Consider the following 1,153,433-nt stretch of genomic DNA (forward strand, 5'->3'; position numbering starts at 1 on the left):
ATCTTTTGGGACAGTTATTAGTTGGCTACAGTGTGTTGGACTTATGTGGGAAATTTCCCAGTCTTAAGAATCCTAGGGACTAAAAGGAGGGAAGGAGGGATTCATTCATGAAGTCATCAGATATTTATTAACTATATACCCAGTGTCAGAGTCTTGGAGATAGAACATTGAATAACGTAGGCATGACTCCTGCTTTGTGGTGCTTACGGTCTGTTGGGAATTTTAAAAAGTGACCAAGGTTCGCATAATTTCAGAACTGGCAGTCTCGGTGCACTGTAGACAGTGGGCGAATGCTTTTGCCATATAGCAGTGCAGGTTTAACTGGCAGATGGCTCTGCATTATCTTTGTTAGTACCCTGGAAAGCCCAGGGTTCTTTACCAACAGGACTCCGAGAGCGATTTTGGTAACTGTTTTCACGTTCACATTTATCGAATTCTCTTACAAGCATTCATTAAGTGATTGTGTTAAAACTAGTGTTGGAAAGCACGTTTAGGTGCTTTTTGGGACAGAAATTAATTACGATAAAGAGCCAAAAAACCCCACCAGGATGAGTGAGATCTCTTTGAAATACTAGAAATAACACTGAGATAAGAAAATGCAGTCTCTAAAGAAAAAAAATACTTAACAGCAGGTGTAGACTTAAGCTCTCCAACCATTTTATCCTCCCTATTTTCACATCTGCTCTTCTGGGAAAATTAGTTGTGAAGTATGATGTCCTACAGTACATTTCTCCTAAAATGTGACTGCCCTATTGGCCCTGGAGAATTTGATTTGCTAATAGATTATTTACGAAAATTGCATTTTTACTAAGTAAGTTTAGTCTCTTGGGCTTTTGTTCTTCTTCTTCTTCTTTTTTTTTTTTAATTAGGCTCCACATCTAGATCTAGGGTGGAGCCCAAACACAGGGCTGAACTCAACAACCCTGAGGTCAAGACCTGAGCTGAGATCAAGAGTGGTGTGCTCACCCGACCGAGTCACCTAGGTGCCCCAGTCCAATTTTTGACATGGGGATTTTGCTAGCTGTGTAAAGACGAATAGGATAACTACATATATTTTTCTTTCATCAAGCAGTTATGTTATTGGAGTGATTTGTTCCATTGAAGATTGAAGGATTGCGCTTAAGAAACTTCTGATCTGAGAGCCTTTTTGGGAAGTAATTTCTTGCTAACAGTTTCTTCTGTGACTATGTTACCTCTTTTTAAATGGAAGTATCTTTAAATTTGATTTTAAAATTTTGTTTTAAAAAATTTTGTTTTAAAATGTATTTCTCCTTTTGTGTTTGTTATTTGCTAAATTTAAGTAATTTATACTTTTCCAGAAAACTTAATTTGGTTGAAATTTAAGACATTTATTTGTAGAGGATTTTAATAGAGAGTAAGAAATCTCATATTAAGTCTGTTACTGGTAAGTTAAAGAAATTGACCTTAGTTTTACCATTTCCTGTTTTTTTCCTTGATTTGACTTGCTAAAGGTAATCTTTTTTCTCTTCAGAAAAAACCCTGGTGTTTGGATTTATCACTTGTCGTTTGTTTTAAAATATATTAATTTTTCATTTTATGTGTATTTCTTTTGTTTTGTGTAGAGTTTCTTGCCCTGTTTGAGTCTGATGTTTTTGTTCGTATTTGTATACAAATGAAGGGTTTTGGTTATCTCTAATTTCAGATATCCCAGCTACTGTTGTGTCTTGTTTTCTAAGTAGTTTATTATTATTGTCTTAAATTTTTGGTTAAATGAGAATATTAAAAAATTTCTGTGTGGTTGGCTTTTTTTTTTTTTTAATTGTTGCTACTTATAGCATTTTTACCTTGTAGCAAGGAAATATGGCTTATGTAGTTTCTGCTTTTTAGAATTGAGGTTTTGTGGGCTCCTGGGTGGCTCGTTCGGTTAAGCGGCTGCCTTCAGCTCAGGTTCTGACTGAGTCCTGCATCAGGCTCCCTGTTCAGCGGGGAGCCTGCTTTTCCCTCTCTCTCCGTGTGCTGCTCTGCCTACTTGGACTGTCTATCTCTCTGTCAAATAAATAAATGAAATCTTTCAAAAAAAAATTGAGGTTTTTGGGGCCCAGCATTTTAAAAACAGTTCTATGAATGTTTTAAGTGAAGCTTTATGCAGTTTGTATGCGACAGAGGTGAATGAACAGTATTCAGGCACTCTAATTATATTATTCAAACTTTATTTTCTTATCTTGTATAAGTGTCTTAAAATTTTAGATCTTTTTCTCAATTTCAGCTTGTCTTTCAAGCTTTTGTTTCATACATTTTGATATTGTTGTTTAGTATGTAAATTCTTGTGTCTGTTGGGGTCATTCATAAAAGACTTGCTAGTCTATAAAGTTACTCTTTCTCTCCTTTATACTTCTGCTTTGAAATTTACCTCTTTGAGATTGGAATATTCTTTTTTTGTTATTTATATTTGTTTGATTAGTTGTCTTTTTTTAAACTTCTATATATATAATAGTTTTCTGTCTCTAAATAGGATGTTTTGTTGGATTTTATATTTCATCCCATTTGGAGAATTTTTGCAGTTTAATAGGGGAGACTAATCCATTTGCTTTTATGTTAATTACTGACTCTGGTCTTCTGTGATCATGTTTTATGCTTTCTCTGTGATCATGTTTTATGCTTTCTCACTGAAACCCTCTCATTTCCTAAATGGACTGTAATGTCTTGGGCTTTAATTTTCTTAGTGATTTAGGAAATATGCATTCTCTTTTACGTTTTACAGATAATGATGGTATCATTTCGGGTTCAGGATCCATTCAAGAGAAAGAAACCATGGGGTCCCTGGGTGGCTCAGTCGCTAAGCATCTGCTTTCAGCTCAGGTCATGATCCCAGGGTCTTGGGATTGAGCCCTGAAATCGGGCTCCCTGCTCTGCAGGAAGCCTGCTTCTTCCTCTCCCACTCCCTCTCTTTGTGTTCCCTCTCACTGTGTCTCTCTCTGTCAAATAGTAAAATCTTTAAAAAAAAAAAAGGTAAAAGAGAAATAAACCATACCAGTAATTTGAGCAGGGAAATTTAATGTGAAGAGTTACTAGTAACAGGAGGTTAACCACGAAGATGGGCAAAGACAACTTTAAAAGAAACACAGAGCTAGCAGATGCAGAGAGGAGCCACTACTGGTAGATTGAGAGTACTCAAGTAGGGAACATTATTTTTTATGCTGAATAATATTCTATGTGTCTGTGTATATGTGTATGTGTATCACATTCTTATTAGATAAAAAGAATTCATTGGTATTCATTGGTAGATTATCTGGGTTGTTTCCATATCTTGGCTACTGAATGGTGCAATGAATATGAGGGTGCAGATGGTTTTTTTTTTTTTTTTAATTTTTTTAATTTTTTTATTTGAGAGAGAGAGACAGTGAGAGAGAGCATGAGCGAGGAGAAGGTCAGAGAGCAAAGCAGACTTTCCATGGAGCTGGGAGCCTGATGTGGGACTCGATCCCGGGACTCCAGGATCACGCCCTGAGCCGGAGGCAGTCGTCCAACCAACTGAGCCACCCAGGCGGCCCGTGCAGATGGTTTTTGGAGTCAGTGTTTTCATTTTCTTTGAATAAATACCCAGAAGTGGAACTGCTGAATCATATGGTAGTTCTATTTTTAATATTTTGATGAGGCTCCATACTGTTTTTTATAGTGGTTGCACCAGTTTACATTCCCACAAACCGTGCATGGGGGTTCCTTTTCTCCACATCCTCACCAACACTTAATATTTCTTGTATTTTTGATACTGGCCATTCTGACAGGTGTGAGGTGATGTGTTATTGCAATTTTGATTTGCATTTTCCTGATGATGAATGATGATGAGCATCTTTTCATGTGTCCTTTGGCCATCTGTATGTCTTTGGAAAAATGTCTCTTTAGGGCCTCTGCCCATTTTTAATCAAATTTTTTTTTCTGTTGGGTTGTATGAGTTCTTTATTTATTTTAGATATTACTCCCTTACCAGATACATGATTTGCGAATGTTTTCTCGCATCCAATAGCTTGTTTTTTCATTTTGTTGTTGGTTTCATTTGCTGGGCAGAGGATTTTAAGTTTGATGTAGCCCCACTTGTATATTTTTACTTTTGTTGCTTTTGGTGTCATATTTTAAAAAAAAATCACCAAGACCTACGTCAGGGAGCTTACTGCCTGTGTTTCTTCTTGGAGCTGTATGGTTACAGGGCTTATATTTAAGTCTTTAATCCACTTTGAGTTAATTTTTATGTGTGGTGTAAGTCGAGGTTCCACTTTCACTCTTTTGCCTATGGCTGTCCAGTTCTCCCAGCACCATTTGTTGCAACTGTTCTTTCCCCAGTATATATTCTTGGCTCCTTTGTTGTAAATTAATTGGCCGCATATGCATGGGTTTATTTCTGTGCCATGGGTTCTATTCCGTGGATCTTTGTGCCTGTTTTTATGCCAACACCATACTGTTTTACTTACTGTAACTTCCTAACGTAGTTAGAAATCAGAGAGTGTGATAGATATGACTTACATAAAAGATTTTTGGGGTCATCAGTTTTTGAAAGTGTAAAGGAATCCTGAGATGCCCCAAAATTGAGATCTGCCAGTTTAGATTAAACTGGCTGGGTATATGGAATATCTGCTCAGGATATCGGCAGCCCTCTTGGTCTTTGATCAGAAGTGTGGTGCTGAGAGAGAGGTGGGTGGTGGCTGTGTCCTGTGTGTGCGATGTGGCACTGTCCTGTCCTTACTCTCATTCTTGGATTCTGAGGCTTTTCAATTTAAATAGCAGCAGAAGTGACTAGATTTTGTTGTTTTTTATTCTTCTTCGTATCTTGATAATAGAGAGGTGAACACAACAGCAATTAGTGCAGTAAAAATCTCCTTTTCAGATGGGGTGACTGAAATCTCATGAGGGGAGTGGATTGCCCAAATAGTGAAATTGATGTTCAGACTAAATGTTTTTCCACTGTAGCCAGCCATCATGGGATCTGAAATCTCAAACACAGTGAATCCAAGGACACTTCTTTGTTTTAAAACAACCCCTTATACTGTATCTGATAAACTTGAGAGACTCCTCTCCCTGAACACTGGCATAAACAGAAGTTTTAAAGAAATCCATCTTTTTGAATAATTTGAATAATGCACCTGTCATGAATAGTCACAAATAATTATGGAGGTTCTTTCTTTCTTTTTTTTTTTTTTTAAAGATTTTATTTATTTATTAGAGAGAGGGAGGGAGAGCAAGCACAGGGAGACAGAATGGCAGGCAAAGGGAGAGGGAGAAGCAGGCTCCCTGCCGAGCAAGGAGCCCGATGTGGGACTCGATCCCAGGACGCTGGGATTATGACCTGAGCCGAAAGCAGCTGCTTAACCAACTGAGCCACCCAGGCGTCCCATGGAGGTTCTTTCTTTATCTTGGGAGTGTGTCTTGTGCTGATTCCCCTTGAAACTGATTTCATGGAAAAGCATTTGTTATCCTTTCCCACCACCATCACTTGATGTTCTGCCCCCATGTCCCTCCTTGCACAACGTTTGGTGGAATGTACTTGAAGATTGTCCCAGTGTATAGTGAAGTGGCCAGAAAACAGAAATTGGACCAGATTTTAGAAGTAATGCATATGGCTTGCCTCTAGGAGGCATATTATGGGTTAATTGGAAGATTAAACATGTAATATACTCTCTGCTTCCAGAATAGCCCTTGCAGGGAAACTTAATTTTCTTTTCTTTTCTTTTTTTTTTTTTTTAAGATTTTATTGATTTGTCAGAGCATAAGCAGAGGGGAGTGACAGGCAGAGGGAGAAGCGGGCTCCGTGCTGAGCAAGGACCCTGAGATCATGACCTGAGCCGAAGGCAGCCGCTTAACCAGCTGAGCCACCCAGGCATCCTTGAAACTTAATATTTGACAGAGAGTAGAACTGTTCAAAATATGTGGGTAATGGTTATTTCATTACTTCCAAGGAGAACTCCCTACTCCCCAACAAAAAAGGCTAGGTCTGCTAACTATAGTTTTAAATTTAAAATTCTTGAGGAAGGAGATGTCAAGAAAACTTGTCCAGATTGAGGATTTGCTTGCTTGAGGAATCTTTAAGCTTTTTTTTTTTTTTTTTTTTAAAGATTTTATTTATTTATTTGACAGACAGAGATCACAAGTAGGCAGAGAAGCAGGCAGATAGAGAGGAAGGGAAGCAGGCCCCCTGCTGAGCAGAGAGCCCGATGTGGGACTCGATCCCAGGACCCTGAGATCATGACCTGAGCCGAAGGCAGCGGCTTAACCCACTGAGCCACCCAGGGAATCTTTAAGTTTTTAACATCTGTGGAAGTGTCCAGTGTCTGCCCTTCAAAGTTCAGAATTGGTCCACAAAATCTGGTAGAGGAAGAAGAAAGGGGATGGCAGCCATGTTTTAATATGGTGTTTGGTTATGAGAACTGAGGCCCAGCAGTGAGCCAGTTCATCTGACCTGAGACTTCACGCTCTCCCTCAATGGACTGAGCTCTTCGTGCCTCACTATCTAGCCCTAGTAGGGGTTCCCCGAGTGTGGACGAGGCAGTGAAGGTCTGTACTTACTTCCAGTAGTGCTGCTGGTGCTTAAAAAACAAAAACAAAAGCAAAAACAGGTCTTTGGAACTGCTTCTTGGAATTGTTTTGCATTTCTTTTTCTTTCTTTTTAAAGATTTTATTTACTTACATGTTGGAGAAAGAGAGTGAGCACACAAGCACACAAGCACATAAGGAGTGGCAGGCAGAGGGAGAACAGACTACCTGCTGAGCAAGGAACCTGATGCTGGGCTTGATCCCCGGATCCTGGGTTCATGACCCGAGCGGAAGGCAGACTCTTAACCAACCGAGCCTCCCAGGCGCCTTTGTTCTGCGTTTTTTCAGTGGTGCTCAGGAAAGCCTGACTTGGAGGCCGTTTCTGTCATGGGGTTGGGAAGGAGAGAGATGGAGGCAGAAAGACTGGTGAGAAGTTCTTGGAGGAGCTCAAGGTTGGGTCACCCCAAGGTGATGAGGGTGGAGACAAAGAAGACAAGCATCCAAGGGGTTTTCTGAAGGTAGAATTAAAAAGTGATGGGACCTGGGGCGCCTGGGTGGCTCAGTGGGTTAAGCCGCTGCCTTCGGCTCAGGTCATGATCTCAGGGTCCTGGGATTGAGTCCCGCATCAGGCTCTCTGCTCAGCAGGGAGCCTGCTTCCCTCTCTCTCTGCCTGCCTCTCCATCTACTTGTGATTTCTCTCTGTCAAATAAATACATAAAATCTTTAAAAAAAAAAAAAAAGTGATGGGACCTGGATATGGAAGCAGAAAGATAGCGCTGGTTAGTCCTCTCTGACAGAGGATGGTGAGGGGAACTGATTTTGGAGAAAAGATAAAATGTTTGCTTCTAGTGGAACTACCAAGCAGGCCTTGGGTCTGGAGGTCAAAAGGACTGTCATCCCCAGAGACTGTACTGATTCATGAAACAAACACTGTAAAGTGCTTATAATAACAGCTTGCATTTAGTAAGCACCTGTCATGAGAGGGATAGTGCTAAATCCCTGTGTAGTAACTTAATCCTCACAAAACCGAGAAGTGTAGGCGCTCTCATATCCTCATTTGATAGATGGAGGGAAAGTAGTTCCAGAGGGCAAATTATACCCATTTCTCCCCCAGTTAAGACTGAATTAAGTGAGAGAGAGTAGGAAACAAGAAGTAGTAAATGAAAATATCACTGTTATTACAGATTAAACAGGACTGGAAAATAGGGCATAGATCTGTGCTAACAGTGGCTTCCTAGTACTTTCCTCCACTCAGCACAGCCCCCTATGAGCCAGGGCGAGTTTGTAGAGGAGATGCCTTCACTCAGACTGCTGCCTCTCTGGCAGAGACACTGGTCTCTGAGGGCTTTGGTCCTCTGTGTTTGAACGGGTCTGGCAACTTCACGAAATTCTGTTGATTGCTGATGGCCGCAGGTCCGTTTATAAAGCAGGGCTGATTTCCTAGAAGACAGGCTTCAGGATGATCATTTCGAGAGAACCTAGCCTTCAGGAGGCAGAGGGGGCTGGGGGTCATGGCACTGGAACCACTGCTGCCTCTTCTCGGTGGAATGTCACCATGGACTTCGGGAGCATCGTGGTCTTAGGCGTCACTACACCAAGGGTGGCCTCTGCGCCAGTGGCTTTAGTATCACTGGTCCCACTGGATGGGAATCTGCATTTTAACATGGTTCCCCAGATAGTGTGCATGCACACTGAAGTTTGGGAAACTGCTGAAACTGTACCCAGGAGCTGCCTTATCCCTGAAGGAGAAGTTTGTTTTTCTCCTGCTTGCTCTCCACTCTCAGGAAGCCTTGATTAATATTCACCTCCCTGCAGAGGCCTTCCTGCTCTGAAGGCTGCCGACCACCCCTTCCTTCGATCATCATTATATCAACAATTTGTCCGTTATTTGGGAGCAGTGAAAAAAGCCTTCTCAAAACATGCCCTGAAGCTCATGGGGCTTATGTGATAACTTACTCAAACCAACCTGATACTTGCTTCATTTCCCTGCATAGTCCACTCCAAAGAGTTTTTAAAAAGCAATTTTCTGAAACCTTTGGATAGGCCATTTGTTTCAGTATAAGACTTTTCCCCAGAGGGATTTGTGATTATAACTGGAGTGAGAAAACTCTGTTATTAGAAATAATATTTGGTCTTAGAAAACTCTAGAGATCTTGGGTTGAAGGGAGGGTGGTAGAAAGGGCAGGTGGAGTCAGGGGTGAGGATGGGGAGAACAAGGACTCTTGCTGTATCCATAAGTTGCCATTTTTGTACTTTTAACAAAGAGGCAGAGAAATCCAGGGAAAATAAAGGTTCAGAAAGGTGCTGGTTCTAGAGCTACACTGTCCAGTATGGACATCAGCTCCATATATTAGTTAAATTTAATAAAATTATGTTCAGTCATCCTAGCCACATTTCAAGTGCTCAGTAGCCATATTTCCACCATCAAGGACGTTCTTTTGGGCAGTGCTGTTCTAGAAAGTCCTAGAAGGTTGACATACTGACTGCTGGCATGTAGTAGTAGTTTTTTCTTTTTAAGATTTTATTTATTTGAGAAAGAGCACAAATAGGGGGAGGGGCAGAGGCAGAGCAAAAAGGACAGGGAGACTCCCCACTGACTTAGGGTTTGAAGTTGATGGCCAAGAAAGCACTTTTGAGACATCTTTGGTACAAAAAGGGTGGTTTTGTGAAAGCACAGGGACAAGACCTTTAGGCAGAAAGAGCTGCACCGGGGTCATGAGGAGTGGCCCATTATATACCCCCAAGTTGGGAGGGGGTTAGGGATAGTATAAGTCTCTAAGGAATTTGGAAGCAAGGTTTCCAGGACCTTGAGGGGGCTGGCTACTGTTGGGAAAATGTCATTTATTACCATCTAATAAAGTTTTGGTCACGAGACCCTTCAGATGTATATTGGTGGGCCATATATGCTTGGTGGATGATTGCCAACACATATATTGGGGGGCTTAGAGATACAGGAAATTTCTAAAGGAATTTTTGTATGTTAAAGTAGACTTACATGATCCTGTCCAGGAGCAGGAGGCCCAGTGGTTTGGGCTAGGATTGCCTTTTGCCCTTAGCAAAGTATTGACATTGAGGCAGTTGAGTCCCTAAAGGAATGTCACTCTGCCTGTTTCAAGGACTTGCCAATGGGCAGTAGGTAGTAAGGAAATTTAATAATTTCTCTTTGGCCTTTGTTTCTCATATCAAGGACCTGAGCTGATGTCAGACGCTTAATCAGCTGAGCTGCCCAGCCCCCTAGTAGTCACTTATTTCTAACTCAAAACGGAATTGTACAAGAGGAGATCTGAAGGTCTGCATGGTCTTCCCTCGACATGGTGGGCTAAGTGTGCCTTTCAGCTCTGTGATTCTTAGAAGACAAAACAAGAGCATCTGTGCTCATTTCGTTGAAGTGATAGGGAGCTGTGGGCCTTGTACTGAGCTCAAAGACCTGGTTTCATTGTCTTCTGTCACACTGTGTGTCGCACACACACAATAGGGAATGCTAGTGGTCTCATTATGTAAGGACAGTCACTGACTGGGAAGTGTGCTTGGGCACTGGAGAGAGGGAGAGAGAGATGGTGTGGTTCTGGATTAGGCACAGGGCTTAGAAGTTTAAAACTCAGGCATCCTTACTCAGTTAAATGCAGCAGCAGCAACAAAAGCAAAGACCACAATAACAAAAAATGCGCTCTTGTCTCCCTGCACTTTCAATAACTTGCATATTATTCTCTCTAGAAGAAAACTGGCATGGTGAGCAAGGCAGAGGTGAGTGCGTGACTGACTTATTTATTTTAGCAAGCACGTACAAGGCAGGGAAGAGGAGGAGAGATAAGCAGACTCAGCGCTAAGCTTGGAGCACAGTGCGGGGCTCGATCCCACCATCCTGAGATCATGACCTGAGCTGAAATCAGGAGTCTGACACCTAGCCAGCCAAGCCCCCCAGGTGCCCCAGAAGTGAGCTCTCTAAACTGTATTAGAATATGAAGCTGTCCAAGTTTAGCATTGCTTTTGAGGTTCAATTTTAACAGGTTAGAAACTAATCTTGAGGTAGGCTGATTTACATAACAAAACCTTAGTCTGGCCTCTCAGCAAAATGGGATTTTCAAATATGGAGGTATTCCCTTTCTTCTAGAGCTCAACATTTTATGTAGGGGTTTGCACATATAAAATGTGTCTGTACATTGCCTGCCTAAAATGCAAAGAGCCTTGTCTTTGCAGTTTTTCTCCTCTGTCGCTAAGCTTTTTTCTTTTGACTCATTTCGTAGCCCTGTTGGTTGGTTCTCCTCGCACATAAGTACAACAGCATCCCAGAATTCACTCTGTGCACGGGGCTTTGATAGCCTTTTTCAGTGTAATTCAAACTCTGTTGAGATCAAATGGACTCGGTGTGATCCCAGGTGCAAACCCGCTTACTCAGCAATACTGAAGTGGATGGAAGAGAAGGAATGCCCAAGTCAGGCTCCGCAGCTGAAGACGAGATTAGGGTGAGGACAAGGGTTATGGGGCCTTCACAGTGCAGCCTACTTGTCATTCTCATGTCTGCTTGGCCATCTCAGGCCTGGGGACATGGAGATTGCTGCCAGAGGACCGTTTTCAAGCGAGCCCAGCAAACGCCAATCCATCCGACAACCTGGGTATTTCCCCACAGCGCATCAAAGGGCGAGTGATTGTTCTCTGTATTTGAGAGTCTGTGTGGGGCATGCAGACCTGTCTAGGCCCTCTAGGACGTTTGAAAAGGGCAAAAGAAGCTCGTAGACCTTAATTTCTACATTTCCTCAACTACACGATCAGGGTACATACCGTGTCGCAAAGCTGGAAAGCAGCAGGAGGGCAGTTCAGGGGCTGTCTCAGCACTGGCAGAAAAACAACACCCAGTCCTGCAGTGCGGAGTGGGGTAAGCATGCCCACACGCTGCTCTTTGAGGGAGCAATCCGACAGCTCTAAGATTAACCGCCTAGGGCTGCAGCCACAGCACGGGGGAGGTTCCGCGCAGTGCTGTGTCCCGGGGCCGGCCGAGATGTCCACAAAGGGATTCCAGTCATCACAGCAACACTCACACCATGGAACACTGTGTGGGCCTCTGTCCTGCCCTCTCACCTCTGTTTCGGTTTGGTCTTGACTTTGTCCTCTCGCTGGGCCCCATTCAAGTCCAGCAAGGCCAGTTTCGGCTTGCCCTCCTCCACTCAGCCCTCCTCTGTCCTCCGCAGTGCTGACACGTATTTGGTTTCATGTATTCTCGACCTCCTTTCTGCCCCTGCCTCATCTTAGCTCCTCAGCTAGATCAGGAGCTTCTTTGAACCACGTCTTCACAGGGATCTCCTGGGAAAGATTCGTGTGTATCTAAGTATCTTGCTCACTCTTTTTCTTTGGATCTGACTCTGTTTCTCTGACTCTGTGGGTCTCTTTCCCTTCTCCCTCTTGTCTCCTGGCCCTTCTGACCCATCGACACCAGATCCCCTTGGCAGTCCCCGCTCCTGACCCCCACGCCAGCAGATGAGCCTTAAGTCTGGAAGTCACCAATGACTTCCACTGCGCTGAACAGAAGGGGAGGGGAAGGGGGAGTCATTGAGGAGAAATTTCCTGGGAATGAGAATAAGCTGTATCCTAGAGTCTCAAGTCCTGGCTTGGAGTCCTGCCTCTGTATATTGTCAGGCTGTGTGATGTGGGGCAAATGACTTGATGTCTCTGAACTTCTCTGTGTGAGAGGCAGCTGTTCTGCTCTTGTGGATTGTCTGGAGAGTCTGGTTAGTGTGGCTTCTGAGCTCCTGAGCACCCACAGCAGCAAGATGCCTTATCACCCATGCTCTTCACGACTTCTTGATCATGGTTCACGGAGAAAGACACTGGAGAAAGCCTCATGCCATGTTCAGGGCCCAAATATTGTTCTGTGGAGGAAAAGAGGCCTGGGGAGGGGGCGGTGGCGGGGACTGTGGGGGAGGGCCTGCAGATTCGTCATTCCACAGTGTCTTGACTCAGAAGTCCTTGGCATTGGTTTATATCTGAGTGAGTGGATGTGCTGACTAGCTGTCCTTGGTGAACCAAAATACGTTCCTTTGTGGGATTTAAACAAATTAACAGGAAGAGCAGTGTGGGGGATGAGTGTGGAAACACATTTCAGTTTGTGTTTTCAACCCTTCACACGTATGTTCTGAAAGTCACGCTCCAAAAACGTGCCCCTGTCAACCGCACGGTTAGCTGGGTGGTGACCTTCCTCCGTTATGCTGATGGGGGAGATAAGAGGGAGATGTCTCCCCCCCCCCCCCCCCCCCCCGAGGGGCAGGCCCGCAGAGCTGGAAGGGCTTTGGATTCCTGCTGCCTCTACCACCAAGCAGCTGGGTGACCTTGGGCAAGTGACCTACCTTCTCTGAGCATAAGTCTCTTGTCTTGTTGAGTGGGGGCCTCCTGTGAAGATAAAATGTGAAGTGTCGGGGCCCCTGCAGGTGCGGAGCAGGCCTCCGATCCCTGGTAGGTATTATCGTCAGTTACCACGCCCAGAAACAGGAAATGGAACCAAACCGCTGTTACTTCGGGGGTTTTTCTCTTATAGCTGAACTTAATCCCGACTAATACACTTACTTCACAAATAGATTCCACACCTTTCTTAGGATAGGCATCCAAAGTTAAAAGTCCCAAACTGCCTACACGTGGCCTAGCCTTTAAGCCTGTTTTGTATTTTTCCAAAATAACTCCCACTTTCTCAGTGAACAGTTCCAGCGGGAAGTTTTCAAGTCCACGTATCAAAGACCTATCAGTCTCGGGCCTGTGGGACTCATAACAGAAATGGAGGTGAGAGACAAGTTCTTTTTATTTATTTATTTCACAGAGAGAGATACAGTGAGAGAGGGAACACAAGCAGGGGGAGTGAGAGAGGGAGAAGCAGGCTTCCCGCTGAGCAGGGCGCCTGAGACAGGGCTTGATCCCAGGACCCGGGGATCATGACCTGAGCTGAAGGCAGACGCTTAACAACTGAGCCACCCAGGCACCCCAAGAGAGACATGTTCTTAAAAAGAGGTCATGTGTCCCTCTTCCCTGTTTACCCACTGTTTTTACTCACAGCCCTTAGGACACCAAACGTACGGGTTTGGTTTCCCACACCAACCGACTCCCTGGTTCTCTGCAATTTCAGTGTATGTGCTGCGGAAGCGAGCACTCCCTGGTTCTCTCGACACCAACTGGGTGTCTGGCAATTCAGTTCAGCTCTGACACTACCGATCGGGGTCGGCGTCCGATCCTGTGGGGTGAGGGCTCTGCCGCATGAGACCGCCATCACCTGATGCCAGTCACAAGTGCCGGGCTGTCACCTGCCCTTCTGACCCACCTGGCTACACATCGGGGGTTCCCCTGGCCTCCTGTTTTGACAGTTTGCTAGAATGGCTCACACAACTCAAGAAAGCACTTCCCTTATCATTAATGGTTTATTATGAAGGGTATGATAAAGGCTACAAGTGGACGGCCAGAAAAAGAGGTACGTAGGGTGAAATCTGGAAGGGTCCCAAGCCCAGGAGCTTCTGCCCCTGAAGGGTTGGGGTACCCCACCTTCCCAGCATGTGGATGCATTCACAATCTGGGAGCTTTGCAAATCCTGTCATTTAGGAGTTTTTACGGATGTGATTGGTGTGATTGATTTGATCATAACTGATTGCATTCAACCTCCAGCCCTTGCCCCTCGCTGGAGTGGGGGGGGTGGGCTGAAAGGTCCACTCTTCTAATCACATGGCTGGGTCCTCTGGCAGCCAGCTGTCCACCCTGAAGCTATCTGGGGGACCACCAAGAGTCACCTCATTAGCATAGACTCACATATGGTCTAAAGGGGTTTGCTATGAATAACAGAAGACGCTTGTATCACCACTACCACTCAGGAAGTCCTAAAAGGTCTTAGGTATGTGTGCCAGGACAGGGCACAGTCGCCACCGTGCCGCAAGGAGCTGGTGAGCAGGGAAGCCGGGCTGGCAGAGAACAAAATAAGAGGCTACTAGGTCCCCAACACCAGAGAAGGCTACGTTAGTCCTCATTTGACCCCCTCTGGACTTCCTGAACATGCAGAGATAGCCTTAAAGAAGCTGATGATGTCTCCCAACGTACTACTGAGGAGGTCTGTAGGTATAACCAGGCTTCAGCGCCCGATAAGGGTGGGCCAGCTGTGAATGAGCGAGAGAAACAGGAAGAGGAAGTAAGACTTATGGGCCAAATGTATACGGTCCACAAGATGAGGCCGGGTAGTGGAATTTCTGATGTGGGTCCCATACACCAGTGGCCTCAGTATAATTCTAACTGCGGGGATTGTGTTGAGTTGTGCATTTGGGGGCAACTGGCCATCAGCCAGAAGAGACTCAAACACTGCAGATAGAACAGCCAGTGGAGGAAAGAGCTGGTCGGATGGGACAAAATGAGGCAATAGCCTTGTGTTAGTTTCCTAGGGCTGCCAAAGCCAAGTTCTGGCCCAGTGGAAATGAATTGTTGCACGGTTCTAGAGGCTAGAAAGCCAAGACTGAGGTGTTGGTAGGATTGGCTCCTTCTTCGGTGCCTCTCTCTTCACCTCTGATGATCTACCAGTGATCTTCGGCATTCTTTGGCTTGTAGACACATCAGCCCTATCTCTGTTTTTATCTTCATGTGGTGTTCTCACTGTGTCCAAATCTCCCCCCTTGATGAGGACACAGCCACACTAAATTAGGGCCCACTCCACAGTGACCCCATTTTACTTGCTCATCCGCAAATTCCCAGTAAGATATTCACCAAATAAGATATTCCCAAATAAGATATTTACAGATACTAGGGGTTTGGACTTTAGCATCTTTTTTGAGGGGGAATACAATTCAACCCATAACACGTTGTCTTCTAATACTTTGAGGGTTGTCACGTGAAAGAGGCTTTTCTCCCCCATGACCTCAAAGGGCAGGAAGCAGGCCGGGGTGGCTGTTCCACAGAGACAGATGACAGAGGCGCTGGGCTGTGCCTCAGGGGTTCTGTGCCTCTGGCTGTTTTCTGTGTAGCTCCATGCTTCCCTCTGCTCCCGCTGGTACCCGAGGGCCATTTTCTTCCCCCACCCTGGCCCCATCTAAGCAAAAACAAAGATGCAAATAAATTATTGGCCAAATAATGTATCATCTGAACTGGAACATTACTGAGTAAGATGGTAGTGTGCGTTGTGGGAGCAGTCGGCAAGGAGGTACACTGACTCAAGTATGAAAGTATCAACAGCAACAACAAAAGCAAATAAAGACCGGCTTTTCACGATCCCCGTGCACATCGGTAATAAGTAATTCCAAACCATGGCAGTGATAACCTATTCCTTGAAAAAATGTTTTGTTGGCTTAAGTCATAAACAATTGCTAGGTTACTACTGTTGTAACATACACATAAGCTTCAAATTAGCTTGTCTTAATTTTTATCCTTTATTGTCTTTTTAAGATTTTATTTATTTGAAAGAGAGAGAGAGAACAAGCATGAGGGTCAGTAGGGGTAGCAGACTCCCCGCTGAGCAGGGAGCCTGATGTGGGACTTGATCCCAGGACCCTGAGATCATGACTTGAGCCAAAGGCAGACACTTAACCAACTGAGCCACCCAGGTGCCCTAATTTCTTCTCCTTTAAGAAGTAAGTATTATATTCTACCTGGAAGTTAATTTGGAGAGCATCCTGTTCTAAGGTTGGCCTCCGACCCATGGGGAGTCAGTGTACACATTCATTTGGAGAAGTTTGCAACTACTCAGAATCATTCAGGCTTGGTGAGCCGTTCATGTCTCCAGCCCCTGGGTGAGTCCTGCTTTTATTTATTTATTTATTATTATTTTATTTTTTAAAGATTTTATTTATTTATTTGACAGAGACAGAGATCACAAGTAGGCAGAGAGGCAGGCAGAGAGAGGAAGGGAAGCAGGCACCCTGCCGAGCAGAGAGCCCGATGTGGGGCTCAATCTCAGGACCCTGAGATCATGACCTGAGGTGAAGGCAGAGGCTTTAACCCACTGAGCCACCCAGGTTCCCCTATTATTATTATTTTTTAAAGATTTTATTTATCTATTTGACAGAGAGAGAAATCACAAGTAGGCAGAGAGGCAGGCAGAGAGAGAGGGAAACAGACTCCCTGAGTGAGCAGAGAGCCCGATGTGGGGCTCAATCCCAGGACCCTGAGATCATGACCTGAGCCGAAGGCAGAGGCCTAACCCACTGAGCCTCCGAGGCCCCGTCCTCCTGCTTTTAAACAATAGATTTGAAATGGACAATGATAGTGTGATGATTATAAAGACAAAGAAACAGAACTTGAGTCACTTTAAGTCTGCCATTCTTCAGAATGACAGAATAAACTAAAACATCTACTCTCTTTGATTCATTTGTAGAACAAATGGTTCATCAAACACATCTGATAATTTCCAAATTACCTGTTCACATTTAGGAACTGTTAGTGTGGGCTTGTGTTCATTGTGGCCGACCCTCTTGAGGTGATGCTCCTGTCTGGGCCATGATTTGATGCAGGAAATGGCATCAAGCTCTTCCAGCAATCTGCAATCTCCCTATTAAGCTCCCTAAATTAGGTAACTTGTAGCCTCCATAAGTGAAAAATCTTTCTGAATGTCTGTGATATCATAAATGATGCTGATCTCTTCTCAGATACTGCTAACCTAACAGCAATTAAACATTTTCCAGGCCTTATAAAATTATCTGAGCTTTCTATATATTCCATACCTTTAATTATTGACAACATCATTGAAAATCGTTCCTTGGAAGGTCGTGTTTAGTTAGGTCAAGTCCAGTGTTGCAGGCAGATGAGAAGTTGGGGGCGACATGCTTGGCTGAGAGCGTGGGCTCTGTTGTCAGACTGCTAAGTGTAAACTCTTATTTCTATTAATTAAATTAAGATTACTCATCCCAGTGATGGGCTGGGGCTTAAGGAGTTTTAATACATGTTCCATTCAAAGGAGGTGAAATTCACTAGGGACTATGGAAGGAGGGACCTACACCTATGTCATCTCTGCCTTCCTCATGGCTGCCCACTTCTCCTGTCTCTCACTGTCGGTCCCTTGGAGCCTGCAGTTCCTCCATGTGGCCATGGGAGGGCAACTCCAGATCCTTGGCAGTGGGCAAGGGCAGCTAGCTACAGCCTCTGGGAGTGGGACTGGGGGCTGGTAGTTTCCATGCGGGATGGAAACCCCACTGACACAGAGTTCAGGCTGCTGTGGCCGAGGAGGCAGATGGGGATGGCATCGTGCACCGGGGAGCTCCAGAGAGCTGACAGAACAGGAACCTAGATTCCCCGGGCCCTGGGCTTTGCCCAGTGCTGAGTCTTCAGGTGCTGGGCTGTGGACAGGTGCAGGAGTCCCAGGTAAGAGCCCAGGGCAAGGGGTATTTGCCAACCGCTATACAAGAACTTCAGCTTTCTGCCAACCAGTACAGTTGGGAACTGCCCAAATACAGATCCCTGTCATAAATCTCTAAGCAAAGCCCAACAGGCACGATCATCATGGTTCATAGCTCACAGTTATGTTCCCTAGAAAAGGAACAGTCCATTTCAGTGTGCTGTGAATATGACTGCTTGGTATTGTTCTCTCTAATCTTTTGTACTGAATGAAAAAAATTCCCAGAAAGAGAAAAGTTAGACCATCTGAAACATTTCTGGAAGATTCGATTGTGTGACATCTTTTTAAAAAACAGAAAAAACAAGTACACCTGCTAAGGGGTCATTTGGCACCGGTGGGTTTTTTAGAAAAATTGCAAATTAGGTAAATTTTATTTTCAAAATTCCTCATTCCAGCTTCTTTTCCCTGTTACCTCTGTCCCCGTGGTCATTCTGTTCCCCACTGTCTGCCCTTGACCACCCCTGACCTTCTGTACAACATGGCAGGTGATGGGCAGGTGTGCTTTGTTTCTTCCTCTTAAACCCAGACTTTGGCTATCTTATTTTTACTTTGAATTGTTCCTTCCTTGTTCCTTGAAGGAACAATTTTCCTTGAAGATATCTGAAGGACAGGAATAGCCAAAGTTTTGCTCTGTGATGGCCAAGATTTCTTCTTTTGCTATGAATTTAGTGGCTTTTCAGAAATGGACAAAAGTCAACACACTACATTCATAAAGGCTCAGCAGCTTGTAGCTCTGCTTTTCACACACCACGAAGTAAAAAATGGAATTCAATGAGCATCTTTGTTGTTACTTTCTGACCAAATTATATGTTGAAATTGACTATATCCAACTTACATGGAGTAACGAATTTATACATTGCCTGAGTCCAAAACTGATCCGAGAAAATAATACCGAATGAGATGATTCAGTGAGCAAAATAAAACGCACACTAGGGTCGTAAATAAAAGTGTTTCGGCTCTCTGTCTCCATGCTGCCTGTGAATCACACAGCCCATCTCCCTTTCTCCCAGCTCTTTTTCTTTCTTTCTTTTTTTTTTTTCCCAGCTCTTTTTCTCCTTTTACTCCTCATCTTATCTCCTAGATGGGCTGCTTTGTGGCTTGGTTCCTCTGATGTGCCTTCTTTGGCCCCCTCTGCCTGACACAACCACCTCCTTTCCTCTTCCTGTTAGGCTCCTGGAAACCCTCCAACGTTATCCCTTCCTGGAGTATTTATATTATAAAAGGAGACAGTGAGGCAGCTGGAGAGGGCAACGTTCCAAAGAAGTGAGCACCTCCTGGGTGTTGGGGTGCAAGCATCACCTCATTTCATCTCCACAACAAATGGGTTTACTTCCCCATTTAACAGGTAGGGAAGCGGAGGTTTGGGGGCTAGAGCAGGTACAGTTACTGGGTCGAGGACACAGAGCTGACGGTTCTCTGGTGGGGCTGCTCTTAAAAGCACATTTGGTAGGATCTCAAGCCCTGGCCCGTTCTCAAGACCGTGCCCCTTCCTCTCCCCTCCTCTCTCTCCCTCCACCTGGGAGCCAGACCCCTCGTCCCTTGCCCACGTTGCCCGGGCTGCGGTGGGCGGCAGAGGAAGGGCTCCCCGGGCCCTGCTGCCCATCTGTGGCTTGAACAGGAAAGAGACAAAGGTCCCATTTGAGGGCTGCTGTCTGTTTCCATGTCTAGTTGCTGAGCCACCAGGAGGAAAAGCATTTGAGGTATTTCCACGGGAAATGGTAGCCAACAAAAGCGCCGTTGGGTGGTATTCTAGTTAATTGCAGGAAGGCGGGCAGCCCTCCAGGATATTACCTTTCTTGGGCTGGAAAGTGTTTCTTTGAAAAACGTTTTGGTTCAGCCGAGGCCTCCTAAGTTTTCGCAGATTTGCTTGTTCATAACTACGAAGAGAGTCACCAAGTCGGTCCTTCGGGGGCTGGGAGGGGGTCCAGTGGGAGGCAGAACTGGGCGGGAGAAAACCACTCTGATGACAACTTTCTGCTAAATGATGGCTGGAAAACACTGGATTATATTTCCCAGCCGGTATCAATTCCTAAAGGGGGCCCATTCCCCTGAGGTCCGCCTCCCCCAGACGGAAACAGAATCAGCGACCCTGAATGAAATGTCTCATGGCCCCGTGAAGGAGAGAGGGCAGGAAATGAAGAGAAGCCATCACTCTTCTTATACACAGTTTAAAAAAAAAAAAAAAAAAATATATATATATATATATATAAAATGAAATGAAATGAAAAGCATTTGCAAAGGTGCATGAATCCAAATGTGTTACTCCTGACAACATTGGGTTTCCGTGTGCTTTTTGCCTTTTTGGAGGAATGCTTCAGTTCATAGCAGCCCCGGGAAATGAGCAAGGCCTCCATCCATTTCTGCACCCAAGAGATGAGGATGCCTCGTGACTCACGGTGCTGGTCGCCTGCACATTCCATCAGTCTGTCATGACTGCACCCTCCTTCTCTGTGCCCCGCTCTGGGCTGCTGGCAAGGACTTTGAGGTGGCTGCTCCTCGCTTAAGTGGAATAGTCCAGGACAGCCCAAGATGAGCTGGAGTCCACGTGGCGCTCTGAGAAGGGAGGGCTGAACGTGGCTGAAGTGGGAAGCCTGGCAGGACCTCTTGTAGGAGGTGACCCTCCTTCCCCCATGGGGCTCTTTCCATCAGAGGTCACTGAAGTCTAAGGACTGTTCCCAAAATGGAATACATGCATTCTTGTCAGCAAGTGTACCTTTCCTCTACGCTACTTGTTATCAATTCCAAAGTGAAGGCATAGAAGTAAAAGGTCAACATGTCATTTCCTCCACTGCGGGCAGTTCTGGTCCCCCGCCCCAAGATGAACACTCAGCATTTCAGGACGTTGCTTTGTATCGTTTGGGACATTTTTATCTGTACACAACCTGCCTGATGTCTTCCCTAAACACTCCTCCAGGTGTGTGCCTCTCCTCCACCCTGCTGTGCCTCTCTCTGCCCCTGCAGGGCACCGTGAGTGCGGGGTATTCACTCCCTGGCTAGCTACCGCTCTGCCAGGTGTCTCTGCTCCGGCTCACAGCTCCTGTGGGCTGCTTCCCCAATTCTCTGCATTCTCACCAGGCCTCTTCCCTTTACCTTAGAGAAGAGTGCCCATGCGCTCACCCTGGGCGCATCCTCGTGCCTTGCAGGTTCCCTCAGCCCTATAAAGAACCCTTTTTATGAAATGCTCCTCAGATCACCCCGCTTCAGGTTTTGTAGGACCTTGACTGACAGTAGGGACGTATATTGTTTTGCAGCCTGCATATACAGATGGATATGGATGGGCGTGCGTGGGCAAAACGTAGCAGGGTATTTCTCTGTGTAGCTGTCCCTCCTACTTTTTAAGGTGAGCACAGTATTCCACTGAGTGGAGGGGCACTGTTTATGCCATCAGTTCCCCCACTGATAAACATTTAGGGTTGTGCTCAGTTTCTCTCTGGTATCATGGCATCCCCAAATATGTATAAGACTTCTTCCAGGAGCCTAAAGCTTGGCAGAGTCACTCCACTTCTCGGCGCCTCCGTTTCCCCATCGGTCCATCGGGGACAGCCTGCTGTATGGATCCTTGGCCCTGCAGGTAGGCGATGGCTGGCGATCTTGTGGCCTCATCTTCCGCGTAGCTGCTGTTGCGAGCGAGGCTGCGGGGGGGTTGGGGGAGGGAGGGAGGGCAGGCGGTGGCAGCTCCCCACAATGCTCATTCCTTGCGAAAATAGTACTTTCTGGAAGAAGCCCCGAAGAGAGAACCAGCTCTAGAACTGAAACAGAGACGAAATGAAGATGCAGAGAACTGGATGAGTCTCACAGTTCGGAAGTGTTCTGGGGGAAAGGACGTGTTCTTGGGGAATCTGGGGCGCTCCGAAGGGCGACGGGGTCGTCGGGGAGGGGGTGTGGGCGGACCAAGGCCCCGCGCTGGGTCCCGGCCAGCAGTTTTCGCGCTTCCGGGCTGGGGGAGGCCGCGCCTGCCCGCCCCAGGGCCTGCGATCGGGGGCGGGCGAGGGCGCCACGGGGGCTGGGCGGGGATCGCTGCGGCGGCAACGGCGGCTGCAGCGGCCCCGGCGAACTGCTGCCCGGGGCCCCAGCGAAGCGCGGCCCCAGCGGCCCCGACCAGCAGGTGTCGCTGCTGCCCCAGCGGACGGCCGCGCGCACCGCCCAACCGCTCGGCTCCCGCTTGGCGGGCTCTGCCGTCGGCAGGCACAGGGTCAGAAGCCGGTTCGCTCCCACGCCCAGACTGCCGCCTGCTAAGAGGAGTGGCAGCCCTCTTCCTCCTCCCCGCCAAGAGGCTGGGAAGGTGCTCTCAGAAGAGAATTCCGTGCAGGTCGGCTGCGTGCTGCGGTATCCCTCGCCCACTGGCCAGGGCCTGTTCAGCACGCGGGGCCCCAGGGCACCGCTGCTGCCGGGCTCTGCATGGAGCCGTCGGGGTGCTCAGATGAAGGGTGTTATCGATTGCAGAATCCAGCGGGGGGATGGACAACTTGAAGGGGAATTTGCAAGTGTAACAAAGAGGGACCTAGCCTGGGTCCAACAAGCCCAGTCCATTTCCTTCCTAGCCGTTTTTTCTTGACTCCAGAGGCTGTACTAAGTAAGAGTCTGTTCTAGGTTTTCAGTTTTTCCTTGAATAATAGGAGAATAGGAGAAAAGGAAGTAGCTCACCTGAATGGGGTTAGAGGGTGACTGACAGTATCGTTTCCTCAGCACTTGGGAGGCTGGTGGGATGCACTACTTTGGTGCTAAGCCCTAGGGATCCCTAGGCGTCTGAGAACACCTTGGTCATCCTAATTGGGTACCAGCCAATGTTCAGGCTTTATCTCATTTAGTCCACATCGGTGGTAGTATGGTCTTCTCCATTGTTCAGAAGAAGAAACCAAGGATCAGAGAGGCTCCACAAGCTGGCCAGTGTCTCCAAATGGGGAGTGAAGAGCTGACATTTGAATAAAAGTCCCTTTAACTGGTGTTCTTTCCATGGCACTCCATGGTCTCCTGGATGCCTCCGAAGTTGGGAGTTGAGAAGTGACTTTCAAAAGCAAATCTGGGAGGCCCAAACAGTAGGCAGCTGTGGGTCGTGGGCACAGATAATTATAACCTGTACTGTGGTGGTTGCCTGAGCCGGGGCAGCAGCCCAGGAGCTCCTCAAGGACTTGGAGTTGTGAGGAAAGCAACATGCTGGAAAGTGGGGGGAGATGGGGACTTGTCAGCGAGTGTGCAGGCGGCAGAAAGGTGTGTGGTGGGCCAGGCCAAGGGCGCACTTCTGGGGCTGCTGGGGCTGCTGGGGCTTGAGGAGGAGATAAGACCAGGTTATGTCAGCTGGAGAGGGGGCAGACCACACCACCAAGAAGCCCTTGGTAACTTCATCTATGTCCTTAGTAGCCCAGACAGTTTTTGGAAATATCTTTTAGTATAAGAACAAAAGCCCCAAGCCTGGTGGGCTCATGACTTCTGTGTGCTGAGCTGGGCAGGACCAGGGGGCAGAAGCAGATCCTGAAGGAAGGTCACCATCCTCTTCCTTGTGAGGCTGGTTACCTCCATAGCTCATCATGAAATGATGTCGGGTTCTGACAGAGAAGCTGGGAAAACACTCGAGCTCGCATGAAAACCCAAATGAAATGATCCATAGGGTCCTGGGTCTATCTGGTAAAAGCAACTCTTGTCAACCCAGGCTGAGTGCTGTGCTCAGGACCAGTGTTACAGACAGCAGCCCCAGCTTTCCCGTCTCTGTCTTTGAGAGCTCCCAGTCCTACAGCTGACAGACTCCACAGCAAGGCACTGCAAGCAGGATGAGTGATGAAGGAAAAATGCACCAGAGCATAGCTCTCAGCAGCACTGCTTTGCAAGTTCAGACCCCACAAGCCCCCTCAGCTGGGTGCCTTTGTGCAGTGTATAAACTGCACAACTGTGCATGGCTGTCTTGCAGATGGAACCCTGTTTGCATCAGGGACTGAGAAGCCCTTTGGGAGAGAAAGCATCAAGAAGAAGGAGAGTGACAGGCAGGAGTGGCTTCAGGAGTGAAACTGGAGTGTGCTCAGAGTGGTCACCTCTGCCTGGGAAGCGCCCAGGAGAAGTTACTCAGGAAGACAGGGAGGAGGTGCCTCCTGGGCAAAAGGAATAGCATGTGGAGAGGCACAGAGGCATGAAATCTCCAGGCTACCTGGAGTGCAAGGTGGGGATGGTGGGCGACGAAATGAGCCAGGGCCAGATGGCAGAGGCCTGGGTTCTGTAGTTGAGGATGGGGTGGGCCGGACTGCAGAGAAGGGGGCAGCAAGGTGGGCGGCAGGGTGGGGAGGAAACGCTTTTCCATAGGTTCCCTTCGTATTTAATCACATCCCACATAAATGCTATGCCCAGAAACCTCCAGCCGTAGCTCTGAGCTCCACCTTCTGCCCATTGTGCCTGCTCCTACTGGGAGTCTTGGGAATAAAAGCTGGGAACCTGACTCTCAAAAGTAATGCCACGTCCGAGGAAAAGAGTTCTGATACCACCCGTGTGTCTGCTGGGAGTAACGGGGGGCAAAGAGTGTCGGGCAGGGGTTGGTGCTTGGAAGGAGCCCGCCCGGTGCTAGGGCTGGTCTGGAAGGACTCCTCATACCGGACCACGGCTTGTGTAGATCTGGCTGTGGGCACAGTCTCTACCCCTGTGGAGGGCCTCGGGTTCCCCCCACCTGCAGAACAGCCCAGCGGCTCGCACTCTCCCCATGGCCAAGGCATACGCTTTCCAGATGTCGTAATTATTTACCCTTCCTCCTGGTGGGCAGCTGTATCTCGAGGACCCACTCCTGCCACTTGCCCACGTGCATACCAGCTTGGACCTAAGTTTGGTTTTCTGTAGCCAGAGAATTTAGCAATTTTCTTTTTTCTCTTGTGTTCTGGTTTCTCTTTTGGAAGGCATAAGAAAGAGGCTGGAAAGGACCCCTTTGCCTGATGCAGATCTGGAAGGGCTGAAAGTATGCTGACAATGGTTGGTGGGCCAGGCTGCCTATGCTGGGCTGCTCTAATAAGAACTTGAACGGAGGGGCACCTGGGTGGCTCAGTTGGTTAAGCCACTGCCTTCAGCTCCGGTCATGATCCCAGAGTCCTGGGATCGAGTCCTGTATCAGGCTCCCAGTTCTGAGGGGCATATGCTTCTCCCTCTAATGTTCTCCCAATTCATGCTCTCTCATTCTCTCTCTCCCTCAAGTAAATAAATAAAATCTTAAAAAAAAAAAAGAAAAAAAAAAAGAACTTGAACTGAACTGAACCATGACCCCCAAATTGGAAAACACTGCCCTGATTCACTGAACCCAAAACCGAATCCAAATATTATTATTTTTTGACTGAACTCTGAATTGAACTGTTTTTTTTCTTAAATACCTACCCAGCCAGTTTGAACTAGACACAAACATGTGTGTTTTCTGAAACTATTGAACCTGAACTTCAAAATAATCTCCTATCCGAGGGCGAAGTGAGACTTATTTGCTTGAGAGTGTCCTGTTCCCAGCAGGCCAGCAGAGTTTCCCTTATGGCAAGAGTCGCACTCATTTGTTCAGCATTTTAATCTTATTCCTCAACTTTAAATGTAGTGGAACATACAGATCTTAAATGTGCAGCCTGATTGGTTCTGACAGATGCGAGGACCTGGACCTGGAGGACTGGTACCCCGGTCAAGATCTGGAGTGTTTGCGTCTGCCCAGAGATTTCCCTTTGCCCCTTCCTGGTCCATCCCACCCCTATCAAACAACCTCTGTTCTCATTCCTGTCTCCTGCTTTTCATTTGAGGCTTAGAAACATCCTCCAGTCCCCGCCATCCTCACCATCCTGGAAAGACGGAAAACAAGTAAGATAATACCCATTTTATGGATAAGAGAACCGAGGCTCAGAGAAATGCAAATGGCTTGCTTGAGCTCACGGAGCTAGGTGGTGGCAGAATTCAAATGACCCACGTTTCCGGTTTCCCAGCCGAGTGCCCCCCCTCTTCTGTTTCTAAACAGCTGCTGAACTGAGAAGTGGCTTTGGTGTCTCCGTGGGCTCCTAGGGCCTCTGGCTTCCAGGTCACGGTGGGAATTGCTTGCCTCACAAATAGAGTGGTCTCACCTATTTTCAAAGATCTCTTGGCAAAGAGGGCCCAGTGTGTCTCGGCCCGGGGTTGGGCCGCCCCTGCACATAGGACCTACTCGTGGGTCTTCTGTATCCCCCCGCGGCGGCAGCGTGCACTGGGGTGCCTGTTCCCTGTCTCCAGCCTGCCTGTGTGTGGCTGTCTGTTGGTGTCTCTGGCCGCGGGTGTGTAGACGAGCTATATCTGACCCCTGAGGAGCGGTGTCTGTCTCCTCCAGCCGTGGAGCTGGAGAACATTGACCAGGTTCCCAGGCTGGTTTTCCTGGGGAAACATTTTCCAGAGCCTACAACAATGTTGCATTTGATTTGATTCTTTCCCCCCTTTGCAGGCCGATTGTGTGGTTTGGGGTGTTTTGCTCCTAGTTATAATCCAATAAAGAGCAGCTGCTGAGATTTTTCCAAGAGGGCTGCTTTCAACCGCCCTCGTTGAAAATGCTCTAATTTATTTCAGTCGCTTGTGGGAAAAGCAGGCTCAGCTCAAAACAAAGGCGTCCTGTGCTGATGTAATTGCCCCGTGAGTCTCTCGTCAGGGCTCCAGGCCTGCTGATGGTCACTGAAGTGGTCCAGGGAGAAGTCTCCTTTCTAGATGGTGGCCGTTATCTAAAAGAACCTCTCTTCCGAGCCCTTCGGGGGGTGCGGACCCCCGATCCCAGAGAAAGGCAGGAACCAAGGTGTTTTCCGTGGCTCGCCCACGTCCTGTGGCTCACAGGGGTCCATTTGCGGGTCCCTCACACCTTCATGTGAATTAATTGGATCATTTTTCTTTCTGCTTAATATGCAGTCAAGCCTGCCCACCAAGGGGCTTTCTCTTGGGAGAAAGAACAGATTGAGAGAGAGAATTTCAGCTAAACAGACCTGTAGGGGGGGCCCAGATGGTGGCACCTGTGGGAGGGCATTTTAGGCACTGGTGTGTGATGGGGAGGGAAGAAATGCCAAGGGCAGGGAGTCGACTTCAGGGGTCCACCTTTTCTCAGCTCTCCGAGCTGGTCTGTTCTGTCTCCCATTCTGTCCAGGCACTACCAGACCCCTGGCTAAGATGATTATAGGTCACCTACTCACTGACTCGGTCCGACTGTGTGTGGATTTCTTCTTGTGAAGCCCAGGGGCCTCCTGGACTCTAAAGGCCAAAATGGCGGCCCCCATGGCGGAGTGATGTGTGAAACATTTGTTGCTTAGTCAGCTCATAGATAAGACTCTGATTGAATTACACGGGGTTGTGCCACCTGTTTGGTGATAACTGTGTTTCCAAGGGAGGGACTCTGGGTGCGTGCTGCGGGGCTGGCTGACTCAAGGGCCCTGTTTTCCATTTTGTTTGCAAAGTGATTTCCATAGAGCCACAGAGCTCTGTTTTCTTCAAGTTAGAGGAAGTCACATGCTGGTGAGCATTTGCCTGGGAGGTGACCTTCCTCCCCGATGGGGCCCCCTCTCCCCTAAGGCCATTCCTTCCCTAGAACCAGCAGGAAGGGCAGAATGAATCAGGTGGGCGGAGACTTGCGCAGGCAAGCCCTCTTCCCCGCCACGGAATCCCAAACACTCTATAAGTACGGATTTCCAGGTTTCACAGACTTCAGAGATTCTGGTTTAGTCTACCTCATGTGGGACTCAAGCATTTTTATTTTTATTTTAAAAAGTATGTAAGTGTGCATGTTCATTTGAAACCTTTAGAGAATTAAGAAAATATCAAATAAGGTTTCCATCCCCTCCAACAGTCACATCAAACGATTTTGCAAACTTTCCAGTCTTTCTCCTTGTCCATACCGTTTTATCTGGAGAAGTGCCACACCCCCACTTTGGTGTCCTTTCCTTTTTGCGCATCACGAGTATTTTCCTGTGACATTCAGTGTTTTCTGAAAGCATGTTTTGTGCAGGCCATACATAAGGGAATCTTTGTCTGCATGTCTGCTGCTTACTTCCGCAGGCTGGGTTTTGGGTGTGTGACAAAGCTCAAGAGTTTGAAATACTTAGCTTTGCGCATTCCCTTGTGCTGGGTCCCACTCCCCCCAAATCACCCACCACCAATGGGGAGCATTTGCCCATTTATTTTCGTAGTTTTAACATCACAAAAGCAGCGTGTGCTCAAGGAGACCAAGTCCAACAGTATGAAGGTGTGTGAAACCAAACACCCAGTCCTTGGGTTTCCCCCACCGAGCATGTCCTCCTGTGAGGGCCCCTAGGTGAGGGATACATCTCTCATTTTTAGTGTTACTAAGTTCCTTCCCCAGCTGGTTCTACTCCATGGGAAGATGGGGAGCTATCGTGGGGGACAGGGTAGGCTGGGAATCTGAAAACTCAGTTTCTGTCCTGACCCCATCACTCACCAGCCCTGGGGATGCGAGTATGGTAAGAAATCCTGGACCTCACCTTCTTCTTTGCAGTGGAAGGGTGTTGACATCCTTGATGCCTGCCTGCCCAGAGATTGTTCTGGAATTGGATTTAGCCCCACTGAGCAAGCAAACAAGCAAACAAGACAACATAAAACCCAGCAAGAGGCCTAGTTAAATTTGAATTGCAAATGAACCATGAGTAATTGTTCAGGAGAGATATGTATTTCATTTTATTTTCTCTGGCAACCCTACCTGGGCTGGCGCATGTGGAAGTGAGTTGGAGATAGGTTCTGGCAGGATGATTGCTCAGGGCCCCAGCTGGCCCTGTCCTTTTGGGTCAAGAGGGCTCCTTTTTCCCAGGGAGGTCAGGGTGCATCCATCCTTGGACTTGAGACAGCTCCTCTAGCACTGACAAAGGCAGGAGGACAGAAACCCTGGAGCAGCAGGGGTAGGGAGGGCTCCCTCACACAGGACGTACTGTGTGCCAGGCAGGTGGTAAACACTCCAGTCTCCACGTTTACCCCGTTTGTAGGTGTGAGCCCTGCATCTGACTCCCTCGGCCTCCCAGACCTCACCTGCACCCAGACCCCATTTGGGCCTCGTTAGGGAGTATATTTGGAAATAATTCTGGGGCTTCAGCCATTGGCTTTCTATGCTTGTTTTCAGGTAAGCCCTGGGTCAGGAGTGGTTTTCCCCAAAGGCCTTACTTATCCAGCCTCCCCTTGTCTCCTCGGATCCCACCGAGGCTCAATCTTTTGTGCAGGTGTGAGTGGACGGCAGCAGTGCTGCCATTTGAGAAGGCCTTGGACCCCAGTCTTTATCCTCCCTTCTGGGGTGACTCATATAGAACTGACTTTCCTGGGCATCTCCGGGCAGAGGCTGGGGTCTGCCAGGATGCCCTTCCTCTCCTGGGGCCCCTTCCTGGGCTGCCTGGGCATGGCGATCTCCTGCAGTGTTCCTTGACCCCTCCGTAGCCCGCCTGGTATCCCCCAAACACCCCCACAGACCTCCCCCCACCCGCTAGCCACAGCTGTGGGGCTCAGGACATTGTGGAACCCTGTGAGATACAGATATATTCAAGTCAGAATGACAGAGTACCATATAATTCTGCTCTAAACTGGAGCAGAATTCTGCTTTTAACCTGTATGCTCTTAGAGATTGAGGATATTTTAGTAGAAACAAGCTCACAGGGAGGGCAACACTTATATTCAGAAACATTCTACACTCCGAGAGTTATTTCACCAAGGGCAACATACCTGATCCCAGGAATTAAGTCTGAGAACCTCCTGGAGCCTCACACTGTCCCCGTGGCCCCAGTGTCTCCATCCAGTGGAGGTTAGTAATGCAAAGGAGAGAACAACTCTCTGAATGTGTTCTCTCTCCTGGGTAACCACTGCGTTACTTCCATCCCATCAGTACTGATGGTAACAATACTTTAGATTTACACAGCATGGTATATTTTTTCTGATCCATTTTATTTTTTAAAGATTCTATCATTTATTTGGGGGAAAGAGAGCACAGAGGGAGAGGGAGAAGGAGAAGCAGACTCTTCTCTGCTGAACAGGGAGCCTAATGCAGGACTCGATCCCAGAGCCCTGGGATCATGACCTGAGCAGAAGGCAGATGTTTAACCAACTGAGCCACGTAGGCACCCTTTTTTGATCATTTTAATATTTGAAACAACACCGAGGAAGCAAAAGCCTCTTCTCTGCTCCCCGTTCGGTTCCTCTATTTCTCTATTATCCACACAGAGCAGTTTGGGCTATAATTTTCCAGACTTTTCCATCTGTACATAGACATGTCTGGGTGTGTTTTGTTTTTGACCCAGTTTGCATCACACTGCACATATCACAATTCTGCTTTTTTCACTTAGCAAAGAGACAGCGAGCCCATAGACCTCATTTATCCTTCTCCAGGGTCTGTCCTGCCCGGTGTGGCCTCAGCTCTGTTCCCGCAGCGGTCCCCTCCTGGCTGACTCTGGGGGTGCACTCAGCTCTGCTGCTGGCCAGCACCTAACTGGTCACAAGTTGACCTAGAGAAGCTCTTTCCCGTCTGGCATCTGATGGGCGTAGGTAAGACATCATCCCTCTTCTTTACAGACATAAAGCCACAACACAGATGTGCCAAAGTCCTGGGGCCACGTAGCTAGTAAGGCACAGAGCCTGCTGGCCTTGGGTCCCTGCCTGTGGCCCTCTGGCTTGGAACCCTCTTCTCATGCGTCGGTGTGCATATGTATGCCCTGGGGATGGTGTGACTATGGGGAGTCCGATCCACTTGGTCTGGGGAGGGCACCTCTCTCGTAAGCTCCCATGTGGTGCTCACACTACTGGTCTGGACCACTCTTGGAGCAACGAGGCTTTGGTGTAGGGTAGCTTCAGTAGTGTCCAGAAGACATTTGCGGTGTGGGAGCCTTTGCTGACATCCAGTCTGGTGGGCACTTGGACCACAATCACTGTACCCACAGTGTTAGGGCCGGGAGGGCCCCAGGAGACCAGCTAGCCTAGAAGACCGAGGCTCAGGTTGGGGAGCCTGGGCTGAGTCACCTGCCAGGACTCAGGATCCCAGTGGGTCTTTTCTATGCAGGATGCTAGGGACTGGGGACTGGCAGCTGGTGGCTGTGGGATTCCAGTCCCCGTCCCCTGAGTTCCTTCTTCCTATGTCTCACCATTGTGGCAAAGCTTGGTTTGAGGAATTGACCAGGGAAGATGGATTGGTTCTTAGACAGTGAAGGTGTCAGGTGTGGCCCTTCTATGCAGAGAGGTTCTCTACTGGGCTTTTTTTTTTTTTTTTTTTTTTGAAAGATTGGTTTGGCATGTGATGAGCACTGGGTGTTATACGCAACAAATGGATCCTTGAACACTACTTCAAAAACCAATGATGAAGGGCACCTGGGTGGCTCAGTGGGTTAAGCCTCTGCCTTTGGCTCAGGTCATGGTCTCAGGGTCCTGGGATCGAGCCCTGCATCGGGCTCTCTGTTCGGCGGGGAGCCTGCTCCCCCCTCCCACCGCCTGCCTCTCTGCCTACTTGTGATCTCTCTCTCTGTCAGATAAATAAATAAAATCTTAAAAAAAAACCCAATGATGTACTATATAGTGGCTAACTGAACATAATGATAAAAAGACTGATGTGAATTTAATGACAAATATTCCATATTGATTGCTGAACTACTAGAATGCCATCCACTGCTTTTCACTGGGCCTAACTTCCAGGCCTTGTCCATAGGAGAGCTGGCCCCTCTCTGTGTTTGGCAGTCAACGTTCCTTCATCTTGGCTGCACCCTCCCAACCATGGAACCAGCCATCCATCCATTTATCCAAAATATCTTTTGCTTTCCTACCCGTGAGCCAGGAATGATCCTATGCACCATAGGGAGATTCAAAAATGAAAGAATCAGGTCCTCACCCTCAAGAGAGGGAGAGAAGTCAAGCTACAGGTAACCCTAAGAACATTGCTCTCACTGTCCCAGTTTTCAAATCATACTCACGTCCTCCATTTCATTTAGTCTTTAAAATCAGAGTTTGGGCCCTTGGGAGAGAAGGTGGCTGGCTTGGAGCCACCTGCCCCCAGCGGTCACGCCCCCATCCCCTTCTGGGATTTAGTTCTGTGTGGGGAGGCTGCTGAAGGCCCTAAGTGAGGGGGGCCCTTGGAGGGAGGAGGGATGATGGGACAAGGGGACTGGTGTCAAAGGTCCCGTGAAGGGTTCAGGTTCAACATGGAAAGAGGCTCGCAGCCCAGGGGATTCAGGATTCTAGAAACGTGGAGGTCTTTCTATCTGTCCCTGGGCAAGTGGGACTGAAGAAGATACTGGCCCAGGGTCATGTTGCATCCAGAGCAGAGCTGAGGCAGGCCCACTGCTCCCTGCCCCATCCCTGTCCAGCTCCGCCAGCTGCGGAACCAGAAGGTCCCTGCTAGACCCTGGTTGGCAGACCCACGCTGGGCTCGGCAGGCCTCTCCTGGCTGGTATTCCTCCTGCTCCTCCTCCTCTCGATTTAGACTTCAATTGGTTTTTTAAGCCATGACTTTGAGGTGAATCATCTTGAACGAGTCAGGTAAGGGATCAGCCCCTCACTAAGCTGATGGCTACTCCAGTAAAGTCACTGAAGGCTTTGAGGGCGAGAGGGAGACTGACCATTCCATTAAGGTCCACACTGATGTCTGGGCAACCGTGGTCATAAAGACAGGGGCTGGGCATGTTGAAGGGTGGGCAGCTGCTTAAATGGCATGTGCCAGGTGTTGGCAGAGGGTGGTGCTTGCCCCGAGGACATGGGTGTGGTGAAGAGAAGGGGGGTGCCCCAGAGCAAATCCTGCTCTCCTCACATGCACTCCCCGCGGTGGTGCATTCAGGCCTGAGATGGGGGCTTGTCCAGCAGCTTCCGTGGGAGGCGGTAGGGGGTGAAGTGGTTTCTTCGTTGGTGTTGACATCCCACCTCCCACTCCAGCCTGTGGAAGCCCAGGGTGGTGTTGAAAGGGGTCCCCACCTGTGGTGCTGATGGGTTCCAGCTGTGCCCCTGACTCATAGAGCTGCCAGGTGGGGCTGGGGGTCGGGGAGGCCTGGCAGACCTTTGAGTTCTCATGTGCTGTGTAATGAAAACCAACACTCAGCCCATCCCAGAAATTACCCCAGGCCTCCGGCTTCGCGCCTCCGGGGTTCTCAAGGGTCTCTTCAATACGGACGTTTCGCCAGCACCCCCTGGGAGCGCCACCTGCGGTAGGCGCACAAACCCCAGTCCAGGGGCAACACGTACCTCCCCTCGCTGGCTGGTTCCCCAGATGAGGAAGGCGAGGCTGAGGGAAGTCGAGGGCCACGCCGGGTCTGCACGCCTGGAAGAGGCTGGGCACCATGCAGGTCCGCCTGACCCCGCCGCCGCCGATGTTTTCTCCAAGGTGGTCAGATTTCTCGAATTTAGGCTAGTGGGCGGGGCAGGTCGGCGGGGGTGGGGGTGGGGGTGGGATGCGCTCACCGTGATGGTGATGCGCGGTACCGCCGGCGCAGGTTCCTGTCTGGGTGTATGTAGCCATTCTGTAGCCAATGCCCGTAGTCTCTAGGCCTGGGACAGGAGAAGGGAAATGTGGAGTTGGGGTCTCCTGCACCACGTCCCCTCCTGTCTCTCCATTTCCAGCTTCATGGAACCTTGGACTAACTAGAGGGAGAAAAGAAGGGTGACACCCTCCTGCTCCTCGGGTCCTGCTGCTTTTTCACACTGGGGAAACTGGGGCGTGGGAGGGGGTGGTTTGCCCCAAAGCAGCTTTCAGGAGGGTGGTGAGAAGTTCTAGCTCAACGGGAGTCTTGCCTGATAACTATGTATCTGGCCCCAGTCATTCCATGCTGGTTGGGTTATTTGGTTTACTTAATCCGTGTGTGTGTGTGTGTGTGTGTGTGGGTGTGTGTGCATGCGTGTGTGTGTTGACATGGGCATAATTAGTGTACAAGGGTGTATGGCGCCTGAGGACTTGAGCTGTTGATGTATCTTGGAGCAGGTGGGAATCCTTGGGAATGAAGTTTTCTTGAAGGCAGGAACTGAGCTCTGAGTTTCCTATAGCCCTGCATCATGTCTGGACAATGGGCTCACTTGCCTTAGCACAGATGTGCATCTAAAACATGTGTGTGTTATTAGGTTTTCTGAATGCCCGTAACTTAATGCACTCGGGGGAAAAGGGATGGGGTTGGTTCCCCAGCAAAGAGAGAGATCTTTCTGTATTTGGGGCTAACCCTTCTCTAAAGTGACCTCTGCAGGAAACACTTGAAAACTGGACGTCCTAAAATGAGAGGCATCGTGACAATAACAGGGCTTCTTGTCATTACGGGTGCAGTGTGGACTCTGGTGAGGTAGGGGTCCTGGGTTTGGGGCCACGTGAGTTGTGTCACTCTGGGGCTCAGGGCAAGTGTGTCCTCTGAAGTGAGGCAGTGAAGCCCGCACTTCCCAGATTTTCCTATGCATATCAGTTCCCTGGGGATCCTGATGAAACGGAGGCTCTGATTTGGTAGATCTGAAGGGCTTGAGAGCATTTCTAACCAGTGCCAGATGAAGCCACTGCTGCTGCTCCACAGGCTACACTGGGAATGGCAAAGCTCTAGAAAGTTGCCAAGAGTCCTTTCTTCTCTCTTTTTTTCCCCTAGGGAGGGGAGGGGCAGAGGGAGAGGGAGCACCTCAAGCCGGCTCCAGGCTGAGCACGGAGCTGGACTTGGGGCTCCATCTCATGATTCTGAGATCATGATCAGAACCAAAGCTAAGAATCAGACGCTTTGCACTTAACCGACTGAGCTACCCAGGAGCCCCAAGAGTCCTTTCCATGTGAACGTCCAAACTGTGGTTTTGAAGTGGGCAGGCAGAGCTGGGGTCCCCCCATTTCAGAGGTTTTCTCAAGCACACAGCTCTGGACTCAGACGTCACACACACATATTGTAGGAGCAGAGAAAAAGGCAGAAAGGATGGAAAAAACGGGCGGGGGCACCATGTGGCCGGGAGCAGACACAGAGGGGGAGACTTGCGCACAGAGACAGAGAAGGAAGAAAGCCTCGGACAGCACAGGTGCGGAGCGGAGGGAAATGGGGGCATGGGGAGAAGAGGAGGGTCCCAGCTCTGCCTCCTTCAGGGGTGGAGTGTGCTGCTCCAACCTCCTGGTCCCCTGGGGAAGGGGAGGACACTGCTTCCAGCTCTAATCATGGCTGCTCCAAGCCCTGAAGGGGTCCCATTATTTTATTTATCACGTTTATATTTGAAACGAGATTTTCCGTCCCCTGCCTTTCTCCTCCCCATCATCAGACCCCAGCTGCCATCCCAGGCCCAGAAAGGAAGGACGGACGCCCTCCTCCGCTATTAATCAGAGCTGAGGCCAGGGGGGCGGTGGTGAGCACCGGGACTGCAAGCTACTGTCTGACCGAGCTTCAGTCATGCTGCACTGTACGTTCTCTAATGAGAAAATTATTCCAAATTGCCTCGAGGGATGGTTGTGATTAAACTATTTGCCTTGACTTCCTCTGCTAAATTGAATGTGCATGAGTACACACACACACACACACACACTCACAGAGTCACCCCAGTCAGAGCTGCTCACCCAAAGCCTTGGAATAGGGGAGGTATAGCCTCTGAATTCCAGAGGCTTCCGACTCCCAACCTGCTCGCAGCTTGCTTTCTCCTGCTACATTTTGAAGACAGCTAGGCCTGGAGGAGGAAGGGGGAACATTCGTGAGGCCATATCATTACAGCAAGGCCCCAACTGCCCACATTGTGAAGGGGGCTCAGTTTCTCTGGGAGAGCTTCTCCTGGGTGTTAGATGTCTGTCTCTTAAAAGGAGAGTAATTTTTTTTGTGGCGGGGGGCAAGAACCTGGGGCTCTTTTCGGATCCCTCTTTATGTTCTTGACTCTGTAACTCCAATTTTATTTGGAACTCCTTCTGATGCACAAGCTGGGCCAAGCCATTAATATGCAGTCTCTATTTGCTGTTATAGGTTTTTGAAGCATATTTCAAAAGGGAACCAAAATGTACCATTAAATGAGTAATTCATAGGAACTAGAAAGTTTTTATACAGAATTTGTAACATAAAAAATCTCCCCAAGACTATGCGTGGTCTTGGTTATTGGGACACAAACATACTGCTCCGCCAGTTGCTTCCTCTTTAAATCCTGGCCAGATTTCAGGGTTTTGCACAAATGTTCCCTTCTCTGGGGTCCCTCTCTGGCCATCCCCTCAGTTACAGTTGAGCACTTCCAATTCTGGGCTCCTACCATTTTGTCTTTAGTTGAGAGAATTCGATGAACTTTTACTGACTACCAGATAAGTCAGCTTTTGCTAAGTTATAGTGGGTCAACTGACAACCCCAACTTCTCAGTGGTTCATTCTGGGATCCAGGCTGAAGGAACAGGACCAAGAGGGGGAAAAAGAGAGCAACCCTGGGTAGTTCTTAATACTTGTGTTCAGATTGGCACACATGACTTCTGTTCGCCTCCTGTTGGCTGAAGCAGTCATGTGACCAAGCCTGAAGTCAGAGGGATGGGGAGGAAGATTCCGTCACGCCAGGGAGTGCTACCACAAGCATCTCCATTTACGGGTGTGATGTGTCCTGGGTATACCAGGAAAAATTCAGCTCCCTCAGACTTATCTGGAGTAGTTTTGTGTCTGTTCTTAGCATTCTATCAGAATTCCCTCACCATGATTATTATCACATGTAGCGATTCTTTTTTCTCTTTTTTAGACAGGTTGTGTGCTGGCAACATACGATTCTGTCAACCACTCTCCTCTCTCAGCTTCTAGAGGAGTTTTCTCCTGGTTCTTTCCATGCCTCTGGACACCTCATCTCTGTCTCTCTGGACCCATCTCTTCCCCTATCTTTTACAATCCTTGTAGTGTTATGTTCCCTTTGGGTTGGGAAGTCTCTTTCTTGGAGTTGATGCCAACTTCCTCTTCTATCTCTGTGGCCATAAACTCTTTTTCCCTGAGAAAACTTGGTCCTCCTCTTCTGTGGCACATCCAATATGGCCACACCTTCTTTGTAGCTCCTCCTATCAGGAAGTGAAATCTACTTTTCCTCCCCTTGAATCTGGGCTGGCCTTGGGACTTTGTAAGAGTCTGAAGCCGAGGCCTGGGATAAGCCAGCTGCCAGGTGAGGAAGCCAGTCTAGCCTGACAGAGGGTGCGAGGTGCGGGAGAACCGAAGTGCCCCAGCTGACAGCCAGTGCCAACCACCAGGCTCAGGGGTGAGGCCAGCTTGGACTTTCCAGCCTAGAACCTCTTCCAGCTCATTATGGCTGAATGAGTAGCTCAGACAAAGCCAGCAGAAGATGCATCCAGCTAACCCCCAAATCACGAGCAACTGTAAATCTTTGCTGCTTTAAGTCCCTAAGTTTTGGGTGTCTGTTATGAGCAGTAGATAAGTGAAGTATCCTACACCCCTAGATTGGGTGGTGGCAGTGCCACCCAACCAGCCTTTAACCTTAAAACTTGGGAGTCATCCTGTCATGTCCCATCTTGCTCAACTCCACATCCAGTAGGTCAATAAGCCCTACAAAAGTGATCTGGGTCAGGGGATGGGAGTTGTTCAATGAGTACAGAGTTTTAATTTTGCAAGATGAGAAAGTTCTGGAGATAGCGTGCAGAACTATGTGAATATGCCTAATCTATTGAATTGTACACTTGAAAATGGTTAAGATGGTAAACCTTATATGTATGTATTTTGCCACAACTTAAAACAGTGATTTTTAAGCATCTTCGGGTCTGCCCCTCTTCTCAATCCCCACTCTCTGTGCTGCCTTCTTCCTGAGATATGGCTCCAGCCCTGACACTTTATTTTTCATTTTTTTCCTTTTAATACCTAGTATATTATTTGTTTCAGGGGTATAGGTCTGTAAATCGTCAGGCTTACACAATTCACCGCACTCACGCTTACACATATCCTCCCCAGTGTCCATCACTCAGTCACCTCATCCTTCTCCGCACTGACCCCCAACAACTCTCAGTTGTTGGGGTTTCCTGAGATTTCCTGAGTTTCCTGAGATTAAGAGTCTTTCATGGTTTGTCTCCCTCCTGATCCCATCTTGTTTCATTTTTTCCTTCCCTACCCCCCATGACCCCCTCACCCTGACTCTCAAATTCCTCATATGAGAGAGATCATATGATGATTATATTTCTCTGATTGACTTATTTCGCTTAGCATGATACCCTCTAGTTCCTTCCATGTCCTCGCAAATGGCAAGATTTTGTTTTTTTGATGACTGCATAATATTCCATTGCATATATAGAGCACATCTTCTTTATTCAGTCATCTGTTGATGGACATCTAAGTTCTTTCCATAGTTTGGCTTTTGTGGACATTGCTGCTATAAACATTTGGGTGCGTGCCTGACACTTACTTTAAAACCCAGTGTCTCCCCCTCTGCCTTCAGGGTAAAATCCACATCTGTACCAGGATATGGAAGATTCCATGTCTGCTCTCATGTCCTTTACCTCCTGCTCCTACTAACATCCTCCTACTGTCTGGGTGTGTTCCAGGCCATTCCTTACCTCCATACCTCCAAGCATTTCCCAAGAAATTCCTTCTATTAACATGTCCTTAGTGGTTTTTATTCAACATTAACAACATCTCTTAGGTCTTCATAGGGTCCCGTTTTTAAATATAAGTGAAGTTACCAATATATTCCAACTCTGATTTTTTTTTTATCCTTTGCCCTAATATTTTTAGTTCTGAAAATCCAACCCATGGAAACAATACCTGTGCCAAACAACGAACAGATACCTTGGGGTGGATGGCTGAGAGTAGATGAGAAGGAAGGGAACTAGAAGCCATGGTTTATCATGACAATCATGTGTTATCACAGGAGATCACATAAACTCATGCTGTCATTTGTAGCATCAGCAGGTGTCCAATGTCTGCCTTGCAATGGTGTCTTGCTGAGCACTTCGAGTCAATATCGCTCACCCTTACCACACCCCCTGAAGGCACGAGGTATTGCTTACTCTCACCATGTTACAGATGAGGAAGTTGAGGCTCAGACAGGAAAGGTAGTCCCCCCCTGGTTTTACTGAGCTGTCATCGACACACAGCACTGTAGAAGTTTAAGGTGTTCAGTAGAATGATCTGAAAAGGTAATTTTGGAAAATAAACACTTTATGGAAATATACATACGGAGAGGTGCACACATAGTCTAGAGAGAAAGCTGTCACGAGAGAAGAGATTGGTTGAGGAATCATATGCCGCCAAGATGTCGAGCATCAGGTAGCACTGCTCGCTCTGTTCTAGAAAAAATAAAAAAGAAGAAGAAGAATTAGATCTGGTGATTGAACACCTTGACAGCATAGTGCAAAGTAAACACATCCATTGGCCACCACCCAGAACAAGACACAACACTGCCAGTGCCGTGGAAAGCTACCCTCTTTCTCCCCTGCTCTCCTTCCCAAAGATAACCATCATCTGACTTCTACCGCACAGGTGAGGTGGTTGCTCCCTGATTGAAGGGACCGGTGTCTTCCTACTGCCTATATAACATGAGCCCTCAAAGCACACAGCATTTCCGTGAGATTGGCAACAGCGTGGAGAGGCCTGACTCACAGCTCTGCCCCGTCCTGGCCTTGAATTTGCTGGATGGAGGCACAGGCATCTCTGTGTCCGGGGAGAAGAAGGGCCTGTCAGGGGAGCAAGTCTCTTTTTATCTGCTCCATCTCGGGGCTTGTCTTTTCGGCATGTGCATGCATGTGTCTGCACACGTGCGCACACACACACACGTGTGCGCGTGCACACGCACACACACACACACACACACAATTCCTGGGGATGTCTATAGTGTGAAGTCTGCTTGCAACTGCAAACCTTCCTGATAAATGTTTGATCTCCCCCAGAAAGCGGTTGTGAACTCCGTGTAAGGAAAGCTTTCATAGTGACCCACCATTTCAGCCTGGAGTCAAAGCCTTGTGTGTTTTCTTTCCTTTTCTTAACTGGAAGGTTATGTGTTTCTTAGCTACTGGTCAGACTGGATGAGACTGCCAAAAAGCTTTCAGGGAATTTCCTCACCGTGTTACAAATTTATGAGTCATATGAAAAACTGGGAAAGGCTTCAACCAGCTGCCTCTCATTGACTCAGAGCCTTTTTTACAACACCTTGGTGCTGGGGACTTGGATGAAGCCAGGAGGAGGGTTTATTATAACTTCAAATGGCCTGACATTGCCTGGAAGGAGGCTGTGTTGAGCTCTCATCTTATCTCCACTCTCCTGTCCTCCCCAGCAGAAAGCTATAAAAGTTCTCTCAAAAGCATCAGACACTGAAAGGCCAACCACAAGGGCTGGGCAGATGGATAGGCGGGTGGCTGGCTGGATGAGGGCAGATCTGGGGACCTTCTCCTTCACTTCTGCCTAGATGATCAATGGGTTACTCAAACTTAACCTGCCTGAAACAGAGTTCTGATCTCCCCCCAACCCATGCTGTCCTCCCCATCTTAAAAAAAATGCTCACTTCCTCTGGGCCAGGCCATATTTGCCAAAGATGGCTTTGAAAATGTCCCCGATGTGCCCACCATGCTCTTCCGTGACGTGACATTGCTGCTCTCTCATCAAGAGATAGAGTTCATTTATCACCCCCTTGAAATAGGCGAGGTTCTGCCACTGTTTTGAATAATAGAGTGTGGTAGAAGTGATGCTGGGCCAGGTTGGAGCATAGCCCTTAAGTAGCCTGGAAGCTTCTCCTTCTTGCCTTGCAGGAGACAGCCACCATGTAAGAGGAGTGGCTACCCAGGGACTGCCATGCTGTGAGAAGAGAAGGAGAGAGAGAAGAAGAAGAAGAAGGAGAATGAGGAGGAGGAGGAGGAGAAGAAGGAGGAGGAGGAGGAGGAGAATGAGGAGCTGCCGCCATTTTGGGGATAGATCGGCAGGCCTGGTCTCCCCAGCTGCTGCCACATGGAGCAGAAACAAACTACCCAGCCAGCTTTTTCCTAAGTCCTGACCCATAAAAACATGGGCAAAACAGATGTCTGTTTCAAACCACTAAGTTCTGGGGTGGCTTGTTCCATAGCGGTGGGTAACTGAAACACCATCTTCCCGGTTGCCAGACCAAAAACTTCCCAGAGCTGTTCTTGACTTTTCTCTCTCTCTCAGACGCATATCCCACCTGGATGCAAATTCTGAGGGGTTCATTTTCAGACTATATCCAGAATCTGGCTACTTTTCATGACTCCTTTGCTGTGTCTCCAGGCCACACTGTCACCTCATTCCCCCCCCCCAATGATTACAGCAGCCTCCGGTCACCCCTCTTCAATATCCTTTGTGCACTGTGGCCTGGAAGGAGCCCATGAAGTCCAACTTAGACTATGTCTCTCCTCTGCTCAGGATCCCCAAGGTCCCCATTGTACTTGGGCTCTGCTCCCTCTGGCTACCTCTCTATCATCATTTCCTATTTCCCTCCCCTTGCTCGCTCTGTTCTAGAAGCACTGGCTTCCTTGTTGCCCCTCCATCCAGCATCAAGCCTTCATTTGTTGTTCCTTTTTACTGGAACACTCTAGTCCAGATGGCTGTGTGACTCACCTGCCCCCTCTATAAAACCCTGCACTGGTTGGCACTTAGGGATGCTCCTCTCTGCCCCCCATCCATCTATATACCCACCACTACTCCTTCCCTGCTGCTCTTTTCTCTATGACATTTGTCACCTGATGGCCGCAGCACTCCAGCTGTTCAGTTCTGTCTCTCTTCTCCATGGGGTGTGAGGTGTTACACCATGGGGGCAGATTTTTGGTTTGTTTGTTCACAGACATTCCCTAGAGCCTAGAACACTGCTGGGCACATTGTAGGAGCTCAAAAACCATTTGCCCAATGCATGAGTTGAATTTCTGTGAGCCTGTGCTTCTTAACTCCAAAATGAGGAAAATTATAGGTGCTTTTAGAGGATTGTGAGGACAAGTGAGGAGGTTAAGCACAGTGCATGGCATTGAGGCTGGGGCAGAACAGTGCTCAGTAAACCTCAGGTCCTTTTACCCACATTCCTACTTATCCCATAGCCAACTGCTTTACTGTTCTATTCTAGAAAGGCTGGGAAGAATTATATGTTTGTAAACTTGTGTCCATTAATAAAAACATATTAATTTGTAAAATATTAATATACTAAAGTATATTTAAGATACATATTATATATGTAAAAAGATATGGGTAAAATCCAAATCTATTTATAGTATATTTAACTTGCTTTGTCTAGCATTATGTTTTTGGTCTTTACTACCTTCTAGAACGATCTCTTCTGTAAGTTAGCAACTATGTGATAGAATGTGTTCTCTGGGATCTGTCAGTCACTGACTCTTGTCAGTGACTCTGGCTGGGTCTTTTGTCTGTGGTTCTGGCTGGAGCGAATATGATTGGTCCAGCTTGTGTCAGTTGTTTGTGCCTGGTCCAATCAAGGGCAGTTGGGGGCAGGGAAGCAGGATTACACACAGAACAGGTCCCATTTAAGCCACCTTCAGCAGATGTTATGGGCGGGGCAGTGCCCAGAGAACAGGGTTTGGGTGGGGAGAGACCTTATGATGTGTCATCTGCACAATGCTTCCCCATAATTGTCACAGGCCTGGGTCCTGCTGATGGGGGCATTTCCCCCAATCTCATATTCTAAGGTCTGGGAACAAGTCTGGTGTCCCCCACTATCTGCCCTTTGTAGGCCACTTCCTGTCTCCTTTCCCCTTCTCCCTCCAGTCTGGGAGGCTCATCTCTTTGGTCTGCCTTTCCCATCGGAGGCCTTTCCCTATATTTCTGCTGGAGACTGGCGGCTCACTAAAAGCAGGACATTTAGAAGAGGGTTTATGGGCAAAAGTGGGGGTTTAGGGGACCCATAAGGGATTGTGCCATCCCCACAGATGGCATAGGCTGAGCTGTTAACACTCTTATGTCCAAGGGAGGCAGGAGGGTTGGTTACTGGTACTTGAAAGGACAGCCATCTAGAGAAGCAGAGGGTTGCAACTAGACCAAGGTGGGGATGCAGGGAGGGAAAGAGGTGCATGGTCATCCCAGCCTCACTCTCTCCTGTCCTCTGGCTCCTGCCAGGGCCCCTCATTGGTTGAAGCCAGAGGACAAGTGAGTCATTGACGTAGTCCCTGGGGGGTTCCTGGGGCATTCCTAGAGCAGGGGGAAGGGTGGGGGTTAGATGGGTTGTCATAAAGGAAGGCCCAGCCACTTCCCTCTGTACTTTCTCTGGCTGTCTCCAAGTGTGAGTTCTTCCCCGTATTGAGTGTTGCAATACTCAGATAATGTTCACCCTTTGGGGCAGAGAACACTCTTGCCGTTATCTTTAGGAATTCTTGAGTCATAACTGATGATTAATTCGTTATGCAAAGCATAGAGTTTGGGTCATTCTTCCCTAAGCATATGCTTATACTTGTTCCACTGAAACTCCAGCTACACACATGTGCCGTGGGACCCCTTCTGTGGTGTTGTCCCAGTCCTGGGAGGTTGTAGGTGGACAGAATGTTGTTGCCAGCAGAGACCTTGGAGCTGATTTCCTGTTAGCCCAAAGGTATCATTCTCCTGGTAAGAAAACCAGAGCCCAGAGAAGGGAGGTGGCCTGCTCTCAGGAAAAACTACTGACTGCACTCGCACTGCTGGTCACCAAATGTGTGGGTGTTTCCCCACACCCACTGACTTTTGGACACCAGATAGGCATGTGACAATTCCAGTCAGTTCTGACGCTGTCTCCCTGGAGTTAGCATCAGGTCCCACAAAAGCTCTGTCCCACAAGACTGCCCCCACTGCAGAAGCCCATCCCAAGCCCCAGGCTGTCATCTATGCTTCTGAGTGACTGGCTTTATATCAGGGATCCCATGATCCCATCTTTGGGTTCAATACTTTGCCCCAACAGCTCAAGGGACTCAGGGAAACACTTCTGTTTGTCAGTTTATTATGTAATAAAGGATGTGCTAAACGCTGATCCAGAGGAACAGCCAGAGGAAGAGACATGAAGTGTGAGCTCCAGTGAGGGGGTACAGAGCTCCTGTGCCCTCTCCGGGTACCCCACTCTCCCAGCACCTCCATGCATACAGCAACCTGGAAGCATTCTGAACCCTATTCTTTTGGGGTGTTTATGGAAGCTTTATCATGTAGGTGTGATTGATCATTGACTCCATTTCTAGCCCCTCTGCATCTCAGAGAATGAGGAGCAGGTCTGGAAGTTTCAACCTTGGGATCATGGTTTGGCCTTCTGGTGACCAGCCCCCTACCCAGGAGCCCAGCAAGAACAAAAGGCGCTCCTATCACTCAGGGAATCACAAGGGTTGTAGGAGCTCTGTGCCAGAAACTGGGAGGAGAGACAAGTTATATTTTTGCTATGATGGCACACCTGCACAAAGCCACACAGCCAGGCTGGTGGCAGAGCTGGGACTTTACTGCAGCCCTCCTCCGTGTCTCTGACTCTTTCTACTTTGCCCAGTTGTGTGGGGATAGAATGCTATTAGATAGGCAGAGGACAGCCAGGGCCATCTTTCCCTTGTCCTCTCTGTTCCTTCCTTGCTCTGTCTCATTTGTTCATCCAGTCTCACTTCCTAGGACCTTGTGGGTGATTGGTATGTGTCACACACTGGTTCAGTTAGGGATTATGGCAACATTACCAGTACCCAAAACAGCCAGTTCTTTTTCCTTCTGGGCTCATGGAAGATTCACTTCCCACTGAGGAGGTATCCAGAAGGGAGGAGCAAGCTTGTATGTGTTAAGGCTGAGAATGGGGGGCTGCTTGGTACCACAGAATAAGCCATGTCAACTGATACACAGCTCGTGTTTGGAAGAGGAGAGAAAGACATTTCTAATAATGGGATAGAATTATGGGATGGTAGAATAATGATGACATGGAGGCAGGAGTGATGGACCCCACACAGTCCATAGAGTAGCCCTAGGCAGCCAGGCCAAGTCAGATGTGTTTCTCGTGAGCAGGACAGTGCTCGGTCTGGACTACAGCCCTAGTTCAACCGCCAGTCTGCTCCATGACCTGGACTGCACCACTTTCCCTCTCTGTGCCTTGTGTATACAATGCTGGGATCAGACAGGATCATCCCTACGGTTCATTACTGCTCAAAATTCTGTGTTTTGGAACAGATCTAGTGAGTCGATTTCCTGACATCTTGGCCTGTGCTTCCTCCCTCCAACTTGCTCGGGACTGTCCCCTTGTGTGTCAGCGGGGTTCACGTTGCCTCATGGGGATGAAGACTGATGGAACAGGATGCAAAGGGAAGGAAATACTTGCTGTTCAGGCTGTTGACTTCCAAAATAATGGTTGTAAAAGCTATAACTAGGGATTTGCTGGCCAAGCTTTGAGGAGAGAAGGAAAGGCTCTTGAAAATCCTCAAGGGGAAGTCCTAAATGACAAGTAGAGAAGCTCTCTCTTTCCTTCCTTTACCTCCTTTTTGCCCTGCACAGGCATTATCCCCACTTCCCTTCTCCAAACCATCCCCACCATTTACTTGCCAGATGAGTTTGAGTAAATGATGGGCTCAGAGGGCCTCAGATTCCTTCTTGGTTAAATGGGGCCATGGTAACTTCCTCCCCACTGGCCCAGGGCATCAAGTGGGGAATGGACACAAAGTACTTGGTCCAGGCATAGTCCACTGTGGGCACTCACCAGCAACAAGTCCAGACCCTGCCCTCCCCCAGGGCGGCCTCCATGGAATTTGGTTCCTGTAGATCACCAGTTCTCCCAGGCCCCAAATATCCCACCTTGGTTCCAGCTACCACTCCCTACAAGCCTTCACCACCCATATATCATTACCACACCCACTGGGACTATGAGGTGCTTGCTTTCAGGGTCACGCAAGTGCACAGCCTGAAAAAGGAGGACCTCTTTACACGTTGTGTCCCTTTGGCCTCACCCTCCACCTGGCTTGTCCAGCCAATGTGTGGCTGGTCTGGGGTAGACAAGAAAGCCTCTAATGCTCTAATTCAGTGGTCAAGCACCTGGAGGGCTGGTTAAAGGGGTTTTGTTAAAGCATAAATTGCCAGTCTGAGCCTCAGAATTACTGATGCAAGAGGTCCATAGTGAGGCCCCAGAATGTGCATTTCTAGCAAGTTCCCAGGTGACACTGAGGTTGCTGGTCCAGGGACCACACTTGGAGAATCTCCAGAATTGCAAAGTGGCACCAAACTCTCTCGAGGCTGCATGGAAAATTCAGGGATGAGCCACTTTCCTCGCCATGTTGATCTAGTCTTTCTGTTCTCTGGATTTGCTGCTCTGGCTGCTGGTCATTCTCCTGCAGCTCCAGAGCCCTGACATGTTTGCCTAATTTATGGGACTTGGCAGACACTCAGAGGCCAAGGGAGGACAGAAAACTCCTAACATACAGCACATCTGACTCTTGTGTTTGGGTGTTTTTTATTGCCCAGTGGGGAAAGCGTACACGTGGAAGGCCTGTTCCCCGGTTTGCCATAAAACTTGGTAATGGAGTGCAACAGGGTGGTTATGAGTTATTCAGGGGGTTGCGCCCTTGCCCACCCTGGAGCAAGCAGGAGGTCCTTCTGGAATCCTTCATCGAGTGCTGGAACTGACACTCGATGGTGATGGGTGGGGATTTGTTTGCTCTGTGGGCTAATTAGTATCATTCGCTTAGAGGGAATGGAAGGCGCACACCTCCTCCTCCTTGCTGGCTGCATCATGGACCTGATGGGAGGCCTTCTTGACCATGTGAGCGGTGGCCACACTCTACAGATGGCAGAACAGCAGATGGCAGGGGCTGAGTCCTGGTGAGCACAGGTGCCACCCCAGCTCAGATTTCTACCTCAGAGAGAAACATACGTCTACCCTGATGTTTAGGCCACTCTTGGTGTGGTCTCTGTCCATTGCAGCCAAGTCTATATCTTAAATAATAGGCCACTTGCTCACAAGGAGCACTGCCTTTCCCTGAGAGTCATTCTTCTTCAATCTCCCCAAGCCATTGGAGCACTGGAGGTTAGATGAAGTCCTCCTCCTTTCCACTGTGTGGACACTCTGAGTATGGATCTGAGGCGCACGTCCAGGTCCTGAGCAGAGCCAGAGCAGTGATTTTCAAACCGAGGCATGCATGAACACACAGAGGTTTGGTTCCTACTCCACATCCAAACTGGACAGGTTAGGATTTTAGGGCACGAGACCCAGAAACTGCATTTTTTTTTAAAGATTTTTTATTCATTTATTTGACAGACAGAGATCACAAGCAGGCAGAGAGGCAGGCAGAGAGAGAGAGAGAGGAGGAAGCAGGCTCCCTGCCAAGCAGGGAACCCGATGCGGGACTTGATCCCAGGACCCCGAGATCATGACCTGAGCCGAAGGCAGCAGCTTAACCCACTGAGCCACCCAGGCGCCCCCAGAAACTGCATTTTAATAAACTCCCCAAGGTGACAATGGCCTCAAGATTTGGAAACTGATTGGTTACGTTTATTTTGCTTCAGGATCTCCTAGCCAGGGTTCCTAATATGGCCTGGCCCACTGTATTTATTCAACAAGTATTTACAGAACACATTCCTATAATATGCTGGGCACTGTCATGGAGCTTACCTTCTAGTATGAGAGACAGACAAAGGACAGCTAAACACACTCACAGGTAATTTCACATAGGGCTACCTGCTTTGAAGTAAAAGAAGACAGGGTAATTAGGAAGATTTAGATTGGTTGAGAGGGAAGGCTTCTCTGACCAAGCGCCATTCAGACCTGCCTGAGCAACAGGAAGAGGTGAACAATATGGACAGTTATAATGTTAGTTATATAATGTTATAATTGTAACTATATAATTATAGTTATATAATGTTAGTTATAAGCTGAGCTGGCATAACAGATAGACTTCCAATGTCAAACAATTTAAAGAGTTGGATATTTCTTGTTTCTCACATAATCCTTCAATGCTGGTATTCAGGCTGGTGGGATGGTGTTCCTTTATATAGTCATTTGGGGACTAAGGCTAATGACTGCTCTGTTATCCTCAAATTTTGACTTTCAAGTTCTTCCTGGTATCACCTTCCCATTTGGAGAGAAGGTCAAAGAGCTTGGGGAAGTGTGTTGGGAGTTTTCTATGGGTCAGTCTGAATGGAACCGGCATTACTTAGGCTCATGTACGACAGGTACAAAGCCGGTCACGTGGTCATGCCCACTGCAAGGGAGCCTAGGAAATGTAGTAAGTTCATGTACTCTGGATCCAGGAGAATATGGATTTTGGGAGACGGCCAGTGGTCTCTGTCAGAGGCAAGGGGAATGGCAAGTACAAAGGCTCAGATCAGGGAGTGAGTTTGGCAAATTCAGGGAACAGCAAGGAAGTCCGTGTAGCTGGATTAGTGAGGTGGGAGGAGGGGGAGAGCAGATAATAGTGGAGACGCAGGCAAGGCCTACTGCCAAGGTGTTCTCCCTCTCCTGCTCACTATAGTGAAGCTTTAAAAATGACAGTCTTTTTGAGCATAGCATTGTTCCAATGTACCCAGAAGTAAAGAGAATCACATAGTAGACCCCCAGGTACTCATCAGCTTATCAGTGTTTGGCCAAACCCACTATAATTTAAAAACAACATACAAATTACTCAGGTGGCAAGAAGAGGGGACAAGTCTCTCACAGTCCTCTATTTACCTCACACAATCTCTCAGGGAAAATTCTGACAGATATTTAGAAGCAATTTGGATCTTAAGAAGAAAAAGAATATGATAATGATCCAATCATTATTGTTATCTTTATTAGAATTTCTATTTTTTTAAAACATTTTTATTTATTTATTTGAGAGAGAGTGAGAGGAAGAGAGATCACAGAAGCAGAGGGAGAGGCAGGCTCCCCGCTGAGCAGAGAGCCTGATATGGGGCTCGATCCCAGGACCCTGAGATCATGACCCGAGCCAAAGGCAGAGGCTTAAACCACTGAGCCACCCAGGCGCCCCTCTAATTTTTAATATCAAACAAATCAGGTATAAATTTTTAAAGGTAGAATTACCTATCTTTACCGTGCCACAAATTACCTCAAAGTGAGTGGCTTAAACTGACCATAGACATTTATTATCTTTCAGAGTTTCTGTGGTCAAGAATACAGGAGTGTCTAGGGTGGGTGGCTCTGATTTGGGGTCTCTTATGAGCATGCTTTCAGGATGCAGATGAGGGCTACAGTCCGATGAAAAACCTGCTCCTAGATGGCTCCCACACACAGCTGACAAGCTGGTGCTGGCTGTTGGCAGTAGGTCTGAATTCTTCACACAAGACTTTCCCTAGAGTTACTTAAGCACCTTCACAAGGTGGCAGCCGGCTTTCTTCAGAGTGAGTGGTCCACGAGGTCAAAGAGAAAACGATAAGGCCTTTTGTAACCTAGCTTCAGAAGGTCCACACCACCCTTTTGAGGTATGCTGGACTCACATGAATCACCTGGTGAAGGGGGAAGTATAGGGTGGTGTGCAGAGTAGGAGGCAAGGACCACTGCAGGCCATCTTGGTCGCTGGTGACCACTGAGGCCTAAGTTAAGTTCTTTCCAATGATCTCTTGAAGACATAACCCTTTCAGTGAGCCCTAGAAGGACCAGTTTTGGAATCAGTGCCTAGATATGAATAAACAGAAAGATTTCTGACAACTAGCTGAATAGAATAGGGGTATTTTCTAGTTAAGAGGGAACTTAGAAGTGATGTATTTCTACACTCCCATTTTACAGAGGAGGAAATTATTTCCAGAGAGACAAAACAGCTTGTTTCAGGCTAGAGGGTGAGATTATGGTTGGATAAAGATTAAAAGATCCAAGCTGTTAACTCCTGGACGTGCAGTGCTTGGGATAGTTAAGGAACCTTTACATTTGGAGTCCAGACGTCTGGCCCAAGGTCTCCACATGGGTGACCGCTTGCCCAGCCTCTGCCCCTGAGCTTGGTCATTGTCTAAACAAAAATGTCATCCTTTTGGGACAATGTTTAGGGACAGTGTCAAATATTCTCAATAAAACTCAACATGCCCTTTAAAACATTGGGTTGGCTGATGTTTTGTATAGCCCTATTCTTTTAATTTATTTTGCCCCAGTCAATGGTGTTGGGGGATTTAAAGCCATATAACTTTATTTAGTCAGCTTCCTGGACCTCTCAGACATGCTGTCCACGAAGCAGCAAACTTGGGGCATCTGTGGAACCCCAGATTTCTCATTTTCTTACGCTTTCCTTTTGCTTTTTAGTTGCATGCAACAGAAACCTCACTGACTAGCTTAAGTCAAGGAAAAAAGCTAATTTGTTTCAAGAGACTAGGGGATACCTCACAAATCAAAGAAAGGCTCGAACAAGTAAGATTGGGAATAAAATGGGGCAGCCCTGAATGGCTCTGTAGCAGGAGCCAGATCATCTTCTTGGTTGCTTCCCACTGACAAAATCCAGCCCCAGAGATTTCCAGCCCCTGTGTGTTGATATGGATGTCAAAGTCCTGGGAACCAGAATATCTCTGACTGACTTTGGGTCATGTGTCCTTGAGGATCAATAAGCTGTGGCTGGTGGCCAGGATCAGGTAAAGTAGATATGGCCTTTGGGGCCCACCTTGAAATGCCTAGCTGTGTCCACTCCTGAAGGGGGAGTTCCAGAGGCTACCAAAGAGGTGTCTAAGGTACTCTGTGAAATTCCACCATGCCACAGGGCTTAACCTTGAATAGTGTACAAAGTCATTCCTACCACTTTATTAGGCAGGAAACCAGCACCCTTAACACCACTATTAACTCACTTGTTTTCACTTATTTTAAGCTCAGAGCTTTGGGACTCAGGCCAATACCCTTTCCTTCTTAGGAGTTAGCTTTTCATCTGTAGTGAGGGTTTGTCCCTTCAAATTCTAGTACAACCTGTTGGCTGTACCACTCAGCAGCCCTTTTCTTCTGCCCTGCTGTTGGAGATTCCCTGGTTGGGCCTCACACTGTGCATGTGAATACGTACAGATCTATGTATGTGAATTAGGTCTCTAAGAGGGGGTCACCCACAACTGTGGAATCAGGTACTCTCTAAACTTCCCTGGTGTATATTCTCTTAATGAGAATGGATCAGCTCTGGGTTGAGATAATCATGTGACAAGGGGGAATTATCTGGATGGATTGTTACATTTTCCAAGCAAGAAATTCAAGGGCTCATGTATCTCTCTTTACAATCTATAATTGTTGGTGTAATTTTGGCTAGAACTGGAATTAGAAGTTTGTCCAGGGTTTGACTGATGAGAACTGCAGCAATAAGTGAGGGATGGGAAGAGGTAAGTGGGTTTGGGGTAGAGGCTGTGGGGGGAGAGAGAGAGAGAGAGATTTCAGTAAGTCTCAGAGGCCACTTAAGTGTTTGCAAGTTCTTGGACTTTAATGAATAATCTTTGACAAACTTATAGGAACCCTCCAATCTTCGACAACTGGGAAAACTCAAATCTACCTTATGGTTCATCCAGGATTGTGGGGGCAGTGATGGAAATGGGGGTGAGGAATGTGTCAATGTAAAGGATCTCCAGCAGGAAAAAACCTATCACCAGACCCCACAACCCGTAACTTTGTCCCCACCCATAACGTGAAGTCCAACTCAAAGATGGGTCCTGAACCATTTCCAACCTTTCCTTGGGATCCCAAGTCAAAATCTTGGAGTTACACAATGATGACCAAACAAGGCTTCAGAGATAATAGCTTGATCCCAGTCAACTTTCTTTTCAAGTTCTCCCAAACCCCCAAAGTCATGTCTTTGGCAGGTCTACACTGGTAGGTAAGTTTCCTCTCTGGGGTCACTAGTTTTTCCACTATGTTAGCTGCTGAGGAGACAAGCATCTCACCCTCACACACCCAGTCACATTCAGGGCTCATCACTTTTATCATGGAAGAAAATATTTCCCAGAAGTCCCCAGCAGAACTTTCTTTTTGTTTAGTTGGTCAGAAGAAGTGGGTCAAAAGTCACTCTAGATTCAATCACTATCAAAGAGTCATTCAATTGCCACTACCAGTTCAGACTTATCCTGATTCGTCCCCTGGGGCCAGAGGTTGGGGTGCAGGCAGCCCTTCTCTAAGCCCATGGCTGTTCCCTACGTGTGTGTACAGTAATATAGTAGGTAGACGTGTGCAAGGTGGGGACACTGGAGTGGGGACAGGACTCTGGTGGCACCCAGCTTGGCCATCTCATCTATATCTGGGTTCTTGAGTGACCTGCCTGTAATTGCAGGTAAATCAGTAATGGAGGGTTTTTAAAATAATTTATTTCTCTCTCTTTCTCTCTTTCTCTGTGTATGTGTGTGTGTAGCACACTTATGCACATGTATGTGACAGAAAGAGAGTTATGACCCAGGGCCTTATAATGTTCCTTCCTTAATTAGACTTGCGGAAATGCACCATTTTGCTTTAAAAGAAGTGTAATGAAGATGGATTATAGTTCAGAGTCTGATTGGAAAGAACTAGGAACTAAGATTAATTAGCAGCAGCATGTGGTTTATTTTCAAGGTCATTTTTACTCAACTTCCGGAAATCCTGGCTGAAAATCTTCAAACTCTCACTGAACTTTTCACGTGCAACGGGGTGAAGGGTTCTGTGTTCTTGTTTGATGCGGAGAGGTATTTGCCTTCCTGGAGCACTCTCTGGGAGTCCAGCCCCTGTTTCTTGCCATGTTGGGATGTCTGTGGATGGCCATCCCAAACTAGACCGACCCCTTCCCATTCCTACCCTGTATGACTTCAATGTGAAATGCTTTCCAGCTGACATTTATCAGAAGGCATGTGGGCGTTGGATCTGGGGGTGGTTTTTAATTGTACAAGCTGTTTAAAATTGCCTAAAATTCCTCAGCATCCTTTTTTTTTTTTAATTAGTGCTTAAAATTCTCAAGGATTTTTCAGAACTGAGAACTTTAAAATAGCCCCATTGTTACAGTTTCTGTGTACTTTGGAAGGTTTAAGAACTTTATGGATAATTCTTTGGTTAGCTTTCAGCCTTTATTTTTTTCCGTGACACCTTTGACTTCTCAAAGTAGAAAGGCTACTTCTCCTTTCTAGCCAGGGACTATCACTACCTCATAAGCCCATTAGTAGATCCCTGTTTCTCTTGGGATAAAAGCTGAACTCTTCACCATGGCTCATAGGGCGGGCCAGCTCTGCCCTCAGCCTCTCCCTTCCTCCCTTTATCCCAGGCACACTGGCTTTCTCTGGATTCCTTAAATAAGTAAATTTTTTTTTTTTCTGCTTCAGAACCTTCACACATGCTGTCCCTTGTGTATGGAACGTGCTTGCCCCTTGATCATGGGACAATTCCCTTTTACCTTCCAGGTCTTGGTTTAAATGTAACCTGCTCACAGTGGCCTTCCTTGACCTTTCCAAAGGAAAACTCTCCTTTAAGTACGGACCACACCATCCTGTTTGGGTCTTCCACAGCACTAATGAGTTTGCCATTACTGTGCCTATTTCTGGGTATACTTGACTGAGGGCAAGATCTCAGCAGCATGTTCACCATTCTACCTGCAGAACAGACCTCTGTGGGCTCTGGGTCAGAGGTGGTTGATCAGTGAGTGAAATCCTGCTGGCCTGGGAAGCTTTCCTGGGGGCACTCATCTGAGGTTGCCCCTTTTACAGGAATGGCTCCTTGCCCGGACTGATCCCTGAGGTCCTTGGAGCCAGTGACCAGGTTTGATATGTCTTTATACTCCTCCATGCCTCCTGTCTCTGCTGTCAACTTAATAAAGAGTTATTGATTGATTAATTAAAAGAACTCTCTTTCCAAGCAAGAGTCATCTGCTTCTGCCAAGCTAACCACTGTGAAATGAAGTAAAAAGTCATCGCTTAGAGATGTAGATTGATTAGGATACTTTTGGCTGCAAGTAATAGAAGTCTTAACTTTTGGTGGTTTAAATAATAAAGATACTTAATAATCTCACATGATCATAGCAAACCTTTATGTCTTACTTACTGCTTGCCAGCCTTTGCGCCATATGCTTTCTTTATATGCTAAGCCCTAATATCCTTCCTAAGAGGAAAATGCTACATGGTATTCATATTACAGGTGAGGCAACTGAGCCTCAGAAAAATTAAGCACCTGGTCCAAGTCCAAGTGAGTGATAGAGCAAGGACTTGACTGCTTCTAAGTCTCTATGGCCCCAGGGTTGACATTTTTCTGCTTTGTCCTGGCAGGTCTTGAGGTCTCGAGGTGTTATGTAGGAGCTCAGGGACATCAGCGTGCTGAGTCAGTGTCTCTGTGATTCCCTTGGTCTTCCTGTCATGGTTCCTACAGCTCTGTGCCTCTCTCTACTAGACAACATTGTCTAGAGCAGGAAGCTGGGGGTAGTGGACACAAGCACTCTTTCTCGTGCTACCCTCACCTGTTGCCAGGGAGGAAAGTCTCTTTCAGAAGTGATTAGAGAGTTCCTTTTGCATCTCATTAGCCAGGACAGAATCTCATGGACTCCCCACACCAACCCTGGCAAAAGGAAATGGAGGGGGGGCGCTGGCTTCAGTTGACTGAGTTTTCATCTCTGAGGACTAAATATGCTGCCACCTGTATAAAATTGGTTCTGTGAGCTGGAAGAAATAGGGGAATGGATGGTGGGTAGACCCCACAAAGCCTAGCCCAGCATGTGTGCTTTACTGAGGGAGTTGGGAAAGGTATTCAGGATCAGGAACCCATCCTTGCCAGAGGCAGGGCTTGGGTGACATCCAAGGATGCCAATTTCCTTTGAATCTTAATCCTCAAGCAATCCCAGTGTTATTTCAGAGACGTGTGCATGTGTTTGTGGGTCTGTTTGTATACATGCAAGGGGGTCCAGGGCCCAGGCAGGGGACCATGGTTGTTGGTGGAGAAGGAGCCCAGCGTGTTCTTCTTTCTTCTCATCTGGGCTTGCTGGATATGCCATCCTGGGATTTCAGACTTCACTGACAGACAGTATATATATATGGATATATATATAATGAGTGGGACATGGTAGGGCCAGCATCTTTCTGCCTAACTCAGGCCCTAAGTACCTGCTTGGGTGACCTGAGAATGCCTATTGTGTCCTTGCTGTGTGTCACTTGTACCCATATCTCAGTTAATCTTCACTACTGCTCTATGAGATCAATGCTGTTATTATCATCCCCAGTTTTCTATCATGAGAAAAATAAAATTCCTTGTTGTCTTTCCTTTTATTTAAAAAAAATTTCAAAAGATTTTATTTATTTATTAGACAGAGCAAGAGAGAGTGAAAGAGAGAGAGCACAGGGAAGGTGGAGGGGGTAGAGAGAGAGGGAGAAGCAGACTCCCGCTGAGCAGGGAGCCTGATGCAGGACTGGATCCCAGGACCTTGGGATCATGACCTGAGGTGAAGGCAGATCCTTAACCGACTGAACCATCCAGGCACCCCTTGTCTTTCTCTTTAAAGAAAAGGCATCCTTTTCTTTAAATCCCAGTGTATTAGTCTGGGAGTGAATTTAGAAAGAATAGCATCATTCTATTCAGAAACAGACACAATCTTCAAGCTCATTTCAACCAAAATTCTTATTTTATGGTGTTGAAACCAAGACCCAGAGAAGGATAGCAGCATGCCCAAGGCCATGCGGCATGCCCAAGGCCATGCGGCATGCCCAAGGTCATGTGGTCAACTTACTCATTAACCATTGGAAGTTCCTATTTGCTACCATGGAGAATGAGAACACACTAGACTTCTTGCTGGGAAGACTTTATAAAAAACCAAATCAATATGCTTAATATCACTTTGTTCATCTCCTTGAAAAATGCAATGTGGCAGTAATGTCCACTGTCAACATTTTTATGAAATCTGTGGAAAATATGATGTTAAAGACTTTTGGTAACCACTTCATTAAATTTGGCTTTTTCTAGGCCACCACAAAAGGTAAATAAACCCTAATGAGTAATACACCCAGTCTGAGATCCTGTAAGCTGTACAAAGAACCAGTGCCTCAAAACACACTCATCTCCCCACCCCACGCCCCAGGGGAGTCTGAGAAAGGTGATCCTAGCCCTGCACTGTGCACCAAGACCTTCAGACAAAGACTTATTAACCCACAAATTAGATACTAACTAAATAAAGCCAGAATTTCCATAGACTGAAAAGAATTGCATAGCATCAGTAATACTGTAAAGTTAGCACTCTGCCAACTGGCCTCCCATCAAAGCAGAATTCCTTGGTAACCAGTACATAGAGATTAATGGGGGCTGCTGGGCCTAACAATGACCCCAGGCCTTACTCTTTCATTCCTCTTGCAAATTCTATGCTAGATGTTGGGGATTCAATAGTGATTAAGACGAAGTCTCAGCCTTCAAGGAACTCATTGTTTTTTGGGAGGAATTGCAGTACAAGGAAACAGACTATAATCCTGGGGTGCAATGAGAACTTGCAGAAGGAGTAACTACTCCATATTGGGGGAGCAGAGCTAAATCACTTCCTTGGACAGACTGGAATGTTGAAGGAAAGAGCTCCTTTATAAAATATGAAGAACTTGGGTGTGTTTATAAGATTATGGGAAGGAGCCACTGGAAAGAGAAAGGATTGAGCTCAGTTATTGGCCTGACATTCCTAAGAAGGTGGAAAGGGATGGAGGCAGGTGGGAAGATGGGCCTTTGGAGGAAGGAGAATCCTCTTTGTGAAGAAGATGAGGAAGGGACAAGGGTGGACACAGATGCAGACAAGAGTGTGGGGGAAATAGGAAATGCATCTGCCTTGACTGAACACCTTATGAGTACATGAGGGTTGCTGGGAAGGTAAAGGGCTTCACAAGAGTGGGAAGTTTAACAAAGCTGCTGGGTAGAACACCAGCATGTCTGATTGTGTTGTAGAAGATGTCTAATAGGTGGTTAGCATTATGAATATAGGAACAGCAAAGGTGGAGCTCAGTCTAGGTTTAGTTTTCTTCCAGGTAGATCTAAGGGAAGGAAAATGGGGCAAAGGGATTAAGAGTTTTCGTGAGACAGGCTGAAATAATTGATCATGGGACTAGAGAAGGGAGTGGAGACAGAAGGAGTTCATATATTGCAAGAAATGAAGAAGTCAAAGGTCTGGAGGTCTCAAAAGGTTAAAAAGAGATGCTGTGAGGTTAGTAGAGGAAAAGTGCTGAAAGATACAGGTGATTGTGATGGAGAATGGACTATGAGAACTCTGCTTCCAGGTAATGGTGAGTTAGTTTAATTAGACTATCCTGCATGCTGGAAACAACCAAGAACTCTGGATAAAATACAGAAAGTCTTAAAAGTGACAAGAGCTGACTAGATAGTAAGGAAACATAAGGCCAGCATTTAAGGGGAAAAAGAAGTCAGAGAGGTAAGTGAGCACAAGAATTGTTTTTGTTTTGAGGGAATTTCACATTTTAACAAATCTGAACTTTTGTTTTGTCTACCAAAATTGAAGTCAAAGACCAGCACAAAGTGCAATGTTGAATAGGAATCTTTCCTCACTATAAACTGGGCTTCCTAAGAAACCTTAAAGCAGGATGAGCTAAATTATTATTATTATTGTTTTTAAAAGACTTTATTTATTTATTTGAAAAAGTGAGAGAGAGAGAGAGAGAGAGAGAACACAAGCAGGGGGAGTGGCTGCCAGAGAAAGAGAGAGAGAGAGAGGGAGAAGCATGCTCTTGGCTAAGTAGGATGAGCTGAGTTAAACCAACTGTGACATGGTCTTATAGTGGATTTGTACCATCTGGGTGATTCAGGAAAACTCAAGCCTCAATTTTGGATTAAATGTTGGTTCTAGACTAAGGTTACCAGACACATATCTCTATAAATAATTTATCAAATATGATGACTAGTACAGTGTCAAAGATAACTATAGCATGGAAATAATAGAACATGTGTAACCTGTAGGTGTAACAGACCCATTGACTTAAGATACCTTTATTATCAGACACATGTTTGAAAAAGCTATGTTTTTTTCTGTTTAAAGAAATACACATTAGCCTAAAAATATCTGCAGGGAATAGGAAACTACAAACAATGACATAGATTGGAAAATCAAACAGAATTATTAAAACTGAAAAATATAATAATCAAAATAGAGAATGTTCTACCTTCTGAGGTAGAGCAGTTACTTGTGTTGACATTGTCCAGAGGGTGACCCTGAGGAGCCTGAGGCTAAGAGGGGAGGAGTTCTTCAGAGGAGTTGATGTGATTGAGGGTCTGAGAGGCAGGGAATTGGGTGGGTCGTTCATGTGACCTGTGAAGTCATCCAAAATTATGGCAGGACTTGGGGTGGAGGAGGGTAGATGCCAAAGATATTATGGGATAAGAAGAAGGTTAGGAGATGACAGAGATGAAGAGAGTTACAGTGGTCTTGCCAGATGAGATTAAAGCATCATGGTACAAGGGATTCTAACAGGAGTTAGAAGAAGTGATCTGGAAGTGGCATCGAGGAGGGCAGAGATGGAGGTCACCTCTCTTTCAAGAACTGTGCAGGAACTGTGCAGGATCTGATAATTTACCAGTCAACCTGACACAGTCTCATATATGCTGGCAGAAGAAAGCCCTGAGTCAGAGGCAAGGGACAGTTTATTACTTACAGCACTTTCATGGATTCTTTGACCTTCAATTCCTACAGAGTGATGCAAAGAGGTTCCGGTGATATATGTGCAGGAAGTAGGTTATATTTCAGGAGAGGAAACCTGAGTTTAGAGACTCTACTCTTTTATAATGGACAGTAAGGTGGCCTGCCTTCTGTTCTGGAGAGAGACACCATCTCTATCGTTCAAGTCCAGTTGCTCTACAAACACTTTGAACAGTAAGTCCAGAATGAAAGTAGTCAATGCATCTGCTGGCAAGATATATTGAAATGTGAAAGACCCTTGGAGATCTGTCAACACCATCAAGCTCCAGGTCCCCTGGATGTGAGGATGAATGGTTTTTACTTAAGAAGTCTCCAAGGAAGTGCTTTCAGTGGCTAGAAGGATTTTAGCTAGGGCTAGGAGATGAAGCATGTTATGAACTTCTTTGAGGAACTAGGGATTTATGGCATTTCTTCTTACCCAGTAAAAAAAAGAACTGCTTATTGGATCATTAAAACTAAAATTTTGAAAAAAAAATGAAATCAAATTTTGTACCGGAATTGTGGGTGGTATATCGTAACATAATACAACATTGTTTTGCAGTGTGATCCATAAAAGTTTCTCTGGGGGAGGGGCGGGCACTGGACCAGGAATGAGGACATGTGGATGGTCCCATGGGAACATTTCCCTCCCTGGTCAACATTTCCTCATCTGAAAACTGAGAAAAAAGGAGCTATTTAATAGTTTGGAGATCCCTTTTTAGCTCTAACAATCTATGATTTCCATACTGCGAAAATTGGGAACCCAAATAATATCACACTTAAAGAAATTCTCAGTTCACTAGAAAACCCTACTTTCCAGCCAGGCTGGGGACAGAGTTTGGTTAAAAAAAAAAAAGATTAAAAAAAAAAAAAAAAAGCATGTGGTGATAAAGGCAGTGATGACAATGACCATGGACTAGAAGATGGAAGATGTGGTCTCCAGGCTAGGGATGAGCTTTACCTGGCTTTGGACGCCAGAAGAATCCATGGATATTACGTTGCCTAAGGCAGTCAATTTGTTTGAACTTTCTGGAGAGGCTGACTGACCAACTCTGATTTCCTAATGCAGGCCTAGACATTTAGAGCCTCAGAGAGGCAGTATGCGTCAGAGAATGAATGTGGGCTTTGGAGCCCAACAGACCCAGGCACCAATCCAGCCTCTTCCACTTACTGGCATGAAACCAGAGTGTGCTACTATTTTGTGGCCCGCCCACACCCTGTCCTTTGGGAGCTGCACACCCACTTTCTGGAGATGGCCCATATCCCAGCTCTATCCACGTGGTTCTGCCCAAGTGGCACAACTCATAGAATTCCGTCTTCTGCCACAGTTGATTGGTTAAGGGGTGGGTGTCTAGCCCAAGCTGAGCCAATCAGAGTCTTTCCCTGGGATTTCTGAAACTGGAACTGAGGAATGGTGTCAGTCCTCCTCTGCCCCAGGGAGGCTGTAGATGCCATCCCAGTGGGCACTCAGGCAGACTCACTGCCTGCCATGTGCAGGTAGCTGGTCTGCAGTGCCAGTGGAGGGACAGAGAGAGAGGTCTGGCAGGATTTGAGCCCCTCTTGCTGGTTGCTCTGAGGCCTGGTTGCTGCTTGCTTTCCTATACATGCTTTGCTTATTTTATTTTAATTTTTATTAACATGTATTGTTTGCTTCCGGGGTCCAGGTCTGTGAATCATCAGTCTTACACAATGCACAGTGCTCACAATAGCACGTACCCTCCCCAATGTCCATCACCCAGCCACCCTCTCTTCCCCCACCCCCCTCCAACATGCTTGGCTTCTTAAACACTGCTGCATCTTGGGAACCCCAGAGTCTCTTCTTGGGTAAGATTGGCTAAGTTGGCTTGAATCCGTTGCAACCAAAAGATGTCTGACTCATGTAGGAATCCTGTGCAAGTGACCTCACGTTTCCTCAGCGTCCTGATTTATAAAATGGCAACCACTGGGACAAGATATACAGTATTGCTGCAGGACTAGCCACGCAGATTAACTGACATAATTTAGGAGAGCAGCCGGTGCCAGGCCTTGCCAGTGGGGGAACTCAATAAATGTTATTTTTCTCCTCTTTGGCCTCAAGGGCAGGTAGGGTGCTATTTTTTTTTAGGCTAACTTTTATGGAGCCCTTACTCTGAGCCGGACAGTGTACCTGGTGCGTAGAAGGATAACCTCCGTTAGCCTCCACAATGATCCCAAGAGGTAGCTACTGTTTATCTCCATCTTACAGATGAGGAAACAATGGTGAAGGGAATGGATCTGGAACAATGAATCCGTTGTTCACTGGAGGTAAGGCCCTCCAGCCCCAGGCAGCCCTGCATTTATTAAACCTCAGAGGGGGTGGATTTGGACCATTGAAATATGGGGGTGAGGGCAAGCGTTTAGAATTTACTACCTTGATGAGAGGTGTAGACTGGAAGCAGAGATAGTTTCAAGAAGGCTTGGCTGAGGTAACCATGAACAGGAGAGCTGGGGCATGCAGGGCCCATGCCTTTCGAGCTTTAACATCCTGGAGGAGACACTTTCCCTCAGCGGATGGAATCCTTGGCTCTCCCTGTGGAGCACGGCAGGTTTTTGGGAGGCCTGCCCACAGCGGGAGGGAGGGAAGGACCTCCATTCAGTTTCCCCTGGTGCTTAAGGCTGCCTTAGGCCTCAAGCGACAGTCACTGAGCTTGGGCCCAGGACAGGTGGGGTGGGGAACCAGGGAGGAGGCTGGAGCAAGTTCCTAGGGAAGATGAGGAGCTGAACTGGGTTAGCCCCCGACTTGGTGACAGGGGGTGGGATGAGAGCTCTTATAAAGATCTGTCTGGGCTTGGTGACCAACTGGACACTGGAGGTGAAAGACAGTGAGAGTCAGTGGGCTTACCTCAGCCTCGAGATGAGGTAATTTCCGTGAAAGACCGAGGAAGATTACTGAATTTTCCTACTGTTAAAAGGGAAGAAAGAAAGAGAAAAACTGTCAAAACAAAATATCAGTTACCGGCACGGGTAAGAAATGGTCGTGCTTTCGGACTTTGGAGGCATGGGCTACGTCCCCATCTCCTACCCGCCGTTTGTCACATCACCTGCACCCACAGCCGGTTCTCTCCAGCTGCTCTGCCATCCCTGCAGACTCCAAGGAAGGAGGGCTGGGAGGTAGGAACAGGGGAGACTGGTAGCAGGAGAGCCGAGTCCTGGGTCCGTGTTCCAGAGGCTCTAGGAGTCGGCTGTGTGAGCGGGAGCAGCCCCTTGCTTCCCCCTGGCCTGTGCGACAGCAGCTTCCCCGCTTCCTAGTGCTGCCACAGGCCTGCTGAGTGGGCCTGGGGCCCTCCCGTCCCCCTCCGCCATAGGCTTTCCCCTCTGTCTGATACCCCAAGGTCTGGAAATAACATTTCTTTCTTTCTTTTCTTCTCTTTTTTTAAAAAACAAGTTTCTTTAAACCAGCGGAGGAGACGACATACTTCAAAGTTCTTCCAGCGCTCACATTTGTGGATTCTCTGACCGTGTCTGGGCCTTGAGGGACTGTGGCAAGAGCTACATGACTTCATCCTGTCCTAAACTGGGGTGCCCCCGTGGGAGGGCAGGTGGGCATCAGCGCCAAGAGGCCCCGGATGCGTTGACCTGGGCAGGCCCGGGATTTCTGTCTGCATCTGGTAACCATTACCTCGGCTCTCGGGGCTACGCACTCCCGGGGAAGCCTCCGCCTGCTGCTAGGAAAGACTCTATTTCGCTTTCAGCATAATAATTTAGACATCATAAGGTTTAGGGTTACCTGAAGGAGTAAAAGGGGAGGAATGTCATTTGAAATCGAGATTCTAATCATCTCTGGTGGGTTTTTGATGTGTTGGTTGGAGCCTGGCTGTTGGCCCAGCCAGAGCCCCTGGGGTCAGGCCCTGCCCAGAGGTGCACAGTGGGGAGAGGCTGCAAGGGGCTTTTACTTGGGCTCCTGGCTGGATTTGGAGACATGGTTCTCTCCAAAGGGGGGTGCCGCTCACTCATCTCTCACAGATGGTTCAGTCCCTCCTTCTTGCCCATTCTGGAGACCTTGGCTTGCACGGTTTGGCATTCTTATGTCGTGGACATGATGAGCTCTCCCCTCCGGGCCACGCCCAGCTTCACTGGCATCGCTGTGTCCTGTCCCACCTCCCCTCAGTGGCTGACCACCCTCCCACCTTGGTCTGTGGCCCCAGAGTGTGGCCATCGCCGGCTCTGCTTGGCCCCTCCTTCAGTGCCCTGGCCCGACTTCTGTGGGAAAGAAAACCACAGGGTCATGGTGTGCCTCCTGTTTCCTAATTCACATGGATGGACAAGCTTGAGGTGAAGCCATCTGGGATCTCAAACGCTAAGGCACCTTTCACAGCAAAGGCACAGATCCATGGCTCAGAGCCTGTTTCTCCTCTGTTTAATCAAAACCTCCAGAAATAGTCCCTCACCATCTCCCCGTTTTCTAATGAATTAAATGCACACCTCTCAGTTTCAAATTCCAGACCCTTTGCAATCTGGTCCCAATCTACTCTGCCAGCCTCTTCCCTCCTCCACCACCACTTTGCTTTGAGACACCCGCAGAACCCTGAGCGTGCCCGCACCCCTGCCCCAGGCTGGCCTTCCCATCGCTCCTGCTGTCTGAGCGGCCACCCTCCCAGCCAAGAAGGGTCAAACACGGACTGTCTTCCGAGTTCCAGAAAAATGACATGAAGAGCCCCTTCATTGCTTCCTGAAAGCTTACTTGGAAATGTCTGGCGTAAATTTCCTTGTTTTCTGTTACAATGAAAATCCCCTAGTTGGAGTAATGATTTAACATTGGTTCTTACGTGCACCTCAGTGAATGGATTGCTCAGGTCTTACCAAGAGCAGGTTGTGTGTGTGTGTGTGTGCGTGTGTGTTTAAGCTTTATTTATTTATTTTTAGAGAGAGAGAGCAGACGGAGGGGCAGAAGGAGAGAATCTCAAGCAGACTCCCACTGATCATGGAGTCCGATGTGGGGTTGATCTCATGACCCTAAGGTCACGACCTGAGCTGAAGTCAAGAGTCTGACTCTTAACTGATTGAGCCACCCAGGCAACTTCAAGAGAAGGTTTTGATAAGGGAAGTGTGTGTGTGTGTGTGTGTGTGTGCACGTGTGCCCTTAGGGACAATGTGGGGACAATGTGGGGAGACTGGGCAGCCTAGGAAGATAAGTTTTGGAGATCTTTCCTTGTACCCCTAACTGGCCTTGACTGGGTCCACACACTCAAACACAGGGTGAAGGGATTCTGAAGTCAGAGATGGCAGACTCTGTTGGTCAAACCCAGCAGCCATCTTCCCTTCCTACTCTAGAACCCCATTTTACTCAAGAATGGGGTGTGGGTGTGGAAGCAAGCTCTGGCAGAGCTCACACCCCATTTTTCCCTGATGAGAAGAGAGGAGACTTCCTTTTTCCTTCCAGCCTGCATCATACATCATCATGTGTTTGGATAGTGATGGCCATCTGTGACCACCAAGAAAAGCCAAGAGACTTACACAGAAAGGCCTGGAGCTCACTGGGGGCGGGGGGTGAAAGAACCCAGACAAGAGCCACCCACCTCTAGATCTTTTGTTAGGAGAGATTATGAATCCTACAATTTAAGCAACTAAGATTTTGTTCCTTGGACCATCTTAATTTTTTTTTTTAAAGGATTTTATTTATTTATTTATTTGAGAGAGAGAAAGAGCACAAGCAGGTGGGAAGTGAAGAGGGAGAGGGAGAAGCAGGCTCTCTGCTGAGCAGGGAGCCCAATGTGGGGCTCTATCCTAGGACCCTGATATCATGACCTGAGCCAAGGGCAGATGCCCAACCTACTGAGCTACCCAGGCACCCCTGGACCATCTTACTTTAAGGCTTGTGCAGGGATTATCGAGTATAGTCCTCACCGAAGGGCCTGGCAGGATGGGAGAAAGAAAGCCCTTGTCCCCAGTCTGTTGGTTCTGGAGGCAACCCAGAGTGGGCAGAACTGGGTGCTCCATGAGGGGGATTGAGTCCTGGGGCTCTAAGCCTGGTTCTCCGTCGGGAGAGCAGAGCCTGAGCTCATCTTAGTCACGTCCCTCTCGCCAACCTCTGTTCCCACTGTGCTCTTACCAGGCTCCTTGAATGGAGCACGGATCATGGTCTTTTCCATGACAGTCTTGCACCTTCCTCCACTGTTCCAGGCCTTCTATGCAAATGGCTTTCACTCTTGTCTAGAATTTCTGGTCTTCGGTCCTGTATCTCGAATTCTAATGAACTGAATTTACATTTGGTTGTACCTGTAGGGGATATGGCTGATGTCTTGCCCACAGCCCCTGGCACCAACCAGGGGCTGACCTGATACAGCCCCTGTGGCTTGTGTCTGATAGTTTGGCTAGAAACACTGGGGATTTTACACTCCAATGAATAGCCCTCCATTGATGCCAGTGGGGTATAAATCCCCCAGCTCCCTTGCTCCTCTGCTGGGACAACTTTGAGGCATATTCTACTCAGATTCTCAGAAGTCCCAGTGGCATTGACCCTCAGATGCCCTCAGTGACAACCTGCTCATTACTACACCCCAGATTGGCCTCCTTCTCTTCCCTGTCTCCCGTCCCTACTCTCTTACTGATGGTTCCTAGGAAGCAAGAAAACCACTTGGTCAAAATCCTTGTCTCAGGCTCTGTTTATAGGAGAATCTGGCCCAAGGAATATCTTTTTCTCACTGCCCATAGATCAAAACCCAAATCTTTCACCTGTCACATCTCAATTCCAGCCTGATAGTTTAGGTCCTTCTGCAAAAGGGCAAACTGGCTAAAAATCGTTTTGTCCTGGCCTCCAGCCTGATAATTGGTCTTGTCTCCCACTTGCCCTGTACCTGGTGTGTGAATGCAAAAATATTTGCCTCACCTTGACCATGAGCTTTTGAGAGACAGGGTCTAGATCCCTAATTCTTTGTGCTCGTTGGAAGCACCTGCTCAGTCAGGGTAGATCAAGGTCCAGAAAATTCCTGTCTGTGATTCAGCAACCTCTTAACAAAGAGGAGACTGATTTCGAGGGGAGGTAGACTCCAGAGAATGAAGACCAGAGTTGTGCAGGAAGGCGGGGTGGGCGAGAGAAGAAACCGAAAAATGTGCAAGTCATCAAGCCATGGGGAGCCCTGCAAGTCATTAGATAATTAACTGAAGTGAAAAATCAGAAAGTCAGCTTGGGACGCCATGCAGGGGTGCAACTGCTTTTGGAGTTGGATTGAATAAAGTATTTTTATTAACTTCACATTTTGCCTCTAATGTCCCCCTGTTCTATCTCATCCTGGACCCCTTGAGTTCCTTGACTCCCAGACGTGGTGATAGGCAGTAGCAGGAGCCGCCCTCCGGCTGGCCCTTCACCCCTCCCACACCCACCCTCCTTCCCCCCCATTCCTCCCCCCAGGCCCCCTTAGCCCTGGCTCTGGTTTGGCTTTCTCTGTGCCCAGAATACCCACAGCCACTCCTCTTCCTATCTTTGCTCCCTTTGGGGCTACAGAGCCGTCCGAAGGCAACTCCTGAAATGTGAAATTTCCCCAACCAAACTGTGTTCAGAACCGTCCAGACCCTGGCCCCCAGCCCAGGCAGTGAATGATGTGTTGTGTGGGGGGCCATCCTGTGGGTAGAGTGGGTAGGCCAGGAGCCTGTTTCCTCAGTCTCTACACTGTCAACCTCACCCTTGTTTCACACGGTCTCAGTTTCTTGGTCAGGAGCCTGGGACGACAAATAGCCGGTGTGTGGAGAGCACAGAAATCAGCAATGAAAGATAGTGCGCCTTTCCTGCATGCCAGACTCTCTGCACCTATTGCTGGGTGTTGTGCTTCTCACCACAGGGCTGCCTGGTAGGCACCGGCTGAAGGGGGAAGGAACGTAGACCAAAGAGATCAGCGGATGTGGGAGTTCATAAACCACCCCGGGGTCCTGTCTCTAAAATCTGACCTGGAGTAGAAACCCTGAAATACTGCAGCCCTGCTCCCCAGCTGCCTCTCTTCAACCCACTTCAGGTCTCCCTCACCCTTCTCTGCCACCTGCATTCCTTCCCCAGAAAACACCCCTGTGTGGATGCTCCTCTGTCCAAATCCCCTTAAAACCTCTCTATTGTCCAAGAACTGAAGTCCAGAGAGGGCTCTTGTGGTCTGGCCCCTCTGCCTGCCTTACTGGAAACATCTCCTCAGTCACCTCATGATCCCCTCTACAGGTTTCCACCAGGTCTCCTTTCTTCGCACATCTGGGAGGATCCTATAACTCGGGGTGAAGACCCCCACCCCATAGCTCTCGCTCCTCTGTGGACTCTTTCTTCTCCTTCCATGCTCAGTGCCATATCTGCTCCTGTGGAAGGGCTCCCTGGAGAGCAGACTCCAGGGCGGGGTTTGGGCGCAGAGTGTTTAGTGGGGAGGGCCTCTGGGGTTGGGGTGGGAGCGAGGGAGCTGGTGTGAGCAGAGGCAGAGGGCGGGCTGCCTTGCTGGCCCATGATAGCCTTGGTGGACTCTACAGGGCTCTGCGGCAAGTGGGGCCCAGTTAGAGTCCAGCCGCCTTTGGTCACGGTAGGTCTCCCCAGGACCTGAGGTTGATGGCTGGACCTGGAGGTGGGCGGCTGGGGGAGAGGACAGCTCTTGGCAGCTGAGGCCTGAGGGGCTGACAGCTGACCACTCCCAGCAGATGTGGGAGCAAGTCCTTCCTTGAAGAGGAGTCGGGGTGATATCCGACAATGTCCTCCAAAGAGAGACCCCAGCACCCCTAGGGGCATGAACTACATCTCCTCTGTTCCTCCATGCTCTGTATTGGCTCGGATTGAAGGGTATATGGCATGGGGTTGGGCCAACCAGCCATTGCTAGAACAGAGAGTGCGAGGACGTGGAGATAGGCTTATCTCCAGCACAGAGCCCAGAAGAGGGTTACTACGTGTGTGCGTGGTCTATCCAGGTGCCTTCAGCCCTGCAGTGTGGGCAGAGCCCTGCCCTTGTGGAGCCCCTGAGCTGCATCATTCTACCGATGTGCACAGCTCTTTCCCCAGTCCTGCCTAGTGTCCTGTGGGCCACTCTGCACTCAGCCCTTGGAGCACTCACATTTTGCCTGCTTATGTGTTAGCTTCTGACCCTGCAATTTCCAGATTTATCATCCTTTCTGGGCCCTTCTGCTGGGTCTTGGGTCCCAGGGAACACCTCCTGGGTTCTAGGAATGGTATAAAGAGGGGATGGAGGGGTTGCTATGGGCACTTGGGCTGGGTGGCACCAGGCGACAGGTGCTGGACAGTAGTGAGGGGGTGGGAGGCTTGACCTTCATCAGAGTTTCCCTCTGCAGTTAATAGGCTGCACACAAAGCAACATCGTCTTGGCTGGGGTTGGCAGGGGGCAGAGGCAAGCCAGAGGGTCCCTTGGCCTCTGCCAGGGGGAGTTGGGGTGGCAACCATGTAGAATGCATTTAGTCCCGAGAAGACATGGTAGGAGCCATGGCAGTGCGGGTCGCTCAGGGCCAGCGTCCGGAGAGACCCTGGTTCTTGTAGGAGAAGCTGTGGAAGCTCTTGGGGTGCCCAAGTCAGAAGAAACCCAGACTGAGTGCTCCTCACATCCCGGCAAAGCCCCAGGTGGGGTGGGAATCCCCGGTCCAAGCCTCCGAGCCTCTCCAGCCTTCCGTTTCCTCTGCCTTCCCTGACCACCCGGCTGTGTGAGGGTCAGTCACACACTCGAGGGATTCCTGTGTTCTGTGACTGCGGTGTCTGAGCCCCAGTCCTGGGACCCATGGCCTGACAGAGACAAATATGCTTTAATTAGGAGTCATGCTGATAAATCAGGGGCTGAAGCTGACGTATCCATGTGGTGTCAACTGAGGAGAACCATGAGGTCCTCCATTCCTTCCTGAGAGCCTTCCAGGCAGGAGGGCGCCCGCTTCACTAAGCCCCAAGGGACACGGATGGGCCAGGTGAGCTAAGAATCGTGGTGTAAGAGGTGAGGTTGGGGGAAGAGAATTCTTTTTTAGACTGGGTTTCTTTGAAAATTTTCTGGGCGAGTTCGAGCCTATGGACCCTTTCAGAGCAATGTTTTCAAAAGTCTAAGTTAAAAAACCAAGGATTACCAAGTAAAGCAATTGCATTGACCTAGTCCTAAAAACCGTGCTGGGGCTGTATGTGCGTGTGTCATTACTCACACACGAGGCAGGGAGATCTAGCCGCAGGTCCTGGCGATGCCATTTTGAAGCTGTGAGCAGTGTGGGCAGTATTTCCAGGTTAATGTTCAGAACCCTCCTGTGGAAATCTTGCTCCAGCACGCAGAGTCCCAGGTGCTGGCTGCGGGCTTGGGGCCCACAATGGAAGGAAACGCTAGACTTCAGGCACAGGTCAGGGAGGAGGAAGCCTGCTTCCGGCCATACGCCAAGCCCAGGTTGAGAGCCTCTGCCTAGTGCCTCGTGTACTTGTTGCTAGCTGGGGACTGAACAGGTGTAAGTCACCTTTCAGAGCCTTTTTTCTCACCCGTAATGTGGGGATGGCCACACTGACAAACTCAGACTTCCGTGAAGGCCAAACGAGATGCCGTGTGAGGAGGCACAAGCTTCTGGATGCTCAGGCCAGAAACCGACTGTCACCCTGGGCTCCCCCTCCCCCGGCCTCCCCAGGGCGCCCCAAACCCTGTTACTTCCACCTCAGCACTGTCTCCGCCAACTCCCTTTCTATTCCCGCTGCAGCAGCTCCATGCAGCAACAGGCCCTCAGGATGCTCACACTGGGTCACTCTCGCTTCAGACCCTCCTGGGCTCCCAGGAGGTTTTGGTGTTGGGCCCAGATGCCACGGGAAGGTTCTCTGGGGTCTGGCCTCCACCTGCCTCCCTGCCTCCTGTGGGCCGCCCCTGCCTGTCCTGTTGGGTCCAACGGCACCGTGCCTCCTCATCTCCAGGACCGCCGCTCGCTGCTCCCTGCCTCAGCACGGAGCCATCCTCCCTTCTCATTAACCCTCCTCTAGCTTCGTCTCAGGTGTTGGCCCCTCTGGGGAAGCCCTCACCAGCCCTGACTCCTGGGGAGTCATCCTGCCAAGGCCTCTTGTGGCATCTGCGAGTATTTTGGTAAAATGGTCACTGCTACATGTGTGCCTTCCTCTGCTCTGCCTCCTACTGTGGGGTAGAGGTGGGTGCTGATGGCTGCAAACCACATTTCTCAGGTTCCTTGCCAGTTCTGGCTTCTGGTTAGGTCTCATCGATGGGAAGCAAGGACAGGCGGTCGGGAGCAGTCAAGATATCTCTCAGCTTCTGGTAGAGCCTTTGGCAGGGTCCCAGGGCCTCAGCTCCCCCTGGCTGGCTCTGGTTCTCGGCTATTGCTAACTGGGATGCCTTGCTATCCTCTGGGGTCTCTGTTTCCCTGACCAGACCCTGATTCACCTGGAATGTTCACTTCTCTCGCCCGCTCCAGACTGTGTATCCCTAACCTCGTAGTCCTCAGCACCAGCCAGTGGAGGCCAAATCCGCGGGAGGCCCCCAGCCTCCTCTCTGTCCCACAAGCACCACACGCCCGTTCCTGCCTTTGTGGTTTCATGTCAACATTTTATGCTCCCCATTCCTCTCTCCTTCCCAGGCCTGTCTGAAGTCTGCCCTTCAAGGCCCCTCTCAAATGCATGAAATGCCCCTTGAAGCCGAAGTCCAGCTTGTACTGGTTCTGGTGAATTCCAGCAAGGAAGAACACACAATTTGCTTTTGTTTCAAGGCATGTTCATCTGTTTCTCTGGAGACTGTAACTCTTGTTGGCAGGAAGAGCATGATAATAGAGACAATAACAGCTAAAGGAAGCCCAGAGACGCTACACAACTTGCCAGAAGTCACACAGCCTCAAAGTGACAGACAGAGCTGAGGCAGAGTTTGAGCTGCCTGACTCTGAAGACTGCAGGCGCACCGCTCTGCTTTCTCCCTGGGCCTCGGCCCCATGGTGCCCTTAGCAGAAAGCACCCTCTGGGTTGCTAAGTTTGGGGAGTTTTCGTGAAGGGGACTGAAGGAGTCTTAAAAGGTGGGCAGAGTGGCTTGTTATGGGTCAAACCTCAGTTTCTCATGCCAAGGTGCTTGGGCAGACCTCATACTCCCTTTTTTCTTTTCTTTTCTTTCTTCCCGTTAACCTGGCACCCTCCAAGAACCGGCTTCATATCTCAGAAGCTCAGCTCAGAAGTCCCTCCAGCCGTTTCTAACAACTTGCTGCTTCACGTGAAACCCCATCCAGGTAATTTTCCACTTCACACTGCAAAGAATAATAGCCAGGGGGCTCTTTTTATAGGAAAAACTCAAAGCTGAGCAGCTTCCACTCCTGGGCAGACAGCAGAAGTCGGCAGGGCGGCGGGGGCCCGAGGAGCTGGAAGACATTACCTCTGCATATAGATTTCCACCCATCCCTCGCTCCGGCTCGCCGTGCTGAGTCTCGATATTTCCTGGCCATCTGAATCCACTTCTGGCTCTTTAATCACAGGTCCCTGCGAGTCTTTGGGCCCTCCTGCCTGGCCTTTCTGGGAACTAGGCATGGGGTGTTCGTGGGGCTCTCCTACCCGCTTGGAGGGATTTAACTCACACCTGCCTGCATGCCGCCTTCCCCTTAAGCCTACTGTGTGTCATGCACGGTGCTCAGTGCTTTTAGATCATCAGTTAAAGTTGTCACCATCTCCGTAACAGGTTGGTTTTTCAGAAGCAGATGCGAGATGGGGTTTGCTGTGCAAGATGTTTATTAGGGGTGAACACCTTGGGAAGGGTTTGGGGAGGAGGCAGGATGCAAGTTAGGAGAGTACAGTGATGTATAACATTTGTTGCTAGAGTGACACTTCAACGTGTTTCCTAGACGACAAGAGAGAGAAAAATCTGTTTTTGATAAGCAGGTAACAGGCAACCTCGGAAAAGTTCTAGACCCCAAATGCCTGGCACGGAGCTTCGCCATTCTGGCACGGTCATGGAGGCACAGGGACTCCAGTGATCTTGGAATTTGTCTAAATGGAGGGGAGGGAAAGGTATTCTAGGGAGCAGGTATAGCGGGGTATAAAAGGAGATCGAAGTCAGAATTGACAGGGCCTGTGTAGGGAGTGTGAGCCAACTGGCTGGGTCTGTGGGGAACAGAAGGAGCCAAAGAAATGAAATGGAAATGGGGAATATGAAATTCAGCTTCATTCTCTTCCATTCCACAGGCTTCTTTTGAGTACCCACGATATGCCAAAGCAGCTCTCAGGCCAGATAGGTCCGGAGGGAACAGGAGGCCTGTCCCCCTCATCTGGCTGACAAGGCCTCAAGCATCAGCCTGTGTGCTGTGTTTTGCAATAGGAACCAAGAGGCCAAGCCGGTGGTGTACATGCCCTGCCTGTGGGCCCGCTGCCGGAAGGCTGGTAAGGTCAGTCCGGCCCGAGGGAACCCCCTCGTCCTGGGGCCAGACAGCCGATCCTTCTTCCCCTTCAGGTGAGAAGCCCGCGGAGGAGGTGATGGAGGAGACCTTCTCTCCACTCTTTACCTGCCATGGGAGTTTGAGGGGCTATTCATGTCCTTCAGGTCCCCAGGGAGGACAACAGTGAGGCCAACACCAGCCCTCCCTCCTGCGAGGTGCCCTCAGGGTGAGGCCTGGCTGGGAGGGGGGTGGTCAAATTGGGGGTCAGGAGGTGGGAGATAAGGACAGGCTGGAGTAGAATGGGCCCCTCATCCCAGGTGACTGGTGCTCTTATGAAAAGATGAAATTTGGACCCAGAGGAAAGGTGAAGGGAAAGACACAGGGGAAAGGACCTGTGAAGGCAGGGGCAGAGATGCGGTTTAAGCCAAGGAAGGCCAAGGATTGCCGGCCCCCACTGGAAGCTGGGAAGAGATGAGGAAGGGTTCTATGCAGAGTCTCACAGGAAGTGGGGTCCTGTGGGCACCTTGGTTTTGGACCCTGAGCCTCCAGAACTGCGAGATGATCAATTTCCGTAGTTTTAAGCCACACAGTTTGTGGTCCTTCATTATGGTCCCGGGAAACAAACACACCCACCATCTAACATCACCCGTGTTTTGGATATTCTGACTCCCAGAGAGGAACTGACAATTTCAGGATACCCTCTGAGTAGAATGCATTTAGCTTTATGCAAGATCTACTCTGGGGATATAGTTCTTCCCTTTTATCTTGGACCAATGATGGACTTAGACTAGCTCCTATTCTGAACTGCTGCTTATGCGCTGCTGCTATGTGAGGAAATGGGTTAGGCTGCAGCCACTGTGGTCCTGGGGGGTCCTCACCTGTCCTCCAGCCTCCATGACCTTGGGGGTTAGTCCCTCCTGTCATTGAGGCTGGTGATCAGCCCTTAGGGATGGCTGTCCAGAGGCTCAGCTGTCTGTAAAATGTTTCTTAATTACTTAATGGCTTGGGAAATGTACATCCAAAGCTATGAGATGTCCCCAGAACTGGGACGCGAAGACTGGATGTATTGAGGACAGCACGAATGATGCTCATCTTCGTAGGACACTCAGAGGACACAGTGAATACTGTATAGGCTGAGACAATGACCACCCTGTCTTCCAGGGCCCAGGGAAGTTTACCATTTTGGCTTTGTGACAGTGTTCAAGTTTGTGTGCCTGCGAAGCATTCAAACAGGTGGCCCACTAGTGCATCTGTGCTGATGTCACTGTGACCTGTGCAATTTTAAACTTCTAGAGCTGTGCTTCTCAAAGTGTATTGTGTGGAATGTGGGCTCATTGTGATGTTAATAGAGGTTAGGCGTAACAATGATTTAGTGGTAATATATTCCTGAGAAATATTGCATCCCACAGCCTTACACAGATTCCTCTCCTGCAGGACATCTCAGAGCCTTCAATATGCTAAAGGACATTGGGCATTGTGCATGCGTTTCCCAAATTCAACTGGTGGTGGAATTTTCTTCCTCTTATACATGGTATATCCCTTGGGACTATTTTCTGAAGAGTATTCCTTGGGGGTTGTTCTTCTAGAAACTATGCTAGTGGTCAGGTGATGTCAATGATGGTGATGATAGTAAAGATGAGGATAGTGGTCATGGTTCTGGTGGTGACATTCCTGTTTAGGACATTGGTAATGCGGGTGGATAGTTTGGTATAACTTTAGTGATCCCCTAAAGGAGAAGGAACTCCCAACTCAGACCTTCTATATATTGATGACATTATTAGGCTTTACAGAGTTAATGACTCAGGCTAGTAGCAAGGAGATGGTGCCCCAGAAGACCAGGAATGTGCAACCCAGGGTGAGTCAAAGGCCCAAAGCTAATAAAGCACTTAGCAACATGGGAAGCCCACTGAGGGTATATACCTTTGTTCCTGGAGCCTCTACTGACATGAATGAATAAGAAGAACATGATTTGTGTGACCACAGGATTCTTAGCATGGTGAGTGGGTGGGGAAACCTGTGAAGACTTGTGAACCCACTAAGCAACGATGCTGAAAAGTGTGTTTGCTTCTTGCAGGCTCTGTCTCTTTGGATGGCCCATTCATAGCTCAATCCTGCTGGAAACTATAAGATGACTTATGACCCCCCAAAGGGGCTGAGGGAATTTTGAAGGCAGCAGTGAAGTGGCTGCAGGAGTTTTTGACTGTGGCAGTGGGGTTATTGACAATGGGAGTAATGGGCTGATGGTAGGAATGATAATGGGGGTGGCAAAGTCATGGTGAAGGTGAGGACCATGCTGATGATGAGGAGAGTGGTCATGGACATGACAGAGGCCATGATGGTAGGGCTATAGTAGGTGGTGGAGGCTATGATAGGGACACCCTGAGTTGTGATATTCATGAGTGTTGGGGGAATCACGGTAAACACCATGCACCAGTTAGACTCTAAGTGACTCTGGGTTCTCCTGCCTCATTTCCTCATGGGTAGGTCAGACTTTGTGAGATGCCACCCAGTCTGAGAAGAACAAGACCTTGCTTCAGGAGGCATTCCATTGTCTTCCGTGTAGAAAGTGGCCCTTCACTTTGTCCATAAATCAGCCTCATAAACTTTCCACTTTGCAATTTGCAGGTTGTCAACCCTACAAACTACTCCTGCCTGGGATACAGAGCTTGAACAAATAAATCACACTTATGATTCATGTCAGCAGCAATGTCATCATTGCATAGGGTCCAGATCCAGGCTGACCTACCCAGGGGACACGGGCGGCCCCCCTCAATATTGTTTAAACCAAGCACACTATGATTCAACACTGAATTTCTAGACAGAGGCCCTTATATCAAAGTGACATTTAATAGCGTACTTCTCCCTCATTGGAGTGGGGCCTCCCAGGGGGTGGTAGACATATAGCATCCCTGGGAGAAGAGGGAATGACTCAGAGGCAGGCTCATGCCCTTTCTTTATGAGAAGACCACTGTTGGGTCCCCAGCCTATAATTCACCCAGCCCGACCGCTGACGTGGTGTTAGTCTATGTAACCAGAGCACAGCTCTGCTCCCCTCTTCTTGCACATGCCCACTGCACCTGATTTTAAGGAGGAAATACGGCTCTGCCGGGGCCTGTGTCAGGGTGGCCCCCTATCTCAGAGGTGGTGAGATGAGTCACAGCTACCTGGAGGTAGATGTTTTGCACCCACATGACACATCCTGGCTAGGGCTGCCCATTGATTTACCTCAGGCTTGCTCTCTGTGGGGCCTTGCTGTTCCCTGAGGGGAGCTCTTAGTCAAGGCCTTGCCCGCCTCTGGGTGGCTAGAGATTTCACAGCCCTCCACCATTTTCCTGGCACGTGTCTGAAGTCGTGGGAACGATTCAATGGAAGCCATTTCCCCTTGTTCCCTCACGTCATTATGCAATGGGGAGAAGTGACAGTGGGGTTGCCCTTTGGCTCTTTTCTGGAAGGAATTATTGGTTTTATTTTATTTTACCTATTTATTTTTGTTCCTTTTCTTTTTTTCCTCTAGGCATGAAATAACATTTCAGCCAGCTCTGGAAAACATCTGAGCTGGTTAGCAGTGTTAAAGCAGGCTGAACATTTCATTTGTAGAGATATCAGATATTTTCCTATGACCTTAAAAGGTTAGAATTCCAATTAGCTGGGGCGTGGGGGTTGGAGAAGAAGCTTCTGTTTTGGCATTCTAGAAAAGAAGGTCTTGGGAGGGGAAATGTCTGTGGTTTAGCAAATTAAAAGTTTTAGAACACACTAGAATTTGATATTTTTAGTTTGGAATATAAATATATAATATATGGAGAATATGTTTTGGGGTCAGAACTTGTGTATATTTGGGATTGCAGTGCTAAGGGGATGCTTGCTATGGTTTCAATGATGCTATAAGGAACAGGTGACTCACAAAACACACAACCATTCTGAGTGATTGAGTTCCAATTTGGCTTTTGCTTTGAAATATTTCTTTTGTTTTTTTTAAGATTTTATTTATGTATTGACAGAGAGAGAGAGACAAGCCAGGGGAGTGTGAGAGAGAGTAGCAGGCTTCCCTCTGAGCAGGGAGCCCAATGTGGGGCTCAATCCCAGGACCCTGGGATCATGACCTGAGCTGAAGGCAGAGGCTTAACTGATTGACCCACCAGGCACCCCATGCTTTGAAATATTTTGAAACGTAGTATTCTGAGAAGTGAAGTTATGACAAGATGATTTTTAAAAGATGTTATTTTATTTATTAGACAGAGAGCAAGTGGGAGGAGGGAGAGGGACAAGCAGGCTCCAAGCTGAGCAAGGACACAGGGCTCGATCCCATGAACCCAAGATCATGACCTAAACCAAAATGAAGAGTTGGATGCTCAACCAACAGAGCCACCCAGGTGTCCTGTGACAAAATTATTTTTCTAAGTTTTGGTTGTAGGAATACTGTGGTTAACTTCCCAGCATCCATTACACCCCAGATGGTTAAGCAGCCTAGGTCAGTCATGCTAATCCCATGCCAGGGATTGATTCAGCCCCAAGAAGGTGTGAGCCAATTTGGGCCAATGAGATTCAATGGCAGAGGTGGGGGTGCTTGCTCGGAGCTCCTGGGAAAGAGCAGCCAGTTCTTCTCCTACCTTTCTGGCTGTGAACAAGCAGCATGGGCTCCAAGAGCTGTTGGCAGCTATTGTGAGGCCATGGTGGTGGGGGGATGGTATTAGGATGAAGCCAGCACAGCTGCTGACAGAGCAGAAAAGTGCATTCTGTGGCTGCCCTACCTCTGGACTTCCTGTTCTGTGGAACAATAGAAGCCATGATTGTTCTAGCAAGGCTGGGAGAGAATTTCTGTTGCCGGAAGAGGTCCACCCTTCTTGTTCTTCAGAGTTCTCAAATATAGGTTAAAGAGGTAAAATGCACAAAGTAAGACATGTAAACTTTTAAAGAAAGATACTCTGTGGCAGGAGTTGGGCAATCCTTCCTGTAAAAGGCCAGGTAGAACATGTTCTGGTCTTTGCAGACCACATGGTCTCTACTGTGGCTACACAAGTCTGCCATTATAGCATAAAAGCAGCATAAGCAATAACTATATGAGAATGAAAAGGACAGATGGCAGCCCAGTTTTGGCCTATGACCTTAGTTTGCTGGCCACTGCTCTGGTGGTTTATAGAAATGAGATATCCATAGGTACCGGGGTCATGGGAGGATTCCTAGAGGATGCTGGATAGATAGAGAATAGATAGAGATAGAGATAGATAGATAGAGATAGGTAGGTAAGACATGGGTCAGCCATATTTCTACGTGTGTACCTTTAATGACCATGCCCTTCTACTGTCTGATGTGATTGTGGAAAAGGAAAGCTAGAGTGCATGTCAAGGGCACACCTGGCAGTATCCTTGGAGATCAAACCACTTCTGCTGTGCCCACTCCCCAGTCCTCAGTGATCAGCCATGAAAAGATCAAATATCAGAGGGCCACACACAGAAAGATGTCCACCCAGGTCTGCCTCCTACCTGGAGAGCCCACAATAGGTCTAGGCATATAGAAGCTCATAGCAAACAGCTTGAGGAGTATAGATGTGAGGCTCTTCAAAGTAGAGTGTTGAGACACCAGTGTCCAGGTACACTTGTGGGTCTCCTGTGACTCATGTAAAGTGAGATTTGGACTTTCCCAAGGTTAGAGGTCTCCTTCCCCCGGAACTCACCTATGGTGGGGGTGGGCAGGTGTAGTTTCTTGGAGAGCCTGGTCCATGATGGCAGGCTGAGAGCACTGCCTGCTAAGGGCGACCCTGAGCCTGGGTAGGAGGGTGACTATATGAGCAGAGGGAGCAAGAAGGAAGAGAGGCTCAGAGAGAGAGGGAAGGCAGGTGATTCTTTAGGACTGAGTGCTAGGCCATCCAGAGAGCCTGGTCCACACTCCAGGGGGTACAGGGAGTGGGTAGCTCATGGGGAAGAAAGGGGTGAGTGGAGGAGGCTGGAGTTCACCAGGGAAGGAGAACCTTTCTGAAATGTAGGAACCCACATACTCCCCACCCTCCAAGGCTACAATTTAGAGACTTAAAAATACTCCCACCATGTTTTCTCACTTTGATGTGTGAACATGAGGCGATCTAGTTGGAGAGAGGAAAAACAGAAACCAACCTGTTGAGTAATATCCTTCTGAAAAGAAATACAGACTTTGAAAAAGAACTGGGACGACTTGTGGAATCTTTCAAAGGGTGTTTTCTTCTTTTATTTCTTTTTATTTTTAAAGCAGGCCCCATCCCCAACATGGGGCTTGAACTCACGGCCCTGGGATCAGGAGTTGGATGCTCTACCAATGGAGCCAGGCGGGCGCCCCTTTTCTTTCCTTATTTTTCAAAGCCCAAGCAAGGGTTTTGGTGAAACCTTTGTCTCAGGCTCCAGAACAACTGAGCATATGCGTAGCTTCAGCTGGTGACTCAGGGAGACAAAGGAAACCCCCAAATGGCCTTCTTTCTAGTAATTGTCCCTAAACACTGTCCAGGGCTGGTTCTTGCCCGCTCCCCTTTGCTTACTAATCACCGCTCTGGTGCTGGCACCTGCCCACCCACCCCGCTGACTGCCCTTCCCCATAGGTGCTGCATTTGCTCCCCAACCCTGCACCCCTGAACCCCTCATCTGTTCCACCATCTTCACACTGCCCTGGCTCTGCCTCTGAAGCTGGGCTTTCAGGCCAACCTTGCATCTGGTTTCTCTTTGCTTCTTTCTCCCTTTGTCTTTCTTTGCTTTTGGGAGGAGATGGTGGTTTTTATGACCTCCCCCCCTTTCCTGCTCCCTCCTGCAATTGTTTTCTGCTCTGATTCAACTGACCTCAGCATTTCGCTACCTTAGTTCCACTGGGCTCCTCACCACCTGCTCCCAGTAGGACCAGCTGCTCCTTCAAGCTCGACTTGAGCCCTCAGAGATGTGTAGCTGCCATTTCTCTGGGGGGAGGTTTTTAATTTGTTTTGTGTTATTTTTTCTTTTTTCCACTTGTGTTTCTCTGTGCAGGATATCAGGTATTCATAAACATCTCCAGAGAGCTTACCTTTGAAATGAGAGCGTTGCTGTGGAATTTTGGGGGCTGCATGCTGAGATAGAACTGTCTTGAAAGGCCTGTTCCCATGAGCAGTAGGCTACATTTCCTCTCCCTCCCTGCCTTGTTGGGTCACCCTCCACGCGGGTCTCCTCCTGGAGAAGAAAGCAAATTCAACAACTGTTTTATCTGTGCAAACTTACTCCCTCAAACCTCCTTCTTTTTAAATTTTTTTATTTTTAAGTAATCTCTGCATCCAATGTGGGGCTCGAACCCACAACTTGAGATCGAGAGTCACATGTTCTACCAACCAAGCCAGCCAGGTGCCCCCAAACCTCCTTCCTTAAACTTAATAAAGAGATACCACAGATGATCAGAACATGGAAGAAATAAATATTCCCAGCTGTGTCACAGACAATTCTTCACCAAGTGATTAAAATATTGCAGTTGTGTGACACAGATTAAAAACATGTATTGCTCTTAAAACTTATTATTAACCCTCTAAATCTTTGCTTTCACAACGTGGTTCCTGGACCAGCAGCATCAGTGTCTCTAGGGAGCTGGTGGAGGGAGGATGCCAGCCTCACTCCAGTCTTACTGAACGAGAGTCTGATTTTTTTAAAAAAAATATTTATTTGAGAAAGAGAGAGAGAGAGGACATGCAAGTGGGGGGAGGGGCAGAGGGAGGGAACGAGAGAGAATCTCAAGTAGACTCCCCACCGAGCGTGGATGGAGCCTGACATAGGACTCCATCCTGGGATCCTGAGATCATGAAATCAAGAGTCCCTTGATTCAATCGACTAAGCCACCCAGTCACTGTTCAGAATCTGTATTTTAAAAAGATCCCCAGGTGATTCCTGTACACATTAGCATTCAAAAACTCCTGCTTTAATAATCTTTAGAAACATTAAATGGCCCATTTTACTGAACAAAACCAACCAAGTACTTAAACAATCACATGATATAGTGTGAAGACCATGGCCAAAGTACCTCCTTTCAGCCTCTGCTCACAGAGAAGCCACTGAGGGGACCTGGCCTCAGTCTTTGATGTGCCGCATGAGATGACAAGAACACCTGCCGGCCCTCTGCACCTATCAGGGTTGGTGTAAGGAGTTTTTGGGTAAAGATTAAGCAAGACCAATGGCTCAACGCATTTTGTCAAGCACCATAAGTGGGCACCAGTAACTCCTGCCTAGGGGACACCTGCAAGTTTTTTGCCTTTGACTAGCATCTGAAGGTCCTTCCCACAACTGGGGAATTTCCTATGGGCCTTGGTTTCTGAAAGTTCCCTGTAATTTGCCGAGATGCCCAATGTCTTCTTGATAAACTGTTTTTTTCTGATGAAATCGCCCTAGTTGGTTTCTGTCACCAGCCACCTAAAAGCCTGAGTGATAGCGCCACACATCTTACTGGCTTGCTGAGAAATAAGGAGACAATACATAGCAGATGGCACTTAGAAATGCCCCGTTGGGGGTGCTTGGGTGGCTCAGGGGGTTAAAGCCTCTGCCTTCGGCTCAGGTCATGATCCCAGGGTTCCTGCTTGGCAGGGAGCCTGCTTCCTCCTCTCTCTATCTGCCTGCCTCTCTGCCTGCTTGTGATCTCTGTCTATCGAATAAAGAAATAAAATCTTAAAAAAGAAAAGAAAAGAAAAGAAATGCCCCGTCGGTGGCAGCAAGAATAAACAGTGCAACCCCAAACCATAAGATACCTAGGAATAAACCTAACCAAAGAGGCTAAGAATCTATACTCAGAAAACTATAAAGTACTCATGAAAGAAATTGAGGAAGACACAAAGAAATGGAAAAATGTTCCATGCTCCTGGATTGGAAGAATAAATATTGTGAAAATGTCTATGCTACCTAAAGCAATCTACACATTTAATGCAATTCCTATCAAAGTACCATCCATCTTTTTCAAAGAAATGGAACAAATACTTTTAAAATTTATATGGAACCAGAAAAGACCTCGAATAGCCAAAGGGATATTGAAAAACAAAGCCAAAGTTGGTGGCATCACAATTCCGGACTTCAAGCTTTATTACAAAGCTGTCATCATCAAGACAGCATGGTACTGGCACAAAAACAGACACATAGACCAATGGAACAGAATAGAGAGCCCAGAAATAGACCCTCAACTCTATGGTCAACTAATCTTCGACAAAGCAGGAAAGAATGTCCAATGGAAAAAAGACAGCCTCTTCAATAAATGGTGTTGGGAAAATTGGACAGCCACGTGCAGAAAAATGAAATTGGACCATTTCCTTACACCACACACAAAAATAGATTCAAAATGGATTAAGGACCTCAATGTGAGAAAGGAATCCATCAAAATCCTTGAGGAGAACACAGGCAGCAACCTCTTCGACCTCAGCCGCAGCAACATCTTCCTAGGAACATCGCCAAAGGCAAGGGAAGCAAAGGCAAAAATGAACTTTTGGGATTTCATCAAAATCAAAAGCTTTTGCACAGCAAAGGAAACAGTTAACAAAACCAAAAGATAACTGACAGAATGGGAGAAGATATTTGCAAACGACATATCAGATAAAGGACTAGTGTCCAAAATCTATAAAGAACTTAACAAACTCAACACCCAAAGAACAAATAATCCAATCAAGAAATGGGCAGAGGACATGAACAGACGTTTCTGCAAAGAAGACATCCAGATGGCCAACAGACACATGAAAAAGTGCTCCATATCACTCGGCATCAGGGAAATACAAATCAAAACCACAATGAGATATCACCTCACACCAGTCAGAATGGCTAAAATCAACAAGTCAGGAAATGACAGATGCTGGTGAGGATGCGGAGAAAGGGGAACCCTCCTACACTGTTGGTGGGAATGCAAGCTGGTGCAACCGCTCTGGAAAACAGCATGGAGGTTCCTCAAAATGTTGAAAATAGAACTGCCCTATGACCCAGCAATTGCACTACTGGGAATTTACCCTAAAGATACAAACGTAGTGATCCAAAGGGGCACGTGCACCCGAATGTTTATAGCAGCAATGTCCACAATAGCCAAACTATGGAAAGAACCTAGATGTCCATCAACAGATGAATGGATCAAGAAGATGTGGTATATATACACAATGGAATACTATGCAGCCATCAAAAGAAACGAAATCTTGCCATTTGCGACAACATGGATGGAACTAGAGCGTATCATGCTTAGCGAAATAAGTCAAGCGGAGAAAGACAAATATCATATGATCTCCCTGATATGAGGAAGTGGTGATGCAACATGGGGGCTTAAGTGGGTAGGAGAAGAATCCATGAAACAAGATGGGATAGGGAGGGAGACAAACCATAATTGACTCTTAATCTCACGAAACAAACTGTGGGTTGCTGGGGGGAGGGGGGTTGGGAGAAGGGGGGTAGGGTTATGGACATTGGGGAGGGTATGTGCTTTTGGGTAAATTGGAAGGGGAGATGAACCATGAGAGACTATGGACTCTGAAAAACAATCTGAGGGGTTTGAAGTGGCGGGGGGGTGGGAGGTTGGGGTACCAGGTGGTGGGTATTATAGAGGGCACAGCTTGCATGGAGCACTGGGTGTGGTGAAAAAATAATGAATACTGTTTTTCTGAAAATAAATAAATTGGAAAAAAAAAGAATAAACAGTGCATCTACTTTTGTTTCAACTTGATAGAGCCCCGTTCTCGGATCAGTGAATTATAAGCTGTGGCTCCTAATTCATGGGGAGCTGGTCATCTTTACCTTCCCGCGGAAAGGAGCCCTGTTCCCTCAATGCTCTTCCTCTGCCCTTGGTCAGAGGCTAACCACGTGTCCTCATCCGCTAAGGTCAGAGCTAAGATCCAGCTCTTTCTTACTAGCAAAACCAAAGGGGACAGGTTCTCAGGCTTCTCCCAAGGTTTTATCCAATTTGCCCATTGGCTATTGACCCCGAAGCTGTTTAGGACTGTCTCAATTTCTTTCTTGATCTCTCAAGAGGTGGGTTCCCAGATCCCCTCTATTATTCCCCCAGATTGAATGTAAAACAAATGAATTCATCAAAGCCACAGTTCCTTGCTTATGGTCAAAGATAACACGAGGGGGTCCTCTTAGGAAACTAGTTGGATAAGTTATGTGATTAGCATTATTCCCGGTTAGCTCATGTCAAAATCTGTCACGAATAACCTTATTTCCCCTGTGCCGTTTATTTCTTTCCAGGGCCATGTGCTGGTGATTACCAGTCTTTGGGGAGCTGAAATATTTTGTCATTATTTCTTTGATTCCAAGGCATGCGTCCCTCTAGCAAAAAAGGAAAAAAAGATCACGGTGTGCCATTTATTTATTTTTAAAAAGGAAGCAAATGAAAATTAACTTTGCATTGGAATCTTCTGAGATGTCAGGTTGTCTCTTGAAAGGATGACAACTTGACATTGAGAAGCACTGCTTTAGAAACTCCAGATTATGTGAGAGAAACAGCTGCTTAGGTCCATCATTTATTTCTTCTTCGTAAATTGGCAGTTTTGTACAAAACATTAATTGATTGATTGATTGATTGATTTGCCTGGTGGTGGGTATTAAGGAGGGCACGTATTGCATGGAGCATGGGGTGTGGTGCATAAACAGTGAATCTTGGAACACTGAAAAAAATAGAATTAAATTAAAAAAAAGAAATAAGAAAATAACAGCAAAAAACCGAAATGTTGATTTAATCTCTGACTTTTTCTTCCTCAGTCAAACCTGTGCCTTGCAGAAGACAAGCATAAAAAGCTGCGATCTTTCTGCCCCTTACCATCTGCTTGCTTTCATTTGCCTTTCCTTTTTTTTTTTAAGTCCTGTAGCCCCAGGGCACCTGGATGGTTCAGTCACTTAAGCATATGGCTTTTGGTTTTGGCTCAGGTTCTGATCTTGGGGTCCTGAGACGGAGCCCTGCGGCAGGTCCCCACTCAGCGGGGAGTCTGCGTGTCCCTTTCCCTTTCTTCTCCCCCCACCCACTCTTCCCCTCCCACCCACTCCATAAATAAATAATCTTTAAAAAAAAATCCTATGTCCCCAACCTTCCTTTGCAAAATGGAAAAATGTCAACCTAACACCTTCTACCTTCTGCTCCTTTTTTCCCTTTTCCCTCTTCCTAAAAAATTTAGCTGTAAGAACCTCCCAACAACTGGTGTCCCAGAGAAACTCCTGAGCATGTCCTCCTGGAAGCCCATACCTGGTGGCACTGTTAGTAATTGCAAGACTGGAAACACCAATGTCCCGCGATAGGAAAATGGACAAAACATTGAGCTCTACCATTCACATGACAGAGGATGACACAATCATGAAAATGAATGAAAACACCGTTGGCTGCCACAGCATGGAGAAATCATACAGACATGGCAGGGAATGAGGAAAGCAGGCTGCAGAGGACTGAAAGGGGCTTGTGCTGCTCTTGGATAGAAGCATTTCATTGCTATGGAGGTGACTTGGGGGAGGCCTCATATCGAGATAGTGGTACCCCAAAAGTCAAAGCATCCTGGACTGGAGTTGCGCCATCAGGTGTCCTGGAGAGCCGGAGGGACCTGACATGGGTTTTGCTTGAGCAGGAAGAAAACCTTTGATGACGTGCTAAGCAGCTGGGATTTTAGACTGCTTTGTGACTTAGCTGGCCCTGGCGCCTGCAGACACACATGAAAGCTGTGTGATAGGTGAGGCGGATAATGACCAACACACAGCTCAGGGTGTGGCTGCTTCTGGGGGAAGCAAATGGGTTGGGAACAGGATAGAGCACACAGGGAGATGAACTTGTGAAAGTGATGTTCTTCAGGCTTTAGAATTTATACATGTTCATGTCAATTCCAAATATGATATAATAGAAAGGTTTAAAGCACTCTAAAATAGTTTAGAAACTCAGCAGCATTAAAGGCAGAATCAATGTGGCAGGTAAATAGGGGATTACCCTGAAATTCTCTCAATTTGCTGTACTCTTTGAAATTTTTCATAATAAAATGTTGGATAAAAGCCCTGACTGGCCAACAGTTACATTAAGAATTTTTGCAAAAAGCTACCCCAACACAACAATATTTTGATTTTTTTCAGCTCTTGTAACTATGCATAGTGTTTTCCTAGATGTGGTTGTAATGGATGTACTATTTTATAGCTTGCTTTTTTATTTAATAGTTTATTATCAACATTTCTCTGGAATTCACGTGTTTTAGTGAGTACATGCATATTTGGGGGAATTCCTTCTATCCCATACAAATGCAGGTATCCCTTTCAGACCCCCATCACACTCCAAAAGCCAAAGATAGTTTTTAATGCAGTGGTAGGTATAATTAGAGCTCAAACATATGCTACTTTGTCTGAAGTTGCCTTAGGAGATGCTGTGTCTATCTGCCAACTGTTGTTTTCTCAAGATGAAGGGAAACAGTTTGAGATTAAGACACATGGGTCTAGTAATAGCATTTCCTCAGTTCATTGTGGCAGGCCTACTATGTGTTAGGCGCTGGCTGGAGAAATCTGTTACCTTTCCTTCTGGACTTCCCTCTTTTAGCCTCTGCTACTTCTGCCCCACCACCCTCTCAAAACAGCAACTTAATTAAGGTCTCCATGGGTAAAAACTTATAACATCCTCAAAATGACAAAAAAACAAAAAAACCAAAAAACCAAACTAACCAAACAACAACAACAACAACAACAAAGAAACCCAAACCCACATATGTTTGGAAGCATACCTCTTTTGTTTTTTCCTGGTTATAAAAGTTATTCATGTTCATGGTAGATAACCTAGAAAATACATGGACATAAAACCCACCAGTCTTTCCACCACCCAGAACTAGATTGCCGCTAGTGTTTAAGTCTTTTAAAGCAATGTACTTTTTAACAGTCTTTCTGCCTGAAGGCGAAGTGTGAAACTACAACTAATCTATTCGTCCCACTTCTACTGTGCACTTGCACAGCCATAACCCAGATGAAATTAACACCAGTGCTGTATGGTCCACCACTTTTTACCCACGCGGTAGCTGTAACAAGAAGTCTTCCCATCATCATTAAGATATGATTTAATATGTCGTCAAGTGTATAAAATCCTCCACTCAGAATAGCAAACAGCTGTTCACCATCTCCGGTGAGCCTGGAGCCAGAAGAAGGAGACTGAGAGGTTGGGGCTCTGGGCAACTTCTGGCCCAACAAGGGAAGGGCAAAAGTTAGTTCCTGGTGGGTCGGGGCCAAACCCTATTTAGTCCCTGTGTCTCCTGAAGTGCCCAGCTACCGGGACTTGGATATTTGGGCTTGAAAGTATAGAACAATTACTTGCTCTTTCTATATCTTTCTGACTTTTCAGGACATCATGGTTGGTGGTTTGTTGTGGGAGGGCTGCGGTTGTCCAATTCTTTCAAAGAAGCCTGTGTTGTCATCTAGAGTCTAAAGTGGGGGGGATTTTGTGACCCGTGGGTGTTCTGTTCACACAGATCTGACTTTGCCATGTCTGCCATCAGCTTCCCTTCCCAGAATTCAGCTCTCTTCTGTTCACCTTCTGCTGGCTGCCATCTTGCCCGCTTGTCCTTGCCAGCTCTCGGCAGGAGGGCTTAATGTCTTTCTCCACCAGCTGGTGGAGTGAATCCAGCGTCTTACTCGGAGCAGTGTGTGTCTGTCCACCAACCTTTAGGAATGCCTGCCATGTGCTCTACATGACTCCAGGGGACCAAGTAGGGGACTCTAAGGCCACTGTAACAGCCTTCTTGATATTATAGATAAAGAAACCAAGGCCAGAGAGGGTACATCACTAGCTAGAAGTCACAGTAAAAGAAATATAAGAAAAGTTACTGCCCTAAGAGATTTTGCCACCTGAATATATATTATGCATGTCTCAGTAGGTTATACTGCATATTTATTGGGAGCTGGAAGATTTTAGAAGCTTACAAGGAAGTGTAGGTAGGAACATCATGTAAATAGAGGCTCAAAGCCATCAGAAACCCATGCAATACTGTGATGAGAAAGATATACATTTACGGAGATATACACTTGCTAGCAGTACCTCATTCATACCCTTTGGTCCTCATTTCAGTCTGCACCAGGAGGATGCTATCACTTTCTTCTACAAGCATGTGCACCTGCGGGGCTGAAGGCTTTTTCTTAACCTGCCTGTGCAGAGGATTGGAAATTTCTAGGAGGTCACATACCCAGGAATATCCTTTAGCCAATGACAGATGGGAGCTGGAGAATAAATACCCCAGCTCCCTCCCTCCTAATGTGCGTGATTGAGGTGCGTTCTATAGTTTCCCCAAATTTCCTGGTGGGATCGCGCCCCTCAGTTGTTACCAGTTGCCTCCTATTGTAACATGTACATTCACACTCCCTTCATTGGCTTTATTCCCTTCTCTGTTTAACTTCCCCACTACCTCATCAGTGTTTACTGGGACGACCCCCCAAATAAACTCTTCACACTTCAACCTTGCTCTGGGTCAGCTTCTTAGGGAACCCAAACTAACTCAGGAGGTATCATCACCCACAGCCTCACTGAGCGTTTGCCCAAGACTGTGCCTCCACAGGAAAAATGGTTGTTAACACACAGAACTCAAAGTGAAAACCTATAGATGATAGTTTGTGTATCTACTCTGAGCCAAAAGAAACTGGGCATGTGCCCACACTCCTGTGTGTAAATGACTTTGTCTTGCAAGGGGGCAGGAGTGAGTGAGTAAGGAAGCATTTACTAAGCACACATTGTATGCCAGGCTATATTAGGCTGCCATATGCATGAGCCCTGTGAGGTGGGTGCACATTTAATCCAATTTTACAGATGGGAAAAGGGAAGTCAAGCAATTTGCTGGGCAGTCACTAAATGGTAGAGCTCACATTTGAATCTAGTGCTATCTGACTCTAAATATGGTGCTTTTTCCAAGCTTTCATGCTGCAGCCTAGAGCTTACAAATATGCCCAGCAGCCATGACCCTGGACTTGGGATGCCCTGCTGCTGGCAGTGGAATTCTTAACCATATCCTCAGCCCATAAACACTGTTCCTCTCCCCATTCCAAGACAAGCCCCCACAGCAGTGACCCTGCACTCTCTCTTCCATGTACACATACCCCAGGCTGCCCTTTTGGGGCTCCATTTTCCTCTCTGTTTCAATTAAACCTCATGGATCCTGTGTGTAGATATTCCATAGCAGGAAATGAGGAGGGCTGGAGGTGAGGAATCCTAAGCTCTCATCAGGGGGGACCTTGGTCATTAGCCTGCCTTTAGTTGCCTCTAGCTGTGCCTGCAGTGTGGTCTGTGGACATGCAGTGGGTTAATGCTGGTTGTGCTGGTCAGGAGGTGGGCTCAATGGCTGTACCTTGGCCAAGCCAGCTCTCCACACGTCTCCCCTGCCATCACTCTATCTTGTTTTAGGCACTGTCACCCGAGTCTCATTTCCCCTCCAGTTCCTGGGGGACAGGAGCTAAGTCTACTTCACTTTTATGCCATCAAAGAATCTGGAACATTCCATTAGTGACAATAGACACCTGAATGAATGGCATGGCTGTTTTCTAGAACCAGGCTTCATGAGCATGTGCCTTTAAAGACTGAGTTTTTGATTGCTCTTAAATTTTGTTGACTATTTTTAAATGAAAATAGTCAAACTATCAGAACCGTGTAATGAATATTTTTGAACATAATTAATAGTGTAATGATGCCTTTATGAACATCAACAAGACGTAGCAAGTAGCATTTGCCATATCTGATGTAGCTCCTAGGAGGCCAGGTCTCTTATCTGCTCCAATGGTGATAATAACCCTATCTTGCACAAAGACATCTTGTTCAGCACTTCACAGAGTGCACACACAGGAACTAAGCCTCAGCACCATCCAAGTTGACTCTTCACCCAATTCCACACCATGAGAGGCCACCATGGGTCAGGCCATGTGGAGGGCACACAGTGACCTCAACTTCTTAGATGAGGAAGCATGGTTCCCAGGCTTGAGACATTCACCAGAGTCTAGAGAGGGCATAGACATGTAAATAGATATTGCATGATGACATGCTAAGTCTAATGCTCCATTTTAGAGAATGACAAACTGAGAACCCAAGAACTCTGCAGTTTCATCTCTAGTGAACCTCACTAGCTCAAAGTGGGGAAGCGGTGGCCAGACTGGGACCTTGAGCTCCAACTTCCTGTTACTTAGCTGTGTGATCCTTACCAAGTTTCTGTCCAACTCTGGACCAGTTTTCTTCTCTTAGAGAGTCAGGCTGGAGTCTTTTGAAGGTCTCCCTTCAGCTTTGAGTTTCTAGAACTTTCCACAGTGAAGTATTTAACCAGGCTTCCTTCTCCTTCTTGTTTGCCTATAACCTTCTCTTTGAGCCAGAGCCTGAAGGGATTTCCAGCTTTGCCTGGATTCCATGATGGGTTCTAATTCCACCCTCTAGTTACCCACGCCAGGACTAATTCTCCCAGTCAGGAACTCCTCTTGTGGAGCTAACCCATGTCCCTATTGCTGCAGTTTCCATTAATTTCCTTTGACCTGTCCTTGGGGGAAGCTCATGATTACTGATAATTCTAGTTAATCCTTTAACTAGGAAAAGGAAACTAACCATCTAATAGGCAGAATGAGGGAATAACTTGGCATGCCATCTGCAAAATATAAACCTAAAATATTCCAGAATGTTCTCTGAGAGGCCACAGCCATTAATGCCTGCAAGCTGGTTACTGCAGGGCCTTGTCTCCCAGTGGTGGGCACACTTGTGAGCTGAGCCAGGAGCGGGCACGGGTGTTGGCAGCTCCTGCTGTTTTCCCTCTCTGCGTGTTTGTGGCATAATAATTTTACTTGCTAAGGCAGAACAACTCCAGCCCTGTAAAGGACTTTCTGACATCTCTCTGAGCAGCTGGCCTTCCCTCATTTCAAAAGATGTCGTGGCTTATTAATTCCTTGCAGAAGAAATAAGAACTGGGTATTGGCTTAATTTGGGGCCAATTTACCGTTATGGTAGAAAAATGGGCCCTGTCTCCTTTGATTCAACACAGGGGTCTATATTCCCTCCCTTAAATCCTCCTGTGCCAGGCTCTCCCCCGACCCACTTTTAACCATGTCACCTTGGGCCCATTATTTACTTTTTCTGGGCCTCAATTTCCTCAATATGGAATTGGGGTAGCTACAGTATGCATTTCACAGGATTGTGTGAGTGGATATTTAGTTATTGAGTTATTTTAGGGTCCCTTCTACCAAGAGTTTCAAATCAAAAGGCTATTTTTGAAAATCTGGCGATTTCACATAAAAAGACAGATTTTCAGTTTTTCATAAATAAGTGGAAGCCATGCCAGCCTTATGTTCACATTCCCAGGGGGAACAACCATCCGGAGCTGAATAGAGGCATCCCCCTTTAGGAAGGATGCCTGGGACATGCTGGGGTCTTTGGGTCTTCTTGCCCCAGTCTACATGGTCAGGGCCAGGGACTTCCTTCATGTCCTGTCTGGCCTTGAGGCCTCATGTCTTTGGCCTGATGGGAATTTGGGGTGGGTTTCCGGGTCTTCCACACATTCTACAGGTAGAGGGCGTAAGGACTCCACGTGGCTCTGTTTTCAGCTGTGTGGTGCTGGTCAGAGTGAGTGATTTTGTCATCTGTGTCACCATGGGGTGCCACGGTGCCTGACACCTGTGAGGCAGTCAGCACAACCACGTGTTTGTTAGCTGAACCATGGAACAGTGATGCTTCCAAAGGGATTGTCTTAATGACATGTTCATAACTTCAACCTACCTTATAATGTACCTGACAGCAAGGAAAGGAATAGAAAGGAGTCTTATGTATCTTAAATGTGAATCCTCTTCTAAAAACATTTTATTATTTCATGCATTACACAAGTGATGAGTATTTACTGTAGAAAAAAACAAATAAGGAAAAAAAAAAGAACATTTCAACAAGGACGTGATGGAACCATGGATCTAAGCAGATCTGGAATGTTTTGGAGCTCTCAGCTCTCTTCCTCTAGCATCAGGCCTCACTTCTGTATTCTGATTCCCATTCCCTGGTTGTTGGCATCATCATCTATGAAGGAGGGAGCGCCAGGAGAACAGTTCCCAGCATTTAATCTTATTATTTCAAACACAGCTCAGGATGGGGGTGCTGAATGCCAGCTGTTTAGCTCAAACGCATCTTCCTGTTTTCTGGAAGAGTGAAACTAATATGTCACGGGAGACCCCTTCATGCCTGGCATGCTCACAGTCATTGTCTGATTCGGTCCTCACCAGCGCTCCCTACCCAGTGGAATCTGGGGCTTGAAAGAACCAAGCAGGTTGGCTGTGAGTCGGGAGTATGCCCAAGCCATCCCAGACACCACCTCCAATCTGTCCTACATCAAGGGCCTTGAGCCACTGGCTCAGAGCAACTTCCATACATTTGTCCCCTGCTGTCTTGCAACATCATGAATGAACAGCCCTGAAATGAAATGAAACGAAACAAAACAAAACAAACAAAACAAAACAAAACATCAAACAAAGCATCACCCAATACTTGGAAGCTTAGCTCTATGTGCCGTGCAGAGCCTGGCAGGAGTGGGTTGGAGGACTGGATTTACCCATTTCCAGCAGTGTGACCTATCATGAAACTGCTTCTCCTCTCCTCGCTGAGCTCTCCCTCAGCAATTCGGGACCGTCCTCTGGCCTTACCTGTTCGTTCTCCAGGACACGGTGCAACCCAAGGGAAGGAGAAATGAGTGAGCTATGCAGGGAAAACAGCATGCAAGAACATTTCCTTTCCATGTGAGTGAGAACTTGACTTAGCTCGGGCTTTTTCTTTCCATCCTTGGCCTTCTGCAACTTGCTTGTGTTTCTCCCCACCCCGGGGCCCCCATTGCGGCTCCCCAACTGCTAATGTTCACTTCTGCGGAAAATGATAGGTGACAGGTTGCTCCCTGAGATACCCACAATCAGATAAGCCAGGAGGGGAAACGAGTTCTTCGGGAAGAGAAGCAGACTGTACTTTGGAAATTAAATATTCCTTAGAGAAGCACAGGAAACTTAAGATTCCAGCCCCAGGTTTCTGAGGACAGCTCAGCAGAACGACTGCTCCCTCCCTGGGGCGAGGGTTGAGAGGGGTGGAAGCGTTGCTCCCCACATCTGCAACTGTCATCTGGGGCCAGGGACTGGGCTCGGCATCCACCCCCACGCAGCCCAGGCGATGGGCCCCTACCCCCCTCCTCACCTACCCCTGCTGGAGCCCGGCCCTGCTTCGCTCACTCAACATTACGCCTTGCGCTTTCCAGTTTCAGTTTTTTGATGCTTACTTGAAGCAGGGATGTGAGAAGCAGCCTGTTACCGCCATTCCCTATGTGGGGAAACTGAGGCACAAAAGGTTGAGCAGGAGCCCAAAGAACAAAAGAGCTGAAGTGTGAGTGACCCTCTGACCAGAGCTCCGAATGTGCTCTCCTACATCCACCCTGAGGGTGCACGTACACACACACACACACACACACACACACACATGCTGAGTTTTACGGCTCTCTAAAATTTATGAGGAAAGTTGAGTACCCAGAGATCTCTTAATTAAGTGGCCTTCCCATAGGAGAAAGGAAATGGGCTTCCATATTCTTAGCACCGACATCGGATTGCATGATTTATTACCCATGGCTTGTGCTTCTCCCCAAATCAACTCTGTACTACAAACATCTATCACTTTGAAGGCGGTTCAGGTGCCACCTTCCTCTCGCCCTCCCCCTTCCCTAGTACCCTCCAGGCATCAGCATTTCCTCTTATCTGCCCCTTTACCTCAAACCTTCAGGGTTAGGCTGGAGTCCCGATCAGACACCCTGGGTCACCAGCCCTGGGAGAGAGGGGAAAGCCCCAAGTCCAGGGCTGGCACAGGGTGGACGGGGGGTGGCTGTGGGCTGCCCTAATCTGTGTGGGGAGGGGGCAAAGGGAGGGTGGGTAGCTGGTGCCTGGTTCTTCCTCATAGCTCACTACGCCTGCTGATGGCCGCCATGAAGATATATGGGTTTAATCAGGCCCCTGACAGGTAAAGACCCTAACAACGAGGACAGTTTGTTCTCCCAAACTGTTGAGTATCTAAGCCCAATGTTTACTTTGGAACTGAATGAATAACATTGTTCTGGGAAAGGAAATTTTAAAAAGAAGGCTTGTAATTTACAGTAGAGAGGAGAGCCGATGTGGAGGTCTTGTTCCCTTCCCCCACATCCCTTCCCAGGCCCAAGGCCCCCTCCCACAAACCATCTCTCTTTTTGCTGTTTTAAACTTCTAAACACACCACAACCAACGAGCTCATCTTCTTAGCCCTGCCAGGAAAGGTCTCAACATTGCCAGACTCCCTAGAGCTGCCAAGAGAACTCAGTGCTTCAAGGCAAAGGTCCTGGACTGCACCCCCCTAACCTTTTTAAAAATTAAAGCAAATGCCACTAAAATTCCAAATGCTGGGAGATGCATTCAAAATGTGGAGTGAAGGGTGAAGATTTGAGGTAGGCCAGAGGTTCGCCTGCCCCCACGTCAGTAAAGGCAGGGCAAGCACCCTGCCAACGCCCACCCCCACCTCTCCCCCGCCTCCAACCCAAGCTAAGCCTCGCAAAATGCACCCCTCTCCTAGGTTTGAGGAATCCCTTCATAAGGAAGGTTGATTTGTTTTTAAAATAAATAAATGGAGAGGGGCGCCTGGGTGACTCAGTGGGTTAAAGCCTCTGCCTTCAGCTCAGGTCATAATCTTAGGGTCCTGAGGTCTGGCTCTCTGCTCAGCAGGGAGCCTGCTTCCTCCTCTCTCTCTGCCTGCCCCTCTGCCTACTTGTGATCTCTGTCTGTCAAATGAATAAATAAAATCTTTATAAATAAATAAATAAATAGATAAATGGAGGGACAGAGGGAGTGAGGGATTGTTCCTTTTTACCCAGCATCTAGAAAACTCTCAGGGACTATTTTTTGAAGAGAGACCAGTGGCACCTCTTGTCTGTGCTGAGGTGTGGGGTGTTGGTTTGCAGCAGTGGACACACTGGTCAGCCAGGGGGTGCTCCAGACCAGCCTGTTTACTTCAAACAGACATCTCATTTCCAGATGATGTATTCCTCGACCCCACAGAGAGCAGCTCAGAGCCCTCCAGCCATCTCTCTTTCTGGAGTGCCCCTCAGTTAAGACAGAAGGAAGGGACCTGTGTGCGCTAGCTGCTGAGCTGGGGGAGGGCGTTTCTCCAGAAGGATCCCAGCTCCCTGGGTCTGGCCTTAAGCTGGGTCCCAGTTTAGCCTCAGACAGGGACACCTCCCTCCCCTCTTCTCTTCTAGAAACCAGGGCCTCGATGCCCGCCTGCCCGCCTACCTACTTCGGATGCCTTGGATTAGCTAATTGATGGGGTAGGGGGGTGCTTTGAACATTTCAAGGCCTGGTCAGGGGCCAAGTCTCATTACTTTGCTTCAAAGTAAGAAACTCCATAAAAAGTTCATTGGTGGAGCTGATTGTTCCAGATTGTCCCAACGGAACTGAACCCACCACAGCACCCCAGGCCTCATGTTTTAATGTGGGGTGAGAACATGTGTGTGGTACTGGGCTATGGCGGGGAGGGGGAGGAGAGTAGGAACCCCCAGACCAGCTTGCATTTTTTTCTCCTTTCAAACACTTAAAAATTACAAAAGAACTATAACCTCATTACCTAAGATTTGGAAAATGGAGAAGAGGAAAAGAAAATATTCCAGAAGCCCACCCCTTAATACAATAATAATATTTCTTTGAGGCATTTTTCGTATGTATAATTTTTATACAGTACAAGTCAGCATATGCATATAAAATGGCCTGGGTTTTTTTTTTTTTGCCCTTTTTCTTTCCTCTAAGCATTAAATCATAAGCATTTCCCCCCACCTCTTCGAAGCCAGTATTTTAAGTGACTGGGTGATATTCTGTTCTGGAATGTGGAATAATTATTATATGTTGAGGTTGTTTATAGTTTTACATTTTTATAAATAACACAAACATCGGCATATTTCCCCCGGGATTGAGTCTTGAATTTTTTTTTTTAAAGTAACATTTTTCTGATTATAAACATCACCCATATTTATTTTTTTTAAAGTGTGGAAAATCTGGGAAAGTATGAAGAAGATAATAAAAATCACCCATAATTGTTGTGCCCAGAGAGAATTGCTGTTAACTTTTGAGTGTATTTCCTTCACACACACACATATATATACATACACACACACACACACACACACACACACATATATATGTATATATATATTAGAAACATGATCGTGCTGCACAGAAGTTTTGTAGGTCCCTGGGGCCGGGAGAATAAAATTGTCAGAGGAAATATTATTTCCAGGAGAGATTCAACGTGTGATATGTGTAGTTTTGAAGCTGGACACATGTTCCTTCAGACTGTGGAGGCTGGGCCAAACCTGTGCCCAGACATGGGGCCGGGAGTGTGCCCCGAGGGCTGCTAGCGGTGCAGCTTTGTCAAGGTCCGTGGCCTCGCTTTGGGGATGAGGTCAACTGCAAGGCCATGGTGGGTGCGAGCAAACGCACTTTCCTCATTTCTTCTGACAAGTGCTGCAGAGCTCCTGATTTATGGCCACACTTCACGGGACACTAGTAAACGTCCCATAGTGTATTTTGTAAGAGTAATGAAGTCACAGTAACCCCAGCCCTCCCCGCAGCCTCTGCTAATAAATTTCCTTCTGGGAGAGGGGTGAGCCTGCCAGGCACTTGGCAGAGTCTTTGGGGCTGTGGATTAGCAGCCCCCTGCCCCAGGGTTGCTGTTGTCCCCCCAATCTCACTCAAAGGAAATGGGGGGCTTCTCCGCACCCCCCCCACCTCCAGCCACCCCTAAAATGCAGAGCTCTCAAAAGGCAGGAGAAAGATGAAAAGTGAGTCAAGGAGCTGCAAGAGGAGGAGGAGAAACCCCAAACCATAATTGCTCCTTTCCTTCTGCAGCTCAGATTACTGGCCAGGGGCTGAGGGGCGGTGGAGGACTGTTTCTTTTTTGACTACTGTTTCCCTTGAGTTGGAAGATGAACTATGGGATGAAAGAAGACGGAGGGGCCATTGAGATGGGCTGAGTGGGGGTGGGGCTTTGCAGGGTTATCACAGAAGGGGGATTAGGGGGATGTGGGCAGAAGTGGGGCTCAGAAGTCGGGTGGGGGAGGTGTAGGGGGCCTGGGAGGGGCCGATAGTACTGACGCCCCACCCCCACCCAACACAGACACTTTAAAGGGCTAGGACAGAAGAAATATTTGTCTCTTCATAGAATAGCTGCCCCCTTGCGCCTCCCCTCCCGTATATTTGGTGTGGATGTTTTTCTTACTCATTATTTGAATTCAACTTTCCATTCAGCCAGAGCCCACCTGGTCCCACATGATGGGTGGGGGGTGGGGTGGGGGTGGCCAGGGACACAAAGATGGGTAGATACAACCCTTGTGAAAGTAACGGGAGTCAGAGCTCGTACTTGGTGAGTGCTTACTGTGTACTAGGCACTGTTCTAAGCCCTTTACATGTATGTATCAATTCATTTACTCCTCACAAAACCCAAAGTTGTAGGCATTTAATTATCATCACTTCTGTGTTACTTAGGGTTGAGCGGCTCTCCTGAGATCTCTCTGGTTTCTAAGTCCAGGATCTCAGGAACCCCTGGAATCATGAGCACCGAGCAGGCAGGCCACCTAGACTTTCTCCCCAATAAGCAGGTTATTCTATAAACTAGGACCCTAAGGCCCAGAGAGGAGAAGTAACTTGCCCAAGGTCACACAGCAAGGTGGCAAGGCAGGGGTGAGAGTCCTACGCAGGACCCCATGGCTGGAGCTCTTGCCACTTGTCCTGCCTGCTGGCCTTTAGCCGTTTGATTTCCCTCATGCATATTCTGAGAAGACAGTGAAGTGCGAATGCTTTTCTGAAGTCTGGAAACTTTCTGTTTGCAGTGAACTACGCTGAAGACCCACCCAATGGACCTGGAAAGAATCACAAAGAAGGCTGGTTAAAGAAAGTTTAGGAACTCCAAACCCACAGGCTGGGGAACATTCTGGTATCAGTGGGGTGGTGAATGAGTTTTGAAAGTTAAAAACTGATGTTTTAGTGACTAGATATTTCCCATGTGTAGAAACTTCCCATATGATATTTACCAATTCTCCCACGAAGACTTGCAGTCCGTGGCATGATTGCCTGGACTAGGGTGCCCCATGTGAACATCCAGAACAGGCAGACGCTGGTGCATAAGGGAGAAATGGCCTGGGAGTGGTCGGCTGGGTATCAGAGCCTGAATGGCCGTGTACATTGGAGACTCTATCATGAGATGATTCTGGTGCCCCCGCAGGAACTCCCAACCCTACCAGCAATTGCCAAGTGCCTGAGACAGACCTTTATGGCAAAGCAAACCTTCTGGGTAAAATCTGCGTTTGGACGCACTGGATTTGGGGAAAAGTAGAACTGGGTGTGAACTGCAGTCTTTCACTGCCCTGGGTTATGTCTCTGTCTCCGTTGGTCGTGGTGGTGGGGTTTGCTTCAGCCACCTCATTTGCAACCAGGGCATCACTGTGAATATCCCTTTAAGTTCTGACCCACCATTCTGTGATTCTCCATTGAGGATGGATTATACTTTAAGAGGAGCCCAGAGTAGGCTGAATGTCATTTGTAGCCCAGTGTCGCTCAGAAAATCAAGCATTCCAATTCATTCTCAAAAAAACATTGCAGGGGCACCTGGGTGGCTCAGTCGGTTAAGCAGGGGCACCTGGGTGGCTCAGTCGGTTAAGCATCTGTGGCTCAGGTCATGATCCCTGAGTCCTGGGATTGAGACCCACATCTGGCTTCCTGCTCAGCGGGGAGTTTCCTTCTCCCTCTCCCTCTCCCTCTGTGCTCGCTCTCAAATAAATAAAACCTTAAAAAAAATGGCAGGCTGGTTTCATAGCAGGACTGGGGAAGGGCCATCAGCTGGGGGGTCAGTGTCACCAGCCAGCAGCGGTTCCTCATGTCTCTGGGAGTGATTTGGATGCAAAATAAGGGCAGAGAGCCATCCTGAAAAGTACAAGGGGAGGTGGGTATGGAACGGCCCCATTATCCTCGATCCTCATGGCATCCCTGGGCAGCACGTGTGTTTATGGCCGTTTACAGATGAACGAGCCAGACACCGAGGGTCTTGGAGACTCACAGTGCTTGGGGGGTAGGTGTGAAATGACACAGACAGAAAAGTAAAGTAGTGCAGAAGACCGCAGCTATAAACTGTCTCCACTAAGTTGTTTAGCACTCTGAGGGCAGACCTGTGTGTCCAATCTGTGTCAGTCCCCTCCCTGTTTCTCCTTCTCTAGGGCAGGGGACAACCAGAGGGGCTACGTGGTGGGGTGATGGAATGCTGGATTGTGAAGTTTTGGGGGGCCTCCGTGCGAGCGCCGGGCCTTGTTCACTGCAGGCTTCAGTGAGTATTTGTTGAATTGAGTTGGGCTCCTGCTGGGCTCCTGGAGATGTTACACCGGCTAGATCACCCGCCCGATCAGATAAACTGGGGAGGATGAAAGCGATTCCTGAATACAGTGGGAGGGCTATTCATCTCCCTCAGAAGGAGAATGGTGAGGACCCCGGAGAGGGGCTCACCCCCTTTTCTACGCTCTTTGCGAGGACACACTGGAGTGGGCAGCATGTCCCCAGAAGAAACAGACACATTTGTGGGATTTCTCAGCCTTTCAAACCTGGACCACCTTCTGATGAGCATTAAAGAATCTCATCCCCTCTCTTGATGCTTTTTTGAAATTTCAAAATAAATGAAATAGTGACTTTAGAAGAAAATCAATGACAGATTCAGAGCATGTTTCCCCCCCCCTCCCCAAACTTCTCATGTCCCTTGGAGAGTCTGATGAACATGAGGCAGGCACTGATATAGGCCATTTTTCACTCCAGGTGGGTGTGGAGATTGAATTTATCAGGCGCTGCCCGGGTTTGAGGTCAGAAAGAACACTCCTCTTTTTGCTGCTCCTCCTTTCACCGTGGGGTTTGCAGGACTGGGTACTGTGAGCGTGGCCTTGACCTGCCCTGGCCAGCAGTCCTTGACCAAGGTGGCAAGGCTCCGTGACAAAATAGAGTGCCACGCAATGTACATTCTTGCTGTCATTAATGATGTGCTTATGATTATTTATGATTCTGGGCTTTTCCACTGTACCACGTGGCCTTTTAATTTTGGCTTCACCTTGTCAGCAGGAGTGAGCCATGAGCAACTTAGAGGGTATCTATTTGCTCATCATTTATTTTTTTCATGGCTTCAGGCTCACCCGTGGCTGTTTTTTCCTCTGTTCGTCACTTTTCGAGCCTGCATTTCTTGGGTGTCCACACGACATGAGAGACGCTCAGAAACATCACCCTCCCCACCCTGAAGGAGCTTAGGCTGGCCTACAGGAAACCAGACGGAGACCCGTTGTAGGTAAATGATTAGGTGTCTATGGTTGAGTGCCTTAAAACGCAGGCTTTCTGTCCAAGGTAACTATTTTTCCAACATTCTCTTCCATTCTCTAAGGCCAGAACAAATCTGGCCTAATTACCAACTCGGGCAATTCCTCTAACCTCTTTGAACATCAGTTGACTTGAAACCAACGTTGAGTGAGATGGTGTTTAGACCCCTTTCCTGGTCTGCCCAGGGTCTGGAGGACTCCTGTCACCACCAGAGTGAGGCCCATTGCCCTCATGATCTGAAGGTCCCCTGTCCCTGAAACCTTCTGGTCCCGCCCTGTCTGACTGCTCTCCAAGGCGCTTCCCTGCTCACTACCTGGCTCCTTTGCTTTTCCGACTCCTCGTCTTTTTTCTTCCATCTTTAAGGAAAAAGTGAAAATAGGAGAGCTGGCATTTCTAGGACATTGTGGGTGGCCTATAGGGGGGATGATGAAGTAGAGGGCTGGGGGGAGGGGCACACAGTTGACTCACCAAATCACTCTGAAGAGCCAGTTCCCATCATCACGACCCTGCTCACTGCCAAGAGACCATCACCATGCTTGTGGTGGGCTCGCTGCCAGCTGACTGGTCCAGGGCCATTGGGAGGCCTCTGAGGAGCCCAGGGTGAGTGGAGACAGCCACTTGGCCAAGAGATGTGAAGACCCTTCATGGGGTAGAGAGCCCCCTGAGGGCTGTGGCTCTCCCCAAGCTGCGGGAAAGTGGCCCAGAGAGCCCTCCTTCCCCTCCTCTCACTCCACCTGGCCCTACAGACTCAAACCCATGTCCCATCCTGGCATGTACTGGGTATGCAGAGTGAGCAGCTGCTGCTTAGCATGGTGCCTGACCGCCTGGCTGGTAGGTGGCCAGTTGAGGTCAGCTTAATGACTGACTGCTTCACACCCACACCATATTAAGCTAAAATAGTTACACAATAGACAAAGGACTTTTTACATGTCACCTATTTTCTTATTAGGATTTAATTAGATTTTCCTGTCCAGCACTCATAGTTTTGAAGACCCAAGGACAATGAGGTACATTTGAACTGGGAACAAGAAAGCCTGGATAAATCCTCCCCCTCCCTGTGCCTCCATCATCAGACTGCCCAGACAGTGGTGAAAACAGCATTTGTAGCCTCACTGGTGGATCAAACCTACTGGTGGAGGGGAAGGACCAGGGGCCATGAGAGGTGGGAGGAGCTGTCACTGAGCTGTTTCATATGTACAATAACCCCTAAGAAGAATGTCTCCCATTCTCTCTGATCACTGGGTCCCAGACTCCACATTCCTGGCATCATCTGGGAAGGCTTTCACCTTACCTAATACTACTGATCTTGCCACAGATGATGTGATGCTGAATGAATGAGGCCAGTTTCCCTAAGCCATCTAAGATGGTGATTTCCTTGGGTTTTCTTCAGGACCTTTGCTTAAATGCTTCCCCGTCATTTTCTTTCTTTTTTTTTTCCCCAATTTATTTATTTTCAGAAAAACAGTATTCATTATTTTTTCACCACACCCAGTGCTCCATGCAAGCCATGCCCTCTATAATACCCACCACCTGGTACCCCAACCTCCCACCCACCCCGCCACTTCAAACCCCTCAGACTGTTTTTCAGAGTCCATAGTCTCTCATGGTTCACCTCCCCTTCCAATTCACCCAAATTCCCTACTCCTCTCTAATGCCCCTTGTCCTCCATGCTATTTGTTATGCTCCACAAATAAGTGAAACCATATGATAATTGACTCTCTCTGCTTGACTTATTTCACTCAGCATAATCTCTTCCAGTCCCGTCCATGTTGCTACAAAAGTTGGGTATTCATCCTTTCTGATGGAGGCATAATACTCCATAGTGTATATGGACCACATCTTCCTTATCCATTCATCCGTTGAAGGGCATCTTGGTTCTTTCCATAGTTTGGCGACTGTGGCCATTGCTGCTATAAACATTGGGGTACAGATGGCCCTTCTTTTCACGACATCTGTATCTTTGGGGTAAATACCCAGGAGTGCAATTGCAGGGTCATAGGGAAGCTCTATTTTTAATTTCTTGAGGAATCTCCACACTGTTCTCCAAAGAGGCTGCACCAACTTGCATTCCCACCAACAGTATAAGAGGGTTCCCCTTTCTCCACATCCTCTCCAACACATGTTGTTTCCTGTTTTGTTAATTTTGGCCATTCTAACTGGTGTAAGGTGATATCTCAATGTGGTTTTAATTTGAATCTCCCTGAGGGCTAATGATGATGAGCATTTTTTCATGTGTCTGATAGCCATTTGTATGTCTTGATTGGAGAAGTGTCTGTTCATATCTTCTGCCCATTTTTTGATGTGTTTGTCTGTTTCGTGTGGGTTGAGTTTGAGGAGTTCATTATAGATCCTGGATATCAACCTTTTGTCTGTACTGTCATTTGCAAATATCTTCTCCCATTCCGTGGCAGGATACAAAGTCAATGTGCAGAAATCAGTGGCTTTCTTATACACTAACAATGAAAATACAGAAAGGGAAATTAGAGAATCGATTCCATTTACTATAGCACCAAGAACCATAAGATAGCTTGGAATAAACCTAACTAAAGAGGTAAAGGATCTGTACTTGAGGAACTACAGAACACTCATGAAAGAAATTGAAGAAGACACAAATAGATGGAAGACCATTCCATGCTCTTGGATAGGAAGAATAAACATTGTTAAAATGTCTATACTGCCTAGAGCAATCTATACTTTTAATGCCATTCCGATCAAAATTCCACCGGCATTCTTCAAAGAGCTGGAGCAAATAATCCAAAAATTTGTATGGAATCAGAAGAGACCCCGAATCGCTAAGGAAATGTTGAAAAACAAAAATAAAGCTGGCGGCATCACCTTACCTGATTTCAAGCTTTATTACAAAGCTGTGATCACCAAGACAGCATGGTACTGGCATAAAAACACATAGACCAGTGGAACAGAGTAGAGAGCCCTGATATGGACCCTCAACTCTATGGTCAATTAATCTTCGACAAAACAGGAAAAAATATACAGTGGAAAAAAGACAGTCTCTTCAATAAATGGTGCTGGGAAAACTGGACAGCTATATGTAGAAGAATGAAACTCGACCATTCTCTTACACCGTACACAAAGATCAACTCAAAATGGATAAAAGACCTCAATGTGAGACAGGAATCCATCAGAATCTTAGAGGAGAACATAGGCAGTAATCTCTTTGATATCAGCCACAGCAACTTCTTTCAAGATACGTCTCCAAAGGCAAAGGAAACAAAAGCGAAAATAAACTTCTGGGACTTCATCAAAATCAAAAGCTTCTGCACAGCAGAGGAAACAGTCAAAAAAACAAAGAGGCAACCCACGGAATGGGAGAAGATATTCCCCATCATTTTCTGAATCAGAATCATCAGAATCCTTTTCCGAAAAGAGTGAAGGGGTGAATGGAGCAAATAGTGTCTGTAGGAAGAGAATTCCAGGCAGAGGGGCTAGCAAGGGACAGTTTGGCTGGGCTGCATGAGTAGGGCAGGCAGGGAGACAGCTCAGATAGTGGCCAGAAGCCAGGGTGCATTGAGTCTTGCAGATCCTGAGGAGGACTTGGGATTTTGTTCTAAGTGCGTTAGAAGTCATTGGTGGGTTTTGAGCAGGGAAGTGGCATGATCTGGGAGGGAGGGAAAGGTGAAGATGGAATTTACTGGCAGACTGAGTGTGGGTGTGCGTAAAGGAGCAATCAATGACAACTTCAAGGTTTTTGGTCTGAGTAACCAGATGAATGGGCAATCCATCCTCTTGGAAGCCATGTCCCAACCACTACATTTCGCAGAATCTCTTGTTCATTCCTTTCTGTTTCCTCTCCTGTTACCTTGTTCAAACTCCCATCACTCCTCACGGGGCTTCCTGTGGTAACCCCTCACTGCTAATCAACAAATGGTTGATTAAGTTTAATTATTTCACTTTCATGCCTGAAAACTGTGAGGGCCACCTGGATTGATTACTGAGTAACAAGTTGCCTGGCAGCTTAAAACAAGTATTTATTATCTCACAGGAATCTAGGTGTATCTTAGCAGGGTCCTCCACCTTAGGGTCACTCAAAGCCACAGTCAAGATGGCAGCCAGGCTGTGGTCTCATCTGAATGTTCAGCTGGAGGAGGACACACTTCTAAGTTCACTCATGTGCCTATTGGCAGGGTTCTGTTCCTCACAGGCAGTTGGACTGAGTGTGTCAGGTCCTTGCTGGCTATTGGCCAGAGACATCAGTTTCTTGACATATGGGTCTCTCCCCAGGGCAAGTCCCAACATGACACTGACTTCCTCAGAGAGAGCCAGTGGGAGAGCAAGGGAGGGAACCCAAGAAGAAAGCTGTAGTTTTTTGTTTTTTTTTAAGATTTTATTTATTTATTTGACAGACAGAGATCACAAGCAGGCAGAGAGGCAGGCAGAGAGAGAGAGGAAGGGAAGCAGGCTCCCCAAGGAGCCGAGAGCCTGATGTGGGGCTCAATCCCAGGACCCTGGGATCATGACCTGAGCCGAAGGCAGAGGCTTTAACCCACTGAGCCACCCAGGTGCCCCAGTCTTTTTTTTTTTTTTTTAAGATTTTATTTCTTTTTTGGTGAGGGGAGGCAGTGCAAGCAGGGGGAGAGGCAGGCAGAGGGTGAAGCAGGTTTCCCACTGAGCAACAGCCTGATGTGGAACTCAGTCCCAGGATCCTGGGATCATGACCTGAGTCAAACAGACGCTTAACCAACTGAGCCACCCAGGCATCCCACCTGTAGTCTTTCTTGCAAATGATTTTGGAAGAGACATCTCATCACTTTTGCCATACTCTCCTTGTTAGAAGTGGGCTTCTAGGTCTAGTCCACACTCAAAGGGAGGAGATTATACGAAGACAGGAATGCCAGGAGGCAGGGATCTTTGGGTGCCATGTTTGAGGCTGCTTACTACTCCTCGCCCCTCTCCTACATCTTCTGCAGCCACCCCTCACTTTGGTCATGTCACCTGACTTGCTGGTCCTGAAAGACCTGTCTGTTTTTCTCCATTTTCTGTGCCATTGCCTTTTTCTGGCCACTGTGCACTTTTTGGCTTGAACTCTTATAGATTTTGTTTTGCTCATTATTTCAGGCCTAGAAGTAATACTTTGGGCCATAACCCCTCTCCACAACTTGTTTATACCTGCTATCATAGTCCATGTTCATATTTGGGCTCTGTGACAGGACTGTGTCTTATTCATTTGTGGGTTCCAATTGCCAAATACGGTATATATAGCACATAGTAAATACTTTTTCAGCTTTTTGTTCAGTATGAGTGATTTTTTAGTTAAAGCAAGAGAAGAAAATTCAGGAAGGTAAGTTTATGCATAGGGTGAATTCAAAGGTTTAAAAAGGCTATAATATGATGACCTGTTTTGGATCATCCGTACCTAGTTTCCTCTCTCCAGTGGGAATTCCTAAAAAGAAACTATTCCATTGTTCCTGCAAGTATTCAAGTTCCCTCACTTTGGGCCTCTCACAAATGTGAGACAGGAAGGCCAGCAATCATTGGACCCATTTTATAGATGCCAATAGAGGCTCGGCATGCTAAGTGTCACGACCACAGCTGGATGGCTAGTACCTGGTTCGGTTCAGTTCAGAACATATTTATCAATGTCTGTTATGTTTCATAGAGAAAATGCCAAAATTTTCATATGGAAAAGTAAGATATAGTCACTGCCCTCAAGGAGCTCACAGGCTCATCATGGAGACTTACATTTAACAGACCATTCCCACTCAGTGGGGAGAGCCCCTAATATGAATTTCCTACCACATGAATTGCCTCTTAAATGATTCAGGTAGTAAAAATGTGACAGTGTAAGGTCAGAACAGTGGACCCAAAACCTGATGGGTCTGTGGAACCATCTAGAGAGCTTTTAAAAAACACAGACTCTGATTTATAGGTCCCAGACGGGACCCAGGAAACCGTGTTATTAAAAACCAGGTAATACTGATGGGCAGGCAGGTATGATCCCCTCTGCGCTAGTGGGCTTGGTCTTAGGAGAACGATCAGATCTGGAAGTATCAAAGTTGGAAGAAGGGGAATTTCCCACTAGCTCAGCCCATGAGAGCTCCAGAGGTATTTCTCTTTCCTGGACAGCCCCACTTTGGAATGGGCTTCTGGCCCTGCCTTTCCCCTGCATGGTCCCTACTTTGCTCCCCTGAGCCCTAGTCACACCCTTTCCTCATATTTCTGGTCACACCTCAGCCCAAAGTCCACCTGACTTAGGCATCTTGTCCAAGTTTCAGGTAATAAAAGTATTCTCTGGGAACAGTTCCAAGATGGCGTGCTCTCCTGCTGGGCCACAGTGGGCTGTATCAGCTTCCTCTTCTGAATTCCCAACACCCTCCCCTCTGGCACTTCACAAGACATTTCCTGTCATAGCCATCTGTAAACAGGCCTCTAAACTCCTGGAAGGCCATCAGTGTGGCGTTTAGGTTTTGACCCTTTATCTCCTTCAAGGCTTGGTCAGATGTTACCTTCTTAGTGAGGCCTTCCTGATCACCCACTGAAACCTGAGTCCTGCTTCTTACACACCCAATCTCCCTGACTGCTCAAATCCCCCCATAGCATCTATCGCCTTCTAATTCACTAAATTATTTATTTATTCTTTTTTCTCCTCACTTTCCTGACAATAGAATATGGATTCCAGGAGAATGGGTCTTTTCCCTCCTCTGCATGGGTAGATCCTCAGAACCCAACACAATATCTCACAAAAAGTAGGTGTACAGAAATATGTGTTGGCTGCATGAATCTTGAGTAATGCCTTTGCATGCAGTGGTGCTCTCTAAATGCTATTCGTTTGTTTGGTTGCTTGGGAAAGCCAGCCAAACTGGGGCAAACCAAACACCTTCTCTTCTAGAAAAGGCCCTGGTCAGACAGCCCAGGCGGTGGGGGGACTCTCATTTCTTGAGGTTGATAGAATGAGCCTTGTTGAGGCTGTCAGGACCTTCCCAGCTGGGCTGAAAAATGTCTTTGGAATCAGATGCCAGGGAGGCAGTAGGCCAACTCCAAGACTTCCCAAGGAGCCGGAGTCAGGGCTGGCTTGACATCCTGTTCGTCAGCCCCAGCACACAGAAGAGAGGCCTTCAGCTGCCAAGGACTTTGTTTTATTGTCACTGCAGTTGGCTCTCCTGTAGACGGGAGCTGCCAGGGTTGCAGCCATCAAGCCCTGGACACTGGGCTGGGGTAGTAATAGCAATTCCATAATTCTCATCAGAGCTGCCGGTGAAAGGAGGAGCTGCTGGAGGGGGCTGAGAAAACAGGAGCCCTGCAGCAGCGGGAGGAGGAAGAGCTGGTACTGGCTGTTCTCTCTCTCACTTCCTTACAGACCTGGACTTGGAACGTGGCTCACGGACCTACTTCCAGCCCAGTCTCAGTTCAGTTTTTCCAAAGCTTGTCACAGAAAGAGGGCCAGGATGTTATTCTTAAGCCATATGGACACAGCAGAGAATTCTCAGGTAGAAAACCTGAGAAAAATTCTCAGGTGATACCATCTTGTAGACCCTTCCATAGATAGACTGCATCCCAGACAAGAGACCTTGCTGCTTGAGATGCATTTGAAATGTTACTTCTGTTATTTGTACCTTCTGGCTTTTTGGAAAGACAGGACATCAGGTTGAGAACTTGTACAAAAGTGTTCTCACTTCTCTGGAGCTGAGAATTCTGCCACGTGTGTGGGATGATAAACCTTTGCACCAAGCAGATCTGAGATAGCCCTAAGTTCTGGCCTTGGAGTAGGCAGGCCTAACTACAATGAGTGGCAGTTTGGGAGTCTCTGAGCTATTGTGTATACTCCTGTTCCTTAGTTAGGAAGAGGAAAGAACTGATGTCCTGGAACCTGTCTCTCAAAGAGCCTCCCCAGGACACCTGGAGGTAAAGCCAGAACTGAGACCCCAGCTTCTCCAGCCTGAGTGTCTACCCAAGGCACTAGGCAAGGAAGTGAAGGTGAGTAGGCACCAGCCTCAGAGAACAAAGCTCATGTCATTATCAGTCTTATAACTGGATGCAGTTTTTCCCTCCAAGACCAGAGTTAAGGCTCAATGACATTCAGTCTCCCCTCTAGCATCTGTTCAGAGCAGCCTTTCGTGAAAACCACTCCCTGGCATATGAAGCCTGGCACATATAGTCTACTGCGAAACAGATCTTGAGGATGAGCTTCTAGAAATACTAAGGTTTGGCTGGACCTACTTGACATCTCGGTCCAGGGTCCCATGGGATTTTCATTTATGTCCCTACAGTCTCCCAGTGAGGCCTCCTGGACTGTTAGGAGAGCACAGGATAGTTTGAGCTCACTATTAGGTTCAGCAGCAGAGCCCTGGAGTCTGGACAGTTAAGCCTCTTAACTGGCTGTTTTTAGATGGTGGAGTGTTTCTACCAATCCTTCAGACTCTAGCAAGTTTAAAATTATATATAGCTTTGGCTTTAGACATCCCCTCCCTCCTCCTCTTTTTACTACTTCCTCTGGCCACCTTCTCTGGTGCTGTGATCTGCCTACCCTGCCAAGACAAAGCAATGGTCTGGTTAATGGGCTTTGTTTCCCCTTCTTTCATCAAAATGTCCCCTCTACCTGAAAGGCAACCGATTGTCAAATCATCCAGTCTTAATAATATGACATTTCCTCCCTACTGTCCTAATCCTATAGCTCAGTGAAATTAAAAAATAATTATCATAATTTACACTCACAAGCACACCTTAATCATTATAGATTTTTCTACATATTATTCATTCAGTGGACTTTATTGAGCATCTATGACAGACTTCATCAATTGTGCCCACGTTCTTTACTGGGTACTGGTAACACTGAAGGTTGAGAAAGAGTCATAAGAAACTAGCTGGAACATCATAGTGTTGTGTTCCTGACTGTGGGGTCAGCAGGAAAGGAGGGTTTGCCTCTCTTGGCCCCGGGGGGCCCAGGCTCATTTAGTTCTCAGGACAATCCTAGAAGTTTGGCAGAATTGGCACAATTAACCTTATTTTTCCACCAAAGAGGTGAGTCCCAGAGAGAGGCAGAGACTTGCCTAAATTCATTTTGGAAACCAGAAACAGGACAGGAAACTGAACTCAACTCTTCTGAGCTCATGTCTCTTCCTTAGCTACTTGGGACATCAGGGCTGTCCTCCTATGTGAAGATGGCTGACTTTTGTGGTAGACATTTTTTTAAACTTCTTTTCTTTAGTTCTTTAATCTAAAATTCTTTTGTAAGTCACCATACAGTACATTATTAGTTTTTGATGTAAAGTTCCATGATACATTGCTTACACATAGCATCCAGTTCTCTATGCAATACATGCCTTCCTTAATATCCATCACTGGGCTAACCCATTCCCCACTCTCCCTCCCCTCTGAAACCTTCAGTTTATTTCCTGGAGTCCACAGTTTCTCATGGTTCATCTCCCCCTCTGATTCCACCCCCCCTTCATTTTTCCCTTGCTTCTCCTAATGTCCTCCATACTATTCCTTATGTTTCACAAATAAGTGAAACCATATGATAATTGACTTTCTCTGCTTGACTTATTTCATTTAGCAAAATCTCCTCCATTTCCATCTGTGTTGATGCAAGAGTTAGGTATTCATCCTTTCTGATGGCTGAGTAATATTCCATTGTGTATATGGACCGCATCTTCTTTATCCATTTGTCTGTTGAAGGGCATCTTGGTTCTTTCCACAGCTTGGCTATTGTGGACATTGCTGCTATGAATATCAGGGTGCATGTGGCCCTTCTTTTCACTACATCTGTATCTTTTGGGTAAATACCCAGTAGTGCAATTGCTGGCTTATAGGGTAGCTCTATTTTTAAAATTTTGAGGAAACTCCACACTGTTTTTCAAAGTGGCTGCACCAACTTGCATTCCCACCAACAGTGTAAGAGGAAAAAGTTCCCCTTTCTCCATAACCTCTCCAACATTTGTTGTTTCTTGTCTTGTCAATTTTTGCTATTCTAACTGGTATAAGTTGGTATTTCAATGTGGTTTTTATTTGAATTTCCCTGATGGCTAATGATGATGAACATTTTTTCATCTATCTGTTAGCCATTTGTATGTCTTCTTTGGAGAAGTGACTGCTCATGTCCTCTGCCTATTTTTTGACTTGATTATTTGTTTCTAGGGTATTGAGTTTGAGAAGTTATTGAGAAGTTTTTGTCTGTAGGGTCATCTGCAAATATCTTTTCCCATTCCGTGGGTTGCCTTTCTGTTTTGTTGACTGGTCCCTTTGCTGTGCAGAAGCTTTTTATTTTGGTGAAATCCCAAAAGTTCATTTTCATTTCAAGACATTTTTTTAGTAGTTTATAAATATACATTCCTAAGCACTGCACTTTAGTTTTGCTCACATCTTTGATATATCTTTTTAAGTCTCTTTTTATATAAAATTTCCTTTCCCCTTTTTGTTCCCTGCTACGTATTTGTTGAAAAGCCAGGGTCATTTTACCTATAGGGCTTTGCACAGACTAGATCTTGCCAATTGCATCCTCATGGTATTGTTTAGCATGTTCTTCCATCTTGTGCATTTTTAAGAAATTAATAGTTGGACCTTGAGGCTTGATCACATTCAGGTTTCATTTTTCTCCCTAGGTGATAGGTAGTAGTGTGCTGTTTCATTAGGAGTCACATAAGGTCTGCTTATCTCCTTTCTTGTGATGTTAGTAGCTGTTGATTCTCAATGCCTAGATTGATTAATAAATCCATGCTTTGTTCTGATATCTCCAGTCTGCTTCAGTGACTTGCATCTCACTTTGCTCCAGCCTCTGGAGAGACATGACTGTTTTTCCAGTTTCCCAGGGCCCTGCCCTTTCAACCGACACATGACACTCAGTCTCCTGTACCAGCTCAGGCTCTCAGAACATCTTGTTGTTGTTTTGTTGCTTTGTGTTATTTATTTATTTATTTTTTACAAAATTTGGGTATTTGCAGAATTCTGGTGGGACCATTTTGAGCTGTTATGTTGCTGTTATGAAAGGAAGGATCCTATTCAGACTCATCTCACTGCTTGGCTTTCAGATATGCCTATGGGCCCCTTTCATTCAGATATACTTGTAATAAACGGCCAGGGAGACCTTTCTGAGCTTGGAGGAAGGATGACAACAGGACAGCTTGGAAGCATCATAAAGATTTTGTCATCATGGAAGCTGAATTCTGCATCTTCATAGTTTCTGAACGGACTGCCAAGTTCTTTGACAAAAAAAACAAAAAAACCAAAAAAAAACCCCAAACATTTCCTGTCTCCTGGCCACAGGAGGCTTTTGTCCCCTTTTTTGAGTAAGATGTGTCCATGTGACTGAGTTCTGGCCAATAAAGTGTAGCTAAATATGTCACTCAGGCCTATCCCATTAACAAAAACTGAGTGATTCCATATCCTTTCCTTATCATCTCCAGGTTGGATGGATAGGGTCCAGCAGAGGACTGAGAGTCTTAAGAGTATGGCAGACAAACAAGATGGAAAAACCCTAGGGCACTGAAAGACCACATGGGAGTCTGCCCACTGGTTTGGAATATGTGCGTTGGACTTTGTGGGAGACAGTAATGAATTTTTATTGAATTAAACTGTTTTAATTTGTGGGGTTGATATAGCAACTAGTGTTATTTGCCCTGGCTTATACAAACTCTTTGGAGAGTGAGGAAGTGGTTCATGATGAAAGTAGAGGAAATGAAAGCAAACCTTGAAGAAGTTAAGGCAAAATATTGGGGCTTGATCACATCTAATTAAGTTCCATGTAGTATGATGTCTTACTCAATGTGGTATCACCTCTACTCTAAAGAAATTATTTTTGAAAGTCGTGGCTGTCTGAGTTACCTGAGTATCCTTCAGGTGTGGGGTGCTGTCTTTGTAGAAGATAATGAAGAGGGAATGAATCAGTAATTGTAGAAGAGGCAATGAATCAGTAATTGAGTAACGCTAGACCTCCTTCTGAGGTTGGAGAGATGTTTGTGGAAAGGTAAGGGCAATAAAATCATGGCCTCTCCACTCTAGGAGCAGAAAGTTGATAGGGACCTTGAGCCAACAATGGGGCAGACTCTGGGCTAAATAATGGCAAGAAATTATTGTACTAACAGTTGTGACAAAGAAAGGAATTTAAGATTTTAGAGGAAGGACTGATAGAAATCATCACAGATCCGAAACCCTAATCTTAATGTTGGCTGACTACATCTGACTCTATATGTTCATTTGGATGTGTCTTGGGCAGAGAACACTAGTAACATCTCAGAGTTGACCAGAAGATGTCTGCTAGTTTAGGCAGCATTTTCTCTTCATGGAGTTTTCTTTCTTCCTTTTTACTTAGGAGACTTTTGTTTTTCAGAACTTTATTAAGATTCCATCTCCTTTCCAATGGCCTTTCAGTCTTTGGAGGTCAGATAGATATTCTGGCCTTGGTCTTACTTCATCATCATTACTCTTTAGACTTTCACACATCTGATGACTTAAGTTCACCAGAGTTTGGCATTGTGGGTCCTTGTTTTGGTTAGTTTCAGCTGCTTTTTATGACACATACACAGAGGCATTCATCTTCCCAAAGTTTTCAGGACAAGAAATTGACTGTGGTAGTCAAGAGAGGCCTCAGGGGTGCCAAGATTATTCAGTGGGAGGGGGAATAGTCTTTTCAACAAATAATGCTGGAACAACTGGCATCCAATGCAAAAGAATAAAGGTGGATTTCTACCTCATAGCATATCAAGACCCAAGTATAAAACCTAAAACTTTAAAGCTCTTAGAACAAAATGTAGGAGCAAATCTTTGTGACATTGACATGGGAAAGTCCTTCTTAGATACTCCATCAAGTGCACGGGCAGTAGAAGCAAACAATAGAAAACTTGGACCTCATGAAAATGAAAACCTTTGTGCTTTGAAGGATACCATCAAAAAAGTGAAAAGATGGCCCACAGAATGGGAGAAATACACTTACTAAGGGACTTGTATTCAGGAGATATAAAGAATCCCTACAACTCAACAATGACAAGACAATCATTTTTCTTAATAGGCAAAACACTTGAATAGACATTTCTCAAAGGAAATACACCAATGACCAACAGGCACAAGCAAAGATGCTCAGCATCATTAGTCATTAGGGAAATGCAAACTGAAACCACAGTGAGATATCACTTCACACTCCCTACGGTGGCTGTAACCAGAACAGTGGGAAATGTAAGTGTTGGTGAGGATGCAGAGAAACTGGATTCTCCATACATTGCTGATGGGAATGTAAAATGGTGCAGCCATAGTCTGGCAGTTCTTCAAAGAGTTCAACATAGAGTTAGCATGTGACTCAGCAATTCCACTCCTAGGTATACCCAAGAGTAAAGAAAATGTAGAGATGTACAAAAACCTGTACACAAATGTTCATAGCAACATTATTCATAGTAGCCAAAAAGTAGAAACAATTCAAATGCCCAGTCAATGGATGAATGGATAAACAAAAAGTGGTATATCTATACAATGAGATGTTATTTGGTTGTGAAAAAGGCATGAAGGTGAAAAAGACACGAGATGCCATCCCTGGATACATGGTACAACATGGGTGGATCTTGAAAACATTATGCTAAGTGAAAAAAAGCCAGTCACATATATTGTATGCTTCCACTTACATGAAATGTCCCAAACAAGTTAATCTATAGAGACAGAAAATAGATTAGTGATTGCCAGGGGCTGGAAGAAGGAGGGAATTGGGAATGTCTACTGACAAATATAGGGTTTTGTTTTTGTTTCAGAGAGGGAGTACAAGAGAGTGCAAGTGGGGTGGGGAGAGGGACAGAGAGAGAGAGAGGAAGAGTCTTAAGCAGTCTCCATCCCCAGTGCAGAGCCTGATGTGAGGCTTGATTCCACAGCTCTGAGATGATGACCTGAACCAAAATCAAGAATTGGATGCCCCACTGATTTAGTCAGCCAGGTGCCGCAATAGGGCTTCTTTCTGAGGTGATTAAAATGTTTTGAAATTAGTGATGATAATTGCAGAACTCTGTGAATACACTAAAACCCATTGGACTATATGCTTTAAGAGAGTTAGTTGTATGATATGAGAGCTGTATTTTAAAGCTGTATTCTTTAAACCTGTTTAAAGAAGAGAGGGAGGTCAGTCTCTGGAGCCAGACTGAGTCAAATCCCAGCTCTTCTGATTACATGTGTGATCTTAGGCTATTCATTTACCCATTCTGTGTCTCAGTTTCCCCATCTGTAAAATGAAGATAATTGTAGTACCTGTCTCATAGGGGTTGTGAGGATTACATGAATTAAGAGAATGGCTTCTGGCACAGAGCAAGGACTCCATAAGAGTTACCCTTTTCTAAAAAAAATTACTGGTGACCTATGTCATCATGTACAATGATGCAGCCATCTGTGCATAAATCAAGGGCTAAAGAAGGCTTCTCAGCAGGGAAGGCCTGGTCCAGGTTGATGGCTACAAGCAGGACCATGGCTTGGAGAACTAGGTAGCTCCCACATTGAAAGAACCACTCACAAAACTTGCAGAGCCCTTAGTACATCCAAACATACATAAATACAGAATCTGGCTCAAGATTTTTGGCCAGAGTCCATTGAGAGTTATGAATCCCTCTTTGGACAATGGCAGCTATTATTAAAATCTCGAGACTTTGAGTTGGATGCTTTCTCTAGCCCAGACACTGATTCAGAGCTGCAACTTCTAAATAGTGAGGCTAGAAATTGATGCCGTTTTTGAGCTGATTTATTGAGAGGTTTCTTGATTTGGGTCAGGTTCCTGCAACATTTGGAAAGTGACGACTATAGCATCATTATTTCCCCCAAATGACCAAAATTATAGCTGGTAACCTGAGGCCAGTAAATTTCCCTGCAGCAGATGTTAAACTCTTTTAAAAGATGATTAACAATGGGAGACTTGGCTCCATGGCAGAGCAACCAATCGGAGGGCGTTGCTGAAGTCAACGTGTGAGGTAAAGGGCACATCCAGAGCCCCACAGCATGGTGGGGAGCCCCGACTGGAGACAGCAAGAGCCCACGTGTTGTGATGTAAATCAAGTCTGTGATGCTGTGTGGCTGGACATGTGGTGCTGTGACAAGAGACCCAGCCTGGTGTTGGATCTTGGGTGTTGGGAGACTGGGGCTCGGGGCTTGTTTCTGCCCACAGTGTGACTCAGGGCAAGCTCTTTCCTTTCTCTGGGATACAGTTTCCCCATCCTTTAGAATAAGTCAGTGGTCTCTAAGGTATTTTGTGATTTTTAGACTGATTTGTTCTATTACTTGAGAAGAATGCAGATACATCATTTGCTAACCTCCAAAGAATCTGTGATTTTTAGGTGAAACAAACACAAGAGAACCACGATAGGTTATCCAATTATAGTGATGCTTGTTTTACATCACTACCACCTCAGAGTACAGGAGTGAAAAGGCACGAGGCTGGATCCAGAGATGCCATCCCTGGGAACCAAACTACATCACCAGGACTAGACATAAATGTTTGCTGGTCGAGGACAAGACTCCATCATAGTCTCCCATGGGAAATGCTTTGCAGCTTTTGCTCATCTTTCTAGGAGTGAAGTTCTTCACCTGTTCATCTCTTCTCCCTTTTCTGAAGGTTTGTCCTCTATTCATGAGATTTGTGAATCAACTACCTAACATATACACTTACATATATGCACATGTACACGTGTGTGTATATAATCATTGGGTGGAGTTGAGTGGTATTCTAATGAACCCCAATGACAGTGTCTTGGGATCCCTTCTCCATCCATTCCAAACTCTTCAAATTTGCTCACAGTGTGAGATCACTGGAGATTGAAAAGTTACCACTGAGGTCCTTTAGAAATTTCCCAGATGGTCTTTGCTTCCCCCCCATCCTCAGAGAGAATTGGTCCAGAATAGAACTTGAATTATTCCAAGATTTTCCTGCCGTATTATTAGTCTCAACACAGGAAACCCCTTAAAGAATCATATATTCATTTATTCAATAAATATTTACTGAGAACTTACTGATTCAGGGTCAATTTTGGCACTAGCTCTGGAGATACAGTGCTGAACCAAGAGAGGAGAGAGCTTAGGATGTTCTGAGAGATGAAAGAGGGTCTATGTGGGGAGGACTTTGGTCCACTCATTCAAGCTGCTGTGATGAAACACCATAGACTGGGTGGCTTATAAACAACAAACACTTATTTCTCTGAATTCTAGAGGCTGAAGCCCAAGATCAGGGTGTCATCATGATTGGGTCAGGGTCCTTTGGGGGGTCACAGACTTTTTGTTCTGTCCTCACATGTTGGAAAACTAGGGAGCTCTGTGAAATTTCTTCTGTAAGAGCATTAATCCCATTCCTGAGGGCTCACCCTCATGCCCCAAGCACCTCTGAAGGCTCCACCTCCGAATACCACCATCTTGTTGGGTATTAGGACTTCAGCACATGAATTGGGGGGCAACAGTCAAGTCACAGCATGGAGCAAGGTAAGTGAGTGGGGAGAATGATGTAGGACAGAACAAGAAAGGCAGGTGGAGATTAGGTCATGCAGGACCTAGGTGACTTGAGAGATCAATTTGTTCATCCACAGCCCTAAGGGAGGTGGCACACAGAGAGACATAGTTAAGGGAGGCCATGTGGAATTGGGGTAACCCATGATATTTCTCAGATCTATCAGATTGAATTCTTAGGTTATTTTTAAACACAATGAAAATTAGCTTTTTAAAGAAGTGAATTATTGAGCATACATGAGAAATGCCTGGAGCAGAAAAGAGAGTGTAGGCTTTAGTTTCAGACCTGAATTTGATTCTGGGCTCTGATGATTGCTGGTTGACTCAGGGCGAGCTATCTAACTTCTTTGACTTGGGTTTCTCTTAATGAAGGCAGCAGTATCTACCTCATGGTCTTCACAGGAAATAATAGATAATGTCATGCCTGCACTATTTACAGTTCCTGGCACATACTTGCTACTCCCTTCTCCACCAAGCTCCATTCTACCATATACACACCTACGTATTATGGGTCTCAGCTGCAAGCAACAGAATCTACTCTGGCTAGCTGAGGCAACAAAGGATTGTACTAAGAGATAGTGACTAACTCCCAGATTTGTTGGAAGAATTGCAGAAACACACTCAGGACTAAAGTTCCAGGAACACTCCCTGACCACACTCCAGAACGAACCCTGTCTGGAAGCTTCTTCCCTCACAGATAACCTAGAATCACTCCATGTCTGCCATCACCCGTACCGGTGAGAATGGAAATCCCCAAGCCACTGGAGTTTCTGGCATTTTCCTGGTGACCCGTTTATTCTGTTCACCCAGCAAGAAAGGCCTAGAGAACCCTTGCTGTTTCTAGCCACACAAACTTGAGTTACCGCTGTTTTCTCTTTCCAAGCTGGGTCATCTGATTCTCCACAAGCTTATTGTGGGTTGGTACATTCTCTGACCAAAAAAATTTATTTTTCTGTACAACTGATTGATGTCAGTCTGTCTCAGAAATCCTAATAATCTTCTTACTTTTTCTAGCCTCTAGCAGGGAACAAAGATTATTCCATTAGGGCTTTTTTTCCCCTCCAAGCAACAGCTCTCTCCACCTGCCTCTCCCCACGTCTTCTGTTTCTCACTCTTTGTTTTTCTGTCTTCTTCTTCATTGCTTTAAAACCAAACAAAATCACACTTATTTTTTTAAGAAACCTTTGAGATCATGGAGTCCAACCCCATATATAGCCCAGAGTGGGGTTGTGTCTCATCTGAGATCTAGTTGAAGCCCCTTGTGACCTGAGGAAGTAGAATCAGGGGCTTGCATTCTTATTTCAGCCCAACCACTAACTCAAGGTGAATGAACCATTGACCGTGCACTTCTTGTTTTAGTCAGGACTTCAGGCTGTAAGTGACAGAAACTCAACTGGAACCAATCTTAGCAAAAAGGGACTTTAATTGTTCAAGCACTCTGGAAATGCAGGGGTAGGTTGGGACTTGGAGTCACTCCCTGTTGCTCTGTGGCTTTTCTCTACTTTCTCCTACCTCAGGTGGGATTTCTATAGGCATTGGAGTCTTGACCGCAGGCTGCTCTTAACTCACATTTCCCAGATTTATCACTGAAAAGGAAAGGACTTCTCTCTTAAGCCCTAGCTCATAAAATCTCAGGAAAGATCTTTGGTCATGTGGTCCACTCTTTGGACCAATCATAGAATCCAGCCAATTGTGATTGGCTGAGTTTGACAATAGCCATGACCATGGAGTCACACAGGTGTGAAGGGAGAGGAAGGAGATGCAGGTCCTCTGAAGAAGTTGATGGAGTGCACAGACATGACTATGGACTCTCACTGCGAGCCATCCAGCACCGTGATTTGTGTGGTCTCCACTTTCTCTCTTTACATTTGCTCTTCTAATCCCTCTGTATAGTACTATGGAAGGAAAATAGGTATAAAGTGGAATGAACAGAATTTTCTTGAAGAGAGATTCCCTTATACACGTTTCCTAGAAAGAAGAACATGTTAATGCTCAGTTGTCCAATGGACACAAGCCCATTCATACTTGTCACCTGTAAGAGCAAGATTCTGAGGAAATGAGACACAGGACTGGTCATTTTCATGGTAGGAAAAGAAATTGGAGTGGTTGTCTTTGGGTGAGGTGGAGTAGTGGGGGCACAAGTCTGTATTTTCTCCTGCTAGCACTATACCCAAACCCAAATCCACCTCCTGGTCCTTGAAGTTCAAACTCATTAAATACATTCTGGCTTGATGATGGCCTCTTTAAGGAAATAACAGCATCAGACTTTTGGCTTTTTGGCTCAAGCATCAGACTTTTGGCCCAAGAGTCTTGTTTTCATTGTTATTTTTGTTATTTAAAGCTTGGTAATGAAAACATAGCTTCAGGGGCCCAAAGTGGTTTTGCTGCATAATCCCTAATCCCTGATTACCTTTCAGGTTTAAGGAAAGGGCTTTGTTTGATTGAATCTTCTGAATAGCTGATTTATAAGCCAACATTTTTTTTTTTAAAGATTTTATTTATTTATTTACAGAGAGAGATACAAGTAGGCAGAGAGGCAAGCAGAGAGAGAGAGGAGGAAGCAGGCTCCCTGCTGAGCAGAGAGCCCGATGTGGGACTCGATCCCAGGACCCTGAGATCATGACCTGAGCCGAAGGCAGCAGCCCAACCCACTGAGCCACCCAGGCGCCCCTAAGCCAACATTTTTGTTTGAAATTCTAGGGATGAAAATCCTGCTAGAAGATATCAGCCCTTGTCCCTATGAAGGGAGTCACCTCCAAAAGCAGCAAATCAGAAGTCAGGTATAAAGCCATTGGCTCGTTCTGAAATTCATCTTTTGTCTATTTTCTTTATAATCTGATCCAACTCTGCCTTTGAAATCTCTATAACTTCACTTTTTTATAAAAGGTAAAACTTTATTATCTTATGAATCACTAGCCATGACGAGTGTTCTCTCTTGGTGGCTCTATGTTGCTTCTAAAGTGTGGTACCTGCCACCACTCTAGCTTTGTTCTGGATCTGTTTCCATAGCTGACTAACAGAGGAGCAACTGTCCCTGCCTGTGAAGAGCCAAAGGCAGGACTCTGCTGAATTCCATCTTGCTGAAGTCTGGCTGTGACCCGATTTCATGTCAGTTGGTCGTCCTCACACATTCAAGACAGTGCATTGTGGGGCAATGGCCCCAGAAAGGAACAGAATTGTGTTTAGTTTATCTTTTCCACAGTATAGAGAACTTTTTCATTGTTTTCCTCAAATAACCGAAAAATGTCTGTTTCAATAGATTTTGCACTTGGACCTTCCCCCAAACACAACATATCTCCTTGAGAGAAGACAAAAATGTAAAGGATATCTATACAGTGTGGTCCATGCAAACCATCCTTCATGAATGATGTGGAGGATGCTGGGTGTGATGGCTGGGTGGTCCCCATCCCCATTCTGGGAGACCTGGGACTGGGTTTATGGAGGTTGGAGTTTTGGGGGAGGGGGAGTTTCTGCTCATACATTTGTCTCATTCATGTTGCAGAAGGTGTGGCCTCTGATAGTGAGCACAATCAATTCTTTGTTTAAAAAGAGTTACTCAGAGCTAGAATTATGAACATAAATAATCACTTAAAGGAATTGTTGAATTTGGGCTGAATGTGAGCTGATCCCAGGGTTTATTCTGGAAGCTGAGCTTTTAAAGAAAGTGCAGATGATTTCTTTCTGAGAGTGTAGACATTGTATGATCTCAAGTTCTGGCTACCTGTGGTTTTCCTATATTGAAACGTTGGAATGAATGGGGGAGGAGAGAATTTGGAGTGCGTTGTTGTACAGCTAGATGCATAGGCACAAGCAAGTGTAGACATGACTAAGACCAGACTTAGTCTTGACAATCTCAGACTCCTTGGGCATGGCCTTCTGCTGACAACCTACCCTTGGTTGCCTTGCGGGATGTTGCATTTCACAATTCACCAGCTGAATACACTACACTATCCATCTGAACCTCAAATACCCATGGAAAAGAACTTCCTTTAGAAAAATCAAATACAGAGAAGTCCTCACATCTCACTCTAGACACAGCACTGTCATGAATCAGGAGGAACTTTTTGCCCCAGGACCAGACTTCTACAAAGCTGGCTTTCATTTCTCCATCAGGCAGAGGGGAGATGACCTCATGTAGATAAACTCAACTCCATGTGTTTTGTGGTACATTAATTTGCTGTTCTGTTTTGGAGGAGAGGGCTACCTTGCATGGTCATAGCATGAGGACTTCTATTGTGCCACCCCCCCCCCCACATCCAGATGTCTTCCCATTACACAGACCTGTTGAATTCTTCCCATTCAGACTGGCCTCCTCTTTGTTCATCAGAATACTAAGCAGAACATTATCAATACTAATGGAGCTTTCTGGGACTCCTCAGCTCCTACATCTGTTTTGTCTGATACTGTTTGTACTTCCAGATTCTTCTGGTTAGTATTTGACTGATGTATCTTTTTCTATATATTTTTTACTTTCAAACTTTCCATGCCTTCATATTTTAGATGTATTTTTATAAGCAGCCTATTGTTGATATTTTAAAAATTCATATCTGATATCCCTGTTTTTTAAGTGATGAATTTAGTTTTTTTACACTTGTGGTTGCAGACATATTTGGGTTTATTTCTGTCATTTTACTTTGTACTTTTATTCATCTTGCTTCTTCTTTTCTCTCCTTTCTTACTTCTTTTTGGATTAAGTTTATTTTCTTATTTTATTCTCTCCATCTTCTCATTAATTTGTATGTGATACATATCTTCTATTCTTTCACTGAAATTTCATGATGCATATTAAACAAATTCAAAGTTAATATTTTAAACCTTTTCCCAGATAAGACAAGAAACTTGCAAGACATTAACTTTTTGTGCACACCTTCCAGACTTATATGCTTTTATGTTTAATTTTTAGTTTTTTTAAAGCCCCAAATAGATATTATCATAATTTCTGCATATAAAATGTTTGGTTAGATTTATATAAATACTTACTAATCTCTTTATTCCTCAATCCTTCCTGCATCTTGGACCTTCCACCTGGAATCATTTTTCTTCTTCAGTTATATTCTTTTGAAGTTGTTATTATTATCATTTTTTACTACTGGCTTATTTGGATGCTCTTTATTTTTATTTTAGAAATTGTCTTTATTTCACCCAAGTTCTAAAAGATAATTTTTTTTTCAGGTACACAAATGTAGATATACAAAGATTTGCTCCAAGCATTTAAAAAATGTTTTTATTAAAATATAATGTATTATTTGTTTCAGGGGTGCAGGTCTGTGAATCATCAGTCTTACACAATTCCAGCACTCACTATAACACATACCATCCCCAATGTCTCCAAGCATTTTGAAGATGATTTCCATATTTGCCCTTGAGAATTATATTTTCTAATTTTTATGTGCTTTTTTGGATGATTGTTCTTTTCTCAGGTTGCTTTAATATCTTCTCTTATTGTTGGTGTCCTGTAGTTTACTATCACATATCCAGGCATATGTATGTGTTTAAATATTTTTGATATATTTTGTGCTTCTACCTGATCTTCCACCATTTCTAGAGAAAGAGATGCCACTTTCTCTTTGACAATTGCCTCTTCTCCATCACCTTTTCTCTTTCCTTCTAGAACTCTTATTAGAAATGTTAGCCCTTCTCCTTCTATCTTCCACATCTCTAAATGCCTCTGGTCTCCATTGGTCTTTCTTTGCTCTACACGCCTATGCAACTTCTAGTTTATGCTGTGACACTGAATGCAGACTTATTTCTTCTGCCATTCCTTGTTTTAGTTCTGTTTCCCTAATGAGACTGGAAGCCCCTTGAGGACTGTGCTCATGTTTCATGTGCTGCTTGTAGTCCCATGACAGTTGGCTCAGTGCTTGATATAATAAGTGCTCAATGAATATTTCATCATACAGGCCCATTATTTCATGGTCCCCAACTACAACGTACCCTGAGGATCACACATGTGAACTCTTAGGAGACTCATGGGTTCCCTGGACCGGGAGCACACCTATTCTTCCTCTATACACCCTTGCAGGGCCTAGTGCTCTGTTCCACTGGCCTCAGTTGACTTCCTTGGATTGTACCTGTTACCTCTTTCAGTCCAGGGGACTCACCTGCATCATTGGAACTCAGTTCTCGTCTTTCTTCTCTATCTGGTCTTTTCACACCATTCCTGTTTGTCTGTCACCCACAGTCTAGAAATGCAATTTCAAGGGCAGGCCTTGAAAATACTTGGGAATGAGTGTTGTTTCTAAACAGCAATTTAGGATTTGATATCTACCTCCACTGGCTGTGTGGGCCTGCGCTCTGAGCTTTAGTTTCTTTACCTATAAAATAGGAATGGTGTGGTAAAATAATTTGAGATAATGAATGTGAAAGTGCTTTCCAAATGTTGGGCATAGTTATTGTCTGCAAAACAATATCAAATGATGGCTGTGACCATAAGATACAGGAAACAGAAAAAAAATCTATGTATTTGTTTTGGAAAAATAAAGTTAAACTCTATTATTCTGTCATTGAAAAGATTAAAAAAAAAACTCTACCAATCTGACTTCAATGAGAAAGTGCTGAAGAGGGGGGGGTGGAAATCCAGATTTTTTTTCTGGACTGCAAAATAAAAAATTATTAAAAAAAGAGAATTGAGTGGTTTATTTAAAACTCTGAGCATCTTGAACCTATTTGAAACCCTGTGTCCCCTTTAAATCACGTTGCTCCTGAGTTAATAGGTAAGATTACAGTCAGGAAGAATAGGGTAACAGGAAATAAGGGACAGGATTTAAAACATAAAAAGTGTCAGGCTTCAGAACTTTAAGAATGCTGAATCCCATCTCATCCCAGCATCCTGCCCCGTAAGGCTTTGGAGAGGCCACTGATTTGCAAGGATCCTCTTGTCTGCAGCAAACCACTGGAAATCAAAGCCACATGTGAGCCTTACACTCCTCCCTCCAGCTCTGCACGCCAGTTCCTGCCCTCTCTGGGACCCAGGGACCCTGGAATCTTGAAGATTTTGTAAGAAGCAACTTCATCCTTGGACACTCTTGTGGCAGCAGAGAGAGAGGGATGTCACTACAGAGTCCCTTGTCGTTTTCTTCTTGGTTGTCTTCTCCTTCTCCCCCTCCCCCCTCTTCTTCTTTTTCTTCTTGTTCTTCTTCTTCTTCTCCTCCTCCTTCTTAGTCTCCTCCTCTTCCTCCTCCACCACCTCCTCCTCCACCTTCTTCTCCTTCTCCTCCTCCTCCTTCTTCTTCTCTTTCTCCTTCCCCTTCTCCCCCTCCCCTACCTTCTTCTTTTTCTTCTTGTTCTCTTTCTCCTCTTCCTCCTTCTCCTTCTCCTCCTCCTCCTCCTCCTCCTTCTTCTCTTTCTCCTTCCCCTCCTCCTCCTCCTTCTTTTTTAAATGAAAAAGACATGTTACAAACATGGATCATTTCTTTTCAACAACCCGGTGCTCTGTGAGATGAATAGGAGAGACCAAATTCACATCTAATAGATGAGAAAACTGAGACTTGCACCAGGTCACAGGGCTTTTAAATGGCTGATATGGTATAACAACCCAGGCCTCTATTATTCTTCTAGGACTGTGTGGGGCTGAGCTAGTGACAGCACCACCATGCATTAGAAATGATCCCAGAATCAGGGGCTTGCCAGCAGTTAAAAAAAAATAAAATGCCTGTTAGAGAAGCCAGCTGTAAATCCCATTTCATCAGCGAGAACACTAAGGGCCACCTACCCATGAGCCTACAGAGGGGTGCATTTCAAACCTGCGTTTTGTGAATTTTATTCCACACTCAAAATGGATTTAGTGTTATGGATTCTGATTCTTTTAAAAAGTGGATATCTGTATTTGCTGTTTATGTTAGCTAGAGGAATTACAGTTGACCCTTGAACCACATGTGTTTGAACAGCATGGGTCTACTTAGATGTGGATTTTTTACAGTATGGTACTCTAAATATATATTTTTCCTTATGAGTTTCTTAATAACATTTCTTATTCTCTAGCTTATTGTAAGAATACAACATATAATACATATAACATCCAATATTTGTGTTAATCAACTGTTTATGTTATCAGTAAGGTTTCAACAGTAGGCTTTCAGTAGTTAAATTTTTGGGGAGTCACAAGTTATATGTGAATTTTCAACTGTGTTGGGGGTGGGTTGGTGTCCCTAGCCCATGTGTTGTTCCAGGGTCAACAAGCTCTAGTGAAACTAGAGCTTTCAGTCACTGAACTTTCTCCATTCCATAAAGTACTTTCACATCCTCTGTCTTATTTGGTCTAGAAACCCCAGTGTCAAGCATGGCAATTAACTAGGACGTTGCCCATCTCCGTGGAAGCTGGTGTTCTCTGGGCATTTCTACAGGCTCTCTCATTTCATGGGTGGAGAAATGGAGTCACAGAAAACTTGACCCAGAAGTAGAGTTGCACACTTGTCACTCTAAATCACCCACAAATTGTGCCACTCGACTCTCCTAGTAGAAACATAGTTGATGAAAAGTTCCTTGCTTTGAGATGCAAGAGACATGGATTAAGTCCTGCTGTTGATGCTAGTTAGCCAAGGGACCTTGGTCAAGCTACTTTCTTTCCTCTAAGCCACTTAAGTTCTCATTTGTAAAATAGGGGGAAATAGTACCCATTTCAAAGAATTTCTGAGAAAATATAATGTGTACCAAGTTCAATGTTTGACACTTAAAATGTGATCAGCAATAAGATACTAGCTTAATTGGAATTCTTCTAGGATTTTGGTTTCTTATCAGTAAAAGAGGGATAATAATCTTTGCCTGCCTTCCTCATAAGGTCATGAAATGTCCAGATGAGATTGTGGATATAAGAAAACTTTCAGAAATAATGTTAAACACTGTTGCAATTTTAAGAATGTTATTAGTTATAACTGTGTGGAAGTTGTTGACATCCCTTTACAAGTAGGATCTAGGTACCCATTGGTTTCTGCTCATGCCCTTCTCAAAACCACAGGGTATGATTAGCCCTGTTTTGTAGGCAGAGTCACTGAGAAGGGATTTGCTGGTATCAGCACAGAATGTGGAAATGGATTTGGACATGCGAGCCTGGCATCATAAATAAGTGCCCAAATAGAGGCACAGGGAGGCAAGAGACTTCGTGTTCTTTACGTCAGAAAGGGCTCACAGAAGGGCAAAATCTGTGTTGGGTTGGGACAGGTGGCTAAGACTGGGGAACATGGAAATAGCAGAAGGCACTATCAGACTCCAGTATACCATTTGGGTATAGAAGGGAGATGGGAAGTCATGGCCGATGCAGGACAGAGTAAGTCCCTTCATTTGGCAGGAGCAAAATGAAGAGGAAAATGGAATTGATCAGAAAGTGCCCAGACCAAGAGTCCAGCCTCTAGACCACCAAGAGAATGGACTAGAAGGTTCTGGCGTGTGATAGGAGAAAAATTCCACTCAATTCCTTGTGGGTGTGGGACGGAAGCCCAGATCAGAGCTTTAGAAGGCATCTCTGCTAAGGGTGAAAACTGGGAAGACATTCATCTGGTTTAACAAAACAGGTGGGTGGGTTTTCCCGTATAATCATTAATTTTTTATTGTGTTATGTTAGTCACCATGTAGCACATCATTAGTTTTTGGTGTCATGTTCCATGATTCATTGTTTGTGTATAACACCCCATGCTCCATGTAATATGTACCCTCCTTCATACCCATCACCGGGAATCAAACTGAAGGTTTTAGAGGGGAGGGGGTGGGGGATGTGTGAGCTTTGTGATGGGTATTAATCATTAATCATTACCATTGGTGGTTAGGTTCAATAATAATTATGTCCAACGATAGTCAGATATAGTAATATTGGTTGCTAATATTTATAGAACATTTCCCATGTGCCAGGCCTGGTTTTAGTAGTTGTATTAATTTCCTAGGGCTACCATAACAAGGACCACCAAGTAAGGACTTAAAAACAAGAGAAGTTTATTCTCTCATAGTTCTGGAGGCTAGAAATCCAAACTCGAGGTGTTGGCAGGGCCCTACTCCCTCGGAAGGCTCTAGAGAAGAATCCTCTTCTGCTTCTTCCAGTTTCTATTTTTTTTTTTTAAAGATTTTATTGATTTATTTGACAGAGAGAGAGAGATCACAAGAAGGCAGAGAGTCAGGCAGAGAGAGAGGGGGAAGCAGGATCCCCACTGAGCAGAGATCCCAATGTGGTCCTCGATCCCAGGACGCTGGGATCATGACCTGAGCCGAAGGCAGACGCTTAATCCACTGAGCCACCCAGGTGCCCCCTTCTTCCAGCTCCATGTTTCCAGGAATTTGGAACCCTTCCGTGGCAGGAAAGAGGAAGGTGGGTAAACGATGTTTAAAGGGAGACAAGGTAAGATGTGGCAAGTGGGACAGGGCTCTGACAGGTAGAACAGATGCAGCCAAGTGGAAAAGGAGGAGGATAGCCCACAGGACTCTGTGTGCGTGTGTGTGTGGTGGCTGGATGGTCCTCTGGAGCCGTGAGGTGTTGTGTGGGTTCCTGGGTTAGGCTGTCTCCCCTTCATCTGCCAAATATAGCAGGCATGGATTCATGGAAGCTTGGGGAAGGGAAGAGGAGCTATGGGATCACACAGGATTGGGGAGAATGGACAGCAACCACAGAAGCAGAGACCTGGAGGATGGACAAGTCCCAGGAATCCCTGGATCTTGGGGTCAAAGGTGCTTACCCACATTTGTGTGGGATGAGTCTGGAACTACTTGGCTGTTAGAGGAGGCCCAGGATGGTCTGCACCCCAGGAGGTTGGAGAGGGTCACCTGGGGCATGGAAGGAGGGCACATTTCCCCTCCGTGGCTAGGAGAAGGTGCGCCCCACCCCCGAAGCATGGGGAGGATGTGCCCACAGGAGGGGAAGCAGTCCCTCACAGCTGGCCATGCTGGGGCAGCGAGCAGCTGCAGGGAGCTCCGCGGAGGACAGAAAGATGCCCCTCTCCACCCATTTTTTCTTCCTCCCCTGTGCTATTCTGGGAGGGAGGAGATGTGAGGACTAGAGTTGGGAGGGCAGAATTTGCCTTGTTTTTCCACCCCGCAGCTCTCTGACTTGCTGTTTTCCTGCTTTTTGACCTCACTGCCATGGTGGCCTCAACATGGAAAAGTGACCTTCACAGAGCAAGGCAGGGATCCCCTAGTGAAGGACCTCCTCCTCCCAAATCTCTCCTGGCTCTCCTGGCTGGGTCCTCCCTGAAGGCTGCCGGAGGCTGTCCCTTTTGTGAGTCCCTTGGAATTTTGTGGGGAAGAGAAAATGAGACGACATGTATGACCGTCCCTTGGGGAACACATGGCCCCACATGAATGGCAAGTGTCGAGGCACCTTCAACAGCTGGATCCACGGAACCATCACCCAGGAAGCTAGCATAGACTGGGGCTGAGGTCACCAGAGTCAGAGGTCAGAGAGACCCAGCTGCTTTTTCTCGTTCTGGTCCCCATGGCGTTGTCCCTGCTGAGCTGGTTCTTGGGGCCATATACCTCCACACATGCCTCCCTGGTGGGGCGTTACCCCAACCGGGGCAAATTAAGGGGCTCATCCAGGCCCTACACTAAGGCATGAGTCTCTGCCACTGCCCTTTCCATCCACACCTCAGCAAGCCTGCCCTGGCTGAAGGCGAGGAGCTCATGTCATCAGAAGGGTTAGTGAACAGGGCAAACTGGAGATTACTTTGGACTTATTCATTATTGACATTGCATGTTCTCATGACTGCTGCTTAGGGCTCAGGACAGAAAATGTGGCAAAGCACAAGGCAAAGCAAATATTCGAGGTGTTCCTGTGTATTCTTCTCAATCTCTTGTGCGGCCGAGGTGGAGTCATGGGGCTCGTTCTGGAGGGTGGTGGGGACAGTGTGCAGAATGATGGGGCTGAGGTGGTTAAACCTGGTGCACCTCTTCCACAACCCCCTCCCCACCCCCGCTTCCCCTGTTGCAGCAACCCTGGAGACCACATGGTCCTGAAGCCTCAACTGCTGGATGGAGCGAGGCTTCCCAACCTGCCCGGGGAATCTTCTGGAACGGGAAATAAGCTTCTAGTATGCTAAGACACTGAGCTCTGGGGGCTTCATGTGGGATGGCTCACATTCATTACTTTGATGAATACAACCCCTTATGTCAATAGAGCCCTTTCAGTTATATACCACAGGCTTTTCCCAGGAAACAGTGTCTCTTCTTATGAGCGAACTGGAGCAGGGACTTGCCCAAGGTCACGCAGCTAGAAAAGAAGCCGATGGGTATGTTGGTAGTTAAGCCAAGTATAAAGAGGGCAGTAAGAGTGAAAAGAAGGGGCTGCCCCTTCCTTGGTTTACAGAACCAGGCAGGAGGCCAGGGCGAGAAGAGGGTAGAAGGAAGGAAAGAGGGAAAGCTTCCAGGAGAGCACACACCCCTTAGCCTCATGGCTGGTGTGGTTGCCGGCAAGGTGGTGCCTTGGCCCTCAGGGCCAGAGAGGCAGAATCATGGAGTTGTGTCTCTGGGGACTCTGCTGCCGGGATGCAGGTATGCTCTGTACGGAGCATGAGTGGTGGTGAGGCCGCGGAGACTTGGCAAGAACGAAATGAACAGGATGGAGATGTCCGATGAGCACTCTGCCCCAAAGCCGCCCCTCGCTCTGAACAGGCTATCATTGCTCAATGCACTTTTGGGCCCCTCTTTGGGGTGTGCCTCTCTCCTCGCCACATCCTTTATAACTAAGCCACCAAAGTGCTGGTTCTGTTTTTCTCTTTCTGGATCATTTTAAATTTATTTTTTGAATAGATAATGTCTATAGGGTTCAAACCCTTGGAAACGTTTAAAGGTCTAGAGTAAACAGATGAACTCCCACCTTGGTCCCCACTATGCCCAGTTCCCAGGCTATCTGACAGGGACTCATTGTAGCTGGTTCATTGTTTCCATTCAGACTTTGTTTTGTAAATTTGCAAGATAATTGTATTGTATTGTATTGTATTATTTTTTAAAAAGATTTTAAAAAATTTATTTATTTGAGAGAGATCACAAGTTAGGCAGAGAGGCAGGCAGAGAGAGAGGGAGAGGAGGAAGCAGTCTTCCTGCTGAGCAGAGAGCCCAATGTGGGACTTGATCCCAGGAGATCATGACCTGAGCCAAAGGCAGAGGCTTAACACACTGAGCCATCTGGGCACCCCTGTATTTTATTTTTAAAGAAGATTTTATTTATTTATTTATTTATTTATTTATTTATTTATTTGAGACAGAGAGAGAGAGAGAGAATGAGCAGGGGGAGTGGCAGGCAGAGGGAGAAGCAGACTCCCCCCTGAGCAGGGAGCCCAACTCCGGGCTCAATTCCAGGATCCTGGGATCATGACCTGAGCCAAAGGCAGATGCTTAGCCACCTGGGTGCTCCAATAATTATATTATTTTTGTCCTTGCTTTTCTCATGAATGATGTCACATTATACTGCATTTTTCTTTTCTTAATACATCCTGGAAGTATTTCCATACCATAATAAAGAGCACAAAGAATCCTCTTTTTTCAACAGATACGTAGTGTTCCAGGAGAGGCTATGAATGATTTAACCAGTTCCCCCACTGCTGTGATAGATAATAAGGCAACATCCTTCACATGTCATTTTGCTAATATTCCAGTTTACCTGAAGGATGAGTTCTTAGAAGTGGAACTGCTGGGTCAAAGGTAAGGTGTATTTTACATTTTGATAGAAGATGTCAAATTGCACTCTGTAGGTGCTGGTCGTGCCAATTTTTATTCCTCTTGGGAATGTACGGGAGCACCATTTTCTGAACAATTTCACCAGCAAAATGTGTGTTCACACTTTTAGAATTTAATCATTTCGATAAAAGAAAAGTGGAATAGTTTTGTGTTATAGTATCAGGGGTGAAGTTGTATATATTTTCAAGTGCTTAAGAGATCGTTATAGTTCTTTTTTAGAAATTATTTGTTCCTACCCCTTGACTATTTGTGTGCTGTGTTGTTGGTCTTTTTCTTATTAATTTGTAGGAGTTTTTTATTTATTATAGAGATCAGCTGTTCCTTACCAAGAATAAGTTGCAAATGTTTCTTCCTAGTTTGTCTCCTAAAGGATTTTTTTTTTTTTTTGCGTAGGATATTTGTTGTTTTTGTGTTTTGCCATGCAGAAGTTTTTGATTTTCGTGTGATCACATCAGCCTTTTATTATATAATATAGATAGTCTGTAATAGTTAGGCAACCCTTCTCTACCACAGGTCTTTAGGGAAATCTTCCAAGTTTTTTTCTAGTACTTTTATCTTTCTATTTAGCTCTTGTCTACATCTTTGATAAATTTTGAGTTTTCTTTGTCTTTCTTTTTTTTTTTTTTAGAGAGATTGCACGTGCACACACGCACCTGACCGTGTGTGGGGAAGGCGCAATGAGGTGAGGCAAAGGGAGAGGGAGAGAGAAAGAATTTTTTTTTTTAAAGATTTTATTTATTTATTTGACAGAGAGAGATCACAAGTAGGCAGAGAGTCAGGCAGAGAGAGAGAGAAGCAGGCTCCCCGCTGAGCAAAAAGCCCGATGCAGGGCTCGATCCCAGGACACTGAAATCATGACCTGAGCCGAAGGCAGCGGCTTAATCCACTGAGCCACCCAGGCGCCCCGAGAAAGAAAGAATCTTAAGCAGGCTCCACATCCAGTGTGGGGATAGAAGGGGGGGTTTGATCTCATGACCCTGAGATCATGACATGAGCCAACATCAAGACTCAGAGGCTTAACTGACTGAGCCACCCTGGGTGCCCCAATTTTGAGTTTTCTGGTTGAGTCCAAGCTTATTTTTATCTAGCTTATTAGCAAGATACTCTAATACTGCTTATTTAGCAATCAATGTTTTTCACCAATGGTTTGAAATAGCACCTTTATCATAACAAAATCCTATATTATTTGGACTAACTTCTGGTCTTTCTATTATGTTTCATCAGTTTATCTATGTCTGTGCCAATATTACCCTTTTAAAAAACATATTAAACATGTTTATATCTGGTAGAATATGACCTTCTTATTTCTCCTCTTTTTCAGAGTTGTCTGGGCTATTTTTTTGTTTGTTCGGTTGTCTTTTCCATACAAAATTTAAAATCATATAATCTGGTTAAAAATTATGTGTTAGTATTTTTATTGGAATTTTGTTAAATCAAAAGAATAACTGAAGAATGGTTGATGGTTTACTTGGACATTGAGTCTTCTTATCCAAGACTGTGATGCAGCTTTTGTTTGTTTGAATCTTTTTGCCTCTCTATCAGTTCTAGTCCTGTTCCCAGATGGGAGATCTTGGGGAGATGCAAACATTTCCAAATCCACAAGCATTAGCTGTCCATAATAGAGCAACAACTAAGCGCTCTGCTTGGTCTTTTTGTATCTCCCTCTGGGCCAAAACTCACTCACTCTGCCGTCACCCTGGTGTTTGGATTGGGGTTTGGGGGAGAGGGGAGGATCTGCCACCAACAGATAGAAAGAGAGACAGGGAAGGGGCACTGGAGCTGGGGAGGGAGACACCATCTGGGTATCCAGAACTGAAAGTTAGCAATCTTGGACAAAGATAGAAAGGGGCAGGCGTGGAGGACTGCGGGTTACCGGTAGGTCTGCAGGAAGGTGGGGAGGAAGAGAAACCAGAGGGTGGGCAAGAGCAAAGTGTGGGGGAAGAGGAGGTGGGGGAGGAGGAGGTGGAGGAGGAGGAGGAGTGGGAGGAAGGGAAGAGAAGGTGGGGGCAAGAAGAGGAGGGTGGGGGAGACATCTGGGCAGGAGCATGGTTCTAGAGAGGCCCTGAAGAGATTGTGACCTCTTCAGGGGCTGGGACAATGTCTTCAGTGTTAACATCTTTTAAAATATGTAACAAATAATATACATATATAAATGAATAAAACATAGGTCCCCTTCTTATTGAATGGCTATGAAGTCAACTCCCTTTCCACCACCACCAGGTCACAAAACAGATTGTTTATCGCACTCCAGAAGCTCACCATCATGTGTCTCCTGGAGCTGACTATTTTCCCAATAGTTTATGATCAGAAGACGATAGCTATTATAATAAAGAAAAAAATTTTGGCAAATTCAAGAACAGGGCTGAAATGCGCTAGAAAGGGGATTAGAACCTAGGCTAGGCAGAGAGACCTAAAGAGTAAATCAGGAAACTGAGGAGACAGTGCAGCTCCAGAGCAGAGGTCTGGGAGCAAGGCCACCACTTAGTGGGGATGTGGACCCCTGGCATCTGCATGGCCCCTGAGCTGCTTGGCTCAAAGCGTGCTGCTTGGGTCGGCCCAGGAGCTGGGCCAGCAGCTAAGGGTACATACATTCAAGGTCTGGGGAGTGGGACAGCGCAAGATTATCTTAGTTTTAAAATTTTAATTAATTTATTTATTTGAGAGAGAGAGAGAGAGAGAGCAGGAGGGAGCAGCAGGGAGAGAGAGAATCTCAAGCAGACTCACACTGAGTTGGATGCAGGGCTCGATCCCATGACCCTGAGACCATGACCTGAGCCAAAATCAAGAGTTGGATGCTTAGCCAGCTGAGCCACCCAGGAACCCCAAGATTATCTTGATTTTATGGAGCAGGAGCTGACTTTAACTAACCCGAGTAAGCAGTGGGGAGCTTGGGCACCTCCCAGCACTGAGGCCAGCTCCTCCCAAGACTCCATTAGGGAAATGAAGAATGCTGATTTCTTGAACTCTCTGTGGGCTACTGATCTCCCTGTTCCCTGCTTCTCTTGGCTTCTTCTCCCCAGCCCCCACCCCCACCTTGGTTTCTCAGGGCACTGTCTCCTCTTGTCCAAGGCCCGAGAGAACCTTTCTTTCTGTACCAAGATATTTTCCAGTTCCTGCTTCCCACGCCTAGCTTTCTGACCCAAAGGAAGAAGTCTAACTGCTCCCCATACGTGGGTCCCACCCTGGGTGGTGCCCTGGGCCCAGGCAGTCCACCTCATTTCTAGGGAGGGCACCATGAGTAGGGCTTTGTGCAAATTGTCTATGTGGCTCTGTGTGGCTGGCCCTTGGTGTTCATGGATAGAACACCTGTAGTTCTGAGGTTTGATTCATCCCTGAAAGGTAATCAGGCAAGTTGCTGAGACTTGAGTCTCATTGGACTCTGCCATAGGGTGTCATGGGGATGAGAGTCATGTGAGCAGGCAGAACCCCCTTCACCCATCAGGGGTGCACCTCAGGACTTTGTTTCTTGGTGACAGGAGACTTTTGCAAGAGAAAATTCCTGGTGATCTAGAAGCTGGTTTTCTTAGAGTGGAAAGATAGATTCGGAAAACTCAGGATTCTCAATGTCTTGGGCCTATACAGACACTTTTGTTTTTTGAAATTGGAGTATTGGTATATGTTAAGAGTGTCTGGGCTTGACTAGTCAGGAGCGAAAAAGGGCATGGCCCACACTAGTTTCTATCATCAGGGAGCATGAACTTGGCAGTGTGCCAGGCCAGGTCAAAGGTCGATGTAACACAGACAGCAGGAAGTTCTGGAAAAAGTGGGTGCCTGGGGTGGGCCACCTGCTTGTGTGTGGCTGGCTTCATGCTACGGGCATTTAGGAACTCTGCTGCGTACTTTTAGATAAGGGAAGCATCAGAGTCATTCAGTCCCTTCATGTTTCCAAACAGACGAGGCACTATGAGCAGACAAGGCCTTTGAGGAATCTTTTTGGGGCCCCTTAGGCCCCCTAACATCTCTCCCTTGCCTTTTTAAGATCTGGAGAAGCCTACCCAAAGGGAAGTCTTTGGCTTGAGAACATTGCTAGAAAGTTTATAACAAATCATGCCTGTGTTCAAAGCACACCTCGGTGAGGTCATCTTGATGACCTATTTATTTATTTATTTATTTATTTAAATTTTACTTAGTTAACATACAGGACAATATTAGCTTCTGGAGTAGAATTCAGTGGTTCTTCACTTACATACAACACCCAGTGCTCATCCAACAAGTGCCCTCCTTAATGTTCATCCCCCAACTAGCCCACCTCCCTCCATCAGCTCTCAGTTTGTTCTCTATTGTTAAGAGTCTCTTATGCTTTATTCACTCTGTCCTTCTCCCTCTTCCCATATGTTCATCGGTTTTCTTTCTTACATTCCACATATGAGTGAAATCATATGGTATATGTCTTTCTTTGGCTGACTTGTTTTACTCAGCATAATATATTCTAGTTCCATCCACATTGTTGCAAATGGCAAAAATGTCATTATTTTTGATGGCTGAGTAATATTCCATTGTTTATCTATACCACATCTTCTTTATCCATTCACTCAGTCAGCACACATATGGGCTCTCTCTATAGTTTGACTATTGTTGGTAATGCTGCTATAAACATTGGGGTGCATGTACCCCTTCAAATCTGTATTTTTGTATCCTTTAAGCAAATACCTAGTAGTGCAAATGCTGGTTTGTAGGGTAGCTCTATTTTTAACTTCTTGAGGAAACTCCATACTGTTTTCCAGAGTGGCTGCACCAGTTTGCATTCCTACCAACAGTGCAAGAGGGTTCCCCTTTCTCTACATCCTTGCCAATATCTGTTGGCAAAGATTTTTGTCTGTTGTGTTCATGGATACAACTCCACTGCTTATAAAAGGTTCTGGCATACAGTGGACACCCAGCACACACCTGTTGAATGAACTGCACATCTATTAACCCCAGGATGCTAAGATGGGGATGGGGGGCTATATAATATTTTATTCTAGGATTCCCAACCTTTTTCAGTGAGAGGTCCTCTTTTAAGCTCAAGCATTTCCTGGAGATATATATGATAATTGCTATACTTGGAGAGTATGAAGTGCTTTGAATTTGTCCTTGAAAGTGAATTTGAACTTTATTAATCTATATACTTTTGAGAAACAGTATGTAATGTTCTCTATTCCTATCCATTTATGCACTATCCCAGCACTGCCTGACACACATATGGATTCACAAACTGCTTGCAGTAACTCTGAGGACACGAGGGCCTGTAGGCAACAGGTCAAACTCCTGTTTACAGAAGGAAAGTGTTTGAATAGTGACAGCAACAACCAAGGGCCCCGCTGGTCTCCATACGTCTCCCTCTGGGCCAGAGATCTCTCATCCCACCCTCACCCTTGTGCTAGTTGGGATTTAGGGGGAGAGGGGAGGATTTGTCACCAATAGATAGAAAGAGAGACAAGGGAGGGGACAGAGGAGCTGGGAGGAAGACGTCATCTGGGTATCCAGAACTGAAAGTCAGTAGTCTTGGACAAAGATAGAAAGGGGCGGGCATTTAAACCATTTAATACCATTTGCAACTATGGAATATTGAGCACTTACTAGTTTATTGGCTTTTTAGTTATCAGAGAGCTAGACTCAAAAGGTTTGGAAAGGCTGACAGCTAAGTTTTGCATCAGGCAGAATAGGAAAGAAGGGACTTAAGATGAATGAGCTTTGGAGCTACGGAGTTGATTTCCAGTTTGTGCTCTGCCCAAGAACATCTGGGTGACCTGAAAGTTACTTTTCTCATTGCATTTGGGCCATGGAGAGGAAATGGAATGGCAATGCCTGGTACTTAGTAGCGTACCTGGAGCATCTGGGTACTCAGCAAATGCTTCTTCCCCCTAAAGTTCTGCGGTAGAGGGCACTGTCATGGGAGCCATGTCCAAAAGGGTCCTGGCATTTGAAGCAAGGACACCAAAGTCGGAATACAGGGCCGGGGTGGCAGGGTGATCTCCTGTGTCAGGGAGTTAGGGCTCTAGGGGGGCTGCCGGTGGACAGTTATTGCTTGGTCCCTGCAAGCATCCCCTTTGGGCGGAGAGGTGGAGGCCCTGGGCCTTTGTAGCAGGTGAGGGGCACTGCCATCCCCGCAAGTGGAAACCATGTGTTCCTTGCTGAGCAGCTGATGAGCTGCATCCCCTAATTAAAGAGAGTCCTGCTTGAGCCTCAAACTGAGACTCTAATTCTAATCAACCTTTTAATTCCAGTACATTTGGCAAAATAAAAACAGCTGTGACGAGAGCCAATGAAAAAGACTAGAGTCCTCATCCTTGCCGTCCAGCCCTCCAGCTTTGGGATACACTTGGCCATTTCAATTGCTTTTCTTCTCCCCCTTCCCTTTTAGACTTCCAGGGAACGTGATACCTGCCAACCGGCATATACTTCCATCTGCTGACCCCCGGAGAAACTGCCTGGGTTCCTGATGAGGGCCGGCCCTCTGTCTCTGCATGGGTGTCTGTCATTTCAACTGGGCTCTGTGGCAGGACCAATCACACAGATGCAAGCCACAAGGATGCCAATGGGTCTATTTTCGAGAGACGGGGCTGTGAGCAACTCACAGACAAAACCAAAGAACACAACCCATTGCCCCAGAGCACCACTTTTCGGCTCCCAATGGGTCTGGCCTCTGTCCTCCCTGTTTTTGTGGGTAAGTCGAGAAGTGTCCACTTACATAGTATGTAATTTTAAGAGCTCCAAGATGCTCAATTCCCTTTTGGCCTGAAATAGAAATGCTCCTCCTAGGAGCATGCCTTCAGGTCAAGAAGGCTCCTGTGGGGACGCCTGGGTGGCGCAGTTGGTTGAACGACTGCCTCCGGCTCAGGGCGTGATCCTGGAGTCCCGGGATCGAGTCCCACATCAGGCTCCCAGCTCCATGGGGAATCTGCTTCGCTCTCTGACCTTCTCCTCGCTCATTCTCTCTCTCACTGTCTCTCTCTCTCAAATAAATAAAATAAAATCTTTAAAAAAAAAAAAAGAAATAGCTAACCCTAGAGGGGGAGCCTCATTTACCCATTAGCAGGCATCTATACGAGAGCAGGCTCCTGGCATTTTGGAGAGGGAGGGTCCATGGTGAAGGGAACATAACATAGGACAAGCACCTTTGATATGGAGGCAAGTACCAGAAAATATCTGTGGCCAGGGCAGGAAGTCTGGGTGGGAGGAACAGTTTGGGGACCTGGCATCCAGGGAAAGTGTAGTGAGAAGAGCAGAGGCCATCAGCCCTGATTTTACTGACTTCAGTCTTGGATGACTGACTGGATTCAGGGACATGCTCTAGGTCCAACAGTTCATGGAACGAACAGTTCATTCATGAGTCTGCCAGCGCTCTCCTTTTATTCTACTATGTTCCACAACGGAAGTGGAGATCCTACTCCCACCTCACCCAGTTCAACCCGAACATCAGGGAAAGCCCTAACAGTCTTCTAGAAATCTCCAAGCTGGAGGACAGGGCCATGGCTTTGTTACTTGAATGCACCTTCAGGGGTGGGGGTGAGTCAGAGGCATGCCCTTTTGTTAAGCTCTATGGTTGATGAGGTAACTTGCAACCTGGTTTTGTTGGGTCTACCAGGAAAATTAACTCAGTGCAGAGAGCTGAAGGTAGTTTAGGTGCAATAAAGTGACAGGCTAAAAATGAAGGTTGTTTCTGTACTTGGTTCAGCTGATAAAAGAGAATTAAATCAATCAAACAAGAAAATATTTAATGTTCTCAATATTTCTGATGTGCCAAGTTCTGTGCTAGCTCCTGAGGGGGAGACAGCAGGAATATAAATTGGGGAACCCCACTTCCTATTTTCTAGGGCAGTCTTGGCTCATTCTGATTTAATTCTTATCAGCTCCCCCCCTTTTAATCTCAGGAGTGCCCTGATATGGACAATACATTATAGATTTATCTTTGGTATAAAAATGTGGCCAGCGGGGAGCCTGGGTGGCTAAGTAGGTTAAGCGTCTGCCTTCAGCTCAGATCATGATCCCTGGGTCCTGGGATGGAGCCCCACACTGGGCTCTTTGCTCAGCGGGGAGTCTGCTTCTCCCTCTGCCTGCTTGTACTTTGCTCGTTCTCTCTCTCTAGCAAATAAATAAATAAACCTTAAAAAAAAATGCTGCCAGGGAGCTTATAGTCGAGGTAGAAAAATCAAGCAGCTCATGTTTTTTGGAATGAGCAACATGAGATAAGACTAGATAGTATTAGGGATCAGCTTATGGGAGTCCATGCATGGTCAAAGGGGAGCCCCAAGTTCACTTCCATTTGCTAGTTTGGTTCTTGTAGTAGCTCCAGGTGGCTTGGCTGTGGGGCATCAGTGCACCCATCCCATGTCGGTAGCACCTTCTGGAGACATCCTTAAGGTCTACAGTGTGAAGGGTTCCCCTTAGAGTTGTGTGTCATAGCTCTGTGGGTCTTGGGTTTGGAAAGGGCCAAGGGATTAATGTCTTATTCCAGTCATTCACTCTCGGCTGGGAGCTTGCCAGCACCCTGAGGCCAATGGTCATGTCTTGTTTGTTTCCTCATGCCTTGGCACAGATTTGTGCAACGGAGTAGTTCTCTAATACATGTGGGCTGAATGGAGTTAGATTTAGCCATTGACACCTAACACAAGCTCTTCAAAGACCTCCACAAAGATGGTCTGACACAGTGGTCCTCAGCCATGACTGGGGAGACACTCAGATGACTTGTGCACCTGAGCCCCTCATAGGTGTATGACATTGGCATCTGAGTGGTGGGGCTTGACATTTGTGGGGTTCTGCTGTGGGGGCTGGGATTAGAATTTCTGGACTCTCCTCTCTTGGATCTGGAGTCTGGGTGGTGACAGGAGGGCAGAACCTCCTAAAGGGCTAGTTCCACATTGGGTGATTCTCACAAGCCTGTGGTTTCATGATACCCATGTTCTGGGTTCCCTTCAGGGGTGCTGACTCTGGTATAGACAATTAATCCAGGCTAACAGCCTTCTTCTGGAGGCAGGTTACAATTCTGGAAGCTGTTAATGTGAGGGGAAGGGTCTGATCTCCAATTAGGAGAAGGGGTGGCTGGGAGCAGGAAGGGGGCAGGGCGTGGTTGTAATGTTCACTGAAGGCCACCATCATCTGATTAAAATGTCCCCACCTTGGACCTCTCCAACAGAGAGGGCTACCACAAAGGCTACCAAGGGAAGGCCAGAGGGAAGAGGTCAGGGAGTCCGGGTCCCCAGACATTGCCTCATACGGGACATCCTGGGGCTTGGTTGCAGCAGCTTAACTTCATGACTGGCAGGGGTCACTGATCAGTTACCTGGGGCAGGGGTGGTAAGAAAAGAAAGAAGGGGAGATAAAGATAAGCATATCTGATCCTACAAAAGGTCTTAGGGACATGAATAAAGGGAGGTTCCTCGTTTAAGGACAAGTGGAATTTGATACAGTGGCCTCATGATCCCCAGCTTCTGCCCAAGGTGACAGGGTTCACCAGGCAGGGGTGGGCAGGGCAGAGAGCAGGCAGGGGACAGCACAAAGGTGCCTGGTTGCAGGCCCAGACTCCCGCTGATGGCAGAGGTATGTCCAGGACACCAGAGTTCTCCCCAGCCAGCTGTGTGCACATAGCTCACGGGGAGCCCCAGGGAGGAATGATGGGTGGGGCAAGAGGGAGACTTCCGGAGCCAGCTCTGATGTTTCAATCAACTTTTTAAAAAACTGATCGCTTTGATTCCCAACGTGCTCCGGGAGTTGTTTCTATTTGCGCTGTATCTTTTTTCAGTTGAGGAGACAAGAAAAAGACAGTGGAAACAGATGAACTTGGACAGAGGGATTTCGGTTCCCTGTAACCTGACCCACAAAAGTGACCCTTGAAGGCTTGTGGCCTGGCTTCTGCTCTTGAGCGAAATAATGAACACTTTGATTCCAGGCCAGTCATTTTTTACCTGGATGGCCTCACCTCCCTGAGCCTTGCTCTTCTTAGCAAGATGAGCTGTGTGAGGGTCAAGACCATGTAGGTATGGGCTGGGTGCCAGCCACATCACCAGTGCTCAAGAGCTAGTGGCTGCTAGTGCTGGTCTGCCTGTGTAACGACAGAAGCTCTTACCCAATGCCTTACCCAGTGCCTTACCCAGTGTGTCAAGAGTCCCACTAAGCACTTGGCACACCCCAGTCCATGTATCCCTTCGGCCCACTTCCTAGATGAGGAAACTGCGTATAGAGGGGCTCCACTAGGATACACTGAGGTTTGATCTCTGGCTAGTATGGTAGAGCTGGGGTTTGAACCCAGGCAGGCAGGCTTCAGAGTTCAGGCTTGTTCTACTGCTGTGGTCCATATCAAGGCCAGAGAGAAACCCTTATCTTCCTTGCCCCAGAAAACTCGTGACATTGACACAGTTCACCATGGAGTCCCTGTCTTCTCTCCCTGGACTGTCCCTTCCCTTTTGTGATGGCCCAGAGACTTAGAGACCTTCAAGTTTTCCATGTTTCCACTTCTAGGCTTTTGTGTGCCCGATGTAGTTTGAGGCACTCGGATCACATCTTCTTATCAACTCCTTCTGGAAGCTCTAAGATCCCAATTTACGGATGGAAAATGGTGCTCCTTGGGTCACCCAATGTGATCCTCCCATCCTCAAGGGTCCTGTTTCCCAGGGGGAGTGTTCCAGGAAGGGAATGGCATGAGCTCTGAGGCACCATGGCCCTTTAGGGAGTCTGCTCACATCTGTGTGGTTGGTGCATGGTAAGAGGAGGACCAGTGAAGAGAGAAGGCTTGGACTATGCTCTCTTTGCTCAGCCTGAGCCTGGAGGGCTGTAATGACCCATTAGTCCTCATACCATCCTCCCAATGGCACCTCATGCTCCTGCCCTGATTACAAAGTCTTCCCATTTACCTCTAGATCTGTATTGAAGGCAGGCTCGGGGATAACAGCGATCCCATGAGTGGTGATAGGAGAGCCTAAGCCTTGTTTTCCAGCCCCTCCTATGGGCTAAGTGGGATCTCTCAACTTCAAGTGACGCCATGTCCTCAGCTATCAAATCGGTGTAGGTGCAAGGGTGGATGTTACTCTGTTTGGTGAGGAGGGCGGCTGAGATAATGGGAAGAGGCTTCTCGGGATGGGGGTGTGTGTCCAAGTAGCTTCCAGGAAGAGGCTGGGCTACCTTGGGGGCAACTTGGAGGCTCCCAGAGATACACTGGGGGAAAAAGAAGTTTTGTTTCTGGGGGGGAGGGGTAGGACTCTGGCAGAGAAAATGGGGTGGTCACAATGCCCTCCTCACTTCTACTCCTGGGTCAACACACTGAGTGAATCCAAACCAGCTGGTTCATCCCACTTAGCTTCTGCCTGAACTTGTCTCTGGCTTTTCCTTTCTGACTTTTCTGAACTTTTTCTTCCTGGCTCTCCAGTGAGAACCTGTGTGGTCATGGTGATACCCTTACCTTCCGATTCTCTGAGAATTTTTGCCTTAGTGAAGCTGGGTCAGTACCATACTCTAGAGTTGTGGTTCATAGACCTGAATTTTCCAGGGGATTTCTGATTGCCAATCCTTTGCTCTGAGGCAGAAAAATCTATAGATTTCACACTTTTCCAAGATGTCCGCAGCCACCCTCCATCTTCCAAGTCCTGAGTGGACATGAGAGCCAGAGGCTGTGACTCCGGTCCTTGTATCTCAGTTGGATGAGGTCTCTGTTCTCAATTCAAAGAGACCCTGGCATTCTGTATCCCAGAATTTCTAAGAAAGTCTTGATTTCCAACAGCCTGCCATGTTGGAAGACCGCATGTCAGGCCAGTGCCAGATGAATGTGTCCTGATTTTTGTTTCAGAAAATATGGTCAGTGTAAGTGGGGAAAGAGAAATTGGAAAGGACGGTAATTGGAGCTTTGTCCTGGGCACGAGATGGAAACCACAGAAAGACTCCATTTCAGTTTGCAGAAGCAACAGTAGCTATCACAGCCTATCAGGTTGGAGGGGCCCTCAATGTCAAGGTTGTCTGGTTCAGCCTCAGTCTTTCCATGAACATGGCCTGGCAGTGTTGAGTGCTGGCACAAAGTCAGATCGATGCAAGTTTGAATCCTGGCTGTGCCACTTCCCAGTTGTAACCTTGGGCTTAACTTCGATCTCTAGTTTGTAAACCTGGAAAAATAATGGTACTTGTGTCCCCAGGTTGTTTTTAGAATTAAGTAAACAAATGAATGGAAACTAATTAGTCCACACTGGCTCTATTGTGGTCATCATCCTCCCAGTCCTCCTCACCATGTGTCTGGCAATGTGCTAGACGTGGGGACACCAGGGTGAACAAGCTGTAGGTCCAGCCTGAGGTAGACACTGCTCGTTGCCTGCTCTTCATCCAATCAGTCTCCTTTCCTCCCTACCTCTCTCTCTTCCTTCTTCCTTTCTTCTTCTGTCCCTCCCTTCCTTCCTTCCATGATGAACCTTGGCTTATTCAGGGTGACAAAGTGTCTCTCTAAAAAATACTGTGTCCCAATTTTTTTTTCTTTTGGCTGATAGAGGTGGTCATGTGATATGATCTGAGCCAACGAAATGTAGGTGAGAGTCATTGGTGGAATCCAGAAGGTTCTTTAAATGGAGATGAAGTTAGATGTGGAGTAGTTGTCATGACAGTATTGGAGCAAGTATGATGACAAAAGTCACATGCTAGATAGAGCAGGGCAGCAAGAGAGAGAAGGAATTAAGTCCTCAATAGCATGGTCAGCAAAGTAGGAGCCATTGGTTAAACACAGCCTGCCATCTGTTTTTGTCAATAAAGCTTTATTGGGGCACAACCATGTCCCTTCCTTTATGCATTACCTGTGGCTCTTTTAATACTACAGTGGAAGAATGGAGTATTTGTGACAGATACTGTGTCCCTCAAAGCCTAAACTATTTCTGGTCTGCTTTTGCAGAAGAAATTTGACAACTCCTGCTTAATGGGATCAGTGTATCCTATACCTACTCTGCAGTGCTTATCCCCAAATGTCTTAGCAATGGTAGCATAAATCTTTGTGTAAATCATTTAATTCTGTGGATGTTTTGCTTTCTGACTCTCTGGAGCAAAACTGAAACATGTATTGCCCTACAACATTATTGGTTCTGCCAAGATGTTGCAAACTTCTGCTGGAAGACTCAGGGAAGGGTGTATCTGTGAGGGGTCATAGGCTGCAAGCAACAGAAACTCCCTCAAAGTGATCAAAGGAGAAAGGAAAGTTTTGGATAGACCATGAAAGGTTTGAGAAGTGATCTGAGGTACTAGGCAGTTTGAGGAGCATCAAAACTCAGTCTCTCCCAGATGGAGCTCTTGGCTATGGGAGAGCGGCACCTCCATGAATAGCTCCTTCAGACAGCCCTGTGGGATAGATGTTCATTCCCAAAAAGGATCAGGGAACTATTGGAGTCAAAATGGTAAGGGTCCAGGCACCAGGGTGGTTCAGTGGGTTAAAGCCTCTGTCTTTGGCTCAGGTCATGATCCCAGGATCCTGGGATCGAGCCCCGCATCAGGCTCTCTGCTCGGCAGGGAGTCTGCTTCCTTTCCTCTCTCTCTGCCTGCCTCTCTGCCTGCTTGTGATCTCTGTCTGTTAAATAAATAATTTTAAAAAATCTTTAAAAAAAATGGTAAGGGTCCATCTCTGAGGGGAAAATTCCTACCTATCTTTTTAAAAGAACAGAGTCATCGCTGTGCAGAGTGTGCTGGTTGCCAGTGCCCAGTATCAGTTCTCCCCTCCAGGGCTCCACCCTGGTAATAGAACCTCCAATTTTTTTAGCAGGTTGCAAATCCAGCCAGAATATCAATGAGTTTCCCAGTGTCCTTTGCAACCAAGTGAGGGCATATCACCATGTTCTTATCATTGGAGTAGGAAAAGAAGTGATGTATGTAATCTCTGGGATGTGAACTTATAGGCTGTGCCCCTACCCCTTCCTGCTCTGGGATGTGGATATGGTGTTTCTCTATCTTGGACCATATGAGTGAGAGTACCAACTTAGAGCAAGCAGCACCTCAAGGGAGAGGGAGCCTGGATCCAGGACATTATGGAGTAGTCAGACTAGTGCTGGATGGTTCCCCTCCTCAGTGTATTTACCAAGACAGAAAAGACACTTCTCTCTTATTTAACCCACTGTTTTGGTCTCTGTTATTCCTAACTGATATAGTCACCACCTTCCAGGAAGCAATTACTCATACTGAGTTGAGTGCTGAGTTCCAGTAGCTTCCACCCAGAAGATCTCCTCTTGGAACCGTATACAACATTTCTGAGGTCTCATCCAACAGACAGTCCATCAAATATTTCCCCTAACCCCACCCAATCTCCACATAGCCACTGTCTTTTCAGCTCTAGTTTCTGCCCTGTTCTCTGTGGGACATGTCAGTCTCCTTTGGAAGTGTCCTGCTTTTCTGATTCAATACACCTCACACCATATATGCTCGGGCCAAGAAGGTAGACTCAGGAAGACTGTCTTTCAGACTCCATTTTCAGATTCTCCATGCCACAGCTTCTCAACCAGCTTTTATAAATGGCCAATGAATCAACATATACTCTGAATGCTATCATTTTAATCTTTTTATTTAGCCCCAGTGAGTTATATAACATATTGTATTAGTCTGTTGTGGCTGCTGTAACAAACTGCCACAAAGACAAATTTAAAAGAACACACATTTATTATATTAAATTTCTGAAGGTCTGAAGTTTGGGATGGGTTTCCCTGGGCTACAAACAAGGTGATGTGGGGCTGTGTTCCCTTCTGGAGGCTCTGGGGGGAAAATCTATTCCTTGCCCCTTCCGGCTTGGCCACATTCCCTGCTGTCCACTTCCCTTGGCTCATGGTCCTCTTCTTCTGTCTTCAAAGGCCAGCAGTATGGAGCCAAGTCTTTTTATGCTGCCGTCTCTCTGGTTCTGACTCTTCTTCTGCCTTCCTCCTCTACCTTGAAGGACACTTGGAATTACATGAGGAGCTGATCCAGGATAATCTCCCTGTTGTAAGGTCAGCTGATTAACAACTTTGATTCCATCTGCAATCTTCTTTTTGCCAGGCACTATAACGTGTTCACAGGTTCCATGGACCTCTTGAGGGAGCCATTATTCTGCCTACCACACATATCGATGATGGAAACTGTGACTACCACTGATTGATGCTTCCTGTAGGCCAGCTGTTGAAGTAAGTACTTCATAGACAGTGTCTTATTTAATCCCATATTAAATTTTGGTGGCAAAATTCTAAGATCGCTCCTAAGAGTTCTGCCCCTGTGTACATATCCTATATAATCCCCTCCTCATGAGTGTGGGCAGGACCTGTGAATATGATGAATGTCACTCCCGTGATTAGGTTACATAATACGGGAAAGATTATGAAATCATTAATCACATAATTAGGTTATATAAGATTTCATTTTAGCAGACAGGGAGAGAGAGAGATTCTCCTGCTGGCCTTGACGAAGTGAGCTGCCATGTTGTGAACTGCCAGTGGAGGCGGCCACATGGCAAGGAGCCGAGGGCAGCCCCAAGGGGCCAAGAGCAGTTCTGTCCAACAGCCGGCAAAAAAATGAAGACCTCAATCATACAGCTGCTAGGAGCTGAATTCTGCCAACACTTGGACGAGCTTGGAAGCAGAATGTTCCCCAGAGCCTTCAGATGAGAAGGCAGACTGGGCTGACACCTTGGGAAATCCTAAAGAGAAGGCCTGCCTAGATTCTGACCTACAGAAACTGTGAGATAATGTCTGGGTTTGTTAAGAACTCTGTTTGTTGTAATTTGTTAGGCAGCAACAGAAAACAAATACATCTCAATGTGAGAGACTGGAGCTCAGAAAATCTAAGAAAACTGCCAAGGTCAGAGAGCTAGTAAGTGGCAGAGCTGGGATTCAAACTAAGGTCTAGCTCCAAATCTGAATTTTTAACCACTACTGCTTCCCAACTGACAAACACGCATAATGGATTTGGTCTTATTTTTTAATTGTTAGTACTTCATTTGTGCTTGGTTGGAAAACAATTTCCTTTATAGTTTTGGGAAATGAACTTATGGCTTTTCTCTTATCTGCAATGAGGTACCTTACTTGTTCTATACCATTTGGGCATGTCAAAGCTTCTGCTGGGCTTCCCATTATAAAATGACGCCCTGGTTTTGAACACAAGGGCACCAAAATTTAAATTCTGAAATAAGTTAAGGTAGAAATTTATTGTTTCTACAATCTACAGTCTTAAGGTAGAAATTTATTGTCTCAACAGAATTTCAAGTTGACAAAAGCTATAGAGCAGTGCCAGTGAGTTCATCAAATGAGCCCACGAAATAAGCAAGCCCATGTTTTAATCTAGACAAGAAAAATATTGATAGTGCTCCTATGTACACAACGGATGTAGGTCATGTTGTGAAGGGAATGAATGCAAATCAATTGAAAAATGCTACTGAATTTTTAATAGTTTTTTTTACTTTGGGAATGTTCTCTATCACAGATGTTAAAGACATCACTCCTATCAACAACTTCTACATTAAAAAGGGGCCCTCCTACTTGAAAGGGGGTCATGGAAACTCACCTCTCCCCACCACGGTCGGTAGCTGTGCAGCAAATTTGTTCTTGTTCTCCTGGGTGCTTCCCTCTGTGGCAGGTGGACTTTGTCAGAGGCCCTTTTGATATGAACACCATCTCACAATTTTCTAGAAGGGAACTTTGAGTGAAGGGATTGGGTCATCCTGAGTGATTTGTGGTTCATCCGTTGGGGTGATTTAGAAGATTGTGGTAGAGCAAAACTCCTTAGCTGCTGACTTTTGAACCCTACTAGGCAATTAGCCTGTGCTCTGGGGAATGGTTAATTAGTAGTTTCCCTCTTAATCTTCTGGGCCCGAGAAAGGGCGGGCCTTGAACAGAGGTAGTTCAGGCCAGCTCTTCTGTTCTATGGTGCAGTCAGCTGCACTACAGCTTAGAATGCTGCCTGCAGGCCGACCAGTATGGGATCAGAAAATCCCTGTGGTCTCTCTCGGACAAGTCAATGTGCCTCACAAGCCCAGTTTTCTGGTGTACAATGTGGATTGCATTTTCCTTACAACTTGTGGGGAGGATCTCATAGAACTAAAGTGTTAAGTTTTCTATTACTGCACAACAAGTCACCACATACTCAGTGGCTTAGAAAAATCTTCTCCTTATCTCCCTTTCTGTGGGCCAGGAGTCTGGGCATGTCTTAGCTGGATCCTCTGCTTCGGGTCTCGCAAGTTTGCGATGAAGGTGTCAGTTGGGGCTTAGTCTCATGAGAGGTTCGTCTGAGGAAGGATCACTTTTGTTAGCAGAATTCAGGTCCTTGCAGCTTTAGGACTGAAGGTGTCACTTTCTTCCTGGAGTCTATCCTTGAGTTATTTGCCACATGGGCCTTCCAACAAAGGCAACCCCTGACATGGCGCCTTGCTTCTTCCAAGCCAGCAAGGGAGTGAGATATTCCACCAAGGTAGATGTTATGATTGTATAGAATCCTATTATCACATACATGTAATTTCACATAATCTGTGACATTTTTCATATTCCACTGGTTAGAAGCAAGTCACAGGTCTCAAGCTCAAGGACTGGGGCTCACACAAGGACATGAACACCAGAAAGCCAGAATCACAAAGGATTCCTTAAAAGCCTCTCTGCCAGAGCTTCTAAACCGCTTCAAACCAAGAAGTTTGTTCAAACACTGAACACCCTTTCTTCCTGCTGAAATCATCAGGCCCCCCAAGGACACAGTCAATAGTCACCATAGCCCATTCATTTGCTTATCCCCTCACTCCACAACTAGTTGAGAACATGCTATGTGCCAGGCAGTGAGTAAGGCACTGACCTTTAAGTCCTTCTTCTTTCCTAAACTAAATGTTGGTTAGAACTGAGGTCAAAGAATTTGGGGACGAGATGAGAAAATGTATCTTCTTATGGCAATAGAAACTACAATATAATGTATGCAATTGTCTATTTTGAGAACAGCCTACCATTAGATATAAATTGAACATTGGGACAACCTGCAAATCTTGAAGGAAGACACAATCTAAAATATGACTATTATAAGATAAACCATAATTGATTGCATACTAAATGGGCTCAAATGAAATGATGAATTTTTTAGAAATGATGAAAATTTACTCGCACTAGATGATCTTTTCGTTCTCTCTTATCTACTCCTTGCCTATAAGAGGACCGTATATCCCTGCCTTTTGCCATGGGATTCACAGTGCTCCCAAGAACATACTTTTTGCTCCTGCTGGGCATGGCCAGGCAACTTGCTTTGGTCAATGGAATGTGATTAGGAAGGAGTGTATACCATATCTGCTTGGAAGCTTTAAAAGCCATGGTGACTTTCCTTCTGCCACAAGAATGGCATGTTCCAGATTGGGGGCGGGTTCCCCTTCACTCTGGGCCCAGAATAAAGACACATGGATCAGAGTCACACCTGCAGGTGCATAAAATGTGAGTGAGAAGTAACCCTTGTTGCTTTAAGCCACTGAGATTTGGGGTTGTTTCAACTACACATACCTCAGTGAAAAATGACAAAATGTAATGCTAAACCAGCCGTGTTTTCTGTACATGTAAGAGGGTGCTCTATGGTGCTGTCCCTGTTGTCTGAGTTTCTGCTGGGACCCTAAAGCAGAGGGGAGGAATGGAAGTTTGAACTAATGAAACACTGAAATTTTGATTTATATTCGCTGGACTTCCTAACCATTTCAACTGAGTCATTTTCAAATGAGACTAAGAGGGTGGAGGGATGGACCAAATAGGTAAAGGGGATTAAGAGGCACTCACTTAAGACACGGGGATGTTTTAAGTGGGGAAAGTGACCAAGCATGGAGCAACTTCATACGGTGACAGATGGTAACTAGACGCATTGTGCATATAAATACCACGTGACTATGTTGTACACCTGAAACTAAGATAATATTGTATGTCGCGTATTCTTCAATGAAAGAAAAAGAAAATGAGGCTGTTACACTTGCTAAAGGGGGTAAGGAAAGCTGTCATCCAGTCTTGGAGAAGTCAGACCCAAGAGCCTGTGATCGAAGGCAACAGTGGTGACTGGAATGGAGCTTTTGCCTGTTGGCACCCTGACAAGCTTGGCCCATTTTGTAAGTCTGCTACTTTATTTTATATGGATCTCCCTCCTGACAGAATGTGAGGCAGCTGTGGTACCCAGGAACAGGTATCTGGTTCTAGAGAGAAGCACTGTTTCCTTTTCTTTATCCTCTGCTCACTTAGACAATTGGGGTTTTACTTTCTAGAGTGGACCTCTAGATGACTACACCAGTTCCCCTGCCATGTAAAGGGCACACGGCATTCCCTTTCACCCTTCCTGTAAGTTAGTGACTATGCCTTGATTCCCCAGGTTCTGTGTGCCCTGAGTGTCCTGACAAAATCGAGGTGTGACCCTGACTGCACCCTCAGCTTGAGGCTCCCCCAGGAAGCAGCTGGCAACACACCCGGAGGAACGGGTCACGGTCCTTAATCCGTTTGGCTCCATTATGTCAGTATTCCAGCTTCTCTGTTTTACTTCCCTAGAATGCTTGCTGTGCCTCCCATAAGGATGCTGGCATGGGAGAAGCAGTGCTGAGACCCAGGCCAACCTAGGTGGATTTTTCTGGAGGACCCCACCCAGATCTCATATGGCAGAAACATCAACGTCTGTGGGTCAGGGAGGACCTGTTGGAAGATCTCTGCCACCACACACAAGCACCCGCAGGAACAGCCACCCTCTGAAATGTCTGATGGTGTCCCCAGAGCGAGGGCTGTAATCATGGTCCTCCCCTCCCCATACCAGCACCACAATTTAGTTGGCTTGCCTGCGGGTTCCTCGATGACATTTCGGTCTCACCGGGACTGAGCATTAGAATATCAGAGGTAGAGAAGCCTTCAAAGAGCATGTCCTCCATTGCCAGATTTCACTCTCAACTGCTTGTTTTAAGCTTTTTGGGGGTAAATCGATAGGAATGAAGACAATGTGTGGAGATTGTTGCCTTTGGTACCTTCTGTCTCTGCATCCGTGTGACTTATCTGTCACTCTTCTTTGCAGGGTGGGCTCGTTTATTTTGAAGCTGTGCATGACTGAGTCCCTGGGCTAAGTCCCCGAGGGGAGGCCGGGGCAGGTTACCAAGGCAGGCCCCAGCAGGAAGCTCTCCTGAATGCATGAGGCATGCAGTAAGTGCTCAATAACCCCCAGCCCGGGGTAGTAACAACAGAGTGGAAAACCCACGTGAAGGCAATAGGTCGCTCCTGCACTTATAATACGGGACGGACATGTTCCTTTGGGACTTAAGGATGCCAGCCATAATTTAGGGACCCAACCCAGCTGACTTCCCTTGACTTTTGGTTCCTCAGTTTAGAAATGCCATGTTTGTGGCTTCAGATACATCAAGAGAATTGAACCTGAAAGATAGGCAATTTGGCCTGGTTTCAAACCCACTGAAAGCTCCAGCTCTAAATTTAGATGTGATCTGGAAACTTGAGTTTCGAGTTCCCCTTGACTTGGACAAAGCCTGAATTTCAAACTACTAGGCATTTGAATGTATCCATTCTCATGTCAATTTCCACAAACTTTCTCTCTTTCCCCCAACTCATCTGGTGGTCCTATCTTTCCTTTGGCCATTGGATGGCTTCTCCTGCACGGTTGTCTGTCACCATGATTCAGACCTTACCGTGCATCTTGGTGCCGTCTTCTCTCCTAGGTCAGACTGTAGCCCCCCTGTGGCTTGGGGCCACTTGCACAGGGTCCAACCTGTCACCAGTCCCAGCTGAAGCCTGAGGTTTGCTCGGTTGTAAAGACAGAAACTGGGCAAAGGTGAGTTCCAACCAGATTTTTCAGAGCCTTGGCTTTCTGATTTGGTTAATTATTCTTTGCAAGTGAACAAGTAAATAAACAGGCATGTTTCTGGAGAACAGTGCTTTGAATTCAGAAGCCTGCACAATTAAAGAAAAGTCTGGAGAAAACCAATCCACGTTACCTGGCAGAATTCAATCAATTGTGAATAGCTTTCCCTCATTCCCTCCATGCGGCTACTGCCTGACTTGTTTGTCTCCATTTTGTTGGGGGAATAAAGGAGTAAGAGGTTAGAACTTGGCACATGGGGCAGAACTAGAGTTCAGAGTACATGCATCATTTCACACCTTCTCTCTTCTTTTTGCAGAAAGAGGCATTATTAGTTTCCAAGGGCTGCCAATGAAATACCACAAACTGGGTGGCTTCAACCACAGAAATTTATTGTCTCCCAGTTCTGGAGGCCAGAAGTCTGATCAAGGTGTTGGCAATGTTGTTTCCTTCTGAAGGGTGTGAGGGGAAACCTATCCCGGGCCTCTCTCCCAGCTTCTGGTGCTCTGTCATCGTTGGTGTTTTCCTGCCCGCGTCCTCACATCGTGCTCACTGTTACATCTGCAGCAACCTTATTTCCAAATAAGGTCACATTCTGAGGTACTGGAGGTTTGGACTTCACTGTCATTTTTTTGTTGAGGGGGCAGGGGACACGATTCAACTCATAACAGAGAACATATTCTTCTAGTTTGAACTTATTGTTCTCGAAATCTGGGTGTACCAATTTGATTCAGTCTGTGCCACACTTGTGAGTTTGGGTGAAAAAACGTCTGGAACAAGTTAGTGAATGGTTTCTTCTGTCTCCATACGGTGATACATCCTTTTATCCATCCGTTGTTCACACACACACACACACACACACACACACACACTTTATAGAGAAAGGACTTTGGAATTTTGTAATTGAAGATCCCTGCCACACCAGGGGCGGTACTTGGAGTCCTATTTGCATGTGTCCTATGAGCTACCTCAGAGGAGGAAGGCCTGGGTTCAGAACCCAGCCCTGTACCTACCAGTTCTGTGATCTTAGTGACTTCTTCCTCTTTGAGCCTTGGGTTCTTCATTTGTAAGGCAACAACCACTGGAGCAGAACCTGCTGCCCATAGATCCTGGAAAATTCTTGGTGGCCATTAACATTATTACTTCTGTGTGGAGAGAGTGGAAGCATGGCCCCCCATTTTCCAGGAGCTCAGCACAAGACATTCCCCCAGATGGATTCCCAGGCTCTGTAACAGACACCCCCTTGTCTGGTTTGTCCTTACAACAGTCCCAGAGCTGTGGTTCTTAACTATTTTGAGACCTGGATCCCTCTGAGACTTGGGCACTCTCTCCCCCACAGAGCAGGTGTATGTGGGCTTTCTACACAGATCGTGTGGAAAGTGTGCTTGTGATTTCAGATAGTATATGGCTCCTCTCCAGGCCACCCACGGAGGCTAAGAACCTTCCCGTAGGAGGTAGCAACCTTAGAAATTCATCTGTTCATTCAGAGACACTGACTGTGTGGCTCCACCTCTGGGTGCTGCGAGAGGGGGCCAGGGAGTAAGGGAAAGTAGAATGGGAGAACTTGCCCTAGGTGCTCACAACCATAGAGAACCATAATCAGAAGCAGAAATGATTCAATCTTATAAGAGAAGTGGAGCAATACTTACATGAGAGTTTAGAGGAGGGATATTGTTTCTACTCCGAAATCATGTGGTTTGGTGGAGGGCAGGACATGGGAGTTGGAAAATGAAGGATGAATGGAAGTCTGACTTCACGTGATACGTTGCCACAGGGGCCCTCCCTGCCAGTCCATACAGGTGTGGAGATGTCAGTCTGTGGGCATTTGCCTTGTTCTGAGTGGAGCCCATGGGTAGATTCCTAAAATGCAACCCTCTGCTAAGAAGCCCCATAGAATTCACATTGTGCTCATCAGATACAGTCTTCCTAACTCAATACCACCTTTGTAACACAAGTACTTGTACAAAACACACAAGACGTCGACATTCTGCCTTCTTCAATCTTCACCTTTGTCAGGGGGTCTCTGGACCTCAAGGGGGTCGTTGTCTTTGAGGCGGGGGAGGACATGGCTCAGGTTTCTGTCCAACCCCATACACATGAGTCTCAAATGCCCTGATGGGGCTTCCAACAGGGAAGGGCCCATCCAGGGGTAATTGACCGCTAACTTCTACTTTCTCTCTACCAGGAGAGAGTTTCTTTCTACCCATACTCCCTCTCTTCTTTGTCCACACCGCACTAATGGCCAAGAGCTGAAACTTCTAGAGGTCAGAGAACATTGTGAGATGCCAGGTTCTGTTCTGCCTCGGCTGCTTTGAAAGCATATCCGTTTGGTTCTGGTTCATAACGCTTCACTAGGAATTTTTCTGCAAGACTTCAGTTCCTTTTGTGGTTCAGTGAAAAGACTGGTGTTTGGGTTGGGTGCAGCATAGGGCTAGGCCAGGGCTGAGGCTCATTCCGGTTGGGGTTTTGTGGGGTGGTCGTTTGAGAGAGACCCTTATCTCAAGCTTTCCCAGCTGGAGTGGGCTGGGAACCTACTTCTGACAGAAGATTCACGAACTGCCCTGAGAACACAGCATGCTCCTGGCTGAGTGCCGGCTTTGAAGAGAAGCTTTAGTTTCCCCCCATCAGACTGTGTCTGGGGTAGCAAGAAGTTGGGAAAGTGATTTCTGGTTCAGGCGTGGGCACAAACTTGCAATGTGATCCCAGGTCAATTAATTCCCCTCTCTGGCACCTGCTTTCCTTATGGGTAAAATAAGGAAATTGGACGAGAAACTAGATGAGGGATAAAGTACCTTTCAGAGCTCTAATGTTAGGATGCTGTAAAAACACCTTGATTTTAAATTAACTGTGTCTCAGAGGAAAAGATGTGATATGTCCCTTCCTCTGTGACCAACCCACTTCTGCCCTCATCACAACCTTTCCCTCCCGGGTTCTACTTCTTTAACACTATGCTTGGGACAGAGCTCACTTAAGGGCATTAGCAGCCTTCCTGACACCATTAACGTGCTCACAGGGGCCTTCGACGTCATTGCAGGAGGCTCCCCCGGTAGCTGGATCTGGGTGGCAGCCCCGGGGGCCTGCAGGTCCAGGACTTCCCTCCCCACCTCGCCCCTTCTTGACTTGCGGTAGACCTGGTGTGGAGTGCTTCTCCTGCACCAAACCCCGTGTTGGGGCAATTTGGGGCACCCTCCACGGAGTCGGGAACACACCACTTTGGGGTGCTTGGGGCACTCCTAGCACACCGAACATGTAATTCCTCAGATCCTCGCCATCCAGCACCACAAGGGGTCCATGTGGGCATTTTCTACGCTTGAAAATCACCTTTAAATAGTCCAAGACTCTCATTCGTGTTGGATACTCTGTAGGAATATGTCTGCTTTTGGATTCTTGCTTCTGGTTTCTTTCTAGCGGTGTGTTATGAACATAATCAAACCTTCATCCTAATGGGTGTCCGTTGACCTCCCGCAGCTTTTCACGGTACAATGAGCAAAAGATACTCTCTCCCATGGCCCATTTGAGACCCAGTGAGTTTGAAAGTAAAGTGCTCGCCTGGAGACGGGTAAAGGCTTTAGCTCAGAGTAACTATTATTGTAGCGGCCAATGATTAGGTGGTGATAGAGTCAAGGAGATCGATTTCTGCAGAGCAGTTTGCCCTTCCAGGAAGTGGCTCCTAAACTGGCAGGCGCTTCCAGTTCTTGCATGTGAATGACATGGTTTCTCTTCCTCTCCCTCATTTCCAGTTCTGTGGCTTGCACCTGCCTGGGGGCGCCTTCTCTCCCTGCCCCACAACCTTCCTTTTCTTTCTCTCTCCCTTCCTCTTTTCTTGTTTCTCTCTCTCAAAGTTCATCGGGAGTTTGTCATTATTGGAGGACTGCACTCTCATTACAGAAAAATTGGAAAAAGCAAGAAACCCCACAAATGTAGTAAGAAAGAGCATGTCCCCGGGATCAGAGAAAAACCGCGTTTTGGTCTCTTCCTACTTTATCTCTTTTTTTCATAGTTTTAAGTCCTGTTTGCTTATTTTACATGTAAAGTCATACCATAGAATTTTGTGCCTTGCTTATTTTTAGCTGTCATTATAACATAAGCATTTCCCTATGTTAATTTAATTTATTTATTTTTCTGATGTTAATTTTAAATTCATCACCAACCTCCTCTACACCGTCTGCTGTAATATGCTGGTGTGGGATGCTCCCTGTAGGGCTGATATTCCCTTCTTTCCAATTAATTGTTCCTAATACACTGTGACTGGAAAAACACCCACCAAGCCTGTTAGAACTGTGAATGAAGTAGAAGTTACTTGGTCCTGTGATCTTACAGGAAGGCATGAGGGGCTTTCCTCAGGAGACTTTGGGTTTGAATTTTGTAACATATTCTTTAGTCCCTCAAAGACCTCCTTTACTTACATTTTCAGTTCTCAATTGAGGCCTGAATGGTTGAGATTGTAAAATATCGACCTCTTTATTTTTTATTTATTATTATTATTTTGAGAGAGAGAGAAGGAGGGAGCATGTGCGTGGGTGGGAAAGGGAGAGGAACAGAGAGAGAATCTTAAGCAGGTTCTGTGCTGAGCCTGGAGCCTGATGCTGGGTTTGATCCCAGGACCTGAGCCAAAATCAAGAGTTGGGATACTTAACTGACTGAGCCACGAGGCACCCCTGACTTTTACATATACTTTTACTAGTACATTAGTAATTTTACTCTACTCTTCGCCCATTAGAGACAATTTCATATTAAAAAGGTAGAATAATATCTTCTCCCATTCTGTGGGTTGCCTCTTTGTTTTTTTGACTGTTTCCTTTGCTGTGCAGAAGCTTTTGAAAGTTTATTTTCGCTTTTGTTTCCTTTGCCTTTGGAGACGTATCTTGAAAGAAGTTGCTGTGGCTGATATCAAAGAGATTACTGCCTATGTTCTCCTCTAAGATTCTGATGGATTCCTGTCTCACGTTGAGGTCTTTTATCCATTTTGAGTTGATCTTTGTGTACGGTGTAAGAGAATGGTCGAGTTTCATTCTTCTACATATAGCTGTCCAGTTTTCCCAGCACCATTTATTGAAGAGACTGTCTTTTTTCCACTGTATATTTTTTCCTGTTTTGTCGAAGATTAATTGGCCATAGAGTTGAGGGTCCATATCAGGGCTCTCTACTCTGTTCCACTGGTCTATGTGTCTGTTTTTATGCCAGTACCATGCTGTCTTGGTGATCACAGCTTTGTAATAAAGCTTGAAATCAGGTAAGGTGATGCCGCCAGCTTTATTTTTGTTTTTCAACATTTCCTTAGCGATTCGGGGTCTCTTCTGATTCCATACAAATTTTTGGATTATTTGCTCCAGCTCTTTGAAGAATGCCGGTGGAATTTTGATCGGAATGGCATTAAAAGTATAGATTGTTCTAGGCAGTATAGACATTTTAACAATGTTTATTCTTCCGATCCAAGAGCATGGAATGGTCTTCCATCTATTTGTGTCTTCTTCAATTTCTTTCATGAGTGTTCTGTAGTTCCTCAAGTACAGATCCTTTACCTCTTTAGTTAGGTTTATTCCCAGGTATCTTATGGTTCTTGGTGCTATAGTAAATGGAATCGATTCTCTAATTTCCCTTTCTGTATTTTCATTGTTAGTGTATAAGAAAGCCACTGATTTCTGCACATTGACTTTGTATCCTGCCACGTTGCTGAATTGCTGTATGAGTTCTAGTAGTTTGGGGGTGGAGTCTTTTGGGTTTTCCATATAAAGAATCATGTCATCTGCGAAGAGAGAGAGTTTGACTTCTTCATTACCAATTTGGATACCTTTTATTTCTCTCTGTTGTCTGATTGCTGTTGCTAGGACTTCTAATACTATGTTGAACAAGAGTGGTGAAAGTGGGCATCCTTGTCTTGTTCCTGATCTCAATGGGAAGGCTGCAAGCTTTTTTCCATTGAGGATGATATTTGCTGTGGGTCTTTCATAGATAGATTTGATGAGGTTCAGGAATGTTCCCTCTATCCCTATACTTTGAAGCATTTTAACAGGAACGGATGCTGGATTTTGTCAAATGCTTTTTCTGCATCAATTGAGAGGACCATGTGGTTCTTCTCTCTTCTCATATTAATTTGTTGTATCACATTGATTAATTTGCGAATGTTGAACCATCCTTGTAGCCCAGGGATGAATCCCACCTGATCATGGTGGATAATCTTTTTAATGTGCTGTTTGCAAATGACAGTACAGACAAAAGGTTGATATCCAGGATCTATAATGAACTCCTCAAACTCAACCCACACGAAACAGACAAACACATCAAAAAATGGGCAGAAGATATGAACAGACACTTCTCCAATCAAGACATACAAATGGCTATCAGACACATGAAAAAATGCTCATCATCATTAGCCCTCAGGGAGATTCAAGTTAAAACCACATTGAGATATCACCTTACACCAGTTAGAATGGCCAAAATTAACAAAACAGTAAACAACATGTGTTGGAGAGGATGTGGAGAAAGGGGAACCCTCTTACACTGTTGGTGGGAATGCAAGTTGGTGCAGCCTCTTTGGAGAACAGTGTGGAGATTCCTCAAGAAATTAAAAATAGAGCTTCCCTATGACCCTGCAATTGCACTCCTGGGTATTTACCCCAAAGACACAGATGTCATGAAAAGAAGGGCCATCTGTACCCCAATGTTTATAGCAGCAATGGCCACAGTCGCCAAACTATGGAAAGAACCAAGATGCCCTTCAACGGATGAATGGATAAGGAAGATGTGGTCCATATACACTATGGAGTATTATGCCTCCATCAGAAAGGATGAATACCCAACTTTTGTAGCAACATGGTTGGGACTGGAAGAGATTATGCTGAGTGAAATAAGTCAAGCAGAGAGAATCAATTATCATATGGTTTCACTTATTTGTGGAGCATAACAAATAGCATGGAGGACAAGGGACGTTAGAGAGGAGTAGGGAATTTGGGTAAATTGGAAGGGGAGGTGAACCATGAGAGACTATGGACTCTGAAAAACAATCTGAGGGGTTCGAAGTGGCGGGGGGTGGGAGGTTGGGGTACCAGGTGGTGGGTATTATAGAGGGCACAGCTTGCATGGAGCACTGGGTGTGGTGAAAAAATAATGAATAATGTTTTTCTGAAAATAAATAAATTGAAAGAAAAAAAAAAGGTAGAATAATACAATTGTAAGGAGCAGCCTGTGTTCGAATCCCAGCCCTCCCCCATCCTTGCTGGGTGACACCAGGCAGTCTCTCTGTGCTTCAGTCCCCCACATAATGGGGTGATGATGGTACCCACCTCACAGGGTTGTTGTGAATGGTAAATGAATGAATCCATGCAGGGGGCTTAGGATAGTGGCCGGCTCTAGTAAGCTCTAGTGACAGTTTGCTGTTATTTGCTGTTGTTGTGGTCTATGTATGTACATTTAAAAATTTCTCTTAAACATTTTGACTACTCTTTAGGCTTTTTTTTTTTTTAGATTTTTAAAATTTATCTATTTGACAGAGAGGTAGAGAGAGCCAGAAAACCTCTCTGGGGAGGGGTTTGGCAGAGGGGAATGGCAGAGGGAGAGGGAAAAGCAGACTCCCCCGAGCAGGGAGCCCCATGTGGGACTTGATCCCAGGATGCTTGGGATCATGACCTGAGGGGAAGATAGAAGCTTAACTGACTGAGCCACTGAGGCACCCTAGGCTTTTTTTTTTCCCCCAACTGGATCAAAACATAAAATGTTAGATTAGTTTCAGGAGTACAACACACTGATTTGACAATTGTACATGTTACTCAATGTTCATCATGTAGTTACCGCCTGTCACCATCCACTGTTAGAATATTACTGACTATATTCCCTATGCTGTACTTTCCATCTCTGTGCTCTATTTATTTTAAACTGGAAGTTTGTACCTTTAAACCCTTTCCCCTATTTCATCCATCCCCTCACCCATCTTCCCTCTGGCAACCGTCAATTTGCTCTATGTATGTAAGAGTCTGTTTCTGTTTGTTTGTGATGAATGGATAAAGAAGATGTGAGACACATATGCTGTGGACTATTACACAGCCATAAAAAGAGCGAGATCTTTTTTTTTGCCATAACATGGATGGACCTGGAGGGTATTATACTAAATGAAAAGAGTTCGATAAAGACAAGTATCATATGATTTCACTTAAGCAGGGAGGCTTTTTGTTTTTCTAAAGAGGTTCAGGAGTGGAAGGAGGAGGCAGATTGGAGGGCAGGGTGTGGACAGAGGAAGAGCAAGGAGGAGGAGGCCTGGGGTACAGGGGAACCAGGCTGACATCTGGGTGCCTCTGCCCCTAGAGCTGGGGAGTGTTCCCCAGTCTCAGGGCCCCTGGGGTATTGCTCAAACTGGGCCAGGAAGTGAGAGTTAGGGCCTAGCAAGGGACGCGGCAGGAGCTGAAAGTCAGAACCTAAAGGAGGAGAGGGACTGGGGTTTGCCCTCCCCAGGGCCACAGCCTTGGAGGCAGGGCAATACAGAGTCTGCAGATAGAGTCTGGAGTCTGGCGGGAGGGGGGAGAATCTAACTATAGAATCTGCAGTTTTCCTTACAAGGGCTACAACGCAGTTGCATTCTGGTAACGGAAGTGAAATTAAAAATATGAGCAGGAAACAAAATTAATTTAAAAATATCTGAAAACATGTATTCTGTGACTCGTCCAACTGGCTGAGCTTGGCTGGCTTGTTTTCCCTCAGACTGACTGATTAATAGGACAGAAATGAGGAGGTGTGAATTTATTTTGGACCCAGGTGGGGAGCCAGGGGGGTTGGCATTAATCCACTTAGGCTAAATCTGTGTTTTTAAGTCCAGGAGAGGTGCCCACATACTGGATGTCCTGGGGGGAGGGGGGAGAGGAGTTGGACGAAAAGTATTTCAGACTGAGCTCCTTCTCAGCAAGCTTCTAGAAGTAGTTTGCATTCTTCCATCTTTTGAAAATATAGCCGGGCAGGCCCAGAGGCAGCCCTGTGACTAGTGGACTCGGGGGCCTGTCCCCGGCCAGGCTGAGACACGAAGCTGCCCCAGGAGAGGAAAGGATGGTGCAGACATCCAGCCCCAAACGCTCTCTGGGACCAGGCGGGAGGACAGGTCGGCATTCAGGGACATAAAATAAAACCCCGCTGGGCTATGTTCCTCACGGAGCATGGAGAATCATTTAACAGCATGAAAGGTGGTTGAGAAGCAATAAATAATCTTCAGATGAGGAAAGGCCACCGTCTGGGAGGTGGAGAAAAAGAGAGAAGCTGATTTCACTGCAGCTCAAGACACGCATAATTAAAAACAAAGACATCCTTAAGACAGATCTAAGTCGGCCTCCCTCGTCGGCTCCCTCACCCTACAAATCCCCCATGTCCACCCCTACCATCTCCTTTTCCCGGAAAAGCTTGGGAACACCCTCAGGGAGGGGGGAAATCATCTTAACGAGAGAAGACACGTTCTTGAAGAAATTTTAACTTACATGTTACAGCTTTGTAAGTATTTCTGTAGAAAGATGTCTCACACTCAGGCACTAAGTCAAGGGCACGTGGATGCCATGCTAGCCTGCTCTTCCGTGGGATGATTTTTACAACATCTGCAATTAAGTGCAGATTTTCTGCTGCCTGAATCTGACTGGCCAAGGGGCTCTGATGCTTCTGGATCTCAGCACACATGCTCAGGCACACGGAGCTGCATGAGGACACACGCTCAAACAGGACATTGCCCCACCCGCCACTCGCACAGACGGAAGCCGCCCCGACGCATACTTCCCCCGGGGAAAAGCTGCCTTTCCCCAAAACTTCTTCATTAGAAACAGATCTGCTCGCTCTCTCTTACTTCATCTTGATAATTGGCATTTTCCTCCAAAGTGTAGGGATAATGACCCTTTAAAAAAAGAAAGATTACTTATTTGAGAGAGAGAGAGAGAGAGTCCCAAACAGACTCCCTGCTGAGCAGAGCCTGGGGCTTGATCTCACCACCCTGAGACCATGACCTGAGCTGAAACCAAGAGTCGATGCTTAACTGAGCCCCCCACATGCCCCAACTTTTTTTTGCAATACTCCAGAAATCTAGAAGATAACATGATTATATAAATGCATATATTTTGATCTTGAGAGAAAATGGTTGTATGTGTGCATAAGCGTGCATATGTGTGTATGTGTGCATGTGTCTGTCTTGGGAGGGTGGGGGTCCAGGGAAGAAGAGGGCAGGAAGAGCTCTGCAGAGACAAGGAGAAGCATGGCGGGTCTGGTGGAAGGTATGAGGAATGCTGGTTGCCATCCCTGAAGGAGGAATGGCAGGAGAAATGTGAAAATCTGGTGGGCTCTAAGAAGCAAGCCCTGTGAACTGACAACTTTGTGGACTTCCTGAAAGTTCCATATTACCTATCTTCTGGGATGGCCAATGCTGTCCAGCACTGATTGGGAGCAATGTGCAGGAAGAGAAAAGACTGATGTTTAGTCCTGCAACTACCAGCCCCTGCCCAAGCCTGCAGAGTATGGGCTCCAGCAAAGGGAGTGGTTCTGTGCTTCCCTAGGTCAGTTTAAGAGGCAGTGAGGGAAGTCAAGAGCCCCCAGTGCATAAGCAGCCAAGCAGGGTAGGAAACAAGCCAGGTGAGTGGCAAGAAGAAGTGGCAAGTCCTACTGGCCAGTTTAAGAGACGTGTGATTCTGAGACCGTTCCTTGACCTCTCTCAGTTTCCACATCTACACATTGGGGCTGATGGTCTCCATGATGTGCAGTTCTTGTGAGGCTGTGAGATTACGTGAGCACAGTGGCTGGTCAGAGGTAGGTGTTCAGGGCTGAGAGGCTCATGCTGCCCTCTCCCACCAAGTCCTCCAGGCTTCTCTTGTAATGGACTTGGCCGAATGAAGGCTATACTTCCTTTTAGGAAGCTGCCCCCCACTCCTACACCCTGACTGCCTCCCTGGCCTTTCCCTCAGCACTTGGAGCTGGAGCCTATCACTCAGCTCCAGGAGGGATCTGGAGAAGGTTTTCTGAAAGGGGAAGGAGGAGGAGCGATAGCTCCATTCAGGCAGGGCACGGAGACCGGAGGAGGTGGGCCAGGCTCAGGAGACAAACTCTCGCCTGCTTCCAGTTTTGCCCGTCTCCAAAACAGCTGGCCCAGATGTCTCCACATTCTTCTGGAAAGCTTCCTCTGGTTAACTCTGAGACTATCTTTGACAACACCAAGCAGTCACCATGGGAATGGTTTTGATGCTGTCCCTTACCAGTTGGCTTTTTTCCTTTTTAAGATTTATTTATTTATTTTGAGAGAGAGAGAGAACACACAGGGAGAAGGGGCAGAGGGAGAAGGTGAGAAAATCTCAGGCAGACTCCGCACTGAGTGTGGAACCTGACATGGGGCTTGGCCCCACGACCCTGAGATCATGCCCTGAGCCAAAATCAAGAGTCAGACACTTAGATACAAACGTAGAGATCCAAAGGGGCACGTGCACCTGAATGTTTATAGCAGCAATGTCCACAATAGCCAAACTATGGAAAGAACCTAGATGTCCATCAACAGATGAACGGATCAAGAAGATGTGGTATATATACACAATGGAATACTATGCAGCCATCAAAAGAAACGAAATCTTGCCATTTGCAACAACATGGATGGAACTAGAGCATATCATGCTTAGCGAAATAAGTCAAGCGGAGAAAGACAACTATCATATGATCTCCCTGATATGAGGGAGTGGTGATGCAACATGGGGGCTTAAGTGGGTGGGAGAAGAATCCATGAAACAAGATGGGATAGGGAGGGAGACAAACCATAAGTGACTCTTAATTTCACGAAACAAACTGTGGGTTGCTGGGGGGAGGGGGGTTGGGAGAAGGGGGGTAGGGTTATGGACATTGGGGAGGGTATGTGCTTTTGGGTAAATTGGAAGGGGAGATGAACCATGAGAGACTATGGACTCTGAAAAACAATCTGAGGGGTTTGAAGTGGCGGGGGGGGGGTGGGAGGTTGGGGTACCAGGTGGTGGGTATTATAGAGGGCACAGTTTGCATGGAGCACTGGGTGTGGTGAAAAAATAATGAATACTGTTTTTCTGAAAATAAATAAATTGGAAAAAAAATGGGAAAAAAAATAAACACTCTGTTAGACCTAGTTGAGTGAATAGATAAGGATCACTTATAATTAATACCCTGTTGGGTAGTTGTAAATGTGTTTGAAAACAATTTGTTCCCTTAAGTAAATTTGAATGCCTCCCAACTCCAAAAAAAAAAAAAAAAAAAAAAAAGGGTCAGACACTTAACTGCCTGAACCACCCAGGCACCTCACCAGTTGGCATTTTCAGATGGGGTCATTTGTTTGTTGCTGGGGTCTCTTAGCATCTTGCCTGATTTCTCCTGGAGCCCCTGGGGGATCCACACGCATACACGGTTGTGGCAGCCCAGTGAGATGGAAGCCAGCAGTAAGAGTCACCACCCCGTAAGCAGGGAGGAAAGTTACACACAGGTATTCAGGTGAGGTCTGTGGGGTTGAGGTCATTGATTTGGAAGCAGAAAACTGGACTTTCAGACACAGACATTTAATCTGTTGTCAGTTTTAAAAAATTCATCTTTTTCCACAGAAAAATAATTGAATATAAATCATCCATCCCACACTTCACCCAGACTTCTCTGAAGTTGGGCCTTGGACATTGATTTTCCCAGCTCAGTATCAAGTATAGCATCACTGAAGATCACCAAACTGCTGTTTAGACATTTTAAAGATGCAATTTGAGTTCCAGGCTGGGGAGAGGGGTGGATAAAAGAGATTAGACGATAATGATATGGCTGTGGAATCCTGTCAAATAAAGTGTATTTTCTCTGGTGGGAAGGCTATTTCTGGAGCTGTGCATGAGTTGTTACAATGAGGGATGTGTTTATCCTAATGGGAAGCAGGACCGAGCTAGGCCACCGCACCCGGCACAGTTTTTAGGGTCTCAAGATACCACAAAGACATTTGTGGTGTCCAGAAGATGCATTTAGTTTGCCCTGGCCCTTTCAGTGTGTGCTGACTTGGCTCTGACAGGCACAAGAGGAAGGCAAGGAGAAGTCTAACAGCTAAAGTGGGGGAAAGTGTGTCTGTCCAGACCTGCCCAGTAGGATGCTTCTGGATATAAGAAAGAGAAAAGGTAATGCAAACTGACTAAAACAATAGGAAGTTTACTATATGAACTAACAAGAATCGAGAACCAGGGGATTCAGGTAGGGTATGATCAGGGTGATAACTCTGTTTTCCTGTAATTCTGTCTCTCTGCCCTCTTCTTTCTTTTCCTTAGGCTGACTTCTTTGTGGCTAAAAGATGGCTGCCACCAGCATCTCTGTCACTTGCTTCTTTGGTCATGTCCAGGGAGAAAGTGAGGGGATGTTTTTGCCCTTTGGTCTGAACCGGTCAACTTAAGCCACCACATGGATTAATAGCAGTCACGAGGCTGACATCCTGGGATGATGGGTCTACACTAGAGTTCTGAACTCAACAAAAGCAAGGAGATTTAAGTCACCCTAACTGTTGGGATCAGGTTCCCCTGAGACACAGGTATTACAGAGTGGGGGGAAGACTTTGCAAGGAAGGCAAGGGAGGGTTAGAAATGAAAGCAGTTCATCAACCAACAGTGTTCCCAGACAGAAATGCAGGAGCCCTGTTTTAGCAGAGCTCTGCTATGGGCTGAGAAACCATCACTCTGTTCTTTCTGTCAAAGAGCCTTTTGGGGACAAGAAAAATAACAGGAAAATAAAATTGTGAAATAAGTATCAAAAGTATATCTATATACTTTATATAGTATACAGTGTAAAGTATAAAATATATGTATATGAGTGCTATTCCTACTGGAACCACGAACTTCACAGATGAACAACCTTATGGCTCAGTTTCCTCTCCTGTAAAATGGACACAATAATACTGGCTATCATCCTTTGCAAAGTGTACCTAAGTTTCAAGTATTAATTCCAGTGCTCTAAGAGATCTGTTCGGTGGACCATATTGGGGCTTGATTTCCCCCAGAGTGGAATAGTGACAACCCAGCCCCTTGGTAGTCTCTCCCTGTTACCCCATCCACCCCAGTCCTGGCTGGTCTTGGCAACATTCCCTCTGGAAAGCATAAAAAACAAACTTCCCCAGAGTTGTCAGTCACTGCCCTGCTTACCACACTGGCGACAGGCCCTCCTGGATCAAAAGTTTGATGGTATCTGATCGCAAGTGGGAGTCCACCTCTTTCTAGTAACCTAGGCATGGCTGGTCAGAGCCAGTCCCAGGGATTAAGGCTCGCTGTGCGCCTGGGGGTGTGGACAGGGACGGGGATGGAGCCTGCTGGCTGGGTCCCACATACAGCGACACTGGAGACAGGGATTGAAGAGGGGTTTTCCAGGGAGTGAGGAGGGGGGTCTGTTGTGGGGTCCCTGAAGACACAGGTGGTCTTCCATGCTCAGACTACGACCCTCTGCCACCGCTGTCATAGGTGGTTCAAGTCTCACCGAGAGCTGAAGTCACAGGAGCAAAGGCTGTGGCGCCTAGTCTTAGGGCAGCCCCTGGGAAATTGGATTGGATCTTCCTGCGCGCCCAGCCTTGATTTTCATGGAACAGAAGCCAGCATTTCTCTCCCCCCATATGTCAGCAGATCAGGATGCTCCTCTGTGCCTCTCCCTCTTCCTCCAGGTCGTGTCTTCTCACAGGAGACAGACACTGAAAAGTGGATCACAAGCGTAAGTAGACACGTAGGCATGCACGCACACATGCACGCATGGGTGCACAGACATGCACGGAGGTGCACGCATGCTCACACAGACAAGCACGGACATGCACGGATGCGCACATTCCCTCCATGGCCTCTCTGGCCTTTTCTGTTCTCTTAGGCCACTGTAATTGAGAGATTGTATTCCACCTTTGGGCATGGAGGGCAAGCGCAGGAAAGACCCTTCCTTACTGAGAGAAACTGCCTGTGGGAACATCTCAAAGGAAGAGCGGCGGGGCCCTGACCGCCTCAGGCCCCTGAGGGGTGCAGTCTCCGCAGCCCTCATGTGGTGATTTGAAGGGAGAAGCCGCTCGGGTAGCTTTCCGGGTTTCCCACAGTGCCTTGTGCAAACAGCGACTGCCTCAGTGGCCCCACAGGGGCTTGTGCTCCAGGACAAGCTGAGATTTCATGGAGGGGAGTCTCGGGCCCAGAAAGGAGCTTCCTCCAGCTGCACTGCCGGTCTCCAGGGGAAGCCGGTCCAGGGCCCTCACTCCGCAGGCTGTGTGGGGCAGCTGAAGCCTGAGGGAGGGACTGCCTTTCCAGAAACATGTGGGAGCTCCCCTAGGAGCTTGTAAGTTGTGAAACGCCTGGCGAAGTCGGGGAGGCTTCGAGGCCCACCTCTGCTCACCACAAGATGGCAACAGAGCTTTGTGCCAGCCCTAGCGTTGGGGTGGTGTCCAGCACTCTCTGAGGACTGGACCTCTCATTTCTAACCCTGATGGTCTGAGTATTCCTTCAGTATCTTCAGGGCAGGCTGAGAATTCGTTGTTTTATTGCCTTGAACTCCGTTGTGGCTGGCATCCTTTGACGAGCTCTGATCCCCGTCCCTTTCAGCCCTTCTGTAAGCTCTGTGGCAGTGTGGGGGGCAGGACACAGTTCTACTCACAGGACTGTAAGGCTAGTGGGAAGACCAGTCAAAGATTGAAAACTCATTAAACAATATGCAAATATGCATCATTTAGTGCCCTGTGCCGTGCTGAATTTACATTTTTTCATTCTAGGAGAAACGTTTCAAGTGGCTCTTCCACCTGGAAGCAATGATGTTTGAATCATGCACCCACTTTCCAGTAGTGCCGGCAGACTCCCTTTTGCCTCTGTGCTCCTTAGTGATCCTTCCCATGGGGCTGTGTCTGGCTGCAGTGGGTCCACTGGGGTGGCTGCTCTGGGAGGAGGTTGGGAGGCTGGTGTGGGAGAGTGGGGAGCTCACAACACCCCCACCCGGGATCCTGTTCATGCTCCCTTCACTACCAGGGGACTCTCATGAGGTAGCCAACCAGGATGTCTGTGGAGGAGCTCATTCCTGACATACTGGTTAAATACTGGTTTTTAACACTCCAGCTGGGTCCTGGAAAGCTGGGATGCCAAGCGAGGAAAGAACAAAACACAGCAAGAAGCTGTGCCTTTCAGCTCTGCCCTGGATTAAGGTGCATGGAGTGAATGCTAGGAGGGCAGAAATGTGTCTACTTTATGCAAGAATGGGGTGAGTAAATGAATGAATGGCGAAATGGAAGTCAAGGTGAGGAGAGGCAAACTCTTTACCACAGGCCTCTGGCAGCCTGACTGTGCTGCCACCGTTCCTGAGTATTGATGATGGCCTTGTGGTCCCCAGAAAGCTGTTCGTGGATCCCTAAGAAGTCAGTTCTTTAACAAAAGGAAATAGCTATAAAACAGCAAACTTATTCTCTGCTTTGTGCTGCCTCTGCTCAGTTGGGGGTGAAAGCTTGGCTTACTTATGTAAAAATGAGCATCTCTACCCATCGCAGGCATGGTTAGAGACTGTCTGCTTGCTGCCTGAAAGATAGACTTGGGGGCAATTCTGTGGTCAAGGGCAAACATCAAACATATGTATTTTTTTAATGTTATGTTAGTCACTATACAGTACATCATTATCAAACATGTTTTTTATTAAGTACCAAAATAATATATTTGTGTATATATCTTTGATCATCATTATTCACCAATTCCATATTTGTGTATTTGTCTGCTCATGAACATTTATCTGTAGCCCACAAATCAATACAGCTGGTGCTTTCACAGCCATTTGTGGACATGGGCAGGGGGGCAAAAATTTGGGATCACCCAAAGGGCATATTCCCCCTCAAGGTCAATGCTTGTTTCAGCTCTAGGACTATAAACCAGAATCCTTGTCCCGATCTATTTAGCACCATGTTTTGCTTTTTTTGTTGGTTTTGGTGATTTTATTGTTTAAAATGTCCCCCAGGTGTAGTGCTGAAAAGCTGTGTGTGTGCCTAAGCCAAAGAAGGCTGTGCTGTGCCTTGCAGAAAAAGTACGTGTGTTAGATGAGATTCACTGGGTATGAGTTGGGGGGCTGTTGGCTGTGAGGCCAATGTTATGAATCAATGATACATATTAAATGAGGTGTCTTTAAACAGAAACACATATAAACCAAGTCTAGATATCGATGGCTTGATGAAAATATGACCAAAGGCTCAAAGGAACCTAACTTTGTGTTTCCGCTAGAAGCAATGGTACAGTGTTGGCTAATTCAGTGTTTGTGGTGACTTTATAGAACATAACTGCTGCAAATAACAAGAATATGCCTTATATGGATATATACATATATTCAGTAAAAAATTAAATACAGGTTGAGTAATAAATCATATAATCTCTCTTTATCCATCCTTCTTTCTCCGGTCCTGCTCCTCTTGCTTAGGGTCAGCAAACTTTGCCTGTCAAAGGCCAGATAATAGTTTTGGTTCTGTGAACCATATGGTCTCTGCGACCATTCTATCAAGAAAGAAGCCACAAGCGATACATAAATGAGTGGGTGTGGCTGTGTTCCAATCAAACTTTATTTGTAAACACTGAAATTTGAATTTTCTCTAATTTTCATGCATCCCCAAATATTACTCTTCTTTTGATTTTATTTCAACCATTTAAAAATGTAAAAACCATTCTTAGCTTGGAGGCATGGCAAACACAGACAGGAGGTTGTTTTGGCTTATGGGATTCAGTTTGCCAAAGCCTGACGTAGATTATATGTTGGAGGTCTCTTCCTGTTAATACATGAGATCTACCTCATTGTTTTAATGGCTGCTCAGTATTCTATTACATGAATTTACCTCAACTTATAGAACTATTTCTTTATTGATGGACTTGAAGATTATTCCCAATATAATAATATACATATCATAGAATATCCTTGTACATAAATCATGCACACACATGAATATTTCTAGGGAGTAGAATTCTAGAACTGGAATTGCTGGGTGAAAGGACTCAAGGCTCTGTGCGCTTTGAATGTTGATGCATTCTGACAAGGCAAATGAAGAATGAGGGAGGATTTCTGGGGCAGGCTGGGACCTTTTTTCTCAGTCTACTCTCTGTCCAAAGAGCTGGGGTGCCTTGGAAAAAGGAAGCAGTCCTTACTCTGTCCCAGATACTCCTAAATACCACTCAAAGAAGTCCCTCTCACATATTGCTCCATGGTTTCCTCATCACAGAGCCAAGCCAGAAGAGCGGCCATAGCATCTAGTCGAATGGAGATGAGTAAGAAGGCTGGAAATGGGCCTGCTTTGCTAAATCGGGATCTGAGGAGTCCTTGGTGGGAGAAGTCACGGGGCCCACTCTCAGGGTTGAGCAGCCCGGAGGAGCCTGCGTCCAGGGCTGCACCAACTGTCAGCCTCCTGGGGAGGGTGGTGGTGGTGGTGGTGTTTGCTACAGGGCCCTGGAAGGCAGAGGAGGACTGTATTAGGAATTCTTGCCCAGTGCTCGCTTTGGCAGCACATATACTAAAATAGGAATTCTTGCCCAGGTTCAAGAGTAAGGTGAGGTCCCAAGTGGCAAGAAAGCTCAGCCAGCGAAGCTGAGGGGATGGGAAGTAAACTAGGATGTCAGGACCGATGCTGGGGACCAAGGGAGGATGTTGTAAGCCATGCCCAACAGGGCTTCAGCTGAACACAAGACAGAGGGCAGACAGTCATGAATGGATCATGACAGAATGCACACAATACATGGGTATCCCCCTGAGATCGTCACCTGTGTGATGGCAAGGAAATGCGGCAATAAATACATAGGACACCAGAGCAAGAGATCTCTTTTGACTGTGTATGGGCTGAAGGGACCAGAGCATCAGGGATGGAGAACAGAAACTTCCAGGAGGGAGATCATCAATAGTACTGATTCATCCAACTAATGCATGAAGGTACAAGGAGCCAAAAAGTGTGCTGGGCTCTGCAAACAAAGGAATGAATGAGATGGGATCCCCAGTGTCTGGGCCTCTCACAGAGTGGGAGCAACTGGGCATGGGAACCAGAGGCTCCACAGACAAGGGGAGGGGCTGGGGAAGCAGATAAGGGCAGGGCAAGCTCTCTGGGAGGAAGTGGCAAAGATGTGTGGAGAAAGCCTTGTTGTTTTTCTTTCTTTCTTTCTTTCTTTTTTTTGATAGACTCTTCTAGACCAGTGTTTAGTTCACAACAAAACTGAAAGGAAGGTACAGAGGTTTTCCATAGATCTCCAGCCCCACGCACGCACAGCCTCTTAAATCTTCCTGCACCAGAGGGATACGGTGGTTACAATGAATGAAGCTGCCTTGACACATGAAGTAGCACCCAGAGACCTGAGTTCACATGAGTGGGGTCACCTGGGTGTTGTACCTTCTACAGGTTTTGACAAATGTGCAATGACACGTTTCTGCCATTACAGTGTGCCATGCATGATAACATGGCTGCCCTGAAACCCCTCTGTGCTCCATCTATACAGCCCTCTCCTCCCTGCAACCCCTGACAACCACTGATCTTCTTTTTTTTTTTTTTTAAGATTATTTATTTATTATTTATTTGACAGAGATCACAAATAGGCAGACAGGCAGGCAGAGAGAGAAAGAATGAGAGAGGAGGAAGCGGGCTCTCTGCTGAGCAGAGAGCCCTATGCGGGGCTCGATCCCAGGACCCTGAGATCATGACTTGAGCTGAAGGCAGAGGCTTAACCCACTGAGCCACCCAGGTGCCCCCAGCATGATCATTTTAAGTAGGAAATAAAACCACCAAAGGACCATCTTAGATGAATAAAAGTATCATATTACCTGCCTTGCCTTGGTTTTAAATGAGGAGGCATAATAAGTTGTTAGGTTACTAAAGAATATACAAAAACAAAATAAAAATTTGGAACTTTTAACGAATCCCATTACCCCCAAGGTTGCAAGGTTAAGATATTGTCTTTTATTGCAGCACACTACTGCTGTTAAAGTTACAACACTTTCAAAGGCAGTTGTGTAGCTGGCCAATTAACTGCTATGGGAAATTGACCTTTCACCAGTTATGCTGAGAATTAATATTATGATGTATAATTTTGCCCAAAAGAATATCAGAGCCACTGATCTTCTTACTGACTCCACCGTTTTGCCTTTTCCAGAATGTCATAACAGTTGGAATCGTACAGTCTGTGGCCTTTTCCAGATTGGTTTCCTTCACTTAGTAACATGCAGTTAGGTTTCCTCCCTATCTTTTCAGGGTTTGATAGGTCATTTTTATTTCATTTATTTTATTTTATTTTTAAAAGATTATTTATTTATTTATATCCAAAGGTTTATTTATTTATTTATTTATTTATTTTTATGAGGGAGAGAGAGTGCCAGTGAGAGAGCATGAGCCGGAGAAGGGGCAGAGGGAGAGGGAAAAGCAGACTCCTCGCTGAGCGGGGAGCCCGACCACAGACATGGGGCTCCATCCCAGGACCCTGAGATTTTGACCTGAGCCAAAGGCAGATGCTTAACCGATTGAGCCACCCAGGCATCCCTTGATAGCTCATTTTTAAAGTACTGAGTAATATTTTCCATTGTCTGGATGCATCACAATTTATTCATTCATCTCTTGAAGGACATCTTGCTTGCTTCCAAGTTCTAGCAATTATGAATAAAGTTGCTGTACATAGCTTTTTCGGTGTGTTTTGTGTGTGGACATAAGTGTTCAAGTCCTTTGGAGAGAGAAAACGGTTTTATGAGGAGCTGCACCTGAAAGGAGCACTGTCTCTTGGCCACCGGGATGAGGGGGATGGGAAAGTCCTACAGGCCCAGGAGACAGTATGAGCCAAGGCACGGGTGGCAGGCAGCTGGGCGCCTGTGACCAGCATGCACAACGGAGTGCAGGGTTACGGGGAGCTTTGTCGTTAGAGGTGCAGGTAGGCCGCAGGCCATGGAAGGCCTTGTTTAACCAGTAAGGGATTTGGACTCTATCTTTATCCCATGAGGAGGCATTGAAGGGTTCAGGGTGACCAACGGTCCTGGCTTACCTGGGGTCTTTCTCGCAACAGTGAAATCCTGTATCTCAGAAACTGCCCCCATCCTGGGCAGACTAGGATAGCTGGTCATCCTAGTTTTGAGCAGAAGAGTGACATGGTCAGATCTGCTTTGAAAAATATTCATACCTTTTTTGTTGTAAGAATAATTTCAGATTCAGAGAAAAATTGTCGAGATCATAGATTGAGTGCAGTATACCCTTCACCCAGCTTCCCTTGGTGCAAACATCTTTACATACATATGGTACATTTGTCGACACTGCGAGATTAACACTGATACATTACTACTCATTGGATTTAAGACTCTGTTTGGATTTCCGCAGGTTTCCTACTCATATCCTTTCTCTGTCCCAGGGTCTATCTGGGATCCCACATTTAGCAGCTTTGTGTTTAGAAAGCTAGACTATGGCTGTGGTATGCAGAGTGGACTGGAGAGGCAGGGTCTGGAGCCCAGGGTATCCGAGGGAGCCCGGTGGCAGGTGCTGAGGTCAGGAATTCCAGCTGTGGCAGGTGGAGGGGGTGGCTAGGCCCTTGAAGTTTAATGGGGTAGACTCAGTGGGACTCGGGATTCATATTTGCTAAAGAATCCCTCTAAGAGAGGGAAGTGGAATGGTACTAGGTATTGCTTGCTCCTACAATTATCCAGTCGCCTACGCAGCAGGGAATCAGGGAGCACCTACCAGGAACTGGTCACTGATGTCCTCTGGGACACATGGCTGTGGGTTTCACCTGTCACACTCCCACATCTCCAGCTCCAGCCTGGCTTTCCCATTTCACAGCGTCCCCCTCTCCTGACTTCCGCTGTCCGTGTGTGCTAAACCCGAACCCTTCTTAAAAGAAAAAGTCCGACTGAAAGAATTTTCACAGCCTGTCCTTATTGCTGCCAAGAATATATATTACCAATTTTTCAGTGGAAGCTCAAACGTCCCTTTGTAATAACCTGGTCTCTGAGCACTAAGTTTGAGGGTCATACAAGCTGGGACTATGCCTCTGGGACCAATGCTGCCCAGTGAGAGGTATGTGCGTGTTGGGGGAAGGGGAGGCAAGCATGAGGTGGTGATGGCGTTTGAGACCCAGGGGATCTGGGTACATACTGCCTTGGGTCACAGCCCAGGGTTAAAAAAATCTGGAGAAATCCTGGTTGGCATGTTTCTAGTCCAGATGGAAGAGAAATAGGACAAACTGCAAAAGTTGCCAAAACCAACACACAAGAAGCCCCCGCTGCCAGCAAATTCGAGGTATGTTGGCACACGCAGCAGAAGAGAAATGTATTCACTCTGTTGGAAAGGGGAAGACAAGAAGACGGACGGCTGTTGAGAGAAAGCAGGTGCTCCTTGCCAACTGCAAAACTCCAGCTCAGGGAAGAACGGCGGCTTCCAAACGACCAAGCAGGATTGGAGCAAGCCAGGGGAAAGGGGCGCAGACAGCCAGGCGACAGGCATCTGGAGAAGCAGGGTTCGTGGCTCGTCAGCCTGGCTCCCCCTGAGCAATTCCCTGGGCCACTAAGCCTGCCTTTCCGCACCAGCAGGGAAGCATCCCATCCCCACATTCTTTCTTGCCCTGGTCCCTCCCTCAGACTGCTCCCTCCTCCATCTTCTGCTTATTCACACTCTTCCCATCTTTAGCAGAAGTGGGGGGCAGTCGTCACCTCGGGGCACATCTCCGCACACTCTCCCTACGTCCGCCGTGAGTCCCGAATGAGAAATTCTGTGTCATGAAGGGTGATGCTAGGAAGCTCACTTCTCCAGCTCCCGTGGGGTATTCTGTATGTGAAGTGTTTGCAGAAGACGTGGTTGGAGGCAGCACACCCATTGGAGGAACAATAAGGGAGTCACAGAGACTTGATTCCCGAGGTTATAGAAGGGGTGGAGCTTCTGGCTTCCAGTACAGAAGGTCCGATGTGCCTAGTGGCTATGGGGTGTTCTCTAGGAAACTCCTTTGTGTGGTTGGGCCCTTTATGGCTAATGGCTTCAGAGTTTGGCTCTCCTGGACATTTGTGTACTCTCCAATAGTCTTGACTAAACTCCCTTCCCCGTGCCTTGAATGAACAAGAATGGGTTCTGTTGTTTGCAACTAAGAATTGCAACTAGGTGATAGGGATTAAGGAAGGCATGTGATGTGATGAGCACTGGGTGTTACATGCAACTAATGAATCATGGGACACTACATCAAAAACCAAAGATGTACTACTATATGTTGGCTAATTGAATTTAAATAATAAAAAAGAAGAATTGTGACTGTCACACTATCTGTCTTAGTCGTCTAGGGCTGCTCTAAGAGGATGCTATCAGCTGAGTGGCTTAACCAACAGGTCCTTACTTCTCAGTTCTGGAGGCTGGGAAGTCTAAGAGTGGGTGCCTGTAGGTCCAGTCTGGGGAAGCACCCTCTTCCTGGTTTGCAGATGACCATCTTCTTATATCCTCCCATGGTGGAGAGAGATCACCTCTGTTCTTACCAGAGTACCAATGCCATTTGTGATGGTTCCATTCCCATGACATAATCACCTGCCAGTGACTCCACCTCCTAACACCATGACAATGGGGATTAGGCTTCAACATACAACTTTGGGGGCACACAAGCATTCAGTCCATAGCACTGTCCTTCAAGAGCAGCTGAAGAAATGACTTCTCTACCACCCTTTCTGGGCCCTTGGATTCTGTGCCTGTTTTTATTGCATCACCCCCTTTAGCCCTGGATTGCTTGTCGTCCTCTAGCATTTGCCGTGGTGGGGTCTGCTTCTTCACTGGGTTGGAAACATCAGTAGGCAGTGAGCCTACCTTTTCTTCTTTTTGTCTTGCTTGCTGCATCCCACAGCTGGAAAAGGATAGGGAGCATCTTGGCCAAGCCCATTTTCCACACAAGGTGGTGCTCATGTCAGAGGCTGGTCATGTGACCACCCAAGTACTGGAGGGGGCAGGAGCAGGAGACCCATGTCACCTCCCACCACGTGGGCTGTTTATGTGGCAGATGCATCAGGACAACAGTGAATTTAAATAGGGCCTTCTGAGGAGTTCAAAAGTCTTCACCAGGGTGCCTGGATGGCTCAGTTGGTTGAGCGGCTGCCTTTGGCTTGGGCCATGATCCTGGAGTCCCCAGATTGAGTCCCACATCAGACTCCATGCTCACTAGGGGGTAGGTTTCTCCCTCTGACCTCCTCCCTCTCATGCTCGTTCTGTCTCATTCTCTCTCTCTCTTTCTCAAATAAATAAATAAAATATTAAAAAAAAAAAAAACGCCTTCACCAACCTCCAGCTTGTATCATTTATACTTCTGGGAAGTCCACAGATAGAAGGAAGGCTTTTCTATTTACAGGAGGTGACACTGGGGTGTCGAGGAGCTGAAGTGACTTGCCCAGGATCAGCATCCAAGTTTGAAGCCTCAAGCTCCTTGGATTCAAGAGTCTGTTTTCAGGAAAACCATAGCACATGGTTCTGGTAATGGAACCACTTCCCAAAATGCATTTGGGGCTGCCCCTTGACTGACGCTGAGTCTTCAGGGGTTCCTTGGAGGGGAAGGGATGGAAAGTGCCTGAATGAGGTATCTATTGCTCTTAACATTTTGACGCAAATCGTAGTGGCTTAAAATGATACAGGTCATTTATTACCTCTCACGGTTTCTGTGCATCAGGAATGTGGAAGGGGCTCAGCTGGGCGGTTATGGCTCTGTGCCCCCCATGATGTGGCCATCATGGGATGTCTGTGACCAGGGTCCTCTTGAAGGCTCCTTCACTGACCTGTCTGGTACTGGGCTGGGAAACTGGAATGACAGGCAGCTCTCTATTTCTCTGTCTCTTTGTGGTCTCTCCGGTAAGGTGGCCTCAGGGTAGCTCAGGGCTTCCAAAGTGTGTGTCCAGAGTGAGAAGCAGGCTTAGTCTCAGAAGCCATGCAACATCACCTCCACCACGCTTCATGCTTCAGTGAGTTAGAAGTGGGTCATTGAGCTGGCTGTGTTCAAACAGAGCAGAACTGGGCAACGCCTCTTCATGGGAAGAATGTAAAGAATTTTCACACATATTTTAAAAATGCCCCAGGTTATATGGCTAATGGCTTAGCATGACCAGGATTGGAAGAAGACCTCCAATAACTCATTGTCTTCTTAACAACCAACACTCAAATATTAAGGAAGAGCCAGTTTAGGGGGTCTGATTTGGGGGGTTTTCCTCAGGGTGCTACCTCATTTTTAAGCTGTTGTAAATCCTTGGGGAAATGAGATACCTGAGAGTAGCTAAACAAAGAAACAAGTAGACAGACAAACCCACCCTTACTGAATCACTACTAGTAATAACTCATGACACCCCTTCTGTTTGCACAATACTTGGTCCAGATCCACACTGAATGACTTGTCGAAGATCAAGTAACAGGTGAGATCAGAAGCAGAAGCAGAACCCAGGTGTCCGTATTCTTGTTTTCCCTTTGCTCTGCCTCATTGGCAGAACTCCCTGGATAACCTGTCTACCACTTTAGGAGAATATTCTCATTTCATCTCTCCTCAAAGTAGCAGCAACTGTATCCATCACTGACTCGTGGACAGGCTAACTACGGGGCAGCATGGCTCTGGCTGTCACTGGGCAGGGCAAGGCTTTGCACAGTTAGCCAAAGTGCAGAGGACTATGGGGATAGTCCCTGATCTCACAGACCCAGAAACTGACATGGGCAGGTGGGTGGGATATTGCTTGGGTTCTTTGACGACTCATTACAAGGCTACCATTTACGTCCAGGTCTCTTAATGTAAAATTGAGTTTGTTCCTAACCCCCAACCTTGGGTTCCTGTGTGTTTCTGAAATGAAAAGAAAACTGGTTTTGAAAAAGTTGCTTGGGATTAATTACCCATTGGTGTGCTCCTTACAGATACCCAGATACTTCAGGAAGATTACCAATTTAATGTGCAATTATCAAGGACTCTGTTTACCCAGCATTGTGCTGGGATGTCACTCAATGTAAAATCTCGGTGCTTATTTACCAAGTTTACAGGGGTGGTTCCTGGCATCAAATAACTTTATGAGCCAAACCCCCACAGAACACGCTATTTAACCAAGTATTGACCACCTAGACAACACAAAAAATCATGAATTCACAGAAATTGCACCTTAACCCATACTTTCTAGGAAAAACAAATAATTAATAGTAGTGTGATTTTATTTAAAAAAATGCACATACATATGACGGCAGAGAACTTAAGCACTATTGGAAAATCTGAGATGTGTGGCAGCCTTCTAATTAAAAAGATTATTTCCTGCAAACTCAGATGGAATAACCTTCCCCTGCTTCTATTTTTTTTCCATAAAACAAACTCTCTGCGAGCAATGTGAAATTTATTATGAGAGGGAACATGCTCACTTTCCAAACATCCCAGTCAGTCTGAGGAAACAAGGCAGCGGTGACTTGGAAGGCACCTTCCTTTACGCACAACCCCTCGGCAGGCTCAGACTGCAGGGGGCATGTCCGGTGAATCAGAGAAATGCCGATTGAAATCACCTACTGGGTCTCCCGCTCCCACCACCAGACTAATCCAAATTCCAGCTTTGTCTTTTGTATGTCCTCCACGACTTTTCCCAGCCAAGGCTTCAATGACTCAAGTTCCACCATGTTCCCTGGAGGGGCGATACTATAGCCAAATAGAACGAATTCACCATTTGGAATTTTTCCCCCTTTATTGGCTCTAATTTTTCCTTCCCTTGTTTTCCTACTGTCATGTTCTTGCTGGATCCCTTTGGACCACCCACGGTGCCTGCTCTTCAAACGTGTGGACTGGAATTTCCCATCATTATTTGCTCTATGACACATTTTTGAATTGTCAGCGGTCATGGCTGTGGCACTGGGGTCCCGTCCCTTAGACTTGGACACGCTGTGGGTCTAGCCTCCGGGCTAACCACACTGTTGATTCTCTCTTTTGTACACATACAAGCATCACCTCTTTGTGCCAGGGTCCCATCATCCCTGCGCTCAACCTCCTGAGTCAAATTTAGCACAGGGCAGCAAGAAAATCCAGGATGTGGCAAAGGAGGGAAAGTATCTTTGAGACCCAGAAGAAGGTTAGCCTGGCCCAGCTGAGGATCCCTGTCAAATAGAAATCTAAAGAAAATGAAACTCTAACCCACTTTCCTTTCTGCCTTAGGCATTTTTACTCTTTCTTATGACATTCTTGCTACTTTAATGTGAATTTCTACAGTTTCCAAAATCCTTTTTCAAAGTGTTAAGCCAAAAGCAGCCGTGTCTGATTACAGGCAAATAGAATCCTTTGGCTGTCTAATTCAGTCATAATATGGGAATACCAGAAATAAGTCTGATAATAATAGTAACCATTATTGATAAGTGTACCCAAACAGAGACCTTCTCCTTGCAGTACACGAGGTGGCACAGAGCCCATCTTTCGGGTGAGAAAACAGAGGCATAGAGATTTTAATTAACTTGTGTCAGTCACAGGCCTGGAATCGGAGCTCGGAGGAGTAGGATCACAGACCCACTTTCCACACTGCCTTCCACTTGCCAAACGCACTCATCTTGGAATGACTGAGGAGGAGGCAGAGATGGAGGGGGTGGGAACTGGACACACACACCCCCCATTTGGCAATGAAGGCTTCTGCCTGCTGTTCCTCATCCCACGTAGAACATGATGAGTCAGACCCATTTGCAGTTCCCAGTGCAGCTGTTATGTCCCTATCCACTGTTCTGTGTGTCACTCCCACCGATGTCACGGTGTAGCCTCAGCCAGGTCTAAGTAATCAGATATAGATGGTCATGGGTGATTAGGACCTTGCTTGAGGGCAAGGCATTGAGGCCCAGGAGAGGCTATTGCACAACAATGTCCTTCTGTGGTTTGCTTTTACTTTTGAAAGTCTCCTCACAGCTGACAGGGATGCCCAAGGCTCCAACCATTGCCAAGGCGGATATGCGAAACACCAGGGGAACCAGAGGATCTGTGTCAGTTACCCAGAGACACCTGCCTCCTCCCCCTACCCCACAGGATCAACAGCAAGAGCTCCAATCCCAGTGCTGCCACTTAATTTCTTTTAGAACTGTTCTCTGTGCCTTGATTCTCTAATCCATATAATGGGTACATACTATCTCTTCTCTCCCTTTCTCAGAAGGATATTGCTCCCAAATGTCAAAGCAGAACTATCCTGCTATTCTTGTTACTTCATCCACAAACAAGGAATGTGTTCCATTGACCTTGACCAGGAGGACAGGCATAGCTCAGTGCTTCTCATATGCCTCATCTCTGAGCATCCAAATTCCATCTTTTCTATGGTCATGACTCAGCTCAAATTCTGAATCCGTGGCTTGGCGTCAGTCAAGTTTCTGGGTTATTCTCAAAAGTTTCTGTGATACCTTCAGATTGCCTCTGTTCCATTTTCTTTTCCCTCAGCTTTTGAAACTAAGATTAGACGGCTCTTGGACCCTTTCATTCTATCTTGTATGACTTTTAATCTATTTTATATTTTCTACCTTTTTATCTCTCAGGGCTACATCCTGGATAATTTCTCCAGTTCTAGCCTTCAATTCCCAAAGTATCTCTTTCCGTGGTATATGGCTTCTATCAAATGTATCCACTGAGTTTTAAAATTTCTGTTTTATTTCCTTATTTTCTAGAAGTTCTGTTTTATTCTTTTACAACCCTGCTTATCCTCTACTCATATTTTAAAGATCCTTTTCCGTTCATTGATTCTGCTGTCATTTCTGCTGGCTCTTACTCTTGGTGCCTTGTTTCCTTAGATCTGTGGGGATTTCCAGCTGTGAGCTTCTCATTTTTCTTAAAAATTGCTGGAAATTCTTCAAGGCCTTGGGAAAGGTGAATTCTTTCAGAGAATTTTTGCTTCTTTGGGTCCCTGTTAAGTCCTCTAGACTGGGATCACTTTAATCTTCCTGTCTGGTTTTTTCAGATGACCCATGTAGACTGAATTTAGGCTATAAATACACAAGATGTCAGGCTTACAATTCTTAGGAGAGATATTCCCCTCTTGTCTCCAGTGCCAAGATTCAAAGTGAGCAATTTTCCTTGCAAGTGTTACTGGCTCCCCAAATCTGGGAAGGAGGGTTGGCTTTATTTTCAGTCCTTCCTTACACTGTCGGGCTCTCTGAGGGTGTGACCCTTGGAGGTTCTAATTTTATGGGACATCTCCTGTGGGAATGTGCACCTTGGACAGACCTGGGTTCGGTCTGCTGCCCACAAACCCTCATAAGGCTCCAACCATGTCCGTTCTCAAGTTCACAAGATCCAGAAAATTCCTTCAAGGAATTCCTTCAAATGCCGGCTTGAGTTCTCTTCTCACTTGACCTCTGCTTTCATTTATTTTTTTGGCTGGTATATTCCCTAATTTTCTTGCTAACTCATGGAAGTATTTAAAGATGATAAAAATATTTCCCCTGCATTTTTAGTTGTTTTGAGCAGGCTGGCAGGTGTGGACATCTAGTTTACCACATTGCTAGAAGCAGACACCTCAGTTTAAATCCTAACTTTTCCACAGCCTCTGCAGCTGACAGAGATTCTTCCTTCTCAGAGGCTCAACACAATGTAACCAAGTTAGTCATTCGGCATTGGAGACATTTTGATGGCTCCCCATCAAAAACTGGGAGCCCATCAGAGCTTGAATTCTTTCCACTTTCTAGCTCATTGGCAACTTAGAGCTGACCAATTGAATGCGATGGTAGGCCTCTCGCTCTCCTTTTTGTTTCCTGTGTGCTATATTTTACAATTCCCTGCCCCTGTGGTTCCACCTGTTTGCTTTCCTCTTAAGTGAGTGACCAACACAATGACTGTCACCAGGCTAACATCAACCCCTCTACTCTATTTGGGTCTCAATGAAATATGAGCCTGAGGAGAGCAGAAGCTCATTTTTCTTAACTGCAGGGAACAGTCTCGGGTAGTATATTTAGATACTCACACAATTATAACACAGGTCAGTGTGGAGACCTCTGCGTTAAAGTACAATGGATGTTTCAAGTTGTAAATGCAAAGAAAGAATAGTTACTTTGACAAATATTAGTCTATGTGACGTGAATCACTGTCTATGTAAAAAGTTGTTATTGGATTAGGAAAATGTAATAGCCTTGCCTGAGATCTTTTCAAGATGGTTAACATTTATTCATTAAAAAAAAAAAATCCATCACGCAGCTACTACAGGCCAGACCCTATGTGAGACACGGTGTCCAGTGGTGAGCGAGACAGGCAAGGTCTTCACATTTGTAGGGTACTCAGAGCATGGGAGTTGGGGCATAAGGCTGGACCTGGATGGTTGGGCAGGTGGTGAGGTGGAGTGCACTGTAGCTGAACCATCAGCAAGAGAAGTGGGCAGCTAATGCTTTCTCAGAAACCTACACCAAGGGGCGCCTGAGTGGCTCAGTGGGTTAAAGCCTCTGCCTTCGGCTCAGATCATGATCCCAGGGTCCTGGAATTGAGCCCTGTGTTGTCGGGCTTTCTGCTCCGTAGGGATCCTGCTTCTTCCTCTCTCTCTCTGCCTGCCTCTCGGCCTACTTGTGATCTGTCTGTCAAATAAATAAATACAATCTTAAAAAAAAGAAAGAAAGAAAGAAAGAAAGAAACCTACACCAAGCCCCACGCCCAGACAAGTTGGATGGCCTGGGAAGAGATTGTCTGGTTGGTTGGTTGGTTTGTCTCATTTTTTATTTTTTTAGATTTTATTTATTTATTTGATAGGGTAGAGTGGTGAGCACAAGCAGGCGAAGAATCCAAATTCCATCCTTTCTGTGGGAGCCCAATGTGGGGATCATGACCCGAGCCAAAGGTAGATGCTTAACGGACTGAATCACCTGGGTGCCCCATGTCTGTTTTTCTTTTAAAGCTCCCAGGTGATTCTAATGACTAGCCAAAATGGGAAAGTACTGCTCTAATCAATAATTTGGGATGGAATTTCCAAAAAGGTGTTCTCAGGCTGGGTTGCACAGTGCAGAGGTCTTGGTCCACCCATCACTCCCTGCTGCACAGGTGTGGGAGGCAGGCAGGGTGCCGGGGCCTATCCCTACCCTGATAAACAACCTCATCTGTCTGCTGCTTGGCCATACGAACATGCTACTTCCCATGTATGCCATAATGTGGGAGATCCTGAATTGGAATATCTGCACCATAGGATTTGGAGGGAATTGGCAGTGTGATTTAGTTTTAAAAAAAAAAAATCAAGGATTCAGAGTCAGATAAACTGAGGTTCATATCCCGGCTTGGCCACGGACTTACTGTGTGAGCCTCAACAAGTTATTCAGCCTCTTTTGACTTTACTTTTCACATGTGTAAAGTGAAAATACCAACTACTTTTCATGGTTCTTATGTGGATTAGACATAATGCCTGTAAAGCACTTAGACCTGGAGTCAGTTCCTACAGGCAGGTGTTTAATAAGTAGTGGCCATGATCATTGATGCGGTTACCATTGTTAGAGAGTTCTGCCCAAATAGCCCCTGGCCCAGAGCCAAAAAATTAAGACAGAAAGAGAAAAATATGGAATTGAGCAGAGACATGGGATATGGTCCCCTAAGGTCTCAGTCTTAGATTGTCTCATGTGTCTCTCTTGAGGGCCTTTGTAGGTTCCAAGACTGATGCGGCAACATCCAATCAAACCCACTGGGAAGTGTTGGTGGAGACATTTCTGCCCACACCTGCTGCTCCCTGCTCTTCCTGGGGCCTCCAAGACTCCTGCATGTTCCTGTTTCCAAGACACTGGAGGAATCTCTGGGCTGAGTCTGGGCCTGTCCTAGAGTCACCTTGGGTCTTCCAGGCCAGGCTTCTCGGGGTCAGGAGAGAATGCACGAGAAACTGGGCAGGAGCTGCAGACCTTGAACAGGGCTTGCTTTTCCTCCCCAGGACATGACAGAAGAAAAAAGAGACACAGCACAGCCCCTGCTCCAGGCCTACTGACAGACTGAGCCTCAGGGTGGCTTCCTGAGGAATGACAGCAGAGGGCCTGCCGACTTCCCTGGCAAGCAGGTCTCCCACCTTGACGCTGACCACAAGTGTCCTCAGGGTGACGATAGCCTGAAAAGTAGAGGTGAGCGTGAACACCAGGACACCTGGCCTGAGCATGAAGGGACAAGATTGTTGTGTCCCAAGAAAGTGAAGTCTGCAGAAGGACTCTCTCCCATCACAATCAGATTGGTTTCAGTGCAGCCCATTGAGAAAGTTATTCATGGGTTGTCTTTGTCCTTCTTCCATCCCTCATGTCCCTCCAATCTCCAAGACCCTCAGTGATCCTCCTGATACATCCTTTACCTATCCCTTGGTCTGTTGCTTAATCTGTAATGGGAGGAAGACCACCCCTATGCAGATGCTAACGCACACCCCATTAATGGCCCAGCTGGGACTCCAGTCCACACTGATGGACCCTGCGACTGTATTCTACCCAGGCCAGACCTTTCTCTTCAAAAAGACAGCCAGATCCTTGAGGGCAGAGACTGTGTCGCCCGTATCCTGTGCAGGTCTGGGACAGTCTCCTGTTGGAAACAGAATCAGCCACAGATATTTCCTATGAGCCTGCTCTTGGCAGGATGCCAAGATGGCATTTGGCCCTTCCCACCTTCACTGAAACCCAAGACTCCTCCTGCCCCTTCTCACAATAAGATTTTTGCTGGGCAGAGGAAGCCCCTTGGGCTGGGGGTGGCCAGGTCGGGTTCCTTCTGTGGAGCACTGCTCAAGAAAGGGAGCCACACCTGGCTGAGTCAAGCTCAGCTCTCCACCACCCCTGCCCCCCCGCACTCAGAAGCATCTTCCTATTTCCATGTCAGCACCTTGGTGGTTTCCAGGAGCTGATCTATGGACAGTGTGTTTGCATCATGGCCTCTTCCTGGCCTTTCTCATCCCTCCTCGTCTTCCTCTTTGATGGGCTGAGTCCCAGGATCCACATATGGTTCATTTTGGTATTTAAAAAAAAAATTTCCTGGCCGGAGGGTTCTGGCTTCCAGGAAGGCTCTCCCATAGCGTGTGGGAGTCGGAAGCTGACCCAGGGGGCCTGGCTGTGGTCAGGCTGTCTGCACTCCCTCCTCCTGGAGGCTGTTTCTCTTTGACTCACCTCTTCTTCCATTGTGACTTATTCTTGCCTTGACCAGCCAGATCACATGGGTAGAAGTCCTGGAGAAGCCCACAGCTTCCATTTGGCTGGAATGGATCCTCAAGAGGACTTGGATGTGACCTTGGCTAAGACTCCCTCCATACCAGGTCTGTCCCCTCACCTACCCAAACCTGAGGGTTGGATGAGGTCTGAGCTTCCACATTGGGTCTGTAAACCATTTTGCCTTCTGATAAGTATTGAAATCCCATGACTTCTGCCATCAAAGGATACTCTGAATGGCTTCACTTAAGAATGATACTTATCTTACATTCTTTTAACTCTGTAGGTAGGGTCTATCTAGGCACCAAGACCACTACCCAAGAAGATTTTGGAGAGCTGGTCTTTCTGCCCCCTAATTTGTGAAAAGAATAAAGAATGTTTTATTCTTCCAATAAGATATCTAACGAGTATGGGTGAAAGGACAGCTGCCCCTGCCTCCCCCTGGAGCCCAGCTTCCTGGAGAAACACTCAGAAGGAGGCCAGGGGAATGGAAGGGAACTGGGAAATGTGACTCTGGGCAGAGAAGAGCCCCATAAGAGAAGCTTATGCCTCCAGCAGGTATGCTGGGAGAGGCCAGCTTGATGGTGAAAAGTCTGGCTGTCCCAGGAGGTCAGCTCATAGGCTCTGAGGCCTGTTAGCCTCTTTCTTCTGCTCCCATTCTGGGACTAATAGGGTCAGAATGAGCAGAGGAGGGCCTGAGCCAAGAGAAGAAAGAGGCGTCCAGGACCCTGGGTGAGAGAGCTAAAGGCTAATGGCAGCAGGAAGCCGCAGAGGGAGAAAAGAGGGCCTGCCATAGCCCTGTGGACTCCTGGGAAAGAGGATAAGGCTCAAGCTTGATGTCAAGACTTGGGTACATTTGGGACTCCCTGCTCAAGCTTACTAACAGGAACAAGGCTGATACACACCTACTTTACGTCACAGTTTGTGATTATATCTTCTCACAACACATTTTGTTCTCTATCCCTCACACGGGGGATTTTAGCATGCCTGTGTCCACCTTCCCCCATCCTACATAAAGTCTATAGTCCCAACAGTCTTCGTTCAACTACCTTTGAGAAAGTCCTGGGTCCCCACAGCGTCATTCTTTCAACCACATCACAGTCTTGTTCTCCCCAAGATACATGCATCTAGGTCTCCTTGTCTGCCTCCTTCACCCTAAAAGTACACCCCCAACCCCCACCTTCTGCATGGGCAGCAGCCTTTGACGCAATCACATGGCCTCTGTTCTTTCTGCTTCCCATGAGCCATGGCCTTCGTGCAGACCAACCGAAACCAAGACCCCAAGCTGGCTCTGTAACTCATGGTTCACCTTCCTGTTCATGCCCAGGATCCACAATCAGCAACCCCCCCACCTCCCCAGTCCAGGGTGTCTCCACTGATGAAAATGAACCGAGTATTTGAGCAACAAAATAAATAACATGGTATTGAATTATAAACCAAACTCTAAAATAAATATCCATGAGTCCATACTTGTATAAATAAATGACCGAATAAATAAATCCAAGAAGGAGAAGAGACAAATATTCCTACAGAAAGACTCCAAATTATATGTAGGTACTCGGTCCTCTGGGAGGAGGAGCTCAGGCTCTCCCCTCCAGGGTTCAGGACTACACATGGCAACTTGCTTCCAGGGAGTGGGGCATGGAATGGGGCAGCACTTGACCATGGAGAAACCTTGGCCAGGTGATCAAATTTGGCCACTAGTGATGTCTCGTGTTGGCAGCACATGCCCCCAGCATGGCACATGGAGGATTTGACCTTTGTGGATTACTTCCAAGCGCAGAACCCCAGTCTAGCCATGTGAAAATGTCAGACTCGAATTAAGTGGCATTTTGCAAAATACCTGGCCAGCACCCTTCACAAGTGTGAAGGTCATAGAACAAAGGACTGAGGGACTGTCACAGCCAGGAGGAGTCTATGGAGACAGGAGGACTAAGTAAATGTGCTTCAGTCTCTTGGCTGGGATCTTGGAACAGAATAAAGGACTTTAGGGAAAAAAATATCTGGTGAAATCTCTATGAAGTCTGGAGTTTAGTTAATCTGAATGAACCAGTGTTTCTTGGTCTTGACCATCGTCCCATGGAAATGTAAGATGATAACATTTGGGGAAACACGCTGGGTGGGAGATGTAAGGGAACACGCTGGACTGTTTTGTAACTTTTTCGGGTGAATCTGTAATTATTCCAAAAGAAAAAGCTTCTTTAAAAAGAGGAGGTGGGCTAAACCAGAGCGTTCTTTCTTTGTTCTCTGTGTTTTAATTCATAGTTAATATATAAGTACAATCTCATTACACAGAATTCTTACGGGCAGAAGCTTACAAACAAAACCTGAAAGTCTCTGTTCTGGCCCCTATCGCAGCCTTCGATCGCCCTCTCCCAGCCCATGGTGTCAAGTGATGGCTCAAAACTGGGAACTGCTTTACAGCCCCTGCCCAAATCCACTCTCTCCACTGAGCCATTGAACTTAATCTCCCTAGCCATCCATTGAGTCAGGCCCTGCCAGTCCTGCTTTAAAGACAGAGAAACTGAGGCGCATGGAAATGAAAGTTGCTGGGCCAGGGTAGGGGAATGGCTGGAGCCAGGTAAGCCAGTACCAAGCCAGTACCAGCATCCACGCTGCAGCCGCTTAGAAAGGTGGCGTCACTCCCACTGTTTGCACACAACCCTCATATGCACGCACACACACGCACACCCCTGTTTGCTGGGACTAACACCCATGTTGTTGGCAACTTACTTTTTATTCTACACAACCTCAGTGTGGCTTCTGAGTCAGTTGTAGGCCTATCACCCCCTTCCCTAGTTGCTCTGTGCTGCTGGTTTTCAATCGGGGCAGTTTTGTCCCTGAGGGGCATCTGGCAAAGTCTGCAGACATTGCAAGTTGTCACAAATGGACAGTGGTGCTGCTGGCCAATAGTGGGTGGAGGCCAGGGAGGCTGCTAAATATCCTGCATTATGTAAGACAGCCCCCAAATTATAATTACTCTGGCCCAGAATTGTCTGGCCCCAAATATCCAGGGTACTGAGGTTGACAAACCGGGCTGTGTGGCTTTCTGTGGCAAAGCCAGAAGATCCTCAGGGGCCCCCAGCTCCCATACGCCTGATGGATGGAACTGCTGTCCGGTCCGGCACTTCCCAGCTCTCTCTGTTCGCTCTTGGACCATCCCTTCCTGCCTGGGGTCCCCCCTTGGCTCTCCTCACAGAACGTGGACATGTCCCCAAACCACACTGTGTGGCTGCTCCCGCGAGACACCTCACTTTTTCCTCCAAGGAATTGCCCGCTCTGACAGAGCAGTAACGGGGTCCATGGGGCCCTGCGCTCAATGTCTGGAAGGGAAGGTCAGACAATTGTGTCTCTCCCGTTCCCAGGGAAGTCTAACTCTTCAAGGCAATATCTCGTCCCACGACCTCCTAGCCCCGACCACACAGTAGAACTAGCTGGGAGCTCTAAGTCAATACTAATGTTCGAGCCCCTTCCCAGATGCCAGCTGAATCACAGTGTCTTGGGATGATACCCCCACATCTGCATTTTTGAAAAGTTTCCTTGGCGATTCTAATGCACAGCCCAGGAAGAGAGCCCCTGGGCTGGCGAGGGAGCCCTGCGGACTGACTTATCACCAACATCTGAGCCGGCTTCTTGCAGTCCTTAAGATAACGCCTGGTGATAAATTCGTGTCAAAGAAGGGGTCACGTCAAGTTTCTGTTCTCTAATCCAGGGCTTTGCAAACTGTTTTGTGCCCATGAATCACCTGGGATCGGGTGAAGGGCAGCCTTGGATTCTGTAGGTCTGGGGTACGTTTCTAGCAAGTTCCCAGGGGATGCTGATGCTGCTAATCCAAGGACCACACTTGGAGTAGTGAGGCTTCACATGTAGTTTCAGCAGCTAAGGGTCTTCAGGCTGCCCCTCTCCCTCCCAGACTTAGGCTCTGAAATCTTTGCTTGTTCCTGGGTCAATCACCCAGTTGCCCTTTCAGAAAACTCCAGTGGAATGGAAACAAAAACTCTGAGGAGGAATGGCAAATGTTTACTGGGAGTTAGAAAATAAAAGCAAGGAGAAAGTGGGAATGTGGCAACTTCCAAAGCTTAAAAAAACAAAAACAAAAACAAACAAAAAGCTCCAACCCAAACCCAGAGCAACTCCACCAGGAACTTCGGGCCTCTTCCTGCTTTAACAGTCCTGACCAGCGTCCATTAGAATGTCAGCTAAGATCCATCAGGAGTGCAATTTCCTCCCGCAGACCAGGGACCTTGCTTTTTGCTGTTCTAGCTGCACTCTGTTCTCCATCAGTGGGATTTACGCATATGGAACCGAGTGTGGAATTGGGCCCATTACATTTAACTTCCTATATCTGACATATTTAATACCTACTTTTCAAATAAATGAAATCCCTGTTTAGTGCTGGCTGGGAAAGGATTAGCTGGCTGAGGGGTTTCTCAGGGGCAGTTCTGTCTGTATGAGGTGGTTCTGTCGGACCCAGCAGCCTCTTGAAGAGCGTACCCAGGGTCTCCCAGAAATTGGGAGACAGAGTTATAAAATAATGAAACAACATTTGTAAGAGATATGCAAATGTGTTTTTTACAAGTCTCTCTAAAAGAAGAGCTGCTTTATGTCAGAATTACAATCACTTACACTTAGAAATGCATGCCTCAGAATTGGGAAGAGAGAAGCCTCCAAAATGCACCAGATCTATGCACCTACTTTTATTGTGTGCCATTCCAGAGAGGTTCACGGGTCCTGAGTTTGTGAAGTGTGATAGTGGGGTCACAAGTTGGCCCAGTTTTGACTGATTTTTCGGTGCCCACGAATGTTCTGAGCTGACCATGAGTGACTTAGGTCAGGGGACTGGGAAGTGGGCAGCCGAGGCTAGAGGTCAGCACCCACCTACACTCTGCCCTTACCAACTGGCTGCCTGGCCAGCATCGAGGGCGTCGAGGCTGACATACCACAGGGGATCTGGGCTGGGACCCTGCTGGTGCTCCAGAAACTGGAGCTTCTGGGGAGAAGAGTAAGGCAGCCCCATTCTCTGCCCACCCCCCCTCCCAAGCAAAGACCCCATGGTAAGAGTTCATTTGCATGGGGTCTCTTGGTTAGGGGCTGATGGGGAAAGTGGCATGTGTACCAGTCAAGGGTTATCCAAGTGGAGAGAAAAATAAGAGAATGAAGGGATGTTGTGTGTTTCCTAGTCTTGGTGGAGAGAAGATGAGAAGCTCTGTTCCAGACCTGTTCTGGGAGCGCACAGGGTCCAAGCACTGCTGCTTTTCAACACGGGGACAGGATGGTGGGGGCAGGGTCAGCCATTCTCCCCTTTCATTTACAAAACCCGACCTTCCTGCCAGTTTTCATCCTGCTGTTGCAGAAAGTATGTTAAGGCACAGACTGTCTTTACACCCAGCCTTGGGGTTTGAGGTCCTGGAAGGGGCCCAGTGGGCATGTGGACTGGCTGGTGTGCCAGCAGGGGGCACTGTGTTTGCCCAGTTCTGTTCTTGGCTTTCTAGTATTCCCTTTCAGCCACTGACCTCAGCCGGGCACAGAAGAGGTCCCAAGAGAACACCGAGAAAATCCACAAAGAGAACCTGGAGAAAAATCCATCCTTGTAGATGTTGTGCTATAAATGTCCTCAACGCTCAGGTCAAGTTCAGGGGTCCACCCACTTGTCATCCAGGCTGGTTCTCCTATCCTCCCACAAGGTTCCAGCATGCCAGACCATGTGCATGTCAATAGTAAGGCCACGTTGGTCCTGTCCTTGTTCCTTGTGTTGCTGTTACTGCAGGAGCCATCTGAGCAGCTCCTGACAGAAGACAGATGGATGCCGCGCTCCTCTCTGCCCCCAGCCCCGCCCCCATCTCAGCCGACACAATAACAAACAGCCCTGTAAAAAGCACTTACATTTATGAACTGTTTATAAATTTACCGACGTTGATTTATGACCCTTGGCTGGACCCGACTTTAAACTCTTTAGGGGTATTTCTTTCTTTTTTCCTTTCTTTTTGGGATTTTTAAAAAAAAAGTGTTAATGTTATGGTTCACATTCTTAATATAGCCACACGCCAGGAACGATGCGGAAGACAGCTGGAAGCCCAACCAATGACCCATGGGCAGGAGCTGAGACTTGATTTATGCCGAAGACTGGGGCTGGTGGAGAAGAGCTCTGCTGATTGGTTCGGGGATGGGCTGTTGCTTCCAATGAGCCCCAAGAGGCCAGCTAGGCTGTGAGGGGCAGTTTGAAGAAGCAGGAGGAAGATACAGTGGACTGAGGGCTGTGTGGACCTCTCCACTTTCTAGATGCGTGACCTTAGGCAAGTGATTGATCTCCCTGAGCCCCAGTTTCCTCATCTGTGCAATGGGGACAGTAATATTGACCTCAAAGTATTGGTTCAAGAGTGCATGAAGTAACACTTGTCACTGTACCTGGCTATGCCTCGGGGATAGGGATTATGACGTATAAACAGATTGGTTTGGGGGCACACTGGGATCTGGAGAACCTTCCAGATGAAGTTTAGTCAACAGTGACTTGCCTTATTACATATGAACCCTTTTGGCGGAAAGTTTGGAGGGAAGTCTGTCACCGGTCTCTTCAAGGATGGTGTGACCCGGGTCTCTGTGCACCTCCTCCCAGCCACGCAAAGACTCCGGAGGGGTTGGGAGGAAAGTGAGAACACAGGAGGTCCCTCAGCCCCTCCACTGCTTTGCCCATCCTTACACGTGCCAGGAAAAACAAATACCAGTCTCCCTGTGTCGTCACACCTTAATTACTACCTGTATCATTATGTACGTCTCCCTAGTCTGCTAAGAAAACAAGGCACTAACAGGTATTGAACACTTTGAGTTGTCAAGATCGCGGCGGGACGTCTCTCCCTGCTCATCCCACACCACCTGCTGCGGTGGGGGTTGTTCTCTCTTTTACAGATAAACTGAGGTTCTGAGAGGTGACAGTCAGTTACTCATGATCACATACCGAGTAAGTAGCTAAGACACCTAAACTATTCATTATCTCCAAATCTTTCTTTCTTTCTCTCTCTCTCTATTGAAAACAAAACAAAATACTGACTGAGGGTCTCTGAGCGCTCCTTGGGACCTGTGAAAACCAGCCCAGAGCACAGCATGTCTCTCAGACCAGGGACCTTCCCAAGTTAGCTTGTGCCCGCCCAGTTGCTGTAATGGACACAGACCCCCACCTTTCACCACTGAGCCTTTCTGGGCCTAAAAAAGAGCAGGAAAAACAAAGGCAAAAGCGAAAGAAAACCTGCACTCTTTCCATTAGGCCAGACCCTCTTCCACTGGCAGTGACCCTCTTGGACACCAGGTGGCGCCCGAGTAAGGCCAAATGGGGAGTGTCAGGCTGGGCGGATTTCAGAGGGGAACGGAGTCCACAAACTGTCAAAGAGAGTAGCTAAGGGGGACTGCCAGAGAAAAGAGAGGTGTCCCGGCTCCAGCTCTGGCAGGGTAGCATTCTGGTGAGAGACTACACGAGGACGCCCTGTGTCAACGCTGAGCCACCCTGGCGGAGCTCCTGCTGTGGTCCAGGCAGAGTGATGAGCAGAGTCTGGCGGCAGGGCCTGCCAGGAAGGCTAGAGGGACAGGACTTGGAAGGTGTGGGTGGGAGGACTCCTGTTTATCTGAGAGGTCCTCCTCCCAGTGTCCTCTCAAAGAGACGTCCGCTGCCCCCCGCCCAGCTCTGCAGGGTACACCGTGGGTACCCTAGGTGGACAAGAGCTGCTGTCAGTAGTTGCATTGGAGTAGTCCTCCACAAACCCCAAGCTTCTAATCGCCGTTGAGAGAGGAAAGGAGAAGAACTCTCGGAGGCAGCAGCTTCCCCTCAGATGCGAGGCTCTTCTGGAGCATCTGGGTGGCTCAGTTTGTTAAACATCTCCCTTCCGCTAGGGTCATGATCTCAGGGTCCTGGGATTGAGCCCCGCTAAGGACTCCTTGATTAGAGGGGAGTCTGCTTCTCCTTCTCCCTCTGCTGGCTGCTCCCCCTGCTTGTGTTCCCTCTCTCTTTTTCTCTATCATGTAAATAAATAAAATCTTAAAAACAAAAAAACAGGCCCTTCTATCCATGACCTTGTCCCCTCTACCATTGCCCACGGAGCCTTGATATTTGATTTCAGGGTGGTACAATGCTAGAGTAAAAATATGGACATTCGGAGTCCAGGGAACGTGAATAGGCCAGAAACCTTAGCAGCATGGCCAAGCGGACAAAGGATGACTTGGTATGTCAATGTCAATCCACAAACCTTCCCAAAGCTACTGAGATGTTCTCAGTCCTTCCAGATCCCAGTTTTCTCATAAATCATTGAAAATGGTCTAGAAAACCCAATATTCAACATGGTATTACCCAAATAGCTTGTCTAAGCCAGATGTGGGTCAGAACTCTGTCAGGCTAACTGTTTTGGGGATTGGTTTGGATGATAAGGTCACCCATGTGCATCTTATCTCTCTAAGGGCTGGGGGCTGTTGGGAAGGGGAGATGGTGCCCACAGAGACAGTCCCCCTGCCATGCAGGCTTCCAGCCTGGAGACCCCTGTATTCATCTCCATCTCTGTGTTGGATTCCAAAGTCCAAATCTGCTAGTTCCATAGAGACTGAGCTCACTCAGCAATTCATTAATTACGTGCCAAGGGAAGGAAAGGAAGAAAAAGCTGACAAAATGTTCATTCAAAGTTAATTGCGGCCCGTAGTCTTCCTAATTGAAGTAGCTCGGTTGGTTTGCCCTTTTGTACCTGTGTTGTGTTTAAAATGGGATATTGCACAGTGTAAACTAAGCCACATCCCAACCTAATGATCTGGAAAATCTTGGTGTAATAAACAAAGCTGGCTTTGAGTTACTCAGGAGAAATGTACATCCGCCTGTGTCCACTGACACATGCACGTGCACAAAAGTGCGTGTGTCCGTGCACACACGCACTTGCAGGCATGCATGAACCCCCCCCACACGTACGCCTACACACACACATGCACCCAAAACATCAGGATCTCAGACCTTCTGTTCGTGTCTTTTCCTCCCTAGTTCAAATTAAACACAGTCTCAGTCTCTTGCTCTCTCTCTTCCTCTCTCTTTCTCTTATTAAATTTATTTTTAACAGCACCTTAAAAAAAATAAACACACTCCTCCATGCCACTCTTATGCCAGGTGCAGCCAGGGGCAAATTTTTACAGCTGAATTACATGACCTGAAAAATACAGAGTACATAATGAGGACATTGAGAGACACCCATCCATAGCGCCGGGCCAGCGCTGGTGTAATAACATTCCTGGAGAGACCAGTAGCCCGAGCAGCAGCAGAGTCAAGGCTGGGGCCCTGACTCAGCATGAGGAATTATATATATCTTGGAACCCTTTCCCGAACCTAAACATTATTGCTAAGGAAGGGATGACCGTGCGAGCGGCCATGGCTCTCCAGCCTGGGTTCACCCACCGCTGCTCTGCCCAGGTCCTGGATGCAGCTGAAGGCCCGGGAAGTTTGGACACAGCAGTGGGGTGGAGCCACGGAAGGAATCCCTTCGCTGGAACCGCTGACTGGCCTCACCCCAAAACCCCCACCTCTCTGGAGCTCAGACTAGAGCCCCCTCAAACTCGGCCAGCGGGGGCCACAGCAAGAACCAGGAGGAGTGGCTCATCCTAGATAAATTTTTCTTTTCGAGGTAAAATTCACACTGAATAAAATGAACCATTAACCATTTTGAATTGTACGATTCCGAGGCAATTAACACATCCACAATGTTGGGCAACCACCACCTCCGGCTGGTTCTAAAACATTTTCATCACCCGGAAAGGAGCCTTCTTTGCCATTAAGTGGTCACTCTCTGCACCTCACCAGCCCTGCCCCACCACCCCCAGCTCCTGGCCAGTTCCAGTCCGTTTTCCGTCTCTTTGGATGTACCCATTCTGGATGTTTCATACACACAGAGTCATAGACTAAGCAGCTTTTTATGTAAGATAGAGATTTTTAAGCTGTTCATATCAATATGCATTTGAACTGTATAGCTTGACCAGCTTTCACAAACAGACCACATCAGTAACCACCGGCCAAATGAAGCCCCAGAACATGGCTGACTCCTGCAAGCCCCCATACCACCTCCCAGTCCGGCTCCTCACAGAAAGCCACTCTCCTGACTTTGGGATCCTGAATGCCTTTTACTTGTTTTCGTCCTGTTGTGTGTGGTTGTAGTTTGTCTGTCTTCATTGCTGTGTCGTATTCCCTTGTGTGACTCTACCACAACTTATGTGTCCACTCAGCCGTCGAGGGACGTTTGAAAAGTTGCTGGCTCCCAAGCTATGTAGTTTGAATTAACATTCAAGTTACACACGTGTTGTGTGGGTTTCTTAGATGAGAGCAGATTCAAGTTCAGACGAGAACATTCAAGTTCAACACACATGTTGTGTGGGTTTCTTAGACAAGAGCAGATTAAAAGCATCAAAATAGAAGAAATGAGTCCTATTGGGTGAGGGGGGTCAGACTGAACAGCCCCTGAGGTTTTCGTGGCTCAGACATCCTATGACTTTAGGCACAGTGAGGGAGGGCAGAGCAGAAGCTAACCACCTCTGCATGTACTCTTCCTGAATAACGTGGGGCCCTTTTGGGGTGAAGGGTCATGGATTCAGAAAAGCTCTGGCCAGTTTTTAAGATTCAGAGTCACCTGTTCTTCGTTCCCCATGTTGGACCCCAGATGAAGAGCTGCTCCCTCTGCCCACAAGGACAGGCCTCAAGGCCAACCTGACTGTCCCTTCCTCTGGAATTCATGTTGTGCAAAGGGAGAAGTTCTGTCTGGAGAGTCGGCCATCTGGCGGCTGCCCCAGCCCGTTTGTTAGGAATCCAGGCTCGCCCAGGGCTCACAGTTCAGGAACCTGGTAAGCTCCAGCTTGCCCCAAAATCTGGCCACTGTGGAGAGATGACACATCTTGAGCCCCAGTGTCCTACTGACCTGGGCCAGACTTAGGAGAAAGATACAGGAAACCTCCAATACACCGCTTTATGGTTTGGCTGAGGCCAATTCTCTAATTACACCTCTTAAGAAGTCAGTAACACATTAAAATGTATTTCCCCTTCCAAATGTTGAATTGTACCTTTTCCTGTTACACTGTCTATCCCCCTTTTCACAGAGCCAAGGCAGGCTTCGTCACCTGGAGAATCGGCCTTGGGTGGCCCCATGCATTTCTGGAATGAAAGTCTGGGGTGACCACTTTGAAAACAAAAGATTCAGGTAAAAGAAATGCAATCATGCAGGCATCCAAACATCTTACCTCCTGCTTTCACGCAGCTAAGCTCAGGGCCTTCCTGATGTTTTCACTTCCATCCTCTGTGTTAAGCACAACCTGTGTTGGGGAATGGATCAAGTTTCCCTCACCGGGAAACTTCCAGATATCCCTTTGGTGGGGAGAAAAGATGTCTTTGAATGTAGATTTCTCCAGCTTCATTTCCTTTCCCATCGTGGATGCTTTGAGAACCCTCGCTGTCTAACCTTCCTGTGGACATTCCATCACTGGGGAGTTGGTTTAGGAATGGGGACATGCTTGGCAAAGAAAATGGTGGAGAGGAATAAGGGGCTCACCTATCAACTCGGTGAGCAGTCCAGAGCAGGGTCCTGTTTCTGGGTGCCCTTGTCTCTTCTTGCTGTTTTGTTTACTCTGCTCATCCTCCAAGGTTCAACTCAAGTCTCCCCTTGCTGTGGAAACCTGTTCCGACCTGCCCTCTTCCTCCATGTCACTCCTACCTCCAGCTCCTGAAGCCCCGCTGTCTGCCATCACCGACCTGGCCCTTGGTGTTGCTCTGTGGTTGGTCCTTCCTCTGTAACTTCCCTTCCCTACCAAACCATAAGCCCCTAAACCGTGGGAGGAGAGGGTTTCATGGCCCACGCCTTCTGCCTGTACCCCAGCCACCACCAACCCTCAGCCATCAGCAGGATCTCCATAACGTTTGGTTGCTAATAACAATGGTACGAAGTACTTTCTTTACCTTTGTCTTTCTCTGTTGATGTATTCTTGATCAGGCTTTTTTTTTTTTTTTTTTTTAACTCAGAATTCTGGGAAATGGAAGACGAGAGGTGATAAGTATGTTTGAGGCAAGCATCCGCTCCCTCTGATAGACTGTGGGTGCCCGGGATCCCCTGCGGAGTGTACCAGGAGGGGCTGGGTGCTCGGATCAATTAGCAGTGTCTGTTGTGGGCAGAGAGTGGCAAGGAGTAGCAAGTGGGCCACAGATTTGCCATGCTTGATCTCCTCCAACTGCTTCGTCTTACAGTGGAGGAGACTGAGGTGCGGAGAGGGGAAGTGACTGTATCCAAGGAAAATCAATTTCCTAAAAGGACTCTGCGCTCCGGGCGATGAGCTAACACGTTGGCACGGTTAGCATGCGGCTGTCTTGAACACGGTCTCCATAAGACCATCTTCCGCTTCCTTTGAGGTGGTGGAGTCTGACACGGGAAGACATATTAGGGAAAGGCATGAGTCAGATCTTCTGAAGCCGCTAAAGAGCATATTAAGCCATCGACAGCTTTTTCTGATTTTCGGTTTCTTACAGTAGTGGAACTGATTTTTTTTTTCTTTTTAATGTAAACAGACTTTCCCCTCTGGAGCCAGCCAAGTCCCCCCTGATGCATCTGTTAGAGTATGGTGACTTTTATGACTTCACGATGGAGAGAGTTGAAAAAAGCAACTGGATGTCATAAGAATTTGTGCTGCTTTTTCTGAGATCAGTCCCCAAGGTTTCGGCGGGGACTTTGCTCTCTTCGTTCCTCAAAATTGGCCATGCCCTGTCACGTCGCTTAGAGTCGACTTAGCATTGACTTCATTCTGAATTAGTTTCCCATCAGCTGTTGAACGTCTCTTGCCCTTGTAGACAGTGGACTTCACAAGGGCAAGGACCATGACTTAATATCACCCCACCCCACCCCCCTCCAGCCTAGCAGACTACCTTGAACATGGCCTACTCGTTAGTTCCTTCATTCCTGTATGCCCACCCACAAAAACCATTTGTCTCCCCAGAACTCATTATGGAAGGCACTGCTTGGGCAAGCTGGGTCATGCAGTCTTGACTATTAAAACTCTCATGGAGCAAGGACTCATCCCAATATGACTTTTCTAGTGTGGTGAACACACTGACACAGGGTTCCAGAAGGGTCTGATGAAAGGGCAGGCTTGAGGGAGCTCGGGAGAAGTTGACAGCAGTCCCCCCAAGAGGAAAAAAAAATATCTCCAGCTTCAGAATCTTACCGACTATTTCCCTTCTTCTATTCCTTTTCTTTCCTTTTACATATTTTTTAATGTGAAAAATTTCAAACATAGGCAGAAGGGCATAATGAACTCTGTGACCCTTACCTTTAACTCAGGCCCAGTCTTGTTCCATTTTTGTTTCTTCCCTGTCCCTGATTACTTTGAAGCGAAGCCCAGAATCCTATGTTCCATTCATATGTCACAACACGTATGGCCCAAAGATAAGGAATTTTTCAAAAGATACTCATAATGCCATCACACGTCTAAAAATGAACAACTCCTTAATAACATCCAATATACAGCTCTGGAACTATCTCATCCATGTTCCTTTTTTGTTTTTAAATGGTTACAAATATACTTGTCTGATTCAGTAGCCAAATAAAGTCCGTGTGTTATGCTTGCTTGCTTCCCAAGCCTCTGTTAATTTCTAGCAGAAATTCTCATCTATGGGGCAGTTGTATTTTGTTTTTGTTTTTTTTTTTAAAGATTTTATTTATTTATTTGACTGAGAGAAGACAGTGAGGACAGGAACACAAGCAGGGGGAGTGGGAGAATGAGAACCAGGCTTCTCGCCAAGCAGGGAGCCTAATGTGGGGCTTGATCCCAGGACCCTGGGATTATGACCTGAGCCAAAGGCTGACGCTTAAAGACTGAGCAACCCAGGCACCCCAATGGGGCAGTTTTGCTCCCCCGGGGCACTCGGCAAGGTCTGGAGACATTTTGTTGCACGTGGGATGGGTGCTGCTGGCATCGAGGGGGCGGAGGCCAGGGACACTGCGGAACATCCCACAGTGCCCAGGGCTTTCCCCATGACAAAGACTAATCTACCCTTCATATCAAAAGATTGACATTGAGAGACCGAGACCCAGAGGTGCCCCCCTGTCTGTTGTTCTTGCATGTTTTGTGTCGAGGATATCAGAGTGACAATGTCACTGCAGAAATCCCCAGCTCTGGATCTTGCTCTTTGTACCTTTATGGTGCGTTCAGCATGGCCCTCTGCATGCTGGACTTCCTGCAGTGTGAAGGTTCCATTTGCCCACATTTCCCCGAGATCTCTCTGATGCCTGGCTGTCCCACATGTACGGGCATTTTCCTCAGCGGGCACACCCTCTGCCTTTAGCTGGGTCCTCATGTCGCTGGCCCACCTGCCTCGCAGACAGTGTGTGCCTGCGGGAAATGCAGCGGGAGCCCTGCTGTCACAGGAGAGGTGTTTCTGGAAGGCACAGACTCTCCTGGGGGCCCCAGTTGGCCTCCCTGGGCAACCTTCCCCCAAGAGGGCTAGTCATCCTCCAACTCAGGAAAAATAGCTATCCTTCCATGGTTTTGAAGCTGATGCTAAGAAACTCGACATTTACACAGATGCAAGCTTTCAAAGCAGGTTCCAGGAATTAAAGTTATTCTTAATCAAATTAGCCCTTAAAAGGATCCGGAAGCTCTGGTTTCGAGCAGCTGGCATGTGGTCTGTCCACATTCCCAAATTTGCACAAGGTATTTCACACACACTCCACATAGTGTCCCCCATCACTTACCCAAAAGCCAGATTCCTGCCTCCCCAGTGGTTCAGGATGAAGCCACAGGCAAAGGTAGGGAACAGGACTCCTGCGTGGTGAGGAAAACAGCTCAGGGCTCTGCAATTTAATTTGTAGGACAGGTGAGCCCTTGCCCAATAATTGTTCATAAACTGAAACATGCAGTCATGTTTTGAAACTATCAAAAGAACAAACAGAAGAACTATTTAAAATAGGGTGGAGAGAAATAGCTTTACTCATGTAGCTCTAGGGTTTTAGTTACTGCTGCCATCCTCAGTCTTGCGGATAGGAAGGCATCATTTCAAGAAAGGAAGGAAGCTGGAGCCTCCGTGATGCAGGGCTGACTGCTCATTGGTGGGTGCTCTGGGTGCCAGGGAGCAAGAGGGAACAGGTACCCAGAGCTCCAGAGGTTCACGGGGCACACAGATGGGGTTTGGGGGTGTGAGGTGGATTCCACGAATGAGGGAACCCAGGGCTGGTCAGGGGTGGACGTGGGAGGCAGGGCTGGCCGAGAGGCTCTGTGTGTTCACAACTGTTCTAGAGCAAGCCGGGGAGAGACATAGTGTGATGTAAATTTTGGAAAGGTTGTTCTGGCCAAAAACGTCAGGAAGAGGAAAAGAGAGGGGCAAAACCAGGTTTCCTTAGTGGTTGGCACTGACCCAGGCAAGCGAGGGAGCGTGTGCCTGAAGGCAGTAGAGACGGAAGGGGATGACAGGATTATCTCATTTAATCCTCCCCACACCCCCTGAGGTCAGAATCATCTCTCTTTGCAAGGCGGCCGACTCCTGGCACTGTCAAGGTCACAGTAAGTAATGCGTCTGGATCTGAACCCCGCTCTGACTTCCAGCTCCCAGCCTGTTCCAGGCCACCAGAGTCATCCTTTAGTTTCTGTCTTCAAGTTAAATGACGTTCAACACAATATGCAGGAAATAGGGTGGGAAAGCCCAATATGCTTGGAAGGGTTTCCATAGAACAATGAAAACATCAAAGAGTGCGTTGTCTGGGGAGAACCTAGTAGCTCAAGAAGCCGGTGTTCCTATGCTAAGTGGAGACTGCAAAAAGCCCAGGGTTAGACACTGGGAACATAGGTTCCCAGAGAGGACCCCTCCTTCCTGGGGGGACTCCAGGGCAATGGGGTGGCCCCCCACAAGGTTACGGCTGACTTGGAGACTCATAGAAAGGTGAAGAACCTTTGAGCGAGGATGGTGTGGGTGGCCTTTGTGGAGAACACAGACCCAGAACTGCTCCCTTGGGCAAAGGGCACCTACTCACATCAGACCCACCTACAGTCTCCAGGGGAGGAGAAGAATGGAATATTTCAGCCCCCCCCCTCCCTTTTGCTTGCTAGCACTCACACACACAATTTTTTAAAATGTAAAGAGTGAGGGGAAAAATGTCTATTTGCACCATCTGGCTTGTTCTTTAAATAGCTCATTCCAAGAAAGAAATATGTTCTCCTTGCCTTAATTTATGTTTCTACCTTTTTCTTCCAATAAGCCTGCAGAAGGAAATGGGGGATTGGGGGTGTGTTGAGGGGGGGGTGATGCAGTTTGGATACCTTGCAAGGATTCGGCCACGACTCCGGTATGCTGCTGCCTACACAGCAGTATTTAACCCAATTACAGGATAATAGGGGCTCAGACAAATTATCTGCAAACAGATATGTCTATATGTAAACCCTTGTATTTGGAACATGCATCTGGAGCCAAAGAAAGTTAAGCGCTTCGCCAGAGAGGGACTGAGCTCACAGCTTTTTTTTCTTTTCTTTTCTTTTTTCCCCCTAGCCCTGTGCTTGGAGATCCTTGAGTTAAATAAATAAGAAATCCCAGGTACGGACTAGATGGTCCTGCTATGCAGCTGTCCAGATGGAGGGCATGGAACTGGGACCAGGCCCATCTAGGGTCTGTGCTTGCCCAGTGACCCAGGGGACACTGAGGGGGCTCTGCCTGGTTGGGTGAGGGTGGGCCTCATGCGACTGCCATCCCCTAGGGGCATGTGCGGCCACCCTCCTCCTACTCCCTCCCAAAACAGCAAGGATTGAGCTCTCTGGAAGAATGCTCACAGGTTGGCCCAAACTGCTTCAAGCCTCATCAGCAAGGCAGGAGGCTGGGCGGGGAGGACAAAAGGGCACAACGGGAAAGGACCAAAGAACCAAAGCTTGCATTTTATCATTCTAAACCACCCAATGCTGACAGGGCTGGTTCACTTTACAGCAGAGGAGGAAACTGAGGGCCAGGGAGAAGGGACTTGCTAAGGCCACCCTGCTGGCTAGTGGGGAAAGCTAAGACAGAATCCAGGTGCCCTAGTTCCTGGCCCAAGCCCCTCTGAAAGGCCAGCGCTATACTCATAACCAGGCTGGTGAAGGAAACGATTCTTGGCCACAGGACTCTTCTCTGAGAACACAGTTTTTTTTTTTTTTTTTTTAAACACTTTATTTATTTATTTGACAGACAGAGATCACAAGCAGATAGAGAGTCAAGCAGAGAGAGAGAGGGGGAAGCAGGCTCCCCGCTGAGCAGAGAGCCTGATGCAGGGTTCAATCCCAGGACCCTCTGATCATGACCTGAGCCGAAGGCAGAGGATTAACCCACTGAACCACCCAGGCGCCCCTCTGAGAATACAGTTTTAAAAGAGAAACTGGAATTCATTTTCTTTTTTTCCCTTGGAGTTTATACCTCGAGGGCGAAAAAAAAACACCTTTAAAATATGAGGTCTATAATGTGTGCAATGAAAGTAGAGATCGTGTGATGCAAAATTCCTTTGTTGCCAGTGTGGGGGTGCACACGTGGGCATGCATTCATGTATGTGTGTGTGTGTGTGTGTGTGTGTGCGTGCGCTCACACGGGAGTGTGATGGGGACCAGCTCTGGGGGTGGGGAGGTGTCCCTCTCTGGCGCAGCACAATAATGTGTTAACCATTCTGGTGACTCAACAGCCACACTGGGAGCACTCCATCTGCCCCACCAAGGCCTGCCATCCACGGCTGTCCTCTCTGTCGTGAGGCCCCGCCACATTGCACAGCAGCTTTCTTTAGAAAAGGTGCTTGCTGTTCTGTTTGGGGCAATGGACACCAGCCTGCGTCTAGGCCTCAGAAAATAATTTTGGTTCCCGGGGACAGGGAGGTGGTTCAACTGCAATTGCTCTCCCAGTGGCTGGGGCAGAGGGGGGTCTCCTGTGAGACCGGCTGAAGCACCTTTAAAGGCAGTCCACCAGCACCCCCCCCATCATTGCCAGGAATGTCTTACATCAGATTGAACATCTGCTGGGCTCTGAGGACTGTCAAGGCAGGGTCCAAGAGAGCCTGTTGGAGGTAAAGGAGGGGGCGAGAAGGGAGAGGGGTGGGGAACAAGGCCCAGGGCCCCGGCTGCAAAGCTCCCTTTTGCAAGATGCCTGTGGTCTGCCCAGGCCTGCTTCTGTCTGCTGCTTCCACCTGTTTTGAGTACCAGGCCTTTCAATCCCTTTCCGTTGCCATGGAGCAGGGGGCAGGGCAGGGAATGGTAGAAAGACCAGGGTGTTGTTTTTGTAGACAGGAGGCCTGGTTTTTGTCGGGCGTGAGGAGATACCCAGGTGTTTTTCTGTAGCCCCTCGTGCAGGGCCTGGCCTGCTGGAGTGGATTTCAATTCTCCTCTGCCAAACTACACTTTCAAGAGGTGTCAGATATCGAAAACCTCTCCCCGGAGCCAAAGCAAGCATTTGGGGAAGGGGAGGGGGAGGAGAGGTCCAGAAGGGGCGAGGGACGGTCCGAGAAGATGCTGGTTAAAAACGGCAAAACAGAAGCAGTAAGAAAAGTTCCTTCACATGGTGTTCCAAGTTGGCTGTTTCTTTTTCAAATAATTGGTTAAAAACCCGTGCGTCAAGCCAGGTAAGTCTGTTCTGCATTGCAAAGGAGCCTGGGCAGAGGCCATTCTTGGCGCAGGTGCGATTTGGGGGGAACAGAGCTTGGTGAGGTGAGGGAAGGGGCTGTGTCCGGTGACCCAAAGTGACCTGTTCCTTAAGGGACACCAGGGAAGAGCAGAAGTGACAAGAAAAGATGTGAGAGGAGTATGGGGAGGAAGGGGAGGGAGGGGAAGACAAAGGAGGAGGGGGAAGTCTAGCATGGGGCAGGGCTCCTCATTCCGGCTCTGGCCGGTGGAGCTCAGGGCCCCACTGGTGTTGTCTCGCGTGGGTCTCCTGTCCCAAAGTATCAACAGCTGTCTTGACCTCTGCCCCTTCCATAGCGTTCAGAATTCTCCTCTCAAATAACTCATGAAAGCATAAAATTAAGATATTCTGGGAAGCCAAAGGAATCTGGTTGAAAATGTGTGTTTGGGGAATGGAAGGCATTAGAAGAATGTTCATGTCTGGACGATTCTGTTGTTTTCGTCCCGTTTTCTCTTCAAATTAATGAATGAGTCACGGTTGTCTTTAGGCCTGTAAAGTGCTCCAGAAGGGGAGGCTGGGAAGGCTGGGGAATCTGACAATCTCATTTTCTCTGGCTTTTTGGACTGTTCAGACTTGTTGGTGTTTCTTTCTTCCTCTTTCTGTCTCCAGAGAAAGGCTCTTTCGCATCAATAAGGACCACAACTTGAGTCCCTTTCTCCTTCCTCCCTCCTCCCACCCAAAGGCAGAGACTGCCCACCTTGAATAAAATCCAGCCCAATTAGGGGGATGTGCAGGCCAGTTTTCCCCAGACCTTCTCCAGCAGTGCCTGGAGCAGGTCAAGTCGGGGCTCTGCCTTCTCATTTCAGATGCAGACCCCAGTGTCTGCCTTGGGTCAGCTCCCAGCCCACGGGCACACCCTCGGCTCGAGGAAAATAAGCCCAACCATCAGAGGGTTAAAGAATAATCCTTTTGCTTCCAGAAAGCATAGAAGACCCCCATTTTGTTTCTGGTGCCTTCCCTCCAGTACTCAATGGACTCAATCTGGAGTCATTGTCTAGTCCCTTCTCCAAGTCTGACCCCTGGCTTGCGGGCATCACCTTGCCACCAGGAATTCCAGAAGTGACCCGCATTCCATAATATTTCTTGAGGGAACCCTTTCTTTCCTCTACCCGGACAAATCACCTCTTCCCCTAGTCCTGTTATGAGGAATTACTCTGGTAGCAGAAGGAGGGGAAGGCGGAGAGTCTGACGTTTGAACAACTCCACAGAGGATGCTCCAAAGGAGCTTTCCCAAAGCCCTGGGCAGTCACTGCTGCCTGATGGAGAAATGATAGCCTGCACCTGCCACCCTGTCTGGTGCCCCTGACCTTGCTTATGGACTTGGATGGCTTCCTAGCTTCCCAGGGGTAGAGAGGAGACAGGGGACCCCAGATGTGTTTCACTGAGTACCTTCCACGCGCCAGGAGTGGTACACCTCTGCCCCACAGACCCTGTGACAGCCTCATGGAGGCCGCTGAGATTGCTGGAGGTTCATAACCGGCCCAAGGCCCCAGGCCAGGTCAGCACCTCGACTTGTCAGCCTACAGGGCAGAAGCCACCTGCCTCCTGGGGCCCCAGAAGCATCTTCCCAAGCCCGGGCTCATTTTTCTTCCGCCAGACGACAGAACTGGCAGCATCCATGGCCCACTGTCCTCAGATCCCCGGCTTGGCATCAGGAGTGCCTCTTGGCTGAAGGCCGGGCAGCCTCCTGTGCCCAGACCAATTGGGGAGGGATGTTGGAGTGGGGAGGATTGGGGCCCCAAACCCGCACCCATTCCTCCCTCTCTCTCCATCCCAGCCGATGTCCAACATGTTTGACGTTGTCTTGCCAAAATTAGGTGAGGAACACGCGTGCCTTATTACCAAGCCACATGGCAACAACTATATAAATGATTAAATATGTATCAGATTCACTTCGCTCTAAGTTTGATTTAATTACAACGCTAAGATTCTACATACATATGTTCTGTTTTTATAGGTTTTTGCTTATTGAGTATGGTCATTTGCTCAAAATAAATTGAGGGAACACTGTTTATATATGCCAGTTTCAGAGCCAGGAGAGAAAAGCTGATGTTTATGCACGATGTGATTATAAAATAATGACTGTGTTTTTTCAGCAAACAGACTAGGACTCCAAAGACATTCCACTGGAAAGCTCCGTCCTCGTCCAGGGAAGCTGCTGTTGCTCAAGGACCTGTGGCTTCTCTTTTGAATTGCCTTCAGAGTCCGTTTGTGTGGGCCACATGGAAACAAAATAAACCACTCCACCCCACCTCGTTATTGACCGAAAAATCCTATTACCCAGTTTGATTACTCACCTAATTCCCTGGGATTGGCCTCAAATGGCTTTCAAATGCTTCTAAATATCAGATCAACCTCCAATGATGAGAACTAGAAACCTCTGAAGAACATTTCCAAGAATGCTGAGCAGGCTCTGGGAGCAATTCCAAAAGAACTGAGATCCAGGGGGGTTGGTGGGTGAGGTGTGTGAAGCGGAGCCTTGAAGGACAGGAAAGCTCAGAGTGATGATATCGAACAACCTACACACTGACCACGGCTTCTCCCACCTATTCTGTCTTTGGAGTCTCCCAACAGGGCAGGCACAATAGAATCTGAAGCCCAGGAGAAAATTATGATGTCCTTGTCACACAGCTAGCAAATAGGTAACAGTGTGAGGACTCAAAGTCAAGGCATTGTACCCCTGTGTGCACAGTGCCCACTGTCCTCCTCCTATGTCCCATAGTATTTCCGAAGGTAGAAGCCAGTCACTGGCCTGCCTGGAGGAGAGGATTCCTATATACAGGAGAGGTGAAAGCCAGGCTGAGTGAGTAGGTTGGGTTGGCTTCTGGGAGACCTTTGGAACAGATAAAGGAGTATGGAGGAGATGATGCTGGGGCTACTGGCCATACTCTGTCACCTGAACCAGCACCTTGGCTGCTTGATGGCTTGCTAAACCCATGCCTCAACCCTCCTTTCTGAGGGCTGACCACTGGTAGCTGGAGACCTGATGATGGCCTGGCTATACCAAGTGATGATCCTATGTGACGTGTGGAATATGAGTGAGCAATGTGAGGTGATGACGTATGGGGGCATGTCAGATCCCCTGTGAGAGGCATTTGCTGACTCTGCAGCCATCCTGACTGGTCCCCAAGATCACAGCTGTGTAGCTGCTGCTGAAATTGTCTTGTGGCTTGGATGGGAGTTTCTCCAAGCTGCATTGTTCCTGGCGTGGTTCCCTGGCCTTCCAAGAAATTTTACTAACTCCCCAGTAGTCTCTAATAATCCCTTTTCATGTAAATTAGTTAAAGTGGATTCTGTTGTCTGCAACTAAGTCCAGCTACACATTCTGGTCAACTCTCCTCCCATCTGTTGCACGGATACTTTCTTCAAACAGTGTATTCGGTGTCAGAACGTGTCAGAATTTGTGCTGTGATGTGCATTTTTCTTATGTCCTATGACAACTGCCTTGTGACAGAATTATACCCACTTAGTGAGAGGTTAAGAAACAACTCAGGCCACACATTTAGAACTAGGGAACATTTTTAATTTTCCCACCACTCCCTGACCTAACACTTTCAGGACATTTCTGCAAGGAAGATGACCTGGAGAAGGGACAAAGGGCATGTGGGTCTTCTAGAGAGAGGAAGCTTGGCATGCTGGTCTGGGGGTATTTTGAGGGGCCCTGGCTCCCTAACTTTTAGAAGGATTAGATGCCAAGGCACTAAGGGAGGTCCCGGGGACAGGCTGATTCAGTTCATTCTCCCAGGGAAATCCTCTGAAGATTTCCTGTCCTTGGCTGTGCCTTGCTTTCCAGCAGTGATGGTTTTTGTAACATGGGGACCAGAGTCCTGTCAACTGACCCCTGGTTTGGAACTTCTTTTTTGTCACGGAAAAAGCCTTTTGCAATTGCACCATTCCCCCACTCTTGGGAATTCCAGATTTTTATAGATGGAGTTTGGGGAAGGTGGGGCCACGTCCCTCCCATGGACCCTCACCAAAGCTCTTCCCAGCACTCTTTGGACAAGAGGCTGAGGCAAGAGAAGTGGGAGCATTTTAATCCTCCAATTTTCCTTCTCCTTGAAGCAGGTGAATTCGGTGGTGTAGTTCTCTGGAACCAGGATCTAGAAAACCCAGGGCTTGCTTCCTCTAATTAAGCGACAAGGAAGTGAAAACATGGAAGGCAAAGATTTACGTCAACGGGAGCAGTGTTCTCAGCCAGGGACCCCTGCCCCAGAGCAGGCAAGGGGTTGGCCAGAGCCAGAGGGGCACTTCCGGCAGCCAGCTGGCCTTGGACAGCCCTTGGGAGGGTGCCTCCCTCATTCCTCCGCTGCCTCCCTTCCTTACCTGCTTCGGTTCCTCGGCCCCTTCCCTCCCCGGCCCCCTCACCTCCCTAGCCCTGCCCTCTCTCATCCCCTTCTTCATTGCTTTACCTTTCTTTCATCCTCCTCCTCCCCCGCCTCCACATCCCTACTCTCTTTCTGTCTCCTATCCCCTCACTCTTCGGATCATTCACTTATTCACCCCCCTCACCCCTCACTCTTCACCTGTTCACAGCCTGCTCCCTATGCTACCCTAAACCTTGGGCCCCCCCATACAGCTCCTTCTCTATTCCAGCTACAATCTTCTATTAGAAGCAGTTGGATTTGGAGAAAACAAACCCAGGCCAACTTCATAGGAGATTCTGGGTGAAGATAGTTTCTATGGCAATTCATAGAAAATCCAGCTCAAAAATGACCTGGGCACTAAGGAAGTACTACGTTAGGAAATGGAATTGGAAATCTAGGACTGCTTCAACCTTCGGGAGTGGTTTGATCAGAGCTATATCTTCATTTCTTTGTGATGTTCTCAGCTCTGCCAGTTTGGGTTGGTGGCCTGGCTTCCTTGCAGCCTGCAGTCCCAGAGAATTATCAGGCCTCACATCAACATACCTTGCCAGTGCCTCCGATTGCAAGAGAGAGAGAGCTCTCCTGCCTCTCTCCCACCACTACTGTGTTCTACAGGAGCTCTCTGCTTCACTCTGATTGGGCTAGCCTGAGCCAATCACCATGGTCAGGAGAAGGCTGCTCACTGATTGGCTGACTGGGCTCGTTCCCATCCCAGAAAAAAATCATTGTGGCGAGGAGGATGAGACTGTGTTGATTGGATCTGGGGGATGGATTAATTTCCCTAAACCAGCACTGGTGCCTCACTGTGGGATGGGACTGGAAGGGAGGCTGGAAGGCTGTCGCGTTGTCCGCTTCCCCCAGGAAGCCGGTCTTTGGTCTTGGATACAGTCTGAGCCCTGGGTCATCTTAGCAGGAGTATGGGCTTCAGGTCCTGAGAGACGCAGTTTGGACCTGTGGTTAGCCACTCTCAGGTCGGAAGCTGTAACAGATTACTTAACCTCAATGAGGCTCAGTTTTCTCAGCTGTAAACTTAGCATAATTCTACAGGTCTTTCAGAGGAGTAATATATGCAGAAGAGTCTGCATGATGTCTGGACACCGCAGACAGCTGATGAATGGTAGCAAGAGCTGTGATGTGAGAAGTTTTTTTTGTTTTTTTTGTTTTTTTTTTTTTTGATGTGAGAAGTTTTAACCCGCTAGCGCAGGAGCAGGCTCTCTGTCCCCCATCCACCCACCGGTGGCCCCTACTGGGAGGAGGAAACCCTTTGCACTGCATCTGAGCCGAGGACAATACAAAGGTCTCAGGTGACTGGAGGAGCCTCTTCCTGGACTCTGTGGCAGTAGGTGAGTCAGGGGCCATGGAGATGCTGCTTATCGCCTCATCCACTGCCCCAGAGAGAGATTATTCCAGATGATATACTAAGGACTGGCAGGCACCAGGCTTTGAAAACCTTGTTTGCTTCCAGAGTACCAAGCAAGATTCTGGGGACAGTACGACAGTGTTGACTGACCCTGGTCATCGGTGTGGAGCTTTAGGGGGTGAGAAGGGCTTTGGAGTCAGACAGCTCTGGTTCGAAGTGCTCCCACTTAGGAGCTGTGTGGTTTGCCCCTCTGAGGAATGATTTCCTCACTGGTAATAAGAAAATGATAATGGGACTAACTTCAAGAGTTTGTTGTGAGGATTGAGTATAGCAAACCCTGTACTCAACCTAAGACTGTGTCAGGGAATAGAGGCTATCAATAAATGTTATTGCCATTATGATCAAATGTCAAAAAAAATATTTGTATTTGAAGAATCTTTTTATTTCGTTTCTAATATTCTGGGATCCTTTGATTGGCCCAAGGGTTCACTAAGATTAATAGGATGCTCATGTTATCCTCTCAGTTAAAGTTGCATCAACCTACTTCAGCCAATATTTACTGAGCACTTAAGTGCCAGGAGCTGCAAATGGGCTGCAGTGTGTGATTGTATATGTTGTGCACTGCACAATTCCAGGTGTCCCGTAACATCCTAACCTTTGAAAATGAACCCCATGCCCTGGAATTATACAGTGCAGCTCCTGCATGACCACACAAAGTGCTCTACCTGCTCTCTACTCAAACCATCCCACTGTTACATAATTGAAAACTTGGATTTGTGTAATGTGGAATGCAGCATGGTGAGATTTTTATCAAAGGAGAGGCTGAAGCAAGGGCCAAACCATGCAGGACCTTATTGGCTGGGTTGAAGATTTGGATTTTTATTCTTGAAGCAATGAGGAGCCACTGGAGGACTTTCAAAGGGGAGCAACACGGCATTTTTAAAATATATCCTCTGACTTCTCTGTAGAGAATAGATTATAGGGGGAAGTGTGGAAGCAGGGCGTCCTCCATGTGGCTTTTATGGGAAAGGAATGGTCATGGCTTGGGCTAGGGTGGCAGGAAGAACCAAAGGAGGAACAAATTCAAGAGTTAACAAGGGCTGAGGTGAGGAGAGGAAGGACTGAATAGCCACTGGTGAGTTTTCGGAGGGGAGGAAGCTCCTGTTTGCTCAGACTTCGTAACAAAATCTGTAAGGCCTTTGTGGTGATTCTTCCATTTCCATGCATTTGGACTCTTAGAGTTTCCACAGCAGCCCCAAGAGTTGAGTTCTAAAGGGCAAGCAGACAAGTCGAGGTGGAGAAAGAGGTTCGGGTGCAGAACCCCAACTCAACAGTCCTGCTTGGAAAGATGCTACAATCTCAGTGAGATGAGAGCCATGTTTTTGTTGCAAGCTGTGCTGGGAGCCTCAAAACAGAGCAGTGAGCCTCACCCGCAGGGGACAGCAAACCCAGCATTTGAATTCCCCAAAGGAATGAGCCTTTATGGAAACCTGCCAGAGACACTGGTATGATGAGTCAATCTCAGGCACCAGAAGTCTGGACGGATTGAACCAGCCTCAGAAGTGTACCTGTTGGAACACCCATTATTAGACTTCTCAACTGCCTTAATCCAACCCACAGAGGTGCGCCCTACCTGTATGTGAATCTTCTCTCCACCCTTAGTCACCCGTGTCTCCTGGCACTGGAGACCCGTGTCTCCAGTCGTAGTCTGCTGCACGGAAATTACCAGGGCAGGCTTGGCACCTCCATGGGCAAATGTCCCACACAGCCCCAACTGTTTTGCTTCTTTACCACAAGATTTGACGGTGGCCACTGCCCTGGGCCTCCTTCTTCTGGAGGACTGCTAGGCCTCAGAGCCCCTGTCTTTCCAAAGTTTCATTATGAAAACCTTGACCCAAAAATAAAATAAAAATAAAAATAATAAAATATTGCCAAAAAAAAAAAAAAAAAGAAAACCTTGACCCAAGCCTAAGAGTTGGGCTCAGGGGTGGGGGACACACTGAGGGCTAGATAACTCAAAGGATGATATTTCCAAAAGGGCCTGCCCTCTGACACCTCTGGAAAAACAAACCACAAACAGCTCCAATAGGTCAAAGCCAGTTTGATCAAGTTCGGGCTCTCAGACAGAATGACAGTGAGATGGAGGCTTTCCACTTAAAGATTCCAAAGGACTTGTCTTTCATTGTGTGCAGCTTCGCAGCATGCTCATCCAGAAAGTGTGAGCTGGGCACCAAGTATGTGCCAGGTGCTGTATTGGACGTGGGGGAGGAGACGTGTGCGGGGGCGGAGGGGGGTGGTCTAAGAGAGCACGAGCGCCACCCACAGGGAGTTTACGGTCTAGTACGCTGGGACCAAGCAGTCCATCTCTGACCAAGATCTGAGAACATGTGCCCGCTGTCTGGCTATGTCCCTGATGCTGTTCCCATCCATGAGAAAAGGTGTATTTTTCTGTTTTAAATAACCAGCACTGCCCCTGAGTATGACAGGGGCACCCTGACATACTCACCCTGACATGACAGCCACCCAGAAGGAACATGGGATATTCTCATCATACCAGGCAAAGAAGAGAACAACCATGATCTCAAGTTCCCATGGCCAGGATTCTAGAAGCATTCTTAAGGTGAGGGCTTTGCCAATGCCTGGAGAAGCAGGTCATAATGAAAATAGCCAGCAGCCGAGCTTCACTGGTTCCTTCAGTCTCATAACCATTGCATGAAATGGGCGCCATGATGAGTCCAACTCTACAACTCCTCTACAGATGAGGGTGTTGAAACAGAAAACGGGTGGCTTGCCTCCCGAGAGCCACACAGCCAGCGGTTCCTGAGGGCCCAGCTCCAGAGTCCATGCCCTGACCCCCCCACACCACAAGTCTTCTCCAGGGAGTGCCTCCTGGAGAGGAGCCTGGTTCACTCGGAGCAAGTATGTTGCTCTGTCCATGTTACCTTCCTTGAAGGGGTTCTAGGATGGGTACACGAAGGAAAGACGGGGAAACTGTTTGGCCAGGACTGAGGACTCTCTGCCCACGGGCCGGCACAATCGGGCAGGAGGCGGACTGAATAAACAACTGTATCCAAGGGGTGCCGTGACTGGCTGGGTGGGTATCGTCCTGGAGGGCACTTTCTGGAGGAGAACCACATTTTCAGAATGTTGGAATCAAACATTCTGGCAAAGTTGCCCTTGAGCTTGTCCTGTTGAGCGTTTTTGTGGGTGACTTGGATGGATGGTGAGCAGCTTGCTGGCAGAGGTGGGCTGGCAGGCCAGCGGGGGCATGCAGAGCTCTGTCTTTTAAGGTGGTGGTCTCCCTGGAGAAGAAGGAGAGGAGGTAGTTAGAGCTCTGACGGGATGACTTCTAGGAAACAAAAACAATCACCACTTAGCAGAAGGAGGAGCTTGCTGGCAGGACAGCCCAGGCTGGATCGGGTGGAGATGTTCGTTTGTGGTCTCCTGTCCCAGTTCTACACACCCTGGAGCCTTGGGTTCAAATCCCATAAGCCCCTCGCTGAGTCAGCACAAAGGGGTCCCTCACTCAGGCTGCTGGTAATTTCCTGGGACTGGATGCCTCAGAAGTGACATCATTTGTGAAAGGTGCAAGCAGAGGCAGAGGAAGGGACAGGAGTCAGGTCTCTTGGCCTGGCCTGCACTGTCACCCCGGGATACTGTGAGTGTCTGGGGTCTCCTATTCAGTCCTTTCCAGGACCTCAGCTAGAAGACATCCCCATCACTGCCACTCACACAGGAGCGGGGATTAGTTCCTTGGTTTCCAAGCCAAGGACCAAGAGGAATAGAACAGAGATCAGATTGCCGTTTCTTCCTATGCGGGAGAGGATAAGGAATGAGCTGGGGACCCAAGATGCCACGCAGGGCCCTGCAAGGCCAGGAGGGAGAATGCATCAGTTCCCATTGCTGCTGTAACAAACCAGAGCCGACCCCAGCCACCCCTCGTCTGTACTACACATGCCTCACTGTTTCAGAGAGATGGGGTAATACAGATACCCTCAGTCTCCTGTGAGCTGGCAGAGTTCTCCTGGCCCAGCCTCCTCCTGGCTTCTTCTCTTGCCTCCATTCCCCTAAGCAGAGGTGAAGGCTCCATTCAGTTCCAGCCCCTACCTATCCAGAGTGGCCCTTCATGCAAACCAGGCATCAAGATGAAGGCTATTCTAAGCAATGAAGTCATTTGATTCCACTTAATGGGATGTGTTGGTTATGAATGGTCATGGCTATACATTATAAGTACATCTGAATTTTTAAAAGCTTTACTCATAAAGAAAATTAGCTTATAGAACAAGAAACCCAGATAGGCAGTCCGAGGGTGTAGTGGCCCAGTGATGTCCTTGAGACTGCTGCTTTTCCCAGCATCACATTCTGCCCTTCTGACCCTGACTGCACTGGGTTTCCTCCACCTTGTCACAGGATGGCAGCCATAGCTCCAGACATCACATCCTCACACAAAGCATTCAAGTCAGATAGGAGGATATGATATATGGACCTTCTTTTCACATGGATTCTGTTTCAGATCTGAGTCTGCTTCAGTCTAAGATCTCCTATCAAGCCCAAACAACCAAAACTATTTGCTACAGTACACAGCCTACGATTCCTTGGGCTCTTTGTTCCTATGTAAAGAGGTTCAGAGCCAAGTTTGGATAAGACCAACTTATCTGCCAAGGAACATCAGTGTTCTCTTTCCTATCTGTTCTCATCAGCCACTCCTGTCCCTTTGCCTCTCACATGCCTATTCCCATGATTCCTCTCTGCCCACATCTCTATTTGGCACTCCTGAAAGTCTACTAATGTCATGCAATGGGTCAGCAGTCCCAGAGCCACACAGGACAGAGGTGGGAGTCAAAGTGACCCTGTTGAATATAAAAAGGATATTTGTGGTTCCTCTGTTTCTTCATTCACTTGTGCCTTTATTCAGTAGTTACACAGTGGCACTGCCTTTGGAACAGACACAATCCTGTCTTCCTGAAGCTTATCATCTGGCAGGGAGGCCGACGGTAACAAAGCACCACCAGTGTATCATCCTGCTTCGTGATAGATGCTCTGCAGGACAGTCCCAGAGTTGCGGGGGCTCTGAGAGCCTCTGAGCTGGTCTGAGGTGGGGCGGGGGAGTGGTGGAAACAGGCCAGGGTTGGAACAGAGGTAGGAGCGAGACAGGCAAACGGGAATACCACAGGCAGCGGCGTGCTGCATCCGACCCACTAGAGCCTCTTGTGCTCGTCTTGTTCCAGCTCTGCTTGGTGGTTGCATATCAGTGGCTTTAAACAAGCCATAGTGGGTATATTTACAGTGTAGAAATTGGCAAGCACTACAAATTAGGGCTTCCTTCCCTGGAGAGCCAGGGACATTCGCCAGCATGCCACTGGGAAGAAGGGTAACTTCTGAGAATCCGCAGACATCAGGTGCCCACAGTCATCATCTAGAGCCATTTTTCCCACGCTCCCGCATGCTTGTGCCAGCAAGGTACACATTCTCTCCTAGTGGATGCACCACTGAACCATTCTGGGTCCCACCACAGTTAGGGCTGTGGGGCTGAGAAAGAGTGAGTCAGCATTTAATACTGATTGGCATGATGATGGTAACAACCCTCCCGGGAGGGTCTTGGACCCACAAGGCACCTTGCTGGTCTCCCCACAACTCTCCTCCAAATCCCATCACATAGTCTCTCCAAGCACATCTCAGGCCATTCTTTTCTTTAGGCCATCTGCTCGAAGTAAAGCAAACCCAATTCCTTCCCTGCTCGACCCTCACCCCCATTCCTGTTCCCCTGCTTCCTCCTTTTGAGACTGGTTCACATCTTCCCAAAATATAGACTTCTCATGTCTCCGACAACTGGGTATATCACATCCTCTAATAGTTCCTTGAAAACCTACCTCCTCCGGGAAGCCTTCCCTGATTGCCCCAGCTCCATCTGGATGCCCTATTGTTTGGTGTACCTTAGCAGCTGGGCTTTCATTTTCTATCTGTGGTGTTGTTTGCTCTGTAACCAGCCTCTAGCAGGCTCGTAGATGTGCCATCAGACTTGCCAATAGAGAATAAACTCATCAAGGTCTCAGTGTTGCTGTTGTTATTATTATTAATAATTATTATTATTATTTAATTTGTAACTCCTAAAAAAAGACTAAAAAGAGACTGGGCCCTTGGAGAAATGACCCAACTGGGTGGTCAATTACTGTAAAGAGGTAACAGTGAGTTCTAGAAAGGACGTAGGAGGGCGGGTGGTGAGAGCTTGCTTGTTACCTTGTCCAGAGTGAGACAGGACACCGGGGGCAGGGCTGTTAAACTAAGGTCAAGTACAGGCTTTCCAGCACCTCCAATGACAGCTGTGTGACCTTGGGCATATTATTCCGATCTCCCTCTGAGCCTTGCTTTCTTCATCCCCAAACCGAGGACAGCGTGCCCACCTCTGGGCGGGGTTTGACAGTTCAGTCAGGAAGCACACAGGAGCCGCACGTGGCCGGGCACACAGCGTGGCAGACTGGCTGTGACTTTGTCCCTGATAGATGGGTCAGAAGGAGTCTGTTTCTTTGAAGCCATAGGATGCCTGGTTGTTTATTCTTGGCCTTCCATCTGTTTTGCTCATTGTTATTTTCCCAACCTCTAGACCAGACTCTGCACGTTTGCTCACAATATCTGTTAAATAGAGAGTCCATTCGTGGCATATCCCCAGTAGCTGTCGGGGATCCGTTATCTATTGTCACACGCCTGGGGAGGTTTTCTGGTAGCTGCCCCCACGCCCTCCCTCTGCTTGCGGTAGTCTATCCAGCCGGGTCCCATCGTCCGTCCTCCCCGTTCGCTCTGTCTCCCCACTAGCCAAGAGTGCAATTACACCCCAGCCCCGCTGACTTCTTGCGCAACCCCACTGTGACAGGCCGCTCTTCTAAGGCTGTGCAGATTCTCGACCCTGCTCTCTAACCCAGCCCTGTGCCTGCAGAGTCACCCTGCGGTTTGCTGAGGGTCAACCCTGATAACTCTAAATTTTCTCAAGCGGAACCCAAAAGTCATCAGCTGAGGGGGCTCATGAAGACAGTGGCCAGTGGATCGCACTCAGAGCTCTGGCTCCCTGCTCCAGCTGGGGCTCACCCCCACCCCACAGATGGACTCGTAGGCACGTAGGGTTGAGGGACCCCCCCCTTTTATTTTTTGCTTCAGCTCAGGTGTATATCAGCCCGTATCTAGATTGGGGAAGGCCGGTTTGGGCCAGCAGACCTGGATCCATTTGCATCCCTTGTTTCCCCAGAAGGGAAATGGGAGCCACTAACAGAGGGGGATCCCTTCCTCACAAACTCTGGGACAACATCCTCGGAGGTGTGCGCAGCTCTGTCCACCCTGAGGATACGCCTGCCGGGAGTTCCTTAGCCAGAAGCCAGTGACCTCCTATCCCCAGCCTCAGGATTCACTGTGGATCTCGGCTTCCCTGTCCACGGGACAGCAGTCACCCTTCTCTGGCCCTAAATAGCCGGCTCCAGGGAGAGAAGCCGGGGCACCGATCCCAGGCTCTACCCAGGTTCCCGAGTGTCACTGCCGACACCTCCTTTGCTTTTTTGTTGTTCCTTCCCTTTCTCTCTCTTGCCTCCCTCATTCCTTCCTGCTCTCTGGCTTCGAGGCTGTCCTACAGCCATACGTCTGTGTGGGGACCTGATGACAACGTAACTGAGGTCAACTCCGGGCAGTTGTGACACCACCCTTGTTCTAAAATCCTCTCTTTGGCTCCTCTGACAAATTCACATCCACTTCAATGTTTGGCTCCGAAGCCACCGGTCTCCCTTACTCCGTATTACTGAGGAAGACCCTTTCATGCTCCCCAGTGCTCCTCAGCTGCTGAGGTTGATGGGGGTTTGGGTAACACGACCATCCCACTGTTCTGGGGGAAAGGACAGGGGCTCGTGATGCTTTTGGCTCCTTAGCGCCCCTCTGTGGAAATCCCTGCAGCCCCTGAGTGTTTCTCAAGTCCCTTCTAAACATGTTCATATTTTCAAAATGTAGAAAGCAACAGTGACCTTCGGCTGCTCTCGCGCCACGTTGGGAGGAAAGAGGCAGAATTCATGCCGTGCCACTTACATCCCTCCTGTCAATGGGACCTGGTCTTCTGCCAGAAGAAGCTCATCATTCTTTAAGTAATAAGGTTCATGCTATCGGATTCTTGGATGCTGAAGTTTGATCCTTGTCTTCAGGGAAGGGGCCAGTAAGGCCACAGGAATAGGAACGAAACAGCATTCCTGCAGCTCAGAACTGGGACAACTCTGCCCCAGACCCCTCTCCCAGCTTCTGCATCACAGTCGTCCTGGACACCCTGTGACATCTTCTTGTGTCGTGGCCACGTGGGTCTCTGGCTCCAAGACTGCTGCTCCAGAGGGAGACTGGTGGTGACCCAGTGGTACTTTCCCTGAGGCTTCTCCTCCTGACGTTGGCCAGTCGTTCCCAGATTGCCTCAGTTTCCAGCACACTCCCATCCCTGTCTCTGAGTGCTCATGGACCAGAGAGCCAGTGAAACACCCTCACCATCCGCCTTCGACAGTCCCAAGGTGACCAGCCTGGATCCCATGACACAGTCATCTTTCTTTCCCAGTCTCTCTTCTTTGGAACTCTAGCCCAGGCCCAGGTAACTTGTGTCAGAGTGCTTTGGCTAAAGGACTGTGCAGAAGGAGAGGATGATCTGTGTTGTACACATTCAAGTTATTTGGAGACAATCCCTGCCCATCTAGAGATAACCCATTGTCCCTCATCAAGCAGAAGCATCTTTAACCTCTCTTTCCTTCAAGAGGTGGCTCTCAAAGGTGGTCAGGTAGTAGGAGCACCTGGGGGGATTTCCAACCCTTCTACACACACACAGATTCTGACGCCTCCAGGCTGCCATGGGTGGAGTAAACACTGCTGGTTGCCTCCTGTGCCGTACTGACAGTAGCTCCTTGCCCCCAGTCAGGCCCACATCTCTTCTGTAATACTGGGGATGAAAGCCTGGGAACTACATTTCCCAGAATCCATTGCTAGCAGGCTCTGATTTAGACTCCCCAGTGAGAACAGGGAGGAAGAAAGGAACCACAGGCCGGATCTTTCCTCCAGCCATGGTGGGCAGACACGTTGCTTTTGGCCAATGTGGGATTTTGCAGTCACCTCTGGTTTTTCCCTCTGTGAATAACCTGCCTCAGGACTATCAGTGGTTCTAGAACTAGCAGCTCTGGAAACAGTGGTGGTTTCCTGCAGTAGTGAGTTCCCGATGTCCTGAAATCTCGCAGTGAATCTCAGAGCTAGCACCAGCCTTCCCTTCTGTTGCCTCCCTTAGTGCTTTCTACGGTCTAGCAAGACTGAAGTCCCTCCTCCGAGACCCTTCCTACTGAAACTACATGAATTGGGTTCTGTTTTTCTGACAGATACACACGGACTACCCTTCATTCTTTCTTCCTTATGAATAGAATCTTGGTTTCAGAAGGCCAGCCATTGGCCCACCTAAAATGTCCAGATGTTGTCACAGGGACTGACAAACCACTGCAGAAGTCTACCAGGGACTTGGAGGAAACGTTGCTTTTGTGATAGCAACATGGCCCCTTCTTTCTTGCTCTTAATTCCTCTTTTCTACTTTCTGGCTGGAATTTGGATGTAGTGGCTAGAAATGCAGCAGTCATATTGTGACCGTGAGGGAAATGCCAAGGAAATTGCAGAGACTTTGGCCTTGGAATTCTTAAACCCCTGAAATAATAATAGGAACTTCCTCTCCTGGACTTCTTCGTTTATAAGGGAAAAAATTCTTAATTTATGTTAAGTACCATTTAGTTATGATTTATGTTACTTTCAGCCAGGAGCAGTCCTAACTAATTCAGTATAGGTGCCCATCCGCCTCACCTCTTTGGGGAATCACTGCCATACCGAGCCACATTACTGCAGGTGTGTTGAGACAGAAAACTCGTTGCAGACTTCTGCATGAAGGATTCCCTCCCAAGGCTCCTTGGCCTCTCATGAGAATACAGTCCACTCCAGCTGCTTCAATAGCTCCCAAACATGTCCAGGCATGTCTGCATCCACAAGATTTCAACAAGATTTAAACATCTTAGGCAAACTTTCCAGCATTAAAGCATGTATGGAATTTATCTAGAATCTCTTAATCAAACAAACTCAGTTCTAAAACATAAACTATCTCTCTCATCTCTATAAAGCCTCCCTAGCAATCACAATGTTATATGTAATGAGGGTCACACATTCACACAAATAGGCCCCATTCCCTCAAAAAACAAAAAACCTCTCAGGTCTCACAACTGGGCTCCACTGGAAAAAGTTGTAAGTGACTGAGGCCATGCCAGGAGTAACAGTGACAGAGAAGGGCGTCTGCTTAGGTGAAGTTAGTGGGTGATGTTTTTGCTTATTAAGGAGGAAAAAAAAGTGAATTTTGTCCTAAAATAAAGAGGTTGATTGTTTCAGATCTTGAAAGAAGACAGTGAGGGTTACAATCTCCATGAAGGTAGGAAGCAGTAGAAGCTTTGTGGAAAGACTTTTATTTGCCTTGAATTATAACACTCGCAAATAATGAGTCTCAAAAAAGGCAGTGAAATGTCAGATGTAAAATTTTCCCAAAGCTGGCTAAGGTTTTATGGTTTATTAATAAGATTTTTAAAAAAGAAACCTATTTAACATTTACTGCCAAATATTATGTTAATGCAAAAGTCAGAATTTGTTTTCTTTCTACTGAAGGAACAAATTATTCAGTCTGCTCTTAACAAATGGTAGTAAAAGATTTTTCTTTATTAGATCACAGAGATTCTATATTTCAGAATGTCTTTCTGTACTTTGTGCCATTTTTTAAAAAATTATTTTTAACATAGAAAACTACAAAACGTTCTTACTTTTAAAAAGGCTAAGATTCTATAAGAGAGTTTTTTCCGCGGTCTTGAGACCATCTTTGAGTTTGCAACAAAACCTAAAGTGGGTTGTAATTGCAGCCAAGGTTTACACCAGAAAAAGAGTATAGAGCAAGACAGCAGGAAAAGGATTATTATTATAAATTTAAGATATTTTATGGGTCCATAAAAATAAGCATAACATGTAGAAAACAGGGTAATGAGTTTTGTCCAGTAACAATGTAAATACATTTTGTTCAGAGGAGATACAATTACCATTGAACCTTGAACAAGGGGGTTCAGGGTGCTGACCTCCCTACCCTCACGCTATATAGTAGAAAATCTGCATATAACTTGTGACTCCCCCCAAACTTAACTACTCATAGCCTACTGTTGATGGGAATCCTCACATAATATAAACAGTGTACATGGATATACATTTTTGAATGTTATGTGTGTTTTATACTGTATTCTGACAATAAAGTAGGACTGCAAGAAGAAAATATCAAGAAAATCATAAAGAAAATTCTTTTTTTAAAAAAGATTTTGTTTATTTATTTGACAGACAGAGATCACAAGTAGGCAGAGAGGCAGGCAGAGAGAGAGAGAGAGAGAGAGAGACAGAGAGGAAGAAGCAGGCTCCCTGCTGAGCAGAGAGCCCCATGCAGGGCTTGATCCCAGGACCCTGGGATCATGACCTGAGGCGAAGGCAGAGGCTTTAACCCCCTGAGCCACCCAGGCGCCCCAAGAGAATACTTTTATAGTATTCTCCTGGATTTATTGAAAAAAGTCTGCATCTAAGTGGATCTGTGCCATTCTAACCCATGTTGTTCAAGGGTTAACTATATTTGTCTAATAGAAAAGATAACTCCAAAGGTTACAGTGTTATCACTCTCTGGGATATTAACTGGTTCTATATGTAAATTAACAATCCTATAAATAGTTCGCTATTTATTTAATCAGTATAGTTGGCGCATTCCAAGTTCCTTTGAATCAGTCTTATCATTATGCTCCTTCCACCACTGATACGTGCTCGCTTAAAAACAAACAAAGCCCTGAACACTCAGAATGAAAAGAACATCATCGTTGAGATCAGTTTCTTAATGTTCCCTTTAAAATATCATGAATGTTAATCTTCTGACTTTGCAGAAAAACAAAGAAGAGATATGATATTAATCATCAACCGTAGCATGCAACATCTTCCAACACCATATGCAACAAACCCAGACAAAATGTCTTATGACTCGGGGGAAGTAGTGGTACAAAACAAAGCCCAAAATGTCTATTTCTGGAATGGAAAACAATTTACAGATTGATAATTTCAACAAAAACATGGACGTGTGGGATGCCAACAGCGTTTAAAAACTCTGTCATTGAGAAAAAAAAAAAAAAACAACAACTCTCATTGAAATTCGAAGTGCCAAATACTTAAATATGTTATCTAAAAGGCAAGCCTGTTTTGGTGAAGTGCATGGTCCAGATAAAGAAAGTTTGCTATCGTCAGTGACTAAAAGATTATCAGGAGTTAAGTTTATATATAAACCAACATTTGAAATCATTGGAATTTATGGGACACCTGGGTGGCTCAGTCGTTAAGCGTCTGCCTTCAGCTCAGGTCATGATCCCAGCGTTCTGAGATCAAGCCCCGTATCAGGGTGCTTGCTCAGCAGGAAGCCTGCTTCTCCCTCTCCCACTCCTCCTGCTTGTATTCCAGCTCTCACTGTGTGTCTCTCTCTGTCAAATAAATAAAATCTTTTTAAAAAGATGAAATCATCAGAATTTCTGAAAATATTGTTCATTAATGTCAATAAAGAAATTAAAAACAATCAGAGTACTATTAGACTTGTAACAATATCAAGTGGTTAGTTAAAAAACAGTATTGTCAGATATGAAATATTTAGTAAACTTCAAAAAACAATAATTTCAATATGGGCATATTATTATAGTCTAGATTTTGTTATAAAGCGTTTACTACAATGTGAAAATTGCTTTCTGGAAAACATACATCTGGGCTATAAAATGTGTACCATTAATACCAAAGCTTGAACTATTTCATATTGAAGTATTGTTAATAATTTACCTGTATGTAAAATTCAAGACTTTGAAGGTAATTTAATAGATTTTTGTTTACCTCATGGAATGAAGTAGTAACATTTGATGTAATCTATTTTAGTTTATCATCAGTGCTTACGAAAAATAATTTTTCACTAAGAAGTGTTTACATGAAAATCTCATTGCACAGAGTACCAGGATAATGCTATGGACAATATCTGAGATTTCAACCAAAATTTTAGAAAACCCTCCAGCTGTTTTAATTTGATGTAGTCTAAGCCATTGTGCTCAGTTGTCTTTGAAAGATGCAATGGAAAGTGTAAACAAAGAAAATCACTTTAAATCTTTCTTCCAAAAATTTTGTATTTACCACCATTCTTCAAATAAAACACTCTTGGGGATTAAATAATACATTTGAAAAGATCAGAATTTAAATAACACCTGGAAGAATATTAAGACCTCACGAGGCAGCCTTCAGTGTAACAGCTACAAAAGCAGGCTGGAAATTGTGTCAAGGTTTGGATATTTGTTTTAACAGAAATAATGAATAGTAATAGTGAAACAGTTTGAAAAATAACTTTTTTTTTTAGAGGTTAGGCTTTAATAAATGATATCCTAACAAAAATATCAGTTTTTTCTTGTAAGAAAAAACATTCTATGAGTGTTAATTTGGGGGATGACGTACAAGACTAAGTCTGGGAAACTACGGAAGAGAAGCAGGAGATGTTATAGAGACAAGGAAATGGAAGGTATCTTCGTATCTTCTGTTGGCCCCTGTGGACCCCCTGTCCTCTTCTCCGTTCTACTCTCTGTCCTGTCGAGGCTGGCTTGTGTGGGCTCATCAAAGGACTCCCTGTACTTGGCCTGCCAAGTGGTTTTAGCGACTAGGAGGATCAGCAAAATGTCCCAGAAAGGAAGGACTCTGAGGTCAAAGTGATTATAGCCAGGCTATAACTCCCTGCTGGGAGTTACTGCCCACCTGCCTCGTGACCCAGGACCTGCGAGGCTGCCTGCCCACAGCTCTCTCTCCAGATTTGGTAGAACTTGCTCCTTCTTGGCTAGGCTGAGTGTGGACTCCCTACTGTTCCTAGCCCTTGGGTGCTGCGCTGTCGCTGGCCAACCTTCCTCTCGTCAAATTACCTAATTTGAGTGTGCCATCTATTTCCTGCTGAGACCTTGACTGATTCATATACCATTTGAAAGAACAAAAAATAGGATCTACTCCAAAAAAAAAACAAAACCCAAAAAAATCCAAAAACAAAAACCCTACTAGCATTAAACAAAAAATGTTTATTGACAATGCTAAAATGAAAAATATAATAAATGTTTATGTTCTTTTAATTTATTGAATCCTTTAGTAAGACAAACAACATTTGGGTTAAAGGTAAACAAAATTAATAAAATTGGGCCAATTAATTAAATCTGACATTTGAACAGATGATTTTGTATGACTTCTTCAATGATGGAGATGTGGGATATATAAAAGACAGTATTTTAATTTGTAATATATAAAAAATGGGTGCGTATTTTTAATGGTGGCCACGACCTCTAGCATAACAGAGGGTGCTCCTAATGGGAATAATGAACAATAGATGGTAGAAACCCATTAAACTAAGGAGAACTTAAATTAAAATAACACAATCCAGACTTTATTATAATTTTTTTTAACAAAGTAACACTCAGATTTCTTTTGGTCATTGTTTGAGGTTGAATCATAACCACAGTTTTTCATAAAACTTAGAAAAGAGTCGAAGGAACAGGACCCCTGATTTTTTGCCAACTTTCCTGGGCAGAGGCCAGGGGAGACAGAAGTGGGCTCCACACCTCAGCCAGGAGCGGAGGCAGACCCTGACTTCCAGTCTGGTGCGCTGCGGTAGTGACAGCAGGTGTCCCTGGGTGGCAGAGAGACGACCCCGGGGAGAACACTTATGGCCTATTCCCTGGGCCTCTGGGAGAGAAAACTGCTCCACAATCAGTATGAATCTGCCTCCCCACCTCACTTCCCCCAAGAGACCCAGACTGCAGGGCTGGGAGTGCAGGCTTTTCCTGAGGGGTCCTGTCTCTGGGGATGGGACTGTGCTTGGTCAGAGGCAGGCCGTCCTCCAGCTGCGGGGAGGTGGCCACCTCTCTGGAGGCAGCTGTTTGTCTCCAGCTCCTAAGCTCTTGTCCGCAGCCCCATCAGACTTGCCAGGGGGCCTTGTCAGCCTGGAGTGAGACCAGCAGGAACGCAGGTCTGCCCCCCCTCTCCCTGGAGACAGGGAAATGTGTCTGCAGTGATCTCTGGAGGCTTGGCTACACCTGTTGGAGCCAAGAAAGTTCCAGAGCAAGAGAGGGGTTCTGACACCCGGAAGCTCCTAACACATGTCCAGCATGGGAGGAGCACAACAGGGGTGGAGGTGAGGCGTGGGAGGACCAGGGCCGGAAAGGAGGATTCTGGGCCAGTGGGCTAAGAGGGGAGGTAGGCACACCCCTGCCAGCTTGTCCCAGCTGTGCTGGCCTTCAGGCCGTGGTGGGCCTGTGAGGCTTGTCTCCAGATGTGCCTTTGCTAATGGTCTCTATTGGACTATGGATTCCTTCATGCTGGGGGATCATGGACTGGAGATTTTGAGAAAGAGAAAAAATGCACGCGGGCCAGGCCCAAGAAGTGGGCAGGAGCCTAAGGAGATTGCACTCCTTGCCTCCACCCTTTCTCCCACTCCTTGAAAACCCACTCTGGGAGGCAGGAGAGATATATTTGGTATATTCTTGGCTTAGAGTCACACACACACATGCACACACACACACACACACACACACACATCAGTCACGCTCCAGTTTTGAAAATGTCACAATTTTTTTTAATGCGGCTGCGATGATGACATCCTTACACACTGGGAAGGGATTCTCCGGGGGCAGAGGCAGCGGGAGGCGGTAATAGGATGGGGGCAGATGGTTATAATCCTCCTGTGACTCTCCAGAGTGCACAGAAGAATCTGTCAGCCATTTAGGAAGCACAGTGTCAGGCTGTGGCTGCCCCAAGAGGAGGCTCTGAGACAGTTCACACCATGGCGGCTGAAGCCCGCGGTTTGGAGATGTGTCTCCGCTAAGCCAGCTGTCGGCACCCAGCCCTGAGCCTCGAACCGCCTCGAAGGTGGGACTGGGGCCACTTGGGATGCTCTTCTCAGGTTGCTAATCTCTGGAAAGAGAGTCAGGTGGGGGCAGCCCGACGTGCAAGCTGCAGCTTCATGGGTGTGGCTCTCCTGGCCACTCGGGGACTCCACCTCTGCAGGGCAGGGAGCTGGGTGGTGGGCGAGGCAGACAGACACCTCCACTTCTGGGGGACAATGAAGAAAATGAATATAGCTGCCTTGTCTAGTGCATGTAGAGGACAAGCATGGAGCAAATAGGAACACCTTCTCTAGCTGTGTCCTCACCAGCCAGGAAAGCTGGCCTTCCTCCTGGTGGCTGTGATAAGTCATCTGTATGTTCTCCCAGGACCATCACATCCTTCCCCACAGTATAAGCCACCATCTTAGTGATGATCACGATTTCCACCAACCACACTGTGAACCACCAGTTTGTGTTTTTCTCTTCTGCCTGGTCTACTCTCACTCTGCCCATTCTATTTACTCAACACCTTTACGAGCTTCCACTATATACCACTCCCAGTGCTAAACCTGGAAATCTCATGAATTCAGAAAGATGTAGGTCCGAATTCCGGTTTGGCCATTTACTAGTTGCATGACCTCAGGTGTCACTTAAACTTCCTGAGCCTCAGATCTTGTAAAAGGGGGACAATTTCACATGCCTTAGAATGCAATTGGCCAGAATTAAATGAGATGATACCTGTAAGGTGCTGAGCACAGTAGCAAGTACCCCAACTCTTCTTCTTAGCTCTGCTTCCCTTCCTTGAAGGTAGAGGTCTTGCTTGGTACTTCCCCAAATGCCCAGTAGCACCTATCACACAGAGAGCACTCCAGAAAGATTGGTTGGGAGACTCCACGTGCTGTCTGGGGGTAAGCCGGGACAGGAGAATCGTCCATGTGCCTCCCGCTGGACGATCCTGCTATGCCCTTCAGCTCTGGTTTACAAGCCTTATGGCTGTAGTTGTCTTAGACACACTATTCCTATCCCGACGGTTTCATTTATTTTTTTTTCTCTCTTTTGTTAGCAAATGAGTGAACGAAGACATGAGAGGTGGCACCTTGCCAATAGGGAAGCTGAGCCGTGGAATGGGGGAGCATGCTGGATGGGGCCAAGAGATCTGGTTCAAATCAGAGCTATGTCATGAACCACATGTGTGCTGCTGTTAAGGCTCTTACGTTCGTAATGTTCAACTCTGCCTCCTCCAAAGTCATGCGGCTCATCCCTGCCCCATCTACTCTGTAAGGTTGCTGGCAGGGACTAGGGCCTCACATAGGCATGATTAAAAGGATATGGAGGATGAACAGAAATTGGGCAATGGGAGCTCTCACTGTTACTGCTCATTAAACCACATATACATTTGTGCTCAGTGAAATTACTGTCATGCTGGACAGAACAGGTGATGGGATTGTTGGAATTTAGGTTTCAAATTTGGACTTAGCTGCTAACTTGTTGTGTGACCTTGAGCATCTCGTTGCCCACTTGGCACATCCAGAGTCTGTGTGAGGTCATCTGTTACTTCCCTCCAGGATCTGAAGGTTGAATACCATGATTAGACACAAATGACTTTGAAAAGTAGCAAGCCCCCTCCAGTTCTCGGTGCTTTGGAGAGTGACGATCTGTTGACAATGCACTAGTTGGCTGCTTGAGGCCAGACTCTCTTGGCGGTCATCCTGGGAAGCAGTACAGGGCGGCCCGGACCATCGCCGCAGCCCACGTGTAAGGCAGCTGTGAGGTTGCAAGCACATATTTGAGAGGAAAATAATTTTCCTTCAACAATAAATTGGGCAGCTGCAGGAGGTGTGGCTCCCCGGCACTGGGGTTTTCCAAGCCCTGTCAGACTTCTGACTCCCACCAAGTGGGCTTTCACCTGAAAGATGCAGGGAGGAAAACCTTTGGATTCATCTACTCCCAGGCCCAGCATTTCTCTGTAACAGGGCTCTTGACACACAGCCAAGCTGAGCCCATCTTTCAGACCTCTTTCCACTGTTTTGTACTGTTTTGTCTCTCCTCTCAGTAGTCCCACATAATATTCCAACCCCGTAGGGAAGAAATGGGGAACCACAGAGCCTCTGTATTGGAAAAATTTCAAGAAAACTTGAAACCTCTTGATGGTCCTCAAATCTTTTCAGTAGTTTTGTCAAGAGAAAATGAAATCACCTGAAGTGGTGCTCTTTAAAGGTCAGTTTAGAAAAAAAAAAAAAAGATTGTATTTATTTATTTGACAGACACAGATCACAGGTAGGCAGAGAGGCAGGCAGACAGAGTGGGTGGGTGGGGGAAGCAGGCTCCCTGTTGAGCAGAGAGCCCGATGTGGGGCTCGATCCCAGGACCCTGGGATCATGACCGGAGCTGAAGACAGAAGCTTAACCCACTGAGCCACCCAGGTGTCCCTAAATTTCAGTTTTAAAACATTATCTTATGATAGAGCCAGTAAATGAGCACAGAGATGCTAGTTTAGATGGACCTCAAAATTGGAAAATTCAGAATTAGGAGTGACAGTTTTAATCACATTAACATTACCAATTTATTTCTGCTTTTGTTGCTGTTGTTGGTCATTAAGAAAATGAATAGCTGCAAATGATAATCATTTTTAACTATTTTGCAATCTTGGGAAATGCTTTAATAAAATAGAGATGGCTAAGAAACATCATTTGAGGTCTGTTTAAAAACAAGCTCACCTGCCCCTTTCTCTGGGAGTTAGGGTGCATTAGCAAGTTTAGAAACCACAGACAAGGTTAGTCAGTGTTACGGAACATGACTTCCGCATCTGTGCACCTCAGTGCCCAGCACAAACTTTGGCTCATAATAAGAACTTGAAAAGTGTTTGTTGAATAAATGAACAAATGGTCAGTTTACTTGATATTTTAATCTTGAGTCTGTCTTCCTGCCAACCCTCTACCATATTCTCAATGAAGATGGATGGATGGGTGGATGGATGGATGGATGGATGGATGGATGGATAGGTAGATAGATGGGGATCTAGGAGTGTCTCAGAGTCATCATAAGAAGAATGAATTCTCATCGTACAGTTCTCTGGATGGATGGCTGATATACCTATACCTATATCTGTATCTATCTGTATCTATCTATATCTATCTTTTTAAAAAGAAGACTCCATGTCCAGCATGGAGCCCAACATGGGCTTGAACTTACAACCTGATATCAAGACCTGAACTGAGATCAAGAGTGGGATACTTAACCAACTGAGCCACTCAGGCACCCCCCACATTTATACTTTCATACAAAAACCTTAATTTCTGTGGTGGCAGACATTCACCTTGCTAATAACCACACTGCTCAGCTTCCCCTAGCAGGTGGGGACAGCTACGTAATTAAGTTCTCACTGGTGGAACGTAAGCATAGTCGAAGTCTGTGATTTCTACATCACTTACAGAAAATACATGAAAATAGACTGCCTCCATTTCTCCTCTACCTTGCTCTCTATGAGTAGGGATGCTGATATGGTAGTGACCCAGCTCTCTAGAGAACACAACTCTCTAGAGGCCAACAGAGAAACAAAATGGAAGGATCTCAGGTGCCAAGTGAAGCAGAACTTCCCTGCAGACTAGGACACTTACCTCCAGGCTATCATGTGACAGAGAAATATCCTTCAGCCTGATTGGGGGTCTCCATTCCAGCTACTTATACAGTCTACATCCTAACCACTACACCAGTCTGGGATTTACTCCTTAATTATAATCACTTTTTGCAGAGGGTGTATTTGGCTGAAACTATAAAAAGTCCAAGGTCAGCATGTTTTATGTATGAGAATCCTTTCCCCCAGCACTCACCTCTTCAGGGACATGTGTAAAGGGACCAATGTGGTGAGACAGCAGCAAAAGAGGGAGAGGTTCTTAGAGATGTTGAGGCAAGACACCAAGGCGGTCTTCCATACCCTCTAGCTCTGACCACTCCTCCTCAGTCCCAACCAAGTTTTAACCTCAGAAGAGTAAGAACAGCCTTTCAAAGAAGCAGTCTTTAAGTCCTTATCATCTCAGGGATCCTATCTGACCAACTTTTCCCTTTTTATGTGGAGTCTGTGTGTGTGCACACGCACGTACACATGCATTTGAATCGTGAGGGTTAGAGAGTGTTGGAGCTGAGAATTTAAATAAGGTCCCCATCTAGAAAGCATGCTCTAAATTCCGTCCTGTGTGTTGTGCCAACTGTCCAACTGGGATGGATCGTGACTCTCGTGCCAGGCTTGGCCTTTTCTCTAGACCTTACAGTACAACCATCGCTGGCTTATGCCCTGTGGGGTGTGGGTCCCCCAGCCCAGGAAACAGCCCCTCCTCGGCCTAGGCCTTCCATCTCTGACTATAGAAAATGCAAGGAGCATTTTCAACTGTGAGCTTGTCTCACTCACAGTTTTGCTTGTGGCTGTTCATTTCCAAGGGCCTCGTCTTTGTCTCTTTTGATCATTCGGAAGCTGACACAAAACCCCAGGACTGCAATAGGACTTTGATCCGAGTAATGGAATCAGGCAGAGGGAGAGACAGCAGCATATGCTGCAAAGCCTTTTCGGCTGGCTTTGGGCTTGGATGTTTAATGAGAGCAAATTCTGGGAAACCCGGGAAATAAAAACTGAAAGATGTAAATAGGGAGAGATTATCGCTGAATTCTTGTAATTGTCTTACAAGACCCTCTGGAGGGGCAGACAGTGACTAAGAAGGGACTCCACCATGGGATGGTGATTAGGGCTTGGCAGTCAGAGGTGCGGTTTAGCGTTGGTCCTGAATGAAGCTAAATGTTCCAATCTGGGTTTTTTCTATCACTGGTTTTGTCAGTTTTCCTCCTCCTTTCCCCACCCAGCAGACTTCTTAGGCATGAGTCAGGAAGAGGATGCCGAGGATCTAGGGAAGTCGATGGTTCCCTCTGGTTTAGTGGATCTCCACTTGGAAGGGCTGGATTGGCCCCAGCTCTGCCCTAACCAGTCACATGAAGGGACAAAATTGTCTTTCACTTCTCTAGGCCTCTGTCTCCTCATTGGAGGTGTGGTTCCATGCATCTCTCACCACTTCTGTCAGCCTGTGCTTTCCTTTACCTGTGTATCCATTTCTTGTGCTGGTCCGCAGCTATGGGGCACAGGGAAGGGGGTACCTCAAAAGGCCAAGCTTCCTGCTGAGGCTATGAGGCTGAAAGTTGCAGGAGTTCACTTCTCTGGAGCTGGCCTGGCTTCAGCTAGCTGGATGAACTTGGACTTGTTACTGAGCTTGTGGTAGACATTGTGCTAGGTAGATAAGCTAGACAAAGACAAATACTGCATGGTATCACTTACATGTGGAATAGTAACAAAAGAAGAGGTCAAACTCCCAGAAATGGAGAGTAAAAAAGTGGTCACTAGGGGCAAGGGCTGGGGGAGATAGAGAGAGGTTGGTAAACAGGGACAAACTCCCAACGGTAAGACGAGCAAGCTCTGAGGAGCTAATGAAGAACATGGTGACGATAGTTGATGATGCTGCATTGTAGACTTGAAATTTGCTAAATGAGAACCTAAATGTTCTCACAAAATATATGCAGATATACACACACACACATATATATATAAGGTGATGGGTGTGCTAATTAACTACACGGGAGGAACCCTTTCATAACATACACATATATTAAGTTACCGTGATGTACATTATAAACAGCTTACAATGTTATTTGTCAGTTAAACCTCAATAAACCTGAGCCAAAAAGAGAGCTGTGGGGGCTAAATCTAATGTTCCACATAAAACGCTCTGCATAATGCTGGGTTCAAAGTGAGTGCACACTTCGTATTTACTGCTACTACTATTATTTTCTGACTTCTCCTTGGGGCAGGACCTTCTTGCCGCAAACTAGACTTGACCTCAGACTCTGAAATGCAGAATCCTGACCTGGGTAAAGACGGTGTGACTCACCCATGGTGAGAGAAGCACATCCTCAAAAGATTTTCCTCCAATCAACAGCTACCAGGCACCGCAATACACGTTTTGTATACTCATTTCCGATTCTTTCAGCGTTCTTTGGTTTTCTTCATTTTACAGAAGAGACTGAGTCTCAGGGAAAGTAAGTGAATTGATCACAGTCACACACTTAGAAAGTGCTGGAGCCAGGATTGTACCATTTGGGTCTGGTGCCAAAGCCCATGAAACACCATCCCTGCCGTGGGTACCAGATGGGCCCTTCCAACTTCACCTTGTCTTCTTATGAGGCTGACTTGGGCCAAGTGAGCAGGAAAGGGGCTGAGGGTTTAAGTGTACACAGTAGGCCAAATACCTGATTCTGGCAGCTAGAGCATCACACTCCAGCCAATGAAGCCAGACTGCAGGCTGGAGCTCCCCTCCCAGGGAACACTTGTGAAAGAAAGAAAGTTCTGGTTGAAGATATCCAGCCATAGACGCACAGAAAGATAATGGAACCCCACTGAGGCAGAATTTTATTTTATTTTCATTAAAAGATTTATTTGAGAGAGAGAAAGAGTATGCACACACACACACAAGTGGCAGGGTGTGAGGGGAGAGAGAATCCCAAGCAGAGTCCCCACTGAGGGTGAGCCCAATATAGGGCTTGATCTCACGACCTTGAGATCATGACCTGAGCCAAAATCAGAAGTCAGACACTCAACTGTCTGAGCCATCCAGGCGCCTTGAGGTTGAATTTTACATTGGACAAGAGCTGGCAATGATTGTGTCTCATTGCTATCTAGGAAGAAAGAACTTGCCAAGTAAATTAATAATGTAAACAGGATTTCCCAGAAGAATCTTTAATCCATGTAATCCTGTCTAATCCAATAAACACTTCCTTAAGGGTGCTGAAGATACAGAACTGAATGACTCTTTCCCTTTCAGAAGAAGCTCCTAGGCTAGCCCAGAAACAAGCATCTAAGTGCTTATACAACAAACAATACAATTTAAAATGAAAAAAAAAAAAAAAAAGTTCAGCATGAGCACAATGATAAGAGGGAGGAACTGGGTTTGCCAAGGTCTAAGAAAGTTTAAGACTCAATCAACTATTTTGGAAAACTACTCCCTTCAGAAATACCTCTAGTTGGAAAGATTAATTTAGTAATTAGTCAATCCCATCAAGTTATTAAAGCAGGATATCAAAGGGATGATTATCACCTCAACTTTGGTAAGTCTAATTGAAACCACTGTATGAGTTTTCAAATAATAAGATTTCCCCCCTTCTAGAGACATTCTAGAATTTAGCTGTACATTTAGTTCAAGTGCATGTTCCTCTCAGTCCAGCTTCTTGGTCCAGTGGGCCATGTGTGGGCAGATTATGTTTTCCATTTCTTAGGGGGCCTCAGAGTGTTTTTGCAAAGAGCATTTTCCAGAAAAATGTGCAGAATAAGGCAGAGTGGGATTCAGAGCCAAGATAAATGGAGAGCACAAAGGATGGTACCAAAGGGATGGGACCTGGACCACAGACTTGGTATTTCAGCAGATTTCTTGGGGAGACATAAGAGGAAGAACGTGGGGAAGGTGTTAGTCAAGAAATGGCAACGTTCAGAGGCAGAACTGGCACGAGGCAAGAACAATGGAATGAGAGGCTTTGGGCCTGAGCCGTCTGCTTTGGAAGGTGGTTGGGAGGCTGTGACCCTCCCTGACAGGAAGTCCGAGCCATGGGAAGTCGACAACAAACAGTGGGCACTCTCATTGGTTGCAGAGCCTGAGCTGGCTCAGCCGCACGCCCCCTCTCTCAGAAACCAACAGCCCTCCTTGAAAACTCACCCAAGTCCGACTACACTGACTCAGCAGGCCCGGGAAGCACCGAGAAACCCTTTGGGGGAAATCCAAAGCCCAGATCTTATTCTGAGAACCTCCCACCACCGGAAGGAAGAAAAGATCATGAAACTCAGCACTTTCCAGCTTGCCATTCCTCTCCACCGTGGTGGCACCGGCCAGGGGCTGGCGGCTCTGCAGCTATTTTTACCCTCAGATTTCCGGAACTGCCTACCGATCCTGGTTAGAGGTCACCACAGTAAACTCAGCTCTGTCCACAGCAGTCACAAGAAGTCTAAGCCACAATGCCCAGCTGTGCACAGCCACACTCATCCATACCCCAGAGACATGGGCCCTAAAACCAGAGTCAAATGCCAGGGCCCATGCTGGACGGCAAAGGGGACAGCTCCCTCCAGTTATCCAAGGATCAGACGTGAGGTGATGCACATTGTGGCCAGCAGCCCCTGGCCCACTGGAGGAGGGCACCCAAGTTCACAGTTTGTGTTTTAATCCTTCGAAGGGCCTCGAAGTTGACTGTTCCTGTGGTTTGTGGTGGACATAGGCGAGAATAGCTCTTTATAGCCGCAGAGAGCTACCATGTGGAGAGCCGTCTTGCTCTGATCCTGTGTTAATGGTCACCAACTTGACCACAGTCTCTCTTCTCTCCCTCGGAACCCCTCACCTGTGAGCCTCTAGGCAGGCTTACATTTTGCTTGCTATCTTCCATGTGTCTTTCAGTCTATAGCCTTCTCTCAGGGGCTTAAATGCTGTGTATTTTAAGAAGGAAATACTTCTTCATCGTAATAAAAATAAATAATGTCAATGCTGGAGAACTATTCTACACCAAGATAGGATCTTCTTGTGCCCAGCATCCGTGTGAACAAAGCCTGTGAACTGTGAAGCCCCACTCCAGGCTTGCTCAGGGGCGCCGTGAGGAGGCTATTGAAAGACAGTGAAAATGACCACTGTGTTCTCTCCTCCAGCGGCAGCCAAGGGCCTTGGGTTTCTCTAGAGTGACAGCTAGAAACTGGGCAATGACAAACGACTTAAAAATTCTTGTTAATAATGGCAATTATCATTGCTGTAATGAAGAGAATGCTGTCTGCAGGCCAAATGCCCCTCAGCCTTCTCCTGGAAGGGGGACTTCACGCTAAAGATTTCTAAGTCTTTGTGATCCAAATGTTGTCAACTGAAAGCAACCAAATGTCCAAACTACCATTTTCTCCTTTTACTGACCAGTTTTTTAGACCTCTAAACACTGAATTTTAAAGGCTTTTCCCATCGGATTTCCCTCAGAAAATTAACTTGGATCAAGAAGGATTCAGTGTGGGTTGGCCTCTAAATCTGCCCAGCTCAGGGAGCTCAGATGTTGGCTCCCCGCCCCTCCTTCACAGGTCCCCGCTTCCGGTGACCGCCCGGCAGGGGATTTGCGGCCCCAGCGATTTCCCATCTCAGTTGTAGGGCTGTGACTCAACAGCTGCAGAGTTGTAAGCCCACCGGCAAGGGCACCACCCGGCTTAGGAGGCCAGGCTGAGGGTGGGGGGTGGGGGCGGAGGAAGGAGAGCTGTGGAGTGGGGGAGGGCAGAGGGAGAGAAAAGAAAATTACAAAATGATGGACTTGCTAGGCCTACAATTTCATCATGCGATATTCAAATATTAGACCCTGGCCCCAAATAGCTGCTCACTTACTGCCTTTTCCCTTTGTGTTGGCTCCAAGAAACACGAAGCAAGAGGTAGCTGAACAAAATGCCCCATTCATGAGAGTCTGGCGGATGCAAGCGAGTTCATGACTTGATAATCCCTGACAGCCCTCATTAAATCAGGGAGCTGCAGGTGTGAAGGCGGCTGGGGGTGGGGGCTGTGATCCGGGCCAGGGGACCGGAGCTCTGTCAGTTGTGGGACCTTGTCAGGGCAGGGCAGCTTTCCAAGTTGATAAGGGAACAGTGCCAACTCAGAATGAATGCTTAACGCAGAAGTCTCTTTTCATGGCAAGAAGTCAGAGGCTGTTCTCTTCATTTGAAGCGTGTTTATAAATGCCTGGTTTCTCCAACAAGATGGAGCACTAGAGAGCTCAAAACCGGCTAAAGGGGTAGAATCTCCCGGTGGTTCCGGAGTTCATCCCTGTCCCGGTCCTGACTCTTGTCCCTCAAAAACGATCTTCCTTTTAGGCATCCATCCTAACTGCTGTTTCCTGCACACGGACTGCAGGAGACAGCCCTTCTCTGCAGCTGCGGCACGCCACGTGACCCCACAGCGCCACCATACTGGGCTTCCCCAGTTTGGTCATGGAGTGTGGCTCTCTGTGGGGAGGGGGGCCTCCCCCGGGGAACTCTCCCTCCTCTTCCACTGGGGCGGTGAGGGCATCGCAGGGCATGTTCCTGACAGAGGAACGGGTGTGGGCCGGGGCAGGATTAGCAGCCGCCATTGTAGTGGGGTTTTAGGAGTGCTTTTGGGAAAGTCTGAGGTAAAACATTTCTCCCATACTGCCTTTCTGTTACTGATCCCTGAAACCCCTCAGCGGAGGAATTTGCTAATTTTAGTAAACATCTTGTTAAATTACAAGGACTGATGACAGTCGCAATGCATAATGCTGTTTCCTGTATCAAAAAGTACCAAGAGGAAACATCAAGAAGTGAAAGACCATAGGTCGTGTCCCCCATGACTCGACCAGCAAACTCCTGAATGGCAAGGCAGAGGCACAATAAAGAAATGACGCGAGGCAGCTCTGGACAGCCTCTTTGATCCTGTTTCTCAATCTGTGTAAATAATGGGAGTGATGGTAGAAACAGCACCTGACTCCCGAGGATTGTTAAGAAAATGTAATGACGTCCAGGAGTCTGTATGAGCACCTTAAGATTATACCAGTCACGTGAAAGCTTCCCATTGTGCTATTTGCCAGAAGATGGGAACCAGGGAAGTGCAACTCTCTTAGATCCTTCCAGGTAGTTTTGCTTATGACCCAGCAGAGGACATGCTCTCCAGGGATGGAGGCCGCGGCATTTACCCCAAAGACTTGGCCTCGTGAGGTCTCAGAGTCAACGCTCACAGAGGAAATTGGAGCCTCTGGGTCTCCCAGTACACAAGCTGTCTTGTATCTGTGGGAGCATCAGGTTTTCAACTTCAGTACGCATAATTAAGCTTAGTGAAAATACCTATTAATAGACTCATTCACCTGGTCACCTAGATAACAACTAGTATTTGAGGAACCGGGAACAAAAACACCAGGAGTCATTCAAAACAATCAAAACCATTGAAATTCAAGCACCATATCAACCAAAACACTTTGCAAGCAGACAAGAAAAATGTGAAACTCAAGCTAGTTCTAATGGCTTTTGCTAAACAAAATAAACCTGGAGGGGAAAATAAAAGTATTTCTTCCAACTGGAGTTTTTACAAGAGGAGAAAAATCAAATGCTTTCCTTAAACTCTACAAAGCAAACAAAACCCTTCAAAAGTCCATGAGAAATGGAGGTATTTAGGTGATTAACTTTGAGTGGACATGCAAGAAATGTTTCTGGAACAGTGTGGGGCAACTGGTCGGGGCAGTGCTTGTCAGAATCATCAGGATTTGACGGTATTATAAATGCAAGCCTGGAGCTACAAACTTGAAACCTGGGACTTGGAAACTGAATCCATACTTAACTTCCCCCCCATCCCCCAAGCTCACCTCCCAGTAGAATAAAACCTCAATGTCTTCTACAAGCTATAGTTGTGGAGGAATAACAGGCAAAATATTTGAAATCATTAACGTTTACGGGGGCCTTCCTTCTGCTTTTCTAATTGGCTTTTCTCTGTGTAGGTTGCTAGGGCTGTCATAACAAAATATGACCAACTGGGTGGCTGAAACAACAGAAATTTATTTCCTCACAGTTCTGGAGGCTGGAAGTCCAAGATCAAGGTGCTGGCAGACCTGGTTTTTCCTGAGATCTCTCTCCTTGGCTTGAGAATGGCCACCTTCTGTGTCTAAACATGGTCATTTTTCTGTGTGTACACATCCCTGGTGTTGCTCTTTGTGTCCAAATCTCCTCTTTGCATAATGACACCAGTCGGATTAGATTGGGGCCCACCCTATCAGCCCCATTTTAACTTAATTACTTCCCTAAAGGCCCCAAATACAGTCCCATTCTGAAGTACTGGGGGTTAGGATTTCAACATAGGAATTTGGGTGAAGGGGGATGTGGCCAAAATTCAGCCCATAATACTGTTCTTAAGCTTTCCATACCTTTGTCCTGGGAAGATTCTGCTGTGGGCTCTTTTGTTTTTAGCTCAGTCTGTCTTTGCTTCCACCCCGGTACCTCTCTTTTCTTTCTGACCCTCTGTATCCACAGTTCCTCTGTGCATCCCGGTCTGGGTATCTGTCTCCCACCCTCACCCCTAGCCCTCTCACCCACTCCATTCTTCTGGTCTTTCTCCAAATACCTAATAAATAATTTCTATGTGCCTGCTATCAATGATGGCAACAGAAAAAGGCTGTCCCTGTCCTTAAGGCACTTTTATTCTAGAAGCTCAGAAGAGATCTGATCTCAAATAACTACATGTAAAGGCGGACTGTGGTAAACCCCCTAGAAGACACAGCCCAAAGCCACAACCTGTTTTCATAAAGTTTTATTGAAACACAGAATGTCATTTACTAATGTACTATTATGTCTGCTTTTACAGAGTTGTGACATAGATCACATAGCCCTCAAAGCCAGAGATGTTTACCATCTGACCCTTTACAGAAAAAATTCACTGACCCCTGAAGTAAAGTCAAATTTTTTACGAGATGAGAGGCAGGAAGAAGCCCATCTGACTGTTATCTTCTGGGATATGTCACTGAGCATGCGTGATTTTAGCTGGGCTTTGAGGGGTAAATAAGAGTTCAGGAGGTGGAAGTGGGTTCCAAGTAACATCAACAGCATGAGCAGACGTGTGAGGTGGTAGGAATTAAAGACACAGTTGGGGCTCTAAGTGAAGGCCCTCAGACGTCAAGATAAGAGCCTGGACCTCAATCAGAGGACTCTGGAGCATCTTGGAGGGCTTTTGCGCAGGAGGTGACGCATAGTTAGCACATTCTATGTGAGAGGCACTACATGGAACGCACAGATGAGTCAGACCCAATTCCTGCCATCAAGGAACCTATGAGTTTATTCAAGGGAATGAGACAAGTACCCAAACAATTACTTTTCAGGGCAGAATAATGCTTCCCTGGGAGAAACTTAAACCAGAACAGTGATCAAAGAGAGGTTCAAGCAAAGTCAACGCTGACAAATGGGTGGAGGATGGATTACTGCTAATAATGATAGTTCAGATTCACTCAGGCTGTGGTGCGAGTCAGGTCCTTGGCTAGGTACGTCACACACATTGCATCTCATTTAATCCCATAACAATCCTGGAAGGAGATACACCTATTATCCCCACTTAACTGATAAGGAAAGGGAGGCTAAGTCTGAGCAGGGTTCAAACCTAAGTTAGATTCTCCCATACTCTATACATCCAAATTAGAGCCTCCATACTCTACAGATCCAAGTTAGAGTCCCCCAGCCTGTTCTCTCTGCTGAGAGGGGAGGCAGGGAGACCTATCAAAAGACATTTGCAAAAGTTTATCATCTGGACAGAAGCAAACAGCAAGATTCGGGATTCATGATTTACAGGTTAGTATTTGAGTTGGTTCTATTTTTTTTTTTTTAAAGATTTCTTATTTATTTATTTGACAGAGAGAGAGATCACAAGTAGGTAGAGAGGCAGGCAGAGAGAGAGAGAGAGGGAAGCAGGCCCCCTGCCAAGCAGAGAGCCCGATGCGGGACTCGATCCCAGGACCCCGAGATCATGACCTGAGCTGAAGGCAGCGTCTTAACCCACTGAGCCAACCAGGCGCCCCTGAGTTGGTTCTAATTTTTAAAAAAATTTCCAAGCGTAGAAGGATAACTGATAAGCCTCAGGATCTGTACTTGGCTCTGAAGTGTGACTTGTGAAGCAATGACCTCTACCTCCGTTTCACAAATGGACCGTGGGCCACAGTGCTTCCCGAGAGATGGGCAGAGAGCAAAAGCTTGTCTATCTAGGAGGGAACTCTAAAGAGGTGTTATTCTCAATTCCAGGCCAATAATGTTCGTTTTACCACACCATAGTATTTTGTACTGACATTTAAATGAGCCATAATAGGGTGCCTGGGTGGCTCAGCGAAGCCGCTGCCTTCGGCTCAGGTCATGATCTCAGGGTCCTGGAATCGAGTCCTGCATCGGGCTCTCTGCTCAGCAGGGAGCCTGCTTCCCTCTCTCTCTCTCTCTCTCTCTGCCTGCCTCTCTGCCTACTTGTGATCTCTGTCTGTCAAGTAAATAAATAAAATCTTAAAAAAAAAAAAAAGAGAGCCATAATAATACTCAGAGAAGCCCTTCTGGGCCCTCCTACCACGCCAGCCACCACTCCGGCTCCTAGAGATGCCTCCTGAGGCCGGGTGCTACTGAGAAGTGTGGCTCAGAACGCAGGAGGGCAGAGGGCCGCATGACCAAGCAGGGAGCCATCCTTCGGGGGTAAAATCGAGGCTGTACAGTCCTGATGACCAGCAGGAAGACAGCAGGGCTCGTTGGCTATGTGGGGATCCTGAAGGGAAAGGTGGGGAGCTGGCCGCAGGATCCAAGGGAGCACAGAGCGGGCTGAACACAGGACCGAGGTAGCTCTCGGGTTCCCCCTCCACCCCCGCCCCGGGCTCCTCACATACCACTTGGTCCTAGATGACAAGCTGCAATTAAGTAAAGTGCTAAAGTTACAAGTTGTTCTAAACACTCTTCAACAAAGACTATTCTGTGAAAAGGAACCCCAGGCGGTTATAAACCTTTTTTTTTTTTTTTTCTGTGTAGAAACCATAAGGTTTGCATCCAAGAATGTGCTGTCTGTTTGAGGCTGGCCTTTATTCTTTCAGTCGGGTGCCAGTGGCATGCATTTCAAATGAGCAGTTGTCTGTGGCCCCATAGTCTGTGGCCGGGGCATATCTAATCAGGTTAAGCAGCCGTTCATCCCAGCTGTCAGCTCTCTGGAAATCAGAACAGTATCTGCAACCACACACAACTCAAATAGAAGGTTGGCACTTGGAGCCCTGAGTCTCCGACTCCTCCCTGACCTTACTGCGGTGGCCCCTGGTTTTTCTTTTCCTATGTGACTCCATACAACAGTAGCAAAGCTATTTTAGGGATTCAAACAGCTAATTGCAGATTTCCATCAAGGCCAGCCACTCCGAACACAGGTTTGGAGAGCACGTTGGTGGTCTCTGCTTGTGGGGATGGTTTTGGCTTGTTTGCCCTGTGAAGTGGCTCATCCACACCCTGGACCCACAAAGCTGTTAATTGGAGGCTCTTCCATGTAGGCCGCTTGGTTCTGGGGGTGAGGGATTTGGTGGAATTTAGTGTGAAAAAGCATGTGATGTTTTCTTGGCCCTAAACGCATGGCTAGAAGGGCGTTTAAAAGTCATCGAGTTGGCCTGCTTGCCGAACAGATGAAGAAACCGCAGTTCAGAGAGTCCCATGGCCACAGAGGCAGAGGTGGGATGAGACTTGGGGCGTCCAGACTTCCTTCCTGGTGCTCTGTGTTCTGAGATGTCTGCACAACTCCATCGTGTTGTTTAAGCTTAAAGGAGGCACTAAAAGAGGCCTAAGGCCAGGTTTAAATCCAGCTCCCCTTCCCCAGCTTTCCAACACATAAGGCCTGCCTATCAGATCCGTCAAGTAATTACACTTGCATAGCTCTTGACACTTTGCAAGTGTCCCCTTGACACTGCTTGATGGGCCTGCTCCTAATTAACAACATGCAGCTCCTTCCACTGAGGGAGGTTCTGCAGACTGTCCCCCTGGGAGGAACTGCACCGAAAGCAGATTTTCATGCAGTGACTACCTCCAGCTTCCTAAGTACTTCCTGGCATTTCTGAGAAACAGTCTCCCTAGGGTTAGTGGGACACAGTCCGGAGAAAGCTGGGGACATAGGGGGATCAGAGAAATTCAGGAGACAGAGATCTGTTATTTTTCATCAAAAGACTATAAAGATCTTATATTACAATGAAAATAAGAACTTTGAATTATGCTTCTCCCTTTTCTTTAGAACAGAGTGGATGTGCAAGTTATCACGGTTGCCTAAAGTGGCTTGCGTGTCTCTATCCCCGACTCTGAAGGTATACTGTCCAGAGCAGCCTGCAAGGGCTCGTGAAGGTCTTTCTTCCTTCCTCCAGGGAAAAGTGTTGCTTTCGTGAGAGAAAGGACAGGCTCCTCCCTTGCTTGCTCTAGCCTCTCCCACTGACCTGGAGATGTTGGGATGGAAAGTTTATCCCTTTGCCCAAGCAAAAACGGCCTTCTAAAATACGTGGGAAAAGTTGGAACTTTGTGGCCATTTTGCCAGATCTTTGAGGAAGATTAAAAGAATGAAGCATGGGGCACCTGGGTGGCTCAGTGGGCTAAAAAGCCTCTGCCTTCGGCTCCAGTCATGATCCCAGGGTTCTGGGATCGAGCCCCTCATCGGGCTCTCTGCTCAGCAGGGAGCCTGCCTCCTCCTCCTCTCTCTCTCTGCCTGCTTCTCTGCCTACTTGTGATCTCTCTGTCAAAAAAATAAATAAAATCTTAAAAAAAACAAACAAATGAAGCACTACATGAAAAGAAATGACAACTGACAGAAAATCATGAGACTGATTATTTAGAGTCAGAGTTGGAAAAAAGAAAATTTGGTGACTTAAAAGATTTTTCTCCCTTTTTCTCTCTTTAACTTTTGTCTTAGTCCATTCAGTCAGCTCTAACAAAAATACCATAGTTTGGATACTTCATAAACATCACATATTTATTTCTCATAGTTCTGGAGTCTGGGAAGTCCAAAACCAAGGCACTGGCAGGTTTGTTGTCTGGTGAGGCCCCACTTCCTGGGTCACAGATGGTCATCTTTTTGTTCTAACCTCATATCTCTTGGGCCTCCTTTATAAGAGCACTAATCTCATTTATGAGGGCTCTACCCTCATGACCTAATCACCCCCAAAAGCCCCACCTCCTAACACTATCAGCGATTAAGATTTCAACATGTGAATTCAGAGTAGAGGGGGGCCGTGAACAATCAGACCATGGCAGGGTTTCTCTCTCAAAGAGAACATTAAGTCCAGTTAATACAGTAAATATCTTTATTTTACTGTAATACTAATGTCCTTTACTAGTCTTAATTCTCTGCCAGATCCTCATCTCTGATTTCTTAAAGCTGAACATGAACCATGACATGTTTTGTGACTTGAAACTCTACTTCCACTATCAATTCTCAAAGAATATGGTCAGCATAGAGGTTAAATTTTTAAAAAATTCTAAATATTAGTCAACCCAATTCAACATTTAACTTTAAAAATGACATCACATAATCCCTATTATGAAGTAACTCATGAAGGAAAGGATGGTTCAAAACCAGAATATCCATCAACATAACTGCTCAGATTCATGGATAAAGGACGAAAGGAATCACATTATCACCTCATCCTAGTTGCAAAAGAAGCACTTTCTAAATGTCAACACTTACGTGTGTTCATAAAATAAAATCTATGCTATAGGCTGAATTGAGTGCCCCTCCTCAAGCCCCAAATTCATATCCTAAAATTTGTATGGAATCAGAAGAGACCCCGAATCGCTAAGGATATGTTGAAAAACAAAAATAAAGCTGGCGGCATCACGTTACCTGATTTCAAGCTTTATTACAAAGCTGTGATCACCAAGACAGCATGGTACTGGCATAAAAACAGACACATAGACCAGTGGAACAGAGTAGAGAGCCCAGATATGGACCCTCAACTCTATGGTCAATAAATCTTTGACAAAACAGGAAAAAATATACAGTGGAAAAAAGACAGTCTCTTCAATAAATGGTGCTGGGAAAACTGGACAGCTATATGTAGAAGAATGAAACTCGACCATTCTCTTACACCGTACACAAAGATAAACTCAAAATGGATAAAAGACCTCAACGTGAGACAGGAATCCATCAGAATCCTAGAGGAGAGCATAGGCATAGGCACAGGCTATATCAGCATAGGCTGATATCTCTTCGATATCAGCCACAGCAACTTCTTTCAAGATACGTCTCCAAAGGCAAAGGAAACAAAAGCGAAAATAAACTTTTGGGACTTCATCAAAATCAAAAGCTTCTGCACAGCCAAGGAAACAGTCAAAAAACCAAAGAGGCAACCCACGGAATGGGAGAAGATATTTGCAAATGACAGTACAGATAAAAGGTTGATATCCAGGATCTATAATGAACTCCTCAAACTCAACACACACAAAACAGGCAAACATTTCAAAAAATGGACAGAAGATATGAACAGACACTTCTCCAATCAAGACATACAAATGGCTATCAGACACATGAAAAAATGTTCATCAGCATTAGCCCTCAGGGAGATTCAAATTAAAACCACATTGAGATATCACCTTACACCAGTTAGAATGGCCAAAATTAACAAAACAGGAAACAGCATGTGTTGGAGAGGATGTGGAGAAAGGGGAACCCTCTTACACTGTTGGTGGGAATGCAAGTTGGTGCAGCCTCTTTGGAGAACTGTGTGGAGATTCCTCAAGAAATTAAAAATAGAGCTTCCCTATGACCCTGCAATTGCACTCCTGGGTATTTACCCCAAAGATACAGATGTCGTGAAAAGAAGGGCCATCTGTACCCCAATGTTTATAGCAGCAATGGCCATGGTCGCCAAACTATGGAAAGAACCAAGATGCCCTTCAACGGATGAATGGATAAGGAAGATGTGGTCCATATACACTATGGAATATTTTGAAATTCTAAACCCCAAGGGGATGGCATTAGGGGGAGGGGTCTTTGGGAGGTGCTTAGGCCACACGGCTCCATCCTCATTAGTGGGATTAGTGCCTTTATGGAAAGGCTCCAGAGTTGTCCCTTGCCCCTTTCATCACTAGAGGACAAAGTGAGAAGTTGGTAGTCTGCAATCTGAAGAAGGCTTTCACCAGAACCTGACCACACTGGCATCCTGATCTTGGACTTCCACTCTCCAAACCTATGAGAAGTAAATTCCTGTTGTTCATTAGCTACCTAGTCAATGGTAATTTGTTAGAATGGCCTAAAAGAACTAAGACAACCTCATTACAAAGAAGAAATAGATGGGTATTTCGTCCACTTAGTAAAGGTCAGCTACATCAAAAGCTATAGTAAACATCATGTTTAAACTTTGGGGATCCCCTTTAATACTGGAACAAAACAAGGATCTCACTATTGCTGCTATTACTTTGCAAATAATTGGTCCTGGCAAAAACTATAAGTAGGCTTTCCTTCCCCCACCTCCCAAAATCCACAATGGAATAAGACAACAATAAGAAAAGGCATGAAAATTAGCAGAGAAGAAATAGCTGTTCTTACATGCAAATAAGAAAATAAAATCAGCAAACTCATAGAACTGATAAGGATATCTGGTAAGGTTGCTAGAGACAAGTTTAACTTATAAAAACATCAACTAATAACATTATTTCTAGGCTGGCAATAGGCAACTAAGGATATAAGAAAAAACAAAATATTATAATTATTAACCAAAAAACAGAAGTATCTAGAATTTCATTTAAAAAATACACCATGGAAGAGGCACCTGGGTGGCTCAGTCACTTAAGCTTTTGACTCTTGATTTTGGCTCAGGTCATGATCTCAGGGTCATGAGATCAAACTGAGCACTGAGTTACTTGGATTTCTCTCTGCCCCTCCTCCTGCTTCCACAAGTGTGCATGTGCATGCATACTCTCTCTCTAAATAAATAAAACCTGAAAAAGAAAAAATGAGGGCAACTGTGTGGCTCAGTCAGTTAAGTGTCTGCCTTCAGCTATGGGATCTAGTCCCCTGTAGGGCTCCCTGCTTAGCAGGGAGTCTGGTTCTCCTTCTGCCTTTCCTCCCGCTAGTTCTCTCAAATAAATAAAATAAAATCTTTTTAAAATTTTTTAAAAAGGGAATACACCATGGAAGAAAATGGAAGTTCATCTAAGAGAAAATTTAAATTTAAAAGAAAAGAAAATTTAAATAACTGGGAAAGATAGTCCATACACTTAGATGGGATTGCAAAACATCACAAGGCTGAAATATCTTTCCTAAATAATCTGTGAATTCAGTACAATCCTACTATAAAAACTCATTGCATATTTTGAGAAACTCAATATATTTATTTTAAAATTTTTATGGAAACACAGAGGTCAACAAATAATTTTGTTAACAAAACACAAGCAAAAAGGAGAAATCTATCTTACCAAACATTAATATATATCAGTAAACTTTACAAATGAAACCCAGATAGGAAAAAAAGGGGCAAAGGATGTGAATGGACAACTTACAGAAAAGGGGACTCAAATGGCTGAGGAAGCCATTGGTCCATGTGGAAATATACTCAAACTCAGCAGAAACCAGAGGAATCCAAATCAAATCAACAGTAATGTATCACTTCACTTCACTGGGATGCCAACATTGAAGGGCTGGATAATGCCAAAGTCGCATGGGTCTGGGGAAATAGGGAATTAGTGTCCCACTAGTGGAAGTGCAGTTAGGTGCACTCATGCTGAAAAGCTACCTGGGAATACTCAGTCAATGAAACGTGTTTCTGCCTCATGTCCCAGCTGTTCCCTCTTTCACCTGTAGCCCAGTGAATTCATCCTCTAGGCCCATAAGGGAGTAGGTAGGAGCATGCTCACCACACATGGTTTGTGGAACTGGAAGGAAGAGGAAATCCTTGTGTAGACAAGGAGGGGAAATCTCGCTATGGAGTGCTGTGTCGCTGAGAAGCATGGTGTGTTGTGATATATCTTAAGAATATGGTGATTAGTCAGGGGAGGGGGTGGAATTTAAGAAAGAGAATAAGGTTCATAGAGCCATGTCATTTATACAAATATTTGCACCCTTAAATATCACACTGATACTTAGAAGTATATATACAAATAAAACACATTAGAGTGCTTTTCAACAGGGAGAGAAGAATGGGGGCAAGAAGTGGGGCACCAGCGGAACCAGGGCTAGGCCCTGCAGACTGACCAGTGACCAAGTGCTGTGAGCAGAACATTGTTCTCTGCAGCTGTAGTCCATGTAAAGGTGTAAGAACAAGAGAAGTCGCCACCTGTAAAAGAAAGTTCTATGCCTCCCATCTATTTTGACATTGTACACATGCAAATTTGGGAGTGATTTATTCTCCCAAAGAGATGTTGGTGCATCTAGGAGGATTTGACACATTAGATCTGACAGATTCTGGCTATGATTACCTATGTCTCCAGCACTTTGCCTGTTTACATTATGTTTTAGGGAGAACTGAGGCCCAAGGTAGTTTGAGAGTTGGTAGTTGGAAAACAATGCTTTGTTAAGCATAAAATTTATAGCAAATGTTGGTCATTTTGAGAGGGTTTAACACCAAACAGGTAAATTGGAAAAAGAAGTAGAAGTCCTCACTTGAAGACTGCTACGAAGGAAAAAGAGATAAAAGAACAATAATAAGAGATATAACACTGGGACGGACAGAAATTTATATTGTTTAAGTTTTACTGATCTTAAAATTTTGCCCTGGAGAAATACTATTTCAAAATTTCTTTCTACATCTTGTTAAGTTCCTTTCCTATAAAAGGAATTATCCTTACACTAATTCATTTCATTCTTTAACAACCCTATGAATGAGATATTGTAAACTTTACAGAAGAAAAAAACCTGAAGCACAGAGAGGTTCAGTTACTTTCCCTGAGTCATGAAGGCAGAAAATAGAGAAGGACTCAACCCAGACATGGTTGGCTCTTTCCAATGCTATATACTAGAAGGTATTTGAGATTAACTATGCTTGTAAAGAGACTTTTGACATTATAGTATGGTATGCAGGGTTCAGTGCAGGAAGACAGAAACTACTCTGTATTTTTAAGTGGAATGGGATTTAATACCATGAAGTTGTTGCTTAGGAAATCTTTGTAAGGCTTGGAGGGGCAAGCTCACAGCTGGATGACCAGAAAGGATTCCCAGAACGCTGTAGAAATGAACTGCCAGTCAGGAAGATGGGAGAAGGTAGATCAGAAGGTCAGAAACCACGTCAATAAGGGAACCAGAAATCAGGAAACCAGATCAGGAAGCTGTTATCATCACCAATATTGCTTGTAAACACCCAAGAATCTAGTTATCAGACAATGGAAAGCTGGTTTCAGCCAGTGAAGTTCTTTGAACGGTTTTCCAAAACCATGTAAATGGAATTGGATTCTGTATCTTTATAATCTTCCTTACTAGCAGAAAACAGCCAAAAGCTTCTGGAAGGAGGCATCTGTCTCATTTCTGCACCCAATGATAGAGCTTAACTGTCATCTAAAACTCTGCCTGAAAGGGAGTCTTGGAAATGAAGTTTTTGGTCCCCCAGACTTTGTAGTATGGGACATCCACTAGAAAGTTGACTTTGCTTGTAAAGAGACTTTTGTTATGGATGGTGAGTCCAGCAAAGGCATAATATTTATTTGAAACTCAGAGGTCATGCCACTAGAAGTAAGAAAGTCAATGAACTAACTTCTTAAACTCAAGAATGTACTCCCTGCCTGAATCCTGTAAAACCATCATCATCTATATCACTTGCTAGCAACATATCAAATAAAATAAACTTTATCAAATAAAATAAAACAGTAACTAAGAAAAAGTCATCCTCAGTGTTGATCCAAGTGGAACCTCTAGAAATAAAAAGTACAGAAGTACAGTCATTAGGGGAAAAAAAAGAACCAAAAATCTAGAACCTCAATGATTGGTTAGACTGCAGATTAGATACCGTTGAAGAAAGAATTGGTGCACTGGGAAACAGGTTGAAGAAATTACTCAGATTGGAGTCCAGAGACACATGGAGTTGGAAAACATGAAAAAGAGATGAAGGGTCATGGAAGCTAGATGCCACATGTAGGAACTGCAGAGAAAGTCAACTCAGAGGATGGGGAAAAATATTTGGAGATAATTGCTAAGTTATTTCTAGAATTTATTAAAGATATACATGTCCAAGTAAGCTAGCTAAAAATAAATCCATTCCCCAGGACACCAAAGACAAAGACAATATAACAAAAATAACTAGAAAGGAAAGATAAATCACTTTTAAAGGAGTAACGGACTGGTGGTAGACTTCTCATCAACAACAATGAAGGTCAGAAAAACATGCATTAATAGTCTAAATGTGTTGAAGGGAAATAACCGCACCAAAAATTCTATTATAAATTATCATTTAAAGAAGAAAACAATAGATTTTTCCATTAATGCACTAAAACTAAGAGAATTTAAAACTCACAGAGCCTCACTCAAAGATTTAAAGGACAGACCCCAGGAAGCAGGAAACTAAATCTATTAAGGAGAGGAGGAGACACAAGAAAAAATGGTACACAGGAAAACCTTTGTTCAATGTGTCACTCAGCAGGTTGAAAGAGTCACAGAGCAGGTAGAGCCCTGAACTCAGCCCTCTGCCTGGCCTGTGGCCACCTCCACGGCCTTCCTCCTCTGGGCCCTGGCTGCCAACTTAGCTCTAGCCTCCGTCAGCTCTCTGAGCTGGGGCTGGGGCTGGGGCTGTCACACTGCCTGCCCTTCTGCATCCCAACTCTGGCTCTGCCTTGCTCTTGCTGGGACCTTTTGCAGTCCCAGAACTTTGAACTTGTCCCTGCCTCCTGTTCAGCTCTGGGAGCAAGACCTGCCCCTGCCTTGCCACAGGCCGCCTGCCATGTCCTGCTGTGTCCAGACAATATCTTCACGTGGCAAGAACTACCACTTATGGAGCATCTGTGAATCATCCTCATGTTAGACATCTTTGGGCAAACTGATGAACCTCTTGGACTTTAGTATTCTTAGCTATAAATGGGGCTAACAATAGCACCAAATTTCTAGTGCTGACCTGGGGCTCAATGAGTTACTCTATGTACACCACATACAACAGTGCCTAGCACAAAGCATGCACAACATAAGTATTGGCTAAACAAGACTTAGTTCTTTTTTTTCATCCTTTTATTTTGATATTTCACTTTTGATTTCACGTTTTCAAGAAATGTTCTGAGAAATTTTGCAATAGTAAAAAGCCACTTATTGTTATGGGGGATATTACCAATTTCTTCTGACTTGTGTCATTCAGAAGTATTAACAAGAGTTAGTTCTTCTTAGCCCCATGTTACAAGGTGGGGAACCAAGGCCTAGAGAGGCTCAGTAACTTGCCTGAGGCCACACAGTGAGTGGGGTGGGCTTGGCACTCTTAGTGGCTAAGGCCTGTGTGCATCCCTCTTCTTCTGCAGTGATGGACACAGTGTCCGTGGCTCCCTATGCCCAAATGTTATCATGCTCAATGAGGCCAGTGCAGACTCCAGCACTCACAAATGGGGCAGTGATCCCAAACACAGCATTGTGCCAGCCTAGGAGGGGGTCTTGTCCCAGGTCCCAGAGTTTTTTGGAGTTTTCTCTATCATGTCCCCGTAACTGACCATGTTTGGTTTTGGGAACAAGCGTGGGCTGAGCCACCACAATGAAATGGCAGAAAAACCAGACAAAGTGCTCCTACCAGACTGGAATGCTCTCTCTGAGAAGTGGGAGGAGGGGGATGTCTACATGAATTTAAGATTCAGTGGGCAGGCGGGCAGGGGGGTACCCTGTGACAGGCAGCAGTCAGTCCAGCAATGAGGTCATTGCTTTGGCTGGAGTCCTGAAGCAGGCTGCCCACCTGGAGAAGGGGCAGTGTCCGCCACCCTGAGCATCCCCTGGGGCCTGGAAGCACCAGCTGGGGATCTCCCCTCAGCCCGTAGGAGCCCCCTCCTCACCCCCTGGCTCATTTCCGTAGGAACTTGACTACTACTAAAGAAGCAGCTTGAGCAAATGAACAAGGTGCATGAAGGTACTCCTCAGACATGCTTTGAGGCCTGGGGGTCGAAGACAGGGTTTGTTTAAATTACCCTCTGCTGGAGAGCCTTCCACAAGGGCCTCTGGGGCCTCCAGAATTGAACCCTGGGCTCTTTGGGCGCTACTCAGGGTCGACCATGCTTGGTTTACAAGTAACACTCTGTGTGAAACATTCTTCATTCACGCCTCACCACTTGGCACTCTGGGCTCACTGACCATACTCAAGTCCTGCTCCTCCCCTCTTCCTGGTAGACTGTCTCAAAGGGCTTTGTGAGGGATCAAACACATAGAAACATGCAGGTGTCCCAGAACTAACAGCTCTTATTATTGGGAGATGGGCAGAATAAAGTAGTGGTGGTTATGAGCCTGTCTTTAGAGCTGGGCAGTCTGAGTTTGAATCCCAGTTTTTAATTCTCAAAAAAAAAAAAAAATCGAATCTCCCAGTGCCTCAGTTTCCTCATCTGTCAAAGGGGGATTAAAAAAAAGTGCCTACCCCCTGAGCTTGTTATGAGGATGAAGTAAGGCAAGGTGAGTAAAGAGCTTAGCACCAAGGTGGCACAGGACAGCCTCTGTACATAGAGGGTACAGTGACAACGGTGATCACGTTCCTTGAGGAAACTGAAGCTTTGGGAGGTAAAGTAACCTGTCCAAGGTCACCTGGCCAGTAAATGGCAGAACTGGGACTGGAACCAGGTTTCCTGGCTCTCTCTTAGGAGCTCTTGCCCAGCTCCTGGCCCTTGCCTTAGAAACCCCTCTACCTCCTCCCATGTCCAATGCCTGAGAGTTTGGTCTTTGTGAGGATAAGATGCAAGAACCTGCCTGGCATCCTGAAGACCTCTTACTCTGAGCCTGTAGAACCCATCCACACCAGGGAGACAGCATCTTGAGGTCGTTTCCGAAGAGTGAACTTCCAGTTGGGGGAAGATACCTTGCAAGAGAATTGGGTCTTTAACGGGGAATATTCTCTTGAAAGGATAATGTGACTAGAAAGAGAAGGGAGCTGCGATGGGGAGAAACAGAGCAAGCCTCTGGGCAAGGTGCTGACTGGTGTGGGGTGGGGAGCGGCTTGAGGAGGAGCTGGAGGAGGCTTCTTGGCCCTGGGGCAGAGGCTGGGTAAGGGGCTCTGTGCTCAGCCCCTGCTCTGAGAGTCTATCTCCTCACTCTGGGAAGCCAGCGGAAAGCTCTACCTGGTCTGTGCTCCTCGGATTGTTTCCAATTGCCATGTGGAACTGCCAACATTTTCCACATTAAGAACAAATCAAAAGAGATTTTTTCACTGAGCATGAGTTAGTGGAAGGGAATGAGAGCAAATCAAATTCATACAAAAATAGAGGAAATTAATTTTTAAAAAGCCCAACCAAACACCCTGTAATTTTCAGTGATTTCCTTTCAGGGAAACTGACCACTGTCACTATAAACAAAGCAGAGAATAAATAAATAAAAAGGAAAAGAAGGTTGTGCTTTTTTCTTTTTGCCTCCCTGATGGATGGTTTATAGAGGCCTCAGGATAAAAGTCAGCCTCTAATTGGTCCCAGATGGCGCCCGCCTCTGCCCCTGCTTCAGTGTTTCCCTGTGCTTCAGTCCAGGCTTGCCAGACATGCTGGTGGTAACGGGAGCTGGACCCTCATCCCCCAGCGGTGGCTGCGGCCAGAGGGAGATGGGCCATAGAAAGTCAGGGTCACAGAAACCTCGTTACCACCGTGGAAATGACAGGCTGCCGGAGCCGGTGCCTGTGTCTGGCCCTAGGACGGGCACGCCTTTCTCTGGAAGTCCCACTGCCAAGGAGAAGGCATGGCTGGGCAGGGAGGGCTGGTCCTTCCGATGCCCCACCGGTACTGTGCAGCTACTGGGAGCGGGCTCCCACCCTTTCTGAAATGACACGGGGGGTTGTCACAGTTACAGCAACCATCTCGTGACATCTCTGTTTCTGTGGGATTGGGGATGACGTCGGCACGGACTGCCCTCAGCTGGCATTGCTGTCTCAGCCGGCAAGACACCCCTCTGCTGCCACCGGCTTCCCGGAGCATGTGACCAGGGCAGGGACTCTGGAAGTGTCTTCCCTCTCCATTCCCCTCCCCCGCCCTCAGCCCAGGAATGAAGCCCAGAATGCCATGGGAGTGGGTCCCCTCCAGAATCCTCGACAACTAGAATTTAGCAAAAATGGGGGCTGGACATGTAGCTAGAATCTAAACCTCTGTTCTCACCATCTTGGCTTCTCTTCTGACTATATTTTAGGGACTCTGGTTTCTTTCTTTCTTTCTTTTTCTTTTTTTTTTGCAAGAGCAGACATTCTATTTGTACATGAGAAGACATAAGTCTTTCTCTACGAAGAATTTGAAAATAACTTTTCATTGCTGAATCTCTCTTGCAAAACAAATATCATGATGAGTTGGGGTAAATGAATCAGAAACAGATGGATAAAATTTATCTGCCATACACAGAATTCCAACCCAGAGGGAAGGGGTGGGGAGGGTAGACTTTGGGGTTTCCATGATCCCAAATACAAGGAATGGGGCTTGAGCCACTTGACTGATCCAACTAGCGAATCTGGGGGCACCCAGTACAGCAGCAAGAGAGACGTGTGTGCACCTCTCCAAGGAGCATGGTTATCAAGAACACAGAGCTGCTATCGAGTTTCTAAAACGTGGCTTCTGAAAATAAGCTGTTCTAATTTACAGTATATCTTCTCCTAACTACTCCCCTGGAGCACATGGCCCCATGGAAGATGGAAATTATTTTGGAGATAACCAGTTGCTGGGTTTGGCATCCATTCTGCAACAGTTACATGTGTGGAAAGAGGCCCTGATTGGTGGGATGGGCGTGTGCTGGGTAGGGGGTTGAGGGGGGAGTGGGGCAGGGGCACACATAAGTGGTTTCAACAAGAATGCAAAAATACTATATTTTGTGACAAAGTTGCTCCAGGGAAAGCAGATTGTTCACAAATCGGTTACAGATTTCCCTGAAATATGTTGGGACTTCCATGCAGAAGAAAGGGAGTTTGGGGACCAAAGGCATTTGGGGTTTTGCTGAGCTCAAAAACGGGCATGGAGCTGGAGACAATGACTGGTCCCAGCAGTGGCCCCCGGGCCAGTCCTCACCCATGCTAGGTCGCATGTCTGCAGGGTGGCTTTGCAGGATTCTCAAGAGAGACCGCTGTCCCCTGTTCCCCAGTCTGCCCTGTGGGGTTGTTAGTCTTTCCATAACCAATCTGAACATGTGAATACCACTGCCATGTAGCTATCTTCATCATTCTAAGGAGGAACCTGCTTTCCAGTTTAGGACATGGTGTTCTGAAAATGACACCAACGTGAAAAGTGACTGGGGATCAGTTTGCCTTGACTTTACTATTCGCCCCAAAATTTCTGATATTCAATCACAGACCCAACTGTGGTACTTCCCAGAAAATCAAAGGCATTAATTAATTTATTAGTTCACCCTTAACACTTCTGAAATGGGATTCTGTTTTTATCTTGATATCCTTAGTTTGGCAAGGGGCAGTGGCATCTACTCAAGCAGGATATCTCAGGTTCCTCCTTGAACGTTCCTTCTTTCTCATTCCTTAAATCTGGTCCAACAGGAGCCCTGGAGGTTTAAGTAGAATCCATATACTGCCACTGTCCACCTCTAGGCCACCAACATCTTCTGTGTGGACAACTTTAATCACCTCCAAGATGATCTTCATCTTGGAGGTGATTTCCACTTACTGTCCCTCCTGTCCTTTCACTCCTCCATCCTCCACACAGGTGTCCCAGGGACCATTTTCTTCTCAAAATGGAATTCAGATCATGATGCATTTTATGCATTTCTCTGCATAAAACTCAGTGACTTCTTACTGTAGTTAAAATTAAATCCAAACTTCTCACCGTGACCTTTAAGACCCTGCACAAGCCAAACTTTGCCTCCCTCAGCTACCTTCCATGTTCCCCTCTGCTCTCTACTCCGTCTTCCCTGGAGTTCAGCTCCACAATCCCCTCTCAGACCCCTGCCCCCATTTCAAGTCCCTCACAGACACATATCACCGGTCCTTTCTATTGCTGCCTTTGAATCTCTCAGCTTAAACGTCTTCTCCTATTTGTTCATAGATAATGGTCCAAAACCCCAAGAGCTTAATGTAAGTTAGCCGTCAATTAAAGTAGCAAATAGAAGAGTTTTCTGGCTCTAGATCTGATATTCAGTCTCTGACCCTTGTTAACACAAGGATGAAGACTGGCATGTGTGAGCACATACATTAACACACAACACATGAATTAACACCTGATCCTGGCAAGGACTTTGCTGATGAAGAAGGGCTGATAGGAACAGGGCTGGAGTTCATGAACAAACCCTACAGTGAAAAAAACCAACTATAACTCTGGACCCTACTAGCCCAGGAAACCCTGCCATAGTGGTCCTGTGAGCAAGGGCCTCTCCCCTCTTTCCTGACAGGAAGATGAGGACCCTGGGACACCTACTGGGCTGGTGATATGTAAATTGGTGAGCAGGAGCATTTCACTGCACCGGGTAGGCAGCACAGTGACAACCAATCCAGACTGATTCTTTGGAGCTAAAAGCACACCAAGAGGAAGGTCTTATTTAGGACACAGGAGGGCAGAGGGGGGCTCTTAGGGCATTTGGGTCTCTCTTCCATTACTTATCCCCATTACACAACAATGCAAGCTCTCCTGGAAACTTTTAGACATTATAGAAAATTTAGATCTAGGAAGAACAAATCTAGAGTGCCCTAATGTAAAGACAACTATTGCTGTATTCTTTAAAGACTGATTTATTTTGGAGAGAGAGAGATTGTGTGTGGGGGAGGGGCAGAGGGAGAGGGAGAGGAGAGAGAGAAAATCTCAAGCAGCCTCCCCACTGAGCATGGAGCCTGAGGCAGGGCTAGGTCTCATGACCCTGAGGTCATGTCCTGGGCCGAAATCAAGAGCTGGACACTCAACTGACTGAGCTACTCAGACACCCCAACTACTGATATATATATATATTTTTTTAAGTTTTCTATTTTTTTTTCCAATTTATTTATTTTCAGAAAAACAGTATTCATTATTTTTTCACCACACCCAGTGCTCCATGCAAGCCGTGCCCTCTATAATACCCACCACCTGGTACCCCAACCTCCCACCCCCCCCACCACTTCAAACCCCTCAGACTGTTTTTCAGAGTCCATAGTCTCTCATGGTTCACCTCCCCTTCCAATTTACCCAAATTCCCTACTCCTCTCTAACGCCCCTTGTCCTGATATTTTGATATTTTTATTCTGGCCTTTTCTCTGTGCAGGTTTTTGGTGGTGGTGGTGGTATACGCTTACACAGCAGTCATCATACTGTTATCTATAGTTTTCTGTCCTGCTTTTTCCATTTAATCTAAACATTTTCAGGTTATTATCTACTCACTGAGAAAATTGTTACTAGAGGAATGGATATACCCAAGATTCAGTTTGTCTTTCCCCTATGAATGGGAATTTATCTGTAATAGTTATTACACATAAAGCAATGACTCACAACTTTTTTTTTTTTTTTTTTTTAAAGATTATTTATTTATTTATTTGAGAGAGAGAGAGAGAGAGAGACAGTGAGAGAGAGCATGAGCGAGGAGAAGGTCAGAGAGCGAAGCAGACTCCCCATGGAGCTGGGAGCCCGATGTGGGACTCGATCCCGGGACTCCAGGATCACGCCCTGAGCCGAAGGCAGTCGTCCAACCAACTGCGCCACCCAGGCGTCCCATACGACTCACAACTTTTGTATGAAAGATTTAGGACAACTTATCAGGATTAGATGGATTCTGTAAGATGGGCTAGCTACTTTAACCTGCAACTTCACTTTATTTAGTTCATCGCGGTCTGTAATATTTTTTAAATCTCTCTTGATCTCCTTTTGTTTTCTCTCAGATTCTCTATCAAGTAACTTCAAATAGTTGCAGGAGTTTTCATCAGTCTGTAAGTGCGATTCCTATCACACTTACAGCAAAATAAATCCTTTCTCCCATTCTTCCTAGGCATACAACCAAATCCATTTCCTGGTTTCCCTTGCTGGGAAGATGTGTCATGGTTGAGTTTTATCCATTGGAATATGAGATGAAGTGAGCCACCCTGCTTCCAGGCCTGGTCATAGTCTCCCATGTATGATCCACCACATTTTTGTCCTTCCAGCAACTGGATGAACAGGCTCTAGAGGTTGACAGAGCCATGAGAGAGTGGGAGCCTGGGTCCCTGAATGACAGGGAGGAGAATCACTCTGCCTTTCTGAACAGCTGCCCAGAATTATTTATGTGGGTAAGAAATAAACTTGTATTGGGTCTATTTTTTACAACAGTTTACTCCATACCCACAAATACAAGGTACAAATACAGCCCCACCAACATTAATATCTCACTTTGTTCCAAGTTCCTAACAGTATGAGTGTAGGACCTCATCTCCCTCGCCCAGGTATTTCTGGAGGTCCTGGGCTTATTTGTGCACAGGAACAGTTCTGCTCACCCCATCCACCAGCCTCACCAAAGAATCCTCTCTCCTTTTGCATGGTGAATAAAGTACAAGAGCTATTGGCCCCCCAGAGGTGTGGCCTTGGAGCTCAGAGTTGGGGACGTTCTCAGAGTTCCGCAGGGCTAGGTATGATCAAAGGCTCCGCCTGGCCGTAGGGTTGAGGCACCTCACCTGAGCTGTCCTCTGGGAGGGGGTCCTGGGCTCAGGTAGAACCCACAGGCAGCTAGATGGAGCTAGAAAGTTCTGAAGGGCATTAGCCAAGGTAAATGCAAGGATAATCAAAGGAGAGATCTCCTTAAGCCTCCTTATGGAGAGATGTGGTATGGAGAGCAATGACAGCCAGAGATAGCTGGCAGGGGCGCAGGGTGAAGCAAAGGTGGAATGGCACATTTTGAATTTCTAGGAGCTCGAGAATAGGGCCTGTGGTCCTGCTCATGGGGTCTTGCAATGTGCCAAGTCTGTTTAAATATGTGCTACAAAATTATAAGGCCTATTTCCTGAGCTACCTAATTAAGGGGGAAAAAAACCCACCCCACATCAATGACTGGGTCATAAAAAAGCTTCCTCTGTGCCACTGTTCTTGTTAAGGAGCCTCTTGCACTGTGATGGTCCCACCTGGATAGCTCCAGTCTGCCTCTGGCACAAGTGGAGGTAGAGGGAAATGGGCACATCCCAGCTCCAGCAGCGCAGCCAATCCAGGGCTAATTCCTCACCTCCCTGGGCCCGCGAGTTCTGCTCTGTGATGGGACAAAAGTGGAACCTGTCTCAGAGGTCCTGGGAGGACTGAATGGATTACCGCCTCAGTTACATATGCTGGAAGATAGCTATTCTTGTAAGATGCAGGCTTTCTCTGGCTGAATTCTGCAGTGCCACATACATAGACTATGACCTTATATTTACCAGACACCTGAACCAAGTACAGCAACTGTCCAATTTGAAGAGCACTTTTATGCTTTATTTTTATTCCATTTCAGGGTTTTCATTTTCATTAAAAAATTTATACAGGTCCAATTATTTTTTTCAAACTAGGACTTTTTTCTTTTTCTTTTTTTCCTGGGCTTTGGGAAACATCTCTGGTTTGGTTTGCGACAAACTTTGAAAACTAGCATTTGGGTTTGGTTTGGCTTTTAGTTGGAGAGAGCAGCTTGGGCTGATTTGGGTGCACAGTTCGGCTCAGTTCAAAGCCTGCCCTGTGGAATTCTGATTCTCTCTCTGCTGCTCACCAGAGCATGCACCAGGGAGGACAGTGGTGCCCTGGGGACCAGCACATCTGCATATCCTGCAAGCTGCTGTGCCTTTGGCTCTGCATCGAAAAGCTACTTGAAAAGAGTGGCACATGAGCATTTTGCAAGGTGACCATTTTAGAGGTCTCAAAACCAAGCACCTCACATCGCAGAACCCTGACAGAGACAGTTTTGTTTTGTTTCATAGGCACTATGTAAGTGCTTTACCCAAAGAACCCAGAGGCACTTGGAAGTGACAGCAGCAGAATCAGGTTTCAACCTCAAAGTTCAGCAGATTTCACGTTAAGTTCACGTTCACTGACGAATGCTAGCTTCCAGCCTCACAGCGTTCGAGCATCACCGAATTTGTAGAAGATGTTGAAGTCATCCCCTGAAAAATTTCTTTTAGATTATTTTCCCAACTACTTTGAACCAGAGAGGTTAAGTGAATCTCCAAGTCACCTGATAGCACATGAGGGAACAAGAAATACCAGTGAGACTCCCGATGTCTGGTGTCCTGCTTTAGCCTCCAGAATTTCCTTATCTTCAAGCGGGTGTCTATGTATCTGAATGGGATCCTTCGGTTCCCTGGTAAGTCCATGGTAATCCAACACTCGAGTGGATAGTGTTTTCTCATTTTGTTTTGGGTGTCTCAATAACTGAGCAGAGATTCAGGTCCATGACACAGAACAACAGTTCGTAAATGAATGTGCTGTGATTTTATTTACATAGCTTCTTCAGGGATAATTATTTCCCCCTGGGAGCCAAGTTTCCCCAAGCTCCAAGTACAGTTAAGAACCCACAACTCGGTGGCTCTTGCTTCTGCCTGTTCAGGGAAGAGCTTGGTCCCCCAAGTTTCTGGGGGTCATCCCCAGAGACACAGCCCATGGTCTGTGGAGAAAGAGCTCCCTCTTGTTTGGGGCTATAAAAGGCCCCTACTGCTATGCTGCCTCTAGATTTTGTTAGCAAGGCATCTTCTGTTTGCCCTCAGCCTTCTACCTTCCTAGGTCCCACCACATAGGAAACCTTGTGCATTTCAGAGGCGGCTGAAATCAGAGTCATAGCTTTCGAGCTCAAACCCTCTTCAGAACCATGGATTCCCTCTGACCCGGAGGAAAGATCCCCTCCTCCCCTAAACTGAGCCAAGCTGGTCCCATGGGACTTTGTTGTCTACAAAGCTGTGCTCTTCCAGGTGTTCCTTGCTCCTTTGGTTGCATGTTTCTGGCAACCCTGTCTGCAAGCTTTCCAAACACATCCCAAGGAGTGCAAATTCCAGTTGAGGCCTCCTCTGCTTGTCTTGATTAAGATAAATGGTGGCTGTGGGTAAACGAAGCTATCATGAACTTAGAGCTTAAGCTATCAGTTTATGAGATAGAGTTAAATCAGCCACATTAAATAAGTAATGAGAAAGCACACTGTAAACTCTAAGTGCTCTGCAGATAACAGACTGATTTGCCAAAAATCAGTTTGCCACATAATCTGCTTGCCGGTGTTTCCCATTTCACTGCAGTCCTTATTTGGAAGGGGTTGGAGGATCTGTGGCCCACTCCTGCCTTTGATCAGGTTGGATTACCTACCAACCAAAATCGTGTTTCTATTAACTACTTATAATGCTGATAATAAGTCACACTGCATGAAATGGTTTCCACAGCCTTTGAGGGTTTTTTTCTTGTTTTCAGTTCTAGTTTTTCTGAGGCTTTCTAAAGCCAATCCCTGAGCTGGCTTATGGGGTTCCAGAGATCCTGCTTTCAGAACAGTGGTATCCTCCCCTGCCCTTCTTCTTGTCCCACAATTGCCCTGTGTCCTGTCCTCAAAAACCCCTGGGAGCAAGTCCTCAACACATCCTCTCACAACATCATGGAACCTGCCAGCTTGGAGTGCAGCTGTCATTTCTGGAAAGTTCCAGGGATAAGATTTATTCTAACTGGGGTAGGCTGTCTGCAAAGTTGACAAATAATTTTTCACAGCCCCTAAGGTAGACTCTATTCTCCCGCCACTTGAATCAGGATTTTGTGGAAGTCATCAGGACGTTCTGGAACTTCTGAGCTCAGGCATTAAGAAAGCTTGCAGCTTCTGCTATCCTGAAATTCATCAGCTACGCCATGTAAGTCAGACTCCTCCAGGGTGAGAGGTTGCATCAGCTCTGGGCTGTTCCAGCAACAGCAACAGAAGGGCCATCCAGCCTCGGTGTAGTCTCCAGACTGTAGAACCAGAAGCAAATAAATGGTTCTTGTTTTAAGCCCCTAAGTTATGGGGTGGCCCATTATATAGCAAAAGATAACTGGTACACCCTCCGCAACAAGCTGATTGATTACTCCGGAAGTCTGCATATGATTGACTTGAAACTTACAGGGAAGATGTGAGCAAATCTGCATAAGGAATTCAGAGGTCTTCTGGGAGAAAATAGAATAAAACCTCTTTTTTTCTTCCCAGAGATTTCAAGTTGTGGACATTAGCCAGGGTGGATCTAAAGCCTGTAAAGACTATAATCCAGTAATATGACAGTACAATAGCCTCCTGGAAAAAACCCAGCAGAGTGGCTGTGATCAGAGCTCAGCATACTCATTAGCAGCCATGGTGCTTCTTGTACTAAGACAGTAGCCTGAGGCAAAGGGACTCTAATACTCTAGACGGATCGTTTCCACTGAGAATAGCCAGAAGGACTTACTGGAATTTCCTTGACCCTTAAGGAGAGGGAGGTGAAGGAAAGGAGGGGCCTCAAGCATTATCCTCTAAGACAATACTGAGGGAGAGGTTATATTTTGACTCCCGGACTGTGAAGATTGACATTCCAGGTGTGCTACTATTATAATTTCCCATCTTGCTTAATTTCCCATCTTAAGATTCTGAGGAGGAAAAATTGTTGGGAAAAAAAACCAGTAACAGAAGTCATAAAGAAATACCCTCCCATTCACAAGCAGTGTCGGTCTTTCCTTCCAAATACATATTGTGTGAGGCAAAACACAAAGAAATAATTTTTAGCATATGAGGAAAATTGTTCATAACATTCCCACAACCTAGTGTTTGAAAATATGTTCTTGCTTTCACTGAAGATATTAATGGTTAAAATATTGATTTCTTTTTTCAAACAAAGGCTCTAAAAGGTAAGTGATTTGGCTTTTTGGGGTTCCCCCCCCAAATCAACAAATCAGAATACACCTCCACCTTGCTGAACTTGAACTCTAAACATGTGCTTAAGGGAGACAGGACTGACAGCCCAGGGACTTAAGGGTCCCATTAGCAGTCGTCCACCCCCATTACCCTGTCTCTCTGGATTTCCTTTCACGCCACGGTTCTAACACTCTTTGCAAAGAGAGCCGGCAGACAGATTCTGAAATTTGCATGCAGATCCTTCTTGATAAAAATGCTTCAAGATGTGGCTGGGAGGGCTGGGTGGTTGACTTCTGGGTTTTGAAAAGCCCTTCCTGGCCTCAGCCTATTTCTCATGGTGGAGTGTACTGACAGCGCTCCAGACAGAGGGACCCCTCACCTCCTCTGCAGCAAGGGGTTCCCAGGGGAGACCATGTGACCCAGAGAGTGACGTTCTTCAGAGCATTTGGAGGTCAAGTCTCACAGAGGTGGGGACGGGCAGTAAGACATTGCAGAAGCCAGAGTGTGCGAACACGATAGTTTTGCAAATCCTGTTCAGTGACTCTCATCATGGCTTGAGTTCATCTAATGACCAAGACTGGACTTGGGGTGAAAAGAAGAAAGTTCACCCACCAGGTCACTGGGATGGTTGGAAGCTGGGCCTGCAAATCTGTCAGACCTTTTCCTTTAACTTCAGCTTGACAGGTTTCTAGGATTCTTCCACCAGACACGTCGCTCTAACACCAGATTTGCTTAACCTGGAGTGATATTTCAAGCTGTCTGTGAGTTAGAGTGAGGAAGAAAATACATTTCTATTTTTATTCACCTCAAACTGAAATTTAGCATTCGTTTTTTATTGAGATATAATTGGCACTTAACATACCAGTTTCCAGTGTACAACGTAATTTCCTATTTGTACATATGGTGAAGTGATTGCCATAGTGAGTCTAGCTAGTATCCATTACCACAACTAGTTTACAAAATCTTTTTTCTTATGATAAGAACTTTGATTTATTTTAAAGATTTGTTTAGTCATTTGAGAGAGAGCAAGAGAGGGCAAGCACAAGCAGGGGGAGGGGTTGGGGGAGGGGCAGAGGGAGAGGGACAGGGAGAGAGAATCTCCAACAGACCCCCTGCTGAGTGTAGAGCCCCATGTGGGGCTTGATCCCATGACCTTGAGATTATGACCTGAGCCAAAACCAAGAGTCAGATGCTTAACCAACTGAGCCACACAGGTGCCCCTCTAATGAAAACTTTTAAGATCTGCTCTTTTAGCAACTTTAGCAACTTTTAGGGGACAATACAGTATATTATTAACTATAGTAACCATGCTATACATTATATTCCCATGACTTACGGATTTTACAACTGGAGGTTTGTACCTTTTGACCACCGTCACCCATTTCACGATCCCTCCTTCCTCTTTAAACAAAAGCTTTATCATCAGTAGAACTCAGATATATAAATATTTTTTATTTATTAGAGAGAGAGAGAGAGCATGGGGGTTGGGGGAGGCGAACAGAAGGAGAGGGAGAAGCAGGCTCCCTGCTGAGAGGCTGAATATCGGGACCCTGGGATCACGACCTGAATCAAAGGCAGATTCCTTACCTATTGAGCCACCCAGGCCCCCCAAAAAATCAGTTATTTTTCCATTTATAGTTGCATACGTAAGAAAATATTACTTAAGCTCATCACTAATTATTATCGCAGTCCTCATATCTACTACTAAAGCTTGTTATTTAACATCTTAAAGGAACACATATAAAACTATATCACATCCTCATACACACTAGGATGGTCCCTATCAAAAACAAACAAACAACAACAACAACAAACCTGCTTGAGGGAACAGCACTGGTTCCTAGATAAATAAGGATGGCCCCTGGAAAATCAGTTTTACTCAAGGGTCACACCTTTCAAACATTTTTATACAAAGCAAAACATGGAAGTATTATAGAGTAGAAAGCAAACTTTCCAGGATGTTTTGGGCCAAAATATGAAATGTTGAATGCATTTTGTGTATGTGTGGCTGGTTGTTAAGATAGGACTTCAGCAATTCTGGGGTTCACAGTGTCCTCCCCCGTGTTAGGGACAGATACGTCCTTTACAAATTTGATATGTGCTTGAGTACCGCGAAGGAGGAAGGCCTCTGGTCCCTCTTTGGCTCAGGTCACTTTAAATTAGGGAGGATGCACAGAATGGTTCAAAGAACAGACATTTTCACAGAAGGTAAACTTGGGCTCAGATATGAGCTCTGCCACTTATTAGCTGTGTGACTCTGGGCACAGTATCCTGGCTCTGCATTTCCCTACCTGTAAAACTAAAACAGCACTACCCATCCCACCACATATATACCTACCCCACCACATATATAAAACACCCGGTCCCTACAAGGGGCTCAATACAATCGAGTTTCAAAAAAGGGCATCCAAGTTCTTTTCGGTCTGTGGACCCACTCTCCTAAGGATTTCGTGGCCCCGGGCCCCAATTTTCATCTCACCTCCAGCACCCCAGGTCCAGTCTGGAGGGATGGATCTAGAAGACAGGCTTAGGTGAACCAAACCTTCTTCCTCTTTCTCAGTCTGCCCCTGGGGGTCTCCAGTCTTTCTGGCTGCCTCAAATGCTTCCACTTTGTCCACAAATCTGAGCGAGCTGATAACAGCTTGGCGAGCTCGTGTAGGGTCGCTGAGTTGAAGCTGGGTTATCCCATAGGCACCTCAGAGAGGCCTGCAATCCCCTGGCTTCCACCCGCACGCCGGGATCCCAGCACCCTAAATCCGCGGCCCTGGTCCCGAGACGACACACGGTCAAAGAGGAGGCTGCCACAGAAGCCCAGAAGAGCACGCAAACCTGTTCCCACCTGGTGCACATGAGGCACGCATGGCGCATGCATAAAGCACGCAGTGTGGCACTCAGAGCGCATGCCCGAGGCACGCAGGGGGCACGCACAGGCAAACAGGCACACATACAGCGCATGCCTGAGGCATGGAGGTGCTACGCACAGGCACGTAGGGGACAGGCACCCGGCAGGCTCTCCTGCTACTTCTGGCTTTCCAGGAGGCTTGCTCCGGGACCGCGGGGTGGTCGGGGATCCAGGAGAGGCGGGAGGAGCCAGGACATTTTTGACAGGTCCCGGAAGGAAGGTTCGGATGGTGGAAGGGAAGCCAACAGCCTGAGCGGGTCTGGAATCCGCTGCATGCCTGGGGCAGTGGTCAGGTCAGGCCAGGGAATTGGGCCAGGTAGGAGCACTGGAGGACAGTAGAGCAAATGGAAGAGCCCCATCTCCTCTCTTTTTCTCTTCAGACCTCTCAAAGTCTGCATTAATGTTGTCCCAGGGCACATCATCTTGCTCCTCACTGTTTCCCTATCGTACTCTCAGCCCTAGACATTCTCCCTTGGAATGGGTCCTCTTCTGGCTTTGTCCCATCCTGGGCTGCAATAGATCATTGACTCCTCAGTTTCCTGCCCAGGAAAATAGGTCTGATTTTATGTCTGCCTGGTGGTAGTGAAAATTGAAAGAGGAAATAGAATCCAAGTCTTTGGACCCTGCAAAGCTGTGTAAAAGCCATTGTCATTTGCTATTTTTTTGCCATTGCCACCATGCCACCCTCTGGGGAGCTTTCATAATCTAGAACAGCCAGTTCCCCACAGTGGCTTTGCTGACTGCCTTGGGCCTTCTGTTGGCAGTCCCCCCACAAATGGGGAGATGGGGAGCACAGTGTTCAGTGCACCAGTCCAGAAAGGCGGAGGCTCAGGCTCTTCCTCACTGAGGTCAAAGGATGGGCTGTAATCAACACATGTTGGATGTTTCTCAAACAGGTTCAGTGACCTAGTGTTATTAATAGTGCAGAGTAAGAGTATAAGCCCTATATTTGTGCTTCCAAGTTTGAAAAGCCTTTTCATCAGTATTATTTAATTCTTACAGCAACATTATGGGGCTAATATTATCCCTATAATATTATTCCCATTTACTGATGTAGAAACTGGGGCACAGAAAGGTTAAGCAACTTACCCAGGTCACTGGATTTTTTTTTTTCCCTGTTCATATTCCTGATTGTAAGAGCCTCTGTAGTTGGATAGGGGTAGGCAGTAAAAGAACAACAACTGTGAATATCACCATAGATAGTGTCTGGTCCAAAAGTGAGGGTGTTCAGTTTCTTCTGAAAGCTTCCCTGGGTGATAAGTGGGTCTAAACTTAATGATACCTGAGTTGCTGGGGCTGGTGTGGAGACCAAGGACCATGTGAGAGACGAGGCTGGGGGCCGGGGGTGTGCTCAGAGGAAGTCCTCAATGGCCCCACACATGTACCACTCTGTCAGCAAACCAGCGTGATGTCCCAGCAAACCCTTCATTGGTGTTTTTGACCCTGTGATACCCAGTATCCCCTACTCCCTGCCTCCTAGAGCCCTGGGAAGAGAGGAGACTCCAGTTCAGCCATTCTGAATAGGGTGGTACAGGGATGCGTTGAGGACTACAACTGGTATTTAGTAAGTGAGCCAATGGATGCCTGACACCTTGTCATTCTGCAGGAGATTGTAGGAGATGGTCTTATAAAATGAGTTGTCCCACAGCCCACACAATTGTCAAATGTCCATCTTTTACAGTAGTTCCTAGAGGTGAAAAGCCTGCTTTTACTAGAACCTAATAAAATTATTTTTGCATGGTTTTATAGTACACTAAATTTTCCCAAGAATGCAACCAATACATAAATTAAGATGGTACTTCAACAAGGTTCATGATTTAGTTAAAATTTGTCCCCACTAGAAATGCTGCCGGTGGTTTTGGAATCCTAGTACTGGCGTAACTGGCACAGGGGTCCATTCACAGGTGCAGCTGTGCTCCCTCGGGGTTTTCAGGAGAGTCATGCCTGGGGATTTGTCTATGGCAATACCCACTAAATTATCATCAGTCACTTCCTTTTGGTTGGAGTTGAGTTGCTGACCTTTAAAAATTTTGTGTGTACATACATAGTACCTTTCCTTTCATTTCAGGATAGTAAAGGAGCATTATGAAATATTTGAAATACAGAGGAGGTGTTGCATTGGAGAAGGTTGAGAATCCCTGCTCTGAGCAAATAGCAGTTTGCTTCTTTTGCTGAGAATCAGTATTTCAGGTTCAGAGACCTTGACGGTCACCTAGTCCCATCCCTGCCTCCACCCAGTGCTCAAATCTGTGCAGTTGGAGTGAGAGCTCAGGACCTTCACACACCTCTGCCTCCTTTCTCCCTTCTGTAGTGTGACCCCTGTGGGGTTCCGGGATGGGGCAGAGCAGAAGATGGGCCTGGAGGACGAAGGACCTAGTGAGCCTTATGGATGTTGGCATGAGGCACTGTAGATGCTAGGGTCCAAGAGCCACTTCATATGACCCCTTAAAGCTCTGGGCACTAGCTCGGTGGGAAAACTTGGACCTGCATTCCAAGTAGAAATACTCTCCTAGCAAAGGCTCAGTCTGTATCAGGGATCCCAGAAATCTGGGCTCCCCCAACTAGTAAACAAACATACCACATCTCAGAACATGTCCTGGTGTTGGAGTTCTGAATGACTCTGTGGGCATCTGATTGTCATGAAGCAGGGGGCTAGGTGGAAATCAGTACATAGAGGCATTGAGGTCAGCATGGAGCTCGAAGAGCACCTAAGCGAAAATGTCTACACTTGGTGGTTTCTTCCAGAGTCCAGGGTCTCTGGCTCCATATTTTAGATAAAGGGATTGTCAGAAGGTTGCTTTAGCCAGGGTTGGCCCATATTTCCACTGAGTGTCCTCAAAGCTGCCTTGACAGAGACAGACAGGAAGTCCAAAACACTGGGATGAACTCCAGCTTTGGCATTTTAACCTGGTTGCTTTGCCGCACGCTGCTACCGCACTCCATCCTTCCCACTGCCCCCTCCACCTCATGAGCTTGCAACTCCCTTGTCCTGTCTTATGCCCTATGCCCTTTCCGCTGGGGGCTGGACAGCCTTACTCCACCTACTTCCCGCCTGCCCCCCATCCCTGGCTGACACAGAGCCCTCTGTCTTCCTGTGGAATGCAGTAGCAATCCTGAGCGTGGTGTTGGACAAGGAGTCCAGCTCCCCCTATAAACTTTTTATAGCTTAGGAAAATAAACATGTGGTTTAAGGTCTTTGCATACGCAGTGCTCACAGAGTGTGAGCTTGCTTTACAGAACGATGAAAGAAAATATTGGTAGAGCTAATAAATTTCTGAGCCAGCCAAGGGACAGTCTTCCAGAAATCTCAGGGCGGCTTTGATGGTTTGGGAGATAAAAAGAGGAGTTACCTTTCCAGCTGCCATGCTGCTCAGAATGGACCCGCCTGTGTGATGCAGCCAGCCTCCTGAGTTCCCCGGGGTGGGGGGCGGGGATAGGCATTTCCCTGCTGCTGGAGGGCTCTTGGAGCTCGTTTTCCAGATGAGGAAGCAGGGTCTAGAGAAAGTGGGGAAAGTGATCCGGGTCACACAGCTCATTAGAGTTGGGGGCCAGGGTGCTTTTCATTTAAATGGCTCTCAGGTGTCTGCTGTGCCCTTGCCGGGGAGATGGGGGGGAAGCAGAGAGCATACGCGGTGGGCAGCGGCATGTGCTGCATGACGCAGGCAGAGGGCAAGGCTTTTAGGGGCCATTTCTGAGGTTTACTTCCTGGGTTTGTGGAGGAGCAGAGACTCTGGGAGGAGGGTGAGTGACTAGAAGGTTTCCAGCTGGAGCACTGGGTAGTAACAATAAAAATGATATTAAGCATCGCTCTTGCTACTGTTTATGAAGCATTTACTCTGTGCCAAGATGGAAGTCAACCCACTGAATCCTTCTAGCTTGGAGAGACTAGAACCACCATCCCTATTCTGCAGCTGAGGAACATTGCATGCCACTTTCCCCCAGTTGCCTGGCAGAGCGGGGAGTCAGACCCAGACTGTGTCACACCTCCCCCGCCTAAGCTCCCCCCACCAGGCTCCCGACACCATACACCTGCTCAGACAGCCTGCAGCAGCAGGTCATGGGAAAGGCAAGAACAGTTGTAGTTCAGGTGAGTTTGAGGACCCCACGGAACTGTCAAGCAGGAGATGGGCATCCGAGGGTGGCCTGTGGATTTGGGCGTCATGTGCTGGAGGGTAGATTCTAAAGCCAGAGGGGTGCTGGAGAGTTGGGTGAAAAACTGGAACACACTAGTGGCTATGACAGATGGGAGCTCCCAGGACACTGACGGTGGCTCTGGCCTGGCTTCTGCCAACCGGAGGACATACCACAGCAGGCTGTCCCCACTCAGAGGGTCATGGCTCTTAAGTGATGAGAGTCCTTGCTCTCCAGTGAGAGAAAGGCTCTCGCATGACCAACAAGGACATGGGAGGGCACGCACATGTCCCTCTGCCGCTGTGCTTCTGGAGGGACTTATTCTTTCCAGACCAGTCCAGCAGTATCTGAATCAAACCATCTTAAAAGGCAGCATGTTTCTGGGTCCAGAATTTCCTCTTTTAGGAACTGATTCTGAGGACATAATCAGGGACATGCACGAACATAGGCATCACAGCATTATTCTTATTTGTGAAAAAGTCACAAATCATATAAATGTCTCACTATAAGAGACCAAACAATGAAATACATGTAGCCAATAAGATGAAATCATCAAATAATATTTATAACCAACAATTTTGACATATTGTTAAATTTTAAGTGACAGGCCACGAACAGTATGAGTAACTCGAGATAATTTCTTCTTTTTTAAAAGATTTTATTTATTTATTTGACAGGGCACAGCGAGAGAGGGAACACAGCAGGAGGAGTGGGAGAGGGAAAGCTCTCCTGCTGAGCTAGTGTGGGGAACTCGATCTCAGGACTCTGGGATCATAACCCGAGCCGAAGGCAGAGGCTTAACGGCTGAGCCACCTAGACGTCCCTCAAGATAATTTCTTGTAAAGAATGGAAGCATATACAGATTTCAGTGCCCATGCCATGTGGTTTGTTGGCTTTTCTTGGATGGTGAGATTGTGGGTGAGTTTTTTCTTTCTCAGATATTGCAAGGTTGTTTTGTTTTTTAATTGGAGTATATATTTTTTTGTATTTTGAAAGAAGTTCTTACTGTAAGGATTCATTATAAGTAATATTAGCAGGGCACCTGGTAGCTCAGTCAGTTAAGAGTCTGCCTTTGGCTCAGGTCATGATCCCAAGGTCCTGGGATCAAGCTCCGAGCATAGGACTCCCTGCTCAGCAGGGAGTCTGCTTCTCCCTCTGCCCCTCCTCCGCACTCATGCTGTCTCTCTTGCTAACTCTCTCTCTCTCTCAAATAAATAAATAAAATCTTTTAAAAAAAAGTAATATTAGCAAAACTTGCCTGGTACTTATTTCATGTCAGGCACTGTTCTAAGTACTTTGCAGAGATTCCAGAATTGAACTCCCAAGAGAATTCAGGTGAAGGAACAGTGGCTCAGGAAGATTGGGCTAGTTGCCCAGGATCACAGAGCTGGTGTGTGGCAGGGCTGGGACCTGAAGCCAAACCATTAGTCAGCAGGGTCCGTGCTCTGACCCCATTCTCTAACCGCTGCCTGACACTATCACTCCCCACTGAGACAAACGGGGTCCCCATGGCCCACAAGGATGTGGAGGACATGCACATGCTGCTGTTGGTAGCAAGGGTCCTTGATACACCTCGATCCCCTGAGTGCCCTTTAATGACAACACTTAGGTGTCATGTTCAGTGAATGAATGAATGAATGAAAAAAGAATGAATGCACACATGCAAATGACAGGCCCCACTTATTCTCCAGAATATGAAAATAAGTTCTCACATGCTTTTTGCTAGATTTGAGCATTACCATAATGGGACTCAAGGAACCTTTCCCCCCGCCTGAGAGCAAGTAGCTTAACTTCTTACTTCTAGGAAATGTCTCTTGATTGCTGAGACACCTGCCCTGTCTTCCAGCATCCTGGGAGAATGAAGTGTGGCTTATGGCTTCATGTCTCTGTCCCCACCATGGGCATTCACCAGCTATCGTAGATTATTGCCTTGGTAGTCTCCAGTGGACCGTGTCTCCCAGAATTCACGCTTTCATGAGTTCCTCCCACATTGACTTGTGTTGTCTGAGTGGCCTGCTTTGGCCACTGAGACAGTAACAAGTGTGAAGCAAGCCAAGTCTTCATAAGTGTTCGCACATCAGGCTTGTCTTCTCAGTATGGCCTCTCTTGGATCCCAGCCACCACGCTGTAAGGAAGTCCAGCCCAGATCAGTGAGTAATATGAGGCCATGGGAGAGAGGCTCTGTGGGGAAGAGGCCATCTTGGACATTCCAGCCCCAACCAAGCTCCCAGGTAAATGCAGCTTCTGAGTGAGCCCAGCCAAACTCCCATCTGAGAACAGTCAACCTGGAGATTCAGGAGAAAGAATCCATGGTGGTTGTTTTAAGCCACTAAGTTTTGTGTTTTGCAGCCATTGGTAACTGAAATAGTGGCCTTACTTACTTACTGGATGGCTCTTGAAACAAATCTGCACACCCTTATTAAGCACTTGCTATGTGCCCGGCACTATGGGCTGATAATGAAAGGTCCCTGATTAAGACTCGTGGACCTGGGGAGATGAGACTATCGCATGCAGTAAGACTGAAGGAGCATCCAGGGCTAAACTTGCTGCATGAAGAGGGAAGACAGCTGACTTCCCCACTGGTTCAGCAGGAGGTAACTGACAGTAGCTTATCTATTTGGTAAGTAGGGATATGTTGACCACTTACTTCATTATAAAACCATCTTTTAAGTCCTCTGGATCCCTGTGTTGCTGCATGACATTCTGGTCACAGATCAAGTGATTCTCTGTGAACCATTTGCATGGGCCCTGGGAACAAAGAGGAGAGATGAGATGGGGAACTGAGTGGTGTGCTCATTTGTGTGTGGACCATGGGCCCATCACTGCTCTTCAGGGGACGCGAGGGGGATATGTTTGTGCTTCTTCTGAGCTCTGGCTGTGACTGGCCTGCTCCAGAGGGACCCACAGCCTATTACATGGGAGCTGGAGAGACTCGGACATTACCTGACCTGATGTTCTCAATGTCCTCACTGTAGACAGGAGGAAACGGAGGCCCAGAGATGGGTAGTGCTTGCTGGAAGGCACACAGGGTTTCTTAGCTCCTCCATCACTGGCCTTCCTGGTAACCAGAGCTTAACTTCCCACCTCCTGCACGCTCCCTCTTCCTGCCCAGCTCCCCACATGCCATCCTATCCCCACCCAGGGCTGGCTTTGGTGGCCAAGCCGAGCTGGGCTGCAGGGGACAGCTTCAAACAGGGCCCAAGAAAGTCCACCCCGTTGAAGCAAAGCCAAACACATTAACCCCCACTTTCAGACAATACACATGAAACTGCACATGTGTGGAGAGAATATCCTGCTTAAAAGAAACCCTTTAAAGGTATTCTGAAGCGAGTCCTTTAGGAAGTGGACAGCCCATCGCTTTGCTCTCTTTCTTAGTGTGATTTTTTTTTTTCTGGGTGCTGCTTGCTGGGAGCCACAGTGTGCCTTGCACGCTGGAAGGAATGCCAGCAGGGCTTGGAGTCCTACATGTTCCCAGGTGTCCCGTTTGCTCCCCACCTGGCCCGAAAGGGGGTAACTTCTTCCTTTGCTTCCTAATTTCTCCCTGGGACCAAGCGAGGAGAGCCAGGACTACGCACAGTTCTGTGACTCAGAGATACATCTGGAATACACGGGAGAGCCAGGGAGGCTAGCCCAGCCCAGGAGGCATCACTGCACAAAGCAGCAATGCAGGCTCTCGGGGTCAGGGGTTTCTCAAGGCCAGGGGCTGCAGGAGCCCGGCCAGGAGGAGACTCTGGGAGAGGCTTCTGGCGGGAGGACAGGATAAGTCAGGCCCTGAGGTGTTTCTCAGGTCAGGATCTTGGCGCCCATGGAGAAAGCCTGGTCCAGGCCCCGGGGAAAGCCTCAGTGGCTGTAGCTTCACTGTGCTTGGATTGGGTGTGGCTGGGAGGTGCGTGGCTGCCGATAAGTGATTTACAGCATGTTCCCTCCTGTGTTACCTTTTCCTCTTTTCATGTCGCAGTCCAGTCTCCAGTAATGGGATCTGCAGAGGCAACGGCTCTCCCCACAGCTTCCTGGAGGAGGGGTCCGAGTGGGGCAGGCAGCCTAGTCCCGGCCACTTGGCCTTGATTTTCACTGTTGCTCTGTCACATCTCCAAACTCTGTATCCCAGAATCTTTGTCATGACCCCCTTGGTAGTCCTCCCTCCCTCCCTTCCCACTCCTGCAACCCCCAGCCTCTTAGAGTGCTGTCTGCAACCACACTGTTCTGGGCTGAGGGTTGGGGAACTTGGATGCCCCAGGAGCCCCAGGTGGGTTTTCCCTTCTCAGCCTCCCGCATGTCACACAAAGCCCCCAGACAAAACCTTTACCACCTGCTGTCTGTCTGAGGATTCCCAGAACCTTTCCACTGGCAGGAATGTCAAGGACATGGCCCCCATGGAAGACTGTTCTGGGGGTCCTCAAAAAGTTAAACACATTTCTGTTATATTGCCCAGGAATTCCACTCCTAGGTGTACAAGAATTGAAAGCAGGGACTCAACAAACACTTGTGTACTCATCTTCACAGCAGCATGATTTCCAATAGCCAAGGGAGGAGAAAAGCGTGCATTGACAGAAGAATGGAGAAACAAATGTCCACACAGTGGAGTATTATACAACCACGGAAAGGAGTGAAGTACCACTAGGTGCTACCACATGGCTGACCGTGGAAATTGTTGTGCTAAGTGAGGGAGGCCAGGCCCTACAGGTATGACATGGATATGAAATGTCAGGATAGATAAATCCGTAGACAGTAGATCAGTGATTGCTGGGAGCAAGAGGAATAAGGAGGGCCTGCTTAGTGGGCACAGGGTTTCACTTTGGGGTGATATAGAAGTCGCAGATGCATAGCCCCATGAATGTAGTAAACGACATTCAACTGTATACTTCCAAATGGTTCAGTTTGTTTTATGGAATCGTACCTTTGAACGTTAATTTTTAATTCAAAAATTAAATTAAAATAAAATTTAAAAATTCAGATAAAAATTTCTTAAATAAAATATTTTTTCCACTGCCTAAAAATCTGCCAGCAGCCTAGCACAAGCCTATGGCGTTCATCTTCTCCACTGCTCGCCCAGGACTCCAGATGCAGGATGTGAGGTGGTTGGTGAGGTTGTCAAGGCAGGAAATTTGGGATTGGTCTCTTGTGGGGCCAGGGATGGGGCCACAAGGACAGGCTCTTGGCCAGGGCTGCACTAGAGGCTGTCCAGGGCAGGCGCCAGCCGTTCCGGGCTCTCCTCTTGCTCCGGGTCCCCAGGTGCGCAGTGATTGCTGTCCCGGGGAGGGAGTCACAATGTATGATAATGGCGGCTGAGAATCCTTTCTGGCATGCTGGGGATTGTTGTGAGATCTGGATCTTTGGGGTGGGCTTCTCGGCTCAACTCTTGGGCCTCATAACCCCCTGAGCATCACTGCCAGCCCTTGGTTAGTCACTGTTAACCCCCCTGCCCCAGAGTCACTCCTACCTCCACACCCTGTGGCCCCCCAGCAGGGTCCTTTCCTCTGCTCTCCTTTATGGGGCACCGCGTCTTCCTCAAACACCACCCCACGACTCTGGCCTCCAGGAGCAGCCCCTCCCCAAACTCCTGAAGTTGCCGTCCGGGCCTCTTACTTCGTGTTCATTCTATCCGGGCGTGGCTGTGGGTCGATCCCATGGCACAGCCGTTTGGCAGTTCCCACACTTCGGTAGGAGCCATACTTTGCCTCTGCTCTTTGAGAAAATTCACGGCATCCTGTGCAACTGTTTTATCTTTCGTGCTGGGTCAGTATTTCATAAATTACAGTTTCCATTTGAATACAGACTGCCGCATAACTCCCTCCAATCTGACACAATGGCTTCCCTGTGGACTTGTCCGATGGGTGATCGGACCTGGGTCTGCCCCGGGACCGATGGAGGCAGGGTCCTCAGTAGGAAAGCATTTGCCTACAGAGTTGTGGTGACAAAGAAGGTGGAGCAGGGATGCTCCCTGTGTTGGGGATGTGGATAGTGGAGGGATGGCAACAGCACCCCAATCCTAGCCTGGGATAAGCCCTTCTGGGCAGAGCTCCCAGTCTTCCGGGCCAGACCCACTCCCAAAAACCCTTGAAGAAAAATTGCTTTCCAGGAGGGCTGAGAGCAGAGGGCCCAGTCCTGGTTTCTTCTCAGCTGCTGTGGAAAGTCCCCACATTTCTCTCTTCAGATTCTTATTTTTTCTTCCCGTGACTTTAGGCTTCAGATTGGCAGAAATAAGGCCCTAGCATAGAAAACAAGCAGGGAGGCAGGTGGGACCCAGCAAAAGATGGCATACCCAGAGCATTAAAATAAGATAATCCCACTGTCTCTTGCAGTGGTTTTGAAATGGTTTTTCTCTTTAGAAGGAAAGTCTTTGTTTCCATTTGAAAAATAACATTGAGGATTCATCTCATCAGGAGAAGGGTTAAGATAGGCAACTATCTTAGCCCTCTTGGGCTCCAATGTTGGGGAAAGGGGGGTTTGCAGCAGGAGAGGGGAGAAGAGGAAGGCGGAAGGGACAGAGACTCTCAGCCCAGGCCTGGAGGCAATCACTAGGCACCCGTGGGGAGAAGACCATGAGGGAGCACAGGACATGGGTTGGCTCAAGAGGAGGGAGACTGAGAACAAAGAAAATGAATACCCACATGGGGAGAAAAAGCAAAAGGATGGGGAGGGGTGATGGGGGTAGAACCCAGAAGGAGGCCTCACACTCTCCCTCCCCCTTCCTCTCCCCTTCCAGACACTGACGTTCTCCGGGCTTCCCTCTCACATATGGGCCTAATTCAGGTAGAGTGAAATCTTGCATCGCTCTGGGTAAAAATTATTGCTTCGGATAATGAAATCTTTGTCATTGGAAACTCCAAAAGAAAAAAAAGTCCCTTCAAGCCATGACTTATGGGCAGTGTGGTGATGGAAATGAATTCATCATCCCATTTTCCCTGCATCGAGCAGGAGGACAGGCTTGATTCATAACTGGGCCATGTGTGGCTGGTCCCCGTGGGCAGGGTGGCGGCTGGGCCTGCTGAGGAACCGACCCGGGAAGCTCCCAGAACGACCGGTGGGGATGTGGAGAGAGATAAGCGGCTCCTTGGCAGGCTCTGGCCTCAGGTTTTCCTGAGGATTTGCCTGAGCTGTCAAAACATTTCAGGGCTGTGCAGAGACTGTCTACTTCTACAGAGAAAATCCCACAATAGCTTTATGAAATGAGCCATTTTTTTCTTCAGACCCTAAACCTCACACCCACATAAACATCTCCCAGACAAAGCCATATGACCTTAATGGGTGAGCAAGATGGCTGAGGATCTCCCTCTGACTGTGGCCCTTCTTGTCTGAGAAGCTCAACGTCCTTCCGATTTCAAATTTCATGGCTGCCCCAGCTTCCCTGCCGCACAGTTCAAGGCAACGAGTGGCTGATCTGTTGGACAGAAGATGAATTTAACTGTGGCCCATGGATGTGGGCCCTGGGGATTTGGGAAGGACAGGACAGATAGGGACCACTCTCTCATGCTGGGGGAGGGGCAGACGGCAAATGATAAATGAATAAATGGATGGTATGCCTAGAAGAAAACTCCATAGGGTGAGGTGATAGAGAGGGTCCCAGGGGGCTTCTTTGGATTGGGGGGTCAGGGAAGCCTCTCCAAGATAGAAGAGTCACTTGAACTGGGTCCCACAGATGAGATGGGACTTGTCATATGGAAAACTGGAGGACAGTACTCCAGAGCAGGGCATGGTCCCCGAGGTAGGAACGGAAGACCCAATTTACCAACAACCCCAGCAGCTGAGTACTTTCCCAGAATTAACATGGCAGAATCTGGACCCTGGTCAGCCAAAGATGTTTACCTCAGGCTGGGAGTCAGCAACTAAGACCTGACTCGGGTTTACCTGTCTGAGGAACCAGGGGCCCAGAACAGACCCCAGGGCCCCTCATCTTTGTTTGGCTCAGGCAATATGGAGAAGAAGAACAATCATAGAACTTGGAGGTAGCCATGACTTATTTGAGTCCTGGCTGCCTGGGGCCCTGAGCAAAATCATCTACCTTATCTGTGAATCTGGGGGGATAACTCCTTTCAGACTTACTGTGTGGATTAGAAATGACATCTATACATGCTTTAGCGCAGCTCCTGGTGCCTGAGGATTGGTAGCTGTTTCAGAGCCTCCCCAACCCTTCCAGACCTTCCTCCTTTTCATTCTCCCTCTACCCTGCTTGGGAGCCAAGGCCCTGCCTTCTGTATCAGCCCCTCACCCCACACTTTGGCCTGGTGGTCTTGTCCCAGCTACAGGCCATAATTCTCAAGATCTCAAGATTGCCTGTTTTCTTCAGACTGCAGGCACTGTTGCTTCTAGAACTATGACTAGGCAGAGGCACGCTTTCCAGACGCCCTCCGATGCAGACCCTCTCTCAGAACCATCTGTTCCTCTGGCTGCAGACCTCTCCTGAAGGCCAAGTTCTCAGCCAATCCTGGAGTCATCCCAGAAGGAGATGAAGATCTGAAGACAGATCTGAGTGAGATCCTACTTCTTCCCAGCTGTGAGACATTAACCAAGCTACTTAGCCTATCCCTGCTCAGAAGTTCTCATCCCTTTAGGATCGTACTTTAAGAGGAAGATACTATCATCACAACCTTATCCATTTCACTTAGGAAAGGAACAACCTTAGTTTAGGAAAATCCAGGAAGGACACTTGGAGAGGGGAGGGGGCCCTTGGGGGAGGCTGGAGGAAGAGGAGGAATAGAGAACCATCAGCCCGCATAATAAGGGCCCCGGAGTTGGCCATGGGGGTAGGGCAGGGGGATTAGCAGAGAGAGGGCTGGAGCAATGGGCACCTGAAGCTAAGTGGGAGGAAACAGTTCAAGGACCCTTTCAGAACTTCAAAGTCCACTGTTTATTTTCTCAGCAGCGTGGAGCGAGATGGATGCCTCCTGCTATTGCCCTGAATCTTCAGAGAATTCCCAACACCCAACTTCTATGTCTGATTGTATGCAGAGCCTTGGGGAGTCAGGAAAAAGGGTCATCTCACTTCTGCATCAGCGCTAAGGAGGTATCATAAAAAAGAACAACAAAAGACAGAGAGGAGGACAACTGAGCAGAAGCCCGGAATCAGGGCCAGAGGAGGCCGGAAAGGATGTAAATCTCAAAGATTTCCCAGAAGTCCTGGGGCGGGCACGAGACATGCCATGGGAGGGGGTTCAAGCCTGTCAGCCTGCGCATCTGTCTTCCTGGGGCTCCAGCCACTGCTCCTGCTGGAGCTATGACTGGACAGAAGCACCCCTCCACCATGCTCTCCCTCAATAGCCCAGGCCAGACCGTGGGGTTCTGGTGATTTCTGCAACGGGGAGCTGTGGGGGCAGCTTCCTCAGAGTGTGGGGGGGCTTGGCTGGTGCCTTAATGGCTTCCGACAGCCCCGTGCCCCCACCGCAGCCTGTGACTGACGGTCAGAGCAACCCTCAGAAAACAAACAGCACACACGGAAGCGATCTCTGCTCCTTTCTGCTCTGAGTCCTGGCACGCTCGGCGGATTGGCCGGTTATCTGAGCGAGGAAGGGCTGCCAAGGAATTCCCTCCTGTCCGAGGGTTTGTGAGGCCGGGTCCTTGTGAGGAGAGGTGGGGAGGAGGGGTAGGAATCCAACTTCTGAGAGCTAGTCGAGTCACCACACCCACTCCTGCTTGTGTGGGGCTCCCCTTCCACCTCGAGGTGGGAAGGTAGGAGTTCAGAACCTTCTTAACACAAAAATCCAGGTTGTAGGCTTGGAGCTAAGAGGGAAGCCAGATGCTCAGGCCTATCCTTGGTCACCCTGGGGGCCACTGAACCCCCGGGAGGTCTCATTTGGTGAGAGCTCCTGTGTGATCTAACCCGGGTTTAGGGGGCAGAGAGGAGAGAAAAGCTTGACCCAGAGACAAAAAGAGATAAGCAGACTGCTGTTGGCATAGAAGAGACATCAAACCACATTGTTTGCTTTCAATCAAATTAAGTCTGGCCCTGAGCTCCCATGGCCACTTGTGGGGACCTTCTCCTGGGATAACGCAAGAGCCAGAAAACAGGGGGAGGCTCACCTTCAGCTCCTCTTGGTGGTGGCTCAGAGCAAGAGGCTCTCACCCTGGGGTCAGCCGAAACCTCTGCCCCACATGCAGTGACCAGCTTGCCCTGGTCTGCCCAAGGTTTTCCCAGGCTAAGCACTGAACATCCTTTTTTCTGGGAACCCCTTCGGTTCTGGGCAAACTGGGATAGTGGCTTACAGTAGATCTTCCCACTTCTCATCACTCAGGTGCCTTGGTGGCCATTTTCTTGAGAGGTCCTGTCCCCTCCATGGGTGGGGGTGCTGCAGCCCTACTGACTTGGGGAAGTCACAAGCTCCTCTGTATAGGGTCCCACCACGCTCTCGTGGCCCTCCCTCCCACCGGGGGACCGCCTTCGGCTTCTCTAGCTTCGGGAAGACGGAGGCCCGGAAGGTGGATTGGTCAGAGCGGCCTGTCCTCTGCAGAGGCTTTGGACCTGCAACAGAGGGACAAGCCCAGCACACACGCGTATCTCGGTGACTTCCCCGCACCAGTCTGTGTAAATCACTTCGTGCGGCTCACACGTCAGGGAGTCAGGGCAAGTCTGTGCTGCCACAAGAAAGCTTTTCCTGGGACCCTCAGGAGCATGGTTCCTTGAATCCAGGGCTTAGACTATAAACGTGTAATCCCAGCGGGCCCCCCCCACCTCCACCCTCGGCTTTTCCCCCTGCAAATGATTCTTGCTCACTCCAGAAAGGCTTCCACTCCTTCCCGGCGGGAAGTTTCCTCCCAAGGGACATGATACTTTCAATTTTCCGAAAATCAAGACCAGGAGCCTCAGACTCCTACATTGGCTGCTGGTCACAGAAAGAGTCCACGATTTAAGAACGTTCCAGGGCAAGGGGCAAAAGCCAGCCTACAGACAACGATGCTTGTTAGCCGGGTAGCACCACGGCTGGTGAGAACCCACAGCCTGTGGGGCGGGGGTGAAAGGTGGGGGTTGAAAGTGGCCATAGTCGGGCCTGCGGCCAGCCCGGAGCTTGCCTGTTTCACTCCCTGCGCACAGAAGCAGAGGGTGGAAAAAAGGACGGGAAAGTGTTTAAGCTACTTAAGAGAACAAATAGCTTTTAAATACTTCAGACATGTCGTTTACGTGTAACCAAATGATGTGCTAATTCCACTCCATTCTTCCCTGTTGCACCAATGAAGAAAGCACTGAGGCATTCTTCCTGCCAGCAGCCCAGGGCGGGTTACTCTCTGTCCTCAGAAGGAACAAACTGTATTTCTTCAGGCTTTATTTGATTTCTTGAGGAGCTGTCTGTAATCAAGAGTTTTTATACACTGCATTTATTTCCAGTTAGCTCACACTCAGTAGGCCCATATGCATTGCCGTCCCGATCCCTCCAGGTCCCTCCTGATTTCCAGCACCAGGGGCAGGCTGAGGGGCAACAGGGCTGGGAGACGTGGTGACATGACCCTCAAGAGGTTGGGGACATTTCTGAGCATCTCTGGGTTCCTGACTCAGGGGCCTCCAGAAGTGGCATGGGTCTTCCAGGAGCTCCTCGACTAGATGAACATGGGCCACACTTCCTCACAGAGGAAGCCACCTTCCTTTTCTTTCGCAGAACTCGCCTCTGCAGACTTACTATGGGGTACTTGTGGGCCGCACACAGTTTGCCTGTCTCCATCTGTGACAGGCACTGTTCCAGACGCTGGCTGCTCCATGAGCTGATGGCCAGAGCGATGACAATACAGAACTCTGGGCCAGCTGAAGGACATGTTTCATAATTAAGGAATCGACCTTTTGTTTTTTGTTGTGGGCCACCGAGGTTTTGGTTTTATTGACCATCACAGCATAATCCAATTCACTCTGACGGGTCCTCTCTACCATGTACACTCCTTTGTTTATTGAACAAATGTTTACTTACTGTGTGCCATCCTGATCGCCAAGGATACAGAAATTAATACAGCTCAGGGCACTGCCTTTAAGGAACTTACCATTCGGTGAAGGAGATGAACAGGGCAAGATTCAAACGACATTTTCCTTTACCTTCCACCTCATATACATATCTGTGTTAGATGTTAGCACTCTTTGGCACTTTTTTTTACTGTATTCTAGTGGTTTCTGCATGTCTTCCCTCCAGCCAGGCTCAAAGCCCCTGGTTTGAAGGGTTGGTTAGAGGATGGAGAGATAGATGATGGGTGGATGGATGGATGGATGGATGGAAACATGGAGAGAAGAATGAATGGCTGGAGGGACAGATAGATGGAGTCAGGTGGAGCTGGTCTGATTGAAGAGACACCTTCCAGGGCCCATCCTGTACCCTTTCCCCACACCATAGGAAGCTCACAGCAAAAAAGACAAGGTATGGTCCTTCCCTGGCTCTCCTTTATTACCAAGACTGATACTGTTGATTCTAAAAACTTACCTGAGTGATAAGAATACTTACATCTTTTTGATGCACCTTTATCAGACACATTCTATAGCCACTGTGCTTTTGAAGGGCCAGAAGTAATTCTCAAACACACAGACCTCAGCTTTGGCCCTTGAACATCTTCCTGCAAGAACCCCCACCAGCCAAACCCCTGTATCCCATATTTCTCTTTTCCATTTCCTGCTGCCACTGATTTATTAGAAATTCAAGGCAATTCCAGGAAGCCTTAAATCGGTCTTCTCTCTATGGTTGCTTAGAATAGGATGGGTAAGTCTTTTAGGTTGGATTAGCTTGTCCCCATGCATTTTTAAATCTTTCATTTGCTTCTGAACATAATTTGAGGCAGTTTACCTGAAGAGTATTGTTCTGCAGGAGACGTTAGACTAAGAACAAAATGCTGAGAGCTCTTGGGAACCCTAGCGGCATAAGGTCAGAGAAAGCTGGTTCGTGGCTAAATTGTGAAGTCAAAATCATGGTCTTCATCTCTGTTTCTGACATCCTTATATCATTTATGTCTTCTGGTCTCCCCAAACCCAGCCTGGGCCCTGGAAAGAACACCAGGCTGGAGGCCAGGATGTCTGAGCTCATCCAGGATCAACCAGGAACCAGCTGGACATGTCATTTCATGTCCCTTGGCCTTGGTCTCCTCTGTAAGAGTCCAGGGTCACACCTGGTGCCCTCTGATGCCGCAGTCATGTCCAGAGCACTCAGGTTTTGTGACTCACACACAAGAGTAACATTTTTATTTCAAATGAAATATTATGTATGGTTGAATAAGTAAAACAACCCTGTGGTTGAGAACATAATACTATGAACAAATGCATAATAAGAAGTCTCATCCTAGCCCACCTCCTTGTATGTCTTCCCCATCAAGAACTGTGAAGGCTCTAAAATTTTATCCCACCTGCAAGCTAACAATGAAGTCTGCCACCTTGTCATGGATACGAGCAGAAGACAGGTAACAGAGACACTGGCAAGCAGCAGGAGCTTGCTGCTCTCATGGGTTCTCCATATCCCCGACTCCCATGGGGAAGGGGGCTCTCTGCGGTGGCCCAGGCGGATGAGGAGCACACACAGTGGGGGGCGGGTTGTCTCACCTTGGAGGAACCAGGAGCTTAGCAACTTGCAATCTTTTCTATGGAGCTGAGAATAAACCTCCCCAAACTGTCCTGAAGGGATAGCAAACAATTAAACAAGCTTGTTTTCTGCACTGGAGGGACCCACTGTAACTATCTTCTAGGGGTATTGCTGTAAAGTCCCCTGGAGAAGGATGGTCTACAGCAAACACAGTCAGGCCTCTGTGCAGAAAATTGCCTCCCAGTTGCAAGCATCCAGGTAGCTAGCTGCTGCACTGTTGGGTAGGCAACTGCTCAGACTTGCCACGTGCTGCTGGAAGCAGATACACACACATTTTCTAACCTTACTGTGTAAGTTGCACAAATGCAAAGCACTATTTTCATCACAATGCACTTCCCTTTTTTAATTTGACAATGTAAGTTTCTCGCTTTTTTTTTTTTCTCTTTCAAAGTTTCCATTGAATGGATAAGCTGGTTTCTTTAGATAGTCCCCTACAGAAAATGGACACTTTCTGCTCTTTCAAACAGTGTTGCAGACAGTGTTGCAGTAGATGATCTGGACCTTGAGGTTGTGCCAAATGGAACAAAGAGGGATTGGGCACCAGGCCGGAGGGTGATGGAATTTACAGTTTAGTTAGACATTGTTAAATTGTTCTCCGATATAAGATAGAACCACAGTCTGGGGGCTTTTACCAACTTCAACCATTCTATCAGTCAAGGGCCAGGGAGATCCTCTCAAGAACAGGGAACAGGCAGGACGTCCACAGGAGGCAAGAGGCAGGAGCTTGCTCCTTCTGAGGCCTCCGACCTTGCAGACCCCTTCTAGCGCCCCCTAAAGGCAGAGTCTCAGAGGAAGCCCCTGGTAAAGCAGAGGCGCTCTTGCAGAGTCCCAGTCCCTGGTGCACAGCTCAGGAGGGACAGGGATGAGTAAGGAGCCCAGGTTACTTAATAGCCAGCACACCTCAAGGGATGCTGTCAAATGTTTGCCTTCTCTCCATGCCACCAGGTGAGAAGTGGCATCCCGCTGGAGTTTCCACGTGCGTTTCTTTAATTAGAAGTGTGTTTCTGTCATTTCTGCATGTGTGTGGCGCCATTTATGTGCTCTTGCTGTGAGCTCACCGCTCATACCCTTTGGCCGTTTTTCATTTGAGCTGTTGGTCTTTCTTGGTAACATCTTAGTCCAAGGAAGCACACTTAGCTGAATGATTCCCCTACACAGAGAATGTTCATGTTCAGCGGAGAGGGGGCTGGAGAACCCAGTGGAATGAAGCTCACGTGGGGTAGTTTCAGACATGGCGAAACCCAGCCTGGGAGATCATGGGGCCTCCAGGGACCCTCACAGCACATCCTCTTAGCTCAAGACTGTATTCCTTATGTCACTCAGGCCCTGACCTTGGAAGCCACCTCTGGCCACCTCAGACTGTGGCTTGGATGCTGTTTGCACATCTGTGGTCTCCATGGTGAGCCCTTCTGGAGACCCATGCCAGATCCTTATTGGTGCCCGAAATCCAGGTGGTCTTTGCCAAGGCCACTTCCTCAACTGACTCATGCAAGGTGGGAAATTCTGTCATAGGGCATTTTTTTTTTCAAAACCTGGAAAGTACAGGAGAGTTTTACTCAGATTCAGGGTATGCGGCTTTGGATGTGAAACGCACTTTCCAAAGGGGAACAGAAACCTGCATAAAATGGTTAAATCATGCAACAAGTTGGGAAACCCCTCAGCTGCTTTCAGCTGAGAACCAGGAAGGAAGCAGAAAATCCTCGAACATCCCAAAGGTCCCTGTACCAAAGACCTTGTGCTTTCCTGACCAGGTTGAGCCCCTCAGGCCTCCATCTGCAGCCTGCCCCCTCTGCTAGCAATGGGGGAGAGAGGCGTTTGGCTTTGATTGTGATAGCCACCATGCACCATGCCCTTGAGTGGCACTGACTTGGCAGGTTTTCTTTCTAATGCCTACAACCACTGGCAACTCAGGGTCACGATCCCCATTTTACAGAGGAGAAACCGAGCAGGTCACTTGTTGTGGGGCATTGGTCTGGAGCCAAGTTTATTTTTTGGGGTGAAGGTGGAGCCATTGAAGAGAGTCCCAAGATAGGGGTGCAGGTGCCCTTAGCCAGCTCTAGAGGATATGGTGGAAGCAGAGACTCCAACCAAGGCAGCCCAGGCAGACCTCCTAAGAAAGGAGGCGAGGCTGGAGCTGGGCTTGGACTGCTGGGAAGGGTCAGGGCAGTAGGGCCCGGCCGGGGCATAGGAATATGGTGGTCCTGGCACAGTGGGATCCTTCTGGCTCAGGCGGGGGCTCACCATCTCTCCCTCTGCAGTGACAGGCAAGGCACCTGCCCACGGGAACTTGGGCTGGACGTGTTCCTGCATTGCCCGAATTAATGCTGTGTGGAAGGGGCTGGGCCTCGACGGTGTGGGAATCAGAATAAGAACTGAGAGGGTACGAGCCCCCCCCACCCCGACCCAGTGCTGACCAGAGCTACAGCTACGGGCAGGACTGGCCCAAAGCCTTCTGGAGGGCAGTCTTCTGGCCATGCAGCAGGAGCAAGGGCCTTTTATCCCCATGTCTTTGGTGGGGAAATGGAGTAAGGTTGTTCAGGTTATATGAATAGGGAGGTTGAGTTCTTAGTCATTTTGCTAGGCTGTCATCTCGTGTATCCCCCTTTGTCCTAACTCACTTTCTCATTTGGCAATATAAGACTTCCGATTTCCTAGATCAGTAAATATTCTTCTATCACACCAGTTTTAAGGTCAGCATGTGGATGCAGAATTTATTAACTAACTTCCTGTATTTGTTTTTCATTTTTTTTTAAGTAAGCAAAGGTGTCACGAGCATTCTTTCAGTCAAATCTCTGTACCCATCTAGGACTATCTCTTTCCTAGTTTATGAATTGTAGGTTTGAACAGTGGTGGTGTTTTAACCGCTTTTGATACAAACTGCCCAAGTGCCCACCAAGTGCTTGCGACAATTTATCTTCCCACCTGCCATAGGACAATGTCTTACTACATAGTGATGCTGGATTTATCATTTCAAAACATCTTTTCTGATCTGATGAAAAGTGAGGACTTGTTTTAATTTGCACTTTTTTTTTTCTATTCCAAGTGAGGCTGGATTTGCCCCTCAGTGTCCCATAGACATGTGGTCCTCACTTTGAAACTCCCTTTGGGTCTCTGTGTTTTCCATTTATGATGAAAAGGTGATGACACCAGATCCCTTCCTGGATCAGCAGGAGACTCTGAGGCCCCCTGTCTCCACCTCTCCCCAAGAAAACTCTCTCCATTTAGGCTCCAAATGAAACAATTGGACCTTTTTTTTCTTTCTCACCTTGGAGGATTTTTTTTTTTTCCCCTTAAATACAAGATGAAACACATTCACTGTTTCTTTTGGGACTTAACCACAAGTTTCACCCAGTGTAGACAGCATCCATTATACACTTTGCTGCAGGAAAGAAGAAGAAAAAGAAAGAGAAAGAGGAAAGCACTCACTCTCCCCCAAACTTGAAGGGGTTCTCAATCCAGGACAATGCATGGGAATCAGTTTGGAAATAGGGCCCCCTCATCCCCCGGAGAGCCAGTCAAAAATTTCCCCCTCTTCTGTGGGGGCGGGAACAGAGCTTAGGATGTGAGGGTCTAGATGGAGTCACAGAAGGAAGAGAAAAGCCAAGTTGTCTCTGAAGGGATCCAGTCTATAGGAAAGGCTGAACTCTGCCTCCCCGGCAGTCCAGATGTGGACAGCTACAGAGACGACCGTTCCTTGGGTACTGCCCAGATGTTTCAGGTTCCCGCCCTTGGCATCATCCAGGGTGATGCCAGAGGCAGGTTTGCACGACAGAGCTGGCTCTGGTGGTAAATTCCTAAAGTGGTGTTAATATCTTCCAGCTGGAAAGCAGGAAGCCCGATGGCACTCTGGGGACAGGTTTCCCCCTGACCTCTGACTTCACCCTGGAGTGTTCAGTGCGTGGTTGGAAGCTTCCACACCAGCATGATTCATATCCAGCACCAGATCCTGGCCAGGGTCCCAGGGCAGCAGGGGTGAGGGCAGCGAACTCCATGGCTTCACACATGTTAATGTTGGGGTGAATCCCGCTCTAGGCACCTGCCCCACTACTAAGCCAGCCGTCTGAAGCAATACAGGAGCTGACAGTTGCTTTTAGTGCAGTGAGTTGACAAATGATTCTATCCAGTAATATTCCTGGCTCAGTGAACAACAGCATTGTTCACTACTCACCTACTATCTGGGAAATCTCAAGTTATTACACATTCAAATTCCCACGTTGCTCACTTGTAAAATATGAATAATCACGATTTCTGAATCATATGGAAGTTGGTCATCTCAGTGAGTGACAATTCCATGCCTCTAGTTTGCTTAGATCAAAACTCCGATGGTCTTCTTGATCCCTCTCTCAGACTCCTTATCCAACCACTCAGCAAGTCTTAGCTCTGCCTGCAAAATATCAAAAGATATGCAGGATCTGAGCCTTTCTCACAACCTCCAGTGCTTGCTTGCTGGTGCAAGCCATGTCATCTCTTGCTCATATCATTTTATGAGCTTCTTAGTAGGTTTCCCACTTCTACTGTTGGTTTCCAGGAAGCGAGCAAAAGCTCGAAGGACATTGACAAGAGCGTCAATGAGAGCCCAGAGTGCCTTGAATAGTCTGGATGCGGAGAAGGCAGCTGGCATGGGTTTAAGGGAACTAAGGAGCCTGTTGTTAGAAACTGAAGGAAGGGGAATCCCTGGTATGCCGTGGCAGCCAGCCTAGCAATAGTGTCATCTATAGTTAATGGAAATAGGAGGTGCCCCCAGTGAAGGCAGTGAGTTAGCTAAGGTTGTTTCAGCCAGAGTGCTAAACGTCTTGCTGCTTGAACTAAAATGCACCAGGAGGGAGATAAGGTAGAGAAGAAGCTGCCAAACAAAAGGGAAACAAGATTTTGCCGATTTAGAATTTCCCAGCCACTTCAGATGCCAAATGATGATAAAATTAAGAAATATCTTTCAACTGAAGTTCAAATCAAGGGCACTGCCAGGAAAGAATAGTCCCCAAATAAAGCTGATGGTGGCTGTCAAAATTCTTTGTTTAAGACCTCAGAAAGATCATAGTGGGTGCCTCAGGGTTCCAGTCAGCCAGATGAAATGCACTCTATAGTGCCGAGGGATGGGGGCGCTTGGGTGGCTTAGTTGGTTAAAGGTCTGACTCTTGATTTCGGCTCAGGTCGTGATCTTAGGGTCATAACATTGAGCCCCGCATCCGTCTCCCTGCACAGTAGGGAGTCTGCTTGTCCCTCTCCCTCTGCTTCTCTCTCCCAGTGCGCACTCACTCACTCATAAATAAATAAATAAATAAATTATAAACTAAAGACTTTAAGGATGTGTCCCACAGTCGTAAACAGTACGGCTTCTGAGAAGCTTAGCATTTAATGTAGGCATTGCAGTAGAATCCCAATGTGGAGAAGAGCTTATCTCAAACAGACGTGTATGTGTGGCCTATGTCTCATGGAGAAAACCCCAATGAATTTCAAAGGAGAACCAAAAAATGTTAAAGATAATTATACACACGCACACAAAATCTCCAGACTGTACTGAAAGGCGCAGAGACAGAACAGGATAAACAGACATTGGGACCTCCAAAACTCAACCGGCAGGAAGCCGACTGAGAAAAAAAAATGTGAAGGACGACTCAGGAGCTGAAAGCAAGAGCCACAGAGGGGAGCACGAAGAGCCTAGAAGGTAGCTTTAAGAGCCATGGAGAATTATTTCTCGGCAGAAATAAGACTGAGTCCTTATCACCGAACTTCCACCATTTTCCCCACTGGATTTCAGAAATCTTGGGGGCCAGTGGCTCCTGTGTGTCTTCCGTTTTCCCCTTTTTGAACAGGAATGACTACAGCAGTTATCCTAGCCATGTCCCAACACCGGATGTTGGGGGCTAACGCATCTGTCTCGCTTGAAGTTCTTCAACTAGAAAGCTACCACATTCAAAGAGCTTCCCTCAGGAGCTACACTGCCTGAGCCTTGTTTGCGTCTAGATCCAACTGAGATGATGAGATTCTAGACTTCATAATGTCCTCTTGTATTCTGTGGAATCTCTACACTATGTGTAGATGTGTTCCTTTTCTCATTCCTAAAATGGTGTGTTTTCATGAACCTCTTTCTTTCTGGATTAATCTTGTAAGAGGGTTGTCTTTTCCAAGAAACAACTTTTGACGTTGCTGATTCTATTATTTTCTGTTTCATAAATTTCTGCCTTAAGTTTTATTATTTCCTTCCTTCTACTTTCTTTGGGTTATTATGTTCTTTTTCTAATTTCTCAAATTTCCTGGCTATCTCCCTAATCATGATGTTTTCTTGTCTTCTGATGTGAACATAGAAAGCTTTAATGGCCTTCTAATTGCTCTTGGGCTGCAGCTCCCAACTTCTTCTTCTTCTTTTTTTTTTTTTTTTGGAGACAGGGAGAGAGAGAGTGGGGGAGGGGCAGAGGGCGAGAGAGAACCTTAAGCAGACTCCTCGCCCAGTGTGGAGGCCGATATGGGGCTCCATCTCACAACCCTGAGGTCATGACCTGGGCCAAAATGAAGAGTCGGACGCTTGACTGATTGAGCGGCCAGGCTTCTGAGAGAGTATCCACATGTTGTCTGAGGATCCATCCACCTCATTTTACTTGCCTGTGCCCCTAGGGATAAACATTTAAGATTTTCCTTAACTCTCCAACACCAAAGTAAGGCCACACGAACCTCCTCATAAACGCCCCTTTACTAAACGATTGCCAGAACTTGGGGAAACGCATACTGAATTGTCTTCCATGGCGCCAGCTGGCCGTCCCAGAAGGCCGTACCCGTTTGTGTCTCTTCAGCAGGTTGTGTGTCCTCACATCTTAGCCCTGGGACATTCAAGCAAGACTAGGTGAGCCTCAGGCGGCGTCAGATTGCTGTGTGCTGTTGTCACTTCGCAGGTTGAGTTGGCGTCTCAGAGGAAATGGTCTCCTCCTGAGTGGAGCCACACGTGAGGGGGGAAGGGAAGAACAACCTTTGAATCCCTGGGGTATAGCTTGAGGTGATGCTTTGTGAAAGGCCTAGAGCCTTGCTTGTGGGTAGAGAGGGCTCTGTCAGGGGTAGAGAGGCAGCCCCAGCAAGAGGCCCCTTTTCCCTCGCTGGGTGCCTCCCAGAGCTCTGTGAAGGGCTCATGGTCCTTCTTACACATCTGGGGACCCTGAACTATGGCCCATCTCGCCCCCACCCCTTCCCCCGTCAGCCTCCTTCCCACTCTGCCATGTCACCCATGACTTGGCACTTGCCCGGGTGCCCACGGTAGGGCTGCTGGAGGCCCAGCGGGGGCAGGGGGATGGCTGAGATGACAGGGTTGCACCAGGGACAGCTTCCTGGAAGACATTTTAAAGACAGAGCCTGACTCCCAACCCCAGCCTCTTGTGATCTTAATTTGTGGCTTTGTCTGATGGGATTCGCTTCCTTCTGCATCTTCCTCTGGCTGTTTATTTGGGTAAAGGATATTCTCCTCCCTTTCATGTCTGAGCGGTTTCCTCCTGTGTGTGTTCACTGTGAGGTCTTCTGCGCGCCTCGGCCCCACAGGGAGGGCCGGGTGCTTCTCCTGAGAAGGGAAGCCTTTGGGGCAGTGAGGGCAGACGGAGCCTCCCTCGGGGCTGCCTCCTGGGGGGCCGCCTCTGCCCTGTGGGCAGAGCCTGAAGAGCGGACTGAAACTCTGGGCAGATTTGCTTGGACTTGGGCTAATAAGATTTTTCCTTTAAAAGGAACTTTCCATTGTTTGTTTTAAAAGTGAAATGAGCATTTTTTCCAACCGCAGGGGCAATGCTGAAGGAGCCTGTAATTTCTAGGATCCAAGACTGGGACTTAAAAACAAGAAGAAAAGGAAAATACAAAAAGCCTTCCAATTAAAATGGTCTCTCTCTTCCTTCCCTCGGGCGTTCTCTTGTCTCCAGCTTTATTCAGAGCCGCAGAGGGGCTCTCGGTTTTGCATTCTACCCCAAGTCTAAAGAGATATGTGCAGCTAAGGAGACGGGAGGCACTGGGCCCAATGGGGAGTGAGCCTTACACTTGGGTACACACCTACCTGGTACCGTCCAGTCTCCGGGCCACGGCCCAGGGTCTGATGGAGACTGGACCCTGCTCCCCGGGAGCCTGGAAGGAAGATGGCCAAGAACACAGGCTCAGCTTTTCTCCTCTGCTAGGGGGGCTGTGATAATCACAGCATGCAGTGATAAGAGGGACAGCTCATGATGGAAAGGAACAAAGGGGCACAAAGAAGGGCCAGAGCAATTCTCCTTTGTTTCTCTTGTTCTCAGCCCCTTCTAGAGCGAACCAGGGGGGTGGGCACCCACAGGGTACTAGGATAAAAAAGACTTCAGCCCCGTTTTCTGGAAACCACAGGCTTGGACAACAGATTCACTCACCTGTCTGGACCGAGGCAGGTCGACCAAGACTAAGTACCCGGTACCACAGTGGTGCTGAGCACAGTGTCACGGAGGCTGAGGAGAGGGAGAGAGGAGTCTTGACCAGGGAAGGGAAGGATTCAGAGGAGACTAGAAGCTGGGAATCCCACAGGCCTTGCGGGGGACAATGTATTCCTCCTGAAGCAAGCCCAAGGGCAAGAGAGTGTGGGCCTAGGGAGGACACAGAGCATGGATGAGTGAGGTTGGCTCAGAGCCTCAGGGTGCACAGCGGGGGTGTGCTGGGGGGGAGCAGTGAGGCCTCTCCCCTCTCCCCAACCGAGTTGGGGGGCAGGCTGCCAGTCACTGTTCAAGAGCTCAGAGCTGACCTGGCCTGAGTGCTCAAGTTCATTACCAGTCTTGATTCCTCCTTCCAGAGTTTGCAGAGTTTGGCTGGAAAGTTTATGAGAACTGGCTTATTCTCTGGTGTCTTGGCACTTTCCCTTCATGTCCTGATTGGAACCAGGGAGGCTGTAAGTGCAAACGTTTTTGTACCTTAGAGTAAATTATATCTGCGTTCCTGGAGAAGGCCGTGGTGAAAGTGTCTCTTGTTTCCAGTGGCCCCACTCTCCCCCCTCAGGAGACCTGAATTCCAAGCCCGCGCTTCTATAAAGTTGATGAATGCATGCCAGGCCCTAATCCAATATGCAATTGCCCTTCTTTCTCCTCTCCTTTCTGCAGGGAAAGGAAGCTGGATTTTTTAATAAGGTAATAGCACCTCTTTTATATTTTCCTTTCATAAATTATAAGGAATTGAAAGCAGAAGAAGGCAGCAGCTTGGCATAATGGAAAGATTACTGAACTGGGTGGGGGTGTAAATTGGTACAACCACTTTTGGAGAGCAAATTGGCAAATATCTAGTAAAACTGGAGCCGTGCCTGTCCCGCGGCCTGGCGATCCCTCTCCTGGGAAGTCCCTAGAGAAACCCTCAGCCACGTGTCTCGGAGATCCGGCAGCTCGGGCCGGGACAGGGACACGCTGGGGAGAAGGAGCGTCCCAACAGGACAGTGGAAAAGTTGCTTCCCCAGACAGAGCTGAGACATTCATCAAGATGAACGTAAAGAAATGATGATAAAGAAAGAAACGAAGGTATCCGAGTAACTAAAAGGATGAACAAGCCCTGCGCTTACCATCACGGCTAAGGCTCAAGAACATAATAGCAAGTTGCAGAAAGGCTTCTAGTGTGTAATGCTGTTTATATCAAGTTTAAAAACATACAAACCAATCCTGTGTACTGTTTATAGACACATACATCTGTTGTGTAAGTATAGAAACAAGTGGGAATGGTGAATGCCAATGTCAGGATGGGCACAACCTCTGGGGAGGAGGAGAGGAGGTGAATGGAATTGGATGAGGGACTTTCCACTGGTCATAATGTTTTATTTAGAAATGAAAACTGGGGGCACCTGGGTGGTTCAGTCATTAAGCACCCGCCTTCGGCTCAGGTCACAATCCTGGGGTCCTGAGGATTGAGCCCCACTTCGGGCTGCCTGCTCTGCGGGAAGCCTGCTTCTCCCTCTCCCACTCCCCCTGCTTGTGCTCTCTCTCTTGCTGTCCAAAATAAATAAAATCTTAAAAAAAAAAGAAAGAAATGAAAACTGTCCCATCTTTGCAAATTGTAAAAATTCAGCAGTGTTGCCGTGTGAGTATATTCACTGTGCTTTTTGTCTTGCAGGGGGCCTGGTTGTACCCCAGCTCTGCCATGAATTCACCACTTCTAACATCTCTTTCATGGCTCAAAGATCTGGTAGGAAGTTGAGGCATAATTACACATTTAGATGCTGTGGGATCAAGGGAAGGGAAGTCAGTACCCAGGGTCTCCTGGGGGAGGGGGCCGAGTGGCACCTTCATAGGCTGCCTGAGTCCTCAAACTGGGTTGCAACCCAAGTATGGAAGGAGAAGTGTTGCCATTCAGAGGACTTATTGCTCCACTTTCCTGAGACCAGGAGTAGGACAGTGTGTAGTATGTGGTCATGAAGGAGCACTGAACTGGGAGTCTGGAGATCCGGACCCGAGACACTCAAATCCTATTAACTGACTGTGTGATTTTGGGAACTCACGTTCCCACTCCTGGCACCCTCATGGGTGAGAACATGAGAAATATGAGGGATCACCCTTGTTCCCCCTAAGGAGGGGGTTTGTGTTGACCACATAAGACAATGCCCAAGACAGGGCTATGGAACAGAAGCTCTGTTACTTTGTCATCGCTCCCTGATGCTCAGATCTGCTTCTTCTTCCATAAACACCCAGCCTACACTAAGGATTTTCTCTGTGCTCCACTCACTCTCGTGTTCTGCATATAAGCCACACTTTCTTCTGGAGCAGAGAGACAGCCCCAGCTACATGTAAGCTTGTGGACCGATATTATTGGGGAGCTTGAATTAGACACCCAAATAAAGACATCCTATAAGCCTCTGGATCTATCAGGGTAAGGCTCCTTGGAGGAGTCAAGGCTAGGGATAGGAGTATAGGATTCCCTGGCGAAGAGATGGTGTTCAGAGTCATCAGACTAGACGTGATCTTCCACAGAGGAGGAAAAGCCAGCAAAGTAGAGCAGGAAGAAATGGACACTGAGGGAAGGGGAAACCAGGCAAGGACAGTGCCACTGATGTCCCAAGAAGAGGATGAAAAGGGACAGAGTGGTTTTCTGTGCCAAATGCTGCTGAAAAGCTCAGTAAAAAAGGAGAGGACTGACAACCAGATTTGGCAGTGTGGGGGTCACACAAATGGCCTCAGCCAGAAGGGGAAGACTTGAAGAACAGGTTTCAGTGGGAATCAGAACACATGTCCCCATAAACTTTAGGGAGGAAGCTGCAAGCCATGTGATTCCAGCCTTGTGGCCACAGACAGGAGACACAAGAGGAAACCCTTTCCCCAAGCTGAGCCGATCAGATCGTCTCTCCCTGGACTGGGGACTCGAGATGCAGTGACTCCCATTGAGTGACCAGTGCCTCTGGCTCTGGAGGGGCTTTTCTTGAGTAAGTATAAGTGGTCAGGGTTTCACCAGTCTCCTTGCTTCAGGAAAGATACTAGGCCATTCAGTCCCATGCAGAGGAGGGTGCTCCATACTCTACCCCCTTCAGCCTATCACTGGTGTTTGGGGAGGTTGTGTCGTTATCATAGATGCATTCAGGATGGGGCTGAGCAGTGTCTCAGGGCAGCACTGATCCCGGAACAATCACCAGGCCACATGTAGACTGCTACCAGAGAGAGATACTTGTTGGTTCACTGTGAGACCCCCTCGCCGGCTCCTGGCTAGAGCTGTGAGTGGTGGGTGACCCAGGAGTCTGAGGGTGCTGATCTGGCAGTCTCTAGAGAGTGAGCCTACTTCTCTCTCGCCACCCTGGACCCTGCCAGTCTCACTTTGTGACATCCCCTCTGTTTGTCCCATCTACTCCCCAGGCTGGGATCTGATGGTATCTTTCCTCTCATAATCATCAAGGCCATCAATCATGGATTAGGGCATTAGAGCTCTTTGGGATTTTGCCTTTTGGGTTTCCATAATCTGGTTTTTAGAATCCAACAGTCTGTTTCCCTTCCTTTCAGATGAACAGCCCCAGACTCTCTGAAAGAATGGATGCCACTTGCCACGATCAGCCCAAGGCAAGCAAAGTGTTCAAGATGTTATCCCACAGCGTAAGTGAGACGACGCTGGTGGGCAGAAGTGACAGAGAGAGAAGTGGCTGTGTTTCCTCTAGGTAGCTAGGTTCCAGTTCTTGTCCCTTATTAGACCTGCCCCACTTAATGCCCTGACTCCTTACTTCAAAGCCCCTGTCCTTGAGCCCATTTGAGAGGATGTTTATTTTTTTCCACCTAAGGCAATGGGAAGGGTCCCTGGGGCTCATCTGGGAGCTCACAAGTACTTTTCATGGGGGTGCGGGTGAGGCAAATGCCGGATGGACACAAATTATCCTTGCTTTCCAAGGTAAGTCAGACCTCACAGTCACTTCTGCCACCAAATGAGTGGGATTTCACTGAAGTTTCAGTGAAGAGCCTTGAGTTCTGCCATCTTTCTGGTTTTTGTTTCTGTTCCTTTCATCAGTGCCAAGCCTTTAGAGCGTGGGACTAGAGTGAGTGATCAGTGCCACAGTAGACACTCAAGAAATGCTCAGTTAAGTGGATTTTTGTTTGTTTGTATGTTTGGTCTTGTTTTCCTAGAGAGAGTCCTTTACTTCTGGTCAGTCCCCACAAAGATCATTCAGCATCTGATTGGTGAGTAGAAGTCATCTCACTAACTCATATGACGTGTCACTTTTGCTGGTCTCTGGTCTGAGACCTGCAGTCTCATGCTGTACCACAAACCGCCCTCCCACCTTGTCCTTCAAACCCTCTCTTTCTCCCCATTCGTTTTTAAAAAATCCTTTTATGGTGGAGAATCTCAAACATAAAAGTAGACAGAATAGTGTGATGAATCTCAAAGTGCCCATCTCTTAATTTCAGTCATTACTGGTATTTTCCCAATATTTCATCCATTCTCCACTGGGGTTTTTTTCTTTCCCTGAAGAATTTTAAAACAGATACCGTATGTATTAGTTTTCTCTTATTGATGTAGAAAATTACCAAAACCTGTGACTTAAAACAACAGAAATTGGTTATTTTTTAGGTGTCTGCAGGGCTGGACTCCTTTTTGGAGGCTCTAGGGAAGAATCCATTTCCTTGCCTTTTCCAGCTCCAAGAGGCTCCCCACCTTCTTTGGGGTCTGGCCTTCTTCCTCTATCTCTTATGTGATTAGATTGGCTCATCCAGATATTCCAGCCTATCCCTCCAGCTGAGGATCCTAATGTAACCACATTTGCAAGGTCCTTTTTGCATGTCAAGTAACATATTCACAGGTTCCAGGAATGTAGACATCTTTGGAGGTCATTATTTTGCCCATCACAAAGGGATATAATTTAATTTTACCCTAAATACCTCAACAGAGTAGGTTTAGAGGGAATCTACCTCAACAGAATGAAGGCCGTATATGAAAAACCTACAATGAACATCATACTCAATGGGGAAAATCAGAGATTTCCCTCTAAGGTCAGGAGAAGACAAGAATATCCACTCTTACCACTTTTATTCAATATAATACTAAAGTCCTAGCCACAGCAATCAGACAACAAAAAGAAATAAAAGGCATCCAAATTGGTAAGGAAAAAGTAAAACTTTCACTATTTGTGGATGACATGATATTACATATAGAAAACCCTAAAGATTCCACCACCAAAAAAAAAAAAAGAGGTACTAGAACTGATAAAGAATTCAGTAAGTTACAGGACACACAATCAATGTGCAGAAATTTGTTGCATTTCTATACACTAATGATGAAGCAGCAGGAAGAGAAATCAATCCCACTTATAATTGCACCCAAAATAATGAGATACCTAAGAATAAACCTAACTAAAGAGGTGAAATACTTGTATTCTAAAAACTATAAAACATGGATGTAAGAAATTGAAGATGACACAAAAAATGGGCTTTTCATGTTCATGGATTCAAAGGACAAATATTTCTAAAATGTCTATACTACCCAAAGCACTCTACAGATTTAACACAATCCCTATCAAATTACTAACAGCATTTTTCACCGAACTAGAACAAACAATCCTAAAATTTATATGGAACCACAAAAGACCCCAAAGAGCCAAAACAATCTTGAAAAAGAGAAGAGAAGCTGGAGGTATCACACTTTCAGACTTCAAGTTCTATTACAAAGCCGTAGTGATCAAGAAAGTATCGTATCTGTACGAAAATAAACATAGATCAATGGAATGAAATAGAAAGCCCAGAAATAAACCCATGATTAACCTTTCAATTAACCTTTGACAATGCAGGGAGAAATATCCAATGGGAAAAAGATATTGGATATTGGGGAAAACTGGCCAGCTACAAGCAAAAGAATGAAACTGGACCACTTTCTTGCACCATACACAAAATAAACTAAAAATGGATTAAAATACCCAAATGGGAGAACTGAAATGATAAAAATCCTAGAAGAGAGCACAGGTAGTGGTATCTCTGACATCGGCTGTAGCAACTTCTTGCTAGATGTATCTCCTGAGGCAAGGGAAACAAAAGCAAAAATAAACTATGGGGATGACATCAAAATAAAAACCTGCACACTGAAGGAAATGGTCAACAAAACCAAAAAGCAACCTACAGAATGGGAAAAGATATTTGCAAATGATATATCTGATAAAGAGTTAGTATCCAAAATATAAATGATAAAGAATTTATCAAACTCAACACCCAGAAAACAAATAATCTGATTAAAAATGGGCAGAAGACATGAACAGACACTTCTCCAAAGAAGACTTTCAGATGGCCAACAGACACATGAGAAGATGCTCAGCATCACTCATCATCAGGGAAATGCAATCCAAACCACAATGGGATAACACCTCACACCCATCAGAATGGCTGAAATAAAAAACACAGGAAACAAGAAGTTTTAGTAAGGATGTAAAGAAAAAGGAACCCTTTTGCACTGCTGGTGGGAACGCAAGCAGGTGCAGCCACTGTGGAAAACAGTATGGAGGTTCCTCAAAAAATTAAAAATAGAACTATCCTAAGGACACTACTGGGTACCCCCAAAATACAAAAACACTAATTCAAAGGGATACATGCACCCCTATGTGTATTGCAGCAGTATTTACCATAGCCAAATTACAGAAGCAACCCAAGGGTCCACTGATAGATGAAGGGATGAAGATGTGGTGTATGTATCCAATGGAATATTGTTCATCCATAAAAAGAAGGAAGTCTTGCCATTTGCAATGACATGAACAGAGCTAGAGAGCATAATGCTAGGTGAAATAAGGCAGTCAGAGAAAGACAATTACTGTATCATTTCACTTGTGTGGAATTTAAGAAACAAACAAAAGGAAGAAGGAGAAGGAGGAGGAGCGAGGAGAGGAGAGAGAGAAACCAAGAAACAGACTTTTACCTACAGAGAACAAACTGAGGGAGGTGAGGGGTGGGGGATGGTTGAACTAGGAGATGGGGATTAAAAAGTGCACTTGTGATGAGCATTGGGTGTTGTATGGAAGTGTTGAATCACTGTATTGTACACTGAAACGAATACAACTCTGTATGTTAGCTACATTGGAATTAACATTTAAAACAATAATTTTACCCATCATAATTAGTGTGCATCTCTAACTATTTAAGTGTATCTCTACGACATTGCCCTATCTTAAAATTTTAAAATTAATTCTTTAATATCAGCAATAGCCAGTCCCTATTCAAAGCTTTCTGATTTTGTCTTCCTGATTTGCTACATTTGTTTGTTCAAATCCTGGCATGTTTATACATTGCATTTGGTTGTTGGATTCCTTATTCTTATTCTTTAAAAACTCTCCCATCCACCATCCCCTGTCTTTTAAATGCCATTGCTTTGGTGGAGAAATCAAGGTGTTTGACCTGTAGGAGATCCCACATTTTTTTATCTGGCTGATTGCTTCCTCTTTCTCTTCTCTGATGGCATTTCAGCGGAAGTGTGCTCCCCTCTGCCAAAGGTTATGAAAAAAAAATCTGGCCAGGAATAGACTCACCCAGGAGACAGGCGAAATACTTTTCTGGAGGAAATCTTCGGGGGAAAAACGAAAAAGAACCGAAAGACAGAGAGGGGATGGAGCATTTGGCTTTTGGTAATTACTGACTATGGTAGGAAAAAGAAATCCTCTGAATCCATGAGAGAGTTTGAGATAATGATGATGACAATGAAAGTGCTGTCCTATGGGGACCCACTTGCCGGGTGCGCTCTTGGCGCTGCCTCAGATCCTGGCTGGGGAGGAATTCTCACCTCCATTTTACGTGGATGAGAGACTGAAGCCCAAAGAGGTCATTGTCATGCCCCAGAGCAGACAGTGGACCAGAACCAGAACCAGAACTCAAAGCCTGGGAGGTTCTTACAAGTTCACAGTGCCTTCAGGTCCAGGAAAGTTCGTCAAGCTGTGTTAGGCGGTGGGGTGGGACACTCCCACAGCTGGCTGGAAATCTGCCCTGAGCTGAGCTTCTCTCCTCTTGACCAAGGAAACACTGTAGAAGTTGCAACCTCCATGGGCTGCTGTGTGGCCCTGGGCTTGGCGAGTTGAGGGCTCAGTGAATGAATGAAGCAAGGCTGTTTCAGAGGGTCCTGGATGATCTGCCGGAAGCTGGAGAGGGTGTCATGTTTGCGCACACAGCCCTGGGAGCCAGGGCTGGGACCAGCGGCCTTGTTGGCTTTATAACGTGGTGGCCAGAGAGCAGTTCATCGTTTCAGAGGAAAGGGTAGAGGTCCAGAGCGAGTCACCTGGAGGCCACTTAGATCCACCCTGGGAGGTATGGTAACACAGGTCACCCTCTTCCCTTCTCCATCCAGGGCAGGTAAAAACGTTAATGTGCCTCCTGGTGTCATCATGTCTGATTTCATGAGAGCTGGACCCATAAGAGAGGGGAAACCTCTCTAGGTTCAGTTTCAGCACAAATTTAAGGCCTCGATTTTCTTCACCATAACTGATAGAGATACAAGCTCTCAGCTGAGCATTTCTAAGACCCTTGGGGAAAGGTCTAGAACCTTGCCCACGTCTTATTATTTCATTGTCTTTTGGCCATCTGAAAGTAGACAGACTTGCTGTGATTAGTTGTTTTAGCTTTGAGTTTTTGCCTCCATAACTGTTTGGAGCCCTGTTTTCTGTCTAGAACCACATAAGGATCTCCAATCCTCTCCTTGGTTCAATTTGTGTGCCCTCAAACCCCTCTACACATCAGATTATCATCTGTAAAAAAGAAGGATTTGATTGGCTGTAAGGATTGAAGGAGAGAGAAACATTTGCATATGTGTGTATATTTCAGATAACGGCATGTGTAATTTCATGAGTCCTTTTAGTTGACTTTCTCTCCCTCATTCTTCACTACATAGAGTTCTGTCCCATTCCCTGATTTCCTTTCTCTTACCATCATCAGAACACAGATGACAGGGATCAGTCAAGACCTGGAACTTCTCGTTCAGAAATCCCGCCTCGAAACCACAATAGGGAGAGACATTTTCCTCTAGTTCCAGAGACAGCAAACAAGAATGATGCCTGCAGGTTGCTGGAGTTTAATTATTAAATAGAATTATGTATTTATTACATGTACATGTTTTTATTACTTTCATTTTGCCCTAGAGGGGAGCAAAGGACTTCATTCTCTTTCCATTCTTTTCCTGATTGGCCTTTGGTGCTCATTGACTTCCCTGCCTGTTTACTGCTTCTAGAATGTCTCTCAGGTGCTGCAAGCTGGGAGCAGAAGGCACAACTCGAGGAGAGCGAGGGCTCCTGTGGGAAGCAACAAGCGGTTGCTAAGGAGGGCTGAAGAGAGCGTATTTGTTCAACATCCTTATTCCTGCCTTGTCGAGTCCAATGGCATGTTATTTCCACTGGGTGGGAGCCAATGCTGAGTTCCTCTCCGTTGTATCCAACCTTGAACATTTCTCAGCGATTATGTTTCATCCAGGGATTAGCAGAATGCAGAGGGGAAAAAAACCTGAGAAGGTGTTTGGCACGGGGGCTTAGTGCTGCGTTAGCACAATCTGTGGGCATTCTCGGCTAATTGGAGAACAGCAACAAACAGAAGGGGCTTGGGAGCTCCCAGGAACGTCTCGTCTTTGGTTACTGGAAATGGTTTATTTATCAAGTGTCAGCTTTTTTGTACGTTTTGTTTGTTTTTTAGAAACACCCCACCCCACCCCCTACCACCACCAAGAATGCTGCAAATAAGCAAAGGGGTCTCACCCCCTCATCCTGCCCACACCATCGCTTTGCTATCAGGAAATCTGGGAGTGGTGAATGAGAGGCTAAGAATTCTTCTTTCAGACCTGCCAAGTCTCATCATTCTTGAGCAAACCTTGAAGAGACTTTTTTTTTTTTTTCTTTCCTTTTATAAGGGGACACCCTTTCACTCAACTGTTAAAAACAGAAGACAGAGCAATTCCCATAAACACTCCACCCATTCCGGTCTTATGGGCAGAGTCGGGCCGGCAGGTAGTGTGTGTGTGAGGCCAAGGGCAGTGTCCAGAGTGACCTCTAAGTGCCTTGCAACCTCTTCTCTTCACCCAAGACCTGGCCTGCCCTGCTGTGTCTTGAGCATACAGTACCTAGTGAAGAGGATAGGCTGTCAGGAGAACAGGAACATGCCAGGGAGGAAGTGGGGGAAGGCTGGCTTGAGGAAGACTGTCCTCTCCAGGCCCAGGAGCTGCTGTGCCACAGTCTGTGTCCAAACCCTCAGAACCCCGACCTTCTGCAATCCTTCTGTGGGACCAGGGGGAAGTGACACCCCAGCAGGCACTGAGCTGCCACCAAGTTGTTCCAGAACCAGGAGCTCCGGGTCAAGTTTCTTATTAAAACTCCAAGGCCAGTGATTGCATTTAAATGGTTTTCAGCACACTTGAGGAATGTGGGAGGTCACCAGCTTATTCTATAAAAACTGGAAGAGGGCCAGTGTCTTGGGAAAGAAGTCAACAAGCCTTAGATGTCAAGAAGACATCCAGAAAACGGGGAGAAGGGATTCGGGGTGTGAGCAGCAGGTCTGAGGTTGGGATATGCAGCCAGATTGGGATATGCAGCCAGAAGTTGAAGCATGACAGCAGAAAATAGACAAAAGAGCTAAGATGGCTCTTAGCTGGAAGACCCAGGTTTAGCAAGAAATCAGAGAATTTGAGTGAGCAAGAGTATTAGAATCAGTCTTTAATGAAGTGTCCAAGAGTGGTGTGTAGAGTACAGTATCTTTCCGGGATTATTTGGCCTGGGGTTTCCAACACTGTGCTAAGGGGACACAGAGACCAGGACCATGGGGTCAGGCTTGATTTGGAACAATGAGCCTCACCCCCAACTCACTATATGTCCACACATTTCTTCCCACACTGTGCAGGAAACTACTTTTATAAATGCATGCCACCAGGCCAAAGGGGATCTTCTGAGTGGAATATTGGAAATGGCTCTGAACTTGCCAGCAGAAAACCTAGATTCTAGTCCTCTGCTGCCACTTACTAGCTCCAGGCAAGGAACTGAACCTGCAAGAGCCTCTGGTTTCCTTAGCTAATGCGTTATGTAAAACAAACAAACAAACAAACAAACAAAAAACCTGAAAGAGATTTAGCATTATAAAGACCTACATTTAGAATCAAGAAAAGAAAAGCTATTTACAAATCTTTGGTAGATTGATGGCACAAAATATGCATAATATGTCACTCTTCCCTGTCCACACCATTTGCAAAGTCACTTTGTAGTTAAAGAAATAGAACTCCCTCCCACCCCCCAACCCTTTGACTCTGGGCAGGTCTTGTGATTTGTTATGGCCAGTAGAAAATGGCAGAAGTGACATGGTACCGGTTCTGAGCCTAGGACTCAAGAGACCTGGTGTGCTTCCTCTCTCTCAGAGATTCCTGCCATCTTTCTATGATCAGCCTAAGGTTGGAGGGCGAGACCATGGAGAAGAGGCCAGTGGTCTCAACCATGGCCATCCTACATCAGATGTAGTCACTTGACTCCCAAGTGTCCAGCCAAGAAGAACACAGCTGCTTACCAACCCACAGCAAACCAGAGATGCATGAAAGAGTCAGTCAAGAGTAGACAACCTCTGGACTCATCAACAAAGTGCTTTACTGGGTTAAGCTGAGTTTGGGAGTGTTTGTTATGTGACAGTAGCTAGTAGATACAGAGCTTGTAGATGACTTAGCCAAAAATTAATTGGTTGGAACTAATCATCAAGGGTAAGCTTGATATCTCAGTCAATGGCAGGGGCACATGCAACTGGTCACCGAGAAGAGCAATATGGCGGCCAGCCCTGAGGGGCTCTTCTCCAGGCCACACTCTTGGGAAGATGGAATGTCACATCAAATGGTGTCTTGTTCAGATCTTAGGTGAGTCTGTAATATAAGAATAATATATTAGTGTGTGAGAGGCAGTCTCCAAAAGGAAAACCAATATTTATTTGAGGTTTATAAAAACATTATTGTAACAAATGAATTCTTTCTGTGGAATCTGTTAAACTAATATACGGCATCATAAATTAATAGTGTGAAGTCAGAATCCCCATTTGTGATTTATAGATTTACCAAATTAACCTGCCAAATTAATATCCTTCTTGCAAAGACAAAGGGTGGGTTCAAATGCCATGTGTCGTTTCTAGTGCAGCCCTTGCTGGGAGGCATCTGGGACTTCGGTGGGGGCTGAAGGGCAGAAAAAAGGAATCAACAGATGCCTGGTGCTGGCTTAGCAAAACTGAAAGGTGGGTAGGGCTGTCTCCACAGGAGATGGGCATTAGTCCGAATTACCATCCAAACAGAGCTCTGGGCTGGGGTATCTGTGCACAAGTCTGAGCTGCTGGAGGGCCCTACCAGGAGCCTCTCTGCAGAGGAAACAATCAGGAGGTTGGCTCCAGGGTACAGTCTTCCACCAAGCTGAAGCTGGATCTCAATCAGAGGGTGAAGAGGGTGGAAACAAGAGTGTCCTGGGGAGAGGGAGTAAGGATTGATAGAATGGGTTCTTGTATCATCTCAGTGAACTAGAAGGGATCCCTGGAAGCCAAGGCAAAAATGCAGAGTCCTTTAGCACTGGTGAGAATGGGTGTCATGTGCTGGCTTGGTTGGGCCCGGGTCAAGGACTGGACTAGTTCCTTTGGAAGCCTCTGGAAATCATGGATGGCCAGTGGAGAGGATCTGAGGCATCAAATCCTTCTCTGTGAATGCTGGACATCACTGGGTCATTGATGGTAGAAAAGCTTTCTCCAAAGCACTTGTGGAAGGAAGTGGAACATCAGTGGGTCTGTGCCCAAGAATCAGAATCCTCTCCCCCCATGAAGATCTAGCGCACCAGAAGTGGGGAAGAATGGATGTAGGGGGAGAAGAAGGGGACTGAGGCCTGTGAGGGACCGTGCCTCAAGTTTGTGGGCCCATCTTGGAAAGTGGCACCTGCACCTTATAGGGCTCTAGGCTTCTTTCTTCTCTAGGCCCCAGTGATCCCGTGGTTTTATGGCAGATTGATGGAGAACAGCTAGGCCAACCAAACTAGTCTCAAATCTGAATAGAACCAGTTCTCTCTGTAGAGACGATTCTGCAGGCTTTAAGCTGAATGACAATGAAAACAGCCTCCTCCTGAAGCTAGGGGTGATCCTGGAACTTTGAGAGTTTCCAGACTTGCTGTCTGGGACAAAGTAACTTCTTCTGTAGCACTTTGTCCCTAGAAGTGATGACACCATTACTACTGATGGCTCACCCGCCAACATGTAAGCAGCAGAACTCTGCCTCCTCTGTATGTTGTGGCCTCATTCCTCCAGGTCCAGTTCCGGGGCGCCTGCGAGCATTCACAGAAACTTGATACATACCAGAAAAACGTATCCTGTCCGGATACAAGAAGTGCCTCCTCCAGGTAAAGAAATGAGAAATGATGTTCCCTCTGAGTGAAGGGACCTCGCTCTTGGCCGACACAGCTGCTGTACCAGGACACAAGGCTTGGCAAGTGAAGCCTGAGCTGGAAGCACGTGCCCCCATGAACCCCCTGACCTGGTACCCCATTCAGCCCACTTGCTGCCCAGAACCAGACTTCCTGACACCTTATTCCGCTAGGTCTAGTGCCCCTTTGGATCTGGAGAGGTAGGAGTCAAATGTTGAGTGGGGCAAGGAAGTCTGGGGAGAGGCGGGGGTGTGAGTGAGGACAGAAGGAAAGGCCGCCTTCAAAGACTCACATTCTCCTGCCCTGCCAGACTTCTTTGAATTTCTTGCCACTTGCTAATTAAGTGACCCAGGGGATTCAGGTGAGTTAGAGGGAACTCCTGTCTTGCTCCAACAGCTGGAACAAGGTGGTTATTTTCTATCACACAAATGCAGGTAATGAACAGAGAAAGAGCCAGCAGGCAGATCAAGTTCCATAAAACAACAACAACAGTAACAAAACAGCAACACAACAACAACAAACTCCCACGTGCAAACAATGCGCCCTTCCATGACGCAGGCTCGCAGAGATGACAAACCAAGTGTGTGAGACGGGTCCCACGCAGGGACGTATGTGGTCCTCGGAGCAGTGGTAAAAGGCATAATTTGGCACAAACCGTCCTCAAGAGCAGTTTCATTTCCCTTCTGGTGTAGCTCTAGACCCTGCCGGCAAATGCGGGATTCTATAATTCCTTGCTTCTCAGCACCAATGACATCACCACTCCATAAGGGAGGGAATCACAGCCACATTTCGAAGAATCATTCAGTTTTCTCATTAAGAATCTATAGGATCTCCCCCCCAACACCCGCCCAGCAACAGCCTTGCCAAAACAATGTTAAAAATAGGCCCGGTAATACTTTTCACATTTGTAGGCAGTCATGAATGTTTAACAGTGTATATGTCCAGCAGACGCACATAACTTTAGAATTAGGCACTGAATTATATAGGACATATATTTGCCAAAAGGATTAAGAAAAATGAAGCAAAGAACAAACCTTGGGTTTGGTTTACTGAGGGGAAGCAAAACCCATACTCAACTTCATTTTCTTGAAGGAGGGTGTTTGTTCAATATGTAGGCTATTTGGGGGTAAGATATATGTGAATAAAAGCCAAAAGAAGTTAAATCTGGATATTTTGACTTCATCAGCTCATGTGGTCAATTCTTCAAATTCAAGGGCCTCAGTGCTGGCTCTCAAGGTATACAATTATTTCCGAGACAGACAGCACCCTATGCTTGTCTGGGCCTGCGCCGCTTAGGAAAGGACACAGTTTGGGTTCAGCCGGAAGGGGTTAGGGTCAGAGGGTCTCTCTGCTGCGAAAGCGTACTCAGTTTGACAGCCTGAAATGTTAAGCAAGATAAGGCATACAGAAAATGAGACGCTACCTAAAAAGAGGTAATGAAGTAAAATATAATTATAATGATTATAAAAGTAAGTACCACGCATGAGTAACTTTATTTGGGGAGTGACCTGAGTGAGTTCTAAATAAATCACTGGCTCCCAGAGAGGAAGGGCTGCAAAACTGGCCCAGTCCCCCTCTAACGAGTCCTTCCGCAGCTGAACCGACTCAGCATTTTGGAAGTATATCAAATGTGCCTCCAAGCATTTGAGGAAGGAGAGGAGGATGTCTCCCAAGGTCTCAGCTCTACTTTTTGTTAGTAGTTAAAACCGATCAACAGATGATAAGGAATCGATGGTTTTATAAATACAGCTCTTAGGTGTAAGCATCATAACTTTCTGACTGGCCTGGGCTAGGACTTCTCCATCTCCAGCAGTACATCTACAAATGGAAGTTTTCTTGCTTTTTGGTCAATCATGGGGTCAATCCTCTTCTGCCCCGAGGCCCCAAAAATTATTTTGACCAAAATGTTTAAGTCAGGGGTTTCATGTAGACACAGCTTAAATGAGTCATTAAGAATTTTATTGGTTAAAGTAGGCATATTTTTTCCCTAGTAGACATAATGACATAACAGTAATAAAAATGTAATATTCAAGTAATTGCTGTAATGTAATTATAGTTTGGTCATAAAGTAAGATTAGGGGTCTGGGATGGCTGTTTTGTGGGTATTTTAATGTCTGAAAGCAGTCTCGGAGGTGCTGCTCCCGTCCCCCTGGAACGCAAGAACCTTCCATCACATAACCAGGTGGCCACGAGCCCAGCTGGACCAGCATTATCTAGGCGGCCTGCTTACCCCGGCTGCCCTCTCTGGACTCCAGCATCCCGCCTGCTGCAGATCCCTAACCATCACTGTAACTGAAAACAGTGTTCAGTTTTCCCAGAGACCACAAAAGGGGAAATAAAGAGGGCCAGACTCCTCACTAGGGGAGCAGATGGAGGTCAGGTGCCATCCGGGAATAGGCCGCTCTCTGCGCCCACAGCCCGGTAGCTCCCATTCTCCCTCTGCTCCCAGGGCTTGGGGTTCTGCTTCTGTCCATCTACACTGTGCCAGCTGCAGAACTAGCCTCTTCTCGCTTTTGGAGGGGAGAACAAGTTCCAGATTGAGTCTAAACAGAAAGAGCTGAATTGGGCATTTACCCAAAGTATGTTTTATCAAAGGATTTGTCATCATTGGACATATTCTTTGAACAGTTATAAATGAATTTCTGTCTGTGTTTCTTATTTAATGGCATGACCTGATGACAGAATTAAGGCGAAAGAAGCGCTTAACCATTTGCGAACCAAAACAATACAACCATATTTTCTTTTTTTTTTTTTAAGATTTACTCATTACTCATTACATTTACTCTCTCTCTAAAATTAGAGAGAGAAAGAAAGAGTGAACATGAGCAGGGGGAGGGGCAGAGGGAGAGGGTGAGAGAGAGAATTCTCAAGCAGGTTCCGTGCTGAGCAGGAGGCCTGTGGAGCTCACTCAATCCCAGGACCCTGACATCACGACCTGATGGGGAATCAAGAGTTGGATGCCCAACCGACTGAGCCATCCTGGTGCTCCAATAAAAACACATTTTATTTTAATATATTTTTAAAAACATTATTTATATATTTACTTAAAAGCAAGAGAGAGAGAGTGTGAGAGCAAGAGAGAGAGAGAGAGAAGGAGCAGGGAGAAGGCACAGAGGGAAAAGCAGACTCCCTGCTGAGTGGGGAGCATGATGTGGGGCTTGATCCCAGGACCCCGGGATTATGACCTGAGCCAAAGACAGATCTTAACTGACTGAGCCACCCATGTGCCCCTAAAAACACATTTTAATTAACAGTATCTGCAATTGGGCAGAAATCTAAGAAGAAACCGGCCCCTCATCCCCAGTAATACGGATACATCACACACCATGTCAGTTACAGTCTGGGAAAATTGTTAAGTTACTTAGACTTTTCTTCCTCCTGGCAAATAGCCCCTGATACCTTTCGATGTCTGCTGAACTGTGGTTCAATCACACAGCGGGAATGTAGAACGTTTTACAAACTGATCTTCTTGCTGGTATCTGTGACTTTAAACACCCGCTGTCTCCTAATGCCCTCTTTTATGCACTTTTATATATCTTGAGTCTGTGGTCTGGATTTCCACAATAGTGAGTGCTGAGTGGAGGCCTCAGGAAGGCGGGAGAGCCAGCTGTGCTGTGAGGGCGGCAGGGCCGGATGGACAAGAGTTCCTCGTCAGCTCCTCCCACTGAAGTCAAGGGAAAACAAAGTGTGGGGTCTGACTGATCCAGGAGGGGTGTTGGCTTTTACTTGGCATCCACACCCTTACTGCTTGAGAAATGTTATTTTTTCCTTAAGCTTCTATCTCATTAATCTTGTGTTAAGAGCGGTCTAACCCTATTAGTTGGGCAGCCTGCTTCTGCTCCAATTAGCATAAATTTCCATAAGTGTTGAGGGGAGAAGGGAATGGAAGAGGCAGAATTTCTAAACTATTGACCCGGAGGGACTTGTACTAAGGTGTGTCTGACATGAGCATAACACAACCAAGAAAGCCCGAGTAAATGGTAAATTATGGTTGGCTCTGATGATTTATGCGAAGCAGAATAAACTATGATGGAAACATAAAATATTTCTAAGCTTACACTTTAGTCACTCAATACACATATAACTCAATTTTCTTCCTTAAAAAATAGATATTTCGAGCACAGAGACTTTCCAGAGGAAATCCGCTTATTTGCTATCTTTGTGTTCACACACGTCACATGTTCCAAGCTTAAAAGTTGAAAATGTTTTGATTTTCCCAAGTGAAAGGGACTGTGTGATGCCCCCACTTAAATATAAATCCCACGATTATATTACTCCTACCATTACATTAAGTGACTTTCCTCTCTACACCCAGTTTGAAGGGGTAATGTCAGAACAAGCCTTCAATAACCAAACTCACTGTTCAAGTATTGACAGGCCAGTCACCTAACCAGAAAATGCAGAAGTCATCCAGGGGAGCTTATTTTGGGGATCAGGTTTGTCCCACCTACCATAGGTAAAACCAGGAGGTAAACAGGAAGTGCTGAGTGGGCTTGGTTTACTCCTACAGGCACGGAGAGAAATAAAATCAGTGTTTACCAAATGGAAAAGCACAAAGTTGGTACAGAGAGCAATGCTATTTTCATGCTTCTAAAAAGGTATTACAAATAACACAAAGTTTCAAACCTATAATTAAAAACTATTTTAAAAAAGCTTTGATTAAATTCCCTTCAAAAATAGACCTTTTAGGCTAAAGCCAATTTCTTAAAGGGTCTGCCTCCCATCTATGCTGCTTTCCCCTAATCCATACTTTATAAATGTCCCTCTTAAATAACAGACTTCAATGGAAAAAGCATGTCTTAGAGTCATCTAGCAGAAGTCCAGCGCTCCTGGGGCACTTGGGTGGCTCAGTTCGGTAAAGCATCCAACTCTCGGTTTCGGCTCAGGCCATGATCTCAGGGTTGTGAGATCAAGCCCCGTGTCAGTCTCTGAGCGGGGCATGGAGGCTGCTTGAGATTTTCTCCCTGTGTCACAGCTTGTGCTCTCTTTTTCTCAAAATAAATAAAATCTTAAAAAAAAAAAAAGTCAATGCTTCCACCTAATTGAAGAATCCAAGGCCCCAAAGTGAATTTATCAAATACCACGTAGCAAGAGGTAGAGCCACCTAGAAGCAGGAAGAATTTAGGATCCAGGCAAAAGTTAGAGATAGACTGAATTTCTTAGTGCCAGACCTAAGGACACAAACCCCGTGGGAAATGGGCTAAATGCATTGTTGGTGTTATTTTGACCAGAAGCTGAAAGGCTGGTCCTATGGGTCCAAACAGGGGAGAGCCCCCCACCGCCCCGAGACCCTCTCAGAATCTCTGGACAAGACCCTTTTTCTTTTGTGTTAATAGCTTCAATGGAAAACCAAGGGGATTTGCAGTTCTAATGTTGTGAATCTAAGAAAAGAAAAGGACTGAAAAAGGTGACGATCCAGGGAAATAAAGAATAAACGAATGGAAATGAAGATAGATTATTTTGGGCAAGAGTAAGTAATAATATTTAAAAACCGGGTAGGGTTGTCTGAGGTCGGTTAAACTTTAATAACCCAGATTTCAGACCAACGTCAACACTCAAACCAAGAATAGCCGAAGAAAAGAATGGGCAAAGTGCAAGATCAGGCAATTCAAAAAAAGAACATGTAGACATGGCCAATAAACATAAAAAATGTTTGGTCTCAATGGTATTCACACATGCAGGGGAAAAAAATCCCTGCAATAATCAGACGTTCCCTGTCTTTAAACTGCTAAAGGCTAAAAAGGGTAATGACACCCAGTGTTGGTGAAGGCGCAGAGAAATTGATTGGTGAGCAAAACCAATGAGAGTGCAACCTGGCAAAACTGAATGGAGGGGCTTTCGGACACGTGTCAAGTTTTTAACATGAATACCCTTGATGCAGCAGTGCCGATTCTAGAAATTTACCTTAGAGGAAATTTCCACGACCGGTTTAGTGGATTGCCTATGGGCACAAATTCTTTGCTGCTCCTCTAAGCAAGAGGGAGAGGGTATTTCCTTTCCCCTTTCATCTGGACTGGCCCTGTGGCTAGCTTTGAGTGCCAAATATAGCAGAGGTGGTATTGTGGGACTTCTGAGCCTTGCCTTAAGAGGTCTGGTGGTTTCTATTTGATCTCTGTTAAATGCCAGTTGCCTTTGAAGTTCAATTACCCTGAAAACTACCATGTTGTGAGGAAGCCAAAGCTCGTCACAAGGGAAAGGGGAGATCACTGAGGCTCAAAATCTCCAAATCTACCAGCAAAGCCTTTTTGATCCTTCTGGCCCAGCTCAGTGGCCTCCAGACGATGCCATGTGCAGTAGTAGGACCACCTACTGAAGGCCTACATGAACCCTTGGCCCCTCAAATCATGAGAAATAATAAATCACTGCTGTTTTAAGCCACTGAGTTTTGGGGTGGTTCATTGCGCAGCAAAAGAGCACTGAAACAGAAATAGGAAGGATCACCCCATCAGGCAAAGCATTCCAGCTCAAGTGTCTACTGATGAGAGCAACAGGAATGGAGATTGGCCAGCAGAAGAAGGAAGTCATAAATACCAGCTATGACCACTGGACCGTTAGAAGTGTTTCTTTCTTACTTTTAGTATAATACAAGGACACCTGGGCGGCTCAGTTAGCTGAGCGTCTGACTCTTGATTTCAGCTCAAGTCATGATCTCGGGGCCATGAGATGGAGCGCTGCATCATGGAAGCCTGCTTAAGATTCTCTGTCTCCTGGGATGCATCGGTGGCTGGGTTCATTAAGCGTCTGCCTTCAGCTCAGGTCATGGATTCCAGGGTCCTGGGATTGAGTCCCGCGTTGAGCTCCTTGCTCAGTGGGGAGCCTGCTTCTCCCTCTGCCTGCTGCTTTCCCTGCTTGTGCTCTCTCTCTCTCTTACAAATAAATAAATAAATAAAATCTTAAAAAAAAAAGATTCTCTCTCCCTCTGCCCCTCCTTCTGTCTCTCTCAAAGCAAAAAACAAACAAACAAACAAAAACAATACAAAACGAAACAAAAAAAACAAAAATCTTTTGTATAAATACAGCATATTTGCTTAGGTATTAAAGACCTCTTTTTCTTTATCTCCACCCCGTGCTCACCTTTCCATTCCCCTGTTAGCTAACATAAGAGGTATTAATAGTGGTTAGTCATGGATCTTTGTATTTAAGTTACAGGATATCAAAGGGGAATTATAATTTAGAGAAAAGAACATTGCCCCCAAATGAATAAATCTTTGTATTCTATTTTTTAAAATAAAATTTTATTTTAGAATAATTTTACATTTACGGAAAAATAGCAACGACAATACAAAGTTCCCACATATGGGCCTACCTCATTTGATTGCATTTCGTTTTATTGAGATTTGCAGATATTGAGGATTTTACAAATTGCTGGTTTGTGGCAACTTTTCATCGAGGAAGTCTACCCACGCTACTTTTCCAACAGCATATGCTCTCTTATCACATATCTCCATGTCACATTTTGGCAATTCTTGCAATATTTCAAGCTTTTTCATTATTATTATATTGGTGATGGTGATATGTGATCACTGATCTTTGATGTTACTATTGTAATTGTTTTGGGACATCATGAACCCTATTCATATAAGATGACAAACTTAATCCGTAAAGGTTGCGTGTGTGATGTTGAATACTCCACTGAGCAGCTGTTCCCCCATCTGTCTCCTTTTTCTTGGGTCTTCCTGTTCCTTGGGACACAGTGATACTGAAATTAAGCCACTAAATTCTATGATGGCCTCAGAGTGTTCAGGTGAAAGGGAAGAGTTGCATGGTCAACTTCAAGTCAAAAGTTAGAAATGATACACTTAGTGAGGAAGACATGTTCAAAGCCCAGATCGGTGGAAAGCTATACCTCTTGTCCAACCAGTTAGCCAAGTTGTGAATACAAAGAAAAAGTTCATGAAGGAAATTCAGTGCTGCTCCAGCGAACACAAGCTTGGTAAAAAAATGAAAGAGCCATACTGCCGAGATGGAGCAAGTCTGAGTGGTCTGGATGGAAGATCAAACCAGCCACAACATTCCCTTAAGCCAAAGCTTGATCCAGAGCAAGGCCATAACTCTCCTGAATTCTGTGAAGGCTGAGAGAGGGGGGGAAACTGCAGAAGAAAAATCTGAAGCTAGCAGAGGTAGGTTCATGAAATCTAAGGAAAGAAGTCATCTCCATTACATCAAAGTGCAAGGGTTAAGCAGTCAGTGCTGGTGTAAGAGCTGCAGCATGTTCTCCTGAAGATCTAGCTAAGATCATCCAAGATGGCAGCTACAGTAAACAACAGATTTTCTGTGTAAACAAAACAGTCTTCTGTTGGAAGAAGATGCCATCTAGTACTTTAACAGACAGAGAGAAGAGTCAGTGCCTGGTTTCAAGGCTTCCGAGGACAGGCTGACTCTTTCATTAGGGGCTAATACAGCTGGTGACCTTAAGTTGAAGCCAATGATCATCTACCATTCTGAAAATTCTAGGACCCTTCAGAAATGCTAAATCTACTTGCCTGTGTTCTCTAAATGGAATAAAGCCTGGATGACAGCACATCTGTTTACAACATGGTTTACCGAATATTTTGAGCCCACTGCTGCAATTTATTTCTCAGAGAAAAACATTCCTTTCAAAATAGTACTGATCATTAACAATGCACCCAGGAGTTCTGATGGAGATGTACAAGATTAATGTTGTTCTCATGACTGCTAACACAACATCCATTCTGCAGCCCATGGATCAAGGAGTAATTAAGACTTTCAAATCTTATTATCTAAGAAACACATTTCATAAGGCTAGAGCTGCCACAGACAGTGATTCCTCTGATGGATCTGGGCAAAGTAAATGGAAACCATTCTCAAAAAAAAATTCACCCTTCTAGAGGCCATTAAGAACATTCATGATTCATGGTTAGAGGTCAGAATATCAACATTAACAGGAGTTTGGAAGAAGTACTTGTGGAGGACTTTGAAGGGATCAAGACTTGAGTGGAGGAAATAATAGCAGAAGTGGTAGAAACAGCAAGAGAACTAGAATCAGAAGTGGAGCCTGAAGATGGGACTGCATTGTTGTGATCTCATGACCAACCTTGCTGAGGAGTTGTTTCTTATGGATGAACAAAGAAGGTGGTTTCTTGAGATGGAATCTACACCTGGTGAAGATGCTGTGAACACTCTTGAAATGACACAAAGGATTTAGAATATTACATAAACTTAGTTGATAAAGCAGTGGCAGGTTTTGGAGGGACTGACTCCAATTTTGAAAGAAGTTCTACTGTGGGTAAAATGGCATCAAATAACATCACCTGCTCCAGAGTAAGCATTCATGACAGGAAGGGTCACTCAATGTGGCAAACCTCATTGTCATCTTCTTTTAAGAAACTGCCACAGCCACCCCAGCCCTCAGCCACCATCACCCTGATCAGTCAGCAGTCATCAACATGGAGTCTAGACCCTCCACCAGCAAAAATACAGCTACTTGCTGAAAGCTCAGATGATAATTAGAATTTTTTTAATAATAAAGTATTTTTAAATTAATGTATGTATATTGCTTTTTAGACAAAACATGATTATACATTTAGTAGACTAAAGAATAGTACACACATAACTTTTATATGCACTGGGAAACCAAAAATATCATTCAACTTGCTTCATTGTGATAATTCACTTTATTGTGGTGACCTGGAACACAACCCATAGTATCTCCGAAGAATGCCATATTCCACAGGGAGTTTCTCCTATTATTATTTTACACTGGCATTGTATATTTATCAGAATGAATGAACCAGTTTTGATACATTACCATTCACCAATGCCCATACTTCATTCAAAGTTCCTTCGTTTTTACTTAATGTCCTTTTCTCTATCAGAATTGCATCTAGGAAACCATAAGTATATGTCACGTCTTCTTAGATTCCTCTTGGCTCTGATAATTCCTCAGACTTTCCTTGTTTTTGATGGCCTTGACAGTTTTGAGGAATACTAGTCAGGTCTTTTGTAGAATGCCTGTCAACTGAGAGTCATTTGATGCTTTTCTCATAATTAGATTGAGCTCCTGGGTTTTGGGGAGGAAGCCCACAAAGGTTAGCATGCAGCATGTTATGTGGAAGTATTTTGCTGTTGTTTTCATTTGGAGGATTTTAAAAATATGGTTAAAAGCGATATGTATGGGTGCCAAATTGACAAAGCATAGACTGTGGTCACCAGTACGACGTCAACTTGGTGAAATGGAAACCCTTTTTCCAGAATCCCTTTCCCTCTATGGTTCTGAGTTAGAATTGGACAAAAAAGAAACTTATGCAAGATTTCGAATATGGAAGTGAAGCAGTTTCTAACCTTTTAAGTTTCTTGTGGTCGGATACAGTTAGAGATGCAGAAGTACTGATAGCTCTAGCATGTTCTCCCTCTCCTCCATTCTGGATGCAGCTCTTCTTGACTGTTGACCAACAGTAGCTCCAAAGTTCCTACCAGACACGTGGTGGTGAACCCACAGGAGTGGTAGTTATACAGAAGCCTGGCTTCCTCCACACCTTCCCAGAAGACATCACTCTGCAGCCACTTTTGGCAGGTGGTTGTGCTTTGCTTCCCAAATTCAGGGGTTGGTGACTTTTTCTCTGATCCTCCAATTTCCTTCCTAGGCTTTTATTTTCCCAGCTCCTTCCACAACTATGTCACATCTGATTTCTATAATAAAATCTTTACCCCATAATGTACATTAGTTCTGATTCTGTGACTGAACTCAGACGGATACATCAAGCTATGGGAGACTAATCCTTGACCTGAGAACAATCATAAAAACTAGCAAAAAAATAGAAAACAATTGTGTAAGAGTCTTACATGCTGCCATTACAAACTGCCACAAAGTTAGTGGCTTAAACAACACAAATGTATTCTGTTGCAGTTCTCCAGGTCAGAAGTCTGGTACGGGCCTCACAGATTAAAATCAAGGTGTTAGGATGCCCGAGTGGTACTGTCGGTTGGGCGACAGATTCTTGGTTTTGGCTCAGGTCATGATCTCAGGGTCGTGGGATTGGGCCCTGCACTGTGCTCCATGCTCAGAGCGGGGTCTGCTTAAGCCCCTCTCTGCCCCTCCCCCTCTCCCACCCTCTCTCTCTCTCTCTCTAAAATAAATAAATCTTTAAAAGAATGACGTCAAGATGTTGGAAGGCTGTGCTCTTTTCTGGAGGCTGTAGGAGAGAAGCAGTTTCCTGCTCATTCAGATTGGTGGGAGTATTCAATTCCTGGGCTGCAGGACTGAGGTGCCAGTTTCCCTGCTGACTATAAACAAAGAGGCGTTTCCCAGACTACCACCTGTCCTGGCTCACAGCAGCCTTACTTCATCTTCAAAGCCAGCCATGTCAAGTCTTTGTCATGTTGCAACTCTCACACCCACTTTTCTGCCTCCCTCTTCTGTTTCTATTTTTATTTATTTCTTAAAAGATTGATTTATTTCAAAGAGAGACAGAGACAGAGACAGAGAGAGAGAGAGAGAGAGAGAGTATTAGTGAGAGGGGCAGAGGGAGAGAGGGAGAGAGATCCCAAGCAGACTCCCTGCTGAGCGTGGAGCCCTACCTGGGGCTTGATCTCATCACCCTGAGATCATGAACTGAGCCGAAACCAAGCATTGGACCCTCAACCAACTGCACCACCCAGGTACCTCTCTCATCTGTTTTTAAAAGCTCATGTGATTAGTTTGGGCCTACCTGGATAATATATGATAAATTTCCTAAGTTAAAATCTGTTGATTAGAAACCTTAATTCTATCTCCAACTTTAATTCGCTTTTGTTATATAATATAATGCATTCATAGGTTCTGGGGATTTGGGTCTGGATACCTTTGACAGGCCACACTCTATCTGTGGCATCAGAAAAAGATAAAACTCATCAGGATTTAAAAGGATGTGAAATTTCCCCCTCTCAGGACATTTGCCACTTAAATGTGAGAGGAAAAAGAGCCACGGAGGAAGCAGAGGTTTAGGGCTTTTCCTAGTTTCACTGAGCCAGAGGATGGAACATGAGGCTGCCAATAGCCGAGGGACCAAGATCTCAGAGAGGAGGAAACTCAGAGAAGTAAACCTATAATTCTACATGAAGTTTCTCCTTGAAATACACGTTAACCCCAAAGTTGCATGTGGGTAGGTTGAGAGCAGGAGCTGGGAGGCTAAGGAGGTAAGCAGAAATTTCATCCATCCTATGGGTGACTGGAGCCAGAAGCTGGATTTCAGAGCTTACCAAGGTTGAAGGGCTTGGCAAATAACACAAAACTTTAGCTGAGGCCCTAGAGATACTTTTCATGAATAGGGGCAAAGCAGAAATAGATCAACCTTGATTTGACTACACCCCCTTCTATCTATCAGAAATGAAATCCTTTTGGGAAGAAATCATCATCCAGAGCTTCTGTACTTTTTCATATACAACGTCTGCCACTCAATAAAAAAATCCTAGTCACAGCAGAGGATACAGAACTAAATGACTGAAAACCGAGGAAAAAAATGCAGACAACAGAAGCAGATCCACAAACAACCCAAACATGAGTGTAATGAGAAAGGGATTTGAACTTTTTCTTTTCTTTTCAAGAATCAAACAGTGATTATATAACTAAAAAATAATAAAGAACTGAAGTTGAAAATTCAATACATGGGCTTATCATCTCCATGACTTATTTATTTTATAACTACAACTCTATACTCCTTAATGCCCTTTATCTGTTTTATTCATTACCCCATCTACTTCCTTTCTGGCAAACACCAGTTTGTTCCTTGTATTTAAGAGTTTTTGTTTGTTTAACAGAATTTCAGATGTAGCAAAAGAGAAGGTTAATAGAGATAAAATGGGTCAGGAAACATTCAAATTGAAGCACAGATAAAAAGACATGGGAAGTACAAAAGACCATAGGAGACATATTGTATGTCATGTAAAGTCTGACATACATGTAATTAAATTCCTAGAAGACAAGAAGAAATATCTGAAGAAAAGTCACTGGGAATGTTAAAAAATTGATGAAAGATATCAAACCACAGATTCAAGAAATTATACAAACTCCAAAAAAGATACTTACAAAGAAAACTACACGTAAGCTAGTCATACTGCAAGGGCTGAAAAATAAAATAAAATCTCAAAAGTACCTAGAGAAAAATAAAATAAAATCTCAAAAGTAGCCAGAGAAAAAGTTCAAATTACTTTCATGGGGGCAACAAAAATGCTGACAATGAAAATGACAGAAGCCAAAGACAAAGGAAAAATTATATGTACAGAAAATAATGTACATTCTATAATGGTAAAACTTTGGGAACATAAATACATCCAACAATAAGACACAATTAATTAATAGTAAATCATCCATAGTATGAAATATTCAGAAGTAAAAAAATTGGTATAGGAAAGCATTATAACAGGCTACAAAGAAGTATGTACTATATGAATGTAATTTGTGAGTGGGTATAATAAAATGTCAAGAATGTTTAATCTCAATGTTAAAGGGCTGTAGATAATTCTCCTTGTATTCTTTTTTTTTTTTTAAGATTTTATTTATTTATTTGAGAGAGAGAGACAGTGAGAGAGAGCACGAGCGAGGAGAAGGTCAGAGAGCGAAGCAGACTCCCCATGGAGCTGGGAGCCTGATGTGGGACTCGATCCCGGGACTCCAGGATCACGCCCTGAGCCAAAGGCAGTCGTCCAACCAACTGAGCCACCCAGGCATCCCTCTCCTTGTATTCTTTATGCTTTCCTGAGTCTTTACGGTTTTTGTTTGTTTGCAAAATGTGTATTCTTTAGGTAATTAAAGAGAATTATAATGAACAAATTAAAGAGTTATAATGGTAAAAATAAGTTAAAATCAAGGAACACAAATTAGTAAGTTGAACAGTTATGATGAGGACAAGACTGTAAATTTAAATGCAAGCATATCAATAATTAAATGTAAGCAGTCTGAACACCTCAGTGAAATGGTAAAGATTATAAAACTAGGTGAAAGACCAACTTAATTATAGACTGTCAATGAGACAGACACTTTAAATATAGAGAAATAGATAAGCTAAAAGTAAGAGAATGTTAGAATATACTCCATATAAACACTAATACAGTGAAGTAAATTTACTAATATCAGACCTAGTACACTTTGGAAGATGAAAAATTGCTAGGGATAAAGTGGACATTATTTGATGCTAAAGGAAACAATTAATCAAGACATGTCATTCCAAACTGTACATGCAACTAAAAACAGAACTTCAGCCTACACTGAACTAAAACTAAGAAGATGTAAAAGAGAAATAGACAAAGTATCAACATTCCTCTCTCAGTCATTGATTTTTTTAAAAAGCAAAAAGCCAGAGAAAGTGGACACTATCAATCAACTTGACCTAATTGACATTTATAGAACACCCAACAACAGCCAAATACATTTTCAAGTGCATATGTACATATTCTGGGCCATAAAACAAACACAAACTAAAAGAACTGTAATTATATAAAGTATGTTCTTCATTATAAAATTAAACTAAAATTTAAAAACAGAAAGATACCTGAAATATTCTCAAAAATTTGAAAACTAATGAACACATTTCTTTTTTTTTTTAATTTTTTTAAAAATTTATTTATTTTCAGAAAAACATTATTCATTATTTTTTCACCACACCCAGTGCTCCATGCAAGCCGTGCCCTCTATAATACCCACCAGCTGGTACCCCAACCTCCCACCCCCCCGCCACTTCAAACCCCTCAGATTGTTTTTCAGAGTCCATAGTCTCTCATGGTTCACCTCCCCTTCCAATTATTTGTGGAGCATAACAAATAGCATGGAGGACAAGGGGCGTTAAAGAGGAGTAGGGAATTTGGGTAATTTGGGTAATGAACACATTTCTAAATAAGTCACAGGTCAAAGACACAAACAGAAAGGAAATTAGGAAATATTCTGAGTTGGATGAAAATGAAAACAAAACACATCAAAGCCTCTGAGATACAGCTAAAGCAGTGCTTAGGGGGAAGCACATGGCATCAAAATGTTTATAGAAAAGAAAGATCTCAAATGAAAAAAAAAAGAAGAGTGAATTAAATTCAAAGCAGCAGAGGGAAGAAAATAAAAGCAAGATAAAAGCAGACTGATATTGAGAACAGGAAAAAAAAGGGAATAATCAGTGAAACCAAAGGCTGTTTTGAAAAATAAGTACAATGGATAACTCTATTCAGATTGATTGAGAAAGGAAGGAGAAACAAATTGCCAATATCAGGAATTAAAAATAGAAGCATCACTACAGATTCCATAGGTTTATAAAGAATAAGGGAATTTCATAAATAACTTTCTGCCAATAAATTTGTTAAGTTAGTGGAAAGACAAATAACCTGGAAAGATATAAACTACCAAAGTTTACATTTATTTATTTATCTTTTCTTGTAATGTCTTTTTTTCTGGTTGTTAGATCAGATGATGCTGTCCTCATAAAATGAGTAGGGAATTACTTTATTTTTTTATTTTCTGGAAAAATTTCTGTGGAATTAGTATTATTTTTTTTTCTTTTCTTTTCTTTCTTTCTTTCTTTCTTTCTTTCTTTCTTTCTTTCTTTTTAAGTTCAGAGGAACTCACCAGTGAGGCTACTGGGAACTGAAGTTTTCTTTGTAGGAAAGTCTTCAGCTATGAATAACCTTATATGTAAAGCTATTGGGGTTATCCTTTTCTTTTTGAAAAATTTTGGTAGTTTATGTCTTTCCAGGTTATTTGTCTTTCCTCTAACTTATTTTATTTCCTATACTTTTTATCCTACAATACTGGTGATCTCACTTATTACCTATAATAGGTTGTTGTTTTGTACTGTATATTCTTTGGAGCTTTCTACATAGATAATCACGTTATTTATAAATAGAAAGTTTTACTTCTTTCTAATCTGTATGCTTTTTATTTCTTCTTGTCTTACTGCAGTGACTAGGATCTCAGGTACAGTGTTGTGTATAAGTGGTGAAAATATCCTTGCCATTTTCCTGATTTTATGGGGGAAATTCAGTTTTTCACTATTAATATAATGCCAATCTCTGGGAAAAACTTGGGCAGTTTCCTTTCTTTTTTCCTGATTTTATGGGTATTCAGTCTTTCACCCTTAAAACATCTGTAAGATTTTCTTAGATGTTCTTTATTACATTGAGGGAAACTTCTTTTTCTGTTCCTAGTTTGCTGAGTTTAGTGAACGGATGTTGAATTTTGTATTATTTTTCTACATCCTTGGATATCTTACAGTTTTTCTTTTTATAATGGTACATTACATGGATTGATTTTTCAATTCATTCATTTCATTCATTCATTTCAATTCATTACTAATTAACTTTTCAATTCATTACTACGATGAATGCCACTTGGTCTTGATGTATTAATCATTACAGGAAAATTCCAGATCAATCTCTTTCATGAACACAGATACAAAAATACTTAACCAAATACTATGAAATCAAACCCAGTAATCTTGCTGGACTTGATTTCATGGTATTTGGTTAAGTATTTTTGTATCTGTGTTCATATATATATATTTTTTTCTTTTTCTTTTTCATATATAGAAACAGATTTTATTGGTATATACTGGCAATGAACCAGAAATTAAAATTTTAAAAAAATCTTAAACCATCAAACATGAAAATCCACAGATAAATCTAACAAAATATGTACTAGATCTATATTCTTAAAATTATAAAACACTGATGAGGGAAACTACAAAAGAACTAAGTAAATGAAGAGCTATACCATATGCGCTGATTAGAAGGCTTAACACCACTGTCAATTTCCCCCAAACTGAGTTACAGATTCAAAGGAGTTCCAATCAAAATCTCAGCACATGAAAGGCACCTGGATGGCTCAGTTGGTTGAGTGTCTGACTCTTGATTTTGGCTCGGGTCATGATCTCAGAATCATGAGATCAAGCCCTGTGTAGGGCTCACGTGCTGGGCATGGGGCCTGCTTAAGATTCTCTCTCTTCCTCTCTCTTTGCCCCTTCTCCCCTTAAAAAAAAATCCCAGTAAATGTTTTGTAGAACTATTGAAAAGCAAAGAAACTAGCATAAAAAAAAAAAAAGGTTTGAAAAAGAAAAAGCTGAAGGATTCATAAGGCCTGATTTCATGATTTAGGAATAAAGACAGTTGGGTACCGGCCTAAGGATAAGCATACACATCAATGGAACAAAAGAGAATACAAAATAGACCCATGTACATATGGTTTTAGATAAATATGTCAAGATAAATAAATGAAGAAAGGATAAATCTTTTCAACAAATAGTTTCGGAACAATCAGACATCCTTATGGAAAAAGGAAAAAGAAAGAACTTCAACCCTCACTTTGCATCATATACAAAAATAAACTCAAAATGAATTGAACACCTAAATGTAAAAGTCAAAATTTAAAATATGAAGATGAAAACATAGGAGAAAACCTTTGTTGGCCTTAAATCAGGATTAGATAAGACAAAAAGTATAAGCCATAAAAGAATAAAAACCCCAAATTGGACCCCTTCAATATAAAAAAAATCAGCTCTTCCAAATATACCTTAAGTCAAGCCCCAGACTCAAAGAAAATACGTGGAAAACATATTTCTGTATAAAGACTATAAAAAGAACTCATATTTTTTAAAAAGATTTTATTTATTTATTTGACAGAGAGAGAGATCACAAGTAGGCAGAGAGAGAGAGATGAGGAGAAGCAGGCTCCCTGCTGAGCAGAGAGCCCAATGTGGGACTCGATCCCAGGCCCCTGGGATCATGACCTGAGCCGAAGGCAGAGGCTTAACTCACTGAGCCACCCAGGCGCCCCAAGAACTCTTATATTTTAATAAGAGAAAACAACTAATTTTTTTAAGTGGACCAAAGATTTGAACACTTCAATAAAGAAAAGCTACAGATGGCAAATGAACATGAAAAATGCTTAGTATCACTAGTCAACAGAGAAAAGCAAAGTAAAAGCACAGTGAGATATTATTATCTATTAGAATGGCTAAAATCAAAACAAAACAAACAACAGAATGAATCATATTCAAATGCTGGCAAAGTTATGGAGTAACTAGAAATGTCACATTTCTGGAGGGAGGGCCCATAGGTTCAGACGCTTTGGAAAACACTTCCTTAGAAAATTAAATATTTACTTACCGTATGACCCAGTTATCCCACACCTAGGTACTTACCTAATAGAAATGAACATGTAAGTCCACAAAAAGCTCTGTCCATCCATGTTCATAGCAGATTTATTCTCAATAGCCAGAAATTGGAAACAATAATAATGTCCACTCAGTTACACAGATAAGCAAACTGTGGTCATCCACAATGGAATATTACTGAGCAATAAAAGGAAGTGAACTACTGATACACGACGACATGCGTGAATCTCAAAAGCATTATGCTAAGTGAGAGAAGTTAGACACAAAAAACCCTTAAATCCAAACTTGTTTAGAACTATTTAAATTTATTTGCTATCATGGAAAAGTTAAAAAAAAAAGAAAGAAATCAGATCAGCGGTTGCCAGGAGTGGTGGGTGGGGAACGATTATGAAGGAACATGAGAAAACTTTTTGGCATTAATGCATCTTGATTGTGTTGGCAGTTATATGACTGTGTTTATTTGTCAGAAGTCATTGACTTGTACTGTATATCTAAAAAGGGGTTATTACTGTATGTAAACGATACTGCATTCAACTAATTTTTTTAAAAAGAAATATATTCTATGTGTCCTGACTAAAAAAACCTACTGCACTCTATGAGGTCATAAATAAATACACCAAAACCATTTGCTAACCTGGAATTTTGGGAAAAAGAAAATTTGAATAAGTAGTGAAATAAATATATCAAAAAGTTTTACAAGACATTAAATGAAAACCTAACCATGTCATAACTCAACTCTTGCTTGTGGTGGCCAAACTTCTCATTCCATTGAAAATGCACTGGGATTTGTAAGTCCTAAAACGTAAAGACCTTTTTTAGAAAGTTGTGCTGACGAACACAGCTGAGGAGGTTCAGAGGACTTGGGAAAGTCAGGGGGAAGGATGGGAGAAAAGGACAGGCCAGGCCAGAAGTGGGAAGGAACAGTGCAAGGCTGGAGGGCAATCCCACAGGTATGGCGTTGCAAGACTTTGCAGAATTAAAGACTGAACGATGATTTGTCCATCTAGTAAAGCATTGACTGGTATGTAGTAGATACTGGGCCTGGTCTAAGTGCTAGAGGCAATGGCAGCAGAGACAATCTGTTCTAGAAGGAGGAGGGAATGAACAAACCACGTGAGTATATGAAATGGTAAGCAGGTGTTAGAGTGACAAAAGGAGGCAGGGAACAGGGGCATGGGGTGCTAGGGCAGAGGTTGGGGTTTCAGTTTGTGAAATGGTGGGCAGAGAAGGCCTTATGGGAAAGTGGTATCTGACAAAAGACCTGAAGAAGGGGACGGAGCCGTGAGGAGAGGTCTAAAAGTGGGTGCTTTCCCACACTGAGGCCTCGTGGCCCTACTTGGCTCACATCCGCCTACTTTGCTGAGATCTGTTTCGCTTCCATAACAAGGATATAAAAAGACACCATTTAATGCAATCACTGGTTAGGATAATTTACAAAAATGATTTATGGAATACATATAGTCTTCATTTCACCTGAACAGGAAACATTTGAAATCTAACTAAAAGAAAACACGCCTCAATTTCTTTTTAAGCGCTACTACCCCTCTTTGAGACCTGTCTCTCTTTTAACATTCATTATACACGATTCTGGAAAAGCTGAATGGCACAGTTAAGTATTAATAAATTTCTGAGTATTATTAACTGGGAAAAGGGGTTGGGAAAAAACAGGAGGAAATAGCCTATCCATATGAAAACAATAATCACATAGTATTTATTGTCTGGGATTGAAATGTTTCAAATACGCAAAGCAATAAAATGTCAGGAAAAGCTAAACTTCCTAATGTTAAAAAGATCATAAATTTTCCCCAAAATAAGACATATTAAAAAAAAAGTTCAGGTGATACTTTATGTCACAGGAAAAATATACACTTAAATCTAAGTTACAGCAGCTCAAAATCTTCAGAAGGCCCAATCCATTCACCACGAAACGGGAGAGCCTGACGAAAGTTACCGAGAGAGCACAGAAAGCAACAGCTTTTTTTTTTTTTTTTTTTTTTTTTGAGCTTGAGAATCACTTTTTAACACAAAGAAATTCACGGACCCACACATTCTATAACTTGTACTTTTGTTAACTCTTGAATGAAAAATCATATGTCATGTCAAAAAGCTACCAGGATTTCAGGATCCCTTTTAAATGAATCAAATTTTATAAAACACATGAGCACATATGTATATATTTAAAACTAGAGTGGCACCTACATGGGCAAAACATGTTTATTTAATCTACAGGTAATTTAATGTAGGTGGCCTCCCAGGCCCCTTTCAAGAATTGCACTCTCGCACAGGTCCCTGGCTCACTGCTTGGGAATTACAGACTTCATGTTGATTTTTCAACTTTCAAGGGTGCTATTTTTTTTCTTTTTTTTTACATGATGGAATGACTGAAGGACTGACTAACTGAATGAATGAATAACAGAGACAAAAAACCCAGATGTTTTCATTGTAAGCTACTCTTGGGTGATAAACTGTTGCTTCCAGTTCACAAAAATCTCATTATTTTCAAGCTAAATAGATCTTCATATTTGCTTTATGTTCAGTGGACATATATTACTGCTGTTACCTTTAGGGAAATGTGATTGTAGAATGGCTCACTGTCTTTAAATAAACCAGTAGGAGAACTGGCACATTTTCAAAGATGTTGCTATATGTAAAAATAGCAAGTATGACTCTAACTCCTTCCCAGGTTTGTACAGATGCAGATGGAACAAAAATGTTCCTAGGTTTAGTAGTACAACTGTGAGTGAGGCAACCTCTCTTTCTGAGGTCACTAACCCCTTCCAATAAGACTGAAGTGACAGTGACCTACTCATACAGGCTCCAAGAAGCCCCATGCCCAGAAGGCTCTGGTTTCTCTGAGACACTGCATTTGTTTTTAAGAAAAAAGCTGTGATCATCTACAGTTCATGAGATTTGAGCCAAACATGCATCAATACAAGATTAAACACATTTAACCAAACAAAAAAAAATAATTCTGTGCTTATGTTTAAATGAATAATTTTGTTTCCACCAACCAACCAACACATGTTTACTGAATACCTAATATGTGCATGTGGGGATTTCAAGGGGGTACATGTTCCAGACTTTGCCCTCAAGAAATTCTTAATCTGGTGCAGGCTACGAGACACACAGAGAGACAATTAGTGACACCAAACAGGAAGTATAAAGAACAAGAGGGCCATAATTAGCTCAGAGGAAGCAGAAGGTAGCATGCATGGAGGCAACCTTTACGGGAAAGAGCTGGGGAAGGAGGCCACCATGAAAACCTAGGAGAGGGGAGGCAGATTTATTTTTCATGTTGGGAACAGCATGTCCTACATACCGTCGGGGAAACACCTTCTTTCGGAAACGAGCGCCAGCTAAGGGACGGCTTGTCATTTAGGCTTGGTGCTGCATGGTAGACCATGGTAGAGTACCCCAACCCTCACATCTGGTGTCATCTGGGCCCCCTCCCTGGAACACAGGATGTTGACACCATGCTGATCTTTCCTGTGTTGCCGCATAACTAACAAACTGCCTAAGTCCGTCTGGGCTCACTGTCTCTTCGCAGGTCAGATCTATGGAAGTATGGCCAGCCAACCCACCAGCCACACACTCCCCGCTGCTTAGGGACACCTTGGCTAAGTGACAAGAAGTGGCCAATGTGCTGGCTGGTGAACTAACTTCTTGAAGTGGTCTGAATGAAGAAGTCAATCCATGCCATTCAGAAAACAATGCTGCAGGTAGGCTGGTCCGTTCCTAGCTAGGAATCCTAAGGGACCTAAGTCAGCAAGTAACTTGAACTGAGGCAGAGCAGACCTGGGGTTGAATTAGGGAAGCTGCTGACTACAGATGAGAGAGGAAAATAATCGTTTCTGATTCATATCATGCTCAGCAAGTTTCTTTCCACTTTGTTCTCTCTCCCTATCTGCCACTCCCCCCAGGCACACACACAGAAATCCCTGGCCAGGAGAAAGAATGACTATGTCATCATTAACAAGTAAACAACTAAAAAGGGCATTTTTACAAAGTTTCAGGGGTTGTCATATGTACCTCTGTATCTGCCACTGCAAACACAAAGTACACAAGATGGGGATTATTTTATAACAGGACAAGCATACCTTGCATGAAAGCATAAAACAGTAGCATAAGTAGTTAGAGCTTTCTGGAGAAATTTGATCTTCATAAAGGAGGCTTTATAAACATGGATCTTGGATCTTTGAGGAAGATTTTCTTATAATTTGTATAGGGATTCTGAGTATGTGCATTGATCATATGTATTTATCTTTAGATTTAAGACATTATAGAGGACTTGGCATCATTCAACGTAACTATAGTCTATGGCACGTGATATGATAAACCCATTATATACCTAGTACTTGGCCTTAGAGAAAGAATATTCAGTTAAAATGAAATTTTCTTGTAACCAGTTTTCTGGTACTGAGAAGTGCTTCTAGGTTCAGAGCAACAATTCTCTTTAATACATTATTGGAAACCTATACTCGAGCATGCTCCATGCGGTGGAACAGTGGCGAAGGATATGGGCTTGGGGGTCAATGCGTTGGGTACAAATGCCAGCTCCACTGGCTTCCTCTCTGCTACCTGTGGGCAATGGAGGGTGGGGTGGGGGGTAACAGTGCGCATCCTGTGAAGGGGCTGTGAGAATCTAATGGAACAATTCGGACAAAGTACTTGGTACACAGGATGGCACATGGAGTGCTGTAATTATTATGTCAAACTTATTCTTAAAACGCTGGTACAACATAGCCTCATTTTGAGAGCAAGCAAAGGATTAACCTGGTTTGAGTAAAATTAATTAAGCAATCATCTTGATTCTTGATTTTTCCCGGTATTTTTTGATTGTCCCAATATCCCAATAAAGAATTGCCAGTAATTTTTTTCCTTTAAAAAAATGGAATAGTGAATATTAGGTGGCGATGAGCAGAAGGAGGAACATGAATATTATGCTCTATACAGAGTTATAGTGGTTTCCAACAATGAAATATTGTATGTAGGTTTTTTGTGACTTTCTAGGAATTGATTGTTTTAAAACATGCTTCAATTGCCAAAGCTCTGATGACTTATGATGGCTTGAATATCTGATATTTTGTTCCAGAAAACAAATGCAAGTCTCGTTCCTTGTGTTGGCTTTTTTTTTTTTTTTTTTTTTAAAAGTGCTACAGTATCACTTCCAACACTGGAGACTTACTTTAAGAGATAGGACTTTTTTTAATATTTGAGTTTTGAAAGGCATCTGGCCCTTATTTGGCCATCACATTCATATCTAATTCCTGCAGGCATGGTTTTGTTGTTTAAGTTTGGCTTGATGCCCTCTGTGGAAAGCCTCTGCTTTAATGAACACAGCTCCTGGAACACTGTTAGAGTCCCGCGCCTACCTTCTCCCCTCTCCCCTTTACTCTAAAAGCACGTAAAGTTTCATCTTGGATTTCGAATAAGGAGATAAAAATAAGAAAAATACATTGCTGGAGAATCAGCTTTCTGTGGGAGCCACTGCCGTGACACAGTCATTCAGCTTGATGCCCTCCTATTATTTGCAGAAGTGTTTATGTACTATGAAATGTTCAGCCAGAGCGTACCGGAAACCATAAAATATTTTATGAGATGTATACATGGTTGAAGGTAGAATTTTAAATGCAACCTGGGAAGGTTCTATCTAAATTCCAGGAGGGTAGAGGAGGGAATATTTCTCTGTAGTGATTCAGTTTTACACAAGGGGTTATATGAACTGGAAAGAAATACCTGATTTGGGAACTATATAACATTTTTTCATAAAATTAAACCTTCTAATTTCTAGACAAGTAAACTTGTCTTCTTTCAGACCAAGAGTCGCCACGTATATGTATTTGTCTTCTATGTGGTAAAAGATTACATGTGGATTGTTTATTATTTTATAGAAACAAAGGACAAACAGCGATAAATGAAGAATTTTCCCCAGGTACAGGAATTATATACACCGTTTAAAAAATATTTGTGCTTCTGATGGTTTTTAAATAAAAACTCTTGGTTCTAAAATTGGAACATTATTTCTGAATCTTAACTATTACAATATGTGAAGGCAGGAAGGTTAATGACATGGCCTCAAATGCCATGTTCGGAACGTCACATTCCCAATTTGTATTTCCCTTACCCTCAAATCTACGAGGCCCTGTCAATTTCCCATAAGAGGGGCTATTTTTACTGATGTGTTGGGTTTTACTTATTTTTTTCAGATTTGATCTCCAAAACACAAGGCTACAAAAATACAGATTATTTTGTGTATTCATTCACATTTGATTTAGAAATGAGCCTGATGTGGTTGTTTTTGTTTCTGATAGCCTCTATCTCATGAAATCATTGTGAAGATCAGTGAAATCCCAGAGGTGAGGTTCCTGACAGAGAGTTGGTGCTCAAAGTACATTAGTTCCCTCTCCCCTGCTTGGAGACCTCTCTTTTTTTTTTTTTTTTTGAAACTGATATATAGGGGCTCCTGGGTGGCTCAGTCAGTTAAGCGTCTCCCTTTGGCTCAGGTCATGATCCCAGGGTCCTAGGATTGAGCCCCATATTGGGTTTCTTGCTCAGCTGGGAGCCTGCTTCTCCCTCTCCCTCTGCTGCTCCCCCTGCCCTTGCTTTCTCTCTGACAAATAAAATCTTTAAAAAACAACAACAAAACAAACCCAAAAAACTGATGATAACTGACATATAATACAGATTATTTAAATATACCATGTCCCTTTGAAGATTTTAATGTAACACTTACGCTTTATAATATGCCCAAACTAGTATCATTTAAAAATAAATGTAGGTTATCATCTAGGATAAACATGCCATAAAATTCCATTGTGACTTGGGAGTATCTTACGCAAATCCAGTATGGTGAAGCAAAATGGTAGCCTGAGAATTAAGGGCCATGGGTGTGGTCTCTGGGCTGTCACTGCCACCGCTGACTGACCTTGGGAAAGTTAACTTCCCTCTCCAGGCTACATACTTTCATTGGGAAAATGAATGGTTGTTTGCAATGATTTCCAAGACTCTCTTCTGCTCTAACATTTTATGATTTTACCGAACATTTTAATCTTGAGAGAGCAATTTATTGAAGTCACATTTTCTGAAATTTTCCTTCTATACATTTTTTTGTATACCCGCTGCTTAAGAAAACTTTATTTCATTTTATTTCACTGAGTTTTATTTCAAATTCAGTGTTGCTGAAAGAGTCAGAGAAAGAAGCTAAGTGTAGAAAAGAAAAAAAGAATTAAAAATATTAATATTGAGCAATTATGGGGACATCTAGGCTGGTTTGGGACAGACATAAATGACCTTGTTTTATTCTAAATTCAGCTCACTGGCTTATGATGAAAAGTGAAAGGTTATTATATGGACTTACTGGGTAAAACCAGATTTTATAAATAATTACCTGTCAGACTGTTCAAGATAGACAAACATACGCCAGACCAACAAAAACACAGACCTGTCATATTTCTGAGAGAAATGTACATTGAGTCTTCCTTCTCTGGGACTATAAGGAGATCAGGTAGAATAAAATGAAGGGGGAAAAAACCTAAACCCTGTGTTTTTTTGCCTTGTGCATACTTTAAAATGTATAATGTGGGAGAGCAGGAATTTTGATGTGAAAAATTAGCCCCTGAAAATTTTATACATCTATAAGCCCGGCAGATCGAAACCAAATACAATAAATGCTGTCGTTTTAAAAGTTAGGCTGTTTACTGCAAGCTTATAATTTTCCATGATTAGGGATGCCAAGAAAAATAAGAATGATGATAAAAAGAAAAGTTTAATCATACATTTCAACAAGCACAGATGGAACATCAAAACCCCTTGGCAATTTTTTGGTATTATATATCTGCGTTTTTTTGTTCTTGACATGAAGATTTTTTCCAGAAGGACCAGCACAGAACAGGTAAATGATAGTTAACAAATGTCAACAGTATGGCACAATCATATTAATGGAGACTCATTTGGTCACAGGAGGAAAATCTTTCATGCTTCTTATTTCTGTTTTTATTAATGCTTTACAAAAGGCTCTTTCGGTTTGTGCAAAAACCATGGTAAAAATAAAATTGCACAGAAGTCCTACCAAATTAAAGAAATAACTTCCTTTTTTGTAATTCAAGTTGAAGCAGGAACTGTACAATTACATCTGCTACATTTTGATTTGTTCTCACAAGTTTGAGTTCCTCATTTAATGGAGAAAAGTACAGAAGGGTAGCTCAGCTGCTACTAGCAAGAAATTACCCAGTCCACAATCCCAGTGTAGCTGTGGGAATGCTTCAGAGGGAGAAAGCAAATCACTCAACTACTCTTAATCAACGGATTCTGATTATTTTGCTTCTAAAAGGCTGTGTGTGTGTGTGTGTGTGTGTGTGATGGGCATGGGGACTGGAGGGACAGGGGATGGAGAGACGTGAAGACAGGGAAGAGGACCTAGAGGAGGGAGAACACGCACAACAGGCAGATCCTCAGGAAGTTTGGGAAGAAGGCATGACAGATAACACGTACGCTGCAAGTGGGGGCAAGGGATGCGAAGATGGGAACAGACAGTTCATCAGATCGATTATGTCTCTGATTAGTGTGAGTTTATAAAATGACTACTGGTCTCTAAAATACGAGTAGGATATATGTAATCAGCAGATGTTGCAAAGTGAAGTTGGTGGGACGGTGCCAGGGGAGAAGTGACTGTCCTTTTAATTTTGTTTCCTTTGTCCCAAACCTGGATTACAAAATGCATCAAATAAAACACAGACTAAACACTGCGGGGGGTGGGGCAGGAGACGGTGGTGGGGACAAGACACTGCTTTTAAGATCTGTGAGCTGAGGGTAGTAAATCCATTCCAAATTAAAATTTCAAAATTGTGTGATCTGCATTCTTGTCCACCTACACACTATCCCAAACATCCTGCCATTAATTAGCTAAGCGGCCCAGCCAGTAAACAAGACGAAGCATTGAGAGGGCTGGAAAAAAGAGCGGCAGTCAGCCAGTTGATAGTCACAACAAACCAACCCACTCCTGAGGATACAGAGAAGGTAAACTTGTATTTTATTTTGTCCAAAGAGGGGAACAGAAATCACCTTAATATAACATTGCCTTTCCTGTTGTTACAGTCACAGTCCCATCAGCAGGCCAGAAAAGCCATCCCATTCCTGCGGTAGGCACTCTGTCAAAGAAAAAGAAATCTGCAATGAATTATCACATCAAGTCAAACCAGGAAAGGAGGCAAAAAAGCAAGCAGGGCTTTCTTCCTGTTTTGGAGACTCTGCTGCCTACACTGTAACTGGGTGCTGGATCTGAACATTTCTGGGGCCATCACTCTGTCTGGTAGAGAGTCAGTGTGGTTAACAAGTGGTTAGCGATTCTATTTTGGGGGGAGTGGGAGATATGCAAACTAAGAGATCCCATTTTGTTAATTGATTGGGTTTGGTTAGGTCAGAGACATGTTGTGTTGAATCTGTTTGTCCTTTATAAACATGTGTTCTCGATTGGATATGCTCAAGAATCACTTCTAATTCACTATCTTAATAGTCTATAAATTACTAACTCGTTAGAGCCTTCCCAGGCCTCATTTATAGTCTCCGTGAAAAGCTTGGAAACAGACACTAGCAGAGGCCTTTCCTCCTCGCTAAAATACAGTGATCTCTAAGGAGTTCTGTACATTGCGGACGTTATGGAAAGCTTGAATCTTACATAATTTTATGTACATACACATGTACATATAGAGTGTGTATGAATAATCATAGTGGGATAAAATAGTACCATAAAAGAAAATGGGAAAATGGATACTAGTGGCAATAATATGATGTACTCCAGGAAATCAAGTAAAACTGCATGATTTTTTCTTCCTGTAAGATACACTCTACAGCTCAGCACTAGAAGAGCTAGACGACACAGGGCCTCTTGTGACTTGCCTTGAGTCTCATAATGAAACCCAGAATGAAACAGAACTAAAATCCAGGACTTAGGAAGAAAATTACCCTTTTCACCACATTTTTCATTATTTAAACTAGAACTAGTCATACCCAGAGAATTCATAACCCTCAATTAGATGGATTTTTTTCTACAATCTGTTTTCAGAAAAGCAGAAAAATGACAAAGTCTCTTATTAAGGATTTTTTTTCCCTTTAGACTAATAACTTTGATGCTAGAGTTTGCATACTTCCAGTCCAATATATTTACCTTCAACAGCCACGTTATAGGAAATACAGAGTAAGTTTTTATGAGTAAGATAATGCTGTGGAGGGGCTGAAGAGTTTACATCTAAAAATGGTTAAATTACATTTAAAATTACACCAAAAGAGAGAAAAGTGGAAGCAAGCTTTTCTGAAAGCCCTCTACCTACATGAGGCGAAACAAAAACGGTTTTCTGCATAACTTCCTGTTCGTCATAAAATTCAATTCCCTTCAAAACCTCTCCTCCAAACATTCAGCTTATTGAGGACGAACTACGGTTGTCAGGCTTTGGGACGCAGGCTGACATTTCAGAGGCTGGTCGTGTGGTTCTTCAGCTCATTCCAGATCAGCATTTCAAGGATGAGAAAAACAGTGGCACTTTCCACGTTTCCTCCCTCAGAGCTCTGTCTAGGAGCTCGCTCATTATCGTCAGACTTTTTGTGCCACTGGATGCTTGGATGGAAGCAAACATTCTAAGAAGGACTAGAAAAGCCCAGCTTTACCTCCTACAAGTGTGCACCGGAGAACAGCATTAGATGAGCTCCTCAGAGAGCCACAAATAAATTGCAGGAATGGATAGAGTGTCTTCCCACAATCACAGGCAGGGGAGCCTCAGGTCTTGAAACAGCACCCCCCTCTGCCCCCCGCCATCCCCTCACCACAGTTGCCTTAGAGAGGCTTATGCCAAAGTCATACTTTCAGGTTCTTGACCTTGATGTTTGAAATTTTACAACCACAGTGACAGCCGTTAACATAATATTGAAAGCAGGGGGATGGTTTACATGGAGATAAATGGACCTGGGAGTCGAGCTGGATTCCTTGTAAAGGTAAATGGTTGAAGTGAGTCCTGCTTGAAAAAGCAGTTTTGGCTCAAGGGAAGACGGAGTTTTGGCTAAGCACACCTGAGAAATTACGAAGTTTCATTTTTCCAGGGTGGGCATGTGAAATGGTTCTGTCGAGTACTGAAGAGGTTACTTTTCAAAGATCAATTCACCTTCACAGATGATTTGTCACTATTGTTTGCAAATGACTACAAGACTAGAGAGACTTCGGGTAGCCACATTTAACAAGAAAGCCAGAGTTTAGACCTGCCCCAGATTTCTGGAATAAGTGCTTCCTATTCCAATTCTAAAATAGAGAAGGGACAAACAAGCATGTGATTAGTGAAGAGCAATTTCGGCAAACCAATCCCCTGGGGTCCTCCAGCCTGAGTCACAGCTTTTTCCTTTTGATGTACAAAGGATGTATGTTGTCTGTGGAGGGTGATTATGGGAACATCCCAAATTTGGCATCCTTTCCCGAGTAAGCAACTTTAAAGGAAGATGGATGAGGACAGCTCATCTTTGTGTCAACTATGAATTTCTCTCTGTTTGTGTTGTGAATGCTGAAACTAAATTTAAACACTGCTTGGTGTGAGGGCCTTCCAGAGGCCACGTTCTCATGAACACTTTGTATCCTGCTTACTCTCTACTGTCAGATTCTATGAGTGACTCCCTGCTTCTGTATCTTTACAGATATTCCTACTTAGTAAAAGCCAGGCCTGGGCAGGGAAATGCTGGGACCACCTCTGCCGCTACTAAAAATTAATCAATAACGCAGTCATCTTCAACCCAACAACCCCGCTTCTGTGTGAAATAAACCACTTAAACTTTCTTATTTAAAAAAGCTCTGTTCTCAACTATGAGTTGCTCCTCTGTGAATTTGTTAAAATCCTTAGACATGCTAGGATCTCTAAAGTTACCAGCAAAGATCATTTTCTTTTTCTTTCAAAGACCAACTGCAGTTCATAGGCTAATTTGAGGATCAAATTAGCTCCCAATTTTACACATTCATATATTCATTCAGTTCCAAATTACGGCCTACTACCAGAATGTCGATCTAACTGGATGAGCTGACACATATTCTCCCTATGGCATTATAGGCACTGATGGGTAGAAATTAACTCATAAGTTTTCACTTTTGAAATATGTTCTTTTTTTCTTATCTGCATATAGACAAGCTAGAGAAAAAATTTAAATCCTAAATGGGTTTGTTGCTTCTTTTTTGGGCCATGATAAATTGTAGATTTTAAGGAATAGAAATCAATATTAAAAAGCAGAGGATTAATATTTAAACAAAAGGTAGACACACTACAAAACACGACCTATGTTATTTGTACCATTAAATTGATTAGTAAAGGTTTAACTGTAGATAAAACTACCCCTTCCATCAGTTTGGATTTATACTTATTCTCCACTACTAGCTTTCCTGATTCTTTTCCACTTTCTCAAACAAATGAAATAAAACAAAGATTTCACTGTAGGGACTGATATTGGCAAGATGGCTGGCTAGGAGGTCCCAAAGCTTGTCTCCCCACAAGAACAGTCAATAAACAACTATAAACAGACAAACCAGCTCTGGGAAAGCTTGAGACTATAAGAAGCAGCAGAAGCCCTGTAGGGCTCAAATACTGAGCACAGCCTCATAGAAAAGTCTAAGAAGCATTTTACCTGCTTCATTCCATCTCCCAGCCCAGAGAAGCTCAGTGCAAAGAGGAACCCCTTTGGAGGGATTAGACCTGATGGGAAAAGGAGAGGAGCATCACTGCCATGGCCATCGGTAGACTTTGCCACTGAGCACTCCCAGTCTGCACCAACACTGAGTGTCTCCTCACTGCTGTGTCTCCTCACCAGGGACTTACTGGAGTTACTGCTGTGGTGAGACTGCTGTGGTGATGCTGTGCCCCACTCTCTGGGACTAGGATGCCACAGCACCTTCACTTCACTTCACTTCACTTCATTTGTGAAACTAGAAGTGCCATTGCTGTCTATGCCCTGCCTTCAGGGTTCTAAGTCATGGCTTTGATCAGCCATCACTGGGGCTGACCTGCTGCTTTTCTGTGACTGATCCCTGGAGTCACAAGCTGTGGCTTTGACCTGCCATTACTAGGTTGTGATGCTGCTGTTGTTGCTCTCTGTTCCACCCTCTGGGTCCTAAGCCATGGCACTGACTTGCCATGAGTGGGTTGTAATGCTACAGCTCTGTGCCATGCCCCTTGTGCCTTGAGTCACAGCTTTGACCCACCATCCCCAGGGCATGCTGCTGCTACACCCCTCATCCTGGGCCCAAGACACTGCTGTATCCTGTCATCCCAGAACCTGTGCCACTGTTGCGTGCCCCCATTGTGGGATCCAAATCACTGTGGTGATCCCCAGAGTCTCTGATTCTGGTTCCTTGGAGATCTGCCCATGCATGCTCATCAGACATTTGAACTACCATCAAAACAAGTGCATCTGGGCCCCAGGACCCCTGGTTTCACTGCTGTACTGGGTGCCGGTTCACCAGACCTGGTACCAAAAGGCATTCCCCTTGGATAGAACTCCCTGCCACAGGGGAAAAAAAAGGAGAATAGGAAGACCCCATCAGTCTCTTCCACCTAGAACCCCAACAGCCCTAGTCACTGTTGCTGCTTATAGGATCTCTGCAGTCTTGGTCAAAGAAGAACCCTATAGTCTTTGTCAATGTTGATCTCAGTTGATGTAGGTGTACAGATTATGCTGTGTGCCCTCTCCAGACCCAGAGACACAGCACCCTATTCAGCCAGAACCCTCAGAGCCACTTTCTGTTGAGTCTTTCCCCACCAAAATCAATCTAAAAGGCTGGAGGAGGTGACTCCTCTCTCAAATGAGCAAACATTAATGCAAAGGCACAGAGATGTGAAATAAGGAAACACAACACCACCAAAGGTGCTTGATAGTTTTCAAGTTATTAACCCCAAAGAAATGGAGATCTGTGAGTTACCTGAAAAAGATTTCAAAACAATTATTTTAAGGAAGGGCAGTGAGATTTGAAAGTACACAGAGAACAATATGAACTTAGGAAAATAATGCAACAATAAAATGAGGGGTTCAAACAAGAGAAATCATAAAAACATTTTGGAGGTGAAGTATACAGTCAATGAAATGAAAAAAAAAATGCAACAGAGAGTTTCATTAACAGGCTCAAACAAGCAGAAGAAAGAATTTGTGAACTTGAAGACAGATCTCTTAATATTATCCATATGGAGCAGAAAAAATAAATAAAAATAAAAAAAAATAAAGCCTGTGTGAATTATGGAACTCCATTAAATAAAACAATATTCATGTTATAGGAGTCCTAGATAGAGAAGAGAGGGGGAAGGGATCAGAAAATGTAAAGAAATAATGGCTGATAACTTCCAAACTCTGGGGAAAGATGGCTAGCCAGATACATGAAACTTAAAGATCCCCAGATTCAACCCAAAGAGATCTTTACTGAGACAACATAATCAAACTCTTGAATATCAAAGATAAAAAGAGAATTCCGAAAGCAGCAAGAGTTTAAAAAAGAATCATCACATACAAGGGAACCCTGGTAAGGCTATCAGATTTCTCAGAAGAAATCATTCAGGATACACTGGGATAATATAATCAAAGTAGTCTGGTTTCACTTATTTGTGGAGCATAACCAATAGCATGGAGGACAAGGGGCGTTAGAGAGGAGTAGGGAATTTGGGTAAATTGGAAGGGGAGGTGAACCATGAGAGACTATGGACTCTGAAAAATAGTCTGAGGGGTTTGAAGTGGCGGGGGGGGTGGGAGGTTGGGGTACCAGGTGGTGGGTATTATGGAGGGCACAGCTTGCATGGAGCACTGTGTGTGGTGAAAAAATAATGAATACTGTTTTTCTGAAAATAAATAAATTGGAAAAAAAAAAAGTAGTCAAAGAAAATAAAATGCCGATCAAGAATACTTAACCCAGGAAAGTAGTTCCTGGGTAGAGTTAAGACTTTTCCAGACAAATAAAAGCTAAAGGAATTGGTCAACACTAGACCTGCTTTACAAGAAATGCTAGAGAGTTCCTTACGATGAACAAATGAGTGCTAATTAGTAACATGGATACATGGAAGTATTAAAATCACTGATGCAGGTGAATATATAGACAAATTCAATATACTCAATATTGCAATGGTGGCATGGAAATCACTAGACAATAGTATATAAATTAAAAGACAAAAGTGTTAAATATAACTATAGCTACAATAATTTGTTAATGGTTTTACAATATGAAGAAATGTAAATTGTGACATCAACATACAACTGGGAGGCAAGCAAATGTGTAGAATTTTTTCAGGCAATGGGAGTTAGGTTGTTTTCAACTTAAAACAGTCTGTTATAAGATTTACTATGAAAGCCTCATGATGATCACAAAGAAAAACCTATACAAAATATACAAATGATGAGAAAAGAATCAAAGCATACCATCTTAAAAAAATAATCAATTTTCAAAGAAAGACCGCAAGAGAGGAAGAAAAGAACCAAAGACTACAAAACAATCAGAAAACACTTAACAAAATGACAACAGTTAAGTCCTTACCTTTCAATAATTACTTTAAATGTAAATGGTTTAAACTTTTCAATCAAAAGACACAGAGTGCTTGAAAAGATTTAAAAAAAAATTCCAACTATATGGTGCCTATAAGAGACTCACTTAAGCTTTAAAGACATTCATGGGCTGAAAATGAAAGAAATGCAAATGGAAAGAAAAAAGGATAGTGGTAACTATTCTTATAACAGAAAAAAATGAACTTTAGGTCAAAGGCTGTAACAGAGATAAGAAAGGTCATTCTGTAGTGGGGGCAATTAATCAAGAGGCTGTAATAATCATAAATGTATATGCACCCAATATCAGAACACCTAAACATATTAAATGATTATTAACAGATCTGGAGGCAAAAACACACTGATGCAAAAATAGTAGGAAATGGACTTCAACATCCCACTTTCACAATGGGCAGATCATCCACACCTAATATCATCAAGGAAAGAGTGGACTTGGCCTACACTTTAGAACAGATGGACTTAACAGACATATATAGAACAGTCCATCAAACAGCAAAACAATACAAAATATTCTCAAGTGCACACAGAACATTCTCCAGGACAGATCATATGTTATGTTATAAACTAAGCTTAAAAATTTTAAGAAGATTGAAATCTTATCAAGTATCTTTTCTGGGCACAATGGTATGAAACCAGAAATCAGTAACAGAAGGATTTGGAAAACTCACAAATAAATAGAAAATAAACAATGCATTTCTGAATAGTCAATGGGTCAAAGAAGAAATCAAAAGGGAAATAAAGTGTCTTGAGACAAACCAAAAAGGAAACATAACATACCAAAACTAATGGAATGTAGCAAATGCAGATCTGATAGAGAAGTTCATAGCAGTAAATGTCTGTACTCAGATAAAAAGAAAGATTCAAAATAAAAAATATAGGGACACCTGGGTGGCTCAGTAGGTTATGCCTTGCCTTCAGCTCAGGTCAGGATCTCAGGGTCTAAGATCTTTTTTTTTTTTTTTTTAACATGACTCCTAATCTTGTGTTGCAGGATTTTTTGCATTCGTTTTTTTTGTTTGTTTGTTTGTTTGTTTGATTTTTAAAGAATTTATTTATTTATTTGACAGAGAGAGACCACAAGTATGCAGAGAGACAGGCAGAGAGAGAGGGGAGGAAGCAGGCTCCCCGCTGAGCAGAGAGCCTGATGCGGGACTCGATCCCAGGATCCTGGGATCATGACCCAAGCCGAAGGCAGTGGCTTAACCCACTGAGCCACCCAGGCGCCCCTCAAATAAATAAATCTCAAAAAATATATATAACCTTATACTTCTTAGAACTAGAGAGAGACGAACAAACTGAGCCCAAAGTTAGAAGAAGGAAGGAAATAATAAAAATAACAGCAGAAATACATGAATAGGAAAACAGTAGATAAGATCAACAACTAAGAGATGGTTTTCTGAAGAAAAAATTAAGAAAATTGACAAACCTTCAGCTAGACTAAAAAAAAAAGTGAGAGGACTCAAATAAAATTACAGATAAAAGAAGAGACATTATAACATATCTCACAGACATTCAAAGGATCATCAGTGACCACTATGAAAATATGCAAACAAATCCGGTAACTCAGAAGACATGGATAAATTCTTAGAAAACTGCTAAAACACTTACCAAGACTGAAAAGCAGCAATGTCCACAATAGCCAAACTATGGAAAGGCTAGACATCCACTGACAGATGAATGGACGAAGAAGATTACACACACACACACACACACACACACACACACACACACACAATCTCTCTCTCACACACAATGAAATATTATTTAGCCATCAAAAATAAGAAATCTTGGGGCACCTGGGTGGCTCAGTGGGTTAAGGCCTCTCCTTCAACTCAGGTCATGATTCCGGGGTCCTGGGATTGAGCCCCACATTGGGCTCTCTGCTCAGCAGGGAGCCTGCTTCCTCCTCTCTCTCTGCCTGCCTCTCTGCCTGCTTGTAAACTCTATCAAATAAATAAATAAAATCTTTAAAAAAAAAAGGAATTTTTTTTATTTGTTTGTTCTTCAGATTTATTTAGGTATAAGTGACAAATTTTTTTTAAATTTAATTTCTTTTCAGTGTAACAGAATTCATTGTTTATGTACCACACCCAGTGCTCCATGCAATACGTGCCCTCCATAATACCCACCACCAGGCTCCCCCAACCTCCCACACCTGCTCCTTCTAAACCCTCAGATTGTTTTTCAGATTCCATAGTCTCTCATGGTTCATCTCCCCCTCCAATTTCCCTCAACTCCCTTCTCTCATCTCCCCCTGTCCTCGGTGTTATTTGTTATGCTCCACAAATAAGTGAAACTATATGATAACTGACTCTCTCTGCTTGACTCTTGCCATTTGCAATAATGTGGATGGAACTAGAGGGTATTATGCTAAGCAAAAAATTCAGAGACAGACAATTATCATACGATCTCACTGACTTGTGGAATTAAAGAAACAAAACAGAGGACCATAGGGGAAGAGAGGAAAACAATAAAACAAGATGAAATCAGAGAGGAGACAAACCATAAGGGACTCTTAAACATAGGAAACAAACTGAGGGTTGCTGGAGGGAAGGTAGGTAGAGAGGGATGGGGTAACTAGGTGATAGACATTAATGACGACACATAACGTAATGAACACTGGGTGTTACGTAAGACTGATAAATCACTGAACTCTATCTCTGAAAGTAATAGTAAATTATATGTTAATTAATTGAATTTAAGTAAAAATTAAAAAATACAAAAAAGATGAATATAAAATTCGAACAGACCAATAAGAGCAGAGAGACTGAATCAGTTATAGAAAATCTTCCAACAAATAAAATCCCAGGACCTTCAGAAGACTTCATTGATGAATTCTACCAAACGTTTAAAAAAGAATTAATACCAATCCTTCTCAAACACCCAAAAATTGAAGAGGAGGAAACACTTTAAAACTCACTTTACAGCCAAGCCTTATCTTGATATGAAAGCCAAACAAGGGCACTATAAGAAAAGAAAATTACAGTCTAAGACTTTGGTCACCAATTCCAATGTGGTTTTTCTTCCACACCAACAAGCAATTCTTGGACACCAATTCAGTGTCCTACAATTCAACTTAATTCTGACAAATCTATCTACAGAGAGCATCAGACCCCACAGGTTAAGGACTCAGTCCTACAAACTGCTGCCTCCCTGCCCCCCACGTGGTAGATGCCAATCATAAGTCCAGGTTACCACCTGTGTTTCTGACTGACCAGCTGTAGACTTGAGGGTCTTAATTTGCCAAAGTGGCTCACAGAACTTAGAGGAACATTTTACTCATAAGATTACTGGTTTATTACAAAAGTATATAATTCAGGAACAGTCAGATGAAACAGATGCAAAGCGCAAGGTACGAGGTTAGGGTGTGGAGCTTCCATGCCTTCTCTGAGTGTGCCACTCACCCTGAATCTCCATGTGTTCACCAACATGGAAGCTCTCTGAACCCCAACTTTTTTTTAAATGGACTTTGTTACATAAACAAGATTGATTAACTCTATGGCCACTGGTGACCAAACTTAATCTCCAGGCTCTCCTCCCTCTTGGGAGGTTGGGGAGAAGGATGGAAAGATCCAACCCCTAATCACATGATTGGCTCCACTGGTAACCAGCCTCCATCCTTAGGTGCACTCTAGAGGTCACCTCACTGACATAACAAGAGATACCTGTACAGCCCATGAGAAATTCCAAAGGCTTTAGGAGCTCTGTCCCCAAAACAGGGATGAAGATCAAATACATATTTCTTTTTTTTAAATTAAATTTATTTATTTTCAGCATAACAGTATTCATTATTTTTTCACCACACCCAGTGCTCCATGCAATCCATGCCCTCTATAATACCCACCACCTGGTACCCCAACCTCCCACCCCCCCGCCACTTCAAACCCCTCAGATTGTTTTTCAGAGTCCATAGTCTCTCATAAATCACAATATCACATGGGCCATGTCCCTGCTAAACACAGATGCAAAAATCCTGAGAAACCTACTAGCAAATCAAATTCAGTAGCACACTAGAAGGATTATACATCAGGATCAAGTGAAGTTTTATCTCTGAGATACAAGGGTGATTAAACATACATAAATCAGTAAACATGGCAAACTACATTAATAGAATAAACAGTAAAAACCATATGATCATTTCAGTAGGTACAGAAAAAAGGATTTGACCAAAGTCAACATCCTTTCATAATAAAAACTCTCAACACATTATGTGTACTAAGAACATGCCTCAACACAATAAAGGCCATTTATGACAAACCCAAAGCTAACGTCATGCTTTATGGTGAAAAGTTAAAAGCCTTTCCTCTAAGATGGGGAACAGACAGTAGTGCAAGTAGCAGAAGTCCTAGCCATAGCATTTAGGCAAGAAAAAAAAATGGCACTTAATTCAGAGAGGAAAAAGTAAAATTATCTGTTTGCAGATGGCATAAACTTAAAAAAAACTAACATATAGTGTATTATTTTTCTTCAGGGGTACAGTCTGTGATTCATGTCTTACACAATTCACAGCATTCACCATAGCACATGCCCTCCCAATGTCCACCACCCAGCTGCCCCATCCCTCACACCCCCTTCCACTCCAGCAACCCTCAGTTTGTTTCCTGAGATTAAGAGTCTCTTACGGTTTGTCTCCCTCTCTGGTTTCATCTTGTTTCATTTTTCCCTCCCTTCCCCTATGATCCTCTGTCTTGTTTCTCAAATTCCTCATATCAGTGAGATCATATGATAATTGTCTTTCTCTGATTGACTTATTTTGCTTAGCATAATACCCTCTAGCTCCATGCATGTCCTTGTAAATGGCAAGATTTTGGTTTTTCTGATGGCTGCATAATATTCTGCAGATGATATAATCTTATACATAGAAAGCCCTAAAGATGTCAGCAAAAAAAAAAAAAATTGTAGAGCTATATATTAATTCACTAACACAGGATATAAAATCAACTGCAAAAATCAGTTGTGTTTCTGTACACAAACCATAAACTATCTCAAAGGGAAACTGAGAAAGCAATCCCATTTACAATAGGATCAAACACAATAAAGTCATTGGGAAAAAATTAACCAAGGAGATGAAAGATATCTACCCTCAAAACCATAAAACATTGGTAAAGAAGTTGAGGAAGACACAAATAAATGGAAAGATATCCTGAATCTGTGGGCTGGGAGAATTAGTATTGTTAAAATGTCTGTTACTACCCCCAAGCAATCTACAGATTCAATCCTATCCTATCATATCCTATTCAAAATTCCAATGCTGCCTTCTTCTTCTTTTTTTTCTTTTACACAAATAGAAAATACAAACCCAAGGATGGAACACAAAAATCCTGAATAACAAAAGCTATCTTGAGACAAAAGAACAAAACTGTATGTATCACATTTTCTGATTTCAAACTATGTTCAAAGCTATAGTAATCAGAACAGTATGGTACTGGCATAAAAACAGATACAGATAAATGGAACAGAATAGAGAACCCTGAAATAAACCTACATGTATATGGTCAATTAATTTTTGACAAAGGAGCCAGAAATATACTCGGGGAAAGGACATTTTTTTCAAATAAATGGACAGCCACATGCAAAAGAATAAAACTAGACCCGTATTTTACACCTTATACAAAATCAGACACAAAAATCAATTCAATCTGGATTAAAAGCGTGAATGTAAGACCTGAAACTGCAAAGGTTCTAGAAGTAAACACAGGGAGTAAGATCCTTGACACTGGTATTGGAAATAATTTCTTGAATCAGACACCAAAAGCAAAGGCAACAAAAACTAAAATAAACAAGCAGACTACATTAAAAGGAAGTTTCCGCATAGCAAAGGAAACAATAAATTGTAAAGGCAACCTACAGAATGGAAGGAAATATTTGCAAATCATATATATGACTAAGAGTTCATAACCAAAATATAAAAAGAACTCATATAATTTAACAGCAAAATAGCAAATAACCCAATTAAAAATAGGCAAAGGACCTGAATAGACATTGTTCAAGGAAAACATACAAATAGCCAAGGGATACATGAAAAGGTACCCAACATCACTAATCATCAGGAAAATGAAAATCATAGATACAATGAAATATTCCCTTTTACCATTTAGGATGGCTATTAACAAAAAGATAAGAGATAAACACTGGTGAGGATGTGGAGAAAAGGGAACCCTTACACACTGTTGGTGTGTATATAATACACTACAGTCATAGAAATCAGTGTGACAGTTGTTCAAAATATTAAAAATAAAATTATGAGAGTCATGACTCAGCAATCCCATTTTTTCCCTATCCCAATTTTGATAGGATATGATAGGATAGGATTTCATTTCCCATATCCTAAGGGAAATGAGATCAGTATCTTTTTTTTTTTTAAGATTTTATTTATTTATTTGACAGAGAGAGATCACAAGTAGTCAGAGAGGCAGGCAAGGGGGGGGGAAGCAGGCTCCCCGCTGAGTGGAGAACCCGATGTGGGGCTCGATCCCAGGACCCTGAGATCATGACCTGAGCCGAAGGCAGCGGCTTAACCCACTGAGCCACCCAGGCGCCCCTGAAATCAGTATCCCCCACCTTTTTTTTAAATAGGACAGAGCAATCCTTTATTTTTAGACATTTTCACAAAGAGGTTTTCAGTAAATGAACTTTCCAGTGGAGAAGAGAGAACATGAAAATCAGCCTCCAGCCATCAGCAGCAGCTCTGCTCAGGACCTAGCGTCCTCCTTGCCCAAGTGGTGAGGTGGAGGTGTGCACTTCCCTTCCTTTATTAGTTTACTCCGCTGCCTTCTGATGTCACTCGGACGTCTCACCGTTTTCTGCCGAAGCAGACATTCTGTGAGATCACCCGATTCTATCTTACACTCTGTCGCCGCTGGGGTAGCACCGATTCCATGCGCACATTCTATCCGATCTTTTTCAAAAGCATGGCATCCAGCTGGAATCTTGTGAGGCTGCTCAGCACTCTGGATTGTCATCCACTGATCTAAGTCCACGCCCAGCCTTTTCTGCACATCAAAGAAAGGCATGGCGTCGTCGCACCGGTGTGCCCTTGTCCCTTCGCTGGATGATCTCTGAAATCAGTATCTGAAAGAGATATCTGTACCTCTATGTTTACGGCAGCATTCTTGACAATAGCTAAGCTACGGAAATAGCTTAAATATTCTCCGATGGATGAATGCTTCAAGAATATATATATACGGTATATATATACATACATACACATATATGTGTGTATATATAAAGAATATATATTATATATACAGATATATTTAAAAAATATAAATTCTTTATATAAAAATATATGTATATACACATACATACAACAGAATGTTATTTAGTCACAAAATAGAAGGATATCCTACCATGTCTGCAAACATGGATGTTTGGAAACTGAAGAACAAAACCCTCTGCTTTTATCTAGAATCAAAGAACAATAGAATTTTGGGATCTCTTCCAATTCCTAATTTAATAGATGAAAAAAACCAATACCGAGAGAGAGAGAGAGAGAGAGAGAGAGAGACAGACAGACTCATCGCTGGTCAGCCCAGGATTCTGGAATCAGTCTAGGGCTCTTTATGGATGGTTCTCATTCTGCCCAAAGCTATGTGTTTAGCTTCTCTGACCCTGATGGGGAAAACAGATGTAGGGAAAGAAATTGTTTTTCCGGATTAAGAACCCTTGGGATCAGAACAAAAGTGAAGGGATTGAAGTGTGTGTGTGTGTGTGTGGGGGGGGGTGCTTAATGATGTCTAAAACAGGACAGCTGAGTAGTTAGAACAAGGCAGGTCATTATGAGCTTTTCACTCTACTTCTGGCTCTTCTGCTATATGATCAGCTCCTCCTTGGAGAATCACTTAATTTCCCTAAGTGCCCCAAAGAATAATTTTGATAAATGGGTGAACTATCAAAATCAGTAAGAAAAACGTGACTGAGAGGTTCCATGGCCAAAGTATGCATCTTTGGGACCTTTGGGGGTGGCAGACGATGTGTTCCCATAGAAATTTTACTAAGGCTCTGCTCAGTGTCTGATTTAAGGCTGAGCAATAATGCGGCCCGCCTGGATCTGTTTGGAGTGGGCCGGTTGGAGTTAACATCCAGTAGTAAAGAGGACAATCAGAAGATTTGGAGTGTATATTTGCCCTTTCCCAAGCTCTTCCTAACTCCCAATTAACTAAGTGTAGGGGAGACTCTTTGCATTTTAGGTGATCTGTAGGCCCCAGGAGTTGCCCTGGTTATCATGGTCCTGGTGGTTTCCTGTGTGTTCTCCTCTACATCACAGGGACAAAGAGGCACAGAAGGCACAGGGGTCCTACAGCCACTAGCTTGGCCCTGCTGGAGGGAAAATGTAGAAAGGGAGTGGAGCAAACAAGAAGTAACAGGCTAACTTGAGTGTTTGCTTTATTAAAAGAGCCAGTTGAGTTGGGACAGGAAAGTAGGTATTTTTCCGAATTTCTTGTATGAATGCTATTTCGCAAGACTGCTAAGTTAGCCCTCCTTTCTGCCCCATCCCACTCCCAAGTTTTACCAGTAAAAACCAGTTTGCTTCCACCTCACCTTTTTCTACCTCTTTACTGGCAGCAACACTGGAGACGGTATCAAGTTGCTGCCAATTCTACTGGCCCCAGGTGCCCCAATTCAACCCTGCCTGTGGTGGGGTCTCTGGATTCAGAGTCCAAGCCCTTTCCCGAAACCTCCATTTCCCTTAGGAGGTGACTGTACCCCAAGAGACATGCTGTTTTGTTTTAATGCTACAAATCTTTGAAGCTCTGGAACTTCATATCAAAGCTATGTAGTAGTTTTTTAAGAGATAAAATATGCCCCCCTTTTCTTGCTCCCCTTGTGTCTGCGTGTGGGCAAGAGATTTAATTACAATGAATAAAACTGAATGGTGGTCCAAGACTCTTAAAATCAAAGTGGTAACCATGACTGAATTTCATTAGCAAACATAAATACAAATAGGCACATCTTGTTTGTACCAATGCCATGTGACTTTTCCCCTTTTGATAATTTCATTCTAACTCTGATATTTAAGAGAATCTAAATTGAACCATATGATGTATAGCGCTGTAACATGCAAAGCTCTTTATTAAACATTTTCCTTTTTTGTACACTTCCCAATGTTATAAATATCCTGTGAAAATCATGGAGGTCAGTTTGTTCAGACAGCAGAGCCCTGATTTAAAGAACAGTGGAGGGAGCCCTGCCCTTCAAATAAGAGGTCTTGTCTGGCTGGCAGAATGGGAAAAAAGACATAACATTAACTCTCATTCTATTCCCAGTAACTGGGAGCCTATAAATCTTGAGGAACTTGTCATTTTATGCATGGTTTTCTCTAAGTGTGTGTCATACTCTTCTTATTACCAAGTCATTTCAGCATTCTGAACACAAACATCTCTGGATTAAAATTTAGTTATTAAAAATGATCATTTCCAGGGGTGCCTGGGTGGCTCAGTGGGTTAAAGCCTCTGCCTTCGGTTCAGGTCATGATCCCAGGGTTCTGGGATCGAGCCCCACATCAGGGTCTCTGCTCAAGCAGGTAAGCCTGCTTCCCTTCCTCTCTCTCTCTGCCTGCCTCTCTGCCTACTTGTGATGTCTGTCAAATAAATAAAATCTTTAAAAAAATTATAATTTCCAACTAAGTCATCCCAATCAAAGTATATGAGTGATGTGTTAATGTTTGATGTTGTTAAGCAAAATAATTAAGTGACTGATACATACAACAATGTATTTCAGAGAAAAGGTTTCTCGTGAATGTCATTTTTAGCAATTTTATGGGACTAAAAGTATGCCATTTCCACATATAAATTATTCTCTCCATGATATTGTGTATACTCAAGTATATCTATGATTAACAGTAACTTTTTAAAAAATTTAATTTTGGGGCACCTGGGTGGCTCAGTGGGTTAAAGCTTCTGCCTTCCACTCAGGTCATGATCCCGGGGTCCTGGGATCAAGCCCTGAATTGGGCTCTCTGCTCAGCAGGGAGCCTCTCTCTCTCTCTTTCTGTCTTTCTGCCTATTTGTGATCTCTGTCCGTCAAACAGATAAATAAAATCTTAAAAATTTTTTTTTAATTTAATTTTTTTTTCAATGTTCCAAAGTTCATTGTTTATGCACCACACCCAGTGCTCCATGCAATACATGCCCTCCTTAATAACCACCACAGGGCGGGTGGGAGGTTGGGTGAGCCTGGTTAATAATAATTTAATGCCAGTAGTAAGTTCTTCTTCAGCTACTTTATATTGCAAACAATCAAAACACAGATGTCTGAAATTATTCCAAGTTGCAAACACACATAAGAATATGTGTAAACAGTGTCATATTGGCAGGAGCTAGTAATCAAAATCTCCATTATGGTGGGGGGGCTCAGATCTGATAACATTTAATTCTCATTTCTCTTGATTGATGTGTAGCCTCTGGAAGGCAGGGAACTTGCTATTTTATTTATCTTTATATGTCTAGGGTATAATCCAGTGAAGAGCCCAATAAATAGATGCTTAATAAATAATCACCTATTGAATGAATGCATTTGACTAGCAAATAGCTTTGCTCTGGACAACAATGAGAAGTGGTAACATGTGTTGACCATCAGAGCAGGAGCTGGGCTATGCTCAGCTCCTAAAAATTAGGCTTAAACCACACATTTATTATTTCACAAGATAACCATCATCAGCAGTTGTTAGAAAAAAAGAAATTAGTGACCTTAAGAATTCAACCATAAGCCATACTGCAAAGCAAATTGTTATTCTGATATTAGTTCTCAGCTCCCACAGGAGCATTTCTGGTCTTCTCATTATTGTTATCTGCCAGGAGTAAAATCTTTTGCACTGATGAAGCCAACTGCCTCGTTTGCCAGAAAAAAGAATCCAAGTCATCTAAAACAATACTGCTAAATTGTTTTGTTGTGTCTAAACATTTCAAGTCCAAATATTCTGTTACTGAAAATTATAATTAAGAGAGAGTTTATAGTAGATAGCAGAAAATAATTTCTTTTTTTTACAATCTTGGTTGTGTGGCAGTGTTACTTAATTGCCTTTTCCAAGTTTTCAACAATGATGCAAGCTAAAAATAAAAAGAAAATACCGCCTCAATGGCCTTTACCACATCAAAAAATACAACACAAGGAGTAAGAGCAAGGATGGCAAGAACTGTTTACCAATAATCAAGACACCAATTTAGAACAGTAAGTACATTATAATTAAGGTTCTTAAGTATTTTTTTGAAGCTGATGAGTAATAAAATTATGACAGAATAATCAGGACACAATAGTTAATAATATCCACCACATATGTTAGCCACCTGAGAAGGCATATTTCTATATAACCCTTCCATCATTTATTTATTTATTCAGCAATACAGAGTGCAAAGTGCAATGGATACAACAGTGATCACAGATGTGGTTCCTCTCCTTCATGCTGAACAGTTTAATGGGGGACATGTACTGAATGAGTAATGAAAGAAGTGATGGGAGTTACAGAAGGAGAATAGGGTGTAATAGGACCATAAGACAAGGTGGTAGGGGTGGATGGTGGTGATCAAGGAGACTTCTTGAAGGAAAAGATATTCAAATGAGACCTGAACTGGAGATGAGAGGGGAATAGGTAGTAAGTGGGTAAGACCCAGAGGAGAGAGAGCTTGACTTACTTTATTCCCAAATGGCAATCTTAAGCTAGGCTTGTCACAATAAATATTAAATCTGATCCACACTACCTACCACTGAAGTTTCTCAAAATTCTGGTAAGAAATGCTTATGTTAAATAAGCATGTAACCAGTTTTTTTTTTTTTCCCTGAATCTCTGCATTAGGGCCTGATATAAACTCTTCATATTAAATTGGAATAATCTGAGGACTTCCAGTTCTGGTCTGGCATGTAATCAGAAGCTTGGAAGTTGCCACTCTGTCCTAACAATAACTAAAAGCTGAACAAATTGGAAAATCAATAAGTGGGGTCACAGGGCAAACCACTTCTCCTACATTCAGAAAGACAGATAGGAGGATACAGGAATCAGAACTTAATGAGAATACAGATTGAATCACAAACCTCCACAGGAACCTGTGCCAGAGTAGAGAAACCTGAACTGTATGTAATGTACAAATTGCTAGAAGTTCGTGTGGACAAATCTGGGAGATAATGCTCTAGGTGGACTCAGTCATGGGGGGACAGGGAAGAGGGCCCGCACTTTTATGAGTTTTACCTCTGGAGCCCTACCAGGTTCTTACAGTGAATATCACTGAAAAATCTCCCATGTTTTGGGCAGAGAGAGGGGAAAACATTTTGAAATATGCCAGAGCATTCTGTTCTTCTCAACAAGATCTACCCTGAGGGAAACTATTTAGCCACAGCCTAACTGCTGGGATTTTATCACAGTCTAACTGACCTGGGAAAAGGGAAATACCCAACTTGTACCCACTGTGGCCATCCTATTCACCTAACAGAGGAGTGGTTGGAAAGGGGAAGACTAAGGAGTACTTGTAAAGTTCATAGTCCAGAGGCACACACTTGCTAAAAGACTAACACCTAATCACACTAGTATAGAATGCTTCCCTGCCCCTGCCCACCCCCTCAACTTCTAACAGCCACATTAATAAATGCCTTTTTATAACAGTTCCTTTTACCCTGTGCATCATGCCTGACTATTAAGACAAAATGGCAAGGCATACTGAAAAGCAAAGAAACAGTTTGAAGGGACAGAACAAACATCAGAACCAGACCCATCTGTGACCGACAAGCTGGAATGAAGAGATCATGAGGTTTAAAGCAACTATGATTAATAAGCTAAGGGCTTTAGTGGACAAAGTAGATAGCATGCAAGAGCAGATCAGGAATGTAAGCAAAGAGATGGAAATTCTAAGAAAGAATAAAAAAATAAATGCTTAAGATAAAAAACCACATAAGAGAAATGAAGAATGCCTTTGATGGGCTTATTAGTAGACAGGATACAGCTAAAGAAAGAAACTCTGAGCCTGAAAAAGAAAGAAACTCCACTGAAAAGTGGAGTTTGATTAGCTCTAAATGTTTATCATGAATTCTAGACCAACAACTAAAACAAGTTTAAAAAAAAGGAATATGCAAAGAAAGAAGAGAAGGTGTAATCACATAAGATGCTCCATTAATATACCAAAGGCAGAAAAAGATTGAAGGACAAAATGGGGACAAAGATTACTACAGATTACTTCATCCAACAACAGATTACCAACTCTTTTTATGCTCACATGGAACATTCAACAAAACAGACCACATTTGGGGCCACAAAACATACTCCAATAAATTTAAGAGAATAGGAATTACACAATGTCTGCTATCAGACCACAACAAAATTAAACCAGATAGTTGGAAAACTCTAAAACACTTGTAAACTAAACAGCATATTTCTAAGTAATATATGGGCTAAAGAAGAAATCTCAGAGAAGTTAAACATATTTTGAACTAAACAGAAATGAAAATACAACTTATCAAGAATTGTGGGATTACATATGGAAGAGAGCCTCTTTTCTCTGTCAAAAGGATTTTCTGTCATTTCCCTACTCTATCCTCTACTTAGTACTGCTGATAAAATGGTATGATGCATTCAGTGGGATGCCTGGGTGGCTCAGTTGGTTGAGTGGCTGCCTTCGCTCAGGTCATGGTCCCGGTGTCCTGGGATTGAGTTCCACGTCAGGCTCCTTGCTCAGCAAGGAGCCTTCTTCTCCCTCTGCCTCTGCCTGCCAGTCTGTCTGCCTGTCCTCACTTTATCTGACAAATAAATAAATAGAATCTTAAAAAAAAGAATATGGCTTTAAAAAATTATGGGATGTGACAAAAGCAGATTAGAAGTAAATACATAACATTGAGTGTCTATATTAGAAAATAAGACAGATGCAAAATCATTCATCTAAGCTTCCATGCTAGGAAACTAAAAAAGAAGAGCAAATTAACATTGAAAATAAGCAAAGAAATAGAAATAATAAAAAATTAGAGCAGAAATCAAATTGAGAACAGGAAATCAATAGGAAAAAAAACCCCCAAAACCAGTTCTTTAGAAAGATCAATATGATCGATAAACCTCTAACCAGGCTAAGAAAAAAAGGAGGACTCATATTACTAATACCAGAAATGAAAGAGTAGACATCACTATCCTTTGGAAATTAATTGGACAATAAAGGAATATTATGAAAAACTTAAACTCAGAAATCTGATTACCTATGTAAATGGACCAGTTCCTTGAAAGATACAATCTGCTAAAAACTCAAACAAGAAGGAACAAACAAGATAGGATCGGGAGGGAGACAAACCATAAGAGACTCTTAATCTCACAAAACAAACTGAGGGTTGCTGGGAGGAGGGGGAGTATGGAGAGGGGGGTTGCATTATGGGCATTTGGGGAGGGTATGTGATATGGTGAGTGCTGGGAAGTGTGTAAGCCTGACGATTCACAGACCTTTACCCCTGGGACAAAAAATATATTATATATTAATAATTAATAAATTAAAAAAGGTGAGGGTGGGAGAATATAGAAGGAAAAAAAAAAAGGAACAAACAATCTGAAGAACCCTGTATCTATTAACGAAGTTGAATTAATAGTTAATAACCTAAAGCAGAAAGCATTAGGTCCAGGCGGGTTCACTGGTGAATTTTAACAAACATTTATGAAAGAAATTATATCACTTCTCTACAGTCTCTTTCAGAAGATACAAGCAGAGGCAGTTAGGTCTTAATTTATTCTATGAGGTCAGCATTGCCCTAATACCAAAAGGAGACAGAGACATTATAAGAAAACTACAGACCAATATCTCTCATAAACACAGGTGCAAAAATCCTCAACAAAATATTAGTAAGTTGAATCTGGAAATGTATAAAAAAATTATATGTCAAGATCAAGTAGGATATAGTCCAGGTACACAAGGCTGGTTGAATATTTGGAAATCAATTAATGTAATCTATCACATCAACAGGCTAAAGAAGAAAAGTCACATGATCATATCAGTGGGTGCAGAAAGAGCATTTGACAAAACCCAAAACCCATTCATAATAAAAACTCTCAGTAAACTAGAAATAGAGGGGAGTTTCTTCAACTTGTCCAAGAATATCTACAGAAGTCCTATTAGCAAGACAGCAAGAATGTTCCCTCTCACCACTGTTTTTCAACATTGTACTGGTAGTACTAACTAATTCAATAAGACAAGAAAAGGAGATAAAAGGGTCATAAATTGGGAAGGAAGAAATCAAACTTTTTGTTTGCAGATGACATGATCATCTATGAATAAAATCTGAAAAGAATCAACAAAAGCATTCCTGGAACTAATAAGTGAATATAGCAGAGTTGCAGGTTACAAGGTTAATATACAGAAATAAACCATTTTCTTATATGCCAGCAATGAACAAGTGGAATTTGAAATTAAAAACACACTGCCGTTTACAATAGCACCCCCACCCCAAAATGAAATGCTTAAGCATAAACTAATAAAATATGTACAAGATCTATGTGAGGGAAACTACAAACCTCTGATGAAAGAAACCAAACAAGAACTAAATAGATGGAGAGATAATCCATGTTCATGGATAGGAAGACTCAATATTGTCAAGATGTCAGTTCTTTCTAACCTGATACACAGTTTCAAAGCAATTTCAATGAAAATCCCAGAAGTCATTCTGTGGATATCAACAAACTGATTCTAAAGTTTATATGGAGAGGTAAGAGACTCAGAAGAGCCAGTATAATAAAGAAGGATGAAAACAAATTTGGATCACGGACACTACACAACCCAAAGACTTACGAAGTTAGAGTAATCAAGACAGTGTGGTATTGGCAAAAGAAGACACAAATAGATCAATGGAATGGAACAGAGATCCCAGAAATAAATCCACATAAATATAGTCTACTGATCCTAGACAAAGAAGCAAAGGCAATAAAATGGAACAAAGAGAGTCTTTTGAACACCTGGTGCTGGAATGACTAGACATACATGTGCAAAAAATGAATCTAGTCACAGATCTTTAACCATTCACAAGAACTAACTGAAAATGGATCATAGACCTAAATGTAAAATGCCAAACTCTGAAACTCCAATAAGATAACAGGAGAAAATCTTGACAATCTTGGGTTTGGTGATGACTTTTTAGATACAACACCAAAGTTCATGAACCATGAAAGGAAAAATTAGGAAGCTGGATTTCATTGAAATTAAAAATTTCTGCTCTGCAAGAGATACTGTCAAGAGAATGAGAAGACAAGCTACAGACTGGGAGAAAATATTTATAAAATATTAAGACTATTATCCAAAACATACAAAGAACTCTTAAAATTCAACAGTAAGAAAACAATCCGACTAAAAAAGGGGCCAATGACCTCAAGAGGGAGATCACCAAAGAGGATCTATGGATGGCAAATAAGCATCTGAAAAGATGCTCCACATTATATGTCCTCAGGGAAATGTAAATTAAAACAGCAAAGAGATATCACCATACACGCATCAGAATGGCCATGATTCCAAACCCAGAAAATGACACATGCTAGGGAAGATGTGGAACAACAGAAACTCTCATTCATTGCTGGTGGGAATGCAAAATGGTACAGCCCCTTTGGAAGGCAGTTTGGCAGTTTCTTACAGAACTAAACGTACTCTTACCATATGATCCAGCAACTGCACTAGGAGTTGAACACTTAGGTCTATACAAAACCTACACATGGATATTTATTCATACTTGCCCAAACTTAGAAGCAATGAAGATGTCCTTTCATAGGTGAATAGATAAATACATAAATAGATAAATAAACTGTGGTACTTTCAGACCATGGATTATTAATCAGTACAAAAAGAAATGAGAAATTAAGCCATAAAAATTCATGGAGGAAGCTTAAATCCATACTACTGAGGGAAAGAAGACAATCTGCAAAGGTTCCATGCTGCAGGGTTCCAAATAGATGGCAAAACTATGGAGCCAGTAAAAGATCGGTGGCTGCCAGGTGACAGGGCTGAAGGGAGAATGAATCAGCAGAAGACAGGATTTTTAGGGTAGTGAAACTATTCTGTATGATAGTGCAGTGATAGATACATGTCACTAGACATTTGTCCAAACCCCTAGCATGTTCAATGGAAGCTTTCCCACTAGAACATTAGAGTGAAACCTAATGCAAACTGTGGACTTTGGGTGACAATGATGTGTCACTGAAGGCTCATGGAATGGAACTAATGACCCATTCTAGTTGGGGATGTGGATCAAGGGGGAGGCTTATGCATGTGTGGAGCAATGGGAACTCTCTGTACCTTCTGCTCAATTTTGCTGTGAAACTAAACCTGTTCTTTAAAATAAGTATTTTTAAAAATGGGGATACTTTCTCTTGACATTTATTTCAAAATTGAACTGCTGTACTCTGACAATGAAAGGCATGCCTCCATGCTTTTCCCTAATTGGGTGTTCTTGAGGTGCTATGGACATATTCTTTTACCTCCTACATATTATACACCTCTCTCTCTCTACCAGTGTTCTATTAATGGAATCTGCCACAGATATTTATGGTTTGCCTTAGCCATTTCAAAAATCTACCTCCAAAATATCCCCAATTACCAAAGTTTGCCCTCCAATGTGAAAGATTAAATTGAATACAGATATCGTATTAAATGACTAAACTCCTGAAGGTATGGGACTACCCCAAGTCAGGTATATTATTGGTACAGTAGTGACAGTTTCATTTTATTGCATATTATTCTAATCAAGCCTAAAAGGCAGACTATTTGGGTCACAGTAACTAGGATGTCCCACACGCTCAGACCACCCCTATCACACGCTATCGTCAAAATCTACCATTTCCTGGTGATATTGTCTCTCAAAACCAGTGAGAAGGTTTAAATTTCACACAGTAAAAAAGTCAGAGGAATAAAGGGTACAGCATAGGGAATATGGTCAATGATGTTGTAACAGTGTTGCACGGTTATAGATGGGAGCTACACTCACAAGCACAGTAACAAAGAGTAATGAATCTGTTATTACCCCAAACCAATGTAACACTGTGTGTCAACTGCACTCCAATTAAAAAAGTTCTTAGTTTCATGTTTAGCAGAAGTCATTACTATTAAAATATTAAAAAAAATACTTTGTTTTATCAGTCACAGCCAAATTTAAAAAATAGATTTTTTGAAGGCCTGTGAAAAATTCAGCACCAATTCTGGCCTAGAGAATTAAGAAAGCAGGTGACATTCTTGTGCCAAACTGGTTGGCAAAAGTTGAGATCAGAGTCATCCTTAGGAAAGAATGTTGTATTTCAGTAACTCCTCCCATGACTTCTTGAGGAAAGGCTGAATGAAGTCTACCTTTATGTATGCTACTCACGTAACACTCCAATGAAATGCAAGCAAGGCAATCTAAAAGTATAGCTTCAGAATGTATAATTTCTGCACTGAAATTAATTCAGTGAATCACTTCACGTAGGCTTTAGGAGAAAGAAAGAAAAGCTATTTTGCAAATGAACCTCTCTCTGCCTGTGTACTCCATGTGGGGGTGGTTGAGATTTGAGCAGGCAGGTCCCATCACTCTCTGGACCGCTGGCTGCCCAAGCGTGTAGCCAGCCTCTTGCTTCCCACAGCCACAGGAGGTGACAGGAGGTAATGTAATGCGTGAGTAGCTACCAGGAGAAAAGATGGGAGGGGAAGACAAGCTAAAGAAATATAGTATTTCAATCAAAGTCTGAAATTTGTAGAAGTGGTTTTGGTCTCCATATAGTAAAAATATTTATCCAAGAAACTCCTACTCGGGTGTGAACATCCTACTTCTAGTGGGATTTTGTTTGGCAAAGGGCTGTGAAAGAGTGGGAGCTAATACAGAACATGTCTATAAACAAATTTATTTAGTTAGTACAGATTGACACAGTCACTAGAGGGTTTCAGCAATTATATGTGTAAAACTATTTCCTCCAGTGGTTTCCTTTTGTGATTTTGCTAATTTATTCAATCTAGGCCATTTTCATGCATTGACTGCTATAAGCCACGTAGCCACCCAGGCTAAAATGAAACATATAGAGACTCTGCCTTCTTTTCAATTCTTCATGTAAATATAATTATATGGAGATATTAAAGAGCCAAACATTAATGAAAGAAAGTCAAGTAAGGTTGTAATACCTTAAAACATGATGCTGTAGTCTAACTTGAGAGAAGAGCGATTTTTGAGGTTTGGCTATGATAATGTACACAGAAATATTCAATAAAAGGCAAACCCATGTCTGAGGGTAAGGTGTTTGGATCTGTATTCAGTATGTATTTTTTTAATTGAAATTCAATTAGCCAACATACAGTACATCATTAGTATCAGATGTAGAGTTCAGTAATTCATCAGTTGCATATAACACCCAGTGCTCATCACATCATGTGCCCTTCTTAGTTCCCATCACACATTTACCCATCCTGCTACACACCTCTCCTCCAGTAACCCTCAGTTTGTTTCCTCCAGTCATAATAACATATGGTCAAATCATATGCTTTTAGAATTTTAACTTTAACAAATATATGTTCGTTAAATTGCATATTCTCAACTCTGGAAGCACTTTGATTATAATTATCTAGTAATATATATTTCTATTTATATATGTTGGTATAACTCAGTATATTAACTAATTAAATTTCTACTTTTTAAACTCTGTTTCAGCCATTATTAGGGCTTCCATGCCTTACAATTATATGCTCAATAAATATTTGGCAAATGAGTAAAGACTATTCAAAGTTTGGCTCGTCCTCATGGAAGAAAACCAATATGGATGAATACTTATGCTTGCAAAATAATTTATTTCACAAATTGAGAATTTATCAAACATATTTTGATATATTTATCAAACATATTATTTTCAATTATATATATATATATATATATATATATATATATATATTTTAAAGATTTTATTTATTTATTTGAGAGAGAGCATGAGAGGCGAGAGGGTCAGAGGGAGAAGCAGACTCCCCATGGAGCCGGGAGCCTGATGCGGAACTCGATCCTGGGACTCCAGGACCGTGATCTGAGCCAAAGGCAGTTGCCTAACCAATTGAGCCACCCAGCGCCCTTCAATTATATTTTTAATTAAGGAAATGAAATGCAGAGTACCTTTTCTTAAAGGATTGTAGAAGTACTATCATGGGAAGGGGGTAATTGTCCATAAAATATATTTATATGAAATAGCGTCCAAGATGACTGGGAATCACTGGCCTTGTTCCAGGGCAAGGGTGGTCTATCCAGATAGGGTATAGTGGGGTCTTGGCATTCAAGGTAAAGGGGACTTGGGAGGGTTGGTCCATTGAGTAGTCTAAGTGACAAGCTACTAAAATCTCCAATATGGAGTCTCAGATCACTAGGCTACCTGAGAGCTCTCTGTGCTGGGTACAGAAAGGAATTCTATTACTTCATTTTTCCAAAGTTAGGTTGTAATTATACTTATAAAAATGTTAAAAATCCTTATTAATAATGGAAAGGTAATGATGGTAATTTTTATTTTTTACTTTTTTACTCCTTAAAGTGCCATGTTGAATTTCTTTTGTTCCTTCCTTTCTTTCTTTGGTCATTTGTTTTGCCACAATAAAGTCAGCAATGTCATTGCTATGGGTCTTACACTGGAGCTAATTTTATTTACAATTACCATCTTGATATAATGGCAATTGGATGGTGTTACTGGTTAAACTGTCCTCTGAAAAGATAAGCTGAAGTCCTAACTCCTGGCATCTGTGACTGTGACCTTACTTGGAAATAGGGCTTTTGCAGATAAAATCAGGTTAAGATGAGGTCATTAAGATGGGCCCTAATCCAATATGACTGAAGCTCTTTGAAAAAGAAGAGAAAGAGACACACAGGGAGAAAACCACATGAAGACAGAAGCAAGGGATTGCAGTGACGTATCTACAAACCAGAGAACACTGGTTATCACCAAAAGCTCAGAGCCCAGAGGGACCCAGCCCTGCCAACACCTTAATCTCAGATTTCTATCCTCTAGTACTGTGAGATAACACATTCTGCTGTTTTACACCATCCAATTTGCAGGACTTTTGTTATAGCAGTCTTAGGAAACTAGAAGGTTGGTAACCCACCTCTCTATAGATCTGTATGGTGTGGAAGAAGCCAGGCTCTAAACAGACAGTCTGGAAACTAAGGCCACTGCTCAAGTCTTTGCAAACCTAAGCAGTCTAGGAAGTAGAAAGGACAACTTCTGTAATCACTCATTTTCCGAGGCAAAGGGGTCAAATGAGATTAGTTCTGCTTCTACCTGCTCAGGAAATTCTTCTTTCTGGGTTTTATAGCAGGTACAGGGGAGTTACCGTGGGCTGAAACAAAGACTGGCCCCAAAGTGTATTTTAAGCAAAGCTTCTTTCTAAATGATAAATCTAGAAGGTGGGAAACTTAGGGTAATATTCTCAAGACTAGCATTTGTAAGTGCTGTGTAAAAACATAAGAAAAAAAGGACTATTAAGGACTGGCCTCGAAAGGAACAAATCTGAGATATTTTAAAAGTCAAGTTGTTGCTAATGACCATCACACCACAGTCCCTTGCTTTAAAGCTAACCTAAGTAGCTAAGATCAAGTTACTTTATTTTTGACCTAGCAAACCTTAGGATCAGTAATTCCCATCTTTTTAATGTATAAGGGAATATTAAAAATATAGTATGGTGAAAAAATCTGTGTACAGGGAAATAGAAAAGTTTAAGAATGCTCACATGGGAGTTGTATTTCTGGTAGCCACCGACTGAGAAAATGTTAATGATCTAAATCCTTTGATGATGCTTTTGAATGAATTCTACTAATCACAACAGTATCTACACAGTGTTGAAAACATACCAAGATGCATCAGTTATCCTCTCTAAACACAATGTTCAATGTGCCGTTGGGTCTGGGGATGTCCCAGCTAACTCTAAGGCTCTTGGAGAATGCAGGCTCACAGATGTGAAAATGGCCCTCTGGCCTGCATTTATTTATTCATTCATTCCCCAGTATTTACTGAATGCTTATGATGGGTCATGCTCTGTACTAAGTGCTGGGAATGCATCACGGATACACTGGCTCTGACTTTGTAGTGGGGTGGGAGAGTCATTAAAGAAATAAGTACACAGTCTACAAGATGACAGTGGTGATAAGTGGTACAGACACTAATAAGCCTCCGTGATGGAACAGAAAGAGGCGGTGTCTGTCTCTCTGTCAAGGTGACATTCAGAGGCCTGAATAAAGTAAGGGAGAGAGCACTGCAGACACCCACGTGTGGATGGCCTCTGAACCCACGAGCAGAGTGTGGGGCATAAATGGAATCACACTTAGAGGAAAACCCTGGTGAGCTCAGGGGAATACCGAAAACATCCTATTTTCCTCCCAACCTTTTCTTGCGTGTACACTGTGTGAAAGGCGCACAGTGCGTTCCAAGGAGCAGTAAAACGGTTATTGGGTTCTTGTTACTAGGAATCTTACATAAGGGTCAGGGGGTAGGGAGAGGGAGGAAGTGATTTGCATGTGTGTGTGTGCGTGCCCATACACACATGTACACAGAAAGCTATCAAAGAACCTTTCCAAGAATGATGGTCATAGCCCTGCTTAGTCCCATGGGAGTGACAGAGCCATAATTTCAATTCAAAAAAGGAAAATTATCTGATTTTCAAAAGTCCATTCTACCACTCACTGGCAAGCGCGGAGTGTGAGCTCTTTACTAAAATATTTGCAAAAAACCCACAAATCATCTCCTAATCAATTTTTCAGTTTTCTTTTTTCATCTCTAAATTCGGTTCAAGCAGTTAAAATATGTTTCCTCAGAGAAGGTTAGATCTTAGTGAGAGTTTCCCTTACAAAGTCCCCTAAAGCAAGCAGTGCTCTGTAGCCTATGAATATCTGTGTGCCAAAAGGGAGAAAGTGCACTGAGCCAGCCCTACTTTGAAGTCATCTGGGAGGAAGAGATGGTGCGTATTTGGGGCACATAATTGCAACACAGCAGCATACGAACTTAAATACAGCAGCATACAAACGTAACTCTGATGAGGAGCTCAAGGTACATCACACATGACACGTGACCTGCCACTTCTTTAGTTCCGAGGTCTTACAGAGAGCTCATTTACCCATTGCCACCAACCCCAACTCTTTCAAGAGACACTGGGAGGTTTTAGTAGCTGCTGAGAATGCTAGGCCATGGATAAAGGCCTATCTACAGTAGCCTGGGCTGAGAAATAAATGGAAAAGTTCTGCTTTCTCTCTAAAAATAGTACCAGTTTAATAACAAACCTACCAGGGCATGAGATCATGAGGCCGGTCAGGGCTGCCCAGTTGCTTTGGGATTATTTCAGTATAAGAGAATGAACAGAAAGAGGGAGAGAGAGACATTACCAGCCACAAATCATTCAAATGTTTTTCATGCATTCATGGATTTATTAAATACATATTAACAACATTTGGATGATCTATAAGGATAAGAAAAATTAATTTTTTAAATGCCAGGGGTAAGGGCAGCTTGATGGTCTGTGCTTTGACATAAGGGGAATATGGCTGCTGTGTGGAGACTGGCTGTTTTGCCAGTCTGCTGTAAGACTGGAGGGCTCATTTATCACATGACTGTACAGCAAGGTGGGGATAGTGACGAGCATGAAAGCTTACATCAGAATGAATCATGTCAAATGTTCAGTGAGGTCACTTGCTTTTGGTGGGCACCAAGACATAGTGCTCGATGAAAAAGACTCAAGTCCACTGACTTTTGAAAAGAAATGTATTGTTATGTAGAAGGGAACTGTTAACCTGGGCACAGTGGCCACCTGGATGACAAAAATCTAAGTGAATGGGTAGATTTTTTTTCAAAAAAAATCTAAGTGAATGGGTAGGTGGATTAGGTAAGAAAGTTTCCAATATTGCTAGAAATTTTAGAAATATTAAAAAATGAAAGTCTAGTTTCAGGACAGATACACTTTGGTGTGCTAACAGAAGACCTTCTTGGTGGCAGAAATTACTTTAAGTGTATCGAATGGTATACGTGAAAAAGCATTAATTCCAAAACGAGGCATACACATATACAGATAAAGATAGGTTAAAGACAATGGTGTTCCTTAATCTGATTAGAGACATGTATGAAAAACCCACAGCTAATATGAATCTTAATTGTGAAAGGCTCAAGACTTGCCCCATATGATCACAAATAAAGCAAGATACCTACTCTCACCATGTCTATTCACCATTAATACCAGTGAAATCAAGAAAACAGAAATAAAAGGCATACAACAAACTGGAAATGTTGAAATAGAGCTGCCTTGATTCACAGACATTTGTCCACCTAGAAAACAACAAAGAAATCTAAAATAGTTAATAGAACTAATGACTTTATCAAGGTTTCAGAATATGAGGACAACATAAAAATCAATTTTATTTATATATTCTAGTAATGAACAAGTAGCAACTGAAATTAAGAAATTATAGAAACATGAAAAAACATGATATACTTAGGGACAATTTTAACAAAATATATGTAAGACCTATACAATGAAAACTACCAAATGTTGATGAGAAAAATTTAAAAAGATCTAAGTGAGGGCGCCTGGGTGGCTCAGTGGGTTAAAGTCTCTGCCTTCAGCTCAGGTCATGACCCCAGGGTCCTGGGATCGAGCCCCACATCGGGCTCTCTGCTCGGCGGGGAGCCTGCTCCCCTCCCCCCACCTGTCTCTCTACCTACTTGTGATCTCTGCCTGTCAAATAAATAAATAAAATCTTCAAAAAAAAAAATCTAAGTGAATGGGTAGGTATACTTGTGTTAATGGATTCAAAGAAAATATTAAGATATTCTCCATAAACTCATCAGTAAATTCAGTGCAATTCCTTTCTAAATCCCACCAAGCTTTTCTGTAAAAAGCAACAGATGGATTCTAGATGAAAATGCAAAGGGCTTGAATAGCCAAATAACTATGAAAAGAATGAAGTTGGAGGATATGTATTACCTGATTTCAAAATTGAGTAGAAAGCTAAAGTAATCAAATCAGTATGGTGATAGCATACAGTCAGAGATGGAGGTCAATGGAATGGATGCCAAAGCACCAAGACAGACTCACATGTACGGGGTACATTTATTTTCAGCAAAGGTGCCAAGATAATTCAGGGGAGGAAAAGACAGTCTTTTCAACAGATGAAGCTGGAACAACTGAATACTCATATGCAAAGAGAAAGAGATAAAAAGGAAACACCCTCAATCCTTACCTCACTCTTTATACAAATATTAAGCAGAAATGAATCACAGACTGAAACATTAGAAATTATAATACTTTTACAGAACAAACAGGAGAAAACCTTTGTGACCTTATGATAAGCAAAGGTTTCTGAGCTAACACACTTACACCCAAAGAAAAAAACTGAGTAATTAGACTTCTTTAAAGTAACAAACTGAAGAGAAATGAAAACATGCCTCACAAAGACTACTATGTGAATGTTTATATATCTTCAACTTTACTCATAATTGCCCCAAACTGGAAATAACCTGAAATGTCCATTAACATACATAGAGAATGAACTATTGATACATGTAACAACACAGATGAATTTCAAATGCATTATGCTAAAAGAAGAAGTCAGACTCAAAGGCGTACATGTGTATGATTCTAGTTATATGATATTCTAAAGGCAAAACGATGAGGTCAGAAAACAGATCAGTGGTTAACAGGACTGCGGTTGGGGAAAGAAGACTATAAAGGGGCATGAAGACTTTTTTTTTTCAGTAATGGAAATGCTCTAAATTGTATCTAAATTGTAATGGTGGCTATAGGACTCTTCGTATTTGTCAAAACGCACCAAACTACACACAAAAATAGTGAGTTCTATCATATATAAATTAAACTTCAGTAAAACAAAACAAAAAGTAGTTAAATGCTTTTCTGGGGATAGTTAGGATTTGTATATCACAGACAGAAAGAATATCTGTACATGAACAGTGCTAGGAAATGAAAAACAACACTTAGTTCCCAAGTTGTTGGTTTTTCACATGGCAGTATACTATGTTTTCATAAGAAAGATCCAGTTGAATAGAAAAACTATATGGCTAGGGGAAAAAATTTTTTTTTGGCTAGGAAGATTTTATTAAACTAAAGTTAGAAGTGTATATATTTATAAAATCAATTCGTCAGATGTTTATTGAATATCCACTATGTGCCAACTTGTCAGACGTTTATTGAATACCCACTATGTGCCAGGCACTGGACAAGGCACCTCAAGGGAAGAGGACAGATAGATCCCTGAGGCATGCAACAGCATCTCCAGGAACTCACGATGTAGTGGATCTAGGCCACCTTTTCACATACCATTGCTGGAAATGATGAGGAATCAGTAAAAGAATTTGAAGTAGCTCTTCCCTGTGAATGCCTGAAATCTAATTCTGGAGAACTGTCCTTTGATAAGCGTGCATACAGTAGCAGACTTTGAGAACTGTTTTGGGACCATCTCTGACCCTTGGTGCCTTTCATCCCTTGGCTTTCCAACGTTGCTACCCTTTTGCACTGTAACTTTAGACTTGACAATCATGAACTTCTCTTCAACTTCATGTGTAAGTCTCATTAAGGACCGAAGTGGAGGGTTCACTCATCTTTTTAAGAGCTGGACTTCTAAATACTCCAACAAGCTAGCCACAGAGGTAGCAACAAGAAGTTCAAGAGTAGTACAGACACCAGAAAGCCTTGCAGGGCAACTTCAGAGCCCTTCACTAAACCACATGCAGCAGACGATAAAAGAAACAAAGAGAGCTTTTAGAAGAGAAAATGCGGGTAAAGGAGGTAAGACAGAGACAGACATGTATATTGCCGGGAAACTGAGAAGGGTCTTTGGAGAGAACATAGGAGGCCTGACCTTTCTGAACATTTTTGTCTTTTTCCCAATTGAAAATATTTTTTGAAGATTAAGAATAACTTTCCACACCAGGAATGGAGTTTTTAGCATTAGAGTTCATATGACTTTCTCGTTTTTTTTTTCTGTGTTTAAAAACAGAACTTGAAAACACAAAAATGTGACTTTTTCTTGGTAACGGACATTAAGGATCGGCTTGAACCCTTGGGCATAAATCAGGACAATGCTCTGGCAGCTGGACCCTGAGTACCACAATGAAAGGCTAATACTCTGTTTCCTGCATTTTATTTTGGGACTGTGCTAAGTACTATATACTTTTCCAATTGCTGATACAGTTATTTCGCCAAGCATAAAATGCCACTGTCTTTCTTGCGGAAAGATTTTTTTGGCGGGGGGTGGGGGGCATTTCTGTAAATGACCTGAGACTACAAGTCTGGTGACAATCAAAGTGTCTGCACATTAAAGGGAACCAGCCATGATTAGTTATAACAACTCAGATTAGCCGTTACATAAATATTTACTGCAGGGAATGAGAATTGTGAAAATAACACTTAATGCTCATGTTTATGTATACCTATTGCCACTTGACTCACCCTACAGCTCTCAGATTACTGGGTGGAAACTCATTTTCAAATGTAAACTCTAACAATTATGGGAAGGAGTTTGTAGCCCCCTCTTTCTTTTCTTCTGCTTTTCTTTTTCACCTGGTGGGATGTCAGCCCAAGCTACTGTAAGACTATCGGAGCCCTGTGGGTGCCACCAATCTTCTCTACATTTATGACCCACATACATCCTTCTACTGTTGCCAGTTATCTCTTTGTGTCCATAAGTTCTATCTTCATCATTAGACTTTTGGAGGTCTTTTTTGATCTTTTTATTTTTCTAAAGGTTTTATTTATTTATTCCAGAGAAAGAGAGCACATAAGCAACAGAGAACATGAGCGGGGGGGGGGGTTGCAGAGGGAGAAGCAGACTCCCCACTGAGCAGAGAGCTCCACAGGAGACTTGATCCCAGGACCCCGAGATTAAGGCTTGAGCCAAAGGCAGATGCTTAACCAACCTGGGCCACCCAGACGTCCCTTTTTTGATTTTTCTAGCATAGCGATTTTTCTCAACAGTGGCTGACTGTCCATTAGAACTACTTGGGAATCTAAAAAATCCCGACACCCAGAAGGCACTCCCAGGTAATTAATTTCTGAAAGTGAGGCTGGGCATCAATCCCTCATTTGTTTTTTGGGGTTATTCTGAGTTTTAAGTCCCCACTGCCTTTCTCCCCTGTGCTAGGAAACATATTACAGTTCTGTTCTGCGTACATGTGCTATGGGGGTGTCTGCAACTGGCCTTCCTACTCAGGGCTTTCTGGTCAGCCAGCTTAGACGTGAACCCTTCCTAGCAGAGACAGAGATATTACAGAAGTCCAAACTGCTTGCTCTTGAGACAGTTCTCTTGATTTACTGTCATCATTTTGCTTCCGTTGGCTGGCATTAGTAACAATCTATTTTGTGCGCATGTTTGCATGGTAGCTTATGGTTGACAAGGATTTCTAGAAGCACTCTCTCATGTGAACCTCACCATAGTTCTAGAAGGCAGGTGGGGTTATTACGCCCACTTTAGAGGAGACAAATGTGGTGCAGGGAGGTTAAATGACTTGTTGACATCTCTCGGAATGCAGTGATAGAGGCCGGACGAGGAGCCAGAACATCCAACACCCGGCACACTCTCCACTCCTTTCTATCCAACTTTCCTCTGAAGGAAAAGAGAGGTGAGACATGGTTCTTGTTACCTTGTGACGATTTCAATTCAAATGTGATGTTAAAGGCTAACCTATAGCTGAAGCCTTAGGTACCCTATATGGAATCAGATTAATGTAATTTAATGATGTTCCTGGAAAATGATATGTAGTCCACAATTATCTGTGGAATGAATGAATATGCAAAATCCTATTTTCTTGTGGCAATATATATGACCCTTCTATGGAGGAGAGCGGGAGTGACTAACACTCCAAATGAACCCCAATTTCTATCCTGGTTTGATCTGCTTATAATGATAAGGGCCCGGAAAAAGGGTCAAAAAAAGTAATTCAGTATTGAGGCTAAATGAGTCTTGGAAGAGCATACAGGCAGATGGACAATAAGACACAAAACATAGTCGTCGATTCTTCCTGTCTGGAAGAATAATCTCAGGAAGTCACTAAATGTGTGCAGGAGAAAATATTAGCTGACAACAGCTTATAAGACCTACATGTTAGATGAAAATCACTGAGCAGGAAAAATACAGGAGAGCACTTCCAGGAGATGAACCAGATGTATGACTTGAACTCCAACTATTGAGGCTGTAAATTTATACATTTAGAAAAGTGAATTCATAGTGTTGGTGATGTATGTAGCTGGGAAGAAGCCAGTTACTATGTATTTGTAATCATGCTCCCAACACACCTGGTCTGAGGACCACCACTGGCTGACATTCGGAGCAAAACACAGACACCACTTCCTCTTTAGACGTTCAAGTCTGTGTAGTTGCAAAGTGGTTCCGAGGCCAAGAATCGGTCAAACACGATGACCAGATTCTGAGAAACAAAAATGCTAGTTAATGGTAGGATGACTTCCAAGAAACCGCATCAGCAAGTTCCAAAAACTCTGAAAGAAGGTACTAATGTTCAGATTATATTTTAATGAGACAAAACTAAACAAGATTTAAAGAGGCCAAAGGGATGATCTCATGGTTGAAAAATAAAAACTTGAACCAAATAAACAAAAAATGGACTCACAGGCTCCACACTCTTTTTTCCCCGCTTCCCTTCAGGTTCCCGAGTCTCTTGATGATTCCCTGGGGGGGCTCTCAAGGGACACACACTTCTTGACATATATTATGCAGGTCAAATCCAGATGTATGTTTTTTGAATTAAGATGGCTTATTTAAAGCAATAAGAAGCTGCCACAGAGTAGCCAAAATTACAGATATTAAGGATGGAAAAGGCCTATTAGATCATCAAGTCTGTCCCTAAGGGCCAGTGCTGGAGAAGCAATCGAAATAAAATGATCCACTTGCTCCAACTGTTCTCTGTGGTTAGCAAGACAAAAACACTCTCAAACAGAAATGAGTCTTGGAAATTTATGACTGAAACGCTGAACTCTCTCTTTTTTTCAGATATTTGGCTCTTTGTCAGTCAGGGTCTGGGGACGTTGGGCTTACTTGGCAATAGTTTCTATATACGGTATGTATATGTGTATGTGTCTATCTTTCTAAATGTACCTGTATTTGCGTGTGCACCAAACACAGATGGATGCTGTGAGGCCACTTATTGTGGCTTGCAGTCACCTTCTGCATAGTCACATTCATATTCATGAGAGGCTCCCGATTCATCTAGAAGCACGGATTTAGATTATACTCAAGATTTGCCAGTGTAGGAATCACACTCACAGACCAAGTCTCTTTTCTGGGAGCTCAAGATGTAATAATGACTCTGTAACCACTGAGAGATGGTGTATGTGGACACTGAATTAAGTTCATGGGATGGAATTCTCGATAGAAGCATTAAGAACTTGAGGAATTTTTGTGTGCAGAGACCAGAGAAAGTGAATAGCTTTTAGCTTTCCTCACTGGAATGGTTTCAATAATTTTGAACAATACCTTTCCATGACATTTTTTAGTATATTTCTTGAATTATTAGTATATAAAATTTACCTAAGTACAGGCATAGGATAAAGCCACATCAGCATGGAAGGAATAAAAGGAGTTTTCCAAACTGGCTGGGATGAATAGAACGTGGGTATACAAAAGATTCTTTTTCAATGGTAAACAGACAGCCTTGGAAAAGACACAGATGTGACTCACAGCAGTGAGCACGCCTGGGTTGGTAACCAATGAAGTTATGACGGGCAGCACAGATAGACTTATAAGGTAATTATGAGGAAAGGAATCCAACCTCAAACTGATCTACCAAAATACTCATTCTCTAAAGCCGTGTTGGCTATGGTGGAATTAGCAATGAGAAAAAGCATGATTTCTTTATCAAAGAGTCATCATTGAGTGGCCCTATGTCTCCTTGAAAAAAATGGGTCAAAATGTTCCCCAAAAAGCCTTGTAAATTTCCACACTAATGTAGACAAATGGTTACCTTCTAGTTTCTTCAGATTAAAATGTGATAGAGAAAAAAAATTTAAGATGGTTCCATAGGGTTAACTATGGCCTTACAGTAAAAATATACAAATGTGTCTTAAGTTATGAAATACTAGTGTACCTTCTTTTATTGATTTCATTGATGAAATCTTGGTACTGAGTTAGTTCTATAAAAAGCTGAGCATCAAACCCTTGGTCATGAATCAACTCCTTAACACGGTTTTTATGGGAAACATCACAATTGATTCACATCATTTTTACTTGTTAGGCCTTTCCCAGGAACTTAACCTGCCAAAGGGGTGAAGATTGACTCCTCGTTTAAAGATGAGGAGCCCCAAAGGTGCTTCCTATATATTTGGGTGCCAAGGGAAATGGAAAACCCAGGATCTTCAGACATTCGAAGACCCATTCATGGGAATGATACCACAGCTTCCATTTTCCAGCTTTGGGAAACCTAAAAGAATTGTGCTCTTAATTTTTATTGTATTCTAGTAAGTAAGGATGGAAGAGGCTTTGAATCAGGTACTTAGAAATATTTATGGCAGAATTAGGAAAAGGGGCACCTAAGATCAAGTCATTATTGGTGACAGTAAACAAACTCCTCATTCTAGTCGCCTTTTCCATTTTGCTTACTCCCACCTTTCAACTAATTCCACTTTTCTGTTTTCCCCCTAATTACGCACTGTGCAGGGCTGTGACAGGCTTACACCTTGCCCAACTTCATTAACTTTGCTGAAAAGCTACATCATGGACCTGTGGACATTTATTGCGGCACTGACCTAAAAATGGGCAACGGCAAATTTCAGCCAGTCTTCCATTTTATGTCTTCTTCATCTTCTTTAAACTGTGTTTTTATAAGGCCATTGAAGGATTTTGTCCTTTGGAAAACCCAGTGCAGAAGGAGCGATCTGTTCTCCCATGCCTCTGCTTCCTTTTCCTACTCCCCTTCCAACCCCACACACAAGAAAGAATATTCACAGGCATTAGAAGAGAGTGGCAATGTTTAAAAACTGTATGCTCTATTTGTCCATTCCTCACTTTGGAGAAGAGACTATTTTCATAGTCCAATAGCTATGGTAAATCATCTATGTTTTGTACCTTTTAGTGGTTTTTCTTTTTTTTTTTTTAAACAAAAGACTATCTGCACACAAACAGTCTTGTTCTCCCCATAAAATTAGCAGTGAATTTGCAAATAATGAACGCTACCTCTTACATACTTGTCTTTGTGAGCTAACCGTCCAGCAAAGGCGGAAGGAAGATGTACTAAAGCAGTAACCAGGCAACTATCTGCTTCCACACTTTGTCTTCAGGAGGTTCCCTTCCACCACCTGCTTCAAAACAATTACAAACTGAACCTTTAAAATGGATGCATTTCTAAATGATGTCCTAGTGGCTGTAGAAAGTATTTTACCTAATGAGTGCCTTGTTCTTTTGCAGATTAAGAGAAATAAGGTTTTGTTTCTTTATGACTATAAAGGCTAACAGATGGTATTGTCTCTGCCGGGCACTGTTCTAAACACCTTACATGCGTGAACACCTTTGATTCTTACAACAATCTATGCGGTGGGTGCTGTTAGGAAGGCTGTGTAATTTGCACACGGTCACATAACTACTAAGCGGTGCAGTCGTGATGGGCCCATGTTCTCAAGCTGTGTATCATCCTGGCCTTGGAATCTCTGATCCCTTTGGGACGCTCTAAAAATCATCACCGGAAACATGCACTCAGTAAAAGTATGCATGTAATAAATGCATGCTAGGTGCCTACTCTCTACCTAACTGTGCTGTGCCCTGGGGATGGAAGCATGAACAACACACAGACATCACCATAATGGCTTGCTGTATTTTAGACAAATGAATAGTTGTACTTTGTTTGGCTCTTGGAAATGCATGTTGAACAAAGTACAAAGGTGGAGAGCCTGGGTGGCTCAGATGGTGGAATGTCTGCCTCTAGATCTGGGCTCGGGTCATGATCCCAGGGTCCTGGGATTGAATCCTGCACCGGGCCCCTTGCTCAGCAGGGAGCCTGCTTCTCCTTCTCCGCTCTGCCTGCCACTCCCCCCCACACTTGTGAACTCTCTCTGATACATAAATAAAATCTTTATAAAAATACTCATATAACAGATAAATAGAAACTATCATTTAGATAATTTTTACCTTCTAAAGATTTTCTAACGGAATCTGGAAACACGAGAGCCGTCTTCAAGTATGAGGAGGTCTATCTCATGAAACAGGATTAACTCTATGCCTGAAGTTCCAAGAGCCAATCCCCCCAACCCGAGATAAGACATAGTATTTCCTTATCTAATAAAACAAAAAGGAGAAAGCACCATGTGTGTTCTGATGGCGTCCCTGTGAGAATGGACACCATTGCAGAGTTCATTCTTTTCCATTCCATTCTGGAAAGTTAAGCTCCTTGGTTATCAAACACCAGTCAGACTTCAAAGAGGAGCCCATGTTTTCTGATTTCAAAGCTTGTCAGGCTCCTTCCAGAGAGAAAGAAATTCCGTCACACAGAACTGTACATAAACATGTTGCACTTTCTAGAGACTCTGCCCCCGTCTGTCAAGGTCTCAGCCCTGAAGAAGGGGGTGCCGAGGGGCTCCCCATCTCTCAGGCTGGCGGCAGATGCTTCTACTGCGACAGCAGGTTCTCATCCCCTCAGCTTTCTGGCCTGCACTGCAACAGATAAGGGGTAGCAGACATCCCACCTCTCATGCCCCCAGAAACAAATGCAAACTAATGCAAAACAGAATCAGAAGGTGCAGTTTTTCTTATTTTGCTCGCCTAATGAAAGGGTCACCTTCAATCCCAGAGCCCTCCATTCCTATCTCGCCGCTGCTCCTGCTGTGCTGACACAGGTACCAACCTGCGATGCACTGTGTGTTTCACCCCTGGTCAATTCCAGTTTCTTGACTACTGCAGGGAATCACAAGTTAGGATACAGCCAAGGCCACTGTAACAGAGGTGGCATGTGCATGGTTTTCTGAGTATGTGTGTGTAATGCATTCATGCATGATGCACATCTGAACACACCTGGTAGATATGGGTTCACAGGTTTTTTTTTTTTTTTTTTTTTTTTTTTTCTGTTTTGGTTCAAGGGCAGCTGCTGGGTTTCCCCCGTCCTCCTCTGAGCAGGGACATTTCTGACTGTCTCAGAGGTGGCCCAGTATTTACGCTACCATTACTCTTATTAAATAGCAGGAAGCCCAAAAAGCCACCACGCCTACTCAAGCTACTGACTGTCTTTTAACAGTTTCAGTGAAAGTTGTGCAAGGAAATGATACTGTACGATCTTGGGTCTCCAGGGAAGGATACAGTCATTCCCGAGGAGAGCGGGCCTTTGCTGAATCTGCTGCTTTAGTAGTAAAACAGGAAGCTCGGGCCTCTTTTATTGTACCTTTCTCATTTCTGAAAAGCCTCTCAAATAGTTCCAAGTAGAACTGAAGCAAAGTTATTAACGTCAAGAAGCCAAGATCTTTCTCCATGGTTTGCTGGCTTGAGGAAGGGAGAAAACTTTGTACTCAGCTGTCCTTTGCTGCTTCTGCGTGAGCCAAAGAAGCAGGAAGGAGAGGGAAGGAATAAGCGAAAAGGGATGGTATTTATCTCTACACAAAATCACAACGTTCTGCACTCAGCTCCGGCAGTCTGATGTGACCCCTGCATCTCTAAGACAGATAGTTCCTTCTGGGAGACACCACGCACACACTAATTATAGTGCTTCTGCCAGAGAGAACTCACACATGCAACCTATTACGGAAAATGTAATTTCTTTGTCTTTAGGAAGACTCAAGATCATTAGACATGGTTTCCTCAATGCTAAAAAATCAGAACAAAAAAAAAAAAAAAAGAAAACAAACAGTTTCAAGTATTTGCAACACAATGCCTGCACGTATTTATGGAAATACAGAAGTGCCCTAAAATGTGGTTTGATGTTTCATGCTGCACTGTTTTTCTATCTTCCCAATTCTCTAACATGTGTCCTCTTACCCTATCTCACTTTAATTTTACTGTATTTCAAACTTCCGCAGAGCAGTAGCCACAGTGATTCCCAAATAGTTGGGCTTTCAGGGAGCTAATGACCCACAGGAAGCAGCCCAGAAGCTTGTTGTAAATTAAACAAACTCCTTGTAAATTAAACATGGTAACATATGAACACAAAGGTAGGGCACGACAACATGACATAACTTTTAAAAACAGCAATTAAATGTAGAGCACTGCTTTCTCTAATGATGTGCTATGCTAATTTAAGGCTAAGGTGATGATTCTGTTGATTTAACAGTTTAACATGGAACTCATAAATGGGAATAAAGTCTGTAATAAAGAAATCATGGGGACTTTAGCATTTATGAGTATAGAATTAGGTATGTTATTATATGGGAGAAAGATACACATTTCAATCCAATCAATTTTCTCTGTCATAAACTAACCCAAGACATTTAGGCTGAACAGTAAGCAGGCTTTTTAGAAATTAGAAGAAAATACATCCTTTCATTAAATATGCAGATTCTGAATGGGATATTAAGTGACAAATTATCTTTTTAATTTCTGCTTCACATTATTGTCTATGTTTTGCTTCTTTCACAAGTTTACCCTTTTAACCTGTTTTTTTTTTGTGGGGGGCAAGAGATTTTGAAGACATAATAGAAATGTAAGCCATCCCTTATAACCCCCCTATCACTCATAAAGTCCTGTAAAGGATGTTCAGGTTCCACTGTAGTAAGAGGACAAAAGCAGAAAGAAAAACATATCCTCTGTACAGGGTTTTGGTGAAGGAAGGGGCTGCTCTGTTTGTTGGGGGGGTCAGCCTCACCGGAAGGAATGTGTGCTGCAATCCTTTGTATTTCCTGGTTTACTTGGCTCTGGGGCAAAACAATCCTCATCAATCAGGTTGATTTCTAATGTTCATGGTTAGCTCAGCACTAACTGGCTTTGTTTTTGAGATAAATTCTGATACACAGGTCATCAGCTTCTACTGTCATATTACTATTGATACTATTGTGTGGCATTATGAACAGATTTCCTTTAAATCCTTTTTTAATTCCAGAGTCCAGATTTTGGGAATCCTTTTTTCCTATCTAGAACCTTTGCCATATAAAAATCCCTTTATAGAGTAGCTACTTCTGCACAGGACAGAACCATTATAGTTAGAACCCCTTGGTCAGCAGCTACCAAGTTATCCGAATTGGCAACTGGCAATACTCACTTGATTATATTGGTGGAAATCACGTGCATTTCTGCTTTAGTGGCAACAGATGAAACCTGCGGATGTTATGGGGTAACAAGTGCAGAGTAGGAGGGAAGTAATGACTTCGCGTTTTGTTCCCTGCTCCCGCCACAGTTAGCCACTTGCAGGTCTTGGAACACACCATGCTCTCCCTTCCTCGGGCCTCTATACTTCACATTCATGCCAATGAGATTGATTTTTCTGGTCCTTTCTCCTTGACTGATTTCATTAGTCCTTTAGGTCTCTGTTTATTTTTAAAGATGTATTTATTTGAGAGAGAGAGAGCACACAGAATGAGAGGTAGAGGGAGAAGCAGACTCCCCATTGAGCAGGGAGCCCAATACGGAACTTGATCCCAGGACACTGGGACCATGACCTGAGCTGAAAGCAGACACTTAACTAACTGAGCCACCCAAATGCCCCCTTTAGGTTTCAGTTTAGATAATACTTCCGCCAAGAAGCCTTGCTTCTATGGTTAAGATAAAGTAAGGCTTCACCTATGTGTGTCCACGGTATCTGTTGAACTCACACCAGCAATGACTATACTACATTATAATTTCCATACACTTCCTTGTAAGCTCCTTAGGGTAGAGAATATAGCTTATTCAGAAATTTGGTGCTAGCACTTGGCACTCAGCCTGCCATACAGTCACATGCCCACAATTACCTGTTGAACAGATTAGTAAGGTGTTGATAATGATGAGAATGCTGGGGGTGCCTGGCTGGCTCAGTCATTAAGAGTCTGCCTTCGGCTCCAGTCATAATCCTGACATCCTGGGACTGAGTCTCATATTGGCCTCCCTGCTCAGTGGGGAGCCTGCTTCTTCTCTCGAATTCCCTCCTGCTTGTGTTTCCTTTCTTGTTATCTCTCTTGTCATAAATAAACAAAAATCTTAAAAAAAAAAAAAGTGATGACAATGCTAATGATGCCTAAATTCACTCATTGTTTATTGTGCACCAAGCACCGTCCTAAGCCTTTACATTTAACCTTCACAACAGCCCTATAAGGCAGGTGCCATTCCCATTCGCATTTTATAGATGAAGAAACTGAGCCACAGAGAACCTTCAGCACCTTTTTGAGTTGCTTCATTTTGAAAATGGCTTGTCAATTTAGGTGAACTTGAGTGAACTGAAGGGTAACTACTAATTGGTAACAGATCCAAGTAATTACTAGGTTGAATCATACGAGACTGTTGATATTCAATTGGTTTTGACTTAAAAATATGGCAATTTCATCCGTTTCGATCTTGTATACTGAGTTCAGTTACAGCTCAGTCTTTACCCTTATTGCCTACCCCATTCACCCACAGCTGGAAAACATACCACAATCCTACATATTGTCATGCTAAAGAGTGACAGGTACATGGATAGGGACCAGAGAAAGCATTTATGCATAGAATTCTTTTTAACTGTGTCAACAGAGCCTTGTTTCTATGGTTGGCTAAGACTTAATGATCTCTTTGCCATATATAAACCTTTTGTGAACAATGACATTGATTGTAATGTGTTCTGCCTATGTAGACCACGTCTAGGGCCCCAGAAGAGGTAAAATCAGTAATAACATGTTTTTCCATAGTTTTAACTCATATATGATGACATAAAGCCAAAGGTAAAAGGAAAAAAGAATTTGGAGTTGAAAATGATTTAAATTTGCCAGTTCCCAGCACTTCTGGAACACTGCCAGGGTTAATTTGGATTGGGCCTTTCAGAGTCTGAACTGCTCTAACCTGATGTAGCCTAAAAAATCTACTTGATATAAAGAGGTAAAAAAAAAAAAATAGTCCACCTAACTCAACACAACTGACAGTCTGTTCTCAGGCTGCCTAGTTCCGCACCAGAATGTTCTATTTATTTCATTCCAGAAGAGGGTGATACTGTGTCTCTTATTGAAAGGTATTTGTGATGAGAATAACTTATAGGCTCATCCAAAGCTACGGAAGGCAAATGCTCACAGGAGGGAACAGGACTTGTTTGCAGGCTGGAAACATTTTTAGCATTCGCTGGAGATTTTCATTTCAAAATCTCCAAATTCAACAATTCTTCAGCCTCTGTAAACTTTCAGATGGAAAGCTCCAATATTTAGCGTAAATAATGTCTAAGCTTCCCCTACCCAGCAAGTTTTCTTTTTCTCCCCTGTCATAAGAGTGTTATATCCTGGCAACTGAAATACAGAAGCCCTTTGTAGTCAAGCTATCATACTATAACCCTCAGAATGTGTTGCTAATGAGGTTATAGCTTACTAGAACCATAGAAGGGCACTGAAAAAAGAAAATACCCTGACAAATGTGTTGACCAAAGGATGCCAACAACTCTCCCAGGGTCCTGTACGAAATTCAAGGATTTAAAAAAAAAAAAAAAAAGTAAAAATGAACTTTAGTGTATGTGAAAAATCATAACATTGAAACATAAGTCCATTTATCTTTTAACTATTTTTCTAGCTCTCTTCCAAAATTTTACTGGTTATTAAAACACTGCTGTGTAAATACAAATGTTCTGCTTTATAACTCACCCCCTATTTCTGGTCCTTACAATATAATAATGTCATTGTTTGTTGTATCACACTTATTCTTAAAGTAATAGGGCTTGATGTGAAGGACTTTACGTAGCAGAGTGAGGAAGGGCTTCTGCACCAACAGGAGATGGAGGAATCAAGTGCAGAACAGGGAGTTCAGAAAAGGACTCTCAAGGGTTTCTCTCGTTCTGAGAGTCCTTAAAGAATTTCTATACCATGATATTCACTGAGCTAAGTCAGCAGCGCTCTTCATAAACATGCTCCTGTTCCTGAAGCAGGCTGTCCAAGACTGGACTGTCCACTGACAAGGTCACAGGGAATGTACTACCAGAATTTCAGCCCATCCATTCGAACTCCCAGACTGGAAGTTTAGGTGCAAATAAATTTCACTAGCATATGCTAATTAGTTTGCTACATTTTATTAGCATACACCCTTTGCCTCGATGAGTAAATGAACAAATGCCCACTTCTCTTTTTGAGAGATTCCCAAACAAGTGCTTCACGTAACCAACCATCTTGAGGGAGGACCACCAGAGCTGAGAACTCTCAGCATCTTTAAAACATCAACACTCTCAAAGATAAGATACCACATGTGCTGTGATGAGAATCACAGACTGTAGGGGCTGGAATGGGCCTTTGAGGTAATTTAGTTCAAACTTCTCATTGTACAGTTGAGCTCGAGTGACTTTTCCGAATGTTATTCAGCCAGCTAATTGCTGGCCTGGGAGTAGAACCGGGTCTCCTGACTTTTATTCCACTGCTTTTGCCATTATAACAGGCGTCAGCCATGATATACTATTTAGACAAGGTCAGTCAACTCAGGCTCTATCAAGACTTGATGGGGACGGAGTCCATTAACAAGAGGCCTTAACAGAAAACTCCCTGTATCTAATTCCTAAAAATTCAAATTGAGGGAAAACTTGGTACTCTCTCAGCATGAAAAGTCAAAGGGAACTATATGAACTAGGATCCAATTCTAATGAGTCTGTTAAAAGAAAAAAAGACCTGCATAAAGAGTTAGCATGTATTAAATGTAGAAAATTTACTCTAACTTGGGCATTTTCTTTCTTCATTTCTTCATTTCATATTGTACCTATAATAGGAATGAAGAATTTCTGTTGTGTGAAATAGCCAATTTTTTCTCCAATGACAGAATGTTACACTGGGGGGGGGGGAAAGCAATAAATTGGGAATCAAGAGGCCTGGTTCTATTCTGGGCTTTGACATTAATTCATTGGGATACTCGAGCTATCTTAGCTAGTTTTCTAGTTCATAAGATGAAAGTTTTATTTTCTAAAAGGCTGCTCAAAAAAGCCAAAGAGGTTTTGTGACGGTGTCCCAGGAGCTGACTAAAGGGCCAGGAGAAGGGCAGGGGAGGCCATGCAGGAAGTTCTGAGTTTTCTACCCCAACCTCAACTGGGTAGTTCTGCTTTGATTTGATTTTGATATCAAGCTAATATGTAAGATTTTGTGTGAACAACAGCTATGTGGTCAAGTTTCAAAACCACCAAAAAGTTGAAAGTGCTAGATTATTCCTTCTACGTCTGATACTCACTTGCCAGCTTACAGGCTCTTGGTCAACAGCCTGTCAAAGAATAAGCTCCTAAACATGGTGTTCTCCATGCCTTAGCCCCCACATCTCCAGGAATTCTGCACCACGTACTTCATGCTTTACTAATCTCCAACTGTTGGCAATGCTGTCCCTCCCTGCAACTCTACTTCTGCTCATGTTCCCTCCACAGCTCTTCCTTCCTTGCTTGGCTAACTTCTTATCCTTCGTAATTCAAAGCCCTCAGGACCCTGGAGTAGGTGAAGTAGCCTTCCCATGCTCCCACTTCCTCCTGTGAAGGACTACCAAAGTAGTTAAAGAGTATAATGAGATTATATAGTTCTCGACTATCTCTTTCAACTGGGCTTTAAGTGTCTTGTGGGCAATGCCTTTCTCTTCCATATTTGTTAAAATACTAGTTTCTGAAAGTTCAATAAACATGTATTGGAAGAGGGAATAAATCAATCAGAATTAGGATCAGAATTAGAATAAATTAGAATAAATAAATCAGAATCAATCAATCAGTCAATCAGAATTAGCATTAAATCAGAATTAGGTCAAGCAAAACTTGACCTAAAAAATTGATTTTAAAAAATTCTCAAAAAGCCCTTGATGATGTACAACTTATTTATTTGAATCTTTTTTCTCTTATTGTCCAAACCTTAATTCCAAGCTGGATTAAGAAATGATTCTTCTCAGCAAGGATTTGCTTGTATCATTTGATATCTATCAAAATGAAGGTGTAGCCAGAAAGAGCAATGCTCCATTTAAGCACTGTTTTTAAAAATACCTGCACAGGAAAAAATCCTGAAAATTCACTGATTAAAAAAAATACCCCAGGGGCACCTGTGTGGCTCAGTGGGTTAAAGCCTCTGCCTTTGGCTCGGGTCATGATCCCAGAGTCCTGGGATGGAGCCCCGCGTCCGGCTCTCTGCTCGGTGGGGAGCCTGCTTCCTCCTCTCTCTCTGCCTGTCTCTCTGCCTACTTGTGATCTCTGTCTGTCAAATAAATTAAAAAAAAAATCTTAAAAAAAAATACCCCAAAGCAACAAAAGAACAAAGTTAACCAGAGAAAGGGTTAGTATATATTTGCAGGATATTTATATATATTTATATCTTTCATCCATTCACTAGTTATTGATCAAGTGCCCACTACTTACTTACCAGCCACTCGCAGAAGTGCTGGGAATGCACCTGTGAGCAAGAGGCAAAGTTGGTGCCCTCAGGCAGTATCTTACACAAATATACCACACAAATAAATACACAGTGTGGCAGGGGTGACAAGTGCTCTGGGAAAAGACAATAGGGACTGTGGAGGGGGGATGGAGTTAGCAGTACAGGTAAGCTGTCAGGGAAGGTCTGTGCACAGAGCTAACACTGGATCAGGAAGACCTCTAGGAAATGAGGCAGTAAGCCATGCAGATTTTTGCAAAAAAAAAAAAAAAAAAGCAAGCAAGCTAGAGAGACCTGCAAGAAGAAATTCCCCAAGGGAGGAGCCTAAATGGAGTATTTGAGGCATAGGAGAAAGGCCATCCTGGCTGCAGCAGGACAAGGTAGAGGGATGAGTCTGGAAAGGTTGTCAGGGGCAGGGACAAGCTGAACGTTAGACAACGTAAAGATGTGCAATACATCATCCATGCGAAGCAGTAGTACGTTCTCCAACATTCTGAGGAATTCTGCTGTCAAAGGGCAGTAATAGTAATAGTAAGCTGAACCATCAAGGACAGGACTCAGGATGGGAGGGGGACCTGAATCTGTTCACATACAGAAAGGAGGGAGAAGGGGGGGGTCAGGCACCTGCCCAACAAAGCCACGAAGACGTCTTCAGAAACAGGTCCAAGAGAGATGAGAAAAGTAAACAACGGGCATTTTGGGGTCAATAAGAAAAGAATTCAGAACGCCTACACTGGCCTTGGATTTTTTCTTTTTTCTTTTTTTTAAGCAAAGTAGACCATCTAGCTGAGAGTCATGGAGCAAAACGTGGGGCTTGGGAAGAGTTAACTGTTTTGCTTTAGTTCCTACAGGGATACTAATGAACCTCCCCACTCCCTGGCTTGAAGGGGAGATGACAAAAAAAGGTCTGCATGAATTGTGTTTTATTGTTCAACTGGGGAGTTGGGAAGAATGTAGAGATTAAAAATGATGAAAGCAGAAGGCTCTTGTAGACGTCGAGTGAGGCTCAGTCCTTTTCTGCACCAGCCGGGGTGACAACTCCTTTTCTGGTCCAGGGCCTGCACTGTTAAGACCTGAAACCATTCACTCAACTCATGTCCTAGAGAAAGCTCTGGCTACACGTATTTATTATTCCCCATTGCCTTCAGTGGCTGCTTAAGTGGAAGTTCTAAATTATTCTTCAGCTGGTAGAACACTGGCTCGCAATAAGACAAGCAGGAAGGAGTGACCAAAAGCAGTATAAACACAAATCATTACTAGGGGCTGTTCTTAAGTCAGAGGAACAGCACACTTAGTTAAGAGCCATTCCTGAATTATAAAGAATACCCAAACCCTAGATAGTCTTAGATACAAGAGAGAGAAAAGCAAAAGGAAGCCTCAGCACTACTTTAACTGCAGTTGTTAAATTAGTAACAACTAGAAAAAAATATCCCATTTCTCCAATGAAATGAACTAAAAACAAGCATTGTAATTCCTGAAATTTGGGTTTCAGGAATGGATAATCCAATCTTCAAAGCACATTTCATATAGTTGCTTGTACAGGAAGATATGACTTATTAATGAAATTCATGTCATATAGAGGGCTACTAAATCGTCGACCTTCAATTCAGAATAACGGAAAGACCTTCTACTACAAATATGATTGGCTAACGTCTAAGGAAGAATCAATTAGTTGGAATCCCAACTTCCCTTGCTGTCTCTTGCAGCAAGTTCTCCTTTTTTTTTTTTTTTCTAAAGCAGTAATAAGCAATCGCACCCAAAATGCTGATTTACAATCACAGCCTGCATGTATAAGCCCATAACAAACATGCCTGACACATGGTAGAATCTCACTGGTTCACACCCCTGCGAAAACCACAACCCCTCCCAACCCCCAGCTTTCAATAAAGCGAAGGCCTCTTTACCTAAGTGCACATTAGCTGCTGGCTTAGCTGGGCTGTGTGACATGGCGGCCTCCCCAGTGGGCAGGCACACCACAGCAAGGCACTCATTAAGCTATAGAGTTTCATTCCAGTAACCGTTCAAATACATTCTTCATTGTACCAGAAAGTATGTTTGTTTGATGCTGGAACTTTGATTCCCCCCCCCACTCCCATTCTCCCTCCATACCCCCTCATCCCCTCACCCCTGTTTTGGTATTTGTTCCCATGCTAACATATTCACAAAAATTCAGTAATTCTCAATGGGTCTCTTGGTCATTAGTGCAAATTAGTGAGGTTTTACTGAATATGGTCAGATTTGATTTGCCAAGTTCTTTTCCCGTTAAGGTTTTAAACCCATGTGTATTTCAAGGGAAATCTAATTTGTAGGTTTCGGATTCATTTACACTCAACTCACAAACGTGGTTCTGTGAGTGCCTCCATAGCTGGTGTACAAGAAGCCACAGGAGCTGGTTTCCCTTCCTTTTAACAAGTTCTTGTTAGAATGTTTGCTTTGAAGTAGGTATTTGGACCGTGCTGGAAGCAAATAGAACTAAACCCCAGGAAAATGTAAAGTAAAATTTAAAAACCAAGTTCAAAACAGTTTTCCTTGCCCCCACAATTATACCTTTTAAAGAAAAAACTCCAACCATGGAACCATCTACTTCAGCCTTTTAAGGATGATGTCACCCACCAGCCCTGCCTACATGAGGCCGTGTCTCATAACACTTTTGTCTTGCAGGATGACAAGAAAATCATCTGTGAGAGCAGGCTTTGTCTGCTGGGCTCCTGCCCTGTCCACTTGGTCATTCCACTCTGTTCAGCTGCTGGGCCACTCACCATTCCTGCCAGGGCCCCACTGTTGGGATTCTTTCAGGTGTCATTTCTGTCCGTGGCTGGTCTCAAACTGATTCGTGCCCATCTCCCCTTCTTTGGAGCTCTTTAGTGTTGCCTGCCTGCCGGTAGGCCTGACTTCACCATGGCAACCACTTCTGGTGTGGCCAGATGTTTGCTCCAACCTCCTGATAAGATGGAGTCTTTGTTACCTCGCCACAGATGCCCAGTGCTACTTTCTAGTGGAGACCCCAGCTGCACACCAATGCAATCTCTGACCTTAATGCTTCTTCCTCCAGGCTGTGCTTCTGTGATGATGACTTCATGGGAACCTCTGCTGGCCCAGGTGAGGACCCACTGCTGATGCTGGCTGCCCTCTCTCACTTTGGATTGCTCTGAGTCAAAGAGGTCAATCTCACTGACGTTCTATTACCCACTGCCACAGTAAGTAAAGTAAGCAATTCTCAGCGCTGAGAATACATTGCTTTGTCTTTCTTCCCCCTCCCAGAATGCCTGCCTGGAAAGACAGATAGTATATCACACCCCAAGGACTGCGGCAATACCAAAAAAGCCCTTCTTTACCAACTGCAGCCTACACAAACAACGCCTTCCAGTGCTTGGGAGGGAAACAGCCATGGATGCTCTGAACGCTGGCATGACTCATGAAGATAGTGGTGAACTCTGAGCGGAGGACAAAGAGCAGAAAAGAAACCTCCAGCTAAGAGCAGAGAAGAAACCACTAAGAGCAGCTAAGGCGCCAACTTTAAACTACAACTACTCGAGAAATCTACGACTAATTCAGGGACGAGTAAAAGAGGCACACTGACCAGTCCCCCTAGTAGGCTCAGACAATGTTGATGTGTCTGTATATATAAATACAATACACACATACACACACACAGAGCTATATTATATAATTATATTTTTATATACTACGTATACAAAGACAAATAAATCTAAACCAGTTATGCACACCTATGCATGAGAAAGCCCTTTTCTGACCTGCCTGGAATTTTCTAACACCTTTAGAGAGAGCTGCACACGATCCATTAGAAGATCTAGTATAATTATCTCATAACCACCACTTAAGGTGTCCCTCCCTATTAAAGGACCGCTGACTGCTAAGGATAGTAATTCATTCATCTGCACTCACCTAGGAATGTTTAACAAGGGAACAAGCATGTGTCAGGAGCCATGTGAGATTCTCTCCAGTTAGCTGAGAAAGGATTTCTGGGGATGACAGCGGAAAGCAGAAACAACATCTTTTTTTTTTTCCATTTGCCCGCCCTCAAACTTGTAAGGCAAAAGTAGAAAGCCAATCACTCATGTGTGTTCATACAAAGTACCCAGAAGCCTATCACAAGTCTTTCCTGATCTTCTGCTATATTTACCTTCTTTAGTTTTTTTCAAATTTGCCTTTTTAAAAAATTTTTATTTATTTTTTTTTGAGAGAGAGTGAGCAAGCGCAGGAGTAGGGGCAGAGGAAGAGAGAGAAACTCAAGCGGGCTCCATGCTCAGCAGTGTGGAGCCCAACACAGGGCTGGATCTCATGACCCTCACTCAGATCATGACCTGAGCCAAAATCAAGAATCGAATGCTCAACCAGCAGAGCCACCAAGGCGTCCCTTCTTCTTTTCTCCTTCTCCTCTTCTTTTCTCCTCCCTCCTCCTCCTCCTCCTTCTTTTTAAAGATTCCAGTATTTCTCTTCATCTCCCCCCTCCTACTTCCCAGCTTTTTCCTTTTTAGTGATTGAAACAATGGTGATTTTAACAACTAGTATTAAGTCATAAATAGCTTCTACTAACGGAACTCTGTCCTTTTCTCAATACTCTTTCCTTTACTACGTATATAGAACAGTAAGATTTAAAATAGTGATCCAAAAGAATTTTATCAGAATGCTACACTTAAGAATTGTGCATTTTATTGTACAAAAATTTTATCTTAAAAGAAGAAAGACTGGACTTCAGCTCAATGCTTAAGTAGTGATGTCTGCAATCTACTTTGAAAGGCCTAAAAAAAGATAGTTGACAGATGAATGGAAGATGGATAGATGTGAAAGAAAACAAGAGTAAAATATTAAGTGAGGATATAGGTGGTAGGTATATGGGTATTTGTTATAAACTTCTACCAATTTTTCTATATGTTTGTGGGCTTTATGTTACAAGTTTCCATAATAAAATATTGTGGAGAAGTTTCATCAAGTTACCATTTCCATTTCTAATCCTTTTACACATTTGTTGATAATGTATTTATTATTTATTTCTCTGATTTTGGAAGCTCAAGAAACTTCAGGTTTCTTCATCTAAAAAAGAGGAAAGTCAGTACTAGCCACTGGAATGAAGAGCTTTCTAGATATTTCTAGAACAAAATATCTAGGAGAGCTGCTCTGTTCTCCCAAACTTCAACTGTTGAAGCCCCAATGCCCAATGTGACTGTATTTGGAGGCAGAGTTTTTAGGGAGTAATTAAACTTAAATGAGATCACAAGGGTAGGGTCCTAATGTGATAGGACTTGGCAGCTTTACAAGAGGGAGATAATGACCTCTCTCTGTCTCTCTCTCCATGTTCTCCCAATGAGAAAAGACCACATGAGGAGAGAGCAAGACAGTGGCCATCTGCAAGCCAGGAAGAGTACTCTCACCAGGGGCTGAGTTGGCCAGCACCTTGATCGGGGATTTCCCAGCCTCCAGAACTATGAGAAAATAAATGTCTGTTGTTTAGGCCACCACGTCTATGGCATTTTGTGACGGCAGCCCAAGCGAATATAAAGCCTGGAAGTTAAACATCTGTCGGTATTTAGGTAGTCTACATGCAAATAACACACAGGGAAAAGAGGATGCGAATCAGTACATTCAGAGTTAGAATAATGAGGGATGTTATAGCTCAAAGGGGTTGTCGTCAAAACTCTCATTTTACAGATGAGCAAACAGAAGCTCACGGGGGTCAAGTGATTTGTCTGATGTCCTTCAGAGAGATTAGTGGCAGAGCCAAGGACTTTTAAGCCCGAGTCTCTTGATTTCTGCTCTTTTCAAAGCCACACCACGCAGCTTCATTAAATCAAACCCCTTGAGCCAAGGGTTAGCAGTCAAAAATCTAATTTCTTTCCCTTTACTGAAATCTCTTTGAATAATTCAGCTCCAAGTTTTTCTGACTCTGTACTTTTCTCTCTACTCAATTTTTTTTTTTTAAATCACAAATCAATTTACCCATACAGGATAAAAACCAAATCAGAGTGTTCTGAACAAATACACAATGTGTGTAAATATACCAAAGGGTTAAGTATAAACACAAAACTTACACTTAAATTTAGACAAATGTTAACTCGATACTCATTTTGGCGTGCACGCCTAAAGACAGCATATGTGCACATAGAAGGCATCTTTCTTCCTAATAGTTGCCTATTAAAACAAATAAAGGCATTCTAGAAAAATAATAAAAATGTATGTTTTCCAAATTAATCATTTATAATCTAATTTAGCAAAATATTACATCTTTATAACATTTAAAATATCCATTTTGATAAAACATTCTCATAAATAGACTAAGAAAACCAGGTTAATAAGCTTGTGTGTTTTATAGGGCAATAAAATAATATATTTTTATAACATTTAAAAATAATATAAAATATAAAAATTGAATATAATTATTGAACATTATTTTGTTAAAACGTGTTCTTATAGAATGTTTTATTTAACTTTTCTACTAGGTAAACTTAGAGTATATGAAGGTAAATATTCTTAATGATGTTGATACAGTGGAAATGTGCCAGTGACATCCAGAAATGGCAATAATCTATTATTACCAGTCAATACTTAGACATTTTTCTTTAACGTTTCTTTAATTTTCTGCATCAGTTTAGCTTCACTATACATAAACGCTGAGGAGCCACAAGACAATCTCTGCCATAATTTTTCTTTTTCTGTCAGTAGTAGTTTGAATCTACAACCATAAAGTGTGTTAGTAAAATAATGTGATTGGTGTGTCACCACTGAGGCTTTTCAAAAGAATGTGTTGCAAGCTCTAAAGATAATTGCTAGAGAGTAATTTTAAAAATATTTTGGGTAAAGGCAGCACTGTTTGGAATTGTACAGACATTCAAGGACATTTTGTTTTGAAATACACAACCTCCGAGAAATGATGTCTGGTTATATTTGAAAACAAAACAAACAATAAGAACAGTAAAAGTAATCAGATCACTTTCCAGGGTCACCTCGCTTTTAAAAATGGCTACAATGATGTTTGCACTGTCTGTGGCCACGGAGCACCCCAGTGTAGTAACTGCACGGGCGACAATGCGATTCTGCTTGTCGTGTGGTCACCTGAAGCGGAATCACGACGAGTGGAGAAGACTGGAGAGCCGGAGGACAGAAAATCTATTTTACTTCATTTTATTTTATTTAGTTGTTAAAGATGTATTTATTTGAGAGAGAGAGAGAGAGAGAGAGAGAGAGAGAAGGAGACAGAGTGTGGGTTGGGGGGGCAGAGGGAGAGAGAGAGAGAGAATCTGAAGCAGAATCCCTGCTGAGCGCCGAGCCACATGCGGAGCTCAATCTCAGAACCCCGAGAGCATGACTTGAGCCAAAATCAAGAGTCAGATGCTCAACCGACTGAGCCACCCAGGCGTCCCCAGAGAATCTATTTTAAATTCATACTATAATCTACTGCTTTAATAGGCTGAACTGTGTACAATGAAATTTGTTCTCTTTCTCTGAATAAGTGAGAATCATCGAGATATGACTAAGGCAGGGTAAAATGAGTGATTACCAGCAGAACTAAGGAAGCCACAAGAGTGCTTGGGAACTAAGTAGAATTCTCTTCCACCCTCCTGGGGGGTGATGCCCTGGTGGAACTTGGTTTTGAAGGAAGCACTGCCATATGTCCCACCAACGGTCAGAATCCTGGGGACAAGTAACACCCCATCTTCCTCTTTCTCTCCTTTTCTGTAAAACAACCTTGGCAGAAAGTGACTGGGTGGTTGGGGGGCTAGCTGTTTAGATGTTGTGATAATCAACTCTGTTTTTCAAGGTTTGAAAGGTGTACGTGCCAATAAGGTGGTTTACTAGAAGAAAGGAACTCAAGTTCCAGCTCTATGATTTCAGAAAATACAGTCAGTTTTCATGGGTCTCAGCCTTCTCGTCTGCAGAGTCATCTGAGCTTGCATTGCTGCCACTGCACTGCTTACCATGTTCCAGGCACTGTTCAAAGGACTAGATGTACTTGAGCTCATTTAATCTTTAACAAGCCCATGAGAAGGCACTATGCTTAGTCACATTTTCTACCTAAGGAAGGTGAATCCCAGAGAGGTTAAGTAACTCACCCGACGATAAACCTTACTCAGGGCTGTTATGAGATCAAATACAAAATCCATGGGATGACTAGCGATGGAAGGGATCTTTAAGATCATCTAGTCTTAAACTCTGACTGCAAGTATGAGGCATCCAGGGTTTGTGAAGGAGCTGGTTACCTGAAGACACTACACTGAACCTCTTCTAGATCTTATTCTAGGGGTCTTTTAAAAGAAACTCTTTCCTATTCTGCTTTTCTTTAATTAAGTTTCATATATTCTTTCACTTATGTGTATAAAATTCCTGGGTAGAAAACTGGGAAAGAGTGGTCTTGCCCAGAAAGAGTGGTCTTGTCCACTTTTGGAAAAAAAAAAAAAAAGGTTAGAAAACACAGGAAACCTCAGAATCAGCATGTGGTACAGCTGAACAGAAACTCAAAGTCAACTGCATGACGGTGGTAGTGACGGCACAATTAGGATGGCTATAAAACTGTTTCATTGCATCCTGATTCTCTTTCTCAAGCACGGTGCCAAAGCATCTTTTCTTTTCTTCCCCCCAAGATTTTCTTTGCTCTTCTTTTCTTTTCTTACTTACTGACTTAATTTATGAGAGAGAGCTCGTGCATATATGTACACAAGGAAGGTGAGAGGCAGAGGGAGAGAGAAAATCTCAAGCAGACTCTGCACTGAGTGTGGAGCCCGACATGTGTTGCAATCTCATGACCCTGAGATCATGACCTGAGCCAGAATCAAGAGTCTGAGTTTAACCACCCAGATGCTGCTCTGCAAAAGCATATTATGGACAATATCGCACTTAATGCTAAATCTACCTTTGAATGTGTAACTTAAAATGTTACTAGTTTTAAAATCAGAGAATGGCTGAGTCTGAGGTTTAAAAAATGCAGACTTTCTGGAGTCAAGATTCCAAATCCCTGTTGTGTTGAGTCAGCCTTAGGTCCTACTAAGAGGATAAAGTGAAGGACAGGTAGATTAGTGAGTGTGGGGTTGGGCTAGACATCGACAAGGGAGGCCATCCCTCTACCAAGAGGACACACACAGGCCCCTCAGTACTTTCTGAGAGTGCGGGTTAACCTCAGCTCTTTCAGCAGAGTCTCGGGTTTATTTGCCAAAATGGATTTTTAAAAACAATGGCTGAATTACCCTACAGTCCTACAGAAATCTAATGTTAGAAAAATGTTCGCTTAAGATTTAGTGGTGGGAAAAGACTGAACTATGTTCAGCAGTTCTTGGCTGTGGTCCTTTATTCAACAGAAATTTCTTCCTTCAAAATTATTAGTTACTGAATGTAATACGGTTTAATCTTCAGCGTTCGTACTTATGGAGAAGAGATGAAACTCTTGACTTCGCACTATGTTTTCTAACTAAGCCCAAACTGATCTTTCCCTAAAGACTATATCCTGCTTGAGCTGCTGTGGTAGCCAGTTTCCAAGCTGGTCCTTGATAATTCTTGCCTCCTGGTACTCATGCCCTGTGCAGCTCCTTCCCACACTGAATCAGGGCTGGTGAAAGTTGACAGTAGGTGGCCTTTGGGGCTAGGGTACAGAAGACACTGTGGTTCCTACCTTACTCTCTCGGATGGCTTGCTCTGGAATAAGCCAGCTGCCGTGCCGTGAGAACACATGTGTAGCCCCATGGAGAATAGGGGTCCCCAGCCAACCGCTCACACTGACCTGCCAGCCATGGAAGTAAACCACCTAAGAAGTGCATCGTTCAGCCTACGCGAACACCTGACTGACACGTAACTGACTGCAACCCTCTTGGGAAAGCATAAGCCCAAACTGGTCAACCATGTTGCTCGAAAATTCCTGGTTCACTGCAGTCATGAGGTAATACGTGATTATGGTTGTTTTAAGACACTACATTCTGAGGGTGCCTGGGTGGCTCAGTGGGTTAAGCCTCTGCCTTTGGCTTAGATCACGGTCTCAAGGCCCACATCAGGCTCTCTGCTCAGTGGGGGGCCTGCTTTCCTCTTTTCCTCTGCCTGCCTCCCTGCCTACTTGTGATCTCTGTCAAATAAATAAAAAATCTGTTAAAAAAAAAAAAAAAAAAGACAGGGGCACCTGGGTGGCTCAGTGGGTTAAAGCCTCTGCCTTCGGCTCAGGTCATGATCCCAGGGTCCTGGGATTGAGCCCCACGTCGGGCTCTCTGCTCCCTGGGGAGCCGGCTTCCTCCTCTCTTTTTGCCTGCCTCTCTGCCTACTTATGATCTCTGTCAAATAAATAAATAAAATATTTTTAAAAAAAGACACTATAATTCCTCAAGAAATTAAAAATAGAGCTTCCCTATGACCCTGCAATTGCACTCCTGGGTATTTACCCCAAAGACACAGATGTCGTGAAAAGAAGGGCCATCTGTACCCCAATGTTTATAGCAGCAATGGCCACGGTCGCCAAACTATGGAAAGAACCAAGATGCCCTTCAACAGATGAATGGATAAGGAAGATGTGGTCCATATACACTATGGAGTATTATGCCTCCATCAGAAAGGACGAATACCCAACTTTTGTAGCAACATGGACGGGACTGGAAGAGATTATGCTGAGTGAAATAAGTCAAGCAGAGAGAGTCAATTATCATATGGTTTCACTTATTTGTGGAGCATAACAAATAGCATGGAGGACAAGGGGCGTTAGAGAGGAGTAGGGAGTTTGGGTAAATTGGAGGGGGAGGTGAACCATGAAAGACTATGGACCCTGAAAAACAATCTAAGGGGTTTGAAGTGGCGGGGGGGGGTGGGAGGTTGGGGTACCAGGGGTGGGTATTGTAGAGGGCACGGCTTGCATGGAGCACTGGGTGTGGTGAAAAAATAATGAATAATGTTTTTCTGAAAATAAATAAATTGAAAAAAAAAAGACACTATATTCTGGGGTTATTTGTTACAGATATGATACCACAGATCAAGAATACTGCTGCCAACCTTAAGAGCATGAAACAGCCTACTGTGATTGTCTTATAATCCATAAGCCATCATCATTCCATCACTTATTACAGAGTATGTACTGTTACTAATGATCACAGTTGGCCCAAAGGCCAGCAGCTAAATCACTGTATCCTGCCTTACATTTCGTTGTTATGGCACGCATTGTTTTGAGAGCTGATTTTTCCAAGCTGATGATAAATACATCAAGGCTGTCTCTGTTTCTTTATGCTGATTTTATGGACTTGCATAATTTCCGATTTGATGAAATTGTTGGCAATATATGTTTAATACATTTCTCCAATGTTAAGTTAAACACAAATACTTGCTTAGTTTACTTTTGGAAGGCGCATTTTGATGTGGCTCTGTCTGTGGTGGAGAAAGGAACTGTGGGGGACCCAAAGAACAAGGAGAATCAGAAAAAGCTGCAAGACACAAATCTCTCCGTTGACATCCACTGCAGTGGCTTTCCAAAGGAAGGCATTTTAACAACTCCCCATGGGTCCAAAAGGCTTCATTTCAACCAGTGCAAAAATGTAACAAGATTTTCAGGGAGATAATTTTTTAAAGCTAGGGAACTGGATCTCAATTCTAAACAGAGAAGAAATGCTACACATGAATTCATGAAATTTGCCTGCTGCCCAAAGTTCGATTTACCCATGCTGGTACTATGGGGGAAAATATTTAAGGGGACTGCCAACCATGCGATCCTGCTTCCTCAATTAGACCCATTTTATAGAAAAGGAAAGTTACCCCATGCTCTGGAAAGCTTTTATGACAAGACAGCTCTGTGCCTAGGACATGCAAGGACTTGCAGGAAGGTGTATTTCTCTAACTCCCAATGTACTAGATACCAAGACACTACAATACCTGAGTGAAAAGTTAAAGCCATCACTCAGATATTTGGTTAACAGAACTTCCCTTGATTCTCGCTTACTTGGAGCTAATATTTTTTTAAAAAGCATAGAAATAGGTGGTATCTGAAATGGGTTTTAAATCCCCAAACTATAGCAGAGAGAGTATTAACCAGTAAAGCTCCCTCTCATGGCTGAACTCATGCATCAACAAACACTTTTACCAGTTTCATACGGGTCCTGCCAGATAACTCTACGTACATACAAGCATATGCAATCATATGCACGTATGTGTTCAGATACACATGTCTTGATAGTCTCATAGTATTGATAGTCATGTATTGATGACCCCTCTTAATATAAATGACAACATAATATAAGTTTCTGTTGTTCCGTATCTTAGTGTTTTTTGTGTGTTTTGGTCACCAATATATTTTGGAGATTATTTTTTTATCTTTATCATATATTACATTCACTATCTATATTTGGGTTTAATTCTGGTCTTTCTAGGCTGCTCAATTAATCTAATTACATAGCAACATTAAACTTTGAGTTACTATAGCTCTGTAACATGTTTTAATATCTGGCCTGGCTACTTAATAGTCCCTCTCCCTGTTTATACTTTTTGAGAATTTTCCTGGCTCTTCTTACATATTTGATTTTCTACATGAACATAAGAATTGCCTATTTAAGTCCTTACCCCCGCCTCAAATTACAACTTTTAAAAACTGGAGTCAGAAGTGATGCACCTTGGCTTTAGTCTCACAAACCCCGCACAGTGGTACTCAGGCTCAGTCTTCCCATAAACTACACTAATAGAATATACTCCAATTAGCTTAAACTTTACGTTTATCTAGAATTTTTATTACGTATGAATGTTCACTTTTATCACATCCTTTAATATTCTTGACCACCTCGGGGCTGAGCAGGACATTCATCAGGGCTCTCACATTTCAGATGGAGAGACTGAGAGGCTCATGGATGTGTCCTCGAGCCTGGCACCAAGAGACAAGGGCTCGGACACTTGGCTCAGGGCTCCCCCCTCCATACCAAAGGCAAAAAGCACTGTGAATCTCTAAGAAATATTTTAAAAACAAAGATTGTTTTCATTTTTTTTTTTGCAATGTACCTTTTAGAAATGCTGGTAAACTATCAAATTATGATACTTTTAATGTATTTCAAAACTTACAGCAACAGTGGCAAAGATACAGTGAAATCTGAACTCCCACAAATTACTGGGGCAGGGAGGGGGAGTAAACTGGCACAGCCCCTTTAGAAAGCATTTGGGCAACACACACCAAGGGTCTGTTTTAGAGGAAGAAGAAAATTGCTGCTGGGATTTCTGGAAAGCCTTCACTTCCCTCCGCTCATGAACTTCCATCCTTTGCCCGGGTTGGGCCGGTTTTCTCACTGTCTTCTGAGTGCCTGTCTGCACCTCCGTCCTCCATCCGCCTCTAGACTCTGAACCCAGAGACCTCACTGAAGGCACCCCCACCCTCTTCTCTTCTCCCATTTCCCACCCTCTTCCCCCATTTCTGCATCAGCTTCTAATCCCCACATGCCACTCTTCCCCCTCACAGTCTGGTAGCTTCTCCCACCCTCTCGGCCACACACCCTGCTGGAGACAAGGTTTACTTCTTACAGGTTACATTTCAAAATTAATAAATATTGCTAAAAATTGAAACTTTCTTGAACAAATCCTATCCCCTCACTCACTTAAGTGAGGGGATAAAAAGTCACTTAAGTGACTTTTCCAGAAACAACAGTGAAAGCAATAAGAGATTCTTAGAAATAGTTCTCTTAGAATAATACACCTTGATTTAGAATGACCAGAAAATATACCCTATAGAGATTAGTTTTAAGACTGTGAAACTTCTTCATAATTAGGCAAATGTTCTCATTTCTTGTTTGAATCTTCCTTTGATTTAGAAAGACTATTTTCTCTTAAACTGAAAGAAAATGTTAACTTCTTTCATAGGCGAAATAGCCAAGCTTAGCTATAGTTTTTTGGGTAAGTTTTTGCTAACATTATTGGTAACAAACAATACTTCATATCAAGTAACTGTGGGGAGCACAATTTAAAATTGATCTCATTTTCCTCCAATGAGCTTGGAAATTTCCAAGCTCAGAAACAACAGAAATTTCTGTTGTTCCTATTTTTTTTTAGTTCATCTTGTATCTTCTCAAAATTTCCAAGCTCAGAAACAACAGAAATTTCTGTTGTTCTATTTTTTTTTAGTTCATCTTGTATCTTCTCAAAATTAAATCTAATCACTTTAACTGTGTCTAGCTAGCATTCCCACCGTGTGTGTGACAGTGGTTGCAAGGGCAAATTTGCTATCTATTTCAGCAAGATGTTCCTTCTTTGGGCAATCCAGAAAATATCATAAATAACCTTCAAATTGTTCCAAAGGATGTCATCACTATTGGCAGAGTTGTGACCACAACTTCTAGTAACAAACTCAAAAGATGATGCATTGCTCAAAGCACAAAAAGTACCTCTTGGAATTTTTGCCAAAATTCTAGCATGTATACCTTTTCCATGGCCAACTGTGTGAGTACTACGATGATGGTTTTGCCTTTGAGATACTTTTAAAAGATTTCAATGAGGCTAAAATTTTATTTTAATTTCACTGAAAATTTAATGTACTCTTATTAAATATTTTTATAAAAAATAAATATTCACAATGCTAATGTCTAATCCCCGTCTAGTTGCCGATTTGTGTACTTTTCATCTAGACCTAAACATACACAACATGATGCGTCACTGCAGGTGGATACTCCTATTTCAGCTCCCATGTGCAACTGTTGTGGGTCCTGGGTTAATTTTTGAGTGTATCTGGAACCTTCACTTGGAACATGAGAAAAAGGGCTGGATGAGCTACACTGCCTTTTGTTTTACTTTAAAGCTTCTCTTGCTCAAACCTTCCCCCTCCTTCTACTCAGGCAGCATCCACCTAAGACTCTGGTTGTAGCACAGCCCGTGCCCCTTTATGGCATTCAACAGCAAATGCCTTCCTTGGGGGTTGGGAGGAGTGTAGAATATATATGAAATTTATATACAAAATGTCTAAAAAATTTTGCAATTTTAACCATTTTTAAATGTATAATCCAGAGGCATTAATTATATTCACAATATTGTGCCACTACCTTTCCAAAAAAATTTTAAGCTTTTTGAACAAATGCTCTGTACCTGTTAAACAATAATTCTCCCTCTTCCCTGCCCCTGGAAACTTCTTACTTGCTGTCTCTCTGAATTTGGCTGTTCCCGATATTTCACATAAGTGAAGCCATACGGTATTTGTCCTTTTGTGACTGGTTCATTTCACGTAGCATGTTGTCTTCAAGGTTCATTCGCACTGCAGTGTGGTGGAACTTCATTCCTTTAGTTAGCTGAATAACCGTCCACTGTATGTGTAGACCACATTTTGTTTATCAGTTCATTAGCCCTTGACTTTTGGTAAAGGCACAGTGTGGAGAAGTGGGGTCTGAGTGGTGTTTGTTATAATAGGGTCCCTGCACAGCGTGGGGTGTAGGACAGGAGTCCTTCCTACGAGGTCTAGGAGAGTGCTGCTGCCTCACAGAATTCACTGCTGGAGATTCTCCATTACTCCAGCCGTTGTGTTTCCCTCTCTCTCTGAATTCCTGAAGCATGCACAGTCGGTGAACTTTAACATTTACCTCTGGTGAACTCCTGTTGCCCTCCCCACAATTAAACTCCTAGTTCCCATTCTGTCTTCAGGTGTCGTGTTGGTGGTTCCAGGGAAGGAAACGAGGAGTGGTGACTGTGCCAGGTGGTGGGGGGCTCAGGAACATTCACAGTTTTCCTTTCTCTCCTTTCCAGTGTCTCACCTGGCACTAACCACATGCCAGGAATTCAAAATGACTGCTGATTAATTATTTGGAAAACGACTTCATCCCAACAAAATAAATGATATGCTCGTGACCTTTGTTCTTCCTTGCCCATCAGGGGAACGTACTTCCTTGTCCAGTGAGAAGAAGTGAACCATATCAGCCCTCAGGAACAAGAGAGAGAGGCCTCAGAGAATTTGGTTTCCTGAAGATACATGGGGCAGGGGCTTTCTTCTCTTTTTCTTTCCCTTTCCTTATTTCCATCTGCCTACGGAGCAGAATCACCATCCTTCCAGCTGACACTGTACATCAGGACACATGTCTGGGCACTGACTTCCCTTTGTCACCCTTCTGAGAATTCTTCTGTGTTTTCCCAAGGAAAGCAGAATCAGCGTCTCTATGATGTCTGCTTGATTTCTCTTACAGCTAGAAAACATGTAAAGCCCAATCTTCAAACTGTAGCTGTCCAGTGATTTTACTTGGCCATATAGCACAGAATACCCTATGTTGGGAAGGTACTTCTTTAATGAAGCGAGAGGGGAGCTCCTCATTGAGAATGAGGACAACTACCATCTGTGTGGGGACCTGATATACGTATTTCATGGCAGTGTGTGAAAGGTGTCAGCTAAGAAGAAAACAGGTCTTCTAAATTTGAAAACAAGATATCTAAACTCTTCCTCACTGATGGCAGGCATAAAAACGTGTCTGAAATGGCACAGGAGCACACCACTAAGAAAGAGACTTCTGTCAGAAAAACTCTTTAGTGTTTATGAGAACACATAAACATTTAACAGATAGACATGTCTCGATATCCAAATAATTTTGTTATTCTGGGTTCCTCAGATCTTGTTTTCCAAGTGGTTATTTCTGGTGCCTAAAAGTCTTTCTGACGAAAGTTTCAGAGTGGATTGTGGTGATTCGGTGCCACCTCTGCCACAGTGTGGTTCCATATTTATAACTGCTATCATTTCAAAACACCTATTAACTATCAACTTTGGTCCTCACTGAATGTTTTCAGTTTGATAGCTCGTAAAACAGCCACACTGACTGGAACCTGACTTTATCGGGTACCATCACAAACAACAATTTTCTATAACAAGGCTACTTCCAGAGCCCAAGAGTTGGATACTGCTCTCCTGGATAAAACAAAAACAAGAACAAAAACATACGCAACAATAACTTGCTATCAAGAGGAATTATGAAAACACGATTATTTCTGTGATAAAGTAAAACTGTGTGGATTCAATGTTTTGTAAATACTATCTAATTTCCTAAATACCACTCTGCAAAATGATCCAAGAGTGATCGAGACAGATCAGCTCTGGAGCCTGCAGCTGATAGCAGAGTTCCTTCTACCAGGTGAGTATGTGGAGCTTTGTTCTCGGTGTTGAAATGCTGAGTGTAAACAAAGGTCAATCAAAGCAACAGGTGCCATGTTAGCTCCAATTAGGGTTTCAGTATGACGCTGGGAGTGGAAATTCATACTTTTCCCAATATGCTAAGATTATACAGTATGTTTGGTACAGAACTCCACACTGAACATACTCACTTTAGGTCAGATACTGCTCATGAGGTGGCTTGGGCATTATTCAGCCTTAGATTATAGAGGAATCAATGATAAATGCTGGTTGGTAATACTTAACCAGCCCATCATTCCCTTTTGCCGCCCTGCAGTGATCTATAAGTTGTTTAATCACAGGAGTGGAGGGTCCATTTACATAGGGTACACCAAGTTTAGGGGACCTAAAACTGATCAAGGAGATTAAAAGTGGAAACTTTGTCCATTGTTAAGTTGTTCTCTCTTAAAGATCATCATCCTGTCCATCTGATCAACCACTCATCCACTTTTATGTTGAACTCCAAATAAGTGAAACAAACAAACAAAACACAAAACAAACCAAAACAAACAAAAAACACTGTATTTTGCTGACGGAGATGCTAAGATGGTTAAACATGGGTCTCACTGCTCTACCTGATGATAGGCCCTCATTAGGTTTGGATCAGACCAGGAAATACAAAGTACCTTAGAGGAAGTGGGTCAAAGTTCAGGACTTGATTCAAAATGAAAAAACAATTCTGAGAAAAGTCAAGGAAGTAAGAAAAGATGGGATCTGGACTCCCACAATGCCCTACATCTCCAGGAACTCCTTGGGCCTACATTTACCTGTTTCTTTCCTAGAAAAAAAGGAATTTTTCCTCTAGACTTTTCCTCAAAAGAAGTATGGGCGTTCCGAAGCTATCTCAAGATTAAAGTGGAGACAGTGACAAAATTTTCCCAAGAAGTATGTAAGAAATACTGTTACTAAAATTAGGAAGGGCCTCAGAGAGTTCATTCATATGACATTGTAATATTTTTCTTTCCACTGAGGAGAAATAAAGAAAAGCATTCAATTTAGGTTGGAAGAAAAATGTTTAACTATGGGATGCTGGAATAACCTGAGACTAGAGATGTCAAGTTAAATTCTTAGGAGATTTTTGGAAACAATAAATTCTCATTTGCCTTGAATAACTGAAGTAAGATCCTGCTCAAATGGACTAAGAGAATGGACCAAAGTTCATACTTTGAGCACCTTAAGGTATCATCATCAAATAATTTTGTTGAATTATGGATCCTTTTACCTAGATATTTGAAATATTACATTTTCTCATGTGTATAAAATAAAAGGACAATGACTGTCCACTAACAGAAGTTTAGGAATCGTTAAAAGTTGGAGTAGGAAATGTTTGTGGGGAAGGGTCCTTCCCTGACCCACGAGTTGGGAACTTATAATTAAAGTCCATCTGCAATGTACTACATCTTTCATTCTTTCCTTTCAACCTAAAGCTTCCAACTTCTCTTAACTCCCATTCCTGGAAAAGCTTTTGGCAGTTACTTTTGCAACCAACAATTTCTGTGGCTTTTCATCTTTTCACCATATACTCTTTTGGCATCTAAGCCTCACTGCCCATATGTGGTCAGTAATGCCACCACCACCGGAAGTAAAGCAGTCCTCAGCTTGGGCCTGTTTGCCCACACAAGGGCAGAAATGTGTGGCAGGAAAGGAGTCTATCATTCATGGATCTCAAGATACTGCGAAACTATAAAGTTACGCATTTTATACATGTGGAAGTGGAAAAAGAGACATTAAGGGATTCTCTGAGGGCTACAAAGATGGTCAGTCAGTGTTTGGGTTTCCATCCCACACTGAGAGGTCAGGTTGAGACTCCTTTTCCAAGGAGTCTTAGTAAACTGGCCTTCCTCTTTACTTTTGAATTCTACTAGGATAATAATGATTTTAAAAGAAAGCATTCTTTGCATTTTTTGGATGATCTTTATATTTTAGCACTGTGCTAGGAGCTTTCAAGTGTTTTTAATAAATATTTACTAAAAATCGTTAATTTTTATAAGTGATTAAAATGTAGCTCAGACAAGTCATCGGACTCAAAACTTTTGAAAAGCCATCAAAGATGGTAGAATGTTAAATGATGCTCTACAGCAAACAGTATCAGTGAAATTTTTGGTTCATTAAAGCCAATCTTTATATTTATTTATTTATTCAGGATATTAACAATATATTAATAATAAATAAATTATTATCTATTCAGGATGCTAACAATGGTACCACCTTCTGGGGTGCTGTAATGATTAAATGATACACATTTAAAACCCTTAGAAATCTTTTTAAAAGGGACCTTATATATGGGTGTGTTTGCATGTACACACACATACAAGTACACACACATGTTATAACTATCTAAAAGATTCTATATGTGTGTGTGTATTATTTTCTCTTTTTAATAAAAGTGCCAACTTAATGCAAATACTGTGCCCACATCTCTGATGCTGACTTTCTCTAACAACAGCAGTCTTACCTGTAATGCTTCCCTGAAAAGCACGTCAGTACCATGACTGTCAACCATTTGAATATGACTGACACATTCCTGAGACACCTTTCACCTTGATGGAACACAGGGAGTTCCAAATCAATTTTGAGGAGTATCAATGAAGTCTGTTGGGATATATACCTCCAGGCTTAGTGGGACCACAGCCAAGCAGTCCAGAAGTTCTTTCCTTTGCTTATAATAGTGTGTGAACTATGATACTGAGATCTGTATGATCATAAGTTGTTTTAAAGGCTTCCACACCATTGCAAGCACAATCACGAAACAGAAAAATGTTCCTCTGCCACCATATAGAACAGAAGAAGAGCAGATCTTTGCAAAGCTGAAGTGAGATATTTAGAGTGTTTAAAAACCTACTTTAAAAACTGTATCAATCATGTCATGCTCTCTGAGCACAACATTGACTTCCTCATTAGCAAATTCACTCTGAGTATTAAGGTTACCCTCGGTGGTGATAACTGGTAGCCTGTTCCACGGCCAGTGCACTCCTAGAAAACGAGTTCAAAACGATGCATCATTTTGTCCAACGCTCTTAAAACTTAGCTCTTCAGAAATATGAAGCCCCTCAAAACCACTACCACAAATAGCCCACATTTGAAATAACTACCAAGCCACCTGCTTTTCTCCAGAAAACACCATAAACCTCACAAATTAGTACAACTATGGAAAACCTACCAAGCCTCTATCTTTGTGATGAGGTTTGCTTGTTTTATTTGAGACTCTATTTCCCCTTTTCTGAGAAATGAAAAGTCCCCACCACAGACTCTGCTCAAGACACAGACTTATTTGCAAGACAAAAAAAAGTCTCGTAGCAGAAGTGGATGCCAAAAACACTTCTTTGTCACTTTGGTCTTGACTTGGCATCGTGTTTCAGGTGGTATTTATTTGGAACAGAGAGATCGATGACATAACATGTCCAATCTTCCCCTCTAAGTGGCTTTACTCGAAGTGGGTAAGGGCGGACAAATATAAATTCATCTGTCCATAGGCAACCAAAAACATACCAACTCATCTTGGAGTAATTTAACCAATAGGATGATTTAGAGGACAGTGCAGTGGCACCATTTTTGGAAGGTAAAAGCTTAGCAGAAGGAACATAAATCAAAGGTGACTGGCAGGTAAGGGATATATGCAGCCTTCAGCCAAACCATGTGCACACTGGCACAGATTCAATAAGATCATTTATAACATTTTCAAGGCAGGAGTACACAAAAGGGGGTCTGGTGCTAACTAAATCCACAGATAGCTTACATGCCACTGAAATAAACACTTCCAGATGCGGTGTACAAAAACCTTTCAGAGAAAGAAATGTTTTCTTTCATAAATCTGAAGGAGGGGCTCTCAAGGAGGAAGGGCTGAAAGTCTGAATTTGAGACTGGGCTGCTTATAGCCTGGAAGTGCTTGCTGAGGTGGAGAAGTGGTATGGGCAAGGCTGGGCTGCACACGACCAGTCTCCACGGAGAAGCATTCTTGTGCCTTCGCCGAGTCTGCGGAAAACACGCCAACAGCGTCCCCCTCCATCAGTCCTCCAAAATCTGGTGTCTGAGTCAGTGTTGCGCTCCTTCCTTATAATTTCTTTTGGGGGTATGTGTGTGTGGTGGTAGAGACAGGTTTCACATGGAGATGAAACCACTCATCAAAGTTTAGAAAAATGATGCTTTGCATCTCACACTAGTGCAAAGCTACTGCGGGCATGGCTTTCATGACGAAAACATTTTTGAAATCTGGTTACAGTCATCCTTCAGGAATGCGTGACCAAATTCATTAATGCTTAGAGAGTCAATTTGTTCATCAAAAAGGCATAATAATATGTGGGACTTCCTGGTCATACTCATATAAAACACTCCCAGAAGTTCAAACAGAAAGCTAGAATTTTTTTTTATTATTTTGTTTTTTAATTTTTAAATATATTTTTTTAAAGTTCAGGTGATCCAAGCATTGAGCTCCCCACCAATATTCCTGAGAATATTTTTGTCTGTTTTTTGCACTGACCTAAGTTATCAGTATGTCATCTTTTATTCTTTCATTCAGGGTCTTGTTCTATTTATTCTTGATTCCAAATATCTCTTAAGTCTATCTTCTCTGGTGTTAATGTCATTGCCTTAGCAGAGATTTTTCTGGATTCTGGCTTATAATACCTAGTTGGCCTCTGTGCCTATTCTACTCCCCAACCCTAGTCCCTCCTCTACGTCATCATTTGAGTTATTTTTCTACTGTATGGATTTGTGCATATCAACCCCTTGCTCCCAAACTTTCAAACAGCCCCTTGGTGATCGTATAAGTTGTTAAAAAGAAATCTTCCAAACAAAATCTTCCTGAGAACCCAATGTATATTTTTATCAGAGATAAAAACTCATCTGCATTATTTAGAGAAAATGCTTTCTTCCTTGTACGACGCCTGCATGATAACCTGGAGTTTCTGCAGAGCACGGTTAGGTAAGTGTTGGCCTACATCATAAAGTCTAGCTAAACCGGCTTGGAATTCAAAGTCCTCAAACTGTCATCACCCTGCCTTTGAGGCTTCATCTCCCTTCAAGGTACTCCAGACTCGGTTCCTCACCTCTGCCTTAACAGACTGCTTTCATACACCTAGCCTCCCCTCACACCCCATTTTATTTCTGTTCTGTTCTTTCTTTCTCTCTCTCTTTCTAAAAAGATTTTACTTATATATTTGAGAGAGAGTAAGAGACAGAGCATGAGCAGGGGTGGGGGAGAAGCAGACTCTCCGCTGAGCAGGGAGCCCGATGCGGAACTCGATCCCAGGCCCCTGAGATTATGACCTGAATCGAAGACAGAGGCTTAACTACTGAGTCACCCCAAGTGTCCCCCTGCTCTTCTTCTACCTGAATTATCTTTTCAGAATTCTTTTTTTTTAAATTTATTTTCAGCACAACAGTATTCATTATTTTTGCACCATCCCAGGGCTGCATGCAATCTGTGCCCTCTATAATACCCACCACCTGGTACCCCAACCTCCCACCCCCCCTTCAAAACCCTCAGATTGTTTTTCAGAGTCCATAGTCTCTCATGGTTCACCTACCCTTCCAATTTCCCCCAGAATTCTTAGTTATTTCCCTTAGCTCTGTTTCATAAGCTCAGTTCAAATGTTAATGGCCCCCCACAGCTTCCCTGACTTCCTCAGGCAGATAGTGCCCTCCTCCTCTATACTTGAAACACTTTACCCAAACTTGGGTTGCAACACCAGTCACATGCGCATCTACTTTGCCTTCATCACATCCAACACCTGTGTTGGAACACCTAGTTATCTCCGAGTTCCGTACCCCCACTTCAACAGATTGCTGACACAATACTTGGGAAGTGTTTATTGAATGAATAAACAGAGATATCAGATCTGTAGGGGTCTGAGGACATGTAAGGATGTTAATACTGGTCCTTCTACTTTCAGTGGTGAGGAGTTCAACTGTACAAACACAAATTTTGCCAAACGGACTGTTTAACTTAGTCCAAACTCAGAGGGCAAGTGCTCTCCTTTGTATGTGAAGTGTGTGGTCACCCTGGCAGCAAGGCATGTGCTCTGAACTGGTTTTCCAGCAATGGTGGGTGACAGATGGACTTGTAGTGGTACAGAGTCTTGCCTTACCTCCTTATTCATTTTTTTTTTTTTTTAAACTTCAACCATTTGTGAGCTGGTTGTGTGTGTGAAAGATATTGCTTGCCACTGAAAACTGAGGGCAGTTTACCCACATGAGGATCAACCCCTATTACTGTTTTCTTCAGACAGTGACTCAGAGAAAAGCACATGGTAGAGCCCAGGCTAGTTTTCCTTTCAAGAGAAGACTCCTCTCTCTCTCTTTCTTGTACACTGTAGGCTTGCTTGGATGAGAAGTGCTTGTCAGCTATAACTTACATATTGGGCTCTTACCTAATTAGTCTAAAATATAGGAATAGGTGTTTTAGGTTAGATCAGGAATGATGAAATAAATCAGAGCCAGAAATGTAATTTCTAACTTCTCTACTGGAAACTATAAAATCTGCACAAGTGTTTGAACTGGAATTGACAGGAACCTGTAGGCCAGGCTGTGAACTTCTGGAGCTGGAGAGTCAACTAAAATCCTCCCTCCCTGGTATTTCCATCAGGGGCACAGCTGCCCAACTGTCACCTTGAATGCACCTGGGCAAATTCAGAGCCCGACACTGGGCTCTGCCCTGGTGACCTCTGCCAACTAATCAGCCAAAATATTTCCAATCTGGAGAGTCTACTCCACATTTTGGGTATATGCCCAGAATGCAAGTGCACTCCAGTCAGGTGGGAGAGTCTATCCAGGTGCCAGGGCAAGAATTAACATCTGACTGACATATGGGCCGTGAATTTTCTCTTCTCACAGCTTGGGGTCATGCAGAGGCAGTGTGTGGGGGTGGAATATTTGATCTGTGCATACATAGCCTAGGGGATTTGGTTTAAATCAAATCATAATTAAAACACCAGTCAGGAAAACAAGGCGTAATTATTTTTTTTTCCTGCATATTTTTCCTACCTTGGATATAGCCTTAAATACACGTTGGGTACAATAAAAGCTAGGTATCCATTTCATTTTGGGCAGGTGTAAATTTTCCACTTAAAACAATCCACTTATTATGTTGTGGGATTAACTCGGCAACTACATCAGTAAATTAAGTGACAGTTCAACGATTATATTTGTAAGACTAAAGTATGTAACACTATTTAAGAAATCATCAAAAAGTAAATCATCTCCAGTTCAGCAGGCTCTCATCATGGCTGTGGGAGGGGAGTTTTGTCACACTATCAATAAAACAGTACACAAATGTTTCACTTAAACAAAACACACTTATGAATGTTAGATGTTTCTGGCAATGGTCAATAAGCAATGTATTTTCATAAAACCAGTGTGCTCCTTTCTAATATTCATCCAGTCAGATATAAAATATTCACTGAAAATTTAAATAGTATTTTTGCTAGGTGAATGTAAACAACTTAATTTACTGGAGCTGTACGTCTAACTCAATATATATATAATTTTTGTATTTATTCACAGACTTAAAAGAAGATTCTTGCCATTTTTAGAGTATAATTTTTAAGTTTAGAAATATGTCAGCTGAGGTTCATTCCTCCCAACTAATCCTTTTGCTGCTTTCATGAATATATGAGTTAAAAGAATCCATGATTTTTTTTTTTTTTTAAAGAAAGGATAATTTCCTTCTGGGAGTCACTCTAAATATTTTCCCACACTCTCTCCATTCAGAAGACTGGAAAACCTTAAAAACTACAGTAACACAGTCAAATCTCAAGATCTTATCCTTTTAGAATATTCTACTCCAGAAGTTTCTCTTTGTTTTCAATCACCGCTCTTTCCTTGCATTCATGTTTGAATTTTTCCTCTATTATTCAAAATATAGCCTGCCTTTTACAATAAATAGAGATATGTTAACATCTTGAACTACTTCAATATTTAAAAATCTTTGAAGGACACAAAGTTGGAGAAAATACACAGGGCTGGTTAGGGCTCTCACCTTTCATTTCTATTTTGAATATGGCCTCCATTAGGGAATACAGGTTTTCGCCTTTTCACGCTATGTTCCTGAAAACTCTAGGATTTTTTGAAGGATTTTCAGGGGCCTCCTGATGTTTGATTTGAACATCCATTTATAATTTCTGTGCTATTCAGAATAAAGGTTCTGTCATCTCATGTTTTATATTTAAACTTCTTATAAATATTTTGTTGATTAGCAAGTTATGTCTTCGAATTTGTGTTTTGTTACTTTATTTTTTGATATTTAAAGTAGACCAGATAAATATTCTCTATACAGCTGTGGAAGTTTGAGTACATCACTTTAAGATCTATACTACATGCCAACCCAAATTCGAGGTCTTTACTACTAACATAGAAGTGAAGGCAGAAAAAAGCAAAATGTATTTGAATAATAACTATTTACTAGAGACAACCTAGTTGTTAATGACAGCAGAATTTTCAAATTGGAACTGGATAAGTTCTTACAAACAAATTCGCTGGCTTCCCCAACTTAAGATATTGCTGTAGATGGACGGGTTCAAATGAGAGAAGATCTTGCTTTCCTCCTCCCCCCTTTCTGTCTGATAATTAAGAAAAATTAACTGAACAGCTTTTACAATATAATGGGGCGGTGCCGCTTTTACCTGGCAATACAAAATTATGATGCTATGTTTATATAGCAGAGACAGTTTCATTAATGAAGTTCACCAAATTTGGATTCAATGGGCAAAGCAAAATAAATTGGACCCTGAAACTTATTAAGTAAATATCTGTCAGAGAAGGGATGTCAGGTGACTGAGATTTTCTTTATGACATTGACTTGCTTATCATATTTTAAGAAATCTTAAAAAATATTTTTCAGAATTCCATGAAGAAGTACCCTGGATTAGAAATCCATATTTTAATTTTTAACATTACCAGTTAAAAAATGTGAGCACTTGTTAGGTATTATTAGTGAAACAACTTTTAAACAAAAACTTCTAACTATTTTTCTTTTGGGCCAAGACTATTGCAGGTCTGTTTAGAACATTAGTAAAAAAAAAAAAAAAAAAAAAGAACATTAGTAAAAACTGCTATATATTTGTGAATCAAAACTTCTCAATACTGAATAAATAAAAGAAAATATAGACACTGTGATGGATATATTACAATGTCACCTGTAAGTTCATTTTTGAAACAGCTTGACTTTTTTTTTTTTTTAAAGATTTTTACTTATTTATTTATTTGACACAGATCACAAGTAGAGCAGCAGACAGAGAGAGAGGGGAAAGCAGGCTCCCTGCTGAGCAGAGAGCCCGATGTGGGGCTCGATCCCAGGACCCTGAGACCATGCCTGAGCCGAAGGCAGAGGCTTTAATCCACTGAGCCACCCAGGCACCCCATACCTTGACTTTTCTTAATGAATGAGATTTTGAGTGGATTGTCTAGATATAACACACAGATTTTTTGAACTATCTTATGAAGAAACCCTTTTCTAGTGGAACACGTTTTAACACCTCTTGGAACACTTGCCTTCGACACAATGCAGTTTAAAAAATATGATCTCATGTTTCCAGGCTAAGACTACTTAAAGAGTTAAGAACAGAGACCATTCTGCAAAGAGGAAGTTTAATGAGTAGGATGAGTGAGACTTCACTGAAGCCCATGGTCCCAGGGAACCACAAAATATTCCTGTCCACAGATAGAGCTCTGGGACTTACTATGTAACTTTAAGCTAGCTACTTAATTTTTCTCTAAATCTCAGTTTTCATACCTAGAAAGTGGGGATAATTAATACTCATCTTGCTGTGTTGTGAGGATAAATAACATAATGGAAGTGAAAAGTTTCTTCTAAAATAGTACGTAAATTATTATTTGATCAACCAACACTTATTTCAGATTTTAATGATCTTCTCTGCCAAACTCTTCCAACTTCTTTATTTCTAAATTTCAAACATTCTCTCCCTAATTTTAAAATGAACACTGTGTTTGTTGAACCATATAAAATTCCTGATATTCAACTGTTTCTCACCTAGAGAAACTGTAATTTCATGAAATTTGACATAATGAATTTCATCACTGAAATCCCCCCACCCTATTTCAAAATTAAAAATTACTACATTAAAAGTTTCACAGAATTTTCCTAGAGAACACTGACTTTAAGGTTATTCTTATATGATAAATACAACACATGTTAATTTATTTCTGAGAATCTGTAGCCCACAACCATAAAATGGTATGTGCCTCCAATCTAGAAGGATAGATTTAGTACTTCCAAAAAATTTATTGAGAAGATTTTTGCTTCCAGTCAAAAACACAAATATTTAAGAATTCTTACCCGATTTATCTTTGGTATTTATTTTAGAAAATAATTCTAATATTTTGTGACATTTCATTTTCCAGGTTGAACAAATAAAATGCCAGCAAATCTAACGTAATTATGACGTAAGAATTTTTGATGAATGTGAAAGTCTAGATCAAAATAGTCAAAGCAATCTGCTATACTGCTTTTGTTTTTAAAAGCTTAATGTGAGGCATTCCTAAAAGAAATATCACATTTTTGATACCTCTGTGTCTACTTTCAACAGTCCTCAAGAACCAAAGAGATGAGAGGATCCCTAGCATCCATAACAGATCTCCCCGCATCAAAGTCAATGGCCAGAGTGGAAGAGCAGTCAATGGAGAGTAGGGAGGCCAGATTCCAGGGTCAGCCCTGCTGCTCCCTTGCAAGGGGCCTCTGGGTACACTGTGAAGTTTCTCTGATGCTGAGGCTCACTGGCTTTTGCAAATCTCAGCTGGCTTTAAAATACTGTGATTCTGTCTGAGAATTTAAGGCAGCTAATGGACACTGAAGCATGACTCGCTTCTAAGGATTTGCTGAAGGTATTTTATAGGTTAATGACCACGCTTAAAAAAAACAACTTTACTGTCTCCCTATTCTAGTGCAATAGAAAATCACCTGATAACAAGCAACCTCAGAGGGTTAACATGTTTTTCTAGGTGAATATCATTCAGGAGGAGCTAAAATAGATTTGGGCATTACACGCTGGATTATGTCATCTCACCCAATGAACACAGTTTCCTTTTTCTGGCTTTCAAAATTATACACCTGATTTTATATCAGCCATTTAGAGCACTTGCCATAGAGAGCTGGATCGTGCTTCAGAGTAAGTAGACCATGGGCACCACTCACTGCTTGTGAACAGCAAGGATCTGGATAAAACACATGTCTGACCTTCTTCTGCATGATAAACAATCAGTATACCGGGTAACTCTTTGGAGTATTATTTTCCCTAAAAAAACACTTCATTCACAAAAATTTTAAATGCTTTTTCCTTCTAAACATGCACAAGGAAATTCTAAGAAGATTTTAAAAAAACCATTACCAAAAGCATTTTAATTTTTAGGCTGAGAAAATAAAGTATTCTTCAAACAATTAAATATCAATTTCTGATAGGACAATTCATTTAAAGGTTTTGCTATACCTTTTATTGGGATGTGCTGATACCCTTCGTAAAGTAAGTTTTATTTGCCCTTCACTATTGTATATTTTCTTAATTTTCTAACATACCAGCACTAATTTCAGTAAATGAAAAAAATTACTAAAGAAATGAAGAAATTGGCACCATGAAAAAAAAATTTAAAAACTGAGGGATGAACAGATATGTCTCCAAAGAAGGCATACAAATGGCTAATAGACACATGAAAAAATGTTCAACATCACTAGGAACATCACTAATTCAATGTCACTATTTCCCATCAGGGAAATACAAATCAAAACCACAATGAGATACCACCAATATCTCATTACAGCAGTCACAATGGCAAAAATTAACAATATAGGAAACAAGTATTGGTGAGGCTGTGGAGAAAAGGGAACTCTCTTACACTGTTGGTGGGAATGCAAGCTGGTTCAGCCACTCTGGAAGTTCCTCAAGAAGTTAAAAATAGAACTACCCTATAACCCAGCCAACTGTACTACTAGGTATTTACCCCAAAGATACAGATGTAGTGAAAGGAAGGGGCATGTGCACCCCAGTGTTCATAGCAGCAATGACCACAATAGCCAAACTGTAGAAGGGCCAAGATGTCCTTCAACAGATGAATGGATAAAGAAGATGGGTTTATATATACAATGGACTATTACTCAGCCATCAAAAAGGATGAATACCCACCATTTGCATCGATATAGATGGAACTGGAAGGTATTATAGTTAGTAAAATAAGTCAAGCAGAGAAAGGTAATTATCATATGGTTTCATTCATACGTGTAACATAGGAATAGTGTGCAAGACTACAGGGGAAGGGAGGGAAAACTGAATGGAAAGAAATCAGAGAGGGAGACAAACCATGAGAGACTCTGGACTTCAGGAAAGAAACTGAGGGTTACAGAAAGGAGGGGGTGGGGGAATGGGGTTAATGGGTGATGGGTATTAAGGAGGGCATGTGTGGTGAGGAGCACTGGGTATTATATTCAACTAATGAATCACTGAACACTACATCAAAAACTAATGATGTACTACTCTATGTTAGCTAACTGATCATAATAAAAAACTAATGATGTACTACTATATGTTAACTAACTGATCATAATAAAAAAAAAAAAGAAAGCTTCTATCAAGCAAGATCTTTCTTCATGAAGATAGAACTGCTTTCCAATGTATGCATGGATGCATAAGGGAATTACCAGATACTGAACTCTGAGAAACATGTCTAGGTAGAAAGCAACTTTCCCCCACTGTCTTCCTTTATGAAAAAGGAAGCGTTTTTTCAAAGGATGAGAGAAAAAATAAAATGAGGAAATAATTTTAAAAAATTACCACCAACTTTAAGATACTCATCAGTCTCTCAAAATTTTTTCAATAACTTACACAAATCTTACATAAGTTGAACTGGATGAAGCTTTATAAATCTGAGACCATGACATTCATTTTTTTCTTCAGATTTCTGTTTTATAAGAGCTAGTATGCAAAATCTAGCTAGTATGCAAAAACAGAGTGACAACTATGCAATTCAGTTCTTGAGACCTTATTTTTATGGTGACAATGTGATTAATGTTCTTCAACCATTACCAATTCCCAAAGTAAAAATAAATACAGTTATTCTCAGGAATAATTATCTTTAAATGGTATTTAAATTTTAATGGTAAAAATGATTAGTCTGATAAGAAATCACATTACTTTTCAAGTTTCGGTTTCTTTTTTTCTTTTTAAAGATTTTATTTATTTATTTGACAGAGATCACAAGTAGGCCGAGAAGCAGGCAGAGAGAGAGGAGGAAGCAGGCTCCCTGCTGAGCAGAAAGCCCAATACGGGGCTCGATCCCAGGACGCTGGGATCATGACCTGAGCCGAAGGCAGAGGCTTAAACCCACTGAGCCACCCAGGCGCCCCTCAAGTTTCGGTTTCTTTGGGCATCACGAAGTGTAGCCTCTGTGTTTTTGTGTGTGTGTTTGTGTGACTGGGTGGTGGGGGGTTGGTTTCTATTTCAGTCTGTTTGTATTCCTATTTCAGACCTTTTAGAAAATATACTATAGCTACTACTACTACTACTACTACTACTACTACCACCACTGCTATTTCCACTATTATTAGTATAATTTATTAAGAGCTTATCACATGTCACCCAAAAAACATATTATCCAGGTAAGAAATGGCAGAAGACATGAACAAACATTTTTCCAAAGAAGATATCCAGATGGCCAACAGACACATGAAAAGATACTCAACATCACTCATCATTAGGGAAATACAAATCAAAACCTCAATGAGATACCAGAATGGCTAAAATCAACACCACAGGAAACAGCAGATGTTGGCAAGGATGCAGAGAAACAGGAACCTTCTTACACTGATGGTGGGAATGCAAACTGGTGCAGCCACTCTGGAAAACATTATGGAGATTCCTCAAAAAGTTAAAAATAGAGCTACCCTATAACACAGCAGTTGCACTACTAGGTTTTTACCCAAAATACAAAAATACTGATTCCAATGGACACATGCACCATGATGTTTACATCACCAGTAACAGCCAAATTAAGAAAAAAGCCCAAATATTAATCAACTGATAAATGGATAAAGATGTGGTACACACACACACACACACACACACACCCTCTGGAGTATTATGCAGCCATCAAAACCCCTCAGAATCTGACCATTTGCAACAACTTGCATAGCACTAGAGTGAATTATCCTAAGTGAACCAAGTCAGTCAGAGAAAGACAAATAGGACAATTATCATGTAATTCCATTCACAGATAGAATTTAAGAAACAAAACAGATGAACATGGCGGCGGGGGGAGGGGGAAGAAAAGGAGCAGAAAACCAGGAAATAGACTATTAACGATAGAGAACAAACAGGGCTGCTGGAGGGCGGGGGGTTGGGTTAAATGGGTGATGGGTTACGTGGGTGATGGGAATTAAGGAGGGCACTTGTTGGGATGAGCACTGGGTGTTGTATGTAAGTGATAAATCACTAAATTCTATTCCTAAAACCAGTATTACACTCTGTGTTAACTAACTAGAATTTAAATAAAAGTTTGAAACAAAAACAAGCAAAAAGAGCTTATCGCACATCAAGTTCACAGTACTCCTTAAATTCTATCATATGTTCTATTATTACATTTGTTTTACAGATGAAACTGAACCATAGAGAGCTTAAGAAACTTCCTTAACGCTACTTAGCTAGCAGGTGGCAGAGGTGGGATCTAAACCACGGCTCTAGGAACAGCAGCCAATCGCTACCCGATATAACTTCTGTAAATACCAGCTACTCTGAGTGCAAGGACAACATAGGATGACGAGCATCAAAGTCACTTAGGACATCTGAGAATGCATACATACTGTAAAGTAATGACTACAAATCACACTTTCTGACGTGATTTTCAGAGTTATAGGAAAAATAGGCAAAAACTAAGATTAGTTTTTAAAACTGTTCTTTACTATGTGTACACAGAAAGTCAGGTATACTGGGGTGGGGACAGCTGGAAAAATGTATTGAGGGAGCAGATTCTGGAGCTGGGAGTTTTAGCCTTGGTTCCATCAGTTAGTCTAATTAATAGTTTAATGTCAGAAAAATTATTTCAATCCTTTAGGTGTGATATTTTCTCTGATCTTCTGCATAGGACTGAGAATGAATGAGAACAGGGAAAAGAAAGCAGTCACCAGCACTGTGAATTGTGGAAGACTGATGAATCACAGACCTCTACCCCCAAAACAAATAATACATTATATGTTAGTGAAAAAATTAATTAATTAATTTTTTTTAAAAAAAAGATTTATTTATTTATTTGTCATAGAGAGAGAAGCGAGAGCGAACACAGGCAGACAGAGTGGCAGGCAGAGGCAGAGGGAGAAGTAGGCTCCCCGCCAAGCAAGGAGCCCGCTGTGGGACTCGATCCCAGGACGCTGGGATCATGACCTGAGCCGAAGGCAGCCGCTTAACCAACTGAGCCACCCAGGCGTCCCGTAATTAATTTTTTTTTTTTTTTAAAAAGAAAGCAATCACCAACTAAAACCAATAAGCTAAACACAGTACTGCTCTAACAGGATGAGTGGAGATGGTGGTTTACAAGTGTCTCTACCACACGCACGCTCACAGCCAGGCTGTTTCAGCTCTCCGCCCCCTTCCTCTCCGTGCCAGCACCTGTGCTCTTCTTCCTCACCTCTACCTAAGAGGGCTTCAATCATTCTTTTCTTCTATCATTCCAACTAATAACCAAGGTGAAGAACTCATAATTCTTTATGCAGTGAACTGCAGTTCTGAAATAGATCAAGTTGGGATTTTGTACAAAATTATATCAACAGTCATTAATATGGTGGAAGACAGGAGGAGGACTCACTAAAAGCAGATTTTTACTGCTCTATTGTTGAAATTGGAATTAAATTTCTGTGTAACCTATTGGTTGTTACTTTAATTCTCTAAATCAATTTCCAATTACTTGGAATTCCTACATACGAATCAAGTTTGGATATTCTAAATTAGATATCACATATATATCTACACTAGACAAGTACTTCAGATTTGGAATGACAAGGAGCATAGACAATCTCTATGTTTCGTATACATAAACGAGTTGTTCATGAGCATTTTAGTTTACACAGGAGGTGTTATGCTGGAGGTGACTGAGCTCAGCCTTGCTGTATGAAAATTTAGGTCTCAACCTAGGGTTACTATAGAGGCAGTCAACATGCCTCCTCTCTTCTTACAAGCTGCAGCTCAAAGCCCAGGTAGCAAAGAGTCCCTAGTGCAGCATGAAGTATTATCTCTGGGAGTGGGCATCAGGGAATGGGACAACAGCATTCCCCAACATCAGAAGCAACTCCTTTGAGAAAGTTGAAGGTATGTGGGAGCCATGGCAGATACAGATACACAGTCTAGGTATAATAAAATCTCTCTCAGTTTAAAGTGAATTTTGAACTAATTTAAAAGGCATATTTATGAGAGGTACACCATGAGGAATATAGTCAATGATATTATAGTAGTGTCATACGGTGACAGATGGTAGCTACACTTGTGGTGAGCAGAGCATGATACATAGGGAGGTGGAATCACTATGCTGTGATTAAGCTTATGTGTGTCAACAATACTTCAATAAAAATAAAGGGCAGATTTATGTATTGTAATGTATACCATGAAACTGTATTTCCCTGATCATATTAATCATGATATAAAATAGAGTAAGCACATTCAGTCCTGCAGCCTGGAAAAATTAGTATGGCCCAAGGTAATGAAGCAGACCTCTCAAGCTGGGTCCTTTCTAGGAGATGATAAACATGCAGGGGCCCCTCTCTGATGATTTTTTTTAACCACTTGCTGTGTTCTGGTAGTGGTTCTATTTTTCCAGATCTATTCAAATTAAGCATTTAAAAACTGTATCATTAACTTAAAAGTCATATTGGTTATATGTTTATTAGATAAAAATTAGCTTAAATTGTATCTGAACTTAGTTTAAAGTACATTTTCTGACCATATGCCACAATTTTAGATTATCAAAGCAACCTTGCACGGGTAACAGGATAGCAGTTAGACATGAGGGAATGAACACACACACACACACACACACACACACAATGGCATCAACCAAGATGGTTAAGTGATCCATCCAGTGTAGTTAAGTATAAAAAAGGTGGAAGAATGAAGGAGCCACCACCACCTCCTTTTGAGGAAATACCAAAGACTATGAATGGAAGATTTTCTCCTTATATTAGATACCTGTTCTGTTATATAATTTTAATCCATTATTTTAGTTACCATTTTAGGTTTTTTTCTCAAAACACCAGCTTCCCCTTGCTACTCTCTAACTCCTTCTACATTATTATCAACACTACCTTCTTTTCCTTCTCTCTCCACTCCAATGCCTCAACCTTTTAGTTATTAGTTATTAGTTGGCTCTTAAATGTGGACTTGGTATGTTTAATTCTTTGTCAAAAGACAGCTGTTTTTAAATTCTATCAATCATCTCCTATTTTGTAAACTTCATCTTTCTTTTGACTCATCACTAAAAGTAGTCTCACCTATCATGGAGAAAAAAATAAAACAAGAGATGCTTGATTTCATTCTGCCCTTTCAATTGTAATCATCTAAAAACACGCATGTAGAAGGATATAGTGCTTTCATCAGCAGTACTGAAATCATGTTCTCATAAGAAAGAAGACAGATTCTAAATACTAAACAAAAGTGAAAATAATACTTATTATTACAAAAAGCTTCTGAAGACACACATAAAGGGCTTCTGATACATGCTTGCTGTAACAGTGAGAATCCATACAATTAACTAATGACAATAAAGAATGGAAAGAAAGCATTCCCTTTAACTAAAAAATGGGAAAAACAGATGATCTAATGAAGAAGAAATCATGATTTCTATCAACAGGTCACAGTAAAATCTAGGAGAAAATTTCTCTCTCAGAAGAAAACATACACTCTGTTACATTTATGTATGTATGTATGTATATATATACATACATATTGTTATATGTATATACTCTGCTTTGGTATAGTAAAGCAGAAGTAAATAAAAAGAAAGCAAACAGACAATAAATTCTGCTGTTACTCAGTCTTAAGTCCAACCTCACTTTCTGAAAATCAAACCAATGCCTCATAAACAAAGACTTGGAGAAAGTTCTATTAACATGAATAAAGGTTTTCTAAAAAGGGCCACAAGATGAGCACCTAATTAAAACACACACACACACACACAATTTCCTTAGGCTATTAAAATATAAAGTCTTTAATTCTCCATTAAAACAACAACAACAACAACAACAAACCCTGATTATAAGCTTTAAAACCATCTGAAGATGTGAAAGAGTATCTGCATTTCAGCCTACTTCAAAGCCAGTGACGAAATCACTTCTTCTTCCAACTCAGAGTAGGTTTAGGAGCAGGACATCTGATAGAAGTGGTATAGCCAATCTAACTGATTTTAAAATATAAAGTGCTTCTAGCAATATTTGGAGACATATAATTTGACAAAAAAGTTTTATAAACCTAAGCTTTGAAAAACAGAAAATATAAGCCGCAGCAAAAAAAAAAAGCATAATTTGTAATTGAAAGAAAATAATATTTTGTAGAAAAAAAATTCGTCCTTCCAAAAAGAGACAAAAATGACTAACTTTTATTTCCCAAGAGAATTATGCCACTTTTATACAACAAAATTACAGCCACCACAAATTGCTTTCAACAATTCCATTGCTTCTTCATTTGACCACTTGAAAATCAAAATTCTTTCAGATTATAAATATAACTTTTTATAACTCTGTTATTACGTACTGTGAATGGGGAAAGGGGGCCAATCTTGTGGCCATAGCGTCGAACGGCCTCTCTGATGTGGCAGGGCTGGATGGCATCGCTGTGAGCCTCAACACCACAGGCCGCGGTGCTCTGCGACAGAAAAACACATAAATTGTTACTAAATCAAAAACACATAACAGAACTACAGTGTATAAAATATGAAAATAAACTTTTATAAAATGGATGCTCTCCTCCCCCCTTCAGGATGCACGTTCCTACTGCGGTACAAAACGTTTAAAAAAAGATTGCGTTAACAAATCAAAGATGACTTTGACGTGACCCTTCCTAGCAGACCTACCAAATGCAATTTTTATGCCCACAATATTTCACCTAGGCCCGCACGTCAAGGTCCAGGAGAATAGAACCACTCGTGCACAGATGAGAATTGTCATGGGGGATTGCTAACAGAACTGCAGGAAGCTGTTTAAAAAAAAAAAACCACTTAAACATTTATTATTATAAATGTTTCTTGGGAGCTTGTTGGGCATATTTCTGAAATAACTTGAGGGTCATCAATTTTAAAATGAAAAATATGAGATTGCTATATATTTATTTATAATACTGGAGCTGTCACAGACAATCATTTTAACTTGGTTTCTAATTTTCTAGGTGTCCTCAGGGCAAAAATAAAATAAAACAAAACCTTTCTATTTTAATCTGTCTCACGTGTAAAAGGCAGGTTTGAAAGTATAAAAAGACACATGGAAGAAAAGGACTATTTGCAAAGAGAGTATGGATACCAGCTTAAGAAATGTATGTAATACGATTTAAATATGATGAGACTGGGTGTTATACTGGACTAATGAATCGCTCAACATTGTACCAAAAACTTATGGTGTACTATACCTTGGCTAATTGAATTTAAATTAAAAAAAATTTAAAACCTCAATAGGAACAAGATAGTCTCATGGCTCACTTGCAGGCTCTGGTTTCCCAAATACCTGATCCAAAGCCTATCCGTTACCAGTTCTGTCAGGTTATATAATATCTCTGCACTTCGGTTTCCTCAACTGTAAAATAGGGATAATAATTATAATTGCTTTCTACTGCAGTGGATAGCAGATGCCAGTCATTAACATTACAGAATCAAGAGAAAGAAATAGTAGTGTGTGTATAACTCTAACTGTATTCTAGAAGTCAGTCATGGTCACATAATCATTACTTGTTTTTCTGATAATTACTGCAATTACCAATTTCATAATTCCTTGTAGGAGTCTAACTAATATGACCTTTATGGATAGTAATTTGGCAAAATCTTACCAAGTGAAAATGTACAACCATTTTGACCCAATTTCATATCTAAGAATTTATCCTACAGATATATTACACAGTTATAAAATTTTATATGTCTATAGGTCTATATCTATATATTTATCAGAGTCACACACACACACACATACACACACACACACTCACTGCAGAACTCACTGTATATATACACTTAGGATTGATGAACTAAATGTTCATCAATGAGAGACACTAAAATAAATTATGGTATATCCATTTAATGAAACAGAAACTATAGTAAGTACCAAAAAGAACAAGGGAGTTCCATATATACTCCAATGTAACTATCTCTACGATGTATGGTGTGAATGTTACACTATGTTACACTATGTTACCACTGATTTTTTAAAAAGACTGAACACTACATAATTATTCAAACAGACCATTTTTTGTAAGGGTATGCCAAAAATCAGGAATAATAATACCTTATCTCTTGGAGTCTAACTGTGTGTTCAAAGGACATGGATCAGAAGAGACATTTTTCACTGTATATCCTTCTGTACTTTTCAAATGTGTTTTCTGTACCTTGTGCATGCTTTTCCTATAACTAGTAATAAAATTTGAAAATTCCGATTAAACGAGAACATTGGCTAATTATCCAAGCTGAACCTAAAATAAGATATGAAATGTAAAACAAAGCAGATCTTGAATATTTTTATTATTTCAACAAGATATTGAAAGAAGTCAAATAGGAATTTACTTTAGAATATCTTTCTCAATTTCATTCCAACAATACCCTAATAACAGATCTGCAATGCCCACAACAACACAAATTGTTAACTTAACCCTTCATTTGGCACTGATAAAAAAGTACACAGGATTTTTTTTTTTTTGAGTGCTTTCTTGGTTCTTATTCCAAGTACTTTGTGTCAGTTGGAAATGCAATTACCAGGTACCTGATAAAGGCACAGGCTCTTCTCTGTGTTCATTTGACCCCAAAAGATGAACAGGACTAATAGAGACTCATTAACGGTTGAGGCATTCTACCCATTTATGGCAATGAATGCAAATATTTAGCTGGATCTAGAGTTAAGTTTCCCAATGGAAATACAGAAGAGAGGTGTCAAGAGGGTCAGTATCCTGCATATTATGTTGGGTGGGAAGTTCCTCTATGGCATCTCCTTTATCCTTGCAACTTAGTTTTGTTTTTTCTTTCTTTCCTCCATGGCCAATGTAAGATTCTACTCTTCCTTACTTTCCTCGATGAAGTTAATTTTTGTCAAAACCATAGAACATTTAGGTCAAAATCTCTCAGAGTCTCTGGCATGGCAATCAAATAGGATTTCAGAACGTGGAAGGAAGCATAAGCTAGAAATTTATAGCTGAATCGTGCTCCTTGACAAAAAGGTGAAGCTAACATAAAAATGGAAATATCCAATTTTGTGGAAAACGTTAGATTTTCTATTTTGCTAACTTCAGGTTTATTTGCTAGAATTAAGTAACAGCAAACAGCATGCAGTTATCATACACACTCCTACACTTTCTTGATTTGCCCACTGAGTTCTTTGAAGGGAACCCTTAAATCTGAAATGATGTATTTCCAGTGTTGTTGCCACCTCAATTGATCTCTTCATATTTCTGCCAACATTCAGGCCTTCACCAAGGTACTTTTAATCCATTCAAATCCAAAATTCATACCAGGTTGAGAATTTTAACTTAGCATTGACTCTAGCATTTTATACAGAAGTTTCAATAGAGCTTTCTTGGACCACAGCTGAGAGTTCAAACTACTGAGACATTTTACTTGGCATCAGCCAGCAAGGATAAGTAGAGCCATGGTGCTCAAATCCAGGAATATGGAGGATTCCATAAGATACTTCACCTTCCTGTACCGAGCATCAGCTTTGGACGAAGAGACATACATAAAGTGGAAGAAAGCAAGAACAGAGTATGAATGCAGGTGAGAGGAAGCGGACCTGACATCTGAGGAAGAACTTTACCAGGCAGCCTGTACTTTGCTCAAGGAAACAGTCTATTTTGGCAGAGATTTCAGCACTCTTTAGACAACAGGACTCAGTATTTTGTTAAATATGTTTCATTTTTGAAAATTTGAACATAAAGGATATCATAAAGTGTTGGCACACTCAGAATGGGAAAGATGAATTGGTAAATCAAATGTGGTCCAAGGAAGCTATATTGAAACTTCTGTCGCTGCTGGATCTCTTACATATGTCTGTACCTGTCCTGACTTTTTAAAAAAATTGTTGCCAAGTTAAATCATCCTGTTCTTTCTCAGCTTTTCCCTTGCCAGGGAAATCCAAATTTAAGAAGGACTTGGAATCTCGATAATTGCCACTTAGTCTTTCCACATAACGGTGGACCAGATCTTTCGTTAAACTTGAAACATTCGTTCTTACAGAGTAACACATATCTCGGATTAGAGCAAATGAAAGGTTAGACTACTATTACTAATAATTTTATTATTCACTGACCACAAAGGTTGATATATAATCTGACTGGCAAGGCAAGTGTCTTCCTTCTATTCACTGTTGTACACATCGCTTTCCCAGAGTTTTATGTTTATGGAGGATGTCTTTTTGGATGAAGATGGGCCATTCTTTGGCCAAAGGTTACAATATTTAGTATAGTTAATTTTAATTTAATTTAATTTAGTTTTAACAGTTAATTTTCTCATTTCAAAGTTTAATTGAGATGTGAATTGTTAAAACTATAGTTCTATATAAGTAGAAAACTCTTTCCTTTAAGGACATTAAAACAAAAAGTACTTAAGGAGAAGACAAGAGAATCAATAATTTTAAGGATTCGTACATTACTAAATCTGGAAGGAATGCAAGGTATTATCTATTCTAAACATTTCCAAGTCCCACCCCATTTTATAGATGAGAAAGTGAAGATAAAGGACTTGCTCAAGATTATAGTGACACTATCAGAATATGGCTATACATCAGATTTCTCGGCTTCTAGGACACACAGTTGTTACATAGAGGCTTTCTTATTTCATGTGGAATGAATCATACCATGTTACCACCGTAGTGGAAGTTTCCAAGGAGTAAAAATGAAAACACAGCAAGAAACTGAATGTAGAAAGATGTGGATGAATGGAGAAATAATTAATAGCTTTAAAGTGGGACATTATTCTGATGTCACGGATTAATGCAATAGCTTTCGACAAGATTAGGAGAGAAATGTTTAAATACGTAGGAGAAAAAATACTTCTTTATATGTCTCTGAGAATTCTTGAAATTTTTATATACAAATGCATGATTATATCAGGTTAATTACAACTTCTTACTTCTTACATACAACTTCAGTCCACTTAAGAGGTCTTTTAGGTAACACTTTGTTAACCTAGTTTTAGTTATTAAGTGAGCTGAAGCACTACAGCCAACATTCTCTAAAGCTACTTTACAATATGCATAAATTCCTTATAGTTCAAATTTCCCCTTAGTAAATAAGCACTGAGCTCTGTTGTTTTGTAAATGGAAGAGGAAACCAGATATGCGGCTAAACTTAAATGTGCTTACTATCATTTTAAAATTATATCTTGGTATGACTCCACTACTTGTAATGGCAAATGGTTCTTACTGTAGCAACTGAGTTTTAGATAAAAAGTATCACGTTAGACAAATTATAAAAAACAAGAACATGAAAGTGATAGAGATTGATCAAAACCAGGCAGAAACTGGAAAGGGGAATGCCTATATTTACAAGAAGAGAAAGGCAGTGGCTTGAGTTTCCTGTTTTTACTCTTTTAGGATAAGGGCAGGCCCCAGTCAGGAAAGGAGGCACACAACCTTAGAGACTCTAAGAAGTATAGGCCAGAGGTCAGGGCATGCACAGTAGGTATAAAGTGAGGAAGAAAATACCAAAAAAAGGCAAAATCAAAGAAGGAGAACCCCAAATTCACCATACAAACTTTACCCAAATCTATTTCTCTGTGGTACTGAATTCAAGAACCAGTTAAAGCTAAATGAACTGAGGAGAGATTCTAAGCTGCTGTCAATGAAGAGGAATTTGGGTTTGAAATTTAGAGTTGATTGTAGAATAGTAAACTGCATGCTTAACACACATGCCCACATCACCACCACTATTAACACCAACAATTCTTCAAAGGAATATAACATAACAAAAAATCTCTACCATATATTACCTGTGATGTCCAAGATATAATTCAAAACTACTAGACATGCAAGAACTGACCAAGAGAGGAGGCATTATTTTGGTCTCCACTGAGCCTAACGAAGTCTCAAAGAAACCGTGACTTATACTCAATGGAGACTAAAATAATCCAGATATTAATTGATCAAAGAAGGGTTTTATTTTATTTCAGGATTTTTATTTATTTATTTGAGACAGAAGGAGAGAGACAGTGAGCACGAGAAGGGGGAGGGTCGGAGGGAGAAACAGACTCCCCGCCGAGTGGGGAGCCTGATATGGACTCCATCCTGGGACCCTGGGATCATGACTGAGCTGAAGACAGACATTCAACTGACTGAGCCACAAAGAAGGATTTTAAAGTAGCTATTATAACTGTGCTCAAGAAGATCAAGGAAAATAAACCTGTAATAAATGAGAAATAAAAAAAACTAGATAAATAAAAACTAAAAAGAATTCAAGTGGAAGTTATGAAAATATAAAATAAAATATCACAAAGGAAAAAATCATTAGACATGAAACAGACTGGAGCTAACAGAGGAGTCTGGAACATAAAGAAATATTAATAGAATTTATCCAACCTGAAGAACAGAGAAAAAAGATTGAAAGAGAAATTAAATAAGTACCTGTGGGACAATATCAAAGTAAATAACAAATAAGCCTTGGAGTCTCTGAAGGGGAGGGGAGACAGTGAATGAAGCAGAAAAAAATATCTGAAGAAGTAATTATTGAATATTTCCCCCAAACAGTTAAAGTCATAAACCAATATTCAAGAAGCTCAATGAACCCTAAGTAGGACAAATACAAAGAAATTCATGTCTGTGGATAGCATGGTCAAACTGCTGAAAACCAAAAATAAAGTTACAATCCTGAAAGCATCCAGAGAAAAATAACACATTACAAACACAGAAACAATAATACAAACTACTGACATATGATTAAAACAATGGATGCCAGAAAACAGTAGAATGATATCATTAAAGTACTAAAATTAAAACTACCAACCCAGAATTCTATGTCCTGTGAAAATATCTTCTAAAAATGAAAGAAAAGGATATTTTCAGAAATATGAAAACTAAGAGAAACCATTACCAGCCAACATGCACCATAACAAATTCTAAAATAAAATTTAGTAGAGCAAAATAGGAAAGTAATACCAGAAGGCAGTCTGAGCATAAAAAAAGAGAGAAAGAGAGAGAGAGAGAATCAGAGAGAGAGAGAAATGAGGAACAGTGGGGATGGTAAAGTTAGTCTATTTTTTCTCTTAGTTTCATTGAGATACATTTGATTCCTTAAGACACAAATAATATTATGGTTTATAACATATGAAAATGTAAGATATAGCATAAAGGAAGGACAAGAGTAAAGTACATCAGTCTTATAAATGTAAGTGTCTCACATTTTATGTAAGTAGTGCAGTAACTCCAAGTACACTGAAAATTTAAGGATATATTATAATCCTTAGCATAACCACTGAAAAAATGATACAAAGAGGTATCACTAAGAATTGAGTAGATGAATTAAAATGAATTTTTTGAATAGTAAACAATCCAAAATTAAGACAAGAAAGACAAACTGAGGATCAAAAATAGACTAAGCAGAAAACAAACAGCAAAATAGTTGAACTATATCTAGCCATGTCAATAAATTCTTTAAATTTCAAGGAAATGCAAACTCAAAGTGTAATGAGTCACCATTAAATATCCATTAGAATGGTTAAAAATAAAAACAATGATAACACCAGGAGTTGATGAACATGTGAACAACTGGAACCTCACATATAGTGAGTGGAAGTATAAAATGACACATCCATTTTTTTTGGGGGAAAAAAAGGTCTTCGAGTTTCTTTAAAAACCAAACACATATACACTCTATGACTCAGTAATTTCATTCCTAGCTATTTACCCAAGAAAAATGAAGGCATCTGCCCCTGAAGACTTGTACAATAATGCTCATAACAGATTTACTTCTAATACCTCACAAACTGGAAACAGCTTAGGTGCCCACCAAAATAAGAATAAATACATTGAGGTATTCATACAATGGCACATTACTCAGCCATAAAGAGGAATAAATTACACTTCTACTGAAAAACAAATTTCAAAAAAACATCCTAAGAGTAAAAGAAATTTCACTCAAAAGAGTATATACTGCATCTTCTTTATATGATTTCTAGGACAGAAAAAACTAATCTATGATGAAAAAAATCAGGACAATGATTGCCTCTCTGTGGTGGCAGGAACTTTCTAAACTGAAGATAATGTTTTATGTCTCAAGGACTAAGAAAACAATAGGTTTATAGGTCTGTCAATACTCATCAAATGGTAACTGAATGGTTCACTGTGTATAAATTTTACCTTAAAAAAACCATAAAAATTATACATAATGAATTATTAAGCCAAGAAGTGTACTAATATCTGTAGCTTACTTTGCAATATAGCAAAAAAAAAAAAAGGAAGAATTGATAGATGGACAAAAGAATAATTAGATATAATGAATGTAAATACATAAATATGTAGATAATACAGCAAATATAGTACAATGTTCACTGTAGAATCTAAATGGAAGATCTATGGTGTTAAGTCTATATTTCTCTTATTATTTTTGTATGTTTGAAAATTTTTATAGTAAAATGTTAGAAAAAAATCAGTATCTTGCTTTATCCAGAAGAAAGCTGTTAAAAGAGCTGGAGTAGAAGACATTAAGTATGGTTAAGCACAAACTGGCTGTTTCTAAAAACTTGAATTATGAGAAAAATGGAGCAGACTTTCCATATCTCTGAAGCACACCCAACTTCATCCATTCTGCACCGGGAAAACAAAAAAAAAGAAAACCAAAACAAGATAAAACTTATCACTGACCTTTTTTCTTTTCCTTTGCTTGGTTTTAGTTGAGTCTTGCCCAGCACTCCCATTCCCTAGGGATCCCGATGTGGTTTTCCCTGAGTGCTGTGATCCAGATGAGGGGGCAGTCGGTGTGGGAGGAGGTGTGTTCTCAGGAGACTCTGGGTAGGACTTCATGCAAGACCCCTGCCCAAAGAGACATGCTTTTGAAATCAAGGGACCGGGACTTCTACTAACATTCAACTTTTGAGATCTCCTGAATTCAATAGTTCTTGAAGCTTACAAATATCAAAACTCAATTCATTATCCAGTCCACAGAAATGATGCCTCATCTTACTCCTATTGGTTTAGATACGTTAATTTTTAATCTGGCGGTCATTAAGATAAAATCAGGATTTCTGAGAGGCAGACTCCAAAATTTCTGCCAATTTTGTCAGATACAGAGATTTCTACTTGCAAGTTTTGTTAGCACGTCAGATTTACATGTCTCAAAAGGCGCCTCTGCATTCCCTGCCAGACTGGATGCCGTCCAGACAGTATTTGCATCAGTGTGGCCAGCCTTCCGTAGTGACTCCAACTCAATGCCTGGGGGTCACTGTGGATACCTCCAGCTCCTTCCATTTCTAGTTCCTTCCTTCTTTCATAACAGCCCTCGTTTCTACCTGGTTTCTTTGGCTACGACTACAAGTCTGTTCTCCTCCATGTGGATGCACTTCAAATATTTGAGGACTGCGATCTTTCTCAGCCCCATTTCTTTTATAGGTCAAGCTGCCTATAAATTGAAATTCTTTCAACCACTTCTTATGAGACATGTTTTCAGGTTTCTTCACCCTCTAATCACTCTCCTTCAGACATTCTCTACTGTGTCAAAGTCCATCCTCTAGGATGGTGCCTAAACACTAAATAAGACAAACAACAACAACAACAAAAAAAACCCCAATCTTTTTCTTATTAGTAACATCACAATATTGGCTCCTAAGAAATTTACAGGCCAATAAAAGTCTGTCAATCTTTTTCATATATGGTATTATTATTATTATTATTATTTTTTAAAGATTTTTATTTATTTATTTGACAGAGAGAGAGAGATCACAAGTAGGCAGAGAGGCAGTCAGAGAGAGAGGGGGGAAGCAGGCTCCCTGCTGAGCAGAGAGCCCGATGCGGGGCTCGATCCCAGAACACTGAGATCATGACCTGAGCTGAAGGCAGCGGCCTAATCCACTGAGCCACCCAGGCGCCCCCATATATGGTATTATTAATCGACATTTTCCTTATCCTACCAACTATACTAAACCATACTACCTGCTGGCCTACACTTCTCTATGATGTATTTGTATTTAAAAAAAAAAAAACTGTGCTAAACTTTGTAAAATATTTGGCTGAAATGCACATATTGGTTTCAAAAGTATATCTGTATGTTGTTCTTTTGGGAACTGTATTATTTATTTAAAGTTAAAAGTGAACATGTTTAAGGGAAGCTGGTAAAAAACATATTGGAACTCTGTAGTATCTCTGCAATGGCTCTGTAAATCTAAAAATTATTTGAAAATAAAATGTTTTTTAAAGGAAAAAAGTATTGCTTTGATTGCCTGCCTAGGAACATTATTAAAAAGAAGAAATAAGGGGGGGTGGGAGGTTGGGGTACCAGGTGGTGGGTATTATAGAGGGCACAGCTTGCATGGAGCACTGGGTGTGGTGAAAAAATAATGAATACTGTTTTTCTGAAAATAAATAAATTGGGGGAAAAAAAAAGAAGAAATAACCCTAATTTGGTATGGATTATTTTTAGAAAAAAACAAGATAATTCCTAGAGATCATGCTTCCTATGCATAAACCATATATTAGAAAAAACCTTTTTTTAATTAACTGCAGTTGGGGCGCCTGGGTGATGGTAGTTGATTAAGCATCTGACTCCTGGTTTTGGCTCACATAGTGATCTTAGGGTCCTGGGATCAAGCCCTGTGTCAGGCTCCACGCCTAGTGTGGAGTCTGCTTGGGATTCTCTCTTTTCCCACCCTTACCACCCTTACCACCATGCATTCTCACTCTTTCTCTCTCTCAAATAAACATATAAATCTTTAACAAAAATTACCTTTAATTAATATTATACCTGCTAATCTGAGAACCCAAGCTTAACTAGCTTGATTTCTCATAAGTTTAGCTCTCAAAAATGACAGTCATTGAAAGAGAATGTATTGTGTATTCTCTATGTATTCTCCATGTCTTGAGAGCTCCTGATTCCAGATCCATTGTACATAGCCCCTTCCTTTGGATCTTCTAAAACATTTGAACTCATCAACCTTTAGAAGCCAAGAAATCTTCAACTCTTCCTTAGGCTCCTTAAGAGCCTAAGGCTCAATTTTCTAATCTGACTGCCTCTTCCTCCTCAACAAAACCTTTGCTTGAATATTTAAATCAGAGTTTTGCTTCTCCTTTGTACAGCTATGCCTATGCTGCCTCTGAAGCCTAGAGAATTCTCTCCACTTTTACCATCTCATCAAAGTCCCGGCTTCCTTCAATGCCAGTGTCCTTACTCAAGTTCTTTGCTGTCGGGGCTTGTTTTTACCTCTGCACTTCTGTTCTATACCACTCATTTGGAAATTAGCATATAAATAATCTTTTTTTTAAAAAAAGATTATTTATTTATTTATTTGACAGAGAGATCACAGGTAGGCAGAGAGGCAGGCAGAGAGAGAGAGAGGAGGAAGCAGGCTCCCTGCTGAGCAGAGAGCCTGATGCGGGACTCGATCCCAGGACCCTGAGATCATGACCTGAGCCGAAGGCAGCGGCTTAACCCACTGAGCCACCCAGGCGCCCGCATATAAATAATCTTGAATTGTCAGTTTTTGGCTTGTTATTTCCTTGTTTTCCAGAATGTTCTATCTCCCTGAATATATCACACCAGTCTTTGGAGTCCCCCGTTTGTACCCAATTTGGTAAGGCCCTTAAAAAGGGCCCTTGACATTGGTTGCTGGTTTGTAATGTCAATTAGTAAGAATCCTACTTTACAGTGGCCATTCCATGTTTTGTCGGGTAGTAAAGGGCAGGAAGATTTCCAGTCCCTCTGAATGTTCATTTTGACCACCAGTCGCATAGGAGGAGGGGTATCTGGAAGGCCAGGGAAACGCTTGTGGCTTTGCTAACATATTTAGTTGGGATGCTTTCCGACACTCCTGTCCCGCCTCCCAGGAGCCCGGGAAACCCAGCACACACAGGCCATTTTTCTTAACTGCTGGGGAGCTGGGAGCTGCAGCTGTGGTTGCTGAGTAGTTGCCCAGGGCAGCTTGGCCACCCTGGAGAACGAAGAAAGGAGGGAATAAAGAGTTTTCCTAGCCATGCAAGCAATTCCTTGAATGTTAAGGGAAAACTAGGCTTGTTATGTTCACTGTAAATTTCTTCAATTAGAAATGTTACAACAAATTTGTCTGATGTTAATGAAAAGCATACTTATACACATATTCATAGGGTGAACATGTACCAAAGATATTTTTAAAGGGTGTTCTTTGACATCGTAATTTGGGTTTGTAACATAAAGAAAACAAAGTGTTTAATCAACTGGGTAAAGCTTTAGGGACTTATAAAGCATGATGACTGATAATGATGTATGATCTTTTCTAGGAAAAAAAATGGATTTTAATGGGCATAAACATTTTAATTTCTACTTGGGTTCCAAGCTAATCTGATTCTCCAAGGGGCACAAAAAGATGTCAAACTTTTGGAAATAAAATATATTGTTTATATCTTTATATATTTTCTAAGTATCCTAGAGTAGAGGTACTTAAATTTGGGGTCCATCCCAGACTGTTTAGATCCAGAGAATGATTTCAGAGGGTCTCTGAACATCCTGAAATTTTTTTTTAAAAGATTTTATTTATTTGACAGAGAGAGATCACAAGTAGGCAGAGAGAGAAGGGGAAGCAGGCTCCCCACTGAGCAGAGAGCCCGATGCGGGGCTTGATCCCAGGACCCTGGGATTATGACATGAGCCAAAGGCAGAGGCTTTAACCCACTGAGCCACCCAGGTGGCCCAACATCCTGAAATTGTATGCAAAATTTGTGAATGTGTTTATGACAGAGGATTTATAGTTTTGGTCAGCTTCTCAAAGGGGCTTGGACATTTTCAGGTTATACATTTTACCCAGCTTGATCTAAAGCTCACCTGACAATTACACATGGAGATGTTAAGCTAACCTCCTTGCTGCCTTCTCGCTGGTTATTAGATGAAATTACATGAAATTGGTAGTTTAAGCCAGGAAAAAAGTCAAATATCAGCAAATTCATTCAACAGGTGATAGTACATTTCTAGTTTGTAGGTACATGCAGCTCACAGACAAGCTCATACTACAAGTGGTACACAGTTATTGCATAATCCCTTAAAGTTGGCAAGATGACTTTATTGCCCCCCACCCCCTGGTGGAAGTCCCAGTAACATAAATGCGATCAGAAAGAATGTGACCCTCACATGATAGGGCCAGTATGGGCACAGAGAATAAATGGAGCCATGCTTTTTTAAACCATGTTTGGAGATGGATCAATAACTGGGAAATAAAATGATGATGATTAATTGTCAGGAGTTATTAGGACATGAATAATAATGATTCTCTTGTCTTTGAGGTACAAAGAAATAAAGACCTATTATCAACACTGAATCAGTTTTTCACCTCCCATGGAAATGAGGCATGCTCTCCAACTATTCCTTTTTTACTGAAGGGCTAGGGAAGCTAAATAAGGTAAGAAATAGGTGAAAAAAAAATAACTGTATTAAGTGGATTGTTAAGGCGTGGAACATAGTCGGTGCTCAGGAAGTATTTGTTTGGATGTTGAGCATGTTAAGACTCCTGATTGAAGGCTATACATTCCTACATCGCCTTTTCCAAAGAACTACTAATGTAAACACCAGACCCAAGAAAAATCCATGGAGGCATCAAAGACAGATTTTCTGCTACTCACCTCAGCAGAGTTGTGATACTGAATGAACGTTGCTGAAATGGCATGGCTGAAGGGGTCTCCTGCCTTGGTTACCATGTCCTGCCTCACAAGAAGAGCCAGGTCCACTAACTAGAAGATCAGAGTAATGGAAATAAAGTCAACAGATCTGGAAATAATCAATTAGCAATGTTACTGAAGTGGCAGAACTAGAAGGAAGACATTCCCAATGTTATTGATGATACAGCCCCTCTGAAAATCTGTGTTGTGGACACGAGCATATGCTTTTGTTGGTAAGCAGACCTTCCCATGAATATAAACAATATATTATGACTTTCTAGGGGAGGGCTTCTCAAAGTTTAATTAGTAACCACTAGTGAAGTGTTTTAAAATATAGGTTTTAGTGCTCTAGACCCCAAGATTCTAATTCGATTGGTATGCTCTGGGTTACATTTTCAACAGGAAGCAAGGAGAAGCTGATGCTTGTGGTCAGAGGACTGTGCCTTGAGACGCTGTCAGAGAGCAGCGATTCTAGACTCGGGTTTCGGTAAGCACTCAGTAGATTGTACATAGCAAGAAAGGTATGTTTCAAAATTCAAAAACAAACTCTAAGCAAGGCAGAGGGGTACTGAGAAGTCAATGTTGAGAAAAAGTATGCGGGGATTCCATTTCTGGTCAGGATTGAGTTGCAAGCAACAGTCACTTTCACGCTAACACCCGCCAGGGCTGAGGATACAAAGAAACATAACTGAATTAAATTCCAGAAAACTTAAGATTGTCATTGGATAAAACTCATGGCTGTCCTCATTCCTGGTAGAGTAGCAGGTGGGGGAATTTTGATCATGGACAGGGGTAAGAAGAAAGGGATGCCTGGGTGGCTCAGGAGGTAAGTGTTTGCTTTCAGTTCAGGTCATGATGCCAGGGTTCTGGGACCGAGTCCCGCATTGGGCTCCTTGCTCAGCGGGGAGCCTGTTTTTTCCCTCTGCCTGCTGCTCCTCTCTGACAAATAAATAAAATCTTTAAAAAAAAGGGAAAGAAAGTGGTCATGTATGGCCTGCTATAACAGATATTATCATTCTTACCTGTGCCACAGTTTCATACGCTAAATATGCTAAAATTTCCATTGCGACAACATTGGGTTTTATCTCCATACTGCTGCAGTCCAACCAGTCTCGAAATTTGGAGGCCTTTTTGGCTAGCCGTCAAAAAAAAAAAACACAAAACACAAATATGGAAAATTTAGTTTTTGGAGTGTTTTAATACTGCATATTACCATCACAAAATGAAAAATAAGTCTCTTGAAAATTGCATTTGAAAAATAATGCATATAAAATGCCATGTTTTTGAAGTTTTATTAGTGTCGAGATATTCAAGCCCCAAGAAATTTCTTACGCACTTGGGTCTTTGATTTTGTATCTGTGCTACATAACATGGTATATACTAAATGACTTAATATTAAGCACTTCTCACTGTATCTGAGTAAGTCACCATTGGCCATAGCTTAGGTTTTAACAATAGTCAGAAGGGTTGGTTGATATAACTTTAATTTATTCTGGTGGAAAGGAATTCCTGCAAGAAAGAACCCATGGTGGAGAAAGAACATACAGAAATTGTATTTGCAATACATTGTCCAATGTGTCTATTGCCAGAATAGGTTCAGAATCACATATTTAGAAAACGATAAGAAAAGCCTAGTCCTGCAGTTATGTTTTCCTGACTACAAAGATGTCCAAATTCCTAAGCCAGACTCTCAGAACCCTCCAGACTGATTTCAACCTGTCTTCCTCAAATTACTGCCTCCTCAAATGCTACCTGGCTTTGAGTCTAGTTCTCTCTTAGTTCACCCCTGCTCCTTGCCCTCCAGAGAATGCCATTCTACCTCTCTTCCTCATTCACAGGAATCCTGCCTGTCCCATGTACTTCCCCACACTAGGCATTCACTGAACTCTTGTATCATCAGATAGCCTTTCATGTCTGCTTATAATTTCTCGAATCATGTTAGAAACACCATGCATTATGTCTCTAACAGTACCAAGCGCACGTGGAATCTTCCGGTATATCTTTCCAAAATGCCACAGTGCTAAACAGAGTCTAACTGCACGGAGGGCCTTTATTAGATACTAATAATCTAACTAGTAATCCACAGGGAAGAGATTGATGGTAAAGATTTTGTCATATCTAAAACATAATAATCTTTTAAAAAATCCACTGATTATTCTTTTGGTTAATCCGGCCCCACGGGTCTATTAAAACACTTCACGGTCACTCAAAGCATGATATTTTGATCCTTATAGATGTGGTCTTCATGGATTCCATGTACAGAAGAGTTTGTTTGTTTTTTTTTTTCTCCCAATGAATCACAGAAGACTTGAAGTCTTGCTATGGAAGTGCATGTCCAAGCTGTCAACTGTGGCAGAATTATGATAATCCTCTTAAAGGTATCTCCCTAAAGTAACCAATCTTCCACATACTCTCTGACAGGCAACATTCCATCTAACTAGTCAGCTGCATTAGCTCACAAACACTTGTTCAACATCTGTGGAATACTTCTGAAGTCAAAGTTAACAGGCAGCAATTTGGCAAGATCAATAAAATGTACCTTATTCACTTCTCCCTTTGACAGGTTGTTAAGAACACAGAAACAAGGTATTTTGTAACTATGCACTAAACGATTTATTTGAAAAGAGAGGGAAAGGATAGTTCTTAGTATTCTGTAGGATCTGTCCACCCAAGCAACAGAACTGGTAGCTCCCTCATGAGATGTTAAGCGCTGAGAATGCAGGATAGGACCAGGTGTCCACCACTGTATCCCCAGCACTTAGAATACTGCCTGCCATCAGCAGTCTCTCAATAAATATTTCCAGAAAAAAAAAAGAATGAATAGATGAATGAAAGCTACTTCTTTAATAAAAGGGTAGGGTCTCAACTATTCAGAAGCAGGAAAGTTATACAGAGGGTCCCATAAAACCACTGTGAATTACTGCTATTCCAGCAACAGGTGAACATTCCCTGAGATAATCCCTGTCACCTGCAGAAAGCCAGCTTCAGAGACAGACCTTCGCACAGTATTGCTCGTTTCAGCAAATAAGGCACAGGTGCTCCTAGTCATGACAGTAGGTTTCCACCGAGACGTAGGGGCACCAGAATGAACGAGTTCCTTCATCTTTACCGCTCTTCTCAATATATCAGGAGGAAGGATAATCGGGGAAATAGATCAACAATTAAAACAATCCTTAACAAAGGTCAGAAGTTCCTAAGATTATCAGCCTTCTGACACTATCTGGTTTTTCAGCTTGTGCTGGGATTAAAACAATTTTGTATAGTAACTTCATATGGGAAATTTCAGGTTACTTAATTCTCATACACATTTATTTTCTCATCATTGACCGTGAGTGAAATCTAAGTTTCTCTCAATATCCAATTCTCACATCTCTGGATACTATCTCACTATGTCTACCTCATCCCTCTCACCCGTCTTTCTATTCCTGGTCCTTCCCTCAGGCCCTCCGTAATGCTCATTCTACTCTGAAGAAATTCTTCCATGACTTCAATCTCTTCAAAATTACTGCTATTTTGATTAATTGCAAATACTCTTTCTCAGAGGGCATGGTTTTCCCTGGAGTTTTTTATTGTAGAGGTTCCTTATTACTTTCCTTCAGTACGTATTTATTGACCAGTCATTGACTGCCAACCTGTTTATTTCCCCATACACCAGAGGGCTTGGGGGTCACATCTTCTTCTCTTAGTTTCTCCCACAAGGAACATACAGGACATGTGGACAGAGACAACAGAGGCTAAAAAACAATGATATCCTGTTTTAACAAATAACTACTAGCCCACAATTTCCTACCCAACTGAACTACCATTTAAGTATGAGGGCAAAATAAAGCATTTTTAAGACAAAAATGAGCGCTTTAAGCACTTACAGAGCCTTGGAAAAAACAAAATTAGGCTGACAAGGCATGTTTACTAATTACCAAGTTAAAAAAATTAAAGTCAAAGACACATATTAAAAAAATTAAGGATAGCAACTAAAATAATAGAACTAAAATATACACTATACAAACTGGTTGAGGAAAAATGGAATGAAGAAAATCCAATTAATCCAACAGAACAATGAAGACGAGGAGGAAAAGCAAATAAAAAAGGCACAGTAAATTTAAAACACCAAGACCAAAAGCTAAAAACAACAACAACAACAACAACAACAAAAAGTCCCGAAAAGACAGCACATTTAAACCAATGTATAAGTAACTGAACAGACATAAATTAAAATCATCAATTAAAATACAAAAAGACTCTCAGATTGACTAAAAAAGAAAATCTATGTATTTGTTTACAAAATCCACATAAAAACAAAAGGCTGAAGGAAAAGGTTTGGAAAAAGATTTAGCAATTTATAACTAAATTTAATCTTTGTGAATTAACATGAATATCAGATTTTTAAAAAGTTTAAGGGAAATGACTAACTTACATAAATATAAAAACAAAAGTCTGGTGAGTTTGATCAGTATCCCAATTCTACAACTTACCTTCAGTCTATAAAGTCACACACTCATAAATTTTAAAATGCATCAGTAGTCCCAATCAGTGAATGCTATGATCAAATATTTAAGAAGATATATACAGCTGGATCGTCATTCCTAGGCCCTCATAATTTATCAGAAGGGGAGAAATGAAAAGAGCCTAACATTCTGACCAGTTACGGGTATTAGTTCTGAATTTGCTGACCCACTTGGATTAAGCATTCCCAACCACAACATTTTGGCATATAAAACAGATTCTGCCACTCGGGTTTCATAATGAGGCACGTATGGGCATCAGACAAAAAAATATTTTTAAATGCCCAAATCTCCCTTCTTTAAAAAAAAAAAGTAAGCATAATATACTGTTTAAACTATAATTATTTTATATAGAAAGGGAAAGTATTAATTTTTAATTTATTACATTTTATTACTAAGTTATAAACAAAAAATTAGTTGTTAAAAATGTGATTTTCGAACACAAGATGTATTAGGACCTTTCAGTGACTATACATTTAGTGTGAAAACAGCACTTCTGTTCCTTTAAGTGAATTACATTTAAAATATGATTTTAAAAAATAGTTGAATAGCACTAAATGTTACTTTATAAACTGGAGATTTATACTTATAAAAGACTTGAATGCCATCTTTAAACCTAAAAATTACAATACAAAAACCTCTCATTTGCTGAAATTGCCATGATCTGAAGTGTCATTTACTTAATGCTTCGCAGATGTACGATGCCAAATTGTTAGTCAGACTGCAAAGTATATTTAGTTAGGAAAAAAGGCTTCCAAAACATGTTTTCCTATATTTTACTGACATTTACATGGGGCACTATTTGAAATGTGTCATTTATTTGCACTTTATGATCTATAAATGAAGCTCTCATTTTCTTTTTTCAAATAAAATACATTGTGATTATGACCACAGAACAGTTTTTCCATTTAAAGACACCATTGTGTCTCTCATCCCTCAGACTAGGGTCATGTGCTTTTCTGTCAGATTTTTCACTGGACTTTTCACCACACTTGCTCTTTGACCTTTCCCCTCGGAGGCTTAGTCATCATTGAACTGTTGTGGTAAGGATGTTCGCTACACAATCGTGCCCACTATTTACCATGAGCCTTTACGCACTTTCAGTAAGCCTCTGTGCAGTGATGGGACAGTCCTAATTTTATCATTAGGTTATTAGTGTTACAAGAGCTGATGAATATTACAGACTGATGAATTTGGCTAACACTGAAAGCTTGTCACAGTAGGGGGTTACAGACAAAAATGGAAGAGACTATTGATACGTTTCCTTGTGGTAATATGAGTATGCATAAATAAATGGAAAGCTTGGTATTTATTAATATTGGGGGTTTCTAAATGTCATGACTGTGCTACTAAAGTCCATTAGGGGTCAAGAATGATCAGCCATACTAGGGTCAACAGGATGAAGAAACTGGAAAATAAAATGAGAATGTTAAAGAAAATAGAAGTATTTGGACTAAAAGTAATGCAAATAATTAACATGGCTCTCTGTGTCTTACTTTAAAACTTCTTTAGACTAGTCATTACAAAATAGTAGAGTGGGGTAAAATCTTTTGTAGAGTTCCCTACAATGTAGGGGCTGTTTCTAACAGTTATAGCTATGCATATGTTAAATTCACCCATTTCTAAGGAACGGAGATTGTGCCATACTTTTGTATATCTGTAACACATGATCTCTTAAACATATAATGAAGCAAAATTAAACATTTACTTACAGAAACTTAATTGTCGACTTTCACAGAATTCTGCATATTGGGCTGAATCCATAATTCGAGTTTGTCTTTCTGCTCTCTGATAGATAAAAAGATACACAAACAATATTTCAGAGCAAGTAGACCATTATCTATGTCTTTGTGACTAAAATGCAGAATTGAAATTCCATTTTCCTTTCCTGACTTTACTAAGTAAACAGTTTCGTACTACCATAAAAATCATGAAACTTGAAATTATGATAAGTAACAGTAGTTTTGCAACTTGAGTCTTTTGGAAGAGAAGTTTAGAATGCCATTTTCTTCTCTGTTATTGTCATTACAGTGAAAAGACTAAAGGATCTTACTTCTTACACTGTGTGCCAAATATTCTTAATGGTACCATCCTTTTAGGGGATAATAACAAATCAAACAGAGAAAACTGTTTATCATTATTGCCCAGGTACTAACTTCAAGTTGGGGATTTTCATTGTTAAAGTCAGAGTCAATGAATGGACTCTATCTACTTTCCCTCAGAACATGAAGCCAGAGCTAACAAGTCCATATTTTAAATGGCAAAGAAAATAAAGAAAAAGGTAAACACAACACAAAACCTTTCATCTGAGTCCACGTATGATTCACAGTTTAGTATAGTTTCACTCGTGGGTTTCTGATTCAGTATAGCAGATGTTTGCTGCTTCATTGTCCCACAGGAGGTAAGATAATTATAATTCACCCATAGTTCGGTGGGAAAGAATATGACCGCTTCCGCTTCCTTGGCAAGGGAAACATTTTGAAATGAGACAGGCTGGTACTTCTTGGAATGAGATTCTGGCCAGGAAAGGAAAAAATTCCCTGAGATTTTAATTTTTCTTTCTGCTTTGAAGGACTTTCGGTAAGTTTTCTTTATCATAGTTGTGGAGTACATAAGTACAACTAACGTCTGGATATTTTTACATTTTTTTAAACTGAAATTATTCTTTCTTCATTTTGTTTGATTTGGGTAGTGGTCAACTTAATTCCGATGATATATCTGTTGATAGAATGAATAATGGTACGCTAGCTGCTGCTTAGTACAGGAAAGATAGATGGGGTGGTGGGAGTTAAGGTAAAATTTACTAACTCCTGTGGTTTCTTCTAAGACCATTGACTATTTTTCCCTTGCTTCTCTTCTTCTACTCTGTTCCTCCCTTCTTTCCCTCCTAATCTCCTCCTCACCCCATAGATACAAACATGCATGTGTGTTGACATAAACCCAGACTTCTTTATTTACCCTCTAGGTTCGAGTGTCCTTTTTGAACATGCATCATCTATGTAATTACATAATATACATACATACACTACATAATACACACATATGTGCATGAGGATCCTCTCTGCAGTGTATCTGAAACATTATGTTTCCTAAAGGGTATATTATTGGGTGAATTTTTATATACTTTGAAGTATTTTTTAAAAGGATTTATTTATTTTAGTGGGGAGGGGCAGAGGGAGAGGGAGAGAGAATCCCAAGCAGACTCCCCAGTGAGCACAGAGCCTGACGTGGGGCTCAACCTCACAACCCTGAGATCAAGACCTGAGCTGAAAACAAGTCAGATGCTTAAATGACTACACCACCCAGGCACTCCTACTTAGAAGTATTTTTTGATACGTGAATGCATTATTTAGTTTTGCCCTTTTAAGTGTATTTGATACATAACTCAGTAAGTGTATTCTAATGGACAGTAGCAGGAGAGAATTTTGAACATCACAAATCAGTTATTGATGTGTTTATTAAAAAAAGGTCTAAGGTTAACAATGTATCATTAATGTGGCTTTGTCTGATTATATCAGGGATCTCTCAGATTTTTTTTCTAGCTCCTAGAGAATTTCTGACACATGGTAAATGAACAATGAACCCTCCGTGGAATGAACAAATGCTACCATTTTAGTCTGCAACCAGGGCGGACTACCATCACTACCCTCACCATAATGTGGCTAGTTCTTGATTATCTATGCATTCCTGTAAGTCTTCTCTGCTGCTCTCTGGCCAGGAAGCCTCATCCCACCCAACACATGTGAAACAGAAAGGACTTAGATAAATACAGAAAAAGAAAATTCATAATGGGACTTTTCTTCCATAAATTGGACAATTGATATTTGGTTTCTGCATACATGGTTACATGGTTCATGTATCTGAGTAGTATTTCTGGAAATGAAAGTTAGGAAAACTCATCCCAAGAGGTTCAGGCTGTCAGGGTTGCCAGTTTTAATCAAGCGAGGCATTTAGCTAGACGGGAATCCTGAACCACACTTAAAAGACACTGAAGGACTTTCAGTGATCCCAGTTGGCTTCATTCCTTTCAGATGCCCGACTGAGTGTCTATCATCTTTTCTTCATCAAGCATTGTACTTAGGTTTCAATTCCTCTAGCATCCAAATAGTGGAGCTCCATGAAGCTGGCCCTAGGACACATGCAGGAAGCCAGTGACTAAGCGTCCAAACAGCAAATGCTCAGGGAAGAGCAGCTGACTTGACAGCAAAGATGCACAGGCATCTACAGAACCAGGCATGTCGGGGCACCCAGGTGGCTCCGTCATCTGGCTCTCAGGGTTGTGAGATCAAGTCCTGCGTTGGGCTCTGTGCTGAGTGTGGAGCCAGCTTAAGATTCCCTCTCCCTCTGCCCCTCCCCCTGCATGTGTATGTGCATACTCTAAAAAAAAAAAATAAACAAGAAGAAATAAATCAAAACTACAGAGCTGGAGGGTTCATCTTGTTCAAACCCCCTCATTTTCAAGATAAGGAAATTGAGGTTCAGAGAGAAGTGATTTGCCAAAGGTGATCCAAGTTAGCATGGAAGTCCAGGACTCTCAGTTCCCAAGCCAGCTTATTTTCATTATGAGAAGCTGTCTTCGACCTACAGTAATGTTTTTACTCCAATATTTTTCTTTGGAATCCTCTAAAGTCTATACATTCCCTACTAAACCATAACACACGGCCACCATAGTTAACATGCTCAAAGTGTTCATGGCCAAACAAAATTAAGTAAGGCCCTGGGTCAGCGAAGAAGGCACAACCTGGGGGTAATTAAATGCAGGGTGTTCCAAATGTAACGTAGCTGACAGTGCACAGGTGTGCTGCAAACACATCACAGGTGTGCAAACACACTGTAGCCCCAACCACCTTTTCAGTGCTGCACAAGGTTGGGGCAGCAAAACCCCCGGGCTGGTACCTCATGATAAGCTGCCTTTGTTCATTTACCTCAGTGTGGCATACACAATTTCATTTTCTGTGTGTGCTCTGACATGAGCGAGGTTGGGCAGCAGTTCTATGAACACCAGCAACCTTGATTAGTACATGACACAGCGCACATGTGCTATTCACAGCATGGTCAAGTGCACTCAAAATGAGATTAGAGACACGGACTGGCAGTCAAGGATGCTGAGGATGATACAGATATGGTCATCATGCTAGTTTCTGTTTACTTCTCTCTCTTCCCCATGAATTATTTCAAATAACCAAAGGAAAGGGACAAAAGTGGACTTGCAAAAGGATCCAAATCACTCAGCATCTGATTATATTATCTCTAGTCTGTAAAATATCGCCTCAAAGTTGGGAAAGGCAGGAAATATCTAACCATCATAGGCTCTGTGTTCTTTAAAGACAGTAACTATGTTTTCCTTCTCTAATCTCAGGCCAATTTTTGGCTTGGATTTACCAGGGCCCCAGTAAATGTTGCTGGCTCACTGAATGAGCAGATGGGTAGATGGATGGAGGCAAAAGAAATGAGTATAAATCTTTGTTGTCTGATCTAAAGTCAGGAACTGTAATATTTGTAATTAAGTTGTCCAAATTCCAGAGATGGTAGGCAGCTTTTTAAAGACAAAAGTCTTTAAAAAAGCTTGGTTCCTATTTCCTGTATTATCCTGATTCCACTTTCCCTTCTGCCTCGATTCAGATCACCCATTCCAGTCCACATAGAAGTGCTCACTGACAGTCCTTTTCTATTCCCGGTACTGTAGGAAATCTCTGGGAAAGATGCAAGGGGGGAAATCATAAGCCTCATAGGACAGCATGGTCACAGTGACAAGGCTGACAATGCCTATCTATTCTTTTCAGAGAGCAGCATAATAACCTTTTTTTTTTTTTTAAAAAAAGGTATCATTTATTTGACAGAGAGAGAGAGAGACAGGTGAGAGAGGGAATACAGCAGAGGAAGCGACCCACAGAGCAGGGAGCCCGATGTGGGGCTCAATCCCAGAACCCCGGGATCATGACCTGAGCCAAAGGCAGAAGCTTAACGACTGAGCCACCCAGCGCCCCAAAATAACCTTTAAAATAAACTGTTTTAACAGCTTCATTTTACAGTTGAGGACACTGAGATTTCAGAGAAGTAAAAAAAAAATTTTTTTAAGACATATAGTTGATAAAGAGGCCAAGCTAATAAATAAAACTTGGATCTAAATGACTTCTCCGAGGTGTATCACTGAATAATCATGGCAGATTAACCACAGCTTCTGTTCATACTGGATGTTCTCAAATTACACAATGGACTGCCACACGAATGAAAGGTCATCTCTGGACTAGTCATCCTTTTGTATCTGCAAGACCAGTTTGTTTTCTTCTTATCTGTTAATTCTACCCACTCTTTGGTTTCATTAGGTATTAGTACTGCTCTTGGAAACTCATGGTGCACACCCAGAGGCTTTTTAAAAAATTAAACCTTACTAGTATTACAACATAACAAAGTATTACCATATAGGGGCAAGGAAAACTCACTTTTGGAAGAATTATTCCTAATATTTTCCAAGCACCCAACGATATTATCAAAATTTCATTCGAATGGCTTTCTAAAAAGGTAAGAGAGAATAGTTATGCTAATAGTCATTCATCTCACTACCAAGAAGTTACAGCTTTTTCTGGTTATTGTAAAACAAACTCAGAAGGCAGAATTCCATGCCAGATGAACTCATTTTTTGGGGGGGTCCTACCTAAATGAAAACAGGGAAGGAAATGTCCCAACAGATGCACTACCTAGTGTAATCTGTTTGTTTGTTTGATACCTTGAACACAACAGACTCCTAGTATGGATTTGTTAATTTAAATGTTCAGTACCATGTTTTCATTTCAATTAACATGAAACTGCTTGTGTCTTGGAAAAATACTTTCAGCAGTGACAATCACCATTTGCCTCCATCCCTACCAGTCTGAGGCCGGATTACTTATGCAGCATACAGTTTCATTTAAATTCTCCACATGCTTTCACTGAAGCATATGTAAAGGTTAGAGAAACTATGTGCTGGCATTATCTCTTGGCGGCTTCTCAAGACACATGACATTTATCTTTCTCCAGCAATACGGAATCACAGAACATAACTTTTAAACCAAAATGAAAGTTTATCTGTCTCACTTCCACCTTGGATTTTTTTTAAAAAAATCTTACTTTGATTACTCTTAGAAGTCCCATGATTGAAATGTGAAGTCCCTTCTGCATGGAAAAGGCAAAATGCCAACAGTAATCTGCCAACGACCTCATGTTAAACAGGAATCGGCTGCTGAAGTCGAAAACCTCTGATGCAGTGGTTGGCGGCAGCATCCAGCAATGTGAAGGCATGCAAATTATGGAATGTGTATACATGTTCATATATGTTGTGGTTCATCTGCAGAATGATACTAAATAGATCAGTAAACACCACAGACAGCTCAAGAAACTTAGAAACCATATCCCCAGCTCCCTGCAGATAAAGAAGCTGAGGTTAAAGGGTTTACCTGGATTGTTGCAGGGTCGTCTTGGTACCCAGGTGTGTGCTCATTCTGCTTGGGGATCGGTCTGTAATTAAGTGGATTCTCCTACCCAAGAGTCAAGTGAGTCTCCTTCCAACCATCTGGTATGTTCTCTTTGCTTCTACACCCAACTACAAGGCTCATCAGTTTGGACCTGGAGTCCTGCAACCAGTTCCTGGCTGGTTCCTTCCAAATATTTTAACTCTCCCAACCCATCTGGGTATGACAACTTTAAATAAAAATAGAGAGAAAAGGCCGTGGCACATAGCAAGACCTTACCATATCGGGGCCTCCTGGAACCCCCCACCCCACTTTCATTCCTCTGCCTCATAAACTTAAACAAATGGCTCTCAGCTGATCACTGCATCAAATTCAAGCTCAAATGCTTGGCTTCCAAATGCAGGCATAATCTGGCTCATTCTCTATAGGCAAGCAGTGTTCTCACCAAACCTAGTATCTTCTGTGCTTTACTCAGGTCACCCTTTGTCACATCTGCCATGTTGCTGTCCTGTGTCCCTCCCCCATGACTGTGCTGGCCATCTCCCTCTCCTCCACACTGTATTGAACTCCTTCGCCTTCAGCATAGGTACCACCTCCTTTAGGAAGTTTTCTCTGAAGTTCTCAGGGCACCCTGATTTCTCTTCTGGAACATTTGTTTTTCTAGATAGATTACACTCCTGTACTTTTCCATGTGTCCTACACTTATATCCCCTTAAAAGTTGTAGATTATTAACTGAAAATGGAAGTTGAGTACTGGAATCTTTGTGTCTTGATTTATGATTAAAACACACACACATGTGTGTGTGCGTGTGTGTGTGTCTGTGCAAATGTCCAGAAGCATGCATGGTATATTTTAATAATACATATCTCTGGGGTTAGGATCACAGGGAAGTTTTAGTTTTTCACTTTCACATTTCAGTAATGTTTTAACTTGTTCTTAGGTGAATTAAATAAAGAAAAAACATTTTTAAAAATAAAAAGAATCTGGGGGCGCCTGGGTGGCTCAGTTACTTAAGTGGCTGCCTTCGGCTCAGGTCGTGATCTCGGGGTCCTGGGATCGAGTGCAGCCCGTGTCTGGCTCCCCACTCAGCAGGGAGTCTACCCCTCTCCCAGACCATCCCCTCAAGTTCTCTCTCCCAAATAAATAAATAAAATCTTTAAAAAAGGAGAGAGAGAATTCAAAAGTAAAGAAACTCCTCTTGAATTAACTTTGCTTGACCTACAGGAGGTCATTAAATAAATGTCCACACACACACAAATAAGCAAAGCTTTTATCAAGAGGCAGAAAATCACAGAGAAACAGCACAGGTTTGGATATACATCCTCACAGAGTGAGAAAGTGCTGGTGAGAGAGGGGAAAAGAGAATGTTACTGTATTATTTAGGGAGCCAATGCAATCCTCACTGTTTCTGAATCATACAACTGAATAAAAAGAAAATATATTTTCTATATCACTGTATAAAAAAATAAAGCTTTCCATAGGTGCTTATTTGTTCTTGCCACTTGATTTTTCAAAATAATCAATTTTGTGTATTAAGAATATATTACAGTAATCATAGGAAGTTCCCTAAAGAAGTAGTTATAGACTCTAGGAGAACATTGAAGGGGTTTAAAGGGAATTTTGTGCTAAAAATAAGTGAGTAATTCCCAGAAAGTACAAAGCAACAGTGATTGAGAAATACACAAAAGGATATTTGTGATAGTAGTTCATAATAGAGTTGTTTCAAAATATTGAATTTTGGGGGGTCTATAATGGGTCTAGATATATTAATTAATATGAATACAGGAGTTTTTTCTATTATATTCTAAACTATCAAAAACAAGCATGAATTGGTCACATAAGGAAAATACAATTGTTACTTAAATAGTATACTTAAAATTGTTTCAATATCTATTAAAATTTTTAAAATATGAATTTATTAAGCTAGTAGTGGGGAAGATTACACACAACAAATTATTTCCTATCCTGGAATAAAATGTGTGCTCTCTAAGAAAAGTATAATTTCTTTCCTGGTAATCTAGTACCACACAACCACACAATTCCATGTTTAGTTGTAAATCCTCATACAGTGCTAGTACCAATTTTTACTAATGTTTCCCTGAAACTGTAAACATGCTCTGGAATAACTAGGTTGGCAAGTAATGTAAGAAGCTATGTGAGCTTCTACCCAAACTAGTTCTTTAAAGTAATAGAAGAAAACTGACCTCTTTTTTATTTTTCTGATTGAGGATGCTGTAACCCTTTTTTGTGGCTTTTATTTGGCTGCGTATCCAAAAGTGCACGTACTGAATTAATACATGTAAGCTCTTTAGATATTCTGAATAACATTCCTAAGCATTCTCATTGGTTTATGTAATATCTAGATGAGTTGACATGGCTTTAGAGTCTAGCAAATATAGGAGGATATAATTAATATTTCAGTTATTTGGGATAAAATTTTACAAACCTGCCTAGAAAACATGCATATAAAGCCACTCCTGCACAAAATGTAGTCCACATTTTCTCTTTAACCTTGAGTTAGAGCTGCGGACCTTTCCATTTTCATTTAGAAAGATCAAATTCTCAAGCAGTTTAATACACATATCGAATGGAGGCTGGCTTCACTTACATAGTGGGAAAATCTGGCACCTTTAAAATAAAATCCTATGGAGGAGGAAGCTTGTCAGTGCAACGTGGCTCTCGTTATCCTCTTCAAGGGTAGATGGAACTCTAACAGAACAAGGGAGTTCCTGCTTGGAATCTCCCTTTGTTGCTACCTTGGGATACATTTAAATTTCTTTTTAAGGGTTTTATTTTTGCATGTAAAAATAAAATTTTTATCTTATATTACTTCATCAATTAATTCCCTCTAAGGCCCCTAGGCCCTACCTTTAAAAACATACCTAGAATAAATCATTCTTTATCACCTTCTGCCTTCGCTGCTACTACTTTGGTTCAAGCTATCATGATCCTCTCTCCCTAGATTACGGCAACAACCTCTTAATGGGTCTTCCAGCTTCCACTCTTCCTCCCCCGACCCCTGCCAGTCCATTCACCACACAACAGCCAGAGGGAGCCTTTAAAAGATGAAAACCGGGGCATGTCATTTATGATCAAAACTTCCAATGGTGTCTCATCACGCATAGGATAAAAGTCAAAATTCTCAGGATGGCCTAGAAATCGCTACACAGTCTTGTTCCCTGTTAACTCTCTGGTCTCATTTCCTAGTACTCTCTCTCCTCCTTACTCTGTATCCCAGCTACTCCAGCCTATCCTGAGGTTTCTCAAGAATGCCAAACACACTCCCATCCCAGAGCCTCTGCATTTGCTACCGCCCTGTCTCTGTGATCTTCCTGCCGCATCACTTGTCTGGCTTGCTCGCTCTCTGTTCAAAGATCACCTTATCAGAGAAGCTGTGTATGACCAACTTCATATAAAACAGCAGTTTCTTGCTGGTCATTCTCTATCTATTATGCTGCCTCCTTTTTCTTCAAAGCTCTGGCTATCATGTGCCACACTAACATATTTATTTGTTTATTGTCCCTTTCCTCTGAATTAGAATGCAAAGGTACTTGAAGGTAGAGACCGTGTCTATTTTATTCACTGCTAAATCCCCAAAGAGCTGGACACACAATAGGTGTTTCATAAACATTAGCAGAATTAAATACATATTTATATTTATATTCATTCTACATTCTGTATGTGGAAAAGCTAAAACCTTGAAGGCGGGTTTCTCAGCCTTGGCACTACTGACATCTTTGTTGTGGGGACTGTCCTGTGCATTGTAGGATGTTCACTGAATTCCTGACCTTGACTGACTAGATACTAACAGCTTCTACCTATTTCTTCCGGGTTGTGAACACCAAAATGTCCCCAAGTATTGCCAGATGTCCCCTAGAGGGCAAAATCATACCCAACTGAGAACCACTGCTCTCAGGGGAAGGGGACGACCCCTAGTTGGGATAGTACTATGTGTCAGGTGCCATGGTTGGTCCTTTCCATTATCTCTTTTAAGTCTTCTAATAATCTCAAGGGGCACATGTGGTTCTTATTTTTAAAATGAAGAAGCTATAGCTTAGATGTTAGGTGACTTATCTAAGACGGCTAAACAAATAAGGTTGCTGCCATCTCAAACCAAGTCTGTCTTATCCAAAGTTTATGTTCTTTATTTTTGCTATGAACCCTCATAAATGAAATGGCCAAAAACAGAGATCCTTTGATAGAGGCAAGAGAAGTGGACTTAAGAGTCCTCCAATTTTCCTCCTCCTCTGAAAGGTATTCCCCAGTGAAACACCAAAAATCATAAGACAGAATTTGAAAACCCCTCACTCTCCTACACTGTCTGCCCTTCAAGGAACAAGCATTATGCTTCTGTATCTGGTTTCAGAACTGAGGCCATTTTAGTCATGAGATTCACAAGATGTCCACGATACTGAGGGAACAATTAACCCCCATGTGTCAGTCTGGGTCATCTTTAAAAATGTAATCATGTTGGGCGCCTGGGTGGCTCAGTGGGTTGAGCCGCTGCCTTCGGCTCAGGTCATGATCTCAGGGTCCTGGGATCGAGTCCCGCATCGGGCTCTCTGCTCAGCAGGGAGCCTGCTTCCGCCTCTCTCTCTGCCTGCCTCTCTGCCTACTTCTGATCTCTGTCTGTCAAAAAAAAAAAAAAATGCAATCATGTTGTGTCATTTCAGTTAAATCCCTCCTTGGTTCTGACACCACGGTCTATTGCAAAAATGGCAGGTTTATCTGTGGGGCACATATGAAAGAGTGCTTCTAAAATTAGGACCAAAACACATGCTGTTACTTGGAATGCTCCTGAGTCAATGCGACAGAGCCCGTGCTCACCTTGCATTAGAACCCTCCTCCGGGTCCACAAGCCGCACTATTGCTACCAGAAATGCCCAGCAGCAGCACAACTGGCTGGCTCAGTAATGGATTAGAACCATCAGTTTAAAGTTTTCCTGTTCAGAATTTATGTTTATAGTTGTATATACAACATTTTAAAAACTGGCTATTCCTAGAGTAAACTTAAGTATTCTAACTAGGAAGATAGCTTAGTACGATTGGTCAAATGATTCATTTAGGAATTTTCAACTGAAGGAAAATATTACTGTAGACCAACTTTGATATGAATGGGGCTATCAAAAAACACGCTTTAACAGCTTTAACAGTAAATCTGAATCACACACACTTTAAAAATTCATAAAGAAGGAAGAAGAAGTGATGAGAAGATGAATAATGAAGACTACTACATTATGCCCCAGTGAAGAAATGAAGTCACCAGTCTCTGGAAAATTCTCAAGGGAATGTATTATAGAGGAAAAAAATAGGCTTTTACAACTGGGTACCATGTGAGGTAAGATTAGCAACAAAACAAACCAAATTAAATTGTTTATTCCCTACCAAGAACGTGCTTCATCATTTTACAGCTGAAGTTTCTTTTCTCATAACTGGCTGAGTTGTTTTCATGAGTCAGAAGTGAACAAGTTCATCAACAGAAATAGGCCACAGACACTGATGTAGCTGAAAGCACGAGTTAACATAAAACAAAGGAAGAAAATGATTTCCAGAGTATGCCAAGTTTTAATCACTGAAAAGCACCAGCAACAGACTTGACCAAATATGGCTATAATGTGAATACAACAATCATCATCATAGCTATCGAAATTGCTTTTGTTTCCAATGTAATACATGAAAATTCCCAAATATTTAACAGGAAAAAGCAGAAATGTCTACATATTCAGAAAAGGAATGTCTATTTTCAACTCTTATCTTTAAAAAATTCTACCTACTGAACTCAGAAAATAAACGAAACCAGAAACCATCTTTAAAATCACTGTGTTTTCAAGATCTCTGAAAGATTAAGCACTGGAGGGATTTATCTCCTGAAGAAGCCCTAGATGCACTCAGATTCGGTGTTTCCAGCAGCCCGAACACTACGACAGCCTCGTGGGCTTCAAAGAATGCAGAGCAGCAAAATCCCCTGGAATCATAAATGTAAAACCTATAATTATGGTTATTTAACAAATGGTTTCTGTTAAGATATTTGATGATGAAATTCCCATCCTCAGATGTCAGTGCCCAAATTTTAATCAGCCTTTACTCATAAGTAAATGTGTTCTAACTGTTATTTGATTAAATGTCAGTGGCCATTAGGCCCAGTTCTTAAGTAAGAAGGCTTACAGCAGGCATGCCACAGAGAGGGTGTGGAATGGATTATGAGGAAAGATGAAGAAAGGAGAATTGTTTTAGTAACTTGGTGATGTGAGGCATAGTTTCACCTTAAAGCAACCACAAAAACTTGAAAGAAGCAGAGGGCAACTTTGGCAGCCGGCACAAGGGAAACTCAGAGGTGGTAAAATGGGTGAAGTCAAGTGAGGAGGAATCAGATCACAGAACAGCAGCATTTCTGAATTTCGTGTATATTGTCTCACTTTCTGGTCCTCTCAACAACTGTGAGAAGTAGGAAGATCTGCTGCTAGCGACGTCTCCATTTTAGAGACAAAGAAACTAAAGCTTGCTTACTCTCTGTGGCTTTTTAAAGAAACTTGTTTTGAAATAATTTTAATTTACAGAAAATCTGCAAAATTTAGTACAATTCTGTATCTTCTTCAGCCAGCCTTACCACCCCAACCTCTCCTTTACCCTTCTGATCTGAGAAGCCAAGCTGAGTCATGTGTTTAGTACTGGGATTAGAGTTTCTGTGGCTTTTCATAAAGGCAGGACATACTGTTAGAAAGACTTATGATTCCTACTCCAAACCTGTGCTCTTTTTACTGTATCACTGACTCCTTTAAATATAGAATTTTCTTTCTGAATATAGACAGGACTATCCAAGTAAGTTTGACCCGAGTGAAATTACTCAAAGGGTACAGCTATACTTTACTACTATATGTTACCATTCTACATACCTATAAAGTGTGCAGTAATCTAGAACATTCTAACTGAAATGTTTTTTAGCGGCTCTAGTAAGAAACTGATTTAGTTTTTATGGAACTGAAAACCCTAAAACTTGGACTACATGCAGTTTTGACAAGATCTAGAAATGCATTCTAACATGAATATTTAGTAAGATATAAGTGAACAAATGTCACAAAACTACAGAGTGACTTCTGAAGCAGCACACTGAATTTTCAGTCATTTTGCTGGAGAAGAGCAGGCAGTGTTAGACAGATAGCCCCAATAATTTGATCTCTTATAGATGCTGTAAATTTCTTCACTGATTCTGGTTGTACTCGTTATGAGAGGAAGGTTGTATCTAAACTCAATTCCATTTGTATGTGTACTCTGGAAATTTCACCATATTGCACATTTTTATAGAGAAGATGTGGTATGAGAAGATAGCTACTACTTGGGGGTGCTGGGTACTGAGCTAGGTACATTATATTTGTTACCACAAATCCTTCCCAACAGTTCCAAGAGGCAGGTTCTGTGGAAGAATCTGAGACTTGGAAACATTAATTTGTCTAGGGTAACAAGGCTACCCTGGTACAGGAAAGGGTTTCAACTGTGATTTGAACACCGAAATCTGTCTAACCAAAGCTAGTGCTCTGGTTAGAACACCACGCAGTTTAAAGAGAACATTAGAAGGAAGACAGACATGCCATAGTTTCCTGAAAGAGAAAAATAATTCTGTCATTCCATAATAAAGGCTTTATCATCTTTTGTGATGACTGCACCCATCCTTGATTAGGAAAATGAAGCCGGAGAAAAAATATACTCAGCACTGGAGAGCGGATGTATAGTATGGTGTGTGTGTGTGTGCGCGCACGCGTGTGTGTGTGCGCACGCGTACACGCGAGCACGCACATATGTGTTTTCAGTTTGTAGCTTTTAGGAGGGAGTGCATTACTGTGACATAAACATGGCCTCACCTGTCTGGAAAGGTCATCCTCTTTGAAGGAGTAAGAAATAAGAAGGGAGGGTAGCGTGAGGTGAGAGTGGGGAGAACAGAGTTTAGTTGGCTGGTCACAGCCATCCAATAACCCTGATGGTCACTGAAGCAACAGCTTTCGTAACCAGATTGACTGCAGGTAGGGGCATTAAACAAAACAAAACAACAACACAAAAACACACCATGTAGGCAACACTGAAATGAATGGTGAACATGTGATCTTGCTAAAATAACAAATTAAAATTCTTCATAGCATAAAAGTCAACTTCTTAGAATTCTTTAATACTGGTGCTTTCCTGGTACATTTACAATATGATGGAATGAACTAAAATTTGATTTCTACACAACTTTTAAGTGAGACTCCTTTTGTACCACATCGGGTATCCTATAAGTACAGTGAAATGAAGCAGTACTTTGTAGACCCTCTTTTGCATAGTATTCTTTAGAGGGTAGAAAAACATACAGCCCAGATGAGATTTATTTTCTATGGCACAGCATTTTAATTTCTTAAGTATCAGCCTGGGTATTTTAATCAACAACAACAACAAAACCTAACATCAAGTCTTTTTTCCTGTTTTCCTCTGGAATGTAAGAGAAAGTAAATCTAATAAATGCTGAATGATTTCAATCTTTCAGGGTAGGGAAGTCTGGATAAACACAACCCTTTAAATAATACAAGACTTAGGCTGAAACTCATTAAGACATTAACACTTGTCCTGTAAGTAGGATAGTTCCTTGACTATCCTAGCCACATGACAAAATATTCCTTTGATATAAAAAACTCAGACTTGGGACGCCTGGGTGGCTCAGTTGGTTAAGCAGCTGCCTTCGGCTCAGGTCATGATCCCAGCGTCCTGGGATCGAGTCCCACATCAGGCTCCTTGCTTGGCAGGGAGCCTGCTTCTCCCTCTGCCTCTGCCTGCCATTCTGTCTGCCCGTGCTTGCTCGCTCTCCCTCTCTCTCTCTGACAAATAAATAAAATCTAAAAAAAAAAAAAAATCAGACTTAATTTGTCAATAATCTAAGAATTAACAAGAAGGAAAAAAAATAGTGTCCGCTTTGGAGCGGACTGTGAGAGCCCATACAGAAGCCTGTGGGAGAGGGGCCAGGACAAGCCACCATTTTATACCCTCCTTGACACATCAAAAGTGATGAGTTCACAGGACAGCTGAGAATTATCTGCTCTCATCATGAGGCAGGAAGATATTTTGTTTCACAACTTATGAGTTCATTTTGCTGGCATAAACTAGGCCCTGTCTGAGAGAACCCGGATTTCTACTAGCATCAGGCAATACAGAGTCCAACTGCTGCCAAATGGAATGCAACTGTCAAATGCCTTCCATGTATGACTTGTGAATAAAACTATTTTTATACCAGACCAGGCCTATTCTAGGACATTAATGACTTTCTTGAAGTTTATTCTCAATTTTATCAACCTGGGCTCATCCCCAGGTTTTCCTAGTTAAAATATTTTTGGTTGCATGCAATTTGATTCAGAATTACAGTTACTTAAGCAAGACAATGGAGATTGTCTCCAGCAAGACAATAAGCAAGATTCTGGAGATGATAAGTTCAGACTTGACATAACCCCTTGCTGAAGTCATGAGGACCTCAGTATCTTCCAGCATTAGATCTGACATTTTCCCAAGCTGTGGCTTTTTTTTTTCTTTCCCATTTAAAAAGTCAGTTATCCCTTTTACTGAGATATAAATGACATCTAATAATGTATAGGCTGTGACTTTGTCTTCAGGATTCAGAACGGCTTTTAGAGCTCCAGATGGTACATCTGCACAAAGCCATCAGATGTAGGAAGGTGAGGAAAAAACGTGAATGTGGGATGCCTGGGTGGTTCAGTTGGTTGGACGACTGCCTTCGGCTCAGGGTGTGATCCTGGAGTCCCGGGATCGAGTCCCACATCAGGCTCCCAGCTCCATGGGGAGTCTGCTTCGCTCTCTGACCTTCTCCTCGCTCATGCTCTCTCTCACTGTCTCTCTCTCTCAAATAAATAAATAAAATCTTTAAAAAAAAAAAAAAACGTGAATGTACTCCTGTTTTAAGAAAACTAACAGGGTGGTTAGATAGAGTATTCAGGCTTATATTTTACTGGCCAGATCTCCGTAGTATGATCAGACCTAGTGGCAAGGTAGGAAGAGGAAGGCCATATTGTGTCAGGAGGGCAGTATCACCAGCCACAAATCAGTTTTGTTACAAAAGAAGAAGTGAATGGCTATTGGGTGGTAAGTAGCTGCCTCTATCATGTTGGCATAGGACTGAGGTAGGAGTCATCACATTTACATGATTTAGTATACCTATTTCCAGGCCTGATCTGTACTAGTCATAAGAGCTAAGGCTAAAGAGTAAGGATTCTCTCCCAACACATCACTCACCAACTTAAAAAAATGCATTTTATATATTTTTTAACTTCATGGAGTGTTCTCAGAAGATAAGGAAAGGACAACACTAAGTCAAACAAATAACCAGGAACAAGCCTATTCCAGAGTGACTGAGATGCTTTGTCTAGAGGAAATCGATTTAGCTGCATTTAATCTCTTCCTAAGTCAGGGGTGGCACAACAACTACTCAGTGAAGGTGAGTGATATGAAAAAGGGCTTGGCAAATGATTCACTCCAATGGGGGCTAAACGCCCTGCCATTTTTAGTCTATGCACTTTGCATAAATGCTGGCTGGCAGGGTGGGGACATCGCTCTTGACCTGTTCTCTTCTTACCTTTTAGTGGAATCCTAGATAGAGTCAATGAAAAGCTACCAATCTCAAACTTCATCAAAGAAAGAAAAGATGATTGAAGTAGACTGGAGTGGGAAGGGCTGAAGTGCTCCCAAGAACAATGAACTCTAATGCGATAGAGAATATCTTCAGCACTGAATATAAATCAGTGCAGGGTGAATTTTAATAAAGAGGCAGGCCATAATATCTGAAAAACGCTTCTTCATTTTTTAATGAAAAACTTAAAATTGCAAAAAAGGCAAATATTGCAAACTTTTCAAAAGGTCCTACATTTATGCAGTTTTGTTTTGGTGAGGAAGAGAACAAACAACACGTGAATGAGATGCCTTTCAAGATGTATCTGAGAAGGAAAGAAGGGGGTACATCACAGGATTCATAAAATTTCACCTCTCTCTATATTCAAAATCCACAGTGCTAAAGAGTAACAGTGGAGTCCTAATCTTAATCTAAAGCTGTAAAATATTCTTACATAATTCTGAGGGCCATTCTACATCATCAGGTGAGGGCTGGAGTGCAGCCTCACTGGAGTCCAGACGATGCAGACCTGGGACTCAGAAGACCTGCACTTTAGGTCTTGGTTTTGCCTCTAACACAGGAAGGGAACCATTAGGCTGGTTGCTTCCTTGGTGGCTGAATTCTCTCTTCTTGAATACAGCTCTGATGATCTGTGGTTCTGTGGTTCCCTATCCTAGGGAGGTCTTGAAATGTTTAGAAATACTTTAGAACTGTGGGCCCTAAGATTTAAGAGACCAGACAACCTGTTCAAGTCGATGATGGAAAACAGTCTCAGTTGGTGTGCAGTGATTCTGATTTAGAAGAGAAATCACTGGGAGAAACCAACCTAACCTCTGGAAAACAGCCAGGTATTTCAAAACCCTGGAAGACCGTGTGCACCATATCACCCACAGCAATGACACAGCCCTGTCACCCGCTGCATGAACTTCCCACAGGACTCCCATTGCTCACACAGAAGGGCACTGGATTTAGAAAATCAGAAGGTGCTGCGATACTGAACGGAACAGATACTGTGGCATATATAAGAATCTGCACTTTCATAACAGAGGGAGAGAGAAAGAAGAATTCCGGGTACTACCCCCCCCACACTCCCCACCCCACTCCCAGGAAGTTAAAGGACAGGAAGATCACTATCCCTGTGGCTTCCAACACCTCCCCCTCAACATGCTCCTTTCTGGAGAGAATTAGGTCTGATACAAGAAACTTAACTAGACACACTGATGAACTCTGCTAAAAACTTTCAGCATATATCTTACTTATTCTTAAAAGGGATATTCAGCTTCCGTATAAGTTGCGTAGTAATATGCAACTTATATGGAAGCTGAATATCCCTTTCAAGAATAAGTAAGATATATGCTGAAAGTTTTTAGCAATCTGTTTTTTTCTTAGAGAAATATACAAAGGCACGTAAATGTTCTCCGAAATGAAGAGCACATTTTCAAATGATTGTCTGACTTAGATAAACATAGATGCGCCCAAGAAAAGAGAAATTTCGTAATCGAATAAGGTTATTTATAAAAGACCAAAGCCCAATACCTGTTCATTGTACTAGTCTATACACAGAGTCACTTAAGTAAACTTAAATAAAACTAGTCTTTGGTATTCTGATCATAAGAAATTAATAGTAAGGCTTCAAAAATGAAGGTAAATCCAGGAGACACATTTTAAACTTCCTTACTTCCTTTAAGAAAGTTAATGTCTATTTTCCAATAACAAAGGTGGAGGGTTCCTTTAGTAGGCAGGAATAAGAACATACCTTTGCATATTCCTTAAGAGAAGCATCTCCTGGGCCATTAACTGAAGAGGGGGAAAAAAAAAAAACCCACCATGTCCCTATGAAAAAGAAATCAGATTTGGTATGCTTGTGACACTTTAAAGAGCATATTATGTGGGAAAACAAAATAAACATTTGACCTGGCAAATGAAAATGGATTTGGAGTTTCAACATATTTGGCAGACAGGTAGAATTAAATTCAAGTCAAGTATGCAGAGAAACTAATATAGTATTTAAATATTTGCTTAAGTAATACAGTATTTAAAATAACATATTTGAAGACATGTTTTTGTTGAAATGTTTTACAGTTTTAGTGAGGATGTTTTTTGAGAAAAAGCTTGACTGGAGCATATTTTACTTTCTCTCTTTGTCATTCTGTGAACTTCTGTGGGATTTCTATATGAGCCATTTTCCTTTAAGTCTCAGATAACTATGTAATATTCCCTGTAGCTTTTAAAAAGAAACTAGATTTAGATTACAAAAATGAATCTTGAAGTGAGATACTGATGGACTCAAGAGCCAACTCCAGTGTGTTTGTGGGCATGCTGTTCATGGTGAGGGGACGAACGGATGAATGGTCTGGGGCAGGAAGCGGCTTGGGTGTCTGCCTACTTTTGCTGCCCCCATCGCTGTAAGGTTAACCTTCCAAGCCTCCTCATGAGAGTGGGGCAGGAGGGCCCTGCCTTTCAGCCACATTGCCAGGTCTAGGCCTGGACACCCAGCACAAGGCGGGTCAAACAGAGGTCACTTCCTTGACACTTGAAATTGGTAATCCAGAGAAGTGGGTCTGGCTCTCTCTAGGTGATGAAGCTAATTTGGGAGCACCTGCTGGCAAAATGTTACCTACCACACACAGAGAGAGAAGAAAAATTTGATTTCACTGGTGTCTGGGTTGTAGTTCCTGCAATCCAGCTGTATGGTCTACCCTTGGGTTGCTTAGAAGACATATATCCTTACAACATGAGAAATTTTTCTATTTGTAGAGTTCACTATTTTTCTAAGCAACCTATCAAACAAATTATAAGTCAGTATTTTATAAATTTGTCCTCCCTAGTCTCTACATGAATCTGTGATCCTTTTTAAAAAAGATTTTATTTATTTATTTGAGAGAGAGAAAAAGTGAGCACAAGCAGCGGGGAGAGGGAGAAGCAGACTCCCCCCTGAGCAGGAAGCACTCAATCCCAGGACCCTGGGATCATGGCCTGAGCCAAAGGCAGATGCTTAACTGACTGAGCCACCCAGATGGCCCATGAATCCATGATCTTTGTACTGTCTGTACAATCACAGAAAGAAGAGTTGAAGTATACCTCCCATGGCACGTTTCCTTCATCATCCTGAAAAAGCTGTTATCTTTCCTATATGCAACCAAGCTTTCTTTTATTCAATAGCACACTGAATTACATCTACATTATGAATTCACTATTAGGACATTGCCAGTATCTTGGACATACATTACATAAAGGCTTAAACACAATCATCAAGTCCTTTACTCAGGCAGAAATGTCTTCCTAAATAACGTTGCAAGAAAGCAGGTTGAGGTACCAAATTTCTATTCAATACTGGTTTCTAAAACTAGTAGTTTTCTGTTTCCAGAGAAAACAAGCTTGGTAAGAGAATTTCTAGAGATGACAAGCAGTTCTGTGTCACTGAAAATTAATGAACATGTAAAGGTTTATAATTAAAACTAAATTATAGAATCCTCCAACTCATAAATATATCTTAAAAGTGTTTTAAGTTAAAAATGTATCTTCTCACAAAAATACTGTCTTAGCTTTGCGCAGTGGCAGTATCGTAGCCAATGACGTTTATCCGAGGCGCGATTATTGCTAATTGAAAAATACTGTCTTAAATGGTGGTTAATTCCCACATAATCTTTAAAAAACTCTCTAATCCCTATGCATCTGGATTATACTCAGTTTATGTAGGGATCTGAAGGGGCATAATTAAGAGAATTTTGTCCCCTTCCCATATGAATTAATACTGCTCAAAATTCTGAAAACATGAAGTTGGTATTTGATACCTTTTCATATTATTTTTGAAATCTCAACTTCCTAGCATCCTTCTTTTGAATTTTCTTCCCCACAAGCACACAATATAGCATACTACTTAACGTTCTTTACTCTTTAAATTGCCCTACGGTTCAAAACTGCCTTTCTCAGGGCGCCTGGGAGGCTCAGTGGGTTAAGCCGCTGCCCTCGGCTCAGGTCATGATCTCAGGGTCCTGGGATCGAGTCCCACATCGGGCTCTCTGCTCAGAAGGGAGCCTGCTTCCCTTCCTCTCTCTCTGCCTGCCTCTCTGCCTACTTGTGATCTCTCTCTGTCAAATAAATAAATAAAAATCTTAAAAAAAAGAACCCTGCCTTTCTCCTTATTGACCAGAATAGTTTAGACCAAGTCCCTTTCAGCTAGTGACTGAGATGTAAGCAATGTGATTCACATCAATATATAAATAACCAAATGTCCTTGGACCTTCATATGTTTTCAAAAATTGTGAAAGAAGACACAGTAATCTCTTACCGACTATTTTGAAAATTTGTGGATTTAAGATAACAATGATTCACATTTGAAAAACAAGTATGATAAATCCATTATCTTTTCAAATCTGTGATTCTGCTCAGAAATTACCTGAAATGCCAAAGAAAAGCAAAAATAAAGCAAAATATCTTTACTCAGCCTTGATATTAGGGAGGCTAGTAACTATATACAATCAAACCCAAGGAATTTCTTCCAGATAAAAATCACTACTTTTCTTCTACTTTCCTTTTCCAATAATCCACACACTGGTTTTCCTTCCAAGCACTTACAGTTTTTAACTGTGATCCTACACAAGGTGTAATCTCTGTACATCAGGGTCCTAATAAGAATAGACTGTACCACATGAGTACACTGCGATGCTAGCTAATACAGAGACTAGGGTTTAGAACAGTGTCCGGCAGGTAGTAAGTCCTACACAGGACTCTGCTGTCATTACTACTATGGTTATTTCTATATTATGCTACACATTCTGTCAAGGATATAGCTATTTTATGACTACTACTCTATATCCCCAGGATCGAGTAGTAGTAGGCACTAAGTGGGTGATCAAAGCATATTTATCAAATGAGAAATACTAATTAATTTTTAAGACTGATAAATTGAGACACCTAGGTTTAAGTTTCCTCAGAATTTAAAAATAACCACCAAAAAACTTAAACACAGGGAGACTCTGAAGTTACAAATAAAAGACAAAGAAAACAGGGAGGGAAACATAAAGGACAGGATAATAAGATAAAAACACATTTTATGTCAATAAGCAATTGAAAGAAATTAAAGAAAAAAATCTTAAGATTTGGGGCAAAAGTCAAAATCCCACTATATATGCTGCTAATAATAGTTACATCCAAACCAACTGGCTCAGAAAGACAAAGTAAAGATAGGCAAAGCTCTAACAAGCATAGGTATTAATCTAAACAAGAGGGCCAGTTTCTACTAATGAAAGGTCCACCAATAATGACAAAAAATGCTAGAACTTCTCCCTTCTAATAAAGGAGAACTGGACTGTACACAGCAAAAATAGCTGGAAATTAAAAGAGATATTTATCACGGCAGTGAAAGACTTACTTTTACTATATTCTCTTGGTTTCTATTTGATTAAGCAGCGAAAAAAAAAAAATAAGGGGTGCCCACAATGACCAACTGGGATGTGAAAGAAATAATCAATATTTATATTTATTATTTATATTTAAGTATAAATATATACTTATTTTTAATTAAAAAAATCGAATACATTTTACATGGACTGACATTTCTACCTTCAGTCAGTCCACAGGCCCAAGAATTGTGTGAGGTGGTTAAAACATCCTGAAAGATGGCAGTGCTCACACATGGACGGACTAACTGCGGTGCAATCATGAGTCTGTACAGCATGAGGACAGTGCAGTTTGTTTCACCTTACTTGGAACAGGCAGGTGTCTTTACTGTGTCAATTAAAAAAAAAAAAAAAAAAGACCACCAGTAGTAGAATCTCCGTAGCATTTTGAATTAAGATGCAACATGGAACATAAAGGTCTTTTGTATCACCCACCCAAAGTCTGACAGGTTAATCCGAGCTAAGTAAGTAAAAGTGTTATAGAACTTGAAGACAAGGGGCACCTGGGTGGCTCAGTGGGTTAAAGTCTCTGCCTTTGGCTCAGGTCACGATCCCAGGGTCCTGGGATTGAGCCCCACATCAGGCTCTGTGCTTGGCAGGGAGCCTGCTTCCCTTCCTCTCTCTCTGACTGCCTCTCTGCCTACTTGTGATCGCTATCAAATAAATAAAATCTAAAAAAAAAAAAAAGAACTTGAAGACAAATGAATGTTTTTTTTTTCTGTTTAGAATACAAGTGTTATAAATTTGCTGAACTTTTCTGATGACCATTGGATGCTACCAATAGATATTTAAAGTGAATAAACACAACTTAAGTGTCCCTTTCAAGGTCAAAGCAGTAAACTATAAATGCTTTCATATGGCTGTTCCAAATGATGGACATCTATGATTTATGGATGTTTAGAAAATTTTATTATTGCTTGTTTATACAACATATATTTATATGCGAGCACCTACTATAATTATATGCTATTGTGGGCACTGTAGATATTGCAGTGGACACAACAAACAAAGTTCTTGACCTTCTGGAGCTTACATTCTCTTGGGGGAAGACAGTAAACAAGTTAAAAGAGTGAAGATAAGTGCTATGAACAAAATGTAGTAGGAAAAGTAGACAGAGAATGACTGGGTAGGAGAGGTATTATTTTTGTCTTAATTGCTTGGGCTGCCATAACAAATGTATGGTGGCTTAAACAACAGAAACTTACTTCTCACAGTTCTGGAAGCTTTAAGTCTGAGGTCAAGGTGCTGGCATGGTCACATTCTGGTGAGAACTCTTCCTGGCTTGCAGACAGCTAACTGCCTCCTGTGTCCTCACATGATAGACAGAGTCCATTCCTCTTCTTCTAAGTGCACTACTCCTATCATGAGGGTCTTACCATTGACCTCACCACACCTAATTATTTCCCAAAGGCCCTATTTCCAAATACCATCACATTAGAGGGCTTCAACATATGTATTTATGAGGGGACATGATTCACTCTATAGCACCTTCCTATTGGAAGTCTAGGGCAGGTCTCTGTGGTGACGCTATTGGAGCAGGGTTCTGAGGGAAATGAGAGGGCTAGAGGAGAGTACGTGACAAAATCTGCAAGTGGCAATGTGTCTGTCTGGTTGAAAGCCACTGAGAGTGGACATCTGGAGGAAGATGGACAATTGACCAAAGTACCCCGAAACAATGGAGGTTATTGTGACCTTAACAAGGGCAATTTCTATAGGACGGTGGGGATGCAAATGGGATTCAAGTGGGTTCTAAAGAGAATGAAGGAGAACAAATGCAAACTCTTTTGAGAAGTCCTACTCTAAAGGCGAGCAGACAGAGTAACTGCAAGTGCTTTAGTGGGAAGGCAGAGAAATTGCAGCACTTTTCCGTGCAGATAGGAATTAATAAAGTGTACTGGTGTTGTGGTAGGAACTTTGGAAGTACTGCTCTCATTGCTCCTCTTTCCTTAGTGAAACCAGAAGCCAGGTATCAGCTGAGCAAGGAAGTCAGGTGCTAGAGGTCCGATGAGACAAGTTTAAACAGTTATTAAAAGTAGTGGGAGAATGGGTACACTAGCATTATTCTAAAATTGCTGGGCAGCACTACGGCCAAGTTGAGGCTCTTAGTTATAAACTGGAAGTGAGACTAGTTAACTTGATTGGGCTTTTCTCCACTCATGTTCTGCTGCTGGGACTGAGGCCTAATGTAGGTATAAAATAAACAAAGAATTGGATTTAACCAGGATTGGGTTTTGCTAAAGGCATGTGTACGTATGAGCTTCAAGTGTGAATAAATTCTTAGTGCTAAAATAATCTACCAATATATCTAAGTAAATCTCAAATTTTTGCTGACCAGGGTTCTAGGAACAAAAAGAGTTTATAGACTAATGATAAACAGGAAGTGAATATTATTAATAATAATGTAAGAGATACATAAAAATCTCCCTACCTTGTCTATGGATCACTTACAAAAACTCATCACATATCAAAATACCAAGTAAATTCTAGTAAATTCCTAAGACTAAAACAATATATCTAAATATAAATCTAAATAATATATCTAAATATATCTAAATAAAGTATATATCTAAATATATCTGACAACTATGTAATAAAGCAACTAAAACTAAAGGCTATCTGAGGCAAGATTATAAAAATGTAAATTCATATCATGCTTAGAAATTAAGACTCTTGGGGAGAAAATGGAAAGTCAAGAAAAGCAGAAAGCTGGCAAGATCCAATTTGCCTTTGGGACGAGCCCTTTATGAAAAGGAGAGTTCTCAGCACACATCCAAACACCATAGGTTACAGCGATCACTAAATAGTTATAGTTTCGTCCAGAACTCTTATGTCTAAATGAGGAATGCAGTATCAGGGACTAAGTGTAATTGCATTAAACAGTCTGACAAGCATGATGTCATGAAGTGGCAGCACCAGTAAGAACCAAACTGAAGACAGCTCCTCAGCATGGATGCAAAAAAGGAACAGAGGGAAATCACCTATACCAAACAAGCAATGATCTGTTAATTCCACTAAATAAACTACAGCATTAAAAAGACAAAAATCTTGCCACAGAATACATTTATTTTCATATTCAGAATGACTAACTTGTTGAGATTAAACCAACACAGATAAATAAAAGCCAGACTATGTAACAACAATCTGCCCACCTACTGTGGGGAATGTGGGTGAAGGAAAAAGAATAGGGAAATATAATCCACAAAATATTCAGGGCAAAAATATTTTGGTTATTACAACAACCACAATTTGAGAACTATAAACATTAAATGTAAATTAGTGGTAAATCTTGCGGTGTTCTTAAATTTGATGATATTTTAAAACGCTTCTCTGCCAAGGTGTTTTATAAACAAGTTGGTGGACTGATCTCTAAGAAAACCCTTGTAACGTATCTTTTAAAAGAGAAGGATATCATTTTAAAAAGAACAAACTGAAATTATTTGAGAAAGAAAATATTGATTGATTCCATAAAAACCTAATTGAACAGTATAATCAGATGTGTTAGTCAAATACCCATTTATGCAAGACTAAACACAGCAGCCCAGCGAGGCCCTGCACACATGCATTACCACTGGTAGACACAAATGTTTAGTTTGCAGGGCTGGTGTGTATCTTTACCCTCAAAAATGGTTCTCTGTTTTACTAAAATTGAAACTCCTTGATGTGGGGAAGGTGGAAGTGAATGGCAATCATTGTTCCTATATTTTACTACCAAGTTCTGATTTAAAATATTCTAGTCCCGTAACAAAAGATACTTGTGGACATTAAATCAGAAATCTTGGTTTGGATCAGGGAAAGCATGATTATTATGAGGATTGTTTCATGTCACCATGTGTTTAGCTCCCTAGTAGTCTAGGGAAAGGTCAGTGAGAAGAAATCTTTTCAATTTCACGCAGGGACTAATAGTTAAAAATTCTAACTAGGTCTGACAAAATGGGAAGGATACTAAAATTTTTACCATAAAGACAGTAGTCATTTGGATAATCTTGCTCTAAATTTTTTCTACAGCAAAGCATAAACCAAGAGATGAAACATTCTGTTAGAGAACAATTAAAACAACAACACAACCCACTACCTCTAGTTTCACACCAGATATGTGGAGTGCTCTCATCAAAGCAGAAGTCTGTCTCTACCCTCAGTTGGAGCCCATAGTTCACACCTGGTTAAGGAAAGCCTAGAAGAATCCCTGAAGAACTATCAGTCAAACATGATATATTAAGCCACAGAATGATAAGGACCTGGGTAAGTTAGGGAATGTTCTATTTTTATAAGATCTGTAACTTTTCATGTCATTAATGGGAAAATCTCTTCTCCAGAAGATACCTTTCTCAGGTTTAGACAAGCTTTTATGGCAATGAATACACAAATCTTTACCATTATGTAATCGGAAGATAGATCTAGCTGTGGCTACAGAACAATCTGACAGAGTCTATAAAGATGCAAATAGAAATCAGTTTCAGAGCGATGCATTATTCCTACCTTTGGGTTCTCCTGAAGTCATGTAAAATTCTCTGTTCTGCTGTTTCTAGGCCAGAAAAACATGTACTAAATTACATTAATTCTGCTCTGTGTAGCTGGAATTACCAAAGGCTTTTTTTTTTTCTTTTTGGAGGTATTTCTATTAATATTTCCTGAAGAATGACTTCAAAGAGCATTTTTCAATTATTTGATCAAAAATTACCTTCAAAAGAATAAACAGACATACTAATGTGTTCTTCTGATGAGCCTCTTCAGAGTCTAGCTCTAACATACTAGCCCTAGCATACATGAAACATACATTTCATGTTTTAAAATGTACCCTAGTTCTGTTCTATTTTGTGCCCTCTTTGGCAAACCATAGTGACCCTAATTCTATGGCCCTATCTGAGGCTAGCCATAATAATTTCTTGAAAAAGTAATGTGCTTTACCTCAGAATAAAGTCAATTTTAAATAAAAGAGCAAGCAGAACAGAAAATACACGGTTCCATCACACAACCAATAATCCACCAAGAAGGTTCAAAATTCAAAACCAAATAACAGAGTGGTAATAACAACCATTTATTGAGCCTGTATTCCCCTTAACAAGGCACATTGTTATCTCTTGATCTGCCACTTATTACTATAGGACTGTGAAGGCAGAAGCCATATTCTGTCTTTTTTATAGACATAACCTCACAGGCTAGGTAGTACAATGACTTACACAAGAGTCTCCAAGAATAAATGCCGAGTGAGTTCAAGAGTGGAAGGAAGGATGTATAAGTTGGTTGAACCCAAAGAAAATGATTTCTACTCACTATACATGCTGTCTCTCAGGGAAAGCTTAGAGATCTGAGGCAACTCCAGGCTGTCATGCATCACTCTATCCATCTTGCTGTCATAATGTATGATACTCTGCACTTACAGACCTTTGCAGCTGCCTGACCAGCATTCACACAGTCTTCCTAAAGCTCCAGGGAACCATGCCTTTGTGAGGGGCTGACTGCACCTTCAGCTTTAGGGATGGTAGCCCATGACTTAGGCCAAGCCAGTAAGAACACGTCATCCTACTAGCTACTGTGGGTGCTAGGGCTTTCAGAAGATCCTGTGATATAAGCATTTTCAGAGTTAATCTTGGACAAAGGCATTCTCTCTATTACGAACTGGAGAATTAGTGCTCCTGTGAGGTCAGTCAACCAGAAGATTAGGCCAAAAAAAAACAGAAAAGGGCGGGAAAGAATGAATTATAGGGAAATGGAGCTACAAATCCAGTGACATATTGTAAACCTCAATAACAAACGTTGCTAGAAGCCAAATCCACCTCTCGTTGTTTACCTGAACCATTTCCCTAACTGCTTAATTCATTTGAAATGGGCTTTTTGTTCATCAGAATCATGCGAAAATGTTAACTGTTTTAAACTTCTTAGATCATTAATAGCGCTCTGAATGTAGTCTGTGCCACGCTGTATGGTTATATTCTCCTACTCCTCAATTATATAATATGAACCTAATTAATTTGCTCACAAAGCATATCCTGGCAGCACCATGTATAGACTAATACTTCTGATGGGGGAAAAAACATGAAAAGGTGAACTGTGGAATCTTAACTGGAGATTAAAAGAAACAACATAAATGATAAATATGTAAAGTCAAAACAGCATACATTTACACATACAATTCACTTATAATCTCATCACCTGATGAGAGCCACTGTTAAGTTAGCCTGTGGGTATATATCCTTCCAGTCTTAATTTATGTGTGTCAGGGAATATACACATTTCCTTATCATTGGATAGTAGTATTCTCTTGTCCCATTTCCACTGTTATAAACAGTGGATGAACAGCCTTGTATATAAGAATATGCATATGATCAAAATTTCAGATTATATCTTAAAGAGAAATTACCAATTGTGGGTTTACTGGGTTGATGTAGATAAATGCCTCTAATGATATTTTTAAATAGTTTCTGATTTCTCTCAAACTTCTTTTCCACCAGCTGTTTATGTGTACCCAATTGCATCTTACTCCTGACCATTTTTATAAGCAAAAATGGCATTGGTTCATTACAAGTTAGCAGATATTTTGCATGCTTACTAGTTATTTTTATTTCTCTTCCTATGATTAATCTATTGTTATCTTTTGCCAATTTTTCTACTGGAATGTTTTCTTATTGACTATAAGATCTACATAAATAAACGATATTAATATTTTATCACTTTTTTACATTAATTTGTTTTTCAATTTTGCCTTTTTCTGACATCTACAAGTTATATAATTTTTATGTCATCAAATTTAACAGTCATTTCCTTTGTGGTTTGTCTCCAAACTGGGCTTTCTTTCCAGAAAACTTTAATAGATTCTATTTCCATTGCTGAAAAATTCACAATATATATTTGCATACAAAAACCTCTGGAAGGTCTTAAAAGGAATCTCTTCAATTTCTTAGTTTAGGATTTCACAAACTAGTTTGAAAATAGACCACTTCCCCATCCCCATTCCCAACAGCGCACCTGTTAACATCTTGAGGAGCAGTTCTTTAAAAGCTTGTTTAGAAAACAAAAGCCTGGAAAATCCTTCCACATCCCCAAATGGATATTTACCAGTGTTTATTTCTATTTTTTAAAAATGGCTTTACTTTTCATACCTATTGTTTCAACCCACCTGAATTTATTCTGATGTAAGTATAAGGTTAGGGATTATCTATTTGTTTTTTTTTTTCCCAAATGTTATCCAACTGTTTGGCGTCTTTCTCCCATTTCTAAAGTTACCTTTATCATCACTAAATTATGCTCTCTATACTTACGTCACGTATTCTATTTGTTGGTATGCTTATTGGGTTTTACACCAGAACCACACTATTTTGATGAAAGTAGTTTTATGAAATGTTATATCTGGTAGGATAAACTGAACTCTGCCCTCTACTCTTTTTTTTTTTCTTTGACATTTTATTTATTTATTTGAGAGAGAGAGAAAGGGAGAAGCAGACTTCCCACTGAGCAGCGAGCCCGTGTGGGACTTGACCCTGAGATCTTAACCTGAGCCAAAGGCAGACGCTTAACCGACTGAGCCACCCAGGTGCCCCAGCCCTCTACACTTCTTTAATGAAAATTTCTTTGCTTATCTTTTTTTTTTATCACTTAAAATAACCCTTAATATAACTTGAGAGTTTTTAAAAAATTCTGTTCATATTTTTGTTGAGGTTACATTAAGCTAATAAACTAATTTGGGTACAATGTATATATTTATAATATTCCATGTTTGTATCTAGGAACACAGTATTTCTTCACTTACACACTCCTCATATTTCAATACTTTATTAAATATTACTTTCATATTTTCTTACATTTCTTGTTAATATGAAGTTCCCCTCCAAATAAACTTCATCCTTGTGTTATTTTGACTGAGATTGTCTTTCTCATTTTTATCAACTCTTATTGAAGTATGAAGGAAACTACTGATTTTTAAAGTATCTATATGATTTAATGAAGGCAGTAACTGGTTCTAATAGCTTTTGTATTGATTCTCAAGGATGACTAATAAAAATTATATTATCTATACATAATGATAAATTTTGTCTCTTACCAATAGCTATGCCTTTTATTGCATTGGCTAATGTTTTCTGAACTCTGGCAAGTAAAAATGATAGTTATGGGCATTTTAGAATTTAATGGAACTATGTTTATATTTTTCAAACTATAATGATGTCTATTCAGTGGAGTGAGGTAGTCTTTAAATTGATATGGAGGTACTTTTTTATTTCTAGTTCATTGAGAATTTCTAAAAAGAATAGGAAGTTAATTTTGTCCAATGTCTTTTTAAAACTTAATTTTAAGATTTTATTTATTTATTTGATAGAGACAGAAAAACAGAGCACAAGTAGGTGGAGGGGCAGAGGGAGAGTGAGAAGCAGAGGAAGGCTCCCCACTCTGCAGGGAGCCTGATGTGTGGCTTGTTCCCAGGACTCTGAGATCATGATTTGAGCCAAAGGCAAACACTTAACTGACTGAGCCACCCACGCGCTCCTGTCTAATAACCTCCTAAACTATATGGTTGCTTTCCTCTGACTTAGTTATTGGGTATATAACATTAATGTATTTTCCAATATTAAGCATGCTTGAATTCACGAAAAAAATCTTATTCGGTCATGGCACATTTCTTATTATAGATACTGCTAATCAAAATTGCTAATATTATATAAGATTCCTGCATCCATTTCCTTCATTCCTTTCTTCCTTTCTTTGAAGATTTTATTTATTTATTTGACAGAGAAAGAGAGACAGTGAGAAAGGGAACACAAGCAGGGAGAGTGGTAGAGGGAGAAACAGGCTTCCTGCTGAGCAGGGAGCCCAACATGGGGCTCCATCCCAGGACCCTGGGACTTAATGACTGGACTTAACGACTGGACTTAACATCTGAGTCACTAAGGCACCTCTGCATCCATTTTCATAAATGAGATTATATTATGATACTTTGTAAAACTTAATGACTTTTCCTTACTTTCTTTACTCTGACATAGCTTATAAAGCAATGGTAATAAACTGTTTTATGAATGTTTGAAAGAGCTTTTCCATAAGCCATTTTGGATTCATAGACTTTTGAGGACATAATTCTTTAAAAACATTTAGCATGTCTTCCAAGTTTACTGATCTATCCAAGTTTTCTACGATCTGTTGAGTAAAACTAATCATTTATGTTTTCTTAGGAAGATACTCATTCCATCAGGCTTTTCAAATATGTTAGTAACAGAATTATATGTGAATTGATTTCTCCAGTCTATGGCTAGATCCCCATGCCTTGCTAATTTTAGCAGCTATCTTTTCAATTTACTTATTGAGACTTCTTACAGATTCATTCCACCATTTTGTTCTTATTTTTGCAAAGGGTTCTTAGATTGTAATTATTTGTTTTCTAAGTTTATGTGTTTATTTTTGTATTTTCATTTTTCCTGTTTTCTCTTTTTGATGTAAAATTTTTTTCTTTTTATATGTACTGCTGAAGTGAGTACTTTTTTTTTAAAATTTTTTATTTCTTTTCAGAGTAACAGTATTCATTGTTTTTGCACCACACTCAGTGCTCCATGCAATATGTGCCCTCCCTAATACCCACCACCTGGGTCCCCCAACCTCCCACCCCCCACCCTTTCAAAACCCTCAGATTGTTTTTCAGAGTCCGTAGTCTCTCATGGTTCACCTCCCCTTCCAATTTCCCTCAACTCCCTTCTCCTCTCCATCTCCCCATGTCCTCCATGTTATTTCTTATGCTCCACAAATAAGTGAAACCATATGATAATTGACTCTCTCTGCTTTACTTATTTCACTCAGCATAATCTGTTCCAGTCCCGTCCATGTTGATACAAAAGTCGGGTATTCATCCTTTCTGATGGAGGCATAATGCTCCATAGTGTATATGGACCACACCTTCCTTATCTATTCATCCATTGAAGGGCATCTTGGTTCTTTCCACAATTTGGCGACCATGGCCACTGCTGCTATGAACATGGGGTACAGATGGCCCTTCTTTTCACTACATCTGTATCTTTGGGGTAAATACCCAGTAGTGCAATTGCAGGGTCATAGGGATGTTCTATTTTTAATTTCTTGAGGAATCTCCACACTGTTCTCCAAAGTGGCTGCAGCAACTTACATTCCCACAAACAGTGTAAGAGGGTTCCCCTTTCTCCACATCCCCTCCAACACATGTTGTTTCCCGTCTTGCTAATTTTGGCCATTCTAACTGGTGTAAGGTGGTATCTCAATGTGGTGTTTTTTTTTTTTTTTTTTTAAGTGAAATAAGTCAAGCAGAGAGAGTCAATTATCATATGGTTTCACTTATTTGTGGAGCATAACAAATAGCATGGAGGACAAGAGGTGTCAGAGAGGAGAAGGGAGTTGGGGTAAATTGGAAGGGGAGGTGAACCACGAGAGACTATGGACTCTGAAAAACAATCTGAGGGGTTTGAAGTGGTGGGGGGGTGGGAGTGGGGTACCAGGTGGTGGGTATTATAGAGGGCACGGATTGGGGTACCAGGTGGTGGGTATTATAGAGGGCACGGATTGCATGGAGCACTGCGTGTGGTGAAAAAATAATGAATACTGTTTTTCTGAAAATAAATAAATTGAAAAAAAAAAAAACCACAATGAGTTACCACCTTACACCAGTTAGAATGGGCCCCAATTTTTTTTTTTTTTTAAGAAAGAGAGAGAGAATGCGTTCAGGAGTGGTAAGGCCAAGGGAGAGGGAGAGAGAAAATTTTAAGCAGACTTTACACTCAGCATGGAGCCCCACGCAGGGCTCAATCTCATGACCCTGAGATCATGATCTGAGTTGAAATCAAGAGTTGGACATGTAACTGACTGAGCCACCCACAAGCCCCTTAATGTAAAATTTCTAATTTTAGTTGAATCATTTATTTTCATTTTTCCTAATTTAACAAAGGCTTAAAAGCTAAAACGTTGCCTGTGTTTTAAGTAAAGTTTTGTCCGAATTTTGTAATTTTTACATGGACTATTCTTAGTGTTCTTATTACCCAAAGAGTCAATGGCAGTAATTTTTAATCTGTTGTGGGTCCATTAGCTGCTCCTATTAGTTGCTGGTTTCTTCTTTTTAAATTTTCAGTCAATTAGGGTTTTTTATATTTAACTTTTCTTACTACTTGTAGGTTTTCTTTTTTTGCTCTGGTAAGGTAATGGGCTCTATCGATTTGTACGTTTTTGAAATCTGTTGACCTTGAGAGACAGAAAGACTCCAGTGACGTTTTATAATGATTTTTGATGGAAAAAAATAATGAAACCCCTTCTTTACCAATGATACGCAGATCCAATAAGTCAGAGAAGTTCTTCTGACTGAGGGAAGTGTGGGCGGAGAAGGGAGGTTAGAGACTCAACAAACTTCTCCTCATTTTCCCTAAAGAGAACTGTGGAATCCTTAGAGTTAGCTGAATAAGATTTTAAAACTGCTGCTTGTTTAAAAATGTTTATATACATCTATAGATAAACTTAAATTTTTATTATTAAAATGTTTTCCCCAAGTCAATCTGCTGAGGACTGAGAATAGTGTGTCTCAGGCTCAACAAATGCATTTCTCTGACCTCTCCCCCATTACTGGAAGCTCTTAGTTTGTGTATTTCACCTCTCTGGAATTTGATGATTAACATTTTGTACTTACTCTCTTCACCACAGGCAGCATCACTTAGTAACACAAAATTACTGACATTGTTGTCTTTTAAAGCCTTTTCTCTCTAATATTCTTTTTTCTGAAGTAGTAATTGCTATTATTAGCATCTGAGTTTGTCGGATATACCTCTGATTGTTCTTTTACTTTTATATGAAAAAAAATTGACTATCACTATATTTCTATTCTTACAGAATATACATACATAGGCATAATAGTATGCATGTAAAGATATATGCATTTCTATATACACCATCTGTATGTACATACATAAACTATATCTTTCCAGTACATAAACTCTGCATCTTAAATCTCCTGTACACTTAAATTTTAAAATTTTCTCTGGGCCTCATTTTTAAACTCAATGTTTGTATTTTTTTTTCATATTTGTAAACATTTATCTTACTAGGGTTAGCCTTTTTTCTTTTATCTTTTTTTTTTTTTAAAGATTTTATTTATTTATTTGACAGACAGAGATCACAAGTAGGCAGAGAGGCAGGCAGAGAGAGACGGAAGCAGGCTCCCTGCTGAGCAGAGAGCCTGATGCGGGGCTCAATCCCAGGACCCTGGGACCATGACCTGAGCAGAAGGCAGAGGCTTTAACCCACTGAGCCACCAGGCGCCCCCTTTTATGATGAATCTTATCTAAGATATTTTTGAAAACTTAGTCTTAGAGGCATTTTATTTTACTATTATAATTAAAAAATAATAATAATAGAGAAGGGGAATGGTAGAAAGAACAGACTTCAAAATGAGAAGATGGAGAATGTCTACAGCAATCCACGTCTCTGGCTTCTTCAGTGAGTTTTCCAGTATACTTAGCTCCACAAACAATAACACTGAGTTTCAACTTCCCTAGGGATCATAACCTCATTATGCTCGACGCACAACTGAATGTGAACCTGATTTCTCCAATCATTCAGCTTTTATGAGAAACTTTGTGTTTTAAATCTATGGCCAATCACTTTAAGTTAAATTCAGATGGCCACCTGGAATGTTATTCAATTTTAAGCCAATTACAAACATTTTTAAGAGATCTTAAACTTTATGTATTCTACTCTGCTTTATTTCTAGATTACAGTAACAGGCCTTTGAGGTTGTAGTATCCTATTTTATTTAAAGGCTTGTCTCTCTGGTAGGCTCTAATTTTGCTTTCTTGTTTACTTTTAAACAAGAAAGTTTAATCCTCAGGTTGTGGATTAGTCAGAAGGTAGAGTTCACCCAACTTTTTACACATTTATTCTTTATATCCCCCCTCATAAACCTAGTAGTTTATTAGACTAGGTATTTTACTTGATTGATGATAAACTTGAGCTTCTCAGGTTCCTTCACAGTAGAGCTCTGAGTGACCATAGTCACTCTGTTAAGAAAACCCAAAGATGAGGCAACTGGGTGGCTCAGTAGGGTAAGTGTCTGACTTTGGCTCAGGTCATAACATCAGGGTCCAGGGATCAAGCCCCACTTTGGGCTCTGTGCTCAGTGATGAGTCTGCTTCTCCCTCTCCCTCTGCTTCTGCCCCTGCTCATGCTTTCTCTTAAGTAAACAAATAAAATCTTTTAAAAAACAGAAAAACCAAAGCTATTTGCAGTTTTTGTACCACCCTCTTGGCCTTTGGTTGACACAGTCACATTTAATTGATTGATGCTCAAAAAATTAGAACGTAAGAAACAGGATTAACAGTAAAACACACCTGTGTCATTCTGGCATGGGGGTTAAGTGGAGGAACACAAGAGAAGTTGTGAGCATTCAAATGTTTTTTATTATGTTTACCAAATCTGCTCTTTCCTAACCCTCAAAGGTAATTTTGAACATTATTCTAATCTTTATTTGATAATTTGTAAGTATCTTCAGAGGCAATGAATCATAGATCTCTACAATACATATATACCCAAGTGTTAAAAATTTGGTGCTGGAGGAAAACTAAAATAGGGTAAGAGTTAGCTAACTGTCATGATGAAGGACAGGCAAGTAGAAATGAAAGTAAAAATCTAGACATTTTATATCTCAAGTCATATAATCTTTAATCTTTAATAATGATGAAGCAAATTATGAGCTCAAAAAAAAAAAAAAGCCAGGAACACACAGAAATCACCTAAAAACAACAGGAAAGAACTCATTTTTTCTCATTTTTTCTTGTATGCTTGCTCAACGTTTTGAGAAAAAGCTAGGATCCCAAGTGGGTTTTTATGTCTATAAAATTTTTTTTTCTTCTAAATCACATTTAAGAAAAAAAGGAAGAAAGCAAAACAATAATAAGCTTTGTTGGTAGGCCTATACCATTTTCATACATTCTTGGGAAGGAGGTAGCAAACAAAATTTCTGCAACAGTAAGTGATGCTTAGAGAAAAATGAAATCACGGAGTGATGCCAGGACTGATTACCCCCCTGCACTTGAAAAGCAGAGATTGCAGTCTGTGAGTCCAAAGTGGTTTCATATGGACTGCTGCCGTTGTGGTTTACGCTTGAAACTATAACCTGTCAAATTAGAAGCAGGCAAGGCCGATGCTCTTAACAGTCCCACTTTCTACTGTCTACAGTTACGTCTAAGTTCAGCACTTTTTATTCAGTTAAACTCTGTTATTTGGATGAGTAGAATCTCAAAACTGCTCTCTGTTCTCTTGCTTGGAGAAGATTTTAGTTATGATATAAAGCTTAAAGACCTGCCAATCTGATTTTTATTACATAGATGAAGCTGACTGCGTTGTAACCATTTTCACCAACTATTGCTATTTTATTATCCTGGTGACCACTGTGTAATATATAACTGCAGGGAGGAGGTATATAAACTGCATCAGTTCCCATGCTTTTCCTCTCCTGCCTTTCCGGATACTTTATTGACTTTAACTTGTACCTTCCTGACTCATCATTTTTCCAAGCCTATGGTAGCCTGTTATTATTAGCTTAGTGCTACAGCATGCTCCATTTCTTCTCTTCTTCCTGATTGTGGAATGCCCTTCCAGGCAGTGGGCTTGGTTGACAGAGATTTTACCATCAACATTGAAAAGCTACTTGTTCTATTTCATTAATGTTTCACATATAGTCCTTCCTTCATGAATCTTTCTTAATGCCCATTAGTTTAATATAAAAATGTTTTTTTAAAAAAGCATAAACAATATTTGCTCTCTGTATAATGCATCATAAGTGAAACCATGCCACTAAACGATCATATCCTGTTTAGGCCATAATGACATCAGAAATATATGTTTATCATCTGCTTTGGACAACTTAGCATGATTTTGGCCCACGGCGAAGTTCAACTAAAACCATTTGCAGTTGCCCCAAACCAAGATAACCACATATTTTTAAGGTAATTGATACCTAAAGAGACCATTGCCTTTAGATCACAGTTCATGATCTAAGCATACTAATTCTTTAAAGAAGGTTGTTAAAGTTTACAAAGCATGCATGTCTATTGGACTTCCTCCAAAATTTAACATGAAATAATTATATTTTTAGCATGCATAGAGATTATTAGCATGGTCTTTTGGAGTTCTGGAATTACCTCTCTTGCCCCATTTAAATAGAAGGGGATAATGGAGATTTTTTTTTTTAAACTGTAAAAGTATTATAATAAGGACAATAAGAATAATGCTTTTTATTTTGGAAGGCACTCAAATAAAATCAGTCATTTTTATTTCTGAATAAGTATTTAAGGAAACAGTAATTTTATGAATAGATAGCTTAGACAAACAGAAAGCACACAATTTTCACATGTATTGTGAAAACATGTCCAGGGAACCCAAACCCATGGCACTAACTTTGTGTTACGGGGCTGGAAAGCACATACTTGCCCTGGATACTACCGCAGCTAGTTAGTCCATTCAGAGCCTGAAAGATAGCTCTTCATGCCACGTGCCAACACAAAAGTGGGGAAATTACCTTTGCCCACAAAGATAAATGAATGATTTGGAACAAAAAATAAGTTTGGAATAAAACAGTATCGGTAAAAGTTAGGCCTAGCAGGAAGCTTAGGGAAATCTACTTGTATTTAGAGGAGGAAAGAGAGAAACAGACTCCCAAAGTCTTGGCTGAAGGCAGAAATGGACACCCGTACAGGGTGACTCCGGGCGCCTTCAGACGTGCAAACTCTGTTCTGGGCAATTCAGATAACAATTAAAGAACATAAAAATAGAACCACATAGCATAAGCACTGCAGTAGATATTCTATTACATAAGAAGGAGAAGAGTGTACCGTACCTCCATTCTTTCTTGCTTAACTTCATCGATCTCATCATCTTCAAACATTGCCAGGAGTTCTCCTGTTTGGTCAATAGAGTTGAGAAAGTCTTGGGCGATCTTCTGTCTTTTGTTCGCATTATTGCTGCCACTCAGTTTGTCTTCATGAACATAAGGGAAGGAACAAAATGTGCTTAACAGGTTTACATCAACACTAATCACTACATGTATCGAATACTACATGTGAAAATCAGAATTGGGAGTTCTCTCAAAATAGTCTTTAAAGGGACAATCTTTGCATCTGAAACAAAAGCATAAGCCATGCAGAATTAAATCATTTACTTATGTCATGAGTAAAGTTGAGACAATAAAACACCAAATTGTCAACCAACATAGTAACTGCAAAGGGACTGTTAAAATTCCTTAAAAAAAAAAAAAAAAAAAAAAAGAGTCCTTGCATATTTAGAAAAAGCATCCTGTATATATGGACCACATCTTCTTTACCCATTCTTCTGTTGAAGGGCATTTCTGCTCTTAAGGAGGGCATGAATTTCATGGAGCACTGGGTGTTATATGCAAACAATGACTCTTGGAACACGACATCAAAAACTAATGACGAACTGTATGGTGACTAACGTAACATAATAAAAAACAAGAAAAAAGAAAAGAAAAAGAATCCTGCTATAGCAAGCCTAATTCAGAAAATAAAAACACTTAAATAAAAAACATCAAGACTGAGATCTGAAATTAAAAGGAGAGAATATTATGTATTTTATTGTGGCAATGTATTTGAAGCATAAAGGGACAAGATCTTACACTTTTTCTCTTAAGAGGTAAAACTACCATACTTATCTAGAAGCAAAACATAACTTTAAAAAAATTATTGCAAAAGATCAAGAAGGAGTATAATATTATAATAGGCAATTAATAGTTTAATGCATTAATATCAGTGTGGGTTAGGGAGAAAGAAATAAATTATTTTTTTTAAAGTGATAAAATACATGTGCAGATACCAGGTAAAGAAAATCCAAATATCTTAGGATGAAAGCATCCAATTTTTCACAATTAAGTATGATATGAACTATGGGTTTTCCATAAATGGCTGTCCTGGTCTATTTACAGCACAGACAATAAAAAATATTTAAATATATCACAGATGGGATGGCTTAGAACAAATACTTATTTCTCACAATTCTAGAGGCTGGAAAATTCAAGATTAGGTGCTGGCACACTTGGTATCTGATGAGAGCCTGCTTCCTGGTTTGCAGATGGACTGTCTTCTCCTATCCTCATATGGCAGAAAGCAAAAGCAAACTCTCCTGTGTCTCTTCTTAGAAAGGCACAAATCCCATTCATGAAGGCCTCATGACTTAATTGCTTTCCAAAGGCTCTACCTCAAAATACCATCACGTTGGGGACTGGGGTGCAAAATACCAATTCTGGGAGGATACAAACATTCCATTCATAGCAATGACCTTTACCAAGTTGAGAAAGTTCCCGTCTCGGTTTTTTTTTAGCATTTTTTTTAGCATCTAAACCCCATTTGGTTATGGGGTTTACCCTAACCCTAACCCTAACCCTTTTTAGATGTTGCTGGATTTGGTTTACTGAATATTCTGTTGGGGATTTTCACATCTATATTAAAAAAGATGTTATAGCATCCTCCTGAATGGCAAAAGATATTTGTAAATGATATATCTGCTAAGAGCTTAAGATCTAAAATATACGAAGAACTTACACAATTCAATAACAAAACCCCCCAATTAATCTGATCAAAAATAGCCAGAGGACTTGAATAGATATTTTTCAAAGAAGATATACAGATGGCCAATAGACATGTGAAATGATGCCCAACATCACAAATCAGGAAAATGCAAAACAAAACCACATTGAGATATCACCTTACTCCTGTGAGAATGGCCAGATTAAAAAAAGGCGAGAAGTAACAAGTGTTGATGAGATTGGTGAGATGTGGAGAAAAAAAGAAAAAAAAACAAAAATGAAAACAAAAAAACCCCTTGTGCATTGTTGGTAGGAATGGAAACTGGTGCAGCCAGTATGGAAGAAGGTATGGAGGTTTCTCAAAAAATTGAAAGTAGAATTATCATATGACCCAGTAATTCCACTACTGGGTATTTACCCAAAGAAAATAAAAACACTAATTCAAAGTGATAAATGAAACTAGATGTTTTTTTACAGCATTATTTATAAAAACCAAATTATGGAAACAACTAAAGTGTCCGTCAATAGATGAATGGATAAAGAAGATGTACACACACACACATACACAAACACAATGGAATATTACTTAGCCACACACACACACACACAAAACAAGATCTTGCCATTTGCAACAAAATGTATGGACCCAGAGGATATAATGCTAACTGAAGTACTTCAGAAAGAGAAAGGCACGTATCTCATGATTTCACTCATATGTAGAATTTAAGAAACAACCAAAGGAAAAAAAGGACAAATGAAAAAACAGACTCTTAAATTCAGAGAACGAACAGATGGTTGCCAAAGGGGAGGTGGGGTGAGGAAACTGGTGAAATACATAAAGGAGCATAAGAGAAACTTCCAGTTACAAAACAAGTAAGTCACAGAGATGGAAAGTACAGCATCAGGAATACAGAGAAGCAATGTATTAGTCTTTAGTTTCTTTTTGTCTTTGTCTGGTTTTCATATCAGCATAATACTGGCCTTGTAAAATGAGCTGGAAAAGATTGGTGTTAATTGTGCTTTAAACATGTGGTAGAATCCATCATGAGGTCATTTAGCCCTGGGTTTTTCTTTGGGGAAGTCTTAATATTATTAATTCAAAGAATTTACTTGCCATAGGTGTACACACATTTTCTATTTCTTCTTGATTCAGTTTCAGTAGTTTGTGTTTTCAAAGGATAAAAAGCAGGTATTTATAGAATTGGTTATATTAACTATTGTATTTACCATTTGTTTCTTTTCATTTCTTTCTGTAATTGGAGAAGCCATCTTGTGCCACTCCTTCCTCCAACACAGCTTTGTTACCACCCTCCTAACTTATGTTGTTACTGTCAAATATACTGTAATATATAACTACATATATCTACATGTGTATATCTACCTGTTATAGACTTAACATTACAATTATTATATTGTTTCATACATGGTTTTTTAAATCAGTTAAGAGAAGAAAGGGAACAAGATGCAATTATATTGTCTATTTTACTTACATAATTACCTTTACAGGTACTTTGGTGTGTGTGTCTGTATGTATGTGTGTGTATGTGTATGGAATGAAATTATTGTCTGGTGCCAGTTACTTGAGCCATAAGAACTAACTTTCCTATTTTTTTTTTTTGGTAAGATCTCATTTTATTTATTGACAGAGAGAGGCACAGCAAGAGAGGGAACACAAACTGGGGGAGTGGAGAAGGAGAAGCAGGCTTCCTGCTGAGCTAGGAGCCCAGTGTGGGGCTGGTCCCAGGACTCTGGGACCATGACCTGAGATGAAAGCAGATGCTTAACAACTGAGCCACTCAGGTGTCCCACTTTCATATTTCTTAATATGGATTTGCTACCAAGAAATTCACCCAGTTTTTATTTATGTGGGAATATATTTCATTTTGTCTTCACTTTTAAAAGATAGTTTTGCTGGATATGTTTCTTGGTTAACAGTTTTTTGTTTGTTTTTGTTTTTAAGCAATTTGAATATGTCATTCTATGGCTATTCTGACATATATATATATACATAAATATATATTGTTTTTTAAATCTATATTGTTAATGAGAAATCAGCTGTTAATATTGCTGGAGCTTGACTGGATGTGAAGAGGTGCATTTCTCTTGCGGCTTTTGTGATTTTCTTTTTGTCTTAGTCTTCTTACATTTTTAGAAGAATATGTGTGAATGTGGATCTCTATGTGATTATCCTAATTGGAGCTGGCTGACCTGCTTGGATATAATGATTTTGATCAAAGTAGAGAAGTTTCAATCATTATCTCTTTGAAGATTTTTTCTGCTCCTTTGTATCATTTTCTTTCCTTCTGGTAGTCCCATTATGTATATGTTGGCTTATATCATGATGCCTCAGATTCCTCTGTTAATTTATCTTCATTCTGTTTTTTTGTTTTTCAGATGGCATAATCTTTAACAATCTGTCTTCAAGTTCAGATTCTTTTCACTTCAAAGGTACTACTGAGACTCTTTACCGAATTTTTCATTTTAGTCATTGTGCATTCCAACCCCAGAATTCTCAATTGTTTCTTTTTTATGATTGGTCTCTATATTTTATTCCTTTTTAAAGTTTGTAAAAGTTATTAAACTTTTTTAAAGTCCTATTTTATTATTTATTAAAATTTAGTTAGTTAACATTCAGTATAATATTAGTGTCAGGTATACAATATAGTGATTCAACACTTCCACACAATACACAGTGCTCATCAGAACAATTTCTTAATTTCTCTTAATCCCTAATATCTCTTAATTGATATTTTCTATTTTGTGAGACATTATAATCATACCTTCCTTTTGTTCCTTAAAAATGGTTTCCTTTATTCTGTGAACACATTTATGACTGCTACTGTGAAGTTTTTGTGTTGTAAGTCCAACATCTGGGTCCCCTCAAAGGCAGTTTGTGTTGTCTGCTTTTTGTTCATTTTTAATGGATCACACTTTTTTTTTTTTTTTTGCTTGTCTAGTATTTGGTGGTTATCGTTGGTGAAAATGGGTATTTTATTTTGTAGCAACTCTAAATAGTAATTCCCTCTTCTTCCTGGGGCCTGTTGTCATTGTTTGCTTGTTTGTTTGTTTATTTGATTAGTGATTTGGATAGACTGGTTCAATAAAATCTTTTTACCTCATAGCACATGGCCTCTGAAGTTGTTTCCCAGAAAGCACAACTGTGAGCATGCAATTGGTCTCCTCAGTCACCAGGGATACCGTAGTGTTAGTCAGTTTCTCTTTGGCTGTCATTTTTCCTGATCTCTCCATTAAGTTTCTGGCTGGTTTGATTCCACATGGGGTATCACACACAGCTGTTAGCTTCCACTGACTTCTGGCTGATTGCTCTGTTGTTTTTCATAATACTCTTGGGCATGTTCCACAGATTGGTCTGAATGACGTCAGGCCCCTTTGCAGAGTCCAGATATTACCAGCCTTTACATTTTGCTCTGACCCCAGAAAGATTCTTCTTAGCTATCTCTTCCATTTGTTTCCTCTGTCAAACCTTTAGCTGACATCCCGTTTTATTTGTTGTCCTAGTATCACGTAGCTTCCAGCTTCCCCTTAATTACTCACAATCAGGATTTCCATAGTATTTTTATAGCACCCTTAGGTATGAAATTCCACATGCTCTGTTCTAAAATGTCAGTCCTCCTAGAGAAAGCTGCCAAGCTCTCTCTTATCAAAGCCTGTCTCTCCCTCGGGGCTGAACCTTTGTATCACTGTACTGGCTTTTACTAAAAAGATTCCTAGATCTATATGTGGAGAGCTAGGCAGGGATGGCAGTCCACTGTCTTCTAGGATTCTCCCTTCTGGTGTGGAGCTTTACTTCAAGTTAGGTTGGGGCAATCAGGGCCCAGTATTCTTAGTCTGTCATGTCTGGGGTAGAGCTTTCCTACGAAAAGAGAATGGGTGGAAACTCTGGTCCTTTTAACTGTGCCTGCATGGAATAAAGCTTCTGCAACATGGAGCCGGAGGAGATGAGAGATGCCAACCTCCTGGGGGAAACTCTTGTCCTAGACTGGTAGCTGAAAGAATCATGTGTCCAGTGTTCTTGGAAACATTTGCTCAGAGTAATGCTTCCACCATACTGAGCTGAGGTTCCAGGAGGAAAGAGGAGGGGTAATGGGAGCAGGTCATGGCTCAAATAAAAGACTCTCACTGTTCTTAATGAGATTTGGATTTCCTTAAATATGTACTTCTTCATTTGCTGTATACCCTTAACGACAACTTATAGAGACTTCATGCCATTACTTTTTAGAGCTTTCACCAGTAAAATGTGTTTTACTGGGGAAAAAATCTCTCCTCATATGGCCATTCTCAAAGTCCCACCTCAGTATTAGATACATTTTACTGGAGTACTTTATCTTATTAAGTTATATCAACTATTTTAAAACTTTATGTGATACAAAAAACTAGAAAATTTAAATGAAATTAAAGAGATGAGATCTGAAATAAATGAGGAGAGGGCATCAGACAGATATGATATTGCTAGTACAACTGAATACTAGTCTCAACACTCTGAGCTTATGTTCTGAGTTTGGTATTAAAAGCTATCATTTATTCAATCTCAGGGATGTATCAGGTGATTTTCATACATTATGTTAAACTCTCATAAGAACTCCACTATGGTCAGTGGTATAATTTTGACTTACGAGAAAAATGATACTCAAGTTCACATAGAGAGAAAGCAGAGAACTAGGAAAGACAGGAATTCAAGTCTGTATTCTTTATGCTCTTCAAAAAAGGAAGCACGTAAATTCAACTGGAGAACTACTTATCAGAAATTAAATTCTCTGAGAATTGCAGGAATATTAAATAGGCAACACTGATTAAACATTTGATATGAATTTGTTTGTTTTTTGCATGGTAATTACACTTACTTATTTATTGAAGTTATGTAAATCTAAATTTACTTCCAAGATTTATTAACTCTTCAGTGGGTTTTGAGCAGTTTTCTGAAGTTCCCAATCCAAAAGAGTTTGTTTATTTATCAATGTATTTATTTGCAGTGGGATAACCACTCTGTAGTGACTACATTCAACACAAATACATGAGTTATTTTATAGCATGTATTTATTTTGACTCAGTAAGTATCGTTTAGTACATTTCTGTTTTCAGCTTAGCACTGCTTGATTCTACAACATTAATATCTTTTTCTAAATATTCTGAAATGGAATTGAGTTGGAAAATCAGATAAGGAAAATTTTTTACCCCGTGTTAGGCTGTTGGTAAGATTTCAAATAGCACAGTAATAATACACCAAAATGAGGTGACTTTACATCATAATGCATATCAGATACTTTCTATAATAAATTAAGAAAAACCCATATGTGAATTTCAGAGATCTATAATAACAGTTCTGGCTTCCTATACCCACAACAGAAAAACTTTGCTTGCTAAGATCAATTATGTTTTGAATCAACATGATTTTCTCAGTTTCATGACATTCTGATAAAAAACAGGCCATATGATTAAAAGAACTGACATAGCAGATTACTATGAAGCCATGTAAATAGAAAATCACAAGATTTAGCTGCCAACTAAATAGCTACTTGGATAATTTCTAAGCTACATTATTTAACAGAAGCACATATATTTCACTGTGATGGAAAAGTCCACACTAACAATTTATCAGTGTGTCATCCATCACACATGTCACATTGCTCTCAGTGTTTTTTGGGTTACCTTCCAGAAGGTCATCCTCATCTATACCCTTGACAATCTTGGATTTGTAGTCTCGGAAAAACATGTACTTTAGCAGTCTTCTAAGCTTTTTCTGTTGAAAATATGAAATAAGAAATCGTATACATTACATTCACTTTACTGTTTGCAGAACACTATGATAATTAAATTTAATAAACTTATATTCTAGGATCACTGGGAAAAATACAGCAATTCTTACCATAAAACTATGGAATAAAAGATGTCATCATATTAAACATAAAAGCTGAAAAACATTTTTGAAGGTACTTTTCATTTGTAAGTATCCAAATGTTCCAGAATTACAATGATTCTTTTTTTTTTGTCTTACAAAAAGTTTAAATTCTTTCTGAAGACTGTGATATCACACTCTCCAAGCTAAAATAACTATAGTGATTTATAAACATCTAGACAAGGATTTTATAACAACTGCTTTAAAAAAGCCAAGCAACTTTCCTTTTTATTGTTTTTTAATCTCTGGAAATATTTTAATTTTTTTTAGAAGAGTTGGTTTATGTTTTATATTTCTGAAAAACATTCTATAATCTGAGAAATATGTTTCAATTTGACTCAAAGCTGATGAATGATAGATGGGTCCTGATGGTTTTCTTTAGGGTTTTTTTTTTTTTTTTGACATTTTTTTCTTTGTTTTTATTTATTTATTTTATTTTTTTCCTTAGTTTTCCTTAGGTTTACTAGATGACCTTAATACTGCTTAACTTTAAAGGTAACTGATAATGCTCTGTAATTTGTTGTGCGCTTACACTTGGGATGTATTATAACTTGGTTCCTGACCTTCAGGTTTGAGATTCCTAATTACGGCTGAAACATAGTACATTTTACAAAGCTCTTTTACAAGCACCTTATTTGATCAACCCTGAAATACAGACAAATAAAATCATCTCCTTTTTATATACAGGTAAACAGGTTAAAAATAGCTTTACAACTAGAGCTTAGCCGGGCCAGAGGTAGAACATTAGCATTGGAATTCAGTTTCTTTATTTACGATTTTAAGTAAAGTGCCTACCATATAGTACCACTGGGATGAATAAATGAAAAGAAAGAGTGAAGGTGCCTCGAGTGAGACAGCAGACAGTCAAGAAATACTGCATGAATATAAACTAGAATTAGGAAGAGAAAAAACACACACCTGTAAGCAGTTCTTCTGCTACCCTTCTTTTTTTCTTTGCTCTGATTGCATTCAATACTTCAGATTTTATTTTGTCTTATATTACATCTCTATAAACTACTTTAATTTTGTTTAGAAGATGTCGGCATACAAATACAATTATTATTTTCAAGAGAAAAGGAGAACTCTGGCAGCTCTCATATTACATCTATGTTCTCAGCTGATGAAAGGATCCTGGTTAAGAGTCCTACTGGACAGTAGAGGGGCCCTGTCAGTTAGTGTATATTCCCATAGTTTCACTATGATTTTAAATGCGGACTTTCCCAAAAGGCCGGAGAAAGTGTCAATGTGGACTATTTTTTGTGCTAGCCTCTTTAACTCTGTCATGAAAAAGACTGGACATACTCTGTAAAGTACTAATACTAACTCCACTGTTCTCTAGGGGCCTTCATGAAGGACCTTGGCTCCAGGTCCTCATTTTCTATCAGTGCTAGTTCCTTCCTCACAGCACCACTGCTGCCCTGTGCCTATTACTCCTTGGTCCCTCCAAGTATAATGAAGTCACCAAATCCTGCATATTTGTACTCCTTACTATCTCTCTGAAATCCACCTTCCTATCCACTTCCAGTGCCCATCATATTTTGCATTGATTACTGAACCAGCATCTTGGCTAGTTCCTTTGCATTTGGTCCATTCTACATACAACTGCATGAGTCTCAGACACCTCTACTTCAACAAATCCTTCAGCCTCTCGACTAATGACACAACTTTGAAATTCTGCTTCTTCAACTAAATCTTCAACTAAATTCTGCTTCTTTCCTAAACCAGATTATAGCTTCTCGATAGTGAAGACATTTCTCTTCTCTTCCTTTATATTCCTCATACAAAGAGTTAATGAAGTAAGAATTTATACAATTTAATATTAGATTGGTCATGGTGTGGTTTGTAGGTCTCTGAATCTTACTGTCTAAAGAAGAGAAAATACTATATCTAAGTTTAAGTTGACCTTCAATCAATTAGAATTAAAATATTTCACAAATATAAAGGAATTGGATATTGGAAAGGATGTTAACAAGGCTATCCAAAAGGTGGATGAGATGTCTTCTGATTGAAAACACCCCCACCCCCCAAAAAAAAAACAAAACAAAAAACCAGCCACAAGCATACAAAATTGGTAGAAGAGGAATGGGTATGTATAATGAAGAGGCCAGGGAAAAACAATCAAGAAGAGAAAAATGGACCATCAGAAACCAAGCCCTGCTCATTGGGGACAATAGCTACCATAACTCTGCTAGTTTTTGTACATGTAACATTTAGATGACACTACTAAAAACATGTAAAACATTATAAAATATATTTGTTCAGATTTATAGGAAATTATTTTATTAAAGTACAATGTACTACAGAATACACAGACATCATGAGCATAGAGCTCAAAAAATTTTCCCATTTTCAACTAGCTACTCATGGGAGATAGGACAAAATTAGACAGGTAAATACCACCCTAAATATTTTAATTACCAGAGTTCAAAGAGTAAGAAAGGTAAAACTTTACCATAAAAACTCTGGACATTATTATATTGATGCCACTGAAAGACTCATCTCTATTGACTTTTCCTATAAATGGTATATCACAGAATAAACCTTGAAACAAACCCTGGGAAAGCCTGTAATCTTGTGTAGAATTAGAAGAAAAATAAATATGCCATTCAGTTCTATCTCACTTATCTGAACAAAGCATACGATTGATACTCAGTGAATATTATGTAGCTGTGAAAATGTTGAAAGAGATACAGAATGGTAAGTGAGAATTAGTTGGTAGCATAGTTCTAGGTCAGTGCTCTGGTGCTGTTTGAACAAGTATCTATTCTCTTAGAGCAAATCATTCTATGCAAACTATGAAGAATAAAACATCAGTTTTGCATTCCAATTTGAAAGCCATATAACAAGGATACAGTTCCTTAAATAAGCATAACTGAATACCAAACATGGCATGTTAATACAATGAAAATGCTGTATATTACCTTATCCTTGCGCATCAAAAACAGAAGGTCTTCGGCAGAGATTACCCTTGCTCCCCGGAGCTGAGAAACTTCAGCAGCTTGCTGTAACTAACAACAAAGAGAATTTAGAATTTTTTTTTCCCTCCATAATCTAAATTAAATATACTACAGTCATGATGTCTCAAGAGAGATAAATATACTAAGCGTTAAAAACCTTTGGGAATAATCTGGCAATCACATTACTGCTTTAAAAAGTGAAATGTCTTATATTTGAAAGTTAAAAAAAAAATAAAAAGAGCAATTAAATTAACTCATAAGCCCACCTGTAACTGATACAATAAACAGAAATCCTTGATTTCTTTCATGCAAAGGAAAAATCATGTGCAGCTTCCAGAAATGCATTAATGCACCTGAAAATAATCTTATGAAATTTTATCCTCATATCCATGTGAGCAATGGTTTCACTCAGTATCACTAGTTGAATAAGTATATTATTAATCTGAGCTCCCATGCTGGTATGATTTGAAATAGGCCCATTCAGAACTTTAAAAGATCAACAAAAACAGTAGCTGTTTCTAATATCCAAAGGAAAAAAAATAGTTTTAGTTTTGGCAAGTCTTCAGTGGGCAAAGGATTCAGTCCATAAATCATAATACTGGACTGCATTAATTTCTTTCCACACTAATCACATGCACACAAAAAGTTAACTGTATCTGGAATGCACAACACAAAACATACTGCATGAAAAGTTAGATTCCCCCTGCAATGTTCATCTGGGCCCTTATATCTACAAAGTTGAGATTTTTCTGGAATTCAGAAGTCCTAGAAACACAATCTTACTTGAAAATGACCTGGAAAATAAAAGAATGTGAAAAATGATAGTTCTATTTTTTTGGCAAAGGCAAAATCGGTTTCTTATTTTGATTAGTTGGAAGGAACATAAAATACGTCCAGATGAAAAAAATAAAGATGCTGGAGAAAACACTACAAATATGTGCCTGTAACTTCTTCCAAATTTGATCAAACTGTGGTGATTGCACCACACCATCTCTGTCCAATATTATAAAAATATTTACATATAAAGGTTCCTAAATGCATTCTTCTTTGAAAGGAATAAATCTAACATATTCCTGAAAACTAATATTTAAAAAGTGACATACTGTTATCTTAACAATTATAAGGAATCAAATAGTGCATTTGTTCTAAAGAAATTCTGCTCAAATGTTTAAGCGATTTTGCTAAGTAAGCTTCAAACCTTGTCTAAATACACAGACTACAAAATAGACTATAAACTCCCTATGTGTCAGCCTTACCACTGAATTTCCTGGATACTGGTGGTTGGTATATAAACATAATTCTACCTAAATATAGAAATTTAAATTTAACTGTGAGCCATTTAAAAAGAAATCTTGGGGGAAAGGTTTTAAAAAGATGATGTATCTACTCAGAAACTAAAAGTTTTCAGCAGGAAAAATGTGAACATATTTTTCTAAAAACTGGAATAGTGTCGGGGAAATGTTTTTTTTTTTTTTTCAAATAAAAACATTTCTATCACAGTATAAAATACACACAATCAGTGTGGAGAAGAACATGGGCCCAGTATCCATTTAAATGTGTGGACATATACAGGGAACCAGGAGGCAGCCTTGTCAAGTAACTGTATTTTCTTTCACGAGGGATGGTGAGGATTTGACAACTGTAAAGTACTATACAGACAGAAGTAATTTCACTATGTGAAGAAAGGATCAGAAGTATATATCCCAGAAGAGTTTTCCCAACTAATTGTTTACAAATACTACATATCCATAAATCATCTGTATTTATAATCCTTTTCAAAATGTCAGTTTACAAACACATTGACCAGGAAAAAACAGAAAATGGAAAATAAAGACATAGGAGAGTTAGACATTTAAAACACCTTTGAAAACCAGTAGACAATGACTGCAGGGATCTGGAACTTATGTCCTGGTATGTGGTCATAATTTTCAGGAAAATTTAACTTTAGTTTTCATCTATCTGATGCACTAATTTCCTTCACCTAACTTCGTGCCCTTACTAGCACTGGCACTGCTGGAATTCTCCTAATATGCCCTGGACTTTCAAGAAGTGATTCCTTAGGACTGAATGTGATCACTGTGTTACTTCACCAAGGCTACCTGCCTCAATGTGCCTCGTGCTCTAAAATTAGCCCTCCCGAACTCTGACCTCTTCTCTACAGAGTGAGGCGAGCAATTTTATCAGCTAATTGCAGTGATCACACTGTAAACGTGTGTATTATGCACTGGCTTCCTTCTAGAAATTTTTGTCCATGCCTACCTGAAAATAAAGAAACTCCTCTTTAACGATATAAAGCTTAAAAAGCTTAAAAAACAGATTAGCAGCTTGTCAGTCCAGTTCCACTGAAAGCTGAGCTCAGATTTGGTGTCTTTCATGTGTAAGCAATTCTTGAGTCAGGAAACCAAAATCATAAAATATTCCTAATAACTTCAGTGTTAAAAAAAATTGATTCTATATTTTATGCAATCCCTCAACTTCTCAATCTTTGAAACTAAATGGAAGTTGTACTTACTTCATTACTCACTGTTGTATGTTAAATATTTCTGGTAGTAAGTAGAATAACATGAAATAATGGTATACTTCACAATTTTTTATTTATAATGAAAATAATATACATTGAATTGTGATATAAAATATGCAAGAAATAATGGGGCACAAAAATATTTTAAGACAAATCACTAGTAGAATGAGAATACAAACTTCATTTTTTTTTAAAATTTCTTTTCAGCGTAACAGTATTCATTGTTTTTGCACCACACCCAGTGCTCCATGCAATGTGTGCCCTCCATAATATCCACCACCTGGCTCCCCCAACCTTCCACCCCGCCCCTTCAAAACCCTCAGGTTGTTTTTCAGAGTCCATAGTCTCTCATGGTTCACCTCCCCTTCCAACTTCCCTCAACTCCCTTCTCCTCTGCATCTCCCCATGTCCTCCATCTTATTTGTTATGCTCCACAAATAAGTGAAACCATATGATAACTGACTCTCTCTGCTTGACTTATTTCACTCAGCATAATCTCTTCCAGTCCCGTCCATGTTGCTACAAAAGTTGGGTATTCATCCTTTCTGATAGACGCATAATACTCCATAGTGTATATGGACCACATCTTCCTTATCCATTCGTCCACTGAAGGGCATCTTGGTTCTTTCCACAGTTTGGCGACCACGGCCATTGCTGCTATAAACTTTGGGGTACAGATGGCATTTCTTTTTACTACATCTGTATCTTCGGGGTAAATACCCACTAGTGTAATTGCAGGGTCATAGGGAAGCTTAATTTTTAATTTCTTGAGGAATTTCCACACTGTTCTGCAAAGTGGCTGCACCAACTTGCATTCCCACCAACAGTGTAAGAGGGTTCCCCTTTCTCCACATCCTCTCCAACACACGTTGTTTCCTGTCTTGCTAATTTTGGCCATTCTAACTGGTGTAAGGTGGTATCTCAATGTGCAAACTTCATTTTCTTAACTATATGGATAAAGGTATGGTAATGTAACCTTGAGTTATTTATTAGCAACTTAGTAAAATATTGTGCTACAAGACATTATTATTTTACCACAACACCAACTCATGTACAGAATGTTTTTTCTGATAAATATTATTTGTTCTTCAAAGTAAACAAAAAATAATATAATTTATAACAATTGTTTAAAAGACAAAAGTGGGGCGCCTGGGTGGCTCAGTGAGTTAAAGCCTCTGCCTTTGGCTCAGGTCATGATCCCAGGGTCCTGGGATCGAGCCCTGCATCGGGCTCTCTGCTCAGCAGGGAGCCTGCTTCTCTTCCTCTCTCTCTCTGCCTACTTGTGATTTCTATCTGTTAAATAAATAAATAAAATCTTAAAAAAAATTTACATGTCATCTTAAATGCCTCATCTTTGATCCTGCAAATAAACCTCTTCTTAATTTCTCATTGCTGTTAATGACACTAACATTTCAAACTCATTTTATTTTCCTCCCTCTGCTACCTTTCCACTAACCTCTGTTGATCTGGTTGTTTTGTTTTACTCTGTTCATGGTCTTGAATTTGCTCTCTACTTAGTATTCACCCTAATCTAGGCTTGTGGGGCTATTTGCACACTGGTTTCAAAATTTCAATGTCTCCGAATTGTGATGCAACCAGATTTAAGTGCTAAAACAATCTTGCTCAAATATAATGCCCGTAATTCTTTTTTCAGGATCTATGAGAAGTCATGATTATCTAACTTCAGTGTGGTCTTTAAAGCCTGACTGACTCACAGATTTTCACTACACCTTCATTCTCATTATATTTCTTTTTTTCCCCTTCTATTATTCTACGGTTAAACTCCAATAATTTCAATTATATTTTCATACTTTTGTGCATTTTAATGATAAACTTTTTTAAAAAAGATTTTACTTATTCACTTGTTAGACAAAGAGAGAGAGAGAGCGCACAAGCAGGGAGAGCAGCAGGCAGGGGGAGCCGCTTGAGCAGCAGGAGCAGCTTGCTCCCTACTGAGCAAGGATCCTGATGTGGGACTTGATCCTAGGACCCCAGGATCATGACTTGAGTTGAAGGCAGACACCTAACCCACCGAGCCACCCAGTCATCCTATGTAATGATTAATTTTATGTGTCAACTTGACTGGGCCATGAAGTGCTCAGACATTTGGTTGAACATTATTCTGTGTGTGACTATGAGGGTATTTCTGGGATGAAATTAATATGTGAATAGGTAAAATAAGTAGACTGCCCTCCCAAATGTGGGTGGACCTCAACCTATCAGTTGAAGAACTGAATAGAACATTATCACCTCACAACTATCAGAATAGCTAAAATCAGCAACACAAGAAACAACAGGTGATGTCCAGGATGTGGAGAAAGGGGAATCTTCCTGCACTGTTGGTGGGAATGCAAATTGGTGTGGTTACTCTGGATAACAATATGGAGGTTCTTCAACAAGTTAAAAATAGAACTACCTTATGATCCGATTGCACTACTAGGTATTTACCCAAAGGATACAAAATACTAATTCAAAGGGACACATGCACCCCGATGTTTACAGCAGCATTATCAACAATAGCCAAATTATGGAAAGAGCCCAGGTGTCCTTCAACTGATGAATGGATAAAAAGATCATATAAATATATATATAAAATCTTATACACATACATGCACATACATAGAATGGAACATTACTCAGCCATAAATAAGAATGAAACTTTGCCATGTGCAATGGCATGGACAGAGCTAAAGAGTATTACGCTAAGCAAAATGAGTCAGTCAGAGAAAGACAAATACCACATGATTTCACTCATATGCTGAACTTACTAAAGAAAGCAAATAAGCAAAGGGAAAAAAGAGAGAGAGAGGCAAACTAGGAAATAGACTCTTAAGTATAGAGAAGAAAACTGATGGTTACCAGAGGGGAGGTGGGTGGAGGGATGGATGAAATAGGAGTTGGGATTAAGGAGGGCACTTGTGATGAGCACTGGGTGTTGTATGGAAGTGCTGAATCACTATATTGTACACCTGAAAGTAATACTACACTGTATGTTAACTAACTTGAACTTAAATAAAAACGTAACCCATAAGTGCCAAATAAAAGGGAATGGAAGCTTTCTGCCTACCTTAAAATAGAACATCTCCTGTTTTTCACGCTGAACTCAGGCTGGAATTATATTTCACCTCTCCTGTGTCTCCAGCTTGCTAACTACAGAACTTGGGACTCCTTAGCCTCCATAATCATGGAATCCAATTCCTTACTACCTACCTACTATCCATCTATCCAACATATACATCCCCTACACACACACACACACACCCCTTATTGGTTCTGTTTTTTCTGGAGAGCCTTAATACAGAATTATAGTCAAATTATGAGAAATTCTTGATTCCTTATGGGATACCGTACTTTATTCTTTAAAATATAGGTTTTAAAATAATTTTATAAAAAAAAAATCTGTGATTATCTTCATACAATAGTGTTTGTTACCTAACCTAGGTGTGAAACTCATATACCCAGTTTATAATATGTTGATTATACTTGTCAATGAGTTTCTACTTTATCTTTCTCACCCAGTTACTCAATACTTTCACTTCCCAACTACACTTTGAATAAAATCTCCAGGTCCAGGACCACCATTCCCTAACAGGCAGTTTTTAAATGTTTGTCAAATGTTGGAAGCACATTTCCCCTTGACAACTGTCAGTTTTCTCATCTTTGATATAAATGAATTGGGCTAGATGAAGTCAATGAACTCTGCATTTGTCTGGGACCCACATAAATTCGGCAGAAAAGTTTTCTCTAAAGTTCCAAAAGGTCTTAAAAGTATAGCAAGTTTCACAATTATTAACATCCTGAAAATATTCCATTTTAACCACCTTCTGTTGTACCTTTTTCCTTTGGGTTTTAACTAAATCCCTGGATATTACCTTTTTGAGGATACATAGTAAATAAATAAATAGTAAAAGGCAAGAGTTGTTGAAAGCCATGTTATGAAAAGCTAGGCTGTCCCTTGGCCCAAGATTTATTTGTCTGTCTTTCTATCCATTGGTTGACCACTCACTATTTACCAGGCCAGATTCTAGGTCAGACGATGAAAGGAAGCTCTGCTTACAACTGTACTTCTCAGCCACCAATTCTCTCTGAGTCTCCATGTTGTGACTGAAAGCAGCAGGAGTTCGGAAATCTGGATTCCAGGTCTAGCTCTACTACTCACATATTCAGATAACTGTGAGATCAGATATATTAATGATTTCCCTAGATTTTTCAGTTTATAAATATATTTTTCCCATTTGAAATGGATAACCAATAGTTTTAATGACTACTAGGAGAATTAATAATCTTAGCAGTAACAATAGTTATCATTTATTGAATACCTAATTTGCACCAGGTACTGTACTGTGTGTTATATTCAATTTGCTTAAACATTTTTAAAATTTAAGTTAAAATGTAAATAACATTAAAAGTCAAACTATACTCTAAGTTTTTAATGACAGACATGACTACCTTACCAAACTTCTTTCCAGTGTTTCTGCTTCAAGAGGCAACCACTTTCAACTTATTTAGCTTGTTTTGCTGTTATTCACCTCCATATTTGAAATATGCTTATAATATGCTTCTTTTCTTTATTTTCACCTATAAATACTGTCAATTCTACCACTGAAGATAAAGAAGACACAGTGTTCTCAGCTGCCTCTTATTTAACCATCCCCTTCTTCCCCTCTTGATCTACAAAATTTAATTTAAAAATTAATATCCAGGGTTTGTATTTTTAGATTGTGTAAACATCATTATAGCTTGGCTGCTATGAATGAATTTTTTTTTTTTTACAATTTATAAAAAGAATTTTCTTATAGTTAATAATTTCCTTGATTTGTTTCTTTGCTTCTTTTTCTGTGAGCCTAAAACTGTTTCACCCCAAACTCTTTGAGAGATTTGAAACATATAAGGATTTCTTTCAGTTTCATTGTTTTTATTTTGCTTCAGAGACATCTCATCTGTAGTTCTCCAACTCTTCAGCTATTCCTTTTGGATTCTTCATTTCTGGATCCCATTTCTTGCTCTATCTTAGTTTACATCCTTATTTTGGTAGATTTTTTTTTTTTTCTTGAGCATAGATTTAACAGCTGCCTTAAAAACCCCATCTGCTAATATCAACACCTGGTCATTTTGTAGTCAGTTTTTATTTTGTCTTTTCTCTGGGGTATGAGTCATATTTGCCTGTTACTTCATATTTTAAGGAATCTGGAATTTTAGCTGAGATACCGTGATTGATACCTTACAAGGACTCTGGATTCTGTTATGTTCCTCTAAAGAATATTGATTTTTTTTTTTTTTTTTTTAAACAGGCAGAATGAAAACTAGAAAACTAGAATGAGCTCAAACTTCAATACCTTTCTTCCTCACCCTGTGGTAAGGCTATAGTTGAAAAATACCTCTGGTAGTTTGCAGAGAAGGGGTTTATGGGAAATAAAATTTTAAAGATCTAGTATTCTGAAAATTCATTTAAGCCACCCTCACATTCAGCTAACAAATCGGGTATGGAATTAGAGCTTAAAAATCATTTCCTTCAGAATTTTTTTCTTTTAAGATTTTTATTTATTTATTCGACAGACAGATCACAAGTAGGCAGAGGCAGGCAGAGAGAGAGAGGAGGAAGCAGGCTCCTAGCTGAGCAGAGGGCCCGATGCGGGGCTCAAACCCAGGACCCTGGGATCATGACCTGAGCCAAAGACAGAGGCTTTAACCCACTGAGCCACCCAGGTGCCCCCATTTCCTTCAGAATTTTAAAGGCATTGCTCCACTGTCTTCTGCTTAAAATATTATTATTGAGAAGTTAGCTATTGTTGTTGTTTCTATTCTTAAGGCTTTGTGTGACCTTTTTTCCTCCTCTGAGAAACTTTTAATGTTTTTCTTTTCATACCTAAAATTCTGAAATTTCATGGTGCAGTGCCTTGGTGAGGGTCTCTCTACATTTATTTTCTTGGTACTCACAAGGATACTGTAACTCACATATTTCTGTCCTTCATGTCTGGTAAGTTTTCTTGCATCACTCTGAATTTTTTTTCCTTCTGTTTTTCTGGGTTCTTTTTAGAACATCTGTGGTCTTTGTGCCTAAGATCTCTAATACCAGAGTTTGTTTTATTCAACCTCTCCAGAGTGTAAACCTATGTTATTTTTGCCAAGTGGATAAAGGATAGTTGACTGCCTATATGACTTTGACAGGGACTGGGATCTTTATACTTTCAAAAAATCCTGTTGCTTTTCACCCATCCCAAGATTTCTTTTTTCAGAGGTACTTTCAATCCTGATTTTTTTAAATTATTATTTCTTTTCAGTGTAACAGTATTCAATGTTTTTTGCACCACACCCAATGCTCCACGTAATACGTGCCCTCTCTAATTTTTCCAGGTTCCAAGGTTTCATTTTTTTTAGAATCTTTAAACTTCTGGCATTTATATACACCTTTAAGCTTCCACAATTTTTTTGACAAATTTCATCTGTTATTTAATCTTCACCCATTTTGTCTTTGTAGGTTTATGTCTCTTTAAATTATTTTGCTGTCCTTTAGTGTGGTTTCAGAATGGTTGAAGATAAGCACATGTTATCACCCAATATTTAAGCAGAAACTGATACTTCTTTTTTAAAATGTTAACATTTACTGAATGTACTATCTTGTGCTTCTTGTCTTCTATATATTACCTCTTTTAACTCATATGGAAAACCTGAGAGATGTTCGGGTACAAAAAACTGGTACTAAATAATAGATGCTTAACATCAAGCCATTTATCTTTCTCTCCAAGATTATTAATTTCTTATTCAGAATACAGGAAGTTATGATCATTAAATCAAGCCTTAGATTGTATAGAAGTCTACCCACAAAAACATTTATTTGCCTTTCAAAACATTTTCATTGCTGGCAATGAAATGATTGCCAAAATAAAAATGGTTTGGATCAAAACATCCAAGCAAGCTGCTTCATGCAGACATAGCTTGAGGACTGAGGACTAAGCAAGTGTTTGAAAGGAAATGGATTTGTAACTACATACAGCTAACATTCAGGATACTATAAATGTAAGATATATGACTTTGTATTTTCCTATCATATGATTTCCTTATTCTTTGTGTCTTAGACATCCGAAATATAAACAAGTATATAAATTGATAAAAGATGTGCCTAACTTCTTAGAGTTTCATTTTAACTTTTCTTTTTAGAATAGTAAGTCAAAGGCCATTAAGGAAAATTAAAAAAATATATGATGAAGTTATAATTATCAGTATCTCATGACTCAAAAAATTCAGTTTTATTTATATATATATTTTAAAGAGTTACCAAGTCACAATCAATATAAGCCTGCAAAGTTTTAAAAATCCATTAAACAATGGCTGCATTTATTGTATAAGAACAGCAAACTTGACAAGGAACTAGTTCTTTGTTACTCTTATTTAAAATATGAAATTAGGAGAAAAACAACCATTTATAAGTTTTTTTTTAAACTATTTTACATAGAAGTTATTCATAAGCAACTTTTAAGTCTAAACACATCAAGGTTTGCAAGTACACAAAAGTGTATGTTGGAAAAATTTTCAAGTTGAAATTAAAGTAATAAACTAGGTCATAACATGGAGGACATTGGGAGAGGGAGAGGAGAAGTGAGTTAGGGGAAATTGGAGAGGGAGACAAACCATGAGAGGCAATGGACTCTGAGAAACAAAGTGAGGGTTTTGGAGAGGAGGGGCATTGGGGGATGGATGAGCCTGGTGGTGGGTATTATGGAGGGTAAGTATTGCATGGAGCACTGGGTATGCTGCATAAGCAATGAATTTTGGAACACATACACACACACACACACACACATTAAATTTTTAAAAAAATAAACTAGGTTATAGTTTAAATAGTACACTATTCTGGATTATACCTTAACTACCACACTAAACTGAATTATAGTTTATTATCTGTTTATTTTTAAAGATTTTATTTATTTACTTATTTGATAGAGAGGGCCAGAGTACAAGCAGGGAGAGTGGCAGGGAGAGGCAGAAGCGGGCTCCTGTTGAGCAGAGAGCCCCATGTGGGACTCAATTCCACATGGGGTTATAGTTTAAATATTATACTTAACTAACTATAGTTAGTACTATTTAAAATTTAATTATTTACTATTTAATTATTAAAACTAGAATACCATGTAATTGCTTCAACCAGTACACATAAACAGAGAAGGAAGTAAACCATAATAGATTCGAAATTATATGGAACAAACTGAGGAAGGCTGGAGGGGAGGTGGGTGGGGATATGGGATAACTGGGTAATGGGCATCAAGGAGGGCACTTGATGGAATGAGAGCTAGGTATTAACATGCAACTGATGAATCACCAAATTCTACCCCTGAAACTAATAATATACTATATGCTAACTAACTTGAATTTAAATTAAATATAAAAATTTAAAAAATAAACTAAAATACATTAAAATTGTAGAAAGATGGTAGATCTTGACTTTGCTCAACATCTACATAGCAATTTTCAGTTACAATTCAGTACAATAATTAAAATGATATAGTGTAAAGATCTAAGGTTGCACATCTTATTTGCATTTCTTAACTTTTTAAAAGTGTAGACATTTTGGTAGATTACAAAATGTGTACTTTTCTTGTCTACAATTAATAGTGACTCTTTTTTTCTCTGCTTATTTCAATGTTTGTGCTTCCCTCCATATTTCCTTCTGTTCCCAGACTTCCATAAAGGTGTCCACTCAAAGAGTTGTGGCCATTAGTTATTTCTTCAAAGGACAAAAATCTAACAGGTAAAAGACTGAGTTAACTGCTTTTCTTTGAAACCCTGCTTAATTTTTCACATGATAACCTGATTTCATTTTGCCCCAGAACGTTTAGGAATAAACACAGGTCTTGTACTAAATCTTCGTGATTAGATCGGGTTATTAAAAGCACTGAACTACAAGACCACACACAGACCAAAGTAATGATTGGAAAAAATCACCAAATGGAAAGAATAAGGTAATCCTAAAGAATAATCACATGGAATGAAAAAGAAATGGATTTCTAATTTTATTACCCCTGTTTTCCCCAAAAGCAATTTTATAATTTGGTCCTTTTGTTGAGAAAATACAAGGAAAATGTGCTAACTTTAGAATTTTAGAGTTCTAGCTTCTGATGCTGAGTCTTAGAACCTGTTCAATGCATGGGGGGCAACTGTCTGCTATGAAACTCAGTTAAGGTGTGGCTTCCTGTCAGTACTGTGATCGTGAAGAGTGTTCCAGACCATTTAGATGACTACCTCCTTTTATTGTCTAACTCAGCAGTTTTCTCCATGTGGACCACTGATTTCACAAACAGTTTAATCGAGAAGCTTTAAAAAATCATTAACTTCAAAAAAGTTTCCAAAACCACAGATTGTTTTCCCTTTCATGAAATTTTAAAAATGCCTCTGGTTTGATGTTTACATGAGGCATTGTCATGCAGCATACAGTAAGCCCTGAAAAATTGCTACACACATTTATTCAGAAATGAAAATTTAAATTTCAGGGTCATCATAAAAAAGGTTATCATTTCCAGTATTCACAAAGATGAAAGGCTATTATTGGACTACTGATTAGCACTAACGACTTATTTTAACATAAACAAATTGAGGATATAAAAAATTTGTTTGGACATATACATATATACACACAATACATATATACCTGTATATACATATGTGCACATACATGTATGTGTATACATACACACATACATATGTATTTCTATGTATATAGAGTGTATATATCACTAAAATCCCTCTCTTAACAAGTTTTAAAAAAATAACTCTTATCTGAGGTTAAAGGTTATAGAGTTCTTCAGATAGAGAGCTAATGGTTTCTTTAATAACTTCTCATATTGAATCACCCTAACATGAAATATAATGCATGCCTTAAGGTGCATACATTCTTAAAGCTATAGTTTTAAACAGAAGAGTGGCTCTTTCTGGTCCTCAGTTTCTTCAAATGGGAATAAAAGAAAGGTAGACACCAAATGAGCTCCAAAGGTGCTTTTGGCTTTTACTTTCTGGTTCTAGTTTTTAACCTTAGAATAGTTTACTTTCAGCTTCATAATTGAATGCTTGTATCACTGAGAGAAGAAATAAATAAAAAAGAAAAGCTCAAAGAAGTGAGGTGCAGGAGGGAGTCAGTTTTCAAGAAAAAAAAAATCTACTTGGTTAAACCAGTAGAAATAGCAACCAATCCAATTAATCATGTCAGTGGATGAAGTATGAGGTTGGATCATTATTTAGTATTAATGACTTATTTTACAACAATGTTCCCCATGGTACACAAATCAGCAGGTGAGAGAGTTAATTATTCCAGTACCCTACCTAGTAGTTCCAAATACATTTGAAAGCCAAAGTCAGTTGCAAAATGGGATTAAAGCAATGCAATTACCAATACATAATTAAGATTGGTCTGTATCTGATTCTAATCCGTTCTTTGCTTTTATCGTAAGATGAACAGAGACAATTTGTATATACTTCCCCCTCAGTCTGTCAGAGAAAGTAGCCCTATTCAAATTTTGTATTCAAACTTTGCTTGGATAGGAAAACCAATCAATGTTGTATATAGTATTTATCAAATTAGAAGATGTATATGTAAAACTAAATGAAAAGTCAGGTTTTCTGGGCTCAGATGTCAGTCCCATATTCTACTCAAGAATTAAAAAGATTATTTAAAAGGGCTCAAAAGGTGATATAGTACAGATCTTGTTACACTCACAGGTCACTGTGAAGATCAAATGAAATAATGTTGTATAGGCACCTGGACTTTAAGTACCATAGAAGCATAATGTATTGCTTAGGAATGACCCATTCTTGGTTAGAAGATGAAAAAAGTAATCTATATAAGGAAGGGGGGAAAAAGTCTACTGATAATTTGATTAGCAGAGAAAATGTTTTAGATTTGTTATTTAAACCCAAACCAGGATATTCTTAAGAGATTCCTTGACATCAAGCTAAAATGGTACCACCATCCTGCAATACTGCCATGGTCACATTCTGAGAAAGCAGACAACATAGAAAAGACAGAGTCCCACATTCTTCAACAAATGCAAGTGACGTGCCACAGCCTCTCTGAGGTCTCCTCGAACTCAAGTACAGACCTAATCACCCTCTTTCCATTGTTTCTGGGGACATCGTAAGACTTCAGCCAGCTTACCACTTATCACCCTACTTTGTAAAGATCTCTTTATAAAAAGGCTTCCCTTCCAGAATGCAAACTCCATTAATGTAGTCTCCACAGACCACATAAAGGCTATGAATCTTAAGAGAGACTCAAAGACATTGCTACAGATTATCTGAAACGTCTAAAGAAAATCTGACTCATCTGGAGTTAGCTCAGTTGGATACTAGCCATGATGAATTTCCAGCCAAAAGGCAAATCAAGTTGTGCCTCCAATTCTAATCAGGATTTGTAGAAAACCTCAATTTATATAATTTATCTGGCTGAATCTCAGCTAACATATGTGTGTCTGGGCTACCTCTGGGGAGGACCCATAGAGGAGCACTGATATTTACCTGAATATACCAGTCAGTTTACTGGTCAGGGGCTTGGAAATAAAAAGATAGCATAGTTAAACTGGGAATTTGGAGAGAGTTTACCCAGAAACTATTTATGAAGATGTGAGGAAGGTTTAGGGAAACCGCAAGGGGTAGTGTGGCATCTTCCTGGCTCTAAGAGCAACAGAGGCCATTATGAACCCTAGGCTTAGAGGGGGAAGGGGAAGGCAGCCATCACCTGAGCCCAGAAGCTGGTGAAGCCCACCCTGCCAGGGATACAGCTACCTTTGGCCTTACGTTCATTCATCCCACTCTCAGCAATCCTGCTGGTGCCTCTCACTGGCCAAACTCAACCAGAAGTCAGACAGCAAGAGAGATCTAAAGAGAAGAGCCTCCCAGGGTACAGAAAAGGCGGAAGGTTGAAAAGTAAGTCTAGAAGGACGAACATTAGATGTCCATTTTCACCTGAGTCTTCAGTCTTACTAAGGCTACTTTCCCCCTTAAATACCAGAAGTACAATGGTTTTCATTTCCTTTTAAAATCTGTTCAAACAATTTAAAAACAGAAATGGGTGGGAAGTGTCCTCCTCCAAATATACAATGTGATCTGGTGATGGAAATTATAATCCTAGATTCTAAGACTTAATTTAAGGAACGGTAGCACCAATAATACACAGAACAAGAACATAAACTAGCATGTAGTATATACACTACAAGATGACTAACGTATTTGACGTATTTTAAAAATTGTTAGTTTTTCTAATTTTTGCAAAAATCCTGTGAGTTAAGGGATATTAATATTTTAGTTTTTTTCATAGATAAGGGAAGAGCAGCTCAGAGCATTTACATGACAAAGATGTGACTAGAACAAGTCTTTCAGACAATAACTCCCTGTTTCCATTGTATCCCATGGCTAGTATCTTTTCCATGGCAGCTAACTTTTCCATTTTTCTCATGTAAACTAATAGTTAATAGTTTCCTCATATAAACTAATATTTAAGTATGTAAAATTAGTGACTTGACCAATCAGCATTCAACACTTTACAGAATTTAGACAGCATTAACAGTTTAATATAATTTTCATGGAGTTTTAAAAGTCTCATACAAATTTCTGGAAATACTCTTGTGTAAACACAGTTTGGTTTTTAGAGTTGAAAAAAATTCTTCATATGGTCCATAACAGATCTACTCTTAAACACATAGCAATTAGTTTAGAAGTCTGAATGTGCCATTAAGACTTTAATTAAGGGGCGCCTGAGTGGCTCAGTCGGTTAAGCATCTGCCTGAGCCTCAGATCATGATCCCTGAGTCCATGATTCCTGAACCTCGAGTCAGGCTCCATGCTGAGTGGGGAGCCTGCTTCTCCCTCTGCCTCCACCCCTCCCTCTGCTCATGCTCTCTCTCCCCCTCTCTCTCCCTCTCTCAAATAAACAAATGAAATATTTTTTAAAAGAACACTTTAATTAAATTCAAAGTTAGCAGCTAATGTTTCAGCTCCAACCCTGGGTGTATGATCTTGTGCCAAATGATTAATGTGTCTTATCTTCAAGTCCCTATTTTTAATATGGATGTAATGATACTTGCACCTTGGGGTTGTGTAAGGACCACGTTAAATTATACGTGCAAAGTGTCTGGCACAGATTCTCAAGAAATATTCATTCCTGTTGTACCCTCATCATTTTCTGTCCCAAAGGATGTGTGTTGGAGTTCATGTGAAAAGTGTGAGCACAGAGCCTGACAAAAAGTCCTTCTCTCTGCTTTCTTTTAGGGAAGGGTAGAGAAGGGAAAGGGAATTTTCACCAACTAATTTTATTGAAGTGTCATATATTTATAGATTCCAGTGTTGTCCCATCCCCATCAGTATTTGTGCTCTGTACTGTTTAAATTATTTAGTTATGAATTGTCACAGTCATAGCTATGAATTAATTAGAAGGGAAAAACTCCCCGAAATGATTTACTTTTGTGATAACGGCAGTTAGTGAATAAATGTAAATAAGTACTACAAATACATAAATAAATGTAGGTAGAAAACTCACTTCGCTTTTTTACTTCTCTAAAGCACCTAACCTAGTATATAACACAAATAATTAAGACAAGAAATTAAAAGGATATGTAATTTGGATGGTTAATTAACGGAAGTTCTAGAACAGAATACGGAGAGAAAGGAACATTTGAAGAAATAATTCAAGAAAACTTCCCAGCACTGAAAAACATAAGATTCCAGATTAAATCTATCAATTGTTCAACACAATGCATGAAAAAGCGCATACCAAGTCACTTCACAGTCATTCATCCACAAGTATTTACTGAGAACCTGGCACAACTCTTAATGGCAGAGATAGAACATTAAACAAATAGTCAAAGTCCACACTGTCATGGAACTTATATTTGAGGGGTCAGAGACACATAGTTTATTATGTTACCCTAATCCCTATGCTACCTCAAAAAGAGTAAAAAAAAAAGTTTAAGGAGGGAAAAAAGAGTAAGCAGGATCAGGTGTGCTGGAGAGATATGTGTGGGGTGTTATTTTATAAGGGTAATCAGGGAAGTACTCATTAAAGTAACACTGAGCAGAAACCTGCAAGAAGGGGGTGAGCCACATGGATATTTGGGAGAATACTTCACACAGGGGTAATAGTAAGAATGAAGGCTCTGAGGAGAGACCATTTTTGGACAAGATAGAGGAAAAGAAAGGAGGCTAATCTGGCTATAGAAAAGACAGTGGTTATAGATTAAATCAGAAAGGCAGCCAAGGTGGGGTGGGATGCGTGTCATGTAAAACATTCTAGATATATTACTGTGAAATTTTGGAATTCTGAGGACAAACAGGAAGTACTAGGAACTTACAGAAATAAAGGAAGAAAACAGTTCACATGTAAAGGTTAAATAATTAGAATGTCATCTCTACAATGACCTTTAACATCAGAAAGTAAAAGAGAAATGGCTTCAAAACCCTGAGGTAAATAATTTCTAACCTAAAAGTTTTTGCATACAGGCAAATTGCCAGAAGTCTCTAAAGGTAGAGTAAACAAATTTAAGACAGGCAAATTATATAAAAATTCACCTCCATGGATGCTTTCTTTTTCTTTTTTTTTTCCTGACTTACCTATTTTTGAGCATGGTTGATAGACAATCACAAATTCTTCCTCAGAAAGCTTAATGAACAAGGTATTCAGCAAAATAATGGAATAAGGAAAAAAGACGAATTTTCCTTGGCTTACTTCCTTGTAAGAAGTATTGTAAGACATAAGTATGCTACAGAGAATGAAATAAAATCCCAAGACATGAAGGCAGATACCCAGCATGGTAAAGAGCACTCTCTCCAGACTTGAACAAGCAGACAGAGGGGTCTAGGAAAGGTGTTCTTAAAAAAGATGAGTTTACAGGAAATATCTTTTTTTATTTATATCCAGAGAAGATTCACATTTAACTGAGAGCTCGGTATGAATTACTGGCAGATAAATAGAGAACTAAGCAGAACTAAGCAAAAGGGCAAGACAATTGCTGCAAGGAAAATACAGTAAAATTACAAGAAAGTGCAAATACGATACTGCAGAACTCGGCTATGGATTCAGGTGATCTCAGAGTCAAAACAGTGTAAACAATAACTAATGAATTAAGTGAAAATTAGGATATAACTGTATTAGGATGTTAGAGCAGGAGTGGCTGCAGTGGAAAGGGATGGTGGGGGAAGGGAGAAAATGAAGGATTGAGGAATAAAAAGGAAGAAAAATTATGTGGGATAGTAGATGAATAGGATGAGAAATAGGTAAAAATTTGACAGAAGAAAGGGGCAGTTTATTCCAGTGGGAAAACAGAATTATTTAATCAATGGTTTGACAAACAGCTAACTGAAGAGAAAAAAAGTAAGATTTCATCTTCTGCCATATGTAAAAATAAATTCCAGATAAGTAAAAAACTTAAAATGTAAAAGATGAAATGATACAAATCATGAAAAAAGATCCAAGGCCTATATCTACAATCAAAGGATGCAGGAGACCTTCTCATGTATGGCTAGATGTCTGCAAAGAAAACCTAGGCCTTGTGGGAGATAGTCTCTAAAGATGACCCTGGCGAATGGTTCCTTGTATTCATGCCCTTAGCTAGTTCTCTCCCACTGTGAATCTAGGCTGGGCTGTGACTTGTTCTACTCAACAGTCATAGAGGAGGTGATGTTCCAGGACTTTTCTGCCTTGACAATAAAAGTTGTTGCACTTCCTACTTTTGAAATTTTTAGAATATGGTGCCACCAAGTAAGACTCTGCTGGACAGACCATATAAAGGGACTAGATGGAGAGGAGAGGCACTGAGTCTACATAGGGAGGGAGGGAAGTCCAGCCTTCCTAAGAATCCTGGTAAAGATTCCAGATGACATAGCTCTAGGTAGTATCTGACTGCAATCAAGTGAAACACTACAAGCAAAAAACAAAACAAAACAAAACAAACAAAAAAAAACCCCAAAACACCTAGTTGAGCCAAATCACTGGACCATAAGAAATAATAAAGTGATTCTTTTAGCGGGAGTAAAGGGAAGAGGCAGAAGAGAGAGAAAATACTGAACAGGCTCTTCGCTAAGTGTGGATCCCAAAGTGGGGCTCGATCTCACAACCCTGAGATCATGACCTGAGTTGAAATCAACAGGTGGAACACTCAACCAACTGAGTCACTCAGGAGCCCCAAGTGGTTTTTGCTTTTAGTCCTACTATGGTTTGAGGCGATTTATTAAATATCAAGAAACAAAACCATAAAAAACTTACAAGATGATCTAAGACACAATACATACAATCAAGTATTAGAGAGACATCCTTATTCAATGCTGGAAGTTCAAAAAGGAAAAGCATAAACACTTATGATTATATAATATTTTAAAACATTTTCGTGGTTTATTTGAAAAAATTCTGCAATGCAATTTTAAGACATGCAATGACTTAATAAATGTTTTTAGAAATTTATAAGAAAGAAATCCATTAGAAAAATATAGGAACACGCAATTCATAGAGGAGCAAATCCAAATTTCACCCAACATAAAGACGTTCAAAGTCTCTAGTAGTCAGATGGCAAATTAAAATGAGATATTTCTTCACATTCCGTATTTGAAAAAAACTGGAAGGAGCTACAACTTTTATTGTTAGCAGGCATTGGAGGAAAAGCATCTGACAATATATATTAAGATTGATCAATTATGATGAAAAAAGAATGCTATAGATAGAGAAAAGGTAAATTATATTCCACAGCCACAAATGCCCATTGACTGTTGAATGGATAAAGAAGAGGTGATATATATATATATATGTATATGTGTGTATGTGTGTGTGTGTATATATATATATATAGTGGAATATTACTCAGCCATAAAAACAATGAAGTGCCATTTACAATGACATGGAGATGGATGGAGCTAGACAGTATTATGCTAAGCAAAGTAACTCAATCAGAAAAAGACAAATACCATGATTTTACACTCATATGTGTAATTTAAGAAACAAAACAAACAAGCGAAGGAAAAAGAAAAAAGAAGACAAACCAAGAAACACTTTTTTGTTGTTGCTAAGATTTTATTTATTTGACAGACAGAGATCACAAGTAGGCAGAGAGGCAGGCGGCGGGGGTGGGGGGAAGCAGGCTCCCCACTGAGCAGAGAGCCCGATGCGGGGCTCGATCCCAGGACCCTGAGATCATGACCTGATGATCTAAGACACAATACATACAATCAAGTATGGCTAATGGAAAGGATCCCATTTAACCCACTGAGCCACCCAGGTGCCCCTAAACTCTTAAATATAGAGAACAAACAGATGGTCACCAGAAGGGAGGCAGGTGGGGGATGAGGAAATAAGTGATGGGGATGTAAGAGGGCACCTGTAGTGATGAGCACTGGGTATTGTATGGAATCACTATATTGTATACCTGAAACTAATATTACACTGTAAGTTAACTAACTGGAATTTCAATAAAAATTTTAAAAAATAAAAATAAATAAAACATTAGGTCTAAAAATTGTCAAAAACTAAAAACAAACAAAAACAAAAAACCACAAAATCAGAAGAAACTCCAGAAAGCAACATAACAGAGTTTCACTGATTGACTTAAAGAGAATTCAAGAGAATTCAATGACATATTTAAATGACATACTTAAAGAGAATTCAATGACGTATCTTTTAGCAAGAAAAACAAGATGGAGGAAAGTGTGTATAATATAATCCCAGTTTTATAAAATAAGTAACAATGGGGAAAAAACCCTATGCATGTTGATGTTTCTATGTATGTACACTTTTATTTATATATGAATATTAAGGCATGGAGAAAAAGGGGAACTAAAAGGGCTTCATGGGTTTAGGGATGCATAAAGACCAGCCAAACAGAAAAAATAATCTTCTAAAAAAGGTACTTATGAACACAGTGGCACATTCAATTAAAATTATTTATAGGTACACCTGTATACTGAGATATAACAAAGTTAGATCTTTGTCTCATTCTGTATATCCAAATAAATTACAACTGTGCAGTTTTAAAGGTAATAAATAAATATAGCTTAAGATAATGCATGGGGATATTAATCAGTTCTCAAGAACTTTCTAATCATAAAAGCACTACTGCTGAAAGGTGAAAAAATCAGTGAACTGGATTACATTTACAATGAAAACTTCTGGCATTAAAAAAAAAAGACATCATGAAAAGATACAAGCTGGAAAAATGTTTCTAAAGGAGTTCATAAAATGTTACTATCCTAAATATATAAAAACCTCATGGAAAACATTCAAACCCTAAAGAAAAAATGAGCAAATGATATGAATAAAAAATCCAGATTAGAATACAGGAGGCTAATGTGATCATAAATACAAATTAAAACAACTATAAATTATTATTTTGCATCGCTAAAATTAGCAGATTTTTAAAAATTAGCTAATTTAATTAGCGTTTAAAAAAACGCTAATGCTTTTTGAGGACAGAATTCAGAAAACAAGCTAATTCACTGCTAGAGAGACAGAATGTTCTAGAAGGCAGTTTCAACTTGCATGCTAATAAAGTGAATCCCCTCTGATCCTATAATTTTATTTCTAGATATTTATATTAGAAAATAATCAGATACAAGAATTTATGAATATGGATGCTATTTGGCATATTATTTAAAACAGCAAAACACTGGAAAGGCACAGGCTTCTACTGATAGGAGACAGCTTCCTCACAATGCCATGAGACTCTGCCATAGGAAATGTTTTTACGGATACTCACTAGCAGGAAAGAGCCTAACGATAAGATGTTAAATTTAAACAGCAGAATGCAAATCGGAAGTGCAGTAATGATAACAATTTTTTCAAAGTAAAATTTTATTAATAGAGACAATAATACACACATGAAGACACTAAGTAGTTTTATATATACAGTAAAATCCTGTGATTTTTATTTTAGTTTCTATTTCAGTACTTTTCAAATTTGCTACAATTATCTTTATCCCTTTTAAAATGATACAGTTAATATATTCAAATTGCATCTTTAGATTTAAAAGGTAAGGGACTGTTTAATCAGGTAAATATTCTGTGGCTGAGGAAATTTATCTTGGGGCTTATGAACTTTCTGAAACTGTATAAAATGTTTAGATGGGAGGCTATCTATAATTTCATCAGATTCCCAAAGACAACCAGGACAAACCACTAAACGACAGCATCTTAAAAAATTTATAGATAAGTATCCTGATAAAAATATCCAAAAGTCATTTTCCAAAACTACCCGAGTTTTTACTTATAGTCTAAAACTTGTCTTCCTGGGCCTAACAGAGAAGCAGCTAGCTGGCTTATTCCAATATTCAAATTAGTTCTTCAAGCCAGCCCTACCCCACCCTCTCCTTTCTCTGCTTCCCCTCCCCTCACGCACTAATCCAAATATTTTCTTGTATATACAGGTTTTACTAGCATTAAAAAACATGTATGACAGGTTGTAAAACTAAAATGAAAAGAGCTGAATGTTTTATATCCACCAATAGCTCATACATAGGTATAGAAACCATTAAAGAAAATGAAATGCCCAGTGATTAGAGGAGCTATTTATATTGTAAAACTGCTTTGTTTTTGTTTTTATGTCACTTTCCATAATAGTCAGGAATGACTATTTCACCAGGATAAAAACAGTCAAACCAGTTAATAATTTCTACCTCACTGTATTTAAAAACACTGAATGACACTGCACCGGTAAGAAGTGCCTGAGTTTACTTTTGGCTTTAAATATACACAAAACAAAAAATAAATAAATAAATAAATATACACAAAACAGCTATCACAGTCTACGCAAATATGAAAGACTCCTCTAGTTGTATTTCATCTGAGGCACCAGGACTTCTTTACTCCCAATTTGCCATAATGTTTTATAAAGCTAACAGAAAACTATTTCTCAACATAAACAAGATAAACGAATATAGCATGTAACACACAAATATTTGAAGAGAAGGAATGATTTTTTAAAAGGGTTCTCTTGGTATAAAAAGTAAAACTTATTTGATAAGGACTGAGTTGGCAATGAGTTTAATTATACTTTACTCTGTGTATCTATTTTATGGCACTGGTTTTTATTTTTTAATATTTTGATATTTTCTTTTTATTTTATTTCTTTTCAGTGTTCCAAAATTCATTGTTTATGCACCAGACCCAGTGCTCCATGCAATACGTGCCCTCTTTAATACCCACCACCAGGCTCACCCAACCTCTCACCGCCCCCCTTCCAAAACCTCAGTTTGTTTCTCAGAGTCCACAGTCTCTCATGGTTCATCTCCCCCTCCGATTTCCCCCAAGTTACTTCTCTCCATCTCCCAATGTCCTCCGTGTTATTCCTTATGTTCCACAAGTAAGTGAAACCATACAATACTTGACTCTCTCTGCTTGACTTATTTCAGTCAGCATAATCTCTTCCAGTCCCGTCCATGTTGCTACAAAAATTGGGTATTCATCCTTTCTGATGGAGGCATAATATTCGATTGTATATATGGACCATATCTTTATCCATTCGTCCATTAAAGGGCATCTCGGTTCTTTCCACAGTTTGGTGACCGTGGCCATTGCTGCTATAAACATTGGGGTACAGATGGCCCTTCTTTTCACTACATCTGTATCTTTGGGATAAATATCCAGTGTGCAATTGTTGGGTCATAGGGTAGCTCTATTTTTAATTTTTTCAGGAATCTCCACACTGTTTTCCAAAGTGGCTGCACCAACTTGCATTCCCACCAACAGTGGAAGAGGGTTCCCCTTTCTCCACAACCTCTCCAATGCATGTTGTTTACTGTCTTGTTAATTTTGGCCATTCTAACTGGTGTAAGGTGGTATCTCAATGTGGTTTTTGATTTTAATCTCCCTGATGGCTAATGATAAGGAAACAGTCAACAAAGCAAGGAGGCAACCCACAGAATGGGAGAACATATTCGCAAATGACATTACAAAGGGCTGATATCCAAGATCAATCCAAGATCTATAAAGAACTCCTCAAACTCAACACAGAAAAAACATATAATAGCATCAAAAAATGGGCAGAAGACATGAGCAGATACTTCTCCAAAGAAGACATACAAATGGCTAACAGACAAATGAAAAAATCTTCATCATCACTGGTTTTTAAATGATTGAATCATTATTAAAAAATCTCAGTATTATTTCTAGAGGAGCATCTAACTTAGATTTAACCATCAGATTTTTCTAGGGCAAAATGTTTCTGTATTTTTTAATTAACATTCGTTTCTGAGGAACACTGATTTGAAAGGGCTATTTCACTTTATTTTAGTGAAGAGAGAAAGGATCCCATTTAAACTTAGGGAGGCATGGAAGAAATAAACAAGTTGGTCGAACATAATTTCCCATTTATTCCTTTTGAAAAGTTATGAAATAAATATGAAATACAAAATATGAAAAGTTAGGAAAAGGTTAGGAAAAAATCTATTTAACTACATTGGCTAAAGAAACAGGAAGAAAAAGATGCATTTAAGTTGCAACACCCATAAAAGAATAAATTATTATGCTTCCTCTTGGAAGAAAAGTGTTTTAATATGTGGATGGGCATTGTCTAAACATTTCAAATCTACTTTGCTAAGGTGTAAAAGGTTTCAAATAAAAATCAGCAATAAAATGGCAAATGTCAAAATTGAAGGAACAAAAACCTATTTGTTAGGACTAATTTATGGGTGTTTCTGTAATATTAAACTTAGTTTTTGCTCTGAAGTCTGCTTCTATCAGTTTATTAAACATCATATATACACATCCAATTTTGATAGGCACAGTTAAGAAAATTTTATTAGACAAGTAGGATTTATCTTTGCCATGCTTGAATAAAATTTCCAAGATGTTCCAAATTGAGTACAATGGTTATAGAAATAAGAATAAAGGCTTTCAGCTCTTTTAACCTGCGGCAGGATTCCGGAGTTTGTCAAACTCTAGCAGAGCACTAAGAGGGGAACACTGCCTTCGTATGCTCTGCAGTAAAGGTTAACAAACTTTTTGTATAATGGGCCAAATAGTAAATATTTTTAGCATTGCAGGCCATACACTTTCTGTCACCTCTATTCAAATCTACCATCATAGTGTGAAAAGAGCCATACACAATATAACAATACACAACTCATAGTGTGGCTGTGTTCCAGTAAGACTCTATTTACAAAAATAGGCAAAGGGCCAGATTTGGCCCACGGGCCATCATTTGCTAGTCCCTGGTCTCAAGTATTGTGGAGAAAATATGAAAATTATATTGTGTCAGAAGAAAACGTTATGGTATAAAGTGAAGCAAAACAAAACAAAAAACAGCACTCAAAATAACATAAACTGAAGAGTTGAAATGTTCAGCCATTATGTACCTGTAGCTAAAGGATAGTTGGAAAAACATAGGATTAGTTATATTAGCTGTTCACAAGTTTTGCTCTGACCTTTTAAATTTCTTTGTGAAAATAACATTTTGAACTTTTGACATTTATCTGTAAGGTATATCCTTGCAAAGTCCTACTTTCTCCCTAGACTTTTACCCTTACGACCTGACAATAGTCTCCTCAAAAAAACCAAAACTAAACAAAACTTTTTCAAATAGAAATTCATACTTTTAACAATACAGTAAATATTATATTTCTACTGTGTTCTCATTTACTCTCAAATAGTGAACTAGATGATACTGATTACTGATAATTTTGTTGAATGATAGAGAATAACCATAACTTTGATATAATTAAATGTTGACAGTGATAAGGAAATCTAGACTACAAACCCACCACAAGCCCCAAACTTGTTATACTTAATTATTCCCTCTCTCTTAAGAGGCTTGCATGGAGCACTGGGCGTGGTGAAAAAAACAACGAATACTGTTTTTCTGAAAATAAATAAATTGGAAAAAAAAAAGAGATCTTTCCCTTTTATATATGTGTGGTCAAATAACTGGGCCTCAAATTCTTGTTATGCAATTAATTTCTTCCCTTTCAAGAGTGAGTTAGTATTGATTTTAGCAAAGATGACAGAGAATCGGTCACTATTTTTTGTCTTATTCTACAGAAGCAAGACTAAAGCAAGTTTTGGCTTTTAATTTGTCTTCATTTATGTATTCAACAAATGTTTACTAAGTACCTACTATGTACTATGCACAATGCTACGAGTTAGGATACTGTATTAAAAAAAACAAAACAAAACCGGAAAGCCATACCTTCAATAATCTTCCATTATGACAGCAAAGAAATACATCAATAAATGAAAGTTTTACAAGACATAATAAGTGATATAAAAAAAAATCCCAGGTTGCTGAAATAACCTATAATAGAGAAGGCATCTACATGAGGCAGGATGTCAAGGAATGCCTTTCAAACCAGTGACATTTTAGTTGAGATTTAAGACCACAAGGAATATAAGGCTCTAGTCATTCAAAGTGCACTCACTGGTGGGGAGAAAGTAGTAGAGAGCTGCACACCAGGTAGAAGGAAGAACATGTGCAAAGACTCTAGGATAGCAAAGAACTTGGCTTGAATGAGAAACTGAGAGATGACAATAGTGAGTTAAAGAAATAAAAATGAACAAATGAGGACAGAGGCAAGGGCAGCAATCAGTTCATTTAGTGCAGTGTTGACCACTGTAAGTCTGAATTTACGCTAAGTGCAGGGGAAGCCACTGAAGAGATTTAAGCTGGTGGACCACGATTTATCTAGATTAGGACTCTGAGTGTGAAAGAGTGCGTTATTAGTAATCGCACCTGGATAACTGGCTAAAACCAGAATGCCCTGGATAACTGGAGACCTATACAGAAGAGTGGCAAGGTCTGACTGCATTCTGAGAACCTTCTGCTGTTGTGAGGAGAATGGACTGAATTAGGGCAAGACTAGATGCAGGAAAACCAGTGAGTTTACTACTGTGGTTCTCTAAAAGAGAAATGGGTAGTGCTTGATGGCATTGGTAATGGGAGGCAGTGGATGAAATGGAGATATACTTTGGAGGTAGACTCAACAGAACTCCTTGACACTCATCTACAAGTTTATTCAAGGATAAGATTGGTATATTGGAAAGTAAAGTACTATTAATGAAGTAATGTATGGGATATATTGACTTAATATACAATACTTAAGATACTAAGCTGTACACCTGGAACTTATGTAACCCTGTGTCAACTACACTAAAAAAAAAAAAAAAAGAAAAGAAAGAAAGAAAAAAGAAAATATTATGACTCCACAGAATACTACAGAACCATAAACAGGTGCCTGGGTGGCTCACTTAGTTCAATGTTCAATTCTTTGTTTTGGCACAGGTCATGCCCAGCATGGAGCCTGCTTAAGATTCTCTTTCTCTCCTTCTGATCTTCCTCTTCTCTTTCTCTCTCTCTCTCAAGAAAAAAAATTAAGTTAAAAAAAAAGTTTAAAAAAAAACCCATAAAAAATACATGCATACCATCTTCAACAATTTTAAGTAATCCCTTCTGTATTCATCAAAAGTAATGAACATTTATGAAAAGTGCTAGTAAATGTTGATTTTAAAAACTATTTTAAATAAAAGTGATATTCTTATGTAAAGTTAAACTCAGGTTTCTGGGATATTTATAGTTCCTTAGTTTACACAGACCTATATAATCACTAACAGATAAGGCTTTAACAGATTTTCAATATTTCATTGTTTTATAAGTCTCGAAGTTCAACTCACACGCATTTCTTTAAAATCCTTCAAAATTAATGAATAGTTAATGTAAAACTTGCCAAGTGAGAAATCTTTAGGAAATGGACATTCCTAAGCAGAACAAAACATACAGAGAAAACACGTTCATTCTCACCTATCACCTTATAAAAAATAATTTCCTCCTCCCTAATCATAAGTCCTCAAACGAGGTAAAATTGTCTTGTGCCAACAGAACATTATAAATATGTTTGTACATTATCAGGATGCAGTGATTTTGTCCTTCTGGGCCCCACTTTCCTCATGTAAAATGGGAGATAGTAAGAATTTCTTAAGATTATTAAGATGAATATGGCTTCTTCTACAAGGATACACAGACACCACTGTATGCAAGCCTGTGTCTTAAGGTAAGATATGCTGAAGAAGAAACATACAGCACATCTTCCAGAAGTGTTGACTGAATTAGACAGTAATTAAAAGAGTGTATTTATGTTGAAATAGACACAGATATATTATGACATAGAATACAAAATTTGAATTAAATTTCATTTAAAAAATTTCTTAAAAGTCATATTCAAAAATCCATTTAGTCTACCTTCTCCTTAGAGGGGTGAATGTACACAACTACCCAGAACATGGTAGGGCTACTTACAGTACTCCTGGAACAGGGTAGGCACTCCATATATGGCATTTGTAGGGAAAACTAGCTTTAGTGCTTATGCAATGACTGGTATATAATTATTTTTATGAAAGAATTATCTCTTTCTCAACATTTTGTTCAAAAAAAAAAAAAGGACCTGGTAAAATGGTCCTTCTTTTCCAAATATTTAATAAACAGTGTGGCATTCAGCCCATGTAAAAGGACTCTTTTTGGTCTCCCTGGTGATTTGGACTATCCCGTAAAACACACACTCTTCTGAGCCTTACAGCTAAAAACAAACAAAATCAAGGCAGATTACAAAGAGAATGTAAAAAATTTTACTCAATTTATTCTGACTGAATTTCCTTTTATTCTCCATAAATGAGAGAGGCAACAATGCACACACACAGACAGAGATAAGGACTTAGATGTTGTCAGTTCTTTACCCCAGTCCTTTGCCTCAGACTATACTCCCACACGGAACAATAATCAGACGTACATGTAAGGTAAAAATCCCTTTCTCACAACTCAACATTTGCTCTGTTCTCTGTGCAGAACACTATATTACGTGCTGTTTAGAGTTGCAAATAAAACAAGAAAAAAAGAGTAGAAAAATGGAGAGCAGAAAGTCCCACCCTGCATTTAAAGAGCCTATCTCAGTGTGGGAGACCATACACATATCTCAAAGGCTGAAAACAAACATAAACTCATAAATAATTATGACCCAGTTAAAGCTGTGCATAACTACTATTGGATAAAATCACATCGCTTCAGGTTTCACTAATTGCAAATTTGTAATTGTTAGGCTATAGCGGACATGGGAATTCAGCTTTGACTCATGAAAACTGACAAAATGCATTGAAGCTGCAAACAATCCAAATAGATGGGCTTTCAAGAACTATTCACTCCCTTTCTAAAAAAGGAGAAACTCAGAAATATGCAACTTAGAAACAATTTCTTCGTTTCAGGTCTGTGAGTCAAGAAAGATATGTTTCCCTCTATTTGTCTTTGCAACCAAGTGAGCTCAATTATTTTATTCAAGTAGAGCTATTACAGTTCCCTCTTAATTCACCTAGCCGTCTAAAATGATAACACTAATACTAACAGCAGTGGTAATACTCATTTATTAATTGCTTAAGGCCCTGTCCGAATCAAACCTCTATCTTCTTCTCCCACCCATCCCCTACTGCTGCCAGCCAAAAGCTCTCCACACTAGTCCCATTGTAATGTGTTTGAATCTGTTGTTCTAGTAGGCTACAATAATCTTTTGAATTCTGTCTCTCCAACTCTTACTCAATTTTTAAAAAAGATTTTATTTATTCATTTTGAGAAAGCAAGTGAGCACAGGGAGGGGCAGAGGGACAGGAAGAGAGAGGATCTCAGGCAGACTCTATACTGAGGGAGGAGACTTGATCTCACGATCCGGAGATCATGTCCTGAGCCGAAATTAAGAGCCTGACCTTTAACCAACTGAGCCACCCATGTACCCCTTGTTTCTAACTCCTACTCGATTTTTAAAACTCAGCTTGACCTCATATCCTCTAGGAAACTGTGCCCAATACCCTGGTTCCCAAAATACCCAGAGTACTACTGAGTAAGTGCTGGCATATATCTGGTATATCTGGTGTACCTGGCACCAGAAGGGCAGTTTCCTTTTCTATCTCTACCACATATCTGGAGAATTCACTTCAAGTCTGAAATCACACCTTTCCTTATTATGGATCCAGAGCACCCAGTATTACAGACACTGAAAATATATTCCATTAAGTGAATGAATGTGTTGGGCACTATTCCAGGAATTTATATTTCTACATAGGAATTATTCAGGTCTGAGAACTACTTCAATAATACTAGCTTCAGATTTGGGAAAGAACTTAATGAAGCTCTCAGAATTACCAAGTGATGGAGTCAGGAATAATTCCAGGCCTGTTGGGTTGCAGCCCAGGTAACTCCATGCTGTCAACTCAAAATATTGTCTTAAGTTTCCAGGTCTTTGGTACCTGGATGTGATTTCTTCTCATACTGAAACTTGAGCTATCACCCTCTGGCCAAATGAAGACTCATTTTAAAGCATGCAAACTGGGATTTTAGTGAAAAAATTCAGTGTTTCAAATCGCCACTGAAGGACTTCTCAGAGCCTTCACAGTCATGTGAACAGATATCTCTAAGGTAGCGGTTCTCAAGTTCCATACAGTGGATTATTTCATGAGAGGAAAAAAGAATGAGGGACCACCAACTCCGCCTTACCCAGTTGCCACTGAAAAGAAACCTCACCATTACTCATGGGAAGAATGGCATCTGAGAAAATACTTGAGCAATGTCATTAAGTAAATTATTAATCCATGCCATAAAACAGACTACAGACACTGTCATATTATAAACTTCATAAGAAACCAGCTGGCAGACCACCCAGAGACTCCTAGGAGCCCATCAGTGGTCTGTGGGGACCACACTTTGAGAACCACTGTTAAAAGAAATGATACGGCTTCCTCCTCAGTAATTCAGGAACTCATAGTTTCTGTTTTTTTCTAGGGGAACACACTGCCCTTGTAAGCCAAAAAAAAAAAAAAAAAAAAAAATCAAAGCAGAAGACCTCTAAATTCTTCTAAAACACTGTCATAACCCCAAACTACCTTGTTTACGGGATGTAGCCATGTAGGCAGTGAACTTCTATATTTGTGTCAGTATATATATAAAAGACTAAATACATATAAACACAACTTTTATTTAGCTTTTTAAATTTCTTCTTTTTAAACTGTGGAATCACTAGTCATTCTGGAAAAATAGAACTTCCTGTTTTTCTTTCCTTTTTTTAATTATTTTTTTTTATTTTTTATAAACATATATTTTTATCCTGTTTTTCTTCTTTAGGATTTTACATTAAGTGAATGAATGTTATCAGACATACCTAATACCAGTATCTAAACCAAACCAGACCTCTATGTCATTTCAAGCATGATCAGTCTGTCTACGTAGCTGGAGTCTGGGTCTATAATGCTCTCATCACTCAGAGTAGTTTGCAGCTGCCTTCTCAATCACTTTATGAGCCACAAAAGAGAGCAGTCTTGATACTTTGCAGTGAAAACACATTTATTGGTCACTGTCTTTGTGCCAGGAAATATTTGAAGAGCTGAGGATACAACAGTGGAAGAGAAAGGAAAGGAAAACTCTAAAATCATATTTATCACCTTAGAATTTATATTCTACTAAGGAGAAGGATATAAATAAGGAAAGGACAGAAGTATGATAGGTAATCAGAAGAGCTGTCAGTGGGAGGGAGGAAAAACATTGGTACTTTATTAATAGAGTATTCAGAGAGTGTGATTTGTAGGAAGTAGGGGAGCAAGACAGGCAGGTATCTAGGGAAAAAATTGTTCTAAGCAAAGGAAGTGGCAAACTCAAAGGCCCAGAGCCAAGGCATAGCAAAGAGGGCCATGAAGCAGAAACACAGATGAAGAAATGTGGTGGGAGACTAGATCTTGCAGGGCCTGGCAGGGGACTGAAAATTCTGGCTTTTACACTGAGTGAGATGAGACGACAGTGAGGGGTTTTGAGCAGAACAGTGACATTATCTGACTTGTATCTAAAATGACCACTCTGCTCTGTTGTGATTAAACTCATCACGTCAGGATACATCAGCAGCAGAGAACCTAGATACAAGCACTACTGTACACTGGAGATACAAGTCTGGAGATCAGTTAAGAGGTCTGGGTTAGAGTTATAAATCTGGGACTTATCGGCGTGTATCTGCTACTTGAAGCCAGCTCCTAGGAAAGATCCCTGGAAGGAGTGGAGACAAAGCCAAAGAGTGCCAGAGACTGATGTCTGATTAATTCCAGATTGAGAACAACAGTCAGCAAAGGAGGCTCAGGAAAGTGAGGCAAAGGACAGTAAGAGAGTTTAGTGCCCCAGAAGCCAAATGAAAACATTTCATCGAAGAGAGAATGTGCGACTGTCAAATACTGCTGAGCAGTCAAGTAAGGTGAAGACTGAAAATCAGACCAGCCTCAGCAACACGGAGATCTCTTGTACCTCTCAGTAAGAGCAGTTTCAGAGAAGTGGGGAGGGTAAGATCTGACTGAGAGAGGCTAATGAAAATTGGACTCAAGCAAAAATTTAATTAGGTAGCACAAATACATAAGATTAAAATACCAACATCTTTTCTCTACACACAATAAATGAAAATGATACTAAAAGAAAATACTTTAGGAATAAACATCACAAAAATGTGCAAAGCTTCTATGAGGAAAACTTGTAAATAAAAAAACTGCTGAAAACCATTATAGACTTGAACATATGAAAAAACACATCCCTTATTTGTAAACAGAATGACTCAATAGCATATAGATGCCAGTTTACTTTACATAATTTGTCAAGTCAAGGAGATCCCTCTAAAAACACCAGTATGTTTTTCTCTAGAGCCAGAAAGTTTATTCTAAAACTCAGGTTATTTTTTTTAAATGGCATTCTTAAACCACTGGGGATAAAGTGGAAATTATTACCTCCATTTAATAAATGGAGTTGGGACAAACAGACAGTCATCTAGAAAAAAAAATTAAATCTATATTTCCTCTCATACACAAGAATAAAATCAATTATTTTACCTCGATTGTTTTTTTGGGGGTATTGAATTTTATAAGTTCTTTATAGATTTTGGATACTAACCCTTTATCATATATGTCACTTGCAAGTATCTTCTCCCATTCGGTAGGTTGCTTTCAGTTTTATTGACTGTCTCCTATGTTGTGCAGAAGGTTTTATTTTGATAATGTCCAAATAATTAATTTTTGCTTTTGTTTCCTTTGCCTCAGGATATACATCTAGTAAAAAAAGTTGCTATGGCTGATGTCAAAGAGGTTACTGCCTGTGTTCTCCTCAAGGATTTTGATGGTTTTCTCACACTTAGGTCTTAAATCAATTTTTAAATCTATTTTTGTGAATGGTGTAAGTGGTCCAATTTCATTCTTCTGCATGTGGCTGTCCAGTCTTCCCAACACCATTTCCTGAAGAGACTTGTGTTGATGAGCACTAGGTCATGTATGGTAGTGTTGAATCACTGTAATATACACCTGAAACTAGTATTATACTGTGTGTTAACCAACTGGGATTTAAAAGAAAACAGAAAAAAAGAGAAATAAGTGTTTGGAAACCTATGGGTACAAACGTATGGGAATAGCTATATGCTTTCCTCATTGAAAGCACACTGTGAATAAACCTTCTTTCAATTAAAAAAAGAATAAATTCCAAATGGATCAAATCATACAAATGTAAAAATATAAAACTATACAATACTTTAAGAAAATATGAGTGTTTTTCATACAACCTGAGTACATAAAAATGTTTCCAAAACGTGATTTTAAAATACAGCTACAAATAAGGAAAAGATGGCTATATTTGACTCTACAGAAATAAGAATCTTCTGCATGCAAAATTCACTATTAGCAAATCCAAAAGAAATGAAAAAGTGGGAAAAATACTTGGCAAACATGCAATACAAAAAAGGGGTTAATATCCCTAATTTATGAAGAACTATCAAAAATCAAGGGGAAAAAGGTTACTGAAAAAATACACAAAATATACTGATAGCTCATGAAAAGAGATATAGAACATTATTTCAACCTTACTCAAGATCAGAGAAAAACAAAATAAAACTGCACAGAGATATCACTTCTTACCTATAAGATTAACAAAAATTCAGAAGCTTGACTTTAAATCCCCCAAAGTCAAGGGGCAAAAAAGTATATCAAATATACTATCTTTGTGAAGAAATCTGTTATTATATCTGTGCATGTAGATAGAGATGTATGTTTGTAAATATGTGTATATGTATATGTATACATATATACATACATACACCTAAAAGAAATGGATTTTCTTGAGAAAATTCTTTAATATATTGCTGACTTCTGAATCATTTTAATGTTTTATACATTCAAGAAATCACACTGAATCAAAGAGTATGTATGTGGCTAGTTGGGGCAGAAATGAACCAAACCACATATTAATCGATAACAAAACACTCAGAAGGAAAAAGTACCCAAATACATTTTTAAAGAAACAATTTTACTAAGATATAATTTACACATAATATCTGTTTTTTTGGTTTTGTTTTAACTTTTTTTTATTAAATTGATTTATTTATTTTCAGAAAAACAGTATTCATTATTTTTTCACCACACCCAGTGCTCCATGCAATCCGTGCCCTCTATAATACCCACCAGCTGGTACCCCAACCTCCCACCCCCCCGCCACTTCAAACCCCTCAGATTGATTTTCAGAGTCCATAGTCTCTCATGATTCACCTCCCCTTCCAATTTACCCCAACTCCCTTCTCCTCTCTAACACCCTTTGTCCTCCATGCTATTTGTTATGCTCCACAAATAAGTGAAACTATATGATAATTGACTCTCTCTGCTTGACTTATTTCACTCAGCATAATCTCTTCCAGTCCCGTCCATGTTGCTACAAAAGTTGGGTATTCGTCCTTTCTGATGGAGGCATAATAATCCATAGTGTATATGGACCACATCTTCCTTATCCATTCGTCCATTGAAGGGCATCTTGGTTCTTTCCATAGTTTGGTGACCGTGGCCATTGTTGCTATAAACATTGGGGTACAGATGGCCCTTCTTTTCACATCTGTGTCTTTGGGGTAAATACCCAGGAGTGCAATTGCAGGGTCATAAGTATAAAATCTGGTGAGTGTTGACAAACGTATACATTCCTGCACTAACCCCCACAATCAAGATCTGTAGGACATTTCTTTCTTTCTCTTTTTTTGAGAGAGAAAGCGAGCGAGCAAGCGTACACGGAAGTGGGGTGGGGTGGGTAAGGGCAGAGGGACAGAGAGAGAGAATTTTAAGCAGGCTCTATGCCCAGTGCAGAGCCCAGCGTGGGGCTGTATCTCAGGACACTGAGGTCATGACCTGAGCCAAAATCACAAGTATGATGCTTAACCAGCTAAGCCACGCAGATGCCTGAAGATCTGTAGGACATTTCTATAACCCCCAAGCCCCTAGTCAACCAACAATAGGTCTTCTGTTACTATGGATTAGATTTCTCTGTTTTAGAGCTATGTATGAATGGAGTTGTACACCATATATTCTAGTTTGAAGTCTTTCATTCATCTGTGTTGTTTGTGGTATCCTTAGTTCATTTTTAAAGTTCTTGAGTAGTATTTTATGACTACTCCACAATTTGTTTATTCATTGAACTTTTGACAGATATTTGAGTTGTTTCCAGTTTGGGGCTATGATGAATAAATCTGTTTAAAACCATCATGTAAAAGTAATTGCATATGCATTTTCTTTTCTCTTGATTCTTCATTTCTTTTAGATAAATACACAAAACTGCAGAGACCTATGGTAAGAATATGCTTATAAGAAAATGCAAAACTCATTTTCAAAGTGTTTGTGCTATTTTACATTCCTGTCAGCTCCTCATCCTCACCAACAATAAACATTTTCAACCTTTTCACTTTTATCCATTGTAATGGAAATATAGAAATATCACATTATGGTTTTAATTTGCATTCCCCGCTAATGATGTTGAGAATCTTTGCATGTGTTTACTGGTCATTCACAAATGTTCTTTAATGAAGTGTTTTTATAAAATTTTTTGTCCACCTTTCATTGGATTGTTTGTCACATAATTATGGATTGATCAGTACCTTATATATTCTAAATACAAATCCTTTGTCTGATACATATTTTGTTTCTATCTATGCTGAGGTTACAAGGGTTTTCTCTGATGGTTTTTTAAGAATTTTTACACCTTTAGCTTTCATGATAATGTTTACATAAAGCATGAAAGAGGGGTTGAAATTCATTATTGTTCTATGTGGATATCCAGTTGTTTCAGCGCTATCTGTCAAAATACTACCCTTTCTACCTTAAATTACTCACTCTGTCAACTTAACTGAAATGCAACTGAATATTTTTGTGGCTCTCTACCTGCATTTCTTACTCTGTTCTGTTGCTCTCTAGGTCTATCCTTGTGCCAATACCATTGCTTTGATTACTGTAATCCTGAGACAAAGTAAATCATCTCATTTGTTCCTTCTCAGAAGTGTTTTGGCTATTCTACATCCAGTGCATTTCCATATACATTTTATAATCAGCTTACCAAGGTCTCTAAAATAGCCTACTGGGCTTTTAATTGGGGTTGCAATAAATCTATAAGTCAAGGAAACCCAACAAGATTGATTTTTCCAATCTACAAATTTTCTCTCTTAATACATTTCAGTCTTTTAATGAAACAATGTTTTGTAGTTTGGGGTGTACAGTTCTTACATAGAATCTGTTCAATTTATCCTTGGGTACTTTATGTTTCTGAGGCTATTTCAAAGGGTGGTTTTAAAATTCTAATTTCATAATTAGTATAAAAACATACAATTGATTTTTGAGGACTGACATTGTGTCCTTGACCTTGCTAAATTTGGTTATTAATTCTAGAAACCTGAATTTTACATTTTTTTTCATTTGCTAAGCTTTTTGATTTTTATCTCATTTTATGGCATGGTTAGGGTATCCACTATTACATGATCAAAATACATGATACAAAGAGCATCCTTGCCTTGGCCTCATTCTTCAGGAAAAAGCATTTGGTCTTGAACTTTACTAAGCAGGTTTGTTTCAGTAGAGATCCTGCTATAGCAATCCTGCCATGCATATCTTACGTATTAGAGGATCGACCAAATAAGTACATATATTGAGGCTGTTGATAAGCCAGTTCTTTTTATGAAGGAAAGGTGACTAAGAAGCAAGAATTTGATTGTTAGAAAAAGAAAACAAGGAAGTAGGAACTAGAGATGACCCCTATCAACAACTTTTTTGAGGAATTTTGCTGTTAAGAAAAGCAGCTAGAAAAAGAAGGTCCAAAAGAAAAGGGGGGGTGGATTTCAGACAGAAGAAATAAGAACATATTTTTATGTTGATAAGAATGATCTAGTGGAGAGTGGCTAAGTGATGATGCAGAAGAAAGGCATGCTGGTGTCTTTAGGTGAGTGAGAAGGGATGGAATCTAAAGGACAAGTGGTCAGGTTGGCTTTAGACTGAGAATGGATAAAGTCATAGTTACAGGATGGAAGGCACGTATGTGGGCATCCATGCAGGAAAAAGAACAGATATGGGAGGCCTAATCTCTTTATCCCAACTTTCTCAGAGAAGTAAGAAGCACACCGTAAGTTGAGAATGAGGATGGGAAAGAAGTTGTCAGAGATTTAAAGGAAAAGAAAAAGGTACAATATGTCATCCACGAGACTGGGAGACTGAACAAAATGGGGGAATACGTATTATGTATTGTAATTTCTATATGACATATATAGATATAGATATATATAAGTACATATAACATTATACATTATAAATATCTCACAGGGCATCAGCAAACACTTTATTTGAAGTTACTGGTCATGTACTTAATGTGAGACCAATCAGCATAACAGTACATATTTCTCCATTGATAGCTGTGCAGGTACAGGATGACTGTTGTTCAGAATTTAACCATCACTGAGTTTTCCAGGTGAATTAGACTAGGAAGGAAAAGGCCAAGAATTAAACACAATATGCAAGAAAATGATTATAATTATTGGCTGTTAGGGGAGGGATTAGGGAAGGTGTTGACTGTTTTAATTGAAGTTCTAGAGAGGTGCAGTTACTGTTAGCAATGAGGTCTTGGGTGTGACCATGGGAATTAATGGCTGAAGCAAGCTAAAGGACAGCATCACTGGAAGAAAGAAAATGAAGAAAGTGAAAGACCAGGTTATTGGAAGGATCATGTATGTAGCTACTGAACTGACCAAAAATTATAGAAGGAGTAGGATGACCACAAAGACAATAAAACAATAAGATCTTTTGAGAAATCAAAGGGAATGACCTATGTATTTGGCAGTATTGTCTGATGGAATGACAGTTTTAGTTATAATAGGGAAGTAAACAAAAAGCTTTTTTGAGGTGAGTCACTGATAGAAGATTTAAAACATATTTTCTGAAATGATATAGTTAATGGGGTGGGAGAACTATGCCATGGTGGTGTTATGAGTTTGAAAAAGGATATTTAAGTAATACTGTTAAAATTTGCTATTGTCATATTTAATTAATTCTGAAATTTAATATTAAAGGGCATGAGGCTTTTGTTTATCAGAGGTGGTAAGAGCTAAGAAAGATGGTTGAGGGGTGCCTGGGTGGCTCAGTGAGTTAAATCTCTGCCTTCACTTCAGCTCAGGTCATGGTCTCAGGATTCTGGGATTGAGGCCCACATTGGGATCTCTGCTCGGCAGGGAGCCTGCTTTCCCCTCTCTCTCTGCCTGCCTCTCTGCCTACTTGTGATCTCTCTCTGTGTCAAATAAATAAATAAAATATTAAAAAAAAAAAGAAAGAAAGATGGTTGAACAGATACACAATCGTATCAAGTTTCACTGGAAAGTTTCTCTAGGAATGTGCTGAATGTAATTTCCAGATTATGGCATGAATGCCATTCAACAGCTTTGCAAAAAGTCCAATTATACAAATGGCAGAATTTTGTATAGACTGCATTTCTCTGTAGATGATAACTGTCAGTATAATTAAACATTTTTGATGTGCAGATGCTCTTATTTAACCAAATTTAAAGCCAATAGCAAAACAAAACATACACATAAATACAGCTCTTATAAAATGCTCCATTATTACTAACAGACATTACCTTGGTTCTGCTGTCAGGAGAAAAGAATCTCATACGCTATACCTTACTTCAAATTCCCAAGAGGATCTCTAGTGCACTGGGCACTACACTAGAGGCTGGGAATGCAAAGATAACTAAAATGAAGTCCTTCACTGTATGAAGGTTGTATTTTAACGGGGAACTCAGACCAGGAAAGCAGGGTTTGGGGAAAGAGTATGAAAGAGGAAAAAAGCATTCCAGGAAGAAGAAAGCCTAAGCAGAGCAGAAGGCAAGAAAAAGATCTATGTGTGTATTTGGTTGAGTGAGCAAGGTAGGGGCAGATAGAGTGGGGGGCGGGGAGAGAAGGGAAAGAAAAGAGAGAGAGAGAGACGGAGAAATTAAGAAGTCAAGGATGACTTTATGGGGTTTTAGTTTTACTAACTGAGTAGAAGTATTTCAGAGATCATATATTTCATTGAGAGAAAACGCATTATATATACAGATTATAGGGTAGTTTCTGATGTAGTTTGTTATCCCTTCATACATTTCTTGAGAAAGTGCTGGGAAATACATCTGAGCAAACTTCTGCAATCAGCATGCAACAATCAATTCTACTAGCTATTTCTCTCTCTCTTTTTTTTTTTGAAATTTTATTTGTCAGAGACAGAAAAAGAGTGAGAGAGTGAGTGTGTGCATGTACACAAGCAGCGGAGAGCAGCAGAAAGAGAGAGAAGCAGGTTCCCCACTGTGCAAGGGCTCTAGGATCATGACCTGAGCTGAAGATAGATGCATAACCAATGGAGCTACCCAAGTGTCCCTATAGATTATAATGATATTCTTGATGAGAGCTTCACTTTAAAAAAAAAATCCATGAAGAATAATCTGCCATTCTCTCACACCTATCTCTGACTGCAATTTTTCATAAGAATTTGTATTGCAAACTAACTTCCTTGCTATTTATTTTACTAAAGATGTTTTCCTCATTAAGCCTTTATAATACAAAGTGAAACTAGGGGGCTAGTAATACTCTTTTTCAAGGTCATGTTAAGGGACATCAGTATTTCCTAGTATCAGAAATAACCCATAGGATCTGAGGAATGATGGGAGAATCCTGACACACACGGTTCCTAAAACAACAACAACAAAAAAAAACAAAGAAAAAAAAAAGAAGAAGAAGAAAAACTGGCCATATCGTTGCGAACAAACAGTTCTGAACTCTGGAAAATAGCCAAACATATATAACAAGCTGAAAAGCATTTCTCCAAGAAAGATGACTGAACTGTAGTAAGCACATTGGGGTGTGTGGTGCACTAATGTGAGGGTCAACATCGTTCCTTCTCCACACTCCCACCACTTCCAAGGCAGGTGAAGCAGTCTCTTAAGCATCACATGACTGACTAGGAGCTCTGTGAAAAAGCTTGGCTCCTAGGGCACAGTAAAAACAGTAGTAATCGGTGGCCAGTAATCAGGAATACCACCATCAGAGCTGTCTAATGCAGCAAATGTGGCAAGCAAAATTCACCGAAAAATTTAAAATGGGAGTCCTGAAGAACAAGAAGAACAAGACAGCCATAAGGGGTTTTGAAAAGCATGTACACATTTCTGGATATCTGGAAGGTTTATCCAGGCACACTTAGTACGCCCAGGAAGGATTCCAGTTATCTCCTTATCCACTGCACACAATGAAGCCCTCTGTGTCCGGAGCTACTTGTAAACCATCCACCCTTTGAATGTGTATTACTACACACACCTCTCTCAGCAAAGATGGAAGTCATACTGACTCATAGCTTTTAAAGAGAAATGACCCGTCTCTGGCTGACAATTAAGAAGAAAGTATGGCCACACACAGTAAAAAAGAAGAAAAAAAGAACAGTCAATAGAAAGTGTCCTTGAGAGGGCTCAGATGCTGGACTTAGTAGGCAAAGATAAACAGCTTTAGATAAACTATTATAAACACAGAACTGAATGAGGCACTTGTAAGTATTCTACAAAGCTCCAAAATAAGAACTCTCTTCTTTCTAGAACCCAAAGAAGTACTCTTTAATGATTTAAAAGAGACGTCTTAGGGAAGCACTAAAATTAGCCCTCAAAAGGCTATTTTATTTAAATTATTAAATGGGAATGCCTGAAAGTGCTTCTTAGCATTGAAAATAAGGAGAAGAAACAACAAAGTTTAGTTCATTTCCTTTGAGAAGCTTTTTCCATGTAAAATCCTTCTTACTACAGACCCAACCTTTGACTATTTCCTCCTAACGACCAGGTATTTGCACCATATTGCATAAGTTGAAGACAATGTTTATAGTAGTCTTTCAAGTACTCCCTACACATATTTAAAACTATAGTAAATTAAATGCAGCTAAATTTTTAGAAATGTTCATTTAGAAAAATCAGAATTTTTTCTTAAAAAAAAAATGAATCATAAAAGGTCTTGTGATACCACAAAACTAACCTTCCAAAGTGGGAGATAATAAAATAAATGCCAAAACTTTAAGCTTTAAACTTCTATCTGAGGGAGTGGGGACTGAGGGAAGGAAGAGATGGGTGTGGCTAAAGGGAGAGAGGGATGAGATGGGAGGGAGGCATGGCAGTATTTATTTTGCTTCTCAGTATAACTCATTTGTTTTTTCAATAATCATGCATTTCATATTTGGAGATAAAAAAGAATATTCAGATAACTGATATCAAAGAGGTAGCAAGGCTTAGAATACAAAGTTCAATTATTAAATCTGTGAACAGAGAAAGAGTTAACACTTTTAAAGGCCTGATTTGTGAACAACTCCCAAACTACTAGGAAAGCCACGGTGGAAAAGGGAATGTGAATTTAGCTAATCAATAGAATCAAATAAAAAAAAGAAAGAAAGAAAATGAAAAATCTAGGAAAATTTGTTTAAATAAACTGATAGGCAGTTCTACATAGAAGTTACGTATCATTAGCTCCTTCCTAAAAATATTTCACTTGAATATACCCTGAAAAGCCTGACATGTCCTTAACTTTAGTTACTATGTGAAATAATGCCAGTTAGAAAGTAATCTAAGTTAGTTATCTAAATTAAAATTAGCATGAGAGAGAGACACAGAAAGAACAGCAGGAGGTGGAGAGGGAGAGAGAGAGAATCTCAAGATGACCCCATGCTGAGCGCAGAGCTGGATACAGGGTTCGAACTCAGGACTCTATGATCAGGACCGGAGCCCAGTCAAGAGTTGGACACTTAACTAACCGCGCCACTCAGGTGCCCCATCCACACTCACTTTTTAAACTCCTTTATTCATTCAATAAATAGTTACTGAAATTCTTCTGCATTCTAGGGAATATGCTATGCACAAACTTGTAAGGGTTAGAATAATGGGTGCAAAGTACTTAGTGCAGTGTCTGGAATGAAGTATTGTACTCTACAGTGTGATTTTCCATTTTAGAAAGGTTATATTAGAAGTACCTGTGGGGCTTTTGAAATCTCGCACATACATATACCTTTATTTTTTCCCTTTTCCCACTAAAAGGAAGGCATAACTATCATTGAGAAATACTGCTTTATAGTATGACTTCAGCTCCCTTTCCAGTTTCATTTCCTCAACATTCTTAGCTCTACCCAAACTCATTATTCACTATTCACTAGTTTATAAAGTTACCCATATGCACACATTCAATTATCTATTCTCCTTGGCCTTGAATGACTGTCCTCTGTGCTTATCCATCTTCCCACCTGAAATCCTATTTATCCTTGGAGACTCATTCCAAAAGTCCAAGTGCTTTCTTTTTTTTTTTTTTTTAAGATTTTTTATTTCTTCATGTAATAGAGAGAGAGAGCACAAGTAGGCAGAGAGGCAGGCAGAGAGAGAGGGGGAAGCAGACTCCCTGCTATGCAGAGAGCCCAATGTGGGGCTCGATCTCAGGGCTCTGACATCAAGACCTGAGCCGAAGGCAGAGGATTAACCCACTGAGCCACCCAGGTGCCCCAAAAAGTCCAAGTGCTTTCTAAAGCCTTTTCTGATCTATTAAGTAGATCTGATTTCTCCCTTAGTTGAATATCTAAGCACCTTATTATTTTAATGGCACTTATATTAATGATATGTCACAGGTATGAGACAGGAAGCACCAGGAGGGCAGGATCTGTGTTTTGTTCATCTTGCTTTGCTTCCCCTTCAGCATTTATTTGGCTAGTGCTCTTTACACAATACAGAATTAATTATTCAGTATATTGCATCTGAACATACCTTATTCAGAAATGAATGAGTGTTTCTACTTTTAAAACCAGAATTTATAACAATGTAGATCCATAATTTTTATTCTTTTGAGCTTCTGCAATGTTATGTGTACAGCAATTTAAAAAATCCATTCTATATGAGTATATAAATCAACAGTACGTTAATATTTTAAATGGTATTCATGCCTAAAAGAATTTTAGTCATGATATCTTTGAAAAGGGCACCAATGTTCTGAGTTGCTAAATTCAGAGTTAGGTTCCAAAATCAATTGTAGTATAGCAATTTTTTATCCAAAAGGTATCTTTCCGTCAAAGACTCAAGTTCAAATTAAAGGGGATTCAACTGGGTAATAACTTGCTGTATGGACATCCATACACTGTTAAAATTAACATATTACACCATATCCAAATTATCTTAAACAGTTTGGACAGTACCCAGAATCAATTGACTTGTAAATACAAACTAAGCAATTTTCTATATGAATATGCATCTTACCTACCATTTATATTGGAATCTGAGAGGGTAAATGATACAAATGCCTCTTTTAAGCTAATCATTCAATGCAACTCCTGATAAACTCAAAGTGGTTGTAGCACTTTGGTGAAAACTTGAAGAATATACTTGCAAAATAACTCTCAAAATACAAAGTAAAATAACACACACAACATTGTACAACACTAAAATAGAACTATGGATTCTGCACTGTAATAAATTCTATTTCTTCAAAGATTTTATTTATGTATTTATTTGAGAGAGACAGTGAGAGAGAGAGAAAACACTTGCGAGTGGGGGGAAGGGCAGAGGGAGAGAGAAAAAGAGAGAGGCAGAGGATCTCAAGTAGCCCTGACACAGGACTTGATCTCATGACCCAGAAATCACAATCAGAGCTAAAACTAAGAGGTAGATGCTTAACTGACTGAGTCACCCAGGTGCCCCAATAAATTCTATTTTTAAGAGCATAAATCAGAGCATAATGGTAAATACGGTAAGATTATAATACTTAGACCAATTCCTCAACAGTATAATAAGAGATACAAGGCAACATTATAGCCAGAAATTATTAAATAGAGCTTCAAAGCAGCTCTAGCTTCTCAGGAGCATATCTTATTACTTCCATCTGTGATTCCTCCACGCATTTTATAGTACCTGGAGCATAGCAGAGGGTCAGTAAAGGTAGAATATGTAAATATAAAACACTGAATAAGAAGATGGGGGATAAAGAAAAATATGGATCACCAAATATGGCCACCAAAAAATTATAAAGGCAGTAAAACAAGGTAGCAAATAGGAATGGAACAGTGACAGTTCAAGGAAAAGGTACTAGAAGATCCCAAGCAGAGAGGTGTTAAACAGCATTCTAGGATTCTGAGTTGGGGCTGAGGGAGGAATGACATGATAAAAGTTGACTTTAGGTATTATTAGCATGTGCTAGAAAGGGAGGAGACAGGAGGAACTAGTACTGAAATCCAGATACCACCACATGGATTAATTTTATAGTTATAGAAAGAGAGTGAGAAAAAAGGATGGATATGTGGTCCTAATACTACTCAGATTTATAGGCCCCTATAAATTGGCACAGCACATTTGGCTTGGTTTAGAAAGTTCTGGAGAGAAAAAAATATAAGTATGATTCATAGAAGTATATGTAAACTAATGGAAGGAAACAGGGTATTGGTAGATGCCTCCATTATTTCCTAGAAAGTTCCAATTAAGAGTTTTAAAGATTAACTGCTCAGCACATGACTGAAAGTATCTCAGATATATGAGAAGAGTAGGAGGAAACCACCAAAAAAACCCATGTTTAACAAAATTATACTTTGCAGAGAACCCTTAGTTTTTTTTTTAAATGTCACTGAATTAGTTTTATATTTTGAAAAATATTGAATGGCAATTTTGAGCTACCTTCTACTCTGACATGAAAGAAAACACATTAACTCCATTCCACTGGTATAACTAAACCTAGAGAGGAAACGACCAGAAGCTATTGGAGGGAGCATTTGTAACTGCTGGGAGAGGACAATGACTCTGCTCACTTCAGCAGCAAAGTGGCCGTATGTGGCAAACCCATTAGATTAATGCCATGTGTCAATACATCGTGATTTATTGGTAGTTCCCAAAAAGGATTTCTAACAAAAAAAGCTTCCCAGTGCAGAGAAGAAAATCTGGACATTTTAACTGGCTGTGAATCCAATAGCATATCATTATTACTTTCATATAATCTGGAAATGTAAGGGGAAAAGGCCACTGCTACCCAATAAACCCATGTTATCCAAAGAACATTCTCTAATCAGACTGGAGTTAAAACACACTGAAATTCATGAGAAGTTACAGAGCTTTCAGATAAAAAAGTAGATTTCCAATTTTTTCAGATCACCCCAAAGCCAGTCTATAAACTATAGAATTCAATCTATTCTTATTCAGTGGTCAGAGATACAAGTTTCTGCTGAAGGGGTTGTAACCATGGACAACAGCTGGGAAAATGAAATTCTTTCATCTGATAGTGGAAGGAATTTCTTTAACAAACTGGAGTGCTGAACTGGAAGCAACTCTCACTACGAGTATAAAGTAAGTAGCCCATATCACTGGGTTTTAAACCACCAATGAAATCACAGGAAATAAAGCAGATATATAAGCAACAAACATCTAAGACACAAACCAAATTTCCTATTCCTTGTAAGTCTTCTGCCATTTAGTCCCATCATAATCAACATTTCATTCTCCTTAAATGAAAATAAATATGATAAAGAATAATAAGCCCTACACCAAAAAAGAAGTTTCTCAGTATTTTGTCTCTGTTTCCCCTTTAGCAAAACATAACATGAGAAAAAATGGATACAGTAGTAGAAATATATGTATCTTAATTTCAGGCAAGTTCCTGTTTGGCAGGAGTTTCAAGTTTGTTGAGAGATAGGAACAATGAGGCCATGGTTAAGAGACATCTGGGAAACCCAAAGTTTTATTCATCCCTTAAGATGGTGAATCAAGGATTTCCTAGGAAAACATAAAGAAGATCAAATCTATATTTTAAAATCATTTCTCAGAAACATTTTTAGAAAGCTGCAAAAGTCACAGGTGAGGAATCAACCCAATCAAATCACTCTTCATTATTTTCCAGTCTTTACTTTGCCGCCTTTATCCATGAAAGATGATTAAGGGGCAAACTCAGTCCTTCCTAGGCGTGCAGCCAATAAGAATGAGTCAGCAGCCAGAAAGGGCAAAAGAAGAGTCCGCAGTTTTAGTCTGATGTCCAAGGTGCACAGGAAGTTCTTAAATGTTTATGTGTCAACCAAGACAGAGGTTTCCCAGAACTCCAACACGTATGCCATACCTTCTGATTGGGCATCTCTCCCAGTTATGAGCTTGCGCTCCAGTTTTCTTCAGGGTCTAGAGTCCTGTCAAGCATCAGTCTCTTCGAACTTGAGTCCTCATGTTCCAACTTAGCTTTTATCGGATCCCTTTCCCTGGGAAGGTAGATCTTGACTTTTTATCAACTGCTTACTAAAGACCAACTTTGACCCATGGAGAATCCCTCCTTCAACCTGAGAGATACCTGATACCCAGACTTACCAAAAGAAACACACAGGTATTCCCTTAATTAAATCTGAATTTATTGGTCCTTAACAGCCAGCTCTGAAGGAGAGGTAATCCTTCCCCAACCAGATCTGCCATGCTAATCACCTCTCTACAGTGGCTTGTCATTGAGTATCTCGGATAAGGAGTCTGGGCGAGAATGACAATATGCTTTAACATATATGACACTCCTATTATTATGTCATGACAAGCAACTTCTGTGCATTTTTGCAGTCATCAGAACAATGCTATGAGGTAGAGACTAATATTATCTCCATTTTAAAAGGAGGAGACTGAGGATTGCAAAGGATATGAGACTTGCACCCAAAGTTAACTGGCCATCTGACTCCAGAAACTCTGCTTTTAGAGAAATTAAGCAATATACAACAAGTACTTCATCAAACCTCCAATACCATCAATACCATTATTTTAGCACTAAAAAAACCTACAATACCTGCCAATTAAACTGATAAAATGCTTTCTTATCAGCGGTGCTCAAAATGTGTGCCAGACCACAAACTGTTGTCAGTCAAAAAGATAAGAAAAGATAATAGAGTGTTTAGAAATTTTTATGACATTTTGATAATACTATGATGTTTTAAATTGTATTACATAAAAGTGGTGGAGTTCTAACAAAGCAAAAACCCAAAACTGGACCTTTACTTCAAACAGTTTGAGAACAACTGAATTGGAATTTTGACTCTTCTGAATTTCTTGACTTGAAGTCATCAGTATTATTCCTGTTTCCCCGTGTTGGTACTGCTGCTCCACAATCAGCTCCTGGGTTTGTTTTTGGTTTTGTTTTTACTTTTTAAATTTTTTTAAAAATTTTATTTTATTGTTTCAGTGTTCCAAAATTTTTTTAAAATTTTTCTATTGTTGGTTTTTTTTTCAATTAATTTATTTATTTTCAGAAAATCAGTATTCAGCTCCTGGGTTTTAATCTGAGACATGGACAAGCATTTTCAAACTCTGGGGATACTGACCCTCTCTCTATATTACCAGAAGAACTCAGGGAATGACAGCTATGTCACCACACACTCAAATATCAGAAAGTTAAAAAGTTCTAAAAAATCATGTTAGATTCCATAAAACAATGGTATCATTTGTTTCCCCGTCACTTCTAAAATTTCTTGATGCTCTCTACTATTTACCCAAAACACAAACTTAAAAGGTACTACTTTTCCACATATAGTCTGTTTTTTGTCTTGTACCTATACTCATACACAACATTTTGGCTGATATTTTAGCAGACAGTCTTCATTAATTATACAGAAGATGTGTGGTTAGTCTACAAGCAGTATTAAATATACCGATCTATATAACCCAAACAATTTAACTAAAGACACCAACCTGAAAACATTCTAGAAACTCAATTTTCCCATCTTCTATTTATACGAGCTTGAAAATTCCTTAACCAAAACACCCTGATATCTAAATTTGTCATGTTAATTAATTAGGCTTTGCCAAGAGTTTAGAAAGCGTATTCTACTTTGGGGCATCATTAGTGGCTCCTCTTTTCTTTCCTGGTTATAAAAGCAATGCATACATGTCTACCATGGGAACCTTGGAAAATATTAAAAATGATAATGAAAATAAAAGTCAACTTATAATCCAAAAAACAAATTAGTAAATGGGACTTCCAGTTTATAAGTTTATAAGTGTATCTACTCAATAAAATAGATTATTTAATCTGAAAAACTACAAATTAATGTTTTCATGACTTCACTGATCAGGTCATTAAAATGTGGTCCTAAGATGAACAAAGAACCCTAAGAAATCTTACATGGGAGAGGCACTGGACTTTACATTGCACTACATTGCACTACCACACCTATAACATTGTAGGGGCATCACATTCTGAATGCTCAGCTAAACAGCTTTTTAAAAAATACTTAACATCTTGGGGCACCTGGGTGGCTCAGTGGGTTAAAGCCTCTACCTTCAGCTCAGGTCATGATCCCAGGGTCCTGGGATCTAGCCCCACATGGGGCTCTCTGCTCAGCGGGGAGTCTGCTTCCCCCTTCTCTCTCTGCCTGCCTCTCTGCCTACTTGTGATCTCTCTCTGTCAAATAAATAGAAAATCTTAAAAAAAATACTTAACAAAAAAAAAATACTTAACATCTTATGGCTTGTTTTATGAAATACTGGGGCTCACGTCTTTACTTTTAGCTTTGGGAAGACTAGGAAAAATAGATGAGGTAAGATACTGAGGAGGGGTGTAAGATAGAGGTTGGATACAAATTCACAGGGGTTACTCCACTTTGACAAACAGAAGTAATTTATCTGTGAGCATACCTATGGAAGAGAACAGAAAACCAGAATGCATGATGATACCAATTTGTTGAAAAGCTACGGTAGATAGAGTTTAGTGAATTCTCTAGGGGACAAACTGCAATAAGTCCAAAGGAGCTAAGAGAAGAGAAAAGTAGATGAACTGTCCAAGTTATCTAAAGTCACAAGGTCCTTTACCCAGACCCCAAAACAAGGCTGAAACATTAGTAACAAATGTTATAACAACTGAACGGAGAAAATAAGCTCCAATATTTATCTCAATTCATACATACAAATTAATTCAATGTGGATCACAGACTTGAGGACAAAATCCATAACCATAGAAATACCAGAAGGAAACCTATAAGAGAATCTTTATGATCTTGGTGTACACAAAGATTTACTGGACAAATAACCCAGTAAAAACAGGCAAAACATTGAAAAGGTACATTACAAAGTGAGATATATAACTGTATAATAAACACATTAAGAGGTGCTGATTAGGGGCACCTGGGTGGCTCAGTGGGTTAAAGCCTCTGCCTTCAGCTCAGGTCATGATCCCAGGGTCCTGGGATCGAGCCCCATATCGGGCTCTCTGCTTAGTGGCGAGCCTACTTCTTCCTCTCTCTATCTCTCTGCCTACCTCTCTGCCTACTTGTAATCTCTGTCTGTCAAATAAAATAAATAAAATCTTAAAAAAAAGAGGTGCTGATTATTATTCATTTTTAATTAAATAGAAATAAAAATTCCAGGGAGATAGTACCACACATGTTTAGAAGTGCACAAAATAAAAAGATTAACAAACCCAAGGAAACTGGACACAAAAGAGTACACTCTATATGATTCCATCTATATGAAATCCAAGAACAAACAAGCTAATCTATGGTGAGAGAAATCACTTGGGGGCCGTGGGGGAGGTTGTGACTGGAATTTTCTAAAGGAATGGAAATAACATTCTTTGGGGTGGTGGTCACCTGGGAGTGCAGAATTGTCAAAGCTCCCTGAACTGAGCAACTGAAATCTGTGCACTTCTTATGCTACCTTTGTATACGTAACTATGTATATTTACATATACATATTGGGTGTAGAAGAAGTATTAAACTTATCGAATTAAGCTCTCTTTGTACAATGAGTAATTTAATAAACATACATATACTTAGCATGTGCTGGCACTCTAAGTCATTTGTTTTTCTGTTAAAAATTAACATAGCTTAAATGGACTTATATGTTCCAGTACAAATATTACAATTAAAATAAAACACACACTTTAATTTCCCTCCCAAGGAATGATAACTTGTCAATTCCCAGACAACAATATAATTCAGTGCCTTTTTGGCAAATAAAGTATCACTTTTTTTTTTAAAAAACAGATTATGCCACTGTTTGCAGAAATAAAAACTATAATTATGGTATTTGAAAAATTATTAACATTTGTTATCAACATTCCTTGCATGTGCTTGTATATTTTTGAATACCTTCCTAAAGCTTGTAGTTAAGCCTAAGAAAAGCACCTGTATAACAGTGGGCACTAATACCAGACACGGTTACATTGATGTTTTGCTATACTTGGAGGGTCAGAACTGTCCTTGGCTATTTCGCCTACATGGTATTTGTGAGCAACACTCTGGCTTCTCTAGTCTAGAACATTTCCAACCAACAGTGTTAATCACTTGCAAAACAACCACCGAATTTCAAAACATTTCTTTGGGAGAGAAATGCTGACTGTCTTCCAGATTGTTATGCCTGAGTCATTACATTATCTGGTGCAATTTCTCATTATGAAATTCCATCTCATGATAGCAAATCCTCAATATTGTTGTTACAGATCGTTCAAAAGTATGTGCTCTTATGAATTCACATGTTTCTTTGTGACTTCAAAATTGTTATTTATATAACAACTGCAAGTTCCAGACAGAAGAAACTATCATGATTTCACATACACAATGTACCAACAGTATGCAAAACACTGCCCAGAATGTTCTGATTCTTCCAAATTCCATACTTCTTCTAAATTCAATTAAGGAAAGAAAAAAAAAAGTCTTTCTGATTTAAAACTGAGTCATTTTTTATCATAAATAATAATGATCTAAAATTACTATGTTTGCATGTACCAAGGATTATAACAAATGCCATGTGTCAAAGAGAGTATTACTAGAGTAATTTTCAATATCTATAGAATTAGTTCATATAACATAGTTAATGGTCTGTTACATGGTTAGCTGGCAAGTTTCTACATTTACTAACCCCGTAACTTTAAATTAGAAAATTATATTTCAACCTACTGTTTTTATTTTGACTGCATCCAAAATATATTAATTGTGGCACATACAGTCAATAAATGAGCCATTATTTCTCCAAGGTGTGTAAAATACATATATAGTGATGCCAATTGCATTAAATTTTCCTGCCAAACAGGGAAACATTTAAAGTTGTGTTAACTATAAAATCAGGATTACATTAATTTTAATAAAAGGAAAATATTTACCTTATTTTTTTTTAACTTCAGACATGTAGTTATGTGAATGGTAACCTAATGCTGACTGTATAAAATATGAACTATGCAAAGGTTTTACAGCTGGTTTTGATCAGCTTCCTTTGTTTAACATTAAAAGTTAACTTCCAGAAGACACATACAAGCTACAGGTAATGGTTACCAGATGGAGATGTCCTTACTGTTATTCTGTCTGATATAAAGAATATGCTGCAAGAAGGGAAAAATAACTTGGGCAGTGATTCGGATGTTTTCTGTGGTACAAAAAGACTCTTCCTAACTTATGTGGGTGAGCAAAGTCAAAAACTCTATAGTATCAAAATGCTTCTGCACTTCCGTAATAGTTAAAATAGGGTTATATTTAGCATACGTGGCCTAACATTTAAAAAACTTAAACGAACAACAATAACAAAAAAACCTTAAACCAACATTTTTAATTATCAGTTCCTTTAATCAAAATGATTAAGCTACATCCTAGTAATATAAATGTCTTCTTATTAATCATAATCATCTCAGAATAAAGTGTTTGCTCCCCATTACATATGCCACCCCTTCTACTCTATGTCCTATAACTGTCCAACTTACCAATAAGCCCAGGGAGAGTCAAGATGCCCAGTGTCCTAGCAGGGCCCCCAGCTATACTGTCTCTGCCCCAAACTATTACATGTACTTGTATTAGGTTATCATCTAGAATAGCAAGTGCAGAATAAGCCTAAAAGTTTACAAGACTCTTAACTTCTATTAATGTGGTCTAGCATTATTAAATTTTTATTTTTTTTATTTATTATTTATTTATTTTTTTAAAAAGATTTTTATTTATTTATTGGACAGAGAGAGAGATCACAAGTATGCAGAGAGGCAGGCAGAGAGGCAGGCAGAGAGAGAGGAGGAAGCAGGCTCCTCGCTGAGCAGAGGGCCCAATGTAGGGCTCGATCCCAGCACCCCGGGATCATGACCCGAGCCCAAGGCAGAGGCTTAACCCACTGAGCCACCCAGGAGCCCCTATTAAATTTTTATGACCTTTTATTCCTCTTCATGTATGCTATATTCCCCTCAAAATAAACTGTTTTTCTCAAACTGTTCTTCTATGTTTACCTTCCATTATATAACTCCAAAATGAGTTATAATCTATGAGATTAGAGATCTCTTCCTTGCCCAGATAAAAATTATTTTCTTCATGGGGCTTTCCTTGATTATTTGAGGAAAAACAAATTTTTCCCTTATGGAACCACTGTAATATCTCATACAGCATTACATCTTCATTAGCTGTATATTCATTTCAGAATTTATCACATATACTATTAAACTATAACCTTTCTCATAAGGTAGAAATCAGCCTATATGATACCTAGAGTAGAATTTTGCTTATGGTTATGATGTAAGAAATGTTCAGAGAATAAATAAATGAACTCCAGATTTCTGCAGGGCCAAATACAGTGGTGGTATGGAAGATACTTAGAAAAATCATTTATGTCATCAAATATACTAATACCAAAACCCACAAAGGACAGAAATGTAAAAAAAGACAGATTATAATAAAAATATGCATGTTTCAAATTTTCCTTTTGCATACAACTTCATGAAATTTCAAAAATGTATATGGGGGGGAGGAAGAATACATCCAAAACAACACTGGGAAAAAAAAAAAAAAAAGAATGGCATCAGTGGGCCAAAACTTTGAGAAATTTCCAAGACATAAAAATTCAACAGAATGAGATGGAAGATTGTTTGAGAAAAAACAAAATCAAAACAGAAGAAAGAGAGGACTTTTCAGAAGGTAGGAACAATCCCTGGGAAACTCCAAACTCAAGAGAAACAAGCAAGAGGGAATCCTGAGACAATAATCTGGGTGATTAATGGAGGAGCAACAAGAGACTAATCAAGGTAAAAAAGAATGAGGATTTTCATTAGCTGAGTTAAGATGAATTCCATGAAGAGTAGAATCCAGGCAGACAAGTATACACACACCCTGTGTTCCACACCCTAGAACCTTAGAATTTCCTATTCAATTCACACTGACTACTTCCAAGACATGACAGGGCTCTTCCCAGGGTATGTCTTCTTAAGGTCAGATCGTTCTGTGACTATGAGCATCTCTAAGCTTATGGCTGAATGTGAGGGCTTAGGTAACCCTATATATGTATAAGAGACCCTGCATCACGAAGCCAGAGTTCAAAAGAGAGGGGTTACACTGCAGGGTGCCACAACTTTCCAATATGAAACTTTATGTAGTCAGATAATTCTAAATTTGAATGTGACAGTCCAGGTCGTTAGAAAAATATCTGTCAAGTTAGGGATACATATTTCATATAAAAATTCATTAGACTGATTCATAATTTAAAAAACAAAATGGATGAACATGGTGGGGAGAAGAGAGAGGCAAGCCTTAAACAGTCTCTTAACTATAGAGAGCAGACTGAGGGTTGCTGGAGGAGGGGGGCAGAGGGACGGGTTAGATGGGTGATGGGTATAAGGAAGGCACTTACTGTGATGAGCAATGGGTGTTGTATGTAAGTAATGAATCACTGAATTCTACTCCTAAAACTAATATTACACTGTATGTTAACTATCTGGAACTTAAATAAAAACTTGAAATAAAGAAATTACACTAAAAAAAATCCCCACAAAAACCAAAACACCAAATAATGTAATCCACACATTGACAAAGGAAAAAAAAATCATATGATCATTTCAGTAGATAGAAAAAGAAAAAATAGATGAAAAAAGGATTTGCCAAAATCTAACACTCATTCATGACCCAAAAAAAATGTCAGTAAATGAGAAACAAAAGTAGACTCCACCACCTGATAAAAATATCTACAAAATACACACAGCTAACAGCACACTTAATGGTGAGAAACTAGAAGCTTTCTCTTTAAAATCAGGAATAAGGCACAGATGTAACCTCTTACCACTGCTTGTCAAGATCCTACTGGAAATCCTGCTAATGCAATAAGACAGGAAAAAGAAAGGGGATAGACATCAGAAAGGAAGACATAAAACAATTATTGTTCACAGATGAAATAATCACCTATGTAGAAAATCCTAAAGAATCAACAAAAAGTCTCCTGACATTAAAAATCAATTATGGCAAAGATTTAAGATACAAGATTAATATATAAAGTCAGTTGCTTTTCTATAGACCAACAATGAATGAGTGGAATCTGAAATTAAAAACGCAATACCATTTACTTTATCACCCCCAAAAATAAAACCCTCAAGTATAAAGCTAACAAAGTATGTACAATTTCTATATAAGAAAACCCACAAAACTCTGATGAACAAAAACCATGTGAGAACCAAACAAATGGAGAAATATTCCATGTTCATGATTAGGAAGAATTATTATTGTCAAAATTTTAGTTCTTCCAACTTCACTTATAATCTCAATGTAATTCCAACCAAAATCCCAGAAAGTTATTTGTGGATATCAAACAAACCAATTCCTAAGTTAATATGGAAAAAGACCCTGAATATATCAATACAATATTGAGAAAGAATGTCAGAACTGACATTGTCTGACCTCATGGCCTACTATAAAGCTTCAGTAATCAAGATAGTGTAGTACTGGCAAAAGAATACACAGATCAACAAAAGAGAATAGAGAAATAAAAAATTGACTCAAAATATACTCATCTGATATTTGACAAATATAATAGTGAAGGTCACAAAATATATAGCAAAGGTAATAAAATGGGACAAAGACAGTCTTCTCAAAAATGAGAGTGAATTTATACACAGATCTTACACCTTTCACAAATTAACTCAAAATGGATCTTAGACATTAATGTAAATTATAAAGATAACATAGGAGAAAATCTAGAAAACACTGGGATTGGCAATAACTTTTTAGATGTAATACCAAAGGCATGATACATTAAAGAAATGATAAGCTAAACTTCACTGAAATTAAAAATTTCTGACCAGTGAAAGACAATTAAAATTTAAATACAAGTCACAGAGTAGGAGAAAATACTAGCAAAAAAATGTAACTATAAACATAACATAAAGGATTATTACACAAAATATACAAAGAACTCCTAAAACTCAATAGTAAGGGGCTCCTGGGTGGCTCTGTGGGTTAAATCTCTGCCTTTGGCTCAGGTCATGAACTCAGGGTCCTAGGATTGAGCCCAACAGGGACAGCAGGGAGCCTGTCCCCCAGCCCTGCTGCTCTGCCTACTTGTGATCTCTCTCTCTCTGTCAAATAAATAAATAAAATCCTTAAAAAAAAATCCAAAAAACAAAACAAAAAAACCCCAAGCAAACAACAATAACAAAAACTCAACAGTAAGAGAACAAACAATCTGATTTAAAAATGGGTCAAAGACCTTAACAGATATTTCACCAAAGATGATATACAGGGAGTTCTAGTCCAAAATAGCAGCACAGGGCACTCCTGAATTCAGTTTCTCCTATGAACACACAGAATCTATAGCTACACATGGAGCAAGTCCCTCTGAAGGAAATCTAGAAACTAGCTGAAGGACTCCTATACATTGGGTGAAAAAATAAAATATATCAAAACAAGTTAATGGCACAACTACTAGGAGCCACTAAGAACAAAGAAGGCAGATTAGGGAATCAGAAAGGTATGATACACAACCAAGATGTAGCGCCAGGCTGAATGACAAAATTCATCTCTTATTCAAGGCTATGCCATCAAGACTGGGAAAGGTGGCTTTTTCTAATGCACAGAAATCAAAAGAGTCAAGGAAAATAAGAAAAAGAAGATAATGTTCGGAACACAAGAAGAAAACTCTAGAAACTGATCTTAAGGAAATGGAGATAAATGATTAACCTGATAAAGAGTTCACTTTAATAGTCATAAAGCTATTCATCAAGGTCAGGAGAACAATGCATGAACAAAGTGAGACTTTCAACAAAGAGATAGAAAATACTAAAAAGTACAAGAGAGAAATCAGAGTTGAAGAAAACAATAACTGAACTGAAATATTTTAATAGAAAGATTTACCAGCAGTCAAAATGAAAGGGAAGAAAGGATTAGTGAACTTGAATACAAGGTAGTAAAATTTGTTCAATACAATGGGTAAAAAGAAAAAAGGAGGAAAAGAGTAAAAGGGGACTTATGGGACACCATCAAGTGGACCAATAAGGGTCTCAGTAGAAGAGAAAGGCAAAGGGAGCAGAAGCTTATTTGAAGAAATAATGGTTAAAAAATTCTCTAACCTAGAGAAATAAGACATCCAGATTCATGACATGCACAAATTTCAGAGAAGATGAATCCAAAGAGACCTACACTGGAGCACATAATTAAACTGTCAAAAGTTAAAGATAAAGACAGAATCTTAAAAGCAACAAGGGAAAATCAACTTTTTATGTACAAATGAACCCCCATAAGACTGTCAGCAGATTTTGCAGCAGAAACTTTACAGGCCAGAAGAAGATGGCACAATATATTCAAAGTGCTGAAAGAAAAAAAAAATTGGCATTCAAGAATAGTCTACCTGGCAAAACTGTCCTTTAGTATTGAAGGAGAGAGGAACAATTTTCCAGACAAGGAAAGCCTAACGAATACATAACCACAAGAATGGCCCTGTAAGAAATGTTCAAGAGACTTCCATAAGGTGAAAGAAAAGGCTTCTAAATAGTAACAAGAAAAAAAAAAAAGACAAAAACATAAATCTTACCAGCAAAGTTAATATACAGTTAAATTCATAATTCTCAAAAAAATTCTTAATTCTCAAATGTTTTAATGGTGGTGGGTGAATCACTTGTAAATCTAGTATAAAGGCTAAAGGACAGCTATAACTACAATATCCTATTAATGGATATACAAAGTAAATAAATGCAAATTAGGACATTAGAAATACAAAATGTTGGTGGGGGAGTATAATAATGTAGGGCTTTAGTATGCATTTGAAGTTAAGATGTTATCAGCTTACAATAAACTTTTCTAAGATTTTATTTAAGTCTCATGGTAACCACAAAGGAAAAACCTGTAGTAGATATATAAAAGATAACAAGAAAGAAATCTAAGCATATCACAAAGGAAGGGAGTAAAACAAAGGAACAAAGGAACTAAAAAACAGCCAGAAAACAATGAACAAAATGTCAACAGTGAATTCATACCAATCAATAACTTTAAAGTGGACTAAATTCTCCTATCAAAAGATACAGCGGGGCTGAACAGATTTACAAAACAAAAAACAACAACAACAACAAAAAACCAAAAACACAAGACCCAACTATACTGTTGTCTATAAGAGACTTGATTCAGAAGTAAGGACACACACAGAATGAAAGTGAAGGGATGGGAAAAGATACTCTATGCAAATGAAAATCAAAAGAAAGCTATGCAGACAACAGACTTTTAACCAAAATGTAATGAGACATAAAAAGATCATCATATAATCAGGGATCAATTCAACAAGAAAATATAACATTTATAAATATTTATGAACCCAAGATAGAAGCATATAAATGACAGACACATGTCATTATACATTTGTCCAAATCCATAGAATATACAAACACCAGGGATGAACCCTAAAGTAAACTTGGGGTCTAGGTGTTAATGACGTGTCAATGCAGGTTCAGTAATTTCAACAAATGTACCACTGTGAGGGGTGATGCTGATAAGGGGAAAGTTTATAAATGTGTGAGGGCAAGGGATATATGGGAAGCTGTACTTTCTGCTCAATTTTGCAATGAACCTAAAACTGCTTTATATAATAAAGTCTATTCAAAAATAGATTTTACAAATACTTTTCTTCCTTTTTTTTTTTTGTATTTATGAGATAATGAAGGTTAACTAAACTTACTGTGGTAATCATTTCACAGAATATGTACACCTTGAACTTCCACAGTGCTGTATGTCTACTATATCTTAATAAAACTGAAAAAGGAAACAATTAATTAAAAAAAGAACTTTGTGAAATACAAACAATTATAAAAACATATTATGAGGGGGGACAAGATGGCGGGGTACTAGGAAGAGGCGTCTTTTCAGCTGGTACCCCAAAGTGAGCTGATTACCTACCAAAGAACTCTGATCACCCATGAAATCAGCCTGAGATCAGAATTATACACGTCTGGATCTCTACAGGGGCAGAAGACGCCAGTGAGCAGGTAAAGCGGAATGGGAACAGCGGACTGATATCGGAAGATAAACAAAAGGGGGAGGGAGCCACCAGAGGCGACCTGTGGGAAAGTAATACCCCGATACGAGCGAGAGTGCCCTGCGTCTGGGGACCAGCATTAACTCGGAGACTGGTTGAAAGCACTCCAAAAGAGCAAAGGATCGCGGGGGCGGCTAGGGACAGGGGCTTGAGTCCCCGGTCCCAGACGGCCTCCCCGGCGCGGAGACAGAGAGAGTGCGGCGGAGAAACCGGCTCCTGGTCCCTAAGCCGCCAGCGCGCCCCAGAGCGCGGGGTTCCGGCTCCTGTGAGGGGATGGGAGCCGGTCTGCAGAACGCGCGCTAGCCCTACCACAAAGCTTGAGATGCGCGTGCACGTCGCTCCAGCTCTCCTGGGTTTCTAAGGCCCTGGGGCGCTTCTTGACCCGGGCCATTGTTTCAAAGTCTAAGCCGCGCGCCCGCGAAACTCTTCCCTGGACAGAGGCGCGCAAAAGCCCAGCCTGCGGCTTACGGACCAGCGCCCCGTTCTCAGTGCCCCAGACGCGCGCCCGACCCACAGCCGCCTCTGAAAAGAGGTGCGCGCAAGCCGGGCACTCCCAGCCCCGGCCAGCGGCAAAATCTCAGTGTGCGATCGCTGCTTGGAACCTCTCTGGCGGTCAGGAGCTCCCAGACAGCCGCCACTGCCTTGGCTTTGGGGACGAGCAAAAGATCCTGCGCCCCCAGGGTCTTTAACTTGGAACCTGCACTGCCAGCGTCCAAGGGGGAATTTATTCAGCTTCTGCACCCAGACTGAGGCTTCTGAGACGGAGATCAGGAAGTGCTCCAGGGTGCACCTTGACTGCACCAGAGTTGATACATCCAGCTACATCTGTTCAGTCTTCTCCCACCAAAATGACTAGGAGGAGGAATGCCCAACAGAAGAAAAATACAGAGGATGGACCTTCTGCAACAGAGCTAACGGCTATCAACATAGACAATATGTCGGAAAGAGAATTCAGGCTAACAATTATCCAGGCAATAGCTAGGTTGGAGAAAGCCATGGATGACCAAACAGAATTGATTAGAGCCGAACTGAAAGCGACCAGACAGGATGTTCACAATGTTAGGGCGGAGCTTAAAGCTACCAGGGAGGAGGTCCACAATGCTCTCAATGAGTTCCAATCCAATCTAAACTCTCTCAAAGCTAGGGTAACTGAGACAGAAGATAGAATTAGTGATCTGGAAGACAAACAGATAGAGAGAAAGGATCAGGAGGAAGCCTGGAACAAACAGCTTAGATCCCACGAAAGCAGAATTAGGGAAATAAGTGATGCCATGAAGCGTTCCAACGTCAGAATTATTGGAATTCCCGAAGGGGAGGAGAAAGAAAGAAGTCTAGAAGATGTCGTGGAACAAGTCCTTCATGAAAACTTTCCGAATCTCGCGAATGAAACCAGCGTTCATGTACTAGAGGCTGAACGGTCTCCACCCAAGATTATACACTCCAAAAAAACATCACGACACCTGATAGTCAAATTGAGAAATTATAATTGTAGGTATAATCTCTTGAAAGCTGCCAGGGCAAAGAGGCTCCTTACTTACAGAGGGAAGCCCATCAGAATAACGTCAGACCTGTCCACAGAGACCTGGCAAGCCAGAAGAGGCTGGCAAGATATATTCAGGGCACTAAATGAGAAGAACATGCAGCCAAGAATACTTTATCCAGCAAGACTGACATTCAAAATGGATGGAGAGATAAAGAGTTTCCAAGACCGGCAAGACTTAAAAGACTATGCAACCACCAAGCCGATACTGCAGGAAATATTAAGGGGGGTTCTATAAAAGAGGAAAAATCCCAAGAATAGCATTGAACAGAAATATAGAGACAGTCTACAGGAAGAAAGACTTCAAAGGTAACTCGATGTCAATAAAAACGTATCTATCAATAATCACTCTCAATGTGAATGGCCTAAATGCACCCATAAAACGGCACAGGCTTGCAGATTGGATAAAACGACAGGACCCATCCATATGCTGTCTACAAGAGACCCATTTTGAACCTAAAGATACACGCAGACTGAAAGTGAAGGGGTGGAGAAGCATCTTTCATGCCAATGGGACTCAAAAGAAGGCTGGGGTAGCGATTCTCATATCAGATAAATTAGACTTCAAACTAAAGACTGTAGTCAGAGATACAGAAGGACACTACATAATCCTTAAAGGGACTATCCACCAAGATGATCTAACAATTGTAAATATCTATGCTCCCAATATGGGAGCAGCCAATTACTTAAGAAAACTGTTAATCAAGATAAAGAGTCATATTGATATGAATACACTAATCGTAGGTGATCTTAACACGCCTCTTTCAGAATTAGACAGATCATCGAAGCAGAAAATCAATAAAGAAACAAGAGCATTGAATGACACATTGGACCAGATGGACCTCATAGATATATACAGAACATTCCACCCTAAAACAGCAGAATACTCATTCTTCTCAAGTGCACACGGAACCTTCTCCAGAATAGACCACATACTGGGTCACAAATCAGGACTCAGCCGATACCAAAAGACTGAGATTATTCCCTGCATATTCTCAGATCACAATGCTTTGAAACTGGAGCTCAATCACAAGGAAAAGTTCCGAAGGAACTCAAACACCTGGAAGCTAAAGACCACCTTGCTTAAGAATGCTTGGATCAACCAGGAGATCAAAGAAGAACTGAAACAATTCATGGAAACCAATGAGAATGAAGACACTTCGGTCCAAAACCTATGGGATACAGCAAAGGCGGTCCTAAGGGGAAAATATATAGCCATCCAAGCCTTGCTCAAAAAAATTGAAAAATCCAGAACACACCAGCTGTCTTTACACCTTAAAGAACTGGAGGATCAACAACAAATCAAACCAACTCCACACATAAGAAGGGAAATCATCAAGATTAGAGCTGAGATCAATGAGGGAGAAACCAGAGATACAGTAGAACGTATCAATGAAACTAGAAGCTGGTTTTTTGAAAGAATCAATAAGATCGATAAGCCACTGGCTACACTAATCCAAAAGAAAAGAGAGAAATCCCAAATTCATAAAATTATGAATGAAAGGGGAGAGATCACAACTAACACCAAGGAAGTAGAAACAATCATCAGAAGTTACTACGAACAGTTATATGCCAATAAGCTTAGCAACCTAGATGAAATGGATGCATTCCTGGAAAAATATAAACTACCAAAATTGAACCAGGAAGAAATCGACAACCTGAATAGACCGATATCTAATAACGAGATTGAAGCAGTGATCAAAAATCTCCCAAAAAACAAGAGCCCAGGACCTGACGGATTCCCTGGGGAATTCTACCAAACCTTCCAAGAAGAAATAACACCTATTCTCCTGAAGCTGTTTCAAAAAATTGAAGCAGAAGGAAAACTTCCAGACTCTTTCTATGAAGCCAGCATTACCCTGATCCCCAAACCAGGCAAGGACCATACCAAAAAGGAGAATTTCAGACCAATATCACTGATGAATATGGATGCTAAGATTCTCAACAAGATCCTAGCCAACAGGATCCAACAACACATTAAAAAGATTATCCACCATGATCAGGTGGGATTCATCCCTGGGCTACAAGGATGGTTCAACATTCGTAAATCAATCAATGTGATACAACAAATTAATATGAGAAGAGAGAAGAACCACATGGTCCTCTCAATTGATGCAGAAAAAGCATTTGACAAAATCCAACATCCGTTCCTGATTAAAACGCTTCAAAGTATAGGGATAGAGGGAACATTCCTGAACCTCATCAAATCTATCTATGAAAGACCCACAGCAAATATCATCCTCAATGGGAAAAAGCTTGCAGCCTTCCCGTTGAGATCAGGAACAAGACAAGGATGCCCACTTTCACCACTCTTGTTCAACATAGTATTAGAAGTCCTAGCAACAGCAATCAGACAACAGAGAGAAATAAAAGGTATCCAAATTGGTAATGAAGAAGTCAAACTCTCTCTCTTCGCAGATGACATGATTCTTTATATGGAAAACCCAAAAGACTCCACCCCCAAACTACTAGAACTCATACAGCAATTCAGCAGCGTGGCAGGATACAAAGTCAATGTGCAGAAATCAGTGGCTTTCTTATACACTAACAAGGAAAATACAGAAAGGGAAATTAGAGAATCGATTCCATTTACTATAGCACCAAGAACCATAAGATACCTGGGAATAAACCTAACTAAAGAGGTAAAGGATCTATACTTGAGGAACTATAGAACACTCATGAAAGAAATTGAAGAAGACACAAAAAGATGGAAGACCATTCCATGCTCTTGGATCGGAAGAATAAACATCGTTAAAATGTCTATACTGCCTAGAGCAATCTATACGTTTAATGCCATTCCGATCAAAATTCCACCGGCATTCTTCAAAGAGCTGGAGCAAATAATCCAAAAATTTGTATGGAATCAGAAGAGACCCCGAATCGCTAAGGAAACGTTGAAAAACAAAAATAAAGCTGGCGGCATCACCTTACCTGATTTCAAGCTTTATTACAAAGCTGTGATCATCAAGACAGCATGGTACTGGCATAAAAACAGACACATAGACCAGTGGAACAGAGTAGAGAGCCCTGATATGGACCCTCAACTCTATGGTCAATTAATCTTCGACAAAACAGGAAAAAATATACAGTGGAAAAAAGACAGTCTCTTCAATAAATGGTGCTGGGAAAGCTGGACAGCTATATGTAGAAGAATGAAACTCGACCATTCTCTTACACCGTACACAAAGATCAACTCAAAATGGATAAAAGACCTCAACGTGAGACAGGAATCTATCAGAATCTTAGAGGAGAACATAGGCAGTAATCTCTTCGATATCAGCCACAGCAACTTCTTTCAAGATACGTCTCCAAAGGCAAAGGAAACAAAAGCGAAAATAGACTTCTGGGACTTCATCAAAATCAAAAGCTTCTGCACAGCAAAGGAAACAGTCAAAAAAACAAAGAGGCAACCCACGGAATGGGAGAAGATATTTGCAAATGACAGTACAGACAAAAGGTTGATATCCAGGATCTATAATGAACTCCTCAAACTCAACCCACACGAAACAGACAAACACATCAAAAAATGGGCAGAAGATATGAACAGACACTTCTCCAATCAAGAAATACAAATGGCTATCAGACACATGAAAAAATGCTCATCATCATTAGCCCTCAGGGAGATTCAAATTAAAACCACATTGAGATATCACCTTACACCAGTTAGAATGGCCAAAATTAACAAAACAGGAAACAACATGTGTTGGAGAGGATGTGGAGAAAGGGGAACCCTCTTACACTGTTGGTGGGAATGCAAGTTGGTGCAGCCTCTTTGGAGAACAGTGTGGAGATTCCTCAAGAAATTAAAAATAGAGCTTCCCTACGACCCTGCAATTGCACTCCTGGGTATTTACCCCAAAGATACAGATGTCGTGAAAAGAAGGGCCATCTGTACCCCAATGTTTATAGCAGCAATGGCCACAGTCGCCAAACTATGGAAAGAACCAAGATGCCCTTCAACGGATGAATGGATAAGGAAGATGTGGTCCATATACACTATGGAGTATTATGCCTCCATCAGAAAGGACGAATATCCAACTTTTGTAGCAACATGGACGGGACTGGAAGAGATTGTGCTGAGTGAAATCAGTCAAGCAGAGAGAGTCAGTTATCATATGGTTTCACTCATTTGTGGAGCATAGCCAATGGCATGGAGGACAAGGGGCGTTAGTGAGTAGTAGGGAATTTGGGTAAATTGGAAGGGGAGGTGAACCATGAGAGACTATGGACTCTGAAAAACAGTCTGAGGGGTTTGAAGTGGCAGGGGGGTGGGAGGTTGGGGTACCAGGTGGTGGGTATTATAGAGGGCACAGCTTGCATGGAGCACTGGGTGTGGTGAAAAAATAATGAATACTGTTTTTCTGAAAATAAATAAATTGGGGAAAAAAAAATAAATAAAAAAAAATTAAAAAAAAAAACATATTATGAGCAACTATACACTACCAAATTTGAACATCTGGAAGAAATGGATACATTCCTAGAGACTTAAACTATCAAAACTGAACCAGAAAGAAACAGAAAACCTGAACAGACTATAACCAGTAAGGAGACTGAAGCAGTCATCAAAAATCTCCGAACAAACAAGAGCCCAGGGCCAGGCGGCTTCCCAGGGGAATTCTACCAAACATTTAAAGAAAAATTAATACCTATTCTCCTGAAATTGTTCCAAACAATAGAAATGGAAGGAAAACTGTCAAACTCATTTCATGAGGCCAACATTACCTTGATCCCAAAACAAGACTAAGACCCCATCAAAAAGGAGAATTACAGACCACTATGCTTGATTAACACAGATGGGAAAATTCTCATCAAAATACTAGCTAAAAGAATCCTACCTACATTAAAAGGATTATTTAAAAGGACAGTAAAAGGATTATTCACCACAACCAAGTGGGATTTATTCCTGGGCTGCAAGGTTGGTTCAACATCCACAAATCCAATCAATGGGATACAATACATTAATAAAAGAAAGAACAAAAATCATATGATACTCTCAATAGATGCTGAAAAGGCATTTGACAAAGTACAGCATCCTTTCTTGATCAAAACTCTTCAGAGTATAGAGATAGAAGGTACATACCTCAATATCATCAAAGCCATCTATGAAAAACCTACAGCAAATATCATTCTGAATGGGGAAAAACTGATAGATTTTCCCCTAAGTTCAGGAACACAGCAGGGATGTCCATTATCACCACTGCTATTCAAGATAGTACTAGAAGTCCTAGCCTCAGCAATCAGACAATAAAAAGAAATAAAAGGCATCCGAATTGGCAAAGAAGAAGTCAAACTCTCACTCTTTACAGATGATATGATACTTTATGTGGAAAACCCAAAAGACTCCACTCCAAAACTGCTAGAACTCATACAGGAATTCAGTAAAGTGTCAGGATATAAAATCAATGCACACAAATCAGTTGCATTGCTATACACCAACAGTAAAACAAAAGGAAGAGAAATTAAGGAGTTGATTCCCTTTAGAACTGCACCCCAAACCATAAAATACCTAGGAATAAACCTAACCAAAGATGTAAAGAATCTGTACTCAGAAAACTATAAAGCACTCATGAAAGAAATTGAGGAAGATACAAAGAAATGGAAAATCCATGCTCCTGGATTGAAAGAACAAATATTGTAAAAATGTCTATACTACCTGGAGCAATCTACACATTTAATGCAATCCTTATCAAAATACCATCAATTTTTTCAAAGAAATGGAACAAATAATCCTAAAATTTATACAGAATGTTGAAAAAGAAAGCTAAAGTTGGTAGCATCACAATTCCAGACTTCAAGCTCTATAACAAAACTGTAATCATCAAGACAGTAAGGTACTGGCACAAAAACAGACACATAGATCAATGGAACAGAACAGCCCAGAAATAGACCCTCACCTCTATGTTCAACTAATCTTTGACAAAGCAGTTTGTCTGTTGTGGACATTGCTGCTATAAACAATAAATAAACTATATATAAAAGAAAGAACCTAGATGTCCATTAACAGATGAATGCCTAAAGAATATGTGGTATATATGTACAATAGAATAATGTGCAGCCATCAAAAGAAATGAAATCTTGACATTTGCAATGACATGGATGGAACTACAGGGTATTATGCTTAGTGAAACAAGTCAAACAGAAAAAGAAATTATGATCTCTCTGATAGGAGGAATTTGAGAGGCAAAGTGGGGGGTTTGGGGATAGGGAAGGAAAAAATGAAACAAGATGGGATCGGGAGGGAGACAAACCATTAGAGACTCTTAATCTCACAAAACAAACTGAAGGTTGCTGGGGGAGGTGGGGTATGGAGAGGGTGGTTGAGTTATGGACAATGGGAAGGGCATGTGATATGATGAGTGTTGTAAAATGTGTAAGCCTGACGATTCAGACCTGTATCCCTGGGGCAAATAATATACTATATGTTAATAAAAAGAATTAATAAAAAAGAGCTTTGTTATAATAGATTAAATCAATAATCATAAGATTTTGAAAAAATAGGTTAAGATTTTGAAATAGGTGACTACTTTTGCTAAAAACAGACTGTCAGTTTTGCCTTAAAAAATAAATGTATTATGTTATTTAAAACAAGTATTCTTGGGGCACTTGGGTGGTTCAGTCTGTTAAGCATCTCTCAATTTCAGCTCAGGTCTTGATCTCAGGGTCTTGAGATCAAGCCTTGCAGTGGGTTCCATGCTGAGTGTGGAGCCTGCCTAAGATTCTCTCTCTCCCTCTCTCTTTGCCCCTCCCTCTCAGCTCATGTACATGTTCTCTCCATTAAAAAAACAAAAAAGTTCCCCCTAAAACAAAACAAACAAATATTCTGAAAACTAAGAGATGAATAAGGAATATAAGGAAATCATAAATAAAAAAGATAGCAGGGCGCCTGGATGGCTCAGTGGGTTGAGCCTCTGCCTTCGGCTCAGGTCATGATCTCAGGGTCCTGGGATCGAGTCCCACATTGGGCTCTCTGCTCAGCAGGGAGCCCGCTTCCCCCCCTTCTCTCTCTCTGCCTGCCTTTCTGCCTACTTGTGATCTCTGTCAAATAAATACATAAAATCTTTAAAAAAAAAAAAAAGATAGCAGAGGGTGTTTGGGTGGTGCAGTTGATTAAGTGTCTGCCTTTGGCTCAGGTCATAATCCCAGGGACCTAGGATGAAGTCCTGTATCCGGCTTCGTGCTCAGTGGAGAGTCTGCATCTCTCCCTCTGCTCCTCCCCTTTTTGTGCTCTATCTTGCTCTCTCTCTTAAATAAAATATTTAAACAAAAAGATAGCAGATTTCAATGTTAGCATAGGAAATATAAGAGTTATACAACAGGGGCACCTGGGTGGCTCAGTGGGTTGGGCCGCTGCCTTCGGCTCGGGTCATGATCTCAGGGTCCTGGGATCGAGTCCCGCATCGGGCTCTCTGCTCGGCAGGGAGCCTGCTTCCCTCTCTCTCTCTCTACCTCCCTCTCTGTCTACTTGTGATGTCTCTGTCAAATAAATGAATAAAATCTTAAAAAAAAAAAGAGTTATACAACATTATAAGCCACAATTTATGAAGATAAAACAGATATATAAAACTGTATATTCAAATAAGGTAGAAGTTAACCATAAAATATAAAATATTAGAGATTCAAGACTTAATAAAAAAATGTATCTTTTTAAATTAAATTTTCCATACATCTCTCTCAGAATTGGCCAGATCTACTAAAGATACAGGTGAACAGAATATTGCAATCATGTGTGTATTTTATGTATATGGATATGTAAGTGCTTGCACACACACACACACACACACCCCTCCATTTGTTCTTAAATCCCTTGAGTTAAAAAAAAAAATTCCAATTTTTTATCCCTCCAAAACAAATACAAAATGACCACATATTTAGCTATATGCTATATGTCCACACAATTTGAACAAATATACAAAACATAAATATATAAAACATAAAGCACATATTCTCTGTTCACATTGCAACAAAATTAAAAATAAAAAAGGATTGTTAAAGTACTCAAATAACTGGCACGCTCTCCATGGAGCAGAGAAGAAATCAAACTTCTTACTGAAAATTACATGGATAGTAAATGAAAACAGGAAGCTATGGGTCAGGGTTAAAACTGTAATTACAAGAAAATTAATGGCCATAAATCGAGTTACTCATTAAAAAAAAACAACCTAGTAAACTTAGTCCTAAATTTAAGAAATTAGGGAACAAAGAACAATTAAAAAATAATAATGAACCAGAAAGAGGGACAAAGATAAAAGAAGAAATTAATCAAAAGGAAAACAGAAAAAATAATGTAGACATAACAAACCCATCTAAGTGCTAATTCTTTCAGAAGACTGATAAAACTGATAAACCCCCTTGGAGATTAATGAAGGAATGAAAGAGAATAAACAGGCAATTTAAGAAAGGACTATGCCACAGATATGGAAGGAAAACAATTATTTCTTTAAACCTTCATAATCTGAATGGAGGAAAAAAATCAATAGGGATAAATTTTCTAATAAATCTCTATCAGAAACTCAGAAAAAAGCAGATTCCAATAGCATGGTACCTTTAGCTATATGAACTTCCTATATGAACTCTGTATGAACACAATCCGAATTTAGGAACTGAGTAGATGTAAGCATCAAGGGATGTTCTTGTACTAAATGCAAATTTGTGGCTATTGTGTTAGTCAGGACTAGGTTCAATTGCACATCAAAGGAAACCCCAAAATAATATATTTTTACAAAATGGAAGCTTATGATTTTCTATAAAGAGAAAAAAGAAAACAGAAGTCCCAAAGAAGGTAGGCCAGTGTGGCTATAGTAGATCTGCACAATGTTATCTACAACCTCCATCCTGCTCCCCCGTCTTGGTGTGTGGATGTGTGCACAAGTCGTTTTGAACATAGGGTAGCTGCTCCAAGTCCAGCCGCCACTTCTGAGTTAAGCAGCTTGCCCTCAAATCTAAAAGACTTGTCCCACCATAATATGAACCATAGGTTTGGCTAGTAGCTGGAGTCTTTTGTTCCGGACAACACTGTGCCAAAAACACAGGAGCTGTTACTAGGAAACAAAGTAAGAATGGACGTGTGCTTAAGCAACTTATAATTGGTGTTAATATAAAAATTTGAAAACCTAAAGAAAAATAAAAGTTTCCTAGCAAAACATAAAATAGAAATTTAACCTCAGAAGTAAAAATCGTAACCAGAGCAATTATCTGAGAAGAATCTATGAACTTTAATAAAGATCAACCATTTCAAAAGACCCCAGTGTCAAAAAATCTTCCACCTTATTTTGATCTAAACTTTAAAAAGAACAAATACTTTCAATTTTAAACTATTCCAGACTCAAGGATATAATGGCTCATTTTGTGAAATCAGAAAAACCTTAAAAATTAATACCTGATAAAGATATTAAGTGGGGGAAAATTATAAAACTACTATAAACTAGTACAAACAGAATCTGGGAATAGACCGAAAGAATTACATGCTGTGATCAAGTAGTTCTAGAAATGCAAGAAAATTCCAATTTTCAAAATAAAAAACTTCAAACATTTCAAGAAAATTTCAGAAAATTTGTCATTCTGAAACACAAGATTAGAGGGGGAAAAGAATCATATGTACAAATAATGAAACAGAATTTGATAATATTCAGGAGTCTTTGCTAATAAAACCTCTAAGTCATATATATATGTGTGTATATACATATATATATATATATATATATATAAAAGCAAACTACCTAAATATAATAAATTCTGGTTAATGAAAATTATAGGGAACACCATTCCAAATAAGAGATGTGGTAAAGCCATTTGAAAATGAATAATCATTCAAGCAGGTAACAAAAATATAAAAAAACATTTAATAGAAAAATGGATGAGGGCTACAAAGAGGCTATGCACAGAGCAACAAATGAAAGTGATGAAGATGAGTAGAATGTTCTTGTGCTGTGTCTGTAGAAAGGAAAATGCAAATCAAATGCTGCAGTGGGGCAGCGCTGTAAATCATCAGACATGCAAATTACACTGTGGTCACAACTTCTAAGGGCAAATAATACCAGTGCAAATAAAAATGGTTAACAGTGTTCTTTCTTTTTTTAAAGATTTTATTTATTTCTTTGACAGACAGAGATCATAAATAGGCAGAGAGGCAGGCAGAGAGAGAGAGGAGGAAGCAGCTCCCCGCTGAGCAGAGAGCCCAGTGTGGGGCTCAATCCCAGGACCCTGGGATCATGACCTGAGCTGAAGGCAGAGGTTTTAACCCACTGAGCCACCCATGTGCCCCAAGAGTATTTTTGAAGAGATATCTAGTAATACCAGGTAACATGTAGTTTTGTTCAGCAATTCCACTGTGGGGATGATGACACAAAAGGATATATTTACAAGGATAACATGTAGGAGTAGCAAAAATTATAAGTGAATGTCCATCAACAATGCAACAGCTGAACAAAATATGGGATGATCTCACACTCTAAGAATATTATAAAACCTTGGGGTGCCTGGGTGGCTCAGTGGGTTAAGCTGCTGCCTTCGGCTCAGGTCATGATCTCGGGGTCCCGGGATCGAGTCCTGCATCGGGCTCTCTGCTCAGCAGGGGCCCTGCTTCCTCCTCTCTCTCTCTGCCTGCCTCTCTGCCTACTTGTGATCTCTGTCTGTCAAATAAATAAATAAATAAATAATCTTTATTTAAAAAAAAAAAGAATATTATAAAACCTTGAAAGGGAATGAGGGAGTAACATGGTAAGTATGAAAAGCAAGCAGAAAACTGATGCAGTTTAAGTAATTTATGATCTCAGTTTTGTAAAATAATGACAAAAGACCACTACTATAGTTGTAACTTCTCTCTAAATATTTATGGAGAAAGTATAGAAAACTATATACCAAGTCATTTATAGTAGGTACTTGATAGGAAGAGATTAAGAAAGTTAAAAAAAAAAGATTGTTCAGAATCTGTTCATATAATTTATTCCTTTTAAATTACACATATTTATGTGTGTACATATAGGAAAAGAGAAGTACAACAGGATGGTGAACAAAATGGTAATAATTATCTCAGAATGGGAACCAGTTTGAAGTCAAATGAGCTTTTCTTTCTCAGTTTTTCATATACTATTACAGTGAACATGTGTAAAAAACAAAACAAAGAATAGGTGCTAAGGGAGTTCAGAAGAAAGAGTGAGAAAAAAATCAGTGAATGAGAGAAGTAACTGAGAAAAAAATTGCTCAACAAGTTCAAATTTGATTGACTAATATATATTAAATAAAATTCAAATGGTTTGATTTCAGGTTCTCAATACAGTGACTTTGTTGTCCCATAATGTTTAGGTTTTTAGGCTTTTTAACATTTATGTTTTTATTTTTTTATGTTTTTATGTATTTTTTAAGTTCTAGCTCATGCATTTACAGAAAAGACTTGGGCGGATGAAGTTATGGTTCTGGAGGAACAGAATGAAATAGCTTTTTAGCTTTTCCTGGGCTGGGTCAGTCCTTACTATTATTTTCATAACTTTATTCTCAGAAAAATAGCAGAAAACATCAGATGCATCCATATTGTCACAGATAGCTACAACTGCGTTCTTAAATTAAGTACAAATGATTTTTGAGTTGCCTGCCATTTTGGATTAGTCCTATTTCTAGAGAACAAGAATTGTTATTAAATTTCAGATATAAAATAAAATGAGCTGCTACTTTAAAAATATTCTTTGCAACAATACTGTATACTTAAAAAGGTAAAAACATAAATTGAATACTTTATACATGGCATATAGATACTATGTTCTACCAACTTCTGGCATTTCTCCCTCTCTTTTATCTTTCAATTAAGATTTTACAAAAGATGAATCTAATTTGACATAAACTTTTTTAAGTGGAAATATAGGTCATTAAAAACAAAAAAGAAAAAAATAGCAAAAAGAAAAGAAAATACCTCTAAGGTGTTTTCGGCTTCATTTATCTAACTAAGCTCACAAAAGAAGAAACTAAGTCACAGACTCTCTCACAGGTAGTAGAAATTTATGGTCTTGTTCAATATAAGGCCAGGAAAGTTACCTATAACATGTGCTGTAAGGTAAATTGCTCTTCCACATTGTAATACCACCTCTAAATGCTCCAAAGTTTATCCTCCTGCCACATAAGTCTCTAGTTGAGGAGGCTAAAGAGGTATGTCAAGAGCTGTGAATCTGGATCTCTGAAATCACCCTTCACTGTAATCCTGGAGTAGATACGGTTTTAGAAAGAAAATCACAACATGTTCTGCATTTTAATAAAAAAAAAAAGACACGAGAATTTTTGTTTCACTTAGCCTCACAGCTTATGTAACAAGTCCCTCCTCTATAAAGAATTATCAATTACCTAAATGAACTACTGGTTTCCATTTTAATACAGTCATTATTCTGGAAAAGGAGAGATCAGACCTGAGTGTAATGCAGATGGTAACACTTCCAACTGCCTATGAAGACCCATTCTTTCCAATATGGACAGGATTGTAAACAGGCATAACTCTAATTTTACATTTGCATTTTAAACACTTTAATTATAGTGGAGTCACCTGTTTAACAGCAGACTTAGAGGGCACCTAATGATCTCAAAATCATTTTGTAGAAAACTACCTACCTCACATTAAGAGTATTAGAAATGCAAACGCCACTATATTAAATAATGTTAATGGAGTTAAATAATACTAATACACTAAATTCTACATTGAGAAATAGTTGAGAGGATAAATTTTGTGTTACATATATTTTACTACAATAAAAAAATATATTACAATATACATACCCACCCGAACAACTAAAATAAAGAAGAAAGGCAATACCAATGATGGCAAGGATGCGAAGTAACTGAAAGTCTCATACACTGTTGGCAGGAGCATAAACTGATATAACCACTCTGGTAAAATATTTGTTATTATTTATTAAAGATGAACTTTTGCATACTACATGACAGAAATTCTGCCCCTAAGTCACCCAACAAAAATCAAAATAACTTCAAGAATATTCATGAAAGCATTATTAGATGATAGCTCTAAATCAGAATAAGTCAAATGTACATAAAAGTAAATTTGATCATCTGTTACAAACGTACACAATGAAACACTACCCTGCATGAGTATAAACTATTGTTACACATAACAACACACGCAAACATGATGTTGAGTCAAAGAAGCTAGACTCAGAAGAATATACACTGTAAGATTTTACTTATATAAAGTTCAAAGTGAGCAAAACTATATTTATGGTGTTAGAAGTCAGAATATTCTGTTAAGAAAAAAAAAACAAAACAAAACAGACACAGACTGGGATAAAATATTTGCAGATGACAAATCCAACAAAGGACTTGTATCCAGAACAAAAAAGGAACTCTCTCAACTCAGCAGTAAGAAAACAAACACTCCAATTAAAAAATGGTTAAAAGACTCGAACACTCCATCAGACAGGATAGACCTATGGTAAATAAGGGACAAAAATATATTTAACATCATTAGCTACTTGTAAAGGGCAGATGAATACCCAAACAGATACTTCTATACACTGGTAAGTAGGACTAAAAACCACCGGCAATATCAAATGCTGGTTAGTATACAGAAAAACCAGATCTTTCATACATTGCTAATGGGAATGCAAAGTCAAAGAGCATCTCTGGGAACAGCTTGGTAGTTTCTTTTAAAAAATTTAACTTTTGATTTTAACTTTGAATCTAAAACTTTCCCATATAACTAGCAATCACAAATCCATGGCATCTATGCTAGAGAAATGAAAACTATGTCCACACAAAAACTTGAATGCAAATGTTAGTGGTTTTATTTGGTTTAGCTCAAAACTAGAAATAATTCAAATGTCCTTCAATGGATGAATACATTAAAAAACAAAACAAAACAAAAACGAGGTACATCCAGAAAAGGAGATACTACTAAGCTATAAAAAGACCATACTGTTGACTCCTGCATGCAACAACCTGGAATGATCTCAAAATCTTTATGCTGAATTTATTTTAAAAAGGCAATCTCAGAATATTAGTCACTTTGTGATGTTGTTTGGAAAACTGCAGAGGTGAATAACTGATTATCGACTGCCAAAGTAAGGAAAGAACAGAGTTGGGGGAACAGCTGCTCAGATATCAAGGAGTAGCAGGAAAGAGTCTTTTTGTGGGGTGACAGAGGAAGTGCGTATCTTGACCTTGGTGATGGTTATACAAATGTTCAGATGAGATACAATGACATAGAGCTGCATACATACATACATGCATGCATATCTGTATGTAAAAACTGGAGAAATCCTAGTTGATAGTGTTATACTAATATCAATTTCCTGGTTTGGGTAAGATGTTACCATCAAAAGCAGCTGGGTGAAGGGCTCCTAGGAAGCTCTGTGTTACTTCTGCAATGTTTTGTGTCTACAGTTATTTCAAATTAAAAAGTAAACAATAAAAAGAAGTCATAAAAGTGGTTGTCCTTGGAAGGGAATTAGTATCTAGAAGGAGTCAAGAGGGAGGTCCCTGGGCGCTGGCTATGTAGTGCTTAATGAGCTGTATGCTGTTCAATGAGTGCACTCACTCTGTGGAAACTCATCAAGTTGCTAATGCTTATGATTTATGTACTCCTCTGTGTCTCTGTGTTGTGTTACACTAGAAAAGTTTACTAAAGAAAAAGTAAGCATAATCTTTATTAACCTATAGACTTCCTAGGAAAGTTGCACTAAAAATAAACACTTGAAACAGTACAATGAGTAAACCATGTTTAGGCATGGGAAGTACACAACAAAAATGACTAAGTGGGGCACAGTTGCTTTGTCCTTTTAGTCAGAATTTAAAGTCTACAGCATAACAACTATATTGTTAATTCATTAGAATAACACAGGTTCAGGATTGCCACATTTCTCTGACTGTAGAAATGGACGTAATGCTGGGATCATGCTGGGATCATGGCCATAAACCAGACTTCAGACTATCTTATGACTTTAAACCCCATTTATATGGCAATGACTCCAAAATTGTTATCTTTAGCACAAATCTCTTTCATGAATTTAAGTCACATATTAAACTGCTGACTTGACTCCCCCACTTAGATTTATGGACATCTCAACTTTAACACAAATAAATGCTAATTTTTTTGCTCTATAACTACTAGTCATCTAGTTGTTCAGATGAAAATTCTAAAGGTCACCCTTGATTTCTTCCATACCTTCACATCTAATATCAACTCAATCAGAAGTCCTGTTTGGTGCCACCTTCAAAATAATGCTAGAGCATCTGGCCAACAGCACCACACCAGTGCAAGCTTTCCACAAACCATGAGAGAAGCCTCTTAACTAGTTTCCACGCTTCCATTCTCAAACTCCTTCAGCCTCATCACCACAGAGCAGCCTGAGTAATTTTTTAAAAGCTTTAAATCATACAGGGGTTTCTGGGGATCTGTTCCACAATGTGCACATAGTTGAAAATATGATACTGTACACTTAGAAATTGTTGGAATGGTTAAAAAAATTGGTACATTTCCTTTACTTGGATAAAGATACTTCTGACACTTGTGTGCTTTTGTCTTAAGTCAAATGCTAAAAAATTAAATTTAAAATAAACCTTGTATCAGAGCACAAATCAGGCTCCTATTAAAAATTTTAGTAGTTTTATCAGACTTAGAACAAAATTCAACTCCTTAACATGACTTATCTGTCAGTGTAAATCAAACCATTGAAAAACTTCTTACCGTACAGAGTGAAAGTGACAGAGAGAAGAGATACAGTCCCCACGTAATCCAGCCCTTGTGTACCTTCTATACCTCATCTCCTACCATTTGACCCCTCACTCATTCCGCTCCAAACACTGTTACTTCTCACTGTTTCTGAAGCTCATTCCAGTCTGGAGGCCTTTATACTTCCTGTTCACTCAGTCTGGAAAGCTCTTCCCCTAGATCGATGCACGGTAATTCATTCTTTAATATTTTGCTCAAATATCATCTCAAATGAAGTGATCTATTTATATACCTTTCCCTTTCCTTATCTCGCATTATTCATTTATTTACCAAAATATAAGCTCCACAAGGGCAGGTACTTTATGTACCATTATATCCCCAATTCCTAAAACAATTCTCAACACCTGTATCAATAAACACAGTTCGTGGATGGAACCAGATGATGGAACTCCTGGGTGGCTAACAATCCCATCTGACCTAACTGTACCTCTTGTATACACAGTCTAATTTAGGAGACAGGATTTTATTTTATCAGAATTCACACACCTAAATACTATTCTTAGCAGGATTCTGCCTTGAGGGTAGCAATACAAAATTACAGTATTTGCAGAATATTTCACTCTTGGGCCTGATAAAACATTAAACAAGACACTATTCTAAAGTAACTGCCTGTCTCGGCCGATTCTTACACCTGTAACAGAAAAGTAAAACAGTCAGGAAAACTTTCACTCAGTTATGTGTAAGTGTGATGCCTTTAATTTTATCTGGGCTTCTAAACAAGAAAAGGAATTTGAACAAAATGGGAGCTAGTGAACTTACAAATAAAAGAAGGTGCATTATCAATGCATTTTCATTAAATGCCTGGGAAAACAATGCAATCCAAAAGTTTCCTGTTCTGCCTTATAATAAGAAGCCTTAAATATTTGATAATTATTTTGAAGCATCTATACACACAGAACCATAATATTTATGTACATTATTTACTACTGCTCTGATTTTTATTGAATATAAATGTATGCTGAAATTCCAAATTAAAAGTTTCAACCCATTTAGGCCAAAGAAAAACTATGTGCTCCATAACTGTTACCTACTTTATTACTCATTTTTGATAAATTCTTTTCAGATCTTTTATGTCAAATGTGCTACAGTGTAACTAAAGAGAACAAAAGAATCTTGAAAACATTAATTCAGAAATACACTGAGATCCAACCGAGAAAAGAATCATGTGAGAAATATATTAGAAATTAAAAATGAAGAAATGGTAATCAAAATTCTTCTCTAGGGATGTTTGGGTGGCTCAGTCGGTTAAGCATCTGCCTTCAGCTCAGGTCATGATCCCAGGGTCCTGGGATAGAGCCTCGCATTGGGCTCTTTGCTCAGCTTGCAGCCTGCTTCTACCTTGCCTGCTCTGCCTGCCACTCCCCCTGCTTGTGCACTCTTTCTCTCTGACAAATAAATAAAATCTTAAAAAAAACAAACAAACCCAAAACAAAATTCTCCTTTAATTTTTTACATTTCTTTAGTCTTATCTTTTCTGTTAACCAAAACAGCATGAAGACTTCAGTAGACATCTATCTTTTGCATCTAGAATAGTGCTTATCAAATAGCAGATGATAAATAAATAATGAATGGATTAAAGGAAGAATGACCAAATATTTTTCCTTTTCTTGGGAAAAGATATTACATAAATTATAAAACAATAGCTTATGACATCAAGTTCCCCTTTCAAATTTCATAGATTACCTAAAAACACTATTAACACCATTAATATTAAATATAATTCAATAATGATTATCTCCTGTATCTAAAATGTTTAATTTTTAGGTGTGAAAAACTCATACTCCACTGAAAGACATATTTGGATATTCAAATACTCTGAAGTTTTTTATTAGAGATGACTTGGAAATTAGTCTTTGTTATTGACTTTGTAAATCCTCAAATATTCTACCTCGGTTAAAAATTTTCACCTTACTAAAATCTTTCCCCACTTTAATGAAAGACAGAAACAATGAAATGAATAAATTTCATTCTGTGCACTGGCCACCTGGATTTCTGGTTTAATAACTGCTTACTTTATAAATAAATTTTCTCTAACTTATATATACATTTTCACTTAATTGTAGGTAATCTGATTATTAATCTAGATCTTTAAACCTTATTACCAGAAAAAACTGAAGCACTTAAATCATCCTTAAGAGTTCACAAGAAATAGGAAACATACAATATCATAAGGGCACTCTTTTAAAAAATAAGAAATTCTCAGTGTGGTAACTATAGTTAATAATACCGTATTGCATATGTGAAATTTGTTAAGGGAGTAGATCTTGAAAGTCCTCATCACATGAAAAAAAATTGAAATTATGTATGGTGATGGATATTAACTAGACTTATTGTGGTGATCATTTTGCAATATATACAAATACCAAATGCTATGCTATACACTGAAACTAATACAATGTCTTATGTCAATTATATCTCAGTAACAAAAAATGAGAAACAACCCAATCTTGCTTCATTCCCCACCAACTAGCAATATCAAATCTTCAATGCTTACATGACTATATGTGACGTGTTACTTCTATCACCAGGAACCAAGCTAACATAAAACAACCACTTGGACTTGTGAGTTGAAGGAACTATGTGCATACATAATACAGCACTGGGATCTTAAGACTCTTGGTTTTACAGTCTCCCTTGAGGTCCTTCCATCTCCAAAACTCTACGCTTCTTTGAGTTTTGCTGTGTCCAAAATAGCCTCAGCAATTGATTTACAATGGTGTTATTATGTAACTAGAAAAAGTGTGTCTTACTTGGTGTTGAAAATAGGAGTAATTGGTTTGTGAACAGGTGCACTGCTAAAAAAAAGTTTAATGAAATTCTAGTTCCATAGCTATTAATAACTAAATTTCAATATGTAAGATATCAGGAATAGTGAACACTAGGTGTCAGTGTAAGAAATGGAAAAATATTTTTAAAAACTTGTTTCCAATCAGGTGTATAACAAAGAAATCAAAAGCAGCTGTGACCACATTTACTTATAATTGCATAATTCAGTTAACAAGCCAATCTTTCTCTCAAACAAAAATTCCTGTTCCAAAACCATCAAGAGTTTAAAATCAGATTAAGCTGATTATTAGAAGTTACAAGTCTTTTGTAACTTCAGCTACATAAAACACAGCAAATTAATTTTACTTTTAAGAATAGATGTTTCAAAGGATGGTGTTAAATACAAGTATAAATCTGGAAGTATTATGTTGCATATTTTTAGTTGATGGAAAAGAATTATTTTCACAGTAATAATGTTGGATGATTAATAAGGGATACTGAATTTTCAGATTTGCCCTGAACAGAAATATGAAACATGAAGGCATTAGAAATTACAATGCTTAAAATGTCAATTCACAAATGAATACATGACCTTGAAAAGGATGACCGACTCTTCCCTCAAATTCTGGTACCTAGAGGTTATTTCTAAACTATGAATGCTAAAACTAATACTAAAAATAGCACCTATTAACTATCTGATAAAAAAGCTTTCTGTAAAGACTTTTAAAACAGGTTTTAGTTTTAAAAAGATATTAGCAATAACACTAAAAGCTAAAATAGTGCCTCATATTTTACAAAGTGCATTCAAAGGAAATACCCAATTTAAGTCCAATAATACTAATGTAATAAATCTATATTCTTTTTAGCACAGCATCATTTGGGGAGCTTGAACTCTCTTCTATCTACTGAACTCTCTCACATACCCACTTGGCCTTTTTCATGTTCTATCTCTCAAACTCCACATCATTATTTACTTATTTCATCTTTCCATATGTTTTTCAAGCATGTTGGGAAACTTTTCGTACAATATTCTGGAAGTTACTCATTTGTAGAAATGGAACAAAACTAAATACAGTAGTCATCACTAGGGTATGAAGTGCTGTGACTCAAAATTCTTTTAGGAAAATATTTAAGGATTTGCTGGAGAGAAATAAGTGCTTTTAGTTAATGTTGTACTCTTGTTTCACTGATAGTTAACTTCTATTCAAATTCTAATTGTAAAATGAGAAAGTATGAAGTTTATGGAAAAGGTTTCCAAGCTTGAGGATTGAAGCAAATTAACAGAGTCAATTTAGATCACTCTGTGTAGGTTTCTTACCAGGCACATAAAGTCAGATGGTGACAGACAAGGATGGAATAGGGAAGTTCACATATAATACATTATCTAAACTAGTATCTGTGAATTTTAAGATATCTTAGCATATCAGGAATGAGAAATAGAACTGAAACTGAGTTAGCACTATATATGATATGACGTTCAAAGGCAGGAAAGTGCCCCAGAAATATATAGAGTATATGTCTCTCCAAGTTTTCTTTCTGACTCTTTGGTGTCTTTGCCCTTGACATTGTGATACTCCAAACATATAGATTAATGCGTAAAATTTGTGGTATTATTAATCAAATCACATTTTCATTGACAAATAGTGTGGATCAGAGCTAGGTCATTTATACACATTATCTTATATATGAGGCAGGTAAATTCCTGCAGAGGAATAAACCAAGATTCAGAGAGATGAAGAAATATGCTCCAGGTTGCATAAATGGCAAGTTAGGAAGCCGAGATTCAAACCTGGGGATCTTGTCTGCCAACACCTTCTACTGTACTGCTGTTTTCTAAAATAAGCTCTTGCGGGTTTTGCAAAAGTAACCAGGAGAGTCACTTTTAGAACAACGATTAGTAAGTGAGAATATGTCAAACTGGTAGATCTAAAAATGTACTAATAAGAACTTAGTATTTCCATCAGTTTTGCAAGCAGGTAAACACTAATAGCTGACATGGTGGGTATGACTGTTGCATCATTTTGAATCATTTATTCTTGCTAATCCAGGATTTACTATAATGGACTATTGCTCTCGGACAGCAAATAAAGTTCAGAACTTGTTACCATCTAACTTGAAGCTGGTAATATCTCTTGCCCTAAATACTTCAGTATCCTTCCTCTAGTAGTTCTCTTCAGAAATGGCATCTTGAGACTTTCAATAACATTTTTAAAATAGCCAGGTTATTCTTTCCACCTTTCTCAGTTGTCATTTTCTGACTTAGCTCCCCAGCAATCTACAGAACAACAAATAAACTCCTCAGTTTGAAATTCAATGACCTTGAAAATCCAGTCCAAAGCTGCTTTCTCATCCCTTTCTGTAATATAAATTTAGGGAAGGTTGTTGATACTACAATTGAAAATCTACATGGCTTGATCAGAGGTGATTTCATATAAACCAATTGTCTAAATTTGGTTTCTTGGCATAAAATGCAAACTCTATGTAATTTATCTGACATTTAAAAACAGGACTTGTGGGCACCTGGGTGGCTCAGTGGGTTAAGCCGCTGCCTTTGGCTCAGGTCATGATCTCAGGGTCCTGGGATCGAGCCCCGCATCGGGCTCTCTGCTCAGCAGGGAGCCTGCTTCCTCCTCTCTCTCTGCCTGCCTCTCTGCCTGTTTGTGATCTCTCTCTTTCAAATAAATAAATAAAGTCTTTAAAAAAAAAACAAACAGGACTTCTACTTCTGACAACATCATTCAAACCCATTCTGCAATCTATACATAGTTTTCATTACTAATGGTTACTAAGTGCCTTATTATCCAAGCATAAAGACTTAGCTAAAACAGAAACAATTGGTTTTGGAACTCAAGTGTAAATAAGAGGTTGATTTATTAATTATCCTTTATTATTATTATTAGTTTCCTCTTTTAGAGAGTAACCATATGGTCTTTAGTACTGACCGAGATAAATAACTTTTTTTCTTGCTTACATGACAAATTCATTTCCTGGCTAGCATAAAAAGAGAACAAATATAGATAGATGTGTTGGGGGGAAAAAAGCTTCTAAATTCCAGTATTTTAGTTCCACAAGTGAGACATTTGCAAACATTAACTATATCACCACCTGAGCTCTCATTTATATGAAAATGCAGTGGCTTTATTTTATACTCATCATGTTAGAAAATATAAAACTTTTTTTTTAAAGAGCTAATACTTCTGATTCTAAATGGAAAAACAAACAAAAATAAAAATACCGAGTTCCTAGTAAACATAAGGCACCCACAGCAATCTTATTCTTACCAATGAAATTAAATGCATGTCTATTTAGGAAAAGAAAAATATTTGACTTCTTTCACCCTGCCATAGACACCATGATTGCACAGAATAAAGCTGAAGCTTTTAAGAGGGGAGTAAAGATTAATACAAGAAAACACTAAATAAAATTATTACTTTTTTTTATAACATGTGGACCACAAGAATTTGTTAGGAATACTATGAGGCGTTTTAATTTTCATATTATCATAAATCTTACTTGAAGTCTAGTGATCTTCTTCACAAATCAGGCTTCAGGGGGAAACCAAGAAGCAACTTAGTCTCAATGGCAAAAACTTCACTAGAACTTTCCTTCTTGAACGCTATTACAAATGCAAGAAGCAAGAATGTAACTTTCTAGAAGAATTCATGCTTTACATATCTTATTTCAAGTATGCTTGAAGTTCTTCTTTTGTTTACAATTAATTACTTTGTCCAGAGAGCTATCAAATGATGCCTACTTTAATTTTATAAAATTACCCACTGTGCCTAAATGTTTTGTTTCTTGATGCTAAATGGTTGTTAAGATGCTAAATGGCTGTTAACAACCATTAAGGTTGTTAATGGTTTCTCATGTTGAAGGATGGTTTTCTCTTTACAGACTTAAAGTGTGATGAAGCCCTTATCAGAGTCTTGATATTGAATTTGTATGTTCCATACCAAAAGAAGATTTTCCTGGGGCTTCTCTTTTTCAAATAATCTCTTTTTGTTAACAAACCATCTGTAAGATATAAATCCTATTTTGAAAACATTACTCCTCACTTCAGAAAACCCCAGAATACTCAGAATTAGGAAAGACCTTAGAGATACAGAATAAATTCAGCCAGACAAGTATCCATTCATACCCATAAGTCAGCATTTTTCATTCTAAAGATTCCCTAAACTCTCTAGAGAAGAAATTACTTAAATTCCACATCTACTACTTATAAGGTATGTGACTTAGGGCAACTTGCTTAATCTTTCTGTTCTTCAGTTTCCAAGCCTAAAAAATGAAGACAGTATATTCTAACTCTCTAGATTCATTATAAATATTAAGTAAAGTGACTGTTATTAGAGATGCTCATTCTAACAGAGTCCACATATTGGAAGTTTGAAAAATAAAATATTTTAATTTTCTTAAGGACATCTGCCCAATCAAGATAACTTTACATAAAGTTTTTGGTCTTTTATATACAGTATGCTATATTGTATATAGAGTATAACTAAATTTCCAGATTAAAAAACATTAAAATTTATTATTGAGAGATATCTTACTAAATGTGTCACACACTTTCATCTTCTAAAGAGCAACCTGAATTTAACAACTTTTCTAATTGTTTTAAGCCTTCACTGTGAATATCATTCATCAAATTTTGTTAATGTAGATATGACGGTCTCTTCAACCAGAGAATTTTATTAACAGATTTTAGATATTACCATACACACTTTCTGGAACATACTTTGCAAATTTTACTGCTGGATCAACTAGATACCTTTAATTTGGGGTGTCTGTGTTTTCATAAGCAATTATTTTCTCTTGGCTCCTTCACTCTGACAACCTCTTGCTGCTTCTTATCAGTGCCTGCCTTTGTAACTAACTGTATTGTCCTCACTATTCTGCAGCTTCTATTCTATTGCAAAAAAGAAAAACAGATAAATAAACTTTAAGATTAAACACACTCCCGGTGACAAGCATGACTTTTACACTATCTACTGCCTTTTATTACTCTCTGCCAGATTCTCAGCTGGATTGAAAGTACAAAGTCAGTAACATTTTACTGATAATGTTTTGAGACCAATATTTAAAATGTTTTAAGATTTTTTAAAATCCTTTTCTAATTCACAAAAAATTTTTTTAAAGATTTTTATTTATTTATTTGATAGAGAGAGATCACAAGTAGGCAGAGAGGCAGGCAGAGAGAGAGAGGGGGAAGCAGGCTCCCTGCTAAGCAGAGAGCCCGATGTGGGGCTAGATCCTAGGACCCTGAGATCATGACCTGAGCTGAAGGCAGAGGCTTAAACCACAGAGCCACCCAGGCGCCCCTAATTCACAAAATTTTTAAGAGACTTTATTTCTCTTTCCATTTCCTTTAAAAATCTGAAATCAAATTTATATCATTGCTTCAAATATAAATAATAACTTGAATTTCAGATTATATACATCAATTAGAACTTCAAAAAATTTATTCTAGAGAAGGACTTAAGGGTAGATAAGACATACTTGGTAAACTAACAATGTGATCATAAATTCAATAAGAGACAGGAAAATTACTAGAAATATTTGAAATCATCAGCATAAACAAATTCTCCCTATCACAATCAGTAAAATAATACCTCTAATGAAACAACAGGATGGAAGTAAATACCTAAAGGCTGAAACACATTTTTAAAAAGACTTATTATATATTCTTCAAGTATAGGATAATATATGCTGAGATCTGAGAAATAAAGGTTTCTAACTATATATATAATCCATATATAAAATATTAACATATATAAGTATATTATATATATGTAAAACAAAGCAATGTTAAACTGGGTTAAATTTTTATACATTCAAATGCTATACAGAAATAATAGTTATCTTTTTAAACCTGGAAAATGGTCTATATGTGTATAATAAAACAATATATATAAAGTCTTTAGCAGACTGGCACATAGTAAACATTTACTAACTTTTATTGTCTTCTTTTCTGTATAATCTGCACATGAATCAGGAGTAATAGCAACACTGGGGAAAGGAGATACAGAGCTATGTATATATAAAAGCATGTTAGAGATCTTAGAAAGGTACTGAAGAATAGGAGTTTAAAAACAATCTTGGTTCAGATACAGTGAAGAAAAATTTTGATGAATGAGAACCTGGGAGACATTTGCCAGATTAAAAAGCATTAAAGGTAAGAACAAAGAGAAAGGGAGACAGAACCTAACACCTGCTAATCCAGATAGGAGACTGGACAATCCCTCTTTTGCATATGTTTATATTTTATTTTAATTAACTAATTAATTAATTAATTTAAGTAAGTTCCATGCCAAGCGTGGAGCCCAATATGCGACCCAAATTCACAACCCTAAGATCAAGACCCCAGGTGAGACCATGAGTCAAATGCCCAACAAACTGAGCCACTCAGGCACCCCTGCATATGTTTATTTGTTAATTAAAATAATTAGAAATTATTAGAATAACTCTAAAAGTAGATTCACATAATGAAAACATAATTCAACAGATTGACTTCCTGGTTGCCTGACAAATTCACAGAAAATCCAGTATGATTTTCAAATGGAATGATAGATAATTTTATTCTATAATAAAACAAACAGATTGTTTTGGTAAGTTTTGTTTGATAAGTTTCAGTGAATGGAGAAACAGAAGAAGTCATACATGTTTTGGTAAGTTTTGTTTGATAAGTTTCAGTGAATGGAGAAACAGAAGAAGTCATACAGTTATCACAGATCATGATGGTTTTTAAAACTTCACTCAAAATGGTTATTATCAAAAGAATGTTATTGACAGCATTATCAATTCACCCATACAATTTCCAGTTACAAATCTCTACCTATTTTCATCAAATGATGCAACTCAATGGGGAGAGTGAGAATTCTATGGAAAGTCTGCATCTCTTTGGTAAACCTGAAATTCCTGGAAAGAGTGCATTAAGCATTTTTAAGAAGTTTAAGCCACAACTCAAACTTGCAGCATACGTCAGAAATACAAGCTCTGCACAAGTCGTTAATAGAGCTTAGCTTAGGTCAAGTGACAGGATTCTAGTAGACCAACAGGAAGAAAGTGAAGAACCCTAAAGGAAAATCCTTGACACACGTGGAAAGGTGGGGAGTTGGTGTTTTACATCTATGCTAAGAAAGATAAGGAACCTGAGACCCTACCTAAACTTACTGGAACTGTAAACACTTTATATTGAGACTATCTTACCTTGTAAAGTTGAGTAACTGACTATGAGTAGGATGTAGCGCAGCAGGAAAAAAAAATGCTGAGAGAGGGGGAAAGCCTGGAAATTCCTTCCTGGTTGGCCCTTTAGGTTATGGCTGTAGCAAACTACCTAGAAGAGTTGGTGGGGAAAATGCAACTGAAGAGGCATTTTGCCTAAATATGCCCATTTTGTGTCACAGATTAAAAATTAAGCAAGTGTCAACTACAATATAAACTTACTATTTTTTTTTAAAGATTTTATTTATTTGTCAGAGAGAGAGAGAGAAGGCGAGAGAGAGAGAGGCAGGCAGAGGGAGAAGCAGGCTCCCCACTGAGCAGAGAGCCTGATGTGGGGCTCAATCCCAGGACCCTGGCTCATGACCTAAGCCGAAGGCAGGTGCTTAATCAACTGAGGCACCCAGGCACCCCAAACTTACTATTTCTTAAAAAGAGGATTTTAAATAGTATTTCTTGATGTATGAGGTAGTAATATCTGAGAGAAAATAAGACTAATTAAATAGAAAATATTAAGATCAATTAGAAACAAGTGCTATTCCAGCAATGTCCACAATAGCCAAACTATGGAAAGAACCTAGATGTCCAACAACAGATGAATGGATCAAGAAGATGTGGTATATATACACAATGGAATACTATGCAGCCATCAAAAGAAACGAAATCTTGCCATTTGCGACAACATGGATGGAACTAGAGCGTATCATGCTTCGCGAAATAAGTCAAGTGGAGAAAGACAACTATCATATGAGCTCCCTGATATGAGGGAGTGGTGATGCAACATGGGGGCTTAAGTGGGTAGGAGAAGAATCCATGAAACAAGATGGGATAGGGAGGGAGACAAACCGTAAGTGACTCTTAATCTCACAAAACAAACTGTGGGTTGTTGGGGGGAGGGGGGTTGGGAGAAGGGGGGTAGGGTTATGGACATTGGGGAGGGTATGTGCTTTTGGGTAACTTGGAAGGGGAGATGAACCATGCGAGACTATGGACTCTGAAAAACAATCTGAGGGGTTTGAAGTGGCGGGGGGGTGGGAGGTTGGGGTACCAGGTGGTGGGTATTATAGAGGGCACAGCTTGCATGGAGCACTGGGTGTGGTGAAAAAAATAATGAATACTGTTTTTCTGAAAATAAATAAATTGGAAAAAAAAATTAAAAAAAAAAAAGAAACAAGTGCTATTCAAAACTTATCAAATTTCCACAGCACATTCGTAAGAAAAGAAAGTTATTAAGTAAAAGTCAAAAAAAGTAACTGTTTTTTAGTAACATACAGTGTTCTGTATCTTAATCCGTATGTATATGTGTGCACTTGTATTTTCGACAAAGCAGGTGTGTTTTTAAGCTGTTTATAATAAATACGTGGTACTTGATTTACTCCACAGTAGGAACAGACAAAATATGCCAAGAGTTTTTTTTCCCAGATGTTATCTGTGAACTCCTTTATCCCATTCATGTAAACACAGAGTGTGTTCCAGTTTGCTGAGTTACATATATGTGCTTTGACTTTGTACAAAGTCTCAATGTTTAGTTAGCTAGAAGACTGTTTCCATTCTGTGATTCATTAGGTCCCCGTGGTACCTCTACTTCCTCTATTTTATGCAATCACAAATTATATTAGTTTGTCCTATTTTAATAACCCCTTACAACTGAAGTTCTGCACAGCAAACTTTATTACTGTTTTAAGTTTTTATTTAAATTCCAGTTAGTTAACATAGAATGTAAGACTAGTTTCAGGTGTACAATACAGTGATTCTACACTTCCATACAACACCCAGTGCTCATCATGAAAAGTGCTCTCCTTAATCCCCTTCTCCTATTTAACTCCTCCCCCCCACTCACCGCTCTTCTAGTAACCATCAGTTTGTTCTCTATAGTTGAGAGTTTCTTGGTGTACCCCTCTCTCTTTTTAAAAACATACTCACTTTTTAAAAACATACTCCCTTTTTTGTGGAGCATAAGGAATAACACTGAGGACATTGGGAGATGGAGAGGAAAAGTGAGTTGGAGGAAATCGGAGGAGGAGACAGACCATGAGAGACTGTGGACTCTGAGAAACAAACTGAGGGCTTTGGAGGGGCGTGGGTGGGGGTTTGGGTGAGCCTGGTGGTGGGTATTATGGAGGGCATGTATTGTGGAGCATAAGCAATGAATTCTGGAACACCGAAAAGAAGTAAAATAAAATGAAAAAATAAAAATAAAAACATACTCATAAACCATTACTGTGGTGGCATAAGTGACAGCCTCACAGAATGGCAATGAGGCTCAAACAATGCCTTACATGAGCTCCTTCTATCAAGGAGATTGACTAACAAATTAGAAAGCATTATAAGTAAGGAGGCCAGTAGAGGGGTGGTGAGGAAATGGACGATTCTGCATCTGAGTGCACTGTGAGAGAGTTAAGCAATCGCTCTTTGCACACATAAATTTACCAATTTTCATATATTTTTAGAAAGACTTATTTATTTTGGGGGGGGGCAGAGGGAGGGAATCTCAAGCAGACTCCCTGCTGAGCATGGACCTGGACATGGGCTCAGTTTCATGACCCATGAGATTGTGACCTGAGCAGAAACCAAGAATTGGACATGTAACCCACAGAGTCACCCAGGCACCTCTATCAGTTTTCACTAACCCTGTACTGGTTCTGTGTGAAAGCAGTAGGACAGATTGAACAGCTTACTACTTGCCTAGTAGATGAATACCAAGAAAGTCCAATATGATTTTGAAGTGGAATGATAATTATATTCTATGCATGAAGTGAAGAGATTCTTCTGGTCACTAAGCTTGAATGAAAAGAGAAATGAAAGCAGCTATATAGCTAGCAGAAGTTGTAATAGTTTTAATCTTAAAGGAGAGTACCATTATTATTGAGAACATCATTTAATAGCAACTCATCACACCATTTCAAATTGGCACAAACCACTAGCTGTCCTCATATTGGAGATGCAGCCCAACCTGGGGAGTTGAGGGAGACGGAAGCTTAGGACACGAAAAGATTGGCATCTCTTTGGTAAATGTGAAAGAGCATTTCATTTTCCAATCCATTTCTAATCTAAATCATACCATCAAATAGTCCTCTTATCAGGATTAGTCACAACATTAACCACTTAACAGTAGCATTACTATAACTTGGAGAAAGGATGCTCCGTCCTAAGAATTTCATTCACTACTACCTTTACATACATTTTACCTAATTTTTATGACCCTCTATAACCACTGTAACTATTAGCACTGTCATTTTACAAAATAAGGACATTAAGACTTTTGAATACCCTCTCTCTCTAGTGGCAACTTCTAATTTGTATTGGACTGAACCATGTAAAATTGGCAATATTCAACCATTCGTGATCTATAAAAATGACAATTCTACTTTGATTCAAAACTAAATTTCTGAAGTGTAATTCAACTTTAAAATCCTATGATTTTAATATCATCACTTGTTCTTTAATAACACTGAAAGTCTTATGTAGATTTTAAACTATGTATTTTCATTATTTAACATACCCTGTAATCCTACAGAACTCCAGTGAAAAAGAGTCAACTGGGGCCTAAGCCAGATACAACCTAACAAGTAGAACAACGCAGAGGAAGACCATGCAGAAGGAAGGTGGGTCTGGCTGAAATACTACTGATTAAGAATCAGGGGTAGGATTTGGGGTAGAGGATGAGAGGGTAAAGGCCAACAGGTTGAAGAAACTGGCACAAAAGAAGAGATTTAAGGAAAACCTCCTAATTTGCTAATCTTACTATAGCATTTCCCAAATGAAACAATAAGCAGATGCTGCCAAAATAATCCCCAAACTGCCCACCATTATTAGTATTAGACACGCAGATGATGTTCAACAAAAATCTGCACTGGAAACAAAAATCTGCATTGACTGACTGAACAAGAAACACATTTAAAAGAAAAATCAAAGTATACCACATACACTTGTCAAAAACACAGCTGACCTGCTTTAGGACACTATATTCTGTGCGGCTATCGGTATGTCAAGAGAGAATACCTTGAAATAGTGGACAACACAAAATTCTGTATGGCCTATGACAGAATGCAAATCGACATTTAAAAAGTGCTAATACAAGGGCTAATATGCAATACACACCAGGTATCAACTTGTGTAACTTGTTACCTCACACAAAGTAAAATGCCGAAAATATAAACAGATTCAAGACTGATTTCAGAAATTTCTGACTGAAACAAGCTACTTCTTGGAAGAAGCTGTCAGTATTTTGAGGTAGATATTTGTTCACAGAGATTACACATTGAATTAAATGAATATTTTCCTTTGCTTATATTCTTTGTGCTATATTATTATCTAAGTATAAACTTTATGATTAAAATTGTATTTATATCTATCATCGCCCTCTGTTATTTCTCTGTCTCTAAAATGAAGAAAATGGCACTGTGTGAGTGTACTTACATATGTGTTAATCATTTAAACTATTCTAATCACTTTTTTAAAATACAAAGTCTGTATTTTTCCATTTAATTGTCAGCAAGCATTTCAAGCCTTAAGAGGCATATGCCTACAAAGACATACCTTTAAGAAACTCCATCAAAGAGGCCAACTCACGCACAAATACCCAAAAGTACAGTGGCTCATACCCACAGCTCCTCAACAGAGTCAGCAGGAATGCTTTTTTTTAGGGGCACTCACACCCAGAATAATTCTTCCCCCAGAATTTTTGATTGGGCAGATAAGGAGTAGGGTGTGGTACTTGTGGGGTTTTGATGTTGTTGTTGTTTTAAAGAAGATGGCTTTAATGTGAACTCCAAGTTGAGAACTACTGCTAACTGCCTTGGGATAGATGATATAATCAACTACCCTATTCATCAGACTTGTTTCTGAATGGTTTTACTGACTTTTTAATAATCAAGATCAACCACAATTGGGTAAACAAACATGATGCTTTGAGTAATGTCTAGGGTTACGAAAACAATTTTATGGCATCTTAAGGAGATCTGTTTTGAAAGAGAAAGCATTTAGGTGTATTAGGGTGTAAAGCAAAAACAAATTCATTAAGTTACAGTTAGATATACTTCACAGTTTCAAGGAGTAGCCTCGCCTGTTCACCTAAAAGTTGTCTGAAAGTTCAAGATCATGTTTTTACTTTTTCAAAAATACTGGCAATTTTGTTGCCCAGCTCTGGTTACAAACCACCAGCCTATAAACTGGTTTCTCAAGTCTGATTCTTGGACTACTTAGATTACAAAGATCTTGGGATTTTATTAAAAATACAAATTCTTGGGGTGCCTGCATGTCTCAGTAGGTTAAGCCTCTGCCTTCAGCTCAGGTCATCATCTCAGGGTCCTGGGATTGAGCCCCCCATTGGGCTCTCTGCTCAGCAGGGAGCCTGCTCCCCCCTCTCTCTGCCTGCTGCTCTGCCTACTTGTGATCTCTCTTTCTCTGTCAAATAAATAAATAAAATCTTTAAAAAAAAATACCAATTCTCCAGCTCCACTCGAGCCCTCCTGAAAAAGAATCCTTTGGAGAGTACAGATGAATAATCTGAACTTGCTTATGTTTTGCAGATAATTCTTAGACAATCTAACAACTGACACTGATTCTATAATTAAGGAGACTCTGGGTTTCGCTTTTTTTTTGAGACTCTGGGTTTTTATAGTCCCCTGTAATGACTCAGAATATTTGTGTAACTGAAGAATTGCTAGGTAGCCTGAGTAAGTATCAGCTGCGTGCCTACTCTTTCATGTGTAAGAGTTCAGAACAGATATTTTAAAAAGTCAAGGGATACTAGCAATAGTATTGAACTTCTATGTTTTTCTTTCCCTTTAAGTTTTAGATTACGTTTTATTAAATTTTAGCTTTCAGCTGCAGAAGGAAGAACAACTGAGTTGCTGAAGTCCTAGCTCACTGTCCTAGTAGGTAAAGGTGCTTTCTGACAGGAGACACAGCACCACAGAAGCTGTGATGGCGGAATGCCCTTCTCACTTCTACACAAGCAGTAGCGAGAACCTAAATGCTTCCTGTTGTTTTGATGATTTTTGTATTACCTTTGACAGATCACTCTTCCATTAACAGAGCCAAGTTGCATGGGTTAAAAAAAAAAAAAAAAAGAATCCACAGGAAACAACCTTTATTATCTTTCTGAATTTCTGCAACCTACATAACAACTGTTCAGCTTTTAGGGGAAGTAAAATTTCTTTTAAAGTAACGAAATTTTCTTCCAAAATTCGGTTTCTTGAAAAGTGAAACTGGGGAGGACTATGGCCCAAATGAGTACCATATGCTATATAACTCCATGAATACTCAGTACTTTCCTGGTTAAGTCAATGAAGCTGGTCTGGTTTACCTCCCACAGGTAGAAGTAGCCACTGAGCGAAGGTTTCCATGCTAAATTCAGGCCTATGCTGTCTAACATTTCAATTTTAATGTTTCAAGAGAAGCCCCAAATCCTGTTTTTATGTAAAACAAGTCCAATTTTTAAATGTTGGCAATTAAATTCACATCTTTAAAAATATAGGCCAAGAAAAATAAAATATGCTTTCATGCTACATCTATGCAGAGGTAACCGTTTATAATGTCTATTCTGATGCTTACTTTCCTCAATTTAATACAGTAAATATGTAGATTCCTATAAAAGATTTAACATGTATTTTTATATAGACAAGTATATACCAATGCATGATGAACTCCAGGTTGGATACCACTTGTCAAAACCCCCATCACTCTTTATGCATATTAGCATTACCAGCCCTCACGTTTTAAAATTATTTTCATACTCAATTTACTCAGATGAAAAACAAAAACAAAAAATAGCATACCAGTTTCTCCACAGCAGTACACCCTCCACCACACTACTAGCAACCACTATCCTGTTTTCTATATGTATGAGCTGGCTTTTTATGTTTTGTTTTCAGATTACATATGTAAGAGAGATCATACGGAATTGGTCTTTCTCTGTCTGACTTACTTAACTAGCATAATGCCTTCTAGATCCACCCTTGTAGCTGCAAGTGGCAAGATCCCATTCTTTTCTGTGGCTGAATCATATGACACTGTGGATCTGTATCACAATTTGTTAATCCAGCCATCCATTGACAGACACTTAGGTTGTATCTCGGCTATTGTAAATGGGGCTGCAACAAACACAGGCACATCCACCTTTTTGGATTAGTATTTGTTATCTTGTAATAATACCAAGAAGTGGAACTGCTGGATCATACGGTAGTTCTAGTTTTAATTTTTTTAAGAAATGTCCACACTGTTTTCCACAGTAGCTATACCAATTTATAATTCCACTAACAGTGCACAAGAGTTCCCTTTTTCACATCCTTGCTAACATGTGTTCTCATCTTTTTGATAACAGCCATCCTAACAGGTATGAACGGGTATCTCATTGTGGTTTTGATCTGTATTTTCCTGATGATTAGTGATGTATAACACCTTTTCATGTACCTATTGGCCATCTGCACATCTTCTGTGGAAAAAGGTCTATCCAAATGTTCTGCCTATTTTTTAATCACATTTTTTTTCCTATGAACTATGTGAATTCTTAATGTATTTGGGATATTAATGACTTAGCAACTATATGATCTCCAAATATTTTCTCCCAGTCAGTAGACTGTCTTTTCAGTTTGTTGATGGTCTCCTTTGTTGTGTGGACATTTTGTATAGTTGAAATAGTCCCACTAATTTTGCTTTTGCATTTGGTATCAGATTAAAAAAATAATGATGAAGACCTATGTCAAGAAGATTACTACCTATGTTTTCTTCTAGGAGTTACATGGCCTCTCTGCCTACTTATGATCTCTGTCAAATAAATCTTTTTAAAAAAATGATTTAATTCAAATATCCAGTAGTTTAAGTTGGAGTAAGCACACTCTCCACTGCTTCTCCCAATGAATACAATAAAAACCCTGGATACAGGGCATGCAACAACTATCTGAGAATTCTGAATAATAAATGGTAGGAGGCCATTCGAGAAGGAAATGAGAACCTGAAATACAAAAATCTGGCAGTGAGTTTCATGGGTTTTATTTTGCACTAGTAACTCCTACCCTGGACACCAAAACCATGTAAATTTAGATCTGATTACCAGGTACATACAAAAAGTTATGAGACATTCTCTCATTCTACTCCAACAAAGGTGAATGGAAACCTCAAGGAGGTGGGAGCTTGGGATAAGGAAGAGGAGTCTGAATACAAATGGGTAAAACAAGGGAATTTGGTAGGGGGGGCGTGATGTACAGTATTGAATCTTGACTACTGTGGTATTTATAAGATTCTGTACATCTGTCACAGAGCTGAAAAACAACAAGAAAAAAACATGGACTTTGCTATATGTAATATAAACAACACACTTCAAATACAAAAAGTCAAAGTAGTAAGAAAACATAATACAGCACAATGTGTAGTTGCTACATTGTATTCTAAGTTAACGAAATATCAATATTTAAACAACTTTTTCCTATTATGTTTTCTTTTCCTTTGAAGAGCAGAAATGTGTTGAAATGCACAAGCTCGCATGAGATGCAGAAGGGATGAAGCCAAAAAAGAAGTAGCAGGAAGGTGTAAGAACTTAGAAGATATGTGAGGTGGCTCATAACATGGCAGAGTTTATATTTTATGTCCAGGCAAGTTACCGGCCAGCTAAAAGAAAAACAGCCAAAATTTTCAGAGGTGTCATAAGGGTATGTCATCTACAATATCCACTTTTCAAACAAAAATTACTAGGGATGCAAAGAAACAAAAGGAAAACTGAATAAATAGGGGTGTCAATGGTAATGGGTTCCAATGTCATCCAAATATTGAATATAGAAGATAAAGACTTTCAAGGAGTTATTATAAATATATTCAAAGAATTAAAGGAGAGGAGATGCCAATTAAGAGCTCCCATGCTTGCATTCACCCTCAGCAACAATAATGTGGCCACCATCCACGGACAAAAGGGCCATGTGTGTGCTTTAGGATCCAGGTAGGAGACTGTGAAAGTCCAGTGCAGTCTGAGGCTGACAAGAGTTGTTTGGCAACTGATGCAGTGAACATGGTACTGGCTACACACCCAGAAACAATCCTGTACCACTGAAGGCTAGGTTACAGCCCTGTGTGGCCACCATTCCACACACCAAAGGATCTAGAAGGAGTCATGCCCACCTGTGGCTCAGATAGTAGAGACACAGCTTAGTCCCAGCTGTGGACCTTGAAATGGTCTGTGCACTGATTCCAACCCCATTGGCCGCTGTCCAGAAGCCCCCACAGGTAAGCCCACCAAACTTGGTCTTTCAATAGATTCTGAAAGGGCCCTATAACTAGGCTCCAGTCCTTCCTGGCTGTTGTCTCAAGGAGTCCTGCTGGCACAAGAACCAGGGAGGAAACATTTCTGTCTACAGACTGAAATCATAAATCAAGTATTTTTTTTTCTGATCCCAACAGTAAGGAACCAGAAGTCAATAATAGAACAAAAACTGGAAAATTCTCAAATATGCAGAAATTAAACACACTCTTCTGAATAACCAATAGATCAAAGAAGAAATCAAAAGGGAAGAGAGAAAATAGCTTGAGACAAAAACAAAAGCAGAACATACCAAAATTTTGGGATGCAGCAAAACCAGTTTAAGAGGGAAGTTTATAGCAATAAATGCCTACATTAAAAATAAAGAAAGATCCCAAATACACAACCTAACTTTATACCACAAGTATTTAAAAAAAAAAAAAGAACAAACTAAGTCTAAAGAGAGCGGAAGGAAATAATATAGATCAGGCAAAAATAAATGAAATAGAAACTAGCGACATGATAGAAAAAAAAAAGAAATGAGGAATTTTTTTTGAAAATATAAAGACTGACAAATCTGTAGCTCAACTAATGAGGAAAGAAAAAGAGGACCAAGTAAACAAAATTATAAAATAAACAGGAGAATTATAACTGGTATCACAGAAATGCAGTTCATAAAAGGATGTTGTGAGCATTACATGAAAACAAAATGGATAATTTAGATGAAATGGATAAATTTCTAGAAATATACAGAAATATAGAGTTTACCAAGACAGAACCATAAAGAAATGGAAAACCTGAACAGACCAATACTAAGAAAATGAAGTGGTAATCAAAATCTTCCAACAAAGAAAAGCCCAGGATCAGAAGTTTCACTGGTAAATTCTACCAAGTATTTAAAGATGACAATCCCCAAACTCTTCCAAAAACTGAAGAAGAGGGAACACTTCCAAACTCATTTCATGAGGACAGCATTAAACTGATGCCGAAGTCAGATAAGGACACTACAAGAAAACCACAGGATAATGTATCTGATGAATACAGATTCAGAAATTCTCAATAAAATTCTAGCAAACCAAATTCAAAAGTACATTAAAACGATCATACACTATAATCAAGTGGAATTTTTCCCTGGGATCCAAGGTTGGTTCAATATACACAAATCAATAGGATGATATGTTACTTAAATAGAATGAAGCTTATGACTCTCATAATAGATACAGAAAAAACATTTCACAAAATTCAACACCCTTTTATGATAATAATTCTGAACATATTATGTAAAGAAGGAATATAACTCAATATAATAAAAGCCATATATGACAATTCAATAGCTAGTATCAAGTGAAAGATTAAAAGTTTTTCTTTTAAAATCAGGAACAAGACAAGGATGCCCTTTCTCACCACTCTTATTCAACATACTATTGGAAGCCCTACCCAGAAAAATTAGGCAAGAAATAGTAAGAAATAAAAAGTATTCCAATTTGAAAGGAAGATATAAAACTCTGTTTTGCAGATGACATGATGTCACATGTAGGAAATATAAAGAATCCACCAAAAAAATAAAATTAAATCCAATAAATTCAGTAAAGTTACAAAATACAAAGTCAAAATACAAAAGTCAGTTGCATTTCTATACACCAGCAATGAGCTATCTGAAAGAAAAATAAAGAAAAGAATCACATTTACACTAGCATAAAAAACTAAAATATTTAGATTTAACTAATGAGGTGAAATGTCACTACACTGAAAACTGTACAATTTTAAGGAAAGCAATTAAAGGCAACACAAAAAATGAAAAGATATCTTGTGCTCACAGACTGAAATATTAGTATTACTTAAATGTCCATATTAGTCAAAGCCATCTATAAACTCAATGCCATCCTTATTAAAATTTCAATGATTCACAGAGATAGAAAAGACAATGCTAAAATTTATATGGAACTGCAAAAGACCCTGAATAACTGAAGCAATCTTGAGAAAAAAGAAGAAAACATCACAGTCTGATTTTGAAATATACTACAAGACTATAGTAATTAAAAACATGATACTGGCATAAATATGCACACAAAGATGGATGATATAGAACTAAGATCCCAGAAATATACCTATGTACACACAGTGAACTAATATTTCATAAGGGAGCCCAGAATATTCAATGGAGAAAATAGTCTCTTTAATAATGGTATTGGAAAACTGGATACTACATGTGAAAGAATGAAACTGGATCTCTATCTATCTCACACTACTCACAAAAATTAACTCCAAATGGAATACTCAAATGTAAGAACTGAAACCATAAAACTCTTAGAAGAAAACTTAAATGAAAAACTCCCTGATATTGGTCTGGGCAATGATATTTTGGATAGGACATTTTTAAAAGCACAGCAAAAAACAAACAACTGAAGAGTACAACAAATTAAAAAGCTGCAGAGTGAAAATCACAATCAGTAAAATGAAAAGGCATCCTATAAAATGGGAGAATATATTTGCAAACCATATATCTGATAAGAAGTTAATATCTAAAATATTCAGGGATATATACAACTCCTTAGCAAGAAAAGAGTATTTAAAAAAAAAAAAAACTGCATAGAATGAGGGACAGGAGGCCTCAATCCTAGTTCCAATCCCAGCACTTAATAAGCCTCTTGGACGAGCTATTTCTCTATACATGGACATTCAAATTGGAACATATCCTCCTCTCTGTTTTCCCCCTTGAGATTTAATGCTTGTCAAATAAAACATGAACATAAAAGATGGTTGGAAAACTTAAATTTGGGGAAGGATCTGAATAGACATTTTTCCAAAGAAGATACACAAATGGCCAAAAGGTAGATGAAAAGTGCTCAATATCACTTATCATCAGAGAAATTCAAATCAAAACCACAAGAAGATATTATCCATGCTAGAAGGACTATTATCAGCAAGACGGGAAGCTACAAGTGCTGGCAAGGATATGCAGAAAAGCAACCCCTTGTGCACTGTTAGTAGAAAAGTAAATTGAGAAAGCCACAATAAAAAACAGTAGGAAAGTTCTTAAGAAAATAAAATTAAAAAAAAAAAAAACCTGCCATAAGAGCCATCAATTCTACTTCTGGGTGTATATCCAAAAGAAATAAAATCTTTGAAAAGATATCTGCACCACAATATACACTGCAGCATTATTTACCATTGTCAAGACACAGAAACCACCCAAATGTGGATCATGGATGAATGATAAAGAAAATGTAGTACACGTGCACGTGTATGTGTCTGTGTATGTGTAATGAACTACTGGCCACTGATAAAACTCTTGCAATTCCTGCCATTTGTAGTAACATAAAATAAACCTTGAAAGCATTATGCTAAGTGAAATAAGTGAGAAAGAGAAGATCTCATTATATGTAGAATCTAAAAAAACACCAAACTCACAGAAACAGAGAGTAGACTGGGGGCTGCCAGGGGCTTAGGGGTGGAAGAAATGGGACAATGTGGTTTAGAGTGTATGAATTTCCAAATATATAATGGATCAGTTCTGAGGACCTAATGTACAGCATGATGACTACAGCTAATGAAACTGTATTGTATACATGAAAACTGTTAAGAGTATAGATATTAAGTGTTTTCATCACTCATGCAAAAAAATGTTAAATATGTGAGGTGATGGATGTGTTACTAACCCTAACATGGTCATCATTTCACAATATAAACAGAAAATCGTGTTATCGTACACTTTTAAATTTACAAATGTTACATGTTAATTATATCTCAATAAACACGGAATAAAAGAATTAAAGGAAAAAACTAGTCTTAAGAGTTAAAATGGAGGTACCTGGGTGGCTCAGTTGGTTAAGTGGCTGCCCTTGGCTCAGGTTATGATCTCAGGGTCCTGGGACTGAGTCCCACATAGGGCTCCCTGGTTAGCGAGCAGTCTGCTTCTCCTGCTTCCTCTGCTCCCCCCTCCCCCGCTTGTGCTCGCTCTCTCTCTCTCTCTCTCTCGAATAAATAAATAATTTTATTTTTTTTTAAGAGTTAAGATGTATAGAGAATTATCAGATGGCGGAAAACACATAGACCTACATATTTTGTCATGGCTACAAATATACAATGCTAAGAAAGGACTAACTTTAAAAACATTTCTCTATTACTCTTTTCATCTGAAGAACTCATTCTAATACATGCCTTGATACGGGAGAAAAAAGCAAGATCTTCCTCTAGTAAGGTGTCTCATTCCATTTTACTTTTAGTGAGATTTGGACAGGGTCAATCTTACAAGCATAGATCAAAATTATTATCCAAATAATACACAGATTATTACATATATATGTAATAATAAGTCCTAAGCAAATTCTTCTTCATATACTGCAATGACCATCATGAAATAACTTTTATAAGTAACTTGGAATTCCATATTTGAAATGAAAGAACAATATAAAAATGTGTCCATAGTTCAAAAAGGGATATTATAGCACAATAAGATACATTTTCACATAGTGTAATAGAGAATAAATATTATGATTAAAATGAAAAATACAACAAATTGACTAAATAGTAGATTAAAGATTACAGAAGAATCCGTGAAGTTAAAGATAAATCAGTAGAAACTACAAAGCCAAACAAAGTTAACAGCAAAACAAAGGGGAAATTTTTTTGAAAAAAAATTTAGAGGTTCTCAGAGATTTGTGAAACAATAGCAAATGCTTCAGCATACTTGTGACTGAAATTGAAGAATGAAAAACACAAGCAAAAAATAATGGCCAAAAACTTCTGCAAATTGGCTGAAAACACTGGTTTCCATATCCAGCAAGATCAGCAAACTAGCAAGAAAGATAATCATGAAGAAAGTCTGTCCTTCATACATCAAACTTCTAAGATCCAACAATAAAGAGAAAATCTTGAAATGAGCCAGAGAATGGTAACATGTTACAAACAAGGGATCAAATGAGTAATAGAAGCCCTGCATCAGAAACTAGGTATGCTGAGAAACACTGGAGTGGCACATTTGCACAGCTGGAAGGAAAAGATGAGCAACTAGAATTTCACATATAGAAAAGACAGACCTCAAGAAAAAAGGTGAAAATAGGTATGTTCAGATGTAGAAACTAAAGATAATTAATCACTGGCACACCTGTACTATTAAAAATTTCAGTGTTTTCAAGCTGAGGAAAATTATTTAAATGGCCACTCATACGTATAAGAATAAATGATGAGCATAGAAAACGGTAACAATGTGGGTAAATGTAAAAGATTATACATACTTCCTTCTGTATTTTAATCGCTTTAAAAGACAGAGGACTCTTTAAAGGAAAAGCAACAGCATTGCGATGTGAAAATCAGAGTATGTATAGATTTAATACACTAAATAGTAAATGTCTGATTATATTTTTAAGGTAATAGGACACATATAGACACAGGAGCAAAGGAGAGAAGGCCACGTTAATATGGAGTAAGAGAAAAATAGCTACCAACTGAAAACTCTATATCCAGTACTTTAAAACTTGTACTTCCTTCTAGTCTCCATGTTTTCTTTTTTTAAATTTTTTTTTTAAATTTAGATTTTAGGTGGTTAACATGCAACACAGTATTGGTTTCTCAAGTAGAATTCAGTGACTCATTACTTACAGCAACACCCAGTGCACTTCATTCCAAGTGCCCTCCTTAATACTCATCATTTATCTAGCCCATTCACCACCCACCTCCCTTCATCAACTCTCAGTTTCTTCTCTATCATTAGAAGTCTCTTATGGCTTGTTTCTCACTCTCTCTCTCTTTTTCTTTTTTTCCCCCTCCCATATGTTAATCTATTTTTTTTTTTTTTTAATTCCACATGTGGGCGAGATCATGTATTTGTTTTTCTCTGACTAGTTATTTCACTTAGCATAAAACACTGTAGCTCCAGGGACGCCTGTGTGGCTCAGTTGGTTAAGCAGCTGCCTTCAGCTCAGGTCATGATCCCAGTGTTCTGGGATCAAGTCCCACATCAGGCTCCTTAATCGGCAGGGAGCCTGCTTCTCCCTCTGCCTCTGCCTGCCTCTCTGTCTGCCTGTGCCCGCTCGCTCGCTCTCTAATAAATAAATAAATAAAATCTTAAAAAAAAAAAAAAAACACTGTAGCTCCATCCATGTCATTGTTGCAAAATGGCAAGATTTCATTTTTTTGATGGCTGAGTAACATTCCATTCTGTGTGTGTGTGTGTGTGTGTGTGTGTGTGTGCGTGTGTATACCACATCTTCTTTATCCATTCATCAGTCAATGGACACTTGGGCTCTCTCCATAATTTGGCTATTGTTGATAATGCTGTTCTAAACACCAGGGTGCATATACTCTTTGAATCTGTATTTTCATATCCTTTGGGTAAATATCTAGTAACACAATTGCTGGATCATAGGGTAGTTATATTTTTAACATTTCGAAGAACCCTCATATTGTTCTCCATAATGGCTGGTCCAGTTTGCCACTACCAATAGCGCAAGAGTGTCCCCCTTTCTCTGCAACCTTGCTAACACCTATTGTTTCTTGTGTTGTTAATTTGAGCCATCCTGACAAGTGTTAAGATGGTATCTCATCATGGTTTTGATTTGTATTTCCCTGATATGAGTGATGTTGAGCATCATCTCATGTGTCTGTTAGCCATCTGGATGTCATTTGTCATTGTCATGGAAAAGTGCCTATTCATGTCTTTTGCTCATTTCTTAACTGGATTATTTATTTTTGGGGTGTTGAGTTTGGTAAGTTCTTGGTAGATTTTGGATACGAACCCTTTATCACGTATGCCATTTGCAAATATCTTCTCCCATTCTGTAGGCTGCCTTTTAGTTTTGTTGATTGTTTCTTTCACTGTGCAGAAGCTTTTTATTTCGATGAAGTCCCAATAGGTCATTTATGCTTTTGTTTCCCTTGCCTGAGGTGACATGTCTAGTAAGAAGATGCTATGGATGACGGTCAAAGAGGTTTCTAGGATTTTGATGTTTTCCATCCCACATTTGGATCTTTAATCCATTTTGAATTTATTTTTGTGTATGGTGTAAGAAAATGGTCCAATGTCATTCTTCTGCATGTTGCTGTACAGTTTTCTAAGATAACTTGTTGAAAAGATTTTTTTTTTCCATTGGATATTCTTTCCTGCTTTGTCAAAGATTAGTTAACCATATAGTTGTGGGCCCATTTTTGGGTAGTCTATTCTATTCCATTGATCTATGCATCTCATTTTGTGCTAGTACCATACTCTCTTAACGACTACAGCTTTGTAATATAGCTTGAAATCCAGAATCACAATGCCTCCAGTTTTGTTTTTCTTTTTTAGAATTGCTCGGCTATTTGGGGCCTTTTGTGGTTCCATACAAATTTTAGGATTGCTTGTTCTAGCTGTGTGAAAGCACTGGTGATCTTTTGATGGGGATTGGTATTAAATGTGTAGATTGCTTTGGGTAGCACAGACATTTTATCAATGTTTGTTCTTCCAATCCATGAGCATGGAATGTTTTTCCATTTCTTTGTGTCCTCTTCAATTTCTTTAATTCTATATTTTTCAGAGTGCAGATCTTTTATTCCTTTAGTTAGATTTATTCCTACGTATCTTATTGTTTTGATGCAATTGCAAATTAGATCAATTCCTTGATTTCTTTTTCTGCCGCTTCGTAACAGTTATACAGAAATGAAACAGATTTCCATGCATTGATTTTATATCCCACAACTTTGCTGAATTCATGTATGAGTTCTAACAATTTTTGGTGGAGTCTTTCAGGTTTTCTGCATAGAGTATTATGTCATCTACAAATAGTGCAAGTTTGACTTCCCTTGCCAATGCAGCAAGGGAGGAAGGGTCCTTAACCTACAAGGAAAGACAGATCAGGTTCACAGCAGATTTGTTCACAGAGACTTGGCAGGCCAGAAAGGAGTGGAAGCAAATACATTCAAGATGATGAATGGGAAAAATATGCAGCCATGAATTCTTTATCCAGCAAGGCTATCACTGAAAATAGTAGGAGAGATAAGAGTTTCCCACACAAATAAAAACTAAAGGAGTTCATGACCACCAAACCAGCCCTCAAGAAATTTTAAGGGGGACTTTGAGTGGAGATAAAAAGACCAAATGCAACAAAGAATAAAAAGGACAAGAAAACATCACTAGAAACACCAACTCTCTATATAACACAACGGGACTAAATTCATATCTCTCAGAAATAATTCTGAATGTAAATGGACTAAATGCACCAATCAAAAGATATAGGGCATCAGAATGGATTTAAAAAAAAGAAGATCCTTCTATATGTTGCCTACAAGAGGCTCATTTTAGACCTAGTCTCCATGTTTCTAATAAAAATTCTGTCTTGCAGGTCATTGTTCCCTTATGGTAATGAATCTGCGTGCTTTCAGGATTTATATTATGTCTTTTGTATTCAGCATTTTAACATTCATTTCTTTGGGTTTACCCTGCCTGGAGTTGGCTCAGTTCCTTGAATCTATAGATTTATGTATTTCAGTTTCAGATGTTCCATTTGCAGTATAACAAAGATCAAATACAAAGGAATAAATGAAATAAATATGTGAAGCCTATAGAAGATAAATGTTAAAACACCCATGAAAGACAGAAAAGTGGTTTTCAAAAAAGGTAAAGACAATTCTCTTTTCTTAGATGGAGTCAACATCCTTTTTTTTTTTTTTTTTTTTTTAGATTTTATTTATTTATGTATCAGAGAGAGAGGGCGAGAGAGCAAGCACAGGCAGACAGAGTGGCAGGCAGAGGCAGAGGGTGAAGCAGGCTCCCTGCAGAGCAAGAAGCCCGATGCGGGACTCGATCCCAGGACGCTGGGATCATGACCTGAGCCGAAGGCAGCTGCTTAACCAACTGAGCCACCCAGGCGTCCCTGGAGTCAACATTCTTAAGATGCAGTTTTCTCTAAATTGATTTATAAATTCATGAAATTTCAATAAAGACACCAAAAAGGTATTTAATGAAGCTAGAAAAATCTAATACTAACATTCATATAAAAAAATAAACATACAGAAATAACCAGGACCACACAGAAAGAAAGATTTGGGAGTCTAGCTGTAACAATCTTTAAAATATACCATTAAAACTGACATAATTTAAAATGTATTATCATATGCATAGAAAAATAAAACACTGGCAATAAATATAAAACCATAAATAGATCCCAAATATACTTATTCAGTATATGATAAAGGAGGCATGTCCAATCATTAGGAAAAGCATAGGCTTTTTAATAAATGATGATGGTATAACTGGGTAGTCATTTGGATAAAGATAAAATTAGATCCACATCTCACATGATAACAAGAGTAAACTGCAAACGGATTAAGGACCTAAACATTAAAAAGGAAACCATACAAGTCTCAGAAGGCAACATGGGTGCATTCCTCTTTAAATTCAGTATAAAGTAAGTCTTTCTAACTATGTTTCAAAATTCTAAGACAATAAAAGGTTGATATATTTGGCTTTGTTGAAATTAAAATATTTGTATGCCTTAAAAATCATAAAAACAAAGTCAAAAGGTAACACACACAATGAAAGAATATATTTGTATCATATACTACATGGATTGATACCTTTAATATATATGGGACATAGGATCAACACCCTAATGGACAAATGGGAAAAGGACATGACAATGTAACTAATGGCCAATATTATAACAACTTAAGCAATACAAATAAATAATGATATAACTGCTGAATGATCTTAAGATTAAATTTAAATATACATTAGTACATACAAATACATATTAAAAACTGAATAAATAAATGGTGACAAAAAATAGATACTCCTTTAAGAATAATTGCAATTAAAAAATATAAAAAGGAAAGAAGGAAATAGAAAACCACTATTAGGCAAATACCAATAGTCATAACGGTCTCAGACAAGATTCACTGACAAATGGTAAAATAAACAGGCAAAAATTTTTAGAGAAGGAAAATATTTGCAGAGTCACAAAATACCTCCCCCCCCAAAAAATACCTCCCCCAAGATATTTATTACAAAATGAAGAAACTTGTAATTTCATTATAGTAAAAAAATTCAGCATATATTCAACCTTAACTAATTTATGAAGGTTAAAATCATAAATAAAACATCAAGAACATGACCATGTTGATTTGACACACTGAAAAGGACCCATCACTTCCACGGTGTTCTTGGCAAAAATGTAGAGCCACATTCTAATCATAAGAAAACATCAGACTGAAAAAAGAAGAACGTCTTATAAAACAACACTCTGGCATGTTTAAAAAGGTGTCAAGGCCATAAACCAAGGAAAGATGGAGGAATTATCCTAGGAAAGGGCTGACTACAAAGACAAGGGAGCTAACTACATGTGTTACCCCAGACTGGAACCTGAGACAGGAAAGGAATATTAAAAAGAAAGCTGATGGAAACTGAATAAGGTCGGTAATTTCTTTAAAAATATCATACCAACATTGTTGCCTGTTTTTGATAATTGTACTGTGGTTACATAAGATGTTAACAGAGGAAGATAAAAGGTATCTGAGAATTCTATGTACTATTTGTGCAGTTCTTTTGTAAGTCTAAAGTGCAATACAGGAAAGTTTTAAAAAGCATTTTACAAAAACTGTCCTAATAGTGACAGAAAGCAATTCAGTGTTACCGGAGGGTCAGGGAAGCAGGGAAAGGACTAAATACCCAGGGGCACAAGAGAACTGTTTTGGATGTTGAAAATATTCTATATCACAATTGTGTTCATAGTCACAGGACAGTATTTAGTTGCCGAAACTCACTGAATTACGTACTTACAGTGGTAAAGTTTTGTTTTATGTAAATTACACCTCAATCCAGCAGACAAAATAAAAAATTTCGTATATAAATACAATCTTTAAAAACACATGTTGGGTTGCAATTGCAATATAAGCAGAATGGAGAAACATCAAATAAGATTATATATGCTCTTACCAGATTAATTAACTGTGTGTGTACCACATCTTCTACCAAAAGTGCCGTTTCATGAAGAGGCCTCCTAGCATCACCTAAAGAAAACCTGTCAAAAAAAAAAAAATTAAGCATACCAATATTAAAGACTGTAAAACTAAGAAAGGCAAAAAGTGAAAGATATTGATTATCATAATCTGTTAATAAAGTACAAATTTTTCTCTCAAATAACAGAGTGGATGTACAATTCTCTATGGACAAAGAATTACATCTCTCCCAAACAAGCTTCAACTTCCAAAGAGAAAACAGTGGTTAGCTATGCTATTGCTTGATCTCTGTAGTCGTTTTTAAGGGCACTTACTCTTTCAAATGGAGAATATTAACAACTACCTCATAATATTGGCCACTAGAAAACCAGGTTACTGTATCTAAAGTACTAATAAAGTAACATACTAATAGCCATTTTGAAAATTATAAAAGCAAGCAATGTAATTAAACAAGTAATGTAATTAAGATGAAAATCTTCTTAGAAAAATGTATATAAATGCCATAATTTATCATTTCTAATTATATACAAGCAGATTGTCAAGAATGGATTATTGATCTTAAAAGTGCTTTTCTCAAGTTTCATATATAGACCAGATGTGCAGAGAATCCCTTCCTGGTAAATGACATTTGAAAGTGCACAATACTATATTAACAAATTAGTTTGCTTTAATCAGTTTGCTTTAACCAGTAGTGTGGGAGATAAAACAGAAGGCTGATAAGATGAGAAAATCAGTTTCCCTGGATACGAGAGCCCTGGAACCAAAATTTATTCTGAAGGCATCTAATTATTCATAGTAGTCAATAATCTGGATTTTGTCAAGTGTTGTATTCAAGATATAGCAAAGAACGCTGGGACCACAAACAAGGCAGAAAATCAGTTTGAGGAACCAAATGCATAGTGATATCTGGTATGTGTGAAAGCACTTTGCCTATCTTGCCTGAGGCTACAGGTGAAAGAACAAAAAATGTAATGCTGGTCTGAGGACAGACAAATGGAACAGAATAGAGAGCACAGAAATAAAACTTTACATTATGTACAACCGATTTTTGATAAGGGAACAACCAAGCTGTAAGAGATAGTCTTTTCAACAACTGATGCAGGGAAACAAGATATCCACATGCAAAAGAATGAAGTTGGATTCTAACCTTGTACCATATATGAAAATAAACTCGAAACAGATCAAAGACCTAAATTAAAAAGCTAAACTATAAAACTCTTAAAATAAAACTGGGAAATCTTCATGACCTTGGATTTGGCAAAGGTTTCTTAACTAGGACACCAAAATAACAGGCAACAAAAGAAAATATAAATAAATTGGAATTCATCACAATTACAAACCTTTTATACATCAAAGGATAAGATGGTGAAAAGACAACCCACATAATAGTAAAATATTTGAAAATCATAGATGAATAACCAGAATATATTTATAAAACTCTTATAACACAACAATAAAGAAAACAATCCCAATTTTAAAATGGGTAGTGGACTTGAACAGATACGTCTCCAATGAAAATATACAAATAGCCAACAGCAAATGAAAAGATCCTCATATAATCAGTCATTAGAGAAATGCAAATCAAAACCACATTGAGTTGCTACTTCAAACCCAGAAGAATGGCTATTACCAACAAAATGGAAAATACTAGCTAGGATACAGAGAAACTGGAAACACTGTACATTGCTGGAGAAAATGCAAAATGGTATAGCCACAGTGGAAAATAGTTGGGTGGTTCTGTAAACACAGAATGAGTTTTTGACCTAGAAATTCCACTCCTGAGTATATACCTCCAAATTAAAATTGAAAACAAGGATTCAAACAGGTATGTATACACCAATGATCATAGTAGCTACATTATTCAGAATTGTCAAAAGGTAGAAATAACCAAAATCTCCATTAACCAATGAACAAATAAAACATATACATACAATGGAGTATTATTCAGCAATAAAAAGGAAAGAGGTTCTGATACATATTCCTGCATGAATGAACTTTAAAAACAGTATGCTAACTAAAATAAGCCAGACAGAAGTGACAGCAGTTGTATGCTGCGACTTATATGACTTATCTGGAATAAGAAAATTCGTAGAGATAGAAAGTAGACTAGAGGAACACAAAGGGATTGGAGAGTTTTTGCTTAATGTGTAGAGAGTTTGCCTGGGATGAAAGAACTTCTAGATAATAAACAGTGATGATGACAGCACATTTTGAATGTATTTAAAGTCAGAGAACTATATAGTTAAAAGTAAGTAAAGAGGTAAATTTTAAGTGATATATGTTTTACCACAATAATTAATATGGATGAAAAAAATTAACCAGACTAGATTCAGCTATAAAGATAATTAGGATTCAGAACAGCGTATCTTAGGAAATTACCCATAACACATCGTGGGTAATAACAAAATACCATGATCAATGTTGTGACAAATATGATGATACTGTGGTGAAATGGATAAATTTCTATAAGAAAAATACAAATGGTCAAAGCTGACTCAAGAAGAAATAAAAAACCTGAATAGTTTTATAAATTTTAAAGAAATTAAATCAGTAGTAAAAAATCAAAACCCAAACAAAACCAAAGCAAACAAAAACAAACCACCTTACCTCATCTGTAATTTTGTACCCAACATGCAAAGAATAGATTATTCTAATTTGATACAACTTTTAAAAAGAATACAAAAAGATAGATACTCCCTAATTCATATATTTAGGCTAGTATAACCTGGGTTTCAGAAGTAAAAAAGCAAGAAAGAAAGTAAAATTACACATATATTTTACTCATGTACATAAACTGAAAAAATCATAATTAAAGGGCTTGAATAAAACAAAAGGTAGAATGAGGAAGAATTTATTTTCCCTCCTATCTGCACCTATGACCTCTCGGGAGCTCTTCATGATTAATTAACAGAAAAAGAGAAGACTCAGGCCCTGGTTTACATACCAACTGCATGATATGTAGGCACCACCCAAAAGTTAACAGCCTGGAGCACTGCAGTCCCCTTCTGGAACATCACTTAAAGATAGCAGCGAAGGGAAATTCTCCCAATGGGAAGAACTCCCAATGGGAAGAATAGAACCCTGTCATCACTCAATGGGGCTCATGAACAAAGTGGTCATGGTGGGAGGGATGGAGGATATGCAGTGCCCAGTGACATGGACTTCCACTAATCAATGCCATCATTGTTATAGCCCCTGCTTAGTGCCCATCTGTCAGCAGCAAAGATCAACACTGAGTTTCTGAACTTGCTCCATCCCCCAGGGTGATCAGCTATCCTCCTTGCAACAAGCTGATTACATTAAGACCACTCCCATCCTGAAAATGAAAGGGTATGATTCTTACTAGAATAGACATTTACTCTGGATATGGATTTGCTGTCCCCACATGCAATGCCACTGCCAAAACTACCATCTGTGGACTTACAAAATGCCTATCTGGTGTCATGGTACTCCATACAGCAATGTTTGTGATCAAAAAACACTTTTCAGCAAAGGATGGGGTGTACTGGGTCTATGCTCAAAGAATTCATGAGCACTAGTCTTGACATGTTCCCCACCATTATGAAGTAGCTGGTTTGACTGAATAGTGGGAATGGCTTTTGAAAATCCAGTTACAATGCCAACTAGGTGGAAATACCTTGTAGAACTGGGACAAAGTTTTCCAGAACACTTACACATCCTGTGAATCAACATCCAGTATATGGTGCTGTTTCTCCCACAAATAGGATTCACAAATCCAGAAATCAAGGTGTGGAACAGTAGTGGCAGCATACATTATTATCCATAAAGACCCACCAGCAAAATTTTTGCTTCCAGTTCCCATGACCTTATGATTTGCTGGCCTTGAAGTCTTTTCCAGAGGGAGGAATCCTTTCACATTTATTCCACTGACACAACAATTATTCCATTGAAATGAAACTTTAAGACTGTAGCTCAGTCACTTTGGATTCTTCATGCTTCTGAGTCAACAAGCAAAGAGGGAGTTACTGTGCTAGCTGGGATGAGTGATGTTGACTACCAAGTGGAGACTGGACTGGTTTGCCACAGTGGAGGTAAGGAAGAGTATGTCTGGAATACAGGAGATCTCTGAGGAGATCTCTTAGTATTACCATGCCCTGTTATTAAAACCAATGGAAAATTACAACAACCCAAACCAGGAAAGGCTATTAATGACCCAGATCCTTCAGGAATGAAGGTTTGGGTCATTCCACCAGGTGAGAAGCCACAACCAGCTGAGGTGCTTGCTGAAGGCAAAGAAAATACAGAATGGGTAGTAGAAAAGGGTAGTTACTTATACCACCTAGTCACATTACAAGTAATAAAAACAAGGACTGCAATCATTATTTCCTCATTTTGTTATAAAAACGTGTGTGTTTGTGTGTGTGACTACTGGGCAAATATTATTGTTTCCTTCCCTTCCTTTTTCCCTTATCATGTAACATAAAATGTAATGGATTAGTAACATAATATTTAAATATTATTAATTTTACATCATAGTAAATGTAAAAACTTGAATTTAAGTTTAAATTTAAGAATTAATCTCATCTTCTGGGAAATGTGTTAACATATTTTCAGTTGTACAGTGGATAACTGTATCAAGTTTGGCAAAATTATGACCTCGTTATTGTCTTTATTTGGAGATAAAGAATAGTTTAAGGAGATGTATATGAGTGTCAAGGTGACATGGGATAATGCTTAATTTTATATCTTAACTTGACTGGGCTAAGAGTACCTAAACATTTGGTTAAACATTTATCTGGACATGTCTGTGGAAGTATTTCTGAAGGAGATTAGTTGCTTGAGGCAAACTGCCCTCTCCAACATGGGTGGGCTTCATCCAATCTGTTGAAGGCCTGGAAAGAACAAAAGGCAGAGTAAGGGAGAAACACTCCCTCTGCCTATCTTCAAATTGGACCATCAGTCTTCCACTGTCTTTGAACTCACACTGGGACTTAAACCATCAGCTCTTTGCTTCTCAGGTTTTCATATTGTTTACTCCTCTGCTCCATTTTGGTTTTTGAATTTCACAATGTACATCTTTTTACTTTATGTATTATTAACAAATTATTATGCTGGGTCACTATTTCTACTACTTTTGTCTTTTAACCTTCTACTAGATGTATGAATGATTTACTTACCACCACTGAAACATTTGAGTACTATGAATTTAACTGGTGGAATTTGTACTTTTGTATGTTTTCCAGTTACTAATTATTATTCTTTCATTTCTGCTTGAAGGAGTCTCTTGAACATTTCTTTCAAAGCTAGTCTAATGGTCATGAACTCCTTCAACTTTTGCTTCTCTGGAAAACTCTATTTCTCCTGCAGTTCCTAAGGTCAATGTTGCCAGGTCAACTATTCTTGGTTGCCAAATGCTTTCTTTCAGCACTTTGATTATATCATGCCACTTCCTTTGGGTCTGCAAAGTTTCTGTGAAAAAAAAATTGCTAACAGTCTTGTGGGGGTTCCTTCATATATAACAAGTTGATCTGTGGATTTTAAGGTTCTTCCTTTGTCTTTAACCATTGACAATTTAATTATAATGTGTCTCAGTTTGGGTTTCTGGATTTATCTGATTTGGAATTCTGTGGGCATCCTGAATCTGAATATCTGTTTCTTTCCCTTGGTTATAAAATTTTTCAGCCATTATTTCTTCAAATAAGCTTTTTACCCCCTTTCTCTCTTCTCCTCTGGTACCCTTATAATACAAATATTGGCCTGATTGATGGCATCTTCAGTTAAAGTATCTTTATTCTTTTTTACTCTTTTTTCTTTTTGCCCTCTGATTAGATAAATTCCACTGCTCTGTCTTCAAGTTCACTGATCCTTTCTTAGGGTTCATCTAGTCTGCTATTAAACCCTTCTACTGAAATTTTCAGTTCAGTTATTATATTCTTTAACTCTATGATCTCTGTTTTGTATTTATTAATATTTTCTACCTCTTTGTTAAAATTCTCACTTTATTACTGCATTGTCCTCTTTATTTCAGTGAGCACCTTTATGACCATTATTTTGAATTCTTTATCAGGTAAATCACTTATCTCAGATTCTTGGATTTTATCTTATAATTTTGGTTAGAACATTTCTTTCTCTTTCTCCATTTCCCTTCATTCTCTTTTCTGATTTCTATGCATTAGATAAAATAGCCACCTCTCCCAGTCTGGACAGAATAGTCTTCTGTAGGGAATGAACCTTATTACTCAGCCCTAGTTCTTGACTGTCTCTCTAAATATAACCTTCTTCATTCTTAGAGACTCCTAGTCACTTAGGTAGGCCAAGAACTATCAGTGTCCCATAGAAGAAGATCTCAGTCAGCACACTGATTTAGGCTGATTGGAAGCTAGACCCCAAGGCCATATATTTTAAAGTATTCAAAGAGGGTTCCCTTAAGAAATTACTAGTAGATGCATATTTCTCTCTGTTCCCTCTGTGCTGAGCCCTGGGGTGATAGCTGGTTGAAAAGTATTTCCTTGCTTGCTAATGTCCCATGGAAATGGCAACTCAAGATTTGTTGGCCACCACTGCCAGATCAAGAGATGCCTCCCTTAGGCAACAGCCACAAAATCCAAGTCACCAAATGTGTGCAAGAGCTCTTTGCAGGTTGATACTCTTGAATTAGATCTGGCCAGAAAGAGAATGCAGAGAGCTCCCCAGTCTGTGGGGAGGTTCACAACCAGCCACTAGATATGTACCAAATTAGAAACCTGACCCTTAATCAGTAGTTTTTAAGATATGCAAATAAGGCCTCTTTCCAGGAAAGATGAGAAATGGACATTTCTAACTACTGTCTCTGTGCTGACCCTTGGGGGAAAAAGTCAGTTAAAAACTTTATTTTGGGGGACCCAGAAATGCAAGCCCCAGTGGCCATCACAGCCAGCATGTCCTTTAGATGGCAGTCCCTATTGTGGTAATTATTTCACAATACATGTAAATACAACCTTAAACTTATACAGTGATGTATGTCAATTATTTCTCAATAAAAATGGGGAACAACACCTGCAGCCTGAAGATCAGGATTCTCATTTGGCACATGCCTGCAGTATTCCCTCTGCCCCACTGTGGTTCACCAGTATCTCCATGAAAGGAGCATAAGCACATATCTAGTCATCCAGCTTTTGTGACTGCCATCTAGAGGACACACACACACACAAAAACCAACCCAAAGAGGTCTGCACCAAGACATAAGGTAAATAAGATGGCCGAAAGTAGTGATAAAGGAAGAATTTTAAAAGCAGCAAGAGAAAGGAAAGAAGTGACATACAAGGGAAACCCCATAAGGTTATCAGCAGGTTTTTCAGCAAAAACTTTGCAAGCCAGAAGGGAGGAGCATGATAAATTCCAAGGGCTAAAAGGAAAAAATCTACAGCTAAAAATACTCTATCCAGCAAGGCTTTCATTCAGAATAGAAGGAGAGATAGAAGTTCCCAGAAAAACAAACGTTAAAAGCAAACTAGCCATGCCCCTGTCACACATGCCATCAGCCTATGGGTCCCAAATTCACAGTCCAGCCGCCCTCCTGCCCTAGTGAGCATGCACGGCCTGTCACCTGCTCAATGCCAAGTCAACATGCCTTCTTCACCTCAGATTGATGAGAACTCAAACTGACACTCTTTCCCTCAAATTTCACCCCTTGAGCTCATTTGTGCACAAAAATGGGCACAATTATAGTAGCAGAATGAAGCAACCCAGTGACACTAATTCTATGGAATATATAATGGAGAAAAGGAGTATGCTAGGCTGAGAACATTTCCAACAAGCACATCAAAGGACAATACATACAGCATGATTCTGGTTCCTAAAAGAAACAAACCCAGGAAAAATAAAACGAGGCAAAATCAGAGAGGGAGAAAACCATAAGAGACTCTTAATCCAGGAAACAAACTGAGGGTTGCTGGAGGAGAGGTGGGTGGGGGATGGGGTAACTGAGTGATGGGCATTAAGGAGGGCACATGATGGAATGAGCACTGGGTGTTATATGCAACTGATTAATCACTAAACTCTACCTCTGCAAAAAGTAATACACTGTTAATTAACTGAATTTAAACTTAAAAAAATGGAAACCTCCCCCCAAAAGAATGCAATTAGGCACCTTTCTGGGAAAGGCTGGGAGACAGGCCTTTCTGTCTGCTGCCACTTGGGAGTCCTGGCAACCCAGTTAAGAACTGTTCCTTTTTTGCTATCATCTTGTGGACAAAACCCAACTGGCTTTCAGAGTTAGTTGCTATGGGAGCCCATCCTTCAGGTGGAAGTATTAAAACTTGGGGCACTGGATATTGGATCCAAATCTTTTGCTCCTCAGGGACAAGCTAGTTCTGAATTCCTACCTAATTATGTGTCACAGTGCCAAGATGGGGTTTATAGCGAGTATGTCTCACCCATTCCTTCCTGTTTAAAATAGATTTTTTTTAAAAATCTCATTTGCTTAGCATACGGGAGTTGCTCAGCTGGTTTCTGAATTTTGTTCAATGGGAATTTTTCTGTGTATAGTTGCGGATTTGGAGTGTTCATGGAAGGAGGTAAGTTCAAGAGGCTCCTATGCCACCACCCTAGACTGGAGTCTTGGAATTCTTTTTTTTTTTTTTTTTTAAAGAGTTTATTTATTTATTTGACAGACAGAGATCACAAGTAGGCAGAGAGGCAGGCAGAGAGAGAGGAGGAAGCAGGCTCCCCGCTGAGGAGAGAGCCCGATGTGGGGCTCGATCCCAGGACCCTGGGATCATGACCTGAGTCAAAGGCAGAGGCTTTAACCCACTGAGCCACCCTGGCGTCCCTGGAGTCTTGGAATTCTTAGGCTTTCTACTGACACTAAAATTTATACCACTTGTTTTCCTGGATCTCATGCCTCTGGATTCAGATTGTAACTTATATCATCAGCTCTCCTGCTCCTTGGACTGGAAATACTATTGGCACTCCTGTGCCTCCAGCTTGGTGACTACAGATCTTAGGACTTCTAGCTGCCATAAGTGTACAGCAAATTCATTCTAATAAATCACTTTCATACACATGTATACAAACACACATGTACGAACCCTACTGGTTCTGTTTCTCTGCAAACAGGAAAATATGCCCAGGAAAACAAGAGTGGAACACATATCTACTAATGATAATAATTAACTAAAATATGAGAAGAAAAAAATTATCTGATCATCTCAACATATACAGAAAAATCACTCAGCAACTATACATGATGAAAATTTTAGCAAACTTGGACTAAAAGGCATTTTTTTTTCATCTGATTAAGACAATCTACCAAAAACCATATAGGAAACTCATATACTCAGACACATTCATACTCTTTGAAATTCATACCAGTATCAGGACTCCTACTACCCTACTTTCATACAGGTATCACATGCTTCTCAAGGGTTTACATTACACCATTTTGCTTATACAAAAGATCTATATTAGTACCTTTTTTTGCTAATTTAGAGACATCCAAAGAGGAAATTTGTGTTTATGACAAAGTAAAATTCATGTTCAGCATCTGGTTTACAATAGACTGTTATAAATGCAGGCCACATCCCAAACAGTGAGAGTTACACCATGAAGTTCCTTTCCCAGAGACTACACTCAGCATCTCAGCATCAGGCTGCCATAGCTTGGAACTGTGTCTACGAGCATATGTTCTTTATCTGGACTTATTTTGTATATTCACTAGTAAGATGTATTCAAAGGTATTAGAAAAGCCTAAGTGAGGTTATTTTTTCAGGTCTGGGAAAACTTAAAAAGTCTTCCATATAAGTTAATGGTAATTATGTCTTACTTTACACCATTTTGGCTTAGAAAGGTTTCAAAGGAACACTCTACTTTTGGATTGGGGGGTTGAGGGGAACTTACAATATTTAAGACTGTAGCCAGAACATTAAGAGAAGAAAACGTTTAAACTACATAAAGATTTAAAAAAGAATAAACTAAAGCACTCTTATTTACATATAATCTGGGTATCCAAATAAAAAATAATTGGAAAACAAACTATTTGATTTAATAAAGGAAGTTACTGGTATGTTTTTCAAATACAAGATCAATTCACAAATATCATCATCAACACAAAGGCAGAATGAACTCATTAAAACAGACAGCAGAGTGGTGTTTATAGGAGTCAAGGGTGAGGGAAATGGGGAGATGTTGCTTAATGGGTACAAACTTCTAGTTATATAAAATGAGTAAGTTCTAAGGACGTAACGTACACCATGGTGATTATAGTTAATAATATTATATTTTAAACTCAAAAGTTGCTAAGAGAGTAATTTTTAAATGTTCTCGCTGCAAAAAAGCAATGGTTATTATGTGACGTAATGAAGGTGTTAGCTAAAGCTATGTAATCATTTTGCAATTATTTGCATATCAAATCAACATGTTGTGCCCCTCAAACTTACTCAATATTATATGTCAATTATATCTCAATAAAGCTGGTGAACTTTTTTCAAAATGCAAAGGCAGGAAATGCAGTTAAAAAGAAATATAAACCGGTTCTAAACTTTTTATGAAAGAGCTAAGAGCCAAGAATAGTCAAGACACTTTTGAAGTAGAAGGATATGTCCTACCAGACTCATTATAAAGATATAGAATTAAGATAGTGTGTAACTGGTACAAGGACAAACAATAAACCAACAAAAACGGAAAGGAAGTAAAAGCCCACATTAGAAAGTAAGCTCCACAGTGGCAAAAATCTTGTTTTCATTGATATATATTCAGTAATAATTCTTTGAAATGCTGAACAAAGTTTCCCTTCCATTATTTAAATTATTTAGTATCTTACTAGACAAAAAGTACAAAGTTACCTAATGAAATTACTGACTCAAAGATAACAAATTCAATTCACATCTCTAGTAAAAAGAACACTTTAAAAATACTCCTTGTATTAATGTACATAAAATGTACAAATAATTATCAAATTTTACCTAATAAAAAGTTAAAAATTTTCTACTTGAAATCATCATTAGCATAAACATGTAAGCTACCTAAAACATGTCAAGTGTCTAAAACTAAGGATGAGATTTGATGAGTACTCTATTTTAATTTTCAAGATTATTAGTATCTCAGCTTTAATTCCACAGTTTTTCGCACATTACTTCTGCCAATTTTTTTCCCACACACAGAAAGCTAGAAATTGTCCTAGTGATTTTTGGAAAACAGAAATGAAAACCACCATACCTAGCCACAGTCCCTTCCTTTTTGCTCTGTAATGTATATAATATTTTAAAGTCACTTAAGGACAAAATCCAAGTAACTGACACTTACAAAAATCTTTTTTTTTTTTTTTCCATTAAAGACCTACCTTACTATTTCCTGATGCTGTGACTGACTTGTCCTGGGTCTGGTTCCAACAACTAGAGCCTGATAATCCATTCCTTCATATACTGCCTAGATGCCTCTAATAACACCAGTACTCTAGACCAGCCTCCACTAAATATCTTTCAGGAAACTGTCCTAAAAAGGCTATCCCTGCCCTGGTCTCCTGCAGTAACTTCACTGCTATAACACACGAGCCTCCATTTTAGGAAGGGCAGAACTTTAAGAACCATGGTCACAGCAAGCAGTTTAAGTCCAAAGCAATCCTGCTGGACTCTACCTAATAATGATAGTGGCAGAGTCACCCAAAGCCTACTTTCTCACCCAAAGAAGATTGGTTTGATTCAATTCCAGGATCAGATGCTTCAGTGAGGACTAGCTCACGCAGCTAGCTCTATAGTTCCCTCATTTGAGTGCATGATGAAAGTACGAAATAAGCAAATTATTTATGACGTAAAGTTGCACTCCTTATTATGTACATTTATACTCAGATACAGGAGGGTATATGCTGAATAAAACCATGGGATATTGTTCCAAAAGGAAGAAGAACTTAACACTCAGCCTTTCAGTATTTTTGTTATGTGTATGCCCAAAACAGTCTACAGTTGGGGGCTATCCTTCAAACAAACATCTATTAGAGAAAAAAAAAGACCTACTAATAGAAAGCATGTAAGATAAAATAGAAGAACTAGTTGCAGAGACACTTCCAAAACACAAAAAATACATTTTTAAAACTATACATTGACTATTACTATAGTCACTATGTGTTTTGAAAAAATAATGCTCTAGGTCAGCAGTTTTTGATATTAATTTTAAAAATAATTAAAAATCAAAAAAAGGAGGGAAGAAAGATGCCAGATATTTGTTATCTTACTCTAAGCTGAGCCCCACTTGACATTTTGTTAGTAATTCATGCCAAGATGCTTCCCAAGTATATTCTTCCACTACCTCTGTAAATTCTAAAGCATTATTCAGTTACTAAAATCTTTAGCTTCATTCCAAATCCTACATAGGATGTCCTCATAGACCCATAGTTCTTATACCCACTTACCCCCAAGAGTGAAAGGCAATGAACCCCAAATTCTTTTAATGGTTTTTTTTTTTTAAGATTTTATTTTATTTATTTGACAGAGAGAGATCACAAGTAGGCAGAGAGGCAGGCAGAGAGAGAGGAGGAAGCAGGCTTCCCGCCGAGCGGAGAGCCTGATGCGGGACTCGATCCCAGGACCCTGAGATCATGACCTGAGCTGAAGGCAGCGGCTTAACCCACTGAGCCACCCAGGTGCCCCTCTTTTAATGGTTTTAAACAGGAAAAAAAAAAACTTTTTGAGCAAGCACATACCGTATGAAATACTTCTCTCTTTAAACACATATATATATATACACACACATATATATATATACACACACGTATATATACACACAAGCATTTCAAAGAAGGTAAAAATAAAACAAAAGTTATTTTTAAAGTATTATTTATTGGCATGGGAAAGCTTTTTGCCTTGATTAAAAATATATGTATTTTTTTAAAGATTTTATTTATTTATTTGACAGGGTGGGGGAGAGAAAGAGAGAGAGATCACAAGCAGGAGAGCAGCAGGCAGAGGAGGAGGGAGAAGCAGGCTCCTTGCTGATCAGAGAGCCTAACCTTGGGCTTGATCACAGGACCCCGGGATCATGACCTGAGCCAAAGGCAACCACCCAGGTGCCCCAAAATATGTATTATAAGCACCACAAACACTTGCAATTTGCCTAGGACTAAGAGGTTCTCCAAGTTATTCGCTACCAAATAAATTAGCTTAATTAATACTAAAAGGTCATGACATGCTTCTTACAAAAAAAGACAAGCCAGAAGTTCCTTTTTTTTAAACGAATGAATGAATAATGAATAAAACTTGTATATTTACTTTCAATTACCCTAATTATTTCAGTACTTGGGTCCTAAAATAAAGAAACAAATAGCACATGGGAATCTATCCCTCCATTTGGAGATCATGATTTTCCATTCATGAAGCTGAGGACAAAGTTCATGACAGAGGATGAGGCACAGTTCTCCAGCTAAATCTCACTATAGTCCTTGCCTACATGCAAGAAAATGAACAGCATCTACTGAATAAGGGGCCAGAGATGTGAGCCCAGAAAAACAGAGTTCAGTGTCCATTATCAAACTAAGAAGATTACAGTAATTGCAGAAGTCCCACTCCATCCTGGCCATCAGCTGCAAAGAAGAGGAATTCAGTTACAATGAAAAGAAATCAGTCCAGGAGTCTGACGGCCTGGTTCTAGTTACACTCTGCCACTAAGGAGTACTGTAACCTTGGGCAAGTAACTTTTCTGGATGCCTCACTTCCTCGACAATGAAAGATTAGATTCATTATAAAGGTGCCTTTTCAGATATTTGATTTTGGTGTATGAAAGTAGCTGTAACCCTCCCATCATAACTTATTTCTTTAAGAATTATTAAAAATTATGTTCTATTTTGTAAGAAAATGATATCTTACTAAATTGAGTAAACTGGATAAAAATGATGATATGAAGAAAGAAGAAATACATTTTTTAAATGGGTAGCACAGAAAAAATTAAAAGAATAAAGCCAACTGGAGGAAGGGCAATAAGGCTACAACTTATTCCTTGTCCTGAATGTGGAAATAGTTCCCAAGAAATGTTCCACTGCCTCCTAAAGAAACTGGAAAACAATAACAACAACAAACCCCAAAATGCTAGGTAGTCTTCGTATTTAAGACATATTATTATTCTTCAGTATATTTAATGAGATTCACTTTTGAGTCTAAAATATTTATGTTCAAATTTTCAAGCCCTGATTAAGAATAGAGTGGCACAACTGAATAAATTAGAGGGACTGTTTAATTAAAAAGATAATTTCACAATGTATATGTGTATCAAGTCATCATACTGTGCATTTTAAAGATCTTACAACTTTACTTGCCAATTATGCCTCAGTAAAGCTGGGGCAGGGTGGTAGGGAAGAGATTGTGAAAAAGAAATCAAGGAGGTAATTTTTGGCGAAAATCTGTGACAGAGAGACTGCTGGCCAGTGCCGGAGAACATGAGACCCATAAGCAGATCAGCTCATTAAGTATCCAGAATCAAATAGAAAAGAAAAGGACAAAGACACGTTTCTTAACAGCCCTGTATGCTTCTTCTTGGATGCTGAGTTGCTTTCAGTACTTACCACTGGCTACAAACTCTAATGTGGTTAAATTATTCTGGATGCTGTGGTTAAGTAATTGCTGTGGTCTTGGGAGCTAGTTTTTTTTTTTTTTTATTACTTCTGGTTTTTTGGACGTTTTTCTAACTCAGGTAATTAACGTTACTTTGGAATGGACACTGTGTGACTACTGCTTGGTGTAAGAAGGCCCTGGGTGACTTTCTGTCCCCAAAAGAAAGTTTCCCTTTTCCCTTCAAACCACTTATTTGATTATACTTTTATAGGGTAGGTATTACTATAATACCCAGGAATTTCTCCTAACTGGAATTAGAGTGAATAGCAGGCTACAACCCTAACATACACTCTAGTCAGCTAACCTGGCACTAGACAGCACATGCAAACACAGACATCATACTGTTTATGTCATTCTTACCCAATATTTGTTGAGACTGATTTACCCACTGTCCAAAGGGGGGGGAGTGCAGATGTTTGACCACGAGCAGTCATTTAAGGCAATCAGACAATCATAAACACATGCAAATTATCCTTACTCTTCAATTTTTAATACATCTAACCTTCCTAAACTCTATAATTTTATCTACCTGTTTTTCAAAGAAAGAAATGAATTCACTTAACAACAGCTCTGAGAAATCCAAACTAATGAAGTAAATTAAAACATCAAATGAATACCTAAGATGACAGCTTTTTTAGCAGTGGTTTTTCTCATTGCTTGCTTGAATTTTTGTCAATTTCTCCACTCCCTTTACTAGCATACATTCATATATCATTTAAATGAAACTTGAGACTATTATTAGAATTTTATAATACTGCATGAAATAACTATAAATATTTGGAGATATAAGAAAAGCAAGATTATAAAATTCTTTATGATGTAAAATTTACAATACCAATGTGAAAAAATATGGGAATGTTAACTATCTTTGTTTAGAATAAAACAAGAGTTAAAACTTAGAAAAAGCAAATATTTAAATAATCTATATGAATTAATCAATCCACAAATTTTTATCAAGTGCCTATTACGTGTCAGGCACTGTTTCCAGTTGCTTAGAATACAAAAATGAATGAAATAGATTTTTAAAAAGTGGGGTTTATATTCCAATGAGGAAAGGATGCAAGAAACACTATATATAACAAGTTTCCAAATAAAAGATTTGTACATTAAAAAGACCACGTAGGAAAAAAGAAAACATCGAATCAGGAAATGGAAAGTGAGGGAAAAGGGAAGGGAGGCAGTGTGAAATATTAAAATGGACATTTTACTGATTTTTAGTTTTTTACTGAAAGAAATGGCCTTAAGAAATGGGAAAGTGAAAAGATAAGTTAGAAAACTTTGTAAAAATCAAAGACTCACCTAGGAAAGCTAATCTAGAATTACCAGAGCACAAAGCATGGAATGTAAATCTGAATTCACAAAAGCAGCAAAATATCCCTATAAATTTCTTCTAAAAATTCATAGAGTCATTTCTCTTATATATCTTAAATGTTTTTTTTTTTTAAAGATTTTATTTATTTATTTGAGAGAGAGAGACAGTGAGAGAGAGCATGAGCGAGGAGAAGGTCAGAGAGAGAAGCAGACTCCCCATGGAGCTGGGAGCCTGATGTGGGACTCGATCCCGGGACTCCAGGATCACGCCCTGAGCCGAAGGCAGTCGTCCAACCAACTGAGCCACCCAGGCGTCCCTATCTTAAATGTTTTTAAAAATTCTTTTATCTGACTACACCTGACACACAATGTTACATTAGTTTCAGGAGTACAACACAGTGATTCAATATCTCTGTATACATTATGCAATGTTCAACACACTTGTCACCATATGACACCCATTATAATCCCATTGACTGTATTTCCCATGCTGTATCTTTTATTTCCACGCTTATCCATTCCAGAACTGGAAGCCTGCATCTTCCACTGATATATCTTATATTATTGAGAAGGAAATATCCCAAGTTCAAACCCTAATGCATAAAAGCCAATGTCGATAAGCACTCCTGACATGAGGAACAGGAAAGACAGTAAAGGAGAAGTGTATCAATCACTGAATTTTAGGTCAGGGCAGGACCCAAAAGATTATTTAACCCATTCTCCTGTTTTAAAAAGAAGGAAAATAGAGATCAGAGAGGCTAAATAACCATCTCAGGGTCACAAACCACTCACAGGCAAAAGCTAGGTCTTTTGTTTTGTCCAGAACTCTTTTTCCACAATACCATGTTAAATGTGCAAAAACTGTAACAAACTAGACAAATTAACCTTAAATGCCCATTTATCAAAGATTAAGATTAACAAAATAATTTTAAAAAGGGAACCTGGTGCAATTACTTTGTATAACTAAATTTTTTAAGGCTTTTAGAGAGATACATCATAGCATCAAGAAAGTTCTTTTGGTCCCTGAGGCCCTGAAAATATTTAGTAATACAAGGACTTTATCTCATTATTGCTGAAATTTAAGTCAAAAATTAACATTCTATAACATTGGATATAGATACACTATAATCACGAGTTTCACCCAAATTTTTAAGCACATTTCATGGACTGGGAATCAGAGATTCAAGAAAGTTAAGAGATTTGCCCATGGCATTAGCAAATGGTAAGCTTCAGAATTACATGCTATGATGTGAGACAGTCACTTAGAGATAGGGGAATTTGCACTACACAGGTATTTAGCAAATTGGCAAAAGGGAAAAATGTGTATCAGCACTTCCCAAATTGATGTTGGCCAGAAAAAAAAGTATTCTGTAGTTACAGGCATGCCAGAAATGCCTGATGACTTATTCTTCTCTAGATTTCCAACACATTTCATGAAATACTAAGAAATTCTGCAGGAAAGAAACTTTTGGTTTTCCACGTACTTACTGTGTACGCAATCGTTTTTCTAAGCCCACTTAGTTATACACCTCTGAAAATCATTTCAAGAAATGCTGACATAAGCAAAACAAACAAACAAAAATCTCCAAAGTGACTGAAGAACTTTAGTGATGGGATTCCAAATGAGCAGCAGCCTAAAGTGTTGGGAACTTCAAAGTTTTCCAGTTTTAAACAATGAGATGATGCTGGTGCAGATAATTAAATCATTTTTTTAAAAAATTGTTTACTTACTCACCAGGTATTTACTGTTTGTCTTTATCATGTCAGGCACTGAATTTTACAGTAGCCAAGAATTTCTCTTTTAAGATTTTATTTATTTATTTGACAGGCAGAGACCACAAGTAGGCAGAGAGGCAGAGAGAGAGAGGAGGAAGCAGGCTTCCCGCTAAGCAGAGAGCCAGATTCGGGGCTCGATCCCAGGACCCTGGGATCATGACCCGAGCTGAAGGCAGAGGCTTAACCCACTGAGCCACCCAGGTGCCCCAGTAGCCAAGAATTTCTAAAGTTCCCACAAATTAAGGATTTTTATGTAGCCATGGTAATCAGCCACCAGAAGTATTAAAGCTTGTCAGGGGAACATGTGACAATGGCAGCTCCCCACTCCGAAAGCCAAATCAAGAAGAGACTTACTCCAATACACTTGCCTCTTGAGTGCCAACTAGTCCACAACAGTCCCATCCGGGTAACCTGTCTTCTACAGATGATGTCAAGCTCCAGAACACCACTGCTTCCTGAAAACTCTATGTAAGATCAGCTGTCCCCCCTGCTGAGAGACTGTGCCTTTCTTTTAGGATAAGAAACAAACAGCTATCTCTACTTCAGGCATGGAATGATGGACCTACTATGCTTTTACACGCATCTGAGGAAGTCTGCTCTCATAAGCCTGTGAGTCCGAACCTCCTCCTGTCTTTTTTCCCTCTTAACTTACTCCGGAAGATTTCAAAATCAACAGAAATCCTGAAATTAACAGTACAAAGGACACTATATAGCTTTCACTTAGAATCACCAACTGTTAACATTTTGGCACATTTGCTTTCTCTCAAAATTATACATGCACACACAATTTATATACATATAAACATATACGTACATACTTGTTGGTTTATCTATATTTTTCCTTGAACAGCAAACATTTTTTTTGAGTGTCTCACATGTGCCTGGTGTACTTAGATGAATTATATCATTTAAGCTTCCTAAAACCCCGCTAACTCAGTATCACTATGCCTGTTCCTCCGCGTCTTAGAGAGAGCTATTCCATTAAAGTGAGTGAAATTCTGCTTGTTAATTTCCACGCATTGGGTCTAGTTTTGCCACCTAGACCTAGGTGAAATAATAAATTTACATTTTACGTGATAGGTCTTCAAAAATAGGAAGAACACTTGCTTAAAAACTTGTTAAACAATTTCACTGAGGTATTATTTATATGCCATAAAATTCACATGTTTAAGGTGCACAATTCAATCATTTTTAGTAAATTTAAAAAGAGTTGTGCCATCGTTACCACAATTGAGTTTTGGAATAGTTCCATTATCCCAAAAAGATGCTTCATGCCTATTCCAATCCCCAACTCAGGGGGACCATTAATCTACCTGAAGAAACCAGGTACCCTATCTAGTCTTCTTACAAGTTAAAAACTCGCCACTTCTTATCATTTAGGTCTCTACTTGAACAGCATATCCCTGGAAAGACCTTTCTCCAAGTATTACCGCTTTCAGTCATCACTTGAATGAGAGTAGTTCAGCATTTATTTGGTGAATATTTTATATTGAGGTCCTGCCCAAGATCTCATTTGAAGAGAAAGATTCTAAAACTTTTAAGTTAAAAAAAAAAAATGAAAACCTCTAACTTAAGTGTTGAACAAGTCCTGTAGCAGATACAAAGCCCTGTAGCTAAGAGACACCCTTGAGATAACAGATCTACTAACCAATACTTGTGGGCTCAGAAAGGGTGAACCAACCATCACGCTGCCTCTGTCAGAACTTAAATTCTCCATCTCATCCATAAGAACATTTTGCTGCCATTTTATATTCTACTGCCATGGCACTACTCTTCAGAAAGGGAAATTATTATACTCTGATATAAATTGAGAATTGATGTTTGTTCCTACTAATTACAGATCCCAGCATTTTTGTTGAGACTGATGTCAAGTTCACCAGGGTATAATGACTAGAATCTCCCTTCCCCCACCATCATTTTTTAAACGAAGCAAACTCATACCAAAGTTATAACTTAATTATGCTTCCTTAAATAGCATTCTAGAAAAACCACCTGGTAGTAATTAATATCACTGTTATAAATATTCTCTCTCCTAACGTACTTGTATTTCCAGAATTTAATTTGTCACCCCGAACAATAGTTTTAGTCTCATATATTATACTATTGACTAAGCCTATAAATTAAAAAACATGAAAAACAGTACAAAGTTGTTATATTACCAATTAAGCAACTAGGAAATTAATTGTGCAAATATTCATGACTGCCAACAGAAAAATACATAATATATTCCAGTTGTAATACATAATACATTCCATTTGCTCTTTCACAAAGGGCTTCAGTTTCAATCAGGAAGTGTACAAGACAATTGTCTTTCTAGAATATGTAAACTGGACAATGATCAGTCACTTTTGTTCTGAGAAAATGAAGAAAAAGTTTATCTCCAGTCTCCACAATGTTCCTCAAATCAAAATGGAATTCAGTATGCCCAGAAGAAATGCATTTTAAGTCTGTTCTCAAGAACATGGATAAAAAAGTGATAACATGAGAAAGATGTTAAGACTTAATTACATATAACAATTCTACTGAGAATAAACACACAGGATATAATGAATGATCTCTTGGTTTTACTACAGATTATACTCTACAACTTCAAAATTTTGGCATGTATAAATAAGAATCTTTTCTAGATGTTTATCCACACTATCGCTGAAACTCATATGTTAATCTTTATACTATGAAAAGCTTAGTCTGTATTTCTAGTGATTGCAATGAATAGCATGTGCAGTCTTCTAAGTATACCAAAAATATTAATATAAACACTAAGTAAGTCTATAAATTATGTACCTACCATCTATGCACCTACCAACTATCAGTCTATATTATTATATATCTTCACAAGGACTAGTTGTGGTAGCAAATAAAAAACACTAATAATAATTAACATCAATAAAATAGTGGTTAACACCTCGGCTTAAAACCATGACAGAATCCTACAACTTCCAAACTCCTTTTGCAATCTGGCTTTTGCCTTTAATTCTAACCTTATTCCCTGCCGTGCATCCTCTGTTCCTGTAGTTAGCTGACGACACAGGTTTCCCATCTTCTGGCCTCTGTATGTGAGGTTCTCTCTGACAAATATGGCCTTTGTTTTTCCTTCCATTTAATGAATTCCTTCAAAATTTAGTTCAAGGGTACATGTTTAAGAACTGTTCCCTAATCCCCAGTTTAATGTATATGTGCCCCTGTGGTATATCGCACTGATGGCCCTAATACTCTTTATCACACACAGGATCGACTCCAACTGCCAAGTAATTTTGAGTGCCTTCACACTGTAACTGACAGCAATCATGTCATATGCTTTGACCAATAGGTGTTGGCACATGTTAGCAGGCAGAGGCTAAGGAACACTGAAGCATTTCCATTTTGCTCTTGAATCCTGCCATTGCCATGAGGAAGTGCACCCAGGCTAATCTGCTGGAAACTAAAGACAGAGGGAGCAGAGCTGAGTCACCCAGGTTCTCCCAGTTGAGGTATCCTAGATCAGCTAAATCAGCTGATACTCAGACAGTTGACAAACCCTGTCAAGACGGTAGAGCTGCCTAATATACTATCCTAGACACATACACAAAAATGCTGCGGTTTTACTATTGAGGTTTTATGACTTTTTGTTATGTAGTATTACTGTGGCAATAACATACCCACCCTCCTAGATGCTTCCATAGCACTTATCTATCATCACATATGCTACGTCATACTTTTATAGTGACTCACTTATTTCTCCTTCCTCTGGATTTTAGAGGAGAAAGCATGTCTTATTAAAATTTGTATTCTCAGCACCTAACACAATGCCAGTTGCCTGTGGGCATGAAATACATGACTGTGGAGAAAAGAAAGAAGGGAAGGGAGGAGGGTGAGGCAAAAGGAGGGGAGGGAAGAACAACAATAAGAAGGGAAGATGGAAGGAAAAAAGGTGGGAGAAAGGCAGGCAAGGGTCAAAAGGAGAATCACGTTATACTTGTGATCTCTCTGTCAAATAAATAAATAAAATCTCGGGAAAAAAAAAGAATCACATTAAAAAGAAAAACACTGCTAAGAAAAAACATAGAGGTGATGAAGAAGGGCTGTATTTGGATAGGATTCACCTCCCATCTGATTTCACTAGGATCTCAGATTCTTTTTTTTTTTTTTTAAGATTTTATTTATTTATGTGACAGATCACAAACAGGCTGAGAGGCAGGCCGGGGGGGGGGGGGGGGGGGGAAGCAGGCTCCCTGCTGAGCAGAGAGCGCAGTGAGGGGCTCCATCCCAGGACCCTGAGATCATGACCTGAGCTGAAGGCAGAGGTTTAGCCCACTGAGCCACCCAGGGGCCCCGGGATCTCAGATTCTAAGGAGGCTTTCCCACGGTGTACAATTTCAGTGGGCACAAACAGTAAATACTGGTACTGCAGATTAAAACCCTAAGACTGCTCAATGGGAAAAAAAAAATCAATTCATAGGACTTGTCAATATAGTATTAGCAAGAAAGAGCCAATAACTGTAAGACTTTGGCCAACAACATTGGGTGGCATTAGGCTATGTAGTAGATACCAGGGCAGAGAATCAAAAGATGTATTGTTAGAAATCTTAACATTTTAATATACAGAAGAATAGGCAAAACGTCAAAGATGCAAAGGGAAAGGGCCCCCATTTCTGCTATAATTCCATACACATTTCCCATACCTCACTGCTTCTCTACCTTTGCCTCTACCTAGGTTTTGCTGTACTCCCTCAGTCTGTTACCCCCTTCCATTACCTGTTTAATACCAGTATATCTTTTAAGGTCTTGATCAAATGTTTCCCCTTCTATGAAATCATCTCTAGTATCTATCCCAATCTACCCAAGAACAACTAATTATAGCCTTGGAAATACATGCATATTTATTAGCAGTAACTGAATGATAGTAAAGACCCAATCATTTTCATCTCTATGAAATGAAACAGCACATAGTAGGAACTAACAGATTTTTACTGAATGAAACAAAAAGTTAGGGGAAAAAAACACTCTAAATTTTATTATAGTTGGTATGTTTTTGGGGACAGGTAAAATTATTCAAAAAGGTACCAGATGAATTTTTTTTAACAGCAGCAGATATTTAAGAAAGGAAAAAAAAAATCCATGAATCTGAAAGGACCTAAGATTTAAATCAGTATAATAATAATAAGTTATGAGAAAATGACAGAGAATGATATTTTTAATGAATACTAAAGGGTGACTATTTGTCAGATACCACTGAACTGATTTAAATGTTGAGACAACCCTCTGAGGTAGGTACTGCTATTATTTCCATTTTCAAGACCTCATATTCAAAGTGTGACAGAAGTGAATTTCAATTCTCAACCAATCTAACTGCCAATTCTAAAAACCAACCCCCTGACTACACAATAATCTTGTCTTTCATAGAAGCTGAAGGAACCTCAGATAGAATTTATTTCAACTTCCACTAAGTTAAAAAAATAAAAGAAAAGAAAAATTTTCAGACCATACAAGCATGTATCCAACTATAGAGTGAGTGCAGTAGAGTATTGGTGGGCACTTGGATAAATTATGAACAGCTTTTTTTTTTTTTTTTTTAAGATTTTGTTTATTTATTTGACAGACAGAGATCACAAGTAGGCAGAGAGGCAGGGAAAGAGAGAGAGGGAGGGAAGTAGGCTCCCTGCTTAGCCCAAGGCTGGGCTAGATCCCAGGACCCTGGGATCATGACCCAGGACCCTGGGATCATGACTTGAGCCAAAGGCGAGGCTTTAACTCACTGAGCCAGCCAGGTGCCCCTATAAAGAACTTTTTGACAATTGAGTGCAGAATATGAAGAAAAGTAAACCTATATAAAAAGGCTGCAATAGTTGGGTTTACACAATTAAGAGGAAAAATTTGGAGAACTGGAATTATCAAATGTTTTTTGTATCAATAGCCAGAAAACAAAACAAAACAAAACAAAAAAACAACTCTACTAGATAAATGAAAAAAATCTTCCAAGTCAAATGTAAATAAATGGCTTCCTCTCTAGTCATTCAAATAGCTGAGTTTACCACAAGAAATTCATCTTTTTAAGTCTCAAGAATTAATTATAAATATTAAAACTGTGTAACTGGGAAAATCCATGTACCTTTATACATAAATCACATATACAAATACATAAATCATTGGGGTTCTGGAACAAAATTAAAAAATCACTCTACTAATTAAAGTTAAAATTTCCAAAGATAAAACTTGGCAGAAAAAAATATGCTTTAGCTTAACAGAAATACCAAAATAGTAAGTGTAGTGTTAATTTCATCATATAACATAGAATACAGATGTGATAAAGAGATTAAAATTGATAATTGATAACATGTTAATTAAGTATATAATTATTATATTCAGTGTGAAATTTTCTTTGCAGCATAAAGAAAGACACCAATACCATTCCTATAAAATATACAGAGAGTTTAACAGAGAAAAATCTCATCTCAAAAAAATTTGGCTTCCCCATATAACTCCAGGAATCCAGGATCTCTAATTTCTGTGACTTCAGGTTCCTACTTAGCTTTTATAGACAAACTCCTAGGCAACCCTGAGGGGGAAAAGGAAAAGTAGGATGCTCTACACCTGGGATCCAGAGGTTTACAACATTCAAATAAGTGTAAACAATTCAACTCTCTTCATATTGTTAAGTACTGTTTTACATCCACAATCTGAGCTGTCTCAAGTTTAAGGGGCTCCCCTACTCCCCTCACTTTAAAAATTCAAAAAGCTATGAAATTATGTTTAGATGATGGTTAAAATATACCTTTCACAAAGACGGATGACTCAAAGTAATATTTAACATTTTAAATTAAATTATTCCTATGGTACTATTCTTCATTAAATGCAGAGAGCTTGTTTTTACTTACGAATGTGTTCTTAAAAAACCCTAAGTGAAGTAAGTTAAGTGAAGGAGAGAGTTCATTTTCAAAACAGAAAGAGGAAAATAAAAGAGTGCCGGAGTGAGGAAATACTATTTTCTCTCTATATAAGCTTTGACTTTAAAAAAGAAGATGCCAAATTACTCTGTTTACCCTTCATATAGGTGTCATCTTTCTTATACTGTTACAATGCAAAGTCTACAACAATCTATTCCAGACATGGAGAGGGAGTGTGGGGTGGAATGAGGCATTAGTGAGGGAGTAGAAAACAAGTTTGTAGCACTTTCCGCACATGGTTTAACAGTAACACATAACAGAAAAACCTTGGTTCAATCAGTATGACTATCTCAATTTTCTTTCTTTCTTTCTTTCTTTTTTCATTTTATTTCTTTTCAGTGTTCCAGCATTCATTGTTTATGCACCACACCCAGTGCTCCATGGAATTCATGCCCTCCATAATACCCACCACCAGGCCTCAATTTTCTTAAAATCACATACCTTTGTGGTTAAAGCACTTACAGATTTCTTCTCCAAAAAACTTAATTTAAGAACAATTTGGTAGCACCTTTGGAATAAGAAAAGTATATTTACTTATATTTCTAAAAATATTTATATTTTTATTTTAAACATTTGTAAGTATTGATATTTAAAACATCTCTTTTTAATCTGTTTGCAAGAAAACAAAACAATGGACTTTTAAAGGGTGCTAAATCTACTATCATTACTTTTATTTTGCTAACTTTTATCCTAATGTCTTCATAACAAAGCTAAGCCTTAAGCTAAATGGCCACATAATTCATTAAAACAGAGAAGATAAAAAAGAAGGTTACTCTTACCCCCAGAAAATAGTTGTTTCTAATTTTTGTGAAAAGGAAACAAATTGGGAGTATCATTGAAGAGGAGTCACATCAGGAGATATTTTCACATTAAACAAGGAGGAGTACCTCACATGTATTTTCTAAGTTTAAGTCACACAGAATACTGAACTCTCAGATCCAATCAACACAAATAAAAATCACTTGCAAATTGCTAATTTTTTTTTATTTTGGACTATATAGTATATTGAAGATGAGAAGTGAAAATTTAGAGTCATATATGTTCTATTTTCAGCTTTATCATTAATATGTTGGAGGACCTGGGGTATATCTCTTTATAAGAGCTAAATATTCTAAGTATGCTATTAGTTAAAAGAGGTTACTCATGTCTACCCAACACACACACTTTTTTAGATATAAATTTAATTCACCCCAACCATATTCATTTAACATCAACCAAAATGAAGGCCTCTATTAAAGGCTGAGGAACACAAACATGAGAATGACAAAGTCCTTGAGAATGCCAAAAATAATGTATAGCATAGTGAAAGATGTGCATACAATGAAATGAATAAAACTGTCCCTATTAGTCAAACATAAAGTTATATTGATTATCTACCTTTTGAAGAATATTATATATATATATATATTTTTTAAGATTTTATTATATAGGTGAGGTAGCCTAACAGATTGGAAATGAACTACTGGTATAGTCCAAGATCAGTAAATATTTTCACCCTTGTGTGCCATTCAATTATGCAACTGCTATGTGGCCCCAAAGCAGCCACTGACAATCAATAAATGAATGAATATGGATAGTGCAACTTTATTAGTGGTTATTAAAATTTGGAATTCACGTAACTGTTAAATGGCACAAAATATTCTTTTGATTTTTTTTCAATCATTTAAAAAAGTAAAAACCATTCTTAGTACATGATGTATAGAAACAGTTGGCTGTCAGGATTTGACCCTCAGGCCATAGGTAGCCAACCCCTGTTATAATCAAATACCAGTTCCAAATGTTACATGTATTGAGAGTGACTGTAGTATGTACCCCCCATGACTGCTACTGGTATTCAGAGAGAAGAGGGGAGAATATGTTAGAATAATCAAGAAAGACTTTGAATGAAAAGTACTTAAGCCAGGGCTTGAGTAGATCTATGGATAATGAGAACTCAGTCACGGAAGCTACTCCCTAGGTATTTAGCACATGCAAAAAAAAATTGTTCCACCAGCTGAAAAGAAAACAAAAATGCTATTTTGTTGAAACATGTAGCAAACGATGAGCAATGAAGCATCATGCTGTTATTTAAGCTGTCCTGTACAGCTTACCAGTTTTCGAAATATTGTATATTTGCATTTAAAATGACAAAAAAGTCATGGGATATAGAAAAAGATTAAGTCGAAGTTCTAACTCGTCGTACCTCAAAAAAATGAACTTGGAAATCGGATCTTTAGAGTGGTAAAGACGTTAAAATAAGGTCATCAGGGGTAATGACGTTAAAATAAGGTCATAAGGCCTAATTCAATATGACTGATATTCATAAGGAAAGGAGAAGTTTGTACATAGACACAGACACACACACAAAGGGAAGACCACATGAAGGAAGAAGAAAGCAATGTGAGTGGAGTGATGATCTAGACACAAAGCAACGTCAAGGATTACCTGCAAACGTTAAAAGCTAGAAGAGACAAGGGAGGATTCTTCCAGAGAGACTTGAGAGACAGCATGGCCCTGTGAACACCCAGTTTTGGACTTTTTGTCTCAAGAACTGTGGAACAAAGTTTCTGTGGTTTTAAGCAACCCAGTATTTGACACTTTGTTACAAAATTTAATTTCCTAAGAAATTAATGCTTGTTAACAAGAAAGATTAGGAATATTTTTTTTCTTTGTAAGATAGTAGCTATATTATGCAAATAACATGACATAATTTAAAAAATAAATAAAACAAACCATGCTAAAATTGTCAAGTTAAAATTAAATTGATTTTCTTTGCATGATACAGCTACCAAGCAAGTCATTCCTTGTCTTTTTTCTTCAGTACCTCAAAGCTCATATTCTTTGGTTAGGGAACAGCTAACAGGCAGAAGGAAAGACAGAATCATACTTATTTATCTTGTCTCTAGGGGTCAGGTGGAAGTTACCTCAATGAAGCAAATGGCTAATAATTAAGTTGCTGCAATTAGGGGTCCTGGGGTCCTGAATGATCATATGGTACATCTCTGCTCATTAAGCCTGTGTTCCTGAGTAACCAAGAAAGGATCACTAAAGCTACCTTCTTTCCAAATGGTGGTAACGTAAGTATCCAGGGAAATTCCTTTGGATTTATGTCAATTTTTTTTAAGATGGTGCCTCACATTAAAGAATAAAAGAAACCATATTTTATTAAAGCAAATAAAAGCATATCTACCTTTCACAAGAGTCCTTTCTGACAGAGGTTATGCTCTAACATTGCCATTAAATGGTCTGTTAATGGTTTAAATGTGATCACAACCTCAATTCTTTAGAGGTGAGAGCAGAATTGGGGCATTGTTTTGGGTGGAGGCCACTCACAAAAAATAAAGTCATCAACATTAAGGCGACAACAGAGTTGTTATATTGCATTTTTTTTTTAATTTTAAGAGTATATATCACTTATTTTTAATTTCTACAATATAGGATATTGAAGTGTATTAAGAAAGCCTTAAATGGTAAGATATCTCTGAAAATGTGAGTCTACTAAGAATGTTAAAGAGAATTTACCTTAATTTGAATATCTTTACATTTGCCTAGAGGAAGCTGACTGATCTAGGCCATATTTAGCTGCTATAACTCCTTATTTTGTTTTTTCTTCTCAGGCCTCCAATTTATACAAATGCTTTATTTGGAATCTTTTCTAATCTTTTTTCTCAATGTACTATTTTCTATAATGTGTAGAATTAAAACAAGGTGGTAGATTCTAATCCAAGACATAACCATGGTCCCAAGATTATATATTAATTATATTATATTATAATGAACTATAATGTACTAAGATAACAAAAACTTCTATGGGCAAAAATTACTTAGAGTTGGAGAAATGTATTAAAAAACCCTTTTGGAGCACTGGGCGTGGTGAAAAAATAATGAATAATGTTTTTCTGAAAATAAATAAATTGAAAAAAAAAAAGACCCTTTTGGTAGTAAATTAGTAGAGGTATACTAGGTACAGACACAGATTCCATTTATATTTAAAGTAGAAGTTGAGATTTCTACAATCAACCAATTAAACTTATACTTGGGTTTAACAATATTACCTTAAGATGTGGCAAGAGAGAACTCTACTCAGAACCTAAATGTCACAAACACAACAACATCAATACTCATCACTGATACATAACCCAAATCTTTCATTCTTGTTATCAACATCATTCAGGCCCTTAGGGGGAAAATTCTCTACATTTCTCAAAACAGAAGGCTACTGCATCAGAATGCCATGAAGGTTTGTGGGTTATGTTACTACTGACATGGGAAATGCACACTGCTCTGGGGAGTTGGGAGGATTAAGTGGTAGAAATGCTGAGGGCCTCAAATCTTCTTCAGACAGCAAGAATGCACAAGATTACTGCATTTCAAAGTACCATTTTCAAATAGTGCCAAAGATCCATTTTCTTGCTTCCCTCCTTCTGAAGTGTGATTTCAGGGGTATTTTTGATGACATATGGTACAGCGGTCATCATTTAAATTCTTGCTCTTTGCCCTACAAGTTTTGGGGGTGAGCTTGAATAAAACCTGAATCAGACATATTATAACTCAAATAAAATATCATTTCTATCTCATTTTTAGCACAGATTTATTTTTTAGTAGTTGAAAAAACCTGCATGTGTTTGGAATTTTTGAATTAAAAATATTAAGAACTATTGACCCTAACCTACTCCAAAAAAAGTGGACATCTTTCCTGTTTTTAAAGATTTCCAGTAAAATAAAGTCCAAAGCTGCATTCAGCTGTTTATGTTAAAGTTTCCATTTTCAGTTTATTTGTATTTCATCCATTAAAAAAATGTTTTGAAAACTGAGATTCACATAGAATGTTGGCCAAATTTTCAAAGAGTTCCAAACATGCTCTCTCAGAATATGAACCTACAAATTTCTTAATGTCTCTGAACTCAGATTTGTGCATTTCGATGTCATCTGGGTGCCCAAATTTAAATTTCATGGCTGCTTATCAAGCACAGTAACTGAAAACTTGAACTAAACTCACAAGTGTGCAAAGAAGTAAATATCCATTGGAAAAAATCCCCTGATTTACAGGGTGGCCCATTTAAAACAGTTCCCATTTAATAATGTGGCTGTGTACAGGGCCTCTTTTAAATGGGCCACCCTGTATGAAGCTTAAGTCCAAGATAAAAAATGTCCTCCCTTGAGAATTTTTAAAAACCAAAAACACTGTAGGTTTAGTGGTTATTTTTAAGGTTTTAGATGGTTTCTTTGGACTCCTTTAGAACTGAAAAAAGATGGATACACATTTTAAAAATGAAATGTTACAACCACACATCTGTAATGAGAACCAGTGCCAGTGGATATTTTTAAAGCAAATTAAAACGGTCAACTTTTTTTTAACTTAGGCAAACAGCTGCTACACACACAGTGCACAGTAACTACTTTTCAGCAAAAGTTCAGAAGGAATTTCCTAATGAAGATTTATAGGATGTTCTGGGATTGATAATTAAAGGTTCCCCAAAAAAGATATGAATGACAGCATCAGAGATGTGAGGGTTAAGGGCACTGAGCATGCCTGTCCTCTAAGGGAGGGGCCTAGAATTTAGAATGAAAAATACACAGAGGTTAAAACAAAGGGAAATTTGGATGAAGCAGACATGGAGCAAAGTTATAGACTTCAAAGTCTTTTTGTAAGATTCCAAAGTGATTTCTAGTGTTTAAATACCTCTGTAATTGAGTTCTTTCTGTAAAAAAAGTAACAGGGGGAGAGAAAAAAGGGAAAAAGCCTTGCCTAAAAAATTGCACGGTTAAAGACATTATGGGCTCTGAAGATTCTGACTTCCATTGTGTTCCTGACATGAGTAATGCTGTTTCCCTCTAAACACAATGGTAGTAGTAATATAATGATAATAATCCTAATCGTAACAGTAACGACTATGAACCCCCCCCCAATCATACTGATGAAATCTACTCTCCTGGGAACTTGGCATCAGTAAATTATTTAATCCCTACAATAATACTATGACTTTGGCAATGTTATTTCCATTTACAGGTAAGGAAAATGAAACACTAAGAGATGAATAAAGTAATGTGCTCAAGGTCACAGACATAGTAAAACAGCCTACTGAGATTTAAGCTAAGATTCCAGGGTCAGTGCTCTGAAGTATTAGGCTATTCTAGATGTTTATGAAGAAGAAATCACAGAATTCCCTGAAACTCTCATTTTGTAAGGATCATATGCTGAACATGCCACGTGCACTCTTACAAGTGAAGCAGGCACATTCAACTTCATTCTCCAAAGTAGCTCATTCATTCAACAGGTATTTACTGAACACGTGATTGTGACAAGTACTGGTCTAGGCACTGGTCATAAAGCAATGAAACAGGCATTTTACTCTACCCTAACAGTCTCAAAACTCGGGTCCTAACTAATTGGGTACAATGCCTAACCTAGAGGGATGTATTTATGGACAAGCCTGCAGACAATGAGGTAGAACAACAAAATAGCTCTTCTCTATAATAAAGTAGTAATTGTATTTATTCTCCCAGAAAACCGAAAAAGTCAATAGGAAGGAGGACAGGTGGAAGTAAAGAAACATAGAGGGAAGACAATAAACTCAAGCAATGGAGGAAGAGAAGCCCAAGTAATCAGAAACTGCAAGACAGAAAAAAAGGGAGTGAGAAGAGGAATAAGGCCACAGCAAATGCAGGGAGAATCAGAGAGATAAGAATCTCAAGAATAGGCAGTTGTTACTGAGTGTAACTGTATCTCATTAGAGTTACCTATATATTTCCTCAAGGCTAATGACGTTCAGCAGTTTTCGTGTGCTAATCAGCCATTTCAGATGCCTTCCTTTGTAAAATGCCCAGGGTTTTGCCAATTTTTTATTAGTTGGCTTAACTTTATGTAATTGAAGCCTAATAGCTATATAGATATTCTTTTACAATTCCTTTCTCAGGCATAGGTACTACAAACATATTCTACTAGTCTATGGCCTACCCAGTCATTTTCTTCAATATAAATTTTCAGTAGATCCAGCACAGATAGTCAAAATGGTATCCATTCATCACTGAATTACCTGGCATCTGTGCAGATAATAAATTGGCCATTTCTGTGGGTCTATTTGTAGACTCTATTCTATTCCACTGAGGTAGGTCTATCCTTCTGCCACTACCACACTGTTTTGAATAACGTAGCATTTCACTTTTTATAAGAAGTCTAGAATTCAGATAGTGTAAAGGTTCCAACTTTATTCTTTTTAAAATCTATTTTCTTCCACATAAAATTTTCAGAATAGGCATGCCAGTTTCTATTTTTAAAAGACAATTGCTGTGATTTTCACTGGGAATGCATTCAACTACAAATCAATTTGGAGAGAGATTACAATAAATTACAGTAGCATATATCTCTTTATATTTTGATATTTTCTCTCAGAAGCATTTTGTAATTTTCACTGTACAAACTTGTTATATTTTCAGTTTATGCCTACTGTATGTTTTTAAATATTATAAATGATCTTGCTTTTAATTTCATTTTTAAATGATTTTATGAGGTATGACTGATATACAAAAAGCTACACATACTTAATGCATACAATTTGATGAAACTGAAAACCCATACTTACCCATATCCATGAAATCATCATCACAACTGGTGCCATAAATATAGACATCACCTCCAAACATTTCCTCTGGTCCTCTTTTATTATTTTTTGTGATAGAATTATTTAACATAAGATCTAGCCTCTCAGCAAACTCGAAAGTATATAATACAGAATTAACTGTGGGCATTATGCTCTATAAAATTCTATAAAATTATTTGTTTTAGATAACTGAAATTCTGTACCCTTTGACTAATACTTCCCTGTTTTTCCTTCCACCTAGACCCTTACAATCACCATTCTGTTCTCTACTTCTAGGATCTGACTATGTTAGATTTCTCATATAAATGGTATCATGTATTTTTCCTTTGTGTCTTGCTTATTTCACTTAGAATAATGTCTTCCAGGTTCATTTATGTTGCCACAAATGCCAGGATTTCTTTCATTTTTAAAGCTGAATAACATATCATTGTAGGGGCACCTGGGTGGCTCAGCTGGTTAGCATCCGAGTCTTAGTTTCAGCTTGGGTTATGATCTCGGGATCATAAGCTCAAGCCCTGCATTGATCAAGGCTATGTGCTGTCTCCTTGAGATTTGTCTCCCTCTCTCTCTTCCCCTCCCCCTGTTCACACATGCCCTCCCTAAAACAGATAAAATCAAAAACCTTAACTAAAAAAAAAATATCACTGTATGTATATCCATACACCCATACACCCATAAATGGATATTTAAGTTACTTCCGTGCCTTGATAATACTGAATAACAAATTTCAGTTACTAATTTTCCACTGCTGAGATACAGAAATACATTAATTTGTTTATTAACTTTGTATCCTATGACCTTGACAGATTCTTTTACTGGGTCTGGTAGTATTATAATCATTTTGGGCATTTTGCCTATATAAGATTCTGTAATTTATGAATAAAGACAATTTTACTTCTTTCTTTTCAACTGGAATGTTTTGTATCTATTCAGCTTGCTTTCCTGCACTGTTTAGGACTTACAGTACTATGCAGAAGGGAAATGGTAAGAGCAAACACCAAGCCTTGTTCTTGATCTTCAGGTGGAAAATGTAGTCTTTCCATTAATTATGATATTATATGTAGGTTTGCATAAGTGATCTTAATCAGTTTAGGCATATTTCCATTGATAGTATTCTGAGAAATTTTATTATGAATAGATATTGAATTTTATCACATGCTTTTTATCACATATCTCTAAGATGATTATGAATTTTACCTTTACCATGTTAATGTGAAGAAATATATTGATGGGTTTTTTAAAATGCTAAAATAAATACGTATTGCTGAATAAATTCTTCTTAGTCTTCATGTATTATCCTTTATATATACTGCTGGGTTAGGTTTGCTGATATTTACCTAAAAATTTTCACACTTTATGTTTATGAGACAGTGATTTTGAAGTTTTCCTGTAATATTTTGGTTTGGGTATCAGGATAATGGTGGTCTAATAAAGCTGACTGGAATTTATTTGTTATGAAGGTTTTTAATTAGTAACTGAATTTATTTATCTGGGGGCACTTAGTTGGCTCAGTGGGTTAAAGCCTCTGCCTTCGGCTCAGGTCATGATCCCAGGGTCCTGCGATCAAGGCCTGCATCAGGCTCTCTGCTCAGCAGGGAGCCTGCTTCCTCCTCTCTCTGCCTGCCTCTCTGCCTACTTGTGATCTCTGTCAAATAAATTAAATCTTAAAAAAAATTTATCTGATTACAAAACTACTGAGATTTTTAAATTTATTCTTGTCTAAATTTTCGTGATTTGCATTTTTAGGGAATTTGTCCATTTTATCTAAGTTAACAAGGAATACTGTTATGCTGAAAAGAAATAAAAAAATTAAAAATAAATAAATAAATAAATACTGTTTTCTCTTTTTCTTGATCTAGGTAGGGTTTTTTTGTTTTGTTTTGTTTTGTTTTCAAGTTATGGTAATTATTTTTTTTAATTTATTTTTTATTTCTTTTCAGCATAACAGTATTCATTATTTTTGCACCACACCCAGTGCTCCAAGCAATCTGTGCCCTCTCTAATACCCACCACCTGGTTCCCCCAACCTCCCACCCCCCACCACTTCAAACCCCTCAGATTGTTTTTCAGAGTCCATAGTCTCTCATGATTCACCTCCCCTTCCAATTTCCCCCAACTCCCTTCTCCTCTCTAACGCCCCATGTCCTCCATGCTATTTGTTATGCTCCACAAATAAGTGAAACCATGTGATAATTGACTCTCTCTGCTTGACTGATTTCACTCAGCATAATCTCTTCCAGTCCCGTCCATGTTGCTACAAAAGTTGGGTATTCGTCCTTTCTGATGGAGGCATAATACTCCATAGTATATATGGCCCACATCTTCCTTATCCATTTGTCCGTTGAAGGGCATCTTGGTTCTTTACACAGTTTGGTGACCATGGCCATTGCTGCTATAAACATTGGGGTACAGATGGCCCTTCTTTTCACTACATCTGTATCTTTGGGGTAAATACCCAGTAGTGCGATGGCAGGGTCATAGGGAAGTTCTATTTTTAATTTCTTGAGGAATCTCCACACTGTTCTCCAAAGAGGCTGCACCAACTTGGATTCCCACCAACAGTGGAAGAGGGCTCCCCTTTCTCCACATCCCTTCCAACACATGTTGTTTCCTGTCTTGCTAATCAATATCTTGATGTTTATAGAGAACTGGCTTTTATTTTCATTGATTTTTCTCTATTGCCTATTTTCTAGTTTACTGATTTCTACTCATCTTCATTAACTTTTTCTACTTACTTTGGTTCCCTATGCATTTCTTTTTCTATATTAATGTGGAAGCTTAGAATATTGATTTTCAACCATTTTCTTTTCTTTTCTAATATAAGCATTTAGAGCTACAACTTTCCCTGGAGGTATTATTTTAAGAATCCTGACATGTTGTATTTATTATCATTATATGAATTTTATTTATTCCTTCTGTTTTTTCAATTTTATTGTGTATATTTTGAAGCCCTCTTGTTAGGTACATACATATTTAGGATGATCCTCTTTTCATAAAAAACTCATACTTTTTTTTTTAAAAGATTTTATCTACTTATTTGACAAAGATCACAAGTAGGCGGGGTGGGGGGGAAGCAGGTTCCCCGCCTAGCAGAAAGCCCGATGCGGGGCTCGATCCCAGCACCCCAAGACCATGACCCGAGCTGAAGGCAGAGGCCTCAATCCACTGAGCCACCCAGGCACCTTGAAAAACTCATACTTTTATCATTATACTCCTTTTTTATCTCTAGACACATTTTTATCCTGAAATCTACATTGTCTGATACTCTATAGCCATATTAGTTCGCACAATCACTGCAACTGGACCTTCCATGTTTAAGAAAAGCAAATAACCTTTCTTAAGGAATAAATAAATGAAAATATCATGAACTGTGACAAAATATGAGAGTCTTAGAAAATCATGAGTTCAGTCTCTAGAACTAATAATTGCTTTCTATTGAAAGATTCTTTGCCACTTTTAACCATAGATTTGCAACAAACTTACCAATTTATCATTTCACTGATTTCTTCAGTAAGCAAAAGATTTTTTAAAAGATAGAACATGTTTATATATTCATGTATAAGTTGCATTATAAATTTTAACAGAGCAAAAAATATTTACAGGCAGAACTTAAATAATATTCTGTTTAAAATAAATGGAATACAGAATAGAAAAACAACTGAAAGGATTAACAGAATTTTAAAGATGGATCCTTTAGAGTTTCTTTAGATGGATCTCTAAAAGGATAAACAAAATTGACACATTTTTAGATAGACTAACCAAGGCAAAAAAAAAACCCCACAAAACAGATAACAAATTAACAAAATTATAAATGAAAAAGAAGAAATTACAACTGATATCAGAGAAATACAAATGATTTTAAGAAGTTACTATGAACAACTAAACAAAAATAAACAACTAAACAAAAATAAACAAAAAATAAATCTAGAAAAAATAGAAAAATTCTTAGAAACATACAATGTGCTAAGATAATTAGGAAAAACTAGAAAATCTGTAATAAAAATATTACTAGTAAAGAGACTGAATCAGTAAACAAAAATCTCTCCATGAAGAAAAGCCCATGCAGAAAAGCCCATAGTAAAGCCAGAGAGCTTCACTAGTAAGTTTTACAAACATTTAAAGAAGAATTAACATGAAATTTTCTAAAACTTACAAAAAGTAAAAGAGGAGGAAACACCCCCAAACTTATTTTATAAGTAGTATTATGCTGATACCAAAAACAAAAAAAATAAAATAAACATTAAAAAATAACTACAGGCCAATCACAAATGAATATGAAGATTCTTTGTTTTTTTTTAAGACTTTATTTGAGAGAGAGGGAGAAGTAGAGAGCAAGAGAGCAAGCACAAGCAGGGGGAGTGGCAGACAGAGAAACAGACCCCCAGATGAGCAGGGAACCCAATGAGGATCCTGAGATCATGACATGAGCCAAACTTAGTGAACTGAGCCACCCAGGTACCCCAGACAGAAAGATTCTTAATAAAATAGTAGCAAACTAAATTGAGCAACACAGTAAAAGGATCACTCACTATAATCAAGTGGGATTTATTCCTGAGATACAAGGATATTTCAACATATGTAAATTAATGAATGTGATCCATCACATTAAAAGAATGAAAGGGAAAAGTCATATGATCCTCTCAACAGAGATATAGAAAAATCATTTGATAAAATTCAACATCTCATGATAAAGCCCTTACCAAATAAGATGTAGAAAGAACATACTTCAATATAATAAAAAACATAAATGATAAGTCTACAACTAACTTCATATTCAATGGTGAAAAGTTGAAAGCTTTTCCTCTAAAATCAAGAACAAGACCAAAGTACCTGCTCTCATTCAACTCCTATTCAATGTAATCCTGCAAAGAGAAAATAATCAGGGAAGAAAAAAAAATAAAAACTATCAGAACTGGAAAAGCAGCAGAATTAGTCCTATTTCTAGGTGACATGATTTTATGTATAGAAAATCCTAAAGAACCCACCAAAAATCTGCTATATCTAATCAGCAAATTTAATAAAGTTTCTAGATAAAATATTAACACAAAAAAAATCAGGAGTGTTTCTACACAATAACAACAATTTGATAAAGAAATAAAGGAAATGAGGGGCACCTGGGTGGCTCAGTGGGTTAAGCCTCTGCCTTAGACTCAGGTCGTGATCCTAGGGTCCTGGGATCGAGCCCCACATCGGGCTCTCTGCTCAGGAAACCTGCTTTCTCCTCTCTCTCTCTGCCTGCCTCTCTGCCTACTTGTGATTTCTGTCAAATAAATAAATAAAATCTTAAAAAAAAAAGGAAAATAAGAAATAAAGGAAATGATTCCATTTACAATAGAATAAAAAAATAAAATATGTAGGAATAGATTTAAAAGGAAATGAAAGATCTCTACATTGCAAACTAAAAGACACTGATTAAAGAAATTTAAAAAAGATATAATAAACATAAAAGTATCCCATGTTCATGGATTAAGAGAATTACTATTGTTAAAATGTCTGTACTACCTAAGGATGTCTACAAATTTAATGTAATCCTATCAAGATTCTAATGGCATTTTTGAGAACAGAAAAAACAATCCTAAAATTTTTATGGAATCACAAAAGATGCCACCAAATAAGCAAAGTAATCCAAAGAAAAACAAAGCAAGAGACATTACACTTCCTGCTTTCAAGCTATATTAGAAAGCTGTAAGAATGAAAACACACAATATTGACATAAAAACAGATACACAAACAGAACAAAGAGCTGAAAAATAAATATATGCATATGCATTTAACTCATACTTGACAAAGGAGCCAAAAATAGTCAGTGGAGAAAAAGTCTCCTCAATAAACTGTCCTGGAAAAATTGGACATTCACATGTGGAAGAATGAAATTAGACCTTCATCTTACATCACTCAAAAAAATGAAGCTGGAATGAATTAAAGGCTTAAATATAAGATCAGAAAGCATAAAACTGCTAGAAGAAAATAAAAAAGGAAGCTTGACAGATTTTTTGGATGTTGATTTTAGGGATACAAGCAACAAAATAAAAAATAAATGAGTGGGACTACAACCTACTAAAAGGCTTCTGCAGAGCAGAAGAAATTATCAACAAATGAAAAGACAACCTATATAACAGAAAATAATATTTCCAAACCATAATTTAGGTAAGGGGTTAACATCCAAAATATATTAAGAACTTATACAATTCAGTAGTAAAAAATAAAAAAAGAATCCAATTTTAAAATGGGCAAAGAAACTGAATAGATATTTTTATAAAGAAGAGATATGAATGTCCAAACATACATATGAAAATGTCTCAATATCAGTAATAATTAGGGAATAGTAAATCAAAACCATAAAAGGATATCACCTCAAGCCCACTAAGTTGGCTCTCATCAAAAAGAGAAGAGATAACAAATGCTGGAGAGGATGCAGACAGAATGAACCTTTGTGAACTGCTGGTGGGATTGTAAATTGGAATAGCTACTAAAAAATACATTATGGAGGTTCCTCAGAAAATTAAAAACTGAACTAGCATATGATCCAGCAATTCCAATTCTGGAAATGTATGTTAAGGAAACAAAAACACTGTGTCAAAGACATAACTGTGCCTCCAGGTTGACAGCGGTTTTTATTTACAATAGCCAAGACATAGGAACAATCTAAGTGTCCATCAATGGATGAATGGGTAAATAAGCTGTGGAATACACACACACACACACACACACACACACACACACATACACACATATACATACACTGGAATATTATTCAGCCATAAAAAGGGAAATTCTGCCATTTGACACAACATGGATATACCTTGACTGCATAATGCTAAGTGAAATGAGTCAGAGAAAGACAAAGCGATATCACTTAGAAGTTGAATCTGAAATTTAAAAAAACAAAGTCCTAGAAAAAGTATCCAATTTGTGGTTACCAAATGCAGGAGATGAGGAAAAGATAAACCAAATAAAGGTAGTCAAAAGGTATACCCTTCCAATTATAAATTAAAAACAACTAGGGATATAATGTGCAACAGGATGACCATAGTTAATATTAACATAGAGAATGTCTGAAAGTTGTTAAAGCAGTAAGTCCTAAAAATTTTCTTCCTAAGAGAAAAACAATTTTTTTCTATTTCTTTTTTTTTTTTCAAATCTATATGAAATGATAGATGTTAACTAAACTTAAGGTCATTATTTCTCAGTAAGTTTAAGTCAAAACATTACACTGTATACTTTAAATGAATGCAATTCTGTATGTAAAGTGTATCCACAAAACTGGGATGTGGGGAATCCTCGGCTCAAACACTGTAATCTAGTATTCTACTAGGCAGAACCCTTCAAATTCATTCTCTTTACACTGTTATGAAAACTGCTATGTAAAAGACAACAGAGCAACTTGCTACAGATAAATGTTTTAAACAGGCTTTGTGGGGCAAAATGATATTTTAGTGTAGCCATTTGGACAATGGTACTCAATAATAAACAAGGCTTAGTATAGGATAATAAAGATCTGGAATCAAGTCCTTGTCTGCAAATCCTATTTATGTGACCTCAAATTCAAATTTGTGGTTTCCTTGTGTAGATATTCAAGCACCAATTTCATCTTTAAAATAGGAGAAGTGTGACACTAAACAAATCTTATTGAAAGCTTATTCTGTCCTAGACCAGTGTGGACCAAATGTTACCCACTTAACTACTATCTTCCCAAGTTGTGTTGTTTTTTGTTCTGGTTAAGCTGTCATCTATTACTTTCTTTAAGTTAATATATATTTCTACTTCATAAATTTATTTAAAAAGAAACTTCCTATCACAGCAAATCAGTGTCATATGACAGAAAGAAAAGGTTCCTACTCTTGATGGCTATTAATAAAACTGTCTGATCACCCTTTTGGGGAAAAATTGAATGGGCAAGTGAGGAAGACATGGAGAGAAATGTAGGAAACAAACAAGAAACAAGCAGAAGGGAGTCAAGTCACAAAACTGACAGTGTTCAGATTAGAATAATGAGTAATGTGTCATACCACAAGACAACTAAGTCTTCAGATTATTCCAAAAATTATTTTTAACAGTATTGAGATATAAATAACATTACCATAAAATTCACCTAATTAAAGTGTATACTTAAGTGGTTTTCAGTATATTCACAGCTGTGAAACCATCACCACAATCTAATTTTAAAACATTTTCATCACCTAAAAAAGACCCCCTCTCTTATTTACTGAGAGCCATTCTCCATTTCTGTGTCCTCTCCTAGCCTTTACTCTACCCCAGGCTACACCAATCAACTTCTGTCTCTATGGATTTACTAATTCTGGACATTTTATGTTTGTTTCCAAAGATATTCTTTGATCCTTTCATGTCTTTCTCTCTGTCATGGTTTCTTAATTTTCTTTAGGAATATATTTGGATTTTTACTCTTTATTCTTTGCATATTTATTAGTGGCTTTTGATATATGGTTACCATTGGGTTTGTATATAACCTCTTCTCTATATAGCATTCTCTGTTAAGTTGATGGTTGTACAAGCTGGAACCAATTCTTTACTCCTCTATTCCCACATATAAGACTTATGGTATCATATTTCACATTGTTTTATTTTTTGAGTTCCCTGACTGATTTTTACAGAAACATTCATTTTTACTGCTTTGTGTTTACTACCTTTATACTTTCACTTCTGGCCTCTCTTTTCCAATCAACGAGTCCCCTTTAGTATTTCTTGCAAGGCTGGTTCAGTGGTCATAAACTCCCTTCATTTTTGTTTGGGTAACTCTTTATCTCTCCTATTCTGAAGGAAACCCATGCTGCATAGAGTAGCCTTGGCTGCAGATTTTTCCCATTCAGCATTTTAAAGATACCATGCCACTTCCTCCTGGCTTGGCAAGTTACAGCTGAGAAATTCCCTTCTAGCCTTATGGGTTTTCCCTTATAAGTTACTGTCTTCTTTTGTTGCTTTTAAAATTTTTTTATCACTACATTCTGCCAGTTTAATGACAAAATTTCTTGATGTAGATCTGTTTATGTTCACTTTGATGAGCATTCTCTGTGTCTTCTAGATCTGAATACCTGTTTCCTTCCAGATTATAGAAGTTTACAGCTATTATTTCTTCAAAAACATTTTCTACCCCTTATCATTCTCTTTTTCTGGGACTTCTATAACACAAATGTTAATACTTATGATGGAGTCAGAACTTCCCTAAATCTTTTCTTGTTTTGTATGATTCTTTTTTCTCTCATTTGTACGGCTTGATTACTTTCCATTACTCTGTCTTCTATATCATTACTTCATTCCTCTGCTTCTTCCAGCCTGTTTATTCCATGAAGTGTGTTTTTCATTTTGTTTACCAATCCCTTTATATTTCTCTTATATTATTCTTTATCTCTGTGTCACATGTCTCATCATGTCTTCCACTCTTTTCTCAAGTCCAGTGACTATCCTTATGACCATTATTTTAAATTCTCTATTAGGTATGTTGCTTTTATCTGTTTTGCTTAGATCCCTGGCTGTGGCTTTGTCCTTTTGTCCCTTCATTTGGGATAAATTTCTCGGTCTTCTCAGTTTGTCTAAGTCTCTGTGCCTGTTTTTCAGTGTTGGAAAATTCAGGGATGGTTGGTTGGCACAGTCAGTTAAGAGTTTTACTCTTGATTTCAGCTCAGGTCATGACCTCAGGGTGCTGAGATTGAGCCCCATGTTGGGCTCTGTGCTCAGAAGAGAGTGTGCTTGAGAATTCTTTTTCTCTCCCTCTGCTCCTCTTCCCACTCAGTTCTTTCTCTCACTCAAATAAGGAAAATAAATCTTCTTTAAAAAGAAAGAAAAAAGAAAACTAAGCTGTCTCCTACTCTTGAGGGTAGCAGACTTATGAAGAAGAGGTCCTGTAGTGCTCTGATGTGTTGTGTCCCCTATTCCCCAAGGCCTGGGGCTTCTGGAAGTCTCTCTAAGGTGTGCTGCTTGTGCTCTACTATTATATCATGGCTGATTTATCCTTAAAGCCAGTCCTCTGCAGAAGCTCTCCTTGCCTGTTGTGGACAGTATTTGGTCCCTGGCCTGAACGTGGCACATTTTAACTAAGTGTGCTCTGTTTGTGAAATGAGACCAGTTGCCACCACCTCCAGAACCAAGGCTCCACAAAACTCCCACATCAGGAGATGAGGTGTGAGAAGGGGTGTGGGCAACCTTTGGGGGAGGAATCCCACCACGCTGGGACTGAGGCATGCATGAATGAGATGGGTAGTTTCACCATAGTGGGGTGGTGGGCGGGGTGGTGTAGGCAAGTTAGGTTATGAATGTCAGTACTGCACTGGTTCCTGTAGGCAACCTGTGCTTATGCTGAAGGGCAAAAGAGGGAAATGGCAACAGCCAATTCCTTTGTTCCCAGAGTTCTCTCTATTAATATGGTCTATCTGAAACCATGCTTCTAAGAGAAGCAACTAACCTCCCCACTATGTGCCCCAGGTGCTCTTTAGATCGCTTTTCCATGCTGTACGTCCATGAGCTGTTTGCCTGTCTTTTGTGCAAGAGCAGCCCCAATGTCCTTCAGGCTCTCCCCAAACCAAGCCTGCTGACTTTTAGAACTCTAGGCATTTTGCCCTACTGACTTCAAGAATTCACAAAATTTGGGACCTCTCATTTTTCAAGCCAGTTGCTATGGGGGTTTGTTTTCCCTGTGTACTCCCCTATGTGCAAGTCTGTCTCTCACTCTTCTCCTCTACAATAGATACCTCTCCACTACGGTGGCCACAATCTGTTTCACTCCTAAACCTAATCTCTGCATGTCATAACTTCTTCAACGTATCCTCTTCTCTATCTTTAGTCGTGGAGTTTGTTCTGACAGTATTCAGGTCAATTTCTGGGGTATCTGAGATGACTTGATAATTATTTAGTTCTATTCACTGGACAATAAAATGATTCTAGGATTCTTCTACTCTGCCACCATTTCCCTAAGATCAAATTATACCATTTTATCTATAACAAAACTCAACTGATGGACATTTTTCTCCATATTTTGGCCATTATAAATAATGTGGTTATGAATGTTTGGGTACAAGTTTAAAGAACTTACTCTGTAGCTGCTGGGAATAGTGGTCTATTTGTCTGTACTTCCTATTTGATTTTTACTGTAAATTCATATCATCTGAAGGAATCCCTTATACTTTCAACTCAAAAGAACCTCAATAGTGGGAATATACATTACGTGAGGAAAAAGAAAGCTAAAAAAAAATAGTTTAAGTACCAAGAAAGAGCAGTGGACTAAAAGTCCAAAGAATCTGAGTTGTCTCTGCAATGCTATCTATTGTTATCAGCTCCATAATCCTGATTAAATTACTCTCCCTCTAAGGACCTCAGTTTCCTCATCTGTGAATAAGAGTCGTTGAGTTAATAATTAAAGTTGTATTATGTTTTAATATATTATGATTTAAGGTTAAACGTCTCATTCTTCCAGATATAGTGAACTAAAGTAACAGAAAGAAAAATAGTTTTTCCCCTCAATATTCTGTCAGATTTATGGCACAAAGCCTACAATAAAATAGGAATCTATTCTTTCTCTAATAACATATCTTATTATCTAGAAATCAGCATAACTTAATATATTTTCAAGCGTATATGTAACCACTGCACCTCAAGTACATGAGGGCTTTTAATAATATGGTCACAATAAAAATACACATTAATATCTTACACATCAGTTCTGATAAAGGAATACATTAAAGTAATACACATACACATACATATAAGCCACACACATGTAAGCCAAACCCACAAATAGTTCTATTAAATTTCGCAGTCTTTTTGTTTTTTCAAAAAGTCATCCTTGAAAGCTAGTAACAACCTAGACATTCAAGACATAAAATAAGAAAAAATGAATAGGTAATAAAATTACCAACACACTGGTCACAAGAATTAGTTTAACACACACAAAAAACTTTAAGATAAAGCAGTTCCTTAATGAATATACTAAATTTCAATTGCACTGAAATATAAAATGCTTATTATGATCCTGCATGAAGTAATCAACAGATATTATTTCCATGGTTTCTTAAATATTTATTTCTTTTGTCTTTCTATTGATTTTATATTTCACTTTTTCATAATATATTTCATTTATTACTAAGTCTTATAAAACAGTGACTGCTGGTGGTTTTCATCAATAATTTTTATGAGGGAGAGCTTATATACTGTCTTTTAATTTTTCAGATGAAGTCATTAAATCTCAGAAAAGTATAAATGATTTCAGAAGTTAACTAAGCTACTTCATGATGCTGCTGCCTCAGCACCCATGTTGTATAGCCTACAGACCTTCAACTAACATTAGCCCCTTCATGCAAGCACATGTTCTACACAGCAGCTTCAGATCATAAGCAAATATAAATTCCTGATACAAATTCCCCCAAACAACCCCTGTGATCAAGAGTCTCCCCTGCCTCCCAGCACCTGTATCCTTTTGCACCCCTTAGGAAGATCCCTATGAAAGTAGCCAAAACCCCATTCTTTTGGTTTGAAATGATCTATCTGGCCATAACCAGGAAACACAAAGCAGTCTACTCTTGGACCCTAATAAAAGCATGGGCTCCAGATCCTGACTTTCTCTCTTTGTTAGGCACTCTGCCTTTACCTGCCCATATAGGACCTTGAGGTATGCCAGGTACTTCCTCCAAGACCTGTGATAAATGCCTTTATTTCAGTTTTTCTTGTTGTGTTATTGAACCACAGCTCATGATCTAGAATCCTGTGCCCCACTTTAAAAATGTTAATTTCACAAAGTCATAAAGAGTGACTTAGCCAAGATCATTTGCCTCATGAGAGATAAAATAAAAATGCTGGTCTTTCAATCACTAATTTCAGGTGTATTCCACTAATAAGTGAATAAAAATATTACTTCAGCCTTGATTTCTCATTTAAAAAAAACAAACCAAACACCTACCTATCCTACAGAACTCTATATATAAAGTTTGAACTGCTACATAATCTGCAAGGGGTTCTACAAACATTAACTTCTCTCATCATAATGAAACATTCATTGTTTGAGGATAAACAATACTGAATAAATATTTTACCCACAAAGGGGGAAAAAAGCTTATTTTTCCATTGTTGCAAGCACCTCTCCCTCTGGCTAAAGTGACTTCCAGGGGATTTAAAGAGCTGGGGTTCTTTCCTTCTCCCCTACCCTTCATTTTTCACCTTTTTCCCCTTTCAAGAGCCAACTTCTAAGGACTAGGAAATCCAAAAATAATTCTGTATGTAGAGGAAAATTTAAAGTGACTGAATGGCTAAGGAAAGTTTTAGAAAAGACGTCATAAGAAAAATGAACAGAATCTAAAGAACTGAAGGGACATCACAAAGTCAATAACATACGTATTGAGAGAGTCCAAGAAGAACAGTGACAGAAAGGAGGAGAGGGAATATTTGATGAAATAATGGTTGAAATTTTCCCAAATTTAATGACAGATACAAATATAGACATCCAATGAGCTCAACAAACTCCAAGTAAAATGACTTCAGAGACCCACACCGTTACAATAAAACTTTGAGAGACAAAAAGAGAATCTTAACAGCAGCATTAAAGAAGAAATCATGATGTACAAGGGATCTTCAATAAGATTATCAACAAATTTCGTATCAAAAACTTTGAGCACTGGCACTGAGCTCTCCATGTTATCATAACTAATGAATCATTGAACACTACCTAAAAAATTAACGATGTATTGTATGCTGGCTAATTGAACATAAAAAACAAAAACAAAAACAAAACAAACAAACAAAAAAGAAAAAACACTGGAGGCCAAAACAGAGTGGGCCAATATGTTCAAAATGCTAAAAGGGAAAAAAGAATCATTAACCAGGAAACCATTATCTTGCTAAATTATCTATAAAAGTGAGAAAGAAATTAATATATTCCCACATAAACAAAGGTTGAGGCAATTCATGACCAAAAGGCTTGCCCTGCAATAAATGCCCAAGGGAGTCCTTTAAGTTTAAAAGGACAATGGACAGTAACTCACAACCATATGGAGAAACAAAGATCCCAATAATGGTTGATACATGGAAAATCATGAAACTAGCATTATTGTAGCTATACTTTTTTGTTACCTACATGATTTAAAAGACTAAGTTAAAGAAACAATTAGTGTGAACTCAATACTACTGTAACTTTAGATTTTAACTCAAAATATTCTTTTCCCTATAACTTGAGACTAATGCATTTTTAAAAATTATTAGTTTATGGTGTTGTGCACACAATGTATAAAAATGTAATTTCAAGACATGAACAACTAAAGGGGGTATGGTGCAGCTGTAAAGGGACAGAGTGTTTGTAAGTTACTGAAGTTAAGGCTGTATAAATTCAATTATGAATGTTATTACTTCAGGATTTTAAATACATTCCCCAGGAACAACACAAAGAAAATAGCTATAGAACATACAAACAGATTTATAAATTTCACTACAAAAAAATCTACGAAACACAGAAGAAGATATAATGACAAAAACAAGGGCCTAAAGAAACTGAAAAACATTTAGAAAGCAAATAGCAATATGACAAAAATCCATACTTAACAGTAACCACTTAACATGTAAGTTTATTTTAGTGTCCAATCAAAAGACAGAAATTGGTAAAATGGATAAAAACACATGACCCAACTATTTGTTTTCTATAAGAGACCAGCAGGAGATCTAGAGAGACAAACAGGTTGAAAGTGAAAAAGATATTCTACGCAAATAGTAACCAAAACAGAGAAGGGTGACAATACTAATTTCAGATGAAATATTTTAAATATTTAAAAATGTTATGAGTCAAAGAATAACATTATATATTAATAAAAGGTTCAATACAGCAAAAGACTTTAACAATTACAATCAGAAAACAAGAAGCAAAAAGTGACAGAACTGAATGGAGAAATAAAGAGTTGTACTACAGTAGTTGGAGACTTCAATATTCCACTCACAACAATGAACAGACCAACCAGACAGAAGATAAGTAAACAAACACAGGACACTGAACAACATAATAAAGGAAACAGTCAAAAAGATATTTGCAGAATACTCTATCAATCAAATAGTCAAATACAGAATACACATACCTCTCAAATGCATACAAGGACATTTTCCAGGAGAGACTATATGTTAAAACATGAATTATCTCTCAATAGATTTTAAAAGGGTAAAGTTGAAAATCAAAAATGAAAGAAAAATTGGAAAAGTCACAAAATAATGCAAATGTAACAGTATAATCTTAAGTAACCAATGGATCAAAAAAGAAATCACAAGGGAAATGAGAAAATAATTAGGAATATAATGAAAATACAACATACCAAAACTTGGGAGATGCAGCAAAAGCAATACCAAGAGGGAAATCTATAGTTATGATGTAGACATTATTAAAAGCAAGAAATATCTCAAATGAACAATCTTCTTTTACAACTTAAGCAACTATAAAAAGTACAAACTAAATGCAAAGCTAGCAGAAGGGAAGAAAATAATAAAAACTAAGTCAGAAATAAATGAAACAGAAAAGGCAAACAGAGAAAAGTCAATGAAACCAAGGTTGATTCTTAAAAAAAAAATCAAGAAAACTGAAAAAACATAGCTAGACAGACTTATAAAAAGACTGAAATTAGTAAAATGAGGAATGAAAGTGGAACACTGCTACTGATTCTACAGACATAAAAAGAATTCTTTTTATGTCTTTTTATGTTCTTTTCTAACACACTACTATGAACAATAGTACACCAAAGATTAGATAACCTAGATGAAATTTTAAAATCCTAGAAATATAAAACTTACTAAAATGAAATCATGAAAAAAAATCAGAATAGACCTCTAACTAGTAAAGATATTTAAATCAATAATCAAAAAATTTCCCAACAAAGAAAAGCACTAGACCTGATGAGTTTCCTGGTGAATTCTACCCATTTTATGTAAAGAATAATTATTTCCAATATTTCCCAAACTTCTCCAAAAATTTAAAAAGGAGAAATATATCCTATCTTGTTTGATGAGGTCAGCATTACCTTGATACCAAAGCCAGTCAAAGACACTACAAAAGAAAGAAACTACATACCTATAAATCTTATGAACACTGATGCAAAAATCCTCAAAATGGTAGCAAACAGATTTCAGCAATATACGGAAGGATTATATATCATGATGAAATGGGATTTATTCTTGGAATACAAGGACGATTTAACAAACAAAAATAAATCAGTGTGATATGCTACATTAACAGAATGAAAGGAAAAAATCCACTGGACCATCTCAATTGATGTAGAAAAAGCCATCTGATAAAATTCAAAAAAGATTTTTTTTAATTTTTTAAGATTTTATTTATTTATTTAACAGACAGAGATCACAAGTAGGCAGAGAGGCAGGCAGAGAAAGAGGAAGGGAAGCAGACTCCCCACTGAGCAGAGAGCCTGATGAGGGGCTTGATCTTGGGACCTTGGGATCATGACCCAGGCTGAAGGCAGAGGCTTTAACCCACTGAGCCACCCAGGCACCCCAAATTCAACATTTTTATGATAAAAACACTCTATAAAATAAAAATAGAAAGAAACTACCCACCAAATAGGAAAGGAAAAAAAAAAAAAAACCTACCCAACAGAAGAAACACAGCAAGCATCATACTCAATGGTGAAAGTTTGAAAACTTCTCTTCCAAGTTTGAGGCTAAGACAAAAATGCCCACTTTCAACACTTCTATTCAACACAGAAACTGAAGTTCTAGCCACAGCTACTGTGCAAGAAAAAGACATGATAAGCATCCAAACCGGAAAGCAAGGAGATGATTTCTGTTTGCAAATATGATCTATCTGTAGAAAATCCTAAAGATAACACACACACACACACACACACACACACACACAAATACCTCTTAGAAGTAATAAATGAATTTGGCAAAATAGCGGGACACAAAGTCAATGCATGTGCACATACACACAGACACACAAATCACACTTCTACACGTGAACAAAAAGCTGAAACAAAACAATCTGAAACAAAACAATTCCATTCACAATAGCATCAGAAAGAATAAAATATTTCAGAATTATATTAAGCAAGTGAAAGACATGTATTAAAATACAAACTAAAATACTGCTGAAAGAAATTTTTAAAAATATAAATAAATAGAAATATATCCCATATTCATGCATAGGAAGACTTAATGTTGTTAAAATGTCAGTACTAACTAAAGCAATATGTGTTCAAAGCAATTGCTATAAATCCCAATATTGTTTTCTGCAGAAATAGGAAAACCCATTCTAAAAATCATAAGCAATTTCAAGAGACAGTAAACAGTCAAAACAAACTTGAAAAAGAATGAAAACTGAAGGACTCACACTCCTGATTTCAAAACTTACTACAAAGCTACAGTAATTGAACAGTATGGAACTGGCGTAAGGACAAACACATAGACCAAAGGATTAGAAAAGAAAGCCTGGAAACAAATCCTCACATATATGGTTAATTTGACAAGGATGCCAAGACCATTCGATGGGGAAAGAAAAGTCTTTTCAACAACTGATGCTGGAAAAATGGGATACCTACATGCAAAAGCATGAGGTTGGACCCAAACAACAAATCTTATACAAAAATTAACTCAAGGAGCATCTGGGTGGCTCAGTCGTTAAGCGTCTGCCTTTGGCTCAGGTCATGATCCCAGGGTTCTGGGATGGAGCCCCACATCAGGCTCCCTGCTCAGGGGGAAGCCTGCTTCTCCCTCTCCCACTCCCCTTGCTTGTGCTCCCTCTTGCGCTATCTCTCTGTTAAATAAATAAATGAAAATCTTTTTAAAAAATTAACTCAAAATGGATCAAGGATATAATTAACAATTATACTCTTAGGAAGACTTGGGACAAAAGATTCACAACATTGGATTTGGCAATGGTTTCTTAGACAAAGCCAGCAAAAACACAAGTAACAAAAAATGTAGAAAAATTACTCCAGGAAAATTAAAAATTTTGTGCATCAGAGGACAATATCAATAGGACAGTATTTTTTTTTACTAAAGCCACTCACAGAATGAAATAAAATATTTGCAAGGCATTTACTTGAAAAAGGATTAACATCCAGAACGTATAGAGAACTCCTAAAACTGAAAAAACAAAAGCAAACAAACTGACTCAGTTACAGGGAAGAACCTGAATGGACATTTTTCCAAAGAAGATGGAATGCCCAGTAAGCACATGAAAAAATGCTCAATACATTTAGCACTAGGGAAATCCAAATCAAAATTATGATACCACCTCACAGTCATTAAGAGAGCTAATATTAAAAAATGAAAACAGGGGCACCTGGGTGACTCAGTAGGTTAAGCCTCTGCCTTTGGCTCAGGTCATGATCTCAGGGTCCTGGGATCGAGCCCCGCATCCAGCTCTCTGCTCAGCAGGGACCCTGCTTCTCTCCCTCTCTCTCTCTGCCTGTCTCTCTGCCTACTTGTGATCAGTCTCTCTGTCAAATAAAAAAATAAAATCTTAAAAAGAAAAGAAAGCAAAACACATATATACACACATACATGCACACAAACAATAAGTGTTGGAAAGAATTTAAAAGAATGGTACCCACGTGCATTACTGGTGAAAAAAAATTTTAAGATATAGCTGCTATGGAAAATAGTATTGTGCTCCCAAAAATATTAAAAATAGAATTGCTATCTAATCCATAAATTCTACTTTTAGTATAAACCCAAAAGAATTGAAAGCAAGGTCTCAAATATTTGTATACCCATATTCACAGTAGCATTATTCACCACAGCTAAAATTTGGAAGAACTCAAGTGTCCATCTATACATGAAAGCATAAACAAAATGTGGTACACAGGCATACTTCATTTTATTATGCTTTGCTTCATTGTGCTTCACGGATACTGAGTTTTTAAAAAATTAAGGTCTATGGCAACTCCGTGTCAATCAAAAGTTTACCAGTTTCCCAGCAGCATTTGCTTAAACTTCTATCTCTGTATCACATTCTGGTAATTCTCACAATATTTCAAACTTTTTATTATTATTATATTTATGGGGATCTGTGATTAGCACAAATGATGGTTAGCAATTTTTAGCAATAAATTACTTAAGTTATTACACATCATTACATTGTTTTTTAGACATAGTGCTACTCACACTTAATAGACATTATAGTGTGAACATAACTTTTATATACACTGGGAATCCAAAAAATTCATTTGACTCAACTTTATTGCAAAATTCTATTATGGTAGTCACTTTATTATGGAACCAAACCTGCAATATCTCTGAGGTGTGCCTGTAGATATACAGTAGATTATTATGATTATTATTCAGCCAAAAATGGTGGGAAATCGGGGTACCTGGGTGGTTCAGTTGGTTAAGCAACTGCCTTCAGCTTAGTCATGTTCCTGGAGTCACAGGATTGAGTCCCGCATCAGGCTCCCTGCTCATGGGGAAGTTTGCTTCTCCCTCTGACCCTCTCCCCCTCATGCTCTCTCTCTCTCCCTCTCTCATTCTCTCTCTCAAATAAACAAATAAAAATCTTAAAACAAAAACAAGGTGGGAAATTCTACAATATATGCTACAACATGGAAGAAGCTTGGAGACATTAAGCTAATGAAACTAGACAGTCATAAAAAGACATATACTGTATGATTCTACTGATTACGAGGAACCTAGAGTCATTAAAATCAAAATGACAGAAAAGGTAAAAGTGATTCTGGGACCTGGGGGTGTGGGATAGAAAATGAAAACTTATGGTTAACGTGTACAGAATTACGAAATGAAGAGCTATGTGGATAGATGAGGCAAATAGTTGAAAACAATGTGAATGTATTTAATACTACCAAAATACACAGTTAAAAATAGTTAAGATGGGGGTGGGAGGTTGGGGTACCAGGTGGTGGGTATTATAGAGGGCATGGCTTGCATGGAGCACCGGGTGTGGTGAAAAAATAATGAATACTGTTTTTCTGAAAATAAATAAATAAATAATAATTTTAAAAAAAAAGTTAAGATGGTTTTACATTATATGTATTTTACCACAATAAAAATTATTTTAAAGAACAGAAGAAAAATATAAGAAATGAAAAACATATGTTTTTGGATACAAAGCTTTATTATTACAAAGATGTTGATTGTCAGAAAGTTAATCCAAAAATTCAACACAATTTCAACAGGAACTAATATAAATTTTTAAACTAATCTGCAAAAGAAAGCAAAACTAGCTAAGAAACTTTGTAATAGAACAATAAAGAAGGCACTATCTTATGCTATACTTAAGAAAATACATGCAGGAAAAGATAAATATTTTGCACTAAGTTTTTATAGAATTAAACATCTCTCCTCTGTGGCAGTTACAATACTAGTAATTTTATATGATACGTAAAACATTTATTTAATGGCTGTTTCAACTACTAGGGTATTCCGACTTTAAGATAATGCCTAATACAAAGTAGGTATTCAAGACCAATTTGCTCAATGAATGAACAAATGAAATGAAATAGAATACAGCAACATCTTCATTTATATATAAGAATAATACATATGTTCTCACATCAATGAGGAAAGAATGGATTATTCCCTTAGTGATACTAAAAAACTAAATAGCAATCTGGGATACAAATGTTAGCCCCCAATCTTACATCATATATAAAAACATCTTCGGATTGCTGGAAGATAATGTCAATGTAAAAATTATGGGTAAAGAACAAAATCTAATACTCTTCTTAACTCTTCACTTTTCACTACTGTAATCTAGCTAAACATAAAGAATATTATTCCCAAGAAGTAATGTGAAATAGAGAAGAACAAGTAAATTACAGCTTTAGTTAAGTATTATTTCATTGTAATTATGTGACCAGACATTTTAGGATGGTGGGAACAATGTTGTCTTTATGTTTTCCATCCCAGATACTAGAAATTCCAAATATCCTATAAAATTGGCTCTCTCTATTCTATGGAAGCAGTCCAAATGGAGAGGTGGAAGTTTTGCCTCTTTAGATTGTTTGCAAACCTCTCATTAACTCTGATACACAGATTGAAATAGTAAGGCTTTTTTCAATTCCATTTTCCTACTTAAAATTGTTGTAAAAGGAGACTTCAAATGTCTCCACATCTAAATCTATTACACTGTAACAAAAGCATAAGAAAGTCAGGGACTTAACCTACTTTATATGTTTTACATAATACCTGATAGCCTATTCCAAAACTCAGTCAAGGAAATGAATGACAGCATAGCAAAGAAAATTTTTCATTTCTTACATTTTTTTTCTTACATTTCTTCATTCTTCATTTCTTACATTTTTCTTCGACTATTGGAACTTTCCTGAGACCAATCATCTTACATATTAAATTATTTGAAATACAGTGTGTTAAATTTTAATTGAAACTTTCACTAATAATTCTACAAAAGACTTAGCAGATATGCATTTTTTTAAATTAGTGATTGATCATGGAGGAAAAAAAGCAAATCCAAATATACCAGTATGCTATTTTTAGAACAACCTGATGGAAAATGACCCCTAAATTCATAAAAACAAATCTTCAGATAATATGTAAAATAGTTCACCCTAATTCATAAAAGTAAATACAGTGATTTTTCAAATGATTATATGCCTTATTTTATTATTATGTATTACTGCAAACTGATTTAAATTATCATTGATTACTTTTGTAAATTTGTTTTATTTGAGTATAGTTGACACACAATGTTATATTAGTTTTAGGTGTACACTGACTGGATAAGTTTATACAATATGCTATGCTTACCACAAGTATAGATACCGTCACCCTGCAGCACTACTGTAATATTACTGACTATATTCCTTATGCTGTGCCTTTTATTACCATGACTTATTTCACAATTGGAGACCTGATGTCCCACTCCCCTTTACCCATTTTGGCTACCCCCCCACCCTGCCAATTTCCCTCTCTTCTGGCAATGGTCAGTTTGTTCTCTGTACTTATGGAACAGCTTCTGCATTTGTTTGTTTATTCATTTTTTAATTCCACATATGAGTGAAATACGGTATTCGTCTTTCTCAGTCTGACTTACTTCCCTTAATATATTGCCCTCTAGGTCCATCCACGTTGCAAATGGCAAGATCTCATTCTTTTTATGGCTGAGTAATATTCCGTTTTATATATGTATGTATGTGGGGTGTGTGGGGGGGGTGTGTGTGTGTGTGTGTATGTGTGTGTATCAGATCTTCTTATCCATTCATCTCTACTGATGGGCACTTGGGTTGTTTCCATATCTCGGCTATGATAAATAATGTTGCAATAAACACAGGGCTGCAATATATCTTCTCAAAAGTTTTCTTTGGGTAAATATCCAATGGTAGAATTACTGGATCATATGGTATTTCTATTTTTAATTTTTTGAGAAACCTCCATACTGTGTTCCATAGTGGCTGCACCAATTTACATTCCTGCCAACAGTTCATGAGGATTCCTCTTTCTTCATATCCTTGTCAACACTTGTAATTTCTCATCTTTTTCATACAAGCCAATCTGACAGGTGTAAGGTGAAGGTGATTCTCATTGAAGTGTTGATCTGCATTTCCCTGATTAGTGAGGTTGAACCATCTTTTTATGTGTCTGTTAAGAAAGTAAAGGCTAGAGGCACCACAATCCTAGATTTCAAGATATATCACAAAGCTGTAGTAATCAAAATAGTATGGTACTAGTACAAAAACCAAACACAGATCAATAGAAAAGAATAAAGAGCCCAGAAATAAACACATGCTTATATGGTCAAGTAATCTATGACAAAGAAGGCAAGAATATACAATGGGGAAAAGATCATCTCTTCAATAAATGGTGTAGGAAAACTGGTCATCTACAAGCAAAAGAATGAAACTGGATCACCGTCTAACACCACACACAAAAATTAACTCAAAATAGATTAAAGACCTAAATGTGAGACCTAAAACTGTAACAATCTTAAAAGAGAGCACAGACAGTAATTTCTCTGACATTGGCCACTGAAACATTTTTCTAAATATATCTCCTATGGCAAGGAAAACAAAAGCAAAAATAAACTAAGGGGACTACATCAAAACAGAAAGATTTTACACAAAAAAGGAAACCATCAACAAAACAACAGAGCAACCTACTGAATGGGAGAAGATATTAGCGAATGATATATCTGATAAAGGGTTAATATCCAAAATATAAAAAGAAATTCTCAACTCAACACCAAAAAAGGGGGGGGCAGAAGACCCAAATAGACATTTTTGCAAAGAAAAAATACACATGGCCAACAGACACATGACTCTTTTCTTACAGAAATCTACTTTGCAAAATGATTCAACACTGCTACTTAGAGAAATGCTGGTGTAGATATTAATAGAACTCTAACAATGATAGAAATGATAGAATACAATTCCTACAGAAAACATAAAAACGATATTACTCTTATTCCTTTACACAAGGAAAATTGAGACTTACACTAGTTATGTAATTATACAAGGACACAAAGGTGGTAAGTGTTAGAATCTGTATCTGACTCCACATTCTGAGGGGCTCTTAACCAGTGCAAGCATCACATCCCACAGGTAATAAAGGAGTGAGATAGAAGAGTAATCTCTTGAGAGTAAATACAAACACATACACTGAACAGTTGTAATCTTCACCTGCTTACTTTCAGCTCAGTTCTGCTTAACTGCTCAGCCTGGTTCACATAGGCTCAGCTTGAGGCAGCAATATCAAAGTCATGAACTTGAACAATGAATGATTTGACACAAAGTGCTTTTCTGCTTGTTAATACTCTCTATACCACTTGTTCAGATATTCAACCTGCATATTTAGTCTCCTGCAGTCCTAACCTCAAAAAAATGTTTTGAAATGTGAATTGAGGGAGTCCTTTTCTTCCACAGTGGGATTTTTTTTTTCTCAAATACAGAATATTCAGACAAGGGGAGAAGATAACCACGAAAACCTGAATTTCTGATTATCTGTGATATTTGAACCATTTTAGTTTAGAAAATAAACTGTACCACATACTTAAACAGAAATGCAGATGTACTCCTGCATAATAGGAGGGTAGCAAGTCCCCTGCCACTCCCCCAAAACACCATAAAGCTCAACGCAACTGTCACAAACAACCATTTCGGCACTCAGAAAATCAACCAGAGGCTTACAGCAAACTGAGAAATAGTTATTAATAAAAACCATTGAACTCTGAGTGAAAACAGCATCAGTTGATGGTGACTTTTCCTGGGGCTTCTGACAAACCCAGCTCTGCGTGTGCAGTTCAATTAGGGCAAGGCATAATGTGATAACTGCACGTTTTGCTGCTGTCATTTAATTTGAAGTGTTGTCATGTCAGTTAAAATGGTGATTTTAGTGGCACATGGCACAGGGGGCACAGCTTCCATCTTTTTCAAATATTGGGTCTTTTTCAGGCAACCAGCAGCCTGGCAGGCAAGTGAGGAACTTAATAGGTAATTCTGGGAGGTGAGACAGCCACATGGGGCCAGATGAGATCGCCAACTATCCTGCACTGACTGAGGTTGGTATATGTGCAGCAGAGACTGGAGCGGGTGCAAGCCACTCATATATTCTTGGAAAACAGAATCTGAGCTAACATACAGAAGAGCTACAACAGAGCCCAGTGGAAAATAAGAGCCAGGAAAAACTTCAAATAGCCTAAACACAGAATATGCTTCCCAAATCAGCACAGAGAGAGGAAGCCGTACTGGCTCCAACTACTTAAGCACAATCTCTGACCAATAACGATTAAAGATGAAGTTAAGCAGAAACAGAGGAAAATACCTAAGAACTGAGGCTTAAAAATAAAGACAGTTAAGAAAACAAAAGCAAAGGGGCGCCTGGGTGGCTCAGTGGGTTAAGCCTCTGCCTTCAGCTCAGGTCATGATCCAGCGTCCTGGGATCGAGCCCTGCATCAGGCTCTCTGCTTCGCCCTCTCTCTCTCTGCCCACTTCTCTACCTACTTGTGATCTCTGTCTGTCAAATAAATAAATAAAATCTTAAAAAAAAAAAAAAGAGAGAGAGAGAGAGAGAGAGAGAAAACAAAAGCAAAAACAAAAACACTCAACAGAGACAGCGGGGGCCACACAGTTTGGTGTTTAGTCTAAATAATTACTAACCACACAAAAAAGAACCACAGCAACCCTTAGGGGGAAAAAAATCAGAATCTAGAATTACTATAAAATATTATCTAAAATATCCAGTGTTCAACAAATTATGAGACATAAAAAGAAATGCAAAAGTGTAACCTACTGACTCAGGAAAAAAGTTGAAAAGTTGAAACAACTTCTGAATGTCTTTTTGTGTTGGATTTAATAGATAAAGACTATAAAACACCTATTATAAATTAATTCAAAGAACTAAACATGTCCCACCATGTTCAGAGAACTCAAGCATGATCTACTGAATGGCATAGCATACAGAAATATTATTAAAAACAATCAAAATTCTTAATAGTTGAAAACTACAATAACCTAAATTAATGATTTACTAGTTTTCCATTTTAATCACATTGTTACTGACTTGTATGAGTTCTTTATACATTTTGGATATTAACCCTTTATCTGATACATGGTTTGCAAATATCTTCTCTTACTCCACAGGTTGCCTTTTCATTGTGTTGATTGTTTCTTTTCTTGTATGGAAGTTTTTAAATTTGATGTAAGCCCACTTACATTTTTATGTAAGCCCCTCCCTTTCAATCTGAAAGATGTGCTTTAGTATTTCTCATAAGGTAAGTCTGCTAGCAGCATCTCCTCTCAATCTTTGTTTGTCTGGCACATATTTATGAAAAGTGGTTTTGCTGGATATAGATTTCTTGGTTGGCAATTTTTTTTCCATCAGCACTTTGGACATGGTATTCCATTCTTCTTACTTTTACTTTTTAAAAAAAATATAAAGTTATCTGTTAGTGTTATTGTGGTTCTCTATATGGGATCAGTCATTTTTCTTCTGGTGCTTTTATAATTTTCTCTCTTTTGGGGGTGCATATAACATGTCTAGATATAAACGTCTGAGTTTATTCTACTTGGGGTTTGTTAAGATTGATGTGTTGATTAATGTTGCTTTTTGTTTTTAAATTAAATTTGGTTTTCAGCCATGATTACTTTAAATATTTTTTTCTTCTTTCCCCTCACTTTTTCTGGGACTCTGTTTACACTTAGTTTGTGTATTATAGTTCCTGGAACCACCACAAAAAATATTTTTAAGAAACAGCCTACAAAATGAAGAGAGAAACTGAAATGGTGAACTAAAAAATATTTCACAGAAAAGGAGACAGTAAGGAGGCATGGACCCAGAAAAAAAGACACGAGACAGAGAAAAACCACAAAATAGCAGGGATAAATCCCACCATAACCAACATATTTACATTAAATGTGAAAATATTAAACATTCAACTCACAGGACACCAGCAATAAAAGACAAAATGGATAACTTAGACTTGATTAAAATGGAAAACCTTTGCATTTCAAAAAAGACAACATTAGGGAAATGAAAAGACAATTCACAGATGGGAAATATCTACAAAAATATATCTGATGGACTTGAGTTCAGCATACCTAAAGAGGTATTCTTAAAACTGAATAAGATGATGAACAATCCAATTAAAAGATGGGCACAGGATCTAAGTAGACATTTCTCCAAAGAAGATATACTACTGGACACCAAGATAATGAAATGATGCTCTATAACATTAGTCATTAAAGAAATCCAAAACAAACCCATAAGGAGAGACCACTTTATACCTACTCTAGCATAGCCATAAACAAAAAGACAGACAATGACAAGTGTAGGTAAGGATGTGGAAAAAATGAAATCCTTATATAATGCTGGTAAGAATGTAAAACAATACAGCCACTTTAGAAAAACAGTTTGACATTTTATTAAGAATTTAAACATGATCTTACCATACAACCCAGCAATTCCCCTCCAAGGAATCCATCCAGGAGAGTAGAAGACACATGTCCATTCAAAGAACTGCATGTATATGTTCACATCACACTGTTCTTAAAAGCCAAATGTAAACATAATCCAAATGTACATCAGTTAGTAAATGGGGGGAAATGTGGTATGGCCATACAGGGAAATATTGTTTAGCAATAAAAATGAAGGAAATACTGATCCATGCTACGATGTGAATGAAGTTAAATACACGCTATATGAAAGCAGCCACATGGAAAATACTCCATGTATGTGATTCTATTACATGAAGTATCAAGAAAAGGAAAAATTACAGAGATAGAAAGGAGATCAATGGGCCTGGGAGTCAGGCTGCAAACAAAATCAAAACAAGTTTAGGGGGAATGAAAATATTTAAAACTCAAGTACAGTGATGGTTATATATGCCTATCAATTAATGAAAAAAAGCACTGAACACTTAAAATAGTGACTTTTACACTATGAAGAATATACTTCAGGGGCACTTGGGTGGCTCAGTCAGTTAGGCATCTGCCTTCAGCTTGGGTCATGATCCTAGGGTCCTGGGATGCAGCCCCATTCTGGGCTCTCTGCTCAGTGGGGAGCCTCCCTCTGTCTCCTGCTACTCCTGCCTAAGCTCTCTCTCTCTCTCTGCCAAATAAATAAATAAAATCTTTTAAAAAGTTCAAGAAAAAAAAAGAAGGTATTGATACTACTTGAGAAGTCTGAACCACTATAAAATGATCACAAAAAGAATACAGCCAGATGCAATGACTCAACAGTGATCCACTGAAGGGGCATCCGTTTTATGCAAGGGAATGTGTTCAGCAGCTGCTGAAACAACTTATCAGGGAGGGACACTCAGTTATTAATCAACTATGTTTCCATTCGGGGGGAGAAAATAGTCAGAAAAAGGACTTTATAGAATCTGTGAATCAAGACCTACAGGACCTTTATTCCTACTTTTGAAAGGTAGGAGGAAGGATGATTAGAGTGAAGGAAGGGGAAAAAAATCCCTGAAACCTAACAGCAAGTTAAGACTGGGAGGTAGCAGGGCCAAGAGTAGAACCAAGTATGTCTGGCTCCAGAGACTGTGTTCTTAACCATTACAATATATGGCCGAGGTATTTAAAAAAAAATTTTATCCTGGCTGTAGAAAATAAAGGAATGTGAAGTTAAATGAAACAACGAATGATGAAAGCTGAAGTAAACAACTCATTAACACTGAACCCAGCTGTTCAATTCTGTAAAAATCCTGATCTACATATAGCTCAATGTTCACACTTTCTTTCCTTTGTTTATTTCCCTAATATTTTACTGAACATCTGGTATGTGCTAGACTCCAAAGGGTAAAAAGAAATAAAAAATCTCCAAACATAAAAGGTTTAGACGTCAATGAGGCCATAATTTGGAAAGAATTATCATCCAGTTTAATTGTGGAAGGAATATACATAAAGAGTGGATAGGACTGGGGCGCCTGAGTGGCTCAGTGGGTTAAAGCCTCTGCCTTCAGCTCAGGTCATGATTCCAGGGTCCTGGGATCAAGCCCCTCATCGTGCTCTCTGCTCAGCGGGGAGCCTGCTTCCTCCTCTCTCTCTGCCTGCCTCTCTGTCTACTTGTGATCTCTGAGTGTCAAATAAATAAATAAAATCTTTAAAAAAAAAAAAAAAGAGTGGATAGGACTGCCACAGACAGATACACTCCAGGCATCTCTAGCAACTTGGGCAAGAATCAGATCATTCAGGATGGCTGCAGTGTGCAATTTTATAGGGAGATGGCTGGGGAGTGAGGAGTTCTGAGCAAGCAAAGGGGAGGATCACTTTGTCATTTTGGCAACAGTAGGGAGGACGGATGAATTGGGGCAATGGAGAAAGAAGGTACATCTTAGTACCAGGAACAGAGAAAGAGGCAGACAGCAGAGGGAATTCAATTTTATTATGGCAATACAAAAGATAAAAAATTAAGGCCTCAACTGAAACAAAGGGAGTAAAGGAAAAAGGAAAGAAGATGAAAGATACAATGTGTATTAGCTAGCTAGCAGTTACATAATTATGCTGTTTTAATAAAGGAATTTATCATTATAGAGAAAATTAAGCAATAATCTCATGTTATCTTTCTACCATGTACTCCCACAGGAAAGCAAGGCATTATTGCTTATAACAACTGAATTATATAGACTTAAATCATCTATAAAAAACTAAATCTGTATATCTACATCTATACCAAACTAGAGAAATAAAATAATAAAAACATCTAATTTTACATTTTTAATTATTCTAGATAAAAGATATTTCTAAACAGAAGTTATAGGAAAGTCTTTAATTTTTAATAAATATTCTTTCCCCAATGAGCATGAATCCATTAACTTACCCCTCCCCCAATCCCGATAAGGTGAATACTATTATCCCTATTTCACATAGGAGGAAATCAAGGCCCTGAGAGGGTAAATAATGGGCCCAAAGTCACTAGATGTTAGTTCTGCTATACAACATCTTTTGAAAATGTAGATTTATTCCAGTGCAATTGATAAAATTAGGGAATAATGGTATAGCTCAAGTTTTACATTGCTCATTTACGAGAAATTTCATCCACAAGAAACAAGGTGAATGCAAAAAAACACCTGTGCCTAGCTGAAGTCGGAATGCATGAAAAGCACACACTTCAAAACAAAAATCTACCAGCTACCTCACTGTTTGAGGTGTGACTCACATCCATTCACATCTGGTGTTACAATTTTCCTTCAGATTTCAGTAAGCCTCCTTGCATCACTCCACAGAAACTCACAATCTTGCAATGCTTTCTATACCCACTTCCACAAGGGAATAATACATTTTGAAATATAAAGTACCAAATATACTGCAGTATTTATTTGTTAACCACTTAACATTTATGATCTTTTTAAAAAACATGTCACTAACAAGTTTTTGAGTATTATGCTGGAATATCATTTTCCCATAAGCCCTATGGTTTTCATTGTGTATTTTTGCATAGCATGGTGATTTTTTAGCAACAAATGCTTAAATTAATAGCAGAGCTCAGTTGTGGAGTGATACATGAGTTTGCTCATTTCAGAGCCAATAAGTTATAGGGTCTCCCACTTTCATGTATGTACTCATTCCAAACTGTTTGCACACAATGTATTTTCTGAACATCTTAAACTTCCAGTTCTCTTTTACATAATTTGTATGACTATATATATTCATTCACCCAATTCTTCAACCCAAAGGCCTTAGAATCAACTCTGACTTCTTTCCTTTTCTTATATTCCAAGTCTGATCTATTAGAGAATCTTGCTAACTACCTTCAAAATATTTCTACAATTTGATCACTTTGCACCTCTCCAACTGCCACTGCCCTAAACCAAGTTGCCATCGTCTCTAACATGCTATGACAGTAGCCTCCAAGCTGATCTTTCTGCTTAAATCTTACACCTTTGTCTCATGGAATGTCCTTTCTCTATATGGCAGCTACAGTAAGCCTTTTAAATCTAATCATGTCCCTCCTTTAATCAAAGTCCTTCAATTAAAACATATACATATATTCAAATAAAAACCTAACTTTTGACCATAGCCTGAAAGGTCTCACTTCTCTGCCCTTATCTACTATGCTTACCAAACAGCTTTTGCACTCTTCCTTGAACACACCGAATACGTTCCAAACTAAAGGTTTTAACATTCCCTGTTCCCTCAGATGGGAAATTCTCTCCCCAGACACTGACATAATTTCACTCAAATCTCTGCCCGAACATCACCTGTCACATTGGCTTTCCTTGGCCACCATACTGAAAATATCAGCTTCCATCATATTGTATCCCCTAAACTTACTTTACTTTTCATCCTAGGACTTAACACTATCAGACATACTGTGTATCTGTTTGTTTACTGTCTGCCTCTGCCATTAGAATGTAAGCTCCATGAAGACAGAAATTTCCTCTTGTTCACTATTGCTCTCCCAGTAGCCAATAGTTCTTAACAGAAACATTAATGAGAAAATAGGAATTAGTCAATTAGTAAAGACAACAGATATTAGGCCATATTTCTCATGTTCATTAAATAACTTTCAATAGTAAAGTAAAATGGATAATGAGACAATGAAAAAAAAAAACTGGTGACTAAACCTACATAGAAACTATATTATTAAAGATTAAATGGAAAATGACTGTGCATATTTGTGTTACTAAAGACAGGTCTAAAGTTATTGCTCAACATTCACAAAGTACTATATTGTTAGAGTTGCCAAGTCAATAGTTCCATAATTAAAATAGATTTTAAAAGTTCACTCACCCCATTAGGTTTAGTTTATTTCTTACTAATGTAAGATGGGGATTTTTCTACAACCCCACCCTGTCTAACCATTATTTCCATGAATCACCCTCTAGCATACAAAATGTACTCATACAATTACTTATAAACATAAAAATCCTTTATATAGTTCATCTATTTGTTCTTTGTTGACAAAATATGGATGAGTGTATCTGTCATATAATTTAAATTTCTAGAAAAATTCACTTAGACATCTTCATATTTAGAATCATCTCAGGAAAACTGACTTTTTGAGAATCAGTGAAGAAGGGGAAAAAAGAGACTTCAAAGGTTATCCAGAGAAGTGATTTAACACTGTGTTCTTTTCTTTGTTTAAGCAGCTGGAATTTTGTCCTTAAAATCTTATATGAAAGCCCATTAAGTAAAACTTAAGTTGATCTATTTTAGGCATGGGGGTGGGGAGAAAAAAAAAGGTGGGTCTACAAAGAAGAAAGATCCTGAAATCTTCACGGTTTATTCCACTAGGACTTCAAAATCCCTCCCATTTACTATGACTGTCTCTAGGAAACTCCAAAAAGGAAAATGTCCATTCTAGTCAAAGTGCTACTCTACAATAAGGCAAGAGAACGGAAGTTCAAATATGACTGTGGGTTAATAGTGAAGATGAAATTCAGTTCATAAAAGAAATCCTACTTCTTGAACAAAGCCATTTTCTGGGATGAGAAGTAATTTTTGTTTCCTTATTTATAGAAAAATTAAATGTGAGGTTTTAATTTTTGTTGCTGGAGACAAATTCACCATGGTAATATATTCTAGTGACAAGATATCCTACTTCTCTATGTACTTTTGTACTTGTCAACTATGTCCTGGCACTTGTTCTGTAAAAAGGATCACTTCATTTGTAACATGTTTGAAAATGATACCTCATGTGTTATCCAAACCTCTTCTAGTTCTAAGAAATTAGTTTTAAATAAACAAATCAATTAACCTCACAGCCAGTTTTGCTGGTCGTAATATATTATATGGGAAATCTCTATGTGATATGCCTCTCTACCCAAACACAAAACAAAGTGCAAACCATACAGAGAAATCAAATTAGGGCAGACATTATGTATAAATACATGAGTAATGGAGAAGGAAATACAAAAGATTACAGATTATGTTTACTAGCTTTATCGAGAACTCACTTAAATTTAATTGAGCTATACATAATTTTAAAAGAATAAACTTGTTTCAAATAATCACAAATGTGATCACTATAAAGCAAATAATTTTGCCGTGGCAAGATCAGTTTTTAAAGATTTTTTTTTTTTTTTAATTTGCCAGAGATAGAGAGAGAGAGTACACACAAGCAGGCAGAGAGGCAGGCAGAGGCAGCAAGAGAAGCAGGCTCCCTGCCGAGCAAGGAGCCCGATGTGGGACTCAATCCCAGGACCTTGGGATCATGACCTGAGCTGAAGGCAGCGGCTTAACAAACTGAGCCACCCAGGCGTCCCAAGATCAGTTTTTAGACACACATCTAATGTTTTCACTTAAACAAACCTTTTCTTTGGGGGCACCTATGTGGCTTAGTCAGTTAAGTGTCTGCCTTTGGCTCAGGTCATGATTCCAGGGGCTTGAGATGGAGTCTCGCATCAGGCTACCTGCTCAGTGGGGAGTCTGCGTCTCCCTCTGCCCCCGCTGCTCCCCTTGCTTGTAATCACTCTCTATCTCAAATAAATAAAATCTTAAAAAAAAAAGATAAACCTTTTCTTCTAATGATTTTGGGCACATATGGCCTTAGGAACTTTATCTCAATTTATTTTTTAAGTAAAGGTGTTAGCTGAAGTTTACCATTAAACGTCATAAAGTTGAGAGAAGTGCTGTGTTTTTCACAATAATTTAGTCCAAAAGGTGTCAAATTACTAAACATAAAACACATATGTTTAGTAATTTAATAGCATGTCTAAAAGCAAAAGTCCTAAAGTGTTTTTAAAATTCTTAATCATCAATGCTTGCATCACTGGAATAGCTATTTACATCAGAATAATATTGTTGACAATCTATTCTTTCTTCGATGTAAACCATGTAAAGACAGAAGCGGAAGCAGAAAGAATTACAGCCTACAAAATTCTAAGAGAGACAGAGTCTAACCTGAGGAAGCAGCTTCCTTCCAATTTCAGATGCATAAGAATCCTAAAGGTTAATACCCTGTATGTTGCCTTCTTGGTTACAAATGACAGGTAGCTTTATATCTGATTCATTCATTCATTCAAAGATTTTTTTTTTCCATTCAAAGATTATTTACCTCACATCCATTATATGGAGTTATGATTCTAGAATGGTTAGAAACAAAGTAAACAACATGGTCTCTGCCTACACAAAGATTATAATGAGCTCACAGTAAAAACGATTTTGAAGTTCATTTTCTCCTGCATTTGGGCACATCCCACCTTGCCATTTGCAAACAGACAACTGACATCCAAAGTGATGAGCAATGGGAAGACAACCTTTTCACTACAAGCAAAATCCCATCTTAACTATGTGACTACTTGACAGCCTATATTGCGCAAACTCCCTTTACTGTATGTGTGAAGCTAGTATTTAAAAAAAGACTGGAGGATGACCAATGAGGGAATGACAAAACAATGGAAAAATAAAAAAGAAAGTTTACAAAACTGTCATCAGGATTAAGGATAACTTGTGCCAAAATGCCTGTACAAGGATGCTGAATATATGACTTCCATGAAGGAGGCAGTTTCTGGGGCGCCTGGGTGGCTCAGTGGGTTAAGCCGCTGCCCTCGGCTCAGGTCATGATCTCAGGGTCCTGGGATCGAGTCCTGCATCGGGCTCTCTGCTCAGCAGGGAGACTGCTTCCTCCTCTCTCTCTGCCTGCCTCTCTGCCTACTTGTAATCTCTCTCTGTCAAATAAATAAATAAAATCTTTAAAAAAAAAAAAAAAAAAAAGGAGGCAGTTTCTGATCTGTAGTTTTGGGCGTGTAATCCTGACCATCTTAGAAAAAAGGAAGACAGGTCTGGGAAGGGTGGCACTTTAAAATAAGTGTGAAACAAGTGGAAACTAAACTTACTGGGGTGATAAGAATCTTGACTAAGTTGGAACTTCCTATGATACATAGGTTGAACTGTAAGTTTATGAATTCTCATGTAAGTTATGAATTTCTCAAGTGAATGAGAATGTTGTTTTTTTAATGAATAAAAGCAAAGGAAAAAATCAAAAGACTAAGGGGTAAGACTGAGATTTAAGGGTGACTGTGTTAAGGACATGAACCCCATGGATTAGGGCAAAGGTGCTAGATGCTAGTGTAAGGCATTCTGCTGAGGAAGGAAAAAGTTCCTTTATACATTCATAGGCCATTCTTCCCAGCAATTGTCAATTTTTATTTTTGAAATATACATTATAACAAATAATCATCTGATCGCCAAATACTGTAAAACTGATGCCAAACACAGCATTTTGATCTTACAGTAAGCAATGTATTTGTAATTGCTTAGCATTACCCACATACATTCTAGGAAAAAAAAAATAAAACAAAAACAAACAAACAAAAAAAAGTCGCAAAATGCCCAACAGAACACATTCTGTGGCCAATAATGATGCTATCTCGCTACCTGCCCCTTAAAAAAAAAAAAAAAAAAAAAAAAAAAAAAAGCTCATTTTGCATACATCAGCCTGGAGACTAGCAAAACCAAAGGAACCCACATCCTAAGCCACAGAATGGAGCCACCTGGCCTTGTTCTTATCACAGGATGACAAAATTATTTCAATCCCCTAATGTCATGCAGAGATCCTCAACATTTGTATAGTGTTTTTTAACTAACAAAACTGTTGCATCCTTCCTGAGTTGTAGAATGGTCACAAGGTTCAATGTAAACATTTCTTTAGATAACCTTTGCTGCCACATTTAAAGGCACAGACTGACTGACATAAATTTCAAATGCTTTCTTCCTTTTTCTTTCCATGTTCTGTTTGCTATTTACATAATTAAATATGATTTCAGAAGTTTCTGGGATCTTTCCTTCTAAAAATGTTTAAATCAATGCCAGCTTTGCACTATTCATCTGTCAATCTAGAGAAAATGTGAACAACTTTATGAGCACAATAAGAAACAAATTTTTTTAATGCTCCAATTCTATGACAGTAATTATAGACAAGTATGAGAAAAAAAACCTATCCCATAGAAAAGTACATAGGCCTTCTCTTAAAATACATATATCTTATAATAATAAAAAACTGTTCTTTCAGATTTTATCATGAAGATTTTTTGAATAACTAACTTGAAGGGTAATTTATAATATTTGTAGTTAAAAAACCTGAGAGTTAATCCTAGGACTTTTTAATACCACAAGTTTTATGGTACTAGTGAAAAAGGATGTGGGATTCTGATAATCTAATTAAACGAGATACATGTGTATAAAATTTAACAGACACTACCACTTATATTGACCTCTACTGATCTGACGAGAGAACATTAATATGTAAATGGAATATCACTGTCAATAATTTTCAATGAAAATGCAATTATCTGAAATTAATGTTTCACCAGAAAAATAAAAAGCAGTAGTATTTTTAAAGTATCACTTTACTCAATCCTTGAAGGTACACTATAAATTAGACAAGATGTGGTTATCGTTTTTTTATTGTAAGAGGTTCAATGGCTCACTTAAAATAATGTGGTTTCTGTGGCCAAATTAGGAACCGTTTTCCTTTAAACTCTCCATTGACAGAATTTCAAAGAGAAAAATGAGATTTACCAAACAATAATAATTTGCCTAAGTATATGTTATGGATGGAACTATGTGTCTCCCCCCAAAAAAGGTATGAAGTCCTAAACCCCACTAACTCAGAACGTAATCTTATCTGGAAATAAGGTCCCTGTAGATGTAATTAGTTAAGATGAGGCCATATTGCAGTAGGGTGAACCCCAAATCCGATGTAACCAGAATCCTAATAAAAAGATTAGGACACAAAGATACAGGGAGAATGCCACATAAAGATGGAAGCAGATGTGATAGGATCCATCTAAACTCACTAATCCCAAAGGCTGCCAGTAACTACCACAAGTTATGAGGGGGAAAAGGGAAGAGAATCCTCCTCAGAGCCCTCGGAAGGAACCAAGCCTGCTGACACCTTGATTTAGAACTTCTAGCCTCCAGAACTGTGAGACAATATAGTACATTTGTTTTAAGCTACTGGGTTTTTGTGGCACTTTGTTGCCAGCCTACAAAACTAATACAGTCTAGATATAGTTTGTGAAACTACAGAAAGTGCTTCATTATTTATAAAAAAAGGAAACGATTTTTAAAAACTTAAGGATAAAAAGATAAAGAGGTAAATGACCTGGATCCTGGTCCCAGCTGTAAGATATACTTGCTGATTGTGTTTCTGTTGTTACAAAGTGACTTCTCTCTGGGTAATTCAGAGTTGTTGTAAAGATAGCAAGATTCTTATACACCATCCACAAAGTTATTAGATATAATTATCATAATGTAAATCACTCTTATTCCATATATTATCCTAATACTTATAAACTATCTAAAGAATTACATTTGTAATCCCCACAGAACCCATAATAAGGCTAAGGAAAGATTAGACACAAAATATTTGATTTAAATTAAAAATCAATTCACAGCTTTTACATATAGCTTATCCAGCAAACTACACCTAACTCCCTATTTATCTATCTATAGTGGGAAGCAGCTCCTACTATTTTACAATGCTATATTGATAGAGCCATATTGTTTTGCCTATTTGTATTGTATTTTCTCGATCCTGTAGTAACTTCCAAGTTCATTTTAAACAACATACACACTGCACAGATACACAAGTGGATTTACCATGAAGTTAATGAAGTTAAGCTTCAGGTCTCCTCACTTGTATCAGATCTTGCCCTGGCCCTGGAGAGGTCTAAGATACAGGGTCATATGGTTCTATTTAAAAAATCAACAAAAATAAAGCATCTTCATTAGTCAGTTAAGAAAGCTGTCTTCCCTCCATATGGATTTTCTTCTATCATAGTTCCCTCTTATTGAGTAACTTTGGAGTTACTGCCCAAATAACTCTGAAGAACCCTGCTAAGAGAAGGAAGAGCTGGAGATACATCTTGTTTGGGGCGCATGTGACACATTTAGTTGTTAACAGTCACTTCCTTGTATGGTTATTGCTAGCTGTCATGGTATAGGAATGGCTTCCAAAGATATTCCTAATTTCCCCTGTATTGACTTACACGTTTTATGCTATGAAGATGCAGAGACAAAGGTCTTATCCTGATATAAACACATTGTACAGGTCCTGGCATCAAAAATATGTAGATAATGAGAAAAGATCAATACATACCCTACCACTACTGGGTACCCCGAGGCAGATGGCCCCTACTAGTAAGTGGGGCTCTCTCACTGGGAAAGCAGTTAGAAGATCAAAGAAACAAGAAAGATCAAAGGGGATCAAATCCAACTGGTAAGGAACAGACATCTCATAAAGCCCTGTGCTAGAGGTCACCATTACTAAATTGGCTGGCATCATTAGCCTCACCTAACTTTCTTCAGAAAGGAGTGTCAGAGAGACTAGCTAGAAACATGCAGATTTATCCATAACCCACAATTTATCTACCTAGTTTCTGAACAGTCAACACTACTGCATTTTAAATGGACTATAAATTTTTAGTTTCTATACAACTCTATCATAAATTTTAGAATTTATATTTTTTTCATTTTTTAAAAAGATATTACTTATTTTAGAGCGAGAGAGAGTGCATGCGTGCATGAATGGGGGCAGGGGGTTGCAGAAGGAGAGAAAATTCCAAGCTGACTTCACACTGAGCATGGAGCCCAAGTGGGGCCCGATCCCATGATAGAGATCACAACCTGAGCCAAAATCAAGAGTCACTCAACTGACTGAGCCACCCAGGTGCCCCAAATTTTGATAATTTTTAAAGTATTTTAATTCTTTTATTTGTTTAGCTATTAACAGTAAAATTCATATTTACTTAGTTGCTATTATTTGTTTTGTTTGTCTTGCGCTTGAATTATTTCATGTTCTGTTTGTTTCAGAAATATAAGAGTAAAATACTAATAAAAATAATCAGTTCAGTTATGTCAGCAATTTTCAAAAGACAGTTATTAGTCTCAGATTCTTTCTGGAAAGCAGAAATTAGAAGCCATAGTTTAAACACAAACACACACATACACACACACACACACACACACACACACCCCACACACATTCCACCATCACCACCACCAAGATGGTTTGTCCAACGTCTCAAAAATTAATTCTAGATTATAAAATAATGTTGAGTCCAAATGATTAGCTTATGCTGTAATCACCAGAGAAATGAAAGAGAACTAGAAAATATCATTTGAAATGTAGGTATCTAAGGGCTATCATAAAGCCTGGCATTTACTTCTCAAATGGTTAAAACCAAGATCATCAACATATCAACAATGTGTTTTTCTTAAACAGCCACTTACATGAGATGTAAGTCATTTATGTTCTTTACAATCAAGATACAAACTCACTATATCATTTATTTATTTATTTATTAAAAGATTTTATTTATTTTATTTGACAGACAGAGATCACAAGTAAGCAGAGAGGCAGGCACAGAGAGAGGAGGAAGCAGCCTCCCTACTGAGCAGAGAGCCCAATGCGGGGCTCGATCCCAGGACCCTGGGATCATGACCTGAGCTGAAGGCAGAGGCTTTAACCCACTGAGCCACCCAGGTGCCCCACTATATCATTTATTTTGAAAAGTTGTTAGAATGAGGCCCGTCTCCAAACAGAGTAGTTAAAAGCTTCTGGAATGTTAAAAGGAACTTTACAAAAAGATAGGTCTATGACAAGTACTCAAAGGAGTAGCAAAACAGTAGGGCTTCGGAGTAGAAGAGAAAACATTTTAAACGCATGACCAAATGTTTTCTTGAAAATCAGTCTAAAATTAGATGACCAAAGTATAAGTACTATGTCTAGAGATGTAAAGATTTTCCATAAAAATGAATCACAACACACATAGATTCTGCAAGCATAGCAAAATCTGAAACTAAAAATATTGTTTTAGCTGGTAAAAACATTTTTTATATGTAAGTGAATTATGGTGAGTTTCCTAACTGCCTGAAATGAATACTGAATTGAAACCAAAAAAAAAAAAAAATCTGTAAAATTTGTATGTTTAAATGAGAAGAGTAGAATAAGAAAAGTACAATAAAAAAATTAATGAATATAGTAAAACTACTCATAGAAGCAAAGGAAGTATAATTTGTAAGAGAATAACGCTTCTGTTATACAGAGAAAAATCTGGATACCCAAAAGGTCTATTCTAGGTCTTGACAGAAGCTCCTTCTATGAAATCTTTAAACCAATCCACAAATTTTCCTGTCTCTGAAATAGGGTAATGTTTAACTGACAAATGATAGTGACCAGAAGGAAGCATTACCTGGAGCTGGCTATAAAAGCCACTCTTGGGCCACAGAAAAAAGGAACTCTAGTTCACAGCCATGTTTTAAATTCTGGGTTGACTCTTCCTACTTCAGGAGCCCTGACCTTTATGCAAGGCAATATGTTTCAAGAACAAAAGTCTCTAAAAGGACAGACACCAGAGAAATCTCTCCATTGTCTGAACTCTTATTACATTTTCCATTCTCTACAATGAAATACAGGAGAACCAAGCCACATTTTTTTAAAGCGCATTTGGAAGTACCACTGAGCTCCATGAAGGCTAGAATTGCGGCTGGTTCCCTCTCTGCCCAAAAGCTACTAACCCTCAACACACACAAAGCCAGTCTTGGTACCTTGATTACAGCTGGCAATCAATAAGCAATTAATGAAGACTTACTACACTATCAAACTTGGGTTTTTTTTCTTTCCAGCATCTCACAAGTAGACACTTTATTTTATGTTACTTTATTCTAGCAGTGTTTTTGAACAATTTAATTCAAATGCCTTTATTACTCAGTAAGACTGTAAGACCAGGGAGGATAAGGATTATGTCTTTTGTTTCTTTTGTCTGTCAGATAGTTTTATTTCTATCTGATTTATTTATTTATTTGCTTATTTATTTCTGGTTTTTTTTAATTCAAGTATAGTTTACACACAATATTATATTATTAGTTTCAAGTATAACCAGACTGCATGTAACTCTTCAGAATGTGTTAAAAACATGAAACTGACAAAGGGAATGGTATAGTTTGCTTTTAAAGGGGATAGACACATTACTTTTCTCAACAATACAAAAATAGGCAGGATCTTTGTTCTACAGACTTAGAAATGATCACGTAATCCACCAAAATAACTCTATATTATGTGACTTGCCTATAATATAATGAGACCCATTTTTTAAATGAAACATTATATCTAAATAAAAGACAATTCAACAAAGCAAGTGGGAAAGAACTACCTATTATAAAGCCCTGTGCTGGAGGCTGTGGATATAAAGATCAGTAAGATATGGTTCCCAACCTGAAGGTGTTCACAAACTACATAAGAATCTACATGAGGAGTTGCCCAGGCAGTTCAAAGGATAAATCTAGCAACAGACCCCAAGCCCAGTCCCTGGATGCTCATTCTCTGAGAATCAGGAGACTTGTTCATAGCAGTAAATGACATGTGAATTATTTTTATTACAAGAATAATGATCTGCTTATCATGATCAAATAAGAGGAAACTGTGGGCAGAAGAGGAGATTTCCCTTAACTGTAAGATTAACCTGACAACCTAGGCAGTAAAAGGGTAGGGAGTTTTCAAAAGACTATCTTCATTCAAGATCTTTAGGTTGTAAACTGAAAATTCCACTCTTATTTTGATACTTTTTTTTTTTTAATTTATTTGACAGACAGATCACAAGTAGGCAGAGAGGCTGGCAGAGAGGGAGAGAGGAGGAAGCAGGCTCGCCGCTGAGCAGAGAGCCCGATACAGGGCTTGATCCCAGGACCCTGAGATCACAACCCAAGCTGAAGGCAGAGGCCTTAACCCACTGAGCCACCCAGGCGCCCCTCTTATTTTGATACTTAACTGAAAGTAGACTATAGGACTAGTGATGCTCAAGGTTTTTCGCTGACCCATGAAATTACAGAATTATGCTGGAAGAGAAGTGGGAGAGATGAGGTGATTATATATCTTACAGATAATGATCAACACAGAACTCTTGAGCACTAGCGCCTGTATTTCCAATCCTTCTGGGTGAACTACGGACGCAAGTGAAAACAATAAGCTCTGTGTTGCATTACTAGTGATTCAAAGTAATACTGTCACCAAAGCCAAAGCTCAAGTTAGTACAATTCATTTCACTCCTTATTGCTTTGTTGTTGGTAATTGTCAAAGAACATGCACTAAAATACCGCACCTTACTTAGCATGTGTTACCTAAACCTAGCCATGAATAGAGCCATTTAAAATAAACTTTTATCTAATATAGTACATAAATGTCACATAGATAAAGCGATGAGCATTATCAACCACCAGTAAGCATGTTAAGTTCCTATGTTTCCAAAAAAAAAAAAAAAAGCCCTACTCTACTGAATATAAAAACAAGGGGCGCCTGGGTGGCTCAGTGGGTTAAGCCGCTGCCTTCGGCTCAGGTCATGATCCCAGGGTCCTGGGATCGAGCCCCGCATCGGGCTCTCTGCTCAGCCGGGAGCCTGCTTCCTTCTCTCTCTCTCTCTGCCTGCTTGTGATCTCTCTCTATCAAATAAATAAAAGATCTAAAAAAAAAAAAAAAAAACAAGAAAACTAAATTATTGGCTATCAATTAAGACTGCATTTGGTTCCAAGTAACAAAAAGCTTAACTAACAGTGGCTTAAATATGTGCAGGGTAATTTTTCTCACTTAAAAGGACTATAGATAGGCAGCCGTTAGGATGAGTTTAGCTGCTCATCAGCCACAACCAAGGAACATGATCTTTTGGCCTTCACAGTGCTATTTTTCATCCTCATGCTTGTTACCTAGGAGTCAGAGGATAACTGCCACATTCTAATTAGATCAACATTCAAATCAAAGAAAAGGGTGATGCAGCACCAGTCACTTTGTGACTCTTATCAAGAAAAGCAAAGCCCTATAGCACACTTCTACTTACTTTCCATTAGCTAGAAGGCAATTACCTACCTACCTCTAACTACTAGGGAGATTGGAAAACTGAATAGAGTTGATCCTCATAATTCATGATTTTCGTATTTCTGAATTTATCTACTCACTAAAATTTATTTGTAATACCAAAGGCAATATTTGCAGTATTTTCATAATTATTATAAATGTGTGCAGAGGGGCAAAAAATAAGAGCTGGAGATACATGAATTCTCAGCTAAGGTATAACAGGGTGACAATCTGCCTTCTTGATTCAACTCTCCTACAGAGGTGACCAGAAGATGAAGACTGTAGGGAGCACAGCAATGCAGGGCAAGAAGTTCCTACTCTAGGGCTAGCTGTATGCGGTTTGAATCTCAACTCTGATGTTGCAAAGACAACAAAAGCAAGCATAAACAACTGGGTCGACATCAAACTAAAAAGCTTCAGCAGAGCAAAGGAAGTCAGCAAAAAAATAAAAAAGGAAACCTAATGAAAAACCTACTGAGAAAATACTTGCAAATCATATATTTGATAAGGAGTTAATATCCAAAATATATAAAGAACTCCAACAACTCAAGAGCAAAAAAACAAGCAATCCAGTAAAAATATGGGTAAAGGATCTATAGAGGCATTTTGGGGGTCACCTGTGTGGTGCAGTTGGTTAAGTGTCTCTCGGTTTTGACTCAGGTTGGGATCAGGGTTGTGAGATCAATTCCCACATGAGCCTCCACACTCAGCATGGGGTCTGCTTGAGATTCTCTCCCCCTCTCCCTCCACCTCTCCTCTTTGTGCTCTCTTTTTCTCTCTTGTCTAAATTAAATAAATAAATCTTTTAAAAAAATAAAGAGGTATTTTTCCAAAGAAGACATAGAGATGGCCAACAGGTACATGTAAAGATGTGCAACATCATGAATTACCAGGGAAATGCAATCAAATCACAATGATATATCAGATCACATCTGTTAGGATGGTTAGTATCAAAAAGACAAGAAGTACCAAATGTTGGAGAGGATGTGGAGAAAAGGGTAGGACTCTATTATAGCATTGGTAGGAATGTAAATTGGGGCAGTCACTATGGAAAACAGTATGGAGGTTCTTCAAAAAAATTATAAATAGATCTACCGTATGATCCAGCTATTCCACTTCTGGGTATTTACCCAAAGAAAATGAAAACACTAATTTGAAAAGATACATGAACTGAGAAAATGAACTGTAGCATTATTTACACTAGCCAAGATGTGGAAACAACGTAAGCAACGGATGAACAGATAAAGAGTACTATTCAGCCACAAAAATAAAGGAAATCTTGCCATTTGTGACGGCATGGATGGACACTGAGGGCATTATGTTAAGTGAAATAAATGAGAGACAGAAAGACAAATACCATGTGATTTCACTTATATGTGAAACCTAAAAAAACAAACAAAACTTATAGATTTGGAGAATAGTGGTTATCATAAGGCAAAGTGGTTATCATAAGGGAAAGGCATTGAGGGGGTGGACAAAAGGCTGAAAGGGGCTACTTGGACGGAGGGTAATTAGACTTCCCGAGGTGATCGTTTTGTTGTGTATATGAATATCTGTAAAATACATAATAATTACAATACCTATACCTGAAACTAACATAGTGTTAAATACCAATTTACCTCAATTAAAAAATGTGGCCTAACATATAAAATTGGAATGCCAGAAGGAGAAGAAATAAGTCACATACTGAGGGAAAATACTTGTAGCATACCTACTAAAGACTTATATTTGAAATATATAAACGAATTTCATAACTCAATGATAAAAAGACCAAAAAAGCAAAAACCAAAATAAAACAAAAAGCAATTAAAAACTGAGCAAAGGATTTGAATAGGTACTTCACCTAAGAACCTATCAAAAGGCTAAAAGCCCATGAAATGATATGCATCTTCATTTGCCATCAGGGAAAAACAAATTAAAACCACACTTATGTACTGTTACATACCTACTAGAAGAGCTAAAATCTAAAAGGCAAAATAACAACCACTGCCAAAGATGTGAAGTAACCAGAACTTACTAAGTGCTGGTGAAGACATAAAGTTGTATAAGCACTTTAGAAAACACGCTGGCCATTTTTTTTATACAGTTAAATGCACACTATATGACCAAGCAATTCCACTCTTAGGTATTTACCCAATAGGGTAACCAAATCATTAAAAAAAAAAAAAAAAGTCTTAAATTTCACATCAGGATCCCTAAAAGGAGACAACCATGTAGTTTAAGATTACTCCTGGACAGGATTCTCCAAAAACGGTTAAAAGCCTTGAATGGGTAGGCACTGTAGGCAATAGAAAACCTAGCTAGCCAAAGCCATTACTTCCCTTTTATCAGAACTTAATGCTATGGCAAGATCAAGGAAGGATGACAACAAAAGTGTATTCCAAAGTCTGACACTCTCAATTTCTCTTAGAACTTTAATTCTCACTTCAGTGTTCTCAACGAGCTCACTAAATGGTAACGAAAGATCTATCTTTCCTGTGAAGCTGCTAGAATCCTTTTACTCCATTGAAGTGACTGGGATACAGTTAGTTAAGAAACTATTTAAGGGTCAGTGTTAGTATTATGGCCAACAAAAGGGGTGGAGGGAAGGCCTAGTGGATTTTTTTTTTTTCCTGACCTTTTCTGTCTTTGATCATGTGCTAAATTAGCTGCTTTATATTTTTAAAGTCTTGATCCATCTGCATCTTTTGGTTAGACTCAACATTTATGACTTGAGGGATTTTGGCATTCAATTAAAAATCCAAGGAAGGAAGAGACTGGTGATTTTGGCTGATTTTTTCGCTTTCTGGCTGGAATAAGGAAAACGAAGAAGATGATGAAAACACTGAAAGAAATATTTACTGAACTTTTGATGAAACATGGCAATAGTCTGACTCAGGTCTTGACTCTGACACTGGCTGTTAAAGTTCACTTCTCACATCATATGAAACCGTATCTGTGATCACAGTATTAACAACATCTTTTGATTTCAGTGTGCAATTAGAGTACTTACTTATGTTCCCCAAGAAACTATTGCTTTCTAAAGCTTCTATAATTTATGCCAGGGAATATTTCTTTACAGCTGAAATTATTAATCATAATCATAATTGATCATAATTATTATCATAATAATAATCAGCATAATTAACGACCTGAAAATTTTTAGCCCCTTGTTTCTCAAACTGCAACAGAGGCACTTCTATCCCCAAAGACGACAGAAAGACATAAGATAAAAATAGCATATTTCAATGGGCATCAGGTTTACATTATTTACAAAGAACTGTTTTAAGCCAGATTTAGTGAGGTATAATTCTCATACAGTAAAATTCACCCTTTTTGAACGTATTGAGGTTTTTTTTTTGTTTTGTTTTAATTTTAAAATATTTTATTTATTTATTTGACAGACAGAGATCACAAGCAGGCAGAGAGGGAGGCAGAGAGAGAGAGGAGGAAGCAGGCGCCCTGCTGACCAGAGAGCCCAATGTGAGGCTAGATCCCAGGACCCTGAGATCATGACCTGAGCCGAAGGCAGAGGCTTAACCCACTGAGCCACCCAGATGCCCCTGAATGTATTGAGTTCTGACAAATGAATACAGATGTGTAAATAGAACCATGATCAAGACAGAGATCATCTCCATCACTCCCAGAGTTTCTCTGAGCCCTTTTTCTTTAAAGATTCATTTATTGGGGCAACTGGGTGCCTCAGTCAGTTAAGTGGCTGCCTTCAGCTCAAGTCATGATCCCAGGATCCTGGGATGGAGTCCTGCACCAGGCTGAGCAGGGGAGCCTGCTTCTCCCACTGCTTGCCATTCCCCCACTTGTGCTCTGCCAAATAAATAAAATCTTTTTTAAAAAGATTGATTTATTTGAGAGAGAGAGAGTAAACATAAGAGAAGGGGAGGGGCAAAGGGAATGAGAATCTCAAGCACACACCCCACTGAGGGCAGAGCCTGATATGGGTTCAGTCCCACAACTCTGAGATCATGACCTGAGTCGAAACCAATGGTTAGTCGCTTAACCAACTGAGTTACCCAAGCACCCCTCTTTGAGCCCTTTACAGACACTCCTGTCCTTCAACTCTGTCAACTACTGATCTGTTCTCTATTCCTGGTTTTGCCTTTTCCAGAATGCTATCATAATAATGGACTCCTGCTCTGTGTATTCTTTTATGGATGAGTTTTGTCATGTGGCATAATTCTTTGAAATATATTCATGTTGCTATGTGTATCAATAATTTGTTGCTATTTACTACTGGCTAGGATTCCACTGTATACATGTGCCATAAGCTGTTTATTCATTTACCAGCTGATGAACGTTCAGATTATTTTCAGTTTTGAGTCACTGTGATGAAGCTGTTATAAACACTTCCCTCTGCTGCTATGCTATCCACATGTCTCACTCGCTTAATGTTCTTTGGGACTCTGTTCTAAATGTCATCTAATCAGAAAGCCCTTCTCTGCCTGCAGCATTTGACCTGGCACTTTCCACCACTCTCCAGGCCCCCAACTCCTGTTTCATTTCTTCAAAGTGCTTATTAGTATTACCCTCATTTACATTACACATTTTATAAGAAAGATATATAGAGATTTTATTAGCATTCTCCAGAGAAACAATAAGATATATCTTTAAGAGTGAATAGGATATATTTACATAATTTTAGAGCTGAAATCTAAACTCATTCATTTATAGATGGAGGAAAATTAAAGCCAGGACAGTAATGTAATCTGGTCTCATATTAAAGCCCATTACTCTTTTTATTACTCAAATGTGATCTAATTCTAGAAGTAACTACTATGCTACTATTATACATAAAGCAAGCAAAACAATTATTTCTAGAAAAATAAAAAACATTTCAAATTATAAGATTTATTTTAAATTATGTGAAATTATGTGGAAAATGGAATTTATACTTAAACTGCAGAAAAGACTCCCTGAAGACTGACTTATTCAATAAATATTATTGAGGGGCGTCTGGGTGGCTCAGTGGGTTAAAGCCTCTGCCTTCGGCTCAGGTCATGATCCCAGGGTCCTGGGATCAAGCCCCGCATTGGGCTCTCTGCTCAGCAGGGAGCCTGCTTCCTCCTCTCTCTCTGCTTGCCTCTCTGCCTACCTGTGATCTCTGTCTGTCAAATAAATAAATAAAATCTTTTAAATAAATAAATAAATATTGTTGAACCAACAATATTGGCCATGAACCAAATATAGGTGGCACTAAATGCTACCTTATTCTAAATCAGAGCTACTCGTTAAGTAAACATTTATTGGGGCACCTGGGTGGCTCAGTTGGTTAAGCCTCTGACTTCCGCTAAGGTCATGATCTCAGGATCCTGGGATCAAGTCCCACCTTAGGCTCCACGCAAAGCATGGGGTCAGGTTGTCCCTCTGCCCCCCATTCATGCTCTCTTTCTCTCAAATAAATAAAATATTTAAAAACAAATAAACAAACACTTTTTGAGTGTTTATACCAAAAGAACTATGTCAAACAGGGTTCAGTGGTTAAAAAAAAAAAAATTACTATATTCTGTCCTTGTCTTGAAATCACGTATAAGTTAATATTGGAGCCAGAGTCTTTAATCATTTCACATAACCACAATCTCACATGTCTGAAAGAAGTGAGAAAAGAGGGTTTTCCACTAGTAGTATAAATATCCAAATTAGAAGGTGCTTTAGATAAAGTGGGGGGAAAAAACCATGGGATTTGAGAAAGGAGACCAGAATCTGTTCCATCAGCAATCTCTGGGCAAACCTTCCTTGAAACAGTAAGATGTTGGGTTTCAGTAGTTCTTCACTCTGAATGTTGATCAGAAACTTTATAAAACTGTGCCATGCATGGAAACCAATTCAAAACTACCCAAACAAATGATCCAAGGAAATGTGTGGACAAGTTCTTCAGATTGTTCTGCTATGATTCCCTCATCAGTGATCTCAGGGATCTAAGGTTGTTTCTAACAAGCTCATTCTGTGAAATGTAGTGTTAATACTTTGTAGTCAGGGGGCGCCTGGGTGGCTCAGTGGGTTAAAGCCTCTGCCTTCGGCTCAGGTCATGGTCCCAGGGTCCTGGGATCAAGTCCCCGCATCTGGCTCTCTGCTCACCAGGGAGCCTGCTTCCCTTCCTCTCTCTCTCTCTCTGCCTGCCTCTCTGCCTACTTGTGATCTCTGTCTGTCAAATAAATAAATAAAAATCTTAAAAAAAAATACTTTCTAGTCAGAACAAGAATATATCTAAAATCTCTTTCCCCCTTTAATAGGAAAGAAGACTTTTATAGGAAAGAAGAAAGAACTGCAGTCAAAGTACATGAAAAGTAACAAAAATCAGTTAAAAAGGATAAGCTGCTTGCAATGGAATTTATTTTTAATTTATAAAGTTAAACTACAAGCCAGTATACAAAGAAGATGTGAAATGAAATTACTGACTTTGAGTCTGGCGACTCAAAATAGACCCACAATGCACAACCCCAGGAGGTGGGAATAGGAAACCAGACCCTGCAGCTTGCTTTCTCCCTCCTATCTTTCAGCATGGGAAGTTAACAGTTGCTTCACTTTCACTTAGGAAAGGCTACGGTTTGAAAAGCAACTCATGATAGGCTTTTAGGTAGGAAATTTACTTTTTTAAAGGATATACCAGAAATACTTCCATTAGTTACAGAGATGTAATTATTGTTCCTGGGATTGATGGAAGAAGGAAAATAGCATTTTTAAAAGTAATCCTACCCTGGGTACAAATGTGAGCCTAGCTGAATTAAGGGCAATAGAGGACTTTAGGTGGTACTTTGTGTTTCCTTAAATTTTTCTGGATTAGAACAAGATCGTAGTATATGAAAATTTCCTCAGTCTCCCTATGTAGAGCATTTTTCTTCTCTTTTCTACAGGAAAACCTTTCTGCCCTTTCCAGCCAAATGAAATGTTTATGTTCGTTGACTGTTGACTAAGTCCACAAATCCCTTGTAGGCAAAATGAGTTCAGGGAAACTGTGTTTAAGGGATCTAAAATACATCTGTACAGTTTATCATAATCTTTACTATGGATTTTAATACATCATCACTACCTTTTAAAAGGTGTATTTAAACAGCATCACTACAAGGAAAACTGGTATCTTGGTAAGTTTTCATTTTGTTTTCCTTTAAAATAATGATCTATAGTTCTCAGTTGGTTCTGCATTCAGAATGTGAATATAATTTTCTTTCACTTAACTTGGATCCTACAATTACTTTCATTTTCATACGGCCTAACAATTCACAGCATCTCTATAGTTTTCATTTCTGACTGGTAACATAAGAATGCTGCCTTAACTTCTGCTAAATTTTTTTCCCCAAAATACAATAGAAGATCATATGAAATAATTCTAAGATCTCATGAGTCCAATAGTCATTAAGATTACTTTTAAAGTTAAGACATTTCTTTGAGGAATCTGAAAAAGAATATGGAATCTAGAATCCTACATCTTGGTGGTGTGACTTACTAAGTGCTAGGATCATGGACAAGTCAATGAAGCCCTCCAAGATAGTACCAGCCCTTCAACAAGTTGATGATAGGATCAAGAGGACATCCTGTACCTACATAGGTGTATAAATAGTTCAATATTACATACTTATTACATACACCAGTTAACTGCTGGTATCTTTAAACTTATGTTTCAAAGTAAATCTATAAGAGCCTCTGTCTCTGGCCAATAAAGATTATCAATAATAGGCTCTTACAGATTTGCTTCAAATCTCAAAGGTACCCAAATAAGCCCACTCTGGTCACATGTGAATGGACTGATTATGAATCCTGACTACTCCAGCAGAACAGTTTATGTCTATAAAAACCATTTAAATTTCTAAAAAGTATTCATTTTCTGTACCTACATTAGTTTTAAACATCAGCTTTAAGATAATGAAAACTAAGAAATTGTAATTAATCTTAGGGCTCTAATTTATTAGGAGAAACGTACAGAGAGAGGCAAAGGAAAAAAACACTTCTCTGATGTTCTTTGCTAAAATGAATACCTTATTTAACATGTTATAAAATGTGTATGTATTTACACCTTTAGTTTTGCTTTTTCTGTTTTATAACACAAACAGGACAAAAATACACTTAAGAAATATTTGCTAGAAATAAAAGCAATACCAACATTGAATAAATGTAAACAAATATGGTAAGCATGCCTACACAGAAATCAGCACACTCTATTTTTAATCAAAACCCCAAACCACCATGGCATTTTTACAGCTTATAACTGAAGAGGACCTTTCAAACCAAAGCCCCCAACTTGAACAGTGAATCACTTCAAGACTGATAAAAGTAAGATCACAATCTAATGTAAGACCAATACCTAGCTGTTAAAAATGTAGACAACTCTTTGAAATCAACCCCTCTGGGGTAAGGAATTCACAAAAATTCCACTTGCTTTTTAAAGTGTTAAGATGAGATTCCAACAGAAATGGTTTATTTATTTTCTTATTTCTGTTATATTTAAGATATTATCCTTAAGTTACCCTGTATATATTTGTACCATTCTTCTTCATCTCATATTTTAAACTCCTTGAAGCCGGGGGTCACAACTTTCTTATGATTAGCAATGGATTCAACATATTTCAAGAAGGAAAAAAAAGTCTTGACATAAAAGAAAATTTAGCAGTGAAGCAAATATACTGGCAATCCTTCAACAAAGATAGAAGAAGCAATCTAAAATTATTAATGAAACAAAAAATTTCTTTATCGAAAATTTCTTGGCCCAATGATGTGATGGGAGAAAAACATACACAAAGCATACAGATATCCAGTAAACATAAACAAATACTAAGACATCCTGAGGCCACATAAAGAAAAATTCTATGGGTAAATTCTTTGTGGTTTTCTTAGAAAAACACTGTATAATATCTATTTACAAAAATAGAACTGCTCTTAATTCTCATTTTTTCACATATGTTTAAATTTATGGTTACTACTGGAAATATTATTGTAACTCTACATTAATTTAAATAAAACATTTTTCAACTATTTTCAGCACAAATTGAGTACCAAAGTCATATGTATTAACATTATATTTTCACAATTATAAACACAGTTAAGGTAAGACTCACCAACTAATAAAGCAGATAATGCAGTACTCAGTACTTACCCAGGCACTACGCTAAGATCTTTATAAATATAATCTCATTTAATATACAAAACAGTATAGTAAGTACCCTATTTTATAGAAATTATCTACTTTTTTCATCACCACATAACTGTAGGATCCAGATTCAATGAAATCAGTCCTACCTGATTTCAGAGCTGAGCTGTTACCACTATTAAAAAAAAAAAAAGAGGCTATTTTTTCATTATATCACTATCATGGATATCTGTCGCCTGTGGTACACATAGATTTTTTATTATTTTTAATGGTTCCAACAACTGTAAAACATACTTCCTCAATTGGGCTTGGAATCTTAGTAGGCTAGAAAAAACCTTTGTCAGCACAGAGCAAAAAAAGATTACAAATGTAATTCAGAAGTCCTAGAGGTAGATATTTTCAAGACATTGATGGTCCTGAGCAAAATGCAGCTTAGCCGTCTCCTTTTTGGGGGACGACATCCCTGATGTACTACTTGCATACCCAAAATTACTTCAATCACAGCCTTAATCATGTTGCACTGTCACTATCTACTTTGTTGTTTTACTCCCCGCACTGCCTTCCACCCTTTTATCTTTGTGCCCTGCATACCCATACAATTTACTAGATAATAGAACACGTTTATCATATTATGACTCCAATGGTTAGAATGGGGATGGGACTGGATAATTCCTGTACAAAGGGATAAATTGGGTCCATTAGATTTTATTCTAGATCAGCAACTTGGTTTCAGTGTCAAAAGGGAATGAATAAGTCTGGAAGAGCTTCTAGGCACAGTCCTTCCTTGCTCAGGTACTGGATAGAGATTCAGAGTTTTAATCTGGGTTCCACCATGAACTTTCAAGCGAGTCACTCTGGGCAAGATTACCCATTTCTCTATCTGCAGGTTTATCAATACACACTAAGTATATGAGGACATATAATAGTTACAAAGTAAGAGTTTAATATATGTTAGATTTTGCTTTTCTCTAAACAAATAGAATTAAGAAATTAAATTTTTTACATCTCTGGTACTTAGTTCCTCCTATATAATAAGGGCATACAAGTATATTATTTCAAAAAGTCAGACCCTTTTCTTGCTAATCTATAATGTATGCTCAAAATCTAAGAAGATATAGACCATCAGCATTTTAAGATTAATCACCTGGCATAAAAAGGGAGACAAATAAGCAGAAAACTGAGCAATCATGAACATCAACTTCCAGAACAGTGTGAAATAACTCCTTAAATCGGCTTTCACTTTTAGGAACTATAAATCAAAATAGTACCTTTGCAAAATAAAAGAACAACATATGAATAGTTTATAATATCAGGCTCTATCTAAAATGAACATATACAAAAATGGTTTTTACATTATATTTTACCTTTCTTGTGTTCTGAAACAATTACATTTTCCAAATGTTTTGATGAACTAACTTTTGAAAATATGGATATTTTAGAATACTGAGTTAGGCACAGTATAAGGATAAGTGGTTGCTAGGAACTGTGGAAAAGGGAAGGAGGAAGGGCGAAGGATGAATAGGTAGAGCACAGGGGATATTTTGGACTGCGAAACTATTCCAAGTAACACTTTAATGGTGGACTCATGTTGTCTGTTTGTCAAAACCCATAAAATGTGTACCGCTCATCAATGTAACAAGTGTAACAGAGTGATATAAAATGCTAACAAAAGGAGAAAGGAAAGGAAGAGGTACATGTGAACTTTCTGTACTTCCCACTCATTTTTCTGTAAACCTAAAACAGCTCAAAAAAATAAAGTCTATTAATTAACAACAACAATAAAATGTTTTGGAAATGATAATTCACAACACTGTAAACATAATCAATGCCACCAAACTGTATACTTAAAAGTAGTTAAAATGGCAAATTTTATCTTCTATATATTTTACCCTAATAAAAAGGGTCATAGATGCTCCTTGTTTTATAAGAAAATAATTCTGTGGTTCTAGAAACAAAAAAGGCTAACTGATAATCAATCAATCCAATGTAGAAATCAATGAAAATCTTCATGGAAGAAGTTTTCACTAAAAAATACTCCATTGTAGCAAGAACATTTAATTTTATTTATAAGTGCTTTCATGTTAACAAAAACAGTATCTTGAGAGACGTGGTTTTGGCAAGATGGAAAGCCCCGCAGCTCTTAGGTCTTTTCCTCTCACAACTAAAAATCCCTAGCAAAAATGTGTATGGAATCAGAAGAGACCCCGAATCGCTAAGGAAATGTTGAAAAACAAAAATAAAACTGGGGGCATCACGTTACCTGATTTCAAGCTTTATTAAAAAGCTGTGATCACCAAGACAGCATGGTACTGGCATAAAAACAGACACATAGACCAGTGGAACAGAATAGAGATCCCAGATATGGAACCTCAACTCTATGGTCAATTAATCTTTGACAAAACAGGAAAAAATATCCAGTGGAAAAACGGAAAATATCCAGTCTCTTCAATAAATGATGCTGGGAAAACTGGATAGCTATATGTAGAAGAATGAAACTCGACCATTCTCTTACACCGTACACAAAGATAAACACAAAATGGATAAAAGACCTCAACATGAGACAAGAATCCATCAGAATCCTAGAGGAGAACATAGGCAGTAATCTCTTCAATATCAGCCACAGTAACTTCTTTCAAGATATGTCTCCAAAGGCAAAGGAAACAAAAGAGAAAATAAACTTTTGGGACTTCATCAAAATCAAAAGCTTCTGCACAGCCAAGGAAACAGTCAAAAAACCAAAGAGGCAACCCACGGAATAGGAGAAGATATTTGCAAATGACAGTACAGACAAAAGGTTGATATCCAGGATCTATAATGAACTCCTCAAACTCAACCCACACGAAACAGGCAAACACATCAAAAAATGGGCAGAAGATATGAACAGACACTTCTCCAATCAAGACATACAAATGGCTATCAGACACATGAAAAAATGTTCATCATCACTAGCCATCAGGGAGATTCAAATTAAAACCACATTGAGATATCACCTTATACCAGTTAGAATGGCCAAAATTAACAAGACAGGAAACAACATGTGTTGGAGGGGATGTGGAGAAAGGGGAACCCTCTTACACTGTTGGTGGGAATCCAAGTTGGTACAGCCTCTTTGGAGAACAGTGTGGAGATTCCTCAAGAAATTAAAAATAGAAGTTCCCTATGACCCTGCAATTGCACTAATGGGTATTTACCCCAAAGATACAGATGTCGTGAAAAGAAGGGCCATCTGTACCCCGATGTTTATAGCAGCAATGGCCACGGTTGCCAAACTATGGAAAGAACCAAGATGCCCTTCAACGGACGAATGGATAAGGAAGATGTGGGCCATATATACTATGGAGTATTATGCCTCCATCAGAAAGGATGAATATTCAACTTTTGTAGCCACATGGATGGGACTGGAAGAGATTATGCTGAGTGAAATCAGTCAAGCAGAGAGAGTCAATTATCATATGGTTTCACTTATTTGTGGAGCATAACAAATAGCATGGAGGACATGGGGAGTTAGAGAGGAGAAGGGAGTTGGGGGAAATTGGAAGGGGAGGTGAATCATGAGAGACTATGGACTCTGAAAAACAATCTGAGGGGTCTGAAGTGGCGGGGGGGGTGGGAGGTTGGGGTACCAGGTGATGGGTATTAGAGAGGGCACGGATTGCACGGAGCACTGGGTGTGGTGAAAAAATAATGAATACTGTTATGCTGAAAATAAATTAATTAATTTTAAAAAAAAAAGAAAAAAAAATCCCTAGCTACGACGTGACAAAGAAACACAGGAAGTTTCTGAAAGAAGGACAAAGACTGGATACCTATGAAACTCACAGCCTGGGGGACAGCATGGCAGAGAGCACCCAAGACCTCCTACCTCCTTACTGCCTCCTATAGACACCAGCCAGCGTACTGCAGAAGACTCTGTGAAACCACCAATAGGCAGAGACCAAAAAAAGCTCCAAGAAAACCTTGTTTCCTAGTAATCACAGGCAAGGAAAAGAGTGAAATGACAGAAGATATTTTTTGGCAATAATCGTCCCACTCCAGGCAATCATCTGTAGAAAAACTTCATTGTCCCCCTCACACAGGCCAAATAAGAAGTTACATTTCTACCCCCAAATCTCCACCCTACTTCATCCCTGCACACACATAAAAAGACAATCTAATTCCCCCACAGTTAGCAAATCAGAGAGTTTGGCAGGCTGATTTTCCATTTCCCACCAGAGAGAACTAACAGAATTCCTCTGATGGGATTATTGTCAGTGGGCAAAAAGAGATCATTTTACATTCCCCTATGTTCCTCATTCTCCTTCACTGCTCCAATTCTCCCATCAAAGTAGCATCCGCAGAGTATGGCAAAAAGTTGAGCCACTACCTCTACTCAATAGTAATAAGATTTATTAAGAATCTTAAGCAGTCTGTTCATCTGTTCATGGACATCTGGGCTCTTACCATGTTTCAGCTACTGTGGACATTGCTTACTATAAACATTGGAGTGCATGTGCCCCTTGTGGTGTGTATACACACACACACACATACACATACACATAATGGAATATTACTCAACCATCAAAAAGAATGAAATCTTGCATTTGCAATGACCTGGATGAAACTAGAAGGTAATGCTAAGCTAAATAAGTCAGTCACAGAAAGACAAATACCATATGATTGCACTCATATGTGGAATTTAAGGAATAAAACACATGAACATAGGGGAAGGGAAGGAAAAATAAGATAAAAACAGAGAAGGAGACAAACCATAATAGACTCTTAAATATAGGAAACAAACTGAGGGCTGCTAGAGGGGAGGTGGGTGAGGGAATAAGGTAACTGGGTGAAGGTAACTGGGAGGGCACTTGATGGAATAAGCATTGAGTGTTATATGCAACTGATGAATCACTGAAATCTACCTCTGAAACTAATAATATACTAATGAATAAACTGAATTTAAATTTTAAAAAAGTAGTCTGAAAGAGAGCTAGTCACCACTCATGCAAAATCAATGAGACTGACCAAGATAATAGAAGTGGGAACTAGTCCCCACTCCACCATCCCCCTTACTTTAACATCACTGGGGCCAAATAGGGACCTGAATCTCCATACCTACACAGCAGTGCCAACCAGGGCTAATCAACACTCCCAATTCCCCACATCCCTGGTGTCAGCAGGGCCTAGGGGGAAGTAAAGTACCAGTCTTCCTTAATGAGGCCAAAGGAGGTGATGTGATACAGAGCTGGATATCACTCCCTTCCCATTATCGCTCTCCTCGTAGCAAAAGGTTCAGAAGAAAATTGAAACTACAACCCAAATCCCCAAGACAGGATGGTGAATATCCAACCTTCCCATCTGCAGCAAAGCAGTAGGAGTGTCCTTCTTTTACTGTAATTTTTCTGGAGTAATACTGGAGGTAGGAAGGGGACCTAGTGGGTTTCTAAGCAAACATACTCATCCAAGCCTCATGTTACATTTCAATGTGGGGGCCTGGCTGAATTAAAAAAATCTTTAATAGGATCTAGAGTCTCATAATACCCAGAAAATAATAATTTAAAAATGCAGCCATACCAAGAACCAAGAAAGCAGAATATGCATGAGAAATAACAACCACCAAAGGTCAAATCTAAGATGAATCAGATGTTAGAACTGTCCAACAAGGATTTTAAAGCATACATCACACACGCTTCCACAAGCTATTACAATTCTTTTAAAAACAAACAAATAAGTTTTAAAACAACCAAACATAAATTATATAACTAAAAAATACAACAACCAAAATAAACTCCCCTAGATGAACTCAATGCTAGAATGAAAATGATAGAGGAAATCATCAGGCCCAGATGGTTTCACAGGAGATTTCTACCAAACATTTACTGCAGAATGAACACCAATTTTATACAATCTGTTCCAGCAAGCTGAGGAGAAGGGAAAACTTGCCAATTGATTTTATGACTAGTGTTTACCTGATATCAAAACATAGAATAGTACAAGGAGAACAAAGTATAACAAAACAAAAGTACAGTTCAAAAAAAAGGGGGTGGGGAAATAATTATAAACCAATATCTCTCATAAATTCAAATGTAAAATTCTTCTATAAGATATTAGCAGATTAAATCCAGAAATATATAGAATTATACACAATAACCACTAGAATTAATTCCATGTACACAAAGCTGGTCCAATATTTGTAAATGTAACCCAATATATCAATAAACTACAGAAATCATATGATCATGTAATTTGATGTAGACAAAGCATTTGACATAACCCAACATCATTTCATGACAAAATTCCCAGCAAATTCTTTCCTCCTAAGATCACGAAGAGGCAAAGAGGTCTACTCTCACCACTCCTACTTTAACAGAGTACTAAAAGTTCTAGCCACTGCAGTAAGACACAAACAGGAAAGGAAGAAATAAAAGTATCCCATCTTTGCATATAGATGATTCTCTACAAAGAAAATCCCAAACAAATCTACAAAAAATAAAATAAAATAAAATAAAATAAAATAAAATAAAATAAAATAAAATAAAAAAATAAAAAAAAAAAACTAGAACTATTCAGTCAGTTCAGCAAGGTCACAGAATACAAGACAAACACACAATAAGTATATTTCTATATGCCAAAAAGGGACATGAAGAAACCAAAATTAAAATAAAATATATTTATAATCACACAAAGAAAATGAGCTATTTAAGTATAAAGTTAACAAAATATGTACGGGATCAACATGCTTAAAATTAGAAAACACTAAGAAAAGAAACCAAAGAATACTCAAATAAGATGGAGAAATACCACATTTTCAGAGATTATAAGACCCAACATAGTAAGGATTTCAATTATCCCCAAATGATCTATAGGTTCGGTGCAATTTCTATCAAACTCCCACCAATGTTATTTGTAGACATACAAACTAATTCTCAAATTCATATAGAAAGGAACAAGGCCCAGAATAATATTAAAAAGTAGTAAAGCGGAAAAAAATCAACTTCACTAATCTTAAGATCTATATTAATCAAAACAATAGGATTTTGGCAAAGAAATACACATATCAATCAATGGAACAGAAAATAAACCCAGAAGCATACACACAAAAATATGCCTAACAAATTTTTGACATTTGCAAACATAATCCAATGGAGGAACAGCTTTTCCAACAAATAATGCTAGAGCAAGTGGGGGTCCATTGGCAAAACAAAATAACAAGTAAACCATCTTAAAACTGTATCTCAAACCTACACAAAAATTAACTCAAAATGGGTCATGGATCTTAATGTCAAACTAAAACCATTAAACATTTAGAAAAATAGGTATAGAAGAAACTAGGGCTGCCAAAGAATTTGCAGATTTCACACCAAAAGCATAACTAATTCATAAAAGTAAAAATTGATAAACTGGACCTTATTCAAAATTCAGAACTTTTCTCTGCAAATGACCCCGTTAAGAGAATGAAAAGACTCCATAGAACTGTGACAAAAATATTTGTGAATCACATAAGGACAAGTATCCATAAAGAACTCTCTAAAACTGAACAGTAAACAATCTAATTACAAATGGAAAAGGATATGAAGAACCATTTTACAAAAGAGGAAATACATGGGAAAGAAACACATGAAAAAATGTCCTATATCATTAGTGAAATGCCAATAAGTCATCTTACACCTAGCAAAATGCCTAAAAGAAACAAACAAACAAACAAAAAAACCACAACAATAGCACCAAATGCAGGCAAGGGCAAGGATGCAAAGGAATTGGATAACTTGCACGTTGCTGATTGGATTGTACAAAGGTACAGCCATTCTGGAAAGCAGTTTGGTAGTATTTTATAAGACTATTCAGGTACCTAAGTTCCAGGAAAGATAGCAGAGTAGGAAGGCCCTAAGCTCACGTCCTGCCAAGGATATACCTAGATAACACCCACAACCGTGTAAATAACCTAGAAGACAACTCAAACACTGAAAGAACAAACTCTACTACAGCTAAATATAGAGTGAGGTCACATTAAAAACAGTAGGTAGGATGGGAATGGGGTGGGAGCTAAACAGACCCGGAGGACTGTCCATGGAAGGGAGGGACACCACAGGAGTGAAAAGGGGAAACAGACCATCTCAACAGGCGCCCTTACCACAGATAAGAAGAATCCCCAAAACATTTGGCTCTGAAAACCAGAGGAACAAAATTTTGCAAGTTCTTACAATCAGTGGGGCTTAACACCTAGAAGTTTAAAAATCAGGAGCCTCTGCTCTGAGAGAGCAGGGAGGATGAGAGGAAACTGAGTCCTCATCCTTCAAGACACAGCACGTGAACAGCTTCACAAAGATATAGCATAGATGCAACAGTTTGAAAAACCTCTAGGGTATAAGGAAGGGAGATTAATTTACTACTCTCAGATCATGTGCCAGAGGAACAGGGATCCCTGTGAGACTTCCCCAAGAACAAAAGAGCCAGTGGACGCCATTTCCCTCCCCCGACCCCCAGCGTGTACACAGGGATATGTGAAGGAACCTGCACAGCACCAGCAATCACTACCTAATTTGCTAACAGCCACACCCAGCCTGCATTCTCCTGTGGACACATTTCCTCCGGGTCCTCCTCCAAGTACTGGCTCCAGGTCCTTTTCCACGGCACATCAGGGAAATCCTTGCTAAAACTGTGTTCCCCAACCCCACTGTCCTATGGACCTTGCCCTTCCAATAAGTCCTTGGCGGGAGCCCTTCAAAGCAGTGCCATAGGTCCAGAAGGACGAAAGCAGCCCTGGCAGTGAGCAGCTCTACTCCAAAGTGACTCCTGAGGAGAAGGGAAAATAACCAAACAAACCAGGCCCACTGCAGCCCCAGCAGTGGGCGGGGGCATACATCTGGTCTGATAGCAGGCCCTCCCCAACAACAAAAGCTTCTCACAGGGGACAGCACAGGTCTGACTCAACACCTGGTCTGACTCAACTCAAATTCAAAGCCGCATCATACTGGCACATTAATGACACAGGGGGCGAAGCTTGCCCATAAGAGGCAAAGATAGCCATTACAAGTGATTAGACTACAGGCAAAAGTGGCTGAGCCACAATATTTAAGGAACACCCAACATACATAAGAGACACACCCAGAGTGCCAGCTTCTAGTGAACAGGTGACACGACACTGCATTACAGAACACTACTGGACTTCTTCATAAGCCAACTCCTTTCAAGAGCAGAAGATGTAGTTAACTTTTCCAACACAGAGAAACAGCTACAGAATTAAAAAAAAAAAAAAAAAAAAGAGGAGACAGAGGGGTATGTCCCAGATGAAAGAACAGGACAAAATCAGAGCTCTATTTAGCAAGAGAGCTAAACAGAGGTAAGTAATAGGTCTGAGAGAGAATTTAAAGTAATGGTCAAGGGGCACCTAGGTGGCTCAGTCAGTTAATCATCTGACACCTGATCACAGCTCAGGTCTTGATCTCAGGGTCAAGCGTTCAAGCCTCTCACTGAGCTCCACACTGTGTTTGGAGCCTCCTTGAAGTAATGGTCAAAAAGACACTAACTGGACTTGAGAAGAGAGGAGGACCTCATTGAGATCCTTAAAAAAGACATGGAAAACATAAAAAAGAACCAGTCCGAGATGAAGAACACAATAAATGTAACTAACAACACAGAAGATAGAATAAATGGGTTAGAAAAAGCATAAGACAAGATCAGCAACCAAGAGGACAAAGTAGTGGAAAACAATCAAGCAGGACAAAGTAATGGAAAGCAAACAAGCTGAAGAGGAGTAAAAAAATTAAAAAATTAAAATAGAATTTAAGAATTCAGCAACACCATCAAGCATAACATTTGCATTATAGGGGTCCCAAAGGGAGAAGAGGGCAAAAAGGGAGAAAGATATTTCAGCTGATATTTGAAGAATATCAGCTGAAAGCTTCCAAATGTGGAAAAGAAAACAAAACTCCAGATCTAGGAGGCACAGCAATATTCCAACAAAATCAACTCAAGGAGGTCCACTACATGACACATAGTAATTAAAATGATAAAAGTAGTGAGAAAGAAAAAGGTTAAAGCACCAAGAGAAAAGAAAACAGTTACATACATGAGAAACCCTATAACACTATCAACTGATTTTTCAGAAGAAACTTTACAAGTTAGAAGGGAGTGCCATGATATATTCAAATTGCTGAAAGAGAAAGAACTACATCCAAGAATACTCTCCTCGGCAAGAATGTCATTCAGAATAGAAAGAGAGATATAGAGTTTCCAAGACAAACAAAAATCAAATCAGTAATTTTAAACTCTTAACAAATGAAAGTCCAGGACCAGATGGCTTAACAGGTGAATTCCACCATACATTAAAGGAAAAGTTAGTACATTTTTTTTTCAAACCAATCCAAAAAATATATATAAGAAAAGGAAAGCTTCCAAACTCATTCTATGAGGTCAGCATTACTCTGATACCAAAACCAGATGAAGACACTACAAAAAAAGAACTATCTAATGAACACAGACATAGAAATTCTCAAAAAAAAAAAAAAAAAGAAAAGAAAAAAAACTTAAACAGAATCAAACAATCTATTAAAAAATCATTCACCACCATCATGTGCGATTTACTCTCAGGAAGTCAGGGCTGTTTACTCAAATTAATCAATCCCATATTTCAAGATATACTACAAAGTTCTAGTAATCAAACAGTATAATAATAGCACAAAAATGGTCATGTAGATCAACTGAATAGAGATCCCAGACATAAACCCACAATAATGCTGCCAATTTATCTTTGACAAAGTCAAGGATATGCACTGGGAAAAAGTCTCTTCAAAAAATGGTGTTGGGAAAACTGGACAGCAATGTGCAAAAAAAAGGAACTGAACCACTTTCAAACCACCCATAAAAATAAACTCAAAATGGATTAAGGATTTAAATGTGAGACCCCAAATCAGAAAAATCCTAGAAGAGGGCACAGACAGTAATTTCTCTGACACTGGCCATAGAAATATTTTTCTAGGTATGTCTCCTGGGATTACATCAAAATAAAAAGCTTCTGGACAGCAAAGGAAAGAACGAAATGAAAAGGCAAACTACTGAATAAAAGAAGATATCTGCAAATGACATGTCCAATAAAGGGTTAATATCCAAAATATATAAAGAACTGATATAACTGAATACCCAAAAAACAAATATTCCAGTTAAAAAGTGGGCAGAAGATATGAACTGACTTTTCTACAAAGAAGACATACATATGGCCAACAGACACAAGAAAAGATGCTCTACATCACTCACCATCAGGGAAATGCAAATCAAAACCACCGTGTCACCTCACAATGTCAAAATGGCTAAAATCAAAAACATAAGAAACAATACCGGCAAGGATGTGGAGAAAAAGAACTCTTGTGAACTGCTGGAGGGAGCTCCAACTGTTGCAGCCACTGTGGAAAACAGTATGGAGGCTCCTCAAAAACTAAAAATAGAATAACCATATGATCCAGCAACTGCACTACTATTTGTCCAAACAATAATAAAAATACTAATTCAAAGGGATATATGAATCCCTATACGTACTTCAACATTCTTTGTAATAGGCAACTTATGGAAGCAATCCAAGTATCCACTGATAGATAAATGAATAAAGAAGATGTGGGGTGTGTGTGTGTGTGTGTGTGTGTATTCCACTTTGTATGTGTGTGTGTATATATATATATTCCAATATATGCATAATATTCCACCATATACATATGGTAGAATATTACTCAGCCATAAAAATGAATGAAATCTTACGATTTACAAGAACATGGATGGAACTACAGAGTATAATGCTGAGTGAAAGAAGTCAGTCTAAGAAAAACAAAGACCATGATTTCACTCATATATGGCATTTAAGAAACAAAATAAATGAACAAAGAAAAAAGACACAAGCCAAAAATAGCTTGTGGGACTCTATCCTAGGACCTCAGGATCATGACCAGAGCTGGTCATGTGCCACTCTATCCTAGGACCTCAGGATCATGACTGGAGCCGAAGGCAGATGCTTAATGGATTGAGCCACCCAGACACCCAATAATGGCCATTTCTCCTTTTATCTGAGACACTACTGATTTTAAGAAATCAGATTAGTAAAAATGACTAAAGAAAAACAAGAAAGGGGCACCTGGGTGACTTAGTAGGTTAAGTGTCTGCCTTGGCTCAGGTCATGATCCCAGATTCCTGGGATCGAGCCCTACATTGGGTTCCCTGCTCAGCAGAAGAGTCTGCTTCTCCCTCTCCTTCTGCCTGTTGCTCTCTCTCTCTCTTACTCACTCTCTCAAATAAATAAAACCTTTTTAAAAAAAAAAAAAAAACAAGAAAAACAAGAAAGAGTAAAATTTTCAATATACTAATATATAGATTATATTAATATATTAATATATAATACAATATAGTAATTATTATAATTATAATTAATAATATTGATAATAATAAATATTAATAAATAAAATATTAATAAATATCAACTTAAGAGGTATCTTACCCTCAGAAAGGTAAAACACATATATTAGAATCAAGGATATCTGCTATTTCACAAAATGCTATAATCATGGGACTGAAAAAAACTATGCTATTCTCTACTCCAGCCAAACTTGAAACTCAAGTAGGTTAAGCCACCTGCCCAGTAACATCAAAAATCAATTAGAGGGAGCAGAGGAAGATAGTGGATTAGGAGGTCCTGAGTTCATCTCCTCCCACAGACATACCAAGGCAAAAGACACATGCATTGCAACTCTAAAACAATGAAGACTAGAAGAATCAATCTTCCACAGCTGAAGACATAGCGAGAAAACCACATCAAGAAGGGTAGGAAGAGCAGAAACATGGTAGGAAATTAAACCCCTACTGTGTTACCAACAAGAAAGATGGATATCACAGGCTCAGAGGAGGGAAGAAGATCAAGCCACACACCAGGCACCCCCCTGCCCTAGGTATCTGCACTGGGGAGCTCAGCCCCAGTGAGGTGTGGCTTTGACAATCAGTGGGGCTTCACTCCAGGAACTTTGAAAATTAGCAAGGTTTAACTCCAGGACAGATGAGGCATATAGGAAACTGAGTCTATGGTTTTTTGTTGTTGTTGTTGTTTTGTTTTTTTTTATTTTATATTTTTTAAAAGATTTTTATTTATTTATTTGATAGAGAGGCAGGCAGAGAGAGGGGGAAGCAGGCTCCCTGCTAAGCAGAGCCCGATGTGGGGCTCGATCCCAGGACCCTGAGATCACGACCTGAGCTGAAGGCAGAGGCTTAAACCACTGAGCCACCCAGGCGCCCCTGAGTCTATGGTTTTAATGGGCCAGTTCACTTTATCACTTTGATCAGAGATGCAGCACAGCAGCTTCGGTTTAAAAACACTGGGGATATATATAAAGGAGATTTATATGTAATTTTAAGCTATGTGCCAGGAAGACAAGGATTTTGTCACCACTTGTGTTGCATTCCTTTAGCTTAGCTGGCAATAGTTCTAGGGGAGCCAGTTTTTAAACCTTCCATCTGCCTTGCTAGCACACCAGTGCTCCCCTGCAGATCTGCCCCACCCAACATTCCTGCCCCAGCAGGTGGCTCTCCAAAGCAGCCTCCCAACATGACCACACTGAACAAGCTTCCTTAGTAGGAACCAGTGTCCCTCTAAAGTGACCACCAGTTTCACCACACCTAGTGGGCAGCCCCAGCCAGAGCAGCACCCTCCGGACTGATTCCTTTCTGGGGGAGAGAAAGCAGTCAGCCCCACCTACTAGCCTGTACATAGCAACTGCAGCCCCACCTCACAACCAGCACATGAGGGACAACCCCTGCCCACCAGTGTGTCCACAGCAGTCACAGCCAGTCATTGTAGACTGTTGGGTTAATGGCCATCCCTGATCATCAGCCTGCAGGCAGCAGTAACAGTCCAGCTGAAATAGTAAGTGGCACATAGCCCATACAGGTAGCACCCCTAGAGCTCCAGGAAAGACTGAGCAACAGGGAACCACAGGATGCCTTCTACGTAAAGCCACTACTTTCAAAACCTGGAAAGACAGGTGACCAACCTAATACACAGTAACAAACACAGAGAGCAAGACATAATAAAAAGAGGAGTAAGTTCCAAATGAATGATAAGACAAAACCTCAGAAATATAGCTACATGAAATGCAGTAAACAACCTACCTGATAGGGTTCAAATTAATGGTCATAAAGGCACCCAACAGACTTGAGAGAACAGTGCATGAACCCAGTGAAAATATCAACAAAAGACAGAAAAAGAAAGTCAGTGTAAAAGAATACAATAAATAAATGAAAAATATACTAGAGGAAATAAACAGTTGATTAGAAGATAGAGAAGAACGGATTAGCAATCTCAAACACAGAATATGAAAAGCAACAAATCTTATTAATTACTCAGAAAGCTAATACAAAGATTAAAAAACAAAAGTAGTAAAATAAATTACATCTAAAATAATTATTCGGGGCACCTGGGTGGCTCAGTGGGTTAAATAAAGCCTCTGCCTTCGGCTCAGGTCATGATCCCAGGGTCCTGGGATAGAGCCCCACATCAGGCTCTCTGCTCAGCAGGGAGCCTGCTTCCTCCCTCTCTCTCTGCCTGCCTCTGTGCCCACTTGTGATCTCTGCCCACTTGTGATCCATCAAATAAATAAATAAATTCTTTAAAAATAAAACAAAATAAAATAACTATTCAAGGAACACACAAAATATAAATATATAAAAGATATCACATGTATAAAATGTGAAGGGGCAGCAATGATATAGCACTTTACAAATATGTTTGAAATTAAGCAAACCACAACTTAATATAAACTGATATCTATAACAGATGATATATATGAACCTCATCATAACCCAAAACCAAAAACCTAGAATATGAACACAAAAAACAAAGAGAAAGGAATCCAAAAATGACATAAAATAAAGTCATCAAATCACAAAGGAAAAAAGCAAGAGAATAAGAAACAGATAACTTTGTTTTGTGGTACAAAAACAATGAGACAATAATTAACAAAGTGACATTAACTACATACTTATCAGTAATTAATTATAAATAAAATAAATACTCCAATCAAAAGACACAGAGTGATTGGATGGATAAAAACACAAGGGCTATCCATATGCTGCCAACAAAGACTCACCTAAGACCTAAAGACATATAGAACCAAAAGAGATGAAAAACCACATTCCGTAAATATGGAAATAAAAAATAGTTGGCTTAACAATATTTATATCAGACAAAATAGACTTTTAAAAAACGATTGTAACAAGAAACAATGTAGGACATAACAATAAAGGGATCAGTATAGCAAAAAGATGTAAGAACTATAACTGTCTATGCACCCTATAGAGGAGCACCTAAATATGTAAAGCAAATATTAACAGACATAAAGGAAGAAATAAACAGTAATACAAGTAGTGAACTTACCATCAACAGATAGATCATTCAGACAGAAAAGCAATAAGAAAAAAAAAGTGGCTTTGAACAACACATTAGACCAGAAAAATTAAACATATATATATAAAATACATATTTGAAACTTTCCATCCAGAATCAGTAGAATACACATTCCTTTCAAGTGCCTATCAAATATTTTGTAGGACAAATTACATATTAGACCACAAAACAAGTCTTAATAAATTTTTAAAAATGGAAATCATATCAAATATCTTTTCTGATTTCTAGAAATCAGTTACAAGAAAAATTCTGGGGAAAAAAAAACCCAAACATGTGGGGACCACTCAACATGCTACTAACAAACCAATGGAACAATGAAAAAAGTGAAAGAGCAAATCAAAAAATACCCAGAGACATAAGAAAATGAAAATACAATGGTTCAAAATGTTTGAAAAACACCAAAAACAAGTCTAAGAAAGATGTTTATAGCAATATAGGCCCACCTCAATAAACAAACAAAAATTCTCAAGTAATCAGCCAAACCTTATACTTAAAAGAACTAGAAAAAGAAGAACAAAGCCTAAATTTAGTAGAAAGAAAGAAATAATAAAGATCAGAGGACTCAAATATAATCAGAAATGAAAGTGAAGAGATTATAACTGACACCAGGAAAATACAAAGAGACTATAAGAGATTACTATGAAAGAGTATATGCCAACAAACTGTAAAATCAAGAGGAAATGGATTAATTCCTATAAACATACATTCTTCTAAGACTGAATGAGGAATAGAAAATCTGAACAGATCAATTAATAGTAATAAAGTTGAATCAGAAGTCAAACACTCCCCAAAAAAAAAACAAAACTCCAAGACCTGAGAGCTTCACAGGAAAATTCTAGGAAAAGTTAAAAATAAAGTTAATACCTATCCTTCTCAAACTATTCCAAAAAATTGGAGAGGAACAACTGCTTCCAAATTCAATATGAGGCTAGAATTATCCTGACAACAAAACGTGATGAAGATACTACAAAACATAAAATGACAAACATCCCTAATCAACAGATGCAAAAATCCTCAACAAAATATTAGCAAACCAAAACGACAGTAGAAGGATCATTCACCACAAACAAGTGAGACTGGTTTAAGGGATATGACAATGGTTCAGTGTGATGTATCACATAACAAAATGAAAGATAAAACCATATAATCATCTCAACGGATGCAGGAAAAGCATATGACAAAATTCAACATCCATTCATTATAAAAACTATCTACAAATGGTATAAAGAAAAGATATCTCAATATCATAAAGGCCATGTATGATTAAACCCATAGCTGACATCATACTCAATAGTGAAAAGCTGAAACTATTTCTTCTATGATCAGGAATAAGAAAAGGATGCCCACTCTTGACATAGCTTTGGAAGTCCTAGTCACAGCAAGCGGTCAAGAAAAAAAAATAAAATGCATCCAGATTGGCAAGGAAGAAGTTAAATTATCACTATATACAGATGAGATAATATTATATATAGAAAACTCTAAGACTCTACCAAGAAAATATTAGAACTAATAAATCAGTAAAATTGCTGGATACAAAATCAATATGTATAAGTCTGTTATGGTAGAACCACAACTATCAGAAAAAGAAATTAAAGAAACAAGCCTATTTACAAATGCATCAAAATAAATTAATTAATGACTAGGAATAAATTTAAGCAAGGGGGTAAGACACATATACTCTGAAAACTGTAAGACACTGATCAACAAAATTGAAGACAACACAAATAAATGTAAAGATACTCCATCCTCACGAATTTTGGAGACAAAAATATCATTAACATGTCTATAGTATGAAACGCAACCTAAAGATTCAATATGATCCCTAGAAAAACATAAGTAGTATTTTTTATAAAACTAGAATTATCCTAAAATTTGTATGGAACCAGAAAGGATTCCAAAAAGCCAAAGCAATCTTGAGAAAAAAGAAAAAACTGGAAGTATTACAATCCTAGATTCCTACTACTACAAAGCTATAGTAGTTTAAACAGTATGGTAGTGGCAAAAAAAGAAAAAAAAAAAAAAAAGACAAACAGATCAACAGAATAGAATGAAGTCAAGAAATAAACCCATACTTATATGGTCAAATAAATCTATGACAGAGGAGAAAAGAATATACAATGGGAAAAAGACTCTTCAATACATAGTACTGGGAAAACTGGACAATCACATGCAAAAATATGAGACTGAACTAGTTTTCTTAAACCATACACAAAAATAAACTCAGAATAGATTAAAAACCTAAAGGCAAAACCTGAAACCATGAAACTCTTAAAAGAAAACATGTGCAGTAAACTCTTGGATATCAGTCTGAGCAATATTTTTCTGATCTGTGTGCTAGGGCAAGAACAGCAAAAGCAAAAATAAACAACTGGAACTGTATCAAACGAAAAAGCTTTGCACTTAGAAGAAAAACATCAACAAAATAAAAGGGCAACATACTGAATGGGAGATAGTTCCAAGTGATATGTTCAATAAAGGGTTAATTTCCAAAATATATAAAGAACTCATGTAACTCAACAGCAATAAGTAATCTGATCAAAAATAAGAAAACCTGAATGGACATTTTACAAAGAAGGCATACAGATGGCTAACAAATGAAAAGACACTTAATATCACCAGTCATCAGGGAAATGCAAACCAAACCCACAATGAGATAATAACACATCATACCAGTCAGAATGCCTAAAATAAAAAAGATGAAATATCTAGTGTTGTCAAGAATGTGAACCAAAGGGAACCCTTATGAACTGTTGGTGGGAAGGTAATTTGGTGCTACCATGGTGGAAAATGGTAGGGAGGTTTCTTGAAAAATTAAACATAGATATACCATATGATCCAGTAATTCCACTATTGGGTACTTACCCCCCAAAATGAAAATACTAATTTGAAAAGATACATGCACCCCTAGATTTACTGCAACATTGTTTACAACAGCCAAGATAGGAAGTAACCCAAATATCATCATTAAGTGAATAGATAATGAAGATGTGGTGTATATATATATGAAGATACAACCATATAATTATCTCAACGGATGCAGGATATATATATATATATTCATATATATATGAATATATATATATATTCAGGTATAGAAAAGAAAAAGGTATAGAAAAGAAAAAGACCTTGCCATCTGCAATAAAATGGATGGACCTAGAGGGCATTATGCTAAGTGAAATAAGTCAAAGAAAAACAAATACCACATGTTTTCACTTATATGTGGAATATAAAAAGAAAACAATCTTTTAAACACAGAGAACCATCTGGTGGTTACCAAAGCGGGGGTGGTGGTGGGGACAAGCAAAGTATGCAAAGGGGATTAAGAGATACAAGTTCTAGTTATAAAATAAATAACTCACTGAGATGAAAAGCAAACCCTAGGGGATCTAGTCAATAACATTTTAATAATGTTGTATGATGACAGATGGTGACTAAACTTACTGTGATGTAAGCACTGCATAATGTATAGAATAGTCAAATCAGTATGCTTTACACCTGAAACTAATTTATGTCAACTATAATTCAACAATAAACAATTCTAAAGATGTGTTACATATACACAATGAAATATTATTCAGCAATAAAAAAGGGTATGTTGCTATTCACAACAACATGTACAGACCTCAGGGTACTAGGCTCAGTGAAATAAGTCAGAGAAAGATAAATAACATATGATTTTGCTTATACATGGAATCAAAAAAAACAAAACAAATGAAAGCAGACTCAAAAATACAGATAGCAAACAGGTGGTTGCCAGAGGGGAGAGGGTTGGACAAAACAGGTGAAGGGGATTCTCAGGTACAAATTTCCAGTTGCAAAATAAATATCATGGAGATGGAAATTATAATATAGGGAATATAGTCAATAATAATATAATTGCTTTGTATGATGACAGATGGTAACTATACTTATTGTGGTAAGCATTTTATAATTTACATAATTTTTAAATCATTACATTGTACACCTAAAACTAATATAATATTATATGTCAAATGTACTTCAAATTAAAATAAAACCAAAAAATGAAAAAATTAAAAATCATAACCCAAGCCTCTTGGCTTCCAGAGTCCAATAGAAATATTTTTGTATGAAACAAATACTCATGAAGGTATATCTTTAAAACAGTAGAACATGTGATCTTGAAGTACTTCCCAAACTATATTTGTAGTAACTAAGTTATATTAAACACCCTAAGGTACTTTCTCTTGTTCTTTTTAACAGACTGCTTAAGTCCACACTTCAGCCCAGGCTTGAAGATTGTTGTTTGGGGCTTTTTAAAAACTGTTTTCATATGAAAGATTTTTCCCCACCTTTATTGAAAAATAACTGACATATAAACTTTTGTAAGTTTAAGTTGTATAACATGTGATTTTATACACTTATATACTGCGTAATTGTTACCACCATTGTATTAACTAAAACCTCTATTTCACATAATTATCACTTTTTTTATAGTAGTAAGAACACTTATCATCTACTCTCATGGGAACTTCCAAATATTATTATTATATTTGTTATATATTAACTATTATCAATATGCTAATATTACTTATTTATCTTAAAACTGAAACATACTGTTACAAATACCTCCCCATTTCCCTCTACTCCCCAGTCCCTGAAAACCACCATTTCTGTCTGTTTCAATTACTTTAGCTATTTTAGATTCCACATTTAAGTGATATATGGTATCTATCTTTATCTAAATAATTTCATGTAGCGTAATACCCTCAAGGTAAATCCATTTTGTCAAAAACGACAGGATAAACATCTTCCTCGTGGTGGTATAACAATCCATTGCAGCAAAAAATATTATACGTATTTTTATATATGTATATAAATATAATATATATACAAATGTATATGTAACACACTTTTATCCATTCATCTATTGACAGACACCAAGGTCTTTATAGTGTCTTGGCTACTGTGAATAAGGTAATGAACATGAAAGTGCAAATAATCTCTTCAAGATCCTGTTTTCATTTCCTTTGGATATATGTCCAGAAGTGAAAACAGTTGATCATATGGTGGCTCTATTTTTAATTTTTTAAAGAGCTTCTAAAGTTTTTCAATGTGATTACACCATTCACATTCCCATCAACAGTATTCTAGGGTTCCCACTTCTCTACCTCCTTGCCAACACTTGTTACATCTTGTCTTTTCAATGATAACAATTTTAACAGGTTTAAGGGGATACTTAACTGTGATTTTGATGCTAAGCACCTTTTTATGTACATATTAGCCATAGATGTCTTCTGTGAAAAGATGGTCTATTCAACTCCTCTGCTTATTTTTAATTGAATTTTTTGTTCTTAAGTTCTTTTTATATTTTGGATATTAATCCACCATCAAATATATCATTGCCAAATGTTACCCCGCTACTAGAACTGCTTTTGCAGCATCCCACAAATTGTGGTATGTTGTATTTCCATCTTCCTTTGTCTCAAGATACATTCTTATTTCTCTTTTGATTTCTTTTATGACCAACTCATTCATCACAAGAATGATAGTGTTCACATATTTTTTAATTCTCCAGTATTCTTCTTGCAGCTGATTTCTAGTCTCATACTATCATGGTCAGAAAATACTTCATAGATATTAATAGATATTAATAGACTATTAATCTTTTTAAATTTATAAAAACATGTTTTGTGGCCAAACACATGATCCAGGAGAATGTTCCATTGAGAATGAGAAGAATGTATATTCAGCTGTTGAGTGGAATGTGCTATAAGTGTTTAATTCCATCTGGTCTAATGTCTATTTTATACCCAGAGTTTCCTTACAGATCTGGATATTCAATTGTTGAAGTGGCATACTAAAGTCCCCTAAACTTGTATTGTTTATTTCTCTGATCAGATCTTTAAATATTTGCCTCATATATTTAGGTGATCTTATGTTAGTTGCATAAATATATAAAACTGTTATACCTTTTCCATAAATTAATCCTTTTATCATTATATAATGAACTTCTTTGTCTCTTGTTATAATCTTTGGTTCTGTACCTATTTTACTAATGTAACTACACAGCTTTCTTTTCATTTCCATTTGCATGCAATATCTTTTTGTATCGTTTACTTTAAGTCTACAAGCATCCTTACATTTTATGTGTCTGTTATAGGTAACATGCAGTTGGGTCTTATTTTCTTAATGTATTCAACCACTCTGTGGCTTTTGATTAAGATTTTAGTCCATTTACATTTAAAGTACTTATTGATCTGGGTTTACTCATGTCATTTTCCTGTTTTCTGCTTTAAAATTCTTTTCTTCCTAACTTTCCCTTTTTCTTTGTAATTTTATGACTTTTGTGGTATGCATAAATATATTTATCTTTTCCAAACTTACTACAGGTTTTTGCTTGTAGTTGTCATAAGGTTTACATAAAACACAGTTCTAAGAGTATTATTTTAAGCTCATAACTACTTAATTTCAAATGCATACAAAATCTCTACATTTTTATACTCTCTCCATCATAATTTGTATTTTTGATGTCACAATTTACTTGGTGTATCCAGTAACAAAATATTGTCATTATGGTTATATTTTATACTGTCTTAACCTTCAAACTAGGGATAGAATACTTTATTACCACCATTACAACATTAAAATATTCTGAATTAAATTATATATTTACCTTTACTAGTACTTTTATAGTTTCATATGTTTTTCTGTTACTAATTAGCATTCTTTCATTCCAGACTGAAGACCACTCTTCAACATTTCTTATAAGGTCAGTTTAGTAATGATGCACTCCTTCAGCTTTTGCTAGTCTGAAAAACTCCATTTCTCCTTCAATTGTGAAGGATAACTTGGATGGGTAGATTATTCTTGATTGCCAGGTTGTTTTTTTTTTTTCCCAGCACCTAGTGCCTCAGTCAGTTAACTGGCTGCCTTTAGCCCAAGTCATGAATTCAGGGTCCTGGGATTGATCCAGCCCTATGTCAGGCTCCCCACTCAGCAGGGAGTCTGCTTCTCCCTCTGCCCCTCCCTCCAGCTTGTGCTCTCTCTCTCTTTCTCTCTCAAATAAATAAAATATTAAAAAAAAATTTTATTTGTTGCTACAGTCCTGTAGGGCCTGAATGCATGCCCCACTGGATATCAGATCTAGGTAATCTGGAGGCACAGCCCTCTGGCATCATGGCAAAAGCTTGAGTGTCAAGTGTGTCTATAAGATCCTTCCAGAAAGATGCCAGTGACTTAGAGCAGACTACAGGGAGAGGTCAAGGGAGGTGTCTGCCGCCTACCTTGTTCCCTTGGGATGATCACAGTCATCCTTTAGATGAGTACCATTTCAGCATGGGTATTTCCTCATTCATCTAAATTACAAGAGTTATGAAACTAGTTTCTGGATTTCTTTCAGAAAGGTAATTGCTCTGTGTATAGCTGTATATTTACTGAGTCTGTGAGAGGGAGGTATTTCAGAATCCTTCAGTGCTGCCATGTTTGCAGCCCATGTCCCAATTTTTCTTTATCAAATAAAAGATTTAAATCTGTAGTAACAGCAGTCTCAGAAACAGGGAATTACAAAGTTATAAAATAGAATGAGCCTAAAATGCTAGGTCATATAATATAGACAAAACTCCACACATATATCTAGGCAAAAATATAAGACATATGCTCATTGCAAAGCTGCCTATCTTCTCAATCATAATAGAGAAGCCTTGATCTAAGAAAGAACCCAGTAGAACAATGGGAGAGGTTTCATTAGAATGACCTGGCACTCATCTCTCAGCTGTTGGGAGCACAAGACTTTTGGAAAAATCTTAGGATTCTAATGTCACGGCGAGTTTTTTCTTTAATATGACATATAGTTTTAAGGGGAGATGAACCATGAGAGACTATGGACTCTGAAAAACAATCTGAGGGGTTTGAAGTGGCGGGGGGGTGGGAGGTTGGGGTACCAGGTGGTGGGTATTATAGAGGGCACAGCTTGCATGGAGCACTGGGTGTGGTAAAAAAATAATGAATACTGTTTTTCTGAAAATAAATAAATTGGAAAAAAAAATATGACATATAGATTTTATTTATAAACAATAGCAATTCAAATATGAACAAAGAGAAAAAAAAGCCTCTGTAAGACTATACTATTGTTGTCAATTAAATACACTTCAAAAGAAAAGAATAGAAAGAATACTTAACATAATTTTACAAAGAAGTTGAATTAATGGATTTCCTTTGGCAAGCCTCCTACATATAATAAATGAAAAGGTAACTTGATATGAAACATAAAAATAAAAGGAGCAGGATAAGATCATGTTAGAAATTATGTACATCTACCCATTTATTTAATAAGCAATAAAAACCAAGCAATAAAAACTTCAGAAGTTAAGACTTCAAAGTTACCAACCAATTATGAAAACCTAGAAAAAAATCCCCAGATCTACTGTTTGTAAGTTTTCTGTGTTATCAGCTACATCAAGCTTTTTCACCCTGATTAAAAACTAGGAAAATGTAACACCTACATAAAATCCATTCTCTACTGCCATAATTTTCAGACCCACATATATAGTACTTATAGAAATATTTTGTAAATAGCAGTATAACTAAACATATCTATTTTTAGATAATTTGCACTGGGTAATAGGAAAGCTATATCATCATATGATTTCCTAACAAAAAGGAAAGGGTAACTTCTAAACTGGAAAAAAAATTATATTATATATATATATAATTTATATATATATAATTTTTAATTATATATTTATATATAATTATAAATTATATATATATACATATAAAAAATTCAAACACAAAAACCCTATAAGAGAAAGAGAAGAAAGGGCATTAACATGTTTTGAGATACTATAAAGTGCCAATCATGAAACTCAGTAGTTCAAAAATGTCTTACCTCCTAATGTGTCAATTTCCTCATTTGTGTAATGAAATGTAATACCACTATGCCTCAGAAGATTATTATGAAAATTAAGTGGATTAATATGAAGTACTTAGAATATATCTTCATACATGGAAATATTTAATAACTGTCAATAAAATGATGATGCTTAAGTATTTTCCCCAATTTATAGATAAATTGATAAATGGAGGAAACTAAGAGTCAATAAAAGAAAAACAATCTGTCCACAATCACAGAATGAATAAACACCAAGATTTAAAGCCAGGTATATGGGGCGCCTGGGTGGCTCAGTGGGTTAAGCCACTGCCTTCGGCTCAGGTCATGATCTCGGGGTCCTGGGATCGAGTCCCGCATCGGGCTCTCTGCTCAGCGGGGAGCCTGCTTTCCTCTCTCTCTCTCTCTGCCTGCCTCTCCATCTACTTGTGATTTCTCTCTGTCAAATAAATAAATAAAATCTTTAAAAAAAAAAAAAAAAGCCAGGTATATCTGACACCAAAGTTCTTGCTTTATCCATGAAGTGAACACTTAGAAAACACCTCTGACATTCTAAACCAAAACAATAAAAAAAAGCAAGCCTTCTAAAATGCTTTCTTAAAAAAATATTGTGCATGACAGTGTGTGTTTAAAGGTTAACAAAAAATGTCCCGTACTGCAAAAAATACTGTACTGCAGTTCTTTGAACGTTTGATATTCAATACATAAGTATTTATTAACCAGAATATTTATCTTATCAGATCCATAAGCTACAAAATGTGTAAACAATATGAAAGGTTGGATATTAGAAGCCAAAGAGAATAAGATGAGTGGACACACTAGAGCAGCTTACAGTGTTAGTGCAAAATACATGCAAATATGACTACAATAAAATACTGCTTAGTACCACAATATTAACATATTCAAATTAGTAAACTGAGAAAAACAAAAGATTTCATACGTGAAATGCAAGCAAACAAAAAAACTACATCACATATTTTAGAGATATGAAAACTTCAGCTTAAGATTTATCAAAATTCCTCAGTTCAATCATTTAAGAGCTATTTATGAGCTAGACTACGGTCTAGGGCCTTAGCAAGAAGCAAAGAACAAAGCAGTGATCTGTACTCTTAACTTACATTCTAACAAAGAAAACAAATTAAAAAAAAAAAAAGCAGTGGAAAGCAAATAGATGTATGACATAATCACAGGCAGCAATAAGGGCAGTGAAGAAAAATAAAACAGAGCAGAGAAGAGAAGAAAGAGGGGAGTGCTACTTTCGATGAGCTGATGTCCAAAATAATAGCTAGTACTCACAAAATGGGTAATATTAAGAGAGTCCTGACTAAAATGAGGCAAATACTGGAAGGAGTGGGATAGGAAGAAAATTCCAAGAGAAGGAATCAGCAAGTGCAAAGGTCCTTTGGGGTAGTATGCTAGATGTATCTGAGCATCTAAAATCCAACTTTCTTACATTCTGGTTCAGACACCTTTTTGTTGTAGGATACTATACACTTCAGTGCTTAGCACCATTAAACTGTGTTGTTCATTCTTGCAAGTATTTTGAATTCACTTCAGAGCAGTCTTTTTATTCTGTCATATAGATGGAAAATTGTTCACTTTGTAGAAGCTCTTTTTAAGGTGGCTAATATTATTGGCACTTTCTGAGAGAGGACTTTAAAAAAATAAATGTCAGGGATCATTTGTCTGATTTCCCAAACAAGTAAATTTATATTGGGCAAAAGCAAATTTTCTATGTTAAATACATTGAGATGGAAAATAAAATCCTCCAGATAATTACTCTATCACTGAAAACTCTTACACGGTAATACCCATTCTTCGTTATAAGAGTTTGAAATAAATAGTTTTCTCCATTTCCTTCATTAATTTTAAGAAATAACAATTCTAAAAAGCCAATCAGTTACAAACCATCCTTAACTATCTCCTATAATTTGAAAATTATGAAGCAAATAATTAATATATACTGAAAAACTACACAGCCAAAACAAATATTCAAAGAAAGAGAGTAAGTATATTAAGGGAATGCAAAGAACACTAGGTAGAAATTTAATCTGAAAGTTTCAAAAGCATAAACATTTTAATTGTTGTTAAGACAAAGGAAGATACTCTTCTTTTATTCCTTGCCATTTCATATATCATAACTTGGCATTAAAGGTTCAGGTTCTTCAATGAGAAACAAAATCTTTGAAATATCAGTCTCTAAAATTAAAAAAAAATATGTGAATATATTTCAGGTTCATTTCAGTTCAACTAATGAAAAATGTTATGGTTCTCATAATCCAAGATTTCAAGGAAACACGTTTCCCTTTTAAAAAAGCAAGCCTCAGAAAAGTTCATATGCCAATCCTAATCGTTTGGTCAGATCATAGAGGAAATCACAGGAAGAGATTTGAATAAGAGAACTACAGTGGCTATTTATCAGAAAAGGTAACCAAGATTTCTATATCAATCCCCAGGCCAAAAGACCACCCAAAGACATTTTCACTGGTCAAATCTTATAAAACTCAAAGAGGAAGTCCTCACCACCAAAGAAAACAATACTCCTTCCAGAAGAATTTATTTGTAAGACAAATCAAAACCCTCAAGATTGGGACTCTTTTTATACACAAGAGCAAAATGTTTTTATTTTGATTGGAAAGCCATTAAGTAATAACCTTGGTCCTTGATGTCACAAGCTCTATGTAACACAACTGGCCACTTTTAATAAGTAGAGAATTGGAAACACATTTAAAAGGTTATCACAGAAAAATCCCTTTATAGTCATAGTGAAAATTAAACATTTTAACTTCGTATCTTCCCTGTGTCAGTTGGCCAAGGGAATTCCCCAGGGCATGCAGATTTAAGGCATCATTTTCTCCACTACTATTCTACACCATGGCATTGTAAAACTTGTAGTAGATGTTCTAAAAGAAAAGGTTCCATCGTCAAAGTTTTCTGGGACCACTGCAATAAACAAGTAATATGTTTCTTTATAATAAAAATGTGTTTTTAAAGCTTTAATATACATTGCAAATCTCTAAGGGGTGGGGAAAAAAGTATGAAATATTTCCAAACTCTTGTGACTAAGTGACAGAGAAATTAAAATCAGTGCATAAAAATCAGTATACATCTTAAAAAATATTTAGATTCCATGAAATATAGTTTGAGAGACACTATTAGAAGTGCAAACTATGATAGATGAGCGATTCTAATCAGCTCACAGAAATCAATGGGTTCAATGCAAGGCAAGACACAGCAAAAGCCCTGTACTTTCAAACCTGACATTAAACTTTGATCAATGATTTTACATATTTAAAATCCTGAAAGAGGACAATTCTTTGTGCTGAACTTTGTGAAATAATACTCCACTACTTAACTAGGTAGTGGAAGACTTTCTTGGGTCATTCTCAGTAAATTAAGAGTCGATCCTTTAGGTCAAAATGAAACAGAGATTTGAAAAATTTGTATAGTCTATAAGGGTAGGATTTTTGTTTTGGTTTTATTTTTGAGGGAAAATTCTTTTTTTAAATGAATGTTCTAAGACAATGAAGAAACAAGCCACAGACTGGATGAAAATCTCTGTGAAACACATACCTGATAAAGGACTGCTAAATAAAATATACGAAGAACTCCCAAAACTCAACACTAAGAAAATAAACTCAATTAAAAACTATGCAAAACAGTCTGAACAGAAATCTCACCAAAGACGACATTCAGATGGCAAGTAAGCATATGAGAAGATGCTCCACATTGTATTTCATCAAGTAACTACAAATTAAAAGAACAGGATACCACTATACACCCATTAGAATGGCCAAAATCCAGTATACCTGACAATGCCAAATGCTGGTGCAGATATAGAGCAATGAGAATTCTCAATCATGCTGGTGGAGATGCAAAATGATGCCACCCTGGAAAACAATTGACCATTTTCTCACAAAACTAAACATACTCCTACCATATATCTAGCAATCACATTTCTTGTTATTTAAACCAGTGAGCTGAATAGCTATACATACACAAAAAGCTGCACACAAATGTTTACAGAAGCTTTATTCATTAACTGCCAAAACTTGAAAGCAACAAGGTTCAATAAGTGATTAAACAAACTGGTCTAACCAGATAATGGAATATGATTCAACTTATTGTTTTATTAACCACATGAGCTATCAAGCCATAAAAAGACATGAAGAACCTTTGATGCATCTTATTAAGTAAAAAACAAAGCCAGTCTGAAAAGACCACACACTAGAGAATTCCAACTACATGACATTTTGGAAAAGATAAAACTATGGAAATAGTAAAAAGGTCAGTGATTGCCAAGCGATCACAGGGAGAGAATGTATGAAGGCAGAGAAGATTATTAGGGCAGTGAAACTACTCTGTAGGATAACAAAATGGTAGATACGTGTCATTACACATTTATCCAAATCCAAACAATTTACAAGACCAACAGTGAACCCCCAATGTACAAGGTCAATAATAAATATTTTATCAATACTAACCCATCAATTATAATTAAAAAGGAAAGGATGCCTGGGTAGCTCAGTGGTTAGAGCCTCTGCCTTCGGCTCAGGTCATCATCCCAGGGTCCTGGGATGGAGCCCTGCATCAGGCTCTCTGCTCAGTGGGGAGACTGCTTCCTCCTCTCTCTCTCTCTCTCTCTCTCTGACTGCCTCGCCACCTAATTGTGATCTCTCTCTCTCTCTGTCAAATAAGTAAATAAAATCTTTAAAAAATAAATAAATAAAATAACTGAAAAGGAAGGTGAAGCAGTAGTGGTAGAAGGCGTACAGAAGAACCCTCTACACTTTCAGCTCCACTTTTGATTAAGCCTAAAACTGCTCTTAAAAATAAAGACTATTATACACAACTAATAAATCACTGAACACTACATCAAAAACAAATAATATGTTGGCTAACTGAATTTATTTATTTTTATTAACATATAATGTATTATTAGCCCCAGGAGTACAGGTCTGTGAGTCGCCAGGTTTACACTTCACAACACTCATATCACATACCTTCCCCAATGTCCATGACCCAAGGCTAACTGAATTTAAATTAAAAAATAAAAACTATAAATTTTATTTTTTTAAAAGGTCTATTTATTTTAGAAAGAAAGATAAAGTGAGCAAATGGGAGGGCCAGAGGGAGAGGAAAAGAGAGAATCCTAAACAGATGCCCCACTGCGTGCAGAGCCAGACTCAGGGCTCAGTCCCAGGAGCCTGAGATTGTGACCTGTGCCAAAATCAATAGTCAGATGATTAACCAACTGAGCAACCCAGGTACCCCTAAAAACTATACATTTTCTAACAACACAATTAAATTTAAAAATTAGGAAGGGGCATCTGCGTGGCTCAATTGGTTAAGCATCTGACTCTTGATTTTGGTTCAGGTCATAATCTCAGGGTCCAGAGATAAAGTACCGAGTGGGGCTCTGGCTCCCAGCTCAGCTGGGAATCTGCTTGAATCCCATCATGACCCTATACCCCTCCCCTCACCTCACTCATGTGCATGCTCAAGCTCTCTTTCTTTGTGAAATAAATAAATGAACAAAATCTTTTTAAAAAGCATCTTCAGGCAGCTGGGTGGCTCAGTGGATTAAAGCCTCTGCTTTCAGCTCAGGTCATGGTCCCAGGGTCCCAAGGTCCTGGGATCGAGCCCCATATCGGGCTCTCTGCTCAGCAGAGAGGCTGCTTCCCTCTCTCTGCCTGCCTCTCTGCCTACTTGTGATCTCTGTCTGTCAAATAAATAAAATCTTAAAAAAAAAAAATTTGGCATCTTACGAGGAAAAAGTAACCTACATTCAAATTTTATGAATGTATTATTTTTATTGTATCACAAATTGCATAGTAAGAACAACTTTAAAATAGTTATGTCATGTACTCCAGAAGAAACGAAGAGGGTATTATCTCAGAACTTCCAGTGTCCCTGCCTGAAATAGTTCAGGTCATGACAGTAAAAAATATTAATACACCTACTGTATTAATTTATGGCACCAAATTTACCTCATATTCACTTATTTTACTGAGAAACCTGATAGACTATTATGTCCAAGAGCAGCATTAATTCACAGGAAATCTATTATACAGAAGTAAGTTCACTCTTACTGCATACTCCCAGTCTCTATATACCTGTATATTTCTTAGTAATTGCTCTTCCCAAGATATTTCTAATAATGTTTGTAGATATTTCATTTGAACTCTCAGTCTATTTAAATTCTATTAGTCTTCTGATGAAAGGAGAAGTCAAGACTCTCGTTCTGGCATTATAGATTCTCATTCTGATACTAACTTTGTGGGGAAAAACAATCAAGGTTTAGAACAAATAGAAAATAACAAAATGAAAAATATCTCTCACATAAAAAAACAAAATTGAAAAGCAAAAATCTGGCTAAACATAAGAATTATGTACTTTGAGAAAATAGAGTTGAGATCCTATGAGCTTCAGTTATTTAAAGAATAATTTTAAATTTATTTGAGAATTGGGGCGCCTGGGTGGCTCAGTAGGTTAAAGCCTCTGCCTTCGGCTCAGGTCATGATCCCAGGGTCCTGGGATCGAGCCCCGTATGGGCTCTCTGCTCAGCAGGGAGCCTGCTTCCTCCTATCTCTCTCTCTCTCTCTCTCTCTGCCTGCCTCTCTGCCTACTTGTGATCTCTTTCTGTCAAATAAATAAATAAAATCTTTTTAAAAAAATTTATTTGAGAATTAATTTTATTTTTTAAAGGGGTATATTTAACTGTATTTCAAATAAGTCAATCTAATAATAGTGAAAATTAGGTAATTTCTTTAGTTTCTCATTTAGTTTATTAATAAACTACAACTCTTCAAATAAATGTTCTTAATCTTAGATCTCAGGAAAGAAATATTTTTGCACATTTTATGAGCTTTTATCACACAAAAAAGCAAAACTCAATCATTAGTTTTGTGACTTAAAATTTCTAATCAGAGCAAAATGGTATTCCCTGAGAATAAAAGATATAACTTAATAAGTTGTTATAACCCATCACATCACATAAGATAGATCTCTACTGCAGAAACTTAGTGACAACATATTAAGTCAGAAATACAAAATTCCTTAAGAAATTTTTAAGGTTTAAAAAAAAAACAAAAAACCCTCAGACTTTTAGTATCCAAAAATATAGGCAGAGACAAGTAATGTAGGTATTTAAGAACATGTATCCCATTCTTTCATTCTTTAAACTATAATAAAAACTTTTTGTTGTGATCAGCTCAAACATTCTAGATCTGATGGCAGTACTTACTATAGAAACCAGAACAAAAATAATACTGATAGGATTCCATAAAAACTGCTTTGATGGTGTTTTCAAACACTGCATGTTATATAATTCATTAAGGTACTATAATTATCAATTTTAAAAAATGAAATATCATTTTAGGTATTGTGTAGCTAGAAACAAGTATTGCTCTTTTAAAGTTCTTATGTCAATTCAGAGACACCCCCCCTCCAAATAACATACATACATTTCCATATAAAAATATTTTACATTGGTCCCTAATATGGCTGAGTGGGTAAAATAATAAGACCCATCTGTACACTTCTCATAAGAGACTTACTTTAGATATAAAGACATACAGACTGAAAGTGAAGGGATGGGAAAAAATGTCCCATGCAAATGGAAACAAAAGCAAGCTATACTTCTATCAGATAAAACTGACTTTAAAAACAAATATTGTAATTAGAAATAAAGAAGGGCACTACATAATGATAAAGGGGTCAACCCCACAGAAGGATATACCATTTATAAATAATTATGCACCTAAATATATAAAGCAAATATTAACAAACCTCAAGGACGAAATTGATACCAATATAATAATAGTAGATAACTTTAATACCCCACATAATTAATGAATAGATCATCCAGAAAGAAAATCAATAAGGGAACAGCAACCTTAAATGACACATTAGACCAGAAGGACTTAACAGATTTCTACAGAACATTCTATCCAAAAGCAACATAACACATATTCTCAATTGCACATGGAACATTCTCAGGATAAATCATACATTAGGACACAAAACAAGGTTTAATAAATTTAAGAGGACTGAAATATTATCAAGCATCATTTCTGGCCACAGTGGTATAAAACCAGAAATCAATTACAAGAAGAAAACTAAAAAATTCACAAATGTATAGAGATTAAACATGCTACTGAAAAATCAGTGGGTCTGAAAAGAAATTATGAGAGAAATTTAAAAAGTATCCTGAGACATATGAAAACGGAAATGGAACATACCACATTTATGCAAGTCAACAAAAGCAAGCCTAGGAAGTTCACAGCAATAAGTACCTATTTCAACAAACAAGAAAAGTCTCAAATAAACAAGCCAACTCTACAACTCAAGGATCTAAAAAGGAACAAACAAAATCATAGTAAGAGGAAGGAAATAAAATTTAGAGTAGAAAGAAATTAAAGGTTTAAAAAGACAATACAAAAGATCAATGCAACTAAAAGACAGTTCTTTGAAAAGATACACAAAATTGAAAAACCTTAGCTAGATCCACCCTTTAAAAAAAGTACTAAAATAAATAAAATAAAAAATGAAAGAAATGTTACAACTAATCAGAAATACAAAACATCATAAGAGATAGCTAAGAACAATTATATGACAACAAATTGGACAATACAGAGAAATAAATAAATTCATAGAAACAAATATCTTACCAGGATTAAATCATGAAGAAATGGAAAATCTAAACAAACCAAAAATTAGTTAGGAGGTCTAATCAGTAATAAAAAACCTCCAAACACACAAAAGCCCTAGACCACATGGTTTCACTGGTGAATTCTACCAAAAATTCAAAGAAGAATTAATACCAGTCTTTCACCAAGTCTTCCAAAAAAATAGGAGAAAATCTTCCAAAATCATTATACAAAACAGCATTACCAATTCCAAAACCAGACAAGGACACTACAAGAAAGGAAAATAACAGGTCACTAACCCTGATGAACATAGATGCAAAAAAAATCCAACCAAACAAGAGCAAACTGAATTCAACACTACATTAAAAGAATTATATACCTGGATCAATGGAATTTTTCTCCAGGGATACAAGGATAGTTCAACATCAGTAAATCAATGTGATATACCCCACTAATAAATGAAGGATTAAAAAGCATATAATCATCTCAGAAGATGCAGAAAAAGCATTTCACAAAATTCAACACTGATTTATGATAAAAACTCTCAACAAAGCTATATGGAGAGAATCACCTCAACATAATAAAAGCCATATTGGACAAGCCCACAAATAATATCATACTCAATTGTGAAAAGCTGAAAGCTTTTCCTCGAAGATCAGGAACGAGACAAGGATGCCCACTCTTGTCACTTTTATTCAACATAGTATTGGAAGTTTTAGCCAGACCAAGCAGAATTAAAGAAATAAAATGCATCCAAACTGGAAAGGAGGAAGTAAAACTTCCACCATTTGCATGTGAATTTAGGATAAAAACCCTAAAATGACTCCATCAAAACACTATTAGAATAAACAAACTCAGTAATGTTGTAGAATACAAAATCAATACACAAAAATCTGTTCTATGAACTAATAACAAACTATTAGAGAAATTAAGAAGAATAATCTCATTTACAATTGAATAAAGAAAAATACCTAGAAATAAATTTAACCAAGGAAATGAAAGATATATATAATGAAAACTGCAAGACATTAAGGAAAGAAATGGAAGAAAACACAAATAAATAAAGAGCTATTCCATGCTCAGGGACTGAAAAATACTGTTAATATGTCCATATCACCTAAAGCAATCTGCAGATTCAGTACAATCCCTACCAAAATTCCAATGGCATTTTTCACAGAAAGAGAACAAGCAATCCTGAAATTTGTATGGAACTAAAAAAGACCCCAAATAGCCAAAGCAATCTTGAAAAAGAAGAACAAAGCTGGAAGCATCATGTTCCCTGACTTCAAATTATATTATAAAGCTAAAATAATTAAAACAGTATGATATTAGCACAAAAACAGACACAGAGATCAGTGGAACAAAACAGCCCAGAAAGAAACCCATGCATACATGGTCAATGAACAAAAACAAAGGAGCCAAGAATATACAATGAGGAAATTCCAATCTCTTCAATAAATGGTGTTAGGAAAACTGGACAGTTACATGCAAAAGAATGAAACTGGACCACTGTGGTACACCACACACAAACATGAAATCAAAATAGATTAAAGACCTGAATATAAAACCTGAAATCATAAAACTCCTGGATAAAAACAAAAGCAGTAAATTCTTGACATAGGCCATATAGGACACCAAAAGCAAAAACACCAAAAGCAAAAATAAACAAGTAGGACTATATCAAACTATAAAACTTCCACACAGCAAAGGAAACCTTCAACAAAATGAAAAGGTAACCTTCCAAAAAGGAGAAAATATTTGCAAATCATATATCTGTTAGAGGGTTAATATCCAACATATATAAAGAACTTATATATAATATATATATGTGTGTGTGTGTGTGTGTGTATTTATATTCTCAATAGCAAAGTAATCTAATTAAAAAATGGACAGATCTGAATAGGCATTTTTTCAAAAACATACAGATGGCCAACAGGTACACTAAAAACATTCAACATCATTAACCACCAGGTAAATGTAAATCAAATCAAATACGGCATCAGTCAGAATAGCTAGTATCAAAAAGATAAGAAATAGCAAACGATGGCAAGGATGTGGAGAAAAGAAAATCCTTATGCACTATGCACTGCTGATAGGAATGTATTCTGGTATGACTACCATGAAAAACAGTATGGACGTACCTCAAGAAATAAAAAATAGAAATATGATTCAACTATTTCATTTCTGGATAGTTATCTGAAGAAAGTGGAAAGACTTTATAAATATGTGTGTGTGTGTGTGTGTGTGTGTGTGTGTGTGTACTCCCCTGTCACTGTGTAGTACTATTTACAATAGCCTAAATAAGGAAAAATCCTAAGTGGCCATCAATAAACGAATGGCTAAAAAATATGTGCTATATATATTCAATGGAATATTATTCAGTCATAATAAAAAAATGAAATCTTGCCAACTGCAATGATATGGATTGACCATGAAGGCATTATACTAAATGTCAGACAAAGAAAACATGATCTCTTACATGTAGAATCTTTTAAAAAACCTATCTAACAACAACAACAATAGCAACAACAACAAACAAGCTCCTAGATTTAGAGAACAGACTGCTGGTTGCCAAGGCAGGAGGTGGAAGGGTGAGATAAATGGGTGAAGGGGTCAAAGGGTAATAAGTAAATAAGTAGGTTAAAAAATGCAATGAAGTGGTCTTTAGTTGAAAAATGGGAGAAATCCTTCACCATTCAAAATTCTTATTTCCCAGTAAATGTCTTAATTTAAGGGTGCCTGAATGGCTGGCTCAGTCAATTAAGTGTCTGTCTTTGGCTCAGGTCATGATCCCGGAACTGAGCCCCACATAGGGTTCCCTGCTGAGCAGGGAGTCTGCTTCTCCCTCTCCCTCTGCCCCACCCCCAGCCTATGCCCTGGCTTGTGTGCTCTCTCTCTCTAATAAAATCTTTAAAATTTTTTAAAATTTTGTTAAAAAGTCTTAATTTTCCCTATAGTGAGATTGTTCAGGTATATATGGTATAAAAAACAGTGCAAGCTACTGATGACAGTATTACAATGGGAAAGTTTTATTTAAGAAGTGTTTTATGAAGCATTCCTAAAGCAAAATTACAGGCTGTTTCTTGAAGAGTACAAATGAAGTATCTTGTACTTTATGAAGACCAGAAGGAACTGTGACAGCATGGTTGCTGGATTCTTTCTTTTCCTTCTCTTCTGTCTCTGCCTTTTTCTAAATACACACACACACACACACACACACACACACACCATACTATTTACCAAGAAGGACATTAAGAACCTAATGTCTAAATTACAATTTATAAGATTTGCAAATGAGATAAAAAATCTCATCATTTTGTAACAAACAGAAATCAGACTTTTTAACTGAGTAAATTATTGGGATTCACATGACCTACATACAAGCACACACATTAGCCCTCAATATAAAATATATTGTTTGTAAATAGGCCATGACCAGAAAAACCTGAAGTCCTAAATAAAGATGTTTTAAAATGCAATTCTAAAGTTTAAGATGGATTTTTTTCTCTAAGAACCTTCAGCATTCTTATCAAAGATATCTTAATATTTCAAGATTATGTCGTGGAAAACAAGAGCTTAATATCAAATTAAATATTAAGACACTGCATCAAATTCATCTTTATAGTTCCAGGGCCTGGCAAAGAGTAAGAGCTCTTGCTTATTGAACGAAACTAAGACAGTGCCTTTCTATTAAGCTGTCATAGAAAGGCTGTTATCAATAGGTCACAGGATGTCATAACCTGTATGTGGAATTCAACCCACAGATTATCACACAGAATTCTTGACATGAGCCCTCAGACAGACTAAAAGACCCTGACAAACATCAAATTATTTTTAGTTCCTTAAGCTAACACATAGCTTTAGAAATTCTAATTATTTTGGGGCGCCTGGGTGGCTCAGCGGGTTGGGGCCTCTGCCTTCGGCTCAGGTCGTGATCCCAGAGTTCTGGGATCGAGCCCCACCTCGGGCTCTCTGCTCAGTGGGGAGCCTGCTTCCTGCTATCTCTCTCTCTCTCTCTGCCTGCCTCTCTGCCTACTTGTGCTTTCTGCCAAATAAATAAATAAAATCTTTAAAAAAAAAAAAAGAAATTCTAATTATTTTATCTATATATATAAATTATCTTTGTTTAAACAAACATTGAATAGATCATATAACAGTTCCACATCAGGAATTTTAAAATATCAGGTTATACATCACGGTTTTCACCTTCCTTTACCAGTTTACCCATGAATTAGATACGGAGAATCAATCCCTGGTGATTATTAGCAGGTCTTTATACAGCCTGTGTTGCTATTTGACCGCTGACATGACCTGACAACCAAAAAGATTCTGTCGAAGTTAACATTTGGTAGCTTTTTTTTTTTTTCATTTGGTAGCTTTTATTACAAACATAATAAACACAATTTTCCATCTTCTAAATAAGTAAACCACATTCTGATATTAGCCATATTTTCCACTGTATCCACTACACACATACCCCTTCTCTCCAGGAGAATCATGTTTTATGGCCCTTATTTGACAAGGAAAAAAAAAAATCAGCACTCTGAATGGTATTTCGAAGTCCTGTCAGCAGTATGGGGGGAAGAAAACACCTCTATCATTTGTTTGTCTTTATATATATATGTATATCCTATTTTTTTAAATATTTTATTTATTTATTTGACAGAGAGAGATCACAAGTAGGAAGAGAGGCAGGCAGAGAGAGAAGGAAGCAGGCTCCCCGCTGAGCGGAGAGCCCGATGCGGGACTCGATCCCAGGACCCTGAGATCATGACCTGAGCCGAAGGCAGTGGCTTAACCCACTGAGCCACCCAGGTGCCCTGTATATCCTATTTTAATAAACCAATTGTTTATTTAAAATGAAATCCCAAAGTTACAACTTTAAAGTAAATTACTCAAATACTTGTTGTATTGGTAATAATTATTTTTCACCAAAAAAAAAAAAAGAATGCAGAGTAAAACTGTCATGCTTAACTCTGTAACTAAATTATTAAAGTGAAATGTTTATCTTCTAATGTCTTTATCAATACATTTGCTTAAAAAATAGCAAAAAACACTTTATTTAAATACACACCTATATATACAATTAAAATCTGTTTGCCAAACTGGCATCAAAGCTATTATGAACACATATTTTGGTTCTAGAGAAAATATACTATGGTTGTAAGCAACAAAAAGAAAGCAGCTGCAGTAGAAAACTTGTTAAATTGCATCTGCTGTGATTTTTTTTTTTTTTACTACAGTGACTTGTATCAACCAAATTTAAGCATAATCTCATCCTGAGTAGTAGTCATCTAATCTCATGCTGTTTAACAATTTTTACTCCAAAATAGGTTGGCTACTCATTTAGCAAATGTATATTTCCAGGATACCAAGTCATAAAAGACACAGAGTATTAAAATGTTTAAACTACTGTAAAAAGACCTGTAAATACCAGAGTAGTTTCTCTAAACTGAAGACTGTGGACCTAGTTCCTGGGAATTCGCAAGTTTTCTGTAATATTTCTGGCATTAAATTTTTGTGTCAATAAAAAATAATGAATCGGCAGCCAGCGCCTATTCACTGGCAGGATAATGGAAAGTCAGGGAGAGGGAACAAGGAGTGATACTAACTGAATACACAAATAAATGGCCGAATAATGCCAAACTATGCCATACACGGATTTCCTAATAACTAGAATGAAGTCACGGAAAACTGAGTTATCACAAGGAAAAATTAGCTATGATGAGAGCTTTCCAACCTAAGTCCCTTTGAAAAAGCCACCAACTGGGTACAGGTGAAGAGATATCGGTCCCCTCAGCCTGTGAAGGGGCGAGCTGGGCTTGGGGGAATTCAGGGTCTCCCTGACCTGCTGTCTCCTGTCAGGAGCAACCTTGTGCTTTTATATCCCATGGCCTACTGAATACTATCATTTGTACTTGTACCATGATGTGACAAAAGATTGCAAACCACTGGAAAGACATAAAAAACTCTTACACCAAAACAGTCACACTGAGGAAGGGGATTTATTTTCAGGTGTAAAAAGTCTGTCACATTAAATTAAGATAATTAATTCAATTGTTATAGGTATTATGGATTTGTCTGTAATTTTTAAATTTGTTTGATTTCATAGTTTCATTAGATTTAAATTCATCAGATTAAACAAGTAGTAAGTTGCTATCTAGATGATTATGTTTATTAATAATTCAGTAACCTTAACACAAAACGCTCTAGGTTAGAATGGAGTCTATGAGGAATTCCTTCCCCTTTTTAATGGGACCTGTGCAAATGCTGAAAAACACCTGAATTCGTTGGTGGGTGTAGGGTTAGAGTATTTATTTGAAGCTCAGGTCTCCTCCTTAGAAACTTTGTGACCCTGGGTTAGTTACTTCTTTTCTCTTTAAGACTCCACTTCCTCGATTGTAAAATAAGGATAATGACAGTTGTGATCCATGGAGGAGTCTGCCAAGTGATTATGCCCAATAGCCGGCATAGAGTAACATGTGCAGATAAGCAAAGGGAGGTGACTATAGGAGGCTTGGGAGGCTAAAAGCATATCTCACATCTAACAAAAGCATACTTGTAACTTTACTTATTTAATCCATCTTAGATAAAAGACACTGGGAACCTGACTTTATATATGTGACCATAATCCATCTTTAAAGGGGGTGGAGGGTAGTTATACTGCTTTAGGAGGGCTCCTACCATTCTAAAAATACTGTCCCGCAGCTGTTTAAAATTTATTTTTTTTAGACCATAGCACCACTGTTTGGTTGTTTCCAATTTCTAAACCACAAATAGTAAAAGTGTACTCAGTCTACTGCAAACATAAATAGCAAATGCACGCTTCAGCACTTTTTAAAGGATATGGAAATTGGCAACAAAAATGCAGTTCATGTTGAAAATTTATGACAGCCCTGCCATATTTCTTCAGAAATACAATCAGGTAAAAATTAGGAAGATCTCTACCAGCTGGGTGGTATTTTTATGTTTTTTTACTTATATTTTCACTAACTGAAAGACTTTCATTATGCAACTTCTGGCACTTGATAAAATAGAGCAATAGTACCTTTGCTAAAACCACAGTTTCTTTGGTTATGTTTAGCATTACACAAACATCTTTCACCTTAGATATCCTTTTGCATTAGAGTGTTTAATTTTAAATTGACTAAAGAGAATTTCTTTTTACAGATTGTACTTTCTGGATATCATTAAGCACAAGAATTGTATTTTCATAACTTCTCAAAAGGTTACGTGTGTGTTACAATTATTAGGCATTTGGTTCCATAAAAAAATTGTGAAAACTACTGCTAAAAGATGAGAATAGAAAAGTGACTCAGGGAAACACAGAGAAGACTGATTTACTGTGATGCTATAAACTGAAAGAGAAAAAGCCCTGTTTTCTAAAATATGTAAAAAGGAACAACATGGATTTAGTGTCCCTTTCCTGATGCAGTTTCTCTAAAATAACACATTCTCAGCTTCTAAGCAGAAGAAAAAACATCCTGGTACAGAGGTTGAAATAATTTTTACCAATAAACTCAACAATGGAGAAACAAGTTTTATCATTAGGAATAATTCTTCAATACTCTGTTTCTTATGATTGCATTAAAATTACTACTGCTATATGTTATAACTGGTTTTTAAGTATCAGGGCTAGCAAGACTCAAAGATTACTTGTTAATCTTCTGCTGTAATCAATGAAGCTCTTGAATCTACACTGAACAAGTGATTAGATAAGGAGAGGAGAAAATGGCACTTAATCATTTCAGATGCTTTTAATGAGATTTTTTTAACTGAATGAATCAAAAGTTGAAGAACTATTATTTCAAATTATGTCCTAAATACTTAAATGAATGGAAAGGAGAATAAAACTACCAAGGAACTTTCAACGGCTACTGCTTTTCATGGTGGTTCTTCTTAAAATGCATTTTTACCAAGCATGCTTAACTAATAAACATTTTCAAAGACTCACTAAATATACACTTATTGGATTGGGTGAAAAGTTTATAAGTATAACATATGCTTTCATAAATAATAAAAATAATTTAAGGAAGAATTCAGATTAAAATATCCAGTGTAACAAAATGTAGGTAAACTAAATGAAACAAAAGTTCTGGGGTACCTGCAGAAAAATTAACTGGCTATGTTGTATTTTTTAGTTTACTGAAAAGAATAAGAGAGTCAAGACTATCAAACTATTATGCTTTGTATTTTTAAGGCCCTATTTATGTAATGTAAACAGTTGTCTTTTCCCACGTCTTATAACAGGCACCTGATTTTTGTCAAATAACTGCTTTCCTCTGAATTTACAAACAAGAAAGAGAATCTAACTTCTAAGCAAAATCTCAAAGAACACCAATTACATATCATAAGTTAAGAAACAAAGACATTTCTTATCTATAGTTAGCATCTAATCAGAATGTAAACTTATATATGCATTCAGATTTAATTTCTTCCTACTTTGAAACCTTTTTAAATAATACAAAGTTGATACCAATGCACTACATTTCTAGAAATTATATAAAAATTCCTCAAAGTTCTCAACTTTTATCTTGCTTGCTGAACAAGAAATCATTTGAAAGTTCCACTGCTTTGAACTGCCCATTATAAAAATGATACTGAATCATATTTTCCTAAAATAAGAGGTAGTCTAATCAATATGAAAGCTAGAAACAAAGTAGCATTTTTTTTTAAAGATTTTATTTATTTATTTGACAGACAGAGATCACAAGTAGGCAGAGAAGCAGGCAGATAGAGGGGAAGGGAAGCAGGCCCCCTGCTGAGCAGAGAGCCCGATGTGGGACTCGATCCCAGGACCCTGAGATCATGACCCGAGCCGAAGGCAGCGGCTTAACCCACTGAGCCACCCAGGCGCCCCAAAGTAGCATTTTTAAAACAGCTTTTCAAATTAGGAATATATATTTTAGTGACACAATTTTCTGATTTGAAAGAGGATCACTTTCACAAAAACTGAGTGGGCCTTCTGTATTCAGCAATAGAAAAAAGAGAATAAAGGTATAAATGTTTATCTCATTTGCTAGAATCATAAGTTCTAAGATGGAAAGAAGAATTAAACATTAGCAGTTTTGGGAACATATGAAGCTTGCAATATAAAACTAGAATGTTTCCTCTTAATAATTTAAAATAGCTTCTGGTTTAAGCACTTTTTAAAAAATAATTAGCTATAAAATATGGAGAGAAAAAATATCCATCTCTAATATATTACGATCATTTGTTGAAATTTTCACATCTGAAAACAAACTCAAGTTTCAGAATTTGGGAATCACCACAACAATGAATCAATATGTCATTTATAATAACACTGAGATACTTAAAAGAATTTCTATTTGGTTAAGTTACAAAATAACTAAAATTCTGAGGAAACTTAGTTTCATTCTAAGCTAATTGTTATAGCTGCCATGACTATTTTTTGACCATGTGAAGAGCTATAACTTTTTAATTCTATACACAGTCCTTGAGTTACTGTGGGTTAAGTCACACTACCTGAAACTGTACCATTTGGAACACTAATGTCAGTTATTTAAACAGTTACCTATTCTTTGTAGTAAACACATTAACTTCTAATCATATCTGCTATTTTAAGCTCTGAATAACATGGGACTAAATCATGTGATTTAGGGTATAGAAAAATTTAAGAAAATAGCTACAAACAGACCGATTATAACACTTCATTTCCTGTACTGTTACTTCCTTTACAAATACTTGTGTTATAACATTTTAAACTCTTAAGAAAAGAAATAATTACACCTCTACTCTGTTATCATCTCTAGAGATACAGGATCCTTAAAATTAGAAGTACATAAAATTTTATATTTTAAAATTTATTAACCCAAAAATAGGAAGATATATCTGTTAAAAAAAAAAAAAAGAACTATTTTGAATGCTGCTGTTATGTTGGATTAAATTGTGTCCACAGTTCACAAATACCTCTAACACAGAGTTAAGTCTAATTTTCCTTGCCAGAAGACAAAATCCAAAAAACAAAAACAGCTTAATTGTAGACTATTTCATCAATACCATTACAAACATATGTTATGTACAAATAACGTAACCTGAGACCTACTCTGGTCATCTGAGGAATTACGAATTAAAGCAGAATCTTCAGAGTCCAGCACCTCTTTAAATAATCTAATGAAAAAAATTATTTTTTGCACATTTATTCCCTCACCACATGAAAATCATTTCCTGGGCTTCTTACAGTGAAAAAAGTCACTTGTTTTGGAGCACAGTATATATCAAAAATACTTGGTAATCCAATAGACTATTTTTCCTACATTATGGTCAGGCAACAGACCCTACCAAATACTGAAGATTGACATTTGTAGGTAATTCAATAGTTAGATGATGATTCTTCAGTAGTTTCACAGTGGCACAATTTTTCACATTACTTGAAACCACTGTTAAACCTATAACACATTTTCTGCTTTGCCATGGGTATTTTTTCTATCTTTAACCCTAAAAGGAATATCTTTTATCTGTTTGCAGTACAAAAAGCATTCATAATTCAGAAATGTTTTCCTTTTTTGCAATGCATGACTTTGAACTCAAGATTTTTCAAAGATCAGTTAAACATTATGTTTCTTTAAGACCAGAGCCTTATTTATGTGAGTCTGTGGCTTAACTAACAAGAATTTTTCTGTTCCAGGGAAAGTCAGTCAGTCTGTATCTTAAATACCGTAATCTAGTTTCAATCCATATAGACATCTGCAAGGGAAGGCACTCAGTCAAATGTTATATACTCCAGCAAACCAAATCACAGACTATAAGAATAATTTCTCTACACAACAGGCAAGAGAAAACCAGATAGCAGAATGATGGGAGGAAATAAAACATTTGTAATTTTAAAAATTAATAAGCAACACATTTATTATTTATGTAGCAGTACATTTATATAATACTTTCTATTCAATTCAAATATTTAATAAAACCCTAACGTGTGAACATAGTGAGTGCTGTTTTAATCAGATGTCACAGGCCTCCATATGAGCCCCTAGAAATTTGTTCTCTAATCGTATTATTGTACAAAATATTGTCTGTGTAATCACTATGTATATTTTATTGTCAATTTCTAAAAATTACCAATATTAAATGACAAACTGCCAATGTTACACGAAAATTAGTATGAATTAATGCATTAATGAAAAATGAACCCACAATCAAAGTGTCTGGCAAAACAGACTCTTTTTTATTTTTCAGGCAAAATTGACTGTTTTGTTTTTTTACAGTTTTTTTAACTTAACAAACTTCCAAGATTCTAAAATCGCATACTGAAGGGCAACTAGTATAATAATCTCACATGTACAATATGCTAATATCACTCATTATATGAAAGCTACTATTAGTAAGTACTTTATTTTATTTAACTTACCTATTGCTCAAAATACCTTCCACTTTATAGATGATGAAAACAATGCTCAGAGGGTTAAGTAACTCACCTGAAGTCATGCAGTTACTAAGTGGTAAACAATTTGTCTCTAAAGTCCATGCTCCTGTCTACCCTTATAAGCACTATAGTGAAATGTTACTTTTTATATCTGAAAAAAAATGTGACATTCACAGACTTAATGTCTGGATCAAATATGTAAAAGATTATTATATGAGCATACGTAAATATCTTAAGCCTTATGTAAAATTTTTTTACTTGTAACAAATGACTGTTCTGTTTCTATCTTATTATCTTCTACATTGAAAGGAATGAATCAAGTTAGTGGTTACCTAAAGTATGAACAGTCTTGATGTGAATTAAATAATCACACGTGCACAGTGACACTTGTCACATGTATACTACTACAATATGAGAATTTCAATACAATTAATATTAAAATGAAGCACAAAAATATTTTCTGATAATTAGTAACCTAAAAAGTAATATAAACACACATTAAACTGTATTTTACTTATTGAAATTTAATATTTAAGTTTAGATAGGTAATATGTCACTTATTTTACTTTTACTGTGAACTGTAAGTTAGACTTTTAATTTTAATTATTCTCATTTTAAAAAACCAAAGGCCTCAAATCACTATGTTATACAGCTGAAACTAATGCTGTATGTCATTTACACCTCCATAAAAAATAAACCAATAAATAACATAAAAAACTAAAGGCCAGTCTAGAGTTTAATATAAGAACTGATAAATGTAAATAATCTCATTCAGCAACTTTCCAACTTAAAATGTAAGAACTCACTTCTAATTGCTTGGGGTGTTGTTCACGCAGGTAATTTTATTTCTTTTCCAGTGAATAATGTTTGGTTAAATGCAGAAAGAGTTATACCATCAATGGAATGTGCTTATCTATAATGAAAGTAAGTTATTCCATATTCCCATTCTGAAAAATAAATGAATATATCAACATACCCTATGATATTACATTTATATAAACTTTAAAATAACAGCTAGCTGAAAGTGAACAGAACATACAATCGGGATAATTTCATACCGTGCATAATCATTCCTCACAGCATTTTTATTATGCAGTATGGAATGGATTATAGTAAATGTATTTCACACATGCTATTTCTTATTCAAAAGGAAATACAGAATAGGATATAAAACAGTTCTAGCCAAATCTTCATTCAAATCCAACCTTCATGGACGCCACTCTAATTGAAAGACATTTCCAAACAGATAGCTGTGGACCTCATTTTCCTTTAAAATCATATGTCTTTGACATCTGTTCCAACTAAAACATTCATGTTCTTAAACTTCACCAAACTGTCTTGTGCTTAGTTTTTAAAATATTGTAGTTTTATTTTTGTTTTATTCAATTTACAACTAGTTATGCTCATAAAATCATTTAAATTTTCAAATTATGCTAACATGTTAGAAAAACAGTATAGTACACATAACTAATCAACATTGTACATCAGTGATTTCCAAAGTTTCTGAAACTTCACTTACTTTTAACTGACCTTCATGCAACTCCTTAAAATGGGATAAAGAAAATATTCTGTCATTTTAAGATTAATGTAAACTCAAGTTTTTATTGTGAATTTTTAATTTCACTTTGAATATATCTTCCAAAATAAAGAGTCATCATCTCCAAGATCAGACATCAAAATGTATACTATTAATTTTCAATACTGCACTTTACTTTTGACCTACTCAATAATAATAAATTAAAAATAAACATGAAATATTAAAATATGACAAATTATAGAAATCTCTGACTTAATGATGATATTCCTTGAGCTTCTACAAAATTAGAAGATATCATATAATGAGGAAATGAGTTAAAAGAAATTTCAGATCTAGAGTATATTAAAAATAACTCTAAGCAAAAATGATAAAGGAAAAAAGAAGAAAGGAAATTAGTAAAGGCCTTCTGCACTTCTGGATGAAATATATTTAAAATGCAAAAATCTATAATAGCAAAAATTAAGGATTAGCATTTACCTAACAATAAATTCAGAAGCATTTATAAAGCTCATGGAAACTTAATCGGATTGGTTTCTGCCAATGATCTTTTGAATGAGTAGTCAAATGAAATCCAGTTTAGGAAAACTGCCTAAATAATCTTATCCACAAGCCTTTCTTAATATATTGGTAACTTCAAAAAATCTCACATACTATCATCACTCTTCCCATCAAAATCCCTATTTTAAAATATCTTTGCTATTAAATTTAGAGTATTTACCTAGAACAGGCAATCAATGGTTCTCAACAAAAGAATGCAATATTTGTAAATATAAAATTCCATTTAGGGGCGCCTGGGTGGCTCAGTGGTTTAAGCCTCTGCCTTCGGCTCAGGTCATCATCTCAGGGTCCTGGGATCGAGCCCCGCATCGGGCTCTCTGCTCAGCCGGGAGCCTGCTTCCTCCTCTCTCTCTCTCTCTGCCTGCCTCTCTACTTGTGATCTCTCTCTATCAAGTAAATAAATTAAAAAAAAAAAATTAAAAAAAAAATTCCATTTAATGTACCGAAGAATGAATTAATACAACAAAGGGGTACTTGAACTTTTTACTCTGATTTTCACATGCAAACACTCAAAACACAGAAGTGTATTACAACATAAATTGGGTTCATTCTATTAATGTACGTACCTGCATATAAAAACAGCTAGAGAACAATTACAAAGCAACATCAAATACATGATGGTTAAGATACAGATTATACAAAAATACCAAAAAACTATAAAGGTAACGCTAATCAAGTGTAAGATTACTAATGGCCGACTCCAAGAAGGAGATTTTGTACCATGGCTTTGGAAAAAGGTTTCAGTTTCATTTAAAATACAAAAATAGATAGTTATTTTAAATCATGGAATACACGGTGATGAACAGAGGCATGAAGGGGGCAGAATAGAAACTGACAAGTAAAGGTAAAATAAAAACAAGTTCAAAAAAAAAAAGGAAATACAGGCCATGAAGTTAATAAGTGGCATTTACATTTACCAACTATTGAGATCAAAATCTGAGGTGTCATCTCTGATATAGGTTCTCTCCTTTATATTCTGTAGCTTGTTTAATCACCAATTCCTCTTAAGTCGGCCTCCTAAACACAGCTGGAATCAGTTGTCATCTCCAGTTCCCTAGTAAAGCCCCCAGAATTCAGACTAACCATATCTCACCTGAACCTCATTTTGCGGTATCAAAGGTAGTCTCTGTGAATCCCCTCACTCCCATTTCCATCTCACCCTAATGTGACACCAATTCTCTGCCAGGTTGATCTGTTTGAAATGTAAATCAGTAAAAAACTTTTCAGAGGATCGCCAATGTTCTCAAAATAAAGCCTAGAATCTTTAACATGACATTATTGATTTGGTACTTACCTTTATTTCCAGTTTCACCTTGCACTCCTCTAACCTCATGTGGAGCCTTCTGCCCTGCCCATAAAGAACTTCTCTCTGTTCCTCAGATACAACCTCCTCTCTGTGTCTTTATCTCCAGGTAATCTCAACTACAGCTTCCCCAAGGAAGTCCTCTTTGACCCTCTCTCTCTCCTCAATCCCCTGTGACTAGGCTAGAGCTTAGAAACTCAACAGGTACTTCTCTACAGCAGCACTTTTATATATACTTAAAATTATTTGACAATCTTTTATTATCTTTTAAATGATGGCTTTCTATTATAAACTTACAAGTTCCAAAGAGGAAGGACTATAGCTTTTTTGTATTCCATTCTCTGGAATCATTCCCCAGAACCTAGACAAGAGTCTGAAATAGTAAATATTTGCTGATGGAAACAAGAAGACACAGGAACACGTTGCCACCCAGAAGATTCACAGGATACAAAAGACTCTCAAATCACCAAATATTCAATCTAAGAGAGCACTCATCGATGATCAACTTCAGTGGTTTCTGACTATATTCATCAGAGCCCTTGGAGAATGGACCATAAAAGCAAGATGTCGGACCCGTCTACTATGCATCTACTATGCACCTCTGCCCTTGCTCCAACTGAATCAGCTTCATTTTTTTGTGTGTTTTTACATACTGGCACTTTACATTTCATTTTAAAAAAGGAAAGAAGTTTGAAAACCTCCATGCTGAATAATTTCCAAATCCTGACCTGCAGTCCATCTGTTCATGTAAGATCCTTTCCTCCTGCTATCATTCCTAACATACTGATAGAAACCACCCTAGTGACTCTGCTACACCCAAAATCATCTTAATTTTCTGATCCCTTGACTCCTCCACATCTAATCAGTTACCAGATCCTGGTATTCTTCCCCTTTCCCCATTTCCTCTGCTGCCAGGCAAAACCAGATTCAAATCCTTTTGGTTCTTGGAATTACTATGGCAGCTTCTTATGTGGCTTACTTAACTCCAATCTCCCCTTCCTTAATAACATCCATGTTGGACCTATCTTTCTCGTATTCTTTCTCATACAGTGCCTTCCTTGTATCCCTAATAAAAATCTTGGGCAGATTCCAGTTTACTATCATAAAAAAAACAACTGCCCCTCTCTGGCTTTTAAAACCCTCCTTCAACAACCTGCCCAAACCACCTATGCAGCCTATTAGGCTTCCTTCTTTGATCAGTTTTCTCCAAACTACATCATAATCATTCAAGCAGGATCTCTACACCTCTCCTCTGGGTCTATCCAGACCACAAATCCAAAGCTGAGTGGCCTAAGTTACCGAGGCATATCAGATATGGTAAAATAGAACTCTGTGTTCCCAGTTTGACAAGTTTAAACTTCAAGAACCATCTTTATATCTGCTGCACTCTGTCCTCCTTCAGTGCATTGGCATCAACTCCCACAATTACACAATATTAAATTACTGAGGTTATGAAAGACCTTAGATAATATAGCCCACAACTTGCATTTTATAGATGAGGAAGTGAAACTCCTTGTTCAAGGTCACACAGCTAAGTTAATGGCAGGCCGGGAACTAGACTACTAGTCCAGCTCAGCTCCTCTGATTCTGATAGTCCAGCTCCATTCCAACTTTCTTATTAACAATCATGAGATAGGACTAGACTCAGGCTGCTAGAGTTTGAGAAAAGGTCACAATGCGTACCTGAAAAAAATTGTGATTCTCCATAATATTAATTTTTAGCTACTTGTCTTTCCAGTTGGGCAAGATGCTAAGACTCATTCATTTAACAAATAAATACTCTTTGAACACCTACCATGTGCTAGGAATATAGCAGTGAAGAAAACTGACTAAAATATCCATCTTTAGGAAGAATACATAGTAGTTTAGAGGGAACTGCTAATATATAATTATTATGAGGGCACCTGGGTGGCTCAGTGGATTAAAGCTTCTGCCTTTAGCTCAGGTTATGATCTCAGGGTCCTGGGATTGAGCTCTACATCGGGCTCTCTGCTCAGTGGGGAGCCTGTTTCCTCCTCCCTCTCTCTGCCTGCCTCTCTCTGTCTACTTGTGATCTCTGTCAAATAAATAAATGAACTCTCTGAAAAAGTATTATGAATATTATGAATCATTTATTCAAATGATTGAGTGAATAAATAAGTTAAATATTTACAGTGTTGGGCAGCCATAAGGTCTTTAGAGAAAGTTAAGGTAAGGCATGGTATATCCCATTGTTTAGCGATCCAGGGGATGAAAAGCAACTCATGTCCAAGAGGTGAGAAAAGAGAAAAAAAACAGAAGCGTGAGGTTCGGAAAGGCAAGTGAATAAAGTGTTTTAAGAAGGAAGGTGAGCTGCTATAAGCAGCATATTCGAGTGAATGTGCCCCTTCGGATCACTACATTTGTATCTTTAGGGTAAATACCCAGTAGGGTGATTGCTGTTCATCAACAGATGAATGGATAAAGAAGATGGGGTACATATACACAATGGAATACTACACAGCCATCAAAGGAAATGAAATCTTGACATTTGCAACATGGATGGAACTAGAGGGTATCATGCTGAGTGAAATAAGTCAATCAGAGAAAGATAATTATTATAAAATCTCTATGATATGAGGAATTTGAGAGGCAGGATGGAGGGTTTGGGGGGTAGGGAAGGAAAAAATGAAACAAGATGGGATTGGGAGGGAGACAAACCACAAGAGACTCTTAATCTCACAAAACAAACTGAGGGTTGCTGGGGTTTGGGTGGGTAGGGACAGAGTGGCTGGGTTATGGACATTGGGAAGGGTATGTGATATGGTGAGTGCTGTGAAATGTGCAAGTCTGATGATTCACAGTTGGGCAAGATACCCCTGGGCGAATAATACATTATATGTTGATAAAAATAATTAATAAAGTATTAAAAAAAAAGAAGGAAGGTGAAAAATTGTGTCAAATGCTACTGATAGATCAAGGAAGATGAGCACCAAAAAATGACCACTAGATTTAGGAATACAGAAGTCACCAGTGACCCTGAGAAAAAGCTTTGGGTGAGTTATGGAAGCACAAATCTGAATCATTAGAGATAATGGAAAGACAAATAGAGACAGAACACACAACTCTTGGAGTTCTGCTAAAAAGGGGAACAGAGTAATGAATGGTAAATGGAGAGTGATGTGGGATCAACATGTGGTTGTTGCTGCTATTTGTTGCTTACGATGGGAGAAATTAGTGCAACTCTATGTGCTGTTAATTCAGTAACAGAAAATGCAAAGAAACTCTGGGGCAATGTCCTTGAGGAGTGGGAGGAAGATATTTCAACTACAGGAACAGTCAAGAAGTGGGTACAGATAGATGCAGGGAACGTCTGTAAATTTTTGACTGACTCGTTATATCCTCTAAATGAAATAGGAAACAAAGTCAGCAACTGAGAGTGAATATAAGGGAGAAGGTGCTGAAGGCTTAATGGGAAAGGAAAATATATGAAATGGCTGTCCAACACAATGAGTGAATGGACCCCCCTGTCATCAGGGGGATGTGGGCATGGGGTAAGCCTGATGGTGGGTATTATGGAGGGCACACATTGCATGGAGCACAAAATGTGGTGCATTAACAATGAATTTTGGAACACTGAAAAAAATTTTTAATTTAATTTAATTTTAAAAAAAGACTGAGGAAGGCAAAAAGAAGAAGAAGTAGTAGTAGTAGTAGTAGTAGTAGTAGCAGTAGTAGTAGTAGTAAAATTTGCAGGTAGTGATCATGGTTCAAATTGGTGCTGAGTGTTTCTTTAGAAACACTGACTTGTGCTCTGCCACAAGAGTAGGCAGAAAGTTAATCCAGGGAAGGAAGGAGAGAGAACCAAAAGAACAGAGGAGGAAGAAAGAGAAAAAGAAGTTCTTTTATTGTATTTGCATTGTGACGATTATACTGACAAACTCTAGACTACTGGTGGGTAAAAAGAAGGAGGTAAGAATTCAAGAATGGTGGGGCACATGGGTGGCTCAGTGGGTTAAAGCCTCTGCTTTCAGCTCAGGTCATGGTCTCAGGGTCCTGGGATCGAGCCCCGCATCGGGCTCTCTGCTCAGACGGGAGCCTGCTTCCTCCTCTCTCTCTCTCTGCCTGCCTCTCTGCCTACTTGTGATCTCTGTCTGTCAAATAAATAAATAAAATCTTTAAAAAGAAAAAAAATTCAAGAATGGCAAGAGGATAAAAAAAATGGCCCAGAAAGGGTGCCTGGGTGGCTCAGTCATTAGTGGCTACTAATGTAGTGGTTACTAATCAGTAGCAAAGGTAAGGTAAGGGACAAGATATTTAGATCCAACAAGTACCCATTTGCAATCTCAAATTTCTAAACAAATCTTCACACCTAACAATGCCCTCTAAACCTTCACAACACACACACACACACACACACACAGAGTTACACAGCCATGTTATATAATACCATCCACAATCAGATAATCCTGACCTAATATCAATGGTTCTAGAGAGGAAATAAGGGGGAAATTACCCTTATCTGGTAAGAATTGCAAATGGCTGTTTATAATAGAGACCCAACAAGAGAAATTTAAATACATAAGGGTTTTGATTGGTTTGCTTTCATATAAGAGGCAGGTAATTGCTGGTATTGGCTTTAACGGCTGTATTAGCTTTCTGTTGCTACTAAAACAATTACCACAAACTAAGAAGGTTAAAACAACACAACTGTATTATCTTATAGCTCCAGAGGACAGAAGTTTGAAATTGGTTTCACTGGGCTAAAATCAAGGTGTCAAAGGGCTGCACTCCTTCTAAGAAGGTCAAGTTGCCTTGTACAAATTCTAAAGCTGCCTATGGTACAGTGTTGTAAAAAACAGTATATGCAAGCTCATCAAAAAATTTAAAATTTTCATATGAACCCAACAATTCTATTTGTGGGCATATACCCATAATAATTGAAAGCGGGGTCTCAAAGAGATATTTGTACATCAATGTTCATAGCTGCATTTTTCATAACAGCTAAAATGGGGAAGCAACCCAAGTATCCATCTACAGACAAACAGATAAGCAAAATGTGGAATATACATATACTTGAATATTAGTCAATCTTAAAAAGGAAGGAAATTCTGACATATGCTAGAACATGAATGAACTCTGAAGCCATCATGCTACGTGAAATAAGCCAGTCACAAGACAAGTAGTGTTATGACTCACTCAGGTGAAGTCACATAAAGGAGTTAAAATCAAAGACACAGAAAAAAGAAAGGTGGTTGCCATCTGCTAAAAGGAGAGGGGAATTGGGAATTATCATTTAACAGGTATAGAATTTTAGATTTGTAAGATTTAAAGAATTATGAAAATAGATGATGATCATTATACAACATTATGAATGCCATTTAGTACCACTAAACTGTACACTTAAAAATAATTAAAATGGTGAATTTTATGCTATGTGGATTTTATCACAGCAAAAAAAAAAAAAAATGGGAAGGAAGACAATTAAAATATATATGTATGCCAGCTTAACCATACAAATGCCACTCCCCCCAGTTCTGCAAAATAAGAGTCAGAAAGAGAAAACAATTATGCTTGCCACACAACTTCAGGACATGCCCTGAAGAGAGAAACAAATCAACTGTTGTTGTAGCATGACTCAGTTCCCCCATGTTTCATTTAGCTTGAGCAATCTCATCACACTCAATGGTTGGACACTTTGATATCATTTTTCAAACAAGAGGGACCCCCAAAATAAGCATTCAGGTACTCACCTGAATCTAAAGTAAAATGGTCTATAAAGAATACAACATATATAAGAAAATGGGTTAGTATCTATAACATATAAAAAGCTACTTAAATTTAGGATGAAAGGAGCACCTGGGTAGATCAGTCTTTGGCTCAGGTCATGATTCCAGCGTCCTGAGATGGAGCCCTGTGTCAGGCCCTCTGCTCAGCAGGGAGCCTGCTTCTCCCTCTGCTTATACTCTCTTTCTCTGTCAAATAAATATTTCAAAAAAAATTTATTTGAAAAAATCAGTGCCTCCAAAGAATGAAATGTTTGTAATCCACAGGACAATAAATATAAATGGCCAAAACCTTTGAAAAAATGTTCAAATTCACTAAGATAAATGTAAATATTAAATAAACCAACATTCTACCCTGGTAATGAACAAACCAGCCAATACAAGTGTTGGTGAAACTGTTGGAAAACAAATATTCATAGCCATTGTTTTAATAAGAATATAAACTAATACATTCATAAAACAATTTAGTAATATTACTCACAACTTTAAATGACCAACCCTGTTGAAAAAGTGGTTTCACTTTTAGGCATACATCCTATGATAATAAATTTAAAAAGTTATTAGGAACAAAGATGTACAACAGTTGGCTAAATATTTAAAAGCTAAAAACAATCCGAATGCCTACCAACAGAGACTGTCTATAATAAATAAAAGAAGTATACTTATATAAGAATGACAAAGGAGAGGTGCTTGGGTGGCTCAGGCAGTCAAGTGTATGACACTTGATTTTAGCTCAAGGTCATGATCTTGGAGTCATGAGATTGAGCTCTATGTGGGGCTCCACACTGGGAATGGAGCCTGCTTGGAATTCTCTTCCTTTTCCTTCTGCCCCTCCCCCATCAGGCAAATACACTCTCTTAAAGATTAAAAAAAAAAAAAAAGAACAACAAAGGAGACTTAAATGTACTGACACAGAAATATATCTACAACATATAACACGGTTTAAAAAGGTTTTATGCCTTCATTTTCAAAATAAAAAGTTAAAAAAAATAAAATAAAATAAATAAAAAGTTTTAATCACCTTTGTTATTACAAAAATAATTCTGAACTCATACTGAATATGGGTATATTGAAAAGTTTAAAAAAGAAAAAGAAAAGTACCCTCAATCCTTCTAGCAAATAATCTCCCAGGCCAGTAGGATTTTTAGGAATCATATAGAATTTACTCCAAATTCAGAATTAAGACAATAGTCTTTAGTACAAAATCCCTATCATCATAATCTATAGATCTTTTAAGCGCTCATACGGTAACCAATATACTATGGAAAACACCAGAAGTTCTATTTTATTGGTTTGGTTTTGTTCTAAGTTGGTTCTTTTTTTTGTTTGTTTGGTTGGTTGGTTTAGTTCTAAGTTGGTTTATTTTTTTCAAATATTAATTTTATTATCATTCTCTAAATTATTTTTTAAGTTTTTATTTAAATTCCAGATAATAACATAAAATGTTAATATTAGTTTCTGGTGTAAAATATAGTAATTCAACACTTCCATAGAAAACCTACTAAATACAGTCCTTCATGTCCCTACTCACCTTCCCTCTGGTAACCATCAGTTTGTTCTATATGGTTCAAAGTCTATTTAAAGAGGATTTATTTCAACATCCTCAAATGTACTTAAATTCACATAATTTACTACTCAAGTTTAAAATTCAAGACAACTAAGTACACAACTATGCCCATACAATAGCATTCAAAAGCCTTCTCAGATTATAAAACTAGAAAAAAGAAAAAAAAAAGTCAATAGAGTGGGGCGCCTGGGTGGCTCAGTGGGTTAAAGCCTCTGCTTAATACATTCGGCTCAGGTCATGATCCCAGGACCCTGGGATCGAGCCCCAAGCCCCATGTCGGTCTCTCTGCTCAGCAGGGAGCCTGCTTCCTCCTCTCTCTGACTGCCTCTCTGCCTACTTGTAATCTCTGTCTGTCAAATAAATAAATAAAATTCTTTTAAAAAAAAAAGTCAATAGACTGAAAGCAATTAACTCTAGGAAGAGATTATAAACAATAAAGTAATGTATAAATTGAACAAGTATAGCTCACAGCTACAGTATCAAACGATTCAGTGACCACCCAAGTACATAACAGCTCAGAAGGAAGAAATGGGTTTTCTACGACACCTTATGAAACAAAATCAAATATCTGACCACACACATTCCCAATCCATGTAGTTACAGAGGATCGGAGTAACAGGAAAAATAATATAAAAATGAAGAGAAGGTATAAATTGTACCATATGGGAAAGTGATTTGATTGACAGCATTCAAAGAAATGACAATAGCAAAAGCTAGTGAAAAGAAATCAGCATTACCTGAAAGAAATACAAAAAGTTCTGTCTAATGATTAATTTTCCCTATTATTAAAACACTAAAAATGCATAAGCATTTAAATCTGGATCATAAGCACTATTTCAAAACAAAGGTTAAATGTTATTCCATTCCAGACGTTTGCAAATATACAGAAAAACACATTCCTAAGAACATGAGTGGTAGCCAATAATAGCTGTTTATAAAACTGAACAGAAGTCAAATGCTTCCACATTAAAGTTGAGTATCAACAACTTATATATTCTGAATTTATTTCAAGGTACCAAAATTCATATGTAACTATTTAAAAAGTTAACAGCCAATAACTTAAACAGGTATATTGTCAAAGTAACAGAGCTCCAGTTAATCTAAGAACAACTTTTTTTTTTTAAGATTTTATTTATTTCACATAGAGAGATCACAATAGGCAGAGAGGCAAACAGAGAGAGAGAGAGAGAGAAAGAGGAGGAAGCGGGATCCCTGCCTAGCAGAGAGCCCACTGAGGGACTCATCCCAGGGCCCCGAGATCATGACCTGAGCCAAAGGCAGAGGCTTAACCCACTGAGCCACCCAGACAGCCCTAAGAACAACTTTTTGACATCGAAAATACCACTTTCAACTCGAAAATACCACTTTCCTTCCTTTATGATATGAATCAGTGTAGGATGTTATAGGTTGAGTAGGAAATGTCTATATTGTTATTAAGATACTATTACAAATACAGATCTTAGTAGAGATAAATATACAAATCTGAGGGTTAATTATAGCAGTTTGATATTCCCTTAAGGTTAAAAAAATGTATAGCAAACACCTCCTATTCACTGTTATTATTTCAAAGCATGGAAAGTCTAATCAGATATGTTCTTATAACATATTTTTATAGTCCAAAAATATTTTGTTTATTCTCACAAAGCACAAAATATCCCTTTTGTATAAGAAAATGTCTTAATGTTCCTTATACCCTAAAATATATAATGTCTTTAGTACATTTACATTTACTCCAGAAACTTAATCTTGTGAATAAATGAATTTGTCCCTGAGAAGTGGCTAAAGAAACTTTGTCAAAAATAAATATACTGGGGGCGCCTGGGTTGCTCAGTGGGTTAAAGCCTCTGCCTTCGGCTCAGGTCATGATCCCAGTGTCCTGGAATCGAGCCCTGAATCCAGCTCTCTGCTCAGCAGGGAGCCTGCTTCCCCCTCTCTCTGCCTGTCTCTATGCCTACTTGTGATCTCTGTCGGTCAAATAAATAAATAAAATCTTTATAAATAAATAAATAAATAAATAAATAAATAAAATGAAGGGGTGCCCGGGTGGCTTAGTCACTTCGAAGTCCAACTCTCGATTTCAGCCCAGGGCATGATCTCAGGGTTCTGAAATTGAGCTCCATGTCTGGCGTGTGGAGAGTGCTTAAGATTCTCTCTCCCTCTCCTTCTGCCCCTGTCCCCCTCCTCCACTGTCTAAAAATAAAACAAATAAAATAATTTAAAACAAATGAAAAAAAAATTTTTAAATAGCACAAGAAAGAAACAGAAAAAGTAGAAATATGGGTATATACAACAGACTATCACTTCCCCAAGTTTTATAAATCATATTTGATAGCTAAAACAAAACCTATAAAGCTATCTGGTACTAAAGTTAATGATATTTTAAAAAGAGAAAAGTAAAGGAACCTATATAGAAATAAGCCTTTTATACATCACTTGAAGTGAAAATAGATTGATATTATTTTAAGATAGCTCACATGTGTATATTTTAATACTCAGAGTAATCAACCATAACAACACTACCAATGTTCACAACCAAAGAATAAGAGTCTCAAAATATGTAAGGCAGAAACAGAGCTGGAAAGAAAAAGAGACAAATCCACAATTATAACTGGGGACTCATTAAGTCATTCCCAGCAACTAATAAAAGTATCTTTCAGAAAACTGTCAAGGAAATAGAAAATCTGAACATAAACAACAGGATTCAACTGAAATATACAGAATACTCCCCCCAACAATAATGCCTATGGCACCATACATCAAGACAAACTATATAAATCCTAGGCCATAAAACAAATATCAATATATTTAAAAGAACTGAAGTCATACAACGTACATATCATGTCACCTAACCGCAATGGAATCAAATATGCATTCAAAAATGCAAAGACAGGGGCGCCTGGGTGGTTCAGTCATTAAGCATCTGCCTTCAGCTCAGTTCATGATCCCAGCATCCTGGGATGGAGCCCAATATGGGGCTCCCTGCTCAGCAGGAAGCCTGTTTCTCCCTATCCCAGTCCCCCTGCTTCTGTTCCCTCTCTAGCTGTCTCTCTCTCTTTGTCAAATAAATAATAAATAAAATCTTAAAAAAGAAAAAGAAACAAACAAAAACCAAAAGCACAAAGACAATAAGAAAATGTCTCTGGGCACCTGAGTGGCTCAGTCATTAAACCTCTGCCTTTGGCCCTGGTCATGATCCCAGGGTCCTGGGATCAAGCCCCACATCAGGCTTCCTGCCCAGCAGGAAGCCTACTTCTCTGTCTCCCACTTTTCTGCTTGTGTCCCCCCTCTTGCTGTCTTTCTCTCTGTCAAATAAATAAATAAAACCTTAAAAAAAAAAAAAGAAAATGTCTAAATACTTGCAAACAAAACAGGATACTTCTAAATAATTGAAAGATCAAAGAAGATGTCACAAAGAAAAGTTTCAAATACATAATACTGAAAGAAAATAAAAACAAGACATCAAAAATAAGTATGATGTAGCTAAAGTAGTGCAGAGAAAGAAAGTAAATGCTCATATTATTAGAAAAGAGTGATCTCACGTAAATGGTCTAACTTCTTACCTCAAAAAACTAGATAAAAATGAGGAAATAAACCCAAAGAGAAAAAAGGAAAGAAATAAAGACATAAAACTGAAAATAAGAAAATAGAGAAAAATCAGTAAAACAAAGAACTGGTTCTTGGGGGGGGGAAATCCATAAAATTGAAAACCTCTAGGAATACTGACAAAATAAAAGACAAATCACAAACATCTGGAATGAAAAAGAGGTCATCACTACAAACCTTAAAGCCAGTAAAAGAGTAATAAATAAGTATTACAAAAAATTTTATGCTTGCAAATTTGACAATTTAGCAGAAAAAAACTAATTCCTTAAAAATCAACACTAATATGGGTATTATAGAGAGCACAGCTTGCATGGAGCACCGGGTGTGGTGAAAAAATAATGAATACTGTTTTTCTGAAAATAAATAAATTGGAAAAAAAAAAAAATCAACACTAATAAAACATAATCAAGATGAAACAGATATGTCCTATAACAAAGAAAATGAATTCAAAAGCTGCTCCCCTTCTAAAAAAGTTTCCAAGCCTAATTATTTTCAATAAAGAATTTGAGCAAATATGAAAAAAAGTAATGTCAATTTTCACAACCTGTTCAAGAAAAAAAAAGAAAGAATGAGTCTTACAAGACTAATTTTATCTTGATACTAAAACAAGAAAAAATAATACCCAAAAAATGTAGATCATTTTCTTGCATGAATATAGGTATGAACAGATAAACAAAACAAAAACCCTCAACACAGTATTTGATTCATAAATTGAATCAAATTCAGCTATGTATATAAACAAGTATCATGATAAAGTGGGATTTATTCTAGGGTTGAAAAGCTAGTTCAACATGTAAAAAAAAAATCAATGCAATCCATCATAAATCCATCATATCAACAGGATAAATTAGAAAAATATATCAATCAAGGTACAATAAATTTGACAAAATTCAACATCATTTCACTATTAAGAATTAGGAATAAAGGGAAACTTCCTCAGCATGATAGAGAGTACCTACAAAAAACTTAGAGCTAACATTGTACACAAAGACAGAATTATTTCTATAATCTGTACACAAAGAATTATTTTTCCCTAAGATTTGGAACAAGACAAAAAGGTCCACTCTCATAACTCACCATACTACTGGGAGTTCTCACTACTGCAATAAGGCAAGAAAAAGAAACAAAATGCATATAAATTGGAAACGAAAAAGTAAGTATCTCTGTTAACAGTATTTTTTTTTTGACTAAAAAATCCCAAGGAATCTACAAAACAACCTCCCAGGACTTAGTTCATTAAAATTGGAGGATACAAGGTCAATACATAAAAATAAAAAATCAAGCTACTTCTAAATGGGAAAAATGAACATGTGGAAATAGAAATAAATTATAATCACTCCAAAGAAACTTAAATACTCAGATATAAACTTAAAACATGAACAAGAGCTGTATACTAGAAAGTATAAAATGTTAATAAATGAAACCAAGGAAGAGTTAAATAAATGGAGAGACAAATTTTGTTCATAAATTGAAAGACAGCATAATAAAAATGTCAATTATCTCAAAATCAATGTAAGTTGTTTGTAGACCTAGGGAATCATAATGTACACTGTAGCACTACAACAGATAATACAATCTTTAAAAAAGAATAAAATTGTAGGAAGCTAACTCTTCATGATATTAAGGACTATATACAGCTATAGCAATCAAGAAAGTGTGATACTAGTAAATGGAAAGACACACACATCAATGGTATGTAATAAAGAACCAAGATACCAACACAAACAAATAAGGCCTACTGATTTTTTATACAGTTACAAATGTAATTCAATACAATGGCAAAAAAAAAAAAATACAATGGCAGAAGTATAGTCTTTCTACAAATGGCAACGGAGTATTTGGACATGAAGAGCAAAAGAATATACCTCAACAGAACCTCACACCTTACATAAAAACTAACTCGAAATGGATCAGAGGGCTAAATGTAAAACACAAACATTTTCAGAAAATATAGGAGAAAATCTTAAGGATTTGGGTCTAGGACTGACACCCAAAGCTTAATTCACAAAAGGAAACACTGATAAACTGGACATCATGAAAATTATTTTTTGCTCTGAAAATACTCTAAGAGGATGAAAGGACAAGCACAAAAAGTGGAAGAAAAATATATGTAAACCATGTGACAAAGGACTAGTATGTACATCTATAAAGAACTCTCAAAGCTCAAAGAGTAATACAATAACCCAACTAGAAAATAGTAAAAGGCATTAACCAACACTTCACAAAAGAGGATATATATATATATGGCAAATCAGCACAAAAAAGACATTCAACACATTAGCTATCAAGCACCATAAGACTACCACTACACACCTATCAGAATGTCTAAAATAAAAACAGTGGCAATACAAAGGTTGGCAAGACTACAGAGAAAATAAGACTCTCATGTATTACTGGTGACAATTTAAAACAGTACAGATAACTCTGAAAATGTTTACAAATTTCTTTAAAAATTAACATACAATTACCATATGACCTAGGAATCATGCTGTTTGGCATTTATTTCAGAGAAATTAAGAATTAAAGTACACACAAAATCCTGTATACAAACAGTCGCAGAAGCTTTATTCAAAAGAGGCAAAAACTAAAGACTAAAACTAAAACTAAAGATGTCTTTTGATAGTGAATATTAAACAACTATGGTACAGCCACACCAATGAATACTATTCTGCTATAAGGAGTAATAAATTATTACTTAAAGCTTTTACTTATTTATTTGCCAAAGAGAGAGAGAAAGAGAGAAACAGAGAGCACAAGCAGGGGGAGCAGCAGGCAGAGGGAGCAGCAGGCTCCCCGCTGAGCAAGGACCCCCCCCCCCCCGATGTAGGACTCAATCTCAGGACCCTGGGACCATGACCTAAGCAGCCAAAGGCAGATGCTTAACTGACTGAGCCACTCAGGTATCCGAGCAGCAATGAATTATTAATATACACATAACAACTTAAATGACTTTCCATGGAATATGCTGCATAAAAAAGCCAATACCAAAAAGATTGTAGACTATAAAAATCCACTTAACTTCCTTAAAATGGAAGAATTATAGAAATAAAAAAGAGATTTGCTGTTGCCAGATAAGGATGGAGGTGGAAAGCATGGGAGGAGGCTACAAAAAGGCAATACAAGCAATTATGTGGTAATGGAACCATTCTGTGTCTTGACTATAGTAACAGATGCATGGAACTACATGTTATATAAACGCACACACAAGTGTACTACTTGTGATAAAAATACAAACACACCCATACAAGTGGGTACAAGTAAAACTGTAGAAATCTAAACAAGATCAATGGATTTTATCAATGTCAATATCCTGATCATGACTGTGTACTATACTTCTTTGTATACTACAATTTTCTAAGATGTAACACTGAGGGAAACTGAATATAAACAGTATCTCTCTGTACTATTTTTTATAACTGATAATGAATCTGCAATATATCAAAATAAAAAGTTCAATTTTAAAGAAACAACACACCAGAAATGATATAATACAGTATTATAAAAGTCTAATGATTCCTGAATTCATATATAACAATTCTAATCAGAATATCAGAATCTTAGAATTAGAATATCAATTATTTATCATACTTACTTTTTTCTTAGTTAGATAAATCATGGCCTTATAAAGCTATAATTTTTTTAAAAGGATTTTATTTGTATATTTGTCAAAAGAGAGAGAGTGTGTGTGCAAAAGCAGGGGGAATGGCAGGCAGGAGAAGCAGGCTCTCCACTGAGTAAGGAGCCGGACCTGGGACTCCATCCCAGAGCCCTGGGATCATGACCTGAGCCAAAGACAGACGTTTAACTGACAGCCCCCCAGATGTCCTGTATTAATCTACATTTTACATTAAATAATTTATAATAATCAAACTTTTTCTTAATTTGATATATCTCTTCAATTTCTTTCCCTCTTAAAACATAAAGCTAAGTTGTAGGCTATCTCAAATTCCAGCAAATTCTGAATAAGTGGAGTCTAACAAATATTTTAAATGATCTTTAAGGATGTATTTGTTGGAATTATTGCACAAGTATATTAATGTAATCAAAATCAGAATTCTATTTAAGAACTTCCTATAAAGCTCAAAATTCAAGTTTAAAATTTTTATTCAAAAACACGACTAGAACATTGATTTAATGATGTTAAATTACAAGTTATAATCCTATACATGACACACTTAGCTAGATTAAATTACATAAATCATAATAAAATGTGCCTAACTATCTGAGTTGAAATATATATTATATATACATTTTAAATTTAGGTTTTATAACTGATAAGCTTACAAAAACAAATTTACTGAATCCAGTTCCATGAACAAGCAAAGGTGGTATTTTTTTTTTTCAGTTAGAATTCATTTACGGAATCCAAAACCAAACATAATGCACTGCCATATATGGGCATATCTCATTCTACTGCACGTAGCTTTACTACACTTCACAGATACCACATTTCCCACAAACTGAAGATCTGGTGCAAGATTGCATCACACAAGTCTATTGGTACCATTTTTCTTAAAGCATTTGCTGAATTTGTGTCTCTGTGTCACATTTTGGTAATTCTAACAATATCTCAAACTTTTTCCTTATTATATTTGTTATGGCGATCTGTGATCAACGATTATAACTCACTAAAAGCTCAACTGATTTTAGCAATAAAGTAAGAAATAGAACAGTTCTTAGCAATAAAGTATTTTTTCATTAAGGTATGTACTTTTTAGACATAATGCTATTGCACCTTTAATATGCTACAGTGTAATGTAAACATAACATAACTTTTATATGCACTGGAAAAACCAAAAAAATTCATTTGCTTCGCTTTACTGTGATATTTGTTTTATTTGGTGGTATGGAACGAAACCACCAGTATCTCTGAGGTATGCCCGTAAAATGTAAACATGTCATCCTAAAAATAATCAACATCATTCTTACCATCCACTATTCCTGAAGCTTCCTGTCTCCATTGTATAGTCTACTTAAAGATGTCATTACCCATATGTAAGTACTCCTCGTAAGTACCATGAAATTCTCTCAATGGGATTATTAAAGGATCTACAGTACTTCATGGTTTGAGCAGAACAAACTATGACATGCTAAAAGAATGTTTCTCTCTGTGTGGTTCTGCCACCACCCACACACAGTTTATTATTAAAAACAAAACAAAAAAAAAGGACTGGCACCTGACACTATACATCATCTTAGTACCAAATAATCTCAAAAAAATTGTATCTTATATGTTACCATCTTTTGATAAAAGGACACATAGGGATGCAGCAGTTGATTTAAAATTATACCAGACTTTTTAGAGCATTAATAAAGGCTACAAAATTTATTACATTATCGTTAATATTAACAATAAATTTTAAATGAGAAAATAGCAAAAAAATTCTTATAATTATACACCTTTTTGAACATATACAACTTCCTACCTAGTTTATTATTAAACACTTTTTACCAATTTACACTGTGAAATGGGATTTTTACTTTCTTTACTATCAAGGCCCAAATAACATATAGGCAAAAATAGCCATCCCATTTAATCTACACTTTATGTAATTTCTTATATGTCTTTCTTTTCAAGGTTCAGGTTTAACACCAAAGCATATAGATAGCTATTACATCATACTGTCAGAATTGACCCCAGCTGTGACCTCTACTAAATTTCTTACCACTAATTAAAATTCAGACTTAGAAATGTTTCTATCTATTCCACATATAGAGAAATTGGCTAGTTGGAATTTACTGCTCTCTTTCTTCTATCTTCCTCATCACTAAATAGGTGGTTAAATGGTATAATTTTTTTCAAACCTGAAAATGTCTTCAAATTTTGTCTCAGGTCCTTCTTTAAGAATACATAATAAAAATCCTCTTTTTACCAGAAATCACATTGGAATTAAAGATAGCAATTCCAGTAAATTTCATTTTCACCGTATTTTTATATATGTATGGAAAGTTCACTATACCCACATGTCAGACACATCCCCAAAAGACAAACAGACATACAGCCATCGCCCTCCCTCTTTCCCAGTGCTCATGGTGGTTTATTAGTAAAACTAAAATACAAAATTAAACCATTCCCTAGTTTACATAACAGGTGACCAGCATAAAGCAAATTGTTTAGGACAATTGGGAAAGGAATATAAATTCATTAAGGATAAAATAATTAATCTAAACATGGTCATCCTTACAAGACTTCAATATACCAAGGTGATCTTCAGATATGTAAGAGTAAGTATCAGACTTATTGAATATTTATAGGCATTATACCCCTTCCATGTATTAATTAAATTTATCCTCTCAATAATCCTACATATTATTTCTACAATTTACAACAGACAAAACATAGCCAGCAAATAACGGTATCTTTCAATGTGCTAGAACAGTAAGTTTTATTTCAGAAAAATATTTCTATTTTAATGCAGCTAAATGGTTTTAAATAATTTTCTGCCACCTTTGGTTATACACTATGAATATATATATATATATATATATATATATATAGGCATATATATATATACATACACACACACACGGAAAAAAAATTAAATTGTAAGTCTGCATAATAACTGAATATATTGGTAAAACAGGCTCACTAAATTTTCAGATTCAGATACAGATCACTAAGTTCTTTAGTGACTTTTACTTTAGGAAATGAAAGACTACTGCAAATACTCTCCACTTACACTACTCTTCAAGCCTATTTAATTAACTGAAAAGGAAACATGAAAGAAGTAGGGAATTTGGGTAAATTGGAAGGGGAGGTGAACCATGAGAGACTATGGACTCTGAAAAACAATCTGAGGGGTTTGAAGTGGCGGGGGGGTGGGAGGTTGGGGTACCAGGTGGTGGGTATTACAGAGGGCACGGCTTGCATGGAGCACTGGGTGTGGTGAAAAAATAATGAATAATGTTTTTCTGAAAATAAATAAATTGAAAAAAAAATAGAGCAATCTAAAAAAAAAAAATAGAGCAATCTGGGGTGCCTTCATGGTTCAGTGGGTTAAGCCTCTGTCTTCCACTCAGGTCATGATCTCAGGGTTCTGGGATTGAGCCCCATTGGTCTCTGCTCAGCAGGGAATCTGCTTCCCACACCCCCACCCCTGCCTGCCTCTCTGCCTACTTGTGATCTATCTCTCCATCAAATAAATAAAATAAAATCTTTATAAAAATAAAAATAAAATTAAAATTAAAATAGAGCAATCTGAGAACCAAGGACAGTTCAACTTTCTCCATCCATAGTTACTCCCAGAAGCCACAGTTGCATAGGTTCATACTATAATTACATCAAGAAGGCAGCTCAATAATTAAAGGGGACAACAATGATATCTTTATAAAAGAATTTCTAGAATTAAAATAATTATGAAAAATTTATATTAGTTATCAGATGTAAAAAAAACTCTCCTCTCAGAAACTCAGTATTTGTAATATATTAATTAATCTGATGAATTCCTTAACCTTAGGATGTTTCTGTGCTTATCCCTTCATGACTGTGTTTACTTTCTTTACTTCAATTCTATATCTCAGCCTTAAAAATACATAAATGATTATAATAAAACAAGACAGTGCTCATTAAAAAATAAAATTCATGCATTGTCAATTAGCTTTTCCTGCTAGTTTTAGGTTCCAAGCTTCCCCCCACCAAAAAAAATAATTTATACTTCAGTTTTATTTTCCATGTTTTGTTTCAGATGTGAGACTTACATGTTAAGTAAGAGACAGATGAACTGGACACTCACTGCATTCCCAAACATAATGGTTTTCCAGAGAGATAGGATACCCAGAGCCACTTGGCAGCTGTATGCTCTGAGCAATGGAAACAAAGGTAGGAAATTTAACAAAAACATGGGTACTAGCTATTTCACTGAGCAACTCAACACTAAATATTCTTCAATGTAACATTCTGTCTGCCCAGGGAAGAAAGAAAACACAGCGAAGTTATAAAGCACTGAGGGTAATAGAGCTAACATTTACAAATGGGATGGTGGCAGTTGGTGGGAGTGAGGACAGTAGTCCAAAAAATAAAAAATAAATAAATAAAACTAAAGCAAAACAAAATATCTATACACTCAAAGTACATAATAACTTCTGACAGTTTGAAAACAAACAACAGTGCGATGGCAACAGCATATATGGAGTAACCTCTACAATTAAATCAGCTCACAGCTGGATTTGAGTGAAAGCATAAATGGAAAAAGTTTGATTTCATTTTCTGCTCAACTTCCATGATGGTTAATTTTATGTGTCACCTTGACTGTGTTAGGAAATGCCCAGATATTTAAACATACTTCTGGATGTTTCTCTGAAGGTGTTGCTGGATAACAACATTTAAATTGCTAGACTTAAAAAAACACATGGCCCTCTACAATGTGGTGGGTCTCATAAAATCAGGTGAAGCCCCAAAAGGCTGACCTTCCTGCAAGTAATAGAGAATTCTATTCTCTATTACTCCCACCTGATGGACTTTGACTGGACTGTAGACACTTCGTGCCTGACAGCTGTCAAACTAAAATATCATCTGTCCCTGGTTCTACAGCCCATTCCAGCCTTACTTGCCAGCCTCCATAATCAGGAGTCAATTCCTCACAATACATCTCTTCACCCATATATCCTACTGCTTCTATTTCTCCGGAGAACCCTAATACATCTCCCCAAAACAGATTCTTTATAATCAATTTACCATCAGGTTTATTAAGATTATAACACTGTGATGAGACTATTCCTGCACAAATGCATTTACATTAACGAATTAAACCTCTAAAACGTGCTATGATGAATACTAACATTTTTTAAAACATTTTATTTTTTTAAGATTTTATTTATTTGACACAGAGAGAGAGATCACATGTAGGCAGAGAGGCAGGCAGAGAGAGAGGGGGAAGCAGGTTCCGTGCTGAGCAGAGAGCCCGATGCGGGGCTCGATCCTAGAACCCTGAGACCTGAAGGCAGAGGCTTAACCCTCTGAGCCACCCAGGCGCCCCTGAATACTAACATTTAAAAAAATCATACAGAAAATCAAATCCATGGCCTCCTGTTTTATAAGTTGTGAATTTTTTAAAGGAATAAGCTTTTAAACGTAATACTGGCTACAGTTTTTTATTACTTTTATGTATTATTGCAACGATCATTTTCACTGAAGTAGCTTTTTTTTTTTAAATGAACTTCTTGGGACTCTGTGTATCAATGCAGCAGCTAAGAGCCTTTAAACTTGTTATTTTTCCCAGGAGAAGTATAAGTCAGCTTACACTAGGAAAGCAGTGTTCTGATTTAGCTGGGTTTTCCCATTCTGAGAGGGAATACTGCCTCCTTAGCATGTAATAGACAAAATATGAGCCATGCTTTCAGCAACAACAAAATACCACACCAAAAATAATACTGGACACGTATTGAGTACCATGCTCCAGAAATGGCACTCTAAATACTTTTCAGGCATTATGTCATTTACTCCTTCCAAACAGCCTTTATCACTGATAGAATTATCAGCCATATTTTGAATATAAGAAAACAGAGGTGCTGAGGCCTCCACTATTCCAGGAACACCTGACCAGTAAATGGCTTACTCTCCATCTGAACCACTGCACTGTACCAACAGCCACCCTATAGGAAAATGGTTTACCTTCCGGTACATCTTTTAGAATTATATGGCTAAAACTATAAATTACATTCCAAATAGCTTCCCTTAATTGTCAGACTCAGACATGTTCCTAAAAAAATAAAATAAGTGGATTCAATCTCAAAGTCTTAATATTCAAAAAAAATTTGTTGACCAATTCTTGGAAGATATTCACTACGCATGTACCCAATTCTGAATCAGCTATGATGCTGTAACACATATTCTCTTTTAAAGCTATTAAAAATCCCAAATATCTTCTTTTAAACTATTACCTATGTATTTTCAACTCTTGGATAAAATACATTTGTGAGTGAATAATGATTACTTATTCAGTTATTTAAAATTATTTAATCCCTTGGTAAGCCACATCAACATTGTTGACGAAAAGCAGAAGACTTCAATTTCTAATGTTTTACCAGGCTGAATACTTATTTTCAAGTTAAACAAATACTGAGTTTTTTTAAGTCTTTGGTGGAAATACAATATATGTTTTCTTTCTTTACCTAATTTAATCACTATCCCTATAGCATTACAATTTAAAATTATTATACTTGAAGACTTTGAAAGTGTAAACAAATTATAGCTAGATATCAAGTTACTATACCTTTATATCCAATTTATAATTTTCTTCAGTTAAATGACAAGTACTCCAAGGAGATCTCTGCTGATTGGAGGCTCCTCTAGGGTACAATGGATTTGTAGAGAACTAAATAGTCCCGTGCTCTTAAAACCCCTAGAAATACTTCAGTATGATACAAAGCCTTTCTTAATAAAATGAGACAGCCAAATAAACCAGACATCATGCAAAATTTGCCCTAACTACCCCAGTGGGAAAATAGCTCTCTTTGGAATTTTTTTTCAGATTTAAAAAAAAAAAAAAAACACAGAAATTATCTTAGATTAGAAAAAGGGAAAGAAATTAAAATTAACACAAGGAAGAAAACCTGTAACAAAGATCATCAAAGGTTTTATATAGAATTATGAATAAAATATTTTATATTGTTGTTAAAGGGATAAAATTACATACACAAACACACACACATATCTGAAACAGATCTTCCTCAGTCAATAAAGGAATTTTAATGAGCCAATATTTTAAACTAAATAGCTGAAAACTAAAAACTCCTTTTAAAAATACTTATGAATAGTTGTAATATCTTGGAATTTAAATTATTGTTGAAGAACAAGCTGTATTACATTCTCTATAAATGTCTTCCATTCCACCAAAAGTGCCAAAAACCAGAATAAATTCTCTTATGAAATTTTGAATGTTCAAGTAGCATTGCTAAGAAACAAGTTGGTAGATACTAATCCAAATATTATTAGGGGAAAGGAGAAACTTCTTAGAAATAGTAATTTATTTTTAATTTTTGAGGAACCACCACACCATTTTCCACAGCAACTATACCATTTTACATTCCTACCAGCAATGCACAAACATTCCAATTTCTCCACATACTGGTCACGGCTTTTTATTTTCTGTTTTGGGGGGTTGCTGTGTTGTTGTTGTTTGGGTAACAGCCATCCTAATGGGTACAAAATGATACCTAATTGTGGTTTTGACTTGCATTTCTCTGATGAGTAATGATGTTAATCATCTTTTCATACTCTTATTGGCTATTTGTACATCTTCTTAGGAGAAAGGTCTACTCAAGTCCTTTGTCCATATTTCAAATGGATTACTTTCTTCTGTGTTGTTGAGTTGCAGGAACTCCCAATATAGTTTGGATATTAACTCCTTATCATATATATGACTTGCAAATATTTTCTTCTACTCTGTGGGGTATATTCACATTCTTTTGATAAGTGTTCCTTGGCATGCATAAGATTTAAAATTTTACAACGTCCAATTTATCTATTTTGCTTTTGTTTCTCTGCTTTTGGTGTCATATGCAAGAAATCACTGCCAAATTCAATGTCATAATCATTTTTTCCTAGTTTTCTTCTAAGAGTTACATAGTTTTAGCTCTTACATTAAGGTTTTTTGATCAATACAAGTGAACTTCTGAAACATAATAAACATAAACATAGGAAACCATCATTAACTTCCAAACCAATATTATGTTAATATAAACTATAAAGTGATTTATACCAGAACCCCATTATAACTAACTTTGCTATAGTATAAAATATTTCACTGTAAGGTCAAGGCTGGAAAAAAGATACTAGTCTTTCCAAACACAATAAAGATAAGGCAAGTTCTGGAGAAGAATACAGATCACAACAAGATTTACACTGCTCATCAACGGTCAGTCCATATAGTACAATGGCTCCAAATCACCTTTCTATGTGGAAGGTCTGGAAGCATGATACTCCCATTGTGACTCCTTTTGGTTATAAAGCATGACAACTAAGGGTAAAACATATATTCAAGATGTAACATTCAGCAAAAATGTAAACTTTTCTATTTGACAAATTTCAAATAATTTTCTCCAAAAGACTATTTCATCACCAAAGGGAAATGTGTTAAAGTGATAAATTGACATGAAAATATTATCTAAAATTTTTTTTCTCAAACATATCTAAGATCAGAACAGGAAATAGAGTGTAGCCTTGCAACTAAGTTAACTTGCTACAGTTAATTTTCTCCAAATTATGAAATGCATTTACTCTCAAGAATAAAGAAAACATATTTACTTCTACCAGGATATAAAAAGTAATGTGGATTTTTTTTAAATTTATTTATTTATTTGTCAGAGAGAGAGAGTGCACAAGCAGGAGGAGTGGCAGACAGAGAGAGAAGCAGGCTCCCCACCAGGCAAGGAGCCCAATGCGGGACTCAATCCCAGGACCCAAGGCAAACACTTCACCCACTAACCTACCCAGGCATCCCAAAAGTAATGTAGATTTAAAATAGAAAAATATGATGCTATTATTTGCTATGAAACCCAACACTGAATTTAGATCTGAGCCTGGACCACCACTACCATCACATAGTTTAGAAAGGAAATGTGTTATAGCAAAAAGAACAAAGAGTCATAAGATATGGATACTTCTCCTAACTCTGCCTCTAATCATTGTCTTTAATTTTTTAAAAAGTAATGAAATGTGGGGGCACCTGGGTGGCTCAGTGGGTTAAAACCTCTGCCTTCGGCTCAGGTCATGATCTCAGGGTCCTGGGATCAAGCCCCGCATCGGGCTCTCTGCTCAGCCAGAAGCCTGCTTCCTCCTCTCTCTCTGCCTGCCTCTCTGCCTACTTGTGATCTCTGTCTGTCGAATAAATAAATAAAATCTTAAAAAAAAAAAAAAGTAATGAAATGTGATTATCTCAAATGTCCCCCCAACTCTAAAGATCTATGATTATTTTAAACAGCAAATGGGCAAAAACTTCCAGATATCCAAGGTTGCACTCTCCAGGGAATGAATGTAGACAATATAATTTTATTTTACTCACGCATTGAGTCCATCATTCAATAAACAAGGAACTACAAGTATATGCCAAGCACTGTTTGAAGCACTAGGAATTACAAACAAACATATACAAAGTCTCTGCTTTCAGGAAGCTTACACACTAGTGGAGAAGACAAGGAAAAAACCAAAGGACAAAAGACACTGTCAAATATCATTCCATATAATGATAACTGCTATAAAGGAAAATAAAGGGGCATGAGAATAAAGAGCTGTGAAGTGAGGGGAGAATGTTTTAGATGGTCTGAGGTAGAAATAATGATCGCTATGTTTAAAAAACAGTAAAAAGGACAGTGTGCCTAAAATGGTTTGAGCACAGGGAAGACAGGCAGGAGGTAGATCTAAGAAGTAAACAGGACCAGCTCATGAAGGATACTATAAGAAGTTTAATTTTTACATGTAGAATAGGAAGCCACTAAAATGTTTCCGAGTATAGAAATGAAAAAAATATATAGTTTATATTTTTAAAGTAAAACATGGTTGCTCCTTGGAAAAGAGACTGAAGGGAGTAAGTATGTTCTTAATTAACAAATAAGTAGCACTCTTCTAAGAATATTATAAATATTCTTTAATTCTCATGGCAATTGCTTAAGATATGTATTGCATCACTATTTTGAGGTGAAGAAACTGAGACACATAGAGGTCAAAAAGATCCCACACATGGCAAAGATCACACAAACCAGAATACTGCAAAACTGTGATTTTAACCCATGTAGTCTGACTACTTTGTCTGTGATCTTAACCATTATTTTCTGTTGAATCTTACAAGAAGCATTTATAAATAGAAACTTCTCAAGTTAGAAAACATTACCGTGATTTAAACATATCATGAAAATATGGGTGAAAGGACTTGCTGATAAAGTAGGTATAGAATATAAGGGAAAGAAAACAATTAAGAATTATGCTAAGGAATCTTAGCATATCAATCGTGATATCAAACAATCAATCGTGATATCAAACGAAGATGAAAAAAGTAGGAAAGAAGAATGTTTAATAGATGGAATCATGAATGTTATTTTAAATTACTAAACATCAAAATGAAGATATCAAGTAGGCAGCCAACCCATATCACAGCATATCGGGAAAGAAGTGTGGTCTAAAAGTATAATTTGTCTTCAGTGTATCAATCATATTTAAAGCCATTTGAAAGAATGAAATAATCTAAAGAAAGATTACAGATAATGTACTTATGCACAGCCTTGATAAAAATTCTAGACAAAGACCTGCATAATTGTTTCCCTAAACAATTAGTGCACAACCCTGAGATTTGCATTTGAAATCCATTTCCACAAACACACAGGTGAATATTTGTGATCATGTGCATATTCCCAGAAAAATTAGTTCCACAAAACTGTAAGGAATGTATGGGAGTGCAAATTAAAGAAAAAGGATATAAAGGCAGACATGGGCTCTGAGCTGGACCTAATGTGATTATTTTAATGGTAACATAAAAGAGGTTACAGTGCACTAATAGAAAAAGAAAAAGTTGTGGGTTTCACATGACTTTTATTTGCTACTAAAAAAATCATATCTCCCCAAATATCTACATATGATCCATTAATGATGTTAGCCTTCCTGCTGAAATTCAAATTGTCAGTGAACGAAACAGTCCTGAACCTGAACAGTGACAGTGCTTACTGTGATTAGGAACCCCAGAGATAGAAAGTGCTAAAGAAGTTTTACCCAAAGTCTGCAATGAAGCCTCAGAAGAGACAATCTGGTAACTGCTCTCAGAGGAGTTTTCTGATCTTTTTATTACTTTCCTCGACACTGTGGTCCCATGGTACAATCCAATTACAACCACATCTTAAAATAAAAATCCAGTGACAACCTCAATTCCTGGTTAATCCCAAAACATTTCTTTTTACTTCAATTATGAATACAAAAATACAAGTTCCTTCATAGTCCATTTAAGTAGATAAGGGCATCAAAAAGAAAGACAACCTACTTTAACTCAAGTGATACAGACTAAAAGTAAATAGACAAAAAAAAAAAAGGTATAACATTCAAACACTAATCAGAAGAAAGGAGTAAACGAATATCAAAACAAGGAAAATCACAAGGAATGAAGAAAAATATTACTTCATCATGAAGATATAACAATCTTAAATGTGTATGCAACTAATAACAGAGCATCAAAACACATAAAGCAAATACTGACTGAACTAACAGGAGAAAGAAATAAATGTGGACAATTTAACACACTTTCATCAAAATAATAATAGAACAAGAAAATCAGCAGGATATGTAAGACCTGAACACCATAAAACAACTTGACCTAAAAGACATTTGTAATACATTTATTATATACTCAACAACAAAATAACATTTTTTCAAGTACAAATGGAAATTCACACATACAAACCACATTCAAGGCCATAAAACAAATCTTAGAACGTATTGAAATCTTACAACATATTTTCTCTGTAAGTAAATTAAAGTAGAAAATAAAAAAAACATAACTAGAAAATATTCTCAAATAATGAGAAATAAAACAAATTTCTAAACTACCATGAGTTAAAATTGATGCCTTAAGGAAATTAAGAAATACTTTTTAAATTATTTTTATTAACATATAATGTATGGGCACCTGGGTGGTTGAGTGGGTTAAAGCCTCTGTCTTCAGCTCAGGTCATGCATGATCCTAGGGTCCTGGGATCGAGCCCCACATCAGGCTCTCTGCTCAGCAGGGAGCCTGCTTCCCTCTCTCTTTCTCTGCCTGCCTCTCTGCCTACTTGTATCTCTGTCAAATAAATAAATAAAATCTTAAAAAAAAAAAAAACACATATAATGCATTATTTGCCCCAGGGGTACAGGTTTGTGAATTGTCAGGCTTACACACTTCACAGCACCCACGATATCACATACCCTCCCTAATGTCTATAACCCAACCACCCTCTCCACAATCTCCCTCTCCCCAGCAACCCTCAGTTTGTTTTGTGAAATTAAGAGTCTCTTATGGTTTGTCTCCCTCCCAATCCCAAGAAATATTTTTAACTAAATGAAAATGTAAATATAACAAACCAAAATTTGTGGGATATAGCTAAAGCAGTGCTAAGTGGGAAATGTATAGGGTGCCTGGATGGCTCAGTCAGTTACGTGTCTGCCTTGGGCTCAGGTCATGATCCCAGGGGCCCGGGATCGAGTCCCATATTGGGCTGCCTACTCATTGCGGAGCCTTCTTCTCCCTCTCCCTCTGCTGCTCCCCCTGCTTATTCATTCTCTCTCTCTCTCACTCTCTCTCTCTCTCAGTTAAATAAATAACTCTTTTTTTAAGTGGGGAATGTATAGCATTAGATGTATATATTTGAAAAGAAGGTCTTAATTCAATAATCTAAAGATTCCATCAGAAGAAATGAGAAGTAAACTGAAAGCAAGCAAAATAAAAGATACTATAAGGAGTAGAAATCAATGAAACTGAGAACAAAACAGCAACAGAGAAAAATCAATGATACCAAAAACTGTTTCTTTGGAAACATCAATGAAATTGATAATGCTCTTGCCAGTTTAAACAAGAAATGCAGGAAGAACTATCATAATACAACTCATAGATAATAAAAGGATAGTAAGAGAATACTACAATCTTATCTATGAATGTAATTCTGACAAATTAGAAGAAATGGACCATTTCCTTAAAATAAACAAACTCATTCAACAGAAACACACAACAGAATAGTCCTATAGTGTGCAGAAAAGAGTTAACATTGCAGGCCTGACGCTGCTATCATGAGACGGGCCTGACTGCAGAACTGGTGTTTGGCTAGTATATCAAACTTTTGGTTTGGGGATATTCTCTATATAGCAAACCTGTTTTATCTGCTTGAGGCATTGAGCCCTGTGGTACCAGCTTGCATAGACTGTACAAATATCATGAGTTAGGGTAAATATCTGTTTTCCTTCTTAGAGCCTGGAAATTGGGAAGCTGTGGCCATGACCACATCTGGTATGGCTACATGAACAGTTCTCAGTAAAAATCCTAGATTTTGAGTCTTAAGCAGGCTTCCCTGGGCAGAAACACAGCCTATGTGTCACTGCAATTTACTTATGCCTTGTGCTCTCAGAAGGGAGAACTTTAAAGGTTGAGTCTGGATGCCTCCAGACTCTCCTTGAGTCATTTTCCCTTGCTGATCTGTAATAAATCATACTTATGAGTAAAAATATGATGAGTGCTGTGAGTCCTAGCAATTCACTGAATGTGCACATGGTCATTGAAACCCTGGAATACATAGCAATTAAATAAATTACATATGTACTTTTAAATCTTTCTGGAAAAAAAAAAAAGGAAATTCCAGGGCTCAGATGGTTTCACTGGGCAACTCTAACCAACTAGACCCTACATATAACACCAAATCTACACAATTTATCCCAAGTAACAGAAGAGGAGAAACACTGCCTAAATTTGTTTATGTGGCCAGCATTACACTGATAATAATACCAGAAAAGAATAGTACAAAAATGAGAATCACAAATCAATATCCCTCATGAACATAGATGAAAAATCCTCAACAAAATATGAGCAAATTAAACTCAGCAATATATAAAAAGAATAGTACATAACAACCAAGCACAATTTATCTGAGGAATGCAAGGCTAGTTCAATATTTAAGTATCAGTTGATATAATACACCATATTAACTAACTGAGACAATTACCACATGGTCTTTATCAACTGGTAAAGAAAAATAACAACAAAATTCAACACCATTTCATGATAAAAACTCTCAGCAATCTAGAAATGAAAAAGGAAATCATCAATGCAATGAACCAGATCTACAAAAGACATAGCTGCCATCACTTTAATGGCAAAAGAAAACGCTTTCCACACAATACTCAAACAAGGCAAAATGTCTCTTCTCACCACTCATTTTCAACACTGTACAAGAAATCCTAGCCAATGCAGTAAGACTAAAAGGGAGGGGGGAGAGAGAGAGAGGAGGGCATACAATTGAAAAAGAAGAATTAAAACTGTTCTGATATGCAGACAATTGTCTATAAAGAAAAGCCCGAAGTATCTATAATAAAGCTCCTAGAAATATGTTGTTTACCAAAGTCACAGGATACAGCTTACCATACAAATATAAATCAGATTTCTATGTAGTAGCACTGAAGAGCTGGAAACTGAAACTTTTAAAACAGTACTATCTGTAGTATCTCCACAAAAAACTAAATACATGGGAGTAAATCTAACTATATGACCACTCAGTGCACTGACAACTACAAAATTCTGATGGCAAAAAAAAAAAAAAAAAAAAAAAAACCTAAAAAATATAAAAAGACCATTTTCATGGGTTGGAAAACTCAAAATAGTTAAGTGTTAATTCTCTTCAAATTGATCTATAGATTGAAGGCAAATTGAATTAAAATCTCAGCAGGATTTCTTGTAAACAAGACAATTCTAAATTGTACAGAGAAAGGTAAGAACTACAATAGCCAAAGCAATTCTGTAAAAGAGAAACAAAGTTAAACAAGTCATTTTAAGAGATTTTCAGACTTATTATAAAGCCATAGTAATTAAGACAGTATAGTAATAAAGACCAGACTCAAAGATCACTGGAACAGAAAAATGGGTCCAGAAATAGAACCACAGAAGTACAGTCAACTGACTGTCCACAAACATGCAAAGACAATTCAATGGAGAAATGAGAGACTTGTCAACAAATAGCATTAGAACAACTGGACATACATATACAGAAAAAAAAGTGTATCTTAATACATACTTTTCAACTTATATAAAATTCAAGATAGACAACTGTAAAACAAGAAAACTATCAAACCCTTAGAAAAGAAAAAAAAATCCTTGTGACCTTCAGATAGGCAAAGAGTCCTTTGGTACACAATACCAAAAGCATAATACATAAAAGGAAAAAATTGATAAGTTGGACTTTATGAAAATTAAAAACTTTTGCTCTACAAAATTTGCTGTTGAAAGAATAAAAAGACAAGTTATATTTGTGGAGACATGCACTTCAAATCATATATCAGACAAAAGACTTCTGAAGGACTGGTATCCAAAATATATAATTAACCCAAAAAATAAGAAAATAAGAAAACAAATTAATACAGTAAGAAAAAAATAATACAGTAAACAAAGAGGAGAGATGTTGTGGACATGTAACTTTTACAGATGGCGAATAAATGAAAAGATGCCCAACATTGCTAATCATTAGGGAAATGCAAAGTAAATCACAATGAGCTACCACTTCACACCTATGAGAATGACAAAATTAAAATAAAACAAAATCCAGGCAATGCCAAGTACTAAGAAGGATGTATAGGAACTAGAACTCTCAGATACTGCTGATGGGAATTTAAACAGCAGACAGCCATTCTAGAAAACAACTTGGCAGTTTTAATAATACTAAGCATACACTTACCATATGATCTGGCATTTCTACTCAAGTATTTGCCACTTCGAATTCATACACTATCCTTTCTAATATTCTATAGCAACAAGAAAGGAATTGAACAGTAGTAGTTATTCTTTCTCAGGTGTCGGGTATTTTATTTAAGTAACTGGTGTGTTGACTAACATTCAAATATTCTTTCCTCATTCTCTGATTTTACTAACTCAATCTTGAGAGATATTCATCTTTACTCATTATTGTTCTCTCATTTTACTTGTAAGTCTCTTCATATTTCATGTTTCTGTACCATGTAAATGAAACTATACAAATATTACATGCTCCATCATAAGAAGGAAGTGGCATTTCTATTTAAATACGACATTTACCTCTGCTCTATCCTGAAAACAAAAGAGGTAGAAATTTTAGTCTCTTTACCTTAGTATTTTTACTAAAGTAATAAAAAATGGAAAAGGGAAAGGAGATGACAACAGACCAGAATATTCATAACACAATGGAGGCTACAAAGGAGACAATGAAGTGGAATCCTAAACCTAGGGTGAGTAAATCAGCAAAAATCAAGCAGTTTTCAGCTACAGAAGTACTAAGTTTGAGAACTGAAGGAATGCATGGTGGGACTGAAAACCAGAATGTGCTGTAGTTTCCACAGGGAACAATTAGAACCCCAAATCTCTTTTCTAACCTCATACAAGTGATGCCACAATTTCTATCACCACTCTTTCAAAGAATGAAGTTTTCGGGTGCCTGGGTGGCTCAGTGGGTTAAGCCGCTGCCTTCGGCTCAGGTCATGATCTCAGAGTCCTGGGATCGAGTCCCGCATCGGGCTCTCTACTCAGCAGGGAGCCTGCTTCCTCCTCTCTCTCTCTCTCTGCCTGCCTCTCTGCCTACTTGTGATCTCTGTCGAATAAATAAATAAAATCTTTAAAAAAAAAAGAATGACGTTTTCATCTTTGGGAAGACTATACCAGCAAAATTCTGTGCTTGTGAACACCAAGCATGTTGAGGAAGGAGAGTGGAGGGAAGTGTCTGATACATGACAGTGAAAAAAGAAAGACTAAGGCAAATTCTACATTACTCAATTTGAAGAGACACACAGTCTCACCCCACCCCAGGCTCCTTCTTCGGATGAGATACCAAAATGCTCATAATCAGACTTAGAAACCCTAGGCAAAGGACTGAAAGGTTCCTCCTTGGAGAAATTTGTAGTCTAAGAGAATAGAAATCAATAGTTGATAGTATTCTTGAGGGATGGTCCACAAAAATGGCCAGACGAATATCTAATCACCCTACAATAAAGTTCTACTTCACATACATTCTGATGCCTCGGTCTTAATTTTTTTTTTTTTTTTTAAGATTCCATTCATTTATTTGACAGACAGAGATCACAAGTAGGCAGACAGGCTGGCAGAGAGAGAGGAGGAAGCAGGCTCCCCGCTGAGCAGAGAGCCCGATGCAGGGCTCGATCCCAGGACCCTGGGATCATGACGGTCTTAAATTTTTAAGCAGCTAAAAATCACCAGATGGTAAGAAAAGACTCTAACATAAAAGATGTTAAACAGAACAAAGGAAATAAATGAAACAAAGAAAATAAAGGGAGTTTTAAAAAAAAAGCTTCACACAATCACAAATCTTTTTTTTTTTTTAAGATTTTATTTTTGCGAGCAAATGAGCATGGGTATGCATACAGGAGTGAGCACGGCGCCCACACATGAGTGTGGGGAGGGGCAGAGGTAGAGGCAGACTCCCTGCTGAGTAGAGAGCCTATCGATATGGAGCTCAATCCCAGGACCCTGGGATCATGACCTGAGCAGAAGGCAGACGCTAACAGACTCAGACACCCAGGTGCCCAATCACAAACATTCTTGCGAAGATACTACATCCACAAAAAGACACAGAGGGCTTTTTTTTTTTTTAAACAAATAAGTAAAAGAAACATTCAGAAAACAACAAAAAAGCGCTCTTGGAAAATAAAATCACGATTTGAAAAATTAAAATGAAAAGTTTGGAACAGAAAGTTAAGGATAATCTCCTAGGAAAAAGACCGAAAGAATGAAAGTATGGTAAATGGATAGAAAGAATAAGAAAGTTGTAGGACCAGTTTAAGGGAACTAACAACTGAATAACGTCAATTCAAGAGAAAAGGGGGGGAAGGGGAGATAGACAAGTATAGATGGATGGAGGGAAGGAAGAAGAAAGAGACAGAGAGACAAAGGGAGAGAGAAGGAGAGAGAGGGACAGAAAGAAAAGAAATTATCAAAGAAATAATTCAAGAAAATTGCTAAGAGCTGAAAGATAAAAGTCCCCAGCAAAAAAGATGGAAAAAGACCCAGACAATGACACCATAAAATATGAGAACACAACTGATAAATAAATGACGCTAGAAATGTCAAGAGTAAAGGGGAGGAAATGGTCACATATAAAGGGTCGCTGATTAGATGGCAAAGAACTTGTTAACAGAAACAATGGTTGCTACAAAATGGTAGGAAAATGGCTTCAGAATGTTAAGGGAAAATGATTTGCAACCCAAATCTATTGTCAAATGATATGAAATTTATATACAAATGATCTGAAATGTATATGTATGTATTCCATTCATTACGTGTATCTTTAGAATTCATGTTTATCTTTCAACAATAAATAAACATTTAAATTATGTTTTTCTAAAATCAATGCTGAAAATAATCTCTTCATTAAGTGCATTCACTAAATGACTGAAAAAAAAGCTTCCTGGAGAAATGTTCAATGCCAGCAGAAAGCCCGAGTAAGATTAATAATTTGCTGTGGGTAATCCCCATGTAGAGTTCACTATAAAGAGACTTATGCTGTCAGTTTCAATCAGAACAGGCTAGTGACAGAATTTTGAAGTCCTAAAACAAAACAAAACAAAACAAACCTCTTTTAATAAAGAGTAAGCTAAAATTGGGAAATTGAAAAGATAGATGTGACTGAAAAAGATGAATTTTTCAAAGGATATGCCTCAATAAAATACCACTACCTGATATTTGCAAAATTTAATTATTTCTCTAAAAAGATCATATCTCACATACTGGTAAAATGAAGCCAGTTCATTGCTAAAATGAATTCTAGCTCCATTTTACCATTGACAAAAGCCCTGTTAATTGCATGAGTTGTCCTGATGACAAACTTTTATGTTTCTTCAACTAGGTTATATGGTCTTCAAAAGTTTAGACATAACTATTCTCCCATATAAAAGAACAGGGCCCCAGGAGTACACTTATCTGGATAAGCACTGAGTAGTGTATGGATGTGTTGAATCGCTATATTGTATACCTGAAACCTATATAATACTGTATGTTAACTATGCTGAAATTATAATTTTAATACTTAATTTTAAAAAGTTGTATTTAAAAAAAAAAAGAACAGGGTCCCGAGATAATAAAGATCATCTAGAAAAAACATAAACAGGCCACTATATCAAATATTCAATTTTATAAATTATGTTAAATAACGAAAAGATTATAAAAGGGGGAAAGGGCAGGAAGTAGAAAGAAGGAAACCGAGCCGACTGGAAAATGAAAAAGCATGCTCAAAGCTAGCTCTATGTCCCAAATTAAAAAGAGACTGAAAACATGTAAACATTTATTGATTCTCAACTATTTACCATATATTGTACTACAGACATTTCCTTCAATCATCATCAATAAAAAATATTAGTTCCATTTTATAAACAGGAAATTGTGCTGAGAAAGGTTAATTTGCCCAAGATGACAGTTAATAGGGAGAGGAAGACTGATTTAATTCTGTAGTTAATGCTACTCTAGTCAAGACTGGTTTTTCACAATTATAAAAAGAAATTTTATACATTAACTCGAATGTACATTTCTCATGATGTGAAGGCCATAAAAATTCTACCAAAATAATGAAAAATTACAGATTCAAGGAAAAAAGTATCTGCCAATACTGTCCTTTTGCTCAATCTGCTTATCAAGTTTGTTCAATAGTTACTCATTTCCTACTATATGAAAAGCACTGTTCCAGTGCTCATATTTCTCAGCAATAGAAATTCACAACCAGAAAGAGTGGATTAAACATCCAAACACATAAGTTAGAAAGGACTAAAAGTTCTAAGGTGTAATACAAATAGGTGTGCAAAAAAGAAAGGGATGCTATCACAAAAAAGATATAACAGAAGAGAAGACTCCTACAGTTCATGAAGTTTATTCATTCAAAAATATTTTCTACAGTCCTCCCTATATATACATATTCCAGTCATATTTAGTGGTAAGTAATAAGACAGACATGATATGGTTAGAGATGTGAAAAAGAAAATTAAGAGCATAGGAAAAAAGGCAAAAAGAAAACATTCTAATTCCTATGGATTATTCCTAAGAGAACTGGGTTCAAGGTCTATTAAGCATTAAAGCAGACCAAAAATGCAACATTGAGCCTGCCATCTTCAATGAGCTCTTCTTACTAGCTAAGACAGGATGATTTAATACCACTTCTACCAAAAGTATTTACCAAACATGACACCAAAGCTAGAAAACCACAACTGAGACTGTTTGTTACATAAGACTTATATAGATTTTAAAACTTCTGGATGAAAATAATATGATAAATATGCAAATTCATTTCAAATAGTAAACTAAGAAAATCTTGCAATACAAAAAACAAAGATTTAAAGACCTGGCCTTAATATATAGAGTTTTTATACAAATATAAATATCTCTATCTCTTAAAATGAGTAAGAAATAATGGATAATTCACCAAGAACTAGTCTGTTTGTAGCACAAGTGGGGCTCTAGAAGTCACAATGTATTCTGTGCTCAGAGATAATGTGATCACCTGATCACCTAGATCTACTGGGAATTTGACATGCACTCCCAGAAAACAAAGTGAACAATTTTTAAATTTTATTTAACCTATTTATCCATCTACCCCATGCCATCCCCAACTCACAACCAAAACTAAGTATACTCACTGAAAACAAAAAATAACACATACACACACATTTATATCTATATTTATGTCAGTATTTAAAGCAATATACATCAAACAATAGGAATTTTTTTGAAATGTTGGGTTTCCTGGTATTTCACACTTTTAAAAAATGTTTGACAACTGCTTTTTCACTAAGTCAGCATGTACTACATTTATCATCAGGAAGGCGAAAACAGTGAGTCCCACTTTTTAGCAACTGAGGTGAAGGCCTAGGCGGGTAGCTACTAGCATTTTAAACATTGTTCTACTCCGACCAAAACTGAAATAGGAACCCAGGTTGTAATTTGCCCAAGATGACAGTTTAGAGAGAGAGTCTCCAGTCATAAAGCACCGAGATGCACAAGACCAGAACCAGAAGAGAGGAGTATTAAACAGCAAGCAAATTTTAGATTATGCCAACAAAACCTAAGTCACAACCTTTCCCTTCTTATTAACAAATGATTAACCAGCTAAGATTAGCAGTCGCAGTCCTGTGCTCAGCAAGATAAAGGGCCTTCAAATTTAAAACAGAGCCCAAGCCCTCCAGAAGTTTTAATCCAGTGATAACATACTAAAAATAAACATATATGCATTAATATATACAAAGAACAGAGGTGATAGAATAAAAAAGTTAGGAGAAGGTGACATCTTATATGCACTGAAAAACAATCAATGAAACCCCAGAAGAAAGGTGACTATAGGCAACGTGCCTTCAGCTGTAAGAAACAGAATCCCAAATCACACGGTAGTCCCAAAGCAAGGCAGTCTGTTGGAGTCCTTCACATGCTAGGACCATCCTTCTCCTGCATACTGTTTTCTCACTAGCTACCCTCAAGGCCCTTATTAATTTTTAGCATATTTATCATTTTTTGAGTGCTTGCTATAAGCCAAACACTGTTCTAAGAACTTTATGCTCATTAATTAATTTTTTACAATAGTCTATAAGAAAGATATTCTTAGCCCCATTTTGTAACAGCTTTATTGGAATATAACTCACATACCACATAATTCACTCATTTCAAATGTACAGTTCAATGATTTATAGTATATTCGCAGATACGCATGCCCATAATTAGTCCATTTTAGAATATTTTTGTTGCATGAAAAAGAAACAGTAAGCTTTAGCTGTCGCTCCCCATATGCCACCCAACTACCAGCCACAACTGTAAGCAACCTGTAATATTATCTTCTGTCTATAAATTTCCCTATTCTAGAGTTTCATAGGAGTGGAAGAATATATGTACATGTGGTCTTTCATGACTGGCTTCTTCCACCTACTGACGTTTTAAAGGTTCATCCACATTGTGCATGTATCAGCTCATTTCATTCCTTTTTGTGGCCAAATAATACCTCATACCGATAAATTATATTTTGCTTATCTATTTCTCCATTGATGGACATTCAAGTTGTTTCCACCTTTTGGCTATTATGAATAATGCAGATATAAACATTTGTGTACAAATCCCTGTGTTGATGTACGTTTTCAGTTCTCTTGGATATACATACCCACACCCACCCAGAAGTGGAATTACTGGGTCATACTTAATCATCTGAGGAACTACTATACTACTTGGGATATACTACTATATCCCAAAGCAGCTGGACTATTTTATGTTCCCCCCAGGATTATATGAGGATTCTGATTCCTCCAAATCTTCACCAATATTTGTTGTTATCTGATTTTTTATTCTAGTCATTCTAGTGGCTTTGATTTATACTTACACATTTTCTCAAATGTGTATATTAGCCCCATTTGTACGACCAGGAAAGCTGAGGCACAGAGAAATTAAATAAACTGCCATGGTTACAAAGCTAGTAAGGGAAGCACTGGGATTCTAACATAGGCAACCTAGTCCAAAAGCTTGTATTATAAAGTTGCAGCACTTCCAAGCATTTCACCCACAAGAGAGGCAGCCTTCTTTAAGTAATTTGATTTATCAGTGAGGGAACCTTCCCAGAGGCCATTCAGACTTCTCACAACTCACAGACTAGATCTGAATCAGGAGACTCTTCCTAAGCCAATTACTGAGAAGAATAGGGTCACCACAACGGGCCAATATTATGCAGGATTTCTATGCATATTCAGGGCTCTGATAGAAAGAAAGAAGGTAAGAAAGAATGGCTGGCTTGTAACTGGTCAAATCAAAAATTTTTGCTACAGGTGTATTTGGGAAGAAAATAAAACTGATTTTCTTGCTTCTACCATCTCAGAAATGAGAAAAGTTAAAAAGTGTTATGCAGGTACTACTACTGTGCTAGTGTTGTCTGTATGAGTAAGTGAGTCAATCAGACAGTAAAAAATTAAAAAAAAAAAAAAACAACCATTTCAGTAAGGCAAAAAAAAACAAGACTTGCATTAGGCTGAAATCTGGCTATGGAAAATTAAGCCTTGACTATAGGAGAAAAGCTTTAAAAAGGAACATTTATTTGTACATTTTCAAACAGCAAAAGTATAAATTAACTGCAATTTATTTAAAGCTGGAAAATGACCCAAAAAAGCATCAAAAAAAACAGCATTTTAAGTTATAAGGCTTTAAAGATTCTCATTCAATATAACATCATTATAACAAAAATTTTTATCCACTTTATGTTTTGTGGGACTTAGATAAGCTCTCCTTAGGAATGTAAAGTTTACTGTAAAATCACTCTAAGTGCTAGTTTATACTACTTTAGAAAGTATACGAGCAATCAGATTTCACAAACCATATTGTAAACACAGCTTAAATAATTCATAATGGACAAATGGTTTTTATTTTCCACACTTTTTATAATATATTACTTGTAAATTAACATGTGTGCTCCAAAAGTGATATAACGCATATTAGCATTTGCTTCATGGGAAGAGATTAGAAAATAAGTTTACCAATCAATCAAACATGCATTTGAAATGCTTTCAAAGTATCTACTTTGGTCTCTCATTAAAAGAAAAATGTCAAAATTTTAAATATGTATTTTATACACACACACATATAAATATAAATATATATTAAGATGGGGAGGCAACTGAATAAATAATTACAAACAAGGCCTGACTTTAGATAGAAGGTTTATCATGTAATTATAATGCTGATCATTTCAAAGTATCCAAATGTCTCCAGCATTTTAAAGAGCTATGCAGAGTTATTTTTAAAATCAAACATATGTGCTTTTTCTGTTTATGTCTTTGGAAAGAACATTCTGTATAATGAAAAACACAACCAATTTTTTCACAGTACATCACTATAAACCCTATAATTGACTTTTGGGGTTGGTTTACTCTGTATCTATTTTTGACCACGTAGAAAACAGCAATGATGTGGTGGAAAGCCCGAAATGTAAGTCCCATTGCAGGATAAGACTCCATCCTGATTAGTAAAGAAGTATCATATTTATGCTGGGAAATGTGCCCATTTTAGAAGGAAAATTTCAGTGCATAGGAGCCTCCTCTCTGTTAATCAAGCCATGTAAAAACTAGTAACTCCCATGCCCAGCCTGGACCTTGGTTACAAACTGGGTGTTATGAACACTGATCCCCTCCATCAAAGTCAGCATAATGTTGATGTTCAAAAGTGATGTTGTGAATAACTAGTTCATTTCTATCAGTTAATCCAGTTAAAAGTAACATTGGATATTAGGGTTTAGCATTGTAAATTGATCTCTAAAATATGAATTAATAATGAATAGCTACTTTTCTCATGTCTTAATACAGATGAAATAAAGAACTTACTCATTCTCTAAAAGCTCTGAGCTTACTCAGTGACAAAACTAATATGTCATTCCTATCTAAGCACAAGTCTAAAATATCTCTGAATGAGCCCTCCTGGTTTCATTAATAAAATTTGCCTGTTAGCAAGTTTATAAATAAACTAAAAGAGAGAGATGGCATGTGGTGTAAAAATCAGCCCTGTGACACCTAGCATAGATTTATCTCCCACGAGTTGACTCAACTGTTCCTTCTTCACAGCAAATAAACCAAATTTTATGCAGGGTACAGTGGTAGAGTTTTTCAAGGACCAAGTGAAGGAATATGTTTTAGACAGAATCTTCCAAACTGACACCCTGCCCATTTCTGGTAGGTATTAAAGGATCCACAGGACTTTATGAATTAGTGGTGGTATACCTAAAAAATAATGCCCAAAGCAGCTACGGTCACTGCATGCTCAATTTATTCCTATCAGAAATCAATGTGCCTTAAAAATTTTTTTAACAGATTTAGAAAAAAATTAAGCCAAGTGAGATAAGTGACAGCTTTCTAGTAGCATTAATGATTGAGTGGCAATCATATCACTTTAAAACATATAAGAATATTTAATGATTTGTCAATATTTTTTTAATATTTAGGTCTTTCCTAATGCAGATCATTATAATTTATGCCTACATTTTAAATGGACCGATGAAACAACGAAATAACATTAACTGCATTAGGATATTTGATAGTTTTTAAAAAATATTTAGTTATTACTTGAGAGAGAGAGAAAGGGAAAGCGAGCACACAGTGGGGAGGGAGGGGAACAGAATCTTAAGCAAGCATCACAGTGTGAAGCCCAACAAGATGCACGATCCCACAACCCCCAGATCATGACCTGGGCTGAAATCAAGAGTTGGATACAACCAACTAAACCAACCAGGTGCTCCAAGAATATTTAGTACCTTCTGCCAACTTCTTGGGGAGCAGGGATTCAAAGATATTCACAGAATCCTCACTACTTAATGAAAAACAAAAACTCCTGAAAATCCTTACAAGAATTACCTACTTAAAAGTCACCTGAACAACAGAGGAATTTTTTACCAAGGTGACTAGACAGCCAAATAAAATACCACAAATAAAATACCACACTCAAATATCTACTCTTGCAGTAAGAAACACATACATGAAAGCCTTAACTGAGCTACATCAAAGTGTCAAGATGAGAATTAATGTCAAGGACTTGATCAAGCTGTGTCACAGTCCTAGTCCTGTTCCTTGCAATAATTCCCCATCTCAACAGATGAGCATATTACCTGCATCACTGCATGAGCCAGGCTTTATGAAAAGTGTTCTTATATACATTTTCAACTGTTGTGGTAAAGGAAAATAGGAAAAAGTTCACCAGCTTTTTCTTCTCCTTTGCTAGCTTTCCCAAGAAAATTAAGCATATGTTGAAGAAAGAAAAATAAATTACCATTTCACTAAATGATAAAAGAAGAGTAACAAGTGGAGCTAAACAGTTCCTTCAGAATTCTTGAACTGATCCTTTTACTGGAAAACTTTCCCACTACAGTACTGCTATGTTTGATAACTAAAATTTTACTATGACGCTCAAATTATTAAGATGTTATTAAGTCTAAATTAGAGGCCTGGAAATGTCTAAATTTCAAATGGAAAAAAATTAAACCTAACTGCTGCAAACTTGTAATGATACCAAAACATTTCTGTTTTTTCCATTACTCTCCCAGATAAGTCTAAAGTATTCAAAGGGTAGGCTAACCCAGAACAGTGTGGTGGGGAAGTCCTCCCTGTCACCTTCAGCTGACTGTATACTCTTGTAGAGACCACCATCTTAGGTAGAGCACAGAGTTCATTTGGGTATCCAAGCTCTAATGCATATCACTGTGAGACTTGGAATACATAACTCCATTCCAGAGCTGTTGCCTTAACTATAAAACAGGGACAGTGGCAGAACCTTACAGGAATATGGTAAAGCCACAGTTAAATAATTCAATTCATTCAGTGAATTTACTAAGGATCTACCACTTTCCAAGCACTGAACCAGCCACCCGGGACTAAACATCACAAAAGACACCTTCTTGGGCTTCAGAACTGTTAGGATACAGTGGAGCAGAAACCACACCTATAACTGAGGGACAGAATTACAAGGAGAACAACAAAGCCCCAGAATTGAAGGTATGGGAAGGCATCTGGGAAGAGATGATGACTGACTAACATTTTGAAAGTAAAGAGGAGGTTAATACTTAAAAGAGCAAAATAACTTTGATAGCCTGACCAAAGAATACAGTGAGGAGCAGCAGTAGATAAAGCCAAAGGGAGTGTGAGGGAAGAAAACCACGAACATGCTCTGCAAGCTATCACAAAAAGTATCTTATACAGATAGACAGTATTACTATATCTCAACTAAATCAGGACCCACACCGTATTATAAAGATACACTTACATATCTGCTCCCTGAACTAGACAGTGAGTTAAAAAGTGTTTGGTAGTAAGGAGATCCATGCGGCATTGATCTTTGTAGCTCTCTGATCCTTTCCTGCCCTCAAAGAAGCCCCATTTTTTATTTAAAAATATTTATTAAAATAAAACCTAGCGGTAATACTTTTCACTGAAAAGTAACCAAAAGGAAACCTACTGAGCAGTATACTTATCACTTATTTGTTCTTTCCATTCTTGCTTTTGATATTGGATCTGAAACAACTCTAACTGTTCTCTCCTAACCCTGAGAATCATAAGACCTATGTGTGGATTCAGGGTTTCTTACTTAATAGCAGAAACACACTGGACAAAATACTAAATCTCGTTTAAACTTCAATTTTGTTTATTTTACAAAATGTATTTATTATTATCTAATGTGAGTCTCATGGGGTCTTGATAAGATTTAAATGAACAATCAAGTTAGACATGTACATTAACAGTTCATGAACTGTAATGGACTTTGCAAATATAAAATATAATTCTCCAGAATGATACCTGTGGGAGGTTCCTGCTCTTCCACACTCCAGATTAAACAAAATAACCAATTTATTACCCTGTCAACTAATCCTATTCTCCCTAGTGAAATGAAAAACGGTATGAGTGGCAAAATAGGTGACAATCAGGGCTCTATTGGGAGTACAAAGCTCAAAGTCTTTTGTAACATCGGGCGACTCTAGTTATCTTAATATCCTCACTCAGGTTCAAAACACACACACACACACACACACACACACACACACAAATCCTGTCGGAGTTTCTGCTTTTGCATGAGTGAGTAAAACTCACAGTCACACTTTTGGATGTGCCAACCACTGCACTGGAAACTGCCAGAAACAGTAAAGAAGCTCTGCTGGATGTTTAACATCACAGAGAAATAAGGTCACCATCCTAACAAAAAATGTGAAGGGTTCGGGGAGGAAGGAAAGATGAGCAATGTCAAACAAAGCTGGAGAAGCCTTCTATAAACTTCACCCCAAGAATGAGATAACCGAGAAGATTCGACTTCCAAAAACATGCATCTTCTTGAGGCTTTCCTGTCAGTTAATGGTACTATAACTCATGTCATTTTCAAAGGCAGAAGTTCTGAGACCTTCAAGCACATTCCCAACTTTTCTTTTCTCAAAGGCTAGCATTTGATGGTCTTGGGTAGAAAATGTCATTAACAGTTGAATCTTCCCAAGCAGATTTTTATTCTGCCATGATAGAGCCATCATCTCATTTGGCTCTCTTTCCACCTTATTTTCTTACTTTGTCATTATAAAATCTCAAGACTCCACAACATTCACTCCCACTCTTCCTCCAGGCCTCTGTGCAAATGTCTCTTATCAGTAAGGCCTTCCAGGGGATGGTCAGCCTATCACAACCAGCAAACCCTTCAACAAAATATTTTTATCTATTATTCTATTTTTCTTTATAATACTTACTAAAACCCAACATATTGTACAATTATTTGCAAATCATAATTGGCTTGTCTCTCTTAAGATATAAGGTCCAAGAAGGCAGGAATGAAGGTTTCCTTCACTCATACATACCTAGAACCCAAAACACATAGTATGTGTGTTTTGTTGAATTAATAACTAAATCCTTCGCTCTCTCTTCTCTTTAACCTCCAAATCCTATTGGTTTTATCTCGGCTTTACACTTGCATGTATAACATGTACCTTCCTCTCTTTTTCATCAATGTTTTACCTCTTTTTCATCCACACTGCCTTTGGTGGAAGATCAAAACGACATCATCTCTCAAATACTCTTAAAGGAGTCTTCTAAAATGCATTGCCATGCAGCTATCCTTAGTCTAGTTCAACCTCCATCTGTCCAGATAGTTTCCTTCCAAAAACATAAAAAAGTCAGTCACCTGCTTAAGACCCATATTGGCTCACCTAAGCCTAAGGTCTTCCATATGATACCCACAATCCTGAACTCCATGACCTCAATCTACTCTGCCATCTAGATCTTCTTATACCCTTCCATGTCACACTCAAGGGTGCCCACAATAAAATCAACATTTCTTGGACATGGACACTTTCACAGTTCTTTCCTTGTCTCCCTTAACCCCTCACCGGATTTTTCCTCTTCCCTTTGCCTAGATCAAAGGTCTCTTTATGAATGAAACATTTCTAGATTTCTATATGCAAAATTATGCCAAATCCATCTTGAAAACACATTAGGCGTGCACTTCAAAAACTGTACTTGCCACATTATAGTAATCTCTGAGTCTGTATATAAACTACAAAAAAGCCAGGTCTTATACATTATCTTTTCAGATCTTTCTACCTGGAATGAAAAGCTCTAATGCAGACACATTGTGCCCATTCATTTAATAAATTCTTAATGACTGCCTAAACAGTTCTGACTCTGGAAATACAGAGAACAAAATAAACAAAATCTCTACATTATTGAAACTTTTATTATAGTGCATAGATAGGCATTGAATAAGTGACCTGATTTATCATATAACATAGTATAAAGTGCTATGGAGAAAAATTACATAGTGATATTTGGTGTACAAGAAGGAAAATGTTGGTTGGGAACTTGTGATTTTATGGTGAGAGAAAGCTTGACTAAGAAGGTAACATTGTAGTGACAGCTGTGAACTATGAGAATCTAAAGGAAAAGCATTCCTCTAGAAAAAGCAGGGTAAATGCAAGGGGTCTGGCATAGGAATAAACCTGGCATTTTGGAGTAACTATCAAGAAACTATCATGAGAACAGCTGCATGAGGGGAGAAAAAGTAGAAAGGGTAACAGGAGAAATATCACATGATATTTTTTACTTCCTACTGTGAGAATATGAAGACACTGAAGGCTTTAAGCAAAACTTCATGTGCTCACCTTGTTTTAAAACATTTAAAACACTGAGAACATTTAAAGCATGGCTGCTGCTTGCACGCAAGAACACAGGAACAGCAAAGATAAAAACTGTGGGAAAAGTTAGAAGAACCATTTAAAAAATAACAAAGCAGGAGATAATGAGATCAGAAATTCACATCAGCAGAAGAGTGAGGAGGTCACAAAATCCTCTTACAAACTACACAAAACTGTCAAAAATGGTATCAGCATTGTGGAAAGGAAAGGATACAACAAACTGATAAGCATGTATTTGTGAAAAATACAGAATTTCAGTGGAAAATATCCATCCACCAAAGCCCTATGAACACAGTAGCTCAAGCAAGGGAAAAGAGGTTATGAAAACCACCAGCTTCTCTGCTGTTGCTGAGCTGAAGTGGGTTCACCTAATGGGGAGCACTATGAGGCAAAGTGGTGATCCCAGTGTCACTAGAACAGGGATGACCAAAAGCTCAGCACACCTCAGGTTATGACTGTGTTTAAAACAAGCACAGGCAGAGGGGCTTTCCAGAAGATAACAGAAAGTTAAAGACAGGCAAACAGGGGCTACATAGGAGAGAATAGAGGAAACCCAAGTAACCCACACTGTCATGACTTACAGTATCCACATAAATGCATAGCAGAGACACTAGATATGAATAAAGGAGTAAAAAGGGGGCAGACTTTAAAAGAGCCAGCCCACAAACAAATCCACAGCAATCCTCCTTAAAATATCCCATCATGACCTCTAACAAAACAATCAATGAGCAATCATCAATGTAGATAAAGGAATGACCCCTAGGCTGTCACAGATAAACAAGAAAAAAAATAGGTAAAGATATAAGCATTCTCACACTGTGAAGGAAACAGACTTCCCAATACAAAAAAAAAAAAAAAAAGGCATTTGATAGATTATCTCTCAGATTGTCAATATTAGACTTAGCAGCAAATAACTTCAAAGCATCAATTTTAAATATGTTCCAAAAAAGCAAAGGAAACCATATTTAAAGAATTATAGGAAGGTATGATATTAATAATTCAAAGAAAACAGAATCTTAATAGACAAAAATTAAACAAAAAGGGAAAATATATAAATACTTGACTAATGAAAAATTCACTAGAGGAAATCAAAAGCAAATTTGAGACGGCAAATAAAGAATTACCAAAGTTGAAGATAATGGAAATGAGGAATACTCACTCTGAAGAAGAGAAGAAAGAACACTGAACATAGCCCTATAGATCCTTGGGACAAAATCAAATGTATAAAAGTGCAGTGATAAGAATGAAGAAAAAAAAAGGGGGGGGAAAGAACAGATGATCAAAAGAATGGCTAAAACTTCTTAAGACAAGAATATTAATGAATGCAAAGTAAAATATATAAAAATACACGCACATGTAGGCTACATCATAGCCAAGCTGCTGGAGGTCCTCCCCCCCCCCAAAAAAAGGACAAAGAAAGGCAGATAAATTCTTAAAATTACTAAGAATTCTTAAAATCACTAAAAGAAAAGTGAATTTTCACATTATATGGGAACATCAATAAGATTAAAAGCTAACTTATCAATGAAACAAACACAGGCCAGAAGGCAGTGGGATAACATTCAAAATGCTCAAAAAACAAAACAAAACAAAAAAACTGTTGATCAAGAATTCTATATCCAACAAAACTATGCATTCAAAATGAAGTTAAAAAAACAGAAAATGCGGGGCGCCTGGGTGGCTCAGTGGGTTAAGCCGCTGCCTTCGGCTCGGGTCATGATCTCAGGGTCCTGGGATCGAGCCCAGCATCGGGCTCTCTGCTCAGCAGGGAGCCTGCTTCCTCTTCTCTCTCTGCCTGCCTCTCTGCCTACTTGTGATCTCTGTCAAATAAATAAATAAAATCTTAAAAAAAAACAAAAAAAACAGAAAATTCCTTGCTAGTAGATCAATCTTGAAAGAAATGCTAAGGAAGTAGTTCCATCTAAATGGAGATAATAATTCAAATATGCAGGGAAAAAAACTGTTAAAATATAGTAAAAATATGGACAAATTTAAAATTCTAAAAAAAATTCTTATCCCAAATTCCTAACTTCTGTTAAAGATGTAAGAATGGATATGCAATAATTAAAATAAATTGTTGGGTTTATAGCAAATAGATGTTACATATCTAACAATAATAGAACAAAGGATGGCAGTAAAGAGTCAAGGAAAGTTTTTATTTATCACAATTGAATAAATATCATTTTGTACACTGTGGTCATTAGAAAATACTGAAATCCCTAAAACAATCACTAAGAAAATACCTATTAAAAACAGAGTGACAAAGAACTCAACCGAAGATTCAAAATAAAACACTAAAAATAGTTAACACAAAAGATGGCATAAAGAGAGAAGGTATAAAAAGACATGAGACAAATGGAAAACAAAAATGTGTATATCAACCCACTATTAAAAATAATCATTAGGGCGCCTGGGTGGCTCAGTGGGTTAAGCCGCTGCCTTCGGCTCGGGTCATGATCTCAGGGTCCTGGGATCGAGGCCCGCATCGGGCTCTCTGCTCAGCAGGGAGCCTGCTTCCTCCTCTCTCTCTGCCTGCCTCTCTGCCTGCTTGTGATCTCTCTCTGTCAAATAAATAAATAAAATCTTTAAAAAAAAAATAAAAAATTAAAAAAATTTTAAAAAAATAATCATTAAAAGAAAAATCTCAAAAAAAAATCATTAAATATAAATGCAATAAACCTATCCAAAATGCAGAAACATCAAACTAGAAAAATAAATAAGATTCAAGAATATTCTGCTAACAAGAGATAAACCTCAGGTTAAGTGACAAATACAATGAAAGTAAGAGGATGGAATTAGATACCATATAAAAACAGAAGTAGTAAGGGAGCTAGAGCGCCTGCATTAATATCAAACAAAGCAGACTTAAGAGAACAAAAAGAAACAAAAAGCAACACTTTATATTGATAAAAGGATATACGAAGAAAGTATAAATGTATATACAAAATAGATGAGACCAAAAAATGACAAGATCAAAAAAAGAAAAGCACAATTCAACAGCAATAGCAACGGACATAAGAGAGAACAAATTCACAAATATGCAAAACAATGAAAAACAAAAATTAACCAACTTGACTAACATACATTTATAAAATTAATATTATTTCACAAACTCAGAATATAGAGAAAGAAAGAATATTTAAGAATTCATTATCTGAGGTCACAGTTACATTGATGGCAGAGAAAGACAAAGATATCATTAGAAATGAAAATTAACCCATATATCTACTGAAAGTAATTCCTTAAAAAAAAAAAAAATTAACAAACTGGAGTGACATCAGTGAAAAAATAGACAGTATCTTCAAAATTCTGACATTCCATAAAAGCAATGAAAGAAAACAATGTCATGGTCAATTTTTTTTATAATTCTGGACATTAACTAAATGAGCAATGGGGGAGCATCTATATAAGAAAAATGACTGTATCTCAGTAATAATTGGGATCTTTACAGTATTTTAACTTAGACTAGTACCATGTGCCTCACCCAAACTCAGAGATAACATTAGAAAATGTTTCTAGTAATGAAAAGAGCAAAATAAAGCTTAAATTCATTCCAACCTCAATCCTAGGACTAGTAACTATTTGACCTATCTAGTAGCGTTCCAGAAGGCCTTCATTCGAAAGACTTATGTTTACACCACATGACTCAAAATTCATATAGAACAAAAGCCTCTCCCAGCAAGAGTAGGTATTTGTAGAAAACATATTTTACAAACAAATGTTTTTAACACCACTAGTGAGATAGTAACAGCTGGGGCAAACCATAAACTAACCAAAAAGATTGAAAGGAAACTTGAGGAATGAGATTGTCTATAGGGACTTTGAAAAACTCCATTATTCCTGGTAATCTAAAAACTCATACATAACGTGAGGGGCTATGCACACACTCGGGAAAAACTTATGGCCTAAAGCTCTCACCTCTAGCCAAACCTGAGTGTCTGTATGAGTGGGAAGTAAATGTTAAGGCTTAGTTGTAACCTATCTTGATTAGTATTGAAGACATCGCAGCACATACAGTCTTTAGAGATTTTTTTGTTTTGGACATTTAAGAAAATCTCTGCCTAATCATTAGCTGAGCATTAAGCTTATAACTGAGAATTCTGTGACCACACGACAAATACAGACTTTTGTTTAGCTCATTAAAGTCACAAAGCAAACAATAAGATAACACCAATAAACTCCAGGGAGAGAAAGTAGTAGGCTAATTTCCATACTTGCCACAATATTAAAATACACATTTTTCAAAACCTTAAAAAAAAAAAAAAAGGTGATGAATTCAAAGAAATAAGACCCATGCAAAAGAAAAAAGCAAAGAACAGAAACTGCCCTCAGTCAGATAACTGACTTATGTGACAAAGACCTTAAATAAGATAGTTTAGATATGTTCAAAAGCCTTAAAAAAAAAGTCTAAAGAATAAAAGGATAGAACTATGAGAACTATATCTCAACAAATAGGAAAGATCAGTAAAGAGAAAGAAATTATATAAAACATACAAATGTAAATTCAAGAGTTGGAAAGTTTAAGAAATAAAGTAAAAAATTCACCAGAAGGGCTCAAAGGATATCTGAACAGGAGACAAAATCAGCATACTTGAAAACAGATCAGTTTATCCAGCATGAGATTATCCATCATGAATAACAGAAGAAAATGAAGAAAACAGAGGCTCAGATACATATGAAGCACCTCAAACTTACCAACATTAACAGGAATGCCAAAAGGAAAAAAGAAACAAAGGAGACAAAAAAAATATCTCAAGAAATAATGGATGGCAACTAATTTGATGTAATAAATTACACATCCAGGAATCTCAACTAACTTCTAGAAAGATAAACCTAAAAAGATCCACACATATACATACACATACTGTAATCGGACTGTTACAAGACTAAGAAAGAATCCTGAGAACAGCAACAAAGAATCAAATCATCATATATAAAGATCTTCAAAGAGATTTCTCATCAGAAACCATGGAAAGAAAAGGCAATGGGATAACAATAAAACTGCTAAAAAGAAAAAACTATAATTAAGAATTCTGTATCTGGCAAATTATCCTCTAAAATGAAGGAGAAATCAAGATATTTCTAGGAAAACAAAACCTTTGTTGCTAGTAGACCTACCCTCCAAAAAATACTAAAGGGGATCCTTCATGCTGAAATGAAAAAACAGAAGATGGTAACTGGAATCCAAATGAAAAAATAAAGACAACCAGTATAAATCTACATTAATCAAGACAGTGTGGTACTGTGAAATAATAAAGAGATTAATGGTTCAGAACAAGAATTCAGAAACAGACCCACATAAATATAGCCAACTGACCTTTGGTAAAAAAGCAAAAGCAATACAATGGAACACATGGCACTGGGACAAATGAATATTCACATGGAAAAATAAATGAATCTGAACACAGACTTCACAAAATGAACTCAAAAGGGATCACACACCTAAGTGTAAAATGCAGAACTGTAAAAATTAATAAAACACTTTTAAAAACCCATATGACCTTGGGTATGGTGATGATCTTTTAGGAAAAACACTGAAGGCATAATCCATAAAGGAAATAACTGAAAACTATACTTCATTAAAATTAAAATTTTCTGCTCTGGGAAAGACAATGTCAAGAGAATGAAAAAAACAAGCCACAGAGTGGGAGAAACTATTTACAAGTCACATTTGATAAAAGACCATTATTCAAAATACACAAAGAACTCTTAAAACACAATAATAAGAAAGTAAACCATCTAATTTAAAAGTGGGCAAAAGATCTTAACAGACACCTCACCAAAGAAGAAGATACACAAATGGCAAATAAGCATCTGAAAACCTGTTCCACATCACACAGCACCACAGAAATGCAAATTAAAACAATGAAATATTGCTACACGCCTATAAGACAGAATGGCCAAAATCCAGAACACTGACACCCCCAAATGCTGAAAAGGATATGGAGCTACAAACTCACATTCATTGCTGTTAGGAATGCAAAACAGGGGAGATGATTTCGGAAGACAGTTTGGTGACCCCTCACAAAACTAAATATATTCTTTTTTCTTTTCTTAAAGATTTTATTTACTTATTTGACACAGAGAGAGAGATCACAAGTAGGCAGAGAGAGAGGGGGAAGCAGGCTCCCTGCTGAGCAGAGAGCCAGACGCGGGGCTCGATCCCAGGACCCTGAGATCATGACCTGAGCTGAAGGCAGAGGCTTAACCCACTGAGCCACCCAGGCACCCCTAAATATATTCTTACCATAAGATCCAGCTACTGTTTACCTTTGTATGTGCCCAAAGAAGTTGAAGATTTATGTTCATTCAAAACCCTGCAAAGGAATGTTTATAACAGCTTTATTCCTAACTGTTAAAACTAGGAAGCAACCAAGAATCCTTGCATAGGTGAAGGAAAAAAATAAACTATAGTACATTTAAACATACTCTGAGATGAATAAAAATGAAAACTCAGTAACAAAAGTTATAAAATGGAGCAAAAGCAGTACTCAGAAAGAAATTTACTGCTATAAATACTTACATTTAAAGAGAAGATCTCAAATAAATAACAAGTATCACAACAGTGGATTACAGCTGAGAGAGCTCTAAGAAACAGACTTACACTTTAGGAGTAATAATGAAGCCCAAATTCAAAATAATACAAAAACAAGAACAGCAGAAGAACTTGAAATCTCTGGTACCAATTGATAAAGCAAACATTAAATAAAGGCCAGCTCTCAACCAGATTGATACAAATCCTTACAGTAAACATCTAATTATCTCAGTAACCATTACCAAATACAACAAGTCTGGCTGTCAGCAAAAAAATTACAAGGCATGCCAGAAGACAAAAAGGAATATAGAAGAAACAAAGTAATCATCAGAAACACACTAGTATATGACAGATTTTGGAATTACCAGACAGGGAATTCAAAATAACTAACTAATATGTTAAAGACTCTAATGGAAAAATGACAACTTGCAAGAACAATGAAAGGATAAAAAAGGAAGTTGAAATCATTGTAAAGGTAATGAAGAATCCTGTGAGAGAACTGGCAGTAGATTCAACAGAGCCAAAAAAAAAAAGAATCCAGGAACTTGAACACTGGTCTATAGAAACTTCCCAAACTAGTATTCAAAGGGGTGGGGGGCGGGGGGAAGCATGAAAATAAGAACAAAGCAGTACACCCAAGAAATGTGAAGTAATACCGAATGGGAGAACATGTACATAATCTGAACATGAGAGGTGGAGAAACAACAGAGAAATAATTGAATTATAGTCAAAATGTTCCAAAATGTATGACAGACAACAGCCATAAATCCAGAAAGCTCAGAGACTGCCAAGAAAAATAACACACACACGCATACACACACACAAAACTAGGCATATCATACTGAAACTGGAAAACAAAAATCAAAAACAAACAAAAAAAGGTAAAATCATGAAAGAAGCAAGAGGGAAAAAATATCTTACCCATAGAGGTACAAGAAAAAGAATTATAGTTTTTCTTCGGAAACCGAGCAAAGAAGAAGAAAAAAGTGAAATATTTAAAGTGTCAAAAGAAAAAAAATATCCACAACCAGATTCTATATCCAAAGAAATTATCCCCCAAAGTAAAAAAGAAATAGACTCTTCTCAGACAAACAAAAAATAAGGAAATTCATCACGAGCAGATTTACCCTGCAAAAAAATTTCTTCAGGCAAAATTTTAAAAAAGGAAAGAAGAAAGGGAAAACTTTAGGTAACATAGGGGAAAGGAAGAAGAAAAAGAAAGGAAGAAAGAAGGAAGAAGAAGAAAGAAAAAAAAGGAAGAAGGAAAAAGGAAAGGGGGGAGGAGGAAGAGAAGAAGGAAGAAGAAACAACTGTGAAAAAAGATGGTACATATCAAAACAATAAATGTAAATAGGATAAATTTGTCTACTGAAAGAAAAAAATCACTTTAATTAGATTAGATTGAATTTCCCCTAAGAAGTGTTTGACTGAGAAGACATCAGCTATAATTAAAGTTTTCCTTGGCATACACACAATTACTTCAAGACCAGAACATTTCCTCAAGAGAATCTGCATTCTTCTGATTAATGCAATATTTGTTGAAGCCAATTAAATACATATGATACAGAAGAGCTCATGAGAGAACACCTAACATTATCAATTTATTTTAAATGATTATTATACATACAATACAGACTTAGTAGTTATTCCTGGGGGAATTACTTTACAATTGGAAATGCTAGACGTTACTGTAAGAAAAAAATGTTAAAGTTAAAAAAGAATTACATTATTACCCTCCTTATCTATGGGGTACACATTCCAACACTCCCGATGGATGCCAAAACCAGACAGTACTGAACCACTGTATTTTTTCCTACATGTACGTACCTATAATAAAGTTTATAAACCTATGATAAATTTATGAATTAGGCATAGTAAGAGATTAAGAACAACAATAATAAAATAGAACAATTGGGGTGCCTGGGTGGCTCAGTTACTTAAGCGTCTGCCTTCAGCTCAGGTCATGATCCTGGGGTTCCGGGATTGAGTCCCATGTTGGGCTCCCTGCTCAGCAGGTAGGCTGCTTCTCCCTTTCCCACTCCCCCGCTTGTACGCATGCTCTGTCAAATAAATAAGTAAAATCTTGAAAAAGAACAATTACAAAAATATACTGTAATAAAAGTCATGAATGTACTCTCTCTCCCTCAAAGTATTTTACTGTACTGTATTCACCCTTCTTCTTGTGATGATGTAAGACGACAAAATGCCTACATGATGTGAAGTGAGGTAAACAAGGTAGGCATTTTGACATAGCATTAGGCTACTAAACACCTTCTGATAGGTTGGAAGGAGGACCACCTGCTTCTAGACCATAGCTGACCAAGGGGAACTGAAAACATGGAAAGCAAAACCATGGAGAGAAAAACTACAGATAAGAGGGAAACACAGCAGGTCAAAATACTTATCATGTAGATATCATAAAAAATAGGTAATTTTCTAATTACTTTATTAAATTATGATGTACCTCAAACAATCAAGAATGAATAAAGCTCATACACCCTAGAAAACTGTTATCTTCAAAACAGCTCCATCATGGACAAAGACACTCAGGTCAGGTTCATGTGAAAAATTTGAAAGATCCATGAAATGTAAATGGGCAAAACAGATTACTAATATTTTTTACGTAATGATTTAAGTGTAATGAAGTTAGTTAACTATTGTGCATAGACGTTTTATGATATTTACCTCCCTAACAGTTCTCATGTTCAAGTAGGTATAAAGTTTTTTCAGTCTTCTCATTCAGCATCTGGGAATCTGCCTTATATTCAGGGGCACTATAATCAGGCATACACAGCAACTTGAGAGCATGAGAGAAAAATATTAAGAAAGGTAGCTATAATGAGAAACCTTCCTTACTAAAACTGCTGACATACTTGATACACCAGTATTAATGAAAAGGCTGACCATGCCACACATATCTCAGATTCTAATTTATAAAAGCCCTAGAGAATATGCATTTTAAGACTTAAAATTCATGCCCTTATTAAAGAACTAAAATTGATATCTAAAATACCTTATTTCTTCGATCTATTCCTTTTAGGTACATAGAGTGAAAACAAAGTATTTTTTTAACTTTCCAACAATCTTCATACACAAATACATATGCAAACATGTATGCACACATGATTATAAGAGCAGTGTTTTTATTTAAAGCTTTAAAACAATTCTAACATTAATTTATTGTATGCCAGGGTAAGTAACTGACACTTTTCAATCAAAAAATTAATTCGACCTCAGCCGCAGCAACATCTTCCTAGGAACATCGCCAAAGGCAAGGGAAGCAAGGGCAAAAATGAACTTTTGGGATTTCATCAAAATCAAAAGCTTTTGCACAGCAAAGGAAACAGTTAACAAAACCAAAAGACAACTGACAGAATGGGAGAAGATATTTGCAAACGACATATCAGATAAAGGACTAGTGTCCAAAATCTATAAAGAACTTAACAAACTCAACACCCAAAGAACAAATAATCCAATCAAGAAATGGGCAGAGGACATGAACAGATGTTTCTGCAAAGAAGACATCCAGATGGCCAACAGACACATGAAAAAGTGCTCCATATCACTCGGCATCAGGGAAATACAAATCAAAACCACAATGAGATATCACCTCACACCAGTCAGAATGGCTAAAATCAACAAGTCAGGAAATGACAGATGCTGGCGAGGATGCGGAGAAAGGGGAACCCTCCTACACTGTTGGTGGGAATGCAAGCTGGTGCAACCGCTCTGGAAAACAGCATGGAGGTTCCTCAAAATGTTGAAAATAGAACTGCCCTATGACCCAGCAATTGCACTACTGGGAATTTACCCTAAAGATACAAACGTAGTGATCCAAAGGGGCACGTGCACCCAAATGTTTATAGCAGCAATGTCCACAATAGCCAAACTATGGAAAGAACCTAGATGTCCATCAACAGATGAATGGATCAAGAAGATGTGGTATATATATACAATGGAATACTATGCAGCCATCAAAAGAAACGAAATCTTGCCATTTGCGACAACATGGATGGAACTAGAGCGTATCATGCTTAGCGAAATAAGTCAAGCGGAGAAAGACAACTATCATATGATCTCCCTGATATGAGGGAGTGGTAATGCAACATGGGGGCTTAAGTGGGTAGGAGAATAATCCATGAAACAAGATGGGATAGGGAGGGAGACAAACCATAAGTGACTCTTAATCTCACGAAACAAACTGTGGGTTGCTGGGGGGAGGGGGGTTGGGAGAAGGGGGGTAGGGTTATGGAAATTGGGGAGGGTATGTGCTTTTGGGTATATTGGAAGGGGAGATGAACCATGAGAGACTATGGACTCTGAAAAACAATCTGAGGGGTTTGAAGTGGCGGGGGGGTGGGAGGTTGGGGTACCAGGTGGTGGGTATTATAGAGGGCACAGCTTGCATGGAGCACTGGGTGTGGTGAAAAAATAATGAATACTGTTTTTCTGAAAATAAATAAATTGAAAAAAAAATAATTAAAAAAAATGAGAGATTAGAGGATGATGATTTGGGAATTTACTTAGTATTTAATCACTCAGTGTAACTGAAGTGTCTAGTATCTATCTCTTTGACCTCTCAGATAGTGGTAGGTTATAAAACTGGCTCCAAGTCTTCATCCATGACACTGCCATGGTCCCACTGTATGTATTTGTACTCCTCTGCCTCTTGACTGCAAATTGGCCACAGAAACGTTTTTCGCCAACCATGAATGGCAGAGGCTTTCTCAAGACTCAGCCATCACCCAAAAAAGAACATTCCCTAGGTAGTCCCACAAAATAGAGAGAAAAGTCAAATGGAACAGAGCCACCCAGCCTACCCACACATCTGCAGTGAGAAACAGAGCTGCCCAGGAAAGCCCAGCCAACTAATAAATAGGCAATACATAATTACTGTCCCTGAGTTTTGAAGCACTGTCACAGAAGCAAAATGAGTTATAGGTTGATTATTCTCCTTGGCACCAGTTTTGAAATAGCAACAATATAAAAATAATTCTCTTTACATAGTGAAATGCCATGATCTCCAAACTTATAAACAAAGAATAAAACCATTAAACATGCCATTTAAAAATTAGACTTTTCCTTTGACTATTTCTTATAATTATATGCACATAATCCTGCTACTGTGACCAATGACAGACTCAGTGACCCCAATATTTTCTATTTTAGAACTTGCAGTGAGTACTTCAAGAAATAAAAGAGAAGCATGAGGATATTGTAAATCATTCAGAATATAACGATTCAATCAAATTTTAAGGATAAATGATGCTTTTTCCCATTGTTTAGCATTTAAACACGTGGTTTGTAAATCTGGCTAACAAAGTAAAGAAAAAATACGTATCCAATGTAAAAGCACAAGAGAAAATATTTAGAATACCTTTAAATGAATAATTAAGGTTAAACTGGGGGTGATTTAAAATACAATCACCCAAACATAATGATAACATAGTCTTACGTAAGTCAATTGACATACACAAATTTTTTTCTCACTCTAAGCAATTCTACAAATGTATATATAGTTCATCTACTTTCAAAAAAGGACTTAAAGCAAACTACAAGAAGGGTGCAGATAAAAAAACCAGAACTATTCAAAAATTAAAAAGGTTATTAAATAATTAAGAAGGTAGTTATGACAGTTTCAAAAAGAAAATTGCTTCAAATAACCTAGGCTGGATTGATTCATTGAACACATATCTGTTTTGAACTTTATGTCAGCCAAAATTAAAAGAAAAGAGTACTGGTTTATATTTTATATATTTTATATTTATATTCCCACTATCTTCATAAAATGAGACACAAACAACAATTTGTGAGGAAAATGTAACTTTTTTTCTATCTTCAAAAGTAGAGTGTCCTGCTGGGCTTTTTGAAAGAGAAAAGTGAGCACTGTGACTGAAGGTACCGTTCTGCAAAGTCACTCCTCTACAGACCCAGATAAGTAAAGTCGGGTATATCGTGCCACCTTCAAAACAGCTGGTAAAAAGATACAGAAATCAGAGCGGTATGGATATGTGTTTCAGGGAACACGAACTGCAAAACCTGTTAACCGTTATACTGACAACAGAAATATGTTGGATCACTAGCTTTGAGAAACCAAGGGTTATACAAAATCAGTTTCTTTATCATGGAACTACCCTGAGCCTTAATACAGTCCATTGGCTGTTAAGCACCAAAAATTCCACTTTCCTCAAACTGAAAATAAATTCAAGTAAGTACAAAAACTATAAAAGCATATATAATATAACGAATATCTAGAGAAGAAAGCTGTTCACTGAAACACTGAAACAACTATTCATTTGTTTTGGTTTTTGATGTTTAAGGGGATGTGAAGTAGATTGCAAAGAGGGCCCCAATTACTTACTCCTCCCCATATCTGGACCTTTTCCCTTGTGACTTTGCTGTTCCTCCCACTAAAGAGATTACATCTATTTCCCATCCCTTGAACTTTGCTGCTCTTGTGAATTCCTTTGGCCAATAGATTAAAATGGAAGTGGGGCACCTGGGTGGCTCAGTGGGTTAAGCCGCTGCCTTCGGCTCAGGTCATGATCTCAGGATTCTGGGATCGAGTCCCGCATCGGGCTCTCTGCTCAGCAGGGAGCCTGCTTCCTCCTCTCTCTCTGCCTGCCTCTCTGCCTACTTGTGATCTCTGTCAAATAAATAAATAAAATCTTTAAAAAATAAATAAATAAATAAATAAATAAATAAAATGGAAGTGAAGATACACCCACAATAGTATCAGGCTTCTGAATGTACTGCACTTGTTGTTCTTTATTACACTTCCACCACCATCATGAGAACGTACCTAGGGCTAGCCTGTTGAATGCTGTAATAAAACTAATGGAGTCACTGAGCGCCAAGGCCACCCTAGAGCAGCAGGGCTGCTTAAGTGGCCATCCCAAACACAGGAGAAACATTTACTGTCCTATACCACAGAAATCTAGGGGGTATCTGTGATACATAGTTACTGTGGCAACAGATAATTTATACAAGATCCTTAACTGTTTACTACTTTAACATCAGTACTTTGGGTGCCAGAAAACTGTATTTAAATTACAATACATCTGAAGATAGAACACATTTCTGTTTCCCATAAGAGTTTCTTACAACTTTATATTAAACTCTTTAATCCAACGTGACATTATTTAATAACTGCTTATGCTTGTTTTGTGATTCTTTTATTAAATTCTTAAGTGCAAAACTGAATCTAGTTTGAGGCTCTCCATTTTAACCCACTCACCTCAAATTAATCTTTTTTTTTTTTTTAAGATTTTATTTCTTTGAAAGAGAAAGACACAGATAGCGAGAGACAGCATGAGCTCTTCCCAATGAGGGGCTCAATCCCAGGACTGTGGGATCTTGATCTGAGCCGAAGGCAGACACTAAACCAACTGAGCCCCCAAGGAGCCCCTCAAATTAATTATTTTTAAGATAAATTCTAATGCCTTATACAATTTTTTAGTATGCCTTGAATAGTTTTTACTATCAGAAGTTCCTTTTTAAATAATATATAACTATTTCTGTATTACTGTATAATACTATAATAATTTTTCCTTTACAAAGAAAAAGACACTAGATCAGATCATCAAGTATTCTAAATTAAAATCAGCCCTTCTAATATATGTGGAATCCTAAGGCTAAAATAAACAAACAGAAACAAACAGGTTTATATGGTCTACAACCCAGAGGAAAATAAAATTCAGGTACCAGTAAAAATGGACAAAAATGATTAGGATAATTATTCCTTATTTCTACTACCCACAATTTTCCATCACAGGTGGATCTGATGGGCCAGACACCATAAGAAAGAGTGATATATGACGAAACAACAAGAATTCAAGCAGGTACAGATCAGATGGCTCTGATTAGAACGTCCACCTACAGGGACTGAAGGGACACAACTCTCAGCAGAATCCATACTGTATGTGCTAGATTTACACACTAAATACTACACACTACTTGGCTCCCTTACTATGAAATATAAATTAATGATATTTCAAATCTACAGAGGTCTTTTCCTAACTATAACATAAGATACAAATCACATATTGGTCATGTTAAATATAAACTGTTGCCTTTCAAAAGTTCCATCATTATCTTATTCCATGAAAATATTACCAACTATGAAAATAAGTGAGTCTGAATGTGTAATTTGAAAATATTTGGCCAAAGAAAAAGCCCACTATGACTAAAACAAGATGGCAAATGACTTCATCTTCTTTTGGAAAATGACCTCATTATGACAACTAGCTAACCAACAAGCTTCCAAAGCCACTAACAGTAGCTTACAAAGTCACAGCTGTTACTTTTTCTAACAACTGAAAGTTGATTTCATGTTAAATGTCAGTTCCAAAGAACTAAATGATTTCTTCAAAGTACTACAACTTATGAGCAAGAATTATATTGAGTAGAGCACAATGATAAGTCTGTGACTTATTCAATAAAGATGATTATAAAGAATGACAGAACAAACAGTTAAAAAACACTTCATTGTGGCATTCTTGAACAAAAAGCAGACATATTTAGGAGAACTGTTAATCATTCATGAATAAGACAATGAATACATAAAGTGCTTACTTTGACCTTTAAGCAATATAAGAATCATTTGATAGAGAAGGTATGATATAAATGTTTGATAACTAGTTTCTTTCAAAAAAAACAGATAAATATATGAATAATCTTTCTGGAAAAAATGTTCAAATAATTCATGAAATTTAAAACTTTCAGATCCCAAGTACAATGGAAAAACTGTCACCATTAAAATTCTTGTGGAATTCTGTTTTTGCAGTTTATTACCATTTTCATGATTAAAACACCCTGTGTGATAGAGTACCTACTCTGTCCTCAACTCCATCTTCTACTATATTCCCTGCCCCACCACTGCTCAGTTCATTTAAACAGATGTAAACAAAGACAGATGGAGTGGGGACTAATTCAGATTTCAAGGCAGATGAAGAAAGCTGATACACAAACTATCATGCTCAAAGAGGTGGAGGATTTGGGGATAATATAAGCATGGTACACAAAATCTTTGATTCTCTAAATGCATTCTTAGCCTCATTGCCCACGGATCTTTCACATTTGCCAGACAAGTGCTAAGTATAAAGCCTGCAGTTCCCTCAGGGGGGCTCCAATCTCTCACAAGTCTACAATGTTGCATAAGATGTTCCATTTTTTTTGGAATTCCCAAACTTACTTCCTTTAGTGTCCCCACAACTACCAGCACCTGTGCCACAATCTTCTTTACTATCCCAACTGTGGGACTCCATGAGTCCTGAGATATAATGTACCAAATGGTTAAAAGCATAGATTTGGGGGCCAAACTGACTAAATTTCAATCTTATTCCAAGCTGAACTAAATTCTGTATCATCTTTGTAAAGTCCTTAACTCTCTGTGCCACAGCCTCTTTATCTATAAGCTGTGACAGTAATCATAGTTACCACACAAGATTTTTGGGATGTAAATGAGGTAATGTATGGAAAGCCTTAAAAGAGTGTCACCCATACAAGATATATTTTAAGTGTTAACTGTAACTACTATCTTAAGATTCAGCTTAAGTATCATATCCAGCCCAACTATCATCCCCTCAAATTGTTAGGTATACATCCTCGGTCATCCCTGTAATGTTTTGTTCATCCAATTATCACCTAATATGCTCTCCTGTTCTTTATCCATTCTCTATCCCCAGCACTAAGCACAATTAGCACCACATACTGCGAATCCAGAACGCTTAATACCATGAAAGAATGAAAAAAATAAAGTAAAAGTAATACAGGATACAATGATTACAAGGCACATGATTTTCACTATAGGATATAAACAAGCAGGACTATCAAACATGATTAGGAGATTCATACACTGCACAAAAACACCTGGCTGAGAAAGCAGGTCAAGCCTGAACTGCCCAGTGATGCATCCTGGTACAAGGCCAAGTATACCAGAAAAAGGAAGTGGCTGTTTTTGCTTTTTCAATCCAAAGATGCCATCTTCTCACCAAATATACAGTAAAGGTGTTTTAGCCTAGAGAGGGAGTCTTCTTTCCTTTTTTTTTTTTTTTTTAAGATTAATTTATTTGAGGGGCACCTGGGTGGCTCAGTGGGTTAAAGCCTCTGCCTTCAGCTCAGACTGTGATCCCAGGGTCCTGGGATGGAGCCCCGCATCGGACTCTCTGCTCAGCAGGGAGCCTGCTTCCTCCTCTCTCCCTGCCTGTCTCTCTGCCTACTTGTGATCTCTGTCAAATAAATAAATAAAATCTTAAAAAAAAAAAAAAAGAAAATTTATTTGAGAGAGAGTGTGTGTGTGTATTAGAGCACATGTGTGTGCATGAGTGCACGTAGAGGTTAGGAGCAGAGGAGAGGAAAGAGAGAATCTCTGACTCCACGCTCAGCGCAGGGCCTGATGCGGGGCTTGATCTCACAACCCTGAGATCACAAACTGAGCTGAAACCAAGAGTTGGAAGTTCCACCCACTATGCGATTCAGGTGCCCCTGAGGGAGCCTTTTTCTAATTAATCTCCCCAAAAAGAATGAATCAAATGTAGTATATACATACTACAAAATGTAGTATATACATACTACAAAATGTAGTACATGCATACAATGGAATTCAGCCTTAAACTGGAAGGGAAAATTCAGAAACACACTACAAAATGGATAAATCCTGAAGACATTATGCTAAGTGAAAAGGACAAATATTTTATAATTGTACTAGTAGCTAAAACAAACTCAAGAGAGAGAAAAAATAGAATAGCTCCCAGGGGCCAGGGAGAGGGAGGAATGAGGAGTTGTCATTTAATGCATGCTAAGTTTTGATTTGAGAAGTTGAAGAAGTTCTAAAGATGGATGGTACAGATGCTTAGAAAACAATGTGAAAGTACTTAATACCACCGAACTGTACCTTTAAAAATGGTTAGAATGGCAAATTTTCTACCTACAAACAAATTTAGATCAATTTTTTCTTATTTCCAAAAGCAAATGCAGCTTCCCAACTTTACATGATTCCTCTAATAATTACTTGTGGCAAATTATCACACTTGTGTACCTTGTACACTTTTTAAAAAATGTTAAATATTACTTTTTTATACTAAAATAATACATTATTCAGTTAGACATGCTGTACACTACTTTCCTAAAACTTCAACATTTTTTTATGGCTGAGAATAGCTAATAATTAATCTGCTTTAAAAAGTAACAGGATTCTGGTTATGCTTTCATTATACAATATTATGGGGCCTCATGTACCCTTTCCCTACTCGAATTTACCTAATAAAATTTTCTAAAGAGAATACTGATGCTGCCATCGTAATTTCTGAGCTCATCTCCCCTATGTGGTATATCTCACTTCCAGATCTCAACTTTCACAATATGATGTCAAATCTATTCCAAGTCAGGGGCACCTGCATGGCTCAGTTGGTTAAGAGTCCAAAGCTTGGTTTTGGCTCAGGTCTTCACCTCAGGGTTGTGAGATCAAGCCCCAAGAGGGACTCCGCACTGATCAGGGAGTCTGTTAGGAGAGTCTTTCTCTCCTCCCCCTCTGCCCTTCCCCCTGCTCACTCTCTCTCTAAAATAAATAAATCTTTAAAAAATCTATTCCAACTCAACCTGAAAGCATAAGTCACAACTTAATTGGCAACCAAGAAGAGCTGAAATCTATGTCTCTTTCAAGAATTATCACTGAGAGCAGACAGTGACAGTATTTTTTAAGAAGATACTTAAGCATATATAATTTGTCAATTCAATAAAAGTGGTATCCACTTTTGGTCAGGATATTGCTTTTTATTATATTAATAACTCATACAAATATAATAACCATGCTACATTAATGAAGAATATAGATGACCAAAGCCATTAGGCATTTGGTAGTGTTTTAAAATGTACTTGTGCTTTATTAGCCACAAAAATATGTGCGGATACTAGAGACATAGTAGGATGTGAGCTTAACAAAACATTTTAAGGTCTACAGTCAGTATTTTCTGAGTGCTATTTATAAATCCATAGATTCCTTGCAATCATCAAGCTACGAGATCCTTTAAGCTACTCTTAAGATCCCCCTCTTGATAAAGACCAATTATTAGAAAGAGCACAACTTTTTGTCTATCTGTTCATCAATCCTATTTCCGCCTACCATTCCTCTTTTCCACTCAACTGCACTTTGGTGTGACAATATCAATCAATTTCAAAGCATAGTAAGAGACAATCCTATGCGTGTTCTCTGTATATGTGATATAGACAATACACAGGATGAACAGGAAAAACTACTATAAGATATTTATATCTTATATATTTAAATCTAAAGAAGGGATTTCTAGTCTTAGCACCATTAAGAAAGAATGACTGACACACTTCTGTTAGCCTAGGAAAGTGAATCTTAAAAGTTGGTGCTTCCTAATTAATCTCTTTTCCATATCCCACCTCCAACAATTCTGCGTATCAACATACTATCACACTCCTATATACTGAATATTTTCTTAAAATATCAACCCTTGTTTTACTTAAACAAATTTTAAAGGTAATCTTTTAATTATTATTATAAATAAAAATCCAGAATCATTTACTATATAGAAGAGAACTGAAAATAAAAATGAAAATAGTATTCAATTTTAGTGCTATACTGCTACTTGCTTTTTGTTAAAACTTTTCATGTAGTTTTAATTACAAATTACTTTTAAAGCTGGTATGTTATTACTGAGAATGTAATATAAAGTCACCATCACTTTTTTTTTTTCAAATACATTATGCGATACAGCTGAAATCCCTTTTCCACTAACTTCCCTCATGCTCTGTCCTTCCCTTCTCAGAAATAACCACTGTTCTAGAATTGGTGTGTATCCTTCTCATTTGTGTTCTGGAATACTTTTGTTATGCATAGTAAAATAGTATAGTTTTGTTTTTAAGAATCTGCATCAGTAATGTCACTGCTATACTGTTTGTTTCATGCTCAACTTTGTTCTCACAATGTACCCATTCATATTCTTGAACACTGACTTTGTTCATTTTAACTGCCCAATAGCTACTATTCTATGTATTTGTTTCTACTATCCATTCCCCTCTTTGCTATTTGGATTGTTTTTCATTTTAGGTATAAGCAATGCTGCAGTGCTTTAGGCATATTTCTTTGGGCTCAGTTTCCTTATCCTACGTGAGAGGTTCTTAGGTATATTAATTATTTTGGGGTGGAGTGGAGGATTTAGAAACTGACAACCCAAATTTGCATTCAAGCTTTACTGAGAGTAGTAAACACAACAGTACATTTTACATACAAACCTGACTCCTAAACACTATCCTGTTTTCCTAACTTTATATTCCATTTGCCTCCTTTTATTACCCATTCTTAATTTATTACATCTTGCAGGACTATTTCTACTTTTAAAAGTTATTTTAAGTTCTTTGTGGAACAAGGAAGGGTATAAACAAATAATGTGTTTCTCATGAAAATATCAACCAAAATCTCAGATCCAGTTCTACATCTGGGAATTACATACACAATGGGACTTGAAAATTCAATCAATCATGGTGTCTTAGTGAACCTCAAGGACCTCATAAAATGGAGGAGAGGGGTGTATAATATTTTGCTTTCACAACTATCATGGAAATTTTAAGGAAGTGAATTATGGGGCACCTGGGTGGCTCAGTGGGTTAAGCCTCTGCCTTCAGCTCAGGTCATGATCTCATGGTCCTGGGATTGAGTTCCACATCAGGCTCTCTGCTCGGCAGGGAGCCTGCTTCCTCCCCTCTCTCACTCTCTCTCTGTGCGCCTCTCTGCCTCCTTGTGATCTCTCTCTGTCAAATAAATAAATAATCTTTCTAAAAAAAAGTGAATTATGAATACTATATGATCCTTGGGTGGTATTATATTTAAAAGATATCAGCAGAACAATATTTATTGAGAAGTCAGCTAATACTTAACAGACTTCTTAGAAAACACATAAGGATAATCACCTATCTTCTCAGTTCCTGAAACAGGTAAATATAAGAATCAGTCATCAGTCATACCTATAGTATGTCACATGCGGTAAGGCTCATAGTTAAGGGTGAGATAGTTACTAAATATTCTTGCTGAATGAAAGATTTTAAAGAAAAATTTTATCTAAGTCAGTTGTTAGCACCAGTACAGAGTAGACTAAAGTATAATTTTTTTAACCGCTACAATTTCTTTTTTTTTTTAAAGATTTTATTTATTTATTTGACAGAGAGAAATCACAAGTAGATGGAGAGGCAGGCAGAGAGAGAGAGAGGGAAGCAGGCTCCCTGCTGAGCAGAGAGCCCGATGCGGGACTCGATCCCAGGACCCCGAGATCATAACCTGAGCCGAAGGCAGCGGCTTAAACCACTGAGCCACCCAGGCGCCCCACCGCTACAATTTCTTATGTGAATATTAAAATACTGTTGTCTTCCTTTGGACAAATTCAATCTAAACTTACTAATTTTGGGGGAAGTCAAAAGGCTCTTGCTTTCACTTGTGGGCAAAAGGATGATAACTACTGAGCTAATATGACATAGAACTACCTGGGAAGAAGTGAGACTGGGATTGTCTACCAGGACAGCCTATACATTTGCACAACTGAGTGAGTTCTGAACTGTACTATCATAGGACCAAATGAATCTCTTCAAATAAAAGAAGGCAGTGAAGACTTCAAGTAAAAGGCTGGAAGGGGGAATAGAATGGGAGAGAATGCTAACATTCATTTCATATTTACTCTTCTGTGTAGTTTTAAGTATGTCTCCTTCAAACAGCAAAAGTCCTGTAAGGTAGGTCTTATGATCTCTTTTTTTTTTTTTTTAATTTATTTATTTGACAGACAGATCACAAGTAGGCAGAGAGGCAGGCAGAGAGACAGAGAGGAGGAAGCAGGCTCCCTGCAGAGCAGAGAGCCCGATGTGGGGCTCGATCCCAGGAACCTGGGATCATGACCCGAGCCGAAGGCAGAGGCTCCAACCCACTGAGCCACCCAGGCGCCCTATGATCTCTTTTTTAAAGATAAGAAAGAAAATTTAAGCTTCTAAAAAGTTAAACTGTTCAATAAAGTCTCACTCAAACCTAAAAAGTACAAAGAGCTAGACCACATGCCAGGTCCATGCAATTCCAAACTCTTTTTATACTACTTACTGTTTCTAATATCACATAAAAACAGCAGCAAACACCAATCAAGTTCTTACTATATAGACTACAGCAACCCAGAGTATTGTATTACAAAGTCCTGTTCAGATAGATGCCTTGCTACTTCCATTTTGCAAATGAGGAATCTGAAGGCCAAAAAGTAAAGTACTTTGCCACCAGTCACACAGCAAATAAATGGTGAAGCCAAATTTCAAACCCACGAAGTCTGATTCAACTATTACACTATAAGCAAAACAGAGAAAGCAAGAAGGCTGACCTTGAGAAGATAACATCCAACAGAGATATAACAACTGTTTTCCAGGCTACACCCCACCTAAGACATTACTATACAGAATTCTGGTCAGCAATGAGGGACAAATACACACGGGTTCAAAACTTAAATATACTACTTCTTAGCTGTGTGAAGTTGGTCAATTCAAGTAAGCTTTCTCTGAGCTGTTTTTGCATTTGTAAAATGGAGATAAAAACAAAACCTCAACAGCTGATGAGTAAGTGAGATAATACATGAATGTCTTACCTACTTTGAGCTAAGCATGACAGAATTAAACTTATATCATTTTAGTCTTACAATAATCTTTCAAGATATATTATCATCACTTTTAATGTTTCAGGATAGCTTCTCAAGGTTATATGGTTTACTCAAAGTCACAACTACTAAGTGATAGAACAAAAATTTAAATTATGCCCTTCAAAATTCAAAGATAATGCATCCTACTCTAATACCAATGGTATTACCAAACGTAATAAAGAGTTCTCAAAACTTGTACTTACTCTCTTAAAAGTTAATCTGAATTACAATGAGATTATCCATTCACCTGACCTTTTAGCAATCTAACAGCAATTCTAGACAAGCAACATTGCTCCAGATTCTCTAGGCCATCCACAAATACCACTGATACACAACTTCTCATCCACCATAACAGCCAGGGAAAATCCACTGTGACTCTCTCCCCTTGCTTATTCCCATGTGCAACAAAGATGTGCATTAAAAACAACAGTGTCAAAATTTTGGTAAGACCAGAAACCACAAAGTCACAGAGGGCAGTGAGAAGGTAGGTGCTTTTACTGCCATTAGTAGTAATCACAAGACTGAGGATAAGTCATTTAAGCTTTGTGTGCTTCCATTTCCTTATAACTTTTTTTTTTTTGAAGATTTTATTTATTTAAGAGAGGGAGAGTATGAGAGCACATGAGTGGGGGAAGAGACAGAGGGAGAAGCAAGCTCCCCACTAAGCAGGGAGCCTGATGTGGAGTTTGATTCCAGGACCCTGGGATCATGACCTGAGCCAAAGGCAGACACTTAACTGACTGAGCTACATGGGTGCGCCATGGTATGTATTTTAGACATAATGCTACCGCACACTTAAAGACAATAGTATCATGTAAACACAACTTTTATAAGGACTGGAAAACCAAAATAACCACTTGATCTACTTTATTGTGATAATAACTTCACTGCAGTGGTCTGGAACCAAACCACTGTGTCTCCGTTACACCTGTACTTTGTGTTAATATAACCAAAAAGGAACCTCAAGTATAGACAGTTTCCTTTAACTCCGTATTTTAAATGCCCTTTATTCATGTGGATTTCATTATTTATTGTAGAAAAGTTGCATAAATCTGCTACAAAGCAACTGACTGTCCATACACCACAGGTCAGGATCAATGACAGACTAGAGTCACTCACATGAATTGGATGAGATGTAAATGGAAAAATAATATATACTTTTATCCATTTAAATGAATAAATACAAGCATCTAATAATTACATTTCTCTCCTTATAGATTAAAAGACATTTAATACTGTTTTCTACAGGAAAATGTTACAGATAAAGGTAACTTCTCTCTACCCACCCATCCAAATTAAAGAGCTCTAATTCTGAAAAAGAGTTTAGCACTGTGAGGAATTTATTTTAAATAATTTAAAGGAAAGATAAATTACAATAATTAGTCAATAATTATGCTGAAAAAGAAATACATTTCATTGTAATTACATTCAAAAAAACTAAACTTATATTCAGTTTTTCCACTATTTTATCATTATGTTTGGCATTAATGGTAACATTTGCTATTGCGAGTATTCCATTGCTTTAAAAGGCTAGTATCATTTTCCTAAAACTAAATAGACTATTAGCAAGAACTATTTCAAAGCCATACCAACAGACCTCAAAACGTTTTTTGTTTTTTTTTTTTAATTTCCTAACAAGAAAGGCCAAGGAGGAAGGTAATTAGCAGTGAGAAAATAAAAGAAACAACATCCAAACTAAGAGCAGAAAAACATAAATAGAAAAGCTTCCCAGATGTTTGTTTTCAGTTGTTGAGAATCATTTTAATGGTAAGAATGTCAAAAAGATCTTAGAAAGCGAATGAACAAAGGCACTACACCTAGTTTTCTTTTTACTTATTTTTTTAATGCAACCAATGGTACAAAATCATTACCAATCTATAACATACTTACCATTAAAATGCACGTGAGTGCTCAAAGAACACAAATGGCAGAGGAAGTCAACAAGCTGAAATTCTTATTCCTAGAAACATTTAAGAAACCCAACTGAAACACTGAGAGCAAAGGCAGTGTGGATTCTATTACTACTAAATCCATGGTCCGATTTTTCGACTCTCAACACCAATGTGGCTAATCATGGCTCATAGATATTTCCAAACTAAGATTCAAGGCTACCTCGATTATTTAAAGTAAGAAATAACAGCTTTTAACTATAAATAAGAACAAAAGCAATCGCATTAATGGAACATAATTCATTTTATCTCACCACTTGCATTTATAAATAATCTTCTTAAAAAACACAAAATATCAGGGTCTTTTCATACCAGCTCCAATATAACTGCAATATTTGTTGTTTCCATGCATTATTTACTGCGCTTCATGATTTAGTGTTATGACAGAAGTATATCTGATTTGTCATTTTGAATTTATTGAGTAACAAAAAACCTTTTCACAAATATATTCATGTAAATTCAGTTAGATAAGTCTATTATCACAATGCTTAACAAAATGTGCACTCTGTCCATTAGTTTATGAACAGAACTGCATGCTACATAAACTATCAACTTCCATCAATGGTTTTTAGAGTTCACTTTCCTTCTATCATTTTGACTGATTCAGGCTCTCTTTCAACTACAAAATCCTCCTGGTCTCCTCTAATATTTTAGTATATGTGCTGCCGAAGCGAGCACTGGTCTCCTCTAATAATACATCCTCCACACTGCTACCAAATCATCTACACCTTTATCATGTCACTTCCTTCCTCAAGAAAATCTAATAATGGTTCCCCTAAGTTTTGAACATAGTGTTCAATCAACTTAAATAGTTTAACAAGTAAGGTCCTTTCCTGATTAACCTCTGTCTACCTGTCTACCTTTCCAGACTCTTCTCTAGCCATTTTGCACCCAACTTTTGCCCCAACATCTTAAAATTGAGTGCAATTCTCAAAATGCTGCATGTTGTTCCATGTGATCTTGGCCCTTAACATTCCACTTTGTATTTCCCTCCTCTTGCCTTTCCTACCTACAGGTGTTGAGTCAACTCCTAACAGTCCTTCAAATTCAGCTAATTTTCACCCATTCTGAGTAACTTTCACTGAATCCTGCAGTCTGACTGAAATTACTTTTCCACCACTACCTAGCACAATGTTTATGTGTCACAGTATTCAACACACAGTATTACATTCAAAAACTTCTTTGTGTGCTCCAAATAGTTCCTTCAATATAAATTTGTTTCACTTGCTAACTATGCTTTAACTCTGTAGTCCCAGCACTAACACAGAGCTTAATACCTAATACATATTTAGTGTTTAATAAATGCCGACAGAATGAACAAATGATGAATGATACTAAACTTTAAAATTTCACATTTTAAGATAATGCTCTCTATAAAATTGTTGTAAAAAAAGGTCTGACTTCTGGTTTTCAGGCTGACATGTAAACAGGTTGGAAGGCATCACTCCCTTCCTCAAGATAAGAAAAAAACTAAACAAACTGAAAATCAACCACTCTTCTTAAATCCATCAGAGAATTGAGGTCACAGGGCAAACCAGTGTGGTAAACACCAGAGGAGACAGACAAATGAATACAAAGAGTTACAGCATCCAAGAAGCAGAACCCATAACTGGAACCAGGTAGGAACACTTAAAGGGTAAGTATTCATTAATTGCTAAAGATTAAGCATGGACTAGCAAGAAAGAGAGAAACTCAAAGTAGTCCAGCCTCAGGGTGGCTAGACTGCTGTGTTTTACCTTCCACAAACCCACCATGTTCTCATGGTGAATACCAAGGAAAAATCCTCTCCAGGAGGGGAAAGAAGAAAGTAATCGTTTTTGAAAAAGTTCCAGGGTACGTTGGTCTACTGAACAAAAGCCCTTGGAGAGAACTATTTACCAAAATCTAACCAACCTGCATTACACCAAAAACCAACTGCTCCTAGAGAAAGGAAAACACTCAACATCAGCATCCACTAGAGTTTTTGGAATGGGAGAAGGGAAATATCCAACTCCAGCCTCATCTAGCCTTACATATGGGGAAAAAAATACTCAACCCCTATTCCTCTAGCCTTCTGATTTAACCCAGTGTGATGTGAGGAGAGAGGGGATGAGAATAAGAGAAGCACTTATGAAAGTCACAAGCTCACTAAAGACTAAAACCTAAGCACAGGATTATAGACTTCCCCTCTGCCACCCCTTCTATCACATCAATCAGCTTCTCCCACAATAAGAGTAGAGCTGAAAGACCCAAAACTCTCAGACGCTACTTAAGAAGGAGTCTTGAGGGAACCCCATCAACCATAGGAAAAAGAAAAACAGGGACACTTGAGAAAACTTTTGTCTTTGACACTATGGCCAGAGCAACAGCAAACACAGCCTAACTCCTAGCCAGATAAACAAAGAAACTTCACACTGAAGGCCTACCTACCCATTTCTTTTATCAGATATATCACATCTGACTTTCAACAAGAAAATTACAAGACATTCTAATTAGACAACACACCAATCTGAAGAGTTAAAGCAAGAATCAGACCTAGACTCATATATGATGGAAATTTAAAAATCATAATGAAATTTAATTAACAACGACTAGTATGCTAAAGGCTATAATGGAACAAATGGACATCATGTGAGAACATGAGTAATGTAAGCAAAGAGAAGAAAACACTAAATAAATAAATAATTTTTAAAGAAAAACTAAAACCATTAAATCAAACCACTGTAAAAATAAAATGAATGGGCTCACCAGTAGATTAAACATGGTAGAGGAAACAATCACAAAGCTTGAAGACATGTCAATAAACTTTAAAAATTTAAAGGTGAAAAGGTAAAAGAATAAAAAAGAAAAGAATATTCAAGAACTGTGGGGAAATTGCCCAAAAAGTAACATACATGTAATGGTACTACCAAAAGGAGAGGAAAAGTAAAGAAACAGTTGAAGTAAAAATGGCTGGGAGTTTTCCAAAATTAAGGAGGACAAACACCAAACCACAAATCATCAAAGTTCAGAGAACACCAAGCAGGATAAATACTGAAATACTGACACTGAGGTATACCATATTCACACTGTAGAAAATCAAATAGAAATTCTTGAAAGAAAACAGAAAAATAAACACACACACACACACACACACACAAACACAAAAATCTTACTTATAGGTCAAAGTAGGAATCACACTGGACTTCTCTTCAGAAACTAAGCAAGCAAGAAGAGATGAATGAAATATTTAAAGTGTTGAAAGAAAAAAAAAAACTTAGAATTCTGTGTCCAGCAAAATTATTTTTCCAAAGCGGCAAACTAAACACTCTCTCTCTCTCTCTCTCTCTCTCTCTCTCTCTCTCACACACACACACACACACACACACAAGGCAATTCATTACCAGTAAACCTGCCTTGAAAAAATGTTAAAAGAAATTCTTCAAAGAAAACGAAAATGATATGTCAGAAACACATATCTATATAAAGAAACAGTATAAGGCAAGGAATGATTATTAATTATTTACTGATCTAACAAGTAACAACTTGGTCAAAATAATAACAATAATATACTCAATGATTATAGCTTTTAGATAAGTGAAGTGACTGAAAACAAAGCTTTATAAAGGAGGGAATAATCTTTCATAAGGTACTTGCACTACGTGTAAAGCCACATATTGTTATTTCAAACTGGAGTTGGATTAGTTTTAAGTGTCTATCAGAGCAACCACTAAAAAAAGTTTTTACAAAAAGTAAAGTTTAATTGATATGTTAAAGGAGAAAAGACAATGTAATCATATAAAATGCTCAATTAACACTAGGAAAAAAATTTAAAAGTGGGAAACAAAAACAAGGGCAATATTAGACAGCAGCTACAAATAGGGCAGATCTTAATCCAACTATGTCAATAAACACAAGGGCCAAAGACAAAGTCTTAAAAGAAGTTTAAAAATATTTCAGATTAAATGAAAAGGAAAATAAAACCCATCAAAATTTGTGGATGCATAAAAAGACATGTTTAGAGGGACTGATCACATTGTGTGCATATATCAGAAATGAAGAAAGATCTAAAATCAGTAATCTATGCTTCCACTTTAGCAAAATAAAGGACAACTTAAACTCAAAATTGGAAGAAGAAATAATAAAATTTCAAACCAAAATTAAAGCAATTGAAAATGAGAAATCAATAAAACTGATGAAACTAGAAGCTGGATTTTAAAAAAAATAGTAAATTTATAAACCTCTAGCCAGATTAAGAACCAAAGAAGATACAAATTACATGGGAAATGAAAGAGGGAATATCACTACTTATCCCTAGACAGTTAAAGGATAACAAGGGAACACTAAAAACAACTCCATGCCCAAAATTTGAAAATGCAGACAAAACAGACCAATTCCTTGAAAGACACAGCTACCAAAACTTAAAGAGAAGCAGATAACCTGATTAAGTCTATATATTTTTTCAGAATTGAATAAGTAATAACCTTCCAAAACAGAAAGCACAGGCCACAAGAGCTTCACCGGCAAACAATTCTCTACAATTCTCCACAGTCTCATCCAGAGAGAACACTTCTTATTCATTCTCCGAGGCTAGCATCACCCTTATACCAAAAGCAGACAACAACATTACAAGTAAGGAAAAATACAAAATAGTATCTTCCATGAACAGGGGGAAAAAAAAAACCCTCAAAAAATATTAGCAAGTCCAATCCAATAATGTATAAAAAATAATTATATGCTATGATGAAACAGGATTTTTTTCTAGGCATGAAAGGCTCATTCAACATTTGAAACTCAAGTGATAAAATCCATCACATCAACAGGCTAATGAAGAAAGAGCATATGTTCCTTTCAATAGATAAGGAAAAAGCATCTGACAAAATTCAACACCATTCACGATAAGGAACATTGGCAAAAAACCTACAGCTAATGTCATACCTAATGGTGACAAACTAGATGCTTTCTTAGTAAGATCAGTAACAAGGCAAGAATAGCTCTTTCACCATTCTTAGTAAACATCATACTGGAAGTTCTGGCTGATACAATAAGCAAAGGAAAGAAAATAAAGGGAATGAAGATTGGAAAGAAATAAAACTGTCTCCTCACACATTACATGAACATCTATGCAGAAAATCATAAAAAAACAACAAAACACTCCCAGAAATAATAGGTAATTAATAGGTAATTAATAGCAAGGCTTTAGAATGAATACAAGATCAATATATGAAAACCAATTACTTTCCTAAATACCAGCAATCAATAACAGAAATTTGAAACTTAAAAAAAAAAACCACTATACTGGCATAAAAAATGAATATTTAGTTATTAATCTAACAAAAATACATAGAAGATTCAAGGAGGTAAACTAGAAAACTGATGAGTGTGATCACATTAGACCTAGATCTAGACAAATGTTTTTAGTGACCAGAAGAAAACATTGCTAAGATGTCAGTTTTCTGCAACTGGATCTACAGATTCAAAGCAATCCCTATGAAAATCCCAACAAGTTATTTTATGGAGAACCAATATTCTATCACTGTAACATAATAAAGCTATATTATTCAAGTCAGTGTGGTTTTGGCAAAAGAGCAGACATCTAAGTCAATGGAACAGAGAGTCCAGAAAAAGATCACATAAATATAGTCAACTGATCTTTGTCAAAAGCTTGAACAACTGCTGGAATGACTGACCAGTCAATGTAAGAAAAATTAACAACTCAACTGTCCATCAACCAATATCTGTATAAACAAAATGTGGCATACACAAAGAACTCTTAAAGAACTGAATACAAAATAATAAATTAAAAATAGAAAAAATACTTAACAGATTCCTCCCAAAGAAGATATATACATGCAAATAAGCATATGAAAAGACATTGAATATCATTTGTCATTGAGGAACTTCAAAATTAAACAATGAGGTGGTACCATTATACATCTATTAGAATGGCTAAACTCAAAACAAAACAGCCAACGCTGACAACAATGTGGAACAGGAGCTCTCACTCATTACAAGTAGGAGGAATGCAAAATGACATAGCCACTTTGGACAATTTGAAAATTTCTTACAAGGTTAAACCTTTGGTTTGGTTAGGTCTTACCAAGCAATCTAGCAATCACATTCCTAAGTATTTACCCAAATGAGCTGAAAACTTTTGTCTACACACAAACCTGGACTCTTTATTCATAATTGACAGAAACTAGAAGCAAACAAGATGTCCTTCTATAGCTGAACAGATAAACTGTGGTATATTCATACAATGAAGTATTACTCAGCAGTAAAAAGAAATCAGTGATGAAACCACAAAAAAGACATGGCATCTTAAATACATATTGCTAAGTGAAACAATCCTGTCTGAAAAGACTGTATTCTGTATGATTCCAACTATATAATATTTTTTTAAGATTTTATTTATTTATTTGACAGACAGAGATCACAAGTAGGCAGGGAGGCAGAGAGAGAGAGAGAAAGGGAAGCAGGCTCCCCGCTAAGCAGAGAGCCCGATGTGGGACTCAATCCCAGGACCCCAGGACCATGACCTGAGCTGAAGGCAAAGGCTTTAATCCACTGAGCCACCCAGGCGCCCCCCAACTATACAGTACTTTGAAAAAGACTACACACACTGTAGAGACAGTAAAAAGGCCAGTATCTAAAGTGGATAAGATGCTAAATTTTATGTTATGCGTATTTAATCAAAATTTTGTGGAGATTTTTTAGGAAAAACTATTCTGTTGGATACTATAATATATATATATATATATAAAATGTAATATACACAAAATTACCCATTTAATAAAACCTATAGAATTGCACAACATAAAGAATAACCCCTAATGTAAACTATGAATTAACAAAAATGTATCAGTATCAGTTTATTAACTGTAACAAACACAGAATACCAATGTAAGATGTTGATAGTAGGGGAAATGGGGCTTGGGGAAGGAAAGGGGGTATATGGTAACTCTGTGCTTACTACTCAATTTTTCTGTGAAACTGAAACTGCTCTAAAAAAAGCTATTAATTTTTTAAAAAGTTTTTTGACACTTTTCAGTATTAAACTTGATAAAGATTTCATGCAATAAATGACTACAAAGAAATGCTGCCACATGTATCAGTAATACTGAATAATCCATAAATTATTTCAGAAATATGCAATCTTTAGGATACTTAATTTAGGGAAAAAAAAGATAGCTAAAAACAAACAAAAGTCCTAGATATTTAAAATAGTGCAAAAGAGATGGTAAAATATAATAAGTAATTCTTCATTTAACCACTAATTCTTAGGTCAGGTTTTATTCTTCAAAGGTTAATTTTCCTAATAAATGCATATTATGATTTTAAATGCCAAAACTATTTTTTATTAACTTTAGATGAAAATCTTCCCTATATAAATTTTAAATATTTATCTTTTTTTTTTCTTAAATTTTTTTTAAGATTTTATTTATTTATTTGACAGAGATCACAACTAGGCAGAGAGGCAGGCAGAGTAAGAGGGAGAAGGATGCTCCCTGCAAGCAGAGAGCCCGATGTGGTGCTCGATCCCAGGACCCTGGGATCATGACCTGAGCCAAAGGCAGAGGCTTAATCCACTGAACCACCCAGGCGCCCCTAAATATTTATCTTTTTAAATAAAGTATACTTAATAAAATGTTCCTCCTGTCCTATTAGTTTATTAAGTTGCTGTAAAAACAGTATTACCTTTTAAAATCCATTAAGGTAAACTTCATTAAAAAAATAATAATAAATAAATAAAATATATTAAGGTAGATAGGACAGTATGAACTCACATTAATGACCCTGGATGATGCTTTTTGAGTCTCTAAATATTGAATTTTTATGCTCATTGCCAGATAGGCTATTCTTATTACTTATAATGATTTGTGTGTCTTTTTTATAATTAAGTATTGGAGAAAGGAGAAAAGTATGAAAGCATTCATGTTAAAACTTTATCAAAAATGAGGGCAAAGAGGCAGAATCCCTGTTTATTAACTAGAATAGCATAGATTCAGAGCTTCTTTTAAGGAAGAAAGATTGGTGGAAGGTTGCTCCTTTGTGATGAAATTATATGAGGTCTATGTAATAATAATTTTTCAACTGTCTAATCCTTAGCTATGTGTGTAATAACTGGAATTGCTTAAAATGCTAATGGATAAAATAAGGTGTTCAACAATTGAATTGTAAACTTTTGCTTAAAGCTATCTCATTTCTATACAGCTCATTATTTAAAACTTAAAATATTAATATACTACAGGTCTCAAATTCAGATCAGAACACGGATTCGTTTGCTCCTTATCCATTTTTTACAAAGGTACTTTTCCTGTTCAATTGTCGTAATCAGCAGCAGCAGCCAATAAATAGTACTCAGTCTACCTAATGTACATGAATCTTCAGAAAACTAATTTACTTTGGATATTATGTCCAATGATGGGTACAATGAATGTTCTGGAGATTAATGCCAAAATTAATTAAGTCCTTTTTCTACTCAGATTTAAATTCAAATATAAATGGAAAACAGGGAAAATAGCGCATCACAATCACTAATAAAATTACTTCACATTTTTCTTATTAATAATGAACTGGATAAATTAAAAATTAAGATTTATGATAATTTGGAAATAGTCTACAATCAACACTTATTTGGATTCCAACCTTATCCCTAAAAAGATCTCAGGGTGCCTTATAAAACTATTTACAATACATAATGAAATTTTCATACAAGATGAAAATGCAATGCTCAATTCAACACAGTTCCTAAGACCCATACCTGTGATCTTTAACATAATAAACTAAAAACAGAACACAAAAACAAATTTTTATAAACAGTTTAAGAAGGAATTCCATCATAACATGTAAATTAAAAGTCTGATCATGTGGTGGGTATTATAGAGGGCATGGATTGCATGGAGCACTGGGTGTGGTGAAAAAATAATGATACTGTTATGCTGAAAATAAATAAATGAAAAAAAAAAAGTCTGATCATTATTTCAAACTTTTCTTGCCTGTTTTGCAAGAGGCTCTTCACTGGCCACAGATGCATGTCTACAAAGCATAGGCGGCAGGAGTGAGCAAATCTGGCACGTTAGTGCCTGCTTATATACAAAGCTGTACTAGAGCACAGCCATGCCCATTCATTCACTTACTGTCTAATTTACTTATCTGCTTTCATACTACAATTCAGAGTTCAAAAACCCTATGGCCTACAAAGCCAAAAATATATTCTATCTGGCCCTCTACAGAAAAAACATAACAGACGCCTGACAGGGTATTAACTAGTATGACACAGACTCCGGATAAGTAATTTGCATACAGAGATAACAGGCTTCTGCTCATTAAAATACTTCTTGACAGAGTATAATTTAATAGCATAAACAAGTTAATAAGTCAGTACTTTCAAAATACCATTTCCAATTTATGTTTTCCATGTATAAACTTGTGAAAATTAGTTGTTTTACTGTGAACAGCATTTAAATGTAAAAAATAAAACTATAAACTAAAATCTTAAAATTGCTATGTAGAGCCCAGGCTATTCATACTGACTCATTTTTTAAAACTGACTATACAAATAAATAAAATTTTCCCAGCTATTTGATTTCAACTTGAAATCAAGTCCCTATACAACTTTTCCACAAAATGTTTCACCTTTCAGAACTCACTATTTAAGGTGAAAGATAGTGAAATGAATGCCAGTATACCCTTTGCCTAGATTCACCAATTGTTAACATTTTGCCACATTTGTTTTGTGTATTTATCCATGTTTGACTTCATGAAAATAACTCATTATGCACCTCTATTAAGAATAAGGGTATTTTCTTATATACATGCAATAGCATTATCACACTCAATAAATATTCCATAGTATCATCAATATCCAGGCCATACTGAAGTTTCCACAAATATCCTACAAATGACTTATAAAGCTCTTTTTTAAAACCCAGCATCCAATCAGGATCTACAAACATAACCAATTGCTGAGAGGAAAGGGCCAAAGTTTTCTTAAACAATCTTTTTGTGTATACTATGTTCTCTCTTCGTTCTATAAACTTGTTCTCTGGAAAAGCTGTAGGAACAATTTCCCCAGTGCTTTCCTGGCAGAACCATTCAGCAGTGAAAGGGTATCATGATAATAGTGGGGAGGAAATTAAATTTCCAATTATCTTGATAGATGCTATTTTCCCTATGAAAATAACTAGAATGAAACAGTAATCTTACCTTATAGTTGGTTACAATTTTTGAATATACCTAACCAACATTCAGTGATCATCAAGTCAAAAATCTTATGACCAATTACCTGCTAGGACTCAAGAATTTTTAATATTGTCTCTAATAATAAGAATTATGAATAATATCCAAATTGCCATTTTATAAAAAGAAACATTTTATAAAAGTCTAAAAGAGTGCTTTAACTGGTCACTTTGTTGCCAGTTTCAGAAGACTAAACATACTCTTTTGTAAATGTATAGTCAATTTTATATAGTTTACTAAAATGAATAAAGTTTTAATCATTCCATAAAACTGGATAGCTTACATATTATGCCTATGCATTTAGAAGCTGACTTTTGGCAATTTGTTTCAGTGCTTTCAAGCTTTTACTAAAGTGTAAAACATTTGAACAACGCCTTATTATATCAATATTATAAAACTATGTACTTCTGAACAACTAGAACCACAAATTTTTTCTTACTACTAACGTAATTAAGGTATATAAATAATTTAACATTTTTTCCACAATTTATTTAATCTTAAAGTTCAAAGTAGAGTAATTTTTGATTACCAAACTTTCTGAGAAATAGAGATTTCCAATGGGAATACTGTCAAATTTATAAAAACAAAAAAAAATCAATATTCTAAGTGATCCATTTTCAATATATTTTCTACACTGTTAATTATGGCTGAACGCAGAGTATTTTCCAGTGTAAATTACACACAAAGCTTAACAAAGATAGATCTAAATCTACAATCGCCTTTACTGAAACCAATGAAAAATCTATACACAGCAATGAAATTGGCATGCAAATAAAAGGACTGTCAAGACAAGTATCCCTAAAAATAAGCCTACAATAACTATTTTAAAGACTGTGTGTGGTCTCACCCATATATTTTGGCAAGATGCACTTTCTCCAACCGCAGCTAGATTCATCCAAAAGCAGTGGCACTGGAGAGCCTCTGTCTCACCTGTCAAAGTTGAAGAACGTTGTTCCAAAGACCACCATGCGTCCATGGAGAAAAGCCACAGTACTACAGCTGTTATTGATAAGCCCTCTCTAAAGGAGAAAATGCTTCAAACAATTAAGCAAATCATCCTTAACAGAGATGCAGACAAACAATTTATTAATGTTCAAATGATGAGATGACAAATACCAAGCCCGGTATAAAACAGAGACAATTTCATACACTGGAATACTAAGAGGGGATCTTTCATAAGTAACATTAGCTTGATAGTCTATTATCTCTCTGATAAAATTTCTATACATTATCAATTCAAAACCCTATTATGTTCCCGTATTTAAATCTTACAAAACCTCCCTTATAAAACCTCCAAATTCATCTAAATTTCTAAGGTTCTAAATCCATCTAAATTGGTAACGTCTGACAGCTAAGAGCAGAGATGATTAAGATTTATAAACAGAAACCCTAAGTATATTGAAACCTGATTTTTTAAGAAGATATCCTAATATCTTTATCAACCACATTATAAAAGCAGTTTACATTTTTGCTTTAAACTAACCTCTCTATGGTAAAGCATATGGACGGATCAGGTAAGCTATAGGTAGGTTAATAAAAAGAAACAACAAGAAAAACAATTACTTTGAAAAGAAATATGCCTCAGTGGACAAATGAAGTCCCAACCTAAGTCTCAGTTCAAACCTGGCAAAAAAAACAACTTAAAACAAAATGTAAAGAAATACACCTGGTTAGGTAAAAAGTTTAAATAATCATGACAAATATATCTCATAATTAACTTATTTTTCCTACCAGATAATGTCCTTTTAACCCTTTTTAATACGGCAACAACTCAATTGAAAAAGAAAGCAGGTGTCGTTTTGTGCCTTTTTCAGGAAAGTTAATACCCAAAAGGTTCTCATTATAAGACAGTTTCACCTACAACCAAGTCTCACTGCACAAAGGCCAAGTTACCACAGGGCTCCAATGTATTACATGATGTCCCACGGTTTCACTTACTATATTCTCCAAGTACAAAGGTTCCAAAGAGATTAGTTTCACTTTTCCCTAGATATATTTAGTGCATTAACTAGTACAGTTGGGTTATTATTTTTCTTTGGTTTTGTCAGTAACATGTTTGATATAAATTTTATTAAGTGGTAGTATATGTAACATTGCATTGTGGGTAGTAGTTTCCTGCTTTGGCCTAGCCACATCCTCAGCTGTCATATGAGCATATTTCCCATATTTTCTGCAAGTTCTCGCCTTTTTTTTCTTCTTAGAAAAATGACAGCATTAGAAGATGAATTGTTCTAATAATTATAAGAAATATGAATTATTTATATAACTATATTAAATGTAGTATGGACCACTCTATACTTCAAAGAACAAAGGGGGAACAAGGAATACTCATAATTAAAGTGTTAAACTCATGTGAAACAATGAGTCACAAGTAAATTAACACAGAGGAAGAAATTAAAAACTATTAAAAGAAAGAAAACCTCTAATCAGATGCCAATACCATCCAACAAGTGAGGTGTACTATATCAGTATAGAACAATGATTTGCCTCGAATGCTAGAGGCTTCAAAGCCACCAGGTCTTCATTAGTTTAGATTAATGTCAGTATTCCCTATTAGAACCTTAAGAATCTATTTTGAGACTTTGTAGAACTATCAAAACAGAGAAAGAGAAAGAAAAAAGAAAAAAGAAATGAAAGAAAGAAAGAAAGAAAAAGCCTGGAGGAGAAAGGGAGGGAAGAAAGGGGAAAAGAAGAGAGAAATGAGGGGGAGAGAGAAAGTTAAGTATTTTCTGTTTTGGCATCCAATTTCCACATAATTTCACTTTAGACAGATAGTTGCTAATACTAACCAAATGAAGTTGTTCAAACAATTAGGGACATGGTATTGCTCTGGGTTTTTACATAATTTAATTAAGACACACTGAGGAGGGAGGAAAAAAAACAACAGAAAAAAAATACTCTCATTACAAAAAGTACCACAAAATAACACCCTGTACAAACACACAAAAACCATACACGTGCATGAAGTTGTATACATGAACATATACGTCCATTAAAATGAGGAAGTGAAATTAATCTCTCATAATCATAATTTAAAGCATTAGTAAAATTATACATACCTTACTAATATAAAAATTTTTCAAACTATCAACATAAGGCCCAATAAATGTTACGTAAAGTTAAACAGCTATACATCAGATCCAAAAAAAACTGTCAGAAAAAAATGATCACAAACCAAGTTGAAACAAGAGATTAAGAAAGTTCCTTACTAAAACCACACAATCAGTGAGAACATTTTTTTTCAAAAAAAAGTCACTGTTCAAAGCCAAATCAGGATTTCTACAATTTGCAAAATTCCTACACCAAACCATTTGCTTCTATTGTTTTTAATTCAAAGAAAAATAGAGGAATAGTAAATAGAAGTTTAAAACAATCCCCCCCCAAAAAAACCAGACACACACATTCACACACACACACACAGAGAAATGAGCACAAGATTGATATTAGTAAAACTACTCTATTCAAATAGGATAGTTAGTTCAGAAAATAAAAAGTAATTCAAAAGTATCAATGAAGATATATGTAACATTTAAAACACTTTTACGGTATGTAATATAAAAAGTTCAACTTATGTTGACAAATTTATTAAATACAAGGTAATAGGGAAGCAAGATAATTGCTTTACTTTCTGAAACTGAGATTTCAAGTTCAAAGCTGTATTTCATTTCCATGGCATTAACGTATGTAATTTATACAGCCGACCTAAACTTGTTACTTACTTCAACACAGCAAATACTAACATAACCCCAAAAAGGATGGAATTTTGAGGATCTACGGTTTCCATTTCTAATTTTAAGCATAGTATAAATCCATAATCAAGAGCTTTACTTGCAGTAACCTATGAGTCAGTCTCTTCATCACATGTAGTATTATTTCTAATGAAACAAACTGTCAGTTATCAAATGTGCACCAATTACCACTGTTGTTTTAAAATGTTTACCACAAAGTAATATTTGCTCTAATGAGGATATATTTTAAATTTAGGAAAAAAATCATGTGGATAATAAGTATACCAACTTTAAAGTACATGTCTTCTCTTTCTCCTGCCAGAATTTAATGGACCTCACGGGAAAAGAAAGGGCATAATCAACAATATCTATTAAGCTCTTATGCAATAAGAGTAATCATCCAGACCAAAAATTACATACAGGACAGTTACCTGCAAAAAGAAAACAAGCAGTTAAAAAACACACAGATGTTAAAAACTGTTCAAATACATATAAGTCAATTTGGAGGGCCAAAGTTCACTTAATTAAAAAAAAAAAATAAGGGGCAAATACTTAGCAAAAAGTTGGGGTTATAAGATGTCAAAGAATCCTTCTGCAAAAACTAAAAGTTCATTCTAAAAGAGGAAAACCATTTATTTACCACACACACTATAACAGCTACCTAAATTTTTTTCAATTACCTGATTCTGCTATTGTATGTGCATATGGCACTATGTTTGGAAATTCCACAAATTATATAGACAAATCCCTCCTTTAACATTCTCTGGAAATTAATTCAAAATATAGATCACACTGGTACACCTTATTTATGAAAGAGAATAACTGAGTAGTTTACACATTAAATGAAAGTTTTTACTTTCCAATGTAAAACCTGTTTATACACACCATGAGGCATAATAAATCTGTTTTAAAATACACTAAAATGTATTTCTCGTTTTCTATCACTAAGAGTTTATTATGAAAAAGTTCTGGGCATTTGAACAATAAAGGACTGAAGTCATCTCTTGTCTTCCCAGTATATTCTGGGCACAAGAATTTTTTGTAAAGAAAGCTATGAATATGTTTGAACATTTATCTTTACCTAGTAAAAAACAAAAACAGATAATGAACTCTGCTAGGAAGATCAGAAGTGGGAATATTTTGGCTATAACACCATCCTTAGTGTTTTCCAGCCCCAAACCCGTTATACACCCCAAATAATGTTTTGTAATTCTGTCTCCGCCCACCCTCCCAGTCATTTACTTCACGCCACTCCTAGTTACTATCACACTAGGAAGGAGTCTAACATGCAAATTCAGAGTGGCATGGATAAATGGAAAAAAAAAAAAAGTCTAGAAAATTGGTCTGTTCGGCTTTATAATTTTTGTTGAAAAATACCCCATCACTCTCAACTGATGAAAACAGGAAGCTCTATTCATAAATATGAAATTCTCTGCCTATGATATATAATCATCCTAATAAGAAAATGAGTTCTATACATACATGTCCAAAGGGGCAAAAAAGGAGATAGTTTCACAAAGATGTTTCCAATTTTCTTCTGAATCAGAATTAGCAAATCGAGACGACTAACATACTCTGTCTGTGTGCATTATTCCTTACTACACACAGCATTTTGTAATTTATTTCAAAGCTTCCATTATAAACAGAAAATACAGCTTCTGTTAACCCACTCCATTCTGAGCTTATAAAGTCAATAACATTGAACAATATAAGTTACAACATAAGAATTTTACTTTATAGATGTACAAGATTTGCTATCAAAGGCTCTGTTAAAGTTAATATCCAAATAAAGTATTTAAAGAATTATATAAAATGAATACATTCCTTTGAAAAATAAAAATTACAAGCATAAAAAAAAAACTAAGATTCATCCAATAAATTATGTCACAGTTCTTGCCATTCACTTTTATAAGATCCTCAAACTGGTCATGAGGTAAACATATACATAATACAAAAGCTACTAATTACATTTAATCTTTATTGTAAGAGCCGGCATCTAATATTGATCATACATTAACTAGACAGACATGATTTAGTATTTGTAAAGGAATCTCCAGACTAACACTTTCATGACAGCCAATTACAGTCGAGCCCAGCAAGCAGTTTGCAACCAGACCTTAAGGAAGGTAAACTTTTTTACAATGAGTTACAGATTCACAAGTTTAAGGAGACAAGAAAAAGAAAAACAGAAGGACTCCAATCACCCAGCAAATATGAAGCAGACCCCAGAATGTGATACAATCCAAAGATGTAAATTATTGTAAATCATCACTGTTGTTCAGAATTTCACACAGCCTCTTGAGCCAATTTTGTTCTTTTCCACAGACACAATAATGAACCAAATAAAAGGGAGGAGGGGAAAAAAAAGAAAAAAAATGTGGGGGTCGGGGAATAGAAAGGAAAACCTTAACTGCAGAGTTCTGCTGTACAAATGTGTAACCTTACAGGAGTTTGGTTCCTTCAGCATTTGTATTCTATCCAAATCCTCATGAGTCACAAAAATTAAAAAGCTATATCCTTCTGGATGCCAGGAAGGGCCTTACCACAAGCCTTTTGTCAGAAGAGAGAGAGAGAGAGAGACAGACACAGTGAAAGAGAGAGAGCAAGAGCAAGGGGGGAAAAGCCACAGTGGTAGGCAGTCCCACTTTACTTTGAGTACTGTGAGGTCACAAACCACATGATTCTGTCTCTCCAGTAATAGTGCTTGCAAAAAAAAGGAGTTTTAAAGCTTTTGCTTTTTTGGATTGTGTGAATGCTTCATTCGCCTCACAAACAACCACAGAACCACAAGTGCGGTGCAAACTTTCTCCAGGAGGACAGCAAGAAGTCTCTGGTTTTTAAATGGTTAATCTCCGCAGGTCACTACCAGCCACCGAGACCAACAGAGTCAGTGAGTGCTCTCTAACCACAGTCTATGCAGTAATAGTAGGTCCTTCAAATATTTGCTCATTTTCTTTTTGTTTTGTTTCCTTGCTTTTCACATGTTACCAGCTACATAATTTCTTGACAGAAAAAAATAAATATAAAGTCTATGTACTCCAGGCATACTGTAAAACTAAAACAAGGTTTGGGTATGGTTTGTATTTTCAGTTTAAGGCTACAAGCAGAATTTACAACAGAGTGTACAAGTTCTATCTGAAAAAAAAAGGAGGGACTATGGCATCAAACAGCCTCTTCAGCACAGTGACACCATGTCAGCAAAACTTCTTTTGGGGTAAGTGTTATCATATTTTAAAAATCCTATAAGAGATGAACCTGTTAAACAAAAAGGTATGTTTCTTGGATAAATTGCTAACTTTTCCGGGTAATGTTGTAGTATACTAAATATTATGATGATAATGCTATTTTGTTGCACTGAAAAATGGAAAATGAAAATGCTGTACATATTTGCATTTGGCATCTGTAATTTATCTGCTTCTCGGAGTAATGACTTGAAATAGAAAAAATGACATTATCTTACAGTAGTCAAAATGTTTTCTAGAGCTGTAGAAATGAGGTAGTTAAAAACAGTAAAAGAAAGTTTTAATATTCTCATTAACCCTCACTGCAATAAAATGAGACACTAAATTAATCAAAGTATTATGAAGTATTCACCCTGGCAGCTCCCAATATTTGAGCAAACTTCAAAAAGGAAGCAATTTTACAAAATAACAGACCACAGAATTATCTCGACATTATGCTCTACCATTATGCTCTAGTGCAGAAATAAACCTGAAGTACAGTTAACATTTTATCCAGCTTGACTAAAAGAAATCTATTTGTAATTTTAAACTGCATCATAAGATAGATGCACAAGCTTGTTTCTAAACAACTTTATATAACTGAAGCATATATTCATATATAAACTTATAAGCATGTGATAGCCATTTTTAAAAGATCTTTATAGTTATCCAGGACATCCAGGATATTAAAAAGTCCACAGAAGTCTTTGAAAACCTACACACAATTACATTTTTCTATGTGATTTTAATTTTACATGTATATACTATTATCCACATGGAAAACTTGTTATAAACACACAGCAAACACTAAAATGTCTAGGATTCTTTTAATCATATTCTCGGACCTACCAAAATGAATAGCGTTTAGTCTCATGAAAACTAAAACTCCGTAAGGATACCCTGCATGATTTTAAAAAGCCATACCTATTAAATCATGCTGAACTTTGAAAGAAAACAGGCATAATACAGTCCCTTAATATTCAATTTCAAATTAGTGTTGATATACAAAAGTAAACTACTTCAATATTCATCAGCTGACACAGTATTATAGTAAAATATCTAAACACTTACAAGATTTTCTTTATGAGGTCCAACATGTTCCAACTACAAGGCAAGTTTATAAAATTTTCCTTTATCCTTTAAAATAAATCTTTTTGCTCTGTATACCTGTATTAACTTTGCTTTATAACTTACAACTAACGATTGGAGTTTCCTTTACTCCTCCTACTTCACACATTTTAACTGGCTACCAGAGGATCACTCTTAGTTTAGGTCAAAGAGAAATAATTAAACCTGAAGGAGAAAAAAGGTTTCTCTTAAAAAGGTGAGGAAATGCAGTTTGTATTTTACCAAAAAAATATAAAACTGCTGTAGTGACTCCCTCAGTAGTTGAACATGGTCCTCCCCAATTATAACCCATAAAATAATCACTGATTATTTTTTTGAAATGTAATGATAGGTAATAAACATTACTCTAAAAATTTCTGCATTAAGGAAGCAAAACATACAAACAACTAGGCTACATTACAGCCCCTACTATAATTACAGCTTATACATGGTAACTTTTGCAGTTCCTACGTAAGAGATAAGGAAAAAAATGGTTAAAACTATTGTTATATGAAGGAATAACTTGAAACAGGCATCTCAAGCAGTTAACTTATTCTTTCACAATCTTACTGTTTAAAAAGCAATACATTTTTCTAACCAGATGGGGAACCATACAAGTTTCAAAGACTACTTCAGCATTAGAAGCAAAGACATTAAGACTCTCACAAATAATATGTTAAAATGCTCTTTATCCTGTCTTATGAAGGGTCTTATATTTCCTGTGACAACCTTAATAACTATTTCTACAACAAAATTTCTAAAACCGGACCAAGTTTCTAAACAAGGCAGAAGAGTAAGCGAAATAGATAAAGATCATCTATCGCATGTCATATATTTTTAGACATTGTAACTAATTCTTCCTCTTCTAAAAAGTGGGATTTAGTGTCTCCCACCCCCAAATAGTACTTTAGCACCTGGAGGACGATTTAAGATGAACCCACTACACCAAACTAATTATAGGTGTGTAGTGAACATTATGTATAGGTTGTCATCACACTGCAAACATTTCCTCAGCCCATAATCTATCTGAAGTCTAAAACCTCACATCAGGCCTTAAATTCTCATAAATGATTATCAAAACAACCTAATTAAAAATCAAAGGTATGTGCTCTAATGTTGTAAAATAAGTTTTTTGAAGTTTAAGCTTTCCCTAGGTGAAGGACAAAATTGGCTCACCTCAGTATGAGTGAAAAGGTGTGTGTGAGGGAGAGAGAGAAAGAGACAGAAGGATCTTTCAGTGTCTGTTCTCTCAGCACACCATTTACCTTGAATTGAACAAGAATTTTCAATCTGCATTATTCAAAATCTACCCATTATTTATGATAAAGTTTACTGAAAATGACAGATCTGACTCATGGAGTTTCTTACAATTAAGAAGTTAATTATGACAATATATCAGCTGATTAAATTTCTAAATAAAGCCTTTGTAACTGACCATAGTAACTGAACATGATGTGTAAACATTAACTTCCAAAATAATAGCTGTGGTCCATATCAATAACTTCATAGTTTCAAGATCTAATAATGTTGAAGTGTTAAAACTTGCTTCTAACAGCTAACTTCCAAAAGCCAGGGAGACAATTTAAAAAGTCAAGAACATACACAGAAGACCACTCCAAATATATTAAAAGTTAAAAATGTCAATGCAATTCCCAAAAGACTCATAATACAAATTATTCTGAATTATAATAAATAATCCCAATTTTACATGAATAGCTGTTAAAGATCTCACTTTTAAAATTTTAAAAACATTTTAAAATGCAAAAATTTAAAAGAAATCACAGAAAAATATTTTGTTAGTCTGTATGAACCTCTGGATAGTCTCCAACTCACAAGAAAGGCATAAAATATACATGATAACATTATGATACATTTTAGTTATTTTAAAAGAACAAAAAATTAATCTATTCAATTACACCCTTCAAACTAATCACTGATAGTTTGACTTGTTTAAATCAGTCATGCTAAAATTAAATTCAGTAAGATAGAAATGTTCCAGTTTGTTAAAAGAACACTGAAATATTTGATGGTTAAATAAACTGCAGAGGGAGGAAAAAACTAACTCATTGAAGCACTAAGATTTTATCAAACACACAGAATTAATCTTTATTGAATAGAACCATTCACAAATCAAAACTCACTGTACTTCAATACTTTCAAGCAGCGCTAATCAATTACAAACCTTTTCTAGTGCTTCAAAACTCATGTGCTTTCAATTTTATACACTGGTGGTCTTCAAGTACTGTATTGGGGCTGAGTTAAGACATTCTGTATCACAACTTTTTTTTCAACAAATATCCTTCTAGAGGGCTTTTTTTTTTTTCCTCTCTAGAGCTGCTCAAATGAAAACTGTGGTAATATTTTTATACTGTACTTCTTTGTTGAAGCTAAAGGTTAGGGGTTACCTAAATACCTCAACTGTATATACAAAAAAGGGAAAAGGTAAGTATTCATATAAAAAAATCCAATGGGACTGGATTATTTATTTTTGCATTTCCTATGATTAATGATGCACCGTACCTACTTGAAAACTGATGGCAAAACAGGGTAACATCTCAATTCCTGTCCAAAACATACAAATATCAACCTCCCATACTGTTCTAGCCCTTGTTCCAAGAGACTAAAATGTGACAATCCTGATAGTGAAGTCATACTAAAGCTCCTCAAAAGCATTAAGATCACATATGCTATTACCTAACAAAAGACTTTAACATAAAGGGTTCACTGAGACAGCCTACTTCTACAGTGTCTCTTTAAAGACATTACACATATGGTCAAATAGACAAATACTTTCAATATGAAAAATCCTTCCTGCAAATAATAAAATTATAAATGTGACAAAGTATGACCCTTTTTTCTAGTCATTTACTATTCAAGACTTATTAAATGGGAGCTAGTAAAACCAAACATAATTTAGGCAGAGACACCCCAAAAGGCTACCTGAATGCACTATTTTTTTCTCTTATACCAATGAATCCCACTGAAAAAAACTACCCCCCCCAAAAAAAAAACTCTGTCCCTGAACTCCAGTAATAAGGATAGCAATATACTCCAATAGTCAGTATCTTCTAAAGAGCAAAATAATCAAAGCTGTCTCAAGTATTAGGTAATTCTTCATGAAATCTAAAATGTTTACTAATGTAAAACAAATATTTAGAAAAGGAAGTCTCACATCATGAAAATATACACCTTAATACAATAAACTGCCATTTCAAAGATTATGGAGTTCAGTGACTACGTGTTTTGATTAATGGGTTACAATTCAAAAAAGTAACGGAGACATTCTATACCTTATTCAAAGGGAATTTCCTCACAATTGTCACCACAGCTGACCACAAGCTTTTGTCCATTCAATAGCAAACATATAAAACAGGCTATACATTCCTACATAACTTTTTAAAAAGATTTGTACAAAAACTGAGCTTATGTAGTATCTTGATCTTATGTATGTAGTATCTTGATCTTATGTATGTAGTATCTTGATCTTACATTGAGTTCGTAGGCATTTTGCCCCCTTTATACTATTTTTTTAAGAACATGGATTCAAGGTTTGGGACAGTATTAGATGAATGTAATTAACACCGTATCAACATTTCAGGTGTTTGTTGTGATTACTGAACAGGATGTTAACTCTAAAACATTTTTTTCATAAATATGCTTTCTTTTGACTAGAAAATAAAAATCCCATTATTTACCAGGATATACAAAACAATTTCCAAATAAAATTAGGTGTAGAACTAAGAGTCCTTCAAAGGCTAATTGCTACATAAGCATTTAATATTTGCACTGAAAAAAATTCATTTATTAATACATCTCCTACAAATACCCTACATTCTCATTAATATTCATAAATGTAACATCAAATATATATTCTAGGACCAAAAATCATACCAAATGTGATTCTGAGTCTATTAAAAAAAGGAAAAATGTTAGTTCATCTTAAGTGCTTTTCATTTTTCAAATTAATTGCCCACAAGGAATTCTGTACCATATAGACATATTAAGTGAATCCAACTTTTCATAATACTTAAGATATTTTAAAATTATTTTATTGATGACAGAAAATTTGCAAAGTTAACATTATTCTCAGACATGTATTTAAGATTATAGTGGAAATTAGCTTAAATGTTCTATTATCTGCATTATTTCTATTGCCATCCCTTAAGAAATCACACACAAGTTACATTAGAGAAGTGACATTCTTAACAAGGTACAACTAAATATCCTGTGCAAGGCAAACAATTTTTACCACAAAATCAAATAAATTTTATTTTACCTTTCATTTAAACTGGCTTTTTATTTTTTTACACCTATAGTAGCCACTAAAAATCATTATGCCATCAACTAGAATTACATAAAAGACGAAGTTTAAAACTCTAAAATTTATGCATTTATAGGTTCCTCTAAAATGTATATGGACACATGAGTGTGCCCGCCATTGTTTACATATTCCTTATAGGCAGATGTCTTACAATTAAATCCATTTTGATGGTTCAGTATAAGCAAAAAATAGTAGTAACAGTAATAAAGGACAAATGCTAGCCAAAGCACAATTAATGACCATCAGTAAGGTTTTAAAACCTATACACGTACAAACTCTTTGAAAAAATGAGAATAATGATGTTGCGCTATTCCACAGAACTTTATATGAAGGTGGACATATTTTTATACAGAAACAAAATATAACTTAAATCTCTTTCCACTATTAGTCCGCTCAAAATCTTAATACAGTCTCTGCATTTGCATGTGCATACAAAATCACACAAATGAGTGACTACAGAACTTACAATAATAATTGTAAACAAAGAGAAAAACAATTATAAATTATGTAACTGAGGTATTGCTTATAGTTCTTTTGTGAGAGATAACCAATTCCTTTTTGCATGTATACTAACAAAGAAATGTCGAACTCTAAAACCATTAACAGACATCAAGCAGACAACCCAGTCTACCGGGAAACTCAAGATAAAAATAATCAAAAACTACGCCTGTAATATTTAAGGACATTATTTTCCAGTTATAAACTTAAAATAATTAAACAATGATTATCAGTTAAACAAATTATTAGTTCACAAAGGTAAATATGAATGTAACCATTGTGTTAACAGACACCTATTTAGAGACATTCTCTCAAACAATAATTCTGGCTTGGAGGTAAACAGGTATATTTTCTATATATATACTTACTGCCTATATAACTTGTGAAAACAATTTAAGTTAGGTATTGTGATTTTTAATTTGCTTATTTTGCTTTAGCCATAATAATTATAATTCTACTTTTAATTTCTCCACTGAACATCTCAATTTAAACTTCAAATTTCCAAGATAATCTTTACATGAAAAGGTATTATTTCTATCAAATGATTAAAAATTATTTAAATGAATCTAAGCAAAGTGAATTCACTGTGAAGCTAAAAGATAATAAAGTGCTATGTTTTATAATCAATATTTTAAACCACTATTTTTAATGTATTGCAGTAACGTGGTCCTAGAAAATAGACATAAAAATGTATCCAAAAGATACAGTTTGCAAATTCCCTTTAATCAATAATATTGTAAGATTTGCTTGTAAATATAGCTCAAAGATAACTTAAGTGAATTCTCAATTTCATAAAATTTTACCACCTTACAGAAATCTGCAATATTAGATATATATACTGTATTACATATAGCATAGAAAAACTTCAATAACCTACATTATATCAATCAGTATATTTTCCATAACATGAGTAACTGTAAAAAAGTATGTAAGCATTTCATACTAAGGACACCCAATTTGAAATATCAGGACAATATAAGAAAATATCTGAGAAAACTTCCATTAAGACAGTAACATCCTAATATTAGGCATAATTGGATATAAAAGGTAATCTAGTGAGATTAATTTTTATTAATTAACCTCTCATGAAATTGGTAAATGAGTGACTACTACAAGTAATTTGACTTCTGACAAAATGCAGAAAATATTGCTATTGCTCTTTCAAATAATTCAACACAAAATGAAAATATTTAAGATAATCCATAAAGCAGATAGTACTTACAAAAACAATGTACTATAGTACCTTTGTAAAACAATATAAAGAGAAAAGCTAATGTAATTCAAACTTTTGATCATTAATTCAACCTCCTCTCCATAATAGAAACTCTTATTTTTTGTATTATTAAAACCTGAATGTTCACACAGAATTCTTTACATTCCCCAAGTTGTTAAAACTAAACACATACAGTATGTTCTCACTCACTCTCTGTCTCTCTCCATACCCCACCTCCCTCCCTCCCTCTTTGAGTACCTTTATCTTAGGAGGAAATCTTATAACATTTTCAAAACATTTTACCACTAGTATCCACCTCAATTCAAAAATGTCATTATCTAAGCTAGATAGTGACAACTGGTACTGTCAGAAGAACACTATTCCTGATTTAGCACTAGAAGTTTAACAATACATTTCCTTTATGATATGCATAAGCATATTGCAGAATGTTTTAGTGAACGAGCAAGACCAGAGAAAACATACAGATTTTTTTTAAATTACCATTCACAGGATCCAGAAAGAAAACGGATCCATATGCAGATTAGGCTTATTTTTATTTTATTTTATTTTTTTAGGCTTATTTTTATTTTCATAAATATTCTTATTTTTAAAAATATAATGATAAATCAGAATATATCAAGGAACACTTAGATAACTTTTTTATAAGAGTAAAATATCTGGCTTATATTGCCAAATTATTTAATTACTAAATGACTAAACCACTCTATATTTATACACTTATATATGTAAAAAAATTCCACTGAAGCATATTCAAACCATTTTCTTGGCTACAAAATAAGATCATATGCTCCAACAAATAACAAAATATTTTTCATAAAGTATTTATGTAAAAAGTTATTATATACTACATGTACAAAATGATGAGATTTTCTATAATGAAATTACATTAATATACATAACTCAAATTTGCCACCTTGATTTAAACCTTAATCAGCCAAGAGCATGATCAATTCATTGTGCTTCCATTATCCAAAAAATTCTAATACCCCAAAGCCGTTTTAAAGCAAACTTTAAGAAAAATCATATTACTATTATAAGCTGACAGATATTTTTTGAAAAGAAGCTGTGAAAATAATGTGATCTGAAAACTTACATATAAACTTAAATAAACTTACATACTCAAACATATTAAATGAACAAGAAGACAGCAAACACATGGATGAAATAAAACTCTACCAAGCAACAGTATAATAGTAAAAAGCCAACCCTAATCACAAGAGAAATATATATGCTTTTTAAAATACATGCCTAAGTTAAATGCTTTTAAATACATGCTCGTCTTTCAAACTGCTCAAATGAACAGGTAACATCCCAATGACTACAGAACTTTCCTCTTAACAGGCAAAACCAAAAAAAAATCTAATTCTTAATTTTGCAATTATAATGTGTGACACTTTCTTTAATCATAAGAGTACCATTCATTCTAAACCGGCTGGAAAGCTTGCCCATTGCATTTTTCCTGTACGTACCTCTTCCTTATCAATTATGGTGTATCTTCAGCATTCGGAGAAGAGGAAAAAAAAAAAGGCTTCAAAATTTAACTGAGTTTAAGACACATTGTTAAACCAATATACACGGGGCTACTTTAAAAATATTCATTTCTAGAAGGCCAGAAAATCTTACTTTTTTTAAGCTGATGCATCTACACATAGAAAGCAACTTTTAGTAAGTTCTTTTGCTACGCCATAATGATCTGCTCCAGGAACTCAAGGGTACCTAAAACAACGGACTACCTGTTCTAGCCATGCTTAGGAATGTGTCCAAATCATTTTTATTGATTTAACCTTTATAGGAATGCTACATATCCTCAGAGCAAAACATTTTGAACGTATTTATAATATGACACACTTCTGAGAAACCATGAAAAAGAAAGCTAAAAACAAATCTAGATACTCCTCCACTCTTGGTTGTTATGGGTTTATTTTTTTTTTTAAACACTATCAACAGACCTAAATATTAAATAATTCTATGTAGGAAAAACTTACTTTGGCACCACTGTAAGTAGAAATAAAAATTTATTTTGGAAAAAAAAGGTGCATTTAAATAAATTCGAACTTTAAGAAACAAAATGCCTGACTTGCCAGTGATGTCACATCTACAAATTTTAGCGGACTCTAAATACTCATTTTCATATTCTAATTACACATTAATCATGGAACCTACAAACATATCAAAATTAAAGAATTCAGTCCTTATTGAATAAACTAAGTTGTACTCTAGTTTACATTCTGAGAGTTTACAGAGAGAGTTCTGTGTTACCTATCTCTCCAGCTTTCTACAAGTGGTACTTTATTAATGGCTTCAGCAGCTAATGCCTGCATTAGTTATGTTTCCTAAATAATAATTCACAATATTATGCTTCCTCATATTATGGTTCATCATTCGTTAACTTGAACCTCACCTCTAAAGAAGTTATACTTTCACTGCAAACTGTTCTCTTAAAAAGGCAAACAACTTCTGAGCATTTCCAGATGTAGCACTCAAAAAAAAAAAAAAAAAAGAAAAACCATAGGCAAATTCTCAAAGAATTCGAAAATTATTAATAAAAATGTAGTAAAACTTGAGTCACTACTTATTACTTCAATGATATCCATAAGTTTAAGAGCTGAATGTACTATATATCAAATTAAGAAACTTATGATAGATTTCAGGTAGCTGCCAGTAGATAAAACAACCAAGCACATTTCAGGGTGAGACAAGATTCTACTGAACTGGAAGTTCCGAAGCTCTGACAATCACTGAACATGCAAGAATAAAATGATAATGTTACCTTTTTCAAACAGCTAACTTTCCTTCTGGGTAATGTAAATTTGGGTTTGGCTACATTATTTTCATTTTGTCATTAATTTTTTATAAAACACCCAAGCATGCATGTGATTATGCTAAACCAAAATTAAAATAATTTATATGCAGCCTACTCTCTGGAGCAGGGCTGGGACTAGAGTGAGGCAAGCAGGCGTCTAGCGCACAACATTTAAGGAGGTACTTACTTGTGCCCAACCCTGAAAATGAGCACCTCCTTAAAACGTTGTGCCCTAGACACTGTTTGCCTCACCCTAGGCCCACGTCCTGCTCTGAAGGTACACTAGAACAACCATTTCATGAGACATATCCTAAGGAGGATATCATAAAATACATATATATGATAATATAAGAATAAGAAAATGAAAAATAAGAATATTTACATGTTTATCAGCCTATCTGATTCGTACTTTTCTTTAAAAAAAGAACCCACTTGGACTTATATGCAAATAAACATTTTTAAAAAATCATATTATAATGAGCAATTTTAGTTCAGAGATGGCACAGTTGACATATTTTTTTAAAGGAGCCTTTTATTTGCCATACCTATCTTTATTATTTGACCATATGCTTTAAAAAAAAAAAAAAAAAAAGGATTGAGCAAGTATGTTCCATTAATGGGCTCACAGGATGACACAGGACTTGCTACAGCCCAGTGGCATTGACATCAGACTGATTAACAGAATCACCTGAGGAAAAGGTCTTGAGGAGGAAGGGGAAATGAGAGGGGAATTTTTTTTTTTTTTAAACAAAGCTCTATAAGTAAATTAACCAAGTTTGGGGACCAATAGAGAGACAACTTTTACGTTCAGAAATAAACCAAAGACAAGACAGATACATAAAATATGTACATTTCCAAATTGTTTCTCCACTAAACATTTGTAAAGCTATTCACAAGAAAGCAAGCACTAAAATTTCAGTTTTTTACTTTACTTCCCTTCCTTCTAGCAGACATGTTAGTCAGTGAGGATGTGTCCAACAAGTAATACCAATAAAGAAGGTCAGAAGCATAGTTAAGTAAAATGAATACAGCCAAAAATACTAATATTTTTCTTTTAGGTTCAAATAGCTATTCCAAGTATATAATCAATCTATTCTAAAAACTTAATACTTTAAACTTTAAATATATTTAATTAAGCTCATCTTAATGTATTTTAAAGAAAATATATATGCCTAACATACCTCCCAAGACTTTTAGAGTATACCTTAATTGAAGCTATATTTTGTTTTTGTTAGCTTTTCTTTGCTGACTGTTTATTGTGCCAGGCACTGTGCTAAACCCTCTATAAACATTATTTCCTTTAATTCTCAGAACTCCCTTTTATGAAATGGGAGTTATAATTATATACAGATGAGAAAACTGAAAATGAGGTAATAAAACGTGCCCAAGGTCACACAGTTGAAAAACAAAGATTCAAACCCAAGCTTTCTCACTTTCAAATCACCACCTTACAGTGGTATACACAACCTTCTTGAAGTTACCTCCTAATCCCCAATTTCATCAATAAAGGTATCAATTCTCAGAAACATCATTAATGTAAAGTTATTAAACCGACAAAATACAAAAAGAGAGAAAATCTCTGAGACTCGAAATTCTCCCAAAGTATGAATCTTTAAGTAATACTGGTCAGTGAGAACCAAAGAGATTAAGGAAAAATAAAACTGTAGAGTATACCAAGGGATAAGATTTAGGTCAGCTTTGATCAGAAAATGAAGATTCCAAGGAATTAAATAATTCTCAGCCAATCATCATAACCAATAATATTATTCAATGTCCACACCACACAGTATATATACTTCATGTGACATGAAAATACCATTTAGGAGCTAAAAATTACCATTACATTAAAAAGGAATTTATAATCCTCTGTATTTGTAAAATTTTTAAAACAACAATGATTTCAGTCATGACCTTTATGTCAGTCAGATCTGGAGTCAAATCCTAGTTTCTGTAATAATCTATAACACTCCTTTTACCATGGTCTCACTGTCCTACCTAAAAAGGGTTATATACCCACACTCATGCTAAGTGAACAAGGTGGCCTTAATTCCTAAATCTTATTTTCTAATTATAATTGCTCTAATTATAATTATAAATTCTTAATTAAATCTTTGCTATTCCCAAAGATCCACTGATAAAGGTCTATTTTCTTTGCCTACCAAAGAAATTATGTACCTAATTCTAGAAAGTAACTCTTTGACATGTACTATCTCTACCAATTTAATCTACAACCATTTTCTCCACTATTACTAAAAACAAAAATTCTTAGAGAAGCCACAAAAGAGTTCTAGATCCTTTTTTCTGGCAAAGGATATGAATAAAGCTGTGAGATTATATTACTCAATCTGTTTGGATCCACCGAGAAAAGATGCCCTGGCCAGGAGCCACAGGTGATGGCAGGTAGATGAGACACGTCATCAAAGAATAAAAAAACTGGAGAGAAGAGAAAGCTGTTTAAACACCTGCAAATGTCAACAAACCTCGCCAATAATTTTTAATTTGGTATGTAATGTTTTAATGATCACACCAACAACTTCAATAAGGTAGAGAGAGAATCATTCATTAAAATGAAGTAAGTACATATGCAGGTATGAAATCCTAGATACCACATTTTAGAAAAGTATGCAAACTCACACCCTTCTGGCAATGGACAAGAAGACAGAAAAAGATCTGGTTAGATATAAAAGCCGATAGAGGAAGATGCTTCATGGGCGTTAGCTTCAACTCCCCAAGTGTTCATGCTTATTTCATTAGAAGTCACTGAAAAGATTTGAGAAGAGAAAGACAAAAGATTTTATGTACAGCCAGAACAATCAACCAGTGAAACCAGGAATAAATTTAAGAATGACATAGTGATTTACTAGTTGTTAATTTAGTAAGAAAAAGCTGGGCCCAAACGTGAAAAAACATGGCTAAACTGAAGAGAGATTACAAAGAAACCAGCAGCAGAATTTGGCAGCCGTCCTTGGGAGAAGCAAGGAAAAGGAAAAGGAGATTGCAGCCTAGGGGAAGATGGTGGTGTTGCTGGTGGTCAGGAGAAAATTAGGGGAGGGTAAAGTAGGAAGAGGTTTGTCTTTCATTATTACAGCTGTGTTGAGCGGAAGAAAAAAAGACCCTAATTATAAACAACACAATCTCAACTTTTTGTTTAGTTGTACAGGGGTGAGCATGTTATCAGAGAAACTCAAAATGGTAATAATCACTATGTTTGGATAACAGTAGAATTATAAAGGATTTTTTTGTACTTGCCAGTATTTTTCAACTAAAATATATTTATATTTATACAAATATATATAATATAAATTATTATATATGTAAAATATATGATATATATAACAAATGCTTTATATATTTTATATGTATCATATATTTGTAACAGTTTTAAAAATTTAGTGGACAATATGTTTTAATGTTTAACATCCCATAAAACAAGTTTGGTACTGATAATGATGTTGCTGTTTTTAATCCCACTCAAGTTGAATAGTGCAAATTCTTACAATTAGAAACTATTTTTATGGGGGAAAATCAGTTTCACAAAAATCATAGAATCTCATAAATATGATAGACCCAGCAAGGGTTTTAGTGTTAAGCTGAAATCCCACTTATACCATTAATTCTTGTTGTGAGAGGCCAGATGATGTATAGAAGTGTTCAATCACTATATTCCTACACCTAAAACTAATATAATACTGTCTGTTAAGGAAGTGGAATTAAAATAAAAACTTAAAATATGTATAAAAAATAAAATTAAAAAATAAATCCCAGTTACATCAATTTTAATTTTCTAATCAGGAAAAATCACTGCAGTTATTACATACATATTATCAACTTCCAATCCTGAAATTCTCCCAAGAGTCTAAATCTGTCTACTCATAATGTGGTCCACAGAATAGCAGCACCAGCAGCACCTGAAAGCTCGCACAAAAATCCCAGACTTTGAGAATCAGAATCTGCATTTTCAAAAGATCCCCGGGAAGAACAAAGTTTGAGACGGCCTGTTCAAAACAACACTGAAGTAAGGGAATGCCTAGCTTGTCCACATATTACCAGCTCCCTGAAATCATCCACTTCATCTCTGTTTCAGAGTTCTCTCTGATGCTGAGTGAAGAGCAGCTGGTAGTTTACTCCTAATTCATAACTGCGAGACACTTTCAGGAAACTGACACAAATTCTAATCTACTACCACTTCCAAAAGACGACATTTCAAAAAACTAAGAGAACTCCCATGTTTACCCCTCAGTCTATCCACTTTGAACAAGAAACAGGGCCCTGGGGTGCCTAACTCTCTTTTATAAAACAAGGTCTTCGATAATTTGAGATATTTTGTAAATCATTAAACTGGACAACTGTATTAACTAGGCACCAGTCTGTTTACCCATGTTGTCAATGATGTCTTACCACGAACTTGTCAAATGCTTTACTGAAATTTAAAAACGCTATATTTGTCCTATGTTCTTGAGACAGAAATCTAGTAGAGCCCTGACAGACCACAGAGTTTGCAAGGCATGGTTACGACTGAGTGAAACTATTATAGGGCTTCTGGTGCTCACCTTCTAGGTGTCTCACAAATCCTGCCTTTAATAACCCATTCTGGAATCTTAGCCAGCACAGGCCTCAAGCAGACAGGACTTCAGACTTTCATTTTCTAACTAATTCCCCTCTTTGAGATTTTTATACTAATTTTTTACTCTTAAGTACTGTATTATCACAGATGCCTAGTCCTCTTTTCTATTCCATGATGACTATACTGAATAAATAGGAAATACAGAAGACAACTGCCTATATGAAAAACTGTCAGGCCAAACAAACATTCAAATTTCCTAATTTAGAGAAATAAAAGATGGTATGAAGTAGATACAACATTGAAAAAAAATGTGCTAGACTTCACAGTATACTAAGAGTTTGATTATCAGAGCTCTAGTAAGTTTATCTCCACTGTAGGGATTTCTTAGACTGCAGAACTTTCAACTTCCTCTTAGTTGTTACACAGTTGAGAAGTCCCTCATTTATCTAGTCTATTCTCCTCTTACCCATATATACTAAGGACATGCCCTTACTTGCCCATGCAGGCACTATTCCCATCTTTCCACTCATATCCATATGAGCACTGCCTTAGATTCCAAACTTCCAGTGGAGAGCCCCCAGCTGTAGATGTGAACAGCATCTAGAATAGTAACATGATCAATTAAGCTGTAATTGCTTTATGATGAGCCTACAGAAAGATATGCTTATCACAAATTTTAAATCCATCGAAGATTAGGAACAGAGAAAAGCATATCAACTTTTTTTCTGCAAGAAGTTGTATATGAACCAGCACTTTATTCTTAGTTGGAAACACTTGGAGAAAAAAACACATGACTATGAAAGGTAAATTGGCCTTAAAGACAAACAGAGGAATATACCTAATGGATGGAGAAAGGGAGGCCATTTAAAAAATAATGTGATAGGCCAAAACTCAGGATTAGGACAGGGAGACAATAAAACAAGTGGCAGGTACAGAATTTTTAAATCTCTTTGGTATTAGGGACTACGTGTAAGAAGACTGGTTTAAGAGTTGCCATCTACTACTCTTCAAAGCAGGCTTCATTCTTATGAGTTTAGGAATGTCTCTACCACACATAATGAAATCAAAATCTGGCAAACATGTATGTGAACAAGGGGTTGTACTAATGTTAAAATGTTCCTCATGACCACTATCTACTTGCTCACAGCACCTTAGTATTTAATAGGTAGATCTATGACAGAAACAAATTTAAGAAGAAAATGTATGATAATCAGGAAATCAGAAAATTTTCTAAATGAAAGACTGATGCTATGAAGAATGTTCAATCCTCAAATCGCTATTTCAATTCCTAGAGATGAATACAGTCTTATTTTCTCATTGTTCTCTGGGTGTACCATATGAATGTGCATTTATTGAGGCCTCAGTACATTCTGAGAGAGATGTGCTGTCTTATCAAACAAAAATCAAACCTCCTTTCTTGAGCGTCAAAAAATAAAGATCGAGTTTGATGAACAGTATTTTTTATTTTTAAAGTTGTTAACCTTTTAATTACTGATTTTTAATGGTTTCCTGTTTAATAAATCCTTGCCTACATGGTAAAAAGGGGGGGAAGAAAGATTAGTTTTACTCACAGAACATAGTCTTAATAAATTATTCCTCTGGATTTTTTTCACACTTGGTTTGCTGGGTTTTCTACAAGCTTCCCACCTCACCCCAATTCCTTCTAGTATTATCATATTGGATTTTCAAAGGACTGAGCTTCCAAGTCAGGAGACTAAGATCTATTTGCAGTTATCACGTTATAAAAAGACAAAACACTTTTCTGAGTTTCAATTTACCAGTACTGGACTACATAATGCTAAGGCTTTTCAAATACTATGATTCTGCCATATTTACTATTGCAGGTAGAAGATTATTTTCTTTTTCTTTTTTTTTTTTTTTAAAGATTTTATTTATTTATTTGAGAGAGAGAGACAGTGAGAGAGAGCATGAGCGAGGAGAAGGTCAGAGAGCAAAGCAGACTCCCCATGGAGCTGGGAGCCTGATGTGGGACTCGATCCCGGGACTCCAGGATCACGCCCTGAGCCGGAGGCAGTCGTCCAACCAACTGAGCCACCCAGGCGTCCCAATGGTAGAAGATTATTTTCAATAGTGTTTGCTGGTCAGCCTAAGGTCACCCAGATCAGACCTGAAGGCATTTTTTCCCCACCAAGACTCTGTATAACAATAATCATTCTCAGCTCAGGTCTGCAGGGAGCCACTGACAACCAACAGGACATTTGCTAACAAGAAGAAAAATTTTTACCATCTGATTGCTGAGTATTTAGCATTTTCATTCAAAATTCAATGTCTTCTTCCTGACTTTCTTCTAACCATGCTTATTTCCACTGAATCCTTGACATCCATCTTCTACTTTGGGTCTTTGCATCTGCAGCCCTAGATCCATGTTTTAAAAATGCATTCACAGCACAGTGATAAGCATAAAAGGTAACGAAAAAGACAGAGAAGTGGAAGAACTTTGTTCTAGAGCCCTTTTATTCTCCCGCATGGCTTTTCTCATCTATGAAATAAGAGAAAAACTATGCACCTGCTTGCCCTGCCTCACAAGGAGGTTTTGAGATTTAAAGGAGATAAAGTTTGTCAAGACACTATGAAAAATCTCAAGTACACCCAATATATGTTATTACAATTTAGTACTACAAAAACAAAGTTTAAACTTCCATTCACTTGACTATAAGAACATGCTTGTGCCTTTAGATGGTAACATAAAATAGGAATGAGCCAGGTTTCTTACCAGAGAATAAAACTTTAAAATCTTCAGCAAACCAAGTAGTTTTGAAGGCTAAATTCTGTGAAATAATATTCATTAAAAATTATCTCAAAAGTTAGTCTTCTCATTCCTCTAGCTCAGCTCACTTTTTAATATAACCCATCAGTAAAATACACATGTGATAACCACAACTGTTATTTGTTTATAAATTATATATGTACATATATATCTGTTATCTTTCTAACATATTATCCATTTTATAAATTATTCATGAAAGTTGAAATTTTAAGGAACAAATATGTGTAAGTAAAAGTCTTCATATTGTTCCCTAGACTCCACTTCGGAGACCACTGCTATCAGTCAATGGTTTCCAACTTTTAAAGCTCTGTTCAAACGCTGCTCAAACACCAAATTTTAAAATGCAAACCCACTCTATAAAAGATATAAATGTAGAGCTGCTCTGATTAAATGGGAATTGGAGAACAGGAACCTGGAGTTCCATGAAACTGGCCCCAGAAAGCACAACTTAAATCTACTGATCTTGAGATCAGACTTTCCGTTAGTCTCTTTATAAATAAATAAATAAATAAATAAAACGTACTTTTACTTCAGAGTGCTGCTTCCTAAGCTTGAGGCCAAAGATGTTGCAAAATTCAACTGAATACCTGATGTTATTTTACTAGAGATAACTGCTGACTACAAAATTAAGTGGCCCAACAGGCTTTTATGAAGGAAAATTCTCACAGGCCTTAGCACCAAAAAAATGTTATACTCCTAACTGCTATGCACAGACTGTGAATCTGCTTTGCTTCGAGACAGTATAATACACAGTGTTAACGCTTTCCTAGTTGCTAAGAAGCTAAACAGTTACAATCTTGCCCTACCTCAACAACCAGAGAGTACCTTTATTCAGTGCATCTCTGCATTTTTACCTTCTGGGTTAATTTTGTATCCCTACTCCTTTTAGGCTTCATTCTGATTTCTTGTCTTTTCTATGCTACTATAAATACTTGTGATAACCTCCTCATATCTTTTTGGAATCACCTAAGATACAAATGATAAAACTCAACACTCAGAATCCCTACTTGGCACACCAGTTTCCCTTTCCTCCAGGATAGAAACCTTGGAATCACCTCTGATAACTAATTCACACCCAACAATCCAGACTTCACATGATCGCTTATACTTGGTTCCTAGCCTTCATTCCCACTGCCAGTACCTGGACTGCTATAGGAGATCTTCCCTCAGCCAGTCCATCTTACGTGCTGCTTATAATCAATCCTCCTTAATCAGTATCAACACATTTCATACCTTTATTTTTCCAAACACCTTTAAAATGTTTCCCACAACCTACGGCAAAGTAACTCCTTAGTCAGGCATTTAATGCTTCCCATATTCTGACATCAATCAACTCTTTTGTCTGTATTTCCTATAACCCAGTTTCTCTCCAGACACATTAAACTATTTGCAGATATGCCTCATCTTTGCCTCTAAGTCTTTGAACATACTGTTCCCATTACCTGCAGTGTTCCCTACTTATCCTCACTGCTACCCTCCCCTTACCTTCTACTGTGCCAAATATTACCTTAGCCCTGACTCAAATGGCATTATTTTCACAAGCTTTCATCCTCCAAACTGAAAATGCCCTTACCCACCTCTGTATTCCCAGAGTAGTATATTTATAACTCCTTTCACATATTTATCTTCATCATTTCCTCATATTCATCTCCTGGCATGCTATTTTGCTTTCTGTATATGACACCACCTCTCTCCTTACAAACATAGGTTAAATGTATAAAAAATTTCAAACCACTGAATCTTAAGGTTTTTTTTTCTTTTTTTCCTTTTGTTGAAGCTTTTTTCTTTCTAGCTGCAAAATCCATTTTCACTTGAAATGCTAGAGAAAGCCCAGTAAGCGAAATGGATTTTTTTTAAATAAATCTTTTTATTTTTTTAAAGATGTTATTTATTTATTTGACAGAGAGAGATCACAAGCAGATGGAGAGGCACGCAGAGAGGGAGATAGAGGGAAGCAGGCTCCCTGCTGAGCAGAGAGCCCGATGTGGGACTCGATCCCAGGACCCCGAGATCATGACCTGAGCCGAAGGCAGCGGCTTAAGCCACTGAGCCACCCAGGCGCCCGTGAAATGGATTTTTAAAGGAGACTCTCTTGTTGCATGGGAGACAGACTGAGAAGATAGCTCGAATCTCACACCCTCTCCCAAGCAGCCCAGCAGCATCTTCACAAAGCACAGAGAACACTAAACCATACACCCCATGAAGACAAGAAGTGTACTTTATTTACCTGTCTCCCATAAAGGAAAGCAAACAACACCACAAACTCAGATATTCTTGGAGTCAAATCATAGTTCTGTCAGTTATAAACTATGTTCTCTATGCAAATCCTTAAATCTCTCTGAACCCAAGTCTTCATTTGTAAAATGGAAATGGTAAAATCTATTTCCATGTGACAACCCCACAAGAAAAGGTACATAAGTCATACTTCATAATGTTGCTAGCATAGATAAAAAGGAATTCCCATTCCTTCTTTCCTCCCTCTCCACATCACCTAGCTAAATACCTAGCATATAATAAGAATTAAATAAACATTTCTTGAACGAATTATTGAATGACTAGATGGAGAGATGAATGAACAATCATCTAAACAAAAAATAAAAGGACAGAAAAGGGATTTGGTAACAGGTATAGAAAAAAGACATACTAAAGAAATACTATATGAAGAAAAAGGAAAAAGACTTTAAAATAACTTTTATGGCTGGAAAAGAAAAAAAGGTTGCACTTTATATATTTAAAAACTGGAGACATTTTCAATAAAAATTTACTACCATAGAAAGAAGCTAAGACAAAATAATTATTTACACACATCATTTTAGGGCTTACATGTGAATAATATGATACCTGGCTAAAATCTAAACTCAATTTATATTCACCAGCTTTAAAATAAGAGTTAAAGTAAACTACAGTGAACAATTATCATGCTTTTTAAAATGAATTTTATTTCACTGATTTATGTATGACTGTTATGGAATGGCATTCTGATTTTCTTCTTAAAATGTGTTTCCTTGTTTCTCAAGTTACAAATGTAAAGTTCTGCAATTGTATTTAAAATCTTTTGGAGGTAGATGTGCACAAAAGAAATACCTCAACACAAATCACTATGACAGATAATGAACCCAAAAGGAATAGGCATATATCATTTAAGGCAAGATGTTAAGTTTGATAAAAACAAAATCTGACCTTTAATATTTTTTAAAATTGGTTAATAAACATAAAATGTGGCAAGGCTTATATTCCACATATTTTTAAACTCTTCTGGCATCCTTGGGGTCTGTCTACAAAAGCAAAGGCATAGGTACATGGTAGAAACTAAAAAATGCAAATGAAAGAAACGAAATCCTGTGGGACTGTCATTTAAATAGAAGGCTGAAATCCAAATGGCTTATTTTTCTGTACACACAAAACTGACTTCATGCAACAGATGAAAATCAGTTAATGAAAAGTAATGGCATAAAAAAAAATAGTTACACAATTAGTACAATATTCTTGAATGGTAAACTACAAGTCAAAATTAGGTCTTACTCTTTAAAGTTATTTATAGTCCTTAAAAATGAGAAAAACAGAACAGAAATTAGATTATAAATATCTCTTATAAAAACATCACTCCATCAGATCAACAAGGTTAAAGAATGATTTACCAAATTTGACTCCCAAAGAGGACTACTATAACAGAATGCCTTTTATTTGACTTCATGAAAAGTGTGAAACCTCTTCCTTCTCACTACTATATGAAGGCCAAAATCAGTATTTTATGAAACTATTTTAAAAAAATTTACTAGGGGCGCCTGGGTGGCTCAGTGGGTTAAAGCCTCTACCTTCAGCTCAGGTCATGATCCCAGGGTCCTGGGATTGAGCCCCGCATTGGGCTCTCTGCTCAGCAGGGAGCCTGCTTCCCCCCTCCCACCTTTGCCTGCCTCTCTGCCTACTTGTGATCTCTGTCAAATAAATAAATAAAATCTAAAAAAAAAAAAAAATTACTAGATTCCAAAACCAGAGAGATGTATATTTCATTTGAACACTGTATGTCTATCAGTAAATAATTTTGTATACACAGGCTGATTAAAATTTAAAAAATAATAAATGCCTAAATACTGAAATAAGCATAAAAAATGTCAGTGTGGTTATTTGTGAATCATGAGATTATTTCCTTCTTTTGTCCTTCTAAAGATTCCAAAATCTCTCAAATTTGTTACTTTTAAAATCAGAAAGTTAAAGTTATATAAACATAAATATATAGGTACATATGCAAGTGTGCACACATTTATGTATCTTTAATATTTATGTGTACATACCCTAAGCGGCCTACTTAACTCTAATTATAGAAACAGAACACAGAGCTCTGGTGTAAAAATGAGAAAAAGTAAAATAGGAAGATATAACTTATGTTATTTAATAATTAAGAAAATATTCTCAAATCTCCCTAACATAACATGGCAGTTAAAGCTTTGGCTGTGGAGTTGGAAAGACCTGATGAAATCCCAGCAGGACTACTTAACAGCAGGGTAGTTTTGAAAAAAAGTTAATGAATTTCTTCAATCCTCAGTTTCCTTCATCTTAAATTTGGGAATAATATTATCCAACTAACAGGGCTAGTAAGTGGAATAATATATGGAAAGATGTCAGTGCACAATGCCTATTTAGTGATGGTAGTATACTTCCTCTTCCCATAACTCCTTGTGTAGCCTAACGATCCTTCAGGTTTCAGCTTAAATGAATTTCCTAAGAGATGCTTTCCCTAAATTAAGTTCTCACATTCCCATTTCCTAGTACCTTTTACATTTTCTTTCACAATCCTTATCACAATTTATAAGTATTTACTTAGGCAAATGTATGTACAGTGCATAGCATACCATATGTACTTAGTAAATTATCACTTAATGAATTTATAAAGATGTTTATATTTATTATCTTTCCACTGATACCATAAAATTATGTCTCTAATCAGTGTGATCTTGATTTTAAATGTTACTGACTGTAATATAAATGGGGTTTCTAAATTTGAATTTAGTACTTCTGGGGACAACTGCACTCAGGGGGAAAAAAAAGGACCTTTATAGTCAGAATGATAGAAGCACAGTAATTTTCTACATCTCATCCCTCATTCTTCCATGACTGAGTCTACTAAAAACAAGCATTAAGAAAAAATGTTAAGTTTTTTGGCTTTTAGTTTACCTGCTGAGTTTTCTTTTAAGCACTGTCTGCTACAACTGTGATTAAATCAGCGGTTTACTGATAAATCAGGGAGTCTCTGCTACCTACTACCTTTTTTAGCATTTGATAAAATTCAACTCCCTTTCATTTTCTTTTTTAAGTTCAAGAATATTGAACCATATATAATACTACTTCCTCAAAATGATTTAAACTATTTTAAACCAAAAGCCAACATCATACTTTCTAGTGAATATGAAAAGCATTTCCATTAAATCAGGGATAAAAAATTCTACTATCTTCACTGTTAGCTATTAATATTTCGGAAGTTCTGATTTAAGAGAGAAATAACCATTATTTATGGGTGATAAAATTCTATAACTAGACTGAGGAGAATCAACTTAAAAATAAAGATGATTAAATTTAAAATGTTCTTACATCTTACACTAACTACATGTAAATATAAACAATTAAGTCAAAGGTTCAGGAGCAAAGAACTGAACTACAAAAATAGTTCATTACAAAAATAACAGAACTTCGGAGAAATGAGAAATAGTAACGTTATTTCTAACAGAACTAGACTGCAAGCCCCATGAGATGACAGACTGTTTTGTTTTATTCACTGATATATTCCCAAAACCTAGAACAGTGTCTAGCACACAGTAGGCACTCAACAGGCATTAGCTGAATGAATAAATTAAAAGCACTGGCATATAATAATCCTTCAGATCAAATGTGGTCTGCCAACAGGTGATAGTCTAAGAATGGTTTATTACAAGTCCACAATGAGAGGAGTCTGCACCAGAATGAAAACCAATGGCATCCAATGCACACTATTTAACTCAGCTTTTTCCACAGGAAAATGAACTCAGTGAAGGCCACAGGGGACTGGTTAACAATCTGGCTCAAGCTACTTATCTCATAAAAAACCAATGATACAGAGTTCACATACTGGCTACACTGGGTGGCACTGCTTTAAACTAAATGTTAGGAGTTGATGAGAGGGAAAAAAAAAAAAAACTAGCTTTAAACCAAAGAATAATTTGTAAAAGTAACATCTGGCTTTTGAAATGTGGTGATATTTAGGTCAGTGCATTTTTTTTTTTAAGATTTTATTCATTTATTTGAGAGAGAGAGGAGTGGTGAGAGGGGTCAGGGGAGAGGGAGAAGCCGACTCCCCACTGAGCAGCCCAGGACTCCTGAGATATGACTTGAGCCAAAGGCAGACCTTCAACCTACTGAGCCACCCAGGTGCCCACCACTGGATCTTTTAAAGGAAACTTAAAACACGTATGAAAGCAGCAAGGATAAGCTCTTTTTGTCAGTTAAATGTCAGGTTCTAATCAGGAAATTTAGACATCCCAGGAGTATCTAAATGAATGAAGCCTTACACTTTCTGAGCCATTAATAGTAGATGACCCTGAAACCCAAAACTAACCAACTACACATCCTAAGCCAAATCACCTCATCCCTCTCTGCTCTTCAGCTTCTTTACCAATCAAGACCGCCTTAAACAATTTCTAAAAACTCTCAAATTATCCCTACAGTCTAAGTAAGTGACATTACCAGATTGCTTTGTTTCTGAATGAAGGCAGACAGGTGGTTCTACAGAGATTTGCCAAAGTTAAATGTTATCTGTAATCCTACAGAGTCAAACTGATTGAAAAAGCAGACATTTATAGAGAGATTTGCACTGAACACCTGTCCATCTCCTATATAAATGACTTACATATATGATTTAATTCACATGAGAAATCTGAGAGATTGGGTGTTATCATACAAATTTTATAAATAGTAAAAATTTCACAGCAATACAAAAAAAAAGGAGAGGAAAAAAAAAAGAAAACTAAAAGGGATTCACTCATATCTGTACGACTCCACCAGACCATACTTCCTTCTACAAATCAAACACTACATTGATCTTACAATTTTCTAAGGACACAGTAGATATTTCAAGTAAATAAGAGATTTTCTAAATACAAAATGTTATACCTAAAAATGTGTTTCATGAGGTAAAGATGAAGAAGAAACTAAAGTTAATGTACTAAAAGAATAATGGGAATGGTAAAACTTCAATTCCAAAATTAGTAAGGAAGCAAAATAAATACCTGGTGCATGATATACAAATGCTCAAACCCCTAAAAAATCAGGGGACAACCAAAATAAAGCACTAATTTGAATTTCTAATATGAATTTGCAGTATGAAGATAGATTACCCATACCCCCATTTCCTGTCTGTTCTATTTTGAAGACTTCCAACCTCTTCTTAGCATTAGCAACACCCACTGAAGACTGTCCTTCTAAACTACCCACTATGAACAGGACTTCCTGTTTATTCTGTTTATTCTATCTATTCCTGTTTACTCTATTTAACACCTACTAGGTTCCTCATAGGTACCAGGGCACTGTAAAACAGGCAAATTAAAGCAATCTTTGCAGTCATAAAGCCTACAGTGGGGAACAGAAACGGATAAGATCCCTACCATACAATGAAGACTTTGGTAAGAGTATAGTATGAGAGGCCACAGCACACAGGAAGGCAATTAACAAGACCCAACAGGCAAGGAAAGCCTTCCTAGAGGATGAGATGTCCAAGCTGATACTTCTATTTTGTTACATTTTCTATTCCTTCAGCTCTCATAATTATTACTTTTAATCTACTTATTTTAAAACCTCACTGAAATCTCCAAACCCTTCTTTTTCTCCCATTTTTCTACAAATTGATCAATTCCTTCATATTTTCCGTTCCATCCTGCCTACCAGCCAAGACTCAGGGATCAAAACCTCTAACATCTTAAACTACAATATTCTTCTGCTACATCTGCCCTTCACAACTCTAAAGCAGTCCAATCAAGCCTCTTTTCCAGTCCTATGTCCAGCAGCTAAGCACTGCTATAGAAATTATACAACCTCACTGTTAGAGCCCCCATAACTGCTGATTAAGCTCAGCTGAGTCTGGGACAACTTAGGCAAGACTAAGCATACTCCTAATTAGCTTTCACTCCCTAACTCCCCTTACCATTACAAACATTCACCCCTCCCCTCTAGTTTCCCTACCTCCCATCCTCACCAACCTCAGCCAGTGGCCTTGCCTACTTCTTCAAAATGGTATGAGCAATATTAGACATAGATGATTACTTTAGACATTTTTTATGGATTTAAAAAAAAAAAGTTGTGTGTACTGAACTAACCCAGCAATGTAACTAAAATTCCTCACACGGTTTCATTGAGAAAACAGATTTAGTCCCAAACATATGACTTACAAATAAACTTTGACCTGCCATCTGACAATTTCAGCTATTAAAAATACAGCCAAAACCAGAACGAAGAAGTAAGTAAACTCAACTCTCAAAATTGATACTAAGTTTATGCACCAGTGGTCATATGATTTTTCTCAGAAGTAGTGCCTCAGGCTTTCCTAGCTTATGAACTCTTGTTTTAAATATTGGCTTAAATTTGACTACTAGTCTATCACAGACTGGAAGCAGTATTCAAAAAAGGTGGGGAAGTGAAACATTACCAGAGTGTGGCATATTGATTGCAGCAAAATTAGCAGCGGGGGAGAGGGGAGGTGGCAGGATATAAAACTCTATAAAAATAAATAAAATCAAACAGCATGAAGTAGGGCCATTTATCATAGGAGCAAAGTACCTCTGTCATACCCGAGGGATCACTACACTACAAATGGATCGCAACAGATGATACTAACAATGAAATTTCAGAGTAAAAAAGAGTAATTATATCTGGTATCCTGCTTATACACAGTAATAAATGTCATAAATAAATTATAAAATGTTCATTAAAATGGTCAAATAAAACCCATCTGATGGCTTAAATTAGCTCATATATTTATATGATGAATATATTAAATATTCATCTTCTATAATTTATATTGCATAGACACCCTTATATATAAGTAATTCTGTTAGAATACAATGTGGGGGTTCCTCAAGAAATTAAAAATCAAACTTTCCTATTGTACTACTGGGTATTTACCCCAAAGATAGAAATGTAGTGAAAGAAAGGGGCACCAGCACCCCAATGTTCATAGCAGCAATGTCCACAATAGCCAAACTGTGGAATGGGCTAAGATGCCCTTCAACAGATGAATGGATGAAGAAGATGTGGTCCATATATACAATGGAATATTACACAGCCATCAGAAAGGATGAATACCCAACTTTTTTATCATCATGGATGGGACTGGAGCAGATTATGCTGAGTGAAATAAGTCAAGCAGAGTCAATTATCATATGGTTTCACTTACTTGTGGAGCATAAGGAATAACACGGAGGACATTTGGAGAAGGAAGGGAGAACTAAAGAGGTGAAATTGGAGGGGGAGAGAACCACGAGAGTCTGTGGACTCCAGGAAACAAACTAAGACTTTTAGAAAGGAGGGAGGTGGTGGGATGGGTGAGCCAGGTGGTGGGTATTAAGGAGGGCATGGATTGCATGGAGCACTGGGTGTTATAAGCAAACAATGAATCATGGAATGGAATCAAATATGGTGACTAATATAACAAAGTAAAAAAAAAAGAATACAGTTTTACATACCTATAAAAAATTAAGCTAGTCTTTTATTTCTAATCATGCTCATCATTCAAAAATAAGACAATAACTGCATAATTTAAAACCAAGGGGATAGTTTGGCTGATTTTTATATACTGCAGGCACAGCACAATTCTACATTCAAGCAAGAAAAACACATATTAAAGAAAATGGAGACGTTCTTCGGAGTCTCTAATCCTGCCCTAGTAACCAACTCATTCATTAGCCAGTTTCTACCCAGTGTTGTTTCAAATAAACTTTCTAACTGTAAAATTTTTTCATTAATCAACTTTAAAAGTAAAATGAACTGCAAAGACCAATGTCTGAAATCTGAGTATACAGCAAAAAGCATAAAAAGAAGAAAAATGAAACTGCTTAAAATTTGCACTTAGAATTTGTTTTGGAACGTGATAAAATGATTCCTAAAAATTCATCTGGAAGAATAAAAATAGGAAAAGAGACAAGAAATATTTTAAAAGGAAAAGTTGCGCTGATGACCCTGAACTATAATACCAAATTTTAAAACATATTAAGAAGCTTTAATAACTAAATTAATGCAGTACTGGCAAAGGAAAAGACAATTCAATGGAACAAAGCAGAAAACTCAAAAATAATAATTTATTATCTGATAAAGGTAGCATTTCAATTCTGAGGGAAAGGAAGGCTTATATAATTTGTGGTGATTAGACCACTGGCAAACCAATTTAAAAACTGTTTTAACTTGGAACCCTTCTTGACACTATACAATAAAACAATGGATTAAATATTAAACTTGAGAAACTAGAAACTTGAAATGTAAATATCAGACGATATATAAAAAAACTTGATGGTAGGGCTTTCAGTCAAAGGCAGAAGCAATAATAAATAAATAAATAAATAAATAAGACTGATATTAACCACATTAAAAATGAAAACTTGCATATTGAAAAGAAATCATGCACTATAAACAAACCTTAAGGAAATCAAAATATCAGACACACAAACACACACCACAAAGTATGAGACTCTGTGTTGGTAAAAGATTACAGATTGCTTTTATTTTCTTCTTTCCGCTTATCTGTATGAAGATGTTATTGCCTCTTCTGAGTTAAGGACGTCATTTAGAAGTTGCCTCAGTTTCCTTGAAAAGATATATGCACCCCTATGTTTACTGCAGCATTATTTACAATAGCTAAGGTATGGAAGCAACCCAGTGTCCACCAACAGATGAATGGATAAAGATATGGCACACACATACAGTAGAAGAGTACTCAGTCACATTAAAGAATGTGATCTTGCCACGTGCAACAAGATGGATGGACCTACATGGTATTATGCTAAGTGAAATAAAGACTATATGATTTCACTTATATGTAGAATCTAAAAAAACAAAACGAAAAAGCAAGCAAAAAAACGGACTTTTAAATACAGAGGACAAACTGGTGGTTGCCAGAGGGGAGGTGGACTGGGGGATGGGCAAATAGATGGAGGGGATCAAGAGGTACAAACTTCCAGTTATAAAAGGGTCATGGAGATAAAAGTACAGCATAGGGGGCACCTGGGTGGCTCAGTGGGTTAAGCCTCTGCCTTCGGCTCAGGTCATCATCTCAGGCTCCTGGGATCGAGTCCCGCATCGGGCTCTCTGCTCAGCAGAGAGCCTGCTTCCCCCTCTCTCTCTCTCTGCCTGCCTCTCTGCCTACTTGTGATCTTTCTCTCTGTCAAATAAATAAAATCTTTAAAAAAAAAAAAAAGAGTACAGCATAGGAATTATAGCCAGTAATAATGTAATAATATTGTGTGGTGATTGATGGTACCTACACTTATCTTGGTGAGCACTGGGTAATAGAATTGTTAAATTATTAAGCTATACACCTGAAACTAATATAACATTGTCAATTTACTTCAATTATATATTTATTTACATATAAATAAATGAAAACATATGTAATTTATGTATAAATAAATAATACATGTCACATTACTCAATACTGGCAAGGTATATACACATATATGCACTACTGGTGAGACTGCAATTGATTAAAGCCTTGATGAAAGGTCAACAAAAACCTTAAAAGAACTAATCCTAATGAAATATCCAGTCATGTGCTCAAAGATACACATACATACACACACATACGCACACAGTAGAGAGAGAGAAAGCAGGGGGAGGTGAGAGAAAAGAAAGGAGGAGAGGAATAGATCTATATATAAAGGAAGTTCATTACAATCCTATCTGTAACACTGAAATATTAGAAACATGTATTTAACAAGATTGCTTAAAGACAAGATAATGGAATATAAACTATCATAGCCTTAAAGATAATACCACATATTTATCAAAATGGAAAGGGCTTATCATATTATACAAGTAAAAGCCCAAGTTATACAATAGCAGTTATAATATGAGCTTTTGATATTTATTTTTTGTATGCGGTTGGACAGAAACTAGAAAGATAAATACCAAAGCATTAATATTGCTTTAAGTCAATGAGTTTAAAGTGTTCTTTATGATCTTTCATCTCCTGATTTCTTTTTCAGAAAATAACATGAACTGAAAGACATTTAATTTTGAAAAAAAATGTTAATATAACAGTTCTCCTATCCATAACATTTTCTTGGTTTTAGGGGTTTTTTGGGGGGGTAGGGAGGGAGTTATTTTGTTCTTAACATAAAATTTACCAATGCAGAAGTGAACCAAGATCTTCCGGTTGCAAATCTACAATCCTTTCCACTGTATCATGCTATCTAAATCATTCATATGTGGCATTATTGTCCTTTATATTAACTTACCCTTTAAAATATTCATATTTTATTATAAATTTTAGAAAAGTAAAGTTTTACTGTATATTAAAAACAAGTATTATCTCTGTTCACATCCTTCCAAAGGATCAGAAGATACCATCAAACCCAAATTCTAGGTTGGAAGAGACAGAATAAAAAAATAAAGTACTTGACTCCAAGTTTGACTGTTTGGGAGTAATTCCACACAAAAAGAATGTTATTTTTATTGTAGAAATAAGCATCAACTGATTGCCAGGCCAGCCCAAAAAGATTAATTTAAACTTGGCAGAAATATACTACTAGTGTATTGTTATTCCTATTAAACACACATTACCAACCTACATAAAACAGAATAAGGGAGAAACCCCAAAAGGCTAGGAACACCCTACCAGCCATGGAAAAACATGGTTCTTTCAAGACAGAAATCCATGGAAAAAAGGAGGAAGAAAGCAGTCAGTCAAAGATAACAGATGAAGGATTATTTCTCACTTCTCTTCCTTAGAACAGTGGTTTGTGAATTCTATGTGCTCTGTCCCAGGAAAAAATGTTATGCCAGTTAGAAAAACCTAATTTTTAAAAGGCATATGATACTTGAAGATTTTTTTAAATATTTATGCAGAGATGTCAAAAAAGATACATCTGCAAAAGTAGCACACTCACAACAATATATATTTTTGTGACATATTTTAGTACATCAAAAACATATACACAGATTAATATATATATTAACATGTTAAAAATACGTCACAGAATAAATCAATTCTCATTTCTTTGGATGTAATACAAAATGCATATTAGTCTCATAGCTACAGAGAATCAGAACTGTCCTCAGCTAACTTAAAAATGGTCATGAAGCTTGGACCCACAATTTGTCAAAATAAAAAAAGATTCATTCCCCTATATTAAAAATCTACTATTGGGGTACCTTCCGGGCTCAGTCTGTAAAGCATGGGTCTCTTGATCTTGAGGTTGTGTAAAGAGTCATTTACATTCTTTATTGATAGCGTTCACTGTTAGGAGGCAATCAATATATAATGGTAATATTAAATTTTAATCTCCAATCCAAAATTACTAACCACTTTTTGATATATTTCGGTTTTAAGGAATCCATTTTTTTCTAAGATTCTATTTATTTATTTGACAGATTGAGACACAACAAGAGAGGGGACACAAGCTGAGGAAGTGGGAGAGGGAGAAAGCAGGCTTCCCGCAAGCAGGGAGCCCGATGCAGGGTTTGATCCCAGGACCCTGGGATCATAACCTAAGCCAAAGGCAGATGCTTAATGACTGCGTCACCCAGGTGCCCCTTGAAGAATCCATTTTTACCCACTACAGTTTTGAGATTTTTTTTTTTAAGTGGTCTTTACACAACACGGGGCTCAAACCCACAACCCTGAGATCAAGAGTCACACACTCTACCAACTGAGCCTGCCAGGTGTCCCCATCCACTACCATTTTTAAAGATTAATTTTGAATTTGGCATATTTAAAAATAACAAGTTTTTGAAATCCTAGCATGTTAAAAATAACAAATAAACAAAATACTGCATAACATATTGCTAACTCTCTAGCTACCAGAAATTCTACAAAACCAGCTAAATGAAAATGAGGACCCAAAACTCACAATGCTGTTACATATTCAATTACATATTCAATTACCCTGGCAGAATAATCAAGTACAATACAATATGCTCAGAGCTATAGTGGTGGGACTTTTAGTAAGACTAAACACACATATATTATGTAAATTTACAAAGGAACATTTTTAAGAAACACACTTCAGTATTATCTGTGCTTTCCAAAAAATGGAACATGAAATATAATATTAAACCTCCCAATCAAATCTAACCTGCCAAAGTAACCAAAAATTAATATCCCCAAATCTTTAAAGAACTGTGCAACAATGACAGCCAAAAGAAAGGAAGCAGCAGAAAGTAAATCGGTGACAGCACTTATTTATTTACTTAAAAGTAAATAGTAAATTTTAAAAAATGATATAACACGTATATGTATTTTCCCAATTTCAATAAAAATATAAGAAACCGGGTGGGGTTATGGACATTGGGGAGGGTATATGCTATGGTGAGTGTTGTGAAGTGTGTAAACCTGGCGATTCACAGACCTGTACCCCTGGGGATAAAAATACATGTTTATAAAAAATTAAAATTAAAAATTAAAAAAAGATATATAAGAAACCGAGAAAAGTAGTAGTCCATGTATAATTTATATTTTCCATATTTCTTCTGTGTTGTCAAACATGTAGCTACTTGCTATATGTGACTATTTAAAGTTAATTAAGATAAATGTAAAATTCAGTTGCTCAGTTGCCTAGCTCACTTAACGTACTCAGTCAGCACACATAGTTAGTGGCTATCATACTGGAGAACACAGAAATAGAAATTTCCATCAAAGCTGAAAGTTCTACCGGACTGCAGGCTACAAGGCAGACAATTCATTTTTTCTCTGTAATTATAAAAATTCTTCCCATGAAACTGCAAACATTTCCCCCTGCACTTGAAACATTTTTATAAGCTTCCTAACCAGACATTGATGAGAACCATTTTTTTTAAAAGATGATGGCAACAACTAACAGGACAGTGCCTACTATGCACTGGAAACAGCAACTATCTGCCTTGACTCAGAATCTCATTTCATCTTCATATAAACCCTATGACGTAGATGCAGGTCTATGGTCCTTTCTCTGAGAAACGTACTTCAGAATTCCCGGGTTTTCAGGTTTTAGAAAGTTAATACTGAACATGAAGCATATGCTACGTACCACCACAGGCAGTCTAGGTAAGCACTCAGGAACACAATGGAATGTATGTACGAGAGGTAAGTGAATTCTAGAAGTACCCATGAACCAGCTACGTCCTGGTTCTGCCAACAAACTGGTTCAGAACGGGTATTCCCATTCTCCAGTGAAATACTTTGCAACCATATTGTACTTTTGAATGATGGATCTATGAACTGTCACCTATTTTTCCCGATACAACTATGGATTTTCATTAGAGAATTACCAAAATGACCATCCCCCTGGACTTGAAGGATTCATTCTAAGACTGAGCAACATATTTTCCTCCCTGGTAATTACAGACATACTATCCTAAACTTGAAAGCCTTGTTTACTTTCTTTTCATGAGATAACTGATAGAGATATTTCAGTACAAATTCAAAATTGTATTTTGTACCATTTATAAGACGACACTTTCAAGCACTTAATTCAGTTGGGGTCTAGCAACTTAAACATTTCCTTATTTCATTTCTGAAAGGAAACTAGGTAAAACCAACTTTCAGTTACATACTACTTTTTAGGTTCTCAATCAGCTTTCACAGATTTTCTCACTTTCAGGAAAGACTGTGACCGATTTTAAATAATTTGAAAATCTTCCCCATTATTGTTGTATTTATAAACCAATGTATATCTTAAAATATTCCAAATAGATGCATTCCACAAAAAGTACAAGGATAAGTTTATCCACATATTTTAGTGTAAATTTATCAAGAATTAAAAGAAAATATTAATGGCAATAAAATATAACATTTAAATATTCAACAATGTAGCTATGTTTATATCCAAAATTATGACCTATCACAAATATGAGCATCCAATAAGGAGCCTATAAGTATAACAAATACACAATTTCAACAAAAAATTACACTTTCTCTTCGTTATTGACATGACCTTACTTAAAAATATTTGGTGATTAGGCATAGGAAATTAAAATAAATGCTATGATAATATGAAAATAACTTCATCCAATACTTATAAAAAAATTAGACCTCATTGTTAATGATACTAATTAACAATAATTATTTAGCTTTCACATTATTCCATTAGAGTATACTACTCACACATAAATTAGTAAACACTGATTCATAAACTAAATTTTCTAAATCAAAATCAAGCTTGATTGGCTGAAATGTAGTTTAGCATAATATGTCAGAAGTACGGACTCTTGACGGAGTTAGACTTCCTGGCTTAAATAATAAGGTTTTGCCACTTACTCTAATAGCAAGTTTTTGTAAGTTACTTACTTTTGTGTCTCAATTTCCTCATCTAATTTTTAAAAGGGGAATAATAGGATCTACCTCAACAGGTTGTGTGAAGGTTAAATGAAACGGTACACAAAGTAGTTAGGCAGTGCCAGCATTCACTATTGTCAGCAGTATTAAAGCACCTCTGAACTTGGAATGAATTGTTAGCACTATTTGCCTTTTAAGAATTCTTCTCCAATTTCCTAAAAAACTTAAATGCACCAAGAAAACAATATTTGAAGGAATGCTGTGTGAGTTGAATATATATCTAATATTTACACATATGTTTACATATGTTTACATATGAGGTCTCTTTAAAGTCTCTTTAAAGTCAGATTAACATGAAGTTACGGGGAACTGGGAACATGACTCTCTCATAGCTCCTAACTTCAAAATGCTAAATTATAGCCAAATGATGCCATTTCACATAGACATCTATGCCCTCACCTAATGCAGCAATGAATGAATAGTTGTTGCTGCATGCCCCCAAAAACTCCTAGGAAAAGAAGCAAATCTGACTGAAAAAACTATTAGTTCAGTTTTGGACATACTAAGTTTGAGGTGCTCATAGAATACTGCAGGGCATTCCGGGAAGAAGTCAGAAGTAGAGACCTCAGGAAGCTTATTCTCAGAAGTTCATCACTCTTTGTACTACCATGAAATTAATTTTTCATATCCTATTACCTAATAGTTATGTGTCTCCACAAACCTCTATTGCTACACTAAGTGGAAGACATCTAGGTCCTGCCATGTAAGGGGTCAATAAATGTTGATTTCTTTAAAAATAAAAAACTTGCAGAACTATATACACAGTTAAGAGAGTAAATTTTATCATATACTAAAAAAGCTAAAACAATTTCTTTTCAATCTGTGAATTTTAAATAAGGATGAAATTTTCATTTTGAAGAATTCTTACAAAATAAAGTAAGTACCTACAATGGGGATTTGAAGAGATTTCACTTCGTAATTTATGGAGTTAAGTAAACTACTTGAGTTCAGTAACTTAAAAATGAAAAGCCTCTGGACCCTCCCAGCACATATTATTCAAAGAGCTGTGATAAGAAGCATGTAGCAAACGTGCTGAGTTATTTGCTCTAGGTAAGGGAAAGCTGCTATCATCCCCCCTGCACCAGCAACTGTCTGCTAATCCTTTAGTTTTAAATCTACAGAAACACCTCCTAAAGAATGCTTCACTGTACTATTTAGAAGCCAAACTTAAAATATGGTCCATTCTATCAAGGCTCTAACAGTAGTACAGACCTGCTAGCCACCAGCTCTGTATTTAACAGCAGATCATGACAATTTCATCTGTGCTTGACAACTGGACACCTTTCATTGAAACTATTCCCTGGAAATGACACTACAACATTGTTACTTATGTAGAGAGCAGGGAGCCAGGAGAAAAAAAGCCATTTATGGTGAATGGGTGTGAAAGACAGTAACAGGAGAGGATTAAAAAATGGTAATACAATATAAACAGGCTTAACAGAACTGTGAAATGGGGATACACAGAATGGAATTTCTACAACACAAAATAAACATGAAGATTTAATCCTGTACTTCTCATCAGAAATAAGCAAGAATAAATATATACTGCTTCTCATATAATCAAAAGCCTGAAAACCTAATACTGATATTGGTAAATTTAAAAGGATTCCCTCAATTTGGGCCCTTTTTTCCTGTTCTATGAAGCAATTCATAAGGGGAAAAAAATAACTTCAGACTATAAATGATGAATGTAACTATTAGGAGTAGCCTCTCTAAGAGGTCTGAAAGAGAAGGAAAATGTACATTTCTTCCAAAACTGTAGCCAACAATAACTTTTGCATTCTGAATCCAGCTTAAGCATATTAGTTGAGAAGATGTTTGCAAAAGTATTTAATAAGAAAGTGCTGAATTTAGCTTTTATTTTTTTTCTGTTTTCTTAAGTGGCCTGCAGTCTATCAAATGCACTAAGAACCTCCCCTAAGTGTAAATGACCAAAAGGAAATAAAGCTTTCCCCTTATAGAAAGCTGTTTCTATAGATCAGGTAAACCTTTTCTGTAAAGGGCCACAGAATAAATATTTTCAGCTTTACAGGCCATATGGTCTCTGTCACAAAAACTCAGCTCTGTCATGTAGCATGAAAGTAGCGACAGGTAACAGATAAATGAGTATGGATGGGGTCCAATAAAACCTCATTTTCAACAACAGGCAGCCGGTCCATGGAACCATGACCATAGTTTGCTGACCTATGCTATAGACCTTGTTTTTTTTACCTACGACAAATATATTGTTTTAATAAACACCACCAACTTTGAAATATGATGTCTGTGATTTGCTTTAAAATATTTCATAAAAGAAAAGTGGAGAGTAGGTTAAATGAGACTAGCAAAACACAATTATTGTTAAGGTTCGATGATGGATGCATGGAGTTCATTATCCTATTCTCTGTAATTTCATGAGTTTGAAATTAAAAGCTTTTAAAAATACAAAGTAAATCAATGAACCAGCTCTACAGGAAAATGAATTTCTTCACTTTAATGTAAACCTTCTAAAGCACATTTATTATTTTGAAATATAATTAACATTATGCCACATAAAAAATTCTTAATGTAAAGCAACAAAACTAAAATGAAAAGGCTTATCATATGGAAGTGTATACCAACATAAACCCTTAACATTTTCCATAATTTAAAACACAGGCTCCCCCATACAGCTCCTAAATATATTAAATTTATTCTCATCTTATCTAACAAAATATTACTGATTTTTGGTTTAAGAATATAATTATTTTTATAGGGCACATGTTATTTATGTTAACATGTAATAGGTTTATTATTTTCCAAATAAATTAATATTTTTTATATTATTTAAATTTAGAGTCCTAAACTCTAAGAAATAAGTATTCATGGATACAACCTACATAAACAAACACTTAAGATCTTCAACAACTAAGAATGTAAAAGGATCCTCCGACCAAAAAGCTTGAGAACCTATGGCCTAAACGTTCTCATTGTTGTCTAAAGTATGTTTACCGAGCATATGAACAGCATATGTATTTGAACAATCACATAGTAAAGTTAATCCACTAAGAGGACTATCAATATTCACCCACAAGAGGAAGATACCTAAATCATCAACAGAAACATTCTTTTCAACTTGCCCTGTATGTCATAAATAACGTACCCACAGGAAAAGAAGAGCTCTAATGTGTTGTCCCACTTATGCAGATAATTGTCTCCTGAACCAATAATAAAGAAAAATATAAGCTAGCAGACATCTCTAATAAGAGTGCTAACTCCTACCAAATCAAGCTAAGCCACGTCACTCAATGCAAAAAGCTAGAACTCAAGCTAAACAGGGCCTTAGGAAAGAAATCTTAATGACTGTATAATTTCTCAAAAACAATAAATGTGTTTTTTAAATGTTCTAGGTTTTTTCTCAACATTTAGCAATATAGTGATTTCAGATATTATCAAAACTAAAAAGAAATTTAAATTAGGCTCATGGAATTATTATGATATTTGTGAAAAACTGAGAACCTCTGTGAAAACATCTGAACTATCCAAGAATATAATCAATCTCAAAATTCTCTAAATCTAAAACTAAAATAGGAATAAACAATCTGTAACGCAGATTTGAACAGATAAAACCAGAGCAAAAATATTCATGTGACTGTCCATTTTTTATAAAGATAAACCAATATTTATTTTTCAAATATAATACCACCTACTATTTTTAATCACTTTTGCCCCTTTTGTATATGGCTATTTAAACTATTATCAGACTACTTCATTTTTACTTAAGTACGCATTTCCAAGTTAAGTTTTAGAAACTTTGTTTTTGTTGTCTTTTATCAACCTGAATAAACTTAAAATAGTAATGTGTGATACAGAGACATACTTACATCATACTCTGTAACTCTGCTGCAAAGCTTACAGACTTCCCTGTACTTCTTCCACTACTTGAAGTAGCAGTAGACATGGGGCTGGCTGCAGTATTATTCATCTAAATAAAAAAGAAATAAAGCTTACAAAATGTATTTAACTATAAGTAAATGCATCAAAAATGGAAGCAAGTATAAATTACTTCAAAAAGTATAGAAAACTTTAAATTTCTAGTTTGTTCATAATTTGACTTGTCCATACTTAATGTTCTTTATTAAAATGAAATAGTAAAAAGGGGGCACCTAGGTGGAGTAGTCAATTTAGCATCCAACTTTTGGTTTCCACTCAGGTCATGATCTCTGGGTCCTGGGATCAAGTCCCACCTAGGGCTCCACTCTCAGCATTGAGTAGGCTTGGGATTCTCTTTCTCTCTCTCTGCCCCTCCCCCTACCCATCACACTCACATGTGTGCTCGCTCTCTCTCACAAATAAATAAATCTTTAAAATGAAACAGTAAAGAAGAAAAAACTGCTTAGTCAAATACAATATCAAAAAAGTACTCACTTAGGCAATAAACATATTATGGAAGAAAAAGATTCATCAAAATACTTTACTAGAACCCCATGATTTTCAAAATGTGTTCCAGGGAGCCCTAACGTTCACAGGCAATACTTCAAGGAGCTTCCAGTTGTCCCAAAGCACACCCTCCCAGTTCCATCCAGAATCAGAGAACAACTCTGATTTTTATATTTCATGTATTGGGGTTCCAAGTAAGAGTTAATATAAAGAGTTGGAAAGCCGTAAAATACAAATTTAGAAAGCCACTGCATAATCTAATTGCTATTTGAACCAAAACCTAAAATATAAATAATAAAGTCAATCAGTAGATCGGAAATAAGCATTGTGATATTTTATAATCTCATGGTTAAGTAAATCATCAATTTAAAATGTGACTTTTTCCCAATAAAATTAAGTTGATGCATAAGGGGAAAAGTAGATGCCAATCCTAATATATGCTATTTTATTTAATGCACGTGGTAGTCCCATAAACAAGAATTAGTGAAAATAATGTTAAAATAATGAAAGTAGATAAAAACCTCAATTACGCAGTAAGTGCTCAATAAATGTTAGCTATTATTTCATCTGTCCATATAAACTTTGCAATATAATTTTCCTTAAAAATGATCTGCAGATTTGAATATATGATATTAGATATATATATATATATATATCTTTAAGTAAGTATAACTTCAAGTAAACCAGAAGTTAGGAGTCAGACTGTCTAGGTTCAAATCCCAGTTCTGCTACCTTACTAGAACTTTGGGCAAATTACTTAACTTCTTTGTACTCCAGTTCCTTCATCTTTAAAATGGGAATGATAATCCCACATTCTTAGGGTTGTTGTGAGCATTCAATGAACTAATCTGTACAAAGCATTCAGAAAAGCTCTTAGCACAGAGTAAGCGTACAACGTTAACTTATTATTGTACAGAGAAAGAATTCTTTTACTGGTCAACTAAAAGCTTTTATATGACAAATTGAGGTTACTCTTTTTTCAGAATTGCAAGTCTCAGAAACTTGAATATTTTCACTAAACAGCCTTAACACGATTCAACAAATATTAAGTACTTAGTTTCCTTGTAAAATATTTTTCAGTACTGACATCATCACTACAGCTAGCAGTCATCCTAGCTCAAAAATCTGTCTTTGACTCCTCCTGCACCCTATAATTTGTAAAAACAAAACAAAACAAAAACAAACAAATAAATTAAAAAAATTCTACTTATGTTCTTACATCCTCCCCATCTTGTTCTACTGTTATGGCCCTCTCTATAAGCACTATTTATAGCTTTTCTCTTTCCATCTCAATTCATTCTTCACCTTGCTGTGAAATTTATCTTCTTAATACATCCTCTAACCTGACAGCTCCTGTGGGCAATGGAGGCTAAAACTGATATAGGAAACCCAAACCCGGGTATTTACCAAGCTCTGAGATGGAAGGACTGGGCTCCATGAAGATGACTGAAGGGAAGAAAAAAAAAAAAAAAGCCACCAAAAACAACAACAATAACAAAACTACTATAAACTACCGCCTGAGACAGGCCATGTATGAAGCGTTTGAGAGAAGGCAACGGGACAGAGGCCTAAGATGAGCAGCACACTAGCAAGTTGGCTAGATCTGGAATATATCCCAATATCCTCCTGTGGCAAGGCCAACTATCTGCCAGCATAAGTCCTGGTCTAGTATGAGGTCCCTAAGGGCCAGAGCAACTGAAAGAGCATAAAAGGCAAAACCTTTTACTCAAATTGAGCCTGAAAACCAAAATTCTAAAACATATAAAGAAGCTAACGCTATGAAAGACCACTGACTGTTTTTAAGCCTTATTTTTTTTTTTTCCACAGACTTTCACATTAAGTACTTTTTTCTACAAACAATATAGGAAAAGAAGCATCACCATTAGAACTCAGGTTGAAAAGAAAATTCAGGTTAAAAAGAAAAATCACATTGCCAAATCCAAGATTGGGGGAAGACAAATAGGAAGTGACTAGGAACAGTCCTACAGAATCAGGACAGTGATAAAAAAGGAAACTGGCTCTCTCAAGGACCTTAGAAACGGTTTCCCTCATCCCACCAGAACCCTGGCAAAGACACGATGTCCCAGAGAAAACGTTAAACTCAAAGTTTATATATTAACCCCAATCTCCAAAAACAGTTAAGATTTAAGGTGACTCATATCAGACTGGAAGACATGCCAGTGAGTGGCACGATCCTGTGGCCTAATGTCCCATGACACTGTGGGAGCAATCTGCCCCTTTCTCATTTTGCAAATCCAGTCACCCTACTTTAACACTCTGAAGAGGAGACACTTCAGAAAGTAGATTTATTTGTATTAAAACCACAGCTCTCTTCAGTTGTCCCCCTACTACAAATGTTTCACATCAAGGGTATTTATTGGTAAGAGGTAAAAGGTCCCAATCGTAGTTTATTATAATCGCGATCATCCTTTCACAGTCAAGTTATTTAATGTTTAAATCAAACAGGTGAATAACATTTTTCTGACATGATGAGCTGATAGCTCATTAGAACCTTTAAAAAATTATTTCCCATACCCGCATTTCATTTGACTTAGATAATTAACTTCTTTAGACATAACTTCTTTACACATCAAAGTCCTATCATCCCAATGCTTTATTTCCTTTCTCCTAGACATTAAAAAAAAAAAGTCAGTTAAAAGCAGAAGCACTCAAGTCAATTTTCTCTAATAAATACAGTTAACATGGAACTGAAAACCTACTGTAATCTTCTCAATGGGTTAATGTCCTGCAGTTGTTTTAGCTTTCAATTGAAATGCAGCTGTTTGCCATATTTTACAAAATGAATTCAGATGTGCAGATGGAGACCTAGATTATTTCAACATGCCACAGTTTAAATGTGAACCCAAAGAGTAAGTTCATCTCTGATTAATACTTATATTTAAACCTGATCGTTAAGCCAAGAGCCAATACTATGTCACACCTGTAAACTCTTATTCTGGAGTAGAAAAATTGACATCTTTTATTTCAAAATGATGGAATTTAAGGATATACCTTTTCTCATACTGTCACAACAAATTTTTTTTAATTGTAGTAAACCTATACATTAAAATGTGAATTAAACAAAAATGTAATGAACATGCTACTGGGTTTCTAATTATAGCTCATATTTTTGGTGCTAAATGACCAAAGATGAAATACCATGAAACATCTTTGGCTTAAAGTACCTCCAAGAGTTGAAAACTTTATTACTAGTTACAGCACCATCAAAACAACATAAATATCTGGATTGTTAAATCCATCAGTTTACCCATTTATTAAGACAGTGGAATGTTTTATCATTTCTTCTATTACATCACTGCTGAAGAAAATTAAGTCAGCGGACCTATATACTGATTCTGAGCATAACAGTTCTAATTCCAATCACTCATAAGCTCAATATCCTGCATAATATAAATTAATAGAAAACTGTTACAATCAGAACATTCTCATCTTCATAGAACTCCAAAGGCAGGAAGCAATTATGGTTAAGCCAACACTATTATACACTTCATTCTGGTTCTGGTGTTTAAAAAAAAACCTCAAGTTACATCATGATACAAATTTTTCCTGCTGTGAAAAATAATACCAAATGATCATTCAATGACCAAGAATGTAAAAAATAAAAAAAAGTTAAGTGTACAAAGTGTTAAAACTTCTATACCTAGTATTTGGGATACCACAATGGTAACTCCAATATATTTATATATGCCCCATTTCAAGTGGACTTCAGAAGGTATAAAGCTCAAGAGTGCATACAATTACCTGCTAAAAGAGAAGCAACATACCATGAATAACTGAAAGAACAGATGATTCACATATAATTTTTAACTGTTTCAAAACCAACTGCAATTTTTTTGAAAATGCTAATTGTATTTTCATAACTAAAGATCATTTGTATTCACTTACCCCATATCAAATGAGTTCAGGACCTAAAATAAGATGCATCAGTCACAGCATTTCTCACACTACACACTACAGTGTTAATTATTTCCTTGTCATCAACCTGCTAACACCTTAATGACAGGACACTGCTTATTCTGTAGTTTTAATACCTAATATACTGCCTACCACTGCTGATGCTCAGTAAACGTTGCATGAATGATCAAATTACTGAGTGGTGTAATAAGGGATAGAAAGATAAGAAAGATGTATCTGTGCCATTTAGTAGCTTATAGCCTACTGAAGTGAACAGATCAGATATACTCAATGGAATGAGTTTAGATAAAGCACAAGATCCTCTTAGACAAGAGGAGCAGCTAAGACCCACTCAATTATTATGGGAAAACCGTCCTGAGATTTAATACTTGTAACAATCTGAAAATAAAGCATATTTAACTGCATTACAAACAAAACCAGGTAAGTGAACAGCACATCTGAACTATCCATGTCACTGGATTACTATAAAATCAAAGTGCAGAAGTGAAAGTACGTTGAAAATTATGAAGCACCATAAAAAGCAATATGATAGCAAATATTTTTCCTTACCATTCACTGAGCAATTATTTTTCTTAAAAACTACTAGAACAGGAATAAGTACTTCCTAACCAAAATTAGTTTGATTCTAATTAGTATGAGTAAGAAGCTACAAATTTTCATAAGGAACAACCAATGATCAAAATGACAAGTTATTAGCTATACTATAAATAGAGAATCACCATTTTAATATAATTATCAAAGGCTTCATATTTACAGACAGAGAAACTCTCCTCTGTAATATACTATTTCCTAGTATATTTTCCCCCTCCAAACCTGCTTCCCTGGTTCAACATTCCCAGTTCTATTAAGAGCAACACTACTCTTCAGTCACAGAAGTTCAAAAAATCCATGGAGTTTTTGATTCGCCAGCACCTCTCCTGACAACATCCATGCAATCTGCTCCTGGCATCTTTTCTTTTAATAAAGCAATTCTAATGCAGTCTCTTCCTTTCCAATCTCACCTTAACAAATACACTTACTACAGTACCTTTTAAACACATCTCTCACCTTTCTTTTTTTTTTTTTAATCTTTTTAAAAGATTTTATCTATTTATTTGACAGAGAGAGGCACAGAGAAAGAGGGAAAACAAGCATGAGTAGCGGGACAGGGAGAAGCAGGCTTTCCACTGAGCAGGGAGCAATGTGGACCTCAATCCCAGGACCCTGGAATCAGGAACTGAACCGAAGGCAGACGCTTAATGACTGAGTCACCCAGGCGCCCTCCCACCTTTCTAATTAATTCTGTATACCATCTCCAAAGTACTCATTCTTATTTAGAATTATTTGTTACTCCTCTACTCAAGGCATCCAGTATTTCTCCTTCACCTGGAGGATAAAACTTGTCTAAAATCAGACCCACAGGACCTTTGCAGCCTCCTTTCCCACAGCAGTCAAAGCAAATATCCAGTTACCTCCCAGACCATCTCAGGTTCTTCTGAACCTTTAGCCTACAGTTCTTCCTCCTTGCAATACCTTTTGCTTCCTCTCCACATCCTAGCTGCCTAGAAAAGCCCAACCTAAGCTCATTTATCTCCAAGAAGACTTTCCAGACTCATGATCATCAGGAATTCTCCTTTCCCTGTCATCTAATGTTTTCATTTTGAATTCTTTTGTTGAACTTTAAATATTTCAGTGCACACACATTACTTTAGTTTTATTAATAAAATAAACTTCCCAACTGTTGGCAGTTGACTGCACCTGTACCTCCCCCTTCACAGAGAAATGAAAAGCCTTTATTTTCTAACTCCCTCCACTCCCCTCTTTCAAAACCACCATACCTTCTCCTAATTCTCTCTTACATTCAAGGCACCTCCTTAGTTAAAGCCAATGCCCCACCTGTTCGTTGGCTTTATCCATTCCTAACTATTTAGTGAGGACCTACTCCAGACCAAACACTGTTGTAAGAGCTCTGGATATGGTCATGACTGAGCTAGAAAAAAAAAAAACGATGTTACAATGCAGGAGATGAGCATATAAATACAATGCCAGGTAGTGACAAATGCTATGAAAACAAATTAAACAAGTTGTTTTCAGCCAGGAGGTAACATTTAATAGAAGATATAAATGAAGCCCAGGAGGGAGCTCTAGAGAACTTCCAGGCAAAAAGAATAGCAAAGTACCAAGATCCTGAGGCCAATGTGGTTCAAGTGAAGAGAACAAAGCAGATAAGCAGTAGAAAATAAAAAGGTCTGAGAGGTAGCAAGAGGTCAGATGATATAAAGCCTTCTAGGCCATGGAGGTCAAATTTCAGTTAGATATAATGTAAAACTACTAGAGAACTGTAAAAAAGGAAGAGACTTGAAATATTTTAGGTCTTAAGGTTTATTTATTTTGGAGAGAGAATAAGATAGCATGTGTATGCACAAGCACAGCAGGTGGGCGGGACATAGGGAGAGGTGGGGACAGACGGACACACACACACACACACACACACACACACACGACCCCAAGGGGACTCTTGACTGAGTGCAGAGCCCAATAGGAGGCTCGATCTCATGACCCTGAGATCATGTATTATCCCCCTACCAATGAGGAAAGGGGAAATAAAAACTGGGTAAAGAACATAAGTCTAACAAAAAATCAGGCTTTGATCCCAGGTAGCTGATAACCTGAAATATTCTGTCCATGTACATACGTATTTTTACAAAAATTCATGGATGTCCCATTTTAGTGCCTTAGTTTTTTTCATCTGTAAACAATGCCAATCTCCTTTAACATACTAAAATAATGTGAAATTACTGAGAAGCTGTATACATAGTAAGCAGTCGAGGACTTGTCATTAAGTTATCTCAGAGACTGCTGACTTCAGAAATTCTTTGCTTAAAATTAAATCTTAGGCAAACGGATAAACCATTATAACCGACAAAACTATAACTACACAAACTGGTGGGGGGGAACCAAAGACATCTGAGGTTCGGAACTACAGTTTGAGAAAAACTAATTTCATCCAAATCCCTCATTTTTCAGGTGAGGAGACTGAAGTCCAGAGGGGTTTCTTAAACTGCCCAAGGACACTTCACTATTTAGTGATACAGCTGGGACTAAAACTGAAGTCCCGACTTCTGGTCCACAGAGTTCTCTCTACTATCCCACGAGGAACATACAAATAAAAGTTGATCATAATTAACTCACAAGACCTCCACAATGTGTTTGTCATAGTGAACTTTGTTGCAAAATATCTGCCTATGCTGAGTCAGTTTAGCAATAAATAGCTGGGCTCTGGAGTTCAATTACAGGCACACTTACAACGTGCTCTTGGGCAAGTCACATCACCTCCCTGCCTCAGTTCCCACATCTTTAAAATGCAGGTTAAGGGGCACCTGGGTGGCTCAGTGGTTTAAAGCCTCTGCCTTCGGCTCAGGTCATGATCCCAGGGTCCTGGGATCGAGCCCCACACCGGGCTCTCTGCTCAGCAGGGAGCCTGCTTCCTCTTCTCTCACTCTCTGCTGCCTCTCTGCCTACTTGTGATCTGTCAAATAAATAAATAAAATCTTTAAAAAATAAAATAAAATGCAGGTTAAAAGTGTACTCCCCTTGTAGATTACATGAAGCAATATTTTTAAAGCACCTGGGACAGTGCCTGGTACATAGAAAGCACTCAGTTCATTATCATGATGATGAAGAAGAAGAAGAAGAAAGAAGAATCCAAGCAAAATTACAGTTTCTTAAAAACATTTCACAAAGCATTACCATTAAACATACATATTCTCAAAGAAGGAATGTTGTGATTAGGAGTAGTCCTTTAAAGATCCAGAAGCAAATAATATGAATGAAGTGAAACATACAATCTTCAGTCATAGAACCTCTATGGCATTTAAAACAGCAAGAGTGTACTCGGAGATTTTAAAATAATTCATATTTGTATAGTATTTTCCATTTATAAAGTACACTCACATAAATTATTTCAATTTATTGCCCTATGAATTTCATGAACAACCATTTTTTCAGCAGCTACTACATACCATATGCCAGACAGCATGCTTTTTTCATATTAGGTACCTTATTTAACCTTCAATATCCACTAACTATCCACCAGATCTTATCAGAGGCAGTAGTATAATGCCAAAAAACTGACAGATCCATTCCAGAAAGTAACAGCCTCTTCGGTATCACCTATTAAGTGGGAATGACATGTTTGGATAAATAAATGAGATACAGCATTTTGCATAGTAGATGGAATACATCAAAGGCCCATTAAAACATTGGGTCTCCCTTAGTGGTAATACGGAGTTGTTTTGTGTAGAAAATATGTCACAGATGCCTGGGTGGCTCGGTCGGTTAAGCATCCACTCCTGGTTTCGCCATGTCACAATCTCAGGGTCCTGGGATCAAGTCAGACTCTGTGTGCATTGTGGAGTCTGCTTAGGATTCTCTCTCCCTCCCTAACCACCACCACCCCAAAATAAATCAATCTTGGGAAGAGAAAATATATTGCAACCAGATCAGCAAAGTACCAATACAATGATTTACAGTATTGTTAAAAAGAGCAACCTCAGGTAGTGCCTGGTATACTTTATACAGTTTCACAAATAAAAATATACAACAATTTTTGCAGATTTAAAGTCAGTCTCTACTAGAGGTAGTAGGTTGACAAGTTGAGACAAAACCAATTAAATAATGAAATGTCTGTAAAGCATTTAATGTGTTTCACCCATAAAATTGCACAAAGCAATTTATGCCAGTCTCTTCTAAAGTCTTCAACAATCCTGTGAAAAGGCTAGGACAAGCTGAGATACTAATTCCATTTTACAGAAAAAGAAATTGAGGCTGAGAGAAGTTAAATACTTTAACTGAAGTCACAAAGACAGAATATGGTAGGGAAGGACTAAACTTGGGTTTTCAGAATTAGATTTAAGTACTTCTTGGCAGTTATCCACAATGTAACTCAGAACATCAATATCTCCTCCAGATCCTTTATTCAATAAACTTAAGGGGTGCCTGGGTGGCCCAGTTGGTTAAGCAACTGCCTTCGGCTCAGGCCATGATCCCAGAGTCCTGGGATCCAGTCCCAAATCGGGCTCCCCCTGCTGTGTAGGGAGTCTGCTTCTCCCTCTCCCTCTGCCTGCCACTCCCCCTGTTTGTGCTCTCTCTCTTTCTCTCTCAAATAAATAAAACCTTTTAAAAAATCAATAAACTTAAGGCTAAAACAGCTTATATTTATTGAGCACTTACTTTTTATGTGCTTTGCTGTACACAATGTATCACATGGATTACATCTTTTAAACCTCAGCAGAGTAAGGACTCAAACCAAGTGTGTTTGACTCTCAATAAAACATTTATCTACCACAGTATAAATTAATACAATAGTGCATTTGGCTGAAGTATTTTTCTTTACTATTTAAGTGAACTATAAACAAACTCCTTCTTGAACATCCTAAATACATAAGAAGCGGATTTCTGACCAACTTCACTATTCAACTTCACCATAAAATAAAATGGATATTATTTTCAACTAAGAATACTCAGTCTTCTGATTTGATTGGCATGATCTGACTTTCTCTGTAGCCTCTTATACCAGAAGATCTTTTAGGTAGAAAAAACAAAAATCAACCTGCCCAAGAATTACATTCAATATAAGGAGAGAAGCAAAAATGTGTAATTCCCAGTGGCTTAAATGGACAGGTCACTTTCTGGCCTTATTCCAGATAATCTATTATTTAAGCACACAAGCTCTCAATACTTCAGTATATTTGTAAGACTGCAACATGGTTAATCCTCCTAAGATTACATACTACAAATCTCAACAAGAATAAAAGTAGGGTGATATTTTTATGTAGTACCAACTGGGACATTTTTTATATGAGAGGGCCTCTATTAATACTTATGCCACAAAAAACAGGCCCTAAACAATGACTGTCACAGAGAAGACGGGGTATACAATCACTTATATGAAGCAACCCATTTTGACTCGTATGTTATAGGCTATTCTCTATATATGCTAAATCCATGAGTTTTTAAGTTTTTGGCCTATATCTAACGATTATCTTCAGCCTTGAGATCAAGAACATCATTTTACAAACACCAGGCCCGAGTTAAGGGTGCTATCTACAAAAAACGCTTTTTAAGTTTTGTTCTCAAACTTAACTTTATGGACATCTGCTTAAAAAAGAAAAAAAATCTACATATTTCAAAGAAAAAAATCTTACAAATATCACCAAGTTTCAGACTATCTCTTTAAAAGTTTTGAATACCAATAACCGCAAAACTACTTCTAAAATGGCCCAGTGCTGGGGCACCTACACGGTTAAGTGTAGCCTTCCACTCAGGTCATGATCTCAGGGTTCCGGAATCAAGCCCAGGATCAGGCTCCCTGCCCAGTAGGAAGATTGCTTCCCCTCTCCCTCTGCTTCTCTCCCCCACCCCCTTAGAGCTCTCTCTCAAATAAAATGTTCAAAAAATAAAATAATACAAAATGGCCCAATTCTCAAAAACTATTAGAAACTATCAACTCACTTTATTATACAAAAGTTATAAAACAAAAAAATACCATGTTTCAAATGGGAAAAAAAACTTCAGGAATAAAAACATTGAAATGATGAAAGAATAGTGAAAATCCACGGTCACAATACGGTACAATATGATTAAAGGAAATGCCAGATAGTATGGCTATCGGGATAGCATAGTATGGCTCTCCGGATAAATCTGGCATTAGCTGTACAACTTAAGGAGTCAAAAGAATGATCTGCTTTAATTTGCCAAGGCCTAAGTAAGTACTAACAGAACCATGCACTGAACCATAATATTTGAGCAAAAGGCTTTATTTGAATATAATTATGATTCCCAAAGGCAATAAACGCTCCAAGAGTTGTCTTGTCTTAAAACTCAACCAAATCCAGAATTGGGAGGGATCTCAGAGTCTAAATTCTAAGCTTATGCTGTCCAATAAGGCAGTGACCAGCCACTTGTGGTTATTTATACTTAAATTAATTAAAATAAAATTTAAAATTAAGCTCCTCAGTGCACTACCCATATTTCAAGTGCTCAAGAGTCACCTAAGACTAGTGGATACCATATTAGTACAGCAGAGATTACAGAATATTTCCACAGGGCAGAAAGTTCTACAATGTTGGGCATTGTTGCTCTAGACTTAGGCTGCTTTAGATCTTTGCTTGAATATTCCCAGAGATAAGAAAGAAGTGCAATGAAGTGCATTCTCCTTTTGCCAAGTACCATCAAAAAACTGTTCTCATATTCAGTCAAATCCAGTCTCTCTGAAACATCCACCAGAAATTCCGGGAGTTCTGTCCTCAGTTCGGTCTTCAAGTAAATCTCTGCACGGCTAACTCAATTCCATTTCCAAAGTTCTGACTCTCGACATATACTAAAACCCTAGGTCCCTTCCTCCCAGATAAATACATAATTTCTTTCAAACGAAACAGTTTCAAGTTTGTATCAGCCTCACGAAGGTATGCTAATTTATCCAGTGGACATAAATAACACGTGTTAGTGTCGTCTCCGAGCTTCAGATATCACATTCCGCTGTTCCTATAAATCTACTCTCGCTTATCCGACCTTCAAGCGTCTTGATTTTTTTTTTCTTCCTTTAAAACAAGCGTCTTGATTTTTAATTTGGAAAACAGGATCACAGTCACTCTGAACTTCTCAAAACATGGAGACTCAAATTAATTACACTTAACATGTAATCGATCGGTGCCTGGTGCTGTATGACCTTATATAACCCTGGCAATTCTGAGCTAGGCTATTACTTCCCTCATCTACAGAGCGCAACTACCAGCCAACGGCAGGCTAAATGATTTCCCCAGGGGTCACAGATGTGGGCCCAGCCCCCAGAGAACAGAGTGGCGCTTTTCGTTTTCCAGGACGCTACACTTTTCCCAGCGCTTCTTCCACCCTGCCCGTAAAGCAATTTCCTTCTGTAAAGATTTTTCCCAGCAAAACACTAGCTACATGACGCGCAAAAGGTGCCTAACACACCCCAGCCACGCCAGCTCCCCTCGCCCCACGCCCACCCGCCGACGGGGAGGAGTCAAGAGCCGGCTAGCTCCACGCTCGGCGGGAGGACCGGGTGCCGAACCCGGACGGTGCCTCACACGACCGTCCTCCCTTCAGCCCTAGAGCGCAAACGCCCATTCCTCCCCCGCGGCCGCCCTTGGACAAGGGCCAGGGCGGGGCCGGGGCCCAGAGACGCGGGGCTCGCCACGCGCCGTCCCTCCCGCTTCGCAGACCTCTCCCCGCCCGCCCCGCACCGCCCCCCGCACCCCCTACAACCTCTGCTTTAAGAACACTTGTAGGCACGGCTGCGCGTCCCGCGTGGAGAATGTGGGGAGAGATGGTGCGGTTTCTGCTGCGGCGGCCCGGGACACGCTTGGAAAGGGGCGGGGTGGAGGGCTCAGAGTGTAGAAAGGGAGAAGGTGGCTCGGCCGGGGCAGGGGTGGGGGGGGCACAAAATGGCGTGAGCCCGACTCTCCGTGGGGCGGGGGTTGCGGAGACGGAGGAGGGAGCGCAGTAGACGCCCCCACCATTAGCTGCGCGGGCGCTGGCGCATGCGCGCTCGGCCAGGTGGCCGTGGTCTCCTTTCCCGAGCAAGCCACTTCCGCCACGCTCGCCGGGGGTGGGGCGTCATGGAGCGCACCGGCAGCGGATCTACTAGCCCCGGGCCACCCTGGTCCCGGCGGCGGGCCTCAAAGCGGGGCCTGCAGGCAGAGGAGTGGAGTTGAGCCGAGAATGGAAGGGTGCTGGAGGGCCGGGCCGTTCTTTAAAGCGTGGGCTGAGAGAGCTGGGGTGTTCGAGCGTTGGGTGACCTACACTGGAAGTTTGTTTTCAGCTTCAGGGCAGAGATTGGCCTGTGTAAGCTTCTGCCTACGAACTGGGGCGAAGCGGGGTCTTCACCGGATTGTGCTTTTAGGATGGGGAAGGGAAACGGAGAGAGCAAAAAGACCCGCTCCCGCAAGGTGTTTCTGGGACCTTGAGACCACCTCTTCCGCGGGCTCCCTAACACCACCACTCCCCGCCCTGCCTCTTGCAGCAAAGTCATTGGAGAGGCGGTAGGAGATGATGGTCTCCAGTGAATATCCCTCGCTCCCACCGCCAGACTCATTTTACCAAGTTCAGGGATTTAACGATTTCAATTTTTTATAATTGAAACCTTTTTCTGTATCAAGGGGTGGTTGGTTTGTTGTTACGGTTGTTGTTGGGTGATTCTATTTTTATTTATTTTTCCTTAGAATTTTGGCCTGTTCCTAATTTTTAAAGCTTGCACCCCCACTGTTGAACTGCCTGTCTTGTGCTCTCAGTTTGAGTGATAAAGATGGACTTCTTTAATAGGATAGTCAATTACTTAAGTATATGAAGTCTTGTTATGTATATTTTTAACATTTTCAGCTGTTTAGGAAAGAAAACTGCGTTATCATCCATGCTTACATCCAGTCCTGTGACATCAAATATCATAAAGTATTTCACAGAAACTCAACTACTACCTTCATCAAGTTTGTTTGTTTGTTTGTTTGTTTTTTTGAAGATTTTATTTATTTATTTGACAGGGGGAGAGACAGCAAGAGCAGGAGCAGGAGCAGGGGAAGTGGGCGAGGGAGAAGCAGGCTTCCCACCCAGCAGGGAGCCTGATGCAGGGCTTGATCCCTGGACTCTGGGATCATGACCTGAGCAGAAGGCAGATGCTTAACCATCAGAGCCATCCTTCAGGTGCCCCTTCATCAAGTGCCCCTTGATCAAGTCTTTTAAAGCATTATATCTTCAGTTATTTTCTTGCCTATGAATATTTGTGTTCTGACATAATCTTTTCTTCTTAACTGCTTACGTTTTATAAAGTAGCAACTTAAAAAAAATAAAAAAATAAAGTAGCAACTTATTTGAACATTTCCTCTGGGAAATATTTGAGTCTACTGTTAATTTTGTACTTAGTTCTCTTTAATCTTCCCCAACACTTCACTATTTGCCAAATACTTACAGTTCCTAAATAATAAATATATTTAAGATGTAAAAGCTCATCATAATGTGTGAGTCAGGGCTTAATGCAATGCTAGGCAAAGTTTAGGGAATATGGAAAGGAAAGTAACAGAGAATTGTCGTATATCTTACAAAAGAAAACTGATTTATACAGTAGTTGAAAAGCCCTTTCAAGTATGCTACCAAGAAGATAATTAGGAGAAAATGAAGAGAAAAATTGATATTACATCTAAGGAAATATAACCCCAAGCAGATCGTTTCAATTAAAATTACATTCAGTTAATGTTGCCCTAGTACTTGCATGGGAGTTTTACCTGCATCACGTGGAGGCCAGATTTGACCTAGCTTTTCAGAATAGAACCCAGATCTTCTTACTCTCAGGCTACTGGTGTCTAACCTACATATAATCACACACAACAGGAGTTAATGAAAGTGAGCCATGGAAAACGGAAACTGAATTAAACCAGGCACTGGCAGAAGGAACTCAAAAATTCACTCTTAGGAAATTGCGAATTGTGCTGTTGGCAGAGATCTTAGCTTTGAAGTCACATGAGTTATCCTAGTGTTCCTACCTCCTGGAATCTATTAAAATCTATTTTAAAAATTTGACTTAACCGTAATTTTGTTTGTAGTTTGAGAGCACTGCTGTACACAAAGGGTCAAAATATCTTCCCTTAGATTAATATCAAATATTTTAAACTATCGAAGCTACTAGGGTACCTTAATTAAAACAAAGCTAAAACAATGAAGCTGTTGCTGTAATTAAGACATTCACAACTACCCCCTCTCAGAAAAATACATGATTTCCAAAGCATGTGGAGAAAACGCCAGGAGACCAAGTGAATGCACCACACCAAAAAAAATGTCTCTATCCCTTAAACAGAGCTGTGAAAGGAAAATTAAGCATTGTTACCATCAAGTTTCACATTCCTCTGGCATAATAACCTTCATATAGAGTCACTAGTGCAAAAAAGAAAGTGCAGATATCTAAGTAAAAATACCTAAAAATGATTAGGTTAGATAATGAAAGAAACCCTAATTCTCCGGATAGCAGATGTTATGCCAAATATGGAAACATCTCCGTGATGAAGAGGTCTCTTCTCATGTGGATGTCATAAGGACAGTTCACTGCAGGTGACCTGCAAATTCTTACTCTTTTGTGATCCATGACTCTTACTTATTAGAATGCCTGAAGGAAGCTCTTTCTTATTTATCAATTATTTTGTTCTTTGCTCTCTCTGCCTTAGATTTCCAAATAGTGGCTTATAAAGTCACCATGGAAATAAACGGGGCAGAACTGCATATTGGTTAGAACCACAGATTGCGATTGTTGCTATATTCAATTAATTTGCTGATATTAAGAACTATTTTTCAATTCCCACTTGCTTTACTTTTAGAACAAGTTGTTCTGACCAAAAGGACTACTCAGCCTTCTGGTACCTGGACAAGTTACTTAGCATTGTTCAGTCTCCATTTTCATGTCTATAAAATAAGATGATCAAACCAAATGAATGGAAACCTTGTAGCTCTAAAATTCTATGCTCTTTTAAAAGGAATGGCAAAAAAAAAAAAAAAAAAAAAAAAGAATGACCAAAGAATGGATGTTAAAGTGATAGAAAATAATTTCAGCATTCAATATATTTGTGCTACCCAAAAATACGGAATATTCAAGGCTCTTGGCTGTAGCCTGACATGGATATTCCACTGATGAAAAAGACCAACATGAAAAACATACATGAATTTATCTGCTGAAATACAGGAGAGGGGGGTGCATCACATAATTTTTCAAGGTGTAATCAAAGTGGCTTCCCATACCTTCCAAATTACATTCAGAGATTTCAAATTAAAAAAAGCAATTCTGTGGGTGTCTGGGTGACTCAGTGGTTGGGCCTCTACCTTCCGCTCAGGTCGTGATCTTGGGGTCCTGGGATTGAGTCCCACAAGGAACCTGCTTCCTTCTCTCTCTCTGTCTCTCTCTGCCTGCCTCTCTGCCTATTTGTGATCTCTCTCTGTCAAATAAAATAAATTTTTTTTTTTAAAAAGAGAGCAATACTGTTATGAGAGAAGAAATGTTAAGAATTCCGAGCATCTTGTAGAACTGTCATCATGATCCCTCCTTTTAGGAACCTCTCATTGCAAATTTAACACTCCAGGATCTTTTAAAATTAGTCCTTGGCTGCTGAGAAAGTGATCATATTTTGAGATTTAGAATGGGAAAGGAATCATACATTATAAGGCTCTTCAAAGAGCCCCCCAACTCTCTAGACACATGGAAACTTCGCTGCTTTTATTCCCATGGAATCCAATATATAATCCTCTTGTTCTGGAAATAACTTCTACACTTCTCCCCTTGAAGATAAAATCTATTCGCTGAGTTTAAGTGATGGGTGCTTATTAGTTCATTCATTCAACAAATAATTATTGTAGGCCTACCTTGTGCCTGACATTATTCAAGAAGCTGCAGATGTAGCAATGAACAAAACAGACAAAAATCTATGCCATTATCAAACATAGTAGTAGTTGAACAATAAATGAATATTTAAATAAAATAATGTGTTAGAAAGCCATGGGTGTAACAGAACAGGGGGAAATTTTTATACACCAGGGAGGGGAGAAGAAATGAGACAAAGCATAGGAGGAACAGGAGAATTGTTCATTTTTTAATTAGGCAAGTAGGGTAGGTCTCACTAAGAAAGTGGCATTTGAATAATGGCTTGATGAGGTGAGGGAGGTAGCTGCAAATATCTAAAGAAAGAGATATCTGCAGATATTTCCAGACAGTGAGAACAATCCACGCTAAGGCCCCCCGAATTGGGAGCAAGCCCAGTAAGTTGCAGGAATGGCCAGAGGCCTTTTTACCTGAAAAACAGTGTTCCAGGGAAAAAGAAAGAAAGAAAGAAAAGACAAAAGAAATAGTATAATGTGAGGTCACAGTTACTAGGCCAGATGCTAGAAGGCCTACATGCCTAGGGCCAGGAGGCTATTAGTAGAGGATTGACATGATATGGTTTAGGTTTTAAAATAATTACTCTGGCTGCCAGGTTAAAAATAGTCTATAGAGCACAGGTCTTTTTGCAATATCCCAGGTGAGAGGTGATGGTAGCTTACACTAGGGTCATTACAGTAGACTCCATAAGACATGGTTAAATTCTGGATGTAATTTCAAAATCAATATGATTTCCTGACAGATATTGGATGGGGGGTTCTAGAGAAAGAGAGGCATAAAGAATGACTGAAGTGTTCTGGGAAACTGGAAAATGAATTTGCCATAACTGAAATGGGAAAAAGTGGGGATGGATATGTTGGGTAGGTGTAAGAGATCAAGAATTCACTTTGAGGGGCGCCTGGGTGGCTCAGTTGGTTGAGCGACTGCCTTCGGCTCAGATCATGATCCCGGACTTTCAGGATCAAGTTCCACGTCGGGCACCCAGCTCCTTGGGGATTCTGCTTCTCCCTCTGACCTTCTCCTCGCTCATGCTCTCTCTCCCTAATTCTCTCCCAAATAAATAAATAAAATCTTTTAAAAAAAATTCACTTTTAGGTATAAATAAGTAATTAGGTACAAAGTTCGTATTATCTATTGTTTTGCCATCAATAAGTAGAGAATAAGTAAATTCTTACGGAAATGAAGAAAAGTTTCATCTGTAAACTTCTTTTTTTTTTTTTAAGATTTTATTTATTTGACAGAGAGAGGAGACACAGCCAGAGAGGGAACACAAGCAAGGGGAGTGGGAGAGGTAGAAGCAGACTCCCCACTGAGCAGAGAACCCAATGTGGGACTTGATCCCAGGACCCTGGGATCATAACCCACGCTGAAGGCAGATGCTTAACAACTAAGCCACCTGGGCATCCCCCCATCTGTTAACTTCTTTAATAATTTTTTAATTAGGAGCGCCTGGGTGGCTCAATCGTTAAGCATCTGCCTTGGGCTCCGGCCATGATCCCAGTGTCCTGGAATTGAGTCCCGCATCAGGCTCCCTGCTCAACAGAAAGTCTGCTTCTCCCTCTTCTACTCTTGCTGCTTGTATTCCTTCTCTCTCTGTGTCTCTCTCTTTGTGTCAAATAAATAAATAAAATCTTGAAAAAAAATAATTTTTTAGTTAATTTCAAATTTTGCCCAGATAATAGAGACCCATCTAGACTGGTATAACATGTCTCAAGGAATATCTTACTTTTTTTTTTTTTTTTTTTTTTTTGCAAAGCCAGCTCAACATTCCCTGTTTAAAAAAACAAAAACAAAAAACAAAAACCCTTTCTTTTGCTGTTGTTTTATCAATACCTGACTGCAAGGTGGGAAATTCAGTTAACACAAATATACAGAACATCCAGTTCCCCAAAGTATTTTCATTGAAATATTCAGATTTAAAATGGATATATCTCAGTGAATTATTTGAATAACTGCCTCCATTTGCTATTACACATATATTTATTTTTCTTTTTTTTTTATTATGCATCAAAACAGTGCCAAAACTTAATCAGTGCCATGAGCGAAATATACCATAGTATGGCTAATGCAACCTGCTATTCCTGGTTCACACTCTAAAGCTGGATGCAAAAACCTATTTTGATTTAGGAATGCTCAGAACAATTCTTAGTGACCAGGAATATACCAGCAGATTGAATCAAGTTGTTTAGTTTTTTATAGCTGAAGCTTGGGCCATATTTTCTCTTTCTAGAATATATTTAAGACAACTTCAATAACTCAGTCAGTGCAGTACAAAATATGTGGACTTTGATGCCACTTACCAGTTATGATGCCCTGGACAAATTTCTCAGCTTTCCAAAAAATAAGTGTCCTCCACTATAAAAGAGTAATAAGGATATCTATGTTATAAGGTTGTTATCAGGATTTAAATGAAAAGTTCTGGACATTTTGAAAATATTCAGTAATTTATAGTTATTGTTGTTTTCCAGTTTTTAATGAGCTATTGAGTAATTTTTATGATGTTTATATTTTTTATATATTAGACATGGAAATAAATTAAACAGGAGATCCTATCTCAAGTATTAGTGGTTTATTTTTTCTGAATTCAATAAATACATGTTAGTATGACAACTATTTTTTTAACAAACATTTATTGAGGACCCGTAAGTACATGGCCATTGTTAGTTCTTGGATATAAATGACAAATAACACAGAGTTTCTGACCTAATAAATTTAGGAGAAACAAAGTTGTATGAATAAGAGCAAAGTCACGGTGATAATATGTAACACAAATATTAGCTGAGATCTCCCTGACTTTTAAGCCGCAGGTTAAAACTGGATTGAGCAACAATTTCTCCTGATTTGCAAGCCCAGTAGCCAACTCATAGTCTCTTCATTTTTTTGGAGAGCTAATGTTCTCATAGTCCTCTCTTGCTCTAAATGTGCATTTATGCTGAATTACTGAAGTTCATGGAAGAGTTTCCAACTGTCCTTATTCCACAAACAACCACTCAGATATAGAACTTAGCCCTCTTCCTAGATTTCACCCAAAAGCATTTTCACAAAACCTTGTGTGGGGATAGCAGACAGAAGATGACAGGTAGGAGAAATAGTAAAGGAGTAGAATTTATAGGACTTAGTGACCGGTAACATATGAGGATGGAAGTAAGGCAAAGAGCGGGAACTCAAAGATGATTCCAAGTTTTCTCAACTTACTAAGTGGCAGGTTGAACATTTTGAGTTTAAAGTGATCATATAAAGTTTCTGGTGGCAACCATCAACACTAAACTAGACTATTCAGATGCATAGCAAAGAGAGAAGCTAGACTAAAGTCTGGAACTCAAGAGAGTAAATGATCTTTTAGACTTGGGAACTAGTAGCCTACAGCATACAGCATTCCAGACACATCACTTAGATGTGAAATTTAGCCCTTTTCCTAGATTTGGCCAAAGAACATTTTCATAAGCATCTCTGTGGACACAACTGAAGCTGAGGAAGACAATGAAATACCCAAGAGAGCTTGCATGGAGCAAAGAGAAATGAGTCAAAGATTGGATTCCAGACACCCACATTCAATGGGAAAGGGAGAGTAAGAACCTACAAAGAACACTGAGAAGGCAGGGATGTCACAGAAACCAGGAGAGCAGAGAGCTTCAAAGAGAGACACGAAAGGCACTAAAATGAGAATTGGTGTTAACTGTGCTCAGCCAGTTCCAAGTCAGCATCAACAGAGTGCTAGGATTAGAAAGTTGGTTGTAGTGACTTGAGAAGAATAAAAAGGAAGTTGAGAAATCAAATGTGTTATTCTTCCCAAGAATGTGTCCTGTGAAGAAGAAAGAGATTGGCTAGAGAAATATTTAGGGTCACAGGATAGATTTTCAAAAATCTATGGGCTTATTTACAAGCTTTGGAGAAGAAGTTGGTAAGGAGGGAGAGGTTGAAAACTTGATATAGAAGAGGGCCAATTACAAAATCTCTAGGAAGCAAAGATCGAATTTGATCCTGAAGGACACAGGGTGGTTTTTGATCAAGAGTTCAGGAAATAGAGGTGAAAATGGAAAAGAGATAGAATGGAAGAAAGAAATAAGAACCTGAGGCAGTTCATATGCAATGACCCCAAATTTCCCTGTAATGTAAGAAAATGGAGGCACTGAAAAATGGGGATGATGCTGTAAGATAGGTATGAGGTGATAAAGTTTTGTTGGACCACTCTGGGGAATAGGAGAGAAATAGCCAAAGGCCTGTTAAATTGAAAATAGACCAAGGTATACCTTGTCTATACAGAGGGTCCTCAAAGCATGGCTGCAGTATCTACTTTTTGCTAGAAATGCAAATTTGGGCACCACTCCATTCCCGCACAAACAGAAACTGGTAGTGGAGTTCAACATCAGCCTTTTTAACATGTCCTCCACATAATCACCTCCCAGTGATTTTGAGGTTTCCTAACATTTGAGAACAACTTCTATAGAACTTGTGACTTCCCCCCAACAAGCCAGCAAATGATAAGGCACAAATTACACTATTTGACCACTATTCTCGTTATCTTTGGTCATATTGTATATTATGGTAAAATATATACAAAACAATATCCTTAAGGATTTAAAAAATTCTGCTGGTGTCTCTTCTGAAATGGGTGCCTTATAAGATTTAAAAATCTGAACAAAGATAATCTTTTGTTTCAAGTTTTGCAGAGCAAATACTGTAAAACATTTTTGCCTCTGTACTCCACTTTCACATTTATAATAGAGAAATAGTAAAATGGCTGTTTACTGCATCAAAAATACTCACTAACTCGCTGTATAACAGCAGTTCTCAAATTATCCTCCTGCACTAGTATCATCCCATTCTAACTAAATAATGGTAATCATTTCTCAGTTCATGTGAAGAAACTTAATGACTTAAATCCTTAATTTTTAAAAATATTTTATTTATTTATTTGCAAGGAAAAGAGAAAAGAGAGTACAAGCAAGGGGAGGGCCAGAGGGAAATGCAGACTCCCTACTAAGCGGGGAGCCCTATGTGGGGTTCAATTCTGGAACCCTGGGATCATGACCCGAGCTGAAGGCAGACGCTTAACCAACTGAGCTACCCAGGCGCCCCTTAAGTTTTTTAAATTTTAAGTTATTCTTTATTAAGGTGGTACTTGGGTAGCTCAGTCGTTTGAGCAAGCATCTGCCTTCAGCTCAGGTCATGATCTCAGGGTGCTGGGATCAAGCCCTGTGTCAGCAGGGAGTCTGCTTCTCCCTCTTCCTCTGCCTCTCCCCCAGCTTGTGCTCTTGCCCATACTCTCTCTCTCAAATAAATAACTAAAATCTTTTTTTTTAATTATCCTCCAATAAATTTTTCCTAAATCTTTGGCCCTCACAACAACTAATTTTGCAACAAATGCTAATAGATTACAAAATAAGTGAACAAATAGTCAATGAATATTAATGAAACTTGAAGTTATCTAGACATGGTTAGTTCAACAGTTTCTCTGTAATTGAACACATGTTCGTGACTGGTTTCTATATTACAGACCAATAGTACATCTATTTTCTACTACCAGTGTTCCAACAATGTTGCCTTTGATCAAATAATTTGGAACTATTTTCAGGGTCTGTGGGATATTCTTTTGAAAACCCTAAACAATGGAAAAGCCAACAATCATGGTCCAGAAGGATCGCAAAGATTTATTTTACAGCCGAATAGGTGAGTGTGTCATCAGGTCGATTTATCCAGGTGTGCCTTGCATATTTACAATCCATAAGTGCTCATGAGATACTCCCCAATTATTTACAGATAAGACTAACCTCTGAAAGTTAATTGTGCAATAAGCAAATGATGAATCACTGAAGGGATATAGATCCAAGCCAACAAACCTTAATTATAACCTGCTTAAAATACTGTGTAAATAAGAAGAGAGGTTGGTTAATCACAAAGCACAGAAATAGCAAAATTAGAACAAATTAGCATAGTACATTCCTATGCTGTGTTACTGAGTAGGGAAAAGATAAATGGGTCTAGATATCAGTATCCTAATATCACTCAGGAATTCAAATTAGGTAGGTAACTCCCCTTATCCCGATTCTATTGTGACGGGCAAACTTTACATATTTTGGCTTCCATGAAGCTTCCCAAATAGTATGATGATCAGGCTGATAGGAGGTTCATTCCACCCAACGGTTAGTTATATTTTCCTCATTGCCAATCAATACTCAGCATTTTGGTTTTTATGCTGGGTCTCTTCTGAATTAGGGTGAGTTAGATCTGAAACAGTGATAATGTTGCGTATTGAGGGTCAGGAAGCCAAACTCCACTCTTCAACTCCAACTCTGAGGAAGCTTAGACCGCTCTCCTTGGCAGCCCCTCAACCTAAAAACTTGCCCCTTTTTTCTGAACAACTATAGGAAACAGATCAATTAACATGTGCTTATTCACTTCATAAAAGAATCATTTGCTTTATGAAAAGATTTTCAAATACAGGGAACTTAGAGTGGATGAAAAACTGAGAAATGACTTTTTAATTCAGTCAGAAATTCTTTTTTTAAAAGATTTTCATTTATTTTATGTATTTGACAGAGAGAGACACAGAGAGAGAGGGAACACAAGCATGGGGAGCGGGAGAGGGAGAGGGAGAAGGCGGGCTTCCTGTGGGGCAGGGAGCCCTATGTGGGCCTTGATCCTAGGACCCTGGGATCATGACCTGAGCCAAAGGCAGCCACTTAATGGCTGAGCCTCGCAAGGACTCTCAGTGAAAAATTCTTTAAGCTTAGTCCAACACATCTTGATGGTGGTGGCAGGGCTGTGAATGGAAATGTATTGAACAATCACCTGTTTGAGAAGCTTAGCAGTTGAAGGGAGGAAGGAAAGAGGCAGAAGGGGAAAGGGGTATTTGGGTAAAGGGAAAGACGTCCAGTTGTTTGTTGTTGAGTACCCCCTATACATCAGAAAAGGACACCAGTCTACGGGGGAAAAAAAAGAAGGAACCAATGGAAACAGATATGAAAGTCCTTGGGTAGAAGGGGTTTGGGTGGGGGTCCTCCCCAAGAAGATTGGGTTTGTGGGGCAAGAGAGTGCATCTCTTCTTCTAGGGAAAACTCCTTTAAAGATAACTCTGAGACACAATGGGGCACCTGGGTGGCTCAGTGGGTTAAAGATAACTCTGAAACACAACATTTTGGCCCTTCTCTCAAATGCATAGCTTTATTACTGCAGAAATCCTTCAGACTCTCTTTCTTCTGATCAGTTATCTCTCAACTTTGTATTTACAAAATATAAATTAAGTGTCTCTCACAATTAAAATAGGAAGAAAGATGTGATCCATGGCCTAGAGGTGCTTATGATCTGATGGGAAAAATGGACCTGTAAACAAATCACTGTGGGTCTGTGCACTACATACTGTGAGGATATAAAAGGGATGAGTTTTGCTTTTTTAAGTATTTATTTATTTTTATTCTTTTTAATTTAACTTTTTAAAGTATTAAAATGATACTTTAAAACTGCTTAATACATTTGATTGGTGGCTTATCTCTTCACCAGGTCCTAGTTCTAACCAGCAAATTCTGGTATAGTCAGGCTTTTTACACTTGCTTCCAATCAGTTAAAACAACATGCATTTCATTGGATTATACAGTATAAACAGTACTAGACACTCCAGGAAATTCTGAATTCAGAATCATATAATATATTAACCCTGCCTTCAAGAAATTTGCAGTCCATTTGGTACATAAAGCTAACAGTACATCTTATTTTTTTAATTTATATTTTAAAATATAATATTTTCCTTGTTAAAGGGGGGAAATAATTAGGTGTACAACTCCATGGAACAATTCTAATAAGTCCCAGAGAGGAGAGACTTTAGGTTGGGAGAGTCAGAAGAGAAAGAAGGTAGACCAAGAAGTTGTAGTATTAGTTTGGAAAAAAAGCCAAAACACAGAAACCCCTTTACACTTTGGACGCATGTTCCATTATCGCCTTGATTTTCTGATTTTGGATGTTCCACGATATGCCTACGGTGTAGATTTGGTGGGTAATTTTTCCATTTGGTGATCTCTGAGCTTTCTGATCTGTGGTTTGGGTTCTGCAGTTAATTTTAGAAGTCTCTGCATCATTACTTCAAATATTTCTACTCTCTCTCTCTCTCTCTCTTTCTCCTCCTGCTGGTGTTCCCATTACATTTATGTTACACCTTTTCTAATTGTCCCATAGTTCTTAGTTATTCTGTCCTAATTTTTTTACTTTTCTCTTTGTTTTTTTGGCTTTAGAGGTTTCTATTGACATGTTTTCAAGTTTGCCTGTGTCCTTTTACTGATGAGCCCATCAAAGTCATTTTTAATTTCTGTTACAGTGTTTTTTATGTCTAAGATTTCTTTTGGATTCTCTCTTGGCATTTCCACTTCTCTGCTTACATTATCCATCTTTCTTGCCTTGTGGTCCACTTTTTCCATGAGAGCCCTTAACATAATAATTACAGTTATTTAAATTCTCAGTCTGATCATTCCCCAAATTCTGCCATATATTAATAAGTCTGTTTCTGGTGCTTGCTTTGTTTCTTTGGATTATGTTTTTTGCCTTTTAACATACCTTGTAATTTTTGTTGAAAGTTGGACATCATGTACTGGATAAAAATAACCGAGGACAGACTTCCAGTGTGAGGTTTTATGTTTTTCTGGCTAGGAGTTTAGACTGTTTACTGTCGCTGTAGCCATAGTTCCAGAAGTGAAAATTTCCTCCGATGCCCTTGTTTTTTGTCTCCGCTTGAGATTTCTTCTTGAGTGGGGTCTGAGACTGATAGGTCTTTCAGCTGTATGGTTACTATACAACTGCCAGATTGATGTGGCAGTGAACTATGGGCCAGGGGAATCCTAGGATTAAGTCTTGATTTTTTTTTTTTTTTTGGTGAACCTGTGTCCCTGGCCTGTGACCTTCACAAGTGCTTCTCGTCTTTTCCTCCCTACTCCCCTCCACTCTCTATTAGTTTGGATAGGAAGGTTAGAGGGATATTTTTCTTCACCCACATGGAAGGCTAGAGCAGATTGGAATTGGATATGTACCGTGCCCCAGGTTAGTTAGGCTCTGGTAAAATAATTTCTTGAGGGCAGACAAAGACACAACAGAGAACTCTGGGTATATTCAAAATAACTATTGTTCCCATTCCCCTGAGATATTCCAGAATATCTTCCTCTGCTCTACAACCTAAAAACTTAGTGGAGTTCCTGGAGATAAAACTCAGGAATGGAGGGGGGCCCTCTTATGGTTGGGCCCCCAGGAATTTTTCTTTCTCAAGTTGGTCCACAAGCTTAGTCTCCAGGAGTTAGTCAATTCCCTTTGAAGTGTTCCTACCAGGTTCCAACAATGGCTTCTCCTCCTAGGAAGCTGTGATTGTCCGTATTCCTCTGTCTCTCCACTGTCGGGGCAGTGGTTTGCCCTATAAACTTGATTCTCTGATGGATCTTTAAAATGGTTGATTTTCAATTCATTCAGCTCTTTTCTTGTGTGAGGATGGAAGTGGTGACTTTTTAGCTCTTTAAGTGTCTTACTGAAAACTGGCAGTCCATTCCAATTTCTTATGGAAAAAATAATCTATAAATATTAGAATCCTAATATCTATCAGTTGAGGCTACTCTAGTCTTCAGTGATAGGATTACATTGTTTTATGCTCAGATTTAGCTGCTAAAACCTTGGGTGCCAGTTTATTTCAGTTCCATCATCCAACCCATCTAAGCTTGTTTACTTATTTGTAAAATGAGGGTAATACCCTTTCTTTCTAAATTATAGGCTTATGGAGAGAGTAAACTAAGAATATATGAGAAAACATTTGAACAAAGAAAAAGAACTTCTTGAACAAGAAGTGTCACAAAAATTCACTGAGAAAGAAGACAATTTCTGTGGTTCTTTACCTTATACTATGGTGTATAAAAGTAAACATTTCAAATGGGTTGTGCATTATTTAACCAAGATATTTTCAAATCACCATATTAATTACAAAAGATTCTTTGCTCTATGAAAATATTCCTTAATTAAGTAATTGTTTTAAAATTAAGATGGTTTAAATCTGAGTAGGTATGCACTAGTGACAGGCAATTATAAAGCTTTATTATAGAAACTCCCCTACTAGATACTAGAGAATACATTTGTTAAAATAAATATTATATAGAAAAGAAATTAATTCCACATTAATAATAATAACAAAAATATCTGAGATTTTTTTGGCCACACAATTGTCTAGGATTTTTTTTAAAGCTTTAAGAAGGTTATAATTTATATGTCATAAAATTCACTTACTTTTATTATATAAGTCAATGGTTTTAGTAAGTGTACAGAGTTGTACAACTATCACCATAATCCAGTTTTAGAACATTTTTATCACCCCAGTAAAATCCTTTATGTACATTTACTATTAAACCCTGCTCCCATTCCCAGCCCTAAATGGCCACTAATTTATTTACTGTCTCTGTGGATGTGCTTATCTTGGACATTTCATACAGATAGAATCATAAATGAGGCTATTTGTTTCTGGCTTTCTTTATTTAGCATAAGGTTTTCAGAGTTTCATTTATCTTTTAGCATGTTGCAGTTTTTCATTCCTTTTTATTGTTGAGTAAGTAACAGTATCCACTGAATGAATATACCACATTTCATTTAACCATGCACCAGCTGATGGTCACTTGGGACATTTTTACTTTGGGGCTATTATGAATAATGATACTATGACTCATACTTATACACACTTATGTACCATTTGTGTGTGTGTGTGTGTGTGTGTGTGTGTAGATGTATGTTTTCATTTCTCCTGGGGTAAACCTAGGAGTAGAATTTCTGGGTCATACAGTAAATTTGTATTTAACTTTTAAGAAATGATCAAACTGTTTTCCTAAGTGGCCATACCATTTAAAATTTCTACCAGCAGGTGTTTGAGGCCTGTGGTTTGTCCATATCCTTGCCAACATTCATTACTGTCTGTCTGATTATAGCCATTCTAATAGATGCGAAATGGTATCTCATAGTGGTTTTAATTTGCATTTCCCCAATGACTAATGATGCCAGACTTGTGATACTTGTTAACATTTTAAGAATAGCATATTAGCCATTTGTATACCTTTTTTGGTGAAATGTGTATTCGATTATTTTTCTAGTCATATAATATACTAAGGAATCAAAATTAAAGAATTACTTATGGGGCGCCTGGGTGGCTCAGTGGGTTAGGGCCTCTGCCTTCAACTCAGGTTATGATCCCAGGGTCCTCGGATGGAGACCCATGTCGGGCTCTCTGCTCAGCAGGGAGCCTGTTTCCTCCTCTCTTTCTGCCTGTTTCTCTGCCTACTTGTGATCTCCGTCTGTCAAATAAATAAATAAAATCTTTTTTAAAAAATTAAAAAAAAGAATTACTTATATAGTTAGGTTCAACCTGATTTTTTTTAATTCAAGAATTGGGCATATACATTAAATATAGGTGTAGTGCAATTAATTATCTTTAAACTTATAACATTAAGTGAAGAGAAACCAGGGGCACCTGAGTGGCTCAGTCAGTTAAGTGTCTGCCCTTCAACTCTGGTCAAGATCTCAGGGTCCTGTGATTGAACCACCAGTGCGTCCAGCTCCCTGCTCAGTGGGGAGCCTGCTTTATCCTGTCTCTCTGCCACTCCCCTCCAATCATGCTTTTTCTATCTCCCTCTCTCTCAAATAAATAAATAAAATCTTTTAAAAAATAGAACTTTTTAAATTCTATTTTTAATAAAATGATTTTTTAAATTCTATTTTTAATAAAAGACTTTCAGAGGCATGAGGACCTGTTGAAGCCCTCAAAGGCAGGGATCCCATCTCACCTTAGCATTCCCTGCATCTCACAGTGAAGCCTAATTCCCTGCATCTAACATTGTGCCTAAAACATTTGAGAGTTCAATGGATTGTTATTCAAACGGGATCAGGATTGGAAATCCAGACCGTGTGATGTTATTTTTCTCCTTAGAACTTTTTAAAAAAAATTTTGTATTTCTTTTCAGCGTAACAGTATTCATTGTTTTTGCACCACACCCAGTGCTCCACGCAATCCATGCCCTCTCTGATACCCACCACCTGGTTCCCCCAACCTCCCACCCCCCGCCCCTTCAAATGATGGGTGCCCCACTGAACTTCCTCCTTGGGTCTGGGACACAGAGCTTAGTATATAATGTATAGGTCTTCTTCTACTTATGAAGGGGTTATATCCCAATAAGTCCATTGTAAGTTGAAAATATGTTAAGTCCAAAATGCATTTAATACCCTAAACTACAGAACATCTAGCTTAGCCTAGCCTGCCTTAATCAAGCTAACAACCCTTACTTTAGCCTACCGTTGGCAAAACCGTAACATAAAGCCTACCTTCTATTAAACTGTTGAATCTCTCATGTAATTTATTGAATACAGTGCTGTACTGAAAGTGGAAAACAGAATGGTTGTGTGGGGACAAAATGACCATTAAGTGTATCAACTATTTACCCTTGTGATGGCGTGGCTGACTGGGAGCTGTGGCTTGCTGCCTCTGCCCAGCATCACGAGAGAGTATCACGCAGCATATTGCTAGCTTGGGGAGAGACTCAAATGCAAAATTTGAGGTAAGGTTTCTACTGAGTGCATATCGAATCCATACCATCCTGAAGTCCAAAAATCCTGTCAGGAACCATCTGCAGCAGCTAATGGTGCAAGCTGACCAGTCAGATTGCCTAGCCTCACTGTTTTCTAACTGTGAGCACTCAAGAGAACCTTACTTAGCACCTTTTTCAAGGTCCTAGCTTCCTCATCTACGAGCCATACTTGCCACACAGCATTGTACTGAAGAGTAGGTAAGGCTATCCGCGCAAAGCTCTTAGCCTGGTGCTTGGTCACAATCCCTGCCCCATACACTTTAGCTATTCTCATTATGGTTGTTAGAGTCTGAAAAGCCAGACTTCAGCTATAGGCTTGATTAACAGAGAAATAGGTTAGTTGCTTTTTTCCCTCAATTTAACCCAAAATGTTTATATGCGTATCTCCTTCTTTCGAAAGAGACATTTAAAATATTTTAAACATTTTAAATATTCAAAAGATGATATGTAAGAGCAAGGTTTTAAACAGATTGGCAACTAGATATAATATGGTATCTTTATTATTCATCCTTAAATATTAACAATAATTACTTTATCACATTCTAGCATCATCCCCAGGCTTGTATAAATCATTTTTTCTAACTCATCTTAAATCTTTATCCCATTTTTCTACTGACCCCCCGCCACCATTTATTTCTTCCACTCTTTGTCTATATCTTTATTTAGCAAGATCAGCACTGGAGGCAGAGAGAAGTGCCCAGATCCCTTTTCTCCTTTTCCCTTGTTTTCTTTCCATTTTTCCTTTTTTCTTCCTGTCTTCTGTTTCTCTCTTTCTTTTACCCTCCAAAGAATGAAGGAAAGGAGAGAGAGAGGGGGAGGAAGGAAGGAAGGGAGAGAGGAAGAGAGGGAAGGAAGAAAAAGAGAGGGAGGGAAGGAGGGAGGGAAGATGAAAGGAAGAATAATTATAGAGGCATGAGGATTGGAGAAAAGAGAGAGCCATTGGCAATGGCTGAGTCTTGTGGGTTTCTTCCTCTCTTGCATGCCTCTTTCCCATCATAGGTGTTGCCTCCAGAACAACTTTACATCTTTAGCTCCCATAAATGAAATCTGAGAAAGAGGTGGGAATCTGCTTGTCAACTGGTGTTTGCCTGGTCCTTAAATGATCTAAGTAAAAAGGGCTCAAATCCCTACTCCCACCTTGTGTGAAATCCAATGCTCTTCCCAAGACTTCTCCAAATTTTAGGGAGTTTATAGTTTTGTGGTCACCTCTAGTTCTGACTTCCTGATTCCACTAAGTTTGGATTCTTCACTCTGTCTTATACATTCTTTTATCTCAATTTCTGAGTCTATTTACACTTGGAACTCAGTCATTTGTCTTGATTTCTATTATTTTTAAAATTTTATTTATTGATTGATTTATTTGGGAGTTGGGGAGGGACAAGCGGACTCTGTGCTGAGGTCAGAATCCAATCCGGCCCTTGATCTTACAACCCTGAGATCATGGCCTAAGCAAAAATCAAGAGTCAGAAGCTTAACTGACAGATCACCCAGGTGACCCCTATTCCCCCCACTTCATTTTCAATATTTAAAAACACCATTCTCAAAAAGCTTCCTTATGTATAGTGAGCTTTACTGAAGGTAAGGGGAAATGCACATTTACAGTGCAAACAGAAACAACCTAAGATGGAATAGAACACATCCTTGTTTTAAAACTCCTGCACTGGTACTTATGCCTGCAATTTACTTAGAAATTAATTTTTTAGAAAGATGAATTGCTGGAGAGATAGAGGGATGATAGATGTACAGATATGTGTAACAAAGCAAGTATAATAAATAACCATGTAGAATCTAGGTGGTAATGGATGTTCATTGTAAATATTATTTGAACTATTTCAGGTTTTTCATAATAAAATATTGGGAAAAACAAAAACAAAAACAAAATCCCTCCTGTCCCTCTCTCTGAGAAATGCATTAATTTTCAGCCATCTGTCCGACTCTCTCTGAGATTCTGGACTGCCTACTGTGGGGAAACCCTGACAAAACTTCCTTTCATTTCTAAGGAGCATAGTTTAGCTTTCTTTGTTCCATTATCTCCTACTGATCATACCTTTGTTGTCTTCACACCCAAGCTGCTTAAGATCTTCTGCAATGACCTCCTTAAGAATTCAAGAGCAAGAACCACCTTATACATATTTCTATGTTTTTTTTTAAGATTTTATTTATTTATTTGACAGAGAGAGATCACATGTAAGCAGAGAGGCAGGCAGAGAGAGAGAGGGGGAAGCAGGCTCCCTGCTGAGCAGAGAGCCCGATGCGGGGCTCCATCCCAGGACCTTGAGATCATGACCTTAGCTGAAGGCAGAGGTTTAACCCACTGAGCCACACAGGTACTCCTATTTCTATGTTTCTTAATGCATTTAACAATGTCTTGTCCATAAGAGAGACAATTTGTATATATAAATAATTATATATACTTTCATATATAATTATACATATATCACATATGTATAATTCATGATACTTAATAACAATTAATTAATGACATACATATTTAAGGGCATACATTACTGAAAAAAATTGATTTGAGTCCTGGATCTCCCAGTAACTGTGTGACCTTGGACTTACTGACTGACTTCTTGGAGTCAATTTCCAAGTTTTCTAATCTGAAAAAAAGGTATGATTTTTAAAAATGGCCACCTCACAGGACGATCATGAGTTTTAAATTGGATAATGCGGGCTTTTAAAAACTCTAATCAGTAATTGAACAGTTGGATAATGAAAAGAGGGCAAAATCTGTTTATGTGATTGGCTGTTGGGGGTCCCTGCCTTTCTGGCTAATGAGCAACAGGCATTTAAAAAGCAGTACCTTCTCCTAATAGGGAAGCTCAACATCTTCCAACGGTCTCCATCCTTCCACTCCCTGTTCCAACCCTAGTGGCAGCCTTCTTAAATAAGCTGCTGTCCGGATGGTCCCACTACGGCAACTTTCTGCAATACCCATTTGATCCCAAACAAACCTCTGCCTCCTTGTTAATCCGAACAGTGGTATTGTGCATACTCAACTTCTCTTTGTCTTCAGCTTTGGGTCCTGGTGTCTTGGGTTCAGTAGTTTCTTCTGGAGCATCAAGAAATGTCTTCTTAGAAAATGCCAAAAGATAATAATCTGTTATTTAAAGCAAGTATTAAAAGTCTTGGATATAACAATCAATACTTAAATATCTATTTAATAGTCCTTTTTTTGGGAAAGGCACGAATGTAGATTTTTTTTTTAAAGATTTTATTTGTTTATTTGACACAGAGAGAGAGATCACAAGTAGGCAGAGAGGCAGGCAGAGAGAGAGAGGGGGAAGCAGACTTCCCGCTGAGCAGAGAGCCCGATGTGGGGCTCAGTCCCAGGACCCTGGGATCATGACCTGAGCCGAAGGCAGAGGCTCAACGCACTGAGCTATGCAGGCACCCCCAAATGTAGATTATTTTTTAACATACCTTTACCACAATGTCTGAAAAACATTTTGGCAGACCTTTGCAGTTTGAAAAAGTAACCCACGCTCTCAAGACATTTTTCTTCTTGGGACAGTAAAACACTTGCAAGGATGTAATCACAAGAACCTTGTAGCAAGGACCCACGTTCATTGTATTAACTGTGACATTAACATAAAAAGGGTTTGAGGATTTCTTTTGTTCTTCTTAAGCAGTGGCTTAAGCTGTTTTCTTCCTACTTAATCATTTTGATTTTCCTTATAATCAATAGAGGCATGTTTAATATAGCCAGTGGGTGCTGGAGATGTAGTCTATTCAAGGTAATGGAATATCTCTGCTACATTTGATCACCTTCTTCATTTTTTTTTTTGTATTCAAACTAGTGTTCATCAAATTCCTATGGTGTATAAGGCACTGTTCTAGGTATTGGGGATTTAGGCATAAGCAAAACAAACTTTCACAGTACTGACATACTAACATGTGAATTGGGGGGAAGAGAAAACAGATGAAAGCAGATTAAAGCAAATAAACAGGTCAATATATACCAAATGATGAACTGTTAGAAAAATGGAGAAAAATAAGGCAGGGTGAGGGGCATTTGGGGGAAGAGCAGTTGGGGGAAGAATTGCTATTTCATATACACAGTCTGGGAAGGCCTCACTAAGAAGGTGACACCTGAAAGGATAAGGGGTGAACCATGTAGTTATGAAGGAGGACAGTGTTTCAGGCACAAGAAACTGCAAGTACAAAGTACTCACCTTCCTGAAACTCTCTTCCCCTCTAAGATGTTTCTATCCTCAATCCCTGCCTCTCGCTACCCTCTTCTCTGTATCCCTCATTGGTTTTCTCCTCCTCCTGCTTAGTTAGAGAAAAACCTGCATGGAAACTTCTTTCTGCTACCCTCCTTCTAATTATTCCTTGATGATCTTTGATGATGTTGTTGTCAATTGACCTTTATTCATTGATTCTTGAAAGTATCCATGCAATTGAACAGACTTTACAATTCTCGGAATGTCTGCCAATGACAGATTAGACATCAATAGAACAGACCAAACTGATTGATTACTCATGAAAGGGATAGCAAAAAAGGGATACGAAATTCATATTTTAGACAGAGGAAGATTCTAAGCATTCCAGAACCAGACCATCACATTTTGAAAGATTAGATTTCAATACTCTCTTCAACTAACGCATTTCTAGAAAGGCAGTGATAGAAATACAGAATCAGAAAGGCTAATGATTTATAACTATAAGAACTAGAGAATTGGGAAAAGATTTTAAACGGCCATCTGGTTCACCCTCCTGCCTCTCAGCAGATCAATGTTAAAACTGATCCAGGTTGCTGAAAAGATCTTTGATGCGAAAGGTTCTATAGTTTTTCTTTGTAGTCTGATTTAGTGAACTGAATTGATTTTAAAGAATGTTAACTCATGTAAATTATTTTTTGTTCATGTTCTTGCTCTTGTTTCCTCTCTACCTATGCAAATTCTTCAATGATTTAATCATCTTCAATGATTTAATATCTTACCACTTCTCCATAAAATCTTACCTGTCCATTGAGGTCAGTGCTATTTTTTTTCACCTCTAAACAAATACGTGTAACGCTTCTTTGGTACTTAAACGTGAACTCATTCCTCTTATGGAGTTACATATATGTGTTATTCAATATTTCATGACTGTAAATATTGTCTCTCCATTCATACTGTCACTATCATAAGGACAAGCATTGGAGCTTGAACTTTTGTTTTGTTTTGTTTTAGCATAGTACTGCTTGTATACAATTAGCACTAGATAAATCTTCATTCAATTTTGCACTAGAGTTGACTCCTATCAGCTTGCTAGAGCCAACCATACATATCTTCTTTCAGTCCAGTGTTTGGTGACTTCATGTTGGTAGCTTGAAGTCAACTGTGATGGGAATGTCTTCACCATAGAAATTGGCAGAGGCTACAAATCAGTAGCCTGGGTTTATATCTGGCTTGACCATCTACTTGCTGTGCAAAATTTGGTGAGATACTATGCCTCACAATTTCTTCATCTGAAAAGATAGATATTAAATTATCTACTTCATAAAAGTGTTGTTTGGAGTAGATGCATTTATGCATGTGAACTATTTAGAAAAATTCTTGGTGTGTAGTAAATCTTAAATAACTGAGAGTTTAATTTTTATTAAATTATCCCTCTACTTATTTCATATATTCTCAACTGCTCTGTGAAGTTTTCACGGAAGTCCACAATATGACCATGCTTGATTTATACATTATTTCCTATAAAGAATGATACAGATATCTGTATACAGGTCATTATGTGAACATAGGTTTTCTTTTCTCTTGGGTGTCATTACTGTGCTCTATAGTATTATGTTTAACTTTTTAAAGAAACTGCCAAATTGTTTTCCATGGTGACTATGCCATTTTACATTCCCATCACTAAGGTATGAAAGTTCCAATCTTTCCATATCATCTCCAGCACTTGTTATTGTCCATTTTTAAAATGATAGCCAACCATCCCATTGGGTAGGAAGTGGTTATCTCATAATTTTGATTTGCATTTCTCTAATGACCAGTGACGTTGAGCATCTTTTCACGGACATTTTGGCCATTTGCATTTCTTTTTTGGAGAAATGCCTATGCAGATCTTTGCCCATTTTTTAAACTGCAGATCTTTGCCCATTTTTTAAATTATAGGGGTTCTTTATACATTTTGGATTCTAGGCCCTTATCAGATATAGGATTTGCAAATACTTGCTCCCATTTTTGAGTTCTCTTTCCATTTTCTTGATAGTGTTGTTTGAAGCACAAAAGTTTTTTTTGTTTTGGTTAAGTCGAATTTATTATTTTTTCTTTGGTTGCTTGTCTTTTCGGTGTTATATTGAAAAAAAAAAAACACTGCCTAAGAAACCACTGGAATCGAAAAGGTCACAAAGATTTATATTTATATTTAAATTTCTTCTAAGAAATTTATCATTTTAGCTTTTACAGTTAGGCTTTTGATCCATTTTGAGTTATTTTTTGTATATAATATAAGGGAGGGATCTAACGTCATTCTTTTGTCTGCTGCTCACCCAATTTTAGGTTCACATGTATGCTAGTCACTTGTCTCCTTCCCTCCCCACTTCTACCCACCCCACCTCCACGTCCTGCCACCATTTCTGCTGTATATTTCAGGGAAATGTTTTTCTAGTCTCCCTTACCAATTGACTCTCAGGTAGGGTCAGTCAATGGAGACACTAGTAGAAGATCAGAGGACAGATGGAGAAGAGAAGCCATGTAATTTCTTCCCTCCTTCAGCCACAGACATTCTCTCCAGCAGTTGCTGTATGGCCTCTGTGGCTCCATATTACACTAAATGACTCTTCCCTCCACGGTTCCTAGATCTGCAGGGTGGTCCCATCATGCTTCTGGCTCCTAAATGGTCCTGCCTTCTGAATTCTGGTACTAAAAACCACTTCTTTTGTTTCTATAATCCTGGGATGAGTGCTACTCCACTTGTTGCTAACCTCTGGATACTTTTGTATTCCCTGTTGATTTCTTAACTCTTCCATAGCTAAAAATATGTTTATTAAATTCCTTGTATTAAAAAAAACAGTACCTGGAAATGTTTCTATTTTCTTTCATTGGACTTAATTAATAAAATATCTAACATCTTTTATTCTATCTTTAAATAGTTGCCAAAGATGCCATTTTCAGCATATTGTAATTATTGGCTTGTAAAAATAAAACCTATATATCACTCTTTCAGATGTATTTAGTGGAAGCTAAAACCATAGTGATTTGAGACCACCTACAGCCATTATAAAATACATAAGGCCTCATCAGTCAAAAGTTTTACATTGTTTCCATTCATTTCAGTTCTATTCCACTTCCTCTACAGAAAGTGTCTTAATATAATATATTTTTATGCTTTAAATTCTTCTATTAGTCATGCTAGGCTATTTCTTGGAAGCAAAAATAGGTACATTAAATGAAATTGCAAATTGTTAAGCTTTCTGGGTCCACAATTTATGTTAAAATACTTCTTCTAGTTTGAGTTATTGTAATATTACCACCATAGCATATACTTGCTGAAAACAATATAAATAAACTATATATATATTTTTATAAATAGTTGTTGAACATGAAAGTTAAACTTTTTTGGGAAATCTATCTCTTAAGGTGTTGAGTGAAGTGGTACTTTTGGCATCTTGATAATGGAGGTTCTCTGTTGCAGCCAGATTTTTTTATTTTTAAGATTTTATTTATTTGACACAGAAAGAGAATGCAAGAGAGGGAACCACAAGTAGAGGAGTGGGGGAGAGAGAGAAGCAGGCTTCCCACTGCGCAGGGAGCCCAATGCCGGGCTCCATCCCAGGACCCTGGGATCATGACTTGAGCTAAAGGCAGCCACTTATCGACTGAGCCACCCACAAGCCCCACAGCAAGCCCCACCATGGGGCAAAGCACAATAGGAAGGGGAGGTGGCCAGGAGGTATCCTTTCTTTTGTGAAGGGGAAAATGGAAAGGATAGGAAATGGGATCCCACGGAGATCACTTTTAGCAAGGAGTGTATATGACTTTGAGGGTTTGGAAATTCTTAAAACTGCATGTGCCCTTGGAAAGTTTTCCTATCCTGTAAGGATATGACTTACATGTAACTTACATGTATGACATGTAACTCAGCATTATGTGGGAAATTATCTTGCTGTCAGAGTAGCCTCTAAGAACACTAAGACAAGCTATTTGCCACTAAACAAAGGCTTACAGACCATACTGAGATTCTTGAATCATGCAGTTTATTGAATTAATTGAAAACAGAGGAGGAAGCAAGGGAATAGAGATGGTATAGATTAATACACTTAGAGTACAAGCAGAGTTGAAGGAGTATACTACTTAGATTCTGAATTATGCAAAGTTCATAGGTCTTGTCTCTTTCTCTGATGTATCAAACTTGCCCTAATGTTGATGTGGATATAAGCCCACACTGAGGTTTGTGCAAGAGTGCTCTGCAGAAGGAAGGTGCTTAGAACCAATACACATCTGTTTTAGGATACATCTGGCCATAACTGTAGCTTGCCTATTAGATTGAAGAGCAGCCATAGAGTTTACTGGGCAGAGGACACATGGGTCAGAAATACTGTCAATAATGGGATACCAATTTAAGATCTGATAAATATTGAGTACCTCATGTATATTTAGTGCATCTTGAATATTTGATGCTCTTCATCCTTCTATTCTTTCCAATGGATGTTAAGCACACATGTCTAGCATGTCTCATAAGCTACTAGCTTTTCTATATTTAGTATCATTTATCATTCTTATTTGTTTCTCTTATTTTCTAGGAAATAATAAATATTCTTTTTTTTTACTAGTTCAGTTAGCCACTGTATCATACCTCACTAAGTTTTGATGTAGTACTAGTTCAGTGATTCATTAGCTGCATATAACACCCAGTGCTCATCACAAGATGTGCCCTCCTTAATAAATATTCTTAAATAATACAGCAGACCACATCACACAAGGTTTGAAGACCACCACTACAGCACAAGTGCAGAGATTTTGATCCTTGAGCATTCATGACACAGTGTGGGTTCTGGTGGCTGGAGCTACTCTCCCTTGCCTCCAAGCACAAGTCTCTCACTTCTTTATTCCAGTATAACATACATAATATTATCTCTTGTTATGTGTTTTACAGCTAGGGTAGATACTTGGGTGTAGAACTGTTAAGTCACAAAGCATATGCAGTCAACTTTACGAGATATTGCTAAACTATTATCCCAAGTCTTTTACCCCAGTTCGCATTCTTAAGAAAACAAGAAAGTTCCCAGTGCTCCACATTCTCGTCGATAGTTGATAGTTTCAGGCAGAACCATAGAATTTAATAACTTGGAAAGTTCTTATTTTAAAGGGCATAAAATTCAGGTCTAAATGGAATTTTAAGTAAGTATTCATTAAGTCACTTTAATAAATAGTTATAGTCAACTTACTCTATTCTAGGCATTGTGCTAAGTGCTAAGGATAAAAAATGAATAAAACAAATTTCTGCCCTGAAGGTACTTACACTCTGTTTGGGAGACGTTGATGTGAGTAGAGAATTCAGGTGACGAGTGCAATAATGGAGGGAAATGCAAATTGCTATAGTACTCATGAGGAAGAGAGAGGAAGATATAGCTGAGTTCAAGAGGACAGATATTAGGAGATGTGTGGATTGGGTTTTTTCATAAGATGCGTTTGTTTTCAAATTTGGTTTCACCATTAAGCCCTGTGTTTGCAGTTCAGGGATGGCAACTTGAGAAGGCATATCATGAAGGGGTTTGTCTTGTATGAGAGAAGATACAAACCACTGAAGAGTTGTAAGCATTGCAATGCCATGATTGAAGTCACATTCTAAAGCAAGAACCTGGATGGACTAGGGTTGAAATGTGCATGAATGGAGGCAAGGAGACGAGCTAGACAGCTATTGCAGTTGAGGGCACCTAGGTGGGTCTGTTGGTTACATGACTGCTGTTGGCTTGGGTCATGATCCCAGAATCTTGGTATCGAGTCCCATGTTGGGCTCCCTACATAGTGGGGAGTCTGCTTCTGTCTCTCACCCTCTCCCCTCTCATGTTCCTGAGCTCTCTCTCTCAAACAAAATTTTTTTTTAAAAGAAGAAGAAGAAAAAGAAGAAGAAGAAGTAGAAGAAGATGAAGTAGTAGAAGGAGAAGAGGAAGAAGAAGAAGAAAGCTATTGCAGTTGAGATATAAGATGGTAGAGCCCGGGATGAAGGCAGTGTTGGAGAAGGAAAGAAAATAGGTAGCAGTGATATTCAGGAAAGAGCATTAATAGAATTAGGTGATAGACTAAGAGAGGAAAATGATGGGGATGATTAATTTATCATAATACCCGGGTTTCTGCTTCAGGGGGAATAGTCATTCATTCAAGATATATATATATATATATTTTTTCATTCATTCAAGCAACCAATGACTATATAAATTCATTCAAGCAACATACATATGTGTTTGTGTGTGTGTATGTGTATTATTTTATCATCCATGTGATAAATATATATCACATACCATATGTTAGACCTTATGCTAACTGTGGGGGCTACCTAGGGCTACCATATCATACCACTCCAAGGGACTCTGTTTGCATCATGTACACATGGTATACAGTAGGGACGGTGTTTCCTGGATTTCTTCAGTAATGTGGCACCACCTTAATCGTGAACCTGACAGACATAGTACCTAACATTATAGAACTCACAATCCCGTGTACAGTGATACTATTGCCTAGGACAGAGAAAAAATAAGTGCTGTGCACTGTGGGCCTTGGAAAAGTAAATGTTGTCCTTTGCCTCCTTTTCTGTTTGAAACAATGACCTGAGTATACTGGATATTTTGACCTTGAGGGATTTACGGAATAAATCTTCAGGTGGATATTTCTGCGAGGCTGTAGGACATGTTGGTCTGGAGCCCTTGTTCGAAGTTTTATAGGGTGTTAGTTTAAAAGATGTCCCAGTGCACTTCCATTTTGCAGCTCTACCCTTTCTTCTAAGATGTGCTGAGAAGAAATATAGTTCAAATATGGTCCTGTTGCTCTGCTCCTGGAAAGAAGTTCAAAGGGAAGAAACCAATCTCCAATCCAATATAAACCTTCTGAAAGTTTTTTCTTTCAGTAGCTCCAAATTGCAAACTCTCCAACTGAGAAGTTCAGAAAATTGAGCACTTCATTAAAACGATCAAGGCCATGTAGGTTTTTCAAATAATACAACAATTTCAAGGATAAAGTGAATGAATTAAAACTAATTTTTCTTTTCATACATGTCTAATGGCAAATACTCATAAGTTGTTTAGACTTTATTTAGATATATGCCTCCCCCTTTCTTCAGTGATAAGTGCAACGCTACTTTCCAACTACTTTTCTTCTAGTTTTATAATTTTCAACACCGACAGTAAGAAATATTCTTTAGAATGTTTGGCTTTGAACTTAAATGCTTTTGCCAGATCTCTGCCTAGAAGGAATTGTGATTGAGTTTGTAGATGCTTGCAAGACAAAGTTAAAAAATTGAAACACTTAAGACTTTCAATTTTCAAGGTAAACTATGAGTTGTGGTTCCTATGGATCATACTTCTAGTAATTCTCTCCTTATTACTCTAGTTTTCACAGTTCAAGTTTTTTCACAGATATGTTGGGAAAGGGCATTTATTTATTTATTTTAAATAAACAAATTTAAATTCCATTCAGTGAACATATAATGTAATATTAGTTTCAAGAGCAGAATTTAGTGATTCAGCACTTACATACGACACCCAGTGTTCGTCATATACAATACCCATGACCCATTTAGCCCATCCACCCACCCACCTTCCCTCCAGCAACCTTCAGTTTATTCTCCATAGTTAAGAGTTTTACGGTTTGCCTCTCTCTTGCTCTCTCTTTCTCTATGTTCACCTGTTCTGTTTCTTAAATTCCACATATGAATGAAATCATATGGTATTTGTCTTTCTCAGACTTACTTTATTTAGCATATATACTCTAGTTCCATCCACATTGTTTCAAAGGGCAAAATTTCGTTCTTTTTTATGGCTGAGTAATATTCCATTGTATGTATATACCACATCTTCTTTATCCATTCATCAGTCGATGGACATTTGGGCTTTTTCAATAATTTGGCTTTTGTTGATAGTGTTGCTATAAACACTGGGGTGCACATGTCCCTTCAAATCAGTATTTTTGTATCTTTGGGTAAATACTCAGTTTTGCAATTGCTGGGTCATAGGGTAGCTCTATTTTAACTTTCTGTGGAACCTCCATACTGTTTTCCAGAGTGGCTGCACCAGCTTGAATTCCCAGTCAGTGTAAAAAGGTTCCTCTTTCTCTGCATCCTTGCAAACATCAGTTGTTTCTTCTGTTGTGGATTTTAGTCATTCTGACAGGTGTGGGGTAGTATCTCATCATGGTTTTGATTTGTATTCCCCTGATGATGAGGGATGTTGAGCATCTTTTCATGTGAAGAGACATTCATTTTTGTATGAACCAATACTATCAGCATAAACGAAGCCATGATTAAATCTTGAATGATGATATATAATAAGTTGTAACACCTCAGTTATGAACATATCATAATAGTATCCTTCAATAAGGATAAATAGCAGCAAAGAAAATTCAAAATGGAAAAAAGTCTATAGTCAATGAAAAAAAAAATAGATGCAACCCACATTTCCGGCAATCTTGGAGAAGACTAAGCTTTAAACTAAGCAAATCAGAGTGCCTGGGTGGCTCTATTGGTGAAGTGTCTGCCTTCGGCTCAGATCATGATCTCAAGGTCCTGGGGCTGAGTCCCACATCAGGCTCTCTGCTCAGCGAGGAGTCTGCTTCTCCCTCTCCCTCTGAGCTGTCTCTCAAATAAATAAATAAATAAACAAATAAAATAAAGTAAGCAAATCAGATGAAGACCTGGAACATTTAATCAGTTTCTTTCTTACTTGATGATAATGAGAATAGTGTTACCCAATAGGATTTTAGATTTGTTGATTAGCCACGTACATATAAACCTGGACTAAATGTTGAGGTCAAAATCCCAATTAAGACTTGCTAAGAAGAGTTAAGGGAGGCATTTAATTTTAAGGCACGTGAAAAATCCCTATTTCAGAACACCTAGGAATCAACATGTCATGGTTAACTCACATGCCTGGTAATTGAAAACTGTAGAGGTTTTACTTAGTGTGTGAAAAAAAATATATTCTCTGGGTAAAGATGTGAAGTATCAGAAAAAGAACTGTATCAACAGAGGAAAGAACACTGGCCAAAGAAGCTTTTATTGGGACTGGTGGTGAGGGGGTTGTTTTTTTTTTTACTTTGGTGAAAATTTACTTTTGTAGTGGCAAAAATAGAGATTGTCTTATATAATTCCTATAAAGATTAGATAATGGAATCCATTTGATTTATTACAAGAATTTAAGTAACTTAACACCAGAGATACACATATAGAAATGAAAGATAATAAGGCTCTAAGTGCATTAAGTTCACAGCATATTTTATTTAAATAAAATTGGAGATGGTTCTTCTAAAGTAGAATTGGAAGCGGGTAAGAGAGACAGTTAAAAGGCCCAGATCCATTTTCACAGAGCAGGTAAAAAAGGATGAATTTGAATCTGAGAGGCAATAAGTTGATAAAGGCACATCAAGGGAAGAAAAATCATCCTTAAGAAAAATCGTGACATACAGGGATGTGATTGAAGAACAGATCTCTCCCCCCAAAAAAGATAATTCAGGGGAATCATTTGATGTCAAAAAAGATAAAATAATCATTATACATAGAACTTGATCATGGCTAGAGGGTAAGAAGAAAGTACTTTCTGACTATGAAATCCCGAGGAGCAACACACTTGGGATAATAACTTAAACCCAATCTCACCTAAGGATTGCAGCTAATGGAACCAAGCTGGACTCTTGTTGGTTTATTTTTTTTCCTCTTCTATTTTTCCAACCTTTCTAGTTTTTTTGTTTTGTTTTGTTTTTTTAAGGAGACAGAAAGAAAGAGGGAGAAAGTTCAAGGTGGGGTTGGGGATGGGCAGAAAGAGAGGGAGAGAATTGTAAGCAGGCTCCACACCCAGCACAGAGCCTGATGAAGGGCTCGATTGCATGACCCTGAGATGATGAGCTAAGCTGAAATTAAAAGTCAGATGCTTAACTGACTGAGCCACCCAGGTGCCCCTGTACCTCTCTAGTTTTTAATTTGAATTTCTCACAGTGCAGAAATGATTCTTGTACTTTGTAAGATGGACTGGGAATGTTACAATGTGCATTTCTCACCCTGATGGCAGGGTATGGTAAGGGAACAGATGGTTTAGACCATCCCAAAGCATAAAGTGAAATTTTAGGAATCTGGGCAGTGGGAATAAAACTGGACAGCAATATTCCTTGGTGCCTCGAGGTAATACACATGCATATCAAAAAAGAATGGCTACATTACTACAGAACCATTAATTTCAGGGTGTTCGTAGGTGTTTCATCACAGACTGCTGTAAACTTTCACATAGACTATTCCATTACTTCTGCTGCTGCCACAGGGCAATCGCCAACTCCAAAATACCAAATGGCAGACTTGGGAAAATTAGTTTTATTTTTCTTGACTCTGGGGTAATAAGTTAGACACTTTTTAGAAATTATGTTGGTTTCTTCAAGTAAATAGGGTACCATTTAGTAGGTTGGTATTTTTTAAGTATTTTTTTAAAAGATTTTATTTATTTAACAGAGTGAGTTCACAAGTAGGCAGAAAGGCAGGCAGAGAGAGAGGAGGAAGCAAGCTCCCCGCTGAGCAGAGATCCTGATACAGGGCTCAATCCCAGATCCCAGATCCCTGGGATCATGACCTGAGCCGAAGGCAGGGGCTTTAACCCACTGAGCCATCCAGGTACCCCAATAGGTTGGTATCTTAATCAAACAAAGTGTATGTTCTAGTCAGTGCCATTCCTGAAAAGCAATTAGACAGATGCTCCATAAAAGTGTTTCTGAAAGATCATGTGGCGGGTGTCAGCCTTTTTTGTGACAACACCTGAAAATGACCTGTGGGAGGGCTAACTAGAGCAACCAGGAAAGACTTCTGATGCTAAGCTCTCCACTACAAACATTTCATCTGTTGTTATAGCCATTCAAATTATTAGAGGTCCACTGACAAAGGGAAAATTTTAGGGAGCTTAGGAGAGATCATATAGAATTTAACTATAAAAAATTGGAATGGAAAAATATGTCCAAAAGCTTTGGGATCACTTAAATTATTAAGTTAACTATTTTAAAAGTATTTATAGGATTTGTGTAAATATTATATACCAGAAAATTCTTGGTAAGCTCGTTTATGTTTCTTGTGTAAAATGGATGGAATAAACCTATTAAAGTCTTCACTGATTTTTTTTCAAGTTCACATTCCATGAAAGTTCCTTTACTCTTTTCTCATCTATTCAGTTAATGGGCTCCCACACTGAAGGGCAATAGAAGATACTGGTATAGAGACAGGTATAAACAATGGTTCTTAAGGGGCTCCTGGAAAGGCACCAACTCCTCATTCTTTTCTCTGTGTTGGTACATGCAAAATTATTAAGTGGAAAAATAGTCTAATTGATTAGTATTTTATACAGAAAAGAATTTTTTTCACTTAAAAAAAGAAACTAATCTGGACCTTACACATGTTCCACCCCGATGCCCTCTTTTTACTTACTTACTTATTTGTTTGTTTGTTTTTATCAATGCCTTCTTTAATGTCTACTCCCTTCTGCTGTTCCTTCCCACCAGGGTACTGCATCCCTTTCATTTTAGGATTGGTGAACTTTCTCTGCAAAATAACAAATATTAAACATTTTAGGCTTTGCAGGCCATACAATCTTTGTCACAGCTATATAACTCTGCTGTTTTCGGTGAGGGCAGCAACAAACATAAAACCAGATGAATATACCTGTGTCCCAATACAACTTTATCTGTGGACCCTGAAACTTGAATTTTATATCATTTTCATGCAATGTTAATTCTTCCTTTAGTTTTTTCTAACTATTTAAAAATGCAAAAATTGGTCATAACTGTGGGTTATACAAAACTAGGCATCAGGCCAGATTTGACCTATGGGCTGCAGTAAGGCCATTCCTGGTCTAGCCCAGTAGTGCTTCTTCAAGGGTCAGGGAGCGTTCACTCAATCAGGGTCTAAAGGAAAACTCCCTAAAGATGGTTCTGTTTATAAAGTTTTCCCACAGAATGCAGTTAAAAATTTATGGATGAAGAGTATGTCCATGATTTTCTAATACACATCTGAAAGTTTGTCCCACTTTATTAGATGGTCCACTGAAAACCATTTTAGGTTTTACAGTGACTTTTTTACTTTTCATCAAGAAAAAGTATGTATACTATAACATATAGGGCTTATAAGATAAAAACTGAATGAAAGAAGTATGGGTTATGTTCCTGGTTTGGGGCATTCAGTTCTTTGACTAGATAAGTAACTTGACTGTTTTATATCTCATTTTCTGTGTCTGGAAAGTCAGAATTGGTGGGTCTTGTTACTAAAGAGTTATATTAAATATTAAAGGAGATGAAGGGGAAAAATATGCCTATATCTTCCGGAGTAGCCACGTGTTCAGAAAGAAAAAATAGTATGTTCTTTTATATGTTATAACATACAGCAAAAAAGATGAATATTTCTGAACAAGAATGGAAATCTAGTGAGTGAGTGATTTTTTTCTGAACATTTTGGGGTAGAAGAAAATCTAAACCCAAGGGTGAGATCATGCAAACTATAGCAGAAAATACACAGATGAAAAATCTCCGGTTTTCCTATGTGCCTACTATTACCAGGAGTGGTTTGGTTTAGGGGTCTGTAAAAATGTTTTCTTCCTTTAAATAAAATGCTCTGAGCCAAGACATCATCAGTTCCAGGCTCAGTGCCTTCCAGCTGAAAGTGTGAATGTTCAGCAAGAGGGTATTTTTGAAAGGAGACTGAAAATCTGCTGTGCCAGATACCTGAACCGATGTTAGGGTATTCAGTGGAAAATTTCATTTCCACATTATAAATAACTGTAGGATATTTTAAGGGATCCAAGACCAGGAACTTCCAAGAGCTGCTTATATTAGTTCAACTGAAATGTAAAATGAAGGGAAGATGCCCAAGGAAGGCTATAAAAGCTAAATCACCGGACGTGTTTAATTAAAATAAAGAATTCACCATTGATTAAATCGCCCTTAAAATCCCCAGTCAAGGCACCCAACCACTGAGGCCTGCGTATTTCACTAGCCTCCGAGGAAAACAAAGACAGGACAGAACAGAGATGGAGAAAGAAAGGAAAATTCCCCAACAGGATTACTTAAATTTAAAGTGCCCTAGAATTTCTTCTTTGAAAAAGCCCATCTGGTCGCCTATATTTGAAATATTGACTTAGCGTCTTCAAATTTTCTGGGAGTTCCTTGTCTGGTGGACTTCCTGGGAGAAGGAGGAGGACAGCCCCAGAGAAGACAGCATATCACCTACTACGGTCACAGAACCGTTGTCTCCCTTCGAACACAGAAAAGATCCCGTTCCTATAACGTTTCCCCTCCTTTGTAGCCCCTACACGTTTAAAACCCAAACAAGAAACAAGTGAGAGATCTTTGCTAGACAGTGGTACAACATACCCCAAATAAAACGGCCCCGCGAAAAGGCAACCAAACCAAACCAAACCAAACCAAACCAAAATAAAGCAGACAAGCCTGGCTGTGTGTGTGTGTGTGTGTGTGTGTCCCCGAGAGAGCGTGTATCCGAGTGTATCCGAGTGGGTGTGTAAGGTAGGAGAGTAATGAATGCAGTGTGGTCTCTCTCTCTCTTTTTTTTGGAGGGCTTACGGCCGCTTGCGGCTGGGGAAGACTCGACCCTGTGCGCTCAGGCTGCGAGCCGGTGCCCGGGGTTAGAGCTCTCCCCTGTGACCGAAAAGATAATTAAAAATCGCACGCGCAGGAGATGGCTCAGTTCCTCGCTGCGCAGCCAGTTCGTTGCGATAAGTGGGCTCCCCAACAACCTCTGGGCGCAGGGGTCCGGAGGCCAGTAGGCCGGGGGCGAAGAGCAGGCTGGGGAGGGGGTTTCGTCGCGGATGAGGCAGAATGGGGCACCCAGAGTGGCAAGCTGCGGTGGGAAGGTCGGGGAGGCGGGAAGGGCGCGGCGAGGAGGCGCGCGTCTGTGGGGGGATTTTGGGGAAAGGCGGGAACGTGGAAAGAAAACTGGGAAAGGGTAAGACGCACGAGGGAGACGGGGAGGAGCGAATGGAGGAGAAGGTGAAAACGAAGCCCCAGAGAGGAAGGACAGAGCAAGGTCCCCCGTGCCCGTCGTGACCCCCACGAGGGCGCACACTTAAGCACCTTGGCCCCTCACGTCCGCTCCAGCAGTTGGAGGCCCCTCTGCCGCCCGCGCCTCTCTTTAAGAGGCAAACCTCGTGTCACAGTCACATTACTACAGCCTTCCACGTTCACCGTGCACTGGAAATGGGCTCCAGAATCCGTAACTGGCACCGGGTCCCTTCTTCCGCGCCCCCAAGCCCTCGAAGCCCTTCCAGCCCCCTTCAAAGGCGCAGACCCCGTGCGCCGACTCAGCGAGTGGAAACAAGGCTTTAAAAACCCGCAGGGAGGGTCGTGGCAGGTCGCTACCAGGGTGACAGAGGCATTTGCGCTGAGTGAGCAGTAAAAACGCCAATTAATGGGCACGTGAATTACTTTAAATAAGATAGGGGGCGGGGGAATGAGTGATGACTCAACTATCTTTATTCCTTAATACTCCGAGGGCAAAGCGTTATAATTTTTTCATTTATTTTATAAAATCATTTATTATGGTGTCAGCTACCGTATTATGAATCTTTGAAGCTTTGGCAACTCTGTTTTTGCAAACACGTTTTCAAGCTTTGAGAGGTTTAAAGGAGTTTGACGGTAAGCAAGGAACGTAGCAGTACACAACAAGGAGGGGAAAGGGCCCTGTGTCCCCTTTTGGGGGGGTGCAAAGCCTCAAGCGGATTTCCCGGCTTCTGCGGGCGCCGCACATTGCTTTATTTGTTTTGAAGGTTCCGAGTTTGAGGCTGGTCGGAGACACCCACGTGCTTCTGACTCTCATCAGCGTAATGATCGCCTTAGCCAGAGTCGTGTCTATATAAACCACAAAAACCTAATCATTAGAAATCCCAGCCTCCAAAAACCACATTTTAGGTAAAACTGCCGCTTTTTTCCCGCGCTCCTTCATCCTCTCGACCACAACTTTTTTGGGGATCCAAAGTTGCTTTCTTAACCCACATTGGGAAATAAATACATAAATAGCCAATGAAGCATTTTGGATATTTTATTTTGTATTTTTATTTTTTCCCCTGGGAGTGGTGGGGAAGAAAGTTAAGATATTAGACTTAATTTTAGATGCAGAATACACTTAATAAAAGATTTAAAGTCATGGAAAACTGCTGGAGTTTTTCCTCAGCAAGGTTTTTGCAATTTATTTTAATCATCCAACTGACAGTTTACCAGTCCTTAAAAAAAAAAAAAAAAGAAAGAAAGAAAAGCAGCAGCTCATCCTTGTTCTCTAGGAACAAGTTTGAGTATAGAAAAAGTGTCCAGCCACCCACTTAAGGTTCTAAAAACTATTTGGCAAGTGTCCCCTTCACCCCATTTTTTTGTGTTACTTAAGACAAAAAAGCACCCAAACCCTGCAAAATCATTTTTTCCCTGGGAGCCGCTCCGGCAGAGGTGGGGGGTGGGGTGGGGGAAGGGGGAAGAGTGCCGAGAAGTCAGCACAGACGCTCAAGAATTTTCCTTCCTCCTCTCCTGAAGTTACAACGAAAAATAACGACAGTCAGTTCAGCGCGCGGCTCTCTGGCGTCTCAGCTTCAACCTCGTGCGACCAAGAGGGGGTTCCTAGTCCTGGGTCGGGGGAGAAGCGAGAGGACGCGATCAGGCGAGATTCCCCTCGACCCGGGCCGCTTCTCCGGCTTCGGAAGCTGCGCGCTGCGTCCGGGGGCTCCTGCTCTTGGCCGGCGGGCGGCGGCAGCGGCTGCGATTCGCAGGCTCGAGAGCCGTTGCCCCGAGATCCGCTGCCCGCGACTTACCTCCTGGCACCTCGACGCGCGAGGGTCAGGGAAGCTTTGCAAAAAGCAGGAGGGACTGGATGCAAGGAGGTGGCCGTGAAAAGGCCAGAAGAGGAGAAAGGAAAGGAAGGAGCGGAGCCGGGGAGCCGGGCTGGCAGTCGCCGCGGGAGGAATCTGAGCGTGCGGCAGGCGCGGGGGGAGCGGAGGCCGCCGCGGAGAAAGCGGCGGCGGCGGCAGCAGCAGCGCGGGAGGGCGGGCGGCTGCGCGGACGCCTGCAGCTGGGTAGCTAGCTGAGCGCGCGGCGCGGCGGTGGCGGGCAGTGCGCGGCTATGCTGGCCGCAGGGCTGGACTGCTGAACCCACTCGGAGCCATCGCGGGACTCGACCTGGGAGGGGGCGCCAGCGCACCCAGGACGCGGTGCCCCAAGGGACCCCACTCCAAGCTGCGAACTGAAGCCCCCTGCCACCCCAGGACACACACATCTCCGCGCCGGTTCTCTGCTGCCACCGCCAGCGTTCCAAAGGCTCCGGCAAGATCTGTGCCTCTCGGGTCTCCCAACCCGCCAACCCGACTGCTCCGCATCGTCACCGCCGGCCCCCGTCAGACTCCTCCCGGCAGTCGGCTTCACCGAACTTGATTTCTCACCTCCTCGGCCCCATCACCTCCATCCCCTTTCCCCCCGTCTCGCCTCCACCCCCCCAATTTCCTCCTCCTCGCCCCTCATTTCCACCCTCCTCCCCCTCCCCCGGCCACTTCGCTAACTTGTGGCTGTTGTGATGCGTATTCCCGTAGATCCGAGCACCAGCCGGCGCTTCAGCCCTCCCTCCAGCAGCCTGCAGCCCGGCAAGATGAGCGACGTGAGCCCGGTGGTGGCTGCGCAACAGCAGCAGCAGCAGCAACAGCAGCAGCAGCAGCAGCAGCAGCAACAGCAACAGCAGCAGGAGGCGGCGGCGGCGGCAGCGGCGGCGGCGGCGGCAGCGGCGGCCGCGGTGCCCCGGTTGCGGCCGCCCCACGACAACCGCACCATGGTGGAGATCATCGCTGACCACCCGGCCGAGCTGGTCCGCACCGACAGCCCCAACTTCCTGTGCTCTGTGCTGCCCTCGCACTGGCGCTGCAACAAGACCCTGCCCGTGGCCTTCAAGGTAAGAAGCTGCGGCCGCCCCCCCGCCCCCGGCCGGGCTCCGCGGTATCTGCCAGCCGGCGTCTCCATGCCCGCGGGGGCCGGGGCCCCGACAGCCTCTGGGGCCTCCTACCTTGGTGGCTCTGACCCGAGCACCCCCCCCTCCCCGAGTGACCCTCTTCCTCCGGATCCCTCGGCGGGCTCGGGACGCGGTGACCCTGCGAAGATCCCCTCTCCCACCTGTGCCTGCAGCCAACCGCCTCAGTCCCTGACCCCTTTATCCTTTCATTACCCCTCAAGCCTCCCGACCAGCGTTCTAACCCACTCCTCTCAGCGGTCTCCCCTCCCCCTAGAAGCCCCTCGGTGCCCACTCTGGGCGCCGCCATCCCGGCTTATTCCACCCCGCCCCCATCCCCCCGGGGTTAGGAGCCCCGGCCTTCTCCCCCGGGACTCCCGCGTTCGCCCGGCTGGGCATACCCACCCGCCCAGCAGCGCGGGCTGCCGGCGCCACCCCTCCCCCGAGTCCCGCGCGCTCTTCTACTCTCTCCGCTCCAGTCTGTCCCCCTCTGCCCGGCTTGGCGCCCCCTTCTCTAACCCGCCTGAACCTCGGCGGCCCCGGCCCCTCCCGGGCTCGGGCTCGGGGGCCAGTGTTCGTGGGGTGCTGGCGCCGGTCGTTAGCGTCCGGGGCGGGGCGCGGGGTGCCGGCTGCGGAGCGTGGGCCGCATGACCCGTGTCCAAGAGGGTCTCGGGCAAACCTAGGGACTCTGGGAGCGAGTGAGGGGGAGACAGCACGGGGGCGTCCGCTTGGCTAGCCGACCTGCGCCTGTTGCAGTTACCGGGAGGAAGGCGGGGCCGCCAGGGTCGCTGCGCGCCCGGAGGCGGGGGAGCCCCGGAGCCCCGGGCGCTGGACCCTCGAGTGCCGGGAGGTGGCTAGTGGAGGGGGCGGGGGCTCGGGCCGCCTCTTGGAGCCGGGACCCAGCTCCCCGCCTCACCCCACCTGGGAGGGACAGGAGAAACCTGTGAAATGCCTTTGGCTCGCCCGCCTTGAAAAAGGAGGTGAAAGTTTGAGGATTTCTCTTATTGGTACTTGTGAAGGACTTGAGTCCCTAAGGGCCCTCCTGCTTCTGAAAGGTCATGGGAGGCTCCGGCCGGAGGTCTGGGCGCGGAGGAGCGACCCCCGAGGCCCAAGAGCGCTCCCAGCGCACCGCGGCCTCCTCCGCTCGCCCGCCGGGCCCGTTAGTTGGAGGGCGGGTGTCGTCGGCGGGAGCCGCAGCAGCGGCCCAGCAGGTTGCGGGTGCAGGGTCTGGAGCCTCTCGCAGTAGCCGGATGCGTCTCCACAGCGCGTTCTAGATTTCCCCGGGCGGACCTCGTCAGGGGTAGACCGGGAGCCCCCAGTGCTCAGGAGGCACTGGGCTGATGGGGAAACAGGTTCCCGGGCAGTCCACACTCCCGGGACCAGACTCCAGGGATGGAGGGGGCGGTGAGCCAGACAGGAAGAAGAACGTTCCCGGGAAGACGCTTCCCGCCCTGTCTGGCCTCTGAACTGGTAAAGGTGGGCCTGGGTCCTCTGGGTTCTGGGATCTGTGGAGAGCAGGCTAAGCAAGGCCTGGCGAAGTAGGAGGAGGAGGGAGGAATCCTGCCAGTTCCTGCACTGTGGACCCCGGGGCCAAGCTCCTACAGGCCACTGGCAGTTACCAGTTGTGGATCACAATACCCCCCCCCCCCATCACCACCCCACGCACCAATTCAGATTCCGTGTGTGGGTGGGGTGGAAAGAAAGAGGAGTCCAGGTCAATTAGAGCTGGTTATCTAGCTGGGTCTTGTATCAGAACAGAAATCAGAATGAATTGTTCAGGAAAGGGGATGTTGCATTCTGGGGCAGGTTTCATTTTGCAGTTGGTTCAAGAAGTGTGTGTGTGTGCGCGCGTGTGTTTTAACCGTCCCATTTCTCCTTTTATAAACCACCTATTTTGTAGGTTAACGTTTTCCTCCTTGAAATACGAAAAGCTTAGAATGGATGCGAATTCTAGAAATTAGAATTTCCACACAAGAGCTATCTTTTACGACGTTCATCGTCCCTGGGCCCAGAATGTTCTAATTGGCCTTAAGCGAAGAGTGGAAATTTGTACCCCCCCCAACCCTCAAAACACAAACAAACAAACAAAAAGCCTGGATGAAAACAGCAAATACAAATAGATATTTTGTCTATAAAATGCCATGTCAGGCATTCCAAGTCAGGATATATGAAAATAAAATGGTAGGTACCTACGTTTTAAAAGATATCATTTAGATGTTTGGTGTTCTACATTCTGTTTGCTCTGCTAGACGTGTTTAAGGTAGAACTGTCTTGAACTATTCACCTCATTTATGGTGCTGAATTGATTTTGAGTCTTGGTACTTTGGATAGAAATGAACTTTTTGGTGCAAAGATAGAATGCAGTGTGTTTGAGCTGTTCTCAGATATTTTGGTTATCTCTAGGTTTTCTCATTACCACCCTTTTAAAATTATTTTGAAAATAAATTGTTTTCTTTGCTATTTACCATCCTTATTGTTAATTACAGAGCAGTTTTATTTTTAACCAGTGAACAAAACCATAGATTATACATGGCCATATTAGATTAAGTATTTTAATTCATATTAATTAAAAAAGAAATTGAGTTAATTTAAGACTTGATTCACTGTGTCCTCCCACTCCCATACCTGTATTTAAGAAAATTCAGACAGATGGTGATAGCTGAGATCCCCTCAGGATTTAAGTTTTGTCTCTGCTGAAAAAGATGTGTAGAGATGTGGAACATCTAGATTTTGACAACATGTTTTATTGTTTTCATCTGAATGTTAGTAAAAACAATCTCTCTTTACCTTTCTTTTGAGATAAAAGCCTGAGATCAGTAGACTTTCTACACCCTTGTAACATAATCAAATACATATGCAGCAGAGAAATAATATGAAGAAGTCTCAGTTTTAGAAGTGGTGACCACAATTTGGCTATCATATTTAGAGCCATATACAAAGTAAGTTACAGTGTTGTTGGGTAGATAATATGTGGGTAAATATATTTAAAAACACAAACACACAGAACTTAATTGTTGAGAAATCTGGGATTCAAATCAATACAGTATTTATTGGACCCATATTTTATGTCTGTGACCCTAAACTCAGCATTGAAGAGCAACAGATTGAGTTTAATATGTAGTGTTTTGATGTGTTAATTTAAAATAATGCTTCATGATGATATTGACAGTGTATTATATTTAAGACATAAGCAATGTATTAGTGTTGTTCATCTGATCTTGTTTTGGGATTATACAAGAATACTTATAATTTGTTTATACTCAGCATGTAAAAACACAAAATCAACTAGTATGTTTTAAAACATGCCAAGTTGTTTATTGGTATTATATTTTTAACAAAGTTCTGCAGGTTTGTAGTGTTCCATCCTTCCAGGTGTCAAGGAAATGGAAATAAATATTTTTAACATTTCTTTCAGGTGTATCTTACAGAAAGCTTAAAATAGTTAAGGGATACTATTAGAGGATCCCCATGCCCTTTCTGTCTTAGATAATTCTTGTGACAAAGAAAGCAAAAAGCAATTTGCAAATTCATTACATTAGTTAATGGTCTGGTAGAAATAGGGAGAACACATGTCAGCCTGGCATCCAGTAGCACCCTTAGAGTCAGAGGTCTGTCAGCCTTTCCACCATGAATCCTGGTGTTCAGGGCTTATAACTCAGTCTCTTTAAATAGCTTTGAGCTGAGACACTATGCAGAAATTTTAAGTCCAGATGTATATTTTAAAACTAAAAGTGGTGCAAGGCTATTGTGCTGTTTTAAGTTAGAAAACACTGGACTCTATATTTGTCAGTATCAAATGTTTTTCTGGCAATGTTAAAGAAAGAAAACACATTTTTAGACATACGATCTATTACTCATAGTTAATTCTGCATGTTTGATGATACCTTTCAGTATTTCTCATGAGTAGGGTTTCAAAATGATGGAGCAATTTCTATTCGAAAATAATTTTTTTGACATCACTGGCCATTTTCCTCTTCCAAAACAAGTATGCAGCTAGTAAATATTTGACATTAGTGAGCGGTGTTTTCCTAATGTATGTAATGATCAGGTTTTTATGTTTTTGTCTTTTTGAATGTATTTATACCCCAACAAAGAAAAACAGATTATTGAACCTATTAAAACCTTATTGAATCTACTATGAATTGTTATGCAAAATTATGTAAATCACAGTAGATTTCAGGTTGTGTGAGGACAGATACATTTTTGTGTTATGCCTGTAAGTGCAATAAAAATTAAAAATTTTAGATTTTTAAATATTTTAAATTTTTAAATATTTGAATATTTAAAAGGTAATTGAAACACACAATTTTAGATGGAAAATAAACATTTAAAAAATTTTAAGAAAAACTTCTATTTGGAAAAAGATATGGTTAAGATATCTTTCATTATATTCTCCCATTTGGCATTGTTGTTTGTCTCTTTTCAAAATTTCAGAACATCTATTGTTAGATGATCTAAGCCAGCTTTATATATGGCACGTAAATTCCTGGCTTACACTGAAATAATTTCCATCAACTTAATTCTTTGATATATATTTTTAAAAATTTAAAATGGTATTTTATATTGCATTTATTTTTTTCTCTACAATTCAGTTGAGTTTTCCTAAATTTGAGTTTTCCTAAATTAACTGTAGCATTTGTGAAACTTTTTAATAGTTTATTTGATGTTATCTCTAGATAACTACCATAGGAATACAATTTTCCCTTTTTACAATTGCTCCCTTACATCTTTTTATTCCAAATAAAGATTTGATCAGATTTTATCTTGAGAAAGAATTATATTTCAATTTTGCTGCAAGTACAATGTGCTAAATGATATTGGTCTGCAAGAGTAATTGGCTGGTTAAAATTAGACTTCTGTCCACGGAAATGTCAAAGGCAATTTTAATTTCCATACAATAAGACCACAAAAACAGTTTTAAGGGTCTGAGCTAATTCTGTATTGCTGCTCTTTTAGAGTAATTCACAGATTTAGTCATAAGGAATCTCATACAAAATTTCAGTAGTTTCTAGGGTTAAGTATCCTTTTACCTTATTCTGTACAAGCTATGTATCATGTGATTTAAATGCTAGTTCTATTGAGGTGTGCTAAATAAAGGAATTTCTTTCTCTGTTTTGAAATGTTAGGACACAAAATTACTTCCGTCTTCTCCTTTAAGTTTCTTGAATTAGTAAACTGTATATTTTAAAAACACTTAGAAATGTAATTGTTCAGGTTTCATCACAAACTGTTCTTTGCAGAACGGAACTTTTGTGTTGGGTAGTATGGAAATAACTTTTAATGTGTGCTTGCTCCTAACTAGTTAAAAGAACGATTTTTGAGTGCTCTCTACCCCTTAAATTGTTTTCCATTGCTTGGGTTTGGTACAGATGAAATGTGTAAAAATTTCTTGATTCTTTTGGTTTTCTTTTAGATAAACACAGTTGAGAATCTCCAAGGGAAACTTTTTAGCTTCAGAGATCTATTTTCTTTAAAACCCTCTGACATATAATTATACTTTTGATTGATATAAAATCGAATACAGTACTCTCTCTCTCTTTTCTTTTCCTCAGAAAAACATTAGGCATTTGATTTGGTAGAGTGAATAGTAGAAAAAAAACTCAATATATTTAGCCATTAAAATAGAGTTCAGCCATAACAGGAAAAGTTGTCACCACATTCTGTGAGCATTTCGTTTTTAGGCCAAGTTCTAAGCCTCCTAGAAGACTCACACAATTTGTGATTACCTATTTGTTTGGTTATTAAGTGTAATACGTAAAGCATACCAATATTTAACATGGTCATTATTCTGTTGCTTAAGCAAAGAAAAGTGGATTTGTGTGTTTCACTCTTAGGGATCTTTTCTTTCATATTTTCCCATATTGAATCAATTTTCCTTTTCTTCTAACTAAAAAAAAAAATCCATTATGTTAAAAATATGCAGTAAAATAATAATGTCCCAGAACTCTTGAAAATCTTTATATTGGGACAGATTTCTTCAGTGCTTTTTAAATTTAGCCAGACAGAAGTGAAACCCATCAGCAGTCATCCTTTATCTCTCAGCAACACCAAAAAACATCTCAAGACATGAAGTAAAGAATTACATGTTCAATTGAACCCGTTCAGGATGCTTATAAGTTAAAGCCTGTGTTTAGCACACAGCGGACTTAGAACCAGAGTTAGCCTCCTCATCTTACAAAAAATACATCATTGTAATTACACTCTACTTCTACAGTATCTTCTACATTATACAGACTTAAAAAAATTATTTCCAATTTATATTGGAAAACTGTGGTTCTTGGAGATGAAGTTATTTGCGTGACATCATAGCAGATGTAAAAAAGAGGTGGGAAAAAAGAAGGGCCTCTTAATTTTTGGTACATTCCTTTTCTTCTGAGCAGTGCAAACTTCTCTGCCTTCATTAATATGCTTACTGGTTCCATCTTTACTTTGACACCAAAAACCGCACGGCAGGTGCTAAAGCACAATATGCTGAATATAAAAGAGGTCAGACTTTCAGATGCAGACTGGCCAAACGTGAATTATTTCAGTGTTTTCAGATGTTCCCATTTTTAGCCTTGTGAATTTGAAAAATTGAAAAGCATATTGTCTCCAGTAGGAGTAGGACATTACCTCTATTCAGGAGCCCCTTGAAGCACTAGATAAAGTATGCAGGGAGAAAATCATGTTCTCCTGGAATTTGCCCTTGCCCTGGGAGACTTCTCAAGTTGAATAGAGTCACCCATAGGGTAGTCGGCAATTCCTTCTTCTCTGGGTTGGAAAAAGTTGTCAGAAACCTAGTTTGGTGCAAGAACATGTTGCTTATGGAGGGATGCTGACTCATCCTTTAACAGGTTCTCTTCCTTGGACTTTTAGCTGGTACCCTTGCAGACTATTGGCTGTGGGAGGCGTTGCTCTTTGTGGAGCACTTCTGTCTATTTATTTCAAAATTATTTATCAACACTTACTATGTGCTAGGTACTGTTTGGGCGATGGGCATGTGGTGGTGAGCAAAGTCAATGAAGGCCAATCTAACATAACCTAGTCTCCTGGGAGTAAGTCTCAGAACTTTGGACTAGTGTGTCGAAAGCAGTAGATGGATCACTAATATATGTACATGGAAATGTGGATCATTTGAGTACAGTGGGGTTCTGGGGAAGTGTGTTCTGTAAGGAAGGCTATAGGATTTTGAGCTGAACAACAAAGTGCTAAGGCAGGCATGGCATTGAGAAACAGCCTAAGAGAAAAGCCAGGGCAAAAAAAAAAATTTTTTTTTTGACAAGTTTTTTTTGTGTGGTTGGTGGTTTGCTTGCATGGAACAGAGGGTATGTGGTAGAGGAGGGCTGGGGTGGGGGTCATGAGTGGGGAAAACTCAGCCCTCAAGCATAGTTACAGGTCGGTTTTATCACACAATAAAAACTTGCTTTAATGAGAGTATGAACAAATTGTATTGGGAGTCTGGAATCAGATGCTTAGGTCTGCCTTGTGGAAATCTCAACAGAGGGGAGAGCAGCCCTAGGCATAGAAGAAGAAAGATCAGAGGGCTATTGGCCAGAGAGGCAAGAGCACGTGGGTGTCATTATCAGAGAGCAGTGGGCTACTCTCACTGGAACCATTACTTAGTCACCACAAGGGTATCTGGAAGTGGAATGAGGAAGAGATGGAAAAAATCTGAAAAGAAGATCCTGGAAGTTAGTTGAGAAAAATGATATGATCAAGAATGGATCAAGAATAGTGTGTCTATGTGACCATGTGGCCTCTACACCAACATTCCCTTACCAGCCTTCCTGTGAAAGAGAGGTACCAATTTGCAGGTCAGCTGACCTCGGTTAAAAGTGTGACCCCTAACCTTGGAGCAGTGAAAATGTTTGTGGACCTCAGAGATTCTCAGGATCCTTACTTGACTGAGTTAATCTGCTGCCAGTTAGCTGTTGAACACTCAGGAGGCAGTGGTGTCATTTCAAAATGGCGGACGAGACAAGACAGAATCAGTTTGTCCAAGGACATATATTTTTTTTTTATCTCTACCACTCATTGGTCAGTGACCATTTTCAGCCCATTCTAATCCTTGATTCTGCACCTAGACTTTAAGTTTCTCGAGAGCTTTGTCTATATTCCACAGTAGGGTGGGCCTTCAGAAATTATTTGCAGTGTGATTAAAAGCTGAATATGTAGCCCAAAGTTAGGAGATGAAATGTAGTGTTGGATACCACAGCCTATTGAAGCTTCCATATCATCAGTAACTCTAAGATTTCACCTCAATGTCTTCTCCCATAGAGCAGCTGACCAGACTTTCTCTTTTCAGCCTGTGATCTGGATGAGACCACACCTCAGGGGCTCTCCAGGCTGCAGACAGGTGGTGCCTTCATATGTACGATGCAATCTGCAGATGGGGCATCAGCCTTCCTTCTGTGGCATAATTCCCATGGACAACCTAACATGGGGATTTAATAAAAATGTACATGTATTCTGCGAGGAGTCCAACAACAAATGAAGGAAACTCTTGCCTGCCTTTGAAATGGGTGGACCCTGAAACATGGGTCTGTTTGAAGTGGCATCCTGACCCATATGCAGATGCTTCCTTCCTATCTGCCATGACTGGGCTAGAGCACTAAATCCTGATAAGACACATCATTTGCAATGGGAATATGTTCTCAGTGTCTAAGCTTTTCTGATGTGCCCTTATTGCTGCTGTGTTTCCTGTTTTATGTAGGTGGTAGCCCTCGGAGAGGTACCAGATGGGACTGTGGTTACTGTCATGGCGGGTAACGATGAAAATTATTCTGCTGAGCTCCGAAATGCCTCTGCTGTTATGAAAAACCAAGTAGCAAGGTTCAACGATCTGAGATTTGTGGGCCGAAGTGGAAGAGGTAGGTCTCTGGTTTTTAATATTGATAGTGGAATAAACACATCAGGATCTCCTGTTGAAATGTAGGCTAGTCTGTATACAAATCAGCACCTTCTTGCGCTGAACAGAATTGCTTAAGCTTTTATTTAAATATGTCCAGATGAAGTTGAGTGTTATTCTGAGTGCTCAGGCTTTTTTCATTTGTTTTATGATACTGAAAATTCAAACTGTTTTCAGAAGAACTAGTCCCTAATTTCACTGGGCGTGAGCACATAAGGTGGAGAGAACAGTTGGAAGTTCAAGTTCTGAATTATGAGGAGCCAAATAACTGAGTAAATTGAGTGGCAACGAGGAAAGAAAAAGGAAAGCATTGGATCAATTTCCTGATAATATCAATTTTGCCCTAAGTTGCTGCAAGGACAGCCAGTATAACGTTCTTCACTTAGCACATAGGTTACCTCAGTATGATTTAACTTACTCTTGTAATAAGAATCTGTTTTAAAAAGTCATAGTTTTTTACAGAAGGCTTCTTATTTGAATTGGGGAATGATGTGTTCCCTATGTTACAGTGACTATATAGAGTGGTCTAGACAGATGAGTGATTAAGATTCTAAATAATTTCCACATTATTTGAGGGTCTCCCCCTCCTGCATCTATCTTCAAATATTGGGAGTCCTTAAAAAGATCATAAAATAGAAAATAATTTCTTTTAGGGTTTTCATAGCTGTTTCATAAAGGGGTTTAATGTTTTTTTTAAAAAAAAAGTCTCCAAGGAAACTGATATTTTGGCTTTTATTTACTTTCCTGTAGAGAGACTTGTAATGGTCCTTCACAAGAAGTATGATGCTCATTTATGCATTTATTGAATCTACTATTTCCATTTTAAGTGTCTCGATAAGAAGAGAGAAAATAGACCACTTTAGGATGGAGGTGAAATACATTAGAATGACCTATGGAATGACTTCTACCCAGGTTCGAATTAGGAAATGAGAAGCATCAATTTTTAAACCATGTCCCATAATTGCTCTTTAGTTTGGATCAGATGTCATATTATTACCATTGTAAAAACTTGATAAGGGAAATTCAAGCAAGGCTGTTTCCGATGAGTAGTTTTAGTTTACTTTCTAGGAACAGGGCCAAGAAGCTGTACTTTTTAACTTAAAAAAAATGATGCATGCTAATGAGATACTGTCACTGAAAGGTTGTTTGAAATAAAATGAGGCTCAGAGCCTCTGGTAGACTCAAAACTAAAGGGGTTATCTCTGCATCAGATTTAGTTTACTTTCATTAAAAGGAAAAAAGACACATCCTATCTCACTGTTGACTGATTAGGTGTGAAGTGTGTGCATTCTTTTTTTTTTTTTTTTTTTTTTCTGTTATTGGTGCAGGTCCACAGTACAATGAAAGTTTCTCTCTTTTCTAGTAGAAATCAAGAAATATTTGAACAGGATGATTTACCTGCATGCTCTGAACTGTATCTTTTTCCTTATGTGAAATTAATTTTGTTTTTAATTGGAGTAATGAATTTCAGTATTTAGAAGTCTGGACACTACCTTACAGAGTCAAGCTAGTGTTTCCATTTACCTTGCTTTTGTATTATATAGATGCTGCATAACTTTTCTCTGATCAATTTGAGTAGAAACTATGGCAAAGTGATAGTGTACTTTGTAAACCCTCAACATATTTATTTAAGAAACTTCAAAGAGAAACAAAGGGTGTGCACTGTTTTACTATATTGGCTTTCTGAGTTTTGGCTGGTTTCCCAAATAGCAATTTTTATATTTAAAAAAAAAAAAAAGACAGACTTAACTGCTTGCAGACTTTTCACGCATGGAAGATGAAGAAAGCTTCTTTTGATGAAGTGTAATTATGTCCAAACAGAGCTGACCCCCTCCCCCTATATTTCTTATGATCTTAACTGAAGAAAGTAGGATTTTTCCTTTGAAGCAGCCGGGACTTGGTGGAGGATCTGAAATGCTACAGTCTGCTGCCAGAGGCAGGATGGAGAAATTGGTCCAGACTTGTCTTCGAGACTTAGATTGGGGGCGGGGGGGGGAGTGGGTGGAGAGAGAAAGAAAAATTGATTTATCGCTAATAATAGATTTTTATATCATGACATTAATGTTATATGAAAGGAAGCAGTAATATCAAGCTGAAATGAAGAGGACGAAAGGAGAGAGAACACTGATAAGAGATACCATTCTTTGGGGGGGAAAAAAAAGAAAAAAGGTCAGTTTTTCAGTGGCAGGAAACTCTTTAACCTGCCTATGTACTTGACCTGCTTTCTAAAAACAAAACAAAACAAAACAAACTCCTTCCAGCTTCCTCTCTGATTTTTACACTTCTACATTTCTCTTAAATGATGAAGTCTGGATCATCATGTTGCCACCATTGTATTCCACCCCCCCCCCAGCTATTTACAATTTTCTATTTTGAGTAGCATGAAAAAATAAAGAATACCAAATTTCTTAAATGTTAACACTTTTTCTTTTCAGTGGTAGAGAGATAAATTCTCAGAAGTAGAAAAACAGTTTTAGATATATAAAGGAGTTATTTCACTACTTACTTTGTCATTATGGGTTAACTGATGACTTTTGAAAATGCTTTGAATTAAAAGTAGCGCATCTGTGAAACATGCATCAAGTTAGGAGTGGCTTACCTTTTTTTTGTTGTTCCCCCCCCTTTTTTTTTCCTCCTTTGCATTTTAAACAGAAGTATTTGTTTGCTATTTCAGCAGAAATATTTGGTCCTTAAGTTTTCTTGCTGTGTGTCCACACTTCTACATCAAACATGCTGCTTGTGGTCTACAAGCAGTTTGAAGCAACTACAGTGTACAGAGCTCGGTACTGTATCACTCCAAGATACAATCCTTGCTTGTAGTTTTATCCTATCACCTGTCCCTGATAGCCTCTCGAGTTAGGATAGAATTGTCTTTCAGTGACTGTATTTATCTCGGAGAATATATGACTCCAGGACATATTTTGGAACTAGCTGAAGCCAAGGAAGATATAATTAGTTGTCATTAGTGCTAGCTAGCTAGCTCCCTCGGTAGAAGTCAGCATTTTTATCACTTCTGCAAAGGAGTAAACAATGGAATTTAGAAAAAGGGTTTTTTTTTTTAATTTTTAAGCAAAATTTAAGTAAATCATGAGTACTCAAATAAACATTTGACTTAGGAGATGCATTGTTATTTGTGAGATGAAAAACCAATTACTCAGTTGGGTAGTAGTTTCTGGAAGTTTCTTGAACACTATGTTCATGTTCCTCCTGAAGGGGCAGTAAGAGGTAGAGAGAACCTCCTTAATTTTTATTTTAGTTGTCAAAGTACATCTTGATCTTCAGGATTTGATTTTAGAAGATTGCAGTCATACTTCAAGGATTGGTTTCCTCTCCCCCAAACCCACCTCTTTTAAAAAGGAATTTTTACTGGTTCTACTTTGAACATGTAGGTGCTTTATACTTACAGGGTAAATTTTATATTGGCTTTTGTTCTTACACAAGGTGTTTGAATTTGGGAGAAGCATTGATGACTTTTAATATCTGAACGAAGATATGAAAGCCTCAAATAGAAGTATTCTCAGAACCGGTTTCGATAAGTTCATGAGTCTGAATAACACTAGCAGGTCATTTAGACTTATTTAAGGACAAGTAAGATATATACATCCTTGCTTTGTTAAGATCTGTGCCAAGGATGACAGCTGCCTTGCTAACCAGCCTTGTGGAAGTTCAGTCCTGGCTCACAGACCACTGATCTGACCCAGAATGGCGTCTTGTATGGTTTAATCTCACTTACCTTTCAGTCTAGGGGTTCAGCCCATTCACTCCCCGAGGTCTCTACATTGTTTCGAGGTCTCTATCTAGATCTGGTGGCTTCCTCTTCAGCTTTCTGATCTCCCATTCTGTACACTTGGGAGTTTTCTGTAACTAGTTCAGATTGCCAGCTGCCTTTTTCTTCCAGTTAGCCCTAATGTTTATAATAAATCCTCTGGTTCCTAACCAGACAATTGCATTTCTTTAAACCCATGTAACATTCAGTCTATAATGGATGAAATATGATCTATCAGTGACACTTTAAAAATAGATGCTTTCCTCCTCCTGGCGAGATATTATGCTAGTGGATTTATATCTACTGCTTCTTGGTCTTATAGAGCTGATGGGGACGCATGTAGAAATAAATGATCTGTTAATTTTTAAAAATTTTCTCTGACAGAGTTTAAAAGAACAGCACTCTCTTTAAGGCCTGGAAGACCTGGGTTCAGACCCTGATTTTTTCCTCTTATTAGTTGTGTGGTTGACTTACTAAGCCTCTCTGGGCTTTAGTTTCCTCATTTGTGAACTGCAGGTGATGAAGCTAACTGGAGAGGACTAGATGAGATATGTGTGAAGTGGTTGACAGTTAGTAGTTTTCTAGTCAGTATTCATCTCTCCCTCTCTGCTCCCCTCCCCCCACTTGCATCGTCTTTTTTTTTTCTTTTTCCTTTTCTTTCTTTCTTTTTCTTTTTTTTTTTTTTATTTGATACTGGCCATGGAAAAGTATAGCCAAAGAGACTTAAAACTATATATACTGAGTAACAAATGATGTGTGTCTTAAACATATTTTAGGAACTTCTATGGTCGGGGTTGAAAAGAAAACCCATTCACTAGATTTGACAGCCAAAGACCTGTTCTACATTAAGCCTCGTGTAGAACCTGTTCCACATTAAGCTTTGAGAAGATTGCCTTAAACTCTGCATTGCTACATATTGTTTAAGATTCGCGTTTTGATTTAATACCCTCAAGCTTTCAGTAAAGGGAAAAAACAGTCTCTGACCAAAAAAACAAAGCAAAACAATACGAGCTGTTTCAAGGTCTGGGACGGGAGCAGGCCAAGTGCACACTCTGGCCCGCGATTGCCACGAAGGTTTTATTGAGTCACTGTTTCACGCCCACCTTTTCCTGTCTTGTAACAGTTTGCAGTTTTGACTATCTGACATGACTAACCGTTGCAAATCTAACTGATTACAACTGTCAGTGAGTCTGGGTAGCAGGGTCTGGGATCTTCTTCTGGAGAAGGCAGACATCCGAGTCTGCTCCCAGACTTCTCCCTGTCTTCTTTCCCCCACCTCTATTCATCACCTTTCCTCATTAATCTGAAACATCAGATGTCGTGTTTCAATGAAGCACACCCTCAGCTAAAAGCAGCAATTCTCACTTACGTTGGGAGACGTTGTGTACATGGAGCGAAGAAGTCACTGTCAGGGAGTTAGTTCAGGATTTAACAGCAAGGTTGTATGTTCGGGCAGGGGTGGGCAGGGAGGAGAAAAGCTCTGTTCCAGTAATGATGAAATCATCATACCACAGGCACATTAAGGCAGGACAGGAGACACCGGCTCCTGTTAAAATGATTCCCATAAGAACCTTCCTCTTTCATCTTCTTATTGTAGTGCAGTTAAATAAATGAAATGCTAAAGCCATGTGAAGTAAATAACATAATCAACAGTGATTTACTATTGTTCTCTCATGGGGTCATGACCTAATCCTAAATAAAGACTTCTAAAATTGTCTGTGTTTGGATGTGTTCCTGATGTTGTTGGAGAGGACTGGAAGGAAGAGAATCTTCCTCAAGTGGGCCAGCGTTTTTGTTTTCATTACCACTCCTTGCTACTGAGCTGCAGTTTTTTTTTTTTTTTTTGGGAGTCGGAGCCCTCTTGTAGAGCACTGCAGTGAAGATGGTCTGGATACTCAGTTTAATCCTTCCCCAAAGTGGCCATCGGAGGCTTTCTCATTGAGAATAAAGAGCCCCGTCTTTTGCTTTTGTTTCATTACCTCCTCAGACATGCTCGAGTGCAATCTGGACGTCTATGCTGTTCTGTTATCCCTCGTGCTGTCTTTTTATATTCACTGTGGATTTTCCCCTTTTACATCTGCAGGCAAGAGTTTCACCTTGACCATAACTGTCTTCACAAACCCTCCCCAAGTAGCCACCTATCACAGAGCTATTAAAGTTACAGTGGATGGACCCCGGGAACCCAGAAGTAAGTACTCGCCTTCCTGTTGGAAACGGTAAACAGGGTGTGTGGGGGACCCTATGAGGAATGTGTCCCTGAGCATTAGGACTACTTTCATGTAAACGGTTTCTTTGCCAAGTATGCTCTCTGCTTGTATTTGGACTGAGGGGCAGTTAGCAGAAGTTCACAGTTAGTAGAAGATCAAATTACACTGGTCAACTTTGCTACAGAATTGCTAAGGCTTACCTAACTTGGGGGACATGAGTGGAGAATTACTCAGTCACTGTAGGTGTGGGCTAAGACATTCTTCTCATGTGCTGTACACACTAGACAGCAGACCCATGAGATCTGAGGAGAAAAACAGCAGACTGAAAAATCTTGAGCTTAGTCAAAAAGCATTTGTGTGTGTTTCCCATGGTCTAAGAATGTGTTTTAACTTTTTAGCTCGCCCACTCAGTTCCCTTTATAAAGAGCACACTGCTTAATTACAAAGAATTTATTTGCAAATGATAACTTGCTTGATTGTTACAACACTGTTGTTTGGTCATGTTCTGGTAATTGTTATAGATAGTTTCTTTTAACAGATAGAGTCAAACCACGTCTAAATCCGCCTTGGTGCGTTTGTCTGTCTGGACATCCAGGTTGATCGGGCATTCATTTAAGAAGAATACATAACCCATTTGGGCCAATATGCATTTTCCTCCCAAATCTAAATAGAGACAGGTTTTCTCCCCAGTCCCACCCCCAAAACCGATTTGATCAAACTTGGTACAGCAGCATTTAACTGCATTTAGGGATTAAAGATTATCTGATATATATGACATGAAAACTAATGTGCCAATGGAAACATTGAACTCTGCCTTTGATGAGTGAGTACATGGGAGTCCCAGCCATTGGGTTTAGAGAGTTTAATTTGGTTTGTGGTGGAGGTACAGCTGGCAGAAATATTTGTTACACAAGGATACACCTGCCTGGACAGTGAGAATGACCTATCTTCCCCTAAAAGTGAGAGAAAAGGACTGATTTTTTCCCCCTCCTCAAGTAGCATATCATTTAGCAGCAGGAGCATAGGGTGCCTTCAGTTCCTCTTGCCGCTCTCTTCACCAAGGCTCACCGCTTGTCTGAACTAGGGAGGTTTCCTGCCTCAAAAGCCAGTCTTTGAAGTTTTTCTTTTCTCCTCCTTTCATGTGTATGCCTTCTTCTAGGCTCACAGTGTTGGGTCAGTGCAGGCTCCATTCAGGTTGAGAATGTTCTGTTAGGCAGTGTGTCTCTGGTCACCCTGAGTCTCTGGTCATAAGAGCCAGTGGTTATGCAGTGCAGGTGACTAGAACAGAGCAGGACTGTCTGGTCTGGTGTGGAGCTTGGGCTGAAGTTCCTGGACTGCCATATTCAGAGGAAGATGCCTTGTGATGGAAGCCACATGTTATCTAATTAGCCCTTGAGTTCCTGAAAAGGCAGGGACATCCATTTCAGTCTTGTGTAAAGTAGGACAGTAGTCTTTTAACACTTCTAATACTTATCTTTTAAAGATGTTTCCTGCTGATCTCAGCAGCTCTTCTCACTTCTTGGAAAAACCATTATTGTGTGTGTGTGTGTGTGTGTGTGTGTGTGTGTGTGTATGTGCACACCTCTGTTTGTGTATGTGTCCATACACTCAAGAGTGATGGTTGTGAGAGGAAATAGGGAAAGGTGGGTGGGTGCAGCCCTGTTCTGAAAGGGGCAACAGAAGGGTGAGGAAACGGGGTAGCTTTGGGAAAGTCACTTCTCTCAGGTGAGGATACCATTTCCTCATTCCCAAGAGGTTATTGGCAGAATTAATTGGCTGATAGGCTTGCTGTCCTGTAAAGGCAGAGAAGTGCTCTGAAAGCGAGGAGGGTCCAGGATAGAGGGGCAGATGGTGTATATGTGACCCGAGTTTGGGCTCTGGGTGCCAAGGGTGGGAGGGGGAGCAGATGCAGATTGTGAGTGGCAGACCACTGAGTAATAACATTTTTCAAGGACCAGAAATATATGTGACAATGTGTTGTCATGATGACATCATGAGGGGGTGTACCAAACTCAGTGCCTGCACACAAGGATGGATATGGTATCAGCAACATCTTAATCCTATAACCTTGAGTTTCTATATGGGATTATTGCCTTCTGCTCTGCTCTTGGCCATCCTGGGCATGGAGAGCATAGCACTCTTACCGGTATTATTCTTTAAATTTTCACATCCCAGGTGTGAAAAATGCCCAGCATTTTCCATTTTCTTCAACTCTAATAGGATTTGGAATGACTGTGCATATATAATGTTAAATGGAGATTCCTCCAGAATGTGGATTGGCAAACTTTTTCTGTGAAGTGCCAAATAGGAAATAACTTCTGCTTTGTGGGCTATATCTTCTCTGTCACAAGGACTCAACTCCGGCAACATAGCTCAATTGACCTCAGCCAATACATAAATGAATGGCTGGGGTTTGTATTTCAATAAATCTTTATTTGCAAGAACAGATGGTGGGTCTGGTCTGGCATACAAGTTGCAATTTACTAACCCTTGCTTTAGATTTCAAACTGGCTTATGTTATTAACCCTTGACAGAGTAGGGCTTTAGAAAAAGGCTTTCCTGATGGGAGAGAGAAAAAGACAATGCAATTGCCTGAGCCGTCCCTCCAGTGAAATTATAATTCCTCAAATGGTAGTTGTCCTAGAAATAGTATCCATCTGTTTATTATTGTAATGGTTTGATGGAGTTGAGGATATTATAACATTGATTCCCATTAATGGAATTTTACTGCTTCCTCCAGAGATCAGAATATATATTGAAAAAGCTACTTTTGGTAGATTAGCTATTTGGACAAGGACAAGTTCTGGGTCAACTGGCTGGGTCTTTATTCAGTCTCACATAGTGATTAAGGGTATGGCTTTGGTGTCTGACTGTCTGGATTGAAATCCCAGCTCCACCAGTGACTGACCCGTTAGTTGTATGGTGGTAGACCAGTCACCTGACTTTTGTTTCCTCAACTTCCTCATCTGTTAGAGTGAGACTAACGATGGTATTTTCCTCATTGGTTGCTGTCAAGATGTTAAATGATGTAACGTCCATAAAATATGTAACACAGCGACTGTCATGTAGTAAGTGCTCATTAAGTCTGAGTTGTTACTGCATCAATTCCCTTCAGCATCAGAGGAGTTTGCTGTAGAGTTTTGCTTCTTGTATGCTTCCAGGAAATAGATACCATCTAGACTCTGCTCCCTTGTGTGTTACTTATTTTTTTTTCTTGCAGACGGTTTTACTAATTTCTGCTCATTAGTAAATGACACTAATAAGTGTTATAAACTGTGCCTTGAGCAGGTAGTCCTGCTGCCTGGGGACAGCTATGCAGAGACGATGATACACACAATTTGTTGGCAGCCAAGAGAAGTCCGAAAGAGGATACAATGGCTCTAGTGCCCCCCTCTGAGGCTCTGCTTATCAGCACATCTGCCAAGACTTGCTTTTCACTCAAAAATCAGAGAGGTTTCATCCTTGTGTGTTCTCTGTCTCTGGCAGCTGAACCGGTGCTGTCAGATCACAAACAATTTCTGTCCTTAATATACACATCTGGCGTTGGCAGTTGGACGAACTTCATAAGAACACATGATCATCACTCATTACAAGATTAAAAAGTACCCCATGGCATCATTGATGTTTTTTCACTTTGATCTTCTGCAGTTGTGATTCATCTCAGTTATAAAACTTCCCTTGAAAGGAACATAGCCGATGACTTATTAGAACCTTCATCTTAAGTAGCGTAAACATGAAAACGGTGCACATCTTTACAAAATGCCATTTGTTTTCTCTGCCAGCTTATCATTTTAAGACATGACATCATACCTAAGATCCCAAATTTGTAAGTCCCGTGTTTAGGCAAGGCGTTTTGACCTTCTGCTGGCAAGTGAGCTAGAATGACTGCCGTATGTTCGCCAGCAGAAGAAGTCAGTGGAGCAGCGGCAGCTACGGTAATGTGTTCAGATGCCTGACTCTTTCAAACATCAGTTTCTATTAGGATCCTTTGTTCCGTATGTGCCCTTGGTTCCCACTGCTGTCCAAGTGGGACGTCCCACTGCCTTCCGAGAGAATTTCTACAGGAAGGTGAAAACTTCCCAAAGTCGGAGTTGTGGTTCTGAGTTAGGGAGGCCGGCTGATGGTAAAGGTATTACCGGCCATGCAGAGGATGGAAAAAATAAATTGCCCTACACAGTTAGGATCCTTTTAATTCTCTTGCTGTTTTTTCAATTATCTATTGCTGAATAACATACCATCCCAAAACATCATGGCTTCAAACAGCAACCAATTTATAATTCTTCAGGATTCGGTGGGCTGCCCGGGGTTCATCTGGATGGGTTTTCTGCAGGTTTGCCTGGGGTCTTTCATTGACTGCAGGAAGATGGCGGCTGGTGCTGGAACATCCATGATGGGTGCGTTCTTACGTCTGCTGCCTTGGCGGGATGGTGACAAGGCTGGGCTTGGCTGGAACGATGGGACAGCTGGGCCTTTCTCCCTCTCTCTGTGGTTCTAGAGTCTTTCCCCCTCCACATGGTCTCTCCATCCAGTCTCTCCAGCACAGTCTGACTTCTTCCATGGCAGGTCAGGACTCCCAAAGGTACAAGAGTGGGAGCTTTTAGGCCTTCTTCTGGCTTTTAAGACTCAGAACTGTCATGGAGTTACTTCCTTCATATACTGTTGGTTAAAGCAAGATACAGTTCAGTCTTGATTGAAGGGGAGAAAACCCATAAAGATGAGTGATGGGGACACTGGTTCATCGACTCAGCAATTCCATCAACCTCCTTAAGTGTTTAGATGGCAAGTGTCATTGTTGCCATGGGACACAATGATATTTTTGAGGTATCCTCTTCTGAAAGATCTCGCAACTTTCTAATTTGGAGGATGTTTAAAGTTCTGCAAGGTTTTCTGTCCAAAGTTTATAGGATGTGTGCAGCAGAAACAGCTGGGCAGGAAAAACCAGGCTAGGCATCAGGCTTGGGCATGGTTCTGTGATGTCTTTTTATCAAGGGAGGAAGTAGTTCAAGTCCTGTCCTCTTCTTACCAGTTTTAAGGAGAGAACTGAGTCTCCAACCCAGGCCCTCTAGTTATATTAATTCACAATCGCAGAGACATTCTTTCCTGCCAAGTTCCATTTAAGAACCCAACCATCAAAATCACAAAGGCTTTACCCTACTTTCCCACCCACCCCATTTTCTTCAAAAAAAAAAAAAAAAATTCTGCAAGGTGACTCCCAAGTTTTAATTCTAGTAACTTCCTTTCGAATTGAAGATATTTGGTAATTATCTGGTGAATTAAGGGTGAGTGTTACCTTGGGGTGCTTGGTATTAGCAGGTCAAATCAAGGTGCACCAGATCAATACTTGAATGAGAGAAGAACATTTGCTGTTTGAACAGAAGGAGGTTATTAGCCTGGCCTGGCAACACAGCCAGTCTGAGGCGGAAGTATTTTATGACTCCTCAGTTGGATGAGCCTGGAGGTTTTATAGTTTCTATCGCCCAGCTTTGGAAGGTTTCACTTGCCAACACATCTGTGAACCTGATAACCTAACACACGTGAGTGGATGTCTAACAGTTTTTGCGTGCTGTGCCCTAGGGAAGTAAATCACAGCTGCTCTGGTCACAGATGACCAAAGCTGTCATCTGTGTACTTATGTCTGGGACACTGCTGTTCACTGTGGACCAGCTAGCTACCTGTCCTGACTCTGTAGGAGAAAGAAAAAGCTCGGCCTCTTCTTTCGTGTTGACTGAATTCCTTTCCTGCAACACTGCCCTGCTTGGCTGCATTTTTAAGAAAAAAATATTTATTTGCTTATTTGAGAGAGAGAGAGAGCGCGCACGCACGTGAGAGGGCGTGCAGGAGCATACGTATCAGCAGCGGGAGGGGCAGAGGGGAAGGGGGAGGGTCCCAGGCGGACTTGGCCTTGAGTGCAGAGCTCATCTCGAGACTCAAACCAGGACCCTGAGATCATGACCTGAGATCACGACCTCAGCCAAGATCAAGAGTCAGATGCTTAGCTGAGCCACCTTGGAGTGCCCCTGCTTGGCTGCATTTTGATGGGAGTAGGGACTGGCCCTTAGTCTGGAAGTGCAAGGTGATGTTTTTATTCCTCGGACTGCCTGAACCCCCCTGGGCTTGCTCAGCTCATCAGGCTGAGGTCCTCAGCCAAACCGGTTTCTTTTCCTGCTTGCGCCTTCTCACCTGGGCATCACACATTTATAATTCTTCAGACACTGTTCTATTATTCCACCTTCTTAAGGCACTTCCAGCTGCAGAAATTTTACCTTAAGAACTTAAGGTAACAGGCTGAAACATATAAGGGTGGTCTGGGACTGCCGTCATTTCATTTTTCTCTAATTCTGTTCTACCTGGGCCTGTTTGCCAGCCCCGGGAAGGGTGAGGGTGTGGAGGGCTTGGCCTTTTCTCTTCCTCATTCCAGTTGATGTCAGTGGCAGCTCACCTTTATCCTCTGCTACTCTTCATCCCAGTTGGGTGAAAGAGTAGACTTTTTTTTTTTTTTTTTTTTTTATGGTGGTTGGCCCATGCCCTCTGCTTATTTATAGATGGTGGATGCTTATGTAGAGCTTGGCCACATGGGAAAGGCGGGGAGAATGTAAAATGTGTTGGATGGAGGGCTAGCAGAAGAATGTTTTTAAGGCCATCAGACACCTCTGGACTTCAGTTCTTGGATTCATCATCTTCCTCTCGGTGCAGATAATTTGGGAAAATCTTGCTAGTTCCCGTACCAACCCCCTGATGCCACAGGCCTGGATTTTAGTCCTCAGTGCAAAGCATTAGTAGAAAAGCTGGTTACTTCTTGCCTTGCAGAATTTCCCTGATTCTTCACTGTCTCTGAAGTGCCCAAGGAATGGAAATTACACGTAAATGCCATACTTTGATATTGACAAGTCAGCAACCATAAGCGTGGTTGGATTGTCATTAATATTAATCAGTCCCATCACTAGTGTATAAAGCATTGTTGAAAAATCTTTGACTGTAGGGAATAAGAACAGGTAAAAATACTCAAAAAAGTGTTCCCTTTTTCCCTTTCTTGAAGAAGGATGGGGCAGAGGGGCAGTCAGAAGGGCTGGTAGAGGTCATGTCTGGTGGTGGGTGGAATGTGCTCTTGAGAAGAGCAATTTTAAATCTCTTTCAGTCCTTTTTTTTGTTGACTGACTGTCAGGAGCTGGGAAGATGGCCAAGAAGGAAATGACACATCGAGAGGCATTTTGTGTTGTGCAACGTTCTGTGGAACTGATGCAAGGATATATGGCCTGTTTACACATTCCTTCGCGAGCAGACTGCATGGCAGTAATTGACTTCAGCAGCACATGGCAGGCTGCAGCAAGGAGCTCTGGCTCTCGCGTCCTTTCATGGCAAATTATCACAGCCATTAAAACACGCTCATGTCCCTCTTCTGCACTTTCCCCCGGCTTCCCAGCTCTCACGGGGCTTCCTCCTTGTACAGGACTTGTGTTCACAAGGAGCTGAGGCTCTCACAGCAAGATCACGTCTTCCACATGCATGTGTTCCAGTTGATAGATTTACTGAATAGTCTGGCAGGTTTTCAAGTGATATGTGTCTGAGAAACACACCTATCCTCGATCCGATGTATCCGGACTTTGTGTTTTGGTGCAAGTCAGAAATCATTCATTCTTAAAACAGTGTTAGGGATGTGTGTGTGTGTGTGTGTGTGTGAGAGAGAGAGAGAGAAACAAATATTTTTTTGGCTGTATTGAGTAATCAATTAGTAATTGATAAAAAAAAAAACAAAAAACCTTTTTTCTTTCCCAAGGAAGAAAATGCCCGATAGATCACTGAACTACCTTACTTCTGTTTTGTTTGTGCTGTAACATTTTTTTCAAGGAGGACTGGACCAGAGGAGAATAGTGTACTTAAAGAGAACAGAGGAAAAAGACTGTGTTGCTGTTTAGACTGTTTCGGTTCATACTCATCCCTACTTAGCATATTTGTAGGATGTGTGGATTATGTCCGTGAAAGCCCACCCATAGTCCAGAGGTAAAGTTTCCAAAGCCTTAATCTAGGCGGGTGTGGAAAATCATTGCTCATGTTTTTCAAGTAACTTTGGGAAATTGAGAGGGCATAAAATCTAGTTAGGTCTAAATTCAAGGTCATACACAACAGTTCAAGTAGGAGACTGTACTTGGGGTTTTGTTCTTTAGTAGCAAAGGAAGGGTCCCCTGTTTCTCCCCCAATGTCTCTGCCATTATGTCCCGGTGACTAAAATCTATCTGCTAATAGATTAGAGCACTTTTTCAAGTTCATGTCTAAGGCTCAAGTTCGTGTTCAAGTTCACGTCCAGAGACGGTAACTTGGACTTAAATTCATAGTAAGTCAGTAGAAGGGATCTGGAATCCTGTTTTGGGAGCAGGTTTTGGGAAGTAAAGGGAGAGTGGTTCATGAAGTCGTGGGCCCCAGAAAGTAAACAGTGACTCAAGGGGACAGGCAGGGCCTCCCCCGGCCTCAGAGGTGGTTACTACCGACTTGCACCCTTGTAGACTTGCTGCAGGTCTGCACTTGCAGTGTGGATTTCCGACGCTTCTCAGCTCTGGCTGCTCTGAACAAGTGCAGGACTCTACTATGTTAAGGTGTGAGTTTTGGTTTTTATATTTCCATATTTCCTCCTCTTGCAAGTATTTCCCATTTACAAAATGTTTCCTCATTCAGTTTTGTTCCAGGTACGTGCTGGCTTTCCTCCTCTATTGGTTCGAAATTTACCATTTACCATTTAATTTATCTGTTTCTTTTGGTAGTTATCCTCACTGTTTTAACCCATATGTTTGTCTTAATAAAATTAACCATGATCTCTGCCTGCCTCTCGGATAATATAATAAGAACTTTGGCATACTTTAAACTGCCGTCACTTCCTCTCTTCTCCTCAGTTGTCTGATATTTTTTATCCTCATTTTATCCTCCCCAGATTAGTTGTCCTCAGTGTTTAAGCTGTACGTTTATCAGTTTGTTTGCTCACCGTTCCTTCCTGCACCTCAGTTCTTCCTTCTGGATTCAGTTTCCTTTTTCATGATACAGAGCCCTTCGTGGTTCCTTCATGAGAACCTGTTAGTGGTAAACTCAGTGTTTACTGACAACACATAACAACATAAATGACAACATTTATGCAGACTGGCTGCTGTGATATGCAGGGCACCCCACTGAGAGTCTGTCTGCTCTTGGTGCCCCCTCTTACCCATGGAGGATATATTCCAAGACCCCCGGTGGCTGCCTGGAATCATGAAAAGTACGGAACACTATAGATACTTTTTTTTTCATTTTTAATTTTTTTCCTATACGTATCTACCTAGGGTAAAGTTTAATTTATAAATTGGGTACAGCAATAGATTAACAATGATTAGTAATAAATAAAACCTTAGTAATAGTATGCCCTAATAAAAGTTATGTGAGTGTGGGCCCATCCTCTCTCTCTCAAGCTCTCTTGCCCTTCTGTACTCACGCGCCTTCTCCGCGTGATGATGTGAGTGGATAACATGCCCACCTGGTGAGGTGAGGGGAATGACGTAGGCACGGTGACGCAGCGTTAGGCTGCTGTCTTGACCTTTTGAGGATCATCTGCTTCTGGACCATAGTTGATGGCTGATAACTGAAACCATACAACGTGAAACTGAACGAGGGGGGGCTGCTGTACTTGTCTTGCTTGGTGCTAAGACTTTCAGGCTCTTGTTACCAGGCTTGTTAGAATAGGATTTAAGGGACTAAAATATAGTACAGCTAGATTTTCATGGAAGATGGATGAAGGGAAATGGATCTGGTGCCTTTCACCATGGGGAGCTGTGAAGAGTCCCTAGCCAATGGTGGAGAGGAGGTGGGAGGGAATGTTCCGGCAGAGGGGGAGAAGTTGAAGAAAGAGGCATGTAGGGAGAGGAAATTAAATCCCTTACTTCACCGTTTTGGCTTGGGCAGGGCCTAAGTTGCTTTGGAACTCTTGACCCAAATTTATGTTAAAGAGCTCCGCTGTTCTACCTGGTCCTCAGAGGTCATTTGACTGTTGCTCATTACAAAGCCAGGCAACATTTTCTAGATGTTGTTGTCCACACATTTCCTGTCGTTTTGTGAGAGTACATGTCTCCAAACCAAAAGAGGCTTCTTTTATACAGTAATTGAATCGCTGAATGAAGCAGAAGGAGGAAAATAGGCGAGTGGGTGGAGGAGCATGTTTTAAGAGAGCCGGGGACCATAACCTGCGGTGGGACTTCTCTAGGCACAGTCGATATAGGGTGACTCTGGGGTTCGCTCTGTGCACCTCTCACTGGCGTTGTGCAGGAAGTGGCTGCTGGGGAAGAGGTCAGCTCACACCAAGGCAAGCTGGTACCTTCTGTCTTTCCATTAGCTCTCAGCCTGCATGTCACCTTCTTGATGCTGATTTTCATGATCTGTAACTTGGGTAAAAAAATGCTAGTATGCCTTTTGGCTGGGCAGTATTCAGGGTGATTTAACCAGGCCTCTGTGCCCCTTTAGGTTTGGCTCTGGAAATTATTAGTAGAAAAATACAGGCTCTTCAAGTAGATGAGGAAGGTACCCAAACAGGTTGTTGTACTTACCGGAAGTGAAGAGAAACATGGATGTGTCAAAGGGGGTGTGTGTGACTGTGAAGTCAAGGTTACTAATTCTAGAACTTTGGTTTCTGTTTCAACCTCTCACCATTCACGCAACCCTGCAAAAACAAGTTGCAACGTTTTCCATCCTGTGAGGGCTCTTTCAGAATAGCTTCATGGAGAGTTGGTCCGTACGGGCAGTTTGGATTCAAGATGTGGCTTCAGTTATGGTTAAAAGAGGGGGAGGGCCTGGAAATTCCTTTGGTGAGACCACAGCGCCATGTTGGTGACCCTTAGCAAATCACTCAAACTTTTGTCCAGCTTAGTTTCTTCATCCTGAAATCAGAAATAGGCGTGAAGACAACTTCACAGTTGTTGGGAGTAACTCCTAAGGAATGATCATAAAGTACTTGGCGCACATGAAGGGCAACTTAAATACCAAATAGTAATTATGTAGCGCCTTTCAGCCAAGGAGTTCCAAACACTTAGACATTACCTCACTGGATTCTCTTTACACCCCTTTGAGGGATGTATTGTACCTTTTATAGGTGGGTAAACTGAGGCATGGCCATTTGAAGACTCCTTTGCTCCGTGTCACTCTGCAAGTCAGTGGATGATTATAATTTGTGGAGGTGGGCGAGGAGCCCAGGTCTGGTCCTGCTCAGTTACTCCCAAGACTCCCTGATGCTTTGTCATTAAAGTTGTGGAAGCTCCTGGTGTTGGCCCCAGGGCTGATGTTATGAAGTAACGTTCTTTACGAAGAAAGCCTGTTGATGTAGTTGCGTTGTTCCGTAGTAAAGAAATCGCAAGGTATAAGGCCTCACACAGGAAAGGCATATATGTATGTATGTGTATGTGTGTTTGTTGACTGAATTGAATTCACTCAGATGAAAGTTTAACTGAGAACACTGGATTTTGCGAGACGAAAATAAGGTGTGCGAGTTAACCCTCAGTAGAATCTCACTTCAAATACCAGTGAGATAAGAGTGAGCACTTGAAGAAAAAGTTAATTTTTAGATTTTACTTATTTATTTATTTGAGGCGGGAAGGAGGAACAGTGGGGGAGGGACAGGCATAGTCCATGCTGAGCAAGGAGCCTGATGTGGATCCACAACCCTGAGATCATGACCTGAACTGAAACCACAAGTCCAATGTCTAACTGATTGTGGATCCACAACCCTGAGATCATGACCTGAACTGAAGAAGCCACAAGTCCAATTTCTAACTGACTGAGCCACCCAGGCGCCCTCCAAAAAGTTAACTTTAAAAAGGTTACATGAAGGGCACCTGGGTGGTTCAGTCTGTTGAACACAGGACTCTTGGGTTTCAGCTCAGGTTCTGATCTCACGGGTCCTGGGATCGAGCCCAGGGTGGGGCTCTGCTCTCCTCAGAGAGCCTGCTTGGGGATTCTCTCCCTCTGCCCTTCCCCCCACTCACGCTGGCAAGTGCGGGTGCTCTTTCTCTCAAATAAATGAAAAAAATCTTTTAAAAAGTTGCATGAGAAGAAAATGGAGGCAAGTGCATGGTAGAAAGAGTAGAAAGTAAAAATTAGTTAAAAGAATAAAACATGTCTGTAATCACGTCTCCAAAGATTGCCACTGCTCATGTTCTGATCATTCTCATCGCCTGAATGTTTTCTTGTAATGCTGGTCCTTTCAGGAGGGGACAGCAGGGAGGAAACAGCATCGGGACAATGATGGAATGCTGTTAAGTGGCATGCCTTTGTTGAAGCTGAACAGAGAATAACTAGAAAGGAGATCAGTTGCTTGAAGGAGCAGGAGTGGGACAAGGGGACAGACAGCAGTTTCTAGTTAAGGTCTTGGAAGAGGCAACAGCTGTCTCTGGATTTGGTGGGCTGGCTTCTCCTGAACAAGACTGGATGGGTCTGAGGAAGAGGACGAACCCTACCCCTTCCTCCCACTACTCCATCCCACCACTAAAAGCTCTTGCCCCCTTTATAATAGCTAACAGAGCCCCCTTTTAATGATAATTAGAGATATGCTTTAAAATGTAAATATCTCTGGCAGCGGGGGCATGTATTCATTCAAAAATTATTTTTGAGTGGATACTGTTAGCCAGGTGCCAGGCTCACGAAGCATAGCAGATAGGATCCCTGCCTTTGAAGAGCCTGCTTTCTCAGGGGAAGATGGACGAGAAATGAGTAAACAAACATTCATGTTTAATTGCATCTAACTGTAAATTGTGCTAAGGGTTGTAAAGGGAACTGATGTAGCAATAAAGAATGATGGGGCATCAGGGGAGGGATAGGAACGTATTCTAGAGTATGCAGGGAAGGCCTCTTTGAAGACATCACATTAGAGCCGAGACCTGAAGGGTGAGAAGGAGCCAAATCTGGGAAGGGCGGGAAGGAGGCTTCATGGTATAGGGCATATCACGTATCAAGCCCTGAACACGGTCAGTGTCAGAATCTACTGTCTGATTTTGATAGGAGAGAGCACTAGGAGAATGCCTGTGTAATCGGGAAAAGGTTTGCAAAAAGAGGTGACCAGCCTCACACACCTCAGAGCGGCTTGTTTTATAATTCTACCCATGGCCTCTGTAGCATAATTTGAGGAGTGCAGAAGGATTCTCCATGTCCACCCCCACAGGCCCGAAACCTCTCTCATGGGACTCTAGTCCAGCTGCCTGACATTCTTCTTTGAGTTAAGGCTTTGAGGACAAGACCCTCAGAGATGTTATCTGCAATGGAGAACACATTTGAAGACATTTTTGGTTAATAACTTGGTTTACATAAGTGGATCAGATCAGATTAGCTAGATACTCTTTTTATAATGGGATCATTTAGGGAGAGTAAGTTGAGAAAGAGCTCTGTCTGGCGAGGGAGACTGAGTGGGAGTCGGGGGAGGGGAACAGCATCTCCATGGCCAGCGCCCAGTAAGAACACCGTGTTTTTTTCTGCTGGAAGGAGCCCCTGGAGCAGGTTTGTACCCAAAATAACCCAAACAAAGCAGCAGGTTACCCACTCAAAGAGAGTCTTTGGGCTTTTGTGGACAGGGAGAAGCAATTCCAAAGGTGAGCTGGGTTTCAAAGCCTAAGAGCAACATGGAAAACTTCAGAATGTTTAGTGCAGAGCATTGATGATGATTAAAGGATTGTAAAATTGAACCTAGAAGGATAAGTTGAAAGACGTGGGATTATTTAGCTTCAAGAAGAGGAGACTGAAAAATGACTTAATAACAGACTTCAAAATTATGAGGAGTTATGAAGCTGTGTATGGTGACCAGCTGTTCTGTTCCTGGCACGGTCAGAGAAAGAACAAGTTTTAACTGAAGCAGGAGAGATTCAGGTTAGATTTAAGGAAGAACTTCTGGACTGTGTGAATTGTCACAGGGGACGAGTTGCCCAAGGCTGAAGGTTGGACCTGATGGCTTTCCATTCAAATCCCTGCCTCGTTGGTGATTTTCTGTGTGTTTATGAAGTGTAACAAAGCGCCACCGTTCTGCTTGTAAAGTCAAAGGCATGATTTCTGTTTCCCATTATAATTCTGAAGCTTAAGAGTTGCAGAGGTTTGTAGACACAGATGAGGAGGGCAATTTGTCTTGCTTCAATGGCCATTAGAATCTTTAATTGAGAAAAACACGACCAAATAGAGGAACAGCTCTGCCGCGTGATCAAAAATTGTTATTGATGATTAGAAGAGAAGATAGATTATGAAGAACATGGGGACTGAGTGAGGCTTTATTTTTGGAAAAACTCAGGTGTGTTTGACATAGATGCCAGAAGGTGGGGTTTTTTGGAGTTGACTGCTTTTTTTCTCTCTGGTCCCTTCCTCCTGGGAGAAATTAAAAGCACTTCCAGGTCAAAGTTCATGTCTCCTGGAGCCTGAGAGAGGCGATCGATCGGCAGGTCACCCTCAAGGAATGTATCGGCACAGAGGAGGAAGGAGAGAGGAAAGAGGCAGGATTTATTTCTGAAAACAGAAACTTTCATGCATGTGAGAGCTGTTGGAGCAGAGGTGAACCCGAGGAAGAACCAAACGTGCCCTCCTTGTCCACTTTGGAGCTGGAGCGCAGGGAAGCAAAGAGCCTTGTTTCTGGGGTTCACCTCTCTCAGTGGAGCCCAGCGTCGTTTTTATTTTAGATTTATTCTTGAGTCCACTCTTTTGCTGCTTAAATACCTGTCCGTGCAGCTGGTATAATAGCAGACGAGCACGCCTGCTGATGGGCGGCGTGGAGCGCTCCTGATAGCTCTCTGCCCAGACTGTGGAAAACAAAGCACACGTATGTAGCATTCTCAGACGAGTTCTTTGTTTTCGGCTAAGTGGATACAATTTTCTCTAAAGGAAAGAAATAATCAAAGCGACTCAATAAGCAGACTTTGAAACAGGTGACCCGACTGGGAAGAAAGCTAGGCGGGTGTGGTGCTAAGCAAGGGGAAAGGAAAAATACTCAGAAAACATGTTTTTCTTTCCTTCCAAAATACCTTGGGCTCGTTGGTCCATTAAGCACACTTAGACCCTGGAGCCACCATACTTGACCTTTCCAGAGCATCGTCGCTGCTGCCGAGCCACCGGCAGCCCACCGTGGGCTCAGAAGTCACAGCCCACTTCTTCTTACTGGCCTCCTTTCTTTCTCGTCTCTTTTATTTTCTTTGTGGCCTTCGCGCTTTGGGACATCATTTATTTATTTTTGTGATGTCAACGTTCGGGTCTCTCCCACCCTCAGAAGATTTATTTTTAAGACCCCTCCAAAGGATTCTTAAAAATGACAGCTACCTTTTCTGTAGCAAAAGTTAGCCTGAAGGGGATCAGTGGCTCCCTCTCTTCTGCTCTTGAGGTCAAAAGATTGAGAGAGGGAAAAAAAACAAGAGGTTTACTCCTATTATAAAATGGAGCTCTCTTCTGAGGATTTCACTACAGGAAATGTCTCTTCATGATTCCCCCCAACCTCCCAGATGGTTTTGTTGTCTCCTGAGCTCCTTTTTTTTTTTTTTTTTTTTTTAATCTTGAGGACTTAAGACTTGAAAACTAGCCTCTCTTTCCTTTAGAGAAACTGTGATAGGGATCAAGTGAGAGCGGTCGACAACCAGGGTTTATGGACAGGTGGGACACGTGGCTGCAAGAATGTCTACCGGGGAATCCAGAAGGACAAAGGTTTTCATAAAGGTCTTGAAGTTTAAAGGGATCAAGAGTGGATGATTCGGGTAGCATGCTAGTGGAAGGCCCTGTGCCTTGATCACTTCTCAGGGGATTCCCACATGGACTCCCCTGGGTGTGTTTAGAAGTCCACATTTGATGGCACACATCAGATGTAGCAAGAAAAGTATGCTGGGGCTGGGGCTGTAGGAATTTATAGATTTCATAATTAGGAAAACATGATGGACCAAAACATAGGATACGTGTCTATTTTATTATTTACAGAGCATGTTTTTGCCTTCCTTTAATATATTATATATTGATTCTATATATTGTGAGACCTGATGCCGCATTTTCTTGGTAGAGCTAAGCAGGAGAGGTGTCTTTTCTCTTTGCTGTCATCCAGGCTGTCTAGGTGCTGTGCTGAGGATGTGGTTTGATTGTAGTTAACTTGTCTCTCATCCTAGCCCAGCGGTGGATGTAGGAATAGAAGTTAGTTCCTAGAAAAGGGACTTGATGGGATTTAACTGCACCGAACACCCATTTTTGCTAAGGGCTGACTTTCCATCACCAGTTACAGCTCAGGAGAAATCCTGAGGGAAGAAGAGTGACCACTTCATTCTCTTTTGTTAGGAGAACAGAAGTCTAATGAGAATTTGCAAGGGAGTTGGAAAAAATCTGACACGGAAAGATGAAATGTAGCTTTTGCAGCACGAGATTTGTGGCACAAACTGACCAGAGGAAGGAAATCTGATGATCTAGATAGATGCTTCTGGTAATTACCACTTTTGCTGTGTGGCCCTGTGCTAGGACCTCACCAGGATGAGTCAAATATTCACTGTAAATAAAAACTTCACGGGGAATGGAAGATCCAAGTGTTTGAAGGAGTAGGTGGCTTTTATAAATGTCTCCTTTCATTCTCTTCAAAGCTGGAATAAGTTGCACTAAAAGTCTACTGGAAGAAAACCATTTTTAATTGTTTTAATTATTTTATTTCATTTTATTATTTTCCTGCTACTACAAGGAGCTCCTGAAACTGAACCACGGCTGAATTGTATTCCTGGTTCTAGCCCTGGTGCTATTTGGCTGATTCTTGGCATGGATTTTGGTAGTTTTCACATCAAGAAAATATGGTCACATCAATCTATTATCTTTTCATTTTGGTCGCAACTGTCAGGCAGTTGGAAGACTCATGGTTGTAAATTATTTAAGATAATTGTTTTAAAAAGATGATTATTTATGCATTAGGATATTAAATCCCAAGACCTCTACACACTTACAAAATACCTGTAAGTAAGTAATTCCATGGAGTTCTGCTGTTGATACTCAGGTCCTTTTGGGCTGGGTGACTTTGGTCGGTAAAAGAGGTTAACGTCAGGAATAAAAGTTAGTTTAATAAGATATCTGTGTCCCCTTTTTCTTCATTAATTGGGCACACGGATCTAGGATGCCTGCTTTGTGTCGGAGCCTCTGAATGTTGGGTGCTGGTGGACTTCGTGAAGCTAATTCGGAAGAGACATAACAAAATCGAGAATAAAGCCAAGTTTAGTCATCAGTATTGTGCTGAGCCTAGCAGGACACAGAGGGCTTAATCTGTAGGGAACGTGAGCAGGGTCCCTGCTTTTATTTTAACAACTTCTGAAAGTTTACGACTAGTCAGTCCTACTTTACTGGGAGTTGTCTCTGGCCACAACCACATCTCCTGACAGATTTCGGTCCCCCGTCCCTGCCGCACCTGCTCTGTGCCCTCACTCAGGGTTCTGTCCCATCCACTGATGGTGACGCGCTTCTCTCCTCTTCTCCGTCTGTCAGTCACCAGCCAGGTCTCCTTCCTTGCCTGCGCCTGCAAGCTCTCTCACTACTCGCTTTGCCCAGAGCAGGGGGGCACTTCTTTGCCTTACAGAATGGGCTTCCAGGTACATTTTGATTCGAAGAAGGATGACCAAAGCTAAGGAGAGTGTAACGAAACTCAACCAGTTTAAAGAGTATGTTTACATGGCCGGGGAGGAGCAAAAAAAGCTAACATCACGCTTTCCAGCCATTTTCTCCTCTTTTACACATGAGGAAACTGAGGCCTCAAGAAGTTGTGTTTGCCAACCTAGTTCCTTTGCCATAGCAAGGTCAACTCCGTTTTCTGGCTTCAGGTGCCCACTTTTGCTGCTGTTTGATACCACGGGCTTTGAATTCATGTGAGTAATTTGTAGGGCAAAACTTTAAAGAATTTTATATCAGAGGTTAAGGCAAATCTAAATTAACTTAAGTCTCAAATATTATTTGTAGTTCCTTATTTGTCCTGGGTGCAGTGGGAGGGTCTAGGGCACAAAGTGAGGAACCCGTTTAGAGAGAGGGTCTCACGTGACAATCCGCAATACAACCTGGGACCCCTCTGGCTCTGGCTCTTCTTTGCTGGGCCACCTTTTCTTCTTTGAGAAATTGAAATTATTATCATTCACTTACTTACTGTCCGGGATTCGCTTTTTCCTGTTAACCTTTAATGCCACTGTGTACCCGTGCGCTGTCATTGTTGAGAAGTAGCACTACTTCTCTTTTTTGGTAGTTTAGACTATTCAGAAAATACACTGTGTTGGTGAACATGTTACATTGGTGGGACTAGTAAGAAAACATATGTTCATTCAGTGCTACCCATTTTTTCTTCTTACATTTTGAATACCACTCATTTTCAAGATGTAATTTTTTTAGAGCAGTGAGGTATACAGCATAATCGAAAGGAAGGTATGGACATCTCCTGTGTCCCTTTTCTCCCACTGTGTGGGTTCCCTGCTCCCCCACCAATCATCAGCAGCTTCCACAAGAGTGGTACATTCGTTACAACCAATGAATCCACTTTAAAACATCACGATCCACCAAAGTCCTTATTTTATATGGGAGTTCACTCTATTTGTTACACATAATAGGGGTTACAAATGTATAATGACATGTAACATACGGATGGTTTCAGTCCCTAAAGATTCCAGCTCTACCCGTTTATCCCTCCCCTGACCAAGCCCCTGAAAACCTGTGATATTTTTAATGTCTCTATCGTATTCACTTTTGTAGAATATCGTATTCATAGAGTTGGAATCATACAGTATGCAGCCTTTCCAGATTGGCTGCTTTTGCTTAGTAATGTGCATCTAAGTTTCCTCTATGTCTTTTCATGGTTTGAGAGCTCATTTCTTTTTAATACTGAATAATATTCTGTTGTTTAGATATACCACAGTTTTTCCATTCACAAGAACATTTGTTTTCATTTAATTACTACATAAGAAAGGCATGGGTTTCAAAAAATTCAGGAAACTCGGGGACTCTTGGTGGCTCAGTTGTTAAGCATCTGCCTTCAGCTCAGGTCGTGATCCCAGGGTCCTGGCATCGAGCCCCGCATCAAGCCCCTCATCCTGCTCAGTGGGAAGCCTGCTTCTCCCTCTCCCACTCCCCCTGCTTGTGTTCCCTCTCTCACTGTGTCCTTCTCTGTTATATAAATAAAATCTTAAAAAAAGGGGCACCTGGGTGGCTCAGTGGGTTAAGCCTCTGCCTTCGGCTCAGGTCGTGATCCCAGGGTCCCGGGATTGAGTCCCACATAGGGCTCTCTGCTCAGTGGGGAGCCTGCTTCCCCCTCTCACTCTCTGCCTACTTGGGATCTCTGACTGTCAAATAAATAAATAAAATCTTTAAAAATAATCTTAAAAAAAAGTTCAGAAAACTCAGAAAGCATAAGTAAAGAAGAAAGTAAAAGTCACTTGAAGCTCAACACCAAAGATAATCCTAGCTAGTATTTTGTTGCATTTCCTTTCAGTATTTTTCCCAGGTGTATATTTGTGTGTATGCATAAATATTAACACATCCTTTTAATCTTATCCAATTTTGCTTATATCTTCTAAGCTGATTTCATTTCTTTGTGGGGGGAGGGGCAGAGGAAAAGGGAGAGAGAGAATCTCAAGCAGGCTCCACGCCCAACGCAGAGCCCAACACAGGGCTCAATCTCATAACCCTGAGATCATGAACTGAGCTGAAATCAAGAGTTGGATGCCCAACCGACTGAGCCATCTCCCTCTTTTTTTTTTTTAAATTATTAGAAGGAAGTGGACAAATCTCAGATGGTAAATCTTCTATTAGGGAAAGATAAACTTTTTGTAAATTAGTTTATAAAAATTGGTATGAAATTTCTTATTCTAGTTCCTTTAAGGTGACTCTAGCCCGTGGGGTTATTTACTTCCTGATATAGTTGCCTGCCTCACAATATAGCTTACATCAATTGTAATCCTCCTCCTTGCTATTCTTCTTGTCTCTTTTTTCCTTTCACTTTATTCTGTTTGACAGGTGCTCACATGATGTCTGGCATGTGAAACGGCCAAGTGTGTGCTGTGCTGGGGGCCGTAATCATGCTTTGAGGAGCTCTGTGGCCCTCTTTCACACCCCTTTGAGGCTCCATCTACATATTCCCCGCTTTGTAATGGTGCTGTGTGCCTTCCCTTAACATTCTCAGAGCTGCCTTGGAGAACATTCTGTATTGGTATAGTTTACAAAGTTTATGTTATTTTTTGGACTTCAGAGTAACTCTGTGAAGTAGTCAGAGAAGAGACTTTTACAAGCGAGGAAGAAGCCTTGAGAAGTTAAGGACTCACCCAGGGTCACACATCTCTATTAAACATTTCAGGTTTAACAATGGTTTTATATGACTCTAACCAAATTCAAGAAGAGAAGAGGTTCCAGCTGAGAATTTAAAGAAAATACAGAAAATATTATTACCTCAGCCAAAATTATTTCAACTTACTCTAACTGGAAACTTACCGATTTTTATGTGCTTTCTGTTTGTTTGTTTTTTGTTTTGCAAAAGTAAGTAGCAGGATCACCTGGCTGGCTCAATTGGTAGAGCTTGTGACCCTTGATCTCAGAGTCATGAGTTCAAGCCTCACATTGGACATAAAGCTTGCTTAGAAAGAAAGAGAGACAGAAACAAGTAAGTAGGGATTAAGTACAAGTGAAGAAAAAAAAAAGTTAAATTAATTAATTGAGCAAAGAAATGTATATAGGAAAAAAAGATTGTCTCTTCAGTGTAGCTGCTCACTGATTACTGGGGAGGGGAAAATAGGGCTTCACTTCTCCCAACAGAAAAAGGCAGTGGCTCAGAGATAGCTGAATCAAGGGGTAGAATAATTCTCTCCTGATCCATAGAGGATAGGGTATCTGGTGAAGGGCCAGTGGAAGGAAGACCCAATGCCAGACAATGGCTTTTCCAATTTCTGGAGGTCTAGTGACATGAAAGATAATAGAAGACAGATTCAAGATTCTTAGGGAACCCTTAAACGTAAAGCATCCTCGATTCATGAGGATATCTGGAAAATCAGAAGCATCCTATTTGGCAGATACTTTATTTTAAGCCATTTAGTCTACCAGGAAATGTAATTTGAATATTATTATTTTTTATTCAAAACTTGCAAAAATGAAACCAGCTTTTCTAGTCTGACTTCTGATATCCAGGGTGCTAAGTGAAGTAGAGGAAAGCAGCAGCAGCTCCGTGGAAGAGTCTGCCCCACAGAACAGGGCAAAAGAACTAAGCCCGGGCAGTGGTGACTGGGCTGAAGAGGGTCTGTGACCGAGGGGAACAATCAGAGGCTCAGTCAACTCTCAAGGTCAGAAGCTTTGCAGCAGATTTGCCGAGGTGGTTCTGAAGTGCATTTTTCCCTGTTAATAAGGCAGGGAGGCATGTAGGCATAGACTGGGACGAGTGGGGATGCTCTGGTTGTGTGGAGATAAACAAATGCAATGGTGTATTCTGGGTAGGAAATTAAAAATGGTAACAGTGTGAACTTACAGGCAATGCAGAGTATTTGCTGAGCACCTTAAAGTCTTGATGAAACTACCTAGAGTTCACATTTCACTGTTGTGACATTGAAAAATCAGAAGGAAATACTGAGTTTTTAAGGAGCCAAATGTGATAACTGTTATTGGATTTGGCATGGTGGAAGCCATTGGTGATCTTGGCAAAAAGAAATGTCAGCGGAAGGATAGGTTCAAGAGGTCATTTGGTGAAAGTTAAAGAGAAAATGGAGGAGGTAGGGAAAAGGAATTTAGAAAGTGAACACACTTTTAGTGTGTTCTCTGAAAAGTCATTAGAGACAAGGGTGGATAACTGGAAGGGGGTATGGCAGAGTGGGAAGACCACTGGGACTTTGAGATACAAAACTGAAGGCTGAAGTGCTGACCCTTCATGAATGAGCATCCTTGACAAATCACTTTGTTTCTCAGGACCTTCGCATCTTCAGTAGAAAAATGGGTATAATGAAACCTACCTATAATGGTGATTTTAGAAGATTATGTATAATAATAGTTTTTCACTTGTAAGTGGCAAATAAATGTAAAAATCTCATCCTTTTTAGTATGTGATATATATTCTCAAAGAAACATATGATCACGTGGAGGAAGCTGAGTCTGGAAGAAAATAGAGGTGAACTACTGGATGAACTCAAGACCTTTATTAAAAGCTCAGGAAGAGGAAGACCATAGGATGTGTAGGGAAAGGCCAGATTGGAACAGAAGATGAATGTTGGAGAGAAGAGAAAAATCAGGTTTGATAGGGGGAACTGGGCTATGGATATAGGACTGTAAGGCCATTCAAAAGAGTTTGAGTTGATGGGACACATGTTGGGGTGGCTCTGTGGGTTCTCCGGCAGGATAACTGAAAGTGGAAGGTGTTGCATTTCTATATAGCATGGAATTACATGTATTAGAGTAAATTCTACCTTTGTCTATAGAAGACCTCCAGTGTTGTAATGCAACTGGGATATTTTAGTTTGGTGGAGGAAGCAGGAGGAATCAAATACAAGAAGAAATAGGAGGGAGAAACATGAAGGCAAGGAAGCCAGCTGGAAAGGTTCTCCTCCAACCCAAGTATGGTGAGAATCAGAATTGAACGTTATTGTTTGGGGGATTATGTGGCATGAAAGTCAGTGTTAACATCCTGGAGAAGGAAAGTGCAAAAGGAAGGAGCGTCTCAAGAGGGGAAACATTGATGAAATGAGTCTTAGGTCAGTCAGTCATCAGGTATTTACTGAGTACCTACTATGTGCCATTGCTGTTCTTGGCCACCTTCTGGGCACTCTTTCAGGCTCTGTTCTAAGCGTGGACTACAATACCCTTAATGGCAGGAAGTGTGTGGGAGGAAGCCAAACTGTGACAAAACTAGGCTTACATTTAATTTTCTTTTCTGTTTTTCTTTCTGTTTTGTGAGAGATTACATCTTGCAGCATTTTCTACATCATCTTGTGCTTATTGCGTAGTTTGCTAAGTGAATTTGTAATATTTTGTGAGTTAGCCATATTAATCTGTTGCTGCAATTTAAAAAAAAGAGTGATTTGTCTCTACACATTACTAGCCTTAAAAATGCTCCCAGGCAGCTGTGGTTAGAACTCATGACCAGATTTGGCTTGTCCAACTGCAGAGCACCATCAAATTCCATTCCCCCAGTCATTCATGTGATACTCATATAAATAAATAATCAAAATAGAATATACTAAGATAAATAAGAGCAAGCTTACAAAGAAACAATGATTTAAAATAAGGGGGAAAAGAACTTCATTTCTGACTATATGAAGGAAATTAGGTTAGCGTATTTAAGGGTTTAGGATCCATGAACTGTGGGGCTGGACATTTTGGTGAGAGTAGACAGATGCATGAGTAAATAGCTCTCCATTTGGTTCAAAACTACTCTGAAGCATGAAATACTGAGTGCTAACTAATTTTGAACTATAGCTTCATGTAATTCATCAGGACTAGGACTTTGGTTTTAGTGGTCTGTGCAGTGAGCTAGTCATGACAGAATTTTCCCCCAAACAGTGTCTTTGTAATTGATGGCTTTAGAAGGGTAGACTTGGGTTTGAGTCCTAAAGCAGATATTCAGTGGTTCAGATTAATTTCTCGCAATGGTTTTGGAGGTTGAAACCAAGATGTGTCCAAGAGCAAACATATCTCTTGCAGAACAAATAATTTGAACGAAACATCAGCAAGTAGGCACCAGCTACAAGTTAATTTTGACACAGGGAAAGCATCATCAATTAGCATACTTTTCATCAGAGCCACAACATATTATTGTCTCTCTGTGCTCGTGGAAGGAAGGAAACACGTTGCTTTTTGAAGCCCGGACTTGTACTGGCTGGCCAGAACCTGAGGCTGAAGTCATCCCCTTCTGGACCTGGGTGAGGGATGCAGGCGTTGGTACAGGCAGCCTTTCGTGTCTGAACTGAAACAGGCCCCCGCTGCAGCCAGTCTCTTTTCACCAAATCTCCATCCAGGTCTTCGAAAGGGAAGGTGTGTCTTCACCAGATGGCTTAGTTCCTGGGTCAGTTTGTTGTCTTTCTCTCTGGTCTTAGGAGCACGGGAAGCAAAAAGCATGCTGATAGTTTCTCAAGGAAATAAAAGGTTCATCGTTGCTTTCCAATAGAAATAAAACCTTTCCATAGAGAAATAAGAGGAGGAGTCTGGCAAGGAAGCATTTATATCATCCTCAGGCATATTCAAAAATGAGTGAATTGACAAAGACATAAACCAGTGAAGTAAGGTTGTAAGGTGGGCGGCGTGCTAAATGCACTGAGATGAAGGCATTGTTAGTTCCCTGATTTTTCCAAAAGGATGGAGAAATCTCTCCACCTCCATCTCTCCCCTTTCTAGCTGGGGAGGGAACAAAAAGCAACAACTAACCTTTTCCATATTAATCTTTATTTCATTTGGTAAGTGTTTTTTTTTTTCTCTTTTATCTTGTCAGTAGAGTTAAAACTGATGGATTCCCTCAGCCCTTAAGTGTCATGGTAGTCAACCAAAGACATTCATTCATACAGCGATGCTCACATTTTTGTAAATGCTCTTTTTGAAAACATTAATTTTTCCTTCCCCGAGTTTTGTTCTTTTTTCCCTTCAGTTTAGCTTTTCGGCAAGAATGGGGGTAGCTCAGTTCATTCGTTATTTTTTTTTTTAACTGGGTCATATTGCTTTGAGACAATACAGGGAAATTTTTGCATCCAGACTGCTCTATCCTGGAAATAAGCACATTAATGGGAATGTTTCCACTTTTATTAATTGGTGAGACAAGACCAACTAGACAATGAGTTGAACTCATTGTCGACTGTGTTCAAAATTTTAAAAATGGTTGCAGCGATGAAGATAGCTGGGCTCCTGGATGAACGTACCCAGGTTCTCTATCAGGGCTTACGTCTTTCCCCACCAAGCTCAAGTTTCCAGCTTACTACCTGTCAGGTCCTAGTGAACAGTAAAATCTTAGAATGAGTTACATGTGCTGCTAAGTGATTGCTAAATCTGAGAAGTGCCCTAAATAGAATTTCCCCCCCTTTCATGGTCTAGGATGATGATGTGAGAATAATACAAAATGAAATATGAACCTTTGTTTCATTTTGGGAAGTGTCAGCATTTGAAAGCTGTATCTCCACTGGCCCTTGAATGGCATCAGCTGCCTCAAACCAGATCATCGCCTCTTTTACTTTGTTCTCTACAGAGCTGGAAAAAAACAGCTAAGACCAGCGTCAGAGCCTGATCCAATACTTACCATCCTGCAGGGCTTCCTCCTTCAGAATCTGGATATGATCCAGCACATAGATAGCCTGCTCACCAACTTCTCTCATTTGAGCCTAATGAATATCCTCATATCACTGGTTATGTCAGAAGACATATCCAGAGATAGCTAGAGGCCCCTAACTGTGTCCCATTCATGTTTATGGTTCTTTAAGTTGTCTGGACAAAGCCTCCACTCCGTGTGAATCACAGTATGTTTCATTGCTCAGTGGCACCGTGGCAGCCTCTTCAGTATGTGGGACCTTGGTCCATGACTCGACTACATCACTGCTTTCTAACACAGGAGAGCTCTGAGGGGAGGGCACTTGGTACCTGAGTGTATAGGATTTTCCATCTTCTTGTGCTGTGTAGGGGAAACATTTATACATTGGACACAGTGTTTCAGAATTTCTGTGTCTCTTTCTTTTGTCTCTACTGTAGTTCCTTCTAATTCTCTCAGGGACTCTGGGGAGAGTAGTATGCTTTTGTAATACAATCACCTGTGTTGTGACATATTTATAAGCTTCGGCCAAGCCATTGCTTGTGGGCATTCCGTAGATACTCTGAAGACCCCAAGAGCCTATGACACTCTCAGGGGCTCTTTCAGAAACACTCTTCAGCAGTGTTCCCCGGCCCTGAGACAAACACACAGGTCAGATGTCTGTGACACCTTCTGGTGGGCCCACTGCCCAGCCCGTTGGGCTCCTCCCTGGCACCAGATCCCAGATGCCCTTCTCTGCCCACAGCCTGAGCTTACCTGGTGGGTCAGGAGGGCAAGGGTCCAGGGACCTGAAGAAGGTAGTGAAGTGGAAACAGGACGGCGTTTAATCCATTCTTCTGAAATAGTAGCCTTTCGTGGTTAATTATATATTTTCAGGTTTTGCATGACATACTCAGCAACAGATAAATATTACTGGTCATAAGAGTCTTATTCTTTTTTTTTTTTTTTAAGATTTTATTTATTTATTTGACAGAGAGAGAGAGAGATCACAAGTAGGCAGAGAGGCAGGCAGGGAGAGAAGGGGAAGCAGGCTCCCTGCTGAGCAAGGAGCCCAATGCTGGGCTTGAACCCAGGACCCTGAGACCATGACCTGAGCCGAAGGTAGAAGCTTAAACCACTGAGCCACCCAGGCGTCTGACTCTTATTCTTAAAGGACTCTAATTTTAGAACCACACTTAACCTTGTACAACGAGCATCAGTACTTACTTGATCTGAGCTGGTACAGACTACTTAGTCCATAAAGAATCAGCCTGGCCTAGTCGATGTGGTCACGGTGTTGTTAACTGTCAAATTTGCCTTCTCTTCTGTTGTCTGTAGCAATATAGGAAAGCCCTGCCATTTCCCCAGGCCTCAGGTCCTTACCTGGGAAACTGCAGCAGTAACTGTAATGTGGAGATCTCAAGAATATGGATACTAATACCTTGCGTTTAGAATATGCATGACGGCCCTGTGATATAGATGCTGGGATGCTCTCAATTTAAATGCAAAGGACAAAGACACTGATGCTGGAGCCGAGCCCTTGCCAGTCTGTAGTATCTCCTGGGCGGTTGTGTAGCATGGTCATCTGGGCCCCAGGTAGGGGGGCTGGCCTGGCTCCGATACCTCTTAATGGAAGGGCTTGGTGAGCCCCCCAGTTGAAACCTTGTAGTTTATAATAGGAGCCTAGTAGGACTGGGCAGTTTATTGTTTTCCCTCATTAAAGCCTGTTTTCATGAAACAGGTGCTTTAGGGTGCTTTATTTCCTTACCGATATAATTTGTACATCTGAGTGGCTCATCACAGAATCTTCAAGTTGTCACAGAGACCACTGGGGCTCCATTCATTTATGAGACAGACTATTGGCCAACAGTCCCTGGCAAGTTTTGTTGTTTATTTCGACAGACTTGCTGTCCTAAGATGTTCTTTTTTCTTTACTACTCCTTTGAGCTGATATCTTATTTCTCTTCTTCCTAACCACCAAACTTCTTGAAAGAGTCGTGTAGACGTGTCATCTCCACTTCCTCACACCCACTCACTCCTAACTCCTCACAGTCTGGCTTCCGCTCCCCAGCCTGACCGAGTCTGCTGTCTTGAAGTTCGCTCATCATCTCCCTTGGGTGACCTCGACCCCTCAGCAGCAATAAGCCTGTAAATGCTCTCCTCTCCCTCTGTCCCTGGCTTTTGCCGTATCATAGTCTGATCTCCTTCTGCCTGTCTGACTGCTCCTCTTTTTCTTTTGCTTTATCTTCTAAACATCCACTTGCTTCCTACAAGTGGACATCACCATAAGTTCTAAACTTGGATTTCCTCTCTCTCTGTGTCCATGCTTGCTTGTGCAAGGCACCATCGCATGGACAATCACCCTGGTTTAATGAATAGCTCCCAGATCATTATCTTTAAGCCCCACCATCTTCAATTTCCTCATCTTCCTTAACCCTAAAACTAGTAGCACAAAACACTTTTGATCTTTGATCTTTAATCTCTGTAAAAGCTATCCCTTCCTCACCTTAGTATATAGGGAACTAGCCACGAGCCGAGCCGGGATTACTAACTCTTCTTCCAGCCACCAATACCTTCCTCCTTAAAGTTCTATTTACACAGCTGCTGTTCCGTCTCCCTGAGGCTGAGCTTTGATCAGGTTAACGTGCAGACCTCATATCGCAGGGTACTATAGCCCTATGTGCCATCCAGTCCCTTGCAGGCTCTTCAGGTGGCTTCTGTAAGCCCACCATCCCTTGGCTCCGTCTTATCTTTATATCTCCAACTGCTTTTCTACACACATTCTAGTAACGTCACAGATGTGTTGGAGCCAACCCCGCCTTTAATAACAAATACCCAATAATTCTCCCTTATGACCCTGAAGTGAAGTCATTGGTTTTCTCTATTTGTCCGTATAACTTCCAAAAGATCAGTATATTGCCATGAAGTAACATAAAGGAAAATAAAGGAACTTAATTACAAACAATATTGTTGTGTTAATGTATTTTAATGTCTAAATACTCAGAGAAGAATGTCCTAGAAAACTTAATGAACTAGCCAGCTGCGTGGACAGTGCAGAATCATCTTGAATGTGATGGTGATAAATCAGGCTTGATGCGGACGTGTGTTAGTGGCTTGATACCAAAAGTGACATTAGTGTTGGTGAAAATTTTCTGAATTATTGAAAAACTCTTGCAAAAATTCCTAGCAGAACAAAGTAGGCTCTTTTGATTTCTAGGTAGTTTTATTCCTAGAAGATTCAACATTTTATTTTTTTTATTATTATTTTTTAAAGATTTTATTTATATATTTGGCAGAGAGAGAGCCCAAGCAGGGTGAGGGGCAGAGGCAGAGAGAGAAGCAGGCTCCCCACTGAACAGGGAGCTGGATGTGGGACTCCATCCCAGGACCCTGGGATCATGACCTGAGCTGACGGCAGTTCTTTAACCGACTGAGCCACCCAGGCGGCCTAAGATCCATCATTTTAAAACCATAGAGAGAAACCTTTGTTTATATTTAACAAATAATAGAGCTTTGGTTCTAGGCTCCAATAATTATAACCAGATTTTTTTCATCTACTTGAGTGTCCAGTGGGTTTTCCAAAAGTCATAAAGGAGCATGGGTGGTTGAGTGGTAGAATTCTCACATGCCAAAAGTCATGAGGGATGTGGAGAAACTTTTCTGGACGTGGAGAAACTTTGTGGGACTGTCCCATGCATTGCAGGGCACCTAGCATCCTTAGCCTCTGCCCACCCTCTGTACCTACAGTTATGGGACAGTCAAAACCGCCTCCAGGAGTTTCTGAAACCTCCCCAGTCGCTGGTATCATCTATCTTGAGAACCACTGCTCTAGCCAAACTGTTCTCATCGTTCTTGCCGAATCCCATAGATGTTTTCACGCTGTGCTTTTGCTTGCAAAATGTGTCTTCCATTTCCATCTCTGGAAATCTTAGCCACCTCTGAAGCTCAAGTGGTACCTACTTCATGATGATTTCCATCAGGAGGGATGTCTGCTAGTCTAAAATCTTGCAGCACTCTGGCTGTTCTACTTGAAAGTTCTGGAAACACATCGTTTTATGGTAGTTATCACCTTGTAAGATCCTTGAGAATATAGATCATAGATAATGGGAGGTTCTATTCCTCAGTGTTTCTAGCAAAGTGCCTATCGGATGTTTATATGGGAACAAATGGGTAGCTTTTAAAGAATATTTGTAGAGAAAAACAAGGGGGAAGCTTGATTTTAACATGTAAAGTGATATTTATTGTTTATCTTCTAGTTGTATACTTCTGATAATACAAATTCATATTAGAAAAGCACATTAAAAAGTCTATGGGTCTCTAGGCTTGGTCTCTCTAAATATACACAAAATATATTTATTTTGTGTATTCTCTACCCGTAACAGAAGTTTGGAACAAAATTAAGCTAGCCTTCAAACACTGTAGAGGACATGTGGATAAATGTGGTAAAAATGCCTCTTCTTTCATTCAGTTCTATAACGTAGAGATAAAATCACCTTTTGAAGTTAATCAGGATGCCTTTGCAATTTCCCTGTTTTCCTCCTTTATGCGAAAACCTCAAAACCGCTCTGGGTAATTCCCTCAAGATTGGTTTCTAACACGTCCAGTCTGAAGAGTGAGCACAGTTTGCAAGAACTGAGGGCTTGCAGCGTTTCCTCTTTATACTCCATTCGAGAGCATCTCTCCCCAGTGACACGAGCTGTAGGAAAGCCCAGGGCTCCCTCCACCCACCTTTCATCTCTAACTAGAGTAGCATGAAGCGTTTGTTCCGTCTCCTCTTCCATGGCTTCATTTTCTGTCATCTTAACTCCATCACCAGTCCTCAGCCTCCTAACGACATCCGTATGAAAGAAATCAGACCCCTTCCACAATGAAAAACACATTGAAGCTACTGCGTACCGCCATTGCCACTGGAGAAGTAGGTATTACTCTTTCTGTCACTCCAACCGCAGCACAGTGGCGACGCGTAGTTTGGATGGTCGCGTTTTCAGGCATCCGATAATTAGTCAAGTTGTGGGTGCTCATCGACAAAGTATTGTTACTGTTTAGGATGATGGGATGCTTAACGGCTCTGGGTTTCTGGACTTTTTTCAAGTAGGAAGTATTTGTCTTTGAATGTGGAGACTGTGTAAAGTGATCCAAGAAAGCGATATGGCCAAATGACACTATTAATTTCCATTCCTTTTCTTTCCATCTCTTTCCTCAGATGCATTTGAGCCTTGCCCAGACCCCAACTTGATAGAAAAAAGCCCAGACTTTGGGACAAATCCGTCAATTAAAAACCAGCTTTTCTTGTAGTTTGAGAGACAGGTAATGGAGTACAAAGATGTGCTCTGCCTTCAGAGATTTTACTAGAGCTGGGGAGTTTAGAAATACCTTCCAGAGGCGACAGAAAAGTGTATGATAAGTGTCCGGTGAGTGATACGGACAGAGGACCACGGGTTTGGGGATGAGGTCACTGTGGGCCCTGGCCCTCCTTCTGAGTCCAAGATTGCCCTTTGATCAGAATGTCCTTCTTTGGTACCCCAAACTCTTCTCGATCACTGTGAGTTTACCTTGAGGCTCAGAAACCGTGCCTTCAATAGCACGGAGGTTGGGCATTTTAACGTCCCACTTGCAGGCCAGTTTCCTTTTATAATTCACTGCCTTTTTTGTTTTGTTTTGTTTTTAAAGATTTTTATTATTTATTTGACAGAGAGAGCAAGAGAACACAAGCAGGCAGAGCAGCAGAGGGAGAGGGAGAAGCAGGCTCCTTATTGAGCAGGGAGCCCGATGTGGGACTCGATCCCAGGACCTTGCTTAACCCACTGAGCCACCCAGGCGCCCCTGTAATTCACCTCTTTGAAGACACGCTTCCAACCCTGTTAGCATGAGACTCTGGCAGGTACTGTGGCTTTGGGGAAGGCAAAATGTTTCCATAAAAAATTAAACAGATTCATTTTAACTCACTCCTTCTTAGGACTTACCTTGTCCTAAGGTTATTTTTATAGACTTTGTGAATTCAGGTTCCACAAATTGAGCTTTAATTCAAAAAACCCCATAATAATGGTATTGTGGTAATTAAAATGGTATGGCTATTTAGTTTTGCCCATTGAAGCCAAGGATAATAGAAAACCAAACCAGGAGCCATGTTAACGTGCAGGGACACTGTGGGGTGGAGAGTAGGGATAGGAGATGACCGTGTCTTCTGATTCTTTTGAACAAACATGTCTCAACTTTTAAAAAAACGTGGTGGAGTAATTCTCACTCATGGGCTTCACCAGGTTTGTAACATCAAAAAGCAGGTCCACACCAGAGGAATTCCTGGCCGTAAAGGGTATGGATAGCTTTGGTTCAAAATGCTAAATGTTCAGGTGATATTTAAGGATATAAATCAGGGAATTGTTCTGTTTTTAAATTCTTAAAAAGCAGAGCTTATGTTTTGTGCCCCCCCTTTTTTTTCCTCGGCAGAACTCAAGCAATACCCATACTCCTCACCCCAGGCATCTTCAAAGCTATTTAAATTGAATAGAATTGTTGAGAAGATGATATCCTATTATTCTGTTGAGATTGGAAGCTAGGTCTGTTGACAGTTAATTTTTCAGGTTAACCCTCCTTTTCTCATTGGGCTGACTTTTTCCTTTGAAGGGCACAGAGTAGCGGCTGTTTTTCTTTATTTAATAGAGCTCTCTTCCTGTTTTACTGTTTTAGCAGTACACTGTCGAAGTAAAACTCTGGTACTTGCTAATGTTTTAAGAGAATCAATCTGATAAATGATGGGAAGTAGAATTATTTTTTTAATCAAACAAAGTTCAACCAGAACCTGCTTGGCGACATAGTTCTCATGCATGGCTAAGCAGTTTCCAGTTGTTTCTGTTTTTAAGAAATTTCAAGATTTCCAGTTTGTTTTTTATTCAAACATTCCCCTGGATTGTTAGAAACAAAAATGCCTTAGTGTTGGCTGGTGCAAAAAATGAGATGTAAAAGTTTTCCTGGGAACGAAAGTGAGCAGAGACATTTCTCTGGCCGATCAGTAAGTACATACACAGAAACAAAGAGGGAAAGTGAGAAACCGAATTCAGGTCCAAGGTATCAGCAAGAGAGGCAAGGTTTTAATCCAATGTGCATGATGTTGGAATTAGATTCTCCAGCACCAACCCCCCCCCAAAAAAGACCATCCTTGGGTTTTCTCCTATTCTGCCAAGTACTCCCTCCCAAGCTTTTGCTATGTTCTATGGGCCACACACACGGGAGCAAGGCTGCCTGTCATCGAACCCAGATGCCCGGCTGGGGAAGAGATTGTTTCAGCAGCATCCGTCTGTTTCTTGGCAAGACTTTCAGGCAGTCTAAAGAAAACAGTCCTGGAACAGCCTTTGGGCCTGCCTTGTGGCTAACGCTGAGCTGCTATGTATCTGGTTCCTGCGCTGACCTTGGGGGCCTGGACGCCGCTTTCCCTGAAGTCTGTCTGTCTCTCTTAAAGAATATCTGCGAATTTACTTTGATTTTGTGCAATTCCTGTGGACATCTAGAGAGGCTTGGCTCTTTTCTGGGGGGTTGCTTCTCTCACTGATTCTAAGAGATGTGGGTAGGCATTGGAAGGCACAGATCTTACGGGAGGGCAAGGATCCTTCTGCAACACGCCAAGTGCGCTGGCAAAATTAAAAAGTCATTTTCATGGGTTTATTTTCAAACTCCGCGATCTTTCAAAGTCTGAAAAGGGAGAGTTAGTTCAATTCGTAGCCAACTGCTATAATAAAATTCAGGTTCAGGGGCAACCTGGTGTGGGTTGGCGTACTCTGTTCATAGGGAATATTCTTAGACTTAAAGGGTGGTCTTCTTTGAAAGCACTATTTAATGGTTGTATTCTTTGGTTTAAATCTTTATTTTTACAGTATTTGTGTTCAGCTTTTGCACTGAAGGGATTTTATTTTCCTATTCTCCTGATTATTTTAAGGTTAGCAGTTGAATGTTGTTAAAATTACGCAAGGGAGTGGTTCTCGTTACCCTCCCCCATCATCCTCCCCTCCCCCAGTCCTCCTACCTGCCAATTGTGTCTGAAATAATTTCCCAGCAGTGCTGTTGACTTTGGGAGATGCAGTATTTCTGGTTCTTGGTGTGTGTATGTGTGTGTTTTCCCTAATATCTGGCTGGTAATTAGTTGTTACTCAACGTGGAAGTCTGTTCATCTCTCTCCTCTTGACCCACTCTGAGAATTAACATGTGGTAGTCAAAGTAGGGGTGCCTTATACATGACGACAGGTGCTAATCTTCAAGGAAATTTACCTTGCATTCCACCCATTAAGGGTATGGTACATAAAAATGGCTTAATGTCTCTTTGAAGGTGTCAGTGGGCATGTGTGGACCACACAGAATGGGTTTCACTGCAAGTAATAGAGTGAAATTGTCTGCATAATTATTTTCCTTGGATTGAGAATCAGCAGCCCTCGTTGGGTTCAGGAAATAAACCTCTGTTAAAACCATATGGCACTATTCTCAGAAGAGACGTTATTACAGGGCCACTTCCCTCTGAAATTTTGAGTCAGGAGTTCTTGAAAGGAGTCACATATGTTTAAGAATGAATGTCAAGTTTTCTTCTTCCAGTGTTGTTATGAAAGTCAGATGTTTTCTTGCCTTTTTCATGAATGCCACCGTGGTCAACAGGTACAAGGTGCTTGGGAAGAGGCGGGCCACCTCAGGTGTACACGCGGTGAATTATTAGCTGGGCCAAGGGATTTGGTTCTTAAGAGAAAAAGGACTTTTAATTCGGTGAAACATGTGATTTGTCAACGCTGGAAACACATCTTGAGGTTAGGATAATTATATTTTGTCTTCCCAGGACCTCCATGCAGATTCAGTGGCTAGAAAATTTTTGTAACTGCTTGTCATGGTACTCGTGTGGCCCAGAGAGAGCTGTGTCAGAGTGAGGGGTAAAGTGAGGGAATGCAGTGCGCACACCAGCAGCTAGGGAACATTTTGGGAAGAGCTAAACTAGGTAAATATATTAAGTAACACCCACAATAGTTTTATGTTCATATATAATATATACATTTCTATATATATTTAAGTTTTTCTGTGTGTTTAAGTACTTAAGAAGACAATACAGTGTGTACATTGTGATGATTCATTACGCATCTCACTTTTTGGGGGGCGGTTTGCGGTCTGGTTTATTAATCTTTTTTGTAGAGGGACTCTAAGCAGAAGTTGATTTTGTTCATTTCTTTTAATCAGCTTTGAAAAGGATCAGGCTCTGTAGCGCTGACTCTGACTGTGCCTAAAGCTAGGAAGTTCAAGTGTCTCCTTGAGTGCCATACTCCTAGCGAGAACTTACTAGGTATTAAGTCTTGCTGTTCACTTCAGACTGGAGAGCAAGAGGGTAAGAGAGCTGTGACTGAAAGGTTAGAAGGTTTTTCGGTTTTTATCATGAGAACTGGTTTTTACTAGGTGGACAGGCTGCTGGTGTATGGATTCTGTCAACCACTGACCCGCATTCTGGACTCACTCATATTTATCCCATGAACTCGTACCGGGCACCTACCGATTGTGTGTTTAAAGGGCCGTAGGAATTCAGCTGGACTTAGTCACATGAATGGCTCAGGGAGAGGCCCAGTCTTGCCTCTCAATGACTAGGACCATGTGACAGACGTGATAGAAAATGAGAAAGGGCTCAAGAAGGTGGCAGAGCCAAAGTTCAGAAGCAGTTTTACTTCTGTCTAGGGGTTTGGAAGGAAGATGTTATTGAAGTGAAAGTACTTGAGCTGAATCTTGAGTTATCAGTAATTCAACTTACTGGCAGAAATTCTTGAATATTAAGTTCTAGGTGACTTCCAGGAGACTAATGCTGTGTTTCTTTTATTTTTGTCATAAAAAGACCTCCCAGCCCTCCTCTTGATCTTGGCCTCTGTGCAGGTCAGCTGATGGAAGTTTTAGCCTGGTCCTTCAGCTTTAACTGTTGTCTGCTCTGTTCTCTATTAATCTGGAGCCTTCGCCGCGGCTCCAGATTAACTCCACTGAGTTCCAGTGCTGCTTCTCTAGTACACTAACAATTCTGTCTTTCCTTTTTTTTTTTTTTTTCTTTTTTTTTTTTTTAAAGATTTTATTTATTTATTTGACAGAGAGAAATCACAAGTAGGCAGAGAGGCAGGCAGAGAGAGAGAGAGGGAAGCAGGCTCCCTGCTGAGCAGAGAGCCCGATGCGGGACTCGATCCCAGGACCCTGAGATCATGACCTGAGCCGAAGGCAGCGGCTTAACCCACTGAGCCACCCATTTTGTTTTTAATTTAGTTCTGTAGTTGTTGACGACTTCTGCTGGACCTGTGCTAGTACCAATGAGATAATATTTTTGCATGTTGTAGATACTGAGTTGCATGTAATTCAGTAGAATAAAGTAGATCAGATAATTGAATTAACTTCTTAAATGTATATTGAAGTTTGTGTTCAGGTTAGGATTAAGGAATAAAAATTTATACCGTAAACTGTTATGTAAAATGAAAAGAATAGCTAAGGGCTTAATTTTGAATGAATACAAGTTAAGTGGAGAAATCAAACCAGTGGAGGTGACGATCGTATTTCTTTAATCATAATTCTAAATTGTTTAGATTTTAGCAACTTCTGGAATGCAGCTTTCATGGAGGGAAAAGGAAGAGGTCTAAAAACCTTCAGGCCAATGTGGTGGCTGAGACTTTCCTTTTTTCCCCCCCAAAGTCCATTTATGGGCGTTTATTAGTCAGGTTGCTGTTTTATAAATGATATCACTCGTGCTGTTTGCCTTGGACCCCTGCCATATCTCCATCCATAACAGATGGATTCTTTTTTTCTATCCCTGTATGGATTCTTTCAGGGCTTGTTACTTTCTGATGGACAACGGGAGTGAGCACAGAAAGGAGGAGGGCGGAGATGAGGGACTGTGTTTGTTTTATTTTATCTCCCTATCTCTCTGGAGCGCCAATGGCAGGACAAGAAGCAGTCTCATATGCGGCTCCCTGGGGATCAGGAAGGAGCCTTTCTCAGAAGATACGCTGGGAAAGGCCGTTAATGGTAGAGAGTTTTGCTCTTGATCCCTGTTTTCCTCTGCTCTCCTGCATCTTTCAGGTTGGCTCTAATTTTGGCAACTCCAGTGTCATATTTAGACCACAGCAGATTTTGCTTATTTGCTGATGTGTGCAAGTTTAAGTACAGAGCCACAGTCCTACTGGGGACTTGGCCCAGAAAGGGCTGAGTATGGCCCATGGGCACTTCAAACTGAAGCGCTCGTGGGTCATACTCACAATATCTGGGGTTCCCCACCTCCACTTCCACCAAACTTCTCTCCTCAGATAGGGACCCCCTTGGGTTTTACCAGTTTTGAGGGCCCCACAGTTTACTCTGGTGGCCGAACCAGAGACCTGAGACTCATCCTCTCTCCATCCGATCGTTCTGTTATACTGTCCTCTGTGTCTCTGCTGTGCGTCTCACCCGCATTCTCTTGTACCCATTAGCACCGCTTTCTCTTGGTTGCCCTTCTCAGTGTCATCTCCTGGCCTGTAACACAAAAGCCATTTCTTCTCCAGCTCCATGCCTCTAATGGTACTCCCTTCTCGATCTGTTTTCCCCTTCAAGTAGAGTGGTCCTCCTAAACTGTAAATCAGCTCATGGCACGTAGTGCTGCAAATACCACCGGGGTCCCCTGGGACTTACGGGGTGAAGTTCAGACTGTGTGGTGTGGTGGACAAGACCTTTCGGCATCTGACCTGCCCACCTACCTCCCACCAACGCCCTCGTGGCTGAGCTCCAGCCAAACTGTTTCACTCCACACTTTTTAAATCTTTTTGTCTTTGCACTTCCTGCTCCTTCTGCTTGGAATGTCTTTTTCTTCCACATTTGCTTGATTGAGTTCTACTTATCCTTGAATGCCATCTCTTCTATAAACCCTTTCTGACCACCCTTGGAAGTTAAGCATTTATTCTCTGGTTCCCCTTTGCCTGTTAGACTTTGATTATGGTGTTTATCACGTCGCTGCAGTGATTTGCTTACATGATGCCTCTCCCAGTATGTCATGAGCCCCCCAGTGTAGCACAGTTCAGGGCACACAGAAAATTTTAATTGATACATAGATACATAGATGGCATATTTGCGTAATGATTTTACCTGTGTGGGATGTTTTTACCTCTATCAGTTACATTCCATCGGGGTGATATTCCTGCGATGCACATACTTTGATCCTCATTTGACAGATGAGGAAGTTGAGTCACGGAGATGATAGATTATTTGCCCACAGCTCCGCAACCAAATTAGCAGCAAAGCTGGGAACAGACTGCAGGTTTTCTGCTTGTGTAATCAAGGCCGGATTTAGATACAGGATTCTCCTATTTAGTCACATACTGGCTGGGTCTTTTAGTGAACTTTTTAAATAAGTTCACTAATTGTGTGTGTGTGTGTGTCTAGGTGTGTGTGTAGCCCATAGTGACAGGTGTGACACCCATAGCATCATCGATTCTTAGAACTGGAAGTTAGGTAGTCTGTTATTTCACAGACGAGAAGATTCTGTACCAGAGAAGTTCACAACTTAACCATCAGTGGCAGAACCCACGCCTCCTGATGTAGGCATGCGGTATTTTTCTTACTCCCTGTGGGACAATCATCAGTTCTCTCGGACAGTGTTTTAGTGTTCAGTGTCCCTGGTTGTCAGTAGGATTTTTTTTAGCCATTACCAGTTTTGAGGGCCCCACAAAGGGGCCAGTTAACTCTTGGGAAGAGCCTATCCTGGGAGCAGAAATGATATCCTTTCTGTGAATATCCTCAGTGAAAAGTCCATGAAAGAGATAAAACCCCGATGAGAAAGAATCAGAGATGCTGTGCCTTTATTGGCTATGTCCCCTTTCAGAGTGCATTACTTCTTTCCCAGTGAGTGTCCTAGATTCCTGAGCATGTGCCATTTTGAAAACAAAACAAAACAAAATAACCAACCAGCAACAAAGGCATCTCACTAGGCTGATTCGGAAGAACACCTGGTTTCAAGGAAAGGTGTGTTCTGTAGTGGGGAGAGGTAGTGGTGTGATGGTGTAAACAGAGTGTAAAGCATTTTTACAGTGCTTTACTTCTACTTCTACCTTTACTTCTACCAGTGCTCCTCTCCTTCTCTGCACAGTTATAGCTAGATAGAGATGGATGGAGATATATGATGGGGATACCAGTGTACGCGTATATGAGGAAAAGTCAACACTTCATACATCTCACACAGACAAAAGAATTCACCAAACTGTCATTGATTAAATAATTCAGCATGAAGCTGCCAGACAGAGCTCCTTCAAACTTAACACCACACTTGCTTTTGAAAAACAGAAAACTTTTCATTTTCATCCCCTGAAGTTTTTTGTTGTTGTTTTTTTTTTTTTTTAATTAAAAAAAAAAAATATGGACTCTGGAGCTAGCGTCTCCATAGTGTTCTTCCCTTGAGGGAGGGGTGTGAGAAAGCCTGGAAATGGGCACCAACCCACTTCCTTTGGATTCAAAAGAATGCATTTTTCTCATTTGTGTCTGAGAAAAAAGGTTAAAACTTGCTATCTCTCAACTCCATTTAGCAGTCCTTTCGATTCCCTTTTATATAACAATAACTTGATCCTACTCAAAATACTTGGCACCTTCCGTGACAGCCTGGAATGTAAGAACACTTTAGCAGACCTGAGTGTGAGTGAACTCCAGGAGTTTTGGAATGAAGAGGTAGAGTTCTCAGTTCCTTATTCAGAGTTCACAGAAGAGAAGAATACCAGGATTAACACAATAGACTCCTTTCATGTCCCTCGGGTGAGGAAAGCAATTATCTGTCTATCAAGACTCTAGTAAGTGGTGTGGGAGCCTTAAGGAGGGGTGGGCGGACAGGTGGGTGAACGCTATGCCATTGGGAAACGGTGCAGGGGTAGGAGGGGCGTCCTTTGCATTTAACTCGTTAACTGTTTCTTTTTGGAGTTTATATCATGTTTCCCTTGCAACTTAGAAATAATCTTTTAAAAAATATATGTATGTATATAGTCAATGGCATTTTTCAGTTCCTTACCCATCTGAATTTTGTTAGGGGGCTTGTTTCAAAGACATCTCCTGTTTAATCGTGTTTAAACAATCTGTTTAAGTCCTGTTGTGTAGATATAAACACAATAGCCCTTTAATGTAGTAAAACAGACTTCTGACAGACACGGCACACAACAGACATCCTTCCATTATTGCTTAAGCCACCGTTCCTTCCATGCCTGACCTGAGAGGGTAACCACAGAGCTCCGCTGACAGCCGTCGCTGCTCAGAAGACCCTGACTTGCCCATATTAATGTCTAGTGAGCCGAGAACTGCAGAACAGCAGACAATCAGAGAGGTCTTAGACTAGATTAAAGCTAAGTACCTTAAATCTGGTTTAATGGCTGTGTTTACATCTCCTTCTTCTTTATTCCTTTAAAAAAGTAATCAGGTTTTGCAAGCGTTAAGAAAACCACCTCTTCTTGCCAGCTGGACTGCGTCCAGTTGAAGCAAGAAAATCCCCCCCCCCCGCCCTTTCTTTTTCTGTCTTTTTCTTTTTATTTCCTCTATGATCTTCACTGCCATTCAGCACAGCAAGACGGGGCTGCGGGAGCTGGCTGAATTTTTCCCGGGTTATTACTTTTTAACATTTTCTTCCTGTTCCGGAGCTGGGAAAATGGAAAATGATGTTCTCCTTCGGTCTTGGTGTGTTTTGAGAGACGAGCCCTTCACACTTTTCAGTTACTTTTATGTACCATTTTCTTTCTCTGCTTCAGACACACATGAGGTTACATAACGTATATCCAGTACCATAATAAGGAAAGAGAAAGAGGGACGATCGCATGCTAAGGACAGTCAGTCAGGATCCAGGAATTGCGTGATGGTCTGTAGGCTGGTTGTCACTGGCCTCTTTGAAGAATAATGCCATCCATGTTTAGCCGGATTATTGGCAAATAAACAGTGATGCTTTTTGTTCAGCTGTGGAAACTACCATTTCCATTGCTTAAAACGTTACCATTAAAAAAATCTTTGCATCTCTCAGTGGGGTCTCTACAAATGGTAGTGGTGAAAACTGATGGATGTGTGAAGTATCTTAGAGTAAAAGAAGGCAAAGGAAATGTTTTCAGAAGTAAAACAAGTTTTATTGAGTTTGGGGTAGGGGGGGTAAGTGTAAACATAGAGAAAGAGATCTTTTGTTCATTTCCCAGAAACTGAAGGGAGAGATGCAGTTTCAGATGGCCCAGGATGGTTGTGGATGTTGGGTTGTGATTAGTCGGAGGACAGGAGGCATGGTGATAAAACGGAGTTGGAAAGATCAGGTATAATGTAATGAATTCTCAGAAGTAAGCTTCTCAGCTTTTTCTTTCTTTCTGTCTCCTTTTATAAATTTTTATTTATTTATTTGAGAGAGAGGGAACACAAGCAAGGGGAATGGGAGAGGGAGAAGCAGGCTTCCTGATGAGCAGGGAGCCCGATACAGGGCTCCATCCCAGGACGCTGGGTTCATAACCTGAACCAAAGGCCAGTGCTTAACGACTGAGTCACCCAGGTGCTCCTTCTCTGCTTTTTCTTATTCTGTTCTTTCTGGGCCCCTTTTTCTCAGCCTTTACCGCCTCTCCTTTCCTTTCCTTGTATGAAAAGGAGGGCTGATGCCTGTCAGGGGACTGGCTTCCAGTGTCACTGCCTACCTCCACGATTTCAAACAAGTCACAGGACTTTTTCTGGATATCGGTTACTTTTCTAGAATGAAGAACATGGTCTAGAAATCCCTATTCTCTCCCAGCTCTGAAAAAGTCTCATTCATGTAATCTTGCTTTGAAATGAGAATAAAGAGGAAAGAGCATCCATTGGAAATGACAGGGGGGAAGAAGTCAGGGATAGCAGGAAGGGAACTGTTCAGGGCCAGAGAATCTGGAGGTTGAGGGGCCAAGGAGATGAGGGATGTTTTAGGACCTGGAAGCGGGGCTACGGTGAAGTCAGCCAGGTTCTCTGGGAGCTCTTTTTCCCCCTGCTTGCAAAAACTATTACATCTCCCCTTGTGTGTTTCCATTGTACTTTCATCTGGTCTTTCTTTAAATTTTTTTAAGCCTTTTTTTCCCCCCCTTCTTGCCTCCCGTGAGTTTCTTTTTCTTTAGATGTCTCAAGCTTTTTGAGTCCATTATTTCAAGAAAAAGGATTACACTCTAAGCATATGTTTTTTAGAAGCTATCCCCTGATGTGTGACTGATACCGGCAGAGCCTGATCGCCCCTTCAGTCTTTGATGGTCATGATTTGCCACAGCCTGAAATCCAAAAGTTTTATAAAGGAACTCACAGTTACTATACATGCATGTTAATATTTCACAGTTCTTTCATTAGTATATTTATTGAAAGATCTTGAATTCTTGAACCTTTAGGAGCCTAGATTTTGAAAGAGGCTGTCCTTCAGTGATCTCTCTCATGCATCCAGTTGCATTTAAAAAATAAGTTTGGGAGAGTGAACTTTTTACTCACTGATCTAAACTGGCGCCTTTCATTATTAAAAGAAAGCAAATTCAGTTTTTAACATTTTTTTTTTTCTGTGAACTGAAGTTCCTAGAATATTTCTATGGAGTCTATGGCTTAACTATGTAATTATGTCTCTTGAGTAGATTATGTTTTTTCTTCCCATAATTATGTTTTTACCCGAGAGACTGGAAGGCTTCAGTCCTCTCTTGGGTGAAATTGTTCTTCCTCTCCTCTTCCTTGTTAAACTTTGAATTTTACATGCCTGACTCTGTTCAAGGGCTGAAAGGGAGCTCTCGAAGCTATGTGGAAGTGATTAGGAGGGTTTTTTTTTTTTTTCCTTCAGAAATTGGTTTATATATTAAGAAGGGCCCTTAGAGAGAAGCTCTGTTAGTTCATTTTTGAAATGCCATCAGAGAAGAATCTCCTGGAAGGAGATTTGTTTATGATCTGTGGTCCTCTGTCTGAAGCCACACACTCACATGGCTCTAGGGCTGTCTCCTCTCACGAGCTGTCTTTTGTGAGCTCTGGGGCCCCCGTACACATGTCCTGTCGCTTGGCCGCTCACTCCTAGTGGCTCAGAGGGGCTAGAGGCTTCTGAAGCATGAAGGCAATTTCTTAGTTCGCTTTACTGTTCTAGTCCAGAAATAGTTTTTGACCTGAACCAGACAGCATACTCTTAGCAAAAAGATGACTCAGCAGCCTTTCCCAGCAAAGATTATAGACTCATCAATTTTACTGTGGGAAATGTTTCCCAATGACTAGCTCTTTTTTTTTTTTTTCCCCTCCTCTCCTTTCTTTTACTGGCTAAAAGGAGAGGTAATTCTAAATTTACCAGTGTTCTTATTTATTAATTCAGTAAGTATTTGTTGTGGGCCTTCTTTGTACCGAGGCCCCAAGTTAGGTGCTAGACGTGAGACATGACACCCATCCTCAAAGGGTCCCTAGTCAAGTCCAGAAGACTCCAAGATAATAGGGTTTGAAATTTTGTATAAATATTTTATATCAATTCAGAGTCAGTTAATGCTTACTGAATGCCTACTACACTTAAGTATAACCACATGTAGTAGACAAAAAACAGTCGTAGCTGTTTTCGACTTGCTGACATAGAAACCAGAGGGATCATGGAGGCCCTAGAGACAGAAAAGATCAGAACAGTGTGACGGCCAAGTGGAGATGATGGGGTGAGATTATTCTGAGCTGGGGGAGACAGTTTGGGGAAAGGAACAGTGGCTCTTTGAAGAGCCATGGATAGTCCAGTGTGAGTAGAGCCTAGGTGGGGAGAAGTACAGTTGTAGCCATTGGAAACGAGAGTGGTGACGTGTGTTCAGAACCTATTTTCCAAGTCTTTCCAAGTCTTTGCTTTCCCTGCTGGGCTCAGGGAACTCTGTTTAATTCAATAGACAGTGTTATACAGTTGAGAGGTTTTGAGCAGGTGAATAATGTTAGGATGTAGGGACTGAAAAGACATTAGAAATTTTGGAAATTTTCAGCAGGCCCAGAGATTTCCATTAAATCTCTTTCCGTGGTCGGCCATACAACTCGTGGGTGTCCTTTTGTTTACTCCAGCCTGCTTCTCTGGTGGATTAGCCACAAGTGAGAGGTTAGGAGTGGTTCTTGTGGGACTGGAAAGTGGGGGCCCCCTCTTGCAGAAACTAGGAATGGCCTTACCCAGATGCTGGGGTCCAGGAAAGGGAGGCAGCAATGGTATACTTGGGCTGGATTTTGAGCCTCGGAGATTAGAAAGTAGTGATATTAACAGAAATAAGGAAATAACAGAAATAAGGAGATTAGAAAGTAGTGATATTAACACAAATAAGGAAATTTGAGGAGAAGCTGGTTGGAACTGTTTGTACTGGGGGCAGGGGTGTGTCAGGGAGAGGCAGAGGGCTTAATGAGACATTACAAGTGTCATAAGAGTATAGGCCTTTGCTTTTTAGACTTTGACAAACCACCAGTGAAATGTAGTCATCTGAATGTAAACAGAGAAGAGCTTCACTTTTCTTAGTAGTATTTCCATTTTCACATGTACATAGGAATGCAGAAAATCAGGGTTTTCCATCTGGAGCCTCGATGGTTACAAAGTATTTGGATCCCAACTTTGCACAGCTCCCCTAAGACCTCTCTTGAGTCTGTGTAACCTCGACCCTGTCACGTTGCTTTTGCTGGAAACCATGTAATCCGAGTTCACTGAGATGAACTAAGGCTCCTCCTTAGTAGTAGAATTCCAAGTAATTTCATTTGGAATAGAACTAGGACTTGGAAATTCGTCACCCTGTTCCTATGCCCCTCCCTGCACACTCTCCTTCGTGGGTCACTTTCAGGGTAGAGAGATTGGAACCACGGCTTTGTTTTTGTTGGTTTTCCAGACCTGCTGCGGAGTCCCAGCTCTGTTGCTCTCTTGCTTTTTTACTCCAAGGATCATGGTCAGAACATCTGAAGTGGGCATCTCCTGGGGTTTGAGCCCTCGAGTACAAGATCAGGTCTCCTCCTCTCGCACACTTGCTGAGAGCAAAATTAGCTAATACCTCCCCGGTTGCCCCGTCCTTCCGGGGGGAGCCTGAGTGCCTGGCAGAGGAGGCTCTTGGCCTGCCAAAGGACCGTTTTGTTAGGGGATACAGAGATCTGTCTTAAAAGGGCAGGTTCCCATCCAGATTGCAGAGTTGAAGAGAACTAAAGCGCGGTTGAGAAACTAGAGGCGTCAAACTATTTGAAGAATAGCGGGCTTCTGTTGAGATTGTTATCACCTACATGTTCCACACTATCTTCTCTCACAAGATCTTTATTATCATATTTCTGTCATTCGTCCTCCAGCTAGCTTTCCTCCTTTCTTCTCGGCTTATCAAAATCCTACTTGACCTTCTAGGACATAATGATTTCATCAGTGAGAGTTTCCTCTTTGCTTTTTCAGTCAATACCATTGACTCTCCTGTTCTTCCCAGAACCATTTATTGGTTTTATTTTTTAAAAGTTTTTCTTTAATTATGAAAAATTTCAAACATATTAAGAGATTATATTTAATAAAATCCCATATACCCATCACCTTATTTTATAACTAATAACATTTTTCCATATTTGCTTCATCTGATATTCTGCTGAAAGGTTTTAAAGCAAATGGCAGTCATCAAGACACTTACCCCCTGAATATATTGGTTAGTTTTTCTAAAAAATAAGGGTATATTCTTATGTAGTCACAAAAAGCACCACTTCCTTAATATTTTAAAGTAGTCTGTACTCATATTTCCTCAATGGATCCCCAACCATAAGCATTTTAGTGATTGCCCTCATCACAACCTTCTCGAGTTATACTTAATGGTTTGTCTTTCTTCCCTACTAAGCAGTGAACTGCTGGCGGAAAAGGACATTATCTTTTTTTTTTTTAATTTTTATTATTTTATTAACATATAATTAGCCCCAGGGGTACAAGTCTGTGAATCGTCAGGCTTACACATTTCACAGCACTCACCATAGCACATACCCTCCCCAATGTCCATAACCCAACCACCTTCTCCTGCCCTCTCCCCCCGGCAACCCTCAGTTTGTTTTGTGAGATTAAGAGTCTCTTATGGTTTGTCTCGAGAAGGACATTTTCTTGAAGAAGTCTCTCTCCTCCTCCTTGCAGTGCCTGGGGAGACTTGCACATGGACAGATGCCCCGCACACGTGGAGTGGACTAACAGATCCAGATGTAGATGTGGTCCTGGTCCTGTAGATGTGAGGGTCCCTTGCACATCTGCCTTTTTGCCTTCTCTCCTTCCTTTCTTTCTTTCTTTCTTTCTTTCTTTCTTTCTTTCTTTCTTTCCAAGATTTTATTTATTTATTTGACAGAGAGATAGAGAACACAAGTAGGGGAGCAGCAGGCAGAAGGAGAGGGAGAAGCAGGCTCCCCACTGAGAAGGAAGCCCAATGTGGGGCTCAATCCCAGCACCCTGGGATCATCACCTGAACTGAAGGCAGCAGTTTAACTGACTGAGCCACCCAGGCACCCCTCGACTTATTTCTTTTATGGTGGTATCATGATACCCAAAATGAAAGTAGATATCCAATAAGAGAAGTTAGAACTTAAAATTGACTTAGAATACCAGTGTAAAAAGGCGAGATGCCCAACATCATGCCCTAGTGATCCATGAAATGACCCGCCTGCGCCCCACAAGAGTGGGCCTGGTGTGACGTGGTGCCTTGTTGAGGTGGCCTTGTGTTTGAAAGGCGCAGTCTTTTGGAGGCACTTTTGAGGTCCTTCAGGAGTCCATCTTTCCTTTTAGGGGAAGATAGCTGATCAGCTGTGAGTATAGGGCATAAAGTATGACTGTCTGTCTGGGGGCCCTCAAAGATTTCCAGTTCTCAGTCGACTTTTATAAAAATGGGCAAAATGAGTCCCATCCCAGAAGCAAGTTTGTTTTCATAGTTCATACAGCACAGTTTCCAGGTCTTCACGTACCCCTTTCAGATGTGTGATCTTTTAAGCAGCTATCTTAATGGCAGTATTCCCAACTAGCTTTTGTGAGTGTGGGCCCCTTTCACTACCAGGGCTGCAGGGGTGGGGGGAGGGAGGAGGCAATCAGCAGCACTCTTGCTTAGGGACCTAACTGTTCCTCAGCATCTTTGCTCTAAGGATGTGCAAATGCTGTGACCTTTGGATCATGAGTTCTCCTGCCCCTGAGTTTATTGCAACAAAAGTCATATTCAGCCAAATACACTCGATTTTTTGAAAGAAATTGTTTCTGAAAATTACTTTTTTTTTTTCCATTTTAAATTCACTTTTGACCATGATTTCTCCTGGTGCTGCAGTGTTATACTCTGAAATAAGCTGGTTGGCAGTTGGAGGGAAAAGAGCCTGGGACCAGGAACCAGAAACCTTGAGTTCTAGTCCTGTCACCAACTGTGTGATTTCGGGCAAGTCACTTCTCCTCTCAGGGATTCAGGGTCCTTATTCATAAAAGAAGTTCAGTGGTCCAAAGTGCAGTATAAATGATTTCTATTGTCCTTTTCAGTGCTCTGATTCTAAATGACTTGCAACAATGCTGAAGAGTTAGAGTGAGGGCTTCTTTAGAAAGCAAGCGAGCAATTAAGCATTTGCTTAAATGAGTGTCCTTTGGGGAAATTTATATTTAACAAAGCTCGCTGGAGGATTTTCTTATGCAGCTGGGGTGGAAGAACCACTGCCCAAGGGAGAAAGTTTCCCATTCTTTATACCTTCCTCCTGTTTGGAAGATGCCCTCTTTGGCCCTTTGGCTGATGTTCAGTTCTCCCTGTACCGCGGCAGAGTCCCCTGTCTTTGATTTAATTCAGTGTGCCCTAGTCTTCCATGCTCTTGATTTCTTACGGGACTCCTTGAGTGTGGAGGATTGGAGGGCGTCTTCTTCCAGCCCGTCATTCTCGTGCTAGCCCTGATGTGGTTTAGTGGTAGCGGTGTTTGTCATGCTTGAAAGATGAAGAGCCTGTTTGGCTTTTGTTCTTCCTTGTGCTGTAAGAATTTTGTTGTGGTTCTGGTGGTAGCTCTGAAGGGGCAGACATCTACAAGGTGAAATGCATACTTTTGTTTGGTGTATGCAGCCACAGAAGGATATCTCCTGGATTATGCCAGGTGTCTGGAGATACTCGGTAGCTAGTGTTTGAAGGTAATTTCCATAAGGTCATTGAAGCTTTTAAAATTTCACCTGCTTTTCCATTTTTCGTACTTCTCAGCGCTGCTTCAGGTCCTTTAACCTCGCCTACAGCCTCTTGTGGCTTTCCTGAAGCCCTGGACTCAGAGGAAATAAGAAGTGGACTCACCCATCCACATGCCGAGCTCATATCTTATATGGTCTCCAGGAAAACCCAGGAAAAAGGCTGTAGGGAGCAGAGGCGAGACTTTCTGAAGTTTTCTTGTGATCCGTAGCCCACATCAAGTCCCAGTGTTTAAAGGAACCATGCAAGATCTTGTAGCCTTCTCTTTAGCCCTCAGGGAATCTGCCATTCCAAAAATACGGCCCTGTTAAAAAAAATAACTTCCAGGGACAATTCCATAAGCTCTCTTGTTAACGTTTATAGCTGTAGCAATACCACACCAATACTTTCGTGTGTGTGTGTGTGTATAACAGAATCCATGGATCTAACTGTGAGAAGTACTATATAATTCCTTAATTGTGAAACTGGTTAGATCGAGCAAGACGCACTAATGGGAGTTTGTGTAGGGTCATGGGTGAGCTATTAGCTTTGTCGTGGAATCCTCACTGCTGCTTCAGCTTGTGTTGGAACACCGGCCTTGGTACCACACTGGGCTTAGTTCTTAGTTGGGTCTGTGTGTCGGTGGGGGAGATTGTCTGATTTCCATGGCAGCCGTGAGAGGGAGGGAAGATAAAGCAAGAACACCAGCATTGATGGTGCCTCGTGATGAGTGGGAAGCTCGGTCAGATTGGACAGGAACCGTATACCATCCAGGCTGGGCTGGCCAATGGCTGAAGACCACAGACTAGTTGTTTGACCTCCATAGGCTGTAGTGACTCTGTGGGCACCTTGCTCGCTGGGGTGTGGGGGCTGTTTGGGGTAATCTCTAAAGGCCCTGTAGAGTTCTAAAATCTATTCATAATCTGAATAAGGAGTCCTAAACAACAGGGAAAACAGCATAAAAAACAATGACTTTCCCTGATCCCTTTTTCTCCTGGCCTCCATCCCTCATTCCAGCAGATGCCCCAAACTGACGCTGGCAGGAAATAGGGTGGTGGGTGCATTTCAGTTAATGGGCCTATTTGGAACATGTTTGGCTGCAGAGACAGCTACACTCATATTACCAGGCCTTGGCTTCCTGTCTGTTTTCTTTGGGCTGGGTAGGCAATGAAAAAGGAGATAGGAAAATACATTTTGGGGCAAATAAAATAAGGAATTTGTCTTATGAAGACAGCTTATAGCTGGGAAATTCTCATGTTCACCTTAACCCTCTCCTCATAGATTCCTCTTGTCCTCTATTAAGAGGAAGATGAGGTGGTCTTGTTGCCCTCAGTCTTGAAGGCTCTTAACAATCCTCCTTTTGGTTTTTTTTTTCTTTTATGGATAATAATCCTGATTCCCTCGGTTTTTCTTCAAAGTGCAGATTCTGGTTCCAGTCATTATCTTAATGGCTCTTTTTCCCCCCTTTTTTTCCTTTTTTTTTTTTTTTTTTTTTGAGAGAGAGAGAGAAGGAGCATGAGTGAGAGGTGGGGGGAGGGGGTAGAGGGAGGGGGAAAGAGAGAGTCTCAAGTAGACTCCCTGCCCAGCATAGAGCCCAATGTGGGGCTCCATCTCATGACCCTGAGATAATGACCTGAGCCAAAGTCAGAAGCTTAACTCACTGGAACACCCAGCCGCCCCTTAATGGCTCTTCTTTGAAACGACTCCGGTTTCAATTACAGTATATTGGGGTAACATACCAGGGCCTCCTTCTGGCACAGAATATGGAAGAAGGAATCTATAGTGTATTTCCATTCACGTATGAGGCATTATCGTGCTCGTCCACTACGGGGCCACTCCCCAGATGTGCACTGAACTTATGTAGCACCAAGATTCTGAGGTTTTCTGTTATACTTGCACCAAGACTTGCTGAGAAGGAGCTTATGATTTTCAAGAAGCCTTAGAACCTTAGTTATATTAATTTGCGTATTTCTTTAATATCTAGAATTTCCTTAGATTTTAGACTTGAACAAACTAGAAGAGAGACAAAGCTTTTTTTTTTTTTTTAATGATGGCTTTTCACATTCAAATGGGAACCCAAAGACTATTTTTCAGTTTCTTATACAGAATCATAGTACTAGATTTGAAGTCAAAAAGCATTCTGTGATTTAGCCTAGTTTATCATATGCTTTTACATTTTGGGGTCTCACAAAATATCCAGATTCCTCTTGTGAATTTGAGTTTCCTTGCCTCTACTTCCATTTGATCCTCTTAAAGGAGTTCTAGGTTTGAGTTTTAATTTTTTGGAGAAGAGTCATGGTGAGGTATAGTTGTAACATAAAAAAAGAAAAGTCGCGTATGGTCATCTTAGAAATTGCCCTTTGACAAATGTTTTTGTCTTTGTTTCTGCCCCAGTTTTGGGAGAGGATGTGCGACATGCACAGACTCTCTGAACTACGGGGAAGTTCCTTCATGAAACAAGCAAACACACCCCAGTCCACAACCACTTTCCCCACCATCACCAAGAGGGTCAGGGGAGGCACGCAGAGAGTCTCTCCTGAGTTCCAGCGTCCTGCCTTCGTTGCTGATGCTAGAATCCAGGTCACCCTCTGGGACCCTCAGCTCTCCATTTGTAGACCCGGAGTAGGAACGCTTGCCACCAGATGATGCTTATAAAGCCGCTTGAAACGGAAGGCATTATAGAGACATTTCATTGTAGATATCAGTATTGATGATCCCTTGGCTTGTAAACCCCCAGTATGTATGTTCACATATCTATTTAGTATGGTCGATTGTTCAGCTAATTAATATGCTTTTATTTTATGATTTGCTGTTTCCAGGGCACAGACAGAAGCTTGATGACTCTAAACCTAGTTTGTTCTCTGACCGCCTCAGTGATTTAGGGCGCATTCCTCATCCCAGTATGAGAGTAGGTGTCCCGCCTCAGAACCCACGGCCCTCCCTGAACTCTGCACCAAGTCCTTTTAATCCACAAGGACAGAGTCAGATTACAGGTAAGACAGACTCCTAGGTTTCACCGGCACATGCTCCGGCAGGCTGGGGGTGAGGGGCTGCCACACGATACGTCCTCACGGCAATACTCCTGGGCTGTGAAATGGCTTTATTATGAACGAATCAAGATGTGAAGATCTTACGGGCCCCCCCCCTTTAAAAAATTTATTTATAAAACACAAATTCCGGTATGCAGTAACTTTGGGATAAACTTTGGGGGAAGTTGCTGATAATGCTGTGCCCTGGGGCACAGTCGTTCTGCACACTGGTGGGTGGTAATAACTACGCTCTCTGGGAGAATGTTTGTTATGAGTTTCTGGACCAACCCCCGGGGGCGCAGGGGAGAGCATCACATCCTCGCTATTAGAAAATTAGTGTTACCGTCTCAGATTTGGGCTTAAATTTCTTACATGTATAACTGTTTCATTAAGTGTGTTTGAAGATTGCTCAGGGCTAACAGGAAGCCTTAATTGGTGGGTATAAGGCAAGGTCAATGAGCAGCTCATCAGACAGACAGAGAGTTTGCTGCTGATTCACATTTAGCTCTGGGTCCTAAAGTGACATTTGTCTTGATACTACATTCTAGTGAGCTGCTTACTACCTTTCTTAAAAATTAACGCCAGCATTACATTACAGACTAATCATTTGCATTTGGTGCACTGAGACTCCCAACTCTCTCTCTCTCTTTATTTTTCTGCCCCACTCATACAAAAGCAGATCTTGTGTTTAGCACAGTTGCTTTTAGGTCATGGTGACAGAGGAGCATGTCAGTCATCATAGATCCTTAATTTGTCCATCACAAGTATTGAGAGCTGATGTCACCTGGTCATGTCATCTAGTTTCTGTTGTTGGCAGGGGTAGACTACAATGGAGGGAAAATAACTCAAAATGTACAGTGAACTCTTAACATGGATCTATTCTAATGGTTAGGTTATGGTCGATAGTAGTTAGATGCTGAGTGTCCTTAATGGTTTATAAACATAATTGTTTATAAATGGAATGACTTCCCTCTCTTTCTCTCCTGATCATGTTAGGTATATGTCTTCTTGGGTGTTTACTTAGAGTAGGATTCTGTGGGTATATGTATATTAGTCTGAATATAAGGGTATGCCTGAATATATAGTTAAAAACAATGCAGAATTATAAAAATAAAGTAAACACTAAAGAGATCCAGAGCCCTGCATCAGGGAAGAACATTAGAGCTCTGTGAAGAATAGCCAGGTATTAGCCTAAATAAGTCTCTAAATGTTGATATGTAGGAATCAAAAGGTTAGTGCCTTTCCTAGACATGTGTCCTTGATAAAAATGCAGGGGTCAAATTCCCACTCACTTGTAGCTATAGGTGCTACTGCATTTAAAGTAGTGGGCTTTAGATCTTGATTATGGTCCATAAATAGCTCTCCTTTTGTCTTTATAGTAATCGTTAGACCATATGTGTGTATGGAAGCATTTGGATACATATATAAAAGTGTTTATATGTGATTTGTAAGGGACGCATGGTGGCTAATAAAATATATATGAGAGAAGTACATGTTCTATGATTTGGCAATCCCTGGGTTCTTTAAATGTTTGATTCCTATATTCTCACCCTTAACTGCCAATTATGTTTTGTGAATGACAAACACTTTCAGAATGGCCTTTGAAAACCAGCTGTTGCTAGATCCACTTAGGAAGATGCTTTTCTCAAGGCTTTGACCCCAGACTTAAAGACGACATCATTACAAAAAGAACCAGAGGACATTTTAGAAAGCGAAGGTAGCTTAGATCTCATGAAGTAGAAGGCTGGCGAGCATGGTGAAGGGAGAGCTACCTTTTAGCAGCAGGTGTAAATGCACAGTGATGCTCTGAGCAGGGGTAAGACACATGGAGAGAGCTGGGGCAGGTCAGCATTGTGATCATCCTCACAGAGCGGGGGGCTCAGGCTGCCTATCACCGTCCTCCCTGTGGGTCACTCAGGAAGGTCAAACTTCCTGTCTGCAGTTCTGCATTAAGTTCCTGGTGCAGTATGTTTTTTCTAACACAAATCATGCTACCACACCATCACCAGAAGTTACAAATAACATTTACTTATTTGCTGGATGTATTTCTAAAAATGAAAATATAAAGCAGTTGTATTTCCAGGTACCGTTAGCTTTCTGGAATTAAGCCATTATTAGCTCTGCATTTGGGATGGCAGCACCAGTATAATTGATTTCTAGATCAGTTGTCTTGTTTTTCTAACATTCACAAAGTATTGGGCCCAACAAATTTCTCCAGCCTTCCTGATTTGCACGTTGTCTCACACAAGCATGCATGCATGCGCACACCACACCTACCCACTCCCAGCTATGTGCACTTTGTTTCCGTGCCCCTGTATTGTCAGTGACATCATACAAGGTTCTACTGGTAATCAAGGGTATGCACGGTTCTACCATGACTTAGATGAGTAGGAGAACTAAGAACATCCATTGCAGCAGCAACTTCCAAGTGAGTTGAATTGATTTCAGTTTTTTTTTCTCTCTGAGCTATTTTTCTTATTTATTTAGTAAGTATGAATTAGAGCCTACCCCATGTAGGGAATTGGGTCTTAGATAATGTGTGTTGGGACGGGGGGAAGCGAGGTGCTCTGTCCTTGAGTTAAAGTCTAACTGAAGATTTAGCCGTCCTTTCCAGCCCTTGCAGTGCCACAGCCTGTCCCCAGACAATAATGTCGTTGTTCCCAGAGTACACGTTGTCTTGTCTGTGCCTCCTTCCTTAGGCTGTTCTACCTCTGATAGAACCTGCTGGAAGGTGCCATCTATCCTTCATTGTTAGCTTCTTTAGGGGAGTCCTGGCCTCTGTGTCTCCAGGCTGCCTATTTATCCTCTAAGCTTTAGCTGGGATTGCCTTATTTTACAGCTTCTGCATGTTTGTTTGTTTGTTTTCTACCCTGCTAGATTGCACATTCTTTGAAGGATTTATTATAGGGATTTATTTTGATTTGTGCCTAGCATAGTGTAGCATCTTGTACAATGTTGAATGGATGAAAGTTTATTTTATTTTTTAAAAAGATTTTATTTATTTGAGAGAGAGAGTATGAGAGAGAAAGTATGAGTTGGAGGGAGGAGCAGAGGGAGAGGGAGAAACAGACTCCTCACTCAGCGGGGAGCCTGACGTGGCCTCCATCCCAGGACCCTGGGATCAGAACCTGAGCTGAAGGCAGATGCTTAACTGACTGAGCCACCCAGGTGCCCCTGAATGAAAGTTTAGATGAGAAGCTATCCATACAAGAAGGGCTAGGATGTCATGCCTTGTTGGAAGTAGCTGTTTCTAATTTCCTGTTCCAGGGTGCCCTTGTTCCCTGGTGATGAACAATAATGGCAGAAATCACATGTCAGTATAATACTTACATAGTTAAGCCATTTGCTTTCCTCCAGTGTAGTATCTGCATAGTTGCATGACTAAATTAAATTTAATTTAATTAAATTAAATTCTACTTACGAGCCTTACCTATAATGGATTTTGTAACTTCTTTGAAGGATGTCACCTCTGCATTTTAGTTCATGGAATCTTTTCGATAAAGATATTTGTCACCTCTCATTGGCTTGGCCCCTTTGATAGCTCAAGCTCTTAGCTCAAGACTGTTGATGACGATTATGGTTGTATCGTCGCTACTGGTTCTCCCACTTGCCAACAGAAAAGGGGTGACATGAAGTTAGAAGTCATAAACTGAGGAAGTGATAGGCATTTAGTGTTTCATGCTCATGTTCTACAGTGTCTCTCGGAGTTCGTAGGGCTAAGGGTCCCAGCCGTGCAGTGGGCTGACTTTTTTCCTGTGCTGGTCTCATGGTGTCTTTCTGTCACAGTCATGAATGGCTGATGTTCTCTCTGAGGGCCCAGGGCCTCCTATGCCTTTGCTGAGGAAGTTGCTTCCTTCCTCTGTACCTTTTTTTTTTTTTTTTTTAAATCTTTCAGACATCTGATGCTTATCTCTGGGTGCTAGGAAACACCTAGTCTTGTCATAAATGTCTACTTCTTTGGATCAGAATGTTGTGATAGCAGGGGCATAGGCATATTCTGTTAGGAGATATTACTAAAGATAATCACTATTTTAAACTCAGTACTTTGTGGATGGGGGAGCTACACCTGAAACAAGCAATGAAAAGCAGACTTAGGCCCTTGGGTTTGGTGGATTGAAACATTTGTCTAACCTTTGGGTGGGCATTCTGCTCTTCTGTTATTCATTCATTCAAAAAAAATTTGGGTGCTTACTGTCTGCTGGGCATTAAGTGAGCAAGACAGAACCCAGTTTCTACTGACAAGGAGCTTACATTTTTGTGCTAGATAGAGTCTGTAAATGGATAAATAAACATACATACAAGATAATTCCAGATAATAACACCATGCTTTGAGAAATGGAATAGGGTAATATATTAGAGAGAAACTTAGGGAAGGAAGAAGGTACTTTTGATTAGGAAGTTGAGATGGGGTTCTTTGAAGAACTTGGAAGACCAGGAGGAACAGCGTTTCAGGCAATGGAAAAGTCATGCAAAGGCTGACCGTGGTGGGCTCAGAGGGCAGGAAGGTCCGTGTAGGTGGACATGGGAAATGATCCAGAAAGGCAGGCAGGGAATGGATTAATTCAAAGACCGGGTAAGGAGCTTGGGTTTTGTTCTGATTGCAGTAGAGTGCTCTTGAAGGATGTGAAGCAAGAGAATGGCATTATCTAATTCATATGCTTTTTAAAAATCAGTTTTCTTACTGTGTGAAGAATGGATCATAAGGGGCAATGGTAGAAACGGGGACATCATTCGGGAAGCTGCTGCTATAGCCCAGGAGAGAGCCTTCTTTCTTCAAGACTCAGATCTGAGGCCCGCATCTCTGTCAGGCTTCTTCCAGCCTACCCACGCTGAGCCTAAGGCTCCCATACTCCTCATCCCCTTTGTGACAATTTTCTGTTTACACATCTGTGTCTTCATTGGACTTTGAGCTTTTAAAGTTTAGCGCCATGTTTTATTTACCTTTGTGTCCCCATTGTCTTACACAGTGTCTGTACTTTGTGAGTTTGATTTGGTGATGAATGAATGAATGGGTTATTGACTTCTTCAGGAAGTGTGACCCATTATTATCCTTGCCCTAGTACCTACTTGATTGAATTATTATAAGCAGTCCTTTACTGAGTGCACATTGTGTATTGGCATTGCTGTAATGAAGTCAGTCTGTATGTTCCTTACCACAGCTCTGGTGAGGTAGGCGGCATTATTATGCAAAGTGGAGGGTCTGAAAGGCCAGATGCCTTAGATACCTTGCCCAGGGTCCCAGTACCCACTAGGCGGTGGTGAATGCAGGAACAGAAGCTGGATGTGCATTGTCTCAGGGCACCTTAACCATGCTCCTTAACCACTGTGTACTCTTGGGAGGCCAAAGCATGCTTCTGTCGTGGCCGATTCCCCCCATTTCTCTCCCTACCAACTTTCATTTATGCCACTCTTCTCCACTGGTGAACTAGTCTTGCATGAAGTTCTTCTTAAAGCTTTAAAATGATTCTGTAAAGGACATATGTTCTATGTGGAAGAAATTGATTCTTCAAGACATGACTCACTGAAAGCTTCTTCAGCCATTATAGTCGACTGCGAGCTCCACATTTTTAGTTGGTGGTCTCCCTCAGCCCTACCAAGTCGGCCATATTGCTGACATTCTAAGTGATATGTGTCTTAAGGGACTAATTGCTTTTTATACTCCGCACTGGGTATTATTTAGAATCCTCAGAGAATGATGTTTTCCTAAAAGAGATGCATTAGGAATCTGAATTATGCTTTAAAGTGCAATAAAATGATTTTTAATGATTAAATTACAGTTATGTGAGTATGTATTCAAGGTAACACTTTTAGGAATATCTCAAAAAGCAACTTGACCAGGCATCATGTAGAAGAATCATCTTCTCATCAGTTACAGTGACTGAAGTGCAGTAGTGTCCACCCACCTTTGGTCTGATTCCTTATTCCCTTGGCCATCAACATGCCTTTAAATGTGAGGAGGATCTCAGCCAACTGGGCCCGCTGAGCTTGCCGTGTATGTTTGGCTGTCCTAGGCCTGAGTCCACTGTGCTCACACTGCAACACTGACTAGCATAATACTTTCCTTTTAATGTGAAACAAGGTGGGATCTGGTATGGGCATGGGGCCTGGGTGAGGCAGGTGGTGGCTGTGAGTGTGAGGGAAAACGAGGCTTGAGAGAGGCCCAGTGACCATTACCAGGAAGAGTGACCACAGGTATGTCACTGTGGGAGGGTGGTGGGCTGTAGAGGGTAGGCGAGGTAAGCGAGGTCTCATGCTTTATGATCACCAGAGTCTTACTCACCTGTAGGCATCTCATGTCTGAGGAACAGAAATCACTGCATTCAAAGACAGGCTGTTGATAGTACTGTTCTTTCAGTACTTGGTGCTGTTGTTTAATTTCTGAAGTTTCCAGAAAGTTCTGTCCTATCTTCTTCCTGTGAGAGAGTTTGAGCAGGATAGCTGAGTCAATGTGCTGCTGCTGTGCACATCTGTGAGCTGGAAATCTCTTCAGAGGAGGTCACCGGTTACAGTCCTTTTGAGAAAATAGTACAAATGATGTGTAATTGCTCATCCATTCAGCTCTGGCAGCTGCCTTATGAAGAAGAGCAGAATTCGGGTTCAGCCTGTACTAGCTTTGGAGACTAAGGCTCAGGAAGACCCCATAGAAAGCTGGTGGTCAGTATGTCATGCTGTTGTTAGCCTGTGAGCAGTGTCCTTAGATCAGCTTCATGAAGGGTTCTAGACTTGTCCGTAGGAATTCCCTTATTAACTGAAGATGCTTGGGCTTTATTATGCTTTTAGAAAAATGAGGAGGGGCAGTGTTCCAAGAAAAATTAATTTCTTGAGTTCCAAAAACTTGCCTTTGTAATTTCCTCCTATCTGGACTAGAAGATGCATAGTTAATATCTAATTGTGATAAGAAGAATCCATCTACATAATGCCTCGCTTTATCCTTCCCCAAGACTGCTCTGCTTCTGGCCTGTCTTTGGGTCTCTGCCCAGAGGAAGTCTGGATTTCTTTCTTTCATTCTTTTCCAAAGCATTATCTTTCTCTGTTTGGTTTTATATCTGGTTTTAGTCTTTACCTACGCACATATATGTATGTGCATATGTAATACAGACATACAGAGACATGTACATATGTATGTGTGTACACAGACATACACATGTCTTTCCTCTTCACTAGTTGCCTGGGAACCCTTCTTGGCCCTTTTCACCTTTTGCAATGGACTGTAGGCAAAATCATCAGAATAGGAATCTAGCTTTGAATGGCATATTCGTCCTACAGGGCCAGTCCAGGAGAGGGGCATGTCAGGCGTGCGATTTGATGTAGTGGGTACTCTGATGGTGGATTTGATGTTTAATCATTTATGGGAACCCAGGGCTTCACACTGAGAATGGGTGTATATTGTACTGTGCAGTATTAAAGTAACAACAGTATCTTACAAATATTATCAGTTGAAAAAGTGTTTTGATTCCATTTTTTCATTTTAATATGTGCAGAAATACTCCAGGAATAAAATTGTATGTCCCTTCTCCCATGTAAGACCTTCAGATCTTTTTCTAGGGCTTTGTTTATTTGGATAAAGGCTTGCTTTTTGACTATTTAAAAAATGTTAGTGATAGCAGTCTTTGAAAGACAAATATCACTGAAGAGTCCATATTGTGAAGCCTGTTTAGGGAAGAAGAAAACTTAGGTACCAGGAGATTTTGGAAACTCTCAGAGCTAAAGTCAGTGTCCCAGGAAGGTGAAATCTGACAGGGTGGTTTTAGGTGGGGAGGAGGTGAGGGGAGAGGGGAGAGGGTTAAGAAGAATAGTAAGTGTTTGGAACAGTCATCAAGTGAGCGATGGGAGAGGAAAATGACTTTGGGTGAGCATCGCTGAGGAGCTGCCTGAGGATAGAGGTAATTGGAAGTGCCAACCAGCCTAGTTATGCCTACTTACGTGCTTCCCACCTGCACTTGTTGTGGTTTGGTAACAGGAGTGGGTTGTAGTGTGGTGGATCATCAGGGAGAATGACAGTCTGTCCCAGGATTTGGTAGGACTTGGTACAAGTCAGGGAAAGAAGGAAGATATTGAGCCAGTTACCAATATGGAGGAAGGTTCTGGAGGTCGGTAGGTCATGGTAAACATGGAAAAACTTCTAAAGAGGAGTTGGCTCATCTTGTGACCTTGGAGAATGAGCCAAGTGGAAAGGTTATCTGGGGAAATCCAAGTTTCAGGTCAGGCAGGAGGTAGGAGTGTCCTATGGAAAGATTGAAGGTAGTTGGGAGCTCTTGGCCTCTCCTTTCAACCATTCCTCACATGATGGCTGGAGGTTCCATCTGATGCTGCCTTGAGAAGACACAGTCCTCTAGCCATGTGTGACCAGGGCAGTAGGGGTCTTCTGGTACTCTGTTCATGCATCCCAAGGTTGTATTAACTTTTTGTCATCCCGTCACATTGTGTCTCGCAGTCCAGGAAAAGCTCTGCTCTTAGGGCAGGCTTCCGCCATCCTGTCTTGAACTTGACTGAGACAAGGATGTGCTTTCTTTCTTATTTAGTTCCATTATGTCACTTGCACTCCCTTTTCCCATCCTTGAGGGTTATTTTATAGTTCTGATGCTTCACCCAGTGTGTTGGCTGTTCCTCACAACTTTGTCTCATCTTGCAGCTTAGAAAGGTTGTTGCTAATTCTTTAAAGACTTTCATGAACATGCTGGGCATAACTAGGACTATAATCCTTGAGCCTGCCACTGCATGTCTTTCTCCAAGCCGACCATGAGTCATCTCAACAACCACTTTCGGATAGGCCTTTTAAGTAGCTCTAAATCACATTAGAGATAAGGTGTATATCTTGCTGAGGTCAGGATGTGCAATGGACAGGTGAGCTCTCTTCTAATCCAGTGCTTTGGTAACCCCAGGAGACAGGTTTTTAGTGAACCTCTTCTGCTTTCTGGTTGTCACTGTGGAGCTCTGGCGTGAAAAGCTCATTGTCCATAGGCTGCTGAAGGTGACTTAGTGTTTTCTGTGGACTGCAAGCAAGTCATCACCAGTAAAGGCTCCAAAAAACTAGTTGACATTTAAATCTTACCAGTAGTGCTTGCTTCAGCAGCACATATACTAAATCTTACCAGTAGTAGTACTTTTCTCAGAATAAGGTGAATGGAGTCAGTGAATGTCCAGTGATCTAGTAAAGGCATTACCTTCTAATAACTTCAGGACTCTCACGTGGTAGTGGAATGCCGGAGAGCAAAGCTGAGGTTAGTAGTGAGTGGAGTTACGGGGGAACAGGCTTCACTTAATATAACTTTGGAGCCCCTCTCTGTCAAATAGCTTGTCAATGAGCTTTTCACGCCAGAGCTCCACAGTGACAACCAGAAAGCAGAAGAGATTCACTAAAAACCTGTCTCCTGGGGTTACCACAGCACTGGATTAGAAGAGAGCTCACCTGTCCATTGCACATCCTGACCTCAGCAAGATATTCACCTTATCTCTAATGTGATTTAGAGCTACTTAAAAGGCCTATCCGACAAAAAAGGGAAAAAAATGCCCTTTTGGCCTATTGGTCTCCACAGTTCTTGCAATATTGTGCGGTATAACTCATCCAGGAACAGAACCTTGAATTCATTTAAAGTACAAGTCTCTCTCCTCTGTCTTCTTACCTCTCCTGGGCCAAAAAGTCCTCTGAAGCATGTTTGTTTTGCTCCTTCTATTTGGAGATCATTCTTCTTGATAGGGAAGATTAAATCAGAATGGCGTTGGGTAATTTTCCTTTCTGACTGTCAGCAGTAAAAATTATGCCCATTGTTTTCAAACTGTGGCGCGGATTAGGCATCACCTGGGGGAGCTTGTTAAAAGGGCAGGTGCCCAGGCTCTACCCCTGAACCAGAAGGTGGGAGGTGGGGCCTGCTCAGATCACAGCGGCAGGCCCAAGGCCCCTGATTGTAGGTCAGCCTGCTCAGCCCAAGCTGATGTGATCCAGCCTCAGGCATCTCAGGGATGGTGTGTGGAGGCAGCTACGGGCCCAAGGCTGCTTGCTGGCTTTCCTGGGCTCCTCCCCTCTGTCCATTTCAGCTGCTGTTTGTCCTATACACCCTTCTCTGTTTGCCCAGTTCTAGACTGGACTTGTGCCCTGTTTCTATTATGATGCTGTCGGACAGAGATTTTAAAAATGCATATCTGATTATGTCACCTCCTACTTAAAACACCTCAGTGACCTTCCGTTGCACTTAGGATAAAGCCCTGAATCTCTGGTGTGGCCTAGCAGGTTCTGCTTGCTCGGACTCCTCCCCCATTCTCCTCTCAATGATTTTGAGCCTTTTGTCAGTAATCCACCCACACTGGCTCTCTCAACTCCTCCAAAAACGGTACTGCCTCTGTCCCAGGAACTTGATACACACTGTTCTCTTGGCCTAAAGCCCTTTTACGCTCACCTACTGATCTACTGGACTCTTGCTTGCCATTGAGTTCTTGACTCAGTTATCATGTCACATCGTTAGACACTCCAGGCATGGTTGGGGTGGCCCACTGTGTGTTGTCATGGTGCCAAGGACTCTCCTTTCTAGTACTTATCGCAGTTATGTGATGAGTTGATTCATGTCAGTGTCTCTGGCCAGACTGTAAAGCTTATGAGGGCAGGGATTCAGTCTGTCTTTATTTGCCATTAATATCTCTAGTGCCTAGCCCAGTACCAGAGAAGGCCACTCAGTCCATATTTTTCAAATGAATGAATGCATGAATGGTTGGATACATGAATGAATGAATGAATGGTTGGATATGTGAATGAATGACCAGGAGATAATTCTTAGCACCATGGATCCCATGACCCATCTGACAACAGGAATCACCAGGCCTGGGGACCTTCTGTGATGCCCTAGCTGCTGTAGCTGCCTCCTGGATGTTGACATCAGTCTGCCTTGACCTGACTGACTATACCCACTTCGGGATGATGATTTGAACGGAAGTTCACTTTTCCTGGCCAGCCCCACATCCCAGTTATATCTCAAGTTCTGGTTCTGTGTGTAGCTTATTCCCATCCTTCTGCTGGCTCCTGATGGAGGTCCAGGGCATGCCAGGGCTGAGGCCAGGTTAGGTGTTACATGTGGCAGAGACTCTTGTTTCTTCTCTTAAGTTTTTTTCTAAATAAGAAAATATTTTTCATATTTTTATGAAACAGTTCATATTTTTATGAGACAGTTGAGTCCCATTCATCCAGAAGTTGATGATATTTTGAAGGCACTTCTCATGACCTTGTCTTAATTCAACTTTCTTCTGTTTTTTTTTTTTTTTTAACCTTTTGTTGTGGCATATGACCTCTCAGACTATGCATATCACTTCTCATTCTCTTCCCTGCTATTGTCTCCTAAGAGTGACTAAGTCCCTCTTCGCCCATTGTTTGCTTTGTGACCTCACTCATCATGCCCAGTGTACACTACGTAGGATCCAGTTTTATCCAAACAGTGTGCTGCTCTTTTCTCCTCAGATTTCAGTCACAGCTCTGTGAATCAGTTGGGTTGGTCTTCTGCCAAATGAATCTGGTAGCCATCTTGATCTGTTTGGGGAAGTCCCAGGTAGGGACAGAAGGGGGAATTCAAGAACCCTGCTCTTAGTGTCTTCTCTGCTCTGTGAGGGAGGCTCTGTGAGGGCCACCTGTCACTGACCTTTCACAGCCAGCCCAAACTTGCTCAACATACCATCAGTAATTTCAGTGACAACTACCGTCTCCAGAAAGGACTGAGGGTAGGGAGCTTGCTTTCCTGAGTAGTTAGTATCATAGAGTTCAAAACTGAAAATCATCTTGGCGATAACCCATCTGTTCTCATCTCCTCTTCCAGGTGCAAATGGTGAGACTCAGAGAAGGTAAATCAGTGGTGCACGGCTGCACGGTCGGCGCCGAGCAACCAGTCCAGGGGCTCTTCCTATGCTGGAAGAGGATCTTGTTTGTTCTAAGAACCATGTGTCCTACTAGTCAAGAGACCCAGCAGTGGGTGGGAGAGCTCATTCTGAAAATCCAGTCTAGCTAACAAGGCTATTAGAGAAGACAGAGTTAAACATTTCGTATTTAGTGTAAATTGTTTTGAAATGGGAATTAATGAGCATATGAACGTGAGTGTATTTGTACTGTGAATGATAGAGGTACAACAGACCTAGTTTAGGGTAGGAAATTGGAAACCTGCCTCTCTCTGTTGAGATGACTGGCTATATTTGACCCTGGTAGCAATTGACAGGGCACAAGTCATAAACGATTAGACTCTACACAGTTCCTTTTAAGAACCCCAGTTTTCTTAAGAAATATTTGAGGTTTACACAGGCTGATGTGAGTGCTGATTAGGGTAAAAGAATGGGTGGAGGATAAGGGTGGGAACGTGGAGCTTTCTAACCGTACCCTGCTCCCCAAATAGAGAAGGTGCTGCCACAGGCACACGGAGCTTTGGCAGAAACCATGGGCTCCCGTCGGGTCACATTACACAGAAACCTGCTGGCACCAGAAGCAGGAAGAAGCCTTTTGTGCGCTGGTTCGGGCTTTGCCCCTGCTAACTTGTTTCCTCCCATCTCTGCACGAAGTTCAATGCCATGTGCGCGGTGTGCCTTGTTATGAGCGATTCTTAGGAAAGCAGGCCCTTCTTCACACCTACACGTTTAACTGAAGTGTTTACAAAAGGAGGCCCGCTGAGAGCAACCATTGATTTTCCACGTTACCTCTCGCTGGACTTTCATGCAGCTCTGTTTCCCCTTGGCTCCCCCCAGACTCAAACTCATTCAAACTGAAGAGAAGCCAGACGTCTGCATATTTTCTTAGAGCCAGTTCATTTTCCTAGGGTGGCTTTTTTCTAACGCTCTGCCTCCTTCCTCTCTTTTTTTTTGTACCCACCTGTTTGGAGTTCAATTATGCAGACATGGAATTTGCTTTCTAGTCATTTGAAAGTATGGATCCTCTAGAAGCCATGACTCTTTCAGTACCATTTTAGGAGATGAATGGCCACTCCTTCCTTTCCCCCATACCGGTGATCGAACTTCAGAAGCTGTGATCCGACTCAAAGAAGAGAGCTTGATCTTCTTATGTCCACAGCTTTAAATAAATGGTTGTCTCCATTTTTGCCTGGCGCTTAGACACCTTGAGACATGGGAACCACTTTTCCCAAGTTAGGATTTGGGAGCATTGCTGGAGTATGTCATCCTCTATACTCTTCGTTTTGGGAGTTTCTGGAACAACCTCCAAGTAGCCCAAGCAGAAGAAACAGCCCTCTAGAAAGAGAACTTAGGATATCTGCTCTGACATTGAAGCCTTATGGTTCATTTTTATCTTTAGAGCATTTTTTTTAAAAGACACAAGTACATACTCTGAACATTTCTGAATTAATTGTTTACATCTTTCCATTTTAACTTCCCCAACTGCTTGTATAAGCTTCTTCAAGGCAGGAAAGGTCTTTTGTGTCCTGCCCCTTAGACCATCCCACTGGCACATAGGCATACAGAAGCTGTTTATCGCAATAAAAATTGATAATTTTTTGGTTCATCAGAACACCATGCAAAAACGTCTCTCCCGCTGCCCCTCAAAAGCCCTGTTAAGGTGGCAGTAATGACCATTTGTACCCCACAGATGGAAAAGAGATGGCTAAGAAGAGCCTTGCCCTTGACTTAGTGAGTTGGGAGAGAGACAGTGAAGTGTACGCTGACCTCTGGGCTTCTAGTGTCTTTTTAAAATATAAGCTATATGGAGGAGCAGCCCTGCACACTGTTGATAGTAGCGATGTCTCTGACAGACTCTGCCTCAGATAAAACCAACACTGAGGAATTCTTTTTTTTTCCTCCCAAGTTTTTATTTAAATTCAAGTTGTTAGCATATCACACAGTATTGGTTTCAGGAGTTGAATTCAGTGATTCATCACTGACATACAACATCCAGTGCTCATCACAACAGGTGCCCTCCTTAATGCCCATTCCCAATCTAGCCCATCCCCCACCACATCCCTCTAGCAACCCTCAGTTTGTTCTCTACCTTTAAGAGTCTCTTACAGTTTGCCTCTCTATTTTGAAGGGTTTTTTATGTTGAATGACTGGTTCCTTTTTATTCAGTATGAACTCTTAGTAGCTAGAATTGGTCTGTTCTCACAAAGGAAACCACGATTTCTTCTGGAAGGGTGCAGTTATAGATTTGAGGTGTCTTCTAAGTAGCTTGACCTTATGTGCCTGGTGGTGGTTCTTGGCATGATTGCATGGTTCAACCTGGTGGCCATCTTCTCGCTGGTTTCATCTAGGCTCCAGGACCTCTTTTGCTCCTAGGTCCTTCTGCTGCTTTTTCTCCTCTCTCTCATTTAGTCATTTTGCTTTGTCACTTCCTGGCTGTGAGTATGGCAGCCCTCATAGAGGGAAGACCTGATTTTCTCTCAGGTTTATCTTATAGGTCAAATTTGATCACAGGTTCCCTTTTAAAACCCCCATTTTAGGTGAGAGCAGAGAAGTTTGGGGGAAAAATAGGGTAGAGGCCTATTCAAATGCTCATGTGCTGTTTAGGACTTCAGATTTCTCAGGCACTAAGGAGTATGTGCACATTAAAAAAAAAAAAGCAGCACTGAAGGTTTTGTTTTTAAATTGTACCATCTGTATAAAAACATATGCTGATCCTTTGAATTTCTATAATACGGTCATAAAAATAATATCGATACTGTTCCTGAGGATTCTCATGTGAAAGTAGTGAATGACGGTTTTAAAAACACCATAAAATATTTAAAGCTCAACAGCAGTTTTCATTTCTTTCGAAAAATTTCTGAGAAAGGAAGTTTACTTATCCTCTGAAAGTGCTTATATGTTGTTGCTTATAGATAGTTGCTTTTATCCTCTGAGACACAAAAATCAAGAATATTCTCATTTATGTTGGAGTGGAGGACACAGTACCTCCCTCTGTTCCTGCAGAGTCAGAGAGACAAGCAGTTTGCTCTAACTCTGGGAGGGATGGACTGAAGGAGAGGGTGCTGTCAGCCCCATGGGACCTGAAGTCAGGGTGCAAACCGTCTGTTGTGTGTGAATGGCTATTTAGTAGGTTTGTCTCAGAGCAAGGCCCTACACCCTTCCCTAGTAGCAACCTTAGGATTGAACAGTGATACCTGAAAACCTTATCTGTCACCTGCTCTGACTCACCCAAGTTCAGAGCGAATCCCAGAAGTCTCAAGTTTCTTCAGGAAGTTGAGTTCCAAAACTGCTAATGAGATCAGGTTAAGGTGACTTTTCTCTACTGTAAGCATTAATAATTGTCCATAACAAAGCAAATATGCTATAAGTGTATATTTAAGATAGGATTATGTTTTCTTGGTGATGGGGCATTTAGGAAGTCAAGATATTTTAAATATAGCTCTTTTTTCCACTACGGGTTTGAAAAAAGTTAAGGTGTACGTATTAAAAAATACACTAAACTGCTTAGGATTTCTCGGTCTGGGAGAAACCAGGACTAAGAAAGAACGCGGTTAAAGGTAAATGATCATAACGGTTATTGACATGACCCACGTGGATATATTCTCCAAAGAGTGGACTTCAGAACTTACATGAATCTTTCTAAAAATTGTCCTCTGCTAGGATAAGAGATACAGGCTGGAAATACAAACGCAGAATAAAGGTTTGGGAAAGGTAGAGGTCTTAACAGTGGGGAACATGTGGGTTCTTCTCATGAGCTCACTCTTTACTACTTTATCTCGATTGATCTTCCCAACAACCTGAGGAGGAAGGTCTTCTTATTTATCCCCATTTTACAGACTAGGAAGCTTGAAGATTGGATAGATTATATGATTTGTCCAAGATCACACAGGACAGAAACAGTGGAGTTTGGATTGATGACATCATTCACAGCGTATTAGAGAAGGCCTTGGGCTATTGGAGACTGTTACTTTTTTTTTTTTTTAGAGATTACTGTGTCTTTTTAAAATGATTTTTTATGAGATCTAGTGAACCCCCATGTGGCAGTTCTGGCTCGGCAGTCTGTCCTCTGGGACAAAAAAACAAAAAGAGAGACCTCACTTGTTAAGGATAGTAAGAAGTGATTTTCACTAATCTTGGAGATCTTCAGGTAGGACCTCTGGTAAAAGCAAAACTGTCCTTTGATAGACTGTTCTGGTGTATATTCTGGAATTGGAGGTCAGGGACATGACATAAAAACTAAAACCTCACTGATACAACTTCTTTTATCACCTGAGGGGAAGTTAGAGGATGACTAATTACTACTTCATTATAAAATTTCATTATTCACTCAAACCATCCTGGGAGGTTCCTTGAATGTTTGCTTATCAAGCACTTACTATTTGTGTTGGGTCTGATCTTAGAAACCTTCAAGAATAACATGAGACAACCCAGCCCTCCTGGATGGTTTAGAGTCAGATTTTTAATTTTTTTGAATGATAACGATGATTTGCCACTCCCTGTGTATTATTTAGTCCTTACGACAGCTCTGAGATAGTATCATACCCATTTACAGGTGAAGCGATTGAAGTCCAGCAACATTAAGAAACATAACCCTTGTCACACAGCAGGGCCTTGACCACGTGAGCTCCTAAAGAAGAGCAGTAATAATTTTAATATAGCACTTGATAGTTACCGAATGCTTTTACTTACATTATCTCATTTACTTTTGTAACAAAAAGGTAACTGTTGTTAGAGTACTCATTTCACAGCTAGCAATAATCATTTATATTTATGATGTACTTAATATGTACCAGGAATGCCAGGTGACTCATCAGATAAGGCCGTGTTCGTGGAATGCTCCCAGCCACCCTAAGAAGCATCGTTATTCCCATTTTACAGATGAGCTGTTGAGGCCCTGGAAGTTTCAGAGGCTTGCTCAGCACCGAGGGGAAATTCAGAGAGTTCCCTACCACCACTGAAGCCATGCAGCTTATAAATCATAGAGCCAGGGTTCCAACTCCTATCCTTCCGCTAGAAAGCTCACTTGTTCCCCCTGGACTGGGCTGCCCGGCTGCTCCAGGAGAACTGAAAGGCTGCCCACATTAAGTTCCCCGATTCCTCAGTGATATGTTTTAAACATTAATACTTCTAGTCATTCTTTACACTTCTTTGTATTTTTTTCCCATTTTTAGGCAGGGAGTCCTGTGCTACTGCTAACAGCGAGTTACAGTAGAGGAACGGACATGCAGGTTAAACTGCTTGCTTCAGAAGGCAAGTTCAGAAGAACCTGGTCAGGTTAGATTAGAACTCAAATCCAGATCGGAATCCTGTGTGTGCAGCTCAGTTATCTATGGGATTCTTGTCCTTTTTGTCTATTAAAAACATGGCTTGAGAGAAGGCCTTGCCTTTATGAGATCGCCTTCGGGTGCTGTAAGGAATGCATCCTTTTCCATCTGAAGGTCATTTGTATTTACGTCTGAAATGTAATGAATTACATTAATGGTTAAAACAAGGAAGTATGTTAGTATCAGATATATCACAAGGACCACTCACTCTGATTTGAAATGTTGCCAATCTATACAATCTCAGCCTTGAACATTTTAAAGCACAGAAGTTCATTACTTTAATGACCTAGTTCCCCTTAGATTTCTGAAGGAAAAGTTTATGTTAACCATTTACAGTACCATACTTTTTTTCAAGTTGCAAACTCCAGTAAATGTTCCCTAAAATTGAGCTGGATGAAATTTTCCTATGTATCTGTTGATACAGTAAACATCAGATAAATATCCAGATGTATTTCATTATTTTGACTCAGTATGTCCTATTTAGACAGCCTTTAAATAAATTGTTTCTGAATTGAACAAATAAACAAGAAATAGCTGAAACTAACTGGCTTTGATTGTATGGAAAAACCGAGAGGCTTTAAAAGAGGGGCCATTTCAGAAATACCCATGTCTTGTTGTACTCATTTTTATTTTTAGAGATAAGCCTGCATTGACTATTAAACATATTGTTTTAAAAACTTAAGCTTTTCATTTTCAGAGGCTGATGGGTGTTAGGAGAATAGTTTTAAGCCTGGTCCAAATGTATTAGTGCCAATTCAGATGTGTTCTAACTGTGGGACTATCCTTGTGTCACTGGGAGGATTTTTCTTTTTGTTTTTGTTTTTTAAGGTAAGAGTCAATACTTACTGGGTGCCTCCTTGTGCTAGTCCTCTCCATATGGTTTTCTCTTGTAAAGACATTTTTTTTTTTAGATTTTATTTATTTGACAAACAGAGATCACATGTAGGCAGAGAGGCAGGCAGAGAGAGGGAGGAAGCAGGCTCCCTGCTGAGCAGAGAGCCGGATGAGGGGCTCCATTCCAGGATCCTGAGATCATGACCTGAGCCAAAGGCAGAGGCTGTAACCCACTGAGCCACCCAGGCTCCCCTGGTTTTCTCTTGTAATTCTTACAAACTGTGATTTGGACATAAACCGAGGAAACGAGGCTCAGAGTTTCTGAGTAGTGCACACAGCTACAAAGTAGAAGTCTCAGAACTTGACTCCATTCCACACATCACAAAGTCCTTGAATATTCTAATATACAATGCTGTCTTGTGAACAGCCTGGTGTATTAGAATTTTTAAAACTAGCAAAACATTTTGGAAGTAGCAAAAAAAAAAAAAAGTTAAGAGAAATTTGCTTATGAATCTGTTTGATTAGCCTTCCAGTAAGAACAAAATTAATTTGAAATGCACACTGGAAATATATGGCAAATTTACCTTTTTTTCTTCTGTAGACTGAAACTCTTTTGATAAATGTACTTGGCCTTGAACTTGTGCCTCCAGGAAACCCCATAGAGATACATCAAAAGATATTGTTAATGCTCAGCAGTTAACCTAACAAGTTGGCTGCCTGTTATTTTTATTATTACAGTGATGGTAGGTAACACTAGGCTGTATTCCAAACATGTGGCATTTTAAAAACAGATTCCAATAAGATTAAAGATGTGTCCTTGCTCTTCTCTTTTTGGGTCATTTTCTGTCAGAAACTCATATGCTTAGCATTGAAACTGGATGGTGATGAAGCTTTCCAGTTTTGTTTGTTTGTTTATTTGTTTGTTTAAGTGGGAGGTGGTGGGAAGAGCTGAAGGAGAGGGAAAGAGAGAATCTTAAGCAGGCTCAACACTCAGCACAGAACCTGACAAAGGGCTTGATCTTACAACTCTGAGATCAGGACCCTGAGATCATGATCTGAGATATCCCTTTCTTAAAGGTCATTTTCTAGAGTAGTTCTAGCATGAGAATCCTGTAACTGACTGTCCTCCTCTGGGTTTTCTCACATGCTACTCCCTCTGTTCTCCTCCTGACCCCCAACCTCCGAACCCTCCCTGCTAGAAAGTGCCATCCATTGACCTGCCTGGAGAGAAAGCGAAATCATGGAATTCTGCACTTTAAAACCAAAAAACACATCTGATAGCAGCTGGGTATGATGCCGGGAAAAGTACACTGAACCTGTTCTTTAGCCAAGTTGGCTGTTAAAGAAAATCTGACTTAAAAAAAAAAGTTGAGAGTTGTATGTGTTCATGGAAGTAATATGAGAAGATACAGAAAATAAATAAAGTAAAATTCAACTTTGTAAAGGTAACTGAAGCAAGTTGTCTTTTAAATGTCTGTTAGACTTTCCAAATAGAAATACTTAATGTGTGAGAGAGAAATAATCGTTGTGCATGATCCATTTTGTCACTTTGAAACTAGAAAGTTGTGTGCCACACAGGGCCTGAAAGGCTAGGGTCAAAGGAAATAAACACTTCCTTATAGAGTGTCATTTTACTCTTGCTTTCTCCTTTCTCAGTTTGGGGTTGCATGTTCGAAGTCCACAGTGGCCAGTACACTGAAGATTTTTCTTCTTTTTCCCAGACCCCAGGCAGGCACAGTCTTCCCCGCCGTGGTCCTATGACCAGTCTTATCCCTCCTACCTGAGCCAGATGACGTCCCCGTCCATCCACTCCACCACCCCGCTGTCTTCCACACGGGGCACGGGGCTTCCTGCCATCACCGACGTGCCCAGGCGCATTTCAGGTAAAGACCACACTTTAACTATAAACCCACTCCCGTGCAGGGGTGGGGCTGGGGTTGTAGGCCGGGCCGAGGCTCACAGGAACTCTCTATGAGAGGCGTGTGGGCCACGGTATGACAGCTGGCAAACCGGGTCCTCTGAATAACGGGGTTATCAAGTCCTTGAACATTTTAAGTTAAAAGACTAAACACCCACCAGAGCTGGCATCATTTTCTTAAAATGACATTGAATGCCACCCAGCATTAGCCCTGCTGAACTGTGGCCCCTTTGGTGGGCACCATCTCAACTGGGGCCTTCTCCTGAAGGTCTAACGCCCAGCCTTCCTCTGCTTGCGTTCCTTTCCTTCTCAACATCCGCCTGTAAGCCAGCTTACAGACCGATGGCACAGCCTTTCGTCTCTAGAGCCTCTTAACCCCCTGAAGTCCAGGCTGGCTTGTTCTGAGACAGGACCCCAGCAAACTTAAGATCCTTAGCAGAAGCTAGTGATTTGAAGTGTGGCCAGGCCTGGAAGAGTCTTAGGAGGCCATGTGTGGCCCCGGAGCCTGACCCAGACTGACGTCGCTGCCTGTGCACGAACCATCCAGCAGCCGCAGACTCTCTCAGCCTGGCAGCCGCAGAGCTCACACATCCGTTATTCCAGAGGCACCGCAGAGATCTGTGGCTCATGGTGGAAGTACACGAGGCGCACGTTCTGGCCTTCTCTTGCTATCACGAGAGAATTCATGGTAGAGAGCCCGAAAGTGTATGCAGCCTTCACGCTGGCAATTAGAGAAGAGATAGAGGCTCTCGGCCAACCGTATGAGTCCTGTGAATAAGAAAAAAAATCTCTTCGTGTATCTCAGGACAGCCCTGACACGCAGACCAGAGCACGACCCCCCACACAGAAAGTAGACCCACTGAGGCACACACAGTTGGATCCTCCGTGTGTCAGACACTCTGCTCAGCCGTCGCGCTCCGTGCACCTGTTTGACTCCTGGCCAGCTTAATGCCTCTCTTTCTTTCTCTTTGTGTTTCTGTCTCTGTTTCTCTCCCTCTCTCATTTTCTGCAAAGCTCGAAGCCGCTACTCACTCCGCTGAGTTGCATCACTGACAAGCTGAAACTCCACCAGGAGGCTTGCAGGTTTTGATTAGCTCAGACTCCTTTATTTCTTTCCACTTGGGAGGAGGGAAGGCTTTGTTTCTCAAGCGAATGGCAGGAAAGGGCTCTCTGGTCCTAGTGCCTTCACATTTTCTACAGCAGATGGACTCCCGCAGGGGTGAGTAGGGTAAGAAGAGGGGTGGAGGGAGAACCACAAGATTCTTTGGAAAACCATGTTACCCCTTTGACCTTTTTCATTATGATGGCTATTATGATTTTTATGAATCACGTGGTATTTCTTGGGGAATTGCGCAGAGTATTAAATTTTAGTTATCACTTCCCTTGACAGGAATACTGCCTCCTTTAGGCAAACATCAGTTAAAGACACGGGAAGGGATGAGTGAGGCACAGGGGGAGAACGAGGGCTGATGTGGGATCCGAGGCACGGGGCTGGACGGTGTTGAATGAGTTCCGGTCACTCCTTCTGTATTTTCTGCCGAGTCTGTTTTGTTTCACATAGGGCCAAAATGATGCTTGGCCAGGACAGATTGGCGCAAACTTGCTTATGTTTAGGGTCCTCTGGGGCTTCTGTCTGTCCAACCCTCTGTGGCTGAAGCAGATTTGGCTGTTTGTCCTCTGGCTGTACCTAGAGGACAAAACCTCAGGGAGTGATTGCAGCTTTAGGGACACTGTTCTACAGAGGTTCCTCACCCAGGTGCATTCTCCGAAGATTGAGTGGGAAAACCAGGGGAAAGAACACTGAAAACACGCCGCGTAAATGCGGAGTCGCTATTGTTCACCATTTATATGTGCCATATGGGATCATGAGATTGCTTTGAGTCCACTGACTGAGGCTTATTTAAAATCTTTCCAGAAGCCAGAACCATACAACTCTTTCCATTTCACAGGAGAGGCAGCAGGAGCAGAAGCAGGTGAATTACCCAGCCATAGATTGATCCGAGGCCAAGGGTACGAATGAGCCTCTGCTCTAAACTAGTTTAAAACTGAGTTTCGTCCAGTTTTTTCCTCCTACCCCAAACATTTCTCTGAGTCATTCCTGGCCAAGCAAACGTGGTGCCAGGGTGGGAGGTTCTGTGTAAACATTAGAGGGAAGAGAACAGAAAATCCCTCTTGTCAGCATGTTGGGAAACAGGAAGAAAGAACTCGATGGGGACTGTCAGGGAACTGGAGGAGCCCTGATTTACCTGACCTTGCTCTTGGGCATGGGGCTATGCCCTTACCCCAGAGTGCTGCCTGGTGGGCTTGGGGACCAAGTCACCTTGGCCCCAGGGAGTGCCGCTTTTGCTTCCCTGGGGGCCGGTGCCGGGAACATCCCAAGAATAGAGTCTGTCTCCTGGGTTTCAAGGTGCCACGCTGCATATTTTCTGTCTTATTCCCACCAGGATCTAAAGCCTAAGGTCTAGGATGCTTTCTCTCCATAAGATGGGCAGCTAAAATATTAAACTTCTTCTCCATCTCTAGGCAGTCCTGTATTCCCTTTTTGAGATGCTTTTCAGAGCAGTTTGTGCTTTTGTGTAGAGAACTCAGTTCTTATCTCCTTATACGAAGGAGCACAGAAATACCCGCAGAGGCTCATGGGTGAGAAAGAAGTCCTTACTTGCATGGTAGGACTGAAGCTTCAGACCCAGGTTTTTTTGTTTTTTGTTTTTAAGATTTTATTTTATTTATTTGACAGAGAGAGATCACAAGCAGGCAGAGAGAGAGGAGGAAGCAGGCTCCCCGCCAAGCAGAGAGCCCGATGCGGGCCTCGATCCCAGGACCCTGAGATCATGACCTGAGCCGAAGGCAGCAGCTTAACCCACTGAGCCACCCAGGCGCCCCAGACCCAGGTTTTGAGTCCCAGCTCATGTACCTGGTGGGCAAGTTCCTTACGTCTCCGAAATTTAGCTCTCTTATTTGTAAAATAGAGACATAATATTAATCTCCTAGAGTTACTGTGAGGGACCGTGGGATGCTTTATATAAAGTACTGCCACACACTGCACACACGCTATGTGCTCCGCAGAGCGCTGCTGATAGTACGAAGCACAAGTTTTGTAACAATTGCTTATCTGTATATAATATGCAGGCAAGCACTAGCTTAAATGAGTCAAGCAGATAAAAATCTGAACTCTTAAAGGGGATTATTTGCTTTGTAAAATGGATCCACCACAGAGCAGAGGTAAAGCAAACAAACAAAAATTTAAATATTTAGGTGAGTGGCTCCTCAGATGGCATTCATAAGGCACTGTGCACAGTGCCTAGCCCGTGGAAGTCCTCAGTGTTTGCTGTCATTATTACTGTACAGACTCAAAATGATGTGTGTAGCGCTAAAAGCAGGTGGGAGTCATTCACAAATGGTCAATAACATACTAGGAGAAAATAACTGTTTCATTATAATGTTGGAAGAATAGCATGATCATGTTCTTTTCCAAGGGATCGTAGAAATAAGAGCAACCAGAAAGATCTTTCAGGAAGTACCGTTCCTAAGGAAATTCCATTTCATCCTAAAAGACCATTCCAAAGGAAGAGCATCACTTAATATACTTGAAGATCTTCAGAGAATCTGATTTTACAACTTCCTTTTCGGGTATCTCCCCCACCCCCCACCCCTGCCCCAAGTAATTTTTCATGTGTAGCTACAAATGCGAGATCTTAATGAATTACAATAATGACAGTGATGGATGCTATATTGTGTTGTCCCTGCCGTGGCCCTCATGGAGGCAAGGTATAAAGAGAATAAGATGATACATGTACGTTACCTGCAGTCCCTCCTTTACCACCAATAAAGATGCAAAGCCAGATGTCTTGAAGTTCACGAGCACAAAACAAAAATTCAGGAAATAGTTCCTTAACCTTGAATAGCCTTCAATATTGTAACAAAAACAATAGCAGCAGTCATGGGTTCATGACCAAACAACAAATTACTGTCGTGTAATTGATCAGTAGGACTTCCCTTATTGTAATGAGTTTAGTTCCTATTCAGCAGAATGAGAAAACTCAAAGGCTTCTTATCAGAAACCAGTATGGAGACATTGGAGGGCAGGATGAGGCCCATGGGTGGGTTCCCCTCCACTCCCATACTCACAATGACAAGCATGGCCTTATCACCTTACAATCAGTATTGAAGCAGCATCCTCCACCCCTGAGGGATTTTTATTCATTATCTCATTTAATCTTATAAGATCCTAAAAGAATATTCACTCTACAGAGGTTGCCAAAATGGTTTCTCACTGATTCTGTCAAAGAGCAGGGTGTGGCAAGGCGAGGACAAGTAAGCCCACAAACAGCGCAGACCATTGTGTGTCTTTATCATTGTCATAATGTTATCACCCCTGGCATCTTTGATGTTCAAAGCACTTGTGAGGCTTGGCACAAAGATGGTAATTACTTTTCTGCAGGTCATTACAAAATACGATGTAAGTAAATAATTACAGACTTTCAAAATGTATTTTATGTAATTATCCGATATGAAAAGAGACACAACTGTTTCTTTGACTTGTGGGTTAGCGTAGCGTAGGAGCTATCTATCGCTGGTCTCTGGAAGGAGACCCTCCATAAGTTTATTCCCTGCTGATAACTCCTCTCCTGCCCCACCCAGCCGAGTGAAGCAGCTTAGGTTGACCTAAGTCTGTCCCACTCTTTGGCATAAGTGAAGTGGAAGGGACTCATACAAGCATTTTTCTGTAGTCTTGGTCGTTGTGCCCATGGACCTCTCTGATGCTTTGGAGGGGTCTCTTAGAGAGTTAAGATACGTGAATTAGAGACGCAGGGTAGGGTCATACGTGTTGTCTGCCTCTGTTACTCTGGGAGAGGCCCATGCAGGTTGTGTGCATGATTTTTTTTTTCCTTACATGAGACAGAGTTAGGAACTGTAATCTCTTTGAAGGTTACATATTATTTTTTTTGTTTGTTTCAGCAAATGGTCTTGATTTTCTTCTTTCAAAATATTTAAATATCAAAAAATTCCACTTAATCAGCTGCGCAGGACTAGTCAAGATGTCTCTGTTTTTATGACTCTTAGTCGCTAAACTATAATATTTCCAAAGGTCAGCAGAATTGGCATTAGTCTAATAAATAAAGTTACTAAAAATTATTTTATTACTACCACAAAATCAAGAAATTGCCAGTGGAAAAACCCCATTTGATCATTCAGGGCCGATCGGGAGGGGTTGTTTTGTGTGATTTCAAATGGGGCAGTGTTTGCTTCACTTCATCTTTAAATGTCCCTTATAACCGAGTTTCTGTCAAGTCCCCCGAGTCCGGTTTTGAAACCAGCAGCTTCAGTAATGTGCCAAGTATATGTGCACATTTATTTTCACTGGGCCACTCTTAACTCACAGGAGGGAGTGACGCCTTAAGAGAGGTTAAAAGGAAAACTCCAGCAATTAATACTAATAAACCAGAAAGTTAAAGCAACGATAATAAAACACTAGAACATCTACTTTTTTTTTACTACAGAACCATTTCTTTATTAAGAGCCACCTGTCGGGTAGACACACCTCGGCCACAGCAGCCACGGGCAAGTAATTAAGTTTAATAGGAGCCACTCTTATTTTGAAGAAGTTCTCTGTTTAAAGCCACAGAGGGGGAAGTTATTAAATTTAATAGACCCTAAACAAAGGCAAGCCCTGTGTTACCAGTGGAATGTTGTTCAGTATTCTTCTCTGTGTTATCGACAGTGATTGGTTGGGTTATTTTGCTTTCTAGAAGTGGGAATTCATCTTGCTTTCTCTAAAGGTAGGCTCTCTTATGCCGCGAACAGTTGAGGTTTTTATCTTCTTGCTGGGGGGAGGGGCAGGTTCAGGGCATCCTGGGACCTCAGTTTACCGAGAGTTCTGAGCGCTGGTGCTGAGGACCTAAGAAGTGGTTTCCACTCCCACCCGATCAGTCGGGTTAGTTGGGCCTGCTCAAAGAACTGAGGGAACTGGGTTATATGGTATTTGCTGTTACTTGTAGTTAGACGGAGGTACGGAAGCTCCCCATGAAGCCTGCGTACATGGCCTGACTCTGACTCCACACATGGTTCTTGTCAGTTGTTTTCGTGAGGACTGGTTTTTGGTCCATGTGCAACCACCCACACATGAGGAAAAGATGTAGAAATGAAGGGGCTCGTGCCTATGCAGGGATGGCAAAGACATGGCTACGGATTTTACTGAAAGATTTGCTGCAGTCCCTTTCTCTTCATAGGAGAAAGCTTGCGAGCTTGAACCTCACTTCATTAAAGTATTAAAGTTAATTCTTTAATGACACGGTGACTTCGGGGGTTCCCTGGGATCCGAGGAGAGGGTAAAGGCAATGTGACTGAGGGAACCCCTGAGTTTTGGTTTTATTGTCACTGAAGATTCTTTGTGCTGTTCTCAGACATGTCAGTTAATTCCTTGGGCCTCCGCTGGCCCGGGTGAACAGATTACTCAGAATTGCCCATCCATGTGTCTCAGAATTTTGTGCAAGGAGTGAATGATGTCTTCCCAGGGATTTGTTGTTCTTAGGACTTCTAGCAAAGAAAGCTTGCTTTACCTGATAAAAACCAGTGCAGAAAGTAAGTTGTATTGTGAGCTTCAAAATGGTAGAAACATACTGTTTTATGTATACATGTATTTAAATTGATACTTTATTTTTTAGAGCAGTTTTATTTAAAACTTTCTAGAGCAGTTTTAGATTTACAAAAAAACTGAGCATAAAGTAGAGCTGAGATCTATCCCCTAACCCCATTGTGCCCCCCAACCCCCGCCATTTTGTCTTGTTATTCACAGCTTGCATTTGTGTGGTGAGTTTGTTATGAATGATGTGCCAATATTGATACATTATTCTTAACTAAAGACCACAGTTGATGTTAGCGAGTTGAGTTTGAGTTCGCTCTCAGTGTTGTGCTTCTCTGGGTTTTGTCAAATATATAATGCCATGTATCTACCACCACAGAGTCCTTCAGAATAATTTCATTGCCCTAATATCACCCTGGGCTCCACCTGACTATCCCTCCCCACCAGCCCCCACAACCCCGGGCTGTGATCTTTTACCTGCCTTGATAGTTCTGTCTTTTTCAGAACGTTGTATAATTGGAATCATACAGTCTGTAGCCTTTTCAGACTGGCTTCTTTCTCTTACTTTGCCATGTGCATTTAAGACCCCTCTCTCTCTATCTTCCCATGACTTGAGAGCTCGCTTTCATTTACCACTGGATAGTATTCTATTGTAAGGATGTTAAGACTGTTTTTTAAAACATCAAGGCTGCCCTCCCTCCTCCTGGGAATACCCCCACCCCATTTCCTCTTGTCAATGACTTTGTCAGTGGTGCTTCTTTTTCAGAAAGCGTTGCATGCATTCCTTCCTGGGGAAACACTTCTGCTGTCATAGCAGTTGTCCCCAAATGGTCCAGATTATGGTTTTCCGTACCTTTGGTCCATTTCTTAATGAAGATTTTTCTTTAGCTTTTTCCATTGACTGCATATTAAATTTACATTATGGTGATGATTCTTAATCAATTTACAGAACAGACCCAGATAAAAATAACAACCCACTTATCTGGCGACTTCGCTGCTCTCCTAGGTAAAGGATGGTCCTTTCCTCTAAGAATGCCTGGCATTCCTTATGTAAGCTGCACCAGTTTCCCACTTCCACGCAGGCCTCCACCCCTCTCCTCCACGCTGCTGGCCAGGGCCCTGTTCATCTTTCTCAGCCACCTCTTTCCCCAAAGGAATCCCTTCCCCAACCACCACTTTCCTCAGAGTTTATTCCTCTGCCTACACCCATCCATTTCTCATATCTGGCTTTGGACACACTTCTAACGTGATACATACCTTCCTTTAGTATCATCGTTTGCTCACATGCCTTCCGCCTTCTACAGGAGGTGAGCCGCTCAAGCATGGTGACTGTGTTGTACATACTTGGAAACCTTACAACCAAGCACAGTTTTGGGCGCATAGTATGTGCTCAGTAAATCTTGAAGGAAACAAATTATTAGTGGCAAAGGTGATAGGAAAGTACAGGAAGATAGGCATGTAGAAGACATAAGGGAAGAAGATAGGGGAAAAGAAGAAAGAAGATTTTGTTCACCTGGAACAACAAAGAAGGGACAAAACAAGAGGAACTTTTTATTGCTGATAAGGACAGGAAATAGCACAGTGTGAGTGTGCATAAGCAGCATATATTTTTATCTCCAAGCCTTTCTGCAATGTGTTTCATATTTAGAACACATAGCAAGACTGCATCTGTTTCCAGAACTTGCTGCTAACAGTTGGTAATAATGCCAAAACATACTTTAGTTCCAGCTTGAAACCAAATGATCAAATAGAATTTTTGATTTCTAATTTAGAGTCTGACATTAATTATAGCCATCATGTAATAAAGTGTCAAAGTCTTTTTTGAGAAAATAATAGAAATTATATTAACTAAGCTGTAAATTGAAGCAAAACTACTTCTCTAAAACAAGGCAAAAGATCTGGTTTTGACAACATTTTTGACAAAGTCTTACCTTCTCCAGACTGGATTTCTCCTGTTCTCCCCCTCCTCCCTGCCCTTGAGGTATGATAGGGGTTTCCTGTTACTGTCCAGGTCTGTGGTTTCTGGACACACCACGCTTTGTCAGTGTCCCACTTCATGCCTGGCACCCAGAACCAAATTTCCTTACTCTTGGCCTCTGTTAGCCTAGGCTAAGGTGGCCTTAATGCTTTGGCGACCATGCTACACTCTGTCCCCTCATGTTTGCCATTTTCCAGCAAGTTGCATTACTCCCTCTTTTTTCTTTCTTTCTTTCTTTCTTTCTTTTTTTTTTTTTTAACTTTTACAGTTATTTGTTCAGATCCAATAGGATAATTTACAGTTATTCCTGTTTGGTTTTTATCTTATTTAATTCAAGTAATAGTTCCTGCCTGTCAAGAATTTTTTGATTTTAATCACTTCATCCAATATAGTAGTAGCCTCTCGGCATTCCTTCCTACCTAGGATGTCTTTCTTCAGTTGATTTCAGTCATCTCAAGTCAGCTCAGCAAATTCTTGGTACATAATTGTAACATGCTTAGGGAGCCAGCAAACAAAAAACAAAATCGAAGACATCATCTGAACCTTCAGGAAGCTTTCAGTCTTATTTAGGAGCTGACACATGCAAATAGGACCTCGTGACACCGTGATGCCAGCTCAGGTAGAAACCGGAATGCGCAAAAAATGCTCAGGATTTTAGTGGAAGGTTACTTCTTTGCCCCAGTGCCCAAGCAACTTAAAACCTTCTCCTTAGGGAATTAAAAAAAAAGAAAAATCACTTCCACTCTACTAGATTATACTTTTATTCTGAGTACTAAAATGTCAATTACATTTTCAGTTGGAAAAAAAAATTCCACTTTTTGGCCTGTGTGGTTTCATAATGTTTCTTAAGACAGGACAAGAACATAGAGAAAATCTTGTCTTTTCTCAGCTAGATTGAAAGTTCCCTTAGGTCAAGGACATGGCCTGCTAAGTACGCTTTGAGGTCTCTCTGTGAGTCCTTATTTTATGCTCTGTGTGCAGATGCTCATGGAAGTACCTGCCCAATGCAGAAAGGTTTGTCCAATAGTGCTGCATGCTTTCAGATCCCTTATGCTGTATCTGTTGCTAGGAATTGCTAATAAATCTAGAAGTGGGGCTGGAGGAGACCAATGACAATTGTCATTTACTTTAATATCTTATTTCATAGGCACAAATACGGTCCTAGTGTGTGTGTTTGTGTGATAGAATTTTTTACTTTCTCTTTTGAAGTCAAGCAACATTGTTAACTCTATTCCATTACATATTCATATGCACATATGTATGTACTCACCTGTTCACTACACTTAGGATGAATATACATATAAATATTCTTGACAGGTCTATTATTTGTCATGATAGTGAGTATCAGCCAAGCTACTACTTGAACTTTTTTCTGGAAAAATAGGAACCATTGAAACTCTTCATGTCTTTGTATTATTTTGTTACTTCAATGAGCATTGATTTCTCAGGAAATATTAAGTGATCACTGCTGCTAGAAAGAGGGAAAGAGACACTGCATGATTATTTTAAGTTTGTTTTTAGATTTGTTAACATGTAGAAATAGTTATAAGGGGAAACTTAAAAAGATATAGTTGAAAGAAGTAATTAAACAAATAAAAAATTTCCATATAACTAAAATCCCATATGATAAAATGCAAATGACAGCCCTTTAATTTGAAGTACTCAAAGTCATTTTTGGACAATATTTTATTTCGAACTGTTCAAAGCCCTTTTCAGACTTCTTTTTTGTTTGTCTTCTTAAAAAATGACCAGGAAGGCATATATTATTAAATTGGGTGAGAATTTGAGAGACTTGGTTTGAGACAAATCTAGGATCCCATTTGACTATAATACCATCTAATTTTTTTTTTTTTTTTTTTTTTACGTGATGCTCCAGAAATCCACACATGTCAAATTCACGAGTTTCATAAATGAAATACTGCTCAGGCACCAGTGTCCTGAATATCTGAGAGGATTTCTTAAGCAGGAAGTTGTCACCTTTTCCAGAGAGATTTTGGCCTTAAATGATAAACTTAGAAAAGCAGTCCAGCATGGTAGACTGGAATAAGACTGATGTTTCTATATCCAGAGTTCATCACTCTCTTGCTAATCAAAATGGTCGCTGTTCCAGCTTTCTGTTGTAATTAGTAATAATGCTATAATTAATGGAATAATAATAACAAATATAATGATAGTTATAAACACTCCGCCCTGGGCCAAGGAGAGCAGTGACTCATGATAAATCAATAAACCCATTGATGTGGTCACCATAAATCCATACCTAATTAAGAAGAACCCTTTATAAATAAAAACCACCAAGGAAATAAAAACAGGCTTGGAAAAGAGGAAAAAGTCTGAGAATAGTGATGTGGTGTACTCATCATTAAAAAAGGAAAAAAACAAACCCAGAAGCTCGCCAACTACACCTGAGGAAAACGACACATTCTCAGTATTGCTTAAGGGTATAGTTGTGAGTTGACCTAAAAGATCCCCAAAAGGAAAGAGTTTGGCCCTCTGGACAGTTCACAGAGAAAGTTCAGGGTTTCGTGGGTTTTTTTTGTTTTTTGTTTTGTTTTGTTTTGTTTTTGACCTCAGAGTGGTCAGGTGTCACAGGTACAGTACCTTTGAAGAATTCGTTGGGTCTTGGTTTTTGGTCCACTCTGACGATCTCCGTCTTTTAACTGGTACATTTAGACCATTGACATTCAAAGTGGTTATTGATCTAGTTGGATTCATGTCTACCATATTTGTTACTGGTTTTTTTTGTTTTGTTTTGTTCTTTTTTAATTGCCCGTGTTCTTGATCTTCCATTTTTTTTGTCTTCCACTCTTTTTCTGCCTTTCATGGTTTTCGTTGAATGTTTCATATGGGTCCCTTTTCCATCCATTCTTCAGTTATACTTCTCTTTCTACCCTCTTTTAATGGTGACCCCAAGTTTGCAATACACAGTTACCACTACTCCCAAGTCTACTTCAATAACACCGTAGCACTTCATGGATAGTGTAAGTACCTTATAACCTATGCACAGCTGTGTGTACGTTTTATGTGGACATAACTTTTCAGTTTCTTTGAGTAAATGCCAAAGAGTGCAATTGCTGGATCACATGGTAAGAGTATATTTACTTTTGGGAGAAACTGCCAAACTGTTTTCCCAAAGTGGCCATACCATGTTGCATTCCAACCAGCAGTGAATGCGAGTTCCTGTTGCTTTATGTGATCTCTGTGTAGATTTATATTTAAAGTGGGTTTCCTGTATATAACATACAGTTGGGTCCTGTTTTCTAATCCATTTTAGCAATCTCTGTCCCAAATGGTGCATTTAGATCATTGATGTTCAAGTGATGATTGTTAGATTAACTAATATAGTTGTGTTGACCTTTGAAGGGTTATTAAAACCTCAGGTGATCCGTTTAATTGAGCAAATGATTGAAGCATTTAAATTGGGACATATCCCAAATTGGTTCAGTCCCAAAGGGGACTGAACCTAATCCCGATAAAATAGCAGTTGCTCAATAAAATTGTGTTGTGTTGGTTTATTAGAAAAGTGTTCCTTCCAAGGTCCAGGCATGCAGCATGGTGATTAACACTCCCAGCCTCCCTGGCAGTGTGTGGAAATAGCATTTGGCTGGGAATTGAGGAACCTGAGATCTATTTTTAGATGAGCCTCCGAGGTCTTGAGCAGCTCGCTTAACCTCTATGGGCCTTAGTTTCCTTACGTACAAAATAAATTTGTTGGGCTAGCTATTCCCCAAGTCCCATCATTCTGAATGTCTAGGATTCTAAAATAAGACCTGCACGGTTAGGTTTTCTCTCAGAAACATTTAGCAGTCAGCACATCAGAAATCTAAATACCACCACCCATAATAACAATAAAGGCTAATGTAGTATTTGACTTATGAACTGAATTCTTAGGAAGAACTACCATAGATGCTAAGAAAAGCTTTGTCTTGTGCCTCTGTTGATTCTGATGAGGAGCAGTCTGGGATCAGGTTAATTACTGCCAAAGAACTATACATTCAGACCTTGACCTTTGACCATAACTGACTTCTGTTCAAGGTGAAGCCCTGTATATGTGTATGCGTGTCCGAGTCTGTAGACAGGTTTTGAAACCACGGCTTTATTAATATCAAAAAACTTTATTTTATTGATATTTTACATACTTTGCATGGTTTTATGTAACTTAACTATTTTACACTCTCTTTCCCCGAGAATGGTTATAATGAAGTGTAATTTATCTTACTAGAGAGTCTTGTAAGCTAATGATTATGAAAACAAAAGAATAGGTGAATTTTATTAATAATAGAATAAATGAGGTCAGAGGACCAGATTACCTATATTAAAGAAAGTATATATTTAGAGAAAATATTATTAGAATTATAACAAAGTTCCTTTTAGTGTGAAACATTGCTATCATAGTGTTTTTTAAAGAGATTTTATTTATTTATTTGTCAGAGAGACTGAGAGTGAGCACAAGCAGGGGCAGAGGGAGAGGGAAAAGCAGACTCCCCACTGAGCAGGGAGCCCGATGTGGGACTTGGTCCCAGGACCCGGATCATGACCTCAGCTGAAGGCAGATGCTTCACCTACTGAACCACCCAGGAGGAGCTCACTGCAAATCATAGTATTTTATGACCACATGATAAAAATCTTCATTAATAAAAAAAAATCTTCCTTAATACAAATTACTGTCGACATTAAATTTACTCATTTATTGAGACTGTTCTAGTCATTGGAGATACAGTGATGAGTAAGACAGAAAAACTCAGGGGTCTTTTTCCCCTGACATGCGATATGGTGATTAAACACTCAGGCTTTGGAGCCAGACTCCCTGGGTTTAAATCCAGGCTTTTTTACTTACTTGCTGTGTGATCTTGGGACTATTACTGAGCTTGTCTGCACAGCAATTTCTTCATCTGTAAAATGGGTTAATAATAATAATAATACCACCAACCTCAATAGGTGGTTATAAGAATGAAAGGATAAAGCATGTAAGGCTCTTAGAATAATGCCTAGTAATAAATGGTAGCAATTATTGGGGAAGGGCAGGTAAGTGAAAATGAGAAAGTATTATCTAGGGGAATGTACTGTGAAGAAAGCAAAATGGAGCAATGTTATTAGGAAGCTGAGCTCTAAATTTACAAGAAGGAGTCAGCCCTGTGCTGCTCATTGCAGGCAGTGGGGAAGGCAGGTGCAAGGGCCCTGGGGTAGGAAGAAGAATGCCTGGTGGCTAGAGCGTGAAGAAGATGAGCTGGAGGCTTCAGGTCCCCTGGAGCCTCTGCCTGTCAGGAGCCAAAGTTTGGGTTTGCTGGTCCTCGCAGTGAGAAGCCATGGACAGATTTCAAGCAGGGTCCTGACATAAATGGATTTCTAATTTTAGAAGGTCACTCTGGCTGTTCAAGGGTGAATTGTGGAAGAGGATGAGGGAGCAAGCGAGAGTGTGTCTGGGAGGACAGGGATTCATGCTTGCCTGGAAGTCATGGGGATGGAGATGCATGGGACGGGAGTTGGATGTCAAAATGTTTTAGCAGTGCTTTCCCCCAGTTGTTAGTCTACTTGAAAAAGAATAATATTACATCTTCTAAAATGTTAGTTAACCGTTAGACATTGTTCACACATCCCAGAGTGCAGCAGTAACTCAGGAATCGCTTGATTTATTGGGTGAATGTGGAACTAGCAACGTGGAAAATTCAGTCCGGAAATCCATTGTAAGAGCTGAAGTGCTCAGTTTGGTAGTTTTCATTGACACATTAATCTGATTATTTCCGGGAGCTCCCCTTCCTTGGCACCGCGCAAAGACAGATTTCAGGGCAGTGAAGCACAATGAGGAGATTAATTTGGGAGACTGACCCACATTGCATGTTCTCCTCAGCCTCTTCAACTATTGGTGGCACATTTTTAGGTCTCTCGTAGCCTTTAGATACTCTAATTCTGTTTACTGCTTTGAAGCTGGGGTGACATGAACATGGCCACACTGGTGTGAGCTGGCTGGCTCTGCAGATGCTCCTGCCGGGAAGCACGTCCAGCAGCCCTGAGGTGAGGAGACCCTGTAGCCTCAGGCTTGCTGCCTCTATTTTGCATTTGAGCCAAGTGAAGCTAGATGAGGCACCGTTACTTGTCCTCTCTGTGAATGGAGGAACCATCCAGAACAGCTTCGTCCCAGAGGACTGAGAAATGGGGGTGTATCTGAAATTGGAAAGAACTTAAATTGATAAGGGAGGAGGAACTTGTTCTAAGTCAGATTTCGTAAGCAGAAACTAAGGGTCAAGGAGGAAGTTTGAACAGCTGAGAGGATTAGTCTAAGTGTGTAGTCAGCTATCACTGCCTTCTCAGGTTCCTTCCATACCCTGTACCTTAAAGAGACCCCCCCTCCACCACCTCCCCCGACCAACCTTCAGTTAGTGGCTCTTGAAATTAGCTTGAAGACCTTGTAAAGATACGAGTAGTTCTTAACATTTCCTATTTGAAAAGTAACAAAAGTCCTACTCTCTATGGGCAAAAGCTCCTCTTCTTCCTGGCATCCCAAGGTGCAGAAGTATGCATGCTGCAAACCGGTATTAACCATTTTTAAAGAAAAGAAGGAAAACAGTAAAATCAGTATCTTGGGAGCAGTGACCTAATCTACTTAAAATTTATTTGATGGATTTGTTTTGAGTTTTAGAAACCCAAAGGACTCAAAATGAGATACAATTCAAAGGGTATCTTCCTCTCCTAGGATGGGAAAGGTAGAATGATTCCCAGGGCTCTAAAAACTTTATAGATTAGAACTCTGGGTAATGGGTTGGCTGTTTCTTGGGCTGTCAAACCTAGTTTTTAACCTTTCTCCCTGGCTTTGTCCTTGAGAATAGAACAGTAATGGAGAATAGAAGTCAAAGAAACAATGTAAGGAGGAGACAAATCTAGATTGAGGAGCAACAGCTAACACCACTGACAGGGGCGGGGCAGGGGGAAGTTACTTATGAAAGGAGTAAAATCAAAGGACAGTGTGCTCTTCTAGGAAGAGGGGTATTTTCTTCCTAGGAGCCAGGAGTTCCAAATCTCAGTGGTACAAATGTGTGCAGTTAATTCCCTTCCTCTTCAGAGGAGGGATGGTCTTGATCATGCTCATCCTTAAGGCTTGCCTACTGTTACTTTTTTGCTGCCACACTGCAATATAATATTGAAAATCACCATAGAAGCGGTAACCAGATAAAAGTAGGACCTTAGGACTAGAAACCTGGGATCTACCATGCTCTATGGGAACTACCATGCTCTATGGGAACTACCATAGATGCTAAGAAAAGCTTTGTCTTGTGCCTCTGTTGATTCTGATGAGGAGCAGTCTGGGATCAGGTTAATTACTGCCAAAGAACTATACATTCAGACCTTGACCTTTGACCATAACTGACTTCTGTTCAAGGTGAAGCCCTGTATATGTGTATGCCTGATGCCTGAAAGAGAACAACTATTTCACCAAAGTGAACCCCGTCCAAGGGTCTGCCTGACAGCGTTTTAATAAAAAAGTAACATCTATAACAACTATATATAGTAGAACTTCTAGTTAAATGCTTGAAACAGATATTTCTGAAAGTTTATAAAAATCCAGTAAGTAGGACCACTGAGGGTATGTAGAAGGCCTATTGGAGCCGTCCACCTTGAGGTAAAACTTCAGTGACCCACAGATGGGGCAGGTGAGCTTTAACACAAATAATAAACAGGCGAGTGTTGAGGGACATGGGATGAATGAAGAGATCAGTACAAATCAGCCCTGAGAGTTAGGACTGTGGATTCCCCCCACAGCATCATGTGGGACATGAGGAGGCCCACAGCCTGATGCAATTTAGGTGACAGGTGGATTCCAGCCACTGGTCAGGCTGCTGTCTCAGAGGATGCTGGCCTGGAGGCTGGGTCAGCCAGGAGATGGGAGACTCGGGCAGGTGCCAAGGGGCATGTGAAGAAAAACTGAGGGCACTATCAGGAAGGAAGAAGCCTCCTCATGGGGAAGCTTGATTTTTTCTTCTGCTCTAATTTGGGAACTCCAGAGAGCAAGGAAGTTGAAAAGATTCAGGACACCCAGGTCATATGTGACAGTGGCTTTTCTGATGGCAGAAATGAAAGCTTTGGGATAAACAACACCATGTATTCCAGGACAAATCAGGTGCTGAGGAAAATGGGGTGAATTAAAGCAAAACTAAGTCCAAAGGTGATGGTAAAAACTTAACCTTAATAATAATAATATTTAGATAGTATTTTTTTAAGTTTTATATATTTTAGAGATGAGGGCATGAGTGGAGGGAAGGATGGAGGGAGAGGGAGAGAGAATCTCAAGCAGACTCTGCACTGAGTGTGGACCCCAGCATGTGGCTTATTCCAGTAAGCCTGAGATCATGACCTGAGTTGAGATCGAGTGGAACGCTTAACAGACTGAGCCACCCAGGCGCCTCTAGAAGAATAATAAATGTACAGAAAGCACTCTCACAGATACTGTCTCATTTAATCTCCATGACAGCTCATTGGAGTGTAGATACCACTATAGCCTCTATTCTGCCAGTAGAAAATTAGGGCTTGGAGACATTTAGAGACTTGGCCTAAGTCGCACAGTGAATGAACAGGAGCGTCAACCCCCAACCCTAAGTCTTTTTGTTCCAAATGTGCTTTCCTCACTACACTTTGGTCATAGGGGTCTCCTCCTGTCAGAACCAGACTTTGCTACAGAGCCTGCTGGGTGGCATCCTCAGAGGGAGTGTTACCGCACTGGTCTTTCCAGGTGACACGTGGGGTACAGAACACCAGCAATCCTTAATAAGAGCCAATGTTCATGCTTTATTAAGGTCAGAGTCCCAAAATAAAGTAAAAGTCACCGAGTTCCTGCCAGAAATAACAGTGGAAACAATCTATCTCCTCCTTTCATAAATCTGAATTTTATTCTAGAGATTAAAATTGTACATATTAATGAAAGCTTAGAACCTCAAAGTTCATATTTTTATATGTGGAACAGGGAAACTAAGGCTACTGGAGTGAGGCATAACAGTACATCGTATCCTGCAAAAGTTGGAAAGGTTGGTGTAAAATTATTTATTGTAGCTTCAACTAGTTTTGATCAATACCACTTAATTCGAGGAACCCAGAACAAGAAAGAAAGAGAAATAGCTCACATTCTATTTCCCATTGAAAGTGTGAGCCTAGAGCTAATTTTAACCTTCTTTACTGCTCAATTTAATGGTAAAAAGCTTTCGTACAAGGTACGTTTCGTTCCCATTTACTTTTGGCTTCTGTCGCAAACAGTTATTAACAATAACATTTTTTCAGTTTGTGGAAAAATATTGTAGATTTTCTAACTGGCATTCATATCTGGAGAGAAAAGCTGGGTATTTCATGCACAGTGCATATGCCTCATTAAAAAAAAATGTAATACTATTTTTTAATGAAGGTACACCTTTCATGGAGGAACAGTATTTCTAATAGAATTTTTAAAGAAATTTTTGGAATTCTCAAGGTTGCCTCACATGTAACGGAATCAGATTTTTGAAGCTGGAAATCCATGGGGACGACTTAGTTAAATCCTGTCATTTTGCTGACAAGGAACAAGGGGGTCAGAGAGGGGAAGGGACTCCAGGTGGCTGTCCTGCTTGCTGGGGACAGCGCTGTGACCAGAACCCACATCCCTGGCTGATAGTCAACACTCTAGAATTGTTTTCTCCTGCTACATTTCCAGTAGGGTGCTGACATTTTTTCTGTTATTGCTGTACATGGCCCCTGTGATCTGAAGAAGAAGAAAAACGCTACCCTCAAATTATCTCCTCCTCCCTTGCTCTTTCCTCTTTTATCCTAAAATTAAATCCTTATGAAGAAACGGAATAGATTTTGCCCTGGATGTGGACAGCACCGTCTCTTTTGACCAGTCATTGGCTGTTTTGGTCCACATCTGGACCAGCCTCAGTACACTGTATGCTAAGGCTGGGAAAAATAGGGCTGGGGTTTGGTGTGTGTCAGGCCGAGAACTTCCACTGTTTGAGGAGGAGCTCCCACTGGACTACTGTTTGACCCACAGCACACTGCGCAGACCAGGCTGGCTTGCGCGCGCGCTCTCTCGGTCTCTCTTTTTTTTTTTTGGTCATCAAAACAAGTAGCTCTTCTCAGACACCTCAATACATAATTAGGTGTGTCTGTTTACACTTGGGAGACAGAGGGCTTCATGTCCTAAAGCAATACAGGGGATCTGGGAGCAGCCACAAACAGATGTTGGAAATGTCCATTTGTGGTGAGTTTATTACTATAGCACCAGAAGTAAACACTGAGGATGAAACCCCTCTGAAGGGGTGGGTGTGTGTGTATTGAGAGGGGAGTGTTATCGAGCACAGGAGAAAGTGAAAGGAGGTCCTAGTTTTCTTTCTTTCTTTTTTTTTTTTTCTTCCCCGATTTGCTCTAGTATTTGTTTATCTCCTACAATAAGGAAAAGTTCACTCTTTGGCTTTGGCTGTTTGAAGGCTTTTGCCAAATGCTTAACAATCTGTAGGGTTTGATTTCTCTCAAAAAAACCACTTTGAGAACAAGGCTCTATGTAACTAAGATGTGTTTGTTTTTGTTTAAATCACTCAGAAGAGAAATCATCTCTTGTCCATTGTTAAAAGAGAGGTTTCAATCAAAGGAAAATTCTACATATTCTAAAATATACAAACAGCTCTTTGAAACTGATGCCAAATCAAACTCTAAAAGGGACGTTTCTCTTGCAGAAGTTTTGAGTTAATTCCGTGTGCAAGGCTTGAGTGGAAAAACTCCGAGACAGTCAGAGGAATGAGTTACTGTAACACTGAATTTTGGATTCGGAAGTCCTATGAGGAGCATTGTCTCGGGATAGCGTGGGGACTCTTGGACATGGTTTTAGGCTAAACTCTAGAAACAAAGCAAAGAAATGATCTGTGAGGTGAATCAGTTTTTAAATTAAAAAAAAAGTCCATAGTTTATTTTCTGGTGTTACTGAATCTAAACCTCCAATGTGAGGAGCCATGCCTGTCCTCACTTTATTAAAAAATCCAACTGAAATGTTCCCTTGTTGTTAAAGAAATGCCATCCTTTCCCCATTAGGATTCCTATTAGGATGAAAAGTAGTAGATGTTAATAAGACAAGCTCAGTGGGGAAAAGAGGCACAAATCAGGAGACCCAACAACTTCATTTTGGTTCTGCCGCTAATTGGCTTCGTGAAATGATTCATTGTTTCTTTGATGGAACTTCGTGATCAGTTGGTATCCGTGACGCGTATCTCACAGGACCATTTTGTGAAGGTAAAACCAGATGTACATAAAAGCAGGGACAACTCAAAAGCAGTGTGTGAATTTGAGACATTATTTCTTTTTTATTTATTACTTTTGAGGGTAAGTGTTGATGTGGCACAAGATACTTTGCTTGGGCTGAAAAAAAGTGAGAAAAATCTTTCATTTTTAGGATAAGGGAGAAAACCGGGGAGCAAGGTCTAGAACAATAGCTGCACCCCAAAACTGGTGGTCAGAGTAGAGTTGTGGGTCTGGAATTAACCTAAGCCCTTGAGGTCCTGGTAAGCACAGGGATGGTAGTTCAGGAAAAGCAATTGACTGAAAATGGGCAGGCAGAAATCTGAAAGGAGACACAAACCCCACAGTCAGAGAACTGGTCACTGTCTCTTCCTTCCCTACCCCCCACACTTAAACATTTTCTGTGTGTCACTCTGAGAAGAGCCACAGTGACTTAAAGATAAGTTGGATAGAGCCTGTTCTCAAGGAATTTATAGGCCAGTGGCAGTGAGAAGGTAATGGTAGGACTGCTGTGTGCACCCTAGGAGAGACAGAAATGGAGAACTGAGTGCAGAAGGAGAGGTCCTTGTGGGCTAAAGCAAGAACATGAGCAGAATCTTTGAAGCAGAAGTGGATTGTGAGGTAGACTTTATTTTTTTATTTTTCAAAGAATTTTTATTTATTTATTTGACACAGAGCACAAGCAGAGGGAGCAGCAGATAGAAGGAGAAGGAGAAGCAGACTCCCTACTGAGCAAGGAGCCCGATGTGGGGCTTGATCCCAGAACCCTGGGATCATAACCTGAGCCAAAGGCAGTCGCTTAACCAACTGAGCCACCCAGGCACCCCTGTGAGGTAGACTTTAAAGACTGCTTAGAATTCCAAGGGACTGAGATTAGGGTGGGGGGTAATCATGTAAACCAAGGCAGGAAGTGACAGTGGGGCGTAGGGAGTACAATAAATGGAAGAGGGTCCAGTCTGACTGGATTGTGAGTTGATGGAGTGCAGTGAGAGACAGGACCGGAAAGGTAAGTTGGGACAAGACTGTCATTGCAGCAGATGTTTGTCGTGTGTCTTCAGAGATCTAGAAATGTATACATACTTAAGTAAAAAGCATGACATGAAGTCCCAGAACATGTAGGCAACAATGAACAAGAAAATCATGAGGACCCAGTAAGCTGCACAAGACAAGGATTCAGGAACCTAGATAAGCCGTGTGGGCAGAAGTTCCAACACACACACACAAAAATAGGTCTTGATTCTAAGGCAACCTTCTGTCCTGACCAGGAAGCCCCTTGTATTTTTCTCCCAGAGCAGGAACCATGCCACAGCATGAGCAGCCCAGGCCTGGCTCTGGGAAGCAGGTCAGCGTGTACATCTGACTCTCAAGGGAGAGATGGCAAACATAGGCTGGGTCCTGGCAGGCTACAGCTGGAGGCTCGAGCCTGTGGCTTTGATCCTAATATTAATATGGATGGTGTTAGGTCTGTCATAGCTGTACGCCTTGCAGCTGACACAGACTGAATAGTACTGTGGTGGTCTGGTTCAAGTTCTTGTTCAATTTGAGGCCTTGGGTGGTTTGAGTCAGGCCCTTTAAGGTCCAGGATGGCCTCAGGGCTGTTGGAACACACCAGGGTGCTAAGTCTTTAGAGGGGAATGATATTTGAAAAAGCTGAGCTCCCTCACTTTTGAGTGGCTCTGCTGCCTGGAGCTGACTCTTCCTTCCCCTGGGCCTCTCGTGCTCTGTGCAGACTTGGAGGCAGTCTGAGACTGGATTGGTGCTAGACTGAAAGGAGCAGAGCTCTTCCTATTTTAGGAGGTGACGGATTGAAGCTGAAGCTGAAAGCACAGTGTGTGCATCATGGGCTGGTGGAATGTGGCCTCTGTGGTGCTGATCTGCTGTGCTTTTTTACAGAATAGTTCAGTTGGGACTGGAGCTGGGTGTTAGGCGAGGTAAATGGGGACTTTCGGGATAATGATTCTCAACTCATGTTGAGACCCAGTCTTTTCTAGTTTGGACCCAATCTTTTCCGTTTTCTTTTTCTTTTTTTTTTTTTTTTTAAAGATTTTATTTATTTGACAGAGAAATCACAAGTAGATAGAGAGGCAGGCAGAGAGAGAGAGAGAGAGAAGCAGGCTCCCTGCTGAGCAGAGAGCCCGATGCGGGACTCGATCCCAGGACCCTGAGATCATGACCTGAGCCGAAGGCAGCGGCTTAACCCACTGAGCCACCCAGGCGCCCTCCGTTTTCTTTTTCTCTGGCTCCACTAGTTTAAGTGGTACTGGTAGGAAGAAATTTCCTTTCGAGATGAAGACATTTGCTACTTGCTGTGTCCTTTTGCCAGGTTACACTTACAAGGGCGTTATCCAAAGAGAGAACCTGACAAATAGAAAACAAGATTTCTTAGAACATTAGTGGCAAAGACTACATGAGAATCTGGGGGCTGAGTCAAGTGTGGCAAATTGGTGGCATGTATTAGCCTCCCCATTTCACATTGCATCACCATCTCTGTCCCCATCCTCATCATCCCTGTCTCTTTCCCCATCCCTATCTCTGTCCCTTCCCCATCCTCATCCCTATCCTCATCCCCATCCCTAGGGCTATCTTTGACCTTTGATCAGGCCTCTTTCCATCACTGCCCTTCAGGTGGGTATGGCCATGTAGTTAGAGTTGCCATGAAAATAACACTGATTCCCTGCTTGGAAGACAAGATGGGGTAGCTGAGCTCCACAGGTCTGGGGCCAGGTCCCGGTCACCCATTAATGGTCTTCAACTTTGAGGAAATCACTTCACTTCTCTGAACTTCAGTTGGTCATCACAGTATAAAGTCAGTGACAAGTTCTACCTCACAGGGCCAGGGAGGATTCAGTGCCATCACACAGGTAGGAGTGTTTCAGCAGAGATCCTCTGCCAGTCAGAGTCATCCGTTCTCAGTTGTCTGGTTAGCCAGACAACTTCCTCTCAGGAGAACCGGCCACAGCATGGGATACCACGACTATTGGAATCACGTATAGGATTCCTATGGTTGGAGCGGAGCGAAGACTGCTCTGGGAAGCAACAGCCAGTGCCGTTATCAGCCCATCATCAAGCAGCCTGGAGTCAGAGCGCTCCTACACGATGGCTTAGGCTTGCTACCAAACTCAAGAGAAACTCTTCTCAAATGTTTCCACTGAAGTACCCCAAAGGGCAGAGGAAACCCCAGGGTTCCTTCATGGCTCCTGCTCTCCCCAACCTGTTGACATAACCCCAAACAACCCCAGCTCCTGCAAGGAGAGCACTTTCAGGTTTCTCATTTTATCTTAAAATTCATGTGAATTTTACTCCATACTATGCCTGTTTTTTTGTTTCGATACAAAAATAATGTTTTAACTTAATAATACTCAGTTATAGGTCCCTCTTTAAACTCCCCCCCCCCATTTGTTCCTTTCTTGTATTTCATGCCCTCCTATCAGCCAGGCTTTGGTGTCTAATATAGAACATCTCAACCAGTTCATAAATTTCTGCTTTTAATATAGTCTGAGTTACCACTCGCGCAGGCCACAGGAAAATACCAGGCCGTCCCCTCTGCATTCAGGCCTTTTTTTTTTTTTTAAAGATTTACTTAGTAACAATTTATCATTTAGTTGCAATTTTTAAAATAATCTTAATTGGCCACATATGTTATCAAATAAGAGCAGGTCTTGGAGCCTCCACATCCTTCACCGCCCCCCCCTTGCCCCGCTTGCGCATGCGCACTGCCTCCTGCCGGCTGGAGAATGAATCCTGCCACTGGAGGCAGATACTATCACAGGAAAGCCTCCCCGTGATTGGAGATAAGATTACCGATACTGAAGCTGTTATTTTTAGGAGGGGAAGACTACTGCTTTTAAACCTCTTTCCCTCTTTTTCCTAGTGTGTCCTCTCTTAATTGTGGCTCCAGGTAGCCATAAGTCATTAGTGGTTTTTAATTTCTCTGAAACTGAAATAAGGTCTGAAAGGGTGGATTTGTCCTTTTTTTCCCTACTTTTCCCCCCCTTCCCCCCACCCTTTTTTTTTCTGGCTAATCGGAGGAACGCAACCACATCTGAAGCCACTTGGCTCATTATGAATTTCATGGAAACTGATTCTCTGAAAGTGTTTCCATATGTGTGTTCCCAATATATCCCATCCTCTCTAAATGGGAGCACAGACGTGTGCATGGGCTGGAAATGGCTTCAGGATGTGACAGAGCAGTCATATGACCGCCACGGCACCGTGGGTGGCCTCTTCTGAAAGACACGGTGTCCTGGGTGCTGGCCTCCTTCCTGCAGCGGATCTGGTTTCAAAGACTACCCACCCTTCCTAGCCTTTAAAAAGTTCTTAATCAAGGCCCAGCAAGAAGATCTCTCTCATTTTTCCTCCGTTTCTCTGCCCCCCCCAACTCTCCGGTTCCTTCCTTCTCTCCTACTCTCCCTCCCTATGTGTATGCATGTACACTCCCAGATCTCCTACCGCTGGCCTCCTCTCCCCTCAAAAGAGGAAATATGTTATTCCAACAATATCCTCAAAATTTGGGTGGGTTTAGGGAATGGCTGAAGTTTCTGGAAACTGCCAGGTTGTTGTTTCTTTGTTTTTTCCCCTCTCTCTTTCCTTCAGCATAACATACTTTCTTAGCCTTGGGATCAGCTGGTCTTCCAGATTTTGTGAGCATGCAGTGGAAAAGTACAATTCATTACAACACGGAAAATAAATATTTATCCTGGATAGTTGAGGCACTTTTCCTCTCTTTTGCAAAACTATGGAGTTTGCTAGTCTGACCTTTCATTATCTTAAAAAATTTGGTTTCACATTCTCCTTTTTTCTGGTTTCTTCTCCATCGGTATGATCTACTACACTTCTTCCACATAGGGTATATTTTTCCAATTATTATCTAATGTAATTACAAGTAAAACTAATTTAGAGATAGATACTGGGTCATTTTAGTGTGAGGGGACAAATTCAGGGAAATTGAGAAAATTGATGGAAAAATCCTTTAAAACCTCAGTTTGGAAAATGCAAAGTACTATTCTGCATATAGTCTAAAATTGATTTTTGGATAATATTTACATAGCATTTCTGCTTCTGTCCTATTGCCTGTTTGAGACTATGTTAGTCGTTCATCTGTGAGGCACAGTTTTTGGAAGTACCCATCTTAGCATCATACTGTATAGGTAGGATTTAAAAGAATACATGGTTCTTATACTTAATTTACTTTTCTTCAGCTGGAAAATGAAAATACTTCTCTAAAAACAATGATAAATACCTTAAAATGCATGGATCAAAATTTACGTGCAAAAAAGTTCAGGAGGTATATGATTAAAAAAAGATGATGAGACTTTGTATCCTGGGAAGTTTTTAATGTATGGGTGAGCTTTAAAGATGGTGCCTGCCCAGACTTGGTCTGGCAGAGAGAAGAGTGGGGGGCCATGAGACTGGGGAGAGCATGAGCAAAGTGCCTGTGAGGGTCCTGAGTGTATGTCCTGCTGTGAAGAGGACAGTTCATATTGAGGAACAGTGGGACATGATCTTGGAAAAGTAGAACAGATGACTCTGAAAATATGCCAGTAGCCTCCTCCTCATTTCCTCCCCTCCATGGCCGAGGTGTCCCATCATGCTTTGTGAAAGGTGGCTGACCTTTGCCTGGGAGGGGGTGGTTGTCAGGCTCTGCCACCTGTGTGGCCTGAGAAGGCGATGTGTAAGCAGGAGGTTTCTCCCTGTCCCTGTGCATTTCCACAGAATGCAGATTTAAGACCCCTCGAGACCGATCCTCCCCATTTTCCCACTGGCAGGCCGAGTCAGAGCTGCAGAGCCAGAAGAACCTCCTCAGATTTACCTTGTGTCTAGGCTTCTGTTTCTTCATCTATAAAAGTCACCTCTGATTCTTGATGCCTCTCATGTACTTGCTCTGTCTACTGGTCCAGAAATTCAGACAGAGTGTGAGTTTTACCCTCTGTCACCTTTCTACCTACTCTACATAAATACCACCACCTCAGTGACAGCAGGTGCCCTGGGGTCCTGTGGCAGAAGAGTGGGTTTGCTCCCTTCCCTTGGGTCCCATATTTGTGGCTGGCCCTCTTGTTCCCTCATCTCCTCTCTGCATAGCGCTCGGCAGGGACTGGTACCTGGATCCTGTACTGGGAACGACACCAGCGGACAGACTGCAGTATCTGTTCACTAGTGGGGATGGACTGTCCAAAACGTGAGGTCCAGTGATGTCATGACACTCAGGAAGCGCTTCGACCACTCTTTAAAGAGAGTTTTATAAGGATGGATTCTTCAGAGTCGTATTGGGATGCTGTTGGTCTGATATCAGTATTGCTTCAACGCTTTTTGTATCTGTGTTTTTAACTTGTCAGAAATGTATTAACTATCCGACAGAGTTCTTGACTCCCAGACTGATTTACTTATTCACTCATTATCACCATCCATCCATATACATACCCTAAAAAGCAAAAACCAAAACACTTAAGCTCCTGGAGTATAGAAGCAATATGAGAGGAAAGGAAATTATGATCTTTACACCCAGTGCTTTATAGCTGGGAGAGAATAGGCTAAGAAACAGCTAATAATTCAGTAAAGTAGCAACTCTTAAGGGCCCAAAAGAGAGATATGGGAAGGAACTGCTCTTGACACCAGAGGGAAAAAAAGGAATTATAGAATAGAGCAGGTGGGGCAGGGTAGCCAAAAAACATTGTCGAAGGGGAAGAAGATTCTTCAAGAAAGCAGCTCTGTGGCGAGTTGAGGACTATACATTTCCAGAGGAAGAATTCCACGAAGGGGTCAATAAAAAGTTCTTGGGCTTTATTCGAGATTTGTCGAAGCAATAACTCCTACCATTTAAAAGGCCCCAATGAAGCTTTGAAGTTAACACCTCATTGCGGGGAAGCATGATGGCTTTTCATTCTGTACACGGATGCCTTCGTGTTACAGAGGAGAGCAAGGGATGCTGCCTGTGCCAGCTCGGTTCCCCCGGCTTCAGGGCCCCTCTTCCTTTCCTGTGCCTGACCTGTCGCCTCTGCTGGGGTGCATCAATTCTGCTTCAGGGAGGGGACGATGGGCGCGCCCAGTGTTTCCCAGCTGACAGTCCCAAATGACAAGTGCCTTGTCTGTTACTGTTCCCAGACTCCTGTTTTCTTTCATTCTAGAGATCGCCTCGCCCATTCTCAACCAGCCCTGATTTACTGAGGATCTAGTCAGTGAGAAGGTGTATATGAGAGTGCTAGGTAAAGGCCTAGAAATGTACAGTAGTGTTGTGATTAAGCACTGAGGGGGAGACAAACAAGGATTAGACAAATCTTGCCCTCAGCAGCCCACTGTTGAGTGAGGAGTCCAGGATGAGCCAAGGTCACTGGCATTAGAAAGCAATGTGTGAAAGATGCTGGTGGGGGATTGCAGGCCACAGGACCCAAAGATGAGGGATTCTCTTTTATTCCCCCTTGCCTTTTTGGTTTTACTTCTTCCACTATGCTTTCTGCTTGCCCTGATGACCCAGGAAACCCCGTGGGTAAAGAGAGGCAATTTCCTTTTTCCCTGTAGACCTTGAGGAGGCTGGGGGAGGAAGAGGCAAGACTTTTAAAAAATTTTTAATATTGATTTTATTTCTATTTGAGCTTCCTGCGCATTTTATTAATATAGTCTCCTCATGTATATTAGGTCTTGCTGCTACTGTGTTAACAAGCAAGGTTCTTGCAACTCTCTTTATGAAAGCTGCATTCCTTCACAGGCTATCTGACCGTGGCCAGAGGTGCAGATAGCAGAGCCGGAATGAAACACGTCTGTAGGAAACCAGCAGGTCCTACGGGAATCAAACCCTTGACCTTGGTCTCATTCACATTATGCCACGAGCAACTGAACTAATTGCCCACGATTTAGCAGATTAGCTCCAACAAGGCCTCAAAGAGCTGTCAGGATATCCCAAAGATAGTAACGCTCCCGGGGTTAACACAGAGGCTCCAGAAGAGCCTATGGAAATACGGTAAAGTTAGATTTTCAAGGCAAGAAATGCATGGACCTGTGATTGTGTCAACCACATTCCTTACGGGTAAATAAGATTGCAAAGAAGTCATGACTCTGCATCTTTCAGGCTGCATGATCTGTCGTGTACACAGCTCCCCTTCTCCGGATCTCAGCATGCCTGTGTGTTAACGGGTTAGCTTAGAATTGATTATCCAAGCAGTAGGTGAGGAATTTGGACATTTCCATCGATACCCCAAGCAGCAGAGGAGGGTAAATGGGTGCTATAGGGAATCTGGAGGACATAGTCTAAAACTTAGTAAGTACAAAAGTTTGTTCAAGTCTCTTTCAGTTTGTTTACCTAAAAATTCACCCAAGTGTTCTATTCCATACATATCCTATTACTGTCCATATGCCCTGTCTCCAAGCCGAGTAAAACCAGCCCGTTGGGAAGATGCCCCATGTTTATCTTGGGCTTCAAGTAACTCCTGGCAGTACTGGCTTTATTTAATCAGCCAGTTGGAGGCAGGAGTTTTAAACTGGCTCGGAGGAGCTCTGTGCGACAAGGCACCTCCCTGGGGCAGTTACTGAGTTTTGTTTTCACATTTATAAAGTTAGATTGAGGTGTTAGTACTTTTAGAACTCTCCAAGCTTTTATCTGTGACCCCTCAATAAGTAGATAATACATTTTCTTTACCATTGTTGATATAATATCCAGGTCTTTTTTTTTTTTTTTTTTTTTAAGTTTGTAGTTGTATTGAGGCTAACTAGCGTAGTTTAGTAGAAGTAGTAGAAGAAGAAGTAGAAGACCATCTACAAGTACACCTGAGTTCACGTAAAAAACAGAGATTAAAATTACGGATGCAACCTTATTCAGGGAAAGGAAATTTAATTATATCATTTGCTTCTGCAAAAATGATTATAAACTGAAGATTAGGCAGGGCTTTATTAAGTTTTTCTTTTTAGAATTCCGTCTCCTCACCTTAGGTTATTACATAAGGGATCTCCTATGAAACTAACGAGTTGTTAATGTCTCTCCATGCAGAACACACTGCAGTATGTTTCAGAAACATTTCTTGGTAACACAACATGATTAAGGGAATTCCAGAAAATCCCATTTTTTTGTTAGTTATAAAAATGACTGTATAATCCCTTTAAAGTCCACATTAGCTGTCTTTGCCCAGAAGGAGTTAATCCTCAAGACATTACAGTCTCAAATGACTTAAAGTGATTGGTCCACATTCTGTCAGCCTAGCAGAAATTTGTTGCATTGTTTTCTATAAACCACAACCAGAGCTCATTAATTGAAAAATGAATGTCAATTTCCATTAGCTGGCATCTATAAACCAGAAAGGTACAGTGATCCTGGCATGTGATGGGTAATAAAAACATCAGCAAAACGTCTCAGGTAAAATAGAGAAGGTGAGGGAGTAGAGGAATAAATTCAAAACCATATTGGAGTTTACTGGCAGGGCCCCACATCAAGGGTTTTAATGAGGCTTCTGCATCAAAATAAGGGAAACCACATGGAATGTTAATTATGACTGCAGCATATTTTAAGTACAGATACCCACGAGAAGCATTTCTTTTTTTTTAACATGGACAAGCCTGTCTGTGTGAGCTTCGTGCTTCTGTGGGGGGCAAACGGTGGTGTTTTCAGTGTGACTTCTTTCTGTTTGCGATTGTCCACATTATTCTGGTTTCTCTCACATGAGCTGAACATTGAACTTAATCTGTACCGATGTGGCCTGCCTAGAACAATTAGCGGCGCCAGCACTAGTTCACCTAGCTGCTCTGCAAGGTAAAGGCCGGCCGAGGAACATCTGGGGCCCTCACGTCGCGCGTGTGGCTCCTTCCGCAGAGGGCACCAGCACGGGGCTCGAGAGACCCTACGCCTCACCTGCTCCCGTTTGCCCTCTGTCAGAATCACTCGGCCCACATCTGAACACTGGAGCCGGTTAAAATTTTGCATCCGGGAGGGGTGAGGTAGAGACCGGTGGAAGATAGAAGACTTTGTAGAGAGCAGAGAGTAAACTGCCCAGAGTGTGTGAGTTTTGGTGTGTCATCTTGAAAGTGTTTGCTTCTGGTATCCGAAGCTGCTCACTAGCTCTTTACCCTCTGCTTAGGGGCCTGCGGATTCTGGGAAAGCACTCAGGAGGGGTGGGAACTTCTTTGCCTCCCCCTCCCCCTCAGACTGTTGCTTCTCCTCCTGTCTCGGAGTTCCCGGTGGTGATAGAGGGGTTAGAGCTGGAAGGGAACTTAGAGTTCATCCCCCCTCATTTTACAGATGATGACACTGCCACCTCTGACTTCTGCCTCTGGCCTTCCACTCTCAGTAAGAAGAGCCAGGCAGGTGAGACTTGTTATTAACAATTGCTGGGTGGGGCTGGGTGGGGCCGGCTGATTGGTACTGTCCGATTTTTGAGAACAACTTTTTCTTAAACTATGTATGGCTTTTTAAATTGTCGCTTTTGATGACAAACGCACATCCTGGCCCTTACGACGATCCCAGGCAGTGTGCATTTTAACAAAGATCCACAGCTCTCAGTCAGCACCTTTAAGGAAAACCATTAGGATCATTTCTTTAATAAACACTGTAGCATCCAAGAACAAGAGTTCAGTAAAAACGGGACTGAGGATGTACCTCCTGACGGAGGCCTTGATGGAGCACTAAGTGCTTTCCCTTACGGATGAAAACTGTAGGAAAAGCAAACACGGCAGACGCAAAGACTTGGAAGGTTTTAGATGTGACAAAATGTTAAGAACGCTGGGATCATAAAAGGCCTTGTCCTAATTCTGTCAATTTTTGAAAATCATAACCCAGTCTTTAAAGATCACCACTCTTAATTTTTTAGGCATTTCAGAACACTGATTTCCACATGAAGTGCTTTATGACTATGGTTTTATAAGTTTAAGCACCAGAAATAGCTACAAAGGAGCCACACTGTTGGCTTCAGAAGTTAAGGGACTTTACATTTTAGAGCAAAACAAGCTTTGCCTCCAGGTACCACTTGGAGTTAGCCTGAAGCTAATTCTATAGGATGTGGCACAGGGGCCTGGTGAATGGATGCTGAGGGAGGCGCCCTTTTCCTTGTCCGCCCGCCGGGCATGGAGCCTCTCACAAAAGAGGCTGTTGGCACCTGGCCTGAATAAGCCCTAGGTCACCCATCAAGGCTCGAGATGCAACTTCTCCCCAACCTACTTATTTAGTTTATGACCCTCAGGAGAATTTCTAAGGGCTAGACTCTCCCCCTTTGCCCCCAGAAAAATAAGATAGTTCCAGAATACATTAAAATCTGGTATGATTTTTTTGGCATTCATTACTGAGATGACGAATAAAAGACTATAGGTGATTTTAAGAACTGAAGAGAAGTGATAGGAACATGTTAGGGTTTCTTTTTGGAGTTCCTTCATTGACGAAGGGGCCCTGCCAAGAGTACCAATAGCAAAACTGATCTTTGGGATTTCTTTATATTGGGTGGAGAAAAAGAAACTTGTCCTACTTAGTAAAAACATCCCTTTCAAATACCTGAGGTGCAACGAGAAACAAAAAGAGAGGGAAAAAAATCAATGAGGATTCAGTCTTAAGTCTGGTGAGTGAATCTATGTGTTGGGTTGGTTTACACATAAGACCTAGCACACATTGGGGTTTTTAAAACCCTTTGGGGTTCTCTGGGGGTGGGTGAAGGACTTAAGTACTGTCAAGTGAAAAAACAAAACAAAACGAAACTGTGTAGTGACCAGTGCATTTGAAGGTCTATTTGTGACTTGTTGTTCCTTTTTGGGAAGCTAAAGGTTTTTTTTTTGTTTTTGTTTTTGTTTTTTCTTGTAAAAATTCTCTCATTATTTTAATTGATATTTACAGATTTTTTCCCCCCATCTTCTGTTATAATTTTTAGGTGCTTCAGAACTGGGCCCTTTTTCAGACCCCAGGCAGTTCCCAAGCATTTCATCCCTCACTGAGAGCCGCTTCTCCAACCCACGAATGCACTATCCAGCCACCTTTACTTACACCCCGCCAGTCACCTCAGGCATGTCCCTCGGTATGTCCGCCACCACCCACTACCACACCTACCTGCCACCACCCTACCCCGGCTCTTCCCAAAGCCAGAGCGGACCCTTCCAGACCAGCAGCACTCCATATCTCTACTATGGCACTTCGTCAGGATCCTATCAGTTCCCCATGGTGCCGGGGGGAGATCGGTCTCCTTCCAGAATGCTTCCGCCATGCACCACCACCTCGAATGGCAGCACGCTATTAAATCCAAATTTGCCTAACCAGAATGATGGTGTTGACGCTGATGGAAGCCACAGCAGTTCCCCAACTGTTTTGAATTCTAGTGGCAGAATGGATGAATCTGTTTGGCGACCATATTGAAATTTCCTCAGCAGTGGCCCAGCGGTATCTGGGAGCTGCATCCCAAACGTATCAATATATACATATATAGAGAGAGTGCGTATATATGTATATCAATGAGCTATCTACAAAGTGCCTATTTTTTAGAAGATTTTTCATTCCCTCACTCAGTCATGATCTTCCAACCATAAGAGGGTAGAGATACTGAGAAGCAAAAGGCCCGAGAGACACCATCCTATCTAGTTTCCAGGTTGTTTTCTACTTAAAATGTACTTTTACAAACCAAGGAAAAAGGTATTTTTTTGTTGTGGTGTTGTTTGGCCTGTTACCACAAATCATCTGTTCCTATGGCAAGTCAGAGAGGCGGACTCCAGGTTCAGGAGGAAGAAGAGCAAAGCCACTTCCTCTCTGTGCTTTGATACCACACACCCTCGTGGTGGCAGCTATGTCTGGACCCGTGCACTCTGCAGACCAGCTTCCAAAACCGGTCGAGGTGCACATCGGGCAAAGATGCACAAAGGTGCACAAAGGGCAAAGAGGGAGAATGGATGATTCCATCACAGTACCATCCATTCTGAGTCACTGTCCCAAACTTTGCTTTCAGACTTGCCGTGAGTTCTCATCTGAACTGTTTGGTTCAGGTTTTGTTCTTGTTTTTTTTTTTTTTTTTTTTTTCTTTCATACTTTAAGAAAGTGACTTCAAAAAAAATACTGATTGGGATAGATGATTTCATTTTACTTTTTAATACTTTTTTTGTTTCCTTTTCCCATTTAACCAAAAAGAAATCCCATCCCTCAACACCACCCCTGCCCCATCCCTGCACCTTTCTCCTTTTATGCAAAACTCAAAATGGCAATACCTTATTATAGCCATAATGGTATAGATAGTGTTTGCGTTTGGCTGTGTGTTGTTTTCTTTTTTTTTTTTTAAATTATGAATATGTGTAAAATCTGAGGTAACTTGCTAACGTGAATGGTCATATAACTTTAAAGATATATTTATAATTATTTAATGACATTTGGACCCTTGAAACATTTCTTAGTGTACTGATATGTTGACTTCGGTCTCTAAAAGTGCTCTTTATTAAATAACAAATTTCTTCAGTGGGCTAGAGCCATATCTGAAATATTGCTAAGCAATTTCAGTTCATCCAGGCACAATGTGATTTTCAAAAATACGTCCATCTCCAAATATCTTAGATGTAGCTTGTTTTTTGTGATGTATGAAGGAAATGTTATGCTTCGTTCTTTCAGACCTTGGATTGCCTCTAACACAGCTTTGCCTTCTAAAGCAATAATTAGGGATTTAAAAACCAACTCTTAGCCCTGTATCACTCATGTTGCCCTTTATTAGCATGAAATGCTGGAGTGATGTGGTTTCCCAGTTTCTTTTGAATAATGGTGACTCTTGTCATATTAAAAAGACAAGCACAAGTGAATCATTGAACTGCAGAAAAATGTTCTGTGGTTTCCTAGTTAAAGCAAAACTCTAAATCGCCAGGCTTCATAGTGAAGACACAGCTTAAAGCCACCCATGTAGCTTAAGGACTGATCATGATACACATAGCCAGTAAAGCCAAATTGCACCAGGGATTCTTAACTAACCCACCTTACCAAACAGTAAGTCAGGAGAACCCAGATCTGCCTCACCTGAGGCCCCACTGGCAGCTCTCTGCTGAATCTGCATTTAAAGGAGCAGATTTAGCCATTGTCTCATGGGAGCCATGTCAATCTGAAGGAGTTGGAGACTTCCAACAGATAGCTGAGCTGAGTTAATGTAGGGCCTTGGGGACCCATATCAAACCCCTTGGGGTCAAAGGAAGGCAAGGCCATGTGGAGTTTGGTCTCTACTACTGTGTATGAATTTGAGCAGAAGCCCTCCTGTAGGATGCACTTTGGCCACTCCTGGCGACCACCTGGCAAATTCTCAGCGTGAATCCTTATTCCAAGCCAGGATCACTCCATGACACCACTGGGCAAATCCCTGCTGGCTCCCTCACAGGTCCAGGGGACCCCTTTGTTTCAGTTCTGTGCCCCCACTGAGCAGAACCTTATAAAGATTTGTCCCCAGCCTCTGGGGACCCTTTCTCTGTAGTCAGTCCCAGGCCCACTTCATGGGCCATCAAGCCTGGTGGGACGGTGTGTGTTGTGGGGCATCTGGCCCTGTACTTCTGGCTGGGGGCCTCCCTTGCGACCACCCCAACTCCTCCTAACAAAAATCGAGGGCAAAACAAAGCAAAACAAAACACTGCCTTCTAAAGGTTGTATACCAAGTATGCTTAGATAAATAAGCCACTTTTCTATTACTTAACTAAGATGGAAGTAGTAACTGATACTATTTATTGTTTGTGTGTGGTAGCTTGAAGCACGCCACTGTCCATTTATTTGTTAAGTGTAAAATATGTGTGTTTGTTTCAGCAGCACTTAAAAAAGCCAGTGTCTGGTTACACATTTCAATTTTAATTAATTGACATAAAAATGTTACCGCCAGTGCCAGCTGTACCCTATTTAATAAAAAAGGTACTATATTTGTACATTATTTTTTAATGTTAAAAGGGCTTTTTTAAGTTTACAGTACACATACTAAGTGACTTTAGGGATGCTTTTGTGTTGAAATGTTATTATAGTGGCTGCAGGCAGCAACCCAGAAACACTTTAAAAAGTTTTTTTTTTTTCCTTGGGAAAAATTCAAGCACTTCTTCCTTCCACCCTCACTCCAACCACTCCAAAGGGGTAAGTCACATTTCTTGGATTGAATTCTGCCCTTTTTCAGCCTGGGGGTTAAATATTCCCTCCCTCCTCCTCCTTTTTTTTTTTTTTTTTTAACCGAACCCTTAATTTGCACTGGGTCATGTATATGATCTGTGATTTCAAGACCAAAGCAAAGCCCAACTATTCCTCCTACCACGGAACCGCGTACTAGCCAACACTCTGTATTTCCTTCAGGTTCAAAGAGCACAGTTCTCTTTGTAGCACAGACGTTGCTGGAGTTTTCGGTGTGACCAGCTCAGCCGCTTTCTGTCTTATTTTAGTTGTCTCACAAAGTGTGACCAGTGTCAGGGTTCCAGAACATACCACAGTGTTGATTTTAGATGAGTGAAATGACTTCCAGCCTGGAACTGAGAGACTCCACCAATGAACTATGGTTTGCTCTTCAGACAGTCTTACTAACCCCCACCCTGCCCCCGGGGCCTTTTAAAAATGAGCAGAGAAATCCACACCGTTAGGGACCATCCATTGCAAACCCAGAGGGGAGGAGATGTGTGTGCTCCTTAAGAGTTCCCTTCATTCCCAGGAAAGGGACTGACTCAGAGTCTAGGTTAATACATGGAAACACAAAGCACGAGTGAAGACAATAACGACTTCTATGACATTCGAAAGAACAATCATAAATAAAATAAAGAGGACTCTGGCAAACCTTGAATTTGTTGTTCTTCAAAAGAGAATGCATTTAAAAAATATTTTCTGTGTGAGAATTTTTTAGATGTTTGTTTACTTCATGTTTACAAATAACTGTTTGCTTTTTAATGCAGTACTTTGAAATATATCAGCCAAAACCATAAGTTACAGTAATTTCTTAGGTATTCTGAATAAAATTCCATTTTTTTTTGGATATGCTTTACCATTCTTAGATTTCTGTGGAACAAAAAAATGTTTGTAGCATTTTGTGTAAATACAAGCTTTTCATTTTTATTTTTCCAATTGCTGTTGCCCAAGATCTGCTTTCCCTGCACATATTGTACAAATTCTGCTTTGTGCCACAGGCCATGATTGTGGATGAGTTTACTTTCAACTTCAAAGGGACTATTTGTATTGTATGTTGCAACTGTAAATGGAATTATTTGGCATTTTTCTCATGATTGTAATATTAATTTGAAGTTTGAATTTAATTTTCAATAAAATGGCTTTTTTGGTTTTGTTACGTGTGTACTTTGGGTCTTTTCTCAGCCGCGGTTTCTTCTCTAGTCTGACGCCTACTCCTGCCTACACCTGGGCCCTTCTTGGCCCTAGGACTTGCCAGGGCCAGAGGAGGGCGGGGTTCTCTGTGACTGGTGAGAGGTTAAAACATTTCGCTGAGCGCTGCCTTCTTGGTTCGTCCTACTCCTACAGAGGCGTGGGCGAAGGATCTAGCAGTGAACTCATTTCCTTGTCAGCCTGTGTCCGAAGGAGAGAGCGCCCACGCCATCCTTGAGTAAAGCCCCTTTACTCTGACAAAGGGACCAGACTGGATATAAAAGACAGTGGGCTCCGCAGTCCGAGGGTTCTAATCTCTGGGCATGTGAGCAGGAGCCAGCAAGTGTATTTCTTCCTGGCTAGGGTCAGAGGATCTCAGGCAGCCCTGCCATAGGAGATAATCTAGCTGCTTCCCACATCTCTTTTGGGTTCTTAAAAACAAAATCAGTCAGGGCGCCTGGGTGGCTCAGTGGGTTAAGCTGCTGTCTTCGGCTCAGGTCATGATCTCAGAGTCCTGGGATCGAGTCCCGCATCGGGCTCTCTGCTCAGCAGGGAGCCTGCTTCCCTCTCTCTCTCTCTGCCTGCCTCTCTGCCTACTTGTGATTTCTCTCTGTCAAATAAATAAAATCTTAAAAAAAAAAAAAAATCAGTCAAAGCTCAAGGGTAAGTAAAAATGGACCTTGGCCTAGAGCTGTAGCCTCAGAAAAATTCTACTAGGGAGCAGGACTATAGTTTGGAGATCTGTTTGTTTTTAACGGGCTATTGTTTATTTTTGGTAAGTCCCTCCCCTTTGATAAGGTTGAGGGCCTGGGGTAGAGTGGCTGCTCTCTTTCTGTCCTGTGCTATCTGTCCGCCTTGGCTTACCACAGTTCTAAAAGAAGGACCAGAAACCGTGAGGTGAAGATGCTCAGGCGCTGGCCAGTGGACCACGTGATCTAGAGAGAGAGGCCTCCTTTGAGATCTGCTCATTCTTGCCCCTTTGGCATTGTGTTCTGAGAAATCTTGGAGACCGCTAATTTCTAAGACTAGGAGACATCCTGAAAGCACGCGGGTGAGACCTAGGCCAATGAACTTGTTTGCAGCTCTTTGAAGATGTATATTTATTTATCCTTTTTTATTAGACATCTGTGTGGCTTTCAAAGGCATTGCATGGGAGGTGGGCAGAGTGGCTTTTCCTTTCTCTCCATCTTTGTCCAGCAGCATGGTTCAGGGCAAATGGCTTTACTCCTCTGGGTCTCAGTTTTTTGGCATATGGAGAGGCATCGGGCTAGACTTTGGCTTTGTTGACATTTCAGCCTGGAAAGTTCTTTGGTGTGTGTGTGTGTGTGTGTGTGTGTGTGTGTGTGTGTAGGGTGTGTGGTCCTACACATCACAGAAGGTTTAGCAGCCTGTCTCTGGCTTCTACCCACTAGATGCTGATAGCACTGCGCCACTTGTGACAATGACATGTGTCTCCAGAATGTTCCCTGGGAGGAAAAGTCGTCCCCAATCCAGAACCAGTGGGCTAGAGGCTCTCTCTCAATTCTTTGGTCAGGCTTTCTTGACAGAACTGGTGTGAAAATACACTGCTCATTATAACAGGATAGCCAGGGGGAAGACAGAGGGCCCTCCCCAGAGGTGGATGTGCATCAGCCTTTTCCAGCCCTTCACCTGCTTGTCACTCTGAGGTTGGGAGGTGTCATGAGTGGGGCTTCTGGCTTTCCTGTCTGCACGTCTCTTCCTCCTCACGTCCCAGGGGATGGCTCAGCTGGGGAGCTTTGTGAGGCCCGGATGGCTTGGCCATGTTCATCATGGCTGCTTCAGTTCTCACTGGAAACAAAAGGCGGAGAAAGAGAGACGTTTGTCCAGTGTGCCTGACCCCTTGTGACCCCTGCCCCCCATATACCTTATCATCAGGCACTGCTTTGAGAGTGGGCATTTCCTGTTAACTCAATCCTAGCCAACACTGGCCCAATAAACACCTCAGCTCTCTGCTGCAGAGTTTATTTGGCTGGGAAATGGGTATTGTCATGTAAACAGGAAACCCCCTGAAGTTATTATCTACAGATGCGGTTGAAGAGCCACATGTTTATATTTATGGAATTTGAGAACAGTCTGAAAAGGCAAGGGAGGAGGTAGGGGAAGACCTTGTTCACAACCAGTGAGTGAGAACAGGGCCTACAGATCCTCACAAGCCAGTTTCTCCTTCCTCTAGAAATGGGTTGCTAAAAATCATGTCACAGCCAAAAGCCACAGCTTGACTGATTCAAGCAAACAACCCTACCGCGAGTATCAGGTAAACTGAACAATCCAGTCACCTGGCTTCCCTGCCCCAACCATTTGGAAATCATTTTAGAGACCAGTTCTAGGAAACAATGGTTTGGGGGCATCTACAAAGGTAGGGGGCTTAGGAGAAGATGATAATTTTACCGTCTCTAAGTTTTTCTGGGGACAACTCAACTGCCTGCCAGTTTTAGTGAGCCTGGGCCAGCTCGCCTGTGGGATGGCAGGCAAACTCCTCAGGGGCCCCAGGAAGGATGTCTTCTTGCCAGAGCTGTCTGGGTGTTGGTATAGGGAAAGTGCAGGTGGTGAGACAGCTGGACCGCCCGCCAGGGCACTGGGTTACTCCAATTCCTTTTCCGCCCACTTCTGCTCTTCCTTCATTGGTTCTCCCTTCAGGACTGCAGAAGATGCTAAGCGAGGCCAGGTAGGAACCAATGCATGGATAGCAGATGCTCTGTATTTGAATTCTGAGCTCTGAGCAAAGGTAAGGGAATCTCTCTCCTCCTTGTCTCCATTTCTGGGTACCCTGATAAGTCTCTCGGTGACTTCCCAGTAGAGGGTACTCAACTGGGAGGCCTTGGAAGTGAAGATGTTAAGAGGCTATGAATTCAGTTATGAATGTAACAAAAAACAGGGTCCACCACAGAAGAAAAGGAAACTACACTGAGGGCTGTGCGCATGCGTGTCCCTCAAGGGAGGTAGCGAGGATGTAGAGGGATGGAAAGGGATGACTGAGCAGCCATTCAGGGAAAACTGAAGCGCGCGCACGCACACACGTACACGCACATACACTCCTCCGTACAGCATTTACTTGTCTCAGGTGTTTTTCTTGCAAATCCTACAAAAGAGTACCTCATTCCATAAGTGGTGAAGAAGCAATTCTTCTCCGTATAGGTTATTTAGAACAAGGGACACCGGATGTTCCCTGAAATGTCGGGAGTACCCTGAAGCTGACCTTTAAGAAGGGGTTGTTATTTTTGTGAAGCTTTTATTTAAGAGCTTTTTTTGTGACGCGACTGGCCCTGCCGTTGAGACATGCAGCACTCGTTGGAAAGCAGAAGGATCAAGTTTCTGGAAGCCCACTTAACTTTTGCTAAAACTTATTTTGTTTTGTTTTCTTATTTCGTGGCAATGATGTCTGGCCACTTAGTGAGGTTTTCTGGAAAACCTGCTTTCTGTTTTTAGCCAACACAGCTCACAACTTGATGGCTTTTTTTTTCCCCCCACCCAAAGGTCATTCTGTGCCACTCTGTAGCTAGTAAGGAAAAAGGAAGAATTGCCCACCCACCCTGTCCCCTTCATTTTTATAAAGAAACCAAGACCATACAGCAAAATGGTAAAAGAAAAAAAAAAAAACTGAGGTGGAAATCTGGGGGGCAAGCAAAGGTTCTTCCACACAAGCCCCTCAAGTAGTTTTGTCTGCACAACATTAAATGAGACCAGAACCCAAAATTAGTAATGGGGTCTCAGGTGGCCTGTACTCCTTAGGCCTTAGACATTTCTCCTGGAGAACCTGAAGTATCAGAGTGAGCTGGGATGTGGAAAACGGAAGCGGGATATAGCAGGCTGTGTGGAGTGAGGCAGTCAGGATCTGGTGGCTTTGAGGGAGAGGAGTACCGGGAACTCCCAGCTGGATGATGGACTGATGTAAATGTGCGAATTGATTCCTCGAAAAGAAACAAGAAAGCTAGCAAGGAAACCCGCCACACGCATCATCGTGGGAGAATTAATACAACGGTTTTATGTTTAAATCTCCTTCGACATCATTTCCTTCCTAAATGAGGTCATTTATTTATTTTTTTTTTTAGAATTCCATCCACCCCTCTGACAGAGCAACAGCTCAGGCAAGTTTCACTTTCTGTTTCTGAGTTTCTCTGAATTCTTTTGCTCCCCCCCTCCCAAAGCAGAGGAGCCTTCTGTGGCATCCTGACATCTCCGGGGCGGGGGTAGTAGGGACACCTCAGCCCCATTCTGTCTTCTCTAACACTCATTTCATATTTCAGTCTTGAAAGTCACCCTGACCTTTCTTCTCCTCAGCCATGTGTGCTTCAAGAGCCTTTTTGTGTGCGGATTTGTCGGGGGGGAGCGTAGAGAGTGTGAGTCCTTATCAAGATCTTCTTATTAGTGGTTTTCACAGATGAGAAGGGCAGAGATTATCACTGAGCGTGATCCTCCACCATGGCTTCTGGAACCTACTCTGTGCTCTCAGGTTGCGCCGGGCAAGATGGAGGGGCCCACCTTCCTGTCTCGTGGGCACGAGAGGGAGCGAGAAGGACCGGGAGGGAGGCAGTGTGGAACTTTCTCAAGGAGTTAAGTGGTTAATAGGAACTCAGTTTTTTTTATTGGCTAATAAAACCTCCCAGGGTTTTTTCATATTATATGGTTCCTTCAGGCTCCCAGCTCCCAGCCCGATGCTTAAAAAAAGAAAAAAGGCGCAAACAACAACAAAAAGCTGGAACCTAACTACCAGGGCCGTCCCAGTCGTGTTTACTTTTTCATTTCCGCAGTTGTAAAAAAAAAAAAAAACAACAAAAAAAAAACAAACCTCCTCTGGTAGTTCAGTTTTATCACACGGCAGGAGCAGATCAGTGTTTGAACGGCTCCCGGGCTCCCTGCCTCCCAGGGTGAGGAAGAAGCCCACTCTTGGTCTCTGGTTCAGGGAAAAGAGGAGGGAAACTCGAGGCAAATGATGGATGCGTCGGGGAAATTTGGAAAAGCGGTGGGGGGAGGAGGGAGAGCAGATATTGAACTGCGATACATCTCTGGAATCCTGAATGCAAATGATCTCTGTCCTTTTATTGCCAGTGGTGCTGTTCTCCCAACAGAGCAGGATGTTCTTGTTTTTAATAATAGCCAGACCAGATGCTAAATTCTCCTCGGCAACGTGCTGTATAAGTGAGAAGGCAAACAGCTGATTCCTGTTAAGATGAACACCAGGAGAATAAGCCAGAAAGTATGAGAAGTCTCTGGAGGTTTTTGCTTTGTAAACCCCTGTTTGGCAGAAAGATCACAGAACCCGGGCTGAAAACACAGTGTGTTCCTCCTGCACCCGTTCCTCATCGGAGCCGCTTGCTGGGGGCCTCCGGGGCCTCCTGCCTCCGCCAGCCGGCCCTCGCCTGAGCAAGCCAGAGGACTGGCTCGTAGGTTCCCCCAGAGGGGAAGTCGGAAGCCCCGAGCCCTTTGGCTTTCAATGACTGTAGAAAAATACGCATCAATAGGAGGAATTTTTTACTTGCTCCTTGCCATAGAAAATAGTGAAATCCTGAACATGAGCCAATAACTTTAAAATGGCATCTTTGTTCCATCTTTTTCACTCCCTTCTTCCCCCTGTCAGAGTCTATAAAACCTCTCGGTTATTATTTTGTTTTAGAATATGCCACACATGTAAGATGCTGCTTTCTTCTCTCCCAGGGAGCTGCCAGAGCCAGAGGCGCTGTGGGGGCTGGTGGGGGGGCCCACTGACCAAAGCAGGCAGAGACCGGTCCTTGCCCTGCTGCCGCTCAGGCCACCTCAGGAGGCTGGCCTGAGGTGGCTTCCGTGAGAAAGTGGGGGTGCCCTGAGCGAGGGGTCCACACAGAGCCCTCTGACCGTCTCTCTCTGGGGCCTTGCCTGCAGGCCTGCAGGAGAGTGAGGGAGAGAGAAGGAGGGCTGCGGGGAGCAGGTGGAGAGGTACATTGTAGTTCTAGAAAGTCCCTTTGCTCCCCTGGCCTCTTGACACCACCCTCCTGAGCCCTCCCCTGCGATTCACAAAGGGGCATGCCAGCTCCCCCTTCCTCACTGTTTTCTTCTTCCCTAACTGTCCTCGAGGTTCACTTGGCCCCAGCCTTCCTGAGATGAACATCCTGGGGAGAAAGGAATGGAAGCAGATTATTTACCTCCTTCCCCCTTAGGATGGCACTGAAGGCCATTCATTTAATTTCCTTTTGGGGGAAAAGTTGCATTTGGTACTGGTGGCAGGATCAAGTAATAACAGTAAGACTCAATATTTAATTTACACTGTACACTTGACTATAAGCCTGGTGCTTCGATTGGTATTTCACGTGCCTTGTATCAGACTTCACAGGAGCCTGTGAAGAAGTTAGTACTGTTTTTATCCCTTTGTTTCAGATGAGGAGACCGAGGATCAGACTGGCCCAGGGTTATACAACTATGAAAACTCAAGCCTCCATCTGCCCAATTCCAAAGACTATGTTCCTAAGCTAAAACTTGACATGCCATCTCAGTTATCACCCACATAATGAGAATTAAATGAGTTAATGAGATAAGAAAATGCCTAGCACATAATAGATAGATGGTACCCATTATTACTACTCATCATAATTAAGACAATTATATTAAAAAGCATAAATAAAATTTTCAGATCGTGTGAATCACCAAAGAGCTGGAGCACCAAGTGGAATTACTTTTTAGAAACTATTATTTTACGTGGCTCAGTCAGTTAAGCATCCGCCTTTGGCTTGGGTCATAATCTTGGGGTCCGGAGGCGAAGCTCCACCTCAGGCTCCTTGCTCAGCAGGGAGTCTGCTTCTCCCTCTCCCCCTGCCCACCCCCCCCCAAATAAATAAATAAAAGTCTTTTTAAAAGAACCATTATTTAAACGGTTTAAAAAATGTCACTCTTTGAGAGAGTAAATTTTAAGAGAGAGAGAAAAAGCACAGAAGAGTGTAAGTGGGGGAGGACAGGGGAGAGAGAGAATCTTAAACAGGTTCCACACTCCTCATGGAGCCTGGTGTGGGGCTCGATCTCACAACCCAGAAATCATGACCTGAGCCAAAATCAAGAGGTATAACTTAACCGACTGAGCTACTGATAAAAGGTATTATGGAACTTAAATCGGCAATATTGGCCTCACGTAATGAGAGAAAGATCCAGGCCAAGAAATTTCTGTCAGCATCAACTCTTACCTTTCCAGGAGTGGCTTTGGGGTCTGTCTCACCACCTGACAAAGGGGCAGCACTGAGGGCCCCCATATCTGAACTGGCATCACTAAGAGGCAATGCTGTGTAGTGGAGACAGCTGATCGGAGGCCCAAGGCTTGAGGAAACCCAGCTGCAGCCCGAGATAGGATGCTGGTGTGTGCCAAGCTTTGCACACACGTGTCCAGCCTGGAGGATCCTGGGAAGGGGGCATCCTTGCTCCCAGCCCTAGATTACTTCAGTCTCTTTTGCTGAATAGGTGGGGCTTCTCCAACTTTCTTTCCTTTTTTTTTTTTTAAAGATTGTATTTATTTATTTGACAGGGAGAGATCACAAGCAGGCAGAGAGGCAGGCAGAGAGAGAGGAGGAAGCAGGCTTCCTGCTGAGCAGAGAGCCCGATGCAGGCCTTGATCCCAGGACCCCGAGATCATGACCCGAGCCAAAGGCAGCGGCTTAACCCACCGAGCCACCCAGGCGCCCCTTCTCCAACTTTCTTAAAGCATTTTACAGACTATTTCCTTAAGTCCACCTGATATGAAATTGATATTCCATTTTATTGAAATCCCAGAGAACAGAAGTGACCTCTCTCCCTGTCGCCGCTCTGCTTCATTTTTGCAAATATTTATTGAACCCCTACAATGGGCAGAGAAATAGGCTGGCAGGTTCCCCTCCACTAAAAAGCATATCAGAACGGGGTGCTTGGGTGGCTCAGTGGGTTAAGCCTCTGCTTTCAGCTCAGGTCATGATCTCAGGGTCCTGGGATTGAGCCCCGCATCAGGCTCTCTGTTCAGCAGGGAGCCTACTTCCCCTGCTCTCTCTCTGCCTGCCTCTCTGCCTACTTGTGATCTCTCTCTCTCTGTCAAATAAATAAATAAAATATTTATTTTTTTAAAAAAGCATATAGGAAGACATCTTTGTTTAATTTAATGCCTCCCAATAAGAGGTGTTTGTCAGGACCTCTTTATGGAAGCAGATTCGTGAGAGCTTCAGATTACCAACAACAGAGATTAAAAAGTTAGCAATTGGTTTCTAGAGAGAATTTAGATGGTTTTGATTTCTGCTTATAGCCAATTTCATTTCCCATTTCTCATTTCCGAAAATACTCAGCGTATTTATAAGGCACTTGGCATCTATATTTAGTCATACAAGCCTTTCATTTCCACCACAATATATGGGAGGTTTGGTGTTTAAAGAGTGGGTGATTTTCATACAGGCAAAGGGAGAGGGGTGGCTCTTCCATTTTCTCTCCCTTGCCGTAACAGCCGCGTGGCCAACCATGCGTGGAGGGATTGAGGTATGTTTTGGAAGGGGGAAGAAGAGAGTGGCAAAAAGATCTGGGTTTCAGATCCTTAACCCCTACGGACTAAATATGTGACCTTGAACAGGCCACTTAACCTCTCTTGACCTCCTCCTTAATAGTGGACAATAATATATTACCTGCTAGATGGCATGTTAAGAGAGTATGTAGTAACTCTTACCTGTAGATGAGGAGTGGTTTCTAGAACACAGAAATTATGAGCATTTTTAAGAGGTGCAGCTAGAGTCTGCCTAGCATTAAGAGAGAATGAGGTCCATTGTTTCTCACAGAATTGGCAAAAGTGACCATTTTGTAGAGGGTGAAGGGACGGAATCCCAGAGAGGTCAGATCACTTACGCGAGGTCACCCTGAAATTGAAGAGGGGAAGCCAAGTGTTGAACATCTACTTCCGAGCAGCTCCCATCCTCATTCTCTGAAGAATGTTTGCTCCTTTATGATGGCAGTGTCTTCCTTATTCTCTTCATGAAGCCCCAATGCTTCATTACTTTTCTAGTTTTTATGAACTGATTTTCACTTGATAGAAACTCAGGCAAGCTGATTCTGTTAAAAACTTCGTATACTCATGTAAATAAACTTCCAGCATACTGATTCCATACCATGCTCCAGCTAATCATATTGAAAGACACCTGTCATATATTATTTCAAAAAACAAAAAAACGATAAAGTTGTACACCAGGCCTGACTTGGTGAGTGGGACATTAAGGCTAAGAACATCCACGGCGTTCCTTCCTGGACAAAGATGACCTATCCCTTTAGTGGACAAGTAGACAAGTAAAGGAAGGAGGTCCTGGTTGTTGTGGTTAGGGTCTTTCTCTTTGTTGTTTCATGGTCTGACTGTAGGGATGGGGCCACACTCTTGACTTCCTTAACATGGTATCCGAGGCCTCTCAACAAATGAAAGCATGGCAGCTAATCTTGAAGAAAGAGAGAATTTTCATCTCAATTTTACCTTTTATTTGCTTATTGAGTTCCCTACAACCAACCTCTCTCCTCTTTGCAAGCTGCAAAAGGAAATCCCATGCCAATGGGGCAATGATGGTGCACACAGGTCTCGGTATCATGTTAGCAGACAAAACTGAGTGGTTCACCATCTGACCCCTGATTCAGGGTAGACATAACCATATTGTGTTGGGCGATGGCAGCACAAGCCATGTGCAGGGCAGGAGGAGGCGGAGGGCTGAGAGGAGCGAGAACTGGTAGCCTCACTCCATCCCTTGCTGGAGAGAATGGTGAGAGAGCATCGTTGCTTTGCCTCACCATCGGCAACTGTCATCTGATCTTCAGGGAGGGGCTGTGTTTTTATTCATGCAATAACCATTGGAAATGATAGAAATGAAAATGAGTGAGACATATCCCTATCCTCAAGAAGCTCACCACCTTCTCAGAGAGACAGAAAGATAAACTCTTAAGTGACAGTAGAATGGAGCAGTGCCACTGTAGAGATGTGAATGGAAGCCTGGCTTCCCACCCTCTCCCCCCCACCCCAAAAGGAGGTAGTGACTCCTGGCCAAGCAGGAAGATGACACTTGAGCTGATCTGGAAGGATGAGTAATTCTTGGCCTTTCTGGGTCTGCAGCCTTGCGGGTTTTGGCCCCACATCCACCCTGGAAGTAGGCAGACCACCCCCTCCCCCCATGGAGATCCCACTGACAGTTCTCCAGAGAGACAAAGAATGAGACAGTGCCCCTGGGCTCTGTGATGTTCCTTAGCATGCCCTATCACATTTCTACCCCGATGATGAGCAAGAGGGATTCTCAAAGAGGTTAGATTTGGTGGGGGGGTGCGGTTTGGGGTGAGCGGTGTCGGAGCCTCTGTGAGGTATGAGTCATAAAAATGTTGAGAGGGCTCAATGTGGCTCATTCGGTTAAGCGTCTGACTCTTGGTTTCTGCTCAGGTCATGATCTCAAGGTCGTGAGATTGAGCCCTACGTGGGCTCCATGTTGGACATGGAGTCTGCTTGGGACTCTCTCCCCCTCTCTCCCTTTGCCTGTCCACCACTAAAAAAGCTTTAAAAAATGATGAGAAGTGACTGCATAAGATATCAAACTTTCAGAGTGTAGGTACATTTTATCTAACTGCTTATTCACCACCAATGACCATGTGCAGTGGAGTCTGGATGAGTGAGGGTGACTTTAGTACATAGGGCCCGTTGGCATTCAGTAGGGAAGGATGACAAGTACAAATGGGTAGGATTAAGTTTATGCTCTGGATGGTCACATACTCAAAGAAAGGAGTGAGAGCTAGGCCTGTGACTGACCCAATGCTAAACTTTAAAGCAGGATCTTAGGGTCTTCTCCACCCACACCTCTAGCCATCTCCTTTGGAGGCCGGCCTTTGGCCCTGTCTCTCTCCCCAGGGCCACACCAATTAACCCTGCACTGTGGACCTCCCCTTTTATAAATGAACTTGCCCTGACCCTCACCTTTGAGCAGTCAGTGTATTTGCATTTCAAGGGAAGTTTTCTGGAACCACTAAAACCTCACTTCCAAAGCCACATACTCTGCTCGAAGGGCAGAAACCTTCCTTGGGAAGCTTTTTTGAGATCCCTCACATCCCATCCTGGGAGCCACTGCTGCCTTCTTGTAGGCTGCTCTTCCTTGTCCAGCTAAAAGCCAATCCTCCTTTTCTTAATCTCTCTTTCTCTCTCTCTCACTCTTGCTCTCCCCCTTTCTCTCAGCCAAATACCTTCTCCAGACAGATGCTTTGAGGTAACAGAGGGTTCTTCCTGTCCTCAACCACCACAGGTTAGAATGAAATGTAGAAGAGTTCTGGTTCTACCTGAAGCTCACTTGAGGAGCCCAGCATTTATTTCCGTCTCTGCAAGTGATGGTTTATTGATTAATGGAATCTTTATTAGGGTTATTAGGACACATAAAACACACACACATGCACATAAATCCATCTCTACCCCTCCCAAGCCCTTGGCTGGCAAAACGAGTTCTATTTCCAGCCCTGATATCTTGCCAGTTTGTCATTCTCCGTCCTGGCCACATCAGCTTCCATCGGGTTTGGGTTTATTGGCTACACAGTGGAGTTTATGTTGTCATAGAAATTAGCCTTGATGGACAGGGATATGGCCGGGGGATCAGGAGAGGTCAGCAGCCTCGTGGTGTTGGCATGGCTAAGATGCTAGGGTGCCTGGAGCCCTCTCCAAGAAAAATCAAAGCTGGCTCACGGCAGCAGCAAACAAGCGCAACGAGACCCTCCTGAGGGACGGGAGCTTGGACGTGATTGTGAGCCGTCCAGTTCCCACTCCACCCATCCACCCTCCCCCCTTCCTTCCAGTCCTCCCGGTGCCCCCCGGTGCCAAAAATCCTTCCCCGTGCAATGAAGGCAGGGCCGGGAGGCCTGAGGTTAAGCCTCTCTCTTCTCCAGTTCGTGGTTAGCTTTCGCAGGCTCTTGGCTGTTTGACAAAGTTGGATAATAATTCAATATTTCTTACTGAAATACTTGACCTTATTGTTAGTTTTTGTGACAAGGGGAATTTAAAGGAGCTGCAAAAATGCAAGCAAGTGTGGCTGAAAAAGGCCAGGGTAGGCCACTGAGCAGTGAACAGTTTCTTTTTCTGACATCTATAAAATTTAGGTGAAAACAGGTCAACATTGATGTTGGCAAATGGGAAAGCCAGTTCTATTGTTAGCAAATGAACTTCAGATAGAAATGTAAGTCTGGTTCAATCAAAACCACGTTTGGTTTTAGACACCAGCGATGTGCTTTCTATTAAAAAGGGGGGGGGAGTTATTTATAGAGACACACAACGTAAAAATATTTTTTGGCCCAAAGGATCATTTTCTAAATATCAAATCAACTTGTTGAAGTACAAGATGAGACCACTTTCATTTTCTTTTTAAATTTGTAGGGCATATGCTCCCAGAATTCTCTCTTCTCTTTATTTTGAATTGGCAAGGGCTGTTGAAGATTAAAATCGTATATTAGGAAAACCCGGCATTGCCTGACATCGGGACTTGCTGGAGACTGCCAGCTGGTGGCTGAGAAAGAAATGAAGTTATAGGATTCAAATGTATGGCTCCCTGGATTTGGCCAGAGTATTAGAATCCCTTTTATAGGCTCCACTCAGGAGTCTCATAAGACAATTTTGAGCTCACAGAGGAGGGACATAAGAGAAGTTCAGTCCCTTGCCAAGTCCAGATCATGGAAGGTCACTTAATTTTAGCCTACAGGGCAGCTTGCTGATCTTACTTTCTCTCTGTCCTCAGACCATCTGAGATCCTTGTCCTGCTGGGAGCTGGAACAATCGTTGCAAGGCAGAACCCCTTCTTTTTGCACAGCCTCCCACCAGCAAATGAGGAGACTGATGTCCAGTGTCAAATGTAGTTTGGTCGACAGGATTCTGGAAGTGTTGACCCTTTTTTGGGAAAGCTTTTTTTTTTTTTCTTTGAATCGAGGTGAAATTCACATAACATAAAATTAACCATTTTAAAGGGCTCCATCCGTGGCCTCTCTGTACATTCTCAGTGTTGTACAATGCTACATGTCATCACCCTAGACGGAAGCCTTGTACCCATTAAGCGGTGGCTCCCTGTCCCCACCTCCAGGTTCATGTTTGAGTACAAGTTGGTTAGCTCGGTTCCCACAGAGCGTCATTTTAGGGCTTCATGATTTTAAATAAGGTTCGGCTGTGTTTCTGGAAAGGCGAGGAGGATGGAGAGTGTTTCTGGTGGGGAGGGGCGGGGAACAGGAGAGACGGGGCGTCTGGGAGCACAGGGTCCCCAGAACCGGAGACTCGCTGAACTGGAGCATCTGTTAGGGGAGCTGTTCTCTCTGAGGCTGAGTGTCGGTCTCCTGCTGAGGTGATGATCCCTTTAAAATTCTCAGCATTCTCACTCCCCCGGCCCGCCTCCGTCTAGGAGGCATTTTCTTCCTTTAATTTGTGTTGGTAGGCATCCAAGTCTGGCACCAGGCAGTCCCCACTCGGGAAGCTGGGAGGTGGTGGAGGCTCACCCAGGTCTAGAAAGGGAGCTCTTGCCGGGATGCTAACTGCAAGCTGTCTCCTTCAATCCACATCATCCTGCAGGATAATCATTTTCAAATGGCAAACAATAATAAAAGCTTTCCTCTATTTTGCTTCCAAGCGTCAACGTATCTACACTGGCTGTGTAGATGTGTGTGTGTGTGTGTGTGTGTGTGTGTGTGTGTGTATGTGAATTGTCTGTCTAAGAAAAAAAAAAGGCAGTTTGGGGAGCATTTGAGGATGTTGGGCAAGGCTGGAATTGCTTCGGATGGCTTTCCAAACACTGTGGGAGGCCGACCTGAAACGTGGGTCAGAGATAGAAGAACTAGATTGTCATGTGACTTAAGCTTTCAGCCTTCATTTGGAGGGAGACCCCGCAGTCTCCCTCCAAATGAAGACTGAAACTGAAGCCAATCCTCTCCAGGATTGGGTCCCTTGTGACCATAGGGGCAGCTCACAGCAGAGAATGGGATAGAAGAGGGGGAACCCAGGGGCCAGATCTGCCTACTGAAGATGTGTGACTAGATCCTGAAAGGAAAGTCCCAAATCTTCAATCTCAGCAGGTGGGTAAGCCTGATATTCCCTCAGGGTGCCTGTGTATTCTGGGGCTGCACAGAGTCCCAGGTCTCATTTTCTTGAAGAGTTTAGGGTAGGGTGAAGTGAAGTCATTTAACTGGTAAGTAATTTCAACCATTTTTAAAAAATATCTTATTTATTTATTTGAGAGAGAGAGAGAAAGAGAGCATGAGCAGGGGGAGGAGCAGAGAGAGAGGGAGAAGCAGACCCCCTGCTAAGCAGGGAACTGGACATGGGGCTCAATCCCAGGACCTGGCATGACCTGAGCCAAAGGCACATGCTTACCTGACTGAGCCACCCAGGCTTTCTGACGTATTTTGAGATAAAAATGCAGATGAATAAATTATTGAATTCAATACAAAATTCAAAAGAGTTACAAAGCTAAAACAAGATTTCTGAGAAATCTTCTACTTGTAGTAGGTTACTCTGGGCCAGATTTAGGGTTTACTTTCTGTAGTCAGGTGACTAGAGTGAGAATAATTGAGAAGTCCTGTCAGTGTTCGGGGCATTTTTCCAGAGGCCTGTGGAGTAACAGGATCTTATAGAATTTTCTCTGCCCACACCCTGCCCTTTCACTCATACAACTCTCATAGTCTCTGAAACCCCAGAGCCCCCTCCCTTATGAGGACTCCTTACCATTCGTCCTGACCCAGCTGTGCAGGGCAGCAGGTGGGGGTAGCCTCTGTTGTGTGCACCACGAGGTCGGTGCTCTAACTGTCATACTCTTTTGGTTATCTGTCTCTGCCTAACAAACTGCGCCACAACTTAGTGATTTAGACAACAGCCATTTTATTGCTCCTGGTTCTGTGGGTCAGGAAAGCAGGTGGGGCTCCACAGAGCGGCTCTGGAGGGTAGCTTGGGCTTCCTCACAGCATGGCAGTCCAAGGGTAGGCAGAGTCTTCCCCAAGCTCTTAGAAGAAGCACACAAGTGGAAACTGTGCGTCACTGAGGGTCTGCCTTAGAGGGGCGGATGGGCAGGGTTGCTTCCATTGTGTTCTGTTGGTCAAAGCCAGTCACAGGGGCCAGCCCAGAGTCAAGGGGAATGGAAATAGACCCCCAGCTCTTAAGAGGAGAAGAAGCAAAAGATTTTCAGTTGTCTTCAAACAACCACATGTAGCTGACGCACAACCCATCTGGCTTTGATGCTTGTGATCCTATCTGCTCTGCAATCTTAGATTTCCCGGTTCTTGATGGTCCCTCACAGGGCCAGTGGCAGTGGGCCTTTGTCAACCCTTGGCAGTTATTTTAGGCACCAGTACCAGTAGTTTGAGAGGAGATTTGGGGGCGCGAGGCATCTCCACACAGGCAGACCCCTCTTCATCCACACTTCTCCAGTGCTGGGATGGGTCAGGTGTATGTCAAATATACTGGAATTGAGGGACTCTTGTTAAAGGGAAAATAGAAGCTCACACCAGCTCAAGTTTCGAGATCTGCATGGGAGAGCTGGGTGGCAGGATTCCTCCAGACTTGCCCAGGGCACCTGGGGGCAGTTGGGTTGGGAGGGCAGCCCTGGTTGCCACTGAGACTCAGCACGGTCCAAGAGCCACCCTTCCAGGAAAGCAGAGAAAGAGGGTATTGTTTCTTGCCACTCGAAGCTGCTGATGACAGTACAAAGGAATGCAGTGGGGACCCTCCCTCTGCACTGGGGAGGATTAGAGACTGAAGAACCAGACTCTCTGCCTCTGGGCACAAGGTGTGGGAAGCATAGTGGGGGCACAGAGGGGTGTGAGCATTCCCTGGAGAGGGAGACTTGTGGATTCTGGAATTGCACCCCTCCACCTCCCAGCTTCTGACAACTCCATGGACATGGTTTTTTTCCACTTAAAAAAGTTATTGTAAAGATTAGAGTAGTGACATTTCGGTCTGTGGAGTTCAATTTCCTGGAGCTGGGCAGTCAGGAGGCTTGGGGCTCTGGGGAACACAGAACTGGAGCCCCATCCTCTATTACCGAGCAACATCACCCCCAAACCCAGCGGTGCAAGAAAGCAACATTTGATTATGCTCATGGATTGTGCAGAGCGGACACAGCAGGTCTCCACTGCAGATGTGTGTGGCCTCTGCTGGGAAGGCTCGAAAGGTCGGGGTGTCTCTGCTCTGTCATCCAGGCCAGATGCCTGGATGGTCTTCACTGGGATTGTCTCCTGGGGGACATCTGTGTGGGTCTCTAGCGTGCTGGCCTTGGGGTAGCTAGGCTTCTAGCTTGGGTGCTGGGCTCAGAGAACAAGGGTCCCCACCGACCTGGTGGGGGCTGCCTGGCCTCTGGCAACAGAGCCTCAGAGGTCACATAGCGTCACCTTCACCATCTTCTATTGGTCAAAGCGGTCAGGAGCCCACCCAGATTCAAGGAGGGGGCTCCACCCTTGGGCATGAAGGTCAAAGAATAGGCAGCCATGTTGTTAAGCCCTCCCATCTGGAGATCGTGCTTTATGGAGGCTGACTTCCCACCATCTAAATGATTTAGGTGCCATTTCTGGAAAAGAAAGGCAGTCTAGGAAGTGAGATTGGGACACTTGATGAAACATGGGACCATCTTGCCTAATCCTGGGGAAAGTATGCTTTTTAAGCAGTTTGCTTAACATTTTCTTCTGCCATACCGGGGCTGTGGGACAAGAGCACCTGCGTTTTAACTGGAGGGGACTGTCCCAGGGGACACTGAAGCCTTCACCTGGGGGCCAGTGTGGCAATGAACTAGACTTTGCATTTTTATTTTTTTCCCCACTGACAGCAGAGGAAACGTCAGTGCGGGGAAAATCTGCCCCCCAGAGCTGAGCAAAGGGAGTTGTAGCCCTTCTTTAAGAGGTGGTTGGGCCTCACCCTCCAGCCTTCCCCCCACCTGTGTACATATCCAGAAGGAACATCGTTTGTATTGAGTCCAAAGAGGAGTCTTTGAAGCCCTCAGAGATCTTCAGAGCAAAATGCTGGGTGAGGTCAGGGCATTCAGGAGGCCTGAATGAAGGGAGGGAGGCTGGGTGCGTGCCAGCCCGGGGCTGCTGGAGGCTGAGCCGAGCTCCAGTGATGCCCCGCTCACGCCTGGCAACCCAGCCATGGTATGGTCTGAGGCCAGAAATGCGAATCAGCACACTTTCCCACCTCTCCCCCATTTGCTTGTGCTCCCGACAGTTCAGAGTTTTGCTCTGGGCTGGCAACAGTGTTAGTCACTTTGGATGACGAACCTCTCTCATTTCATCCTCGCCATACTCCTGTGAAGTAGGCACTATGGTTCCTACTTTACAATTAAAAGACTGAGGCTCAGAGAAGTTAAATATCTTTTCTAAGGTCACACAGCAAATAAGAAGGGACACTGGAATCCCCAAAAGGACAGGGCCTGTTTGCTTTTCCAAAATCAGCATGGTCACGAGGTGAGGAAGCCTTCCTCGTCTCTTGTTGTCCTCCAGTCTTCACTCCATTCTACACTTTCTTCTGTGCTGGAAACCATGAGGTTTCTATCACCAGGCGTCTTGATGCTTGCAAAACCCAGTCCCTTCACAGTTAGGGCCAGGAGGGAGTTTTCTGCAAAACGGATTTGAAGAAATGCCTTAAGCTGTGCTGTCCAATACGTTAGCCCCCAGCCACACTTGACTGTTTAAATAAAATGAAACAAAATTAATACAACTAAATAAATGTAAAATGCAGTTCCCCAGTCATGCTAGCCATATTTCAAGGGCTCAATAACCACAGGTGGGTAATGGCTTCTGTGTTAGATGGCAAAGGGGTAGGATATTTGAGTCATTGTGGACAATTCTGCACAGTACTGCTTGAGAGACTACGTAGAGGAAGAGCCACATTTTTTTTATACCTGGCACCATTGTCAGCTTTATTAATACTTTCAGTGGTACTCGAGGCGTTGATTTATCCCAAATCTTTTTCAGAGGTAAAATAATAGGTCGTATTTTTATGGTACTTTATAGTTTACAAACTGCCCTCCTGTTCTTACTCTCATTTAACGCAGCAGCCTTGCAAAGTATGGTAGATAATGACGTGACAGGTGAAGTAACAAAGGTTCAGAAAGGTCAAGCAACTTGGCGAGGGTTCTATAAACAGTAGATGGTAGAGCCAAAATTTCAACACAGGTTTTCTCATTGTATGCTTTCCACAGGGAGAATTTGGGCATATGACGCCTGAAATTATCCTCAGGCAAAATTATTAAGTCAAAACTAATTTACCAGGGTTCTTGTGGGGAGAAGGGTGCTTGTCAGTTTTTCTTGTTTGGACCATCAGATTTTTCATTAGGTCTTGCCACTAACAAATACCTTTGTTTTCTTTCCAAAGTTGTTGGCAGCTTCTATAATTATTTTACCATGAGAACAGTTTACACTGGTGCATATTTATTAATTGGAAAATTACCTTTTTAAATTAGTTTATAATGAGAATGATTATGTTTACTGTCCCTTAGACAAGTGGTAAATAAAAGAGAATCAATTAAAAAAAGTAACTTTCCAGAACTAGGTGAGATGGAAGATAGATCTACATAGAAAGATAACCAACAGGGGTGCTGGGGTTCAGTTGGTTGAATGTCTGACTCTTGGTTTTTGGCTCAAGTTACAGTCTCAGGGTTATGAGATCAAGCCCTTTGTTGGGCTCCGTGCTTAGTGGGGAGTCTGCTTGAGATTCTCTCTCTCCTTCTGCACCCCCGCACCACCCCTGCTCTCCCTCTCTGAAATAAATAAAATCTTAAAAAAAAAAACCAACAAGGTAACCAACAATACCTGGTCAAGTACGATTGTGTCAGATTAGCATATGAACATATGCTTCATATTAGCATATGAAGTTAGTTTTTCACTCTTTTTTAAATATAATTTAAAATATGTACCATCCACTGTTCTAGATGCTGGAGGTAGTAACCAAGACAGATGACCAGCAAACCTGAAATAAAATAGATAACATTAAGACCAGGTAGGACAAGAGTTTTGTGTAAATAAAAGAAAAAGGGGGGTGGGATAGAAAGTGATGCAGTGGGTGGGGATACTGTTTTATTTTGAGTATGAACACTTCCACCATGGCCAAGTTCAAGCTACCAGTATGACATCATCTAAAACGAGAGTTGTGTCCACAGTGGGCTCTCACGGGCTGGGGTGGGCTGTCTCCACCACGAATTTTCTTTCCATCTCTGCAAAGTGTCTGGGCACCTTTTCTGTGGGATCTCTAGAGATCCTGGTCCCCTCATACTTTCTGAGGGCAAGTAGAAACCACAAATGCTTTTTTCTCGGCTAGCCCTGGGAGCAGCTGGTGCTTTGGGGCTATTTTGCCGGAGTTGGAGGCTTTGTTGTTTCAGGTTTCTGATAATTCCACACCAGCCTGTCTCTGTTCATTGGAGTGCATGTGCTGGGTTGTCATTGCAAATGGTCACGAGGTCTGTGTTCCTGAAAGGAGAGGCCTGATTGTAAGCTTTAGCAGTGTGATGAAAAAGAAGGAGCTAAGGCAGTGGTAGAGGAGAAAACCTGGCTTATGATAAAAGTTCTTGTGCTTGGTCAAGGCCGTTTGCAGAAATCATTTCCCCGAGAAAACTTGATAGCATCGTGGAGAGGTGTTGAAACGAGGGGACTGGATTTGGATCCCTCGTTGACCTTGTGTAATCATGACACTCTTTGAGCTCAGTGTTCCTATCTCCTGTGTAAGGTCACGGTGAAGATTGAGTGAGCTAATGTGCAGGAGTGTGTGAAGATACATGCAAAGTGTTTAGCATGGTTTCCGGAGCAGGATAGGTACTTAATTCATGAAATCTCCCATGGGAAGAGCAACAGCCATGGGTATACAAGGAAACAACCCTAAAGCTATCCTCCTTGGGAGAACCTGGGAGGATCCAGACTGGAAAAGGTGGATTGAGGAAGACCCACATGTGACAGGCGCTGGAAGGACAGAGGAGTGGGTGGAACTGTGCCTCCAGTCCAACAGCTGAGACTCTAACAACTATGAAACTGGGGCTTTATTCGCCATCACTGTGCCAGCTGGTGGCTCTGGATTCCTCATTAATTGAACGGTGATAGTGGTAGTGCCCGATGGTTGATTTCTCCAGTCATACTGGGGAAGTTGGGAAAGAAAAGTCCCTCTGAGTTGCTTTGTTTGCAAAGTGAAATATAAACTAAGAAATATACATTAAGAACATTGCCTGTAGCATCGGTAAATCGCTAGAGAGTCGTTGGCCAGAATTTCCTATAATCCTAGAGTCTATAGATGCTAATCATAGTCTAGAGCCTCTCTTTGATATTCTGGGACTGCAGTCGAATTGATGGAGGAGCTGCATTTGACTTTGAATGAAATACGACATTTCATAAGCCAAGCAATGCAGAAAGAGCAGACGAAGAAGTAGAGAAAGACAAAAAGGGTGAGCAGGGAAACATCCCTTGAAACATGAGCCAGGGAGCATTAGATCATAACGGACAAAAGATCTGAGCTCCCAAGAATCCAAATGTTGCATTGAGAGCTGAGGAGTAACACAAGCAAGGAGGCTGTGGGGCTGGGGAGGGACATCCATGAATAATGGAAAGTGGTGGTCTAGAGACAGAAAAACACCTTTCCTCCCAATGCAGTCCTAGGGAACCCAGCATGTCTGGGACCAGGACAGACTTGAAGCTGAGCTATCAGGACCCGTCTCATAGCATACCCCTCAAGCTGTGCTGGCTGGACCCTGAGCACGAGCCTCCCCGGTGAGCTACGGCAGCCTGCTAGGGTTCACACCACCTCTGGTATTCCTTGCACTCCCTGTGGCTCAGGGAGCTTTGTTCCCTCAGAGTGAAAGAAATGGCCAGGAGGGTGAAGGGGGCATGGAGAAACCAAATGTCTAGGAAATTGTTCTCCTCTTCACTCAGCCTGGTGAGTCCCTGAGCACCAGCTGCAGACAAGTAATAAGGGAGTGCCAATAGGTTAAGGAGGAAGAGAAGAGGAAAATTCAGGCAGGGTGAGCTACAAAATCCCCTGAGTCTGTGCAGGAGGTGGAGTGGAGAGCCACATTCTCTGTGAGGGCCTGGGTTCTTCGCGCCGCTCTGCCCTGGCTAGCCAGGCTAACGAGGGCAAGTCCCTTTAGTCCCTTCAGCTTCAGCTTCCATAGTAATAAAATGGCGATGCCGGTAGCCCTAGATGGATTCCAAGTCCCCTAATTCTCTTCTTTTATCAAGGCCAGGGTCAAGGCTGGCTTCTGAGGGGTGCAGGTTTGGGCTGTGGTCCATTGGCTAATGTGGACAGGACCCAATAGCATCACCACCTTCGTGTTTCAGTGTTTGCCCTTCTTTTGTTAGGTCCAGTGGAGACTGGCTCTTGCCTGGAATGGTCAACACATGGCATTCACGGGGCGCCTGGGCAGCTCAGTCGGTTGGGCATCTGCCCAGGGTCCTGGGATGGAGTCCCGCATCGGGCTCTCTGCTCAGCAGGGAGTCTGCTTCTCCCTCTGCCTCCCCCTTCCCCACCCCCGCCGGCTTGTTCTCTTTCTCTCTAGCTTATTCTCTTGCTCTCCCAAATAAAATCTTTAAAAAAAATACATGGCATTCACATTCTGTCTGCCACATCATACTAACAGCAGCTAACAGCATGTGTTGTTGAATAACCCATGGTTTCCCACTGTGTCTGGGTTAGAGGTCAGGATGTTTAACTGCATTGCAAGTGCCATTGAGACAAGGAGCACCTTACCTGGACATCATGGCCGTGCTCTTATATTTGGACTAGGCATAGAGGACTTTGAGAATTTAGCCTGGGAAGGTCTCCTGATCTTCTGAGAGCATCTATGATGCTCAGGATAGCTTTTCCACCTGCTCAAAGTATCCTGGGACACTTAGCTGTTTATCAACTGACTCCTGGCTCAAGGGACCAGTCAGTCCTGTTACAATGTTGCTTAACTTGTAACGTGGAAATAATAATAGCCTCCTTGCCTTCATTTTAGAGTTCCAGGGAAGTGCTTGGAAAAATACCAAGTGCGAGGCAACTGTACGATTATTAATAATGTTGCTATTATATGTTTTGATTGATGAGATTTTGATAAAGGGAAAGGCTCCCTGCCCTCCCCCCATCCATAAGACCTGTTCCCAAAAGTACATCTCAGTCCACACTCCAAAGACATTTCTTGGAACCACATCTTAGTGTGGTTCACCCAATAAAAAGCCCCTCTGGCTCCAAGTGGGCATGAAAGTTCATCACAACATTTGCCATCAATAAAAAACCAATTCTTTCCATATGAAAAGCATTACTGCTGTCAAATGGTTATTGAGTGATGATACCTGAATATTGGGAACACAGGAACAGGGAAACATGCGTACAAAGGGAAACTTCACAGGGCCGCCAAATTGTAAAGATAGAAATGCCAGTATCAGAGGGAATTGGTTAAGCAGAACAGGGTACGTTTGCCTTCGCTGAGCAGGGACGATGAGGGGAGAAGGAGTAGTGGGAGGTGGGGAGAAGCAGCAGGGAGGAAGGAGAGAATCAGAACTGCCTGGTAGATGCGTCGCAGATGAGGGGGACATGCAGAGTGACCGTGACAGCCCACAGACCATGCTGCCATGTGGCTAACACTTTCAGTCCAGGAATTTGTCAAAAATTATCTTCTAGAAAATATGGTCACAACAGCTGTTGCCTTTATAATCAGAGCTTCTTTGAGGCCCCTTGAGAAGGTCAGCTGCTTTCAGAAACCCAAGTCATTACCTCTGAGCCTTCCCTGCCAGGACATCCTGCCTGCTCCTTCATGCCATTTTTCCCTCTGCCACACTTCTGTTCCCGTTCCAGCTTCTCGTTCCGCCACACATGCTCACTTGCTACCACTTACCCCTGTGGTCATTCCTGGCTGGCCAGAAGAATGTGAGTCCATGTGGTGGATGGGGTTGAACATGGCTTTATTCACTGCCCGGCAGGCCTGGGGTGAGTTACTTAGCTTTTCAGCCTCAGTCACTTGATCTCTTCAGTGGGAATGATCCATTGCCTTGTGGTTGAGGGTGAGAAGCAGATATAATCAAACAGTGAATATCCCATGGAAGGAGCTGGACACATGTGAGGTTGAGTGACCATATTCCTGGTTTGCCTGGGACAGTCCCTGTTTAGAACTGTTGTCCCTATGACATCAGTAATGGGACCCCATTTCATTCTTGAAAGTGCCATGGTTTGGGTGATAAATTATATCCCCTTGGGCATTGTGATTACCAACAGATGGAAATATGGGGGGTCTAAATGGGACTGGGAACTTTCCAAAGACCCCCAGGTCCTCAGAATGTGTGTCCCTTCCTCCTCTGTCCCAGAGCAGAATTTCATGTCTGTGTGTCGTGATTCACTTTCAAAATTAAAATTCTTCAGTTAGTCCATTAAAAGAAATAACCGCCCTGTTTTAATTTCAGCAACGGCCTTGGAATGAAAAGACTACTAATTACTCCAATTAACCAAGCACATTAAGTGCACATGTTCAAACGAATATTAACATACCATCCATCTTGGTCCTGAAATTCTTGAGATGCTGGGATGCATAAACATTTAGTGGAAGAAATTGTGACTGCAGAGAAAACACAAACAAAGCAGCCTGTTTGTTTGTGCAACTGTCTGCTTGGGGAGAAACAACCAAGAGACATGGAAAGACATGAGGGTGTTTCCCAGTTTATGTTTCCAATTATTGCCCAGAGGAGACAGAACAAAGAAACTCCTATTTATAGCCAAAGTCTAAAGTGGGAGGTGGCAGGGGTGGTGGGGAGGAGAAACTTCGTCATGAGAAAACACAATCTACTATTGGCATTAATAAAATAAAATATAGTATAATAAAGCTGTAGATTATCAAAAGAACAAACCATCTTCGGGGAAAATAAAGGACTCCTTCCATGTCTTGACTCCATGTATGATGTTCTCTAAAACGACAGGGGTGAGAGCCAAGGTGGGAGTGGGCTAACACCACTGGAGTGGAAGAGCTTTGTGGTGGAAGATAGGGCTGGTACCCAAGCTTCAGTCTATGACGCACCATTATACCTATAACCAGCAAGGCCAATGAAGGCCACGTTTCTTTGTGCACACCACTGTCCCTTCTCAGAGCTCAGACTTCAGGAAATGCTCACAGGAAGCAGAGGATGGAGCTCAAGGGCAAGGTTAGCTACTCAGAAAGAATTCTGGGCAATGTACAAAGGGCCACAAGTCTCAGGATCTAACATGTTGGCCAGGGATGCCACAGTGGTACCCTGCTTGGTATGCCAGTTCTGCTGTCCCAGCCTTGGAGGAGGGCAACTGTCTTGCATGATTATGGTTTGTCCTTTCTTCTTCCTTCCCTTACTTCCTCCCTCCCTGTATCCTCTGTTTAAAAAATTAATTTTAAAAAATAAGTATTAAGTACGTACATAGGCCACACACTGTGTCAAGTAATTTTCTGTATCATCATCTTATTCAGCCCTCATAACAACCCTTTAGAAGTCTGTCGTTACCATCACCAGTTTATAAATGAGGAAGTTAGGGCCCAGAGAGGTGAGCTAAGGTGCTCAGGTCACACAGTTGGAGTTCTAGAAGGCCTGGGAAATGAACAACTTGGAAACCATCTGGAGACACTAACATTGATGAGGAAAGTGCCTCCATTTCCAGGGAATTGGTTCCTTGCCTTTTGGGGCTAAGCACTGGAAACATGGCTGCAGAAGCACCCTGGTCTAGGGCACAGAGGGTGCATCTGCCAGCCCCATGCAAGTGCCCATGGTATGGTTGATATGCCCTCTCCCTTCTAACATCATATTTAAAATGTCACAGTCATTACAGATCATCTAGTGTTGTGGACTGGGATTAGGGAGGGTCCTGGGAGAACATGCAAATGAGGGGTTTTGTTTATTTTTTGCATTCTAAGCAAATTGGCTTGTGTTTTTGAGGCTCTGAAGGCCATAGTGGTATTTCCTCTTTTGCTATGTCAACTCCCTTCAAGGAAAGATATCAAGGAAGGGTCTCTATTCTGTATAACCTTTCTGAATGTCCAATGAGTTAGTTGAGTCTTTTTCTTCCTCAATCAGAGATTCCCTGAAGCTGGCTCAGGCTGGAAATGAATCCTCCTGCAGGAACAGACTAGAATAGGCATTATCATCACCATTCATTAAGTAATTTTGCCTCTTCCTTCATCTTTAAGTACTCAATTGCTCTTACTTCTCTGGACCTGCAGGAACAAGAACAGTAAACAAATTCTATCACTTCTTTCCTTTTGGGTTTGTCCTTTCCTTCCATCCCACTCTTATTACATTGGCTCAGACAATCATTTTAGTTGTTCCAACTTACTTTTCTGATTCTAGTCTTTGTCTCCTGATCCTTCAATTCACCTTGAAGTCTCCTTTCCAAACAATTTTCTATTCTCAGATCCCTACTGACGCAAAATTCTGCAGTACCCCATTGCCTATTTTTGAGTGTTTTTAATCACAAAAATTGCCCTTATGATTCCAAATTCAAACAATACGGGAGTGTATAAAGGAAGATAACCAACTTTTTTGTTTTCTATTTATCTTCAAACTAGAGGATTGTTATTTATTTTGAAATTGATTCCTCTTAACTTTAAAATGTTTCTCAATAAAATCCATGCATATGCTAAGCAAAAATTCATTCAAATCATAATAGAATTCATATTGAAAAATAACAGACTCCTACCCCACACTTTTCACTAGCATAGCTTGTCAAGTCAAAATAAAATGCCTCAGCAAACGTTTCAAAATTCTATGTGCCACTGTGCTGCTGGGGTTACCTTCGAAACCTTATTTCTACTCCTCTTCAGTTCAGACCAACTACTCCCTCCAGGTCATGCTCTCCTCTGATAGTCTGCCTTTTAATTGGAGCTTTTAACCCATTTACACTATTTGTAATAACTGAACTATTTGGATTCATTTCTTACTACCTTATTTTGCACTTTCTAGTACTATTCATCCATATTTTTCCATATTCTTTGTTTTTTTTTCTTCTTTGCTTCCTTGTTTTGAATTGCTTGGTTTTGTCCCCCCACCCCCAATTTCAGTATTTTCTCTGCATTCCAGTTCTTTTAGGGGTCACTCTGGAAATTTTTGTTATGTATATTTAGCATAATAGAATGTTCATCAATGTATTTAAGCTCTTTCTGAACAATAAAAAAGCAAAGAACTTTTGAGTTATGATTATTCACTGCCAAATTTTATATACAGTTGTCCAGATTTTAATCTTCTCTTGATTTTTAAGAAAGATTTATTTATTTATTTGGGAAGGAGAAAGAAAGCACGCAGGGTTGGAAAGAGTGGCAGAGGGAGAGTGAGAATCTCAAGCAGACTCCACACTGAGTGTGGAGCATGATGCAGGGCTTGATCTTAGCACCCCAAGATCATGACCTGAGCTGAAGCCAAGAGTTGGATGCCCGACCTTTGAGGTGTACCACCTAGACATCCCTTCCATTGATTTTTTAAAACCCAAAGAATCCTTGGTTTTTCAAAACTCTCTTGATTTCATTTTATACTATCAATTTTCATTTCTACTTAATCATGTTTACCTTAAATTAAATATTTGTGTACTGATCCTCCTACATTTTTCAGTCCTACCTTCTGAAATCGTTTCCCCCCCCCAAAAAAATACATGTCCTTTAGAAGTCCCTACAATGAGAGTGTTTTGGTAGCAAATTCTCTGTGATAGTTTGAGATTCCTTATTTGTCACCCCCTCCATTTTTGAAAGATAGCTTTCCTTGTTTAGAATTCTAGATTACTAGCTATTTAATATCAGTTGGTTGATATTAATGCATCTGATTTTCCTTGCCGTTCTTGAGAACTCAGCTGTCAGCTTGTCATTTTCCAGACAGTCTGCTCATTCTCTCTGATTACTTTTAAGATCTCTTTGTTTTTGTTGTTCTTCAGTTTCACTATGATATGTTTAGGAATGGCTTTCTTTTTACTCATTCTGTTTGGGATTCTCTGGGCATTCTTTAATCCATGCACTGATGTCTTTCATTCATTCTGGAGAATGCTTAGCCATTATTAGTTTTAATGTTGCTACCTTCTGTTTTCTTTATTGTTTCCTATAGAATCCTCTCACTCTATTTTCTGGGTTTGTTGAACATTTTCATGTTGTCCATTGCTATTTCCTTCTCTACTACAAGTTTGTGCAATCTCTTCAATATCCCAGTTAAGCAGTTTTCCCTTTTAGCCTCATCATTGAAATTCTAATTTCAATGTTTTTCATTTCTAGTTTCTAGTTAGTCATTTTTCAGATCTGGCCAGTTATGATAATCTCTTTTCTTCTTTGCTATGCTTTCAACCTTGTCTGATTTTTTAAAACCTATTAATTATACTAATTTCATATTCTGTGTTTGATTAGTTCTGGTATCTGTGGTCTCTGTAGATCTGATTCTAGAGTTTCTTGTTTCAGTTGACTCTCACTCAGGGTGGCTGATTACCTTGTGCATTTAGTGATTCAAAAAAAAAAAAAAAAGAAATTCAAGTTTCCTTGTAACTCACTGTGTAAGAATTCATTTTGAGGTCCCATTTAAATATACTTTCTGCCAGAGAAGACGAGAATTTGCTTCTGCCAGGTGCCTGATGCTATTATTAAGTAGAACCAATTTAAACCAAATCTTCAGAGTTTTCTTTCAGCCATAACAGTTGTGTATATTCAGACTCCAAACCCATGAAAGTCCAGATCTGAAATTAGAAGTGGAGTGCGAGTATTTTTTTCTTTTTCTTTTGCTGTTCCACTCAGAGCCAAGGCCAAGCTGGGCTTGTATCTTTATCTTACTGTTCTCGTGGCATAAGCCTTTTTTTAGTTTATTCACTGAGAGTGTTGCCCTTCATTATTCTCGGCTTCATTTATGGGGTCCCCACTTAGACCTTTTATTCACCGTGGGCTTTGGGTTTTGTCCCTTTTGTGTGGGAAATGCTGATTCAAACACTTAATGGCTGCTCTGGATTTGGGCTTTCTGATCATTTCTGGGGCCCAAGTAATTACTTCACTTTCTAGCCAAATCTGTTACACATTAGAAAAATGTTTTTCATATTTTATCTAGTTCACTTAGGAATTCTATGAAAATCTAATTTGTCCTATTGTCAGAAAGAAAAGGCTCCGGGTTTTATTTTGTTTCACTGGTGAAGTAGTAATATTTCCATCATTAAGATTTTTGTGAGGATTAAATAAGATACTGGGTATACTTCTATGCAGAAGCTTACAAAATGATAGCCATTACTATTCTTGCCATTCTTCTGTTACTACTACTACGAGTACAACAACGATTACTACCAAAAACACAAAAGGGCCTATTCTTCCATGGAGAAACAAAGAATTAGATGGTTGAAAGGAAAATAGTTGATTTTAAAAACAGTTAGAAATTAAGCTTTCTAAACATATTTCTCATATATATTACGTGTGAGGGCTTTTTTTCTTTTTTTTTTAAAAAACACTTTCCTGAAGTAGCTAATAACAGATCTCCCTGTAGGACTTGAGCCCTGTCCCCTGAGCTATACCTTTGATAGGGGTACGTGTGTGGGCTAGAGGCTAGGCTCCAGTCAATAACCAGTGTAGAGTCCACAGTGGAAACACTTCCGCTCTGTGCAGTGTGGGTGGGCAAGCTGAAAGAACGCCATTTATTGGAAGAAAGGTGCTACACATATACAACGAGGTGTTATATTTATTATTATTTCTATTTAAAATTATCCATCGGAGAAAGAAGACGTGGCAAGAATTTTTAATGAGGCCCAAGGTCAAATTGGGTTCAGAAGCCCAAAGGAAAACATGGTAGTGCTCTGACCGGGATGCACGTGACCTTGGGCAAGTCAAATAACCTCTTCAAGTCCATCCCCCCTTGGGTATGAAGCAGAATAGTGGAGCTGTATGGTTTTAGGAAGCTTCTACATCTCAAATTCTCTTCCCATCTCATATCCCCCAGGATCCCTGTTTCACTAGCTCCTTAGACCCACCACCATGGCTGTGCTAAAGAACACCATTTATCCAGTGTTTGCCTGGAGCCACCCTTTCTCTGATGTGAGACACAGAAATCAGAGCCACAGTAGAAGCAGAATCCTTCATGTGGCTTTGTCCTCTCCCCCTTCATGAGATGCTCATCTGTTTCGGATATGTGGTTGGAATGGGAGGAGCTACAGCAAGGTGCCCCAGCTGCCATCTAAGGAAGGAAGTAGTTGGAACGGATGCCTGGGAGTGAGGTGAGCCCTGTGCAAAAGCAGACCACACCCAGAGACAGTCTGTAGATGTGTTTTAAGAAGACTTGGGCGCGTGGGTGGTTCAGCGGGTTAAGCCGCTGCCTTTGGCTCAGGTCATGATTCCAGGGACCTGGGATTGAGTCCCGAGTCAGGCTCTCTGCTCAGCAGGGAGCCTGCTTCCCTCTCATCCTCTCTCCCTGCCTCTTTGCCTACTTGTGATCTCTCTCTATCAAATAAATAAATAAAAAAAATCTTAAAAAAAAAAAAAGAAGACTAAAGCAACAGCCTGATCTTGCCCACGGCATGGGGGCTTCTCCCTAAGCCTAGATGTCACCACCACAGCAGGGGTGCACCATCTATTAGGAGGAGGGTGGCTGAAGCATGGTGGTGTCTTGGGAGTGTCTAAATAATGGGTGGCTGGAGCAGGTGTGGATAGCATGTCCTGAGAGAAGGCAGAGGTGCTGGGGAGTGATAGAACTAGGTTCAGAACTTGGCTCTACTGCTTTTCAGCTTCAGGGGCCTCATCTCTGACTGGAGGCCGGAAGCCAGGACATGGGGGCTACTGTGTCATCATTTCCCAAACTTCGGTCATTGGAAGGCCACATCAAGATGGTTGCTGTATTCACCTGCCACCTGTCTTATTACTTCCTTCCTTATTTGAACTGCAGTTGAGTTTCTTTCTTATTGAAGTGTCTGCTTTACAGGGAAGCATTCTGTTACTATCAGAGATGGAAAACCAGTATCATGTGTCACAACTGCAAGCCAATCACACATGCGCACCCCATAGTGAAAACAAAAGTGTTGTTAAATCATAGCTCGGTACTACTACCTGTGGAATTCTCTGGGCCTGAGGTTTCTCTCCTTTTGCTATAGGGCAGACTAGCCATTAGTAGGTTTACTAGTACACCCTACTAAGACTTTCTTCTTGATGTAATGAAGAAGACTGCCAAAGGATAGCAGTAATGGGTATAATTTGTTGATTCCCTTCTTTTGTGTATTGCCACCAACATCTCCACAATCAGATGAGACAGGTTCTCCTGTTATTTACATGCCTTTTCCAGCTGAAGGCACCAGGGCTGAGAGATACTAAATCACTTGCTGAAAGCACGCAGCTTGCTGGGGGTACAGACACGATGGGAACCCTAGTGATTTGTCTCTAGAACTAGAGTCTGGCACCGCAGGGCTGTTTCTTCCCTGGCATGGTGAGTCAGTGTTGTTTACTGCTATGGCTTCATGATGTCCAAGAGCATCTTAGGTGTTGCCTCAAGGCGTTTCCTGCATCATGAGTTAGAGGCCTCTCATACATGAGGAGACCTTGAGAGCATTGTGCCTGACTCCTAGAAAGAGCCCAGTAAGGCTTGATCCCTTCTCTCTCCACGTCTCCCGTCCATGCAACAGGGGATCCTAAGCTCTGTTCCAGTATTCAAAGCTGCTTGAAGAGCAAGGACCACTTTAAGCTGTCACATCTTAAAGGCACTTGGATATCACTCTCTGATGATGCCATAACTTCAGGCAGCCTTCCAATGGCGACTTGCTCTCCACAGCAGAACTTCTACCTGGGAAGAGAATGGACCAATCAACTGACAGCAGTGCTCTTGCTTTGACTCACCCGTGTACCTCAGCGACTGGCACAGGGCACTCGGAGAATTCGTGGAAGGAGTGAGGAAGTGGCTGGTGCTTATATTTCTGATGCTAATACTATTAATGATGAAACGGCCATGTACGGAGCTCTGACACTATGCCTGACCCCATAATAAGTGTTTCTTCCCTGTGTTACTCGATTTTTCGTCCATAACCCTAGAAAGGACATACTATCGTCCCGTTTTACAGATGAGAACACTGAAGCTTAGTTTGATTGCAAAGCCTGTGGGGACTTCCAATTTGAGCAGAAACTGCTCCCACCAGAGTTGGCCAAGTGGCTCTGAGTTCTGGTGAATTTGGTGGATGACGGCCAGGCCTTGAGCACCAACTCTGACTTTACTGACCACCCTGGCCTATAGAGCTCTCAGTGTGTGTGTATGTGGGGAGGAGGGTGTGGTCAGAGGCACTGACTTTGGTCTCAGACAGGCTCATGTCCAAATTGTCTTCTGCCCACTATGGGCCAAGAGATTTGGGGCAAGCCACCTAATGTCCCTGGGCCCCGATTTCTTCTTCTCTGAACAGAACACTGCAGAAGGGAGCACTCAGCACAGTGCTTTTAGTACGAGCTAGCATTGAGTGAAAGGTATTTATTACTACAGAGTGGAAGCAAAGAGGGCCTGGGCTGGGAAAAAGAGGTCATTTTAAGAGGAAAAGAGAGTTGGAAGCAAAGTTATTTTTGTTTCTCTGTGACTTTGGTGGGAGTGTTAGAGGAGGCCTTGGAGAGCCGATTTCCTCCTTTTATTCGAAACACCCCAGGTGAGCAAATGGTCCCACCCAAGCGCCCCTAGAATGTGTCTTCACACTGCTGACTGTTGACTACACATTGTCCTGAGCCACGTGGACTGCCCTGCTGCCTGGTCCTGAAACGGCCTGCTGAGGCTGTGGCCTTTTAGGAAATTAATTCCCTTACACGGCAGCCAGAGCCAGGAGAACACCCAAGAAGCAGGGGCAGGGGCAGAGGTGATGATGAAGTGAGTGTGAGCCGGGCCTCCTCAGGAAGGAGCAGGCTCAAGCTGCAGGGAGCAAGGGGGACGAAGGCCTGGCCCGAGCTGGGGCTCCTTCTCCAGCCGGGATGCTGGTGGGCCCATCCCTCCCCCGGGCCCTCAAGGGTCCCATCCATCACGGCCCCGGAGTTCTGCACTGGAGGAAGACTCTGTCAGTAAAACATGCCCTCTCTTCCTCATCCGTCCTCCCTACCCCACCACTCTGCCTTCCTTCCAATCACTGCACCAACCCTTACTCGCCTGTTTACTTGGTTTTGTGGTTTTGACTTAGATGTGGTTGGAAGGGGTGGGGCAGAGGACAAGTTTCCACCCCACCGCTTCACCTCTCCCTCACACACAGAGGTGCCCTCCTTGGTCTCAGAGACCCAAACTGGTATTCTTGGCATAGCAGATGGGGAAGTTCTGAGTCAGTTTCTCTGGGGTGGGGCTCAGGGATGGGCATTTGTTAAAGACTCCCAGGTGATCGTAATTGAGAGCCACTGGTCTAGCGATGGAAAGACCCAGATGACAGCTGTCCTTGAGAAGGCAAGTCTCGGGGGAGGAGTTGGGCCTGGCCATCGTGAGAGGTAGTATTGCTGATTCCTGCATAAACATTAGCTAAGGATGGTTTAATTATCTACAGTCTTTTGAGATGCTTCTCAAAAGCTTATTCCCAACATTTTGTGCATGTGGACAAACAGCTCGCTTGACTCCCACCAAAAAATGGTCCTCCCCACAAACCTCTGAGAGAATGAGGGAATCATGGCATCAGTGACATGATTTAGCTCAGGTGGCGGTGGTGATAGTAAGTGGGACCAGCCAAGATAGGAAACCTCTGGTGCTCAGGACATTCTAGCTCCCTCCAGACTGAACCAGTAGGTGTGCCCTAAAATAACGAGCCCCATCCAATTCGATCTGCTGGGTGCTGGAGGCCATCTTCAGCCTGCCAGGTTAATCTGGAGGGCACCCAGGCACAGAGGGAGGGGAGACTGCCACCGCTGCTGTTTCCAACAGATTTATAGTAGAGATCATAGGCTTAGAGCCTCAGCGAGGTTCTACAGGGGAGATTTAAGGAAGGAAAGGTTTCCTTGGTGGGTGTGATTACGTGGCGAGATAGGGTTGTGAGCGTGGCAGTGGCATGGGGTCAGGAAATGTGAGGTTCATGGGAAGCAGGCCTGTGGGGGTCTTGGTGATGAACAGCGTGAAACACACTGATTAGGCACACAGATATGAGAAGGCTCCTCAGCCCCGCCCCACCCCGTCCCAGGCTTTTCAGCCTTAGGTGCAGACCTGAAATCTGTGCTTGGTGGCACAGTGATCTGCAAGAGGGTCCTCTGTTCTTCCACTTACTTTCCCCTTCCCCAGCCAGATTGCCACAGTCAAGATTCATCATGCACCAGCAACAACCAACTAGAAAAGGTGATAGAAAACCAGAACCTGTTCATCGCGCCAGCTAAGGCCACAGCACATCTGGGAATTAACCCAACAGAGGATAGCCCCAAACCTTTGGGAAATGTTAATTACTCTTTGAAAGAAGGGAAATTAAAGAGGGATATGATACCAGGATATCTTTAATGTAAACTGAAACACACATACTCTATTTATAAAAGCATATAGACATATTCAAGGTCTTATAGTAAGTAAGTGGGTGCCCATAGAGGGGGACATGAGATAGGGGCTCACGGACATAGACACATGTATATTATCTAACAACACTTCAACACATTTCAGTGAATAATAGTGAATAATAGCTGCTCTCTTGAATACTCAACCTCAATAGGCAAAATGTGCATATTGTCACCGTCATTACGCATGTCCTTACTTTTAAACTACCAATTTTATATTTCCTGGAGGGCAGGGATCATTTCCTGTATTTCTTTATATCCTCCGTGGTGCTTAATGGAGGGCCTTCCGTGTAGAAGATGCTGTATATACATTTTTGTAAAATATCCATGAAAAATAACATTTATACATCATTGGACATTTAGAACATGTGCGTTACAGAGGAAATCTAGAAAAATCTCTGTTTTGAAAATTTAGAAAATGCAGCTAATCAAAAACATCATAAACTCACCCGTAATTCTTAGAGATAAATGATGTAAACCTTGTGGGTATATTATTCCAGATTTCAGTTGGAGTATTTTTTTTTTATGATTGCTCGATGGCTTTTTAGTTTTTACATCTAATAGTTTTGCCATTTTGTAGTTGAAATGAGAAAGCATTTAGAAATGAATTCAATGTACAAACTGTGCTTTGCAAGGAGAAGTGTGGAGTGAACAAGAAAGGAACCGTTAGTCCTTAGGATGATCTGAAGGAAGAGGAGGGGCTGGCCAGGCTCCGCGTGGATGCGTGTGTGGCCAGTGAGGGCAAAGAGTGCAGAGATCAGCCAACCTTCTCTGTCGAGGCCCAGCTGATGAATATTTGTGGGTCACACGATCTCTGTGCCAGCTGCTCACTGATGCTGTTATACCGTGAAAGCAGCCACAGACAGTATGTACACAGATGAACGTGGCTGGGTCCCAATAAAACTTTATTTATGGGCGTTGACATCTGAATTTCATACAACTTCCTCAGCTTTCAGAGGGAAAAGAGAAAACTTGGCAAATCCAAAGAACCCATAGAAGGTTTGTAGGGATCATCCATCGGGGTTAGAGGGGACGAATGCACTTGCAGAAGCTTCAGCCACAGACAGCTGGGTTCAGTGTGCCCCGAAGGCTTGCAGGTGGTGGAGGGAGATCAGCTGGAAAGAGCTTGAGAAGAAGGACCTGTTCAGGGATCGCAGGGAGACTTGAACCATTGCTCAAAGGCCAGAAAGTCTGCTTCCAGATTTTTCTGCATGCTCTCAAGAAGAAAAGAAAAAAAAAAAAGCAACACCCAAGAAGACAGTGCCTCTCCTTGGGAACACCCAAGATTTAATGCAACTAGCTGACCCTGAAGCTGGATGGGAGAGATGTCCGTAAATCACTACATAAGCGGGGCAGACAGTCTGTAGGATCCTTGCAAAATCAGCCCCAGCGTATGTCCTCCTCGCTGTTTTTATTTTGACACTCCTTGGTACACACCTGTCATTTCCACGTTGCAGGCCCACTGCTGCTACGTTCCCACCCGCCCCAGCCACCTCATCCCCAACTTCCCTGATGATAAAACCAGATCCCATTGTCTGTAGGCCTTTTGTTCCCTTCTTGATCAGTTTCATCCTGATTTAAGTGCTCCTTTGAAATCCTCCTAAACAGAGCTTCCCTCCTCCCTTGGTTATTTCCCTCCTGCCTTCCCACACCCCCTGACGACCCTGGGCTATGAATGTATGCAGTGACCTGCGCTGGGCAGAGGAAAGATTATGTTTATTCTCATTTCATTACACTTTGCCAAAGTTAAATGCGTACCTCAATGAAACACGACACATCACAAAATCTAAGCAGATTGTTTTTCTACAGAGTGCCCGATCTCAGCCCGATTCCTTACACCTTTTTCCAGATTTCCTGGACGGGGTGTCTGGGGGGCCACACCTGTCCACTTTCACTTCGTTGCCCTCCCAACTGCAAGAAGGCTTTCAGCGTCTGGAGTTTGAGATGGGATTGCCTAACCAGGGGAGACATTAAGAAGTGATCTCATGGGCAAGATTTGCATCTTGCAAAGTTACTCAGAATTTTGAGCAGGATTTTTTTTTTTTCCAATGGACTTGCCTCACTATCCTGGTTTGCAGGCCTAAATGATGAAGTAGTTAATATACAGCACATAAAACTGTCCAGTCTGTTTGTTCTCGCTGTCATATCGTCAGTAATGGTGGCAGGAGCTAACTAATGAGCCGGCCCAAGTATCTGTGTACACAGAGAAAGAGAGAGGAGGCCAGGGGGCACGCATAACACATAGAACTCCTATTTCTCTATGAGAGCAACTCTTCATTTCCTAATGCTTTTCTCGTGAATAGCTCAGGTCTTTCAGGAAAAAAAAAAAAGAAAAAAAAATCCTTTATGAAATGTAAGCTCCGTTTCTCATTTCATTGAAAAACCTTTAAGAAAAGCCATTTTTCATACTTAAGACTTTTCCAAATCTCTCGTAACCAGTGACCCTCTGCATTGTATCTTTCGGAGCTGGCAGTCATCCAGCGACAATCCTTAAAAATCCCTTTACAGTTTTAAAGGAAAATACAAGCTCTCATTTACCACTGGATCGAGTCAGAAAATAAAAGCTTAATGCCTTGACAGGCCTGGCTATTTTTTTGAGGCCTAAGTCTGATTTATGGCGGTAGCCAGCAAAGCAGGCTGGTGAGATATTTGCTGCTGCTCCCAGGGATATGGAAAAATGAAGTGTGAAGTTCTGGGGAGAGCAGGCCACAGCCTTCCAGTCACTAAACACTCCCACCAAGTTGGCAGGGGAACAGAGCCCGGGGCTGCAAGATGAACCTCAAAGGAATAGGGGAGGAGAAGGGGACCACGCACCATGTCAAAATACTGCCAAGGCTTACCGCTCGCCATACATTTTGTCACATGGGGTGGGATGTTTATGAGGGGGTTTTAGGGAGGAAAGAAGAGAAACATTTTCTTCCTTCGTTCTTTGTTTTATTTTCTTTATAGCTTCCCTGTAGAGGTTTCACTCCAAGTAGGAGAAATTAAGAGCAACAACGGCAATGTAGGAAGTTGCTTAAGACCCCGCCATAAAATCGTTCAGCTCGAAAAATATGATCTGGTTAGAGAGAAAGCACGGACTTGCCCTGGGCTTGGAGCTTCAGGGCAGGAAGACAGACCCACTTCCCCGCACCAAGGTCCCCGGATCTGAGAGCGTGGGAGCCAGGATTTTCATTCCCACGAAAAGGGAATTTCCTAGAGGTAAAAGTCAGGTGCCCCCCGCCCTCTCCGTATTTTCTTGAAGTGAGTCATCACAAGGCATATGCCAGGTGATGAAACGCTTGGTGATTTTTCCCCCCTTTTTATTTAAAAATTAAAAAAAAATTAACATCCACTGTTTAGATCTATTTTTAATTTCAAGTTTCTTAAGAGTCCTGGATACCCAGGCTTGTCTCAGAGGGCTTCCTCTGTACCTGGTATTATTTACAGCGGAGATAGATGGAGCCCCTGGCGAAGCAGGAATTGATGTTCATTGTCTTCTTAAGTGAAAAACCCCTCTTCTAGGTGGTATTTTTGATAAAGGCAGGAAAGGGCAAAGATGGAAAACATGCATCTCATTTTCTCCCCACACAAACTTATCTTCAGAAGATCATTGGCCAAATCTGATTCATTTGAGAGCTAAAATGCACCCCTTTATTATTTTTAACTTTTAATAACGGCATCTCTAACCGCCAGATGGGGATTTACATTCTGGTAAAGTCTCTGGGTCAGTTAAAGCAGGCTCGGTAATCACAGAAATGTTTATGCTCAGGCGTAGTCGTCCCCTTGGCTTTCTAAATCACTAACGAACACACCTACTCTCCCTCAGACAGACTCTCCCAGGCTCACTTTAACACCCCCACAAAAACGGCCTCCCTCATTTACTCCCTTATCATAAAGCTAAACTTCCAGATAATTCCACTCAATAAACATTTATTGGTGCCTACCATGTATAAGGTCGTGTTGGGCAATCGAGGGGGCTTGGGAGTTTGGGTAGACTATAAAAACAAGACCCTGCTCCTATACTTTAAGACATTTGCAGTTGGATGGAGGGAGAAACTCATCTTTGATCCATTTGCCTTTCAGTAAAATTTACCCTTAGGAAAGGCCATCAGAAGCGCTTTTTTTTTTTTCCCCACGTTGGCAGAAGAAGAGAGCAAGGGGGCCTCCTAAAACTGAATGACTTGCCCTGTGCCACCAACAGTAATTGCAAATATGGTTGAGCTCTGTTCTGTGCTGGGCACTGGGCCGTGCACTCCTCTCTCCTGCCTCCTGGTCCACATTTCCCCCACACTTGTCTCCAATCCCCATACCTGTGAGGCGGAGGTGGAATTTTAAAGGAAAACACACACACCAACGTTTCACCTTTGTGTTTATTTTGAATGGGTTTGGGGTGAAGAAACTAAGGAGTGCTTTGCAAACTATTTTTGTTTATTTGGAAACAGCTAGGTTTCAGCCTTGAGGAGGTTTGAAAATACTTGGCGAACATTGGAATAGGGTCATTTTTAAGTTGTACTTCTTGAACAAAACGCTGTTAGGAGAAACTGAGAAATCCAGGGCCCGGTCCGTGGCGACCAGACCTCCAGAGTGGCCACCCTGTGTTTGGTAGGCGACACGTTGAAAGAGGTGATGGAGCCCCGAGTTTCTCCACTGGTGACTACCACACACACACACACACACACAGGCTGACGCATGCACCCACAGTTCACATATTTTGGCAAATGTCCTGGCTTCCCTCCACCACTAAAATGAAAGTGAAGGTGAAATCATTTGGGGGCCACTAGAGTAGAATTCTCACTCTTGATAGCTGGCCATAGATTTAAATGTCTCACAGGAGGCCCAATTAAACATTAGTGAGATCCCAATTCACTGAAGGATCATATTTTCTGGCCATTTTCATCACTCACACTTCCCAGCAAGTTAACAATGAGTTTAGAAGAGGACTTCTTCCCTCAGGCCACCTCTCTTTATTTTATTTTATTTTGTTTTATTTTATTTTATTTTGAATCTGGAATCTAGTGGGCTCGGGTGTCGGGAAATGCCATAGGCAGATTTTTCTAACCAAGAAACCCATTGCTCTCCACACACAGCCTAGTTTTGTTAGGATACAAAGTTATCTCAGTCGTGGGCTGGTAGGAATCTCTATGTTGTTGGTAGTGATTATTTAAGAGGCTCCCTGGGACAGGGTGCCAAGGGGACATACAAAGCACCCACCGTGCCTCACACAAAGAAGATGCTTGTTGAATGAGTAAATGAGGAAGGGAAGAGGGGACGCCCCTTGCTTGTGGCGGCTAGAGTAGCAGGGCAGACAGTGGTACAGCAGGTGTTTCTGCTTGCCCTAGAAGGCTTCCTGGATTGTGCGCTCGATCGTGAACAGCCACCTTCCCACTGTGGTTTGCATCCTTCTGGGGGTACCTGGAGATTTTTGAGGGGCTATGCAGATGCATATGGCTTTCACGGCATTGATTTTTAGATTCTTGGCTTCCTCCGCCCTCTTTTCTAGAGCTCACCAGTCTGGGAACACACCTCTGGTTTTCCTTTACCACCATCACTTTACAGTTGCCCCTCTCACACTTTTAAAACTAAAAGGCATCCTCTCACCCACCCCAATCTCCCTGTAGAGCATTGCCCCAAGGTCCAAATATCTTCCGCATATCTGAGTGATGAAATACTTTGAGAAGGCATTTGGCCCAAAGAAGAGTCCCAGGAGAACAGAGGAAAGAGAGCTTTGGGGAGAAATCTTGGAAGGAGACAGAGCTCTGTTTCATCCCGAGACAAACTCACGGCAAATGTCTGTGCACTTATGTATCTGCCACGATTACCTGTCTACCCGCTTACCCATCTACTACAATGACAATTCAGAAATGAATGAATTGCCACACGGACACATATTAACATAACTTATTGGAATTGAAAAATGAAGTTAGAATTTCTCTATGAGAAAGTGATCCTGATTTGGCCCATGAAATTGGCAATGAGAACAGCATTGTCATTTAGGTTTTAAGGCAGACATTTCCCATAAATGGAATGACTGAAATCTTTTGCAAAAAGGATTTTGACGAAAAATAGCTAAAGAGCAAATAGAATACACATGACCTTTATAACCATCGAAACATGTGATGCTATTTAGATGTCATCTCAAAATGCAGTTTAAAAAATTCTCTTAGTGGGAGTACACACACACACACACACACACACACAATTACTTGAGGACCCCTGGTTTAGAGAAAGTTGGAGACATAGACAAGGAGGAAACTCATTAATAAAAACGAGTCTGAAGTTAGAAAAAATGCTGTCCAAATTGCAGAACTCTAAGAAGAGGTGGAAGGAGAGGTATTAAGAATGAAGAAACCATGGGAGAGAAGAGAGAGGTACGTGTGCTTGGGGATGAATTTGTCTCACATTTGTGTGATATTGGCGAGCTGTCTGTTTTTTTCTAGAGAGACACATACCCATACCACTCAGGTTTGTTATATGCATCAGAACACTCTGGAATTTTACTTCCTTCCCGCCAAATTTTACTTTAAGAGAATCAGACAATCAGAGCACATGTTCAAATATTGTGAACTTACTTGTATTTTTTGTTGTTGTTGTTGTTGTTGTTTATTTGTTCTTAACCAGTTAGTAAGAGTACTTTATTTTATTATTTATTATTTTTATTTTTAATTTAGATTCAATTACCCAACATATCATTACTTTTTATTTATTTATTTATTTATTTATTTTTTAAAGAGAGAGAGAACACAAGAGAGGAGGGGGAAAAGGAGAGGGAGAGTGAGAATCCCAAGCAAATGCCCACTGAGCTCGGGACCCACTGCAGGGCTCCATCTCAAGACCCTAAGATCATTACCTGAGCGGAGACCAAAAGTCAGATGCTCCACTGACTGAGCCACCTGGGTGTCCCTAGCAAGGGTTTTTCTAAGTCCTACTAAAAAGCCTTTGCTCTTACAGATACATCTGGCTATTCATCCAATAACAGACCATGACGATATATAACATATCATTAAGTAGGTGAATCTGAAGTAGTCGGGGCAGTGGCGTGGTGAATATTAGCAGGCTGAGCTCTCCACAAAAGTATTTACGCCTAGGTTCCTTACAAACAGAGGCCCTCAGAAAACGGACACACTTTCAAGAAGCTATGAGAAGTGGCCGAGGCATTGCAAAAGATGGGCAAACTGAGTGCTGATGTTACACCAGAGATTGCTGGGTTAGCTGCCTAATTTACTACTATCTGGCCTCTGCTACACCCCCATTAATCTGTCAGCTGAATGAGCTCTAATTACGCATCTTGTAACCTGGTGTACTCTAGCACCCTGTGTTCCAGCAGGGATAGATCTTCAAGATTTACTGCGCATACGCCCAGAGTCTCATTGGGTCTCTAAACTGGGCGCGGGGGAAGCGGGGGTAGGGTGCACGCGCTTCCTCCCAATTACCGAGAACACCTTTAGCGTTCAAGAGAAGCAGATGGGCATGGCAGGAGCTGCTGAAGATTTAACTAGGGATTCAGCGCACTCCTAACAGCCTGATGAGATGCCAAATGCATTTCGGAGTGGTGCTTTCACGTGCATGGGCAGTGTGTAGCCCGGAATGCATAGTATGTGTAATCAGCTTCACCCCACCCACTGCCCACCTAGCTGCCTTGGACTTTCTGCCTCCATCTGTGGCTGGCCCATTTTCTGAGTGGATACGGCAGTGAGAGGAAAGGGACGGGTTTGGGAGGGAATTGCCTTTTATTATGGATTTTTTTTTTATGACCTCTTCCTGAATCCTCATTAAAATCCTGTGACGTATACAGTGTAATCCTTATTTTGGAAGTGAAGCAAACAGTCACAGGGAGGCTCAGACTGTGTGTGTGTTGGTGGGGGGTGTGTTAAGGGAGGCACGCAATCCTATCGCCCTGACTCTTTGGGAAAGCTCAATGCCTCTGATTTCCTTTGCCACCAGCTTGCTCTTTCTCGAGCCTCAAACTGGCATTGTGGCTTTCTGACTGTTGTTCCAATCTGTTCTGCCTGCTTCCCCTCACTTCCCTCCAGCTACCAGAAAGTTGGGGAGATAAGTCAGATAATGCTCATAAAAGGCTTTTTATCCCTTAGGGGAAGGTTGTCCACACACAGACACTGTGTCCTATCAAAATTGCATGTGTGTTGGTCACCTCATCCATCCCCAGGGACCCAAGTGTCCCCAACACCCAGCTGCTGTGGTGTCCACTCCTCCTGAGGTAGACAGTTGCTCTGGGTTGACTGGGCACTGCCATGTCACCCAAAACATTTTCGCAGGGACCAAGAAAAAAAAAAAACTTTCTGTTTCACAAACACTTTGACTGACTTTTCCTTTCTGTTTCTGTTTCTCGTATCCTTTATCCATCCCTTCACCAGTCATAGCAGGGATTTTAGATGTTGTGAGTTGGAATTTTTTTTTTAAAGGCCACAGTGTGGATTTATTTTGAATTTTAATCTTCAATTAAAACCCATTTTGCTTGTAACATAATTTCTTTTAGGCTCATCTTGGCTTTGCTGGCATAGGAAGCAAACAATTTCACTTCATGGCAATTCCATGGACTAAATAAAAAAGACTTAGGCCCTGGAGTCTGGTTGAGACTCCGGTCAGGCCTCCAGACACTGGTGGAAAGGAATCTCTAACTGATCCCAAACCTTTAGGACTTTGGGTTTCATGGGCTTCTCTCCAAGTGTCTGCCAGCAGCTCGCTGAGCTGCTTTCAACCACATTGGAAGCTGAGTTCTGAAAAGAGAAAACGTAACCATAATAAGTTGTGTCACTTGGGTGATATATCTCTCAGAATATTATAAACTGGGTAGCTGAATTTTTCATTGCCTTAGAGACATCCACAGCCAGAGATCTAAGGATAGAGAGTTCATGTCTCTCTCCATTAAGAAGTTTAATTCACATTTTACCCAGTCTTAGCCTTTGATTAATATGCTGGATACATTATACAGCAGTCCCTGGGATTATGAAAAGTGATTTGTCTAATCTGCATGTCAGTCTCCTTTGGGGCCTCTGCGGGAAAACACACACACACACACACACACACAAAACCAACACTTTATAGCTATTGATTTCATGGCATTTGCTTAGCGTTTGCCTCTACATTCCGGCCAAGTCAAGTGGATAAAGAGCAATTTGATCCATGGAGTGTGGCGGGAGTGTTGTCACCGTCTACAGAACCAATTCATCTGGAGGATTTTGTGCTTGCATATATCAACACTGGAAATGGGTTTTAATGAAATTTCTAGCAAAACAAAGTTAATATAACAGTGAACGTAAAAACATATGCTTATGGTTCAGGCAAGGTTGCAGAAGGGTGAGGTCCTCACTCCAGGCTCTTGGCCTCCAGGAATAAATTATGGATGATCTGAGTCAAGGCTGGGTTGAAGGACAGTTGTAAAGGACAACTGTTTCATGCCACTGGCCTGCACCAGTGTTCTCTGAATGTGAACTCGCCCTCTTCCCCACTGGCTTTTTCCTTTCTCAGGACCCACTTCTCCCCCACTCAGTTCTCACTTCTCCCCCAAGGCAGAAATTTCAACCTCTCCCCGTTTTGGTCCACAGATGGAGCTTTCCCTGATGTAAGTTGGTAGGTCTCAGAGTCATTCTTTTACAGGAATGATTGGCCTATGTGATGTGCACATTCATTTAAGTAGATGTGTCCAAGATGATGCATGTGTTCTATCTGTTCCATTCTGGAGACTGTGCCTTCCCTCAATGTATTAAATCAAGTGGAGGATTTTCATGTCAGATGGTCAGAAAGATACGCTGGAGCAAGTGGACCTTCTACATATGTCTGTGTTAGAACTTGCATGCTAGTGGCCCCTTTTTTCCAGATAGGGATTTGGTCCTGCCTGGGAGCATGTAGCATGTGAGAGACTTGCTTTAACTAGTTACAGGAGAGAGATGTAAAGCACCTAAGACAAACAGCATATGGAACCCCGGCACTGGTGGGGTTGCATGGATAGCCTGTCATTCTAATTTGGGAGGTGCGCACAGGGCTGTAAGAGGCTTGGGCAGTCACCCCCTGCCCTGGTACTTGAAAGGAGACTTGGTAAACAATTCATTACTGCCGAATGAGATCATGTAATTTTTGGAAACAACAAACTAGAACGTCTCATGAATCCTTGAAAGAAGCAAGGTTTTCCTGATGAAATAGAAGTGCTCTTCCTATTGTTTTGTTTTGCTTTTTTCCTTAAGTGAAAGCAACAGTCTAGTGCTTACTAGCAAACACTGATATCACTTTTTATATTAAATATTGTTATTCTATCTTCTTTTTATATCAAAAAATTCCCAAATATTAAATTTCTCTCTTTCGATTTGTATTTCCAAATCTTTCATTATTCTTATGAATTTTCTCAGGGCTCTTTCCACATTCCCCAGTTTATTTTAGCTAGATGATATCCCAATTGAAGGAGGACATTGCACTGTGTCTGATATGGACCTGAGTGTCTGACGTCTGGTTTTGAATCCTACCTCTACTCCTTAAAAACTGAGATGTTTCTTTCTGAGTCTCAGCTTCCACATCTTCAGAATGGTCATGTCTAGGCTTCACTCCTTCCCAGCATTGCTATTAGAATTAAATTTGAAAGGTGGTAGAAAATTTCTTGGCTCCTGGACCATGGGTTGTATGTAATAGATGCAATTTGTATCTGTATCATGACCAAAATAGACAATGTCACCTGAGCTATCCAGAGGATAGTGCTGACTCCTAATCTTATTTTTTGAGATGTATGAGGTTCTTTAAATTGCTGGCATCTTCTGTCTTTAAACAATTAGGGAAGATTTAGATGTAGGTGGAGAGCCCTTTAAACATTGCACTACCTTTGAGAAATATGAGTAATGACTCTTAGCAAGTTATTTAACTTCTCTGAAACTCAGTTTCCTCATTAAGAAACTGGAAATAAAAACAACATTACCTGATAGTATTGTGGAGTTGAAATGAGCTATAATATGGAGATTGATGGAACTTTTGGAACAGTGGAATGAGAAGCTTGTCAAACACTGTCTTCCAATGCAAGGATGAAACTAGGGGGAAATGACTACAAACACCATTTAAGACTCTGAAAAATCAAGTAAAATGTACAACAAACTGAGAATCACTTATTCAATACAAACTTCTAAACCCTGGTTAGGAACAAAGGGACCCGTGGCATTTTAGACTGAGGCCGCTACCATCCTCCCCAATCAGTTCCACCAGGCCAATAGTTCTTTCAGGCAAAAGTTGTTACAAAAGCCAGGAGGTTCGCTGCTGGAAGAGGTGGAATTGTTTTGAAGTGGAGTGCAGGCAAACCTTATGGGAACAGTAACCATCTGGGTGGCAGATGAATAGGGAAAGCCAATGTTGGTAGCCATCCTGAGACTGCAATCCTGACTGGGGCAAGCCACAGATAGGCACTTCTCCCAAAAATGAACAGGGAGTAAGAGAGTTGTGGTGGACATTGATAACAACCTTAGAGGTCTGGAAGGTTGCACACAGATACAAGGCTTTATATATATTCAGAAGTGACCAACTGTCCATACATCTCTGGCTGGACATAAGGTGCAGGGAACCAGACTTTATAAAAGGAAGGGAAAAAAACCCCAAACACCTGAGCAGATATATCAGTGACCACATACTACAAGGGGATAGACTTAATAGAATTAGCACAAGGAAATCACTAGCTAAGCAAGAGAGCAAATAAAAAAACAGCAGCAATAGATCTTGGGGAAGGGAAATCCGAATTCAGAATTGCTATCATATATTAAATAAAATGCTCAGTTTTCAACAAAAAAGTTTTAAGACATGCAAAAAAAATAGGAAAAGTATAATCCCCTACATAGAATTTTTTAAAAAATAGCTAAAATAAGCTGTCTTTGAGAAAACCTAGATTTTGGCAAAGATTTCAAAGCAGATATTATAAACACTCAAAGGACCAAAAGAAACCATGTTTAAAGAATTAAAGAAAATTATGGTGATGACATATCAAATAGAAAATATCAATAAAGAAATAAATTATTTATAAGACCCAAATTGAAATTTTAGGTTTAAAAAGCATAAAACAGGAGATGAAAATTCACTAGAGTCCCTCAAAAACAGGTGTAAGATACTGGTAGAAAGAATCAGCAAACTTGAAGTTAGATCAACAGAAATAATCCAGTCTGAAAGAGGGAAAAAAAATAGCATGACAAAAAATAAACAGAGCCTCAGAGATCTGTAGGACAGCATTAAGCATACCAACATATGGGTGATGTGAGTCCCAGAAGAAGCAAGAGAGAAGAAGCAGAAAAAACATTTAAAGAAATAACGATTGTAAATTCCAAAAAATTGATTTAAAAATACCAATTTAAACACCTAAGAAGCTCAACAAACTCAAGCATAAGAAAAAAGGGAGTTACACATAGACACATAATGCTGCAACTATTCAAGGACAGAGACAAAGTGAAAAACTTGAAAGCAGCAAGAGAAAACAGCATATCACATAAAAGGAACAACAATATGATTGAAGTTGAAATTTCTATCAGGAACATTTAAAATTAGGTGGCAACAGATCACATATTCAAAACACTGAAAGAAAAAAAAGGCAACCAAGCATACTATATTCAACAAAACTCTCCTTCAAAAGTGAAGGTGAATTAAACACCTTCCCAGGTCAATACTGAAAGAACTCATTGCTAGCAGATTTGCTTCACAAGATACATTAACAAAAATCCTTTCGGCTGAAAAAAATGAAAAGAATGACTCAAATGAAGAAATAAAGGATATTAGAAAGACAGTTTTGTAGGTAAATATAAAAATGTATCATTTACTTTTGTCTTATATCAGATTTAAAGGAAAATTACATGAAACAACACTCACAAAGTTGTATTCTGGGGTCCTGTAGCACATAAAGATGGAATATATATGAAAAGAATAGCAGAAAGGAGGAAGGATATAAGGGAGTTATATTGGAGTAAACTTTCATTATTGTACGGGAATCGAGTGAGTATTAATCCAAAGTGGATCACAATAAATTAAGATTTAAATGCTAATCCGAGAGTAGCCACTAAAATATAATTTTAAAACCCCCCAAAATGAATTAAAATGGCACAGTAGAAAATATCTATTTAACAAAAAGGATATGGTAATGGAGGAAAAGATAAAAGGAGCATGAGACCTATAGAAAAAAGCATAGCTGACATAAACTTAAGCATGTCAGTAATTGCATTGAAAGTAAATGAGCTAAACAGACCAATCAAATGGCTAAGATTGTTGGATACAAAACAAGATCCAACTATGTGCTATTTACAAGAGATGCACTTTAGATTCAAAGACACAAATAAGTTGAAAGTAAAATAATGGAAAAAGATATGACTTAGATACGGTTACCATAAGAGAGCTATATTCAAAGACAAAATAGACTTTAAAACAAAAAACAATTATTAGAGACATGGAGGAATATTTCATACTGATAGTTGTTGGGTCAGTTTACCAGGGAGATACAAAAGTTAAAAACTTATACACACCTAAAAACAGCATCCCAAATATATGAAGAAAAAACTGATAGAACTGAAGGGAGAAATAGATAATTCAACAAATTTAACAAAGATAGTTGGAGGTGTTAATACCCCACTCTTAAGAACTGGTAGATAACCAGACAGGAAACTGGCAAGGATATCGGAAGGCTTGATTAACACTAATAGCCAACTTGGCACATTCTATATAACATTCTGCTCAATATTAGAAGAATATGCTTCTTTTCAAGCATACACAGAACATTCTATAGGACAGACCATATGCAAGGTCATAAAGCAAAGTGCCAATAAATTTTAAGAAAAAAATATTTAAATAATATAAAGCGATTTCTCTGAACGTGATGAGGTTACATTAGAAATTAATAACATAAATAAGTATGGGTAACCTCCAAATATTTGAAAATTACACAATGCATGTCTAGATAACCCATGGGTCAATAAGAAATCCCAAGAGAAACTAGAAAATATTTTTAACTGAATGAAAACAAAACCACATCATTAAAATTTATATGATGCAGCTGAAGTACTTAGAAGGAAATTTGTTTATAAACAGCTTTATTGAGATGTACTTCACATACCATAAAATTTACCCTTTTATAGTGTATAATTCAGTGGTTTTTAGTATATATCATAGTTTTGCAAACCCCACCACTAATTTTAGAGCATTTCATCATTCCAGAGAGAAACCTTATACCCATTACCAGTTATTCCATATTGTCCCCTTTCCCCATTCTCTTGAAAACACTGATGTAATTTCTGTCTCTATGAACTGCTTGCTTTTCAGATTTCAGTCAAATGCAATCATATGACATGTGGCCTTCCATGTCTGTCTTCTTTCACTTTGCGTGTCTTAAGTATTCATCCATGTTGTACCATGTGTTAGTATTTCATTTCTTTTTGTGATTGGATAATGCATTGTATGGATACACCACATTTTGTTTATTCATCAGTTTAGTTGATGTCATCATCAATTTATTTTAGTCATCAATTGATGGACATTAGGGATGTTTCCACTATTTGGCTATTATGAATAATGCTGCTATGAATATTCAGGTTTTTGTGTGGACACAGGTTTTCAATTATTTGGGGTTATGCCTAAGAGTGGAATTGCTGGGTTATATAGTAATTCTATGTTTAACTTTTAAAGAACTACCAAATAGTTTACAAAGCAGCTTCACCATTTTATATCCCTACCAGTGATAAAGGGCATCTAAGGCAAACCTAGAGCTAAAATAAAACTTAGTTGTGAAAGACTGAAATTTTTATCCCTCAAGTCAGGAACAAGACAAGGTTATCTGCTCTCACCACTTCTATTCAATATTGTACCAGAAAGTCTAGCCAGGACAATTAGGCAAGGGAAAAAAGAAAAAAAAAAAAACTTCGCCCAATTGGGAAGAAAAATAGAATTCTCTCTATTTTCACATGACATGCTGTTGTATTTAGAAAATCTTAAGGAATCCACAAAAAACTTTTTAAAATTAATAAACAAATCCAGAAAGGTTACAGGATACAATATCAACATATAAGAATCAGTTCTATTTCTATTTACTAGCCACAAACAATCCAAAATGAAATTAGAAAAATAATTCCATTTATAATAAAATCAAAACCAATAAATAAATTTAACCAAGGAAATAAATTTAATAAAACCAAGGAATAAATTTAACCAAGGAAATATAAGACTCATATATTGAAAACTAAAAAAAAAAGAAAATTGTTGAAGGAAATTAAAGAAGATCCCAAATAAGTGGAAAGATAGCCTGTGTTCATGGATCAGAAAATTTAATATTGTTAAGATGATAATACTCCCCTTACTGATCTACAGATTCAGTGTAATCCCTCTCCAAGTTCTAACTTCCTTTCTTGCAAATGTGTGAATGCTTATTCTAAAAGTCATTAATAGTCCTTAGATTGTTAACAAATTCCACCTCCCAAAAAATTGATTTTGTCATTTTTGCCAGTGTTCTTGTTGCTTTTATGGAGAAGCTGATTTTCACAGGTCCTAACTCCACCGACTTATAGTGCTTCTAGAGGTAAATTTATAGCTTTAAGTTCTATATTTGAAAAGATGAAAGATCTCAAATACTAACCTTAGCTTAGAGTTTAAAAGACTGGAAAATGAGGAGTAAACTAAATTCAAAATAAGCAGAAGGAAAGAAATAATAAAGAATGAATATTAATGATCAAAATAGAAAATAGAAGAAAAATAGAGAAATTCAATGTAACAAAAGTTGATTCTTTGAAAATATCAATAAAATTGACAAAACTGTAGCTAGACGGACCAAGGAATGAAGGGAAAAAAAAAACAAATCAGCAAAATTAGTAATGACTTTGCAGAAACTAGAAGAATTGGGGGGGTACTATGAATAATGTGCCAACAAATTAGACAAGTCCAATGAAATCGATGAATTCTTAGAAGGATCAATATCAAAACCAACTGGAGAAGAAATAGAAAATCTGAATAAATCCATAACAAGTAAAAAAATTTAAATTGGTAACTAAAAATCTTCCCATAAAGATATATACTATAAAAAAGGCATGTGGAAGTATTTGACGTGGTTGGCCCCAAATAAATGTGAGTCCATTCCCTTTGGCCCTTCCAACAACAAAAGTATCAAAACCTAGCAAAATTTCTTCTTTCTTCCATTAAATTTTATGGATACCTGCTGTATCCACTGACATGATTTGAAGATCTATAAGTCTGTTATCAGTGAGAAACTCATCTTTGGATTCATTTGGCTAATAAATGCTGAGATCACAGATGGGGCAAACCAAGACATCTTGACCTCAGTCAGACCCCATCATGAGCAAGGATAGTCTTTAATGATGATCACCAACAGTATCTTGCACACACAGACAACTTAAGTATAGGTGGCTCTTTTCTTCTTATGCCTGGAATCTGGGATGGTCAAAAGAAGGGTTTTATTTATAGTTGATAGATGAAGAAACCAAAGTAGAGTCAAAGACCATATAATAGTATGGAGGTAAACTTCATGCTTAAACACTTGCCACTTGGTTTTCCATTTAAGATAGCATAACAAGGAGACAGAGGACTTAGGGTCTAGGTCAGACACTGCTGCTGACTTGCTATTGATATTTATCAAACTACTTCTCTCTCTGGCCTAAATACCCTCATTTTAAAAATGAAAGACTAGGCCTTGAATTATCATGAGGACCCCCACAGGAGAGATGTGTCTGATCCCAGCCTGCTGGCATGCTGTTTCCCTATATGCTTGTAAGAGAAACTGATCCAAGAGAGACTTAATGTGGTCTGTGATCATCTGGGTGAGAGTGGACATTACAACTAGAGAAGAAAAAAATCTTTACCTCAGAGAAGGGAGTGTTCATCCTAGGAAGTTGGGAGAAATGCAAGATTAAATGTAAAGAAAGCAGAAGGCAGAAGATATGAACAGACACTTCTCCAATGAAGACATACAAATGGCTATCAGACACATGAAAAAATGTTCATCATCACTAGCCCTCAGCGAGATTCAAATTAAAACCACATTGAGATGCCACCTTACACCAGTTAGAATGGCCAAAATTAGCAAGACAGGAAACAACATGTGTTGGAGGGGATGTGGAGAAAGGGGAACCCTCTTACACAGTTGGTGGTAATGCAAGTTGGTGCAGCCACTTTGGAAAACAGTGTGGAGATTCCTCAAGAAGTTAAAAATAGAGCTTCCCTATGACCCTATTGCACTACTGGGTATTTACCCCAAAGATACAGATGTAGTGAAAAGAAGGGCCATCTGTACCCCAATGTTTATAGCAGCAGTGGCCATGTTTGCCAAACTGTGGAAAGAACCAAGATGCCCTTCAAAGGACAAGTGGATAAGGAAGATGTGGTCCATATACACTACGGAGTATTATGCCTCCATCAGAAAGGATGAATACCCAACTTTTGTAGCAACATGAATGGGACTGGAAGAGATTATGCTGAGTGAAGTAAGTCAAGCAGAGAGAGTCAATTACCATATGGTTTCACTTATTTGTTGAGCATAACAAATAACATGGAGGACAAGGGGAGATGGAGAGAAGGGAGTTGAGGGAAATTGGAAGGGGAGGTGAACCATGAGAGACTATGGACTCTGAAAAACAACCTGAGGGTTTTGAAGGGGTGGGGGTGAGAGGTTGGGGGAACCAGGTGTTGGGTATTGGAGAGGGCACGGATTGCATGGAGCACTGGGTGTGGTGCAAAAATAATTAATACTGTTACGCTGAAAAAATAAAAAATTAAAAAATTAAAAAAAAAAAAAGAAAGCAGAAGGAAGGGAAAGATAATAGTATGCACATGACTTCCAAGAAATGGAAACAAAGTTTCAAGAGGGAATTGCTGGAGTCAAAATCCTGTCCTTTAGAAAGACAACTCTGGCAAATTCAAGCAAGATAGAGCTGAAGGCATGAATAAATCAGGAAAAAAGGGATGGAATTACAAATAAGGTCTATCTTGAATAATTTTATGGCATAAATTTGAAAATTTAAATGGACAACTTTCTATCATATTACCAAAATTGACTCAGAATAAATACAAAATGCAATGGATCTATAACCACTGAAGAAATTAAGAAAAAAAAATTAGTGGCTTGGCTGGACTCATTTTAGAAAGTTACTTCCAGCCCTGGTGGCCTCCCTTCCTTCTCTCTTTTCCCCTCTTCCTCCACCTCTGTCTCTGTCTCTTTTTTCTTTTCTCCTTCATCTCCTCTCCCTCCCACTTCTCTCCATGTTCTTTTCTCCATCTTTCTCTTCACAAGAATGTTTTGAACTTGCAGATTCAATGGTAGAATTCATGTGGGGTGACATCTTCTGGCAGGGGGTAGGGCATGGCCACACTTGGGTTTTCACAGGAGCAGTTCTGGCTCCAGTTAGCTCCTAAGTCTTGAAATGCAGTGGAGAGAAGAGGGGTGCAGAGGGACTGTGCGATCAGAACTTAATGTGCATCTCTCTAGGACATGCACAAGATGGTTCCTGAGCCTACCAAGGACCCCAGCGTTTGAGTGCCGAGTCTGAAATCTCTCAACTTCTCCCCCATGCAGCAGGCTCAGCGAGGATGAGTATATGCTGCATCTGGCCTCACATTGTGTGACCCGCTGACTCTTCTCAAGTCTTTCTATAGAAGGGCAACCTTAGGGGAATTTTCTAGGGGCATACAATGCCACAGTGGGGCCAAGTATCCATGGCGAGGGGCTAGGCCTTTAGAGACTTTCTGCTCTGTGCTGGAATGGAGGGGGGAAGTGGGAGGGTATACCCTGAATGGGTGGACCACAGCCTCTTCCTTAGGGAGTTGGAGACAATATTATACATCTCCCCTTTGCTTTACCTTACCCAGTCTCTGTGGGCTTGCACGTGCCCCAGATGCTGAAGTGAACATTTCTGAAGTTCTGTTACTTAAAGGGAGAACAAAAAGAGATCTACTTTCCTAAGAATATGTTTTATAGGAGAGAAGGCAGTTTCATTAACCAGATGCTGGGCTCCTTGAGAGAAGATGGGACTGACTGGGGCAAAAGGGGGCATGGGTCAGGTGGCAGGGAGCACTTTCTTCTCACTTAGGCAAGGGCTGGCCTGAGAAGCTGTTCTGCTTGCTGAAATGTTCCCCGGAAAGGTGGCTTGCCAAAAATGGATCATAGACAATGTTTTAGTCCAACTGTCGTTTTTCAGGTTAGGCAAGATGGATTTCATTTGATTGCTTTTTGCATTTTCTTTTTATCTTAGATGAAGGGTGTGCCTGGTTTTTCTGCTGTGAACAATGGCCTGATTGTTAGAAACCTTGCTTACATGTATATGTGTGTGTGTGTGTATGTCTGTGTTTTGCCATGACTCCTGTGTTTTGGAAGTCTTTGGGGACAGATGATATTTATGAATGATGTCCCAAGGGTATAATCAGGATGACTCATTCTTGGAACCAGTTTCATCCGTTAAGAGATGCCAGCTGCACCCAGTTCACAACTGAACATACTTGAGATAACTTCCCGCACTAACCTGCTCCTGGTCTGGGGTCAGAAGGGCATATTTTAGAGACCTTTCTACTTTTCCAGGAATGATTTAGTTTCCCATGATGGAATCGTGGGTACTTTCTGTTGAGTGTTTTGACAAGGTGAAGACTGTTACATAGTTGAGAAAATATTGTGTTTCAGAATTTCAGAAATCATAGGCAGTTTTACAAATTTCATCATCATAATAACAAAGTTTCCTATTTATTCTCTTTCTTTGAAGTAATTCAGAAGAATGTCCTGATGTTATCGTCTGTATTTGTAGGACATCAGGCAGGCAGGCAGGGTGGAGATCACCGATCATCTCTTCTACACTGCCTCCTGCCCTCCCGATAGTCACCACCAACATGGGGAAACAGAGATTGGCTACGTAATGCTCAGAAGCCCCTCCAATAACCTTGCTCAGAATTGGAGGCTACCGTCTTGGGCTCTAGATTAGTGAGCTTCATTACAACTTCTACCCCCTCCAGTAAAGTCCAAGTTCCTGGTGACATCTAAGACTTAGATACTGAGATGTGTCCCACACATCAAACAAACCCACCACGTCCTTGACAGAGGGCTGGTCTTCAGGTTTTATTGGCATCTCCCCAACACAAAGGCAATTTTCAGTTCTTGAGATGTCAGTCATTGCCACTTGTGCTTTCCTGACTTTTCCCATGGCCTGGGGTCCTAGAGCCCTTGGGTATGCCCAATTGTGCTTTCTGTCTTCTCTGCTGTGTTTTCTGGGGGTTCTTCATGACCACAGATTAATGAATCCTGAGAATTTCACTGTTTTCGCTTTTTCCACCCACCTCACCCAATCAGACATGCTACCAGCATAAGGGGTAGGCATCCCCCACCCTCAACACCCACATACTTTTTGGCTCATCTTTGAAATAGCTGCCTGATCTCGTCTCTTGGAGAGAAGACATGTGGAGCGTCGAAACACACTTCAACCTGCACATCTGGCAGGCAGGCGGGCAGGCGGGCGGGTGAGAGTGGAATTCCTGGATTGCTTCCTTGGTTTGTGGTCTCTGGGGATTGCTTGTTGAATAGCTTCACATCACATCACTTCACAGATAAAGAAGATGTCATCCCCATGGCATCTCTGATTTCGGCACAAGCTTTAGAAAACCCCAAGCAGCTAATCTAGAACATGATGTTTTAAGCTGCTATAATCACCAGCCAAACTTTGAACATGTGCCGTGCACATGATGGCCTTCTCTTCTCAATGACAACACTCAATTGTGGGACTACCTGAGCGGAATCTTTCCCTGTTCTGGTAGAAGGGGCTAGAGCTGAATGCTGGGGAGACAGCACCCAGCCAGGGGCCTATGTAATGCTTGTAGGCTGGAGTTCTGGAAGGCACTGGGCTGTGACACCAGGGCTTCCTGGAATGGGCACTGAGGAGAGGACAGTAGCTCTTGATTCAGTCATCTCCCTGGCACCAATGTTTGTGAGATCATAGGGAGGAAGATCCCTCTCTGGGCATCAGTTTCCATATCTGCCAGATGGAAACCTGTCTTACGTGTGAGGCTGGGAGGGAGCTTGACTATTTTGAGAAATGGAAACAGGATTCAATTGAGGCCAGCTAGACCAATAGGTCAAACAAACTAACAAAATAAAGTTTAATAGGAAGAGATTTAACATTCCATACATGGACTCAGAAAACAACTATACTAGTCAGGAATCGGGAAGAGCAGAATAGGCGGAAATACATGTGGAACATTTAAGTTAACTGCAGTGAAGAAATGAAGATTCTGAAAAGACAAGTGGAAACATTGGCTGCGGTGGTAGAAATATAGTTCTCAAAACAAGGGAGGTGATAATCATATGGGCCAGAGCAGAGCTGTAGAACTGTGTTCTGTTCAGGGCCTTATGCTTAAGAGGACTGATACCCTGGCACATATTTGGAGAAGACTGGCCAGTATGGCAAAGGGTATGGAAGCTCAGGACATCCAGGGATCAACAGAAAGAATGGCAAATGTCCTTTTCCATTTCTGAGAAAGGGTCCAGTTAGCAGGACCCGATAGATAGTTGCCCAGAGACTTGGGACCAAAAAGCAAAAATCTTTAGGGAAGCAGAGATTTTGCTCAGCTTAAGGAAGAAATTATATTTCTTTTTAATCTCAAACTGCCTCCTCTTCCCCACTGCTTCAAACATTGTCTCCTCACAGTAACCAGAGAAACCTCTGTGTATTATATAATGTGTTCACATGGTTCAGAAACCAACCAACCAACCAACCAATGAAGTATAAAAACAAATATGAATACAGGCAAAAGCCTCCCTTCCATCCCTGTGCTCTGGTAGGGATAGTATAGCATGGTCCTTAAGAACACAATATCTGAAACTGTGCAGCGGCCTGGGTTTGTATCCCAGCCCTGCTGCTTACTAGCTGTGTGACCTCAGACAAGTTCTTTACCCTCTCTGAGCCTCAGCTGCTTCGTCTGAAACAATAAGGATAACAGTGTAGGGCTGTTGTGAGGATTCAATGAGTTCCTCTATGTAAAGTACTTAGAATAGTCCCTGGTATGTAGTGACTTCATATACATGTTAGCTCTCATTACCTTCTGCTTCATTCTCCCCTTTCCCCCATAAATAGCCATTATCTTAACAGGTTTCTTGTGTGTTATTTCAGAGTTTCTTAGTACACATACAAGCAGACATAAATATCAATTCTTATTTTTCTCATTTAAAAATATCCCCAAGTTAGTGTAGTGTACACATGGTTCAACACCAGTTCTTGTTTTTTTTGTTTGTTTGTTTGTTTTGTTTTGTTTTTTGTTTTCACTTGATGGTGTATCTTGGAGATTTTTCCACATCAGTACAAAGAGAATTTCCTCATTCTTTTTCACAGCTGCACATATAAGGGAGGACTTTCTAACAATCAGAGCTTGTTTGAAAAGAAATCTGTCACTGGGCGCATTCAGGTGAAGACCAGAGAGCCGCCTCTCAGGAGGTTTCCTCAGAGACTGATGTGTTGGGGAGGTGGTTGGGCAAGAATACTTTTAGTGTTCCTCCAGCTGAGATTACCCGATCCTGTGTTAAGTTTTCTGAAAGAATTAAAGAACTGGTCAAATCACTCTAGACAACAACGTTGTTGTTCTGTGTCTCTGACCGGGTTCTGACTTGGGACTCTGCCAACCCTGGGGAGAGTCAAACTCCAGAGGGGTTTCTTGAGGGGCTAACATGTGCCATCTCAAAACGCAGGGAGCTCTGAGTTGAGGTCCTGGCTCATCCTCTAGCTCTAGCCCCTGTAGAGCTGATGTGTCCCCAGCATTATTCCCTAGAGGGAAGAAGGATCCCATTCCAGGGGGACTCCAAGTCACCCTTTGGCAGGCATGGTCTCTCTGGAGTGTGTCCTTCATAGGACATTGGGTGTGTTCCCCACTTCTCAGCCTGGAACTCACCGTTTCAGGTGCAACTTTGTGGTGGACAGCACGACTGGGTTTCCAACAAGCAGCAGCATTCCAGGGCCTTCTCACCACCTGCTCTTTCTTGAGTATTTAAGCTGAAGGGTGGTCAGAAATAAGCTCAGCTTCCTTCTACCCAAAGACCAATAACCAGAGAGCAGAGGTCCCCTGACTCGTAACTGCAGAAGGTGAGAGGTGATGGCAGGCAATTGTTTCATGTGGTAGAAAGGTTCCACAAGCCCTAATAGAATCTGAACTGTCCTCTCTAGGCGTCAATGTTTTTGGGTCTTTCTGTTCTATAGATCTTTAAAAATGTAGGTCTTGTTGACCTACATTTGTAGGTCATTTCTCTTGTTGAGAGAAATAACAACAAGCATTTTCCAGGCACTAATTCCTCAGTGAGACTAGATGAGAACAGAGCTCATCACGGGGCACTCAGACAAGGTGACCAGGAGGAGTGAAGATAGGAGAGGGCAGAAGAATGCTAGACAGAGGTGGGAAGCCTGCTGAGGGTTGGCCATGGTTTTGGGTGGTATGGGACCAGATCCTAAAAGGAATCCTTCTTGTTTACTTGGTAGGATTCTTAGCAGAGTTAACAACAGCAGCAGAGCCCCATAAATCTCCCTCCCAGAGCACCCACAAAATACTCGCCATAATCCTCATAAGCACCCTCAAAGCACTCAAAAAAATCAACAAACAAACCCCCCCCAAACCACTCAACAAACATAAAAGCCCTAACAGTTTTCTATACAGACTCAGTTTCAAGATAAGTGTCAGGAAGTACCCTGTACTATTTTCATCCATTGGTATGCTCCTTCACCCCCTGTTCTATAGAAACTCTGGAGCCACTGTCCATTCACTGGTGTACAGGGAAAGCCACAGTGAATCTTGATTACACAATTTCTATTGCTAGTTCCCTAAGGTCAGGTGCCATTCCTTGTACCTCCTTCCTCCTTCTATTCTTCCTCTCCTCCTTCTCTTTCCCTTCCCCACCCCCACTTCTTGTTTTTAGATATAATTGACAATAAACCACATGTTTAATGTATGATTTGATAAGTTTTGAGGTATGTATACATTGATGGAAACATCACCACAATCTAGCTAATGAATATATCCACTGCCCCAAAAGGTTTCCTTGTGCCCTTTTATCATTCCTTTCTCATGGCTCTCCCCATTCCCCTCATTCCTAAGAAATCGCCGATCTGCTTCTGTCACTATAGATTAGTTAGCATTTTCTAGAATTTTATATAAATGGAATCATACAGTATATACTCTATTTCTTGTCTGGCTTCTTTAATTTAGTGTAATTATTCAGAGATTCAACCATATTGACGTGTGTGTGTGTGTACAGTTACCTATTTATCTAGTTTTATATACATATAGTTATATATATTTAGTCAATTCCTTTTTATTGCTAAGTAGTATTCCATCATATGGATATAGACATCTGTTGCCTTATTCGATTGATGATCACTTAGGTTGTCTTTATTTTTTGGCTATTACAAATAAAGCTGCAAGGAACAGTCCTATATAAGTCTTTGTACAGATATATACTTTCATTTTTCTTGGGTAAATGCCTATGAGTGGGATGGACTATACAGCAGGTGTATGTTTGACTTTTTGAGAGAGTGCCAAATTGTTTTCCAAAGTGGTTGTATCATTTTGCTTTCCCATCAGCATTGCACGAGAGTTCTAGTTGTTCCATATTCTTGACAACACTTGCTATGGTCAGTCCTTTTATTTTAGACATTCTAATAGGCTTGTAGCAGGTAGTGGAATCTCATTATGGTTTTAATTTACATTTTCTGAATAACTAATGATGTTGAACACCTTTTCATTCATTTATCCTTTTTGGTGAAGTATCTGTTTAAATCACTCGCCTGTTTCTGTATTGGGTCGTTTCCTTTTTTAAAAAAATTTTTTTATTAACATATAATGTATTATTAGCCCCAGGGGTACAGGTCTGTGCATCACCAGATTTACTCACTTCACAGCACTCACCATAGCACATACCCTCCATAATGTCCATAACCCAAGGGTCGTTTCCTTAGTTACTATTAAGTTTTGAGAGTGCTTTATGTAACATAGATACAAGTTCTTACTCAGATATATGATTCGCAAATTTTTTCCCAGTGTGGAGCCTGTCTTTTTCTTTCTTCCTTCCTTTCCTTCTTCCTTTCCTTCTTTCCTTCCTTCTTTCTTTCTTTCTGAATGATGCCTTTAGAAGAGCAGAAGTTCTTCATTTTGATGAAGTCCAATCTGTAATTTTTGTTTGTTTGTGGATGTACTTTTGGTGTCATACTTAAGAAATCTCTGCCTAACCCCAGGTTACAAATACATTACCTCATGTTTTCTTTAAAAGTTTGGTCATTTTAAGTTTTAGGTCTGTGACCCATGTTGAGTTAATTTTTGTTTGTGGTGTGAAGGTAGGGATAAAGTTTCATTTTGGGGCATATGACTATTTAATTATTTAGGCAACAGTTGTTGGACAGAGTTTCCTTCCCCCACCCCCTGAAATGCTCCTACATCAGAAAGCAAGTTAGCCAATGTAGCCAAGGGTGTGTTTCTTTTGTACTCCTCTGCCTCTGTCTGTTGTAGACTCTGCTCAGGGCTAACACACAGCAAGTGTTTAAAACCTACTCAGGGATATAACTTGAGTCCAGCTGTCCTCAGAGTTTTCTCCTTAGATCTAGTTGAATGTTGCTGGGCTTTGGGACAGTAGTAATGCAGTAAGAAGTTCAGATGGTGTGAAGTCACAGCCATGTGCTGTTGGCTTTGTCCTAGCACATGCTGGCTCTTGTTCATACTGTTCTTCATAATCAGCTCTAAGTAAGTTGGGGTTAGCCTGAGATTATCCTTGATTCTGGGTCATTCTCCAGAGCACTGGTGTCCAATAGAGAGATAATGCAAGCCCATCTGTACTTTAAGATTTTCCAGTAGGTGTAGTAAAAAAAAAAAAAAAAGAAAGAAAGAAAGAAAAAGAACAGGTGTAATTAATTTTATAATATATTTTTAAACTCAACATAAAATATAATCAACATGTTGTCAAGATGAAAGTGTTGATGAGATATTTCATATTTTTTTGAACTAGGTCTTCAAAATCCTGTGTATATTTTATGATTTTAGAACATCTCAATTCAGACTACCCACAGTTCAAATGCTCAGTAGCCACACGTGGTTAGTAGCTACAATGTTGACAGCATGGCCTTTGAACTTGCCTTAAACCGCTAGCTTCCCTTCCCCACCCCAGCCTTTCCTGTCACTGGGAAGCCAACATCAGAAGAGGAGGAGTGGAAGAATGTCTTGAGGGTGGAAGATATAAAAACAAAACTGAAATCCAGGTCAAACAAAAGCTCAGGAATCAGATTCTGCTTAAATGGCTCTGGAGGAAGGGTGGCTGAGGAAAACCCTGTGGTGTGTGGGAGCTAGCTCACTCATGCTGGCTCACGAGAACCAACCGATGACTTTTCAGGAATTTTGCAAGCTAATTGCTAAACACAACCATGAATAAAAATTAAACTTACAAACTTTGCATTGAATAAATCATATTTAAAACATACGTAAGAGGGGCACCTGGATGGCTCAGTGGGTTAAAGCCTCTGCCTTCAGCCTGGGTCATGATCCCCGGGTTCTGGGATCGAGCCCAACATCGGGCTCTCTGCTCAGCAGGGAGCCTGCTTCCTCCTCTCTCTCTCTCTGCCTGCCTCTCTGCCTACTTGTGATCTCTGTCAAATAAATAAATAAAATCTTAAAAAAAATAAGTAAGAAATACACAAAGCTTACAACTCCTAATTATGACCCTACATTTCACTATATCCGTGTTCTTGAGGTAACTTGTGACAATTAGGTCTGAATGGTAGAAACACTATGTGATGTTGTGCTCCTGAGACCCTTTCTAACTCGGAGTTATTGCTTGAATTGGTAATATTTATACCATAGAAAAATGGCAGATAATACAAGTCAGGGCTTTATCCTCAAACTTGCCAGTTGTTAAACTTCTCAGTAACACCCTTGAGAAGGCTCTTAGAAGATACCAACCTGAGGTGCCTGGCTGGCTCAGTCAATTAAACGTCTACCTTTGGCACGGGTTATGATCCCAGGGTGCGGGGATTGAGCCCATTTCTCCTTCTCCCTCTGCTGTTCCCCTTGCTTATGCTCTTTCTGTGAAATGAGTAAATGAAGTCTCAAAAAAAAAAAAAAAAGACCTCAACTTAATGAGATGAAGGATGCCTGGCACATTGTAAATGTTCAGTAAATGGTAGCTGTGATTATCATGATTGGAAGTCTGCCCAATTTAGGTTAGAAGGCTGTCCCTGTCCCTTCTTCCTCCCCCTGCTCCCAGCACAGGGGAGGATGTTTTGTTTGAAACAGCCTCTACCATTTCTGTAAGTTTTCTCCACACACTCCTACTCTCAGTTTTTCTATCTGTTCAAGATTGTGGTTAAGAGCTAGAAGGTACCACTGACTCCCAGTACTGCCAGTAGAGTCTTGGTAACACAGTTATTCTCTGAGTACCCCTCTTCCCCATTGCTCTGAAGGACTGAGAGGGAGGGGGGAAAAAAAGGCTTTCAAGCTTATATGCTAGATATGTGTAGCAATTCTCTCCAGGAGCTAGGAGTTTTTCTGATGCTTATCTACATTTCATAATTTTTCTATAGTAGCATCCCCAGTTTTAAATAAGTTAATTTTCAATGCAGCACATAAAATTTTTAAAATGCCTATCTGGGCATAACAGGCTCATGCTAAGAGTGGGCAGGGTGGAATTAAGCATGGAAGGGTTTCAGCTGGAATGGATGAGTCTCCCTGGCTGCCCAGCATTTGGGGATGAATCAATTAAAAGGAGGTGAAACAGGAAGGCAGCAGACAGGTCTCCATAAACCCTGGAGTCTTTCTGCTGCTGCACCCTTTCTCCCACACCAGAGCTGCCATCCATCCTCATAGATGACATACGGGATGTCTATAATGAATATGGATTTGATGTGATTTCATCTCTCTGCCAAACTAACTCAGAGAACTAATTCCACCGTAGACTATGTTAAATGAGGTTTTAAAAAGTGTATTAGGGGATAACTTTTGAAGTCTCTAAGCTAGATCAAGGGGTGCATTTGGGAGAAAACTTTGGGGACAACTCTTTCGCCGTGTCCACGGTTGGAGCCATATTTTGATGTCTTTGATTTATAAGGGTGAGAGACTGTGGGGATCTGTCTTGAGAGAGTTTTGACTTTTAAGGGATTCAACTAGTTGAAACCTTATGTGCATTTGGAAATAAAGCTCTTTCATATCATAGAGTCTAAAAGCTTGAAGGTGGGGCAGGACCTCAGAGGTCAGCACTCTAAACCTCAATCAGATGCCTGAGTCCCCTCCTTTATGTCTCTGCCCGGTTTCTAGCTTTGCCCAACAGCCTCCCAGGGCAGTTCTGTCCATTTCTGGTGCAATCCATAGAGAGCTCTGCTCACACTGACCCTACACCCACCTTCCTGTGGTGCACACCTGCCATTCCAAGGACTGGAAGGTGCGGGCAGGGACTCACACAGGTACAAGCTAGTGAGATTTGTATAAATAAGAAAGACCATGTTTGTAGTAAGTTAATTCAACATGACCAGCACTAACTGAGCCATCCTCTGCATATGAGGCCCTGATCTCGGCCCTGTAGGGATATAAAAATATATAAAATGGAGGACTCACCCCCAAGGCACAGTTTAGTGTGTGTCTGCAACAAACTCTAATATAAGGCAGGAGATGATCTGAAGAAGGAAATGGAACCAATATTTGTTGAGCACCTTTGATGGGCCAGGCCCTGCCTTCCTTGTTGCGGGTCTCCTGGAATCCTTGCGGGCTTGCGCATGAAACTCCCTGAACTCCATTTTCCTTATTTGTGCAATTTGATGTTGGCCTAGATGCCCTCTGAAGTGCCTTCCACCCTCATATCCCATGACTCATCCTCTCTTTCCCGGTGGCCCCAGGCTTCTCTCTCTGCTGGGCTGGGCTGGTGCGGAAAATGGATGGGCAAGAGACATTTTTGTTGTTGTTGTTCTTTCTCTCCCTCCCTGTGGGATGTATTATGGACTTGAAAGCAGTTTGAACAAAGCACTCAGGAACAAACCACAGAGAACCATCTAGAATTGGCAGAGGATAACCCTGTGACCCCAGAGGCCTTTTCCAGTTCTAATTTTTATGATTCACTAATTTGCCGCACCACACTCAAGTCTGTCCGGGAATCCAAAGTTCAAAAAAGATGCAATGTAAATTGCTGGAGGTAATGAGAAGGGCTGCAGGCACAGCGGGGCCAGAAGCGTGGTTTTCAGTGAAATTAAATACAGGGAGATATTTAAGGAAGCCAGAAACTGCTCTTTTTTTCTTTTTCTTTTCTTTTTCTTTCTTTTTTTTTTTCTTCCCTGAGAGTCTCCCTTTTTAACGTGGGTAGGGTAAATTTGAGGGTTTTCACCCCCCCACCCCCACAGTGGTCTGACTAGATCTTTGCTATGTTATGACTCCAGTAGAGCTGCTTATCTGTTTTATAACCTCCCTCCACAAAAGCTATTGAATGCAGACATGGTTGTCTAGCAGGGAATTCTGCCACAGTTTAACAGAATCACTTTTGAAGTGGGAGATGCTATAGGAAGACCAGTGTTCTATAAATATGTATGTCTTTGCTGAGAGATTTGCTGAGGGCAAGGAGCACTAATTTGGTATTTGGTGAGTCTCATGAATTTTTAGTGTTTTCTACATTTCCCCAATTTTTGAGAATCTTTATGCCTCTTGACGGCTTCTTTGCAACTCTGCATGAAAATTAGGTAGTGTGGATAAGATAGAAGTAGGATAACTCTTCCAGAACACAGTGTTGCCGGAGGCCAGTAGCCTCTGGCATGTATTCAAGCTCAGTGGGGGTTGGTTGAGTGGAGCAATGGGAGGAAAGGGCTGACAAGCCCAGTGCACAGCTGTGTGAGAGGACAATGACCTTCAGTACCCTGGAGTCACATCTTACCTGGGTCCATGTCCTGAAGTCAGCTCTAAGGTGCACACCATACATGCTTTCATAATTGGCGAAAATCCCATCCAACTGGAGACTGGCAGGCATTCAGAAGATTTTTCCTTTATGTTGGATCATAATGCTGTTTTTGCGTGAGGCACTGGATGGAGAGGTGGGCTTTGTTTAGGGACCATGTTCTATTTAAAAAAAAAAAAAAATGTCTTTAAAATTTGGACTTGCACTCCAAACACACACTTCCCAAAGCACCTGAGGCTGAAGACTAGAGGAAAGAGGAGATTTATTTCCTCCTCATATGCTTCCTGTGGCAGATGCCTATGGAGAAAAAGATCAGGCTTAATTCCCCGCAGAATTTAAGTAGTGTGTGTGTGTGTGTGTGTGATTATTATCTTTTTTTCTCTCATTTTCTTCTTTCCCCTAATAAGGAAAGTTGGATCTGCAAGATAAATGGGTACACGATGCAAACAAACTATAGGAAGATTGATGTGTTTTATCTCCTTTGCTTTTCACAAGAACCCAGCCAAAGTGAGTGGCAAGAGCCCATTTTGAAGCTGTGAAAACTGAGGGAGGTGATGTGACTAGCCCACGCCTGGCTAATGAGTGGTGGTAGAATTTGAGGGAAGGCTCTAAAGCCTGTGCTCCTTTTTCTATACCTTTCAGACTGGATTTTTTTTTAAAGGAGGGTGAGAAAAATAGAAGACACATGAAGAAAGGAAGGAGCAGAGAAAGGCCTGCAAGCAAGAAACGTGTCTATTATGTACCATCTATTACAGTAGGCATTTTCACATCCCTTGGCATTCTAGACTGTTAGTTTCTCATCACTGCTGTCATGAATGATCACAAACGTAGTGGCTTAAATGGCAGAAATTTAGTCCTTCATGGCTCCGGAGGCCAGAAGTCTGAAGTTAGCCTCAGCCGGGCCAAGGTCAAGGTGTCAGCAGAGCCACACTCTCTGTGAGGTATCCGGAGGGAGAAGGACTTGTTTCTTGCTGCTTCCAGCCTCGGGTAGCTGCCAACATTCCTTGGCTTTAACCACATCCCTCTAATCTGTGCCTTCTCCTCTTCTGTGTGTCAAATTTCTCTCAGCCCTCTCTTTGCGGCAATTGATATGAACCTTCATTTTTGCTCTTGGCGTGATGTTGACCTTCAGCATTCGATACCTAACCTATGTCTGCCCTAGGTCAGGGTGTTTTCAAAAGGGTGCAACCTACTCAGTGCCCACATCTTCAGAAAGTACCAGGCTCACGCTGAAGCTGAGAGGGGTGGGGAAGGTGTGCAGAATCATAGGGCGAGCAGATCACAGGAGCGAGTGAGAGGCCTTGAATGCTTCTGAACCTGAAGGGGGTGCAGCTGAAGGAGCTTTGAGAGGCTTTCAGAGACTGAGGCTGTGGAACAAGAAAGAACTCGTTAGCATGTTCTGTGACCTCTGCGTAGAAGACTACAATTTGGAGAGGCAGTATACACACAAGGAAGGGCTGATGATCCCTCACAGTCCTCCCGTGTCAGGAGAACATGGGCGCCATGATGTGGCACATGCAGACTCACAGGTGCCAGCCAGCCCGGCTTGGGCACAGGAAGTGCTCCTTTCCACGGGAAGGACAGGTCCTGCCTCTGACCTAGAGATGTGCAAACCCGAGTGCAAGGCATCTCTACCAAGGGCTTGAAGTTCTCTTCTGACTTAAAAATTAGATGCAGTTGGGTGTCCCTCCATCGCTTCAAATTCAAGTTTTTCCCCCACTCCCTTGCCTAAACCAATCTGCCCTGCCGATGTGTCCATTTTGGACATTTGTGTCAGCATGCTCAGCCACTTGGGACTGGGCCCTTAGTGTCAATACCGACTCCTCATTTTCTAAGCTTTCCATGTTCCTCAGTCCCTGGACTGATGAGACAGGTAGCCTAGTGGTCGGACCATGGGATCTGGAGTCAGCAGAGAAACCAAGAACACAAAATGGCTTGGTAACAAGCTCTTCTATTTATTTGCTGTGTGTCTTAAGAGCTGTTGTTCAGTGTCTGAAGACTTAGGATAATGCAATAAACCTTACCCCATAGGCGTATTGCAAAAATTATGTAAGATAATAATAGTTATTGTTGCTATGGTTCTTTTTCTCAGAGCTCCCACTTCATTTAAGGCCTTGATCACCTCACATCAGAACTTCAATAGATGCTTTTAAGTCAGTAATTTTTGACCCACAGTGAAAAATTTATTTTATATCATGACATCACAAACACATCTACAAAATGAAAATAAGAGTTTTATAAAATATTTTGCTATTTAAAAAATTCTTTTCTCATCAATGCATACTAAATTTTGTTTTAATCTTATTAAATTGATTTTACAGCCCACCAATGAGTGAAGACCCCTTGTTTTAAAAAACACTCCTCTAGAGATAGATAGTCCTGACTAAAGTCTCCCCCCGCCCCCAGCTCAGGGACGATCAGATTCTCAAGGGGAGGACACTCTCTATGTTTTACAATGTAACACCAGTACCCACAGCCCCCACTTACATCACACTGTACAGCTCCAAGACTTCTGTGTATAGATCTCACTTAATTCTCTTTACTGACCCCCCTCTGAAGATGCGAGCTTCAGCTTCACTTCGAGAATGAGCACATTCCGATTCCAGGTGGTCACGTGCCATGTTCAAGATCATGTCCCTGGAAGTGACTAAATCAAGATCGAATCCTAGTCTCTTCAACACCATCCAGGTTCTTTTCTACACACAATGGGTTGAAAGAGGAATTCAAGTTTTTAAGACTAAGTAAGAACACAAATGGATTATGGTTATGGCCAAATCTTCTATTATATGCTCTCTTTCATAAAAAAAAAATGTGTAGGATGATGATTATGCACTTTCCATAAGAAAGTCACTTAGTGGCCCTGCCACATTACTGTAGGCTCATTCCTTCCTCCATTCATTCATCTGCCCACTCAACAAATTCATTTGTATATTCATTCAAGAAATAGTTATTGAGTGCCTACTGTGTGTTGGGCACTCTATGTGGATACCACATTGAGCATAACAAATTTTTCAAGTTCCCTCCCTTGTATTAACCCATAGGTGGTGCTAAGTGCTATGAAGGAGAAATAGGAGTGAGACGCAAAGATGGCTGGGGGTGGCCTTTTCAAATAGCACGATCAGGGAGGATTTGCGGGTAAGGTTACCTTTGGGCTGTGACCTAAATGAAGTGAGGGAGCAAGGTAAGTGGGTATCTGAGGAGAATTTTCCAAAACCAGGGTGGAGTCAATTAAAGAGGGATTGGGTTTGCTGAGGACTGGGGAGGAACCAGGGAAAGAGGAAGAGGAAGTCAGAGAAGGGGTGTGATAGTGTAGAACACTGAAGCCATGACAAGGCCTTTGAATTTTATTTAACTAGTTCTCTAGAAAAGGACTGTATGCAATATTAAAAAACAATAATAAAAAACCTTGTTAGTTAATTTTTGTTTCATACTCAAACGTCTTTACGCTCCAGTTGCTCTTGGGCTGAGCCCACATCATTGTCATTGCCCACAAAATCCCAAGTTGTAGTTTGAGAAGAAAACACCCCACCCATTCTATCCCCATTCCCTCTGAGCAGGGTGGGATCCCCAGGCCTCAGCTGACCTCTCCTCTTGGGGGTGATTTAACTTGTGAAGAGCTTTGGTCTAACTTTTTATTCTTAGCTAAAAAATAACTCAATGGTCAAGAACCAGGAGCTTTCAGAATGCAGTGTGAGGATCACGTCTCACAGGCAGTGGAGAGTCTCATGCTAGCTTAAGTCTTAACCTGGCATTTGGCAGGGAAGGTACTCAGAGCACTGGTAATTTGGCACCTGTGGCCTACTTGGGATTTATAAATAGAATCCAGGCATGTCTCTAAGGTCGATCATTGAGCAGAACTCGCTTTCCCATTTTACGTGGTGTGACTCTGAGGCCTTGATGCCTTAATGCATTTGTCCTATTGAAAGGACACTTCCTGCTCTAGATGCCTGCCCCTCTCTGGTTCGGGTTGAATTCCTTCCTAGCATGGACAGGAGCCTACCTCCAGGAGTATTTAGTGAAGAAGGTTTAACATGCGCTATTAACATGAATCCATGCTTTTAATCCTCGAAACAACATGCATTATTGCTGTAAGTTCTCAAAACAACCCATGGAGGTGGGTACTAATGTTAGCCTTTTATAGAGGAGGAAATCAAGGCATAAAGAGGCTAGATCACTTTTTTGAGAGGTCGAGTCTAGATTCAAGTTTGGAACATTCTCTTTCTGCTTGATTAACTACTGGGCCACATGCCCTGTGGTATATTTAACTGAGTTATGACAAAGGGAAGACCAGTTGAGCAAAACTGTGAAGGAGGTAACCTCAGCCCCACTACCTTTCCTTTCCCTTTCTGCTTTTTTTTTTTTCTTTTCACGATGGCATGTTTGAGTTCATTGGTTTATGCCCGTCTCTCCTTTCTCTCATTTTCTCCACCCCCCCCCATGGACTAAAACCCAATTTTGAGAAAGAATCTGATTAATGTAGAAGGATAAGCTATCTTAAGGTCTTAACTGGCCAGCAGGCTGGTGGGTGGCGCGAACACATCTGTTCATCAAATATTTGGAGGGCGCCCCCTACAGGCAGTCCGCCAGGTTGTGTAATGTTATTGATTTAGTAAATTGTTGTTACTCCCCAGGGCCTTCGTGGAGTCCACGAGGAATCAGAGAGGTAAAGGAACTCCCTAGGGTCACATAACTAGCTGATGGCAGAGTCAAGAGGGAGCTAGAAGCCCCGATTCTCAGTGCATGGGCCTCCCACTATCTTATACTGCCTCTTCCATTCGCTGTTTAATGTACATCACAGTGAGCCTCTAAGCAGCCTTAACTCAGAGGTGGAGGGTTCTTAGAATGACGGGGCCAGCAACTGTTTATTTTTCAATCCCCATTGTGCAGGAGGTGACTCACTCCAGTTATTTTTAAGGGTTTCCCTGGAAAACGCATTGACAGTGATTAATGATCATCTCCTAGATGGGTCAGGAAAATTTGCACTTTTTGATGGGTCAGAAAAATAAGAGGTAAAATTCTGGAAATGGGCAACATAGTTCCCTATCAGCAAAGACAATGCATTGGGAATGCCTGGGTCTCTCAGATGCAGAGAGGGTCCAGAGAACCTCGTGGGAGAGGAAGATCTTAGAAGGAGAGCTGAAGAAAAGTCCACTTCACAGTTGCCCACACTCCATCAGTATTAACTGACACTTTCACCATTTGGGTCATCTTCCAGTAGCCAGTTCAGCGCCAAGATAATAGGTCAAATTGCTGCAGAACTGAGGTAACCGACCCCTCAGATTCCCATACCATCTTCTCTGTCCCCAACCCCCAACTACCCAAGTGCTTTTAACTCTCCAGGCGAAATTCACTTTGCTCCTGGGCTGAAACACACTGGGCACATTCTTGAACAGAGTTCAAACTAACAGGATTTCCCTAAAACAAGCAACTCCCTGGATGCCCTGGGAAGCACTGTGACTACCAGGAGGATTAACATAGCCAGAGCAACGTGGCTCTGGTCCAGAAAGAAAATGTATGGGCTCAAGGAAAAAAAGAAAAAAAAAAAAAAAAAGAAGAAAAAAAAACTGGCGCAGAGTCTTGGGAACCCCATAATCAGAAGCATACTCATTCTGACAGTTTCAAAAGACCCAACACCCACCTCAATGCGACCTGGCGAGGGTTCAGAGAAATCCTCCCCCTCTTTTGTCTTTTGGATGGAATGTAAGAACCATATAAGACTTCCTGCCTAGGAGGCAGAGAAAGGGCAAACCTTTGCCACCCTGTCTGAGCAAGGTGGGGGGACAGTTGGAGGCCATCCTTTGGTTCATCCTTGGGTGCTGTGATTTAATCTTATGGCACAAGGCTTTCCGGGTTACTTCTGCTTGGCACCCAAGTCCCTACAAACCTATCTAGTCTTCAGCCAGGGTTTTTACTGGTTTATATTTTGTTTCATTTGTCTCCTGGGGGAGAGTTACTCTCAGGCTCGGGTGTGGGTGGCTCCTGTCAGGACTGGACAAGCAGAGACGGAATAGGAATTGAGACCAGGGGTCTGTGGGCTAAGAGTGATGAGCTTGATGCTCTCAGAGGTCAGGAGCAAGCCTAAGGCTCAGCCAGTGCATTATTCATGGCAGGGCAGGGAAAACATGTCTTGGAGGTCAAGGCAAGCAGCGTCAGGAACCCAGATGGTGAGGTACTTCCCAAAAACAGTACCGGCTGGTAGAAAAGTTATTCTGGGTCCCAAGTAGGAGCTGAGTCACTGCTGGCTTCCTGATTATTTCTAGTAGGCTAGGTACAAGTCTGGGCCACAAGGGAATCTACCTTTTACCTTTAATGAGCGAGAGACCAACTTTGAGGTCTGGGAAAAGGGAGAGTCTCACAGCTACTAACAGACACCTTCCTGTGGTCTCTAACTTACACTATTCAAAGAACGTTTGGGTGTGCAGGTTGCTTTGGTAAAGGAGAACAGAGCCTCCTGCCTGTGGCCTACTGTGATCCACATTGTCTGCAACTGGAAATGCCAGCGGAAGATTTTAAAACATTGGATCCACACCGAGCCAGGTTTATTGGGGGGCGGGGGTTGTGGAGGAGACTCCGCAAAATGAATGCTTCGAACATTTCCTTAGAAATTTTGGTTTTCTAGAACACCCCAAATCTTAGGACAAAACTAGTTTTGCAGGTCTGGTCACAGCAGCCATCCTGCCTTTGCACATCCCAGTTCCGTTCTGTGCCTGGGGATGGGTACAGACCTTATTCCTTTTTCAACCTTATTCCTTATAAGTCTTATTTCAGGCATACGACTCCAGGGATGATCAAGAGTGCATGTGTTACTGCATTTAAAGCAAGATGCTTTGTAGACAACTCCTAGTTAACACATCGGTGGTTGCTTGCCCACTCCAGACTAAACCATGCACCCATGTAATCACGCATTCAACCAGCAAACACTTACTCAAGGCCTTAAATTTGTCAGACTCTGCCCCGTGCTGAGGAAAGATACACAGCTGAGTAAAGACGGAAGAAGGGGAAGTGTGGTCTGGAGGGACTGTAAGATGGCAGGGTCAGCTTCTGTCTTGGAGAAGGAGGAAGAGGGAAGCTAAGGAGATCTTTTGAATAGGTAGGGCTGGACAACCCTTGAAAGTAGTAGATTAGACTGATACACTGTCAGAGCACATAGGGTAGTGAAATGAACCACAAGAATGTTCAACCCCAGAAAAAACTAGGCTCTAGACTCTTGAGAGGAAGGACACGCTTTCCTTCCTGGGGGTGCATGTCACCACTGTCCTTATCTGAATGACCTCAGTGATGGGTATGGCTGTGAGGATGAGCCTGGAGAGTCCTTCCTTTGGTTGGAATACCTCTACGCAAGTGAATTCCAAGATTTTAGTCTATGGTGAATTCATCTGGCTGGTTTAATTAGAGCAGGACATGCTAAACCAATACCTCAGCCTCAGTCCTCTGAGGCCAGTTAATTTCCCTTTGTTTTAATGGCAAGAGGTTATCCTATTATGGGCTTGCATGTGATCACACAATTGTCTACTAGACCAAATGCTCCTTGAGGTTGGTAGAATTTTTGTCCATTATATATCTCCAATGCCTAGCATGTCCCATGCCAATGAATATATGAATGATGTGAAATTTGGGTAAGTGTAAAAATCCATTACCATGAGGAGAAATCCACTGCCATCACTTGAGAATCTCATCTAGTACATGTCTGCTCTTGCTAGATGAGTAGGAAGACTTGAATCAATTTTTTACCCCCCATCTCCATTCCAAAGGCTGGGTGCAGGGTTACCATTACATTTTCCTTCTCTGCACCACTTGGTGTATTGTTGCTTAGAAGTAATTTAAAAAAAAAAAATGATGCTAGGCCAGGAAGTTTAGAAATCAGGAAGTCAGTTTTGGCAAATTCTAAGCCCCAGGGTCGAAAGCATCTGTATCAGCCAGCGTCTGTAAAACAAACAAACAAACAAACAAAATAAAATAAAAACAACATGGATCAATTTAATAGAAGAAATTTAATGTGGAAATTAGTTACAAAGATTTTCAGAAGAGTCGAAAGAACAGCCATGCAAAGCAAGGCAACCCCAAGATTAGCAATTGCAGGAAGCCATCGCTCCCTCTAGGGCTGGAAGAACAGGGGTGCTACCTGAGTGCAAGCACCTGGGTTACCCGTTGGAATCTGGTTCTAGAGGATGCCCAACTGGTATTGTGCTGAATGGGGAAGACACAGCCCCAAGTGTGGGGTGGAGTGGAGGTGAACACCTGGCTTCTCTTTCTCACTCATTCTTCAGTTTCCTGCCGTGCTTCTCACTGGCCAAACTGAGAGGGAAAAAGTGGGTAAGGGAGCCTTGGTAGTTTCCGGGGGTCATCACTTTTGAGTACAGAGAAGGGCAAGGAAGTGATGGGGACTGGATCTGAGGGAAAACAGGCAAATGACAAGTAAAGCATCCATCCATCCATAGTCCCCCAACACTCTTCCTGGTGTTTGAGGGAATATGGCTGTACTTACCTTAGATAAATGGTAGCCCCTTGAGAGGGTTGTACTGACCAATTTCTTTTTCCTCCATATTTAGTCTTTTTCGGAGAATTATGTAGTGTTCGGTGAAGCTGCTGCACTCCCCAAACTAGCTCTGCAGTTGAGACTGAAATTTACATGGGTGGAGTACCTTAGAGGCAGCTCCTTGTTATGTAAGCACTTGACCCGGAAGAGCACACGCTGAGCTCACTGTGTTCCCCAGTTTTTGTTTCTTCGTTTACCCTACCAGGGGTATTGGAGTGTGTAGGAGGCAGAAGAGAGGACTGGAAATGTGCTCTTGGATTAGAATTCACATGTACAGGTCTTCTGAGTCCTGGTTCCCAGGGAAGGAGGCCAAACAGACCTATAAGAGAGAAACGGGGGACACTGGGAAGCCCATTCTGACTGTGGGTGTCATCCTACATACCTTTTAGGCTTCCAGGGAATGAGACTCATGGCTGGGGCTCCATTTTGTTTGGAGGCTCTATGATCCCTTAAGTAGTCAGGTGGTCTCTCTCAGTGAGGGTTTGATCAAGGAAGTCAAACCACTGTGAGTAAAATGGGAAATAAGAGATCTTCTGTAGGGATTATCCTTTGCACAATTGTTGGTGAAGAAGTTGATGAGAGGCTGTTGCCTCTGTGTCTGGTGGTGAGCCTGAAATCACTGCAGGTCAGTGCTGGTGACTGGGAGGAAAATCTTGGATAGGTGAAGTGAGGGAGAACCGAAGACACACTGGAACCACCTTCAAGAAGCCCAGGAAGACAAGTTGGAACCTGGGTGGAAACTGGGCAACACAGTGCGCTCAACGTGTGCTCTTCTGGGTCAAGTGCTTACATAAAAAGGAGCTGCCTCTAAGGTACTCCACCCATGTAAATTTCAGTCTCAACTGAACTTGTCACCTCTAACCTGAGCAAGATGGATGACTGGTGGAAGCTCTTCTCCTTGGAACCACATACATGGCTGGCCTGAGCCTCAGAAAAGCCAAAGAAGGAGATCCTGCAGGATCCGTGAGAGCTACAGGCCCAGCTCTGCTCTCCTCCAACAAGTGGGTTCGTGGACTGGTGGCAACAGGTGCAACTCCCAGAGGCTTCCACCTTCCCAGCCCAATGGAGGCTGCTTCACTTCCACCTCCTAAATCCCATTCTCATGGCCAACCTTCACCTGGAACCACAGAGGGAAGGGAATTCTGGGAATCCTAGTTACAGCTTGGGCAAGCTGACACTGAACAAAGCCAATGCATGTTGCAAGGATACTGAAGACTGATGGTTGGAGAAGAGATCTTTGTTTGGATACAGAAATGAACTTTTATCACCCCTGAAAAAAAGACACTGTGTCTTTGAGTTCCGGGGAGTGGTAGCCATAAGCTGGTGCCCCCCCCCCTTCTGGAGAGCTCCTGTACCCAGGGGATGGAAAGCAGGAAGTCTGAAGTGGTCGTTGAGCTGGGGGAGCCCTGGCTGATCAGAGTCTGCCAAGGATTTGTATCTCCGGAGGCCTCTCTCTCAGACCTAGGAAAGGTGGAGCCTTCTTCAGGCCATCCCATCCCCTCTCTCCAGCACAGATATGGTCACACCTTCCCAACAAGGGTGTTTTGAGGTTTATTAATGAATGACAGGGAAAGAGTGAAGGTGACAACATTATAAATGGTGTCATAATGGCAGCTTGATGCCTGCATCCCAACTTGCAGGCACTTTGCTGACTAATCATAGAACTCGGTGGAGTTGGTGGTGACCTTTTTTTCCCATTACATATCTAAATATTTTGGCTGTCAATTGTAAACAAGCCCATTTGGAAACAAAAGCCAGGTTTGCTATTGGTGCTTTAAAAGTTGTCCCTGTTCTTTTGAGCATTTCTGGTTAATTTCTCTCTCTCTCTCTCTCTCTCATTTCTCTCTGGTTAAAGATGGCCAAACGAGGTCTACTTCGCTTCTGCCTTTACCTAGAGAAGAGCTTGGTGATGAGACCATTTCACCCAGTTTACTTTCACACTCATTTCTGACCAAGTGGACAGGATGTCAAAGCTTTTCAGCAATTTCAGCAATGTGGCAAACATATTAGACATGTGGATTCCTTTTTTTTTCATGACCAGAAATAATTGGTCTTTTCTTCTCAACTATTGAGATCATGGAGGTCGTGCTGCTGTTTGGATTTCAGTTCTTTTCACCTTCCTCCCTTTCTTTCTTGTCCCAGCTGCTTCGACATTATAATCTTCAAGTATGTCACAAGGACAAAGGTTATCATCACGCTCTTGGCCTTTCCCCTCATCCAGTTCTCGGAGGAAGGAATCCCTGTGGAGATGAGGAAAGGCTCAAGTGGCCTGGGGGCTCAGTCGATACATGTAATAAAGAACAGAGCCCAGAGCCATCCAGGGAGCAAAAAGGAAGCAGGCAGAATGGGGGCATTAGGGAGTGTCTGTGTGTGTGTGTGGGGGGGCAGTAAATAGGTGTTTTGAGGGAACCCCTGAAAGGTATATAGAAAGAATAAAGGTGAAAACCATCTAAAGAGGCTTGTCTGTGTTTGCCTGGGCTGCCGCCATCTAATGTCACAGCCTGGATGATGACTGAAACAACCAAAATCGATTTTCTCCCAGTTTTGGAGGCTGGAAGTCCAAGATCAAGGTGTGGGCAGGTTAGGTTTCTCTGGAGGCCTGTCTCCCTGGCCTGCGGATGGCTGTCTTCTCCCTGTGTTGTTACGCAGACTGTCCTCTGTGCACATGCATCCCTGGTGACTATTCCCCTTCTTACAGTGACACAGCCTTATTGGATCAGGGCTCTCCCTCATGACCTTCATTGCCTCTTTAAGGGCCCTGCTTCCAAATGCAGTCGCATTGCGGGTAGGACTTCAACATATGAATTCGGTGGTGGTGGGGCACCTTTCCATCCATAACAAGGGTTTTAAGATTATTTTTATTGTATTAAATATGTGTCTCCCCACCCCTGGCACGCCCAAATTGGTATTTTCTAAACAACAACAACAAAAAAATACGGAAAATTTTAAATTGTTTTCTATTATATTTACATTTTCTGTTGAATTCGTTTTGATACAGCATGCAACAAGCCTGGGTCCCAGGTGTTCTGGGTTTATAGGGGTTGTACCTCGATTTAGACAACTCTCTGTTACCCAATTTTCGAGAAACTATAATGTAATAAAATAGTCTTGATAAGAAAATTGGAAGGCACTTAGTCAAATCTCTCATTTGTAAGTTCAAAGTCTTTGTTGGAGTGAACTTACCCTCAGCAAGGACATAATTACCGTCTGTGAAAAACCAAGAAATGTTTGTACTGTCGAACGAACGAATGCCATATAAAACTTTTAGCTTTGGTAGGTATAAATAAGTATTTGTAACTACATGTAGGTCTTTGTAGTTGCAATGCAGATTTTCTTTTGCTATTATGAAAAAGAGTTATAGCCTCAAGTCTGCTAGTTTCATTTTGACAATCATCTAAATAAAACTTGTCATTTAGCAACTGCCATTTGGAACTATCAATAACTGTTTGAAAATAAGCAAACCACAATCTGGATGGAAAAAAAAAAAAAAACCCTGTCCTCCAATACCATGTTCTGCTTCTCTGATTTCTGTTGGGAGCAGCCGCTGAGGCACATAGAAGGCCCTTATCCAGGGCTCGGTACGGCAGCTGAGAAATCTGGAGCAAATTTTGCGGAGACTGCAGACACATGTTCTATGTCAAATACACGATGCTTGTCAAGGTGCTGTTCTAAAGGATTGGTGGCCTCCTGTCTTCAGGGAGATGTGTGTTGAGAGCATGGAGAAGCATGCGAGTCATTTTCCATGGGGAGTGAGAGCATGTCTGTGGTCATCAGACATATCTGAGGTCCTGCGTCACCTTGAGACGTTGTTTGGGGGACCTAACCTGAGACCATCTGGCTGGATGATGCCCCAGAGCAAATATGTTAAAAGTGGGGCTGTGGGTGAAGGGCTGAGAGAAGAGAAGGAAAGAGAGAGACAGAGAGACATCTAAGTCCTATGCTAGGTATGTATAGGAGATGATACCCATCTCTTCTCTGTCCAGGAGCAATTTCTAGCCAATCAAATCCGCACCATAATGAGGCTAGTCTGGTGCCTGCTTATACAGGAGGATGGGCGTGAGATACAGGTCCAATATTACAAATACCATAAAGTCCATCTATGTTTCCCTGGTTTGGGCCCGGTGTTATTTTTTTAGGTCATTATTATTTATAATCCATTTCTATATGGAAGACGATGGTTCTTTATGGTTCGAATGATTTAAATCTGGGCCTTTAAAGCCATGCATGATTTATTTGCACAAGGAAATCATGTTTTCTTTGGAGCTTTTCAATGGAGGCATAATTACAGTGTTGCAAATACAGTGCTCTATTTAAGGGTCTGTCAGCATTTCCATAATAAACCTCTATTTTCAGGCGTCCAGAATATTGCCAGACACATACACACACACACACACACACACACACACACACAGGGACAGTGAGAGAAAGAAATCCTTCTAAAATACAAGATTAGTGGTTCCACCTGGGGATTTTCTTTTTAATCCAAATCTGTGTATGTATCTGCAACGACACTTTCTTCTTTATTTGTGTGGTGGTACCAGTAATGTGCCAGGCATCTCTGGGTCCCGTCCAGTGGGGCTTTGGCTGTAAAGCAGGATCTTCCCCGGGAAGCAGCAGCTAGCGCGTTGGGTGGCTGGCCGGCTCCCTTTCCAGACCCCAGCAGATTGCCAAGCTGCATCTCAGCTTTACGAAAAGAAAAGCATTTTTTTTTCCTCTTGCTTCTGGTGTGTTTGTTTATTTTGGTTAACGTAGGCATATGCTAATTTGGATCTTGACTAATGATAATAATAGTGGTATTATCATTATTTCTAACAACTATATGAAGTACAACCTAAGTGCCTGGGATGTATCTGGCACTTTCTGAATATCATTTACAATTTCAGCCATCCTGCAGTGTAGAAATTATTAGCCCTGATTTTCAGAGCATGGAAACCAGCAGGGGTGGGGGTGGTCTGGCGGAGAACCAGGAAGCAGATTTCAGGGTAGCTAAGGTCAGAGTTGAGAGGGCCCGTTGCTGGGCCCTACAGTCTAAGTGAGGTAGGAGGCATTTCTCAAATTGGAGTAGTTCATTTAGTTTAGAGAGTGAGGCTCAGAGTGGCGGGTGGTCTCAGAGACCACATAGGTTGGGAAGTGACCCGTCCGTTGGGAAGCAGAGTCTCAAAGCCCATTCAACAAGTCCCAGAGCATGGTTTCCTAGGTAAGTGTGCATCTGGTTGAGCCTGGATAAAACCATCTGAAGAGTGTTTGGAGGCTCCCTGTGTGGCCAGCTTGCACTCTACCTGAGCTATCTCCCTTATTTCCCAAGCTTAGCAATGCGGAGAGTGAGCTTTATGGAGACTGGAGAAAATGCCAGGATTATATAACCAGGAAGTGGCGGAGTTCCCAGGTCTGGAATCCTGGTTCTTGACTGTGATGCTTTATGGCCCCAGGGGAACCAGTTTCCCTCCCTTTGGAAGGTACATTGGCTGAAGACAGGAAGCTGAAACTCAGGATTCTCTTGCCTTACGTGGGAGAGCCTGCCTTGGAATTGCTGATGGACACTTTCCAGCAGTTTGTGTGTTGGCATTTAACAGGAGGGAAAGGTAATATACGCCCCACTCACACAGGGGGGACGAGGGGCAAGCAGTGGAGGGAAGACCACCCTCCGCATTGTGTTCACAGCCAACCGCGGGGAAACTATTTGGTAAACTCCTGATCCCTTGTGGGTGGTGTGATTTAATTCTTTTTCCTTCTCTTTTCTGGGACTGCTTTCGGGTTGTTCGTTCCAGCTGAGACCAGAGGTGGTAAGACACATCCCAGGGAGAAGCAAGAAAAGGAAGCACGTTTTTCATTAAGAGTATGTTCTTCCTTCTTCTGCAAGCAAAATCAGGAAACTGTATGGGGTTATTATTCATTAAGGTGATCTTCTGCTCTCAAAGTGGAGGTTGAGCCTCAGAGTTCCTAAGAAAGGATTCAAATTACCATTACAAAGCAGAATGCATGTATCTTATTGGAAACAACTCTTAGAGACTGTAAATTCTGTTCAATAAGTATTTGTTGAGGGTCCTCTAAGGGGTTGGTGTTGGGTGTTGTTCTCCATGAGGGAGGTGGCTTGATTGGCATGGAACATCTGACTCCAGCTAGTGTTGGCAGTGAAATGGTAGGGAGGCCACTCTACGTGGTCCATGCCTAAGCACTAATTTGAGAAATCACTGCAACAGTGCTCCTGGGAACAAGAAGTGACCAGTGTCCATTTGGAACCAGAACTATTATTTAACCAGCAAGTATTTACTGAGCATCTACTATCTGCTGGGCACTGAGCTAGGAGCTGGTGATTTGATGGTGAGCCAGACAGATGTCATTCCTGCCCTCACAGAACTTAAAATCTAGGGGGATAGAGACATGAAACAGAAAATTACACTAATAATTAAATAATTTATTTATTAAGTCATTACAACCGTAAGTTATTCAGAGGAATATATAAGGTCCTATAAAAACTGGTAACAGAGGGACTAAATCCAGTAGAATGCATTCCACTCTAAGTAACAGAAAACCCATGCAACAGTGGCTCACATAAATTGGCCTTATTTTTCCCCCCATGACAAAGAGTTCAAAAGCCAGCATTTTCCAGTGTTGATTCATTGATGTCATCAAAGATCCAGGCTCTTCTATGCCTACCCCCCACCATCTTTGACATATGAGCTTTTCGATCTTGCACTTGTATCCTCATGGTGACAGAAGGGTTGCTGTGGCTCTAATTTCAAAGATGGGATCTAAGGAAGAGGCTATACCAGAGAGCTCTTTTCTCTAACACAAATATATTTCAGCAGCAGCAAAATTTCTTTTTTGGAAAACTTTCAGCAGACTTTTTACTAATTCATTAGCCCGAACTGGGTTTTTAGTGAAGACAATAGAAAAGACAAAGTAGTCAGCAATTATGTATGTATAACTGTAGGTCACATTTGTGGCATGTTGTACAGACCACATTCTTGTGTATTAAGTTGTTTGATTCTCCCATCAATTTTGTGACAATAATCAGTTTCTCAGATGAAGACATTGAGGCTCAAGTGAGGGGCTTGCCCAAGAACTTATAGTCAGAACTCCTTTGGCCAGGGGCCCTGGATCCTTCCTGGGGGCTGACACTGTGCTGGGTCTACCAGGTTTTGGAGATTGGGATCATCTCCTGAGCCCTAAAAACACAGGGCTTCCTGAAGAGACAGGCAGGCACATGAGAATTTGCAAAAGGGTGAGGGTTAGCTTTCTAAGATGTTTGCTTAGGGGCCCCAAATTTAGATTATCCCTCTGATGTTTTCCTGTGATTACTACCCCCCCCCAACCCCCGATTGAAAGTCACACAGTGGGAGGGCAGGCGGACTGGGAAGAAAGAAGCTTTCTGCTAGCAAAGTCAGAATCTCACTGTGGAGCCTTTGGGATCCTGACTTGCCAGGATATAAAAACAGGTATAGAAAATAGCATCTGCGTATGGGACTGTGATCTCCTTTCCGGAAGACTTTGGAAATATCACTTTTAAATGTTTTTGAGTAAACTTCCCCAAATCCTGGCACCTAACCCAGGCAAAAAGGTGGTGTGTTTAAGATCTAGGATACATGAAGGAAGATTAAAACCACAGCTTCTTGTGATATTTTAAAGGCACCCCGAAAAATGAGTCTGCTCGTCACGTGGACCTCCCTGCTCCACACCCCTCCCCCAGCCTCCCAGCATGCTGTGCGTGCTGTGCCGGTCACAGCAGGAGAGATGTCCTTGGCCCATTCCACTCTCCCTACCACCTTCGTAGCCTCCGGGATTGGGGCCATGAGGTTGTCTGTTGTCTGTCGCTGGGCTGGTGGAAGGTAGAGACAGACCTGTTGGCTGGGGATTGTCCCATGAAAATCAGGGTGGGCAGGGTGCCCGGAGACGCACCAGCAACCTTGAGTTATGCCAGTGGAAACAAGAGTCATGTACCCTGTGCTGGAGAATGTGTAAAATTGACACCGTTTACCAGATGTTCCAGGGTTTTATGAGCTTTACAAGGCCTTCTGTTAAGTAACACTTACTTTAAAAAAGTAAACCTTGCCTGCTCTGAGTGGAAAGTTTTGTTTTTGGATTTCTTTTTTTTTTTTTTTTTTTGATATTTTGGGTGAACTCTGTAGCACCTGTTTGCCCAGCAGAGCTGTGGCTGCAAGAAGCTGCTTCTGGTGAATGACAGGAAGGGGGGCAGAACGTGGCAGGCAATCTGGTCGTGATTTCAACAGCCAGATACCAGAGGCCCACGCATAGGGATGCAGACACCCCCCCCACAAACAGGGACAAAGATGTGCTGCCTGCCTTTTAACACAGTAAATCTGCTTCTGAAATTTTGGGTACAAGTCACTTATTATTGTAGTCCCAAATAGCATTTTCCTTTCCTATGTAACAAGTTGGTTTTTAAAGACATTATTTGTTTATTTGAGAGAGAGAGAGAAAGCACATGAGCTGGGGGAGAGGCAAAGAGAGAGGGAGAAGCAGACTCCCTGCTGAGCGGGGAGCCTGACTCAGGGCTCCATCACAGGACCCTGGGATCATGACCTGAGCTGAAGGCAGATGCTTACCCAATTGAGCCACCCAGGGATCCTGCAGCCAATTGTTTTTTTATCTAATAACTACCATGTAATTCATCTTTAGAGTACACTTAAATTTTCAAAAGATAGGTTTGGTTAAAATGGCGTCCATTCTTAGCGTGGGCTGTAGGATGCATTCCCTTATGAAGCAGTCATTTGTCATGTGTGGGGTTTTGAAGACACCACTAAAGATGGTAAACTAATGTCATGTATGAATAGGCATGAAGAGCTCAGTGCAGAATATGGTGAATCTGATGAGGGGAAGGGCAGGAAAACCAAGGTCTTGAATAATCACATGAGAGAAAGAGAGAAAGGAAGAAGTTGCTCAGTGGGAGCAGAGAGGGATCCTATTCAGCAGGATGGGGGAGGACCTTCCAACCAGGGACGGGTTTGTTGGGAGGAGAGTGCAGCTCTGAGAAGGCTGGCAACAAAACCTGGTTGGGTACCGTCCTGCCCAAATCACTGCCACACCTGGAGGACCAACTGAAGTCTTGCCTAAAGGGGCTTTGGGGGTGTGTCCAAATCCATACAAAACTGCCTTTACCTCATGCAACTTAGTTTTGGGAGGAGGAGGAGAAAGAGGAGGACTCTTCGAGGCTGTTCTGTTGGTCCTACTGGTATCTTTTCAGTAGAACTCGGCTCTGCAACTGACTCCAACAGTCCTTAAAATGATAACATCACATCCAGCATCTATGGGGCGGAGGTCTTCTGACTTCTAATCAGAGCTTCCTTAATTGCATGTGCGGACCTCCTTCTTTGTCCCCAGGGGCCATTGTCAAAATCTGGGCCTTCCTCTGGGGCAGCAGGGCTATTCTAATGATCCACAGCTGTAGAACTCAAAGAGTAAAGAGCAGTATAGAAGGAGGCACATGAGGTAACACTGGTTTCCTGGCAGGGGGACTATGGAGGAGGGGGAGGTGGGAGACGCGAGCAAAGATCATGAAAGAGAGGGAGGAAACACCGTACAGAACACAGTACGCGCGGTCTCCCGGTTATACAGAAAGTATGTCTCTCTTTGTGTACATAGCTATGAAGAGATGGGTCACCAAAACGGGAATGGCAATAGACTGGTGGATTTCAGGTTATTTTTAGTTGCTTATATTTTTCTAGGGTTTCAATGTTCTGTACTATTATTTTTAAATCAGAAAGCAGACTTTTTTCAATGTAAAAATTAAGAAGAGCAACAGTAAGACAATAACAACAACAAAGGCATATCTTTCAGTGTCCCTCTGTTTCTCTCCATGGAACCCTGACTACATTTTGAAATGTGGCCTCTGGGAGAAATGGGAAAAAAGATACAGGATGTAGGTCATGTACTCTATGGTTGGGGCCTCAGATTGGTCTCTGGAAAACCAGGTGTTGATTCCAAGGTGAATATCTCAGCAGAGCATCGGCAGCATGCCTGTAGAGGCTGGGTTTGCAGAGACCCCTATGGTTCCAGAAGCAAGGCTCAGCCTAAGTTAGTTCCCCCCATATTTCTCTTTCGAACAGGTAATAATCACCAAGAATGCACGTATTGTCAAACAAAGTCAGGTTGATTAATTTGCTGCAGCAAGGGAGAACGTACCCCAAAAGTGGGCATCTCAGATGGAAGGAATGGGGAAGGGCTTTTTATGATTTGGACTCCTACTGAATAATTATGAGGAGGGGCTTGGAAAAATGAGGTCTCCTCTGGATTGTATGCCAACATGAAGTAGGGGCCATTTAGAAATTGGGAATCTCAGCAATAGGCAGGAGGAAAGAAGCAGAGCTGGGGAAGGTATTGACAAAATCAAAAACTAAAAATGAGGAGGAGGCTGCCAAGTAGTTGCTTGGCAGCATGGTGTGGCCTTGGGGGAAACACTGATTTTTTTGGCCTTGCCATGGGGCCTGTCTTCATCTGATGAGGTACAGGGCTGGTTTTTATGGTCTTACTCCCTAGGCCCCAGAGTTAGCGGTCATTCCTGGAGAGGGTGCTTGGGGGTGGGGTCTGATGGAGCCAGCTCTGTGCACAGGCCTGGCTTAGGTGAGTGAGAATGAACCACATGGTGCCTTAGCTGCTGTCCAGGACTTCATCCTCCATGGTTTGTGTGGGCCTTGGAAGTTAGTGGAGGGGACTGCTCATCAAGGTCTGTGGGTTAGGTCCTTCACCCCCTGATGAGGAGGCTTTTGGAGACAGATGCTTAAGAAGCAAGTACAGATACCTCCACGCAAAGGCCTTGGGCCATGCTGGGTGGTGGTTCTTTAGGCCTGGCCTGAGGAACCCTGCCTGGATTCCTCCAGATTCACTTCTTTATCTCATTGTCTGTTTTCTCACTTGCAAAGTGGGGAAAATCATACCGACTTCTCCGAGTAAGGCTAGGGTGACTTTGAGTGGAACCCACCCACACTGTATTCTCTGAGAACTGGCATCAAAGAAAAAGGTGATGTAGAAACATTTCAAGATCTTAACATAGAGTGGATCTTCTTCTGTGACCAGAAGCCAACAGTGCACTCACCAAGGATGGTGCATCCCTGCCTATTGGCCCTGGGTACCCTCATGAGTTCTTATGTGGTTGCCTCCTTCTCCCCTTCCCTTGTCCACTCTGCATGGTGTCTTTCAAGCAGACCCCTCTGAGCCTTGGCTTCCATCCCTGTCCCAGACCTGACTTTTCCCCTGCTTCTGGGGCTTCCTTGTCTGAACTCAGCCCCAGTCCCCTTCTCCAGGTAAGAGGGTGGAGGGCCTGAGGCCAAAGGGTTCAAGGAAAAAGGTCTTTGAATCTTGATCTTCTGACTCAGCCCATTGGGCTGCCCTGTGGCTGCCCAGTGCTCAGGCATGGCCTCTGTCCCGGAGCCTGACCTGGACTTACTTTTTCTACCGAAGGTCAGAACCAGCCTTATAGCCCACTGATAGGAGATCTACCTGTCACGCGGAGCCAGTTCATCCCAACCAGATGTGTGTCTGGGTATACGGAAAACAACAGAGGCCACCTCAGCCAAATGGAGACCTTCCCTTCGCTCACAGCTGTGGTAGGCAGACATGGGAAGGATGACGTATTTGCCTGTGACATTAGAATAATATTGGCAGTGGTTTGGGGGGGGCGGGGCTCCAGCAGGCACTTGAAGAACACCCCAGAACTGCAGACGAAGTCCTGACGTGATTTCATGGGGAAATTCCAGCATGGACAATATCGGTAGTCTAAAGAAATAAAAAAAAAATGCTGGTGGTCTGGGAGCTGGGTGGGGTACACACACTGCACATATTTGAGATGACCTTGTGATTGGGTGACAGGCCTGCTCAATCCCGGCCTCTAGAAATCAGTTAGGATCTACCAGTGAAATAAAATAACCTAAAAGGCCCTGAGTCCCCCATTCCTCGGGCTGTCCCCTTTCCCCCTTCTCTGCTAAGAGCAAGGATTTGTTGCTGTTGGTGTGACCCCCAGCAGCGACTTGTACTTTATTACCACACTCCAGACTTTTCTGTCCTGCACTGGAAGCCTGAACCAGCTTCCTCTTCATCTCTTGCTCTGCAACAACATGGCTCCCTGTTCACGATTACCGCCGTAATTTGGGAAGATCTATGGTGTACACCGTGTACAGCTCACCAGTTTGCTTTAATGAAGCTTCAAAGGACAGTACGAGCCTCCAACTTATTTCCCGTTTGCTTCTTCCTTCCTCTTCCACAGTCCCTGCTGAAGACGGGAAGTCCGGCCCATGCTCTCGGACGGAGGCCCGACCCTCACGGTCTGGGCTAGCCTCCCCGGTGAAGGAATTTGCCCAGGGAGCTAATTGCCAATGTTTGTCATTACTCCAGACCCAGAAGGAAGAGAAAGGGGGTGCCAGCAGGAAGAGGGGGGTGCCTGCGGCCAGCTGCTGCTGACCCTGGCACCCGAGAGCTCCTAGCAGCAGGCCTGCTGCCACAGGGCCTCTGGAAAAGCCAGCTTGCCTCAAGTGAGGGGCGGCCTCCTGAAAACAGGTCTCCCACCCCTGTACTTTTGTAGAATTTTCCTTTTAAAACTAACACGGGGGCCACACGCAGCAGCTTTTTGTCCCAGCTAATGACCGGATGGAATTCTTACTTATTTATTTTTTTTTGACATCCAGCCACCAGCTTCTGAGGTCCTCAGAAAGAACATTTGTAACCATGCATTCTTTATGTGGTCTTTGATTAATAAACAGGAACCCACCTTTCTAGACGGACAGAGAAACATTTTTTTTCTGTTTGCTGCTCCTGTGTGTAGGGTCCATGAATGGGGGCTTTGAGAACTGGCCCTTTCGTGGCCAGATATCAAAGTGCTGCTCACACAGACGGGTCGACCGCACGAAGGTGCGGCCCTGGGCCGCCGCCCCTGTGGCTGCCCTCTGCGGTTCCCCGCTGGCCGCCTCATCGGGCCACAGGGCCAGGCTTGTGATGGCCCCATTTTCCTCCCTGGAATGAACACGACCCACCAGGAAGAAGGGGGAGACCACCAGCATCCATTCTCCATCGAGTCCTAAAATAACTATATTTATAATTATGTGTATGTGTTCCCTTTTATGGCCTTCCTCCCCTGGTCACATCCCTCTGTTTGGGAAGAGAAAGTTCTTGTCTAAACGTTTCCTGGCCTGATGTTCTTTCCCTTCTCTTCTCCTTTCCATTGCTCCCCCTTCTCTTATTTCCCCTTCTTTCCTCCCCTTTTCTGTAGCTCCCTTTCCTCTTGTCCTTGGATAGTGTGCCCTGATTCTCCCACGTGACAGGTGGGGGCGCTCCTGGAGTCTTTCCCTGGCCACCTCAAGCTGGGAGCTCTGATGGGTTTGCGGGGGGGCTTCAGCGAAGCAGCAGGACAAGCAGCAGTGACCACAGTCAGGTCCCTGCGGACAGCAAGGGTGCGAAGGGCTGGGGCTTTGTCTATGAATCCTAAAGTCTGAGTTCGGGCTGATGAAAGCTTCGAGTTAAAGTCGGAGGATCAAGGTACAGCAAGAGGAAGCACGTTGAGCCTCGTCAACATGCTGGCGCTCTGAGGGCTCTTCTGTCTGGGGAAAGTCATCTGCTAATCTTGGGCTTCCATTTGACTCACGTTGGGCAAAATGCTGGGAAGCAGCTTTGGGATCCGTTACTGGAAGCAAAGACCTGGCAGTTGGCCTGGCTTGTGGGGAGGAGGCAGAAGTGAACCCATCCTAGTCTCTCCTGCCTTCTCCCCTCTGGTCCTGTCCTCTCACTCCATATGGATCTGTCGGGAAGATGGAGGTATGGCTACCCTGGATGAAGTCATCCTTACTCTGCTACCATCTTTGAGAGCTTCCCAGGAAAGGCCTTGCAGAGGTGAGGAGACACTCAGGTGTAGTTAGAGCAGGGTAGGTGGTCAGGGAAGGGAGCTGGAACCTGTCTTTTCTATTACACAGTTTGTCCCAGGTGAGGCAGCTCAGGGGACCCTCTCCATGTAATTCTTTAATTAGAATCTAATAAGGTGGGATTTTTAGGTCTCCTGTTTTGGCAGAGAGGGAGTCTGGAGTTGATCTGCCTGGGGAAGAGACGCTGAGTTGCAGGAATGGCAAGCTGTGGGGAAATGGATGAGAGACTCACCCTTGGCTCTCTCAGTGCCCCCCTCCCTGCCTTGAGTCCCAGAAGCCCCTGTGAGATGAACCAGAAGGGAACCGTGATGCTCCTGTTACAGGTGAACACGCTGCTTTCATCCCTGCCTCCCCGTACTCGTGCCCATGGAGAGAAAGAGGAAGAAGCTTGAGCTGGCCTGAAGAAGCTGGCTGTGATTCTTAGAAACCTTGATGGCTGCTCAGAGGATGTCATCTGCTTGCTTCTCCTATAGTCCCCAGCCCTCTATGTAGGGACAATGTCTGGGGGAAATGAGGAAATGACAAGAGTCAACTCTGGCACCAGGGATGCTGCTGTGCATGGCTGGAGGTATAAAGATCCTTCCCCAAGTGCGCTCTGGTTTTCCACGTTTCATTGTTGATGGCGCACTGTGGAAACCTTCCTGGCTTCTCCACACACCCTGGTCCTGTCCTTGGCTTGGCCCTGACAGTGCCTCCCACCCACCCAGGCCACCATTCTCTAAGATTGAGATCCCCAACATCCCCAGGAAGCTAGAAGACCATTCCTCTCTTCTCTTTCTCCTGATCTGTGAAAATGAAATTGGGTCCTTGGATGTATGTCTAGGCCATAGGGCAGGTCAGAGGCTTCCAGAGCAAGGGCTCAAGTCCCACGTCCTTGTCATCTGGATCACCAAAGTAAGCACCCCAGGGTGGGGGTGGGGGTAGGAGGTGAGATTTGATTAGTGAGAGGTTCAAAGGAAGTTAGGCCAGGTCCCAGAAGGCAGCAGAAGAGTTAAGAGTTGTAATTAGGAGTCAACACAGCCCAGTGCTGGATCTTTACTTTTCTAGGCTTTGCAGTGCTTTTGTTGCCCTGATGCTGGATATTGATGGTGGTCAGCAACTGAGGGTCGTGGCTTTTTGTGAGCATCTTATTGTGAAAAGAACAACTTTGGATATTGCCTTATTACCTGGGTTGAAACACATCCTGGAGGAAAAATTTGAGCAAGTCCCTCATTTGCCAAATGGCTTCTTCCACCTGGGACAGCCTAGGGTTCTGGAAGATGAGGCCAATTCTGTTCTCTGGTTTGAAGCAAGGCAAGAATATTGGTCTTAAGTATCAGGCTTTTCCCGATCCTATGCTGGGCACTGAACATAATCCAAGAGAGGAGCCAATGTCTCCTGCAGCCTTGACCAGAGTTATCAGTCCTTCAGAATATTCCTCCATAAAGGGGACTTTAAGGTAGAGTAAATATGGAAAATTCTGCATTCTACATCCCCCTCAAGGATGATTACCATGCCTGTTATCATGTTAAGGTCCTGAGAAGTCCTGCAGTGAGGAAATCATTTAACTTTGTTCAGCTCAGAATGGGTTGGCATTACTTGGAAATTAATGCAACTGAATTTTCATAGAGCTCCATTTTGTAGCCCATGGGAAATGTAAAACACAGTAAAATAAACTAAAATATAGGTAAGGAGGACACAGTAAGTTTCTTCCCAATGCACAAAGTATTGGGATAGGAGATTTTGGATTGTATGCACAGATGCAGAGAGAATTTAACATGCCATGTTTTTCTGATTTGGTTTTCAAGTCTGCAGAGATGAGTAACACACCATTGGGGGTTGCTGTCTGGCCGTTTAAGACAGACTTCCTACTCTCCTACTCTTCCTACTCTCATCTTGTTGAGGAGGCAACGCGCATACACACATACACTCAAGATAATTACCTATCCCTGAGCAGGGAAGCGAGGGTAGACTGGAGTGGAAATGGTGCCCGGCAGAAGAGGAAGGAGCGAATCTTGGTGGCGCTGGGGAGGAGCTGGTGAAGGAGGGCCAGGTACCCGGGTACCAGGTACCCTTCAGCTGGTGAAGGAAGGTACCCGGTTCTGTCCTGTCCCAAGCTCAGGCCTGCTTTTGCTCTCCCTCATGTGGTTCTTCCAGTCTGAGGGGAGCAGAGAAGTCAGGGCCTGACTGAATATGTGGGGTGAGCAAGCTTTGTGGGGGTGGCGGTGGCAGCTCGCTTGTACCCTACACAGAGTCAGGCAGGGAAAGGTTCGCTGTAGCCTTCTCTGGAGATACTTCCTTCCCACGGGGTGGCCAGGGAGGTGCCTGTAATTTGAGGAGCAGCTCGAACTTGTTCAGTTAGCCACAGGTTGAGGGGGGCGGGCAGGGAAAACGTGACTCTGGGTGCTCTTGGTTGCAATGGACTGCCTTGTGCTCAGAAATCTCTGTGGCCTTGTGCCTGGGAGTGGGGAGTAGGGGAGAGGCCACAAGGATGCCCCTGATCTGGGATGCATTTCTGCATGCCCGGGGAAGGATGGGACAGATGTGGGCGCACCCTGCCGCCAGGCAACACCTGTTGAGAAACCCAGCTGCAGTCGGGGTAAGGGGCGTTCTTGGCCCCTGCCTCACAACCGCCCTGGCAGCTGCCTGGGTGTGGCTCCACACTGCACCTGTGATGCCACTATTGCCAAGCCCCGAATGGGCAAGACCTCCTCGGGCCCCAGGGCTCTGTGCCATCACCGCAGAAGTCACCCATACCTCGGGCAGATCCAGTCCCCTATCTTGGCCGCCAGTCTGAGAAGCAGAAGCAGATTTCACAGCCAAGGGCTCAGAGTCAAGTTTGTTTTAAGTCATTAAAACGTACAAGTTATTAAAAACTGGAGGTGGGGAGCAAAGGCAACTAGAGCCAGAGATGAGAGACCAGTAGAAAACACCAAGATGGGAATGGTGTTCTGACCAACCGACTCCTATGCTAATAATTATCCACTAGGAGGAAAAAGCTTTTGGCTGCAAGGAACCCCCTCCCCCGCACCCCCAACAAACAAAACAGAGTAGAAGAAGTTTTTTTTTTTTTTTTAGGTAGAGAAAAGTAGGCCAAGAAATTACTTAAAGGCTTGCTGATGACTTCATAGCTCATGGTCCATGTTCCAAGTAATGTAACACACAGGGGAGAGCAGTGACAGGAAACAGGACAACTCAGCGGAATTCCACACTGTAATCATTTGTGTGTTTTCTCGTTAACCGCTTTAACCCGAAGACCTTAAAACAGTTCACAAATTTACAGTGATCAAACCTCATGGCCCACCTGAAGGAGGGCAGAATGTTGTGTTGCTCATTTTATAGATCGGTGGACTCCAACATGGAGAGCTTGAAAGAAAATGTCTCCAGAGCCCTCCAGTAAGAGAAGCCTGCCCAGGGCTCTGAGGAGAGCCCTTCCTCCTGACAAGCCTGCCCCTGGGGCCTGGACCTCAATTGTCACCTCCTTTCCTGTTGGTTTAAAAATATGTCTATACTTAAACGTTACAATAAAAATATCTTCAAAATAATATATATAGGAAAATATGTAATGTATAATAAAAATTTGCAAACAAAAATTTAAAAAGCTGCAGTTTGCCAAGATGGGGTTCCTTTTTACCCAGTGGCCTCCTTTTAGTCTTTTGTTTTGCCCTCACAAGTCAGGGGAAAGGCAACAATTTGGAAAGAGGTTTTCTTTTCCAGAAAGAGAAGGAAATGGAAGAGTTGCTTTTTAAGATGAAATGCTATGAGATGATGGGATGAGGGTTGGGGGAGGGGAAGAAGAGGGGTGTGAGAACTTTGTTCATCTTGGTTGAAAGTGACCCAGAAAATATTTATCTTAGTTTACCTCAGAAGGGCAGGACGTGCAAGAGCGCTGCGAGCTTTGCTTGCAGTTGGGATTTTCCTTCCCAGCTTAGGCTTCCTACAGCTGAGGATGCTCTGTTCTCACTCAAGGACCTGGGCTAGAAGGGGGCCAAGAGGCCAGAGCGGCTCTGACTTTAGGGCAAGAGGTGTCTCTGTTTCCTCAATGTCTGCCTAACTCACTTGGTGTCTCGCCCTTCATTCTCTCCATTTGAAGGCAAGGAATAAAGATGTTTGCCCCGAGATTCCCAAGGATAATAGCTACTCTATGCTGCGTTTATAAGTGGTTTTCATCTTTGGTTCCACAGTAGTGTGTTATGCATGCAATGATGGTAATAGCAACACTTCCTTGCTGTTTGCATAATGTCTGGCAATTCGCAAAATGCCTTTGGGAGTTTACATATATGCTCCCCAAAACCTCGTGTGAGGCTGGGCTCCACGGATTACCAGTCTCATTGGAACACTTCTGCTTTAATTCCGGGATCTTTCGAAGGATGTCATTGAACTGACCACTTGCCCCCAGACTCTCAGGGGGGTAATTATAAACCATTTCTAGCAGAGACTGGTTCTAGCTGGTCCCCATGAACAAGTGATACCCAGTCCTGGGAGTCAGACAATTCACATATGAAGCTGGAATTTGTCGGCTTTGTTTGACTGTTTCAGATTGAACATCAATAATTAGGTAAACATGAGTAAATTTGGTCCAATAATTCTCCTTCCCTCCCTCCTTAGTCCAGTGTCGTTGGGCCTTACAGGGAGTTCTGGGTTCTCAGATCTTGTCAGGGCATTGTAGATCTGAGTAATTCTCAATTCTCCCTTCCTCCTCTCATGCCCACTTCCAGCCTCTAAATCCCCAAAATGTCATGACCGACAAAAATCGTACAAGAGAGCTTAATTTTGAAAGGAGGTGAACTGCCTCCATCGAGAGCTTTCTGGAGAATATTAATAACCTAACGAAACATGATGTAGAGATAATTCTCTCATCGGCTCTAACTGGGAGCCAGCGTGGAGGGCAAGTTGCGGATGGCGAGAGACTTATGGATGTTGGTCCTCCATTACTCAGCAGGGAAATGCTTCTTATGGTGTTCCAGAAGGGAGGGGTAGTCACGACAAGTCATACCATGTGTCACAGTGCATCACATTGACTCACGGCCAGATCTTGAGAAAAATTCACAGCAGTCAGGAAATTCCCCGAGAATGCTCTCATTTCACCCTCTGCTGACCCTGCGGTGAGAGCATAGGTAGTAGGGTCAGGCTGGAGGATGTTTTTTAAAAAGGGAAAATCAAAGCAGTTCTGTTGTTTCTGCATGTCTCTGGCAGGGCAGAGTCTTTACGCGCCTGGCTAAAAATGCAGGATCAGCCTTGAGCCCTGGTGACCTGGGGGCTGCCTGCTTGGGTCTGTTCCTTCATTCTAGACTTTTGTTTTTGCACAGCTCCCTCCCTGTCCCACCCGGCTTTGTTTCCCTTTGGGGACCAGCATCATTCCCTCTGGGCAAAGCAGGATGCCCATGACCTCGTCTTCCAATGGATAGAGCCAAATTTAGAGTTGGGGCTGCTCATTTGAGCTTTGCATATAATTGGGCCTGGCACAAAGGGTTATCATTAGGAGGAATGGCATGAAATGAAGAAAAAAAAAAAAGGGAAAGCTGGTACTCAAATTAGAAAAGATTTTCTGAGAAGAGACACAGTGGTAAGGCTGAAAGGTCTAATCTCAGAGGAGTCCTTAAGAGAAAGGACAGAGTATTAAAAATGCCCAGATGGGGGCACCTGGGTGGCTCAGTGATTTAAGCCTCTGCCTTCGGCTCAGGTCATGATCTCAGGGTCCTGGGATAGAGCCCCACATCGGGCTGTCTGCTCAGTGGGGAGCCTGCTTCCCCCCCCCTCTCTGCTTGCTAGTCTGCCTACTTCTGATTTCTCGCTCTGTCAAATAAAATAAATAAATAAATAAAGCCCAAATGGGGCAGTTAGAGAAGCTAATATGGCCATCTCTTAGGATCACTTGCTTCCAAGTACGGCAGGTGCAGGGGGATTGTCGTGATAGGTGGCAATAGACACAGGAAGCATCCATTGTTAAGATCCAGGGTCTGCGGCAGAGAACAACTGGAGAAACAGGGAGATCCACTTAATAGATGTTTGCCAAGCATCTCTGGAGCTGGGCATTGTCACTTCGGACTGATTGACAATAGAGGGTCCTGGGGGATCCTGAGCCCTTTGCTCAGCCATTGGCTTAGGGAACACCTTTGTCTAGAACCTGGCTGCTCGTTGCCTTGGGAAATGGGACCGTTACTGCTCCCTCCTCTCCAGCTGGGGAGCCCAGTGCTTCCTTCCTTACTCAGTGTGGGTCCAGGGGGCACCATGAAGCCGGTCAAGGAGATGCTGTAGCCGCTAAGCTGCGGGTGGATACACATGTGTCCCCCGCACAGGGGTCTGGGGCCCTGTCGTGTGAAGAGGACCCAGGGGACCCCGTGTAGTGGGCCCAGCACTGCTCTGGTCCAGCTCTTCCGGCCCCTCCAGCTCCACCTATGGACTCACATGGGGGGGAGCTGGCAGCCTCTCGCCAGACTGTCTCTGCTCCCCACATTCCTGGTGGCGTCCCAGCTCTGCGTGACCTCGGGTTCTAATATTCTTGGGTTCGTTCAGACTACCCAGCTGGCTCCGCTCCGGGCTTCCTGGCCTTGTTAAAACCAAAATGCCGTCTTTTACAACCCGGCTCTTTCCATCAAGTTCATCAAGCAGCCGCTCTTTTACAAGCGAGATGGCCCCTTTAGTGAGCTCTTCCTGGAGGGGGTGGCCGTTGTGGGCAGGGAACCTGGGCTCCAGCCGGGTCTGGTCTGGGCTCTATTCTTTAATGATAGTTAAAAACAAAACAAACAAAACAAAACAAACAAAATGAAGTTCGAAGGTGAGTGACCCTCCAAGAGGAAAGATTATGGGTTGATTTGGGAACTGTTCAACCCTGGAGGCATGGGCTAAGAAACGTAATCTATTTTGAATTTTTCTTCACGAGCCAAAGTTGGTTATGGTGTGGGAATAACTTTTTCATTTTGTCCCTCCCTTTCTCTGTGCTACAAAAATATTCATGGCAAGGAGTATACAGATTGTGTAAACGTCCCTTCAAAAAAGCACATAAAGGGATTATGTGTAGTCAACTTGTGTCTCCCTCCAAATGGGGATGTTCACAGGGACACACAGAGATATCCTTCACACCCTGGATGTGAAAAAATAGCCAATTTAGAATTTGGCAGAGCAGCCTGGCCTGAGCGAGTAGAAAAGCTTGGCTTGGGGCTTAACAAACAATCCCATAAAACCCACACTTGCTTTTATTGAATGGTGATGCATGAAGGACCGAGGGTGGCCAACTTGAACGAGGACAGGAGCCAACATTCACAGTATTGTCCATAAAGGGTGGCAACAAAGTTTCTTTTCACTGAAATTCAATCTATTCCTAGAAAAAAAAAATGCTTCTCATACTAGTTGGCTGGGCTTCACTCTGGTGCGTCTTTCTGCTGTGTTATCATTTCAGTGCCTTCAAGGTTCAAGATGCAATGTCTTTTGCATTTGGTCTTCTTGCCTCCAGCCTCACCCCTTCCAGGTCAGCCTCCACAAGGCTGGCTGCCAGAGTAATCTTTTTAAAAATGCAAATCAAATCTATCACTCTTCTACTGAAAGTCCTTCAGTGGCTCCCCATTGCTGAAGTTCAAATTCCTTAGCTTAGTGGACAAGCTCTTCAGCCATCTGTCCATGCTACCTTTTAAGCCATGTCACTCAGAGTCTCCCATCCCTGCACACCCTACACTCCAGCTATTTCAAACCGTCAGGCCATAATCTCCAAGCCTCATGCATTTGCACATATCATTTCCTCCATCGGGACTGCCCGGGGACGTGATTTGGGCTCCCTGACAGCATATGCTGCACAGGGCAGGGGGGCACAGAAGGCTGATGTGGGGCAGGGGGAATGCAAGTTGTACTTCCAACTAGGGTACTCGGAAAAGGCCTCTTGAAAAGAGGACTGAGCAAAGGCAGAAGGAGATGAGGGAGTGGGTCATGCAGATACCCAAAGAAGGAGCATTCCAGGCAGAGGGAACAGTAAGTGCAAAGGCCCTGAGGTGGGAATGTGCCTAGTACCTTCAAGGAATAGTTGGAGCAGAGTGGATGAGGAAGGCGTGGGGTAACTAGGAGCCTGGCTGAGGACAGTCGGGATCTTTTTTTTTTTTTTTTTTTAAGATTTATTTATTTATTTTGGAGAGAGAGAGAGAACATGAGCAGATGAGCAGGAGGGGCAGAGGGAGAGGGAGAGGGGAGACTCTCAAGCAGACTCCTGCTGACTGCAGAGCCCAACACGGGGCTCAATCCCATTTCAACTCAAGGAGTTGAAACCAAGAGTCAGATACTTAACTGACTGAGCCACTCAGACACCCCCATGGGGCTCTTGAACTGAAACAATTCCCACCTTTTCTCCTGTGACCAGTGGCGCTAGTGAGAATGCATGACCCTGAGAAGCCAGAGGCTTGGCTGGGAAGTACTTTGGAGGGTTGAATCACTTTGCTTATGGAAGCAGAATGGGTCTAAAAGTAGGTGCAAGTGTCAGGCTCTGGACTTAAGTTTCTTCCACCTATGTGCACCCAGTCTCCAGAAAGCCGTTTTAGAATTGTTCACACTGGTGCTTGAAAAAGGTTACACCTTCGAAATGCTGCAGTCTTGTTTATGTCCCAGACTGAATACGTGATCCTGGTCCTCAGTGGACCCTCAGTGTGGGGTTTAACCCATGTCTGACTTATACTATTCCCAGTGGCAATTTATTTTATCAGTCCTTCCCCATTCTTCCTTTACAAGCAGTCCAAGAAGTCATATATGGATCTTCTCTCAAGCCTTTGGGTAAAATTGTGAATTAAGGTGTCACACTCTCCACCTCCCCTCCCCGGTTCCCACTCCGTTTTTATTGTGGCAAAATAATTAACATTTACCATTTTCACCATTCTGGGGCATGAAGTACCTTTATGGTGTCGGCTAGTCATCCCCACCGTCCATCTCCAGAATGTCCTCATCCTCCCCAACCGAAAAAAGACTGCCTGGTTAAACACTGACAGTCCCCACTTCCCCCCTCGGCCCCTGGCAGCCACCATTCTCCTCTCTGCCTCTGTGATTATGACTACCCAGGGACCTCACACAAGGGGAATCATACAAGATTTTGCGGATGAGCTTCTGCGGCTGGTTCATTTCACTTAGTGTAGGGAATGTCTTCGAGGTTCATCCATTCAGCAGGTGTCAAAATTTCCTTCCTTTTTAAGGCTGAATAATAATCATATACAACATATACGTATATATGTCTGTACGTACACACACACCCTGCATTTTTGTTTCCTTGTGCATTCATTTATGGACCTTTGAGAGAATAACGATGCTGAGATTATGGGCATGTAGATACCTGCTTTAACTGCTTTTTTCCCTCTTCCTTGAAGGTACTTTTTGGAACAGGAACACCTCTTGGCTTCCTGATTCAGTCTCTGTGGCTGCCTTTCTCCCTTCCCACCTACTTTGCTTTATTAACTTGACTAAGGATGAGCTCTCCTTTTTAGCCCAGCCCTCAGCCACTAGGGAATTAGAGGCTGAGTAAGTCACACAGAAGTAAAAGGGGACGACTTTTCTCATATCACTCTCCAGGAAGTTACTAACACTGCAGGAAATAGAGACCATGTCCGCGGACCTGGGTCTTCTGATCCTTAGAGGCTGGGGATGATAGGGGACTAGGCAGGGTTCTTCCTCGGAGAGTCAGTGCCACATCCCGGCCGGGGCCACTGGACATCTCTTGGGAGGACCTCGTGCGTTGGCTGTAATAGAACCTGGGTGAAGGCAAGGCCATGGTTTTGGGGCTCCTTGGGCCAGCGCGTTTCATTCTGTGGCTATAGGTGGCACCTGTTAGTATTACTTTGGGTCGCTGGCTTAAATAGCGCTTGACTTTGAACGAAAAAGATGCAAATTGCAAAACAAATTGTACATTTTAAAAGTTCGCTTCTAAAAGAGAGGAGGCACAGATAACAGGGAGAATGGAATCAATAGGAATGAGCACTCCTGTGGGAGTCCGCCAGATACAGGTGAAGATGAGGGTCTCGTTAGCTGTGGGCTTTGGCCAACCTGTCCAAATTCTGTGAGCTTCAGTTTCTCTATGGGCAAATGGGCAGAGCTTCATTGTTGGGATTAAATGAGAAAACGGATGAATAACCCTATCTGCATATTAGCATTATAATCACCTGGTATACTTTTTTTTTTTTTGTAAGATTTATTTATTTGTTTGAAAGAGGGGAGCAGGAGAGCATGTGCAGAGGGGAGAGGCAGAGGGAGAAGAGTCACAAAAGAGTGTGCTGAGGGGTACCTGAGTGTCTCAGTGGGTTAAGCCTCTGCCTTCAGCTCAGGTCCTGGGAGCAAGCCCCACATCCAGCTCTCTGCTCAGCAGGGAGCCTGCTTCCCCCCCTCCACCCCCCCCACCCCCGCCACTGCCTGCCTCTCTGCCTACTTGTGATCTCTGTCTGTCAAATAAATAAATAAAATCTTTAAAAAAAAAGGGGGGGGTGACCTTGCCTAAAATAATGGATTCGTTGATATTTAAAAAAAAAAAAAAAGTGTGCTGAGCGTGAAGCCCATCACAGGACTCGATCTCATGGCCCTGAGATGAGGATCTGAGCTGAAACCAAGAATTGGACGTTGGACACTTAGCCAACTGTGCCACCCAGGTGCCCCTCACCTGGGATGCTTTTAAAACATAGGCTGCTTGGGTGCCCTCCCCAGAGATCCCAATTTAATTGGTTGGGAGCATCAGTGATTTTTACAAAGCTCCCCAGGTAACCTTAATATGCAGCCAAGGTGGCCAGTCACTGGCCTTGGGTGTAGGAGACTCTCTGTGAATGTCGGCCCTCCTTCTCAGCTCTCCTAAGGCTCTCCGAACATACCGGAGCCTTAGTTTCCCAGCACAGGAAAATGGGATTCAGAGCAGAGTCTGCCCTGGTTTTCTACAACCATGGAAAGAGATACCAGCTTTGCACGTGGCCTGATGCTAGGAAACAGTCCGTAAATGCTGGCTTTTCTGGCAAACGTGGTGAGAATGACAGCGTCCTCTGCACCGTGGCAAGCCTTCCCCCCCACCCCCAGAGCAGCTGACCATCCTCTCGCCTGCCTGCCGGGGCTGTCCAGCTTCAGCTCCCCTGCTGAGCCATGTTCCTGGGAGATGCCTGGTGAGAACTTGGGATCAGACTGAGTCAGAGGTATTTGCAGACTTGACTCACCAGGTCTTAAACCCAGAAGACTGCCCTGTGGGTCTTATGACGTTCCTGGAAAATAAAAGAAGTGAATATTATTGGGTTGAGTTCATCAGACACTCACCCTCCCTTTTGTGTGTCAGGCTTTCTGAAAGGAGCAAGCAGCAAGCCAGCCAAGTCTAAGCCATCAAAGGAAAGCGCCCGGCTGCAGGGCTGAGAGACGCTGTTTCTTCTGCCGACAGGTTCAGCCTCTTCCCACAGACTTCTGCTCCTCTGGCTCCCCAGGGCTACCCCGTTTCTCCTCCCTCTAGGCTCCTGGGAAAGTGTTCCCAAGGGCTGCCTCTGGTGAGGTGTGTCAGAACTGAGCTATGCTGGAGGGCTGGGTGTGGTTTGGGAAGGGCCATCTGGACTCCAGAGAACAAGAAAGTGGAAGTTCTCCTTCTGGAGTGAGAATTTCTGCAAACTTACACTTAAGCAACAGCAGGTAGGGCATCCATTTCTCGGATTCCTCCTTTATCCCTGAAGATCTTAAATCCTAACATTTCCACATTCCGGCTGTCTCTAGAAACTGCCTCTCCGCATCTCTAGAACTGCCACTTTAGCAATAACAACTGTCATTTTGTAATTTCTCACCCACAGCTGAGAACTCCTAACTGGTAGTCCCGCTCCTACCTTGCCTACTCCCTGCCCAACACAGCCGGGTGAACTTTGCAAAATACAAAACTAATTATATCACACACACACACACCCTTATGCTTAAAACTTTCCCAAACCTTGCCATTGCTCTTAGGATAGGGCAAAACTCCTTCTTAACAAGTTCAACAAGACCCTGTGTGTCAGGATTTGGTGAGGTTGTGAGGATAGAAAACCCAGTTTAAAAGGGTTTAAACAGATAAGATTTTATTTTCTCACAAAAAGTCTGCAGTGGAACCAGCTAGGATTGGCATAACAATTCCCCAAAGTTATCAAGGACTCAGTGCTCTGCTCTGTCATCCTTAGCAGATGGTTTCCACGTCGTGGTCCAAGAGGGCTGCTTGAGCAGCAGCCATTGCAACCAAATCCCAGGCAGAGAAAGGAAGAATCGCACACAGCACCTTTACTGGCATCTTTCTGCCCAGAATTTATCTACTAGCTACAGCTAATTGGAAGACAGGCTGGAAAATATACTCTTTAAGTGGTCATGGGCCTAAAAGGCAGGAAGAGAAAAATGGATGTTGGGCAACACTGGGAGTATATATCATACACTACATTTCCTGACCCCTACTCTCTTCTTGAGCATCATCTGGTCTCCTGCTTCCTTTCCCTAGCTATTTCCATTCCTGTCAACACTGGCTTTCTCTAGAAGTCCCCTGTATTTGCAACACTCCCTCCTGCCACAGGCCCTTGCTCAGAATTCAGCTTTCTCCCCTATTCTGATTTGACTCTAGAACTCTGCTCAAGCAGCATTTCCTCAGGGAATCTTCCTTGATTAGGTCAACCCTCCCATTTAGATGCTTATCGCATGCATGTAGATGGTATCATCGTTGCAATTACACATTTATTTTATGCAGTCATTTGATTATTTTCTGCCCCCACAATGAGGTCAGAGTTTAGGTCTAGCTTTGCACAGGAAAGAGCATTCTGCGGGGCATACTGTAGGTACTCAATAAATATTTCTTGAATGAATTAATGAATAGATTTAGCTCTTATCTCACACAAAGTAAGAGAGGCTGAGACTCAGCAAGAGATTTTCCTAGGTGAGGGGTGGTGGGTGGCCAGGAGGACTGGGGAGAGGCAGTAAAGCCTGGGGATCGTCCTAATTGACTGAGGACTTCCCCTGAGGGGAAGTCAGAGAGAAGAGCAGGGTTTAGGGAAATGATTTAAAGGGGTTATTTGCAAATGAATGGCAGGTTCTTACAGGCAGCCCCAGGCTTCATCTCTCCCCCAGGGGCATCCCCAGAGCAAGGGTAGCCCCAGGCTGGTGGGTCTACTCGGTGGTGACAGGGAATGCCAAATGAGTGTCAAACATTTAAAAAAGGGTCAGCCTTTCAAGGCGGCTATTTGCCAGCCAAGAAGTGACTCAGTCTCGCTCAGCAATAAGATTGAAAAGAAAGTGGTCAGAGGACCTTGACCCTGTAGCCTGGGTAGGAAGCCATCACTCTCTGCTAAAGGTCAGTGACCAGTGAGAGGGAAAGCATATACCCATGCGCGCTCACTGCCAACATCTCTGCAAACGCAGAAAACAATAATCCCATCACATGCCTAGCATCTCTGTGTACTTCCTCCCAGTCCTTATTTTACACTTTTTTCTATAAGCAGTTGAACTCCTTCACAAAACATGATTTGGCAATTTCCTTTCTCACTAAACTAAGCACGTGTTTTTAAATGGCTTTCCGGAGAGGATGTACTGATCTACTCTACTACAAACAATGTGCTAGAATGCCTCTCTCCTGACAATCCTTGCAAACTTTACCAGTTAAACATTGCAGTTTATTATTCCTAATTCCTAATTATTTCAGTTCATTATTATTATTTTAATTTGTGGTTCTTTCATGTCTAGAGAGAATGAATGCTTCTCAAATGCTTCTTAGTTATATATATTTTTGATAATATATATTTAAATATATTTATTTTTCAATCTATATTTTTCAATCCATGTATTTTAGTTCATAATTCATTCTTTTAATTTGCAATTCTTTCATTTCTAGAGAGAATGAAAACTTTTCAAGCGCTTATGAGTTGTACAAAACTGACGTTTTTCAAAACTGACTTTTGCACCGTTTTTTCTAGGATGGTAAATAGGAACCAGAAGTTTTTCAAATGCTTATGATTTATACATATTTTTTCAAAACTGACTTTGGCAAAGTTATTTCTAGGATGGTAAATAGAACCTTTCCCTCCTCTAGAAGTAGCATCTCTCCCAAATGGTTGTGTGTGTGAGGAAGATGGGGGTAGCGACGGGGAGAGGAAGGAGAGCTATGGCAGAAAGTTTCGACTCCGAGTTTGGGTGACCCTGGCTCCCACGCCAGTCTCCAGCACGCCTTTGGAAGGATGAGGCTCCAAGCTTTCTCAGCAAACCAACACTCACCAAATAGATGGCTGATGTTTGCAGTGCAGCTTTTTTGGATTGCTGCCCCAATCTGATCCACTAGAGGTGTTTTGATATCTGGAAGGCAAACTGGGAGCCAATGGACCAGGGGAGGGACTGTGTCTGGTGGGGCTATGTCTCCAGAGCCCAGTAGGTCACCTGGCATGTGGTCATTCCTCAGTACAGGTATGTTCTGTGGCTGAATGATGGGAAGACTGAATGAATAGTTGCTAGGAGAAAGGAGACCCTGTCCCTCTGTGTTCTCAATTCTGTTCCGTGCTAGGTCAGGAAACAGCAAGTCCCTGTCTCGCACAGACCTCCATCTCCATACCTTTGGAAGTTAATCCAAATAGTAGCAGATATTCCTTCTGACTCTGAAATTCTATGAAAACGCCCAAGCTGTTTTGCTTTTCTTTTTTAAAAGTGCCCTTATCTATGAAACCAGATGAAAATGTTGACCTCCCATGGGGTTGCCAGATAAAATATGGGACACTCAGTTACATCTGAATATCAGATAAACAAGGGATATTTTTTTAGTGTAAGTATGTCTCAAAGAGTGCATGACTCTGAAAATAAAGGAAGCACTGAATAATAGACAACGTCCAGCTGGATCAGTGTATTGCACCTGGGCTTGTGTTTCTGGACTGATGATGATTACTTGGCATTCATTCAACAAGTATTTATTGAGCATCTAGTAGATGCCAGACACCGTTTAGGCCCTGGTGACACAGCAGAGAATAAAATAAAGCAGTGTCTTTGTTTTCACATGACTTACATCCTTACAGACGAAAAAGTACATAAAATATCAGGTGGTCCTAGAGCTCAGAAGACTAATAAAGCAGGATAAAGATCAGAGACCCTGTGGGGCGGGGGGAAGGAGGGAATCAAGCAGTCTGATGACCTTGACCTTCTCCACCTGAGAGCCTCTGACCTCCATCAAGAGTTGTGTTTGTAACAATAGGACCCTGATGTGATTTTTATAGCAATTAGTGAAGCTGCATGAAAATGATGTCATTGATTCAAAGGCACCTGTCCAAATCAGGGATAAAACGGTCAGCTGCAGGGATGGAAGAGACCTATAAATCATTTGGTGCAGATTTTAGCTGAGCTGGGGCTGCAACCAAGTTCCCTGACAGCTGGGAAAAAGTTCAGGAAGGTCAGGTACTTATTAAAAAGATGCTTCTGTTTTCAATTTCTATGTGGCGGTCAGGGTGGATTGAGTCCTGACAACTTGATGTATTTTTGAAGTTTTAGCTGGAACAGCAGGGAGGGATTTTCCTTTTTAAGAAGTCTTCAAGCTGGGGCGCCTGGGTGGCTCAGCTGGTTAAGCGTCTGCCTTTGGCTTATCGAGCCCATCGTGGGGAGGCTGCTTTTCCCTCTCCTCCCTGTTCATGCTCTCTCTCACTCTCTCTCTCAAATAAATAAATAAAATCTAAAAAAAAAAAAAAAAAAAAAGTCGTTATGCCCCCTGGAGGTTCAAGGCTGGGCTGGGGACCTTGAGACTCATTGCTGGAGAGGCCACCTGTTTTACTCTCCTACCAGCCAAGAGAGGTCAGTCATTAGCACCACCACTGTTGCTATCTTTATGATCATATCATGCTTGCAGGTGGTTCCCCTACCCCTGGTTACTCAAGTTGCTATGGTCATGAATCCTACGTTTTATTGCTAAGCTGTGTATTTGGTCTACACCCTTGCTAGGCAAGTTGTGGTTCCCAGGCCAGCAGCATCCCATCATCTGGGAGCTGGCTATAAATGCAGAGTCTCTGGTCCCGCCCCTGACCTGCTGAGTCACAGCCTGTCCTTTAAGAGTGTCCCACGGAATGGCATGAATGTTAAAGTTTAGGAAAGACTGTGCTAGAACGTTCTGTGTGCTTGTGTACATTGCATTTCATACATTAGACTTGTATTTGATTTAACATACAGGCTTCTTATCTGCTGTGAGACTTGGATGTGTGGGGCTCAGTCATGTCTTCCTCAACATCAGTTTGTAGAGTTCTTACCATTTTCAGCTCACGGGAATTATGCGCTCAGATATGTCTACAGAGTCTTGGTTTCCAAAGGAAGATCCTCATGGAAACCGGAAGAAATGAAGTTTTGGTAGAGGAGGGGCAGTTCCTTGAAAACCAATAGCAGAAGGTGACCAGGAAATTTCTACCAGAGAAGTTTTTAGGCATCTGGTGGCTTCTCTGCAAATTGTGTTCTCTGGAGGAACAAGAGCCTCTAGGCCCGTCAGAGGGGATTCCCGACTACACAAACTGGCCCGCTGGAAGTCTGAGGCCTCTAGGGCCCTGTGAGAACGCCGTGGGGGACCAGAGTCCTGACCAGAGTCAGGATGCAGGAGGGAACAAGCTCTCTTCTGGTGATCAGGGCTTCTTTGAGCCCCAACCAGGCACAGGTGAAGGGACAGCTAGCCCATGAGAGTGCACATGTTCACCTTCCAGGGGTATAGGTTTACTCGTGGGCTTTCATCATAGGGCCCTTCCCAAGATAACAAGCTGAGTTCTGCCTCTGAAAGGCTTGGAAATCCTGAAGGACAGGGCGTAAAGGTGGGCCCTCAAACAGACAACGCAGAAAGCCAAGAGCAGACACACTCCAGCTAGAACTGGGGGCGAGGCCTCAGAGACTTGGTCCCAGTAAAACTCAGAACTGCTTCCAGGGTGAGCACAGACCATCTCCCCAAAGGCAGCAAACAGGGTGGCTGAGACAGCTGAGTTAAGGGCTTTTGCACTGATGTGGATCCTTTGATGTGAACTTGGTAAACCTCCTTACCAGACCCAGTCACAAAGAGCTGCCGCCCCACTTTTTACCTGGAGGCTCAAGGGATTAGGGGCAGACTAGCAAAGGTAAGCTTGTCAAGAGCCTCCAGGGCCTTGAGTGAAGCCCGCTGTGAACCCAGATCAATGCTTCAAGTCAAAGATTTTTGAAAGTGGGCTGATCAGCCTTGGAAGGGTCTGGGGGGTGGGGAGGGGTGGGGAGTGTCACTGGACCCAACATGTACAACTTATACAGATGGGAAAGTGAAATCAAGTCCCCAAGTGGGGAGGGGAGGTTGGGACTGGCCCAAAGTTCCATGGCATTTTCTGTGACGTTGAGTGCTACTGTCATCTGGCTCCTGGCCCAAGATTCTTTCAACTGCCCCCTGAGAGCCTGGCTTTGGTGGGACGGTGAAGGAGGCCATCTGTTTAACACACTTCTGCTTCTGAGAACAGTGGGGAAGGGCCCTCCTTTCCATCTTCACCCACTGTCCTTGGCAGGACAGTGTCAGTCGAGGCTGCAACTCTGTCCCCAGCCCTAGACTGCGGGGGACAGCCTGCCCCACCTGGATGCTTTGTTGAACTCCATTATCTTCCTACCTCAGAATTCCTATGCTCAGCCCCACACCCTTCCCACTTGGTTCTTGGGACATTTACTGCTCCTACAACCCACTCTTCGTTACTACTCTGGGGTAGGAAATGAATGTCCACTGTCTCAGTTCCTAGAGGGCCTTGCAGGGAGCTGGGCATACAGCTGGCACTCTGTGCGTGCCCTAGTGACTCTTTCTCCTTTCTTCCTCGACAGATTCCGAGCCCAGTACTTTGGATTCCCAGTCTTCGACCACCCTGTTCCTGTCCTCCGAGGAGCCGGGCCCTTCCACGGCCGCACTGCCCTCTCCCTCTTCCTCCTGCGAGCCCCAGGCCTTCTCCCCGGGGGCCTCGGTGCTGCCCCCGCTGCTGCCGCCGCCCCCCACCGCCGCTGCTGCCCCCGCGCCCACCGGCCCTGGTGCCCCTGGACGCGCAGGCCTCTACTCTGTCGTCGTCTCCTCCCCCGACGGAGCCCCGCGCCTGGGCGACTGGCTGCCCGGCGGCCCCGCGGCCACCCCTCCCGGTGTCTGTGGGGATGAGAGGGAGGGGCCCGCACCCACCCCGCATCCTGGAGCAGCAGGTAGGGACGAGGGCGCCGAGGCCCCCGGAGCCTCCCCACCGCTCTGCGCCCGGCCTGCCGCGCCCACTAGCCTGGAAGCCAGCGTCGGGGACATCCTGGTGGAGCTGCGGACCATGAACGGCCACCTGGACATCATAGCGAGGGCCCTCACCAAACTCGCCTCGTCCCTGGGGCCTCCACCACAGCCCCTGCCCGAGGCCCGGGATGCCAACTGACGCATGAGCGGACACCGGGTTGGGCACTTTCAAGGGATCCCTAGTGTGCTGGAGCGTCCCCGCCTGTCACCTGTCACCCACAGGGGTCCAGCAAAACCAGCAGAAGAGAGCATTTCTCTGCTCGACCTGCCGGAATGGACCTTCCCTGGCCGCTCAGTCTGAAGTGACCGCGCTTCTCACACTGTCCGGCCAGGTCCTTTCTCAGTGGTCACCACTGCCCCCACTCCCCGGGGCTCTCCCGGACCTTCAGATGTCCTCCTTGTTTTGGAAAAGGCCTTGAGCTCTGGGGAGGAGAAGTGCCCTCAGAAGCTGGTGGAACTTTGGGCGAGGAGATGCTCAGGAGAACCATCCTTTCACATCCCACAGTTGTGACTCCTGAGTAGGTGGCAAGAAGGCAAGCCCACTCCAGCTTTTCTCTCTGACTTGTTCATGGTCTATCTGGTCTTTGGTGATGTTTACATATTTCTCTAAAAGAAATTTTTTTGCATAATTAAATTTATTTTTTCTCATTATAACCCTATTACAGGAAGTTTAGAAAATAGAGACGTGAAAAAATCTGATGTATTTGGAGAAGGAGATATTTAAGTCTTTCTTATGAATAAGAAAGTATTTGTGTAATAAACAAAATTTTTATGTGTACTTTCTGGATGTTGGCCTTGCTCAGCTCCCTTTTTTTCCTTTGCATGGCCCCTGTTCCTGGCTACTTGTCCCGACCTTCCTGTACTCCTTTGGATCTTATTTCAACACTTCTCATGCTTGTGAAGAATAAGCTTCTAAAATTCTCATGATTCTTTTCTAAAACTCCCCTAAATTTGTAAATCCACCCCGTTCCTCTGGATTGGAGCAGAAGCTGAGTCTCAGAGTACCTGGACAATATGGAGGAAGCCAGCACCCTTGGCCTCTAGTTTTTAGGTGCCAGTGACACTGCCCTTCCCCACTGTGACAACCAAAAACATCTCCAGGCTCTGCCAATGTCCCCTGACTGAGACCTAGATGGAATTTCAGAAATCTGGAATAATCTCTACCCTCCGGGATCTGACTTCCCATACGAAACCAGGACTCTTCTCACTTTCCTATTTGAGTTAGAATTAATTTGTCAGAAGCAGATACACTGCTCTTTTCCTGGAAACAAACCAAGAGTCAAAAACCACACTGCACAGAGTAAAAGGCCGTCTCTGGGCATTTGCAGGACATGCAGGTGATGGGCTGAGGCCAGTGGCTGCCTGGGCTCTGTAGTCCTTGGCATACCCGGCACATGTCTGACTTCAGCATGCACGACCCACCTGGAGAGCTTGTGAAGGTGCCCATTCTGCTTTAGTGGTTCTGGGGTGGGGCCTGAGACTCTGCATTTCTAACGAGCTCCAGGAGGGTGTTGATACTACCGGTACAAGACACGTCTTGAGTACTAAGGGAGTAGTAAGGGCTTTTTCCACTTTGGGATTCCTGCTGGTTTGGGTTGCTTATCTTTGCATCCTCCCGTGGCCTAGATACCCCCAAGCTCTTACCAAAACTTTCACTGCTGTTCTGGAGGAGTTCTTGTTTTATTTTTTTTTATTTTTAAAGATTTTTTAAATTTTTTAATCGAAGAGAGAGTGAAAGAGAGAGAGAGAGAGCAGGGGGAGGGGCAAAGGGAGAGGGAGAAGTGGACTCCCCACTGAGTAGGGAGCCCAATGCTGGACTAGATCCAGGGACCCTGGGATCATGACCTGAGCTAAAGGTAGACACCTAACTGACTGAGCCAGGGTGTGGGCTGCCTTCAGCTTAGGTTATGATCCTGGGGTACTGGGATCGAGCCCCGTGTCAGACTGTCTTGCTCAGTGGGGAGCCTGCTTTTCTGTGTGTGTGTGTGTGTGTGTGTGTGTGTGTGTGTGTGAAATAAATAAGAGCTTCAGACATTTTTAAATAAAAGCTAGGGTGTATTAGGTCTAGCCACCCACTTCTAAAGAAGCTCTACTGGAGTTCAAACCAATTCAACATTTATTGGGTGTCTACGATGTTGGTGCCTGGGGGACACAAAGATGAATAGAGTAAGGGCCCTGCCCTCCAGGGGCTCCCAGCCCAGAGTCCCACACAGGGAGGGATCAGCAGTTCCCTCCAGTAAACAACTTGAGGAGGAGATGGGAGAAGCAGCAGAGAATGGTGAGAATGGCAGTCATTGAGGTCAGGCTTTTGGCTTTGACTTTGGGAGGATTATCCTGCCTCAGTCTCTTAATCTGTGTCAGATGGGGATGATGGCATCTGCTCGGTCATGGCCCAACAGAAGCAGACTTGGATGTTCTGGGGGCTTTGCATTCCAGAAAGTGCTGTCCAGATGTCCTTAGATGGCGAGTGAGTATCATTACCTCCTCTCTCCTGGGTCCTGTGGCTGGAGGTACCCTGGAGAGGGGGAGTCACACACTCACATCTGAGCTGCCCCTCCACCTCTGACTGACTAGGCCCTCCCCTTTCTTTTTCTTTCTTTTTTTTTTTTTTTTCAGGAAAAGAATCCATGGCCCAAAGTGACCATCCTTTGTTCTGCTCTTTAGCTGAAGAAACAGCTAAGCTGGCATTAACCACAGTGGCTGGGAACATCAGTACTGGGTTCTGACTCAGATGCTCTTTCAGTCTTTTATTCTCATTTTGAGGGGCTTCTTTGGTATCAGATTAAAAACAACAAAAAACGAAATCTTTCGAGACCAAAGAGGCACTGACATATAAATCCTAAATTCAGATACAGGGACTGTATCTGACTAAATTCAGGGACTAAATTCAGATATAGGACTGACTCCTTTGGTCAGAGCCCCGTATGTGCACATGAGATTGAGGTTGGGGAAATCAGAAAGAGTAGCTGCTGTAACATTTGTTCCATCTAGGGAGAGCAGAGGAAAGTCTGAGTGCCTGTCCTGGGTGCATGGGGTCTCAGAAAATGGGCCTCGTCTAAAGTTTTTGCAGATGGGGCTGAAGGGGGATAGGAGGGGCGGGATTTGCAGAAAGAACAGCCAAGGCAATGGAATTGCGTTCAAACAAAATAACAGTCTGAAGGGGCTGGGCAGAGAAAAAGAAATCTCATCTTGTAGATTGTAGGTTGGAATTTCCCCCTGAATGACACAAACTGTCCTGATACCTCTTCTCCTGAGGCTTAGGTGTCCTTAGGGTTGGTACAACATAAGACTGGGACATGACGGTTCAAGGTGGCAAGCTGAAAATTGGTCTAAGACTTACGGTAGCAATAGAAGGCTTAAGCCAGTGACGGATGTACCAGTCATTACTGTAGCTCGTCTTTGTGAGGTAACGAGGGGCCTGTTTTTGAGGGCATTCTAGCAGAGACCAGATGAGGAGCTGCTGATGCTGAAACAAATGGGGTTCTACAGTGGGTAGAGCAGTAATTTAATGACCCTCTCACTCTAGCATTAACATAAGCCTTGGCTCCTCTCTCTCTCAAGCCCAAACCCAATCCAATGTCTAGTCACGTGGATTCTACCTTCTAAAGAGTTCAATCATCCAACCACTTCTCACTGCTACCACCTGGCCAAAGCCACTGTCCTCTCCCACCTGGGTTACCACAATAGCTTCCTAACTGGCCTGTTGCTCCCTCCCTATTCTCTCAGAGAAACCAGAGTGGTCTTTTTTTTTTCCTTCTTCTTCTTTTTGAATGTTTAATGTGATTCATTAGTTGCCGATAACACCCAGTGCTCATCAGATCACATGCCCTCTTTAAGCCCCATCACCCAGTTACCCCATTCCACACCCACCTCCCCTTCTGCAACCCTGTTTGTTTCCCAGAGTCAAGAGTTTCATATGGTTTGTCTCCCTCTCTGATTTCTTCCCCTTCAGTTTTCTCTCCCTTCCCCTATTGTCCTTTGCACCATTTCTTATGTTCCACCTATGAGTGAAACCCTATGATAATTGTTCTTCTCTGACTGACTTATTCCATTTAGCATAGTACCCTCCAGTTCTATCCCTGTTAATGTAAATAGTAGATATTCGTCCTTTCTGATGGCTGAGTAATATCCATTATATATATGGACCACATCTTCTTTATCCATTTATCTGTTGATGGACATCTCCCCTCTTTCCACAGTCTGGCTATGGTGGACATTGCTTCTGTGAACATTGGGGTATAGGTGCCCCTTCTTTTGACTACATCTGTATTTTTGGGGTAAAGTAGAGTGGTCTTTTAAAAACATTTCTAACCAGGTCACTCCTCTGCACAGACTCTCCAGTGGCTTCCATCTCACTCAGAGTAAGAGCCAAAGTTTTACATAATTTGGTCTCCTATTATCTGCCCAATTTCATCCCTTATCACTGTCCTCTATTCTAATCCCACCAGCCTTTGCTGCTGCTCCCATGCACTGGGCACGTTCTACCTCAGGGCCTTTGCACTGGCTATTTATTCAGTCTGGATCACTCTTCTCCCAGATAGGTAACATGACTCGCTCCCTCATATCTTCAGGTCTTTGCTCAAACCCCCTTTGAAAAGTTGTAGCCCCCTCCCTAACCTTAACCCTTCATATCCCAGATAAATTTTTTATTCTCCTTTCTTGTTGTCTTGTTGTTGTTGTTGTTGTCTGTGTGTGTATGTGTGTGTGGTTGTTTTTGTTTGTTTGCTTGTTTTCTGCCTTGCAAAAAACCACCACCCCGCACACTATATGCTTACTTTATTTTTTGTCATTGGAATGTCAGCTCCATGAGGAAAGGACTTTTTGCCTGCTCTGTTACCTCAGCATACTGTCTTTGAAAAAATAAAAGTGTTTTGTAAAAGGGACAAATCAATTGTAACAGTTCAGACCATACAGAGGGGAACAAAGTAGAATACAAAGCCACCCCAAAATCCACCCACAAGAGATAACTACTGTCAGTATTTTGGCAACTACTATTTGAAACATCTGTGTCTATACAAAATGCATACGTATGTGTGTACTTGTACTTAACTGTGATTACCCTAGGCCTGCTGTTCTGCAGCCTGGTTTTGTTTTTTGTATTTTTACAAAAAACTTGACAATATTTTTTTTGTATTTTTGTATTTTTACAAAAAACTTGACAATATTTTTAACTTGACAATGGATGAAAATTTTTCCCTTAAAAAAATACATGTTATATATGAAGCCACACTTACTTAGCCAATCCTATATTTTGGTTTCTAATTTTTCACAGTCGTGAGCAGTACTGTCTTGACCATATCTGGGGCAGACCTGTTTCTGCTCTCCTGTGTGTTAAGGTAATTTCCTGGAGGTGTGATTTCTGGGTCAAAGGGCACACATTCCTACTTCTTGTTTTACGCTGCCATCGTGGCTTCATCGAGGTTCAAAAAGGGAAGTGAATGAATGAGAGGAGGAATTCAGTGGTCTTGGGGTGGTTCCATTCAAGAACCTGGAGAAAGGAGGAAATTAAAACGGGACTGCCTTGTGAAGGTTGAAATCGGAGCACAGTGGGCCAGAACAGAGTTGTGCAAAGCCACCTGGGAGGGAGGAATCTTGACCGTCCCTCAGATGATGCATAAGTCTGGGTCTGATCAGGAAACAGAAGCCATCTAAGTTTTGCCCACCGAGGGGCTCTTTCAGGGATTGGAAACAAGGGTGTTGGAAGGGTCTGGAGGAGCATGGAGGGCAGGTTCAGGTGGCCCGAGATGAGTAAGTGCAGGAAAGCACCATCAGCCCTGGGCTGGGGCACCAGGGGAGTGCAGGACCCCAGTGATCCCAAAGTTGGGACAATAGAGCTGAGCTGCCTCAGCAGGAGATTGGGAGTGACACCGCCAGGCCTTAGGCCCTGCCACTGTCACTGTCCCCTGCGAATATCACTAGTGCTGTCACCAGGACCTGAGACCCCCACCAGAGAGCAGCAGGAGGAAGGGAGGGAGTTGCTTCTCCCCTCCCCCTACCTTCTGGCTCTCAGCCATTGCCTCCATCTCATAGAACCTAGCTGGAAGCTCCTGTTGGAGGGAGTCTGGGAAATGCAGACTGTAGACCCTTTGCCCCGATGACACAGGACAGAGCACAGCTGACACCAGATAGGGCAATGACAGTGCTAGCAGCAATGTGAGTCAGAGCAGTGGTATAGCGAAAGAAAGCAGCTGTTGCACAGTCAGCTCCACTGGCCTTGGGAGTACCGGGAAGCAGGCCCCGGGGGAAGTACCGGGAAGCAGAGCCCATGCCAGCCAGAGAGGGATGGATGACCCTCAGGACCCAGCCCCAGGTGGGCTCACGCACCCTGGCTCTCTCATTGGATACTACTCCCCAGTATGGGGGTACAATTATGAGACTGTCCTCGAAAGACAGGATGGGCTTTGCAGCCTTCGTTGGGTCTTGGATAGTAGTAGGTTAGCGATGAGCGTTGCCACTCTGGAAGACAGGAAGCAGCCCTGGGACTTGCCCTTGGATGTATTCCTTTATCTAAAGGACATAGGCACTAACACTTACTGGGCTACCGTCATGCACCAGCTCTGTGCTGGGTACTCTATCTACAAGCCAGATCTTATTCACGTCTCATTGCAACCCTGTGAGCAAGGTTGGGAGCAAGATCCTATAATACTCATTTCATTGATCAGGAAATTGTGGTACAAGGAGATGGTGTGACGTGCCCACGGTCGCACAGCTGGTAAATGACAGAGCCAGGATCTGTCTGTCTCCGGGGTCCCGGCCCTGCTACCACCTAGAGCTGCCTACCACATTGATTGGACCTCTTCCTTTCAGAAGTATGTTAAAAACCCGGGGTTGCTGTATGGCCTTTGGCTGGTGAGTCTCCCCCAGAGTGACAGCCGAGTTGCTCTCCAGAAGTTATAGGTCCCTGGACAAGTGAGAAAATGCCATCACTGGAATAATAAACCAGAAAGCAAGGGGCTCTCCCCTCCCCCCACCCCACAACCCCAGTGCTGTCATACATGTTGGGCTTGGGAGGAAGAGGAGATGTGGGAGGACAAGACTAGGTACAGGGAAGAGTGGATAAGGAGAGAGGCCGGAAGGGTTGTGCCAACTTGGTGTCTCTGAAGTACCTTTAAGGTCAATGTCACTAACTATATTGCATGTACAGGTGACTTAACTTCAATTGTATTTTGTTTCCCCCACTCCTTACCCCCTTGGGCCACCTGACTGAAGCAAACAATACACTCGGAGGACCAGAAAATGCAAGGATTTCCACAAGCCTCTCAGGGGCCAGTATTAGCATCTCAAGTCTCAGGGGCATTTTTAAGTCTCCTATAAAGCAAGGACCCTAGCATGCAGCAGGCAGGCTGACTCTAACCTTGGCTGACCAGTACCCAGCGGGTACTGTGAGGCTGGCCAGTACCCACGCATGAGGCTGGCCAGTACCCAGCGGGCTCAAACCATTTCCACAAAGCAAATGTGCAAAGCCTCTGCTGAGAGGCCACCAGGAGCATCTCCCAAGGCTCTTGGCTCCCATCTTCCTCCAGAACGCACCCAGTGTTGTCTCTACTACCCATGTGCTCTCTGGAGGGCGCTCTGATGGCCTGGCTGTCCCTTCTGGAGCAGACACTGTATCCTGCCCCCAACCCCTATCCCCACTACGCCCAGCACCCTTCAGACCCAGAGCTGGTGCTCAGCAGATGTTGCTGGAGAGCTCCGCTGTGGGAGGGGGAGCAGTCCCCGGGGTCCAGTCCGGCAGTGTGGGGGCTCCACCTCTCGCTTCCTGAGAACTGCCCGCCCCGCCTGGATGGAGAGGAAGACCTGTCCATCCGCCAGTCTGGTGCTGGCCCAGGAGGGAAGGTCATGACGACCTGCCTCCGCTGTAGCTTCCAGGCCTCGCCTTTGCTTGTTTTCTGGGAGCCTCGGTGTCTGCCCACAATGGCATGGCTCATTCAGCTGCCCGGATTCTTGGCGCAGCGCGCGGGCCGCATAACTTGTTTCCGTGGTGAGCATGGCAGAGGTGGTCGGCGCTCCCAGGCCTGGCCCTCCTCGTGGTCTCCCTGGGCAGGGAGTGTGCCAGGCAGCTGCTCCCAAAAGTGGGCTTTCCGATGGGGTGGGGTGGGGGGCGTCATCTCAAACTTGGCCGTGCTTTGAGCTGCAGTGAACAGATCTAACGGATTTTACTTGTTCCTTCCTCTTTCTTCCCACCTTGTTCCCCAAAGTGTTTGCGAGAGCTGCAGGGAATACCACATGTTGGGGAGCGCTTGGACGGTGTCTGGTCTGACCCCCTTCACCTGTTGGTGTTTTGCTCGGGGCTGCCCAGCGATGAGCAGCTGGGCTGGGCTGGCAGCTACCATCTCCTGAGTCCTGTGTCTTTCTAACCACAGCACTTCCTGGCTTCCTGAGTGACTCTTCCCAGGGGTGAGATGGGACAGCCCAGAACAGTCCGCTTCCTCCAACGCCTTTGCCCCTGAGGCTGGTTACACGCTTAACACACACATGTATGCACATGCAGGATGGATCCAGAATTTTAAATGAAAAAACACATTTTTTTTTTTTGTAAACAGGAGTCAAGCTAACTGTGGCCTATGACCTGTTCTCATAGGCCCGGGAGCGAAGGGTGATTTTTACATTCGGAAATTGTGAAAGCAGCAACAGCAGGGACAGCAGCTTAGGTGACAGAGACCGGATGTGCCCTGCAAAGCCAAAAATATTTCTCGTCTTACCCTTTGCAAACAGTTTGCTGATCCCCAGTCAGGACAATACATCGGGCTTTTCCCCCAGTGACAGTAAACAATCTGCCCAGGAGACTGAAGACTCCTCTTTTAGAGGCCCACCTAGAAGGTCCTCTCCATAGGGTTCCAACTGTGAAATTGAGAATTTGCAGGTTTCTCCCTTTACCCCGTCAGATGCTTGTGACTTCTCCGAGTGGTCTTTCTGTGGCTTGATTCCTGTCTTCCCAGGATGAACCAGGAGGCGAACCTATTGTCAGGAGCCACCCAGAGGTGAATTAGGGGGCCAAGACCTTTCCTGCTGGTACCCAGCCTGGGTCGCTCCTGCGCGGCCCCAGGAGGACTGACTGAGGGGGGGCCAGAGAACAGACTCCCACAAGCGACAAGGTAAATGTCTTTTCCCTCGAAGAGAAGCACGGAGCTGCTTGTGATATGACCACCTCTGTTTCCTCCTCACCAAGGCAGGCTTCTCAACTAGTTCCTGTCTGTTCGGGCCGCTCATTTCTTTAGAGTTACTGAACCAGAGTAACCGCAACTCAAGCCGGAAGAGCGCGATAACCCGCTGAACTCTGCATGGCCTTGGCCGGGCCTCTCCCTGAGCACATCGGCCCACCGGCCGCCTCTCTGCTGCGGCAGGGAAGCCAGCCAGGCTCTGGGCTCCGGCTCCTTATTGCCAGAGTCGAAAGAAAGGGGGGAGGCGGAAAGTGACAGGCAGGCAGAACCGGGAACATTCAAAACCATCAGAGCTGTTCACGGTTGTGAAAGATTTACGGGCAGGCAGTTCGGAGTTTAAATACGAAATGACACCAGAAGCCTTTAATGTAAAGAGGAGCTTTAAGCCTGATCTGGGAGCAGAAAATAGTCTGTGAACTCCCCTCTTTGAGATCTTAGAAGTTGTGTGCTAGTGAATCCAAGCAGGGCTGCCGCCGTGGTGCACTTCACGGGCTCATAAATATAACATTATTGGACCCCAAAACCAATCCTTCTCCAACTGATTAGGCCCAGATTGGTCAACCCATAAATCAACACCGAATGAGAGCTATAAAGTTGTGAATCAATGTGTCCCAGACCTCCAAACCGGAATGAAAATGTTGGAATAAAATGGCTGGAGCCCTTCCAAGATCCTTCTTCTCATCCCTCCTCCCACCAGCCCCATATCCTACTACACTAATTTTAAAAGTCCTTTTTCTTTTTTTCTTTTTCTTCACTCCTTCTCCTTCCCAACCTCCCTTCCGGCCCTGTCCCCCGCTTCTTCTTTTTCTTTTTCTTCTCCTCCTCCTCTCTCCTGTGTCTGGCCACAGACAGCATTTCAGGGCAGGAAATTTGGTCTAGAAGTGAGGGTGGGGAAACAGAAGGTTGACCTGTTGCATTTCCGGTCAGAACTGCTCTGAGGCTCTGCTGTGCCTCCCCGGCTGGGAGCTCCACCTGCGGCGGAGAGCTGATGGCATTTGTCATCCACATCGTGGAGCCAGGAAGGGAACCAAACACCCCCGTGGCCCATGGTGAGTGACTGGCTCCTGTTTGATCAATGAGTGGATATTTAGATCCTATTAATTTAAGGGTTGTGAACTCCCACATGGAATTACTAAATATAATAATCCATTCACCTCTTGGAACTGCACGTCAGGTTCAAAAATGCCGTGTGGCTGTCCCTGCCGGACGTGGTCACCGTTTTGGCCTGGGAGCGGAGGCTGTCTGCAGGGGACATTGCCCACACATATCACAGAGCGTTCCGTGTCCCAGTTCCTCTGGAGTTCTAAAGCAAAGCTTGTTTTCCGAATCCCTCTTCTCCAAAATATACCCTCCCTGGGTCCCTTCCCTCTCTCTTGGACACAGCAGACACACCCCCCTGCCCCTTCTAAGGGCTTATTGTTAAGTACCTGCTTCCCAGGGCTGGGAGCTCTTTTCTCCCCGTCATCTGGATGCCAAGCTCGCCTGCCATCTTCTTCCCGTTGGGGAGGACCCATGCACGATCCTGTACAAATTCCTTGAGCTGCTGGCTTTCTGGTTTTTCCCAGACACAGATTCAAAAGGCTGGAAGGAACCTCCATTTCACCCAGTTCCAGCAGCTCATTTGGGGAAACCGAGGCCTAGAGAGGGGTTCTCACTTATCTAAGGTGAAAATCAGGCCTCTTACAACCCATTCCACTTTACCCTAGTGCAAAGCCCTATGCTGACTGCATTCTTGTTCTCCTCTGTAGAGAAAGAAGGTCCTTGTCAGGTTCTCCTGAAGCTGGTCTTAATGCACCATTTCTGTACATTTGGCTGTTTCCTTTGGACACTTTTATTTTCCCCCGTGTTTTCCTCTCTCCTTGCTGGGACTTACAAGACCATGAACAGACTAGCGCAAGACCCCAGAGGAGAAATTCTCCCTTCCAGTCTGTGCCTCTAGGAGGAATGGGGCTGAATGACAGCACTATTTGACGAATGAGCTCCATTTAGGTGTTTTACCACCAGCAGTCAGAGAAACCTTGCAGGATGTGTCCAGGGAAATGGATTTTGTAGGGTTAGCTAAATCCGTACCACCCACTGCACAATAGCAGTACTGTGCAGAAAAGGCAGCTTTGAAACAGGTTCAGTTGTATGTTAGTTCCAAGTTTAGGTGAAGAGCCAAGTTCAGGTGAAGGGCCATTTCTGCAGCTAAAGGATTTGTATTCCCCCTGCTAACCTTGACGCAGTTCTTTGTCGTCTTGGCTCTTGCACCGTTGAAAAATCCCGACATTATCTCTCTACTTTCTGGGAAGACATTCAACTCCCAAAGCGAGCTGTGAGAAATAAAGTGATCACGCTGCTTGGACATAACTCTTCGATCAGCAGACCTGGGAGTGAGCGAGAATGTGATGAACCCTACTGCCTGGAGAATCCTTTTTGGATAATCTCTCTTTTAGCTTCCAGGTCGGAGGGCCCATGGAAAGTGGATGGGGGAAGATTGTAAATCTGAGCCTAATTCTTCATCCCTGCTGTATCCGTGGGCTTTGTCATGTAACTTTGTATCGTCCTCCAAGGCTGGGCTTAGGCATGAACTTGTTTTGGCCAACAGGAGAAAGTGAAATTGACATGTATGGGTTCTGAACCTAGACCTCATGAGGCCTTGTATGTTTCTTCTTGCTATCTATTGCATCTATCACCGCCATGACAACAGGCATAAGCTAGCCTGTTGTAAAGGGTTTACACTGAGGTGCAGAGTCAAGTCACCCTAGTTGTTGCAGCCAATGCCACTCTAGATTGACGAAGTACCAGCCAATCCCCAGACATGTGACCAGTCAAGATTGGCAGAGCCACTTAGCTGACCTGTGGCGGTCCCTTGAAGTTTACGATGGTAAGGCTTCATTGTGGAAGTAGCTGATTGATATGGGCCATTACCCCATATACTTTTATTATCAAATTTTAATCTTTATTTCAATCAAATGGTCACCTAAATCATCTGGTCTACACTATAGGTGTCTACCTAATACTCATAATTCTCTTCTTCACAGCTATCAGAGCCATGTGGCTGTGGGGAACCTGGGTGGCTGAGTAGGTTAAGCATCTGCAGTCTGCTCAGGTCATGACCCCAGGGTCCTGGGATGGAGTCCTGCATCAGGCTCCCTGCAGGACAGAGAGTCTGCTTTTCTCTCTCTCTCTGTCCCTCCCTCTGCTCAAGGTCTCTCTCTCTCTTTCTATCAAATAAATAAGTAAAATCTTAAAAAACAAAACAAAACAAACCATGTGGCCAGCTAAAAACCTACATTTCCCAGCTTCCTTTTCTATAAAAAGTTGTCATGTGACACTTCTTTGCCCAATCCAGTAGAACTCCCAAATGGGGATGGAGGTTCCTTTTGTCCCTGTCCTTTTTCCTGCCTGAAATGAGAATGTAGTGCTGGAGGTTATTCTGACCCTGAGCACAGCTAAGCTAAGAATGGTTGGGTGGATAGACAGAAAGAGCTTGGGTCTTGGAGAGTATGGCCGCAGGGCTAGTACTGTACTAGTACTAGAAGCCTTCTTGTACATCTTGTTATATGAGAAAAAAAATGAAACTTCTTCATCACTGGTGCTACCCTTTTTCCAGCTTCTCTTATTTGTAGCTTACGGTAATTCTTTGTATCACATTCTAAGGGCTACTTTGTCCTCTCTTGGAGAAAGTGCTTAGAACAAATGTGTAAAAGTACTTTCTTAAGATATTTCATAGAAAATATGACTGCTAATTACTGTAGAGTTTTACCACTTATACACATAACAATAATCTCTATGTATTTGTGTTTATATATAATGTCTGTTAGTAATTTTCAAAGCTCACAATGTTCTTACTTGTCCCCCTCCATACACTTGTGATTAGTATCCCATATTCATTCTATGGTAGGGGAAACTGAGGCATAGGGAGTTTAAATGAGTTCTCCAAAGTAAACAACCTGTTAGAGAGTTGCAGAGGGACTGGAAAACAGGTTCCCAGAAGGGACTGGAAAACAGGTTCCCCAGGCTTCCTCAGGGAGGATGTAATGCATATCTCAACTAGACCAAGCTAAATTGATTTAACTTCTGTATCTTGGGCTATGACTGACCCCAGTCAGGAAGACCAAAGGCAACCGAATCTTTTTTAACCCTGCAGAGACCATCCAAGACTGAAAGGCAGTGCACTCTGAGACAGGCTAGTTTATAGGAAGAAAGAGAAGAAAGAAAGGGCAACTTTGTCGTTTTGGCTCTTCCACTGTTTAAAATTCCTGACATTATCTCTCTACTTTCTGGGAAGACATTCAACTCCCCAAGCAAGCTGTGATCATGCTGCTTGAACATAAGTCTTCTACCAGCAGACCCTGGAGTGAGTATCCACAAAAGTATTTGCTCTCTCTTCTCTGTTCCACTGGGAAATGGAGTTGATTTGCTGTGGATTTATCTTCCCAGAGCTTCCCAGTAAGCTCCTCAAGAGTAGGACAGGGCTTGTGGGTACAGTTGTGCATGTTGGTCACTGCACAAGAGTGCTTGGCTTGAGGAGTGAGTAAAATCCACATTCATCAGGCAATGGGCCCCATTGGATTGTGATATACCAAGAAGTGCTTCTTTCCTAATTTGCACATAGATACTCTGGTCATTGGCACCTGGACCACAGTACAAGCTACTTATTTGAAAAATGAATAACCCTCAGATGATTTCTTCTTTCTGAATGTCATTTTGGTCATGTTCTACTAGCAATACCGTGTCTCTAAGATGGGAGTTGGTCAGTGTTAAGATCTTTCCTTCTCAAGCTGTCATTCATAGTCACAGAAATGAAGGAGCAGTTTCAAGATTCAGAGATTAGAATAAGAACAAACATCCACCATTTATTAAACATTTATTATGTGTCAGATAAAAACCACTTTACATCCATTACCTCATATAGTAGTTATAGCAAAACTGTGAGGTAGGTTCTATTAACGTTCTCATTTTTTTTCTTTGTAAAGATTCATTTATTCACTCTAGAATGAGGGGGAGGAGGGGCAGAGGGACAGGAAGAGAGAGAGAGGGAATCTCAAGCAAACTCCCCTACTGAGCGCAGAGCCCAACCTGGGGCCCAATCCCATGACGTTGAGGTCAGGACCTGAGGTGAAACCAAGAGTCAGATGCTCAACCAACTGAGCCACCCAGGCACCCCATATCTCTCCCATTTTAAAGATGAAGAAACTGAGGCTCTGAAAAGTTAAGCACTGCTCAATGTCATATAGTTTGTATGCAACAAAGCTTGGATTTGAACCTTAGCTTGTCTGATTCTAAGGTCTTTTTACTTTGTCCTGAAGTTTCCCAAACATGTGAATCCCTTGCCATTAGTGCGAGTATAGCAGAGACAGTGGTATTCACCAATTGGTCCATGGGCCAATTGGTCCATGGGCTAAACTTCTCACTCTCATTTGCAGTTAGGTTGGGCCACATGATTGGGTTCTGCCAGTGGGATGTAGGTAGAAGTGATTGATGACCACCCCCAGGCATGGATTTTAACAACATCCTGGATAAATCACTCTCCTTCTCTTTGTCCACAATCCAGGGCAACTCAGATGTTGAGATGTCAGCATCTCAAATAGAGAGAGCCTGGATCCCTGAATCACTGCGTGGAGGAGAGTTGCCCTCAAGAACCACCCAATCCACATTTGGCTTTATGTGAATAAGAAATGATTCTCTGTTGTGTTCTTGGAGCAGAGGATGGCCTAAGTCATCTAATATAGCAGACATGGTATGAACAATTTTCTGTATTTTATATAACTGTGCATAATGCAAAATTGTTTTCTTGATTGTCATTAACTTGAGAGATACATACAAATTATAAGCCCCATTTTATAGGCCAGGAAACTGAGGCCTACAGAAGTGAAATGATTTGCTCAAGACCACATAGTTGGTAGGTGGTCAAACCAAGGTTAGGCTCTCAGTCTTTTTCCCACACTCTGTAATTTTACAGCTTCCTTAGCTCAATGTCATAAAAGCAAGCAATAAGCTCAGAGGGAATGAGGGTCCCACTGTATAGAGTTCTGCAGATTAAATTAAACACCTTGAAGGACTACAGGGCTAGGTAGCCAGTAAAGACAGGTGTAGTACATTCCAGTGGCTCATATTCTTAAGTCAACAAGCTGCAGGCGTCCTGTGGCTGTTCAGACTCCTGGGTGGTCCTGGAGGGGAGTCCCAAGTCTCTTTCTTAAGCAATCTGGTGCACAGATCTCCAATCTGAACCACAGTTCAGGCCTTGAATTAAAGAAAAAATGGGTGAAACTCTGGGTGAAAATCCTCAGTATCTCCAGAGAATAAGGGGCCTGATTCTCCTTCATCAATCCCACACAGCCATCATCATTTTATTCTGTACAGAATTCTTCACCATAGGCAAAACACTTCACCATCCTTTATCTCATTTAATTTTCACAATAGGGAGTCATTCTTTTTCTGTGGAAAACTCTAAAAGATTGATTGGTTGTGAGATAATGACAGGATTTTGCCCCTGAGAATAAAATCTGACATTTATTGGGTACTACATGTGTAGTATCTCATTCGGTCTCACAACAGCCCTGCAAGGTCATGGCGGTGATAGATGCAAAAGAAAGCAGGAAGAAATGTACAAGGCCTCATAAGGTCTGGGTTCAAAACTGATACACATCAATTCCACTTTATCTTGTTGGCCAAAACGAATTCATAACTAAGCCCAGACACAGCTTTGGATGATAATACAAAGTTACAAAGTTACATGACAAAGGGTATGAATATAGCAGGGATGAAGAACTGGGGTCTTATTTACAATATCTTCCCCATCTTCCCCATCCTCTTTCCATGGACCCTCAGACCTTGGAGCTACTTTGCCTGCTCTATGGTGACAAATATGAAAATGAAAGTCTAAAAACTTGTTCAAGGCACTCAGCTGAGAAGGCTCCCACTAGAGATCTATAAAGCCCATGGAGGAGTTCCCAATCAAGACAAAAAAGGAGAGGGATGGAGAAAGTAGTTAATTATCCCATCTTATATAAGGGATGTGCCACAAATGCCCATGTAACTTCTAGTAACTTTATTTGCCATAATCAGTTTAACACCTTAAAAGTCTGTTGTAGTTCTTTGATCTTACCTCCTCTCAACAGACAGGGATCCAAATTCAATGTGACCCCTTCTCCAGGAAGTAGAGTTTCTATTCAGTCGACCTCTGATAACATTCTTATACTAAGAAGAGGGCTGGAATCTTTTTGCTTTGGTATTCACTTCATGACTCTGTGAACATTGACCTTGTCCCTGTTCAGTCTCTTTTGCTAACCCAAATCTCCAAATCTCTTCTTCTCTTTCTAGGTCAAGCTCCTGGGATTCCTCTCTCACAAGACCTGACAAGCTATTGGTAGCCTGAATGTGACAAGGATCCAAGTCACCTCTGCCTGTGGTTATTTGGTATCCTCTCTTCCTTGCTGTGGCTGAGGGTTCATTTAGCACTCTCCCTCAACAGGAGCCCATCCTCAAACTGAGGTGTTCCTGAAGGACCTCCACCTACCTCATACCAGGACACCATTCATTTTGTACCCTTTGTAGATACAAGTGCTGGGCATTTAAGCAAGACTGTGGCCCTATTTTTTTTTTTTTTGTGGCCCTATTTTTGACTCATTCATCCATTCAGAAATATTATTAAGCACTGGCTATAGTTTAGGAACTCTGTTGATCTCTGAGGATGGAGAAGGGGATGAATGACCCTGGTCTGTCCTAGTGACCTTTGAAAATCTGAGAGTCCCTGTTGACTCTTCTTCCCCCTTAGCTATCACATTGCTATCAAACACCAGCCCTTCCCAACTCTGCCTTAGAAATATTCGTCATACTCATTTGTAATTCTGCTTTCCAGCAACATTCCTTTACTTTAGGTCTTTCACATCTCTTTTATTGATCATTGCTGTTCCCTCATAACTAGTCTATCTGATTTGGTCTCATCCTCCTTATTTGCTCTTCTATATGGCAGAAACAATGCCTTGCCTAAAATACATGGCTAGCGAAGTCACTCATTCAAACTTTCAATGGCTCCCCTTGGCCCACCCCACATGGCGTACAAAGTCCATGGTGCCCTGGCTTGTACCTGCCTCTCCAGCTCTGCCCCTTAGTGAGGCTCTTGAGCATCTGAGTCATTCTTCAGCCATGTTGTATTGGTGGTCTTCTCGTCCTCTGGGGATGAGTGTGCTCACTCTCCCTTTTGCACATCTTTTCCCCCACCCACTGCTTCTCTCTCTTTGCTCCTTCATCCCTGCCTCCTCATCCTGTATTAGGATGAGTCCTATTCATTCTTCCAAGGCTTATTTTAAGGCCCAACCCCTCCAGAAAACCTTTGTTACCTCTTTCACTGTTCTGTTATGGGTGCCTTTCCTCAGTGGGGCCACTGTATCCCTTGCACATCTTCCTCATTGTTCCTAACCTATGGACTGGTGGTAGTCAATGGAAACCTACAATGACCCAATCTAGATGGGACAACGAATGGCCCAGACAGAATGGTCAGGAATGAAGGTATGGACCAGCCCATCAGGTAAAGGGCCCTGACCAGCCTAGCTGCTTGCTGAAGACAAAGGAAATGCAGAATGAGCAGTGGAAGAAGGTAGTTTATAGGGGTGCCTGAAGGGCTCAGTTGGTTGAGTGTATTGATTACAGCTCAGGTTATGATCTCAGGGTCTTGGGATTGAGCCCCATATGGGGCTCCCTGCTCGGTGGGGAGTCTGCTTCTCCCTCTCTCTCTGGGCCTCCCCCTACTTGTGCTCTCTCTCTCTCTAATAAATACATAAAGTCTTTAAAAAAAAAAAAAAAGAAGGTAGTTATAAGTACCAGCTATAACCATGTGACCAGGTGCAGAAACGAGGACTATAATTTTCATGACAATTCCTCCTTATTTTGTTGGCCTGTAAATGTGTTCGTGTGTGACATGTAAAAACCCACTCCAGCTATTCTCACATTCATCTTCCTCAAGAGGACATATCCTTCCCTGGCTGTAAGGGGCCCAGCCCCCACAGCCCATTTTCCCTACGGTCACCTGATTTCTGTCTTCCTGGTGCTGGGCAGGTGATGTGTTACATTTCAAAGAAAATGTAGTCAACAGCATTCAAGACAAATGTATCGAGAATTTACCAGAGCAAGAGGCTGTGTAGAAAGATGAGTCAGCCCCAGATTCTATCCTCAAGTGGTTTTATAGTCTGATAGCAAAGCAAATGCTGTGTTTTTTTGTTTTGTTTTGTTGTTCTTCCTAATTTACAGTTATATTTGTCTGTATTGATGCAATGTTCGCACATGGCTATAGGGGAGGAGATGAGCCTCACACACACTTGTCTGTGTGGTCTGAGGACGTGTATTGTCCCAATTACCTTGCTCATCAACATCTGTTGCTACCTGTGAGTGAAACTGGCTTGGTGCAGGCTCCTTTGCTGGGAAGGAGCACAGCATCTAGGAAACAGATCCCTTCTGGACTTGGAGGGATGACACAAGAACCCCCAGACCCCCCAAAACCCTAATGCTGTCCTCACTGGCCCCCTTCTCCTGCCTTTCTTCTTGGTAATCTTCATTTCTTCCTGGTAACCCATGTTGGAAGCTCTGTAATCCAGGCAGCAGAATTGTGCATTTGGAACAAATGGAACTTCTATCCTCACCTTTCAGTGGTGGTCAACTCCAAATTACCACAATTATATAATAATGAGTCTCCGGAAGTCCCCACAGACAATTTGGTAGTGTTCTCCAAGAGTTAAAAATGTGTGCACCTTCCTATCCATGCAGTGGAATACTCCTCTATAGGGAGAAGTAGTGAGCGCTCTATAAAGTGCAATAACATGAATGAAACTCAAAATAATTATGCTACATAAAGGAGCAGGAGGAAAAAGACTAAACATTGTATGATTCCATTTATAGAAAACTCTAGAAAATGCTAACTAATCTATAGTGACAGAAAGCAGAGCCGTGGTTGCTAGAAATGGGGAGAGCAGAGAGAGGGAGAGATTACAAAGGGCACAGAGAAAGTTACAAGGGTGATGGATACATTCATTATCTTGATTGTGGCGGTGGTTTTAGGGGTGTGTACATATGTCAAAAATTATGAAATTGAGCACTTTAAGTGTGTGCAATTTATCGTATGTCAATTATGCCTTAATAAGGCAGTTTAAACAATTTTTAAATATGTATACATTTTGACCCAATAATTCCATTTCTCGTCACTCTCCTAGGGAAATAATTGAAGTGCCCAATTTACATTCATGATCTTCAGCACAGTGTTTAGAAGAGTGAAAAAGTTCTATGAGAGGATGTAGTTAAAAAAAATTAATGCTTAAATAAATTCCAGATGATGATGGAATCCTGTTTATGCTTTTAAAATAATCACTGTCTTGTTAAAAAAATAATAAAAAATAATAATAAATTAATCACTATTTTGTTTACGGTAATGAAGGAAATGTTTACCCTGTTGTAATTGGTGGAAAACCCATTTACAAAACCGTATGAACATCATGAGGTCCAGATCAATGTGCCACAGACCAAAGACATGTGCAGAAGAAAGACTGGATATTTTGATCAAAATATCCACATCATTTCTGGGGAATGGGTGGGATCACAGGTCATTTTAATTTTCCTTTTTTTGAATTATTCCTATTGTTCATCACATTTTCTACTTTGGAAATGTTTTAAAGTAGAAAACACCCTGAAGCAATAAAAGAATTTGGGGGCAGAGGGGGCACTCTGTTCTGTATGGACTCTGCAGGGGAGGGCCTGTCCCTTCTGGTCTCCTCTCCCATTGCCAAGTAGTGCTGTGCCTTGAGGACAATGGGTTGCAGAAAGCTTGAGAAGGCCTGTTCCTGGAGCCCTCCCATTCCGCCTGGAGCCCTGGTGCTCCTTCTCTGCTCCACGGTTAGCCTGCCCAAGAGATGACTCGCTATAACTGAGCCAAGGATGGTTGGCCAGGCCTCGAGCGTGTGGGCACTGGGGAAGAAAGCAAAGCTGGGCCTTCCTAGCTCTTTCACAGCTGCTTCCTCTGGTTAAGTGCAACTCTTAGAAGCATTCAGGAAACCAAGCATTAGTCACCATAGACTTACTCATGCCATCGGTCTACTACATTCCAGCAAAAACTATAACACAGGGTGCAGAGGTTGGGGGCAATTTGAGCCTGTAAGGTGGCCTGTCTTTTCCCGACTCCCTTCTTTACTTCCCCCCCCAACTCCCTGAAACAGAAACTGGGGAGGACAGAAACATGTGCTCTTGGCCTCACACTCTTTGAAAGCAGGATGGCTTCCTTTGGGCTGGTGGTGCTGTTCTCTGGGCCGTTAGTTAGCTGCCTACGGTGGTATTGGTCTCGGGTCTGGACCAACCAGCTGAAAAGAAGTTTAATGCAAGATGTTTAACATAGTTTGAACATGCACCTGGATGTTCCTTGGAGGATGGCTGGGTTGGAGGGACCAAGCTGACTTATTACATTCATTGTTGTTGAATGAATAGTAGGATGAACCAAGACCAGAAGAGTCTGTGACCTGAAAACTGTTTTGTTTTGTTTTGTTTTGTTTTCCTACAAGTGGGTGGAAAGGCTTGTGGAGGCAAAACTGTGTGTATCATGGTTGGGCTGCCTAACTTCTAGGAGGTTCGGTTTGCTCATCTGTAAAATGAAATAGGAACACACATGTTACAGGATTCTTTTATGTATCCATTTCTTTTCTGAGTATTGACTTAGCACATACTATGTGCTAAGTACTGTGCCAGGGAATGGAGACACAACAGATTAATTAGGCATGACCTCTCGTTTCACATGGGTCTTCCCTCCGAGGTTGCTGGAAGGTCTAAGGTTTATATATATCCATGGCCAGGCTGACTGACCTGTAGTAGATGCTCCAGAAATGCTACTGTTGTCACCAAGGCAAGCACTCCTGGGCCCCGTTACTGTACCTACAGCCACAAGGCAGACACCCAGATGCAAGGTCAGGTGCACTGACCACTGAAGCTTGATTAGAGAACCTTCAGGAGTGAGTAAAAAGCTAAGCTATGGGCTAATAAATGTGTGGGATTCAATGGGTCCTTGGACAAGGGTTTTAATTGGTTGCTGGAAACAATTCTTCTGAATGTGTGTATATACGCTATTCATGCCAACAGAGGTTTATTTTGTATATCATTCACTTATTTTAAAAGCATGTGAAATAGTCCCCCTTTTCTGTGGCTTTGCCCTCCATGGTGTTGGTCCCCAGAGGTCTGAAAACAGACGAACCTCCCTCTGCCTCATGGTCAGAAGGTCAATGTGTCAGGATGTCTGTGTCCTTCCCCTCACTCATCTCATGGTGTGAGCATTTATCTTCTTACATCATCACAAGAAGAAAGGTGAGATACTCTGAGTTATTTTGAGAGAGAGAGAGAGGTCACATTGATGTAATTTTTATTATAATATGTTGTTATAATTGTTCTATTTTGTTATTAGTTATCATTGTTAATCTTTTACTGTGTCTAATGTAGGAGTTAAACTTTAGTAGAGGTATACATGTATAGGAAAGATCTATATTGATGGAGTTGGGCACTGTCTGTGGTTTCAGGTATCCACTGGGGTCTTGAAACATATCCCCCATGGCTGAGCAGGCACCTACTGTATTCATTTAAAAAACACTTACTCTGTGCGAGGCCCTGTGTTTAGAGCTGAAGGAGAGACTAAGGAATTGTGACACATGGCACGCCAGGGGCCTCTAGTCTGGTGAGGAGTAAAGAACATGCAGGTAAACAAGGTGAGTGGTAGCCTAAAGGGCCAGAATGAGTGACTCAGAAGGTCAGTGCAGTGGGAGTTCAGAGTTGGTGAACAGTCAGGTTGGAGAGGGTAGGATGCTGGCAAATGCTCTAGAGCAGATGGATGGATATGGGGGCCTTAGCTAGGGCTCATGGGCTGTGCCTTGGGGATGTTCTTAGGAAGGTGAGCAGATGGGCCCTGGTGACTGGAAGGTGTGGTTGGTGGCATTCATTCATTTACTCATTCATTCGGTGGATCTTTATCGAGTGCCTACTACTGCTAGACACTTCTAAACTGGGGACTTAGCAGTGAACAAGAAAGAAACTTATGTAGTTTGCATTCTAAAAGAGGAAGACAAAAAATAACAAGAAGTTATATATAGCAGCAGTGCTCAAATGTTTGGTCTCAGAAACCCCTATGTGTTCGTAAAAATTATTGAAGACCTCAGAGAACTTTTGTCTAGGCAGGTTATAGCTGCTAGTAACGACAGTACTAGAAATTAAAACTGAGAAATTTAAAATATATAGGGAAATTTAAAAATAACAATCGATGCATTATATTTTAGTATGAATAACATTGATTTAGTGAAAATTACTGTTTTTCCCATGAACAAAAATTTAAAGGAGAGTAGTATTTTTTTACATGTTTGCAGATCTCTTTATTTTCCAACAAAAGTAGAAGACAGCTGGATTCTCATATCTGCATTTGACCTGTGTTAATATGGTGTTTTGGCTGAAGCTCATGAAGTCAATCTGGCTTCACGTGGATATGTAGTTGAAAAGGGGACAGTATTTTAATAGCCTTTTAATTGTGGATATTCTTCTTTGATTCTACACCAGAACTCAATACGTCATAGTTTTCTGAAGATCAGTTGCCATGTCAAATCTGAAACCATATCAATACTCCATTTCATTAAAATCCACTGGTCCATTTTGAATGTGTCGTGAATGTACCTTTGAACTGAGTTTCTACCCATGCACCATGGATCCATCACTTGGAAAGAATGGGTTCGCCAAATTGTGCAGATCTTCCCAATTAATACATTTCATTATCTGTTCCCAAAATCACATTCATGAATAGCATCACCAATCTTATCAGACAACTCTTCAAGGGCTGGGAAGTGGCAATTTGCGAAAACTTTGCTTTTGCTTGAAAGCTTGTATTTTATTTTTGACAGCAAATACTACTAGTTGGGTGTTTTCCAGAAAATGTCTGTCAATGACCCAGGTCTGAATGGCCATCATTTTATCAGCCAGTCATTCCTTCAAGTAAAAATGTATGCTAGAAAAAAAGAAGCTAGTTCATGGGCAACTCAATCACACAGCTACTTTTCCTTCAGGTAACTCATACTTTGGTAGGTGACAGAAGTTCTCAGACTATGAAAAAGACGTGTACTCAGGGGTCAAGACTTAATCAAATGAATAATTTATGCAGTTTCCTTAGGGACCTGCTTTGTGAAACTATCATCGTTTTTATTGTGTGTGGTTGTGAGGGACCCAGTGACAAGCCACGAGGTTTGGTGCCACTGACTTGATTCGTGTGAAGGTCCCAACAGTTTACTCACTCTGCGCGAGCACCAACATGGCAAAAAGGGCCACTATGTCTTAGTATTATTAGGAAAATCGTCTAGATGTGGCTTGGAGACCTTCAGAGGTCTGTGTACCATGTTCTGAGAACTGTTGGTGTGTAGTGTATTTACCACATAGACTGGTGAGAAGTGCAATGGGGAGAATTATAGTAGGGAGAGGGTGTGGGGGGAGTAACAGGAGGATTGCAGTTCAAACTGGGTAGTCAAGGCAGGCTTCAATGAGAAGGTGGCATTTAGACAAAGGCTTATAGAACAGAGGGAGTGAAGCCCTGGAGTATCTTGGGGAGTAGGAGTTAAGGAAGAAAGAACAGCATGAGCAAAAGCTCTGAGGCAGTAGCATACTTGGCGTATTCAAGGAAGAGCAAGGGCAGCTGAGGAGTGGGTGGCAAAAGTCTAATGGAAAAGGAGATCAGAGAGGAGATAAGAGCCAGACTCCATAGGGTCCTCCAGGTCATCATAAGGATTTGAGTTTTTGTGTGTGTGTGTGTGTGTGTGTTTTAAGATCTATTTATTTAATTATTTGAGACAGAAAGAGAGAGATTGAGAGAGAGAGAGAGAGAGAAAATAAGAGAGAGCAGGGGAAGGTCAGAGGGAGAGAATTCTCAAGTGAACTCCCTGCTGAGTGTGGAGCCAGATGAGAGGTTGGATGCCAGGACCCTAAGGTCATGACCTGAGCTGAAACTGAAAGTCTGATGCTTAACTGACTGCGCCACCCAGACTCCCCAAGGACTTGAGATTTAATTCTGAGTTAGCTGGAACACCATGGAAAGGTTCAAAGTAGAAGAGTGACATGATTTGTTTCCCTAGCCAAAGGGGATAAGGCTGGATGGTAGGGTGTGGTCAGATTGTGTATTTGTAAGGTTTGCATGTGTATCCTTGAATAACACCTAGCACATAGTATGCTTAAAAGAGCTATGTTGCATAGAAGAAGATTGGCTTAGATTCCTGTACCTGTCAAGGAACAGGCTGTGTTAGCCAGCTTTTGCTACAGCAACAAACACCACCCCAGTAATTTATTGGCTTAAAACAATAAACATTTATTTCTTGCTTATGTTACTTTATAGCCTATGACTTACTTATATTACTTGGCTGAAGCTCTGGGGAAATGGGGAGGAGAGAACGAATGTTTGGGAACAATAATGCAATCTGTAAGGGGCACTTTGAGGATGAGTCAGCTACAGTCAGCGAGCTGAATTAGCACATTTGACTAAGTCTTTTGCTTATGGGGCCCAGCATGGGCCATTTTACAAGAACACCAATGCCAGAATTGAGTCATTGGCTTGTATGCACAAAGAAGAACCACACAGTCCTCCTTCCGTGATTCATTCCAAAAGAAGGGCCAAGAAACCATGGCCTTTTCACCCTAGGATCATAGAGCTTATCTTAGAGTTGTTCAAACTTGACTAAAAGTTTTATATTTGGGGCCCACAAACAGAGCCAGGGCCCCTTTGGGAGAGGGTCTTGTTCACACCTGGTCCTTTGACCACCAAAATCAGAATCACTCAGAGGAGGCTTAACATCACAGGTTCCTGGACTACCCTAGGAATCCTCGGTGATTCTGTATGCTGGAGAGAGGCACAGCATAATAATATAGTCTGTTATAAAATGGACTATATCACAAGAGCTTCGCCTTGCTTTTGTTCTCTTCATCTGCGGCTACTTACAGTTTGGACCCTGGGTTGGGTTCAGCGTACCAAGTCATCACAGGCTGAGTATTGTTGGAGATGTGGGTGAAGCAACTTCAAAGTTCAAATTCAAACTACTTTGAACTCACATCCTTGACCTGGCTAGGTCACAACTCACACTCAATTTTAGACCTTTCTCATCTGGATCCAGCTGACTCTCTAATAGTAAAAGGAGGCCTCTTACAGCCCACTGAATATTGTCTTTTCCCGACCTGGACCCTTGAAACTTGAACCACGACCTCAGGGTGTCTCAACCCACCCTGCTTTAGAGAAACGCTTTCTTAAAAATCTCTCAACCGCCAGGACCCCACACACGTCAGCTTCCGTTTTGTCGGGTGACTCAGTGGGACCAGAGCTATTGTCTCTCATCCTCCTCAGGTGATTAAAGACAGGCTGTCGTCGTACTCCCTCCCAGCTCCGGTGGAAGTTTCTTCTTTTCAGGTCTTACCAAGTTCAAGTAGCTTAGGGACACCGCCACGGAAGCCCTGTTTGTGATCTGGAGTGATTTACGACAGCACTAAAACCTCTCACAACAGACAAATTAATACTCAGACGCCTTTTCAGCGCCTCCTTTGAGAAAGAGGTTTTGACCTGGTGCCAAGATGTGGGAGGCAAGATGTTTCTCTGGAATCCCATTGGATGGCAGCCTCTGGGATCATACCCAGCTTGGCCTGCAGTCCAGTGCACTCCAAAATTGTCTCCGCCTTTGACTTGGTTTCTGTATCTGCGTTTCTCAATTTTGGTTTGTGTGAATTCATTGTTCCTCATAAAAAGGAACACCATGGGAGCCCACTCAGTCTCAGGGAGCCGGAAAGAGTTTTGAGTGTTCTGGCCCATCCTGGGTTTGAGCCAGGTTCACTTTTCCTCCTTGGAGGACCCCATCAGTGGTTCCCAAATACTTTTTCTTTGGCAGAAGTGCAATGTTCTATTGCTAAAATTCTGGCTGATGCCTTTGAGGCTTCTAATTACAACCGACGAGCCCCTCTCACTATCCTCCGGTAAAGAGAAAACAAGACTCTGGAGTTCTGGCAGGACTGGAAATGGGCTCAGCAAGGCAAAGACTGAGAAAAAGAATCGCAGTCCACGCGGGGAAGGGCTCACTTTCAAAGATCATGTAAGGTAAAGGCAGGGTTTTTAATCAGTGGGATCTCAACTTCCATATCTTCATGTGGGGTGATGAAGAACATTTTTTTAAAAACTTAACCCTTCAAAAAGAAACAAAGAAACAAACCGATTGTGGTCCTAAGATGTCTTCTTCCCCTGCCAAGTGGCAGGGTTAGAAATAGGCCTGTTGGGGTGCCTGGGTGGCTCAATGGGTTAAGACTCTGGGATCGAGCCCCAAATCGGGCTTTCTGCTCAGCGGGGAGCCTGCTTCCTCCTTTCTCTCTGCCTGCCTCTCTGCCTACTTGTGACCGCTGTCTGTCAAATAAATAAATAAAAATCTTAAAAAAAGAAAAGAAAAGAAAAAAGAAATAGGCCTGTTGTCTGCAGTTTTGAAAGCGATGGATAAACGCTAACGCCCTAAAAAGTCAATTTTGCCAACGTGTTCCCACCTGGAGGTCTTGTGCTCGGAAGCAGTGCTTGTCAAACGGTCACCTACAGACTGAGAAATCCAGATGGTCAAGCTTAACCCAGGATGCCCTGGTTCAGCAAGTCTGAGGTGGGTCCCAGGAACCTGCTGTGTAAATAGATGTCTAGGTACTCTTGTGCCAGCAGGTCTTGTGTTTGGGAACTGCCCCACCATTAAGGTCAAGATCATCAGTCCCTGAACTTGGCTCTGCTGGTTCACCCTCCTGACCCGTGCCTCCCTTCTTTCATGACTCTGGACTCAGAAATATCTCTTCTATGCTTCTAATGTAAGGAGGGTGCCCCCAAACTAGAGGCAGGGGGCAAGCCTTTGCAGGCAGTTATTTGCTATCCTAATTTAGAAGAGGGCAGTGCTGGGAAACAGAGGTCTTTCAAAAGGGAAATGATTAAGTGAATACGGTAACTGCTCTTAACAGAACACTCTGAAGGCATTACAAGTGAAGCCTGTTCAGTATGTGGGATTACAAGGGAAGTGCTCATGATATAACAGAGAACAAGACACTGATTATAAAAGCTTAGAACTAGGTTAAGAGGGGAAATCTCTGTGCAGAAATAGGAGGTAGAAATATAACAACATGTTAATTGAGGTTGTATTTGGATGGGGGTTCTTATTTTTGAGATTTTATTTATTTATTTGTCAGAGAGAGATAGAGAGAGCACAAGCAGGGGGAGCGGCAGGCAGAGGGAGAAGAAGGCTCCCCACTGAGCAATGAGCCCAGTGTGGGACTCGCTCCCAGGACCGTGGGATCATGACCTGAGCAAAAGGCAGCTGCTTAACCAACTGAGCCAGCCAGGTCTCCCTGAATGGGGGTTCTTTGGATGCTTTTGCTTATATGCATTTTTAAATTTTCTTTGTATGCCATTTTCTGTAATGATCAGTTATTGTTTTGTATTACATCACATACACACACCTATCTGTACTTATGCACGGATACAGGTATATCTTTATTTTAAAAGCAAAAGAGAGGCACCAGGGGGCTCAGTCAGTTAAACATCTGACTCTTGGTTTTGGCTCAGGTCATGATCTCAGGGTCATGAGATCAAGCCCTGTGTTTGGGGTTCTGTGCTGAGCTTGGAGTCTGCTTAAGATTCTCTCTCTCCCTCTCTTCTCCCCCTCCCCACTACTTACACACTCACGTCCGTGTTCTTTCTAGAAAATAAAAATTAAAAAATATTAAAAGATTAAAAACAAAAGAATTGCTTGAATTTGATTATGAAGCAGGAGCTGGTAGAATAGTGGTGGAGTCAAGGCTAGACTGACCCTTTCACTAAGGAGAGAGCTGGTGTGTTGGAAAGTGGTGTGTGCCTACAGGCCACATATAAGCAATGTTATCCTTAACCAGGAAAGAGATATATGTGTATCCACATCCAGTGGGGAAGCTTGGCCCCCCTGCATAGAGACAGACAGATGTCATTTCTGAACACGAATGTATCTGGTGTGGGATCTTTGAGGTCTAAGTTGCTGAGTTCATTCTAGCTCTCGCAAACACCAGCTAACAAAGATGCTGGGGGTAAACTTCTTCCAGCAGAGCTGCCTGTGCCCTACTCAGAAAGCCACCAAGTCACCCCTGCAGGACCCACATGCTCCAGTCAGGTAAGAGACCCTAAGCTTCCCTGATGAATTAGAGTGAGACTTGCCTCTCTTAGATAGGGACAAAAAGGAGTTTTTATGCTAATTCTGGTTGCTTCAAGCTCTGTGTTGGAAAAAACTGTGAACAAGTCTTGAGAGCAATCCCCGCTCCTACCTACCTCCAACAAAACCCCACTTCAATGTGCTGTCGTTGCCCATGTTGGTGCCAGCAACATGCTATGCGCCTGAGGAAGACTGTTTGTTGAGCTGGTCTGAATGTCTCAGGACCTTCTGCGGTCCAACTCCCTGTCCTGAGTGACCCAGATGGAAGGGTTCAAACCATACAGTACTTCTTCCTGACAAGACCAGGTTTTCTCTCCAGATCTACCTGGCCCCAGGAACACCTCAGACTGAACTTTCCTGCATCTCATGGCTGGCCATCCTAGCCCTTAACATTATCACTAAGGCTGAAATGTCCCTTTGAACCAAATCACTGTCGGACTCCACTGCCACATCTAGGTCTGCTGGAGAGCCTTTGGCTGGCTTCATTATTCATTCAGAGCAGGGCAGAAGTAAATTAAAATAAAAAATAAAGGCTGCCACATTTTCAAAATATCTGTCCCCTGGCCTTCAGACAAGTCCTCATTGACTCTAATTTAGCACATTGTTTAAAACTGGTGCTATCCAGTACAGTAGCCATTAGCCACACAGAGCTATTTAAGTCTAATTTAATTTAATTACAATGAGATACAACTTGAAATTCACTTCCTTAGCTGAACTAGATGTTAATTAAGCTTCCTAGTGGTAAATAGTGCACAGAGAAGTTTCCATCATTGCAGAAAGTTCTAAAAGTTTTATTGAGTTACATTATAATTTATCTTATCTAGCTATATCTTTTCTTTTAAGTTTCTCAAGCCATAACAGATTAGAAATAGCAAATTAAGGGCAAAGGGAATGATGACAACAAATGACCCAGTATAAAAGGAGGAGATAGGATAATTAGGGAGCAAAACACTCACTCATTTATTCGATCATTAAACAAATGTTTACTGAGCTGCTACATGCCAGGTATAGGTCTAGGTGTCTAGGTGCTTGGCCTACATTATTGAACAAAAGAGACCTAAATCTCTGCCCTCATGTAGGGTACAGAACAAGTAAAACACTCCACTTTGAGGACATTTAATACAGAGACCAATAACCTTGTTTTCTTCAATATTCTCTGGAGACGTCATTGGTTAAAAATCCAGTTCAATAATTGATGTTTATCTTGAGTCATCAAGAATAGTTAGTATATGTTAAGAAGGCCCCCAAGTACATACATTTTAAAAAGGTTGCTGAAAATGACCAGGGTTACCTTATTTTTGTTTTTCCTTTCTGAGTTGGATAACCATCTTTTATATGTAAAGAGAAAAAGAAAACAAACAAAAAAATCCCCTGTCATTTTATAAGCTCCTTTTTACCAATGAGTTTATACTGACCTTTCTATTCCTTTTTGAGTTGATAAAATTTGCTTTCTAGTTCTACCTCTTAATACTATATGACTCTGGATAAGTCATTTGAATTTTTCTACACCTCAGTCAAAAGGTAAATAAGAAGGAGAACTAACACAATTGTAACTGTGGGGGGCATAAATCTCATCAACAAAGTGCTTGAAAATTAGGACAGAAGTTTTGAGACACTTTCTCGAGCAAGCAAGAAGCAGGTGGGATTTGATGATTTCATATGATCACTCTTTTCCCCCACTCTCCTTCCTGTCCCCCACCTAAAACCCATAGTGAATTCTCTTCTTACCCTTTATAACTGGTGGAAAAATCAGAAGCCATGCAGTAATAAGCTTAAATATTTCCTTAGAGAAATACTTCAATTCTAGTAATAAAAAAATTATGTCAAAACAGGTGAGGAAGAAATTAAGGTCTTTGTAGAACACTCCAGGCCTTGGAATACATAATTCTTCCAGGTGAGGGAAGGAGTTCTGTGAAGGAAAGGGGAGACATATTTCTAAACTGCTTTTAAAAAGTATAGGTCAGAATCAGGGCAGAAACCTCTAATTTAAAAATGATGTCAAAGACAGTCCAAGATCACTGATGGATGGGAGACAGGGTGATGTAGTAGAGGGGTGGAAACAGAGCATTTGGAGCCAGACAAATCTCAAATTCCAGCTCCAACACTTATTAGTTGTGACACCCTGTCTAAGTAACTTAACCCATCTGTGTCTTAGTTTATTGGTTTGGAAAATAAAAAGAAGGATAGTGATAGTGTCTAACACATGGGGCTATTACAAGTGTTCAGTGCAGTAATTTGTGGGAAGCACCTGGCACAGAGTAGGTGCTTGTATTAGATAAGGTAACGCTAGCTGTTGCAACACTTAAATACCAAACCCAGTGGTTTAACACGACTAAAATTTATTTCTTGCCCACGTACTAGACTACATAGAGAAAGCAGGAGGTTCTCCTCCATGTGGTGACTTAGGGATCCAGGCTTCCATATTCCCTCATCTAAGTGGGGAAAGCAGAAGGCTTTCCTCCATGTGGTCATTCAGGGATTCAGGTTCCCATCCTGTGACTCTCTGACACCCTGGAACCTCAAAGTCTTCTGCTTCCAGGTGGCAAAGGGGAAAGTGAGAGTGGAGAAGCCCTGTGTCTTAAAAGTCCTGGCCTCAGAGGTGAGACCCATCCAATTTCATTCCCATTGCTTCGATGAGAACTGGTCATGTGGCCTCACCTGGGTGGAAGGAGAGCTGGAAATGTAGTTCCAGCTCAGCAGCCCCCTCTTACCAGTAAGACCATACTCTGAAAAGGGAGCCAAAATGTTCTGACCAACAGCTAGCCATTTTCCCGCCATGTCCAATAATTGGTAGGAACACATGGTCAAATGAGCAGTAGTTTTGTTAGATGAGAAAACGTGACATGCTGTAGAATTCTGAAGGATAAGAGAAAACATTCAAAACCCAGATGATAAAAATAGATGATGAGTAAACTAGTTTAAACCTTCAATATTTGGGGTCATGTTTTATTTGGTCATGTTTGATACTGAAGACGAATATTTCTATTAATTTGACAAACAAATATTTATTATACTGATCATATGTAAGACACTGGACTAGGCACTGGGTATGGGCTGGACAGGGGCTACAAAATTGAGTAAGACCTGGACTTGACTTCAAAGAGTTTATATTCTGGTTTGGGAGGAAGATATGCATATCCTCAAGGAACCACAAAGACAGAGGCAGTGTGTGCAGTGATCTGAGCGGTGCAAAGTGCTCTGGGATTTTGAGAAAGGGTGGGATGGTTTCTGTCCAACATGATTCAGCTGCATGAGAGCATTTCAGACACTCAGAATGGCAGTCCATCCTTATCCAATTGGCCCTTGACACCATGTCTACTTGCTCCACAGAAACTCCCAGCTTTGTTCTCAGATATCCCATCTGCTCCATTCCTGATCTCTGTAGCTCAGAGGCCTTTTAGCTCTGAGTCCTTGGTTTATTCCTTTTCCCTGGAAAGGCCTGGGTTTCCAGACTTGGGTACCTGCACCGTCTTCTTATGGCAGCTCTTGTGAGCTCTGCTCTGGAGGACTGTACCTTCCAGCTATGGCCTGGAGTTTCAGACACCAACAGGGTGATGATACTCATTGGCTCTTTTCTATCTTGGGGTTGGGAGAATGGACCACTTCACAGATAAAACTGCATTTGACTTAGGGCTTGAAAGACACATGGAACTTTGTTAAGTAGTGACAAGGCTTTCATGTCTATAATGCTTGATTCAACAAAAAGGTCCTTTATTAACACTGACTCAATTTAACTACAATCTTTTTTGTTCCATTTTGTTTTTGGAAGGCTAGTATGTATCAGGCCTTGTGTTGATTGGCAAGGACACTGAAATTAATAAGATATAGCAACTCCTATGATGTAGGTTAGGCAGTTAGTATTGCCCATTTTATGAACATAGAAGACTGAGGCTTAAAGAAGTCATGTGACTTTCCTATGGTTAATCAGCCATTAAGTAGAACAGACAGGATTCCTCTCTGATTCTCCTTATCCCTAGTCTAGTGCTCTTTACTATGCTGGAAAATACCACAGGAGTTCAAATGAGTGAACTAAATTTTGTCAAATTGAACTCCATTCAATAAGATGTAATACCTTGTAAGACTATTGACAATGTAATAGTGTATTCTTAAAGAGTAGATCGTAAAACCTTCAGCAGTCAAAGAAGTAATCTTTCCATCACTATTTGCTGCGGAAATGAAGGACTGCATTAAGGAATTAATGGGTACACAGAGCGCTGATAATTCTTCTAATCTGATTGTGCAGACACGTCCAAATCTTGTCTATTTGGAAACAGGTGCTGACTCTGATAGTTTAGCCTGTAAGCATAGAGGACAAACAGTTCTTAACCTTTGCTTTTTTTTTTCAAGTTTTTAAAAGTATTTTTTAAAGTAGAATTGACGTATAGTATTGTTTTAGCTTGAGGCACACAACATAATTGACATTTGTATGTGCTATAAGATGGCCACCACAGTAAGTCTAGTGATATCCCTCTCCCTACAATGTTACGAAATTTTTTCTTGTGATGAGAACTTTTTTTTTTCTTTAAGTACAGATAGACTCCACACCCAGGGTGGAGCCCAACACGGGGTTTGAACTCATAGCTCTAAGATCAAGATCTGAGTTAAGATCAAGGGTGAGACTCTTAACCAACTGAGCCACCCAGGTGCCCCTTTTGCAATGTGAACTTTAAGATTTACTTCTTAGCAACTGTCAAATATGCAATACCATATTAGTGACTACAGTCACCGCACTGTACATTACATCCCCAGGACTTATTTATTTTATCCCTGGGAGTACCTCTTGACCCCCTTCACCTGTCTCACCTACCCCCTCCTTCCCTTCCTTTTGGCAACCACCCCACACATCCGTGAAATCATACGGTATTTGTCTTTGCCCTTGGCTTTTGCGATCCTGTCTTTGTCGGGTGGCAGGATGGGAAACACCTGGTGACAGCGTGCTTTGCTCAGGTTAGCTGCACCTGACAGTTACCTCGGTACTGCTATCTCCCCTTCCTTTTTAGAGTCTCGGGCAGGGTGGCAGGAGGAAGGGGCCTCTTTGAGAGAGGGAGGCAGAAGTTGTCACTGGTGAGTGAAGAGGGATTTAAGAAGATGGGGGATTTGGAGGCAGAGTGGTTTGATGGAGCCGGAGAAATTGGTCATCCTGAATACCAAGGGACAGTTTTGGAAATGACAGAGCCATGATGCGAGTGGAGGGGACCAAAAAAAAAACAGATCCCGGGCAGGTGGTGGGGCACGGGGCATGTTCTGGGTCCTCATTGTGAATAATGACAAGGCCATTAGATGTAAGCACGGGACAACTGTGCTGTGTGGTCATGGAATGGGAGGAAAGTATTCAGAGAGATGGCACCTGAAATGAAAATGGCCAAGTTCACTGCTATCCCAGGGCCCAGAACCTGTCCTGTGTGCCTGGTTTTAAGAAGCGCGGTATTCCCCCTTGGGACCAAGCTGCATCCCATCCGCCCTCGGAGGCCCTGACGGCCAGATATGAAAGAATCGCTCTCAGTTCTAGTCATGAGCACTATTTTAAAACACTGTTTTCTTAAATGCCCCATATTTTGAAAGGTAACAGAATCTATATTTGAGACTAGAAAAATAAACGAGCCAGAGAAGTGTTCAATAGAAGAAGCAAACCCAGCCATTGCAGGGCGGCTTTCTAACAGAGCTCCGATGGGGGGGCCTTCCTTGCTCACCTCGGGCCTCCATCTTGAGCCCATGGCAGCCTTGGCTACCACACCCGACAAGGGAAAGACTGAAGAGAAACCCCTGATGTGTAAAGAAACCCACTTTGGGCTCAACTGAAGAAGTAGGAAATGGAACCAGGACACCTGTTTCACATCAGGCTTTGGGGACAGGGTGTGAACACAGAATGTCCAGGGGCCTGAGTTGCCTGGTTCTCTTCTCTACCACCCGACCAGAGGGCCGTGGGGATAGCCGGGGCAGAAACAGGTGGCGAGGGAGGGGTTTGGCTGGTGGGTGCCTCCCTCGGGATTAACACAAGGATGGCACAAGAACAGCTGCTTGTGGCACAGCTATCTGCTGAGCTCCTCCTGGTGCCGGGTGGGGAGTCACGGCAGGAACAACGTAGGCAGAAACCCCACGCTCAGGGCGCTTCCATTCTGACGCGACGAGGTAGACAAACACATAGATAAGTAAGAGTGGGAGTATGTTAAATGTTGTAAAGTGATAGTGAAAAATGTAGCAAGAAAGGGGCCAAGGGGTTGCGGGGCAGCGGTCAGAGAAAGGGGCATCTGAAGCAGACACTAGAATGAGAGGTACGGCCGCTTGGGGAGGAGGGATCCACAGGGAGGGCAGAGCAGGTGCACTGACCAGGGAGGCTGCGTGCCAGGTGGTTTCTAGGAGCTTTGGGGGAAGCTGAAGCTGGGGATAAGGTCGGAGAGGAGCCAATCCTCTGGGCCTTACAGGCCTTACCTAGAATATTGGTTTTGACTACAAGGGAGAAGGGGCCTCTGGAGGGGAACGGAGCAAGGACAGGAACTGATTTCAGTTGAACAGGATCACGCTGTGTGGACTTAGTTTGTCCCAAGTGAACACACTGGTGAGAACATAGCACTTAAAAAAAAAAAAATGTTCTCTGTAGCTACTCTGAAGCTGATTAGAAGGTGGTAGGGAGAGGGGGCCGCCGAGTGGTAAAAGGTTTCCTGTAAAGTGTGCTGCACATTACTCCACGAGCTCCTCGCACGGAGGTTCTGATAAAACTTGGGGCCATCAGATAGTAAACACGACTGGGGAGTCCTAGGCCTTGGGCCTGAAACTAGAACAGCAAGTTGCTGATTTTGTGATTAATTGTCTCCTGGGTAGAACAAGTCTGTATTGAACGTGTTCCATCTGTGAGGTTCTAAAGCAGATGCTGGGGGGACAGTAGTGAGCAAGACGGATGGGTGCCTGCCTCATGGTGTTGCTTATTCCAAATCTCCTCCTCTGCAGGGGTGTGTGCAATGACATTCAGCACACAGTTATGCCAATAATTATCCCATTTTCATAGTGATGAGTGAAATGAAAGTTAAGGGCAGAGGGCCCAACCTGGTCATCACAAGAAGCTTCTCTGAGGAAAGGATATTTAAGCTGGAACAGGAAGTGGGGAGAATCTGGGTGACTCAGTTGGGTAAGCTGACACAGGAAAAAGAGGAAGAAGGTGGTTTGGTGGAGGGCTTGGTGGGCTCAGGCTCTCAGGGAAAGGGGACAACACATGCAAAGGCCCCGTGGCAGGAAGGAGAAAGTGAGAGCATAAAGAGAAGGGCGGGATGAGCCTGTAGATAGGTATGCAGGGTGCATCAGGTGGGTCCTCTGGTGTGTGGGGATCGAGGCCTTTCTTCCGAGTGCCATGGGCAGGGCTGAGGGGCTTGTAACAAGAGAGTGACCTCATCAGACTTGCATTTGCTCACTCTGGCTGAATGTGGAGAATGGCCCACAGGTGGACCCGAGTGAGCTCGTGTCCTATTGGAAGGTCCCTCCGGCGTCCTACTGGTCAAGCTGATACATGTGGAAATTGTGGTGGAACAGGAGGATGCCTCCAATTTTCACCCCACTCATCAGTCTGAAAGCTCTCCTGGTTAGCATTCCCTGTCTGGCTTTTAGTCCTGTTAAGCTGTCCCTTTCTGTCTGTCCCCATCTGAACTCAGCTGCTAGCCCTCAAAATGAAGATCATGGGCATTGGGCTCAGCCTGATTTGGGATCCCAATTCTGTTCCTTCTTGTCTCTGTGGCTTGGACGATTCTCCCTGACCACAATGCCTGATCTCCTAAAATGGGCAAAATTACACTTGAGAGGATTACATGAAATAACCGTGATGAAGTGTCTGTCTCCATGCCTGGGTAGGTAGGCAACTCCACAAATGCGAGTTTCAGACTCTCCAAATGAATCATCTTCTAATGAGAACAAGTCTCTTGAAATTAGGTTTCTATTCCACAAAAGCACTGAGGGAGAGTGAAAAACGTGATGGCATGAGATACGGCAGGCCATGACACTTACCCCGGGCCTTCACAGCCCACTGGGGCTCTGAGAATTGAAAATGTGAACAGTTGTCAAGGGATCTGAGTGAAGGGTGCCGGGCAAATGGGAGATCCAACCACTGAAAGCTTAAAGTAGTATTCCTTTCTTGCATCAACTCATTTCAAGGATTCATGAATATACATTTAAAAAGGAACAAATTGGGGCTCCTGGGTGGCTCAGTCGTTAAGCATCTGCCTTCGGTTCAGGTCATGATCCCAGAGTCCCAGGATGGAGCCCTGCATCGGGCTCCCTGCTCAGCGGGAGGCCTGCTTCTCCCTCTCCCACTCCCCATGCTTGTGTTCCCTGTCTCTCTGTCTCTGTCAAATCAATAAATAAAAATCTTTCAAAAAAAAGGAAATAAATATCATCCAAATCTTAATTAGAGAAATGATTGCTAAATATGGGAAGACTGAACCCTGTATTTCAACTTGTATGGACTATTTGTCTGCATATATGTATTTATCCTTCACTCACTTATTCAACAAATAATAATTGCCTCTTACGTTGCTGCTACAATACTAGGGGGTATCCATCAGGGACAAGACTGGCCACCTGGTGTCTTCCCTTCCCCAGGAGACTAAGATTTTCTGGCTTGATTCCTCAGAAACCAAAGGGCAAAATTCTGGTTTTCAGCTTCACTAAGGTTTTAACTGTCCCTTTAAAGTGCCAAGATTTAATTGTCTGTATCATCAGCTCTTAAATTACATTATCATGGAAGTTTCTACTCAAGCTCCTACTGTTTAAACTTTCAAATGTCAAAGCCTTCAAAAAAAAAAAAAGATGAACCCCAAGTAATTCATCTTATGAAGTTACAGAAGAAGAATACGTGCCTCAGAGACCACTAAAAAACAAGCAGAACATAGACACGTGGAGAATGTCAAAATGTGTCATATACTTCCCAGTCCACAGAGACCCATAATCTATGTAAATCCCTGGCTTCTGGTGTTGAGCTAAGAAACAGGATGGAGGCAGTGTGTGTCCCACCATCCCCATCATAATAGGCCCCCTGTGCCAAGCATTCTATCCCATCACACACACACCCCCCCCACCGCAACGTGCCATTGTCAAAATCATGATAATACAGTAAACTCGCCAGGCAAATTGTGAAATGTGAGTCATGGTTCTGTTTGCTCTGCAGTTGTGAAAGTTGCAAAATTTTTATCAAGATAGAAACTGAAAACCCTGAGTGTTGCCTCCTGGGGAGCCCTGGTGCTCTCACATCAGACTGATCTTCTCACCCACTCCCCACAGCTCGAGTCACGCTATGCTTCTGCCAGGGAATTACCTGCTGTTGAGCTCCTCGGCACCCACAAAATTGTCTGCCTGGAGGCCCTTCTAAAGGGGTGGCCCAGGCACCCTGCTGTTAGCCTGGTCTCCAGCTGGCCAGCTAGGCAGGGAGCTTGTCCTCCGCAAGGTCCATTCTCTCCCATCACTCTCTCATCCTAGGAAGGTCCATTCTCTCCCATCACCCTCTCATCCTATGCTTCAGACTCTGGGGTCTACCCTCCTTCCCCCTACTTCTGCTCCCCAACCCCCAGCCTCTGTGTCCTGCAGCTGGACTCTCTCCTGTCATTGCTTATCTATCCTATGGCCCATTCTTATAAAGAATTTGGCTTTTTTTTTTTTTAAAGATTTTATTCATCCATTTGACAGAGAGAAACCACAAGTAGACGGAGAGGCAGACAGAAAGAGAGAGAGAGGGAAGCAGGCTCCCTGCCGAGCAGAGAGCCCGATGCGGGACTCCATCCCAGGACCCTGAGATCATGACCTGAGCCGAAGGCAGCGGCTTAACCCACTGAGCCACCCAGGTGCCCCAAGAATTTGGCTTTTGAAAAGTGATTCCTACTAATGCACTAATCTGGTACTCCTTCCAGGAAGGAACTGTTTGTTTAAGTGACCCTTGGTAGGTAATATTTCCATCCAGGGGCTTTAGAACTGGGTTTCATGGGGTTCTAAGCTTTCAAGAATGTGCCCAAGGGTTGCTCTATGGAGGCTGGAGCCCCTTGCCCTCTCCCCAGGCTCTAGCCAGGGCCGTGCTGTTTCGATAGGCCTTCCACATTAGGGCCACACTGTGGGGTCAGGAAGAGGGTGGGGTCTAGAACCCGCTTTACCACCTGCCAACTCTGTGATGGTGGGCAGGCCATTAAATCTCTCTGGGCCTCAGTTTTGTCATCCATGAAATATTAGTAGTACCTACATTGTATGAGTTAAAACATCTAGCACATAGTAATCTCTATTTAAAATTTGCTGTTGTGATATGTATGGGGTGGGGTACTCTGCAAGCTTTCACTTGAGAGAAATTTTCCATTGCTTTAAAAAAAAAGGCAAAACAAACAAAACCCCAAACTCCTACGACATTCACTCAAAAATAAGTAACTTACTCGAATTCTGCCACCAAGGGCAGGTTTCTTGGTACCCCTCAAATCCTACCTAAGTGTAGGTCTGAGTTGGCTTTGGTCTGCACAGAGACTAGATCAACCAGCTGCCAACCAGCATTTACCTTCATAGTTGCTGACTTTGGGACAGAGGTTATGTGCAATGTTTGGGGCATTCCATTCCTCCTATTATTCTATGGGGTCCTTTTTTAAATTATTTTAATAGTTGTTATTATTCAGCTAATAATATTAGGCT

The 1,153,433-nt window shown here is 40.8% G+C and overlaps 3 protein-coding genes and 1 pseudogene across 8 annotated transcripts; 2 read left to right on the forward strand and 2 right to left on the reverse strand.

Annotated features, from left to right (window-relative positions):
* Positions 1-327,665: 327,665 nt before the first annotated feature.
* On the reverse strand, positions 327,666-851,803 carry SUPT3H (SPT3 homolog, SAGA and STAGA complex component). Of its 2 annotated transcripts, XM_044252039.1 has the most exons (12): positions 851,602-851,803; positions 838,842-838,942; positions 584,457-584,541; positions 478,970-479,056; positions 475,802-475,892; positions 468,434-468,573; positions 430,839-430,914; positions 425,647-425,759; positions 424,589-424,696; positions 419,657-419,824; positions 411,372-411,482; positions 327,666-327,806 (listed from the first exon to the last, which is right to left on the reverse strand). In XM_044252039.1, exons 2-12 carry the CDS (start codon positions 838,940-838,942, stop codon positions 327,765-327,767), a joined length of 1,122 nt encoding a protein of 373 aa, XP_044107974.1. In that variant the 5' UTR covers positions 851,602-851,803; the 3' UTR covers positions 327,666-327,764. The 2 variants fall into 2 exon arrangements, with proteins under 2 accessions (XP_044107974.1, XP_044107964.1); XM_044252029.1 differs by lacking the exon at positions 424,589-424,696 and having other exon boundaries at positions 851,602-851,787.
* LOC122908823 (NADH dehydrogenase [ubiquinone] iron-sulfur protein 5-like) lies at positions 340,848-341,228 on the reverse strand. The gene has a single exon (XM_044252051.1). The coding sequence runs from the start codon at positions 341,226-341,228 to the stop codon at positions 340,908-340,910; it is 321 nt and encodes a 106-aa protein (XP_044107986.1). The 3' UTR covers positions 340,848-340,907.
* On the forward strand, positions 450,755-450,936 carry LOC122897077 (annotated as a pseudogene).
* Positions 851,804-888,112: 36,309 nt separating the features above from the next.
* RUNX2 (RUNX family transcription factor 2) lies at positions 888,113-1,115,135 on the forward strand. 5 transcript variants are annotated; one of them, XM_044251985.1, is made up of 7 exons: positions 888,113-889,425; positions 898,172-898,328; positions 904,216-904,320; positions 954,427-954,600; positions 974,387-974,548; positions 1,004,605-1,004,670; positions 1,006,217-1,007,367. In XM_044251985.1, exons 1-7 carry the CDS (start codon positions 889,057-889,059, stop codon positions 1,006,693-1,006,695), a joined length of 1,512 nt encoding a protein of 503 aa, XP_044107920.1. In that variant the 5' UTR covers positions 888,113-889,056; the 3' UTR covers positions 1,006,696-1,007,367. The 5 variants fall into 5 exon arrangements, with proteins under 5 accessions (XP_044107920.1, XP_044107913.1, XP_044107931.1 ...); XM_044251978.1 differs by lacking the exons at positions 1,004,605-1,004,670; positions 1,006,217-1,007,367 and adding an exon at positions 1,113,988-1,115,135; XM_044251996.1 differs by lacking the exon at positions 1,004,605-1,004,670.
* The last annotated feature ends 38,298 nt before the right edge of the window (positions 1,115,136-1,153,433 follow it).

Source organism: Neovison vison, chromosome 1 (assembly GCF_020171115.1).
Source record: "Neovison vison isolate M4711 chromosome 1, ASM_NN_V1, whole genome shotgun sequence".
Lineage (NCBI taxonomy): Eukaryota > Metazoa > Chordata > Mammalia > Carnivora > Mustelidae > Neogale > Neogale vison.

Bases quoted from the DNA above. Each gene is read 5' to 3' on its own strand.
- LOC122908823 (XM_044252051.1), bottom strand. From the start codon at position 341,228: ATGCCTTTCTTTGATGTGCAGAAAAGGCTGGGCGTGGACTTAGATCAG.
- SUPT3H (XM_044252039.1), bottom strand. From the start codon at position 838,942: ATGAATAATACTGCAGCCAGCCCCATGTCTACTGCTACTTCAAGTAGT. The intron at 475,893-478,969 runs GTAATATACAGC...TATTTTCAACAG, and splicing joins TTTTGATGCGCAAGGATAAG to AAAAAGCTTAGAAGACTGCT. The intron at 419,825-424,588 runs GTGAGTAGCAGA...CTCTTTGGGCAG, and splicing joins AGTATCACAACTCTGCTGAG to GGGTCTTGCATGAAGTCCTA.
- RUNX2 (XM_044251978.1), top strand. From the start codon at position 889,057: ATGCGTATTCCCGTAGATCCGAGCACCAGCCGGCGCTTCAGCCCTCCC. The intron at 889,426-898,171 runs GTAAGAAGCTGC...TGTTTTATGTAG, and splicing joins CCCTGCCCGTGGCCTTCAAG to GTGGTAGCCCTCGGAGAGGT. The intron at 974,549-1,113,987 runs GTAAAGACCACA...CTTCCTCGACAG, and splicing joins CGTGCCCAGGCGCATTTCAG to ATTCCGAGCCCAGTACTTTG.